Consider the following 1,121,167-nt stretch of genomic DNA (forward strand, 5'->3'; position numbering starts at 1 on the left):
TGTTTTTTCGACGCCATTTTGTTTCGAGGTCAAATATCAAAGTTCAATGAAAACGGATCTTAAATCGGCAAAACCTGACTCCAAAACGGTGCTTTGGTATTTGGTATTAGGTTTTTTTTACTTTGTGAAATTAAGCAAGATAATATTAAATATGTAGAGCATCAATGGAACCACTATTATCTTCACATGGGAGTCAAATTATGTGTAATATTTGCGAGAAAAGTCGCAAAAATCGATTGGTAGGCGTCTGATCCACGTAAAATGTCAGCAACATGTCAATTTTACCACAAATCTTCTGAACTGAAATGGTGTTATTCTGACGCAAGATTAAAAAATTCAAAATCTTTATGAAGTAATATCAAGAGTGTAAGCGATATCAAAAGATACAATAACAATTTGTCTTCACACGATTTTCCCCATTTTGAGTGGGTCGCGTTCTTAGCCAGGACCGGTCAAAATATAAATCACGTAAAATGTTTTATGCCTTTCACATTCTATTCGTCATAAATTGCAAAACCCTCACGTAAGCCATTTTTGCACGAAGTCGATTATCAATGTGGTTAATCATCAAAGTTATTAGCTGTAAGCTGCTGATATTTCCAAACTGGAAATTGAGATGGTTGCATTAAAACAACATTGCGAATAACGTTTCAAAAAAATAATTGTGTTGTATCATGATCCGAACATTTCGAAGATGTACCATGGTCGGAACAAATTTTCAAATGCGAGATTACTACAGTATTCAACGAAAGTTATTACATTTCGCCCTTACGATAGCTGTCATGCCGAGTCTTCAAGCAGTGATGATGGAATCAAATATTCGAAAAATACAGTATATTTTTCAGTAAATTGTTTCTAAGATGTTCTTAATTAAATGTAGGAATACTTCTTGTGCAAAATGTTTGCTTTAAGATGGAATTATTGGCCTGGTTTGTGTCATGATCGGAACAGCTTGCTTCTGAGACTTCACCGGTTCACTTTGCCTGTGCTTGATAAGATGATGGATTTTACGTAGGTACAATTCGTGGAAAAGTTTTTGTTAGAAAAAGTTTTTTTTCTTGAGAGTGCCCATTTTAAAATGTTGAGAATTGGTTTAGATGATTAAATTGTCTCCCTAAACATGTGAATTCGAATGAATTTGAAATAAAATGAATGGATTCAGATTTTTGCTCCGATCATGAAACACCCTATTCCGACCATGGTACAAATTGTATGATTTAAACGATGTTTTAAAGTAAATTTACGTCGGATTTGCTATACACTAGCGTTTCTGTAAACTAGACAGGTATATTGTTTCTATAGACATATTGTTTTATGATTACCTGCAATATTAATGGTGAAAATGTAACATGCAAATCTATTGACAAATACGAGTATTGCTAAAAATTCTTCATTTTCACCATTAAGTACATAAAAATAAAATCTGAAAAACCTAGTGCAATCAGTGGCCTCGTTTCAACGAAAATTATTCTTATAACAAATTTCGAGAAAAAAGAAATCCCTAAAATCTACGGATTTACACGGCATCACCGGCTGTCAAATTCTCAGTGTAAGAAGAGTTTTCCACTGTGTTGCCGGAATACCTTAATTCCCGCTGTTGGGGTAGCACAGAGAGGCGATTAGCATCATATCTGATTTTAAATTGAACAACAAACCACAGACAAACAGACAAAAAACCTGAAAAATTTTCGTCCTTATTCGAAACGTTACACTCATGCGCCACCATGTGAGCTTATTGCCTACTAACTTATTTTCGTAAAACGGTTTTTGTCTTTGCTAATGGGTGCGCACGCTTGCTTAAATCAACACAAGCGGAAAGAGCGGGGGCCTAGTGTGGTTGGTAACGTCTCCGGCAACCACGCTCGACGCCTGGGTTCGAATCCCACCGCCGACATAGGTGTCGATGGTTGTGAGGTGGCGTGATCCACTCACAACCAACTCAACTGGTCTAGATTCAATCCTAGCCGACACCGGGAGATTTTCTGAGGCGAAAAATCTCTGGGATCACGCCTTTCATCGCATGAGGAAGTAAAGCCGTTGGCGCCGGTCCGTTGATAAACGGGTCGTGAGTTAGGGTCCTGGGTGTGGAGTCGCCTCCCTGGGCGTCGATGATTGGCCACAACAGTGGCGGAACTAGACCGACGGAAAATAAGCGAGAATAAAAAAAAACACAAGCGGCAGTAGTGATGTTTTTTATCTTTGATAATGAATGTTCATGCTTGCTTATTGCGACACTAGCGGCATTATTGTCCACTAAGCAAAATTTCAAAATTATCGTTATTGAAATCGTCATCGAGTGGCAGGTCTGTTTGTCTGTGAACAAACTGTCCAAACACAAAACAGGCTGCAAATGGGACCTTTTATACGTCATTTTCTATGATGTAAGTTAAGTATCAATGAGTTTCAATGTTAACAGTGCATGGCAAACGAATGTCTAACTGTTTCTTGTTAACTCATTCCCCGCGGGTGATGCCATATGGCATCACCTGACATATAAACTTTAATAACAGTTTAACAACTATACTTGAAATTTCTAACGATGAAAATATTCTAAGCAGTTAGAGAAAGGTTGATCTTCAACATGCCATAAAGTTTGTGTCAATTATGCATGCGGTTGCTGATTAATAAGAGTTTTTCGACGTAAAAACTTTTTTTTTCCGCGGGAATAGGGTTAAGCTAGTGGTATTAGACTATCCGGACTAATCCGAATTCATAAATTATAACATTTTGAAAATCATCGGAAAACTTCAACTTTTCAGCTCCGGCAGTTTGCGTTGGTCTCTAGAACGCATCTCTCTCATAAACTATTTGAAGATTCTAAACTAAATATGCTTAATATGCTTAAGATTCTAAACTAAATATAACTTAATATGCTAAGATTCTAAACTAAATATGCTTACGTGCTCTTATGGAATCGTTTAGCATTGTATATTCAGTAAAATTAGCTAGATTTATTTTGATATTTGTAAAACAAACCATTTTGCACAACGCTTCCATATCCATCTCAAAACTTGAATCAATTATTCATCGCACGACGCCCCCATATTAATCACACTGTTAATCACGTATGAATCACATTATCATGAATGAACGTAGCCGCAGCCCGTCGTAGTAGGTTACCTAGATATCCGCTGTAGTTGTTTACGTGCAAAATTGGTAACCTAGATAACCACTACAGTGCTGTAGATTTATGTCAATTACGTCGGAATAATTCAACAGTTTCAGTATGATTTTTTCGTATTAACAGAAACTGATTTGGCAATTTTTGATTTTCTTCAACGCAGTGAAAGCAGATGAAAATACATACAGTTGAAATTGAGGAATTGTAGAAATTCATCTCATATATTTCTGCTAATTCAAGTTTGTTTTAGGAAATTTGAGGTGAACATTTCAAAGATTAAAGTATTCTTAGTGTAGTGAGTGATTTTGTTTAGTGATTAAAATAAAAAGTGGTTCGCTAGTGATGAAAAAAACTTTGGTTGGCTGCTGTACGAGTCCCGTTGTAGCCGTATAGAACGATACGCGGATTTTGTTTTCTGAGGTAGGTGATTGAATTATATGAGTTTTCAAGTGCAGATGCCCGACTATAATGTCAAATTTAGTGCTTTTAAGTGAGTTTTTGAGGATTATACCTCATGAGGAATCTAAAGTGAATTAAAAAGAATTCATTCCATGGATTAGCAGATTGGTTTAACAAGAAAATATGCGTTTTTTTCTGTTTTCAATTGTGTTTTCTTGTTGTATGAGATGAATATATGAGCTGAGATGAATAATGGAGCAGTTCCCCTGTATATTTTCTGTATGAAGTTCGAGTGAAGAAACAATGATAGACACATACATTTACGCAGGCTCGTAGCTGCCTAATGTTCTAGGGGGAGGCTTAGCCCCCACCCGTTTGTATTGCCACTAGCGAAATTTTTCTAATCCTTATAAATAAAGCGAATACTTTTAATATTCACATATTCTGGATAAGCTTTTGTAGATTTAAGCTAAATCTATTTTTTTAAATTACTTCTTTAACAAAAAAACGTCAGTGAAATTTCTGTGCCCCAGCACGCAAAACGGAGAATCCACGGCTTTGCATTTACGTGACAGTAATATTATTCAGCGTAGTTTAATATAACTTGGCATTAATTTTTTTTTTCATATTACAATAAAAAAGAAACCGTGCTTCCAATAATTCATTCGTTCACGAAGAGGCTGAAACAGGTTATTAATGCTAAGATATTGCTAACGTGTTATTTTATCCCCAAACAGTAACGAAATAGAAATTTCAACGGTGTCAATGGAAGCGGTGTTGTAATCTAAACGCCGGCACGATGTCACGAACCACAAAACTTCTCCTGCACTCACACTCACAATAAGATTGCCTATGGTCAAGTTTTGTGTGGAAAATAAAACCGAACACTCGGAAACCTTTTCCAGGTCATCCTAGTTGTTAACAAACGAACGTGAAACAAAAGTCATGCACTGCACTGTCTTCTTCAGATATGTACGACCAACTTTTGTATGCATAAAGGTACTTCCATGTTCCAGCACTTGATTGAGTTCATCGTCACAGTTTACGGCGGTAGGCTTTTAGCCAACATTTGCATCGACATATGTACGCAAGAGCAAACATTATGTTGTCAATGGAGTTGTACGCTGTGCAGCCCACTCATGATTCAATTATCTCTGTTTGGCCACGTTTCTTCACCCAGCTTGTGTGCGCCTGCCTCGGTACTGCTGCTGCTACTGCTGCTCAATTAGAGTACATTTGTGTCTGTTGCTGTGGTAAAAGTTTCAAGTTCATCCACTTCTTTCTTGTATATAGGAAATGCAGTATCTCGGCGAATGAAAATTCATTTTCCTGCATACGTAACCACAGCATCGGTCAAGAAGCCATGGCATTAAATTGCGTAGATCGTCATACCCGACCGATCATCCCAAAAGCAACAGCAGCAGTGATGGAGGAAGCAAACTTGTGCATCGTTGCATCGCTCAACTTTCCAGACCCCAACGCGCAAATAGGCCAATGTACGGCGCAAAACCACTTCACTCACCAATCACAACACTCAGTAGCACTAGGAAACTAAAACTGAGCTGGGCAGCTGTTTTCATCTTGACGACCGTTTCTCGACTGAACATTTAAATAATTTGTTCAAAATATCAACAACTAAAGACTGTGCCGACTCGTTGTTCGTAGATCGCGCGGGTTCGTCGCTTGCGTTGTTCGTCGCGTGTCGGGAACCAGAAATCGCTGTCGCGCCCGGTCGTAACTAGCAGTTGTGTGGCTGTATTGAAACCATACGGTGGCACACGAACAACTCGCGGTAAAAGTTTTTGCCTGCCTGCCATGCCACGGAACCAGACCCAGACCCAGACCGCACAATGCGAATCAGCAGTCGGCGAATCTCTCTGATGATGAGACACGACTGCAGACGGGGATAGGAAGGTACACGGGGAAGGTGTTTTTGTGGCTTTTGTTGTTCGCAGCTGCCCAATCGCGTGGAACATGCCAAATTTGTGAAGCAGTGGGTGAGAAGCAGGAGCGAACATTGGCAACATATCTTGTGCATAGATAAAATTTAAGACTACGTTAAAGTGATTTTTCTAAGTTCCACGTAACTTTATTATGATGCTGATTGATCTATTTTAGGTATTTTACCATCTAATGAACATGATCAACTTAACTGCATACAGATGTGCAAACGGTGTGAAACCCTTCGTTTTTAAATACAGGGATGAATCTCACAAAATAAAGCAGAGGTTTCTGTAATTCTATATCCACATTAGTAGTAAGAGCATGAAAATGTGATTAGTTATAGCTTTATTACTGATATTAATTTTATCACTAATTTTAAACATGTAAAGAGCTAGTGAATGTACGCTTTGGTAACAATTTTAAACTGAAAATACACAGATTTTGTGGCGGCATTGTTCTGCGTTACTCTACCCTTTCAGCCACATTAACGTGAATTGTTTGTAAAACTTACGAAATGTTGACCCCAAAGAAAAGAGGGGTAAAATGATTATCTAGAACCAAATTTCTGATAAGATTGATTTTGAGAGATATGGTGAATAGAAATTTTATTTACACGACGAAATACCCAAGAAACATTTTTTGGCTAAATAAGCGCTTTTATAACTAATTTTATTCAGCTGACGGCTGAACATAGGTCGAATAATGTATTTCTAAGTGTTTTATCACCTGTTGATCAGTCGGTTTGGGAGAACTAAATCAGCTACTTGTTACATTCAGCTTCCTAAATAGCCGAACAAGGGCTTAATAAAAAATAACTCAGCGATTTTAATAACTTTTATACATGCTGATCGATTCTGTAGAAGCGATTATTCATTCTTCATTCATTCATTGTTTTATGTTCAGCTACAGTTCAGTACATATACAGCTAATGTAATACTGTTTATGAAATAAACTGAAAATAGATGTACGGGTTGAATCGATGCGTATGCATGCATGTCAAGATGGATGAATTGCCAACGCGTTCTACCAGCAACTTCATTAGCATGAGTTCGAAATTCGAGACTGACAGTAAAGTAATTGAATACTAGAAAGGTAATTATCACTAACAATTATATAAAAATAAACGATGAAAAATACACATAAAAGTGCAAAAAATCGAAAGATTTAGACGTGTTCGAATCGCCTATACAATAAAAAAATGTCTTATTAGGACGAATATATATTTTGAAATATATTTATCGTAGCTGTGATAAAACTGAAAAAGCACTTTTTCAGAAAGACAGAATATACAGGGTGTCCCAAAAAAAATCGATGTTGAAAAAGTCAAGGTGCTCAACTTTTTAAAAAATCGTTTTCAGGTTGCCCAAACGTGATTGATGAAAAATTGACTTTTTTAAGCTACAAACTCACTCTTTTGCATTTTTTTCAGTTCTGTTCGATTCCTAAATTTTTCCATATATTTTTTTATTTTTGTGGGGTTGTTTTTGAATATTTTGCATGGTTCAGTTCAGCATTGCATTCAGTGCATTCAGCCCATTAAACATCACAAAAAATATATTTTTTCTAATAATTTTCAGATAAAACCTTTCAAAACACAAATAAAACAAATTTTTGATCAAGAACTGAAATTTTCATTGCAAAGCGGGATTTACGACGAAAATTTACATTTAAAAAGATACTTGATATTTTATCGGGGAACTGAGATATTGGCATTTTTCTATGTGAAGGAAAACTATGCATTTTAACAAATATGTTAAATAACTGTTTTATTTTGTGAGATAAAAATAACAATGTTCAGTAAACAAATGTAATTTTAGATGGCTGATAACTTAGTAGAAGGTTTAAAAATTCGGAAAAAATCTACGAAAAAAGTTAGAACGAAAATTGTGATTTTTAGTGCCTTCTAATAGAAAACTCAATGTTGCTCGTAATATGTAAGAGATAGTAACATGAAGTCTTCGGTAAAGTTTCTTGTTTTAAGATAACCTAAAGACACCTTGTGTCTATCTTATTTTAATTAAAATGTATTTTTTTTATCTCACTCATTGGTAGATTGATCACCCATCTTTCTACATTAAAAGATGCATTTTTGAATATGCCGAAACTTTTCCGAACATACCTTATGGCTATAGTTAACATTTGAATCACTATTTAGGAAATTATACGCACAAACGGCAAAAAAACACTGTGCAATGGAGATATTGAGCGTTAGTGGCATTTTTGAGAAAATGCATAGTTTTCCAACACATGTAAAAACGCCAATATCTCAGCCCCTCGATAAGATATCAAGGATCTTTTTTCATGGAAATTTTCGTCTTGAATTCCGCTTTGCAATAAAAGTTTCAGTTCTTGATCGAAAGTTTTTTTTATATGTGTTTTGAAGGGTTTTATCTGAAAATTTTAAAAAAAATCACTTTTTTGTGATGTTCAATGGTCTCTGTAAGTCAAATAATTGTATGTGATGCTAACCAAACCATGCAAAATATTCTGAAACAATCCCACAAAAATAAAAAAATATATGGAAAAACTTAGGAATCGAACAAATTCGAAAAAAGTGCATAAGAGTGGTTTTGTAGCTTGAAAAAGTCATTTTTTCATAAATCACGTTTGGGCAACCTGAAAACGATTTTTTAGAAAGTCGAAATGTTCTACAAAAATGCTATAAATAACATTATCTTTCAATTTAGGGCTGAGCACCTTGACTTTTTCAACATCGTTTTTTTTTGGGACAGCCTAATGTACAATTGTCTGCCTTGGAATTGTCATATAGACACTTATTTAGACTATAAGCCAGCTACTGTTGGCTGTGAAAAAATTTTTCTACAAGCTGTACAAAGAATGAATAATCGCTTGTACAGAACCGATGAGCACGTATAAAAGTTGTTAAAAAGGAAGCTGAATGTAACAAGTAGCTGATTTAGTTCTCCCAAACCGACTGATTAACAGCTGATTTAACAACTAGAAATTCATTATTCGACTTTTGTCCAGCCGTTAGCTAAAAAGATTAGTTATAAAAACGCTTATTTAGCCAATAAAATGTTTTTTGGGTTAATAGTATGTTTGTAAAAACGGTTGCTACATAGAAAAGTGATCTGGAAAAAATTGGCGTTTATGAAGCAGGTGACAACGACAGGAGCTTTTGTTCCTGATGAGGATGACGAGAAAAATAGATTGTAAATTCAATTATTTAAATTTTACTCTGCTATCAGAAATAATACCCATCGGCTCCATTGAAAGCATTAAAATAATTTTGAAATAGTTTATCGTACTCAAATTAATTAACAGTAATTAAATTATAATAACATACTGACTTCGTTCTGTTCGGTATACTTTTTATCATTCGGTACAATTCTCTATTTTTATTTACATATACGTTTCGCTTTTTAAAGTATGTCACAAACTTTTAAACACCGGATAAAAAAACGATAGAATTTTAGACAGAAAACAGTAAGTATCAAGAAGCGTTTATTCAAAGAAGATCAGAACAAGGTACCTGACTCTTGCAGAATTCATCGGACATGATTGTCGCTGCGCGTGAGCAAAAGCCGAACTAATTTATACACTGTTAATATGATGTATACTTAACGTCAAATCCAACTGACGACAAGGCCAAGATATGACTGCTGAAAGGTGAAACATTTTTTTTAGTATCCAGGTGGACGACATTACGGTGCTGACACCCGAAAAATGATAATAACGTGTACGAATGCTTGGTTCTCTAACATGAAACATTCCGGAAGAATCAAGAATTATAGGCATGTCATTTAAAATTAAGCGTACCATCAGAACTTCCTGATAACCGTTATGAGCACGCTCTACAGCCAAGTTTTCCACTCTTGCCGAGGTTATTAAAGCAAAAATGAATCTGGCCATATGCACAATGGTTCTGAAACCAGGTTTGCGACATATCAGACTGTAAGTTTTGGTAGAATGAGACCTGAAATAAACATAACCCCTCAATATAAACGTACTTTGAAGTGCTAAAAATATGGCAATAGCATTTAGTGCAAAAAATGACAATATCATTAATCAGCATGTTATCTTAAGCGTCGAGCTGACCAAACTGCTACACCTATTTCATATACAATCTTGAAAAGCTCAACGATCGATGACGAAATATGCACGATAAATCGGTTTCGTTCATAGTTACAACTTTATGAGAATTTAAGTCATTAGATGGCAGCACTAACCGTCGAGAATCGCTCGTGTTCAAAATGTATGAAAAATATGAGAGTTAGGTATCTTGTTCTAGTTATCTTTGGTTTATTCAGCCAGTTTAACTGACGTCGTCTAATAGCTATTCTTAAAATTGAAATAGCTCTGAACCAGCCAACAATTAAATAATGACGTAGAGTATTTCACAAGTTTTTTTTAAACGTGAATTTAATGGTTGTTCAACTGATAAATCAACCTGAGCGTTGTGGCAATCCGTTTCACCTGTATGCAGACTTTAATCAGCTATTTTAAAATTATTAGCTATTTTACTCAGCCCAATTCTCGACTACTTAGTGATAAGGTCGTATGTCTAAACGTAAACAAAACCATTGAGAGTTATATCACATGCATGAGACATACGTAACACTGGTGTTTTTCTCTGGTACACGTTGCCCCATAGTACTCCGTACCTCGTCCTGTCCAACTGCTCGACAAATAATGAACAAAATTGATTTTCTTTTTCTCGGCTTTATCGAGCCCCAAAGAAAATTCCATAAGGAACAGTCAAAAAGATGTTTACAAAATCAATGCAGAATTTTTCGAGTAGGAGCGAGACAAATGCAGGGCTGCGCAGGTACACTCCCTTCAAAAAACAACCTAAACTTTGATTTTATTCAGAGCGTGGTACCATTCGAGTAGTTCATTTTGTACCAACTTTTTTGGAAGATTTCTTCCTGAGTGTTACGTATGTCTTATGTATGTGGTTATATCCCTTGTACTTCACAAGCACAAATCTCACTCACTCGTTTTGTTTACGTTTAGACATACGATCTTACCACAAAGTTCTCCAGAATTGTTTGTTGGGTAGTTTTACCTGTAAAACTTTTTGCATATTTTCTTTTTTCAAATCAATATTGAGTGACAAAGCAAATTTTGCAACATTAAATATTCAGGGGCACGAACGTTCTAATTGTTTTAGAACCATGATGTTGAAAATAAATTGCATTAAATTTAAATACCGCAGTTTTTACAACATACCTCTGGTTAGCTCTTTAATAGGGCACTAAAATGAAGGATAAGCACAGACTAACAGATATAACACTTCGAACAAATTTCCAATAAAATCATCGTTCGGACGATTCCAGTACTTTACGTTAGTACTAACTAACTTGACTAAATTTTCTACCAAGACATTACCGTCCTTCTTTGAAGTTTGAAAAACTTTCGCAAAGCTTCGAACTTTTACATCCATTTTGACCTAGATTTTGACAGTTATTTTTACAGTGAAGCTCGATGTGTTTTGTTTTGCTTTTGTAAAAAAAATCTAGCATCGCCAATCTTGGGAACCGGAAAAAAACGTATGATATATATAAAGCTACTTTTGTATTCATAAGCCACGCTTGTTCTGCACAGACAGCTCAACACATTAAGTGGGATTTAAATACGCCTGTGCTATTGCACCGGGATTGTATGTGGAAAATATTTCGGTTCCATTTTCAATTCGAACCCATCGTGGTCCAATAATGTCAACAGCATGTTTTAGGTCAAGAAAGAACATCCGTAAATAGCTTTTTTAAAGTTTTTCTTGACACCCCCCCACCATGCCCCATCGTAGCATTTCGTCACAAACTCAGGATTCCCCTCGAGATAATTACGTAGCTTTATAACAACCACCCCCCCCCCCATCCTGAAATATTTTTTTTGCAAATTATATTATCAAAAACACATAAATGAACAAGAAAAGACAAAATGGTAATGAAAAAGACCCTAAACAGATAAAACAGTAGTAAAAACGAACAATTAGAAAAAAATACAATTATTTTAGTTTCAATTTGCTACGTAGCTTGGCTTGGCCTCCACCGACCCCCCCCCCCCTTAGACCTCTAATGCTACGTCATTTATGATTGTTCCCTTAATTGGAATTGGCATTACAATCGATAAATATCGCAAACAAAGATTACTCTCACAGCCTGGCGCTAGCTTGCAATTGTTTTGTACATTACTGCGTAAGCACGTATGCTAAATTTGCAAGATTTGCCAAAACAGATTGAAGCAACCGTTGATTAAAAAAATGAATAACTTTGTAAAAAATCCCTACAGCTGGTTTTATCTCCAAAAGTCTTTTAATTCGCCCGAATGCAGGCAAAAGGCGTACAATCACGTTTGTTTTGTATATCCGTAATCCGACTGGCAAATGACAGCTGATTGAGCGCCAGTTCAACTCCGACAAACCGCGCAACAGTTCAGCGCACTAACACGTTTAAAGTGGTTTTATATCAAAATTTTTGAATAAACGATCTTCTTTCAAATCAAACCGTTAGTGAGCTTCGTTCGATCAAGTTGTGTGTAATTCTGCTAGTGCTGCAGACCGTGTATTTGCTGTTGTTTCAATAGCTGACTGATTTTAGTGATCGTTCGTTGTATTTTTGTATGTGTTTAGCTAAGTTTCAATTTGTTTTACGTTGTAATTAATTGTGTTCAAGGTAAGCTTTAATCATAATTTTGGTAGAGGTTAGACAAGTTCAACAAAGGCACGTTTATTGTTCTCTTGTTAGATGAGTACTGAAAACGCTGGCGTTCCTAACAATCGGCTTGCGGCCTACAAACATGGTGTCAAAAGTAACACGGTAATTGGTCTCATTTGCCCGAAATATATTAAAAACATGTTAACCATTTTCAACACTGTTAATAGGAGCTTCGCCAAAAGCGCCACGAGGTCACGGTAGAATTGCGTAAAAATAAGAAAGAAGATCAACTGTTCAAACGTCGCAACATCCATAATGAAGAGCCTACCGCCACTTCACCACTTCAGGAGAATAATGCCCAAAGTCCGATTGCACTAAAGTTTGAGGAAATCCTTACATACATTAATAGCAACAACCCTCAAAAGGAGTTTGCTGCCGTGCAAGCGGCTCGAAAAATGTTGAGTCGGGAGAAGAATCCACCGATTGACAAAATGATTGGTCTGGGACTCGTGCCAATCTGTGTCAAGTTTCTGGAGAAGTTTGACCGGGTTGACCTGCAGTTCGAAGCAGCTTGGGCGTTAACAAACATTGCGTCAGGAACCTCAGAGCAAACTAAAGCCGTCATTGATGCCGGTGCCGTCCCACGTTTCATTGCTCTGCTAAGCTCCCCTTCTGGTAATGTTGCTGAACAGGCTGTCTGGGCTCTGGGCAATATTGCCGGCGATGGTGCCAAGGCTCGTGATATCGTGCTGGAATACAACAGTGTCGAATCTATTATTTATTTGGTTCAAAGTTCAGACACACAAATTTCGTTCCTTCGTAACATTGTTTGGCTAATGTCTAATCTGTGTCGTAACAAAAACCCACAGCCGCCGTTTAATCGCATTGAACCTATGATTCCTGTTATCTCTCAATTGTTGGATCATGCAGATCCTCAAGTACTGGCGGATGCATGCTGGGCTCTTTCTTACGTGACGGATGATGAAGCAGCTCGGATTGAGTGCGTGGTTGCCTCCGGTGCTGTTCCTAGGCTCGTTCGATTGCTGGGATGTGAAAATCCTGCTATCATCACACCTGCCCTTCGAAGTGTCGGAAATATTGTAACCGGAAACGACACGCAAACTGATTCCGTGCTCGCAGCTGGTGCCCTGCAATATCTCGGTAAACTATTGCGGAACAGTAAGAACAGCATTGTCAAAGAAGCTGCCTGGACAATTTCTAACATTAGCGCAGGGAATCAGCAGCAGATAACCCAAGTTTTTGAATCGGGTGTTATAAATATTTTAATTGAGGTGCTAATCAAAGGCGATTTCAAATCGCAGAAAGAAGCGGCTTGGGCTATCACCAACATTACAACTGGGGGCTCGACAGAACAGATAATACATCTAGTGGAAAAGTATCCGATGATGAAACCATACTGTGATCTATTAGTGGCGAAGGATAGCCGAACGGTGCGGGTAGTTTTGAGTGGGATTGCGAACATCTTCCAAATGGCCGACAAGATTGGAGGAACGGAGAATTTGTGCACGATGTTTGAAGAAATAGGCGCCCTGGATAAGCTGGAAGCTTTGCAAAACCACGAAAACGAGGAGGTTTACAAGAAGGCACTGCAGTTAATCGAGACGTACTTTGTTGATTCGGTAATTAAATTGGTAGCTTCATATGTGGAAAAAGTATTCTGATTTTTGTTGTATTTTTTCGCAGGATGAAACTAATCCGGAGCACGCTCCGAAAGAGGTAAACGGTGCTCTCGAGTTCAATCCAAGTTCACAGCAAGAGGGTGAGAAATTTTCCTTCTAAAATTATCACTCGAACAACTAAAGTGAGATCAAGACTGGAAAATGAATCATTTACCTACCGTTCTTTGTTTTCGCATTGCCAATTTCCGGTATCTATCGTTCATCATCGTCAAAGTTTCAAGCTCGTATTCGGGATCACTCAAATGTATCCAGTTTATTCTAGCGATGTACCTAATAGTCTAAATATTTTGAAAGTTAAACATTAAAAACTCTAAGAGCTTACACTTTTTAATATTTATCGATGACAATAAGCTTTTTTGTCCTCTATCTAAGATTGTAATAAATTTGAATAAAAATGTCGATCAACTTTTAAGAAAATCATTGTCAATAATCATTAATCTTGTTTTCGTACCTATGAATCACATTCGAGTATCGAAAACGGATGTAAACAAGTATAAGTATACGCTTCCAAAATTTGCTTGTTTATGAATAAGAATTCAATTAAAATTTGAAAATTTTATTCGAGATAATGCGGCTACCCTAGGCTCCACAAAAGAACATTGTATTTCTTCATTTCGTTAATCGTATAGTTTCTTAATCGAATATCAATATCTTGCCAGTACTTAGACCCGACTTGTCATGTTCCTTTATGTGACTCAAATATACTTTTTCAATGTTAACCCCAGTAAGTATACTTACCCAGGGAAAAAATGCTGACCCATCGCAACTAGGAGTGAACGTGGCTGATGGCTACAAAAATCATCAACTTGCGGCACATTTTCCCTTTCAGTTCAACTTGATTGACGTTTTCGATACTTAGCTGCTACGGTTCCAGTTGAGGATATTCGATGAAAGCAATAGTACTTACCAGCTGTTTCTTTGCTTTTTCTCCAGCTAATATAGTAGGAATTTCGGAAGCAAAAAGAAGTAAGGGTATTTTCCCATCGATTTTATTTCTCTGGGCAGGTTGTCTCTGCCTACTAGCTTTGTGTACAGAATCGAATTTGAGTTTAATTAATACAGCGATTTCGGAGCTCAATGACCATTACATCGTTTAATGCTCTGGTGTGCCTTGTGGGTTTTTTTACTCGCTCTAACGGTTCTTTGAGCTGGTACCAGTAGTTTGCGTTCGGCGTGCGGTACGTTTTACGAAATTCATTCGTTTCGAGGTAAATTTTAATAGTTCACGGGATGAAACGCGAAGTTTGGTGTGATACAGACTGTTAACGATTGGTTGCCGATGATACCTAGAAACTTCGATTCTCCTATATGCCGATACAGCGATCGTGATGCGGTTCTATTTATATCGTCTTCTGATGGCCGGTTGCGCAGAGACCGAGAAATATCCATATCGGGCGCGAATTTGTGTAGAAAAGATCGCACCATCAACCTCGATGGATCCAGATCAATTCCTTTCCACTAACACTAATTCCTTCCTTTGATACTTGTGGATGATGCAGAGGATTCCTCGGTCTCTAGTAGCAACAAGTATTAAACTAACACTCCCGATATCCCTTCCTCTATTGATCTGCATTGGGCGTGGCCAGCTACGTTATTGACCAGTGAAAAGAAAAATCACCAGGAATTGTACACTGAAAATGGCTTGCTACTCCTAGGCACCATTTTGACGGTTCTTTGTGCAATTTCAGCTGATTCTGGTCAATCGCGGGCAACACACGGGCGATCAAATATGCTATGCTATGCTAGAATCGAATTTGAGTTTAATTTGTTCCTGAAACAGATTTTTTTTTGTCGCTCAATAGAGTTGTAGAAATTATTAATTCGGTTATTTCGTTCATTTTTGTACCGAATGTGTTTTCTCTGTAGAAAATGATTTCACTCGTGTATAGAACTGTTTCGGTTGTATATAATCTAGAACAAAAATAAGTTATTAGTGGGAACACCGTTTCATTGCGTAAACTTGTTAGTATTACAGTGAACTGCTGTTCGTTAGTTGAGTTTTGCTAGATTTTTTTTTACAAAAGAGAGTCTATAGCATAGTAATTCGTCTATTAAAAATGTCACTATTTACAAAATACATTCAATATTTACATTGATTTGTTACCTACAAGATGTTTGTGATCTTTTCGTTGCCCAGTGTTCTCCGGCTGACTGTACATAGTTATTACTATCTATATTTTTGATTGATTTGCTGCGAAACTATTCGCTTGAGGTTCCTGGATGCCAAATGAATGTGCTTTTCACTTCAAAAAATTATAAAGCATGAAGTTTTTTTTCTGGTTTTGTTTTTGGTTGTACGTAAGATCTAACTGAGAAAAATTAACTTGAGTTTTTTTTTCAGCTAAACTAGACAGAGGGGTAATTCACACTTAATCGGTCTCATTATATTCATAGAAGTCACGACTCTTTGACACGTTGATTAACGCATACGCCATTTTGACTGATAATTAAATTATCATAGTATTCACTGCCTATAAACTCTTGGAAAGCACGTACCGTAAACCGCTTGATGTGTCTAGTTTGGTTTTTAATACAGTATAGCAACGCTTGCGGGTTCATTGTCACGTGCTAGTGGTTGCTCCGCAATTATGCACCTCAAATATTTTCTTCGGTTTCTGGTTTGTGTCCACCATCCAATATTTCGTTGTTAAAAGGCAAGAGTCTTTTTTTGCTGGATCTGTCACGTGTTCCCTGAGAAGCCTTACTTTATTAAGATGAACATAATGTCGAGAGGAGTCCTCCGACTTCAACCCTTGCTACACCCCGGAGTCACGTTATAACAAACCTACACCCGTAATATTATTATTTATAGCCTCTGTGGTTATACCTCCAGAACGCGTTCGGGTTGATGAGAACTGAACAACACCGTTCAACGATGTCGGTTTCGTTCCATCATTACATATTGCCAGAACTCATCGTCAGCCTTATAGTGCCTAATTCTGGAATATGGCATCCGCAGACAAAATTGCTACTTTCATCACCCGATATAATTAACCGCAAACAGAATCACGCCAAATGGCTGCTCTGCTACTGTTGTAACTTTTGCACATTAACCTGTTACATGGCATACATGCTCTACTTTGCTGTGTCTCCCGCCGCCTCCATCCGGCCTGCTAGATGTGCTTTTTCGCCGAAATGCCCAAAGCCACACCCGGAATTAATTAAATTAAATCAATTTATTCCTGTCTGCGTACAATGACATCCCTTTCACGACCTACGGTTCCTTCACCTATATGTAAACAGGAAATTAAAATTATTGCTCTGGAAAATCCGGAACCGATCGTTCTGGCGTGGTTGTTTAATATATTTGTGGTTACTTTGCACAGTATTTACATACTCTCTTTATACTCCGAAGAAGCAATAAGGTCTTTAAATTTTTTTGAAGTAATTTGTGTTCAAAGATGTACAAGTAATGCAGAAACTAAAGTTATGCATTTTTAAAATTGTTGACCGTATCGAATTACGCCAATGTTCCACAAAGAATGTTCCAGAAAGTAATAACACACTGAAAACTTATAGCGAATTTCTTTATTCCACCAGCTCACCTCGTTTTGACCTGGAAGCGCACTAACTGCTGTCAAAACCCTTCTTTATTCGCTCGATTTTGACTCAGTTTTGACCTGCCGTGCTGCCCGAAGCGCACTGTAAAATTTGTCAGCTTCAACCCACCACCGCACGTGCTAAGTTCGTGAACAATTATCTGGCCTCTCTTTCTTACTTGCGTCTTTAAATGGCGATGACGTTTTACTATTCCTCGGCGGTTTTGCCCGCACACAGTGGAATAAAGAAATTTTCTTATTCACATAATTTGTGTTTGCTGTGTATTCCCTTTGTCTCTGGCAGCCTGTTTTCGACATCCAGTTGTCAAAGCGAGTGCGAAATAATAAAACGTCCCACGTTTTTTTTTTTCAAAAATGGAAATATTTTTCACCAAATACCCGATCAGAAGAACATTACAGAACAGTTCCGAAGCCCTATCTACAGAAACGCAATAAAATAACATAATTTGATTCAGTTTTGTATTTTCCTGTGTACTTTTACCAACAAAAATGAATCTGAATGAGATATTATAGCTAATCCGGAAATACTGCCTTTTTTCATTCTGATCGGATAATGACGTGCAATCCAATGATGGCCTCGGTCTTCTGTTACGGTACTGGTATTGGGAAAGTTGATAGAATGAATAAAATAAGGTGGTGCGTGATGTAATTAAAAAGTATTGAGAGGTGGTTCCGTTGAAGACAAACCTCGACGGAGATGCAACTAAAAGAATGGTTTTGTGAAACAAAAATGACCTTCGAAGTCCGCGTCTAGCGTGCCAAAGGAAGATTGACACTAAATACGAAGAAGAAGTAGAATTAACCGAAAAGGTCCTCGTTACAATTTCGTCCAAGAATAAGTTTTGCGTCATAATGGACGGCGATAGAAACGTGTAACTGGATAGTAAAATTCTACCTCAGTATTGAATGAAAACAATGTCGACATGGCAGACATCATTTTTTGTTGAAAAGCTTTTGTAAGAAGGTAAGTATTTGGCACGTAATTTGCTTTTACTTCCACAGTCTTTTACATCGTATATCGCATCGATAAAAACGGAAAAATACATTTACCGCTGTCATCATAGTGTAAAATGTTGGCCAGATTTTGCAGTTTGCCATGACGCAAAAGTGACGATGCAGTTGAAAGAGATATTTATTCAATAAAATATTGAATAACAATTCAACATTCGAGTTGATAATTAGAAAAAAGTAAACCTTCCACAAGAAAACTTCGAAAAAGTAACAAACTAATTTATAGTATTGATATATTCTGAGACGAATTTCTATCAATATGTAAACCAAATAGTGCACTTGGAAAAACAACTGCAGGAAAGCCAATAATTGTTAATAAAAACTGATTGATTTAAAACTAAGCAAGTTTTAGAATTAGAATTCAATATTGTAAAGAAAAATATGTCAAAACAAGAAAAAAAAAAACAAATACAAAACGACGAGAAAAAAAGAAAATAAAATAAAAAAAATTTAAAAAAATTTGATTTTGTGACAATTGTGGCAGGACCATTTGGGGCCGTTCCTAAACCACGTGGTAATATTTTGGTCACTTTTTATACCCCCCGTGGTCTTTCGTGGTTTTTTGGCTAACCCCCCCCCCTTGCGACTTTAACCACGTGGTCTTTTCGTTTGTCAAGTGCCCAAAGTTCGCTTTAAATTTTACATTTTTATTATTGAACTTACAGTACATTCTATATTACTAAAATGCAAAAGCTTCAATCTTGACTTGACTTGGTGGAAACAATAAATTATAAGTCAGGAAAAAAGACCACGTGGTCATTTCGTGAACCCCCCCACCCCCGTGCGTGGCCTTTCGTGGTCTTTTGATAAACCCCCCGTCCCCCTCTTTATGACCACGTGGTTTTGGAACGGCCCCTTTACAATAATTCCATCCTGTTACATTATTCTCTTTGAGGGGGATAGTGTAGCATGAGAAAGTAGTATAGTAAAATAATGTAGCATGAGATCCATAGTAAGATGTACAGGCGGCACATTATAATTACGCCTGAAGAAGCACAACTTCTGTCTTTCTATTTTTGGTTTCTCTAGCCGAGACCACTTTTACCAAAAACAGCGAAACCCATACCGGTCGCTGTATTTGATGTTAACAAATTGTGCTTGTTGATGCCACCCCAGTTGTCTCATAGAATGAATTGTACTCGATATGCACTAACCTAAATAAGAGGTGCCCAAAATAAATGAGTATCATTACTTGTTGAGCTCGATCCAGCTGGAGGTTCTCGAGTTGGACTATCGATCACTCATTCAAAGAAACAGTCTTTCTCTTTAAAGCACGTTATCACAGATCACAACCTGAAATCATGTTTTACTACCGATAAATGTCGATTGTCACTAATTTTATTTCCTGGGATACTATTAAGATTCAATCAATAAAAAAGTTAGAATAAACTGTGCAAGAGAGCATAGATGCTGACCTGACGTAAGCAGGTAGTATGATGAACTGTGACTCGCTCTGTGGAGGTGCTTTCTCACTATTTGCCTGTACGTAACTTGCTACAAAGGCAGATTTCAAACCTACGGGTCAGCAAGGAAAAGTTAACTACGTAGCTGCATTGCTATCCAATGTCACATTGATTGTTAGTAGGGCAACTATTTTGAGCTTTAGGGCAGCAGTTTTTCGCTTTTGTCGACCAGTGTTACATCCCCGTTTTGTTTGAAATCTACCCCTCCCAACGTGATATGATCCTTTTAGTTTCCACAGAGTGTACCCTAGTACAGTGAAGATTCTCTGTAGTAATTGTACCCAGCGATTCTTAACCTGGAGTACGCGTACCCCTGGGGGTACTCGAAAGGCTTTAGGGGCTACACGAAAGAAAAATTAGTGATGGCGGACAAAGCATTTTTTTTATAATACTTCATTTGTTGTTCAATCTTGCTCTTAGAACATTACAGTAGTAATCAAACAAACCATAGTTCAATTTGAAACCTAAACTAGACTACCACAACATGATTTACCATTACTTTCTCTCACTCTGCGAGAACATTTAAGGCCAGGGGGCAGGGTCGGATTTAGATGGTGGAGGGCCCTCTTTTCTCAAAAAATTTGGAGGTAAGAAAGTTTTCAATTTTGAAAAGATATAATGCTTCACAGGAAGGTGACCAGCAAAAAAGGTATCCGCTCTGTCATCACGTCTGGCCCAGGACTAGGGGGCCCCCCCATTGGTTCTCATTACGGGAGTCACTTCACGGTGAAATACATTTCACTCTCACGCTCACTTTCCTTTTTTAGACCTATTCCCGATTCCACTTCAAGTGAAGTGACAAAAATTATCTCCGTGAAGTGAGATTGACAGTGAATTGAAATTGAGAAGAGGAAAAGTGAAATGAGAATGTTTCCCAGCTCAAAAATATCTAAGTCCCGGAAAGTCGATTTCTCCGTTTCTTTGGATAACAGCAGATCCTGACGTTTTCTGCAGTTCTAATACATCCGCGAAACGTCGCTTTTTCCGTCTTCACTTCACTGATATGACACTCATAATAATCCAGATTTCACGGCAGATGTCACGTTGCGACGTTTTTCTCACTTACGTGAGTCCCGTAATAGGATTTTGTTCACTTGTTCACCGTGAAGTGACCCCCGTTAAAAGCACCATTAAATTCGGGCCTGCCAGGGGGTACAATCGATATGAAAAATATCGCCAATGGGTATGCGAACAAAAAAAGGTTGAGAACCGCTGCCATGACCTATTGAGTTTAGTTTGAACGATTTTTCGTTCAATACTCGCTAAGAAGCTAAGAACCGGAGAATATATCATGAACCTACACACTACAAGAAACAAAAAAGATAATCGTGGGGTGAAGTAGTAAGAAAACGTTGTTAGCAAATCAAGCAAAAACTCGGGAATACAAAAAGAGGTTTACCGTTTGATCATATTTGCCTCTATCTTATTTCCAAACATCATACAAGATTGCATGATTCTCTTTGCTTTTCGAACTTACTATTTTTTTTTGAAGAAGTCCGAAATTGCATGAAAAATTTTGTACAATTAGCATGGGCGTAGCCAGAATTTCAAATAGAGGGGGGCAAGCTCTTCAAAATTTTAGAAGTAAAAAAATGGTACACTAAGGTCGCTTTTCACGTGGCTTTTTTTACGTGGATCCCGGAATTTACGCGGTTTTTTTTACGCGGATTCCGAAATTTACGCCATTTTTACGCGGATTCCGGAATTTACGCGTTTTTTTACGCGGCACGTATCCCCCGCGTAAAAAGCGACTTTAGTGTGTTTTGAAAAATAGAAATAAATACTAGTCTTTAGTGATCGTTACATCAAGGCAACCAGTGAAAAGTTGTCCTTGACATCAGAGTGGAAAATTTGATTATTCTTTGTCCAACCTCGAATATAAATAGATGTTCTTTACTAAAAACTTTTGAGTTCATTTTAACCTTTGGACATATTATTTTGGCGACGAGGATCTCAAGAATCCACGAACATGGCAGAAGATAGAGTTGATCAGCAGCCGCAACCGGGAATTCGAGATATGATTCACATGATGGCCCTAATTTTACAGCGGATAGCGGTCCAGCAGCAGCGTCAGTATCAAACCTCGGAGCAGATTTTGGAGTCCCTCTCTTCGAACATCATCGAGTTTGTCTTCGACGAAGAAAACGGAGTTACGTTTGGATGTTGTTGTTTAACCGCTACCAGGACTTCTTCGAGAACGATGCAGGCCAGCTGAATGATGCGGCGAAGGTACAGTCTTCGGGTATCAAACGTCAAACGTTCCGGAAGCGGTTCATGTGACATTTCACGATTGTTGTTGACCATCTGCCGATGAACACTCAGCAAGCAGAGAGCACTCAACCGCTGTTCAAATATTGTTGTGCTGAACGAGCGTTCAATCGTGCATGTTTCCATGGTAGAGCAAGTGCAATTTTAACTGCTTTCTCAGTCGCAGGGAAGAAAGAACGGGCTTTCGCTAGCAGGTCTATGAGATCCAACTCTTACAAGTTCTTACGGTCTGCTCTCATGCTGCTGCAATGTTAATGTCAAACTTCCACTTCTTCAACAATATTGTCAACTTCATAAAAAATTACGAAATTTTCGGTTTTGCGCTTGAACTCTTCCAACGAAATGCGTATTACGTTAGCAGGATGCAGCAAGGACAACGCGTAGGCAGGTGCACTATCTTCATCGAACCGTGTTTCCAGTGAGGTTACAAGAGAATCAAGGTAAGGAATTATCACAGCTCGGTTCCAATACTCCAAGCTAGTTTATGCATGCGAATTTGCCCGGCACTTTTGTCGCTGCAATATCCTTGGTGGATCAACTGAAAAACCTGTGCAATTCCACGCAACATAGCGCAAGCATTTCAATCAATTATTTTTGATCTGGCTGATACTTTACACAGATGTTTCTATGGGCTAAAGATGTCGTTTTGTGCTATTAGAGTTATTGAAAACAAAATTCTGCACCAATGTCAACATTTAGGGGGGGGGGCAACAGCCACCCCCCCCTGCCCCCTCTGGCTACGCCTATGACAATTAGCACTAAATTTCTGCCAACATTGCTAAACATTTGTTTCTTGCCAGCTGTCGCTAGTATGAAATGTATCACATGAGAAAAATTGCACATTGTTTCGATTGGTGGTTGGTACGTACGCAATGCTTTCAAGTGCGACGTATAGTTATACGAAGAGTAAATTCTAACTAGGGGTAAGCGGGGTAAGACCGCCCCCTTAAGCAATTCTGTTTATAGAAAAAAAAGTTGCGGCTGCAATTTCACCAGCGGGGTAAGATCGCCCACCATTTTTTGAGGATAAACAATATTTTTAGGGCCGAAACGGTTGATTCTATCGGTATAGTGTCTCTGACAAAGTTGTAGATGGTATTTTTTTTCTTTTTAAATAAAATATACACTGTGAAAAATCTAAAAAAAAAATTTTTTTTCTAAGTTTTAACTTATTTTGTTTTCTGATTATTCAAGTTCGAATCAATGTTTAGGTAACTTTTTTGGTTTTCAATATAAATATATTTTTCAGAATTGGGGGTTTTCAAGATATTGAATTCATAATATACCTATCTTTAAGCTAAAAATTAAAACTCATTAAACCTATCTGTATAATTCTTTTGAAAACTTATTATGTATAGAAAAATACTAATAATTATTATTTCTTTTATTTATATTTTCAATTTTCTGTTTTTTTTTTTTGAAGAACAAAATTACCAACGACTCTATACACCAAATAAACCTCCCAAAAAATTCTTCACAAAAATTAAGCTATTCATATTTCTATTACTCCATGATCCAACAACAATAAAATTTTAGCTTACCTTTTGTAGATTTTACAGGCAAAAACATGTTTTTTTCAAAAAAATTTGAAAAAAAAAATATTGTTGATTCTATTTCTATATTTTTTCTTTAAATTTTTTTAGAATTTGTACTTCTTTCGAAAGTAAAAAACTACTATTTTCAATTCTGCCGGAGACGTCATACCTATCAAACACACCGTCCTGGCTCTGAAATTATTTTGGTTCATTAACACCATTTTCAAACAGGTTTACTTTTTTCAAAAATAAGTCTTGTTAAAATATATTACTAGAAAAGCTTCAACCAAATCGAAAATGGTCGATTAACATCGATGTCTTATGTGGCTTGAAGTTGCTTTACTGATCCTGTAAATATTCCCTTTGTAGTGTCGAGGCATTTGGGTCTTGAAGTAAAACAACAAGCAGTTGGATTCGTGGCGGTTTTACCCCTTGTATAGTGGGCCAGCCCCTTGTATAGTTACCCCCAGTGGAACATTTTCATATTTGACCGAAAAAGTAGTCAAAATTACAAGATTACTCACGGCCTTTGATATTTCCGACAGAAGATAGATTCAGGCGAGCGATTAAACGTATATTCACGAACAAAACAACAGATTTTTAGACTGAAAAACCTTAAGTCCCGTTGCCGCAAAACAATAGCGCATTGACTGGTTGCCAGCTGAAAGGTTGTTTTTGATTATTTCTGCGACCGTTCGTGCACTATCAAAACAAAAAAACGTGCAAAATGTTATGTAATTATACTGTAATAGAAAAATTAAAGAAATTTTTCAATTATTTTATAACTTGGTAGTAAAACTACGGTGGGCGGTCTTACCCCGCAGGGCGGTCTTACCCTGTTTACCCCTATGGTGTTCTGTTGTCAACGTACGTCTGATTCTGCGTTGTCTATTTGTATCAATGTTAGGATCTCATGCATATGTGCTTGAGGCCGAAATTAGATTCGTGATTGAGTTTCCGGCAATCTATATCCGTTTATTTGTTGTTCAGTGATATGAAGTTCGGGGCACTAAATTTCTTCATGAATACCCAGCAATTGTGGTAAAGTTTTCATCTACAAATAGGTTTTGGATTTTGGTTAGCAGCTTTGGTTAGCAGCAGATTTTGGTTTATCAGCAAAGTTACCAAACGATGTTCTTTAGTGACTCTCCGAATGCCATAGCTTCCAATTTTTCATTCTGAAAATCAATCTTTTTTGATTGCTTTGACATTCAAGACAAAAAATAGTTGTTGATAACTAATGTGAACCGACATTTCTCGAGTCAGGATTTGAACATACTGGCTTGTTAGACCAGTACCTCGAGACCAGTTAGGAAGTCTGACAGCTTTCGTATTAATATCTAACTTTTCTGAGGACAGCGATAAACCCGGACACTTTAACTAGTACGACTACATCTCTCGCAGGCTAAGTAACCAGGTTGATGTTAGAATTTAACAAGTTGTGCAAAATTTGATCAATAAAATGATATTACAATTATCTGTTTTATGTTGTATTATCATGTAGTTTGGAGGAAAATCAAACTTGTTATGCATTGGCACTTGGCAGCTATAAGATTCAAGGAGTCAGAGCATCTTTAGGGTCTTTAGACATTTTTTTGTTAAATAAAATTGTTTCAATTTTTCTTATAGATGTTAACATCTATAGATTATCAGCAAAAAATAAACAACTAAGGAAAAGTGTTATATGTACACCCAGCAAACTAGAAGTTGTATAAAAATGTTATTTCTAAGTTGCTTAGATGTGCGACTAAAAAATTGAATAAATAATATCAAGTTCACAAAAGGGGAGGAAATGTATGTAATTTAACGAGGATGCGAAAAATGAACAAGGACAGAAAGTGTGACTTAACATTAGGAAAAAAATCTCTTCCAGATGGGACTTGAACCCGCAATCTCCGGTGACTTCGGCACGGTATTTCGGAGATTTTCCGGGTCTGCAGACCGCTCTTGTGGTATCTTCCGGAGGTCAATGCTAGCCTGGTATTTTTTGATAAAAATGTTAATGATGACTCGAAGAGGAAGGTGGCACAAAACTTGCTCAGTAGGTCGATTATGACGACCATAAAATGGTCGTAATGCGCGTAAAACATTTTTCACAGAGGACGAATTTTGGTAATAAAATTCGATTATTTGTAAGCGTTGTTCAGGCGTAATGGTGAAATGGCAAACCAAACTGAGTACATTATACTTTGACAGCTGTCAGAATTCCCGCGTGAACTGTCAAATCTTAATACACGAAAAACCAAATAGCAAAAAAATCACCCTTTAGAAAGAAATGATTATCTTGATGCCAAAGCGAAATGTTGTAGCTTAACAGTTATCAATGACCCTGCAGAACAGGTCCTTTGAGTAGTAGGAGATTTAGTTGAAATTATAATACTATCTGATACGGCAAATGAACATTTTAGTATTGGAAAACATCAAAATGCAACTTTTTATTCCACAGTAAATCACGAGTAACTCAAGATCAAGTTATTTTAGAGTTAGGCAGTCTTTGGCAAAGTTTTTCCCCATAAAATTTTCTATCTTTTTATGATATTCAGTTGGGATAGAAATAGGCTTGATACCCACTTTTATTGATTGAATGTCAAAATGTACTTGAAAAATCTCTTTTCCAAAGGATTAAAATTTTTTTTCGGATAAACAACCCGAAATAAATATTTCTCTTATAGTTTGGGCCCTAATGAACCTGCAAAAAATATAAAAAGTTTAGGTTTCATGGAAAATTGAATAACTGAACATGTTTTTTGGATTTAACATAAGAAAAACCGATATTTTACAAAAAAGTCATCAGGGTCAGTTGAAAACATCGTTTTCTAGAGCTGCCGCCGAACAAAAGTTTGTTCGTAACACCATTTTCTATCATCTAGAGGGTGAGCCCCCGGGATTCCAGACTTGATGCAATTTTGGGACGCCCTAGTGTGCATATCGAGCTGAATTATTTAAGATGCAACATTAAATTTGTTCGTATGGTTTAGAATTCGAATCTTATAAGCCGCAATCTTAAGTTATAAAGTAATTAAACGTGTTGAATAAAATAGCAAAATACGTTATTCTTCTAAGTCGTATAAAATACAATTTGAAGGTTCATATGAGAACATTCAAGATAGCCTACGAAGTTGGCATAAATCGTAATCAATTTTGTTCCCAGTGTACGTATATGGCTTCCAGATTTGTACATATAGACAGACACATGTCATGCATCTCTTATGGTCATTTTTCATTGAATAAGGGTTCACTTAACAGAATTGAGCGCGAGTAATGTGAACTAAATAGTTTGCTTGGCAAACTATTTATGAATAATTTTGTCCACATGAATAATAAAAACGGTTTTTTCAGGACCATCACAAATATCAATGAGCAGTTTGATGAATACAGCTTTACGCAGTGCAGTCTCTTAGTTTCTTATTCTTCTATTTTCGGTTTTTTTTCTTAGTGCTGAAAATTTTCGTTTTATATTCACAAAACTTACACTTACCTTGTGCAGATTTTGGTGCTTACGCTGAAATTTATATTTTCCACGTTGAAAATGAAAAAGATTCCAAGCAGTGACCAAGATTACAAGCAGCACTGGTTAAATACCATCTCACCATCTCATTGAAGAACTCTTTAAAGCGAACGAAATAACCATAGCACCAATCTTTGAGGCAGTTGGTTCGCCTCACATCCCCAAATAAGAATGATAAAATCGATAATGATGAAATAATTGAAGTGGTTAGTGCGAAATTGAAAGAGCCCGTTTATTGCTGCTTAAATTTGCTTTAGTATTACAGGGTATCACTTTTGAAGTGATACACACATTTGAGTGCCAAAATATATCGGGAGGTCGGCCCGACTAATCAGCTGTGTTTGTTTTGATTGCGACACATGTTTATAGTTTACTTGTAAGTAGGGTGGTCGGTATTACCGACTTTTCGAAAAACCGGTATTTCGGTTTTCATAAAAATAAAAACCGATAAAACCGGTATTTTTATTTCTTTCGGATTAATACAAACCAGGGGTGACTCGTTGTCCTTAAACCTACTTTTTCAACTACAAAGTTCTTAAAATCATAGTTCGGGGAAGTAATGATGATTGTCCGCGAAAAAAAACGCAAGTCATTTTCCCTGTACTATTTAAAAATAAAACTGAAAAATAATTAAAGATATGGGGTGCCGAACGTCTTCGGTAGTGGTTTTCTGCCGCAGTCTTATGCAAAAACCTGCCGAAGTAAGCCACTGCCGAAAACGTTACCTACATAAATTTGGATTTGAAATTTATTTTTTGCTTAGCGTCTCAGGTTGCATCTATGTATGGACGTGTCGCTGCATGATTATGTTTTTGCATTTATGAGTACCTCTGCTTCATTACGATCCAGATTTTTTTCTAAGATTAGGACCTCTGCGACCATTATTTTGATCTCTTGTGGTATACGATCCAGATACTACACTGGATAACAGTGTTTGAAAAACTGCAATGAATGAATCTAGTGATATGATTACGAAGAACATAATTTCGAAACCAATGTAATAACGAAAAAAACATGCAGATTTTTATTTAAATTTTCTTTCACATCGCAAAACTTAGTTTCGAATTAGTGAACAACATTAAATTTCGTAGAAAAACAATATTTGAAACTGTTGAGAAGAGTATATGAATGAAATAAAAAAAAAAAAGAAATCACGATCAGACCAGAATTTACTTTTTACGAATCCGAATGAATCGAAGGTAAATACTTCTTTATTCTGTTCGATGCTTTTTAAGCAATTCGTCCAAATTATTTATTATTATTATTATTATTTCATTAACTTTAGCTTCTAATGGAGAAACGAAAAATGTGGCATATGGACAAGTTTGTAACTGAAATAGAAATAAATATTTGAAATGAGAGGTTGATGAAAAATATTTAAAAATATAGAAAATTATAGAAAAAGCAGAAACTTGTACACGAGTGAGGCCGGGTACATTCAGCTAGTTGCTAATAAAAGCCCGCTGCGGTACGGGCGACAAAGCTTTGACCATGCTACAGCTATTTAAAGTTCCCATTTTTCAAGGAGCAGTAATTTTTAGGATATAATATTTATTGGTTGATTATTTCATCCTGTAAACACTTGTCTCAACAAAAAATAAATTCCTAATCCAAATTTATATTCATTTATAATTTTTTTAGTTTTACTTTTAAATAGCACAAAATGAATAATGTCTTGCGTTTTTACGCTGACATAATTGTAATTACTGCCTCATAATTTGTGGTTAAACTGGTAGGTTTTGAACCTACCCACGCGTTGCCTCTGTGAGTATGTGTAAGTGAAGAGATAAGCTGTTCTACTTAAAAAATAAATGCTTTATTGATATGAAGTTTTTTGACATATTATCGATACACACAAACACATTGTCTGAATCCGAGCAGAACAAACAAAAAGATAACAAAAATTGGTAAATAGGTGAGGGAAAATTAATATATATAATGTTGCTTCTGTCTAAATGTATATATTATACAGGGTGTTAGGGAGCTCACTTAAAATCCTTCAAGGGGCGATAGAGGACCATGTTTGATGAAAAAAATCCTTCTACACATATGATCAAAAGTCAACTACTGCAGAGTTATTCACTAATTTCAGTTTTTGGTTATGTTTGCCTTAAACGAGCAGAAAATTGTGAATTCTACCACACTAAACGAAGGCGCGGCTGATTGCTTTTAAAGTGAAATAGTATCTAAACTAAAAGAATTAGGTGCTTGGTGTCAGAGAACAACTAGTAGAGTAGACTCCAATGTTTAATTTGGTTAACAACAAACTCCATGTTTATTCCACATTTCAGAGAGAAAATTGCTGTTAAGTTCTCAAAAACATTTGATTTCATATTTATTCCTTTTTAAAGGCTTCTTGTTCTTCCTAATTCGACATTTTTGAGACACCATTGATTACGAAATTTTCTCAGCTTTTCAAGAAAACCAACAGAATTGAGCTAGCTATCACACTTCTTGTGATAGACCTCGTTAAAGGTAAACATAACCGAAAACTAGAAGAAGAGAATCACTCTGCAGTAGTTAAATTTTGACCATATGCGCAGAATTTTTTTCATCAAATAGGGTCCTCTATCCCTTAAAGGATTTGATTAAAAGTGAGCTACCTTACACCCTGTATAAATCGTCATGTGATTTGTAACGACTACCTAAGTGAGAAGCATTCATTAGCTTAACAAAGATTTATGAATATTGTGGGAAGTTTTTTTTTCCATTTTAAGAAAAATACCAAAAATACCGGTTTTTTCGTCTCTCCAATACCGGTATTTCGGTATTGAAAAAAAAAATCGGTTTTACCGGTTTTACCGGTTTTTGTTTTACCGGGAAACCACCCTACTTGTAAGTGATAAATACCATGTTTCACCTTTTCAGAAGAAAATTGCCATGGATTTAAGTAGAGAACAAATCTAGATTTTGCATTTTGCTGGAATGTGCTATATATAAATCAGAAGGAAGTAGTCACATCTGAGTTTGAACAGTTTAATCGTGTATAGGACCATCAAACGTTTCGAAAAACTGGCCCGGTTGTCCCCAAGCGAAAACCGGCTAGAAAACGGTTTGTGTGGACTGCAGCAGCGGTTAAAGCGGTTAAAGGTCGGTCGGCAAGTTAAATGGTTCGTGAAATGAACATGAGTCGTAACCCAGTCAACCACAAATCGTATATCAATGTATGAAAACTATCGCAAATGTAGCTCGACGGAGTCGAAATCGTACAACACGCTTTCTATCATGCGCAGAAATTCATCTTCAATTGTATATCATGGTGGAGTCTTACCGATTTACGATTGTAAGCTTAGAGTTGTAAAACAGTGTGAAACAAATCACTTTCTATCGGATATTATCATATATAAATACGTATATCAATGAATTGCATACCATTATTCCTCATTACGTATATCGCCTCCAAAATAGTACGTATATCCTGTTTTTGCGCATCAATTGCGAGTTTGTATGATACATATGAGTGCGGATATTGGAATCAAAACATTATTATACGTATGAAAATGTTGACTGGGAATACTGTGCATAAAGTATTCAAAAATGATCGTGGATACGGAGCTTTCAAGAAACAAAATATTCACGGATTATCTTGCAGAAATATTGTCGACAGGGTTGCCAGATTTCTACTGAAGATGCACGTTACTCACAGCATATTTGAGATGAAAAACTGTTTACGTTAGAGGCTGTTTTGAATGAGTAGAATGATCGTGGAGCATGTCTTCGTAATATTCTAGCTGATAAAAGAGGGGAAGCAATGTCCAATCCAACAGAGGAAAGTTGTCACGGCTATTCATCGACAGGAGTGTGAAAATTAATAAAGAGTACTATCTACAACATGTCGTTTAAGACAAATTGCTGCCTTGTGCCAAGAAATTATTTAAAGAAGAAAGCTTCTGCTTTCAACAAGCTTTAGCATAAGGCATTGTTCGTTCGGAAAAGGTGCAACGAAAATCTACTGTTGACTGTTTTAATTTAATGGCATAAATAAAGTGTGGCACTTTCACAGTGACACTCATTATAAAGAAAGAGTCTATGAGAGAAGAGCTGCTGTCAAATTAGACATATTTCAAAAGCTGTAGATATTTCTTTCAAGAAATAAATTGGAAGGAAAGACTGGGGATTCCTTCGTATAATCCAGTTTTGTTGCGAAATAACGCATTTTTTATGGAAACTACTTCTTTTTCTTGCAATTTATAGATTACAGACGACTGAAAATAAATTACTAGATGATTTATAAAGAATATCAGTAAAATGAATCAGAAAAAAATAGTTGTGGTCAGAAATGTTGCCAGATAGGTTATTTTTCTTAAAATTTGATAGTTTCATCGTGTTCCTCGGAAAATTTCACGTAAAACACTCATCACTCTTAAATAATATAAGTCAATCTCGGGATACAGCATTTTTACGAGATCGTTTTTTCAATTTTCACCAAACAATGTCATTTATTTGAAAATGTCTGATAACTGTTCAAGCCATAGAACAATCCAATGGATGTCTACGGTTTTGCGAGTTTGGTCACTATAGTTCAGCGGTTCTCAACCTTTGGTTGTCCGCGTTTGTACCCCCTGGCTTGAAATGTTCTCGCAGAATGGGACAGACTACCTAGTAGTAGATCATGTTGTGGTGGTCTAGTTCAGGTTCCAGATTGAACTATAGTTTTTTTGATTGCTACAGTAATGTTTTAAGAGGAAATTTGAACAACAAGTGAAGTATTATAAAGGAAAATGGCTTTGTCCGCCATTACTGATTTTTCTTTCGCGTACCCCCTGAAGTTTATTGCGTACCCCTAGGGGTACGCGTACCCCAGGTTGAGAACCGCTGCTATAGTTGATTCATAATAATGGTTTTTCGATTGGAATATTCTTAAAAATATTTCTTTCCTTTTCATACTTGTTCATTCCATTACCACGAAAATCTTGAAATAATATTTTTTTTCAAACTAGTATTATCTTAAAATAGAACAATAGGAATATTGTAATAACAAACATAAAGAGAAAAACCCATAACGTTTACCAGAAAAAAAAAGTTCTTGAGAAATAATTGAAAAAGAAAAAAAAAGACAATACCACTATGATTTTGTTGTTTGGATTCCCTAAGACCCAGAAAATCCTGAGAATCAATTCTTGGTTGTTCTTTGGCTTACAGACATTTTCAAATCAGCATAATTATTTCATGAAAATGGAGAAATTTCAAACTGTTTTTTGTGGAAATGTTGTATCTTGAGGTTGACGCAAAATTTGGCGAGAGTTTTTATGAGCATAGCTTTCCTTCCCTCTACACCGTGTTCGAATACAAATTTTAGAGTGTTTGTCTTTCTGGTTCCTTTCGTAGGGGAACTGCTCCATTATTCATCTCAGCCTATATATTCATCTCATACAGCATGAAAACACAATTGAAAACAGGAAAAATCGCTTATTTTACAACTAAACCAATCTGCTAATCCATGGAATGTATTTTTCTTAGTTCACTTTAGATTTCTCATTAAGTAGAATCCTCAAAAACTCACTTGAAAGCTCTAAATTTGATATTATAGTCGGGCATCTGCACTCGAAAACTCATTTAATTCAATCACCTACCTAAGAAAACAAAATCCGCGCATTGTTCTATACGGGTAAAACGGGACTCGTTCAGCAGCCAACCAAAGTTTTTTTCATCACAAGCGGACCATTTTTTATTTTAATCACCAAACAAAATCACTCACTACACTAAGAATACTATAATCTTTGAAATGTTCACCTCAAATTTCCAACAATAAGCTTGAATCAGCAGAAATATATGAGATGAATTTCTGCAATTCCTAAATTTCAACTGTATGTATTTTCATCTGTTTTCACTGCGTTGAAGAAAATTAAAAGTTGCCAAATCAGTTTCTGGTTATATGAAAAAATCATACTGAAAATGTTGAATTATTCCGACATAATTGACATAAATCGAGAGCACTGCAGTGGTTACCAAGGCTACCAGTTTTGCACGTAAACAACTACAGCGGATATCTAGGTAACCTACTATGACAGGCTGCGGCTACGTTCATTAATGATAATGTGATTCATTCAACAGTGTGATGAATATAGGGGCGTCGTGTAATGAATAATTGAGCAGTGATTCAAGTTTTGAGATGGATATGGAAGCGTTGTGAAAAATGGTTTGTTTTACAAAATTCAGGATAAATCTAGCTAAGTTTACTAAATATAAAATGCTGAACGATTCCATAAGAGCACGTAAGCGTATTTTGTTTATTTGTTCAATGATTTCGTGGAAATTAGGTGTTTAATCCGTGCATTCTTCGGGAATATCGGCTTGATGAGATAAATAATGGAGCAGTTCTTCTATTTGATATGATTGTCCTTACTCTATGCATGCACTCTCAAATCCGCATGGCATTGATCGCCTGTCAGTTGTGTTTTGTTTTTGATGAGCGATGAAGCAATTTCGGGAAGTCGTAGTAAAGTAATTTTTGGCCGGTGACTGCCTTAGCATAATTTTCAAACGTCTGAAATCGTGTGAGGTTGAGCGAGACTTCGTTCATAAAACCATCGAAATTCTCTTTTCAAGACCCTAGAAGATCTGACCGATCACGCTCTGCATGGACGCCGCAAGTTGGCAAAATTGTGAGGTATTCGGTTCCTAACTATCTGAATATATCTATTGGATCTGTCCAAAATAATCTGGCCCCGTTAGATGATAGGCTTATAAGAAGCGAGAATATCATGGCGTTTCTGAGTCCTCAAAAAAAGGCTCGATGGAGTGAAAATATACTTTCACGGTGCGCTAGTTACATATTAATTTGTTCTGATAAGAAACTATTTATCCTGAAGCAGTCACACAATGCACAAAATAATTGATTGTAGGAAGCAGAAAGAGACAATATTTCGGAGTTCAAAAGGAGTGTTCCTCGATTCCAGAGTGCAGATTTAGTGATGGCTTGAACGTTGTTTGTAACCGAAATAAGTTTCCGCTGGTGTTTGTCGACAAAGGCCTCATGCTCTTCATTATAAAACGGAGGTTTAGGAGAAAATTTTAGGCCCGAATCATCGAAAAACTCTGGAGTTAATCACTTGGTTCAGAGCTGGTATAAGCACAAATGGACAGATTTGCCGGACCAAAATGTGAATCTAGTAGACTTTTTTGTCTAGTCCTACATGATGTCGAAGCCTGCTGACTATAAAATTTTCTACTTGAAATAGTTCAAAGCGGTTATCCAGAAGATTCGAGATAAAACGCCGCCTGCGACAGCGAAATAAGCTTAAAGTTGGTAAAGTTAACTAAGAGAGAGGTTTTTCCAAAACATCTTCTGTAGATGTTCGCTATAAAAAGTACTTTGAATAGAAAATGCTTAGAAATTTCATGTGTGGTAAATTTTCGAAAAACTGACAGCGATAAAAATACTTTGTACACAATACACACTAAACTACTTCTACTCCAAATTTGCAAGAGAAAATACCCAATGGGTATTTTTCTACGGAGTTTTTTTCTGTAATGCAATTTGATGTGGAACACCTTTTTCTTTTCTTCTAGCAATGCTTCGATCACTCGTTTGGCCATTTGCCTCGAACCCTTCATTTGCATATCATTAGGAATTTTGTAACTGTATCAGAATTCATTGAACAAGGTGTAAATCTGGAACTTATTCTTATAGGCACTGAAAGAGAGTGGAGAGAATGACACTGTTGTATTGTTAAACATTTTTGCTAAACATATTCATATTCAGCATAGTCAATAATTGTGAAAAAATTAGAAAAAAGTATCTTGCCGTGTGCGTTGATTGCTAGGTCGTTTATTCAGGCAGTAGGTTTTGGGTATGTATGGTGAACACAATAGTGTTGAAAAAGAAATCGACGAAAATTGAAATTAAAGTTTTTTAGAGAAGCGATTCTTGACAAAAAAATCGTTGAAAAGGAATCCGTTATCAAATGTTTATTTGTCAGAGTATTTTTAAAACTTTCCTATTAATTCTTTGCTTTAAAATATATAAAACCTAAATAACACTTATATTTTGCGGTTATCTGACTTCATGGCTTCAAAACGAAATAAAATTTAGTTGTGGACGAAAGTCAACCCGTATGTTTAACAGAAACCATTCAGATGAGCACGTTTGAAACACGATAATGCTCCAAATTATACAATTGGTCGGCGTGCGACCAGACCGAACCAAGCGCCAAAAACATTATTTCGAGTAATCGGTGATCAAAGTTTTACTACTCCGTATGTTTCCTACAAGCTGCTGCAGGGAAATTTTGTTGTAATACCATTATAAACTGTTCTAACGATTTCTTTTTTTCATGAAAGATTGATTATCAATTTTAACATCCACTGGTGTTAAAATCCCAATTTTTTCAAAAATGGCGGTTGGTTCGGTCTGGTCGCAGGCCGACCAATTGAAATCGTTGTTACTGAAATCGTATCGCAGTAGCCTTCTCAAGAAAAATGCGACGACCAGAATTTTTTTCTCGCGCTGTTGCCAGTTATCAACTGTAAGAATCTACACAGGAAGCAAAACGAGTCATATGTTCATTTGCAATTCATTCCAAACCAAAGCCATATCGAACGATAATATTGAGCATGTAAAAACGGACTTTTTTTTGAACGAGGGCATCCGTTCCCCGGTGCGATGAGGCCGGGTGGCACATTTAGCTATCTACCTCCTCCGATTCTTCAATAATTACTTCGTGAACACTGTGGCAAGAAGCAATCAGTGGCGGTTTTTGATAGGGTGCCACTACTTTTGCGCTGTTGCTGCTACTATCACTCGCTGGTCCTGTAAAGCTACCGATTGAACCGCTGTTACCGGTTCCACCAGTGCTGCCGCTACCGCTATTATTTACAATATTACTGGTACTATTACTGCTACTGCTACTACTACTACTACTGCTACTGCTATTGGTGCTGCATTGCCGCAGCTGAATAGGTACTATGGTAGGCACCTCAGAGGTACGATTGAGTAAATAGTCCAGATCGTGCGAGATACGATCCAACATACCGTCGATGCGATCCGGGTTTTCGGTTCCAGTCACCGTTATGATTGGTGCAGTGACTGGTTCCACCGTCGCTGGTTGCGGTTTTGGATGAAGCTGATGGTGCTCTACCACGACGGAGGCCTGCGATGCCGATGGGGCCACCGTTGTCACCGGAAAAGCGGCACCAGCGGGAATAAGTGTAGGGCCAGCAGCACCCAGCACTACCAGTGGGTTCTGCTGATGATGTTGCTGTTGCCGCAGGAAGAGCGACATCGGAGGGGATGATATTTTGCTCGCAGACTGGCCATGTGTGTCCAACGCTTTGCCCCGGATGATGCTGTCTGCAATTGGTTCATTTGTTAGTGCATACAGTGCCAAGGGTATACGTATTAAAAATTAAGTTCATCACCTAGCAAAAAATAAATAATAATGAAATGGTAAAATCAGAATCGAACCCAACATCAGAGCACATAGTATAATTTTAATAGTAGGTATATTTTTAGGTTTCCGAGCAAACTTTATTCGCTGCACAATTTTCATTCGACTGTAGAGATTATTGAAATAGATGGAAACAACTTCACGTTCACAGTGCCATTTTGGAACGGAACCAGGAGTTTTTTTTGTATTTCTACGTTTGAGTTGAACATTTTCTACATAGTTCAAGCAAATAGCTTGTGTGTTCTGCGGTATGCTGGCTTCGCGAAGACTTTTGAGGACGATAGAGAGAAAAAGTACCGAGAGAATCGAGGTTTTTGGTTACGCGAAAAGTGAAGGCTTAACTGCAGCGACAGTGAGCTCGGGGGGTTGGAATGTACCGACAAGTTTTACCGCAAACGGTGCGGCGAAACATGAAATGGGCGCTCTTGCTAGGTTGTACCGCAAAGGTGTTAGAAGTGGTTCGGTGGGGTGCAGGGGAAGTAGCAAAGGTTGACTAATTGTGTACGTTTCGCCAGTGTGCTTCCGCCAGATTCTGTGCTAATGAGATCAAGTTCACCCAAAGGAAACTGTTTTTTTTAGTCCGACGGTAGAATAAGACTGTGAAACTTGTCACAAAAGTATGTCGTTTTTTCAACTTTATAAAAGTAAACAAAATTGTGAACAAAAAAAAAAAACAAATCCAAAAGTAAGTATTATACATGCCACCAAAAACTGCTTCTCGAAATTTTTAGTCTCTCATATGCTTGTAACCCATTACCAATCATCGTGCGCTCCCTTCATCGTTCATGAAGTTCGATGGAGGTGCATGATGATCTACAACCTGTCAATATGCTGCACGGTTAGGTTTGGCAGGTCGATTTTCACCAATTGGTGAATTCTGCTTCTGCTCTAATTACTTACTTCGAAAAAAAAAAAAAACAAAACAAAACAAATCAAACTAATGCTCTTGAGCTGCATTTGCAATTACTCACCTTGCCCGACTCCTTTTAGGATGTCTAACCCGCCGACACCGACAAAGTCACTAGTTTCCAGCAGCGGATGCTGTTGTTGCTGTGGATGCTGCTGCTGCTGAGTGATGTAGCACTTCGTGACACCGCCAGCAGCAGTATTCTGAAGCTCACAGCCCACGAGACCCGCCATGGACTGGGGCTGGGGTTGTTCGATCGGTTGCTGCTGGCTATGCTGATGCCAGTCGAACTGACCTATCACGCTGCCAGACGGGGGAGGCACTGCTGTCGGTAATGTAATACTAGAGTTCTCCAGCGGGTTTCCACCGCCCGGAGGTGTTGCACCTGTCGGCTGGCGAAACCTCTGTCCCATTACTGTATCGCAGCAACGAGTTTTAGCGGCTTCATACTCGTGTGGTATGATGTTGCAAACGCTGGTTGTCCCGACCGAAATATTACCACCCAAATAAGTCTCTATGCTATGGCCATCGCCTTGCAGGCATGGTTCAATAGTAGTGATATGGGATGGCAGAAGAGTTTGGAGCGGCTGCTGCTGCTGTTGTTGCTGCTGCTGCTGCTGGGAGGGGGAGGACAGTATTGTCAGCGCGATTTTCGTTGATTTTCCACTAGAGGGTATACATTCATTTTCCTTATCTAAATCTTGGGTAGTATAAACTAGAAACAATGACACGGGAGGGAAAATTGATGCTATTTATTTCTGAACTATTTGAATACATTGCGCTATATTCATAAGTATTAGTGGGCACACTTACAACTTAACGGACTATTTATTGATCCCGAACAACAATTATCGTCTAAGCTATTTTTGGAACTAGATTTACTACTGGTGGACGCCGAATCGTGCTTCACTTCAGCCTTGATTACGAAACTAAACAGGATGCAGAATCCCTGCGGAAAGAGGATGACAAAGGTTAGTGGTATGTTTGTGACATGTGCATGGGTTTGAAAGGGTAGCTATGATAATGACAACTGGTTTTGGTTGTTTTATTTTCAACATATAAGGGAAGGAAATTTTGCACCGTAAACTGGGTAGATTTTGAACAATTTTTATTTTAATTTTAATTTTAAATCGCTTATTTCAAAAATATACTGAATACAAAATTGTTTGATATTTTTAAAATGAGGACTGGTATGCATTGTGGAAGCTTAGCTAAAATTTTGCTGTTTTTAAGATGCTCTAAAATTTTTACGTAAGTAATCACTCCGGGATGACTTTGTTCACTTCATTGTTTTGAAGAATTTGCAGTGGAACTTTGCTGCTTTAACACATTTAAACAATCTAAAACGACTAAAATGAGTTATTAAATTTGAGAAATAATTCACATTCCACGTGAACAGTTTATGTTAGCGAATAATGTTTAAGATTCATACAAAATTTTCAGAATATGTTTGAACGATTGTCCATGAAGAGAGAAGGGGGTAAAAAATCACCAAAAACTATTTTACGTGGAATATTTCCTTATCTTGAGAACTAATCTAAGAACCACATAAACAACCTATCGCAGCTTGTTGTTTTGTATCTACTGCAACCAATTGTTTGTATGCAATAAAACCGCTGCCCATTTTATTTTCAATTCATATTTTCAAATGAAACATTCTTTTAATAGTAGGAAATGCCTGAATAGTAGCAATGTAAACATATCTAAACACAAGCAGTGAAGATTACGACAAATCTGAAGCTCAACGAGCGTTTTATATCAAAGCAAAGCCTTGGTGCTACATTCCGATTCGGAACTCGACCTTCTGTTTATATATCACATATTCAAAAAAGAGGTAGAGTGATCAAAGTTACTCCGTTCTTATATGTTGTTTTGTTTCCTAATTAAATTTGATTACAGATATCATTAGTTTTTTAGCTCTTTTGAACAGCGTAAATTCCCGAAAATATGGTAACAGTTATTTCTGGTTTCCGTGAATGAAGGTGAAAATAAAAGTGATAGCATTAACTATTACAAATCTCTCGGCTGTATCAAAATTATTCGAAAAAATTGTCAATCGAAGTCTTCTAGCTGGAATGAAGCGTTCTATTTCTATAGCCCAGCATGGTTTCATGCCGGGACGTTCGGTTACCACGAATTTGTTGGAATTTACGCATACTTGTTCTATACAACTGGAAGCAAAGCGCCAAGTGGACGTGATTTAAACGGATTGGAAAGCCGCATATGACAGAACTGATCATCGAATACTATTGCGCAAAATTAAGCTGCTTGGTGCCTCTGACAGTTAAGTTGAAAAGGCTTCTTCATAGCTGTGTGATCAACCACTTTGGGTGAGATTGAGAGCATGCATCTCAACTCCGTTTGGTAATTTGAGTTGTGTACTTCAAGGAAGTAACTTGAGACCGTTGCTTTTTGTAACATTTTCCAATGATGTTAGTATTTTGTCTGGTGATGGATGTAAACTTATATATGCGGATGACCCAAAAGTACATTTCGTCGTGAAGAGCACAGGTTTGAGCTTTTGGAGTGCACCTGTGTTCACCAGAGTTATGTGGGTAGAATGGTGTTACCGTGTTACTAGTTTGGCTGCCACATCAGTTGACCTGGAGTCTATGAATTGAAGGAGTCCATAAACAACGTGCAAACCAAATGAAATGCTTCTGTATCCGTTTAATTTTAATTACGAGCGGAATATGTAATGGAGTACAAATTGAAGCAGCGTATTCGAGAAGGCTATGAATAAGAGTGTAGTAAAGTGTCTTCCGAGCTTAGATATCCGTAAAATATCAAGCGTGTCGTGGGATAAATCCATGAACAGCAGTCGTTGAACCGGAGTAGCGTAACCCCTAGATCAGTGATGGAGGAGATACGTTCCAACCAAGATGATTCCAGGTGTACTGGTGATTGACGGTGCTACAGCGATGGGAGAATGAGATCATTTACATTTCTTGGCATTAATTCTCATTCTTTTTTTTCGCACCACTGAAGTATGTCTATGTCACGTTGAAGAGTCAGAGTGAGGTCTTCTAATCGGCTGTAACAACTGCTTGAAACATGATATACGGGCACAAATCGTTCACGAACAACACGAAGCTCAGCGGACCTAGGACACTGCCTTGTGGAACGCCCGAGGTAATCGAGAAGGATTCCGAACAAGTTAAATGTAACTTCACGAAAGTGTATCGATTGATTAAGTAAGAACGGATCCATTCAACCAGTCAATCAGGAGACCTAACACTCCTAACACTAGATTGTCGCAGGCACGCACGTGAGGTATCGTGTCGAATGCTTTTGCAAAATAAATTTAGATTGAGTAAACTTGATTGCGTATCGGTGAAGAGGGACGTGGCTTAGAATCTGATAGTGATGACATCCAATGAATCACCGTTCTAGCCTACCGTGCTGAGAAAGTTGATCAAGAAGATAAGATCGCAGTTTTTGACGACTAACACAACAGGGGCGTACCACCTCCCCTGGTTAGATGACTTGAAGCCTCATTGCGTTCACATCGGAAGATTTGATAATCTGTGGATAGTTCAAAATCCTGACTATCCGGTAGGAGCCAGGTTTCTGTCAAAACCACAGCCTCGTAATCGCAACTGGAGAGATGTAATCGCAGATAGTGCGTTTTTGTGCGTAAGCCTCTAATATTCTGGTAATACACAGTGAAAACTGCGTCCGGGGGGAATCTCGTCTTGCTGCTATCCTCTTGTACGACTTGATATTGTCGTAGAGGGGGAACCCCTACTGCGATTTGGTGTTGGTCGTCAGATGTAGAGCTGAAAACGGAGAGCAGTTCAGAACTCGAATTAGCACAGAGCGAATGGTGCTTACCTGACGAGACACACTTTAACTTATTAACCGATATAGCATAATAATACTTTTTAATTGATGGGATTGTGGTTGACGAATTCGTTTATCTTGGTACGCTTGTGACATGTGACAAAGATATGAGCCGTGAAGTGAAACGACGAGTTGCAGCTGCGAACAGGGCCTTCTAGGGACTACGTAACCAGCTAAGGTCCCGTAGTTAGTCATACCTTCTTGGGGTGAAATGCAAAGTCTGGGAGCGACTATCACTGATACCCATAGTGGTCATAGGCCCCTACAGGGAAAAAAAGGTCCCGTAGTTTGCAAACTCGCACAAAACTAGCGCTGTACAGGATGCTGATACTCCCGGTGGCCCTTTACGGACATGAAGCTAAAGGAAGCTGATCGACGAGTGCTCGGAGTTTTTGAGCGTAGAGTTCTGCGAACGATACTTGGCGGTAAACTGGAAGATGCAGTGTGGCGCAGACGCATGAATCAAGAGTTGTACCAGGTATACAAACATGCTGATCTAACTATCTTCAGTAGAGAACCAGGAAGAGGCCGTCGACTTCGTGGTAAGCCTCGCACGCGGTGGATGTGCGTGGTGGAAGAAGATGTACGATCTGCTGGTGTACGAGGAGACTGGAGAACGGCTGCTCAAAACAGAAGAAGCTGGGCATCTATAATTCGTTCGGCCCTAGACCGGTGACGACAATGAAAGTTATAAAAAAATAAATACCAGGTGCACAACTAAGTTTTTGCTACTTGTCAATAGATGGCGCTAGCAGTAAGTGTTGGTCGATTTTGACATACATAAGGTTGTGAGAAAATTGTGCCAAATAATCGTCATTTGCGGGAAGTGTGAAAATTATTCTCATTTCATTCAAAGAAAACAGCAGCTCAAGCGCATCGAGAGTTGAAAAAAGTTTACGGAAATACTGCCCTGAGTAAAACACGTACCGTGACTATTTCCTAGACGGTAATTTCGATGTTAACGACTGCCCGCGTGAAATAAGGCTAAAAATCTTCGAAGAGACTGAATTGGAGTAATTGCTCCATGATAAACGCAAGGACAGCTTGCTTAACAACTTACTAACTTCTCCCTCAAACTGTTTTAAAATGATTGTATGCTCTGGAAATGATTCAATTGAGTTCCTTTTGAGTTGAAGCCAAGGGAAGTTTAGCGTCGCTTTTTTGCATGTGAGTAATTGCGTCAGTGACAAAAAGGAAGGGCTTTCATCATGACATCGCGATAACTGATAAAAAATGGATTCATTGCAACAATTCAAAGGAAAAAAAGTGCATGGGCTCTGCCAAGCCAAGCCTCTACGTCGTCGGCTCGGCTAAATATACACACTGCCAGTCAGTGTTATTAATGATGATCTATTGAAACCGAACGAAATCATCACTTAGGAAGTTTATCAACTTCAATTGGGTCCCAGAGTGTTACACAGTTTGCTGATTTTATATATCAGCTGAGGGCATCTTCAGCGGTGGTCCAAATCGTTGTTTTGTTCTATTTTTTTATGGAACAAACTCAAACTCACTGCTGCACTGGTGTTGTGAATTTTGTTTCATACCAGATCTAAACTGAAAAATTTTGAAACTGGTATACGTTTTGATCTATTTTTGACACTTTTTGGAACAAGAAATAGATCGTTCTAAAACACGTTGCACGCTACCAATTGGTGGGTAAAATGTCATATTTTAATTGAATACCGCATTTATAGGTATTTCCATATAAGTTTTGCAGGCGTTGTGGGATAAACAAAACAAAGATTTTTCACATCGATTTCACAAATCATTTTTGTGGCTTTTCCGAAGAGGAAAATGAACAGTTTTGACATTCTTGGCTGAGAATAACTAAAGATTCCATCAAGGAAACCGACTAGCAAAAGGGAGATTTCTGAAAAGCCGTAAAGGATCACGCCCAGGTTTAACTGTTTTTTTTTGCAACCATCAACCATCAGGAAGGCAAATACGTTGGCTATCTAGCCTTCGTTTACTGCCTTAATTATAGTGGGACTACCAACATCGATCAGTCTCAAGAAGCAGAAAAATGTTCCCCGAAGACACTGAACTGAAAACTTTCAAATGCAGGCTTGTTACAATATCCTCAGAAACGAGCCCAAGTTTAAAGAACGGCAAGATTTTAAGATTTAAGAAATTGGAGGAACGAAAACGGAAGACTAATATCTCCGCGATCAAATATTTTTCGCTATCCTCCGAAGCCCTACTTGCCGCAGTTATTTTTTGATCATAGGTACCAATCCTTCCTGAAAAATGTCACTGACGTTAAACTCAAACCGTAAAATCCATAGTCTTGTGGATATAAAGTGTCTTGCCAAAGTAATCGTTTAATGTGCGTAAAAATTATCGAATTTCCGTTTGTTGAATATTGAGCGCTCCGCGGATAGCGAGTCTCATAGAAAACTGATAGCATTTGGTATTGAACTGTTAACGGGTGACAGATGTCAGCGGTTTAAAACAACAAGATATACATCACCGGTGCGAGAAACGCGAAGTTGGTCTATATTAGATACACAGTAATAAAAAATGAAATTTACAACTAATACAAATGAAAGCACATAACGGTTTATAACACATAAAGTGAAAAACATATGCAATTTCACACCGTTATAATGCACAATACAGAATCGTTTTAAACTATGTAAATTTGTACGTTAATTGATATAAACTTAAATCTTCGAATATAAATATGTATGCAAATTCACAATATATTCATTTATTTCGCATGTGAATATAATACCACATGGAATATTACATGGTTTCCAATGCTCCATTTATGTGCAGTTAAAGTAATGTGAATTTTTTTTACTGTGTAGTTCTATTCAAGTTTTACTGGTGTAAATCCAGTATAAAATTGTTCCAAAAACAGACCACCGCTGAAGATGCCCTGAAAGAGTGCAATTTCCTGAGCAAAATGTGATTAAAAAAAAATGTTTATTGTTGTCCTTCGATTTCTTACATATACCGTACATGGAGGAGTTGTCATTGAAGGTATTTCGAGCAGTTCTTTATACTTTATATTGTACTGCGAATACATTGCCGTATAATGAAATCAGAATATGTATCATATACCGACACTTGACACATACATGACATACATGACAACGCTCTGCCTCATATTGCTAAAGTTGTTACAACTTGCATAAACACATTCAAATATGAAGCTAAAACATGCAAGATCCGCGTTCTGATATTGCATAAAAATTGGTTATACTTGTTCCGTACGGAGGCATATAACCAGCAGTTCTGCTTATATGAAGACATCGCAAAATGGATTGATTCGTAGAAAGTCGCAAAAGACGAACATTTTTATCGCAACAGTATTTGAGCTCTGTCAGAAAGATGGTACAAAGTTGTAGGTAGCGATTGGCAATACTTACGCAATACTTTGAATGATTTTTATAGAAGAAAACAGTGAGAATTTAGTTGCGCACCTAATATCTAACAAATCTTCCGAGTATCCGGGTAGTACTGTACGATTAGTTACTTTTTCTATACCAGTACCGAAGAGAACAGAGAATTCTCCCGGAGAAAGCAGCTACCACCACTAAAGCTGGTATAAATGGTATAAGTGTGATTAAATTAGGTGAATATGTGCGTCCCTTTCCTCACAAGGTTTCGTCTCTGGTTCCTTAGAACCTTAAATCTGTTCAGTGCTGTGGGGCTACCAGAATGTTTGTAGCACGCTTAAGCTGTAAAATCTGGTTCAGCCGTCTTTACGAAAAATGAGTCAAATTGTCGAGCGTAACATACTCATATGAAGAAACACACACATACAGAAAATCATCAGTTTGATCAGTTTGGCAAACTTCAGAGAGTGGTATAATATATTATGCTATGGCTATGGCTCATATTAGTTGCGTATTAGTTATACTTCAATGTAATAATGTAGCTAGACTACTAAATAACTTTATACTAAAACATCTTCGTAACTAAGCAGTGTATTTTTTCCGTTATTTATTTTACAAAGGTAATGTACGGATTAAATAGGTACCGAATTTCCACAATATCATAGAAGAAATAAACAATACGCAGTCACCTAGTCTTCGACTAACAACGGATACATAGAAAACTTAGCAAAATTTATCCGATATTTTGTAAAACAAACCGTTTTTACCAGCACTTTTAAATTTACTGTCACTCTCAGGGATTTAGGTGCATCATCGTATGTTCAAGTTACAAAAACAAATTTCAACAATTGTAATTGCGTATGAAAGGCATATTCAGTACCTTTCAGGAGATAGTATAACGACTTCTGTTATCTCTTTAATAGTTTACATATTCCCAAAAACAGTATTTGGATGAGGTCCCTCTTTGTAACAATTGTCAAGAGTTTTAAAAACTGTCCGTTCCTTTAACATCAATTTCGATCGAGCCGGTCCATAAATTATTGAGATAATAGCAATTCGTAAGTAATTTCGCTTTAAATTCAATTTTCAAACTTGAACTTCAATCATAATAATATTCAACAGCATGGTAGCAACAAAAGACTTCCATGATCCAGAGATCATGAGAAAATTCTACACATACATGCAGAAAATGCAGCACTTTGAATCTCATTTTAAACGTTTGAATTTTAAAATCGTTGCTATACACTTGTAGGAGAAAGACATAAACTCGATACCCGCTGCCATTTTGAATTTACGATTGCAGACAGCAGAAAAAATTGGTGATATATGGGAAAAAAGCAATGGTGTCATTTTTTCGCTCCCATGCACTTTTCGTGTTCCTTATGGGTCCTATAACAACTGTGTAACTTTTCAGATCGATCGGTGGAACACCCGATTTGCGCCCGATTTTTAAAGCTTTCATACGATTTTATATGGGAAAAACCACTTTTCAAAACTTTTTCTATACAGATGTCCAGTTGGCTCCTAAAAATATATCAATACATGATATTTATAGGAAATTTTCCAGGGAAAAACTCTTCTGAAGACTGCATAGCGCTACCTTGCTTGTGAAAAAAGATATTCACCCCAGACTGATTGAATATCTGACGAACGGCTCACCATTGAATTTAACTGCTGCAGCATGCTGCGGTTGCAAATTCAACCATGTGATAAGCAATGATATCGCTTAAATTTATTTTGAAGGCTTCCCCGAAGATACTATGAGCAAAAATCACACTTTGAAAATTAATTCCACGCGAAATTATTTCTCATCCTTAAGCAAGTTTGCAATAACAGCATGCTGTAGCAGTGTTGCTGGAAAATTTCAATGGTGAGCCGTTCGCCAGACATTCAATCAGTTTGGGGAGAATAGCTGTTTCTACAAGCATCGTAGCGTCTTACGGTCTTCAGAAGAGTTTTTCCCAGGAAAATTTCCTACAAATATCATGTATTCATATATTTTTAGGAGGCAACTGGACATTTATAGAAAATAAGTTTTGAAAAAGTGGATTTGCGTATATAAAATCGTATGGGAAGTTTAAAAATCGGGCGCAAATCGGGCGTTTCACCGATCGATCTGAAAAGTTACACAGATGTTATGGGACCTATACTGCCGGTAACCGCAAGTCAGTCCCATCTGTAAAAATGTTAAAACGAGAAAACAGCTTTGAAAGATATTTCATTCACGCTCAGTTATCACTTATTTATGATGAATTATTTTGACAACATTCATGCTAAAATATAGTTTGCATACTAGCCCGCACTAATTACGTTGTAAAAACCATTGATATAATTGATTTTATGATTAAAAACCTTGAGTATGACTGACTTGCCGTTACATTCTACACCGAAGAGAAAAGTAACCGCAAGTCAGTCACATTGCCATCTTGAAGCTATAGTGCGTGTTGACGTGTTGTTATTCGTTGCCGTGGAAAACTGTCATTCCTTCGCTGTTAGGAAGTGTATGTCCATGAGAACCTTTTAAGAAATGTCGACTTTGGAAAATCTCATGATGTACGGAACCGATGAAAGCTAATCCGATGAGGACTCTGATAAAGAAACTGAAGCCGGGACTGCAGTTGGTTCATCCGACAACAAATGTCAAGATGATCCAAATCCATTTGAGGTTCGAGGATCACCTTTGGAGATTTCTTGGAACGATTCCATGGATTCTGATGGAAGTTTTTTCGATACTCAAGATTTTGCGGATAGATCCACGAAGAAACGAACCAAGAAAAAAAAATTGACTTGAATTCGTAATAGCAGAAAATTGCTCCACATAAATTCATCACCAATTTAACCCTCTAGTGCCCAATGCCGCAATTTGGCGGGCTTCAGTCAAACCTCTAAAAAGCTTCATTAAATACTTGAAAAGTGTTTATAATGATTCCTAGTGATTTTACCGAAGTCTAAAAACTAACTTGGGCACTAGAGGGTTAAACTAAAAAATAATCCCAATAAGTGATAATTATTACTAGATAACTTATTTTCATCTTAACGGTCGCATCAAACTCCCTTTTACTCCCCATTCATTTTACTGTTGTATTATGCATGTTTTTTTTGTAAATCGGGACTGACTTTCGGTTATTTTTCTTCTGGGACTGACTTGCGGTTACTTTGCCTAATGTGACAATTCGACTTGGTATTGATTTCCACTTTTGTTGAACAAACCACTATTTTTTATCGGTACATCTGAAAATATACTCAAAGCTAGGCCAAAAAAAGATGCTAACTCAAAATTGACAAAATTACAGATGGGACTGACTTGCGGTTACCGGCAGTATAAGGAACACGAAAAGTGCATGGGAGCTAACATTTGTTTTTTGTCCCACCCTAATGTCACATGTAAAATGTCACGTGTAACATTACATGTAACACAACATGTTACATATTACATAATATTTTACATGTTACATTTTTCGTGTTACATTACGTGTAATATGTTATATTACGTGTGACATATACAGAACAAGTGACATGTTACTTATCACATGGTCGGCGTGCGACCAGACCGAACCAAGCGCCAAAAACATTATTTCGAGTAATCGGTGTTTAAAGTTTGATCTCCCCGTATGTTTTCTGCAAGCTGCTGCAAAAAAATTTTGTTATAATATAATTATAAACTGTTCTAATGATAGCGCTTTTTCATGAAAGATCGATTATTGGTTTTCACGTCCACTAGTGTTAATAACTCCATTTTCAAAAATGTGGCGCTTGGTTCGGTCTGGTCGCACGCCCACCACATGTAATATGCTACATGTTACGTGTTACATGATAGTATTACACCGATTTATGTACATAGACCACTCTGTCCCGAAACAGAATGGCCATTCTGTTTCGGGCGAAATTTTAACACGGTTTAAATCAGCTTTAAAGTTCGATTTATCGAAATTTTCTTAATCTCCCATCTTCAGCTTCTTGAGTAGATGCGGTTCATGCAGAAAACTCATTTTTGAAAAAAATGGTCTTTAGACCACTCTGTTCCGCAACGACTCATATAGGTCAGTGAAGCTCAACATGCGCTAGAAGCAAAAAAGCTCAGTGAATACACTCTGCTATGGTTTCCTTGCATTAGTTCGCTTTTGTTATATTCGAGCATTCGTTCAGTAAACAATCTATTCAACCGTACATCAAAATTCAATGAAATCAATCTTAATTTCTTGCATATGTGAATTCAATTAAAATAGACGATTCAGAAAAGAAGTTTTTTAAGGATGAAATTCACACAGTTCAATGTTTAACTACAATTCGTTCATGTGATAATCGAAAGGATTAAAAAAACAGAATCATGAATTCAAGATTAAGAACCGTTTCGGGATTAAAAGAGTATTATTTAACTGGCAGAAGGAATAGGCACTCAACTTGCCTCCTGGGGATCATTATTCTCTGAAATCGCTCGGTACGTGGATATTATCGTATTAAAATTTCCATTTTAACCGACAGGTACCGTACCGAGAGTTGCTGAATATGTGCAGACAAGTCTTGTGCCGACCGACGTGGAGCGCAGATTTTCTCGTTGGTTTCTATAAATAGAACACCACCAATTGAGTCGGGAACGAGGATGATTATGATGATGGCGCTGCTGATGCAACATCTTTAAGCTTGTAATAAACCGGTCTAAGAAACAGATGAGACTTCGGAAGTAATGTGAGAGACTGGATTTTTGCTCGAGTCGTTCGATTCCTACTAGTTTATTTACAAGAGGTTAGGGTAGTTGTTCCGCTACAACCCTATCAGCTATCCAAATCACAACTTCGGTTCGCCAAACGGGAAAGGCGAAGCCGGAAATTGCATAACGGGGGAATCAAGCAAGCAATGCGCTGAGCTTGGTTCTGCTTTGAATGCTAACAACGTTTCTATGTCTCAATCACAAGTGAGGATTTGGTAGGGTTTTTTTTAGTTTCCCCTTCAAGCCATACTGTGCGCAGTATTTTCTTGTCGATGCGAGAGGAAGAGTTTCGACTGCTTCTAGGAACGTGGAAGGCCAGCAAATGATGCTTTCAGCTATTCAATTTGGAAAATGGTACTTTTTCTAAAGAGGAAAATCATATCCAAAAAAATTACACTGGGTAACGATGAACACCAGTGATACATTGGTGCAAGTTTCGAGAGTGGAATGCTTGAACTTTCTCGAAGAATTTCAAAGATGGCAGTTCAAAGGATCAAAATGTTACTGATGAGTTAGCTTCTTTCAACTCTGATTATAGAGCATAGGTTCAAAATCGGCGTATTCACGATTACAACCTGACTTTCACGGTTGGTTTTATACGGAAAAGACTTTATTAAGAAATGTATTTCTTCTCAGAATTTCTATCCTCGCAGTTAAAAATAACAAAAAAAAACGAGCTAACAAGTTGCAGAGAAAACAAATTGCTACTGAGGACCTTTCACATTTCTACCCGACCAGTACTCTACCTAAATTATCATATTTTTTGCCATTGATAACTCTGTCAAACCGGCGGTCCGGTAAATATAGGTGTGAAACATCCTGCGTACTTACCATAATAATACTGCTAGCACTGAAGGCGTACCCACTGAGCAGGCTCTCGGTGTTCAGGTAAACCAGGTAGAACGAGTGGCACAGCACATTGGACACGAACAGCATAGCGGTCCGGTACAGCAATCCTATCCTGGAAAGTTCAAAGGAAGGAAAACAGAGAAAAACAGTGTTTTAAAACTAGCAATAACTTTTGTCAAGCGCGATTTAATTTGCATGACGCATCAGATTCGCTTCAGGTGCTGTCAGCTCATAAACCGTGAACGATTAAAGAGAGAATTTATTTAGTGAAATATTGCCATAGTGCAACTCATTCATGTTGGTGAGTTCACCAGTTGGACGGGATTACTATTTCGATCATAGTCGGGCGCGAAGGAGAGTAAATGGAACTAAATGGGGTATTGAAACTAACTTTAGGTGATAATGTTATAAAACAACCGGGATGGGCTCAATTTGAGGAAAAAAAAAATTAATACACTTGAAGTTAACAAAGGCTGACGAACCGTTGGGCTTGAATATTTTCCAAAATGGGGCAAAATGTTCGAAGCAGCCAGAAATTTGTGAAAGTAGCTGAGTACATTTTGTGCCTTCCTGGGAGTACCGCGTCACTGGAAAAGACGTTCTCTATTGTAAATAGTACACGCAAAAGTTCAAGCTTACATCAACCGATGTGCCCTCTCAAAACGCGCATTAAATGCTCTGGCTTTGCACAACAAATGTGTCAAGAGGATAACGCAACAGTTGCGTAATGAATACATTGACAGAGATCGAAATCAGAATATGTATAATACACACAAAATCGTAGTGTTTCGGTAGACTTCGGTTTTTAGCAAACGATCAGTTTTGGGACGCTCAAAACACCGCTGGTTACTTTCGCGAGTCGGTGCGTATCAAATGCTCGTGCATCCCTAATCACCGTCAGCAACCGAAACAGCCAATAGCGAGCCTCGTTGCAACAGAATCTACCGACGCTGGTGCCAGTAATGTGGAACCGATTGCATATGAATAAAACCAGAGTCGTCGTTAAAAGCAAAATGTTTTAAACAGATCCAATGTCTTTTTAATTGTTATTGATTCGATGATGTTTTTGAATGACCGGATTCATGATAGTGAATCGATCAGTTCATATTTGCGTTAACCTAGTCAGTACCATCAGTATTGATTACTGCTTGCACTGCTTTTACGGTAGCAGAATTCTGGAAAATATTACCAATACTAGTACGAATCATCATGGCAATACTAGCACCGGTTAATACTTCAAAAATGTTTTGATTTTGAGCTGTCCAATACATTGAACATTCGCTAGAGCACCAAATGCGTTATAAACAACACACATTGGTTGTACTGGTTCCGAAACAGTACAAAAGATGCTCTGAAAAGACCCAATATTGATGTGGTTACGCACAGTCCAACTTTTGCGTGTATGTGTACTGACGGAAAGTCATATTTGCAAGTTGAGACAATGACAGCCATGATTATTTTTTGAGTAACTTTTCGATCTTATACATGACAAACTTCATGACTTTATTTCCAAAAATCACGGTAAGACGAAAAAACCCATTAACCCTCTAGTGCCCAAACTAGTTTTTATACGGACTTCGAAAAAATCACTTTGAAACTTCATAAACATTTTTTAAGTTCTTATTGCAGCTTTTCAGAGGTTCAACTGAGCGACACTGAGCACTAGAGGGTTAATTCGTAAATTTTCAACCACTTCGCCAAAAAGGGGGTCCCATTTATTGGGTACACTTGATTTACTGATGAATGAGTACTTCCACCCCTATGGCGACGTGCCATGTTTCAAGGACTCTCAACATCTCAACGTATGTGTAAACGAGATAGTATATCACCGCTACTTTTCATACACCTTTATCTGACAGCTGACAGCGGGCACAAATGAGTTTGAGCCCAGGACATGAGTTCACTCTTACTTGGTGTAGGAATGTCAATGGCTCAGGTATATCGATCAAATGTCAAAGAATAGATATAATTTTACCCATTATTAGTAATGCTTTTCGTCAGAAAATGAATAAAACTTTACTCATTTTGAATAAAACCTGCATCCATGCAATTTTTCTGATGATCATATTTTGAAAATAAATGGAATACATTTTCCGGTCCGTTTTCAATAAAGAATGTCATGTTACGATCAGAACATTGAGGGGGAAGTGCTGGTGTTCAACCAATGAACAAAAATGTTGATTTCAAAGTGCGATGCAGCTAACAGTTGAAGTGTTGTTAATGTTTATGTACTTAATGGTGATTTGGCTTTCTGTAGCGATATTCAAGTTTAACGAGAAGTAAATTCGATACCAGAACCACCACTTAATCGGCAGCGCCTAAGTATTCAAGGCTCGTTTTCATCTAAAATGTCTGTGACAAACGGGTCGTAAAAGCAACGAGTGCGAACTAAAAAGGTGATTGAAGTTTTATTTTTCACCCATTGAGCATAGTTTACAGTTCTAGGCGAAGTGAAAAATTGAGGCAAGTGAAAACACAAAAATTTGTAGGTATGTGTAACTTTGGTTAGTAAAAAAGATCAAAAATCAATCTTCCGTTTCCCCCACAAAAAAATCTGGTCAGCCTATAGCGATAAGTGACTTTTCACCTACGCACACTAGGAAACGTGTAAACCCGTGTAAAGTTGCTTTTGTTTCTTCCAAACTGTAAATCATCGCATCTCGTTGCTTCGACTTTTATCACTTTTTAACATTTTTGGTCGATTATATTCAGCAGCTTCCGATTTCTGATCAAGAGTGAAAAAAATCATTCAGAAACAAGTTTAAAGCATATAATGAGTGTTCAACTGATTATTCGTCCAGCTGCCAAAAACATAGCATTGTAAACAAAAAAAGATATTTGTAAATATTTTCCTCAACTAGTAGCACTAACACATTCGTACGTAAAAAGGTCTATAACAGTTACTACAGCATTACTAAAGTTTGTTCCGGTGACCACATTGAAATATTTCAGCCGCGTGTGAGATGTTTCACTCAAACGTTTCTGAATGATTGAATTTCGAAGGAAACAAAAAAAAGATAAACATATTGGACGTGCGGATCGTGTTATAAACACGAAGGCTACGAAGAACAACTTCCGGATCGTTTTTTTTGTAATGCAATGGACATGGAAATCAGGCAGGATCCGCCCGTCAAATGTCGTGTAACCGTGTAACCAACATGATTGGCAACATGGCGTCGGTTTGTTTTAGTTTTTGTCGTTTTAGTCATGAATTTGGTTGTCGTAAAATTCAATGGAATTGGAATGTTTTTGTTATAATAACCCGACAAATCGCGGAAAACTTTTATGAATAATGCGATGTGTAGTGAAATTTTGTGGCAGCAACCTGTACCTGGCGATAAGTGATGAAGTTTCATCGACACACAGGTGGTTATTGTTATAGTTACAAACCTCATGGACCAACAAGGTTCATGGACCAGAGTTGATCTGCGATAACACACACATATATGAAATTTAACAGCAGTAAATCCCCTTCGACTGAAATACAACACCTGGAAATTATAGGACGAGAAATTGATAAATTTCCCAAAAAGCATTTTTTGTGGCAAGCAATTAGGTGAACTTAAAAGATTTCTTTTCATTTTTTTCTGCACGCTAGATATGATGGTTTCCTTATTTTCGTATACGTTCTAGGGTGGGGTAAAATGATCGATTTTCCAGAACCAAACTTTTTTTGCTTCCATTTGAGACCTTGAACAATTCTATGCTTAGCGGAAGTCGATTGGTTCTGTGTTTTGGCATATTGCATTTCATATTCGTATAGGAAAGGTATAGAAAAGTAGTTTCTACATTTTCCTTTCTAGAGAGCTCAGTAATGCTTTATTAATGCACTACATTACGTCAAAGTATAATGTTTTAGATGCTTAACAACTTTGCCGAAGACACTGAAGAGCTAGGGTGCCCCAAAATATCTATTGCTGTTCAAAGCTGAGTACCGTACTGCATCTAATTTCGAACACTGGGCTATGATGTACCTTCTTGCACTTGCTGGAAGTGGCCCTATAGTAAGCAGTTATACCTCAATGGGTTGAGGACATTCCAAGGAACGAAACGGTATATAATAATCATACTTTTTATTACACTAGCTATAATTATTCGAATATTATTCTGAAGTGTTCGAAGTTTGAGACTGTTCGAAGTTTGAGTCAAAACGGTATGTCGAATTAATTGCTGAAAATCATTCTTTTTGCCAACACTACCAGTGTACAGTAGAATTTCTATCAGAAGTAACCTGTCGTATCGAGTTTATACACGCAGCTGGATCAAGCAAACAAATGTAGGTCAAGATTTTAGACGTAGGAAGGACCAACAATACGTTGCAGAGGTTACTTCTGATGGAAATTCTATTGACGCCGGCATACTGGTAGTGTTGTTAGAAGAAATTATTTTTAGCCTTTAATTCGACATACTCAACTTCAAACAGTAATAGCATTTTAAGGGACATTCTAGCTCATTCGTATCTGTTAAGCATAAAAAAAACTGACTAAACTCTTGAAGTTATGAAACATATGGTTCTAGCCATTTTTAACTTTTTAGAATGTAAACTGCAAAAAAGAGGGTTTTCCATACAAATCATACAAATTTGAAATGCAATGCGCCAAGCGGAGTCAAAACCAATCAACTTCCGATGAATTTACGCAAACAGAACAAAAAAAAAGATTGGTTTGGCAATGCGATATCATGTTTTATTGTTTCCATATAACGACGCCCCACTCTAATACGTTCATTTATTAGATAAAGGCAACAAAATGCCATCTCATAATAAATATGAATGAATACTGCCGCTCATGACAAGTCCGTCCCATTTTAGCAGGTCCTCGTTTTATGAACTATAATTTCATGAAACTATCAATAATTAGTTACACATAACAGAAAACATGTAGCTTTTGTAAAAAAAATAAATTGCAGTTGATGCTATAACCTCAATTTTTTTGTTAAAAAATTTTCCAGAGTTTTTGCTTAACGAATCAACTATTTTATCGCATATTTTATGATGACAAGAATAAAACAAAATCATAGAACGATTTATTGTTAGGGCACTTAAATTGGGGTCACGGAGTGTTAACGTGTGGTAACTTTTCAAATTTATAACAGCACTAATAAAACTTATGAATAAATCAAAGGAATCAAAGGAATAATGAATAATGTTGTTTTAATCCGGGAAGAAAGTCTGTGTCAATTTGACTCGTAGCTATCAGCAATTTGTCTGTTGTTTTATTCGTTTTACTAGTTGGCCCGTAGTGGCTAGCCACTTTCAAATGCATTTTGGGCTATTTTTTTTTCTTCATATATCGTTTATTTGACACGGCACAAATACAATTTAATGTTTAACGGCGCCAATTATATCTGATGACTTAAAATCTAAAAGCAAATTTTTTATCCTCGCTGCCGACTACGAGCTGAAATTAAGTCTATCTTAAAACTAGCATGTATTTTCAATCAGTGTTTTGTAGTTAAATGGTCGTCTGATGATGGTCGAATGGTCATGGAAATGCAGTAATCCTCGGGTCCTGGTGGTATTGTGCGGGGTTGAGTTGCGGGTTACGGTTCGTTGTTGTTGTTCGCTGGTGTTCAAGTGGCTATGTGGTGTGTTCTGCTGAGCACGGAAGGCCTCGGGCTCTCAGGTCCTGGCGAATTCGTGTGGGGTTAAGTTGTTGATTCCAAAATCGAGGTCTGAGATGTGTTCTTGCCGTATTGTTGAATGTGGAGGGAAAGGAATGGGACTAGACTGGGGCATGGATGGATTTCAGGAAAATATATACGTTACACCACGACCGACCGGCCTAGGCGCAACCGGAGCCGAGACGTCAGCAAAAACCCAGCTGAGGCCCGTAGCAACAAGCGGAGGAACCAAACCAGCAACGAAACCATAAATTGACAATCGATGACGACTGCAGGATTCGATCGAACCACGCGGACAAAGGCTGCATCAGAATCGAACCACCGGAGGAACGACGAGTCAGCGGATTTAGTTTATTTAAGCTTTCTAGATTTAATTTTCAATTCAGTCTTGTGTGTAATTCAGTAGTGATCGGTCATTAAAGTGTTAATCGTAGTAATAAAGTTTTTTTTTGTTCCCGCGATAAATCACGGCATAATTGGCGCAGTCTCAAGGCCAAGTGGTTAGACAAAGTGAACAGTGTTAACAGAGTGAATATCTAGTATCACAGTCACCGAGTTCTACAAAAAGGAACAGCCCACGTCTATGGCAGACAACTGATACACCCAGCAAGAACAACCCCTGAGTGAACATCAAGGACTTGCGGATATCAGAGGACCGATCCTGCCATTTGGAAACCTACCCCATCCATCCGTCACTTCACACCAAGACTCCAGGAGATGAAAGCAGTAATCTTCCTGTAAGTAACCACAATCATTTTTCTAAGATTAACACAAACAAAACCATACTAATTCAGAGGTGCGAGCCCCCACCAGCGGTAAGCGGACACCTGAAATATCACAAAGTGAAAAAACAAACCTAACAACTAACCGTGAAAGTGCAGTGTAAGTGAATACTGACAACAAATCTATACGCAATACAAAGCAAACGAAGTTAATTTATTATAATGGCCGAGCGCGACTTAATGATCTCACCAGATCTCGCAGCCCCAGAACTTTATGAAGAAGAGCCACAACCAGCTCCTCAACCAGCCCCACAACCGGCAATCACAATTGAGGGTTTACTTCAGCACATAAGAAGTTTAACCCAGAACCAAAATGAGTTGATTGGACAACTCAGAAATTTAAAAGAGAAGGCGGATGATCCTTTTATGCAATTCAGGACTCCAGACCCAATCAAGAATCTAACAACATTTAGTGGAAATAAAAAAGAGACCCATGCATGGCTGGAAGACGCGGAAAATACTCTCGAACTTTTTAGAAGATACCGAGATGAACCAGTGTATAGCCAATTAGTCAGGGCAGTGAAAAATAAAATTACGGGCGAAGCCAAAGAGATTTTGATCGCTGCTGGCAACCCGAACAGCTGGCTAGAAATTAAAGAGGTGATTTTGAATTCCTACGGGGATAGACGTGACCTTACGTCACACATCCAATCATTATTTTACATAACACAAGGGAAAAAGACAATTCCTGAGTATTATAATAAAATCAAAACCATCGACACCGCTATCAAATCGACAGCGGCGACGATGGAAGATTATCAGAATGCAACTAAGGCAATAAACAATTTAGTAAGCTTGATGACGCTTACTAGATTCATAGATGGCCTCACAGACGAATTGTCTATGCATGTGAGGAGCTATCGACCAAAAACATTGGAAGAAGCCTACGCTATAACAACACAATACGCGAATGCCGCGTACAGGCAAAAATTTAACAAACATTCCAGTTCAACCTCTAACAATTCATTCAATTCAAAACCGTTTTCAAATTCCAACAACGGTAATCAGACGAATACAAAACCCAACTACACGAACAACAACAACAACAGCAACAACAAGCACGGTAACACGTTCAACGCGAAACCGAACGGATCAGGGAAATTTAAAACCCCTAGAGGTCCACCGGTGGACGACGACGTTTCAATGAAAACCGCAAAGTCCCGTACGGAGGTGAACAACCACGAAACCAAACCAAAACAAGAAAGCGAATTCAGCAAAAACTACGAGGATGAGTACGACACCTCTAATCAGCTGGAGGAATCAGCTATGAACTCGGAAGACGATGATTACTTCGTCGACGAGGAGTTAAATTTTCACGTGGTAAAAGAGCCACGTCGAAAAATATAAAAAGCGATAACAATTTTGTACCTTATATAATAATTCAAACCTCGAAAGGTGAGATGAAATTTTTGATCGACACGGGAGCGAACAAAAATTATATTTCACCCGAGCACGTAAACATTGAAAATTGCAGAACCGAGAATGGAATCAGGGTAACGAATATAAGTGGAACACATAAAATAAACAAATCAGCTTCTTTTGATCCATTTCAGATCAAGAAGAAATTGAAATTTTATATTTTTAAATTCCACAAGTTTTTCGATGGATTAATAGGTTACGAGTCATTAAGAGACTTAAATGCTCAAATCGACATTCGTAATAATTCCTTGAAAATCGGACGAAAAACAATAAAAATGCAAAAAAAAAATCCCTGAAGAGCAAGCAATTAACATAAATGAACAAGAATTTCAGTACATCGCACTGAAAACCAAAAAGAACGGTGATTTCATAATAGCGAATGAAAAGAAATACAATTCATTCACTATTTTACCTGGTATCTACAGAAGCAGCAATAATAAAGCTTTTGTAGCGATTCAAAATTTCTCAAAATCTTCACAAGAAATAAATTCGAGTGAAATCGAAATGGATGAGGATCCGTTCGATTTAACCGAATTGCCAAAGCAAATAAACATGACAAACTATACCTTTCGTGACGACCACATGAATAGGGAAGAAAAACAAGCCCTTGAAACGGTGATCGACCAATACAAAGATGTTTTATACGTGGAGTCCGACAAACTGTCATTCACACACAAAATAAGACATAAAATTCGAACGGTAGATAGTATCCCAGTCCATACGAAATCATATAAATATCCCTACGTTTATGAAAGCGAAGTACAAAAGCAACTTAAAAAGATGCTAAACGATGGAATTATAAGAGAATCAATCTCACCATACACCTCACCCGTATGGATAGTCCCGAAAAAGGCAGATGCATCTGGTCACAAGAAATTTCGTTTAGTGATCGACTACAGAAAGCTAAATGAAAAAACTATCAACGACAAGTACCCCATACCCGAGATTACCGACATCTTGGATAAACTGGGAAGGGCTACGTATTTCTCAACTATTGATTTAGTTTCTGGCTTCCACCAGATCCAGCTGGCAGAAGAAGACACAGAGAAAACAGCATTTTCTGTGAACGGAGGAAAGTACGAGTTTACTCGCATGCCATTTGGGTTGAAAAACGCCCCGGCAACTTTTCAAAGGGTAATGGACTGTATACTAAGGGATTTAATTGGAGTATGTTGTTTCGTCTATATGGACGATATAATCATATTTTCCAGTTCACTTCAGGAACACAAGAAAAATTTAGCACAAGTTCTAAAAAGACTCAAAGAAGCTAGACTAAAAATTCAGCTAGACAAGTGCGAATTTTTTAAAAAAGAAACGCAGTTTCTAGGTCATACTGTCTCTGAAGATGGAGTAAGACCAAACAGTGACAAAATAGAAATCATAAAAAAATGGCCAATCCCTAAAACAGAAAAAGAAGTTCGTCAATTCTTAGGAACACTAGGCTACTATAGGAGATTTATAAAAGACTTCGCTAAAATAGTGAAACCGTTGACAGCACTTCTTAGAAAAGACGCGGAGTTTGAGATAACACCCGAAATAAACGCATGCTTCGAAAAGTGTAAACAAATTCTAACGCTAGATCCTGTGTTAATTTACCCCGATTTCAGCAAGGAATTTATTCTTACTACCGATGCAAGCGATTATGCAATAGGGGCAGTACTGTCGCAAGGGCCCGCAGGCAATGACAGACCCATAGCATACGCATCGCGAACTTTAAGTAAAACAGAGGAACGATACTCAACAACGGAAAAGGAATTTTTGGCAATCGTTTGGGCGGTCAAACATTTCAGACCGTATCTATACGGACGGAAATTCAAAATGTTTACAGATCACCAACCACTTACCTTCTCTATGACTAATGCAAATCACCGAATCATAAGAGGTAAACTGGCTTTAGAAGAATTTGACTACGAATTAATCTATAAACCAGGGAAACAAAACGTCGTCGCAGACGCGTTGTCTCGGATAAACCTAAAAAAACATAATCAATTAAACGCACATTCACAATCATCGATGTCTTTAAACGTGGAACCCTCCGAACGAGAAGAGGAACTTTCAGATGATGAAAGTGACGACATGACAGTACACTCAGCGGATACAAGCGATGATTACTTTATTCCGTGCACTGAGAGACCAATCAACACATTCAGGACCCAAATTATTTTTAAAATCGGAAAAATAGAGATTACGGCATATGAACAGATCTTTCCCAAATTTCACAGGCACATAATAGTCAAACAAAGTTATACGGAAGAAGAAATAGTAGAAATATTAAAGCGGACTCTTAACCCCAGAGGTTCAAGTTGCCTCAAAATTCCAATCTCTTTAGTTCAATTAGTTCAAGAAACTTACCGGAAACATTTTTCAACTAATAGCCCCTACAAAGTTCTTATTTCAGAAACCCTTCTAGAGGACATACGCCTAGATGAACAACAGGATGAAATTGTGAGGGAAACTCATAATCGTGGCCACAGAGGAATCAAAGAAAATAAGAACCAGATAATGCAAAAATATTTCTTCCCACAACTTGATCGAAAGATTAAAATTTTGATAGATTCCTGTGATATCTGCAAAAAAGCCAAATATGACAGGAAGCCACCGAATTTGATAAGAAAAAGCATTTTCGGCAATAACCCTTTCGATCGAGTCCACATTGACATATTCTTTTTAAAAGGTCAAAAGTGGCTCACCATAGTCGATTCGTTTTCCAAATTTGCAAATGCCATACCTTTGGAAACTAGAACAATAGTGGACGTAAAAAATGCTATTACAGAACACATTAGACAATTTGGCAGACCGAAGACTATTGTGAGTGACCAGGAACCTTCTTTCAGGTCTATTGATTTCATCGGATTCCTTAACGACCTAGGAGTCGAGTTACATTTCGCGAGTAGTTCAAATTCAAACGGTATTGTAGAACGGTTTCATTCTACCCTAATCGAAATTTATCGAACAAACAAAATTAAATTCAACGATTTGTCTACAAGAGATCAAATTAATATCGCCGTCGATATTTATAACAACAGTTTTCACACCGCTATAAAAAATTTACCGCGTAATTTGGTATTCAATCATTCGGGCTCGACAAACATGGAAGAAATTTCGGAAAAATTTAAAAGCTTGCAATCAGCGGCTAAAATCGAACTGGATAAAAGGAAAGCTAAATATGAACAACAAAATAAAGATAACGAACAACCTGAACAATACAACCCAGGCGATGCTAAATACATTAAAATTTCCCAACGAATAACTAAAGACGTAAACCCTTACAAAATAACTACCATAAAAGAGAATAACGATCTTACATTTAAAGACATCAATGACGTAAAAATACACAAAAACAGAATAAAAAAATAATCGTTTAAATCAATAACTTAACTCTCGTTACAGATTAACTTACATCATCCTAATACACGGCACAAAATTTAAAGAAATATCATATAATAATGGCATAATTGCCATAAAACTAAAACAAGTTAGGATAAGAATAGGGTTTGAGAGAGTTATACACAAAATCAATATTAAATCCATTGCAAACAACATTGACTACATAGAAAAAACGACAGAAAACCTGAAAATAATAGATCATCTCAGAAGGACCCTTGATTACAAAATCCAATACGCAAGAGGAAAATTGTTGAGTTTATATCCCCGCAGAAATAGAAGAGCATTAGTTAACGCTTTAGGATCAGTAATTAAACTTATTGCAGGCAATCCAGATAACGATGATATGGAAATTATAAATCATAATTTAGAAACGTTAGAAAAGCAGGGAAACTTACTCTCTCAATCTTTATCAAGGCAAATAATTATAAACGAAAGAATTCAGAATAAACTGAATAATATTACAGATATTCTCAAGAAAATAAACAAACAAATTGTAGACCAAAATAATAACTCACTTACGACCAATACGGACTTGGAATACATTAATCTTATTATGAACCTTGACATGTTAATTCAAATTCTCACTAGCGTAGAAGAACAAATCGAATTTGCAAAGCTAAACATTTTGAATAGAAACTTATTTTCATTAGATGATAAATTGTACATTTATAACAGACTTAAAGCACAAAAATTGAATCTGGATTACTTAGATCAAATATTCCAATACAGCTCAGGAAGCGTAATTGTAAAAGGCGACGAAATCCTAATTTTGGCGAAAATACCCATCCTAGAAGACAACGAGTTCGACCTGATCAACATCCAGACGCTCAACTTAAACAACACACGAATCAGTACAGACATCAAGCTGGTGGCAAAGCACAGAGACATTATCTATAAACAAGAGCACATTTGTGACATCTGCGAAGCAACAACTCTTATCGAAGACGACTGTATCAACAACCTTTTGAATCATTTGACACCAAAATGTGTCCTAAAACCCGTCAGGCAACATATCAGAATACAAGAAATCAAAAAAGGAATCATACTATTGGATACGAATCAACAAGTATTGATTTCCGACTCATGTAATAACTCGAGATTAGTCAACACCCCGACTATTGTCGAAACAGACAATTGTACGATTAAGGTGATGAATCTCACATTTAATGGTCAAAAGCATCTAACAGACCACGAAGAATACCTCATACCAATCTATGGAAGGAAATTCATTCAACTCAACTACTCGGAAGAGCGGAATGAGATCACCCACATCAAACTGGAACACTTAAACAGTCTTCAAGAGATAAAGTTGGACCTGCATCGCTCGAAGAGGACAACAACCATCGGAGGAGGAATTCTCCTCACACTAACCTTTTTCTGCTCTTTTGCAATTTATATCATCAACAGAAGAACCAAATCTAAGGAAGATACCATCCTGAAAATCCATAAGCATGCTGAAACCACCACGGAACCTAAAGGAACCATTGGAAAAGGAGAACCCGCAACCTTACCGAGGCTCGTCCTTTTCGAAAAATCGTCCGAGGACGGACGACAATCTAAGGGGGGAGACGTTACACCACGACCGACCGGCCTAGGCGCAACCGGAGCCGAGACGTCAGCAAAAACCCAGCTGAGGCCCGTAGCAACAAGCGGAGGAACCAAACCAGCAACGAAACCATAAATTGACAATCGATGACGACTGCAGGATTCGATCGAACCACGTGGACAAAGGCTGCATCAGAATCGAACCACCGGAGGAACGACGAGTCAGCGGATTTAGTTTATTTAAGCTTTCTAGATTTAATTTTCAATTCAGTCTTGTGTGTAATTCAGTAGTGATCGGTCATTAAAGTGTTAATCGTAGTAATAAAGTTTTTTTTTGTTCCCGCGATAAATCACGGCATAATTTATATAAGAGACATGTAGGATAGGTCACGACTCGCCAAGACATCACGACAGGAACAGCTGGCTCTCTACCCTCGGCCCGGAGGGAAGCTATTAATTTAGACCTGGCGTCACGGTGTGCAGGGCATGACCCAACAACGTGCTCTATGTCGTGAAAACCTTCACCACAGGCACAGATACCACTCTCCTCGAGCCCAATACGACGGAGATGCGCATCAAATCTATAGTGATTAAACATAAGCCGAGACATCACGCAAATGAAATCTCGACCTACATCCAACCCCTTGAACCACGGATTCGTTGATACCTTGGGTATAATGTAATGTAACCACCTTCCTAGTTCCCCTCTGGTCCAAGAATTTTGCCAACTGATGATCGCATTCTGACGTACAAGTGCAAAAAAATTATTATAGGGAATTGGTCTTTCATAAATGTCACCGTTTGTTGCGCCCACCTTAGCCAAAGAGTCCGCTTTCTCATTGCCCGGTATCGAGCAGTGAGAAGGGACCCACACTCAGATGTTCCCGTATATTCCCCAGGAAATACGGAGAGTGCTTAACATCTTTCATCGATCGGAGAGCCTCAATGGAACTGAGACTGTCCGTAAAGATGCAATAATGGTCCGTGGGCATTTTTTCGATAATCCCCAGGGTGTACTGAATTGCAGCTAATTCTGCGACGTAAACAGAAACAGGATTATCGAGCTTATGGGAGACGGTTAAATTGTTATTGAAAATACCGAAGCCAGTGGACCCATTAAGAAGTGATTCGTCAGTGTAGAACATATTGTCGCAGTTGATGTTTCGATATTTATTGGAAATGGGGATCTGCTGCACGCGTAAATGATCCGGAATTCCACGAGTTTCTTCTATCATGGATGTATCGAAAAACACAGTAGAATCAGAAGTATTTGATAAGTTGACACGATTTGGAATATTCAAAGAAGGGTTAATATCTTGGGACATGTGATGGAAATACAATGTCATAAAACGGGTTTGAGAATTGAGTTCGATTAACCTTTCAAAATTTTCAATCACAGGACGGTTCAAGACCTCACATTTGATAAGATTACGAGAAGACAGGCTCCAGAAGCGGTTTTTCAATGGTGGAACTCCAGCTAAGACCTCCAAACTCATCGTATGGGTCGATTGCATGCAACCTAAGGCGATACGCAAACAACGATATTGTATTCGCTCCAGTTTAATCAAATGTGTGTTTGCTGCGGAGCGGAAGCAGAAACACCCGTACTCAATGACAGACAATATCGTTGTTTGGTAAAGCCTTATAAGGTCTCCTGGGTGGGCTCCCCACCATGATCCGGTAATTGTACGAAGAAAATTTACTCTTTGCTGACTTTTCTTCATCATATACCTAACATGGCAACCCCAGGTGCCCTTAGAGTCGAACCAGACACCAAGATACTTATGCACTAAAACCTGAGAGATCGTTTTACCCATTAATTAAGTGTTTGAAGCTGAGCAGGTTCATGCTTCCTAGAAAAAACTACTATCTCAGTCTTCTCCGGAGAGAATTCGATATCTAGCTGTAGAGCCCAAGCAGACAAATTGTCCAAGGTATCTTGCAATGGTCCTTGCAAATCGGCAGCTTTGACTCCTCTAACAGAGACCATGCTGTCGTCTGCAAGTTGTCTTATCGTGCATGAATTTGCCAGACATTTATCGATGTCATTTACATGAAAATTGTAAAGAAGGGGGCTTAAACATGAGCCCTGGGGAAGGCCCATGTAGCTAATTCGAAAAGTTGCCAAATCGCCATGCGTAAAATGCATGTGCTTTTCGGACAACAAATTGTGCTAAAAATTGTTAAAAATTGGAGAAAATCGGTGAAGTTTACCCGAAAGAATGTCAATAGAAACGGAATCAAAAGCCCCCTTAATGTCCAAGAACGCAGACGCCATTTGTTCTTTGCGAGCATACGCCAGCTGAATATCTGTTGAAAGCAACGCAAGACAATCATTCGTCCCTTTGGCACGGCGGAAGCCAAACTGAGTATCTGATAGTAGACCATTTGATTCGACCCAGTGGTCTAAGCGACGGAGTATCATTTTTTCCATCAATTTCCGGATACAGGATAGCATTGCAATCGGCCTATAAGAGTTGTGATTAGAAGCTGGTTTCCCTGGTTTTTGGATGGCGATCACCTTAACTTGCCTCCAATCCTGCGGTACAATGTTCTGCTCCAGGAACTTATTGAACAAGTTCAACAAGCGCCACTTGGCATTGCCGGGTAGATTCTTCAACAAGTTGAATTTGATTCTATCTAACCCAGGCGCGTTATTGTTACAGGAAAGGAGGGCAACTGAAAATTCTGCCATCGTAAAAGGTGATTCTATCGCGTCGTGGCCCGGAGACGCATCGCGAACAATGTTTTGCTCAGGAACAGAGTCCGGACATACTTTCCTGGCAAAATCAAATATCCACCGACTTGAAGACTCCTCGCTTTCGTTGACCGTTACGCGATTCCGCATTCTTCGGGCTGTGTTCCAAAGAGTGCTCATCGATGTCTCCCTCGACGTCTCGTTCACGAACCGACGCCAATATCCGCGTTTCTTTGCTTTAGCCAAACTTTTAAGCTTGGTATTAAGCTCCGAATACCGTAAATAGTCGCCAGGTATACCTCCCTTCTGGTAGGCCTTAAACACGTCGGATCTTTGCGTGTAGACATCGGAGCACTCTTGGTCCCACCACGGAATGGGAGGCCGTTCTTTGATCGTTACGCCGGGATATTTCTTCGTTTGGGCTTGCAACGCGGCGTCGAGAATCAAGCCCGCGAGGAGGTTGTATTCTTCAAGTGGTGGATGATGTTGAATCGACTCGACCGCTTTTGAAATCATTTCCTCGTATAACTTCCAATCGACATTCCGTGTGAGGTCATACGGAATGTCAATTGGTCGCATGCGAGTCGACCCGTTATTAATTGAAATAAGAATAGGCAAATGGTCGCTACCGTGAGGATCAAGGACTACCTTCCATGTGCAATCCAACCGTAGCGACGTCGAACATAAGGATAGATCCAAAGCGCTTGGGCGCGCTGGAGGTTTCGGGATACGTGTCATTTCACCGTTGTTTAAAATAGTCATATCGAAGTCATCGCAAAGGTTATACATTAAAGAGGAGCGGTTATCATTGTATGGGGAACCCCAAGCCACACCATGAGAGTTGAAGTCTCCCAAAATCAAACGTGGCGAGGGAAGAAGTTTTATTAAATCAAAGAGCAACCGTTGCCCAACCTGTGCTCTGGGAGGAATATATATTGAGGCAATACAAAGCTCTTTACCTTGTATTGTCATTTGACATGCGACAACTTCGATGCCTGGAATCGAGGGGAGGTTAATACGATAGAAAGAATGGCACTTTTTAATCCCTAAAAGTACTCCTCCATATGGGGTGTCTCGATCAAGGCGAATAATATTAAAATCATGGAAGTTGAGATCAATATTTGAAGTAAGCCAAGTTTCACAAAGGGAAAATGCATCGCATTTGTTTTTATTTATCAAAACTTTAAACGAATCAATTTTTGGTAAAATACTTCTACAATTCCACTGTAAGACAGAGATAGAATCCTTCATATACGCAGTTGAATTAGGCATCGAAGGATACAATCGCTGCAAGGAGGGGCCATTGGGCAGTCAACTGCTTCAAAAATGATCTAACTGTTGGGAGGAATGCTGTAAGAAAAATTTTAATTAGATCGGGTACATTGAAATTTTCAAAAATCCAGTCCACAATGTCAGAAAATTTCACTAATTCAGAGTTTGTTTCATCAACTGGATGTGCAAAAGGAACAACTGGGGTTTTAGATGTTCCTGGCAGTGCTGGGAACTCCTTCTGGGACTTTAAATTTGCAAGCCCAGGAGGAGTGTGCTTCGGTTTTTCCGCAGCACTGTTTGGTTTGTTCGTACTTTTCATTACACTTTGGGAAATCTTAGGACCTTTACGGGGAAGTTTAGGAGAAGAAACATTTTTCCTCTTCCTAGACTCCCCAGGATTGGCATAAGATGTTCCCGCTGATGAATCGTCAGAATCGGTTTCATCGGAGGGCAACAGATCAAAGGGGTTCGATGTTATGGTAGAAGTGGTCACGGTCTTCTTCAGCATCTCAGCGTAAGAACGCTTTGAACGCTCCTTAAGTGACCGCTTGATTTTATCTCTGCGCTGCATGTACACCGGGCATGTGGAGAGCTCATGCTGGTTTTCCCCACAGTGAATACATTTTTCAGCATTAACACTGCAAGAATCTTCCGCATGAGTCTCCCCACACTTGCTACATCGTGCCTTATTGCAGCAGTAGGCGGCTGTGTGGCCTAACTGCTTGCAATTGGTGCAATTCATAACACGGGGTACATACAATCGCACAGGCAGACGAACCCGGTCGATCGAGACGTGGCTAGGGAGTGCAGATCCGGCAAACGTAACGCGAAACGAGTCTGACGGAGTGTAAACTTTTTTACCGCCGACGAGAGACATGGACCGCAATTGCTTACAATCCAAAATCTTCGCCTGTGTTTCGGTATTTTTGAAGCAACCGGTTGCGCTTTTTAGGATACACTCGACAGACAGACTCGAATCGGTTATGACACCGTCGATCTCCACGTCTCGTGCGGGTATGTAAACGCGATACTCGCGTGTGAAGAGCTCAGAGCAAGCGATAGCATTGGCCTGTGCCAGATCACTGACCACGACACGGAGCTTGTTAGGTCGGACCTTGGAAATTTCGGTCACGGCCTTGTACTCCTTCGTCAGGTCTTTTGAAATTTGCAGTATGTTTAACCGCTTTGAATTCACTCCTGCCTTTGGACGAAAATAAACAGTATAGCTGCCCTGTTGAGATCCGTCCGGGTAAAGCCTGGGGCGAGGGGGGACTGGAGAATGAACAGGGGAGGGGGTAACAGAAGGGTCAGGGTCAGGGGGGTTCGGGGATGGTGGCACGGGAGGCGAGGGATCTATATCCATCGCGCTAAATGTAGCGCACTAGCGAACTAGCGCCGACAAGAACACGTACCTCTTTACTTCTTCCTTCCAGCAGTGGTTGTCCGATCGTTCGAAGCTGCACCCAAAGCAGCCAGCAGCACCAGTACAGCAGCACCAATACAGCCACCAGCAGTGAGCCGGGTGTGAGATCACTCAGCACAGCGACACGGACTCGACTGTCAACTGATGGCCTTGAATAATACACTCTTTTGTTTGGCTATTCGTACACACGGACCGGATTGTAATAGAACGACCACTTTGCACGTCCGTTTCTGTCGAGTGTTCGACGCGGAATGAGCTTATGTCTTTCTTACATCTCAAAATTGCCTTCCGCCCATTCTTACATTTTTGGCGGTTTTTCCCGATGCACCTGCATTAGAAGCTTTAGCCATGTGCTAATTTAACACGTGTGCCGAATATAAATTAAGACGCAGTTAGCTTTGATTTCCTCACGACTGATTTCACACCAGTCGAGAGGAGGTGAGTGGAGGACTAAAGGCATAGGAAACTTGTAGTCAGAACAGGAGTGTTTGCGTTGCTACACACATAAAAAAAACAAACTTCAGTGTACCTCAGGTTCAGAGTTTGCTTGGGAAAAAGACAATTTGAGTAACTTTCGTTTGTCGTGTGCGTGACTGAAAAATAAGCAAACTATATATGTTCCGATTCTTATTAAACAAAGAAATATTTAAACAAAAAATCTAGACTTTGTTATTTATTGATTTTCATTGATCGACAAAATAAAAAAAGTACATTCCAAAAGCTGAAACCGGAAAAAAAAGAGACTATAGCTAGTTCAATATTTGGTATTTTCGTGCAACGTAAGAACTAACGTCACTTTTTTTTCAGCTGAACTATGATATTCTATTTTTTCAAGCAATTTCATATGGAGTGGGTATAACTGCTCTTCCACTTCTGACAGCTTTTTATGTTTACCCTTATTTCCTCAAGAAGCCAAATTTTCTTCGCACTTCTTATGGCTCTTTCACTGACTTCACTTTTGGTAGATGGTAGCATATTGATGAACTTGGGTATAAGCTTTCTTCTTTTACAGCGGGTTAGAAATTGGATATGGAGTTGTAGCATTCTCTTTTTTGTAACCAATCGGCCATAAAGGTGAAAGCACTCTGCGGTTGTGACCGACATTTAACTTCAATATTTGGTATTTTCGTGCAACGTAAGAACTAACATCGCTAGTTGTCCAAACATGATTTACGAAGAAAAAAGAATTTTTTAAGCTACAAAACACTCCTTAGCACTTTTTGCAACTCTGTTCCATTCTCACATTTTTTCATATAATTTTTAATTTTTGTAGGATTACTTTTGAATATTTTGCAGGTTTAGTCTAGAATAGCATTCAATCATTTGACTCACAGACCTATTAAACATCGCAGAAAAGTGATTCTTCCCATAATTTTTAGATAAAACCCTTCGAAAAAATATGTTCAGTCTATAGAGCTGAAATTTTTACTGCAAAGCGGGAGTCTTGAGTAAAATTTACATAAAAAATCTAAATATTTATACGTTATGGAAAACCAAGCATCAATATATTCATTTATGTGGTCAATGAAAGAATATGTTCGCACTTTCATTGAAAAGGCATTTTAATGAGGATTATTATTTGGTTGGTTTTGGAGCATTATATTATAACAATTATGATATCTATGTTGTTCTTCGTCTAGAGCTCATTTTTGATTCATGCCCTGGTTCATAAAATTATTATCCTGCGGGTTGGTTTCAAGCTCCATAGTCGTTGTCAGCTACGCAAAACGATCATGAATTTGTAGACGCGTTGAGCAACTAGGATGACCCACAAATTGCCGAGGCATAACTGCGGAAGTTTGAGAAGCCTCTCTGGTACCTGTCAGAGTTGAACATTTGTTTGACATTTTTTGACAGTAATTAATAAAGAACAACCGAAAGATGGTGAAACGATTGAAAAATAAAAGCACTGGATGGAATATCGCAGGAACAAAAAAGCTGAAATCAGGACGCGTAACAAAATCTCTAGATTTTTTTGGTACTTTGCCGAGCAATTCCGAGTTTCACTGAGGTCATGACAAACCAGTACTAGAGATTCAAAGCGGTGCCTTCGTTTCGAATGCGATTCAATGAGACGTATTATTTTTGTTAGTGTTAGCGTTAGCGTGTAAGTTTATAAAATTCATTATCTTAAAAGTTAAATATCTCAGCAACGTCGCAAAATGCATATTGTGGATATGTACACTGGGGTCTTTTTTTACGCGGTTGGTTGTACTGCGTTGAAAAAATCCGGGTATAAAAAAACCGCGTATTTTAAAAAATCGCGTAAAAATACTCCATTCAATAATAAGATCCGATTAAAAATAATGGCACGTAAGTAAATATAAACTTGAAAAATGATAAAAAAATGGTAATGAAACACACAAAATAAGTTTTTAGTGCTTCCAAAATGAAAATTCATTGAAGAACATGACAATAACTTTTTTATAATAATTTTGCTACATGTTTAAGCTTTCGTTTCTTAAACGGAAGTAAATCGCAACGACCCTGACTCGTATCATTGTACAATTATTTATGTATTTTTGTTTCTTCTTCCCGAATCAACGGAAATTGCCTATTTTTTGATAATAACAGCAAGTATATTAAAATATGCATTTATTAATAAAACAGAATATCAATAATGTCATGAACCATACGATTGATTTTTACTTTATTGGATTTACTAATACTAAACTTATTTAATACCGCGTAAAAATAATCTTTCAAATCGCGTAAAAATAATTCGCGTTATTTAAAAAAACCGCGTAAAAATAAGCCGCGATATTGTAAAAAATCGCGTAAAAACAGTCGCATATTAAAAACCGCATAAAAAAACCCGCGTAAAAAAGACCACAGTGTATATCCTATCTAGAATTTCCTGCAAGTATTTTGCAGGAAATTAGAAAAAAAAATGAGAGGTGTTTTCAGGTAAACACAATTTTAATTTCCAAACGCGAAAATATTAATACTGGCAACACTGCACGCTAAATCGGATGTTGCGATTCGATTGGAAATTCAAAAACCATAGAAAATGGTTTTTACCATTGGGTATAGTTCTTACTATCTCTGTGATAGGATGCTTATTTAAAAATATGAAAAATGATATTTTGTCAAAAATTTTTTGAATTGAAAGCAATTGCCGGGAGGTTGTACGATTGATCCAAAAACGTTGGATTTTTTAGTTTCGACCTAGAATAAGTCGTTTTATCAATTTTGAAGCCAATCGGAGATCCATTGACCTTTGGTGGGGGTTTTCCTAAACCCTGCAAAATATTCAAAAATCACCATACAAAAATAAAAAAAAAATCGAATAATTAGGGAATCAAACAGAACTGCAAGAAGTGTAAAAGAGTGACTTCGTAGCTTAAAAAAGTCAGTTTTTCATAATTACGTTTGGACAATTTGTAAAGAAATTTTTAGAAAGTCGAAATATATATTCTACAAAAATATTATAAATAACATTACCTTTCAACTTAGGGTTGAGCACCTTGATCAACATCGATTTATTTTGAGACCCCCTCTCCATACATATTCCATATGATTGACTAGCGTCTCTAAAGCATCCTTGCAAATAGACTAGATTTTCATCCTTGTAACCTAAGGCATGACAACTGGCTTCTTACTCTTCTTCATCTCACACGTCGGTGATTCCTGTTGTATTTTTCGCAGTGATGCCATTCATACAAAAAACATTTGACATTTCATGTTTATTTTCAAATTAATGCGCAATTCTTCCTGCAGGCGGTGAATTTTTGGTCTCAGGATAATTAATGAATATAGCTCATTTATCGACCCATCAATTTTATTGTTCAATATGTTCACTTGTATGTTCAAAAGAATAACAGATAAAATCGTAAATGAATCAATAAATCAAAACAACGAAAACATGCCATTCAGCGACACTGCCAAAATTAAAACAGTAAGACATCGTCCGGTTTGGTTTGAAAAATTGGCTTTGACTGTCATACGTGTTTTTTAAACAAGATTGTTTTTTCCTGATTTTTTCTAAAACCTTTGAAACATTAAGGTGTTGCATTGCGGAGCCATTTCAGCATGCCAGAATGCCAGTGCCAATTGTCTAACATCTTCTAAGAGATAAGTTTTGTTGTCAATAACGACACATGGAAATTTCGTCAAATAACCGCAATGTAGTTTTCAAGCACGTGATTTCGCGGTCGAATTTTGCTGCGGTGTAGTGTTTTATAGAGCTTGTGCAACTGCAATCTCGAACGTTGCTTTGACTTTTGGATGAATGCTTGTGACATTTCTATTTTAGGAGACACAATTCGTGTACGTACAATATTATTATCACTTCTAGGTTTGCTTTCGGTTATCAAATGTGCAGAAATATTTATCGCAAGCTTGTTTATCAAAAAGGTAATCTCCGTGGGATCGAAATATTTTACATAGTGCTGAAGCATTTCAAATGATACATTGTCCTGCGTTCTTACCTTTTATCGATAAAAAAGGTACTTGCATTTCTACGGAGATTAGCTATTAATCAACAAATATTTGGCATCTTTAATCAGAAAGTGAGCTATACAAATTATAGAATACAGACCCTGCGAAGTAAATTGTCCCTTAGAGTGTAATGCATTAGTAAACTCTTCAGAAGTAACCTAGAACGACTGGGGTATGTTTTAATTAGCATAAAATCAGAACTTGTATGTCATATCGTGCCAGCAAAAACCATTGTGAAAAGATGTGGGAGGCAAACTTGAGCTTGTTATCATTTATAAGTTTTCTCGTATTGTTATGCTAAATGCAAGCTATACTCGTATTGTTTTTACTCCACTGTAAATGTTCCCATTTGATGTTCACCCAGAGCGTTTCAGCTTCGATATAATTGAATATAATATAGAATGCTTGTATGATTATCCTTTTGATTGTTTAAATTCCCCACACAGTTAATAAAATAATAATAGAATCTCTATCTATTTCAACGTCATTCTCTTCTTGTGTTCATCGTTTTTATTCGAAATATGTGTAATATATTTATGCTCCCAAGAGTAAACTCAAGCCCCACATGTCACCGCAGCAATAAAAATGCAATAAATAGTTTTTTTTGTGCTGCAGCTTCGGTTAGTTGCATCACAATGAGGTGTTTATTGTAGTCTAGTATCACTTACCGTCTGAGTATCGAAGTGTTGTGCTTGTCGTGCTTTCGGGCTAGATACAAAAGTTTTTTCATCAGCGTCAGGAACAGCAGTAAAAATAATATTACGAAAAGCGATTCGATGACGATGAAGAGGATGAAACCGAAAGAATCCGTCGTGTGCCACCAGTGGGCGGGGGTCTCAAACATCACTCTGTACACGAGGGGTGTAGAAGTGGCACACAGAATTGGCAGAAACCAGCTGATACCTATACTGCTGGAGATTCCGTTCGCCAGCGAACTGGTTGCCACTGTAAGCTTTCGTGGTCCAAGTTCTGTTGTTACCAGAACGGTGATGGCGATCAGCGTCGAGGAACTGAGCAGCAAGAATGCAGTCAGTAGGGCGGTAACTACGGTGTACCAATCCTGAAATTGAACGAAAAAGAGCGGTTACTGTAATGATGGTTGCATCATCAATCAATCATCGTAGTGAAAAAGGAAATTTAGTTGATAGCCAAACCCGTGAAATTTAGGACATCGGGTACTAGACAGGAGTTTTGTGCTTTTATTCTTCATTCTGTACTAGTGACATAGCGACATATTTTTAAATTGTAACCGCTGTTACTAATCCTAACTAATTTCTTTCTAGCGTTACGTCTGCAAACTTTCGCAGGCCGCACTACAAAGAAAAACAACCTTTTAAAGCACAAAACATGATCAGTTTCTAAATGCTTGCGTCTATTGATGGTGCTGCGGGTTGCGGTGATGGCATTATCGACAGGACGACGCTCGTTCTCGAGAGTGGAGAGGAAAACGGCCATAAATTTCATTTCCAGTTGATTGATGGTAATATCATCAGGCATTAGGAGGCTGTCTGCTCTCCTGGGTTTCGCAACAAGAGCACGCTGTAATGAATAGCGTCGGTGGTCAAGCATAACACAATCAAGCGAAAGCCTCCGCCAGTACGGGGGTCCATTTTGCACCCGGGTCGGACGGGACAACCTGGCACTGGCAGTATAATATGAAACCTCAATACGGTACAGAGTTGGTGGAAAAGGGACCGTAGTGCCTATTAATCATTCCGTCATTTCAATAATAAATTGTAACCTCGTTAATAATAAGCTAAAGTTGAATACTTTTGATTTGGTATTTGCCTCATAAAATTTGTTTCGTCAGATTTTTTCTTATTTTGTTTACATTCACTTTTACTTGTGTACAGTAAAGTTTACCGGCTTAAGTAGTGAGTAGAAACCAAAGTGTGGCTTGGCACCCTAAAGAGTTACGTAGGTGATGATTTCTATTTGAACTAGCTCCACAAGGATGGTAGATGTAAAGTCGCACCTCAGAGCTGTCTAGAATATGATGATGTTTAAAAAGCGTGATAAATTGAGTGACACTCGCTCACACTGGATTTTTTGTTTATTGATATCGATCCTTCAATTTAAGGTTTTTAGAATGGTTTAGCTAGATCTCCCAGACGGTCTCGAGGTACGACGCTGGCCTAACAAGCCAGTCGCCGTGAGTTCGAGTCTCGGCTCGGGAGAAACTGTTAGTGTCAGTAGGATCGTAGCGCTAGCCCCGCAATTGTCCTGTACACTGAACGGTTGGCTGCGAAGTCTGTGTATGAATAAATAGAAGGTCGAGTTCCGAATCGGAATGTAGCACCCAAGGCTAGAATGGTTTAGCAACTTTTCGAACTCGGAAATAGCTGAATAAATGTGGATGTCGAGCTCAAGCGTCTCAAACATGTAGATTTGGTTATATTCTTAGATATTATTGACATTACTCTAAAAATGTTCGGGATTAGATTGGACATTGGGTCTCGTGTCGTCGATGAGCATGATAATGCTCAAAACTGGTCGACGATAGCAGGTATATTTCTACAATTCAACCTAATATAATAGTAGGAGCCAAAAAGTGTTTTTGTCTTGTGCAATCTAGTTTGTGTTGTATAAATTAATAGATTTGCGATGGTTTTTAATCAAATACTAAATTAAGCATTCCGCATTCCCATCCCTGGATTGAATAATTTATCAATATAGGTTTTTTATCCTGTCAAACTGTCAGACTTTGATTTTACAGCTGTGTGACATTTTCGTTAGTTTTCCCCTCCAAGCAAATTAAATTTGTCACATGGACCATGTGGTGCAGCTCGATTTCATTAAGATTTTCTTGGTCCAAAGTTCGTCTGCCCCAAAGAATTTCCGCATTTGCCGCATTTCTAGTGCGAATATTTTTTTGTTCCTGCTTCTTTTAGCTAATCTTGCGATGAGTAGAATTCTCAACATGGTCGAACTCGAATCGTTTACACCAAGCAAAGCATCATTAGTATTCACGGCGGGGCACTTTTCAACTAGCGTTCGAATTGGTAACAACAAGCGGAAGTCCTTTCCCTGGGTACGAGCTGGCGACGGTGGTCGTCGTGCCCAAATGAGCATGCTTTTGGCGTACAAATACCACCTATTAAAAAAGAGGGAAACAAACCGCTACCGTTAAGGCCACCTTCCTTATGCTGTGGGTCCAGAATGGGAGGAAATATCAATTTTCGATGCACGTTTTTCTCTGCTGCTGGTAATATGGTGAGAAATCTAAACACTTTAGGTTTTAATCTAGTTTCTTTTCGTGAATTTGCTTTCGTGTGAGTTTTTTTCTCAGTCTTTAGGGTTAGAATAATACACAGTGTGGCAGGTGTTTGCAAATTGCAATAGTATGAACGAACAGCGATTCTAACAACAATTGCACTCTTCGTCTGCTGCTCGTTTCCAATTATCTCGAACAATTACGCTCCTCCGTGGTTTGAAGCCTAGTCACGGCTGCGGTTACAATTCATGCGACTATCGGCAGAACCAAATTGAAGCTGGTGCCTGCGGGTTTATTGTTTCATTTTTCAACAACTTTTATTCGTGTTCTTTGTTTTTTTTTTTTTTTTGGGATATACGCACATAGCAAACTCGCCTGTACACCAGTCACGAAAATCCCCAGTCTAATCAGGCTTACTAATGTCTCCGCCGTGGCCACCAAACGAGAACATTTTCCAGCAACACATTTGTGTTCGGTTACCGAAGGGAGTTCTCTTCAGCACGACCAACGGTATATAGTCTGCTCACGACAATTGTTTCTGAGCTAAGTTTTTGCTTGATATTTTTTCACATTTTTTTTTGTCGTAAGACGATTTCAAGGAAACTAAAAGAAAAGAAAAAAGCTGGACTGATGGTTTCATGCCACACATTAATGGAAATAAGTTGGCTTGGGAGCGGCACATGTTAGGGAAAAATGTGGAAGCCTTCCAAATATCTAATTTATGATTTATGAATGCGCAAATGCTCGCAGCTGTTTTTACTTTCCTAAGCGATTTATCTACCATATAACTGGAAAACTTTGCTGGTTTGTTTGTTTGGGGAAGATACATTTAACCCACAACGGTTAGTCGAATAATATGTGTTTGAAATTTGAGCTTCATTGGATGTTCTTCCCCGAGAGTCACTCTGTCACATTTTGTTGTCAAGCTGATTATATCTCGTTGTATCGCATAGTAGCGGTTTGAATGTCACAAAAATGGGGGCAGGTGGATTTGTTATATCACAACACTTTTTTATCATTTATGATGGAAAGAATAATTTTAGAACCGCTTGATTGAATGGCATTTCGCAGGAAGTGCGCCCACGCAACATCAATAATTCTAAAGTATCAAATAATTTTTTTAACCGTCTGAATGGCAAAGACATAATGTTAGCCTGGGAATGTGTCGCAAAATGAGAATTTTTTCACTTTTGAAAAGAGTTTTATCAATGAATACAGTGGTTTTTCAAATTTTACACTGGTCTTTTAATTCGCTCGATTTCAGTTTAAGTAAGATTGGACAAGAGACAAAAAGTGTTGATAAACTAATCAATAGACCTGGAGCAACAGCGAAAAGACAAACTTTGAACACAAAAAACAACCTTAGCTATGATAACTTCCACATATGATTAAAAGTTAGGGGATCATTTCAATAACACATGGCCTCAAAAGCGAAAAACAATTTTCCTGCAGCTCAACCAAAAAACAAATGAAACGTTTTAGTTATTCAACCATTTCTGTAAATTTGGGCAAATTTAGAATTGCGTCAAAAAGCCGCAGAGTAGTTGCTCGCCGGGTTTGTCGCTTCTACGTTGGTTTGCAGAAAAACTCCAGTATCTGAAGAAGTTATCTTTGCTAGGAGCACCAAAAGTCATAGAAATGCTATAAAAGCTATGATTTTTCTTTTTTAGTGTGTGCTTTAGGGCAAAATTTGTGTTTGCCAGTGTTATACATAAATTCTAATATTATTCCTACAAGTCATTGAAGATACAACATGAATTAAAAGTAACTAAAATAACTGGAAATCGTTTGCAAATTTTATGAATTTAATTTTTATGAAAGAAGATAATGTGTGAAAGGTAGAATATTGACAAAAGGAAAGAAAAGTTCAAATTGAAGTGTAAAAAAAAAACGAAAAACTACACATGAATTTAAAAGAACAAAACTGTATTCGAAGATACAGAATATTTTTCGAAAATGCGGAGTCGTGAACAAACTAAATTACGATTTCATTGTGATTTAGTTTATGACTTGTGAGTTTTTACTCATTCATTTTTATCAGTTTAAGCCCGAGGGATTTTTTTTTGTTTCGCTTCTGTGGAAGATTACAGCCGTTCCTGTGAATTTCGGTGCATTTTAAATCATTTATCATTCCCGAATCACATCGAAGTAGAACAAAAGCGTTAGTACTCCTGTATAAATGCAATACCTTTACAGAAACGAATGAATGTTGGAGAAATCCTCATGTTTGCATTCAATCTTCATGTTATAATTCAATCAGCGACTGATTTGAGACTTGAGTCTCCGAAGCGTTAGGATACCAAGCGTCACTTCGAAGCAATTGGATATTGGAATCGTTGGAATCGTTCAGCACTGTATGTTTAGTAAAATAAGCTAGATTTATCCTGAATTTTGTGAAACAAACCAGTTTTCACAACGCTTCCATATCCATCTCAAAACTTGAATCACTGCCCAATTATTCATCTCACGACGCCCCCATGTTCATCACACTGTTAATCAAGAATGAATCACATTATCATGAATGAACGTATCCGCAGCCCGCCGTAGTAGGTTCCCTAGATATCCGTATTAACAGAAACTGATTTGGCAACTTTTGATTTTCTTCGACGCAGTGAAAACAGATGAAAATACATACAGTTGAAATTTAGGAATTGTAGAAATTCATCTCATATATTTCTGCCAATTCAAGCTTGTTTTAGTAAATTTGAGGTGAACATTTCAAAGATTAAAGTATTCTTAGTGTAGTGAGTGATTTTGTTTAGTAATCAAAATAAAAAGTAAGTGATGAAAAAAACTTTGGTTGGCTGCTGAACGAGTCCTGTTGTAGCCGTATAGAACAATGCGCGGATTTTGTTTTCTGTGGTAGGGTATGAGATAAATATCTGGGCTGAGATGAATGATGGAGCAGTTCCTACCTACGAAAAAAATTATCAAAATAAATTGAATAATAAAATTAAAGAATATTTTTTATTTTTTTTACCAAAACAAGTGAATAAACACTAAATTTTATTTTGCCAAAAAAAAAAACGCTGATTTTTTTCACTTAATTGTCCAATGAAACTGAAGTTATAATAAAACTTTTGGGAAAATTCCAGGATGGAAAAATGAGAGATACATTTTTTCGAAACCTAACCTAACTTTCAGGTTTTCAAACAAAAAATCAATTGCAATATTTTTAAAAATATTTGTACAGGCTATGTTCGATTTTGGCAACACGTCCAAATTTAATTTTTTTATGATGCCTACCGGACTAAAGAGAAAATTCAAAAGCCAATATTATAACCAATCCGGACAGTGTGTGTGCCTACCGGACTGAAGCGAAAATTCAATTTATCGCTTGGATGGTTGCTGGTGGCAACACGTGCAAAGTTTTTATGTTGCCAAAATTGAGTCGTGTCAAAAGCGAAATGAGCCAAAACCGAACGAGGTCTGTTTTCTTATGGGTTTGAAAGATTTTGATAGCCATTTCCAATGAATAAGTCATCATATTTAACTACCTACATACATATGCCTTTAAGTTATTTTGAATTTAAACTTTAGTTGAATCTTTCTTGAAATCTATTTTTCATTGGAACATGAAATTATTCAAAAATTTTCGGCAAAAAGTTCAGAATGTAGAAATGTAAGATAAATTTTTACTTAAAAGTTAAGTTTTGAATAAAATTTTAATACCTATAAACTTTCAAAAGAATAATTAAATTTCAATAGTGAAATATGATTTTAATAATAATTTCAAATTAATAATGTCTAATGACTAACTTTCCAAATGCATCCATTTTTGAAATATTTTAAAACTGAATTTGGAAAATTCGAGCTTTTTTTATAGAAATAAATCACTCTCGTAGGTGATTCGGGGTTTTCCAGTAGCAAGCATACGAAAAGGGAATTAGATGAATAACACTGGTCGACAAGGGCGAAAAAAGTATTTGTCGCAATGCACCTTAGAAAGATTATGGCGTTATAACCATTCTTGTGAATTTTGGTGTCTTAGTTTAGTTAGAAGTGCATCAGTTTGACGCAGAGTCATTTTTCGTCAGGTTTGTCGCTTTGACATTGGCTTACGGGAAAACTCATTCAAGTCTTTGAAAAAGTTTTCTTTTATAGGAGCACAAAAATTCCCAGGAATGATGGTTTAAAATAGTTATGTCGCGAACTTAATTCTGTAGTGTCCAAGTGCTCAGTTATATTATTATGGTGTTATGGTTGTGGGGTGGCGTGATCCACTCACAACCACCCCAACTGGTCTAGATTCAATCCTAGCCGACACCGGGAGATTTACTGAGGCGAACTCTGGGATCACGCCTTCCATCGCATGAGGAAGAAAAGCCGTTGGCGCCGGTCCGTTAATCAACGGGTCGTAAGTTAAAGTCCCGGGTGGCGTCGCCTCTCGGGCGTCGGTGATTGGCACAACAACAGTGGCGGAATTAGACCGACGGAAAATAAGCGAGAATAAAAAAAGAAAATAGCCATAGCCTATTATGACAAAAATAAAATTTGTAACTTTTTTGTTTCTGCGTGAAACTCGAAGTTGCCTTGAGCAAAGCTGTAGATAATTTTATTACAAACAACTTTGCTAAAAAGACTTTTTCTCTATGTATTGTAGATTTTGAAAAAACTTAGGTTTCGTATAACAATGTCCGTAAATTCAGTTTTTTGCATCTAACTTTTTTGTTTAATTTTTTTTCTTTCTTTATTTATTAATTTATTTATTTATTTATCTCGTCAATCATATATGTAGACTAGTTACATTAATTTCTAAATTATACACGAACATAAAACAAATTAATTTTGTGTCCTCAGCCTCAAGGACTTGAAATACTGTTTCAGTTTCTACCGGGACATCGTAAAGTCAATGGCTTCGCAGTGTTGATTATTAGAATTCACCATACTATTTATATGTCCATTTTTTGCGTATTCCCTACGATGATGGTTAAGAGCAAATAAACTACGGTGTCGAAGTTGTCGAATGGGTGCATAAAAGTTCAATTTAGAAAGAAGTACTGCTGAGTCAACGTTCTGCGAAACGAAAGCGTTTACAAATGAAGCCATCGCGTACTCTCGCCGTTCTTTTTATGTTTGAATGTCAATCAACATGCAGCGTGCTTCATATGACGGAAGACGATGTGCGGTCCAACCTAGCTTACGAAGAGCATATAGTAGAAATTGCTTTTGTACTGATTCTATTCTTTCTTCATGTACGCCAGGACGAGGAGACCACACAATGCTACAGTATTCCAGTATTGACCTCACATAGGCAAAATACAAAGTTTTGATAGTGTACGGGTCTTGAAAATTATAACAGAAGCGTTTGATAAACCCTAACATGTTGTTTGCCTTGTGTATGATAGTGTTATAGTGGTCGATGAAATTAAGTTTAGAATCTAAGATTATTCCTAAATCCCTAACTTTATCACATTTCTTCACATTCTGATCCCCTAATGCAATTACAATTTTGGGTGTTGTTAATTTTCTGCTAAAGGATATTACATTGCATTTTTTTACATTTACTTCAAGTAGGCTTTTCTTACACCAGATGTAAAATGTGTGGATTTCATTCTAAAATACATTGATGTCTTCTTGATTTTTTATTTCCAAAAACAGCTTCATGTCGTCGGCATATATTAGAACTTTAACATTTTTGAGGATGAAGGAAATGTCGTTTACGTACAAAATGAAAAGAAGTGGTCCTAAGTGGGAGCCTTGGGGAACACCTGAAGTAACTTGAATGGGATTTGACTTTTTTCCATTGAATTTTATTATTTGTTGCCTGTTTGTTAAATATGATTCAAGCCACTTCAGGAGACCAGACTCAATTCCAATTTTTTGCAGTTTAAAAAGTAGCATTGGTACGTCAATACGATCAAATGCTTTGCTAAAGTCTGTATAGAGAGCTTCAACATGGTTCCCATTATCCATTGCATTCAATGAGTAATCTACGAATTTAAGTAAATTTGTGGATGTAGAGCGGCCTTTGAAGAAACCGTGTAGTTTGTCAGTTATTCGATTTTTTACTTGAGCAAATATCTTTTCATTGACAATTGCCTCAAAGAGTTTTGGAATGCAAGAGATAATAGCGATTCCACGATAATTACGTATGTCAGATTTACGCCCAGATTTGAAAATAGGCACTTTAAATGAGCTTTTCCATATATTTGGGAAGTCTTCAGTTTCCAACGACATATTGAACAGCCAGAACAAAGGAGATGTAAGTTCCTTCGAAAGATTTTTCATGAGTGCTGGAGGTATTCCGTCAGGTCCAGGTCCTTTGGAAGGGTCTAAATTTCTCAGACCCTGCAAAACATCCTGTACCTGAAGTTGGTTGACACCAACGTTTCTTGGATATTCTGGATAAAATGCAAAATAATCGCGGTCGCGATTTTCTTCGGAAAATGTGGTATAGATTTCCTGGAAAAATTTTGCAAAGAGGTTGCAATTTTTCTCCGAGTTATCACCAACATGTTCATCGAGTTGCATTATTGATGGAAAATTGTCTGATTTTAGTTTTGTTTTGACATAATTGAAGAAGTTCTTTGGACAAGACTTAATTTCTAGTTCAGTTTTTGTATTGAATTCTTCAAGTGCATCACTGATTGAAATGTTCAGTTGATCACATATTTCCAAGTAAATTGCTAGATTTTCACTGCTATTGTGCTTTTTGAAAATTTTGTGAGCTTTTTGTTTGCGGTTTTTTAAATTTTTTATTTGTTTGTTAAACCAGACTGGATGTTTAGTGTTAGCGTGGCGTCGTTTTTTCTTCAATGGAATCTCTTGAGAGATGATGTTGTACAGAATTTTGTAAAAGACGCTAACAGATGATTCGACATTTCCTTCATCTCTAAAAATTTGTTGCCAATTGACACAGTTTAATTTGTTTTTAATATTTGCATAGTTCGCGAGTTTGAAATCAAGGACTTCCTCTTACTCACAGTCGTTGGGTCTTTGATATTCATGTAAAAATAAAGAATATTCAATTGCTGTGTGAAACTTTTCGTTTTTCCACAGTGGGTTAAATGATTCGGTCACACAGAAATCTTCATGGATATTCGTTAAGAGTAGGTCCAAATAGCAATTTTCACGGTTCTAAATAGAATGATCTAGAGAATTTTGAGTATTATCATGTTTCACAAATTTTATTGAGACGCTATGTTAAGATCACTTTACGTTTAAAAGATGCAAGCAATTTTAACAATAATTTACCATATTTCCAACTGCGGATTGGAGAAAAAGAGGGACGTTCGGAAGTTCACACTCACCACCATTTCGAAGCTTCGGGTTAGTACTACAAAATGGTGGAAGAGTTACTCGTCCGACTCGTCACAATTTAGAGAAACATTTTTGTTGTTTTGCACATTCTTATTTAGAAAAATAATCAAACATGCACAAAACTGAATTTACGGACATTGTTATACGAGACCTAGGCTTTTTCAAAATCTACAATACATAGAGAAAAAATATTGTCAGCAAAGTTGTTTGTGATTAAATTATCTACAACTTTGCTGGAGACAACTTTGAGTTTTATGTAGAAACATAAAAGTTATGAATGTAATTTGGGTCATAATAGTCTATGACTATTGTTACATAACATCAGAATGTGAGTAATTTTAATACAAGCAATTGCTTCGTAAACACTACAGTTCTAAAGCGAAGCACTTGGACACTACAGAATAAAGTTCGTGACATTGCTTTTTTAAACCACTGTGGAATGGCTAAAAAGCTTTAATCTTTAATTTTTTTCTAGTTTGTGATCTGCGGAAACTTGTCAAATTAATTCAGTTTTTACGAATACTAGAGGAATTTTCAGGAAACTTCCATGAGAAATCTTCTTAGGGTGAAAATGTTTTGGATAGACCATTTAATTAAGTGCACCACCCGTAATAGACTAAATTAACCTATGGTGGACCACTTTATTTTATTAACCTATAGTGGACCACCCGTCAGATTAACTCCATTTCTCTTAACATAAATCGGAACTTAAAAATGTTTATGATGCAGATTGGCTGGGTAAGTTGTTCCTCGATGAAAATTGTCTGGAAATCCTTCGAGTTTGCGCATAAATTCAGTTAATGTGGCGGCTGTTTATGATGCAGATTGGCTGGGTAAGTTGTTCCATGATGAAAATTGTCTGGAAATCCTTCGAGTTTTCGCATAAATTCAGTCAATGTGGCGGCTGGTCCACTATAGGAAAGGTGTCGACTACAGGTTAATTTACCCTATTTACTCTTATTATAAATCTATCAATATTTTTCTTTTTTTATTATAAATTTATTAAAATTTTTCGTTGTTCTTATGCAAATTAGCTGGATAAAATGTTTCCCAATAAAAGTTTTCTGAAGATTCTTCGACTTTTTGCACAAATTGAGTTAATCTGACCTTTGGTCTTCTAAATGATTCAGTCCATTCATCTAGTTCTGCATCGGAAGCACGAGAAACACTTTAAGGGGTAATTAACCCATAGTGGACCACTTTCTTTTATTAACCTATAGTGGACCACTCGTCAGATCAACACATTTTCTTTTAACATAAATCGGAATTCATGAATGTTTGTGTTGCAGATTGACTAGATAGGATGTTCTCCGATGGAAGTTTTCTGAAAATCCCTCGAGCTTTTGCATAAATTGAATTAATCTGACGGGTGGTCCACTTTAGGAAAGTAGGTAAGGTCAACTGTACATAAATTTACCCTAAATCGGAAAACTATGAATGCTTCTCGTGATTCTGATGCAGATTAGCTGTACACTAAGGTCGTTTTTACGCGGTTTTTTGACGCGGCTTTATTTACACGGATTCTGGAATCCACGCGGTTTTTTTTTGCGCGGTTTCTGGAATTTACGCGGTTTTTTACGTGGATTCCGGAATTTACGCGTTTTTTTAACGCGGATTCCGGAGTTTACGCGGTTTTTATTACGCGGCACGTATCCCCCGCGTTGAATTTTCAGTTATTCTATTATTATTGTGGAAGACACAAAAAAGCGTATTTTCATGATAAAACTGAAATTTTTCAAAATTTATTTTGAAATATCTCAAAAACAAATGCATTTAAAAAACTAGTTAGTTTGAAATTAGTCAAAAAAATTATTAAAAAAAAATGAAATTAGAAAAAACATTAACTTTGAAGTGAAAATTCGACTTACATTTGTTAATTTACCCTACGTGTTCCCGAAGTCCGATTGAGCTGAAGTTCTGCATGGGGATTTTTTTAGAAGACGAAACATTTGAGCCATATTTCTGAACAAAACTCCAAAAGTCGATTTCCCTTGCCAAATAAAAGGTTAAAATTATTCTGTCTCCAGAATGAAATAAATATAGAGTAAATTGACTTATAGTGGCTCCCTTTCCTATAGTGGACCGCTCGTTAGTTCAACACAATTTCTCTTCACATTTTATCGGAATTCATAAATGTTTCTCGTGGTTCTAATGCAGGTTGACTGGATAAGATGTTACCCGATAGAAGTTTTCTGAAAATCCCTCGAATTTTCGCATAATGAATTTATTCAGACGGGTGGTCCACTTTCGGAAAGGGGCCCATTATAGGCCTATTTACCCTGGTTCTTTAAAAATTTGATGTTTCATTTAAAGTTTCCTGAGAAATTTGAATGGAACTGATTTGGCGCCAAAAAATTAAATTTGTTAAAGGTATCAAAAAAAAATTTTTTTCGAAATTTTAATTTTCAAGTAATGTTATTATTTTGGACCACTTTATTTCAGAACCCTAAGGGCCAAATCGTTATGTAAAAAAAGGAATTGATGCAGAAGCAACATATAAATTAAAATAACTCGAGAGTATTTAATCTAATTTATATATTATTATAAATAGTTATAAAGAATTTATCAATGAAAACCAATTTAATAGTACAAATCGATGGATAAAATGATGAAAATGTATGGTTCATGAATTAGTAGAAAAATTTGTTGCGTTCACAAGATTTAAAAACTTTTCACCAAATTTCAGGGATTAAATTAAGCAATAATTTTAAAAATTTATTCAAATCAAAAAGGAAAATTTTGAAGAAAAATCATATGTTTTGCAAACATTTACTGAGTTTTTTCGGTACAGTTTTCCGTTTGTGTATTTCTTACTAGTTATACATATTATAAATATTATTTACGGCATTATAATTTCTCTTGTCTTTTTCTAAGTATCGCGAGAACATAAACCTTAAGGAAACCAATGTTATTTGCTACATTAGAAAGTATAGTAATCAGATTTTGATTTTTGCATAAAAAAATAAAAACTATGCTTTTTAACTATGTTGAAGCTAGAACTTTTTTTTTTAAATTTATTTCATTTATCACGAAAACCGATATTTATGAGAAGTTCCAGCACAAAAAAATCAAATTCCTATGATCGTGGTTCCACACAACCTTTTAAGAACTTAAAGATTTAAAAACACTCCAATCAATATTTCAGAGAAATCTAAAAATTGTTCTGCAGATTTTAATATCCAAAATCAAAATTCCCGAGATACAATGAAAAAGAAAAAATATACAAAATTGGTTTAAAATCCCCCGCAAGATAGTGAAACCTGCAGTAGTAAATTTTCTTATTGTGAACGCATTAAAAAACTGGAAAGCATCCCGTTCCAATTTGACAATGACAATAAAAACGGAATATTAGGTTTCTTGAGACTTGCGTAACTCCAAGTCAAATGACTGACTAATTGCAAGTGGTTCCGATTGGTGGTTCCGCAGTTGGCCCAAAACACTCAGTAAGGGTTGTAAGGGTGCAGGAATTTTTACACTCAACATTACTTTTAAAAACAGGCGAATGTTTTTTGGCTGAAGCATTTGTGCTCAGAAACCTTAAATAGGATTCTGGACGGCATTTCTATACAACCAACAATTTTTGAGCTACACTGATTCTAATGAGACGCATGATAAGACGCATACGCCCTTTCAGAGAATTACTTTATTCGATTAATTCAAATCGGAGACATTCGAAATTGGTCAAATGGAAACCATTTATCAGAAGATGAAATGGAACACAACTTTGGAATGCATCGAAAGAAATGAAACAAATCTCTATAAAAATTAGTGGTTTTATCGTGATCGGGAAGAATAGCAGTATACATTGTAATTGAAATGAAATACAGTCTCAGCAAAGAATTAAGTTTAGGTGGTGATTTGTAGGTTCGATAACTTTTTGCTTCGAAATTAAATTAAAAATCGAATTCAATGTAAATTAAAAACCGAATTGTTGAGTAAAAATATTGACCGCCTACACGTTTCCAATCGCACCGTTTGATGGGCTTTTTCGACCCCTAATGCTAATTACCGCCAAGGTGGAGGTGGATAAATTTAACGACGGGTAGTTACAATTAGAAAGTGCGTCCGCATGTTTAGCGGTTGTCGCTGTCTGAGTTGAAAGGTCAAATTGATTTCCCCGCGTGGCCAGCAGACAAGCGCACAGCCACAAACGAAAACCACTTCGAGGAACGAATGCCCGCCTGAAAAATCTAACAAATGGTTCCCCCGTGCAGTGCGTGATCGGAATATCCAACTCGGGAGCCCGGCAGGAATTGGATTTCCTGAAGGATTTATGGTGTGATCCAATAAATTGCAGGTTTCGAGGGTCCCTAATGTAAGATAATGCTAATAAATCTACACGATGCCATTGGCCGGGTTGCTGCCCACTTGCGTACGGGTGCGCTGCCAAATTGAAAAGCACTGACTGCTGCCTGCTGCTCATTCAGTCGAGGAATGATTCGGCAATTTAGTTCTATCCTAATTTGAAACGGTTGATAGAGTTGTTAAAATGTTGAAACGATTTGGTGATACTGCGCTGCGAGTGAGTGGCATATTTTATCGAAATTGGCTGATTGTTGTTAACTGTTTTTAGGAAGGGTGGTCAAATTTATTTCGTAACGTCAACGTTTTTTTATTCCTCATCAATAGCTGTTTCGTTTGGGCAGTAATGCGAATAGAAATGTCGTGCCTGCTTTCCTATGTGAATGGAAGCTTTGCATCTGTGTGACTTTTCTCTGCTCTCAGCAAATCGCGATAAATTCTAACTGCTCAGTCAGGTGGAAAGCAGCGATAATTAATTGATGATAAACGGCGCCGGCCACGAAACTGCTTTCCCATTCAGCATGGTTTCGGTGTGATGCTCTGTACTAGCTAATAGCCATAGGCGGTACGGTTGGCGTTGAGAAAATGGCTATATTTGCCCTTCCGGTGCCTCCGACCGTGGGCCAACTGATCAATCGGATTACAATTTGTGACCTACTCATCCGTTCCGTGTTTATCCTGGGCCCAACCTAAAGCCAGCAAGCATCCTGGCAGGCCGCTGGCCGCTAGTTGTGTTGAATTATGTTAATAATATATAATTGCCGCCGTCAAGTCAAACAGCGTGAAATGGATAGATAGAGCACGGCCAGTAATCCTCCACTCTAGGCAATTAATCTGATATGTCTGTTGTCAAAATACTGACGACATTATATTGACATTGTAGTTATAACTAGGCAAGGTTTCGCATATTTTATGCAGCTGTCGCCGGAATACGGATCGAACAGTAAGATAGGAAGTTCGCTTTGAAGTGTAACCGAGCTGGATAATACAAACCGCCAAACAAGGGTTTGTTACACAACCCAACCGGCGGCAACTCAGTGTGTGTGTTGGTATGTCTATCGTAGAATGCTACCAGATAGTATAATCTGAATTGATTTGCATGTTGTGCATTTTAGGAACGCTTTGGTGATATTCATTCAAGACTGCAGCGGATTGTGCTGTGTTTACACTGTTGTTTTAACAATGCAAAGCTCTAACACCGTAGCAGTTTCGACACTTTCTGTTTTGTTTGAAGAGACTTCGGGGTTGTATACATAGCAATCGGAGTTGTTTCTTAACTAGTCACAAACAGTATGTTTTTGCGGACCACAATTTATATTTTATCAGAAGTGTAAGATTCTTATTGATCTGACTCGTTTCATTTAATGTTTTGCTGGTATAACACGATCTAGTTGAAATTGTACAAAGACCAGTCAGAGTTTTAGATAGAAGCAGCAATTTATTTGCAGTGTGCACCAGTGCTGATAAAAGTCATTTTCCCCAGCAAAATTCTTCGAAAATTACAGCCAATCATTTTCAATTTTCACTTCCAATGATCGCAGCACTCTTTCAGATACACTAGATTTTCGTCCTAGTAACGTGCTGTTATACTCAGATGAAATAGATCGCGCGCATCGTTCACGGTTACGGAATAAAATTTGACGACAAATCCAATCAAATGATCTTCACTTCAAAGCGAAAAAGAAAAACAAACATTCCACTCAACCAAAATGAACCTCACCGAAACACTTTTTCACTGACACTGACCGATGCCTTGACAATCTTCGTTAACTGATAAACTTGTTTTGTTGTCTTGCTTCCATCGCATGAAATATAATGAGGTGTTTTGACAGTTCACTCCCATGCAAAAAGCGAGAAGGGAGAACTCTGAAAGGATTGTAAAAAAATAACGTTTATGGATGCTTTTTTTCACTTTCACTCAAGAGTGTCAACAAATATCAACCCTGGTGTGCACCTTTCTATGATTTCACTTTTTCAATGATGAAAAACGCTGCTGGACTCGCCTGATGCAAATATTTTGGTGCTTCCTGCCACTAGAGAGTGATGGATCCTCTCATAGAAAAAGTTATTTGATTTCACAGATGTTGACGGCGCGATCTTTTTAATGCGAATGCTTTCACAAAATGGGTATTTTACAGTCTCTGGGTATCTGATCACCGGAAAATGATAGAAGCGTAATCCATATTACAGAGCCCATCCTGTAACAATGACTTGTAAGATTTCGACATAGTTATTCAAAAGTTATCCTATCAAACAATAATATTTGTCAAAAACTTCAAACAAACAATAAAAAAAAATCCAAGCTAGCAGAATTTCCGCTTGAGAGAGGTTTCAAGCCCAATTACGGTTTTTGAACACAAAAATGAGCTGAAGTTTGTCAAATATAGTCAACATTCTAACGGATGACTATAAAAACACGAATTAATCCAAGTGGTGTGATCGAAGGTTAGAATTTTTAGAATTTTCAGAAGAAAAACAACATGAGAGGTTGAAGACTTATTTGCTCAAAATAATATTTTTTTTTGGCAACCAAGAGCGCAATTACACCAAATTCCAAAATTCCAACAAAGAAAACTGCGCCAAATATCCAATACATAATTCGTAATGCTTATGCGTTAAAGCTAATGGACTCTGTTTCGTTCGTTTCTGAGGTATATTTGACAGTACAATGGAAAAATATCACTTTCAAGGGTATTTTTGAAACCGGCATGATGCCCGGAGAATCTTACTCTAGACACCAAAATCCAGAATGGCGATTTGTGGTTTCTAGAATAGAGCATACTCAGAATAGAGCAACACTCAGATGTTATCTATCATTTGTATATTGCGGGAGCAAGGATTATACCCAAAGAAAAGGAATCAACTTTTCGAAGTCATGTTGAACTCCAAAATGTCCACTTTCGATTCCGGTTAACTGAAAATGGACAAATACTATCCAATATGGGTATTCTCGACACCCCTGTAAATCAATATATAATATATAATCAATATATGAAAAACAAGAAGGCGACTTTCAGTTTCTGAAAAACAGCCCAACATGACATGGTCCTATTCTTCTTTTAAGCTACTAGGTACGCACTGGCGTAGCGTGGGGGGAGGGGGGAGGGGACGGTCTCCGGGTGTTACTCTTTAGGGGGTGATACCCATGAGGAAAATTTTTATATGTGCCAACATAAAGAGAAATAGCTGAGATTGAAAATAATTTATTATTTGGCATAATTCATTAACAAACCCCGTAAACAATTAGTTGATCAGTGGGTGGGCGAGTTGTGGGGTCAGGGCGAATTTTGGGGTCCTTACCCTATTAGGTGGAAGTCGAGGTGAAACCCTCGAAAATTATATGGATTTGCACCTAAGACCTACCATTTTTTCAAAAATGAGTAGATTTTTTTTTGTTCATCTATAATTTATTTGACACGGCACAAATACAATTTAATGTTTAACGGCGCCAATTATATCTGGTAGCTTACTTTCTAAAGTATCTTAATAACTAAAAGCAAATTTTTTATCCTCGCTGCCGACTACGAGCTGAAACTAAATGTAACTTAAAGCTATAATATTTTGCATTAAAAGCACTGGTTTACTGTATGATGGTTTTCATTGCCATAGGTAAGCACATGTTCCGCTGCTGGGCCAAGATATTACGGACTGGCATATTGGGTTGTCTCCCTCGGGACCTGAGAGTATCGTGCGGGTCTAGTTGCTGTTTCCGGATCCGGGGTCTTAACGTGTTCTTGTCGTTTGGTTGGATGTAGGCGGAAGGGAATAGGATTAAACTGGGGCGTGGATGGATTTCAGGAAAACGTATATAAGGGACATGTAGGATAGGTCACGGCTCGCCAAGACATCACGAACAGGAACAGCCGGCTGCCTACTTTCGGCCTGCAGGGAAGCTATTAATTTAGACCTGGCGTCACGGTGTACAGGGCATGACCAAACAACGTGCTCAATGTCGTGATAACCTTCACCACAGGCACAGATACTACTTTCCCCGAGCCCAATACGACGGAGATGCGTATCAAATCTATAGTGATTGGACGTAAGCCGAGACATCACGCAAATGAAATCCCGACCTACATCCAACCCCTTGAACCACGGGTTCGTCGACCACTTGGGGATTATGGAATGTAACCACCTTCCCAGTTCCCCTCTGGTCCAAGCATTTTGCCAACTGATGATCGTATTCTGACGTACAAATGAGAAAAATTCATTAAAGGCAATTGGTCTTTCATAAATTCCACCGTTTGTTGCGCCCACCTTAGCCAAAGAGTCCGTTTTCTCATTGCCCGGTATCGAGCAGTGAGAAGGGACCCACGCTAAGGTAATCTGATACGATTTTTCGGATAAAGCACTCAGATGTTCCCGTATTTCCCCAGGAAATACGGAGAGTGCTTAACATCTTTCATCGATCGGAGAGCCTCAATGGAACTGAGACTGTCCGTAAAGATGAAATAATGGTCCGTGGGGATTTTTTCGATAATCCCTAGGGTGTACTGAATTGCAGCCAATTCTGCGACGTAAACAGAAGCAGGATTATCAAGCTTATGGGAGACGGTTAAATTGTTATTGAAAATACCGAAGCCAGTGGACCCATTAAGAAGTGATCCGTCAGTGTAGAACATATTGTTGCAGTTGATGTTTCGATATTTATTGGAAAAAATTTTGGGGATCTGCTGCACGCGTAAATGATCCGGGATTCCACGAGTTTCTTCTATCATGGGTGTATTGAAAAACACAGTAGAATCAGAAGTATTTGATAAGTCGACACGATTTGGAATATTCGAAGAAGGGTTAATATTTTGGGACATGTGATTGAAATACAATGTCATAAAACGGGTTTGAGAATTGAGTTCGATTAACCTTTCAAAATTTTCAATCACGGGACGGTTCGAGACCTCACATTTGATAAGAATACGAGAAGACAGGCTCCAGAAGCGGTTTTTCAACGGTAGAACTCCGGCTAAGACCTCCAAACTCATCGTATGGGTCGACTGCATGCAACCCAAGGCGATACGCAAACAACGATATTGTATTCGCTCCAGTTTGATCAAATGTGTGTTTGCTGCGGAGCGGAAGCAGAAACACCCGTACTCAATGACAGACAATATCGTTGTTTGGTAAAGCCTTATAAGGTCTCCTGGGTGGGCTCCCCACTATTGTCCGGTTATTGTACGAAGAAAATTCACTCTTTGTTGACATTTTTTCATCAGATACCTAACGTGACAACCCCAGGTGCCCTTAGAGTCGAACCAGACACCAAGATATTTGTGTACCAAAACCTGAGAAATCGTTTTACCCATTAATTGTGTTTGAAGCTGAGCAGGTTCATGCTTCCTAGAAAAAACTACTATCTCAGTCTTCTCCGGAGAGAATTCGATACCTAGCTGTAAAGCCCAAGCAGACAAATTGTCCAAGGTATCTTGCAATGGTCCTTGCAAATCGGCAGCTTTGGCTCCTGTAACAGAGATTACACTGTCGTCTGCAAGTTGTCTTATCGTGCATGAATTTGCCAGACATTCGTCGATGTCATTTACATAAAAGTTGTAAAGAAGGGGGCTTAAACATGAGCCCTGGGGAAGACCCATGTAGCTAATGCGAAAAGTTGCCAAATCGCCGTGCGTAAAATGCATGTGCTTTTCGGACAGCAAATTGTGCAAAAAATTGTTCAAAATTGGAGAAAATCCTTGTCGGTGAAGTTTACCCGAAAGAATGTCAATAGAAACGGAATCAAAAGCACCCTTAATGTCCAAGAACGCAGACGCCATTTGTTCTTTGCGAGCATACGCCAGCTGAATATCTGTTGAAAGCAACGCAAGACAATCATTCGTCCTTTTGGCACGGTGGAAGCCAAATTGAGTATCTGATAGTAGACCATTTGATTCGACCCAATGGTCTAAACGACGGAGTATCATTTTTTCCATCAATTTCCGGATACAGGATAGCATTGCAATCGGCCTATAAGAGTTGTGGTCAGAAGCTGGTTTCCCTGGTTTTTGGATGGTGATCACCTTCACTTGCCTCCAATCCTTCGGTACAATGTTTTGCTCCAGGAACTTATTGAACAAGTTCAACAAGCGCCTCTTGGCATTGCCGGGTAGATTCTTCAACAAGTTGAATTTGATTCTATTTAACCCAGGCGCGTTATTGTTACAGGACAGGAGGGCAACTGAAAATTCTGCCATCGTAAAAGGTGATTCTATCGCGTCGTGGCCCGGAGACGCAACGCGAACAATGTTTTGCTCAGGAACAGAGTCCGGACATACTTTCCTGGCAAAATCAAATATCCACCGACTTGAAGACTCCTCGCTTTCGTTGACCGTTACGCGATTCCGCATTCTTCGGGCTGTGTTCCAAAGAGTGCTCATCGATGTCTCCTTCGACGTCTCGTTCACGAACCGACGCCAATATCCGCGTTTCTTTGCTTTAGCCAAACTTTTAAGCTTGGTATTAAGCTCCGAATACCGTATATAGTCGTCGGGTATACCTCCCTTCTGGAAGGCCTTAAACGCGTCGGATCTTTGCGTGTAGACATCGGAGCACTCTTTGTCCCACCACGGAGTTGGAGGCCGCTCTTTGATCGTTACGCCGGGATATTTCTTCGTTTGGGCTTGCAACGCGGCGTTGAGGATTAAGCCCGCGAGGAGGTTGTATTCTTCAAGTGGTGGGTGATGTTGAATCGACTCGACCGCTTTTGAAATCATTTCCTCGTATAACTTCCAATCGACATTCCGTGTGAGGTCATACGGAATGTCAATTGGTCGCATGCGAGTTGAACCGTTAGTAATTGAAATAAGAATAGGCAGATGGTCGCTACCGTGAGGATCGAGGATAACCTTCCATGTGCAATCCAACCGTAGCGACGTCGAACATAAGGATAGAACCAAAGCGCTTGAGCGCGCTGGAGGTTTCGGAATACGTGTCATTTCACCGTCGTTCAAAATAGTCATGTCGAAGTCATCGCAAAGGTTATAGATTAAAGAGGAGCGGTTATCATTGTAAGGGGAACCCCAAGCCACACCATGAGAGTTGAAGTCTCCCAAAATCAAACGTGGCGAGGGAAGAAGTTCTATTAAATCAAAGAGCAACCGTTGCCCAACCTGTGCTCTGGGAGGAATATATATTGAGGCAATACAAAGCTCTTTACCTTGTATTGTCATTTGACATGCGACAACTTCGATGCCTGGTATCGAGGGGAGGTTAATACGATAGAAAGAATAGCACTTTTTAATCTCTAAAAGTACTCCTCCATATGGGGTGTCTCGATCAAGGCGAATAATATTAAAATCATGGAAGTTGAGATCAATATTTGAAGTAAGCCAAGTTTCACAAAGGGAAAATGCATCGCATTTGTTTCTATTTATTAAAACTTTAAATGAATCCATTTTTGGTAAAATACTTCTACAATTCCACTGTAAGACAGAGATAGAATCCTTCGTATACGCAGATGAATTAGGCATCGAAGGATACAATCGCTGCAAGGAGGGGCCATTGGGCAGTCAACTGCTTCAAAAATGATCTAACTGTTGGGAGGAATGCTGTAAGAAAAATTTTAATTAGATCGGGTACATTGAAAGTTTCAAAAATCCAGTCCACAATGTCAGAAAATTTCTCTAATCCAGAGTTTGTTTCACAACTGGGAGTGCAAAAGGAACAACTGGGGTTTTAGATGTTCCTGGCAGTGCTGGGAACTCCTTCTGGGACTTTAAATTTGCAAGCCCAGGAGGAGTTTGCTTCGGTTTTTCCGCAGCACTGTTTGGTTTGTTTGTAACTTTCATTTCACTTTGGGAAATCTTAGGACCTTTTCGGGAAAGTTTAGGAGCGGAAATATTTTTCCTCTTTCTAGACGCCCCAAGATTGGCATAAGTTGTTCCCGCTGGTTAATCGTCAGAATCGGTTTCATCAGAGGACAACAGATCAAAGGGGTTCGATGTTATGGTAGAAGTGGTCACGGTCTTCTTCAGCATCTCAGCGTAAGATCGCTTTGAACGCTCCTTAAGTGACCGCTTGATTTTATCTCTGCGCTGCATGTACACCGGGCATGTGGAGAGCTCATGCTGATTTTCCCCGCAGTGAATACATTTCTCAGCATTTACACTGCAAGAATCGTCCGCATGAGTTTCTCCACACTTGCTACATCGTGCCTTATTGCAGCAGTAGGCGGCTGTGTGGCCTAGCTGCTTGAAATTGGTGCAATTCATAACACGGGGTACATACAATCGCACAGGCAGACGAACCCGATCGATCGAGACGTGGCTAGGGAGAGCAGATCCGGCAAACGTAACACGAAACGAGTCTGACGGAGTGTACACTTTTGTGCCGTTGACAAGAGACACAGACCGCAATTGCTTGCAATCTATGATCTTTACTTTTACGTCGTGGCACAAAGCATTTTTGAAGCAGCCGAAACCGCTTGCCAAGATACACTCGACCGACAGACTCGAATCGGTTATGACACCGTCGATCTCCACGTCTCGTGCGGTATATAAACGCGATACTCGCGTGTGAGAAGCTCGGAGCGAGCAATAGCGTTGGCCTGTTCCAGGTCGCTGACCACGACACGGAGCTTGTTGGGTCTGACCTTGGAGATTTCGGTCACGGCCTTGTACCCCTCCGTCAGGTCTTTCGAAATCTGCAGGATGTTTAACGGTTTCGATTTCGGTCCTGCTTTTGGCCGAAAGAAAACAGTAAAGCTGCCCTGAGATCCGTCCGGGTAAAGCCTGGGGCGAGGGGGGACTGGAGAATTAACAGAGGAAGGGTTGGCAGGAGGGACAGGGTCGGAGGGGTTCGGGGATGGTGGCACGGGAGGCGAGGGATCTACATCCATCGCGCTAAGTCTAGCGCACTAGCGCCGACAGAACACGTACCTCTTTACTTCTCCTTTCAGCAGGGTTCGTTGTCCGAACGGTCGAAGCTGCAGCCGCTACAGCCAGCAGCACCAATACAGCAGCTCCAAACAGCCACCAGCAGCGAGCCGGGTGTGTGATCACTCAGCACAGCGACACAACTCGCTGTCAACTGTTGGCTTCTTCTTTTTCCTCCTTTGTGTTGAGATTCTCGTCCACTGCTGTAGCACAAATCACTTAGCAGCCAAATCGGCTTACGCACCAGCAAACAGGCACGATGCGAAACAGTTGCACAAAGGCGGGCGACCTTGAACCTTCACTCGACCAGGCAAACAATGCCAACACTTGCTCGCGCGTCTTTTGTTTTATATTCTATCGGAGCGATCACCAAACACGTCCTATACTGATGCGTGTTCGGCACAGAATGAAAATGAGTAGATTTGGTGCGATTGAAAACGAATGGACTAACTCTAACAATTTTTGATAACAAGATTATTTCACTACAACCTGGTGGGAGTGATACCCACGGGGAAAGGGGTAACACCCGATTTTTCCGCCTCGGGTGTCACCCGGTCACGCAACGCCGCTGTAGGTATGGTATAACATGCACCACGTGTCGCTGGTTTTTAGGTTAAGCTTTCAATAAATTATTTCTAACTGAATTTACCGATGATAATTTTATACTATTTCATATTTGAGAAGTATAACAAGAGAAAAAAAATTCATTTTAAAACCGCTAAAGTAGACACGTCTTATCGATTTGGAACTTGAACATCTGATAATTTATACACTTCCGCTGCACTTTCTTGGCGTGCCCCTTTGACGGTTCGGGACCGGCATCCGTCAGAATTCGGTGATATCTCCACCAACAGTGGGTATTATATTTAGGTTTTTTGCCAACCCTTCTTCCCATTAAACTTTACAAAACCCGGATGACTTCCTTATGACAAACAAGGGTTCCTCCTAACATAAAACTGCTCAGATGGACATTTTGTTTGAATCTCTCCAAGGAACTATGATTGACGATATATATTGGCAGAAAGAACGAGGCTCGGCAAAATAGACGTAAAAAGGAAGGGTAAAAATCAATCATACAAGGTAATGATGCAGCGGCAGCGACTGAATGAGATGGTCAAGTTTGTTTTTCCGGCGAATCGCGACGTGGCGGTGGTAATGGACGGTAACCACTGGCAGGGCACTTTGTATTTCACTTCCCCATTGAAGGAAGTAAGCTTCGAGTTTCCCAAGAAGGTGCGGCTGTGGCTGATAATCAGCGAGAAAGAAATGTCAAAGGCGCTCTCCTTTCGTTCCTATTGTCCTATCGAGGTTTTCTGGGCAAACCTGTAGCGTAAGATCTACTCCAACAATTTTGGCGCGGAAATTGAAAAACTCAAAAACATCCCACATGCATATTTTCGTCCGCCATGCCGAATGTTCCGGTTATCTGCCGCTCGCAAAGTTGTAGAATTTTTTCTCAAGTAAGCTAATACAGTGATAGACATTCGTTTAGCCGCATTTGAGAAAAACTTGAAACACTTACAAAACAATTAGAAATATTCTTTTTATCGGGATACTTGTTTGTTGTAGTGGTAGTATATTTCAGTCACTTTTATTGGAAGGATACCTGCCACGCTCACATACGCACAAGACGGCATCAGTGGATGTAAACATTCAAGCGTCGTTTTTTCCCGAGACATATGTTTAGCCGCAGGGCATAAAAATCAGGTTTTCGTATAATCACCGAGGCTTTATCTGTGTTGTTTTTTAGAATTACTTCGGAGTGTTCAATTTACAAGGTAAATAGTAAATGTACAATGTAAGTAATAATTCAGATTAGTAATTCACGTTTAATCTAAAAGAATGGCGAAAGGTACTCGATTGACGGAGGAGGAGCGGAAAATAATAATGATTTTGAAAGAAAAACAGCTTTCTAATCGCTCAATCGCAACGAAAATTGGTCGATCTGAGAAAGTTGCACGGAATTTCTTGAAAAAGGGTCCGAAATATGGGATAAAACGACCTACAGAAGGGAACACTAAAGTTACTTTGCATCTTAAAGGTCAAATAAGACACTAAGCAACCAACAAACGATTGTCTTGCGCTCAAATTAAGGCAGAATTGGGTGTTTCAGTAACGAAGAGGCATATTGCGCGCATCTTGAACGAGTCACCAAACATTAAATGGAAGAAACTGCAAGGGAAGCCGAAACTGACCGCCACCCATAAGCAGAGCCGTCTCAATTTTGCCCGGCAATACATGGAATGGAAACTAGAATGGCGAAATGTTCTGTTTTCCGACGATAAAAAGTTTGATTTGGATGGCCCGGACTGTTACAGTTGCTATTGGCACGATTTAAGTCAACAGAATATCGTGAGATCGAAGCGAAACTTTGGTGGCGGGAGTTTGATGGTTTGGGGAGCCTTTTCCTATTACAGCAAGCTTCCCATTTGTTTCGTTTCCACCCGAATGAACTCCGAGAAGTACCTTGAGCTACTGGAGGACGTTTTGATTGGCCATATTGAGAATAACGCTTCCGAGGATATCGTTTTTTCAGCGGGATAATGCGTCGATCCACGTCTTCAAGCAATCAAAGGCATGGTTTGCTGAGAGGGACATTCCGCTTTTTGAATGGCCAGCTTGCAGTCCCGATTGCAATCCCATAAAGAACCTCTGGGGAATCTTGGCCGGCATGGTCTATGCAAACGGACGACAGTTTGACAACATTTCCAGCCTCAAGGCAGTAATTCAGGAGTGTTGGGCTAAAATTGAGGTGGCAACACTTCAGAAGCTGTCTGACTCGATGCCGAATAGAATTTTTCAAGTGATCCGAAATGGAGGGGGACATACTAAATATTAGACACCGATTGAACTGTAAATTTGCCACACAATGTTTGTTTTTATCGTTATTTTAAGATGCGGCTAAACGAATGTCTACCCAAATTTCACACTTTTGAATCGTCTTGAGTACAAAAAGTAAACTGTTACTATTTTTCAATAATAAATTCGATGAAAATAAACAAATCTTCGTTATTTATCAGCAAAACTGAACAAAAAACTGATCTGTTTTTTAAAATATTGAGAAAAGATAGGGTGCGGCTAAACGTATGTCTACCACTGTATAATTGCTTTCCATGAGAAATTTATTAAACTCAATTATCTGTCTTAGTTTTTCTATCACCATCCGAAAAAAGTTCATTTTTTCAATGCAAACGTGGATAACAATTCTCTTAACTTTGAACTAAATCTGTGAAGGTCGATGTCATTTTGTCACTATTTGTAATAATATTTATATCAAAAGTCCAAAAACATATTAGAAAAGGAAAGGGGCAACCCATTGTAATGGAGGAAGTTCAAATTGATGAGTCAGCCAAAAATTTTCAAGTATTAATGAATCTTTCGGAATAGTAGATGAGTATGGGAGTTCTCGGTCATACCTGGAAGCTCCCAAGTAACACACAAAACATGTTAGAAAAGAATTTACAATAACAGTAGTCATATGAGAGTACTATAAGCGCAATTGCAAACTTGTGTTGTTATATTATTGTTCTCGAGATGTTCTTCCATAGCATAATTGTGTCTCATAGATTATTGAATATAAACTGCCGCTGTTTGTCCGTAACTTGTGTTTATGATGTTATCAAAACTGCACAGCAAACAACTCAAAATACATCATTCACCATTCACCAGTGATTCAACCACATTTCGGAAAACAAGCTCGTTTTTTTCCAGGTTTTGGAGATGTTTTTCAATAGCATGGGTTAAACGAACAATAACTATTACAAGAATGGCACTTGTTTTCAAGTTGTCTTCCAGATGTTTGCACTATTAGAGAAACTGTGAATAGAATGCCGGGGCAGCCGCGCCTGTTCAATATTACACGCCTAATAACAATACTACGTACCTACAAAGTGCTTTTCTTATGATTGATCTTAGCATTCAGCAGCCAACGCAAAATTACTTGATTAATTTGTTATTAAAAAATTTGAACGATTTCAATAAAACTATTCGAGGTGGGTAAAAATGTGCTATGAAAAGATAAACAAAACGCTTGCAGTGCAACTAATATCACTTTATTTTTTATAACCGTATATCTAACCATGTTTTCTAGTTTTGTTATATTTTAAGTCTAGATAACGTTGAACTATGCGAAAACAATTTTAATATTCAAGCTACAAAAACAGTTCGATTTGAAAGGTTGTACACAGCCTTTTTCAATCAATTCAAAATTAACTGGAAGTGCCATCGACGACACGATTGTCGATCTAGTCGCACTGCGCATAACACCACATTTGCGCATGCGCTGGGTAAATGTTGTCATAGCAACGCATTTGCGCATGCGCTTTGTTGTGGCGGATTCTGATTCACGAATGTGCGAATTTCTTTATTCCACTGGGTCAGTCCAGATCTACCCAAAAAAAAAGTAACGACATTGCGATTTACTACGCATCTAAGACAGAGATGCAAGATAGTTGTTTACGAACTAAGCCCATGCGGTGGTGGGCTAAATTGACTCTTCGCAATTAAATAAATCAGCGAACATTCTGTAATGCATTATTTTTTTTTCACTGATTGACAAATAGAAAACGGTATCCAATGAATGGCGCATGATTTTTCAGAAGTAAAACACAATGTTTCACCATGAAATTTGACGCGCACGTAGAATTTTGTATTACGAGCTTCGAAACGTTGATCTAATATTGTTTCTTATTTTTCGGTGATTATTTGAAACACCATAATCACTATTTTTTTATTGTTCCTAATATAAATCAGCGCCGTTCTACATTATTTTTATTTTGAAGTTTTATGCTTACGGCAACGATGTTTTGATTAATTAGCAATTAAAACTTGAAAATAACCTGTTTTGAACGTTGTCTTACCGTATTGGTACTCGAGATGTAGTTTGTAGCTTCAGTCTAACAAGTTGGCTTGCTTTCATGAAGTTATATAATACTTCATAAAGCACCTGTACTTAGGGTTGCCACCTGACCCACATCTCTTACCCGGAGATATTTTTTTGAGTGGGTTGGGGGGTGGGTGGGAGTTGTTTTGGTAAGAGGTGTTTTGGTAAGAGGCATTATTGTGTAATTTTGAAACATAAAATTAAATTTATTGTAAATTTTGTTAATTTATTTTACATTGCACTCGGGCAACTCTTATCTCTCTGAAAAAAAAAAAACAACCCAATTAAAACTCTCAAGCAACATTTCATTATAAAAACTCACCTGCTTTTTCCATGTATATTTTTCATTCGACAAGGCTTTACTTAGTAACTGTGCTTGATGTGGATGCGATAAAAAGCTTTCAAATTCTGCACACGTCATATCGAAATTAAGTTTAGTCAACAACTCTGCTTTTATCAAATCAACCGTTATGCGATTTCTGGGATCCGTCCAGACATTATTCATAACGGAAAAAATTCTCTCGGTATAAGCATTACTTATTGGAATAGATAATATTTTTGCTACAAGCTTAACCATCTCTTTGAAATTAGAAGCTGCAAAGATTTTAACCCATTTCAGATCTGTTCGTAGATCAAGTTGCTTTATAGGTTCAATAACAGTCGATAACAATACAATTTCATCGTACAGAGCATCTCCGTCAAGTTTGAGTTTGACTGCTTCAGCCGCTTTAAGGAACTTTTGATACTATAGTCTAACACGTCGTTTTTTAAATCAATAACAGTAAAGTGTTGGAATGGACTCTTTTCAAAGCTGTAATATTTTTCAAGATATGAAATGGCTCGCTCATATACATTAGTTGCTTCCAATTCGAATTTTCTACGATGGTATTGATCTAAGTGTGGTAAATTTTGATTAACGCTGATACCAAAAAATTTATCTCTTAATCGTGTTTGCAGGCCATCTTTTGACGATGACATGATTTCATGAACATCTGATATCATGATTGAATCCTTTTCCAACAATTTGATACTTTTATTCAACTGGAACATAAAATGATGAACGAAGTAGATATAACATTCCAGTAACGTTAAAGTGTTACTCAAATCATTATTCATTTCATCTTCTTGATTTTTGATAAATTTCCAAACAGTTTTATCTGTATCTTCTTCCCCTTGATGCAGAAAATATTGTTTAACTGCTGGCCAAATTTTTATGATTCGTTCTATAGCCGGAAAAAGTGAATGCTATCTCGTAACAACGTGCCGTAGAACGTTTTGATGCTCGAGACAAAAATCATCGAAACAAAGTCTCAACGCTACAGACTTCGAATTTTGAGAAAATTCAGCCAAAATTTTAAATAATTTTCGACATCAAATGATAATGCTTTGCACGCATTCCTTCCGCAATTGTGAATTACGTGGGCAATACAGTTGCTTTTGATAATATTTTCATTCTTTGTTACAAGCTTTTGAAAAACGGATTTCTGTTCCCCAAAATTTAAACTGGCGTTATCTGCAGAATACGAGCTAACATTTTTAATATCAAGACCGTGATCATCCAGAAAATTCACAATATGAGTAAATATGTCTATTGACGCTTCTTTGCTGTCCTCGTGAAAGTGCAAAATCTTATTTTTTACCCCAGAGTTTACATCGGAATATCGAACCGCAATTGGGAAAAGCTTGCGATTACCTTTATTAGAAGCGTCGGTTGCAATAGAAAAACTCACAGGTGATTTTCCAACAGGACTCTTTTCCTGCAAAACCATTTCAAGCGCTTTTTCTGCCAATATATTTTTGACAAGTGTTTCAGCTTTTGTCTTGCCTGTATTTTAGTGGCTATTGTACTATCAGCATAAATTTTGTTGATGATTTTCATGCCACAATCCATACTCAAATAACTATGATGATGATTCACACCATGATGAACCTGAACTTATTCAGCTTTGGCAACTTTTAATTTCTCTGGAGTACCTAGTAATAAAAGAAAAACATCATTTGTTATTTTTGTGATGTTTTTGTATGTTTTCAAACGTTCCAGTTTAAAGTTTTATCCGCGTATTTACAGTTCCAGTTTAAAGTTTTATCCGTGTATTTACATGAATTCTAAATATTAGATAGTAGAATCAATACCTTTGAGACTGAAAAATGTGGTTAAAAGCTTGTTTGCCTCAAATGTTTCATTACTTTGCGATGATTCTCACTGTTCATATGGGTCTTCACAGCTTTTTCTCCGTCATGTTTAACAATAAATGTTATTTTACATCTGGTACACGATCCACTGAGAGGATCATTTTTTCTCAACCAAAGATTATGCTCGGGTTTACTAAGCCATTTGTCCTGAAAATTACTGTAATACGTTTTCTTTTTTTTCTCGGGTGAATTCAATTTTTCGGACATTTTAACCGAGAATTCAAATTCGTTGAAATTGCTAAAATTGTATCACAAAAAATCTCTGACAACAAACGCGTATATGTTGTACACACTGCAACTGAATTAGGCGATACTGTAATAATACACGCTGCCAAATATTGGTCAATGCAGCTCAAATCGACAATATCGATTTCGAGAGAACGAGCCCCTTGACTGTTATGTTTCGTTTATGTTTTGGATTTTTACTCTTTCCCAACCAGCTTCAAAATAATTCCGCTGACCCTGAGAAAATTTGTGTTAACCCGGAGACCCGGAGATTACTCTCAAAACCCGGAGACTTCGGGTCAAACCCGGAGAGGTGGCAACCCTACCTGTACTTGTTATAGTAGCCTTCAATTTTTGCGCTTTTCTGGTGATAGAGATGTCATGGAAAAGGTAATGTCAACTGAAATCTATAACTGAAGGTTGCATAAGAGGAGTTATCACAACTGTTCTATAACAACGTGTATTACTTGGGCTGAAAGTTGATTTCCAGAAACCACAATATGATTTTTAAATGTAAAATGGCGACTTTTGGTTGTTGAGAAACTATGAATCATTTACCCTGCAATATGGGTAATCGCGGAATCGAGATGACGTTCAAAGAAACAATTATCGATGTCCGACACTATTTCTGAATCCAAGATGGCGTCATTGGTTATCTAGTAAGCTTGGTGAATTTTAAGCAAACACTCTCCAATGTTGGTATTTCCTGTACAACGATACCAAAAATGATGTCTGACGCAATTTTGAAATCAAATTGGTGACTTTTGATTTCTTGAAGGCTGTGTAAGACTAAAAAAACATTTGAATATTCCTCAATATTATTTTTCTAGAACCGTGACTCACACTGGAATGTCTGGACCAATTCTGCATAAGAGAATTGTTGAATGTGGAGAGGTGATGATGATGAGAGAGAGAAAACAAGACAGTAAAAAAGTTTTAAGAGTGGAGATGTAAATAATAGAAAACACGTTTTGAAAGAAAAGAGAAATGTAACAGAAAAATGAGAAAGAATTTTATGTGCAATTATTTTTGGAAATTCTTTATATAGTGGAGCTTGTAGCCTTAAGGTAACAGAATCCGTTTTAACGAGCGAATGGTCATGAATTCGATTCCTAGTATAATCAGATCGTTCGTTGCAACAGGGGAATTCCATGCATGGCTCTCTCCCATATCCCTACTTGACCCATCCTTCACGCTGAATGCCAGCAAAAAGTCACACACAGTTTAGTAGAAGATCTCTCGACGCATTTCGCAATATCACAATAACCAAATGATGTGTTAATGTGAGTGGAACATTTCACTTCAGAAAACAAATCAGCAAATGCGTTATATTTCAAAAAATTAATAAACCAAAATATTTTGTTTAAAAATACTATTTACAGGAACATTTCTACTTCAACATGAGCAGTTTCACACAATAAAATTCTACATTTTGAACAGCCTAAAAAATATAGAAATATAGACTTAACAAGACAATTTTGTGCTTTTGATTCTGTTACACACTTCTCATATGGCAACCAAATGGCTGAGAATTGCGAGTAGATACACTTTTGAAGTTTGTAAGTTTAATTAAGCGTTGAGTTTCGTGCGGTGCCTACCACCGTCATCATCAGCGATTCACTGCGCACAGAGCCATTGCAAATTTGCCTGTAAACGCTTGCAAACACATTGCCGGTAAATAACGCAACACCAGGATCATCCGAATTTACATAAACGTTTTCCACCTCAGTACAATTGAGTAGAGCAACAGAAAAAAAAACACAGACAGACAGGCAGTTGGATGCTTTCAATTTCACGGTAACATGGATTCGGTTTGCGTACGCAACACAGTGAATGGATGAATGCTTTATTGCAGCATAAAACATCAGAGCGGTATGCTGCAGCAGGCACCGAATGTTCGTTGTGGTTTTAGAAGGCTTTAGTCGGGGTTCTCAAGCCGTGGACGGTAACGTGGGTCGGCAGATGCTGTCCGCGGCACGGTTGATGTGCGGGTTTGCGGATTCTGTGAGTGCAACTAACTTTGCCGGTGACCTTACCCTCATTTGGTTCTGTTAGTTGTGAGCTGAAGGATAATGTGAACTGGGTATAGAAGTCAGAACGTGTATTTAGAAAGTATGTGTTGAAACTACCTGTGGACTTCTCGAAATGTGCTTTAAAGCAACTTGGCAATTCAATTTAATCTGAATGAGCCTTTGTGTGAATTTATCCTGTCCTGACAACTCATCGCAATGGCTTCTGCTGGCTCGTGAATCGGTGCTGGATCATATAGCAAAAACTATCCATACACGGACGTTGGCAGATAAACCGCAACAAACGATGGGAGGAATTTATGTTTATTATAGATATTTGAATAAGGAAAAACAATGGCAACAGATTTTTCTGTACAAGATCGATGACATTCAAACTTTTTATAAGCCAGTTTGTTGTAGCGAAGCGGAAATTGCTGCACCGAGTCTATTGCTAGCATTTGCAGATTGGATGGAATTCAATCAAAATTATTGTGTTTATTTATTTAGTCCACGATACAAAAAAATGAACCAGATTCTAATGTAGTATTATGGCCAATGATCGAATAAAAAGCAGCCGAATCTATTTGAAAGTCTGCGGAATATGAAACGGTTTTCATATTTGGACACTGAGCGATGCATTTAATTTTTGTTTCGGATTTTTTTGTGATACAACTATGAAAGTTGAAAGATATTTCAATAAAAGGTACGAATTTATGAAAGCTGAATTCCAGGAAATGAGAAAAAGGCCTTAAACTGTTTCAATCGTTATGCCTTGTTAGGAGAAAATAACAAAAATGTATGACATCAGTGTAGAGAGGCGGAAATTTTCATGACAAGCTGCTCCCTATTCTTCACCATTAATCGTGTATTCTGAGCGACTTCGTCTGCTTGCGATCCTCTATTAGAAAGACGAAGTTTTTCGATATTCTGTTGTTGGGAAATCGCTTTTATGCCATGGTATAAAATTGGTAGCATTGGGTGTTGATATAAAAAGTTTATTTATATCATTTTTATGATGATTATATCAACGATATGAAAACTGGCCCATAAATTCTTCATTATTAAGAAGTACAATGTGGTGCAATACAATTACTGGAAGTGGTGTGATAAATAGTAAGGCAACATTTCAGTTTTATTATTTCATTCAAATACCACAAGAAATATAGAAGTAGAGTATTTATTGAATGCGGTAAATTTTAACCGTTATGGGTAATATACTTTTAAAGAACAAATTAATTTCCTAACTTTCCCAACTGAAAATAGTGAAGTAAATATGAACTTAAATTTGCCTCTGAGTATGAATAAGTTTAAACGGTTCGTAATGAAAAGTTAAATACACTCGCGGTGCAAAGAGCCACTAATGAGCGTCGGTGCTTTGATGGTGATGACCTTGTTTGTTTTTTGGGAAGGGTAATCAAATAAACTGCACATCATTTACGGCATTGGGCAATCAATTTGGGTTTGGCTTTGATGCATTTGCTATCGTTTTTATCGGATGCACTTTCCTGGCAATGAATTGTTCATTATTTTACGTTGTAGTGAAACTCAACAGTCAACACTGAATATGGAGTCAGCTTCAAAGGAATAATGAAAAACAATTTGTTTACAGAATGGTCAATGCCTCTGAAAGAAATTTGTATTTGTGAAGAATAAATTCGTATAAATTATTGTTTGTGATAAAAATTGTTCTATCAACATAACTTTTTTTCCACTGCTGTAACTTCTGCTACTGGCTCGCGCTGTCGATTTTAGTAAGCGAAACAAATAGGTAGGTACTTCTGCTCGGAAACTCGGAAGCTCATCAAAAACTTTCAGCATGCCTGTGCCTGCTGTCTGCAACAGTCCGGCACTTTCAACTATTCAAATACTTGTTGGAAAATTTTGCGCTTTCTTTTTGCTGCCAAGCAACAAGCTGCGCTCATCCCAAGCGTATCTCTGGCAACTGGCTGGCGAAAATCTTTCGCGTGGAGCAAAGAATGAAAATATTGCCATGTTGTTTGGACTAATCTTTTTATTTTTTGTTATTGTGATTGTTTTGTCGTGGTTGGGGCTAAATAAAGTGTCAAAGATTTGTCGGTTTCGGCGCTCAAGCTGGCACTTTTATACTTTATTTATTTTCAAGGTCATTCGCAGTACAACAAGCGCGTGCGATTGTCGTTAAGAACATCTCAAATTCTTCATGAGCAGCAATCTGTTGCTGGGAGCCTTCAGGCCTAATTGAAATGCAGAGTAAATATATTTTCAATGCGGTCTGGTCTGTTTAATTGTTTCAATATTTTTCTCTTTTTAGAACTTCAATATGCTTCGGTGAACCGATTCTTGGTTGGTCACGTGCGCACTTAACGGCCTAACTAGTTTAAAGCGTATAATTTATCTCTTATTGCAGACCGTGCGTAAGATTTCCCGACTTCTTTTATGTGCCATTTTTTCCAGCACGTCTGTGCTCACTTTTCACTATTTCCTTTGTCGGAGTCGGTCCTATTGGCTGCCGGCTCTACTGGAAGAAAGAAAGAACTTCTGAAATAAAAGTCAAACAAAAGCTGGAAATTGCGCTCGGTGAATGCAGTCGTAGTTTTTTTGTCGACGCTAGTCGCATGCCATGCTAATGATTTGGATCCACTTTGAAGGTATGTCTGGTATATGAGCAGCGATAGTGGTTTTCGAAAATGGGAATAATACTTGACTTTTTTCCATTGCCTTTAAAATTTCAACCTCACTTTTAATTTTTGATAATCGAATTTAGATTTTCGGTTTTCGAGATTGACTATTGACTATTGACTATTGACTATTGATCTTTGATTTTTGTCTTTTGTTGACCTACGACTCTTGATTGACTTTTGGTTTCATTTTTTTGATTTTTGATTTGTGGTTTATGATTTCTGCGTTTTGGCTTTAGACTCTTGATTTTAAATTTTTAACTTTCAACCATTAACTTTTGAATTTCAATTTTTCACTCTTGACTCCAGATATCTGGCTTTCGTCTTTTGATTATTATACTGAGTGTTTTCCGAGGGTAAAAAATTTCATGCTCAGGAGTAATATTCTAAGGGATCACAACAAAAACTTTGGATTTTTTTGAGGTTCTCTTATTCCCAACCAACACGCTTGAAGAGAGAAATGAGAGTATGTATATGTAAGTTCTCTCTTCTCTGTATGACAGTAGTTTTGGTTTTGTTCATACCTCAATGGTTCTGTTTCAAATGGAATCGAAACAAGACATTGTGCAAGCGTATTCTATAAGTTCACCATTTGAGATGCGAAAATTTTTCGGAAAAGCGAAAATCTCTTCGTGTATGATTCCCTGCAATATTTTTGTTCTTCTTGTGTAAATCATGGTTCAAGCACAGTGCTTCAGCTATCAATCAAGATGTGTAATAGAACGAATGTTTAAACACAATTTTGACTCTGTTTCTTCAAAAACACCATGCCACTGTTTCAGCCAGATAAAGTATCATCACATTGGGGGAACCTGGGGTAAAAGCACTGTTGAGGCAAGATGCACCCCCTCCGATTTACCATGGAGAAAAATTTTAATAACGAAATAATAATTCTATTATTTGAACCTATGTTTTCTACAGTCACCTTGTCAATTTGGCAGCACTACAATGTCAGAAAATGAAAATTGATACAAAAACGTTTTCGTTGCATACGGTCTATTTTTTTCTCAGCTGAATTAGGTGGCTGCTCTCCAAATGTTGTTTTCCACCAGCGATAAGTGTTATTGCATCGAATATATGTAGAGCAACATATTTCTGATGAAATATCGGTATGTTTCAATGAGAATTACCGTTATATGACCAGAAACCTTCTCTTGTTACGTTAGGGGCATAACGCTTCTCGTAGTTCGGGGCAAAGGACTCTTTGTAAACGAACTTTTTGCTTACATTTCAACTCGTGTCCAGCATTGTCCGGAAGTCCAATCGGCGGCCATGTATCGTTCGACAGCTGCGATCGGTGCTAGGGGCAATCAAAAGCGGTGTTTCCAAAAATCGTGCCGCTCGAGTGTATGGAATTCCAAAGGAAACCATTTTGCCATTATATATTAGATGACACAGTATGACATACTGTCCCAATATTGTGGTGCATTCTGCCTCGTGGACGGGGTGCATTTTGCCTTATTTGCATGGTGCTTCATGTCCCTTTGTTACAGTGCATTTTACCCCAGTAAGGGTGCATTTTGCCTTGATTGACGACTTTTATGAATTCTTACACTAACTTAATAACATGTGTATTATGCATATTCTATAATGTATTTGCATCGGATGCGAGTTTGAACGAATAAATAAGGTTTTTTTTATATTTTGATCAGTATACAACATTGGTTTTATCTCTCAGCTTACACAAGAATATACCGTCTGCCGGGGTGAGATTAAGCCACGGGGGTGAGATTGAGCCAAAACGGGAAATGTTTGTATGTTAAATTACTTGCGATTTCCAAAACCTAATACCTCAAATTCAATACTTTATGAAACATGACATATTTATTCACAACTTAAAAAGGAATATAGATAATATCAGTGAACTGTTTCGCTTCAAGAATGTTTCAAAGTACAGGGTGAAAAACATGCGCAAATAACGTTATCCAAAAATGTCCCAGGAAAACCAACCCGATCAAGAAATCACATCAACTTACTGCTCAGTTGGTACGTTAGGATGTCGTCTCCAATGTGTTGAGGAAATATTATGCATTGAATCTGTGCCGGCTCAGAAAATAATGTTTCTCCAAACTGTACACTTTTCGAGCCCTTTTGGGGTGAGATTGTGCCAAGCTATATTGAACGGCACAGTGTGCGGAATTCACATTTACGACAAAATTATATCAGTATACACCAAAACACTTGCATTGTTTACAAAGGGTATGTTTTTCCCCACAGCATAAGGTATGTTGTCTAACTATGGTATTCTTTGAAATAATGACTAAAAGCTTGAGAAGCTTACTGTTCTCAATTGTTAGTTGGAAATTTTCAATGATTGATATTACTTATGGAATGTAACAAAACTTTGTACTTCAATTCTATATAAACAGATGACTTCGTTAACTGGTGCATTTTATCCCATGAACCCCTACGCTAAATAGCAGAAGGATAGAGACACGACCGCATGGTTAACATAGGAACATGTAAATTATTATTCATTGAACTCATGTGTTATACAATTATGTCAGTGCTTATCGGAAGCGGTCTGACCATGACGCAATTATGCGATAATTAAATCAAATTTGCAATTGCATTGATCGGCCTTTTCAAGGCTATTACATGTATTTGATCTTAATAGGGTTTGGTGCGAGCACTCGGCCTGTGTGGTTCGTTTTTTCAATTGCTCCGGGCCGATTTATTAAGCGATATTATCATCGGTTGTTGTTAAGTCGTATATGGTTGAGGAAAGTGCAATATGTCGATCCCATTTTACTTATTTAGTCTTTCCGTCGCGTATTTGTAATTTCATTGAGTGCACAGGGTGGAGGAAAAGGTGGTACAAAATTAGGTGGTTTCATACTACCGGTGAAAGTGACGCCAATGTTAAAAACCGTGGAAGCTACGAGAAATTTTGGTTACCACTATTAATCATATCCGGCAGCGGAGATGTGGGTTATAAAGCGATAATTCATGGGCGCAGCCATTTCTTTTCGATGGCGGAGTGCGTTTCCGCGAGATCCATACAAAGCGGTAGCTTCTGAATTGTTGTTCACTGAAAATGACAAAGTAATCCCAAGTTGCCATAAACGTGGTTCCTTGTGCAACTTCACTAGCTCAGAACGATCACGGAGGAGCAACTACGAAATGTGCAACTCAAGCTCCAGCTATTACATGTATTTGAGCCTAGAAAATGTTTTTTTTTTTTTATCAAACTGCAATTGTAATAAAACGCCGCTGCAAATGTGCAGTAGTTCGATATTCACCACAATTCGATGATTCTTTGCATAACCAGTGGTAGATATGAAAATAACTCGAACTGAAAAAGTAGTCGGTATGTTCTACTAACAATGCTTAATCCGTTTTAGAAAATCCACAACACTTCATTAAAAGAATGCAAGGTCTTAAAAGAGATGGTTGAAGCTTAACATCACAGCAGAGTTTTATACTCAATTATGCCACAAGTCAACATCAGTGCGAACAGATTTTTCCTCCAGACGCACTTCGGGAATATGCAACACACAACTACCGTAGTGTTGTTTAATCGAAGGTTTCTTTGGGATTTCGAAATAAATCGAAATCAAAGATAATCAAACCCGTACACGAAGGAACCTCTTTTCAATCCTTTGCGTCGAATCAAAGGTATTTTGTTCAGTTTTAAGAGAAAATACTACAAAAATAAATCTGTGTGCTTCTACATTGTCAATATATAAAATTATTGAATTTTTTGTAACGTTTTCAAACTAAATTTACTCATATATAAAATAAAATATATATTTTTAAAACTTTCGCCATATGTAGAGTCAAATGTGCCCTTCAAATTGAGGTCAAGAGATATTTTTCATATCTGCCCTAAAAAGTTGTTCGGAGATAATTTTAATGTGGAAATTTAAATAAAAAGTTAGAGCGAAAAATGTGTTTTTTCAATCTGAATCGGTTATTTTCAAAGATAGAGAAAAGCTTTTTTTCTGTAAAGTTGCTTAAAACTAACGAATCTATAACATTGTAGATTTTTTTTCTCTTCTATCTACAAAGTTTGAAAAAGTTAGATATTTGATTTCATTGAGAATTTGGGTAACCCTAATTTTTGATAATTTTAAATGATTGGAAGTTGCCCTTTTTTCTGTAAGTTTTGAATTTTTGTGAACTTTATGCTTTATCAACGAAATTGTTTGTATATCGTACCTATTTGGTCTAAAACACATTGGGAAAAAGTAAAACTGGTATGGTTATTCGTTTGTATACTCTGACGAGCTTTATTGTTGTTTAAAAAAAGAGTTTTTTCCATGTTCACATGGTTTATGGACAGCCTCTCGTCCCTACAACATTTGACACCAAAAAATTAATTTAGGCTGCAAATCTTAATTTTCCGACCAATGTGGAATTGTTAAAAAGCTATAATCAATATTTTTTCAGTTTGAGCTTAGGGTAAAACTTGTGTTTACCAGTGTGCTGGTACAGGCAACAGCACTGTACTGTGGGCGGAGCCAATGACATAAAACTATAAAAATCTTCTGTTTGCCAGTTTTGAAATCAACTGAGGATATATTTCATTTTATTTTTAAAATTGATCATCAAGAATTCATCTGTACAAATATGCGCTGTTTGAGAGCGGTGTAGCTACACTAGTATAATACTTTTGCACTAGAGCTGTTTGTTGTTGATTTTCAAGCTAGTGAAATTCTGATGCTCTTTTAACACCTGCGACAGACACAATATCGAAAAGTTCAAATAAAATTCATTCGGGTGTTGTAGAATGATACTCCATTCTAGGAGAAAGAACTTACGGCAAGCCTGACAATAAATATGCGCAAGTCACTGGACAAATGGCTTGGTTTCATTAAGATATTAACCTACGAAAACGCGCTAGTCGAGGTCAACACTGAAACTTTGTAACTAAAAAGCACTCAATGACATTGTTCAATCTTCCGTTACCTTTTCATATGACCTCTAGGGCCGAATACTTTGTAGTATTTTATCAATAAATCTTGGCTTTTATATCGTTTCGAATACAGTTTTCTATACAACCGGAGGTCACGAACTTCAGCCTACTGAACTGATTTGATCGGGTTTGTTCGTTAGATGTATATTAAAGTGCCAATGAGATGTATGAAATAAATTGACCTTCGAATATCGTTTAGCGGTAGGGCTCAAAAGTTTCGTCTTCTCGAATAGAGTCCCATGCCAAATTTCAGCTCGATCGGACATCGGGAACACGTGCCTCAAAGCGGTCAAAGTTTCACGAAAAATATCAATGAAAAAAGCACAAGAAGTTGTCGAAATCGAAGTTTTTTTCAGATGCCATTTGTTTTAGAAATGCATGAAAAATCAAAATTTGGTGTTAACTTGAAAAAAAATTTCCTAAAAAATCAACTTTCTGGGTCTTAGAAAATTTTCGTGCTTGGGGCCAATGGCGTATACCTACATATATAGCGTAACATATGTTCAGGAAAAAATCTTTGGTACTAAAATCTTTTCCACCCGCAGGAAATATTCACTTCGCTGAACCTAAGTGTGCAAAGCTTCATTCTCTTCGAAAATGTTCATCATTTTTGTAAATTTGCAGATCATTCTGTGAAGGAACACGCTGCGAAACGAATAATTTGTGGTTTACGTTCGAAGTAACAGGTGTTGCTCGGCACTATCAGTGTTTTCCATGTCGCATGAAAAAAGGTACATAGTTGCGTGACATGCTATATGATTTTGATGGAGGGCTACAATTAAAAACATCCGCACTAGATAGCGAACTCTCCTGTTGTAAATATTTGATTGGATGGTTTCACTGCACTGCGGGATTCGTATAAATTTACTGGTAAACCACTTGTATGCACTGCATGAGTGCTCTCATACTTTTGTTGTGTGTCAATAGTTGCTAGAACTTTTGTTTTGTTGCAGAAACTCTTTTTTTTAAATCCTGTCGAAACTGTAGAACAACTGTTCAGCATTTTTAAATTTCCATCTCACACAATTTTTTTTGTTCGTTGGTTTGATAATAAGCCTAATTATTTAATTAGGTTAAGTATTTAATTTGAATGAAAACGAATAATTTTCTAGTTCGGTAATACACAGAACATTTGTTTTTCTAGTGTTTGACACGATAATAGCATGCAATCATACGCAATACTCTTCGTTGGCTTTAAGCCATTAAGCATGCTTTTCCGAAACCACAGAACACAACTAGACAAAAATATTGCCAGTGGAATAGTCGTTGCAGCTAATGTTTGCCATCATTGGTGTAAACCAACAACAGTATGATGTGATGTTGTCGGGCTGCGGTTTCTATCGTTTGCGCCAGCTGTTTAATATGAAGCTTATAAATAAATAGAAAGTTTGTTATCATCGTTATTGTTATTGCCAGCTCCCAGGAATGACAACTACACTTGCGACCCCAAAGTAGACGAGAACAAGCTCGTCCTTACGTAGGATGTGAACACTTTTCTCGCTACATGGACGCTGAACAACAACGTTAAACTGGGGAAGCCGTTGACTTTGACGACGTAGACTATAGAGCCATTAATCCCAAGCCTTGGTCTGGGGTCTCTCGTGCTACAGCCAATGCGGAAAGTATTGTCACCAGAGCTGTATGAAGTGCACAGTTGTAAAAGCTATCTTGGTGTTGGTATTTTTGAATAGAGCGACAGCCTAATGACAAACTGGGTTTAGTCACGTCAATAGGGTCCAATGTCAAACAGGGTGAAAAAACCTGGTAGTGTTGATCAGTTCCAAATAGATTTTAGTGTATAATGCTATAAAAAATATTCATAGCTAACCTAGAAATAGATCAAATTTGAAAAAAAGGGCGTAGAAAAATTGTGTTAAGGCAGGTATCTGGATTTTTACACTAATATTTTCACCGTGCTATATTGTTCATACATATGTAAGATAGTGTTAGGAAAGCGAAGGGAGATCAAAACTTACTTGCGGGAAAAGTTGAAGCAGTCCCAGGATGAAAATTGCCATCGCCAACGATGTAGCGGAGCAGAACTGCATTTTTAAAAAAGTTACACAGCATCTCCGCTGGTACAGGATCGGCAGCATGATGGCGAACGCAATACACGACTGTAGGAAGCAGCATCCGCAGCTTACCACCACCAGGATCGGCCGGGCTGACGTTTTAACAACGGAGGCCTGCGGTTGGAAAGGTTCCGTCGATATGTTTTTGTCCGGGTGGAAGTAGTTTGCGATTTGCCGCAGGAGGTTTTTTTTCATCATCCCAGCCACAGTCGCAATCGTTCGATGTATGATGATCAGGAAAGCCCATTTGAGATAGGGTGCCGAAGAGAAAAAGATTAAAAGAACATAAAACCTCTGTTAGATGGAAAGAGTATATGTGAAGCAAAAATCTATTTCTACTGCTATGATTGTTTATTTTTTTTACTTATATATTACATTCAATGTAACGATTTCACTGAAATGTAGCCTAATTTTAAAATTGTAGTAAAGAAAATGATGGGAAGTGAGTGTTAACTTTGTTAACATAAAAAGGAATTATATTTCATTAAGTCAGGCTTAAAATTTATAACGGAATTTTAACTATTTGATTGAGAAATTAATAATTTGAGAAAAAATAAATATTATGACATGGTTAATAAATAAAAGTTCTATGTGAAATCATCCACAAAATGCAAAAAGGGCCATCATCATACCACGTGGACAGCTTTGGGGGAGGGGAGGGGGGATTGGCTAATGTCCACGGTCCATACAATTTCTTTAGAATTTATATGGGCAGTTGTCCACGGAGGGGAAGGGGGGGGGGTCAAAATCGTAAAAAATCTGTCCACGTGGTATGTGGATGGCCCCAAATATATTTGACATGAAAACTTTGTACGTAAAGTAGCAGAAAAATCAGTTTTCAATGGATATCATTGTATGAGTTAGCTATTTCAAATTTAAGAATTGCCCTCAACAGGCTGGATATCCGGATTTGCGGATAGTTGGGTGTCCGTATATCCGTATTTTGTATCCGAACATAGTTTAATGAGAATAATGTAAATAATTAGCTACGAGGAGTGGGGGTTTGCGAAAAAAACCATTTATCGAGAGCTCAAAAGTCAGATAAAAATACAAATATTCGAATAATAAATATCCGGATATCCGACTGTTCGATTATCTGTATCCGGATATCCGTACATTCGGATAATATTCGTTTACCCATCCGTGATCCGAGCTTCGGATACCCGGATCACGAATATATCCGATTAAAAGTCCCAGCACTAATATTTTATACCGCTCTGCCCTTTGATTTAGTGTTGGGATGAATATTGATTTATCACAACTTAAAACCGGTTTTGTTTGTCGAGAACATTTGTCATGAGCTATTTCAACAGTTTTTCCTCATCCAGTGCAAACTCTGACAAGATTTCTAATGTTGAACTGTGAGCATTCTAGTAACATTTGAAAAAAATCTGCTGTAACCTCCAGTTTAAGTAGCTGTTTATGTAAGCACCATTTAATACACCCAAGCAACATATTTTATTACATCTAAGTATCAGTAAGCATTATGCGACAAATTAGAAAAATCATGTGCGGCCTCTGCAACAAACATCATTACTACTATGTAACCTGAAAAGCGCGAATTTGAAGTCTATATGCAACCAGTCTATTTGTTACTAATGATGTTTCTGTTCTACCATTAGGTAACATGATTTGTAGCATATCTATCGCAGTGAAATAGATGCATATCATGAAACTTTTCTTGGTCAAATTAAAGTTTCGATTCAACAAATTTCCCAAGCATATTTGTCTGGCTTTTACTAGCTACATGTCTCAAAATTTAACCAGCATGTCCATGTCATATAAATGTGAGTGGTTCTTTGTGCTTATACATCATTTTGACATGGAAATTCAAAGCCATGGTGAAACTGATGATTTTGCTCACGTAAAAAGCACGCGCCCTGAAAATGTTAGGGCATTTAATAAGTCAATTACTCCCGTTATGCTTCGCGGTTAGGCCCAAATAAACATTAGTTCATAAAAAAAAACTCAATTACTTTTATTCACCATTCTACTTACTCGTTTAAAATATTTTCAATGCTGGAATAAATCATCTAACTGAAAGTAGTGTAATTAACAGCAAAAATTAATAGATAATCTCTCTTTTATTGTTGGAAAAGATTGTTGCAGGATATTTCTATATGAAGCCGATTTTTTTTTCATTTGCTCAAAATAATCGCCATTTCTATCATCTCACTCGAATTTACACTGCCAGTCAATAGAGTGGCTAAACCACACACATATTTATTAAAGGAAAACCAAAAGATCTGAGAGTAGCGTTAGTAACGAGTCAGTTTGATTGAAGCGTAATGAGAGAAAACTCTCAGGTTTATCAGGCGGATTTTTATACTAGTTTTTATTTACGCGATTTCATACACGCAAAACTTTGCCTTATTACTTTAAAAGCAATAGCGCAACATTGCCTTTTAGGTAACAAATCCATAACTTAAAAGGCAATAAAATTGTTCCCCAGTCAAGTAACAACACATACTGTCATATATTTAGCACGTGCTACGGGAGTACGACTATCCAATAATGGTCGTTATAACCACATGCAAATTTTTTTCTGTCGAAATATGCTCCCTTTCCGTCTCAAGTCAAAAAAAATCACACACAGTCGCATATGTTGCACATTTTAGGCCTCTGCTAGGCTGAATGCCAACGCGAGCGATCGGGCGAGATTCTTGCCGTAGGTAAATAAACAGCCGTAAGTAAGGCTGTTCGTTAACCTACGGCAAAAATCTCGCCCCATCACTTGTGTTGGCGTTCAGCCTGGCAGACAAGTTGCCTGGCTTTACAAGTTTCTTCAATCTCCAATTCATCCGGTGTGCGTGTATTAGTTCGCTCGTTGTATGCATACGGAGTAGCGAAAAAAAATGACAAGAGCTGCCAAGCAGCATTTTCCCCGTCATAGAGTATGCAAACGTTGATGATTTCAAAGACTTGAAATGCGCCTTAAAATGACATCACGATCTGTAAACTGATAAACTTCTACAGCACATAATCATTGGTTCATGGAAACTCATTTGGACTTGTTTGAAAATACAAAACTTGTGTCCATCCAGAACAATATTCGCTACTTCGGCAACTCTGGTCAGACAGTATTACATATTTCCATTTCAAGTAAACACTGTGGGACGAAACGAAAGTGTTTCTAATTAGATATTTGAGGTTGACGGTTGAGATTCTCATTATGTGTGGATGAAGGGGACAAAAATGAACCAGATCGTTGCATCAATACAAATGCAGCTAGTGAAGTCTTACTAACACATGCATTGCGGTGCTTGACTGTATGTTCTCCTGCAGAAACACATTCAAGCGTTTGGCCGTCATAATTTTTATTACTTTTTGTGTATAATGCGCAGTCATAAGACACAAAAAGTAATAAAAAATTGCCCTAAAGTAATAAAATGTTCCACGTTTGCGTTGGGTGTACTCAAACAAGCCGTGAACGATGTGAACAGCAAAAGGTTGATGTTCTGGGAAGCAGTTGAAAAATACTGTAGAGGAGCTAATGTTGGTTGATAGACTTAAAGTTTTATCCAATTGGCGATGTCCTATCGATTCAAGGACGTTTCGTTTCCCAGTTAAATATTACCTGGGCAGTCTAACGTAGTCTAACAAAAATCTACCCGCAGGGATTTCGTGTCTTCTTGTATCATGAAGCATAAGAAGAATCTATCAATCCGAATGTGCTACAATTTCAAAAGAAGGAATCGCTCTCCTTCCCTGTGAAGACATTGGCAAATACTTTAACCAATTATCAATCGAGCTTTAAGGCGTACCATTGTCCAACATTATAAACTTCGATTTCGATAGAACGAGTTGAGTGAGAAGCCAAGTAAAAAGCAAGTCATCACTTAACGAGAATGCAAGCACTCTGAACTTTGTTCACATGAACAATACCGATATCCTTCGTTGTGTAGTTTATGGATTCAGAGAGGGCCGAAGAACACCAGATATAACAGATCTAAACCTGGATAGTTTGAAAGTTCTTCGTTTCTAGACTGACTGGCTACAATTGCAGTCCCATATCTGAAAAAAAAAAACGAAAAGCGAATTCTGATTGGCGATAATCTTGCATCGCATCTGACGCTGCAGGTCATAGATACCTGCACTGCACTAATTCAAGTGCGCGGGCGGTCCTCGCAAATTCGTTGCAGCTTTGCCGAAGGGTGAATTCCCGAGGTTGTTTATTCAACTGATGCAAGACATCAGCAAAAATAGACCAGCAAATATCCGTTAAAAAACTGCGGAATTGAACTGCTTGACAGGAAGCCTGTTACTCCAGATCTTAAAGAGACGATATTCAAAAATTTGACGTAAGTGCCGTCTCAGTTCTGGAAGAAACGCGATGTGGTGAAGCTCTTCCCGATCAGAAGAACATATCTAAAAAATTACAAAATTCTATCAACGCGAGATACAAATAACATATTTTGATACAATTTTGCATTTTTCCATATAATTTTGATAACAAAATTGAATCTGAATGAGTTATAATAACAACACCTGAAATGAAGTAGTTCTGAAACAAGTCTAACTAATTTTTCGTTTTTATCAAAACCTGTTGTTTCTAACAATGTTTGTTATTATATTGTTCAATATACTATCTTATTTTGTTAGAAAGCTGATACATTAGTAACAAATTTTGATATGTGTTTGATACTAGTAGAATAATTTCCGTTATAATTTCAGTTAATTTCAACACCTAAACAAATTGAAAACACAGCCTGTAAGGTTTTTCCCGTAACAAACTAACAGCTTCCGTTATATTTTTGTTTTTTCTTATTGATCGGGTTACAAGAGCAAAAGGTAAGAAGATTGCAGTGCAGTTAGGTTCTTGTTTACATGTCCAATGATTCTTGAAAAATAGTTGCAAGTCAAGCAGTATACCTGAACTATTTATTACTGAGGCTCTCTCGAGGATTTCGCTAGATATACTATAGTTGTTAGAAAACGTACTTTTTTTAGAAACGGAATGACGTTGCAAACATTCTTTAAAATAAATTGTCAATAACAGTGGTTCAAGGTTACTCCCTTGAGGTACATCCGATAAGTTAATAAAACTATCTGACTCGGAGTTACCCAGTTTTATGTAAAGTCTGCGGTCTACGAGTTATGATTTTCGCTACTTGGTGAAATGATGTGATGCACCAAGAACTTCAATCTCAGTCAAAAGAACAGTGTAATCAACAGTGCCTAATGCTCCTTTCAGATCGATATAATTAGTATCGACTTGTATTCTGATTTTTATGTTTTTAATGTAATTCGATATTAACTGAAGAACGTTTGTTGTTGTCGATTTACCATGTTGATATTTTGAAATATGTGGCTTAAACTCTAGAAGCAGGACGTTGCTGACTAGAATCTCGAATAGCCAGCTGATAGAGAACTTATTCCACGAAAGTTCATTTTATCGTGCCTGTTGCCTTTTTCTATAACATAAAGTGCGACGGCACATGTCTTCAGAATTATGACTGGGATACCGTCAGGCACAGTCAAAGTGAAATGTTTTAATTTTTCTGTACCCTTAAGAGCCCTTCTTGTTAAAACTTAAGCTACTCAGGTTTACTACGATATGAAAGAATTCTCAATTTGAGATGTATTTGCAGTAATGGAATTGATGCGTGAGAAACGTTTCTTGAATAAATAAAAAATACTATACACTGTTTCCGCTTTTCATTTCCAGGAAACTCCTTCATTCTTTTTTTTTTTCTCGAAACAGTTACTCCTCAAGAAAAACTATACTATTATGGAAAATGTAATATTGTGTGGCAATCAAAATATCAGTAATATTTCATTCGATTCAGAGACTGTGACTTTGCACCATGAAATGCTCTACGCATGATTTTTTTAGAACTTTGAAAATGAAAATGCGACATTCTACCAGATTGCTATTTTTTATGATCTATAACCATAATATCCGTTTAATTAACTTACTCACAAAATGAGCAACCATCAAACGCAGAGCAGTAACAATTATGTTTCCTCCAATCTATTAGCCAGATCGATCTGAAGTGCGAGGGCGAGTCTACTGTCAAAACGTTGTCCACTCGAAATGCAAACAACACCGATCAACATAAGTCACCACCGGCCATTGCTATGGTCTGGAAGCCACCGAATGAGCATAAAAAACGAACTTTAGACGCGGCAATTAAATTGTAACTCATACGAAAGTCCAAGGACCAGTGTCAGGCGGAACGACCGACCACGCGCGTTTGCTGTGCCAGAACGCTAGCAGCTTCGAGACAGCAGAAAGGATTTATGACAGCAAGAGTCGTAAAATTTGTTGGCCGTTCTGGGGTCTGCCGTTTAACATACCACTACCGACAGCCGACTGCAGCGAGCGTAACTAGCGACCACCGAAGACTGTTGGTAGGCATTTGTACAACATGGGTGTCTCAAATTTAGTGGCGCTTATTTGATTTTTATTTTCACCATCGCTTAGGCTTGTGTCGCCATTTGGTCGGCCCCGTTTATCTTGTGGGATGAAGCATCACGGAGCAATAGATTTATTTGTCTGAAGCTATAACGTATGCCGCAGACTTTCGAGATGACAAGACTCGCGATTTCTGTCAGAACCAAACAAAAATGGTTAAGTAGCGTGGAGATAAATTTGCTCATTGTAGCCTCACTGTGATTTATGCTAAGTGTGAGTCACCAAAGATATATGTTTTTGAAAGGAAGTCGTAGGTAGAAGTACAACATTCCCGGAGAAAATGCAAAGAACAACAAAAATTTTCATTACCATTTTTCACAAAAAAGCAACACTCAACCAAATTTTCCAGATACTGATTTAGATACCCCACTATTGATGTTTAAAAATTGTGCTACTCTCGGCTTCTTGTGATTTATGGACTTTTTATTGATGTCATTCATCAACCTTGACATCTACGATGTTTTTTTCTGCTGCCAGTATTGGTGGAATAACAATGATTTTCGGAAAAGCATGATTGTTAAACTCCACTTTCCACCTAATTTATCACTTCGGAGGAAGCTCTCGCTCGGTTTACCACAAGTACAATCATTCTACCAGACCAGAAGCCAATTCAATTTGGTTCCTTTAATGGGCTGTGGTAACATTGTAAACACTTTGTAATTGCGGTTTGATCGAGTTTGTCCGAACGGAACGGGACATTTTCAATCGAGATCGTAAAGTATAATTAACGACGTTGTTAAATGTCACAATCAATTTCCCTTTCGAACTTTAATAATATTAATAGTTTTTCTAAACCCTTGCCTTTCACTCTGATAGTATGCTGTCATCAATCTACGCAAACAGCAACAAAATTAACTTCGCTGGCAAACCATTTTGCGTGTGTGGCATGTATATGAGTAAATCAAATAGCACTTCAAATCAGAAGAGTTGCCTGCCTCACAGCCATCATGTCCCGTTAGAGCCCCAAGCGTTTCCATTTTATCTCGGGTGCAGAAATGTACTGCAAATGGGTTCTTTAGTACCATTAAAGAGAATTAAACAGTAATTTATTACTTTGTGTGGTGAGATATTTTCGTTTGGTTTTCTTGGCTGCCACATTTGTTGAATGCTGTTGGTGTGTTGCGAACCAAGCTCGCGTGGGAAAGTATAACGAAACAGCTCGGACAGGATTTCATTTTCCGATGGTGTTGTGCATTTGCCGGTGCCCTGTCCGAGGGAATTGAATTGATAGAAGGGAAAGTTTCGCTCCCATCAGGGATATAACTTTGACCGGCATTGAGTGATGGAGCTGAAAAGAAATCGTTGTAAACAACACGATACTGGACGCTGTTAAAATTGTCCACAAAGCATCTACCTATCATAGGTATGTTTTATCCCCACTCGTAAACTGTAGCAGTTGATGGTGTCGCATTGTACTTAACATCTTGTTTTGTGGACATGATAAAGTTATTAGAATAATGTACTATGATTTCAAACCCAACTAAGTACCCATCCCACCCTTCCCTTCTGTACATCGGTTCAGATCTTTATCTAGCAGCAAACGAGACAGCACGAAAAATGTTTCACAGTAAGAGCAGAAATAGAAGCAGCAGGCTCGGTCTCGTCATCGGAAGAAACTCAAAGCCATCAAGAGCTTTCCAACCACGTTTCAAGTGCCGGATGAGAGCACTTTGTAACTCAACTTTGACCACCATGAGTCAGTAAAACCATCGTCAGCCAGGTCGACTTGCGAATCTTTTGGCTGATAGCAGTAGAAGCAGTGAACATACGTTGGAAGATATGCACTAGTAAAAAATCAGACACATTCCAAATCGGTTTACACCCGTGAGAGTGGCAAGCTTTCAACGATTTTTTTTACTATGGGATGACGAAGGATGCGGTAGGTTGCTCAAAAATAGGAGACATTATGGGTGTTTTACGAAAAAAATTGCCGCACTCATTCGATTTGTTAAGCTTTTGGTAAAACAATTTTCTGTTGTTCTAATGACACAATTAATTTAAGTTGCAAATTTAAATTAAGCAATTCTATTAGCGACTCAAAGCTCTACGAATGGTACTTACGTTGTAGTTTTTCTTTGCTAGCAGAACCACAAATGTGCCTGACAGCGGACAAATGCAGCGTGTGATGTTTTCCATCAGATTTTCCGTGATGCAGAGATCCGTACGCCATGTCGGTTCAAACGTCGCCTTAGCGTCGTACCTGGAAGCATAATAGTTGGGAAAATAATTAGAAAGGAATGCAGCGTTAGTTATGATGATGATGTTTTTCGTTTGGTCTACAAAACAGCAGATCGAATTTGATCGCGCACTGGGATGATGAAGGTCCCAAGATCCTACACCCACAAAATTTAACTTATTTGTTTTGTTAGGGGAATACAATTACGTTGTCCAATGGTTTGAACTTTTGTAATAAAACTTGTTATATTGGAATGAAAAATATAACGATAAATTCCTCCTATTGTAGTAAATTTGTTACATAAAAAGCAATAACATTTCTTAACTGAAGATAAGGAAATTATGTTTCTTCCATCTCCAATACATCCGGTGTACGTGTATTAGATTGGTCATCGTGCGCATGAAGAGTAAAGAAAAAATAAGGATTAAAGGAAAAATGATACGTCAAATATGTGGTAGCTGACAGACTCACCAACCCCAAGTGCAAACGTTAACCCATCATCACCTAGATGTCAATTGATTGTAGCTTTACGATTATACTTGCAGTTTTGAGCAACGAAACTATTTAATACGGTTAGAGAACAGCTCGGTCTACAATATGCAATACAGTTTGTGTCAATTGTGCATGTAGTTGCTGAGTAATAGAGTTTAAAGGTCATTTTTCGAGGTAAAATTTGATTTTTCTTCGCCAGGAATGGGTTAATGATTTCAAAGGCTTCATGTGCTTCTAAAAATCACATCATGATCTGCAAACTGTGCTAGAGAAACCACAAACATTTGCTTTTTTGCATGCGAATGCAAGCCGAGGCGAAAAAAACCCAAACTCATCGCTTCACGGAAGCCAAACGGATTTACAGAACTGCATGTAATAATTTTTTTCCATTTTTAAAATTGTTTCTCCCCAAACTCCGTCGTTTAAACCATGAAAAAACTCATTTTGTTCTGTGCGATATCAGAAAACTCGCAACAATCTAAAAACCCGATGTTAGCCTTTTCAATGCTCGTGCAATCATTTTCCGCTACGCTGCTCTCAACGTAACAGGGAAATCGCTCCTGTTCATTTCATCCCATTTGCCCTTAAAACCAGTCAAATTTTCAATATTGTTTCGGAAGTAAAACTACCGATCACTCGAATCAATCAAGAGGTAAAATTAAAATTATTTTTATTTTAAAAAAAAATAGTAAAATTTGATGGTAAATTAGACGAATAAGAGCGTTGAAATGAGTATAAGTTTTGTGATGAATGTAGGAGCGGTTCTGTTGTTTTTGTCGTTTTCTGGCTGTAAACATTGTGGTTGTGATAAGATGAGTAGTGAGCAGCCTCAGTCGGTCTAATAAGTCAAAGCAAACACAGTGGTGTTTTCAAACATATGGGTCTGGAGTGCCACGGGAGGAAATCTGCACCTGTGTGAGCAGGTTAGTTATTCTCTTCAATATGAGGAAAGAGCAGAGTGAATATTCACTTCTTGCACAGCAAAGGCGATACGTATAGCAGTTTTTCGCACCACACTTTCGTCCTGCGCTTTATGCTGTGTTTCTGCTGCTTGCAGAAAACTTAATACACTTGCTGCTTACACCATAGCTGAGCAGAACAAGAGTGGTGAATCAATCTAGTGAGTATACACAGAAGTTCAACGCGGTACGCACTGCTGAGATAATATTCGAAGAGCAAACATGCGTAACGGGCGGCTGGATTTTTTTTCAGTCTCGAGATGCAAAGCAAACAACGCAATTTACCTTTCTACCCAAATGCTCCCCTCATTTAATATATGCTTAACCTTCATTTAATATGTTCACACAGTGAAAAGATGGCAGTGAGTTTTGTTGTTTGGTTATTGTGAGTAATATTCTTTCGTGGGAGAAAACCCACAATAGTTTATTATCTTGCTGAAGAGATATTCCAGATTCTACCGCGGTTTTTCACTGATCTCTTCAAGGAAGTGCGTCGATTTGCTCACCAGTGTGAGAGCAGTTGTTTTCGCAGTGAATGATATTCTCCTACAGGCTATTGATTCTCCGAGGAGAAATGACAAGTCTTTGTATGAGAAGAGCAGAATGAAATGAACCTGACCGTTGTATTAGGGCCGTTCAATAACTACGTAAGCATATTTTTTCATTTTTTCCAAGCCCCCTTTCCTCCCTTGTAAGACATTGTAAGATTTTTTGATACTCCCCTCTTCCCTAGTAAGATCTTGCTACCAGCATATATAGATATTTATCGCATCTTACGGCATCCTGCATCACAATCTCCCACCAGATGACTTCAACTACCAACACCCAGTGTTTTGACATAAGCCATCAAAACAAAACAGTTACATTTTGAAATCAATAAAGATGAGTAAGAACATTATTCATCATTGACGGTAAGCTCATTTTTCACCCACATATGTGCAGGATGGATCTCATTGTCGCCCAAACCATCAGGAAACTCATTTACCTCAGTTGTCTCTCGTGCATCAATATCCTTTGCATTAATCCACTCTACGTCTTGAACTTCAGTTTCCTCATCCTGAAGCAAGCACAATACTCCGTTTCCTCTTCTGCCCTTAACCCTATCCCCGCGGAGAGAAATCAGTTATTTATCGAAAAATGACATTCAAACTCTTATTACTCAGCAACCGCATACATAATTGGCACAAACTATATTGCATGTTGAAGATCATTCTGCTCTCTAAATGCTTAGAATATTTTCATCGTTAGAAATTTCAAGTATAGGGTAGATCTGCTTCAATAATGTTCTTCATTAGAAATGTTGCAACAGACGTTTACTATAATATACTTCATTAAAGCTGCAAAAATGTCTTTTAATAACAGCTGCATCACTCTTCCCGAGCGAAAATAATCAGATTTTCGATGAACGGGTAGGATAATAGTGTCTTTGAATGATAAGCTATAAATGTCACTAGAAAAACACCTAAAATATTGAAAAACATATTGGCCCAATTAAGGGTGGAAATAATACTGTTATCCTTATTCCGGCATGCTTCATTTCGAACAAGAGCTATCATCCAAATAACGCCGCGAATCATAGTTACCATAGTTACCATAAATTTGTTATGATTGTATTATTGTCTTAAACTGCTGCTAAATTGAGAAAAACGCCGGCAAATGGTAAAAAATATATTGAAGCAGCTGTTACTGAGTGTCTTCAAGCAATAAAAAGTGGTGTTTCGACTAGAGAAGCTTGCAGGCGCTTCAATGTTCCACGATCCACCGTAATGTTCCGTGCAAGCAGCAAGTGGTCAGGAAAACCACGAAAAGGTAAACAAACTGCATTGACTGCCGCGGAAGAGGACTTAATTGTTCGCTGGATAACTCGGATGGCACGTAAAGGATTCCCTATTACGAAAGAACGGGCGCAGTCTACAGTTGATCCAGATCCAGAACTCTCAGTGCGTAAGCCAGAGTTAGTTTCATGAGCAACAGCTACGGTTGAAGAGATGTATTACTTAGACCTGGCCCAAATTAGGAAATTGTTGTGGTCCAAATAAGGAAACGGTGGCCCATTAAAGGAAACTGAAACGATGATTTATTCCTTTTATTATGAGAAAATAGAGGTATTATCTAGTTGTTTTTCATGCATAAAAGATGATAAACATGTTACTTCATGTTTATACATAATGAAATACTTAATTCAGTTTCGATATTTACACTTTTTTTTTGCAAAATTTGCAGCTGCGCTACTAAGTGGTCCATTAAAGGCAGTTATACCCTAGTTGTTAAACTGTTATCAAAGTTTGGATGTCAGGTGATGCAATATGGCATCACCCGCAGGGAATGGGTTAATTCGAGTTAATCGTCCTTCCGTAATTCTCCTTTCATAAAATTTACCGCCCTCACTTTCATGACCATGGTCATTTGAATAGCTGCATTAACAACGTTTTTCTTACGTAAGATACTCTATTGCCCCCCCCCCTCCCTTGTAAGAAAACGTAAGAAAATTGAACGGTCCCTTTGGTGGCGTAGCGTGACTGGGTGACACCCGGGGCGGAAAAGTTTGGTGTCACCCCTTTCTCTCTCTCTAGGTGTCCCCCCTCCAGGTTGCAGTGAAACCATTTTGTTATCTAAAATTGTGAGAGTTAGCACGTTCGTTTTCAATTGAACTAAATCTGCCCATTTTTGAAAAAATGGTTGATATTATACTCTTAAAAGCAAATTTATATAATTTTCAAACGTTTCACTGCGACTTCCACCTAATTGATAGTTAATCTCACGAATATCACCATTTTGAAGGTGACAAATATGAAAAATTTTCCTCATGGGTGTCACCCCCTAGAGGGTCACACCCGGGGTGGACCGCCTCCGCTGCGCCCACCACGCTACGCCAGTGGGTCCCTTAATACAAATTCAGCGAGTAAAGTGTCACCAGGCATGGGGAAACCACAGCACTCGAAGCGCATATGGCCCATCTGCTAACAAACACACCACGCAGAGCATTTCGTATTACCCTTCGTCGTGAGCTCAAGACAAAACACTGGAGAGCCATTCGTAAACACGCCAACCGAGGGTTTTTAACTTCGGCACATGAGGCAACCGAGAGCTTGCAGTTTCGGGGAACACACCACAAGCATTAGTCGCCACGAAGAGATTGACAATTGAATAATAATGGAAAAGTTGGATGTTAGCCCTCGCATACAACCACCTACAATATTTTTTTTATATGTACTTTTGAAAAAATGAAGCGTTTGGGAAAACACGTGTAGGCATGCCGGCTCCCGAGGACTCACGAAGTTAAGAACACTCGGGCCTGTGTTTGCCGAATATTTCGAAGGGCTATTCTATCTAGAACATTGCGGGTTTTTCGTTTTGTATACGCACTGAAGGGCAATCTAAATACCCTCCGTGGCATCGCTTGAAACACACACGCGGTGGTGTGGTGGGTTTAGACATGTCTAAGTGTCACTAACACACGCATTGCGGCTTTCAGTAGTATGTATGTTCCTCTGCAGGAATACATACAAGAGCGTAGCCGTCTTTTGTTTTGTTACTTCTAGTTTGTTACTTTTTCTGTCCAATGTGCGGTTATAAGATAAAAAGAGCAATGGAATCATGCTCAAGAATAGCGAAAGCTTCACCGTTTGTCGTGCACAAAGTGTTTTTCACACGATTTTTTATTACTTTTGCCAAATGAGAAAACGATACAAACTTCCACTTTTTACTGCGGTTTCAAGAGCAGACGTCAGTATGAGAAACCGAATGATTTTTAGTAAACATGTGTTAAAATCTACTTTCATAGAAGGTTGTTGTGTCAAAAAATACAATAATAATGCCATTCTTAAATTAGTTTTATTTTTCACTACTTGAACGTCCTCGGCATTGCACAAAGGAACGAGAGCTCGAAATCGTGAACTTTTTTCATTTAGGCGACATCCATAAATTACGTAACGCGAAAAACCCAATTTTTGGACCCCACCCCTCCCCATGTGTAACGAAACGTAACGCCAACACCTTCCCCCCCATAAAAATTACGTAACGCTGCAGAAGGATTTCCTTGATAAAAATGCTCGTTTTTGAGAGTCTCTCCAGAGATTTTTCGTTACGTAACACTGAGGTCTTCGGTAAAAATGTTCAGTAAGTTCAGAGTTCAGAGGTCAGACTTTGAGTTTATGGACAATTTGTTTGAGAGTTTCGTTGCAAGTGTTGTGAACTGAATTTATCTCGAGAATCAAACTACTTAGAAAAATGAAGAATTTGGCAACTTAACAATTAAAATTTCTCAGAAAATTGAGGGGTTTTTATAGCTGAATTGGTTGGATGAGTCTCTCTCAACCACAGGTTTGTTTCTGTAGAGAGAGACACTAACAAGTTCCTACAAAACATCGGAAAATTAAATTTCTCGGAAAGAAAACGGCTGCGGTAGATATTTAATATGCAACCTGTCTACCGCAACTGTTTTAGTTGCAAAACGAGCGAGAAGCTGAGAATGAGATGTGTGCTACGCTACACTCATCGTTTGCACACACAGAGCAACAACCAACATAGAATCGCTCGCAAATTCTCTTTTGTCTTATTATTCGCGACGAGTACAAGAATAGGGACACGCGAGTAGGACTGCTCGACTAAAAGTACTAGAGTAGGAGTGTTTGAAAAATGTGCCCCTTCACCGACTCGCGTATGCGATTTGTCAATTGCTGAGCTGCTGCCAAGCAATTTTTGTTTCGTGCCCGACAGCCGAAAGTGGAGTAGAAAATCTGTATTGTGCTTAAACGTGTAGGGTATCGGAATACCTACTCATCAAATTTTGTCGCCACTTCGCTTCATCGTGCCACGCCACTTCGCGATGTGTCTTGAAATAATCATCTCCGGATGGTCGTACTCGCGAGTAAGGGAGTGCACGCGAGTTGGAAAGTACAGTGCTTTTTCGATTTTATCAACTGTCGTTTTTATCACTACTCGCCAAATTCACGCTCGATTTTCTCACGGTTTTTTCTCGTTTTTATCACGCTTTTAACTGTAAAACTTAAAATCAAGAATAATGTACTTCCAGTTGCAGAAAATGTATTCGAAACATCATTTTCACTTGTGCCTTGTGTCCTTGCAGGTGTATAGTTTTATGAACTCAATTTATTTGATCAATTTTCTGAGGCAACCAAGTGTCATATCTGTTACGAATAATTTTTGTCATAATTTTGAGAGAAATGAACCATAAAATACGTATTTTATTGACTTTGAAGCAATAATTACGTATTATTCGAGCAGTTGAGAAGAAGATCTGCTAACAACTCAAATAGCCCTACAGTTTTGCCCTCATACAGCGTGAATTTAAAAATTATAAAATCTAGCGGTTCCAAAATTTCACATTAACAAACATTAGACTCTGCTAGCTGTGCTAAGAAATGAGCAGTACAAATCATATTGATATTGCATGGATAATAGCCGTGAGAAAGTTCGCTAAATATCTATGGAGGAGAACATCTCAAACTAACCTTTTCTTGTTTTTTCATTTGTTACTTGTGCTTATACTCCATTCAACTATGAAAGTGTATTTTACTCTAAATATCATAAATTTCAATTGAATGCAACACAAAAAATTCAATTTTTATCATTTCGCTAAATTCACGGTTTCGCCAAATTCACGGCAAAATTTTTTTTGACCGTGATAAAATCGAAAAAGCACTGTATACGGGAGTGTGTGTTCACGATTTCGGGAGAGAATGTCAGTTTACTTTCTTTCGAGCAAACTCACAAGCATCAACACTACACGCAAAAGTTGGATGGTGCGAAACCAGTACAAAGTTGTGCGTTTTTAGCGCATTCGTTGATGTAGTTTGGAACCTGTACAATGATTGCATGTTGGGCATAACACAAATCATACTCTAAACTCTGCTCCGCCGCTCCAAACTACTACACTTAATAAGTTTAAACTGGTGTTACGATCGTCATGTTGATTTGTACTGGTACTGATAATGTTTTTCAGAAGGTTGCTCTCGTTGAAACAGTGCAACCAGCAATTATTCATCGAGCGCCCCGAAATCATCGTTCGCCCGAAACTGAAGTTTACGGTTCACGATTCTCGTGTATATGTAGTAGGGTGGGGAAAAATAATCGATTTTCTAGAACCAAGTTTTTTTGGTTCCTTTTGGGGTCCCAAACATCCCTAAACTTACCTGAAGTCGATTGGTTTTGTCTTCGCTTGGCGCATTGCATTTCAAATTTGTATGAAAATTTATATGGGAAAACCTACTTTTTTGCATTTACCTTTCTAGAGAGCCCAATAATGCTCTAATAATGCACTACATTATGTTAAAGTATAGTATTTTAGATGCCTAACAACTTTGCAGAAGACACTGAAGAGCTAGAATGTACCTAAGAAGAGCCATAGCTGTTCAAAGTTGAGTATGTCGATTTAAATGCAGAAAATCTTGTTTTCTGCCAACATTACCAATGTACCGGTGTCAGTAGGATTCCCATCAGAAGTAACCTGTTGTAACGAGTCTATACACTCAGCTGGACCAAGCAAACAAAATCAGGTCAATATTCTAGGCGTAAATAGAATCTACAACGTGTTTCAGAGGTTACTTCTGATGGAAATCTGACTAACGCCGGTACACTGGCAGTGTTGGCAGAAAAAATGATTTGCAACATAAATTTCGACATACTCAACTTTGAACTGCTCTAGTATTTTTTTGGCACACCCTAGCTCTTTAGTGTCTTCAGCCAAGTTGTTGGGCATCAAAAAACCTACCATTTGAAGTCATGAAACCTATGGTTTGAGCCATTTTGAGCTCTTTAGAATAGATAATGCAAAAAAGTTGGTTTTTCCATACAAATTTCCATATAAATTTAAAATGCAATGCGCCAAGCGGAGACAAAACCAATCGACTTCCAATAAATTCAGGATTGTTTGGGGCCCCAAATAGAACAAAAAAAACTTGGTTCTGGCTTTCTGCTATCAAGTTTCGTTTTTTCCATATAACGATTCCCCACCCTAATATGTAGGGATACCATCCGTCCTGATTTAGCAGGACATGTCCTGATTTTGAAGTCCTATGTGGGCGTCCTGATTTATTTTTGATATTTTAGCATTTGTCCTGATTTTCTTGGCAATGAGCAGAATTTTCCAAAACTGTCCCTAATGGAATATAATCATTTTGGGTTGTTTGCTAGAGAGCGGTTTGTCATCATCTTGGAACTCAAAATTTCCTCTGGAATCAAAGTTTGGCCTCTGGGCGCGACTCCGATTTCGGAATTAAACTAAAGTCGCTTTTCACGTGGGTGATACGTGCCGCGTAAAAAGAAACCGCGTAAATTCCAGAATCCGCGTAAAAACCGCGTAAAAAGCCGCGTAAAAAGCCGCGTAAAAAGCCGCGTAAAAAACCTGCGTAAAAAACCTGCGTAAAAACGCGTACTAAGTGACCTTAGTGTACACACATTGGATGGTATATGATCACGTGAGGTTGTTTTCCAGAAACCGTAAGACTCCATCTGGATTTGAATACGGCGACTACAGTTGATTCTGGTTTCTAAGCAATATAGTATATGTATATCCATTTTAAGGTGTTTTCCAAAAACCAGCTGTCACCATCTTGAAATCCAAAATGGCATCTGGGACGAATACAGCTCAGAAATTGAAGGAACAATAGCAATAAGACCAATTTTTGTGACAAATACCCATGTACTATTATTTGGCTAGGTAGGGCTGTCGTCATTTACGCGATTTACAATACATTATACAAAAAAAAATCAACATTTCGTTTTCCTGACCATTTCAACGAACAAGTGATGATTTTCTCAGAACTAATAAATGTTTATAGTGAGTGACTGAATGCTACGAAGCTTTCCAGGAATCGAAGCGGTAGCCAACCCACCAACGAAAACGGCGGCTTTTTGCTAGCAAATCACTTCTGCACTAGACCAAGCTCACACGATATTAGTTGATGCCGGCTGTATATTTTAAATTTAAATTCAAATTATTATCATGTTTTCTAGACTGGGTTAGCCACTAATTCAGCAATGAAAAATAACGGCATAAATAAATGAAATTATAAAGACACATCAACTAATTAATATCATCATAACTTTTTTCTTTTTAATATCCCAAAAACAATGATTTTCTAGTGACAAAAAAGTAAAGGGAGATTTACTAGATTAATAACCGAAATTTGCTATAAAACGCTTTAAAATTCGAATAGTTTGCTCGAATGTTTACAAATTTGAGTACTCCGTCTTCTCTAAAAATCTAGAAATTCTTGTTAATAGCCTAAATGCACTTGATGTTAAGGTAAACTTCATTATTAACTGTATGTTTAAAATTTTCGATCGCATTTGTGAATTTTCTCATTAGTGATTTTGAATTTTGCTATTAGAAAAAAAATCAATTGCACTGACTGGAAAATAAACAGCAAACTTGAATTAAAATAGAAATGAATATAAAAAATTTTCAAGCTAAACTGCTCGTTTGAATAAGCATCAAACGTAAATCCGACATCGATAATGTTCAGCTAGCCTAATGCAGCAAAATATGTAAATTTTGTATAAACAATAATGCTAACGATAATCCAAACATATCAGTTTAGAGTTTAGGCATGAGCTTAAGTTGGAAAATTGATTTACATGATAATCAAATTGAATGACAAAACTTTCCAGGTGAAATCCTCGTAATTCGATACACCATAATGGGCTCATAGTGGACTTAAAAAGTACCTGTTGAGGTATTATCCAGAAGAGCATTGTTATAAACTGTTCTAGCTATTTCAGTATCTGATTCTCGTCAGTCTTTGTCGTGTAAGTAGGTACACATCCTGATTGTTATCACAGAGAGACTGAATAGACAATTGAATTACCATCGGTTATTGCATAGACAAGCAGTAGAAAAAGTAATGTTTTGAATACACTTGGACTAGATAGATGAGCCGTAGAAATTATGTATCACTAAGTATTTTTTTACATCTCACACCTTTATTCAGGAAAAAAACCCGATTATATCCAAGCATTCGGTTGCTTTAACGATAATAAATAGCCTCGCTTGAACAGACAATATTTTGTCCCTATCACGGCTCCATACACTTGCATTCAGTTTTCGCCCTGGGGTGCCTGATAAAGCAAGAACGATCCATTACTATTCCTGGGGATGTCTTAGGGTAAGAGGATTATAATCTTTGCCTATCGCCGAGGGAATTCTGGTACTATCATCCCTAAATAATGAAACTTGTCTGGGTTGAATAGCTGATGCCCGGCAGGCATGACAGTCAGCCCATCACACTTTCCTATCCTCAAGCATGTGGTAAGTATGAAGATGCTAGCTAGAATTACATCTTCGTTGTAAGACATTTAACCCGTGATGACATGTGAATTCTTGGGAATGTTTGCAATAATAATAGTCGTCGGTAGTACTTGTGTGAAACAACCGGAAACCACGGTAGGCATACACCTGAGATGTTACAGGTGGAGATTTTTGTACTGAAGCGAAAGGAATCATACGGTTTATAACGGGGATGAGAAATATCTTTCTATCGGTTTGCATAATACAAATTGGATTAAACTGCCTCACAATTGAAGGTGTTTCGGTCAATCGTATTGAAGGGATTTTCTGTATATTGTCTGCATGCCTATTGTTAACTGAAACTGGACAGTGCTCGCTATTGTTGCGAATTAGAATCGCTTAACCTGATGGTAAATTGAGTTTAACCTGCTGTGATGCCCATAACTCCCACCCTTTGCAAAACGATGCATATTGTTACAGTTTGTCAGGTTTAATCTACATTCACCACCACTAAACCGCATCGTGACCACTCCGGATAGCCGGAAGCCTCTTCCGCCTAAATCAACGACGTCGAGTTGACAGCGGAAGTATATTTATACCCTGCTGGGTTTCCCAATATTCAACAGTTTCGATGCTGGGCAGCGAGCATCACTAACCGCAAATTCGTTGCAACTTTCGGTAATCGGGAAAGCCGATGCTTTTCCACGGTGGTTGCATATGGTACGAGGGTCAACAAAAAAAGTAAAACACTCAACTGAACTCACCCGCATAAGGGAATCCATTCACTGGTCGGTGAGCTTTCGTGCTGGAAAATGATTTCCACGTGAGCTGACTCAAGGGGCACGTGCAACGGCCGGTTCTGCTCATATCCGGTACGGTTGGCGGAGTACAGCCAGGTGGAGATGACTTTCGATGCCGGGATGTAATCGATATCTGTGCCGAAGCTGGACATGAAAATGAAAAGAGAGGGAAAAAAATCAAGCATCACACAATGTAGCAAGCGATGGGAAAAGTGGATTTGGATAGCCCAGTGTACACGTGTTGGAGAAAAATGCTTAGTGAGAGTTTTTTTTCCCGGTTGAGGGTTAGGGTAGTTTTTTTCGTACCTGCGTACTACGGAGATAGATTCAGTTTATCAGTGCGAACGCAAAAAAAAACAGAAACATTTTTCGCTTCCCAGTACGGTTGAGTGATGGATAAAAATGCACATGCGGTTTTGTTCTAAAAATTTCACGCATTTGATCCTGGAATGTCAAACAACATGTGATGGGAAGGTACGAAGTTTATAAACTGAGTGAGCGGAAGTGAATTTGTATGTTATTCTCGCTGGCAAGATGAACTGACGAGTGAGCCGCCCCGGGAGGTACCCTTTCAGGTTAATGCATTTTAAGATTTAAATGGTGTTTCTGATAGCTGCAGTGGTCCCCGTGGCTCTGTGGTTAGCGATGTCGATCGGTTAGCCCTTCAACACGGTTGTGATATCAGGTTCGATTCCCGATCCGGTCGAGAATCTTTTCAAGCTAGACATTTTATGTATCGTTGTACTTATCCTACACATGTAAATCCCTATGTTTTTTTTTAGTTTTAAAGTTGTTTATTTTCTGGCTCATTTGCGTTAGCTTGACGGAGCAGTGTCTACAATACATTTTATTTTTACATGGTAAAAACAAACTTGTTAGAGGGAGTCATCGCTACACCCGATTTACTGGGGTTAGTATGGTTTTACAATTTTCTGGTTGGGGGTTGTTGGGTTGGGGGCTTGAGTTTGTTTGTATTACTAAATAATTATCATTTATAACTATTCTAAGATAAACTAAACTAATTTCTAATTACTAGTGACTAAATTTTCGCTCATGTATTACACTGCATTTCACATTGCACCGAATTATCATGATCTCGAAACAGGTACAGCACTGTATCCAATCTGGTTTCGAGTTTTTGTGTCTCCAGCACAAGGTACATCAGTCTCTCAGTGAAAGGAGGATGGTAATCTGATAAGATACAAATGAAAAAATTTTAGAGTTTAATATCAGCATTTTTTAGGAAACAGTATAGTTCTGACATATACTGGAGATCACCACTTCCCAGAATGTCTCTAACGGGTACATTTGCTTGTCTTCCTCGGGCCCGAAGGGAATCTATAAGCTTGGACCTAACATCAGAGTATTCGGCGCATGACCAAACAACGTGCTCGATGTAGTGGTAGCCATCGCCACAAACGCAATGATTACTTTCCACAAGCCCTATGCGAAAGAGGTGCGAGTTTAACGTGTAGTGATTGGACATAAGTCTTGACATCATGCGAATGAAGTCTCGACCTACATCCAACCCCTTGAACCATGCTTTCGTCGATACCTTAGGAAAAATGGAATGTAGCCACCGTCCCAGTTCATCTGAGTTCCATGATGATTGCCAACTGTTGAGTGTTCTCTGACGCAAAATGCTATAAAATTCATCATAAGCAATTGGTCTTACATAAATATCGCCATCAATAGCGCCCACCTTAGCTAAAGCGTCAGCCTTTTCATTGCCCGGAATGGAACAATGAGAAGGGACCCACGCTAAGGTAACCCGGTAATTTTTAACTGTTAAAGCACTTAAAAACCGCCGTATTTTCCCCAAGAAATATGGGGTGTGCTTCACAGGCTTCATCGATCACAGAGCCTCAATGGCACTGAGACTGTCTGTGAAGATGAAGTAGTGGTCTATGGGCAGGGTTTCGATGATCCCAGGGGAGTACTGAATAGCAGCAAGTTCTGCGACGTACACGGAAGCACTAGCATCGAGTTTGTAGGAGGCGGTAAAATTTTCGTGGAAAACACCGAAGCCAGTGGACTCATCTAGATTAGATCCGTCAGTGAAAAACCTTTTATCATAACTAACATGTTTAAACTTATTGGAAAAAATCTTAGGGATCTCTTGGGGTCGCAATTGAACCGGGATACCAGTAATGTCTTCTTTCATGGTGGTGTCGAAGAATATAGCATTTTCAGAAGTATCTAAAAGTGCGACATTGAAAGGAACGTATGAAGAAGGGTTAATATCTTGAGCCATATAGTCCAAATATAAAGTCATAAATCTGGATTGAGATTGAAGCTCGACCAACTTCTCGAAATTTTCAATTACTAATGGGTTCATAACTGTGCATCGAATTAGCAACCGGTAAGAGAGATTCCAAAATCAATGTTTCAACGGAAGAATACCCGCTAGCACTTCAAGACTCATCGTATGGGTCGACTGCATGCAGCCCAAGGCAATACGCAAACAACGATATTGTATTCTTTCTAGTTTTATAATGTGTGTTTTCGCAGCGGAGCGGAAGCAGAAACAACCGTATTCAAGAACTGACAGTATCGTTGTTTGGTATAACCTTAGAAGGTCTCCTGGGTGGGCACCCCACCAAGTTCCGGTAATCGTGCTAAGAAAATTAATCCTCTGTTGGCATTTTTGTGTCAGATACCTAATATGACAGGCCCAGGTGCATTTAGAGTCGAACCAGACCCCGAGATATTTAGCGACTAAAACCTGAGTGATCGTTTTACCCGTTAATAGGAGCTGCAGCTGGGCTGGGTTATGCTTCCTAGAAAAAAACGACCAGCTCAGTTTTCTCCGTGGAGAATTCGATACCCAGCCTAAGAGCCCATTCAGACAAATTGTCTAAGGTATCTTGCAATGGTCCTTGCAGATCGTTAGCCTCGCTTCCAGTAATGGAAACAACGCTATCGTCTGCAAATTGCCTTAGCGTGCATGAATTTGCAAGACATTCATCTATGTCATTGAGGTAAAATTTATATAAGAGAGGGCTTGAACATGAGCCCTGGGGAAGACCCATGTAACTAATTCGGGAAGTTGTCGAATCACCATGTGAGAAATACATATGCTTTTCTGACAACAAATTGAGCAAAAAGTTATTCAAATTTGGTGAAAGTCCCTGCGAGTGAAGTTTCTCGGTTAAAACTTCTACAGAGACAGAGTCAAATGCCCCCTTAATGTCCAAGAATGCAGAAGCCATTTGCTCTTTTCGAGCAAAGGCGAGTTGAATTTCAGTAGAAAGCAACGCTAGGCAATCTTTCGTCCCTTTGCCCCGGCGAAAGCCAAATTGAGTATCTGAAAGTAAACCGTTTGTTTCGACCCATTTGTCTAACCGTAAGAGGATCATTTTCTCCATTAATTTCCGGAGGCAAGAGAGCATAGCAATCGGCCTATAAGAATTGTGATCAGAGGCAGGTTTTCCGGGTTTTTGAATAGCAATAACTTTTACCTCCCTCCAGTCGTGCGAACCAATGTTTAGCTCAAGAAACTTGTTGAACAAGTTCAACAAGCGTCTTTTTGCAGAATCGGGTAGATTCTTCAACAAGTTGAATTTTATTCTATCCGACCCTGGAGCTTTATTGTTGCACGAAAGGAGAGCCATTGAAAATTCCAACATCGAAAATGGAGGCTCTTCCGTAGTTACTAAAAACGCGTCGCGAAAGGTCTTCTGCTCCGGTACAGAGTCCGGACAGACTTTTTTGGCAAAATCGAGTATCCAGCGATCTGAATACTCCTCGCTCTCATTCGAAACGTCACGATTCCGCATGCGCCTGGCGGTATCCCAAAGAGTGCTTATCGCTGTTTCCCTCGACAACGCGTTTACGTATCCGCGTTTTTTCACTTTCATTAAGCTTTTCATCTGCCTGTCCAGTACCTCGTACCTTCGAAGCAGCTTAACAGAGCCGTACTTTCGGTAGTCCTTATATGCCGAGGACCTTCGCGCGTACAGTTCAGAGCACTCTTTGTCCCACCACTTGGTAGGAGGACGCCGTCTAATCGTTACCCCGGGTATCGGTTTTGTCTGAGCTTGTGTCGCGGCGTCGATGATCAAGCCAGAAACGAACGCGTATTCTTCCTCCGGAGGAAGTTCCTCGTGAGACTCGATGGATTCCGCTATGATAGTTTCGTAACGCTTTCAATCAATGTTACGTGTGAGGTCGTATGACATATTGATTGGATTCGTGGGAGTTGAACCATTAGCAATTGATATAACGATTGGAAGATGATCACTACCGTGAGGATCATTGATTACTTTCCACTGGCAATCTAACGCTAGTGATGTCGAACAAAGGGATAGGTCAAGCACGCTTTCACGTGCTGGAGGATTAGGTACACGTGTCGCTTCCCCAGTATTCAAAAGTGTCATATTGAAGTCGTCGATCAAGTTACAGATTAAAGAAGATCGGGCGTCGTCGTATTGCGATCCCCATTGCAAACAGTGGGAGTTAAAATCTCCCAAAATCAAATGTCAGAAAGTTGCCTCTGTTCAATCCGCACGGATGGAGGTTAATTCTAAAAAAGGAGTAGCAATTTCTGATCCCTAAAAGTACCCCTCCACCATGTGAGTCTCGGTCTCGACGGATTATGTTAAAATCGTGGAAATTGGGTTGATTATTTGAATTTAGGAAAGTTTCACAAAGCGCAAAAGCGTCACAATTATAAGTGTTTATTAAATGAGAAAATAAATCGAATTGGGGGATGATACTTCTGCAATTCCACTGTAATACAGTGATAAAATTCCTAACCTCTTTCGCCGTATTAGTCATCGAAAGATATGATAGCTGAAATGAGGGGCCAAGTTGCTGCTAGTTGTTTTAAAAATGTTTTCACTGTAGGGAGAAGGGCAAGAAGAATGTTGTTAAGGGGATCTGTTATGTTGAATGTTTTGAATATCCAGTCCACAATATCAGAGAAATTTATAAACCCTGTTTCTTTTTTATCCTCTGATCGAGAAATGGGTGCACGAGGGGTTTTTGGTGCCCCAGGAAGCGGTGGGTACTCCTGGTTAGATTTGAAATTAAAACCGGGAGGTACTTGCTTCGGTTTTTCTTCACCGCTTCCTTTTTGCGTAGGCTTATTGGTCATTCCGCTAGGGCTTATCTTACAACCTTTGCGGGAAAGATAAGGAGAGTTCACTATTCTTCTCTTCCTAGATCCTTCTGGCATGGCATAAGAACACCCTTCGACGGGATCGTCAGATGTACCCTCATCGGTTGGCAAAAAGGAAAAGATGTTTCCTGTCGAGGGTGGCTCAGCTCTCTTTAGCATTTCTGCAAAAGTGCGCTTTGATCGTTCCTTGAGGGAGCGCTTTATTTTTTCCTCGCGCTGTTTGTACGCGGGACATGCCGAAAGGTCATGCCGAGTTCCTTCGCAGTAAAGACACTTTTCAGTGTCTTCGTTGCAAGCGGTCTCAGCATGATTGCCTCCGCATTTGCTGCAGCGTGCCTTGTTGCAACAGTAGGTGGCTGTATGACCTAACTGCTTGCAGTTCTGGCAATGCATGACACGCGGTACAAACAGGCGTAAAGGCAGACGAACCCTGTCCAAAAGGACGTAGTTCGGCAGGGCAGATCCGGCAAAGGTTATCCGAAAGGAATCCGAAGGGGAGAATTTCTTCTTCCCTTCTATGATGGATACTGAATGCAATTGCTTGACATCCAGTATTTTTACATTTTTCATTAAGGGGTTCTTGAAACAGCCAACCCCATAACGAAAAATGTCATCGACCGTGAGATTCCCTTCTGTAATCACACCGTCGATCTCCACGTCCTTGGCAGGGATGTACACGCGATACTCTCGCGTAAAGAGCTCGCAGCTAGCGATCTCGTTTGCTTGCTTCAAGCATCCTACGACAACTCGCAGTTTATTCGGTCTTACCTTAGTTATTTAGGTTACGGCCGAAAACCATTTTGCCAGGTCCTTGCCAATTTGTATGATGTTCAAGGGCTTCTTTATGGGCCGGAAAAAGACAAAAAATGGGCCCTTCGCGGCATCTGGGTAAGCTTTTACCCGTATCTCCGGAGCCTTCGGTACGGGGCTTGGTACAGGGGAGAGTACAGGGGAAGGTAGAGGAGAACTGATGGGGGAGATTTCAATCTCTTCCCCATGTGTTTCAATATCCAGAAATAATTCCATCTGCATATTATCCATATTCATCTTTGCGGGAGCAATTTGCTCTACCGCAAACTAACGGTGAAAGACCGTGATAAGATGGGGTTTCAAATGATGGGTAGTTAAATAAAAAAACAATTTTTCAAAGTAATATGAAATAAAATACGAAAAAAGACCCGACAACCCTATTAGAGAAAAAAAATAAAGTAAAAGTGAATACTTCACCGAAACTCTGAGGCTGCTGCCTCAACGACCTTCTAGTTGATTTAATTCTGCGATGATCGCCGTGGCAGAATTAAAAAAAAATACACCAGCGACAGGGTGAAGAAATCGTCTTTGCAAACCAACAACAATCCAACGGTGGCTGCAAAATTCGTCACCGCTGGTGGGTAGCCGGCGCCCGGCGGCGCGGGGGATCTACTCCGTCTGCTGATACGTGTTCTATTGTCACTGCACCGGGACCGAAAACTCATACAGTACGTATGCCGTATGTGCACAATGCAAGAAATCCTTGCTCTGGCTGCTGGACGACTATTGTCCGCACCGGCACCGAAAAACACAAGCGATACGCGCACCGTCTGAACACAAAGCGGGTATTGTATTATCGAACGAGCAAAATGCTAACGGAACGTTGAAAGAATGCTTCCTTTCTCGACGATAGCAGAGAAGCGAATGACATGCATGCAAAATGTGCCAAAAAACAATATCGATAACGAGTTCTCTGAACTAATCTAGTTGTTAGAGACCGCAATTAGCTCCAGGTTAGAGTGCGATATTGTGGTTGTTTGATAGCTGCTATTGTTTCGTTCGAGAGTTTGGTATAAAATACTATTTATACCTATGATATATCATATAGTAATGCAAGAATAAATAATCAAAATAACCAGTGGTTATTTTGATGTTACTTGCAGTTAAACAAATTAAATTCCCCCACAAAATTACTTTGCATCGTTTGTGTTTGAGAAACTAGCTTTTCTTCACAAGACCGATGCACAGTAGGGTGGGACAAAAAATAAATGTTAGCTCCCATGCACTTTTCGTGGTCTTGATGGGTCCTATAACAGCTGTATAAATTTTTAGATCGATCGGTTGAACTATATTTTTGCGCCCGATTTTTAAAGTTTTCATACAATTTTATATGGGAAAATTCACATTTTCAAAATTTATTCTCTAGAGATTTCCAGTTGGCTTCTAAAAATATATCGATACATGATATTTGTAGGAAATTTTTCAGGGGAGAACTCTTTTGAAGACCGTAAGGCGCTACGATGTTTGTAGAAAATGTTATTAACCCCAAAGTGATTCAATGATTGGCTCACCATTGAATTTATCCAGCAACACTGCTATCCATAGAGTTACCATAGAGTTACCGAGTATTTTACTTTAAAGTTACTTAAAATTTGTACTTTTTTGTACTTGACTTTTGATAGTTGCATTTTACAAGAAAACGTTGTTTAGGAAAGTATTGGGGCATATAAACAAACGTTTTTGTCGAAGCCTTCACATCGCCAGAACTTTTCTTAACAAAGTTATAGCATATTTTAGCTTATTTTTTCGGTCACTTTAAGAAGTTTTAGCATATTTTAGCTTATTTTTTCGGTCACTTTAAGAAGCAGGGTGAAATGTTAGTAGGTTGGCACAAATGGAACTTATCACAGTTTACAGTACTTGAGCTAAACTTTGAGGAAAAGTATTGGAATCATGCTTCGACTTGAAATCGGGGTTTCCCCAAAGTGCGATGAGCGCCTAGTTCTATACTGCCGTGATACGACAATGTGACGTAGATCCAAGTGATCAGTTTTTCAGTATGGCCAAAAAACGAATAAATTTCTCGCCACTTTTGTATTGAAATGGGTGCCTACGTCACTTTGTTTTTTTGATTGTATACAACGTACGAATAAGAAACAACGAAAAGGAAGATACCAAAAGATAGGTCTTCGAATAATGAACAAATTGGCATGCAAACCCCATATTCGAAAAAATGGCCTTTACGTCACTTTGTCATCTCACAGCAGAATAGTCTACAGTTTTTCTAAATGAAATCTATTTGCATTTTGCGAAACTAGGCGAATGACATAACTTGAAAAAAGATGGAACCACTCGCAACATAGATATAAAATTAAAGTCGCAAACAAAAAGCGAGCTCGTCATTGGTTAGTCACTACTTTTCCATTTGATTCTTAGGTTATTATTCCCCCGGTTTGCTATCGAAAAGAGGTGCTAATCATTATATCAAAAAAAAAAAAAAAAAAAAAAAAAAAAAAAACAGAAAAGGCACATTCCACGTACGATTCCACACTGTGCCATCTTGTTCTTAGCAACCATCTTGTTCTTAGCAGTACACAGTGTTTCATTTTGCTGATTTCGTGCTCTAAATTAATAGCGTTCTTAGCCCTCTAGTGTCCAAGTTAGTTTTCAGACGGGCTTCGAAAAAATCATTATGAAACCTTATAAGCATTTTTTAGTATTGATTGAAGCTTTTTAGAGGTTTCACTGAAGACCGTCTAAAGGCGGCACTGGGCACTAGAGGGTTAGTTTTCATTTTAGTGGTACACTTTATTTGGAAAAGTTTCTATGTATTTAATTGCGCTTCTTTCAGAAAGGATGATTTAGTGGTTAATTCACCTAGAAGTGATATGAAGAATTTATTTTTCATAACAGTGAGATAGACAGCCAGTGTCTTCGAAACAGTTGTGGCAAATATTTCTGCTAGCAACTTTGTCAGAGATGTCGAATTTCTATCTCTTATGTTAAAAAAGTTATTTACAAAGTTCACTCAAATCATAATTTTCAATATCACTTTCTCCTAGATTTTCCACATATTTCATATCTTCCACAAAATTATTAACCAAACAAAAATACAATATGTATGATGTTGCTGAACATTTGATCTAGCTATAGTTCGAAATAAAAAAGTTATTCAATCATTAACGGTTTTTCAAGGGTTAGTTTAACGTGTGAAACTGTGACTTAAAATTTATATTTTTCTCAATTACTCTTTTCCCATGGTTTTCTATATTTTTATGACCTTCTACAAAATTGTGCAATTTCGATGGGTTTATATCTTCGCTGAAGATTGTAAATCTATATATTTAGAAATAACAAAGTTATTTGAAAAAGTACGACATTTCATGCCAAAAAAAAAATTGGAAAGACTCTATTAGAAGAAAAAAAATATTTTCTTTTGGAAATAGAAAAGACGTGCTTTCAGAATATCGAATGCTTATCTGCGTATTTTTGCGTAAGATTTAGTAATTTAAAGTACTAACTCTTGAAAAACCATTAATGATTGAATAACTTTTTTATTGCGAATTATAGCTAGATCAAATGTTTAGCAAAAATATGTATTTCTGTTTGGTTGATAATTTTGTGGAAGATATAAAATATGTTGAAAATCCAGGAGAAAAGTTATATTGAAAATTATGATTTGAGTGAACTTTGTATACAAAACTTCTTTATATCTTTTTTAACATAAGCGATAGAAATTCCACACCTTTGACAAAGTTGCTAGCAGAAACATTTGCCACATTTTCTTTGAATACACTGGCTGTCTATCTCACTGTTCTGAAAAAATAAATTCTTCATATCATTTCTAGGTGAATTAATCACTAAATCATCCATTCTGAAAGAAGCGCAATAAAATATATAGAAACTTTTCCACATAAAGTGTACCACTAAAATCAAAATTGAGGACGCTATTAATTCAGAGCACGAAATCGGCAAAATAAAACACTGTGCAATAGGAGTTTGTGATTGTTTTAATGCTGCAAAACTACACCAGAAAAGATTGGTTTTCGACTCATCTTATCGTCATTATTGATTGACTTTTCAGTTTGTTAAAGGTTTTGTTAAATTTCCTGTACGAGGTTTTCATTTGGAATGCTTGAATGGACTCTCCGCCCCCGAATTGTGAAAAAACCCATGTCATGAAAAGTGTTCAATGAGTCCTGACGGATAATAGAAAACGATTGATAAAAAAATCAATCAAAGCTGATTGGACTTTTTGAAATGTTGCTCTAGAATTTAATATTAAAAAAAAATTATCAATTACACTGGTCGACAAAAGCGAAAAAATGCTGCCCTAAAGCCCTAAATGCGTCAACTTACGTCAAAGTGTCGCACAGTAATTGCTGCCCGGGTTCGTCGTTTTAAAGTTATGTTCACGAGAAAACTCATTTGAGTCTTTGAAAAAATATTGATGGTCAGGGGCACCAAAATTCAAAAGAATAGTTGAAAAGCTATAATCCTTAATGGATTTCCAGTTTGAGCTTCAAGGCCACACCTGTCTCGATCAGTGTTATTTTACCACAAGGTTAGGTTAACCTTAATCACTTGATTAAGATGGTGGTTTTATTCATCCATCGTGATATACTGTTGTGTGGAAGAGAGTGCGTTGCACCTTCTACTATCTGCTTCCATCCAGCACAAACCGAATAATTGTCCCCAAGTCGCATAGATGCAACATGCAACACGTAACAGAGTAATAAACTGTTGCGTGGCTAAAAGTGCTGCACCTTTCGCTATCTGCTGTCATCCGACGCTAAAGGAACAATTCGCTTGTTCTTCCAAGTCGCAACCCGATACGAGGTAATATTGTTTTGTGTTCGAGAGCTCCATCGGTTCGGTTAAATGAGATTCAATTTTCCTACATTCGTATTACCTTCATACGGGGTAAAAACCTGGGGCTGATCAAATTGAGAATTTAGCACAATAAACAAAACCTTTAGCGAGTTCTTGCTGTTCATCTTAAATAACATCAGAGTAATATCATTGAAACCTCTTCTGGCCGTTGTTGAAATTTAAAACATTTTTTTCATTGATTTTTTGCTTGATTTTAAATTATTTTCAGTTCAGAATTTCTCATTCCCTTTCATATATTATTCTCTTACCTTTTCCAGTTAGTTTTTAGTGATATTTTGCCAAATTTTCAATCATTTTAACTTTTAAATCTTTTAACTTAAGTTTCTGTCTCTTCACCAGTAAACGTAACTAATTATGTTAGCTTGCTTGCAAAATATTCTATGCTTTTTCGGGCGTCTTTAAGGCACCGGAACATTCGTCATGGCGAACGAAAACATGCTTCTAGGCATGTTATTGAGTTCTTCCTTCCTTGAGGACGCCGCATCTTCACCCGAGCAGGAGAAAATATCATTATAATATCACAACCAGATACTGGAAATACACCTCATTTTGATCTTGATATGGTTTACAAAGTTGGTAAAATAACAAAAAATAACACCAAAATATTGTATGAATAACAAAGCTTGATATTTCAGTAAGAAACCAATAATTAGCATTAAAAATCACGAAAATGACCGATTCAGATATTTTCAATTTATTGGACACTGAATGCATAACTGAATATATTATCAATAACACTGTGCTACAGCGATTTGAAACTTCTGAAGTGACCTAGTGTAGGTTGTAGATCTTGTTGAGTATAACATTCGCTCATACTAGACATTTTCCAAACACCCCCAAAATCTGAACGGTCAAAATACGGTTTTTTGAACCTCAGCGCATATAATATTTTTTAACTCAGACATTTATTAACCGATTTTCAATATTCTAGCAGTTTTAGAAAGAAGACAAATAGAGCTTTCAAAATATATACAGGTTTTTACTAATACCAATAAAACATGTTGAGTTATTTGAGTTTAAATCTAATTTTTTAGACTTTTTCACGAAATTTTTCAATTTAATTTTAAATTTTCCGTCTATTTTTGTGAGAAACATACCACAAATATAAAATAATTTTGAAAGTATATTCAATTCCAAATCCAACAAAAATAGTTTTGTGAAAATCGGTTGATATTTGGCTAAGTTATAAATTTTTTGAGAAAACCAGAATTTTTGGCATCTATCGCACAATTATTTCACAGAACTACAAATGATGCAAAAATGGAAGAACTTTTGATGTGACTTAGTGTGGGTTGTAGGTTTAGTCAAATGTTACTTGCGCGTTTACTTGAAGTTTTTCAAATACCCCAAAAAATTATTAGTTATGGTCAAAACCCTGTTTTTTACCTTAGCTCACATTTTTATGTTAAGTTCGGTTATTTTTCAACTATTTTTTGGAAAGGCGAAAAATAGAACTCTTGAAACATGTATACACTAAAGTCGCTTTTTACGCGGGGGATACGAGCCGCGTAAAAAAACCTGCGTAAATTCCGGAATCCGCTTAAAAAAATCCGCGTAAATTCCGGAATCCGCGTAAAAAAACCCGCGTAAAAAGCGACCTTAGTGTATATGTCTAAAATGTTTACCTATATGTGATGAATAGTTTTAAATAAAATAAGATGTTTTATATTAAATAATATAAGACGATTTTTTTTCCAAATTTTACTATCGAATAGTTTTACAATAAATAAGATACCTAGTTTATGTTATTTTCAAATTTTTCCAAATTTATTCGTAATTTCTTACACATACTTGTAATGAATGAGCTTTAATTGCGGTAGAATTTGAAAAATACAATTAGTGCCAAACGAAAACAGTAAGTGTTTTGGCTGAGATATGACTTAATGTTTTCCACCATATATGTACTTAGATTTCGTCAAGGCATTTCTCAGCAAAATTATAACACATTTTCATCAACAACACCTATTGTTTTCGTTTGGCACCAGAAAGAAGTTTCCAAATTGTACAGCAATTGAAGCTCCATCATTGCAAAAATGTGTGAAAAATTGTGAATAAATTTGGAAAAAATTGAAAATAACATAAACCATCTTATTTATTTTAAAACTATTCATCACATATAGGTGAAATTTTCAAATTTATATGTTTTAAATGCTCAATTTTTTGCCTTTCCAAAATAGCCAAAATATAAAAAATCGGTTGAAAAATAACCGTATTAAACATAAAAATGTGAGCTAAGGTAAAAAACAGGGTTTTGAACATAACTAATAATTTTCGGGGTATTTGAAAAACTTCAAGTAAACGCGCAAGTAACACTTGACAAAAGTTACAACCCACACTAAGTATCATCAAAAGCTCCTGCATTTTTCATCATTTGTAGCCCCGTGAAGTAATTGTGCGATAGGAGATAAAAATTCTGGTTTTCTTAAAAAATATATAACTTAGCCAAATATCAACCGATTTGCACAAAACTACTTTCATTTGATTCGGAATTGAATATACTTTTAAAATTATAGTGTATTTGTGGTATGTTTCTCACAAAAATAGACGGAAAATTTAAAATTAAATTGAAAAATTTCGTGAAAAAGTCTAAAAAATTAGATTTAAGCTCAAACAACTCAACATGTTTTATTGGTATTAGTAAAATTCTGTATATATTATAAAAGCTCTATTTGTCCTCTTTCTAAAACTGCTAAAATATTGAAAATCGGTTAATAAATGACTGAGTTGAAAAATATTATATGCGCTGAGGTTCAAAAAACCGTATTTTGACCATAACTTCAGATTTTGGGGGTGTTTGGAAAATTTCTAGTATGAGCGAATGTTACACTCAACAAGCCCTACAACCTACACTAGGTCACTTCAGAAGTTCTTGATTTTTTTTTTCATTTGTAGCACAGTGTAATCAATAATGAACAATTGGTCGGCGTGCGACCAGACCGAACCAAGCGCCAAAAACATTATTTCGAGTAATCGGCGATCAAAGTTTACTCACCCCGTATGCTTCCTGCAAGCTGCTGCAGAGAAATTTTGCTATAATACCATTATAAACGGTTCAAATGATTTCGTTTCTTCATGAAATATAAATTATCAATTTTAACATCCACTAGTGTTAATAACTCAATTTTCAAAAAAATGGCGCTTGGTTCGGTCTGGTCGCACGCCGACCAATTTTCAGTCAAAAACTTACTTTTAATGAGATTCTTCAAAATCAACTCAAATATCTTATTAAATTTATAGCGAGATATGATATCAAAATTTTATGATATTTTCATATGCATGCTTGAAACGTGAATATCTTTCGAATAACATATTAAGTCCTCATATCTAAATATGTTATTGATGAGTTAAGATTTTGTTATGCTCTCCTGCCCGGGCAGCCTTATGGTTTATCTTGATGAACGCCGCAACTTTAGGCAGGCACTTCGTGCTATGAATTTTCCAGTTCACGGTCAGTCCGGAGTGAAAGAAGAACGGCTTTTACATCCCCTTCTCGCTGATTATCAGCCATAGCAGCACCTTCTTGTGAAACTGGGTGTGTGAAATGTACTTCACTTCTGTGCTTACTTTCTTCGTAGGGGAAGTAAAATACGAAGAGCCCTGCCAGTCGTTGCCATCCAGCGTGAAACAGGTCTTGTCGTCCTTCATCACCGTCAGATCTTGATCTGTCGGGAAAATCGACTTGACCATCTTATTGAGGCGCTACCGCTGCGACATTGCCTGCAGCTTCTAGAGCAGTGGACGGGACTGTCGCTTTCTGATATGTTCGCCAGGTACTTTTTCATTGTTTGACCGGTTGCACCGACCTCCCGGCCAAGACACTTTGTAGACACTTTTCCGTCGGTCTTCCTCTTTAGCATCCTTTGGAGCTTCTTATCGCTTAGGGTCGTCGGCCGTCCGGAACCGGGCTTTCATTCGATGCTCTGATTGTAGTCCAATAGTGTCAAGATGTGGTAGATGCCGGAACTGCGACACGATGTCCGTCTGCGACGCGACGGGGTACCGTACTATGAACGCGCACACTTCTCAACGGAGTAGCTTCACTGTTCTCGCCATCACGGTTAGCGTTCGACTGAAAGAGCTGTCAATTTTTCTCTGCTGACTCATGGGTTACTATGATTGATGCTGCATGGCTAGTTTCGTCAGTGCGTGTGAAGATAAATCTATGGAAAATCGACAATTTTTGTTCATTTTTTTACAGCAAACGTCAAAATCTTTTCAATCGTTATTTCGAACCGTTTTCGATGATATTGATAACGAAAATATAGTTCGTTCAATACAAAATCAAGCAAAAAATAAAGCAATAAAAAACGATTTTACCGATGAATACTATTGAAGTACGGACTACAAGTTTCAATACAAGACTACAATACTTGTTTTCGCAACTTTTTTACCTATCACTAACTCCCGGGGAAGCGGTTCCACTAAGGGTCTTGAGCATCCTCATGAGACTGAATGCGTGTGTTGTGAAAAAATCACGCTACACTTTACGAAATAACGGTTTTTAATTTTTTTTATGCCAAAATGCTCATAAATGAATTTGAATTGGTGTGATAATTTTCAATAGATGCGTTATTCAGTTTTGAGTTAGCCCAGCCCAATTCGCTTTTGATTGACTAGGTATAAAATCTGCTAATTTTCTACTTCTATGAAGCATCATTATCCGGCAGATAGGGTACTACCAGGATAATCAAGAGGATTACACGGGCAAACGGGTCGGGGAAAAAGGATGCTACTATAATGTAAAGTAAACATTTCCAACTGGAGTACACTATTGTATTAGAGTGATTGCGGAAAGAAAGATTTACCTGTTTTTGGCGAAGTAGAAGCGGGGTAAAAAGGCGGTCAGGTTTTTGTACGAGATGACCGTGACCAAAACGGTCCCATTGGATACGATATCTAGCAGCGAACTGGTTACATCCATTTCCATATGAAGCTGATCCGCGTACAGTTGATCCCTGTGGTGGAAAGGAGAGATTGGAGACAGAGGAAGGGATTAATTCAATTTACTAATAAATCATCACCGCTCGTCGTATGTCGCTTGATGAGCTCTTTGTGCAACTCTATCCGTGGGGAGTTTTCATTGCATCAATCACGAGCAGTATGTGTATAATCAATATTTTGTTTTCCTAATTACCACATATGTACTAATTTTCTAACGCGGTTTGAATTCCAGTTTCTGACAAAGTTTGGCTAATATAAATAGGATCGAAATTGAGAGGTAATTTTCAATTCACTGTATAGATTGGAATACAATATTTACTATAAAGACTTGACAAAATAATATGTACTTTACTTAATCTAGTGTTGCAGTATTATGAACTTAAACTCATTAGAAATATCAACGCGCAATGAAACAGGTTAATACCACAAACATAGGTGAGACAGGCGCCAGTACAAATGAGCACATTTTAATTAAAGATCACCATGCACGGGAATGCTCATTACTGGCATAGCAGTATCGGAATATTGCATTCACTTACCCGTATATCTGCAAATTGAATGGTAATCCTTTGACCGATTCCGTGTATAAATAGAACGAGTTGAGCTGGTGCGTCACGGTTGTGGTCGCCGCCAGTGAAGCCTTCAAAGCGGACGAGGACGATGACAGTGACGACGAGGACGATATCGGAGCGGCCATTGTGGTTTCACGGTTCAAAGCAGCCGCCTGGACCAGATCCTGCAGCTGCTTGATTTGCTAGAAAAAAGATAGGCAAATGAAAATGATTGATGAAGCGTTACGCCCTGCTGTTGAACTCGTATATATGATTGTTCGAGTATGAATTCCTCGTAAGTCTGGATTGATGGAACCGAATAATTTTTTGCGAGACAAAAAAATCTGTTGATATATGGAAATGCTAATGTTTGCCTTCTGCTGAGCATTTCCATTTATCGTAAATTCTTTTAGAAGAATAAATAGAAACCTTTTATACAACTTTAATGATCGAGGTAAAAAGGCTACCTTAAAATGGAATTGCTGTTGAACCAGGAATGCAATTATATATAGTATCACCTCCCATCTATTTCATTTCCCCACCGAGAAGAGTGGTGGCACTATTGCATACCAAGACTATAGCTCTTCGTTCATAGAGTACCATATTGATACGCAAAGTAACGGTATGTCAGTGCTGGAAACAAGTTTTTATTTCTACTCAATTACTTCGTGCTAGTTAATTCATCAGAATTAATCTGTTTGGTATCCACGCTACAAAACAAATGTAATCGATAGGATTATTGGGTTTCGCACACTAAACGTGATAGAGTTGCACCGCAGAGGAATTTGCAAACCGATCCGACCGACAACTTGTCAGTAAACATTGCTGATTTCAAGTTTAGCGCTATCGCTTTCCACTGTTTGCGATGGGATGTCATCACATAGCCTCACAATAATGGTTCGCGGTGGTCATTCAACCACAAATCGTTGCTTGCTTGCCACTGTTGGTCCTAATGCCAGTGCTCTGTGTCTGACCCTGCATGGTTGTAAAACGTTTCTAAGCAAGCCCTGATTCGACCGCTAAGCCTGATCCGAAGCCGGTTTCGGTGGCGGGCTCCTGCAATGGTGGGCACCCATAAAATCAATCATTCAAATTTATTGAACGACCAACTTGATCGCTTGGAAAAGCTATGTGAATCCAGCGTTTGAATTGAACGTTTCACAAGCGCAGGGAGGGGATGGTTAATTGATTAAGGAAACTTTTGACACCAGATGTTTTCGCTTGGTTTGGTCGTTACGACGTTATTGCGAGTTCGGTGGTCTTGTTTTAATTGATATTTTTGAATACATTTTTGTTCCTTTTAATTCGTTCCAAAATCGTATACAATTATTTGTATTCACGCTTTAAGGAAACGCACATTGTTGTTTGGAATTTGAAAATATGCTATGCCTTCACTTTGTTAGCTACATCAATTACAAAATAAACTGATTTATTACATCTAGCACAGGAACGTGCAATCTTTGTTATACCGTCAAATTACAATAGTTTTGAGCTACTATTAGAACATTCAGCATTGGTCTGTTAAACCATTTGAAATGATTTGTAAGTTTTGTTACACGCAAACTATTGCAGAATTTATAACTCTATCATTAGCAAATATAAATCTGGCCACAACTTTCAAGACCCGCAGAATTTTTGTAAGCTAACATTGAATCTTAATGCCTTGCATTTCTATCACAACCTCATTTCTTACAATATCTTAGAAAATGAATTTTTTTCCAGAAAATACAAATACATTTCTTACAATATCTTAGAAAATGAAATTTTTATCCAGAAAATACAAAACAATACAGAACATATTACGCAGGAAATGACCCCATCAATCTACTGATGCGCCAGTATAATCTACATGGCGAAACCATAGGCATAACAATGTCTGAAAAACAAATAAAAAACTGTCTAACAGCAAAGATAACTAGGACAAGATACCCAACTTCCAGATTTTTCATACATTTTGAACACGACCACTTTCCGATGGTTAGTGCTGCCATCTGATGACTTAAATTCTCATAAAATTGACACTATGAGCAAAACCGATATACCGTACATAGTCCGTCATCGATCGTTGAGCTGTTCAAGATTGTATATGAAAAAGGTGTAGCAGTTTGGTCAGCTCGTCAGAGTGGGGTTTATATTGAGGGGTTATATTTTTTTTCAGGTCTCGTTCTACCAAAACTTTTAGTTTGATATGTCGCAAGCTAGGTAACATGGGAGTCGCGTTTATAATTCTCGAGTGTCTTCATATATCACAGAAAATGCCCCTGGTAAATTGTAATTTAAAGCAGTGTAGGTGATACTTCCGAAAGTAGCGAGGACATAAATTATGTACAACACTCTCGTCACCACTATTTTGTCATATATAAACATATCTTTTTCTCACATTTTCGGTTGTTGTTAAAAAGAACAGAATATTCAAACCCGGTACATATCCATATAAATATGAAGCAAATGTTATGGTTTGAGTAAAGTAGCACAATAAACTTTAGCTAATCTGGTTGCTGTCAAGCAATGATAAGTTAAATTGAATTTATTGTTTCTAGTAGCAGAGCGCAATGACTTGATGTCGCTCTTAAAAAAGTAATGCCATCTGCCAATAGAATATGAGACGATTTCCAAGTGCTTCTAGAGCGGTTTTATTGTTATTATTATGGTTGTCATATCAACCTAGGAATTTTGCGTTTGGTTTTTGGTGGGAATATTTGTAGAAGCTTTATCGTTAATTATTAACTTTATTTATTAACGGTTATCAGGAAGTTCTGATAGTACGCTTAATTTTAAATGATGCGTCGATACTTGATTCTTCTGGAAAGTTTCATGTTTGAGAACTAAACATTCGTGCACATTATTATCATTTTTAAGATGGCAGCACCGTATAGTCGTCTACATGGATACTAAAAAAAATATTTCACCATTCAGCAGTCATGCCTTGGCCTTGTCGTCAGTTGATTTTGACGTCAAGTCTACATCAAATTACCAGTGTATAAATTAGTTCGACTTTTGCTCACGCGCAGCGACAATCATGTCCGATGAATTCTGCAAGAGTCAGGTATCTTGTTCTAGTCATCTTTGCTAACAGGCAATAGAAATAATTTAAGCATGAGAGAAGAATATTGTAAGTAAGAACTGCATTGACATCCTGTATGTAGTCTGTTTTTGCTTGGCGAACTAAATACATATTTTCCAGTGAATGACACAGTTCTATTAATTTATCAATTGCTGATAAACAAGCTTCTCCATTCGTTCATTGAACCTGCGATCTCAATATGAGAAACTCGTTGCAAATTGCATCTTCCGCATTCGCCTCACGGTAGGAGAAGAAAGTGTGGAATGAATTGATGCGTGTGAATTTTTATATGTTTGAAAAAGCACAACTACTTTGCATAAAACGCTGAAACCTAAAGATTCATTGGCAATTTATCAGTAAAATGTTTGATGAGCTGCTCTGAATCACTTGCTCTTTTTCATCGTCTTTTAAAAGCTTTAGTGTGTCAGTGCACTTGTTCAAACAGAAAAATAGAAATAGTAACTTCTCCTTTTGCATAGATCGGATTCGACTATTCAGCTGTTTGAAGGTAAATTTCTACCAGCTGATCTGTAGGTGCGATTCAGGTGTAACAAAATAGCCCTCTAGTGCCCAAGTTAATTTTTCAGACGGAATCCAAATTCCTACTCATTAGAAGCCGCTGGGCTGCCAACCTGAAATATAGCATTTCTTATGTAAAATTGGTCAATAAATCGATTGATGATAGTTTCATCCTGTGCAGGGCACGGGAAAAGGTCTATATTTCCAAAAACACAAAAATGAAATAGGGTGAAAAAAATAAAATAGACCATTTTCCGTGCCCTACACAAAACGAAACCATCACCAATCGATTTATTGACCATTTTCACATAAGAAGTGCTATATTTCAGGTAGTCTAGCGGCGATTATTCGGTGGATTAAACGGAACCCACATTCCCACTAAATAATCTCCACTGAACTAACAACTTGAAATATAGCTTTTTTATGTAAAATTGGTCAATAAATCGATTGGTAATGGTTTCATTTTGTGCAGGGCACAGAAAATGGTCTGTTTTGCCCCTTTTCCCCCTATTTTTGCATATTTTCGGAAATATAGACCCTTACCCGTGCCCTGCACAGAATGAAAGTATCATCAATCGATTTATTGACCAATTTTATATAAGAAATGCTATATTTCAGGTGGCCAGCCCAGCGGCTTCTAATTAGTGGGAATTTGGGTTGATTTTTTTCCCAGTGTGCAGCGCTAGACCCGCAAGGCGTCGTACACAAATTACGTAACGCTAAAAACCTAGATTTCAGACCCCCTCCCCCCCTATGTAACGATAAGTAACGGTCGGTATGACTCTCTCCCCCCCTAAAATTACGAAACGCTGGACAACCTGTCCCCCCTCCAAATTTGCAGTTTTGAGCAAACATCACAGTTACGTAACGATCTCAATTACCCCCCCCCCCCTCCCCCTATGTAACAATAAGTAACGCAGACTTAAACCCCCTCCCCCCCCTTCATGCGTTACGTAATTTGTGTACGACGCCCAACTATCCTGTACATTAACAGTTGGCAGTGAAGTTTGTACATGGGCTGAAAAAAAAACAGCCGTTTAATGAAAAAAAAAACGATAATTTTTGCAAGTCAAGTATTTTAAAATAAACGTTTGTTTCCAAGCCAACCTCTTCATGTGTGCGAAATCGTTTGCCAGAGAGCCACATTTTCAACTAGGAAAACAGAAAATAGTCGCTTGGAGCTAAATCTTGCGAATACGAAAAAATCGTTTAAAATCTGTCCACGTGGTATGTAAATGGTCCCTTAGGTGACCAGACGTTGGAAACAACATATTAGTGTTGAATGCTGGAGAAGACATAGGCGTCGAAAGAAGCAGAAAGAACATTGAGAATTGCTGAGATATTGGCGTTTTACATGTGATAGAAAACTATGCATTTTCACAAAAATGCCACAAAAGCTCAATATCTTCATTGGCCAGTGTTTTATTTCGCCGTTTTTGTGCGATTAATTGAATAGTGATTCAAATGTTGATTATAGCCTCAAGGTATGTTCAGAGAAGTTGCAGTATATTCAAAAATGCATCTTTTAATATAAAACAATGGGTGATCAATCCACCAATGAGTGAAATAAAAAAAATTACTTTTTAATCAGAATAAGCTCATTTTTCGATTTAGTGCAAACGTAAGAACTGTATTAATCACATAAACTTATTGTTCTCACAAACGTAAAAGGACAGCAAAAAATTACCTTTCAAGTCGACCGGTTTCGGTCCCCGTGTGGACCATCTACTAGACAATGTCCAACCATTGGGCATTGTCCAGTAGATGGTCCACACGGAGACCGAAACCGGTCGACTTAAAAGGTAATTTTTTGTTGTCCTTTTAGGTTTGTAAGAACAATAAGTGTTGTGTCCGTTAGCGCGTCGCGTTTTTATGTGAATCAGAATAAGATAGACGCAAAGTGTCTTCGACAAAGTTTTTTTCTTAAAGCAAGAAACTTTACCGAAGACATCATGTTTCTATCTCTTACATATTACAAGCAACATTGAGTTTTCTATTAGAAGGCACTAAAAATCATAATTTTCGTTTTAAATTATTTCGCAAATTTTTCCGAATTTTTAAACCTTCTACTAAGTTAAGTTATTACCCATCCAAAAATTCATTTGTTTTCTAAACATTGTTATTTTTTATCTCATATTTTTTAAAATGCAAAGTTTTCCATCACATGGAAAAATGTCAATATCTCAGCTCCTCGATAAGATATCAAGTATCTTTTTTCATGTAAATTTTCGTCGTGAATCCCGCTTTGCAATGTAAATTTTAGTTCCTTATCAAAAATTTGCTTTATTGGTGTTTTGAAGGGTTTTATCTAGAAATCATTAGAAAAATTATTTTTTTTGTGATGTTCAATGGGCTCTGGGAGTCAAAAAACTGAATGCAATGCTGAACTGAACCATGCAAAATATTCAAAAACAATTCCACAGAAATAAAAAAAAATATAGGGAAAAATTTAGGAATCGAAAAGAATTAAAAAACCTAAATTAATCCACCTAGCGAAGAGACCCAGTCTTTCTCCTTCGAACTTATAATTTGTTAAAATAGATTTACTCCCACACTTAAAAAATTCACCTTGATTATTTCTACTGGATTTGTTATTCATTCTAAACAACAAATTTTTGGTAGCCAACAGCACAACTATACCGAACATATAAAATTTAACATATTTAACATATATTTAAATTTAAATAATGTCCGTTCTTTCGATAATGTTCTTTTTTTGTTGTAAGAAAAAAAAACCAAACATATGTTAATTGTCAAGCTAGTCAGTCTCTATGAGCCCAAGGCTCACAGACATCATTATTTGTAAATAAAATAAATATCATCGGCTTCGTGCATCACTGGCACAACTCAAAAATTTCCATTTTTGAGTTTTTGACGGCAAACGATGCCAAGTACTGTTAAGTTTCATCACACGAAATCCCATTTCGAAACTCACAAAAATTCCAGAGTTATGAGTAAAAGTGCTTGCTGCACAAATCGAAATTTCTTCATAAAATCAGTAAAAATAAGGTTTTAACCTGGACAACGTGAGCACGTAATATGTGCATAGACCCAAAGGTGTTAAATAAGGATTGGTAATCTTGCACTTCAAAGTTTTCTTGAAAACCCAAAAATAAATTTTTGACGCAAATTTTCAAACGCGTTTTTCTCGAAATTATGTTTTTTGAGTTGTGCCAGTGTTGCTCGAAACCGACGATATGAATATAAATTAACACATATACATGCAAATAACATTAAATTCTTTCAACTATATGATGCGAATTTGTTTTTGATTGTGGTATAATCGATTTGTACTCATATACTGCCTTTAAATATTCAGATTCTTTAGGTCAACGTTAGTCAGTAGATTTCCAATAATGTATAATTAAATGTTGTTCCTTATACATTAATTAGAATGATCTTATCAGTGAAATTGGAATTCTTTAACGCAGTTGATATTACTGATCGTTTCTGAGAGGCACCCAATGAATGGCCAAATACCAATCAATATGGGTTCTTGAAACCTGGATTATACCCAGTGGCCAGAATCCGACCTAAAACCCAATTTTCGATCCAGATGACCACTTCTGGTTGCCTGATAATCATAAAATCATAAAATCCATCATCAAATTGCCGAACTGCCTAATCAGGGTATTTCTATGGCGAAGATGGCGACAGTTTCCGATCAACAGCCCAAAGTGACAAATATCATCCAATACGATTTGAAGAAGCAGTTATGAGCTTAAGAGCAGCATTTTTTTCGATTTTGTCAACCAGTGTTATAATCAAATTAAATGGGTACCAATAAAGCAACTAAACCTTCAATTTTAAATTAAGATTGTTGAAATCAGTGATGCCATCTTTGGCAAAACGAGTGCATTTGATAAAGTTTTCTGAACACGTTTCTTTTCATAACCTTCGAACTACATGTTCAATCATCTTAAAATTCGTTATTTAGGAGTTTTAAAGACAGCCGGTTCATTTGATACCTATTTTGTTCAAATCGGTTGTGTAGTTTCTGAGATAATGAAGTTTCATAACTTTTACATTTTGATACATAACAGACAAAGTTACAGTCCGATTATAATAGTATTCAATAGGGTTTTGTCAGGCAACTAGACCTTTCTATTGCAACTTATTTTGTGAAAATCGGTCCATCCATCTCTGAGAAAAGTGGGTGAGTTCAAACAGTCTTAGAAACATGTTTCTTGTCATAGTCTGATTTCACATTATTATACATAACGGACAAAGTTAAAGTCCAATAACAATAAAATTCTATAGGGTCTTATGGGGCAACAAGAACTTTAATATGACACTAATTTTGTGAAAATCGGTCCAGCCATCTCTGAGAAAAGTGAGTGAGTTTAAACAGTGTTTGAAACACGTTTCTATGCATAACTTTTGAACTACATGTCCAATCATTATAAAATTATTTCACAAATGGTTCGAAAAACAAGCCCGTTCTTTTGATACCAATTTTGTTCAAATCGGTTGTGTAGTTTCTGAGATAATGAAGTTTTGTGAGTTTTACATTTTTATACATAACCTCGAAACTAAAAATCCTATCACAATAAAATTCAATAGGGTCTTATGGGGCAACTAGACCTTTCATTTGCAATTAGTTTCTTGAAAATCGGTCTAGCCATCTCTGAGAAAATCGAGCGAGATTGGAGGGCCGTTACATACATACACACACACACACACACACACACACACACACACACACACACACACACACACACAAACACACACACGTACAGAAAATACTCAGCTCGTCGAACTAAGTCGATTGATATACGAGATTCGACCCTTTGGAGCACTTTCATACCTTTGGGTTTTTCAGTGATTGCTATACCTTTCTAGGAGAAAGGCAAAAAGTGCAAAAGAATGGGTTTGTAGCTTAAGAAAGTCATTTAGTCATAAATCACGTTTGGGCAACCTGAAAACAATTTTTTAGAAAGAAGAAATGTTCTACCAAAATGCTATAAATAACATTATCTTTCAATTTATGGCTGAGCACCTTGACTTTTTCAACATCGATTTTTTTTTGGGACACCCTAACGAGTATGTTGTTCCAATAAAACTAATTAGACTAATTCGTGCCGCACTTGATAGTTCTACATCAAGTGTCAGGGTAGCCAGTGAGATTCGGACGCTTTCGAAACGTTAGGGTGACGGGCTGGCGTGCAGAGAAGCGGCATCTTCATGACATGCTGCGAGGTTTTGCAGACGATAGCGTCATCATTGTTATTAACCGTAGAGCGGTGGAAGAGGCCTTTGGACCTCTCAAGAGTGAACCTGCGAGAATTGGGCTTGTCATAAACTCTGCCAAAGCGAAGTACATGGTAACCCACCGGATGTTGGTGATGCGTTGGTGATAGATGGGGAATAATTAGAAATAGTCGGCTAAAATTTTTTTAAATATATGGTGTTTCGGCTTGCAGTATTTTTCGCTCGCGTGTTATATAGGAAGAAAACTGCTTTAATGTTGTGCGTGTTCGTTATAAATGTTATCGCGAAGTGCGTTTATTTTTTTAAATTTACAAGTGTTTTTTGGAAGTGTTTGCGGCTTGTTGTGTTATGTTTGTTGCGAAACATCCACCAATTGAGTGTAGTAATGCCGTAAACATCGATTGACAAAATGGCTGCAATAGCATATAGAGTGGTACTACGCCACCGTCGCTTGCAGCTGGTTTTAGTTTGCTTCTCATCACTGTGTGTTGTGTGTGTAGAAAGAGTTGAACAAGTTGGAAAATTGAACGTCGAGAGATGATGAAAAATTCATATACCTAGTTTTCGGGAGAAAAATTGGACGAAACGGGAATCGAGTGTAGTGAAATCGATTTAGTGCGTTTTATCGGTGAAATTATGATTGTTCTAGCGGAATTGGTTAAATTGTTCAGAAAACTTTAGATTGTGTTATTGTCTCGCGGCTCTTTGTTTCGCAGTTTCGTGGTGGTAGTGTGCATATCTGGATAGTGTGTTTCAAATTACCGGGACTGCTGCTCGCACTGGCCCAACGATTCACAAATGGGAAGGGAATTGGAAGATAAGTATCGGTGTTTGTGTTCTTTTACATGCAATCTGAAGTAGAAGTGGGCAAAACAGTTCTTTACCGAAAGCGGCTCTGAACCGGTCACTCACCGTCTCAATAAACGCCTCATAGTTAACAATTATTCGCGAGATTGATGGATCGTGCTGTTTCGGTAAACTTCGGTCTCGGGCGAACCATCCGTTTTAGCGCGCAAAGAGCCGTGGTTCATTTTCTTGAGCCGTTCGATCAATCGCTCGGCTTACCGAAATGTACTATTTTCCGTAATGAGCGCGTGCTAAAAATCTTTGAACGTGATAAGCAGAACGTTAGTAAATATGAATGAGCCAGAACCGGTCAGTTAAATATTCCGCTCCACTTATATATCGATTGTCTAACTATATAGTCAAATATTTATTTACCGCGCGCGAGATTAGGAAATATATGATCGTTACCGTTTTGCAATTTATGATTTTTCTAGCTTTTGCGCAAATATTGTTACAAATAAACTTTTCTCTCAGTTCACCATATTGTAATCTTATAGGTGGAAATGAAACTAGCTCATGTATACTCGGATTGTTATTGATTTGGCCCTTTGTAAATAAACACTGTTTGTATTATGTATGGTTGTATATTTGCATTTTTCAAATTATAAGGCTTTGAATGCATGCAACTTTGCCAGTTTTCATACTTAATAGGTGTCACAGGTTACTCATCGTATCAACGGACTCGTTCAAGCGCTATATAGAAATTGTATATTTTATGATACAAACCACGCACACGTGTACGTGGCCCCAACAACATACTTATTGCTTGTTGGTTTAATTCGATTCCATGAACGAAATTATAAATTTTGTATTTCTTCCAAGTAAACACATTTTTCCATGGTCTTTCGTGTTTTAATCGGTCTCAAATCATGAAATAGTTTTTTTTTAAATAGACGAACAGTATACGAGAAATTTATTAGGCATAAAGCCAGATGTGCTGGTGACCAAATATCTGGATACTCCGCGTCGATACCATCCATGAGATCGTATTTTCTACAGATTGATCATCAACGCGTAATAGTTGTTGGTAGCCAAAAGGGTCACTTCAACACAATAAGGAGTGGAGGGGCACTAACGTGGATACAACTTTCGTGATTCGTAGCTTTAGTAACATTATATAGTTGACTAATATAAATCAATGAAAGATACGTTTCGGTTTCACGGTTACATACGGTTACAGTTACATTATGACCTCGTAAGGAGATGTCCGAACATTTGAGTTGTCTCAATTCAATTGTAGGTCCGGGATCAACTCAATTATAGGTCCAGTGTGCGTTCAATCATAGGTCGCGTGCGTTTCGTTTTTTCAGTGTTACATCATCAAACAGAATGAGTTCGGAACCCGTTTTTATTTTCGCGGTGAATATAATTATTTCATAGGCGCGATATTAGTTGTTATGAACCCGGTGCTCGAAATCAGTGCATCGTTTACCAAAACGAACCCAGCTGCAAACCCTTCCCTCACCTTCAACATCCCAGTGATTTCTCGTGGAAGTGCAGAGGTGTTCTCGGCTTCCAACAAAGCGAGTATCACGTCAACATGTTCCTATACATACTCCTTCTTTGACCTGCATTCGGATGCGGCCGGCGCTGGTATTGCCTAATATAAAGATTAAGGTCACCAGTTTTAACACATTGAGGATGAATGTTAATCCCAAACATCATCCGCTGGTTCTCTGTGTTATTACAGCTGATCTGGCAATAACGGAGTAGCAACCGCGGGCGGTCAATCATGCTCATGCTCATGCTCATATATGGTGTTTCTGCTTGCAGTCTTTTCGTAAAAATTAAAACAGAAGTTTGTCTACTGTCCCACGTTGCGGCTGAGTGTGATAATCCTTTTTCCGGGAATTATAGGTTTCTGTCTGTCGTCATTAATTGTAATATTTCTACGTGTACCCGATCAGAAAGACAAAACAAAAATGTAACAGAAGCTGTTAGTTTGTTATGCGAAAAACCTCTCTGGTTGTGTTATAAATTTGATCCCGTTAGTTGTTAAAATAACAAAAATTATAACAAAAAATATTCTACTTATATCAAACCCATATCAAACTTTGTTAATAACGTATAAGGTTTCTATCAAAATTAGATAGCTTATAGGACAGTATAATAACAACCATTGTTAGAAACAACAGGTTTTGGTAGAGACGAAAAAAATGTTAGATTTGTTTCAGAACAACTTCATTTCAGGATTTGTTTTTATAACTCATTCAGATTCAATTTTGTTTTCAAAAGCATATGAAAAAAAAAACAAAATCGTATCAAATTATGTTATTTGTATCTCGTGTTGAAAGAATTTTGTAATATTTTAGTTATGCTCTTCTGATCGGGTACTCATGAGAACCGAAGTAGTACAGTATAGTGAAATTTAAAAGTTATCCCAATAAGTTTATTTTAATAGCACATAAAACAATCAAATATCTTTGATGTACATAACAGGACACTTACACGTAGAAATATTACAGTTAATGATGACAGACAGAATCTATAATTCCCTGAAGAAGGCTAAATACACACAACCGAAACGTAGAACTCCTGTTTCGATTTTTACGAAAAGACTGCAAGCCGAAACACCATAAATTTGAAATCGCAACAGTCGAAATAGACCTCGAGGTAATCGGCTAATTTATTTTCCTGGGGACATTGGGGAGGCGCAGAAAATGAAGTTAGTCGTGATACAAAAAGTTGGATAGCGGACGCAAAATGGAGCTTCTACGGATTAAGTAACCAGCTGAGGTTCCGCAGCCTGCAAACCCGTACAAAACTAGCACTCGGCGGGGGCCTAGTGTGGTTGGTAACGTCTCCGTCAACCACGCTCGACGCCTGGGTTCAAATCCCACCGCCGACTTAGGTGTCGATGGTTGTGAGGTGGCGTGATCCACTCACAACCAACCCAAACTGGTCTAGATTCAATCCTAGCCGACACCGGGAGATTTTCTGAGGCGAAAAATCTCTGGGATCACGCCTTCCATCGCATGAGGAAGTAAAGCCGTTGGCGCCGGTCCGTTAATAAACGGGTCGTGAGTTAGGGTCCTGGGTGTGGAGTCGCCTCCCTGGGCGTCGGTGATTGGCCACAACAGTGGCGGAACTAGACCGACGGAAAATAAACGAGAATAAAAAAAAAAAAAAACTAGCACTCTATGTAACACTGATTGTTCCGATGGCCCTCTATGGCCATGAAGCATAATGTTGGCGCAGATGCATGAACTATGGAGTGTACCAGGCATACGAATCGGCGGAGCGGATAAATCACGGCAGGATACAGTGGGCTGAGCATGTAACCAGGAATTCCGAAAGAGCCGTTGTCTTCGGGGTAGACCCTGCACTCGGTGGATGTGTGCTGTCGACGAGGATGCCTGCGTAATATAGGCGATCATTACGGTTAAATCACTGGAGGAAACAGTAAAACAAAATAACAAAAAAAAAAATTAAGCCCAAAATCACCCAGACCAAAAAAGTCATAAACGAAAAAATAAAAATTTTACTAAAATTTAACCTAAACGAATACAATTTTATCTGAAAGTGGTTCCATAGATGGATGAGACTGATTTCAAACTTAGCTAACAGCTCGGTTAAAAGTGCCTCAAATAGTTAAAACGAAGCTAATGAAAGAAAAATTTTAAATGAGCTCAAAAAACCTAAAAGTATATCTTTTCTATTTAAAATTCTTAAATCATGCCTGATGGACTTTTCCAAAAACAATTATGTGTGGATGAAAATGATTCGGCTCTAAAATCAGATATTTACGATCTTATTATCTTATTATCTTATATTAAATAGTTTGAATTTTCCAGAAAATGAAAAAAAAAAAACTAGAAAATGGGTGTTTTTAGAACATTAAACACGAACCTCATATTCGAAATAAAAATTGATTGAAAATAACTATTTAAATCGTTTAACATCATTAAAATACAATTATTCTTCAAAACTTTTGAATTTTATCAAAGTTTTGTGGTAACTTTAAGTTTATACAAAATTTTTTATTAATTTAAAATTTATTGTTTTTATTTTGCATTTTTTTTCACTTTATTCACATTGCGTCTTAGCTGTTAGTGGCGAAGGGGTTCCCGGGGTGAAATGCATCAGTTAACAAAATCAGAGCTTATTCTTGTTAAAACTGTTGGAAAATAATAATTGAAGAGCTGAAAAATACTTAATTAAAAAAAGAAAGCAGACCGTATTCAACGAAACCTTTTTTTTGTTTTCAAATTATTCACATTTTTTGACATTGCAGTGCTGCTAATTTGACAGCGTAACTATTGAAAATATAGATTCAAATAATAGAATTATTATTGTGTTATAAAAACGGTTCGCCGTTGTAAGTCGGAGGGGGTGCATCTTGCCTCAATGGTGCTTATTAACCCTTTTAACCTTTTAAATTTCCGGCTCACAAAGCGAGGAAATCCCAACTCTGAATTGCGGAATATTTGCCTGGGTTCATTCCGAGCTCGGAATGACCGGTGAGTTCACCGGATCTGAGCCCTATGGATTCGTGGTCTGAGGCGTGTTGGAGGCCAAAGTCTGCACTAAAAACATAAAGGTGTGGAAGTTCTGGAGTGACATCTGGCGGCAGTCTAGAATAAAATAGAGTACCTGCGGGCCTCGTGCGGTTATTCGATCCTCTCCGGCTTGTGATCAAATTCAAAGGCAAACAAGTTAAATTTGACCAGTGTACTTCCAAAAAGTGATATGTTTTCGAATGGAATTGAATGAATTCGAAATAGTAATTTTGTTTTGATAAATTTATCTATTAGTTTTAAAGAACCTAGCACTTCAAATGCCGGACCCTGTTCATATGCAAATTACTATTAGTTTCTTACAGCTCGCTCTTAGAGATTTTTTTTATAGAACCAAAGGTTCCAGAGCTGCAATACTTCAATTTTTAGCGTATTTCAAGTCATTTTGGCGAGAAACACCCATACAGTTCATCTGTTGTGCTTCCACGAAGGATTTAGCAAATAAAAAAAGACTGTTTTGTAATGAAACATAAACAGCGACATTGCATAATACCAAATATAATCAATACCAATATAGTTCACTCACGTGAAATTATGAAGACAAATTGAAAATGACAGAAACGTTAGTCACCTTTTCGACCGCTAGGTGCGCCACCTCTGATTTTGTTCTACACGACATGCGAAAAGAGTAACTTTTGACAATAATATTACGATAATGGGTACACTGAAAAAAATGCACATTTTATTGTGAAGTGGACTCGGCCGAATATTTTATAATAATAAAGTTCGCCTATGTATGAGGCAATCCACGGTTTGAACGTTTGTCGACCTTCGACAATATTTTGAGTTGTAAAATGGCGACTTCCGGTGACTGGAAAACTGCCGAAAATGAGCCAAATACCACCTAATATGGATGTTTCTTTAACTAGAATGACGCTCAGAGGCCAGAAATTGTCTCTGAATACCATTTTGAAATCCAAGATGGCGACATCCAGTTTCTGAGAAACAGTGGCAAAAGACCATATCATATCTCATATCTCATATCTCACCAAATACCACCCAATATGAGTATTTCCGAAATCGTGATGATGCACTGAAACCACAAATCGACCTCAGACAACATTTTGAGTAGTAAAATGGCGACTTTTGGTGACTGGAAAACTACCGAAAATGACCCAAAAACAACCAAATATGGGTGTTTTCTTTAACCAGAATGTTGCTCAGAGGCCAGAAATTGTCTCCAAATGCCATTTTGAAATCCAATATGGCAACTCACGGTTCCTAAACAACAGTGGCAAAAGACCAAATAACACTCATTATGGGTATTTACGGGATTGTTATGATGCTCTGAAGCTACAAATCGACCTCAGATAACATTATGAATTGTAAAATGACGGCTTCCGGTGAATGAGAAACTGCCGAAAATGACCAAATACCACCCAATATGGGTATTTCTTCAACCGGCCGATTTCCACCCAATATGAGATGCTTCGATACCAGAATGATACACAGGAGCTAGAATCGACCACAGACACCATTTTGAATTCTAAGATGGTGACTTCCGATTTTTGTAAAACAGCCGAAAATGACTAAATGACACCTATTTATGGTGTTTCTTAAACCAGATTGACGCTCAGGGGCCAGAAATTGTCTCCAAATGCCATTTTTAAATCCAGGGTGGTGACTTCCGGTTTCTGGAAAATAGCCTAAAGGAACCAAATACCACCCAATATGAGTGTTTCTTTAACCAGAATTATGCATGGAGCTAAAAATTGACCTCAGACACCATTTCGAATTGTAAGATGGCAACTTCTGGGAAACAGCCGAATACTACTGCATATGAATATTTCCGTAATCGAAATAATGTATAGAAGCCAAGCATTGACACCATCTTGAATTCGAAGATGACCACTTTCAGTTTCTGGATAACAACGAAAATAACTGAATTCCACCCAATATGAGTGTTTTCGGAATAGAGGTGATGTACTGAAGTCAAAAGTCGAGGATGTTGTCATTCCGATAAAACTAATAATTTTGAACGATATAAACAAATCGCAAGAAATCAATGAATTTGGAATGTTGAAAATTATTAAATTAAATACAAAAATAGGCGGGACGAAGTTTGCCGGGTCAGATAGTAAATACATAAATATGCTTGTTAAAGCAAAGCTGCAAGTGATGAATACGAAGCTTAGAACTCGAGAGCAAAAAATTCGGAGGAATAAAAAAACAAAAAAATACTTTCAAAACGAAGAAAATTAAACATTAAATCCATACTTAAATTGTTAAATTGATAGAACATTCAAGTGTTATCTAAGCCAAAAGTTGCACAACAACCTTATACGACTATTGACAACCATTGTGCGGTTTCTTCTTTTATCTTTTTCACGAGGTAATTGAAATATTCATTTAATTGTACACTTCGTGGCCTGATTATTGAGCTTGATCTTGACGGCCACACATTTCGTAGTTGCTTCCCGTGATGGATCTGAGCTAGTGAAGTTACACAGGGAACCACGCATATAGCAACTTGGGATTACTTTACCATTTACACGTCGTGGCCTGATTATTTGAATGTTTCTTCTTCGTGCCTCGATAAGCTACATCTATTATATTATCAATATTTAACTCCCGGAATGGTGTTAGCTTTACATACTAACAATATACGCACGAAATCTGCAACATATTTTTTTCTGTGAAAGTATGAAATTGAGTCAACTAAATCTAAAATTGAGTAAATTCAGTTTCGTGTGTGAGAATGTCACACGCTCACAGAATTTCAACAACAATGCACAGCGGTACAGTACAAATTGGATAAAATTTATTTTAATATTTATTTAATATTTTTATAAAATTAAAATTTTTTTAATATCATATTGATTTGCCCTAAACGGAAACATCAATATATCAAAAAAACCTATTTTTAAAATAGAAATAATGAAAACTCTTCATCTGTACAATATATCGACAATGTTTTTTCGTCAAAATTGGCGTATTTTTGATCAAAGTTACCGAAGAAAGCTTTGTTTTTAAATTTGAATTGAAAAAATAGAGCGAAAAGACTGTTTTTGGAAACCAAATTTCATGTCTTCAAAAAAGTTTTTCTACAAAGTTACTTAGAATTAGTTGGTCTACAAGTTTGCCAAAGAATGTTTACAATTATTGAGGCAAATAAAAACAAGTAAGTTTGTTCTTATTTCGTTGATTTTAGGACCACCCTAATTTTCATTCGCACATAAATAGAGGACAATGTATAAGAAACAACTTTTTACAAAAACTATGGCTTTAAACCGCAAACCAAAATCGCAACGAAAAGCTTATGTCCGCCTAAATTGCCTTATTGTACCACTGTGCAATGAGTTTAGTTACCTTTTTCACCACAAGAGGGGGTGTTCCCTGTCTGTCTTCACGTGAATATATGGGAAACTCGAGAGTGAACTATATTGTTATTTTAAGATATTTGATAATATATAATGTTTGGAAAGCGAACGCCATGCGAAAATGACAATATCCATTTCATTGAACCGTATCCGCTTGTTTTTGTACCTTCGAGGCTAGAAATAGAAGCAGCACCAACCTGTTGATTGTTGAGTGACAATTTGTTCTGCATAATGACATCCATCACCCGGAGGATGATATCCGAAGCCACTTCCTGTTCGTGTTGCGTTCCGGTGTTTTCGATGTAGCGGAAAATCTGTAACGAAGAGAGGGGGCAGGTAAATGACAATGTATTTTATTTATGAAGCAAGAGGATTTCTATGGGATGTTGTAAAACTTCCTTTCAATTTATTTCTATGAATGGGTCTGTTACATGGCAGTTACCAACCTAGAGTGTATTATATTGGGAAGATTGTGTAATGTTTAAACTTATTCAATTTACTTTCATAGCAGACGGGGGCAGAACGACGATCGGAGTTTTGACAAAAGTTATATTAAAGAAAGTCATTGTCGTTTTGTATATGATATGATAAGCTATCAATATCCAACGGTTTGAATTTATTTATAAGCACTTAATAAAAATAAATTTCGAAAAAATAATTAGAAGTTTTTTTTTGTCTCGACACGGCGCGCTGCTGAAGAAATTATAAAATTGATGAATGATTTGCAAAACATGCTTTTCGACTTGTATAGTTTCTCGTTATTTGACATTTTAAGTTGTTCATTTCACATCGGTCCATTCACTGCTACTGCTGTACTAACCACCAGCGCCCAAGGACGACTTTCTATTCAAGTCGGGTTTATTAAACATAAGTGGACCGATTGTGACAGTTGTTATTTTGGTTAGTAAAGTCACATTTGACGGAATAGGTAATAAAAGTCAATAACTTTCTTCGCGTTCTAAAAATTTGATAGTCCTAGACAATTCTGACTGGAAAGATATAAAGCTGATACGACCACTTACTATCCGAAAGCAGTAGACGGGTTGGCCATCACAACGAAATGCTCTTGAAATTTTATTTAACCGTATTTTTCAAATTCTCCATCCCAGGGGCGAAGTGTTGAATGAAATGAATATTTTCGTCGGCAATTATGAGATTTAATTAAGGCTATACTGCCTCTCGTTGAATTACTGTTACGGCTATAAGTAGTAATACGCTGGCAGCTGTTGTGAACTGTACAGTTATAGCGTTAAAATAGATTCAGAACCGAAATAAATAATTCACCCGCGATTAAGCGAATGAATATTTAATATACTAGCGCCCTGCTGGACACATTCATCTTCGTTCGCATCTCGGTTTTGCGATGCAAGCGAAGAGAACGCGAAACGAGTTGGTCTTTCATAATTCTATATCTTTATGTTGCGCTGCTATTCCGGTTGAATGCCTTCATCAAGCGGTTTTTGGTTGTTGGTCTTTTTTGCTGTGCCGTACAGTGACTCACGGGGTGTGTGTAGTGTACCGGTGCGGTACTAACGAACGAAATGTAGAGGGTTTTCTAGAAACAGCGCTGAAAATTATATCGCCTGGTAATAAAAAGCAGGCGGCTCCATGTTGTGAAAAGGATGTTGAGTTTTTGGCTGACTTTTATTTGGCTGGCATACAGCAGCAGTTGAATTCGTGGCCGAGTGGTTTTGTTTGTAACGTATTGTACGCCAAGCGAACAATTGTATATCATTATAATTTACCCAAATTCTATTCGCTAGGTGGTTTTCATGCTAACAAATATAAAATTTGATTGCTTCAAACTTCAGATTCATCATTTTTGAATTAATGTTAGAATTTTTTGATTCTTTTTTTTATTAGCCTCCAGTAGACACGAAAGCCACTGTTACCAAAATGCACGGTACCTAAGTTCTGATATGTGGGTGTACGAACATGCCACTTCTACATGGTGGAATAATTTAAAATTTTCGCCCCGTAATCGGCTTTCTCGTTGTCAGTTAGTTAGGTTATCACTATACCTACCTCATGTAGTAATCTCAGTAATACTCCGCCCTCGCCCGGCAGGAAATCGGCGTAATGTTTCATTGCATATTCCAAACATGTCTGCACTACGTTGGTGCCGTTTGTTTTCTGGTAGCCAAAGGTAAGCCCACGAAACTATTTTTTTGCAGGTGGAAATATTTGTTTACATTCCATTGGTGAAATTTCGCATTGATGTTGGGGTTGTTTTTTGTCGGTTATGCCGTTCCAGGCGAGTTACCAGGAGATGGTTCATTTCCGTTGCGAAGGATTGCCGGTAGGTGGGCAGTGCCGCGAATCGAATCATAACCGGTTGTGGTGGGGCATTCCAGAGTGGTTTTTCCGGAGTTTTTTTTCGCATCCGTTGGTGTTCGTTGTTGATGTTGTTCACAGCAAGCACAGGCGTTGTACGCGTCGATGGTTGTTGTATGAAAAGTGAAGCATCCAGTGGTACCATTTGTAGACAGCCAGTAATCCAGCGGACATGAAAATTTGAGCAGAAAAAAATAAAGTAAAACATATAGTTAGCGCGTTATTCAAAATAATGGAAATCTACGAGTGAATGAGAAGTTTTCTTTGTTTGACATCTGTAATACCCTGAATTTGATTGGTGAAAAACTTTGTCTTGTTAGTGGTATAGACCCATACAAAGAAGAATAAAAATCATGCCTTATAAGGAATGTTTGGTAGCAAAACGAGCTCGTTGCAGTCTGATTGGCTCCATTCCGGTTCCGATCCGGAGTCCGATATTTTCCACAAGATATTTTAGTGAATGAATCAATCATAAAGTTTGTTGAAAAACTGTTTAATCATATCAGAACAATGCAAATCAGGTTTACTGTACTATTTTACCAGTACCTACTACTAATTCTTATGTTTCTTTTGATTAAATAAACTGACGATTAAAAAGCGACACAATACTGATTTATTCTTCGTGTTTCTTATCAGCTTGCTTAGCTTGAGAGCTTGAACGACCGCACATTTCGTAGTTGCTCTTCCGTAATGGCTCTAAGCCAGTGAAGTTGCACAAAAAACCACTGTAAGATGACTAATTTGGGATTAATTGACCATCTTCAATGCACATGTTGTTGCCAGACCGAGTTTACACCTCTGTATCTCTACTTACTTTCATAACCGTGGTTTTTCATACTTTTACCCCTTCTCCTACACTCCTGTATACAGCTCCTCTTTAACGACCCTCGTTAGCTATCCTGCCATGTGTCGACAATTATAACTAGAGATACTTCGAAAGAGAGTGAGGTAAGCGATGAAAAAAACCGCCAATTTGATAACTTTCGTTTCGAATGTCAGAGGTGCCAGATCTCTTCCCAAAGCCCAATGTGGACTAATTTTTCCATTCGATTCGTCTAACTGATGGTGACGGTGGAAGTCCAGGGGAATAATAAAATGCATCACAAAAACCGTGAAGGTGTTAAATTTTATGTTTATGTTTGATTTTATATATTTTCACCATCATTGATCATTGTTTTGTTGACCATGGGTACGAAAGGTTTGTGAACCACCAGTTAAAATTCGCCGTGATGAAGCAATTTTGGAGCATTTTCAATTCATGCAATAGAACATGAAAAACGTGTGAAGATAAATATATCCTTTATCGTACTTGATTGCAATACCTCTTAATGTGTTACCTTTCTTGTTCGTTTGGCCTGGATTTTGACATGTTCGTTTGGCTCACAACATTCCCTTCGCATATCTCTCCCTCTGAGGATTGTTGATCATAACTGCCGTGTTCATTCAACTTTGTGTGACTTTTTCTGGAATTTTAGCATTGACCCTTCGAGCAGAGGGATGAGAGGGAGCCCGAGAATAAACCCAGGCGTAGAAATCTCTCTGACATCGAACGGTATGATTCTACTAAGTTTCCAACTCATGACCGTTCGCTTGTCAATTCGGACTCCCAACCTTGAGTCTACAAGCTCTCTTGTGTTCCTGTTTTTTTTTTTATCATTAGAAATGGCCAAGTTATGAAAAACAAAAGTTGTTTCAGCGATGATTTATTCAAGATGCTTTTCTGCCCAAACCAAAAGTTTGCTACGTCCCAGAAAGTCAGTTTTTTTTTAACAAAATTCTTTTGATGCAATTTCACAGCTACTGTCACAAATTATGATTTTCGTAACAATAACAACCAATTGTTGAGATACGCTATTGAAAAATTGGTAAATAACATGGTTTGTCTAAATCTAAATCATCACTACTAGAGTATACAACCGATCTAACTGTGTAAACGATTTGTTTGTGTTGTTTTACATACTCTAACGCACACATTACGCCTAGCGGAAATTTACCTCTCTGTAGTCACGTGAGAAAGTTCCAGCTTGCTAAAATTTAGTGTTCATCATGTAACCGATTACAGTAACGAGAGGACGGTTGACTTTTACTGGAAACTGGCTTGACCCGCTGAGTAAGAGCTGGTTTAAGCACAGTATAGCTGAGCAGGCGACTCATACGATCGCAGCGTGCCACAAAGCAGACGGACCAACCGGCGGACTGCACAGCATTTTTAAACATGAACATGTAATTTTGTCCGAATGTCCGGATCTGTCGCGTCGCATTTGTTTTCAGTCATTTGGCCACTGCTAATAGCTCTGAGTATGCCGGTAGCATGAAGTAATATGCTGGGCTAGAGCTAACCTAGCATGGTCTTTATCCGTTAAATCTCACACAATTTCCCATTTGAGAATTCCCGCTTGAGTTGTCCTGGTCTCCGATTTCCAATACAGGTCGGACTCGATTATTATCTAAATTCTCTAGAGTCCAACTTTATTTACTATATATAATCCAATCATAAAATTTTCTTTTTTTTGTTTGTTTTGCTTGAATATTTCGTTATTTTCGATATATAAGAGAAAATTTATTTTTGACTAATATTCCCTTAAAGTTAGAAAAGATATTTATTCTCATAAATAAAATTATGTCTTGTAGTTTTTTTTATGTAATTACAATCAAACGTTAAGAAAAATTTGAGTAGTGAGCATCATTTCAAATCGCCTGGAAATACGCGAAAATTTAATCGACCATTTTTGATTTGAATGAAACTTTACACACGTATTTGGCTTAGCAAACTGGGCATTTTTCACAGGTGGAGAGATTTTTTACACCCATGAGCCACTCTGCATCGACGTTATATTTTGTTTTGAACTTGCAAAGACTTGCAAAGATTTTTCTATTTTTATATTGTGAGGCAGCTCCATCAGACATTAATATTGCTTTTTTCAACTCTATTGTTGTTTTCAAAAACTCATTAATTTGGCAATGAACTCCTGAACCGCAACCGTATCATGATGGAGTACTTCCGATATTATGATGAAGCTGATATTCTTAAGTGTTTCAGATTCTGAATAGTAAACAACGAAGGGATGAATAGTGGCTTGACTATCATTCCAATAACTACACGAATCACAAATTGATGAAAACGTATTAAAATGAGCTTGACTGTTCCATTTTTTTTAATTTTGAAATAACGTTTTCGTTTAATTTGCGTAAGCTTGATGAGCACCGATGATCAGAAAAGGGTTTACAGCATTTGGGCTTGGTGTATTCCATTTTCACTTCATTCATCTTCACAAAATGCAAACTGTTACTAACTCATCTGGAGTAGTGCAATCGTATTTATATACGAAAACAGTTATTATTAGTAAACAAGTAGGTAGTGTTGCACGACAAACATATTTTTTTATAAAACATTCGGCAAGGGGGAACGTGTAGGTAGGCTAAGGTTTAGCGCTTGAGTTATTTATCCAATCGTTTTGTTGTCAAAGAATGAATTGTATAATTTTGATCAAGCATTCCAATGAATGTATGGTTTTTGCTGGAGAACCATGGACAAATAAAAAAAACGTGTATTTTCCGAAATATTAATAATTTTTCGAGCTTAAATTTAAAATAACTCGAAAACCGATGCCTTTAGAATGTTAACTACCAAGAGCTTTTTGATTCAAAATGACTCTGTGCATCTTTTAAAATCATCAGAATACAAATATTTTGAAAAATGTTTAAATTAGAGTTTTTATAAAAAAAAATAATCTACTATAAAATTTTTTGTTTTCATTTCTCCATCCTGGCCTTTTTTCAAAAGTTGCGTATTAACATCAAGTTTCTTAAAAAAAAAATAATAAAAAATTCAACTCTTTTTTTTTAAATTGAAATTTAATGTATATTTTTAATTTTTTTTGGTCAAAAAAATTTTTTTTCTTGTACAGTGTATATTTTTTTATGGTGCATTTTTAATTCCCTACAACTCATTCTCAGACAGTTTTTCGATACAACCAACGGTTTCTGGGCTACAATGCTCCGAATAAAACCTATGCCAAAAGGCATACGCCCTTTTAGAATGTAACTCATGGGTGTAAAAAATCTCTCTATCTGTGAAAAATGCTCAGTTTGCTAAGCCAAATACGTGTGCAAAGTTTCATTCAAATCAAAAATGGTCGATATTCGACCATAGGTCATTTGGCGTGATCTTGCTCTAGTGTGTATTGGTTTGTTTACGTTCAACCCCAAACTGCCGTTCCAAGCATAGTTGTCCCAATTCAATATCGCACGCTTAGCCTTGGGGCTAACAGCGGTCTCGATCAACTAGATTAGTTGAGAGATTTCGTTATCGATATTGTTTTTGGCACATTTTGCATGTGTAGGATAAGTACAACGATACACCGTGCCCCAGTGCTGAGTCGAGAAAATTTCCAGCTCGAAAAGATCCTCGACTCGATCGGGAATCGAACCCGATATCACAACCGTGTGGGAGAGCTAGCCGACCGACATCGCTAACCACAGAACCACGGGGACCATAGTTGTCCCATGCTCCATATAAACCTTATGCACGCTGGGAAAACTATGCTTGGAACGACGGTAAACGTCAGGTTGTGTTTCTAAAAATTTTTTAGTTCGTTTTTACTATTTAATTTTTTTTCTCTTTTTCATGATTTATTCAGAAAACAGTCATACTCGGAGCGCAAAAATAACTCTTTACGAACCCCTTTTTTTGTATAGATTTTCAAAATTTTCCGCATGGGTTGCAATGCTTTGTCAGAGATCGCCTTCCCGCTCTTGGCTCTTTCTATCAAGCGTTACATATTTTATCGAAGTTTCCTAACGTGATAAAAACATTGGGTAAGTCATAATTTAAATTGAACAAAAAATCCTACCATAAATAATCAAGTCTAATTTTATATACAGGGTGTTAGAGAACCTGTTTGAAATCCTTTAAGGGGTGATAAAGGACCCTATTTGATGAAAAAAAAAAACGCTTCTACGCATATCGCCAGAATTTAACCACTGCAGAGTTATTCACTTTTTCAGTTTACCGATATGTTTGATTTAAACTAAGTCTAGCACAAGAAGTATGATAGCTAGCTCAATTCTGTTGATTCTGTTGGAAAGCTGAGAACATTTCGTACTCAATAGTGTCTTAAAAACGCCGAATTAGAGAGAAACAAGAAGCACTTAGGAAGGAACAAATGCAAAATCAAATGTTTTTTGTGAACTAAACTGCAATTTTCTCACTGAAATGTGTGATGAACATGGGTTTTGTTATTAGCTAAATTAAACATTGAAATCTACTCTACAAGTTGTACAAGTTTAGGTGCTATTTCACTTTAAAAGCAATAAGCTTTTAAAGCAATAAGTGAGCACCCTAACACCCTGTATATAGTCGTGATTTTTTTCCACGGTTTTTCACGCGGATTTTTTCGACGCATATTTTTTACGCGGGTTTTTGAATTACCGCGGTTTTTACGCGGTGATTCGAAACCTGACTGTAATCAAGTCTATATAAAATCGAGTCTGACCCGTAGTTTCGTTTAGTTTGCTGTTTGCTGAGAAAGGAGAATTATACTGAATTCCCCAAACTAAATGTTAGTCCTGGCAGTAAAGCTACGAACATTGGTTATTCTGATTCGAATGTATATGAAGTGGAGGCGCGAATATAAATAAGTTTCATCCATTCATCTAATGTAAATTATTATATCGCTTCAACGTCTCGGAATTTAGAAATGGAAAAATTCCGTCTATTACGGGGGAGGGTTTTTTAAACTTCGAAACTTTCAACTTTTTTAGCGCAAGCAAACGTATGACAAAAAATCAAATGACTGGCAACCTATATGGGGTAAGTTAGTCTTAGTTAAATCAGTCCCGACGGGACCAGGTCAAAAGCAAAAGCCAGAACATGTGAAGAGCACCTTATGAAGTGGTGGAGTTTCCAAGTGAAATGACCAGTGTAATCAATAGTGGGAATCGTTTGGAAAAAGTTCAGAATAACCGGCTTAAACGTTGTTACGATATGAATTTGAGCTTTTCTATTTTTCTTCTATTATTTCTTCTTCTATGTTGACGACAAAACACATTTCATGACATACGATGCTAGACGTAATGATTAAGGTAGCACAAACACATAAGAATCACAGTGTTACAGGCTATAGTCTCTTGAATATTCCCGAGGAAGCCGGACGGACAAGTGGAATATTCCGGCTGAAGATGAGCTCAGCAAGCATCAGTATAGAATCGCGTTGACTGAGCAAGCTCAAAGCAATTCAACTATTGGATCAAATTGAAAAAAAGAAACTAAATTAAGGCGTGAAGAATTACAAAAAGTGAGGATGGTGAGATGGTAAAAAAATATTAGGGGAAAAATATTCGAATAAAAAGATGATTGAGGGTGTATCACAATGAAAAAAAAGAAGAAGATGAAGATGATTAATTGGTAGAGAAAAGACGCGTGGAATAGGAAAAACCACCTTCATTGAATGTGACTGATAATGAGACCTCAATTTCACCTGCGAATCGAAATGAAAACCTGGTAAAACCAAACCTTTTTTCCAAAGCGGTGAAATTTGTTTTGGCTATTGAAAAATGCGTCAAAAATATGGTTTGTACATAATTTTGGGGTGCTAAAAAAAAATTCCATTTTTATAATTGGGACCATTCATAAAGCTCATGCCCTAATTTATAATGATTTTTTGACACTTTTGCCCTTATTTTTTATTAAACAGAATTTTATGATCTTCAACCACAAGCAATGCCACTGGGCATTGCGTAGTCCCTAAAACCAACCAAACTATGCGAAAAAAATATTTTTTTTAATTATAAATTATTAACAATTGTTTCACTCAATAGAAACATTACTTCATCTGGAAGCTTTTTACAATTACTTTTCACTTTTCAAAATAAAGGTTAACTATTGGATCTGTGGAAATAAAAAGATGATCGAATTTATCATGATTAGTATTTTCTGGACTATTTTTGCGATTTTTGGTATATTTAATAATTAAATTTAATCTTCTCTTGAGCTTCTTAGGTCATCCTTTCTACATAGTATTGCGGTTTAAATGATGTTACTGACCTGAAACATCGATTAGATCAAATTTTGGATTTAACCACTTGAATGTTATAGCAAGAAAGAAAAAATATTATGAAACAGTTGGCACAAACAAAAATTTTTTGGCTCATGGCCAGCGTTGGGGCAATTCCACTGTGGTAATGCATCACGTGCAGAGAAAAAGAAAGATTATAGCTATATAACCATTCCTGTAAATTTTGGTGTCCCTATTCATTTCAATTACGCAACAAAAGCTCTCACCCACTTCAACGAGAACGGTAACCGTGCGCCTCCTTTCACTGTTGAATCGGTGGAGACGCTAAGTTAATTATTCGACAGCCTTCAAGAGAACGAGTTTAGGGGAAAATTTCGATATAGAGCTCGTTAGTTTTTTTTATTTTCTACAATGTTCTTACAAATGATGGGGTGCACATTTTCCTGTAATCATAAATTAGGGTAACATTATTCTTCGATGAAATCCAGCATCTAACTTTCTTATCTTTGCATATAGAGTTGAACGATGTTTTACAATGTTGCAGCTCCGTCAGTTTTAAGTAACTTTGAAGATAAAAGTTTTTTTTTCTATCTTTCAAAATAACCGATATAAAACTAATCTACTAAGCCACAACAAGAGAACTACGGAAGCGGCCCTAAAGATCAAACTAGGTAAAAATGAGAGATTATAGCTATTTAAATCCTATATGATTCCATTCCTGTAAATTTTGGTGCCTCTTGCAATTTCAGTTACGCGCAAAAGCTCCCACCCACTCTCCAACGCGAACGTTAATCGTGCGCCTCTTTTCAATGTTGAATCGATGGAGACGCCAAGTACATCGTTCTAGGGAAGCTTCCTGTCTGATTGTAATATGACCCGGACTTTGGATCTGAAATTCCAAACCCTATCCGATCCGATGTCGAACACAACCTATAAAATGGGTTTAAACTTAACGTGTTATTATTCCACACGCGGACCAAACGTTTTCCCTCATCTTACAATACAAATGAACCTGGCTGACCAAACAATCTTTCGAAATGCCATTCGGTGGTATAATAATAATTTCGAGAAGATATGTAGCCCAAGGTACGATGCATTGTAGTTTTCTTGTATTGTATCTTTCAGGTAGTTAAGATATAACTACTAGCTGCTACTACTACTTATTCGAGATTTATTTTGATTTAATTTTGTTATTTTTTTCTGTTCAGGTTATCGTCCCCTAGCAAGCTTCTTCATCAATATGGCCCAAATTAACTTTTTTGCATCATTATCGAAAGAAAGATTTTGCTTTTTTATCCAACGGGACCAAATCTCTTCGCTTAGGTCGCTTAGTTTTCTGTGTCTTCCTTTTTCTGTCGTCCATTATTTCCTCATCTCGACTAAAAGCCTTTGCAGCTCAGTCAACACTGCGCTTGTCCTGTGCTTCATCATTCACACTCTAGTGTGGAAGAGCAAGAAAAGAGAATCTATGGCCGAAACGCAGAACAAAGCTGAAAAGGATGAAAAAGCCTCAAAGATTGTACCGGGTAAAGTAGCTTTTTTGCATAAACGAGAAGAATTTCTCTCTATCCGACGACGATGACGACGAAATGCCTTCCAAGGGCAGGAAACTGAACCGAACCGGGCTCGGCAGCAAATTGTCGTCGATGAATGTAAATGGGTGGGCTTTCCAGGGTAGGTGCCAGATTCCTGGTGTGCTGATGCTGATGAATAGTACGCGGTTGACTTGCGAACGGAATTTCAATATCGATATTGATTGCTATCGTCTAATAAAGGCTTTGCAGAGGCGCCAATTTCAACAGACAAATTTTAACTCGTAAAGATTAACATGTTTCGTTCGAGTGATTTTCGCTGTTGATGTTGACGTTTCATTTGACGCAATAATGGACGATAAATTTCCGTGGAAAACTTTTTGGCGGTTGCGGTAATGGGACTCTTCGCGGCCATCAACCTTAATTAATCATTGTGATATGACGGTATTTTACAGATGGACTGAAGAATTTTGACCGCGAAAAGGGACAATGCGTCACTAGTTATTTTGATGGACAGCATCAAAATGTCGTTGTGATGTCGGTTTCAAGTTCAAGTTATCGGAATACGTCTGAGTTTCGTAATTTGCCTGAGTAATGCAGACAAATAGAATAAATGTTTCTGGGATGTGACAGAATTGATTTGAACAATTTTAATTTCAATTTCAAAGATTAACAATCGCGCTTCACAAGCTAAGGGTTCTACGTAAAGAATCTGGACTTAAGCATGTGTTTCTTTACAGTTTCTCTTTAATAATGTAGTTCGGCAATTGTATTATCAGATTTGCCGTTGAAATGTGTGGGGTTTAACTGTGCACGTTTATTTCACTACAAGTGCACCGGGCTCACCAAGGCGACGGCAAAGATGAATACAGACAACGATAATCTTTGCTTCAAGTGTGATGAGTGTTTATCAAACCAGTGTTGTGGTGGGCAACATTTGACTCCGGACATGAAGCGTATCGAAGAAGAGATGCAGAAATTATCTTCTTTCTCTGACTCGGTCATTCAAATGCGGGATTAAATTGCGACCCAGATAAACAGCGCGATAAATATCGGTATGGAACAGTTGAGATCAAATGTAAAGGAGTCTCTTGAAAAAGTATTATGTGAGAAATTTTAAAAATTGAATCATTCGGTTTTGCAATTAAATACGAATCAGAATATAGCTGCTATTAATGATGCTCGCGCACGGATTGGGACGATTCCTTCTGAATCGGACCAAATCGGCAAAAAGCGTAGAATCGAATACGAAAATAATGACGATGTTTTTGACGACGGTGCAACTTTTGCGCAAGTTGTTAAAAGTCGCGGTAAAAACAATAAATCTAACTCAAGTAACAAAAGTAATACTAATATCGGATTTAAACCGGTTAAACCTAAGACTCGTCCGGTTATTGTGATTAAACCGAAAGAGTCCAAACAACCTTGCGAGGAAACTCGAAAGTTTTTAAAAACTAACTTAGATCCTAAAACACACAAAGTTAGTAATTTCAGGAACAGTAAAGATGGTTCCATTATTGTCGAATGCGCCGTTGGCGAAAATATTGATTTAGTGAAAAATGGCATTCAAAGCAATCTGGGTGAAAAATACAGTGCTGTTGTTCCCACGTCGGTGCCTAGATTGAAAGTAGTGGGCATGAGTGAGAATCTTTCTCATGATGTTTTCATTGACTATTTAAAGAGTCAAAATGATTGCATCACAATCAATGAGGTAAAAGTAGTTAATATGTACGAAAATCCACGCTTTACCTACAACAAGTATAGCACGGTAATTGAAATTGATTTTGGAACGTATAATAGTTTGTTATCTGCTAAGCCAGTAAATGTAGAGTTTGATCGGTGCTTAGTATTGCCCGCGATAAATGTGCTAAGATGCTTCAAATGTGGAGAATTTGGGCACAAGAGCATGAATTGCAAAAATTGTGATGCATGCTCTAGGTGTAGCCAAAACCATAAGACATCTGAGTGTACATCTACTGTATTGAAATGCGTCAATTGTGTAAAAACGAATAAAGAGCGTAAAACTAATTTGGACGTCAACCATGCCGCTTTTAGTTCAGAGTGTTTAATTTATAAAAGACTATTCGAGCAAAAGAAAAGCAGCCTGCGTTTCAATAAATAGCAGACAAGTTCCAACGAAAATGTGAATAAGTATGATTTTTTGTATTTTAATTTTGCGGGGTTGACAACAAACTACGTTGCATTACGTCAGATTGTTGAAGATAAACGTCCACTTTTGGTGTTTTTATCAGAGACTCACATTGTCGATGATGAAGCATTTGAACAATATAGTATTCTGGGATACAATGTTGCTGCTTGTTTATCACATTCTAGGCAAACTGGCGGTGTTGCTATTTATGTCAGAGAATCAGTTCGATTCCAGCTTTGTCACAACGAAGCTAAGGATGGTAACTGGTTCTTGGGCATTACAGTAGTTGGTGGCATGAAGGTGGGCAATTATGGTGTTCTGTATCATTCTCCTAATGCTAGTGACCGCCGTTTTCTTGAAATATTGGAAAACTGGCTTGATGAGTTTCTTGATTTGAGTAAAATAAATATAGTGACGGGCGATTTTAATATTAACTGGCGAGATGATGCAAATTCGAATCATTTGAAGCGTTTAGTTGAGTCTTTCAATTTGAAGCAAAGTGTAGATGAATATACGCGTGTTTCCCAGCGGAGTAGAACTTTGATTGACCATGTTTATTGCAATTTTGATTCAATTCGTTCAGTTACGAATTCTGATATGAAAATAACCGATCATGAGACATTAGTAATTAATGTTCTAGGAAACTTGAATAATAATAATGATTCAATAAAATTGAAATGCTGGAGAAAATATTCGAAACAGGCTGTTTCGAACCTTGTTGAGAGAAGCTTGGGTTTTCCAATCGCGACCGGTAGTTTAGATGAATCTGCAGCTGTTCTTACTAACATTTTGAAGACGTGTACGAATCAATTAGTTGAACATAAATTTGTTTCGCTGAAAAACTCGAACAGCTGGTATAGTTTGGATCTGTTGCGATTGTTCAACATTAAAATAATAGCAAAGAGTTATGGAAAATTTTGAAATCTTTGTTGAAACCTAGTAATTGTAAACCGCGGTCCATAACTTTTGAAGGCACATTAGAGCATTCAGAACAAATTATTGCATCTAGATTTAATGATTATTTTGTCAATAGTGTTTCATTGATCAATCAATCCATTGAATTGGTCGAGGAACCCGACGAAATAAAACAGCCGATTAACAGTAGTTGTACATTTGATGGTTTTCACCCAATCACGTTAGATGAACTGAGAAAAATTTGTTTTTCATTAGGTAAAACGGCTGGAGTAGATAATGTAAATGCTAGAGTTATTCAAGCTTGCTTCAATGTCATTGGTCACACTTTGCTGGACCTCATTAATGAATCGTTGCAAACAGGGCACGTGCCTTTGGTGTGGAAAGAATCGTTGGTTGGAACGATTAAAGCCGAAGAGTTTCGTCCCATCAACATGTTACACACATTAGAAAAGATATTAGAACTAGTTGTTAAAAGCCAGCTTCTAGAATATTTAAATAGTAACTCGTTGCTAATTCCGGAACAATCAGGCTACCGGTAAGGCCACTCATGTGAAACCGCGTTAAACTTATACTAGCAAAATGGAAAGATAACTTAGAAAATAGAGACACAATATTTGCCGTTTTTTTTGGATCTAAAACGCGCTTTTGAGACAATTTCTAGGCCCTTATTGTTGAACACAATCAAGTGCTTTGGAATTTCGAGTACTGCATTCAGATGGTTTGAAAGCTACTTGTCTGACAGAACTCAACGGACTGTTTTTAATGATTCTGTTTCTAGTCCCGTGGAGAATGATCTTGGAGTTCCACAGGGAAGTGTATTAGGGCCCCTTATGTTCATTATGTATATAAATGACATGCGACGAGTTTTACGTTTTTGTGATATTAATCTTTTTGCCGATGACACCGTATTATTCATTGCAGCTAAGAATGTAGAAGAAGCCGTTTCACACTTGAACGAAGATTTACGTTCTCTAAGCAGATGGTTGAAGTATAAGCAATTGAAATTAAATATTGATAAAACTAAATTTATGATTTTCTCGCGCACCGTTGTAAATGATGATGTCTCTGTTTTGATTGATGATGAGGCAATTGGTCGCGTTCGGGAGATTAAATATCTTGGCGTGATTATTGATGACAATCTAAAGTTCAACGCTCACATTGACAATGTCATCAAGAAAATTGCCAAAAAGTATGGAATTCTATGCCGGCTGAAAAACGAATTAACGATTAGTAGTAAAATACAGCTATACAAGTCAATTATCTCTCCACATTAGGATTTTTGCCCTACTTTTTTATACTTAGCCAATAACACACAACTATTGAGGTTACAGCGTTTGCAGAATAGAATAATGCGTTTGATTTTAAATTGTGATAGATTAACTTCCTCTGTTTCCATGTTGGACGCTTTGCAATGGCTATCTGTGAAGCAGCGAATTGTTTATTTGTCTATGGTGTTCATTTTTAAAATAATTAATGGTTTGCTACCTCAATATTTGAGTGATCGAATTGAAAGAGGAAGAGATTTTCATAGATATAACACTAGAAACGCGGATGAAATAAGAACACCTTTCTTTCTAACGAGAGCTTCACAAAATTCATTGTTTTATAAAGGTATAAGTTTTTTCAATTCAATGCCAATACATGTTAAACGTGCACCAACACTTGCGGAGTTCAAGAGACAATGTATTTCACACGTGAAAGTTTCTATTGTATAGAACGATACTAAGTTTTTCAAAATGATGTAGAGTTTACCTGACGAAGTTTGAACAAACGGAGCTTAAATGACGAAGTTTTAACAAACGGATTTATTTTAGATGAACTATTTGTTTTGGTTTCTATTCATATATTGATTGTTTTATTGAAGCTTTTAAATGACGAAGTTTTATACGAACGAATCAGATTGTGTTGTAAAATTTTATTTATATGTTTATATTAAATTGGACTTTTCTAAATTTATAACAACAAAACTACTGTGTTCGTCACGGTGATGATGATGGATTTTTTTTTCTTTTCATTATTGTTGTTGTAGCTTTAAAAATAATAGAAAGAGACTACAAAAGCTTGAGCCTCGCGCGCGGTTTTCAGATATAAATGATTTCTTTTAGCAAATTAAAATTGTTATTTGAATGCTTAGAGAAAATCATGAAATAGTTGTGGTTGGTCTGGCTGAAGGTCATGAAAACCCTGTACTACTTTTGTGTGCTCTATGAATCAAGTATACAGTTTTTGAAGAAGTTTATATCTGGAGGTAAAATCAGTTCTTTTTTTTTGTTTTGTATAACTGATTAAAATGTGATCACATTAATTATCTATAGATAAATCGTCCAGCTCAAACCTTTGTAGGGGTATGTGGCGGGACCATCATCATTATCATTATTATACCTTTACTCCACGTTAATTCTACAATATCTCGGTGATTTCTGCTAAAATAAGATAAGTCGCTTTTAAAATTTCTAGTCAAAGAAACGTAAAATATTGTACTTCTTGAACCTAACAGGGGGAACGAGGTAAAGTATGGACTTCTTATCAAATGTTTAAATATAACATCATGTATTTGGAATCGATATTACAAAATTATATAAAACTCTTCAAAACAGAGCTAATATATATCTAAAGATTCCAAATTGAAAACATCGTAACATCTATTTCTACAGACACCAGAATAGAGCACTTACCTCGTTTTCAATGTCAATAACTGCATCCGGAATGCACTCGGAAAAGTCCGGCATCAGCCACTCCGGGCGACCAATATCACGCTGCTCACAGATCCGTCTTGCTTGGCCGTCGCTGCGCTTCGGGCAGTCCGCCAGTACTGGAGGGCCGGATGCACTTGCTGGCCAGTTTACGCCATAATCCGTACTTTTCGGGCAGAGTGTAACTGATCCTGGCTCAACGACAGTTACGTGCACGCTTTTGGAAATCGGAGCCACTGAGTTTGATACGATGCAGGTGTAGACAACAGATTTCTGTGGAATGGGAACAAAACAAGCAATGAAACGAAATTGGATCCATTAAATGCACACTAGCAGGAGCACAGTGCGGCACCGTTTGTCGGTATTAATCTTAATTTTACCTGAAGATTTTTCACTTTAAGGATGCTGCCATCCGGGTAAAGATCTTCCCACATCTCAGTTTTCGGAACCGCTTGGAAGAGGGCTCCGTTCTTGGTCCAGCTGTAGCCAAGCGTACCATACTGCTGGTCAGAGTCCTGCGACAGACATCGTACCAGCAGCGAATCACCTCGGAAAAGTGTGACACTAGGGGGATCGATGCGCAGCTGGGGAGCCCCGAGTATTTGCACTTTCGTCGACCGACACTGCTGCATTCCCATGTCGTTAACCTGAGGAGATTGTTTGGGTCGTTAGTTCGGAATGCTGGTGACGACTTTCGGAATGGAATGTGCTTCGGAAACGGTAGAAAAGAATCAACATTAATGAATATAAATGAAATGGGAACGGAACTAGCTCCCTAGCATTGGATGATTCAATTACGCATTCGTGTTTTGCTTTTAATCTTTTGCAGCTGGCGTGATACTTCAACAGGCAGCGCTCTCTCTCTCTCTCTTTCTTTCTGAGATTAGCTTTTTGCTGTGACGTATAATCCCTCTTTCATTGTAAAGTCGTATTTAATATAAATCGTTAAGGAAAGCATAGTCTTGCTTATTCATATGATTTAAAATAAATAGAACTTTTCTTTCGGGGGAAGTTTAAACTGAATACAACCTGACAATAAGCTAGAAAAATGTAAACTGATTATTTTATTTCAGGTTATATACTACATTTGGATGGGTAGTTAGATTAATTTCCGTAGTTTACTGATTACTGATTTCTCAGATGAACGGGTCGAAGAAAGTTTTATCGAACTTGAACTTTATGGCTTTGAAATCCTGGCGATGCAAAACATGGCAGAATCTATATTTTTCTACTTCTACTTTATGCACTTAGTTTACGGGTTGTGCATCAACTACGGAACAAATTCACTTTGGCGTTTTTCTCGTATGAAGTTAGTATAAGTTCTTAAAAATTTATATAAAAGCGAAGACATTGGCCAGATTTTCTTCCCTCCAAAAAGTCATTGTGGTTTAAGGATGACACCTTATTGTGACGCTTAGTGTGTTGAATTTATGGGAATGCAGAACATAACTCAACTCTGAGGATTTTCAGTGAAAGGATGTCAGTAATGATTAGAGTAATGAGTAATGATTAGTAATCACAGAATGCGTAAAAACATCAAATGCTGGCTGAGCACATCGGTAAATTCCCACTAAAATCGACCGAAAGTTTGCGGTAAAAAATGGTCAAAATTGCTGGTTTTTCATGGGTTTACCTTCACACGCACTGACGAAACCCAGCATCAATCATAGTAACCCATGAGTCAGCAGAAAAACAAAAATTGAAAGCTTTCTAAGTCGAACTCTAATCGTGATGGCGAAAACAGTGAAGCTACTCCGTTCAGATGTGTGCGCGTTCAAAGAATGATACCCCGTCGAGTTGAAAATGGTCATCGTGCGGCAGGTCGTGGACACCAGATACGCCCATTCCGGCATCTACAACATCTTGGTATAATTGGACAACAATCAAAGCATCGAAAGAAAGTCTGATTCCGGCCGGGTGATGTTCAAGGGATGCTGAAGAGTAATACAGAAGGAAAAGTGGCAACATCGCTGCATGCGCTTGGCCGGGATGACGGCGCAATCGGACAAACAGTAAAAAAGTATCTGGCGAACATGGACCTACATGTCAGGAGCAGCAGTCCCGTTCACTAGTCTCAGAACTGCAGGCAGCGACAGTGCCTGAATGGGCTGAACAAGTCGATATTTGCGGTAAATCGCGATGTGGCGGTGGTGATGGACAACGAGACCTGGCTCACCCTGCATGGCAATGACTGGCAAGGCGATTCCTCACGAAGGTAAGTGAGCACCGATGTGAAGTTCATTCCACCCACCAAACTCCTCAAGGAGGTACTGCTGTGACTGACAATCAGCGAGAAGGGGATGTAACGCTACTCTCCTTTCGCTCCGGACTGGTCATGAACTGGGAAATTTATAGTATGAAGTGTCTGCCGGAAGTTGCGTCGTTCATCAAGAAATACCATAAGACCAAAAGACGCGATGTTTTGGCCGGATCTGGCGTCGGCCCATTACTCAAGGCGATCGTTGGAGGAGATGGAGCGGCTGAATATCGATGTGGTACCCAAGTTGGCAAGCCCGCCCACAACGTCTCAAAGTTGCGTCCTATCGAGGATTTCTGGGCAAACCTGAGGCGTAAGATCTATTCCAACAAATTTGCAAAATCTGAGGAAGAATTGATGAATAACAAAGAAAGAATTCAAAAACATGCCTACCAGCATGTTTTTGAATTCTTGTGCCATGGCGAATGTTCCAGTTAACTGCCGGAGGGCCCCTTGCAAGGGCATAGATTTTTTTTGCAAGTAAGGTAAGATAACTACCTTCCATTGGAAATTTATCAAACTCAATTGTCTGTCTTAGTTATTGACGTGGGACTACGTCTTTGTTTTCTATACTGGTATGCATTCTGTAAAATTGGAAATGAAACTGGCAAATGTTGCGTCGGATTTCAAACGATAATAACAGCATAACCACATGATGTATAACAATAACCAATATGATGTTGGATAGATAAAATGTTGAACAATTTTATAATATGCTAGTCATCAATATTTTTTCATTGCAAAGAGTTGAAAATCGATAAAAAGTGTCAAGGACAAATTTACGCGAACAATGAATTAATGACATGCGAGCATTCCTAGCACAGACGACATGAATAGACACCTAGCATTCACTGTGATATTCTCTGTATCAATATCCAAAAAAAAATTGACAGAGTCTTCCCGTCCCAATAGGACAATCTATGTTTGCTTCCATGAACCTAGACTAATTTGATGTCTCGAAGGTAAAGGTTTCTCGGAAAGTTTGAAACAACCCCTTTTCTCGAACAATTTCGAAACCTGCTGTTAGAGCGTAACAGAAACTGATGTCTTGAGAGAAAATATGCTGGTAAAAGCAACAGTATCATAGAGTATATGTGGAGAAGAGCGCCGCTAGTTTCTCGTCGTCTATCATTGCAGCGGGCACGACTTCTATTCGCATGCAATCAAAACTGCAATGCTGCTTTGACGGTGATTGAAAGTTTATCTCATGATTATGATTACCCTGAAAACCATTAATTATTCAACAAGAATTGAACATTTTTGTAACGGTTATGAGTTATTTTTACTTATTTTTTATCCTCTATATTCACTAAATAATCATGACCGACATAATATCGAACGGGTAAGTTCCTAAAAATGCTAATTTATAAGAAAGCCGGTGAGTGTTTTTGATTTTTTTTGTCCATTTACTAAGATTTATAAAAAATATTTTTTTTAACATTTCAACATTGTTAGATTTTTTTCATTTTTTTCTTTTACAGGCACAACATCACCAAGTGCAAATGAAGTTCGTTCGAGTGTAATTAAATATATTTCTGAAAAAAATGAAGGGGAGGCTGAGAATTAAAATATGTAAATCACTGAACAAACGTATTTTTTGTGTCTGTAATTACAGTAACTACAGTGTTTAGTCCCACGTCACCATTTCATAGAATCCTAGCGCTGTATACCTTGTAGTATTTGAATTTTTTGACCACTAAAAATTTCGATGAATTTTAATAGATTAGAGCAATTTTAGATAACATAGAGTGAGATATGGCTTAAGCAGTGGCGCCTGTTTTGAGCAATCGTAGAAAACAGGTGTAAAACTCTTGAATGCTCATCCATATCGACACTTTCAATGGCGGAAACAAAAAGTCTGATTATGTAGCTATCTTAGGAAAATGTAAAATATCGCTCATCACAGAAAAATCTTGTCATGTCTACTTATTTTTCATGTTTTGTACACTTGCTATCTAACCTTGCTTTTGATATTTAAACAATTCGTCACAAATCTGTCTCGTAGTAGAGGTTAAAGGTTTATTCTTTGCTACGCTTTCTAGTTTCGCATTTATCCCCTAAATTGCATAGAAACAAATCGCTGGTCAGTTCCAGTCCGACTCGTTTTACCTATGTAAAATTGTTTCATTTTCTCGTCGTTTCTTCACGGCTTTATTTTATTATATTTTTTCGTGAAGCTTTTGACCTGGTCATATTGGACTGATTTCACAAAAACTAGCTCACCCCACATGGGTTGCCAGTCACTTTTCTTTTTCCCCAAAATTTGTTTGCGACTTTCTTTGGTTTTGATCTAGTTAGCCCTTGTATTCGCTTGCAGATAATAGAATATCGTTTTCCTTTCCTGCGTATATGTAAGGTTCGTTAAAGTAACTCGTAGATGAGTTCACGGCTGTTTTATATTCAAGCGAAAAGAGCAGGTGTAACTTATTCCACGCGTGGTAATTTACAGTTCTAAATCTTTTTCTTAAAAGTAGGTATATTTACTTGGTCTCAGCATATGGCTACTACGTTGATTGCACGGAATGCATTGGATATTTTGAAACTTCGTTCGAAAACTCGTTCAATTGGTAGGGTAACACTGATGCTCATCTAAGTTTTTTCTTGTATCTTATAGCATTTTTTCTTAACTTTCCAATGCTAGTCTCAGATCGAAAATCGGTAGTTGCTAACACGTCTAAAATTACATTTTTCTGATATAATCCAGTATGGCGGCCAAAATTCTGACTACTCCAAATGAAAGCCCTATCATTCCCCTTTACAGGAAAGTGCTACTCGTAGTAGGTTCCCCAACGAATTTCAGAGATATAGCTCAAATAAAACATCAAGAATGGTTAAAACTTCCACTTTTTTAGAAACTATTTCACCCCTAGGTGACCGAGGGGTCAACAAATTCAATCAAACAAAAATGGCATAATCATTTTTTTCTATTCCTAGCTAATATGTGCATTTATATACAATTCGAAAGACCTTGTGCATCAAGTGGCCTGGTTTCAGCGAGTATTGCTCATGCCTAATATGTATTAATCATTCAACGGAAAAGCAAAAAATTGGTTATAAGGTATTAACATCTATTTTTCTGCGATATTTTAAACGCGACTTTTTTACAATAACGCGGATTATTTCTACACGATTTGTAAGATTATTTGTACCCGGTATGAGTAAATCTAATCTAATTTTTCAAACGCGGTACAATCAACCGCATAAAAAAGACTTCAGTGTATAGAGACACCAAAATATAGATTCTCCTGAAAACTATTAATGCACTAAAGTTTAACTGTCATTTGAAAAACGTGCAGTAATCAGCCTAACTTTGGCTGCGTCCTGTTGTTTACATCCAAATAAAACAAGTGTTGTATTTTTTTTAAAGTTGTGCACGGAAGTTTGAAAATGCGTGGCTTTTTTCCCGACCGAAGAAAACGCATTGTTCACAAATGGGCCACCGTGAGTGGTATTTCGAACAGAAAATCAATCAAAAAAATGTGTGAGTATCGGAGCAGTTTAAACTGCATTTCGAAAGTATGGTGAAGAGTAAACGTTTGCAAATGCTTCTATATCAGTATTACCGTACTTGATGACATTGTTTTTTTTGTGAGTTACCCTTGTTTTTTATTGAAACTGCTTGGATATATCTCCAGTTCTCTTTGAAAGCAAAATGTAGTGCAAATTAAAAAAAAAACACTGACTTTATCAAGTTGATGCTGACGATGATTTTCAAATTATTCAAAACAAAAAACTAAGCCTTGGTGCTACATTCCGATTCGGAACTCGACCGTTTGTTTATTTATACACAGACTTCGCAGCCAACTGTTTAGTGTACAGGACAATTGCGGGGCTAGCGCTACGATCCTACTGACTAACACTAACTGTCTCTCCCGAGCCGAGACTGGATCCTACGACAACTGGCTTGTTAGGCCAGCATCGTACCACGAAACCATCTGGGAGATTAAAATAAAGCATAATTTAAAACTTTTAAAATAAATCCACTTATACTTGACTGACAGATCACAAAAAAGTGTTCAGAGTTTACTCGTCATCAGTAGTAATGTGGCATTTGGTGTGCCGCGAAGCTCTCATCCAGGTCCACTACTCTTTATTGTATTTGTAAACGATATATATACAGATTGTATAAGTGATGAAAGATGACGACATAAAACTTTTCTCTGAAGTACGTAAAGATTCTTACTCCCGAGTATAATTAAATTGATGAATGGCATCAAGAGAGTTGAAAACATTGACGAATGACATTGGATAGATATTTCATCAAACACATTTTTCCTCTCTAATAAACCAGAGTCGCTCGAAGCTCCCAACAGATGATTTGATGCAGTAATTCCACGAGAACAACTTTATCCATGGTTGTAAAACCCATTGTGACAATATGATTCCTAGTGAAGAGAACACTTTTCACATATTGCATCCTATTTCAAAACAGGTTCCCGGCCAAAAGCAGCCCTTCCAATGGATCAAACTTCAATGGGATGAAACCCGCTCCTGGTGCAGGGAGCCGCCATTGCCTAACCACTAACTGCCCGTTCTGGAAAATGAACCGTAGATAGTAAGATCATGTGAAAAAGCACGTCACAGCCCACTTTCATCTTGGAAAAGAACGAAAGTCAATGAAGGGAGACCAACTTCTCTTAAACGTCTGTGATGTGGATGAAAACCACAGAAACCACTCACGTTGCTCGTTCCCTCACCGTTAGTTTGGCCCAAAGAATCGAAACGAGGGTTTTGTGTTGCCTCGTCCAAAGCTTCGTTCCTTGCCGTGTCGCTAGGAGATAGATGACCACGCAATGGTTTGCTTCATCAAACGGTTTACATCCACAAGCTGTCCGCTTTTAAAAAATATTGGAAGTAACTCGAGAAGATAGACTCTTTTTTGAACCTGAATGGTGGTAGTGTACCAGACTCGATGCGCTTTGACCTGTCGGGTTCGACTTTCGCAAAACAAACGGCACGCTGCTTAAGAGTCAGAAGCGATTGTACGTCAGATGATTTTTCCATCCAATGAGTTTCGTAGGGGAGAAGGCAGTACTTACGTACTGTTTGGTTTGTTTCTAGGGGAAGTTGATGGAATTTAAATATTTTTTTTGAATGATTTAATTGAATAACTTTATTTCTGCATAAAAAAGCTCTAACAAGATTGATCTTTTTGAAACTTGTACGATACTACTCGCTAGTGCGGTTCAACAGTTCAATAAAAACGGATTCTAATAAAAATCACTTCCCTATGCTGGTGATTTACCCTATCGATTGTGCATTTACCAAGAGAAATGCCAGATATGAGGATAAGCTGCAACGAAACTCGGATAATCAACCACAGATGAACCAGAGACGCACCACTCTGCTGACTGTCCTGCAGTTGATTAAGTTTGGGCTTGCAAAGGAGAAAAAATACAAGGATGAATTCAATAGTCCACATACACGTAACTAAGGACACATAGGAATGGGATGTGGTTCTCGGATGATTGTTTACTTCTATTGACTCTCGAGATAAATTAAGTGGAACTGATTCTGTTTTGCTGCCATTGTAGGTACCTACAGCTCTAAACATCGATAGGAATCGGATCGGATGATTTGGTTGAAATGGAAACCAGTCGTGTGACTGCCGGCAATCAATGGAGCACTCAAAGAGCAAAGAAAAGATGGTCGTGATTTATGTTGCCATGACTTCGCTTCGCTCGGAGTCCCGGTTGAGGCACGTTTCCCAAGCCATGTGAATAGTGGCGTTTGCGATAAACAAGATTGTTCGAACATTATTTTTGTGCTTCCAGTGGGGAGCCTTTCGGCTCGTCGATTGTGGAGATATTTTCCTATTTTTGTTATCGCTGTTCATTTCTGTTCATCAACTTGATTTTTATTTTTTCAGAACAAATGATAAGTTTTTGAAATACAATTTATCGCTATTAACTATCTCCAATTTTTCATGTCAAGATAAACTTCAAATGTTCCCCGAGGCTCTGCAACAGTTTTCACACGTAAAAAGTTCCTCCAATTTGTGCACAAATTTTGATCTAATTTCACACTATATTTGACAGTTTTCGAACGCAATTTTTCACACGCTTTCATGGCTTTCATTAAAAGATTTTGCAAAATTCTTTATTCTTTATAGTGAAATTGTTTTAAATTTGGCAAAAGACATTTTTCAAAGCATTTTTATCTAACCTAGAAAATTACCGATGTCTACACGTGATTTTTCGAAGCTTCCGAGTTTTGTTTAGGTACCATTAACTTAGTTAACAACCCTCCCTCGGGGGCAACTGCAGTACTTTCCAAAGTAAGGGCTTCTAATCGATACCATACGCCAAACGTTGGTTTAGAAAACTTTCCCGGTTGTAGCGATAATGCGAGGAACAATCGGAACTTCTTAACACAATATCCATTTCGCTCTCAAAACTTGGAAACCACTTCCCAAGGAACTGATCCCGTTCTGAAAAGGCCGCCGTGGATCATTTCAACCAAACAGGGAATGAGAGCAACCCGGTTTGGAAGTTGCACAGCCCGCCGTAAAACATTATCCAATTAGAGTAATATGCTTAATTAAACTTGAACCGAACCGCGGCAGTTTTCGCACCGGCATGCGAAGAAACTGCCCCGAGCGATGCCGGGGTGCTTTCAGTGTTTGCGGTTGGTGTACCCTTCCGCTAGTTAGCGGCAGCCTGGCCGCGTGTTCATGGTGTGATCCGGCGCCGATTGACGTTGCTCAGTTCGCGAAAAACATAGAAACTGAGACGGGGATGAAAATTTAAACTATTCCCGTAATTTTCTTCATTATCACAATATTGTGCGGCCCGACGCGGCAGGTGCTTCACCGTCAGATGGTGCAATTTTTTGCCTGTAGCCGTCGATCTGTTTTCTGCTGGGGCTCTGGCAGGCAGAACCAGAGATAGTGAGTTTCGAAGTAATTTGTCACGTAATCAAGCGGCTAACCGTGGTTGAATGCATTATAAAATCGACTGTAGACCAAGTCAAACAATAAAAGTTACTCTATTACTCTTTCGTTTGATTATTATCAAGTTTATTATTAATTTTGAGCTCATTTAGTCAGGCGGTTCTCGGGTACAACACTGCAGAAAACTGCTCTTTTTCCCGGAAGGCTTGAGCAGGAATTCATTTCAAAACAGTAATCCACGTAGCAGCCCTGAAACTCGAATTTGAAACAAGTATTGTCAAAATTGAAACCAGAATCAAGCGCATACGAATTTCGTCAGATGGATGCATAACCTTTCCGCGACAAAGTTGTAAAAACAATTTTTTTCTCGTTCTTCATAAAATGGCTAGTGCCCGGGCAATGGAGAGTAATTATAGAATGCACATTACTCTTCATCTTTGGCTTCATATTGCCCAGTAGAAGAGCGATTGTTGACACTCGAGCTTGCACAGCAGGAAGCCGGAAAAAACTACTGTCTGCGACAACGGTTTGCCACGCGGATTCCCAATGAGCTCGATTACGCTCGCCGTTCGGGCAACAGATTGGCTTTATTACGTCTATTAAGTTAATTTTCATATTGGCGACTTGGGAGTAATACTAATTGCTTTCGTTTTGCTTCCGGAAAACTTGTTTTGTGGGTAATTATGGCTAACCCGTTTTGAATTTTGGTGCAACTTTTCACGGAGAGTACCACAATTAAAGAGAGGAAATTATTTCGCGTCCAGGAAATGTGAGAGGCTTAATTCTACCAATACCACTCGTGTAAAGTTAATTTTTCACATTTAAAAAACAAAATTTCGATGATTTTGTAGAACTAATCTTCCGTAATGTAATGTTCCGAGCAGATGAATACAGTAGTAGCTCTCCGAGTGGGTTTATAGCCGTTACTGAACTAAACAACTGTGCAAACTTCTTTTTTTTAAATTTAACCTTACTTATATTTGAAAAGGTTCGAGTTTTCAACCTTTTTTTTCAAATCGATATATACAAATAATAACGAGAGATAGAGAAAAGTTGTCCAGGGATGACTTCAAGGGGAGGAAGGTCTTGCAGGTGACCCATTCGTGAGTAGTGTGATTTTACTATTAACCAATCTTCCACCCGTGTCTGGAACGGAACGATTCTTCCATAGGAGACTTCACAGACAGTTATTAGACTTTGAGATTGTTTTAAGATCAGTTTATGACTCGTCAATGTGAATGGAAATCTAAATATCACGAGTGCATTTTATATCACTAGAGTCAAAATGTGAAAAGATTCAACCAATCTTTTATCTGATTGTTATAAACTTCATATAAATAGATTTATCGTTTCAGACAACATAAAATAGATATTAGGTTAATTCTCAATTTCTGAAAACCTAGAGGTGATCGTACACCACTCAAATATAATTTCGAAATTTTAGAGCGATCGCAACTACGCGAAAAGTAGGTAATATCAGAGCCTGACAAAGTCACATTCAATTGACAATTATCAGGTTATAGTGGCGCTTTGACCCGTCGCTTTCAATAAAAAAGCTTTTGTATCATTTACGAGCACTTCGTGAGTCACATGACACCCAGTCGAAAGCTCTTGCTGTGATTCTGACAACTGAAGGGCCTCAAATTGTTACAAACGCTTTTCAATTGAAAGCGGAGATTATCACCATCACTCTCACATGACGATTCTCAATTGAAAATGAAAATGAGCGCTGGCGGAGACAGAAGGCTTCTATACAATACTTCACGCATATATATAGGAAAGAGGGAGGAAATATTGATCGGAACTTGCGTAACGTATTTATTGGATGCCATTGACGTTCTAACTATGACTTGCGGTATTAAAAAACTACCATCAAACGACGCGATGCGCTGTTAATTTCAATTGAACCGTAATATACCTTTGTTTGTGGGTCTGTAGGCCTTACTAAACTAGGCAACTTTGCATACTTTTTTTCAAAAGAATGTCTAGAATCTTTTTTGAAATGGGCCAAAGTTTTATAACTGAATTAATTATAACTGAATACAAGGGGTAGAGAAAAGTTGTCAAGAGATAAACTTTAGTAAATTGTTTAATATATTAAAAAAAATTAGTTTGGAATCCTACACTGAACAAAATTTGGTGTTAGAAAAAAAAAGATTCATAAGTTAAGTTCATTCAGTTTTTTCGCGCTATATTTGTGGTAGTTTAATTATTGAAAAATGAAAACAAAAATGACAGCAATTTTGTCCTTCAAAAAAAAAAAAAAAAAAAAAACCAAAAACAAAAAAAAAAACAAACACTATCAGAAAAAAAATCTTTATGTGGGGTACATACTTAAATGACGTTGCCTTCCAGGTGGAAGGGTGGTATCATCGTTTTGCGACAATGGGAGAGGAGGGATTGGATGAAAAACGACGTAACATTTTGGCACACTATAAACACACAAAAACATCACACTGTAGCGAGAGCTGTCGATCTTCTGTGATCTTCTTAGTAATGAATACAACAAGATACTCGTTTGTTTTCAAAACTAGTAAGTGCAGCGATATATTTTTTGTGAATTCGCGAATACTTTCTTTGTGTTGTACAGACTTGGATCGTACGGAGCTGTATAAACAACTTTTCGCCCAGGCAAAGCTTTCAAAGCAGAAGACATCAATCCAAAGCGCAGTTAACATCATATGAAATGCTGTCACAATTTTTTACACATCTTACAGTTTGTATTTTCGTATGTTCAGGGGGGTTGAGATTTTGCGACCAAATGTTATGAAAATGAAATTATGAAAAAGTTTCCACGTCATTTAAGTATGCTACCCATTTTTTTAAAATCTGATTTTTTTCTACTGAACTACAGAATATAAGTTGAACAATGATAGTTGATTAAACTTGGAGAAACAAAAATTTAAAAATGAAATATGCAATTTTTTTATTTTCCTTTGCAGTATATATTTTTTTGGAAGGATAAAATGATCATCCTCAACATTGCCGAAGACACTTAACCATCCAAATAAACCGTTCTGGCTCTAAAAATATTTTTATCATTAAAAGGCACTGAGCTAAGTCAACTCGATTCATTTTCCACTACAAAGTTCTTTGAGCTAATGGGAAATCCTATCAACGATCAAAAAAATTTTGGCGTCAAACGGTTTGTTTGGTATAGTGTCTTCGGCAAAGTTGTGAATAATAATTTTTTTTCTTCCAACAAACATATATTGTGAAAAAAATTTAAAAAATTTTTTTTTCTCTTTTTAAGAGTTTTGATGAAATTTAATAACCTTATCAATAAAAAGAATAACAAGAACGTAATTACACGCTTTTTGTGTAAACGCGAAGTTGAGCAGTAACAAAAAATGCTCCCTTTGGTAACAAATCTGTTACTTAGAAAACAATAAAATTCTTTTCCAGTCAAATGACAGCACATACTGTCGTATATTTTGCACATGTTACGGAAGAACGACTATCTAATAACGGTAGTTACAATTACACGCAAAATTTTGACTTGTTTCTTCAAAAGCAATAACGAAAATTTCTCCTTTTACATCTTCAGTGAAAAAATAACACATACTGTCGCCTATTTTGCACATGTTACTGATTTCTTCAATCTGCAATTCATTCGGTGAGCGTGTATTGTTCGTAGCATGCGGAGTAGAGAAAAAATATGACAAGAGCTGCCAGGTAGCATTTTTTCTCTCCGTCAAACCATATGCAAACGTTTATGATTTCAAGGACACCAAGGATGCCTATAGAAATTACATTACGATCTGTAAACTGCGTTTGAGGAAAACATAAACATTTGTATTTTGCAAACCGATGCAAATCATGTTGAAAACACACACTTATAGCTTCATGGAAGCTCGTGTGAACCTGTTTGATGATACAAAACTAGTTCCCATCTTGAAAACCCTCATTCACATCTCCGCCAACTCTGGTCACAAGATATCACATGTATTCTCATTCCCAAACAGTAAGGAACGACACATTTTTATAAAAATGATAATAATGTTGCTCAAAAATAAAAAATCAAAATAAAATGTTGCTCAAAAGTCAAAATCTCCTCCGTTTATTTTGGGAGCAGTTGGTAATACTGTCATAAATTTCTTAAAGAACGACAGATAAATATATTACCTTCTTCTCACTTCTAACTTTCTCTCACAATAGTGACAATTTTGTTTGGTTTGGCACAAACAAGACATAACTGTTATTAACACACGCTACCAACTAAAAATAGACACGACGTGATAGAACAAACTTATTACGAAAACTGAATTACGACAAAAATTACTAACATGTCTGAACATGTTTTGCAATACTGTGCAGTCCGCCGGTTGGTCCGTCGCCTGCTAGACTGGCTGCAAGACTGGCTGTAGAGCAAAGCGTCCCCTCACTACAATAACCGGTTATACAAAGTAGACGAAATTGCAGCTACCGAGAGTTATATTTTCGGCAGGCTTGGCGTGAGTAATAGAGCGAGTGAAACAGCAACAACTGAAACTGGTTTTCTGGAATCTGGGTTCAAGTTTTTTATTTTTTTTGGTAAATTTTTATTTATCCTCACCAAATGCGTATCACGGAATAGCTCCGTTGTGCTAATTTTATTTACGAACTAGTTTCATTTTTGTCATATGACTTACATTTTGAATTTAGTAAAGCGGGCAATGTATGTAGTGTTACCTTACCTTAACAAACAGTCCCAAGCCGTGGTGTGGCCTTCGCTGTACGTAAGAGTCGTCTCCATTCCACTCGGTCCATGGCTGCAGTTCGCCAGCTCTGCAGTCTGCGCAGGGTCCGCAGGTCGTCTTCCACCTGATCGATCCACCTTGTCCGCTGTGCACCTCTCCGTCTCGTCCCTGACGGATTGGTTTCAAGAACCATCTTTACCGGGCTGTCGTCTGACATCCTTACAACATGCCCAGCCCACCGCAACCTGCCTATCTTAGCGGTGTGAACGATAGATGGCTCCCCAAGCAGCTCCTGCAGTTCGTGGTTCATTCGCCTTCTCCACACTCCGTTTTCCATCTGCAGTCCACCGAAGATGGTACGCAACACCTTCCGCTCGAAGACCGCAAGGGCGCGTTGGTCCTCCACAAGCATAGTACATGTCTCATGCCCGTAGAGGACTATCGGTCTGATCAGCGTCTTGTAGATGGTTAACTTGGTGCGGCGATGAATTCTACTCGATCGGAGCGTCCTCAGGAGACCAAAGTATGCACGATTTCCTGCCATAATGCGCCGTTGAATTTCTCTGCTGGTATCGTTGTCGGCAGTTACCAGTGAGCCCAGATACACGAACTCATCAACCACCTCGATTTCATCACCACCAATTTGAACTCGAGGTGGGAGGTTAGCACTGTCCTCTCGTGAACCCCTTCCTTTCATGTACTTCGTCTTCGATGCATTGATGACCAGTCCAATCCGTTTGGCTTCAACCTTTAGTCCGATGTACGTATCCGCCATCTTCACAAAGGTCCGAGCCACAATGTCAATATCGTCGGCGAAACCAAACAGTTGAACCGACTTTTGGAATATCGTGCCACTCGTGTTAATCCCCGCTCTTCTAATGACACCTTCCAGGGCAATGTTAAACAGTAGGCACGAGAGACCATCACCTTGCCTTAGACCTCTTCGGGTTTCGAAGGGGCTCGAGAGTGCCCCCGAAACTCGAACTACACACATCACTCGATCCATCGTCGCTTTGACCAACCGCGTCAGTTTGTCCGAAAATCCGTAGTCGTGCATAATTTGCCATAGCTTGTCCCGATCGATTGTGTCGTACGCCGATTTGAAATCGATGAACAAATGATGTGTGGGCACGTTATATTCGCGGCATTTCTGCATAACCTGCCATGTATGTAGTGTGCGAGAATGCGAAAGTGAACGGGAATAGAAGGTGTGATTTAGGACTTAGGAAAAATTTCCCTCGTCCAAATCCACAATCTCCGTTGTCTCCGGCAAGGTGTTTTAGCCAATTAAACCACTGGGAAAGGTATAACTACCCCTAAGACCATCTCAGCACGCCACGATAAACTGCACATACTGCCCTGTGGGAGTTATAAAATACTGTTGTCTATCCTAAAGACTTATTTAAAAACCTAAATTAATCCACCTAGCGGTCAGACTCAGCCTTTCTCATTCAAACTTATTATTTGTAAAAATAGATTTACATGAATGCTTAAATCCAATAAAGGTATATTCACTTTTTGGATTCTAAAATATTGATGTTGTAATTAAAACATAGAATATGAAATTCGACGTAATGTTAGTGCTTAAGAAATAGCGAAATAAAAGAAATGACTCTTAATTTCGAACAATTTAATCACGAGGGATACCGGGAACGTTCAAATAGTACGATACCACACTTAAATCATGTTGAGGCCATATATATCAAAGCAGGTATAGTGTTGAATAGTCTTTGATTTTTTTTTCTTTACAAAACTTTTGAACAGCATATCAAATTGTTATGAAGTTTGTTATTTGGAGGTTTGTTAGATGACTCGTTTGTATGACACTAGTTATGTTCAAAAAAGTCGTGTAATACTTGAGATAATAGACTTTCGTTGATTTACAAATTAAAACATAACGGTGGCTTAAGTTTGATTACAATCAAAAGAAAAGGAAACGTATAGGGCATCCAAACTTTGAAACCACGTGTTCAATAATTATTCATCAGTTAACCCTTAACTAGCCCGTTCATCTGATATCAATATTGTCCAAATCGGTTGTGTAGTTTCTAAGATAATGAAGTTTCGTGATTTTCACATTTCGATATATTACAGACAAAGTTACAGTTCGATTACAACGAAATTTAATAGGGTGTTATGAGGCATCTAGACCTTTCATTTGATACTAATTTGGTGGAAATCGGTTCAACCATCTCTGAGAAAAGTGAGTGAGTCCAAGTAGTCTATGGAATATGTTTCTTTTCATAGCTGGATTTCACATTTTTAAACATAACAGGCAAAGTAATAATCCGTTTGCAAAAAAAATCAATAGGGTCTTATGGGGCAATAAGACCATCCATATGACACTAATTCTATGAAAATCGAACCAGCCATCTCAGAGAAACATGAGTTATAGTTTCCAGAATACGTTTCTTTCCATAACTTCTGAACCACATGTTCAATCTTCATAAAATTCAAAAGTCAAGGGTTTTTAGGTAGTCCGTTCATTTGAAACCAATTTTGTTCAAATCGGTTGAGTAGTTTCTGAGATATTGATGTTTCGTGATTTTTACATTTTGATACATAACCTCTAAAATAGAAATCAGAATACAATAAAATTCAATTGAGTCTTATAGGGCAAGTAGACCTTTCATCTGCAATTAATTTCATTGAAATCGGTTCAGCCATCTCTGAGCAAATCTAGTGAGATTGGGAGAGCGTTACACACACACACATACACACACACGTACAGAAAATGCTCAGCTCGTCGAACTGAGTCGAGTGATATACGATATTCGGCCCTTTTGATCATTTTATACCTTTAGTTTTTGCAGTGATTGTTATACCTTTCTAGGAGAAAGGCAAAAAGTGAAATGATAGAAATGACTTTTAATTTCAACTTCAATCCCGAGCAAGGCCGCGAACATTGAGATAGTACAATATCAAATTTAAATGATGTTGAGGCCACATATTTTGATCGTAGCTATAGTTTTAAACAGTCGGCGGGTTACATTTCGTTCTATAACTTTCAAACCACATGATTGAACATTATGAAATTCATTGTTTAAGGGTTTAAAAGCCTATTAATTTGAATTAAACTAGGTATGCTTCTGAGATAGAGGAGCGATTTTCACATTCTGACGCAGCGCCAAAACTAAAAGTTTGATTACAATGAAATTCAATAGCAACCTAAGCGGGAAATAGGCCCATCATTTGACACCAAGATAGAAAGAATCGGTCAGACCATCTCTGAGCAAAGTGAGTGCCAAAAAAAGGTGCACATACATGTAGAAAATGCTCAAATCGTCGAACTGAGTCGAGTAGTATATGACATTCGGCCATTTGGATCACTTTTCTACCTTTTAATTAGCCAGTGATCCTTAGGAGAAAGTCAATATGTTTATTTCCATTATGTGATTTCACATTTTCATGAACAACGGACAAAGTTACTATCCGATTACAATGAAATTCAATAGCAACCTATGGGGCAGCTAGCCCTTTTATTTGACACCAATTTTGTGAAAATCGGTTCAGCCATCTCTGAGAAAAATGAGTGAGTTTAAACAACCTCAGGATAACTTTTCTTTACATAACTTTTGAACCATACGTTCAATCATAACGAAATTTAAAAGTTAAGGGTTTTGGAGACAGCCCGATCATTAGAAACCAGTTTTATTGAAATCGGTTATGTAGTTTCTGAGATATTGATGTTTCGTGATTTTTACATTTTGATACATAACCTCTAAACTAAAAATCTGATTACAATGAAATTCAATAGCAACCTATGGCGCAACTAGACCTTTCATTTGCAATTAATTTTATGAAAATCGGTGCAGCCATCTCTGAGAAAAGTGAGTGAGAAAAAAAGGTGCACATACACACACACATACACACACATACACACACACATACACACATACATACATACATACAGAAAATGCTCAGTTCGTCGAAAGGGGTCGAGTGGTATATTACATTCGGCCATTGGGACCACTTTTATACCTTTGGTTTTTCCAGTGATTGCTATACCTTTCTAGGAGAAAGGCAAAAAGATCTGGAACGACCGATATTTTCAAAAACATCATTTGTTTTTAAGCTGATTTTAATAATTTAAATATTTTGGAATGAAATTTTAAAAATTTTCAAAAAAACGGATTGTTTTCTACGGTAGTAAGGCCTACACATTCACAAAGTATCATTAAATTTTGAATGGGTGCTGCCAACGTTTGGTCGAGTTAGCGCGAAATTCTGCATATATTTAATTATAACTTTAAAAAGTTAACATAGTTAACCGTTTTGCCGTACTACTGTAATTCAATCCGAAAGGATGTTTGCGGACTCTTACAGACAAAATTTTTACCTCCAATTGACAGTCTAAAGATAATTATTGCATTGAATGGAATTGCCACTTGTGAAGAAACGTGAGATTTGGAAATGATTAAGGTGCGATTGCCCCCAAAAATTTCTAAATATTTCAAATTACTTTTAATAAACAAATAAACAAATAATTTCAAGAGAAAAAAAATAACAATGTGTAGCAAAAGCATGCATGGTTAATAACTTTGTAGAAGGTTTTAAATTCGAAAAAATCTGGGGAAAAGTTAGAACGAAAATTGTGAATTTTAGTGCCTCTTCATAGAAAACTTTGTATGGTTAGTAATATGTAAGAGATAGAAACATGATGTCTTCGGCAATGTTCCTTGTTTTGAGATTACCTTGAACTTTGATGAAGATACTGAATGAAAAAATGAAATGAAATGAATGAAAAAATAAATTTGTCATCTAACTTTTGAATGGATTGATCACTCATCTTTTGATCATAGCAGATGCATTCTTGAATATCTTGAAACTTCTCCAAACATACTTTATGGCTATAATAAACATTTAGATTACTATTTAATATTTCGCACGAAAACGGTAAAATAGAACACTGTGCAATGGTTGAGTTTGATAATGTAAACTATATCCAGAATGAAGTTATTTCATACAGAATTGTGTAGAAGTACTTAAATATTGAGTCTAGATAGAATGTCAGTTCGCCCTAAATTTTTTTCCATGAAATGTTTCATGATGATAAATTCGCGTGAAAAGGTAAAAAACGAGACGTGATATAATCGGGTGATTAATTTAATTTCTTATGAAGTTTTAAAAAATGAACTATTTTTGGTGTTCAATAAGGAAAAGAACTCAAGTGACAAAAATACACAAATTAAATGGAACAGCCATTTTACTAGGCATTCTTAAAATATAAATCTCGTTCTAATCTTTTAGTGCTGCATTTATTCCTTTTTGTATAACTCGAACTTTTTTCCTTTATTATAGAGACTTACAGTCTTTGGGTTGATTCGTCTCTTCCTAACTCAAAGTAAATTTACATCAAATAAAATGTATATTAAATTTAATAAGCCAAACATGAGTTAACACTGTTTCCACTTACTAAATCGCTATCGCTACTGACTCAATATTTGGATAGAATCTAAGATTAATAATCATTAGCTAAAAAATAAGGAAGTTAGCTGTTTGATTATAGGAGGCTATTACTTTCTACGGAGGGTCGGCAGTCGCTTCAAATAGCAAACATCTTAGTTACCTTGGGTCGCTTCAGTTTCTAAATCCTGATTATTCTTTTAAATAATTTATCAAATTTAATCAAACTTCTTATTTTGGATTTTTTTATTTTTTATTATTTTATTGAGAATTTTCGGATCAGATTTTTTTCAATTAAATTGTGTCATGAAGTTATTGGATTTAAATTTCCTATTATTTACATGCTTAAAAAGTAGACAATTTAAACACATATGAATACATCAAGTGTTGTAAAAAATCATTTTCCATTCTAATGGCAACTAATGAACGGTTCCAATGTAACAATTTCAGTCACAGTATGAATATTTGAATAATTTGTTTTGGTAGAAATGTGTTAAAATAATGCAGTTATTTTCATAGTCTGCATTCGCTGTTTTGATTCGATTCAGGTAATCTAGAAACATTGAGTGATTTACGAACTTAAAATCGAAGAAACAAGTTTATAGTATTTTTTGCAATATTTCAATCTGCAGGTACTGTGGATTGACGAAAATACTGCAGAACATGTCACAGTATATGTTTACAAAAGTTGCGTTACAGGTAAAAGACATTCATTATTAAGGTTAGAACCAAACATTTTTATAATTTTGCATGATGAAATACATAGTATGCCTAGAGTCCATCATGTCTAAAAACCATGCCTTACCCCTCTCCTTTCTCCATCTAATTAGAATACAACACAAATAACAAAATCTTCCTAATTGGAAGTATACAACTGCGTACAGTATATTTAATTCAGCTGCGAAAAAACTCAAAACATAAAATTTTGCAGAGCTTGTCAAAAAATCCAGCATTTCACAACTACGAAGTTCACCATTCACCCGGCAACAATGTCCGCTAGCCTTTTCGTCGCCTTCATACGCAGTACTCAGCATGATAATTACCAAGTTCAGTTCATGGCTGTCTACAAAAGGCACCCACCGAAGAGACAAATGGAATTTCTTGGTAACACGAAGCACCTTCACCACCTCTGCTGATCTTACCTGGCAGGTGTAAAAGCCTTCGTCAAGACGGCTCGCTTTTGTGATGCCCAAAAGTGCCGTGTAGTGATCCTTGGAGTCGAGAGGCAGCAGCCGGGTCCACATATTTCTGAATTAATGATGTGCCATCGTTGTCGTATTTGTTGATGTTGATGTTACGGGTGACATCCAAACGCATGTTACGAGCCCACACAGGGCAGAGCCGCCCCATCAAAAGGTCAGCACGGGCAAGATGAAAGCAGCCACCCATCGGCAATGGGTCGTTGAAACGACATGTAAATAAGAACAGGTTCAAATAACTTTTATTAAGGCTTTTATTAAGGACTCGCTGGTGGAGGCACTGAGGAAGCTGGGTGGAAGTTTTCGCATTTCAAAGAAATCACAGCAACATACACGTGAAATTGCGAGAGTGGGATTACGCGATCCAAATGGGATAGAAATTTTATAACAAAGTATGTGATGTGGAAAGATAACAAATTCAGGTTCTTGAAAGCGTTCAAGTCGGAGGGCTGAAGTAATGAAAAAGTAAATATTTTAGGAACCGGTTTTGCGCAGAAAACTACAGCAACTCAGCCAGCGGAAAATGACGACACGGGACGGGGGAAGAACAAAGGTTGTCACAGGTGAGCGCCTAGCAAATGGCTCGGGATAATACGCTGGGTGGAAGGTGGAGAGCAGGGTTCTTCTCGAAAGATTTATGGGGTGCGTTCATTGTTATCAGTGACTTACCGTGTTGCCTTCGTCACGTTCACGAAGAAACCGTTCTTGTACCAGCGGAAAGTCATCGTCGATGAGCCCTGCGCCACACAGGACAGGATAAATTCGGTGTTCTCACGCACGGGGCTCCGCTGATTGACGACCACGGACTAGAAGTAGAGCGAGAAAGAAAAGTGGCACCACGCGGAGCCGCAAATTGCAAATTAATGTTCTGTTAACTGGTTTCAGGTGGCCAACGCACAGCGATCTAAATGGCACAGGGGCGGAATAAAAATTGCGTCACGTTGAAGTTCAATTTTATTTGATCCTGATTTAATTTTATTAAAATTCATATTTTATTCTAATGAAAAGCTAATTTTTTTTCAAAATATTTAATACAGATTTAGCACTTATTGTGCTTAGCTTTTTTCATACGAGACACCAAAATTCAGGTAAAAAAATCGAATATTGAAACACTGTGCAACGGAGTACACTTTCTCAAGTGATGAATAGTGATGAAATTCCATCACTTCTAATAAGAGACTATTGGATCAAGCGATGATATTTTGAAGCACCTTGAAATCTAATTTCGTGCTTGAGAGCTTCATAGCATCTTATTGTCAATAATGCACACAGGTGTGTTTCACAGAACACCTTTCATGTTAAAAGGAATGTGTCACAGGACGTCCGCAATCCTCTGACTCATTATGCGTCTGGAAACTTTCACTGCTGTGCTTTAACGTTTGCTGTTGCCGTTAGCATAGGTGAGATCAAACATAAGCTTTAAAAATTTCTTGCTATGAAAAAAAAAACCGGGTAATTTATGAATGAATCAGAGCTTTTTGCCATCAACGTACTCGCAGGTATAAAAAGTTAACACCTCACACGCGTTCTAAAGTAACGCACTTCCGTCATATTTGCTTGCAGCAAACTGTTTTAATTTAGCTTTAAACTGTGTACTATGTATGTGTCATATCACCCTCGGGCTTAAGCGGTAAACATGCTTCCTGCCAAACTCTGAAATTTGAAAAAAAAATTGAGCACGTCTAATGAATATGCACAGGTACACTCAGTTGCGATCCCGAAAGCCTCTTACAAGGGCTAAGCCCGTCTGGCTGTATACCCAAGGGGGAAGCGATTTTATCTTTATGTTTACATTAAAAATTACACTTTACCTTCCGTGGGCGACGAATTCTTGAGCCTCCCGGAGTATCATTCTTCGTTCTTTTGAATTGAGCTCATTCAAAGACGTTGATTTTTTTTTTGAATGGCTGTTAAATTTGTCTTCCGGGTATTATTAGCGAGAGATCGTTTCATGATGATTGTGGATTGTCACAAAAGATGATTGGTTTATTTTCGTAAGGCTATATTTGCAAACCCAGGTTACTGCTTTACAGCTGTTAATAGCTTGGTTTAACAAATATTTTATTAACGCTGACGAAAGAAGAAGATTATTATGTTATGTCGTATTAAGTATGATACATTTAGTTCACAACAGATTGAGGGGCACTGTGATTCGATCTGCCAAAGCGGACACCCCCTTTTTTGATCCCATGAAGAAGTTATATTTTAGATTTTGCATGATCGATTTGTGCAGTTTCGTAAAAGTTTCCGAAACGGCATATTCAAAGTTGACAATTCCAAAAGAGGAAAACCCAAAATTCAAACACGGTCAGTCGCCTAAAAATATGATAAATGTTGAATAAGGTTTATTTAGTGATGGAAGTGATGAAAAGCTTTGAAAGTTTGATATAAGAATTTTATTTTTCGTTAGAAACATTATTGACTGATTTTTGATACAGGAATATGTACAAAACAAACAATTTAAGGGAAGTTTGGGTAATGGCTAGGGGCACCAACATTCTTATGAATGGTTGTATAGCAATAATTTTTCATTTTTTCCGGTTGGAGCTTTTCAAATGCACTTTCATTATGTGAAATTGAAACACGACTTAAGAACCAGTTCGCGAAGACCCCAACCATAACTTGTTTCGAGGTTCCCCGATCGGGCTAAATCTATCAGGGTAACGTTATTTATTTGCAGATACAAATGCAACAGGAAAAATGGATTCTTGGGAAATACATTGAGTGTAATTAATCATAAGCTTGTGGATGAGTGGTTAGATGATGATGATTCTGATTATTATTATTATCATCATTATTATTATTATTTATTTTTCACTAATCTTACAAGTTATTGTTAAATGAATAAACAAATTAAATTACTTAAACTTAACAATGATAATTCAGAATAAAAATCTGGATTATGCAATATAAAATATATTTGGTTTTAAATTACAGAAGGTTTCTTGGTAATCTACTTCTTTTGAACATTTTGAAAAAAAAGCTCAGCAAAAAGTATCCCGTGGCTTTACTGGCACTCATTCATTCTCTTGTTGACACCAAAAATAACCTCTCACTTCATCGTGTAACTTTGAGAGATAGCCGAGAGTAAATATTATGTTATGATTTGAGCAGTGTTTTAACACAAGGTTTTGAAGGGCCTGCCCCACTTACACCTGTTCAAAAAATCTCTGATTATGCAAAACATTACTTTATTATATAGATAAACAAATCTTGGAAGTTTCAGCCCGATCGGAGAACTTCGATACAACCTCCTTGGTAAAGATGTAGCGGTCCCGCTAACTGCCTTTCAAAGGAGCGCGTTTCAATTTCCGTTAATCAATCTGTAAAATTCTAAAGCTTGATCCATTTAATGTTTGGTCGCATAAAATGGTACATATCTTCCTCAAAACACACGTAGAAAAAATTTTGAGATGTCATTTTGCAGCAAATTTCTTTGACCTTTAAAGTAATTTAAAGCGGTTCCACAAAATATGTCCCAGTTTTATTGTTTTTTTTTCCAAATTGTTTCGTAGACACAGATACATAGACTTCGCAGCCAACTGTTTAGTGTACAGGTCAATTGCGGGGCTAGCGGCTTGTTAGGCCAGCATCGTAGCTCGGTACCAACAGGAAGCTTTTTTTTATCCTTAAACATATACATCCTAAAAATTATTTATTTTTTAGAAAAAATTAAAAGAAAAATTAAAAATTTATTATCAAAAAATCTCATATTTTAAAAAACTGATTTTTTTTTATAAAAACTACAAAAGATATCAATGAAACCGGTCCGATCATGGAGAAATCAAGATAAAAGTTTATGATTCCTTTATGCTCGGATCGGTTCCATTCTTAAGGTAATCGTCTGTAGTTTTTATAAAAATAAATCAAATTTTTATAAAACGAACTTTTTCAGATGATTATTTTCCATTTTTCTTTCAACTCAAAAAATGAATACTTTTTTTTAAGTGTATATTTTTTTCGGAAAAAAAACCATTATCTACAACTTTGCCAAAGACGTCACACCGATCAAACAAACCGTTTTGGGCTCTAAAAATAGTTGTAATCATCAATACCTTCCCAAAATAGCATTTTTAAATAGCTTATCAAAAATGAATCGTGTTCAACAAAATTAAACAAATAGCACAAAATGGCATCTTTTGCCTATAGAAACGTCTATGCAAAGTTTCAGCCAAATCAAAAATGGACGATTGAATTGGTTGCCCGTTTTTTTGTGGAATTGCTTAGCAGAACAAAAATATTTGTCTGAGTTTCGGATAATTTCACACATTTCTCGTTTTATACCGCCCATCATCTTCTGCACAGTGGAACTGTCAATCTGATTCGCCATTTTCTTTCACCATTTATGTAAATCAGCTAGTTTTATTTTATCGTACTGCTACTTTTCTTCAACTTGCTCTTGATTAACGACCAATAATTTTCAATTGGACGAAAATCTGGGAAATTTGGTGGGTTAGTGGCTTTTTCAATGATATCATTGAAAAAGCCACTAACCCACCATATTTATGATATTGATGGGCAAGGTCCGTTTCTGGAGGCACCGTTCCTTGTACACCTTGTAACCGTTGCCGGTCACAGCATAATGCAGTACGGTTGAGTTGGAAGCGATAAAATATTCTTACTATAAAATTTAGAATATAACACTTAAGTCCTGTAAATATTCACCTTGATTAGTGCTCAGTTGGGTTGTGTCTAAGGTAGAATCGCCAAAATGTAGGCCACGCGTCGCATGTCCATGCGTCGATCCCTTAGATAGCCGAAATAAATTATATAAGGAAACCCGAGATTACTTTACATGCAGGTTCAAAACGAACCTTTCTAGGAAAGTTGAAGGAAAGAGAAGGCAAAACTACTTGCGTAGGTCAAAACGAACCGAAAGAATTATTCAGCGAATTCCGAGTGATCCCGAAGGATTTTCGATTATGTACTGACGTACTTTCGGCAAGTAGTCAGGTCTCCTAGTTTATATGAGGGCTAAAACTGTACGATCACTTCGTTCCAAACCGCCAAACATAGTTGAAGTGAATAGTTTCGCGTTAGGTCACTGCTTCAAGGTAAAAGCAGAGAGTGCTAGGGGAGTAGTTCATGAGCTAAAGTTTTTGTATTTCTAGGAGTTAGATAGAACGTGCGAATAGTTAAGTGTGTGAAACCCGATTCGTGTGCATGCTAGGAGACAGAAAGGTAAGCACGTGCAAAGGCTAACGACCCGCAGCAAAGGCTAACGACCTCTCGGTGGCATATGCCATCAGACTTTCTCACCCTAGGAATCGGAGAAACCGCACGAGAGCACGTTCTCATCAAGCTTGCCGCGCCGTTTGCGCGCCACCCGTCATCACCGCTACCTCGCCGAGTCAGCACAGCCAGAATTCTCCGGATTGGCCCGAGAAACGATTCTGCTGGCCCGAATCAACCCTTTTCGGCCGGCACCAGGAGTTCGTTCGCTCCGTTTTAGTTTGCAGCATGCGAAAGTCTCAGGCATGCATATGTTCGGTTCTTCTCAAGTTGGCGCTGTCTGGTGGCAGGTTTTGTAAGTTTCCAGCTATGATTAAAGCTTAACTGTTTCCTATATCAAGAATTATGTACGGTGAGCTTTGGGTTCGTTAAATTTCTTTTCGAGTTTTGCACCTGTTTTGGTGGAAACTAGCTAGCGAGCTGAACCGATCTGAATTCTTTCTTAGAAGGGATTCAACTTGGACTTGCATAGAAAAGCAGTCTCATCCGGGCAACATTTATCGTGGCGGTAGTCTCCGTAAAGCTTTAACTACTGGCTTAAGCAAGATCGGTTCGCTACGGCTACAACCTGGCCATTTAAGGTTGATCCGGTGATAAGAACTTTGATTTTTTTGCCACAGCTGCAGATCCCCTGCCACACCATCAGCTTTCGAGCGAACTTGTCAGCAATCACAAATTTAAACCACTTGGAGCCATCACCCTTGTGCTTGGACATATAGAATTTTTGTCCTGAGAGCCGCGCGGAATTCATTTTTACACATGTCTCATCGTAGATTAAAATGCAGCCGTCGAATTTGTTCAATACTTTCTCATACAGCATCCTAGCGCGGTGTTTTGCAACGAGATTTTGCTTGAGAGTCCCGTTTTGGGGAACATGCTGGCGTAGAACGACCGCAGCCCTTCACGCCGACAGACTCGTCGAACAGTGCTGCAAAGTGCCGTGAACTTCTTAACCAAAACGCTCAGGGTGATCTCAGGGTTCGCTCGAACTGCTCTGCAGACTTTCAATCGTAGCTACTTGTCAATCGTTCTACTTCTGCGGTTACTTTGATCAGTGTAATCCAGCGTTAGAGTTTCATTGAATTGTTTGCTGCACGCTGTTTACGGTTGATTTGGGGAATTTGGTGGCACTTCGCAATGTTTCAACGTGAGTACACAAAATTTTCTCTCTTCTTTCACGTTTCATCGTCGAAAACTTTGATTTACTAAATTTGATGAAACTTGCACGACTATCTAAACAAACCTTCCTCATCAGTGCGCTGTCATTGGTTTCTCGTAACTGCCACTAGAGGCACCACCGTAAATAGTTAACTGCGACCAAATATAAAGTGGATGTTACATAGTTTATATTTAATTCTGCCGAAGATTATGTATATTTTTTTTCAGTCAATAATAGTTTATTTGACACGGCAAGAATAGTAGTTTACATTACGTTTTTGACAAAATATTAGGAGATTCAAACATGTTTTATTAAATTATAAGAATATCTTATTCTTATTTTTTTTTATATAATCATATTTATGAGTTGCTCTTCTAAATAAAATCAGAAAATACTTCTTTCATTTGGCCCATTCGTAGATATCAACACTTGAAAAGTTCGTATTTTAAAAGTTCAAATAGCTTTTCACCTGTTAAAGATAAATATAAAGTTTAACCACCAAAAGTTGAGTCTTTGAAGATTTATAAGTTATCTGAACGTTACTGGGAAATTAGAATTAAAAAAAAAAGCGCTGAAACGGTTTTTTTTTCGAGCCAACCTGTAAAAAATTTCTCTCATTCAGGCAATTCAAGAGCTACAGAAAGTAGTCTTCTGCAAAGTTGCTTAAAATAACATGATCCACAACATCACCGAAGATAACACTGGTCAGCACAGGTGCACTTCAAAAGCTCAAACCGGAAAAAAATGAAAGACTATAGTCATTCAACCATTCCTGTGAATGTTGGTGTCCCAAGCCATTTGTGATAATGGTTAGGATGATAACATAAAAATAACCGCATCATAATATGTAACAACTTTGTAGAGGAAAGTTTTTCTCTAGAGTATTGCTATCGAGCTCTAGATCCAGATTTCTTCTTTTTAAAATCCGTTCCCTAAAACGCTGTGCAATCATTACGTGGCGTCTCCATCGCTTCAACAGTCAAAGGAGGTGCATGGTTAACGTTCGCGTTAGAGGAAATTGGAGCTTTTGATGCGTTTTTGAAATGGCTAGGGGCACTAAATTTCACAGGAACAGTTAAATAACTGTAATCTTTATTTTTTTTTTTCAATTTTAGCTTTCAAGCCTCTTCTTTTTGTAAAAGAGTAATAGGGTAACCGCTCCTATATTCATCTCAGTGTATATACTCATCTCATCATGCTTTTTGGATCAATTTATCGTCAAAATTTACCATATTTTCAACGTACAACTTTCAACCACTTGAGAAAATCGAGAAGCAAATAGATTTACTTTCAAACATTTGTAGAAATTTGACGATAAATTGGACAAATGAGAGAAATAAGATGAATAAAGGTGCAGCTAGCTGTTGAGATGAATAATGGAGCAGTTCCCCTATAACTCTAAATTTTGAAAAATAGAGAAAATCTTCCTTATAGGAAATTGCGCAATGCGCAATATTGATACGGTTAAAGCATTGTAGAACAACGTTTAACTCTATCTGCAATGGGAATGGGAGATGCTGGATTTCATCGAAACTTTTGACCACCCTAATTTGTGATTACAGGAAAATGTGCGCTCTATCATATTGCACGATTCTATAGAAGATAGTTTTTCTCTAGAATCTTACTATCGAGCCCCAGATCTAATTTTCTTCCTAAATTCGTTCCCTAAAACGCTGTGCTACACAGTAAAAATATCCTGAATTTTCCACGTCACGTAAAATATTTTTTCATTTAAATTTAAGTTGCTTCTGATGTAATCCACGATTCTGTTTGAAAATTATGTGCAATATCATTAAAAATTGCGTGGAATATTATGGAGTTTTCCATCATCAGGGAAATTCATTATATGCGATTCGAGATTAAGTTTTCTTACTGTGTATGATTAATTGGCGTCTCCATCGCTTTAACAGTGAAAGGAGACGCACGGTTAACGTTCGCGTTAGAGTGAGTGGGAGCTTTTGACGCGTTTTGAAATGGTTTGGGGCACCATAATTCACAGGAATGGTAGAATAGCTTAAATTTTTTTATCAGTTTGAGCTCAAAGGGCCGTATTTTTTTGTCTTTTGTTGACCAGTGTTATGAACACCAATGACATGAACAATGTGTGGAACAATGTTTTCACACATCCAATATCTGGTTTGACTTGCAATTGCTGTTCCTGTAACAGCGATTTGCTTGTTCAGATTATACTGGTCAACATAGGTGCTCCCAAAAAGCTCAAACCGGAAAAAATGAAACATTATAGCTATTCAACTATTCCTGTGAATTTTGGTGTCCCTAGCCATTACCGTTTTTTCAGAGACTTAAATGAGTTTCTTCGTAAACATAACGTTGAAGCGACGAACCTGGTGAGCAATTTCTATACGACACTCTCAGGTAAGTTGACGAGTTTTGGTAATGGCTAGGGGTAGCCAAATTCATAGAAATGATTGAAAAGCTATAGTCTTTCATTTATTTCCAGCTTGAGCTTTTGGAATGCACTTTTAGCAATTGAGCCGTTTGATCGATTTAGGTTGATTTGACGTCAAATTAAAGACCTTTCAAAAAAATCCACAACTGTACTCTAGATAGTGCTCAGAATGTTTCGCCGCTTTAGAGGTTGCCAGGCCCTGTCGTTTGACTTTTTGTATCCCTCAGAAAGTTTTACATAAAATAATAAATTTTGATGAAGATGTTTTTTTTTATTTTGCAGACAATGTTTTTTTTGATTTTTTACATTGCATATCAGGAATCATCCATGCACCATACAGCGCCTCCATTGAAAAAAAGTTACTGCAATACTTGATGGAGACGCACGGTGGTTCGAAATAGTTTCACTAAATAACATCTGAGAGGCCGCTAAAAAAAACAAATGGGAACGTGTATGTTAAAAATTTGATTATTAAAGAAGTGCGGCAAAGACTGTCGGGTCAGCTTGTCGTAAATAAATTGTACCTTCATTTATTTTATGATGATAAAATGCACAAAACCAAATGAACTACACACTTGTTGGCTTCAATGAGTTTTCCAGCTAGTTTTAAATTGCTTCGAATAAGGTGAAGCAGGTTCCAATACTACTTTTGAACTAAACAAGAAATCCAAGAAACAGTTCAGGTTTTAAAGCGTATTACAAGTACAAAATAAGTTTCAAGAGAGTTTCCAAGAGTGTCATGAAACATGAATTAACTTGGGAGATAATCAGAACGTTAATATAGCGGGTGCACTAAAACTACAACGTTATAAACAGATAGCGTGTAATGAAGAGAAATCAGTGTCTCGAGTCGAGTCTTTAAATTTTTTTCATTGGATATAGAGTTTGTTCTGACATATCAGTCACGCACCCTACACTGAAGGTTTTTTGTCTAATAATTGACACTTGCTTTTAATTTTGGCAAGTGGTAAATAAGCCAAAATAGAACCTTCTATGAGTTGCTACGTAATATTAAATAATAATTCCGGAAACCAAGCAAAGTTTCAAGTGGTGTTGTTCAACTCAACCTGATATTGAATCCTGATGTTTGATCACATCGTTAACCTAGTACCTGCTTGATGTTTGATTTAGCAGCAACGTCACATTGTTGAAATATTTTTCCCAGCCAAATAACTTTCTTTTCAAGCGAAGTTAAAAACTTTCAAAATCACTCGACTGTGCAGTATAATAACATCGACTTTCAACCGCGCCCGGTGGCCATTATAGAAACCATTAAAGCAATGACGCGGAAATCGACCGACATAAAAATCAATGGGCGACTTTTACCTGCAGCATTAGGCCGGCATCCTGGCGAAAGGTGGGTTTGTACGAGGCGAAAGCAATGCCGGGACCGCTGTTGCTGCTGCTGCTGCCAGCTCGGATGCGCTGCTCTACCATACGTTCCATGGTGTCTCGTATCCGTGCGGCATCAATTTTGGCACCGAAAAATTGAAACGTTACCTCATTGTTGGTCCTGTGATGGGAAAAGAAGCAAAGTATACTGTACATTAGCATGGAACGGTTTTCACACTCCGATCGGTATGTACTAGCGTTGGTTTATGGAGTGAGAAATGCCGTGGTAACGCATGATCGGGATTTTGGCTTTTTTTCTCAGAAGAATTTGGCGTAATGGTGTGTTCTTTTTACATTGGAACTACGTCATTGGCTTTGAAGTGGAGAATATGTTTGGGTAACATATCATAACATAAAGGGTGTAACATATGAGAATATGTTTATAAGTTGCTCAGTAACACTCAATTATCAGTGCGGAGATTTTATCTTAGTTATTAGTTTATACGTGCGTATTTTACAATTCACATTTTTGAAGTCGTTTGTATGAAGTTGAATTCAGTTGAATTGTGCTTTTTTTAAATCTCGGTAAACGAGATACACAAAATTGTGTAGTAATATTTTTGATTGCAAAATATCTTTTAGCTCAAGATTTGATACTAACATTTGAAACATTGTTTTATTTTAGAAGAGCACAAGGTCCAAAGTCATATTACCGACAGTGTTGAAACTGGCCACAGTGTTTTTTCGTTCACATATCGTTGTTCTTCTCAAAGGAAATATTATTTCTTATTCTCCACGAAAATCCCACCTGATTATTCTACAAAATTTGTACTGGAAATATGTAACTTTAGTGCAAAAGAAGAATTATTTTCCCGGGAAACATATGATTAACAATTTTACTGTTGGTAACTGAGATTTATACTTACTTGCCTGCCAGCACTTCTAGATCGTTTATCTTAGATAGATTTGAGGTTCGAAAGAAGCGATTAATCTGCAATAACAAAAAAAAAAAACAATAATATAATATTCTTTGTGCATTCTTTCATTATTCTTGTATTCTTTTATTATTTTTGTATTCTGTTTCAGTTATCCATTCAAGCTAGTTTGTGGTTAATTCAATTATTTTAATATTGTTCATTCTCAAATTATTCATACTCCTGCTTAAAACCTTTTGCTTGAAAATAATATTATAATTATAAGATTTTTTTTTAGGAAGAATACATTTTAAGTATTTGTATTTGACATTGTACGTTTCTGTAAACAAAACAAATCAAACCTTAAAATGCCGAAATTTGAATGAAATTGTCCGAAAGCGTTGAAAACTCAATTGTTACTGTAATAACCTTAATACTTTTATTTATAATTCTTCGAATTTTTGGTTTGATTTTTGTTTTCATGAAGAATAATAATAAAAAGAATTTCCTTTTGAAAAAGGTGGTGTTGTGTTTATTGATTTAAAAGAGAAAATTAATTTTAATTTATCGTGCTACTTATTCCCAGCAAACCGCTGAATATGCTAACTTTTTCCATTTCTACATTCACCACCACCATATACTATATAATCCGGTAACGGTAGAAGAAGGAAAATTAGTGCAATCTCCACACTGAAAGAGCCAATTACGATATCTAATCCCGGCTGCGGTACATTGCTCCCAAGGACCTATTTTCATACAAGCTATTCTTTAGCAAATCTAGCTGTGTCTGCCTTCGTATATATTCCGCCGTCGTCCTTATATGCGAGAGCAAATCAAGCAGATCTTGAGTCCCCGTAAGCCAGTAAGCTTATTCCCGGTTCAGAAACCCAGACGACTTTTTTCTTTCAGGTTTTTTTTCTAACTTCAGCTTCTTTTGTACTTATTTTTCTTTTTGCCATCCTTAGAGTCGGAACCAAAAAGCGCCAATTATTCCCGTCTAGTTGTACTGTACAGAAAGCCTGCTATTGCCGTGGGCTTAGGTTGACTTTCGTTTTGCTCGGGGCTGAGTTCGAAAAACCGCTTCTCGCCGATGAAGCTTGAAACCGTTATTGAAAATGCCTAGCGGTGCGATATTGGCTGCTGCCGGTCACCCTAGGGGAAGCGCTAAAACGCTGACGATATTTTTAACACGTTAACAAGATTTGCTCCACAGATATTCTACTCGCGCGGTTTTCACCGTGGGGATAATAAAAGTTGACTCTTTTTTAATAACTCGCTAATTGAAGTATTTGCTCTGTGCGGCACTCCAATTTTCCCGCTGCTAACTTTGTTCTGGCACCGCTACGCTGACAGGCGAAACAATGCAAAACGCGGGCAATGTGCTGTGGGCTATACGGGTTTCCGCATATTGAAGGGTCGTGTTGCTGTGCTGTACCTACCCAGCTCCCCACGCAGAGACACTTCAGAGGTGTCGCTTGCCGGGGCGTGAATTTCATCCGCAAAACTGTGGCGACGTGGTGTGAATATTTTGATGAAATTCAACACGTAAGTAGCGCAGCGTATGTCGACAGATTCGTGAAGAGTTTTTGACAGTCATGATCTCTTATAGGATTGAGTACTTTGAGGGAAGTTGAAACGTACATGTAGGTAAGCATTCTTAGGTTTTGTTGTTGTTTTTTTAGGGCGGGAGAATGTAAGCATGAGGGTGATTTGTTTCGAAATTGATATACTGTTTACGAGCACTCTAACGAATTACAATGAGGTGTTGACAGTTGAAAAACGTTTCGTTTAATTGCACACGGCTCAGAATTCTGCGGGGTGCACATGTGAATTTTTGCGGATTCGGGCGTGCTGTCTGTATCGGAGGTAGAAGAAATAGAAGGGGACAGTAATGAAAGATAGGGGATATTTACACAAATGATTTTTAGAATAAGCTGCTGAATACATATAAATTGTTTCATCACAACACTTTCCAGCTGAATAGAAAAAATATTATTTCTGCGTTGTTTACCATGATATCTCAGCTGCCAGAGGAAGTGTTTGTCAACCTATCATCAGTGTTTCAAATTTTCAGTGATAGATTATCAGTTAAAACATGTTAGTTGTTAAAACGGTTGAGGATTCACATGCTTATCTACTTCATTGATTTCACGCAATGGATTGGCTCGGATCGAATAATTTCGTTACTAGTTAAAACATATCATTTATTTAACTGACATGATTTTCACTGAGAATTGACACAGGTGACACTCAATATCAATTTCATGAGGGCGGGAATCAAATTGCCGATGTATCATTTTCAATTTGCAGTTTCAAAATTTTGCAACACTATCTATTATCCATCCAACAAAAAAAGAGGATGCTAGCAATTTAGTGGAAAGCGCAGAAAGTAACAGTCTAAACAATCTTCTGAGCTTCGAATTATTTAGAAAAAAAAAAAGATAGACTTTTTTTTTTGTTCATCTATAATTTATTTGACACGGCACAAATACAATTTAATGTTTAACGGCGCCAATTATATCTGGTAGCTTACTTTCTAAAGTATCTTAATAACTAAAAGCAAATTTTTTATCCTCGCTGCCGACTACGAGCTGAAACTAAATGTAACTTAAAGCTATAATATTTTGCATTAAAAGCACTGGTTTACTGTATGATGGTTTTCATTGCCATAGGTAAGCACATGTTCCGCTGCTGGGCCAAGATATTACGGACTGGCATATTGGGTTGTCTCCCTCGGGACCTGAGAGTATCGTGCGGGTCTAGTTGCTGTTTCCGGATCCGGGGTCTTAACGTGTTCTTGTCGTTTGGTTGGATGTAGGCGGAAGGGAATAGGATTAAACTGGGGCGTGGATGGATTTCAGGAAAACGTATATAAGGGACATGTAGGATAGGTCACGGCTCGCCAAGACATCACAAACAGGAACAGCCGACTGCCTACCTTCGGCCTGCAGGGAAGCTATTAATTTAGACCTGGCGTCACGGTGTACAGGGCATGACCAAACAACGTGCTCAATGTCGTGATAACCTTCACTAAGGCACAGATATCACTTTCCCCGAGCCCAACACGACGGAGATGCGCGTCAAATCTATAGTGATTGGACATAAGCCGGGACATCACGCAAATGAAATCCCGACCTACATCCAACCCCTTGAACCACGGGTTCGTCGACACCTTGGGGATTATGGAATGTAACCACCTTCCCAGTTCCCCTCTGGTCCAAGCATTTTGCCAACTGATGATCGTATTCTGACGTACAAATGAGAAAAATTCATTAAAGGCAATTGGTCTTTCATAAATTCCACCGTTTGTTGCGCCCACCTTAGCCAAAGAGTCCGCTTTCTCATTGCCCGGTATCGAGCAGTGAGAAGGGACCCACGCTAAGGTAATCTGAGTAGATTTTTCGGATAAAGCACTCAGATGTTCCCGTATTTTCCCCAGGAAATACGGAGAGTGCTTAACATCTTTCATCGATCGGAGAGCCTCAATGGAACTGAGACTGTCCGTAAAGATGAAATAATGGTCCGTGGGCATTTTTTCGATAATCCCTAGGGTGTACTGAATTGCAGCCAATTCTGCGACGTAAACAGAAGCAGGATTATCAAGCTTATGGGAGACGGTTAAATTGTTATTGAAAATACCGAAGCCAGTGGACCCATCAAGAAGTGATCCGTCAGTGTAGAACATATTGTTGCAGTTGATGTTTCGATATTTATTGGAAAAAAATTTGGGGATCTGCTGCACGCGGGAATGATCCGGGATTCCACGAGTTTCTTCTATCATGGATGTATCGAAAAACACAGTAGAATCAGAAGTATTTGATAAGTCGACACGATTTGGAATATTCGAAGAAGGGTTAATATTATGGGACATGTGATTGAAATACAATGTCATAAAACGGGTTTGAGAATTAAGTTCGATTAACCTTTCAAAATTTTCAATCACAGGACGGTTCAAGACCTCACATTTGATAAGAATGCGAGAAGACAGGCTCCAGAAGCGGTTTTTCAATGGTAGTACTCCAGCTAAGACCTCCAAACTCATCGTATGGGTCGACTGCATGCAACCCAAGGCGATACGCAAACAACGATATTGTATTCGCTCCAGTTTGATCAAATGTGTGTTTGCTGCGGAGCGGAAGCAGAAACACCCGTACTCAATGACAGACAATATCGTTGTTTGGTAAAGCCTTATAAGGTCTCCTGGGTGGGCTCTCCACCATTGTCCGGTTATTGTACGAAGAAAATTCACTCTTTGTTGACATTTTTTCATCAGATACCTAACGTGACAACCCCAGGTCCCTTTAGAGTCGAACCAGACACCAAGATATTTGTGTACCAAAACCTGAGAAATCGTTTTACCCATTAATTGTGTTTGAAGCTGAGCAGGTTCTTGCTTCCCAGAAAAAACTACTATCTCAGTCTTCTCCGGAGAGAATTCGATACCTAGCTGTAAAGCCCAATAAGACAAATTGTCCAAGGTATCTTGCAATGGTCCTTGCAAATCGGCAGCTTTGGCTCCTGTAACAGAGATTACACTGTCGTCTGCAAGTTGTCTTATCGTGCATGAGTTTGCCAGACATTCGTCGATGTCATTTACATAAAAGTTGTAAAGAAGGGGGCTTAAACATGAGCCCTGGGGAAGACCCATGTAGCTAATGCGAAAAGTTGCCAAATCGCCGTGCGTAAAATGCATGTGCTTTTCGGACAACAAATTGTGCAAAAAATTGTTCAAAATTGGAGGAAATCCTTGTCGGTGAAGTTTACCCGAAAGAATGTCAATAGAAACGGAATCAAAAGCCCCCTTAATGTCCAAGAACGCAGACGCCATTTGTTCTTTGCGAGCATACGCCAGCTGAATATTTGTTGAAAGCAACGCAAGACAATCAGTCGTCCCTTTGGCACGGCGGAAGCCAAATTGAGTATCTGATAGTAGACCATTTGATTCGACCCAGTGGTCTAAACGACGGAGTATCATTTTTTCCATCAATTTCCGGATACAGGATAGCATTGCAATCGGCCTATAAGAGTTGTGATCAGAAGCTGGTTTCCCTGGTTTTTGGATGGCGATCACCTTCACTTGCCTCCAATGATGCGGTACAATGTTTTGCTCCAGGAATTTATTGAACAAGTTCAACAAGCGCCTCTTGGCATTGCCGGGTAGATTCTTCAACAAGTTGAATTTGATTCTATCTAACCCAGGCGCGTTATTGTTACAGGACAGGAGGGCAACTGAAAATTCTGCCATCGTAAAAGGTGATTCTATCGCGTCGTGGCCCGGAGACGCATCGCGAACAATGTTTTGCTCAGGAACAGAGTCCGGACATACTTTCCTGGCAAAATCAAATATCCACCGACTTGAAGACTCCTCGCTTTCGTTGACCGTTACGCGATTCCGCATTCTTCGGGCTGTGTTCCAAAGAGTGCTCATCGATGTCTCCCTCGACGTCTCGTTCACGAACCGACGCCAATATCCGCGTTTCTTTGCTTTAGCCAGGCTTTTAAGCTTGGTATTAAGCTCCGAATACCGTATATAGTTGTCGGGTATACCTCCCTTCTGGAAGGCCAAAAACGCGACGGATCTTTGCGTGTAGACATCGGAGCACTCTTTGTCCCACCACGGAGTTGGAGGCCGCTCTTTGATCGTTACGCCGGGATATTTCTTTGTTTGGGCTTGCAACGCGGCGTCGAGGATTAAGCCCGCGAGGAGGTTGTATTCTTCAAGTGGTGGGTGATGTTGAATCGACTCGACCGCTTTTGAAATAATTTCCTCGTATAACTTCCAATCGACATTCCGTGTGAGGTCATACGGAATGTCAATTGGTCGCATGCGAGTTGAACCGTTAGTAATTGAAATAAGAATAGGCAGATGGTCGCTACCGTGAGAATCGAGGATTACCTTCCATGTGCAATCCAACCGTAGCGACGTCGAACATAAAGATAGAACCAAAGCGCTTGAGCGCGCTGGAGGTTTCGGGATACGTGTCATTTCACCGTTGTTCAAAATAGTCATGTCGAAGTCATCGCAAAGGTTATAGATTAAAGAGGAGCGGTTATCATTGTAGGGGGAACCCCAAGCCACACCATGAGAGTTGAAGTCTCCCAAAATCAAACGTGGCGAGGGAAGAAGTTCTATAAAATAAAAGAGCAACCGTTGCCCAACCTGTGCTCTGGGAGGAATATATATATTGAGGCAATACAAAGCTCTTTACCTTGTATTGTCATTTGACATGCGACAACTTCGATGCCTGGAATCGAGGGGAGGTTAATACGATAGATAGAATAGCACTTTTTAATCCCTAAAAGTACTCCTCCATATGGGGTGTCTCGATCAAGGCGAATAATATTAAAATCATGGAAGTTGAGATCAATATTTGAAGTAAGCCAAGTTTCACAAAGGGAAAATGCATCGCATTTGTTTCTATTTATTAAAACTTTAAATGAATCCATTTTTGGTAAAATACTTCTACAATTCCACTGTAAGACAGAGATAGAATCCTTCGTATACGCAGATGAATTAGGCATCGAAGGATACAATCGCTGCAAGGCGGGGCCATTGGGCAGTCAACTGCTTCAAAAATGATCGAACTGTTGGGAGGAATGCTATAAGAAAAATTTTATTTGGATCGGGTACATTGAAAGTTTCAAAAATCCAGTCCACAATGTCAGAAAATTTCACTAATCCTGAGTTTTTTTTTTTTTAAGGGGGGATTTGTTAGTAGCTTAAGTATTTATGATAAATATTAGTAAATAATGAGTATGTGTGTCCAATCACAAATGGTGACTTCTCAACACTGTTAGAAATTTGTAATTTTAATTGTTAGGATTTGTTTGCTTTCGCAATTAGGACTTATCATTCGTAGGGATTTAAACCTACTTGTCAGAAAAGGGGAAGTAAACTTACAACTAACTTAATTGCTAACTTATTGGCTATAAAGAGAGCTTATCGTAGCAATTGACGATTGCAACGATTTTTGTCGAAAATTGTTAATAATTTTATTTGACATAGCTTCTAATGGTTCAACACCAGTAAGTCTATGTAATTCGAGTGTACCAAACCAAGGAGGACGCTTCAAAATCATTTTCAGAATTTTATTCTGAATCCTTTGGAGCGTTTTCTTCCTTGTTGAACAGCAACTTGACCAGATCGGTACAGCATAAAGCATTGCTGGTCTAAAAATTTGTTTGTAAATCAAAAGTTTGTTCTTTCAACAAAGTTTAGAATTCCTGTTAATGAGAGGATATAAACATCTCGTATATTTGATGCACTTGGCTTGTATACTCTCAATGTGCTCTTTGAAAATAAGTTTTTTATCATAAATTAGTCCCAAGGACTTAACCTTGTCGGACCAACTTAAAATAACCCCATTCATCTTGACAACGTGATTATTGTTTGGCTTGAGGAAAGAAGCCCTAGGCTTATGCGGAAAAATTATCATTTGAGTTTTAGAAGCATTGGGAGAGATTTTCCACTTTTGCAAGTAGAAAGAAAAAATATCTAAACTTTTCTGCAATCGACTGCATATGACACAAAGACTTTTTCCTTTTACGGAAATGCTTGTGTCATCGCAGAACAATGACTTTGTGCATCCTGGAGGCAAATCAGGAAATCTGAAGTGAATATGTTGTACAGGACTGGACCCAAGACTGAACCTTGAGGCACACCTGCTCTGACAGGAAATCTATCAGATTTTGAATTCTGATAGACAACCTGCAGAGCTCGATCAGTAGGATAATTTTTTAAAATTTTGATTAGGAAAATTGGAAAATTAAAAGTTTGCAATTTCGCAATCAAACCTTTATGCCAAACACTGTCGAATGCTTTTTCTATGTCTAAAAGAGCAGCTCCAGTGGAATAACCTTCAGATTTGCTAGCTCGTATCATATTAGTAACTCTGAGCAATTGATGAGTTGTGGAATGCCCATGGCGAAATCCAAACTGTTCATTTGCAAAAATTGAATTTTCGTTGATGTGTGACATCATTCTGTTAAGAATAACTCTCTCAAACAGTTTACTTATTGAAGAAAGCAAACTGATTGGTCGATAACTTGAAACTTCAGCTGGGTTCTTATCCGGTTTTAAAATGGGAGTAATTTTTGCATTTTTCCAAATTTGGGAAAATATGCAATTTTGAAGCAGCAATTGAAAATTTTCACTAAAAAATCCATTGTGCTCTCAGGGAGATGTTTGATTAATATATTAAAGATTCCATCGTCACCAGGTGCTTTCATATTTTTGAAATTTTTAATAATTGATTTAATCTCATTCAAGTTAGTTTCAATTATTTCTGCAGGTAAAAAATTCTGGGAAGAAATTAAATCAAATTGACTTTTGACTTCATTTTCAATTGGACTTACAAAATTCAAATTTGAGTTATGAACACTCTCAAACTGCTGAGCAAGTCTTTGAGCCTTTTGTTCATTGGATACAAGAAAACGTTCACCATCTTTTAAAACTGGAATAGGCTTTGAAGGTTTCTTAAGAATCTTCGACAGCTTCCAAAATGGTTTTGAATATGGTTTCAATTTTTCAACTTTAGTCTCAAAATTTTGATTTCTCAGAAGAGTAAATCTATGTTTAATCTCTTTCTGTAAATCTTTATAAATAGTTTTAAAAACAGGGTCACGAGAACGTTGATATTGACGTCTGCGGACATTTTTCAAACGAATTAGAAGTTGAAGATTTTCGTCAATTATTGGTGAATCAAATTTCACTTGAGCCTTTGGAACAGAATAATTCCTGGCATCAACAATTGCACATTTTAATGCTTCCAAAGCGGAATCAATATTCACTTCGTTTTGCAAATCAAGGTCATTATTGAAATTTCTCTCAATATAATTTTTGTATCTTTCCCAATTAGCTTTGTTATAATTAAAAACAGAGCTCATAGGGTTTAAAACTGATTCATGTGATAAAGAAAAAGTTATTGGAAGATGGTCAGAATCAAAGTCAGCATGTGTGATCAAATCACTACATACATGACTTTGATCTGTCAGCACCAAATCAATTGTTGAAGGGTTTCTTACAGAAGAAAAGCATGTAGGACTATTCGGAGACAAAATAGAATAGTATCCTGAAGAACAATCATTGAATAAAATTTTGCCATTGGAATTACTTTGAGAATTATTCCATGAACCATGTTTAGCGTTAAAATCGCCGATTATGAAAAATTTCGAACGATTTCTGGTGAGTTTTTGTAAATCACCTTTAAAATAATTTTTGAGCTCGCGTGTGCATTGAAATGGTAAATATGCTGCGGCAATAAATAAAATCCCAAGTTCAGTTTGAACTTCAATTCCCAAAGTTTCAATAACTTTCGTCTCAAGATGGGGAAGAGCACGATGTTTGATTCGGCGATGAATAACAATTGCAACTCCACCGCCGGAACCCTGAATCCTATCATATCTATGAGCCACGTAATTGGGATCATATTTTAATTTTATGTTAGGTTTCAAAAATGTTTCAGTAATAATTGCAATATGCACATTATTTACTGTTAAAAAATTAAAAAGCTCATTCTCATTGGCCTTCAATGAGCGAGCATTCCAATTTAATATTTTAATTGTTTTATTTGAAATCATTGCTAAATTTTAAATTAGAAACAATTTTAATAGTAAAATTTGTGCCTATTTGAATGGCTTCAAACATTGATTTTGCCTGCAACATGGCGTTCATAAGATCGAACATTGCCTGTTGCAAAAAAGAAAGTTTACCTGCCGTAATAGGCCCCAGGCAGTTGACATTAGAAAAAATATTTTCGGCAGCAATATTAGCTGGAGTAATAGGTGTACAATTATTTTCTAGCGTGTTTTGCTTACCCATATTAACGGTCATTTTCGAACTACCAACACTAGGCGGTATAATGTTCGAACTACCTGTAACCTGTGCATAAGTTAAACGGGTATGCAAAGGAGTAGGTAAACTATGCGTCACTGGTACGCTTGGAGAATTTTGTTTTGAAGTTGGTTTTAATTGAGAAATTGAATTTTGTTTACCTTGCCTTGCCTTAACAATTGCTAAACGGACTGGGCATTGATAAAAATTTGACATATGGTTGCCGTTACAATTCGCACAGCGAAAATTTTTACTCTCTTTCACAGGACATGTGTCCTTTTTGTAAGAAGAGTCTCCACAATTAAGACATTTTTGGTCCATGTTACAGAATTTGGAACCATGGCCATAACGTTGGCAAGTACGGCATTGGGTTATATGCTCTTTACCTCCGCCATACTTCCTATAAATTTCCCACTTTACACGCACATTATACAAAGCATGTGCTTTTTCAAAAAATTTTAAGTTGTTAACCTCATTGCTGTTAAAATGAATTAAATAATTAACAAGAGAAATTCCAGTTCTCTGACTGTTTTCGCCTCGTGATTTTTGTTTCATTAGAATTACTTGGGTAGGGGCTATGCCAAGTAATTCTGTTAAAGTAAGTTTGATCTCATCAACGGTTTGATCGTTGGTGAGACCTTTCAAGACAACCTTGAACGGCTTGGCGTTCTTGGTGTCATATGTAAAAAATTTGTACATCTTGTCAGTTAAATACTGAACAAGACGATCACGACCCTTTACTGAGTCGGCTAATAAGCGGCATTCACCTCTACGGCCAATTTGATAGGTAACTTTAACGTCAGAAACAAACGTTGAAAGTTCCTTTTTGAATATATTAAATTCAGAAGAAACAGTTACCACAATAGGTGGAACTTTCTCCTTTTTTAAAGATTTTATATTTTGTATAGTTTCATTATTGGTAACTTCCATTTCACCAGCTTCTTGCTCAGGCAAAATATCAAAAGGATTGTCACTACAGACACTCGATGTGTCAGAAAGAGATGCCTCTCTTTTCCTCCCCGCAGCGATGCGAGGTTTCTTTTTCCGTCCAGCCATTTCAGATGATACGAAAAAAGTTAAAACAAATGTTAAATTCAAAAGCAGGTAGTCTTGAGAAAGACTGATGGGAAATAACTTTCAGGTAGTCTTTAAAAGACACACTGACAAAACACAAACTTTGAAGCTATAGGCTGTCAAAGACCAGTCCACAAGCAACCGAAAAAACGTCTGATCTGTAGGACAGTTCAAGACGCACTGACTAATCCAGAGTTTGTTTCATCAACTGGGAGTGCAAAAGGAACAACTGGGGTTTTAGATGTTCCTGGCAGTGCTGGAAACTCCCTCCGGGACTTTAAATTTGCAAGCCCAGGAGGAGTTTGCTTCGGTTTTTCCGCAGCACTGTTTGGTTTGTTCGTACTTTTCATTACACTTTGGAAAATCTTAGGACCTTCACGGGGAAGTTTAGGATAAGAAACATTTTTCCTCTTCCTAGACTCCCCAGGATTGGCATAGGATGTTCCCGCTGATGAATCGTCAGAATCGGTTTCATCAGAGGACAACAGATCAAAGGGGTTCGATGTTATGGTAGAAGTGGTCACGGTCTTCTTCAGCATCTCAGCGTAAGATCGCTTTGAACGCTCCTTAAGTGACCGCTTGATTTTATCTCTGCGCTGCATGTACACCGGGCATGTGGAGAGCTCATGCTGATTTTCCCCGCAGTGAATACATTTTTCAGCATTTACACTGCAAGAATCGTCCGCATGAAAAGTTCACTCACTAGCAATTTTTGTTCTTTGATTTATTAGTTATCGTTCAACTATCTCCACTCGTGTACAAGTTTTCCATAGAAACGCTGCTGATTGTTTTTCGCTTCTAAGAGTTCCGAATACCATAGAAGGAGACTGAATGATTCAAACACGATAGTTTTTATTGTATCCTAGTTCGCTTGCATTCAACATTATCCCGAGAAGCTTTGAGATATTATCGCCAGTGATACAAAACTATGATTCCAAATGAACGTTAGATTGTGTTCAATTGTTTGCTTGCCGGAGCAAGTAGGTATCATCAATGCTTACGGAAATTGTAGCATGGTGCATTAGCATCTGATACTTGAAATCACCAAGAATCATCGTGGTATATCACGGTGAAAGCACGACGTGGAGTAGCCGAATTACGCCTACAAGCAACCAACATTTGAAAGAATCATTGCGATCGCTTGAGTGCAATCGTTTACGATTCTTTCGTGAAACACTCGCTATATGTTGCTCGCTCCGCCTAAAGCAGGCAATACTGAAACAAAATCATCAAAGAAAGCTTCCATATATTTCTTTGCTCTAAGTTGTCTCTTGCAAGCTTGAGAATGTGTAACTTTTAATAGCGATGGTTTGCTAGGATTGAAAGCTTATAAATAGCACGTTCAGAAATGATACCCGAATGATTGTTATGCGATACGAGTTTTTCCATCCTTGGGCCTAGCTGCTTGCAATTGGTGCAATTCATAACACGAGGTACATACAATCGCACAGGCAGACGAACCCGATCGATCGAGACGTGGCTAGGGAGAGCAGATCCGGCAAACGTAACACGAAACGAGTCTGACGGAGTGTACACTTTTGTGCCGTTGACAAGAGACACAGACCGCAATTGCTTGCAATCTATGATCTTTACTTTTACGTCGTGACACAAAGCATTTTTGAAGCAGCCAAAACCGCTTGCCAAGATACACTCGACCGACAGACTCGAATCGGTTATGACACCGTCGATACTCGCGTGTGAAAAGCTCGGAGCGAGCAATAGCGTTCCAGGTCGCTGACCACGACACGGAGCTTGTTGGGTCTGACCTTGGAGATTTCGGTTACGGCCTTGTACCCCTCCGTCAGGTCTTTCGAAATCTGCAGGATGTTTAACGGTTTCGATTTCGGTCCTGCTTTTGGCCGAAAGAAAACAGTAAAGCTGCCCCGAGATCCGTCCGGGTAAAGCCTGGGGCGAGGGGGGACTGGAGAATTAACAGAGGAAAGGTTGGCAGGAGGGACAGGGTCGGAGGGGTTCGGGGATGGTGGCACGGGAGGCGAGGGATCTACATCCATCGCGCTAAATCTAGCGCACTAGCGCCGACAGAACACGTACCTCTTTACTTCTCCTTTCAGCAGGGTTGGTTGTCCGAACGGTCGAAGCTGCAGCCGTTACAGCCAGAAGCACCAATACAGCAACTCCAAACAGCCACCAGCAGCGAGCCGGGTGTGAGATCACTCAGCACAGCGACACAACCTTCTGTTACCCCCTCCCCTGTTCATTCTTCAGTCCCCCCTCGCCCCAGGCTTTACCCAGACGGAGCCCAGGGCAGCTATACTGTTTATTTTCGGCCAAAGGCAGGACCGAAATCGAAAAAGTTGAACCTCTTGCAGATTTCTAAAGACCTGACGAAGGAGTACAAGGGCGTGACCGAAATTTCCAAGGTCCGGCCTAACAAGCTCCGTGTCGTGGTCGGTAACCTGAAAGAGGCCAACGATATAGCTTGCTCTGAGCTCTTCACACGCGAGTATCGCGTTTACATACCCGCACGAGACGTGGAGATCGACGGTGTCATAACCGATTCGAGTCTGTCCGTCGAGTGTATACTGCAAAGTGCCAAAGGGTGCTTTAAGAACAAAACGTGTCCCGAAGTAAAGGTGCTCGACTGCAAGCAATTGCGGTCAGCATCGATCATCGGTGGCAAAACAGTATACACTCCGTCAGACTCGTTTCGAGTTACGTTCGCCGGGTCTGCACTACCAAGCCACGTCTCGATCCACCGGGTTCGTCTCCCTGTGAGGCTCTACGTGCCCCGCGTCATGAACTGCCTGAATTGCAAGCAGTTAGGCCATACAGCCGCCTACTGCTGCAATAAGGCACGTTGTGGCAAGTGTGGGGAGTCTCATGCGGAAGATTCTTGCAGTGTCAACGCTGAAAAGTGTATTCACTGCGGAGAAAATCTGCATGAGCTCTCGACATGTGCGGTGTACATGCAGCGCAGGGATAAAATAAAACGGTCTCTCAAAGAGCGTTCAAAGCGTTCCTACGCTGACATGCTGAAGAAGACCGTTACCACTTCTCCCGTTACTTCGAACCCCTTCGATCTGTTGTCCTCTGATGAAACCGATTCTGACGATTCACCAGCGGGAGCGTCTTACGCCAATCCTGGGGAGTCTAGAAAGAGGAAAAATATTTCCTCTCCTAAACTTCCCAGAAAAGGTCCTAAGATTTCTCAAAGTGAAATGAAAGTTACAAACAAACCAAACAGTGCTGCGGAAAAACCGAAGCAAACTCCTCCTGGGCTGGCAAATTTAAAGTCCCAGAAGGAGTTCCCAGCACTGCCAGGAACATCTAAAACCCCAGTTGCTCCTTTTACACTCCCAGTTGATGAAACAAACTCTGGATTAGTGAAATTTTCTGACATTGTGGACTGGATTTTTGAAACTTTCAATGTACCCGATCCAATTAAAATTTTTCTTACAGCATTCCTCCCAACAGTTAGATCATTTTTGAAGCAGTTGACTGCCCAATGGCCTCTCCTTGCAGCGATTGTATCCTTCGATGTCTAATTCAACTGCGTATATGAAGGATTCTATCTCTGTCTTACAGTGGAATTGTAGAAGTATTTTACCAAAAATTGATTCGTTTAAAGTTTTGATAAATAAAAACAAATGCGATGCATTTTCCCTTTGTGAAACTTGGCTTACTTCAAATATTGATCTCAACTTCCATGATTTTAATATTATTCGCCTTGATCGAGACACCCCATATGGAGGAGTACTTTTAGGGATTAAAAAGTGCTATTCTTTCTATCGTATTAACCTCCCCTCGATTCCAGGCATCGAAGTTGTCGCATGTCAAATGACAATACAAGGTAAAGAGCTTTGTATTGCCTCAATATATATTCCCCCCAGAGCACAGGTTGGGCAACGGTTGCTCTTTGATTTAATAGAACTTCTTCCCTCGCCACGTTTGATTTTGGGAGACTTCAACTCTCATGGCGTGGCTTGGGGTTCCCCATACAATGATAACCGCTCCTCTTTAATCTATAACATTTGCGATGACTTCGACATGACTATTTTAAACAACGGTGAAATGACACGTATCCCGAAACCTCCAGCGCGCCCAAGCGCTTTGGATCTATCCTTATGTTCGACGTCGCTACGGTTGGATTGCACATGGAAGGTAATCCTCGATCCTCACGGTAGCGACCATCTGCCTATTCTTATTTCATTTACTAACGGGTCAACTCGCATGCGACCAATTGACATTCCGTATGACCTCACACGAAATGTCGATTGGAAGTTATACGAGGAACTGATTTCAAAAGCGGTCGAGTCGATTCAACATCATTCACCACTTGAAGAATACAACCTCCTCGCGGGCTTGATTCTCGACGCCGCGTTGCAAGCCCAAACGAAGAAATATCCCGGCGTAACGATCAAAGAACGGCCTCCCACTCCGTGGTGGGACCAAGAGTGCTCCGATGTCTACACGCAAAGATCCGACGCGTTTAAGGCCTACCAGACGGGAGGTATACCTGGCGACTATTTACGGTATTCGGAGCTTGATACCAAGCTTAAAAGCTTGGCTAAAGCAAAGAAACGTGGATATTGGCGTCGGTTCGTGAACGAGACGTCGAGGGAGACATCGATGAGCACTCTTTGGAACACAGCCCGAAGAATGCGGAATCGCGTAACGGTCAACGAAAGCGAGGAGTCTTCAAGTAGGTGGATATTTGATTTTGCCAGGAAAGTATGTCCGGACTCTGTTCCTGAGCAAAATATTGTTCGCGATGCGTCTCCGGGCCACGACGCGATAGAATCACCTTTTACGATGGCAGAATTTTCAGTTGCCCTCCTGTCCTGTAACAATAACGCGCCTGGATTAGATAGAATCAAATTCAACTTGTTGAAGAATCTACCCGGCAATGCCAAGAGGCGCTTGTTGAACTTGTTCAATAAGTTCCTGGAGCAAAACATTGTACCGCAGGATTGGAGGCAAGTGAAGGTGATCGCCATCCAAAAACCAGGGAAACCAGCTTCTAATCACAACTCTTATAGGCCGATTGCAATGCTATCCTGTATCCGGAAATTGATGGAAAAAATGATACTCCGTCGTTTAGACCACTGGGTCGAATCAAATGGTCTACTATCAGAAACTCAATTTGGCTTCCGCCGTGCCAAAGGGACGAATGATTGTCTTGCGTTGCTTTCAACAGATATTCAGCTGGCGTATGCTCGTAAAGAACAAATGGCGTCTGCGTTCTTGGACATTAAGGGGGCTTTTGATTCCGTTTCTATTGACATTCTTTCGGGTAAACTTCACCGACAAGGATTTTCTCCAATTTTGAACAATTTTTTGCACAATTTGTTGTCCGAAAAGCACATGCATTTTACGCATGGCGATTTGGCAACTTTTCGCATTAGCTACATGGGTCTTCCCCAGGGCTCATGTTTAAGCCCCCTTCTTTACAACTTTTATGTAAATGACATCGACGAATGTCTGGCAAACTCATGCACGATAAGACAACTTGCAGACGACAGTGTAATCTCTGTTACAGTAGCCAAAGCTGCCGATTTGCAAGGACCATTGCAAGATACCTTGGACAATTTGTCTGCTTGGGCTTTACAGCTAGGTATCGAATTCTCTCCGGAGAAGACTGAGATAGTAGTTTTTTCTAGGAAGCATGAACCTGCTCAGCTTCAAACACAATTAATGGGTAAAACGATTTCTCAGGTTTTGGTACACAAATATCTTGGTGTCTGGTTCGACTCTAAAGGCACCTGGGGTTGTCACGTGAGGTATCTGATGAAAAAATGTCAACAAAGAGTGAATTTTCTTCGTACAATAACCGGACAATGGTGGGGAGCCCATCCAGGAGACCTCATAAGGCTTTACCAAACAACGATATTGTCTGTTATTGAATACGGGTGTTTCTGCTTCCGCTCCGCAGCAAACACACATTTGATCAAACTGGAGCGAATACAATATCGTTGTTTGCGTATCGCCTTAGGTTGCATGCAGTCGACCCATACGATGAGTTTGGAGGTTTTAGCTGGAGTACTACCATTGAAAAACCGCTTCTGGAGCCTGTCTTCTCGAATTCTAATCAAATGTGAGGTCTTGAACCGTCCCGTGATTGAAAATTTTGAAAGGTTAATCGAACTTAATTCTCAAACCCGTTTTATGACATTGTATTTCAATCACATGTCCCAAAATATTAACCCTTCTTCGAATATTCCAAATCGTGTCGACTTATCAAATACTTCTGATTCTACTGTGTTTTTCGATACATCCATGATAGAAGAAACTCGTGGAATCCCGGATCATTTACGCGTGCAGCAGATCCCTAAAATTTTTTCCAATAAATATCGAAACATCAACTGCGACAATATGTACTACACTGACGGATCACTTCTTGATGGGTCCACTGGCTTCGGTATCTTCAATAACAATTTAACCGTCTCCCATAAGCTCGATAATCCTGCTTCTGTTTACGTCGCAGAATTAGCTGCAATTCAGTACACCCTAGGGATTATCGAAAAAATGCCCACGGACCATTATTTCATCTTTACGGACAGTCTCAGTTCCATTGAGGCTCTCCGATCGATGAAAGATGTTAAGCACTCTCCGTATTTCCTGGGGAAAATACGGGAACATCTGAGTGCTTTATCCGGAAAATCTACTCAGATTACCTTAGCGTGGGTCCCTTCTCACTGCTCGATACCGGGTAATGAGAAAGCGGACTCTTTGGCTAAGGTGGGCGCAACAAACGGTGATATTTATGAAAGACCAATTGCCTTTAATGAATTTTTCGCACTTGTACGTCAGAATACGATCATCAGTTGGCAAAATGCTTGGACCAGAGGGGAATTGGGAAGGTGGTTACATTCCATAATCCCCAAAGTATCGACGAACCCGTGGTTCAAGGGGTTGGATGTAGGTCGGGATTTCATTTGCGTGATGTCCCGGCTTATGTCCAATCACTATAGATTTGACGCGCTCCTCCGTCGTGTTGGGCTCGGGGAAAGTGGTATCTGTGCCTGTGGTGAAGGTTATCACGACATAGAGCATGTGGTTTGGTCATGCCCTGTACACCGTGACGCCAGGTCTAAATTGATAGCTTCCCTGCAGGCCGAGGGTAGACAGCCGGCTGTTCCTGTTCGTGATGTCTTGGCGAGCCGTGACCTATCCTACATGTCCCTTATATACGTTTTCCTGAAATCCATCCATGCCCCAGTCTAGTCCCGTTCCCCTCCGTCTACACCCAACAAAACGACAAGAACACGTTTGAAACTTAAGCACAAAACCAGCATCCAGACCCCGCACAATAGAACCAGGACCCAAGGACTACGAGCCTCTGTCCCAACTCACGGCATCGTGGCTCAGCAGAACGAATCCATACATGCCATTCGACGATTATCAGACGACCATTGAACAACAAAACACTGATTGGAAATCCCATGCTAGTTTTAAGTTAGACTTAATTTCAGCTCGTAGTCGGCAGCGAGGATAAAAAATTTGCTTTAGTTTTTAAGTCATCAGATATAATTGGCGCCGTTAAACATTAAATTGCATTTGTGCCGTGTCAAATAAATGTTATGTGAAGAAAAAAAAAAAAAAAAAAACTATTTTAAGTTGAAGGTCTAAAACAATGTAAAGGTAAAAAAACTCTGAACCGTTTGATGCTTTTGAAATGTTTGACTATTATTATTATCTATCGTGTAAACTAAAATTTTATTAGCTTCCAACTGTGCTGCCCCTGTTTACATAGCTGACGTAAGACCCAAAACGACCAAATTGCACTTTTTCGTTGATTCAGCTTCCTTTCCATAAGATACATACACTACAAACAAAAGGAAAACCATTTTGTTCTGAAACTTTTGAGAAATATTGGAAAAACGTTTTGGCGTATCTGCCAATTGGTTGCAAAAACTGGCGTCACTCCATACAAGGTGCAATTGTTTATGTTAAGTCGTTTTATTCGACTGTCTAACTACTGTCTGTTTGTCTAAGTTAAGTCGTTTAATTCGACAAATATTCCATGGAAAGGGGTAAAGGGGAAAGTGGGATTGAATAATTTTATTGTATATTAATATTTTCACAAAACACTCAGCCTCAGGAAGGTGTGAAGACACCGTGTCCTTTCCCTCTACTAGTGGATATTTGCATCAGATGAAATGATTGAAACGTGTGTGTATATTACGGTGGGTAAACTTAATCGATTTGCCAAAACGTTTTTAAGGTTCTATTTGGGGCCCCAAAAAATCCTGACACTACCGGAAGTGGATTGATCGATAGCTCTCTAGAAAGAAACATGCGCAAAAGTTTTCCTATACTAATTTTCATACAAATTTATGTACATGTATATGTAATGCACCAATCAGAGGCACAAGTAATCCATATCCGGCAGGTTTAGCATTGTCTGGGGGCCTAAATTGAACCAAAGAAAAACTTTTCCATGTAACTATTACCCACCTTAGCGTAAATGTAAGTCTTTATGCATGTGTTTGTGTGTGTGTTTGTATGTGTGTTTGTGCGTGTTTGTCTAATTGAAACTGCCGATGGACAATAGCAGACGTTTTACCGAAACACGATTGATAAAACTGAATAAACTGCGAGGCAGAGTAGAAAGTAGTCAAGTTTTTACGCCAAGCTATGCGAACAATCTGCGAGAAAAATACATGTTTATTCGCATAAACTGGCGTAGCGGTTTTTCTGGATCAATTACCACGGGCTGACTCGTATAATCCATGGGGCCTCTTTTCAAACATCAATCTTCATAAAATTGACAGACTTTTTTGTTGAAATTGGATCTCAATATAATGATTTGGGTTAAAATAACAAAAACGCGTTTTTCTCGCAATGATGGTGTTGGTTGTTACGTCAACTATGTAAACAGGGGCAGCACAGTCTATAATTATTTTGTTTCATTTCTTTCATATTTATGCGTAGATTGCGTTTCCGCTTTCAAGCACATTTTTCTCTACAGATTCTCCACGTGGATAAGAGCCGATGATCCGGAGGAAACTTTGCCCTAGAATGGGGAAGAGAGGGAAGAGAGAGCTTTTGTCTTCAGAGGGCAGATTATCTGAGCAGCTGTTCTTCTTGTCAGGGACGGCTCAAACAGTGACTGATCCAGAGCGGACGGCGGAACTATGAAAAGCGGTATCTCGCCAACAGAGATGCCAAAACTGTCTAGTGTAAATCCGTAGATTGTACGGATTTCTACAGATTTTATCTCTTAGTAAAATTTCGTATAAAAAGTGAAAGTTTGTGTAAATAATCAAATGACGGAGGTACATAGTTTAATTGTCGCTGGTAGCCATATATTTTAAATGAGATCGAATTGCGGAAGAATTTCCTTTGAATTTATTCAATACATTTACTCCGGAACAGCAAACTGATAAAGTCCGTAGATTTCAGTAGACATTTGGAATTTCGTAGGTTTCTGTATCTATTTTCCAATATTCATGGATTTTATTTACGGATCCGTATATCCATAGAATTGAAAAAAATCTGTCTGTTCGTTGAGAGCCTCTGGAAGCTGTTAGCTGTTTTAGGAACAGCAGCCTGCTTGAGGTTAAAATACTGGACTGCAAGCAAATGCTTCTGAGGACGCGGCTGTGTGTACCCTATGTAATGAACTGCCATAATTGTAAGCAGTTAGGCCACACAGACGCCTCCTGATGCAATAAGGCATAAGTCTTATCGGGAAAATCAGTTAAATTCTCTCGACAACACGCTTGGACAATATTTGCCGTGTGGGTCGATTTACCGCCCTGTTGAAGACGTTATGATCCTTCCCATAGAGGTCTCGAAGTGCCGGGGCCACAACCTTTTTTTAGAACCTCAGTCTTATAATACGCAACGTTTTTCTCGATAAACACAGGTGGGAGCTTCCCACCGGATCATTTTAAACAAAGCGTTACTCATCAGGGAACACGAATTCCTGGCTTGCGTGTCAAAATTTACTACAAATCATTTCGTTTCCGAAGCTGTAAAAACGTGATCGAAATTATGTTGACCTGGAAACATTGATTTTAGAACCGCAGAGTCTTCAGTAAAGTTGTTCCATTAAGTATACTTCATGTTATAGAAGTGAATTATTCTTCATGTTATTGTAGAAAATTACTTACAACATTTGATCTCATTTTGAAATATGAATTTTTACACTTTGTTCGTCAAAGTTGTAGCACATTTTAAAATAAACAACTTTGTCAACAGTACCACACTTTTATCTAATATATAAATGGACTTTTGTGGAGTTTTATATAGATTACACTTAAAATTCAATTGTTTTCCATTTAACTTTGTATAGTGACTTTCAACAATTTCACAATGTTCTACAATATTATTGGCTGTAGCAAAACAAGCAATTTTTTAGGAGAAAGTTTATATTTAGTTTACACATTTCTTTGTTTATTAACAATTTTTACTAGAATAACACACTTATTTACACTAATTATTTGCTAGTAAAAAATTGATTTTGGAACCGTAGAGCCTTTAGCAAAGTTGTTTTACAAATTTTTCTTCGTTTTATAGAAGTTGGAATTTTGAGATTATTATACCTAAAAGTGAGACATGAATTTTACATATGAAAGTCCACTTCTCTGGGCCAAGTTGTAGTACATTATAAGAAACAACTTTGTTGAAGACACCATACATCTATCTGCCAAATTATATCAACTATTGTGAAGTTTTATTTAGAATTTCCCTTAATCATTATTGTTTAGTATGGCGTCATTCACAAATAACGTAAGGCCTTTTTTTGAACTTTGCGAAAGATTTTGCATTACTCCGCTCCTCCTTCAAATCTCATGTAATTTTTTTTGAGGAACAATTTGTTTTAAAAAAGAAACATATTTTCAACCCATAGCGTATTCGTATAGAATAAAAACAACACAAGTTATGTTATTCAGGTAATATTATGTTGAAGTGATTTAAACTGAAAATAAGTTAAGGAAGTAAAGTACATATTCATTCTGTTAGATCAATTCACTGCTTCCTAATTGTTCAGCTGTCAAGATCTCAGCGACAAATGATTCAACAAATTTTATTTTTCTTTAGTTTTGTAAGTTTAAAAAAATACAACTATTTCAAATTTTTCAATCTTACGTAAGATTTTCTCGAATCCCCCTCTCCCCATTCCTAAGCACTCGTGATAAATTTAGATACCCCTCCCCCTGTCCCCCTAAACCCTTACGTAGTTTGTGGATGACCCCATATGATAAAACACACAAGTTCACCGAAGAAATTTTATTTTTATCGTTTATATTTATTCAATTATTGAAGATTTCTATTAAAGTACACTAATATACTGACAGTCATCTACTTAAGAGCATGCAAGAAAAAGCGTGAGACAAATACGTATGCCTGGATTGAATTGTGTTTTACTAATACTTTAATATAGAACTGGTTCATCCTGCATATATTTGCAGATTTTCAAGATATCTGTTAACAAATTAGTGCATTATTATATTAAAGTCTTTAATAATCAAAGAAATATGAGCGATAAAAATATACTTTCTTTGAAGAAATTGTTTATTTCGTTATGGCGAACAACTTTATAGAACTTTGAAAAATTGCAGAAAATCACTATCAAATGTTGTATTGAAAAAATAGAGTTTTAATGGCAATCTATAAAAAACTCAACAAAAGTCTATTTAAATAGGTGCCCTTGAAAAAGTTGTTTTCTTTAGAATGTGCTTCAATTTTGCCAAACGAAGTAGATTTTTATATGCAAAAATAAAATAAAGTAAAATTCGTTTCTAAATTTTAGGTATATAATCATAAAATTGCAACTTCTATAAAATGGATAGTAAATAATGCATCACTTTTGCCAAAAATCCATATTTTCAAAAATTTTATCTACGTCTGTTCGTCGAGTGCCTCTTGAAGCTGTTGGCTGTTTTAGGAACAGCAACCTTCCTGAGGTTAGAATACTGAACTGCAAGCAACTGCTTGTGAGAATGCGGCTGTATGTACCCCGCCTAATGAATTGCCTTAACTGTAAGTAGTTGGGCCAAACAGTCGCCTTCTGCCGCAATAAGGCACGCCGCCGATAAGTTCGAATACACCGTAAAAATGTGTCCAGAAATTAGGTAATATTATTTTCAAAGTCAATTTCTATAAGGCAAGAAGTTTGTTGAGAACCTTCACGATATATTAACTGGGTAACTGGGAGCACCCCCTCTCCACTTTGTGCTATGTCACTAGCTTGAGACGTTTCTTCGTTTCTTCGTTATTATCACTATCAAATGTTATATTGAAAAAATAAAAAAAATCTCTACAAATGTCCATTCAAATGGGTAAATAGAAGTATGATGTCTTCATCAAAGTTGTTTCCTTTAGAATGTGCTCGAGCTTAGCCGAACGCAGTAGTTTTTTATTTGCAAAAATTAAAAAAAAAGTTTAATTAGTTTCTCAATTTTAGGTACATTAATCACAAAACTGCACTTCTTTAATGTGGATAGTAATTAATCAAACAAATTTGCTGAAGAAACTACGACTCTGAAATCAATTTTTTCGAGTCAAAATTATATCGATCACGTTTCTGCAGCTTTGGAAACAGTTTATAACGTCACGATACTCTTTCATCGTGCGCGGTAAACAAACAGCAAATAACAAAATGTTGACACAATGCGCGTCTGTTAGCCTATATATAAGGCTAAAGCTGACACCAATACTAATGCACAGAACGCACATAGTGCGCATCTACACAACAATGAAAAGCTTTATTCGAACTCGTTGAACATCCAGTATACTGGCGGTAGTATGATGAAACAAGGCACCGGTTTCGTGTTACTAGGGAACCAAATGAAGCGTGTCAATAGGTGGAGGCCTATTAGTGACCGTCTATGCCTATTGAGGATCAAGGGCAGATCCTTCAAATACCGCCTTATCATCGTGTACGCGCCGACAAACGATAAAACCGGTGACTTAAGAAAAGGAGTTATATGAGCTTCTAGAGAAAACGTGTGGGGAGTATTTACTGTTTACTCACAACACGATATGAAGATTATCACCGGAGCCTCCTCTCTACTACTAGTGACAAAGGCTTGAGGCTAGTGAACTTCACCGCGGCCAGAGGAATAGCCATCTCTAGTACCCATTTTGCACGTCAGAACATTCGGGAGCCACATGTTAATTGATGGTCGGTACTTTTCAGACGACATGTTTGTGCGGTTTTTACGGGGACCAAACATCGATTCAAATCAAGGTTGCGTCCAGTTGGCCAACATATTTAAATCGAGATCGGCGAGAGAGATACGTCTTAACATCCTGAAGCTATCAGCGGAAATACACTCCAAAAGTCAACGGACGGATTGATGAACCAGTTGGAGTGGATGTGAATGTGCAATGGAAACAATTTCACGATGTGGTCAGTGAAATAGTGCAACAGCGTTTGATGTTGAGTGTCTAAAGGTAACGAAAGAAAGGAACAGGGGTTAAGCAGCAAGTCGTGTGACGTGTCAGATGCTAGAGGAATACTGAGAAGTTGGAGTTACTGAAAAGACTTCACTGCCGGAAAAACTTGAATACTACGATCGCGTTCTCGCGGAGGCGGAGAATTACCTCATAGGGCACAGCACGTGGAGCTTTTATAGAACAATTGTGAAGTTAGGAACCAGATCTGATTACCGACAAGCCGCAGATGGCCAGGCACTGCAAAGGACACCTTGAAGTGGTGTTGAACGGTGAGGAGGGTAGAAGAGTCGTCGAGAAAAATAGGGGAGAAATTGGGGCTGAAGAATCAGATAAGTCGCTGGGATGAACGCATTACCTGGACAAACTTTTCAAAATGGTTAGCATCAGTAAAATACTGAACGAGAGTTTTGTTCAGTCAACTTATAAATATTGAATAGCAGCTTTTTGATATCTACGTTTCATTGAGTATCTTCAAAAAGAGAATGTTTCAGTTAAAGCCAAGAATTGTTGATTTCGTTGCAGAACCAATATTTGTTATACTCTCCACAGAGCTAGCTATTTTAGATGTTCAATCAATCATAAAACCGTAAAAGCTGTTTACTCGATCACCCTTCTAGCATCGAATAACCTTTTATTACGTCGAAGATTCCATGATTGGATTTTTTGTCCTTGGTCTTTGTCTGAATTCCTCCACTCAATTAAATCTGTTTTGCTTCCCGTTTGCCTTTGTTTACTGACGCAACCAATGAAGAAGCTTTACTTCATTCTCATTAAAACAAACTCGTTCACTTGCATAGCCGTAAGTCACCGAGTGGGAAAACGTCGTTTTCGCACTTTTACCACGTACGTCGTCGTGTGCTGCTCTAATTAGTTCCGCAGCACCTTCATCATCATCATCACCATCATCAACAGCAGCAAGCTTCATCCATCGCCATATAGTGGTCATGATAAATTGCCATTCAGGCTAAGCTGCTCTGATGGTGCTAATCAAAAGAACCTATGCAGTCTCGGCTGGCTTCCTTTTGATATTTTGAAAGCTATTGCTTCAGTTAGTAGTGCACTTTCGGCCAGCGCAAGGCAAACAACCGCAGGAGCTAATCACATTTCGTCTGTGGAGCATTTAGTAGTGCACATCTAACACGTTTCGCTCCCAGCTCGCCCGCAAAAACCCTTGCTTACAAGTTTCAACTCACTTTTGCCTTTTTGATGGTCCTCTAACATCTGCCTCATGCTGCCGGGACGAGTCCTCTTTCTAGGGACAAGTTAACGTGATAGCGACACCAATGTTTACGCTGGCATGAGTGTGTGTTTTTGTTAAGACCTGGAACTAAAACCGCCAGTAAAGGAAGTCAACTAGCCACTTGCTTGTTGTATGCGCAGAAAATATCAAAAGGTTTGTGTTACCGTGCCGTGCCAACAGCGACATTGAAGCCGACGAGGGTTTTTACTTGGATGCTAGTGAAAACGTAAAGTGGCTGACGCGCTCGACCAAAATTACTGGATTGGTGGTCAAGTGGTTAAAAGAGGGCTAGAAAATCTATAACGAGCGTCTTAGCAGAGTGATTGAGATCAATCAAGGAAATAGTTATCGGTTTCCGTTATACTCTACTAAATTTTTTTGGAAATAAATATTGAAATTCAGTCCGCAAATATATATTTCGACTGTGACGTACAGTCTTCCTCAGTGCTTATGTGGACTGGTCCACATAAGCACTGAGGAAGACTGTACGTCACAGTCGAAATATATATTTGCGGACTGAATTTCAATATTTATTTCCAAAAAAATTTAGTAGAGTATAACGGAAACCGATAACTATTTCTTTGATTGATCTAAAAGAGGGCTGTTGTGTGCTGTTGACTTTTTTTTGGTTAATGATCGTAAGTGTGAGTACTACAATTAGTTCGGCCGGGTAAATTTCATTAATGGAATAAACACGCAGATGACTTCACAAGAGTACTACAGTACAGTCGTAACTAAGTGAATCGTATCGCAACCGAACTCATCGTCTAGGTTTATCATTAACAGCCAAACACTTAATAAATTCAACTGAAAGCAGTGCATCGCCTTCATTCTTGTTGGCCCATATCCGAGGGGCATCTTGACCTGTACATCTTGCCGAAAGGAAAATAAACACAACACAAACTATTCATTTGCTTTATACCGACCGACAATAGAAAGTGCATCATCGTAACCGCAAACAGGCAGCTGTGCTGCAACCAAGTGCATCGTGTATCCTTTCGATTCCCGTACGCTTGGCGGGTGTGAGTGTTATAAAACGTGGTCTCAAGTGCTGGGAAGCAACCGTGTGAGGCGAGCATCTTTACCGCCGGTGCAATCCTGGCCAGTATCCGACGAGGACTGTTGAGGACGACGATTGCGTGCGAAGTGGCCGGAAAGCGGGATGCCTGGAGGAGGCGTTGTGTTTCTGGTGTGTGTGCCAACGGCAAATTATGAACGGGCTCTAATTAACGGTAAGGAATCGTGTTTTGTTTAATTTACTCTTCAACGGAGCAGAGTGGCTTGGCATAGGGGCATAGCTTAATACATGATTTGAAGGGCACAAGATGATGAGGAACGTTTTCTAAACCTGTTACCGTAACCTCTTCCATTGAGCTTACATTTCATTTTACTCGACAGAACCTTGAACTAATTGAAGTTTTAAGGAAAACAAGCTCGAATATTCATACATTATTTCGAAATTTACGCTAAATTTATTGAGAAAGTTAACCAGAAGGTCTCATTAGGTCGATGTGCCTATAAAAACTCGAATCAAAATTGAAAGTTACAACACTATTCTTCACGTGAACTTTCTCGTAAACAGATATATCTGTTTTATAAATGGTTGTGAAAATTTAACAATATATTGTATTTTTCTGATTAAACATCACGATATCAACAACTGAGATTGTCTTTTCCTGCTGTTTTCAATTTTGTTTGCTGATAATAATCATTTTCTCATGAAATGCTACTGAAATTCTATGAATTAGATATGATTTTTTTTGGTTTGTTTGGAATGAATATCTCAAACAATTTGATTTTATGTGGAGCGCTTTCAAAAATATTATCAAAGTTTGAATTTTCTAGCTGGTGACTTCATTTTAAACTCTTTCTTAATTATTTTATGTATTTGGTGGTTTTAATCCTCTGATTTTAAGCTTTTTAGGTATTTTGACTTTTTCATTGTTAGCTTTTTAACATTTTCAATTTTTGTCCCTTTAACTTTAACTTTTCGTGGGCAGCACATGGGAAACTTCGTGTAAACCAGAAAATAAAACATCTCGGTATGTCATGCTATGCTTTTGCTTCAAAAAATTTTCAGCTTTTTTATTTTTATACTTTTTGAATCTTTATCTCCTTGACATTAAGTATTATTGAGCATTTGACTATGTGACTTGCTGATCATATGTTTTTTATTTATTTTTACTTTCTAGAGTTTTTTTTTAACTTTTGAATTGTTGTTATATTCGACTTTTTGAATTCTTGACTTTTGGACTGTTTGCTTGCTGATATATGTTCTTCCAGCTGGTCTTGAGGTAGTCTTCATAGGTTCGAGTCCCGGGCAGGGAGAGACTGTTAGTGTCAGTCCAGCGCAATTGTCCTGTACACTAAAATAGTTGGCTGCGACTATTTTCAATTTTTTGATTTTGAGTGATGGCTTGGCTTCTTGGTACATCATCTGTTTTTAAAAAACCGGAAGTTACAGACAGACAGACAGACAGACAGACAGACAGACAGACAGACAGACAGACAGACAGACAGACAGACAGACAGACAGACAGACAGACAGACAGACAGACAGACAGACAGACAGACAGACAGACAGACAGACAGACAGACAGACAGACAGACAGACAGACAGACAGACAGACAGACAGACAGACAGACAGACAGACAGACAGACAGACAGACAGACAGACAGACAGACAGACAGACAGACAGACAGACAGACAGACAGACAGACAGACAGACAGACAGACAGACAGACAGACAGACAGACAGACAGACAGACAGACAGACAGACAGACAGACAGACAGACAGACAGACAGACAGACAGACAGACAGACAGACAGACAGACAGACAGACAGACAGACAGACAGACAGACAGACAGACAGACAGACAGACAGACAGACAGACAGACAGACAGACAGACAGACAGACAGACAGACAGACAGACAGACAGACAGACAGACAGACAGACAGACAGACAGACAGACAGACAGACAGACAGACAGACAGACAGACAGACAGACAGACAGACAGACAGACAGACAGACAGACAGACAGACAGACAGACAGACAGACAGACAGACAGACAGACAGACAGACAGACAGACAGACAGACAGACAGACAGACAGACAGACAGACAGACAGACAGACAGACAGACAGACAGACAGACAGACAGACAGACAGACAGACAGACAGACAGACAGACAGACAGACAGACAGACAGACAGACAGACAGACAGACAGACAGACAGACAGACAGACAGACAGACAGACAGACAGACAGACAGACAGACAGACAGACAGACAGACAGACAGACAGACAGACAGACAGACAGACAGACAGACAGACAGACAGACAGATCGTTTATTGTTTTTTTATTGGTTTGATTGATTCTATGATTTTTCAAGGTTATTTTACTTTATTCAAGGTTATTTGTTTCTAGGATTATTTTTATTTGATGCCATTTTCGATCTTATTATCACTTGTTGCCTTGTTGACTTTTGACTTTTAAACTTAATAATTTACTCTCCCAAATTTCATTAATAATATTTTCATTATTAATATGATTTTAATTAAAAATAATCCTAATATGTTCTTTCGTTTGCAGACTTTTATAATTTGTGACTGGCTTTATTATATAATGACTTCATAACTTTATGACCATTCATCTTTATTATTAGATGACTTGAAAGATTTCAGTATGACTGAATTTATGATTTGTACACTAATTGATTCAAGGGTTTTAATACGTTTTGACTGTTTGGGCTCTATGATTTTGTGTGTTTTTTGGGATATTTACCTTCCTCACTCTTTGACTTTTAGCTTTTTAATACTCTCTGGCTTTTTGGGCTTTGGTCTTTTTGATTTTTTGACTTTTAAATTGATAATCTTTAGAGTTTGATGTTTTAATTTTAAACTTTCTGATTTTTTCTTGCATAGCTTTTTTATTTCTCACGCTTCTGTTTTTTATTGTTCGACTTTATGATTTTTTGACTTTAGTATTATTTTAGTGCTAATTTGTTTCTCTTCTACTCTATGAGTATTTGTTGTTCAACTTTTACTATTCTATGATTGTGATACTTTTTTGTTTTTGATATTTTGACTTTATATATTTTTGATTAATTTAAGGACTTGTTGGCTTTTCTATATTCAAATATTTCTCAACTTCTTTTTTTTTTCGTCTCTCTGATTTTGTGTGTTTTAGAATATTTTGTATGTTTTTTTAATGTTCACTTACAGGTTTTTCAGGCTCTTTAACTTTTTGATTCTAAGTTGTTTTATTTTCTGACTTTTTGTTTTGTCAACTTTCTGATCATTTCATCATTTGTAGTTTGTTTATTATTGACTCCAACTGACGTCAAATTGACCTTTACGATCTAAAATATTTTTGTTGGTTCAACTTTTTTACTCTTTGCTTTTTCTTAACTTTTTTGCTTTTTGACGTTTGACGATGCTTTCACTTGTTGAGATGTTTGATTTATTTTTTCTTGTATTTTTTCTACGTTAATAATAATTTTCTTTTTATTTTGCACTTCAATAATATTTGTTTATTTATGTATTGTTTTTACTATTTTTCGATTCCATAGGCATCATCACTTCGTGTTTGTTAGAATTATTTACTTTTTGTATATATTGACTTTTCTATTTCTTTATTAATTAATTTTTTTCACATCGTGACTATCTTACCATTTACCTATTTTACTATTTTATTTTCTGATTTCATGATTTTTTGCATTATATCTATACGATTTTGCGACTTGATAACTTTATTTGTGACTTTTTGACCTTGTGAATTCATACCTTCAGGACCACCTTTAAAAAGCAATAAAAAAAAAAGTTTGATTGTTTAATGTTTGATTCTTCATTGACTTATGGTTTTCAGTTGGTTTACATATTTTTGGACTCTTGGTTCCGGTGTTTATATATTTTTGGACTCTCGGTGTCTGTTTTGGGTTTTCACGGCTTTTCAAATTATTGAAGTTTTGATATTTAGACTTGTTTGATATTTTTGCACTTTTGTGAATTTTTGACGTAGGACTACGTCATCAGTAAAACCTCTGTAACGGAATGAAAAATGTAAATTGAAACATGTAATAACTTTTGTCTAATTTCAATGGCTTATAACTCGGTTAATTTTCATCGGGTTTACTTCGTTTTTGTAGTAATCGAATGGAAAATTTGCTTTCTTTCCACCAGTATGCAGAAAATTACAATATTATGACGTAAACTTTTGAACTTTTGGACAATATCGAGTCTTGCTTCGGACGCGGAAATAATCAGAGCTGCAAACAAGGTCAAATATTTATTATCCAATGTGGTTATTTTTAGAATCTGGGTGATATCTTGATGCCAAAACTCCATACCACCTAATATGAGTATTTCAAGACTGGAAACCAACAACAGACGCCATTTTTAAACTCAGAATTGAGATGGTGGCTAGAGAACAGAAGTCGACCGCAAATATCACTTTAAAATCCACAATGGCGACTTCCACTTGCTGAAAACGGTCAAGAAAATGGCCAAAATACAACCCAATGTGGTTATCTCTGGAACCAGAATGATACCCAGTGTTCGAAAATCGACTCCACGCACCACGGTTTTTTTTTGGAAACAAACCCAATATAACTAAATAGCATCCAAGATGAGTATTTTCTCAATCAATATGGAACACAGAGACGAAAAATGAAATCTAGCAGCCATTTACATTTTCAAATATGGTGACTCTGGTTTCCGGGAATGACCGAATACTACCAAAAATCGGGATATTTTTCAGTGGCTAAAATCAATCCCAGGTGCCATTTTGAAATCCACGATAGCAACTTCCGGTTGTTGGTAAACTGCCAAAAATGGCCAAATACTACATGAACATATTGTCTATAGTAAACTTAATGTTTATCATTCAAATAAAAAAAGAGAAGTTTTTCGACATAAACGATACACAACTTCTTTCAAATTGCTTTTTTAACTGGTTTGTTTATATAGAAGAGGATTTCTTGTAGTTAACCCTATTTATATTTCTACTGCACAACAAAACTAGCATCATTTTAATCATAATGATTTAATAATTATTTTTAAACATTATGAAAAATAACGGCACCAGTAATGTTTTGCTGCATTCTATGCTTTCAGATTCTGTTGCTCCACAAGATCAAATATTACTCGATAGACCATGCTTATTCCCATCCCATGATCTTCTTCGTACTGCTATTGTGAAATTCCATTAGAGCACAAGCTTAATGGCTCACCGAGTGTAATCAATATCTCCACAAATTGAATGTTTTAGAATAAAAATTTGTGCTAGAAAATGGCAAAAAAAACCTTTTAGTACGCCCACGATTTCGGTTTTTGAGTGTAAATCGATTTCAACGCATTGGATTATTTATTCTGCATTATTCACTGTAATGCATGGTTGCACCAGATAATTGCAGAAAAAAAGTGAATTCACTTGACAGTTAGTCAATAACTTTGTGCTCAATGCGTTTATTGCAAACTGGTTAGATACTGAAACCTAATTGAACTTCTTTTTATCATAATCGAATAAAATCGTTAATTTGCAGTCGATTTTATACTTATGCCACCGTGAAACAGAAGTTAAAATACATTTCCCTTTCACTGAATTTACTGTCCATTCTGCTAGCTTCACCTAGTGTGAAAATCCTGATTTGGTTTCCTAGTGCATCCGATAATTACACACAAATCTCTTTTATTCCATCGTCGGCAGGATTGGAGTACGGAAACAGCCAAGTTCCCGCTCCCTCAATCACATCACATCAGCAGCAGCAAAATTCACTTGGTCCGACGTTGCCCACGAACAACTCCAACATCGGACGCAACTTAAATATAAACGTTCCGGAAAATGCCGTTCAATCGGGTGACGCGAGTGATTCTGCGAATGCCGTTTTGCGACTCGAAGTCGAGCTACGAGATAAGCATGTACCACCACCAAGCAATCAACGGGCAGCCAAAGCAAGACCCGGACAGCCGCCCCCACCGGCTCCGGTTAACGCAAATCCATTTAAGAGCGGGGGATTCAAACAGCGCAACGATAATTGCTTCGTGCCGATGGAACAGGTGAGAATTGGTGATTACCGAACCCACCGGTGGCTTTCCAGTTGTGATGGGATTGACACTGTAATAGCAACTGCGGTAAATAGATTGACTTTATTGATGCTGGGCTTAATGCTTGTAAATGGCCGACGCAGAAGCGTAGTGTAACCTAAATAGTAATTGAAACGAATTCGCCGCTTTCGTCCGATACACCGCTCAATTTGGTTATCATTCGTTTATTCGACTTTTGAAACCATCACACCTCGAATCCCAGGATAAGTAAATTATCAACCACTTGTGGCTGTGGCGTGCGTGATTGCAGCCGCTGGGCTTGCGCCATTCATTCATTCATTCGTTCACTCACCATGCAACGCGTTTTCTCCTTTCTCTGGCAGGTGCTCGAAGAGCTGTTGAAAAAGCTCGAGATTGAGCACGTACTGTGGCATCCGGACCGGACCGGTCACTACTATCAGGTGCTGTTCCCACTGGCCGCCGGTGATCCATGCGAAACGACCCTGCACTGTTTGACCGAGCTGGGCATCGGCGTTCGAGCGAAATCGAGTGTGAGGTAAGCGTTATTGGATTGCACTCTGGTGCGGGGAGGGAGTGGGCGGAAATTATTGCTAGCATCCAAAGGGTCATTAACACTTGGAGCGTTATTTTGGAATATTTTTCAGTATGTGTTGAAGTGTTTTTTTCGAAAACCTTAAACAATAAGACTTTCGGATCAATCTATGAACACGTAAAGGCACAAATTTAATTTCAAATATATCTTTTCATCCTCGAACGCTTAATTTGACTTAATGAATACTATATTTCGCAATTTTTATCATTCCAGCGTTTTGCCATGTAGTGTTTGTTACGATGGTTCCGCTCAAGACGACGACGATTACGGGTAAGGTTTATTTTTATTAACAGCTATTAGATTCTTAGCAATATAATAACTTTTTAACCATTCTCGTGAAATTTGGTACCCAAAGCCACCAACATGTTTTCAGACACATAAATGAATCTTCTCGTAAACATAACGTTGAAGCGACGAACCCGGCGTGCATTTATGACGTGAATCAACGTGTTTTGATAAAAGCTAGAGGTACCGACTTTTACAGGAATGGTTAAAAAGTTATATTGGGCTTTAGGCCAGCATTTTTTCGCTTTTGTCGACCAGAGTAATAAAATGAATAGAATATTCATATGTTAATCACAAGCATTGACCTTTTTGGGATTCATTTATCAAATCAACTAAGTCAATCCTCTCAATTTTGACGTTTTCCCAATGCAGAATTTCCAACCAAAAGACGAAAAAATACCGTTTAAATATCGACTATTTTCTTTGGAATTGGTCTAGAAGTTAGCTGATGTATTGGGAACCACTCAAAATTTCTTTTTCTGCAAAAAAAATTGAATTTCTATAACCGTAATTCGCGCATAAAGTCGGTTACTTGTAGAGTGAAAACAGTACTTACAAGTAACCGGCGAGAATATAAATAGAGTGCCCCATTTTATATTCTATAGAATTTCAAATGTCACATACCTAAGCAGAAATTTATTTTCTATACTGCAATGGTAGTATTTCCCCTAACATCAGTATCAGAATGAACATTTTAAAATTACTTGCTTCTTCGGGTTGTGACAGAACAACAAGCCTAGTTGTAAAGAATTAGATACAAGGATTATTACAAAGTTTTATCCCGCTGGCATAATTCTTATGCTGCCTTCCTTTTCACATTGTATTGTATTCCTAGTACATTTACTCATAGAACGCCAGGACATTCTGAACAACATATACATTGCATGTTTACCACCGCCGGAAGGCGGATTTTACGAGGTTACAAAATATTTCGTAGCTATCAGCAAATCTGGTTTCAAGCACTACGTGAAATGGCGTCGATCCCTTGTTTTCCCACTGCCTAGGACAAACTGCGGAAAAAATAATTCTACAAGCACGTAACCTTCATCCAGCCTGGATACGTGGGCGACTGCAAACCGTACCATGTGATGTAACGTTTCTTTCCGGTTGCGCTGCAATGTGACTTTTCCTTCTCAATGTCACATATTTTCCGAGATGTGTACGTTCTACTGGAGTTAATGAGATTCATGCTCATTATTCCGTTTGCATACAAAAGCTAACGAGACTGTGTTTGTGTATGTATGTTTTGTTGTTGTTTGCTGGTTCGCCCACTGAGCAAAAAGAAGTATCTCTGTAGACGGGACATAGTCCCCTTCGCCGTTTCAGTGCTGTTTCGAACCATATTTGAAATTAAAAAATAATTGTTATTGTGTTGCTCTGACAGACAGATCAGTGCCGGACAGATGCGTCGTCCCCTGGTGGTGGCGGTAGGGACCTCATTACTGTTGGCAGAATAATGTTTCCAAGAGTCTTTATAACATTCACCGCGAAACAAAGGTCACTGCATTTTAACTATGTTTGTTAACCACTACAGCCTGCGCGGAGGAAGCGGCGAAGAAAGGCTGCAGTAAGAGGAAAAAAGTGGAATAAAAGCTCTATTATAATAATAATACGCTCAACTCACATTAAGACGCAAGTGCAGCTCGACTGGCAACGCAAGGTCATTCTAGAAATAGACGACTGTGGACTTCTCGCTCGTTCGTCCACTGCCAACTGAATAGAAACTCGGAGTCCAAGGTTCATCTATCTATTCGGAGTCCAAGGTTGCTGACGAATATTATTTGTCTTATCCTAACGAGGTACCGGAGCACTGTGACAGGTTGATGGGTTTATTACGGATACGTTGGAGTTATTATATGACTTATATCATGGAGTGACCGGCTAGCGCAATAGGTCTGACACGAACGGAACGAGTGGAGGGAGGTGGAGTTCAATTGGTAACAGCTTTGCTGTTGATAATATGAACAATTATATGAGTTGGGATTTTCAGCATTGCACTGTGATAGCACTGACAGAAATTTCAGATTAATTAATTTTGGTATGTGTTATTTAACCAGTGTTAATAATATTAAAAATCTGTCGAACAATTTGCCAAAATGTGCGTCAAAACCAATGAGTCGGAAAAAGTGGCAAAGCATGTTGGAAATGAGTCCAAAGTCAGTTTGAAATGTGCCCAAAGGGTGTTGAAAATGGATTATATGAAAATTCTCTAAATGGACCGAAATGAGTGTAACATTTCGATTGAAATTATGTCGACATATGCCTAAAAATTTATAAAACAATGTGTAAAAATGTGTTCAAAATGTGCCAAAAATATTGGAAATATCTATATGGGCCAAAAAATGCTAAAAAACTGTCAAAAATGTATCAAACAATTCGTCAAAAAATGTTTCGATTATGCCTCAAATATGTATAAAACAATGTGTTAGTAAAGGTAACAATACGGACAATATGCCAAAAGTATGTCGAAAATGAGTTTAAAATTTGCCTAATAAGTGTTGGAAATGTTCCAACAATATATAAAAAAAATCCCCAATTGCGCCGAAAATTTTGACAATCTATCAAAAATTGTGCCGAAAGTTTGTCAAAAATGTGTGCTAAATATGTTTTAAAAAAGGAGTCAAAATATACCGAAAAATGTTCTGAATATCTTAATATACAATTTTGTGTAAAAAATGTTTCTGAAATGTGCCCAAAATTCGTTAACAATTTAAAAAGCTTTTTGACAAAAAAATGTGTTGAAAAATGCGTCAGAAATGTGTTAAACTTTGTGTTACGAAACGCGTTAAAAATGTGTCGGAAAAGATTGACGATGGGCGCAAGCTTCACGAGCCGTTGAAAGCGAATGGCTCACGTAAATGAACCAAGGTTCTTTGAACCAAATCTGATGCCAACCGAAACCGATGTTTACCAAGACAGCACTATCGGGTAATTTCGAAAGTTTATCGTTGTGAAGCAGAAGCCATTCATATGAGTCGTCGGTTCGCATTGGTTAGTGAGTGGATAGAAGCCACTCTTCGAAAAGAATTAACTTACCCAGCCATAAAAATGATGTTAAAAATAATTCAAAAATGTTAAATGTAGAAGATGCGCCAAACAGGTAAACAAGTGCCAAAAATGTATCAAGAATGTGAAAAAAGGAATTTGTTGAAACATTTGCTTTAAACGTATCAACGAATGTATCAAGAATTGTGTAAAAACACGTAAACAACGTGTCGAAATGAATACTAAAAAAATGTATAAAATATTGTGTCAAAACATCTGTCAAACCATGTGCTAGAATAAATGTAGAAAATTCGAAATCGGGCTAAAATATAAATGAAAAATCTATGCAAAAAGCGTGTCAAACAATCAATTACACTGGTCAACACAGGTGCGGCCACAAAGCTCAAACTGGAAAAAATTAAAGATGATAGCTATTTAACCATTCCTGTGGATTTTGGTGCCACTAGCTATTACAAAAACGCAGCAAAAGCTCCCACTCACTTCAACGCGAACGGTAACTATGCGCCTCCTTTTACCGTTAAATCGGTGGAGACTTTAGGTTAGCCATTCGACAGTGATCTAGGGAACGAGTGGAGGGGAATTTGAATCTTGAGCTCGATAGTAATATTTCAGATAAAAACTTTTTTCTACAAAATTGTGCAATCGCACATTTTACTATAATCACAAATTAGGGTAAATGAGGCGAACCATCCAAAAGCTGAAAGCCTCTCTAATAAAGAAAAAAAATTAGGATGAAATCCAGCATCTAATTTTCTTGTCTTTGGAGATATAGTTAAACGATGTTCTACAATGCTGTAGTCCCATCGGTTTTGCGCATATTTGTAGAAGAGAACTTCTTTCTATCTTTTAAAATAATCGATTTAGACTTATTTTACTATATCACAAGAAAAAGGCTATAGGTGTAGCATAAATGCCCACACTAAAAAAAATGGAAGATTATAGCTATTTAACCGTTCCTGTGGATTTTGGTGCCTCTAGCCATTTCGAAAACATATCAAAAGCTCCTTTTCCCTTCAATGCGAACGTTAACCATGCGGCTCCTTTGACTGTTGAAAAGATGGAGACGCCAAGCAACCATTGCACAACGTTCTAGGGACCGAGTTCAGGGGGGAATTTGGATCTAGAGCTCGATAGCAGTATTCTAGAGTAAAACTGTCATTTACATAATTGTTACATATAAGGTTATTTTTATCTTATCGAAAAATGAAATTTTTTCATGACATCAGATCTGAGTTCTGTATCTTTGTAAATAGAATAAAAGATTGTTCTACAATGTTGCTTTGTAAAAAAATGTATCCTTCGAAACAACCGTGTTATTAATTCATAAATCATAATAAGGTAACAGTGAAACAATTTTTGACGTTATAAATTTGAGATGCGAAAATTTATTTGATTCAAAAAGGAACAATCTTCTTCTTCAAACTATTTTGTTTCACGTTTTTGAAAATATTTTTTAGAATTAGATCGAGTCAAAACCTACAGTTTAACTTGAGAGGGTGTGAAGGAATGTTTCGAACTTCAGAATTGTACAGTTCGCGAATTTGGATGAAAGTTATGCTCATCATGCGCAGTACATATTCTGGATTCTCATCTTGATATGTGTTTTCTTCATATAAGGACTGTTAAATTTATTTGAATTTCTAATTAACAGTTAGATTTTTACTGTAAAAAAAGCAAAACCTTGGTGCTACATTCCGATTCGGAACTTGACCTTCTTATTATTATACATAGACTTCGCTGCCAACTGTTTAAAGTGTCACACAACAGTCTCTCCCGAACCTTGACTCGAACCTACGACAATTGGCTTGTTAGGCCAGCATCGTACTTCGAGACCAGCTGGGAGAATTTGACTGTATTGGCTACATTTAAACAGAACTCAGACTGATATAGTAGCACTATTGTATCAACAAAGGCCTGACTGAACGATGTTGGTAGTATATGAAAGGTGTTTACATTATATATTACCTTTTCAGTTGACTGCACAGTTGGTAAATATTTGAATAAATAATACCTAATACGACTATAAAGGCGTAAAACAATCTAAGGGTTATCGTAACTTTAGTTTCTTCGCTGAATCTTTCCCTTTTTGGAACGATCCGCCATCTTTCCAAACATTATTCGCGAGTGCCGGCACGATCCAAAACTACGTCCGTCTGTTTAAAATTTCGTCGAGTAAGTTTCTCCAATTTCGGCCTTTCCTCTCTGGAACTCTCAGTCGACACTAATACATCAATATTTTCTTCTCAACTGCATGAGTGTTCTAATCAACTTTTTGAGGACACAAATACACATTTTAATCTACCGTATGCTTCACTAATACATTTATTTTTTGAATCACTCTCTCTTACCGTAAACTATTTTAAGTTTTAGTCAGGACTCTCACCTTCGGGCATTCACAAAGCGTTTAAAACCGTTTCGAAATTTTTACACAGTAGATCGCAATAGCCATTTCAAGGTTGCGATACGATGCCCGTTGCTGTCAGTTGGACTTTGATAAAAGAGCAGTCAGAAATGCAATTGCATTTCAATTTGTTTGGGTTTCCTTTTAACTTAATGCAGGTTATTTTTTTGGAATTATATTTTATTTAATGTTTTCTTGTTCCAGCATTAATCTATTACAAGTATATGATTCAATTTAGCATACAATTTCAAATTCAACGATACAACAATAGTAATGCGAATTATCTTGTTTTCGATTTATTTAATACTGGCTGACACGGCAAACTTCCTCCCGCCCATTTTTGTGTTTAATTGAATAATTTCCAATATTCTAAATTCATTGATTCCTTGCGATGTGTCAAATCGTTTAAAATCGTTTAAAATGGATCGAAATGACAGCAACCTCGCCTTTTGGTTTCTATACATCACCTCGATTCTTAAAATATCCATTTTTTTGCTATTTTCCAGAAACCGAAAGTGGTCATCTTTAAATTCAAAATGGTGTCCAGGGTCAATGTTTGGTTTCTATGTATCATCTCGATTACGGAAATATCCATATTGAGTACCTATTATTCAGTCATTTTCGCCTGTTTCTCAGAAGTGACCATTTTACAATTCAAAATGGTGCCTGAGGTCAATTGTTAGCTCATTGCATCATTCTGGTTCCGGAGATACTCACATTGGATGGTATTTGGTTATTTTAGGCTGTTTTTCATAAACCGGAAGTCGCCATCTTGGAGTTCAAAATGGTATTTAGAGACAATTTCTGGCATTTTGGTTGAAGAAACACACGTATTGGGTGTTATTCGATCATTTTCGGCTGTTTCCTAGGAACCGGAAGTCGCCATCTTAGAATTCAAAATGGTGTCTGTGGTCGATTTTAGCTCCTATGTTCATTCTGGATCCAAAGATACTCATATTAGATGGCATTCGGACATTTTTGGTTATTTTCCAGAAACTTGCCGTCCCACAATTCATAAAGGTGTCTGGTCAATTTTCAGCTCCTTGCAACATTCTGGCTCCAGAGATACTCATATTGGGTGGTATTTGGTCACTTTAGGCTGTTTTCCATGAACCGAAAGTCGTCATTTTGGACTTTAAAATGGCCTGTGAAACCATTTTCCGTACTCTGGGCGTAACTTTGGTTTCGGAAACATTCATATTAAATGGTATTTGGTCATTTTCAGCTGTTTGCCAGACACCGGAAGTCGCCATCTTTGAATTCAAAATGGTGTCTGTGATCGATTGTTAGCTTCTGTGCATCATTCTGGTTCCGGAGATATTCATATTTAATGGTAATCGGCCATTTTAGGCTGTTTTCCAGGAACCGGAAGTTGCCCTCTTACCTGAGGTCGATTTTTGGCTCCAGTGCATTGTTACGATTCCGGAAATACCCATGTTGGGTGGTATTTGGTCATTTTCGGCTGTTTTCCAGAAACCTGAAGTCGCCATCTTAGAATTCAAAATGGTGTCTGTGGTCGATTACAGCCTCTGTGTATAATTAAGTTACCGGAAATAGCCACATTGGGTGGTATTTGGTCTCTTTCCGTTGTTTTTCAGAAACCGGAAGTCACCATTTTGGATTTCATAATGGTATTTCGAGACGGTTCTGGTTGAAGAAACACTCATATTGGGTGGTATTTGGTCATTTTCAGCTGTTTTTTAGAAACCGGAATTGCCATCTTAGAGTTCAAATCGGTATTTGTGGTCGATTTTAGTTCCTGTGTAGCATTCTAGATCCGAATGTTGTTATATTGGATGGAAATCGACCATATTTGACTGTTTTCCAGAACCCGGAATTTGGCATCTTACAATTCAAAATGTTGCCTGACGTCGATTATGGAGCATATTTGTTATTACTAAAAACATTCTTTTGCCAAATATGGTTTCATTTAGTTGATTAGTTCATGAGATGTGCAGAAATTTGTGATCCATTTGTATGGAACCCCTCCCTGCAAGAAGAGGGATGGGTTTCAAAGTATTATGGACACATTTGTAACCCCTATAAACATCCACATGCCAAATTTGGTTCCATTTACTTGGTTAGTTTTCGAGATGTGTAGAAATTTGTGCTTCATTCGTATGGGACCCCTCCTATCCAGAAGAGGGAGGCGTCTCGAACTATCTTAGTCACCTTTGTCGGCCCCTAAAACTCCTATATGCAAAATTTCACGTTGATCAGTTCAGTAGTTTCCAAGTCTATATGGATCAGACAGACAGAGTTGCATTTTTATATGTTTAGATAGATAATAGGCACAGAGGCGCACGGTTAACGTTCGTGTTAAAGTGGGATGGAGCTATTGACATGCTTTCTTAATTGAAAGGGGTACCAAAATTCACAGAAATCGCTAAAGAGCTATAATTTTTCGTCATTTCCAGTTTGAGTTCTAGGGTCGCACCTGTAGTTTTTTTCTCGTGATTTCGTGAAAAAGAAAAAAAAATCCTGCAAAGTTGCGCAAAATTGACGGGACTACAGCATTGTAGAACATCGTTTAACTCTATCTGCAAAGATAGAAAGTTAAATGCTGAATTCCAGCAAAAATTTGAGTAACCCTTATTTGTGATGACAGGATTCATCAGATTGCACAATATTGTAAATTAAGGATTTTTTTCTAGAATATTACTATCGAGCTAAAGATCCAAATTTCCCTCTTGTTCCCTAGAACACTGTCGAATGGTTAACCTAGCGTCTCCACCGATTCAAAAATGAAAGGAAGCGTACGGTTAACGTTCGCGTTGAAGTGGATTTGAGTTTTTGACACGTTTTTTAAAGGGCTAAGGACACCAAATTTCACAGGAACGGTTGAGTAGCTATAATCCTTCATTTTTTTAGTTTGAGAATAAATCGTAAAAATTTGTAAAACAATAAGTTGAAAAATATGCTAAAATGTATCAAAAATGTCGAAAAATATACTAAAATTGTGTCAAAAGTGTGTTGAAAAAGTATTAAAAATTTGCGTTGTAAATGGATGAAAAATAGTCCAAATATGTCAAATATGCATTAAAAGTTAAGAAAACCAATTTTTTCAATGTGTAAGACTGCATGCTGCAAAATAATTGCAAAATGTGTCAAAAAGTGTGTCCATTTTGTTTTGAAAATTAGCCATAAATAAACCAGTCTGTGTTAAAATTGTATCGATGTGATGAGTCGAAAATTTTATAAGAATTAAGAGTTAAGAAATATTGATTAAAAATGTGTTCAAATAAATGATAAAAATCATGTGAAAAAAATGGTTCGTAGTTGGATTAGAATATATGAAAAAACCGGTTCAAAATATGTGAAAATGCCGGAAATTTTTGTCAAAAGGTCCGTTTAAAATGTATTCAAAAAAATTTTAGCCTAAAATTTTCGAAAAAAAGATACATAACATGATTCAACGATGTGTTAAATGGTTGTAGCGAAACGTACAGATGAGTTAGAAATGTTTAAACAAAAATTTCGAATCGAAATTCGAGCCGAACTTCGTTCGTTTAGTTTATTTGAGCTATATTTTATTCAGGCTCTCGTAACCCAACAAAATAAAATTCAAATGTCATTTCTAATTTTCGCTATTTCCGATCGTGTATTTCCGATTCATTGGAGGGTGTTTTTGAATACAGAAAGTAAAGTCTATTGGAATGAATTGAACATTGAATGGAAATTGTATTAAACCGAATTTGGAACAATAACATCAATGTTTGAATAGTTACAGAAATAAGATTAGTTTACCTGGTGCAAAAAGTCATCTATCCCGAAATTGGAAGTCGGTTTATCCCCGCGAAGTTCTGCGCTCATGCAGTTTCACAAGCAAGCTATCCGATTTTACAAAACTTATACGCTTCCAAAAGCGACCTCAACAACGAACAGTGTTTCTCGATTGATTTACAATTTTCATAGCTCAGCCCCAGTCTTACACCAACTGGGCTACGGGTTTAATGAAACGAGCGAAATTTGATTACAGATTCCCTAACAAGTTATTTAATAGCAGGGTTAAAGCAATTGGGCATCATAAACAACAAACACTTAAATCCATGTGCAGTACTGGATTGAATTTTAACAGTTATACCATGAAACTTTGGTCAGTGTTTTAGGAGCTGCAACCAGTATTTTTAAATTTTAAGAAAGTTTTTTGACTCCCTTTTTTCGCTTTCAGCTGAAAATGACTTCGCGCCTCCATCGAATTCCTAAAAAATTGAAACAGATGATGACTTTTAACCTGTAATACCGAGATTAAAAAAAAGGATACATGTGTTGTTGCAAACATACACGATTTTATTTGAAACAATCCGATTGATAATAAAACTGAAGTTGAAACAAAAATGGGAATGAATTGAAATGGAGTTACTTCGTTTAATGGATAACGGAATCCAATATAAAAGCAGCCTATTTTATCCTCTTTACGTATTTTGGAATGAAAACCTTTCGAATAGTAACAAACGTGAAACTCAGCTTCAGTAACTAATTCAACGATGAAACCAATCTACATACAATTTTGCATGTTTTTTTGGTTTTTGTTTGTTTGATATATTTTCCGGCAGGCTTATTTCAGATTATCTTCACTCCACACACACGCATTTGTTGCAGATTCTATAGTACCTACTGTTTTTACTGCTGCTATCAGATGCGATTTTTCGACGTTAACACCCATTCCGTTCTATTGCAGGTATGACAGCAGCGAGGAAAATCCCAAATGGAACAGTTTCGTCGAGTCAATTCGATCGAAACTGACGGTAAAACAGGTGGTCGACGGTGTCCGGGCTGGTGGTTCGTTATCGTTCGACTATCTGCTGCTCATCGTTACGGCCGAGTAAGTAGCAATGGCGTCGTCCATTATGTGCACCGTGTGTATGCACATTGCTCAGCAAGCGATTTATTTCTGTCCCATTTGATGCCGCCTTCCGATGAACTCAGGATCGTGAAATTGTGCTAATTGATTTTCCCCTTTTCCTCCTGGCACAATCCGGTACCCGGCATGTTCATGCAGTTCATTGGCCGCCCTTGGACTGGTGGAGAACAATGCTCCAAATATTGTGGCAGCTATGCTGGTTTCGCCCCTGATGGGACCGGTCATGTCGATTACGTTCGGTGCGATTATAGCTGATCGGGAATTGGTGGTAAGTAAGAAAACACTGTTGCTACAGAGGGAAAATCACCACTTTGTAGAGTTAAACCTTTCAACAAGTAGGTATGTACTCGTACATTTGTTTTAGGGTAGTGTGTAGTAATCAGCGTTAAATGCAAAACTTGGACCAACTGCTCCTGCTGGTTGGAGTGGAACAAATTATGATCTGTCTGCCATGGAATGCCACCGGGGAAAAGTTTGTTGAAGCGCGGAATCTAGCAGGGGATTTTATTCGCTGGAATGGCTCTCAGCGCACGGTAGACTGAGGCGCAACTTTTTGAACTCTGTTCGCGTTTGGCGCATTCAAAAGCGTACGCCAATGACGGCTCATGTGGACGTGAATAAAAGTTGTTTCGCCGCAGCTGGCAAATTTAAATGAAAACACTTTTCTTGTTTTCGTACAAATAGTTTTCGAATAGAATAGTTTCGATGCAGACAGACGGATGATGGAAAGGTGTGGAATGCGATTATCGCGTCACAATCGGGCGAAGCCTTGACGCTTCATTTGCTTTCGAAACCTGTACTAAAAATCCCAGCTCGCCTGAGTAATCAACTTGTCAACTGATCAAATTCTACTAATATCTACTATATAAAAATGGAATTCCGTAGCGCTTGAGCTTATTGATATTATTCCCTTTGTCTCTGAGGCGTACAGCAACTACGTAAAACATGCACAATTATGACTTTTTGTGCTGAATTTGCTTCTAAATCAAAATTCAAAGCGATGACATATGATTCTTTTTCAATTAAAATGTTTGTCAATGTTCAAAAAAGACATTTGAGGAAAAATTATTAGTATCTGATCACTAAAACTTGAGATATTATTCACAAAACTACGTGAAACATGCAAAGTTATGACTTTTTGCGCTAAATTTGCCTCTAAATCAAAATTTAAAGCGATGACATATGATTATTTTTTTATTAAAATGTTTATCATTGTTCAGAAAAGACATTTGAAGAAAAATGATCAGTATCTGATCACTAAAGCTAGAGATATTATTCACAAAACTACGTAAAACATGCAAAATTATGACTTTTTGAGCCGAATTTGCCTCTAAACCAAAGTTCAAAGCGATGACATATGATTTTTTTTTATGAAAATGTTTGTCAATGTTCATTAAAGACATTTGAAGAAAAATTATTAGTATTTGATCACTAAAACTTGAGATTTTATTTACAAGCGATGACATATGATTTTTTTTTATGAAAATGTTTGTCAATGTTCATTAAAGACATTTGAAGAAAAATTATTAGTATCTGATCACTAAAACTTGAGATTTTATTTACAAACATACTACGAAAACATGCAAAATTATGACTTTTGGTACCGAATTTGCCTCTAAATCAAAATTAAAAGCGATGACATGTGTTTTTTTTTATTGAAATGTTTGTCATTGTGCAGAAAAGACATTTGAGGAAAAATTATTAGTATCTGATCACTTAAACTTGAGATATTATTCACAAAATTACGTAAAACATGCAAAATTATGACTTTTTGTGCCGAATTTGCCTCTAATTCAAAATTTAAAGCGATGACATATGATTCTTTTTTCATTAAAATGTTTGTCATTGTTCAGAAAAGACATTTGAAGAAAAATGATTAGTATCTGATCACTAAAACTTGAGATATTATTCTTAAAACTACGTAAAACATGCAAAATTATGACTTTTTGTACCGAATTTGCCTCTAAATCAAAATTTTAAGCGATGACATGTGTTTTTTTTAATTGAAATGTTTATCATTGTGCAGAAAAGACATTTGAGGAAAAATTATTAGTATCTGATCACTTAAACTTGAGATATTATTCACAAAACTACGTAAAACATGCAAAATTATGACTTTTTGTGCCGAATTTGCCTCTAAATCAAAATTTAAAGCGATGACATATGATTCTTTTTTGTTAAAATGTTTGTCAATGTTCATAAAAGACATTCGAAGAAAAATTATTAGTATCTGATCACTAAAACTTGAGATATTATTCACAAAACTACGTAAAATATGCAAAATTATGACTTTTTATGCTCAATTCGTCTCTAAATCAATTCGCGGTGATATGTGATTCTTTTTTCATTGGAATGTTAGTTGATGTCCAGGAAAGACATTTAAGGAAAAATATTAGGTATCTGATTACTCCAATTTGAGATATTATTCACAAAACTACGTAAAACATGCATAATTATGACTTTTTATACTCAAATCGTCTCTAAATCAAAATTCAAAGCGATGACATATGATTCTTTACTCATCAAAGTTTTCGTTGATGTTCAGGAAAGACATTTGAGGAAAAATAATAGGTATCTGATTACTAAAACTTGAGTTATTATTCACAAAACTACATGAAACATGCAAACTCATGTCTTGCCTCTAAATCAAAATTTAAAGCTATGATCTGTGATTTTTTCACAATGAAATGTTTGTTAAGGTTAGGGAAGTTATTTGAGGAAATCACGTGAAAAATGGAAAACCATGATTTTTTAAATTTGTTTATGTCAGAATTCAAAGCGATATCATGTGATTTTTTTCAAATAAAATGTTCGTTGTTCCTACAACTTTTGCAAATATTTTCCTGCAAAAAAACTCATTTTTTGATTCAGTGCGAGTCGAGCATAATAATTTAATATGTCTGATATTTTCGTAGTTTTGTGGATAGTAACACAATACCGGATTCGATTAACTTTTTCACTTTCATTTTACTTTTATTCAAACTATATCTTGGGAGATTGATTGAAAGAAAGACTACATTTCATTAGTTTAAACATCGATTAAGGGGCGACTTTAGCATTAAAACTCATGCTTTTTTAATTTCTACTTCTAATTCTTGTGAATTAAAGCACAATTGTGAGTTATCAGAAAACCTTCACTTCTTCTCAGACGTGTTCCTTGGACACTAATAAACTTTTTTCATTTTGAAAAAAAAAACACATGTCATCTCTTTAGATTTCATTGTAGAGGAAACCTAAGCATGGCTGGTCATGCTCATGTGCAATTCTTCTCACGTTAATTTCTTTCTTTCAAAAGAGACACGAAAAGAGGTTTTACTGTAAACGATTGTGGAGTTGCCCGAATTTCACCCAATATAGGTATAATCGGAACTGGGATGGACCCACTCATTTTCCAAAATGGCGACTTTCGGTTCCAGGAAAATAGTCTAAAGTGGTATTTGACCAACAATTTCAATACTTCCGAAAGTGGAACTCCATACGCCATTTCGAGATTCTGAATGATGACCTAAAGTTTACGTTTTGTGCGTTCTTAGAATATTGGCAGTCCCTCCACAATTATGGGTCAATACACATGTTGCCTAAATGTTGAAAAATGAATTTAAAATCGGAAAAATTATCAACAATGAATGTTTTATTTTCCCTTTCTGTATTCTGATGTATACTTTCGATCGACAATTAGTTTCACTGCAGCTGATGCGTGTAAATCGGTTAATAAGAAAAATAGTACTTGCATAGCAAAAGACACAATTATGGGTCACTTTTGCACTTCAAGATCATTGAGTTTATAAAACCACCAAATCCATCATAAAAGTTATTTTATTGTTGTAAAAGCTAGATAATAAGTTATTTTATTAGATCGTGATGTATTTTCATGCAAAAGTGATAAAAATAGCCAAAATATGGACTGACCCACAATTGTGCACCGCAAAACGTAACATTACTACAATTACGGGTGATTCACTAATTGCAACCGAGCAGAATTATTGTTTTTAGTAACATTTTCAACATTAAATCATTTTAATCGTATGAATAGGGTTACAATTGAGCTATAAAAAATACCACTGCCAATGAAAATTGTTCAGTTTTATGAAAATAGACGTATTTGTGTAAAAGTGACCCATAATTGTAGCTGACCCATAATTGTGGAGGCACTGTATACGATGCGAAATATTTTTGAAGTATGTTGTGCTAATGCATCAATGAAATATAAAAAAATGATTCTCAATTTTTAAACTTTTGATCCCGAGCATCGCCGGGAACGTTCAACTAGTTCGTTATAAAAGCATAACAACCGTGTAATATGAGCTCAGGTTTTTATCACTTGTTGAAGTAAAACCAGAAATCAAAATGCCATACAACCCTTTCACAAACTTAATAGCTGCTACCGTCTGAATCGCATGAAGGGCGGAAAAGTTGAAAAATTAACTACCAAAGTACGAGCTGGCAGCCACACAACCATTTATACGCGCCTCGGAGGTATCTACGCCTTAAATTTCGCAAAAGTTTGAGCAATTCGTTGGATAATGAAGCACAAAGTTCGCTTTAGTTGCGATTTTAATTTCCGCCGGGTTGAATCGAGGCACTGCACCGCGCCTTTCAGAGCGAGCGGACGTAGGTAGCTTAATCGTGAACTTCCGCATCGTGGCTTGGAACGAAAAAGTTCCGCTTCGGCTTGTTAGCCGTTGGTTTTAAGTTATGATAGTTCACTTTCAACTGACATTGAACTCTAATATGGTCGGACGGTTTTTGAATTGCAATTGGCCGAACTACAGACTGGACAGAATAAGCAGTAAATATGAGACGGAATCTAAAATGTTCATCTGTGAAAATTACTTTTTTTATAAACTGGTGTCGCACTTCTGGGACGAAAATTAGTCTTTTGAATAGTTTAGTTATAGATAAAGTGAACCAATCGCAAAAGGCCATGCGTAGTCTACTTTTATCTTCTTGTAGTGAATGTTTATACATAATTTTTGGAACAAGATCTCAAGCAAAGATTATTTTTGGTTTGATTTCTCTGCAAACATCTAGTGCAGATGTTAAAGTGCTAGTAGCAAAAATTTATTATAGAATAATTGAATAATAACCTGTTTATTATTGGCGCATCCACTAAATACATAGTGGAATTAGAAAACCTTCCATTCGCAGCCGATAAGACGTTTTCAGGCTCATTTATCGGTTTTCTTGGTCAACCAGGTGTAAAAAATCGTACACGTTTGTAAAGGTCAACAACGAGAAAGCGCTTTTATCTCCTTTAAGAATTTAAATTCTGATATGTCTTTTTTCACTAAATTTATTTTATAAATTCAATCAATAATGTCTAAAATTAAGTGTATAATAAAATGCATACAGTTGGTGCTGAATAAGTATTTAACACGAATTGGAGACAGTTGATATTAATTGATCGATGACGTGGATTTACATTCATATGTTGCTGTATAATTTCATCCTAAAGTTTAGATGTTATGTTTTTGAATGAAGAATATTGAACCTGCTACATCAAATTTATTTCAACCGGAAAAAAATGTTTCTAACAAAAGTTCTGGCCTGATTATATTTATGAAAATCGAGTATGTGGTTCACTGTATTCAACTTTTTTTTCAACAAAGGTCCTTCTACTTTTTTCAGAGAGTCGGCTTCGTATCTTTGGCATTGGGAATGTTCATCTCCATACTCTTTGGTTTCATTTTCGGTTTGATTCTTGGTACCACCGAAATGCCCTGGGGATTCGGAGATTTTCCTACGGAGGAAATGAAGGGACGGTAAGTATGCGTACATTATTTTCTATCTGCCATTGAAGAGAAGAATAATACACACTAAGGTCTTTTTTTCAGAAAAATCGTTTTTTGCGCGACATGTTTTTTAAGGTTTATCATTTTCAAATCGCTCATTTAGAGTGTCCGATGAATTTACTTTATCCAATTGCTTATTAGTTACTGATTTCGTCTGACCTTTCTACCTTGATATTCAGTACAATTCGCAGGTGTAAATAACTCTTACTTACCTTACCAATTAGACGAGAGCCGTGGTAGCTCGTGCTGTATCAAAAATTTGTCGCCATGTTGCTCGATTTTGGGCTGTGTGTCGCCCCAGGCGTCTCATCACCCGCAAGTCTCCTTTGATCTGGTCGAGCCATCGTGGACGCTGCGCCCCTCTATTTCTGGTGCCGGTAGGGATGCTGAAGAGAATTGATTTCTCAGGGTTGTCGTCCGACATCCTTACGACGTGACCGGCCCACCGCAACCTATTGACTTTCGCCATGTGTGCAATGGGATTCTCTCCAAGCAGCGCGTGGAGTTCATGGTTCATGCGCCGTCGTCCGTCTGTACTCCACCGTAGATAGTCCGCAGCACTTTCCGTTCGAAAACTTCAAGAGCGTTAAGGTCCTCCGCGAGAAGCGTTGTTGTGTCGATCCCGTAGGGCACTACCGGTCTTATCAGGGTTTTGTACAGCGTCAACTTCGTGCATCGTCGCCCTCCATTCGATCGAATTGTCTTCCGAAGTGAAAAGTAGGCACGATTTCCTGCCTGAATGCGTCTCTGAATCTCTTTGCTGGTGTGATTGTCGGCGGTCACCAGTGACCCTAAATACACGAACTCGTCGACCACCTCAAGCTCATCACAGTCTACAGATACTTGAGTTGGGAGGCTGATGTTGTTCTACTTGGAGCCTCTCGCTCGCATGTATTTTGTTTTCGACGCATTTATCCGCAGTCCGATCCATCCAGCTTCGGGTTTCATGGCTTTCGCTCGCATATATTTTGTTTTCGACGCATTTATCCGCAGTCCGATCCATCCAGCTTCGACTTTCACTCGGGCGTAAGTTTCCTCCGCCGTCGCAAAGTTACGTGATGTGATGTCGAAGTTATTCGCGAAGCCCAGAAACTGAACAGACCTTGTGAAAATCGTGCCTCTCGTGTCGATGATCACACCCTTATGGGCGATGGTAAACAGCTAACAGGAAAGTCCATCACCTTGTCTCAACCCTCTGCGCGATTCAAAGGGACTCGAGAGTATTCACATCACTTGCGCCATGGTGGCTCTGATCAATTGAGTCAGTTTATCCGGAAATTCGTTGTCGTGCATTATCTGCCATAGCTGTTCTCGATCGACTGTATCCAAGGCCACCGTGAAGTTAATGAAGATGTGATGTGTGGGCACGTTGTATTCGCGACATTTCTGTAAGATCTCCCATGAGGGTCCCATGAAACCCGCTTGGTACTGACCCACGAACCTCCTGGTTAAAGGTGATAGCCGACGGAACAGAATCTGTGAGAGTCCCAAGTAACAAAATAGGTTATGTCTATGGTTTTTGGTGCTAGACACAACCAAAACATAAAACCTTCATTGCCGACCACGCGACTATAACAACCTATTAACAACAGCTATATACATGTGTCATGGCAAGTTGGCCCAGGTTTATTGCAGTCATCAAAACTTCATATCCGCTGCATCTTAGAACCTAAGTTTTCAACAGGCCGATTTGCTTGCCATAGAATGGCCTCGAAACTTTAACTGGGATAAATCCTTTAAATTAAGCGTGAGGCAATAGATTTTATCTTGGCTCCATTCCTCAATGACAATGTTATATTCCGGCAGTGCCGTGAAAACAGAATTATCTGAGTTTTCTACCTATATTGTTGATTATTATTGTCATTTAAATCGTTTTCGTGCCTGTCAACCCATATGCCGTGAAATATTCATGGTGAAACCGGCCGCGAATTTTATCATTATTACTGCGCGTCACCGTAATACTACAGAAAATAAATACTTAATCCAAATTGAATTCCTCTGAACTGGATCGCAATTCATAATTTTGCTATTTTTTTATTTAGAGCGACATGTTATTTTCGGATAAACCCTCAAACGCTTCCCAAATCCTCCATCATGACTGATTGTCCCAATTTGATCAGAACATAGCAAATATTAAACCAAACAAGTCTATCACGGTATTTATCTGCCTATGTTACGATCATCAAGTTTTATTTTAGTCACAAGTATAGTCTGCAGGTTTTCAGTTTTATTTGGTCGTCAGGGGGACTATCATGCAACTTTATGCATATGACGGTTGGCTTAGAATGGCTGTAAAGAATACCTGCGGATCATATTTTATGGTTCTCAAATAAAACCAAAATATAATCAAAGACTTCAAAGTAAGTTAACATAAAACGAAAACAAAACAATCCTCAGTCCTTGAAGCATTTTGATTGTTACTTGGGGTATTTTGTAGGCGGCATTGATAAGCGAGATATCGCAGTAGTTGCGGCACTCCAACTTGTCGCCCTTCTTGTAGATGGGACAGACGGCTCCCTCCATCCACTCGTCTGGCAGTTTTTCTCCTCCCAAATCCTGGAAATGACCCAGTGCAGCGCTCTAGCCAGTGCCTCTCATCATGTTTTAAGAGCTCGCTCGGCAGTCCGTCTTTGTCTGCGGCTTTGTTTTTTTTTTCAGCTTCCCTATCTCACAAAGAACTTCTTGAATATCAGGGGCTGATTCTCGGTCATCCGCTGCTGGTGCTTGCGACACATAGCCTCTGCGGGACTGGTTTACCTTCTCATAGAACTTCCGCGTTTCACTGGCACAGTACAGCTGCTCCAGCTCCTCATGTTCACGATCCTCTTGCTGGCGCTTCTTTCGTCTGCAAATCGTGGTCTTGTCGTTCCGTGCCCGTTTGTAATTGGCTTTGTTCTCTCTCGACGACCTGCCCAGGTATACCGCCCAGGTCCGGTTCTTCTCATTCACCGCTGCCTCGTTTCTGTCACTCGGTTCTTCCACTCCTAGTGTAGCCGTTGCGGTTTCCCCGATAGCTGTGCGAATGCTGCACCAGCTGTCTTCGAGAGGCAATGCCCACGCTGGGGGCAGTGCAGATTGAGAATAGTGTAGTTGTAGAACCGGCCTTTTATTCTCAACAAACACAACCTGTCGCTGATCACCTGCTACTTGATCACACGACTCTGCATCCTGCCTAGCACTATAAAGCCGGTACCCAGCTCATTGGTTGTGCCGCCGCTCTGGTAGTACTGTGCCCTGCGGCCACAAATTCTCCGTGCCTTCTCTCCTTTCCAGCAAACCTCCTGGAGCGCAACGATGTCGAAATGGCGGGGTTCTAGCTGATCCAACAGAATCCGGTCGCCACTCGGGGCGTTCATCGATCTACATTTCCATGTACCGAGCTGCCAATCGTCGTCCATATTTCGTCGCCTAGGTCGTTGCCAATTGTTCCGGTCCGTATTCAATTCTTGATTGTTCGTAGTATTTTAATGTTTCGGCATGCTGCCTTATTAGGGCTGTGGATGCTTAGTCTCGCGACGGGGCTGCCGTCTTGGGTGTAGCTGGCGAGACGCCGCATTTCATAACTCAGCTGTCCGCTCCGGATCAGATGCTGTTTGAGCCACCCCTAACATGGGAGACAGACGCTCGGGCAAGCTGTTCTCCTAGATATAACACTACTGTTGATGATTTTCGAAAGTATTTAGCAGAAATGATTCAAAACCATTGGCAAATAAAGTTTTTTTACGCGGATTTCGGAATTTGCCCGTTTTTTTACGTGATTTCTTTACGCGGTCTTTTTTATGCGCGTCGTATCCCCTGCGTAAAGAAGTTTTTAGTGTACAATACCCGTAATAAGATTGGAATCGCTTCACTGAGCAACTGCCAGTTTAAATATTGCATCATTTTCCAAAAAGTTTATCATCACTTGGAATAGGCCACCTAGAAATTTGACACACTCTCCAAGAGGTTCCGAAGGTGTTAGGGGACCAGCTTGTCACAAGCTCTCTTCAACGCTGCAAAATACTAATATCAACCTGTTTCAACCAAGCAAAAACCGTCACGATTGTATCGATTCTCGTACCTCTCACATACTGAGCGAGCTTTCCACCGTCTGAGCTACACCCACGACGATGCACACTGGTAAAAAATGATCCTAAATTCCCACTAAGTAGAAGTCGCTGGGCTGGCAACCTGAAATATAGCATTGCTTGTGTAAAATTGGTCAATAAATCGATTGGTGATATTTTCGTTCGGTGCAGGGCACGGAAAAGGGTTTATATTGCCAAAAATTCAGGTTGCCAATCTAGCGGCGATTTTTAGTGGAAAAACCGGAACCCACATTTCCACTAAATAATCGCCGCTGGACTAACAAGCTGAAATATAGCATTTTTATGTAAAATTGGTCAACAAATCGAATGATGATGGTTTCATTTTGGGAAGGACACGGGAAATGTTCTATTTTGTCGATTTTTACCCTATTTTGGCGTATTATTGGCAATATAGACCCTTTTCCGTGCCCTGCACAGAATGAAAATATCATCCAATCGAATTATTGACCAATTTTACATAAGAAATGCTATATTTCAGGTTGCCAGCCCAGCGGCTTCTAAATGGTGGCAATTTGGGTTCATTTTTCCCAGCGTGCGATGGGTTAAAGCTACTAGCTAAACATGAAGTTTTGTAGTGCTACCGAGGTTTATTTTGTACTTAAAAATACGACATCACTGAACAGAAATGGTACAAACACTCTGCAGAGTGTGCGAACAAGTTTTTAGTTCGAGTGCCAATGTTTTAAGTCCGAATCCGATTGAAATATCTTTTCACTTTTAATTATAGCACTTGTTTTGTCCTGAAGAAAACAATAAGCGTTGAATCTAAATTTGAATACGTTATGTTGATCGCATCTCTGTGCTAATCCCCGACAGTGGGAATAAGGCGCCCCGACAACAAAATGGAGAACTAATTTCAAACCTTCAATTAGACGGCAGGCAGAGTTTACCCGGAGGGATCGTCCATCCTATCATTAGATAATAAAATGATTTAAGCCGAGAATCGAATCGGAAAGTCTGTTGCTGCCATTATCGCCACCGTTTTCGAAATCGCTACAGCTGCTGCTGCCGATGCACAGTGGTCTGGAACTGCACATAGTGTCAAAATAATTATATAGCTTTACTTTACTATTTTAACAACTTCAGATATCCTTTTTAGAGTTGTTTCATGAAAAAAAAAAAGCCATCCACAGAATACGTATAATAAAACACTTGGTACTCCAACTTTATGTAAAGTTTTGAATGGTATCCCCGCCGATACCCGCGCTCATTCAAAGGCTAAAATGTTCCCTTGTGTTCATGGAGACGGGAACAAAAAAGTTTTCTGTGCAATTTTTGCCTAAACTTTCACAATATCAAAAACAGAAACGAGCGTGCGACGCCTTTAGCAAGCAATTTTAGCTTAGAACGCCACTCATTAAATTGCAATTCAAACTACCTAAATATTAATAGCCGTTACACATACCTTAACTTTGTTTGATATACCTGGATCGTGAAATTCGAGATTTTTCGGGGTTTTCTTCTTCAAAAAATTAATTTCTAAATTTCTCAAAAAATACATCAGGTACTAACTTTATATCCAAGGAAGAGTTTCTCAAACACTATTTTCTACAAACTTCCCTTAGACATTAGTTAGCGACAGCGCCGCCCTAGTGGTGAAATTTCGAACTACATAGCCATTACCAAAAGTTGGCCAATAGTTTCGGGATCTACATTCGAGAAGACATCGTTCATCTAGGAGGCAATTCTTAGGATTTATTAACCCTCTGCCGCTCACAAGGTTTATCATTAAAATTTATAGCTTCACGAGAAAATTTAAGCTGAGCACTTTGTAGACTAACTAAAATTACTGTCAACTGTAGTATTTTGAAGAAAATGCCCACTGATGCTATGAGGCAGCATATAAAAGTTTAAGGAGCAATCGTAAGCACAACAAACTATTTTATGTCAAGATATGATGATTATAATTCTTGGTACTCTAGAGTCACCATGAGCGGGAAAGGGTTAATTTCGCCCTGATTTCTGTCCTTTCCGCTATCACTACCACAGCTGGTACCCGCTGTCGCTACTATTATCTGCCGCCACTGCAACTATCTGCTGCTGCTTAGCTTCGACCGTCCTTGTAGTCATCCACTAGTAAACTGATTGGTTTGAGCAGAGAAAAACGCATTTCCAGTTCACAAGGTATATGATTCTGTCAACCGTGCTAGCGAAATCTAGCATTAAGTGACCAATCAGAGGTCAAAATCTGTGTTTTAACAAGGCAATTTTTAAAATTCAATAGTTAGAATAAAAAAAATACGATTTTTAGCATTTGGGTGGATGTTTGGATAACACTGCACAGTGGTCCAGGAATTGAATCTAGCGGAACAAAATTAATAACTCCCGATCGTTTTAGTTTTTTGAGATAGTGTTTTCGGCAATGTTCATGAGAATAATCAAGGAACATTTTTGCATGAAGATATTTGTACAGAACGTGTACTAAACTAGTACTAAATTTTGTTTTCTCAATTTTTTGAGTTTAAAAGGATGGTTCCTTTCGCAAAGTAGTTTATTAGCCAATAATATGAAAGTCTTCCAAAGTCGCAACTATTCAAGAAGCCACAGTGCATGAAATATTGATTTTTTTGGACAAAAAACTTTTATTTTTATTTTTTTTTCTAAGTGTACTAACAAACTCTATGAGTTTCTGATTATAAATTTTTTTAACCTTAAACTTTGCCGCAGAAATGGAATAGCTATGGCCTGTAGTTTTTGAGATCATTGTTCAAACATGATTTGTTCCTATTCCTCTTCATTTCTCCATCCATTTAATAAAATGTCTTCAAAATCAAACTTTATTTTTAAACCTTTATGTTCTATCTGTTGTGAGTTTTTGAGCTTCACTTGGAAGTTCATCAAATAAATGGTCTTTTGTTCTATTAAGAGAAAATTATTTTTAGAGCAAAAGAATTTTTATTCAATTCTCTTTAACATCTCCGAAGACATTTGGCATAATATTGGATTCAAAATAGTACGTTTTTTTACTAATTTTGTAGAGTTTCACAAAATCACTCACAGAGTAAAAGCTCCAAGGAGTCCGGGCTGAAATTTTGTCTACATACACTTAGTTTAATATTCTTTCAGCCCTCATAGTTTCAGGTTGCGCTACTGTGCGCCAATTGGATATGACATCTCAATAACATCATAAAAATTTTCCTTTTTTTAATACCTCAAAATCTACAGGCCATAGCCATCCTATTTCTGCGGTAATGTTTAAAGTTTCATAAAATTATAATTAGAAACTCACAGAGCTTGTTAGAACACTTAGAAAAAAATGTGAATAAAAGTTTTTTGTTCATTTTGTCATTTTGTGGCTTCTTGAACAGTTGTGACTTTGAAAGAGTTTCATATTTTTGACTAATAAACAACTTTGTAAAAGAAACCATCCTTCTAAATTGGAAAAATGAAGAAAAAAAATAGTACTAGTCCAACGCTTCGATTGCACAAAAATTGTTGAACCTTTCAAAGAAGGATCTTAGTACTTATACTGGACTGATCACTGGTCAGTGTCCGAGTAAATATCATCTACAGCTAGGGCTGGAAAACAACAACTGTCGTTTCTGTTGCACAGAGAATGAAAGTGCTCATCATTTGCTGTGTGAATGCCCAGCAATATTCACCAAACGGCGCAAATTTTTCGATAAGGGGCTTCTAGAACCATGGGAAATATGGGCTAGTTTGCTGATAAGTGATTTTTTTTAATTGAATTTTTGAATTTTATTTTTGTTCTTTGGAGCAGGAAAAAGCCCGGTGGAGTAAGCTCCTTTCAAGCATATCCTCCGACAGGCACAAAACCTTCTCATCTTTTTTTTTACATTTCACTGTAGCATTCACCAGTGAGCCTCAAGACTCTTTTAAGGGAATGCCAAATAATATGTATACATATGCATTTATATTATTATATGAGCTTTTCCTAATGTGAACGAAATATTGATTGCTAATTTGTATCTGAAGGAGCGTATGGTAGATGGTGGCAAGTTGTTGGTGGTTGGCGACGGGTGTTGTCGTGAAATAGCAGTGCGGAGGCGGTGGTTTGCAGGTGGCGTTTATAGGTGGCGTTTATAGGTGGCGGGTACCGTGGGCCAGGGTTCTAGAACCAATGAGGTGATAGTTGACCTGAGGAAATGCTCAGCAGTATAGTCGATCTCGCTACCATCTATCAGTATTTTTCGGACATCTTACGTCTATGAATTGTAAGAAAAAGAAAAAGGAGATTTTGAACAAGAAATGCGTGACTTTGCAATAAACATGGGGGTCCCACAGAGCGGGGGGTATTCCAATCGACACAAAATTCGGGATTTTTCCAAAGTGACAGTAGATGAATAACTCTCCCAACTTTGAGCAAAATCTGTGATGGTCGTGTCCAAGTTTGTGCTTTTTCGTGGTCACTTCGTATGGAATGACCCCTACGCATTAGGAGCAGAATGATGGACTTTTTGTACTAGAATCCATTACATCTATCTACGTAATTGGATTTGCTTCGAGCTACCTTGCACCCCTTCTTGGTCAGGCCACCTGCATTTGCAAACTGCACTTCTCAACTGCTACACGCAACGCAACTGCCGAAGCCAGAGATACTACGCCCCTAATCAAGTAAATTAATGGTTCTAGAATCTCTCGACACTTCCGGGAACACCATTGTTATCGACGTACATAACGTTTCAACCTGAACCCTGTTTCTGAGTGATCTCTCCGCTCTCAAACTTCGGAGATCCATAACGATCTTCGCCCAGTTACCTTTCATCCCACATGGGCATCTGTATGCACTACTGGATCTGCCTTCAACACTGCGCCAGCTTCGACTTGACTCCGCATGGTCTGCACCCGGCAATCAACATTCTGCGTCCGCTGCGCTCTGGTAGCGAGGTCAACTATACTGCTGAGCATTTCCTCAGGTCAACTATCACCTCATTGGTTCTGGAACCCTGGCCCACGGTATCCGCCACCTATAAACAATTTTTTAATTTTGCGTAATATGATCTCAAGATTGGCTCATATTACCACAGAGTGGTAAGCGCTTCTCACGTAAAAATTTCCGAGAAACACGATGAAACCATCAAATTTGAAATAAAATTAGCTGCATTTGCCAAAAAATGAAAATTTAATTTTAAAACACAAAAATAATTTATCTGGCAAGACTTCTGGTCAAAAACAACATGTTTTTTGGATTCCTTGGATTATTTTCTTCAAAATTCACCTATCACTTTTTTTCGTGTGTCTTACGTCTATAAATTGTAAAATAAAATAATAACGAAGTTTACAACTTTTTTCGTAAAAATGGTATAGCTCGAGATTGGCTCATATTACCTCGGTATGATAGTTGTTTCCTTTGTGAAATTTTCCAAGGAACACGATGAAATTCTCAGATTTAAAATAAAATTTGCTGCATTTGCCGAAAAATGTAAATTTAGTTTCCAAATACAAACATAATTTATCTGGCAACACTTCCGGCCAAAACTCTTATTTTTTCTGGGTTCCTTGGTTTATTTTCTTCAAAAATCATCTATCAGTATCTTTCGGGTATCTCACGTCTATGAATTGTAAGAAAAAGAAAAAGGAGATTTTTGACAAAAATTGCGCGACTTTGCAATAAAGAGGGGGGTCCTAGAGAGCGGGAGATATTCCAATCGACACCAAAATTGGGATTTTTCCAAAGAGACAGTAGATGAATAATTTCCCCAATTTTGAACAAAATCTGTGATGGTCGTGTCCAAGTGGCATGTACACTTCGTATGGAATGACCCGTAGTTTTATTTTGTCTCTGAACTTTTTACCGACATTTTCAGATTTCAAATCAGCCGGCAGGGAATTGAACCGTGTTTTACTGTGACAAGCTACAGATTTTTTGCCCAGCTCCGTGTTTGAACGATTGACAACGAATGTTAGGGGGATTAGGGGCATAATGAGCACACGGGGCGAACTGGGCACCCCTCTTCTATGCGAAACTAAGCATTTTTTAATACAATATAGTATGTGGAACTCTTCCATAGTTACTACAGTATATCTTTATGCAGAACAAAAGTGATTTGTCTGTTTAAAATATGGAAACATGTTGAAAAAACCAAATTGGTTCCTGGATGCTGGAAAAATTATAATTATTTCGCACTACAAAATAAGCTTCTACGGTCGTTTAAATGGCTCAATCAAGTATGTAGACACATCAATACGACGTATGGGTCGTACCCCAAATTTCACCATAATTGAAGTTTTGATTTTAAGCTATAATTAGTATTAAAATTTCATGTTAACTTTAACTAATTCGATAGGGGCGAAATGGTCACCCCTTAGGTGGGGTGAAATGAGCACCTCTTGTCACATAAACTTACTTGAAATTCATCTCAGTAGACTTGTGAGTTTGTCAGCTTCCATAGTCAGTGTTTGTTTACAGTGATGGTGCGAACATATCCGGACTACTTCGTGATAAGGGCGAATCCTTGCTTGTTTTCCTATCTAGTTTCGCCCTAATCACGAAGTAGTCCGGATATATTAGAAAATCTTTGAGACCGAATCGTTCAGAAAAAGAGACTGCAGGCAGAATCGGCCACCATAAGGCGCGACGGGACATTCACGAAACAAGCCGCCAAGTATCACGGCAGCCCGCGACAAACGTTGGCCCATTAGTTGTACTTCTACACAGTTTATACCCCATGGGTGCTCATTATGCCCCAGTGGGGTGCTAGTTGTGCCCCACACATCGACTGATTGCTAGTTTTTGATGCATGAATCTAATTTGTGTTTTTAACCAACATACGATAAACTTTTCAATTTGTGGATAGTGCACCTCCAAGTTGATTCAAGTTTTGCACTGAAGACAGCTTAAAATTTTTGTCCTTTTCCATGCTTAAACCAGCAACCAAATTAGGGTGCTCATTATGCCCCTATTCCCCCTATTGGATTTCTTAGCTGATATCTATATGACGTTTGAGATGAAGTTTGATTGTGATGTGCATGTGGATTATACAACAGGTTGTGAATGTGACATAAACACTGGATTTCACGTAGTGCTGGTATTGGTAGTATAGAGGCTTTTGCCTCGTTGTACAAGCCCAATGTTGAATACAGGTTGTTATTTTTGTACACCACTTTGAGGCACCTGTTTTGTGTAACTTATATGGGCTTTAATCGTGTCTTTGTAGCAGCACCCCATATTGCTACCAGATAATTAAGCTTGGATTGGATGAAGGCATGATACATGGTCACCAAAGCCTTCTGCGGCATATACTTGGAGACTCTCCATAAAGCTCCGCATGTTGAACTTACACATTTACGCTGTTCAGTGATGTGTCGATTCCAGGATAATGTGGCATCCAAATTTAGCCCTGAGTATTTGAAGTGTTCTACTTCATCTATTTTAGTTGAGGAAACTATAACTTCTGAGTGAGGTGAAACTCTCAGGCGTGGCAAATGGAACAAAATATACTTCGTTTTTGCCAAGTTCAATGACAGAAGATTTCAACCAAACACGCCTCACTGTGCGTCGAAAGCAGCAATGTAGTCTTTTGGCATCGAGTTCTTCTGCACTGACAGATGACGAATGACCAGCGCTTCATTCATACATTGCTCGGTTGCTTGTGCCATGTTTTCCTCCAAGACATCAGTTTTAATAACTTTCTAACAGCTGAACGCAAAACTGTCTGATAATGGAGGTGGTTACGAACTTCCCGAAAAAGCTTCACCTTCAAGACAACAAAATAGTCTAGGCTCATAGAAACAAACATTAGTTGACCTATTGGGACGAAGAGATTCTGTCATTTTTTTTGTCGCTGCTATACAGGATACCACAGCAGGCAGTTGGTGTCTAGTCATGAAGTCCGTGCCAGGCGTGCTTACATGTGATTGGTACATTGTTCGTGAAAATTCGACCTTGACCTTGAGGGGGAGGGGGCTTATTCCGAGAAAATTGCAAATTGAGTTTTAAATTGAGAAAAATGCAATGTTGGCAACACTGCAGAAAAAAATTAACGACGCATTTCGATTCTACATCTAAAACTCTTCAAAATAATATATTAATATCATCTGTAGCTCTTCAGGGTCCCGAGATATCCGCAAATTAAAAAAGGGTCCATCAATCTCCACAACACTGTTTTTATGAGTTCCGGCCTAAAATACATTGACTCATAAATTTGGGTCGAAATCGGAGATGATCGATGCATTTCCTCGAACACATTACATGGAATGACCCATATATCGTTTTCTCTGATCATAGAATTTGAATCCTGATCGGACCAGGGTGAATGATTGGACCATAAAATGTATCATAATTGGACCAGTGTACTTTTGAGACTTCATGCGATTTTCCGCTTCGTGTGCTGGGCTTCACTTGCATGGTGTATGATTTTGGTTTGACAACTTAGATGTTTCTGAATATTTTTTCGTGATTCTTAAAATATTTTCGAACATTTTTCATATTATTTCGAAAACGTTATGAATTATGTATGAGATTCAAATACGTCAAGTTTGCTTATTCAATTTCTGGATGTCTTTTTCGATTGCCGTTTCGTTTTACCGACAGCTCACTCCACAAGTATAATTTTGAACAACGATATATGACAATACAATAACAATATAATGACAATGTCATAAATCTTTTCGTAGAAACCTTAGTCGTATTCGTCATTGTATTGGATGTCTACGAAAAAGTCTTTCTTAAATAAGGACGACAATGAGTCATATTTTCCCTATTTTAAGCATAATGGGTTGTTTATAATAAGGTGTCAAACGATTTTGCTTTAATTTGTGAACCTTGCGTCGTATTTGAGAGGTATCATTCTATAGAAAATATGCTTCATCATTTATATTCTGTTCCAATGAATTAAACGTGAAATTTTTCATTGAACATATCATCCATAAGCAAAGTGAAGCGGTGATGTCTCAGAAGCAAGCTGGTCCCATCATGATTCAATGCTGGTCCGATCATGATACAAAACCGACCTTCGCGTTTCACCAATAGTTCCAACTTTAAAGCCATTTATTTCGTATAAACAGTGTTCCAACATTGAATTCAAATGTTACAGGAGTATATTACTGGAAAATATACTACAATATTTGAATATTTGATGCTAAACTCATTGTTTGGAAACAAGACTTGATTACAATCGCAAATTGTACTCGAAAACAGTTTATTTTTTTTTGAACTTTTTTATTTTTTTTATTCTCGTCTATTTTCCGTCGGTCTATTTCCGCCACTGCACAGTGGTCCAATAAGGCAAAAAGTGGAACTTAATTCCATAGCGCCTTTCACCTACATCTTAGCTTGAAAGTGTCTTCAGAACAATTGTTTGCATGAATGACCCGCATAATCGCAAATTGTCAAAATATGTGAAAAGTTTACTATACTAAAAATAAAAAAATAACTTTTTTGTGTTAATAGATAGAAGAATAGTTTATTCAGCAAAATTGTAGGAAACTCAAAAATATGAAACTTCGTTGAACAAATGAAAATCCTATCTTTTTTCGGTACAAAGTTAGAAAGTAAATTACATGGAACAAGTGAAACTATGATGTCAAAACTTTTCCTTAAAGTTAAGCTGAAGTACTATAGCATATGTTACAGTAGGTTTTCATATATCAAAAATATTAACTTTTTTGTGTCAAGAGATAGAGGAAAAATTTATTTGCCAAAGTTTTGGGACGTGAAAATATATGAAACTTTGCTGAACAAATGAAAATCCTATCTTTTCGGTACAGAGTTACAGAGTATTTTCTGTAAAAGTTACTTAAAAGTGAATTTTTTGCACCTAACTTTTGTTAGTTACATTTCACAAGAAAACGTTATTCTAGAGAAGCATTAGGACAAACAAAACACACGTTTTTGTTGAAGGCCACACATCTTTAGGACTTTTCCTTACAAATTTATAGCAAGTTTTAGCTCATTTTTTTGATAACTTTAAGAACGTATAAAATAAAAAGGGGCCAGCAGAATCATGATGTCAAAACTTTTTCTCGAAGTTTAGCTCGAGTGCTCAAAACTGTTATAAGTTCCATCCGTCCCAATCCACCTAATCTTAATTCCATAAGTTGTTAAAGTTATCGAAAAAATATACTGAAATGTGCTACAACTTTGTAAGGATAAGTTCTGGAGATGAGTGGCCTTCAACAAAAACGTGTATTTTGTATGCTCAAAGGCTTCTTTAAAACAACGTTTTCTTGTAAAATGTAACTAACAAAAGTTAAGTACAAAAAACTTACTTTTATAGATTATATTCTGTAACTCTGTACCCAATAAAGATGGGAATTTTGTTTGTTCAGCAAAGTTTCATATTTTTTCACGATCTAAAACTGTGCTGAATAAACCTTTCCTCTATCTCTTAACACAAAAAAGTTTGTATTTTAGATATAATTCATTCCATGTCAAGTGTCCGAGTAAATGCATCGACCATCTCCGATTTCGACCAAAATTTGTGAGTTGATGTATTTCGAGCCGGAACTTATAAGTACAAAGGGTTGTACCGATTGGTGGACCCCTCGGCCAATGGGACTGCCTCCACTTTTTGCGAATTTAGCAAAACACCTTTTTTATTTTGTGAATATTCGGGACCCTGAAGAGCTATAGGTGATATTGACATATCATTTTGAAGGGTTTTAGATGTAGAATCGAACTACGTGATCAATTTTTTTCTGCAGTGTTGCCAACAGTGCATTTTTTCCGATTCAAAACTTATTTTGCAATTTCCTCAAAGTACCCCCCCCCCCCCTCTCTGGAACGCTACATTTTTTTTTTTGCTGATAAGTGATTCCTATGTAAAATCGTCTGCTAAACACATTGGCGTGGTCAAAATCAAAATCGAAGGGGGTTTATTTTTGGAAATTGCATATTAAGTTTTTAATCGGAAAAAATGCAATATTGGCAACACTGCAGAAAAAAATTGATCACGTAGTTCGATTCTACATCTAAAACCCTTCAAAATGATATGGCAATATCACCTGTAGCTCTTCAGGGTCCCGAATATTCACAAAATAAAAAAGGTGTTTTGCTAAATTCGCAAAAAGTGGAGGCAGTCCCATTGGCCGAAGGGTCCACCAATCGGTACAACACTTTGTACTTATAAGTTCCGGCCCAAAATACCTCGACTCACAAATTTTGGTCGAAATCGGAGATGGTCGATGCATTTCCTCGGACACTTGACATGGAATGACCCATATATGAAAACCAACTATAACATATGGTCGTCGTACTCTTATTTGGGTGAATTGGGACAAATGGAAGCTAAAGGAACTTATAATACTTCAGCTTAACTTTAAGGAAAAGTTTTGACATCATGATTCTACTTGCCCCTTTTTAACATATACGTTCTTGAAATTATTGAAAAAATAAGCTAAGATATGATATAACTTTATAAGGAAAAGTCTTGGAGATGTATGGTATTTGGCAAAAATGTGTGTTTTGTGTGTTGTAACAATTCCTTCCAGTAACATGTTCTTGTAAAATGCAATTAACAAAAGTTAAGTACAAAAAACTAAATTTTAAGTAAGTCCCATGTAATACACTTTATAACTTTGTACCGAAAAAAGATAGGATTTTCTTTTGTTCAACAAAGTTTCATATGTTTGACTTTTCTACAACTTTGCTGAATTAACTATTCTTCTATCTCTTAACACAAAAAAGTTATTTTTTTTATTTTTAGTATAGTACATTTTTCATATTTTTTGACAATTTGCGATTATGCACTTTTAAGCTAGGATGAAGATGAAAGGCGCTATGGAATTAAGTTCCACTTTTAGCCTTATTGGACCACTGTGCACTGTTGTCGTGCCAATCACCGACGCCCGGGAGGCGACTCCACCCGGGACCCTAACTTACGACCCGTTGATTAACGGACCGGCGCCAACGGCTTTACTTCCTCATGCGATGGAAGGCGTGATCCCAGAGATTTTTCGCCTCAGAAAATCTCCCGGTGTCGGCTAGGATTGAATCTAGACCAGTTGGGTTGGTTGTGAGTGGATCACGCCACCCCACAACCATCGACACCTATGTCGGCGTTGGGATTCGAACCCAGGCGTCGAGCGTGGTTGGCCAGGCCCCCGCCTAAACTTTTTCAATGATAGTAATACTTCATCAATCCGAATAAAACCTTCTGAACATCATCAAAATAAGTTGTTTGATGATGCTGCTACACAACTTTGCTGAAGACCATCACTCTCAAGGGTAGGTGATGATAAACTTTCTGAGGTGCTATAATATTCAGATTGAGTGTTGCACTCAGTGAAGTCTGAAATCGCTTCATGGCGGGTGTACGGGTGAGTATGTATACAAATTGGAGAAAATAAGTCAATTGCTACTGGCAGAATTTGATCTCTGTTAGTTTCGATCTCCCGAAGATATTTTTACCAACTGTACTGATCAAACGAATGCTCCCGATGACCATGAGTATCCTGGTGGCCACCATTCATGAATTTGTCGTTGCAACGCCACTGCAAAACAAACTCGCTGTGTGTTCCTTTCGAACCCAAACGACAACCAGTGCAAATTAGCTGCACGCTGCACGTCCCTAGCAGCCGTTTTTTTGGTGCAAACATAGAAGAGAAAATTACGTAATGTTTAATTTCCTAAGCAAATATAAAGTCGACTCACGGGAATGGGAATCGAGAGAAACCGGTAGCATAAATCGTGTGGGAATGGATAGAAATTAATTAAAAGAAAATAAATGAGATTATGCATATTCAATGGGAGCGGAATCTAGCAGCAGTGGCAGTAGGTACAGCGATGGACGAACGAATGAGCAAAGCGGATTTGGTGCCAGCTTAGACCACGGCCGATGTTTTGCCTGGCTCGGATAATGGTGGTTGTGGGAAGATTTTTGTAAAATTCATTATGCTTTCGAAGCATCTACGATGGAGTTATTCCGAGCAAGCCGGAACTGATTAGTGTACGAACAAGTTCGCCTTTACTCTTAAAATAGGATTGAACCACAGCGAAAGAGAAATTTTATAAAATTTCAATCCAGAACTGGATAACTGATAACTGGTGCGACTGGTTGGTTAGACGATTAAATTGAGTTTTTCGATTGGTTTTTTGTCCGGCCTGTGTTTCTCAAATTAAAAGATGTCTTATAAATCGACGCTGGGATGCAGAGTATCGTCACCAAAAACACCTCCAGGTAACGAGTTCGCAGAACTCAAAATGTCGATTGATTTTTTTACCAAATTTCCACAAGCTATTTACTCAGACTTTTTCATCGCGAATGAAACAGGTACAGTAACAAAAAAACTCACCACGGATTGGAACGGATTTCGATTTTCTCATTGTGAGAGATAAAACGACCGTTAATCGAAAGTTGCAATTAGTACCACAATTTTCATGACGAATTCAGCACATGGAAGTCCAAAAAAAAAGTACGAAGCGACTGGAAATATCCCATCCAATGCGTTCCTAACCTATTTTCCAAGTCATGGAGACTGAATTGCACTTGCAGTTTGAACAAGCGCTCGGTGAGCGCACTCAATAATAGCAATTCCAATTTCTCTTCAATAAACAGTCGATTCCATTATTCAGCACTAAATACTTTTTTCTCTCTCTTTCATGTTTGCTGCTATCGCTATCTTTGCAGTGGAAATGCACGATCCCTCTGGATGGGCATTCTGTGGGCTCTTACGTCGGGTAGTGGTGTTGCGGTGGCGCTGCTGCAAGGGTCCGCCGGTCCGCTAATCGGTGTGGCAATTTCGGCATCTTTGCTGCCACCCGTTGTCAACTGCGTAAGTAGATGATTTACGATTAGCGCTGTTGCTTTTAAGGGAAAATGTTTATTCCACCATGAGTCTCAGCACCTTTGTTTAAACAGTTTAAGCAGTCAATTTTGGGAAGCTCGTTTTTACATGTTATTAGAAATTTTCAATATCATAATTCCATATATACAGCTTCTCATGCAAATTGGCATATTGCATTTTTTTCTGGATGATTAAAGCAGGTCTGCTTCCTGGATAATCCGCAGAGAGTCACAGATGTTACCATCTTCTTTCCACAAACAGCGTCAGTGCTTGTAAAAATATGTAAATCTGCAGAGATAAAGCAATTGTGCCGTGATTCTCGAGTTACAATTGAATTAAATATTCAAGTATCATACCATGTTGCAGAGTGGAAAGCAAATACGAAATGTAGCACTTATCCTTCATAAATCTATACAGAATTTCGAAGGAAATAAAATTAATTTTAAGCTTCGCGGGGGCAGGATTTTTGTGCTTGTGTTGAAGTCAGTTGCTGTACAATGCTATAATATTCATCATATAATGAAGCATTCTTCGAGCTGTGATATGAGAATCAGAGTAATAAGCAAATCAAATTTCATTCATGTATAATGTATATAATGGAGGTGCAACCTAACCTTTAATAATAAATTCACGATGATTAAAGCTTTAAAGGATTGAAGCTAAAATTCATCCCTCTGACTTAAAGTATTGAGGAAATCAATTTCTCAATTGACAAAAGACTATGAATGTAAAGGTAAAACTAGTAACTGATGTGGATGATAAAACAGTACATTTCGATTACTGGCTCGTTCTACGAATTCTTCTGTGTCGAATAGAACAGCTGGAAGCCATTGCAAAATTGACTGTTGAATAGCAATTATTCAATTTAACCGGCCTGCGGAACCCGACCGAAACAGTTACTCATCTATGGCCTAAAATGAAATTGGAGAGTGCTTTTGATCAATCAAATCAACCATGACAGACCATACTGTGTATAGGTATATAGATTTATTTCACTAGAACTACAACCGGGTAAAATTAAATGCCTTCTGTAGGATGATGGTTTTCAACTCGGAAAGTAGGTTGATTCGCACTTCTTTGACTAATTAAATCAGTCTTTCAGTTTCCGCTCCAATCATGTTCCATTGAAGCCGGAAACGGTTGATCAAATTTGGTTCAAACAAATGGTGATTGATTTTAATCTGCTCAAACTTGAGCCAAGGGGCGAGGCTAAAGAAATGAATCGCTTCAAACAAATGCCGTTTGTCATCTATTCCAGACAGGCTTATTTTTCAATGTTGTCATGGTTTTTGACCTTCATTGCTTGTAGCTGTATTGTTAAGGATATTATGTTGTGAAATTAAAATATGAAATATTTTCTGCTTATTAGTGGTACATCATGCTCCATAATTTTTTTAATACCCAACACAGGGTCTTTTCTGGGCACTGGCTTGCATCTGGCTGATCTACGAGGACATCAAAATACCGCACCTGAAGGGTGAGCCATTCCGGGGAAACTCCAGCTACGAATTCATCTACACGAATTACATTCCGACGGAATTTTTAATTAGCGGAATCGTTTCCGGGCTGCTCACGGTGATCAACGTAATTTGCATCTTCATCACCGCCATCATCGTGCTCAAGATAAAGGAAGTGGCTGCTCCTTACACCTCTAGTCCGGATTTGCGCAGGTAAATGTCAATTTAATTGTACTGACCGTTAATTGCTTGTTACACAGGGCGGAACTGGTTGCATCCTGTCAATTTTTGACTGTTGGATGAAGGTTGGTAGCTAATTAGTGAACGCCAGTTGCCTGAACAAAAACTGCAAAACACCTTTATTACATAACCGCACAGACGCGCTGTCCCCGCAGTAAAATAATATTAATAATAATTTTTAAATTAGGCTCACTGAGCTGAGAACAACATCTAATGTTATTCATTAATTTATCTCGTTCGTTCGAAGACAACTTTCATTTGAATTGAAATGAAGCAATCTCGTTCTGTTGAATCGTCAAGCTGTCAAGCTGTAAACATTCTATCAACGAAAATCCTTAAAGCGGCACAATGGTAGAGGTGTTTGTTCGAGATTTCCAATTCACCACTACCTAATTGGTTGCGCAAGGTTTTGTTTCTATATATTTTCGAACTAGGGACATTAACGCATCCGACACATTCCAGCAAGGCTTTCGATTTAATCAACCGACACGAACCAACGACGGTTCGATAAACGGCAGGAAACGTCGAAATAATCGACCGGAAATGAATTCGAATCTAAAAATCAATTTCAACATATCACGTTTACCAATTCAACTGGACTCGTGTGGCAATCGAAGGCAGTGATAAAATGGGTCCAATTAATACACATTCAAAATGATTTTCGTTTCGTTGGCGGGGAAAATTTAACGGCTCAATTGAGGGTAAAGGGAGAAAAAATAAAATAAATTCAGTTCATGAAAATTGGGAATTGATAGACCAAAAAATTCACTCAGCTCGGAAACCATTATTACTACTGAAATTGAATTCTGGGTATTGTCTTCTTCGGTGTTGATATTTTTGCCTTCTTAGTTGAATTTTTTTGTTCACATAAAATTTATTCGACACGGCATGATACAAATTAATGTTTAACGACGTCAGTCGTAGTCTAGTATCTTACTTTTTAAGGTATCTGAAAAACTGAGAGCAAATATTTTATTCTCGCTGTCGACTACAAGCTAGAATTAAAACTGAAGTTGAATCATTATCAAGCAATATAGGGTTAAAAAACTTATAGTGTACCCGCTGCTTTATTGACCTCTAGTGGACCACCCATCAGATTAACTCAGTTTCCTTTAACATAGATCGGAATTTTCGAATGTTTGTGATACAGCTTGGCTGGGTTAGATTTATCCCGATAGAATTCCCTCTAATTTTCGCATAAATTAAGTTAATCTGGAGGGTGGTGCACTATTGAAAAGAGGTCCGATATAAGTTAATTTACCCTACTTGATATCTTCCACCGAGACAAGATATCACGGACTGGAACATACGAATCCGGGGTCTGAACGGGGTCTTGCCATTTCGTAGGATGCAGGTGAAGAAGAACGGAATTAGACCTGGGCATGGTTGGATTTTAGGAAAACGTATATAAGGGACATGTAGAGAGGGTCAAGGATCACCAAGACATCACGAACAGGAAAAGTTGGCTGCTAACCTCCGGATGAAGGAGAGCTATTAATTTAGGCTTGGTATCACAATGAGAAACTCGAGGGACTTTCAGAAAACTACCTTTGCGAAACATCTTTTCCAGCTAACGTGCACCAGAATCACGATAAACATTTGTGAATTCCAATTTATATCAGCAGAATGAACGGTTTTTCGTCCAAGGTAGTTCAGAATCACGGAAAACATTCAAAAAATTTGATTTAAGTAAGGTAAAACTACTTTGGATGGACTACTTCCTTAAAAAAAGTTAAAGGGTATGTGCTTGAGTGTACAAACGTAGGCTTGCCGTGGGACTATGGTGGGTGTAAAGATTCAATTCTGCCATATCCATAGTATATAACACACACCAAACGTACAAATATCATACACAATAATCCATGAACATGTCACAAAAAATAAAACACATACACCTGTCGTAAACCACAGCATACAAATACCAATACCCACATGATCTGCCCATAAATGCATAACAGTTCCATGTAATTTCTCATCACTTTTTGCTTAAACCTCAAAAACTCCTTGACATACCCGGTGCTCTCTAAAAATCGCAAGAAAAAGCTTTTTGTTGCTAAATTGATTAGAGAAATATGAATTTTGGTCTTTCCCATGCTACAAATAAATGCAAAACAAGCTCAGTGCTGAAAATAACTAGCATAAAATTATGGTCACTATCATAGAAATACCAATTGAAGTACTAATAGGAAAAATAATTAACCTGTTGCCTATACAAGTATTCTGTCATAAATATATTTACCTCGAATAAATGCATTTTTGCACACACATGTTATACACACATGCACACATACACGTAATACACAAACGTAATACATACACACGCTATAAACACACACACACAAAACACACACAACACACACACACACATTACTCACACAACACACACTACTTACACACACACTACTCACACACACACAAACTACTCACACACACAAACACAGGCACACACACAAACACAAACACAGACACAAACACAGACACACACACACAAACACAAACACAGACACACACACAAACACAGACACACACACAAACACAAACACACACATACACACAGACACACACACGCACAGACACACGCACACACATAGACACACACACACACACACACACACACACACACAGACACACACACAGACACACACACAGACACACACACACAGACACACACACACAGACACACACACACACAGACACACACACAGACACACACACACAGACACACACACACAGACACACACACACAGACACACACACAGACACATACACACACACACACAGACACACACACACACACACAGACACATACACAAATAGACACACACATACACACACACACACACAGGCACACACACAGGCACACACACAGGCACACACACAGGCACACACACACACCGGCACACACCCCGGCACACACACAGGCACACACACATACGTCAAATTTCGGGCTGTATTCCATCAACGATATCTGAATTAGATTACCACTGGTGGGGTCCAACTCAGATCAAAGGGAAGCCGACCTGTTCGCCTTGACGGTCGACCTTGAATGTCCTTTTATAGCCTCACTTAGTGTGGAGAACTTGGGTGGGGGAAGAACCAATCACGTGGAAGCATCTCTGCTTTCTTTCTTCGTCGCTTACATTGGGTGATGAATGCGATGCCAATTGGCTGGCATTGCTAGCCAATTACTGAATGCGTGAAAGCATTCCGTCTATATCTTTGAAGTCTGCGTTAGGGAAATATACCAATCTTATGAAAAATGTATGTGGATATTCGACCTTCAAACTTTTCCGTAATTTTCATTGAGTAATAAGAAAATGGTAACTAAAATTATCATGTTATACAAATCTTGTATATTTTAGATTTCCAACGGTATATTAACTATTGAAATCGGAACAGTTGTTTGAGCGCTATTAGCATCTAAAATCTTCCATTCCGCCAACCAAAAACGTTACATGTTCAATCCAGTTTTCACAGAATGTACCTTAGTATAGCGAAGAAAGACGTAGTCCCACGTCAAAATTAAAAATAAAAAAAAATGATGGCCGTGGTCCATCCAACGTGGTTTTATTCTATCGTGTGAAATTGGGTTAATTTGACGGGTACTCTACTAGAGGGAATGGCCCCTCCAAGGAAGTTCTACCCTACATCAAGAGAGTGAACAAATTTTTCATCAGGGTGATTCACTGAAGCGAGTGGTCCATCCAAGGAAGCAAAAATTAACCTCTAGTGGACCACTTTTCTGTAGAGGAACACTGGTCAGATAAGCTCAATTTCTCTTAACAGAAATCGGAATGTAAACGTTTCCTGTGATTCTGGTGGGATGATATATTTCCCGATGGAAGAATTCTGAAAATCCCTCGAGTTTTCGCATAAATTGATTTAATTTGGTGAGTAGTTCTCCATAGAAAGGGGTCCACTATACATTAATTTACCCTACCTTGGATGGACCACTTTCTTCATTTGAATGGACCACATATAGGGTAGAACTGCCTTGGATGGCCCACTACCTATAGTGAACCATCCGTCATATGAACTCAATTTATACAAAAACTCGAGGGATTTCCAAAAAACTTCCATCGGAAACATCTTATCCAACCAATCTGCATCACAAACATTTATAAATTCCAATTTATGTTAGGAGAAATGGAGTTTATCCGAAGGGTGGTCCACTATAGGTAAATAAAATAAAGGTGTCCTCTGTAGGCTAATACACCCTACGAAAAACTGTTAATTCTTTCGATATAGGGTAGAACTGCCATGGATGGGCCATTTCCTTTAGTGGGTCACCCGTCCCCAAGTTAACTCAACTGATAGGGTAAAACCACGTTAGGTAGGCCACATCCTTTAATAGACCACCGGTCAAATTAACTCACTTTTTGCGAATACTCGAGGAACTTCCAGAAAACTTTCATTGGGAAACATCTTGTCCAGCCAATCTGCACCAGAATCACGATAAACATTTGAATTTACAAATTCATGTCAGAAGAATAGGGTAAACTAGTCTGTAGTGGACCAGTTTGCTTAACCCTCTAGTGCCCAAGTTAATTTCTAAACGTGCTTCGGTAAAATCACTATGAATCAATATAAACCTTTTTAAGTACATATTGAAGCTTTTCAAAACTTCGACTAAAGCCCGCCAAATGGCGGTATTGGGCACTAGAGGGTTAAATAACCTATAGTGGACCACTCGTCAGATTAACTCAATGTCTCTTAGCAAAAATCGGAATTTTCAAATGTTTGTGATGCAGATTGCTTGGTTAAGATGTTTCCCCAAGAAAGTTTTCTGAAAATCCCTCGAGTTTTTGCAAAAACTGAGTTAATCTGGCGAGTGGTCCACTATGAGAAAGGGGTCCACTATAGGATAATTTACCCTAATTTGTTTTTCATCAGGATGATCCTGGAACGGAACCTCTTTCTGCAGTAGATTACTCGTTAGATTAACTCAATTTATGCGTAAACTTGATTTCGAGAAACATGTTTCTCGTCATTCTGATGCAGATTGGCTGGATAAGATGGTTCCCGCTGGGAATTTTCTGAAAAGCCCTTGAATTGTCGCATAAATTGAATTAAACTGGCGGATACCCGATCAGTCAAAAATATTAGGATTATAAGGAACCAAGAGATTTTATTACGAACTTTTTGTATCAACTTGTGTTCTAAACTTGGTCGCGTTGATAGTTAAAATACCAAAATTTCTATCAAAACTACTTACTGACAAGTACAAGTTATATCAAGTTTTGTAAGTTTTTTGGTAGGAAAAGATCATAATTAGTTAGAATGTACAATATAAATTATTAATTGAAGAACGAATTTTGTTATAAATATGCTTTAAAAAACACACTTTTGAACTTTTAAGTGTATGATAACATATTTTGATATAATTCTGTATGTGTATCTGTATATTCTGTATGTGTGTATGTGTATTATTCTGTGTATCATTCTGGCATATCAAGAATATTACAGGCTTTGTTTTTTCTATCAATTTCAGATATAGGGTAAATTAACCTATAGTGGACCACTTTCCTATGGTAGACCACCCGCCAGATTAATTCAATTTATGCGAAAACTTGAGAGAATTTCAGAAAATATTTATGTCATCTTGTCTAGCCAGTCTGCGTCACAAACATATATGAATTTCGAATCATGTTCAGAGAAGTAGAGTTAATCTGATGGGTGGTCCACTACAGGCTAATAATGTAAAGGGGTTCACTATAGGTTAGTTTACCCTATTTGTGTTACCCGTTTGTTATAGTCGTTTGATTGGGAGAGGAAAAAGGTCCACTATAGGTTAATTTACCCTAGTTCTACCTCATCATTCTGGCTGTGTTCCAAAAAGTGTTCATCGATGTCTTAGCTTTAGGCAAGCTTTCCTTCTTGGTATCAAGCTCCGAATACCGTTTATAGTATAAATCTACCTTGGACGGACCAGATGAACTCAGTTTATACAAAAATTTGAGAAACTTTTAAGTAAATTTTCATCGGGATACATCTTATCCAGCTAATCTGCATTAGAATCACAAGCAACATTTGTGAATTCCAATTCATATCAAGAGAATAAACAGTTTTTCTTCACGGTGGTGGCCCACTGAAGGAAATGGTACATTCAAGGGAGTTCTATCCTAGTTGTCGGTTTTGCCTGTATCTCGAAAGGCCTTTTCGTGTAGACATTAGAGCCCCCCTTGTCCCACCACAGAGTGAACGGCCGTTTCTTAATCGTCACGCCGGGAAATTTCTTTGTTTGGGCTTGCAACGCGGCGTCGAGAATCAATCCCGCGAAGAGGTTGTAGGTTATATTAACCTGCAGTTGGCCTTTTTCTTATAGTAGAACAATCGTCAGCTTAAGCCAATCTGTATCAGAAACATTCATGAGTTCCAATTTATGTTTAGAGAAATTGAGTCAATCTGACTGGAGGTTCACCATAAGTTGATAAAGCAAAAGGGTCCACTGAAGCTTAATTTACCCCAAATTCTCGCTATTGTCAGGATCAAGGATAACCTCCTTCGTGTAACCCAACCGTAACGACGTCGACCTTAGAGATAGATCCACAGTGCATGAACGCGCTGAAGAATTCGGGACATGTGCCATTTTACTGTTGTTGAAAATTGTCATGTGGAAGTCGTCGCAAAGTTTATGTGCTCTGCTGGGAGAATGCATTGAGGTAATACGAAGTTTTTTACCGTTTACTACTATGACTGGGATCGAGGGAAGAATACAATAGAAAGATAGAAAGTAAAGCACTTCTCAATCCCCAGAAGCAGGGTAAATTAGTCTGTTGTGGACCCCTTTAATTTTTTAACCGTGCTTAGCATGCTACATTTACATTTTCAGCAAGCTGAGAAAAATTCGTTTTTATAAAATTCTCACGAGATGGGATAACATATTGGGATGTTTTTCCGAAGTTTGTTCAAAACAAAGTAGTGCAGTTCATCTCTTGTTAGGAAACTATGCATGGTTTGCTACCACTTCCGCTTATTAACTCAATGGCGAAAATGCAAATGGGATGAACTAGCTATGCACCAGTCAGATAACCTCAATTTATTTTACATTTATCGGAACATATATGTTAGAACAGCCTTGAATGGTCCACTTTCTTTTGTGGACCACCCGCCAGAAACCTCAATTTATGCGGAAACTCAAGATATTGTCAGGAAACTTCTATCGGAAACATCTTATTCAGTCAATCTGCATCACAAGAATTTATAAATTTCTATTTCCGTTTAGAGAAATTGAGGCAATTTGATGGGTGGTACACTATAGGTTAATAAAGCAAAGGGGTCCACTATAGGTTAATTTACCCTAAATATTAGCGATGCAGATTGGCTGGATAACATGTTTCCCTATGGAAGTTTCCTGAAGATCCATCCTGGTTTCGTTTCGATGTTGCACTATAGGTTAGTTTTCCCTTTTAATTTATTAAAATTTTGAGTGAATCAATTTTTGTAACAATACTTTTACAATTTCACTGAAGGACAGAGATAAAGTCCTTCACTACAGTAAATGATATAGATAAATACAATCGCTGCAAGGAGGGATCACTGGACCCTCAGCTGCTTTAATGATTCTGCTTCAGCTGTTGGAAGGAATGCTGTGAGAGTTTTTTTTTTTTCATTGTATCATATAACTATAATGAAGATTTCAAAAATACAGTCCACAATGTCAGAAAAATTCACCAATCCAAAATTTATTTGGCTATCCTGATGTGCAACAAGAATGGGGTTTCAGAAGTTCCCGGAAGTGCTGAGAACTCCTTCAAGGATTTTAAATTTTCAAGCACGGGGAACGAGGTATAGATGAGACTCCTTCCTCTTGACATCTTCTGGGCAATATCGCAAAACATCAAATGTCTTTGGTCGCAGTGTCTTTTGTAAAGATGTTATACGATAATCGATAATACGTATCGCACTATACTCACAATCAAAACGGTTAACAGCAGGCAGCAAGGAAGCTATACAGTTGCACAAAGGCGCGTGACCCTGAACGCGGATTAATTCGACACAGCACTTTAGGCGTCGTACACAAATTACGTAACGCATGAAGGGGGGGAGGGGGGTTGAGTTTGCGTTACTTATTGTGGCATATGGGGGAGGGGGGGTAGTTGAAACAGTTACGTAACTTTGATTTTTTTTCGAAACCGCAATTTTTTGTGGGTCAAGCGTTACGTAATTTTAGGGGAAGAGTCATGTTGAAAGTTACTTATCGTTGTATAGGGGGGGAGGTGGCCTAAAATCCAGGTTTTTAGCGTTACGTAATTTGTGTAAGACGCCTTATTAGGTCAGAGCGACGCCTTATTAGGTATTAGGTCGAACAATGCCTGCACTTGCACACACGTATTGAATTTCATCGGAGCGATCACCAAACACAACCGATGCTGATGTGTGTTCGGTACAGAATGATTTTTTGTTGGTGCTTATTGCGAATTTTGTTAATATTCTTCATTCGATTTTTATTCAACGGTCATTTCAAATTACTCTGATTTCAAGTTTCTTAGATAGAGAATTTGGTTGTTTAAGCATTTCAAAATCAGCACAATAAAGGAAAAATATTAAACGAAAACATCCGTCCAGGTCTCATTGACGTACGGTAACGACAAGAAATTTTGAATTTCTGTGTAGAAGTTACCTTTTTTTCCAAAAACAAATATGCAAAGTACGTTGAGTTTAGTATGGGCTACACAACCGAAAAGTTCCATTGAATTCTGAGAGGTTGCTACCAACATCTGGTCGCGTTCGCGCAAAATTCGTCATACACAAAATATCACCATGTGCAAAGCATACTTTTCACTCAACTTCACCACAAAATATCAAACAACACTGAGATAAAACATGAATTGAGTAGTGGATAGCAATCCCATACACAGTATCATTTAGTGGCGCTTAATTTATAATACTTTAGTAAATTAAAACATCTCAATGTGATTTTGATAACTGAAAGTTGAAATGATATTGTCCATAATGTTTCGGAAATATTCTTATAATTTAAACGAAAAGCTGCAAATAATGCCAGAATATCCTTTCAATAGCTTACTTTCTTCGTGAGGAGTAATCAATTCCAGTGTTGCTGTAAAGAATAAAAATTTCTAGGGCATAGTGTCCAAACAAATCTCCGATGGAATTCCAGTAAATGCAATTCAACAGCAGAACTATTCAAACAGACGAATAACAAGCTCCCACAAAAGCCAACGCAATTGTTCGAAAATTTGATAATCCTATAAAACATAATATTTTTCTGCACTATGGTAATTTAATCGGTCATAATTGCTTCCAAATTTTTATGGAACACGCAAAAACAAGCACTCACCGTAGCGAAGGGCTCGGGGTCAACAAGTTGGATAAGGCACAATTTGCGAAGGTGGGCTGATAATATTTGCAAATCATATTAGCTTAGTAACTTAAGTTTACGACTGGAATTGATGTATTATTTAAGGGATTTATATTTCGGCTTGCAGTCTAATGAATTGCGTTGATTTCTATCTGCTCATCACCAACGTTTCGGTCTTTCTATGGGACCATCATCAGTCTATGAGCTTTGGTTAGTGTTGGAATCAATTGATCAATTGAGGGGAGGAAAAATATTCTGCGAGGAAAAATATTCTGTGCGGACAAGTCTATGAGCTTTGGTTAGTGTTGGAATCAATTGATCAATTGATTCCAACACTAACCAAAGCTCATAGACTTGTCCGCACAGATTATTTTTCCTCCCCTGTAGTATTGGTGTTTGGGCTAGAGTCCGACAGTTCGAGTGGGAAAATTTTTGTGTGATGGAGGCGAAGTGTATCGCTCGATAGGTTTTTTCACCAAATGTACCAAACTTGAATCTGCGCTTCGGATGTACGGCATTAAACCCTTTACGACCCGACCTTTTTATGTTTTGCAAAAACTTTTTAACTTGTTGGTTACTGTTCTCGAGTGAGTAGTTTTTCAATGTCATATAGTGTAATATTGTCCTAATGTAAATCAATTTGTACGTAAAATGTGAAATATATTTTAGGCCCTGATGATGGTCCCATAGAAGGACCGAAACGTTGGTGATGAGCAGATAGAAATCAACGCAATTCATTAGACTGCAAGCCGAAATATAAATCCCTTAAATCTTCTACTATATAAAAATGGAATTCCGTAACGCTTGATCTTATTGATATTATTCCCTCAGTCTCTGTGGTGTACAGTAATCATCATCATTTTGAATCGTTCTAAATCAAAAATAATAAGCGGTGACATGTAGGTTTTTTAACATGAAAATGTTCGCTGATGTTCAGGAAAGACATTAGTTATAAAAAAATAGTTATTTAATTACTAAAACTTGAGATATTATTCACAAAACTACGTAAAACATGCAAAATTATGACTTTCTGTGCTAAATTTGCCTCTAAATCAAAATTCAAAGCGATGACATATGATTCTATTTTCACTAAAATGTTTGTTAATGTTCAGGGAAGACATTCGAGGAAAAATAATTAGTATCTGATTACTAAAACTTGAGATATTATTCACAAAACTACGTAAAACATGCAAAATTATGACTTTTTATACTTAGTTCGTCTCCAAATCAAAATTCAAAGTGATGACATGTGATTCTTTTTTCATTAAAATGTTCATTAATGTTTAAGAAAAATATTTGAGAAAAAAAAATAGGTATCTAATTACTAAAACTTGAGATATTATTCACGAAACTACGTAAAACACGCAAAATTATGACTTTCTGTGCTAAATTTGCCTCTAAATCAAAATTCAAAGCGTTGACATATGATTTTTCACACTAAAATGTTTGTTAATGTTCAGGGAAGACATGTGAGAAAAAATAATTAGTATCTGATTACTAAAACTTGAGATTTTATTCACAAAACTACGTAAAACAAGCAAAAATATGCTGAATTTGCCTCTAAATCAAAATTTCAAGCGATGACATGTGATTTTTTTTACATTAAAATGTTTGTAAACGTTGAGAAAAGACATTTGAAGTAAAGTAACAAGTATCTGTTTACTACAACTTGAGATTTTATTCACAAAACTACGTAAAACTTGCAAAATTATGACTTTTTATGCTGAATTTGCCTCTAAAACAAAATTTAAAGCCATGACATGTGATTCTTTTTTCATTAAAACGTTTGTTAATGTTTAGGAAAGACATTTGAGGAAAAATAAATAGTATATGATTACTAAAACTTGAGATATTATTCACAAAACTACGTGAAACATGCAACTTTATGAATTTTTATGCTGAATTTGCCTCTAAATCAAAATTTAAAGCGATGACATGTGATTCTTTTTTAATAAAAACGTTTGTTAATGTTTAGGAAAGACATTTGAGGAAAAATAAATAGTATATGATTACTAAAACTTGAGATATTACTCACAAAACTACTTGAAACATGCAACTTTATGAATTTTTATGCTGAATTTGCCTCTAAATCGAAATTTAATGCGATGACATGTGATTTTTTTGCATTAAAATGTTTGTAAACGTTCAGGAAAGACATTTGAAGGAAAGTAACAAGTATCTGTTTACCAAAACTTGAGATTTTATTCACAAAACTACGTAAAACAAGCAAAATTATAACTTTTTATGCTGAATTCGCCTCTAAATCTAATTTCAAAGCGATGACATGTGATTCTTTTTTCATTAAAATGTTTGTCAACGTTCAGGAAAGATATGTAAGGAAAAATAATTAGTATCTGATTACTAAAACTTGAGATATTATTCACGAAACTACCGAAAACACGCAAAATTATGGCTTTCTGTGCTAAATTCGCCTCTAAATCAAAATTCAAAGCGTTGACATATGATATTTTTTTTCACTATAATGTTTGTTAACGTTCAGGAAAGACATTTGAGGAAAAATAAAATGTATATGATTACTAAAACTTGAGATATTATTCACAAAACTGCGTGAAACATGCAAAATTATGACTTTTTATGCTGGATTTGCCTCTAAATCAAAATTTAAAGCGATGACATGTGATTCTTTTTTCATTAAAATGTTTGTTTATGTTAAAATATAAAATGTATGTTTGAAGATGATCTGTATACAGCACAACAATATTGCAGCCTTCTAATAGCGCTCTCGATCAACCAGATTAGTTGAGAAAATTCGTTATCGATATTGTTTTAGCACATTTTGCATGTTGTAGGATAAGAACAACGATACCCCGTGCCCCAGAGCTGAGTCGAGAAAAATTGCAGTTCGAAAAGATTCTCGACCTGATCGGGGATCGAACCCGATATCACAACCGTGTGGGAGCCAATCGACATCGCTAACCACAGAGCCACGAGGACCACATATAGCATACAGAATACAGAAAATCACCGAAAAATATTTTTTTTTAATTCATACGTTTTTATACGATTAAATGCGAAACTTTGACTTTTTATGCGCAATTCGCCTCTGAATCAAAATTCAATGATTTGTTTTTTTTTGCAATAAAATGTTCGTTGTTCTTTCATCTACAATTTTTTTTTGCAGAATAACCCATATCTCGAGCATGAACATTTTACATTTCTGATGTTTTCGTAGTTTTGTGAATAGTTACATTTTACGGCATTCGATTTACTTTTGTACTTTTGAATTTGATCTTTACTAGAGAGCTTTTAACCAGAAGGTCATTCAGCTCTTAATCTTACTGTTTTACTTTTTTTGCGTTAATCCAAACTAGAACTCACATCCAGCTGCAGGAAAGGTTACGATTCATTTGTTTGAATATCGATTAAGAGGCAGCTTATGCATTAAAAATCTTTTATTTTCTTATTTTCTACAAAGTTTTGTGGATTAAAAAATGGCGACTTCCGGTTTCAGGAAAATAACCTAAAGTGATATATGGCCAACAATTTCAATACTTCCGAAAGTGGACCTCCATACGTCATTTTATAGCGATGACACATTTTTTTTTTTTCATTAAAATGTTTGTTAACGTTCAGAAAAGACATTTGAAGAAAAATAACAAGTATCTGATTACTAAATTTGAAATATTATTCACAAAACTACATGAAACATGCAAATTTATGACTTCTAAAGTGATATTTGGCCAACAATTTCAATACTTTCGAAAGTGGAACTCTATACGTCATTTTGAAATCCAAAATGGTGACTTCCAGTTTCTGTAAATCAGCCCAAAATCACAAAAAAAAACAATCCAATATAGGTATTTCCGTTCTGCGCGTTCTCAGAATATTGAAGTAGGGTATCGAACGTCTTCGTCAGTGGTTTTCTTCGGTAGTTTTATTGGCGCAATCTTATGCAAAAAAGGTCAGAAGAAAACCACTGACGAAGACGTTCGACACCCTACTTAAAGTGATGATGGAAGTATAAGATGTAAATTATATTTATGAAGTGAGTTGAGCTAATGCAGCAATGAAATATAAAAAAAATCTATCTTTGAAACCTTTGATCCCGAGCATAGCCGGGAATGTTCAACTAGTAATACATATTAGCTTAGCGCGATGGAAAGGTAAATTGTGCCCGAGGTTGGCACGCTCCATGAAATTGCGCAGTCAAAAATATCTACAACGAGGGGAAACAGAAGTAAAACAGGGAAGCGCTTGTTCTACCATAGGTTCCTAAAAATGACGGCAAGTGTATGTTGAAATATATTGGAAAGAAAGCGTATGCATTCTAAATTTTAGAATAGACTGTAGCCTAAAGTTTAAATCCAATTTAAAATAATTTACATTCACTTAATACTTCACTTGAAATCAACAGTACAAGTTGTAATAGAACTTTACCATCCACCGAATACTCTAACCCCGGCTCACTTTAATCAGTGGTGCACCCCGACGGAATTGGGTTACCACCCTCACTCGTGCCACAAATTATTTCAACTTTGGGGAAAGTAACGACCGCAGCTGCTCCGTTTTCATCTTATCCCATCCAACCGAACAGAGCATCCGCTATGGTAACAGAAAACCGGAAGGGGTAGCCAAGTCAAGCCAATCCAGTCGGGCGCTTGAAGCCACAGTTTCGCATCAAAGCATCGCACTTCCTGGGGGCGTTAATCTAGTCCCAAAATCGTCTCCACGTGAAGAAATTAAAAATCTCAACTAAAATCCTAATCTGACTTCGGATTTGAAACAGAGTTCCTGTCCTTGACTGTGAACAAGAGAAGAGTTTCAAGTAAACTTTTCCACCTGGGAAAACATTTCTTACTCGGACTACGAATCGAGTTCGATTCGATAGCTGTGACGTTCGAAAGAAGCACGAAACTTATATTACTAAGAATGAGGTTGCTATTTGATCAGAGTAACTTTTCAACATCATTTGTTTCGAGTTTCTGGAATGGTATTTATCACTTTCTGCATCGTTGCCATTCGATGATAGATTTTCAACATTCTAAAATTGTTATCTGTAAAGGAATTTTAAGAGAATCGACATTGTTAATTGCCATTACTTTTTATTTAACGTCGATTATAAGAATAATAACAGATTTCTTGTTGAAATAACAAGTGTCATTGTTCACAAATCGCTACCTGCTGTTAAAGCTACAATACCATTGTCGAAGAAAAAAAATCCTCCCATAGACACTGAAACACCGCTCGTGCTCGAATTAACTTATTTCTCGGAAATTATCTGTTAAAAAGGAACATTTCACCGCGAACCGTTTTTTTTCTAACAAAGCTTTTTTTTCTTTTTTTATCTCGCGACTTGTTCCATACGGGTCGCACCCGTCATTTCCCGTTCCCAACGAAGAATGCTTGCTTGTACGCGGGAAGAATCATTTTTCTCCATATGTCATATTTCGACTAACAACAGTTGCCAGCGCGAATCCATTTAGACCCAGGTGCTGGCATCATAAAATCCTATACTGCCGTCAGTTCAGATAAAACAAGATTTGTATTTTCACATGTAGGTATATGTATATAAACTCGAATCATACCAGCAAAACTTTCAGCACAGACCGAAGGTCACACGGAAGTTTTCCCACCCGGGGTGAATATAACTGTCTGGGTCCGTTTGTTCCCGATCGTTTGCATGCTGGTTATCGATTTATTGAAATAATATTTCAATATATAGCATTCTTATTGAACCATACACCGTCAGCTTTTCTTCCTTGCAATCCAATCATTTTGCATTTCCGCTGCCAACACGATTTGCCTGGACACAAAGGCAGTTGGTGGGCTTCGAAGCTGGGCGCTTTTCTTGCAGTAAATAGGAAACGAGAATGAAAAATACCTGTTGATCGGTTTTCACTACTGCAGCACTCTTTTCTCTGCATCCCGGCAAATTGAAGCGGCAGCCGAACAGACAAACAATCATCCGAGAATATTGCCTGTGTGTGGGTTGGGGGTGGCAGTGTTTGATAGCCTAGAAAGTGTCTTACCTTTTTTCTAGTGCGGTTCTTTTCACATTGATTGAAGCTTTTTTCTATTCTTTCCATTGTAGATTCTGGGAGACGGATATAAGAACTGCACGTACGGCCAATCGGACTACTATTCGACGGAGGCAAACCGGAGCTAGCGAATCGGATGTTATGTCGACGTGAGTATGCACAGATTTTCATTATTTATTCATTCGGGGGAATATGAGACGATTCGATTAGATGTGGTCCTGAGAATTCGCGTGGGCTTTGGCAACAGATTGATGGTAAGGTTTTTCCCTATCAGATATGAGTGCAATGTAGAGACATATCTCTGTCCTTTGGCGTCGTACACAAATTACGTAACGCTAAAAATCTAGAATTCAGACCCCTCCCCCCTATGTAACGATAGGTAACGTTCGATATGACTCCCCCCCCCTAAAATTACGTAAAACTGAACAGCCTGACACCCCTCCAAAATTTTTAATTTCAAGCATACATCACAGTTACGTAACTATCTCTACTACCCCCCTCCCCCCACGTAACGATAAGTAACGCAGACTCAACCCTCATTCTACCACCCTTCATGCGTTACGTAATTTGTGTACGACGCCTTTCAAAACCTAGGTAACCAAAATTATCATATCATGCCATTTATAAATCAGGACCAAACCGACAGAAACTGACCTTTTGTTTATTAGACACAGCCACAGGAATCAACCGGGGATTTAAACGTGAAAACATACACATACCAGAATTATGGGAACCCAGCTACAAGAGGGCACTCTTCAACATATTGGCATTTCTTTACAGTCACGAAATTCAAATAACGAGAAATAAAATACTTCCAGCGAATTTACGTGCAAGAAATTTGGCCTCTCGGATAATCGTGAAAAACAACTGTCTTGCGATGGTTTTTATTCTTTCTGTTGATACGTTTCTGCGAAAATGACGTGTACGATGCAATGGGTAGAAAACGGTCGAAATCTCTGTGTAACTAATAATCACAAGACATACGGGGATTTTATTGGTATCAATCTGTAAAAGATTTGAGGTAAAACGGAACGGAATTTCTTGAAACATTTGTTGTAGTTAGAGTTAGATGTTGGTTGTAAATTTTTGGCCTCTACATGGTACAACTTTTGCAAAAGATTTTTACTTAAACAGTATCGAAATTTTCATAATTACTGTTTCAAATACAAAAAAAAAAAAATCGAAGCATGTTCAGTCAAGTAGTAAAGTAAGTTTAAGGCATGATCTAATACTTATTTTGCTCTTTAACCGCCAAAACAGGCTCTGTTCGTTTCTTTGGTGTATCCACTGAAATAACGAAGGGATGATTGCGTATTTATCAAAAAGCAAACTTCTCCTTTGTCGTAGGACTATGTCTCACTTTAGTAAGGCGGCTTGTTGTGTTACACTGAAACTGTGCCATTCTAGAATGCATATTATATTACTATCCCTGCACACTGTTTTCATTCATTGAAATTGCTATAGTGTAATCGGAACTGTTTTCACTAAAAAATAATAAAAAATATTCATCGAAGTTGTTCCAATTATTATTCTCCATTTTATAGAAGTTGCAGTTTAATTGCAATCGATGTAATAAGCATCTTAAATAATTCAAGATATATAAGAAATAAAAATAAGCACAATATTGTAGAACATTGCAAAACTGTAGAAAACCGCTATGAAAAGTTGTATTGAAAAAAAAAAAAATTTTATGGAGAATTGTATAGAAAATTCCATTAAAGCCTTCGCGAAAGAATGGTGTTTCAATAAATTTGTTTTTTTTTATGAAATGTACCTCAACTTTGTTAAACAAAGCAGATTTTTATATGCATGAGAAAAGCAAAATTCGTTTTTCATTTTTAGGTGGAATAATAACAAAATTGCAACTTGTACAAAATAGAGAAAAATAATGAAACAACTAGTTATACTGAAAACACTACGGCTCCATAATCAACCTTATTAGGTCAAAATAATTTCGATCACGTTTTTGAAGCTTTGAAAAAAGTGTGTTCTAAACGGATTTTGAACGTCAATGTTTTCATCGAAGGGTGAAGGGTGCCCAAACTTGTGGTATGGTAGTTGAAACATTTTTTCAAGAGTAACTTATTTAAATATTGAGTTAAAAATGATCATTTTTGGTTCAGTTTCGCTACAATCAACCGAAACATCAAAATTCTGTAGCTGAGAATAGAATGGTAAAGTGAAAAATCGTACGTGCTTAGTACCATTGAAAATGCATGCATTGTTACTTTACATAAATGTCCTGATCGATAAGTGAAGTTTTCTGCAAACTTTTGGTATTATAACTAGCACATCTAATTACATGGGACGGTAGCGGCTAACCAATTACAAGCTCGTTTTTGTTCATGATATGTGTTCTGCATGTCGTCTCGGCTCTATCTGTTTTACAAGTTCCGTCATTTTTCCAATTTCACAAGACGCAAAGAGCGGCTTAGAAAGATAGCAATAAAATTCCTCTCAAGTCTAATGGAAGCACATAGCAGAAGATGTAGCGCACTCTCAGCTACACAACAGTTTATTATGCTGTTGCGTGTTGCATATTGCAGTTATGCGGCTGGAGGGTAGCAAAATACTACATGCGCTGACTGGTGCCAGACATGAGAATGTAGTGAGAAATGCTACTGTAAAGTCGAATCCGTCTTTGTTAAAACGTTTGAACATTTCGAATGAAGTGCAAAAATTTTCTGGAACGAATCAGTATTTTCAGTAGAATACGTCGAACTTTTGATTGGAATCGAATTAGTTTTGTATACACTGCTGTTTATGTACAGTAGGGTGGCAATGAAAATCGGCTTTTCGAACTTCGCTTAGAACTAGTGCACAAAAGTTTTTGCGCTGACTGGTGCAAGTCATGAGAATGTAGTTAGAAACAGAGTTCGGAAAATGTGACAGAACTGTGTGAAGGCGAATAATAAGAGAATTTAGAGTACACTATCCCTCATACAGCATGCTCTGACAAAAACTTTTTACCGTGCCAATAGCGGTGTGAAGCTCTCGTTCGTTCAAATATCAACTACTTTGCGCTTGCTTGACTGAAGTCTCTGTTCAAAATTCTATCAATTCACTGGATTGATAGTGATTTTCCAATTCCTGATGCTCAAATAACTATTAGCCATAGGTTTCTTGAAAAATGGTTTTATAGTAACACTAGTTTAAAGAATCATGCTTCATCCTGTCGGGTACCCAATGCTTGCTGTAGCCTGACGAAACAAAATAGGCGCTATAAGTTTGATATCATTCATTACTTTCTTGAATGAATGAATGGCAAAGCATGACAAAAAGTAACACCAGCCGAATCAGTAGAACGGTAAATTTGGGGTAAGGGTAACTAGATTCAATTCAGTATCACTGCAAAGGGTGAGAGTGAGTGTACAGTTAGCTTAATTTCAGGTGTATTCCAAGCATTGTACCACTGCAATACAAATAGTACCGTTGCAGTAGGAATAATACCGCTGCAGTACGAATAGTACAATCGAATAAAATCGTTTTCTTGTGCTCAGTAGTTTTTAAAATAAGGAAGAGTCTCAGCTCAAATTTGAATCGGACATTTGAAACGCTGTTCTATTACCAAGCTCGCATTCTATTTCTGAAGTTTGCTTTGGACATGTTTTGTAATAGATCACACATTTTTTGTAAGTTTCGTCAAACGCAAAGAGATTCTTTTCAGTGCGAATGTACGATAAAAGAATTCAATTTATTGTTGGCAGGCATCGGAACGTCAAGCGATTTCTTCTTTTCGTGTCGGATGGAAGCAGGTAGCAAAAGACATTTTCAGCCACGCAACAGTTTATTAGGCTGTTGCGTGTTGCGAATTGCACTTGTGTAACTGGAGGACAAAATTCTTTTCGTGACGAATGAAAGAAGATAGCAGGAGGTGCCGCATGTTGCATATAAATATTTGGCAAGATATTTGTTCGAGTCGAAAGCAGACTATTATATAGCCTAAAGAGTGAGGCTTAGACATTTTTGAGATGAGGGAGTTACCAGCTTTCAAAGTCCCATAAAGTCAATTTCTTCCTTTTTTCGAAATAACACCAGACGTTAGTTTTATGCATTTCACGTTTCGCTACTGATAAGCGCAGATTTGTCGTTTCTCCTCAAATTATCACTAGCGTGTAGAAAAATATCTTCCATTGCGAAAAAAATTGCTCTCACACTGGTGAGTAAAGCGACACACTTGCTTGAAGAGAGCAGTGAATCATTTGTATGTGAAGAGCTTGCAAAGGAAACACTACGGTGAAATCTGAAATCATCTCTCCAGAGAGATAATAAACTGGTGTGATCTTTCTCACACGAAAGGACAATACGCTCAATAACTACACAACAGAGCTCGGTAATTTTTTACTGTGTGCCTTTTAAGCATATATCAAATGACGGGAGCATCTAGGTAGGAAAATGGTCTGCGTTGTTGGATTTGCATCACGAAACTAAAAAAAATCCAGCCGTTCGTCACAGTGACTCATCACTAGAGTGACTCATCACTTTTGTTTCGCATAATTGTTGGTAAGCAGTATGTGTATTAATTTTTCTGCAAGTGGCAGAAACACATCACAAAGCAGAAGAAAAAAGTAGGGTGTGAAAATATTGCTACACGCAGCGGTGAATGTTCACTCTGCTCACTCTGCTACATATTGAGGAAAATAACAAGCCTGGCCTTCAACTACCGTAACTTAAGTTGCCAGGTAAACATGAATGAGACAAACAGCGAATGGACGTTTCAAAAAGAAAAAATCAATTGAAAATCACGTGGTTAATCAATTACGACCCTACTTTTTGTTCCTGAAGTATATCTCAGATACATGTTGTAAGAGGTCCCATCTTATTTTTGTAAGTGGCCCTACCTTTTCTAATGTTATGTTTCTCCCGTTTTCGTCTAACGCAAAAGATTGAATTCCGTATGTAGAACGAAAGTATGGAAGAAGAATTTCATTTAATGTTGGTAGCCGACGGAATCGAACCGATGGGCCTCTCACACATGCAACAATATAGCCCATACCGTGTTGGGATAGAGAGCGTCAAGCCATTTTTTCATGTCGGATGGAAGCAGATAGCAGGAGGTGACGCGTGTTCCATATCTCTTATAAAACCTACAGGGTGTGACTTAGAAACTTTTGAGAAGAGGTAGTTTTCCAGCTCAAAAATTCCAGATACCCAGAAAGTCAATTTTCTCCGATTTTTTTTGTGATCTGATGTTCGTAACATTATTACTAGTCGTGCTAGTGTTTCGTGCTGAGGATTGCAAGTCGGTAGATTTTAGGTAAGATCGTAGGGTGCTTGGTTTGGTAATTTTCAGAGGAATGTACAAGTCTCCCATAGATTAAGATTATGCCTTTTTCATCGAGGAAAAAAATTACTTTTTTTTAACTTGTTGAAATTCGGTCGGCATTTGTCATTCCTTTCAACTCTTCAGTGAACATTTCTGTTGCGCAATTTTCGTTAGTGTCTTCCTGGCGTGTTCTGATTCTACTACAACGAATAGGTGACGATGAAGATTAAATTTGCGACGACAACGCTGGCTAAGCGAAGAAGCAAAGTGGTAATCCAAATCAATTATACGTGTAAGTTTTATTCTATATTTCAAACTTTTTTGACATTTTTCGATGTTTTTGAATTAATTTAATAATGACAGAATAGACAAAATGACAGAATAGACAATTGCTGGAGAACAATGACAAAAAATATGATCAATTCAGTTGGCCATATTTGAGTATAATAATCTATTTGCATATTTGAGTATGCAGCCTACAGGAATATAAAAATAATGGATTATCATTTATCAAAATATACTTGTTTCAGTGAATTAACTTCATATTACTTGCGTTCCAAAAGCCCGGATTCACAACAATTTTTCAGCAACTTGTTAATGTATTACTTCTTGTAATATTCAGCAGAATTAATTCGGTACAGGACGTTGAACACTTGCCGTGTCATCTTCTTCGAGTGCAAGAATGACTCGGTTAAAAGCTACTGTCAGATTACCGTTCTGCGGAAGTGAAGCTCAAAGCTAAGCTGCAAAGTTACTGCCTGTTATTCACCTAATCGCCTAGCTTACACCACTACGAAACTGTCGTGCGGACAGGCCACTTAGAGCATGGAAAATACTGTTGTTGTATTATAGTGATTTTACCATATTTTCCACCTCTAATGTTCTGCCGCTGTTGGTGTCTGGTAGAATCAGAAATCCCTCGAAGAAAACTATGCTCTAACTTACAGTTCATTGATCAGCCAACTGATACGATAGTAAATAATGCGAACAGGATAATTACTCACCACAATTAATCCCTAATGAAAGGAAATGCATTCTACCGGCACTGAACGCATCCTGCATGCATACAGTACGACATTTACAATCACTCAACAATAATCAAGCTTCCGCTTCTTCCTCATTCAGATGCAGAGCATGCATCGTCGCATGAAGCTGGAAGTTTTCCACCGATGTGGATGCTCTTTCTCACGTTGCAGCATAGTAGCCGCCTGTATCAGTGCCAGAAATACTGTTGACTATCAACGCTGGAGTTCCTCGGCGCTTGGCATACATTATTACAGGCTATTACCAAGAACCTAAGACCAGCAGCGGGGCGGGCAGAATGTGAAAAATTGCTTCTCATCACGTGATGATGCCAAGGCTGCGCCTGTTATGTTCGTTGACAGGCAAGCATACCACAAGCCAGGGGTATTACTACTGGTGTGGCAGACTCGGTGCCAAAGATGACGACGATGGCGGCGGTAACAGCAATGGTGTGAAAGATGCGGTGAAAGATTTCCAACGCCGGTGATCTGCAACTAGATACTAATAGGTATCAGTCCTCGAGACATGCCTTCAGTCAACAGTCTTTCCTGCAAGTAAAGAAGAGCTTTTCACACTTTTCCCTTGCTGCTGCTGTTGCTGCTAGCACCGCAACCAGCAGGTGGCAGGTGAGACTTGCAAACACCTTTCCGACCGGTAGACAGATGACTGTACTAAAAGTATCATGGCCACACATTCATGGGAATGAAGCCAGGTTGACTTTAGTTAATTATGCCAATTTCGAGGGTTCTGAACTTGAACGTGACGGTAGAGTGAAATGACAAAAGATTAATTTGAGTAAATGATTTACCGCAAGGAAACGATGGGAAATCGAGAAAGCGATGTGTACTCTGCCAGCTGGCAAATCTAATTCCAGGAAACAGACGAGAAGCTCAATTCTAGAGAGTCCATTATGAACGTAGAGTAGAGGGTGAATGCAACGAATTTCCCAGAAAAAAATTCTATCGAGTTTTTATAGCCCACATTTTAGATCGTACTTTCGAGCCACCAAATTGAAAACTAAACAAATTTAGATAGGAACAGAAACATTTTACAGTTCATATAGACCGAACAATGGCGTTGTCTGAGAGTTCGGCGAATTCGCTGTCAGCTGTCGTTTTTGCCGGCTGACGTGTTACTTCATCATCCATCGAGAGGTGGTTGAATAGGGTGCCCAGCTTGTCATTTTGTGCGTCAACATGACATATTGATATGTTTAAAAAACTTCTCCCGTCTTACAGTAACAATCACGCTGAACTATGATATTCCTTATTTTCAAAATACTCCCGTGTTTGTCATTTCAATTGAGACCTCCATCGAACAAAATGTAATAGCTATTTGCACATCTGGTTCGGGCACACTTCTCATCCAACACCGCCGCAGGTTGAAACCCAATCTGCTCAACTTTTTTCGAGGCTTTTTCCTAATGTCGAGTGCCGATTGAATTTCATGTCTGAATCACTGAACCGAATCAATAAATTCGGCACCGATTCACTGGCACCGAAACTGGCCTTGTGAACCGGCGAATGTTTGCCGTGTTCACTTTTGAGTTATATTCGAGCAATCGCAATGCATATTTCTAGCTAACCTGTTTAACAGTGAGCTGTGGAGTACAGGAATAGATAAAAGTATAATCGAAGTCTGATAGTAGAAGTACGTATGATAAATATTTTTTTATGGCAAAAAGTTGAGTGAAAACAATATTTCTTCGATATCATCTTTGTTTTCGAAGACTAGTGCTTTTCCTGTGGGATGGACATTTATAACCGTCGGGCGCCTTGGAGAATCCATGCTGCGAGCGGTGGGATGGTGAAAGCTTCATATTTAAGGTTGAATAAATATATTTGCGCTGCTGTTTACCGAGGGTATTCATGTTGAAGTAAACCTTCGTTTTTGTTTGTTAGTTATTTCCATCCAAAAATTCCACAAGTGAATTATGTATCCAGGTTTTTGTAAATGTTAGTGGAAACATTCTCGCGCCGCTTTAAATTTGCGGAAGTCATGTGATGAAGAGAAAAATTATTTGATGAAGGGAAAAGCCATTTTACCGGAATGACTTTTGCATTGATGATCGGACATTACTGCATCAATGCTTTCCTCACATTTTTTTTAGTTATTTCAATGTTCAAATTTTAAGCTTTTTTATTTGAACAACTTATAAATTTCCCTTATATCGGTGTACGATATTTAACTGTCGAAATTTTCAATTAGTTTAATCGCTTGGAATACTTTTTTTATGACGATAACCTTACTGCAAAAAATACGCAATTCCGGCCAAAAGATATAAATTTATGCAAAAACTCTAAGTTAAGGAAGACTAATTCTTTTATTTTCTTCGTATTTGTATTATGAACTTAATGTTTTTTTTGTTTTCTTCAAATCGTATCAGATCTGGGAGTTTTAGTTCCAGAGATGTTTTTCATATTGTTTTACCAATTCCAAGGGTATTAAACTACACCTATATCGATGTCTCATCGCATATAGTCAAATGAAATATTGTAGTTCATTTTCCTTTCCTTCTTCGAACTTCGTACCAAGACCATTACTGCCTGAAATAAGGGAGAAATTTAGCTCTCAGTGGCAGTATTCGTGAGCAATATTTTAGAGAAAAACTTTCTTTTTTCTACATATGATGAAATTCTTATTTTCATGTTATAAAAATTTATGAATTTTCGATAAAAATTCGAATCTAACTATTTTGTTTTTTTATGAATAACATTAGAGATAGTACAATATTGTAATTTTGCAACTTTATTGAAAAAGTTTTATTTTTATTTTTGAAAATAATCGATTCAGAGCTTTTTCAATAACGCATTTCAAAAATCGTCAATTTTGCTCTAAATTTTCTATTTAAATATTCACAACAAAACTGTTCTTGGACGACTTTCAGAGCTTTTAAGGATAATTTAGCTGAAATTGAAAATTTATGAATCCTATTAAAAGTTATTATCACATTAAAATACGCCCTTTTCATTTGTTTGTCGTTTTTTTCTGCAGCAAAAAATATCTCTAAACATTCCGCGTCGAACACTCGACAGAAACGGACGTGCAAAGTGGTCGTTCTATTACAATCCGGTCCGTGTGTACGAATAGCCAAACAAAAGAGTGTATTATTCGCGCTAAAGGCCAACTAGATTGTGAATTGTGTCGCTACGTGCTGTACCCGGCTCGCAACTTTGGCTGTATTGGTGCAAAATACCAGCTGCAGTTTTGATCTGTGCACAGTGAATAGATCTTTCTAATTCAAGGCCATCATTTGACAGTCGAGTCGTGTCGCTGTGCTGAGTGATCTCACACCCGGCTCACCGCTGGTGGCTGTATTGGTGCTGCTGTACTGGTGCTGCTGGCTGCTTTGGGTGCAGCTTCGAACGATCGGACAACCACTGCTGGAAGGAAGAAGCAAATAGGTACGTGTTCTTGTCGGCGCTAGGGCGCTACATTTAGCGCGATGGATATAGATCCCTCGCCTCCCGTGCCACCATCCCCGAACCCCCCTGACCCTGACCCTTCTGTTACCCCCTCCCCTGTTCATTCCCCAGTCCCCCCTCGCCCCAGGCTTTACCCGGACGGATCTCAACAGGGCAGCTATACTGTTTATTTTCGTCCAAAGGCAGGAGTGAACTCAAAGCGGTTAAACATACTGCAAATTTCTAAAGACCTGACGAAGGGGTACAAGGCCGTGACCGAAATTTCCAAGGTCCGACCTAACAAGCTCCGTGTCGTGGTCAGTGATCTGGCACAGGCCAATGCTATCGCTTGCTCTGAGCTCTTCACACGCGAGTATCGCGTTTACATACCCGCACGAGACGTGGAGATCGACGGTGTCATAGCCGATTCGAGTCTGTCTGTCGAGTGTATCCTAAAAAGCGCAACCGGTTGCTTCAAAAATACCGAAACACAGGCGAAGATTTTGGATTGTAAGCAATAGCGGTCCATGTCTCTCGTCGGCGGTAAAAAAGTTTACACTCCGTCAGACTCGTTTCGCGTTACGTTTGCCGGATCTGCACTCCCTAGCCACGTCTCGATCGACCGGGTTCGTCTGCCTGTGCGATTGTATGTACCCCGTGTTATGAATTGCACCAATTGCAAGCAGTAAGGCCACACAGCCGCCTACTGCTGCAATAAGGCACGATGTAGCAAGTGTGGGGAGACTCATGCGGGAGATTCTTGCAGTGTTAATGCTGAAAAATGTATTCACTGTGGGGAAAACCAGCATGAGCTCTCCACATGCCCGGTGTACATGCAGCGCAGAGATAAAATCAAGCGGTCACTTAAGGAGTGTTCGAAGCGTTCTTATGCTGAGATGCTGAAGAATACCGTGACCACTTCTACCATAACATCGAACCCCTTTGATCTGTTGTCCTCTGATGAAACCGATTCTGACGATTCATCAGCGGGAACATCTTATGCCAATCCTGGGGAGTCTAGGAAGAGGAAAAATGTTTCTTCTCCTAAACTTTCCCGTAAAGGTCCTAAGATTTCCCAAAGTGTAATGAAAAGTACGAACAAACCAAACAGTGCTGCGGAAAAACCGAAGCAAACTCCTCCTGGGCTTGCAAATTTAAAGTCCCAGAGGGAGTTTCCAGCACTGCCAGGAACATCTAAAACCCCAGTTGTTCCTTTTGCACATCCAGTTGATGAAACAAACTCTGGATTAGTGAAATTTTCTGACATTGTGGACTGGATTTTTGAAAATTTCAATGTACCCGATCCAATTAAAATTTTTCTTACAGCATTCCTCCCAACAGTTAGATCATTTTTGAAGCAGTTGACTGCCCAATGGCCCCTCCTTGCAGCGATTGTATCCTTCGATGCCTAATTCAACTGCGTATATGAAGGATTCTATCTCTGTCTCACAGTGGAATTGTAGAAGTATTTTACCAAAAATTGATTCACTTAAAGTTTTGATAAATAAAAACAAATGCGATGCATTTTCCCTTTGTGAAACTTGGCTTACTTCAAATATTGATCTTAACTTCCATGATTTTAATATTATTCGCCTTGATCGAGACACCCCATATGGAGGAGTACTTTTAGGGATTAAAAAGTGCTATTCTATCTATCGTATTAACCTCCCCTCGATTCCAGGCATCGAAGTTGTCGCATGTCAAATGACAATACAAGGTAAAGAGCTTTGTATTGCCTCAATATATATTCCTCCCAGAGCACAGGTTGGGCAACGGTTGCTCTTTGATTTAATAGAACTTCTTCCCTCGCCACGTTTGATTTTGGGAGACTTCAACTCTCATGGTGTGGCTTGGGGTTCCCCTTACAATGATAACCGCTCCTCTTTAATCTATAACCTTTGCGATGACTTCGACATGACTATTTTAAACAACGGTGAAATGACACGTATCCCGAAACCTCCAGCGCGCCCAAGCGCTTTGGATCTATCCTTATGTTCGACGTCGCTACGGTTGGATTGCACATGGAAGGTAATCCTCGATCCTCACGGTAGCGACCATCTGCCTATTCTTATTTCAATTACAAACGGGTCAACTCGCATGCGACCAATTGACATTCCGTATGACCTCACACGGAATGTCGATTGGAAGTTATACGAGGAAATGATTTCAAAAGCGGTCGAGTCGATTCAACATCATCCACCACTTGAAGAATACAACCTCCACGCGGGCTTGATTCTCGACGCCGCGTTGCAAGCCCAAACGAAGAAATATCGCGGCGTGACGATCAAAGAACGGCCTCCCACTCCGTGGTGGGACCAAGAGTGCTCCGATGTCTACACGCAAAGATCCGACGCGTTTTTGGCCTTCCAGAAGGGAGGTATACCTGGCGACTATTTACGGTATTCGGAGCTTGATACCAAGCTTAAAAGTTTGGCTAAAGCAAAGAAACGCGGATATTGGCGTCGGTTCGTGAACGAGACGTCGAGGGAGACATCGATGAGCACTCTTTGGAACACAGCCCGAAGAATGCGGAATCGCGTAACGGTCAACGAAAGCGAGGAGTCTTCAAGTCGGTGGATATTCGATTTTGCCAGGAAAGTATGTCCGGACTCTGTTCCTGAGCAAAACATTGTTCGCGATGCGTCTCCGGGCCACGACGCGATAGAATCACCTTTTACGATGGCAGAATTTTCAGTTGCCCTCCTGTCCTGTAACAAAAACGCGCCTGGGTTAGATAGAATCAAATTCAACTTGTTGAAGAATCTACCCGGCAATGCCAGGAGGTGCTTGTTGAACTTGTTCAATAAGTTCCTGGAGCAAAACATTGTACCGCAGGATTGGAGGCAAGTGAAGGTGATCGCCATCCAAAAACCAGGGAAACCAGCTTCTGATCACAACTCTTATAGGCCGATTGCAATGCTATCCTGTATCCGGAAATTGATGGAAAAAATGATACTCCGTCGTTTAGACCATTGGGTCGAATCAAATGGTCTACTATCAGATACTCAATTTGGCTTCCGCCGTGCCAAAGGGACGAATGATTGTCTTGCGTTGCTTTCAACAGATATTCAGCTGGCGTATGCTCGCAAAAACAAATGGCGTCTGCGTTCTTGGACATTAAGGGGGCTTTTGATTCCGTTTCTATTGACATTCTTTCGGGTAAACTTCACCGACAAGGATTTTCTCCACATGCATTTTACGCACGGCGATTTGGCAACTTTTCGCATTAGCTACATGGGTCTTCCCCAGGGCTCATGTTTAAGCCCCCTTCTTTACAACTTTTATGTAAATGACATCGACGAATGTCTGGCAAATTCATGCACGATAAGACAACTTGCAGACGACAGTGTAATCTCTGTTACTGGAGCCAAAGCTGCCGATTTGCAAGGACCATTGCAAGATACCTTGGACAATTTGTCTGCTTGGGCTTTACAGCTAGGTATCGAATTCTCTCCGGAGAAGACTGAGATAGTAGTTTTTTCTAGGAAGCATGAACCTGCTCAGCTTCAAACACAATTAATGGGTAAAACGATTTCTCAGGTTTTGGTACACAAATATCTTGGTATCTGGTTCGACTCTGAAGGCACCTGGGGTTGTCACGTGAGGTATCTGATGAAAAAATGTCAACAAAGAGTGAATTTTCTTCGTACAATAACCGGACAATGGTGGGGAGCCCACCCAGGAGACCTTATAAGGCTTTACCAAACAACGATACTGTCTGTTATTGAGTACGGGTGTTTCTGCTTCCGCTCCGCAGCAAACACACATTTGATCAAACTGGAGCGAATACAATATCGTTGTCTGCGTATCGCCTTGGGTTGCATGCAATCGACCCATACGATGAGTTTGGAGATCTTAGCTGGAGTTCCACCATTGAAAAACCGCTTCTGGAGCCTGTCTTCTCGTATTCTAATCAAATGTGAGGTCTTGAACCGTCCCGTGATTGAAAATTTTGAAAGGTTAATCGAACTTAATTCTCAAACCCGTTTTATGACATTGTATTTCAATCACATGTCCCAAAATATTAACCCTTCTTCGAATATTCCAAATCGTGTCGACTTATCAAATACTTCTGATTCTACTGTGTTTTTCGATACATCCATGATAGAAGAAACTCGTGGAATCCCGGATCATTTACGCGTGCAGCAGATCCCTAAATTTTTTTCCAATAAATATCGAAACATCAACTGCGACAATATGTACTACACTGACGGATCACTTCTTGATGGGTCCACTGGCTTCGGTATCTTCAATAACAATTTAACCGTCTCCCATAAGCTCGATAATCCTGCTTCTGTTTACGTCGCAGAATTAGCTGCAATTCAGTACACCCTAGGGGTTATCGAAAAAATGCCCACGGACCATTATTTCATCTTTACGGACAGTCTCAGTTCCATTGAGGCTCTCCGATCGATGAAAGATGTTAGGCACTCTCCGTATTTCCTGGGGAAAATACGGGAACATCTGAGTGCTTTATCCGAAAAATCTACTCAGATTACCTTAGCGTGGGTCCCTTCTCACTGCTCGATACCGGGTAATGAGAAAGCGGACTCTTTGGCTAAGGTGGGCGCAAGAAACGGTGATATTTATGAAAGACCAATTGCCTTTAATGAATTTTTCGCATTTGTACGTCAGAATACGATCATCAGTTGGCAAAATTCTTGGCCCAAGGGGGAACTGGGAAGGTGGTTACATTCCATAATCCCCAAGGTATCGACGAACCCGTGGTTCAAGGGGTTGGATGTAGGTCGGGATTTCATTTGCGTGATGTCCCGGCTTATGTCCAATCACTATAGATTTGATGCGTATCTCCGTCGTGTTGGGCTCGGGGAGAGTGGTATCTGTGCCTGTGGTGAAGGTTATCACGACATAGAGCACGTTGTTCGGTCATGCTCTGTACACCGTGACGCCAGGTCTAGATTAATAGCTTCCCTGCTGGCCGAAGGTAGGCAGCCGGCTGTTCCTGTTCGTGATGTCTTGGCGAGCCGTGACCTATCCCACATGTCCCTTATATACGTTCTCCTGAAATCCATCCACGCCCCAGTTTAGTCCTATCCCTCTCCGCCTACATCCAACCAAACGACAAGAACACGTTAAGACCCCGGATACGGAAACAGCAATCAGACCCGCGCGATACTCTCAAGGCCCGATGGAAACAACCCAATATGCCAGTCCGTAATATCTTGGCCCAGCAGCGGAACAAATTTAATATGCTGCTTACCTATGGCAATGAAAACCATCAAACAGCAAACCTGTGCTTTTAATGCAAAATATCCTAGCATTAAGTTAGATTTAGTTTAGTCGGCAGCGAGGATAAAAAATTTGCTTTTAGTTATTAAGATACTTTAGAAAGTAAGCTACCAGATATAATTGGCGCCGTTAAACATTGAATTGTATTTGTGCCGTGTCAATAAACTATAGATGAGGAAAAAAAAAATATCTCTTAACATCATTTTGTAGCGCACGTTTGACTCTACATATGTGTATCTCCTAACTGTTCACGAGTACTGGCTAACAAGCCAGTCGTCGTATGTTCGAATCCAGGTTCACATTCCATTTGAAGTGTCGGATGCATCGACCATGTCAGATTTCAACCAAAATTTGAGAGTCGATGAATTTTGGGCTAGAACTTATAAATTCAAGATTTTGTACCGATTGGTGGACCTCCGACTGCCCTCACATTTTGCGAATTAAGAAAAAAATTTCTTTTAATTTATAGATATCAGATCTCGGAACTCCGAGGAGCTACAACTTTGACCTTGATCTTGTTTTTGAAGGGTTTTAGATGTAGAATCGAACTAAGTAATCAATAAGGCTCTGCCTTGTTGCCAACATTGCGTTTTTTTTTTCAAACTGTCCCCCATGTAACATTGATGTTGTCCACGCCAATGTGTATGGCAGACGATTTTACAGTAGAAAAAAAAAAACAAAATCTAAAGTTTAAAAGATACAGCAATTTAAAATTTTCAAGATTTCGAAAATTTAAATTTTCAAGATTTCTGCACAACTCAAAAAATTAGAAGATTCATAGGGGAACTGCTCCATTATTCATCTCAGCCCTTATATTCATCTCCTACAACATGAAAACACAATTGAAAACAGGAAAAAACACATATTTTCTAACTAAACCAATCTGCTAATCCATGGAATGGATTCTTCTTAGTTCACTTGAGATAAAATAGGATCCTCAAAAACTCACTTAAAAGCTCTAAATTTGATCTAAATTTGATTCAATCACCTACCACAGAAAACAAGTTTTGCACGTAAACAACTACAGCGGATCTAGGTAACCTACTACGACGGGCTGTGGTTACGTTCATTCATGACAATGTGATTCATTCATGATTAACAGTGCGATAAATATAGGGACGTCGTCAGATGAATAATTGAGCAGTGATTCAAGTTTTGAGATGGATATGGAAGCGTTGTGAAAAATTGTTTGTTTTACAAAATTCAGGATAAATCTAGTTAAGTTTACTTAATATATAATGCTGAACGATTTCATAAGAGCACGTAGGCGTATTTTGTTTATTTGTTAAATGATTTCGTGAAAATTTGGTGTTTAATCCGTACATTCTTCGTGAATATCGGCTCAATGAGATGAATAATGGAGCAGTTCCCCTACGAAAAGTGTAATCAACACCCGTCCCGTAACTAGAGTAATGATTTTTTTACACAATTTTGATTGGTTCAGATTGCTAAGCATGATCCGTTGAATAGTTGGTTACTTCTTCGGGATTATTCTTCCAATCTACTAATTATTCATACAATCTGTTGATTTCCACGAATTCTTATTATTAAAAAAAAAGTAGGAGGTTGTATCCAAGACACGACCGCATAAATGACGTAGAACTACGTACACTATTAACAAATGCATTAAGTATTTCATTACCCTAGTAACACAACTGGTTTTATCAAAGTTTCATAGCGCTTTTTTGGCTGTATTGAGTGCTATAAAACTTTGATAAAACCAATATTTTTACTTGGGTAATGAGTTATAATGTCTACTAATGAATGATTGTGAATTTCGTGAACCGGATTCAACAGTTAGCAGAACGTGCCGAGTTAAAAACCATACACAGCACACACACAAATCATACCATATCATAGACACCCACATCATACCATATCATACAGACACATACACATCTCCCAGCTGGTCTCGAGGTACGATGCTGGCCTAACAAGCCAGTCGTCGTAGGTTCGTGTCTCGGCTCGGGAGAGACTGTTAGTGTCAGTAGGATCGTAGCGCTAGCCCCGCAATTGTCCTGTACACTCAACAGTTGGCTGCGAGGTCTGTGTATAATAAACAGAAGGTCGAGTTCCGATACGGAATGTAGCACCAAGGCTTTGTTTTTTTTTACAGACACATACACATCATACCATATCATACAGACACACACAAACAAATCATATCATTCATACACACACATCATACCATATTATCATACCATACACACATCATACCATATCATACACACACAGCAAGCAAGCGACCCATCAGAGGACGTTATTTTTATTCCAACAAGGCTTGACAATTTTCAATAGTGAAATAGTTCGTAGATTCAAACAACCTTTTTCTGCATTTGGGCAGATGCGTGTATGATTTTCCAATCGATTGCTGCAAGAATGAAGAAAATCGGTTGAAAACCAACTGACCTCTAAGCATTTGAAAAGTGACAAATTTCGTCCCAGTTTTTCAGTTTGCATCCCTGTGTGGTATGCTAAAGTAAAACGTAGTTCTACGTCAAAAAAACAAAAAATACTGATGTAACCACATGATGGATTACAATAATCAATATGTTGTTGGATTGATAAAATGATGGACAATTTTGTGATTCCTCAGTTATCATTATCATATCATTGTTGAACAGTGAAAATTTCACAAAATTTTCAAGGTCGTATTTTCACGAACAATGTACCAATCACATGCGAGCACGCCTGGCACTGACTTCATGAGTAGACACCAACCGCCTGCTGTGATATTTTGTACAGCGATGGCAAAAAAAATGACAGAATCTCCCCGTCCCAATAGGTCAACTGATGTTCGCTTCCATGAGCCTAGACTATTTTAATGTCTTGAAGGTGAAGCTTTTTCGGAAAGCTCGTAACCACCTCCAATATCAGACAGTTTTACGTTCTGCGGTTAGAATGTTATTAAAACTGATGTCTTGAAGGAAAACATGCTGGCAACAGTACTGCACCGAGTAATGTATGAATAGAGCGCTGGTCACTCGTCGTCTATCAGTGCAGTAGAAATCGATATTTATTTGTGTCTGCAGCCAAGCCAAGTGAAGGCCACATTGCCGCTGTCGACGCACAGTGGGGCGTGTTGGGCTAACGCGTAGATATCTTTTTGCGATTTGTAACACAATCGAATTGCCGTTTGAATTGTCTTCTTCTTCTTCCTGTTTCGTATAGTAGCAAATATCAGAATTCAATATAATTATTCGGGTGCCGTAAAATACACTGCGCCACCGGGGACAACAAAATTCTGTACGTGCCGGTCGAGGCAGATAGCAGAATATATAAATTAGGTTCATTGTACAGATAAAATGCGTTGTTTATTTTTGAACTCTACACTCTGTTTTTCTAATGTCCATTCTAAATTTTCTGTGAATATACATTTTTGTTTAAAAACTATAATTCTTTGTAGTTATTTTTTCCACGAACTTGTAATTGCAGGAAAATTTTATTATGTGATATCTTTGCCGCTTGGTGATCGGAGAGTGAGCCATCGTTCACAAGACAAATAAATGTTGTTTAATTTCTACTCATTCGTACTCAATTAAGGTCTGTATAGAAGCTTGCATTTTCGCGTATTGAAGAAAATTGACTGTATTAGAATAAAAGGTTTTTATCAATTATAAAGAGAATATTTTTTATTTCTAAAATAGAGGCTGCAAATAAATAATCAAAATATAGACCCCGTTCGATTTTGCCAAACACGACACGGCAGAATTTTCTTGTTGTCAAGATTGAACCATGCAAAAAATGAACGGTTCTCTTCTCATGACTTTTTTTCATAGATATTTCCACCAATGAAGTAGTTTTAGTTCGAAGTCGTTTGATGTGTCGCTTGATGAATTGAGGCTGACGACCTAGATAATTGATATTACTACCCGAGTAATTAGTGGCTTAGTACTGCTTTCATCATGCATGATCATTATATTACCGGCACATGTGCATATTCCAGGAACCGTTTTACCGATTCCGGTCATCCACTTCGGCAACATAAAGAACCAAAATACTCTTTTTGGGGATATTAAGGTTAAATTGATTCAAATAATCAAGAAAATTAAGAAATGTGATTAGACATAATCGCTCGTTTTTGGCACATGTGTGCCAAAATCTAACCGTGCCAGAAGTAAAACGAGCTCAAATCAAACAAAGCCTCAAAGGGAAATATAAAACTATTATAGTCCTACGTCAACTATGCGGTCGTGTCTTGGATACCACCCTCCTTCTATTTTTTACCACGGCATTTTTATTTTCTACCGTCAAGATTCTAAGTGCACTCAATCATGGTTTACATGATTCTGAAAGATTTTCGGAAACACATTCGAAATGAATTTCTGTTTCGTCGATATTAAGCTCAGAATTACTGCGGGAACGAAATTAATCAAATAACTCCATTGCCAATCGCTAACAATTATTGGGGTCAATTTTTGGCTCCTGTGCATTATACTAATTACGAAAATACCCGTTTTGGATAGTATTCTTTCATTTAAGCTGTTTTCCAGATGGCAGAAGTAGTCATATTGAATTTTGAAAGTGATATGTGGAGTCAGTTGTTGTCCACTGGGTATCATTCCGGTTACCCATATTTGATGGTATTCGGTCATTTAGGTCTATTTGCCAGAAAGCGGAAGTCGCCATTTTTAATTACAAAATGGCCACTGGGGTCGATTTTTGGCTTCTGTGCATCATATCGATCATTTCAAGCAATTCTTTGAAGATTAGTTGAAATATGTGTTTCATTAGTGTGGGAAGGACCCATCCCTTCTCCTAGAGTAGATGTTAGATTGAAATGTTAGATTTGATTCCATTTCCTTGTTAACTTTCGAGTATGGAGTTATGCAGAAACTTGTGTTTGGGACCACTCCCTTTCAAACTCTCTCCTTTAAAAGTTCCTCCTGCTGAATGTCGATGTCGAACCACAATAGAAATATTTCTTGCTCCAAAAAACTTCCACTTGCTAAATTTGGTTCCATTTACTTGATTGGTTCTTGAGCTATGCAGAATTTTGTGTTTCATTTATTATCATTTATCCAAAGAAGGGGTATTGTGCCAGGGATGATATTTGTTGACACTAATGACTGAAAGTGAAAAAAAGCGTCCATAAACGTTATTTTTTTACAATCCTTTCAGAGTTCTCCCTTCCCGCTTTTGCATGGAAGTGAACTGTCAAAACACCTCATTATATTTCATGCGATGGAAACAAGAGAGCAAAATCAGTTTATTTCTTTTTACTATATACCTATGGAATATTTCACTTTCATGTAATGTTCATATACTCTTCCTTGTTTCTTTTGTTAACGAAGATTGTCAAGTCATCGGTCAGTGTCAGTGAAAAAGTGTTTCGGAAAGGTTCATTTTGGCTGAGTGGAACGAAATAGTCATCGGCGACAACAATGGACAAAAATATTACGTCACAAGAAAGTGGCTTCGGAAGATCCATATTGATGTTTTTATAGGCAAAAGATGCCATTTTGTGTTATTGGTTGAATTTTTTAAAACACGACATAACGTAATTTCAATCTACACATATAAAAATGCGGTCCTGTCTGTCTGTTTGATCCATATAGACTTGAAAACTACTGAACAAATCGACGTGAAAATTTGTATGTAAGGGTTTTTGGGGCTGGGAAAGGTTCGTATGATAGTTACAAATGAAACACAAATTCCTTCTAACTTGAGAACTAATTAAGCAACCTGAAACCTTCTCGTCTGCAAATATTGGTAACAAAAATCGATCGCAAATTTCTGATGTAAACTTGAATATATATATTCTGTTTTGCATGCGAATTGATAATGAAATTATAAACGATTTTTGTTACCTTTTGATAATAAACTTTGTTTTAAATCTCATTTTTGCTAAGATTTTTTTCATCCCAGGGTCCCGGGAAATGATATTTTTCATTGCCGTCGATATTAAGCTCAGAATTACTGCGGGAACGAAATTAATCAAATAACTCCATTGCCAATCGCTAACAATTATTGGGGTCAATTTTTGGCTCCTGTGCATTATACTAATTACGAAAATACCCGTTTTGGATAGTATTCTTTCATTTAAGCTGTTTTCCAGATGGCAGAAGTAGTCATATTGAATTTTGAAAGTGATATGTGGAGTCAGTTGTTGTCCACTGGGTATCATTCCGGTTACCCATATTTGATGGTATTCGGTCATTTAGGTCTATTTGCCAGAAAGCGGAAGTCGCCATTTTTAATTACAAAATGGCCACTGGGGTCGATTTTTGGCTTCTGTGCATCATATCGATCATTTCAAGCAATTCTTTGAAGATTAGTTGAAATATGTGTTTCATTAGTGTGGGAAGGACCCATCCCTTCTCCTAGAGTAGATGTTAGATTGAAATGTTAGATTTGATTCCATTTCCTTGTTAACTTTCGAGTATGGAGTTATGCAGAAACTTGTGTTTGGGACCACTCCCTTTCAAACTCTCTCCTTTAAAAGTTCCTCCTGCTGAATGTCGATGTCGAACCACAATAGAAATATTTCTTGCTCCAAAAAACTTCCACTTGCTAAATTTGGTTCCATTTACTTGATTGGTTCTTGAGCTATGCAGAATTTTGTGTTTCATTTATTATCATTTATCCAAAGAAGGGGTATTGTGCCAGGGATGATATTTGTTGACACTAATGACTGAAAGTGAAAAAAAGCGTCCATAAACGTTATTTTTTTACAATCCTTTCAGAGTTCTCCCTTCCCGCTTTTTGCATGGAAGTGAACTGTCAAAACACCTCATTATATTTCATGCGATGGTAACAAGAGAGCAAAATCAGTTTATTTCTTTTTACTATATACCTATGGAATATTTCACTTCCATGCAATGTTCATATACTCTTCCTTGTTTCTTTCGTTAACGAAGATTGTCAAGTCATCGGTCAGTGTCAGTGAAAAAGTGTTTCGGTAAGGTTCATTTTGGCTGAGTGGAACGAAATAGTCATCGGCGACAACAATGAACAAAAATATTACGTCACAAGAAACTGGCTTCGGAAGATCCATATAGATGTTTTTATAGGCAAAAGATGCCATTTTGTGTTATTGGTTGAATTTTTTAAAACACGACATAACGTAATTCTAATCTACACATATAAAAATGCGGTCCTGTCTGTCTGTTTGATCCATATAGACTTGAAAACTACTGAACAAATCGACGTGAAAATTTGTATGTAAGGGTTTTTGGGGCTGGGAAAGGTTCGTATGATAGTTACAAATGAAACACAAATTCCTTCTAACTTGAGAACTAATTTAGCAACCTGAAACCTCCTCGTCTGCAAATATTGGTAACAAAAATCGATCGTGAATTTCTGATGTAAACTTGAATATATATTCTGTTTTGCATGCGAATTGATAATGAAATTATAAACGATTTTTGTTACCTTTTGATAATAAACTTTATTTTAAATCTCATATTTGCTAAGATTTTTTTCATCCCAGGGTCCCGGGAAAAGATATTTTTCATTGCCGCTTCTCGGGAAATCAATTTCCGGAAATATTGAAAACTCTACTAGTAAGCATGGTAACAAAATCCTTAAAACTTTGCTACTATATCACAAATTTATATTTTATATGTGAGCAAATTATTTTGGATTCGAACCAGCGTCGCCAGGTCATTTTTTAAAAAATCTGGAAAAGGCAAAATAAAAATCTGGAAAAAATCTGGCAGTCATTTCGTGGGGTGAAAGTTAAATTTTTTGAATAAAAGTCTTGGGGTACGCAAAATTTGAGGTGACAAAATTGCAAAATTTCGCGCCAAATTTGAAGTGATGACCTTTTTACGGAACAGAGAAAATAAAATCTGGATAAAATCTGGATCATCCATGATAAATCTGGATAATTGAACATCAAAGCTGTCTACCTGGATTAATGTTCAAAAATCTGGATAATCCAGATAAATCTGGATACCTGGCAACGCTGATTCGAACTATAAAAATGTTAGGTATAGGTTCCGATACTCAACTCTGGACCCATATTTATTTCTATACTTTAAATTTCACCGTATTTTGAGTTTAAATTGGACTGGACCTAAATGAAAGATTTACTTCGAAAAATCGAGAATATTGAAACAATTTTCAATCAGACTCGAGACTGTTTAAATTCGAAATCACTGCAAATTTTACAGCAGCGCTTCTAGTGGTCGGTTCTAAAACCATTGGACAGCTGGAGTTGAAGGTATTGAAAACTTTTAGACCGAACTTACGAATCTCTCCTAACCTATTGAAATATTTTTTGGATTTCGCATTCTAACTGATTGCTTTAGTACTTGTGCGGTGAAAGCTGCCTATGATTCATTTTAGTTTAGATATTGGATATTGGCAACAAAGTTTCAAATTCCCTTTTAGTAATGTCGGTTCTTTGCAAAAATTGTTACGAAGAGGCAAATAATCGTTTCTATATTGACCTTTTATGAAAAACCCCTTGTCGCAAAAAAGACTGTGATTTTCCTCCATTGTTCAACATTATTGACTTTGCTGTTTTCTTTTTATTCCTTTCTACTCGATGACAGGTACGCCGAGCTAGAGAAGGACCCGAAGGCTCGCAGCTTGGAGACGGCCTTGGAGCAAGCGTTGAAGGAGGCTGTTGATGACGATACCTATCGCAAGGTGAAGCGAATGAGCTACTCGGGCAACGCTGCCAACGAGGTAAGTCGGTTATTATTTGCTCGGGACTTCAGTGGTCTAATGGCGACTTCCATAGGATCAGAAGCCTGTTTGTTTCGGATGTTGGTTTAGGATAAGTATAGGTATTATAGTCGGCTGGAATATGTCGAGTAGTGAACCAACTTCGGTTTCACTACCATCGCTTTTATGAGTCCGAGACAGTAGTGAAGGTCCTTCCCAAGCACTCGATAGTAAAAGTTAAAGAGAAAATTGTAGAATGCCACTCGAGCTCTGCTGGTGCTGCTGCTTATGCACTGAGTAAAGATTTATGGCATGGAGGGGGAGACTCGGACAACCTACTGAACAGCCTGATGTTGGCATTTTATTTGCACTTGCCAACTGTTCGCAGCCTGGATTGGAAAGTCACATGGTGCGAGTAAATAAAAGTTTTGATTGTTGTAGGGACTTTTCTCAACTTGCTTTTGCTTTCCCACTGCTCCGGCATCAAGCTGACACTCAATAATTGTTTTTTCCGTCGAACAAAAAATGACGCATTAAATTTGCGCTTGGAAGCTGGGGATTGCAATCTCAAACAACAGTATTATCACTGTCTCGCACTGTCATTGTTTGAGGAAAGGATGCAAAATGTTGACATATTTTTGTGTGAGCGTTTGTTCGTTTCCAATTTATTGGAAAATGTGATAAAAGAACTCCGAACAAAGCGTTTTGCCGGGGACGCCATAATTTCTTACTCGAGAGGATGTTTGGTTGCCTCTTTTACTGTCGTTGATTTAAAAACAGAACATTGGCCCTGGAGCGGGGAAAAATGTGTGCCAAGAGTGCAATGTATGATGCTGCAAAAAAGTCGGAAAATGCATAATGTGTAGCATTTAGGGGAGAACCGTACAAGACGCACCAGTTGGGTAAGATGGCCTATGCTATTAATTCCTTAAAATATTTACACATGTGGCTTTTTAAGACGAAATTCTTCGCTTTTCTCATAAAAACCCAGCTTCTCCACAGTTCTCATATAAAAAAGTGTGCCATAATGACTAAAATACTCAAAAAACTGTGCAATTGGCTGTGGCTCTGTTCAACATGTAATTATTCATGTATTTTATTTAAGCTTTTATGATTAACTGACTAGTAAATAATACAAAAAACTATGGTTCCCCAAACCTTTACACTTTGGGAGTTTATAATACTATGAGTATTTCAAATTATTTCACTAACTTTCGTCAACTTTTACTTAAAAACAATCAAAACAAAAATTGGGGCGGAATGCACTATGAAGAGCTTGCAGGGGATTGCTTGACAACTTAGAGCATGTTCCATTATTTTTTATTTTACTTTCGAGACTTCAAGCGCTTCTCACTTCGTGTGCTGATTTCTGCTAGTGGCATATTAGCCACCTGCTTTGTAGCATACTGGCCTTTGTTGTGGTGCGTTTTGGGCACGGGCTTGTTTGGCGGCAATTGTAATTTTTACCAAAAAAGACATTGAAATCGAGTATTTTATGATTAACTTCGTCATAAACATACAATAAATAGATCCTACAATCATCCTACACGTTCAATGTCGCTTTGAAATGATTTGAAGCGCTGTAAATCGCGAAAATGCTTAACTGGTGCGTTTTGTACAATCCTCCCCTATCTGCTTTGCTTCGGTGCCAAGCCAGCTTCAATCGCATGTACGCATAATAATACGAGCCTCACAAGTCGGAGGCAGTGCCGTACTTCGGTCAGAGTAGTAGAAAGTATTTCGCCCCGGAGAATGATGCAACACAAAGCGCTAATATCAAACGATGTCACTCATATCGTTTTCTGCATTATGATTTTTGGCGGGCAACAAAGCAGTGAGGATTGCTACAATGAAAGAATTGTTTTTTTCCCTTGCGGGAATAAAACTATAATAAAAATGAGTGCTATTTTGTGGTTTGCTCGTACAGTGGCGACATAACATTATTCCAATTAGTGCTAATTCAATTACTTTAGAAAACTTTCATAGTGACAATAACATAACAGTGTTTATCTGAGAGCAAAAACTGTGGTTGTCCGCGATTGATTAAAATTAGTTAAAGTTGCACAAAGGCAATTCTTTAAAGCTATTGTTAACCTTGTTGTGTTTTGTTTCTTTTTTTGTGTCTAGGAAATAAATAATCGTAGGTCATGGGGGCCCTGAGTCAAGTCATATTGCCAGTGATTGGTACGAACAAGTGGCAGAATAAGGTTGACGGAAAATAAACAGGATAAAATATAACTACCCTGTGCAAGCTTTTCTCAACCTTATTTTCAAGCAGTTGATTGGATAAGTAAACTTGGTTATCCAGCATAAATTTCTTCACTTTTCCATATCAGGAAAATTTTGTTTGAAGTAAATAGCACCACAGACAGTATTTCATGCTCTCGTTGGCTTACCGTAGCAATATATTATGTGAAAAATTGTTCACCACACAGCAAACCCTAGCATCAAAACAAGAACAACATAACTAGTTTACCAAACTATTCCCAGCATTCGAACGCCTGAACTTTCGCCGTACCGGTAGCATAAATCAGAAAATTCAACCGACACCAAGAAAAAGTACAAAAGAAGTTATACAACAGTCTTCCAAGTGTACGCACATACACAAACGTAACTATTCATGCCGGTAGAAAACAGTCGAAAACTAACTTCCGCTAGATGCTGGTCATGCAAACTGACTTTTAATAAAGTTCTGAACTGCAGATAAAGCAGATTCGATTTACCAGCATCGAATTAACGGTGCATGTCAGTCATTATCGATTGCCAATCCGATAGCAGTTTGATAGGCCAATTTTCGATAATAAATTACGAGTTGACCATACTTTATCAGATAGTATCATCTCGAAGGGAAGGATGTCTTATTTATTGCACATAAATATATGCATGAAACTTCAACATTTAATTTAATTAACTACGCGTTGAAGCATTTGGCTATACAAAAAGAATATTTCTATGGTTAATTTCAATAGTAAATGAAAAAAGTATGAGATAAAATAATTTTTTTTCATGATATCAGAAAGAACAGACTTGCATTCTATTGGTATGGCAGAATATGTAAATGAATCGATCATATTGGATTACACTGATTGACAAAAAAAAAAGTGTTGATCTAAAGCTCGAAGATTACAACTTTTTTAACCATCCCTGCCAGTCTTGGTGTAGCAGTCTTGGTCTCAGCATTAGTCCGACAAAAGCTGTAATCGTACCTTTCACTAGAAAGAGGAAATTCAATCTGAAAACTCTCAAGCTTGGAGGAGTAGAAATTCCATTCAGTGAACAGGTTAAATACTTAGGAGTTATCCTAGATGCCAAGCTAAACTGGAATGCACATCTTGACTATGCAATCAACAAGGCAGTCAGTGCTCCCGTCCAGTGGTTGTGCTCCAAAACCGTTGGGAGAAAGTGGGGCTTGAGACCGAAAATGGTGATGTGGATATTCACATCGATTATACGTCCAAAACTGACCTACGCTGCGTTAGTGTGGTGGCCTAAAACCAAAGAGTCCACCGCTAGAACAAAGCTAGATAAAGTTCAACGACTTGCGTGCATTGCTATAACAGGAAAAGCACCCCTTCAAAAGCTCTTGATGCAATTCTTCATCTGCTGCCGTTGTACGAATACGTGCAACTAGAAGCAGAAAAGAGTGCCTTAAGGCTGAAAAGAACAAAAACTATCTTGTCAAGTGATCTTGTGGGTCACCTGACTATACTGGACTATTTCAAAAGAGGGCCAGTGATGAGTATGAATGGAGACTGCATGGCACCTCAGGATAACCATGATATTCCCTACAAGGTATGCGAAACGTCGCGTACAGACTGGGAAGTCGGAGTTCCTGATGTCCGTCCCGGTTCAACAAAATTTTTCACAGATGGCTCAAAAATAGGTACCAAAACTGGTGCAGGAATCTTCGGCCCTGGAATTAATATTTCAGTGGCAATGGGACACTGGCCAACAGTGTTTCAAGCAGAGATTTTTGCAATCCTTGAATGTGCGAATGTGTGTCTGACTAGGAAATACAAACATGCAAATATTTGTATTTTCTCTGACAGTCAAGCAGCACTGAAAGCACTTGATGCTTATAAATGTACATCCAAGGTTGTCTGGGAATGTATTCTCACATTGCGACAGCTATGTCGAACAAACTCAGTAAATTTGTATTGGGTTCCAGGACATTGTGGCATTGGTGGGAATGAAAAGGCAGACGAACTTGCAAAACAAGGATCTAACTCACAGTTTATCGGCCCAGAACCTTTCTGCGGTATTAAACTGTGCAGTGAAAATGGAGCTTAAACGCTGGGAGGAACAAAAGGTGATAACCAATTGGTTGGATGTCAAAAAGTGTTCCCAATCTAAAAGATTTATCACACCAAACGAGAATCATTCGAAAAAGCACCTAGAGCTCAACAAAAGAGCTCTTTGTACATACGTCGGCCTAGTAACGGGGCACTGTCCGAGTAGATATCATTTAAAAAACATTGGCCGGGTTCAGGATGATATCTGTCGCTTTTGTAATATGGAAAGCGAGACATCGGAACATCTGCTGTGCAGTTGTGGTGCATTATTTAAACGCAGATCAAGGTTTCTTGGCAGTGGCTGTTTACATCCCAAAGAGATTTGATCTTTGAATCCTGGGAAGGATATTGGCTTCATAAACCATATTTCACCTGACTGGGAGCGTGTCGGTGCTGGTACCTGATCACTCAACAATAGTGGTCATTGTATTTTGCAAGGGGACACGTATAGCAATTGACTCGAATATGTTACAAAAGTTCACATCAATGGACAACGTAATTCTAATTCCCTAACAAAAAAAAAAACATCCCTGAGAATTTTGGTGCCTCTAGCCATTACCAAACCGCGATAACTCGGGCACATTTTATAGTTTTGATATTAACAAAATCTTTGAAATTATTTATAACAAACAATATTTTAAACTAACTTATAAATCTATTTGCTGTGGACCTATTGCTATGACGGGTGGTAACGTTATGGAGAGTAGTGTGCATTTGAGAGGAATAAGACACTGGTGTTACTGGTGGTGAGATTGGAAGACAGAGAAGGAACAAGCTGGCTGGTGTGTTGGTGTTGGGAATAAAACTTGACAGAACAGCTGCGTAAGCTGCGTTAAATCCATCGAAATCAACACATTTGTTGACAGTGTTGGGTGTGACACATTTCTAGAAATGGAAGTATATAGGGTAAATGTACCCTTAGTGGAGGTAGTACCAATAGTGGAGGTAGTGCGATATAGAGAGTTTTTCTTTTATTTTGAGTAAGACTGGCAAAAAAAGTATAATGCAACATGTTTGTATGGGTTTTATGTAATGTTTAAGGGAAAAATCCCCTTTTTACAGTGAAACGCTGGAGAGAAAAAACATTTTTCCAAATCACTAGCTGAATACCGCTTGATTTTTAGTGTTTTCTTAAGCACCATTCGATTTTATTTAAGGGATATTTATCAAGTTAAAACAAATTCTCATATAATTTTTAGTACTTATTGTGTAGAAAACTTATCAATTAAAAGATTCATTAGCACTTAAATTGTTTTTGTTAAATTTAACCCCGTTTTTTTCAACTGCGCCATTATTGGTACACACAAACACCGTTGCTCCCATAGTGGAGGCATTCGAATGTTTACAAGTGTCAAACGAATACAAATCGTTTACAGTTCAGATTTTTGAATATTTAGCGCATATACAGTGTTTGCGCAGCGAACAGGTTTTGAGCTATATCGTTACATCATCGCTGCAGGACAATGCCCTTCCTATTCACTACTTCTAAGCTACGAATAAAAACAACATTTCAAAGGACATTTCATTGGCACTTGCACTGGAACAAAGGCCATTCAGCAGTCTATTCCACCAAGTTCATTAAACCGATAAAAATACGGCACATTTGCGCAAGTTAGTTTTCATTCTGTTTTCAACCGTTTTCGAGTGTACATCCTCAGTTACAAAAGATTAAAGAAGTGTTTCAAAGTGAAAAATAAGTCAATGAACTCACTGATGTTTCATTATTTTAAAACAATTTGCTGGGTCCGCCAGAAGTGCGCATTGGACCTCAGCTCACCAATGTGTCCATTCGTACCTCGCCGTGTGTGCGATTGTCGCATCTTTTGCTTACTTCGTCCTCCGCTTTGTGCCGTGTTACACTCCGAACGCAAAACGATCAGCGACGATCCTATTGGCCGTTTTTTTAGAGATACCACTCGCTTACCCGCCTCTACGCGTTGACGAAGGCGTCCACATATAGGTAAAAACTCTAGAATTCTTGTACCAAAAAAACGTTTTAGCTTCATAACTCATTACAGAATGGATTCTGTAGCGAAAAAAAAAAACACATAAACACGATGAAGGAGCTATCACCCGCTGCATGGAGTTGGTCCTCTCTAAGAAAAAGTCACTGTACGCAGCATGCAAAGCTTATGGCATCCCTCAGTCTACCGTTCGTTACCGACTTAGTGGCAAGTGGACCAGAAAAGCCCGGAAAGGGCCACCTACTGTTCTAACAGGAGACGAATAACAGAAACTCGTGCAATATTTGAAAACGATGGAGAAGAAAGGATTCCCGGTAGTTAAGGAATAACTTCTGCATAAAGTGAAGACATTCTTCGGAACGAATTCTCGACCCAATCCGTTCACGAACAATGTCCCAGGTTTGTATTAATTATAATAAAAATCAGTCATAAAATTGTTAACATCTTATCGATTATAGGTCGAAAATGGCTGGAAGGATTCCTTCGCCGGCATCGTGAAATCACTTCCCGCATGCCAGAAACTGTGTCTTCCGCAAGTTCTGAAGTAAAAGAGGCAGACATTCGCGGATGGTTCACGAACGTAACATCATAACTCGAGGAAAACAACCTTATGTCAGCCGCATCGGATGCAACCCGCATATACAACGGCGATGAAACGTCATTCTACCTACACATACAAACGAAAGCCGTGCTAGCTAGCCGTGGCAATAAGAATGTGTATGAATGCGAGCATGCAGACGGGCACAAAAACATAACAGTAATGTTTACCTTCGGAGCAGACGGATCAGTTGTACCTCCAGGAGTTGTTCTTCCTATGCAGCGCCTATCTGTGGAAGTATTGCAGAAGTTCCCCGGAGAGTGGGGTATTGGCAAAAGTGCAAAGGGGTGGATGGATACCGCCAACTTTATGCTATACATCAGAAACGTTTTCTACCCTCATCTTCAAAGGAAAAAAGTGCAGTTCCCAGTGCTGTATTTCGGGGATGGTCACTCTTCACACACGACTGCGGAGGTGGCCGATCTGTGCTTGGATTTGGGTATTGTGTTGATTGCTTTATATCCAAACACTACGAGAATAACTCAGCCAGCAGACGTCGCCATTTTGAAACCATTGAAATGTGCCTGGAAGACTGCCGTATCGGAGTGGCGGCTGGAAAATGGAGGTGAAAATCTATTGCTGAAACACTTTCCTGACGTACTGCAATAGGCTATGACCAAAGGAATCAAAACGGCCAGTGTTAAGAACGGGTTCAGAGTTTGCGGATTATTCCATTTTGGTCCTGAAAATGTGGATTACGACAAATGTATTGCCAAGTCAACTAGCGAAAACCCTAATAAATCAGTAGCTCAAGAAACAGACAAGGAACTTTCCACCTTCAATTCAGTAGAGGTCAATCCTGAATTGAATGAGGAAAAAGAAGGACAAGATGTAATTATTCAAAGCTGCTATATATTGCATTGGTAGGGAGCGCATTAACAGCTTTAGTAGCGGTTCTGTCTTATCTGCAGAAGGAGAAATCATCCGGCAGCTATATGAGATGTTGATGCCTATTGATTCGCAGTTATTGAGCAGTACGACTCCAGAGATGACTGTGTCAAGTGACTACATATCTGAGGATAATCCAACATTTATTGAGGAGGTAGGTGACGATAGTTTCATATCAGATGACAGTATTCCACTCAGTGTCATGAAAGAGAAGACTGGACACAACATTCCGAGCCGTAAAATAAGCATAACCGAATTGCTTCAAACTCCGCCAACTCCTCGTCGGAGCAACATTCACAGGAATTATAAAAGAAAATTCCACCCGGTACTGACGGCCTCAGAGCGGCTTAAAGAAATCCGACGACTTGAACAAGAAAAAGAAAATGATGCAGCCAGGAAAAAAGCCGGAGTAGAGGAAAGAGCTAAAATAAAAAAAGCTAAAATAAAAAAAGAACAACTGAAGAAAGAAAAAACAAAAATTCGTGAGCGAAAACAAGAGGAAGCTGAGCAACGTAAGAATAAAAAAGAAGAACTTCGAAAAAAGAAACAGAAAAAAGCTGAGCTACGAAAAAAGGAGAGAGAGGAGAAAGAACGTAAGAAGCTAATGGAAAATAATCGAGAAAAAAAGCAAAAGATCGAGTTACTCGAGGCACTGAAGCTAAAACGTCAGAGATAATTCTCGTCTGATGAATTTTTTCAGGTTATTTTTTGTGTTATATCATTTTAACTGACTTTTAATATAAGCTATCTTTTGAATACATTAACTTTGTATTAAATGCATTTGAAATGCTCCATGGTTACTGGTTAATAAATCCCTTATTTTCATAAAATGTTGTTAATTTTCAATTGCATAGAAAATGAGCGAAATGAAAATGAATCCAGTCAACTCGATTTTCTAGTTTGAATTATATCTAAACTCAACCTATTATAATATTACCAAAATTTCACATATTCTTCTTAGTTTCATTCACAATTCTAAATAAAATGTTCAGCAGAGCTATAGACAGTGGACTGTAGATTATATAGAAAATGACGGACTTATGTCCCATTTTTTGTGTAATAAAATATGCACATTGATTTCCATATTTATTTTAAACTCATCGTTTTTTGTTTTCTATACTTGTGACTGTTCAACAAACTTCAAAATGTACAATTTTCACCCATTTCATTTATAGAAATTTCAAGTTTTTAAAACTACCTCCACTATAGGTACATGGTACCACCATTATAGGAACAGTACCTCCACTAAAGGTACAAAAGCTATGATAGCAATTGTTGATTTTTTTCAAATTCATTAGTTTTAAAAATGCACAACGAGTTATTTATCAGCAAAACAACTAAATTGTCTATCAAATCATATGTTCATACATCCAAAGTTAACTAAGTCTCAATTGGATTCGTTAAAATTTCTCAGAAGTAGCTACTATTTGCGCCACTATTGGTACATTTACCCTAAGTGCGGTTACTGTGATCTACTATCATCGTTCTACTGAAGTCAAAGCTGTGTTTGTGTTGTATAGGTACAATGGTTAATGAGTGCCGTTTTACGTTGATGTTTATGAGAAAAATCATTCAAGGCTCTGGAAACATGTTAGCTGGTTGCACAAAAATTTACAGCTATCGCTAAGAACCTATAGGCTTTCATTTTTTTTAGTTTAAGCTTTAGGGCCACACTTGTGTTAACCAATATTATCATTGAGTATAAGGAAGTATCAGCAAAGCATTCAGTGCAGTTTGAAGGCTTAACCAAAAATATTCTGGAGACACGTTAGCGTTTAACGAAAGGGATCGAATTCATCTTCAGCTATGACTTTCAAAGATAAGGTTAGCTTATGTTTGAAAAATTCTGTATGTAAAAATGCATACATCTTTGCCGTCTACAAAAAAGGAGGCCGGATGGATGTGAACAATTACCGATTAATATCGTTGTTTTGTGCCATTTTCAAATTGTTTAAGCTTGTTATTATGGCTTTTTTTGCTGTAACTTTGCAAAGACCTAAGTGAGGATCGATACGAATTCGTCTCGGGTCGATCAACCACTCCGAATCGCTTATGTCTGGCATCGTATGTTGCTCTTACGGTTGCCAAACTCCAAAGACTCAGCATCAGCGGCAGTTTATTTCGTCGATGCCATTCCTATTTTGCTGGTCAGAAACTGATTATGATTTTCAAGCAAATGCTTTTTTGGCCTCATCCGGAATCCCACATGGTAGCCACTTGGGACCGTTTATCTTACTGTTGTTCTTCAATGATGTAAATTACATACCTTAAGGTCTTTGTTTATCTCTCGCTGGTAGTTCGAAGATTTGCATGAAATTCGGTTTTGTGGTGGATGCAATTTGCCTCCAGCGAGAGTTTGACGCCTTCATGAATTGGTGCAACCTGAAGAACATGCTTATTAAACCTAAGAATATGTTCTGCAATTTATCTCGCTCGTATTCGTCATCCTGTCAATTTTAACTACAAGTTTATGGTGTTTCGGCTAATAGACCTCGAATTTTAACTACAAGTTTTGTGGTACCGGCATCCAAGGAGTCGAACATATGAAGGATCTCGGCGTTATCCTGGATAACCAACTATTTGGAGACATTCCAAAAAATATCGTAAGCGAAAAAATATCGTAAGCGCTTTGTTTGCTGCCGATATTTGGCAAGAAAAAATTGGTTGCCCTTCTAATTTGAGGACAATCAATCTGAAGTACGTTCAGTCCAAGGGCGCTGCGGAATAATGCTATGATGAGAATATCTTTTCAACCACAAAACATCGCCATACTGCCCATAAACGCATAAGAGTCACACTGTCAAAAACGTACTTAGAGCTGAGTGAATGTGGTAACCGCAGTTGAGACGGCTACAAATTTCTCTTGCGATCGATTCAATCAAAACACAAAAATTGAAAACTTACTTCAATTGGTCATTTACCGATAGTTAGGGCATCCTCAGCGGTGGTCCAAATCGTTGTTTTGTTCTACTTTTTCGGAACAAACTCAAATTCACTGTGGTGTAAATTTTGTTATATACCAGATTTAAATTGAAAAAAAAAATGAAACTGGTATACGTTTTAGTCTATTTTTGTCACTTTTTGGAACAAGAAATAGATCGTTCTAAAACCCTTTCTACTCTACCAATAGGTGGGTAAAATGTCATATTTCAATTGAATACCTCATTTTTAGCTATTTACATATAAGCATTTTGCGAGTGTTAGGGAATAAACCAAACAAGGATTTTTTTACGACAATTCACAATTCATTTTTGTGGCTTTTCTGAAGAAGAAAATTAACAGGGGAATTCCGGAAGATCATAACCGTAGGTTCAACTACTTGGTTTGCAACCATCAGCCATTAGGATTTCGTATGTTGACTATTTTTTAATCGCCTTAATTGTAGTGGGACTAGAGGAGACGGTAAGAGGCCAGAAAAATGTTCTTCGAGACACTGAACTGAAAACGTTCAAAATGCAGGCTTGTTTCAATATCTTCAAAACCGAACCCAAGTTTAAAGAACTGCAAGATTCTGAAAGATTGATGAGACGAAAATGGAAGATGAACATCTAACTACGCGATCAAATATTTTTCGCTATCCTCCGAAGCCCTACTTGTAGCAGAAATTTTTCGATCATACCAATCCATCCTGAGAAATGTCACTGACGCTCGTGTCAAGCCGTCAAATCCATAAAATCTTGTGGATATAAAGTGTCTTGCCAAAGTAATCGTTTAATGTGCGTAAAAATTATCGAATTTCCGTTTGTTAAATATTGAGTGGTTTTTATTATAACAAGTCTCATAAACTGATAGCATGGGGTATTGAATTGTGGACAGTGTGACAGAAGTCAGCGGTTTAAAACATCAAGATATACTACACCGGTGCGGAGAAGGAAAATGTTTTCTATATTAGCTGGTTCCATTCAGGTTTCGCTGGTGTAAATCTAGTATAAAGTTGTTTCAAAAATAGACCACCGCTGAAGATGCCCTTAGTATAATTTTAAATCACTTATTTGCACCTCTGAGCCTGTTTTTGTTCCGGTACAGAGTCCGAGCAGACCTTTTTGGAAATATCGAGTATCCAGTGGAATGAATACTCTTCATTCTCATTCTCATATTTCGCAAGCGCTTGGCGGTACACCGAGGAACTTTGCGTATACAGGTGGGGGGATGCCGTCTAATCGTTTTTCCAGAGGTCCCTTCCGTCTCAGCTTGAGTCGCGGCGTCGCACAGTGGGGCAGATTGGTCTGTTGGTGCGACAAAACCTCATAACTTTTAAATGGTTGTTTTCACAGTGTTCATGGCTTGGGCAATGTTATTCAGCATAAAAATTGAAAGTTGTGGGTTCGAGTCCCACCTGCTGAACTATATTTTTCGTAGTTTCTACAATCACATTTTCAGTTAGTTTAATTTTCTATCTTCATTACTATATTTACTCCTTAAATTAAAATTAAAAATAGCATGACTTTGCTTAGAGTCGAAAAAAGAAAAGTAAAAATGTTCGTGACGCAAGTCGATGTCGCTGCTGGTAGAGATGGCAAATCACTGGCACGTTTCCATCTCTCACACTGAGAAGTCATTCCAACTTCCACTGAGGGTATTGAAACAATAGCCAGCTATAAATAATAGTCTCTACTGAGTAAATGTACGAAGTGCGAGAATTGGATAAGCGATACAAAACTCGATTCTAGAACTACGTCTCTAACGTTCTGCGGTGGTGTAACGGAAACACATCTGACCGGATATTGGAAGTTGTGGGTTCGAGTCCCACCTGCTGAACTATATTTTTCGTAGTTTCTACAATCATATTTTCCGTTAGCTTAATTTTCTATCTTCATTACTATATTTACTCCTTAAATTGAAATTATATAAAAAAACAAAAATATCTTCATAAAAAATGTATTCAGGTAACTTCAATTTTCTTTCTACAGATGACAGCTGTCTTCTGACATCTATCTTCTGAATAAATTGTGCTAGCCATTTTATTTCTTCGGAAAAGTTGTTCATATCATCAATTGACATAAAGTTTTTAAAAACATTAAAATTGTAGGATTGACCGTTAACGTGATACAACTATTTACATTATTTACAAAACAAAACCCCATAAATCCTCAAATTCAAGTTTGAACTTGAGGACTTTTATATCTAGAAATCTTTATTTTAATCGAATATATTTTCTATATTCTTGGGGTGTTGAACCATTATCCATTGAAATAACGATTGGAAGATGATTACTACCGCAAGCAGTGAGAGTTGATATCTTCCAAAATCAAAACTGGTGCGGGGATGGTAACGACTTCAGTATTCGAGAACTAGGGTGGTAACGACTTCAATATTCGAGAATGAGGGGAGGTCGATGTAAAAGGCATAGCACTTTTCGATCCCTAGAAGTACCACTCCACCGTGTGAGTTTCAGTTTCTCGATGAATTATGTTAAAATCGTGGAGTTTGAGTTGGTCGTTTGAATTGAGAAAAGTCTCACAGAGTGCACACGCATCACAATTGAATGTGGTTGTTTTACGAAGATACTACTGCAATTCCACTGTGATACAGTGACAAAATTTCTAACCTCTTTCGACGTATTAGTCATCGCAAGATATGAGAGAAGGGCAAGAAGAATATTTTGAAGGGTATCTGGTGTGTTGAATGTTTCGAATATCCAGTTTACTATATCAGAGTACAGGGGGTACAGGGGAATTCATGAGGGAGATTTCAATCTCTTCCCAATTTGTTTTAGTATCCAGGAAATTCCATCTGGATCATGGATAATATGCCATGTTATTCAAGTTTGTCGCTCTACCACGAACCGTGACAAGATGGGATATCGAGTAATGGCTAGGGGGGTAAGGCGAGGTATGGCCTTGGTGCTACATTCCGATTCGGAACTAGACCTTCTATTTATTGATACACAGACTTTGCAACCAACTGTTTAGTGTACAGGACAATTTCGGGGCTGGCGCTTCGATCCTACTGACACTAACAGTCTCTCCCGAGCCGAGACTCGAACCTACGACGACTGGTTTGTTAGGCCAGCATCGTACCTCGAGACCATCTGGGAGATCGAGTAATGGGTAATCAAATAAAAAAAACATTTTTCAAAATAAGACAAATTAAATACAAAAAAGACTACCGTATAGAAAATAAATAATAATGGAAGTGAATACTTCACTGAAATTCCGCTACTGCTGCCTCCACGACCTGTTAGCTGGGTTAATCCTGCGAAGAGCGACGTGGTAGAATAAAAATACTCTAATGGAAGGTTGAAGAAAGCGTCTCGGCTAAACAAACAATCCTCCAGAGGCGGCTGCAAAAATCGACACCGTCGTTAATAGGAAGCCGTCGCTTGGCGGCGTGGCAGGATCTGTTGGATGTCTTTTATTGTTACTGCATCGGTACCGAAAACACAAGCAGTATGTGTATTGTCTGCGCACAACGCACGAAATTTTTGCTCCGGTTGCTGGACGGCTATTGTCTAGTCCGCACAGGCACCGAAAAACACAAGCGTTACGCACACCGTCTGTGTATTGTTTTATCGAATGAGGGGAAAGCTGGGTTGAGTTAAACACATAGCTTTGGATACTTTTAAGAACCGTTTAGTGAAAATACCGTGGTCCCCGTGGTTCTGTGGTTAGCGATGTCGGTCGGCTGGAGCTCCCACACGGTTGTGATATCGAGTTCGATTCCCTATCAGGTCGAGGATCTTTTCGAGCTGGAAATTTTCTCGACGCTGCACTGGGGCACCGTGTATCGTTGTACTTATCCTACAACATGCAAAATGTGCCGAAAACAATATCGATAACAAATTCTCTCAACTAATCTAGTTGATCGAGACCGCATTAGCCCCCCAGGCTATCGTGCGATATTGTTATTGTTAGTGAAAATCTGGGATGAAAAATCTGGGCTTGTGATTATATTGAGAACCGTTTGCAGGTCGTTATCAAAAGCGAAAGATTGAACTGATTTAACTGTAACTTTACTACTCTACTATGATTATAAAAGAGTTTTTTTTTGCACCGAAGGAACTCAAACTCCCAAAGAAATTTTCGACACTGAGGTAGTTACGTTGGGTTGCGTATTTGGGGTAAAAATGGAGTCGTATGGTTGTTCAGAAACGTTTGTGTTTTTTGCTTAACCCGTAAAGACCCGGGACGGAACTTGTTTTGGAAAATGCTCGTTCTCAGCACTGGAACGGCCGATTTGGGAAAACTTGGAATTTTACTCAAGGGGAATAGTAGCTCTAAGTTTTGGTAAAGGTGCCACCCCTCTGGACCCCACCCCGTTTTCGTGAGACGCAAATATGTCTGTGTTTATTTCTAACTAGTTGAACATTCCCGGCGATGCTCGGGATCAAAGGTTTCAAAGATAGATTTTTTTTTATATTTCATTGCTGCATTAGCTCAACTCACTTCATAAATATAATTTACATCTTATACTTCCATCATCCCTTTAAGTAGGGTGTCGAACGTCTTCGTCAGTGGTTTTCTTCGGACCTTTTTTGCATAAGATTGCGCCAATAAAACTACCGAAGAAAACCACTGACGAAGACGTTCGATACCCTACTTCAATATTCTGAGAACGCGCAGAACGGAAATACCCATATTGGATTGTTTTTTTTGTGATTTTGGGCTGATTTACAGAAACTGGAAGTCACCATTTTGGACTTCAAAATGATGTATGGAGTTCCACTTTCGAAAGTATTAAAATTGTTGGCCAAATATCACTTCAGAAGTCATAAATTTGCATGTTTCTTGTAGTTTTGTGAATAATATTTCAAATTTAGTAATCAGATACTTGTTATTTTTCTTCAAATGTCTTTTCTGAACGTTAACAAACATTTTAATGAAAAGAAAATGTGTCATCGCTATAAAATGACGTATGGAGGTCCACTTTCGGAAGTATTGAAATTGTTGGCCATATATCACTTTAGGTTATTTTCCTGAAACCGGAAGTCGCCTTTTTTTAATCCACAAAACTTCGTAGAAAATAAGAAAGTAAAAGATTTTTAATGCATAAGCTGCCTCTTAATCGATATTCAAACAAATGAATCGTAACCTTTCCTGCAGCTAGATGTGGATTAACGCAAAAAAAGTAAAACAGTAAGATTAAGAGCTGAATGACCTTCTGGTTAAAAGCTCTCTAATAAAAATCAAATTCAAATTCAAAAGTACAAAAGTAAATCGAATGCCGTAAAATGTAACTATTCACAAAACTACGAAAACATCAGAAATGTAAAATGTTCATGCTCGAGATATGGGTTATTCTGCAAAAAAAATGTAGATGAAAGAACAACGAACATTTTATTGCAAAAAAAAACAAATCATTGAATTTTGATTCAGAGGCGAATTGCGCATAAAAAGTCAAAGTTTCGCATGTAATCGTATAAAAACGTATAAATTAAAAAAAAATTTTTCGGTGATTTTCTGTATTCTGTATGCTGTATATGGTCCTCGTGGCTCTGTGGTTAGCGATGTCGATTCGCTCCCACAGGGTTGTGATATCGGGTTCGATCCCCGATCAGGTCGAGAATCTTTTCGAACTGCAATTTTTCTCGACTCAGCTCTGGGGCACGGTGTATCGTTGTTCTTATCCTACAACATGCAAATTGTGCTAAAACAATATCGATAACGAATTTTCTCAACTAATCTGGTTGATCGAGAGCGCTATTAGAAGGCTGCAATATTGTTGTGCTGTATACAGAAAATCATCTTCAAACATACATTTTATATTTTAACATAAACAAACATTTTAATGAAAAAAGAATCACATGTCATCGCTTTAAATTTTGATTTAGAGGCAAATCCAGCATAAAAAGTCATAATTTTGCATGTTTCACGCAGTTTTGTGAATAATATCTCAAGTTTTAGTAATCATGAACATTTTATTTTTCCTCAAATGTCTTTCCTGAACGTTAACAAACATTATAGTGAAAAAAAATCATATGTCAACGCTTTGAATTTTGATTTAGAGGCGAATTTAGCACAGAAAGCCATAATTTTGCGTGTTTTCGGTAGTTTCGTGAATAATATCTCAAGTTTTAATAGCAGATACTAATTATTTTTCCTTACATATCTTTCCTGAACGTTGACAAACATTCTAATGAAAAAAGAATCACATGTCATCGCTTTGAAATTAGATTTAGAGGCGAATTCAGCATAAAAAGTTATAATTTTGCTTGTTTTACGTAGTTTTGTGAATAAAATCTCAAGTATTAGTAAACAGATACTTGTTACTTTCCTTCAAATGTCTTTCTCAAACGTTTACGAACATTTTAATGTAAAAAAAATCACATGTCATAGCTTGAAATTTTGATTTAGAGGCGAATTCAGCATAAAAATTCATAAAGTTGCATGTTTCACGTAGTTTTGTGAGTAATATCTCAAGTTTTAGTAATCATATACTATTTATTTTTCCTCAAATGTCTCTCCTAAGCATTAACAAACATTTTAATGAAAAAAGAATCACATGTCATGGCTTTAAATTTTGCTTTAGAGGCAAATTCAGCATAAAAAGTCATAATTTTGTAAGTTTTACGTAGTTTTGTGAATAATATCTCGAGTTTTAGTTAACAGATACTTGTTACTTTCCTTCAAATGTCTTTCCTGAACGTTGACAAACATTTTAATGTAAGAAAATCACATGTCATCGCTTTAAATTTTGATTTAGAGGCAAATTCAGCATAAAAATTCATAAAGTTGCATGTTTCACGTAGTTTTGTGAATAATATCTCAAGTTTTAGTAATCATATACTATTTATTTTTCCTCAAATGTCTTTCCTAAACATTAACAAACGTTTTAATGAAAAAAGAATCACATGTCATGGCTTTAAATTTTGTTTTAGAGGCAAATTCAGCATAAAAAGTCATAATTTTGCAAGTTTTACGTAGTTTTGTGAATAAAATCTCAAGTTTTAGTAAACAGATACCTGTTACTTTCCTTCAAATGTCTTTTCTTAACGTTTACAAACATTTTAATGTAAAATAATCACATGTCATCGCTTGAAATTTTGATTTAGAGGCAAATTCAGCATATTTTTGCTTGTTTTACGTAGTTTTGTGAATAAAATCTCAAGTTTTAGTAATCAGATACTAATTATTTTTTCTCACATGTCTTCCCTGAACATTAACAAACATTTTAGTGTAAAAAATCATATGTCAACGCTTTGAATTTTGATTTAGAGTCAAATTTAGCACAGAAAGTCATAATTTTGCGTGTTTTACGTAGTTTCGTTAATAATATCTCAAGTTTTAGTAATTAGATACCTATTATTTTTTCTCAAATATCTTTCTTAAACATTAATGAACATTTTAATGAAAAAAGAATCACATGTCATCGCTTTGAATTTTGATTTGGAGACGAACTAAGTATAAAAAGTCATAATTTTGCATGTTTCACGTAGTTTTGTGAATAATATCTCAAGTTTAAGTAATCAGATACTAATTATTTTTCCTCGAATGTCTTTCCTGAACATTAACAAACATTTTAGTGAAAAAAGAATCTTATGTCATCGCTTTGAATTATGATTTAGAGGCAAATTTAGCACAGAAAGTCATAATAATTTGTGAATAATATCTCAAGTTTTAGTAATTAGATAATTATTTTTTTATAACTAATGTCTTTCCTGAACATCAGCGAACATTTTCATGTTAAAAAACCTACATGTCACCGCTTATTATTTTTCATTTAGAACGATTCAAAATGATGATGATTACTGTACACCACAGAGATTTAGGGAATAATATCAATAAGATCAAGCGTTACGGAATTCCATTTTTATCAGTAGATTTAGAACGATTCAAAATGATGATGATTACTGTACACCACAGAGACTGAGGGAATAATATCAATAAGATCAAGCGTTACGGAATTCCATTTTTATATAGTAGATTTTTCAAGCAGATTGAGCAAACACTGGGAATTTTCATACGTATCAATTGCTCCATGTATAAAATTATGTCAGGTAGATGAAATATGGTAAGTAAGAGTGAATTTTGGTGTTTCCAAATTATTTCAGTACTAGATCACAAAACTACGTATTTTCATAAAAATTCAAACAACAGAACCGTTCTTCAAATTTTAAGCTCTACATTTTTGCGGTAAAGTCTCCTGAATTCATACGCGATGAAATATTTATTTTAGCATGCAAATATTTCGAGAAAACCCAGTTTACATTCACCAAAGTACGTATTTTCATGGAAACATGATTTTCTCAGTCTCCCACGGTAGGTTTCAACTTAGCTTTTCAATTTTCAAGCTCTATATTTTTAGAGTAACATCTTCTTAATCCAAAGATGGTGAAAGATTTTTTCTAACATGCATAGATTTGGAGAAAATCAACTTTTAATAAGAACTCGTACTTCAGTGAATTCAAACTCATTTTTCTCTAAATCTATGCATGCTAGAATAAATCTTTCAGTATCTTTGGATTCAGAAGACGTTACTCTAGAAATAAAGAGCTTGAAAATTGGAGGGCTAAGTTGAAACCTACTGTGGGAGACTGAGAAAATCAGGTTTCCATGAAAATACGTACTTTGGTGTATTTAAACTCGTTTTGCTGAAAATATTTGCATGCTAAAATTAATATTTCATCGCGTATCGATTCAGGAGACCTTACTTCATAAATGTAGAGCTTAAAGTTTAAAGAACGATTTTCTTATTTGAATTGTTATGAAAATACGTAGTTTTGTGATTTTGTACTGAAATAATTTAGAAACTCCAAAATTCACTCTTGCATACCTTATTTCATCTACCTGACATGATTTGATACATGGAGCAATTGATACGTATGAAAATTCCCAGTGTTTGCTCAATCTGCTTGAAAAATTAGAATAAACACAGACATATTTGCGTCTCACGAAAACGGGGAGGGGTCCAGAGGGGTGGCATCTTCACCAAAACTTAGAGCTACTATTCCCCTTGAATGAAATTCCAAGTTTCCCCAAATCGGCCGTTCCAGTGCTGAGAACGAGCATTTTCAAAAAACAAGTTCCGTCCCGGGTCTTTACGGGTTATTGTAACGATATTAAATCCAGTCAAAACACATATTTTTTCATTGATATAGTGTTTTGGAAGAAATGGAATCAAAATTTTGTTCAAACGTTCGTTTTGGTATACATTTTGATTGATAGCCAAGCTACTAGGCTTGAGCCATGACTTAGACAAAAAGGAAAAAAGTCCTTTCCAGGCCACTACTCTGGTTGGTCTTTCATTACCTTTCCGGCGGACCATTGTTGAGTTTTGCAGAAAATTATACACAGTCGAAACTGGAAGATTTTCGCTTCCGAAATGGTTTACCGTGAATTTTTTGCCAAAATTGTTGCGCAGTTCATAGCGAATTGTACAATGCACTTGCGGAATGCTTCGTGTTTCGACGCCATTTAAAACAGAACTGGGCATGCATATACATACTCTCATTTTTCTCTGAACGTGTTCGTTGTGGAGTAAGAGAGCCTCAAAATAATTACAAATTTTTATTTGTCACCCGTCATATTACCCGGTATAAATCCAATTAAATATTGAAAGTTTGTCCCCATTTCATTCCAAACTTTTTCTCACTCGCCCGGAAAGCGTTCGAATCTCTGTACATAATCTAGGTGTGAATTTCAATTTAGTTTTGCATCTAGGATAACTCCTAGATATTATACTTCAGACGAATATTTTACGTTGGATCCATTCAGAGTTAGGACTTTTTACTACGAGTGAATGGAGCGAGCACTGTTCTGTGAGGGTTTGTATTAAACCATTCATTTTGACACCACTATGAAGTACAATTCAGTGCAGCATTCCGTCTGTGAAAAATATTATAACTAAATCATTAGCAAAACCGATTATTTAAGAACCTTTAGCTGCTTATTGATTAAGAAGACCATCCACAATAAGCGGCCACAGTAAAGGAGGTAGCATTCCACCGTGGGATCACCACTTAGTGGTTTTCACTGTTTTTTTAATGAACCAATTCTACAGAAACTTTTCTTTTGTTTAGCATTTCCATTGAAACATTCCATTTTCTTATCAACTTTTTATTGAGCGGTGGTTTTTGTCACAAGGCTATGAGAGACAGGTTTTCTTTATCATTTTTATCAAATTCTTCTGTTGGGATAAAAGAAATTTAAAATCACGCTCGGAGAAATACATAAATTCAGGACTGCTTAAGATTTTTTTACGTATTATTTTGTATATGTTTCATGTTTAAAAGCTTGACTCATAATAATAAACGATCAATCAATCATATTCACTTTATTCAATCATCTTTTATTCTATAGTTGTATGTATAAAATTGATCGTGAAATTAAAAATGAATGTGTTCAAAATGCCTCACCCGCGTCAAAAAACTGCAAACTTTCATCCAATTTAAAATGTCACAGTTATTACCGCTCTCCATGAATCATAATCATTTCCGGGAAGTTATCCATCACTCATGATGGAAGCAAAAATCGGCAGGTCAGTTTATTCCGTTGAATATTTAATGTCAAATGGCACTGCAATTTAATTTCGAAGTAAACTAGGTCCTCCGGTACTGAGTCGCCTTAAATTCATCAAATTAAAATTAATTATTTTCTTGGCACGCCTCGAACTGTCGAAGCGTTCGTTGGCTTGTATAATTAATTGGTCTTTGGTTCGGCCAACGCTTGCAGTTGATGGTGGTGGCAATCAAATTAAGCTCTCTTTGGTCTATTAATTTCTTTTTTTACCAAAAAAAGGAGCAGCGAATTCTCTGTATTCGACAGTAACCGAAATTCAACAAGACTGTTTTTATTATCGTTTTTTTCTTCTTTCACAGATCGCAGAAAGATTGTTTGCACCAAATGGAGTCGGTTCGACGGCTTCCGGAACGGCAGGGTTACAACCTAATCGAGCAAGTATTCGAAACTCCAAAAACACAGCCGATTTGAAACTATTGGAAAAATTAGTAACATCACTGCTGGAGGCACAGGATTCCGCAAATAGACAGCGATCGACCGGCAGTGGCACAACAACACACCGTTTGCGACCGCTATCGCGGTCATTCCGCTTACCAAGTTCCATCAGCCGTAAGGATACTAGCAACTCGGGCACTGCGGGCACTGGTGGCGGTGGAACAATGCCTACGATTCGAGAATCGGCTGGCAGTGGACTGAGGATCAATTCTTGGGGCGACCAGAACAGTAACGTACGGAGGGTTTTGAGCTCTATTGCCAATGCACCGCACCGTTTTAGCCAATCGCTCGGTGCTGGGGATGCAAACAACGACGAAGAGAGAAGCAATCTGACACAGAACATACTTTGATTATACTTTCAGATGGATTGGTAACATTCATTCGCCCTGTGCAGTGTTTTTATAATGAATAGATTTAAAATGTATTGCTTCAACTGTCCAGAGGGTGCAGTAAATATTATAAACGCAATGTGTTGAATGAACTAGGGGAATTCAGCCATAGGAGACAGTTGCTTTAATGTATAAATCAAACTGAGCACAAATGAATACATTTATCTGCAAGGTGACAAAATAAATTATACGTTGAATGATTGATGAATGATTCTTTACTCATTCAGAAATCTTAAACATTTGCTTTCGGGTGTCTTTCAAAAAATGTTGAATTAGTTCCTAACTTAATTTTTTTTTCGTTTTCGTTTCCTAAATTTTCAATTTTCTATGTCCTCAGTGTCTATTACTGAGGGTGAGCGGTGGATCACACAGAGAAAAATAATCGGTTTTATTCCATGTTTACATTATACTTACATGCTTTTCTAGCAAGGTGACCGTGTTCTCACTCAGCTGCCGTTCGCCATTTTCGTTTGTCTCAAAATAGGACGAATTGGCTAATCGTACCGTGACTCCATATTTCGCCCGACCACGAGCTGCGGGAAAAAAGAGTAGAAAAGCAATAACATGAATTTTATTCTGATAATGAGTTGCATTTGTTCATGGTTCCTGATCAGTTGCAGGTCTCAAGAGGTTACCGATTTCTCTTGAATCTACGTTAATGTGCTTCAGGATGATTCAAACTTCTATTTGGTAGACTGCCTTCTCAATGGTTATTACACAAATAGGTACTTAAAGCATCACCACCGTTGAGTTTTAAATTAAATCTTCGTCACTCGAATACAGAAATTCTATATTCTCTCAAGCACGGCTCGGTTCAGCAGGCAATTTCGTATATCCTCATGCTTCCCCTCTTCCGATGGCGACGAAAACCCGATCAGGTGAGTAAACCGTAGACGTAATTGTCTGAATATTAGTTTCCCTTTGGAAGCTAACTGCAAAACCGCATACCGAAACAGACTTGCTTCCTTTCGCTTGAATGTAAAAAAATTTAACACAGAGGGTGCTGATGAAGCTTTTCACCAGGATACTGTTCGGCTTTGAAGCTGCAGAGCCGTACGTCCGGGAGGCAACTCACAGCAGTCTCTCTAAATGGGATGCTGTCTTATCAGATCATTAACTATGCGGCATTTTGGCTTAGCACACTACTCTTAGTCAAAAGAGGGGAAGGAAGAGAATTTAACAAGTGACTAGTTTTCACAGTGGTTGCCGCTTTTTCGTAAGCCCCATCCGATCCGTTGCGTAATGCTGGTGGGAAAGAATAGATTTGGCCTGTTTGGTTTCTATTAGATAAGAAGTTGATTTGGGGAGGAAGCTCTGTCTACATAGTTGCGCTATGCTTGGTTACTCGCGACGGCAATGAGTTTATGCTCGATTAACAGCACTAGATTGTGCTGACTTCATGATAAACGGATTTGCAATTCAGTGATCGGCGGAAGGGCTTAAAACTAATTCTAACTAAAATCAGTATTTAAGTATAATCAGCACAAAATTTCCACATGCTGAAGCGGGCGTGCTTTGAAGTTGCATGATAACATCAGTTCGAATTTACTTTGTCAATTGCGCTGCAAAGTATCCCTTGTTACACAAAGCTGTACGAGAATTGAAATAGTTTTCACAGTTACTTTAGCATTATATTAAAATCCCTCTGTACATCTTCGCCAACAGTTTGCGTAACATACGGCAAACTCCACTCTCACTCAATTAGAATACGGAAAGAATTAACTTTCCCTGCGCTGCTCGACTGCTGAACATCATGAACAAATTGCTTTCTGCGAGAAGAGCTACTGTGTAGCTGCTGCTGCTGCTGCTGCTCAGTTAGATCCAGATTATGCACTACTCACCGGAAGACGAGATGCTTTGATCACATTTGCAAGCGTCCTTGCTGCCATCCTCAGTGTAAATACATTGGCGGAAGCAGTCTTCGCCGCTATCCGGGTTGCAACCTGGAGCGAAAGATGAGAAACGAAGGAAGAGCCTAAAGAAAACTCAAACAACAAAGAGCTGGTACGGATAATTGCAAAATCTGAATAATATATATCATGAAATACAGCGTTGGATTGTAGGGAAGGAAACTCAATGCACGACGGCTTAGAACATTACATTGCTGACTGTTGGACAATAACGTTGAACCAGCATGATTGGGTGGATTTTAGGATTAACACATGTTTCATCGGGTTGGTTACTTCAAATACGTGAAGCGATAATAAAAAGTCACTAAAAAGAACCACGACATGTTCCAGATGAGTGTATGGGATAATATTGATATAAACATTCCAGCGACACATATTCACATTAGAATTTCAGAACTATCTGTAATAGCTTTTACAGTTCGAAACATGGTACGAAATTATTTCACCAAGAATTTCAAAAATTTAATGAAAGATAGCTTATATGGATACCTGGTCCAAATACAAAGAATGCAAACAATAATAAAGAATTACTAAATTGATAATTTCCTAAAAAAAAAAGAGAACCAGAATCATAGTTAAATGCAAAATGTTTTGAACAAACCCAATGTCGTTTTTATTGTTATTGAATCGATGGTGTTTTTGAATGTCCGGATTCATGGAAATAAATCGATCAATTAGTATTTTCAATAAACTACCTAGTCAGTACCAAAATCATCAGTTTTTATTGCTACCTGCATTCCTCCAACGACAGCAGTCTTCTGAAAAACATCACCAATACTAGTTCTAATCATCATAACGATTCCAACACCGGTAATAATTGTAATGATTCTGAGCCATTCGTGGTCCCCGTGGTTCTGTGGCTAGCGTGGTTCTGTGGTCCGAGAACTTGCTCCACTTGGTCCAATCACCTAGTACGTTGCGCGCCTACACGTCTTGTACCGGCCGTATTCGAGACGAACCCCACCACGCCACCCTCACATAGGGTAGATCTGCTTAATATAGACCACTTCCTTTAGTGGACCACCTGAACCTCTCACACCAAATTACATATTATAAATATACTTATTTTGATTTATGCTTTGACAACTTCAATAATGTTTTTCATTAGAAATGTTGCAAGAGACGTTTACTATAATATTCTTCATTAAAGCTGCAAAAAATCTCTTTTAATAACAGCTACCTGGTTTGCCATGGTTTGTCAACGTTTTCATAGGAAATGGCTTTACCAAAAACTGTACTGACATCACACTTCCCGAGCGAAAATAATAAGATTTTCGATGAACGGGTAGGAAAAGAGTGTCTTTAAAAGATAAGCAATAAATTTTACTAGAAAAACACTTAAAATATTGAAAAAAATAGTGGCCCAATTAAGGGTGGAAATAATACTGTTTTCCTTATTCCGGCATGCTTCATTTCGAACAAGAGCTATCATCGAAATAACGCCGCAAATCATAGTCACCATAGTTACCATAAATTTGTTATGATTCAGTTATTGTATAAAATTGCTAATAAAATGAAAAAAAAAAAACGCCGGAAATTGGTAAAAAATATACTGAAGCAGCTGTTACTGAGTGTTTTCAAGCAATAAAAAGTGGTGTTTCGACTAGAGAAGCTCGCAGGCGCTCCAATGTTTCACGATCCACCGTAATGTTCCGTGCAGGAAGCAAGTGGTCAGGAAAACAAGGTAAACAAACTGCATTGACTGCCGCGGAAGAGGACTCATTTGTTTGCTGGATAACTCGGATGGCACGTAAAGGATTCCCTATTACGAAAGAACGGGTGCAGTCTACAGTTGATCCAGATCCAGAACTCTCAGTGCGTAAGCCAGAGTTAGATTCATCAGCGGCAGCAACGGTTGAAGAGATGTATTATTTAGACCTGGCCCAAATTAGGAAATTGTTGTGGTCCAAATAAGGAAACGGTGGCCCATTAAAGGAAACTGAAGCGATGATTTATTTCTTTTAGTGTGAGAAAATAGAGGTATTATCTAGTTGTTTTTCAAGCAGAAAATATAATAAACATGTTACTTCATATTTATACATAATGAAATATTTAATTCAGTTTAGATATTTACACTTTTTCTTGCAAAATTTGCAGCTACGCTACTAAGTGGTCCATTATAGGGAGTTATACCCTGCTCTGCCGAAGATGGTACTAAGCACACGTCGTTAAAAAACGTGCTTGCAAGTCCTCCTCGAGCATTGTCTCGTACAGTACGTCTGCGGATTTCTCTGCTGCAGTTGTTGTCTGATGTTACCAATGATCCGAAGTACATAAATTCGTCAACCACCTCCAACTCACCTTCGCCGACCACTAAGTTACGTTCCCCCTGCTAGCAGATACTTGATCTTCGACGTATTCACCTGCAACCCAACTTTTTCTGCTTTACGTTTCAGCTTGGTGTACTGTCCAGCAACCGCTTGTTAAAAGCGCATCCGATATTTCCACACAGCACTGTGCACCAGCCATCGTAGCCTTATCAGTTCTGTAAGTTTCCTAGGGAAGCCATTTTCGTCCATATTTTTTTTGCTCTATAGTCCATTAATTAGTACTTTCGTACGTACGGTACCATGTAGGATAACCAGTCACCCACCATGGATCGAGTGAATGGCCGGCTACCTCGGCACGCTCCCAGTCTGGTATAATGTGCAACAACCGTTCCAGGATTAGCAGACCAAATCTTACTCGGTTGCAAGCAGCCCTTGCTGAGAAATTTGATTCTGCTTATGTACAATAGCAGACGCTCTCCATGTTACAAACGCGACAAATGTCATCCTGAACTCGACCAATGTTCTTACTCGGACAGGGCCCAGTTCTTAGTCCTGTGTAGGTACAAAGAACCCACTTGTTAAGCTCTAAGAGCTTTTTAGTAATTTTTGCGTTTGGTTGTTGTTCTTTCCAGTATTTAAGATTCATTTTTATTGTGCAATTAGAGATACCGCAAAAGGGTTCAGGACCAACAAATTGCGAGTTGGAACCTTGTTTGGCCAGTTCGTTTGCTTTTTCACTGCCATCAATGTCGCAGTGCCCTGAAACCCAGTACACATTGACAGAGTTCATACGACACAGCCTTCGCAGTAAAAGAACACACTCCCAGAAAATTTTTGACGTGCATTCATGAGCACAAATAGCCCTTATAGCCGCTTGACTATTAGAGAGAATGCAAATATTCGCTTGTTCATAATTTCTCTAGAGGCAAACGTTGACACATTCGATTAAAGCGTAAATCTCTGCTTGGAATACTGTGGGCCTGTTGCCCATTGTCACTGATATCTGTACACCATTATAATTGGCTCCGAAAAACATTAGTTTGTATTGCGCCGTGCCAAATAAATGGTGTGTGAACAAAAAAAAAATCTGTACACCATGACCGAAGATTCCCGCACCAGTTTTCGAACCGATTTTTGAGCCGTCCGTGAAGAAAACTGTTGACCCCTGATGAACCATATAAATTCCGCACTCCCAGTCGGTTTCTCGCACTTTGTACATACTCATCACTAGCCCTCTTTTAAAGCATTGCAGAACACTCAGATGACCAACAAGATCACTAGGTAAGACCTCTTTAACCTATTATGGCCCAGGTGTTCGATTGATCGAACAGTACTTTAGCTATTTTACGCATAATTGAGATACGATAAACATATTTCGAACAAAAAAAACCTACTGGGCACCCCTCCCATTCCGTAGGGAGGGGAGCGTTTTGCGCAAATGTGGGCAAAAATACAGTATTTTAATATTTTTTTTTTAATAAAATACTACTAGGGGTTGTATGAAATGGTGATGTAGGAATAAATGTATATGTTATATGCTGCGATAAAGTGTTCATAGGCAACACTACCGTTTATATTTGATGGTCGTTATTGTAAAACTTACGATGCATGAATACATGAAAATTTTACCCTAGTAGTAGTTGTGAAAATTCTCATAACTTCTATCTTCAAGCATCTAAAGTTCTGAAAAAAATCGATTCCATAATCTTCAGTATGAAAATCGTGCTACAGAACGCTGATGATCGCACCACCACCGGTAGTATTGAATATTTTGTTGGCCGCGCTTAAAATTTGCTCTCGGCTGTGCCCTCCAGTAGCTGTGCCAGCAAAATATCCTGCAGCGTACGATGGTAACTGTTGCTGCCGTATGCAAAATTAACTGCACTGCCTGGAAGCTGACTCGTATGCAGCTCTCGTTTCTCAATGTCGCGTACCTCTAACAGCTATACTCCACTCGCTGTTGTGTGACAAACTAGACTGAAGCTGAATTTTCGGGTCTCCTACGAAAGGCGGAAAATCGAAAGGCAGAATCACGAATGGCCGAATCACCAAGAGCACGAAAGGCAGAATCACAAATGGCAGAGTCAAGAAAGGCACAAAAAGCAGAATCAATGGAGGCAATGTCACGAGTTGCGCGGAAGGTGGAATACAACTACAGGTTGGTAGAATCTTCAGAATTACGAAAGGCAGATTATTTCATATGGCAGAATCACGAATGGCCGAATCACCAAGAGCACGAAAGGCAGAATCACAAATGGCAGAGTCAAGAAAGGCACGAAAAGCAGAATCAATGGAGGCAATGTCACGAGTTGCGCGGAAGGTGGAATACAACTACAGGTTGGTAGAATCTTCACTGGTAACCAAGGCGAAAGAAAATGTTTGATGCCAGAATCATAGCAAACCAAATCAACAAAATCTGAAAAAAATTATGGAGTCGCACGAAAAACAAAACTCTAGTGATAATTGCAGGTAAGATTACAATCAAAATTGAGAATAGTTTAATTGTTCATGCTGACAATTTTAGTTGCTTTGAGGAAACCCAACCGGTATTTTCCAAGGACAGCAATCAGCAGCTCGACTATTACCAGCAAGGTAAGAAATTTTACTGGTCTTCCCATGATTTCCCATGTTACTTTTATTCACATCAATTTTGATAATTTTTACTCAATTTTTATTTGATAAATTTATTTATGATTTTTTTACATTTTTAGACACCTGCCCCAAAGCTTTACCCGAAGCGAGTATTGTGTATTCTCAGAAAAAATAAGGAAATGCTCAACATTGAAGGCTATCTTTACAATCTAGATAAAAAGGTTAGTTTAATTATTCAAAAATTTTAAAATTACTTTATTGAAAATGGCTAACTTGAACGTTGGTTGTTTTATGCTATTCTATTCTATTTATGTTTGATAGTTAACTGTTTTCGAAAACAAGTTGACTTAAAAAAGCAAATATTTCCGGACATTTTGACCTACTATATTTCATTTCTTTGGTTATCCTCAGGGGATTCTAGAATTACAATAACGCCCAGTTGATTTTTTGTTTTCGAAATCACGAAATTAGTGTATGTTATACTAGTCTCGTGTTACGCACACTTCTAGCTTAAATGCCATTTTTATGTTGATCTACTCGTCCTTAATACATTGGTTTGTTTGTCCAACACATGATTTACCACTGCCAACGACGCATGGTTTTCCATTGATTTTTATTTTCATTTTGAGCAGAATATATCTTAAAATTTGTGAGACTGTTTAAAATTCAATACAATGTTAAACTGTCTCAATTATTTGCTTAGTTGCTCTTTTAAGCTTAGTGTATATAGTATTTTTCAAAATATTTTTTCCTAATATCTAAATTCCTTTTATTAGGGGATATCACAACAAAATCCAAGAAAAAATAAAATACATGTCGCAGTGTGTACAACAATTAATATAAGTCTGTTTTTAATTTTATTTAAAACTGACAGCTTTAATTTTGTACAGTCAGTCTTTTTACGCCATTTTCTCCGCGATGTTTTGCAAGACTTTTTTTACTGAATTTTCCGCATTTTTGTAGGCTGATTTTCGAATTAACACTGGTTAGGAACCAGAAACGTGTTCCATTAGACATAGTCAAAAACACCTCCCCCACCCGAAGGACCCGGAATACCGCAAGAGGGCAATTTCAAATAGTTGACAATCTTCGCCTTCCAGCGCTTTCTTGCTTTCTTCTGCTTTTTTTTTCTGTCAACTTACTCTTGAGCTTGCAATGCTTCTGTATCCTGGGGACAATGAAAGGTATGAGATAACTTTAAGAGTTGGGGCGTAAAAGTTTTGTCTTCTCGGAAAAAGTTCTCATGCAAAATTTGATCTCAAGCGGACTTTGGGAAGAAGAGCCTCAGAGTAACCGCATGAAATAGTACACATGAAATTGTCAAATTGATTTTATTATGCAAAATGAAAATAAATAAAATTTATGCAAAATGCTCGAAACGTTAGAAACGTTTTATGCAAAATACGAAAACTTAGATCCTGCGACTTACAAAATTTTCGAGCTATGCCAATGGAATATATGAGAAATTTCTGGTCTGAAATTCTTTGTCTGTAAAATAAAAATCACCTGCATTTTTATTACATTACTTCATCGATACCTAACACTGTGTCACCTTTTAACGCAACGATAAAAAAAACACTCGCGGCCTTCGGCCGACTCTATTGTCCATGTGTGTGCTGTCCTTACTCGCTACCGCTCGTTCGGACTTAACTGAGGGAAAGAAACTCTGTTTGAATATTCCTAGGAAATCAGTAGATCAGTCGTTTGTATGCGAGAGGCCGCCGCTTCCGACGGCGGGTCGGCGGCCGGCTCGGACTGCGGAAACCACGGCGGCTTAGTGCCGCCTCGGTTCCTTGCCCTCGATTATGCGTCTTCGCCGCATGAATTGTGTTATGTTGATTGTACCTAACAAGACAGTGAGATGTTATATAATATTTCTAGAAATATGTTTCAAAAAAAAAAAACATTCAGTTTTGCGATTTGTGAGTTGTTCAAAGCTCAGCGTTTTCAATGCGACATAAAGAGAGGGGGTGTTTTCGGCGGTGATTGAAAAAGAATCTGTCCTTGGAACAACCTACGAAGCTAGTTTTTTGCATGATACTATTTTTCATCTCAATGTACCATACTGCATAAAATTAGTTCCTTGGGTTGTTTCCTTGGCCCAGAAATACGTTTTAAATCATTGCCAATCATGTTCCAATTCCGGGATGTCCAGTCGTTTACTTTTTGTTTCATTAGGATTTATATACAGTTGTCATGATTAATTTTGAGTATTTCATTTTTCAACCATTTTTACACTTTTTACATTTGAATATTCTTATAGTTCAACAATCACACAAATATATTTAACTTTTCTATTTCAGAAAAACCAGCGATACTATTGGGATTGTGCAAGAAGGAGTCACAGGAAACAAAGTAACTGCAGTTGTCGTGCGAGAACCATCACGTTTTTGCGTGAAAACCCACATGAGGTTGTATCACACGGAAACCATGACCACCCTGCAAATCCGATCGATTGCCTGGAAAATAAATATCGTTACGCTCTTAAGCGTAGAGCAATAGATTGCAGTGATGTTCCGTCGAAAATTATAAGAGAAGTCAGCTGCTCTATGAACCCAATCGTACAAACAAGGGCCAGCAAACAAGCTCAAAAAATGGTGATTCTTAGAAAGCGTGCACCAACTGCTGGTAGCCTGCGTGTATTGGTTGATGGAGAAGATATACACATCCCTGTAGAACTTCAAACTACTTTAACAGGAAACATTTTCTGATGAAAAATGTAAACAACGATGATATCAAACTTTTAATGTTTTCCACCATGCAAAACCTGGAATTACTATCTAATGCTGCCAGATGTATACATTCCACGGGCTTGTGGGATCCGGTCAAAGCCAACGAGTAATTCCACTGGTTTACTTTTTACTAGGACGCAAATGTCAAAAAACATATGCTACCGCTTTTGAAGCGTTGTCGGATGTGCTCGCGGATAACAGAATGAAAGTAAAGTGCGAATACATTTTTTCGGATTTTGAAAAAGCTGCGCTCAATGCGTTGCGAGAAGTTTTCCCCATGCTGCAAAGCTTTGGATGCTATTTCCATTTCACGCAGAACATCATGAAGCACGTGACGTTATTAGGATTAAAATCAGCATATTCCATGAACATTAATCTTTACATGAGTATTAAAAAGATCTGCGCGCTATCATTCTTACCGCACAGTAGAATAGGCAAAGCATACAAAGAGCTTAAACCTACTCTGCATTACATTCCTGAAACTTTTTTCGAGTATTTCGAAGAAACGTATATTTTGGGAAAAAACGAAAATGGCCGCCCACTCTTCCCTCCAGCTTTAAGGAGTAACTACAAGGCCGTGAGAGCAAAAATTCCACGCTCGACGAACCTTCTGGAGGCGTGGCATAGAAGGTGGACGGTTCTCGTCGGTACAAATCATGTTAGCTTGTCGAAAATAATTATAGAAATTCGTAAAGAACAACACGAGACGGAGGGAATAATACTACAGGTAAAAAATGACATTTTACCTGCTCAAAGTAGTGTAAATTCGAGGAAAAAGGACCAACTTATCTTCGAGAAATGTAGCAATTTAAACAAATCATCAAATTTAGAATTTTTATGCTCATTAAGCCTATGCCTGGCTGCAAAAACTAAGAGAATGTAAATAATTTGTAGAGTGTAACATAATTTAACTATATAAAAATACATAAATCATAAAAGGAATCTTTTCTGTTATTTTTATTACTTGTTTTTTTTTTATTATATTATTACGATAATACTTTTATATTTATTTTATTACGCACTGTTCGTAAATTTGTTTAGTGTCATCTCTGGGTTTGGTTTCAGTGATTCTGCCTTTCGTGCCCTTCGAAATTCTGCCTTTCATGTTTCCGCCATATGTAATATTCTGCCTTTCGTGTAAGATCATAGCGTTCTGCTTTTCGTGATTCTGCCTTTGGTGCTTCTGCCATTTGTGATTCTGCTTTTTGTGGTGAACCCGAATTTTCTACACGCAGTCTTTTGTATCGAGTTCAGCGTAGATTCTTGCCATTAGGGCGTGGTCACACAGCTTAGAGAAAGAGGAACAAACCAAAACACCTTCGATACTACTGAGTGATTTTCATAAGCATCAAAAGAAAGTTATTGCTTTCCTGATGCGAAAATCACTCTGGTTCATAGGTTAACTAATTTTCGTTTCTAATATTTGACTGATAACGGTGTTCGAGTGGGTAGAAAAAAAAACAATTTAACCGGAAAATCACTCAATTTAGCAGTGAAAATTCTTGAAATGAGGGTTATATCTTGCTGTGATAAACTATTTATTGGCAACACTACCGTTTATCTTTGGTGCGCCCTGGTCGTTATTGTAAAAATGATTATTGAGAAATAGATGAACATTTCACACTAGGAGTAGTTGTGAAAATTCTCATAACTATTAACTTCAAGCATTTATAGTTCTAAAAAGAACCGATTCCATAATCTTCAGCTCAAAATGTGTGCTATAGAACGCTGATGATCGCACCACCACCGGTAGTATTGAATATTTTGTTGGCCGCGCATAACATTTGCTCTCCGCTGTGCCCTCCAGTAGCTGTGCCAGCAAAATATCCTGCAGCGTACGATGGTAACTGTTGCTGCCGTATGCAAAATAAAGGTAAAATGCTCCGCACTGCCTGGAAGTTGACTCGTATGTAACTCTCGTTTCTCAATGTCGCGTACCTCTAACAGCTATACTCCTCCGCTGTTGTGTGACAAACTAGACTGAAGCTGAATTTTCTACACGCAGTCTTTTGTATTGAGTTCAGCGTAGATTCTTCCCATTAGGGCATGGCCACACAGCTTGGAGAAAGAGGAACAAACCAAAACACTTTGTTGAGTCAAAATATGTAGGCTGTGGAATTTATCTCGTCCATGTAATTGTTATCTGTGCGCGGGAAGCAAGCCAATAACGAGGGAAATGTATGGGAAAGCTTGACCTTGAAACTTTTCACCTTTTTCCACCATTAAGCAGTAAAGCAACAATGTTGAACATTATATCAAAAAATTGTTACACATTTTATCTATCCACCGACATATAAATGACTAAGATGCATTAAGTCGTTCGCTTGCTATAATCGTTTGAAATCTGATGCAACATTTGCCAGTTTCATTTTAAATTTCACAAAGTGTAATCTAGTATAGAAAACAAAGACGTAGTCCTACGTCAAAAAAAAGTTAAAACTCTAAATAATAAAATATTCTAGTGGCTTATGAATAAAATTATTTTTGTACTATATATCAATATTTTACAAGCACTGCAACGCGCGCGTCACTTGGTTGAAAATGACTGTTCGTTTTACTGAACTGTGGTCCAATACGTGTTCACCAGAGTGCCTTGTAAATCAATTTATTCGCTATGAAACACGACTTCTCGAAGTCCGATTGAGCTGAATTTAGCAAAGCGACTCCTTTAGAGAAGAACGAAACTTTTGAGTCCTATCCCTAAACAAAATTTGAAGATCAAATTTTTCTCATACATTCCATTGGAATCCTAATTCAGATATTGTCACAATCCCGCATCTTAAAAATGTAATGTTTATGTATATTATGAATGTTTTTAAGCTTTTGCACCTAATAGAGAACAAATTTCAATAAAATCATATTTTCCAGGATTTTTCACAATATTTTTTTATCACACATTGGCCCACTGTTCGGTAAAACGAACAGTGAAAAACGCGGTTGTGGAAAGTCGGTAAAAGTTTTCTACTCATTTTTTTCTTTGATTAGAACAATACAAACCTGTGTTGTGAAAATCGCGTTAGAGAAAAAACTGGTTCTAGGTCCGGGCCATAATGCGTTAAGACGTTTGAGCCGCAGGGCACTCCTTTCCGCATCTAATTGCACAAATTCATGGAATACTGCGCATTGCTCCAGTTAAGGCAATACACGCATGTTTTTGAAGCTTTGATAACTTTGTTCTTGCAATATCCTTTTTTGTTTTGGGCCACCACACTAAGGAAGCGTATGTTATTTTCGGGAGTATGATAGATGTGTAGAACCATCTGAACATTTCTGGCATTGGGCCCCATTTTCTACCTAGTGGTGATCTCCAAAAAATACCGATCTTGGAGGCTATATTGGAAGTAGATGCAGTGTACGCTGAACTTCCCAATAACCGGTTTGAATTTAATCTGATAAGCGCGACTCTTGACGGTTTCATAACAACTGGTACAAGAGGCTCCGTCCCGTAAAACTTTGCAGGCCTTCCAGTACGTTCCGAGTCCATAGTCTGGTGGAAATCATGCAGCAGTAGGGTCAGATGTCTGTTTGTAACTTCCGCAGACCGGGGGCGTCATAGTTGCTCATAAGGTGCTATAACGACCCACCCTATGACATCGCTGCTTCGGCCTAGACCACCATGGGGTCACATAGGCGATTACTCCACTACATATGAGATGGTCCCCATACAAAGGAACGGCCAAAATACGAGTTTCATATTCAGGATGTTCTGAACGCATAATTTTGTAGTTCTCGATCTATATATCCATATTTCACAATTAAATCTTGATACATAGCACATTTCATGTTGAAAAAAGCCTCCGAAGTTACCTTTCTCAAAAATAAAGCAAAGAGATTTTCTGAATATGTTGGAATATATAAAACCCTATTAAATCGGTTATGGTATGTTTGCATACAATTAAAAGTTCATTATATTAGCTTAATAAAACTGAAAGTGTAATTCATTTTAACCCCTTCGGAAACTATCGCAGGCCACGTAGAAAATATGCGAAATTTTCCTAATTTTGACCTTCAAAAACATCAAATGTAAGCACGTGTAAGCAGGGGTTCCTGGGGTAAAACGCACCAGTTAACGAAAGTAGAGTATATTCTTGTTTAAGCTGAGAGATAAAACCAATGTTATATACTGATAAATATATAAAAACCCTTATTTATTCGTTCAAACTCGCATCTGATGCTTAGACATTATAGAAAATGCATAATACACATTTTTAAAGAGAGTGTAATAATTTTATAAAAGTCGTCAATCGAGGCAAAATGCACTATTCCTGGGGTAAAATGCACCGCAACAAAGGGGCAAGAAGCACCTTGCAAATGAGGTAAAAAGCACCCCGTCTACGGGGCAGAACGCACTACAATATTGGGGCAGTACGACTCATTATGTCATCTAATAAATAAAGGCAAAAAGGTTTTCTATGGAATTTCAGACACTCGAGTGGCATGGTTTTGGGAAACACCGTTTTCGATTGCCTCTAGCACCGATCGTAGCTGTTCAACGATAAATGACTGCCGATTGGACTTCCGGACAATGCTGGAAACGTGATGAAATGTAAGCAAAAAATTTGTTTACAAAGAGTCCTTTTGCCCCGAGCTAAGGGAAGCGTTATGCCCCGAACGTAACAAAATAATGTTTCTGGTTACATAACGGTAATTCTCATTGAAACTTATCGATATTTCATTAGAAATATGTTGCTCGACATATATTCGATGCAATAACACTTTTCGCTGGTGGAAAACATCAATTTAAGAGCTAAAAACACTTAATTCAGCTGAGGAAAAAATTAGACCTATGCAACGAAAACTTTTTTTGTATTTATTCACATTTTCTGACATTTCAGTGCTGCCAAATTGACAGGGTGACTATAGAAAACATAGATTCAAATAATAGAATTATTATTTTGTTATTAAAATGTTTCTCCATTGTAAATCAGAGGAGGTGCATCTTGCCTCAACGGTGCTTATTACCCCACGTTTCCCTACAGTTCCTGATAGAGTGCCTGAAAGCCCTGCTTGGGCTTTTCAAGAATCAATGTTAATAGTTTGCGGAAAATTAGCGTTTTTGTAGAAGAAGATGATTGAAAGTTTTTCATTTTTTATGTAAGTTTTGAATTTTGGGGTGATTCATCAACGAATTCATCGTATGTCGTACTAATTTGGTACAAAACACATCGAAAAAACGTTAAATTAGAATAATTATTAGTTTATATACACTGACGATTCTTTTTATTATTTCGAAAAATAATAAGATTTGCTTTAATTCACGTGGTTTAGAAGGATGGTTTCTTCTACAAAGTTGTTTGTTAGCCAATAATATGAAAATCTTCCAAAGTCAAAACTATTCAAGAAGCCATAGTGTATGAGATATTGATATTTTTGGACAAACTGGACAAAAAACTTTTATTTTAATTTTTTTTTTTCTAAGTGTACTAACAAACTTTATGAGTTTCTAATTATAAATCTTTCAAATTTTGAACTTTGCTGCAGAATTAGGATGGCTATGGCATGTACTTTTTGAGATATTTAAAAGAAACGAAAATTTCGATGATTTTTTTTTAATGTCATATCTCCATTAGCGCACAAAAGCGCAACCTGTAACTCTCAGGGCTGAAAGAATATTAAACTAGGTTTCTTTACCCAAAATTTCAGCCCGGAGCTTTTTGGAGCTTTTACTCTGTGAGTTATTCTGTACAATTCTTCAAAATTAGAAAAAAAGTGCGCCAAATGTCTTCGGAGATGTTATCCCGTAAAGGCCCGGGACGGAGCTTGTTTTTTGAAAATGCTCGTTCTCAGCACTTGAACGGCCGATTTGGGAAAATTTGGACTTTTATTCGAGGGGAACAGTTGCTCTAAGTTTTGGTAAAGGTTCCAACCCTCTGGACCCCTCCCCGTTTTTGTGAGACGCAAATATGTCTGTGCTCTACATTTTTGAAGTAAAGTCTCCTAAATCAATATGCGATGAAATATTTATTTTAGCATGCAAATATTTTGAGAAAAACGAGTTTAACTTCACAAAAGTACGTATTTTCACGGAAACCTGGTTTTCTTAGTCTCCCACAATAGGTTTCAACTTGGCTCTTCAATTTTCAAGTTCTATATATCTAGAGTAACGTCTTCTGAATCCAAATATGCTGAAAGATTTATTCTAGCATGCACAGATTTAGAGAAAAACAAGTTTGAATTCACTGAAGTACGAGTTCTTATGAAAACTTGATTTTGTCTAAATCTGTGTATGCTAGAATAAATCTTTCAGCATCTTTGGATTCGGAAGATGTTACTCTAAAAATATAGAGCTTGAAAATTGAAGAGCTAAATTGAAACCTACCGTGGGATACTGAGAAAATTAGTTTTCCATAAAAATACGTACTTTGGTGAATTTAAACTGGTTTTTCTCAAAATGTTTGCATGCTAAAATAAATATTTCATTACGTATGGATTCAGAAGACCTTACCGCAAAAATGTAGAGCTTAAAATTTGAAGAACGGTTTTGTTGTTTAAATTTAAAAAAAATACGTAGTTTTGTGATTTTGTACTGAAATAATTTAGAAACTCCAAAATTCACTCTTACATACCATATTTCATCTACCTGACATAATTTGATAAATGGAGCAATTGATACGTATGAAAATTCCCAGTGTTTGCTCAATCCGTTTGAAAAATTAGAAAAAAACACAGACATATTTGCGTCTCACAAATTGATCAGCGTCTCAGGGAGATGACTCGTTCGTATGACACTAGTTATGTTCAAATAAGTCATGTAGTCTTTGAGATAATAGACTTTAGTTGTTTTATTAACAATTTAATACATAACGGTTGCTTAAGTTTGATTATAATCAAAGGAAATGGGAACGTATAGGGCAGCCAAACTTTTAAATCACGTGTTCAATCATAATTCATCAGTTAACCTTTAGCCTGCTCATCTGATAATAATATTGATAATATTGATCAAATCGGTTGTGTAGTTTCTGAGATAATGAAATTTCGTGATTTTCACATTTCGACACATTACAGACAAAGTTACAGTCCGATTATAGTTAAACTCAGCCATCTCTGAGAAAAGTGAGTGAGTCCAAGTAGTCTTCGGAATATGTTCCTTTTCATAGCTGGATTTCACATTTTTAAATATAACAGGTAAAGTAATGGTCCGATTGCAAAACAACACATTACAGACAAAGTTACAGTTCGATTATAGTTAAACTCAATATGGTGTTATGAAGCAGCTAGACCTCTCATTTGACACTAATTTAGTGGGGCAACTAGACCTTCCATTTGACACTGATTTTATAAAAATCGGTCCAGCCATCTCTGAGAAACATGAGTGAGATTAAACAGTCTTCAAAACACGTTTTTTTTATAACTTTTTAACCACAAGTTCAATCTTCATAAAATTCATAAGTTAAGGGTAGCCCGTTCATTTGAAATTTATTTTGTTCAAATCGGTTGTGTAGTTTTTGAGATAATGATGTTTCATAATTTTTACATTTAGATACATAACCTCTAAGCTAAAAATCCGATTACAATGAAATTTAATAGGGTCTTATGGGACAACAAGACCTTTCATTTGCAATTAATTTCATAAAAATCGGTCCAGCCATCTCTGAGCAAAGTGAGTGAGAGTAAAAATCTGCACATACCCACACACACACATACACACACACACACACACACACACACACACACACATACAGAAAATGCTCAGTTCGTCGAGCTGAGTCGAGTGATATATGCCATTCGGCCCTTTGGAGCACTTTTATACTTTCGGTTTTGAAAGTGATTGCTATACCTTTCTAGGAGAAAGGCAAAAACTAACTTTTTTGTGTTAAAAGAAAGAGGAATGATTCGTTCTGGATAGTTGTAGGAGATTCAAAAATGTGAAACTTTGTTGAACAAATGAAAGTCCCATCTTCCTTCAGTACATAGTTATAAGGTATACATGTTATATGGAACATACTTAAAATTTAGCATTTTGTACGTAACTTGTGTTAGTGTGTTAGTTTTACATGAAAATGTTGTCCGAAGGAATTATGAGGGCATACAAAACACCCTTTTTTGCCAAAGACCAGATATCTCCAGGACTTTTCCTTACAAAGTTATATTATATTTTGGCTTATTTTTTCGATATATTCAAAAACGTATAGGTTAATAAGGGGCAAGTGGAATCATGATGTCAATACTTTTTCTTGAAGTTAAGCTTAAGTTCTATAAACACTTGTAGATTCCATTTGTTTAAATCCACCCATATTAGAGTACAGCGAGCATATGTTACAGTAGGATTTCATGTATTGAAACTACTAACTTTTTTATGTTAAAAGATAGAGGAATGGTTTATTTGGTAAAATTCAGAATGTGCAAAAATATGAAACTTAGCACAACAAACAATATTTCTATCTTGATTGGGTACAGAGTTACAGAGTATTTTATATAAAATTTACTTAAAAGTTAGTGTTTCGTGCTTAACTTTTGTTAATTACATTTTATAAGAAAACGTTGTTCTAAAGAAGAATTTGGACATACAAAAAAAAACACGTTTTTGTTGAAGACCACATATCTCCAGAACTTTTCTTTACAAAATTATAGCATATTTTAGCTTATTTTTACGATAACTTCAACAACGTATACAATAAAGATTGAGTGGATTAGGACAAATGGAGCTTATGAAAGTTTTTAGTACTCGAGCTGAACTTAAACAAAAAACTATTGACGTCACGATTCCACTTGCCTATTTTTCAAAATTATCGGATCGGATCGGTAGGTAGGACGCGTCAAGAAGCTGCGACGCGTCAAGATGACGAATGACGATGACGAAAATTGGCAGATTAGCATCTAGGTAGCCAAGAAAGCGGGGACACTCATATACTCGAGAAGGACGGGTCGAGGTACTCAGAAGTATTGAAGAAAATGAGGGACGAAACCCATCTCAAGGATCTATGGGCGAGTGTGCGGAGTTTCCGTTGATCTAGCACTGGTGAGCTAATATTTGAGATCCAGAAGGATGCCAAGAACAAAGGAGCACCCTACAAGATCTGGTTGAATAAAAAAAAAATTGAGTCTCCTTTCGGATTTCAAAAAGCCTTCAATCGCCTTACGCCATCCCCTTTAAGGTCCGATTGGTTGAAATTTCTCACAGGGCCTTTTTTCGGGTAGGTGAACATTTTGAATAGTGTTTTCAAAATGACCATTTTGGTTGGCACACTACTAAGCAGGTTCAGGTGAAAGAGATGCCAGAAGGTGCAAGCAGCTTAACCTGGAGGAGATCACCGACGGGTGAGAAGTCGCACAATTCCACAAGGGGAAGTGCGCGGTGGACGTGACCACTGAGTCACTCTGCCTCCGAAAGAGTCCAGCGGGGACCCAGGAGGTGACCTTCCGACTAGCATCTGCAGATGCGAACCTGACCCTGAAGACAGCCATACCTAAGAATGGCTTACCAGTGTGTCCTCTGGGCATATTCCAGCAGCCGAACATTTACTTCAGGTACTTTGATGGAGCATAAAGTCGCAGCCTCTCATTGTCAGTCATCACCATCGTATTAGACCCTACCGTATCCCTCCCAGAAACGGTAACTCGGTCGCGGGCAAGTTCAATATGACTGCCATATGAACGACAAGAAGGTTTCCGCTTTAGGAGGTTGTGTCAACCTCAAAAGAAGGTTTCGCGGTTGCCAAGGTTAACGAAGTATTCTACTGGAGTTGCTACGCTCCGCTACGCTGGTCAATCGAAAGGGACGTTCAGATGGCCGACCTCGTAACTATGAAGCTGATGGAACTAATGCCGTTGGTGATAGGGGGGGGGGGGGGGGGGGGGACTTTAACGCTTGGGCTGTGGAGAAGTTGCTGTATGAACCGAGACTGGCCAACGTTGGGACATACAGCAAAATGATTGCATTTCAATGCCGAGGTATTTGGGGAGGCATGAAAAGAGCACTCGAGAGGGGCAGATGACTCTGCTACATTATTGGGGCGTGCGACGCCACCATGTCTAGAACTCGCCAACCTAGGAATGGAAAGCCACCGGTTTACTGGGGGGCTTGCGCGATAGCGGATTTCCCCCGCGCAGGACGGAGGATGCAATGGGCGCGAACCGAGAAACTTTGAGTAGAGCGCCAAGCAGCATTCGGACTTGCAAAATTTGCGCTTAAGAGTGCGATTAAGGTGAGCAAGATAGTTTGTTGACCAAGACCAGACGTAATGGCAGCTGCAGAGCTATCACCGGCGATACTGGAGCATATTATCGAGGGACTTTTTCCACGCCACGAGCTAAGTCCTTGGCCTCCGGTGGTCTAGCCTTACGTCCGATGTTCCAGTACAGATAACCCGTTTGCGATGACAGCCGCCCGTGTCGAGGTTAAGGAAGAGGCAAGGGTAACGAATGAGTAACTCATTGTGATCGCCATCTCCCTCAAGGTGAGCAAAGCACCGGGACAGAACGGAATCGCAAACCTGGCCATCAATATGGCCATGAAGGTGGCCCTGGGCTGTTCCGGGTAGTCATGCGAAAGTGTCTGGATGACTGCGTCTCCCTGGAGAGGTAGAAGTGACACAAACCAGTCTTACTGCATAAAAATCATAATGATCAAGCAAAATATTTTATGGATCTCAACAACAATATCTGAATAGTAGATATACAAAATTGGAGGAAAATCTTCATCATTTACCTAATCTTTGTTTGGTTTTAAACTGTTTGTTTTCAAATTAGATGTCTTATGAACTGGACCTAAAAGTTCGTTTGAAAGTGAGAGAAATGAAAGGCGTATTCTCAGTTACTACTTTTCGATTCCTCGTCGAATGTCAATATATGTCTTCATAGGAGGAAAACTCATCTCAAGTAACTTAAATTTTTTGCATGAGTGTTAGTAGTCTTGAGAAGGGGCCTTTTATTAGGCTCAACATTTCCCGGAACGTCTTGCAAAAACTCAACACATCCTGAAATAGGGTTTATAATTCTGAAAAGTCTTAAATGCAACAATGCAGGTCATATTGAAAGCAGCCTTGAGTAGCCCTTTTGATTTTTATTTTTAAGATATGTTTAAAATTTACCAGATCTGTGAATAAAAAGTGCGTAGCTATTTTTTTTTAATATCATTTGATTATAATTAACAAATTACCAAAATTCTAAAAAATTGTAACACTTCGTGCATCAGAAAAATGTGCTTATGAGTAAATGTCTTCAAAATATTGCGAAAAAAATCAAAAAAAAAAGATGGTGGTAAAAGAATCACAAGAGTACACACAAGTGTCACTTGTTTTCGGAGAGTGATTTCGCAAAAAATATGGAGTGTGGAATTCAGCAACCATCAGATCAAAGTGCTAGTCGGAGTTGCAGATACAGAAGTTACAAAAAATCGGTCAAAAATGAAACGATATAGAAACAGTATCACATTTAATCCTAAGATATCGACTACATCCATAAAATCAGGAAAACATAATCGTTTCTGATGACCAGTTAGGACTCTGACGAGAGATTTAGCGTCTTATGATGAACTTTAACCATTATGTTAATGACAGAATAATAATGTTGGTAAAGAAACAACCACTCATCAACAACACCGATCAGCATTTAATAGGCGAACGTGCTGTGATTAGAGATGACAGCGAATGGTCATATCTCTTGCTGCAGCTCAAGCAATAACCGACAAAACACAGAAAGCATTTATCTATTAATCAAAAGAAATATTGCCAAATTATTAACGCAATGAAATATTTCCCGCTCTAATTCATCCTTCGCTAAGTTATTTCAGGAAGCGTACAACCGCGTTCGTCCGTACGCCTGCTGGCGCAAACCCAAATAAGCATAACTGGTAGTAGTAGTAGTAGAAGTAGGTGTGCCACAAAAGAACATCATCACGGAAGCTGCCGAAAGATCGATGGCCATCACCAGACAGAGCGAAGGTTCCGCCCCGAGTAGCGATTGCCGAAAAGGCCCGTCAGTGCAGGCAGAACGAAATAATGCATGATTTCCTGTCACGATAAATTATGAAAGTTTCTTAAATAAAATAACAATAAATCTTGTTAATTTGCCTGATGGAAGCGAGCTTGCAAAAGTGAGAACATAAAAGGTTCATTGTGCCGGGAGGGAAGCATACCGTTCAGATCTGTTGGTTGGCGGATTTTTCTCACTGTTGGCTCCCAACCAGGCTCGACTAAACAGAAGTGGAATTTCACAGCAAATGAACGGAAGGACATTATTTCGAGCACCGAAAGATATGAACAAACTTTGTTGCAACGTTTTGGGTTTTTATTGAATTGTGACTCTAGATGGGAATCTATTTTAGTTTATCGAAATTGTTTTATGGGATGAAAGGAATGTGTCGCCTGTTCATGGCGAGGCAGCCTGATTGGATGATAAAGTAACTTTTTTATGGCCGAGCAGAAGTTGTTAATTTTATTTAAGCCGGCAAGATGCTTTGAATTTATTATCTATGTGTTTAGCAGCATATGAGGGTACTTTCTTTTCAACCCATTTTATTTGCCAAAAATTTCTTTGGATTTATCCGAATGTATCGAATGCAAATCGATATAATTTATGGAGGATGTATTTTGTGATTTATGGCTCGAGCAGTCCCCTGCTGTGCACCAGGAAGAACACCAATTATTACAAGCTTCGTTCTACTTGATTGAAATAAATGACTGCAGAAACATTATAGCATTCCAGGCGCACCCCAGACAATCGATGACGACGATGATGATGCTGCTGAACATAATAATTCGAATTTATCACAGCCATTTCCCCATCTTGAACTACATTAAGGGCCGAGCTTTTTGTTCATCCATTGTGTCCGTTCGTTTTGGAACTCTGGACCACACGCAGGTTATCAGGAAACCATACTCGGACAGCCGTAAAGATAGAACATAACGATAGTGTTATAACAAGCTACTCATGAAAATTCACCAGGAACCGCGTGCGGAGATGCGGCAATCATACATACACAACTAGAGCGCGATGGCGGTGAAGGTTCGTGGCTGCCATACAAGTGCTGCTTGAACTTGCAAACATTGCGAACGAGTTTTAATTCAGTTTGTTTTTCGGGAAGCATGCTCCGGGAGGAAATAATCTGCTTATCTTGACTTGTTTAGCACTATGTCGTGGTTATGCATTACGTGTAATAAATTTAAAGATATTAAAGTTATTTATTGTAAGAAAAATTACGGCGAAAATGCGTATTTGAAAATTAAATAAAGCAGTTTCTAGATAGCTTTTCATCATCACGCCTGAATTTTGCATTTGCCACCATACTTCCGATAAAATAATCAAAACAATAGACTAACCGATAACCGCCTTCGAGAAGAGTTTCATCCATTGGCGAGGAAATAGCATCAGTTTTCTGGGATAATTTTCTGCATAATTCACATATGCAGGAATTTCAAACCATATCATGTTAACAATGATTTTGTTTAGATAATTGTCATTTAGTCTTACTAAGAAAAAAAATTAGAAAGTATTTCAAAATTAAAGCAAATTTTTAGAGTAAAAGAAATTCTGTTGCCAATGCCTCAACATTTACAGAAACACAGTTTGAAAGCACACCATTAGTGCTGTGATTTTATTCTGACATGTATGTACTTGTAACTGAATGGTACAAAAGACCGAGACAGAATAAGAAAATAAATCTCCGACACCATCCAAAAAGTCTGGCGTTAGTGAAATGCACTTCAGAAATGAACTCTTCCAACAAAGGAACACCAAATTTTCATCTGCCTAATGCATACCGCACCCGATTCAAGGCCTCTGATCATGCATAAATTTCAATTGATGATCTACGCCTCTCACTCTGCAGCTGAGGCACTTGGATATTTCACTATCCAAGCAATACATCAAACCATGGATAAAAGTAGAGAGAGTAAGAGATAGAGCAAATACTCTCGTCTGCGCCGAATATTTCGTGACTCTGCATCCAATCAGTTACTGCTGAGAATGGGTATTCACGTTTTCCGGACCGTGAAAAAATCCATCCCCACAACTTCTCATCCAACAAACAACAACGTTCAGTTTTACCACTTCAGTAACAATGGTAAAACTCGTAAAAGCTGCAGCAAATTCTGTTGTGATGAAATTCAAAAAAAAATTATCGAATTTCAAACCGATAGTTTCTGTATTCAATGCTAAGGCAAGTAACTTTTTTTTATCATCTATTGGCTAACTCGAAGCAGCCTTGATTGGGAAGGAGCAGTAAAGTCATTTTGTCGGTTCGTTGCTACTTGTGGTCCTTTATGAAACGGAACAGGACTGTAGTAAGAGAGGAAACGCGCTGGAAACTTGTAATGGAAGAGCACAAACACGGTTTGGCAAACTTTCGTTCAGTGGCCACCCATCCAGCAGTGGTGACACTTTTTAGCCAGGAGCGGAAGAATAAGCGAATGTCGGGATGCCTTGTTGGAAAAGTTGACGAGAATCGGTTTCTCAAGTACCGAATTGAAAGGTTTATGATGGAAAATTTATGACTATTTATGGCTGGCGGCGTCGTTTGGTTTGATTCTGACACTGACTGCTGGATGCTGCTGCTGGCACCAAGCTTCCGCTTCCCATCGGAATAGTATGATCAAATTTCGAAAGTAGTGATGTTTACTTGCAGTTTTACAACACAGTTTGTCGTGAACATTTCGATCTTCTGGCTGGTGACTGCGGGTGTACAGGAAAGTTATTTATCGGCTTCGGTGTAATTTGCTACGGTTTCAATAACAATCGAGCAAAGCTTGATGGATGTAACTTATGTACTATTTTAATGGGGGTTCGATAATCGCAACTGTTTCTCAAAGTCTAAAGTTGAAATGATTTCCTCTCATGAGTTAAAAAAAACTCTTCGTGTTGGTCGATAATTTGATTATGTAGCAGAAACGTGCCAGAATGTCTCATGAGAATGATATCATGAGTATGCATTGCGTCGTTCAACTGGATGCCGGCATCAATGGAGGAGAGCAACAAGAACTTTCTTTAGTAAGCTGGTGTTGTCTATGCAAATTATTATACATCACCCTTCGTCATTGATTGCACTACGTTGGAGGAGCTATGATTAGTATGCACTTTCGATATACTTCTATCTTTTTTTTCTTCATCTATAATTTATTTGACACGGCACAAATACAATTTAATGTTTAACGGCGCCAATTATATCTGGTAGCTTACTTTCTAAAGTATCTTAATAACTATGTGGTTGGATGTAGGCGGAAGGGAATAGGATTAAACTGGGGCGTGGATGGATTTCAGGAAAACGTATATAAGGGACATGTAGGATAGGTCACGGCTCGCCAAGACATCACGAACAGGAACAGCCGGCTGCCTACTTTCGGCCTGCAGGGAAGCTATTAATTTAGACCTGGCGTCACGGTGTACAGGGCATGACCAAACCACATGCTCTATGTCGTGATAACACTCACCACAGGCACAGATACCACTTTCCCCGAGCCCAACACGACGGAGATGCGCGTCTATAGTGATTGGACATAAGCCGGGACATCACGCAAATGAAATCCCGACCTACATCCAACCCCTTGAGCCACGGGTTCGTCGATACTTTGGGGATTATGGAATGTAACCACCTTCCCAATTCCCCTCTGGTCCAAGCATTTTGCCAACTGATGATCGTATTCTGACGTACAAGTGCGAAAAATTCATTAAAAGCAATTGGTCTTTCATAAATATCACCGTTTGTTGCGCCCACCTTAGCCAAAGAGTCCGCTTTTTCATTGCCCGGTATCGAGCAGTGAGAAGGGACCCACGCTAAGGTAATCTGAAACGATTTTTCGGATAAAGCACTCAGATGTTCCCGTATTTTCCCCAGGAAATACGGAGAGTGCTTAACATCTTTCATCGATCGGAGAGCCTCAATGGAACTGAGACTGTCCGTAAAGATGAAATAATGGTCCGAGGGCATTTTTTCGATAATCCCTAGGGTGTACTTAATTGCAGCCAATTCTGCGACGTAAACAGAAGCAGGATTATTGAGCTTATGGGAGACGGTTAAATTGTTATTGAAAATACCGAAGCCAGTGGACCCATCAAGAAGTGATCCGTATACTTCTATCTTGCATAGTTCGAAATTGGCTGCACTTATTTATATTCTGCAAGCCAAGACGAGTGAAATCGATTACGTCTTATCAAATAAGGGTACATAAATCATTCTCTTCTGTTCCCCTGATCGACTAGACGGTTACACTCATAGCAGTATTAAATCTTAAAGCAATCCTTGTTAAACATCTATGTACGCCATGACAGGTTTGTAAGGATGCTCATCGATATCAAACTCAATTTTCGTAGTTTTCACTTGTTACGTCTAGCCGTATACGATAGTTCAATAATTGTAGTTTGTTTTTTTGGGAAAGGGAAACAAAATTTAGGCTTGTTGAATCATATTTTCAAATTTGCTAATTATTTAATTAAAATTTTGAGAAATACAAAATTTATACACGAAAAACACATATTTAATAATAATTGTTATTTTATTCTAGAATAATATTTTGAAATTAGATCTTAGAAGATTTAAATAAAACACACAAAAGAGAATGCTAAACAAATTAGTAAATCCCGTTTTATCTTCTGAAAATGTAACTTTTCGCAGTGCAATAGGCACATCATGGACAACTTTACTGTTTTCTGTTCTGAACTTTGTGTTTTGCTGATAATCCCTAGACTACTAATTTCTTTTCACGGTAGAACCAATTTTATTACCATAAGTAAAATTTAGTATAGCGCAACGAACGAACAGACGAGAAAATTTGATTTTATTAAAGATCAGCATCAATCTTGTTTCCATTGCAAATTTTTTCTACACAAACATCAACTTATGGTACGACGCTATCCTGTGTAGGAAAATTGTATATGAAAATGACTCCACTGTTACCGTATCTTTTCAGGGTTCAGTGAAACATAAACAGAAGGGGGAAACAATGTAAAGGGTATATTTGTATGGAGTTGTTATACCACAAAGTGTACTTTGAAAGTCGAACCCTTCTTCTTGTTCCATGAGTTGACGTTTGTTTGGGGGCAAACTTTTAGTCCTTTACACTCTCAGTGTGTGTAGTGAAGCGTTTGATTAATGCCTTCCTAATCTTCTTTGCCTGTTTTATCACGATACAAATTACGCTGCCAATGATATACATTCTACGTAAGATTGACAGCCAATTAGCATGACATTCAAGTGGAACAGTAAGTGGAAATATTTGTGTGAGCAATGAAGCATTAACTAAATATGTTATCAGTTTATTTCTCCTAATGGAAATCATACGAAGCAAATTTTCTTCTCCACTCTGTGTGCTGAAGAACTAATTTGGATCAACCTCGTGGAGCGAAATCCAAAATCACATTGGCAGCCCCGTCGTGTACGGTCATATAACGTTTGCGGTAAAAAAATGGACTTTTTTCAGATGGTGATGAACAAAAAAGACAGATAATTGAGTTGGATAAATTTCCCATTAATGGTAATTATATTATCATATTTGCAAAAACCGGAACATTCGCCATGGCAGACGAAATCATGCGTGTAGGCATGTTTTTAAGCTCTTTCTTCGTTTTTTATTAATTCCTCCTCCGTTTTCGCGACAAAATTGGGGGACGTTGGGCGGATTCGCCGACTTTGGTACCACATCGATATTCAGCCGCTCCATTTCCTCCAACGATCGCTTCGAGTAGTGGGCCGACGCAAAATCTGGCCAGAACACCGTGTCTTCGCCCTTATGATATTTCTTGATAGACGACGCAACTTCTGGCAGGCACTTTGTACTATAAATTTCCCCGTTCACGGCCAGCCACCGCAGCACCTTCTTGGGGAACTTGGTGTGTGAAATAAAATTCACCTTGAAGCTCACTTCCTTCGTGGGAGAAGTGAAATACGAAGTATCCTGCCAGTCGTTGCCATCCAGGGTGAAATAGGTCTCATCGTCCATCACCACTGCCACGTTGTGATTCGCCGGGATAATTGACTTGACCATCTTATTCAATCGCAGTGGCTGCCTGCTGCTGCAGTCATTGCCTGCAGCTTCGAGACTAGTGGACAGAACTGCCGCTTCCTGACATGTGCGTCCATGTTCTCCAGATACTTTACCACATGCACCTCCCGGCGATGTAGCCACATTTTCCTCGGTATTCCTCTTCAGCATCCTTCGAAGCTTTTTGCCGCTCAGGGTCGTTGGCCGTCCGGAACCGAGTTTTCTTTCGATGCGCTGATCGTTGCTCAATAGTGTTAAGATATTTAAGAAGCCGGAACAGGCATACCCGGCGTCCACAAAGTGCCGCACGATGTCCGTCTTTGACGCGACGGGGTACCGTTCTTTAAACGCGCACACTTCTGAACGGAGTAGCTTAACTTTTTTCGCCATCACAGTTAGAGTTTGACTGATAGAGCTGTCAAATTTTTTTGCTAACTCATGGGTTACTATGATTGATGATGCATGAGTATTTTCGTCAGTGCGATTAAGGGGTTATATACCTTTTTAGTTTCCAAAAAATCGAAGAAAAATTTATTGCATTGACTTGAAGTACAACATCTTGAAAACATTTTCACAAATTATTATGAAGATCTGGGCAATAAGGAAAAAGTTAGAGCGATTTGCAGCGCGCCCCGCCACGGCCTCATAAGATAAAATTGAAACTCCATATGCCTTTATCGCGGAATGGTGTTTCTCAAAAAATGACTTTGCCGTGATCCTGATTGCGGAAAAACCACTGAACCGATTTCCTCATCTTTTTTTTTAAATTTTCGTTATCGAATTCGCCGGTCATTGAACGATCGCTTTTTAAAACATACAGTCACATTTTGCCGCAAAAAAAAAATGCAATTTTTAGCGCTCAAAACGTGCATTTTTTGGGAAAAATGTATCGTTTGCACTGGAAACAAAATACTCATAAAAGCGATCGTTCAAGGACACGACACGCTTCCGAACTAATGAAGTAATGGGAGTTTTTGATTTCAGTTGACCCGCTGAGTTTCTATCAGGATCACCGCAAGCCTCAGCAAAAAGGAGCGTTTCGGGGAAACGGCCATTACTCCAATAATAGTTGGTATATCTCAAAATCAAACGTATTTTCTGGTTGCTGATTAACTGTTAGGAGGAGAGTCAACAAAGGTACTGTAGAATTCAGTTTGAAGGAAGGGTACTTGGTGGGAAGCCTGATAATAAACCCATGCTAAAGTCCTTTGGCAATCAAATGGCCTGATTCTACTAAGATTCGAACCCATGACCACCCGCTTACCAAGGCGGACTCTGTAACCTTGCGGCTACGGAGCTCCTCTGACCGCTGGCGTTCAAGCATCTTTGTTTTGTCAAATGTTGGCAATTAGCATCTTACTTCTAACCGGTACACTTGCGTACTGTGCAATTCCAAGCTGAATTCTATTTTTGATTTGGCTGAAATACTGCGTAAAAATACTCTTCAAATCGTGTGAAAATTATCCGCGTTTTTGTTAAAAATTACATACAACAGCCGCGTACATAAAAGTCGCATAAAAACCGCGTTAAATAAAATCCCAGTGTAATTTTTTTCGTCTTTTAAAGAAATATATGCACAGAAATAAAGAATAGAAGCATGTTTTCGGCAAATAAACTCGTCATTAACATAAAACTTAAACAAAATAGGTCCTAATACAATTCCTTGCGGTACACCCAGTGAATTAGAGGTGGAATCATACTCAAAAGTATGAAAGCCGAGTCTTCTGAGTTCCAGCAAACAAATAGCTTTCAAACCATTTGTATGATGACCCTGTGTTACCAAAGCGCTTCAATGTTTGCGACCATAAGGGTCTAGAAATCGTTTTAGGAACTTGTTTTAGGTCCATAAATACTACAAAAATAGTCTCATCAACCTCAACCAACCAACCATCAACACCGGATTAAATTCAGGTTCAAAAATTTGTTCATCTCAAAAATTTGACTGCTCTGGAATTAGCTAATCATTACTTAAGCTTGAGCACATTTCGTGGTAGCAAAGTAACACAGAGAACCACCGTAAGATCCCGATCGAACGATTATAACTAATGGGTAACACAAATATATCCGAACATGATGGAAATAACAAAGCCTGCAATATTCTTGATATGCCTGAATGATAAAAAATACAGAATTATATCAATTTCTGTTATCATACACTTGAATGTTCTAAAGTGTGTGTTTTTTAAAGCATATTTATAACAAAACTTGCTATACAATTTATTAAATATTGTACATTCTAACTAATTCTGTTCTTTTTCTGCCAAAATCTCTCAAAACTTGCTGTAATTTGTTATTTTCAGTAGTTAATTTTGATAGTTTAACTATTAACGAGACCAAGTTTAGAACACAAGTTGATACAAAAAGTTCGTAACAAAATATCAAGATTTGTTATAATCCTGATCTTTTTGACTGATCGGGATGGCTATCTTAGGATTAATTAACTATTTTGAATGAAAAATAGTTGAGCAGCTTCCGCTTTGAATATACAACGGTTTTCACTCAAACTTAGTATTGACGATTTTTCTGAAAAATGGTCGGTGTCGTTGCGTGATTTGGTCAAAAAAGTTCAAAACCATCGGAATCAGAGCCTGACGGTCATAATAAGTCACTTGAAAACTACTTGAATGCTCTTGCATTGAGTTTGACAGCTGAGAAGGGCTCGAAAAAGGGAGAAATGATATTCAATTGAAAGCGAAGGTTAAGGTTCAAGACATCGTTAGTAACTAGCGCCGACGACGATAGTTGCCTGTCAATGTGTAGGTGAGTACGTGTTTTAGCTAATAACGGCCAATACTCCACAAATAATTGGTATTTCTTTGAGGAACAAACGTGTTTTTTGTTGTTGATTAACTGGACTTTGAGAAATTTACCACTTTTATGCAATTAAAAAAGCGCTACATGCTTCAAAAAAATCCAGAATTTTCTCTTTTTTGTCGAGCAAAAAGGTATATAACCCCTTGAAGATCTTCAAAATGCCGATCAATGTTATTGTTCATCCGAAGTTACTTATTTTTCTATTCATCTAAACATTTCGCATAGCAAAAACTACAATATTTTCCGTGTAAACCGGTCCGGAACAAAAAAAAATAAATACAAAATATACGGAGAAAAAAGTTTTTTTCCACACGCCAACTTTTTAAAATTATAATGTTATAATGTTATCGCCCAACCGTCATCGATACAAAGTTGCCAGATTTATTGATAGTAAATTCAAACAACGTTTTATCAATAGCCGGAAATGAACGAATATTCCTTAAAAACCAATTGGCTTATTTTTTATTCTCGCTTATTTTCCGTCGGTTCAGTTCCGCCACTGTTGTTTGTGCCAATCACTGACGCCCGGGGAGGCGAATCCACCCAGGACCCTAACTTACGACCCGGTCATTAACGGATCGGCGCCAACAGCTTTACTTCCTCATGTGACGGACGGGGCGATACCAAAGATTTTTCGCCTAAGAAAATCTCCCGGTGTCGGCTGAGATTAAATCTAGACCAGTTGGGTTGGTTGTGAGTGGATCACGCCACCCCACAACCATCGACACCTATGTCGGCGTTGGGAAACGAACCCAGGCATCGAGCGTGGTTGGTGGAGACGTTACCAACAACGCTAGGCCCCCGCCTCGCATGCCAAATTTGGTTCTTTTTATTGATAACTTTACGAGCAACATAAATTTGTGGTTCATTTGTATGGGAGCCCTTTCTTCGAGAAGAGGGAGGTAAAGTTTAGTTAGATAAGACCGATAGGTTGTCTTTTACGACTTTTAGGGCTTTTCAAGAGAAACAATTTGCAATGCTGATATCGTAAATATCTCAATTCTACTCAAAGTTAGTAATGTTTTCCATCCGTATGCGTTTTTCATTTGTTTGTCATTCTTTTTGGGGCAAACATAATGAATATCTCATATGGTCTCAATTTGAAGGGCACATTTGACTCTATGTATGGAGTTATTTAAAACTAGAATTAATAATCTCCAATTTAGTCCATAAACATCGGTATTCGATCAACAGGTTCAAAAATTATGAATTTTCGAAAATAAAATACATCAGATAAAGCCGTTTTTTATGATCACCCTATTTCGGCTTATATTATACAATTATATATTGTCTGACAGACAGACAGACAGACAGACAGACAGACAGACAGACAGACAGACAGACAGACAGACAGACAGACAGACAGACAGACAGACAGACAGACAGACAGACAGACAGACAGACAGACAGACAGACAGACAGACAGACAGACAGACAGACAGACAGACAGACAGACAGACAGACAGACAGACAGACAGACAGACAGACAGACAGACAGACAGACAGACAGACAGACAGACAGACAGACAGACAGACAGACAGACAGACAGACAGACAGACAGACAGACAGACAGACAGACAGACAGACAGACAGACAGACAGACAGACAGACAGACAGACAGACAGACAGACAGACAGACAGACAGACAGACAGACAGACAGACAGACAGACAGACAGACAGACAGACAGACAGACAGACAGACAGACAGACAGACAGACAGACAGACAGACAGACAGACAGACAGACAGACAGACAGACAGACAGACAGACAGACAGACAGACAGACAGACAGACAGACAGACAGACAGACAGACAGACAGACAGACAGACAGACAGACAGACAGACAGACAGACAGACAGACAGACAGACAGACAGACAGACAGACAGACAGACAGACAGACAGACAGACAGACAGACAGACAGACAGACAGACAGACAGACAGACAGACAGACAGACAGACAGACAGACAGACAGACAGACAGACAGACAGACAGACAGACAGACAGACAGACAGACAGACAGACAGACAGACAGACAGACAGACAGACAGACAGACAGACAGACAGACAGACAGACAGACAGACAGACAGACAGACAGACAGACAGACAGACAGACAGACAGACAGACAGACAGACAGACAGACAGACAGACAGACAGACAGACAGACAGACAGACAGACAGACAGACAGACAGACAGACAGACAGACAGACAGACAGACAGACAGACAGACAGACAGACAGACAGACAGACAGACAGACAGACAGACAGACAGACAGACAGACAGACAGACAGACAGACAGACAGACAGACAGACAGACAGACAGACAGACAGACAGACAGACAGACAGACAGACAGACAGACAGACAGACAGACAGACAGACAGACAGACAGACAGACAGACAGACAGACAGACAGACAGACAGACAGACAGACAGACAGACAGACAGACAGACAGACAGACAGACAGACAGACAGACAGACAGACAGACAGACAGACAGACAGACAGACAGACAGACAGACAGACAGACAGACAGACAGACAGACAGACAGACAGACAGACAGACAGACAGACAGACAGACAGACAGACAGACAGACAGACAGACAGACAGACAGACAGACAGACAGACAGACAGACAGACAAATGGACCGGCTGCATTTTTATATGTATAGATATATGAGATTTTATTTACTTATTTTTTGCTATTTTTTTTAAACTAGAATTATTTACCTTTAATTAAATTCCAAAGAGCGAGAATCGATCAACTGGTTAGAAAGTTATGCAATTTCGAAAATAAAATCATCCTAAAAAGCCGGTTTATAATAGTTATATAAAATATTTATATTATTAATATTAAATAATATTTTATACAATCAAACCAGTATTTTTTCGATTAGTCGTTAGGGCGTCTGGCTCCGAAATAGGGTGATCATAAAAAACGGCTTTATCCGATGTATTTTATTTTCGAAAATTCATAATTTTTGAACCTGTTGATCGAATACCGATGTTTATGGACTAAATTGGAGATTATTAATTCTAGTGTTAAATAACATGTTTTTAAAAATTACTCCATACATAGAGTCAAATGTGCCCTTCAAATTGAGACCAAGAGATATTCATTATGTTTGCCCCAAAAAGAATGACAAACAAATGAAAAACGCATACGGATGGAAAACATTACTAACTTTGAGTAGAATTGAGATATTTACGATATCAGCATTGCAAATTGTTTCTCTTGAAAAGCCTTAAAAGTCGTAAAAGACAGTTTTAAGTTTAAAATTGAAATAAAAAGGTTAGATCGAAAAATGTGTTTTTTAATCTAGATCGGTTATTTCCAAAGATAGAAAAAAAAACTTCGTTTTACAAAGTTACTTAAAATTAACAGAGCTATAACATTGTAGACCATATTTTTCTTTTATCTCCAAAGATAAGAAAGTTAGATACTTGATTGCATAAAAATCCCTAATTTTTGATAATTTTTCAATAAGCTCTTTATCATATGTAATAACTTTGTAGAAGAAAGTTTTTCTCTAAAATATTGCTATAGAGTTCTAGACCCAAAGCTCTATAGCAATTTCATTAAGCAGACAGTATGTGAATTAGAGAGAGCGAAAAATAATCGAACTGGAAATTTGATACAGATTTGGAAAAATATACCGCATCCCGACAGGACGTACTCGCAACCTGACGGGACCTACGCTTTCCCTACTTCACATACTGTCTGCTTAATGAACTTGTGTGTTAACGGGTAAAAGCCGTTGTTAAAAATAGAAATTTAGTTCGAAAAATTTAGCCCTACGGAGCACCTTTCGTTGTTGTGTCGCACTTGCAAGCACGACGCAGACTGACTTTGGTCTCGATCACACAGGTTTATAAGAGTTATCAGCATCAGCTGACTCTTCTGTGTGTGATGAGACATTCCTTTCAGTCTATAAATAACGCTTGCACAGCAGTGTGTAGTTAGGGATGAACAATAGAACAAGCCGGCAGTAGAATGTGATACGATATAGATTGTGGAACAGTACCACCGTCCCCCGTAGTTTAATTGGTCAAAACACCATGCCGGAGACAAGGAGATTGCGGGTTCAAGTCCCGTCGGGATGCGGTATATTTTTCCAAATCTGTATCATATTTCCAGTTCGCTTATTTTTCGCTTTCCCTACTTCACATACTGTCTGCTTAATGAACTTGTGTGTTAACCGGTAAAAGCCGTTGTTAAAAAGAGAAATTTAGTTCGAAAAACTCTATAGCAATACCTTAGAGAAAAACTCTTCTACAAAGTTGTTACATGTGATAAAGCGCTTATTGAATAGTTATCAAAAACTAGCGTGACCCAAATTTTCGATGAAATCAAGTATCTAACTTTTTTTTCATTTGTTTGTTATTCTTTTTGGGGCATATACAAAAAATTCTCTTGGTCACAATTAAAAGAGCACATTTGTCTCTAGAAATGATTTTTTTAGAAATATATTATTTTTTTAAATTTGAGCTCCAGTTATACCTAATGACTCGCAGAAAATTATATGCTTCTAAAATAAACTATCTAAGTTCATCTAGTTGTCTCTGGGGAGTCCAAAGGTTTGTGACAAAGATTTACTCAAACGACGAGAGTTTATCATGGAAATCAGTAATTCTGGCAATACAAAAGGATTCCATAAAAAAATCAATTTATTTTACAGTTGGTTTAATATAATCCTTCTCTCCAATGTGGAAAATGTACTGCAACAGCATTTAGCCGAAAAATTGACACATCATCATCTAAGACCTATCGTGGAGTATTGTGATCTTATGTGAAATCCTTTTCGTACACGAAGAACCCATAGAATTTGTCCAAAAACAATCTCTTTTAGGGTACCGGAAGTGTTTGAACCGCTTTAGGAAGTGATTGCAATAAATATTTGCATTAAGAACGATTTTTTTTCGACATAAATATCACTCTTTCAGAAGTTCGGTTTTCTAATTCTTTCTGATATTATGGTTTTGCCCACTTGAATACTCTTAGTGGCATTTACACAGTTGATTCCTGTTGATTTTAAAGACCGTTAAATGTTCCGCATTATGTAGACAGTTAAACAGTTTCTGCAACAATAAAGATTTAATGTTTCTTCATAACGGTTAATATCACGGCTTTCTATTTAATGTCATTGAATGAATAATTTATACACCTGGTAAATGTTCAAAACTTAAATTAAACTGTAAATTCAGCTCTCTCATCGTTTCTAAGAATGGAGTTATGTATGGTAATGAATTTTGCTTCGACTTTGAAAGATTTAATTTGTTACAACAGATGCCAGAGTGAAAGAGTAACGGCACCAGAACGGCAACATCAAGCTATCAATATTAAAATCGGCTGTCCTACCCAAGTTCAGTTTAGTTCTCCTCACCTAAGCCCATAAGCTGAACATCGTCGTCAACGGCTGCCGCTACAGGTTAATTAGTTCGGATGAAGCACAGACAGGCAGGCAGGCCGCCCAGCTCCAACATTTTCAATTAGCAGTTATCAAAAATTCAATAGACTGCTGCTTCGATGACGAGTAATCGGTAATTAATTGAAAGTGATATCCGTGCAAAGATTGCCCTTCAACGTGGGCGGGGTTTTTGGTAGCAAGCCCAAGAAAGGAAGACACACTCGACAGCATGAAATCAAACCCGACCCCGGTGACACGTTCAGGATAACGGGAAAAAGGTGGATAAACTTGATAACGCGCTCATGATGAGTATTAGCGAATAATGCAATTACCTGTTATTTCGTCGTACTCGCTGATCTCGCACTTGTTACCCTTGAAGCCTGGAGGGCAGATACAGGTGACTGCGGTGTCACCGATGTGTCTGGGTAGAGCGAAAATAACGAGAGAGAAAAAAAATTAATATGGGTTGAGATCCTAGATTCGTGACGTATTACGGTCTGATTTTTAATGGAATTGTTGTTTTTAACAGGCACTTATGGGTTAAATTTGGGTGTTGTACCTGTCACCGCTAATAATGAAAGCAAAAGGAACATGGTAGGGGCTAATTTAAAGAAAACATTATCATTTTGATAATATATGGTTGGGATGCAACCAAACAGCACCATTTTTGTTGAATTGCATTTTTAACACCAGTGGATGCCATTTGTGGAATCATCGGTGGAATGATTTTATAATGGTCTTATAACAAGACATTGTCTGAAATAAATTGCAGAAAATACACGGAGCAGTTGAACTTTGAATGCCATTTACTCGAAATAATGGTTTTGACGGTTAGTTCGGTTTGCTTGCACCGCAGTCCAGCCTGAGTTTATAAATATATATTGAGGTAGAAGCCTTTTTTTCTTACAATGTGATTAAGTCACTGTTATTCGAACATTCTTAGACAGTAGAGGTTTGAAAAAAATTGGCAATTGAAACAACAACTAATTAAAAGCAAACCAAACTGAAAATGGTAAACAATTCCTCTCAATCCAGTGCAAATTTATTGTTTAAATTGTATACAAATGGGCTATCCGGAACTGCACCAGAAACGATTCCATTCGCTTCGGTTGCAATAGTGTTTTCTCTCTGAGCGTGGAAAAACTAAAATATAACAGCTGCAAAAAAAATATCTCCAGGAAAACTTACTTGCACGTGCCTCCATTTTCACAGATGTGCGAGTCCTTGCAGAGTGGTCCGTAGCCGCAGTCGATTCCACTGAAGCCTGGATAGCAGTCGCAGTAATAGGAGCTGGAAAAACGAAACCGAGAAACGAGCGGGGATAAATCCCAATTAATTGGTTTCCTATTTTCTCTCGTAACTAGATTTATGTATAGGTGAGTCAATTAAATTCAGGGTGGTCAAAATGTTGTTTGTTGATGCAAAAATATAAAAATTGATTCTGAAATAGAATATGTTCCTAATTATAGTTAACTTAAGTTACAATACTGCATGGCTCAAAATTTCTCAGTTATATTCGCCCTAATTGACATATCGAAAAAATGGTGTTGTTCGAGTGGCATTGGATAAACAAAATCAATCAATGCTCATTGCCAGGCGAACGAGCGTCATTTAAATAAATTCAAACGAATTTTTCTTCCCGATGGAGGCAATATCTTCTTCTACAGTCGACCCCGGGAGCTCTGCAAGGTGATACAAATATGGTATTCTACGGAGGGAATTTTATATTGCTCTCCGTGTCCGGGTGCATTCCATGCGCCGGTATTCGTGCAACTTAACTGATGGGTCGTAATTTGTTCTCTAATTTCACATTTTTGAACGTGATTTACTGCTTTTTCCCTTTACGTGTGCTGGAAGCAGTTAGTGTCATACTGGATTTGCAAACGCACCGGTGTAAGCTAAGTTTGCTGCTTTTACTTTATTTTATTTTTAAAGAAGGGGAGGCAGGTGGTTTTAGATAGTGTGTTTTTCCAAAAAATGACTTTTGAACACTAATATAACCAGAAGACACGAAAAATCTAGTTGGAACTTATTTTTGGTTCAAAGAACACAATACAGATGAATTTTGTTCATAAAACTGGATATTTTTAACCAAGAAAATATGTTCAGGATCGAGCGTAATTTTTTAATGGGTGTATTTGTTTTCCAATACACTTTATGCTCATCGTTGCCGCTCCGAAATCTTTAGTTGTGTATTAAAAACAATATTTTTGTTTTTCCACAAAGTTTATCGAAGAAGATAATACCGCTTTCTTGTATTCAAGTGTGTTTCGAATATCTTTTTCTAAATTCTCGAATGATGATCATCCTTTGTGAAAGTGCCCCGAAAAAGTTTTTCAGCTTTTTGTTCATCCGTCAGAAAAAATGCGATGTTCACTTTATTCTATGTTTTTTTAATAGTTCACATGTTTTACAAGTAGACACTTGATGTACATTTATGTTTTTCATTTGCCACAATTTCATCTATAACTTATTTAGAATGTATGTATTTCAAACACATTTGCGAAACCCATACTTTAAAACTTGCATAAAATAATAACGTTACACCCATAAAATGAAACCCCACATTCATCTTTATCCTTTGGAAAAAAATTAAATAACTTCTTATCAAAAGTTCATCGGTTTCCAACCATACAATTGGCCGTGTTGCTCTGAAGCTTCAACTCAACCAAACTCGACAATCATCGAGCTTAAGAGGAATAACAGCTTGAGCCAAAAGGCAAAATATTATTAGTTTTAAAATAATATTAAAATAAGGTACTCTTTGTGCCCGCGAGAGCTTCATCGGTTCGAGTACGCCTTTGTTTCCCGATGGTAAGAGGGCACAAGCTGGAAAATAACTGCCCCGTGCTCCGTGTTACGCAATATGGAGCGACGTTCCTTACTCTTACCAGCTTGTTGTAGTTGCTTATCTACCGTAATGAAAATTTCATACCCATTGGTAAGTTATACCCAACCATGCTCGAAAGCGCACAGCAAAGGAAATTACATTTCGCCGGCCGTTTGCATACATTTCGGCAACCATGGGAGCACGAAGTTACGAGATCTATTTTTATTGTTAACTTTAGGGTATAAATTTATTACACCGTTCTGGCACACACCTTAGCAAGTGCGACTCGGAGACGCACCATCATGAATATTCATCCCTGTACGCTTGGTGCAAAATGAGTCAATAGGAGAGGAACGTAACCACTAGAGCGGTAGGGGCAACCGGCAGCGCGTTGCTCTTGCGAGTAACTTTTGGAAAGTTTTTCTGCAAGTTTTTCCCCTTTATGTGTAACGGAAAAAAAGAAAGGAGAAAAAACACACAGAAAGCTGGCCCTTGAATTGAGAATGGGAGCGAATCGCAAATTTGCACATTCTTCAAAGATTTTGAAGTTTTAATCGAGCGGAAATGGTTTGCCAAGCTTATCGCTTTGAAGAAAACTGTCGCTGTGAATATCGCAGTCGCTGGTTTTGCATAACCTTAACCTTCGCCAAAGGAAGGTGGAATCGATCCGTAAGCCGGAACGGTAGAAGGCTATATGAAACTTTCAACCTGAAAAAGACATTTTCGCTTCATGCTTTAATATGCCAAAAGTATTCTTTGGAGGATACTATTCAATTTTTATCGGTTGAGATGCATATAGCTTTTTAAAGAAATTTTTTTTTGTTTTAGAAAGTCCAGTGAAATTTTTCAAACTCTTTTCTGTGTTGCCTTTCCAATAATCTAGAAAATCTATAACGAGCGTCTTAGCAGAGTGATTGAGATCAATCAAAGAAATAGTTATCGGTTTCCGTTATACTCTACTAAATTTTTTGGAAATAAATATTGAAATTCAGTCCGCAAATATATATTTCGACTGTGACGTACAGTCTTCCTCAGTGCTTATGTGGACTGGTAAAGAGCAAAGCGTAAATCCTGTTTTTTTAATTTGTAGTAGGTAAAAATGAAAATTTAGCACCGTTAATTGGAGTTAGGTAGGGAATTATGCAGTCGATTGTTTACCGTACCATGTCTGGGGTTTTTGGGAAGCAGATTGAATAGCCATGAGGGGTGATTACCTGCGTCTTTATTGAGAAGCGTGCATGAGTGTTGTTTATAAATTTCTAAACTAAACGTAACCTAGGGATACGTTTCAAAGAACATTTCGCAGAAGTGACCAAAGCAAGTAAAGTTTCAACAAATGCCCCACCACACCATTTCAAATCAAAAGTGGCTGAACATATTTTTAACGAGGAACATCCACTAACTTCGGATAACATTCACCTCCTCCGCCCCGTTAATAATTTATGGAAATTAGACGTAGCTGAAAGTTTAGAAATTTATAAACAACACTCATGCACGCTTCTCAATAAAGACGCAGGTAATCACCCCTCATGGCTATTCAATCTGCTTCCCAAAAACCCCAGACATGGTACGGTAAACAATCGACCGCATAATTCCCTACCTAACTCCAATTAACGGTGCTAAATTTTCATTTTTACCTACTACAAATTAAAAAAACAGGATTTACGCTTTGCTCTTTACCAGTCCACATAAGCACTAGGGAAGACTGTACGTCACAGTCGAAATATACATTTGCGGACTGAATTTCAATATTTATTTCCAAAAAATTTAGTAGAGTATAACGGAAACCGATAACTATTTCTTTGATTGATTTCCAATTATGTAGCATTTCTCTTTCACTTATTCTATATTCTTTAGAACCAATTTCGACGTTTTTGAACTTATTCGGACCCCTTTTTCTAACTATTCCAGGCTCAAAACAGTAAAAAAAAATCCAAAGAGATTTTCGTAGATCTTGAACCTAAATTGCAGCTTCATTTTAATTTTAAGCGATTGCGTTTGTGTTGAAGTTTGCTGTCTTCACTTAAGTTTTCTTACATTTTCACATTTTAACAAGTTTTAATGACTCTAATGAGTTCGGCTAGGGTTACGTCATACTGCCCGGGTGGCCTGCTAAAAAATCAAGAATAAAGTGAAATGACAAAATGGTAGATTTTAAATATTAAAAAATTTTGTAACCACTCCATGGGTTTTGATCATTGATATCTCGTTGGATAAAGAACAAACTACTAACAGTTTTTGAAACATTTTTTCATAGTCGAACGGTTAAAACTCATAACCATTTTGATTATACTTCTAACAATCGCGTGCCATCCACAATTGGAAACTTTCACTGTCAGTGATAGACTTTCAGTTGAAACTGAAATCTACAAATATTAGTTCAACACGAAATCGCTTTCAGCTCCAATCGGTTGACAGTAATAATACTGACTGGCAGCATTACTGTGATTTCGCACACGCTATGTTGGTCTAGCGATATGTATGCGGTGGAGGACGAAGATGCTTACCTACTTCATCGACTTCATGCAATAGATTGGCTCAGATCAAATAATTTCGATATTATATAAGTCATATGATTTATTTCACTGACATGATTATTGACTGATAATTGACTTGAATGACACTCAATGTCAGTTTGAAGAGAGTGAGAGTGAAACTACTGTTGTATCATTTTCATTTCTCTGTGTCGAAATTTCGCAACACTGGACTGCCAGCAATGATGCAATCCAAGCACAGACGACGCAAGACGATAAAATATTACCGTAATGCATTAAATCTCGAACAATTAAGCTATGATGTAACTTCTTGCACTAAAAAATCAACAAAAAATGAATTTTCTTATCGATATCAAAGGTTTAGCATGTTGGTTTTTGACGTGGGACTACGTCTTTGTTTACTCTACTGGGATGCATTCTGTAAAATTGGAAATGAAACTGGCAAATGTTTTTCTATTGTTGTTGCAACTAACTGCTATTGATACAGATTTGAACACATTTTGAACTCCGAACACTTCAACGTAATCGCTAAGAGATAGATAGGCAAACCGTCTGAATACTGACTGTCACTTTTTTAAATGCCTGCTGATTCCCCGGAAGTGGCTCTTACAGTAAAGAGCCATACATCACTAGGTGATGGAACCAAGGAACGAAATGGTGTATAATAATCATGCTTGTTATTAAACTAGCTCTAATAATTCTATTTTTATTGTGAAGTGTTTGAAGTTTGAGACTGTTCGAAGTTCGAATCGAAACGGTATATAGGCGAAATCTCAGTGGGAAAGGAGCCTCGTAGACAAATCGATATATGTCAGTATGAAAAATAGAGTTTTTTTTACACGTATATACACATATAATTTACCCATATATATTATTATGAAAAAATAAATTTTTCTTTTTTTTTACAATAAACTATTAAGGGGTTATATACTTTTTTGGTCGAGAAAAATGATGCAAGTTTGAATTTATTTTTAAGTGCATAGCACCATTTTCATTGCATCAAAGTGGTATTTTTCTGAAAGTACAGTTTATCAAAAACAAAAAAAAATATGTTTGATTTTGAGATATACCAATTATTACTGGAGTAATGGCCGTTTCCCCGAAACGCTATGTTTTCCAGAGGTTTGCGTTGATCCTGATAGAGATTCAGCGGGTCAACCGAAATCAAAAAAACTCATATTATTTCAGTGCGTCTTGAACTGTCCTACAGATCAGACGTTTTTTCGGTTGCTTGTGGACTGGTCTTTGACTGCCTATAGCTTCAAAGTTTGTGTTTTGTCAGTGTGTCGTTTAAAGACTACCTGAAAGTTATTTCCCATCAGTCTTTCTCAAGACTACCTACTTTTAAATTTAACATTTGTTTTAACTTTTTTCGTATCACCTGAAATGGCTGGACGGAAAAAGAAACCTCGCATCGCTGCGGGGAGGAAAAGAGAGGCATCTCTTTCTGACACATCGAGTGTCTGTAGTGACAATCCTTTTGATATTTTGCCTGAGCAAGAAGCTGGTGAAATGGAAGTTACCAATAATGAAACTATACAAAATATAAAATCTTTAAAAAAGGAGAAAGTTCCACCTATTGTGGTAACTATTTCTTCTGAATTTAATATATTCAAAAAGGAACTTTCAACGTTTGTTTCTGACGTTAAAGTTACCTATCAAATAGGCCGTAGAGGTGAATGCCGCTTATTAGCCGACTCAGTAAAGGGTCGTGATCGTCTTGTTCAGTATTTAACTGACAAGATGTACAAATTTTTTACATATGACACCAAGAACGCCAAGCCGTTCAAGGTTGTCTTGAAAGGTCTCACCAACGATCAAACCGTTGATGAGATCAAACTTACTTTAACAGAATTACTTGGCATAGCCCCTACCCAAGTAATTCTAATGAAACAAAAATCACGAGGCGAAAACAGTCAGAGAACTGGAATTTCCCTTGTTAATTATTTAATTCATTTCAACCGCAATGAAGTTAACAACTTAAATTTTTTTGAAAAAGCACATGCATTGTATAATGTGCGTGTAAAGTGGGAAATTTATAGGAAGTATGGCGGAGGTGAAAAGCATATCACCCAATGCCGTACTTGCCAACGTTATGGCCATGGTTCCAAATTCTGTAACATGGACCAAAAATGTCTTAATTGTGGAGACTCTTCTCACAAAAAGGACACATGTCCTGTGAAAGAGAGTAAAAATTTTCGCTGTGCGAATTGTAACGGCAACCATATGTCAAATTTTTATCAATGCCCAGTCCGTTTAGCAATTGTTAAGGCAAGGCAAGGTAAACAAAATTCAATTTCTCAATTAAAACCAACTTCAAAACAAAACTCTCCAAGCGTACCAGTGACGCATAGTTTACCTACTCCTTTGCATACCCGTTTAACTTATGCACAGGTTACAGGTAGTTCGAACATTATACCGCCTAGTGTTGGTAGTTCGAAAATGACCGTTAATATGGGTAAGCAAAACACGCTAGAAAATAATTGTACACCTATTACTCCAGCTAATATTGCTGCCGAAAATATTTTTTCTAATGTCAACTGCCTGGGGCCTATTACGGCAGGTAAACTTTCTTTTTTGCAACAGGCAATGTTCGATCTTATGAACGCCATGTTGCAGGCAAAATCAATGTTTGAAGACATTCAAATAGGCACAAATTTTACTATTAGAATTGTTTCTAATTTAAAATTTAGCAATGATTTTAAATAAAACAATTAAAATATTAAATTGGAATGCTCGCTCATTGAAGGCCAATGAGAATGAGCTTTTTAATTTTTTAACAGTAAATAATGTGCATATTGCAATTATTACTGAAACATTTTTGAAACCTAACATAAAATTAAAATATGATCCCAATTACGTGGTTCATAGATATGATAGGATGCAGGGTTCCGGCGGTGGAGTTGCAATTGTTATTCATCGCCGAATCAAACATCGTGCTCTTCCCCATCTTGAGACGAAAGTTATTGAAACTTTGGGAATTGAAGTTCAAACTGAACTTGGGATTTTATTTATTGCCGCAGCATATTTACCATTTCAATGCACACGCGAGCACAAAAATTATTTTAAAGGTGATTTACAAAAACTCACCAGAAATCGTTCGAAATTTTCCATAATCGGCGATTTTAACGCTAAACATCGTTCATGGAATAATTCTCAAAGTAATTCCAATGGCAAAATTTTATTCAATGATTGTTCTTCAGGATACTATTCTATTTTGTCTCCGAATACATGCTACATGCTTTTCTTCTATAAGAAACCCTTCAACAATTGATTTGGTGCTAACAGATCAAAGTCATATATGTAGTGATTTGATCACACATGCTGACTTTGATTCTGACCATCTTCCAATAACTTTTTCTTTATCACATGAATCAGTTTTAAACCCTATGAGCTCTGTTTTTAATTATAACAAGGCTAATTGGGGAAGATACAAAACTCATATTGAGAGAAATTTCAATAATGAGCTTGATTTGCAAAACGAAGTGAATATTGATTCCGCTTTGGAAGCGTTAAAATGTGCAATTGTTGATGCCAGGAATTATTCTGTTCCAAAGGCTCAAGTGAAATTTGATTCATCAATAATTGACGAAAATCTTCAACTTCTAATTCGTTTGAAAAATGTCCGCAGACGTCAATATCAACGTTCTCGTGACCCTGTTTTTAAAACTATTTATAAAGATTTACAGAAAGAGATTAAACATAGATTTACTCTTCTGAGAAATCAAAATTTTGAGACTAAAGTTGAAAAATTGAAACCATATTCAAAACCTTTTTGGAAGCTGTCGAAGATTCTTAAGAAACCTTCAAAGCCTATTCCAGTTTTAAAAGATGGTGAACGTTTTCTTGTATCCAATGAACAAAAGGCTCAAAGACTTGCTCAGCAGTTTGAGAGTGTTCATAACTCAAATTTGAATTTTGTGAGTCCAATTGAAAATGAAGTCACTCGTCAATTTGATTTAATTTCTTCCCAGAATTTTTTACCTGCAGAAATAATTGAAACTAACTTGAATGAGATTAAATCAATTATTAAAAATTTCAAAAATATGAAAGCACCTGGTGACGATGGAATCTTTAATATACTAATCAAACATCTCCCTGAGAGCACAATGGAATTTTTAGTGAAAATTTTCAATTGCTGCTTCAAAATTGCATATTTTCCCGAATTATGGAAAAATGCAAAAATTACTCCCATTTTAAAACCGGATAAGAACCCAGCTGAAGTTTCAAGTTATCGACCAATCAGTTTGCTTTCTTTAATAAGTAAACTGTTTGAGAGAATTATTCTTAACAGAATGATGTCACACATCAACGAAAATTCAATTTTTGCAAATGAACAGTTTGGATTTCGCCATGGGCATTCCACAACTCATCAATTGCTCAGAGTTACTAATATGATACGAGCTAACAAATCTGAAGGTTATTCCACTGGAGCTGCTCATTTAGCCATAGAAAAAGCATTCGACAGTGTTTGGCATAAAGGTTTGATTGCGAAATTGCAAACTTTTAATTTTCCAATTTTCCTAATCAAAATTTTAAAAAATTATCTTACTGATCGAACTCTGCAGGTTGTCTATCAGAATTCAAAATCTGATAGATTTCCTGTCAGAGCAGGTGTACCTCAAGGTTCAGTCTTGGGTCCAGTCCTGTACAACATATTCACTTCAGATCTTCCTGATTTGCCTCCAGGATGCACAAAGTCATTGTTCTGCGATGACACAAGCATTTCCGTAAAAGGAAAAAGCCTTCGTGTCATATGCAGTCGATTGCAGAAAAGTTTAGATATTTTTTCTTCCTACTTGCAAAAGTGGAAAATCTCTCCCAATGCTTCTAAAACTCAAATGATAATTTTTCCTCATAAGCCTAGGGCTTCTTTCCTCAAGCCAAACAATAATCACGTTGTCAAGATGAATGGGGTTATTTTAAGTTGGTCCGACAAGGTTAAGTACTTGGGACTAATTTATGATAAAAAACTTATTTTCAAAGAGCACATTGAGAGTATACAAGCCAAGTGCATCAAATATACGAGATGTTTATATCCTCTTATTAACAGGAATTCTAAACTTTGTTTAAAGAACAAACTTTTGATTTACAAACAAATTTTTAGACCAGCAATGCTTTATGCTGTACCGATCTGGTCAAGTTGCTGTTCAACAAGGAAGAAAACGCTCCAAAGGATTCAGAATAAAATTCTGAAAATGATTTTGAAGCGTCCTCCTTGGTTTGGTACACTCGAATTACATAGACTTACTGGTGTTGAACCATTAGAAGCTATGTCAAATAAAATTACTAACAATTTTCGACAAAAATCGTTGCAATCCTCAATTGATACGATAAGCTCTCTTTATAGCCAATAAGTGAGCAATTAAGTTAGTTGTAAGTTTACTTCCCCTTTTCTGATAAGTAGGTTTAAATCCCTACGAATGATAAGTCCTAATTGCGAAAGCAAACAAATCCTAACAATTAAAATTACAAATTTCTAACAGTGTTGAGAAGTCACCATTTGTGATTGGACACACATACTCATTATTTACTAATATTTATCATAAATACTTAAGCTACTAACAAATCCCCCCTTAAAAAAAAAAAAATCATATTATTTCATTAGTTTCCTTGAACGTCGGTAAACGATCGCTTTTATGAGTATTTTGTTTTCAGTACAACGGGAACGTTTTTCCCAAAAAATGCACGTTTTGAGGGCTGAAAATTGCATTGAAAAAATTTTTGCGGCAAAATTTAACTGTATGTTTCAAAAAGCGATCGTTCGAGGACCGGCGAATTTAATAACGAAAATTTAAAAAAAAAAAGATGAAGGAAATCGGTTCAGTAGTTTTCCCGCAATCAGGATCACGGCAAAGTCATTTTTCGGAAAACACTATTCCGAGATAATCGCGTGTAAAGTTTCAAGTTTAGCTTATGCGGCCGTGGCGAGGCGCGCTGAAAATCACTCGAACTTTCTTTCTGTTGCTCGGATCTTTATGAAAATTTGCGAAAATGTTTTCAAGAAAATGCAATAAATTTTTTTCGGTTTTTTGAAAACTAAAAAGGTATAACCCCTTAAGTCGTTCTGGACATATGTCAGATTACTCTGCGAATTTATGACACTGAAATTCTTAGCTGCTCAAAGACATTTTCGGTTTGGAAATTTCCCTAGGTGGGGACATCCTTATAAGCCTTGTCTAACTGTATTTGTATGGGTGCGATTTGACGCGTGGCATGGCGCTCCATCCTGTTGTAGAGCAACGTGTTGATTCTAAGGGAAGTTGGCTTTCATCCCTAGAATCATTTGGTTCTTCAAAATACCGATAGTCCTATATACACTTCAGTACTGATTTTTTTAAATGGTTGCACTGTGCACAGTGGGGAATCGCTGGCCATCAGCCAAAAAATTTTTTTTTCGTTAGCTGTTTCATAATATTTTTGCTTAATTGCTATAACATTCAAGTGTCTTGATCTAAAATTTGGGCGCAATATCATGAAATCTGAATTTTTTATGACTTTTCAAAGCTTGGCGAACTGACGTTTTTTGACAATTTTTTGAAAAAAAGTGCATTACTTTGAAACGCTCTGTAGCTTCAATGATAGCTTGGATTTTTTTTGACGTCAGAGGAAAAGTTGTTGCAAATATTGTGCAAAACGAACCCTTTTCGTTAGATATTGTAAAATTTGGTCATAGTAGGCCTAACACTAGCAAAAATTTAAAAAACGTGATTTTTTTGTAGAAAAGTAGCTTAAAAGTTTAGTTGCCGCAGTTTGCCACGGTTGTGACTACATTCAAAATTTAGGTAAAAACGTAAGCTTTCAAATGCATACTGTCCGCTGCTGCGCAAAACTGCGCAAATCGCCACTTAAGTAAAGAAAGTGATAGCAGATTTTTTTAGTTTTTATTTTTGAAGTTAAAATTTCATCCAGGATTAATTTAAGTCATAACCATGATGCCCCGTTAATGAAGATTTAAGCTTTCGTACTCAATCCGTAAGGATAAAATATAAATTTGGGTAAAAATCACAAAATTTATCAATGAAAAGTTATAAAATAAGTGTAAAACAAGAAAACAGTAAACAAATTTTTATGAAATTTTAATTATGTCAAACTTTATCACTTTCTGCAAATTTGAAACAATATTCAAAACATTCAGCCCTTTTCAATTTATGATCATGAAATTCGCTAAATTGATTGAAGTGTCAAATACTAGCAGCAAATTCATACCATCAAGTTCTGGCTAACAATAGCCCGTTTGAAGATTGCTTGTGCTTCGCACTCGTTTGCATACAAAAGTAAAGCACACATTTAGCTTCATGAGAAAAAAACAAAGAACAGTCGTCGCCCTCCGCATCTTTTCGTATTCATTTAGAACGTTGTGTCATTCAAGTGTCCTGGTTTTCAAATTCATAAATTCGTTGAATTTTATTATGGAGCCTTTAACTTCAACGGCATCACCTAATTTAATGTCTAGTAGGTTGTCAATTCATGGTGTTATACATGTATTTAAATGTCCTCTTTCAACCATAGAAACCGGATTAGGAAGATAACATATATATGAAACAATGAAACATCGAAAAATACTAGAAGAAATGAAAATTGCAGCGAAACACATTTTCCCTGCTGATAAGTATAATGAACTTCAAATTATCTGTAAACAATTCAACACGAGATTTAAGCGATCACAGCAGAAGATGATGATGCTGATGATGATTTTTACAATTTGTAATTAGTTTGTATTACTAACGTTGTTTTAGTTTATTAAAAAAATATATATATTTAGGCAAAATTTGTTTAGTTCGAGGGGTCGTCCATTAATTACGTTTTTTTAATAGGGAGGACGCTCGGTGGCACTACTTGTGATCAAAGATCATATAATGCTATAAAAAAGAAAAAAAAGTGCCAAAAAATATTAAAAATTGAATTTCGTGCTTTATGAACGAACCCAAATAAAAAATTGATGCCAAATTCGTGTTCAGCGCCCCAAAATTATGTAAATACCAAGTTTTTGTCGCATTTATCGACACTTTTTTAGCTTGGCCAGCCTTTGTATGGAGTCGCCCCGCAGTGCAGTGGTCTAAACTCTAAAAATCGTGATCGTTACAGATTCGACGGCGAAGTATTGATTTTATGTACCCATCGTCTTCAGTGAGTTTTCTTTCATTAAACAAGGCCTTTTTTTAACGTTTTCGGTTTTATGATCAATCTCCCAAACAGTTATATATAAAAATTATTATTTCTAATTTTCAAAATACACCCTTTAAAATAATTCTCAATATAGGTATTGCATATTACCGAGCTATCACGGTTTTATCTCGATTAACTGAGCCTTCAGCAGAAACAAATTAAAACCATGCCTCAGAAATGCTACTCAAGGAAACAGATATCGATACCACTAAGCCAAACAACTTGGAATTCGCCGGATGTTCGATTCGGAATTTTAATGGCATTTTTTCCCAAATATCCGCAAATATCTTTTATAAAATTAACCGGTCTGTGCGACTGTAATACCGAGTAGCGATTTCACTCTTTGTCAGAGAATAGGATTATTATTTCACCCTTCTTCCACAAAAAAGTAATCTCTTCAAGAGAGTCACTCATAGCTCCTTTACCCACTCCGTAATACAGTCGTGTTTCGTTCGAGTCTTCTGGGATTCTTTCTAAGTCTTCTAAGTAACGAGTTAGAAAGGAAATTTGAATCTAGAGCTCGGTATTAATATTCTAGAGAAAAACTTTCTTCTACAAAGTTGTTACATATGATGAGGCGCTTATTATTATGTTATCACATATCAGAGTGACCAAAATTTCCTATCAAATCATATATCTAACTTTCGTTCATTTGTAGATAGAATTGAAGATTGTCAGTTAATTTAGGGCAACTTTTTAAAAAAAGTGTGTACTATGTTTCAAAACAACCGACCTAGAGATATTTTATAATTCATAAATCGTAATAAGGTGATAATGAAACAATATTCGCCGTGATGAAATTTGAGTATGGAAACGACATTGTTAAATTTATATATGTAGGAACAGTTTTTTCTTCTATCTATTTTGTTTTACGTTTTTTAAAAACTCATGTAAAAAAGACTTATAGTTCTAGTTTAAACCTACAATTTAACTTAAGAATGTGTGAAGGTATGTTTCGAACTTCACAAGTGTACAGCTTGCGAGTTTGGATAAAGGATATGTTCCTCACGCGCAGCTCATCAAGGTCATATTTTGCGCAACATGTGATGGGACTTGGTCATTTTTTCAATGAAAGATAGACTGACTATTTCGTATTTTCGCTCCCTTATATAATGGTTATGTATTGGTTTGTTTCCAACAGATTTTCAGTGATATTAACATGTTTCTTTGATGTAAAGACAAAAATTAGATTTTAATCTTATTTTTGTCCTTTCATTGAATAAACATGTTAGTGCCACTGTTAATCTGTTGAAAACAAACTAATATCGAAGAATTAACTACAGTCGGTTTTTTACGAGGATTTCTTCCGTGGTTACTTATATGGTAAAACCTGCCTTTTCCATAACCTTTCAACCGCTGATCTACACAGTACCAAAAATGAAATCAACAACTAACACAAATAAAAACACTTAGCGGTTTCTAGCTCATAAAATGACAAACATACATCATTTCACAATGTTCATAATGCACATTACAGGATTGTTTTAAACCATGTAAATTTGCACGTTAACTGATAGAAATTTAAAGCTGTAAACATGGATTGGATATGCATTCAAATTTACAATATATTCATTTACATTGCATGTAAATGAATATATTGTAAATAAAAGGCCACATGGAACATTCCATGGTTTCCAATGTCCCATTTATGTGCATGTGAAGAAATGTAAATTCATGTAATTCTATTTTACTGTGTATGCTAGTTTTCAAATAAAAAAACGTGAAACAAAATTGATAGAAGAAAAAGCTTGCTGCTTTTTAAATTAAACAATGTCGTTTTCGTACTCAAAATTCATTACGGAAAAAATTGCTTCATTGTCATCTTATTATGATTTATGAATTTTAAAATATCTCTAAGTCGGTTGTTGAAAGAAAGAAAAAACTGTTTTTACAAAGATGCCTTGAATTAACGGAATAGCAACTTTGTAGAACAATCTAAAAATTCTATCTTCAAAAATATGATAGTTAAATATCTGATTTGAAAGAAAATTTTGGTCACTCTAATCTAATAACATAAAAATAACCGCCTCATCATATATAACAACTTTGTAAAAGAAAGTTTTTCTCTAGAGCTCAAGATCCAAATTGCGATTGCTCGTTCCCTAGAACGATGTACTTGGCGTCTCCATCGATTCAACAGTGAGAGAAGGCGCACGATTAACGTTCGCATTGGAGTGAGTGGGAGCTTTTGACGCGTTTTGAGCCGACCATTTATTGATACGTGGCCAATTTGCGAGGCTCGCTGCCATTCTTACTGTCTCGCAGGAGCAACATGGTACCGCTGTTTTAGATCCCGAATAGCACCAGGACTTTTGGATTTGGTGTTTTGAGATCAGGGTATACTAACAAGACGGTAGTTCAGCCGCTCCTAACATGGAAAACAGACACTGTTTTAAACCGCTCCAAAGTTGGGGGTCAGACGCACGAATTTGCTGCCGAAAGGAGCCCCCTCCTTTTTCTGCATACGACCACCAGTGATACCTCATACGGATCTTTTTATATCTGCAAGTACGGGATGTACTCAGACTTAGTAAAAGAACCACTCCGAGCCGCTGACAATCGTAGCAAGCACCAGCTCGGTATAAGAGCTAAAGAAGCTACGTATGCAGTGCGGTATCCTCCGGTTTGTCACCGGGAGGCACTTTGCACATTTTCTTTGTTTTGAGCTGCCAGCGCACAGCCCATCCCGCCGTGTGGATCTATGAATAGGGATCAAGGAGAATCAGGATACTACAAGGAGAGGGAGACACCACAAAGCAAAAACGACTCGGAGTCATTGGCTGAGGTAAACGCAACGCACTGCTTGGCAGCTTCCTGTCGAATTCTTGAGCAAAAAGTTTTTGTTCAGATTGTCCGGTAGAGTACCACGAAATAATGTAAAATCAAGAGCAAACCTAAATTCCTCAAAAAGTTCCTTTTCTGGCAAGCAATCTGCTGTTGTGGTAAGTGAAACTTTCGTTACTTTTTTGCCGACGGAGAAGACTATGGCAGAACCTTTTCCCAAGTAGCCCGAGGTGGATTGCCTATTCAGATCGGATCACTCGAATTCCACCAAACAATGGTCCAGCGAAAAAAGCGTTCCAGAAAACTAATTAATTGAGAAGTATAAGCCGGGGGAAAAAACATTCAATTGCATTTTGAAACCTTAACAAGATTTTCGTGTTCGGATGTTTCTTTCGTGCTCAACCTTTACACCACTTTCCGTGCGTTAAGAAGTGGAAAATCCATTTAATTATTATTTTTCGCTAGCTGAAGCCTCTCAAAAAGATGATCTATGGATCGGTCGACATATTTTTAAATATTGATTAATAAGTTTGTACATTAGTGGATGCTTGAATAGGTCACCTTCGATTTGTCATAACATATTTTTTGACCTCTATTCAATCTAACATGAGACTGACTATTCTGTTTCAAAAATGTAGAAATTCGAATTTTGTTGCTATGCGTTTCCTCAATCTAACAAGTTGAATACATCGAAACATACGAAAGTGCTTTAATTTGGTTCTATCTAAAATAGCACAATCAAAATAAAAAGATGCATGCATACCATCACTGCAGGAATCGTTTGTTTTTTTTCGGTTAGTTGTTTGAGTCGCATTTTATCTTCCTATGCATAAAATCAGATAAAAAATGATATCATCTAACTAAGAGACAGATTTCCGAGAAATAAAAATATGAGTGGCTGGCAATGCGAGCCAAAAGGCTTGAGTCGCTATGTTAAGGTGGTCTTCTATATTCGCAGACAAATCGATTTTTTACTGTTGTCAAAACTTAAGATATTAGTTCGGTTTTCACTTGTGTTAGATTTTGACCAACATAATAAGAATTGAATAAATGTTCGAAATTGAAGGACTCCCTTAGACAAAAAATATTCATTGTGTGCCCTCTGTTTGTTCCGTCAAGCCCCCGCTCGATTGTTCAAGGAATTACCAGCACTGTTCTGTTAGAGTATGCCGTTGTCAGATATATGCGGTAATCCGAACCAATGTCAACCATAGATGGGCGGGTACGAAGTATGTGTGCAGTGTGCACGGCATTCACTGTCGCAAAGTTTGGCCCATTCTACATCGGAACCGGCTCGGGTCTCGGGGCGTATGAAGATAAACAGGATGAAGCAGATTTTTTTCTCTCTTCCTGCTGGCTTCCAGTTTAACACGATTCAAGTTTATGCAGTCTGCACAGCATAGTGAACATCACCCACATCATGCAATGGGAGCCAAGCCTTTGTGCATTATTCATGGTGATAAGTTCTACGGTTAGAATCGTCGGAGATAGTCGAAAAATGGAACAGACTTCATAATCGATAAGATCATAAAAATGTGGTTTTCAAGTTATCGCTTAAATCTAGAGAATAAAAAATAATAAATGCGATTGAAAGCCATTAGACAAGTGATTGAAAGAAATGACCAAATGGATATCTAAATCGATAACCATAGCTTAGGAGAGGAAAAAACCAAAATGTTTAATATGGAATACTTTATGCAAGACGCATGCAGTTCAGTTTCTAGAACTAGTCAATCAACAATTAACCCTGATTATCCTAGAAGCTAATAACGAGCAAAAAATAGACTCAATAGCTTTAGAAGAAATACACGATGCACACAATCACAATTCAGCCAATTTATAAATTTGAGAGCATAGTTACAGTTCAACGCATTTGTTTACAACTACGTTTCATTTTTCATTACCATATGACAACAGACCAATTTGCTAGCTATTTGCGTCTTTATTCGATGTAGTTTTCCCGGAATACTAACGCGTCAAATGGAAACTTTTTTACCAACGCAAATCCAATTAGTTGCCAATTTATCTCAATGTCACAATTAATGCCCCATAGCGGAACACACAGCGCCAAAACGTCACGGCGGACAAACCCTGTGTTGAATGTCGATACCATTTGCTCGGGCCGATTTCAGTTACGGTTTACCGGCGGCGCTTTAGCTCCGTTTCTAGCGCTCAATTTTTTTCTCAGTTCACTCGAAATATGAAAGCTGAACTTCCGGATGAGAGAGGGAACCGAACACAATTTTGCACCCGCAGGCTTTGGGGGAAGGTAGTAGCAATCCAGCATTGAACAAAGTATGATTCTCATTGCGACGAAAAAAATATGAACGGTGGAGGGTAGGGCAAAATAGCTGCCAGGTGTACTAATAGGCTAAAATACGGAAAAGTAAAAATTGAAGAGCTTCCGGTTGGAGCAAAACAACGGCCAGGTATAGCTGCTACCGTCAAACCGAGAGTTAAAATGAAACATAAAAACGGGGTCAATGAGGACCGGCGGTGCACGTTTGATGGGAAGGTTAAAAGGGACGGCAGAATCAAGGGATATTGTGGGAGGATCTGGAATGCTGCTGAAAAAAAAAACGTAGTTCGTTTTTTGTTTTATTCTGCCTGAATTCAGATTAGGGATGTCAAAAATTTTATAATAATAAGCATACTAACTGGATGGAAAATTGCATGGGAAATCACAATTTGGAATAGATTCGGATGGGCTTGGAACGACAAATACATATAATTACAAAAGAAGATATACAGTCATGGAGAAAATAATAAATACACTTGCAGTTTTGGTTAATTTTCCATATTTTGGGCACTGCTTTTATTTGTTATATGCAGTGGTGGGCACCGCTAACCGAAAATTTAGCGACGCTAATCGCTAAGTCGCTCACCGGAAAATTTAGCTCGATAATCGCTAAACGCTAAACCCACATTAGCGGAACTTTCGCTAATCGCTAATCGCTAACTTTTTAATATGTAAATAGTCATATCGCTATATTTTTTGCTCGTGTTTTGTAAGATTTGGACCATTTTGATCTGTTTTGGTTAAACAAACGAAAACAATTACTTTTTAAAGCTATTTACAGTAAGAGGTTCACGAAACGATATTAATATTTGTTTTTGTAAAAACAAGAACAGCAAAAGTTATTTAACTTGCATTGAAAATAGATACTCTTAGGAATGTTTTCATAAAAATTCAATTATTATCTGAATCGAAAAAGTAGAACCAAAGTTGTCATAATTTCGAGGGCATTGCAATTTACCAAAGTTCTTGGTGTGCCGAAAATTCAATCTAGACCTTGTGCTTGTTCTTCAAAATGCTCCTGTGGCTTGTACGATAACTGAAACTCCATTCTTAGGTAAAAAAACTGACAAAAGTAACTTTCGCAGTAAAGTATGTTCAGCTTTCGAAGCAATTTACGTACGCCATCTGCAATTCACAGTTTTTCTAAATATTTCTATTGTCGCTTCTCGACAAAATTTAGCGAATTAGCGATTAGCGTTTCGAAGGCCAAAATTTTAGCGACGCTAACCAGCTCAAAAATTAGCGAAATCGCTGAATCGCTAACTGAATTTTAGCGTCGCTAATTAGCGAATTAGCGAATTAGCGGAATGGTGCCCACCACTGGTTATATGATGTTATGTTACGTCATTACGATCTGCAGACACTCTCTATTGACGAGGAACGGAGCAATAACTGGAATTTTTCTGTGTCGGTGATATCGAAAATTTTTTGCGTGAGTTGGCGTTTTTAAGGTGGCGAAAAAAATAAATACACTATTGAAATATATATACAAAACATTCCGAATAAGCTTTATTCCTCTACATATCGTTAGCAAAGTGACCTTTTACGTTACAAAACTCACTTTCAATATTTTGAGGCTTGCCCTTTGTTTTGTAAAACCATATTTATTCTTCGTGGAATGATTACCACCAAGTTTCACGTGTAGAAGCTGGGCTAGCATTTTGCGCTGCATTTACGACGTTCCATAAGTCTGTTTAACTATTTGGATGATGCTTTGCAACGTAGGACTTAACAATCTTCCATAGATTTTTTATACGGTTTAAGTTAGAAGACTATGCTAGCCAATCCAACAATTTTATATTTTCCTCTGAAAACCATCTTCAAGTTTTCAATGCTGTACGTTTAGGATCGTTACCCTCCAACGAAGAGGCATGTTTTCTTTGGCACACGAAAGCATCACGCTACGTAAAATATCTATATAGTCGTTAGTATTCATAGTCTATGTAATAAAATGAATGGGTTCCACACCGGCATCAGAAAACAGCATCACACCATTTTGTGGTCACTTCCAAATTTCACTACTTTCTTGGTTAATTGTGCTTTGAAGGCAGTATTTACCGGTCTTCTCACCAGCTGCTGACCGTTTGAACCAAAAAGGTTAAATTTCGACTCATCCCACCAAGACACTATGTGCCATTCAGTTGCACCCTAGTCTAAAAGTACTTTTTAGAAAATGCAGTTCTTGCCAACATGTGTCGCTTTTGAAGTAGAGTAAAGTTTCCTGTGTACCTAGGTGGTCGATTTGGCTTCCGTATGCCGAAGAAAACATGCCACTTTGCTGGATCTTCAAGCAGTATAACGATCCTGAACATACAGTATTAAAAACTCGAAGATGATTTTCAAACGAAAATATAAAAGTATTAGTTTAGCCAGCGCAGTCTCCTAATTTGAATCCTTTAGAAATTCTATAGATGATTGTGAAAGTCTAGGTTGCAAAGCATCATCCAAAGAATTAAACAGACTAATGGAACGTCGTACAGGCAGCGTGAAATGCTAGTCCAGCTTCTACTCGTGAAAAACCTGGTGTTTAACATACCACGAAGATTGAATATGGTTTTACAAAACAAAGGGCAAGCCTCAAAATATTGAAAGTGAGTTTTGTAACGTGAAAGGTCACTTTGCTAACGATATGTAGAGAAATAAAGCTTATTTGGAATGTTTTGTATATATATTTTATATGTGTATTTATTTTTTTCGCCACCTTAAAAACACCAACTCACGCAAAAAACTTTCGGAATCACCGACACAGAAAAATTCCAGTTATTTCTCCGTTCCTCTTTGAAAAAGAGGCTCTGCAGTTCGTAATGACGTAACATAACATCATATAACAACTTAAGTCAGTGCGCAACTATGGAAAATTGACCGAAATTGCAAGTGTATTTATTATTTTCTCCATGACTGTATGTACTGCGAATTACACGTATAAATTGTTCAATCGATGTGTTTGTTTCATATAATTATTAAAAAGAATATATTAGTACAAGATGACTATACCATAATGTGAAATGATGTTTTCTTTATATTGCCCCATTGTTCATATTTTTTTTTATTTTTTTTATTTTTAAGAAACCTTTTTAGTGAAGGTAAGCCAAACGTGCATTCATTCCTTATATAACCTTCGAATTCAGTGAAATCTCGTGGTATTTCTGGGATTCAGAATTTTATCAGTAACTTCAATGTTCAATTAAATAATGGACATATGAGACATATACACAGGAAATTACAAAATTATTTTACGATCTCCACCGCAGTGATGGAAAAGTTATCGATATTTATCGTAAATATCAATAATCGCTTCACATCGATAATATCGTTAAATTTTAACACATGCGATAATTATCGATATATCGCAGGCAGCACAAAGCATGCGAATTATTTCTTGGACTTACAAAACATCGCATAGTATGGGAACTGCTCCATCATTCATCTCATTAAGCCGATATTCACGAAGAATGTACGGATTAAACACCAAATTTTCACGAAATCATTGAACAAATAAACTAAATATGCTTACGTATTCTCATGGAATCGTTCAGCATTGTATATTTGGTAAAATAAGCTAGATTTATCCTGAATTTTGTAAAACAAGCAATATTACACAACGCTTCTATATCCATCTCAAAACTTGAATCACTGCTCAATTATTCATCTCACGACGCCCCCATATTCATCATACTGTTAATCATGAATGATACCTAGATATCCGATGTAGTTGTTTACGTGCAAAATGGGTAACCTAGGTTACCGTTGCAGTGCTGTCGGTTTATATCAGTTATGTCGGAATGATTCAACATTTTCTGTACGATTTTTTCTTATTAACAGAAACTAATTCGGCAACTTTAGGTTTTTTTCAACGCAGTGAAAACAGATGAAAATACATACAGTTGAAATTTAGGAATTGTAGAAATTCATCACATATATTTCTGCTAATTCAAGCTTGTTTTAGGAAATTGGAGGTGATCATTTCTAAGATTAAAGTATTCTCAGTATAGTGAGTGATTTTGTCTAGTGATTAAAATAAAAAATGGTCCGCTAGTGATGATAAAAACTTTGGTTGCCTGCTGAACGAGTCCCGTTGTAGCCGTATAGAACAATGCCCGGATTTTGTTTTCTGAGGTAGGTGATTGAATTAAATGAGTTTTCGAGTGCAGATGCCCGACTACAATATCCAATTCAGAGCTTTTAAGTGAGTTTTTGAGGATTACATTTTATGAGGAATCTGAAGTGAACTAAAAAGAATCCATTCCATGGATTAGCAGATTGGTTTAAGAAGAAAATATGTGTTTTTTTCTGGTTTCAATTGTGTTTTCATGTTGTATGAGATGAATATATGGGCTGAGAATAATGGAGCAGTTCCCCTAGTTATCCTAAATGACCAATTATTGTTCCTAATTCTCTACTGGCCGAATAGACTTCAGTAAAATTCACAAGTAAACAAAAATTACCCCTGCTTTTGCGACCTCACATTCCCTTAAAAAGTTATTGATAATATATCGATAAAAACTGAAAAGCACTTGATGTTATCGTTAAAGATTTTGCTCGATCTTCCCCATTACTACTCCACCGTGGAAGCTTCAAAAGAAAATCGGAACCAGGCATATGATAGGATAGCAGCCCATGTCGGGTAATCTAGTTTTAGTAAAAGCCGCCCCGATTGGGTCAGGCCAAAAACACCAAAAGATGTGAACAGGACCACATAAAAGTCGTTGAATTCTCGAGCGAAATGATCATTGTAATTAAGAATGGTAATTAAAAGAAACTTTTTAAAATGGATTATCCTCGCAGCAACGATGTCACTATTGTTACATCGAAAAAAATAAGTTAAATGAGAGGTAACTCACACACAAGAGCGTTAAAAGGTGCTTTTGCTTTTTTAGGACAGCTCTCTAACAACACAAAATTCACGTTGTCAGTTATCTTCAGTCAGTTATCTCACACTGTTTATTCTTGACAGGACAAAATTTCTGTCTACAACTTCGTTGAAGACGGTATACCAATCAGACAATTACGGTTTTAATTATTTTTTTTCTAACTGGAAAACATTGACTTTCTGTTCCTCCTGTTGTTTTGGCTCTACAAAATTTGTAATTTTTAATATCTATTATTACATAGCAGTTTTACATAGCTTCTCAAAATATATAAATAGCTTGAAATAAAACCAATAGAACAAAATGGCTTCATTGCTCACAAAAACATCTAGGGTAAGGGCACCGGTTTGGCGATAGTATGTTATATATGAGAGATATTTGTCCTTCTTCCTTCTAAAAATATGTAATTGAATAATTTCAACGGAGAAATCGGAAGAAATCGCCTATATTCTACACTAACAATGAGTTCAAATGATCAAATTATGTTGTATTGTTTACATATTTTCCAATCAAAAAACTTCTCTAGGCTCCTGTTTTGACCATAGCATTTCTAAATTGGCCACTTGGGTCTCCAAATGTGGCCAATTCGCGAAAAAGTTAAAGTCACACGAATTTATTTTATATTTTGACTTTATCATATAGATATAGAGCCAGTATATATAATAATCAAACTAAATAATGATATTATATTCACACATAGCTAGCAGGGCAAAGTACTTCAAGTTAGAATTTGTTTAAACTTAATAGGATGTTTAATAACACTGACATCACATCATTGACCTATATTAATTTTTCGTCTGTCATTGATCTACATTAAAAAACTTCCGCTCTTTCCTTTTTAACATAGAAACTTTTTCGTATTATTTGCTAACATCAACTTCGGTAACTCAAGTGCCATTTATTATTGTCAAGTTAAGGTTGAGAATCCGAAGCGTTAGTTTTGGTAAATACAAATGAAGTTACAGATTTGTAAATAATCTGAACAAACGGAGACTTAATCCCAAACCAATTTTGTAGTTTCACATATCTCATGCGATTAAAATATCAGCCCGAAAAACTCCATACATTTTATGTTTTGCATAAACATCAATACGTTACTATGGTTTTGTTTACATATGGCCAATATCAGAATTATGAATCATGGAATTGCATTAATATGTGGCCAAGAATGGATCAATGAAAGTTTTTGGAAGCTGTAAGTAATTTTGATATTGCAGAGAGAAATCACACCGAAATGTCTACTTTTTTTATCCATGCGCTGTAGTAAGTTGTGCCTGATGCTGGTAACAAGATTTGTTATAGAAATGGGCAAATTTGAACAAAGTTATGCTCTATGAAAAATAGCTTGCAAACTACCTAAACGTTAGGCTGTATAGTGAACTGGAGAAAGCATAGTGAAACAGAACGTTTGACAATTATTTTTACAATTATGAAACATGAAACATTAATGAGAACATGTCTCTTCTGAAGTCATGATAAGAGTGTTCTTTATTACTCGTCTTGACTTAAGCCTAGGCCCTGCTTAAGTCTATAATACAATTCAGGGAGGAGCCTGAACACGCATACATTAAAAGCAAGCATACGCAGCCCGTAAGACAACGCATACCGTAACCAATCAAAACATCGATCAATGCATTGCCCGCAATAGCGCGTCTGCATGATCGAGATAGCTAGCGTCATCGGTTCGACAAGTGCATCCACGATGATTGAAAGAAAGTCATCAAAGTGGACCACGAAAAATGATCGCAATGATAGCTGAAAAATATTGGTGCATAATCGAACATTGCTTAGTGCGCGCGTCAGCATTAAAACGCAGTGCCGCAAGAATCGTGTGAAATTATAATTTTGTTTGGTGCACTGGCGTGCACTTGAGGTTATTGCCGAACTGTGAATTGATGAGGATTGCGTCTATGAAAATTGATACTAAGAACAATCGATTTCGATTGTGGGAATCGGTTTGTTGGAATGTTGGCTTGGTATTAAGAAATCTGACTGTGGGAAAGTGTTTACGTAATGAAACTGGATATTTGGATTAAATGTTTGGGACGGTTATAAAGTTTTGAGTTATAGACTCATAAACTTGGGAAATATAAAATTGTTTATTTTCAGGATTATTTATGGGATCGTAAACTAGGAAAGGAAAGTTAATATAGTTTTTAATTATGCCACAATAGTTAGTTTCTTTATTAAAACTAAAATACGCATATTTATTTGCTTAAGTTTGTAATAGTTTCGTTGAATAGTATCAGCAGATTCAATAGGAGACTTCGAATTAGTAGTAATCTAAGATACTTTTCACAATTATCAATTTTATTCTATCATGGCCAAAACTGGTGCTATGGCCAAAACCGGTGCTTCTACCCTATGCGAAGTTTGAGCCAAATCAAAAATGACAATTGACAAAAAATACAATAATGCTGGGACGTTTTCTGTGGATTTGCTCAAATAGAGAAGTTTGAAGGAAAAAAATAGACGTTGCTCATAGCAAACATTTGAAATGGAAAAAAAAAACGTTCGATCGCTCTCATGACAACCTCCAAACAACAGGAGCCGCAATGTTATCCTGGAACCAACGCCCAACGTGCATCACCCATACCGCATCTTGGATTTACATCCCAAAACCTCCGCTTCGGTTTTTAACGGGTAATCTTGCCCAACCGCTACCATCTGGCGATCCACCCGATTGGGTGCAGTAAATCTGGCTGGGAAGAAGTCGCGAAGAGCAATTCTCGCTGAAACCAGGCCACTAGATGCACAAGGTCTTTTAAATTTGATACAAATGCACATAGTTATTAGAAATAGAGAAAAAATGATAATGCCATTTTTGTTTGATCGAATTTGCAGACCCCTCGGTCTCCAAGGAGTGAAATAGTTTCTAGAAAAGTGGAAATTTTAGCAATTCTTGATGTTTTATTTGAGCTATATCTCTGAAATTCGTTGTGGAACCTACTACAGGTAGCACTTTTCCGTAAAGAGGAATCCGTTTATGCATAGAATATTTTGAAACTTCATTCGAAAAATTGGTAGCCCAAAAAAAAGTAACATCAAAAAAACCTCAAAAGCTGCTGTAATTGTACATAGTTTTACCATAATTTAACTATGTTTTTCATTATTAATACATCATTTTTACATTAAATATCATTGTCCAGAACAATAAAAAACATTGTTTTTGCCATTTTTACCATGAAAAAGGGGGGTTGTTATGTATCTTAACAGTAATTTTCCAGGCACTTTTCCCATACATTTAGAAGTCACTGACTATGTTTTTCATGGTAAAATTATTGTCAGTGGTAGATTCAACAACAAGAAACGTTGTTAAAACATGGTATGTAATAACAAAATCGTGTAAAAATACTATGTTTTTATGGTTACGATAAAAAACATTGTGCATTTACTGTTCTCACCGTAAAATACATCGTAAATTTTTTTTCGGGTGGTTAACACTGATGCTCACATAATTTTATGTATATTTTATGTACCTTATAGCAATATAGCTTCCCAATTCTGGTCTCAGATCGAAAATCGGTAGTTGCGAACTTGTAGTAGGTTCCACAAAATTCAGAGATATAGCTCAAATAAAACATCAAGGATTGCTAAAATTTCCACTTTTCTAGAAATTATTTCACTCTTGGAGATCGAGGGGTCAACAAATTCCATCAAACAAAAATGGCATTATAATTTTTTCTCTATTTCTAATGACTTTGTGCATTTATATAAAATTTGAAAGACCTTGTGCACCTAGTGGCCTTGTCCCAGCGAGACATGCTCCGAATAGATTCCGAGTTTAGAGGTAAGAGTAAGGTAAGTTCTTAACAATAAGTCGCGAACTGGTGCCGAAGCTTGTTTAGGGGTTCTCATAATTGAAAAGTAGAAACTCATTCCATTAGCTACATGTGTGTGGGTGTGCAGGAATCGAGAAAGTTAGCGAGTTCATCCGACGGCTGACAGAATATTTTTTTTTATGTTCTATTCTGAAAGTACAGTAAAATACTTTTATTTTGACTACCTCAAATGTTATTTTTTCGTTCCGGGTTCTAAATGAAGAAAGCTTTAGCAAACAGTGCAGTACGAGCAAGAATGCTGCTACACTGATCGCTGGCGAACATAGAGCCCTACCAACGCGCACGGAATAGGCTAAAGTCGGTCTTTCGGAAGACGAATCGCCAGCAGGAAGACCGCGTTCGTGAGGCGATGGAGGAATTGTACCGTACAAATAACACACGAAAGTTTTACGAGCGGCTGAACAGTTCCCACGGAGGCTACGTGCCACAAGCCGACATGTTCAGGATCCTGGACGGCAACTTTCTCACGAAAAATGTGAGATGTTCGAAATGTGAAAGCAGTACTACGACGTGCACCGACAATGTAGCAGAGGACGACGACGACGTGGCAGTAGATCTTGGCCTACGCGCGGATAGAATTCCAGCCCCTGTCCTCCAGGAGGTTAAAGAGGAGATCGGCTGGCTGAGAAACAACAAAGTAGCTGGAGCCGACCAACTTTAGTAACTTTAGTTCTTGATCAAGGAAACACGGAGCTATTACATCCCCCTCGCTGGACACTACGCCTAGAACCATACATGGGTCGGAAACTTCGTTGGCATGACGTTAGGAACCTGTCTATGATCTCGTGCAAGCCACCTGTCATTTTTTCGATCCACATTTTGATCTTTATTAAAGTTTTTTATCAAAGAAAAATATTGCAGGATTAATATGACGAGCATGCTCCAACCAAGTTTTTGAGTTTCTCCAATCGCCTTGATTTGGCCGCTTCGTTGATGAATTAACTTTTGCGTAGCACATACGACTTGAAGCCAAGCTTTTCGGCCATTCCTCGCCGGGAGAAGTCTGAACACTCGATTTCCTTAGCCAAAAACCTTATTGATCTCACTTTTTACGGCACACGTATTGACGAAACTACCAATAAAGCATGAATCATAGTAACCCATGAGTCAGAAGAATAAAATTGACAGCTTTACCGGTCAGTTCTATCTCCCAGCTGGTCTCGAGGTACGGTGCTGGCCTAACAAGCCAGTCGTAGGTTCGAGTCTCGGCTCGGGAGAGACTGTTAGTGCCAGTAGGATCGTAGCGCTAGCCCCACAATTTTCCTTCTCACTGTGATGGCGAAAGCTGTGTAGCTACTCCGTGGGCGTTCAAAGAACGGTACCCCGCCGCGTCGAAAACGGACATCGTGTGGTACTTTGTGAACGCCGGATACACCCGTTCCGGCATCTGTAACATCTCAGCACTATTCGACAACAATCAGAGAAACGAGGGAAAGCCCGGTTCCGGACGGCCTACAAACATGAGCGACAAGAAGCTCCAAAGGATGCTGAAGAGAAAGACTGAGGAAAAAGTGGCTACATCGCCGGAAGGTGGATGCAACCGGCCTGAAGGTGAAAAAGTACCAGGTGAAAAAAAACATTCATGTCAGGAAAATGCAGTCCTGTCCTCTAGTCTCGGAGCTGCAGGCAATGACGCAGCGGCAACAGCCGAAGGTCAAATCAGTTTTAGCGGCGAATCGCAGTATGGCGGTACTGATGGTCAACGAGACCTCATCCTGGATGGCAACGACTGGCAGGGCACTTCGTATTTCACTTCACCCGGGGGAAGTGAACTATCATAAGGCAGAAGACGCGGTGTTTCGGCCGGATCTGAATCTTGTTTCGCAGCATTTGGACTTTAGGGGAAACTAGACTAAGAATTCTTCTAGTTGATGCAATGCATAATTATAAGAAAGCTGCGTACGATACTATTTTTTTATGAGAGCATGAGCATGATTGACCCTGCGTACGATACTAATTTTTTTATATGACATTTATTCATTTTCTTAAATTGAATTTAAGTGAAACACGAAATCCGTCATAATTTCATTAGTTAACGTTTGTTGCTCTTCGGACCCACTTCAGTGGGTTTTGTTTCCCTCTTAATGATCACGTGGTTGAGGAACGACCCCAACTGTACTTCAAACCAGTAACTCTAATTAATAATTGTTAGACGTCCATCAAAAATTTCATTTAACTACCACTTTAGTCAGATCCCGCAAAATAGAAAGAGGTAGGGTAAACAGGTATAATACGCCCCCTCTAAGGAACATCGTCATTATTGTAGCTATGTTTATCACAAACAACAAATCTTTCATGCCGTTGGATACACTATTTAGTTGGTAATGCACTGCTATTATTTTGTTTTGAAATTACTGTTACACAAAAACGCCATAATTTTATTAATAAATATTACAAAATTGCAAGCTTCCCAATCTGACGGGGCAAAACGCCCCAGATGCAGTATAATATGCCCCATGCAGTAGCTTCATATGCCAGCTCAGCATGCGAAGTGAAACAGCGCTTGAAGTCTCAGAAGCAAACGCTAAAGCGATGAACAAATCAGTCGGGCTAGCGGTGGGGCATTTTGCCCGGGAGCTGTAATGCAGCAGAAAGCATTAAATACTTAAGCAAATTTTACAGTTTTTATTGTTTCTTCACTAGATACAGCTGCTTAGAGGTTCATTTGAGATATATAAGTACAAAAACCAGGTAATAAACATTATGACCATTCACTTTATGACCATCAGATAAAACACCATCGGTGATGTAATGCGTTTGAATTGTTTGATTACTGCATGTCGCACCTGTATTTATGGTCGCACCGGTTTTTGCTGCGATTTATGTTCCACCTTGTCGAAAACGGAACTTACTGGCGACTAATTCACCCGTTTTTAAATTACCCTATGGCCATATCAGTGCCCCAACCTTGGCATAGCGACAGGCCGATAACGGTACATTATGGGTGTTCCGGAGGGAGCATTGAAAACGTCACTGCAATTTATTGCCCTGACTAACTCAAAACGAAACTGCGGAAGCTGGTGCGGAGCAGGGAAGAAAGTAGGTCGCATATATGCATTCGCCAGTCACTGTTGCAGCTGATGAAAGATAGTTTTTATGTTCGTTTTCCGCTTCATAAAAGCATCCAATCATGATGGGTGCCTGTTTGGCACAGGGCACTGATAACGGAACTACTGCAGTGACCCTCTTGAGGTCGACTGAGATAATCTCCGGTAGCAACTGAGATTCAATTCGACAGACATTTCACACCATACAATGGGTAGATGACGCAAAAAGCAAAAATTGTAGGACGGAGGACGGAAAACGTACATTCCCCGGCGCACGCTATCCTGTCCTTAACGGGGACGCTTACGGGAAACTATCTGTTTCGGAGACATGCGGTTGAGCACGCTGAGTCAAGCGGGCAAGCTTGAAGAAGAATCAGGTGAAATCGAGCACGAACGCAGAATTGCTTTGAGCCATTAATCTTTTCAGGTGCAAAACTATGCCATCGCCGTCAGGTAGCCATTATGTTGGTCATCGTTTTTTTTTTCGACTAGAATTTTTTTTCAGCTCCATTATACGAAACGCCAGATATTTTTGCGATTCTGCTGCCAACTACTTAGTTTGGTGGAATGAATTGAGTGATAAAAAAATGAGTTGAGGCAGAAAGGATCAAATGCAAGTAGTAACCGACTGTATAACTCGGGGCGGTGGCAATTTATTGCGCGAAGCGTTTCGTATAATAATGCTGATTTTCTGCTTGCAGCAAAATTTGCAATTCAAATCCGATACCTACTTGAAAATTATAACGAAAAAGCAAAATTTGAGCGCAAAAGTTACTTTCGAAAGTCAGGTCAGATACTATTGAGTATAGTTTGAATTTTCAATTTGAACAGACTTTACTTATTAAGACATTTCAAGTATCCTTAGTGAGCAAACAGCGAACAATTTCTCTGGTATCAACTCTGTATCGATACACGCCGAAGGCTAGATAGTCACTGCAAAAATGAGGCAACCGCACTGGCGCGAACCATTACTCTTGAATTCACTGGCAAATTGACCGTTAAATGATGTCCCCTTAGGGACAAGATAGCCGTCATTCTGCTGTGCAGACTCAAGCTACAATCTCCTCTAGTCAAGTATTCGCCAGCTGTGTATAGTTGATTTCAACTTTTCCACTGCCATGCAGCCAGGAGGACAGGACTGACGCTTCACGGCACTGCTCCTGCCATGTCTGCCTGCCAAGTCATTACGCTACTGCTGTGGTGATTTTTCATACGCGTTGGTGCTCTGTGCGAGAGATAGACAGAGAATGAGCGAGAGAGAGCGCTTCATTTGGTCGCTCGACATCCTCTTCCACTTCCGGGATGGCTTCCTGGCCTTTGCAGCTAACGATCACCTTGGGTGTATCCGGCATCATCAATGTAGCGCGCCTTATTCAGTGGACAGTGCATGCTGGGGCAGTGCATGGCAGTGAAGAGAGCGATGACAACGATGATTGTCCCGCTGTCTGTGAAATGGTGTTGGTTAAAAGCGACAATTGACGTGGTGACTAATTAATAACCTCCTGTGGTTCATTATTACGGCTGAGTTTAGAGTACATGTTCGTCAAGCTCAAGTATATATTGCAAAAAAATTTCGCTTTGATTCTGATGATGATAGAAAAAACCTTTGTTGTGGTGTTAAATTTCTATTATAGTACAGAGATTTATGTTTTGATATTTCGAGTTGCATCAACTTTAACTTTCAATTTTCAATAACCAAAAATGTCTACTACCAGTTGAGTTTTTGGTACTTTAGAGTTTTCTAGAGACAAAATTTACAAAATGCCAAAGAAAGAGTTTGGGCATAGCGAGAAATAAGACAAGTTAAAGCATTTCATCAAAACAAAACATGCTTTTCTATTATGAGGTACTGAGTGTCTTGAGGAATGTGGTTTAGGAACGGCCCCCAATAAACGTCAGTGTTACCAGGACGAGGCAATATTCTCTCTTTCTTAGGTTTTTCATTATTCGTAAGAAAGCAAGGAAAAAAGGATTATTTATTACTATGAGTTTTACTGCGTAACTGTATTTTTGTAACTCGGTATTTGTACTGTACAGTAGTTTTGTTCGTTCTTGCAGTAAGCGGAAAATTACCCACGCCTTCGACTTGATGCAGAAATTTGTAATTTGATCATGGGCACTATTGTACTATTTTTTTTTTCTTCACATAACATTTATTTGACACGGCACAAATACAATTTAATGTTTAACGGCGCCAATTATATCTGATGACTTAAAAACTAAAGCAAATTTTTTATCCTCGCTGCCGACTACGAGCTGAAATTAAGTCTAACTTAAAACTAGCATGGGATTTCCAATCAGTGTTTTGTTGTTCAATGGTCGTCTGATAATCGTCGAATGGCATGTATGGATTCGTTCTGCTGAGCCACGATGTCGTGAGTTGGGACAGAGGCTCGTAGTCCTTGGGTCCTGGTTCTATTGTGCGGGGTCTGGTTGCTGGTTTTGTGCTTAAGGTTCAAACGTGTTCTTGTCGTTTTGTTGGGTGTAGACGGAGGGGAACGGGACTAGACTGGGGCGTGGATGGATTTCAGGAAAACGTATATAAGGGACATGTAGGATAGGTCACGGCTCGCCAAGACATCACGAACAGGAACAGCCGGCTGTCTACCCTCGGCCTGCAGGGAAGCTATTAATTTAGACCTGGCGTCACGGTGTACAGGGCATGACCAAACCACATGCTCTATGTCGTGATAACCTTCACCACAGGCACAGATACCACTTTCCCCGAGCCCAACACGACGGAGGAGCGCGTCAAATCTATAGTGATTGGACATAAGCCGGGACATCACGCAAATGAAATCCCGACCTACATCCAACCCCTTGAACCACGGGTTCGTCGATACTTTGGGGATTATGGAATGTAACCACCTTCCCAATTCCCCTCTGGTCCAAGCATTTTGCCAACTGATGATCGTATTCTGACGTACAAGTGCGAAAAATTCATTAAAGGCAATTGGTCTTTCATAAATATCACCGTTTGTTGCGCCCACCTTAACCAAAGAGTCCGCTTTCTCATTACCCGGTATCGAGCAGTGAGAAGGGACCCACGCTAAGGTAATCTGAGTAGATTTTTCGGATAAAGCACTCAGATGTTCCCGTATTTTCCCCAGGAAATACGGAGAGTGCTTAACATCTTTCATCGATCGGAGAGCCTCAATGGAACTGAGACTGTCCGTAAAGATGAAATAATGGTCCGTGGGCATTTTTTCGATAATCCCTAGGGTGTACTGAATTGCAGCTAATTCTGCGACGTAAACAGAAGCAGGATTATCGAGCTTATGGGAGACGGTTGAATTGTTATTGAAGATACCGAAGCCAGTGGACCCATCAAGAAGTGATCCGTCAGTGTAGTACATATTGTCGCAGTTGATGTTTCGATATTTATTGGAAAAAATTTTGGGGATCTGCTGCACGCGTAAATGATCCGGGATTCCACGAGTTTCTTCTATCATGGATGTATCGAAAAACACAGTAGAATCAGAAGTATTTGATAAGTCGACACGATTTGGAATATTCGAAGAAGGGTTAATATTTTGGGACATGTGATTGAAATACAATGTCATAAAACGGGTTTGAGAATTAAGTTCGATTAACCTTTCAAAATTTTCAATCACGGGACGGTTCAAGACCTCACATTTGATTAGAATACGAGAAGACAGGCTCCAGAAGCGGTTTTTCAATGGTAGTACTCCAGCTAAAACCTCCAAACTCATCGTATGGGTCGACTGCATGCAACCTAAGGCGATACGCAAACAACGATATTGTATTCGCTCCAGTTTGATCAAATGTGTGTTTGCTGCGGAGCGGAAGCAGAAACACCCGTATTCAATAACAGACAATATCGTTGTTTGGTAAAGCCTTATAAGGTCTCCTGGATGGGCTCCCCACCATTGTCCGGTTATTGTACGAAGAAAATTCACTCTTTGTTGACATTTTTTCATCAGATACCTCACGTGACAACCCCAGGTGCCTTTAGAGTCGAACCAGACACCAAGATATTTGTGTACCAAAACCTGAGAAATCGTTTTACCCATTAATTGTGTTTGGAGCTGAGCAGGTTCATGCTTCCTAGAAAAAACTACTATCTCAGTCTTCTCCGGAGAGAATTCGATACCTAGCTGTAAAGCCCAAGCAGACAAATTGTCCAAGGTATCTTGCAATGGTCCTTGCAAATCGGCAGCTTTGGCTCCTGTAACAGAGATTACACTGTCGTCTGCAAGTTGTCTTATCGTGCATGAATTTGCCAGACATTCGTCGATGTCATTTACATAAAAGTTGTAAAGAAGGGGGCTTAAACATGAGCCCTGGGGAAGACCCATGTAGCTAATGCAAAAAGTTGCCAAATCGCCATGCGTAAAATGCATGTGCTTTTCGGACACCAAATTGTGCAAAAAATTGTTCAAAATTGGAGAAAATCCTTGTCGGTGAAGTTTACCCGAAAGAATGTCAATAGAAACGGAATCAAAAGCACCCTTAATGTCCAAGAACGCAGACGCCATTTGTTCTTTACGAGCATACGCCAGCTGAATATCTGTTGAAAGCAACGCAAGACAATCATTCGTCCCTTTGGCACGGCGGAAGCCAAATTGAGTTTCTGATAGTAGACCATTTGATTCGACCCAGTGGTCTAAACGACGGAGTATCATTTTTTCCATCAATTTCCTGATACAGGATAGCATTGCAATCGGCCTATAAGAGTTGTGATTAGAAGCTGGTTTCCCTGGTTTTTGGATGGCGATCACCTTCACTTGCCTCCAATCCTGCGGTACAATGTTTTGCTCCAGGAACTTATTGAACAAGTTCAACAAGCGCCTCTTGGCATTGCCGGGTAGATTCTTCAACAAGTTGAATTTGATTCTATCTAATCCAGGCGCGTTATTGTTACAGGACAGGAGGGCAACTGAAAATTCTGCCATCGTAAAAGGTGATTCTATCGCGTCGTGGCCCGGAGACGCATCGCGAACAATATTTTGCTCAGGAACAGAGTCCGGACATACTTTCCTGGCAAAATCAAATATCCACCTACTTGAAGACTCCTCGCTTTCGTTGACCGTTACGCGATTCCGCATTCTTCGGGCTGTGTTCCAAAGAGTGCTCATCGATGTCTCCCTCGACGTCTCGTTCACGAACCGACGCCAATATCCACGTTTCTTTGCTTTAGACAAGCTTTTAAGCTTGGTATCAAGCTCCGAATACCGTAAATAGTCGCCAGGTATACCTCCCGTCTGGTAGGCCTTAAACGCGTCGGATCTTTGCGTGTAGACATCGGAGCACTCTTGGTCCCACCACGGAGTGGGAGGCCGTTCTTTGATCGTTACGCCGGGATATTTCTTCGTTTGGGCTTGCAACGCGGCGTCGAGAATCACGCCCGCGAGGAGGTTGTATTCTTCAAGTGGTGAATGATGTTGAATCGACTCGACCGCTTTTGAAATCAGTTCCTCGTATAACTTCCAATCGACATTTCGTGTGAGGTCATACGGAATGTCAATTGGTCGCATGCGAGTTGACCCGTTAGTAATTGAAATAAGAATAGGCAGATGGTCGCTACCGTGAGGATCGAGGATTACCTTCCATGTGCAATCCAACCGTAGCGACGTCGAACATAAGGATAGATCCAAAGCGCTTGGGCGCGCTGGAGGTTTCGGGATACGTGTCATTTCACCGTTGTTTAAAATAGTCATGTCGAAGTCATCGCAAAGGTTATAGATTAAAGAGGAGCGGTTATCATTGTATGGGGAACCCCAAGCCACGCCATGAGAGTTGAAGTCTCCCAAAATCAAACGTGGCGAGGGAAGAAGTTCTATTAAATCAAAGAGCAGCCGTTGCCCAACCTGTGCTCTGGGGGGAATATATATTGAGGCAATACAAAGCTCTTTACCTTGTATTGTCATTTGACATGCGACAACTTCGATGCCTGGAATCGAGAGGAGGTTAATACGATAGAAAGAATAGCACTTTTTAATCCCTAAAAGTACTCCTCCATATGGGGTGTCTCGATCAAGGCGAATAATATTAAAATCATGGAAGTTGAGATCAATATTTGAAGTAAGCCAAGTTTCACAAAGGGAAAATGCATCGCATTTGTTTTTATTTATCAAAACTTTAAACGAATCAATTTTTGGTAAAATACTTCTACAATTCCACTGTAAGACAGAGATAGAATCCTTCATATACGCAGTTGAATTAGGCATCGAAGGATACAATCGCTGCAAGGAGGGGCCATTGGGCAGTCAACTGCTTCAAAAATGATCTAACTGTTGGGAGGAATGCTGTAAGAAAAATTTTAATTGGATCGGGTACATTGAAAGTTTCAAAAATCCAGTCCACAATGTCAGAAAATTTCACTAATCCAGAGTTTGTTTCATCAACTGGGAGTGTAAAAGGAGCAACTGGGGTTTTAGATGTTCCTGGCAGTGCTGGGAACTCCTTCTGGGACTTTAAATTTGCCAGCCCAGGAGGAGTTTGCTTCGGTTTTTCCGCAGCACTGTTTGGTTTGTTTGTAACTTTCATTTCACTTTGAGAAATCTTAGGACCTTTTCTGGGAAGTTTAGGAGAGGAAATATTTTTCCTCTTTCTAGACTCCCCAGGATTGGCGTAAGACGCTCCCGCTGGTGAATCGTCAGAATCGGTTTCATCAGAGGACAACAGATCGAAGGGGTTCGAAGTAACGGGAGAAGTGGTAACGGTCTTCTTCAGCATGTCAGCGTAGGAACGCTTTGAACGCTCTTTGAGAGACCGTTTTATTTTATCCCTGCGCTGCATGTACACCGCACATGTCGAGAGCTCATGCAGATTTTCTCCGCAGTGAATACACTTTTCAGCGTTAACACTGCAAGAATCTTCCGCATGAGACTCCCCACACTTGCCACAACGTGCCTTATTGCAGCAGTAGGCGGCTGTATGGCCTAACTGCTTGCAATTCAGGCAGTTCATGACGCGGGGCACGTAGAGCCTCACAGGGAGACGAACCCGGTGGATCGAGACGTGGCTTGGTAGTGCAGACCCGGCGAACGTAACTCGAAACGAGTCTGACGGAGTGTATACTGTTTTGCCACCGATGATCGATGCTGACCGCAATTGCTTGCAGTCGAGCACCTTTACTTCGGGACACGTTTTGTTCTTAAAGCACCCTTTGGCACTTTGCAGTATACACTCGACGGACAGACTCGAATCGGTTATGACACCGTCGATCTCCACGTCTCGTGCGGGTATGTAAACGCGATACTCGCGTGTGAAGAGCTCAGAGCAAGCTATATCGTTGGCCTCTTTCAGGTTACCGACCACGACACGGAGCTTGTTAGGCCGGACCTTGGAAATTTCGGTCACGCCCTTGTACTCCTTCGTCAGGTCTTTAGAAATCTGCAAGAGGTTCAACTTTTTCGATTTCGGTCCTGCCTTTGGCCGAAAATAAACAGTATAGCTGCCCTGGGCTCCGTCTGGGTAAAGCCTGGGGCGAGGGGGGACTGAAGAATGAACAGGGGAGGGGGTAACAGAAGGGTCAGGGTCAGAGGGGTTCGGGGATGGTGGCGCGGGAGGCGAGGGATCTACATCCATCGCGCTAAGTCTAGCGCACTAGCGCTGACAAGAACACGTACCTTTTTATTTCTCCCTTCCAGTAAGGTTGGTTGTCCGATCGTTGGAAGTAGCAGCCGTTACAGCCAGCAGCACCAATACAGCAGCACCAAACAGCCACCAGCAGCGAGCCAGGTGTGAGATCACTCCACACAGCGATACAACTCGCTGACACTGATGGCTTCTTCTTTTTCCTCGTTTGTGTCTCGTCCACTGCTGTAGCGCAATCCAGCCAGCAGCCAAATCGGCTTACGCACCAGCTGGCAGTCACGATGCGAAACAGTTGCACAAAGGCACGACCTTGAACCCGGAATTATATCACTCGACCAGGCAAACAATGCCAACACTTGTTCACACGTCTTTTGTTTTATACTCTATCGGACCGATCACCAAACACGTCCAGTACTGATGCGTGTTCGGCACAGAATGTATTGTACTATTGAAAATTGTCAAGTCGCAGCTTCCGACCAACCGAAACTAGACTCAATGCTTGCTTTTCCTAACACGGTCGATAATTGACCCAGAATGCATTCTTTGGGATATATAAAAGCCTGGTTTTGGATCGAACAAATCATTTAACTAGCAGATGGTGCGACGGGTGGTCACATCATAGCAGCAGTCTTCCTGTTCGTGTTAGTATCGGTGAGCACTTAAAGGGTTATACATATAATAGTACTTTCGGCTCAAACTTTATTTACTAACGGCAGTGACACCTCACAGAGCCTTTGATCTTCAGTTAGAGTTCCGCATAACTGTTTATTAGAGTGCCAATCGAATGTACGAGGAGATTGAACTTCAAATGTTGATTAGTAGCAGAGTTCAACAGCTTCGTCATCTAGAAAAAAGTCTCCATTTAAAATTTTAGCTCAATCGGACCCGCGCGATATGGAGCCTCTAAGTCACAGTTACATTTTTATGACTAATGAAAAATGTACGGAAATTATCGATATGTAATTGTCGAATTTAGATGTTTGTTTCCAGGAAAAATAAATTTGAAGAGAGAGTTCAACCCTTTTTTGTTTTAATGTATGATTTAATGTATAATTAATGTTAATTTTTAATTTAAAAATAAAGCCTTAATAACATGAAAACGAATGGATTTACGAAGTAAATCATCAGGAGTTTTTTGATTTAGAATCAATTTTTCAAGCATTTAACATCATTAGAATATAGTTATTTTGAAAGATGACAAAATTGATAATTTTTCCTAAAACCCAAAAAAAATTGTTTTTTTTCCTCATTTTTTTCATTTCATTCATCATTTACCAAAAGTTTTGTTATAACTTCAGGTTTCTCAAGAAACATTCAACTCTTTTTTTGTAAATCAAAGTATAGTGTTCATTTACAAATTTTTGCACTAAAAAATGTGTTACATTTGTTCTCCACAGTTCAGTTTTTTTATAGAATCAATAGTCTTGAAACGTTGCCTTGAACCGCTTGCAATACCGCTAACAACTGTATTCAATCTGTCTTTACCGTATGGTGTTTTTTTTTACTTCTTGGTAAGATTCTTTTGTTTTTTTCCGTTTACAAAAAAGGAAACGTTCGCTTTTCGCTTTAAGTACTACTTCTAAGCTTTTTGAAGTTATTGTTCTCGAAACATTATTCCAAAAGTACTCGCGTTGCATTTTGCCGGAACAGCATGGCATTATGCCTAAGAGATCAACTACGACATATTTAGCCACCTCCACGTCGTTTATCATACGAGAGATAGAAAATGGACATCAGGTAGACGCAATCTATACTGATCTCTCCGCAGCTTTTGATAAGATGAACCATGAAATTGCACTGGCGAAGTTTGACCGTGTGGACATCGACAATAACTTGCTGGCCTGGCTACGTTCTTACCTCATCGTCCGGAATATGTCGGAAAAGATCGGTGATTTTGTCTCATCTTTAATTGCTGTCTCGTCTGGAGTCCCTCAAGGAAGCCGTTTCCTTTTCCTGCTATATATGAACGATATTCACAGCACCATCATATGCTTCAAGCTATCGTACGCTGATGACCTTAAGCTATACTTCGTCATAAAGGACCACGCTGACGCTTCCTTCCCAAAACAGCAACTGGAGCTATTTGGAACTTGGTGCTGCATCAACCGGATGCTCCTGAACGTGTCTAAATGCTCGGCAATCTCGTTTGGCCTTAAGCGTACTCTATACCATCACAACTACTCGGTTTTCGGTACTGAGTTGATTGCTACTTGATTCGAAGTTAAACTTTAAAGAACACGTTTCATTCATCGTTTACAAAGCTTTTTCCCAGTTAGGTTTCATCTTTAGATTTTCCATGAAATTCTGCGACATTCATTGCCTGAAGGCTCTATTCTGTACTCTGGTACGCCCAATACTGGAATATGCTGCAATAATTTGCTCTCCTTTTTATCAAAATGACACACTGAGGAATGTCTCTCGTGTTAAGAATAGGAATAGCTTTAAGAGTATTTTCTGTTAATTATTCATTATGAATTTTAATTTTAATCTGTTATTGAGGTAGCTATTTTATCTGTTCATATATAATATATACAACATATAAATAATAAATAATAAATAATAGATAATAATAATAATAAATAGTTACTAAACTACAAAGCTTTGGATGTTTCGAATTGATAACATTGGTCGATAAAAGCGAAAAAATGCTGCCCTAACGCTCAAAACAGCTGCCTTAGAAAGATTTTAGCTTTTTAACCATTCCTATGAAATTTGGTGCCTCTAGCCTTTGTGAAAATGCGTCAGCTTACGTCAAAGTGTCGCATAGTAATTGTCCGCCGGGTTCGTTGTTTCAACGTTATGTTTTCGAGGAAACTCATTTAGGTCTCTGAAAAAATCGTAGTGGCTAGGGGCACCAAAATTCACAATAGAAAGCTATAATCTTTCATTTTTTCCGTTTTAAGTTTTAGGACCACACCTGTGTCATCTAAACCAAAATGCATACGCCCTCTTAGTAAATTAGCCTTAAGTCTAAAAATTCCTCGACCCGTGAAAAATATACAGTTCGATAAGCCAAATTTGTGTGATAAGTTAATGAAACACATCTAAAATGGTCGTTATTCGACTAAATGTCGTTTGGCATTGGAAACGTTCTTTTCCTATTTTCTTATTTGTCTTTTCTAGTTCTTTATTTGTTAGCTTAGAATACTTCCTTTTTCTGTTGGATTTTGCTGCCATGCATAGTTGTTTCTCCCACGGAAAACATGATGTCTATGTTATGGAAAAAACAAGGTGACTAGTATCAGTACTTTTCTCTTGCGAGAACATGTACGGGAATTCTACTATTTCATGCAACAGAGGGTTACATCAAATGTCTGGAAATGAAATTTCGTGATAATACCTGAACTCTCCCAGCTGGTCTCGAGGTACGATGCTGGCCTAACAAGCCAGTCGTCGTAGGTTCGAGTCTCGGCTCGGGAGAGACTGTTAGTGTCAATAGGATCGTAGCGCCAGCCCCGCAATTGTCCTGTACACTTAACAGTTGGCTGCGAAGTCTGTGCATAATGAACAGAAGGTCGAGTTCCGCTACGGAATGTAGCACCAAGGCTTTGCTTTGCTTTTGATTATTCCTGAATATCGAAAATACAGAGCTGCTAGATTGAGCTGGAATTTCGCTCGGGGACATTTTTGAGCAGATAGAACTTTTGTGACCAACCGCTAAACGAAATTTCAAAGGTTGATCGACAGATATAACAGTTCAAATTTTGACGATTGAATCAACTGCGCACGTGCGTTGCACGGTAAGGGGTGTCGTTGATGATAGCAAAAAACGTCTCATCCTTTACGTTATTCTTTCCTATTATCTCTGTTCAATATTTTCCCGCAATCATATCTCTACTACAACGCATCGAGAGGAAGTGACGTGAGCACACCAATGCATTGTTTTTCCAACCTCGTGACGTGATAGTCATTGAATTATGTTACTCTCTATCTGTCTTTCTCCGAACCCTCAACTTCTTGAAAAATTAACATATTTTATCGAAAACTCATCCTCATTCATACACGCAAAAGTTGAAGTCTTGTACAATCATTGTGTCTTCCCGATTCGCACAAATGTTGCAAAGAAATCGCACAATAAATGTGTGAAATGCATAACGCAACAGTTGTACTGCGAATACATTGACATAGAATGAAATCAGAATATGTATCATACACCGACACTTTATTTCTCACGTCGTGGGTAATAGTGACTGCACACGCTTTTTTCTCAAGCGACGAGAGAAATTTCTCTCTCGCTCGTAGAATTTCCGTGTATGTGCGACAAGACTATAGACACGTCACATACAATTTGCAGGTTGCTCTTTCGCTTCTGTTTCGGTTTGGATTGCGACGCGCAAGGCAATATCTCGTTGCTTCACGAAATGAGCGAGACACCCGTGCTGTACATACTTGATACCAGTGTTGTTAGTCTCTCACTCATACTGTCGGTGCGTGCTTGCTGCTATTCAGAGGAATGCATGAAGAAGAAAAAGTATCTCGAAAGCGTGTGTGCAAAAGACTTGAAAAGCGTAGCATATGTCTCGTCCTCAAGCAAAAAGGAGGAGAATGGTTTTGCTTCTCGCTCGCTTTGCAATGCTGCTTAATACCAGTTGAAACTGTTTAGGTGTAGTAGTTTGGAGCTGCTAAATACATTTAAGAAACGCTAGAGCATTAGTTGCGTTATGCCAAACACGCAATCATTGTACTGGTTCCGAATTACATCAACAATTGCGCTAAAAACGCACAATTTTGTACTGGTTTCGCACCATCCAACTTTTGCGTGTAGTCTCTTCCAAAAAAATTTAAAAGAAACAATAAAGAAGACAACGAAGGATAAAAATAATAAACCGGTTGTTTTCTTGTTGCCTCATGAGTTAAAATTTGACTTAAAATTCACATTTTTATCATAACTTTTGTTATGATTTTTCAAATTTTTCATTCGGTCTACAAACTTGTGCAATTTTCAGGTGCTCATATTTTTGCTGAAGATTGTGAAACGTTATCTTTAGAAATAACAAGGTTATTTAAAGCAGTTAAAAAGTCGAAGCAAGATGCTCAAACGTTGACTCAGACCACCTTTTTTGGTAGGCACGATTAGCAAGACGAGCACTTCGAGGAGAATACTGTTGGACATCCAGAGGTAATCAGCTGACGGAGTTACTGCTGAGCACAATGATGAGTGGATTGGTGAACCGGTTGAAGAACTGAACGGACAGTGGAGGCATATCCGCCATTCAATCAGCAATACAGCGCGAAAGGTGTTGGGCATGACTGAAGGAACCTTACGCAACACGTGGTTCTATGGTGAGTGTCAAGAGGTAATGGACGAGAAAAACTGGGCATATGCTCGCAACGATAGTGAAAAGAACATGATAACCGATGAGACACTGGTGCCCAAGCGAAGGAAGCAACATTTCGAGGTGTTGCTGAACGGCGAAAAAGAGAGAGTCGTCGACAAAAGCAGGAGAGAAATTACGGAGGATGGACTGGACAGTCGCTAAATCCGACAAGCTTGGCCGAGATTAAGCTTGTAAAGAGTTTAAAAATCACAAAGCAGCTGGAAAGGACGGCCTACCAGCCAAACTTTCCAAAGCCGAGGGTAATCAGCTGTTTCGCGCAATCCATTGGCTCATCTTGAAAGTTTGAGCCGAAGACTACCAACTACTGGACCAGACTGGAGCAACGGACTGCCCTGTCTATAAAAAGAGCCAACGACTCGATTGCAGTAATCATCGAGGCTCAATTTTGCATACAAGATTTTCTCCCGCATCCCGTTAAATAGACTGAGGCCGTTGCAGGAAGCCTTTATCGTAGAGTATCGTAAAAGTTAGATGGTGTAAAACCAGTACAAAATTGTGCGTTTTCAGCACAAAAGTTGATGTAATTTAGAACCAGTACAATGATTGCGTGTTGGGCATAACGCAATTACTGCTCTAGCGTTTTTTCAATGTATTTGGCAGCTCCTAACTACTACACTTAAACAGTTTCAACTGGTATCAAGCAGCATTGCAAAGCGAGCGAGAAGCAATACCTTTCTCCTCATTTCTGCTTGAGAACGAGACATATGCTACGCTTCTCAAGTCTTTTGCACAAACGCTTTCGAGATACTCTTTTTTCTTCATGCATTCCCCACAGCAAGCACGCACCGCCAGTATGAGTGACACTAACAACACTGGTATCATGTATGTACAGCACGGGTATCTTGCTTATTTCGTAAAGCGACGAGACCTTGCGCGTCGCAATACGAACCGAAAGTGAAGCGAAAGAGCAACCAGCAAATTTTATGTGACGTTTTTAGTCTTGTCGCACGTGAATGGAAATTCTACGAGCGAGAGAGAAATTTCTCTCGTCGCTTGAGAAAAAAACGCGTGCAAAGGATGACAAATAATAATTATTCACAATTTACAAGTGTTGCCATAAAAAATCGGCAACGCTTTAGTGGCTTTGTGGAATGGAGGATTTTGCTAGTTTTGCGGTGAAACTAGCGTTAATTACAAAACATTGTTAACATAATTTTGGTTCGTTTTTTTTTGCAAAGCATTCAATGGTACTTTTTAATGACCAAATCCATCGAGATAAATCGTTCGAGTATTATAGCCATTTAAGTCTAGTGAGTTCACAAGTAGTTGTTTGCTGCTTGCACTGCTCCATGAGTAGCAGTCACTAATACACTCGACGTGAGAAATAAAGTGTCGGTATATGATACATATTCTGATTTCATTCTTTGTCAATGTATTCGCAGTACAACCACAGACAAACAGACGTACCACTGCATACAAAATTCTAAGAAAATTGTGGTTCCGATAAACTTGTGCGACACCTACTGGACATATTCCGCAAAAGATAAACTTTCAGCTTTTCTGCTGATTTTGGCAACACGGTGCTCGAATACTGTCAACTGAGTTCAAAGGAAAAGGCACATCAGCGCCATCGCCGCTACGGCGGGAATATTCCGCATAACTGAAACTCATTCGAAATGACCGTTTTTTTTATCCACGGAAATAAATCTCGTGGTACGTCTGTTTGTCTGTGGTACAACTGTTGCGTTATGCGTTTCACACATTTAATGTGCGATTTCTGTGCAACATTTGTGCGAATCGGGAAGACACAATGATTGTATAAGACTTCAACTTTTGCGTGACCAGTGCGGTTTTCGGGAATGCATCAAATCCTCGAATAGTTCAGAGAGGTTCAAGGCGGCATACGATTCAGTTAAGGTGAAATGGGACGGAGTCCAAGCATCATTGCATCATTGTTGACACCACTAAATCTGTACACTCATATGCAGTTGTATTGGTGCAACACGGTAAAACAGTACATGGTTGCCAGATTATTAGATAATTTGTTCCCTCACCTACTGACTACTGCTGCTACCATCGAAAGTCAACTGCCGGCTTCGATCAGCTGTGCCGCAACGTTCTGTGGTGCTGCACAGCTTTTCAAAACTCTCATGCAAAACAATTGCAAGGATAAAAAGGTAAACAAATGAAAAGGAATATATCTCACCTTTACATTCGGCAGACTGATCAGAATATACCACATCGTTTGCATATGTACAGGAACGTTAATAGATGATGAGGTTTCACAATCGTCGGAACTTGTAAATTTTTGTTTTTTCGATTTATCTAACTGGTTGCTCCACGGATTTTCATATGTCCATGCCAAGGGATCAACAAGATTTCTCTTCATTTTTTGTGCGTTCTCGCGAGCAACCGCTGCTCTTCTTAGTTTAGTTAAACGCGGCTTGATGATCCAAAAACCACTAAAATCACACTTCACAAATGAAAACACTACTACTTCACACAACTCATTTCAAACTTTATGCTCTAAATGCTCGCGCAGTGTGCTGACATTGCTGCCAACACGAGCGCACAGTTTGACAGGTGCAAACGAGTTGAAAATAGAAAAAAGCAAAAACGGTAATTTCGCGACGTGCTACACTTTAAAGGCAAGTTTTAGCCCATTTCGGTCGAGTTCTTGTGAAAATTAGATACGATCTCGATGATTATAAGTGTAAAGAAAACGGTATACGTAGTTTGAGTGATTACGCGACTCGTACGTGCCGGTATTCGTGGAAAACATTCTAGTGGCTACCGGCGTGGGAATATAAACAAAACCGGGAGAGAAAAAACAGCGGCGTGAAAAAAAGCAAGATTAGAACGTTTTAAGGGTTTCACGCCAAAACCAAATGTGCAAATTTATTGAACTAGGTGCTCCGGTGCTGGGTTAGCATTTCGACAATAAACAATTGCAGGTTAGTCGTATAATTTATGATATTTATTGAGGCACTCTCGAAATGCATTAGTATGCAGGAGAAGGTCATCGCTCCTCCCATGCTTGGATTCGGTCCCGATTCACCTTAAGCGCAACTTATTATGGCAGATAATACTTGAGCATGAGCATGAGCATGAGCATGATTGACCGCCCGCGGTTGCTACTCCGTTATTGCCAGATCAGCAGTAATTACACAGAGAACCAATAGATGATGCTTGGGACCAACATGCATCCTCAATGTGTAAAAACTGGTGACCTTAATATATTTATCAGGCAATACCAGCGCCGGCCGCATCCGAATGCAGGTCAAAGAAGGAGTTTGTATAGGAAAATGTTGACGTGATACTCGCTTTATGGAAGCCGAGAACACCTCTGCACTTCCACGAGAAATCACTCGGATGTTGGAGAAAGGGCAAGGTATACAGCAGGGTTCGTTTTGGTGAACGATGCGCTGATTTCGAGCGTCGGGTTCTTTACAACAAGTGTCGCGCCATTGATTTCATTACATCCGCCACGATATTCATAATGCGATTCGAACTTATTCAGTTTGAAAATGTAACACCGCAACAATAAATCGTTCGCAAGGATACTGGATCTTTGACCGAATCGAGACAACTTCAAATGATCGGATATCTCCTCGTAAGGTGATCCTCTTTATACCGAAAGCTATTGCGCGTTGTTGATCTATCTAAAAATAGGCCACTTGAAATGTATAAACACGGAGTCTCTCTAGGTTCGGTCAACCGGATATTTTCTATATAACATATCGACTAACGACGTCTCTCGTATTCACTTCGTCTGCTCTAAAAAAACGATCCCGCGAAAAACACACCTGAAAAACGGAATATAAAAATGATGCGCGCTTATTACGGAAACGAACCATGAGTATCTTTCTTGCCAAACACCGCGATCCTCTGCGTACGACGCGCGTGAAGTAGCCTTTACCACTTGTAGCAACCAGCTATTTGTTAATCTCGAGTACACGTTGGCCGCGATTCTTTGGAAGGTATACATCGCGTTTTCGTTAGTCACGATATTTATCGACCGAACGAAATCTTCGGTGAGACATGAACAAGCATCTGGGTAAACTCCGCGAAATCACTTAATTTCGAAAACGTTCATATGAGCAACTCTCCCGAACCGGAAACGCGGTTTACACCGAAGCATTACGCACGACCGCTATTTTTCCTTCTACCGACGCAGACGCTCGGGGATACGACATTTCGATGTGAATGTTACCTATTTAATAGAAAAATTGGCAAAGTTTCATGCATACAAAGCCTTAATAATTTAAAAACGAAGTTATCCATATTGACCAATATATAGTCTCAAGTTTATTAACAAAATGCCGAACCAGTCATAATTGGAACGTATTATATAAAACATCTGCCCAAAAGCTATAAAAATCGAAAAAGTGAAGCATAAGATTTTGGCTATCATTACTGCACCATAGTCCTCAAAATCGAACGTATTTTTTTGTTGTTGATAAACTGTACTTTCAGAAAAATACCCCTTTGATGCAATGAAAATGATGCTATGCGCTTAAAAATAGATTCAAACTTCCCTCATTTTTCTCGACCAAAAAGGTATATAACCCCTTAAGTCATGAGAATCTGGGTCGCGGCTTTAAGTTATATGCAACATAGGAAAATCGAAAAAAGCAAAGCCTTGGTGCCACATTTCGACTCGGAACCCGACCCTCCTGAACGGGCACATCGCAAGTGAAACGGTGTGAAACTGAATTGTAAAACAGTTCACGTTTGTATATGACTTCCTCAATAGGACTGCCATGGACGACTTTCTCTCACATATGCGCCTGAATTTAAGTTGTCAATTATCGACAAATATCACTCAAAATGTTAACGATTACATTCCCCCTCCGTGCATAACGAATATCATTTGACGCTAACTACGAAATTATCTTTGCTTCGAGTACTTCTTATGACTTTCGGAACCTCATTCACCTGACATTTCTGAATAACAATGCTCTATTATGGCAGATAATACTTGAACTGATAAACTGATTCTCTGCAGGGCGCTGATTTTTCCGGTGCCCATGAGTGTTGGTAAATGAAGGAGGCCGAGCGGCGAGCACTTGGAGTCTTCGAGAGTAGGATCCTGCGTTCAATACATGGCGGAAAACTTAAGCATGGAGTGCAGTGCCGGCACATGAACCACGAGGTATATCAAGCATATCAACATGTGGATAACATCAAGCGGATAAAACACGGCAAGAATGTCGGAGGAGTGACCAGCGAAGATAATATTCAGCAGAGAGCCAGACAGAGGTCGACGATTCCGTGGAAGACCCCGTACTCGTTGGATATGTGGTGTGAATGAGAACGTCCGATCGACGGTTGTTAGGGGTGATTGGAGAAGATTAGCCCGAGATCCAGTGATGTAGAGACGTACTCTGGATTCGACAGTGGGTCCTTAACGACCTGTCACCATAAAAGTAAATTAGGTAATAATTTTCAACGAAAAGACTCGATTAAATGAATGATGTATTTTTTTTATAGCAGAATTCGAAAGCAGAATAGATGTACTTCAAAATATTAATTACTTATATGCGTGTGTCTGCATACTAATGAGTGAATTAAAGTTTAATGAACCCTTGAATATCCTATAATAGTTGTTTTTTTTTTTTTTTATTTTGAGCATTTACATTTGCTACAGCAAGTTAAAATGTTCAGCAAAAATATGTTTTTTTTTGTATGGCTGAAAGTTTATTAGAAGGTGTAAAATGTTTGAAAGCTTAAAAAATAGTTATATTGAATATTACTATTTTTAAAAACTTTTCAAATGAAACTATCTGTATATTTTTAATTATAAAAGTTAGAAATTTGACGTATTCGATATAAATGCTAGCAAAATCATCTACCATAACTTTCTCGAAGACACTGGCTGTCAATCTCAGCGTTCAAAGAAAAAAAATTCTCCATATCACTTCTAGGTCAATTAATTACTGAATTGAGCATAGATTTCCTTATTATTAACCATCTTTTCATGTCATGCCGTCTGTCGATACCAGTATTCAATATTTTTTCAACGAAATTGAATAATTTGCATTAATTTTTTGGGAGGTGATTTTTTAGTAATGATTTCAATGTAAACTGGTCGGCGTGCGACCAGACCAAGCCAAGCGCCAAACACATAGTTTTGAGTAATTAGCATTTGAAGTTTGACCACTAATAAATTAATCGTGTTTGAACTTATCATTAATTCAATGCTAACACTTAATGAATAGGGCTCAATGAATGTCCTGTTATCATAAATACACGAAAATTAGCAATAATTGGTAAAATATTTGGGCTTCATTCTTGACATCTATGCCCTCAGTTCACTCTGGTCGAACAAAAATTAAAAAAAAGGTCTTCAGTTGGGTCTGGTCAAACGTATTTGCTACAACATATCAACTTGACTATTAAACAAGCTAGTTTTTCTCACTAGTCAAACGTAATACGTAGATATCAACGCTGCTTTATATCTCAGTCCAATTTGTATCAAACATAATACAGCTGATAGACAAGCAAAGCTTTATATCTGTTGCTCTATTTCCTGGTGCCGAAGCGCACCAAGTGCTTAGTGTTAAGATAGTATCAATATGAAATGCAGTGGTATTTTGAAGCGGGTATTGTCTAATTTTATTGATTTAATGTATATTAACCCAGTCCTAACGTTTGTTACAAGAATAAATTTAATTTTATTTGAAAAATAGCAAATGAAAACAAAATGCACTTGGTTCGGTCTGGCTCAAAAAAAAGTGAAGTGCCCATTGAAAAGAAATTCGGCTCTACGAAAACCACCTGGCTGTTTATTAATCTAATTCTGATGACAGTCGCATTAACGAGCTGTCCGAAGCGGAGAAATCAGTTACTGATTAAAATAAATCGCAAAATTTGCTTTTAAATCAAAAACAATCACTTTCTTTAGATGCCATGTCTGTGTTTACGGTTCACTCTGGTCGAACGCAATTTCGTTCTTTTCACAAAGTGCTACAGAGATTTTTTTATTACAACACGCCTATGAACTGTTCAAATGTTTTCATTCTTTAATGGAACATCCACTGGTGCTCATAACTCAATTTTGAAGAAAATGGCGCTTGGCTCGGACTGGTCGCACGCCGACTAACTGAAAAGAGAACTTTAACAGTTGGAAAAACTCATTTTCTATCTAGCCTACTAGCAGTTATTTTGCTATAAAGTGATTATTCTTGACATTTGATATTACCTAAGATGTGAAACAGCATTACTTGAAATTGATTGTACTCATTTGCCCCATTAAAGTCTACCTAAGTCTTAGTGCGTTATAGCACAGTAGAAACCGGCCAGCATGCCTGAGTGTGTGCTTTAAATAAAGTGGAGAAAACCTGCAGAGGAGCCATAAGATTACAGGACAAAGGATAACGATTGGCAGGTTAGCCAATACGCCAAAAGTCCGGAAGTAAACTGCTACTGTATGAAACAATACACCACGTACCTACTATTCAAGGTATGGCGAAAGCTTACTGCAGACAGGTTGGATGAGCTGATATTTTTCTCGTCTAGAGAAATGGTGGGCAAGTAGCCTTTTGTCTTTTGAAAGTTTTTGATAATACGATTATGATACGGTTGCTTTTATAGTGCACTATAAGGCTAATATTCGTTACTTGAAATATTCAAGGTTAAAAATAATAATAAAGTAGGGGTTTTAAAATAGTGTAGTAAAAGTATTAGTACACTATTTTTGACATAAGTTTGATATCAAAAGTTGCAATGGTTCCATATAAAAAGTAGCCCACTGTTCCCCTATAGGTAAACCTAGGAATAACCGTCACGTTGGAATAATATAGTGTAATTTAGCCCTTCTTCCTTTCGTGGAGGACAGCGTGTGTCTTTTAGACAATATTATTGGCTCTTGTTGAAAGTTTCTGCGCGATTGTGGCTGACGATAGTGTACCGTAGAGTAGCAAAAGTTTAATACCACATTACTTGAAGTGTTGGAAATGGGACAATACCGGTTTCAGCAATCTGTGTAAAATGAATGGATTGAACATGTTTTGGAACGTTTCCTACTAGAGAATATTGCGAATTGCTTTTGCGCATGAGGTAAGAAAACATTATTTGCAATAGTAAACTACTGACATAATGATGGAAAAAGATAAATTGACATTCAATTTGTAAGAAGCACTTGTAGTCTTGAGACGGTTATTCTTCGATTTGAATCTGAATAACACAAAGACGACGGTCAGATAACAATAATATAATAATCATAACGTAAAAAGTAGTCCCCCAACTTTTCTAGGGTGGGATTGTTTCATAGCTTTGTTTTAATTTTACGTGTCTCGATGCATTGTGGTGTGTGTTACAGTTGCAATAAAATTAAGCGAAAAGCAAGTTTTGTGTACAAAATTATAGCGGTAAAAATAATTCAATTTTTAACGTAAAGAAGTAATTGAAAATCGAAGATCTTTGTTCTAAAATGCACTTTTATATATCAAATCAAGCATTTAGAGGCCAAATTGTTAGTGATGTTGAGACTGTTTATATAACGTTTTGTTAAAAATAAAATTGATTTTATTTATTTTCTTTTGTTTCCAAATTTCCTTAGATATTTGTGCGCATCACGCTGCGGCCGCATAAATTCAATTTGAAACTTCAAACGCGATGTCTTTCAATTGGTGAGATGTGTTCTTATTCGCCAAGTAACAATAATGGCGTTATGATCTGGTTTAGCACTGATATGATGAGTAGGTTGTAGGCTGTATATGAGCCTGAAAACTTCCAAGAGCAAGTGTAATAACGAATCCTAGGAAATGGAGTCGCTATCTCTGATTGGCCTGTGAAAGCGGCTTTTCGAGACGTAGGAAACAGTCTTCAAATCATGGACCGGGATATAATAATAAGGGAAATTTTGCTACCGTGCTTGAACAAAGCAAACGTCACTGCTTTTGATAGCAAAGGGTCTATCCTTTCTCTGCAAAAGGTCAGAATTCTTCAAAAGCTCAAAAACGGTGTGATATTGAAAAAAAAACTCTAATACCAACTTTCTTGTGTGCTTTTCAACCAAACCAGTTGTCCACATATGAATTCTTCCGCGTTGCAAATCCGTGCCAAATAGCCAGAGCTCCGGATTATTTTCGTTTGTTCCGTGCCCTGGAATCGCCACGTGTGTCAATATTGATCTTTTCCATATCGCAACAACAAACTGCCCGTCACACTGACCAGAGCAGAGCGCACGTTTAAGAAGTAAGCTGCATCGGAGCGTAAAAATGCCATTTACCATTTCCATTTAACGCCCCCGTTCCGGCAATCAATTTGTAGAGCAACAACGAACGGTGTGAACGAGGTCAATCTGATATTTCCACCCTTCGCAGTATTCTTTCGCACTTTCTGCCAATGAATAATGCAGAGCAATTTTCTCACCACAATGATTACAACAACGGCATCGTACATCGTTCGCCGTTCACCTCGGCAGAGTAATGCAACCAGTATTTTCAGTACAATCGATCGAACTTCCCGGTACATTGATTCGAGGGGGTTGGGATTCGCGTGTCACCCAACGACAACTTCGGCTCAGGTACTGGTGCTTAATCAAGAAAATGCTTGAGCAATAGCGAGTATAAGAAAGAAACCACCAGCCCGGAAAGATGAGATCCAATCATGCCTAACACCTTATGCTGTTTTGCTACATTGAAAATTTAGATGTCCCGTGTGAGTTTTCGACTCAGTGGATAAAGATTGATTGATGTGTGACAGATCCGTTTCGGATTGGCCTTACTTGGGTTCCCAGCTCAAAATGGAACTGAAAACAATATGAGGATCTTTTATTGTTATTGTTGCTATCCACTGATATGGAAACTGGATTGTTATGCTGGAGATTTGCATCGTCAACGATATCTCGGCTGGATTTTTCATTGCCTTTTTTCCAACTTTACGTACAAATAAACTTTAAGCTTTTGTTGACAGCTGGCGTATGTGATAGTGAGACCCTGAAACTATTTTATGTACCATTATTTTAAGGCTATTTTCACAGCCAGGTCAGTAAATCATCATAATTTTATTCCATGCTCCATTCTTGACTCTTTCGGTTGACAAATTACCACAATTGCCACTTTTCTGTTTTCATCGGACACATCCTGTGACGTTAACGAATACAATTGGCGTGCGCATTCGTGGTTTGAAGGTCGCACCCACGTTGCAGCGTTGCATCCTTGCGGCAACAAACAGCTGAACGACAAAGCTGGGTCAGTTTTTTCCACCGTGTATTTTAAATGTATCTGCTGCCGCTCTGTACTCTTACCAGCTGCCAGCTTCGAGCGAAGCCCAAAACCGCCCTCTGCTGGTGCAATCCCTTTAGCGGTGATGGCGGTGGCGGTGCAGTGGTCGGTGTAGTCACTTTGCCTCGAGCTGTTCTGCAGCCCAACTTGTCAACCCTTCGGGTGACAAGGATTTATTCCACTCGGTTTCCGGTGTAAACGCTGCATTGCATTATTTGGCTGGAATGACACGGAGCGTGACGATGGAGCGATTGTTTGTGTCGTTGCATAATAATCAGCACAGAAGATTAATGGAAATTGTGCACTACTGTTGGGTGGTTGGAGGGGTGTGGGGGAAGGAAGAGGATTCGTTAGAATGGGAACAGTATGCTTGTGACCTTGATTGGCTATTGTGATTCGATTTGATGCACTTCAAATAAAGCCGTGCGTAAGGGAGGGGTTTATGAGTTTCGAACGCTTTCAGGTAAAAAAGTTACTAAACAATCAAAAAATGCTGATCATGCTCTAATTTTAAATTTGTTGTGTGTTGATGATAATATTATGATATGCAAAAATTAGGATGAAAATTCAAACAAAAAAGTGTAAACGAATAACACTTTGCAGATAAACTAAAAAAAAAACAAAACCGTACTTTATGACAACAACAAAAACATATTATTTCCAAAACATGCCGAATATTAACAATAATGATCATATCACATGACAGAGACATGACACATGACGAAATATACAACATAACAGGGAAATGACACAATTGACGGTGACAAAAGTGTCAAAGAGGAATCAGGGAGCTGGGGAAATATGCGAAATATTCAATATTCTAGTGCCAGGATCGTTTTGCGTCTACAAAGTCACTGTTTTATTTTATTGATTTTTTTCTATGACTGACTGATTCCTTTTTGTTTAACGAGCACCTCTCATGCTGATTTTTCTACTTAAATGAAACTTACTAACATTTGTGGTCTTACCTTTCCACACGAATCAGATCAATTTTTGAAAGACTGTGAAACATTCTCCGATTATTTGAGACATAACAAGTCGAGCCATCAGTTGTGGAAGCGGATGTATTTCAAAATGTTTATAACTTGGCGTTGACAACGTTAAATTTCCATTACACAGAAATTGTAATAACGTGATACAGACACCATAAAATAAGGGTGTGAAAAATAATAAAAGAAAGTTTGAAGATATGTAAATGCGACTCAGTAGAATAGTCAAGAAGAAAAATCTTGCATTCCTATATTTTCTGAAGCAAATTTCAAAAAAAAAAAAACAAACAAAAACTAATTCCTTTAAACTCAAAACCTAAATAAGAGACTAGCAGCGAGATTTTTTCAATTGACTCTTCGACATTGAGAAATTTATATGAATCTATAAACTGGTCGACGAAAAAAAAAAAAATTGCCCTAGAGTTCAAACTAAAAAAAAGGAAGATTTTAGCTTTTTATTCATTACCGTGAACTTTGGTGCCACTAGCAAAGATTGAAGTACACTTAAGTCGCTTTTTACGCGGAGGATACGTAGTCTCGAACCAGCAACGGGACCTTTTCTAGGGTGTGGTGGGGTTAACCCAAATGCACGAATCCGCACATTGGGACCGACACCAGTAAGACTTTAATGAAGGTAATTGATCGTTGATCTATCATAGAAAAAACAATGCCCAGTGGTTTGCTGTATCCCTTACTTTTATTATTAGCAATACTACTATCTAGAAGTGGCATGCTTTTTATTTAACCGTGCTAGCGTGTAATGAAATTTCACCCTTCCTTTTAAGATTACTAACCTACTATATCGAGCCTTGTTCCTCCACCAAATATCGTCAATCATAACTTCCTGGAGAAGTTTCAGTGTGTGTCCTTCCGGCTAGTTTTATTTGGGGTGGGCCGTATTTTTTAAGAGGAACACTTCGTGAGATGTTTTGTAGAATTCAGCGTGAAGGGAGGGTAATTGGAAAGCCTGAGAATCAGTGGTGGGCACCGCTAACCGAGAATTTAGCGACGCTAATCGCTAAGACGCTAACCGAAAAATTTAGCTCGATAATCGCTAAACGCTAAGCGCTAAACCCACATTAGCGGAGCTTTCGCTAATCGCTAATCGCTAACTTTTTAATATGCAAATAGTCATATCGCTATATTTATTGCTCATGTTTTGTAAGATTTGGACCACTTTGATCTTTTGTGGTAAAACAAACGAAAACAATTACTTTTTGGAGCTATTTACAATAAAAGGTTCACGAATCGGTGTTCATACTTGATTTTGTAAAAACAAGGAATGACAAAAGTTTTTCAGTTTGCATTAAAAACGAACACTTTTAGGAATGTTTTCATAAAGTCAATTAGGATCTGAATCGAAAAAGTAGAACCAAAGCTGTCATAATTTGAAGCGCATTGCAATTTACAAAAGTTCTCGGTGTGCCGAAAATTCAATCTACACCTTGCCCGATCAAACGATTATAACAAACGGGTAACACAAATATATCTGAACTTGATAGAAATAACAAAGCCTGTAATATTATTGACATTCCAGAATGATAAAAAGTACAGAATTATTTCAACTTCTGTTATCATACACTTGAATGTTCGAAAGTATGTTTTTTAAAGCATATTTATAACAAAATTTGTAATTCATTCAACAAAATATATTGTACATTCTAACTAATTCTGATCCTTTTCTGCCTAAAACCTTACAAAACTTATAATAATTTGTAATAATCTGTAAGTAATATTGATAGGAATTTTGATATTTTAACTATTAACGAGACCAAGTTTAGAACACAAGTTGATACAGAAAATTCGTAACAAAATATCAAGATTTGTTACAATCCCGATATTTTTGACTGATCGGGTGTGTTCTTCAAAATGCTCCTGTGGCTTGTACGATAACTGGAACTCCATTCTAGGGTAAAAAGTCTGACTTGCAATTGTGTCGTAAAGAGAGGAACTCTAGACAATCAAGACAATTGAACGTTGTTTGAATGAAACATACGTTCCAAAAGTAACTTTCGCTGTAGAGTATGTTCATCTTTCGAAGCAATTTACATACGCCATCAGCAATTTACAGTTTTTCTAAATAGTTTTATTGCCGCTTCTCTACAAAATTTAGCGAATTAGCGATTAGCGTTTCGAAGGCCAAAATTTTAGCGACGCTAACAGTTTCGCTAACCAGCTCAGAAATTAGCGAAATCGCTAAACCGCTAACTGAATATTAGCGTCGCTAATTAGCGATTAGCGAATTAGCGGAATGGTGCCCACCACTGCTGAGAATAAACCCATGCTTAAGTACTTTTCGCCATCGATTACCCGACTGTACTAAGATTTGAAGCCATGATCATCCACTTATCGAAGCAAACTTTGTAACCTTGCGGCTACGCAGCTCTCGAAGTGTTGATGATATGAGTCGAAATACGTTCATTTATAGCGATGTTGGGTCACCTGCACCGGGGTCTCTTTGTAAAGTTATGTGACAAAGACTTGAAACTTCGAGAAGGTATCAGATGTAGAGGTCTCCGTCCTGCAAAACCTGGCAGGCCTTCTAGTACGCTCCGCGTTCATTACTTCAAGCAGGAGTAGGATCAGATGCCCTTTTTTGACTTACGCCAGTCGGGGGCGATTCATAGTTGTCCAAAAGGCACTGTTACGACCTACCCTAGCTATAATCTCCACAATGCTAAGTCTGGTTCGCCAAGAGAGCATTTACGGTTCATGGAGGAACGTATAAGAGTAAAGCTACAGGTGACGGACTATCGTAGTCAGTGCTTTGGATTTTCGATATTTATTCACGAATAGATGAATAGAATTTTTTCCAGTGGTTGTACTTTTTGTTTCTAATGAAATTTGGCAACCAATGCTGTATGAATGAATAGATCTTCATTATTCATTCACCTCATTGTGACGATGCATGAACCTTGTTTACCTTATCAATGAAAAAAGGGTTCAATGAACATCAAAAGTGCTTAGCCATTTCATTTTGTGCTATCATTCTCTTAGAAGTGATATTCAGTGTCGGTGATTATCAACGTTGTGAAAATCGTTTTAGAAAATCCTTGTAGGAAATCTTTGTTTTGAGAATGGCGGAAGCTGGACCATCCCGAAAAAATCGGAAAAGACGCAATGACGGAAGAATTTTACAGGATATTGCGTTGTCATTCATCGAACGCGATGGAAATAAAGGAATTTGCCGGATGGATATCAACAGCCGATGTACCTACATCCAGGACACCTTGGATGTGGGTAACATGATCAGACACTTTTGAGCGCTGCATGCAGAGGCGGCCAAAAGTTGCGGTTTGTTGCAAGAAACCAATGTCGCAAAAAAAGCAAAGGTAATTCCGAAAAAGCCTATCGGGATCGATACGGCCTTATTTATGGATTCAATCGTTAAGCTCGTCACATACCATCAATTGCCTTTATGTTTCATTGAGTGGTCCGATCCAAGCCATTTCTGGTGTCCCTCAAAGATCTCATCCGGGATCTCTTTTATTTATGTTATACGCAAGTGATCTTATTTAGGATCTCTTCTATTATTAATCTACATCGGTTGCTCTGATTTTAAATTGATTTGATATAGCATTCGAATAAGTATGTTTATATGCAGAACAGTTAATTTATGTTAAATTTCAAGTCACTAAAATGAATAAAATTCACCGAAACATAAAAAATTCTTTATATCTAGAGTTCATGAGGAGCAAATTAAGTACAGCTACCTCAATCTAATGACTACATGATGCGTACTTTTCAATAAACCGCGTCTGCCGAAGTGCGTTTACATTCTCGAGGGAAATCATGATTTGTAATAGACAGAAATTTGAACACTACGGTGCTTTTGGTGGTAGATGGTCTTCGCCACTTGCATAGGTTCGTGCTTCTTGACACGAAAGATACTCATTGTTTGTTCACTTAATGAGTTAACTTCGCGAATCTGCCGTTTACCGCGGTGACACAAACATTTCCTTTCCGTCGCAGTCCTGGAGATGCAGAGGTGAACTCGACCTCCGACAACAACGAGTTGTACACCATCTTCCTCACAACCTCCTTCCCTATCCCAACGACCATAGGGACGTAGCCGGCGTCGTTATCGATCTATCCAAAGTGGAAGCTACTGAGTTGTTTTACATTAAATATGATGAACTAATCCCAAATTGCCATATACGTAGTTCTTTGTGCAATTTCACTTGCTCAGATTTATCAGAGAGCAAAAATTACGAGAGTGTGCTTAAGAGCTAGTTCGCAAGAGCCTCAACCGCCTTTCTGAGGGACGTTGTTTTTATTTTCTCCGATTGGGCTGAAATTTTCAGCATTTGTTTGTCTATGCAAGGTAGGAAGTTTTGCAAAATTTCATTTTTTTCTCATTGGGGTTAAGTGAGGTAAAACGGCCTTTGAAAATGATATGTCCAAAAACGTCCAAAGACTAAAAAGTGCAATTACTCCTGCTAGACTTGATGGATATTCCTAAAAAATTGTGGTATTATTCTACACTAAGAGTACTTAAAAACGCATGGTCACAATATATAGCAAAGAGGTAAATTGACGAAAATAACGCATTTTTCTTTTAAAAATTGTCAATTTTCAGAGTCATCCTACTCTTTTCAACATCGCTAGAAAAAATATCTGAATATGGCGTTTTGTAGAACTCAAAAGCTGTTTTGTTTACTATACAAATCGGTATGTGGGTAGTCATCGTTTACCCTCCGGTATGGATAATAGTATATTGAGTTGGGTGATAAAAATGTTCAAAACAATAAGCCTACATTTTCAAAAACGTTTTTCGACTGTGTCAATAATTATTAAGCAGCACGAAACAACAGCACGAAAGCCATACTTTAGTATTCGAATTTCGGCAAAAGCCCCCATTTCATCCTTCCCACGGCTATGAACTTAAATAACCGAAGTCCGAAACTGATTTTGTTTATCAGCTGATGTCAACAGCACATGCCAGAGGACAAACAATCCAATTCATATCGTGTGACAATGGTAATGAGTGACACTTGTTCGCACTAAATAAGTAAATTGGCTTGTTATATTATCCCGGAACATTGTATTGAATTTAAATTTCAATAATCGGTGTGTGTGTGTGTTGTACATTCCATAAGAAAGCAAGTGATTTTTTAATAAATTGAATGAAACTGTGATAGTTTTAGTATACTGAAGGTATTGATTCTATCAATCAATCGAAATAGTTATTAAGGTGCGATTCGCTTTGAATTTTATGCAAAGCAAATATTGAACCAGTAATCGAATGTTGGGAGAACGTAATAATTTGGATGCCAAACTCAGTCCTCCATTAGCGATTGCTCATTCAATATAACTTCAACAACAAGCATCAATTAAAAAAAAAAAGACCGTGAAATGTGAACCACTATCACAAACTCATTGTTTCCAAAATTCGCCTACGCAAATTTTTGCAGTTATATAAATATAAACAGACTCACATTAATAACGCGAATATCAAAAATGTTCGGTGATGATGGTGGTTTATCCACGATCGCAGCTTCGGCAGAATATCAAAAGTTAAACATTCAGAAATCTCCGCCGGTTCACAACCTCCCAGCGAACATCATATTAGTGGAAAACCAATTGTTCCACGGTCCCAGAAGGAACATCCGATATTACAACGCTACGATTCGCGAACCTGGTCGGAGTGCCACGACGATATCAGCAGCGTACTGCCAATCTTCTTTCATCCTGGCTTACATGTTGCACCGGGGAGCAATGCAATGAAATCGTGGATATTTGTTTGCTTTGTTGCCTCGCCCCAAGCTGCTGGGACTGGGACGGGCAGCCCGCGCACTCGCGTTACGGCAAAACCGGATTGTTTCTATTTTGAAACAGCATTAGTGGTGCTTTGCCGTTACAAAAGCTCTTATTTAAATATTTAAAGTTGATAGGTCGTTTGTATGTTTGTATAAAATGTTTTTTTTGTTCACATGCTACTGTGCATACGGGGGATGTTCTGTATTTGCATCCATGTCCAGATCTTCCAAGCGGCTGCAGTTGGGTTTGTTTTATTCCTGGCAGAAGCTTTTGCAACTGCCACTGGAGTGTGTAACTGAAAGATAGCTGTTGCAGAAGGGATATAAAAAGTAACTGCAGTACATAGTATGCACCAGTGCTGTACACTACTAGATAGCACACAACACTGGGTTGGTTAATCAATTGGTTCGATTGGTTCACAAGAAGCGATGTGTTGCTCTCAACAGTGTGAAAAAGTATAATACAGCTAGCAATAGTGTTGATAATGTGGAACGATGGAAGAATGTTGCAACTGATTTATTGTTTTTTATGCCAAATTTTAATCAAGAGAATATAATTATTTTAACAAGAAGCAATAGCTGTTCTAACATTGGTTAACAACTTTTTAGGGTCAAAATGTCGGAGTTGGTTATTTCAGCTCACTTCAACAATGAACCATTAACTTAAGCATAGTGTTATTTATTGTACACTTTAGAACTCTTAACCCATTCTCAATGTAAACAGCAGTTTTCGGGTAGGGGTCATGTTACGTGAAAACAATTTCTCCTATCTCAGTGACGTGTTCAAAAGATGAGGGCGTAAGTTGAACTTCAATAATTTTAACTTCTTGATCGGATTTCTCCGATATCAAATTCATTTAATGTTGGATGGAGTAAAATATTTTTTGTAATTGTTTAACCCTATCAACATGAAAATTTGTATATACGTTGGAGATTTATTATTCGCATTGTGGTCCTATGATAATGGTCATGTATTATAGCCAACAGAAAGATTTTAGCGCTTTTCATTTGCGATAAGTATTCTAAAACACATTGATGGCGTAGAGCATTGAACATTTTTAACTGTGAGCATAATATGGAGTTATTAATGTCATTCAAAACTTTAACTCGGGACAAAAAAAAAATAAACATGGACAATAATTCGAAAGTTAGATAACAAGGTTAAGAATTGGACCTTGTAACAAACACCTTAGTATCTTGGACTCAGTACAGGCAATCTTGACTTTGACTTTGAGCTCGGGAAATGTGATTATGACGTTGGACTTGGTACCTAACACTTGAAACATGGAATTCGAAAGTTGATTCTTGAAATTTGGTATACGGGACTTGAGACTTTGAATTTTAGGGCTTGTGTCATGAAATTCGAGAATTGAATGTTCAAACTAGGAAACTGAGACTTGAAACTTGGGTTTCTAGCCTTTTTAATGTGGTGATTGATACTTGATATATATGTCTTCGCTAATAATATTACCGACCTGATATTCAAACCCTAGGAACTTGAGATTGGGTCTTGAAATATTAAACTTTTGACATGAAAATTGGGCTCAGGACTTGAAACGTAATACTTGAGACTTAAAAATTGGGACATGGAATCTCATATATAACATGTAGATCGTGGAACTGCAACTTGCGATTTGAGACTAAAGACAAAAGACTTGGAAAATGGAAGCAGATACTTGAATTTCAAGATTTTGAATTAAGGCTTAGAGCTTGATACTTCCAATTTAAAACATGTGATTACTGACTTGGGAATTAAAAGATGTCACCTTCATATTTGGACCAGACTTTTGACACTCAAGAAATGAGGCTTATGTCTAGACATTTGAAACTTGAAACATGAAACTTTAGATTTGAGGCTTCAGTCTTGTGAGTTGGATCTTGATACATGGAACTCAGGTTTGGGGACTTGACATTTAATGCCTGAGCTTGAAGACTTGGGAATAAGGACCTGAAACTTGGAACCTAGAACTTGGCACTTAAGATCTGGACCTACACAATTGAGACTTGAACTTTGAAACTTGTTTGCTTACTTCAGGAGCCTGGAGTCGTGGTGATTCGTCGGAGCTACTAGTCGTTAATTCCTTAGGTGTCGCGACACTCTCAGGTCCGCTTCAACCTAGTCCTTTGCTTGGCCATACAGCACATTGGGCCCCTCTATTTTTGGTGCCTGTGGGGTCCTCAAAGAAAACCGATTTTCCGCACTATCGTCTGGAATCCTCGCGACATGCCAAGTGAACAATGGGTATCTCTTCAAATAGTACCTGTAGCTCGTTGGTCAAACATCTGCCTCACTCCCCGCTTCTGATTGGTTCTATGCCAAATATTGTCCGCAACACTTTTTGGTCAAATACGGCCACTGTGCGTGTGTCCTCCTTAAGCAGTGTAACGGTTTTTTAGTTCATAGAAAACTACTGGTCCCATAGAATTTTGTGCATCGTTAGTTTCGTGTGACGACGGGCGGTCTTTTTTCCGTGTTGGGTATTTTCGTCACTCCGACCAGATTTTTGATATTTTGTGACATTGTGACGTGTGGTCTTGGATCGAAGCGTCTTGCAGAGGGCCAAGTAGGGCCGATTTCCAGCTTGAATGCATCGTTGGAACTCCATGCTTGTGTTATTGTCGGCGGTTTACCAGGAATCACAAATATGCGTGCTTATCTATCACTTCAAGTTGATCGCCGTCCATAATCACCGTCTGTGGGAGATGGGTGTGAATTGCTCTTGAACCTTACTTTTTCATATACTTGGTTTTCGACGCAACGAAATTAGCTATTTGATAAGTTGTGTCTGTTTATCCGGAAAATCGTAGTCGCGCGATAATTACCATTGCTGGTCCTTAAGTCCACAAAGACGTGCTGCGTGGACACGATGTACTGCCAACATTGCTGAAGGCCTTTTTTCAGATGGGGCACACAATCTCTTCCATCCATTTCTCCGGTAGTCTCTTTTTCTCCCAAATCCTAGAAATCACCCGGTAAAGTGCCGTTGTTAGTTCCTCTTTCTGTTTCTGCTGGTAGTCTGTCTTTGTTTGCGGTTCTTTTATTCTGAAGTGATCAAATCTCCCGCTTGGTCTGTAGTCTTCCCTTTCACCTTGTTCCGTTACTCCACCATCGAGGTGGTCATCGAAGAACTGCTTCCACACGTCGACCGCCTCGCCATCTCTTGTGATCAGATATCCTTCGATGTTCCTACACATACCTGAACATGGTGTGCAGCCTTTACGGGATTGTTTCTTCTTCTCATAAACCTTGCACCCGAACAAATGCTCCAGTTATCTCGTTGTTTTTTTGCAACAGGATTGTGGTCAATTCGTCGATATTTAGCTACGATCTCTTTTGGGGCAATACTCCAAGTCATATTTGCCCCATTTATCAACGAGAGTCAAAAAACTTAAATCCTCTGTTGAAGAAAGATGGTTTCGTCGTTTGTGAACATCGTGGATAGCTTTAAGCGCACATGAACTTCGACTAGGTGGTGATCTGAGCCGATATCCGCACTCTTAATGAAGCGAATGATTTGATTGTTCGAAAAAAAAGGGTCATCGATACGAACATGGTCTCAGCTGCCTTTGTGGATATTATTGCAAGAAAAAACAATGCTTTTATAGGCCTTGGGAAGCATCATAGTTGATGTCGTTATCGTTCATGATGGTGCGTAAGCTGTGAAGTCCATTTCCGGTTCGTTGGTTGCTTCATCGTTCTGGTAAAACCCCAAGACTTGAGGCCTCGGATTAGACGTGGGTCTTGGGAGTTAAGATTTGAGGCTTGATACCAGTAATCTGAGACTTGAAACTAAAGAACTAAAGACTGAAGACTCGATACAGGAAACTGAAGACTGGAGATTGAAGACTGGAAACTGGAGACTGGAGACTGGACACTGGAAAATGGAGGCTGGAGACTAGAGACTGGATGGAGACTGAAGAATGAAGAGTGGAACCTAGAGGCTTGAGACTGGAGACGTGAGACTGAAGACTGGACACTTCAGACGTGAGAGGTGAGACTGAAAACGTGAGACTGGAGAGTATTGACTAAAGACGTGAAATGTGATACTGGAGATGTGAAACTAAAGACTAGAAACTTTAGACGTGAGAGGTGCGACTAAAAACGTGAGACTGGAGACTTTTGACTAAAGACGTGAGATGTGAGACCAGAGACGTGAGACTGGAGACGTTTGACTGGAGACGTGACACTGTAGACTGGAGATTGGAGGCTGGACACCGGAGACTGTAGACTGGATACTGAGAACAGGAAACTGGGGAAGTGTGACTGGAGACATGAATCTGGAGACTGGAGACATTAGACTGAAGACTGGAGGCTTAGGACGTGAGACGTGAGACGTGAGACGTGAGACTAAAGACTGTTGACTAAAGACGTGAGACTGGAGCTGTGAGATGTGAGATGTGATACTGAAGATGTGCGACAGAAGCTTCAGGCGTGAGAGGTGAGACTGAAAATTTGAGACTGGAGAGTATTGATTAAAGACGTGAGATGTGAGACTGAAGACTAAAAACTTTAGACGTGAGAGGTGAGACTGAAAACGTGAGACTAAAGACTGTTGACTAAAGACGTGAGACTGATGACGTGAGATGTGAGACTAGAGACGTGAGACTGGAGGCGTTTGACTGGAGACGTGAGAGTGTAGACTGAAGATTGGAGACTGGACACCGGAGACTGTAGACTTGATACTGACTGGAGACATGAATCTGGAGACTTGAGACTGGAGACATGAAACTGAAGACTGAAGGCTTTAGACGTGAGACGTCCCTTACTAACACGCAGAGAATCCATCCCCAGGATACCTATTACTCGGTGACGGAATCGTGAAAGGAATCGCAAACACGATCCGGAGGATTCTCACTCACGATTCTTATTTCGAGAATCCTAGAGCCATATACAGGGCATTCCTGAGGATTGTTTTTCAGGAATCCTTTTCAAGGACGCTCAGGAATCCAATGTGAGGAATTCTAGTAGATTCTCGTATGTGTTCGTCCGGGCTAACACTAAAGACTGTTGACTAAAGACGTGAGACTGGAGACGTGAGATGTGAGACTGGAGATGTGAGACAGAAGACTGGAAGGTTCAGGCGTGAGAGGTGAGACTGAAAACGTGAGTCTGGAGACTTTTGACTAAAGACGTGAGACTGATGACGTGAGACTGGAGACGTGAGACTGGAGACGTGAGACTGTAGACAGGAGATTGGAGACTGGACACCGGAGACTGTAAACTGGATACTGGAAACAAGAAACTGGAGACTGGAGACATGAGTCTGGAGACTGGAGACTTGAGACTAGAGACATGAAACTGGAGACTAAAGACTGGACACTGGACACTGGAGACTAGAGACTGAAAACAGGAAACTGTAGACTGAAGAATTTAGGCGTAAGGCGTTAGACTAGAGACTTGAGACTGCAGACGTGAGACTGAAGACTGGAGGTTTTAGACGTGAGACGTGAGACTAAAGAATGTTGACTAAAGACGTGAGATGTGAGACTGGAGAAGTGAGACTGGCGACTGGAAAATGTAGACGTGAGACGTGAGACGGGAGACTGTTGACTAAAGACGTGAGACTACTGACGTGAGATGTGAGACTTGAGACGTGAGACTGGAGACATGAGACTGTAGACTGGAGATTGGAGACTGGACACCGGAGACTATAGACTGTATACTGGAAACAGGAAACTGGGTACGTGAGACTGAAGACATGAGTCTGAGACTAAGGACTGCAGACTGAAGACTGGACACTGGACACTAAATACTGTAGACTGGAGACTGGAAACAGGAAACTGGAGATTGAAGACTGTATACAGGAGACTGGTGACTTAAGACGGGAGACTGTGGAGTTGAAACTATATACTTGAGACTTAAGATTGGAAACAATAGATTTGAAACTTAAGATTCAGGAATTGGACATAAGATTTCAGGTGAGAATGGAAATTTTTACTTTCATGTCGTTTTACACAGCACAAAAAATGTCAATGTTCTATAGCCTAAAATTTTACCTTGTTACTAGCACCCAAAAACCTGCTGGAGATCCTGTCGTACCATTAAAAATTGGTGGATTGGTTAATAGGCAATTGACAGTTCACAACAAAAAGCGTTGCTTTGATTTGAGGAGGCTGTCAGTGAAATTAAATTATAGCACTGCAAAGTTAAATATCGCACCATAAAATAATAAAATATGTCTCAACGTAGGGTACACAGCGGCTATAAATAAAGATACGATCTCTTTCCCATCGAGACGCGAAGCATACATATAAACATCAATAAACGTTGTTCTCAGTAATAGTTAGGGCGACATCCATAAATTACGTAAGACAAAAAACAATTTTTCGACGTAAGGCGGCATCCATATATTACGTAACGCTCATAGGAGGGAGAGTGGGTATCCTTGGGCGTTGCGATTTGTTACATATGGGAGTGGGAGGTAAGATCAGCGTTACGTAACGCAAAACACTGGACAAATTCTCCAAAAACGACCATTTTTTTTTATTCTCGCTTATTTTCCGTCGGTCTAGTTCGGCTACTGTTGTGGCCAATCACCGACGCCCAGGGAGGCGACTCCACACCCAGGACCCTAACTCACGACCCGTTTATTAACGGACCGGCGCCAACGGCTTTACTTCCTCATGCGATGGAAAGCGTGATCCCAGAGATATTTCACCTCAGAAAATCTCCCGGTGTCAGCTAGGATTGAATCTAGACCAGTTGGGTTGGTTGTGAGTGGATCACGCCACCTCACAACCATCGACACCAATGTCCGGTCAGCGAAGTTAAGCAACATCGGGCGCGATTAGTACTTAGATGGGTAACGACCATTTTTACCTGGCAAATTCTTCTGCAGCGCTACGTAATTTTTCTCCCATATGTAACAAACCGTAACTTTCAAGGATACCCCCTATGAGCGTTACATAATTGATGAATGCCGCCTAGTTTAATTTCATTCCTGTCTGGTGCTTAACGATAACAAAGCCGAAAAGCCCGATTCTGCTCTGAACAGCAATCCACCTTTTTATCGTTATGATGGTCATATAGATAATGGAGGTCACATGAATGCTTGCGTCATTAAGGTGAAATGGGACGGAATCTAAGCATCATTGCATCATTGTTGACACCACTACATCTTTACACTCATATGTGGTTGTATTGGTGCAACACGGTAAAACAGTACATGGTTGCCAGATTATTAGCTAATTTGTTCCCTCACCTACTGACAACTGTTGCTACCACCGAAAGTCAACGGCCGGCTTCGATCAGCTGTGCCGCAACGTTCTGTGGTGCTGCACAGCTTTTGAAAACTCACATTCAAAACAATTGCAAGGATAAAAAGGTAAACAAATGAAAAGGAATTTATCTCACCTTCAGGGGCAACTCGTGGCTTTTGAACCTACCTGTTCAACTACAAATTTTTAAAATCGTAGTTTGAGGAAGTAATCACAATCATGTCCACGTAATCACGCAAGTCATTGTATTTGTTACTGTTTGAAAGTGAAACTAAAAACCAATAAAATATTAGTAAAAATTTGCGATTGAAATATATTTTTTGCATGGCGTTCCCGTGTGCAATGCACAGGTTGCACCTGTGGACGAGTCGCCCCTGCTCACCTTTACATTCGGCAGACTGATCAGAATATACCACATCGTTTGGGATAAGTACAGGAACGTTAATAGATGATGAGGTTTCACAATCGTCGGAACTTGTAAGTTTTTGTTTTTTCATTTTATCTAACTGGTTGCTCCACGGATTTACATATGTCCATGCCAAGGGATCAACAAGATTTCTCTTCTTTTTTGCGTTCTCGCGAACAACCGCTGCTCTTCTTAGTTTAGTTAAACGCGGCTTGATGATCCAAAAACCACTAAAATCACACTTCACAAATGAAAACACTACTACTTCACACAACTCATTTCAAACTATATGCTCTAAATGCTCGCGCAGTGTGCTGACTTTGCTGCCAACACGGGCGCACAGTTTGACAGGTGCAAACGAGTTGAAAATAGAAAAAAACAAAAACGGTGATTTCGCGACGTGCTACACTTTAAAGGCAAGTTTTAGCCCATTTCGGTCGAGTTTTTGTGAAAATTAGATACGATCTCGATGATCATAAGTGTAAAGAGAAAAGTATACGTAGTTTGAGTGATTACGCGACTCGTACGTGCCGGTATTCGTGGAAAACATTCTAGTGGCTACCGGCGTGGGAATATAAACAAAACCGGGAGAGAAAAAACAGCGGCGTGAAAAAAACCAAGATTAGAACGTTTCAAGGGTTTCACGCTAAAACCAAATGTGCAAATGTATTGAACTAGGTGCTCCGGTGCTGGGTTAGCATTTCGACAATAATCAATCGCAGGTTAGTCGTATAATTTATGATATTTATTGAGGCACTCTCGAAATGCATTAGTATGCAGGAGGAAGCCATCGCTCCTCCAATGCTTGGATTCGGTCCCGATTCACCTTAAATATTAGCATTTGTGTTACATAGATAATCTTTCACTGAGGTTTATGGATTGAAGCAACAAACTACGATATCCTACTAGTCCTATTTGGAAGAGTCTGTAGATTATCGAGATCATGGTAGGCCACAAACATTTCTTTCATTTCCACTATATAGACCATCGCACGGTGATGTCACGCATTCGAATTTGACAGATACTGGCAACTTTGTACACTAAGAACAATTATAAATTGAGCAGCATTTCTACTATCTGTCAAAATAGTGAGGTAAAGAAGATATAATGCGGTGGTCTATTGTCTGGAACTTATAAATGTTTATATTGTTGAATCTTTTTTTACACTGATGATTTTCATGAACATGTTCATGGTTTGTGTGTATGCTCTTGTGTAGATTTAAGAAGAAAAAAAAAATTCACGAATAACATAAATAAAAGATCAATCCTCGTTTTGTTACGTATTGATACATGATTTACGGGTAACACTGGTTCGGAGTCTAGATTCAAAAAGTCGTGTGGATTGTAGATCAAAATTTGTTGGACCGAAGCAAATCAGTAAATAATAGTTAATATCACAAAAAACTAAATTATTATCAAAACTTTTAGCAGGAGTATGTATGTATGTATGTACATGATCATAAGTCCTCGCCTTGAAATTATTCCTGAATCATAATCGTATTGATGTTAGATGATTTAAGGTCAAAAATTTTATTTAGTTCACAATACTTACGAGTAATCATGTTTGGCATAGCAATTGCCCACGAACCGACACTGGAGGGCATTGCATTGATACGGCTTCACAGTATCCACCTCATAGGTGATATTAAAACCATACACATCCAGCAACCGATCCAGAGCCCTCAGATGCGTCCCGTACAGATTATCCATAGTAAACCTAATCTCCAAATAGGGACTGTTGAACTTGATCCACGGTACATTCGTCACGTCATCTTCACTTAGTACGAACACATTCCTGCTTGGAACTTTGTAGTCCTCACTGTAGTACATGTACTCGGTAAACCGCAACCCACTGAGAACGTACTGCTGCGTAAGATATACAACAATCGAGACATTCGGTCCCACCACTGCCGAAGCGTCTATGATCCAAGCACAGCTGATCGGAACCGGGAATCGTTCCGGAAAGTTAGGCGTCTGGATCGTACCATGACTGGCGGTCAGAGTTCCTCCGCACGGACGCGACGAAGCGGCCAGCAGTGGCTGATCGTCCATCGTACTTACATCACTAAACCCTCGGACCACCCTGCCGAGAGCAACGAGAATTACCACCAGCGAAAGCAGGGCCGGCTGTTGATACCAGAACAAACCGCTTGTCATCGACAGCTTTCCGGATGCGGCCGGCGGTCGATCCAGGCTCAACATAATCCAACCTACCGACAAGTGCTACCTGCATGCGGACTATCAATTTCGCTCCGCACGTTTCATCGCTGACCGACAACGGCGGAAGTGGTGACAGCTCTGGTTGTCTCTGCAATCGAAATGACCCCTCGATGGTGTTGCTCCATTGAACTTGATTTCACTCGACGGCGTTGTCGATATTTTTAATCAGTACCTTTGGGAGATTTTCGATAAACATTCCACACTGGTAACTTATTTGTTATGGCTGTTGGACGATGCACTGGACACGGCGGGAATGCTTGTGTTGTTCGCCCGATCCGTGGGGTGGGTTCTGGGCGGTTGGCGGGTTAATTTGTTTCACTGTTTATGAATGATTTAATGACAGCATCGTTAATCACTGTGAGGCATCCGATCTGCAATAGAGAAAGCAGAAAAGAGGGGAAATGTAGAGTTGTAATGTAATATGAACCGGTAGAACTAATATCCCGCAATATGCGTCGAGTAAAATAATAGTTGGTCATCTGGGGTTTTGCTGCAGACAGGTTACAAATTGAGTTTGATTTAAGTTTCAAGGATAGTAACACTAGAGCGCGCACCGAAAACGGATAGTCATTTGATGTAATTTTAATTCATCATGAATGCTCTGTTAAGTGCCAATAAGTTTGCGGTTGAAATCAATTATACGAGAATCGTTTGTTGTTTCAAGAGCTTGCTTCAATGGGAGGCTCGAATGACTGTAAATAATTACGTAGCCGGGTGCGCGTTTGTGATATTTGTACTTCGTTGGGATGATGATGGCATTCATTAATTCAATTGGGGCTGGAAATGAAGGATTCAGATAATTTGGCGGTTTCAATTTTACACAAGAAAGATATTTGTTTCTTGTCGATTACGAGTTTCTGAGGTTTTTGTGCTTTTCAAGATGAATTTCATTTTGCGCTAGGGAACCGCACTACATATTATGGCATAGAGTTTTGCGTAACTGAAAAATTAGTTGGTTTAATCATAGAGTTGTAACCTAATTTGTCGTTGTCACGTGAAAACACTAAAACCGTCTATTAAAACCTCTCTTGGAGTCGAAAGGATTATGTCGTTCCTGGAAAAAGTACGTTAAATCACTTATCATTTTTCGACCGTAATGTATACTCCACGCGTCGGTTCAAATAACTGCAAACATCCATAAGCGTATTAAAAATTCAGCAAGGATATAGCGATTCTGGATGAAAAAAGAAAGTCCTCTATGGTACCTGGTTGAATGGATGAGATGAGAGCTCGCTCAGTTGGAAGAGAAAAAAAACCCTAAGCTCCTGAAGGTCTAATGCCCAAGTGAAAGTATTAAAACAATAACAACTGACACCACTTTATGAATAATTAATTCATGAGTATATTGTTCCGCCCGGCGCCCACTGGGAAAATTTTCGTCCTATTCCCAGTTGTGCTACCGAATGTGGTGCACAAATAAAGAAAATAATTCCTCTTTCCTTCCTTTCCGGTTTGCTGGTCGGTTAGCTCGGAAAAAGCTTTCGGTTTTTCCGCTAGAGAGGATTTCTGCGGTCAAAAGCACTGCCAGTGTTTCCTCAGCCAACGTATGTCGGATCTCCTTTCAACTCCTGACGGACTTTCGGTGCAGGTTTGAGCAAACCTCAATTGGGGATTTATAATGTTGACGTTAAGCGAGAGCTACAGCATATGTGGCGCCTAGTTAGCATGTATTAAATATTCGCCAAACACGCAATGGCCAGTGCATGTGTAATTCTGTAATCATGATCGAATATTTTTGTTTGATGGATTTTTGCTCATGATGACATTGAGTTATTTAATACTTGCACATACATGTATAATCTTATTCGCATTAATATAATTAACCTAATAGACATGATAATGCGTGATTATATATACTCAAGAAGATTGACTCATTTCGTCATACTTATTTGATTAATGGATTGAATTACAGTAGCGAGAAGTTCGACACTGAACTGCTGTTAATTCGAGAGATCCTGTGGACGCACGTCTCCGGGACAAGCACGAGCAGCAACGATGGAGACTCCGGCTAACAACTCGGCCCAGTGCACGGACGACTGTCGGTCTGTTGATGGAGAGCAATCAACATCGTCTTATGAATCAGACGACAACGTGAAGCCTGAAAGAAACTCGAAAGACATCGTTAACGTACAAGGTATCGAGATGGAGAAGAGTTCAGACAGGCTTTTCGTAGTTGGATTGAATCTGGATGAGAAGCTGCAGGTCGCAGTGGTCTGGAGCAGTATTTCCAATTCGTTTAACAATCTGACGACCGCGTTGGGCGGACGATGAACAAACCTCGTGAAAACCAAGCTAATCAGCTGACGAGATGACACAACAGTAAATTTATGAGTCCGCGCTGTAAGCCAGAATCAGCGAAAAAGTAATCGTCTGCCACTACTATAATAAACCGGGGCATAAGCAGAAGGAATCCCGGATACGGTGGCCATGAAGCGGACTAACCAGTAGTACCGGAAAAATTTACTCAGAGCGGAGGCTGCGCGTCAAGCACCGAATAACAACTGTGTTAAAGACTGGGACAAACAAATCGAAGGCTGGATCTACAATTCCGGAGCGATATCCGGAATGTAAATGTGCGGATGTGATTTTATCCTGGAGCTGGGTGAAACCAAATAAAAATGAAAGTGGGATGATTTCCGTTAAAGCAACGTTCCAACAGTGCCCATGCAGAAAAAAACTATTTTCTAATGCCTTAACGACCAGACAAAAAGATGATCTCGAATCTATCAAAATCCAGAACCGCATTCAGGAAGGTCTCTTTAAAAAATATTAAGCGGAAATTCACAAGCAACATCAATAGAGCAAACTAAACAAAAAATCTTTCAAACATTCACTGTTTTAACAGTTTTTTTTGCATCCTATAGGTACCCTGAGACTGAAACCATTTTGACCATTTAGTTTAACATTCTAATTAGGTATTTTCGATTGAACTAGAAACCAAATTTCTCGACCACCGACAACAAAATTTCTCTCGTGGCGTTTAATATTTTATTACACAATATTCGGTTCACAGTTAGAGCACCAATGAAAGTCAAATTATTTATGTTGAAAATTTTTGCAAGTATTCGGGAACTGTACGATTATCATGGATCGTGGCTCTCCTTAACTATACCAGTACCAGAGAGAACAGAGAATTCTCTCGGCAGAGCTCACACAGTCTTTCTGCTTTTTGTTTCATGACAAGAGAAACTTCAACACCAAATCTGGTATAAAAGAAATAAGTGGAATCAAATTTCACTGCAAGCGCGTCTCTTCCACTGCTACGTGTCGCTAATAAAAATAAAAATAAAAGGTCACGTTTCTGATCTCTTATTTGCATATCTGTGCTGTTCTAGTGGACTTATACGATCTGTTAGTTGACAAACGTACAATAATACTTTATGATACCCTGTTATTACCGAATCTGGAGACCAACCAGGTCTTTCGACAACCAGAAATGCAGAAACCTGAAAGGTGAGTAAGCTGTAGCCATGCCGTTCGTGTCGGGTGGATTGGTATTAAGTGCCAGCAACAACGATGCACCCTGGAGCTGTTCAAGCAGATAACGAGGGCGAGAACAAGTCACTCGAGATATTTTATAAGCAAGAAGGAATCAAACAGTAGTTCACTACACCCCAAACCCCGCATCAGTTTCAAAAGATAGAACGTAAAAACGAACTGTTTAACAAAATGGTGCGGTGCATGTTGCTGAACAATGTGCTACCGATGACTACGTACTAGATCGCTAGACTGCCGTGGGCTCGGGTTTTGACGTAAGCGCCAAATTTTCAAATTTCATTTTTTTACGAATTATTAAAGTATGGGTAATCACCTTCAAGATGCTTGTTGCCGTTTTCAAAAATTTTGTTCAATAAGGCCGTTACCCTCCCCCCCCCCTTCAAAAATCTTGAATATTGGAAGGGGAAGAAAAAAAAGCTCATACCGTTTTATTCATTTTATTTGTTTTCCGACAGCATTAATGCCTAATTTAGCAATGAACAAGTCCAGTGACAGAGAGAGTATCGTCAAAAGGCAAGCGAAATAGATAATAATAATAATAAAGTGTTGTTTTTCAACATTTATTTGAGTGCAAGTTACAAACGTCATAACTTGCACACAAACTTTTATCAAAAATATATTTCTTTTTTTTTCGTCTCGGTGTAATTTATTTTTTGCCACCCCCTTTGCTAACTTTGATAACCTTGGACATAAAAAGTATTCGAAATTTGTATCAGCCTAACTGAGAAATATAAAAAAAGGAGGAAAGTTAGCGCCGTTTTGCATAGAAGTGACGTTGAGGTACGGATACGATAGTGTATAATGTTTGTGGAGGGCATATTTTCAATTATATTCTTGCTGCTGACTACCGACAATACGCATGGCAAACTAGACTGCTCAAACGGACCGACGCACAGTGGGACGAATTCAAAAAAAGGCGGACATTAGGTTTTACGAAGAAACTATTAGTTTTATGATAATGGTGTATTCACAAAAGTTTCATAATTCTTTGAGTATTTTTATGCTGAAATGTAATAATTGAGATCAAGGGGGTATGCGTATAGATCTCGAATAAATCATTTTTGTTTCGGAATACAAACCAAAAATTTTTATAAAATGTGGAACATCTAGTTGTTTAATGATTTTTTGTCGAAGAAATAAAAATTCTACCTCTTTAGAAAAAAAAGTTATTGAGCTCCAAATTAATGACCCCCTTAAAATCAGTTTTTTTACTCTATCTTTTTTATTTTTATTTTTTCAGAAAAAATAATGTTCCGAAGAAATGAGAGAATTATAAAAATGCATCTTTTGCAACCAGAAGGGTACTTCTAGTTATTTTGGTTTCTGATTTATTGCAGATTTTCTCTTATTTTCAGGCAATGTTTAAGGGGGTTTATTTTGAAAGTGCGCAAGTATGCGCAACAGATCTCAGTGTCTTTCAGTAGTATGGTTAAGAACCTTCTATTCCATAAACGTATCATGATGGAACATTGTGGAACTTTTAAGAAAACTGCAAATAAAATCCGTCGATTTGTATAGCAGCTTATGTTGACTCACACGAGAATACTGTACTACTGCGTTATGAATGTCAGTTGTGAGCATGATATCATATGGATCTAAGTAAACGTTGCATTTCAACTAGTTACATGCATAATCTTGAGTTAAGAATATTTAAGTACGATATCATGCTCACAACTGGCATTCATAACGCAACTTCATTATAGTACAGTATTCTCGTGTGAGTCAATATAAACTGCTATACAAATCGACGGTTTTATTTGCATATTTTTTAAAAGTTCCACAATGTTCCATCGTGATACGTTTATGGAATGAAAGCTTTTTACCCATACTACTGAAAGACACTGAGATCGGCTGCGCATACTTGCGTACCTTCAAAATAAACCCCCTAAAACATTGCCTGAAAATAAGAGAAAATCCGCAATAAATCAGAAACTAAAATAGCTAGAACGACACTTCTGGTTGCAAAAGATGCATTTTTATAATACTCTCATTTCTTCAGAACATTATTTTTCGGTAAAAATAAAAATAAAAAAGATAGAGTAAAAAACTGATTTTAAGGGTGTCATTAATTTGGGGCTCAATACCTTTTTTTTCCTTAAGCGATAGAATTTTTATTTCTTCGACAAAAGGTCATCGAACAACTACAAGATTCATATTTTATAGAAATTTTCGATTCGTATTTCGAAACGAAAATAATTCATTCGAGATCTTCACACACACCCCCTTAATCTCAAATATTACATTGTAGCATGAAAAAAATCAAAGAATTATGAAACCTTCGTGAACACACCATTATCAGAAAACTAATAGTTTCTTCGTAAAACCTAATGTCCGCCTTTTTTTGAATCCGTCCCACTGTGCGACGTCACTTTTCGTGCAAAACGTTGAAATGGCCTTACTGTTTTGCAGAAGAAGTGACGTTGGCGTTAGAACTCAATGCATTTACATAAATGAACGTGTAAAAGCAATTTCAATTTTTCGTTTTTCATCATATTTACTCAGACTCTATCATATCAGATTGCCTAATAAAGCGCTTCTGTTTATTTGCGAACGATTTAGAATGAATCGCTTCTTGAGCGATTTTATGCTTTTGGCGCATACGTCAAAATCCCAGCCCACTGCAGTAAAGAGCACAAGTTAGCCACCTACACGCCTTTGGTACTGATGCGTACGTCTGGATACCAAATAATCAACAGCAGAGATGCTTGATTCCTGCCAGCAAGTAGTATCCAGGAAGCAGGTGAATATAATGGAAGTATCATTAAATTACTTCCCTCTGATTCAGCAGACGCCAAGCAGGATTCTAGAGAAAACGAAGCGCTTTTTGATGAATTGAACCAGAGGGTAACTTCACTCTCACAAACGATCACTAAGGGTGCCGATACAATTTCCCTAATACACCGAGTGGACCGTCGTCCACTGCAACCATTGCGTGTGTCAAGTCGAGTTAACGAGGGTGGTGCAAAGGCGACTGAATTTTTTTTTGTTTGGACAAGAGAACTGGCTACCGGTGTGTCGAACAGTTTACATTTTTTCATGATACCGCATCGAAAAATACTGTTGCCTCTCTCGCAGACTTCAACAGCAGCGTTCAACTGTACGCTTCTACGTCAACACAGGTGGTTACCGTTTCTCTTTTGCGCCAATCTCCGGCCGCTTCGATATCTCGACTGTCTTATTTTGCGAATGACAATAATTCTAGAGAAACATTTCAAAATTTCGATCACTTTCATTCAATCACCACAACTCATTAAACACCATTTATGACGCGTTAATTGTACAAGCTGATAGCGGAGGGATCACTCGTGCCTTCTGAACGAAAACCATGCTCAGAAGAGTCACTAGAGCTGAACCATTACCATTATCATTAAAGAGTTTGCTGTAGCGAAAGTTTCATTCAAATTTAGCATATTCAAGCAAAAGCAGAACAATAAAAGCATGAATCTTACAAAACCAATTACCGTCCTCAGACAAAAATAAAAAATCGATGCTAAGTAAATTGAATCCACTTCAATTCGTAATAAATGCAATAGATAGCACAGACAGCTAGAGGTAATAACACATGAGCCAGAGATTGTTTTTAAAATGACTACAATATAAAGACAAGTGAGCGAGAGAATTGTTAATCATGCTGAATTCGAGACAAAAAGCAAGAGATAACAGCAGAGCGTATTATAATTCGGGAGCGGCTACTGTCGCGTAGTGTTCCATTCCACAGTGGTAATCACAAAATCTTGCTACTGTCCTGTGAATGCTGTAGCGTACCAGTACATTTTTCTACCCTGCCAGCTACTGCGACCGAGAAATTACAGAGTCTGCTGGAAGATTTAAGCTACGTTACCGTATGCACACTACACTGGGACACGGTTATATGGGAAAAAAGCGATGGTGTTATTTTTTCGCTCCCATGCACTTTTCGTGTTTCTTATGAATCCTTCAACAACCATGTAACTTTTCAGATCGATCGGTGGAACTATACTTTTGCGCCCGATTTTTAAAGTTTCTATACGATTTTATATAGGAAAATTCACTTTTTCGTTTTCGTTTGTTAATCTTGGTCGTTTGCTGACTGGGAAGGGGGAACGTACGCGGCTGTGTCCCATGTTAGGAGCGGCATACAACAGCGTCTGACCCTGAGCGGGCGGCTGAATTAAGAAATGAAGTATCCTGCCAGCTACACCTAAGATGGCACACCAAGCAGTCACTGAGTCGTTGTCGGACATCGCCATCATATCGGACCCCTACCGCATCCCACCCGTAAATGGTAACTGGGTTGCGGATAAGTTCAGTATGGCGGCCATATGTACGACGAGCAAGTTCCCGGTTCAGGAGGTTATCTCAACCTCAGAAAAAGGGTAAGAGGTTGCCAAGGTGAACGGAGTGTTCTACTGCAGTTGCTATGCTCCGCCGCGTTGGTCTACCGAAAGGTTCACCCAGATGGTCGACCTGGAAGGGTGGAAGACATCGCACTTCGATGCCGAGGTATTCGAAGAGGCTATGAGAAGGGAGCGCGAGGAAGGCAGTTGGCTGCTAACGAACTAGTTGCCGTTGCCGAACTAGGTGGCATGCGACGCCACCATGCCTAGGACTCGCCAACCTAGGAATGGGAAGCCACCGGTTTACTGGTGGACGGACGCGATAGCCGACCTTCGCAGTGCGTTCCTCCGTGCAAGACGGAGGATGCAGCGTGCGCGAAATGAAGGAGAGATGACAGAGTGCCGCGCAGCATTCAGTTTTGCAAGATCAATGCTAAAGAGTGCGATAAAGACCAGCAAGAGAGCTTGCTTCGATAGGCTATGTGCGAGTGCCAATACAAATCCGTGGGGTGACGCCTACAGGATCGTAATGGCCAAGACTAAAGGCGCGCTGGCGCCTGCAGAGCGATCACCAGCGTACTGGAGCGTATCATCGAGGGACTCTTTCCGCACCACGAGCCAAGCCCTTGGCCTCCGGCGGTCGAGTCTCACGTCCGACGTTCCAGTAGCGACGATAGCCGTGTCGAGGTTGAGGAGGAGGCACGGGTTACGAATGAGGAACTCATCGTGATCGCCAAATCCCTAAAGGTGAGTAAGACACCGGGACCGGATGGTATCCCAAACCTGGCGATCAGGCTGGCGATAAAAACGCAGAGGTGTCTGGATGACTGCCTCTTTCCGGACAGGTGGAAGCGGCAGAGACTGGTCTTATTGCCGAAAGCTGGGAAACCGCCAGGGGACCCATCGGCATATAGGCCTATCTGTCTGCTGGACACCGCGGGCAAGGTGCTTGAGAGGATCATCCTCAACACGGTCACGGTCTGGCAAGTAACCAGTTTGGCTTCCGGAACGGCAGGTCCACACTAGATGCAATCTCTTCCGTCACCAAGAGGGCGGAGGTAGCAATACAGTGCAAGAGAAGAGGATACGCTATTACGCAATCGTCATGCTCGACGTGAAGAATGCGTTCAATAGTGCCAGTTGGGACTCCATAGCGCTCGCGTTCAGGAGCATCCATGTACCGGTGACGCTGTACAAGATTCTGGAAAATTACTTCCAGAATCGAGTTCTTGCCTACAACACGGAGAAGGGTCAGAAAAGCATTCCAATCACCGCAGGAGTTCCGCAAGGTTCTATTCTGGGTCCGGTGTTGTGGAATGTCATGTACGACGGGGTGTTGAGACTCAAGTTCCCTGTAGGGGTTGTGGTCGTCGGCTTTGCAGACGACATAACGCTGGAGGTTTACGGCGAGTCTATCGAGGAGGTCGAGTTGACGGCCGCGTACTGTATACGCAAGGTCGACCTGGAGCTGCAACGTGTGTGGCGGGTCAACCACCAACACGCCAGTGGTAGCTAACTACCAGTCTCCAGGTAGTTAGCTAGGAGGTTATCACGCACAAAAGCCACTCCCCGACGTAATACTTAATCGTCGTTCTGGGAAGACCAGGGCTGGAGACTGAAGGGGTTTTATTGGTTTGGGACAGGGACCCGTAGGTGTGGGTTGGGACAGGGACCAGTAGGTCTCCCTAGTCTCATCCCCACACCCTGAGTTCTCTTCTCAGGTGTCTGTTCGCAGATTTCCCCGCCACCTTAAAGACCCCCTACGATGGCAGCCCCATCAACATGATGTAGGTATCGCGAGCCTGATAAGAGAGCATGCCGAAACCTATCCTAACCACGAAGAACGACATTAGAAATACGGAACGGAATGATCGGGTAATACCAAAACTACGAACACGGACACAGAACGGTTAGTAGACCCTATTTCTCTCACTTCTTGCCAGTACCATATCTACTACATTAGAAGCAGTAGGTTTCGTAGTGTTGGAAATCAGAAAACAACAGTCATCCGGTGGAGGCCCTTAGATGACCGTAGTGTTGAGGATCAACCAACATCTATGCACCGACAAACGACGAATCCGATGACGTCAAAGATGAGTTCTATGAAAAACTTGAACGAACCTATGACGAGTGCCCAAAACACGACATAAAGGTCGTTGGAAGGCATATATTTTACTCGTCAACCAATGAAACCGGCCTGAGCAAGAGAAACGAAACAGGAACAGGATGGGGATCATAAGCGACGAACAAGCTGTGGAGTCACTAACACAGGAGAAGGCCAAAGGCGATTAACAAGCTGAAAAACGGGGAGGCTGCTGGAAAGAATGGTATTTCGGCTGAACTTTTAAAAACGGGAAGCGAGCGGCTGTACTATGCAATCCATCAGATCAGACTGAGGATCTGGAAGAATGACCAAAGGCCGAGCGACTGGTTGGAAGGCCTCATATGCCCAATCTACAAAAAGGGCCATCGGCTAGATTGTCATAACTATCGAGGCATTACGTTGCTCAACTCCACATACAAAGTGCTCTCCATTATCGGTTCTTTAGATTGAATCCGTTAACGGAATCCTTTGTCGGTAAATACCAGGCTGGTTTTCCACAGGGGCGTTCTACAACGGCCCAAATTTTCATCTTGCGACAGATTCTCTATAAGTTCCGAGAGTAGAACTTGAAGACTCACAATCTGTTTGTACATTTTAGGGCGGCATACGACTCAATCAGATAAACGAGCTGTGAATAGCTAATGAGATATCGGTCGCGTTTGTACCGTTAGATGAACTGAGCAGGAAGACACGCTCTCTAATCTAAGGTGCAAAACAAAGAGTAAACGTGCAAAGAAACGATCATCGCGAAATTTCACAGGATCGTAGGGCCTAGCGGGAGGCGTTCAGGCTTTTGAAGAGGGAAGTGACGGGGTTGGGGGTCAGCATTAACTCTGTGTTGGTGCTAAAGTGGAGATTGACGGGGAACGATTTTAAGAGTTTTATGAGTTCGTTTTTCTTGGTACGCTATGACATGTGACAACGATATGAGCTGTGATGTAAAACGACGAGCTGCAGCTGCGAACAGGGCCTTTCATGGACTACGTAACCAGCTTAGGGTTCGTAGTTTACAAATTTGCTCAAAACTAGTGCTGTATAGAACGCTGATCCGACCGGTAGCCCTTTATGGACATGAAGCATGAATGTTGAAGGGAGCTGATCGACAAGTGCTCGGAGTAAAGTTCTACGATCGATACTTCGCGGCAGAGCCTGACAAAGTCATTTTCAATTGACAATTATCAGGTTATAGTGACGCTTTGACCCGTCGCTTTCAATTGAAAAGCTTTTGTATCATTTTCGAGCACTTCGTGAGTCACATGACACACAGTCGGAAGCTCTTTTTGTGATTCTGACAACTTAAGGGCTTGGAATTGATACAAACGCTTTTCAATTGAAAGCGGAGATTATCACTATCACTTTCACATGCCGAATCTCAATTGAAAATGGCAATGAACGCTGACGGAGACAGAAGGCTTCCATACAGTATACATATATATAGGAAAGAGGAAGAAAATATTGATCGGAACTTGCGTAACGTATTTATTGGATGCCATTGCCGTTCTAACTACGGCCTGCGGTATTAGAAAACCACCATCAAACAATGCGATGCGATGCCAATTTCAATTGAGACGCTGAAGGAACGGAAAGAGTCTCTCCCTCCGTCACTCTCTCCATCGATTGAAATAGTCATTAGTTTCATTTGAAATGATCCGAAAGAAGAAAGAGGGAAAGAGAGAAAGAAGTGATCCGTTGATAGTAGCCGAAAGGAATCAAGGGAAAATGAAACTGTTCGAATCGAAATGACAGCGCGAGTATATCAGTTTTATTGTTTTGTTTCGAAAATGTAGAGCCCTGCTTCGCGGTGAATTGAAAGATATAGTGTGACGCAGACGCATGAATCATGAATTGTACCATGTACACTAGGGTGGCAATGCTTGTATGAAAAAAATTTCATCATAGAACTTCAAAAACCGACCATGTTCATTGACCCAAACAAATGATCTGTGCAAAATTTCAGCTCAATTGAACTAGGGGTACCTCAAACCGCTCAGAGTTGTGATTTTTCGATTTTTGAAAAACTAGTTACCAAAGGGGGAGTAAAAGAAATTGGGAAAACCGAACATTTTTTTCGATGCCAAATGTCTTGAAAATGCATAAAACATCGAGATCTGGTATTATCTAAAAAAAAAAACAAATTTAACCGAAAATCGATTTTCTGGGACTTCGCCGTTTCCTGAGCAACCAAAGGCTTAATATGGAATAATTTAAATCGGGCTTCTAAAATGATCCACAGCTCGTTCCAAACCGAATGTAAATTATTTGAATGTTAATTTGGTTTCTCAAACTTCATTTTCATTGGGGTGGTTCATTTATTCTTACTAGGGTGGTTCCAAAAACAACAAAAATGAAATTTATTGTTTTTGAATAGGAAAAAGCAATCATAGTAGGAAACTTATGTGATTAGCATTGCGTTACTCGTTACTTAATCTAGCAATATTTGTTAACTGGGAAATTACAAAGAGTTTTGTACAAAACATAACAATGGTTGTAACGGAGGTTAAGAGGTTAGAGTTTTCTTTTTCTTTAAATATCATAAAGCTTCATAGTTTAGGTAATTGCCACCACGCTTACGGAAAACTAGTTGATCCATCTTTGTGGTATATCAAGTATATGGTGCCAAATAGGCAAATAAATCTGAGCATTTTGGCTACTAAATCACTTCAAACTAAATTTTAATTATGTTTGGAACCAGTCGAGTTTGAGATATTTGTTTCGCTAGAAAATATCAGAGACCCTTCTTGAAAAGATTGCCTTCCGAGAAAACAGTCGTTGGAGGCGACATTTTTCCCTGCTCAGTGAGCAAAATAAAAGTCAGTAGAAGCCAATTCGACGGAAAGGTAAATCAATAATTCATTCAGTTCGTTGAACTTGTGTATTGAAATGATTGTGACTAATCATTTTTCTTTTCATGTTTCTTTAACGAAACTGCCTGTTGTTAGTTTCTATACGATAATGAGTGTGGAAAAAAACACATCGGAGAGTGCCGAAAATACAGTTTCCATGCGATATGTTTTAGTTAATCGTTTAGTTATATTCCACAAAATTAAAGGACTACAACAATAATCTTCTTAATTCAATTCAACGAAATTAAAAGTTGACAAAAGTGGCGCCTCTTCTTTTGGCAAACATATATTGATATGTTTGCTGTCAAAATCGAACATAGATGTCATTCGAAACATTCCTGAATTGACATCCTCATAAAACTTCTAGTTTGCTAAACGGCAATAAAACTATAGCTACGGTGAATGTATATTTCAAGTTTTCCATTTACATCACTTTCGGTCATAAAAAGACGAAATCTAATTTTATTGAACTTTTCGCTATCAAGAAAGCTCCATTTCCTAAGAAGGTATGCATATAGTGAGATTTCGTGCCGTTTATTGCATTCGTGGAACGTGAGTGAGCGCATGGTTGTTCATATCACCCTACAGTACGACGCGTATCCATCTTACACCGTAAAAGACCATTGAAAGTAATACTGGATTTACATAACATAGTGTAAACAATATTAAATACATTCTACCATATTTTAACTTTACACAAAAAATGTACTCACCCACGAAGCACACAGTCGGCTGGCCAATATTAAAACAAAAACAAAAAAAAAGCTACTGAATTATTATTTTCAACTCTTGAACCATTTCATGCGCAACAACAGCCTTCATTCCATTCGCTTCAGTGGCTGCAGCTCCCGAATGCAGGGCATGCACTGCAGGGAAACATTCTTTCGCACCCGAATCAGCATGGTTTTCTGAGGGCAACCATCCGGGCCGTCTCGTAAGGATGCTGTTGAAAGTTATCGTCTCGAGCAGACGACAAGCAACCGAGCAAGCAAGTAAGCAGCAAACCAGCAGAACGTGCCAATCATCATAAATCCAAACAAGTGCCGTCGGCGGCAGAGGCGTTTTTCTCTGGGAGCAAAAAAAAAAACATTACTCCGAGGTTGGCATCTTCGAAGCTGGTGCCATATTTGGCGTGCTTATAAGCGCTTTTAATATTTATTTTTGCTCCGCAGTTTTCTGGAAATTTCATTTGTACGTTTGCTGCTGCTGCTGCTGCTGGTGTTGCCTTTTGAACATTTTACTGACACGCAACTGCATTACAGCGTCCGGTGGGAAATCCACAGTGTGGAAGGCAAGCGGGCCCAGTGTGAAAAGGTGCGTTGTACTTTAAGTTTCAGCTAAAAAGCTTAAATAACATAAATTTGATTATTTTTACTGCAAAACTAAGTGTTTATTTCCTACACTTTCAATATTAAGATTGAGAAAATCACAATTTTCTCCATACAAACTAACCCCCAGTACTATTTTTGGTAGGCGCCGGCTGACTGCCAGCCGGAAAGAGAGTGTGCTGGATTTGTATGCAATTTCGTGCACATAATCTGTTTTATTTTCATCTTTTGCTTTATTTTTCTTGCTCAGACACTGATTCTACAGAGAGAAGATTCTTGTCCCTAGGGCTCCGTTGTGCATAAGCATGTTGTGGAAAAATTGTGGCTTCAACCCAGCATACGTAGATGACTCGTACCCGTACGACACGAGAGTTGAGAACGAGTGAAAGAAAAAACGGTCGTTTTTATGAATATGCTGTAAAAGTGTTTGAAGCGACTACTCCTGCTGTCCCTGCTGATAGTAACGTCTTCCAGGACACTACTGTATTGTCCCCGTAGGAAGCTGCTGCTGCGTACTCATCGTTTATGGGCAAAGACACTGCTTAGCTGCGTATCTGATGAAGCTTGTATAATTTATCGCATATTGTTGGCTGCAGTTTTATATTTTTGCCCTGGTAATGTGAAATAGACTTTACTTTAGCACAGGGAAGATGTATTCACTTCCTACCATGCTTTGATTACATAAAGTGAATGAAAGAAACGAGTTGCATTTTTCTTGGGATGTTTGTTTTCTTAACCTTGCTGCTGGATTTGGTACGTATATGTTCTTAGCTTGTTCAGGGTAAACATATTCGTATCGTAAAATAAATAGTTGAAGAAGCTGTTTATGTTTTCAAAACACGAAAGGTTAACGTGAAATTACGACAGCCTGATTTGTGACAATGTATTTTGTTGATGAAGACAGGGTGTGCTTAAGGCGTTAGAACCCCGCAAGGTGAGGCAAGGTGAGTGATTGTGAATAGTTCGTGGCGGTAAGGCCCAGGTAAACCAGAAAGGTAGAGCAACCAAGGAGCTAAGAACAGGTTTTTATGTGCTAGGCAGAATGAGGATCGTGTGATCAACTGGTAGGCGATCAACAAGAGGATGTGTTTGTTGAGGTCGTTTCTTCAACTACAGCATCATTAACTTTAACTGCCCGCACTAAGGTCGATCTGACGACGAGATGGACGAAGTGAAGAGCTGGAGTAACTGTTTCGGGCCAATAGCAGATAAGATAAACCAATCTCGTAAGGGCTACACACCGAGACCAGATATGTGTAGGGACGAGGAGAAAAACCAAATCACACAAGAGCGCTATGTGGTCGATAGGTGGAAACAGTTTTTCAATGAGCACCCCAATCGCGAAGCATCTGAAGGAGGCGGAAGGGAAGTTTACCTTTGAGTGCCTACAGACGATAACATTTTCGGAATTTCCGATTTCCAGATAAAACGGGAAACTGGGTCACTAAAAAACAATCGAGCCGCAGATAAGAACGGAATACCGGCAGAGCTCTATGAACACGGCAACGAAGCAATACCAACAGCACTCCACTGTGTTACTTCCAGGGTTTGGCAGGAAGAGCGACTACGGGAGAAATGGATGGCAGGTGTCATATGCCCCATCTTTAAAAAGGGCACTGGGCTACAGTGCAGCAACTACCGTGGCATAAAGATGATCAACGCCGCCAACAAAGTCCTCTCCCAGGATCTGCTCTTCTGTCTTTCAGAAGGTTTCGTAGGGCAGTACTAAGTAGGCTTCACACCAGCATATGCTACTACGGATCATCGCTTTCCCGCAAATCCTTCAAAATTACCGGGAGGACACCGTGCACACACCTCGTTTTCGTGGACTTCAAGACAGCGTCTACGTGACTACGGCTTTCCGGATACTCTGACACGATTTATCAAAGCTCGAGTGATGTGCTATGTGTGCGTTTCGAGGACACTCTGGAATCTTTTCGAAGCACGCAGAGGGTTGAGACAAGGAGATGGACCATCCTGCACGTTGCTAAACATTTTTCTTGAGTAGAAATCAGCAATGGTAATAAACCCATAGGTTTCGCAGACGACAACTACGTTATTACGAGAAACTTTGCGACGACGGAGGCAATCTACGCCAGACTTAAAATGGAGGCTAGGATAGTTGGACAAGAAATTAATGCTTCGAAACCCAAGTATATGAAAGGGAGAGGCTCAGTGAAACCAACACTCGCCTCCCACGGACGGTGATCGTCGACGGCGACGAACTTGAAGTGGTAGATGAGTTCGTATTCTTGGAATCTCTGGTAACTGCCGACAATAACACTAGAGATCCAACGACGTATTTAAGCTGAAAATCGGCCTTCGTTGGTCTTCGCAGGACGCTTCTATCCAGGAGCATAAGGCGCCGTACGAAACTAATGATGTACAAAACTCTAATTAGACCAGTAGTTCTCTATGGACTCGAAACAGTGACTCTGCTAACGGGAGCCATACGCGCACTAGTCTAATTGAAACGGAAAATGTTGCGGACAACATTTGGTGGAGTACAAATTGAAAGCGGGCATATTAATCACGAACTGCAACCACTACTTGGAGAGATTCTCATTGTGTACCTAACGAAGGTCGAAAGGCTGCGATGGGCCAGGCATGTCGCGAAGATGCCGGACGACAGTGCTGTCACATTAATTACAGGCGGAATTACCTCTAAAAGAAGATTAATTTTATTGAGTATAATTACCTTACCGCTAGCCCAACGTTTATCTTTTATCCCGTTTATTCTTAAGCCACGCTATGGCTATTTCATTCTATATAAACGAAAGCTCTCATGACCAGGGGAGCTAAGAGCGGCAAATAATTAATGCTCTCGATCGCAGAACTCACCTGGGTCACTCATGCGTCGCTGAGTGCGCCGCGTGATCCTAGTAACTGTTCTATTTTTTAATGTTTGTTATTTTACCTAGACAAGAATGTGCAGGTTCTCGCCTTAATCAAACACAGCAGAAGGCTGTGTACCAGTTGCATTTTATCACCCGGTAGAGGCCGGTCATTTTCCGGGGACGTAGGTCAAAGCGACACGGAATCCTGTAAGCTAATTTGGGGGGAATGATGGGTGCCGTAACAGTGCGACAAAATTGGTTCTCTTCAAGGACCCCACCGGCACCACGTCTGACCATGTTGAAGTGGGTCTATGAGTATCGAGACGTTTAGTAAATTGGTGACTTTCAGACCATGACCAAGGAGAGTGGAGGAAAATTCTTGTAACGACACAAGCCACCACGGCTCTAGGCTACATAAGTAAGTAAGTAAGTAAGTAGATACCCAGTACCAACGCGCATCATGCGGCATACGATAAATTCGATCTACCGAGAGTTAAAATCCAGCACCGGATGAACGGGACTTTGCCTGCTTTGCCCCGACCAGAAAATGTAATTTGCAAATTCGATTGAACGGAATGGCGATGGACGAAGAAAAAATGCTACCTGTATGATGAGTAGCCCATATAACTATTTTAAATATCTACGGAGAGAACTAACGCTACAAGTAGGTGGTGCGACGTAAGTGAAAGAATGAGGAAATCGAAAAAAAAGGACAGACTGCCCTGCACATTGTTTTTAGGTACACAAACGAACGATGTGCGCGAAGTACATTAGTTTTTTGTCAAGTGTATAATCTTCAACAATTATATTGTTAGGACGGCACCGAAGGCAAGCAACAAAGTAGCCAAATAGCAAAGTTCAGACTTCTGTACGTTTGCTTTTGCCTGAAGAGCTAGACAGGCACGCAAATCCGGAGCTAAAGCTGAACAGAAGCTTTTACGAAATACACTTGCTCGAAGTAAAGCATTTCATTCCTCCTGCCAAGTATGAATTACAATTGGCTCTTCGTTCGTTCGTTCGACACGTTCTACAAACAATGTTGAATTTTCTGTATTTTTGAATTCATTCCAAGCGATGAAAAAGTGGAGCTAAAAGTTTTTAAAATAGATTTGTTTCTCGCTAAATACGATCATATTGTAATTACAAAACTAGTTTGAATGATTACCATCATTTTCATGCAACGAAACAACTCGGAAAAATCGCCTGATAATTAAGTTAGACAAAATGCTGCCAGAAATAATAACAAAATAAGAATCATCTCGCATCATATGCAAATAATCGCCACTATTGTGGCAACACTAATGGCCCTTCTTAGCGCCCTAAAATCATTTATCTAAAATTGTAAAACAGGAAGGGTGGAAAGGAATTCTTCGGAAATAATTCTGTTCATCACTATTACCAAAGCTTAAAAGGCAACTTAATTATTCCCCCTTTAAAAAACCCCTTTTTTATTTGCAAAAAACTCAGACAGCCAGTTTTCGCAAGCCTCTGTTGAGGCCAACTTAGTATCACCAAGAGCGTTTTGCATGGACCGGAATAGATGGTAATCACTCGGTGCTAGTTCCGGACTATACGGTGGGTGCGATAGGACATTCCATCCGAGCTTCCGTAGCTTCTGGCGGGTCATCAAAGATGTGTGAGGCCGAGCATTGTCTTGGTGGAAAACAACACCATTCCTATTGACCAATTCTGGCCGCTTTTGGTCAATCGCCTGCTTCAAACGGTCGAGCTGCTCACAATATTTATTTATTTATTTATTTATTTATTTATTTCGTCAAACAAAAGTAGACTAAATATGTTTAAAACTAACTTACATGCTATATGCTATTTATACTAGTGGGAGCAAAAAAAAAGAGTTTATACATAATTGAATAATAATTTCTTCACTTGACGGATTATTACAATGAAAGTTTTCTATCGATTTAAATTGCGCGTTGAGTTGAAATATTGTTTTAATTTAGTTCTCGACATAGAAAAGTCAATTGCTTCACAGTGTTGGTTATACACTAACATCATTTGATTAATTGGCCCGTATTTAGCATAATTGTTTCGTTGATGATTTAAAGAAAACAAAGTCCGAGTTCGTAAATTTCTAGAAGGTACATAGAGATTGAGTTTTGATAATATTTCGGGTGAATCGACACGTTGAGATACGATATCGTTAACAAATGACATCATTGCGAATTCACGACGGGCTTTTAATGATTGGATGTCAATAAGTCTGCAGCGTTCGTCATATGATGGTAGGGGAAATGACGTCCATCGTAGATTACGAAGTGCATATAACAGGAATTGTTTTTGCACTGATTCTATTCTGTTTACATGTGTTGCAGAAAACGGAGACCATACAATGCTACAGTATTCTAAAAGTGACCTGACATAGGAATTATAAAGTGTTTTTATGGTGTATGGATCTTGGAAATTATAGCAGAAACGTTTTATAAAACTGAGCATGTCACTAGCCTTATTAATAATTGTATTGTAGTGATCAGTGAATGTTAATTTTGAGTCGAGTATGACTCCTTGGTCCCTAACTCGTTCACTTTTCTCTACTACCTGATCTCCTAAGGAAATTATATTGCTTGGCATGTTTCTTTTTCTGCCAAAAGCCATCGAACTACATTTTTTAACGTTTAGCTGAAGAAGGCTTTTTTTACACCAAATGTAAAAATATTTTATCTCGTTACGAAAAATATTTACATCATCAGCGTTTTTAATTTCAATGAAAAGTTTAATATCGTCGGCATAAATAAGAATTTTTACATGTTTTAGAATAAAGGAAATGTCGTTTACAAATAATATAAATAGTAGAGGGCCCAAGTGAGAGCCTTGAGGAACTCCTGAGGTTACCTGAATAGGTTTCGATATTCTACCTTTAAATTTGACTGTTTGTTGACGATCTGTCAAATACGATTCAATCCATTTGAGTAATTGTGGATGAATTCCAATTTTTCGTAACTTGAAGAGAAGCAGGGGTATATCAATGCGATCGAAAGCTTTACTGAAGTCAGTATATAAGGTTTCAACATAATGACCTTTATCCATTGCGTTCAAAGAGAAGTTAATAAACTCGAGTAAGTTAGTTGTTGTTGAGCGCCCTTTGAAAAAACCGTGTTGCGTTGGGGTAATTCTATTTTTTATTTGGTGGAATAACTTTTGGTTTATCATTGCTTCAAAAAGCTTAGGTATACAGGAAAGAATGGCTATGCCTCGATAGTTGCTAATGTTGGTTTTTTTTTACCAGATTTGAACACAGGCACTAGATATGAGTTTTTCCAGAATTTCGGGAAGCAACCGGATTCCAGCGACATATTGAAAATCAAGAACAGTGGGGAAGTTAGCTCTTTAGCTAAATGTTTCATGAATGCTGGCGGAATTCCGTCTGGTCCCGGACCTTTAGACGCATCCAGAGCTTTTAAAGTATCTTCAATTTCGCGTGCGCTGACATGTTCAAAATTGAAATAGTTGGGAAACTCAGGAAAGTTGGTGAAGAATGTATAGTCACGATCAGATTCGGAGAAAGTTGTATAAATTTGTTGAGAAAAATCAGCAAATAGATCAGAGATGTATGCCGGGTTCTCTTCAACTTTGTCATGCAGTTGCATTTTTGAAGGAAAACTCTCAGATTTTAACTTTGATTTAACATATTTGAAAAAAAATTTTGGACAGGATTTGATTTCAAGCTCAGTCTTTAATGTGAACTCTTCAAACGCGTTACTAATGGCATCGTTTAATTCAACGCAAGTGTTAAGATAAGTTGTTAAAGCATCACGATTTTTATGAGTTTTGTATTTTTTATGTGCTTTTTGTTTTTTGTTTTTTAAGTTTTTAATTTGTCTATTGTACCAGACTGGGTATTTGGAATTGCCATGACGTCTTATTCTTTTCATCGGTATTTCGCAAATAAATAAATCAGATAATATGTTATAAAAATTTTCTATAGCCGAATCGACGTTTCCGTCTTCAAACAATACATCTTGCCAGTTGATACTATTTAGTTTATGTTTTAATTCATCATAGTTTGCTGACTGAAAGTCAAAAGCATTGATTAAGACCAAGACTAGAGGTTTTATCAAAAAGAATTTGCAGCGTTTCATTTTCGCCAATAATAGGAAGTAAAATGCTATGGTTATCGATGTCCGGAATAAAATCAATGTTGCGTTGGTTGAAATCACCGTATATGTGGAGTTTTACTTCAGGTAACAGCTTAGATGCAATATTTTCAACAACATGAAGAAACTTTTCAAAGATTTCATTCCGCGCATTATTTGGAGGGAAATAGACAGAGACAAATACGTGTGTCTCTCCTGCTAGTTCTGCTTTCACCCAAACATGTTCGAACTCTTTAAACTGAATGGTGTCGATAAGCGCTGAATTAAAGTCTACTGACACCGCAATCAACACACCACCACCGGATTTCATTTCAGATAATTGATAGTTACGGTCATTTCTATAGACATTATATCGGCAACCGAAGACTTCTTCGCTGCGAACACCCTCATCCCAGCTGGTTTCGGTTGCTAGAATAACAGAAAATGAACAGGTTAGTACATTTTTTTGAATTTCGTTAATTTTGTGAGCGCCTCGCATGCGGTTAAAATTTTGGCAATATACAGAGATCTCGGTAGTGGTGGGGTGTTCGAGTGTAGAAGCTAAAGAATGAGAGTCATTATTAACAGAAGTGTTTACCAGAGCAGAGTAGGTCGCGTCATTTCCTACATCTCTAGGTTGAACAAAATTATCACCAGCAACGGTCCTCTGATGAGTGAGTCAATTGCGTTGAAGACACGAGTGCCTAGATGAGCACGCAATGCATTGTGAAGTAGGAAGGTGTGCAGGATCGCTGATCATCTGGGGTTGAGAAAGTGGAAACTCGTCGTTCGCCGGGTATGGGTTAAGAGTTTCGCCTCTTTGAAATTGAATCGTAGGAATGAAGTTAGATTGAGGTCTGGAGAATCGGTCTTTCGCTGCTGCAAGAAGCACTCTGTCAGGTGGTAACAGTTGATTTGCATGGAAACAATTAGAGTTGGTGTGTTGTTGATTATTGTAGGAGTTGGTGACGTTATTCTGTTGCCTGTTGGCCATGTTATAGTAGGGGCTATTGTTATTATTCCAAAAACTGTTGTTGACGTGACGGTTGTGGTTGGTATATCTACGGTTACTATTGGTGTTGAAGTTGTAGTTGTTTCGATTGGTACTTTGATGGTTACTATCGAGATTTCTGTTAAAGTTGAGGTTGCGATTCTGGTTCTGATTGTTGTTGTTATTGTTGAAGTAGTTCTTATTGTTGCGGTTGTTGTTGGAATTGTTATTATTATTGTAGTAATTGCTGTTGTAGTTATTTCTATTGTTATTGACAAAGTTGTTGTTATTATCGTTGTTGTTGTGAGAACCGAATTGGGGGTCTGGCCATAGTTGAGCAGCTCATAGTGGATGATTCCCTTCCAATCCTACCAAACACACGGCAAAACCTTCCTGGCCGTCAATCGTCAAGCGGCTTGGCGAGTGGAGGTTGTCGTACGTGCGGTCCGCTAGTTTCTCTATGCTTTGCTGTGGGAAGCTGCAATCGAATAAGCGGATGTTGCAACAAAAACCATACGAACTTATTATATTTGAAATCATCGCCTGCTGCGCTGCGAATTGCCGCAGTTCTGCTTGCTGCTGGTCAATCCACTTTCCAGTAAATCATCCTCTTTCACAGAGATGCTAGATGTTTTTGAAAAATGTCTGAAACTACTCGATAAACCGGAAAAATTTGCTTGAAATCTGAAAAAAAAACTGCTCGCGCGGGCAAAAGTCTGTAAAAATTTGCACACATTAGCGCAAATACCAGGAGAAAAATGTCAGTGGTAATTATCATTCGTATGAAAGTTCCATACATTTGTATGAAAGCATGTGATAGAGGATAATATTTTACGATCTTTCTTTTAAAGTTGGCAGCACTGGTATGTGATGACGTTCGAGCGTCATCTGTTTAAGTCAAAATTTGTTTGTTTTCTATGTTATTTCATTCAGAAAAAAACGAATTCAGAAGTTTATTATCGAAATTCATACTCTGTGAACAGTGTGTTATGCCCGTTGAACCATTTAATGACCGTCATAATCGAGCTAGTGAAACCATAATAAGAGGTGTTTTTTCGCTAGGTGAACATTGAACAATTGAATAAATAACAGTTTTGTGTGGTTTATGGGCTGGTCATTGGTGGAATCAAGACCATGTGATTTGATGCCTCTGCTGGACTATTTTTTATAAGACTACGTTGAATCGTTGGTGTATGTTGAAAATCGTAACACTATTGAGGCCTTATAAAGAAAATACTGTGAACCTCAGGTCGAAATACTGAAAAAATGGTGCAAAATGGCGAGACGTGGTCGTTGTGAACATTTACTCGAAAGAATGTTCGAAGAATAAATGATCAAAATCAATTTATTGATTTCTATAAAGATTGATTTTGATGAAGATTTTGTATAAAAAATATGAGTTATTTTACAAATGGTCCAATAGATAAATTTTCCATTCGGATTTGCTGGTATAGTCTTTAAAACTAAACCGAAACGAGGCCGGATTGTAAAAAGCTCGTTCGTTCAACGTTCAAGACAAATTGCTGTTTCATTGCGATATCGATTACTGGTCTACAGATTTGAATCTCAGCGCAGGGCGACAGTTGGAGTCAATAGGATTGCAGCACCAGCTCCGTTTTTGCCCTGCCCACTAATGGGCTGGCCGTGTCGAATAAACAGAAGGTGTAGTTCTGAGTCGAAATGTAGCACTCAGGCTTTGCTTTTGATAGTCAAGATTAGGCCAAAATATACTATTAGTCCGTGCTCGAGTTACGGTCTTCCGAAAGAAGTCTCCCTTCGTCGAAAAATATTGTAACTAAGTCAATGTTAACGATGCCAGCTGACGACCGTCGAGTCCAGCGGATGTTACACAGCAAATTGGGCAACTGTCGGTTCCCCCAGTTGTAAGTCAGGGGGTTGCTTACGGTCACCAACTCTCGAAGACTGTGTGTGTGTGTATGTGTGGGTTCGATGAATTTTATCTTCCCTCTCGGAAGCGACAGTGAACGGAAGAACTTTGGAAGGGATTTGTCTTTGCAAATTGCCTACGCCGTGGTAAGCTTGTGATGTCATACGCCTCACAGAGCCACGTCGTGTGTTTTCTTGGCACTTCCGCTAGATGGTGCCACATTTTCGTTGGAAATTCGAGTAGATAGACATTGGCATAATAATCACCAGGGTGCTATGAAAATAATATCTTCGGCAGCAGATGGGGCAGTGCTGGTGCCGTGAATTTGTCACCTGCCGTTAACGAGAGAGATGCTTAATAGTTTGGATCAGATTTTCGAGACGATCTGTAGTGTCGAGGTGGCGTAAAATATGACGCAAGGTTAAACCTTTGAACAACACTAAAGAGGTAACTGGTCAAAGATTCAAATCCTTCCTTAGTCAGTGATTTTTGGTTATACCACAGAATATTCACAGATGTAGAATTCTTTACTTACTTGCTAGATGCCAGAGAAAATCGCTCAACGAACCTACAATGCACGCGGGAAAATCCAAAAATGTGATACCTTATTATCAGCAGTTTTTCGCGGAAGGACCAATCTCTTACTCTTTATTTAATTTGTATATTTTAAAAGCAGCTACTAGGGATAGAGTAAAATATTGTTAAAAGGTTTTTTCGGAAGAGCTTGATAGGAAAAAGCTCAACCAATTCAGAACCAACCAGGATAGGGGCTGCGACTACGCATTGACTGTGGGTCGGTGATGATGACGCTGATTAGACAGTAAATGGATGGGAAACAGCGACGCTGACAGGATCTGCGCGCCAGGGCTTCAGCGCGCGGAAATCATTACTTTTTATGGTCTCGTAACTGTAAATAGAAGGATTTCCTTTCCCTCACGGCGGGTACCACACCATCGAGGCAGGATTTATCTGCTTCCGTTCGTTGGTGTTTCATAAACCTAATCATGCGTCCTATTCGAGCCACCACTGCTGGTAGCAGCTGCAATGCTTCTCTCTCTCTCTCTCGCAATATCATAAAGCGGAAGTGATTGATTGAAGGAAAATTTTAATGGAAAATTCATAAATAACAGTTTCACCTCGAAATGATTATTCAACCCATCCATGCGAGTTAGCATGGAAGAAATACTGCGCCAGGGTGTGAGTCGAAATCAATACAGCATGTTCGGCTGATTGTTATCGGAAGCAGAAATCTGACTCCATTCACTTTCATCGATTTGATGAATTGAAGCTTGTTATGAGATACGGTACCACTTTTGATCATGAAGATTAAATCGCTGACGCGTGAGCAGGGGAAATGAATCGTGCCTAAACTCGCTCAATGTGTTGAATTCTGAAGCTTTTGCACTGGAAGCAGCTGCAACCTATTTTTTACCCATTCAGCATCCAGGTTGGAAGGCCACAACGTGATTTTCACTCGGGTATGGAAAATATCGGATTAAAGGTGTTAACTAGACTGTAGAAGATTTTTTTCGCTTGGTTTTCTGTGAATAATAATCCTCGCTCAGTTTGTTTGCTTTGGAATTTAAAAAGGAACTATTCAAAAATAAGGCCGTCGTTCGGTGCGTCACAAAAACTATTCTAACGTTGCAGGTTTAGCTGCGCAGAAAATGATTTTAAAAATAGATGATTTTACAAATATAGACACTTATTTTATTATATGAGCCAAAATAATGCCAACCACTGAATCGACTAATTTCAAAGTTCTACGATCAACTAGAAATGATGGTGACAGTTTCAAATTCTATTCGCTTAAAAAAACTTGCAAGCATATTCAATCACAAGATAGCAGCCAAATTTTAGTAATTTTTTAAGTTTTTCCTCATAATAATAAAAATATAAAGGTAAAGCGACAGACTGGCACTGTGTGCAATTCATTAAATAATATTTAACCAATTTTTAAATATAATGTTGGGCCTATAAAATTTTTAAAACTCTGCTGGTACGATGTGTAGAACATTAAAATTCAATAAAAAATCAAAAAAATGCTATTTTTATATTCAGTTAAATACTTAATTCATCGTTGAACTGTAGAACTCGCTTGTAAACAACATTTTTGAAAAAAAAAATAAAACTTATTGAGATACAATTTGAGAAATGTTTCATCTACTAAAAAGTTGCATTTTGCATGTTGTGAATGCAAATATTTTGAGTATTACGCTGTTGGCAGCGGTTTACTCGAAAACATGTTTTTTCAAATGGTGGTAAGTTTTCCTCAGCATCTACTGAACCGATTTGGTTGAAACTTTTTTCTAGCATGTAAAAATGGCAGATAATGGGAGATTGTTACATAACTGTTTTTCAATATCTGAATTTTTCAATGTTTTATGATAAATAGTAATTTTTCATGAAAAAAATAAATTTTTAATGAAATGATTGGCATTTTGTAAATTTTTGGAATTTTTGGAGATGATAATGCACAGAAGTTCGGAAAATTTGAAGAAACTTTTACTTGTCAAACGGTCTTATGTGCAATTAAATAAAAAAATTCTCTCGTTTTTTATTGTTGTTTGTATAAAACTCATATATTTCGAAATAAGTTTTGAATGCTTAATGAGCAAGATCGCGCCAAATCACCGATGGAAACTTTGCACACGTATTTGGCTAAGCAAACTGAGCATTTTACACAGATGGAGCGATTTTTCACACCCATGAGTTACATTCTAAAAGGGCGTATGCCTTTTGGCATAGGTTTTATTCGAAGCATTGTAGCCCAGAAACCGTTGGTTGTATAGAAAAACTGTCTGAGAATGAGTTGTAGGGAATTGAAAATGCACCATAAAAAAAATATACACTGTACAAAAAAAATTTTTTTTGACCAAAAAAAACTAAAAATAAACATAAAATTTCAATTAAAAAAAAGAGTTGAATTTTATTTTTATTTTTTTTTTTAAAGAAACTTGACGTTAATACGCAATTTTTAAAAAAAAGTCCAGGATGTAGAAATGAAAAATAATTTTTTTTGGTAGATTAATTTTTTCATAGAAATTCTAATTCAAACATTTTTAAAAATATTTGTTTTCTGATGATCTAAAAAAATGCAAAGAGTCATTTTGAATCAAAAGGCTCTTGGTAGTAAACATTCTAAAGGCATCGGTTTTCGAGTTATTTTAAATTTAAGCTCAATAAATTATTAATATTTCGGAAAATACACGTATTTTTTAATTTGTCCATGGTTCTCCAGCAAAAACTATACGTTCATTGGAATGCTTCATCAAAAATATACAATTTATTCTTTAACAACAAAACGATTGGGCGAACGGTTCTCAAGAAAAGAGTTAAATGTTCTAAGTGATATAAATATATATAAGAATCAAATATTTGTTTTCGAGTTTTATTATCTTAGGAACATATTTTTTTATGACATAGATACTTTACAGAACTAGATTCACCTTATATTTTATATACATCATAAGTTTGCTAAAATGTTTTATAAAAATGTTTTATAAAATAATATGTTTGTCGTCAATACTACCTACTTGTTAACTAATAATAACTGTTTGTAAAGTACGCAACCAATAACTACTGGGTCACCTATAATATCTGTTTTCGTATATAAATACGATTGCACTACTCCAGATATGTTAGTAACAGTTTGCATTTTGTGAAGATGAATAAAGTGAAAATGGAATCAAGCTTACGCAAATTAAACGAAAACGTTATTGCAAAATTAAAAATATTGAATAGTCAAGCTCATTTTGATATGTCTTTATCAATTTGTGATTAGTGTAGTTATTGGAATGATAGTCAAGTCACCATTCATCCCTTCGTTGTTTACTATTCAGAATCTGGAACACTTAAGAATATCAGCTTCATCATAATATCGGAAGTACTCCATCATGATACTGTTGCGGTTCAGGTGTTCATTGCCAAATTAATGAGTTTTTTGAAAACAACAATAAAGTTGAAAAAAGCGATATTAATGTCTGATGGAGCTGCCTCACAATATAAAAATAGAAAAAACTTTGCAACAAAATATAACGTCGATGCAGAGTTGCATTTTTTGCGACTTCTCATGGTAAAGGCCCATGCGGTGCAATTGGTGGCATATTAAAACGAATGGCAGGTAATGCAAGTTTAGCTAAAGAACATGAACATCCCATTACAAGCGCAAAATAATTGTATGATTGTAATAAAAATTCATCAAAAATGTCATTTAGTTGGGTGTCATATGAAGAATATGAACAAGGAGTAACAGAATGGAGCAATGTTTTCAAAACATCTATAATGATAGCTGCCACACAAAAGTATTACTCTTTTGTTCCGACTTCAAAAAATAAGATACAAACGAAGCTGTTTTCAAAAGATGACGAATCATTTACTTATGATATATATAAAATAAAAGGTGAAACTAGTTCTGTAAAGTATCTATGTCATAAAAAAATATGTTCCTAAGATAATAAAACTCGAAAACAAATATTTGATTCTTATATATATTTACATCACTTAGAACATTTAACTCTTTTCTTGAGAACCGTTCGCCCAATCGTTTTGTTGTCAAAGAATAAATTGTATATTTTTGATGAAGCATTCCAATGAACGTATGGTTTTTGCTGGAGAACCATGGACAAATTAAGAGAAACGTGTATTTTCCTAAATAATTATGATTTTTCGAGCTTAAATTAGAAATAACTCGAAAACCGATGCCTTTTGAATGTTTACTACTAAGAGCTTTTTGATTCAAAATGACTCTCTGCATCTTTTAAGATTATCAGAATACAAATATTTTGAAAAATGTTTAAATTAGAATTTCTATAAAAAAAATAATCTACCATAAAAAAATTATTCTTCATTTCTCCATCCTGGACTTTTTTTGAAAGTTGCGTATTAACGTCAAGTTTCTTTAAAAAAAAAAATCAACTCTTTTTTTCTTTAAATTGAAATTTTATGTTTATTTTTAATTTTTTTTGGTCAAAAAAAATTTTTTTGTACAGTGTATATTTTTTTTATGGTGCATTTTTAATTCCCTACAACTCATTCTCAGACAGTTTTTCTATACAACCAACGGTTTCTGGGCTACAATGCTTCGAATAAAACCTATGCCAAAAGGCATACGCCCTTTTAGAATGTAACTCATGGGTGTAAAAAAATTCTCCACCTGTGAAAAATGCTCAGTTTGCTAAGCCAAATACGTGTGAAAAGTTTCATTCAAATCAAAAATGGTCGATTAAATTTTCGCGTATTTCCAGACGATTTGAAATGATTTTGCTCTAATGTGTCTTCACTTCACTTTACTTTATTTGGCGTAGCATCAGTAAGATATAGACTGATGAACAAAGTTTCTTTAATAAACTCGGATCCTGGCCGCATTTTTTCTTGCCAAGTCTTGCTTAACTTGGTCTAACAACCTTGCTCGCTGCGCTCTTCTTATTCATGTACCAACCGAACTTCAAGCAAATACCAGCATATTTAACATCACTGTCTTCGACAAAAACATCACACAGACTGTAACCTTATTTTATAGTTTTCCAACAACTAAACTAATCTACTTGTGCGGTTTTTAAAAACACATCTAGCCAAGTTGAAATAGAACTTGTCATACACGTTGTTGAACATTTGTCCATGGGATTGTTGTATGCATAGCTGGTTCTGTGGTAGCTTGTAGCCAGTAGAGTAGAGTTCCGGAAACGATTAGGAACGATATTTATTGGCATTTGCTCGAGTGACGCAGAGCAGTCAATTACTCCTTGAAGCACATCATTATCACGTCTGACTGACAGCGACTCCAAAAACTATAAGTTGACATCTTTGCATTAGGGTAAGGGAGAAGCTCGACTGGATCGTTCCAAGGGAGGCAGTGTGGGGACTAAACAGGCGAAGCGTACTCCAGAATGCTGCGCACTAGTGTGCAAAAGAGTAACTTTATACCGAAAATGACCGTGATATCAGAAGCGTGTCGGCGAATAAACCCTAGTACAGAGAAAGTTTTGGCAGCCATAGGCCTGATATGGTCGTCGAAGGTGAGCTTTTCGTAATGTTCACACCAAGATCGCAGGTTCTCATACTGTACTGGTGATGAGCAGGATTGGAAGAGCGTGTAAAAGATATAATTTTGCATTTCGTACTGTTGACACGCATACCATTATCATCGCACCAAATCAGCAAAATGTTGATGTCTTCCTGAAGGGCAGTGCGGTCATCCGTAGACACAACTACACGAAATACTTTCACGTCATCGGCGAACGAGAGTTTGGAAGAGGATATGAGCAGGTGTAAATCATTTTCGTAGATGTTAAATGAAAGCTGTCCAAGAACACTACTTTGGGGAACGCCAGATGTAATACTCATCTGAGGTGCGGCCGAGAAGTATGACAGAATCCCGTCCAAAATATATTTTGTACAGCTTTGTGCTTCATTTTTCGATGACATGGAACGGTATCGAATGCTTTCGCAAAATCAACGTACACCGCGTCGATTTGCCTCCTCATCTCAATTCCCTGTGGTAGTGTGATAACATAGCAAGTTCACCGGAGTGAAACAAATACCATCAGTTTCGGGTCCTTTTTTTGAGACGAAGTTCTCGGTGGCAATCCTCACTTCATCTGATGTTAACTGAATAAAGGGAAGGTTGATGTCTTGTGAGGGAAAGTGAGCGAAACGGTTGTAACGTAGTACAGGCGATGAATTACTCACAATTCTTTCGAAGTAAAGGGCAGAAAGGTCTGCTGCTTCCAAATTAGAGCTGAACATCGGTTAAATTTGGACGTTGGATGAAATGGACGGGGTTGAATGGACGTTGGACGGGAAGATGATTTTAGTTTTTCACGAAATCTTTAGGATTTAGCTTGAGAGATCCTGTTTTACATTGGCCTAGATCCAGGATATATAATTTTTTGAGTGGCCTGTAGAACCGTTTTATACAAAGATTCAACATCGTGTATTGTTAGTCTGTCGCTGTCAGATTTCGTTAGGCAGAAACAGGGCTGAACTTCTCTTAGCAAACAGTCATCAAGTATGATACAAATGTCGAAGCTTACGTCAAACAGAAAAACAAATTGCGTGCAGGTGTACTGGTGAATTTTGTGAATGCGAGGTCCGGCGTTCCTACAACATATCCTGCTTAACGTATCCGTCCGGCTTTGATCACCTGCGAGATACTGGGTTTGCGAGCGAGTTACTCGAGCTCAAGATTCATCCTGCGCCGCCACGCACCGTCGTTCTGCACGCCGCACAGTGCGTTGAAAGTAGGGTAAGACGGGACAAAAATCAAAACTACACGATTTTGTCGATATAATATGTTGATGTAACAAGAAAATTTGTTCATTACCTTCACAGCTACTAAATTCATAAAGGTCTTATGTGGTTCACAAAATCACAAAACTGTCTCAAACGCCAACGTACTCATCCTATACCCGAAACCGTTAATCTCTTTATAAAAGTTATACATTGTAACGAAAACTGCGGTTTCTCTGTTTTACTTATTTTTACATAATTGCAAAAGTGACTTAAGCGCAATTTTACCGAATAAAAAAACTTTGTTTATGTATTATTTTCATTATTTTTTGCCTTTCTCCTAGAAAGGTATAGCAATCACTGGGAAAACCAAAGGTATAAGAGTGCTCCAAAGGGTCGAATCTCGTATATCAATCGACTTAGTTTGACGAGCTGAGCATTTTCTGTATGTGTGTGTGTGTATGTGTGTGTGTATGTGTGTGTGTGTGTGTATGTGTGTGTGTATGTAACGCTCTCCCAATCTCACTCGATTTTATCAGAGATGGCTGGACCGATCTTCATGAAATTAATTGCAAATGAGAGATCTAGCTAGTCTAGCCCCAAAAGACCCTATTGAATTTCATTGCAATCGGATTTTTAGTTTAGAGGTTATGTTTAAAAATGTGAAAATCACGAAACATCATTATCTCAGAAACTACTCAACCGATTTTAACAAAATTGGTTTTAAATGAACGAGCTACTTAAAAAACCCTTAACTTTTGAGTTTCATGAAGATTGAACGTGTGGTTCAGAAGTAATTTAAAGAAACGTGTTCTGGAGAGTGTTTAATCTCACTCATGTTTCTCAGAGATGGCTGAACCGATTTCCACAAAATCAGTGTCATTTGGAAGGTCTAATTACCCCATAAGACCCTATTGAATTTTTTTTTTGCAATCGGACTATTACTTTGCCTGTTATGTTTAAAAATGTGAAATCCAGCTATGAAAAGAAACATATTCCGAAGACTACTTAAACTCACTCACTTTTCTCAGAAATGGCTGAACCGATTTCCACGAAATAAGTGTCGAATAAAAGGTCTAGCTGCCTCATAACACCCTATTGAATTTCAATGTAATCGGTCTGTTACTTTGTCTGTAATGTATCAAAATATGAAAATCACGAAACTTCATTATCTCAGAAAGTACACAACCGATTTGAACAATATTGGTATCAAATGAACGGGCTAGTTGAAGGTTAATTGATGAATTTTATAGTGATCAAACACGTGATTCAAAAATTGTGAGAAGTAACATGTTCCGGTGACTTTTCAAATTCACTCGTTTTCCCAAAAATGGCTGAACTAAATCCAACAATCTTAGTGTCAAATGAAAAGTTTGGCATTCCTATAGATTCCCATTTTATTTGACTATAATCGTATTTTTATTCCAACCGTTATGTATTAAATTATAAAAACAACGAAAATCTATGATCTCAAAGATCACACGACTTATTTGAACATATCTAGTGTCATTAGAACGGGTTGTCTCTCAAACTCACAAGTAAGAAATTTCATAGCAATTTGATATGTGGTTTAAAAATTAAGAAAAGAAACGAGATTCAAAGACTATTAAAAAACTGTAACTGCTTTGATCAAAACATATGGCCTCAACAAAATTTAAATTTGGTATTGTGCTATTCATACGTTCCCGGTATTGCTCGTGATGGAAGTACACGAAATTCGAAGTCATTTCTTTTATTTAGCTATTTCTTCAGCACGAATATTTTACTCCTAATTAATAATTTTATTAACTTTTTGCCTTTCTCCTAGAAGGGTATAGCAATCACTTGCAAAACCGAAGATATAAAAGTGCTCCAAAGGGCCGAATGGCATATATCACTCGACTCAGCTCGACGAGCTGAGCATTTTCTGTATGTATGTGTGAGTGTGTGTATGCGTATGTGTGTGTATGTGCAGATTTTTATTTTCACTCACTTTTCTAAGAGATGGCTGGACCGATTACAATGAAATTATATGCAAATGAAAGTTCTAGTTGCCCCATAAGACCCTATTAAATTTCATTGTAATTGAATTTTTATTTTAGAGGTTATGTTTAAAAATGAAAAAATCACGAAACATCAATATCTCAAAAACCACACAACCGATTTCAATAAAATTGGTATCAAATGAACGGGCCATTTTAAAAACCCTTAACTTTTGAATTTTATATAGATTGAACATATGGTTCAAAAGTTATGAAAAGAAACGTTTTCTGAAGACTGTTTAAATTCACTTATGTTTCTCAGAGATGGCTGGACCGATTTCCACAAAATCAGTGTCATATGAAAGGTCTAGTTACCCTATAAGACCCTATTGATTTTTTTGCAATCGGAATTTACTTTGCCTGTTATGTTTAAAAATGTGAAATCCAGCTATGAAAAGAAACATATTCCGAAGAATACATAAACTCACTCACTTTTCTCAGAGATGGCTGAACCGATACTCACGAAATTAGTGTCAAATGAAAGGTCTAGCTGACTCATAACAACCTATTGAATTTTACTGAAATCGAACTGTAACTTCGTCTTAATGTACCGAATTGTGAAAATCACGAAACTTCATTATCTCAGAAAGTACACAACCGATTTGATCAATTGTACTATCAGGTGAACAGGCTTGTTAAGGGTTAACTGATGAATTATGATTTAACACGTGGTTTCAAAGTTTGGCTGCCCTATACGTTCCCATTTCATATGATTATAATCGAACTAAGCAACCGTTATGTATTAAATTGTTAATAAAACAACGAAATTCTATTATCTCAAAGATTACACGACTTATTTGAACATCACTAGTGTCATACAAACGAGTCATCTCTCAAACTCACAAATAACAAACTTCATAACAATTTGATATGTGGTTCAAAAGTTATGGGAAGAAAAGAAATTCAAAGGCTATTTGAAACTATACCTGCTTTGATCAATATATGTGGCCACAATATAATTTAAATGTGGTATCGTACCATTTGAATGTTCCCGGTATCGCTCATGATTGAATTGTTCGAAATTAGGAGTCATTTCTTTTATTTCGCTATTTATTGAGCATTTACATTACGTTAAATTTCATATTTTATACTTCTATTACAACATCATTATTTTAGAACCCAAAAAGTGAATACTCATTTATTGGATTGAAACGTTCATGTGAATCTATTTTTACAAATAATAAGTTTGAATGAGAAAGGCTGGGTCTGACCGCTAGGTGGATTAATTTAGGTTTTTATATATTCAATTACCAGAGTAGCAAACAACAAACTCTTCATGATGCATATTATAATATCTTAACAATTAAAATACAAAAGTAAGGTTATACTTTTTGTTTCCTTCCTTCGATTATTGTTTTATTCACGATTCGGCTTTTGTGGGTGCATTTTCGTCGTTCTCCAAGAAATACCTGAATAAACACAAATCGTCCGGGTTATCCATGCAATTTTTTATCATTGCTGTTTTCCAATTGAGAGACACAAAGGGATCTGAATTTAAGAGCAAAGATCTCATTAAGTCCTTATTGGTGTTAATCATGGTAGTTTTTCTTATGTGGTTTAATCGAGCTTTTCGAATAACTTTATGCGTAGCTTCTAGGGCTTCTTTGGACCGCTCTTCGATGGGCAACTCAAACATAGAAATAATATTGGCGCTATGGATCAACATCTTATGTACAGTGACGGCATGTAGTACCAGCTGTAAAGAGCTAAGTATTGCTGCCTTGTTTCCAGCAAAAGTTGTTTATGTTCAGGTATATTAATGTGTTTGCCGCTTGATATCACTCTCAAAATTGTTGAAAATTAAAGAACGAGATTTTGATCAATTCCCGCGGTAGAAGCACTTGTGGCATAACACAGTGCAACAATTTTTTTGCCTATAACGAGATTTTGATCAATTCCCGCGGTAGAAGCACTTGTGGCATAACACAGTGCAACAATTATTTTGCCTTTACATAGGAGCCAATGTATGATTTTTTGATGAAGTTTGATGCGAAAATAAATTTCCCTGAGTTTGAACATGTTACAACTTAAGGGGGGACCCTACTCTGGAAAGTCGAAAAATAATAAATTTTCGTATTTTTTTTTTCGGATGCTTAGAGTAGAGTGATGTGTTCGGATATTGTGGCTATTGATTAAGGTATATTTGAAGATATATTTTGCACGTTCTGGATACAAATATAGTGAGGATTACGCTGTAGGCAGCGTTTCTCTCGAAACCATGTTTTTTCAACTGGTGGTCAATTTTTCTCAGCATCTACTGAACCGATTTTGCTGAATTTTTTTTTTAACATGTAAAAATGGATTATCTAACTTGTTACGTAGCCGTTTTTTGATATCTGAGTTTTTCAATGTTTTATGATTTTTTAAATAGTGATTTTTCATGAAAAAAAAACCATTTTTTTATCTAAATGGCCGCCATTTTGACAATTTTTGGAATTTTCAAAAACGGCTACGCAACAAGATAGATAATATGTTTCTATATACTGAAAAACTTGAAAAACTTACCACCAGTTAGGTACTGATTTAGAGAGAGCATCCACGTTCCCAGCTGCCAACAGTGTAATACTCACTATATTTACATTCACGACATGGAAATCACATCTTCAAATATACCTTAATCAATAGCCAAAATAGCCAAACACTTCACTTTACTCTAGACAGCCAAAAAAAAATATAAAAATTCATGATTTTTCGACCTTCTAGAGTAGGGTCCCCCCTTAAGGGGCAACAATGGCGCCATTTTGAATTTTTGAAAAACCGGAAATTTTTGAGGTTTTTACGACGCCATTTTGTTTAAAGACCAAATATCAAAATTCTAAGAAAAATGTCAGCAAAATGTCGATTTAGCCCCAACTCCCCTACAATACTAAAATAGGTTTATCTGTTGACATTTTATGTAGATCAGACACCTACCATTCGATTTCTGAGACTTTTTTACTTAAACTAAGATATAATTTGACTACCATTTCAAGATATTGGCGAATTACCATTGATGCTCAGAAATAACCGATATTATTTTGCTTTGTGAAATATACTAAAACTATGCCAAACCCGGATTCGTAGAATCATCGTTTTGAGCTCAGTTTTTGTTCGATTTAAGATCTGTTTTTTTCAAAAGATCGGTAAAAGGATTCTAATATGTGGACAAACTCTTAGAATTTCGATATTTGGTCTTAAAACAAAATGGCGTCGTAAAAACCTCAAAAATTTCCGGCTTCTCAAAAATTCAAAATGGCGCCATTGTTGCCCCTTAAGTTGAAACATGTTCAAACTCAGGGAAATTTAGTTTTGCATAAAAGTACACAAAAAAATTATATTTAGAAGCCAAGGCAGAAAAAAAAGTCAATTTTTATTGCACTGTGTAATCGAAGAAAAACCTACGTGCGGTGTTTCCATCGTTAGAGGTACCATATCCAGGTTTGGGCTTATCGACTATTAAGCCTACTTGAGCTTTAAACTGTCTCTGGATTGTTTTCTTATTTTCATCAAAGATTTTTTTGTTAGCTTCTCCGCGAACCTCTAACTTTTGAACGATAATCTTTATTATACATTATTATACATAATTTAAATTAGAAAAAGAAACGTTTACGTGTAGGCAAAATGTAGTAGGCACTCAAATGTTTTAATCCAACAATGAAGCATTGACAACCCAAATCTGAATTTGTCTGAATTTTCAGTTTTTTAATGGACGTCCAAATTGTTCGTTTCTTTTGGAGTAGTTCCACAGATGTAACATTTCGCTGCAGCTTTTTCGTATGACAACGTACTACATGCTTTTTCATCGAGCATTGTAAAAAAACTCAAATTTCACGTTAAGCTCTGTACCGTTTACAAAGGTTTCATATGGGGTCAATGCACTGACTTGAGACTCCACTGCGGCTTGCTCATTCAAAATAACATTTGCACCCTCTTTAACGAACCTAAACTTCATGGGTCTGCAGAAATGTGTAGATCCGGGCTTTTTCCACAAAGATTTTTTCGATTCTATATCAATTAACCCTTTTTCGCTCATGGTGACTCTAGAGCACCAAGAATTATAATCATCATATCATGACATAAAATAGTTTGTTTTGCTTACGATTGTTCCATAAACTTTTATATGCTGCCTCATAGCATCACTGGGCATTTTCTTCAAAATACTACAGTTGACAGTAATTTTAGTTAGTCTACAAAGTGTCCAGCTTGAATTTTCTCGTGAAGCTATAAATTTTAATGATAAACCTTGTGAGCGGGAGAGGGTTAATTTGATGGGAACCATGGCGATCAGAAACAAAAATTCGTCAGTGAATCCGCAGTCGAAAACTTCTGTTTGTATGTGCTGTGGCCAGAGCCACCATCCATGCCCCATTTATAGATTAATTTCGCGTTTGAGTAAACAGGTATCTGCAAATTACTCACGATACCATTAACTGTAAAGTTAAGCAACTCTTGGAGGTCTACTGTGGCTGATGTTTTGTTAACTGAAAGTTTTTTTGGGATGATTTGGTTTTTGGCTTGTTTCAATGCGTAAATACTTGCAAAGCAATCTTTATGAATGGCATTAGCAGTTTCTCGAAGTACAATGTATTTTCATTCTGAGAGATCCAGATCTACGAAAAGCGCCAATGCTTGTGCGGGAGTCACGTGTTTTGGGTTATCCTCAGACGACTTGGAATAATTGTTCGAAACGGAAGCATCAAATACTAATTCTTCTGGGGAGTTATTTTCAACGAGCTCTGCAACTCGCCGTTTTTCAGTTCTGTTTGAGCAGCTTTCAAAACGTTTCTGAGGACGTCCACGAGAAGAAATATTGTTGTATTCAGAATTATTCTTCTCATCGAACCGTGGAAGATCAAGCGGCGGCTCCAACCAAATTTCATGCTTTTTCATGAAATGCTTTTTTTATTCTATGACATTTCTCCCACTTCGAGTTCAATTTTGAACAATATACAGCAGAAAACTTGTGCAAATTTTGATAAGCTTGCTCAACTGTGTCTTCTGGTAGAGACAATGTCAAGTAACGAAAAACACAGACGTTCTTTTGCTTACATAGCAGTTAACCCACTTCTCCGAGTTCAATTTTGAACAATATACAGCAGAAAACTTGTGCAAATTTTGATAAAATTGCTCAACTGTGTCTTCTGGTAGAGACAATGTCAAGTAACGAAAAACACAGACGTTCTTTTGCTTACATAGCAGTTAACCCACTTCTCAAAAATCTGCCGGTTCACGAGCGGTCGGCATTGACCTACGAAAAATGAAAATTCTCGCAAAGTTGCAGGAAGTTGAAGCTAATTCTTATATATTTTGTAGAGGACACTTCAAGAAAACTTTTGATGTATGTTCTAGAGAGGATCTCGTTGGAACTTTTTTTAAAACGCTAACGAAAGTTCGAGTTCGCGTTTTTTTTTTCAAGAATTAATACCTTCACCAATTCATCATACCAATTACTCATACACGCAATCGAAACTAAGTCACTCTATCAATGAAATATGTTGCACTAACTAATGCACTAATGTTGTTGTTATTTTCCATTTTATTTAATTAAAATACACGAAGAAATAAAGTTTTACCAACGTTTAGAAAACGAGCGACAATTTAGCACGAATTGCAAAACTAATGGCTGCTGTCGACGCTGACGCTTGCTATGCTTGTAATAGTATTTGTGATGCTTCCCAAAGCTCACCAATACCTGTTCACAACCCAGGAGGTATCTGTAAACACTTCGGGATCCTTGGTGCATCCAATTAAAAAAAAAAGAAAAACGATTTTTGTCTATGGCTCAACGCACTGTGCGTCGTTGATGATGATTCTAAGTACCTACCCTTCGAAAACTCCAAGTGCTCGCGTCTAGGTCTCCCTAGAGCAGTCTCGTGCCCGACGAATTCGTCGACTACCTCGAACTGTCGTGCTCAGTCCAACCTTCTCTGCCTTGCGTTTTAGTCTGGTGTACTGCTTTGTCACCACCGAAAAAGTCTACGTCATCGACAAAATAAATGGAAATAATTAAATGGATTAGCTGAAAATCGTGCCCGCATGTTGAACGCCGCTCGTCGCATAATGCTCTCATGTGCAATGTTGAAAAGTAGGCAAGAGAGACCATCGCGTTGCCGAAACCCATGCGGGATTCGGATAAGCCTGGCAATCCACACGAAATCTTCACCTGGCATGGGTTTCCATCCAGCGTAACCTTAATCAATCGGATCAGCTTCCCGAAAAAGCCGTTATCATCCAAGATCTTCCATAGCTCTTTCTGATCAATTGTATCATATGCGGCTTTGAAATCGATGAAACTTCTGGAGGATCTACCTTTTAGACTATCGTAGGATCTAACTTCCTACGAATACTTTTATTAGTGGCGACAGACGTTGGAAGATGACTTGGGTAAACACTTTGTAGGCGGCATTCAGGACTGTGATCGCTCGATAGTTCTCGCAGTCCAGTGTGTCGTCTTTTTTATAGATAGGGCATATATCCACATCTATCCACTCCTCTGGCAGCTGTTCGGTATCCCAAATTTTAACAATTAGTCGATGCAGGTACTCGGTCAACTTATCCGGCCCCACTTCGATAAGCTCCGCTCCGTTACTATCTTTTCCGGCCGATCAGTTGTTCTTCACCCGCTTGATGGCATCCGTAACTTCGCCTATCGTTGGGTGTGGCCCCTCTCCGTCCTCTGCAGCGTCGACGATGTCATTTGCATCGCCGTCTTGGTCCTCATGCCTCAGACATTCCAGTGTTCATTAAAGTGCTGCTTCCACCTTTCGGTCACCACCAGAATACTCCCATCTCTATCTCGGCATATTACGGTCTCCGGCACAAAACTTGTGCGGGATACGTTGAATTTCTAGTAAAAGTTTCGCGTTTCATGAGAGCGATCGTTCTTCTGGTCCAACACCTTACAACACTCAGTGTCGAACCACTCTTTCCGGTGGTTTCAATCCACATACCTCAGAACGTTCTCCGCTACGCTGTTGATGGCTGTTTTCACGGTGCTCCAACAGTTCTCGAGAGGGGTTGGTTGAAACCCTCACGCTCTCTACCGAGCCCTCTTCTCTCAACGTCGTCGACTTGCCTCAGACGTGCGGGATTTAAACGTGGTGGACACCTGTATCGAGTGTTGTTCAAAAAACAGAGTTTTGGGTGCATCTTCATCATCACTGGGTAGTGGTCTGAATAGGTGTTGGCGCCTCGGTTGGTTTTGATGTCGGTGATAATCGAGAAGTGCCGACCATCTATCGTTACGTGGTCGATTTGCGATTCTGTCTGTTTTGGTGACCTCCAGTTGTACCGATGTGGGAGATTGTGCCATACTCTTGGAGGTAGTGAAGTCGATGACTCTTAGGCCGTTCTTTTTGGTAAGCTGGTACACGCTGGACTTTCTAATAACCGATTTAAACTCCTCTTCCTGGCCGACCTGAGCGTTGTAATCCCTGATGATGGTCTTGATACTATGCGTTGGGTTAGTCCTTATTCGTCGCCTGAGTCAATGCCGATTATACCGGTTCGAATTATTCTGTTCTTCGTTCGTTGCTAGGTTGTTTTCCCTACTGTAGGCTCACAAGGCTCGTAAGACTCGCAGCCAACCCCTCTCGTAGGAGGACCAACGTGGCACTGCTGTTTTAAGTCCCAAATACCACAAGGACTTTTGGTTTTGGTATTTAGAATTCTGGGTGCACTAACAAGACCGCTCAGCCGCTTCTAACATGGTGGTCAGACGCTCGAATTAGCTCCTGAAAGGAACCCCCTTTATTATCAGTATACGACCAGAGGTACCATTGGGGTTGGTTACCCGAGCTTTTCTAAAGTTATTAATACACCAGCTCATTGTTTTGCTTCATACAACACAATTGTTTCAAACCAACTGATTATGAGGTTATGGAAAGGCACAATTTTACTGCTCAGTCATTTTAATTAAAACTTTGATGTGATGTTTTATACTATTTCGTTTAAGCTCCAATCCTATCACCTGTGCCTTATTAAGAAAAATGTTAATTTTATTCATCCAGTCAGCGCTTCATGGGTTAGGTTATTACGTCGATAGAGTAAAGTAATCTAAATTTTGCCGCCCTTTCATGAATTCAATCAGTTTCGCAACATGCGCTCAATCTATCGGCTCACCTCTAGCCACTCCAGATCTGTCGGTCAACCCAAGCTCAAGATTTGAATCCATAATAGAATGACCAGTAAAATTGCCTTGCAGAAAAGTAGAAACCAACAATCTTGCGAGTCGAGTTTTTTATAACTTAGTTACGTTAAGTCAACCGCAGCAAAGTAGCACCTACCCAGTCTAATCATATTCAGCAGAAGTTTCTACACACGTTGCGGGCTTCCTAAGAGAGATAACTAATCAAGCTGTCATCGTCAATGTATTGCAGCACCAGCAAACGCCCATGCCATTGCAGCCAGAGCGCCCGAGACATGAGTGAGTGAACACCAATGTATGGAGTTGGGAAAATCTGCTGACTTTTCTTCGCTTTTGGTTGCATCGCATACGAGGCGATCGGAGTGCCGTACAGAGTGGCGCTGCCGGTACTGCCGTAAAACGGATTACGATAGTGATGCAGAAGATGCCGATATTGATGACGAAGATATAAAGTGGAATGAATTGATTAGACATACATACCGTATGAAGCAGTCTTCGTCCCAGGGAGAGGATATTTCGTACATATGGTATCAAAGAAAAATGCATACCAAACGGGTTTTCTCTATGGGTGATCAATGACCACCATCAATACTTTAGATTAAATAAAATATAGTACAAAGTATTGTGATAAGTTTTTCCAAACTAATCGGAATGGTTCAATAGAAAGTTTTTACTTTGTAGCTCGAGGGGGAAAGAGGTTTATGTTTGCAAAACTTTTCCGACGTTCGTTGATTGGAACTTGCAACTCTCTATCGACTGATGGAATTGGTTGATGTCATTGGTTTTAGTTTAAAACAAATCTAAGATTTTCGCTCCGGGTAGTTTTAGAACTTCGATCGCTAGTGCACTTGCCATTTCCTCGGGTGGATTGCTTTCCATTTTCTTTCCGCTTAGCGGGTGTGATTGAAAGCTACCAATTGGATTAATTGGAAAAGTTTGAGCGAGGATAATATACAGTGGGATGTGTGTTTTACTGAGAGGAGTGAAATGTGGTTCAATTTAGAAGCTGAGTTTATCGAAGATAAATTTTTGGCTTTCTCATATATGTGTGTAGAGAAGTTTGTCATCGCTTGATACGTCAAACTGTTACATTATTCAATGAATGTCTTCAAAGTCAACATTTTGTTTAAGCTTTGAAAATCAAGACACAACTACGCTTCACGTACATACTGATTGTGACAGGAACTATTTAAAATTTATAATGGCGTTGTCGTCATGAAAAGCTGCTTTTTGTTAAGTTCACTAACAAGAATGTTTCACTGTTATACATATTTGTAGAATCTTTGTACGGTTACCTCCACTGCGATGATCATTATTTTTAACATGGGGCCTATTGCAGTTTTCCTGTGTTGCTAATGTCTGACCAAACCATCACAGCCCCTCCTCCGGAATTGCGAGATTATTTCGTAAGTTTTTTCTTCTTTTTTTCGTGTTAACAGACTTCAAAACGAACGGAACGTCAAGATTAAGCTTTTTCTCATCACTAAAAGTCACTCTAGACAAACCATAGTTGGTATTTCTACGCGAAATCCAATCATGCCTTTTCATACCGTAGAAGAAGCCAGGATACTGGTACGGGTTTCCTGTATGAAAGGTTTGTGTCAGAGCTTAAAACTTGTCGAATACGGCCACTGGTTGCTAGAGAGTTCATTCTTGCTTGATTTGTCGTTTGTTTCTATCTGTTAGACACGGACGTCGACAAGGATACTTTTTGTAGCGTACTGAGCACCAAATCAAAAATACTTTTTCAGGGGATCTCTACTTTTTCCAATTCCAGGAGATATCTCGCGAAGAGAAACTGCTTCTTCTTTCAAACTACTGTAGCTTTATCGCTCCATTAAACTGTCTCCTCCGGCATAATCCTTAAAAATAGGAGAAATTTTCACTTAAAATTTTCGTTTATCTATCTATCAATGGGTTCCATTAAGCTTCCGTATATTTTTAGCAAAACAACAATCCGTAAAATTATAGCATGACCCGCACCCGTAGTCGTAACAGTAAATTTTTGCTCTCTCCGCTATCTCAACCCATTAAATTTTACTAAGGAACAGCAAAAATCGAACACACTCAGCAGGACAGTGTTTTCTACTCCGGTCGACCCCAGTCTAGATCAAGACATTTCGGGGAGAGAAAGAACATTCATCTGGGCACGTAGTAAACTGTTATGCCTCATTCACCGACCACATTCGATCTCAAATCGTGCCCGAAACTGATGTGATGTGTTTTTTCGCATTCACTCTAGCGAAATGTGCTTAGGAACGAAATGGGTGGCTTCCTCATATGTAACTCACTACTCGATTAGAAGTATATACCTTGAAAGAATACAAAGTATATAAGACCGTGGCATCAATTTGTTTCCTTGTTTAATGATAACTGATTCTACATGATTACCTAAATGTAAGCTTAAAGTTGCACGAGCTTCGTCGAAAACAGAAATATACATTTCACAAGTTACGTTAAAGATTCATATTATGTTGTTTTTTTTTTTTTTTTTCGTTTGGATGGATGAAGAGAAGACAACAGGAAACAGACGTTTGTTGATTTTGCGGCTGTGGTTAGGAGAGTGCTTTTGGAAAATGAAAAGTTGGTTAGAATGAAGCAGTAAGAATGATGCGAAATTTAATGGGATATCATAAATGACTCAATAGTAGAATTGATGTGACACCTGTAACTGACTGTAATTTGGAAAATCCTTAATTGCATGAAAAAAATCGTGTAAATGGAGTGTTATCATGTGTGTACTATTCACTGTGTAACCGGCGGTTCCCAAATAGACTCTTGGGACTTCATCCCAAGTTCCTTTTACGAATGAGTACGACTCGATGAGAAATGCTGTCAACATTGCGAGAGGAGAATGTTGACCACAATATTCTTCGCCTTCATTCTGGCAACCTTCTCTCAGAGAGGTGTGAACGGACTCCAGAATGTATGCGAAAAGATTGCGTAAAGGGTATTTAATAACTACGTCTCTTGTAAATGCGTTGCTGAACGGATGTGGCCGCACAACTCTAACAACTTTAGCCTATAGAACTCTCGGCACCTTTTCCAGATGCGTTCTTTCTGTTCTTAACCGCGAAGGCGAATGGAAGTGCGCGACGGGAAATTAAATATGAACCTAAAATTGGAAAAAAGTGAAGAAGAGTAATATAGTGAAAAAGTAGGATAGCTTTAAGAAGTAAACAAGTGAAAAAGTACAGAAGAGAGTTAAATTGTGTTACCAAGATAAAAAGTGTAGTAAGTCAAGCGATCACTTAGTTACAATTTGTATCATTGTTCTTAAATTTGTTATCTAGCTCTAAGACATTGTAACAACGACACACGGTAACGCTACTTTAATAGGAAGATTAAAAGCACTACGAAAAAAAGGTAAATTGTTAATTATTGAAAGTACAAATGTCATTATTGTTAAAACCCAAGGCTAGTACATGTTAAAAACTAAGTAAATATACAACACAAACTTTAATAAAAATGAATAGGTCCAGAAAGGGCTTTTCTGTTTTTGGAACAAATTTCCAAGTTTTTCACTTCAGCAAATTTGGGGAAAGCTCCCCCCCCCCTCTGACGGGTTGGCGGACAAACGGTTTGGAAAGAGGTTGGTGGTGAAATTAGCCAGTTTAGCGGCTCAGTACGCGGCTTGGCTTCAGCGACGGTTCGCCTACCACGCTTGGCTGCAATTTGGCGACGATTTAGAGCCGTTATACTAGGTTCTTGGCGAGTGGGCCACTATATCCGATCATTGACATCGGCATCCGGCATCCGGCAGAACTCCTTTGGTGGGCTGAGGCGCCTCCAAACCGGAGACCCACATACCCTAACTCGTTCGCTATATTACCCGGCGGAGAGGCGGAATTCGGTGCACCGGACAGTCCCCGGAATATGAAATAAGCGACCTGTGGTCGGGACAAGCAGAGTAGGTATTTCGCTGTAATTCGCATTTACATTATTGGTAGAGCCATGCGGTTTGGTCGCGTCTTTGCTAATCTTTCTGATTCGAATTTTGAAAGTTCAAGGTGCGCTGATGGCATGTCGCTACTTAACTCCGTTAAGTACAGTGAAAAATCGAAATCGAACCCTTGATCTTGTAGTCATGAACGATGAATACGCTTTGAACTGAATTGTCACCGAAGTATGCGACTCATTAGTTACGCCCGATCTTAGAGCAGTATTTGAACGTGTTAATCATACCATTCTGGCTAAGATTGAACATCTTGGGGCATCATATAATATCACCATATTAGCCAGATATTTCCGTAAACATATTGGTTGTACCTCAAAAAACATATCCAAGGCCTTATATGTGGGAAAATTGCAAATAGAAATAGACACTGCGAGTATTCTCTGTGAACTTGTGACCCCAAAAAAATTAGAGATATAACAACATACTGAATATAGATTTATGGCAATTCGGCCTTCAGTCTTTTCGTAAAATTTAAATAGAAGTTTGTCTACTCTCCTATGTTTTGGCTTAGTGTATTTAATCTTTTTCCGGGTTGTTGCTTGGAAGAAAGCTAGGTATTCTTCTCTTTGTTAAACATTACGGGGTTAGAAAAACTGCGGTTTGGTGCGCTCACGTCATTCACTATTAATATAGTTGACCTATTGGGACGGGGAGATTCTGTCAATTTTTTTGTCACTGCTATACAGAATATCACAGCAAGCAGTTGGTGTCTACTTATGATGTCTGTTCCAACCGTGCTCGCATGGAATTGGTATTTCACTGTTTAACAATGAAATGATAATTATAACTGAAGAATCACAAAATTGTCCAACATTGTATCAATCCAACGACATATTGATTATTGTGATCCTTTAATTCTCAACAGACACATCCTCTCGTTGATCGCCTTTCAATTGATCACGCGATCCTGCATTCTGCCCATAACACAAAAACCCGTTCCCAGCCCGTTGGTTGCTCCACTGCTCTGGAAGAACTGGGCCTTACCTCAAAGGACCTCTAACACCTTCTCACCTTTGCAACAGATCTCCTGCAGAGCCACGATGCCGAACTTGCGGGGTTCTAGCGGCTCAAGCAGCACCCTGTCTCCGTGGTCCGTTTTCCGTTGCCTAGGTCCATGGCGAATGTTCCGAGTTATAGTTTCTTGAATGTTCGTAGTGTAATTGTTTAGCTAGGTTGCCTTACTAGGGACACGCTATCGAGTCTCGTGATGGGGCTTCCATCATGGGGATAGCGTTCGAGACAACACGTTTCTTTATTCAACCGCCCGGTCCGGGTCAGACGCTGTTATGAGACGCTCAGAAACGCTGGGCTTTCCTCCAAGGAGGCCTGGAACATGATGGGAATGAATCAGGCACTTGAGGCACTCGCGTTAAGCGTAATGTTTATCTATATTTGCAACCTCGTTGTCGCTGTTTTTACGAATTTTATATTTTTTTTAGAAGACTTGAAATTCAGAATCATAGGAAGCTTAATTTTAAAAATTCTAGAAGAAAAAGAAGAACACTAGAGAGATTAAATAAACAAAGTTGCAAAACGCTCAATAACAATAAAATACTGCTTATAAACCTCTCATGTTACTTTTTGTAAGTTATAGCTTCACAATGAACATTTTTACAAAGAAAAAGAATGTCTATAAAAATCTTGATTTTGTAACTTTTTTGTCGCCCACCTGTCCAACCTCGCATTCTGGCGGGTTTCACATTTTACACAAATAAATAACTATTTATAAATTACTTGAATTTAATCATATTTTTTATGACTCTGGCCATAATGTGAGCGTTTTGGAGTTTTTTTCAACAGAATCAAAAATGTAGGCACTAGATGGTAAATCATGAAGTAGCTGTGGTTGTCGGCCTATCTTAACTTCGTGGCTATCATACGTCACTAGAATAGCAAGGTACACAAAATCATCCACTACTTCATGGATACACGGTGTCTCTGGTAGAAGAAACTTATCCGAAAAAAATTAGTATCGCTCTTATACTCATCATTCGAAAGCTCAAGGTGTCCCCTTTAATATGCTACTAAAATTGAAATGTTCTATCGGCGGGCCCAGAACAATTTTGTTTCAGACATTTTTTTTTTGTAATTGAAAGCTGGTGGAATGGGATTTTGGTGCTGGGGGCCCGATCAGATAATGTTGAAACCTTCAAGTTATGTTTTTTCATATAATGAAACAATATTTGGCATAATCTTAGATTTTTTGAAAAAGGGTAAAGTGGGGTGAAAAAAACTCGAAAATTTCGACTCCAAAAACTGTTAAAAAGACAAAAAAAGCTATAACTTTTTGTACGCTTAATCTATTTCTCTGAAAATTGATATGGTAATTCTATCCTATAAATATAAACAATGTCGGTTATTGAAAGTTGCTGTCGAGGTTACATACTTAGATATTTACATTTTTCTTCAAAAACATGGTGATTTTTGGAGTTTATTTTTGTCATCAGAACTAGGTCTTACAATTGAACAATACGTTTTATGAATCAACTCAAGATTGGACGTATTCAAAAAGTTCACCGTTAAAAAATAAATCGATTTTTTCATAACAGGGTTTGGCCATCATTTGACCTGATATACAAGGAGCGCAACTCCGTTTTGTACCCACATTTAAAATGCTGGCTATAGCTCTATAACATCCCAGTTTCAAATTGGTTTGAAACATCGACCTCCAAAAAAAAATCTCGGGTTCGGGTCGGGCTCGGGTTTCACAGCTTTGTGTTCGGGTTTCCTAAAAATAAAATTTTCGGGTTCGGATTTGGTCGAAAAAAAAGTAGGAGGGTGGTATTCAAGACACGACCGCATGACGTTGACTACCGTATTCTTATATTCCATTGAAACAAATAGTGGAGGGAATTGCAACGCTTCTATTACAAAATTTCGAGGCACCAAAAGGTACCAGTTGTCGATTATTCTCGTTTACTGGTTAGTCCGTCCAGAATTCCAGCCATTTTAGTATTTTGCAGTGCCATTTATTACTAACAGCCACCAGCATAACGGGTGAAACCGGCACGAGATGATCGGTACTATTTTGTCTTTCCTCCTTTCAGCTGCTAACACCTAGCGCTGTCGTGAAATTAACATCAACATAAACATGCATTTTTGGAAGGTTTTTTTCCGCTAACAGCAGCAATTGTAAAACATAAAATTCAACTAACCGCTTCTATTATAAAACTGCGAGGCACCAAAAGGTGCCAGTTGCCGATTTCTTGTTTACTGGTTTCCGTCCAGAATTCCAGCCATTTTAGTATTTTGCCACCAGCATCACGGGTCAAACCGGCACGAGATGACCGTTACTATTTTGTTTTTCCTCCTTTTAGCTGCTAACACCGAGCGTCCGTATGTATCCGGTACGGTTTAGTAGTGAAACTGATGGGGTGAAATGTTCGAACGATACGTTTTATACTAAGGCTTCGTCAGATAATTAGAAAGAAGGCGGGGCTACATAGATGATGGAATGGTAGAGACAAATGTTTCTTGAAAGCTGCGCCGGCCGCTGTCGTAATATTAACACCAACACAAACATGCATTTTTGCAAGGTTTTTTCCGCTAGCAGCAGCATTTGGTAAAACAGAAAATTCAATTAGCCGCTTCTGTACCAAAATTTCGAGGCAACAAAAGGTGCCAGTTGCCGATTATAGTTTCCTGGTTAGTCCGTCCAGAATTCCAGCCATTTAAGTGTTTTGCAGTAGCCATTTACTACTAAAGCCACTAGCATAACGGGTGAAACCGGCACGAGATGACCGGTACTATTTTGTATTTCCTCCTTTCAGCTGCTATCACCTAGCGTCCGCATGTCACTGGTGCGGTTTTGGAATCAGAATTATGGGGCGCCGGCCGCTGTCGTAATATTAACACCAACAAAAAAATGCATATTTGCAAGGTTTTTTCCGCTAGCAGCAGCATAAACATCGTAAACATAAAGTGACAACAACAATAACAACAAAGTCAGATCGATTGTATCCGTTAGTGTCGACTGTGCTTGGGAAGAGAGGTAGTGATTGGCTGCGCGGTATGATTTAGACAATCGATATTAATTACCAATTTTTCAATAGTGTATCTCAAACAATAGTTTGTTTTTGTTACATAAATTTAACCGTAAAAGAATTTCTGATCGATTGATGCCAAAACCTCGAAAACCTGATTATAGATGACTGCAAAATAAGCGCTCAAAACCTGACCACTCTTCTCTGGTTTTCCCTGGTTGAATTACTAGATTTTCAAATTCAGGGGCCTAACTTCGATATAGACGTTAGTCAACGTCAAAAAAAGTTTCGGGTTCGGGTCGGTTCGGGTTTCAACCGGAAAACAAAATTAGGGTACTGGTTTGAAAAAAGCCAAACCCGGCCATCTCTAGTAGCCAGTACTTCAAACATTCTTAATGGTACAATAAGTATACCGAATTGCAGAAAAATCGATGCATTCTACTCAAAGTTACAGTAACATTATAATTTTAGCAGCACCTGGACATTAGAGTTTGAAATGCCATTTCACCAGACCCGGATTTAAGTGGGGGGGATCAGGCCCGGATTTGAGGGAGGGGGGGGAGCAAAGAGGGCAAATGCTCTGGGCCTCTCGATTGAAGGGGCCCCCCTAGTCCAAGGGCGACCTTTTTTTTGCTCGTCACCTTCCAGAACGTTACCTCTAAATGTTTTAAGAAAAGGGGGCCTCACAAACAAATTTGCCCCGGGCCCCCCACCGTCTAAATCCGGCTCTGGGGGGGGGAGACAAATGCCCCAGGCCATTCGACACGAGGGGCCCCCCTGGTTCTAGACCAGACATTGTAGACCCCACGGAAATGTCTGTCCCGGGCCTCCAACACCTGAATGCCGCTCTGCATTTTACTCCACTAACTCCTTTTCCAAAAAACTTATATGCACAAATTATTTCATGGATGAACAAACCCTGGAAATTTAAGCTCGATTGGGGGACATCGATACAAAACGGAGTTGCGCTCCTGACACAATGGGTTTAAATAATGATTTGAAACATGTATGAATAAGGAAATTTTCTCGGTCGTTACTGAAATGGCGCATTTTTAATAACATCAAATGAAAGCTCTCGAGTTGCTCTATAAAACGTATAGCTTAGATCCAGGGTCCAGTTTTGTTGAAAAGCAAAAAAGAGCTGTAATAATCACCATTTTTGAAAAAAATGCAAATACCCGATAACGAAACCCCGACAGCAACTCTTAACAACCGGCATTTTATATTTTTTTTATAGGATAGAAGGATTTGAAGAAATCAATCAAATCAATCATCAATCAAAATCAATGTAATCAAAGTCACAACATTTTATTTGTTTTCAAGCAGATTTTCAACTCCAAATTTTCAAAGGTCTTTTTTACCAAACTTAACCCTTTTCAATAAATCTGATATTATGTAAAACTTTGTTTTGTTATGTAAATAAAAACAACCCTGAGTATTTCAGTACGATCAGAGAACTCTGATAACTTTTTGTATTTCTGAAACATATTATTTATTTCCATTTCACTAGTTTTTCAATTACAAACACACGGTGACAAAAAAGTCGTTTCTGTGCAGTTTGTTTACATTGAGTTGTGAGCCATGGCAGAGTTAAGAGCAGCTGTTATCGCTGAATATGTGAAAGGGTACAAACCCGGACACATATTCAAACACCTAAAACCGCTCGGAATCAACTGGAAATTCATGTACCGGACCATAAATCGGTACCTAGAGACCGGAGGCACCGAGGACAAGGCACGATCTGGACGACCAAGGTCTGTGAGAACTCCAAGGCTGAAAAAGATTATACGAGACCGGATTCGCCCAATCTGCACGGAAGCTGGCCAGGAACCTTAAAATGAACCGAGAATCAATCCGCCTGCTTCTGCGCAAGGATTTAAAACTTACACCGTACAAAAAACAGGTGGTTCATGGGGTTACCAAAGCTACAAAGGACAAGAGGTACCAACGGTCGCGGAAGTTGCTCGGTTGGCGCGCAGATGACGAGATTATTTTTTCGGACGAGAAGCTGTTCGTTTTGGAGCAAACAGTCAATCTCCAAAATGATCGAGTTTGGAGTGTGAACCTCCAGCAAGCTCCTGCGGACAAGCTGAACGTTTCCCGGTTCCCAAATAAGACGTCAGTGATGGTTTGGGGAGCCATTTACAAGAGGGGTAAACTGCCTCTTATTTTTATCGATAAATGGATCAAAATCAATGCAGCGTACTACCTGGACACGGTTTTGAATAAAAATGTTGTGCCTCAAGCTGAACTCTTGTTTAAAGACGATTACTACTGCTTCCAGCAAGATGGCGCAACATCACACACCGCAAAGGTTGTTCAGGCGTGGTGTGAGGAAAACTTGACCGATTTCATTTCGAAGAATGAATGGCCTCCGTCGTCTCCGGATCTGAATCCACTGGATTATTTCGTGTGGGGATACATCATGTCGAAGCTGAACGACTATAAAATAACAAATTTGGAGCAATTCAAGCGAGTTATCACGAAAATCTGGAACGAGATGTATTGGCACGTGCGCGCCGCTTGTGACGACTTTCCGAGACGTCTGAAGCTGGTTCGATCAGAGAAAGGTGGTGTAATTCCGAGATATCGTCTGTGAAGTATCTTTATGAGTTACTGAATAAAGCTATGAAAGCCAGATTCAGATTTTCTTCTTGTTCTTTGAAATATTGAGATTTTCCTGTGTGACCGGACTTTTTTGTCGCCCTGTATATGTTCGAAAACAAATTGTTCTAGACCCCCCGAAGGGAACATTTCAATTTTGGTAGGATATTAAAGGGGACAGCTCAAGCTTTCGAATGACGGATATTAGAGCGATACTAATTTTTTTTGGATAAGTTCTTCAACCAGAGACACCGTGGGATACCCTATCCATCCCAATCTCAGGACCAAGGCTCGACGAACTTCCATGTTCTTTTTCGGCCACCATGTGTTTGGTTTTGGTATACCAGCGAAATCAATATCATGCGCAGAGCCAAGAAACATATGAGACTTCGAGATAATGGTAGCGCTTCTTTGCACGTCAGTTCTCCGTAATGCACCCTCCAAGGCAATGTTAAACAACAGATTCGAGCACCCGTCACTTTACTTCAGATCGTCTAACGTCACGAATGGATTCAAAATTTTACCAGCTATAATGAGACTATGAACTCCAGTCTATGAAACAGAATGCGGGAGAAATTTTTTTAGCTGAATTGAGGAGCGTTTATGGGTCGTTGGCCCTTTTACGAAATACTAACGGTTAGAAAATATATCCATTCCATTGTGATGAAAGTTTGTTCTATCAGTTATAATTAGTACAATGTGTTCTCTGCTTTTTCAAATGGATGCTGAATGGATTGGCTATTAAATTTATAGAGCTTCCATGATACTTAATAAAATGAATTACACAATTATTATGCATTTTCAACTTTTCTAATCACAAATAGGAAATATCATTTTGGAATAAAAAGACACAATCAGAACAGAAATAAAAAGTCAAAATCGAGCTAATGGTTCTGCCTAAACGAGTCCCTTTACGTGGGAATCAGCATGAGTTTATTTTATACGGAGCTCCAGTTTTCAATACCACATGAATTTCCACATGAAACTTTATGAAACGCAAAAACGAACCGGTTTCATATTGGCAGGCTAAAGAGGTGAAATTCGAAACAAACGTACAAAACCAATACAAAGTGCTTCTTCTATACATTCTTGAAAACAAAATGCAGAAAGAGCGACCCACCAACCGTTGTTAAAAGATGAGGAAGGTAGCTCCTGCAAACGTTAGTAAACGAGCTTTCTTCGTAGAGTATTTCATAAGTGTATTTAGTAGCAAGTGCACTTTGCATAAGGATACTGACGCCATACTCTATGCTACCAACAATGAATTTGTAGCTTGGTTGCTTAGTTGCACTTGTTGTTCACAAATGGTAGCGAACCTGTTGCCCTGAATGTGTAGGTTATTGAAAAAGTGTTTCAAGTTTTAAACGACTGCTTTATTCAACTTCTTTCTGAGAATTCATCAGCAGCATTTTATTTTTGTTCTACAATGTAGACGCAAAATTATATGTTGGTTATGTTACATAACATTGCAACAAGTTAAAAATATACTTACATATGACAGGTAAATCAGAAACCTACGGTAAAATGACAAATGATATTTATTTCAACAGATTCTAATTTAAATCTTTTAAAATTAGATTACACTCCAATAACAAGAGCTAAATTATTAAACTTTGTTAGAAAAACTCTTCTCCTTTTCGTAAGCGTTCACCAGCTGGTAATATCAAATGGTTTAAGTTTCTCCTGATGCGCGTTCACGACATTTCTGCTTGATTGCTCCATTTATGGAATTGACGATCGACATTAGTCGAAGATAATTTCCCCATCAATCAACAGTTAATTACATTGTTGGGGTCTTTCGAAAGAAGGAAACTTATCACCCACCCTTCTGCATTTACCTTCCAATGTACAATAAATTACATTAACCACGCTACGTGCGGCTCAACGATAAAAAGGGAAATTATCACAAAAGTACGATCATCGCGCCCCAATCCTCTCTGGCCCACAATAGAAGCTCCTTGGCACAGTCGCTTACGCTCGTATCTACTGACATACGTGAAGCGGAAAAATCTTATCCAGCGATGCGTGCGCGCCTCGGAAGCGTTTCCTTCTTCCAGTCGAAAGCTGCTTTCAATTTTCGGGTCATGTCAAAACAGGAGAAATGTATTAAAAAAGAATTGACTATGACACAGCCGGCACTGTGCGACGCTGCCGCCGCTACGCCGTCACTGCTGTCTGCCTGCCATCCTGCGGGAAATGTGACGATGTGAAAACACATCACTAACCTCATGGGACAGCTTTACAGTGGGGAAAAGCTTTTCATTTGCGTCAAATGCTCTGGCTTGACGTACGTTGTTTGCGACAAGGAAGTGATGCTGATGACGGGTCACACGCTAATCTTTGTATGGTTGAAAATAACAATGTGTCACTCACAATATGTCGTTTCAATCGGAACGTTATTGTTCGTTATCCTATAAATGGCTGCCAAGTGCTTGCCGTTTATAATTTCATACATGCGCTTAGTAATTGCCTCGTATGATATTATTCTGCATATCCGCAACAACTCACCTCAGCAACGAACGGAAGACAAACATACACGCTCGTAAATAATAACTCTAAAATGAGTAACATTTGACGCAGTTTCGTAAAAAGTGGAACAACTCTTAAATTGAGTAACTCCACAAATACTCAAAACTGAGTAACACTAGGCGTCTTTAAAATGAGTCATTGTTACTCAAAATTTGAGTACGACATTACTCATTTTTTTGGGTACAGCTCAGTTTCATTACTGGCTAGAAATCCGCCACGGCCAATAAACGACACCACATGTTCAGCAATAATTACCTTGTAATAAAAGTAAACAGTTATAATGCCTTCTGAGGCGCACACAATTAAAAAACATATGTTACAAACTGAAGCACATCATAATCACCGTTCAAAATGGACGTCGTCATATGCGACGTTACTCAGAAAGAAGTTATACGAAGGGAACCCAAAAAGTGAGTCAAAGTTACTCAAAATCAAAAAGGACTTCTACTCATTTTTTGACGTCTACGAACATCGTTCTAAACTGAGTCAGAGTTGCGCAGTTCATGAGTTATTATTTACGAGCGTGTACCACAAATAGCTGGCATACATTCAACAGGCGCAACCTAACGTGATTGAAGGATTATTGTCATGGCCCATCGAATAGCGGCTGATTGGTCCGGAAATTCTTCGTCCAATCACACACGAATGAGGGAGAAATGCCGCCAGCCCACACAGGATCGAAATTCACAACATGAAGTGGACACAAGACCACAGCACCTATCCCGACAGGGATCAAAGCGAAGGATCGATTCGGTCAAACAGCACAGAGCAGACAAACGGACGTATTTTTGTCTCCTTTATTCAAAATTAAAGACCTCCGGTTTGAGTTAGATTGACCAAATCTGACATACATGTGATGGCTGATGCCGGTAAAACTGACAACCATTGACTGGTTTTGTTTTTATTTTCTTGATTTCGGGGATACGCCGCCGGACCTGACCAATGTAGATAGAATGAAGGTTTTCGTGCTGTAACGATTAGTTCCAGTTTGTCCCGGAACGGGAATTCCTTTTCCGTTCTCTGGTTTTACCTAAGGACTGAACATCCCACTTTATGTAGTAATATTTCACCACACTAATGACAAATTATGAGTATTTTTGGATTTGATTGAAACTTTGTTTTGGATTTCGAGTAGAGGTCAATCAACTTTTTCCATTTTGATTCAAGCGTTATTTTTCAGAAAAACGTATCCGTTTCAGCAGGCAAAATTTTTGAAATGTGTTCTTGAGATACTTTAATTTCTACTTAAATGTTGTTTATGGATGAGTTGTAGAAAATTAATTTTTGACGTAGAATATGTCCTACGGCAGCATATACAGAGGTCCAACTTCAATACAGGGATCCAATTTCGAAAACCGAAAACATCGAAAGCGTCACGAAAATTGTCCAATTTCAAACGGTTTAAACTCAGTCAGTTTCCAACCGATTTCCGTCATTTTTGCAGCAATCGATTGAAAAATCATCTACGCACCCGTCCAAATGCAGAAAATTGAAATCTGATTGTTCGAACCTTGTAAATTGTTGAACCTTGTCGAAGCGTAAATGTCGACCTTCGGTTGATCGCTTGCTAAATATTTGTTTAATTTAGAGATGCAATATTTCAAAGACTTTCCCTAAAAAGGAACAGTTATGTATCGTCTAGTTGAAAACATAAATTTCTACAGAATAAAAGATCTATGTTTCAGATTTCAAAATTTCAGTATAAAGGCCTAGTTACACATACGGTGTAAGGACGCCTTCTCCATATAAAAAAGAAGGCGTGATGGCGATAACGCCTTCTATTTTATATGGAGAAGGCGTCATTACGCCGTGTGTGTAGCTGGGCCTTTGGTTTTACTTACTTTGTTAAGTCATCCTTTCAAGCGCACCAACTAGATAATGTTATTCCCTGATAAATATATATCATTCCTCAGATAAACTATTGTCAGATTTTCACGTTTGATAAAGCACTAAATTCGAGTTATTTATTGGAAAATCATTATTTTACCTCCATCATACCTATTTATTTAGTCCTGCTAATCTCCGCAATAACAGTATATTGGAATTCCGACCGCATGTCGAAACATGCGCAACTGCACAACCAAAAACAATACTTTATTTCAGCTGACATGGCTTCGGAAATTGAAGTTCAAGAACAGAAGTCGATACATGGAATGAATTTCCGCCGATCGGCGAAACTGCCACGTACTTCTTTCTGCTGGGTACTTTCACTCCATCACGGAGTCCTCAGCCAAATCCGAAGCGCTCGTCGTGCACAACAAATCGCCGGATGAAGGAAAAAATTACGTTTCCAATTGAATGCCTTCGCCAAGAGTTCCGCTGCATTCACTTGGCTTTTGAGAACGAATGCGGTACTCTTTTTCCGGCCATCGCAGAAAAAAAAACGAACCGTACGACGCGATTCGAAAGGACAAATTTTATAACCTCCATAAAAAGGAGATTATCTTGGGCCGTGAATGGAAATATGCTCAACGCAATTGATGATGAAACGAGCTGATTCGCGAAAGGCCAACCTTATTATCGTAGTTACTAGAAACAACGTCGAGGCAAAATAGCCGACGATAAGCAGGCAGTGGGAATGAGCCTCCGAAATGAGGTTCCTTTGACCGCTTTTCACTTTCCACCGCTGGAATGAAAAGAATGCTGGTAATCATAATATCGCATCCGGCATCACGGGCGTAGGGAAATTAGGTTTGGGCCATAGAGTCGACCCAACAGTGCAGGGCAACGGCAACGATGGGTACAGAACGCTTAACAGACAGTCGAGGAATTGGGAATAAGAAGCGAAATCCGTTTGATGTTTGGTGTGTGACAGGAATGTGTTTATATTTTAGTTAATTTTCACCATGTATTTTCAACGATGCCAGGTTCTGAATTCGAGAATTCTATCTGAGCCGAACAAAGCTAGCAACGTTCGGCAAACCGCCAATCAAATCTACAAAGCATTCGCTGCGTCAAACGGCATTCCGATTCGTTCCGATTATTAGAATCGTTACCGACGACGATCAAAGGCAACTCAGCACTTACTCGCTACGCAAATCTGAGGGTGGATCAAGTATGAGCCCTGTGAGCTGTCACCGGGTGAAAAGGCTAAATCCAGCGGCAGCCAAAGGCAGATAACAACCGGCACGTACGACGTATTGCTTTAAAAATTCATTGCATTCAAATCGGTTTCTCAACACCACCACGGGGAAGCCTTTTTGTATGGTAGGCACTTGGTAAAAGTGTGCAACTGAACACTACTGTGGCTGTGGATGACCTGACAAGTTTCTTCGCTGAATTGTAAGAGCCGCTATAACCTTCGAAGTGCTACCAACCATTCTTATTTGCATATGCAAATCACTGTCACTAGCAGTGCCAGCAGCGACGATAGTAACGATAAAGGGTATTTTTTCTTCTACATATCGCATCGCGTTGTAACTGGATCTTTGCGTTGAACAGATGAAAAGCCTGACGCGGTTTAATCGTGATAACCGCAAACGGGAGATGTCAAGGGGTTTTCTTTTCTCTCTGTTTAGTGAAAGGAGGTGAAAAAATCTGATAACGATGAAGTTTAATGCAAAGAAATGATAAGAAACGTGTCGCTCGCGATGCATACCAGATTGGGTAGGTTATTTTGTTAAGGCTATGTTGTACATGATTATTTTATTTTGGATGCTCTTTGATACAAATGGGGGCTATCGTGTGATGTGTGAATAGTTTTGATATAGTAATTTCTATGTGGGTTCGCATTGTATGATTATCAAAAGAATATTAATGAATACACTAGGAGAATGAATAGAAGAATTCCGAAACAAACTAGTGGATTAAATAAAGCAATTCTTCACTAAAATCCAATCAAAAATTGAAATGATGATTTTTATGTATATTCAAACATATAAAAATGTAGTTTAATCTGTCTATCTGTCTGATCCATTTAGACCAGGAAACTACTGAACCAATCAGCGTGAAAATTTGAATTTTTTTTTTTGAGGCCGAGAAAAGTGATTAGCTCTAATACCCATGCCTCTTCTGGAAGAGAGGACTCTCATATATATAAAACAAAAACTTCTGCATAGCTCGGGAACTAATCGAGCAAATGGAACCAAATTTTGTATTTGAAAGTTTTTGGGAGCAAGGAATATTTCTATAGTGGTTTAATACCACTCCATCTTCCGGAAGAGAGAGCTCCCATACAAATCAAACATGAATTTCTGCATAACCCCCCAAATATACCTCCTAACCCCCCCCCCCCTTTATCCCAGCCCCGGAAACTGAACAGAGGCCCATATAAATGAAACACATATTTCAACCAAGTTTTTCGGGAAAACAGCTTCAAAATATCGGGATGATGCACAGAACCCAAAAATCGACTTAGAAGGAAGCTTCTGCTTTCTGAAAAACAGTCAAAAATGGTTGATTACCATCCAATATGGATACTTCAGGCACAAGGAATATTTGAAAATTGACAAAACAACTTAATGTGACCAAAGCCGGAATCATGAGCGGGGAGCAGATTTTGAGGGCCCCCACAAACAAAGAAAAAATAAACTTCTTTTTTTGTATGATTTGGACCACTGCACTGTGACCATTATTTTGATCATTTGTGGTAAAAACAAAATTTTCTCTAAAAAAACCTGAATCAATCCACCTAGCAGTGCAGAAACCTTTGTTATACTAACTATTACTACACATAAACTTATTATGCCAGTAAACCATAAATCGTTTAAAATTTAATTTTTAAGATAGTTTTCCAGAGGATGAACCTAATACGATCATTGAATCAAACCTCGACGTAGTTTTTACAAATATTGTGAATGTCATCACTGGAGTCTGCATTATGTTTTTTCGACCCCAAACCATTTTTTTAAGCTGTCTGGGATAGAAACAATTTATAAATTTTTGACATAACCGAACGCCCAGAAACAATAAAGATAACAATGATGCAGATTTCATTCTAGAGCAGCAAATATGTTTGTCAGTTCAATGCAATACTATTGATATAATTCCTCATAATCCAAGCTAAAATACCACAATGGCTTCGTTTTTAAAAATCACAAAGTCTAGGAAAGAACATAGTGATTGTAGATCGTGAATTAGCATCGAATATTTCCTACGATTTGCAGCAAAGGTCAAAAAACTTCCTCTCAAGAAATTATAGTTCAGAATTATACACGAACGCGTTAATTGCTTTGTTACCGTATAAAAGATGCTTGAATCATACGTGTGATTATTTCAAGAAATCAACAAAAATCTTGATAAAATCTGTGAGGATCAAATACTATTAGATTTCATTGAAATTCATATAACAACTTTTGAAAGTTGTCAGTTTAATTCTATTTCACATGTATGATTTGAAAATGAAGGTTTTTCGCAAGACTTAAGGATTCTGGCTTTTTAAAGTGTATTCGAGAACGTTACTTTTTTTCAAGGCCTAGGCTGTATGGTAAAATCCAAAACAATTTCAGAACTTTATAAAACTTGCTGCGACAACGAGAAGTGGGATAACATGGATACTCTGTTTGCACTGACTTTTATATTAGAAAGCAATATTTATAATACACAAAAGCGTAGTGTATCAGGTGAGTAAGAAGCGGACTCAAATAAACATTCCGGTTCCCTCTAAAATATATTGAAAACTGTTACATAAAGATCATTAATTTACACCAGTTAGGACGCACTACACAGAGTATGAAACACAGCAAAGATATCTTTTACTCTTAGTTTCTTTTGAGAAATAAATAGCGGTTGAAAAAAGAGAGAGCGAGAGAAAAACAAAGAGTTTAAACATTCCGATTTCAATATTCTAACATTCAAGCAACTAATAAAAAAAACTCGCTCAGTATGAGTTTTAAAGAGCTTGGGAGCTTGCATTTGCACTTGTATACACCAAAATCGGATAATGCGTTCTGTAAGAAATGTGGGATTTGTTCTTGTTTTTCTTTGTTCCATTTTGATAAACCACACAGATAAACAACATATTTACACCTATACACGTACATACACACATACACATATATACAGCCAGTGTTCATTTAGTTGAACTGAGTCGATTGGTATACAAGACTTGGCCCTCAACAGATTCATTTGGTTTTTAAAGTTAAATATCCTATGTAGAAAAATACTCTTCGATCAATATCTCGAAATCTAAGCCACTAATCAAAAATCCACTCGGTAGCATTCTGGGGGAGCACAGTAGCTTTCATTTGCATATAAGATCATCAAAATGGGATATTGCGTTCTATAAGAAAGGTGCGTTAGTATTTTGCGACACATACATACAGACAACATACATACACACACACACATACACACGAACAGACATTGCTCAGTTCGTCGAGCTGAGTCAAATGGTATATACGGCTCGGCCCTCCGGATCTTGGATCTATTTTGCGTTTTTCGACCGATTTTATAACCTTTGTTTAGTATAACAAAGGTAAAACGAAGGTAAAAAATGAGTAAACAAAAAAGTTTTATTGCGTAAGCAATGGTCCTACATCTGGCATATGTCAACAATAATTGTCTGCAGTTTTGGGAATCAAATCAAAAATAGCATTTAGTTCAACTATCGTGAAGTGCACACGAAACCAATATACAGAGCGAAAAAAATAAAATTCCTTCACTATATTTAGCAATAAAAACTCTTTCAGGACCTGTGTCTTAGGCAATCATCAACCCATTAATTCTCTGGTAGCTTTGTGTTATTATCCCTTAAGGCACATATTGCAGATAAGCACACCCTGCTATTTCATACCCAATGTCAGTAGTGTACATCTTTCAAGCTGAACAACCGTTTTTCACATGCTTGACAATATCACCGGCTTGTGATGTAACTCTGAATGCATGCAAGAAGAAGCCTGTGTGCGCTTCCTTCTCAAAATCGAGACTTTTGGAGAAAAAAGACTGTGATGAACCTGGTTGCAAATTTCAATAACGGTTGCTAATTCTGTTGTTTGCGAGTGTGAGATAATTTTTTTAAAGTAGCCGAGCTATTTTACTAAATTGCAAGAAGAAGACTAAAAATGCAGCCCGAATGGTCAAACTGAAAAAAAAAACAAAAACAAAAGATTATAGTTATTTAACTGTCCCTGTGAATTATGGTGCCCCTAGTGTATGCACAAGTGCGTCAAAAGCTCCCACCAATTCCAAACCTCCTTACCACAAAAGTGAACCATGCGCTCCCTTCGATTGTCAAATCAATGGAGAAGCCAAGCTAACCTTTTTACAGCGTTCAGGGGACGAAAAAAAATTTGGATCTAGAGCTCGATATCAATATTCTAAAGAAACATCTTATTCTATTAGGTTCTTAAAAATGATGGGGCGCTTTTTTTATAAAGACGGTTGTAGTTCGATTCAAAATCAGAATTTAATACTCAGAATAGTGTTTTAAAACCTGCTTCCAAAAAAATTGTTTTTTTCATTTCAAGCTACAACACGTGGATGCCAAAAACTAGACAAAACAAAATTTGATTTTATGTTAATGCTTGCATCGTACGCCTGACATAGTATCATGGAATATGCTTTAACTGAATAAAATTTGAAGTTGCATTAATCGTCCTTTTAAGAGATTATTACACATAATTGAATTAGGTTAGTCTATGGTTCTTATCCATTTATTAGTTGCATCTGTGATCAAAACCGGCCTGAGATACGCAGTAGTTCAATGTTCGGTATAAAACAAAATCAATACGATTTAAATCGAATATTGGATGTGTTGCACTACCCGATCAGAATAACTAAAAGATTACAAACTTCTATCAACGTGAGATACAAATAACATATTTTGATACCATTTTGTATTTTTCCATATAAAATTGATAACAAAATTGAATCTGAATGAGTTATATCAACAAAACGTGAAATGAAGTAGCTTTGACACAAGTCTAACTCATTTTTCGTTTTTATCAAAACCTGTTGTTTCTAACAATGTTTGTTGTTATATTGTTCTATATACTATCTTATTTTGTTAGAAAGCTGATATATTAGTAACAAATTTTGATATGTGTTGGATACTAGTAGAATCATTTCTGTTATAATTTCTGTTATTTTAAAACCTAACGGGACCAAATTTAAAACACAGCCTGTAAGGTTTTTCCCGTAACAAACTAACAACTTCTGTTACATTTTTGTCTTTTCTTTCTGATCGAGTAACTCTCGCTTAGAAAATTCACCACACTTCATTCAAAATGTTGTAATGTCTCAAGGACGACGGTTAATTCGACTTTACAGCAGAATTTCGAGCTCCATTCTCATATCTGCCACCAGTCAGTAGGAACAGAAGTTTGCTGTCTCCTAGCCGCACAGCTTCAATATGCAACACGCGTTAGCGTATTAAACTGTTGCGTGACTGAGAGTGCGACACCTTCTGCTATTTGCTCTCATCCAACATGAGAAAAGTGTGATTATCGTTTTTCCAATCCGCAACACGATGCAAAATGTTATTTGGATGCATAACTAAGAACTCAACCGCACGGTGGTTCAACTTGTATGGCGAGGATGGTCATGAATTATTTCTGTACAGTATTGTTTTTGAAAAATATTTCAATTGACAGTAATATGAATTTTCTCAGACTACCATTATCCAATTTATTGAAATTTTCTTATAAAAGGGTGCCAATAAATAAAATTTTACCAGCATATTCCAATCAAGTCCATCAAGTAGTAGCTCTCAAAAGTTGTCTTCTTAAAAAAGTCCCCATCCAAAATCAGTGCTTGACCGGGCTTCGTTAAGTGGATTAAGGATTTTTTGCAGTTGAAAAAACTTAAATGGAATTTAAAGATGCCTTCTTTGACTAATCATGATCACGGTTTAGCTTATACCTATCCCAAATGCTTAAGGATTGTAACAGATTCTTGCTTTCTGAAGGTTTATGATGAAAATAACCTGGTAAATCAACTGAAATTGCTTCATAATCAAAATATTCACGAAGAAAAAAAACACGTAGTAGTAAAACCGGCATTCCGCCATTCTCGGGTTCATTATCGATCCATGAAATAGATGGAAACCACTAAAAAATTTTTTTTTTTAATTTCCTATGGGCAAAACACTGTGCATCGGTCTAGTTCATTGGTTGCCAACACGAAATGAGTTTTATTTTTAAAAATTCTCATTACATTCGAAAAAAAATCTGTTATTGAGAATAGTCAATGTTTTCAATTCTTTTCTTTATATCCAATTCCACTAAGACGCTCAATAAGAAATTCATTTTCTATAATATCTTTTGGCATCTTGAGAAACTTGAAAGATGACATAACTCAAATCCTTTCACAACATGTGTCTAAAATAAACCTTGCGAACAGATTAGCCGCTGTTTTTCTAATTGAATACAAGTTTATTGTTTCATTGCTTTGCTATTAAAAATATATGCTAGTTCTTATACCAAAAGTTTGAAGAAGAATTCACCCGTCGAACAAGAGATTAGTTTTCAAGATCTGTTTAGTGAAAGGAACAAGCCAATACATTAAAAATGGCACATGGCACATATGATTCTATACTATTCCATGCTAGTTCTCAGCTATAGAAGCGAGTTGGTGATTTGTTGCATGCTGCGTGATTACATGATTGGTTTTGAAACTAACATTTCATTAATTCACTATTGAAAAATGTTGGGGCAACTGACCACCCTATGGGTATTCACCACTTGGGCTCGCCGTTGACAGTGAGTCTGTTAAGCGGATGTACGCACTCGTGCCAACTGAGAGTGATAAGTTGTCATTCGGGTATCCGACGAGAGACTGAACGCACATATTTTATTATACGCTATTAAATACGTTTGTACTGTTCTTATTTGTTTTAACTCATCTTTTATCACCTCGCCTTAACAGTACGACAGTGGCGACAAGTATTACGAGTTTTGTTCGCGTTCGCAAGTGTTCACATCCACATAACCTCCAACAGCAGCGTCATCACATTCCTGCACAACCCGGTCAACCGCAAGCGATGCCGATTGATCCTGTCCTCCTGCAGATTTTACAGCAGCTTCAGCAGCAACACGCTGTTACTAAACAGTTGCTACAGCGCCAGCACGAATCAGCGCAACAGCAACAAGGTTTTCTCCAACAACAGGAGGCAATGTTTCTCGATGCAATGGGGTCCATTCAAGTGAGCGTCCCTCCAAATCCGGAGGCAATTCTGGACTCATTGGCAGGGAACATAAAAGAGTTCCTATACGATCCTGATACTCGCAGCACGTTTGCTGCCTGGTTCGCTAGGTATGAGGACCTATTCGCTAAAGATGCCGAACGTATCGATGTGGTGCAAAAGTGAGGTTACTTCTCCGGCGATTGGGAACAAATGAGCATTACCGATACGTGAGCTATATTCTGCCGAACACACCGAAAGATTTTTCATTCAGTGATACAGTGGGGAAGTTGAAATCTCTGTTTGGGACAAAAGAGTCGACCGTGAAAAAACGCTATTGTGCACTCACTTCAGCAAAAGTTCCAGCTGAAGATTTCGTGTCATATGCATGCCGAGTTAACAAGATGTGTGTTGAATTAAAAAGCTTTCAGAAGAACAATTCAAATGCCTAATATTTGTGTGTGGAATAAAGTCCGAGTGTGACGCCGAAGTGAAAACAAGACTGCTAACAAAAATTGGAGACTGTGCCGACGTCACCCCTGAAGCTTTGATGGAAGAGTGTCAGCGTTTGATTAACTTAAAAAACGATACTGCAATGATAGAATCCAGTGCTAGTGGACCAAAAGTGCAAGCAGTGAAAAGCAGTCTTAGTTATCGGGAGCAATATAAAAAGCCGAATGAACAAAGGTGTCCCCAGCCGTCTCAAGGGAACCACAAGAACAGGCCAGCTACTCCATGCTGGAAGTGTGGTGCCATGCAAAATTCAAAGTTCTGCGGATTTCGGAACCACAAATGTGCAGATTGTCATCAGGTGAGTCATAAGGAAGGGTATTGCTCAAGCGCCCGACGTCCCCTCAAATCGGTCAAACAACGGAATGGAAATTTGTCTATTCAAACCGTTACGCTAGCTGTTAGTAGTATACAGTGCAAGCGACGATATGTGTGGGTCAAAATAAATGACGTGCCTGTTCGTCTGCAGCTAGACACAGCATCAGATATTACTATAATTTCTGAACAAGTGTGGAAGCAGATTGGCCACCCGGCAGCAAATCCCACCACACAAACAGCCAAATCTGCATCTGGTGAGAAGCTAGGCCTGTTATACGAATTTATTGGTAAAGTTTCATTAAATGGATGCACCCAAAATGGCCGTTTATTCGTGTCGGGAAATTCACTTAATCTTCTGGGTATCGATTTAATCGATAAATTCAATCTGTGGTCACTGCCTATGGACAAATTTTGTAATAAAATAGAAAGTGCTGCTCAGGATATAAGTGCTTTGAAACGGGTGTACCCTGAGCTTTTCAGCAATAAGCTCGGGCTTTGCACAAAAACAAAAATTGTGCTGTCTTTGAAGGATGCAAGCAAACCTGTTTTCCGACCCAGGAGACCTGTAGCATACGCAATGCAAGCTATAATTGACGAAGAGCTCGACCGTTTGGAACGGTTAAATATTATTTCATCTGTGCAGTACTCAGAGTGGGCTGCACCGATAGTTGTTGTACGAAAGGCAAACGGCACTATCCGTATATGCGGTGATTACTCAACTGGGCTCAATGATCAGCTTCAGTCACATCAGTACCCACTACCGTTGCCGCAGGACATTTTCTCAAAATTATCAGGTTGTACTGTCTTCAGCCAAATTGATTTATCCGATGCATTCTTGCAGATGGAGGTAGATGAGGAATGTCGGAAGTTGTTAACCATCAACACGCACCGGGGACTGTATCAATACAATAGGCTCCCTCCTGGCGTAAAGGCGGCTTCAGGCGCGTTCCAGCAGATGATCGACACTATGCTGGCCGGTCTATCGAATACGTCAGGATATTTAGATGACGTGATTGTTGGTGGTAGAGATGAAAACGAACATTCACGTAACTTGCACGCAGTACTGCACCGAATTCAAGAGTACGGATTCACTATTCGCCTAGAAAAGTGTGCATTCGGACAGCATAAAATCCGATACCTAGGGCATATGCTAGATCGCCAAGGCCTTCGGCCAGACCCAGATAAGATCCAAGCTATTAAAGATATGCCTGCTCCCAAGGACCTCACAGGTGTTCGCTCTTTTCTCGGAGCATTGAACTATTACGGTAAGTTCGTGCCGAATATGAGAACACTGCGCTACCCTTTGGATGAACTTTTAAAATCCAGCACATCTACATTCAAGTGGACACCAGCATGCCAGAGTGCATTTGAAAAATTTAAAGCAATTCTGTCCTCAGAGCTCTTACTGACACACTACGATCCGATGCAGGAGATAGTTGTTTCGGCTGATGCTTCGTCGATCGGTGTTGGAGCAACAATAAGCCATAAGTTCGCAGATGGCCAAATGAAGGTGGTTCAACACGCGTCCCGCGCCCTCACTGCAGCTGAGCAGCGATATTCACAGCCAGACAGAGAAGGACTGGCTATTGTCTTCGCTGTTACAAAATTTCACAAATATATATTTGGTAGAAGATTCCGATTGCAGACAGATCATGCACCGTTATTACGGATATTTGGCTCTAAAAAGGGCATACCGGTTTACACTGCAAACCGGCTCCAGCGGTGGGCTTTAACGTTGCTGTCATATGATTTTTCGATAAAATATATTTCAACTGAGAAATTTGTGAACGCTGACGTGCTATCCAGGCTTATCAACCAGCATATTAAGCCAGACGAAGATTTCGTTGTTGCATGTACCTCGTTGGAAGAAGATTTAAGGTCAGTAATAGTCAGTAGCACTAAAAACTTACCTCTCAGTTTTAGAATGGTAGAAGAAGCCACGAAATGCGATCCGACTCTTAGCAAACTATATCGATTCGTGAGCGATGGTTGGCCTAAGAAGCGAACGGATGTCAAAGATTGGGAGATGCAACGCTATTTTGACCGCCAAGAAGCCCTCTCAATTGTGCAAGGCTGTGTTATGTCTGGAGACCGTTTAGTTATCCCAGCACAGTATAGAAAGCGATGCATTATCCAATTGCATAAAGGTCTTCCAGGTGCACAACGGATGAAAGCCAATGCACGTAGCTTCGTCTTTTGGCCAGGCTTAGACGAACAAATAGTCGACTTTGTAAAGGCTTGTCACCAATGTGCATTAGCAGCGCGTTCGCCACCAAAGGCAGAGCCACAATCATGGCCCAAATCGACAGCTCCATGGCAAAGGATTCACATCGACTATGCCGGTCCTCTGGAAGGAGAATATTACTTAATCGTTGTTGATTCAAACACTAAATGGCCGGAAATTTTCCCAACGAAACTGATAACAACGAAGGTAACACTCAGCTTGCTTCAAGATTTATTCGCCAACAAAGGAATGCCAGAGATTCTTGTGTCGGACAACGGCACGCAGTTCAAAAGTTGGGAATTTGAGGAATTTTGTTGCCAGAGCGGCATCAGGCACATAACGACAGCACCTTTCCACCCACAATCGAATGGCCAGGCCGAACGGTTCGTGGAAACATTCAAACGAGCCATCCGAAAAATCCAGGAAGGGAAAGGTACGATCAAGCAGGCTTTAAATACGTTTCTTCTCACTTACCGAACAACTCCGAATCCAAATGTGCCAGATGGCAAGTCACCAGCAGAAGCTATGTACGGCAGACCGATAAGAACTTCACTCGAATTGCTGCGACCGCCCCGTAGATTAGTACCACAACCAGTGTCAGATTCGCCTGCCTTGCGACCCATTAACAAGGAAGATAAGGTTTTCGGAAGATAAGGTTTCGGTGCCCGGAGTCATAATGGAAAAACTTAGCAGAGTAATGTATAACATCTGGGTCAACAATAGTAAAATGATTCGCTCGCACATTAATCAGCTTAAAAGTAGGTCTTCGTTTGCAGCTCAACAGCCGTCAACTAAGTCGCAAAAAATTCCGCTCGAGATTTTGCTTAATGAGTGGAACCTTGCTACTACTGCGTCGATGTCAGAACCTGCCTCCTCTGCGCCGGTGAACGATGAGCCAGTGCTCGTCCCAGAGCCAGCCGATAATGGTGCTTCACCCTCATCATTGTCCACATCATCGGATTTCCAGTCAGCAGCTGAGACTTCACCTGTAGTTCCTCTTCCCAGGCGTTCTCCTCGACTTCGAAGACCGCCGCAGTGGTACCAGGGACACCACAGGTATTGAGGAGGGAAATGTTGGGGCAACTGACCACCCTATGGCGATTCACCACTTGGGCTCGCCGTTGACAGTGAGTCTGTTAAGCGGATGTACGCACTCGTGCCAACTGAGAGTGATAAGTTGTCTTTCGGGTATCCGACGAGAGACTGAACGCACATATTTCATTATACGCTATTAAATTCGTTTGTACTGTTCTTATTTGTTTTAACTCATCTTTTATCACCTCGCCTTAACAGTACGACAAAAAACATGTGTCAACTATTATAATACAAATTTGAAGAAACCTTCATCTTTCGATCCAAATGTTGACGTTTGGAATTCGTTCAGTGGTAGCAACAGAATAAGCATTTTAAGAGAGTTCGTTACACTTTCCATAGTATACCACCCTACTGACATATAATCTAGTACTACGTAAAAAATCAAAACATGTATTCTTTGCAAATACAGTTTGAAGCTTTTATTTACTGGCGAAAAGAAAACCATTTTTTTAGTTGGGAAATATTTTTTCACAGTCCATAGAAAACATATTAGTAGAGATTTTTTCAAATATTTCACCTACTGAATTATATGGGTCATTCCATACGAAGTAACCACGAAAAAGTACAAACTTGGACACGACCATCACAGATTTTGCTCAAAGTTGGGAGAATTATTCATCTACTGTCACTTTGGAAAAATCCCAAATTAGGTGTCGATTTGAATACCCCCCTGTTTATTGCAATGTCACGCATTTTTTGTTCAAAATCTCTTTTTTCTTATTCTCACAATTCATAGATGTAAGATGTCCGAGAAACACTGATAGATGTTTTTTTAAGGAAATTTACCAAGGAATCCAGGAAAAATACAAGATTTGATCAGAAGTGTTGCCAGATAAATTATTTTTGTATGTGAACACTTAATTTACATTTTTCGGAAAATGCAGCTATTTTTTACCTGAATTTGATAATTTCATCGTGTTCCTTGAAAAATTTCACATAAGAAACAACTATCATCCCGAGGTAATATGAGCCAATCTCGAGATACAACATTTTTACGAAAAAACTTCGTAATAATTTTATTTTATAATTTATAGACGTAAGACACTCGAAAAACAGTGATAGGTGAATTTCGAAGAAAATAAACCAAGGAATCCAGAAAAAATATTATTTTTGACCGGAAGTGTTGCCAGAAAGATATTTTTTGTATTTTAAAACTTAATTTGCATTTTTCGGCAAATGCAGACAATTTTATTTCAGCCAATCTCGAGATATAGCATTTTTACGAAAATAGTTTTGAATTTCGTAATTAATTTTTGTAAAAATGTTATATCTTAAGATAGGCTCATTTAACCACAAGGTGGTAAGTGCTTCTTACGTAAAATTTTCTGAGAAACACGATGAAATCATCAAAATTGAGATAAAATTAGCTGCATAGGCCGAAAAATGCAAATTTGATTTTAAAATACGAAAATAATCCATCTGGCAACACTTCTGGGCAAAAACATCCTTTTTTCTGGATTCCTTAGTTTATTTTCCTTAAAATTCACCTATCACTATTTTTCGGGTGTCTTACGTCTATAAATTATAAAATAAAATAATTACGAAATTTACAACTTTTTTCGTAGAATTGTTATATCTCGAGATATATTACCTCGGGATGATAGTTGTTACTTATGTGAAATTTTTCAAGGAGCACGATGAAACTATCAAATTTAAAATGAAAGGGCTGCATTTGCCGAAAAATGTAACTTTAATTTTCAAATACAAAAATAATTTATCTGGCAACACTTCCGGTCAAAACTTATATTTTTTTTCGGGATTCCTTGGTATATTTTCTTCAAAAATCATCTATCATTTTTTTCGGACATCTCACGTCTATGAATTGTAAGAAAAAGAAAAAAGAGATTTTTGACAAAAATTGCGCGACTTTGCAAAAAAGAAAGGGGGTCCTGGAGAGCGGGGGTTATTCCAATCGACACCAAAATTGGGATTTTTACAAAGAGACAGCAAATGAATAATTCCCCCAAAATTTGTGATGGTCGTGTCCAAGTGGCATGTACACTTCGTATGGAATGACCCATATACGGAATATACGCTATTTTGAAGTATAACGTTCTAATCAGAATAGACCATTTTAGGAGGCGATTTAGAACTGGAAAAAATTCGTCAAAAGCATCAGATGCAACATCAAAAGCAGCAAATAGGTACAATGTCAGTTTCTGAAATAGTCTATCAAGTGTTTTTTTCGAATTCAATGATTTGAGACGAGTTCGTTTCAATCTACTCCAAATCTCGCATCAAATTATTGTTCTGAAAATCTTGCTATAAGTATTTTTACCTTCTTCTTTATAATTATTCTTCCGGGTATTTTCTTATTGCTTCTGCATGCATTTGGTTCGTGAATCCACTTTGTTTAGTTAGTCTGCGTAGTTTCCTGAAAACTTCCACTGAATCGCTGTTCTGCTAATTGGCGATGCTAGTTTTCAATTAGCATCATTAGTTATATTCGTAGCTGTCCGAGATAAGCATTCATCTCGTTAGGAAATGCAAAAGCTCGGTTTACTTGGTTGTGGACTGTAGACAATATGATAGAACAACATTTAAAAAAAAAATTCAAATAAGTTAGTGATGAATACATTTGTAGGTTATTTTCCAGAAAAACAATACGAGCGATATTCTGAACAGTGCAATACTGTTTACTTCTCACTGAGCTAAAATTTTGCAATTTGCAAGGCCTTAAAAAACAATAAAATAATAAAACTAATGCATTGACTTAATCCCTTCCTGGATGATTACATGAATCCATTTCGTTTGTTCTGTCCCTGGCTTGTTGGCTCAAAAGCACTCGCAATTCTGCTACGGTTCGTTGAACGCTCCATTTAAAACACGAGCCAAACAAAATGGAATCGTGCAGCCAATGCAAAGCGCACTGGCAGCGCGCCGCTATTAGAGCCTAAAACGATCTTCTCGCATCAGCTATACACGGAATGCCATTCCATTTTCCCATCTTGTAAAAACTTTTGCATGCATTTAAAGTGTAACGTGCTTAAAACTTTTTCACTTGCTCCCGACTGTAAGCTATGTAATTTGGATAATAGAGCAACAACGCGGAGCATCCTATTGAAGTTGTTACTGTGAGGGGGATCCCCATTTAACGTTCGGTTACAGTCCAGGCTTCAACAGAATGAAGGGTGTCTGTTAAAATATTATTAGCGAATAATTTTTTTGTTCGGATCAGCACTAGTTTATTTTTAGCAATTACTCCTGCACTGTTAGGCCTAAGAATTTCTTTTAGAAGTATTTTAGTGAGACCTTCTAATGGTTAACAATTAATCGAACAACCCTTGGTAACACAAGGGTAATAACAGTTGTGCTACGATTTATGCTCTACCCAGCGAACATTGAATACTCCGGATGGTAGCAAGCCTGCATCCAATTAAACACCATTACAGAACCCATCAAGGGTCGCAATTAACAGCCATTCGGCGATGTAGAAAGCCTCGCTGTAGGAGTGAACAGCAGATTTACCTACCACTATCAGAAACACGCAACAGTTGTTGGGGAAATAGTAATACGATTCGGGTGTTTATAGCGTTTCTCTTATGCAGGGAATCGTACCAGGGATAACTTACTAATAACTAAAAACATTTGTGAAATCTGTTATCGGTATTAAAGTGCCGAGATTATTTCATTACAATGAAACAACATCTGTGCACACCGAATCAAAAATCCTGCCAAAACTACCTGCGTATTCGACTGGCCACCACAGAGGAGAAATAAATACTTATTACGACAGATCAAATGCGCAGCAATAAGTGCAGACCCACACTGTTCACAAGGCTACGCACATCACAATCCGACATTAAGCCTTGGTTCATGCCTATCTTTCGGGAGCCTACAAAATATCCATTTCACTCTGCCCACTGAAATGTTATTAATAGCGTGGATGGGAATTTATTTCATTACTTCCAATAAAAATATCTTTTCGTTCCCCAAAACCACCCCCAGCGCCAGCAGCAGCAGCAGTAGGAGAGCGTTTCTCACTGCCGGCGCAAAGTAACTTCCGCTTAGCTGCTTTCGACCCATTGGCAGGACATTCGTCTCCTGATTCGGGATACGACCGTCAGCTGCTGCCTGCTAGTACTGTGAAGACGAAGAATGGTTGAAAATGAAATAAAAATCATAATAAATACCATTCCGATTTGTAAGGCTGATGGAGGCTGATGTCGGCGAAAAGAGATCACATGGAAGGCAATTTAAATGGCAGAGTATAAAGCCTTTATGGGGATGTAAATTCGCTGTTAGCTGGGGAGCTTTCGGATTCGGTTTGCCCGTTTCGTGTAAAAAAGGCGCACTAAGAGATTTCACACAAAGCCGTGTATGGAGTTGGGGTTACACCCCTCTCAGCTGTCTCAGTGATATTCTGTGAGTTTGGTGATATCTGTAATTTAAACAATATTGTATATTTGAAATAAAAAAAAAAAAACGACCGCGAAAACAAAAATTTTTCTTCAACTTTTCTTCGATTTTTTCTACTTTATAATCATAATATTTCGTTTTGATTTCCATAGAAATATTACTATTGTAGTAATTATTTATACAGAGAATTAGAATTTAAACTGAGATATTAACGTGTTAAAAAAATCAAATTCCTATAAAATGTATGTAAATACAAAGTATTACTGCAACCTGAGACTGAGTGTCACCAAAGGCTGGATGAATTGTTATGAAATTTCTCGCTTATATCCTGTCTTTGAGTCGCATTCTCGAACTGAAGACTGCAGTACCAGGTGCGGGTATGAAAACTGAAAATGCAACACATTCCACATAAATATATTCATGATTACGCTTTATTTTTGCTCAATGCAAGATTTTGTTATGTGGGTAGTGTAGTTTACTAGAATGGTTTTTAATAAGGAATAAAAAGCCAAATCGATGTCATGTTCTTTATTATATATGGTTCCATCGACGAGTTTTCACGCATTCAATATTATTCTGAAACAAAGAAACTTTTTTCTGCATTCAATATTGATTGCATGCAATATGAATAATAGCTTTCAAGATTGGCATTACTCAAGAATTTCAAGTTGATATGCCAGCTCAATAACAACAACAGTCATCAGTCTGCTTACTCCCAACAGTGTACAAAGTACATACTTCTGTTGGATGCTGCTCAAAATCATTCTGCTGACTACGACGTACCGGGAATAGCATTCCCAGAGAGACACAACACACCTAACCCTAACCCGGTGAACGATAAACTTGCACATTTTCCAACTACGCGGTTTGAGGCGTACTCATCTTAGCATTCGCGTCTTCAACACAGCTCCGACATTTTCCATCTAGAACGTTCCATGAAGATGACACACACAATACCTGACCTATTTGCTGGATGGATTGGTAAGCGTAAGCTACGATCGATAGTCGTATATTCTTACACCCCTAAACTGGTTACGAGTTTAAATCGCTGCTGAAATTTCAGCAATTTGTCAATACTTCAACCACACATTTTAATCTAAATTAAAGATTTTCAGATTGCTTCTTTCGATACTTGGCAACCTAAATTATCCGCACGAAAGGTATTCATGACCAACAAGTGCTCAGGGATAATTGCTATTATTGATTGTCTTCAAACAATCGGAAGGTGAAAAAATTTTACGGTATAAATTAGTAATTATGAATTTTGCAAAAGACTACTTTATTCAATATAGTTTGCGAAAAATGATGCAATTTCAAAAAAAAAACAACTCTGGACCAATTTGAATAAAATATGTATTGTTGTATGTGCCGCAGCAGCCTAATTCAAGTTCTGGTAATTCACTTTCAAGGGTTTTAACAGTTTTACCAATGTTCAGCACAGTGCAATAATGTTTCTATCGATAGGAACAATTATAATAACATTGAAACGCTTTATGATCGATAGAATCTTTATTTAAAATCGATTGTCAAAATACAAATTCGTACCGTTGTTATTTTAGGATTTTATTTAAAAAACTATATCAAATCTAAATCTAAACATATAAAAATGCAGCTCTGTCTGTCTGTCTGTACCACATAGGCTTGGAAACTACTGCACCGATCGGCGTGATATTTTGTATATAAGGGTTTTAGGGGCCTAGAAAGGTGACTAAGATAGTTCGAGACTCCTCCCTCTTCTATAAGAGAGGGGTCTCATAGAAATGAAAGACAAATTTCGCACAGCTCGATAACCAACTAAGCAAATACAACCAAATTTGGCATGTGGATATTTTTAGAAGTACAAATATGTCCAAAATGGTTCGACATCCCTCCCTCCGCTGAAAGGTTGGGGTTCCATAAAAATGAAACACAAATTTCTGCACATCTCGAGAACTAACCTAGTATATGAAACCAAATTTGGCAGGTGACTGTTTTCAGGGGTAATAAATATGTTTATAATAGTATGACACTCCTCCTGCTTCTGGGAGGGGAGGATTTGATTTGTTGAGGTTTTTGAGGGTAAGAAAAAAGAAAAGAAATTTTTATGGTGATTCGACACCCCGCTCTTTCCTTGAAGAGAGGGCTCATACAAATGAAACTTACATTTATTCACAGCTGAAGAACTAATCAAGTAAATGGAAACAACTAATTTCTAGGTGGTTTGACATTCCACCGTACTCTGGAAGGGGAGGGAGATTTCCCATATAAATTGAACAGATACTTCAACCAGGAAACCAACCTAAAATGGTCTGGTCGACGGGCAGGGACCAAAACTCGACTTCAGATCTTAAATTTAAGACGGAAAATTCCGGTTTCTAATATGGGTGTTTTCCGGATGGTGCTACATTCCGTACCGGAATTCGACCTTCTGTTTTACTATACACAGACTTCGCAGCCGACTGTTAAGTGTACAGGACAATTGCGGGGCTAGCGCTACGGTCCTACTGACACTAACAGTCTCTCCCGAGCCGAGACTCGAACATACGACGACTGGCATGTTAGGCCAGCATCGTTCCTCGAGACCAGCTGGGAGATTTTACCAGAATGATACACCGGAGCCACAAATCGACCACAGACACCATTTTGAATTTTATGATAGCGACTTCCGGTTTCTGGAAAACAGCCGAAAATTACCAAATACCACCCAATATGGGTGTTTCTTTAACCAGAACGACGCTCAGAGGCCAGAGATTGTCTCCAAATGCCATTTTTAAATCCAAGATGGCGACTTCCGGTTTCTGAAAAACAGCGGGAAGTGACCAAGCACTACCCAATACGGACACAAATCGACCTCAGACAACATTTTGAATTGTGGGTTTCCAACTTCCGGTTTCTGGAAAACAGCAAAAATAGCCGGTTTCCTTCCAAAATGAGTATCTCATAGACAGCCGTTTTGAATTCAAGGATGGCGACTTCCGGTTTCTGAAAAACAGCCGAACGCGATCGAGAATAGAAGCTAATCATTGACCCTGGACACCATTTTGAATTCAAAGATGACCACTTTCAGTTTCTGGTAAACAACCAAATTAACTGATGTACAGAAGCCAAAAGTAGAAAAGACCAAATATCAAAATTATAAGAGTTTGTTCACATATAAGCATCTTCTTACCTATCTTTTAAAAAAATAGATGTTAAATCGGACAAAAACAGAGCTCAAAACGGTGATTCTACGAAACCGGTTGTGGCATGGTTTTAGTACATTTCACAAAGCAAAATAATATCGGGTATGTCTGAGTATTAATGGTAATGCGCTAATATCCATAAGTGGTAGTCATATTATATCTTATATTGAGTAAAAAAGTCTTAGAAATCGATTAGTAGGAGTATGATCAACGTGAAATGTCAGCAACATGTCGATTTTGCCCCAATTCACCTACAATACTAAAATAGGTTTATCTTGACGTTAAATTAACTAATTAAAAATCTGTCTAATGTAATATCAAGAGTGTAAGCGACACTCAAAGATACAATAGCAATTTGGCATCACATGATCCTCGCCTTTTTGCGGGGAGGAGGTCGCATTTGACTTTATCGAAGACGCGATGATTCCGTCTCATAGCTGAAGCGAGAATTTTATGTTTTGACCGGTCCTGGCCAAAAATGCAACCCGCTTCCCGCAAGAGGGGGAGCATCATGTGATGCTAAATTGCTATTGTATCTTTGAGTATCGCTTACACTCTTGATATTACACTAAACAGATTTCAAATAAGTTAATCTAACGTCGAGAGAACCTATGTTAGTATTGTAGGGGAATTGGACAAAGTTGATATGTTGCTGACATTTTACGTCGATCAGACACCTACCAATCGACTCCTGAGACTTTTTACTCTATATAAGACATAATTTGAGTACCAGTTTTAAATATTAGTGCATTACCATTGATGCTCATACATACTCGATATTATTTCGCTTTGTGAAATATACTAAAACCATGCCAAAACCGGTTTCGTAGAATCACCGTTTCGAGCCAGTTTTTGTTTGATTTAGGATCGTTTTTTTTTTTGGTTAAAAAGATGCTTATATGTGGACAAAATCTTAGAATTTTGATATTTGGTCTTGTTAATGGTGTCGAAAAAAAAATCAAAAATTTCCGATTTCTCAAAAATTCAAAATGGCGCCATTTGTGGCCTCTTAAGTTGAAATATGTTCAATCTTGGAGAAATTTGGTTTTGCATCAAAATACACAAAAAATATATATAGAAACCACGGCAGAAAAAAGTCATTTTTTGTTGCACTGTGTTATATAACTAAACACAAAAATGAGCGGGACGAAGTTTGCCGGGTCAGCTAGTAAACAATAAAGGATGTCTAACTTGTAATAATTTTGATCGAACTAAGTCAAGTGGTTTGTTCCCTAAGCTAGTGGCCATCCAATAGTTTAATCACTATCAGCAACGTTTTAGCAAGTGGTAGAAAAATAGCAACTGCTTCAATTCTATAAATATCGGGGCACTAAAAAGTGCCAAGGATGTTTCACAAAAGTGACTCCGGCGAGTTGGTGTTTACTTCGCCATTTGCCGATGACACGGGATGGTTCCAATTATTTTGTTATTACTGGCAGAATCATATACCATTTCCAGACGGGGTGAAGGTTATAACATATTTAGTATGCACATTATTCATCAGGAATAAATTTGAAAAAAATGTATCAAAATGATCAAATTGATTGTACTCAAACTTGGTAATAATAGAGAAGTTCGTAGCCTCAGGGTTATAGATTACGCTTTGACAAGCGAATGGTCATGAGTTCGAATCTTAGTAGAATTAGTCCGTTTGATGACAGAGGAACCAATGCGTGAAAGCGTGAGTTGAGCTCCTTGATTTCCTTGGCTGTAATTGGAATGGCTTGAAGGCTATTAGGTCATCATCGGACATCTGTTTGATCCGATGGTTCATACAAAAGTTACGAAACAAAACGTGTTTACATGATATGAGAGCAATTTAACATGCTATGATAGCAATTGAACAAAAAAAAATCCTAACATCCGTTTGACCAAATGAAGCAATTTGGTGCTAGGAATGTTCGTAAGAATATTCTGAAATCCATGCTAAGCAAAGTAAGCAATGCCTTGGTGCTACATTTCGATTCGGAATTCGACCTTTTGTTTATTATACACAGTTGCAGTCAACTGTTTGGTGTAAAGGACAATTGCGGGGCTAGCGCTACGATCCTACTAACACTAACAGTTTCTCCCGAGCCGAGAGCCGAGCCGAACCCACGACGACTGGCTTGTTAGACCATCTCGGGAGATCTATTCTAAATTTATTTCAATATACCTAAAAGTGCGAGTACACTTGTCTTGCAGTAGACATAAAACCGTGGGGTGACGCCTACACCGTGGGGTGACGCCTACAGGATCGTAATGGCCAAGACTAAGGCGCGCTGGCGCCTGCAGAGCGATCACCAGCGATGCTGGAGCGTATCATCGAGGGACTCTTTCCACGCCACGAGCCAAGTCCTTGGCCTCCGGCGTTCGAGTCTCACGTCCGACGTTCCAGTATCTCAGACATAGACCAGAAATGGTCGGCTAACCTGCCGAGCATCCAATCCGTGAGCGACGACAGCCGTGTCGAGGCAGGGGAGGAGGCAAGGGTTACGAATGAGGAACTCATCGTGATCGCCAAATCCCTAAAGGTGAGCAAGGCACCGGGACCGGATGGTATCCCTAACCTGGCGATCAGGCTGGCGATAAAAACGGCCCCCGGGCTGTTCAGGGCAGTCATGCAGAGGTGCCTGGATGACTGTCTCTTTCCGGACAGGTGGAAGCGGCAGAGACTGGTCTTATTGCCGAAGGCTGGGAAACCGCCAGGGGACCCATCGGCATATAGGCCTATCTGCCTGCTGAACACCGCGGGCAAGGTGCTTGAGAGGATCATCCTCAACAGACTGGTGAGGTACACGGAGGGTGTACACGGTCTGGCAAGTAACCAGTTCGGCTTCCGGAAGGGCAGGTCCACGCTGGACGCAATCTCTTCCGTCATCAAGACGGCGGAGGTAGCAATCCAGCGCAAGAGAAGGGGAATACGCTACTGCGCAATCGTCACGCTCGACGTGAAGAATGCGTTCAATAGTGCCAGTTGGGACTCCATAGCGCTCGCGCTCAGGAGCATCTATGTACCGGTGTCGCTGTACAAGATTCTGGAAAATTATTTCCAGAATCGAGTACTTGTTAACAACACGGAGGAGGGTCAGAAGTGCGTCCCAATTACCGCAGGAGTTCCGCAAGGTTCTATCCTGGGCCCGGTGTTGTGGAATGTCATGTATGACGGAGTGTTGAAACTCAAGTTCCCTGTAGGGGTTGTGATCGTCGGCTTTGCAGACGACATAACGCTGGAGGTTTACGGCGAGTCTATCGAGGAGGTCGAGTTGACGGCCGCGCACTGTATACGCAAGGTCGAGGACTGGATGCGCTCCAGGAAACTGGAGCTCGCGCATCATAAGACGGAGGTCACGGTTGTGAACAACCGTAAATCGGAGCAACAGGCGGTGGTCAAAGTCGGAGACTGCACCATCACCTCGAAGCGATCCCTGAAGCTCTTGGGGGTTATGGTGGACGACAAGCTCACGTTCGGGAGTCACGTCGACTATGCCTGAAAGAGGGCCTCATCGGCTATCACAGCACTATCTCGTATGATGTCCAATAGCTCAGCGGTTTATGGCAGCAAGCGAAGACTTCTTGCCAGCGTGGTTTCGTCCATACTTAGGTATGGTGGGCCAGTGTGATCCAGAGCGCTAGGTACTAACAGTTACCGTGGTAAACTGGAAAGTACCTACAGGCTCATGTGCCTGAGAGTTGCGAGTGCGTATCGTACGGTGTCATACGATGCAATCTGTGTCTTGTCCGGCATGATGCCTATCAGCATCGCCATCAAGGAGGACAGAGAGTGTTTCGACCAACGTGACACAAGGGGCATACGAGGTACCAGAAGGTCATTCTCGATGCTCCGCTGGCAGCGGGAATGGTCCAACTTCACAAAGGGCAGATGGACGCACCGACTCATACCGGAGATATGCTGCAGCAGTATTACTAGTAAAATTCAATGGTGAGCCGTCCGTCAGACATTCAACCAGTTTGGGGTGAATAGCTGTTTCTACAAGCATCGTAGCGCCTTACGGTCTTCAGAAGAGTTTTTTCCAGGAAAATTTCCTACAAATATCATGTATCGATATATTTTTAGGACCCAAATGGGAATTTATAGAGAATAAGTTTTGAAAAAGTGAATTTTCCCATATAAAATCGTATGGAAACTTTAAAAATCGGGCGCAAATCGGGCGTTCCACCGATCGATCTGAAAAGTTACACAGTTGTTATAGGATCCATAAGGAACACGAAAAGTGCATGGGAGCGAAAAAATAACACTATCGCTTTTTTCCCATATAACCGTGTCCCAGTCTAATGCCCACATTAGAGCCTAGTGTGGAAAGATTTATGGCGCGTTGAAACGTCTGAACTTGGTTGCGAAACATTTACATATTACAACAAAGCTGCGGTTATTCAAATCATTAATACTCCCTCATTTCATTTACGGTGATTCCCTTTTTGCTTATTCTGCTGTGGGTGTTTTTAGTAAGCTTCGTATGGCGCTAAATGCATGTGTTAGATATGTTTATAATCTTCCGAGGTATTCGCATGTTTCACATCACCATGCAGCTCTACTAGGTAGTAGTTTCTCAAACTTTCAAAACAAATACAGATCTTGTCTTTCAATTTTTAAAATCAATATGACTAAGAAACCTGCGTATCTTTTTTCGAACTTGGCGCCTGTAAAGTACTTTTTGTTAGAGGCATTGTTCAATCGAACTCGTTACCGTCTTCAATCAAATCTCTTACAATCTTAGCAGTCTTCAAGCGCAATTTGCTGGCATGGCTTAACATTACAAATTAAATTAAAAAATTAAAGAATAAGAGGTAACACAAAATAAACTAACACAAATAAATAGTTTTTTAAGTTAAAAGCTACATGAAAGATAGACAGCCAATCAACGAGAAATCTTTTTGTAACATATTAAAATGCATTGCCTTACGTTACATATGTTAATAAATAAATAAATAAATAACTATTATCAAATCAAACATGAATTATACAACAATGGTCATTATTAATGGACGCAGTTGTGTTTCGGCCCAACAGAAAAAAAACAACTGGAGAGCAACGAAACAGTTGACTGGGACAAACAAAATATGGGTTCGTGAGGCGATGTGGAAGTCATACAACGTTCTTGTTCCGATGTAAAGAAAATGCTTCACCGTTTATGGACTTCACTGATTCCTTTCTCCTTTCACTGACTTTTCTCGAATGTTTATTTTTTTGTTAATAACGGAAATAGAAAAAAAACTAAATTTAAGTTGTCACTCGTTGATTACTTCAAAGTTACACCTGGTCGCTATGTGAACACACCGTTTACCAAAACAAACCATGTTGCCAACCTTATTCTTTTATCCAACATCTCGGTGATTTTTCGTGGAAGTGAAGAAGTGCTGTTGGCAAATGAAATGATAAAGTTCATCAGTTTTTACATTTTAAGGTTACGTGTTAATCCCAAAAATCATCTTTCTCTGTGTAAATACAGTTGACCTGGCAATTAGAGAGTACCGACCACCGGCAGTCATCTGCATACTAATAATGCTTATTGATCGAAATTTCTAACCAAATGGGTCAAACTGCTACGATAATTTCTGTCCTGTTTCACTAATGATCGTTGGACTTCATCGAATGTAATCCAATTTTGAGGGAAGTTATAAAGCAATATTGTTTTACATCAGTGGCTCCCAACCTTTTCGCTTTGAACGCCCATGAACGAATTTCAAGATTTTCAACACTGGTATAAAACATTTCTTCGAATTTGTTACTTGTTTTTGTTATGAAAAACATTGCGGCTCAGTAGCAAATTGTTAAATGTGGTAATGAGGCCTTCCTAGATGGGCTTCACCACCCTTTCGCGGTGGCACTCCGGTTGGGAATCACTGCTCTACATAGATAGTACCACAGTGTCACCGGCGAAAATATATGAACTCGGTGTGGAATGGATAATCACCGATAAATTGACGTTGGAAAAACAAAAGCTTCGATTGTTCACTTCCAAGAGTTTTCCAGTTAATTTGTTATGCAAGCGGTCGACCGGTGATGAGGATGAACCTTTTCGGAAATGGCAATAAACCTTCCCAGAAAGGTCTTCATTTGTTATTCCGGAAAACAAAGAAGAACATCGACTGATTATGCATTTAGAATAATCTTACTAACTGCTCGCCAGATTGAAGCTAGTTAACACAGAGTTTTAACTTACCCTGGGAAGTGATGTTCTTGAAATCATTAATCATCAATTATTATTTTGAATGATGACTTCATAAACATTTTATTTTGATCGATACCGTGTTGGAGGGATAGGTTTTTATGTGATATCTCATTGCTAATTAAGTTGAAAAACGAATCAGAAGAATACATTACTGGCACCATAATTAGAATCCTGTGGAGATGAACAGTAATTATAGAATATAACTACGGGTATTCAACTAAGTTGCAAACTTTTCTTAGTGACCCTAAGAGCGCTTCAAACAATTTCTTTCGTTGCTTTTGTTATGGTTTGCTTTCTGAATTTTACATTTTTTCAAAGTGGTAAAAATAAGAATCAGAACTAAGAAACGATCCTTTGTATATACTAAAAGATTCATATTCTTTTCAAGCTGCAATGTAAATGTTCCTCGACGATTTCATGCAAATGCATGTCCCTCGGAGGTAATAAAAAAGTTTCAATATAACTGAAATGACATTGCATTCAATTTATGCTGGATCTCTTGGAGTACATTTCGACTTTGCGAGAAAATTTTTCGGTTCATATTCTGCTTGTGAAAAGTATAAAACTGTCTAAGCAAATCGATTGTGACTTACTGGCTCTTCTAATTTTCTCATCAGTAGTCTTCTAATGAAACTCGTGTAAATCGCTTACTACACATAGTATATTGCAGTGTTCTCCTATTTTCTTAGGTTAGACTTCAGAAAAGTAATTTTTGCTCCTAAATGTGCTGCGCTATTGTCATACCCATAAGTGGAGCGAAGAAATCAATTATTACTACCGTCTTCCTAAGAACAGTTCCTTCCGAAACGGACTACTTCAGTCTACAATAGTCCAGTTGTTCTACCCGTTTCAGTTCTCCGAAGGTTTACAAATTGACCTGTGCTTGTTTGTCCTCCGATAGCAGCACCTAACTGGCAACGGGTCTCAGAAGGACACACAACTCTGCTAATGGTGAGCAAACTGTTTAATTCCCGAACCTGGGATCTTAATTGAATCATTAAAGTGCGGCCGGCTCTCCACAGTCCAATGAAACTGTAAGTAAAAGACCGGACACGTTCACCAGTGGTTTCTTGCAGCTGGCCGTACGCTTCTAAACCACCACTCAAGGAAAACTAGCAGGTCTAACAGTGTTTGTTGTCATGTTTCGATTCAAATGCTTGGCTTGAAACAACATGATAGAAACTTCGTTGTCCTCATTGTATTAATGATACTTAACCCTCAAATGCCCAAGTTAATTTCTAGACGGGCTTCGGTAAAATCACTATGAATCATTACAAACACTTTCTAAGTATTTATTGAAGCTTTTTAGAGGTTCGACTGAAGCCCGCCAAATGGCGGCATTGGGCACTAGAGGGTTAAATGTCAGAATTTCATGGAATAAAATAGATCTCCAGCATTCGTTCATCATTCTTTTCACATTGAGCCTTGAATTAATCTAGATACTCTCAATAATGTGTTAATTTATGAGAACCCATTTTATACTTCATGATGCTGCCAATTGGACAACAGTGTTAGCATTTGCGGGCCTAGCCCGGATATTTAAATCCCACCCCCTGAGAGAGTCGAACTGTCGTCAATGTCGCTTCGGTCGTTCTCATCAAGTGTAAACTGAAAACACACTAATGAAGAGTAATTTGTCAAAGCTGGGACGAAAGATATCTAATCGGAAAACGAAACGAACATTGGAAGTTGGTGCGACATTGGAATAAAACGCAAAGTCCAAATGGGGTTCGCAAAGCTTTGCTGGATGGCCTTTGGATTTTCGTTGAAATGATTTGATTCGAATATTCGATTGCTCTTTTGTGTATGCTTACGTGCAAATTGAACAGCATGTGAAATGCTTCTCAATAATTATTTAATTTATTTGTTTCTTTTTTTATTCGTGACAAAACACACATTTGTGCGGACAATGATCATTAAATGCTTATGGTGATGTGATTGTGTCTGATGGAATATTCCAGAAATTTCTTTTAATAAGTCACTCGTAGCTTCTTTACCGCTCCGCAATTAAGTGGCGTTTTTGTTTTGCTCTGAAAGATATTTTCCAAGTCTTCCATGATGATTTTTCACATCGGTTTCAAAGAAATGTCGGCTTTCTTGGAATGCTTTCTGATACGATGTGATGGGCTGCGAGCAATCATTGCGCCGATCGATTTGAATACGTTTAGCGTACGTGCAAACCGCGGACCTCTACTTTCCGGGTTCCGCTGCTTAGGACAACAAATTTAACCTAATACACCGATAACAAAATTCAGTCATAAGTTACAGAAATTAGCCCTTTGTTGAAGTTCAAACATTTTCTCCTTTTTTCCTGCCGCACACACACAATAATAGTAACCCTTCTTTTCGCATATAATTATATCAACAAGTCGCTAAAGTGCAGAAAGTGTGTCATCTGGTTGGAGTCAAAGCTTGAGCTCCTCAGTAAGAAACGGTGATTGAGAGTTTGATGAATAAGTAATGAGAGAATCTAGGTTTATAAATTCTCATCGAAAAGTTTCAGCAAATGCGCTAACACAGTTTGTGCCCTGCAATACTATGAAACTTTTATTTTTTTTTACGTTCTGCCTCGTAATTCCTGCAACAGTAAAAATAAATTGTATTGGTTATCCCAAGCGGTGGAGTAAAATAATTAAGCACAGAAGCTTCCGCAGTTCTTCGCAAGATAAACATTCTTCCGAAATGCCAAGCGCCACTGTCGCATCGGATTTATTTACAGTTTCCATTTAATTTCGTGATAGAATTCGAGCAAAACTTTGCCATTTTCTCGCGACTAACTTCAATCAACATCTTGGGAACAATCAAACAGTCCGACAGTGAGCGTAACGAGAAAGTTTTACCGCTTATCACACGGGCGCCACTGCTTCTTCCTCTCCCTAGTACTGGATAGCACAAAATGCTCAACATGCACCGGGGAGGTTTCATCAGCAAACATACACATACACATCTCCCACGAAGCTTGCTGCCACGTCTGCATCTGTTGGTTACAATTCCGGTTTGAGTGACGTTTCGCTGTAACTTACCCCCGCAAGAAGGAACCCCATGTGACGTCTCTTGCGATCCAGTCAGCCAGCATGTGGAAATTTGGCTGCACTTTCCGGTTCTTCGTGGCACCGGGTGCGGGTTTCCGTGAATTACATCCGGGTTTCCCTCCACGGCAAACCACTGCTTTAGAGGAGTTTTTTCGTTGTTGCACAACCGCCCCGGTCGAAAAGTCTGCTGGAACGGCGTCTGCTATTCAATGAGTTCCAAAGTTTTTCCTTTTGCCGGCGTGGTGCGAATTTCAATTTAACTTCACCATAAATTTACACTGGCGACAGGCGGAATGATGCGCTGCGCTCTGGCTGCTCGTACGCTGTTGGGATGCCACGGAAGAATGGTCAAGTGGGAATGGCATTTAACTATGTGAATCGCAAGATTTAAATACTCCTGGTGGCCGCGGGAATACTAAGCTCCACATTCCGGCGATGGATAACAAGCGAAATTTGGTCTCTATTCGGTCTTTGCTAAAATATGGCTAGCGCAGTACACGGACAAACATTTTCGAGCGATGTTTGGGTTGTGTTGAAATAACGATGAATATTTACAACGGTTGAAGAGTATTTTATTACAGCTTTGCATTCATCTGTAGAATTGGCTGTAGATAGGCGTGATTACGGAGTGTGAGAGCCAATCTGTCTTGGTAACTCTATGAACTTGAACAGCTATTTTTTTTTTTTTTTGAATCCGCAACATTCAGATATATTAAGAAATATATATTAAGAAATTCATTGGTATTCCGCAATATCAAGAAGGTCATCACAAAAGAAAAAAATCTATGATAGTTTCTGTTGATGATTCAGGTGCTACGTTTCCAATTTCAAAATTCCAATGAATTTACTTTCATGTTAAATTTTCGTTATAATATTAAATAAATATTAAATATATTGGACAAGTAAACAAAAAGTTGGGTCGGTTCTGTAAATTGCAAGAGGATAATTTAAAAAAAAAATGAAATTGTCGTCAACCAGGGGTTGGTATTGAGTCAGTTCTTCTTGCGAGGTTTTTCAACTCAGTTATTTCACCTGGCGATCCTCGCTACATTATGTGTGGGCCAATTTAGTAACCTTTACAATCCATTCATTTTCAGCTTTCTTCAGATTTTTGATGTAGAATACGTTATACGACAACATATATCGATAGCATCACGAAAATTGTCCAATTTCAAATGTTTTAAACCCAGTTTCCAACCGATTTCTGTCATTTTTGCAGCAATCGATTGAAAAATCATTTAAGCACTCGTCCAAATGCAGAAAATTGTAATCTGATTGTTTGAACTATTGTAATATTAAAAATTGTTGAACATTGTCGAAACACAAATGTCGACTTTTGATTGGTCGCTTGCTGCCTTTCCCTAAAAAGGACGACAGAATGGAGTACCTAGTTAGCAGGAAATGCACTCTTTGGGCTATATAAGAGACTGTTTCTCCTCAAGCAAATCAGTTTTCTAGCAGCAGACAGCAGCATCGGACATCAACACCGATGGCAATAGGCGAAGGCAGCGTGGATCAGCAGCGGAGAACAGTGGCGGTAGTAGTGGTTAGCTGTAGTTCTTACCTCTTTCAGTTTGGCTTCCCTTCGATCTGAGTTGGACGGTCCAACTTCAGCGGTAATCTAATTCAGATATCGTTGGGAGAATACAACCCGAAATTGAAACAGACTCGCACCGCCAGATGGTTTGAGAAGCCTCCATCACTCAGCGTATGTATATATAGGGAGTGTGCACATGACGTGTGTGAATATCTGTAGCGTGTGTCGCTAGCTATATAAGGTGTGTAGCTAGCGTACGTGGCTTGCTATGTAGCGTGTGTGGCTTGCTATATAGCGTGTGTTGCTTGCTATATATCGTGTGGCTAGCGTGCGTGGTTTGCTATTAAGTGTGCGTGGCTTGCTATATAGCGTGAGTGGCTTGCTCTATAGCGTGTGTGGCTTGCCATATAGCGTGTGCATGTCTATAGCGTGTCTGTGCATGTTTATAGCCTGTGTGGCTTGCTATATAGCGTGTGAGGCTAGTAGTATAGCGATAAAAAAATTTATGTATAATTGCAAATAAATCACCTCATGTTGAATTTAATTATCACTGTAAATCATTCAGAACCGAACAAAAATTTGCCATGTTGAAAAAAATTATTCAGTTGTCAAGAAATGGCATTTTTTTTTTCCTCACAAATCATTTATTTGACACGGCACAAATACAATTCAATGTTTAACGGCGCCAATTATATCGGATGACTTAAAATCTATAAGCAAATTTTTTATCCTCGCTGCCGACTACGAGCTGAAATTGAGTATATCTTAAAACTAGCATGTATTATTCAATCAGTGTTTTGTAGTCTGATGATCATCGAATGAATATGCAACATGTATGGATTTGTTCTGCTAAGCCACGATGTCATGAGCTGGGACAGGGGCTTGTAATCCTCGGGTTCTGAGGGTATTGTGCGGGGTCTAGTTGCTGGTTTTGGTTCGTTGTTGTTGTTCGCTGGTGTTCAAGTGGCCATATGGTGTGTGCCGCGGACCCAAGATATCAAGAAAGGCCTCGGGTTTTCCTGGCGAGTTCGTGTGGGGTTCAATTTGCTGGTTCCAAGGGAAGCTATTAATTTAGACCTGGCGTCACGGTGTACAGGGCATGACCAAACAACGTGCTCTATGTCGTGATAACCTTCACCACAGGCACAGATACCACTTTCTCCGAGCCCAATACGACGGAGGTGCGCATCAAATCTATAGTGATTGGACATAAGCCGAGACATCACGCAAATGAAATCTCGACCTACATCCAACCCCTTGAACCACGGATTCGTCGATACCTTGGGTATAATGGAATGTAACCACCTTCCCAGTTCCCCTCTGGTCCAAGAATTTTGCCAACTGATGATCGTGTTCTGACGTACAAATGCGAAAAATTCATTAAAAGCAATTGGTCTTTCATAAATATCACCGTTTGATGCGCCCACCTTAGCCAAAGACTCCGCTTTCTCATTGCCCGGTATCGAGCAGTGAGAAGGGACCCACGCTAAGGTAATCTGAAACGATTTTTCGGATAAAGCACTTAAATGTTCCCGTATTTTCCCCAGGAAATACGGAGAGTGCTTAACATCTTTCATCGATCGGAGAGCCTCAATGGAACTGAGACTGTCCGTAAAGATGAAATAATGGTCCGTGGGCATTTTTTCGATAATCCCTACGGTATACTGAATAGCAGCTAATTCTGCGACGTAAACAGAAGCAGGATTATCGAGCCTATGGGAGACGGTTAAATTGTTATTGAAGATACCGAAGCCAGTGGACCCATCGAGAAGTGATCCGTCAGTGTAGAACATATTGTCGCAGTTGATGTTTCGATATTTATTGGAAAAAATTTTGGGGATCTGCTGCACGCGTAAATGATCCGGGATTCCACGAGTTTCTTCTATTATGGATGTATCGAAAAACACAGTAAAATCAGAAGTATTTGATAAGTCAACACGATTTGGAATATTCAAAGAAGGGTTAATATTTTGGGACATGTGATTGAAATACAATGTCATAAAACGGGTTTGAGAATTGAGTTCGATTAACCTTTCAAAATTTTCAATCACAGGACGGTTCAAGACCTCACATTTGATTAGAATACGATTAGACAGGCTCCAGAAGCGGTTTTTCAACGGTAGAACTCCGGCTAAGACCTCCAAACTCATCGTATGGGTCGATTGCATGCAACCCAAGGCGATACGCAAACAACGATATTGTATTCGCTCCAGTTTGATCAAATGTGCGTGTTTGCTGCGGAGCGGAAGCAGAAACACCCGTACTCAATTACAGACAATATCGTTGTTTGGTAAAGCCTTATAAGGTCTCCTGGGTGGGCTCCCCACCATGATCCGGTTATTGTACGAAGAAAATTTACTCTTTGCTGACTTTTCTTCATCAGATACCTAACATGGCAACCCCAGGTGCCCTTAGAGTCGAACCAGATACCAAGATACTTATGCACCAAAACCTGAGAGACCGTTTAACCCATTAATTGTGGTTGGAGAGCTGAGCAGGCTCATGCTTCCAAGAAAAAACTACTATCTCAGTCTTCTCCGGAGAGAATTCGATACCTAGCTGTAAAGCCCAAGCAGACAAATTGTCCAAGGTATCTTGCAATGGTCCTTGCAAATTGGCAGCTTTGGCTCCTGTAACAGAGACCACGCTGTCGTCGGAAAGTTGTCTTATCGTGCATGAATTTGCCAGACATTCGTCGATGTCATTTACATAAAAATTGTAAAGAAGGGGGCTTAAACATGAGCCCTGGGGAAGACCCATGTAGCTAATTCGAAAAGATGCCAATTCGCCATGCGTAAAATGCATGTGCTTTTCGAACAACAAATTGTGCAAAAAATTGTTTAAAATTGGAGAAAATCCTTGTCGGTGAAGTTTACCCGAAAGAATGTCAATAGAATCGGAATCAAAAGCCCCCTTAATGTCCAAGAACGCAGACGCCATTTGTTCTTTGCGAGCATACGCCAGCTGAATATCTGTTGAAAGCAACGCAAGACAATCATTCGTCCCTTTAGCACGGCGGAAGCCAAACTGAGTATCTGATAGTAGACCATTTGATTCGACCCAATGGTCTAAACGACGGAGTATCATTTTTTTCATCAATTTCCGGATACTGGATAGCATTGCAATCGGCCTATAAGAGTTGTGATCAGAAGCTGGTTTCCCTGGTTTTTGGATGGCGATCACCTTCACTTGCCTCCAATCCTGCGGTACAATGTTTTGCTCCAGGAACTTATTGAACAAGTTCAACAAGCGCCTCTTGGCATTGCCGGGTAGATTCTTCAACAAGTTGAATTTGATTCTATCTAACCCAGGCGCGTTATTGTTACAGGACAAGAGGGCAACTGAAAATTCTGCCATCGTAAAAGGTGATTCTATCGCGTCGTGGCCCGGAGACGTATCACGAACAAAGTTTTGCGCAGGAACAGAGTCCGGACATACTTTCCTGGCAAAATCAAATATCCACCTACTTGAAGACTCCTCGCTTTCGTTGACCGTTACGCGATTCCGCATTCTTCGGGCTGTGTTCCAAAGAGTGCTCATTGATGTCTCCCTCGATGTATCGTTTACGAACCGACTCCAATATCCGCGTTTCTTTGCTTTAGACAAGCCTTTAAGCTTGGTATCAAGCTCCGAATACCGTAAATAGTCGCCAGGTATACCTCCCTTTTGGAAGGCCAAAAACGCGTCGGATCTTTGCGTGTAGACATCGGAGCACTCTTGGTCCCACCACGGAGTTGGAGGCCGCTCTTTGATCGTCACGCCGGGATATTTCTCCGTTTGGGCTTGCAACGCGGCGTCGAGAATCAAGCCCGCGAGGAGGTTGTATTCTTCAAGTGGTGGATGATGTTGAATCGACTCGACCGCTTTTGAAATCATTTCCTCGTATAACTTCCAATCGACATTCCGTGTGAGGTCATACGGAATGTCAATTGGTCGCATGCGAGTTGAACCGTTAGTAATTGAAATAAGAATAGGCAAATGGTCGCTACCGTGAGGATCGATGATTACCTTCCATGTGCAATCCAACCGTAGCGACGTCGAACATAAGGATAGATCCAAAGCGCTTGGGCGCGCTGGAGGTTTCGGGATACGTGTTATTTCACCGTTGTTTAAAATAGTCATGTCGAAGTCATCGCAAAGGTTATAGATTAAAGAGGAGCGGTTATCATTGTAAGAGGATCCCCAAGCCACACCATGAGAGTTGAAGTCTCCCAAAATCAAACGTGGCGAGGGAAGAAGTTCTATTAAATCAAAGAGCAGCTGTTGCCCAACCTGTGCTCTGGGAGGAATATATATTGAGGCAATACAAAGCTCTTTACCTTGTATTGTCATTTGACATGCGACAACTTCGATGCCTGGAATCGAGGGGAGGTTAATACGATAGAAAGAATAGCACTTTTTAATCCCTAGAAGTACTCCTCCATATGGGGTGTCTCGATCAAGGCGAATAATATTAAAATCATGGAAGTTAAGATCAATATTTGAAGTAAGCCAAGTTTCACAAAGGGAAAATGCATCGCATTTGTTTTAAATTATCAAAACTTTAAATGAATCAATTTTTGGTAAAATACTTCTACAATTCCACTGTAAGACAGAGATAGGATCCTTCATATACGCAGATGAATTAGGCATCGAAGGATACAATCACAGCAAGGAGGGGCCATTGGGCAGTCAACTGCTTCAAAAATGATCTAACTGTTGGGAGAAGTACTGTGAGGAAATTTTTAATTGGATCAGGTATATTGAAGTTTTCAAAAATCCAGTCCACGATGTTAGAAAAATTCACCAATCCAGAATTTATTTGATTATCTGGGTGTGCAAAAGGAGCAACTGGGGTTTTAGATGTTCCAGGAAGTGCTGGGAACTCCTTCTGGGACTTTAAATTTGCAAGCCCAGGAGGAGTTTGCTTCGGCTTTTCCGCAGCACTTTTAGATTTGTTCGTATTATTCATTCCATCTTGGGAAACCTTAGGTCCTTTCCTGGGAAGCTTAGGAGAGAAAAGATTTTTCCTCTTTCTAGACTCCCCAAGACAGGCAAAAGAAGTTCCCTCTAGTGGTTCGTCAGAGTCGGTTTCATCTGAAGCCAACAGATCAAAGGGGTTCGATGTTATGGTAGAAGTGGTCACGGTCTTCTTAAGAATCTTTGCGCTTAAGAGCGCTCCTTAAGAGACCGTTTAATTTTATCTCTGCGTTGCATGTACACCGGGCATGCGGAAAGCTCATGCAGATTTTCCCCGCAGTGAATACACTTTTCAGCGCTTACACTGCAAGAATCTTCCGCATGAGTCTCCCCACACTTGCCACACCGTGCCTTATTGCAGCAGTAGGCAGCTGTATGGCCTAACTGCTTGCAATTGGTGCAATTCATAACACGGGGCACATACAAACGCACAGGCAGACGAACCTGGTTGATAGAAACGTGGCTAGGGAGTGCAGATCCGGCAAACGTAACGCGAAACGAGTCTGACGGAGTGTATACTTTTTTACCGGAGACGAGCGACATGGACCGTAATTGCTTAACATCCAATACTTTCGCCTCGGTAGTGGATTTTTTGAAGCAGCCGATGCTGCTTCCCAGAATACACTCAACAGTCAGACTCGAATCGGTTATTACACCGTCGATCTCCACGTCTCGTGCAGGTACATACACGCGATACTCGCGTGTAAAGAGCTCAGAGCGAGCTATGTCGTTGGCCTGATCCAGATCATTGAACACGACACGGAGCTTGTTTGGTCTGACTTTTGCGATTTCGGTCACGGCCTTGTATCGTGACGTCAGATCTTTCGCGATTTGTAACGTGTTCAGTGATTTTCCTCCTGGTTTGGGCCTCATGTAGAGTACCAGTGGACCCGTTGATCCGTCTGAGTAAAGCCTGGGACGAGGATTGACTAAAGCAGGGACAGAGGGGGGGTGAACAGGAGGGTCAGGGTCGGGTGGGTTTGGAGACGGGGGATCGGGGGCTAAGGGATCCACATCCATTGCGCTCAAACTAGCGCAACAGTACAGTGGCAAAGAATCACGTACCTCTTTTTTGTTGTCTTCAATAGCACAATGGCCGAGTCTTTCGGTGCTGGAACGGGCAGCTTCGCAGCGACACAGCTATAACACAATAGCAGGATGACCTTCGGATTATCAGTTTGTCTTTACATCGCACTTCGCACTCTTTGAAACACGACCGAGTAAGCCATGCTTTTTTTCTTCTTCACACAGTAGCGATTTTATAGCGAGACAATCACTTAATGCGGCCGTTTTCGTCGAGCGTTCGGGACGGAAAGAAGAAATGGCATTGACAAACATAATTAACCTTTTTCGACTTCAGCTAGGCCTCAAAGTATATCTGAAGAATTTTTGAGCTAGAAAGCCTGAATCACAATATTTTTCGCTCAAGTCTTACTATTTGCAGCAAACAATTGTGAAATTATCTACACTATCGTAAAATGCAGAAAATTATTATTTGAACTGTTATACTATAGATGGGGAATGCACTATTTGCCCTCGTCTATAGCCTCTTCGTAGCCACTGCCTAAATTAAGATATCTTTGTGCAACTTAATACAAAAGACAGCCATAAAACAATTCAATTCGACTTTTAAAACTTTTCTACCAGTAAACTTTGCTAAGCTAACGCAAACAAAAACAATTTCGCCAACGGAAATCAGTCAACAATGATTATGATTTTTTCCATTGTCAGGGTTGTCTTGGTTTGCCTTTGAAAAATATAACACTTCTTGTGTGCAATGTTGCTTTGAAACTGTGTTAATTTTTTTGCAGTATTGAAAAATTTAAGAATATTTTTTACAACACAACACTTTAAAACATAAAAGGACGAACGGCGCATATGTACAACTTTATCGATTTAGATCAGAAGCAGAACATGGCTTAAATACCTAATCGCAAAATACTACTTATTTTTAATCCTTTAATATAATTTCGGGCTTTAATCACCGTGTGATTTATTTTGTCGAATTTAAATTGATTTTTAGTACCAATCACAAGCTAAATCTAAAAGTGAAGTTATAAACCCGCCGAAGGGATTTGTTTTTTTGAACATGGTCGAAACAAAAAAGTTAACCGAACATTATTAATTGTAATAAATAGTGAATAAAAGTTTACCGAAAGTCAATTTGAATCCTACACAAAAATCTCCCCATTCGTATTGGAGTTGATCTCATTGATATTGTTTCTATGATGCTAGAAGGCCTGAAATCGACCTCAGATGCAATTTTCAATTTCAAGATGGCGATTTCCGGTTTCTGGAATACTGCCAATAATCAAATATGGGTGTTTTTGAAACCGAGATGAAATCCAGAATGACAGAATCAGTCCCTCAGTGATATCGTTTTAAAATCCAAAATGGCGACTTCCAGTTTCTCGAATATAGCTTCACATGGCCGAACAGCAACTATTGTCGGTATATCTGGAATCAGAATGATGCCCATGGATACACGCAAAAGTTCAAGTCTTATACTATATTTTTGTCGCTAACTAGCTGAATGTACTCGGCCTTGCTCGTGTAAAAATTTCTGCTTTTTCTATAATTTTCGATATGTATTTCCATATATTTTTTTCCAACCCATCATTTCAAATAATATTTCAATTTTTTATTCGTTGCAAAGTTCCGGGGGTCGATATTCCTTTGCAATATGATGAAGAACCTTTGTTGATTAACAATCGATGCGGATGCATTCCAGCTGGGTCGAGTGAGTTAAAAAATTCCGTTGGAAAATAGATTGCCTCTTCAGCATCTTCGACGGTATCGATTAACTTACAATAAACTCAAATTACACTGAAATTACATAATCAATAGCCCAAGTTCATCTCTGATAGTTAAAATTATTGCTTGCTATGTCTTCTCGGTTTACTTTTTTGTGTAAACAATATCAATATCATCCTTATAGTTGAACATCAGTCTTCATGAATTAATTAACCATTTGGAGATAAGGGGACTAGCTCCACATTTTCCTTAAGTTTTGAATAACGTCGAATGCAGAAAAACAATCCTCACTATACCAAATATTCGGACACCAATTTTCGGTTTTGGGGAGTCAGCTCTGACCTATGAACCTAATATCCGGGAGTATTTGAATATTTTTCTTCTCGAATTTGAAAATAGCATTGGAAGCCCGTTGTCATTTTCTGAACATAGTTCTCTTTCTAGAAATATCAACATTGTTTAACGATTTAGCTCAGTTTTATACAGCTTGACAGAAAGCAGAAATCGCGGAATTGATTTCAAAACAACGATTTGATATTACGTCCAAGGTTTCTCCTCTATTTTAGTAACCTTTCCAGAAAATGTAAGTAGCCATGTACGATTTAAAAATTTGCGCCGGACATGAATATTTGGATTGTGGACGTCATCTTGATATAGGAAATATACATATTGCAGAGCATATATTCGTTTTTCACAAAATTCTGAAACGGGAAGTCGTCATATTGAATTTAAAATATGTCGTTGGACTTTTAATTCTGACTAGTTGAACGTTCCCGGCGATGCTCGGGATCATTTTTTATAATTCATTGCATTATTAGCACAACTCACTTCAAAAATATTTTACATCTTATACGTCCAACATCACCTTAAGTACTTTAACATTCTGAGAACGCACAGAACGGAAATACCCATATTGGATTGCATTTTGTGATTTGGGGATGTTTTACAGAAACTGGAAGTCGCCATTTCGGATTTCAAAATGACGTATGGAGTTCGAAAGTTTCGGAAGTATTGAAATGGTTGGCCAAATACCACTTTAGATTATTTTCCTGAAACCAGAAGTCATTATTTTGGAAAATGTTATGTGAGGTCATCCCAGTTCCGAATATACCACACTCGGGTGATAACCGGATATTCGGCAATCGTTCACAGTAAAACCTCTTTTTATGTAACTTTTAGAAGAAAGAAATCAAAGAAAGAAGAATTTAGCGTGACCATTCATGCTTAGTACTCCTCTATAATCATATCTAAAGAGATAACATGTGAATTTTTATAACGAATATGTTTGTTGGTGTCCAAGGAACACGTCTGAGAAGAAGTTAACGTTTTAATCCACATAACGTAGAAATTAAAAAAAAAGATTAAACCAATGAAATGCGGCCTTTCCTCCAGCCAAATGTCCCAAGATCTAGTTTTGGTAAAAGTAAAAAAGTATTTCGAATCCCGTAATGTGTTACTATTCACAAAACTACAAAAACATCAGAAATGTAATTTTTTTCTGCTCGACTCGCACCAAATTAAAACACAAATTCTTCTGCAGGAAAATATTTGCAGATGTTAAAGGAACAACGAACATTTTATTGAAAAAAAAAAAATTACAGGCGAATTGGCTCATGCTCAAAAAGTCATGTATTATATGTATAATATATATAAATTTTAAAAAGAGTATTTTAATGTGTTTTTCTGTATGCTGAAAATCATCTTCAAACATACATAGTTTTTAAAGTAATATCTCAACTTTTAGCAATAAAATACCTATTATTGTTCCTCAAATTTCTTTCCTGAACATTAACAAACATTTCAATGAAGAACAATCATAGCTTTGAATTTCGATTTAGAGAAAAATTGAGTTCAAATATTCATGATTTTGCTTGTTTAAAGTAGTGTTGTGAATAATATCTCAATTTTCAGTAATCAAAAATCTGTTATTTTTCCTCAAAAGTCAAAAGTTTCCTGAACATAAACAAACATTTTAATGGATAAAGTCATATATCATAGCTTTGAATTAAGATTTAGAGACAAATTGAGCCAAAATATTCATGATATTGCATGGTTTACTTAGTTTTGTGAATAATATCTCTATTTTCAGTTATCAGATAACTATTTTTAATCTCGAATGTCATTCCTGAATATCAACGAACATTTTATTGAAAAAAATCACGTGTCATCGCTTTGAATTCTGATTTAAAGACAAATTGAACCTAGAAAATTATGGTTTTGTATTTTTCATGTGGTTTTGTGGAAAATATTTAAATTCCAAACAATCAGAAAGGGTATCGAACGTCTTCGTCAGTGGTTTTCTTCGGCCCCCTTTTGCATAAGATTGCTGCAGAAAAACTGCCGAAGAAAACCACTGACGAGGACGTTCAATACCCTATTTTTCCTAAACACAACGAACATTTTATTATAGTAAAAATCACAGATCACTGCTTCGAGTTTTGATTTAGAGGCAAATTCAGCATAAAAGTTATGATTTTGCATGTTTCACGTAGTTTTGTGAATAATATCTCGAGTTTTAGTAATCAGATACCTGTTATTTTTTCTCATTTTTTCTGTCTTTCTTAAACATCAACAAACATTTTAATGAAAAAAGAATCACATGTCATCGCTTTGAATTTTGATTTGGAGACGAATTAAGTACAAAAAGTCACAATTTTGTATGTTTTACGTAGTTTTGTGAATAATATCTCAAGTTTTAGTGATCAGATACTAATTATTTTTTCTCAAATGTCCTTCCTGAACATTAACAAACATTTTAGTGAAAAAAGAACCATATGTCATCGCTTTGAATTTTTATTTAGAGGCAAATTTAGCACAGAAAGTCATAGTTTTGCATGTTTTTCGTAGTTTTGTGAATAACATCTCAAGTTTTAGTAAATAGATACCTATTTTTCTCAAATGTCTTTCCTGAACATCAGCGAACATTTTCATGTTAAAAAACCTACATGTCACCGCTTATCATTTTTGTGTTAGAACGATTCAAAATGATGATGGTTACTGTACACCTCAGAGACTGAGGGAATAATATCAATAAGATCAAGCGTTACGGAATTCTATTTTTATATAGTAGATTTCTAAAGGTCATCTTGGTTTCGGAAATACCAATGTTTGGAGGCTTGTAAACGTTTTCTACAGTTGTATAAAGCTTTCCAGAAACGCCATCTGCCAAAAGTCGCCATCTTTGTTTTAGAAAAACATCGGACATCATATTCCGGTCCCTAGACATCAACTTCTGCCCATGACCGACCGAGGGCATGAAAGTTATCGTACTTTTTCAAAAAGTTCCCATAGGGTACTAGCAGACCTGACTTTCTTATAAGTTAAGACTGCCTTGGTTGCTACCCGTTTCTCGTTTCGACATCATGTTCCGGTCTCCAGACATGACCAAAGGCATAGAAACTATCGTATTCATTCAGAAAGTTCCCATAATGCATGACAACACTTGATTTCCTGATCAATTTAGACCCCCTCCTCGTTTGGGGGTTGCTCCTTCCTTTTCCCAATATTTCTATGACCACTTCCTCTGTACAAAGAACACGTATGCCAAGTCTGGTTGAAATCGGTACAGTCATTCGAGAGTTATGCTGGAACATACATACATACATACAAAACTTTGGATTTTAGGAGCTCTTATCTTATTTGATCGATGCTCTCAACCAAATTTTAATTCGGTAATATTTGAACTTCAGCAACTTTTCCAAACATATTTTTAGCCAAAACGCTAGATTGGACTCTCCGTTATCAAATTTTGCAAGAAATATGTCACGAAATCGTTCCAAAAACGGATCAAAGCAGGTTGGATGTTTTGAAACACTTCTCTAGAAACATTTGCACGAAAGCCGATTTTCGGCTGCAAAAAGACGTCACTACGATTCAAAAATGGCCAATATTTGAAAATATAGGTATAATCGATTTTCGTATGACGACGTCATTCCGATTCCGAAAATATCCATATCGCCAAGTAGCGTAGCTGCAAATTTTGCAAGAAAAAGTGTAAATATCTAAACTGAAATAAGTATTTTATTATGTATAAACATGAAGTTACATGTTTATCATCTTTTCTGCATGAAAAACAACTTGATAATACCTCTATTTTCTCATAATAAAAGAAATAAATCATCGTTTCAGTTTCCTTTAATGGGCCACCGTTTCCTTATTTGGACCACAACAAGTTCCTAATTTGGGCCAGGTCTAAATAATACATCTCTTCAACCGTAGCTGCCGCTGATGAATCTAACTCTGGCTTATGCAATGATAGTTTTGGATCCGGATCAACTGTAGACTGCACCCGTTCTTTCGGAACAGGGAATCCTTTACGTGCCATCCGAGTTATCCAGCGAACAAATGAGTCCTCTTCCGCGGCAGTCAATGCAGTTTGTTTACCTTTTCGTGGTTTTCCTGACCACTTACTGCTCGCCGGGAACATTGGAGCGCCTGCGAGCTTCTCTAGACGAAACACCATTTTTATTGCTTGAAGACACTCAGTAACAGCTGCTTCAGTATATTTTTTTACCAATTTCCCATTTTAGCAGCAGTTTTATACAATAACTCAATCATAACAAATTTATGGTAACTATGGTAACTATGATTCGCGGCGTTATTTCGAAGATAGCTCTCATTCGAAATGAAGCATGCCGGAATAAGGAAAACAGTATTATTTCCACCCTTAATCGGGCCACTATTTTTTTTTCAATATTTTAGGTGTTTTTCTAGTAAAATTTATTGCCTATCTTTTAAAGACACTATTATCCTACCCGTTCATCGAAAGTCTGATTATTTTCTCTCGGAAAGTGTGATGTCAGTACAGTTTTTGGTAAAGCCATTTCCTATGAAAACGTTAACGAACCATGGCAAACCAGGTAGCTGTTATTAAAAGACATTTTTTGCAGCTTTAATGAAGAATATTATAGTAAACGTCTGTTGCAACATTTCTAATGAAGAACATTATTGAAGTTGTCAAAGCATAAATCAAAATAAGTATATTTATAATGTGTAATTTGGTGTAAGAAGTTCAGGTGGTCCACTAAAGGAAGTGGTCAATATTAGGCAGATCTACCCTATAATTCAATTATTAATTTTTGCAGATTTACAGAAACCGAAAGTCGGCAACCCAAGTTTCAAAGTATCGTCAGACACCAATAACCGGTTCTTAAGAGTCATTTTTGCTCCGAAAATACCGTTTCCACAGTTTTAAATGGCTTCCCAGAAATCGGAAGTCACCATCTGGGATTGAAAATGGCATCGAGCATCATGTTTTGGTCTCTGGACATCAACTTTCGGACTCCAAATATGACCAAGAGCCCGAAAACCATCAAATTTCAATGAAAGGTTTCCATTATGTATGAAAATTTATTACTTTTAACCCCCTCCTTCTTTAAGGGTGACCCCTCCCCCTATCCAATATTTCTATGACCACTTCCTTTGTACAGAGAACACATCTGCCAAGTTTGGTTGAAATCGGTTAAGGACTTCGAGAGTTATGCTGGAAAATACATTCATACATACATACAAAACCCACATATATACATATATAAAAAGATTATTACCGTAAACTGGGGTGACTTTGATCACCGGGGTGACTTTGATCACTGTACCTCTTTTTTGAAAATGTGGTAAAAAAGCGCTCGTAGTGCTTGGGACTTGTCGTAATCTTCACTGATTGCGTGGATATATGTTCGCATTGCTACTATTCATGCATTTCCTGCTATTTAAAGAGCGTTTTTCATGCTAAAATATTAATTGAAAATAAGGTGTATTTTTGGCGATTTTTGTTGCATACAAACAATCGGTTCAAGCAGATTCAAAACAACAAGTTGCAATACGTAAAGTTTTTTTATTTTGTTCCCAGATTAGTTCTTAAGATGAACAAATATTATAACAATACATTTTATTGTTATTTTTGCAAGTTTTTCCTCAAAGGCAATGTTGAGTCCCAATATTCTCTACAGCGTATCACATATTTCTTCTAAACCCAAGACGTGAAGTAACATGCAAATTTGGCCAATTTCATAAGTCATATTCCTCGTGGACTAGTTTTTGATGATTTTAGACCACCTTCTCTCTCAGTGGATAATCATTAATATATATTCTAAAAATTTTGTATTTCAGTATATTCTGAAAATATTTGAGATACTATCAAAAAAGTGATCAAAGTCACCCCAGTTTACGGTACTCCTTTAGTTAGTATATTTCTTATAAATTTAATTTTATCAAATCGTTACAAAGGGATGGCAATTGTGTGTACCTGTAATCAGTTTTTATTAGCTATGCAACGGGCCTGTTTCAAAATGAGTTCGCAAAAATCATCTCATGGAAATCTTTCACCTTATTTTCTAATAAATCCAGGTCTATGCCAGGTAAAAGCCGGAACTGCTATTTTTTACACCGTCAGTAATGTTCAAATACGTTTTCCTAGAATATTTTTTCTGAGTTCCTGATTCTGGTAGGACCGATAACAGAATTTCCGAGTAGTGCGTATCAATTTATATACGGGCAACAGATATTTTAGATACATCATTAAGCACGGGTAGCGTACACCGACCCTCATTCGTTATTTCATATGAGTTTCTGAAGGCCTTTGTTTCTACCCACGAAATAATCAGACGATAAATAAGTGCAGCGTTTGAATTATTAATTCAATTTTCTTGTGGCCAACGAGTAAATTGTGGAATATTGATCGTACATTCCGGGTAATACAAGAATGATGCTGGGGAACACGAAAAGGTTAAGGAAATGGTGTATTCCCGTAATAATTCGTATTTTTTGTACCTAAATTAAAAATACTCCGGAAATGGGAAATGGGAAATTGGTCAATTGGTCATTATGATACCTTTAGAAAATTAACTGAAATTCAAAAAATATATAATTTAGCTCTTGAGTTTTTGCCAAAATTTACAATTTGTGAAATGCATAGAACGTTGTGAAAGAATACTCGTGAGGTCTTAAGTCTACAAATATTTCACCTTCATGGAAAATGTTCAGTTTGTCGATCAATCATTGACATGGGTTTATTTTGCTTGCCAATAAAGTCTATCTGGACTGACACGGAGTCTCACAATAAAAGAGAAACGGAAATTAATCGTCTCCATCTCTTTTCCCCATACAAAACACACCCAAAACACCAGCATACGTGAAAGATAAAAATGCTGGTATCCTATATCACAAACAAATAAAGAATCCTGAACTTTCACAATAAACCACATTTGCGCACTTCAGGATTTTATTTCGAACGTCAATCCGAAATCGTTATTCTTTGCCAATCACGAAACTAACACGTTCCAGTCAAAGCAGTCAATAGCTTCTTTGATATAAATTCATATATGGCACTATCGAGGGTTACAAAAGTTTTTTTGTACACTATAGATTTTAGTTTATCTTCCAGTGAAAGTATCAGGAATGGTAAAAATAAAAATTCTTCATTCGCTTTGTACGCTTGCTTCGGTTCTCATGGATTAATAAAGCTATCACCACTCCACAGTAAAAGTCGCAAATTTTTTGAATTCCATCGAACAATCGACGATTTATTATTTAATTTCAGTTATAAAAAATATTTGAATCATTTGGAGAGGTGAATCGGTTATTAATTTCCCCACTGAGATGCGAGACCTCATTGACCTTGTAAATCGCTTCCGACCAAGTTCTATGTTATTTCATTGAAGGTTAGAGGTGCTTCGTTCTCATTTCGACATAAATAAACATAATCTTACTCAGCAACATGTAACAGCGGTTGGCGATGAATCCGTTTCACCATGCATTTCTAAAATTTCTTAAACTACGATAAAAATACATAATCTAGAGTAAATGTTGAAATATCAATTAGTTTCAATCAACTTTATCCGATTGAACCGCTCATTTGAACAATGATTATCAGCCCTATTACAACCCAAATGCCATCAGCCAACCCAAAAAGCCAACCCATACCGACAAGACATAAAACAATAAAATCATTACCATTACACCGTAGCGATAAATAATTCCTGGGCCTCTGGCCGGTGGAATCGGCTTACCCTACTTTATGACTTTTGATAGCATATATTGTACCAGCAAGCTAAAACGGTAGCACACTTCTACTGAACTGATTTCTGTGGTTCCATTCCCCAATAGAGAACCAAGCCAATACTGCTGCAGCAGCACGGTTAACCACTCAATAAAAGATTGGGTATTGCGAATGTGTGTGGATGAACCCCGACGCCTTATAAATATGGGAAGGATATGAGTACGTAGGATTTCTTCTCAAATAATATTATGCCAGAATCAGTGCCGAAACATGCTACGGCCACAGCAGGAATTATAGGATTCGGTACCTACGGGCTTCGAGTTACCACCCACTAGTGAGGGAAGCATACGATGGCAAATATTATGCTGGAAGTTTTCACGAGTGTAGCACACATTTGACTGCGATGATTGGATCAAATCCCCTTGGTTCTTTGGCTTAACAACATTTTATGACTACATCGGGGAAAGTATCATACGATGTATCGGAACTAGTTTGCTCATAGTTGAGTGTGTGTACTTCAACAATCTTTTCTTAGTAATAACATTTGAAAATTTCGATACGATGCATACTCTGGGTGTAGAATTTAGATTAAATTTACCCATATAGCTAAAATGAACAGACGAAATAATTGTTTCATTGTAATTAATAAGAGCTGGTAAAATTACACAGCAGAGAATCCCTTGGAAAACTGTTCACATTTCAATTCGCAGAGTGTTTGTGACGTAGGAAAAGTTAACACTTACGAAATACGATTTGAGGGATCACAAGTCGGCTCATTTTCAGAGTATTACCCAGGCTCATAGCAATCATCAATTTAATTTAGGATGTATTTCATCTTTATTTCTTTAGATGCCACATCCAGTTCAACACAGTAAAGCATCGCCTAGGACCAGTAATTTCTAGCTAATGTGTGGAATCTCAATACCGCCAGTCGGTCCCGCATTCTCCCGAGTGAATTAGTACTTATTATGTCTTTTAAGTACGACAACAAACTTTTTTTAACAAATAATAGCTACGAAATCTGAGTTAAACGAAACCGAACGATACGGATCATTTTGACTCTAGAACTGGATAAGCCAGCCAGAATGGTTCTTCATATAATCACGCAAGGTTCTGAACATCTGTGTCAGATACCGACAGGAGGTCGAGAAATCTTACGCCAGTTTTCGTTTACGTTTTCCATTTTACTCCAAATGAGCTGCGATTTGTTATTCCATTTTTTGTTCTAGACCTGCCAAAATGCGTCTAACCAATGCACGGTTATAGAAAATTGCGCTCTGAACTACCTGAACCAGCTGTGAAGATTCGTTTACTTCCATCGAGGCCGCATATTATTTCCAATATTGAATCCAAGCCGAAGAAGATCGTGATTTTTGGCTACGGTACGGCATTCACCGCACCACGCTGCTGCTGTCGCTACGGATGGGCTACGACGATCTTCTTAACCATCCTTGACACTCTGCATTAAAGCACATCGTCAAGACAGGCTAAAATCAATGCGCTAGCAGGAAAAAAGGAGCGTCAAGTGCTCGTAAATTGTGACACACACCAAGTTTTCCCCGGCTGCCGCCTCTTTTACAGTCTAACAATATTTCGCAGGGTTGCTACATTATGAATGCCAAAATAGTTTCGAGGCAGAAGCGTCTTTCCGGCGGTTCCGCAGCAGCAGCAATAGCATGCGGAACAAGCCAGCCTTTATGCGGGGTTAAGAAAATGGCACATATTTCGCGTGTATAACCTTTTTCCGGTCGGAGACGGTAGCGTGTAGCGAATCATCGAAGCCATGCGGCTGCAGGAGATTGGTACGATGGATTGTAACTTAACCATGCCCATTCTATGCAGGCATGTAGGCATGAGTGGAATTACTATTCGAACTTGTCGTCTTCCGACAGACAGTCGCTCGTCGCTCCGGTGGTCTCGACCATATGCTTCTGGAATCCATTAAGATTTAACCGCAGAAGGCAGTTTTACATATGTATGTATGCAACACATGCCCAATGCGTGCTATACGTAAATAAAACGTCAGTCATCCAATGTTTCCCTTGGTACCATCCCCACGAACGATCGACCGTACGTTATATTATACTGACACTCACTTTGGAGCTCTATGGGCTTAAATAGAAGCGTAACGTTGAATGGGCCCAGCACACACACACAGGGTTACCAACTTTAATTGCCACCAAATGTTTATCTTTCTTATAGCTGGCAATAAATCCCCCCTAATAGGAGCTGACAGGATCAGCATTCAATTTCAAACATTGCTCTGGAGATCTATAGGATTTGGCAAAATCTGTGTCACATTTTTACGTCAATTCAGAACTACTTCAACCCTGATCCTGCTGCCATGAAACGCCGCGCACAGTTGCGCGACTTGACACATACAGACAACCCAGCGGAAGCCACCCTTTGTCTTACAAGCGAAAACTTTCGGCTGGTGCGGTAGGACCACCGCATGTCGCAAAATGGAACAATCGAATGTAAAATACTTCGAATATGCCGGAGGGAAAGCCCCACGAGAATGTACACTTTCATGTTTATGAATTTGGAATGAGATTGGTGAGCTTGTGCTGGCAGATAGTTGACCTTGCGGGTTCGACTCCTCGTTCCTGGCGCTAGTAGAGGTAGTCCCTCTGCTGCTAATATTTCAAGCCGTTCGATAAGCCAGTCGGATTCTGGTCTAATATTCTCAATCCCGTAGTACTGTGGTAAACATAGCTTCGCAGCACGTATCAATCTTATCCGTACGCTCAATGTCGGAAGGAAACGATGAGGCACTCTGTGGCGCGTAAGTCCGAGATATCGCACGTAAAACGAATAACGTTCGAGAGCAAGTGCTCTATACGAGCATGTGTGTTCGCCAATCGTCTAAATCGCACGTTGCCAAGACTTGTTGTCGGATCGAGATTGCCAATGAACAGAATGTGGCCCAGTCGAGCGGAATTATTTGTGATGGAAGTGGAAACGATATTCTTTTTCCCCGACTCGAGGCAATTTGATTAGCAATGATCACGTTCAATTTTCTGGATTCTTTTGTAGGTGCTCACAGCAAGTGACTCCATTGGACAGGCTGTCTTTTCGATATTCTCTTTCTAAGCTCTTTTTTCCCACAGATAGACAGTTGCTGTCTTCGAGAAAGTTGTAGTGAATGTATTTGCTAGCATCTTTGTCGAAGGTGTCGAACTTCTATCTCTTATGTTAAAAAAGATATAAAAAGTTTAATATTCAAAGTTCACTCAAATCATAATTTTCAATATAACTTTTCCCTTGAATGTTGTACATATTATATGTCTTCCACAAAATTATTAGCCAAATATAAATACACATTTTTTCTGAACATGTTATCCAGCTATAGTTCGAAATAAAACAGTTATCCAACTATTAACATTAATTTACTCATTCGTACGCAAAAATACGAAGATAACTGTTTAATATTCTGAAAGTACGTTTGTTCTACTTCCAAAAAATATAAAATCATTTGTCTAGTAGAGTCTTTTCGATTGTTTTAATGAATGAATTTTTAAGCATAAAAATTCGTACTTTTTCGAATAACTTTGATATATATAAACATAGACGAGCGGGGGCCTAGTGTGGTTGGTAACGTCTCCGCCAACCACGCTCGACGCCTGGGTTCAAATCCCACCGCCGACATAGGTGTCGATGGTTGTGGGGTGGCGTGATTCACTCACAACCAACCCAACTGGTCTAGATTCAATCCTAGCCGACACCGGGAGATTTTCTGAGGCGAAAAATCTCTGGGATCACGCCTTCCATCGCATGAGGAAGTAAAGCCGTTGGCGCCGGTCCGTTAATAAACGGGTCGTGAGTTAGGGACCTGGGTGTGGAGTCGCCTCCCTGGGCGTCGGTAATTGGCCACAACAGTGGCGGAAATAGACCGACGGAAAATAAGCGAGAAAAAAAATCTAAACATAGAGTTTTACGATCTTCTGCAAAAATATAAGCCCGTAAAAACCGCACAATTTTGTAAAAGATTGTAAAAATATAGAAAATCATGGGAAAGCGTTATAAAGAAAAATATGATTTTTTGAGTCACAGTTTCAAACATGACGCCACACAAAGTGAATCAATCATAAATTTTTCGAGTTTATTCTTCGCTGTCTAGTTCAAATTGAATTTTTGTTTTAAGTTTTGACATCTTCTGTTAATTCTTTCGTGTTAAATTTTGGCCAGCCTCCGTTACCATTGGATCCGAAGAAACTGTGTTCGTTTTATTTCTCCTTCAACTCAACTGAAAAAATGTTTCAAATTTATCAACAGTTTATTCGTGTTTCCATTGTAACAGCCGCTTATATAAACTCTAGAAGCTTTTTGAGGAAATTGGGGACAACCAATGAAGAAGACAACAAAGTTGGCACTTTAGGTGACGTGCAGTTTTCATGGGGTTTTATTCCTGCTGAAGATTGTTAAACTTTATATTAGGAAATAACAAAGTTATATGTAAAAGTACAAATTTTCATGCAAAAAAAAAAATTCTTTAAAACAATCGAAAAGGCTCTATTAGAAAAATGATTTTATATTCCTTTAAAAGTAGAATTGACGTGCTTTCAGAGAATTATCTGCGTATTTTTGCGTACGAGTGAGTAATTTAAAGTAAACTAACACTTGAAAAACCGTTGATGGTCGAATAACTTTTGACGTGGGACTACGTCTTTGTTTTCAATACTGGGATGCATTCTGTAAAATAGGAAACGAAACTGGCAAATGTTACGTCAGATTTCAAACGATAATAACAGCATAACCACATGATGGATTATAATAACCAATATATTGTTGGATGGATAAAACGTGTAACAATTTTATAATATGCTAGTCATCATTATTATTCCACTGCTCAACGGTGAAAATTGATAAAAAGTTACAAGAAAATTATTTTTTAAGTATCAATTGAAACTTTTTAGAGGTTCAACTGTAGACCGTCAAAAGGCGGCACTGGGCAGAAGAGGGGTAATTTAGGCAGTGGCTACGAAGAGGCTATGGTCAAGGGCAAATAGTGCATTCCCCATCTATAGTATAACAGTTCAAATAACAATTTTCTGCATTTTACGATAGTGTAGATAATTTTACAATTGATTGCTGCAAATAGTAAGATTTGTGCGAAAAATTATGTGATTCAGGCTCACCAGCTCAAAAATTCTTCAGATAAACTTTGAGGCTTAGCTGAAGTCAAATTAAAATTAATAGCGCTTGTCAAAGCCATTTATTGACAACTTAATAATTGTTTTGAACATGGCAAATTTTGTTTTAGTTCTGAATGATACAGTGATAATTGAAGCTGATGAGGTGATTTATTTGCAATTATATATGAAAATTTTAGTCGCTACACTACTAGCCACACACGCTATATGGCAAGCCACACATGCTATAGATATGCATAAACACGCTATATAGCTATATAGCAAACCACGCACGCTATAAACATACACACACGCTATATAACTAGCCACGCACGCTATATAGCATGCCACGCACGTTATATAGTAAGCCACGCACGCTAGCCACACACCTTATATAGCTAGCGACACACGCTATAGATATTCACACACATTATGTGCACACACCCTATATATACATTCGCTGGATGATGGTGGCTTCTCGAACCACCTGGCGGTGCGAGTCACTTTCAGTTTCGGGTTGTATTTACCCAACAACATCTGAATTGGATTACCGCTGGTGGGGTCCAACTCAGATCGAAGGAAAGCCGAACTGAAAGAGGTAGAAACTGCAGATAACTACTACCACCGCCGCTGTTGCCCGCTGCTGATCCACTTCGCCCTCTGCCATCGGTGTTGATGTCCGCTGCTGCTGCCTGCTGCCATTAAACTGATTGGCTTAAGGAGGAACAGTCTCTTATATAGCCCAAAGAGTGCATTTCCGGCTAACTAGGCACTCCATTTTGTCGTCCTTTTTAGGGAAAGGCATTTCGATTTTGCGTTATTTGCGTTTCGACAATGTTCAACAATTTTTAATAGTACAATAGTTCAAACAATCAGATTACAATTTTCTGCATTTGGACGAGTGCTTGAATGATTTTCCAATCGATTGCTGCAAAAATGTCAGAAATCGGTTGGAAACTGACTGAGTTTAAAACGCTTGAAATTGGACAATTTTCGTGACGCTCTCGATGTTTTCGGTTCTCGAAATTGGATCCCTGTATTGAAGTTGGGTCCCTGTATATGTTGCCGTAAGACGTATTCTACGTCAAAAAAATACACTGGGGTCTTTTTTACGCGGGTTACTTCTATGCGGTTTTTCTACACGCGACTTTTTTACGCGATTTTCTACAATAACGCGGATTATTTTTACGCGGTTTTTTTAAACAACGCGGATTATTTTTACACGATTTAAAAGATTATTTTTACGCGCTAATAAATAAGTTTAGTATAAGTAAATCCAATAAAGTAAAAATCAATCGTATGGTTCATGACAATAAGATATTCTGTTTTATTAATCTAAATAGCGCATATTTTTAATATATTTGCTGTTATTATCAAAAAATAGGCTATTTCCGTTGATTCGAGAAGAAGAAACAAATATACATCAATATTTGTACAACGATACGAGTCAGGGTCGTTGCGATTTACTTCCGTTTAAGAAACGAAAGCCTAAACATGTAGCAAAATTATTATAAAAAAGTTTTTGTCATGTTCCTTAATGAATTTTCATTTTAGAAGCATTACAAACTTATTTTATGTGTTTTGTTACCATTGTTAACTAAAATCCTTTTAATAACAGTGTTTAGTCCCACGTCACCATTTCATACAACCCTAGGGCTGTATACCTTGTAGTATTATTTTTTTTTTAACCATAGGTAGATCAAATGTTCAGCAAAAATATGTATTTCTATTGACTTATTTTGTAAAAGACATAAAATATGTGGAAAATTCAGGAAAAAGTTATATTAAAATTTATGATTTAAGAAATTCAATTCCTTTGACAAAGTTGCTAGCAGAAATATTTGCCACAACTTTCTCGAAGACACTGGGTGTCTATCTCACTGTCCTGAAAAATAAATTCAAATGAAATGAAAAATAAAATAAATTTTAATATCCCATCTAGGTGGATTAATCACTGAATCGTCCATTCTGAAAGAAGCGCAATTACATACAAAGTAACTTCTCCAAATAAAGTATACCACTAAAATCAAATTTGAGGACGCTATTAATTTTGAGCAGGAAATCAGCTAAATAAAACACTATGAAATTGGACAAAATGGTATCTTTTGCCTATAGAAACGTCTATGCAAAGTTCCAGCCATATCAAAAATGGCCGATTGAATTGCTCAAAGGACTTAAGCCTTGGTTTATTCTCAGGGTCCTCATCGCCACCATCACCACCCCCTCACCTAGTCCGAATCTGATTGCTTTATCACGGTGAGGTAGAGAACATTTATATGCTTCTGAAAAAAGTGAACATTTGTACGTCTATGTGGTTGCATTAGGTAGACAGACGCGTGCGTCGTCGCTCTCTCGCAATCGATAGAATTAGAAGAATCGCGATATAGATATACTACGGATGTAGATATACTACATACGGAGAAATTTAGACAAGCAACGCGACAAGCAACTAACACATAAACTTCCCCATACCCGCGATGCTTATGGAGTGTGAAGGAGTATATCCGGCTTCTAGTAGCAACAAGGTATCGAACTAACTTTCCTTTCCTTCCTTCTTTTGATCTACGTTCTAGACCGGTAGGCGACGGTGCTGATTAGCATGCAGGGATCATTGAAGATGCACCTTGAATAGCTAACTCCCAAGCAATAATCAATAATTTCTATGTGCAATTGCGGTCGATCCTGGTCAGTAACGAAGTGGCAACCGGGGTGATCAATCAAGCTCAAGCTCGGTTTCAGTTCACATGTATTCTTAAGCATTACAGGCAATGTTTTTTTTTAAATTTTTACGTAATTTTGTGAATTGGAGCACAATTGTTAGTAATTAGAAAACCTTCACTTCCTCTCAGACGTGTTCCTTGCATACCAACAAAAATTTTCGTGTAAAAAAATCACGTCATCTTTTCAGATTTCATTGTTGAGGAGAATTGAGCATAAACGGTCATGCTCAGTTCTTATTATGTTGATTTCTGTTTTTCAAAAGTTCAAAAGGTTTTACGCGTAAACGACTGTCAAATGGCTCGAATAACTACCCAATATAGGAACTGGGATAACCCCACATGACACCCCTAGATGGCCATTTGATTATCTACGGAGTCGTGATGATTCTCAGAGACTTGCCCTTTCTGTGCGAACTTCTGAAAAGTACTATCTTTCCGAAACAGCGAATTTGAAACTAATTCGGTTCTCATTGTATTACAAAGTTCTCCTTGCTCCTCATACGTTCGGTACACAGGCCGACCACCACTGACGACAGCGGACACATGCAATGCAAAACGGGCTGTTATATTTCATCTACTTATGACTGTTGGTTCTTCCAAGCTGTCGCTAGTGACAGCCTCTTCAGCGCGACAGCGGGTTGTCAGGAGATTGATTTACGAGAGTAAGGCCGATGCTATAATAAAAGCGAGACGATTCGAAGCACGTTTTTTCTCACGTGGGGATTTTTTTTCTGTATGGACTTCCTCACTGCGACCACAACCGTTGATCTAGTGAAATAATACCAACAATGGGAAAATATATGAAACAGTTTTCTCCGTATTTATTCTGGCACCGGCTTAAGAAAAAGGTGGATCGAAGGGGTACAAGTTCAATGCATATTTAACAAAATAATTCTTAATTATGATACCTTAGATTCCAAACTTCGTCGGGAACATTCAACTAGTTCAAATTATGCAAAATTTGATTACGGAGAGGCCTATCTAGCGCTCTGGATGAAAAATACTTTTGAAAAATTTGTTGAAGCTGAACTAATACCGAATAAAAGTTTGATCAAAAACATCGATCGAAGAAGATAATACGGCATCCATAAATTACGTAACGTTCATTGTGGGGAGGGAAAGTACCCTTGAGCGTTACGAATTGTTACGTAGGGGTGGTAGGTTGTGAAGTAGATGGTAGAAGAGATGGAATTATTGGGTTAAGGCTAGGCGTAAAAAAGAGAGATTAAAAAGAAAGACATACAGAGAGAGAGAGAGAGGGAGAAATAAAGAGAAATAAAAAAAAGAAAAAAGGAAAAAAACGAAAGGAAAACAAAAGAGAAAGGGATCAGGAATCAAAAGCGAAACCCAGAGCAAGAGATAAAGAGAATGTGTTGGTGTAGATATGGAAATGATTAGAACTCAATTTTTAGAAAAAGAGAGAAATTAACAGAGAGATGAAGAAGAACTTTTTTTGTTTTATTATCTGCTGAAGGTAATATTCTTTCTCATTTATGATTCTCAACATACCGTGCAACGCGATTCAATGGACAAGGAAAATCTATTTTCGAGTTCAACAAGTCCTCAGTAATTTATAAGTCACCATACTACAAGAGCTAATATTGAATTTCGAGCAAGATCGCTAGAGCTTGTTTCCAAATAAAAGAGCAATGTCGTGTAGATTCAGGTATGATAGAATGAAACCAATAGAGTCAGAGTGTTTTTGAATAGCTTCAAGATCATTTCGCCGATCAGGTGGTATCTACAGCACTACAATTCTAAAGGACATGCTTCATCTATTCTCTTGATTTTTGCTCAAATTTCCTCCTCTACCCGTTAAACGCCTTGGAGAACTAGAATTCCTTTCACACATAATGAGGAACTAACCACATTTAGTCGTAGCGTTTTTTAGTCACTGAGCTCATTTTTGAACTCACTATCATCACGTGCGAAGGGTAAACAATTGTTTTCTATCTCAATTTGAGATGGGAACAGTTTTCGTTAACTCCTCAGTTACTAAAAGAAGAGTTGGCCAAATAATAAAACATGTAGGTTTACATTGAAGTCCGTACAGATTTTAAACTTATTTATTTTCTAACAAATTTTGAATTCAACATTATAAAAAGATTCAGGACTCACCATTGTTGCGTATTCTGCAGAACGGTCGATTTTATAGTGTTTTTGTCGCACCTCAGATCGATGAAACAACTAACATATTTTTCAGATGCTGAGCAATTTATTTTACTTATCTTGCGTATGCCGATGAGCTATTTACAAGAGTTTCACTGGGATTCTGCTCTGTCAGATTAAGAGCTTTATTCGTCAGAGAAACTATTACTCTGCGCTCTCTTAATAGCAGATGGTGTGACGCACGTTGAATGTAAGCTCACAGTTGTTAAGAAGGGAGAAAATTGTTTTCTCTTCAAGATCAAGATATGCAAAACGAAACCTGCTTACAGATGGAATGGGCACGGTTCGATCGCATTTGATCGTCAGATGTACATTATTCGATCAACCTCATCTACCCAGTAGTGCACATTGAGATCCACATCTTGTGGTGTGTAATTTCGAATTAATTTTGAATCGACTTTGTTATTATTTCCACAAGTTTGGGGAACTTTAACAATCGATAAAAACATTTGTGTATAAAATCCGGGCTTTTAAAAACTGTGCTCTTTCGCTACACTTTTCCCAGTGTGCCACTCCATTAAAGTAAACGTTGTCATACGTTTAAAAAACATACAAAAAGGCAGGTAAATAAACATAACATTGTTATTGCCGCAGGTTCTACAAACAGAGTAAATAATACTTTTCTTGCTGACTATAGGATAAATAGATACACCGAGTTTAGATCTTGACTCAAATGGTCCCTCACGTAAACGTTACCGGTGTGCATTCTCTAGAATCGAAAAGCCAGAAAGTTTTTTTATCTGCACAGACAATGAAATAACAATCAACATTGACACTCCCAAGCATTGTGAGATTTTAAATTTCGTGCGCTTTCCTTTTACTTTGTTCTACATTAGATCGAATTCGGTGTCAGTGATGCGTGTCCAAGTAAAACCGGTAAATAATCGAAATTGATCATTGTTCTCTACTAAATTATAAAAAATATGCATTCAAGCTATACTTCAATGAAATTGATAAACATAAGCTGGAATGCCTCAGTTTTTCAGGAAAGCGTATTGTTTTAGTAAGATTATGTGTAGTTATCCATTCCTGTAATCGAATAACCTGTGCGTGTTTATAAATTGTATGTGCGTTAGATAACTTGAAGTAAATGAACACGCCTTTTTTGAAACAATAAATCATTCTTGAATCCACTTACCTTTGTAATAATCTGCTCCAGTCGAGCCACCGTTAAGGTATTAATATTAGTCACGGAAGTATAGTCACTACATTCGTTAAAAAAATAAACCACTAAGCCTTTGAGCTTACTTTTTCATTATTTCGACAAAAAAGCACTTCTTACTTGATTCTGGTTTTATCTGACCCTCGTGGATACTACCCCTTGCTCACTTTTTCCGCTTCAACAATAAAAAACCGCCCGCAGCGAAGAGAGACTTCTTGACTGACAATGCCGCCAACAGAAACACTAATGCCCACTCTCTTTTTACTCTACCACTCACCCGGCTCACGGATTTCCACAAAATGAAAGGCTAGCCAAAAGCGCCCCGCACTGTACACTTCTTTCATCCAGTTTGCCGGTAAAACAAAAAAAAAACAACGTTCAAACTTTTCACCTCAACCGTCCTGGCTGCCACGGAACCCAGCGATGACGGACATTCTGCGTGAATTTTCACCACAGCAGTGGTACATTGATTAACGATCTGCCGGATCAGTTTCTTCCCGGTTCGGCTAGCGCAGTTCGATTTTGGCTGGATTTGAATGGCTTTGTTGTTTTGAACGTCTTTTTTTTTGTGATGATGATGACACGAACCAAAGCTGGGGCGGACCCAGAACGGAATGATTAGTATTCGACTCTGTGCTGTTTCGTTTGCTTTTAGCTTTGGTGTCCCGCTGACTTATGCTCAATTAGAGGTCAAACCCGTTGCCGGAAAATTTCACCTAGCAATTTCGACGGTTCGTGATGATTGGATTTCGGTTGGATAGCCTGATCCTGCCAACTTTCAAAGCACACAAAGAGCTTCGGGATAGCATGCAGTATAAATTGTTTCCCTGCGGGTTGTTTTTGCCTCAGTGCTGAAGATTTTTTTCTACGCAAAATCTCTTTATCCTTACCAGCAGCGTGATTTAGCTTTATTTTAAAAATGTAATCTGCGAAAAGAGATGAAAATGGATCATCAATTACTAAACGATGAAATGGCAATTTGCATATGCTAAAAAGGATTATTATAATCAATGCATGAAGAGTCGAAACTGGCTTGCTTTAAACGAGGTATACCAAAACTTCATTTTTTTACAAAGTTTGTAATAATTCAACCATTTTACTAAATGCTACCTTTACAAATGGTTTTCAACCCCCTCGATTCTAACAGTTCTCGCTGCCACGCGCAGTTTTCCGGATGCCCTGCAGCGATAACATCGCCACGCTCTTTAGCATTAGCATGCACACCATCTGGTGCCTTGCCCCATGGCAAGTCTTATTAAAAAGTTTATTGAATATGTCCCAGATTAGATTTGCTACACCGCCCAAGTTGTTATTCTCTCGGTGCTTCCTTTCCATCTGACTAGGAAGTCCCGAAGCGTGCAGTATCCGGACCACTCGCGCTGGAATAACTCTCCGTAAAGTTGATAATAACACAAATGCTGCGCGTATTTTCCTTTTGCGGATCAGCGATAGCGCCCTCAGCTTCCTCCCCCGGGAGAGTTCGAGAAAGTACGTTTACCGAACTGGTCGCTGTCACTCAATAGAGGATCCCAATCCCAACAGCTCGCAACCAATTTGCCCCGGGATATCGCCGTCGACGACGACAACGACGACACAACAGCCGACCAAGTTCAATCCGGATGAGCAGCGGTGGGAACTGCAAAGTGTCTAGAGAATGAAATGATTTGGAACGAACTGACGGTGAAAGGCACTTATCGCTTTTGGAAGTACATTTATCACGAAGGTTCCAGGTGAACTGCTTTTTTTGGAAATAAATGCCCGAATTAATCTACCCGAAAAGGGAAAAGAAGCTTTGTTGTAAAATCCCTTGAGTTGTTGAATTGATATATCAAAAAGATCAACCATTTTAGCTGTTATCAGCTGGGAAGCGTCTGACATATTTGCTTCGATTGGCTCTATTGCATTGTCCTACAATTTTTGACTTGAAGTACCGCGTTGCATATTCTTAATAAACTTATTTTTAGATTTTTAGATTCTAAACTACAAACATGTTTTTTTATCCTTGTTGCTTTTAAAACTTGCATAAGCAAAAACTGCCTCCATATCTATCTTCACTTAACATATTAATCACATTACAAAAACACGTGCATAAGAACGATTGCTAGTGAAACAGTTTTATCTAGACATATAGAAAGTACGCAGCAGGTTTGACTTAGTTTCTTGCCCAGCAAGAAATTTGTTGCGGTGGGTAAAAGTCCTACAGTTCTTTTACACACACATAACCATGCTCTAGATTGCGGTGGCTATTCCAAGGGTTCAAACAATCTGTGAAGTTTGACCGGTAAGATTCGGGATTAAGTTGACACCTTGCGATTCGAACTAGGGAGAAAAAATCTGCAGAGGAAAATTCTTTTTCTTTTATTTTGAACAATGTTTGTGTAATTTATCATGAGTATTTTATTCAGTAGGTATAAAGGTTCGGTGAACTGTCGCAGTTAACCTAAAGAACCATACATGTTTTACCGAAACACTCTATCAAAGAAACTGAACATAGAAGTATATTTTTCAGCCAAAACTTTCACTGCAAACTATTAGTGAGAGCGGCAACAATAGCAAAAAAAATCGCCAGCAAATAAAGATAAATAATCGGAGCCATTTTTCCTGGAGCAAAAAGTTTCCGAAATCAATCATCGTAAGGCACCCCCAGCCCGACGCAAACACCACAAACCAGAGCAACACACTTCGGGTCGGACTCGTAAATATTTTAGCAGCCGAAATTTTTGAAAGCCCTAAAATATCAAATGAAAAACGATTTCCCGAGTCACCCAAGTGCAACAACGTTTGGGGAAAGTTTCACTCAGGGTATCTTCGGTTGGAAAAGCTGGTGGAATTTGTCGGAGGAGAAGGTAGCAAAGTTCAAAATTCAAACCAGCGGAGATTTTTTTACTGGTATTTGTCCTGAACCAATGGAGCAAGTTTCGTTAGCGTTGGACATAGTTATGCGATCGTTTCGTTTGGAATGTATGACCTCTGAGTCCTTAACTGGAACGAGCCGCTGATAATAAACAAATGGAGATTTCTGTTTAGGAATTCTTGAGTTTGAAATTTTCTCTGTAAGCGGCCTATCACGATCCACTGAAGATTTGTGCGATGTAGGGTTTATTCTCCCCGTAGACTGTGCTGAAATGATAAACCTTGTATCGCCCAACCCCTTGTTCTGCATGAATAAAATCTCGATGTGTACTCCATAGAGAGCAAACAACAGAAAGAAACAAATTGTTCAATGAAAACTAAACAATCTCAATACCGAAGGAAAACACAAGAGACGTTAAGAGACAGTGATGTTTTTATGATTTAGCACGTCTGGAGACATATCGAAAACGGAAAAGTCCTCCGAGTGATGGAACCAGGAGAAGTTGTTTGCTACCGTGAATTGTAAATCAACAGCGAAGGCAAATGAAGCAGGGCGAAACATTACTCGTCTGCTGTCAAGCATGGCACTTTTTGCTTCATCCCTCCGTCATTGGATGCCACACCGGAAGATTTGAGTAGGGCGGAAGCTGAAACTTGATATTTATACCGTTCTCTGCCAATGCCCTGGTGGCAGCACAGATGGGCTGAGGCAGCTTAGTTTGGTGAAAAGTGAATGGGAAACCGACGGACTTTTCCCTGCTCAACATTTGTCAGCGCTGCGGATGGTTGGTTTGACTTAGAGGGAAGATGCTAGTGTTAAAAGGCTAGCCTTCATGTGAACAGCTAGGAAAAACTTTACTAGCGTTTTGATGTTTGGAACTGATAAAAGGAGGCCAAGAGGTGAATGTGGTTTCATGTCAAAATTTCAAGTGTGAGAGAACTATCTAGTGGAAAATTTATCACATTGTAGAAGATTTTATGAATAGGCATCAAGATATTTTATAAGAATATAAGGCAATTTGAAGACATGCCACTTTACAATACAATACGATCAACTTGATTCAGGATAGTCCAGATTATACCGATCACATATGATTTTCATGTTACCGATATTAGATAAAACTGATAATATTGAGTTTTGTTTTGAGTGCTTTGTGATTCGTGGTGCGGTGAAACAGGAGTTTACGCTAAACGCAAACATGAGACTCAGGAATGATTTTAAATTGTAGCGAGCAAAATAGAACACAAAGAAAAGGAATAACTCACTCTTTGAACTTTAATCTAAAAGTGATAACTTACTCCTTGATTATAACTAATTCACTGAGTTATGATTTTATCACGAGATTAGTTATAATGTTATTTTTCAAATACTCTCAAGCAAGCTTCGGAAAATGACTGGGGCGCGACACTATACTGAGGACTGTTCTCTCTTTTTACTCTAACAGCCTCATAAATAAGCTACTCATGAGATGTTACATAGTACTTAAGAGCAGGCTCCTGAAAAAGACTGTCTTTCCGTGACAGCAAATTTTAAACTAATCGGCTCTTATTGTATTGCACAGCTCTCCCTGCGTATGAGGACGTTCGGTACATAGCCCGAAAACCACTGACGACAGCAGAAACTAAAGTCCTAATTCTTGTAAGATAAAAATGACTTATTGTCAATAAAGCGTTAGCGAAAATGCTATTTACAGTTTACTTTGACGTTGCAACACTCACACATTGACAGTTTATATTCATTGCAACCTGTTTCTGTTTGATGATTAGTCAATATTGCATTATGTTAACCATTTCTAGAATTATTAATTATATAAAGGATCAGGCATTTTTTCTTTCTCAATGGTTTTGAGGCACGATGTGAATAATTCGTATGAGCAAAAGTTTTTGTTTTGTTCATCTATAATTTATTTGACACGGCACAAATACAATTTAATGTTTAACGGCGCCAATTATATCTGGTAGCTTACTTTCTAAAGTATCTTAATATCTAAAAGCAAATTTTTTGTCCTCGCTGCCGACCACGAGCTGAAACTAAATGTAACTTAAAGCTATAATATTTTGCATTAAAAGCACTGGTTTACTGTATGATGGTTTTCATTGCCATAGGTAAGCACATGTTCCGCTGCTGGGCCAAGATATTACGGACTGGCATATTGGGTTGTCTCCCTCGGGCCTTGAGAGTATCGTGCGGGTCTGATTGCTGTTTCCGGATCCGGGGTCTTAACGTGTTCTTGACGTTAGACTGGATGCAGGCGGAAGGGGGTAGGACTAAACTGGGGCGTGGATGGATTTCAGGAAAACGTATATAAGGGACATGTAGGATAGGTCACGGCTCGCCAAGACATCACGAACAGGAACAGCCGACTGCCTACCTTCGGCCTGCAGGGAAGCTATTAATTTAGACCTGGCGTCACGGTGTACAGGGCATGACCAAACAACGTGCTCTATGTCGTGATAACCTTCACCATAGGCACAGATACCACTTTCCCCGAGCCCAACACGACGGAGATGCGCGTCAAATCTATAGTGATTGGACATAAGCCGGGACATCACGCAAATGAAATCCCGACCTACATCCAACCCCTTGAACCACGGGTTCGTCGACACCTTGGGGATTATGAAATGTAACCACCTTCCCAGTTCCCCTCTGGTCCAAGCATTTTGCCAACTGATGATCGTATTCTGACGTACAAATGAGAAAAATTCATTAAAGGCAATTGGTCTTTCATAAATTCCACCGTTTGTTGCGCCCACCTTAGCCAAAGAGTCCGCTTTCTCATTGCCCGGTATCGAGCAGTGAGAAGGGACCCACGCTAAGGTAATCTGATACGATTTTTCGGATAAAGCACTCAGATGTTCCCGTATTTTCCCCAGGAAATACGGAGAGTGCTTAACATCTTTCATCGATCGGAGAGCCTCAATGGAACTGAGACTGTCCGTAAAGATGAAATAATGGTCCGTGGGGAGCAAAAGTTTAGTAAGCAGTGGTTTGTTTGATTTTTGTAACTCTGGAGAGATCAATCACCGGTCGACAAAAGTGAAAAAATGCTTCACTAAAACTCAAAATGGTTGCCCTATTATAGCTTTTTACCCGATTCCTATGAATCTTGATGCCTCTAACCAGTGCAGAAATGCGTCAACTGACGTCAAAGTGTTACATTGCTCGCCGGGTATAACGTTCACGGTGCTCCCACAGACCGTTATTATAAAATAAAATGCACCAAAGAATCTGAGTACACCATTCGATTCGTTATGACGTCCAGAATCTCTGGTGAAAATTTCAAAATCATCGTACGGTATATTTTTGAGTAATGCCCTTTTGAAGGTCGTAAAGTACAAAAAAGTTATATAAAAACGACGAAATACTTATTGTAAAGCACGTATTTATCCACCATTCTATGAAATAACTTCCAAAATAGTTTCTACACATTCCAAGGGCTATATTTCAAGACATTAACAATTGTTGAGAAGATTTATTTGAAAATCCCACAGTGCACAGTGGTCTAAACTCGAAAAATCGTGATCATCTAGATTTGACTGTGAAAAATTGATTTTAGGAACTCAATGTCTTCAGCAAAATTGTTTCATAGAACAAGGCCTTACTTTTGGCGTTTTTAGTTTTTCGATCAATCCACCTAACAGTTAGATAAAAAAAAATTTTTTCTAATTTTCAATATACCAGATAGCTTCCTTCAGAAAAGTTGTGGAAAATTTCGGAAGATAAACAATTGCTGAATACTGCGATGTTCTATCTGTACGTTGGGCACGACAAAATAGAGTTTTTTGTGGAACACCTCTCCTCAAAATTAGTTTTTTGAGATTCTGGACGTCATAGCGAATCGAATGGTGTACTCAGATTCTTTGGTGCATTTTATTTTATAATAACGGTTTGTGGGAGCACCGTGCGTTATGTTCACGTGAAAACTCATTTGAGTCTTTGAAAAAATGTTGGTGAATAAAGGCACAAAAATTCACAGGAATAGGTAAAAACCTATAATCTTAAATTTTTTTCCAGTTAGAGCTCTGGGGCCACATCAGTGTTGACCTCTGTAATCATGCATAGAATCAAAGAATGACTTTTCAACAATCGGAAATGAAAGATTTTGTTTATAAATTAGAGATGAGTGGTCATTACGATGTTAACAGATCAATATATAGCAAATACCAGAAGTTCAGTGTTGATATTGATTTATTTATTAAGGACTAACCAGCACTGATTTGCACTATAAAATGAACTTGAAGCGAGGAGTCAAATTTACGCAGAAATCGCCCCTTTAAAAGCCAATTGACCTAGCTTCTTAATTTCTTCTTGTAAGTTAGCAGCAGCTTTACAGTGTTAACGGTGGATCAAAACGCTTTTACCTTTCGTGTCCGTCGTTCCAGACTTTGGACTTGGCCTTCCTCAGGGATCATAAAGTTGTACCGTTTTTCGTTCTGTCTCCTCCAAGATACCACATCAAAAAGCGCGATGGGTTGCTGGATACTTGATTCGTTTTATCGCGAACATAAAGAACAAACGGTCAATTTTTTCCCGTACATTCCATTAGCACTCTAAGGAGCATAATCATAGACAAACAGTGGAAGAGATGATTCATACTAGGTGTACATTGCCCATACGTATACACAATTTCGAAAGGATCGAGAATTTTAACTCGATTAACCGTTAATTTTCATTGTTCAGAAATTTCATTGAGGTAATATTGTTCGGAAACCTGAATTACTATTTGAATTAAAAAAATCAGGGAAATCACCAATCCCGAGAAATTCCATCCCGGGACATCCCGAAAAGGAAGCTCTAATATATAGAAGTACATCTAAAACAACCGAAAAGATCGAGAGCGTCACTTAAATTCAGTCAGTTTCCAATAGATTTTCTTCATTCTTACATCATTTATTTGGAAAATTAGCTACGCCGAAAACTGTTATTTTATGATTGCAGAGGTGCTGCAATACGAAGCACGAAAACTATGTCATAGTTCGCTATGACACCTATGACTCAAAAGTTTGCAGAAAGTACAAACAAGTGTAAATCCTAAACAAAAATCATCAACGACCCCACATTAAAAAATACAAGGAATACTGTTCCCAGAGACGTTGAGTTTGGGAAAAAATGATAGATAATTTTTCGATATGTTTGTTTTTAATAACCGTATACCTACTTTGGGGAAATTCGATAAATCTTACGTTAGAGGATTGTTTTCAACCTTTATATATTTTGTTAGATTACCCATGGAAAAACAGAAAAAAATCGGAAACTTTTTTAATTCGAATAGAGTTCTTCGTTAAACTTCACAGATTCTTCATTTTCTATTGCGGAACATTTTCATAATTATTATCAACTGGAAAATTGTTGTATGTTTGAAATAGCGTTCAACGCAACAAAATCACTGATTGGCTTGAGAAATTTCTTGATTTTAGTAAATTGAACATATTGGCTGGTGATTTCAATATTAACTGGCGAGATGATGCAAATTCAAAGCATTTGAAGCGCTTAGTTGGATCTTTCAATTTAAAACAAAGTGTTGACGAATATACGCGCATTTCCCAGCAAGGTAGAACTTTGATTGATCATGTTTATTCCAATTTTGATTCAATTCGTTCAGTTACGAATTCCAATATGAAAATAACCGATCATGAGACATCAATGATTAATGTATTAGATATAATGAATGATAACAATGATTTAATAAAATTGAAATGCTGCGCCTTAAACGCAAGAGGGATAAATTGTACAAAAAGTTTTGTAGGTCTAACAGGCAGGATCATTGGAAGGAGTACACGATCGCGCGTAATAAGTATTCACAAACGTTAAAAAAGACGCGTTGTGAATATATACAGAGGAAGATTATTCAGCATCAATACAACAGCAAAGAGTTATGGAAAATTTTGAAATCTTTATTAAAACCTAGTAATAATAAACCGCGGTCCATAACTTTTGATGGCACATTAGAACAAACAGAACAAGTAATTGCTAGTGAGTTCAATGATTATTCCATCAATAGTGTTTCAATGTTATTGGTCACACTCTGCTGAACCTTATTAATGAATCATTGCTAACTGGGCACGTGCATAAAGTGTGAAAAGAATCGTTGGTTGTTCCGATTCAAAAGGTTGCTGGAACGATTAAAGCCGAAGAGTTTCATCTCATCAACATGTTACACACGTTAGAAAAAATATTAGAACTTGTTGATAAAGGTCAGCTGTTAGAATATTTAAATAGTAACTCGTTATAAATTCCGGAACAATCTGGCTACCGGGAAGACCATTCGTGTGAAACCGCGTTGAACTCAGCACTAGCAAAATGGAAAGACAACTTAGAGAATAGAGACACAATATTTGCTGTTTTTTTTTTTGGATCTAAAACGCGCTTTTGAGACAATTTCTAGGCCCTTATTGTTGAACACAATCAAGCGCTTTGGAATTTCGAGTACTGCATTCAGATGGTTTGACAGCTATTTGTCTGACAGAACTCAACGGACTGTTTTTAATGATTCGGTATCTAGTCTCGTGGAGAATGGTCTTGGAGTTCCACAGGGAAGTTTATTAGGGCCCCTTTTGTTCATTATGTATATAAATGACATGCGACGAGTTTTACGTTTTTGTGATATCAATCTTTTTGCCGACGACACCATATTATTCATTGCAGCTAAGAATGTAGAAGAAGCCGTTTTACACTTGAACGAAGATTTACGTTCTCTAAACAGATGGTTGAAGTATAAGCAATTGAAATTAAATATAGATAAAACTAATTAATGATTTTCTCGCGCACCGTTGTAAATGACGATGTCTCTGTTTTGATTGATGATGAGGCAATTGGTCGCGTTCGGAAGATTAAATATCTTGGCGTGATAATGATGACAACCTAAAGTTCAACGCTCACATTGACAATGTCATCAAGAAAATTGCCATGAGTGCGTCTTGAACTGTCCTACAGATCAGACGTTTTTTCGGTTGCTTGTGGACTGGTCTTTGACTGCCTATAGCTTCAAAGTTTGTGTTTTGTCAGTGTGTCTTTTAAAGACTACCTGAAAGTTATTTCCCATCAGTCTTTCTCAAGACTACCTACTTTTGAATTTAACATTTGTTTTAACTTTTTTCGTATCACCTGAAATGGCTGGACGGAAAAAGAAACCTCGCATCGCTGCGGGGAGGAAAAGAGAGGCATCTCTTTCTGACACATCGAGTGTCTGTAGTGACAATCCTTTTGATATTTTGCCTGAGCAAGAAGCTGGTGAAATGGAAGTTACCAATAATGAAACTATACAAAATATAAAATCTTTAAAAAAGGAGAAAGTTCCACCTATTGTGGTAACTATTTCTTCTGAATTTAATATATTCAAAAAGGAACTTTCAACGTTTGTTTCTGACGTTAAAGTTACCTATCAAATTGGCCGTAGAGGTGAATGCCGCTTATTAGCCGACTCAGTAAAGGGTCGTGATCGTCTTGTTCAGTATTTAACTGACAAGATGTACAAATTTTTTACATATGACACCAAGAACGCCAAGCCGTTCAAGGTTGTCTTGAAAGGTCTCACCAACGATCAAACCGTTGATGAGATCAAACTTACTTTAACAGAATTACTTGGCATAGCCCCTACCCAAGTAATTCTAATGAAACAAAAATCACGAGGCGAAAACAGTCAGAGAACTGGAATTTCCCTTGTTAATTATTTAATTAATTTTAACCGCAATGAGGTTAACAACTTAAAATTTTTTGAAAAAGCACATGCTTTGTATAATGTGCGTGTAAAGTGGGAAATTTATAGGAAGTATGGCGGAGGTGAAAAGCATATTACCCAATGCCGTACTTGCCAACGTTATGGCCATGGTTCCAAATTCTGTAACATGGACCAAAAATGTCTTAATTGTGGAGACTCTTCTCACAAAAAGGACACATGTCCTGTGAAAGAGAGTAAAAATTTTCGCTGTGCGAATTGTAACGGCAACCATATGTCAAATTTTTATCAATGCCCAGTCCGTTTAGCAATTGTTAAGGCAAGGCAAGGTAAACAAAATTCATTTTCTCAATTAAAACCAATTCAAAACAAAATTCTCCAAGCGTACCAGTGACGCATAGTTTACCTACTCATTTGCATACCCGTTTAACTTATGCACAGGTTACAGGTAGTTCGAGCATTATACCGCCTAGTGTTGGTAGTTCGAAAATGACCGTTAATATGGGTAAGCAAAACACGCTAGAAAATAATTGTACACCTATTACTCCAGCTAATATTGCTGCCGAAAATATTTTTTCTAATGTCAACTGCCTGGGGCCTATTACGGCAGGTAAACTTTCTTTTTTGCAACAGGCGATGTTCGATCTTATGAACGCCATGTTGCAGGCAAAATCAATGTTTGAAGCCATTCAAATAGGCACAAATTTTACTATTAAAATTGTTTCTAATTTAAAATTTAGCAATGATTTTAAATAAAACAATTAAAATATTAAATTGGAATGCTCGCTCATTGAAGGCCAATGAGAATGAGCTTTTTAATTTTTTAACAGTAAATAATGTGCATATTGCAATTATTACTGAAACATTTTTGAAACCTAACATAAAATTAAAATATGATCCCAATTACGTGGTTCATAGATATGATAGGATTCAGGGTTCCGGCGGTTGAGTTGCAATTGTTATTCATCGCCGAATCAAACATCGTGCTCTTCCTTATCTTGAGACTAAAGTCATTGAAACTTTGGGAATTGAAGTTCAAACTGAACTTGGGATTTTATTTATTGCCGCAGCATATTTACCATTTCAATGCACACGCGAGCTCAAAAATTATTCTAAAGGTGATTTACAAAAACTCACCAGAAATCGTTCGAAATTTTTCATAATCGGCGATTTTAACGCTAAACATCGTTCATGGAATAATTTTCAAAGTAATTCCAATGGCAAAATTTTATTCAATGATTGTTCTTCAGGATACTATTCTATTTTGTCTCCGAATAGTCCTACATGCTTTTCTTCTGTAAGAAACCCTTCAACAATTGATTTGGTGCTGACAGATCAAAGTCATGTATGTAGTGATTTGATCACACATGCTGCCTTTGATTCTGACCATCTTCCAATAACTTTTTCTTTATCACATGAATCAGTTTTAAACCCTATGAGCTCTGTTTTTAATTATAACAAAGCTAATTGGGAAAGATACAAAAATTATATTGAGAGAAATTTCAATAATGAGCTTGATTTGCAAAACGAAGTGAATATTGATTCCGCTTTGGAAGCATTAAAATGTGCAATTGTTGATGCCAGGAATTATTCTGTTCCAAAGGCTCAAGTGAAATTTGATTCACCAATAATTGACGAAAATCTTCAACTTCTAATTCGTTTGAAAAATGTCCGCAGACGTCAATATCAACGTTCTCGTGACCCTGTTTTTAAAACTATTTATAAAGATTTACAGAAAGAGATTAAACATAGATTCACTCTTCTGAGAAATCAAAATTTTGAGACTAAAGTTGAAAAATTGAAACCATATTCAAAACCATTTTGCCTATTCCAGTTTTAAAAGATGGTGAACGTTTTCTTGTATGCAATGAACAAAAGGCTCAAAGACTTGCTCAGCAGTTTGAGAGTGTTCATAACTCAAATTTGAATTTTGTGAGTCCAATTGAAAATAAAGTCACACGTCAATTTGATTTAATTTCTTCCCAGAATTTTTTACCTGCAGAAATAATTGAAACTAACTTGAATGAGATTAAATCAATTATTAAAAATTTCAAAAATATGAAAGCACCTGGTGACGATGGAATCTTTAATATACTAATCAAACATCTCCCTGAGAGCACAATGGATTTTTTAGTGAAAATTTTCAATTGCTGCTTCAAAATTGCATATTTTCCCAAATTATGGAAAAATGCAAAAATTACTCCCATTTTAAAACCGGATAAGAACCCAGCTGAAGTTTCAAGTTATCGACCAATCAGTTTGCTTTCTTCAATAAGTAAACTGTTTGAGAGAGTTATTCTTAACAGAATGATGTCACACATCAACGAAAATTCAATTTTTGCAAATGAACAGTTTGGATTTCGCCATGGGCATTCCACAACTCATCAATTGCTCAGAGTTACTAATATGATACGAGCTAACAAATCTGAAGGTTATTCCACTGGAGCTGCTCTTTTAGACATAGAAAAAGCATTCGACAGTGTTTGGCATAAAGGTTTGATTGCGAAATTGCAAACTTTTAATTTTCCAATTTTCCTAATCAAAATTTTAAAAAATTATCTTACTGATCGAACTCTGCAGGTTGTCTATCAGAATTCAAAATCTGATAGATTTCCTGTCAGAGCAGGTGTGCCTCAAGGTTCAGTCTTGGGTCCAGTCCTGTACAACATATTCACTTCAGATCTTCCTGATTTGCCTCCAGGATGCACAAAGTCATTGTTCTGCGATGACACAAGCATTTCCGTAAAAGGAAAAAGTCTTCGTGTCATATGCAGTCGATTGCAGAAAAGTTTAGATATTTTTTCTTCCTACTTGCAAAAGTGGAAAATCTCTCCCAATGCTTCTAAAACTCAAATGATAATTTTTCCGCATAAGCCTAGGGCTTCTTTCCTCAAGCCAAACAATAATCACGTTGTCAAGATGAATGGGGTTATTTTAAGTTGGTCCGACAAGGTTAAGTACTTGGGACTAATTTATGATAAAAAACTTATTTTCAAAGAGCACATTGAGAGTATACAAGCCAAGTGCATCAAATATACGAGATGTTTATATCCTCTCATTAACAGGAATTCTAAACTTTGTTTAAAGAACAAACTTTTGATTTACAAACAAATTTTTAGACCAGCAATGCTTTATGCTGTACCGATCTGGTCAAGTTGCTGTTCAACAAGGAAGAAAACGCTCCAAAGGATTCAGAATCAAATTCTGAAAATGATTTTGAAGCGTCCTCCTTGGTTTGGTACACTCGAATTACATAGACTTACTGGTGTTGAACCATTAGAAGCTATGTCAAATAAAATTATTAACAATTTTCGACAAAAATCGTTGCAATCCTCAATTGCTACGATAAGCTCTCTTTATAGCCAATAAGTGTGCAATTAAGTTAGTTGTAAGTTAACTTTCCCTTTTCTGACAAGTAGGTTTAAATCCCTACGAATGATAAGTCCTAATTGCGAAAGCAAACAAATCCTAACAATTAAAATTACAAATTTCTAACAGTGTTGAGAAGTCACCATTTGTGATTGGACACACATACTCATTATTTACTAATATTTATCATAAATACTTAAGCTACTAACAAATCCCCCCTTAAAAAAAAAAAAAAAAGAAAATTGCCAAAAAGTATGTAATTCCATGCCGTTTGAAAAACGAATTAACGATTAGTAGTAAAATACAGCTATACAAGTCAATCATCTCTCCACATTTGGATTTTTGCCCTACCTTTTTGTTTTTGGCCAATAACACACAATTATTGAGGTTACAGCGTTTGCAGAATAGAATAATGCATTTGATTTTAAATTGTGATAGATAAACTTCCTGTGCTTTTATGTTGGACGTTGGGTTATCCGTGAAGCAACGAATTGTTTATTTGTCTATGGTGTTCATTTTTAAAATAATTATGGTTTGCTACCTCAATATTTGTGTGATCGAATTGAAAAAAGGAAGAGATTTTCATAGATATAACACTAGAAACGCGGATGAAATAAGAACAGCTTTCTTCTAACAAGAGCTTCACAAAATTCATTGTTTTATAAAGGTATAATTTTTTTTAATTCGATGCCAAGACATGTTAAACGTGCACCAACGCTTGCGGAGTTCAAGAGACAATGTATTTCACACGTGAAAGTTTCTGTTGTACAGAACGAAAATTAAAACTTGTATAAAATGACGAGAGTTTATCTGACGAAGTTTAAACAACGGATTTATTTTGGATGAACTATTTATTTTTGGAACCTATCCATTTATTTATTGTTTTATTGAAGCATGTAACTGACGAAGTTTTTACAAACGGATCTGATTGTGTTGTAAAATTTTATTCATATTTTATATTAGATCTTTTTCAATATGTAATGTAATAACAAAAACGTGTTCGTCACGGTGGTGATCATGGATTTTTTCCTTTATGTTGTTGTAGCTTTAAAAAATAATAGAAAGTGACTACATAAGTTTGAGCCCCGCGCGCGGAATTCGGATTTAAATGGATTCTTTAACAATGCTTAGAGAAAAATCATGAAGTAGTTGTGGTTAGTCTGGCTGAAGGTCATGAAAACCCTGTGCTAGTTTTGTGTGCTCTATAGCTCTTCACATTTTTACCAATGTGAATCAAGTAAACAGTTTTTGAAGAAGTTTATATCTGGCGGTAAAATCAGTTCGTTTTTTTTTGTATAACTGATTTAAATGTGACTACATTAATTATCTATAGATAAATCGTCCAGCTCAAACCTTTGTAGGGGTATGTGGCGAGACCATCATCATCATCATCATCATCCTGTACTATGTAAAGTCATTTCCGTGAAAGTCGCGCTTGAATATGACAGGTCGAAAGCGACCATTCTGGAAGTTCGCAAATATTCGCAAAGTGTTATTTTCGATGCCTTAACGTTCAAGCAAATAAGTAACGAGAATTCATCGAGAATTTTTGCAAATAGCTTATAATCGATGTTGAAAAACAAAACTATCTACAAAATACCTCTGTTTCAGCGCAATATGTAATTTGCGCAAAATTTTCAGTGAATTCCCGCATATTGATCTCTAGAAAAATCTCAGTATTCTAAAAAAAACTAAAATCTCTACCTAAAAATTAATGAAAACCCCCTTTTTTATAAATTTCTTCAACCTTTTCAGACTGCTCATACGTTTGCATAAAAATAAAAAATAAAGATATATTTATAAACTTATGTTATGATAACTGAAACGATACTCTCGAAGCAAACTGGCTCCGTGCAAATCATTGATGGTGACTTTGATATTTTTGATTTTATTCGATAAAAAAAACTAAGGTCTAAATATTAAATGTCGAATATTGTATCAAATTTCCACAAATCGAAATTACTTACACTTATTTACACATTGCGATTCAAATACAAATACACGCTCAGGAGATGGGAGGTACACGTAAAAGTTCAAGCTTACATCATCCGATGTGTCCTCTCAAAACGCACATTTAATGCTTTGGCTTTGCACAACAAATGTGTCAAAAGGATAACGCAACAGTTGCGTAATGAATACATTAACAGAGATCGAAATCAGAATATGTAGAATATACACAAAATCGTGGTGTTTCGGTAGACTTCGATTTTGGGCTAATGGTCAGTTTTGGGGCGCTCAAAAAACCGCTGGGAACTTTCACGAGTCGGGGCGTATCAAAGGCTCGTGCATCCCTAATCACCGTCAGCAACCGAAAACGGCCGAAAGCGAGCCTTGTTGCAATAGAATTTACTCACGCTGGTGCCAGTAACGTGGAACCGAATGTATATGAATAAAACCAGAGTCGCTGTTAAATGCAAAATGTTTTTATTGTTATTGATTCGATGGTGTTTTTTAATTACCGGATTCATGATAGTGAATCGATCAGTTCATTTTTGCATTAACTTAGTAGATGTGGTTACACACAGTTCAACTTTTGCGTGTACTTAACGAAGTTTTACACTGTGTGAGGCCACCATGCAAAATTGCGTGACGCAGGGGTTAGGGGGTATTGAGAATTGCCAAATACCGCATTACTTAATATACAAGCGTTTCCTTATCGGCTATGATTTGCGGTATTTTTATAATCAGGAAAAAATCCAGCATACACAATCGACGCGGTAAAATTTCCCTCAGCGGCGCCCTAAAAATTTCCTCAGCGGCGGCGTGCGTAAAAGTGTCGGCGGCGGCGGCGCGGCGTGGCGGCGCACAGGACTAGTCGTAAGCTGTTATTCAACCGCATGAATTGAAAACTTCCTAAGTTGTCGATCAACAAAATATTTCAGAATTATAACATATCTTGATATTTTGGTACGAACTGCAAAAATATTTATGCTTTTATGCCTGTTTAGACATAAAAATATATTTTGATGCATAAGCTGAAAGTAATTTTAAAACCTAAATTAATCCACCTAGCGGTCAGACTCAGCCTTTCTCACTCAAACTTATTATTTGTAAAAATAAATTTACATGAATGCTTAAATTCAATTAAGGTATATTCACTCTTTGGATTCTAAAATATTTATGTTGCAATTGAGGTATAAAATTTAAAATTTGACGTAATGTTAGTGCTTAAGAAATAGCGAAATAAAATAAATGACTCTTAATTTCGAACAATTTAATCACGATCGATACCAGGAACGTTCAAATAGTACGATACCACATTTAAATCATGTTGAGGCCATATAAAGCAAATATAGTTTTAAATAGTCTTTGAATTTCTTTTCTTTCCAAAACTTTTGAACCACATATCAAATTGTTATGAAGTTTGTTATTTGTAAGTTTGAGAGATGACTCGTTTGTATGACACTAGTTATGTTCAAATAAATCGTGTAATCTTTGTGATATTAGACTTTCGTTGTTTTAACAATTTAATACATAACGGTTGCTTGAGTTTGATTATAATCAAATGAAAAGGGAAGGTAGCCTAACATTGAAACCACGAGTTCAATCATAATTCATCAGTTAACCATTAACTAGCCCATTCATCTGATATCAATATTGTTCAAATCGGTTGTGTAGTTTCTAAGATAATGAAGTTTCGTAATTTTCACATTTCGTTACATTACAGACGAAGTTACAGTACGATTACAGCAAAATTCAATAGGGTGTTATGAGGCAGTTAGACCTTTCAGTTGACACTAATTTTGTGGAAATCGGTTCAACCATCTCAGAGAAAAGTGAGTGAGTTTATGTAGTCTTCGGAATATGTTTCTTTTCATAGCTGGATTTCACATTTTTAAAAATAACAGGCAAAGTAATAGTCCGTTTGCAAAAAAAAATCAATAGGGTCTTGTGGGGTATCAGAACTTTCCATATGACACTGATTTTATGAAAATCGGTTCAGCCATCTCTGAGAAACATTAGTGAGATTAAATTGTCTCCAGAACACGTTTCTTTCCATAACTTCTGAATCACAAGTTCAATCTTTATGAAATTCAAAAGTTAAAGGTTTTTTAGGTAGCCCGATCATTTGAAAGTAATTCTGTTCAAATCGGTTGTGTGGTTTCTGAGATATTGATGTTTCGTGATTTTTACATTTTGATACATAACCTTCAAACTGAAAATCCGATTACAATGAAATTCAATAGCAACCTATGACACAACTAGACCTTTCATTTGCAATTATTTTAATGAAAATCGGTCCAGCCATCTCTGAGAAAAGTGAGTGAGAAAAAAAAGTAGCACATACACACACACACACACACACACACACACACACACACACACACACACACACAGACACACACACACACACACACACACACACACACACACACACACACACACACACACACACACACACACACACACTTACATACATGTAGAAAATGCTCAGTTCGTCGAACTGAGTCGAGTGGTATATGACATTCGGCCATTGGGACCACTTTTGTACCTTAGGTTTTTCCAGTGATTGCTATACCTTTCTAGGAGAAAGGCAAAAACATGACTGAAAATAAATCTTGGTTCAGAACACGAGTTGATACAAAAACAGTTTGTAACAAAATATCAAGATATGTCAGTATTAGGGTTTGCAATCCCGGGAACGATTTCCCGGGAATTGCCTTTTCCCGGGATTCCCGGATCCCGAGAATAGGAAGATTGATTCCCGGGATTCCCGAGCTCCTCGGAAAATTTTCCATACAATATTGCCATAAAACTAACATCGTATCAAAACACGAAGCTTACGACGTAGAAGTGTAGAGCAGCTTCATGGTGTATATTATACGAAGCAAATATTTGCTTGAAACGACGATCAATATTTGCTTGCCGTGTAATATCAAATTATTTGCTTAATTTATTTTAAAAAAATATATGCTGTCTTATTCAGTAAACGATAAATTAAGAAATATTTTCTTCGTCTCATGCCTTTTTATGCTTGTGAGCTAGTGAGTAGTTGCTTGATTTGTTTTTGTTTATTGACAAAAAATTTTGAAACCTGTAAATTGATAAAAAAAAAATTGAAACCCGTAAATCAATGCGACCAGAAATAAATAAATTAATAAAACTCAGTCAGTGTAACTTGGGTCGTGGCCGCGATTTCACATTAATTACGAAGGCATTCAAATGCTCTAAAATCTGGCTGCCAAACACTCAGCTTTATCTTCAAAAAAAACTAAAAGTGTTGGACTTTTCAGTTTCTAATGAAATGTAGCAAGAGCTGGAATCGGTGATTTAGAAGTATTTTAGAAATCAGACACCAGCGGTGATTCAGCGATCTTAAGCAAAGTTTTTCAGAAGGGAACTACATTATTTGGGCCTAACGAAAAATTGTAAGCGGAACTAAGGCGATTGATAGACGATTGTTCAAGAATTTCTGGAGTGAACTTGATTAAATTTTGTTCTTCAATTGATAATTCAATTGTAAACGATTGTTTGAAACTTTTTATTAATAAACTTTGTTTGAAATCTCATTTTTGCTAAGGATTTTTTCCTTTCCCGGCTCCCGGGAATTCCCGGGAAATGAGATTTTTCATTCCCGTTTCCCGGGGAATCTATTCTCGGGAATATTGCAAACCCTAGTCAGTATCCTGATATATTTGGATGATCGAGTTTGCAATTAGATTTTATGAATTCAAACTTGAGGTTTATACTGAAATATTGTAGCATTGTGGAGTCTCCTAGTACAGTAATACCTGAATGTGTGATTGGTCATTCTTTTAAAGTGGTTCAAGTCACACGTCCCATTAATTTTATTTAAATTGATCCAATCAAAAAGATCTGACGGCCCATTTTAAAACGATTCAAGCAATTGTTACATCATTTACAACCTAATTATCAGACCAATATTTCTACCCGCATCACAAAGAGCATCAAACCAACATGTAAACTCGACCATATATCCGTTTTGGTTATACGACAGATATGAAAGAATAAGTATGATCAGAAAAAATCATGCACATATTATAATAAGTCTGTCTCTCACAGAAAAAAACGTACATAGAGTAAGTCACAGTCTGGAGACAAAATTAATGTGCTCGTTAAAGCGAACATACATTATCCCTGGCAAAGTCAGAGACCTATAAACAAGAAAACGCAAGCCCGTCATCCGAAGCTAATGTATTATTTCCAAAACTGTTATTTGTCAACATATGTTTTTGCACAATATATTTAGAATCGTTTCTGGCGCACAGTTGAATTTTTATGATCGCAGATATTAGCTTCAAGGACGCATTATCTCAAACAAACACTTTTTGCAAAGTTGATATGAAATGGTTGTACATTAAAAAAAAACTAAAAACACTACGATGGCCACCGGAAAATGGCTTCGAAATCCATAGTTGAAGATTATTTTCTAACTTGAAAGATTAGGGTTCGGGGAGAAAAAAACTCTCTCTCTCTCTCCACTTGACAGCCCGCCGAGAGAATATCGTGCTGATTCCGTCGAAAGTGACAATTTGCTTCGTCAAGCAGATACTTTTTCGAAGCATTGTTGTCAAGAGGGGATGTCCTTTCAGCTGTATGTTATTTGATGCTATTCAGATAAAAAAAAAAACTCCATAAGACGCAAACCGGAATGGTGCAGTTTGACACCGAACAACGTAATTTATTTTCCGTTTTCCAGCCATCCGGTTGGTTATATCTGGGACAAATTCATTCGTCAAACAATTCTGTTCTACACATTATTACATTTTCCAGAAACGCCTGAACAGTGTAGCGGACTGAAGGGAAAAAGTTCATTCAAGAAGCGAAAGGGCGGATAAACTTTTCCCTCCGGAATAACTCTCTTTTTGTTCGCGTTTGTTCGATGATTTATTTTCCCATATGTCTTTTCCAGTGTCGTCGCAGTCTTCGCTGGGGCTCCTGGAGTTTTCTGCTGGCTAGATAATCATAAAACCACACACTACATATATGCACAGCGGGCCTCCTCTTTTTTATCGACGCTGTGGAAGGGAGAAAGGGAGATAAAAAGCGAAGCGTGTGTCGTTTATGAACACATTAAAATCAGCTTTTCTCACACCGACCGAGGCAAGGGCCGGTCAGTATGTGTACAAAGCAACCAGCTAAGCCGGTGCGAATGTTAAACCGAAGTTAGCTAGGCAGGAAAGCAACCAAAAAAAAAGAATCCCTGTCTGGAGAAGACCTCGGAACTAGAAGATGGATCGCTTTTGAAAATGAAAATTGAATGGAAAGCTCGGTCGGTTGGTTCCACCGACCGGGCGAGGGTACTGATGTGACGAAGGCAGGTATTTGATGAATTGGTGTGTTTAGGTGGCTTCACAGAGGGGAATATTTTTGTGTAGATTCGGCTTACACGATGAGCTTCAGTATTAGCGGAAATGCGGTAGACATTCAGACTCAATGCTATTTACATTTTTTTTGCTAATGCCAACAGTTGATTGGTGACGAGTCGAAGTATTCTGTCCAAGATATAGCAAAATTGTCAATTATTTAGAAATCAGTAGGAGCTCACCTGAACCTAGTGCTGTCATCGATTTTTGCCTCTCCTGTGAGCCTTCATTTTTCCTTACGCAGTCATTCATGTAGTTCGAGACAGTATTATTGTATTGAAACCAATTTTATTTTGCTTGGGCAGGAAAACTCCATCAAAAGGGATCACTAGATTTGTAGGATGAAACGCAGAGCCATAGAATTCGATTCCTACCGACCGTCGTTACTTTGTCATTGCGATGACAGAGAATTGTCTTTTTTCTGTGCTCGCATTCTTGTAACAAAGCAGTGCTAAAATAATGTTTGAGGAAGCTTCGATGTTCAGCATACTTTTGACAGCCGTCAATATTAAAAGCTGACAGTACATGTATAAACATGAGACTAATGTTCATCGCCATGTAATTCAATCCTTTTATTGAACAGTTTAAAGTTTGAGAGAGACTAGGCTTTTACTCGAAACGGTGAAATATTGTCCTGTAAATTTAAATTCACCCGAAATTTAGACGTGAAGAAAATGTTCCTGAAGTGGATGCCACGTTTGATCACTTTGAAATAAAGAGCAGCGAAGTGCTTTTCGATATTTCGTGACAACAGAGCCGGACTTTTGCGTCGATTCATCGAATCTTAAGTTTACCACGTTACGTCCGAGATGAAAGAACTATTAAAACATTGAAACTGCTACCTACATAATGTTTGAAAATCATTCATCATTTCCGAACCGTATCGAAGCATAGTAAAAGAGTTAACACTCGTGTATGAATGCAAGCCTTCACAATAGCACGTTTGAGCAGATTGCATGCAAGATCGCGAACACAAGTGTAGTGTACAGGCTTGTATGCAATCAGCTACGATGTGTTTTCATCAAACGTCAAGTCTTCATACGTTAACCAACAGTGTGACGTATAAATCAGGGATCCACATTTTTCAGCAGTCGAAGAAAACTGGCTACTTTAATAACGGGAACAAAAACTCTGATAAACCGGCTGTCTTACTAATATATGGAATATGAACCGAACAATAATTTATTATTGTAAAAGTTTACCAAATCAATTTTCCCATCTGGAGACAGGTGCTGACAGAGAAAAGGATAGTGAACAAAATACAAACATAAGAATATCATCCTACACATTTCTTCCCAATGTAGAGCAGGAGGCTGCATAAGCTGCTTAAAATTGGTTCCCTATGTTAATAGAATACTAACAAACACAGCGCTGATGCATAGAATAACAGAGGAAATCTCTCCAAGGTGATTCGTTATCACCACCAGTTATTCTCTGAGAAATAACTGTTGATGAGTTTCAAGCGAAAAAAGAACATGAAGCGAAGTCTTCGATACGATAATTTCTTACCTAACAGACGGTGTAATTTGTGACGAGATTCTCCTAAACTTAACGACACACTTTCTGTGTTCCTCAAACATTGCTTTCAGTTTCAGTACAGTTCAGAAAGCAAACTCTGTGTCTTAAGACTGCTCCGTTATTTCTTTCAATTCGAAGGATATAATTGTTAAAACAACAAACTTTTCTCAAAAAGTTGAGAATTAACCGGTGAAGAATTGATGACTGAGTTGTGGGCCGGAAGCTCATCAACAATATTTCAGTCTGAATCATCAATACCAGAGATTAGTAATAAAATGTATTCATTGTTGATTTCCTAATAACTCAAAACCACAATGCTCTAAAACAAAAATAACCTTAAATGAAACAAACGCGAGATTTCGTTTCTATTTTAACAAAAAAATCCTACCACTTTGCAAAATGATTAGGGATTCTTAACTAATGCCATTTTTGCCCAAGAAGAGTGCCAAATCAAAAAGCGATTTACTAATCAATTTCTAACCATCAACCGCAACCCCTTTCTTCGAACAACAAAGTGCGCACTCATTCCGAAAGATTGCCAATCATTCCCCACATCCGACCTAAAGTTCGTAATCGCCACAAACGGCCGGCTTCCCCAGCATCATCAATTAATGCCTGACCCGATGTCATCGAGTTCTCATCCGAAATGAATAGACAATGTAATCATACTAATCACAGAGCATTAGCCCATATCATATACCCTCGCATTCCGAACCGCACGCCACACTGGCTGCGAGTGCGAACACGACAAATGGGACACAAATTTGCTCGAATCGCTCAAATCTTCAATTCGAATGAATGCAAAACATGATTAACGAAGGAAAAACTTTCCTTCCCTGTCGAGCGTCGAAAAGCGAAACCAGCATTCGCAGCTCGCGTCAAGTACTACATAATGTAGTACGTGACCATAAATTTTACCGCTTTCTGCCAGAAACACACCCGGTCGGATCGAGCGGGGCGGGTTCAATTCGGATTTCCGGTCGATGGTGACCTTTCCCCTTTCACAGGAAATATAACACCCATCTCCGTTTTGAAGGAAATCCTTCAAGTCACAAAATGAACGGAGCGCTCGCATCTAATCCCGTATGCAGGGAAAACAGCCAAACAGGAGATAAGTCCCGGATCTACAGTCGCCAAAGTATAAGCTGGAATGTGCGGGAATTTTTTTCTCCACCTACAACCACAAACTTACCTTTCCGGGCGAAGCAAAAGCTAACAACTTTGTTCGGCTTATAGGATTGAGTCAATAGGAGACGGAGGATCAAACAGTATTTAAACGCCATATTCAGGTACGTTCATTGGTTTTCCCAAACAACAACTTTGTCTTCAAAGTGAGGAGAAAGTTTGGTCGGGCTACCGAATGTCATTCGTCCATGCTCACACGCACACACACACATCGTTAGATAAAACACCGATCGTTGGTGGCATATCGTTTCTATATGCTATCAAAGAAAAATTTGCCTCAGCACAATAATCCGACAACGTAAAAGGGATTCATTTGCGTCGAAACATGGCGTCCTACTGTGTGGAAAGGATTTTGTTGTTTGTCTTATGTCTCGTTTCGATAATATATTATCAACATGGCGAGAAAAAAGTCTGCGAACTTCGAAACGAAGTGTTTCCCGGTCACAGAGTTAGAGGAGTGTCGTATCTCGAAACCAGGTGCAAAACCGAGGACGCCATAGAAGAATTTATACTGGTCATAAAGTAGCTGAATTTGTCAAAATTTAAATATGTAGGTAGATTCGATTTACACATTCAACTGCAGAAAGTGAACTATTACTATTTGTTAGATATGTACATAGAGCTATCCAGTGGCGTCAAGTGAAGTCTCTGCACCCGGTGCGGAACTGTCTGGTGGCACCCCCTACCTTTCCGGAAACGGATTCAAAATTCAATGTTATTCAAAAAATACAAATATTTTCCAAAGACTCTGGCATACTGCAGAACTAGAAAAATACATTTTCTCCGAGCCATGATGAAGGTAAAATTTTCTATAACTTTTTCAAAACCGATCACCTTGGTTAGTTCGTTTTCAACAGACAAGATCGATAGTTAGCCAGAAACGAAAAACGCCTTTTTTCCATGAAATTCAACTACACGATAAATGCGAGTATTTCGCGTGAACTTCATTCAATTGAGAACATCCTGTACTGCTATTCCATTAAAAGACGATGTTTCGAAACCTCGTCGTAGAATAACGACAGCCTTCGAACAATTTCTTCCATATTCCTCGTTGGATCTTAGAGAAGTGGAACCTTGGATTGCCTTGACTGCAGTTCGGTGGCTACTCCAGTCGACAACCGTTCTAGGGATACGCTTGCATTACTCTTTAGTACATCCCACCGTTATGTCGAACCAACAAAAACGCATACACTGCTTCGAGGGTTCCAAAATAATGCGTGAGTAACTTAGCCCCAAATGCCGGGCGTCATACCGTTGGAAAACACTGTTTTCCAGCTAAAAAAACTTGACGTTAATGCCTGATCCCGCTTTTCGACGGGTTCCGATATTTGATAAATATTTATTAGTTTCTTCTTCATTGAATTAGTTTCTTCTACATTGAATTAATTTTGATTTGGTTGTTTTTTTTTTTTATCAAGAAATAGGAGAATACCAGTGGTTTTTATTTCACTGTACACAGCAAAATATTTTTTTCTGGTTTTCACGACTTTTTCATTTTTAGCAAGCAGTTTACTGCCTATAATCGCATATCAGTCCCATCTGTAAAATCATCGAGTTGAGAAAACAGCGCTTGAAGATATTTTTCTTGTTTAGGGTATTTCACCTATTTGGTGTGGGTTATTTTGATTTTTTCATGAAAATTACAATGAAAAATAAGGAAGAGACTGATATGCGATTATTTAGGCCATTGAGTAGCAAAATAATCGCATACCAGTCTCACTTTCAACCGCTCGGTGCAGGAGTAGTCTTATTTTTTTTCAAGTATTTTGAATATGGGCAGACGTTTATGACCGCAGACAGCTTCTAATTTTTCTACATGGAGAGAGGCGAAGACGTCCACCCATTACTTACCCCGACTTTGAGGTCGTCGTTGAAAAAGCAAAATATAAGGTTGAAGTCTTGGATATGCTACTGATTAATTTCCTTTTATACTTCTTCAATGTTTCGCAATACATGCTGAATAAATTCTTCCGCATTAGCCCGTGCATTTAGCGTATTGGAAACGTGGTATTTAGAAAGGGAAGACTCCAATTTCATTACAACAGTGACTTGACGGAAGACGACGGCGACGAAAAGAGGTACAAGCTGTTTTTTGGCTAAGCAACTAAAAATGATTTCCTCTGAGTTCTGACAATTTCTTGTGAATGATCATATAAGTGAGCAGATCATCCACAAGAAATTAACCCCTTGCAGAAAGCAGCTTTGCTTAAGGTTATTATCCCTCTGATTGACGAAACCAATAACCTTTCGAGAACAAATTTCCAGAAAAAGTTACAGTTTAAGTGTCTACTCAAAATTATCTTTTGGGTGGAATTTATTTTAAAAAAACCTCTCATTTATTAATTATTTGATGATTTTTTAACAGTAAAAAACTTATAAAACAACACCAAATATTTATTATATGGATTGAAGATAAAAATATGGCCATACTCAGGAAAAACATTTGGTGGGACTGATATGCGATTATTTTTAAAATGGGACAATTAGTCCTCACATTTTTTTCTGACTTTTTCAAATAAAACATACTTTTTTGTTTCCTTAATCGATAGAAGAGCAAGGAATAGATGAAATCTGATATTTAACTCAAAAACGATGAAAATCCATATGGACTGGTATGCGATTATAGGCAGTTTATTGATCAGAACAGGCTTATTCAACAAATAAAGTGATTGGCTTCAGTGCGTCTTGAACAGTCCTACAGATCAGACGTTTTTTCGGTTGCTTGTGGACTGGTCTTTGACTGCCTATAGCTTCAAAGTTTGTGTTTTGTCAGTGTGTCTTTTAAAGACCACCTGAAAGTTATTTCCCATCAGTCTTTCTCAAGACTACCTACTTTTGAATTTAACATTTGTTTTAACTTTTTTCGTATCACCTGAAATGGCTGGACGGAAAAAGAAACCTCGCATCGCTGCGGGGAGGAAAAGAGAGGCATCTCTTTCTGACACTTCGAGTGTCTGTAGTGACAATCCTTTTGATATTTTGCCTGAGCAAGAAGCTGGTGAAATGGAAGTTACCAATAATGAAACTATACAAAATATAAAATCTTTAAAAAAGGAGAAAGTTCCACCTATTGTGGTAACTATTTCTTCTGAATTTAATATATTCAAAAAGGAACTTTCAACGTTTGTTTCTGACGTTAAAGTTACCTATCAAATTGGCCGTAGAGGTGAATGCCGCTTATTAGCCGACTCAGTAAAGGGTCGTGATCGTCTTGTTCAGTATTTAACTGACAAGATGTACAATTTTCTTACATATGACACCAAGAACGCCAAGCCGTTCAAGGTTGTCTTGAAAGGTCTCACCAACGATCAAACCGTTGATGAGATCAAACTTACTTTAACAGAATTACTTGGCATAGCCCCTACCCAAGTAATTCTAATGAAACAAAAATCACGAGGCGAAAACAGTCAGAGAACTGGAATTTCCCTTGTTAATTATTTAATTAATTTTAACCGCAATGAGGTTAACAACTTAAAATTTTTTGAAAAAGCACATGCTTTGTATAATGTGCGTGTAAAGTGGGAAATTTATAGGAAGTATGGCGGAGGTGAAAAGCATATCACCCAATGCCGTACTTGCCAACGTTATGGCCATGGTTCCAAATTCTGTAACATGGACCAAAAATGTCTTAATTGTGGAGACTCTTCTCACAAAAAGGACACATGTCCTGTGAAAGAGAGTAAAAATTTTCGCTGTGCGAATTGTAACGGCAACCATATGTCAAATTTTTATCAATGCCCAGTCCGTTTAGCAATTGTTAAGGCAAGGCAAGGTAAACAAAATTCAATTTCTCAATTAAAACCAACTTCAAAACAAAATTCTCCAAGCGTACCAGTGACGCATAGTTTACCTACTCCTTTGCATACCCGTTTAACTTATGCACAGGTTACAGGTAGTTCGAGCATTATACCGCCTAGTGTTGGTAGTTCGAAAATGACCGTTAATATGGGTAAGCAAAACACGCTAGAAAATAATTGTACACCTATTACTCCAGCTAATATTGCTGCCGAAAATATTTTTTCTAATGTCAACTGCCTGGGGCCTATTACGGCAGGTAAACTTTCTTTTTTGCAACAGGCAATGTTCGATCTTATGAACGCCATGTTGCAGGCAAAATCAATGTTTGAAGCCATTCAAATAGGCACAAATTTTACTATTAAAATTGTTTCTAATTTAAAATTTAGCAATGATTTCAAATAAAACAATTAAAATATTAAATTGGAATGCTCGCTCATTGAAGGCCAATGAGAATGAGCTTTTTGATTTTTTAACAGTAAAAAATGTGCATATTGCAATTATTACTGAAACATTTTTGAAACCTAACATAAAATTAAAATATGATCCCAATTACGTGGTTCATAGAAATGATAGGATTCAGGGTTCCGGCGGTGGAGTTGCAATTGTTATTCATCGCCGAATCAAACATCGTGCTCTTCCCCATCTTGAGACGAAAGTTATTGAAACTTTGGGAATTGAAGTTCAAACTGAACTTGGGATTTTATTTATTGCCGCAGCATATTTACCATTTCAATGCACACGCGAGCTCAAAAATTATTTTAAAGGTGATTTACAAAAACTCACCAGAAATCGTTCGAAATTTTTCATAATCGGCGATTTTAACGCTAAACATCGTTCATGGAATAATTTTCAAAGTAATTCCAATGGCAAAATTTTATTCAATGATTGTTCTTCAGGATACTATTCTATTTTGTCTCCGAATAGTCCTACATGCTTTTCTTCTGTAAGAAACCCTTCAACAATTGATTTGGTGCTGACAGATCAAAGTCATGTATGTAGTGATTTGATCACACATGCTGCCTTTGATTCTGACCATCTTCCAATAACTTTTTCTTTATCACATGAATCAGTTTTAAACCCTATGAGCTCTGTTTTTAATTATAACAAAGCTAATTGGGAAAGATACAAAAATTATATTGAGAGAAATTTCAATAATGAGCTTGATTTGCAAAACGGAGTGAATATTGATTCCGCTTTGGAAGCATTAAAATGTGCAAATGTTGATGCCAGGAATTATTCTGTTCCAAAGGCTCAAGTGAAATTTGATTCATCAATAATTGACGAAAATCTTCAACTTCTAATTCGTTTGAAAAATGTCCGCAGACGTCAATATCAACGTTCTCGTGACCCTGTTTTTAAAACTATTTATAAAGATTTACAGAAAGAGATTAAACATAGATTTACTCTTCTGAGAAATCAAAATTTTGAGACTAAAGTTGAAAAATTGAAACCATATTCAAAACCATTTTGGAAGCTGTCGAAGATTCTTAAGAAACCTTCAAAGCCTATTCCAGTTTTAAAAGATGGTGAACGTTTTCTTGTATCCAATGAACAAAAGGCTCAAAGACTTGCTCAGCAGTTTGAGAGTGTTCATAACTCAAATTTGAATTTTGTGAGTCCAATTGAAAATGAAGTCACACATCAATTTGATTTAATTTCTTCCCAGAAATTTTTACCTGCAGAAATAATTGAAACTAACTTGAATGAGATTAAATCAATTATTAAAAATTTCAAAAATATGAAAGCCCCTGGTGACGATGGAATCTTTAATATACTAATCAAACATCTCCCTGAGAGCACAATGGAATTTTTAGTGAAAATTTTCAATTGCTGCTTCAAAATTGCATATTTTCCCAAATTATGGAAAAATGCAAAAATTACTCCCATTTTAAAACCGGATAAGAACCCAGCTGAAGTTTCAAGTTATCGACCAATCAGTTTGCTTTCTTCAATAAGTAAACTGTTTGAGAGAATTATTCTTAACAGAATGATGTCACACATCAACGAAAATTCAATTTTTGCAAATGAACAGTTTGGATTTCGCCATGGGCATTCCACAACTCATCAATTGCTCAGAGTTACTAATATGATACGAGCTAACAAATCTGAAGGTTATTCCACTGGAGCTGCTCTTTTAGACATAGAAAAAGCATTCGACAGTGTTTGGCATAAAGGTTTGATTGCGAAATTGCAAACTTTTAATTTTCCAATTTTCCTAATCAAAATTTTAAAAAATTATCTTACTGATCGAACTCTGCAGGTTGTCTATCAGAATTCAAAATCTGATATATTTCCTGTCAGAGCAGGTGTACCTCAAGGTTCAGTCTTGGGTCCAGTCCTGTACAACATATTCACTTCAGATCTTCCTGATTTGCCTCCAGCATGCACAAAGTCATTGTTCTGCGATGACACAAGCATTTCCGTAAAAGGAAAAAAGCCCTCGTGTCATATGCAGTCGATTGCAGAAAAGTTTAGATATTTTTTCTTCCTACTTGCAAAAGTGGAAAATCTCTCCCAATGCTTCTAAAACTCAAATGATAATTTTTCCTCATAAGCCTAGGGCTTCTTTCCTCAAGCCAAACAATAATCACGTTGTCAAGATGAATGGGGTTATTTTAAGTTGGTCCGACAAGGTTAAGTACTTGGGACTAATTTATGATAAAAAACTTATTTTCAAAGAGCACATTGAGAGTATACAAGCCAAGTGCATCAAATATACGAGATGTTTATATCCTCTCATTAACAGGAATTCTAAACTGGAATAATTCGTCTAAAGAACATTAGAGAATGATAAAACTGAACTAAAAGGCGTGGCCTATTTCGTAGCAACCTTCGGCTATAAGTGAGTGTAAAAGCGAGTGAAAACCATCTACATTAATTAGTCGGAAGGTGAGCTGGCTAGACCGTCTACAACGTTGACAGCAGTAGCAGCAGATATCAGCACTCAGCAGTAACAGCGGATTGCCGCGGGTTGCGCTTGTGGCTACCTTTAAATAAAACAAATCACTCGCCCTGTAGTTGGTCACCATGTCGCAGGAGCAGCGCGGTTCTTCTCACTTCTCAGCGTGTGTCGTCAAACTGCCGTAATTTCCCCACAACTGATGCAGCATAAAAGTTGCCAAATCCAATTTCGAGCAGCAAAGTGCCTTTCTCAAGGTGAATGAACAAGTAGTTGAAGGTTAATCATTTTTTGACAACTCAAGCAAGCAATCTGTGCTGGATACTAGCAATTTAAATCTGTAGCGACCGTCTAATTTACTGAATGTGAAACAGCTTTTACAGCTCGTGTTTTCAGTGTCTTTATTCCCCCACTGTTGAGGCAGCACAAAGCAAGCGTTTGAAGACTTTATGACTCATTAATGAAACTCTTACAACAATGCATTTGTTAATAGTGTGCGTAGCTCTACGTCAGTTATGCGGCCATGTCTTGGATACAACCTCCTACTTTTTTTGATAAAAATTACTATTGCTACCGAACAAGCTCACCACAACAAAGGCCAATATGCTCCAATGCAGAAGGCTAATATGCCACTAGTAGAAATTTTATTTTATTTTATTATAGTTCTTTTTTATTTTTTTATTTTATTTTATTTTATTTTTATTTTATTGTATTTTATTATTGGCACATGCCGTCTTACCCCACTGGTGCGTTTTGAACAGTTCTCCCCTAAACTAATCGGACCAGCCGTTTTATTTCAGATTCTTTTGAATTCAACTATTTTTTATGTGAACAATTTAATTGCCTAAAACTGTTCTTAACATTTCAAAATTGGCACTTTCAAAACAAAAAAAGTTTTTCTAATGAAATCTTCGCCATGTATTGTGCTGTGTCAAATAAATGTTGTGTGAACAAAAACAAACAAAATCACAGACAAAGTGGTCGCCGTGGTTCTGTGGTTAGCGATGTCGGTCGGCTAGCTTCCGCAAAATGTGATATCGGGTTCGATTCCTGATCAGGTCGAGGATCTTTTCGAGCTGGAAATTTTCTCGACTCAGCACTGGGGCACGGTGTATCGTTGTACTTATCCTACAACATGCAAAATGTACCGAAAACAATATCAATAACCAATTCTCTCGACTAATCTAGTTGATCGAGACCGCATTAGCCCCCTAGACTCAATGAGGCATACGGAGGTGAGGAAGAAGAAGACATTTTCTGTATTACTAACGAAAAAAAGGTAAACAGAAGCACGAGTTGGTGTTGTGACGTAGATCTCGGTCAACGAGCAAATGCCATTTTAAACGGTATTTTGCATTGCTTAACGATCCAGGTAGGCATTTTCAGCCGTAAACTGTCATAACTTGTGGAAATTTCTTGAAAAAAATGTACCGAACATTGATTTTTGGACAATGTTTTTTGTCTTCTACGATATCACTGTTAACAAAAGAGAAGCCCTTTGAACCCGAGACTCAAACCATCTCCGTACCTTTCTATATTCCATTGCCCCAGACTAGCGTGCGATATTGCTTATTGTTTACAGGTAAAGTGAAGCGTTGAAGTCTCAGAAGTAAACTTTTACGATCATGATTAATTGCTTATCCGATTATGATATTAAACTAATTTGATATCTCGAAGGAGAAAGGTTTTCGAAAAGTTAGAAACAGCTCTCTTTTTTTAAACATTTTGTTGCTGCTGTTAGAACCCAACTGATGTCTTGAAAATAAACATTCTGGTGAAGGGACAGTACCGCACAGTACAGGTGGAGCAGAACCATTAATTACTCAGTAAGAATTTTGGCAACGGCCATAAGTTTTAGAATATTTTTATTATATTATACCTCAATATTCTGAAAAAAAAAATCGTAACTGGCGTAATATCAAAAGAGTAAATTCTAAAAAATATATAGAAGAGTAAGACCCGGCGAATGTTTGTGAGTTTTTTGTCTATTAAGATTTTTCCAGAATTTTTTTTTTCATTTCAACATTGTCAGATGACTTTTTTTTATTTTGAACTTTACAAAAAATATACGTATATTAGCTGTCTTCGTCATACAGTGCACACTGAGCCAGGAATTGAATCTAGCAGAACGAAATTATTATCGCTCTCCGATCTTTTACTAAGTTTATTGGTATAGTTGGGGCTTCAATATTGATGTTTGAATTAGTTCGGAATTTAGACGTGAAGGTGGCGTTGCGATGCCAATTTCTTTCCCTTACACGCTAGAATTTGGCAAGTTTCGGCAAAGTTGTAGATCTCGTAGCTTTATGAAACTTTACAGAATATACAAAGTTTCTGACTTTTCACGTTTCAGAGATCTACGAGTTTTTATAAAATTTGTCTGAATTTCACGTTTTTTTGTGAATGTTTTAGGAGTTTGCTCGAATTAATTTCTTACAAATTTTTTCTCGATAGATTTAGAACAAATACGTCATTTTTTTTTTTTTTTACAGAAATTTTTTAGGTACTTAAGTGAAAATATGACGCAAAATTTGAAAAAAATACACAATTTTGTGAAGTAGATTATTTTCTGAAATTTTGAAAGATGTGTTTTTTTTCCTTTTTTGTGCTACAGTGATCACCCGATTTTATCAGTACCCGATTTTATCTGCCCCCGATTTTATTACTTTTTCACCCGATTTCATCATAATATAACAAAGTCAGTATGAACTGATTTTCTATTTAAGTTATTTTAGTACTTTTTCACAGCTCTGGGTAGAATAACATCGTTCCAGATATAGTTTTCACTGAAAACTCAACCGTTGCACAGTGTTTCATTTTGGTGTTATCGTTCGATTGATTGAATAGTGATTCAAGCCATAACATATATTCATAAATTTTTTAAGCTATTTAACAACGCATATTTGATATAGAAAAATGGGTGATCAATTCACCTAAAAGTTGAATAGAAAATTTCCTTCTTCATTTGATTGAGATAGACGCATAGTTTCTTCAGCAAGTCTCTAACATATTACGAACCATATGAAGTTTTCTTTCAAAAGGCACAAAAAATCTCAATTCTCGTTCTAACTTTTTCCCACATCTTCCGAATTTTTAAACCTTTTACAAGATGTGAGATATGCATGATACTAACAGTACTCCTGAACACCTCACCATGTCAAATTTAGTTCCATTTGCTTTATTAGTTTTCAAGTTACGAAGAAGTTTGTGTTATATTTGTATGGGAGCCCTTCCTTCAAGAAGAGGAAGGGGTCTCGAGCTACTCTAATAACCTTTTCCGGCCTCAAAAACCCCTACATAAAAATTTTCACGCCGATTGGAACAGTAGTTTCCACGTCTATGAAGATCAGAGAGACAGACAGACAGATAGAATTGCTTTTCGCCTTTCTCCTAGAAAGGTATAGCAATCACTGAAAAAACCAAAGGTTCTAAAGTGCTCCATAGGGTCGAATCTCGTATATCAATCAACTTAGTTCGATGAGCTGAGCATTTTCTGTATGTGTGTGTGTGTGTGTATGTGTGTGTGTATGTATGTAACGGTCTCCCAATCTCACTCGATTTTCTCAGAGATGGCTGGACCGATTTTCATGAAACTAATTGCAAATGAAAGGTCTAGTTGCCCCATAAGACCCTATTGAATTTCATTGTAATCGGGTTTTTAGTTTCGAGGTTATGTATCAAAATGTGAAAATAATAAAACTTCATTATCTCAGAAACTACACAACCGATTTGAACAAAATTGGTATCAAAAGAACAGGCTTGGTTTTTGAACCGTTTGTAAAATTAATTTAAAATGATTGGATTTTTTTTATTAGGGAATTAGAATAACGTTGTCCATTGATGTGAACTTTTGTAATATATATCCCAGTCAATTGCTATACGTGTCCCCTTGCAAAATACAATGACCACTATTGTTGAGTGATCAGGTACCTGCACCGACACGCTCCCAGTCAGGTGAAATATGGTTTATGAAGCCAATCACCTTCCCAGGATTTAAAGACCAAATCTCTTTGGGCTGTAAACAGCCACTGCCAAGAAGCGACAAAATATCATCCTGAACCCGGCCAATGTTCTTTAAATGATATCTACTCGGACAGTGCCCCGTTACTAGGCCGACGTATGTACAAAGAGCTCTTTTGTTGAGCTCTAGGAGCTTTTTCGAATGATTCTCGTTTGGTGTGATAAATCTTTTAGATTGGGAACACTTTTTGACATCAAACCAATTGGATATCACCTTTTGTTCCTCCCAGCGTTTAAGCTCCATTTTCACTGCACAGTTTGATATACCGCAGAAAGGTTCTGGGCCGATAAACTGTGAGTTAGATCCTTGTTTTGCAAGTTCGTCTGCCTTTTCATTCCCACCAATGCCACAATGTCCTGGAACCCAATACAAATTTACTGAGTTTGTTTGACATAGCTGTCGCAATGTGAGAATACATTCCCAGACAATCTTGGATGTACATTTATAAGCATCAAGTGCTTTCAGTGCTGCTTGACTGTCAGAGAAAATACAAATATTTGCATGTATGTATTTCCTAGTCAGACAAACATTCGCACATTCAAGGATTGCAAAAATCTCTGCTTGAAACACTGTTGGCCAGTGTCTCATTGCCACTGAAATATTAATTCCAGGGCCGAAGATTCCTGCACCAGTTTTGGTACCTATTTTTGAGCCATCTGTGAAAAATATCGTTGAACCGGGATGGACATCAGGAACTCCGACTTCCCAGTCTGCACGCGACGTTTCGCATACCTTGTAGGGAATATCATGGTTATCCTGAGGTGCCATCCAGTCTCCATTCATACTCACCCTCTTTTGAAAAAGTCCAGTATTGTCAGGTGACCCACAAGATCACCTGACAAGATAGTTTTTGTTCTTTTTAGCTTCAAGGCACTCTTTTCTGCTTCGAGTTGCACGTATTCGTACAACGGCAGCAGATGAAGAATTGCATCAAGAGCTTTTGACGGGGTGCTTTTCATTGCTCCTGTTATAGCAATGCACGCAAGTCGTTGAACTTTATCTAGCTTTGTTCTAGCGGTGGACTCTTTGGTTTTAGGCCACCACACTAACGCAGCGTAGGTCAGTTTTGGACGTATAATAGATGTGAATATCCACATCACCATTTTCGGTCTCAAGCCCCACTTTCTCCCAACGGTTTTGGAGCACAACCATAATGCACTGACCGCCCTGTTGATTGCATAGTCAAGATGTGCATTCCAGTTTAGCTTGGCATCAAGGATAACTCCTAAGTATTTAACCTGTTCACTGAATGGAATTTCTACTCCTCCAAGCTTGAGAGTATTTAGATTGAATTTCCTCTTTCTAGTGAAAGGTACGATTACAGCTTTTGTCGGATTAATGCTGAGACCCTCCTTTATACACCAAGACTGGGTATACTCCAGAGCCTCCTGCATTCTTTCCGAATGTTGTCGAACTTTCCTCTTACCAAGATGACTATGTCATCTGCAAAGCCCACAACTTCGAAACCTTTTGCTTCTAAGCTTTTGAGAAGATCGTCCACCACCAAAGACCACATAAGTGGCGAAAGAACACCTCCTTGCGGACATCCTTTCGTTGCCCTTACCGTAATAGACGAACCTCCCAACTCAGAAGTGATTTCTCTTTTTGCAAGCATGGTATGAATCCAGTTAACAATGCTCGTGTGAAATCCTTTGTTCTTCATTGCACTAGACATTGAAGAATAGGACGCATTATCAAAAGCACCTTCAATATCCAAGAAAGAGCACAGAGCAATTTCTTTAGCTGAGAGTGACTTTTCAATTTTCATGACCAGCGTATGAAGCGCTGTTATAGTGGATTTTCCAGTTTGATAGGCAAACTGGAACTTTGAAAGCGGTTTTGTTTGCATGTAAGATGTATGAATGGAATCATTCAGCACTTTTTCCATTGTCTTCAACAAAACCGATGAAAGACTAATGGGTCTGAATGATTTAGGATGCGTCTTATCACGCTTCCCAGTTTTAGGTATAAAGATTACTCTTACTACCCTCCATTTTGATGGAATATGATTCAACCTTAAACTGGCCTTGAAAATCTCAATGAGAGAAGGAATTAGTATTGCTTCACCTTTTTGAAGCAATGCTGGAAATATTCCATCTACACTTGCAGACTTAAAAGGCTCAAAGGATCGCATAGCACTTTCCACCCTGGTTCTCGTAAAAAATTCATCCGCCACATCTGATACAGTATTTTCCGTTCTAGCAGACCAAGAGCTAGTCTGCGTAGAACAAATTTCAACTAAATCAGAGATGGCTGAATCCGTCTTTTCAATAGAACCGGGAAAATGCGTTTCAATCATTAGATTTAAGGTATCACGAGGACCACTAGTATAGATTCCGTCGTGACGCTTTAGATTGCCAAGCTCAACGGTATGATCTTTGGCAAGAGTCTTTTGTAATCTAGAAACAACTGGAGTTTTTTCTATAGATTCACACATTTGAACCCAAGACCTCCTTTTAGATTTCCGGATTTCATTGCTATATTCAGTTAAGGCTCTTCTATATTGAGCCCAGTCTGAAGTACGTTTTGCTTTATTAAAAAGTTTCCGACTATTTTTTCGAAGACTTTCAAGCTTCTTGTTCCACCATGGCACGTCCCTACTTGAGGACGATTGTTTGGCGGGGCAACTTTTATTGTATGCATTTATCACCATTTCATTTAGCTGAATTGTCATAGATTCCAATTCTGAAACTGTTTCAATTCTGCTACAATTTAAAGGTGAATCTTTTCGCAAATATTGTGCATATTGATCCCAGTCTGTTTTTTTTAGGATCTCTGTAAGTAACAGATGATGGTTTCCCACCAATCCATTCAAACAAAATGTGCTTGTGATCAGATAGTGAGGTTTCATCCGATACATGCCAGTTAGCAATTTTTTCAGAAATTGCTGGACTGCATAGCGTCAGATCCAAAACTTCACCTCTGATAGCGTTTGTAAATGTTGGTTCGTTACCTTTATTGCATATATCTATATTATTTGACGAGAGAAACTCCAATAGGCACTCACCACGACCATTAACGCACTTGCTCCCCCAAACTGTATGGTGAGCGTTGGCATCACAGCCTATGATGAATGCCCTATTAATGTCTCTGCAAAATTTGACAAACGAAGCAATCTCAGGAGGAGGCGCCTCATTTATTTCACCTGGAAAATAAGCCGAAGCAACAATTACCTTTGTATTCCCCCTGGTGGTTGGCACCTGAACCATGACCGCTACAATATCTCGTTTTACAAATTCTGTCACAGGATAGCATTTTACTGCTTTGTTCACTAGCACTGCAGCTCTTGGCGAACTCTGTGAATCGTCGTAATATAGTTTGCCAGAATTCATTTGAATCCCTAATATTTTACCTTTATTGCACCATGGTTCTTGAATAAAAACCATGTCTAGCTCCTCCTTTTTGAATCTCCTACTAAGGACTGCCGATGCGCCTTTAGCGTGGTGGAGATTCACTCGTAGGAACTTAGCAGATTGCATTTTTGGAAAATATATCTCGTTCGTTTTGATTATCGAGAGATTTTTCCAGCGACATTTTATCAACCTTATTTAAGATTGATTTTAATAATTTCCGTTTTATTGTGAGACCAATTTATTTCCTAAATTCAATTTTAAATTTAAATTATGTTTTAATTAATTTATTTATATATTCAAAAATATTTTTTTTTTCATCGTTTTTAGTAAATTGGCCCACTGTGTGTTAGTGCGCACACAAATCACAATTGCGCAAGTTTCACCAGCCAAGTTCTTGTATCTTTGCGTAAGCGCTTGTAAGCTGCGCACAAGAAGCTTTTTTCAGTTGCATACAAGTTTTTTGCAAGCTGAAAGTTTATAGCTTGATATTACAAGCTGAAGGTTTATAGCTTTATAATCTCATGCAAGATTAGTATAGTAGCATGCAGTTTCTGCCACTCACCAGTTATAAGCTGTTCGTTTGTTTACCTCAATGGAACACTTGTCACAAGAGAAAACCACTTAAATTATTAGCTTTTAAAGCACTTCTTGATTATCGCGCACTATTTCGGAACACTGTGCTCTTGTAATTTTCCACAGAGACCAAAAGCACTGATAAACTTTGTCAATTTAACTTAGAAATTGCAAAGAACTACGGACCACAAAGGAAGTTGATCCGCAGCTCAAGAAGTGCAACCAGAACTCCGAACTCCGAATGATTGGATATGTAGTTTGAAAGTTATGTGAAGAAACGTGTTTCAAATACTGTTTAAACTCACTCACTTTTCTCAGAGATGGCTGGACCGACTTTCACAAAATAAGTGTCATATGGAAGGTCTTGTTGCCCCATAAGACCCTATTGAATTTTATTGTTATTGGACTTTAGCTTTGTCCGTTATGTATAATAATGTGAAATCAGGCTATGACAAGAAACATGTTTCTAAGACTGCTTGAACTCATCCACTTTTCTCAGAGATGGATGGACCGATTTTCACGAAATAACTTGCAGTAGAAAGGTCTAGTCAAATGATAAGACCTCATTGAATTTTTTATAATCGGACTGTAACTCTGTCTGTTATGTATCAAAATGTGAAAATCATGAAACTTCATTATCTCAGAAATTAAACAACCGATTTGAGCAATATTGATATCAAATGAACGGGCTAGTTGAAGGTTAATTAATGAATTTTCAAATGATTAGAAACGTGGTTCAAAAGTTGTGAAAAGAAACATGTTCCGATGACTTTTCAAAGTCACTCGTTTTCCCAAAGATGGCTGGACTAACTTCAATAATCTTAGTTTCAAATGAAAAGTTTGGCTTCCCTATAATCGGATGTTTATTCCAATCGTTATTTATTAAACTATGAAAACAATGAAAGTCTACTATCTCAAAGATTACACGACTTTTTGACCATAACTAGTGTCATACGAACGGGTTGTCTCTCAAACTCACAGGTAACAAATTTCATAGCAATTTGATATGTGGTTCAGAAGTTATGAAAAGAAACAAAATTCAAAGACTATTGCTGCTTTGATCAAAACATGTGGCTTCAACAAAATTCAAATTTGGTATTGTGCTATTTGTACGTTTCCGGTATTGCTCGTTATCGAAGTGTACGACATTCAGAGTCATTTCTTTATTTCGTTATTACTTCAGCATAAATTCTTTACACCTAATTAATTATTTATTTTAACTTTTTGCCTTTCTCCTAGAAAGGTATAGCAATCACTTGCAAAACCGAAGATATAAAAGTGCTCCGAAGGGCCGAATGGCATATATCACTCGACTCAGTTCGACGAGCTGAGCATTTGCTGTATGTGTGTGTATGATGATGTGTGTATGTGCAGATTTTTATTTTCACTCACTTTTCTCAGAGATGGCTGGACCGATTTTCATGAAATTAATTGCAAATGAAAGGTCTAATTTCCCCAAAAGACCCTATCAAATTTGATTGTAATCGGATTATTAGTTCAAAGGTTATGCATCAAACTGTAAAAATCACGAAACATCATTATCTCAGAAACTACGCAAATAAAATTGGTTTTAAATGAACGGGCTACTTTAAAAACCCTTAACTTTTGAATCTTATAAAGATTGACATGTGGTTCAGAAGTTATAGAAAGAAACGTGTTCTGGAGAGTGTGTAATATCACTCATGTTTCTCAGAGATGGCTGGACCGATTTTCATAAAATCAGTGTCGAATCGAAGGTCTAGTTGCCTCATAAGACCCTATTGATTTGTTTTGCAATTGGAGGCTTACTTTGCCTGTTATGTTCTCACAAAACTAGTGTCAAATGAAAGGTCTAACTGCCTCATAACACCCTATTGAATTTCATTGTAATCGGGCTGTAATGTATCAAAATGTGAAAATCACATAAATTATCTCAGAAACTACACAACCGATTTTAACAATATTGATATCAAATGAACGGGCACGTTAAGAGTTAACTGATGAATTATGATTGGACACATTGTTTCATAGTTTGCCTTCCCTATACGTTCCCATTTCATTTGATTATATTCGAGCTTAAGCCACCGTTATGTATTGAATTTTTAAAATAACGAAAGTCTATTATCTCAAAGATTACACGACTCATTTGAACATAACTAGTGTCAAACGAACGAGTCATCTCTCAAACTTACAAATGACAAACTGTATAACAATTTAATTGGGTAACCGCTCCTATGTTCATCTCAGTACCTATATTCATCTCATCACGCTTTTTGGATCAATTTATCGTCAAATTTCACCATATTTTCAACGTACAACTTTCAACCACTCGACAAAATCGAGAAGTAAATAGATTTACTTTCGAACATTTGTAGAAATTTGAAGATAAATTGGACAAATGAGAGAAATAAGATGAATATAGGTGCAGCTGGCTGTTGAGATGAATAATGGAGCAGTTCCCCTATGTGGTTCAAAAGTTATGGAAAGAAAAGAAATTCAAAGACTACTTAAAACTATGCCTACTTTGATCAATATATGTGGCCTCAACATAATTTAAATGTGGTATCGTACTATTTGAACGTTCCTGGTACGTTCGTGATTAAATTGTTCAAAATTAAGAGTCATTTCTTTTATTTCGCTATTTCTTAAGCACTAACATTACGTCAAATTTCATATTTCATACTTCAATTACAACATCAATATTTTAGAACCCAAAGAGTGCATATACCTTAATTGGATTCAAGTGTTCATGTAAATCTATTTTTATATTATTTGTAAAAGTTTGAATGAGAAAGGCTTTGTCTTACCGCTAGGTGGATTAATTTAGGTTTTATATGTTTGGATTTCTTGTAGTAATCTAAATCGCTGATTTTACGTATTAAATTATTGCTTTACCATTTTATATAACAAAATATTATTAAAAAAAAAATTCCCGATTTTATAACTTTCCCTAATTTATCACCCCAAACATCATCAAGGGGGTGATATAATCGGGTGATCACAAAAACACAAAAAACACATCTTTCAACATATCAGAAAATACAGATTTTCTGATGGACAATTTTTAGAAAAAATCATGGTTTGCTAATACTTCGGGTTTGCCACCCGATGAGATTTCTACTTCACAAAATTGTGTATTTTTTTAAGTTTTGCGTCATATTTTCACTTAAGTACTTGAAAAACTTCTGTACTCGGAAGAAAATAACGTATTTAATCTAGTTCTATCGAGAAAAAATTTGTAAGAAATTATTTCGACCGAACTCATAATATTATCACAATAACACTTGAAATTCAGACAAATTTTATAAAAACTCGCAGATCTATGAAACGTGAAGAGCTAGAAATTTTGTATATTCCATAAAACTTCATAAAACTACGAAATCTACAACTTTGTCGTAACCTGCAAAAACAAACGTGCGGAAAAAACCGCGTCATTTGTAAAAACAGCGTAAAAAACGCGTTATTTACAAAATCGTCTTAAAAAATCCGTCTGAAACCGTGTAAAAAAAAAGACCCTACTGTACCTTATAGTATTTTATCTTCTCATTCTTAGAATAGAAACTTGGTGAACAGCTCACTTTACAAAGCAAAATGCTTTGCACAGTTACTCATGAGTAGCATGAAGCTCATCATTTACATCATCAATCAACATCAATCATAAGCAATCAAATGTTATGTTGCAGTTTGCACCAATCCAGGCTGCATTATTACTGCAAACTCTTTTATTGTTGAGCAAATTGTGGGTAGTGTTTCAGTGAGACATTTATGCTGTACGCTTACAAGCCGAATGCGATTTATTTCTATGGCGAATGAGTTCAAAAATTAGCACTCCGTTTGAAAATTTTTCAATCCTGATTTTTTATCCAATCAGTTGAAGTTTCACTAGTTTGCGACAAGTGTAAATAGTGAGTCAACATATTCAACTTAATATTTTCTACATTTAGATGGAAATATACAGCACAAACCAGAAGTCAACATCCGCACGGTCACTGCACTGTGATCAAACTAAAAGTGTCTCTTGATGAACAGGTGTTCACAGTGACATGTGCATTTGTTTGTTAGTTAAGCATGAAATTTTGATGGCTCGTGCGTGTTTGACCACAGAGCGCACGCAACTCATAAAACAATAATTTCATCTATTGAAACCACTTTTTTCAGGACCTTACGTAATTTGCAGGCTGTAACCTGGGTAGTGGTTTTAGGAAATATTCACTTACAGATTAGTTTACATTTTACACAAAAATCAGTGCTTTTATTTAAAGGTAAGTTTGGATATGAAAAAAAAATTACTGTTACAAAATAAAAACAAAATGTCGGACTTACACGGCCTTTCATGCTAGACTGGTTGTATAAATACAAGAAAACTACGTACCATTTTTATACAAAGGTACATTAGTTCTAAAGATAATTTAGCCAGATATTCAATTTTTAGTTATTTTCTAGTGTTTGTGTTTTATTTTTTCATTGTCGTGCGGCGTGAAAACGACATGAAATTCAAAAAAATATCGAGTATTTCACTGAACAATTCGCGTTAATTATGTTTTACAACTTTACCTATAAGTTCACTAAAAATAAAATCAAACCCCACTTCGAGCCTCTTTGGCATAGTATAATAAATTAACTATTCACAGATTAATCTGTTATAACGCCACGGGCATTGATGTTATTCAACATGTGTTAATTAAAAAGGTTAGCTTTGAATAAGGACTCGTTGTATTTTACCTTACTCGATTTTGCAATACATTTTCTTTTTTGTATTTGAAATATTTTGTTTTGAGCTCTACAATGCAATATAATTACTTGGACCTGAAAATTTCTTCTCCTGTGGAAAATTCTCAGTCTTTTAAGCCAAATTTTGGTTGAAAACGCTCTTATACTGAAAATCATATAACTTAAAAAACAAATCAAATTACATTAAAACTTATTTTTAACACTGATGAGTCACATATTTTTAAATAACATTGGATGAACTGAAAACAACAGCCGAAACAAGTTTACGTTGCTTCCTCCAAATTTCTGCAATAATAAATTCTCTGTTCGTTGTGAGAAAGTTAATTTTATACCAAATTCAAACGACCCGTAACATTTAATTGGGTTGCAAAGTTCGTGTTGTTATTATCGTTTGACCATTTTCTATTTTTGTCCCTCATAAACTTATTTCAAACAAACATGCGGCGCCATCACCATCATAACTCACTGACTACAGGCAACCTCGAACACAACGCACCTTGATCCAATTTAAAATTCACACCGAAGCACACTAGTTACGGTTAAGCTTCTAGAAAAATATCAGATGATAAACACAATCTAACTCTCAGATTCACAACAAATGACGTCACCGCGTCAATGACCTGTAAATGATATCAGTAAGAAAAAAAAATTTTCTACTACACACAACCGATACACTGCCAAACAATAACGCACACCAGTTCCCCCTAGTAGTAAACTAGCGATTGTATGTCACTTAGCGAAAATGAGAACCGCTTAACGGTGTGGCAAGAAATTGTTTGATATCTGCATTCATCGCAGGGCAGGCGGCAGACCAACGGCAGAGGATTCTACTCTATTATTAGTCTCCTCTCTAGCGTTTGTTGTTGTCGTCGATTCCCACGCTCATTCGCATTCTAATCGCGCCACATATACATCGTGCGGTTTGGTATCATATCGGAGGTTATCCATTGTAGTAAATACGCAGTTGATACCTCCCAGCAAGTGGTTTCGCGACTTTGACAAACCGCTGTGACCAGAATTGTAACACTAACTTTATTTACAAACAGACCTGCATTCCACTGCCACCTCCTGTCGCACTTGGAGAAAGAATTCAGTCACTCTGTAGGTAACTCCACAATATATTTCACACTGCCCGCCAAACAGGGTGTCATTGAAACTTCGCTTTTACCTTGGGCACCCGTGCGATTCCGATTCGTTCACTATTAATTTAATTAATGCTAATTCACAGACTCGACACCACTCACTTGCTATTTTACGTTGCGTCGTTCGTGTTCGAAGTCACGCACGGACAACGCTTTCTAGGCTGCTTCTCTAGCCTAGTTAAGAAATCGACGTTTATTTCTCAGACCTTTGTCGCCTTAGTTTGCTAAACACTCATTAGCACTAATTCAATTACTATCGTACGTAAAATCTAATTTTTGAACCAACCGGAACCAAAAGCAGTGCCGCCTTGGGAAATTAATTCCATTCACTGGCACCTGTTAGCAAGACGGCTGTAGAATTGGCAAACACGCCAACAGTTTCCGCAAGTAAAACTTGTTATTATTTATCACCCAGCCAAGCAAGCTTGGAGCAATCCGTTTAACAAAGTTTGTCCACTTTATGCCCTCCTCGGATGCTCGAATCCTCGATGCGCGTATCGCGTGTGCAATCGATGCAAAACCGTCCGAACGGAACCACCGACGAGATGAGACTGAACGTCAACTTCCTGCCGCGGCTGGCATGGATAGCCTGCGTCACATCGTGTTATCACAGACGTTCGCACTGAGCATCCCTAGCGGCTGCTGCTGGGTTGCCGGCGGTGGGCTCGCGTGGTTCCCAGCTTCCCACCGGAAATCTACTATCGTTACTCCCGTGTTGAGATCACCACGGGTACTCTTTCTCGCGCTCTCTTGGTCACTCTCTGCAAACGAGAGAACGTAATCGTGTGCGGTCAGTCGAACTCGCAACACTCGGCGTTTTCGCACGTCCTATCGGCTGTCGGCAGTAAATGTGTGGCGCTACTAGGAGCTACTACGGAACGATGTGGTTGTTAGTATCGTGTCGTTCGCAGTTGTTCTTTTGTTTGACGAAGCGATTTTTCAGCTGCTGTAGGGTAGTTGAACACGTTTATGCACGGCTATAGGTAAAAGTATAGTAGTTGGTCCACTATTTCATTTGCGTTCCAGCTACGTTTAAATGTCATAGCGGGCAACTTTTAAAGTTTATTAAGCTGTATCTGGTACTGTTACCCTACTTGCGATGGACTGCTATGAACAACACGCGACTAAATTCGACACGGTTGAGGGGCAGAACGAAAGTAATGCGCCGAACAACGCTAAGTTGTCAATTGTTACCAGATATACTACAATACTGTGAAATACAGTATATCACGTTTCTGAGTGCCTGTCGACCTGAACGCAACAAAAATTAAATACCAATTACTTCACGATGGGCACCATTTCGCTAATCTGCCCAATGGTTAGTAGCCGACGCTAATTTTCGTCAAATTAACGATTTCATATTTGAGCTGGTTAGCGAAACTGTCAGCGCTGCTAAAACATTGGCTTCAGAGCGCTTTAGGAATGTGGTATAAATTTGTTGATACCGTACCCATATTACTCTCTTCACTTGACAAAAAAGTGTCTGTTTTTTCTACTCTCATGCTGACTTCCGAAAATTCTTATTTCCATTTGTTAATAAAAAAGCAAAAATCAACAATAATTCAAACGAGCGTGATTGTGAATAATGATTGTTTTCATTCCATGATAATAACATAATTATAATAAATTTACAGTTAATTGTTTTGTGTAGCTAATCACAATGATTATTGCTTAGCTTGAGAGAAGTTTTTTAAGGCTTTTAAGGAAAAATGATCGATTGAGTTTAAAATGTATTGCACAGTGGGAAAAACAAAACCAGAAATCCCACTAGTAATAGCCCCTGAGCTGGCAACCTGGAATTTAGAATTTCGCGTATTTTTAGGTCCTAAAGGTGGCAACTACTACAAATAAATTTCGGACACTACTATGGGTAACCCTATACCTCCCTCTGTTGCCAATCTGGTCATGGAATTTCATCGGAAAAAATTTTTATCGATGATAAATTTTTCGTACCGGTAATAAACAAGTATTCAGATAGTCTAATTATAGCACTACCGGAAGACAATGTGCATAATATATTGGGGATTTAGAATAGGTACGAAAATCCAATTCATACTCTAGAGAGAGGAGGACAATCACATACCATATTTGGACATGCTTCTGGTACGACAGCCAGACTAATCTATTTAAACGGAATGGAACTGCAAACCCGTTATGTCTAGACGACTCTAGGATTCATCCATCCAATTCACCTAGAAATGAATATGGCCGCTAATTTCATAAACCTTGTTCGAAAATTTATCACAAATCAACATCGTCCAAGAACAGAATCATTGATAAAAGTTTACGAACCAACCACTATCCAGCCTCACTTCAGCTTCGTATGATCATCCAATCGAGAGAAAGAAACGTAGGACGAAATTTGGATCAATAAGCAATCACTCTGCAGCTTTTTGACGCATTTCTACCTTTGCTAGGGACATCAAAACTCACAGAAATGAGTTTTTTGAGCTCTAGTGCAATCTTTTTTTTTGCTCTTGTCGACCAGTGGAATCCTCTGTTGAATTTTCATCCAGCCGCAAAATTTGACTAAACTCCACCTTTTTTCTATTAATTTGGGCTCTCCCAAATGTTGATTCAAATATAGAATAAACTTGACTCTTTAGTCATTTTTTGAAGGATTCAGCAGACATTTTTTTTGTATGCGTGAAGAGCATATGGTTGAAGTACCACTGCCTCAGGAATGTTTGTCTTTTGGGCTGGCCCCGATTTCTTTACACAGATTACAAGATACTTGAACTCATTGATGGAGTTGAGCTAGTGGAGTGTACTCCAATTCGGAACAACATAGTTGATAAAACCAGTATACGTTTTGGGATTGGTGCTCCATACCTGGTATTAAGTTGAGAGGTAATTTCCGAAGAAGCCTCGAGTTAAGCATAAGCCCAGCAAAATCGAAGCAAACGCTAAGCTCTCAGGCTCTCATCAATTGAAACACTCAATTGTCGGTTTGGAATTTGCCGATTTTCATTCAATGAAGAATAGGACAGTGTCCAGTAAGGAGTTCCATGATGATGCGTATTTCACTACGAGTTAAACTAATTAGCCTTCTGGTAACCGCCAGGTTGGGGTAGATAAACTCTTCAGCTGGTTGCATGTTTCCAATGAGATGCTATTTCTAACTTGTCCCATATACTTACATACTTTACTTTTATAGCGACAAATAGTTGAGAACCTATGCCGAATCCAAAATACGTCTCCATAAAACTCGGTCTTGGGCTGCTACTCTCCAGTCTTCTCTTGCACCCGCTGCTCTGACATCCTCGTCGACAGCACACATCCAGCGCGCTCGAGGTCTGCCTCGAAGTCATCGGCCTCTATCCGGTTCTCTGCTGAATATTATCTCTGCCGGTCGCTCATCCGCCATCCGTGCTACGTATCCAGCCCACTGCAATTTGCCATGTTTCATCAGCTTGACAATCTCAGCATGTTTGTAAACTGCGTACAGCTCGTGATACATGCGCCTGCGCCACACCCCAATCTCTAGTATTGATCGCAGGATTCGCTCGAAGACTCCAAGCGCTCGTCGATCGGCTTCCTTCCACGTCCACGATTCATGTCCGTAGAGCGCCACCAAGAGGATTAGAGTCCTATAGAGCGCAAATTTCGTACGGATCTGTAGGCTACGGGACCTGTCCTGGTTACGCAATCCATAATAAGCCCTATTCGTGGCCGCAATACGTCTCTTCACCTCGCGGCGAGACGAGAGTACCAAGATAAACAAATTCGTCGACTATTTCGAAAGTATCTCCATCCATTTCCACCGCAGCACCAACACCCGCAGAACTACCACGCTCTCTGCCAGCCATTGGCAGTGTTTATGGTGAGTCCAATTCTCGCAGCTTCCCTTTTGATAGCCGTAAAAACCTCCTCAACTGCTCTACGGCTAACACCAATTATATCAATGTCATCCACGAAGCCCAGAATCATGTGAGACTTAGTGATGATGAAGCCGCTCCTATGCAAACCTGCTCCTCATATTGCACTTTCTAAAGCTATGTTGAACAGCAAATTTGAAAGCCCGCCACCTTGCTTCAGACCATCTAACGTCACAAACGCGTCCGAAAATTCACCCGCTGTCCTGAAGCATGATGTGAAACCGTCAAGCGTCGCACGTAACAGCGTTTCTTAGTGTCGTACGCCGCCTTAAAATCAATGAACAGATGATGCGTCTGCAAGTTGTGTTCTCGAAACTTGTCGAGAATCTGTCTCAGAGTAGATCACCCAACTCAAAAACCGCATTTGTATTCTCCAACAAAGGCTTCCTGCAACGGCCTCAGTCGCTAGAACAGGATACGGGAGAGAATTTTGTAAGGATGGATTAAGGAGGATTATGCCTCGATAGTTACTACAGTCGAGTCTATGTCCCTTCTTGTAGATAGGGCATATGAGTCCTCCCAACCAGTCCGCAAGTAGTTGTTCCTAAGACCATACCCTTTGGATAATCTGTTGAATTGCACTACACAGCCGCTTGCTCCCAAATTTGAAAAGTTCGGCCGGTAAGCCGTCCTTCCCAGCGGCTTTGTGGTTCTTAAGCTCTTTGCAAGCACTCTTCACCTCGTCCAATGTTGGTGGGTCCTCAGCTTGTCCGTCCTCCCCAATTTATATCCTGTTCCCCTCAACGACTCTTCTTCCTTCCTCACCGTTCAACACCACTTCAAAATGCTGCTTCCAACGCCCGGCCACCTGCGATTTATTGGTAATCAGATTCCCCTCCCTGTCATTACATATGACAAGTACTCGCGCGGTCCAGTTCCTGATTCCATTGATCGTTCTAAAGAAACTCCTCGTGTCGTGCCTGGTAAAGCAGCTCTCCGCCCCCGTGAGTACGCGATTGTAGTGCTCACGTTTCTTACGGCGTTGAAGCCTATTTTAAGCAGCTCTTGCCTCCCGGTATTTCTCCCGCATGTGACGCGTCACACGATTAGCTGCTACTAACGTGTTGGCGCAGGCTCGGTTCTGCTCTTCCGTCAATTCTAGACACTCAGCACCGAACCACCCACTACGCTCTGTTTCGCTGACCGCATTATGGATGTGCTTCCACTGCTCGTTCTGGTCCACTCCAGTAACTAGCAACTTTCCGAGTATACTCTACAACAACTCCTTCCTCTGATAACCTTTGTTTGTTCAGACGTATCTTCCTCGCCGATCTCGATTCAAATACGTTGGACAACCGGTCGCGAATCTTACCTACCACGAGTGATCCGAGTCGATGTTTGACCCTCGAAAGAACGGCACATCTATGACGTCTGAAAAGTGCCGGCCTTCGATCAGCATGTGGTCGATCTGGGAACAGGCCTCTCCATTGGGGTGTCTTCAGATGTGCTTCGTGCAAAATGGGAACTACAGATGGCCATTCCCCTGGCCGCGGCGATGTTCACTAGCCTCAAGCCGTTGTCGTTGGTGGTAGAGTGAAGGCTATCCCTATCAATAACAGAAGAATAAGTCCTCTCGTCCGACTTGTGCGTTGGTATCTCCGATGACTTTTCCCATGTACTTCGCATCTAATGACGGATGTGAAGGTACTCAGAAACGAATCAGGTCCAATGAATTCCTGAGCAGATCTTGCAAGCCCAGATAGCTGAAATTGCTTTCTTGATAGCGTAGTACAGTTGAGCAGTCCATTTCAGCTTCATATCACATTTCAGAATGGTTTCACATTTGGTCTCATTGCTTAAATTCAGTCTTACCCAATTTAATAGCGGAGGAGTGATTGAATGCATCTTTCGCTTGGTAAAGGCCCGAATACACACACGGCGTGACAACGCCTTCCTGACGAAAATTGTCAGTACCTTCTTAAAACCTTCTAATGTGCTCTCTGGCATCTACAACCTTCCACTCGTCTACACGGAAGGCGCAATCACGCCGTCTCGCACTCCGCTGTGTGCTTACCTTCTTGTCGTCATGCCACCCAATTAATGTTTATTGGATAGAGGCGATTAGGGCTCAAGGAGTACACCCTTCCTACAAAGATGTCGCTACTGGTGTTAAGCTTGGTATCCTCCCAGTCGGATATCAAAATAAAGTACTTACCACCCAACAGCTAAACGACACCCAGAATGCGGTAATTTCGAAAGGGACAGAGCAAAGGAAAGAGGCTCTAAAACCTAAGTTTGGACACTGTGCGTTCAAATCGGGTTACTTGGTTATCCTTTGCAAAAACCAGGAAACAGCAGGGTGGCTAAAGTCCGTCGTGTCATCCATAAAACCCTGGCCGGGGGCAGAACTTTTTGCAGTCGATAAAAGGACATCCCTCGCCCAGAAATCTTGATCGGGTTCTTTCCACTAAGTGTAGCAGAAACTACGGACAGGATTCTTGCGCTACTTGAGAGCCAAAACGATGGGCTGGTAGTAGATGCGTGGAGAATACTCCAACGTAATGCTATAAACCAGCACGTAGAACTTGTGTTCACGGTCGATGGGGTTTCTATGAACTCCATCAAAAAATCCAAATTTGTGCTAGATTATAAATTTGGAACTGCCCAACTGAGGCAAAAGCTCAAGAAAAAAGTTCAGGTGGACACAACTGAACTGAATGTGCAAAACAACTTATCTAGTGGGGGATCAGAGCTCACGGGCGGTCCCATTATCGTAAAAACCCACAAGGATACTGGAGATGCTGGGACGAATATCAACGTTCAAAGCCAAATCCCAGGACCAAGTGGAGTTAACGAAATGAGACGTAGCTTGGAGCAAACTGATCGTACCACACAAAATGCAAACTACAGGAGGATAAAACTGCAATCGAGCGATAATCCAAACACTGGCAACCGCATGTCAAACAGTGGGAAGCAAAGACCACCACAACGATGCGGAGATCCAAGCAGAAGAAATGAATGATAGAAATATCAAATGCGTTCAAGTGAATCTGCACCTCGCAAAGGGAGCAACCGCTGTACTTTGGAAGCGATTCACGAAGAGCAAACTGGATTTTGCGTTAATCCAGGAGCCATGGACATATAACAGTAGGATACAAGGATTTCCTTCAAACGTATGTAAGCTAATTTATGACGATTGTCAGCCCTCGCCGAGGGCAGCAATCCTAGTAAACAGGAGAGCTAATTTCTTTCCAATTACAGAATTCATTTCAAGAGACTTGACAGCGATCACATTGGAGGCACCAACGACCCACGGCAAAACTGAAATTTGTATCGCGTCAGCATACTTTCCAGGTGACGTGGGAGAAGCTCCTCCACCAGAGGTCGCTAGATTGGTTTCTTACAGTAAGGAACAAAACAAGACTTTTATAATTGGATGTGATGCAAACGCCCATCACACGATTTGGGCCAGCACAGACATCAACAACAGAGGTGAGTACCTTTTAGACTTTATATCATCACAAGGGATCGATATATGTAATAAGGGGGATAAACCAACTTTTGTAATGTATTAATGCAAGAAGTTCTTGACCTTACACTATGTAGTCCGGTGATATCCGGCAGAATAAAAAATTGGCACGTATCAGATGAAGAATCTTGATCTGACCACAAGCAAATCTTATTTAATTATGAAGCAAATCAAGAACGCACTAAGTTCATAAGGGACCCCAGAAAAACAAACTGGGAGCTTTATAATTCAAAGCTAATGGTAGCTTTGAACAGCTTCGAAGGATGTTCCAAATCATACAGAGAGTTGGAAGGATATTCCGAATATCTCTCAAATTTGATCCAACAGTCTTACCTTGATTGCTGCCCTGCAAAGATACGCTCTACAAATAGAAAAGTACCTTGGTGGAATCAATCTCTACAAAAACTTCGGAAAAAATCTCGGAAACTCTTCAACCGGTCTAAACGAACCCAACAGTGGGACGAATACAAGCAATCCCGCACCGCCTATAATAAAGAAATAAGAAGATCAAAAAGGATTCACTGGAGGCATACATGTGAAAACATTGAAAATACTCCAACAGGCGCCAGGCTGCAAAAAATCCTTGCGAAAGATCACTCAAATGAGTTGGGTACTCTAAGAAAAGAAGATGGTCCTTGTACTAGCTTTGCTAGAGAAATATTAGAGTTAATGATGAAAACACACTTTCCTGGGTCGATCATTAACTCAAGTGAAGACCAAAGTACATCTGTATCAAGTACTGGGAATCTTATAACCAGGACAGAAATTCACGAAACAGTGAATACGATGACTGGGCTAGAAAGAACTAGGGTTGATGCAATTACTTTGGCCAACCAATTTTTCACCGAAAGTAGAGTTGAATGGGCAATAGACTCCTTTGAACCCTTCAAGTCACCTGGTAGAGACGGAATCTATCCGGTACTACTACAGAAGGGTAAAACAGTTCTGATGCCCATTCTAACACAACTCTTTCAATCCAGCTTAATTCTAGGCTGTATTCCGGAAGCGTGGCGACAAGTACGGGTTATTTTTATCCCAAAGGCCAACAAAAGGAACAAATCTCTGCCGAAATCCTTTAGGCCAATTAGCTTATCGTCAGTTTAGTTATCGGCAGTGGTCATTAATAGTTGATGATCTTCTAAAAAAATTGATGGAAGAAGGCTTTGAAGTAGTTGGATTTGCTGATGATATTGTCATTATTGTTCGTGGCAAGTATGATGATATCTTAGCAAACCGAATGCAAATTGCCTTAAACATTATTTCCTCGTGGTGCGATAGGGAAGGCTTAAATGTAAATTCTTCAAAAACCACTATCGTCCCATTTACACGTAGAAAAAAAAACTATGCTTAATGATATTAGGCTAAAAGGTGAGCTTCTTAAACTCTCAGATAACGTCAAATACCTTGGAGTAACTCTTGACAAAAAAACTTATCGGAATACACATCTAGAGCAGGCAATAAAAAAAGCTACAAATACTCTATGGATATGTAATAAAACTTTTGGTAAACAATGGGGACTCAAACCGAAAATGATCCATTGGATTTATTCGGCTATTGTGAGACCCAGAATTACCTCTGCTTGGACAAAAACAAGGGAGAAAGGTGCTCAAGATAAGTTGGAAACACTCCAACGGCTAGCCACTCTCTCAATAACGGGTGCAGTGAGAAGCACACCCACCAAGGCATTGAAAGCTCTACTGTTTATGCTTCCACTGCATCAATTCATACAATTAGAAGCCGAAAAGAGTGCCTTACGGATCAAAAGATCATTAAGGCTCTTTGAGGGTGATTTAACGGGTCATCTAGGTATTCTAAAAACTATTCGTATCAATCCCCTAGTGATCAACAATGAAGACCGGATGGAGAAAAGATACAATTTTGAAAGACGATTTCGAATGTTTGAACCAGAGCGTGATGTTTGGGAACGTGGTGGTCCTGATCTCCGCCCAGGATCAATCATTTTCTACACAGATGGTTCAAAAATGAACAATCGAGTGGGAGCAGGAGTAACTGGCCCAGGAATAGACCTGTCAGTTCCAATGGGCCAATGGCCAACTGTCTTCCAAGCTGAAGTCCAAGCAATACTAGAATGTTCTGAAATATGCCTACGCAGGAAATACAGACACTCAAACATTTGCATGATGTCCGACAGTCAAGCAGCGTTGAAGGCTTTGAAGTCTGCGACATGCACATCAAAACTAGTTTGGGAGTGTGTTCAATCACTCCAAACACTGGGTTGTAATAATCAAGTAGACTTATACTGGGTTCCTGGTCACTGTGGAATAGATGGGAACGAAAAAGCCGATGAACTGGCAAGACTTGGATCGTCTCATCAGTTCATAGGACCAGAACCCTTCTGTGGTCTTTCTTATCACTTTCCACATGATCAAAAACATTGAAAAAATTGTGGATTATGCCCCTTTTGCCTTACCAAAAAGCTAAAGTTGCACTAATATGATAGAAAAATAACCGCTACGCAAAAACCATTTTTTTTTTCTGGGAAAACTGCTGAAGCTCAACTTTATCTGGCTTTGAAACAGACTGCGCAGGTATTGCGTTCTAGTCTTCAGCAAGTACAGTAGCACAGGAGCTGGAGTCAGGCGTAATGTATCTGTTGTTCAACTCAAAGTTTAGATGCAAGACATTGAAACATTAGTTTGATATAAAATGTTACACACATTTTCAATCATATTAAAGTACTTGCATCAAACATCACAACCATCCAGTATCCGATTAACGAAAATCGCTAAAAACCTCATTCTGTATTTCTTTGATTTGCAGTTTGGTTGTTGGATCATTTACTAACACATAGGAAATATACTACGCCAAAATGACTCTCGTGCTATCAGCTGCCGCCCAAATATGACAAAAATATTTTATCGATAAGCAATATTGCGATGCGAGAATTTCAAAACGGACTGATAACAGCTTAGAAAGTTTGTTGACCAGTAGATACGGAGAAGAAATCTAAAAATCAGCCAACGCCTCAGAATCGCCTAAGTGTGCATTGTATGCTAATATTTTAACGCCAAGCGATCAAAATGCTTGACCCACTGCGGTTCGCACTCGATGAAAATTAATTCCATCCAACTCAGTTGGTCGCAGCTGTTCCTGGTCCCCTCTCGTAACCTTACTCAAAAAGTGACCTATTCTCCCATGCGATGTAAAATGCGGTTGCTTCTTCCTGGGAGACGTTCTCAGTCGGCACACAACAACTACAGTCGCTATCCACGCGCTCACGACCGACAGCACCGGCTATCGCGCGAGTGTCGAACAAAACATCGGGAGTTTATGGCAACGATATAAGAAGAGCAGAAACCCCGAACCTACCCTACGCTCTCAGTCAACGCATGCGTTTGGATTCGTCGACTACACTTCGGCCTAGACCAGCTGGTCTCTATCAAGTTCCAATCATAGTCAGTGTCACAGCAGCATCCGAAATCTACAAGTTTAACTGTAAAATTTGTCTACTATTAACACCTATGGCGGGGACCATCATTGACCTGTCGTAAAACTCTCACATTTTTTTTTTCGTTTTATGTTGTACCTGACCATAGACAAAGCCGTTACTTCACCTTTGGCTATACAACCACCAGTTGGGATCTAAAATAATGAAACATGTATCCCGCCGCTTCGGTGTTACGAACATACCGCGTCACTTTACGCGGTGCCATTTATTTTACTAGGTAAACCCACCGAATCTAGGGCCCCACAGGATGCGCCATTCACACACCATGCGGTCTTGGTCTCTCGTAAAACTGGAAATCCGCTGCGTTCTATGTGCGTGGTTTCTACCATCCCTCTACCTTGCAGTTTCAACAAGAGTTCGAGACAAAAGCTGTTTCGGTCCCTTGACAAATAGTGTCACTATTGAGACCAACGTACTCAAAGAGCAGATAGTTAGTAACTAGATGGCGATTGTCGACTGCAATGTCAAAAATCTGTTATATTTAAGTTGGACAAAAACTGTCCACCCTATTATATACAGGCGAAACTTTACCGTTCGCAGCGACAATCTTCATCTAGACGTTGAACCATCTTTTGTTGAGTCATTATCTTGGAACTGTATATGGACAACAAACTGGTGCGGATCCAATTTTCTCCACACTCACTAGAGTTGGTTCCATTTTGCTGCTTCGTGACCGCATATGTCATTCAGCGCCTCTTGAACCATAACCTATGTCATGCTCCGCTGCATCACCGGATTGTATGCGCACGGACGGGAGCAGCTCAGCTCAGAACCAGCAGCGAGCGTCTTGAATGGTGAAACTATATTTATGGATATGTTGGACTAAGAATTTACTCGTTGCTTGGAAAAATTGACCCTCCTTCTAGAGTAGTTTAAAGTGGATCCGAGACTGCTCTGCTTTGTGTTCCGGAACTTGATTTTGAGCAGTCTGTTAATACGTTTTCGAATTGTTAATAACTAAATCCCGCGGTTGGTAGGTTTTAAGAGTACCTGTGTGTGCCCAATACGGTATACAGTAAATACAGCTGTCGCGAGCTTATAGTTAGCTGTCTAAAAGGAAGTCGACAACCTTCAAATTGAATGCATTTTGTATTTAGGAGTGCGTTTTATAATAACATGCAATACCGATGCGCTCGCTCAGTACATATAGAGATAAATAAAATAAAAAATCTTACATATGGAGATAAATGTTTTTACAAAGGACGAACATCAAACCGAAACTGAACCACGGAACAGTCTGGGACTTTGCACGTACATGCACTTTCTTTCGGAAAGTGTTGTAACCTCTACCGAACGAGCGTGAGAAATGGGATGTAAATTTGTTCTCTGATAACTTGGCAACTTCTACCCCGTGACCGCGGAGCAGATTTTTTCGATTACGAGGTTTGTTTATGTGATATAGACTTCTCTAAAACTCTATAATGTACATAGTTGATAAAAAGAAGGACGATTTGAAACTTTACTAGGTATTCAAATTGCGAACATGATCTAATGTTGCTCACGAGGGTTCTAGCGAGTGTGTTCCAATGTCCTCTATCTCAATACCGCGAGCAAGACGAAAATGTCAGTTTATATTTGTTAGTGCAGCAATTATAGTAGCAATTTAGCGACAATTTGTTATATTAGCGTATTCAAATAATAGGTAATAGTTTGCTCTGTAACCTCAACACCTTTCTTAATCTGATAATCACTGAAGTTTATATAAAAGGGTTTTAGAGCACGAGGAATGTTTTCATAGTTTATCTTAGTAGCATGAATAAACCGTTCCCCGCGGGTCTACCATTTCCGCAAGACTTGAATGAGAAAAGTGATAATATTTACAGAGTTGTGATTGTTCTGATGTGAGGTTTTTTTTTGTTTTGGAATAATTTAGATTATTCAGTTTATTCGATCATTGATCCGAACCCAACAGCACTTAAAATAATTCACTCTCACTCTCAATTATAAATTGCGCAATCGTGCGCAGATGCTAGATCGTGATCGTCATCCCCAGATCAGTTGAAATCTAATTGTTGATAAAGCCACGGTCGCAAGGTTGACGTAGAACTACATAAGGTAATGGTATTTGTATCGAATAATTTCAAAATTCAGTGCAAAAGTGGAGTTGAAGTGCCCCCAATTTGCAATATGCACAAATAAATACAAAATCCTTGAACAGAAATAAAACAAACGCTATGAAGCACGAGCAAGTTTCAACAGTCAGAGTTCACGCAAGTTAAAATATCATTTCACTTTTATTTCTAGCACAAATCAATGTTGATCTGATTGCACCTCTGTGCTAGCCCGACAATGGGAATTCTGGTGAATTTGCGTATGACGAAGGTTTCTAAACTGTTAACCTGTGTAATGTTTAATAGGATGTGAGGAAGCGACCTATTCTAAAATATTGTAAACATTTAATTAAAAAAATAATGCCAAATCTCAATGAGGCCCTTCGATAACAAAGTGGAAGGCAATTTTCGCACTGAAAACTAGACACGATCGGCAGACTATGATTGTCTGTAGGGTAGTTTGGGGTAATTTGGACCCCCTAAGGAAAACTCCTGTTATTTCGTAACCTGTTTTTTCTATCCCATAAACGTAATGTACTATAGTAATATTGATCTGTTTTCTATGTTTCTGCACGAAAAAACCTTGATATTGAGGTCAAAACAACAACAAAAAATAACGAAACTAAAAATTATGATTTTCGGACATAAAAAAAATCGTTTGGGGTGAAAATGGACAGCTATTGGGGTAATATGGACAGTGTTTGGGGTGATGTGGACAGGGTAAAAAATGTGAGTTTTATAGTATCAATAGTTGCTTAATACACAGTAGAAGGTGGTATCAGGCATACGGAATGATAACTGCAATTCTTAGGCATTGCACAGTGGTTCCACAGTAGGCCAAAAAAATTTCCCTTCTCCAATTATTCATACTAGAAACTGAGTATGTGATCGTGTGTCGCACACGCACGTTTGTGTGTGTGCATATGTGTGTGTGTGAGTGTCTGTGTGCGTGTGTGCGCGTGTGCGCGTGAGTGTATGTGACTGTGTGCGTTTGTATGTGTGTGTGATTGTGTGTGTCTGTCTATGTGTGTGATGTGTGTGTGTGATTTCATGAGAATCGGATGGTATACCAATTTTTGGCAGCACTTTGAATGTTGCTGTGTCAGGAAATTTCAATGATTTTTATGTTCGAAAATCACAATTTTGAGCTTAACTTCGATTACCTAATTCCCTCAATTTTGATCTGATTTTGGATCAACGAGTTTCGTTTTGAGGGGAAATTTGTGTTATTTTTCAGAACTCTTGTGTACCGTACAGTGTCGTGAAACAATTCGGAATGATCGGATAATCAACAGTCTATATGAAATTAACCGTATTTTTCGAATTTTTGGGTCCCGGTTTGCATATCGTCGCGACGCGTCGTTCCAAATCCGTTTATCCCAAATTCGCGAAACGGGAAAATATTTAACGAATGTACGTTGACGTACGATTTCTTATTTTTCCTTGAAAGGCCTATCAAATTCCTTAAATTTTCCATTTAATCTTTTAATCGGTCAAACGGCTCAAAAGTTACAATTTTTTGAAAAATGGTTGCGGATTTTTGGCAACTTTAATTCAAAATGGATCACACTAAGGACCAAACAAAAAAATACGGGTATAAAGTTTTTCGATAAAGAACAAGTATACCAATGTTGAACATGATCTGAACAAAATAAATAAATCTGATAATAAGAAAGGTTTAACGGCATTTTAGGGGAACAGCATTTTCGGACATCAGAAATGAGTTATAAATTGGCATTATACGTCATTTTCAAGCATTTTAGAAAAAAATTAGGTTTTTCCAACTTTCGTTCAGAAACCCGCCGATCTGCGAGGCATTGAAAACACTTTTTGTACAGATAAATCATCCCAGATTGTCTGTAACACTTTTTACAGTTCATTGTTTGTACACCGCCGTCTATCCGTTCGTTTTTATATGCCCGCTGCATCAGTTCGATAAAAGAATTCACTTCGAACTCGCCTGACCATATCACCCCAAAAAAACTGTCCATTTTACCCCAAACAGGACGCCTTTCTAAAAGCTTAATTCCTTCCACTATTTTCGATCAAACTTATCGCAATCTTTCATTGAAATGTACTCTTTTACTAGACAAACACGGCTGCAAAGCTTATTAGACTGAAAACATCGAAGAAGTTCTCAAAAACCTTAAATACACGAGCGTAAAACTTACAGCAAAATCAATTTTTGATGTTTCCTTTGTTTACATTGGCATTGCGGTGCACCTGTCACAGCAAACCATGAAATTTTTATATTAGTTAGGGTTTAGAGTTCAAGGAAAGGATGGAGTAGTACATGGAACCCAAAAATGTAATACTTTCCAAGATAAAGCACCTGTCCATTTCACCCCAGGGGTCCAAATTACCCCAAACTACCCTATCTCAAAAACATTTGTGTGTTGCCAAAATATGGCAGAGCCTTTTACTGGAGGAAATGTCGGCCAATGCACCTTCCGCTGGTGCTGCCACTATCTTACAAATGCAGGTACCCGCTGCTACTTAGTTAGGATCGTACTACAGGCCATTCACTAGTAAAATGTCTGGTTTGAGCAGAAGCAGGCTCTCCTAATTCTATCAACCCTGTTAGTAAAGCGAGCATTAAACGACTAATCAGATCCATCGAAATTTGCGTTTCAACAAGGCTTGATTATGCGTTTATGTGTCGTATGGAAGCAAATAACAAAAGATACCGCAGTCAGTTACGCAGCATTCTATTACGCCGCTGCTTGGTGGTGTTGGGTATTCCACCATTTTCAATGAATATTTTGAACGAACGAGAGAATGTTACTTCAATTTAGTTTCTATTTGAGGCAGTAAATGTGGAATTGAAGATTGAAAAATGTACTAACTAGGGAAATGGTTATTTAGAAATTTTCAAAAATATAGTCCATCAGGTGGGACTTGAACCCACAATTTCTAATCTCCGGTCAGATGCGTTACACCACCGCAGGACGTGAAACTCGGTCTTGTTAAGTAGCTATTTTGTATCGCTTGCACTCTTTTTACTTTCTTCAATATAGTATATAATTTGTTCTCAAAGACAACTTCTTGTTTCCTTTGATATCGAATATGAAGCTGATTGCATCTCATTGCTATCCCCGACAGTGGAAACAAGGCATTCTTCCGATAACACCGTGGAAAGCTGTTTTCATACTGAAAATTTGACGGTCCACAGATTTTAATCGCAAGCATCACAAAACGTTGTCAAAATACGGCAGCCTTTCATTAAAGGAAGTGCCGGCCAATGTGCCGCTACCGCAAAAAAAGCAATTTTTTAATAGAGGAAGTTACGCTTTTACCTGCGCTAACACTGCTGCCACTGCCGTTTCTGATCTCCGCTACTGGTACCCACTGACTACCGCTACTGCGGTTACCCGCTGCTACTCAATTAGGGCCGCCCGGTCCTAGTGGTCATCTACTAGTAAAATGATCGATTATAGCATGTTCTGGCCGGATATGGCGTGGACCAACTAATCGAAGCGATTGTTGGAGGAGATAGATCGGCTGAATATCGATATGGTATCCAAGACGGCAAACACGCTTTACGTCCCCCAGCTGCGTCTCATTAGGAATTTCTGGAAAAACCTGAAGTGTAAGATGTACTCAAACAATTTTGTCGCGAAAACTGAGGAGGAATTGATAAATAAATCGAAAAAAGAACTCAAAAACATGGCTACACGCATGTTTTTATTTGCCATGGCGAACGTTCCGGTTATCTGCGGGACCGCCGCTCACAAGGGCGTAGCCTTTTTTTGCAAGTAAGTTAATATGCTTACCTTTCATGAGAAATTTATCAAACTCAATTATCTGTCTTAGTTATATTTTTATCACCATCCACAATAAGACCATTTTTTTAATGCAAAAATTACCAAAGAAAACATTCACGTAATACATCCTTAACGTTAGCAATATTTGATTAGCATTTTCTAGACTATAGTGATGGAAAACTTATCGATAATATCGATAACTGCTTGTCATCGATGTTATTGCTAATTTTTCGCCGTTAACGATAATTAGCGATGTTATGAGGGTAAGCACAAGTCAGTGCGGCTGGTTACTGGAGGAGACCCAAAAGAAGGAGACTTCACCTACTCTACCCCAGGAGTTGCTTTTGCCGCTAAGTGTTTGTTGAGTGCTGCTATTCGACAAGATTTAGCATTGTTGGGGGTGGTGTAAAGGTTCGCCCGGGTGTCACTGAGTTTCTGAGAAAAAATGGTAGCTAAAAAGGTATTTATAGTTTTTAGTTTCCTAAAAATATGTATGTATTCAACAACTTAGTACTGGAGAACTTTAAAAAATATCCAAACTTTTCTTTGGCTTGCCAACTCTTATAATATGATATTGGTAATTCTCTGGTAATTGTTTAGTTTAAATTTAAAGTGTCCTGATTTATACAGGGGGTAAGCAAAATAACTGAGATAAATAAAATTCTCTCAAATTTTAAATGGCCAGAACTTTACGAAAAATAAATCAATTTTGATGACCGGTTTCATTTAACTGGAAAACTAACCTAGTTTCCTAGTATAAGAACTTGGCGTGACCAACCTACACCGAAAATGTTTCGGATTTCAAGAGTGTGTGCCAAAGTGTACATTTTTGAAATGCATAGAACGTTTTAGGCAACTAAATTGTCTATCTAAAATACTTCATTTAAAAAAATCTGAGATCACCGATATTTTCTAAATTATTTTTTGTTTTAAAAATTATATTTTTTCAGAGTAGGATCTTAAACTCATTTTTTTATATTTTTGAAGGAAAGTTTAGATAATTTTTACTAAGATATAATGATTTATAAGAAAAATCTTCAAATACAGTTAGTTAGTTTTCTAACGCGGGGGATGAAAAAACCATGTTAATTCAGAAACCTGCTTAATAAACCGCTTTAATTCAAAAACTCGCGTAAAAAACCACGTTAATTTGAAAATCTGCATAAATAACCTTTTAAAGAAAATCCGCGTGAAAATAATTTGACTTTTTGAAATGTTAATCCAAATAAATTTTCAAACGCAAGTTTGCAAAGTTGCATGGTTTAATAAGACCTGCTACAACCTAGTATACAAGTAATACTAGGAAACTAGGACAGTTTTCCAGCAAAATGAAACCTGTTTTGTCAAAATTGATTCATTTTAAGTGAAGCTTTGGCCATTCAAAAATTGACAGGATTTTGCCTGCTGCAATTATTTCCCTTATTATACAACCTTCAAAATGAACTTAGGCTTGAAAATACTCCGTAGAAAGCACCAAAACAAACAGTTTTACGCGTCCGGTTGTTCGAATTTTCATTCGCAGTATCGTAAGATTTATCATTCAAGGCCTTAGGGGCCATCTTCATACCACGTGGACAGATTTTTAACGATTTTGAACTCCCCCCTCCCCCTCCATGGACAACTGCCAATATAAATTCTAAAAAATTTGTATGGACCGTGAACATTAGCCAACCCCCCCCCCCCCAAAGCTGTCCACGTGGTATGTGGATGGCCCCTTAACACAATGGATACGTTGCGGCTGCGTTTGCTGCAATTTGACAGTTAGCCCATACATTCACTGTCAAATTAACGTCAACGCAACGCAAACGTATCCTGTTTGGGCCATCACTGTCTCTGTTTTTGACAGATTTACATAGCAAAATTTCATTTGGCAAACAGCTGTCAAATTATCGATACTTGTCGATAATACCGATATAAGCCCCGGAATTATCTATTGTTATCGATGTCCGTTTTGGGCGATATTCCCCATCACTATTCTAGAGAAATATACATTTGTTCACCTCCGAATAACTACATTTCCGTCGCACTAGAGGCAGCAAATGAGACATAAACTTTGAACACTTACGATAATTGAGAGCTATACTCTCGTTCCAATCATAGTAGTGCACGCTGGGACCAACGATAATAGATTGACAGGTTAGGAGAAAAGAGGAGTTTGATTGTCTTGGTAACGAAATCATAGTAAACAAACCTGATACTAAAAGCTTCTACGTCACAACGTCGAAGGTTTCATCACAACGCACTGGTAGATAATAATGAAACAGAATTTTAAGCAATAAATACAACTTTTGAGAAGAGATTTTTCTTCTAATATTGGAAATCAATTTATAAATGTGTGGTAAATATGAACTGTTATAAGCAAAAGAGATTATTCGGGTTATTCACAACATCAAGAGATACAATTTGAATCTAGCCGAAATTTAACAAAGATTTTAACCGGATAAGGCTTCCGTGGTCTCTTATCTTAACTATTTTATACTTGTTAGTCTTTCCCTCTAGAAAATATTTTTTTCATGTTTATTTTTAATCTAATGTTGGTACGTGTAGCAATATATTTTTCGATATCTTCTTGAGACACTTCGGGAAATTGCATTTTGAATTTTGAAACAGACAGTTTTAATATTTTCAACATGTCTAAACACAAGTATCCCTCCATTTATCGCACCATTATAAATCCAGTCAAAAGATGCGTTCATGCAATTCGATAAATCGAACCATTCTTACGATGGTTTCACCAGCTCACTTCTTAAGAGATCTTCCGTATAATTGTCTCTGGATTACTCAACCAAGTATTTATTATTAGCTATTAATGCAGCCTGTGCCTTACGTTCAGATCGCTGACTTGTATCAGACGGATCTCTTTCAGGTAGCGAAGAATATTTGGAACGACTGTAATTTTTTCGATAGTAAGACCAGAGAAAGTATTCAAAATGATTATTGCCTATCCATGACCAAGATACCGGCATTTGAAGCCCTCCGGTTTGAAGTGCTGGGAACATGATTTTATTGAGCGAAACGGCATTTCAAGAACTATGCACCTGAACGCACTGCAATTTTGAAAACAAATTTTGTGACGTAATATCCCCGAGCGCTTTGATCGAATTTCATGTTGGGTGTGTACATTAAGGAAGCATGCAACATTTTCACCAATACTGCGGTAGGTATCTGCCTAATCTCTGCTCTATTAATATTGCGCTTGGACAACTATGCTTGGAACGGCAGTATAGGATGAATACTAACATAAAATTAAGCTGCGAAGATATTATGTTCACTTTCATTCTTACACCATAAACGACATCATGTAAATCCTCGACGTATTCTAAAACGCATTTTTCACACCTACAGAAATGCCATTAGTATCAATTTGACCTGAGGCATACGAAACTGATGGCAGCTAAATCCCTCTTATGCGGCGGTGTAATGCAATACGTCTACTTGCAACTCATAGCAATACAACTAGATGGAACGAGTAAAATTCATAACTTTTCTTTTGTTCTCTACTGACTATCCTAACAACTGGAATCCTGACAACTGGAAAGGGCCCCTCGCATGTTACTTGGCATCCTGGCTCCCAGAAGCCTTAATCCACCTCTGCCTCAAATATATGGACTCATCGACCACCTCAAGCTCATCGCCGTCTACAGAGACTTGAGTTGGAAGACTGATTTTGTTTTCCTTAAAGCCTCTCGCTCGCATGTATTTCGTTTTCGACGCATTTATCCACAATCCGATTCGTCTGGCTTCGACTTTTAGTCGGACGTGGATCACCTCTGCCATCGCATAGTTGCGTGTTATGATTAGAGGTGAGCATTTCCCTCGCGAACTGATCTAAAGAGCTAGTTCTTCAAACTGAGTGAGTGATCTACTGCTCTTTTTTAAGAGCGGTGATTCACCCCCTACTTAAGGCAAAAAGCTGATAGCTGGTTTTCTTGATTAGACACCGCAAGCTAGAGCCATGTGAAAGCTTTACACCTCTCTTATCAAATGCAAAGCCGCGCATAAGCAAAAAGAACTTCCAGCAACCAGCTGCCACCGACTGTCTGCTTCTGCTATGCATAACCATTCATGAGCCTCGCGAGCTAGCAAAACTCTCTCTCTCTCTCTTGCCACTGTTCACCCACAGGACCAGCGGCCCACGAATGGATTGCAGAAGTGAAACGAAAAGAGCAAAAAAACTTGTTAACTGATCTTCTGGCGTAGAGTTCCATAGAACCTATTTAATACTAGCCCACGAACCTTCTTATTGAAAACTATAGACGACAGAACAGGATCTGCGAGAGTATTTTGGAGGCGGTACCGATAAGCAAGATGCCGAGGTAGTTACGGCATTTCCGTTTGTCGCCCTTCTCGTAGATCGAGCATTTACTCGTTTGGCAGCTTTTCCTCTAAATCCTGAAAATGAGTGCAACAGTGTTAGTACACAGGCTAATAAGTGCCTCTCTAAGTCTCTACCATGCTAAAAGAGTTCGCTCGGTAGTCTGTCTTGAATGTTCAAGGAGGCTGCGGAAGTACTCATTTCGCTTGTTGACCTCGCTGGCATCCGCATCATCCGTGTCGTTGCACATGTCGGCTTGCGGCACATAGCCTCGGTGAGACTGGTTAACTTTCTTATATAATTTCCGCGTATCGCCGGCACGGAGTTGCAGCTCGAGCTCCTCATGTTCACGGTCCCCTTGCTGGCGTTCATCTGAGAACCGTCGTCATGTCGTTCCGTACCCGTTTGTACTAGGCCCTACTTCAGTAATTCTCAAGTTTTAAAAACAATTACTTACTTACTAGAGATGCACCGAATAGCACTATTCGGCCTTCGGCCGAATACCGAATAACCTTTTTTCCATTATTCGGTGAGACGAATATTCGGCCGTATATTCGGCTGAACACAACGTTGATCGTATGATAACAAAATAACCAAATGGTCATTGTTTGAAGTTTAAATTGTTGTTTTCGCTTTCCAATTATTCATGTACGAAAACGATTGAAAATTGTCCGAACTATTCCACAAGAAATAATAAATTTTGCACCTATGGAATAAAGCACGCTAATCCGTGGCGCACCTACTTTTGTTCTTATTTGAGTTGTCGTTCAAAAATAATGTTTTTGAGGATTATGGTTGACACAATTTAAAAGTTTGTGTTACAACTACATTTTGAGTGTTTTTGAAACAAAAAAAAAGGCGAGAAATGAACGAGAACTGAGGATGTGACTTTGGCTCAGAAAAAATATACCTCATCCAGACAAGACATGAAATATTGTATGGAGATTGCGGTTCGTGTTCCGTTTTAATGAGATATATTCCTTTCTAAGCCCAAGTTACATCTTCAGTTTTCGTTTACCGCCGTTCATAAAACTTTGCACTATACTTTTATATTGTTTTCTGATAATCATTGGCCACTATTCGGCTTATTTGGCATATTCGGCCGAATAATAAACTTACTATTCGGCGAGCCGAATATTCGGCAAAATCCAATTTTTGCTGATATTCGGCCCGAATATTCGGTGCATCTCTATTACTTACTTAGATGGCCGTACGTCCTAAGACATGGCCTACATAACGTGGTTCGGCCAATTTACTCGGTCCATGGCTGCCTGCCTCCAGTTCCGCGGGCACCTGTTACTCTGCAGATCGTGCTCCATCTGGTTCACCCATCTCGCTCGTTGCGCCCCTCGCCTTCTCGTTCCCGCCGGATTTGAAGCGAACACCAATTTTGCAGGGTAGCTATCCGGCATTCTAGCTACATGCAAGGATGGTTGAAATCGTATCAGAGAATTACCATGAGAGAATCCTATTGGATTCTGATCACACATAATACGCGATGTTTTGTATCGTTTTTCGAGAAGAGAACTTGTGTGACAAATAAACTACCGGAAGAATACTCCGTGAACTTTATAGCCTGTTAACTGTATGCGAGTTTATCGTCGCTTGTTCATACGCTTTCTCGATTCTCTTATCGGTTTCAATAGGTAATTCAATATCGTTTCCCGATCCGATCGAGCCGTGGAACTAAAAATTTTTGGTTTGAATCGCCTTGTGAGTGAGAGTGTCCCGATAATCCTAAAATTATATCGCAAACCAAAAACTCAGAGAGGGAAAAAACTGCCAGCGTTAGACCAACTAAAAGGCAGCACAAAACAGGGATATCATATTTACAGAATTGTCTGTGAAATGAAGATTTTTAGAGTCCGTTGCCGATTTTGTTTTTTCAAATGGCAAATATTTTTTTCTAATCTATTTATATTTGCTTATTTTTTTCCAAAGTTTGTGCAGGTTTTTTGCTTGTTCAAGAAAAACTTTGATATCGGCCAACATACATCAGCGAACAAACCTTCGATGCAAAAAAAACCGACGAACAAAAGAACATTGAGTTGACAATGACAACAGCTTGCAACATTTTGTTAAACGATGAAAAACCTATTTTACTGTCAACACTTGCGACCCAGAAAGATAGGGGGATAATTGTTCAAGCGATCGCAGTCGCTTCTCTTTTCCGATAATTATCGTCTCGCGATTCTCCTCTTTTGTTTTGACACTTGGATTCTATCAGCGAAGAGTGAATCATCGGTTTGTAGAGCTATTGGAAATTCCATCTCTGAGAGAGAATGAATTATCTCAGCGAATCTCCGAATTGGTTCACTCGGACTGGCGCATCGTACGATAAATGTTAGAACCGACTGAGAGACGAAGTTGACTCACACGCTGAAAAAGTTCGAATGTTTATCGCCGATTTTATCGCCGATCACCATCATTGGCTACATGTCCTGCCTAGCGTATCCTTCCAGCTTTAGCCACTTTCTGAATACTGGGTCCACCGTAGAGGCGCGCAAGCTCGTGGTTCATCCTACGCCTCCACACTCCGTTCTCCTGCACACCGCCAAAGATGGTTCTTAGCACCCGGCGTTCAAAAACTCCGAGTGCTCGCAAGTCCTCCTCGAGCGTTGTCCACGTCTCATGCCCGTAGAGAACGACCGGTCTTATGAGCGTTTTGTACAGAATACACTTGGTGCGAAGACTCAGATTTTGCGACCGTAGTTTTTTATGGAGCCCATAGTAGGCACGACTTCCACTGATACGTCTCCTTATCTCCCTGCTGGTATCGTTGTTCTCAGTTACCAGAGAGTCGAGGTACACAAACTCGTCGACCACCTCGAACTCATCCCCGTCGATTGTTACCGTATTGCCTAGGCACAAAACAATAAATTTTATAAAGTCTTGAGAGAATCTTAGGTTGAATGAATGAAATCTTAGAACATTTTGCATTGTTTTGACCATTACAGACAAAATTATAGACAAAAAACTAATTTTAAGGAGAGGTGTTTCACAAAAAACTCTATTCTATCATATCCAACGTACAGATAGGACATCACAGTATTCAGCAATTGTTTATCTTTTGAAATTTTCCACAACTTTGCTGAAGGAAGCTATCTGGTATATTGAAAATTAGAAAAATTATTTATTTTATCTAACTGTTGAGTGGATTGATCGAAAAACTAAAAACGCCAAAAGTAAGGCCTTGTTCTATGAAACAATTTTGCTGAAGACATTGAGTACATAAAATCAATTTTTCACAGTGAAATCTACATGATCACGATTTTTCGAGTTTAGACCACTGTGCGCTGTGGGATTTTCAAATAAATCTTTTCACCAATTGTTAATGTCTTGAAATATAACCTTTGGAATGTGAAGAAACTATTTTGGAAGTTATTTCATAAAATGGTGGGTAAATACGTGCTGTACAATAAGTATTTCGTCGTTTTTATATAACTTTTTTGTACTCTACGACCTTCCAAAGGGCATTACTCAAAAATGCACCGTACGATGATTTTGAAATTTTGACCAGAGATTCTGGACGTCATAACGAATCAAATGGTGTACTCAGATTCTTTGGTGCATTTTTTTATAATAACGGTCTGTGGGGGCACCGTGTTTTAGTGTCGTATAGAAGCAGATAACAGAAAATACCGCAGTCAGTTACGCAACATTCTATTACGCTGCAGTTGGGTGGTGTTGCGTATTCCAACATTTTCAATGAAGGGTAACATTTTTAAAGAACGAGCGAATGTTAACTCTTCAATTTAGTCTCTTTTTTTCAGCCGTAAATGTGGAGTTGAAGATTGAAAAATGTACTAACTGGGAAAATAGTTGATTAGAAATTTTCGAAAAATATAGTCCATCAAGTGGGACTCGTACCCACAACATCTAATCTCCGGTCAGATGCGTTTCCGATTACACCACCGCAGGACGTAAAACTCGGTAGCTATTTTGTATCGCTTGCACACTTTTCACTTTCTTCAATATAGTATATATTTTGTCCTCAAAAAAAGCTGTTGTTTTATTTAATATCGAATATGATGCAGATCGCATCTCTATGCTATCCCCGACAGTGGGAACAAGGCATTCTTCTGATAACATAGTGAAAAACTGTTTTCACACTAAACATTTGACGGTCCACAGATTTTGATTGCAAGCATCACAAAACGTTGTCAAAATACGGCAGCCGGCCAATGTGCCGCTGCCGCAAAAAAGCAGCTTTTTAATAGAGGAAGTTACGCTGTTACCTGCGCTGACACTGCTGCCACTGCCGTTTCTGATCTCCGCTACTGGTACCCACTGTTATCCGCTACCGCTACTGCTGTTACCTGCTGCTACTTAATTAGGGCTGTCCGGCCCTAGTGGTCATCTACTAGTAAAATGATCGATTTCAGCAGGAACAGGCCCTTGTATAGGTTAAAGAGTGCATTCTCGATTTACAAGATATATAATTCTGTAGACGAAGCGACCAATCAGAGGTCGAATTTTACGTTTTAATTAAGTTTTTCAATAGTACAATAGTTCGAATATTCAAATTGCATTTTCTTTGCATTTGAGCAGACGCATAGATTATTTTGCAATCGACTGCTGCAAGAACGAAGGTAATCTAACGTTTGAATTAAAAAAATGTACAAAAGTCGCCGATTTTTCATTGTTTATTGTTGTTAATTCATCCGACAATTACCGTCTTAATGAATGTAATTTAAAAACTACCTAAACCTAACAGATGTAAATTAATTATAATAGTCTAGCTGCGAGCAATTTCCGCTTGTAGAGAATAGATGTAATTCCAAAATCAAAAAATTGACACGGTTTGTTGAAGGTGCGTATAATCCTGGTGACTGGTTCGAAATACCCGAACACAGAACGATGGAACGGTGTTACAAATATTTCGTCGAGTGACCTGCGTTTAATTCTTCCAGGTGCGTTAAAAGAAAACTTACCCAAAAGAGCCGGGTAGTCAATTTCTCCAAGAATCACTTTAGCTGCAACCATTGCTTGCTGAATTCTTTTTCTTTTTTCAAGGGTAGCAATTCCCAACAGATTGCAACGGTGTTCATCCGGTGAAAGATTTAGCCTGTCCGTTCAAGGAAATCTACGGAGTGCGAATCCAATAAAACGCTTCTGTAGCCGTTCAATCCTGTTAATCCAGGTGGTTTGATATGGCGCCCACACTGCAGCAGACGATTCCACAATGGATCTTACTAATGCAATGATTTTAAACAATGCACATCGGTGAAATCTTTTGAAACTTTCATCAGAAATCCCAGTTGACGACTTGCACGATCAATAAAATTAGCACGAGCTAGAGGTATACGTCCAATTGTATAGGTAGCTTTTATGGGATTGCTACCACGATGAAACGAAACAATAGGACATTTGTTGACATTGATGATCATAAGATTTTCTTGGCACCAATCCTCAAAAATCCCGCTGCGCCGAAAACGGACATCTTGCGGCATTTTGTGGACCCCGGATACGCCTGTTTCGGCACCTAAAACATCTTGGCACTATTAGACAATAATAAGAACATCCGAAGAAAGCTCGGTTCTGGACGGCTAACGAACCTGAGCGACAAGAAGCTCCAAAAGATGCTGAAGAGGAAGATCGAGGAAAAAGTGGCTACATCGCTGCGTATGCTTGGCCGAGAGGTCATATGGTCAAGTCGATTTTCCCGGTGAATCGCGACGTGGCGGTGGTGAACAACGAGACCTATCTCACCCTGGATGGCAACAATTGGCAGAGCGCTTCGTATTTTGCTTCCCTCACGAAAGAATTGAGCTCCGAGGTGAAAGTTCATTCCCCACACCAAGTTTCCCAAGAAAGTGCTGCTGTAGCTGACAATCAACGAGAAGGGGTTGTCAAAGTCGCTTTTTTTTTCACACAAGACTGGCCGTGAAAGAGGAAATTTTTAGTACGCGTAACTGTCGTAAGTGCGTAAGTGCGTCGTTCGTCAAGATAACCTTAAAGGCGAAGACGCGGTGTTGTGGCCGGATATGGCGTTTTTTCCTGTGTATGCTCATCACTGCGACCAGAGATTAGATCTATTGTGATATTGCCCAAGTGTTTTCTGTACTCCGAACTTCATATTAGTGGCAGTATCACTATTGAAGTGATTGATACGCTTAACGTATGAGGAAAAACCTAAATTAATCCACCTAGCGGTCAGACTCAGCCTTTCTCATTCAAACTTATTATGAGCATGAGCATGAGCATGATTGACCGCCCGCGGTTGCTACTCCGTTATTGCCAGATCAGCTGTGATTACACAGAGAACCAACGGATGATGCTTGAGATTAACATTCAGCCTCAATGTGTAAAAACTGGTGACCTTAATCTTTATATTAGGCAATACCAGCGCCGGCCGCATCCAAATGCAGGTCAAAGAAGGAGTGTGTATAAGTATATGTTGACGTGATACTCGCTTTATTGGAAGCCGAGAACACCTCTGCACTTCCACGAGAAATCACTGGGGTGTTGGAGAAAAGGGTAAGGTTTGCAGCAGGTTTCGTTTTGGTAAACGATGCGCTGAGTTCTAGTACCGGGTTCATAATAACAAATATCGCACGTACGAGTTTATTATATCTTCTACGGAAATCATAACGCGATCCGAACTCATTCCGGTTGATGATGTAACACCGCAAAAACAAAGCGCACGCGAGGATACCGGACTCATGACTCAATCAAGACAAACTCAAAGATTCAAAAATCTGTTTATGAAGTCATTATGCAACTACCGAAACGTATCTCTCATTAATTTATCTCAGCTGACTACACAATGTTATGAAAGCTACGAGAGTTGAGTCTACGTTAACGCCTCGCCACTCCTATCACTTCTTCCCGAAGTGACCTTCTTTATACTGAAAATTATAACACGGTTATAACCAATCTGTAGAAAATACGACCTCATGAAAGGTATCGACGTGAAGTCTCTAGATATTCGGTGACCCGGACATCTGGCTTTTAGCTTAACAGGTCGACTAACGACGTTTCTTGTAAATTGTTCGTTTGTTCTTGAAAAGTGATTTCCTGATTTGAGACCGATTTAAAGCAGAAATAAACAATAGAGTGTTATTAGGCCCACGCACAGGTGTGTGTGGTATATTCTAGTTAAACGCAAAATGTTATACTACACTATGTGGACGATTTGAACTAACATATTATAGAGTTGGGTCACTACATTTCGAAAACATTTATATGAGCAGAACTCTCCCGGGCCGGAGACGCGTTTACACCGAAGCATTATGCACGACCGCTCGATCCACGCCTACCGACGAAGACGCTCGGGAGCACGATATTTCACGCCGATTCTCTATTAGCTGTTAATGCGAGTGTTGCCTATCAAATAGAAAAATTGGCAAAGTTTCATGCATTCAAAGCCCCAATAGTTTAAAAAATGCAGATATGCAAATTGACCAGAATATATAACTTAAGTTTGTTGACAAAATGCCAAACTAGTCATAATAGGGACATAGTATACAAAAACCTCTGCTCAAAAGCTAGAAAAATCGAAAAAATTTAATCATAAGATTTCGACTTGGACTAGCATCAATGCACCATACTCCAAATTCCATAAACCACACCAGTACTCTCTGGATGAAAACATCACTTTTATTTTATCGTTTCGGATCTGCGTCTATGAAAATTTAGCATATTTAACAAAAGTTTGCTATGGAGTAAAATTGATCATTCAAAAGCTAGTGAAGTCATAAATAGAAAAGGAATGACAATGGATATCAAAACAGAGTCATCAGATATATTTTAGTTTGGAATTTCAAGACATTTTTAACATTGGGAAATATCGCAAAATAGATAAACAGCAATCGTGTGGTACAACTTTTCAAGCGGTGCAAAAATGAAGTTCCATAACAGTGCGAAAGTGCTACGTCATAGTAGCTACACATGGAAGATGAATTCTCCATTCAATGGCGCACAAATTCATCACTAATGAAATCATACTATACTACACACACTACAATACTACATATCAAATTAAACAATTTGATTCTTGTCGGCGAAAATTACTACCTTCGAGTTATTTATAAATAAACATGTCTGTAAATGTATACACTTATCTTAGCCATCGAAGCAGCTTTTAGTGAATCAAACATGCCTCCGTTCGCACCGCTCGCTCAAGTAACAAAACTGGTCCTATCAAAGCTTTATGGCGCTGTTCTGGCTGTATTAAGCGCTATAAAACTGTGACAAAACCAATACTGTTACCAGGGCGTACACGTTACAATTGTCGCTCGCTCGGTTTCTGCCTCTCCAGTGGCGTCTCGTCCTATTGTGCACTACGTGCACTACACCAGGTGTTATTGGTGGGGGCTTCATACCAATTTCAAGAATAACTAACAAAAATCAAAAGCTAAAAGCATTCATCAAACAGTACCAATGATCAACTAATATTGCTCGCTGTGTACCATTTCTAGTGCACAAAATGAAAAAATACATGTGACCCACTCTACCATAGGTTAACTCTGGAAATCCTGTGCCATGACGATCCTTGAATATATATCAAAAACTCTGCCTAGGAGCAGAATAACTATCCAAAAGCTAGAAAAGTCATAAATAGGTATGAAGCATCCGATGAGTTTGGAATATATGTTATACGTTGTAAGCTATATTAAGTGTGAGGCGAAACTAAATAGTTATCTGCATAGTTTGTTGACTGCTACCCTTTTGCTAGTTCACCACAAAAGCAGCTGTCACCTTTTGCATCAATACATGCGTACACCTCTTCAACTGCAGGTCAGTTAATTGTGTCTCTAGTCTCTAGCACAACCACTATCACACTCTGATGGTGTAAAATTGTTAACAGGCTCCTAATTAGCCGGAATCACAAATTCTTCACAGCAAAACTAAACAATATTTACACATAATCCACACTATACCCGCGACTCAATGAACTAAAAACACCATACTTCAGAACTGCACAGTTTTCAAACTATGATTTTTTGCCATTTAATAAGATCGGTTTTATTTCACGAGCAAAGAACACTTGTGTTAGCAATAGGCCGTGCTGCTAAACTCCACACATACCACACATTTATGGGAAGCAAAACAACAAAGTTGCAGACGTTGGTGGCGTAGTACCATTCTATAATCTATTCCAGCCATTTTGTCGATTAATGTTCACGGCGTTACCATACGTATATAGTACATATTACACAACTATACTGCAACGGTGAACACTCTATTTACGATATCATTTAATCTACATGCACTACTATATTAAACAAATGTTCACCCGAAATATCACGCGAGCGAAAATTTTTTTGACCCCTTTCTCATTCAAACTTATTATTTGTAAAAATAGATTTTACATGAATACCTAAATCCAAAAAGGTATATTCACTCTTTGGGTTCTAAAATATTGATGTTGTAATTAAAGTATGAAATACGAAATTTGACGTAATGTTAGTGCTTCAAAAATAGCGAAATATAAGGAATGACTCTTAATTTCGAGCAATTTAATCACGAGCGATACCGGGAACGTTCAAATAGTACGATACCACATTTAAATCATGTTGAGGTCATATATATTGTTCAAAGCAGCTATAGTGTTGAATAGTTTTTGAATTTCTTTTCTTCACAAAACTTTTGAACAGTATATCAAATTTTTATGAAGTTTGTTATTTGTAAGTTTGAGAGATGACTCGTTTGTATGACACTAGTTATGTTCAAATAAGTCGTCTAAAACTTCAGCTAATAGACTTTCGTTGTTTAACAAATTAAAACATAACGGTTGCTTAAGTTTGATTACAATCAAATGAAAAGGGAACGTATGGGGGAGTCAAACTTTGAAACCACGTGTTCAATCATAATTCAGCAGTTAACCCTTAACTATCCCGTTCATTCGATATCAATATTGTTCAAATCTGTTGTGTAGTTTCTAAGATAATGAAGTTTCGTGATTTTCACATTTCGATACATTACAGACGAAGTTACAGTCCGATTACAGCAAAATTCAATAGGGTGTTATGAGGCAGCTAGACCTTTCATTTGATACTAATTCTGTGGAAACCGGGTCAACCATCTCTGAGAAAAGTGAGTGAGCCCAAGTAGTCATCAGAATACGTTTCTTTTCATAGCTGGATTTCACATTTTTAAACATAACAGGAAAAGTAATAATCCGTTCGCAAAAAAAAATCATTAGGATCTTATGGGGCAACAAGACTTTCCATATGACACTGATTTTATGAAAATAGGTCCAGCCATCTCTGAGAAACATGAGTTAGATTGAACAGTCTCCAGAACACGTTTCTTCCTGTAACTTCTGAACCATATGTTCAATCTTCATAAAATTCAAAAGTTGAGGGTTTTTAGGTAGCCCGTTCATTTTTGGTTGTGAGATATTGATGTTTCGTGATTTTTACATTTTGATACATAACCTCTAATCTAGAAATCAGATTACAATAAAATTCAATAGGGTCTTATAGGGCATTTGCAATTGATTTAATTGAAATCGATTCAGCCTTCTATGAGAAAATCGAGTGAGATTGGGAGAGCGTTACACACACACATGCAGAAAATGCTCAGCTCGTCGAGCTGAGTCGAGTGGTATACGACATTCGGCCCTTTTGAGCACTTTTTTACCTTTAGTTTTTGCAGTGATTGCTATACCTTTCTAGGAGAAAGGCAAAAAGTGAAATGATAGAAATGACTTTTAATTTCAACTTCAATCCCGAGCAAGGCCGCAAACATTGAAATAGTACAATATTAAATTTAAATGATGTTGAGGCCACATATTTTGATTGTAGCTATAGTTTTAAACAGCCCGCGGGTTTCGTTTCTTTCTATAACTTCCTAACCACATGTTTAAACATTATTTAAGGGTTTGAAAAACCATTTATTTGAAAAACCATATTCATTGTTTAAGGGTTTGAAAACCCATTTATTTGAATTCAACTATGTTCATAGCTTCTGAGATATAAGAGCGTTTTTCACATTCTGACGCAGCGCCAAAACAATGAAATTCAATAGCAACCTTAGCGGCAAATAGACCCTTCATTTGACACCAAGATAGAAAGAATCGGTCAGACTACTTTGAGAAAAGTTAGTGCGAAAGAAAGGTGCACATACAAACGTACACACCCACACACAAACATGTACACCTATACATGCATATATGCAGAAAATGCTCGATTCGTCGAACTGAGTCGAGTAGTATATGGCATTCGACCATTTGGATCACTTTTCTACCTTTTAATTAGCCAGTGATCGTTAGGAGAAAGTCAATATGTTTACTTTCATTATGTGATTTCCTATTTTTATGAACAACGGACAAAGTTATAATCCGAATACAATGAAATTCAATAGCAACCTATGGGGCAACTAGACCTTTCATTTGACACTGATTTTGTGAAAATCGGTTCAGCCATCACTGAGAAAAATGAGTGAGTTTAAACAACCTCAGGATAACTTTTCTTTACATAACTTTTGGACCATATGTTCAATCACAACGAAATTCAAAAGTTAAGGGTTTTGGGGACAGCCCGATCATTTGAAACGAGTTTTATTGAAATCGGTTATGTGGTTTCTGAGATATTGATGTTTCGTGATTTTTACATTTTGATACATAACCTCCAAACTGAAAATCCGATTACAATGAAATTCAATAGCAACCTATGGCGCAACTAGACCTTTCATTTGCAATTAATTTTATGAAAATCGGTCCAGCCATCTCTGAGAAAAGTGAGTGAGAAAAAAAAGTTGCACATACACACACACACACATACACACATACACACATACATGCATACATACAGAAAATGCTCAGTTCGTCGAAAGAAGTCGAGTGGTATATGACATTCGGCCATTGGGACCACTTTTATACCTTCGGTTTTTCCAGTGATTGCTATACCTTTCTAGGAGAAAGGCAAAAATCCGAACAAACTTTCAATTCTAAATTAAAATCTAGCGCAACTTATTTTTCTATTCTTCCTTTTTTATTCAAGTAATGTAACTCATTTACAAACCTCATAGGAAAAACTCAGCTCCACATCGCGCTGATTTCCTGATACTCTGGGGTACTTGCTCTATAGCTTCCTGAATTCCGGATGTTTCAATTGTTTTGTGCTCCTTCTTGATTTTTCCTTTAAACAATCGACGTTTTTTGCTCTGTAACTTTTATGGTAGACCATTCGCTTCAAATTTGCTCGAAAAATTTCAATAAACTGCAGCAGTGGCACATTTTGAGGATTGTTTTCTTTCGGAATAAATCCGATATTGCCTTGCCGCAAATCCGCTAAAGTTGTATTAGCATAGTTTGACAATGCAAGATCTGGCCAAAACACTACTTTGTCATTTTGATAGTGCTTATATTTATAGTTTTAAACCCATTTTATGCAGATACTAGTTCATCGTTCTTTAATCAATCGGATGTTTATTGCCCAGCTCACGATATGATTACGCTGACCCAAGAGGCGTTTCCACCCTTAATTTCGCTCTTTTGCAAAGTGCACTTTCGTCCGGTACCAGATTTTTTTTGAAGGTATTTCCATTATCGAAGAGTTTGTCAATAATGTATATAAATGTTTTTTTTTTCTATATCCAAGATCTTGTGAATAGTGGAACACTTCACTTATAGATTTTTCTTCATTTCGCTCACAAAAATTGCAAATCAATCTACGACGATCTTCTTTCGACCACGCCTTTTTTCCAACTAAGCGTCACTTGACAGAATCGACTAGTCGTGTTACCAGTTATATAAAAGTGGATCTTCATTTTGTGGAAAAGGATTTTTCGATTTGTGCAGCACCTTGAAATCGTAGACCAATTTAAAAGTTGTTCGGATTTTTTTCCTCACATGTTATCATTCATATCTGTGCTTGTGTGTAAGTTTTACCTTTCCGTTTTAAACTTACTACTCTGCTATACCGAGCCTCTGTCCCTCCTAACAATATCGCCTAGTTACGATTCCCTGGAGAGAACTTTCATACGTTACTCACATCAGTTTTATTATAACAGGGACTTATTTTTGTTAGAAGGAGAGTTAACAGAGGTACTGTAGAATTCAGATTGAAGGAAAGTTACTTTATTAGAAGCCTGAGAATAAACCCATGCTAAAGTTCTTTGGCAACCAAATGGCCTCATTCTACTAAGATTCGAACCCACGACCATCCACTTACCAAGACGGACTCTGTAACCTTGCTGCTACGGAGCTCTCTCGGATATGGCGTTACTTGGCACCCTGACCTCCACAAGCCTTAATCCGGCTCTGCCCCAAATACATGAACTCATCGACCACCTCAAGCTCATCGACATCTACAGAGACTTGAGTTGGGAGGCTGATTTTGTTCTCCTTAGAGCCTCTTGCTCTTATGTATTTTGTTTTCGACGCATTTATCCACAATCTGATTCGTCTGACTTCGAGTTTTAGTCGGACATGTGTCACCTCTGCCATCGCAAAGTTGCGTGTTATGATAAGAGGTGGGCAATTCCCTCGCGAACTAATCTTAAGAGCTGGTTCTTCAATCTACCGCTCTTTTCTAAGAGTGGCAATTTACCCCTTACCTAAGGCAAAAAGCTAATAGCTGGTTTTGTTAATTAGACACCGCAAGCAAGAACCATGTGGCAACTTTACACATCTTTTATCAAGTGCAAAGCCGCGCAAAAGCAAAAAGAACTCCCAGCAATCAGCTGCCATCGGCTGTCTGCTTTTGCTATGCGTAACCATTCATCAGCCTCGCGAGCTAGCAAAAATTTACTTGCCACCGTTCACCCACAGGACCAGGGGTACACAAAAGGAAAGCAGAAGTGGAACGAAAAGAGCGAAAGAACTTGTTAACTGATCTTCTGGTGTTAGTAGAGTCCCATTAAACCTAATTGGTACCACCTCACGAATCTCCTGATTAAAAATTATAGACGACAGAACGAGAGTATTTTGGAGGCGGCATCGATAAGCAAGATGCCGAGGTAGTTACGGCATTTCTGTTGGTCGCCCTTATCGTGAACTCGTCCTCCAAATCCTGAAAATGAGTGCAACAGTGTCAGTGCAACAGGCTAATAAGTGCCTCTCTACCATGCTTAAAGAGCTCGCTCGGTATTCTGTCGTGAACATCGAGGGCTGGTAATCGGTCATCTTACTGCGGAAGTCCTCATTACGACTGTGGACCTCGCTGGCTTCCGCGTCATCCGTGTCGTTGCACATGTCGGCTTGCGGAAAATAGCCTCGGTGAGATTGGTTAACTTTCTAATATAACTTTCGCGTATCGCCGGCACGGGGTTGCAGCTCGAGCTCCTCATGTTCACGGTCCCCTTGCTGGCGTTCATCTGAGAACCGTCGTCATGTCGTTCCGTACCCGTTTGTACTAGGCCCAACTTCAGTACGTCTCAAATTTTAAAAACAATTACTTACTTACTTAGATGGCCGTACGTTCTAAGACATGGCCTGCATAACGTGGTTCCGCCAATTTACTCGGTCCATGGCTGCCTGCCTCCAGTTCCGCGGGCACCCGGTACTCTGCAGATCGTGCTCCATCTGGTCCACCCATCTCGCTCGTTGCGCCCCTCGCCTTCTCGTTCCCGCCGGATTTGAAGCGAACACCAATTTTGCAGGGTAGCTATCCGGCATTCTAGCTACATGCAAGGATGATTTAAATCGTATCAGAGAATTATCATGAGAGAATCCTATTGGATTCTGATCACGCATAATACGCGATGTTTTGTATCGTCTTTCGAGCAGAGAACTTGTGTGACAAATAAACTGCCGAAAGAATACTCCGTGAACTTTATAGCCTGTTAACTGTATGCGAGTATATCGTCGCTTGTTCATACGCTTTCTCGATTCTCTTATCGGTTATAATAGGTAATTCATTATCGTCTCCCGATCTGATCGAGCCGTGGAACGAAAATGTTTGGTTTGAATCACCTTGTGAGTGAGAGTATCCCGATAATCGTAAAATTGTATCGCAAACCAAAAACTCAGAGAGTGAAAAAACTGCAAGCGTTAGACCAACTAAAAGGCAGCACAAAACAGGGATATCAGATTCACAGAGTTGTCTGTGAAATGCAGATTTTTAGAGTCCGTTGCCGATTTTGTTTTTTCAAATGGCAAATATTTGTTGTTACTTTGTGCATAGCTTGCAAACTTTTTTCTAATCTATTTATATTTGCGTATTTTTTTTCCAAAGTTTGTGCAGGTTTTTTGCTTGTTCAAGAAAAACTTTGATATCGGCCAACATACATCAGCGAACAAACCTTCGATGCAAAAAAACCGACGAACAAAAGAACATTGAGTTGACAATGACAACAGCTTGCAACATTTTGTTAAACGATGAAAAACCTATTTTACTGTCAACACTTGCGACTCAGAAAGGAAGGGGGATAATTGTTCAAGCGATCGCAATCGCTTCTCTTTTCCGATAATTATCGTCTTGCGATTCTCCTCTTTTGTTTTGACACTTGGATTCTATCAGCGAAGAGTGAATCATCGGTTTGTAGAGCTATAGGAAATTCCATCTCTGAGAGAGAATGAATTATCTCAGCGAATCTCCGAATTGGTTCACTCGGACTGGCGCATCGTACGATAAATGTTAGAACCGACTGAGAGACGAAGTTGACTCACACGCTGAAAAAGTTCGAATGTTTATCGCCGATTTTATCGCCGATCACCATAATTGGCTACATGCCCTGCCTAGCGTATCCTTCCAGCTTTAGCCACTTTCTGAATACTGGGCTCACCGTAGAGGCGCGCAAGCTCGTGGTTCATCCTACGCCAAAGATGGTTCTTAGCACCCGGCGTTCAAAAACTCCGAGTGCTCGCAAGTCCTCCTCGAGCATTGTCCACGTCTCATGCCCGTAGAGAACGACCGGTCTTATTAGCGTTTTGTACAGAATACACTTGGTGCGAAGACTCAGATTTTGCGACCGTAGTTTTTTATGGAGCCCATAGTAGGCACGACTTCCACTGATAATACGTCTCCTTATCTCCCGGCTGGTATCGTTGTTCTCAGTTACCAGAGAGTCGAGGTACACAAACTCGTCGACCACCTCGAACTCATCCCCGTCGATTGTTACCGTATTGCCTAGGCGTGCCCTGTCGTGCTCGGACCCACCTGCAAGCATATACTTAGTTTTTGACGTATTAATCTTCGGTCCGATCCTAACTGCTTCACGTTTCAGTCGGGTATACTGGTCTGCCACCGTCTCAAATTTTCTGTCAACAATATCCACGTCATCCGCAAAGCAAATAAATTGATCCTGATCTGTCGAAAATCGTGCCCCGCATGTCAAACCTCGCTCGTCTCATAACACCCTCTAGCGCGACGTTAAACAATAAGCAGGAGAGACCATCACCTTGTCGGAGCCCCCTGTGAGACTCGAATGAGTCCGACGTTCCACCCGAAATTCTCACCCAACACTTCACATCCTCCATCGTAGCCTTTATCAGTCTTGTCAGCTTCCCTGGGAAGCTGTTTTCGTCGAGATTTAAAAAAATTGAAAACAATAAAAATGTTAAAAATTTGAAAATGTTAAATAGGGTAAGGAACGGCTTAAGCAGTAGCGCCTATTTTAATCAGTCGAAGAAAACAGGCCTCAAACTCCTGCATTTTAATCAATACCGACAATTTTAATGATGGAAACGAAAACTTTGATTGTCTAGCTGTCCTACGAATATAAGTAATACCGTTAATCACAAAGAAATCTGTGAACAATTGCAATTGAAACAAATCGACATATATTGCAGCCATTCAGGAGCCACTTCCGGTGCTGAAAAAAAAAACGCCTGCAAAACAGATGGAAACTGCTTAAAATAGGTTCGGGGTGATTGGAATAGTGTCCCTCGGTTCGTAACTTTAATTGATTATTGTTAAAGTTTGCTAGCTTAGTTTAACAATCTGAAAACAAGTTCTGATAGAGAAAACGATAGCGAAAGATTGATATACTACTGTTTGAGTTTCACTCAACACATTTCCAGTATTTCGTCTGAATACACAGGCGGTTCCTAAAGCTGCTTAAAATATGTTCCCTACCCTATATTAGAAATATTTAAAATTTGAAAATGTAAAAATTATATAGGGTATCGAACGTCTTCGTCAGTGGTTTTCTCCGGAAGGTTTTTGCATAAGATTGCTGCAGAAAACCTGCCGAAGAAAACCACTGACAAAGACGTTCGATACCCTATTTAAATTCGATGAAATTAGATAAAATTTCACATTTACAAAATCAGAAAAGAAAAAGTCTTGGGAATTTATACCCTTTCAACACTACGCAAAGCTTAAAGTTGAAAATTAGTATACCTAGTACTTATACAATTCAAAATTATGTTTTATGTAGAGCGCTCAAATTGATACGAGTTGCTATAAAAAAAAAAAACCGAAGCTCAAAATGTATAAGTCATATAATGAATACATATTACACAAATTTTCAGGGCATCCGAAGTGAACCTAAATTCGAAAGCTATCAACATTTGCAAATCTAATGGTAGTAGGAAGATGATTATTTTTTGGGTAAAATCTGTCTCGAACAAAGTGCAAAACCTCACACAAACTTTAACAGTTTATCGAGACTTTTACAATTCACCATGATGCAAAATACATCTAAATTAAAAAGAATTACCTACACATTCAGTATATCACAAATCGTCAATAGAGCAATCGAAGCGTTTTTATTTTAGATTCCATTTCGATTCATTTTTTATAAAGTTCGGCTGGATATCCATTGACCAAATATGACTAGTTGATAACTGATATATGACTACCAAATGAACGAGGAAGGCAAAATTTGCCGACCTTCGCATCGTGTGTGTTTACTGTTATAGATAAAGAACGCACAAAAAACTGTGCATTACTGTTGCTGCTACCGCCAATTTTTTGCGAGTTTGCACACGCCAATAGCGGACATAGCCAATCTACGCACATTGGTTCAATATTGTCGAAGAAGTCACGTCCCCAACCTGGAATCAATTTGGTCGATGATACTTCCAACGCATGTATAAAACATCATTCCGAATGGTCAAACATCATTATTCAGCAAGCAGTGCCCTGAAGAAATCCAATCGATCCACCAGAACAATGAAACTTTTCATCGCCGCTCTCGTTGCCGTCGCCATCGCGATCGTTGCCGCTCGTCCCGAACCGAACTACGGAAAGCATCACAGCCATGAAGTTCAACCGGGTCCGGCGAAGGTTTACACCTACCCAGCCAAGGCACCAGCGGTAAAGTGTGGCCATAATTTGCTGATCAGTTGCAAGGCACATCATTCCGTTGCCCCTTGCCAGGGTCATCATGACCATCAACCTGCGCCGGCCAAGCATTACAAGTGCCCCTGTGAGAAGTACTGAGTGGACGGGTAGCAATCTGAAGGTTAAACCAAAGGTATATGACAAATGGATTATATTTTTTTGAAATGAAATAAAAAAAACTCTTTTTTAATTATGGTGCAAAAAACAAGCACGAAATAATATCACCTAACAATTCAAGTTCGCTGTTCAATGAAGCTGTCTAAAACGGTTTTGTTTTTTTTTTTCTTCACAAAAAACGGTTTTGTTCTTCTTAACATTAATATTCAGAAGAAATAAGGGGATTTTCAATTCAAGAATAAAACGGTGAAGTTACATTTCAAAAAAGTTCGCAAAAGTTTGTTGAGCGTTTCAGGATAAATCAAAAGTCAGCCACCAATATTTCTTCGAAATAAACACTAATAAATATTTTCTCTGATTGTTTCTTTTTTTTGTTTCTTTCAAAAGTTGATTTTGTTTTCCAACATATTTTCCAACACGACGCTTGATTATTTTCCAAAAAGAATTCCTCGTGAAACCTTAGACAAATAATCCCCCCTTTTCAGCACAAAAGTAAACAACCATGAACTCTGAAAGCCTGCAATGCAACTCAATAAATTATCATCGCTACCCGGTACGCAATGGTTTTTAACAACTCTTTTGTTCCTACCGTACTGATACAATTAAAACCCGAAATTGTTTAAACGAAGATGACCATCAGGAGGAGCCATTTAGTGCACTCGCAATAAGCAAACAAGCACATAAATACGTGATTAAATACACTCGTACAGCAGTGGTATTTATTAATTTTAATTAGTTCCATATAGATTCAATTGGAATTAAAAATTAATATCCCACCCGGACGTCTCATCCGGGGGCTCGTCCAGGTCCTTCGGGTATTCGTCGAAGTTGGACAGATCCGTATCTGACTGGATTGGTCGGACCAGCGGTGCCAGCAGGGTGCGATCCTTCAACCGTTGCCATTCGAAGCCTGCGAACCAGCTGCAAATACGGATTCAGAAAATTAATTTTTATGGTAATCTGCGAGTTTAACGCAGCAGCAAACAAAAGCTCCCAGTCCGGATTACTTACGGGTGGTTTTTAATGTCAGCAATGCCATTTTTCCCGTAGCCCAGTCGCTCCGCTGGTGTTTGCCGACAGAGCCTTTTGATCAGCACCTGCGCTTTTTTCGGGATACGTGAAGGTAGCTCTATAATATCAATTCCTCGCAGGATGGCGTTGTACGTTTTCATGTGATTTTTCCCCCGGAAGGGCGGCTTCCCAACCAGCAGCTCGTGAATGAAAACCCCCAGGGCCCAATAGTCAACCGCTCGGTCATGTCCTTTGTTGAGGATAATTTCCGGGGACACATACTCGGGCGTTCCGGCGAAGGTCCAGGTTTTCTGGTTTGCCCCAATTCGCTTGGCGAAACCGAAGTCAACCTGATAAAGATTTTTGAAACTATGAATGAAGATAAATCCAAAACAATTCCCTTCTTTCATATTTACCAGCTTTATATAGCCTTTCTCGTCTAGCATTAGATTTTCTGGTTTCAGATCCCGATATATCATGTTTCGACTGTGTAGATACTCGAATGCTTCTACTACACAACCAGTCATAAACCGGGCCGTCCGTTCGTCGAAATATTTATTTTTCTGCAAAATGGTCCATACATCACCACCGAGGCAAGCTTCCATTAGAAAATACAGATACTTCTTATCGCGGTACGTTTTGTACAGTCTGGAAGGAGGATATATGACCAAGTTAATGACTATCCTTGCTCAAAACATTCAACAGAATGATTGTTGGTTACAGCACAAGCAGGTAAATTGAACGAAATGGGATTCTTTATTCAAAAAATGTAAGCCCCACAGTTCAAACCATTCCATTCAGGAACCATTGAGAAATATTTTTCTGCATTCCAAAACCTTCCGAAAGCATTTCAGAACTGCCACCCACACCCTGCGTACCTGTGTCTGTATCTATATCCCTAAGCAACTTACCGCACGATAAACGGACTGTTACAGCTCAGCATGATGTCCTTCTCGCTATAAGCGTGTTCTTGCTGCTGTTGCCGAACCATTTCGATCTTCTTGAGATATTTGAGGGCGAATGTTTGCCGGCTCTGGTACTGCACAAGCTCGACCCGTCCGAAACCCCCGATACCAAGCGTCCCAATGTAGGTTAGGTCATGCAACTGGATATGTTCATATTCTAAACGATGGGGAGGAAATGATTTGGATGCAACGTTAGTCTCAAATTGTCACAGGCTAAGAACCAGCTGGGTTTCAATTGCAAAGTGCTAACCGGAATAATCTGGCTCTCCAGCAGCAATGGTTGCAGGTTGGTTACGTTTTTGCAAGCCAAGCTTGAAAGTGTAAAGTATTTTATTTCAAATTATTTGTTCCTCTCATCGGGTAAACAATATTTTACATTTGGATTAATTTACGTACTTCAATGAGATTCATAGCATCATAAATCAGAACATAAATTCTGGGAAAACTGGATTGAACATGTAACGTTTTTGGTTGGCGGAATGGAAGATTTTAGATGCTAATCGCGCTCAAACAACTATTCCGATTTCAATAGTTAATATACCGTTGGAAAGGTAAAACATACAAGATTTGTAAAACATGATAATTTTAGTTACCATTTTCTTATTACTCCGTGAAAATTGCGGGAAAGTTTGAAGGTTGAATATCCACATACATTTTTCATACGATTGGTATATTTCCCTAGCACAGACTTCAAAAACATAGACGAAATGATTTCACGCATTCAGTTATTGGCTAGCAATACCAGCCAATTGGCATCGCATTCATCACCCAACGTAAACGACGAAGAAAGAAAGCAGAGATGCTTCCACGTGATTGGTTCTTCCTCCAATCACCCAAGTTCCCCATACTGAGTGACACTATAAAAGGACATTTCGTGTTGAGAGAAGCTCTCATTCATCATTGATTCATTCTCTGCTAGCGTGTTGAGCAGTATAGTTGTTTATTTTCGCTCCGTTCGCTTTGTACGTTCGTTCGTAAGTTTTTATTTTCGCGTTGGAAACCGACGCTACGGTGAACCCTGACATGGGTAAATCGAAAACCGGTTCTAGTACGGGTAAACGGCCTCGACCTGGAAATGCCCCCGACTCGGCGGCTAAGAAGCTGTTGGCCAACAACAGATTTGCTGTCTTGGAAAACTCCACGGACCCCGAAATAGTGAAAAAAGAGAAAATTCCACCCTTCTATGTGAAAGGATTTCCAGAAGGTCTTCGTGAAGCAATTGTCTTCTACATCGAAAAAGAACTGAAATGCACTATCCGTATGTGCACTGGCTACAAACTGATGGTTCCGGCATTGAATCACTACAAGGCGGTACAAGTAATACTGCAGCAGCGTATGGTGGAATATTTCTCCCATGACATTGAAGCAGAAAAACCGCTCAAGGTTGTTCTCCGTGGTCTTCCAGACATGGAAATTGACACTCTGCTAGAGGAACTGAAGGCAAATGGACTCAAGCCAATACAGACCCATAAGATGTCACGCCACAACAAGAGTCGGAAGTACCGTGACCAATTGTACCTCATCAATCTGGAGAAAAATTCAACATGTTTGGCGGATTTGCAGTCCATTCGTGCCCTTTTCCACATCATTGTAGCCTGGGAGCGCTACAAACCAGTTCATCGAGATGTGACCCAATGTTCCAATTGCCTGTTGTTTGGACATGGGACTAAAAACTGCCATATGGCCTCCCGCTGCATCAAATGCGGACAAACGCACGCACCCGACGCCTGCCAATTGATGGAAACTGCCGATCCTGTCTGCGCAAATTGTGGAGCTGATCATAAGGCCACCAGTCGTACCTGCCCGAAGCGGGCGGAATTCATTGAGATCCGCAAAAGAGCCTCAACCAACAACCAACCCGGTCGGAGAAAAGTTCCAGTGCCAGTGAATAACGAACAAAATTTTCCAGTCATCGCATCGCGACGTGCAATCCCAGTGCTTCCACCTCTCCCACTGAATGATCGGCTTATAACCTCGTTTGCCGATGTCGCAGCATCGAGCCGTTCCTCGCCTCTCCCGGGGCTCCCAGGGCTTTCAACTCCTGCCACTGGAATGAAGTTTACCCGCACAGACGCCGAAGAAAACAACGCAGATTCCCTTCTCACTACAGAAGGGTTCGTGCATCTCCTGACCGAAGCATTCGTAGCCCTTCGCACCTGTCAAACCAGAGCTGAACAGCTGCAAGCAGCAGTTTCCATCCTCACCAAATATGGCCCGTGAATGCATCAACATCGCTAACTGGAACGCTTGCTCGTTGAAGAGCAAAGCCATCGAATTCGCTGATTTCCTCAACGAGCGGAATATCGACGTAGCTATCATCACCGAGACACATCTAAAACCTGGCGTCAACATCTACCTCCCCGACTTTCGAGTTGTTCGGCTCGATCGTACCCACTCAGCGGGTGGAGGCGTAGCCATCGCGTTGAGGAAGAACATCTGCTGTAAGCTGCTGCCCAGTTTAAACTTAAAAGTCATCGAAGCGGTTGGGGTCGAGGTTTCTACCCCTGTCGGCCCTATTATTATCATAGCCGCCTACTGTCCATCGCAAGTCAGCTCAAGGAACGATTCATCCTCTAATCTGAAACAAGATCTCGTCAAGCTTACCAGACATCGGCAAAACTTCATCTTGGCTGGTGACCTCAATGCCAAACATCAAGCCTGGGGCAACACTTGAAGCAATCCAAATGGTAAAGTCGTCCACAATGACCTACAAGCATCTACGTACATCATCCTGAGCCCAGACTCCCCCACCCGGTTGAGTCGCTCTGGTGTCCACTCGACCATCGATTTTTTCATCACCAACATGGCAAACCTTTCGAATCCGATCGTCTACCAGGAACTGAGCTCCGACCACTTTCCAGTGGTGGCCGAAGTGGGCTACTCCGCCAATCGATTTCGTGCTCGTCGTCGCAACTACCATCGTGCTGACTGGCCACGGTTCCAGCAGTTCATCGACGCCAACATCCGCTACAACATCGAGTTTGAATCCACGGACGACATCGATCAGTGCTTGCAGATCATCGACGAGGCTCTATCCTTAGCCCGTGACCAACACATCCCTGCTTTTGACCTGGTGAGTAACACCCTGAATCTAGACAGCCCAACTAAATCTTATATAAGACTTCGTAACACAACTAGGCGCCATTATCAACGTACTGGCCTGCCTCATTTAAAGTTTTACTGCTATCGTCTTAAAAAAATCATTAAGGCCCGGTTGGTGGATCTCAGAAACAAAAGCTTTGAAAGTCATATTCGCTCTCTCCCAGATTGTGCAAACCCCTTCTGTAAATTAACTAAACTTCTGAAAAACAAGCCGAGACCTGTCCCTCCTCTCTCCCATTCTGATCAACAAGCTGGCCAAGTTCAGCTAATAACAACAGCTGAAAAAGCTAATGCACTTGGCCAGCATTTCGTAAATTCTCACAATCTTGGTCGTACCCTGGTGAGCCCCTCTGAGCCCGATGTGGCAGCTACAATGTCCAGAATCGATGTGACCCCTCTAGTTGTCCCAGAGAAATCTATAATTTCTGCAGACGAGGTAATGGCAGCCATCAAATCATGTAAAAATATGAAGGCCACGGTTGTCGATGGGGTGGTCAATCTCGAATTGAAAAATTTGAGCGTTGACTTCTTTCATCACCTCGCAAAGATCTTCAATAAGTGCTTGGAACTTGGCTAATTCCCGTCCCGTTGGAAGCTCGTCAAAGTTATCCCCATCCATAAACCTGGGAACGATCCCACTGACGCTAAAAGCTACCGGCCCATTAGACTCCTTTCAACTATTTCGAAATTATTCGAAAAACTGATTCTGAGACGTATACTAGAGTTTGCTGATCAGAACAACATCTTCCTTAGAGAGCAATTTGGGTTCAGGAAGGGGCACTCCACTGTGCACCAGCTCACCCGGGTAACGAACATTATCAGGCGGAACAAGTCTGTTTCCAAAACAACTGCCATGGCGTTGTTGGACGTTGAGAAAGCGTTTGACAACGTCTGGCACGATGGTCTTGTTTATAAGCTGCATCGGTGCAACTTCCCGATCTTCCTTGTGAAAATCATCAAAAGTTATCTGTCGGGTAGATCATTTAGGGTCTGCTTGAACAACTCCCAGTCTGATACATTTAATGTTGATGCTGGGGTCCCCCAGGGTAGCCTCTTGGGTGCTATCCTCTTTAACATCTTTACGTCAGACGTTCCTCCCCTTCCGGGTGGTGGTGTACTGTCCATGTTCGCGGACGACACTGCCATCATGTACAAAGGGCGAGTGATCCGTTCGCTGACTAGAAAACTTCAAGCAGGCCTGAATGTTCTATCCGGCTACTTCAACAACTGGAAGATTTGCATCGATGAGGCTAAAACACAGGCCATCTTATTCCCCCACTCAAACTCACGTCGACTTGTTTCGCCTGACGACGTCAGGCTTAAAATTAATAATTCACCCATCGAATGGTCGAGAGAGGTGGGATACCTCGGTCTTGTTCTGGACAGCAAGCTTATATTCAGATCACACGTGGAAAAAACATCAATCAAAGGCAACATCCTAATTAAATCTCTATACCCACTGATAAACAGAAAATCCAAACTGTCCCTGAAGAACAAGCTTGCTGTCCATAAAATGATTATCCTGCCAGTATTAGAATACGGTTTGCCAATCTGGGAGAGTTGTGCCAAGTATCACCATGATAAATTACAAGTTATCCAAAATAAGATCCTAAGGATGATCCTTAACAGTCCTCCAAGAACGCGTAATTTTGAGATCCACCAACTAGCCGGCCTAGATACACTTTTGGTGCGCAAACAGGCAATTCTGTCTAGATTCAGGGATGCTTGCCAGAGGTCAATTCACGAGGCAATTCGATCTTTGTCAATTTAGTTTTTAAGATAGTATTAGTTAGGTAGGTTATTCAATTTTATTTAAATTCATAAACTTACCGTGCCATTAAGGCAAAGATGTAAAATTAATCTTCAAGATAATTTAAAAAAAAAAACAATCTAAATGCACTACTACGAACAAAGATGACGAGCCTTTAGGGCTGACCAATTATCCTGTCATAAATTATACCTCTGTAAACAATTTTTAAAAATAAAAGACAATTCAGCAGCAGTCAGTAGAGAGAAGCTCTTTCCCTTGTCGACCTTCAAAGCGAACAGTTCGGCTTCCCTTCGATCTGAGTTCTTCGATCTGAGTATGTGTGTGTGTGTATGTGTGTGTATGTGTGTTTATGTTTGTGTATGTGTGTATGTGTGTGTATGTGTGTATGTGTATGTGTGTGCATGTGTGTATGTGTGTGTATGTGAGTGTGTGTATGTGTGTGTGTGAATGTGTGTATGTGTGTGTAAATGTGTGTGTGTGAATGTGTGTGTGTTAATGTTTGTGTGTGTTAATGTTTGTATGTGTGAGTGTGCGTGTGTGTGTGTGTGTGTGAGAGTGTGTGTGTGTGTGTGTGTGTGTGTGTGAGTGTGTGTGTGAGTGTCTGTGTGTGTGTGAGTGTGTGTGTGTGTGTGAATGTGTGTTGTGAGTGACGTGTGTGTGAATATGTGTGTAAGTGGCGTGTGTATGTAAGTGGCGTGTGTATGTAAGTGGTGTGTGTATGTAAGTGGTGTGTGTGTATGTAAGTGGTGTGTGTGTATGTAAGTGGTGTGTGTGTATGTAAGTGGTGTGTGTGTATGTGTGTGTGTGTATGTGTGTGTATGTATGTTTGTGTGTGCGTGAGTGTGTCTGAGGAGCGTGTGCTTGTGAGTAGTGTGTGTATATAGCGTGTGTGTATAACGTGTATATGTGTGCAAAAATGCATTTATCCGTACTTTTATAGACAACAAGTTAATTATTTTTCCTATTAGTTTGTATGCTATGGTTTATGATAGGTGTATGTGTTTTTTTGTGAAGTGTTCATGGGTCGTTGTGTTTGGTGTTTGTACGTTTGGTGTGTGTTATATACTATGGCTATGGCAGAATTAAATCTTTACACCCACAATAGTCCCACGTCAAGCCTACGTTTGTGCACTCAAGCACATACCCTTTAATTTTTTATAAAATGGCAAGCGGTAATGTTCATATGCTAAGCGAAAGAAATGAAACGAATCCAACGAAATGTGGCATCGTTTTAATGAGGTTTGTTTGTTTGTAAAACCTTATGAGCACATCTGGAAAAATAGGCTAAATAAAGATAAGTCACAAACTTGAGCTGCTTATCCCAGAAAGAGTGTGATATTTTCGGCAAGGTAAATCTAAAAAAACTCATTGATGACGCATGATGATATATAGCTTGCAGAAACAGAAATACATGAAATGCTAAAAAATATCACAAATTTGACGAATAAAGAGATATTTATTCGAAAAAAATATATGCCATCTTAAAAAAGGCCAAAACCTGTCAGTTTACAAGCTTGCGTGAGATAACCATGAGACACCAAAATTTAATTAGAGGTTCATATAGAGAGCAGAATGGATTTTGAAAACATTAAACAACCATGAAGTTTGGAATTGAGAATATTGAAAAGTTCAAAATTGAGAAAAATAATTTTCTAATCATCACAGTTTCTATTTGCTATTTTCTATTTTCTATTTTCTATTTTCTATTTTCTATTTTCTATTTTCTATTTTCTATTTTCTATTTTCTATTTTCTATTTTCTATTTTCTATTTTCTATTTCCTATTTTCTATTTTCTATCTTCTATTTTCTATTTTCTATTCTCTATTTTCTATTTTCTACTTTCTATTTTTTTTCTTTTCTTTTTGCTTATTTCTTATTTCTTTTTTCTCATTTCATTTTTTTTTGTTTTCTATTTCTTATTTCTTATTTCTCTTTTTTGATTTCCCAATTCATATATCTTATTTCTTAAATCTTAATTCTTATTTCTTATTTCTTATTTCTTATTTCTTATTTCTTATTTCTTATTTCTTATTTCTTATTTCTTTTTTCTTATTTCTTATTTCTTATTTCTTATTTCTTATTTCTTATTTCTTATTTCTTATTTCTTATTTCTTATTTCTTATTTCTTATTTCTTATTTCTTATTTCTTATTTCTTATTTCTTATTTCTTATTTCTTATTTCTTATTTCTTATTTCTTATTTCTAATTTTTTATTTCTTATTTCTTATTTCTTATTTCTTATTTCTTATTTATTATTCCTTATTCCTTATTTCTTATTTCTTATTTCTTATTTCTTATTTCTTATTTCTTATTTCTTATTTCTTATTTCTTATTTCTTATTTCTTATTTCTTATTTCTTATTTCTTATTTCTTATTTCTTATTTCTTATTTCTTATTTCTTATTTCTTATTTCTTATTTCTTATTTCTTATTTCTTATTTCTTATTTCTTATTTCTTATTTCTTATTTCTTATTTCTTATTTCTTATTTCTTATTTCTTATTTCTTATTTCTTATTTCTTATTTCTTATTTCTTATTTCTTATTTCTTATTTCTTATTTCTTATTTCTTATTTCTTATTTCTTATTTCTTATTTCTTATTTCTTATTTATTATTCCTTATTTCTTATTTCTTATTTCTTATTTCTTATTTCTTATTTCTTATTTCTTATTTCTTATTTCTTATTTCTTATTTCTTATTTCTTATTTCTTATTTCTTATTTCTTATTTCTTATTTCTTATTTCTTATTTCTTATTTTTTATTTTTTATTTCTTATTTCTTATTTCTTATTTCTTATTTCTTATTTCTTATTTCTTATTTCTTATTTCTTATTTCTTATTTCTTATTTCTTATTTCTTATTTCTTATTTCTCATTTCTCATTTCTTATTTCTTATTTCTTATTTCTTATTTCTTATTTCTTATTTCTTATTTCTTATTTCTTATTTCTTATTTCTTATTTCTTATTTCTTATTTCTTATTTCTTATTTCTTATTTCTTATTTCTTATTTCTTATTTCTTATTTCTTATTTCTTATTTCTTATTTCTTATTTCTAATTTCTTATTTCTTATTTCTTATTTCTTATTTCTTATTTCTTATTTCTTATTTCTTATTTCTTATTTCTTATTTCTTATTTCTTATTTCTTATTTTTTATTTCTTATTTCTTATTTCTTATTTCTTATTTCTTATCTCTTATTTCTTATTTCTTATTTCTTATTTCTTATTTCTTATTTCTTATTTCTTATTTCTTATTTCTTATTTCTTATTTCTTATTTCTTATTTCTTATTTCTTATTTCTTATTTCTCATTTCTTATTTCTTATTTTATATTTCTTATTTCTTATTTCTTATTTCTCATCTCTTTTTTCTTATCTTTTATTTCCTATTTCTTATTTTTTATTTTTTATCTCTTTTTTCTTATTTTTTATTTCTTATTGTTATTTCTTATTTTGTGTTTTTTCAGTTGCTCTATTTACCCTTGCTTTGTAACAGTATAAGGTATGTCTAGCATAACAAATGAATGAAAAAGCAAGTAATAGTATATAAAAATAAATGTTTTCATCGGGGAAACTTGCAAAACCTTGTATTGAAAGTTACATATTGATATTGATTGCTCCTAGATTATTTTGATTTTGGATTCCCGGTATGGGAATCGTCGATTAAATAGTTTAATAGAAATTCGTGCATCCCAATAATCCAAAAGTTTATTATAGTTAAATTCTTTGGATATATTTTTGTTGTTTTCAGACTGAGAGAAAACAGGTTTATAACAGAAATTAGACCTATGCCGTTTTAGTGTTACTTACCAGAAACTATTTTTCGATTGTCCGAAGTTCGCGGCATATCATCTGAAAGTTTTATTTCACGCAGTTTCTCCAAGCCTCCCAGAAATTCGTTGAAGGCTCTGAAAAAATATTTCCAAATAAATTGTATGATCACACTTTGAATGTAGACTTCAAATCCTACAAATATTTAGCCAAAACATTTCTTCTGGTATTTCCTCAACTTACATTCTGTTCAGCGTTAGACATTCGGTACCAGGAGGGTTGGCAATTATGCTGGCCAACCGTCGATCTTCGTGCAACAGGGCCTGCTCGCCAAAGTATGCTCCCCTTTGCAGGGTACCCACCAGCTTATCGACCCCATTTCGGTCAGTTTTAATGACGTTTACGCTGCCACCTCGAATTATGTAAAATTTATCTCCCGGATCTCCTTGTTGAATGATCGTTGAACCTGTGGCGTAAAATTCCTGCCGAAAAATACACTCTCAAAACCATTTAACAAAAATGTGGATAATCAACGCATACCCTTTTTAGCAAATCGGAAATTTTGTGCAGCTTCTCGATTTCCAGATCCTTCAGAATCGACACCGTACTCAAAAACTTCACATTCTCCTCTCGTTCCTTTCGACCGCTCTTCATCATAATCTTCTGAAACACTCTTCGCTCAAGCATCCAAACTTTAGCTTCGGTCGTCACCCGAATGGACGCAAACCGTTTCGCTTTGTACAGAATGGCAAGCTCCCCGAATACGACACCTCGCCCGAAGGACTTTATGACTTTGTTCTCCACCACCACCTCATAGGTTCCGTTGGCCGACACGAAGAAGTGCGCACCAATGTCACCCTCCTTTATGATGTAGCTATTGGGAGGGAACGTCATGGCACTCATCGCATCAGTGACGGCTTTCAGCCGTTCCTCGTCCATTAAATTGTTCAGGAATTCATTGGCAGTGATCGCTTTCTTGATCAGTACCTCGGCATCACGTGGCTTCGGATGGCTGGGAATAACGATCTCTCGGGAGCTCTTTAGCTCAGTTTTCTCGGAGACGATGCCCTCTTTGCGAACTTTACTCAGAATACCGTTTCGACTAACGTTCAGTTCTTCGATTCGCGGGGGTGGTTCCGAATTGCGTGACTCCCTGGCTTCGACTGCTGTTTCCTTCTCTACTGGGACTGATGGCGGGACGCGCGTCGGTGGTGCACTGGACGGTTCGGAAGTAGGCTATAGTAAAAGTAAACAAATGAAATTCATCGAAAAATAATGAAGTGCTTGAAATTGAGAATGCTTACCGTTTTCACAGCACTTTCCACGGTCCGTAGCGGAGTGTGTTGAGTTCGGTTGATTAAATCATCCACCTCCGGTAGCATTCTCGGTGGAGGCAATTTCGGAGGCGTAGGTTCCTCATCTTGAGAAGTATCATCGTCGTAGTTTTGTCGAGGAGGTAACTGCGGAGGCAACGGATCATCCTCCTCCGAACTGAAAACCTCCGAGACGGGTTCCTCAACGGGTTTGACTGAAGAAATGGTATAATAATCATCTGAGGTTTCTGATATCTCCGAAAATTGAGCCGGTTTGGGTGTCACAGGAGTTTGCTTCCGTGACTTAGACGACGATGAGAGATTCGATTGAGTAACCGTAAAATTCGTAGTTGGCACTGGGGCATCCACGGCAGCAGGTGCCGTTTCTTTCACAATTAACTTTTCCTGAACTGGTCGCAGTTTTTCGAAGCGATTTATTTTCACTTGAAGTTCTTTGATTTCTTTCTCCAATTTAACTAAATGTAACCGTTCAGCATCGCTGGGATGTTCTCGTTGTTTCGACTCCAGAGCCAGCTGGAGGAGTATTTTGGTTTGCTGAATTTCCTTGAGCAATTCTAAGCCATTGTTGTGTCGATCGTTTTCCTGTGAGCTGGCGCTAATTCGATCGCTTATGTCCAGTATTGGCGTTTTCCGCACCAGTTGTGGTTGAACTGTCGGAGTTGCTTGTGGCCGTGCATCCCAAGCAGTTCCATTGTGACCATTCAATCGCTCATCCAGGCTGCCCAGTCCAGACTCTCGTTCTGTTCCTTGAGGTGAAAATTTCCCATTTGATTTTGCTTCATACTTAGGCGGGTTAAATTCCTCATCGTAGATCCTGGTGCTTAATCGAACGGGCTGGAAAGAGACAAAGTAAGAAAATTGAATCAGCAGTCTAAATTCAGTAAAATTTTATCAATTGTTGTGATTCACCAGTATCAAAAAAAATCTTATCGCACACAAGGTAGGCCGAAGCCTTTAAGAGCTTACTGGTGTAATTAAGGCGAAACTATGAGTGTTGCGTGTATATCGGACACATCAAACATATCGTACGGAGATTGGTATCTGGTCTTCTGATTGACATGTTATCTCATTTCATTACTCAAAAGCGGTTGGAATTTTTTTAATTCAAAACGTCACCGCAGTGGGTGTTGCAATACGACACCACAGAAGCGAGGTGAGAATGGGTTCATGAGTCTCCTCCCCTAAAGAATAGACAAAAAAAACAGCAAGGTTCAGTGCTACCTAGAAGCTTTTCAAAGGTAATGAACCTTTGAAAAGTTTTAACGAAATTCAATGGTCAATGGTTGGTGTGCCTGTTTCTTCCAGTTTTTAGCTCAAAAGTGGTTGTTTTACGAAAAGAAAACGGTTTTGAGTGTGTGAAAAGAGTGACAACGTCAACTACTGGACGTAAAGAGTGAAGTAAAGGCCTTTCGGAGGTGTATCAGACGGTTTGGAAAGTGTTTGGATTCCCGGCTGTATATACTCGAAGCTAAGTTCAATATTTCTCAAGGGGGGCGTTCATGTTTTTTTTTTTTCATTGCAGTAACAACCATGCTATAGGTATTACAATTGCATAACCGTTAATCCCAACAACAGTGGTCAATATACCCACAAATTCAATTATGAATAATTTCAAGTCATAAAATAAGCATACCAAACTTATGTTTATGACATAAAGATAGCTAAAAACTACATTTTGAAATCATCATATTTGGCACACAATCTCTAATTACCGAAAGAAAATAATTGTTGAGCCCCCCAACGAATAACGAAATTTGCACTTCTCATTAGGGTTGCATTTGAATAGATAATACCGTGAGACTTATCGTTTCGATTACTAAAATCGATTCTGATTATCGAATACATTGATGATGCCGTGTGTTCGCTTTGCGTTGCGTTTAGTGCATGTTGACTGTATTCAAATACAAAATAAGAGCTGATATCGTTTCGTGACGGTGCAGAGTACACGAATCGCTAAATGTGCTGTGTACAATCGCAAAGATGCTTTCAATAAAGTACATCGATACCAGATATAATGTCGGGATAGGAAGAATCGATTTTTTATATCGATTGATGAAGGTCACAGTCATCGACGTTTATCTGTTTACTTTTTTCAATTGAACTAGATAGTTTAAGTGAATTTGGATAGGAGTCTAATATATAATTTATCTTAAACTGCTCATTAATATGTTGCTGTGAGTATAACGTGTTTTAGCGGCTCAAGTATCTAGCTTGTTAATAGCTGGGATATACATACAATTTCTTGAAAGGTGTCTAGCTCACAATAAAACTTCTTTGTGTCTCTAGTAAGAATTCCAATGAATAAGTTAATTGTTGGTATAAAATTTGTGTTTGAAATACTTCACATCTAGCGGAACGCTTTGCCTTATAGAAAGTGAAGTGATTGATCTCAGGTATTTTCATAAAATAGCTTCTATGAGAGCCAGTTATCAATGATACCAAACAGAATTTACTACTTTGAATGAAATCTTTTTCTTTTTTGCTGTGCTTATTCTAACCAGTCCTGATACATCAGCGCTTCGTATAGCCCCATATTATGCCTTATAGTGTCCCTCCAAGTAAATGAAGGTCTACATCGACGTAAATGTTTAGCTTGCAGACGAGTGGCAGCCTTAAATGGGTGTGATCTCCCGCGTCGTCGTACTTCATTTCACGGGTATTCACGGATCTTGCCATTTGTCCAGCATCTGGAGCACGGCATAAGCTAGCCACCCCACAAATAACTGCTTTTGATAGTCGCGATTCGAAAGGCGGCTATATTTAGTCAATACCGTCACCTGAGTTCCGTATATTATGGCAGGTGCAATCATTGTCTCATATATATCACGGGTAACTTCTCAGGTTGGTTTATATTTTTTTTTAGAAATTGCATCACCGCTTTAGCAACTCGGACAGAATTCCTGCACCGCGTGCGTACTTTCATTGGTCGATCCAATTTCAAACTGAGATTAACACCTAGATAACGCAACGGGTCGGTAGTAGTATGCTAATATTCCACTAATATTTTTTTCCTGCATTGTCACCTCTCGCTCTCGAACCAGTGCCTTGCACTCTTTGTCATTTAATTTTAATCATACATAGTTTAATCATTCTGTTAGCTTGGTCAGAATTAATTCAAAATCTTCAATGTTTTCTGCAATCAAAATTAGATCATCGGCAAAAGCCAAAACCATGGGGAGAGTAATGCGGTCCTACTAATTAAGACGTAACGTAGGTACTTCATCTTGAACGGATTACAGAATAGATTCCATGATAAAATTAAAATAAAAGGTAACAGAGGGCACACTTGTCCGCGAATTCGTTCAAACTGCTCTTCTAATTGACACAATTTGTTGTTGCTGTTGAAGTAGCAACGTTTATTTTAGCTGCGGTAAGTCAAAATTGTTATCTCCCAGCTGGTTTCGAGGTACGATGCTGGCCTAACAAGCCAGTCGTCGTATGTTCGAGTCCCGGCTCGGGAGAGACTGTTAGTGTCAGTAGGATCGTAGCGCTAGCCCCGCAATTGTCCTGTACACTTAACAGTCGGCTGCGAAGTCTGTGTATAGTAAAACAGAAGGTCGAATTCCGATACGGAATGTAGCACCAAGGCTTTGCTTTGCTTTTTAAGTCAAAATTGTTTGACCTGAAATATTCTAGTAAGCTTCGCCAGAACAACGGTCGCTGCTCCACTAACTTTTTCACTCAATTTGCGCCAGTTTTGATTCCACGAGTGAAACTTGATTTCATTTTATGATTTTCCTAGCTTTTGGATAGATATTTCTGTATATGTTTTCCAAACAATAATTTACAAACTTACTTTGATTGTGATTGGTTTGGCAATTTTCAAATAAACTTAAAATTCTGTTCGGGTTTTAATAACTACATTTAAGCATATTGTTTTGGCGAACATGTGTATCTGCATTTTTTTAATTCTTATGGCTTTGAATGCATGGAACTTTGCCAGTTTTTTTTTCTACTCAATAGGAAACTCGCAACGAGAGATAGATTTCATCAGAAAGATCGCTTCACTCGGACGGCTGCGACCATTTTGCTCGGTTTTATATTTTCAGCTTTGATGTTTTGAGCTTTGGATTCATGGAATTTCGCCGATTCCCTTTTAAATTTATTTTTATTTTTATTATTATCTTTTTTTTTAAACAAAGCGTGTGTTTTGGCTTTTTCGTCATACCAGTGGTCGGCACGCTCTTGTTTGCTTTCGGAGAGGGCAGTTCAGTTTCGCACGCGGTATACGACGGTTTCGAAGTTCAATGACTACGCATCAATGACCATTACATCGTACTATGCTCGGGTGTGCCTCGTGGTGGCTTTCTGGTCAGAGACTTCGCTCGCGAAGGTTTTTTTCCTTACTTGTTCTATCGGTTATTTGAGCGCATTATCCATTTTTCCATCATGCCACAAATCAACGCGGTATGATATTTGTCACTGGTACCAGTAGTTTGCGTTGTTAGCGCTCGGCGTGCGGTTGTTGCGTTTTACAAAATCCATGCGTTTCTAGGTAAATTTAAAAAGTTCACGGGATAAAACGCGAAGTTTGCTATGATACAGACTGTTAACGATTGGTAGGTTGCCGAAGACAACTATAAACTTCGATTCTCCTGTATACCGATACAGCGTTCATGGCGCGGTTCTATTTATATCGTCTCCTGGTGGCCGGTTGCCCAGAGGCCGAGAAGTAACCATATCGTGCGCGAATTTGTGTAGAAAAGATCGCACCATTCACCTCGATGGATCCAGATCAATTCCTTTCCACTTACACTTATTCCTTCCTTTGATACTTGTGGACGATGCAGAGGATTCCTCGGTCTCTAGTAGCAACAAGTATTAATCTAACACTCCCGATATCCCTTCCTCTATTGATCTGCATTGAGCGTGGCCAGCTACGTTATTGACCAGTGAAAAGAAAGATCACCAGGAGTTGTACACTGAAAATGGCTTGCTACTCCTAGGCACCATTTTGACGGTTCTTTGTGCAATTTCAGCTGATTCTGGTCAATCGCGGGCAACACACGGGCGATCAAATATGCTATGCTATGCTATATTAGGTAAACATAATAAAGATTCTGGGAAAAATTATGAATTCTACAAAACAAAATGAATCATTTTTTTATATTTTTACGATTAATGATAAAAAATATCTACCTGCCCACGACCATGGACACAAAACAAAAATATCGCTGTGCGCTTGTCTTAAGGTTACTGCAAAGACACACGTTGAGAGATAATTTCCGATATGACGAATAGCGCTCTTCCTAGTATTAGCGAAACAAAACATGTGAATCCCCAGTGACGTGACGCACATTTCACACCACTTGAAGTTTATTCGAAAATGTGATAAGGATTAAAACTGGATCGATTAACAGGATTTACTTAGGAGGCATGTTTTGAAAGCGACGCAACAAATGATTTTATTCTTGTTCACTGTATTGTGACTGCAGTGGAAGCACATATCGTTCAACGTTTTGATACTATAAAAGTGTGAAAAACTTGGCAAAATTAGAATGATGCGAAACCGCAGTAATATTTTTTTTATCAATTATAGTATATTTGACACGGCACGATACATTATATGTTTAACTGAGCCAGATACAATTTCAATTAAAATTAAATTAGAAAGGGAAAGGAAGGAGGCACTTTTTTAATTCTCGCGGCCGACTACGAGCTAGTGGGGATTTAAGGTGGGAGGAGGGGAGATACAGTTATTACTTAAAGCTGTTCCAAGACTATTAAATTATATATAAAAACTATTAAAAAGGTATAGATAGTTGATGCTGGTGTTAATGACTCTCGTTTGTTGCAGTAGATGTGGTGGTAAATACGTGTTGTGGCTCAACAGCGATACTGCAGCATGGGTCGTTTATAGTTTATGGCGATTTCATTAGCAGTGTGTTATTTCCATAGTATAAGGAGAAAAAGATCATCAAATAAACCGCAATAATATTGTTCGATATTGGCGCGATTTTTTAAAAGTTTGTTTCTCTATTTCCCGTATATTTCGTTTTTACTAATATTGAATACATAATTTTTTTCTCGTTCGAGGGTTTAGATTTTTACGTTAAATTACATAATTAAATAATAATTAGCCAACTCAATAACAAAAGGAAAAAAAGATCTATTGTCAGGCTCCATCCATTCTTTGGATTTTTGCTCACATTACCTCCTCTGCCTGTCAATCGCCTTGGAGAACTACACTTTCTCGCACACGTGAGTTACTAATCACATTCAGTCGTCGAGTATTAAAAGTAGTAGAACTCACCATGGGTGCGTATTCTGCAGAACGTTCGATTTCATACTGTTTTTGTCGCACACCAGAGCGATAAGAACAGTAGCTCAGCTCTCAGATGTTCGCTGAGCAATTCATTTCAACTAACTTGCGTGTGCGGATGAGCTAATTACAAAAATTCCACTGAGCTTTTGCTGAGCGAAACTGAGCGCGTTTAATCATCAGAGAAACTCTGCGCTCTCTAAACAGCAGATGGTGTGATGCACATTGAAAAGCTCACAGTTGTTAAAAGGGGAGAAAAGTGTTTAATCTTCAAGATCAAGATGAAAAAACGAAGCTTGTCTATTTTTTTAACTCAGATGCCACTTCAAGTTTCGAATATAATGGAAATGTATACTTTGAGGTTCCCGTGGAAGTGGTGTAAAGTACGATTGAAATATAAACCCATTTTTCATCATAATTACCTTAAAAAAATACAACATTAAGAAAAATACTAGTTAAATTTTATTTATTGCCTTGTCAAATAAACGTCTTGTTAAAAAAACTTTATTTTTTAAAAATGTGAATTCTCAGAATATCGAAAAGAGAGTAATCTATATCAATAACTATTCCGCTGCAGAACGGAATTGGAAAACAGTGTTTTGGCGCGCTCAAATCACTCACTCTGAATGCGGGTAGCGTTATAGTAGAGATGATGAATGCGGCCGGGTATTGAAGAGAGGGAATAAGAGAGAATAACGTAGCAGATGAAAATGTTCGAAAGTAAAACTATTCAAAGTGAAATTTCTGTAAAAAAGGAGAAAGTTCCACCTATTGTGGTAACTATTGCTTCTGAATTTAATATTTTTAAAAGAGAACTTTCTACGTTTCTCTCCGACGTCAAAGTTACTTATCAAATTGGCCGAAGAGGCGAATGCCGTTTACTGGCCCATTGAAAGATTGGTCGTATTGAAAGGTCTCACCAACGATCAAACCGTTGATGAGATCAAAACTACTTTGACAGAATTACTTGGTATAGCCCCTACCCAAGTAATTCTGATGAAACAAAAGTCACGAGGCGAAAACAGTCTGCGAACTGGACTTTCCCTTGTAAATTATTTAATTCATTTTAACCGCAGTAAGGTTAATAACTTAATTTTTTTTGAAAAAGCACATGCTTTATAAAACGTGCGTGTAAAATGGGAATTATATCGAAAGTTTGGCGGAGGTTATGGCCATGGTTCAAAGTTTTGTAACATGGACCAAGAATGCCTGATTTGTGGAGACTCTTCTCACAAAAAGGACACATGTCCTGTGAAAGAAAGTAAAAATTTTCGCTGTGCGAATTGTAACGACAACCATATGTCGAATTTATATCAATGCCCAGTCCGTTTAGCAATTGTTAAGGCAAGGCAAGGTAAACAAAATTCACACATGTCCTGTGAAAGAGAGTAAAAATTTTCGCTGTGCGAATTGTAACGACAACCATATGTCGAATTTATATCAATGCCCAGTCCGTTTAGCAATTGTTAAGGCAAGGCAAGGTAAACAAAATTCAATTTCCCAATTAAAACAAGCTACAAAACAAAATTCTCCAAGCGTACCAGTGACGCATAGTTTACCTACTCCTTTGCATACCCGTTTAACTTATGCACAGGTTACAGGTAGTTCGAACATTATACCGCCTAGTGTTGGTAGTTCGAAAATGACCGTTAATATGGGTAAGCAAAACACGCTAGAAAATAATTGTACACCTATTACTCCAGCTATTATTGCTGCCGAAAATATTTTTTCCAATGTCAACTGTCTAGGGCCTATTACGGCAGGTAAACTTTCTTTTCTGCAACAGGCTATGTTCGATCTTATGAACGCCATGTTGCAGGCAAAATCAATGTTTGAAGCCATTCAAATAGGCACAAATGTTACTATTAAAATTGTTTCTAATTTAAAATTTAGCAATGTTTTCAAGTAAAACAATTAAAATATTAAATTGGAATGCTCGCTCATTGAAGGCCAATGAGGATGAGCTTTTTAATTTTTGAACAGTAAATAATGTGCATATTGCAATTATTACTGAAACATTTTTGAAACCTAACATAAAATTAAAATATGATTCCAATTACGTGGTTCATAGATATGATAGGATTCAGGGTTCCGGCGGTTGAGTTGCAATTGTTATTCATCGCCGAATCAAACATCGTGCTCTTCCCCATCTTGAGACGAAAGTTATTGAAACTTTGGGAATTGAAGTTCAAACTGAACTTGGTATTTTATTTATTGCCGCAGCATATTTACCATTTCAATGCACACGCGAGCACAAAAATTATTTTAAAGGTGATTTACAAAAACTCACCAGAAATCGTTCGAAATTTTTTATAATCGGCGATTTTACCGCTAAACATCGTTCATGGAATAATTCTCAAAGTAATTCCAATGGCAAAATTTTATTCAATGATTGTTCTTCAGGATACTATTCTATTTTGTCTCCGAATAGTCCTACATGCTTTTCTTCTGTAAGAAACCCTTCAACAATTGATTTGGTGCTTACAGATCAAAGTCATGTATGTAGTGATTTGATCACACATGCTGACTTTGATTCTGACCATCTTCCAATAACTTTTTCTTTATCACATGAATCAGTTTTAAACCCTATGAGCTCTGTTTTTAATTATAACAAGGCTAATTGGGAAAGATACAAAACTCATATTGAGAGAAATTTCAATAATGAGCTTGATTTGCAAAACGAAGTGAATATTGATTCCGCTTTGGAAGCATTAAAATGTGCAATTGTTGATGCCAGGAATTGTTCTGTTCCAAAGGCTCAAATGAAATTTGATTCACCAATAATTGACGAAAATCTTCAACTTCTAATTCGTTTGAAAAATGTCCGCAGACGTCAATATCAACGTTCTCGTGACCCTGTTTTTAAAACTATTTATGAAGATTTACAGAAAGAGATTAAACATAGATTTACTCTTCTGAGAAATCAAAATTTTGAGACTAAAGTTGAAAAATTGAAACCATATTCAAAACCTTTTTGGAAGCTATCGAAGATTCTTAAGAAACCTTCAAAGCCTATTCCAGTTTTAAAAGATGGTGAACGTTTTCTTGTATCCAATGAACAAAAGGCTCAAAGACTTGCTCAGCAGTTTGAGAGTGTTCATAACTCAAATTTGAATTTTGTGAGTCCAATTGAAAATGAAGTCACACGTCAACTTGATTCAATTTCTTCCCAGTATTTTTTACCTGCAGAAATAATTGAAACTAACTTGAATGAGATTAAATCAATTATTAAAAATTTCAAAAATATGAAAGCACCTGGTGACGATGGAATCTTTAATATACTAATCAAACATCTCCCTGAGAGCACAATGGAATTTTTAGTGAAAATTTTCAATTGCTGCTTCAAAATTGCATATTTTCCCAAATTATGGAAAAATGCAAAAATTACTCCAATTTTAAAACCGGATAAGAACCCAGCTGAAGTTTCAAGTTATCGACCAATCAGTTTGCTTTCTTCAATAAGTAAACTGTTTGAGAGAATTATTCTTAACAAAATGATGTCACACATCAACGAAAATTCAATTTTTGCAAATGAACAGTTTGGATTTCGCCATGGGCATTCCACAACTCATCAATTGCTCAGAGTTACTAATATGATACGAGCCAACAAATCTGAAGGTTATTCCACTGGAGCTGCTCTTTTAGACATAGAAAAAGCATTCGACAGTGTTTGGCATAAAGGTTTGATTGCGAAATTGCAAACTTTTAATTTTCCAATTTTCCTAATCAAAATTTTAAAAACTTATCTTACTGATCGAACTCTGCAGGTTGTCTATCAGAATTCAAAATCTGATAGATTTCCTGCCAGAGCAGGTGTACCTCAAGGTTCAGTCTTGGGTCCAGTCCTGTACGACATATTCACTTCAGATCTTCCTGATTTGCCTCCAGGATGCACAAAGTCATTGTTCTGCGATGACACAAGCATTTCCGTAAAAGGAAAAAGTCTTCGTGTCATATGCAGTCGATTGCAGAAAAGTTTAGATATTTTTTCTTCCTACTTGCAAAAGTGGAAAATCTCTCCCAATGCTTCTAAAACTCAAATGATAATTTTTCATCATAAGCCTAGGGCTTCTTTCCTCAAGCCAAACAATAATCACGTTGTCAAGATGAATGGGGTTATTTCAAGTAGGTCCGACAAGGTTAAGTACTTGGGACTAATTTATGATAAAAAACTTATTTTCAAAGAGCACATTGAGAGTATACAAGCCAAGTGCATCAAATATACGAGATGTTTATATCCTCTCATTAACAGGAATTCTAAACTTTGTTTAAAGAATAAACTTTTGATTTACAAACAAATTTTTAGACCAGCAATGCTTTATGCTGTACCGATCTGGTCAAGTTGCTGTTCAACAAGGAAGAAAACGCTCCAAAGGAGTCAGAATAAAATTCTGAAAATGATTTTGAAGCGTCCTTCTTGGTTTGGTACACTCGAATTACATAGACTTACTGGTGTTGAACCATTAGAAGCTATGTCAAATAAAATTATTAACAATTTTCGACAAAAATCGTTGCAATCCTCAATTGCTACGATAAGCTCTCTTTATAGCCAATAAGTTAGCAATTAAGTGAGTTGTAAGTTTACTTCCCCTTTTCTGACAAGTAGGTTTAAATCCCTACGAATGATAAGTCCTAATTGCGAAAGCAAACAAATCCTAAAATTAAAATTACAAATTTCTAACAGTGTTGAGAAGTCACCATTTGTGATTGGACACACATACTCATTATTTACTAATATTTATCATAAATACTTAAGCTACTAACAAATCCCCCTTTAAAAAAAAAAAACGTAACAGATGAAGTGTATTCTTTTCATCTTCAGCGATACTGCTTACCGTGCAACACGCGAGCTGTTTAAATAAATCGTTGCGTAGTTCAGTTAATGGCCAATTCGAGAACAACATTTGAAATGTTGTTTATCACATGGCATAAAAAGTACTACATGGCGTTAACTGATACTAGTACAATATTTTTAGGGTCGAAACGGTTGATTCTATCGGTGTAGTGTCTCTGACAAAGTTGTAGATGGTATTTTTTTCTTTTTAAATAAAATATACACTGTGAAATATCTGAAAAAAATTTTTTTTTCAAGTTTTAACTTATTTTGTTTTCTGATTATTCAAGTTCAAATCAATGTTTGGGTAACTTTTTTGGTTTTCAAAATAAATAGATTTTTCAGAATTGGGGTTTTCAAGATATTGAATTCATAATATACCTATCTTCAAGCTAAAAATTAAAACTCATTAAACCTATTTGTATGATTCTTTTGAAGACTTATTATGTATAGAAAAATACTAATAATTATTATTTCTTTTATTCATATTTTCAATTTTCTATGTTTTTTTTTTTTTTTTTTTTGAAGAACAAAATTACCAACGACTCTATACACCAAATAAACCGTCAAAAAAAATTCTTCACAAAAATTGAGCTATTAATATTTCTATTACTCCATGATCCAACAACCATAAAATTTTAGCTTACCTTTTGTAGATTTTACAGGCAAAACATGTTTTTTCAAAAAAATTTGAAAAATAAATATATTTTTAATTCTATTTCTATATTTTTTCTTTAAATTTTTTTAGAGTGTGTACTTTTTTCAAAAGTAAAAAACTACTATTTTCAATTCTGCCGGAGACGTCATACCTATCAAACACACCGTCCTGGCTCTAAAATTATTTTGGTTCATTAACACCATTTTCACACAGGTTTACTTTTTTCAAAAATAAGTCTTGTTAAAATATATTACTAGAAAAGCTTAAACCAAATCGAAAATGGTCGATTAACATCGATGTCTTATGTGGCTTGAAGTTGCTTTACTGATCCTGTAAATATTCCCCTTTGTAGTGTCGAGGCATTTGGGTCTTGAAGTAAAACAACAAGCAGTTGGATTCGTGGCGATTTTACCCCTTGTATAGTGGGCGACTTTACCCCCAGTGGAACATTTTCATATTTGACCGAAAAAGTAGTCAAAATTACAAGATTACTCACGGCCTTCGATATTTCCGAAAGAAGATAGATTCAGGCAAGTGATTAAACGTATATTCACGAACAAAACAATAGATTTTTAGACTGAAAAACCTTAAGTCCCGTTGCCGCAAAACAATAGCGCATTGACTGGTTGCCAGCTGAAAGGTTGTTTTTGATTATTTCTGCGACCGTTCGTGCACTATCAAAACAGAAAAACGTGGAAAATGTTATGTAATTATACTGTAATAGACACGTTAAAGAAATTTTTCAATTATTTTATAACTTGGTAGTAAAACTACGGTCTTACCCCGCAGGGCGGTCTTACCCTGTTTACCCCTAGGTGACAAAAAACGAATAGCAATAAAGTTTCCTGAAAGAGTGAAAGGAACAAAGCCAAGTTTTAAAAAGCTATACAATAACAGTGCGAAAAATCAGAAAAGAGAGTTATTTCAGTCAAGGGTGATTCCGGGCGGTCATTATTTCTCTCTCACGTATGCGGACTTATGTATTATTATCTCTGGTAACGGTCTTGCAGATTAACGTAGCCATTGTAATCAGATGGATGTCGCCCCTCAAAGTCTTCAATGTTCAACTTTTTGACCGATGTAAAAAGAACATGAAATTTCCGATTTCCAATTTTAATACCAAATGTCTTATAAATGCATGAATCGCTAAAAGAAAACTGTCTGGCTGGAAGACTTTCACAGAAAGCTTTTTTATCTCGAAAAAACACACTTGGTTTCGAAATTTTGATTTCTACAATTGTATATGGGTCATTCCATACGAAATGTACATGCCACTTGGACACGACCATTACAGATTTTGCTCAAAGTTGGGAGAATTATTCATCTACTGTCTCTTTGGAAAAATCCCAATTTTGGTGTCGATCAGAATACCCTCCGCTCTCTAGGACCCCTCTCTTTATTGCACAGTCGCGCAATTTTTGTCTAAAATCTCTTTCTTCTTTTCCTTACAATTCATAGACGTAAGATGTTCGAAAAATACTGATAGATGATTTGTGAAGAAAATAAACCAAGGAATCCAGAAAAAATTATTTTTGTATTTGAAAACTAAATTTACATTTTTCGGCAAATGCAGCAATTTTTATTTTAAATTTGATAATTTCTCCTTGTTCCTTGGAAAATTTCACATAAGTAACAACTATCATCCCGAGGTAATATGAGCCAATCTCGAGATATAACATTTTTACGAAAAAAGTTGTAAATTCCGTAGTTATTTTATTTTATAATTTATAGAAGTAAAACACCCCAACAGTGATAGATGTATTTGAAGGAAAATAAACCAAGGAATCCAGAAAAAAAATTGTTTTTGCCCGGAAGTGTTGCCAGATAGATTGTTTTTATATTTTAAAATCAAATTTGCATTTTTCGGCCAATGCAGCTAATTTTATTTAAAATTTGATGGTTTCATCGTGTTTCTCAGAAAATTTTACGTAAAATTTTCCAAGAAATACGATGAAACCGTCAAATTTCAAATAAAATTAGCTGCATTTGCCGTAAAATGCAAATTTAGTTTTAAAATACAAAAATAATCTATCTGGCAACACTCCCGGTCATGTTTCTGGATTCCTTGGTTTATTTTCTTCAAAAATCACCTATCACTATTTTCCGGGTGTCTAACGTCTATAAATTGTAAAAAAAAATTAATTATGAAGTTTACAACTTTTTCCGTAAAAATGTCATATCTCGAGATTGGCTCATATTACCTCGGGATGATAGATGTTTCTTATGTTAAATTTTCCAAAGATCAAGGAGAAATTATCAAATTTAAAATAAAAATGGCTGCATTTGCCGAAAAATGTAAATTTAGTTTTCAAATCCAAAAATAGTTTATCTGGCAACACTTCCGGTCAAAACTTATAGGAAAAGTTACGAAAAGTTGAACCGAACCTTCAAATTTGAATTAAAATGTTACCACTTTAGTTCTACTATCGGTGGGCCATTTACGTTTTCGTCAAAACTTGGTTTCCTTCGTCCAGGAGAAAGAGAGAAAGAGAGCTTGTGAAACTACAGGGTGTCACCGTGAAAGTGATACACACATTTGAGTGCCTCTTTCGGTATCAGGAGGCCTACCTTTTTATTCAGCTGTGTTTGTTTCGATTGCGACACATGTTTATAGTCCACTTGAAAGTGATAACGGCAGTGTTTCACTTTTTCCAGAGGAAAATTGCAATGCATTTATGTAGGGAACAAGAAGAGCTCCGTTGCCGCAAGGGTTCAGAGTCCGCTTTGGTAAGTGGGTGGTCATGGGTTCGAATTGTAGTAGTATCAGGCTAAGGTCTTTAGCATGGGTTAATTCTCAGGCTCCCCACCACGCACCCTCCCTTCATTCTAGATTTCACAGTACCCCTGTTGATTCTCCTTCTAACAAAAATAAGTCTCTATTATAATAAAACTGGCGATATTGTTAGGATGGACGGAGGCTCGGTATAGTAGAGATGTGAGCTTGAAACGGACAGGTGAAACTTACACACAAGCACCGATATGAACAATAAGCGTATCACTTACTTTAGTAGTGATACTGCCAATAATATGAAATGCGAAGTACAGAAAACACCTGGGCAATATCACAATAGATCTAATCTCTGGTCGCAGTGATGAGTCCACACAAAAAAAAAGCAAAGAACGAATCAGGATATTGTATCTTACTGGAATAAGGAATATGGAAGCTGACACTTCTGAATTTGAACAGAATTTTCGTGTACAGGACCATCAAACGATTCGAGGAAACTGGCGGGGTTTTCCCCAAGCAGAAACCGGGTAACAAAAAGAGTGTATGGACTGCAGCGGTTAAAGAACGTATCCGGCAAAATCCAGTCCGGTCTGCAAGCAAAATGGCTCTTGAAATAATGAAAAATGACTTTGGATAGGTAGCACTGGACTGTGTATTCCATGCAAAATATTCATAGCAATTGTATTTTTACATGAAACCTATGGTTACTCTAATTGAAATATCATACGAATACAAAAAAACACATCTCTAAAAATTTCAGTAAATAAAGATTTTTTGACGGAAAATTTTTAAAAAAATCATGGTTTGCTAACCTTGCTAACCGATAAGATATCTTACTCTCAAATTTGTGTATTTTTCTCAAATTTTGTGTCATATTTTCACTTAACCCTCTAGTGCCCAAGTTAATTTTTATACGGACTTTGAAAAAAACACTATGTATCTTTATAAACATTTTTTAAGTATTGATTGAAGCTCCTTAGAGCTGTAACTGAAGACCATCTAGAGGCGACACTGGGCACAAAAGGGTTGAGTACTTAAAAAAGCTTCTGTACTTGAAAGAAAATGACGTAAAAGAAATGGAATACTATAGAGAAAGAATTTGTAAGAAATTTATTCGAGCAAACCCACAAAATTATCACAATCAAACGTGAAATTCAGCCAAATTTAAAAAAACTCGTATATCTCTGAAACTTAAAGAGATAGCAATTTTGTATACAGGTATGTTCCGTTTTTGGTAACACGCTCCTCTATTTTCAGTTGCCAAAAATGGAACAGTGCCAAAAACGGAAAATTTTTTTTCTGAGAATTTTTTGCTTTTTTATTATTTTGAATATTGGTAAAAAACCTAAATTAATCCACCTAGCGGTCAGACCCAGCCTTTCTCATTCAAACTTTTATTTGTAAAAATAGATTTATATGAACGCTTCAATCCAATGAATGTATATTCACTCTTTAGGTTCTAAAATATTGATGTTGTAATCTATACATATGAAAATGCAGTCCGGTCTGTCTGTCTGATCCATATAGGCTCGAAAACTACCGAACCGATCGACGTGAAAATTTTTATGTGGGGGTTTTTGGTGCCGATAAAGGTTCCTATGATATTTTGAGACCCCTGCCTCTTCTGTAAGGGAGGGGTCCCATACAAATTAAACATAAATTTCTGCACAACTCAAGAACAAACCAAGCAAATGAAACCGAATTTGGCATGTGGATGTTTTAAAGGGTAACAAATATGTCCATAATGGTTCGACGCCCCTCCCTCTTCTGGCAGCGCATGGTTCTGCACATCTCGCGAAAATAAATGGAACCATATTTGGCAGATGAATGTTTTTAGTGGTAACAAATATGTTCCATAATCGACCTCAGGCAACATTTTGTTTTGGATTGTAAGATGGCAACTTCCGTTTTCTGGAAAACAGCCAAAAATGGCGGATTTCCACACAATAATAATAATATCTGGATCTAGAATGATACACAGGAGCTAAAATCGATCGAAATTGTCTTCTAATGCCATTATGAAATGCAAAGTGGCGACTTCCGGTTTCGGAAAAACAACGACAAACGACCAAATACCACTCAATATGGGTATTTCCGAAACCGTAATGATGCACTGTTACCAAAAATCGACTCCAGACAACATTTTGAATTGTAAGATGGCAACTTCCGGTTTCTGGAAAACGGACTGAAATGGACGATTCCCATTAAATATGAGTATCTCCGGAACCAGAAAGATGGACAGAAGCTTAAAATTAATCACAGACACAATCTTGAATTTTAAGATGGTGACTTCCGGTGTCTGGCAATCAGCCGGAAATGACCAAATACCATTGAATATGAATGTTTTCGGAACCAGAATTACGCCCAGATGACAGAAATTGATTTCACAGGCAATTTTGAAGGCCAAAATGACGACCTTCGGTTTCTGAAAAACAGCCCAAAGTGACCAAATACCACCCAATATGAGTATCTCCGGAGCCAGAATGTTACAAGAAGCTAAAAATTGACCTCAGACGCCATTATGAATTGTAGGATGGCAACTTCTGGTTTCTGGACAACAGCCAAAGATGGCCGATTCCCGTCTTACATGAGTATCTACGGATCTAGAATGATACACAGCAGCTGTAATCGACCACAGACCCCATTTTGGATTTGGATTAGGTTGGCGACTTCCGGTTCCTGGGAAACAGCCGAAAATGATCAAATAACACCCTATATGGGTGTTTCTTCAACCAGAATGACGCTCAGAGGCCAGAAATTATCTTAAATACCATTTTGAAATCCAAGATGGCGACTTCCGGTTTGTGAAAAACAGTCTAAAATAACAAAATATCATCCAATATGAGTATCTCTGGAACCAGAATGATGCAATGAGCTAACAATTGACCTCAGGCACCATTTTAAATTGCTAAATGGCAACTTCTAGGAAACAGTCGAAAATGACCGAATAATACTCAATATGAATATTTCCGTAATCGAGATGATGCATAGAAACCAAACATTGACCCTGGATACCGTTTTGAATTTAGAGACGACCACTTTTAGTTTCTGGAAAACAAACAAAATAACTAAATACCTCCCAATATGGATATTTCCGGTTTCAGATTGATGCCAGAAAATCTGCTGAAAATGACCGAATACCACCAAATATGAATATATTCAGAATTAAGGCGATAGACAGAAGCCAAAAATCGAGGATGTTGTCATTTCGATAAAACCAATCATTTCAAACGATTTGTTATTTGACTTTGATTATATCCTATGGCCGATTCGTCGTGCATTTGCAGACTTTGAACACATCGCAAGGAATCAATGAATTTGGAACGTTCAAATAGTACGATACCACATTTAAATTATGTTGAGGCCACATATGTCGATCAAAGCAGGTATAGTTTTCAATAGTCTTTGAATTTCTTTTCTTTCCATAACTGTTGAGCCACATATCAAATTGTTATAAAGTTTGTTATTTGTAAGTTTGAAAGATGACTTGTTCGTATGAACGTAATGTTCAAATAAGTCATGTAATCTTTGAGATAATAGACTTTCGTTGTTTTATAAACAATTTAATACATAACGGTTGCTTAAATTCGATTATAATCAAATGAAATGGAAACGTACAGGGTAGCCAAATTTTGAAACCACGTGTTCAATCACAATTCATCAGTTAACCCTTAACTAGCCCGCTCATCTGATAATAATATTGATCAAATCGGTTGTGTAGTTTCTGAGATAATGAATTTACGTGATTTTCACATTTCGGTACATTATAGACGAAGTTACAGTTCGATTACAGTAAAATTCAATAGGGTGTTACGAGGCAGCTAGACCTAATTTGACACTAATTTTGTGGAAATCGGGTCAGCCATCTCTGAGAAAAGTGAGTGGGTCCAAGTAGTCTTCGGTATATGTTCCTTTTCATAGCTGGATTTCACATTTTTTACCATAACAGGCAAAGTAAAAGTCTGATTGCAAAACAAATTGATAGGGTTTTATGCGTAAGCTAGACCTTCCATTTGACACTGATTTTATGAAAATCGGTCCAGCCATCTTCGAGAAACATGAGTGAGATTAAACAGTCTTCAAAACACGTTTCTTTTCATAACTTTTTAACCACAAGTTCAATCTTCATAAAATCCAAAAGTTAAGGATATTTTAGGTAGCCCGTTCATTTGAAGCCAATTTTGTTCAAACCAGTTGTGTAGTTTTCGAGATAATGATGTTTCATGATTTTTACCTTTTGATACATAACCTTTAAACTAATAATCCGATTACAATGAAATTTAATAGGGTCTTATGGGGCAATAAGACCTTCCATTTGCAATTAATTTCATGAGAATCGGTCCAGCCATCTCTGAAAAAAGTGAGTAAGAATAAAAATCTGCACATACACACACACATATACACACACATACAGAAAATGCTATTCGGCCCTTTGGAGCACTTTTATACTTTCAGTTTTGCAAGTGATTGCTATACCTTTCTAGGAGAAAGGCAAAAATTGTGTTGCCAAAAACGGAACCATAAGTTGCCAAAATCGGAACGTGCCAAAAACGGAACGTGCCGAAAACGGAACATGCCAAAAACGGAACTTACCTGTGTTCTGTGAAATTTCATAAAATTAAGAGATCTACAACTTTGTCGACACTCGCAAAGCTCTAGCGTGCAAGCGAAAAAAGTTGGCATCGCAACGCAACCTTCGCAGCTAAATTACGAACTAATTCAAACATCCAAATCAAATCCCTAACTATACCAAGAAACTTTGTAGAAAATCGTAAACAGATTGGTCAAACCCTGAGAGCGCTAATGATTTCGTAGGCTAGATTCATTTCCTGGCCCTGTGTGCAATGGTTGAGGAAAGTTGAACCATCTTGCTGCTGTGACATGCCTTTTTTCTATGTCAATAAAAAGTCGACAGAATATCCGAATAAAATTCTTGTATTTTTGCAATTTTCTCGGATGTCGACGGTTTTAGCACTAAAACGTTCAGCAACTTATTTGCGTTCATAGAAGCGTCAACAGCATCCAGAACGACTCCCCTTATTCTCGGAAATCCGATTTTTCGGGGATGTGTTCCGAAACTGAGGATTCCTATGGATATTTCCAAAGAATCTTACAATTATTTGTTCAAAGTTCATAAAATTAATCCATCAACAGGGCATTTTTATGGTTTTATGAGTTGCATAATCTCGACCTTCTCCAATTGAATTTATTTGTTCTTATTCTGTGTTGCAGCGCGACGTCACCGACACCATTGAAAGCGGAATCCAAATCGCGTACCAGAACGTGCGCGGACTGCGTACAAAAATTGATGAGATTTTCTTAGCCACCCGTGACTGCAATTTGGACATCATCATTTTAACTGAAACTGGCCTGGACGATCGAATCAATTCGTTGCAGCTTTTTGGTACATCATTCAACGTATTTCGCTGTGACCGGAGCTGCCGAAATAGTAACAAATCTAGCTTTGGTGGAGTATTGATTGCCGTAGCACGCTGTCATGCTAGTTCACTGGTCGAGACGGTTAATGGTGCTTGTTTAGAGTAAGTGTGTGTCAGTACTACAATAAGAGGCACGAGGCTATTACTTTGCGGTGTATATATTCCACCTGACAGGAGTCACAATGTCGACGTCATTGAGAAGCACATCGCCTCTGTCGGCGAGCTGCATGAAAAAAGTGGTGATAACGGTATTGTGTTGATATGTGGTGATTTTAATCAACCACGTTTAGAATGGACTGTCGACTCAGCCGTCGCTACAGCCCATTTACCTGCAGCTAGTGCAGTATTGGTGGATGGTATGGATTTTTTCAACCTATGTCAATCGAACCTTCAGCGGAACCATCTCGGCCACTTACTGGATTTAGTTTTTTGCTCCCCTGAATGCCAACTGTTGGTTGATCGCAGCATTGCACCGTTACTTCCTGTCGATCCACATCACCCGCCTCTCGCTCTCACATTGCCCGTCACCTGTACTTGCGTCGCTGCTCGTGTACGTGAAGAAGTAAATCCCAGATCGTTAAATTATCGCAGGATAGATTTTGCCACACTGATTAATTATTTACTGGACTTCGACTGGGAAAGCTTGTAGGCGTGCCCTGACGTTGACGATTTGACTGACCGATTCTGCAATATAATTGTTGAGTGGTTGCATTCCAACTTGCCTCTTGTGAAGCGTCCTAATCCACCTGCTTGGGATACTCTTCGGTTGCGTGAACTGAAACGACTACGGAATCGCTCTCAGCGCAGGCATCGTCGACTGAGAACAGCGCTTACAAAGAGTAATTTCAAGCGTTACTCTGATGAGTACCGCCACCTGAATAGCACACTTTATAAATCATATGTATTACGGGTGCAGACTGACCTTCGAAGGAACCCGAGAAGCTTCTGGAACTTCGTCAACTCCAAAAGAAAATGCTCTTCCGTACCCACGAATGTACATTTCGATAGTGATGAGGCAACATCGGAACCCGAGTCATGTGAGCTGTTCTCGAAGTTTTTTGCCTCCGTTTTTGCCGAAAGAGTTGCTTCTGACCACGATGCTCAACTAGCGGCATCTAATGTTCCCTCCTGTTTAGTTGACATAAGCACCTTTACAATCACGACCAATATGGTATTGGCTGCTGCTAAAAAATTGAAACGGTCTTATTCGGCTGGTCCTGATGGAATTCCTGCTGTTGTTTTTAGTCGTTGCGCCACCGCTCTTGCAGTTCCGTTATGCTACATTTTCAACAAGTCTTTTGCTCAAGGAAAGTTTCCTGCTGTTTGGAAGCAGACGCTGATGTTTCCCGTGCTTAAATCCGGTGACCGGCAAAACGTTCGAAACTATCGTGGCATTACTAGCCTCTCTGCTGGGTCTAAAATGTTCGAGATCATAGTAAGCGGTTACATGCTTTCTCGCACTAAGCACTATATCTCCACCACTCAGCATGGATTTATTCCGGGCCGCTCTGTTTGCACCAACTTATTAGAGTTCACTTCATCGTGTATTTCGCAGATGGAGCAGAAAGCTCAGGTAGATGCGATTTACACCGATATCAAAGCTGCTTTCGTTCGTTTGGACCATACGATACTCCTGTGTAAAATCTCGCGCTCAGGTGCTTCCCATCAGTTCGTTGAATGGCCAAGCTCATATCTTCGTGGAAGAGTGGTACGCGTAAAACTCGGTTCAAGTGTATCATCGCAATTCACCAACAAGTCAGGAGTTCCCCAAGGAAGCAACAAGGGGCCCTTGTTATTTGCACTGTTTTTCAATGACGTGACACTGCTGTTAGGTAACGGCTGCAAGCTGGTGTATGCAGGTGATTTGAAATTGTTTCTGGAAGTTCGGAATATTGAAGACTGCCGCCGTTTACAAGAATTTTTGAATGTTTTCTCCTACTGGTGTCGAAAGAACTGGCTCGTGGTTAGTATTCCTAAATGCGAAGTTATAACTTTCCATCGTATCCTAAAACCGATTATCTTCGACTATCGCATCGATGGTTTGGAACTGAAGAGGGTCGATCATGTGAAGGACCTTGGTGTTCTACTTGACAGTAGACTTACATTCTACATTCCACCTGCATCACAGTACGATGATTTCAAAAGCTACACGCCAGCTCGGCTTCATTTGTAAAGTCGCCCGTGATTTTAAAGATCCTCACTGCTTAAAGGCCCTGTACTGTTCATTAGTACGTCCACTGATTGAGAATTGTAACCTGGTTTGGTTTCCCTACCAGCTAACTTGGAACTTGCGGATTTAGCGTATCCAGAAACGATTCGTCCGCATTGCATTGCGTGAACTTCCTTGGCGTGATCCCGCTAATTTACCACCGTATCCAGACCGCTGCCGTTTAATTGGTATTGATACTCTCGAGCACCGACGGAGATTGCATCAAGCAGTGTTCATAGCCAAACTGCTCTGTGGAGAAATCGACTCACCGAAGCTTTTGTCTCTTGTGAACTTTAGAACTTCACAACGCGCTTTGCGTTCAATTGGATTTCTGCAGACCCCATACCATCGTACATCGTTTGGCTATAATGAGCCCACCACCGCCTGTATTAGAACTTTTACTCGTGTTGAACATCTATTCGACTTCAATGAATCCTTGGATAAATTCGTGCAGAAAGTCAAAAGAACGAACATTTTATCAACTTGACACTCAAACATTGTTATATTTATTAAGACTCGGGTCAGATAAATTATAGAAAATAAATAAAATAAAATAAAATAAATAAGAAAAACTATTTTTGGACAGATTCCCTGGAGATCTTTGCGGTCAAAATTGAAAACGAAGAATAAAAAAGTAACTTAATGAATTTTGATACCCACTGTGACTTTGTTGATTGTTCTTTTAACCACTGATAGTCCCAGAGAAGTCTATCTCGAAATGGCCGTTTTTAAGACAGATCATTAAGTTACCTTAAAACCGTAAAAAAAGGCTTGCTAGAATTCATATTGCTATGGTTCTGAGCCTCATTGGTGTCTGTTCCGGAAGGAGGATTTTGGGGGCATATCACCAATATACCCAAAACCATAAAAAAACCTAATGAAATAATTTTATGGACATTGACCCCTGTTTACGAATAGAAAAATTGCAAGCGTTACTCACTGATTTGGTAGGGTTTGAAATTTATTTCAATCTCCAACAACCCATCAGTTCTACGTTTATTAAAACAATGCGTGATGTTTATCAAACGAAATAATTACTGTTATCATCGAAAATTTCAATTAAAAATCTATATATATTTAAAATGCGTACCGTATCGCTTACAAGCTATCTACCCTCATTGTTATCATAACCAGAATGTTGCGGTTCAGAAAGATATAATTTTATTCCTTCATTTCGATAAGTGCATCATAATTATAGCGTACCTACAACCGCATTTTCCACTCGACGCCACCCAGAAAGCTGCCGTCAGTTATTATTCTGTTACAAAAATGCATATTCAATTTCGGTTTTTAATTGGGTTTATGCCAGACCGTTTTTGGTCTGTGTATGAGATCAAGTTTTAGATAATATTTGATGGATTAGGTTTTTTTTTTGTTGGACATATCCGTTTTGATAATGAATGACTTCCAAACTGCAGGGTGTGCTGTTTATGAATGATCCATTCAAAACCGATTGTGATTTAAGCTGTTTTTTGCCGTGAAATCATATCAGATTAAAGTGAACAACAAAACTACTGATATCGTATTTTCATGGCACTTACGATTACCAAAGGAAGGCAAAGGAACCATTATGCAAATAGAGTATCACAAATTTATTATTTGCCTTTTTTGAAGCGATAAATGAAAATGCCCGTTTCTATTCGATTTTCTTGTGACAACAACTAAAAACGTGGTAAAAATATTAATCCATTTGAATAACAAATTAAGCAGCCTTTTCTTATATATTCATAAACCAAATTTATCCATTAGGCTATCAAATTTTAATATTATGAGACGTCAAAATATTGAATTCACTTTGATAAATCGTGTCTGATAATTAAAGTTCATTCAAAGCAATGCTAGTTTTTTGTTGGCGAATTATGATAATAATGATTAACTCTGTGTCGATCTGAGCGGGGGAACAATTCTACGTCTACCTCTTCTGTATGTAATCAGCAACGCTACTCTAACGAACAACACACGAACGGTTGCACTCAATCCCATGCTAATTTAAACTCATTAACCGCCGTAATCCGTATCAAGGCGCGCGAAATTACCATCTCTAATCAACCAACTATCTTTTCCACTTACCACAATGCCACCGTTACTGATTCCTACATCTGGTAGATTAAATGATCCGTGCTTTCTGGAGAAAAATTTTGCGAAGCACGCCATCACTTTGCTCCTTTCGGTCTTCCTTTCTTTTTTTTTCCTTAAAAAGTTAATCCACACGGTTTGTACACTACAGCCTACAAATACGCGAGGGCACTTCGCGACAGAGGGAAGATAAAATTCTCCTACGAACGCTCTTGTCGAGGTTGACACATGAATTTGAATTTATTTGTTTTCACGTTATGACAGCACCTTTTTATATACCTTCGTTTCGCTTTTATTCAACACAGCGCTACAGTAATATCACTCCGGTCGTCGTTCTCTGGAAAATTCTTCACTGAAATTACTCATTTATTACACTTTTCCTTTGATTGTACACGTAATCTATTATTCACGTGAGTTAATTCAAAAGCGGATACATCAAAGGCTACACAGAGGATATATATCCGTTTCCTTCACATTTTCAGAAGCGCGAAGTTAGGAAACCTAAAAAAACTTTATTTAAGACGTTAGGTTGACTTGATATCTCGAAGGTAACTGTCTACCGTTGCACAAGTAACACTGGTACACCTTCCCAGCGACAGTATCAGTAAAGTGCGGGATTCCTTGCTCTCTGCTGGACAACACCTCGCTAGCCACCGTTAACGAAGGCGGTCATCACCAGGCGGCAGTTTGTTATCAGTTGTTACAACAGAACGGGAACGACATTTTCAAGCTCTGATAAGCGCCGACCAGAGAGGGATGCATCAAGACGATGGCTTACGGTTGCAGGGTCGTACTTGTAATTTGACAGACTAAGCGTCGAATCGATCTTAAATATTTTTGAAAAGCTGCATCTCATATATCATGCGATTTAACACAAATAGAAGAAAATAATTGCAAGAATATGCTATAGAAGAATTTTTACAAATTGAATGAACCAGTATCGAAGGTTCTTTTTTTCAAATTAAACTGTATGCTACAACAACAAAATTTGTTGAATTGGTTGTCTTTGCTTATCACATTAACTATATAAAATCTTATTTCATATGTTATCAAGTTATTAATTCTAAAAAGGTTATAAGAGTAATCTTAAGTTATTCGAAACATATTCTAAAACAATATTGAATTTTTTTAAAGTGGTTCAAATATGATTCCAAAATAACTCTAAAATGATTCTAAAAAGGTTCTTACCTTATTCTTAAATGTTTCTTAAGTGATTTTATAATAATTCTAAAATGATCCTAAAATAGCTCGGAAATTATTCTACAACATATCTAAATTATTCTGAAATAGATCTAAAATGGTTTTGTAATAATTCTAAGGTCATAATGAAATAAATAAGTATTAAATTATTCTCAAATTATTTTAAAATGATTCTAAAAGAAATCTGGAATAGCTGTGAGAATATTATGCCGAAACGATTTTAAAATGATTAACGGAAATTTGCAAAACAATTTTAAAATTATACTAAAATGATTCTAAAATGGCTCTAAAAAGATGTATGAAAGGTTTCCGCAATGGTTCTTAAAGATATTAAAATAGTCCTAAAATGAATCAGAAATAATTCTACAATAATTCTGAAAAAAATTTAAAACAATTTTAAAATAACTCTAGAATGATTTTAAAATTATTAGATATTTTGAAATTTCGAGCGGCGTGCGATACAGTGAAACGCAACGAGCTGTGGCAAATAATGCTAGAACATGGTTTCCCAACTAAACTGATTAATCTGATACGTGCGACGCTCGACGGTTTCACATCATGCGTCAGGACAGCGGGCGAATTTTCGGACGCGATTGTGACGTTAGATGGTCTGAAGCAAGGTGACGGGCTCTCGAACTTGCTGTTCAACATAGCTTTGGAAGGTGCGATACGAAGGGCAGGTGTGCAAAGGAGCGGCACCATCATCACTAAGTCTCACATGCTTCTGGGCTTTGCGGGCGACATTGATATAACTGATGTTAACCGTAGAGCAGTTGAGGAGGTCTGTTTGTCCCTTAGAAGGAAAGCTGAGCAAAATCATTTCAAATCGCCTGGAAATACGCGAAAATTTAATCGACCATTTTTGATTTGAATGAAACTTTGCACACGTATTTGGCTTAGCAAACTGAGCATTTTTCACAGGTGGAGAGATTTTTTACACCCATGAGTTACATTCTAAAAGGGCGTATGCCTTTTGGCACAGGTGTTATTCGAAGCATTGTAGCCCAGAAACCGTTGGTTGTATAGAAAAACTGTCTGAGAATGAGTTGTAGGGAATTAAAAATGCACCATAAAAAATATAAACTGTACAAAAAAAATTTTTTTTGGCCAAAAAAAATTAAAAATAAACATTAAATTTCAATTAAAAAATAAGAGTTGAATTTTTTTTTTTAAAGAAACTTGACGTTAATACGCAACTTTTAAAAAAAGTCCAGGATGGAGAAATGAAAAATAATTTTTTTTATGGTAGATTAATTTTTTTATGAAAATTCTAATTCAAACATTTTTCAAAATATTTGTATTCTGATGGTTTTAAAAGATGCAGAGAGTTATTTTGAATCAAAAAGCTCTTGGTAGTAAACATTCTAAAGGCATTGGTTTTCGAGTCATTTCTAATTTAAGCTCGAAAAATTATTAATATTTCGGAAAAAATACGTTTTTCTTAATTTGTCAATGGTTCTCCAGCAAAAACCATACGTTCATTGGAATGCTTGATCAAAAATCTACAATTCATTCTTTGACAACAAAACGATTAGGCGAACGGCTCTCAAGAAAAGAGTTAAATGTTCTAAGTGATATAAATGTATATAAGAATCAAATATTTATTTTCGAGTTTTATTATCCTAGGAACATATTTTTGTATTACATAGATACTTTACAGAACTAGTTTCACCTTTTATTTCATATACATCATAAGTAAATGATTCGTCAACTTTTGAAAACAGCTTCGTTTGTATCTTATTTTCTGAAATCGGAACAAAAGAGTAATACTTTTGTGTGGCAGCTATTATTATAGATTTTTTAAAAATATTGCTCCATTCTGTTACTCCTTGCTCAGTTGTACCCAACTGTGTTTAGTTGTACCCAACTAAATGACATTTTCGATGAATTTTTATTATTTTGCTGATTAGACCAATCATACAATTCTTTTGCGCTTGTAATGGGATGTTCATGTTCTTTAGCTAAACTTGCATTTCCTGCCATTCGTTTTAATATGCAACCAATTGCATCGCATGGGCCTTTACCATGAGAAGTCGCAAAAAATGCCACTCTGCATCGACGTTATATTTTGTTTTGAACTTGCAAAGTTTTTTCTATTTTTATATTGTGAGGCAGCTCCATCAGACATTAATATCGCTTTTTTCAACTCTATTGTTGTTTTCAAAAAACTCATTAATTTGACAATGAACACCTGAACCGCAACAGTATCATGATGGAGTACTTCCGATATTATGATGAAGCTGATATTCTTAAGTGTTCCAGTTTCTGAATAGTAAACAACGAAGGGATGAATGGTGGCTTGACTATCATTCCAATAACTACACGAATCACAAATTGATAAAGACGTACTAAAAAGAGCTTGACTGTTCAATTTTTTTAATTTTGCAATAACTTTTTTTTATTAATTTGCGTAAGCTTGATGAGCACCGATGATCAGGAAAGGGTTTACAGCATTTGGGATTGGTGTATTCCATTTTCACTTTATTCATCTTCACAAAATGCAAACTGTTACTAACACATCTGGAGTAGTGCAATCGTATTTTTTAATCGTACGAAAACAGGTATTATAGGTAACCCAGTAGTTATTGGTTGCATACTTTACAAACAGTTATTATTAGTAAACAAGTAGGTAGTGTTGCACGACAAACATATTTTTTATAAAACATTCGGCAAGGGGGAACGTGTAGGAAGGCTAAGGTTTAGCGCTTGAGTTATTTATCCAATCGTTTTTTTTTTTTCTTCATCTATTAATCGTTTTGTTGTCAAAGAATGAATTGTATATTTTTGATCAAGCATTCCAATGAACGTATGGTTTTTGCTGGAGAACCATGGACAAATTAAGAAAAACGTATTTTTTCCGAAATATTAATAATTTTTCGAGCTTAAATTCAAAATAACTCGAAAACCGATGCCTTTAGAATGTTTACTACCGAGAGCTTTTTGATTCAAAATGACTTTCTGCATCTTTTAAAATCATCAAAATACAAATATTTTGAGAAATGTTTAAATTAGAATTTTTATAAAAAATTAATCTACCATAAATTTTTTTTTTTCATTTCTCCATCCTGGACTTTTTTTAAAAGTTGCATATTAACGTCAAGTTTCTTAAAAAAAAAAAAATTCAACTCTTTTTTTTTAAATTGAAATTTAATGTTTATTTTTAATTTTTTTTGGTCAAATAAAAATTTTTTTTGTACAGTGTATATTTTTTTATGGTGCATTTTTAATTCCCTACAACTCATTCTCAGACAGTTTTTCTATACAACCAACGGCTTCTGGGCTACAATGCTTCGAATAAAACCTATGCCAAAAGGCATACGCCCTTTTAGAATGTAACTCATGGGTGTAAAAAATCTCTCCACCTGTGAAAAATGCTCAGTTTGCTACGTGTGCAAAGTTTCATTCAAATCAAAAATGGTCGATATTCGACCATCGGTCATTTCGCGCGATTTGTCTCAGCTGCGAGAATTGGACTCACCATAAACACTGCCAAAACGAAGTACATGGTGGCTGGCAGAGAGCGTGGTAGTTCTGCGGGTGTTCGTGCTGCGGTGGAGATGGATGGGATACGTTCCAAGTGGTCGACGAATTTGTTTATCTTGGTACTCTCGTGACATGTGACAACGAGGTGAGCCGCGAGGTGAAGAGGCGGAAAATAGGGCTTATTACGGATTGCGTTGCCAGCTTAGGTCCCGTAGCCTACAGATCCGTAAGAAATTTGCGCTCTATAGGACTCTGATCCTCCCTGTGGCGCTCTACGGGTCTTCGAGAGTAGAATCCTGCGATCAATACTCGGAGGCAAACTAGAGAACGAGGTGTGGCGCAGGCGCATGAATCACGAGCTGTACGAAGTAACAAACACGCTGATATTGTCAAGCTGATGATACACGGCAGGTTACAGTGGGCTGGCTATGTAGCACGGATGGCGGATGAGCGACTGGCAAAGATAATATTTAGTAGAGAACCGGATAGAGGCCGACGACTTCGAGGCAGACCGTGCTCGCGCTGGATGTGTGCTGTCGACGAGGATGCTAGAGTAGCGGGTGTAAGGGGAGACTGGAGAGTAGCAGCCCAAGGCCGAGTTTTGTGGTGACGTATTCTGGATTCGGCATAGGATCTTAATGATCTGTACAAAAATACAAGTGGTAACTAAAAACAAAACAAATTACTTGAAAATAAATCACCATGTCTAATTCAATTTATTTGTCACATACACTTGTGACAGCATTTAATATGATGTTAACTTCGCTCTGGATTAATGTCTTCTGCTTCGAAGGGTTAGTGTTTTGTCACGAGAAGGAAAGATTTTTATACAACTTCGCGTGATCTATATATCTGTAGAAAATACAACAAAAACTAATCCCTAAACACTTATCAGCTATGAAAAGAAACGAATATCTTGTAATTTTTACTACAGTGAAACCTTCAGGAGTCGATATCGGAGGGGCCATTGACTCAAGGAAATATCGAATCATAAAATAAATTTTTGAAGACGTCAATTATTCATAAAATAGATTGCATAGAACTGTGACCACTATTTTTTGTCATTTTAAACTCAAGATATTATTCAATTTTAGTAGCAACAGGTGTCTAGAGTTAATACATGTTGCTTCGCGAATCGATCCGGACCGATTGTTTTCGATATAGCTGTGAATTTGTTTGATATTGATAGAGATTTTACTTTATGATATTTATTGATTTTTTAAAATCACAATTCTGAAAAAATAATTCAAAAATGTTAAAGTGTAAAAATACTTCATTAACAAATGACATGTTTTATTGAAATACTGTAATCGACAATGTTATAGATAGTTAAATTGCAGAAAAATTATACCATGTAAAAGTAACTTTTCCTTTGATAGCAAAAGTTAAAAATCATTATAAGAAGTGAGGGCATTTTTATATGTCCGTTGCTATAAATCTAACATTTTTTGATAGCAAGAATCAGAATTTGCAAATTTTATGATGATCAAAATGAGAGTTGTGAGCATTCGATAATATTTTTATATTAAAGAGGCTTCTAGGTGGTTCGCCTCTGCTATTAAATGATTTCTTGCAGGATCATGAATTTAGTTGGATAATGGTGAAACAAGATTTTTTGCTAACTGTAGAGCTTCCAGTATTATTGGCCTAGAGATTGTTGTTTCATCTAGTTTTGCTAACAAAAATAATCAAATCCGATCTAGCCTATCATATTTACATCAGTCAGCACATTATTCCTCCATTTCTCAGTTTCCTTCATTTTCTACGGGAATTGAGATCCCATTAGCTCTTTCACGTCAAAAGAATTTGGAATTTGAAAACAACATCGGCTCATAGAAACCAAACAACTAGCATAGCTACCATACGGGACCATCGAGCGAAGGAGCCATCGAGTAATAGAAATATCGACTACTGGGAGTGAGTTTGTATGGGAAATCGAAGGGACTGAAAATATCATCGAGTATAGGAAAATATCGACTCCTAGAACATCGACTCATGGAGGTTTGGCTGTAGTTCTAAAATTTGACTCTAAACTTTACTTTACTTTTGCGACGACAGACCGCTTATCGATCCAGTTCCAAATTCAGAATACGCTACCATATCACTCGCTCTTGAATAGCTAACCTATAGTCGCCTATGACGCGAGCATCTTCGTCGACATCACAAATCGAACGAGTGCGGAGTCTATCCCAAAGTCGGCGGTGTCTATCGGGATTTCTACTAGATACCGTTTTTGCTTGCCATTTCTCCGGCATTCAAGCTACATGACCAGCCCAAGAGAGTCTGCTGAGTTTTATCCGTTTGACTATATCCATCGATTTCTATGCCTGGTACACATCATGGTTCATGCGTCTACGGTAAACACCATTTTCTAGTTTGCCACCATAGAATGAAACCTCTTCATCTCACGGCTGACCTCATTGTCGCACGTCACCAATGTACCCAGGTAAATAAATTCGTCAGTTACTTCCAATGGTTTCCCATCCAAGCTTCTGAAAAGTACTATCTTTCCGTGACAGCTAATTTTAAACTAATTCGGCTCAGCTCTCCCTGCTCCCCGTACGTTCGGCACACAATCCTGCAGCCACTCTCTGATTATGATTCACGAGAGTAAGGCCGATGCTATAATGAAAGCGAGGCGGAACAAAACATATTTGAATTCATTATGGCAACAGTCCCAGAAAGGAGTGCAAGCTCAATATCATCGATGACAGCCGCATGATCAGCAGGTTGTCAATAGCGAACGGTAAACCAAAAGGACATCCTCAAAATGAACAAAGTAGAAAAAAAAACATGCTCAATTATGAACTGTCGTGTGCAACACAAAACAGCTCCGTTGCCTTTGTAAGCTTTAGCTGTATGTAAGCTCTCATGAATAGCATACATGGCTGTTATAGTAAAACGAGAGACTAGTCGTCAGTGTAGTATCACACCGCAGTACTTTTCTGAAGCCTGTCCTGATCTATCACAACCGCAGTACCAACATCCGACGGGCTACCACTCTCTCTACTAGCCACTATGTACTTCATTTTGGCAGAGTTTATGACAAGCCTTGAGCAATTCTCGCTGAAACCGTCCCATTGCTGACATGAGGTCTTTAAATAAGGATATTCTTGTGTTGGATATTGGCCGCAGGTAACGCGTTGAACTGTTCGAAGCTCGCTTTCGAAAAGTGATCTTAATGGCTAGATCCACTTAATACTCACCTATTTTTTTTTTTTTTTGAATGTATCTAAAAGCATTTTTCTCTGCTTTCCAATGGGGGTGTCAAATTTAAAATCGATGGTTGTGAACTAGCTCAAAAACACATTTTTCTGATAAAATATAAAATGGGGGTCAACTTTTTTCTACTTCAAATGAAAGCTCTATTATTCCTCTTTCAAATGATGTCCTGGCTGTAGGGGATTCAAAGACAAATTCAAGAGAAATAAATAAATAAATAAATCGCCAACAAAGACTTCCTACAACGGCCTCCGTCTGTGAAATAGAATGCAGGGAAGAATTTTTAACACGGTACTGAGAAGAGTTATGCCCGGATAAATACTGCAGCCCTGGAGGTGGCATGAAATATAATGCTTGGAATCAGTGTTGCAAAGCGAGCGAGAAACAAAACCTTTCTCCTCCTTTCTGATACTCTCCTTCTAGATACTTTTTATCCTTCATGCATTTCCCTATGTAGCATCAAGAGCGCACCGACACGCAAAAACTCTTTTGTATTGCTACTCAGCGACTGTAAAAGTGTTATGCAAAACCAGCCGAAGCAAACCGCTGCCGAAGTAGTCCGATACCCTATTATTTTTTGTCCCTCTGCAACTTGAAACAATTGTTTTCGGCTGGTCGTTCTCGTGAGTAGGGGAGTAGAATGCGATGATCTCGAGAGCGAATGCGAGCAATAAAGAAAGCAAAAAGGAACGAGGAATAGCTTGAATGGAGAACTCTGCGCCCCAGACGTGACAGACTTGAAGGGATATCACTCAAATCTATTGAAGTAGTAGTGGAAATAGTGCTAACTAGCTTTCTTACATATGTGACCCCTCCGCCTCAGACGTAAAACGATAGACTTGGAGAGATATCACACATGTCGATGTGCTCCGAATCCTGGCTCTGGGAGAAGAAAGGGTTTTAGTCTAGTAAGTCTGGATGAACAACACCCGCAATATAACCGACACACACTGTTTCCAAACTTGCAAAAATGTGATCGAAATTATTTTGACCTAAAAACATTGATTCTAGAGCCGTAACGTCTTCAGCAAAGTTGTTCCATTAATTATTCTCCATGTTATAGAAAATACAATTCCATAATTAATCCACTCAACAGTGAGAAATGAGTTTTACTTTTCTCATTTTGAAATATAAAATCCACTTTGTTTAGCAAAGTTGTAGCAAATTTTAAAAGAAACAACTTTGTTGAAGACATCATACTTCTATCTATATATATATATATATAATTGGACTTTTGTGGAGTTTTCTATGGATTACTATTAAAAAATAATTTTTTGCAATTAAACTTTTTAAAGTGATTTTTTACAATTTTCGAATGTTCTACAAAATTGTTTGCTACAACAAAACAAACAATATCTTCGACGGAATTTTATATTTATCTCACATATATTTTTGGTTGTTGGCGATTTATACTAGAGTAATGCGCTAATTACCACTAATTACTCTTAACTCAAAAAATAATGATTTTGGAATAATAGTGTCTTCAGTAAAGTTGTTCTATCAATTATTCTCCATTTTGTAGATGTTAGAATTTTGTGATTAATCTACCTAAAAGTGCGAAATGAGTTTTATTTTTCTCATTTTTGCATATAAAAATCGACTTTGCTAGGTAAAGTTTTAGTAAATTCCGTAAGAAAAAACTTTGTCGAAGACACTATAATCTGGTCATTTAAATCAACTATTGTAAAGTTTTCTTCAGAATGCCCCTTAAAATCATTTTTTAATATAACTTTTCTAAAATTTTTCAATGTTCTACAATGTTATTAACTACAATAAAACACACGAGTTCACCGAGGAAAGTTTATTTTTATCTCTCAAGATTTTTTAGCTATTAAAGATTTTCATTAAAATAATGCACTTATTTATTTACAAATATCTGCACAAGAGACAGCGAGAGACAAAAGCCTATATCTGGACTAAATGACGGTTTGCCTATACTCAAATATAGAAAAGGTTTAGTCTGCAGATATTTGCAGATTTTAAAGATATCTGTTTGTGAATTAGTGCATTGTTTCAATTAAAATCGTCAATAACCGATGAAATATGAAAGATAAAAATAACTTTTCTTGGATTAAATTGTGTGTTTTGTGACAGTAAACAACAATGTAAAACATTGTAAAACATTTTTAGTGGCCAACTGTTGAAACCTCCACAAAAGCCCATTCAAAAAGGCAGATAGAAGTATGGTACCCTGAAAAAGTTGTTTCTTATAAAATGTGCAACAATTTTGCCAAACAAAGTGAATTTTTATATGCAAAAATGAAAAAAGTAAAATTCGCTTCTCACTGTTAAGTAGATTATTCACAAAATTTCAACCTCTATAAAATGAAGAATAATTAATGGATCAACTTTCCTGAAGGCACTATGGCTCAAAAATCTATTTTTTTGGGTCGCAATAATTTCGATCACGTTTTTGCAGCTTCGGAAACAGTGTGCGATCCAACATGTGACCTCAGGCGCAGTTATGGTTGCCGCATCTATACCCACATTTTTCACGCTGTAGTGCTGATCGAATATGTCTCCACTAAACGATCCGCTCTTAAACTTTCTGTCAGTACTCTGCAGCCACTCATCCAGTTGATAACCGCTGGATGTGCATCCGTATCTTCCTCGTTATTCTCGATTTCAATACGATGGACAACCGAACGCAGATCTTTATATCACGCGATAGTGATCCGAATCAATGTTTGGTCCCCTGAACAACCTTATGTCTGTAAAATCTGAAAAGTTTTTACCATCGATCATAACATGGTCGATCTTGATTCCTGGTCGTTTCTTTGTTCCTGCGTAGATTTGCACTGACCCAGTATAATGAAGGAGTTCGCTATCAGATCGCGTTAAGAGTGAAACTACTTTCTTCTGAAATGGACGCGTTCAAAAAACGGTCTCGAAAACAGACATCGTGCGGCACTTTGCGGACGCCGCATACGCCCATTCCAGCATCTACAACATTTTGACACTATTGTACAATAATCAGAGCATCGAAAGAAGGTCCAATTCCGGACGGCAGACGAACCGGAACAACACGAAGCTCCAAACGATGCTAAAGAAGAAGACCGAGTGAAAATTGGCTTCATCGGCGGGTGCGCTTGGCAAAAAGCCAAAAAAGCAAAGCCTTGGTGCTACATTCCATATCGGAATTCGTTCTTCTGTTTTACATTCCACAGACTTCGCAGCCGACTATTGAGTGTACAGGACAATTGCGGGGCCAGCGCTACGATCCTACTGACACTAACAGTTCCTCTCGAGCCGGAACTCGAACATACGACGACTGGCTTGTTAGGCCAGTATCGTACTTCGAGACCAGCTGGGAGATGATGTAGATGCAAACGGCCAAACAGTGCAAATGTACCTGTCTAACATGGATACACACGTCCGGGACCAGCTGTCCCGTTCACTGGTCTCCGAGCCGCAGCGGGAGCGGCTGAATAAGATGGTCAAGCCGATTTTAGCCGTGGTGATGGACGATTTTACCGGTGATAATGGTGATATGGCAGTGGAGATGGACAACCCATCTCACACTGGATGGCAACGACTGGCAGAGCACTTCGTATTTTTTTCCCCACGAAGAAAGTGAACGCACAGTGAATCATGAGGTATTTTTCGAGCAATTCGGGGTCCTGGAAATCAATATTTCTGTTCGCGGGGAAATGTTTTTTTTTTTTGGAAAATCGTTCCTTGGACTACAAGCCCAATTTCGAAATAATTCCAAAATGTTGTTGATTCTAAGATAATTATGAAATGATTCGAAAATGATTAGAAATAAATCTGAAATAAGACCAAATTGATTCCAAAAAGTTAGAGAAATTCTAAATTTTTAAAGGATTCTTAAATTCTAAAATGATTCTTGAATGATTTAAAAAAAAATCCCCAATGAACCTGAAATAATTCCCAAATTACACTGATCGACAAAAACGAAAAAGTACTTTTCTAAAGCTCTAAATGGCTGCCCTAGAAGAATTATAGCCTTTCAACCATTCCTGTGAATTTGGTGCCCCTAGCCATTACCAAAACACGTCAACTTACTTGAGAAATCGCATAGTATTTGCCAGCCGGGCTCGTTGCTTCAACGTTATGTTTACGAGAAAACTCATTTAAGTCTCTGAAAAAATGAAATAAGACACCAAAATTCACAGGAATGGCTAAAAACCTATATCTTTCGTTTTTTTCTAGTTTGAGCTTTAGGGCCGCATCTGTGTTGACCAGTGTTCTAGAACTATTGAAATTTAAAAACGATTTCAAATGTGACATAATGATCCTATAACTCTTGAACAATTCTCACAAGTTTCTGAAATAACTTTAACAACAGTTTATAATGATTTCGAAGAAAATTTCGTATGGTTCCAACATTGCGATGAATTGTTTCAAGACTTAATTTCCAACAAGTAATCGATCAATATAAAAAAATCAAAAATTGTGTCGAAATATAATTGTAACAAAGTTTTCAAAAGAGTGTAATATTCCTCAGTGATGTTCGAATAATTGTTCAATAAGTCTGAAATTATTATTTTTGAAACAATTTCTAAGCTATTCTGAAGTGATTGTAAATTAACTCCTAAAAAATTCTCAAATCAGCTTAGAATTAATTTTCATATGAATCAAGAAAAGTGTCTAAATGAAATAAGCTTAAAATAACAGAGCATTTTTGGACAGAAATGGAATTGATTTTAATAAATCTGTCTGTAATATTGCGGTCGATCACAGATTTTTACATTGATGAAATATTTTTATACCGCAAAATGAGTAAAAATGAACTAGTATCGGGGTAATTTTAGAATTGTCATACTAAACTGCAAAACTTTGTACCTATCGAGCAGAGTCCGGCCCATAGAAAATGAAACCACTTGACTAATTAAATTCCTCAGTGGTTCATTAATTTTGTTCCAATATTTCCGCCAGGTAGAAGCAGCCTACGGAGGAATGACACGACCATTAGGTCTACATCATACTTCCCCGATTAGTTCGGTCCATTTCAAACGAAGTTTAAAAATCGTTGTTTGGATGGTACAGACAAAAATGCACATCTTGTTTGATTGCTGCTGCACTGCAACGATACGATAAACAGATTGAAATCACTGAAACACTTTTGCGATAAAAAAACAGGACATTGTGTATTGTCATGTTAATTGACTGTTCGAAGTTATTACAGCCCAGGACCACATGCATGCTATCAAGTATTTACTCACTAACTTAGTTAGTAAATCGCATTACCAGACACTAGATAGTGTCCGCAAAAATCCCCACTCATTAATCAGTCACTGCCTGGAGGAGTGTGAAATCAATAAATCAGTATATCAAGTTCTATAAAAAGTCGCGTTTCTCTAGTGCAAACATTTGTCCAAGTGATGATGCTTCAACATATCCGCCAGCGACAACACATTGACTCGCGCTGCGACCCGCACGGCTCCACGTGAGTTCCTTCCTCATTGCACCTGTCCCGGAGGGTTGGTGGTTGGCATCGAATCATCAAACACTATCGGGCTAGTATTGAAAAAAAAACATTGCATTCACTATCCGTCTAGCAACTAGGCGTAGGGGGATTACAAATGCGATGGTACATTTATCGTAAGTTATTATATGGATGAACTGAGTTTGATACGAGGGGGCACTTCAGACTGTAACAATATGACATGGTGCGATATCGCTTGTAACACTGAACTAAATTCAATAATCAAGGATTACTGTTGTGAGGGTCGGGGTAACAAAAATTTAAACTTTCTAATGATTTAATTCTCGTCTCTATATTTAATGTGTAAAACAACTGTTTTTCATTTAAAAATACGAAAAACACTTTCTAAGCTTTGCATGGATTTGCGGATCCGCGATTTCGATACATTCAATACTATGTTATTTGAAATGTTTCATTAGTGTCTGAAATATTCCAACACACAGCGCTCGACCTGAATGAGGTTATATTAAATTTTGACATTTCGTTGGCAGCACCTGAATATTTTCGGACAAGAAAGTAGTCAAAGTTCCCCGAAAATTGCCTTGTTTAACAAGTATTCTACATTTATGACGGAAAAAGTCAATCTTTTATCATCACAGGTACATACAATCAACTAGTAAATCTAGCACAAAATGTGTCTGCAAAATACGAAAATCCTTTGTTCGACTCGATTTAGACTTATGTCCATCCACTGAAACAGTACGCTATAAAACCGATGCCGTCATTATTGTTCTGAGTTAAGCCCTAACAAGAAATATGGGGATCTAACTGATGAAGCGGACTCTTCTTGAAAAAAATAGGAGGTTAGAAATGTTAAACATTTTCAACGAATCTGCACTAGAGCTGCCAGCAGCGTCACTGAGAAGCCTTTTGCAATTTTTCAGTCTTATGAATATATTAGTTGCATTGGGAATTAGAAACTTCAAAATTTAATGTTTTTGGTTTTTTTTCCTACATCTTCATTATTTGTTACCGACTGCCATAAAATCTGACTCTGTTTTCGACAGTCAAATTTGATTTTCGTTAGGGGCCATTGTAATTGTTTTAAATTATTATAATGAGCTTCTATTATAACTTTTAAAACAATATGTAGAATTACACAACCAAACCTAGACAAATTTAATTAAATCTAAATTTACTGTATAAATTTCTAACAGTCTAAAATACGTAGTACGAAACCAAACTGTGACATTCATCTTTTTTACTGGCGCCATACACCATTTTATCACCTGTAACAGTGTTTCGCAGTTCATTTATCTTATCTGTCACTTTTCGCCAATAAACCCAATCATAGGAATATAGAAACGAATGACTTGGACGTTTCGGTCTAGTTTTCTCCAATTCCCGTACGCGTCACCGCAGCTACGACCAACCACAAAACAAGGTGCGTCTATCATTGTCTACCAATAATGTCTCGTAGTTCTACGAAAAAATGCTAAATAACGTGCGAAGATGAACTGTGCAGCAGAAGTAGGTACGCATCAAATGGAGCTGAGCGTTCCGGAAACCATGCCTAGGTGCCGCATTTATTCCGTTTGGCACGACTTGCTTCTCCATTTGTCATTTTAATCGCGTTCGACAAAAATCACACGTCGTTTTTAATGCCACCGTGGGTCATAAATATGTTCACTCTAATGGGCGCCAGATTCAATTTACCGTAGCGATTCCTGTCTGCGGCGCGGAGTTTCCGCAACGGTGACGGGCGCCACAAGTTGTGCCGTGAAACTCGTGCGAAGCTTCGTTCGATTTCTTCGAGTAGAGCAATCGTTGTAAGGTGAGGAAAATAACTCACTGAAATAACGAGCAAGTTAATCCGGAGTTGTAAGGCTTTGCCTTCTACAAACTAAAACGCATGTTGCATCGAGCCGAAATGAGCCATTGATTGATGAAGGTAACACGAAAAAATATGAAAAGGGTGAAAGAATCATTATAATTTTTGACGATTTTTCTCTCCAATGAAAAAACTTAAAAATACACTGCATTTTATGTAAACAAATATTCAGTAACACAATGGATTTCAATCTCTATTCTCAAGTAGCAATAATTAAATTCGAAAAATCTATAAACGCCACACGGTGCCTAAAGCCTGTATCAGATTAACCGTTGTAGCGGTTGACCGTTACCGTTCCGTTCCTTTTCGACCAATCAGAGCACAGCGGTCGACCGTCGCTTGTTGTTGTTGCAAAAAATAGAATCTTTTCTATTATTGCCGCCCACCGTTCCCAACGGTTGCCGGCTGCTGTCATTGACATGGCGAAGGCAAACGAATCTCTTCACACCTACACAAGATCACATACAGAGACTTGACAAATGAAAATGTGTGCTTCTCTTTTTGGCACACACGACAGCCAGTCAAAACATTGATAGCACCGGCAACGCTGGTTGGCGATGTCAATTTTCGACCAACGCACACTGGCAAAAATGAATCCAAATTTCCACTAATTAAAAGCCGCTGGTCTGGATACCTTCAATATAGCATTTCTTATGTAAAATTGGTCAACAAATTGATTGGCGATGGTTTCATTTTGGACAGGGCACGGGAAATGGTCTTTTTCGCCTCTTTTCACCCTATTTTTGCGTATTTTTGAAAATATAGACCCTTTCCCGTGCCCTGCACAGAATGAAAATATCATCTATCGATTTATTGGGCAATTTTACATAAGAAATGCTATATTTAAGGTACCCAGCCCAGCGGCTTTTAATTAGTGGAAATTTGGATTCATTTTTGCCAGTGTGCGTTGGTCGAAAATTGACATCGCCAACCAGCGTTGCCGGTGCTATCAATGTTTTGACTGGCTGTCGTGTGTGCCAAAAAGAGAAGCACACATTTTCATTTGTCAAGTCTCTGTATGTGATCTTGTGTAGGTGTGAAGAGATTCGTTTGCCTTCGCCATGTCAATGACAGCAGCCGGCAACCGTTGGGAACGGTGGGCGGCAATAATAGAAAAGATTCTATTTTTTGCAACAACAACAAGCGACGGTCGACCGCTGTGCTCTGATTGGTCGAAAAGGAACGGAACGGTAACGGTCAACCGCTACAACGGTTAGTCTGATACAGGCTTAACCTTCGCCCTGCGGTCAGAGTTTCTCTTGCTTTGATGCTGAGCAAATACAAACCGTATGTTGGTAAGCAACGTTGGCACCGATGTTTTACTAAATCCGCTGTTTCAGGTGTAAAATGGCGCTGTTTAGCCACAAGCCATCCCTGTTGCAAAAATTACCATATTGTAAGCTTGGGAAATATATTTCAAAATACTGATAGCAAAGAGTTAAAAATTAAATCAACATCTTTTTTGAAGCATTGAACCTGTTATGCTTCGCTCTAAAAAACGCAAAACGGCATTGCTTTCAGGATAAAGCTAGTAAAATTCCAAATAATATACGCATCTTTTCCTCTCGAATTATATAAAATAACCAAGTTGCAGCACATACAATTGCTCTAAAAAAGTATTCATCGGTTACACATAATCCGCAGCCTGAAAACAACCGACCGAAAAATGACGATTCTCGGGAGGTGAAGGTGACTGAAATAACAGCATAATATTCAATCGTAAGGTTAAACGTTTCATATTACCGCGTGTAATTCATGTAAAATCACATCCAGAAATGGTAATGAAACCCATCACCAATTGACTGGCATGAATATCTCGGTACAAGGAAAGCTATAAAAGTTCCCATCAGCCAATGCTTTCAACTTTGTGGGGGCAGCAAATATGTGCTATATGTGCCGCAGAAGTATCCTCATAACGCGCGGTAAAAACTCCAAACACGGTTGGTTGGCGGCGAAGAATGGCCACGGGAGGAGCAAAATGTTGACTCGGAAAAAAGTATGTCAGGGTGTCAGCAAACAATGTAAACAGAACCAGATAAAGCGACCACTAAGCTGCGGTTGGTTAGGAGAAACGGACCCGGGTATGTTCCGGCGATTCCAGTGATAGCAACTTGTTTTTGCTGTGTCGCTTTGGAACATGATGGCCACCGCAGAAAAGAATGAGAACTATACAAACTCATTTCTCGGTTGGTTATCTGCAGTAAAATTTTCGATACTAGGAAGTTACGATTAGAAACAAAACTATTTGAAAACAATTAACTCATGGCCACAGTTATCCGATGTGATAAAAACCAAATTTTATCCATCCAGCGATGGAACGTGTTGTTGTATGACATCCCATCTCTGCGGATTCCAGTTAGCACCAAGAACTTATTATTGAGTGATTACTTCTCAGAATGAAAATACACCGATTTTAGTTTTTTAAGTTTTTTGTTACAGTGTATAGTTCATAGCTTTTTTTATGTTTTTTAATAAGTGTTTAATATTAACTAAAATTGCAGGAATTGATTCAACAAGTACTTGGTTAACAAGTACTTTTATTTGCGGGGGCCTAGTGTGGTTGGTAACGTCTCCGTCAACCACGCTCGACGCCTGGGTTCGAATCCCACCGCCGACATAGGTGTCGATGGTTGTGAGGTGGCGTGATCCACTCACAACCAACCCAACTGGTCTAGATTCAATCCTAGCCGACACCGGGAGATTTTCTGAGGCGAAAAATCTCTGGGATCACGCCTTCCATCGCATGAGGAAGTAAAGCCGTTGGCGCCGGTCCGTTAATAAACGGGTCGTGAGTTAGGGTCCTGGGTGTGGAGTCGCCTCCCTGGGCGTCGGTGATTGGCCACAACAGTGGCGGAACTAGACCGACGGAAAATAAACGAGAATAAAAAAAAAAAAAGTACTTTTATTTAGTTCATGAGAAGAATCATGCAATTTCTCTAGATAAATCTTTTTTGTTTGTTTTTAGTATGATATCTTTGACAATTGTTTTAATCAATAACTAAAAAAGTCAGTTTTATAACATTTTCGCAAAAAACAGTCTTCTTATAGCAATGCATCATTAAAAAATATCGCGAAATGTAATGATCTCTTGTTGCTACTCTGCGGAACTTTAGATTTATTTGTGAATTGTGGTGAAATGCAAAGTTTCATAGATACTTCAACAGCAATATGAACTCAACCATTTAACAAGCTGACGTGATGTTGCAATGCACAAAACCACTTTTATTTTCATCTGTGAGACGATAACAGCTGTAACGTCGATCATTTCAATTAACAGTAACAGTTTTAGTCTTTAGAAAATAAAAGTACGTTTTAAAACTTATGGCAACCGTCGATTGAGGGAAGCTCGCATAGATTTTCATTTACATACCCATGCATCATTCAACACCCCGGTTCACCAAAGAACAAGCAATCTATATCTCACTCACCCGAGCGTCGCAGGATGAGCTCGAATAATCTGCCAACGTACCGAGACGAAAGTAATCAAGCATTGGAATCGTTTGACGAGATGATACAATTATGCATTCCCATAGCAACCGGTCGCTAAGCGACAAAAGGTAGATTGACCGCTTCGCGCGTCTGCTTCCCTGCAAAAACGCATATCTCAAGTCAACGGAAGAAAATATACAGAGGTTGTGATTGAGTTACGACCGCATGTTTCACCTAGAACAACGAGGAGCCAGTTTTTGCCAGGGGGGGGGGGGGGGGGGTAGGGTTTTGAGGGTTCAAAAAAAGTGATTTTTTTTATTGCATTATATGAAAGTATAGTAACTCAATGGTCCCGGCATTGATGATTCTATGTGAGTAAAATAAAAAATAAATAGCTTACTAAGTTTTATCGGGGTCTTTTCGCTACGAAAAACTTTAAACGCGTTTTTCTCAAATCGATGTTTTTTGAGTCGGTGCACTCTGTATCTCAAAATCTATTCAACCGATCGTTCTCAAATTTTTTGCAGTATTTCCTTACATAATTTATGAGGTAACCCTGTTGAGATTTTTCCGTTTTTGATTTTATTTTTTTTATTATTAACAACAATAGTCATGAATTTAGGCCAAAAATCGGTATTTTCACTTTCAAGTCTTGTAAAAAGTTCAAAAATTAAAAAAAAAATGGAAAAACTCGACAGAGATACCTAGAGGAACATAAAAATTAGAGGAAAAACTTTGGTTATTTCATTTCAGGTGATCCAGTGCCGAGGAATGACGTGCACCGCAAAAAGTATTTTTTCTGAGGTGCCTGCGAAGAATTGCTACCATTCGGTCAATTTTCAATATTTTTCAACCAATATGTAAAATATATATATAAAATATATTATAAGAATAAAGTTCAATTACTACTCTTTAATGTACAATAATCAGAAATAAATTTACTTTCACCGTACGCCAAAAAAAAAATCTGTAAAAACCTGTTTTTTCTGCCTTCAAAACCCTAACTCCCCCCCCCCACCCCTTAAAACCTTGAATGCTTAAGGCTAGCTCTGAAATTAACTTATTCGTAACAGTTTGAACCATCTGATTTACAGTCATGGAGAAAATAATAAATACACTTGCAGTGCTGGATAATTTTTCGTATTTGCGCACTGATTTTAATTATTGTATGATGTTATGTTACGTCATTATGATCCGCAGACACATTTTAAAAGAGGCACGGAGAAATGACTGGAGAAATTTCTTTGTCGGTGATTCCGAAAATTTTTTGCGTGAGTTAGTGATTTTAAAGTGGCGACAAAAATAAATACACTATTGAGATATCTATACAAAACAATCCAAATTAGCTTTATTTCACTACATATCTATAGCAAAGTGACCTTTAACATTACAAAACCCACTTTCAAAATTTTGTGGCTTGTCCTTTGTTTTGTAAAGCCATATTCAATCTTCCGGGTATGTTTACCACCAGGTTTTCAAGAGTAGAAGCTGAACTAGCATTTCACGCTGCCTGCCCGACGTTCCATAAGTCTGTTTTATTCTTTGGATGCTTTGCAACCTAGACTTTTCCAATCATCCATAGAATTTCTAAAGGATTTAAATTAAAAGTCTGCGCTGGTCAAACTAATAATTTTATATATTCGTTGAAAAATCATCTTCGTGTTTCCAATGCTGTATGTTTAGGATCGTTACTCTCCAACGAAGAAGCATGTTTTCTTTGGCATACGGAAGCATTGCACTACGTAAAACATCTACACAGTCGTTAGTCTTTATAGTCTATGTTATAAAATCAATGGGTTCCATACCAGCATCAGAAAACAGTATCACACCGTTTTGTGGTCACTTACAAATTTTACTACTTTCGTGGTTAATTGTGCGTTGAAGGCAGTATTCACCGGTCTTCTCACCGGCTGCTTAAATTTCGACTCATCCGACCGAAACACGATGTGCCATTTAGTTGCACCCTAGTATAAAAACTTTTTAGAAAATTCAGTTCTTGCCAAAATGTGTCGCTTTTGAAGTAGAATAAAGTTTCCTGTGTACCTAGGTGGTCGATTTTGCTTTCATATGCCGAAGAAAACATGCCACTTTGCTGGATCTTCATGCAGTATAACGATCCTAAACATACAGTATTGAAAACACGAAGATGATTTTCAAACGAAAATATAAAATTATTAGTTTGACCAGCGCAGACTCCCAATTTAAATCCTTTAGAAATTCTATGGATGATTGGGAAAGTCTAGGTTGCAAAGCACCATCCAAAGAATAAAACAGACTTATGGAACGTCGGGCAGGCAGCGTGAAATGCTAGTTCAGCTTCTACTCGTGAAAACCTGGGGGTAAACATTCCACGAAGATTGAATATGGTTTTACAAAACAAAGGACAAGCCACAAAATTTTGAAAGTGAGTTTTGTAACGTTAAAGGTCACTTTGCCAACGATATGTAGAGAAATAAAGCTGATTTGGATTGTTTTGTATATATATTTCAATAGTGTATTTATTTTTGTCGCCACTTTAAAATCACTAACTCACGCAAAAAATTTTCGGAATCACCGACAAAGAAATTTCTCCAGTTTTTTCTCCGTTCTTCCTTCAAAAGTATCTGCAGATCTTAATGACGTAACATAACATCATACAACAATTAAAACCACTGCGCAAATACGAAAAATCATCCAACACTGCAAGTGTATTTATTTTTTTCTCCATGACTGTACTTCAATGGTAATCAAAGGATTCTGTAACTCTGAATTAGTTTTACCTTTGTTATACTGAACAAAGGTTATAAAATCGGTCAGAAAACACAAAACAGATCCAAGGCCCGGAGGGCCAAACCGTATATACCATTCGACTCAGCTCGACGAACTGAGCAATGTCTGTTCGTATGCATGTTGTCTGTATGTATGTGCCGCAAAATACTAACGCACCTTTCTTATAGAAAGCAATATCCGATTTTGATGATCTTATACGCAAACGAAAGCTGCTGTGGTTCCCCAGAATGCTACCGAGTGGAGTTTGGATAAGTGGCTTAAATTTTAAAATATTGATCAGAGAGTATTTTTTATATGAGACATTTAACTTTTGAGGCAACATTAATGGCACGGAGAGCCATGTGTTTTATACCAATTCACTCAGATCGACGAATTGAACAATTTATGTATGTTTGTGTATGTGTGCCTGTACGTATGTATGTGTAAATATGTTGTTCATATGTGTAGTATATCAGAATCGACCCAAAAAAGAAAAATAACAAAAAAAACACTATTTTTCAGAACGCTTATTCCGATTTTGATGTTCGCATGCTCAAATGAAAGCCCAAGAGCTCTTTGAAAATCATACTGAGTGCGATCTTTTATTGTTGCTTGAACTGGAGAGTTATGACCAAAGTATATTTTAGACATGGGATATTTTACTTTCTGGATAATTTTTCTCTCTCACTGCTCTTTTTTTTTCCTCTCTATCCCTCTTTTTTTCGTATCGCTATTTATTTCTCAAAGGAAATCAACAATCATCGACAACTTTTCAAAATCTTTACACTCTTCGTAGTGTGTCTTAACTAGTGTAAATAAATTACACTTTAGCTTTTTCTTGAAAATTTGAACCAGATTTTAGAAGAAACTGTAATGTTTAAAGGGTGTCCACGATGAAATTGCCACACACAAAATTGATTCGCAAAATTCGAGTTTTATCCGATTGCCATCAAATTTTCAGGGATTGAAAAATAACTATTAAACTTCATTTTACCATTTTACTCGTATTTTATTTACAGTCCATACGCAAATGCCCGCACCTTGGCCATAACCCCGGCCATAAGATTGTGCACAACCTGTGAATCAACCGTTTTTTGCATATAAACCCATACTTTCTCCAGTTTCTCGACTGTCTTCACTACCTTAGGTTGTTTAAGAAGGTGCTGCTTCATAATCGCTCAGTACTTTTCGATGAGGCGGAGCTCCGGAGTGTTGGGAGGGTTGAACATTTTCGGTAGAAATTGACCTTATTGTCCGCATACCACTTCAGCACGTCCTTGGAGTAGTGGCATGAGGCCAAATCCGGCCAAAAGATTGTTGGGACGTTGTGGGCCTTCAGGAGAGAAAGCAGCCGCTTCTGGAGGCACTCTTTCATGTACACTTGTCCGTTCATTGTGTCCTGGGTCACGAAACGTGCAATCCGCTTCCCGCACGTGCAGATGGCTTGCCAAACCAGGAATTTCTTCGTAAATTTGGACATCTTCTGAGTGCGGACATGCTTCGGAACGCTGAACTTATCCTTGGCCTTGAAAACGGGTTGCCGGGGATCTGTTTGAGGTCGGCCTTCAAATATGTTTCGTCGTCCATGATGCAGCATTCAACTTTCGTCAGCATGTTGAGGTACAACTTTCTGGCACGGGTTTTGGCGGACTTGTTCTGCTTCTCGTCGCGATTAGGGGCCTTTTGTACCTTGAACGTTCGAAGCCATGCCTTAGTTTTGGCCTTCTGGACAAAACTTCGGCTTAGGTACAGCTTCTTAGCCACATCCCGAACGGAGGCGTTCGGGTTTCGGTTGAAGGCCCCAACTACGCGGTTGTGATTTTTGGTGTTGTGCGGAATACTTTTTCTTTGACTTATGGGCTTCCGATCGGTTGTCAATCGTTCCTCGAACCGCTTAATCACTCGCGACATCGTGGAATTCGCGATTCCCAACGTTTTAGCGATGGAACGATGCGAGAGATCCTTGTTATCGTGATGAATGAACAAGATTTTATCACGCACGAGCTGTTCTTTCGACTCCATTTCTGCGAGTTTTGATCACAGGACTTTAAAACTTGCAGGATGTTTACAATAATAATGCACTATGAACTAAATCCACCCAAATTTTCATTAAATTCCACCCATCGGTTAAAAAGTTAGAGCAATTTCATGGTGTGGCAATTTTATCGTGACACCCTTTATGCGTACTAGTCGGTAGTCAGCAGTGTAAGGATGTAATTAAAATTATGCACTCCACAAGCATGATACACTATCGTATCTGTAGCACAACGTCACTTCTATGCAAACTGGCGCTAACGTCACTTCTTATTTTTGATATTTCTCAGTTATTTATCAACAAAACGACAACAAGCGACAACGACAACAAGCATCTTAAAGGTGGCTACCTATACTACAGTAATACGTAAAAATATGAAATTTGAAAATTTGGCGCTTACGTCAGAAAAAAAAATGTTTTAAAATGGTTTGATCTAGAGGACTTTTGAAGTAGAATACTTCTCTCAGGAAGTTCGGCTACATAGGGATGTAAAATAAAAATCTAAAACCGAAAAAAGTGAAAAATTCGGCCTCTGATTGGTCGTTATATGATTGCTTCCCAAGCACGGTCGACAGAATCATAGACCTTGCCATTTGAAATGTGAAATTCGGCCTATATAAGAGCCTGTTTCACTCGAAGCCGCTCGTTATAATTCTAGACTGCAACGGGAGCAGTCCTCCCTTGCCAGCAGCAGTGGATACAGCAGCAGTAGCAGTGCAGCGAATAACGGTCACAGCTGTGGTATGGCAACGGATAGCGGAGCGCGTCTCAGCATCGATAGCAGGACCAGGTGATGCAGGGCAGCGGATACCAATGGCAACGGAAGCGTCCACTACTGTGGCAACGGGGATAGCGCAGCGGTTGACGCTGGTCTCAGCATCTATATAAGCAGGGCCAGCTGATGCAGTGTGGCATTTTAGTGAAATGCTGTCTCTGAGCGATAGCAGGCACACTAGCAAATGCATCCAATGAAAAGAATGTTCTGGAAAGCTTTTCAGTGTTTATTTTCCACCAAGGAATACGTTATTCACACTGCCAGTCATAACGCAAAGATGTGATCGGCATCTTATCAAACATTGAATTAAACAACAAATTGTCCTTTTCAGGATGAAATAAAAACCTATATTTTCTCTTAAATCAATTTGCACTTTCAAGAGCTTTGGAACAGATATATATTTGGTTCATCTCTGTGGTGCTTTTTACGGGAGTCACTTCACGGTGAAATCAGCGTGAAGTGAATAAAGTCCTATTACGGGACTCACGTAAGTGAGAAAAACGTCGCAAAGTGACATCTTTCGTGGAATCTGGATTATTATGAGTGTCATATCAGTGAAGTGAGAACGGAAAAAGCGACGTTTCGCGTGGAATTGTTTCACGACCATTTTGAACGGTGAAATGATTCCACGAAGGCGCGATAAGTCTTAAAGTTGGTTGATTTGTGATCTAATGGTAAATATTGGATTTTTTCTTCAGTAACGAAATGAATCCGAATTTGATCCGTGCCTTAAAGCGGTAAAATTTTCATTTTTTGCCCGATGAAAAAAATGCAACTAGTTCAGGAAATTTTCGATACCGAAAAAAAACATTTTTTTTGATGCCGAATGTCTTAAAAATGCAGAACACATCAAGATCTGATGTTATCTAAAAAAACGAAAAAAAACGACTTTCTGGGACTTAGAGATTTTTGAACTGGGAAACAATATCATTTCACTTGTCCTATTCTCAATTTCACTTCACTGTCAATCTCACCCCACGGAGGTGATTTTCGTCACCTCACTTGAGGTGGAATCGGGAATAGGTCTAAAAAGTGAAGTGAGCGTGAGAGTGAAATATATTTCACCGTGAAGTGACTCCCGTAATAAGCACCTGTGTCTCAGAACGTACTGAATTATCTTTTCCTTCAGTCATGAGCATCCGAAACGCTTTCATTATCAGCATAAAGAATAATTTTTCGCATAATTAAAATTCAAAAATTATCAAGTCAATATTAATGAGAATGGTCAATCCTTGTTAAAGCGCGAAATTTGACTGAATTGATTAGTCGTTAATATGATTGCTTCCCAAGCACGGTCGACAGAATCATAGACCTTGCCATTTTAAATTTGCTATTTGTCTGTGTAAGAGTAAGGATGGGAATTATCGACTGAAATGGCTATCGATAGTTATCGATGATTTCCTACTACTATCGATAGGTTTTTCATCCCTATATAAGAGCCTGTTTCAGTCGAAGCCGCTCATAATAGTTCTAGACAGCGACAACAGCAGTCTTCCCTTAGCAGCAGCAGTAGTAGTGCAGTGGATATTAGGCAGATAGCGGCTACAGCTGTGGCATAGCAATGGATAGTGCACTAGTGGCAGCGGATCTCAGCATCGATAGCAGCTGGGCCAGCTGATGCAGGGACAGCGGATACCAATAGCAGCGTATAGCGGCCAAAACATTGGCATGGCTACAGATAGTGTAGCAGCTGCAGCGGGTTTAGCATCGATAGCAGCTGATACAGTGAGGCACTTTAGTGAAATGCAGTCTCTGTGCAATAGCGGGCACTAGTAAATGCAAACAATGAAAAGTTGACGCATTTGGCAACGCATGAGCCGTCTAGTTTTGAGTGCTAAATCAGCTGTTCACTGTTTATTTTATCACAAGGAATACTTTATTCGCACTGTCAGTGATAACGCCAAGATGTGATCGTTATCTTATCCGATATTGAATTGAATAACAAATTAAAAAATGACTGACACGCATGCAGCCGGGTTTTCTTTTTTGTAAAAGTATTCTACTTCATCCTTGCGGTCGTTGCTTTGCACACAACCCTCCTGTGATTTTTTTATCTAGGAATCTTTATTTCAATGGAATATCATTTCTATCTTCTTAAATTCAAGCCAAGAAGGTTTGGCATTTTCAGGAAACTTTTTCGGCAGGATTCTCTGTACATTCAGGTAAAACATATATTACTCTAGATTACTATTTGATCTAGAATGTTCAATTTTAAAGGTAAAATTCTGTTTGTCTCTCAAGTTCAAGTGTGAGCGATTTAGTGTCTTAATATTAGTTGTTAGGATCATATCATTGTTTGGAACGTGGTTTATCGTCATGCATAAAATGGTTTGAGTCACTCTTTCTACACGCATACACATACACATACATATTTTAAACGTATTGATCATAATTTATGATATGTAACAAAAATAATTGAGCTTAAATAGATTACAGATATGTTTATTAGGAGTTTCACGACAGTTTTTTTTTTGTATTGCGGGTATCAGTTGAATCTTAGTTTGTTCCTAAACTGGGCAAAAAAAGGGTCATGTGTAACCAACATTCAATACATCTTGCATGGTTCCAATTCTGCTGGACTTTTGACTGTGCGCTTCACGAGCTTGTGAAAATGTGATGTCGTTATAGAAAGCTGCCGCGGAACGCATGATTTATACGTAAAAACATGCTGTACCCAATAACACATAATTTTTGAAGCGGCAGAAAGCGGCTGCTAAAGTTGGGTTTTTCGAAAAGCTGAGACTGAAATCTTTAAATTTTTTTTAAATATAGAGTGGTTACTCGCTGGTAAATCATTTTTCAAATGTTTGAAATTAGTGAAAAATTGGGTTTTTTATCTGTGTGAAACGTTGTGCTCAATCTTGGCAGGGTAGGATATACTTGTCTATCTAAGTTTTTTCATGCGTAACATCATTATTTTTTAAGAGAACCTGCATTTTGAAGGGTGGTAAAGATGATCCAATTTTTTTTTGATTTTATCAGATGTTAAACCCCAACTTCTCCTACCTCACGACGTACTAAAACATGCGAATTCTTTACAACCCATGCTTGATTCTTGATCTGTTGGCATTCTAGTTTCTGCAAAATATCGATTTCAAATCTAATTCCAGAAAAAAAATTCTTAGGTTTTGTCCAAGGTTTTGTATGGGGCTGCCTCAGTGTGCGGTGCTTCTGTACAAGATTCTGGGAACCTACTTTCAGAATCGATTACTAGTTTACAACACACATGAGGGTCAGAAATGCGTCCCGATTATCGCAGGAGTACCGCAAGGTTCCATCCTGGGTCCGATACTGTGGAATGCCATGTATGATGGTGTGCTGAAGCTGAAGCTCCCACCAGGAGCGGTGATTATGGGCTTCGCAGACGATATGACTCTAGAGGTCTACGGCGAGTCGGTCAGCGAGGTCGAGTTGAAAGCCGCGCTATCCATACGCGTAGTTGAGGACTGGATGCACCCCTGAAAACTGGAGTTAGCGCATCACAAGACTGAGGTCATCGTGGTAAACAAACGCAAATCAGAACAGAAGGCGGCGATTAGTGCCGGTGGATGCACTATAGCATTGAAGCGATCCTTGAAGCTCTTGGGAATAATGGTCGATGACAAGCTCACGTTCGGGAGCCACATTGACTACGCCTGCAAGAAAGCTTCCACGACTATAGCGGCATTATCGCACATGATGTCGAATAGCTCGGCGGTATTTAGCAGCAGACGTAAGATGCTAGCTAGCGTGGCAACGTCCACACTCAGGTTTGGCGGACCCGTGTAGTCGAAAGCGTTGGGTACTTCCAGTTACAGCGGTAAACTGGAAAACACCTACAGGCTCATGTGCCTGAGGGTCGCATGCGCGTATCGAACCGTGTCATACGAGGCAATATGCGTCCTGGCTGGCATGATGCCTATCAGCATCAATGTCGAAGAGGATGTAGAGTGCTTCGACCAACGTGACACGAGAGGTGTACGAACCGCCAGAAGGTTAACTTCGATGACCAGGTGGCAGCGGGAATGGTCCAATTCTACCAAGGATAAATGGACTCAGCTTCTGCTCAAACCAATCGTTTCACTAATAGACGGCCACTGGAACAATCCTTACTAAGGAGCAGCGGATGAAAACAGTAGCGACATCGGATAGCAGTACGAACAGTGGGTGCCGATACCCGCAGGTTCAGCAGCGGTAGTGGTAGCAGCAATTACGGTAGACTTAAAAACTGTTATCCGAAATTTTTAAAATAAAGGGTTATTCAAGAAGAGTGCTACAAAAGTAGACCAATAGAGACAAAAACGATGCCATATTATTTACCACTCTCTTGACATTTCTCTCCAGTAAGGTTTTCCATTTCAGAGTGAGAAGATACACGATCCAACAACGAGTCGAGATTATCAGAGTTTATACCCAGTATAACTATTTCAATACAACAGCTTTAACATTCAATAAACACATGATATAATAACGAGATGTTCAATCGTATCCCTTGATTGCCTTATGCTAAGAGGCTTCGTCCGCGTTATTTTCACTTCACTAGTTCCTCGAGCGCATTCTCCTTATATCATGAGAAAAGAAACGCGTTACTTATTTTGTTTCGTGTACATGTACAAATTATAGCGTTTAGCGTACGATCGTTGCATAAGATTTTGTTTTTGTTATAAATTCGTGAATAAGAAGAAAAAAGTGTGCACGAACGGTTTCAAATATGCTATCTTCCGGTTACTGAATGGCCAGGGATCATAAACACCCATATCGTGCGCGAATTTGTAGAATATAGTACGCACCATCAACGTCGAAGAATCCTGATCAATCAATCCATTCGTCTAACAATCTGCATTGGTTGTGGTCAGTTACGTTATTGATCCTTAAAAGTAAAATTACCAAGCACACTGAGAATTTGCCACCTCCAAGCATCATTTTGGCAGTTTTTTGTGCAATTTTCGCTGATTTTAATTAGCCGCGGGCAACACATGGGCGATCGAATCAGCTATGATATACTAACCTTTCGGACCTCAAATTCATTTAAAACTTTTCGGCCAATTATTAGCCTTGGTGTGAGTAAAACTAGAGGAAAAGAACCTAAATGAAAAATCCGCTAAACTTTCCCTTGCATCATTTTACCTATGAAATAATCTATTTTGTACGAAATGCATTTTGATTAAATCAAAATCAACTGTGCACCAGTCATGCACTAAAAAGGTAAGCATCTCCGTCAATGTTGAATGTAACCATTTTAAACAGCACGAAGCGAACCGTGACTAACCGATAAAAGTGCATTGTACTTTGGCACCCTCTCAGACTTTGGTTTTTATATCCTCTTATACGGCTTGCGTTTACCGAATCGATAAAAATCTTTATGACTATTCCGATAAATCTTTTATCCTCTTCACCCTTCCCGGTCACGGTTGTACAGGCCGTACACCGTTTCTGATGTAACCATAGAGCTCACTCTAACCAGCGTTAGTCTATCGAAATATATGTCACCAATACCTTTAGAATATTTGAATTCAGTTGATGTTTAGGTCGCTACTATTGCTAGTAAGCTCCAAAAAAAACTCCAAATCCAGCGCACAACAAAAGATCAGTCGAATGTCTGACGTTTTTCAACCCTCCCTAGCACAAAGCAAAATCACGTCGAAGCTACCATTTTTCCAATCACACGAAAGACGCCGACAGCAGCCAGCTTTAGAAGAAAAATTGGTCTGCTTCATCGACAGTACTGCTGAGTGTTTCGTGTTTCGGGTTAGACACCAGTTGGGGAACACGACGGAAATTTTAAATATTTCATCATCGAGATGATTTACCATCAAAATCTTAACAGCTCGACAGGGCTGACAACGAAACAAGAGTTCAGAGTTCAGTGTCGAATTTGTGCCCTATCTAATCAGCAAACATGAAAGCTCGGAAGCTATACATTTAATATGAACAATGCCCCGGATAATACCTACACTTTATTGCCAGCTTCAGCTCATATCAAGTGTAGTAATTTATGGCAGAAATTCGATTCGCTTCCCGCCAACATCCATTGCTGTTGTATCCACCCTGTTCCGCATTCTTTGGAATCAGGAAATCGAAATAATCCGCTCACATGCGGTTTTCCGCTTGAATGAACTTTCACGCCGTTCAATCGGATTCGGATGCAAAAGAACTCGCATTGGATTCGGAAGATGTGGCAATCGTGTTCGGAATTGGAAAGTGCAATTCCACCCTTGATTTCAATTCACAAAGAGCGAAACCGCTCGGATGCAATGGAAAAATCCGCAGTGATCCAGTGAGTGACAATGCTGGGAAAGCTTCAATGTTTGATGGTTGGTTGTTTCGTAAACAGCAGCCAGTCGAACTGGCGAGAACGGAAAAGCAGGAAATGGAAAGTGAGGACAGCAAACATATCGGTCGTTTATTGAAGCTATTAGCAAATAGTGTCGTGTGCTAGATTTACAACGTTGAAAAAATACTGCCCTGCAGGCAACGGAGAAATGCGTTGCACGAAAGCGATAACAATCAGTACATAGTTGTTCAATTGATCAATCACACTTCTTTCCGTGGAAGCGTACGAAAAAAGCTGGGGTTTTATTTTTTATATTTCTGCGAAATAGAGTTTGTTTTACGTTTATGGGGGGGTATAAATTGATGGATACAGGAAGAAACATCCCTCATCTTGAGAAATATAGGTTAAAATTTTTAAATTTGTCTTCAAACCATTGATTCATAAATGTATAAAAAAATCAGTACAGTTTTTGTACTGGGATAATTCATGAATCGCATAAAAAATAATTCATTTAAAGAAACACATTGAAAAGAATGTTGTTGATTGAAATTAACGAGTGTCATAAAAATAGTAAGCAATCCCAGTTTTATAACATAGTGAATTCTTAATGCGAAACGTTTCACACAGCAATGATATTGTAATAATGAAATAACGTTCTAATTGGAAACAGAAAGCAAAGGTACTCGCGTTTTAAACATCAAAGATTTGTTCAATTTCATTTTTAGTAAGCAAAATTCAAGTTTCATTCACTGCGATTGCAATATCTACGAGATTTTTTGATAGCCCTTATCTGAGCAAATCGAATAATACTTTTCTTTCCAGTTCTAATCAGTAAGCCACAATCCGTGGAATCGTGTATAGTAATTCACCGCCCTTAATTTATTTTCAACAATACTTGACACATACCGGCTAATTGAGAGGTTTGCCAGAACAATGAAAACACTATAAGCACATAAACCGTAAGCCAATAATTGCAGCCACTCGTAGAAGCTCGTAGTTCCGTTCAACTAGCCATCATCCATGATGTTTTCTTTCCCGTTTAATGTTCTGTTCCAACTGCACACATATTTACCCGCACAATAAATGCTTATCGCCTAAAGTTACACAGGCTATCAAGTTACGAACAACAGTACAAACACTTAAGATCTGTAAGGTTGGTTGTACCGAATATTTTCCGCCGCGCCAACTGCAACGAGAAGCAATCAATCTTTTCTCCATAATAGGTGAAATCCGTAGCCCGTAGGGTTCAATCAGGGCTCTGTGAAGCGTACTGGCAACTACTTGGTATGATCCGGCTGCTGGTGCTGGTAGTCCAACGAAGCTTTCAGCATGGCAGCAAACTTGGAATCGGAGCGCTTTTTCAACACCCGGGGGCATCCGTCTTCGACGATGGTACCTCGCTCGAGGACTACCACTCGGTCGTAATCGAACAACGAGTGCAATCGATGCTAATTGGACGGGTTGCGATGACATGAAAGGAAAGCAAAGGAGAAGAAATTAGAAAAACTTGTTTTCTAGTCCCAGAAGCTGTGCACAACCATTGATTGTAACAGCAGATCAGAGCAAATCCCGACAACAAGAAGGGCATGGTAATAATTAATAATCTGTTTCAAGGAGTCGAGCTTGCTCTGCTGAGTTTTACTGTATAGTACAGCAGGTGCATGGACGATGACTCTATTGAGTGATTGATTTGCGAGCTGGAATGATTTATTAGTTTAATTTATGGATTTCAATTGATTATACGCGGAATGCCCTTCGGAGTGAGAGCGAATCAAAGAAGTGAAGTTTCCGTAACGTCTGCTGACGTTCTAAACATTGCATGTGGCATACAGATGTAGCATTGTTATTGCGTATACGAAAGATGAATTTCACTTTATCAAGTTTTTTGTTGATTTTCAGTAGTTGTAAAATAACAAAAAAATATAAAAAGAAGCAAATGAACGATAAAATCCAATAAATGTTACTCAAGCAATGTTTCTCATTATATATAATTCAAAAATCTATCTTTTTATGCTGTTATTCATAATTTTGAAACTTGGACTAAAGAGAACATTTTGTAATTTTCATGTTCTTTTTTGGTAAAAAAATCCTAGAACGAATAACATAAAACAACATTTTCTAAAGATCGAATTTAAGTTTATTTGAAAAATTACCACTGACTGTAGATAAATTCATCTAAACATAAATAATTTCTGATTCATTTATAGAATGCACTAGAAGCTTTCTTGTTTTAAGCTGTACTAACAAGTGGTTTTGACGTTAGGGTATGTCTAACTCTTGCAGGGTGGTGTGCTGTTAAAAATGGTAATGAAAAAGTGTCATTTTCAAATGCATTTAATGTCCTGCTGATCCATACAGGAGTGTGAGGCTATTGGAGCAAATTCTATTTACTACCGTGTGTGCTAAAGAGTTGATTCGCGACGCCCTCCAATGCGATTTTAAGTCGTATCGGCAGCATTTTTTTACTCTGTGTGGACTCATCACTGCGACCAGAGTAATTTGATCTATTATAATATTGCCCAGGCTTTTCTGTACTCCGCTATTCACATAATTGGCAGTATCATTTTTGAAGTAAATAATACCCTTTTCATCTATATCCGTGTTTGTGTGTGAGAGTTTACCCTTCCGTTTCAAGCTTTCTGCTCTTCTATACCGAGCCTCTTTCAATCCTACCAATATCACCAAAATACAATTATCTGGAAAAAGACTTCACCTAACGTTCCTCTTGTTATAAGAGGGACTTATTATGCCAAAAGAAAGGAGTCATATCGAAACCTCGTTCCCCGTGCCAATATCGCCAATTAAAATTTAATTACAATTCCTTGAAGAGAACTATTATACGTTACTCAAACCAGTTTTTTTATAACAGGGTCTTGTTTTTGTTAGGATGAAAGTCAACAGAACAGAAGAGTATGTACTGGAGAGCCTGAGAATAAACCCATGTTAAAGTCTATGGCAACCAGATGACCTGAGTCTTCTAAGATTCGAACCCACGACCACTCACTTATCAAAGCGGACTCTGTAACCTTGCGGCTACGAAGCTCCCTAACGGTAGCATCATTTTTCGTATAGTTGTGTATGACCGAAACAGCCTAGTATTGTGCAAATCTTAGCAGCTGAAGTTTTCCTGCTGACCCGAACGGTTATTTACGGCATTCGCAGCACTTCGGATTAAATAAGCATTTAACGGTTTCTATGTTGTTAAGGTGTAAGCTTTTGTTACCAAAACTTTTGGATATGTTTTCTAAATAGCCATAAGTGCGATTTCGTGTAACATATAGAAACAGTTTTGATCAGTCACTTTGATTTAGCTGAAATTTTGCTCAAATGTTCCTATAGGCTCAATATATCATTGTGTGCTATCAGTATTTTTTTTAATCACGACTAAATTTTGAAAAGGATCTGTGGTATTGAGCATTTTTTTCGATCGCTATAGTGTCTTTAGCAGAGTTGAATATAATATTTATTTTTTTATTTACTTATCAAATCAAAACGAAGTCTTCAGCAAAGTTGTAGACAATCTTATGTAGAAAAACTTTGCTGAACACACTTTGGTTCTATGTCTTGAAAATCGACCATATACAGGTAGTTTTATACACAAACATCCTTAAAGTTTCTAAAAATCGAAAAATACCAAATAACTTTTTCTGAAGTGATTTTAGAGGCCTACTATGTTCTGATCATTTTTCCATATTTAAAAAATACTTCATTCTTCCGAACATACCTTGGACAAATTTTCTACTTTTCCATAGGGCTTAGGACATTTTAGATAAAAAATGCACTTTTTCAAAATAAAATTTCTCGAAAAGCTGCAAAACAACAGTCTTCACTTGGAAGATAGGGATTAGTTCTAGCTTCCCCAGGTGGTTTCACTAGTTTCTCGCAGTCTCTTAAAGACTTGGGCGTGGGCGAAAAAATATTTTTTTTTTTTTGGTTTTCCGGAATTTTTTATGTTTTCTTCTTGAAAGATGTACAGAATCAAAACGATTTTTGATGTTTCATTAAATTCTCCCATCCTCACTCTCTTTTTATGCGATTGATACTGGCGCGCAAAAAAAGAATCGCGTAAAAAATCGCGTAATTTGGAGCAAATCGCGTAAAAAAAGATCGCGTCGTTACAAAACCGTTCGCTATGTGGTAAGTGTGTGTGTGTATGTGTGTGTGTATGTGTGTGTGTATGTGTGTATGTATGTCTATGTATGAGTATGTGTGTGTATGTTTGTGTGTGTGTGTTACATATTGGCTCATAAACAATATTTCCCATGTCACACATCGCGTAATTTCAAGAAAATCGCGTAAAAAAATCGCGTAATTTCGAGAAAATTGCGTAAAAAAATCGCGCAGAATAAAATCACGTAAAAAAAGTCGCGTAAAAACAGAATTCGGTGTATTTACGGCACCGTGCAATATTTGGAAAATATAAAAATAGAAAAAGTTGATTTTTTCCGAAAATGCAAATGCCAAGGTTTTTTTCAACAAAATTAGCAACATTCTTTGACGTTTTTTCAATGCTTGAGAAGAAAATATAAGCTCAGAAGCAGAAACCCTTATTTATTTTTTTATTTTGTACATACGGAGATATTTCGGTATAGATTAGGTACTTCCGTATGGACAAAATTTAGAAGAAATAAGGGTATCTATCTATGAGCTGACATTTTCTTTTCAGAATTCAAGCATTGGAAAAACGTTAAAGAATGTTGCTAATTTTGTAGAAAAAAAAACCTTGCCATTTGCATACATAGTGACATAACAATTATTTTCGGAAAAAATCAATTTTTTCCTATTTTTATGTTTTCCGGATAATGCACATGGCCGTAAATATAAATGTCTTCGTACTTTTTAATGAAAAATCAAAAATCGTTTTGATTCTGTACATCTTTTAAGAAAAAACATAAAAAAAACACCGAAAAACCAAATAAAAAACTATTTTTTTCACCCACGCCCAAGTCTTTAAGAAACTGCAAGAAACTAGTGGAACTACCTGAAGAAGCTAGTACTAATCCCTATCTTCCGAGTGAAGACTGTTGTTTTTGCAGCTTTTTGCAGCTATTCGAGAAATTTTATTTTAAAAAAGTGCATTTTTTATCTAAAATGTCCTAAGTCCTATGAAAAAGTTGAAAATTTGTCCAAGGTATGTTCGGCAGAATGATGTATTTTTCAAATATGAATAAATGTTCGGAACATAGTAAGCCTCTAAAATCACTTTAGAAAAAGTTATTTGGTATTTTCCGATTTTTCGAAACTTTAAGGAAGTCTGTGTATAAAACTACCTGTATGTGGTCGATTTTCAAGAGATAGAACCAAAGTGTGTTCAGCAAAGTTTTTCTACATAAGATTGTCTACAACTTTGCTGAAGACTTTGACTTTGATAAGTAAATAAAAATAAATTTTATCTCACTTTCAGGTGAATTAATCAAAAATTTATTTGCATCAAAAGATGCCCCTCAAGATTTTTAAAAACTTTTTCGAATACATTGTAGCATTTAAATGGCATTTTTATACTCAAAAGAGGGACGATCATGTTTTTCGCGTTTTAAACCACTGCACTGTGGTCCAATAAGGCAAAAAGTAGAACTTAATTCCAAAGCGCCTTTCAACGTCATCCTAGCTTAATAGTATCTTCGGAGCTATTGTTTATATGAATGACCCGCATAATCGCAAATTGTGAAAAAATATGAAAAGTTTACTATACTAAAAATAAAAAAAAAATACTTTTTGGTGTTAAGAGGTAGAAGAATAGTTTATTCAGCAAAGTTGTAGAAGATTCAAAAATATGAAACTTTGTTGAACAAATGAAAATCCTATATTTTTTCGGTACAAAGTTATAAAGTATATAACATAGAACTTATTTAAAAGTTAGTTTTTGTACTTAACTCTTGTTAGTTGCAAACGTGTAGTGTAGTTCGGAGGGATTCTTAGGGCTCACAAAACACACATTTTTGCCGAAGATCACATATCTCCAGGAATTTTTCTTACAAAGTTATACCATATTTTAGCTTATTTTTTCAATAACTTCAAGAACGTATAGGTTAAAAAGGGGCAAGTGGAATCATGGTGTCAATGCTTTTCCTTGAAGTTAAGCTGAAGTACGATAAACTTCTTTAGGTTCCATTTGTCCCAATCTACCCATATTAGAGTACGGCGAGCATATATTGCAGTAGGTTTTCACAGGACACACATACTTATTACTTACTAATATTTATCATAAATACTTAAGCTACTTAGAAATCCCCCTCTTAAAAAAAAAAAAACAGTAGGTTCTCATATATCAAATAAACTAACTTTTTTGTGTTGAGACATAGAGGAACGGTTTATTCGAAAAAGTTTTATAGTGTGTAAAAATATGAAACTTTGCTGAACAAACAAAATTCCTATCCTCATTTAAAACAGAGTTACAGAGTATTTCATGTGAAAGTAACCGAAAAGTTAGTTTTTGTACTTAACTTTTGTTAGTTGCAAACGTGTAGTGTAGTTCGGAGGGATTCTTAGGGCTCACAAAACACACATTTTTGCCAAAGATCACATATCTCCAGGAATTTTTCTTACAAAGTTATACCATATTTTAGCTTATTTTTTCAATAACTTCAAGAACGTATAGGTTAAAAAGGGGCAAGTGGAATCATGGTGTCAATGCTTTTCCTTGAAGTTAAGCTGAAGTACGATAAACTTCTTTAGGTTCCATTTATCCCAATCTACCCATATTAGAGTACGGCGAGCATATATTCCAGTAGGTTTTCACAGGACACACATACTTATTACTTACTAATATTTATCATAAATACTTAAGCTACTTAGAAATCCCCCTCTTAAAAAAAAAAAACAGTAGGTTCTCATATATCAAATAAACGAACTTTTTTGTGTTGAGACATAGAGGAACGGTTTATTCGAAAAAGTTTTATAGTGTGTAAAAATATGAAACTTTGCTGAACAAACAAAATTCCTATCCTCATTTAAAACAGAGTTACAGAGTATTTCATGTGAAAGTAACCGAAAAGTTAGTTTTTGTACTTAACTTTTGTTAGTTGCAAACGTGTAGTGTAGTTCGGAGGGATTCTTAGGGCTCACAAAACACACATTTTTGCCAAAGATCACATATCTCCAGGAATTTTCCTTGCAAAGTTATACCATATTTCAGCTTATTTTTTCGATAACTTCAAGAACGTATAGGTTAAAAAGGGGCAAGTGGAATCATGGTGTCAATACTTTTCCTTGAAGTTAAGCTGAAGTACGATAAACTTCTTTAGGTTCCATTTGTCCCAATCTACCCATATTAGAGTACGGCGAGCATATATTCCAGTAGGTTTTCACAGGACACACATACTTATTACTTACTAATATTTATCATAAATACTTAAGCTACTTAGAAATCCCCCTCTTCAAAAAAAAACAGTAGGTTCTCATATATCAAATAAACGAACTTTTTTGTGTTGAGACATAGAGGAACGGTTTATTCGAAAAAGTTTTATGGTGTGTAAAAATATGAAACTTTGCTGAACAAACAGAATTCCTATCCTCATTTAAAACAGAGTTACAGAGTATTTCATGTGAAAGTAACCGAAAAGTTAGTTTTTTGTACTTAACTTTTGTTCGTTACATTTTACAAGAAAACGTTGTTCGAATGAAGCATTTGGGCATACAAAACACACGTTTTTATTGAAGACCACACATATCCAGGTTTTTTCCATACAAAGTTATAGCACATTTCAGCATATTAACCTATTCGTTCTTGAAGTTATCGAAAAAATAAGCTAAAGTATGATATAACTTTGTAAGGAAATTGTCCTGAAGATATATGGTCTCTGGCAAAAATGTGTGTTTTGTGTGCCGTAACAATTCCTCCGAACTACACTTTCGTGTAAAATGCAACTAACAAAAGTTAGGTACAAAACACTAGCTTTTAAATAAGTTCCATGTAATATACTTTATAACTTTGTACCGAAAAAAGATAGGATTTTCATTCATTCAACAAAGTTTCATATTTTTGAATCTTCTACAACTTTGCTGAATAAACTATTCTTCTACCTCTTAACACCAAAAAGTAATTTTTTTATTTTTAGTATAGTAAACGGCTGCAACGTACTTTTTACTCGTTTCATTGTTTAGCGATTTTCGAATGATTTTTGTGTTAATTGTTTGTGAAAATTGTGTAGGCTTTTACAGCTCTGGGCGTCGCGTGTGAAATGTATGAAATTCATTCAAAACAAGCTGGCCTACAAGTGAAAATTTGATTTAAAGATGTGTATTTTTTTCGGCTTCGGTTGTTTTTGCTCGTTTCTCTCGCTGCTTAGTGACGGTTCGTACGAGAACGAGAGTGAGCATGCGGTAGTGAGGTGCTCTGGTAGAGAAGAAATCGTTTTATACCAGAGAAAAGGCGTTCAATTCAACATCCGAAGACCAGAAGCCAAGTGTTACTTATTTCATTAAAATTTTGTCCGTCTCACTTGTTTATCTCAGGTCCATCGATCAATGGAGTTTTGAGTGATTGTGTTCTAATTGCTCAATCAGGCTGACAGTTGTTATATAGTTCCACTATGAAAGTGTTCCAATTGGACAAAATCTTGTTTGAACACGTTTCGCTATAAACTGTGATGCCGACTTTTGATTTTTTTTTGTGAGAACGAATTTATTAACCGTTTCGAAAGTAACGGAATGCTTTATGCGCTGAATGCTGACTCGATGTATAAGATAAGTGCATTGAGTTTATATTTACAAAAACATTTATTTAATAATTTCGTTCAGTGATTGAGTGATTCTTTTTCGAAACTTTCGTCATTTCGTCAAAATAAAATGAAGACTTTTCTGTTCATAATGGAATGCTTATACATGAATAATACATGAAAAGAATCCGGTTACTGCTATATTTCAGTTAACATTATGTTTACATTCTCAGGTTTTGGAACAAAGATGACGGAAACAGTGCGATAGATATTCCGATGCTATAAAAACTGGATTAATTTTTAATGTACTGCCATACAAACATCATTTTTTTATATTATTATATACGGGTCGATTTCTTTGATACGGAAGTAACATCAAATAAATCGAAAGTCTGAAAACAATATCAGAATCCCAATGGCTCTGATATTGCTGTCGGGCGGGGCTTACCGACGGGAAAAAGATTTCGGAATGCGCTGCAAGTACTCAGTCATTCTGTCATGGATCTTTGGAAAATCGGTAGAGCTAGCACCTTCTTGATCCCGAAACAAAGAATGTTGCAGAAATGAAATTCTACTGCAGCTGTCTTCGTTTCACATTATCACTGCCAGACAGTGCGAGAGAGATAGGTTCCACACACACACACACACACAGTAAACTTTTCATATTTTTTTACAATTTGCGATTATGCGGGTCATTCATACAAACAATTGCTCCAAAGACACTATTAAGGTAAGATGAAGTTAAAAGGCGCTATGGAATTAAGTTCCACTTTTTGCCTTATTGGACCACTGTGCACTGCGCTACTGGTTAGGAGATTTGTGCTAATGAATTGTTCAGTAAAAGTAACAATATACGCACACAAAACAGCACATAGCACAATCATCCTGTTCTACTATAGAGTCGAGCTGGTGACTGGTTGGAGGCTGCTAAACTAAGCTTCAAATGGTTGATTTTCGATTTTTCAATAATTTACTATTGAAAAGATAATCGAATTATTATATTACAAGCTTGAAGCAAATTTCGCTTTTCGAACAAGATGAAGTGGCATTTTAAATTTATTTAGTGGTAGAACCATGATATACCAAGGTAAGACGTAGCTCTACGTCTAAAAACGACCTCTTTTGAGATATTCTATATTTTTTTTCTGATGTGATTGCTTGAATAAAATTTGTCAGCTGTGTACTTTTCTTTCTCTAAAGGACAAAACTTCCTACAACTTTGGCGAAGACATCACATCAAATCCTTCTGGCCCTGAAAATAATTGTAATCTTCAATTCCATTTTTGAACAAGCCCTTTTCAAAAATTAGTCATCATTAAAAGAAAAACTGAGAGCCAGGCTTGATTTTCTCTACAATATCTGAAAAGAGCGGAAAAAAGATCACCGCGCATTTCATCTCTGGCATGAGTGCTGCGTGTAGCTATTTTTTGCACTGCACTTATTCCTACTGCTTTGTGCTGTGCTTCTGCGCTAGCAGAAAAAAGTCACATGCACAATCGAGTAAAACAAGAGTTGTTATTAATATAATTACTTTATTGAGGCCGTTTCAGCTGGTCTCGAGGTACGATGTTGGCCTAACAAGCCAGTTGTCGTAGGTTTAAGTCTCGGCCCGGGAGAGACTGTTAGTGTCAGTAGGATCGTAGCGCTAGCCCCGCAATTGTCCTGTACACTTAACAGTTGGCTGCGAAGTCTGTGTATCATAAACAGAAGGTCGAGTTTCGAATCGGAATGTAGCACCAAGGCTTTGCAACTGGAGTTTTCTTGTAGAAGAAGGCGATTCGAAGTGGCGCATGAATTTTTTTTCAGTTTCAAGATGCAAAACAATCTCGGCAAAAAACGCAATCTACTTTCCCACCCAGATGCTCTACTCATTTAATATATGCTCGACAGGCTCACTGTGGAAAAAACTGCTTCTATTGCACATTTTTTTCACGGTGCTACAAATGATGAAAAAATTCAAGAACTTCTGATGTGACTTTGTGTGTGTTGTAGCTTTAATCAAGTGTTACTTGCGCGTTTACTTGAAGTTTTCAAATACCCCAAAAATTATAAGTTATGGTGTTTTTCGCCAAAAATGCCTAATGAACAATCGGTGACTTCAATAAAGCCACAAAATCTTTAAAAATGTACCCTTATGTTTGCCTCAAGACTTTTCAATTTTTATGAAGACTTGAACTATTAATTTGATCTACGTTGGGTGATAAACAATTTTTTTTCATCTTGCGGTTGTTACTGACAACGTTGCTTGACAACAGTTTAACACGAAATCATTAAGTCATCTGCCAACGAATATATTTCAAATCCGTTTAACGTTATCTCCGCGGAGAGAAATCAGTTTTTACTCAAACTCTTATTACTCAGCAACCGCATGCATAATTGGCACAAACTATATTGCATGTTGAAGATCTATCTGTTCTCCAACTGCTTAGAATATTTTCATCTTGAGAAATTTCAAGTATAGTTGTTAAACTATTATCAAAGTTTATATGTCAGGTGATGCCATATGGCATCACCCGCGGGGAACGTGTTAATTACCCTGCACAGAAAGAATTTTCAGTTCATGCGTTTGTCATGCGATTAATTCAGATTATTAACGAATTTTGCATCATATTGGGAATATGTGTCATTCGTATTCTCATGAAGATAAGAATGTAGGAACAAAATATATTCAACTGAGCCGTTATTGTAGAAATTATATTTTGTACTTTTCCGAAAAAAAAACATAGGAAAAAACAATAGTTAACTAGCCAGTTCTACTAGCAGACGTTACAAATTTCGTTTTCATCGAAAACAAACCATCCACATATAGACACTTTTTGCAGCCGAAAATAATCAAAGTTTAAAACAGCAAAACACATAAATATTCATCGCTGTTTCGACATCTTATCACTACGCAAATCGCCCCCAGCAACACAACCAACATCAGAGTGGCTAACTCAAAAATAATTACCGCTATCGTGATCACCGTTCGACCGTTGAAAGCTTTTCCAGCCGCCTTCAGTACCAGTTTTTCCGTCTCCAGGTCCAACGAAGAGGTCGCCTCGTCCAATACTAAGCAAACCGAGCCCCGCAAAACAGCACGGGCTAAACACAGCAGCTGACGCTGTCCAGCACTTAGCAGAGGTCTGCCTTCGTCGATCTGAGTACCTGAAAGTGTTTGGTAATGTACACAACTTTGATAACAATTAAATTCCAATTTGAGAATAAATTTTCAAACGTCACTAAACAATTTCTCTTTCTCTTACCCAGTCCATCCGGTAGCCTCATCACCACCTCCTTCAGTTGTGCCATCTCTAGACAGTTCCATAGTTCCAGATCACCAAAATGTCCCCGCGGGTCCAGATTTTCCCGGAGACTCCCCCCGAACAAAGCCACCTCCTGAGGAATTATCGATAGCCGGCTGCGTAGCTCCTCGCTATGAATGCTAGCAATGTCGACATCATCGATCAATATTCGCCCATCGACCAGCTCCAGTACACCGAATAACGACAACGCTAGCGAAGATTTACCGCTTCCGGTCCGTCCGCATATGCCAATCTGTTGGTTGTAGTGGTTGTGCGATCCACGATATGAAAAAAATGGAACCGCGCAAGAAGAGATATGAAAAAAAACGAATAACTAAAACGCCCCGGAAATGAAAAACTGTCACTACAGTGGAAACGCTCTCGAAAGCAGCGAAAGTCTGCACTCGGTCGCCCAGTAGCGGGTAGCCGTGTCCCTTCTTCGGCCAAACACGGTTGGCTGTTGCACTCAAGTGCATTTTAATTTCCACCCATTCTGAAAGCTAATTTCAGATCGTCAATTTAGCGAACTCACTTTCTCGGTACTTTGTAGTCGAGTGGCAGGCAGGGTTGCTAGTTTGTATATTGACAAATGATAAATAGTTATCCAGGGCACGGTGGCAATCAATTATGAAGTATACTTAAATGCAAGCAATACAGCAAGCAACAAAGATAGAATGACAGCCTATTCGTCAACACTGTTTGTCGACAAGTAGAAAGCATCGAATTCAACTTCTAACCGAGAGCAAGTATATGCCTGTAAACAGCCACCAACTTACAAACCAACCAAACCAGCATCCGCTGCTGTATGCAACTCAGTGTCAACAAACAACAACCTTGCTGCAGGCTCTTAGCTGCCCTCCAGTTTCCGGTCGCTGAAGAAGTAAAGCAAAGAAGCAGAAGGAAAATAAAGAAACGGCCACTCGCTAGATGTACTAAACTTGTTTTCCCACTCCGCTTGTACTGCGTTAGTTTTACATATAGTTCCGCTCCGGTAGCAGCTCTCTTATTCCGGTGCCAACATAAATAATTAATTGTAGCCATTCTCCTGGAAGCTACCAACAATTCAGACCAGTGCAGACCACCACCAGACCCTAGTACGGTCGGTTATCCGCTCGTCTGTCGGTTGTGTTCCATTATTTTTACATCTGCGTTTGAGCAACAACTACTGTGAAGTAAACGCGGGCGGAAATGGCAGGGCCGGGATTCCGTACTGCAGCAAGCCAACTTACCCTCTGTCCGGTGGGAATGGTTAAATTCAAATTTGCGATTACATTCTCCTTGTGGCTTTCGTACCGCAGGGAAACGTTCTCGAACACGATGTCACCTTTCTGAGGCCATGAGATCGGGACGGGTTTATCTACCAACAAGAGAAAGAGAGTGAGTTAAAGAAATAGGGAACAACTTTTGATTGAAAAGATGCACTTTTATCGATTTTGTGAATGGTTCGCGGTAAATATTTTAAATGACCAGGATTTAATTAAGTTAGCTCGCAGTAAATTAGGGCAAATCATGTTTGCAGAAGTGAGCAGCGTGGAATTAATAGAGTATTCAACAAGGAATGCAGTAACGGTGAGGTGATCTAGATGAATGATTAAATGAATGTCTACAGAACAGTTGATTACCCCCTCTAGTGCCCAATGCCGTCTTTAGATGGACTTCAGTCAAACCTCTAAAAAGCTTCAATTAATATTTAGGAAATGTTTATAAAAATTCATTTTGTTTTTACGAAGTTCGTCTAAAAACTAACTTGGGCACTAGAGGGTTTACTTGAGAAAGCAGATAATAATTATTGAATAGTGAAATACTTTAAACTGGCATGGTCACTACTATATCTATTGAATCAACAGTATGTTAGAGAGAAAAAATTGTTACATGCTCAATAAGTGAAAGTAGTTTGAGGACCTCAATTTGCAATTTGTGTAATGAGTGTTATTTATATTTCAATATTTTTACCATTGCGAATAATAACTATTATTGCATTGCACTAAAGCCAAAGCCCGAACGAATTCAACGGTATTCAATGCACGTATTGACAGTTTTTGTTTTATGGTCAGATGCTACCAGAAAAACAGCAATATGACAGCGACCATTCGTTTGTAGGAACATAATACTCACATTTGATTTTATTGCGTTCCCTCGCCCACTTTCGACTATCCTCGATGTAGCCCTGTATCCGCTCTACCGCTCCAATGTACATTTCCATTTCGGCGGCCAGCTTGACCACCCAGTTGAGGTAGATCGGGACCAGCAGCGCGTAATTTATAGCTAGACCAACCAGCGAAGAGTTCGTTGTTTGTGGCTTCAAAGTGGCCGTTATTAGTGCACTACAAATTGCCACATAAACAATGATTGCTCCCAAATAATCTAGCGCGATTCCCAGCCACCGGTTGCTGCAATTTAGGATAACCTGAGCCACATTGTTGGCTTCCATTCGCCGAAACAAAGTATCCGTGAAGCGGGTTTCCTGCCGGTAGGCACGGATTGTCGTTACTCCATCGATGGTTTCCGAAAAATGTGCAATTATCGGTGAATAGGTGAAGCTTTCCATTCTCTGCAGCTCTCTGGCAATTCGAAAAAAATGTGTGTTATTTTTGTTATGGATGACAATGTGATCTTGTAATTAAACTAAGAGGAACTTCATTCGATTGAAAACATTGAAGTAATTGAAGTGTGATAATAACCATACTTGTCGTAACGAACGAATAACGAACATTGAAAGTTTGAAATACTAGCTCATCAGCAGTGATTCTTTTTATTCACTAGACCAGCAAGCATCAATATGTTCCAAATACAACCCAGGGTGCAATTTGAAAGACGTCTGTTAACCTGCGTATCTGAATAGAAGAAATAGCAAAGGTCTTCTATGCGAGAACATGCACTCCGCAGTGTCACTTACCGAAAGAAACAAAGAGTTGCAGCGCAAAAAGTGATGAGAAATCAGAGATCCTCATGCATAAGTAATATTTGAAAGAGTATACTTTCCGAGAAGGAGACTATTTTTTGCAAGCAAACATTTCAAAATAATAGCTCCATTTAGGTCATGATCTGTCACCTGTGAAGCAGTGTAGGAACTCACAGAGTAGTTCATTTTCTGTTATTCATCAACACATTCGAAAACTGTTGCAACTAGCAATCAAAACTGGTACAGAGACTCGAAGTAAAAGTTTCACTTCGTACACAGAAGTGTGTTATTGTTTAAAGAATCAAACTAAAACTGTCCCAGAAGAACTAGCTAGTTTCGAACAGCGAACTAATGAAATCGTTCTCTTTCATGGGAACACATATCTAAAGCAGTAGTTCACACCACAATACCGATAGCTAGAATCACAATATAATAGGTACCTAACATTGATTTGCTAAACTTCATTCGATTCAATTAGAAGCACCAGATATTAAGTAAAGTTCACGAAACGTGTAACTATTCTCTGCCATACGCCAAACATTGGTAAGGATACGTAATGCATGGTGCATTTGACGGAAGCTCTTCCTTTATTTATTGATTTCAGAGAATGTTAGTGTTTCTGTGTTGGAATTTCAATTGGCTTTAGCGAATTGAGTACCGGGAAAGTTCACTGAAGTAGGCCAATTTTCATAATGGAAACTAGTGCTGAAAGTTGAGCTTGTTAAGGTAACTATAAGTTGAGCTATTAGGTGTTAAGGTAACTTGAAACCGTTTAAACATACAATTAACAAAGCTTCTGAATTTTTATAATTACAAATCGACTAAAAAGAATAGTAATGTCTTCTACCGTACACAGCATTTACTACAGATTACATCGATCAACAAAATTATACTTTTTTTATGAAAAAAAAAATTGGTCTTGTTAGTTAAAATGAAAACGCAAACGATAAATTTTGCTGACTCTAACTCACTTCCTCGAATGCCCTATCAGCACAAAAATATAGTATCATGTCATTATTTCAAAGAAATATTGCCTATTTTCAAAGCAATATTGCTTACTCATTGATGATGAGACTGATTTTGTTCCCACTTTTTCATGTTATTATTTAATGTGTTCAGATAATTTTGTTCAGAGCGACAACTCGAATAAAATTTGTCCGATAAAAGCATGTCGTTTGAAATACTCAAAGCTAAATGTAACACCTCAACAAAGTTTGATATAAATTATGACAACGCAAAACCATAATTACCTTTGAGTTATTTTTTAATTGCAAAAACATAAAAAGATTAATCTTACCAAGGAAGTTTTATTTCTCAAATAAACTCTGTACTCTCTATCTTCAGTTCAATTTGTTTCAAACAAATCTAGTTTTGTTCAAAAAATATTCACTAATATCTGATTGCTGCTTTTTTAGTGTGATCGAAAATTTTTGGTGAACTGAAGATTCCACTCGGTGCTGTGCTGTAGGAAAGCTGTCTTCCTGAGTCGTTCCAGGTCAAATCGTGCGATTGGATATTTCTCGTTATTGCTGCAGAATCTTTCCAGTTCGTTTTGAAGCCTTGAAAAAGTTAGGTTGATACAATCATCAACATTAGTTTAATTAATGCTTAAATGAGTTGTGGTCATTTCATACTGAAAGCCAAGAGAAGCGAGCTGGTGGGCGCGTGCTTTTCCGCCTTGCGTCCTACGAGTGCGGTATTGAAAAAAAGAACTCATTTCGTGTTGGCAGTCTTGAAATGCTGACAGTCAAAGCACAGAACTCGTAGAAAAGTCGACAAATAGACTTCCATCTTTCTAAATATGTACATGATTTAATGTTTTCAAATAATTTTTCTTCAAATAAAGATTCTCATTTCGAGCAATGTACGGAGGATGTGAGTGATTAGGCTTGTCGTGGTTTGCGAAGTTTTTTATCGTTATTTAATGCTGCATACAAAACCTGATCGTGATTAACTAAGGTATCGGTTCCTGCTACACCTGTGTAACGTGAAGTACAGTTTCAAGTGGTGCTAATTTTGCCGTGAATTTACAAATCATCTCGCGGCACTTTACCCATTCGCATCTGCAAATTACGGTTTGCGTCATCAATTGTGTTCATCTGCTCGAATTCTGATCTGTCATTTAAATGACCACCAACAACCTTGTCACTCGCTCTATGGCCGCCAAAACGAACAAAGATGCTACAATGTCAACATCGCAGTCTCTCACCCCCGCAATTTTCGGCAACAACTTTAAACGTTCCAGGGATGATTTGGACCGCACCGATGATTTCGAAGAGTTGTTAGGACGGATGCAGATGATGATCGACGAGGGTAATAAGCGTATCGAAAGGAAGATCGATGATGGAAATCGTTCTCTAATGCAAGAAATTGGCACTCTTCGGTGCGAAATGGAAAAGCTAAGAGATGACACTTCTCGTGATATCATTCAGTTAACAGAAAAGTTTACGAAGACGGAGCTAGACGTAGGAACAAATAGAGATGCTATCGCCAGACTAGAAAATTCAGCTGACCTCCTGCTTACTGGTGTACCGTACAACCCGTCAGAAAATACGAGTGTCTTTTTGTTTAAAGTTGCTTCTGCTCTGGGCTACTCTGACTCGGATGTTCCAGTTGTCTTTTCGAAGCGACTGGCCCGAGTTCCCATTGCCGTTGGCTCTTCACCACCTATACTTTTCCAATTTGCTATAAAAGCGGCTAGAGATGACTTCTTTCATCGCTACCTGTTTCAAAGGAATCTCAATCTGTCGCAGCTTGGATTCGACGTTACCAAACGGGTTTACCTTAACGAAAATCTGTGTGAATCTGCCCGTCAGCTGAAAGGACATGCCCTGAAACTAAAAAAGGAAGGCCGGATTCAGAAGGTTTTTACCAAGCATGGGGTCGTCTTCGTTAAAACCAATGCCGATTCTCCAGCCGAGGCTATACGTAACCAGGATCAGTTAAAACTGCTAAGTTCGAAAAATATATAACCTTTCCTAGCCAAATCATTTTCCTTTTATGATATTCCATGTTTCCACTCCTTTATTGTCCGTTGATTATTCCCCTCCTAAAAGTAAATTGAAAATTCTGTGATGGTGTTGCTGTTGGACCTACTGCTGCTGCCGCTGCTGCTGAGGATTCGATGCTGCTGTTGCTACCATGGTGTAGTGTCTACGCTTCTCAATGCCCTAGTTTCGATGATAATCAACAACTTCTACAAACCTCCAAGTACATTACCACAGTTAGTATAAATAATCACTATGATGAATGAAATTTATACGTTAGTTTTTTTAGTCTTAGCATTATATTCCTTTCGTTTAGTTAGTTTAGTTCATTTGCGTTTGCTCCTCTCTTTCTTTTTCGATGATGTCAGTTAATCAAGTGAGCATTGCTCGCACAAACAATGATATAGCCAGTATCCCGCGTGCCGTGATGAATGTGGCACTCAAAAGCGATAACATTAATGTATGTCATATGAACATTCAGAGTTTATGCGCTCGTGGAATGAGCAAATTTGAAGAATTTAAAGACTTATTTGTAAATAGTAAAGTCGACGTGATTTGTGTGACTGAAACATGGCTTCATGATTCAATTTCCGACGATTCTATTGCACTTCCTGGCTATAACCTACATAGACATGATCGTTCTTACAGCCGTGGCGGAGGCATTTGCGTTTATTTCAAGCCTGAATTGCGATGCAGAATCCTATCGAGCTCTACTTTATATGTGGGTGCAGATGACAGCAATTGTACTGAATACTTGTTTATTGAGGTTCAATATGTTACCGAAAAGTTTTTGCTTGGCGTTTTTTACTGTCCGCCTAGAGAAGACTGTGCTGCCGTTTTAAACAGTAAGCTATTTGATTTTTCGCTTCTTTACACCAATATCATTTTGATTGGTGATTTTAACACGAACTTAAACAAAAGAAATAGTAAAAATTTGCAGTTTAGCAATGTAACTGACAATTTTGGATTTAGCTGTGTGAATAATCAGCCCACTCATTTTTATTCAGGGGGTTGCTCTCTAATTGATCTGTTATTAACAAATAATGACGAGTTCATTGTTAATTTCAATCAAGTATCTGCACCTGGTTTTTCTAAGCATGACATAATTTTTTCATCCCTCAATATATCTCGCGTTTCCGCTGATCAGCCAAAATACTTCAGAGACTATGGATGTATTAACTACGGAGAATTATATCATAGTTTGGATCAAATCGACTGGTCTTTGCTTTACAGTATGCACGACTCTAATCTCGCAATTGATTTCTTGAATACTCAACTTTTAGAACACTTTGATACGTTTGTCCCAGTTCGTGCTTACCGTCCTTCAGCGATCAACTTCCATTTTACAGAAGAAATTCGTAATGCCATGATTTCGAGGAATGCTGCGTATAGTCAATGGACCAGCAGTAAAAGCGATATCGATCATGCTCAGTACAGACGATTGCGCAACCGCGTGAATAATTTAATAAACAAAGCTAAAGCTGATTTCATTTCCTCAGCATTGCATTCTAATAACTCTAGCAAGCAACTGTGGGCTAAACTTAAGCAACTAAATATTACTAAATCCGTAAATAATCAAGCGCAGTTATCTCATTCTAGTGATGAAATCAATAACTTTTTCAGCGAAAACTTTACTCGTGATCATGAAATACCCCCAACCCCTCCCGAAAATCCAAATGGTTTCAAATTTGTTCCATGTAATGAGTTTGAAGTCGGAAAAGTTATCGATTCTTTCACTTCGAACGCGGTAGGCTTAGATGGAATTCCTCTTAGTTTTATAAAATTGATTTTACCTTTCATTATCACACCTATTACTTTCGTTTTCAACCTTATCTTTTCAACTTCTAAGTTTCCTCGTTCCTGGAAAGCGTCAAAAGTCATTCCAATACCAAAAAAACCTAGAATTAACTCCCTAAATAATTTACGCCCCATTAGCATACTCTGTGTTTTATCCAAGGCTTTTGAAAAGATTGCTAAAAAGCAAATACAAGAGTTCATCAACGCTTTTCACCTGCTTACACCATATCAATCAGGATTTAGAACTTGTCATAGCACCACCACAGCTTTGTTAAAGGTGCAAGACGACATTCACAAGATAGTGGACAAGAAAGGAGTAGCTTTTTTGCTTTTAATAGACTTTTCAAAAGCCTTTGATAGGGTTTCCCACGCCAAATTACTGCAAAAACTATCAAACCAGTTCAGCTTTTCACGAGAGGCAGTTTACCTTATTCGGTCTTACCTCTGTGATCGATCTCAATTAGTAGAAACGCAAGGAACTCTATCGAATTCGGTCAACATAATATCAGGGGTTCCTCAAGGGTCAGTACTCGGGCCTTTACTTTTTTCATTATTTATTAATGATTTGCCAACAGTTCTCAGGCATTGCATGATACATATATTCGCTGACGATGTTCAGCTTTATTTCTGCTCTGACAATCTTTCAGTTGATGAAATGGGTTTACTCGTTAATTCGGATCTTGAAAATGTTAGCCGATGGTCAGAACGAAATCTTCTATCTGTAAATGCTTCCAAAACAAAAGTTATGTTTATTAGTCGTCGAGAAATTCCGTCTACATTACCGAGTATAATTTTCAACTGTGAAACTTTGGATTATGTTGATAAGATCTCTAATTTGGGGATCACCTTTCAGCACAATCTTGAATGGGATGCTCATATTAATACCCAGTGCTCAAAAATCTACGCAGGTTTACGTCACTTAAGGCTAACTGCAAGCATGCTGTCTATTCCGGTTAAAATTAGATTGTTCAAAACACTTCTACTTCCCCACTTTACCTATGGGTTAGAATTAATTTCAAACGCCTCTGCTGCTGCTTTCGACAGATTAAGAATTGCGCTAAATGGATGTGTCCGTTGGATTTTTAATATTAATAACTTTTCTCGAGTTTCACACCTCCATAGTCAACTACTGGGATGCTCATTTCAAGTTTTCCTAAAATCGCGGTATATATCTACTTTATTTAGAATAACCTATCATGGTCCCCGTTATCTTTCAGAAAAACTCAGGTTTTTCAGAGGCACACGTACCAGAAGCTTTGTTTTGCCACAATTCATTACTTCTCACTATCGTGATTCGTTTTTCGTGCGAGCAATTACTTTATGGAACCAGCTCCCAGCCGACATTAAAAATATTAATTTACGAGGGAGGTTCATGCGCAGGTGTAGAGATTGGCTAGAAGAAAGGAATTAAAAATGTTAAAGTAAAAATCATTGGATCTTAAGTTAATGAGTTCAAAATAATTAATTTATATTTAAGATGTGGTTACATTCAATCCAATTGTAGAATAAAAGTAGGAGAATGCCTTACTCTACAAGTATACTTTGCAATAAATAATAATAATAATAATAATAAGGTTAATATATATTCTCATCAGAATATGCAAAGTTATAATATTTAGATTCACTGTAATTCAGTTTTAATTATTATTCAAAAAGTATTTACTAACATCTTTTACATATGGGTCGTTCCATAAATAGTAGTACTGCGACTACCTATCCATATTAAAATATCCAAATATCTGGCCTCGGATATTTGAAAAATATTAAAAATCAACCGGATCCACCGGGCATCGGGATATTCTCCAACTCCTGATTTTCTGATAGTATATGTTCAGATACTGTAATAACACTTATTTACTCAATTAGTTACGAGGGCGATATCCGGATCTGACTATTCGATTAACCTTATCCGGATATCCAAACATACGGACGGTATCCATTCATTTATCCGGCTTTGGATATCCGGATCACGTTAAAAGTCTCAACACTAGTAAATAAAGAGGACCAACGCGTTAACGATCTCATCAGGTTTGTCTCAAAAATTGCGGAAGAGTTTATATAAGATTACCATGCAAAAATTTCATCATTGGATTTCACCACCCCTCGCTCCGTGGGACTTACCTCATTTTTGAAAAACAAATTCATTTTTCCTTAAAGAACCTCATTTTCTTGTAATTAGAGTTGCACCGAATTATAGGGCTGGGAAAATTACTGAATATTCGGATTATCGAATAATGATTTGAACTCGAGCTTGTCTAAGGTAATTTACTTTAATTCAACAGTAATCGTATAATCATCATGTTCTGTTGAATATTTGGCTAAACAGACGGCCGTAAATTCAACGAAACATGATGATAAGTTGAGAAAAATTAAAAACCAAATTATTCTTGACTTAAAGTGAATTACCCTAGTCAAGCTCCAGTTGAAAGCATGATTCTGTAAACTGAAAATTCTTGACTTTTCACAAAAAGACTTTTTCCCAGCCCTATTATTCAGTGTAACGCTTTTTCAATTATGGCATGAGGTCTAGAAATAAACAGATAAATTGTTTTCGCTGCAGTGATATCAGATATGTTTGTTTAGCATTTGAAAAATTGCATTGCATTGCATTTTTAATTTTCATTTTAAATTTTCTTATTCTACATTTCCATCTGAGAAAATTTTGCATGAGAAATACTTATCAGACCTTTATTCACTGAATTTAATGATAATTGGTTACAGGAAATCAAGTTAGCTGTGAAGAAATTTACAAATAATTAATTCAACCCTCAGCAGTTTCTAAAATCATTAAAAGTTGATATCGATGACCCCAATCTCTACTACACCAATGAGATACAGAAAAGTCTCGAATGACACAGATACGTCACTAAAATACGCGTAATACTAAAAATCATCAGTATATTAATTTGCACGGTTATCGGGAAGGTAGTTTTGACGTTTATAAACTACAAATCGTTATTTCAGTTAAAGGGAAAATTTGCCGCCAAAGACCTGAGAGACCAACCTCAGCACAGTGGTTCGAATTGTATGGCAAGGGCGGTTGTAAATCATTTTCTGCCATTGCCTTTATTATGCATGCATAATAGGGTGTTGATCGAATAAAGGGAAAAGTTTTACCATTGAATTTCAAAATACAGCAGCTTTCAAAATTTTTGCCTTCTCGAAAAAAATCCCTATGCAAAATTTAAGCACAATCTGGTTTCGTTAAGTGAACCCTCAAAGCGATCAAAGTTTGAATTTTCTTCTTTTACGTTGTTCTTCTGGAATAACTTCAAAAAAATTGATATTTCCTCAGGAAACTCCCGTATTCCAACACAAAATATCAAAATTCGGATATAGACAAATGTTCAAGAACAAATTTGTAACTTTGAGCTTAATGTACCACAACTCTTCCAAGAAACTTTGTGAAAACTATGAAGTTCAAACGAAAAAGTAACCATCTTTAGCCGCTTGTCATCGACTAAGATGCAAATATCTGCAGCTGGAACCTTTAACAAATCTTTTTGATGTCCTTAATCTTCCGTTTGGTGGTAATTTGGTGATAGTATCTCGCGCGGAACACATTTCAAAGTTTACATGAATTTAAGTATGTGTGGTGCTCTTTGACTTTAATACCACGTTCCCTCTTACGACTAATTAGGATCACAGTTTATTACATACCTATCCAAACAACATCGCAAAAACAAAACAAACCTGTTTTCCGGAGCCTCAAGATGAAAATAAACATATAAAGCAATTGAATTTGTTCGACAGCGGATATGCACACAACGTAAGAAAACACGTCTGTTTAAGGTGATTTTGCAAGTGTCAAACGAATTCCCTTATCTCGTGCTCAAAAGTAAACTGTTCATAAAATAGGCCAACAAAAACAGCTATTCTGCATTCTCAGGTCTATAATCGACCCATTTAATCAATAATAGCCAGGAAACAAAAAATCTTTTTTCTATTTTCGGCCTATGGGCGAACCACTGTGCTCAGGTAGTGTGGAGTCGACTCACTTAAAACTCTCTAGTCCATAATATTCCCCGGGACGACCGCTAGGTATTGATTCGAGGAACGGTTTTTATGCTTTGTACAACCTAATGGCTCTATCAAGTCTCTCAGCTAATTAGCTAACAAGCCTGGAGACTGCCAGTTAGCTAACACTGGCGTGTCGGTGGTCAACCTGTTGCCTGCTTTGTAACTATAGGACTATTTGAGAAGCGGCTGCACAAACCGCCCTCCAGATGTTCGGGTCTTCAAACATTCTCTGAACAAGGTTGTCCGGAGTAATGTCTGGATCGCTCACCACCATCATGTCGCTTCGCCACCGTGCAAAACGAGGACATACGAAGAAGACATGTTCAGAAGTCTCTTTGCATCCACGCACAAGGGGCACATGGGGGACCCCGCATGCCCGAACCTGTGGACAACCATGGTCTGAGAAAATCTGTGTCAGGTGGAGTTAACTTCTCCATGGCCCTTACCGACCCATCCGGATACCACCAGAATGAGTCGGTGCGTCCATCTACCTTCCGTGGAATTGGATCATTCCTGCTGCCATCTGATCAGCGATAATGCTCTTCTGGTATCTCGTATGCCCCTTGTGTCACGTTAGTCGAAGCATTCTACGTTCTCCCTAATAGCTATGCTGATAGGCATCATGCATCCGCTTGCTGCCATTCACCGCTGAGCTATTCGACATCTTTCGAGATAGTACTGCAATAGTCGTTGAAGTCCTCTTGCAAGCATAGTTGACGTGATTCCTAAATAAGAGCTTATTGCTGGAGATCGCTTCGAGATGATCGCTGAAGATCGCTTTAAGGTAATGGTGCAGTCTCGACTCTGACCACCACTTGTTGCTCTGATTTGCGATTATTCACAACCGTGACCTTCGTCTTATGGTGCGCTAACTCCAGTTTCCTAGAGTGCAGTGCCGTGCGCGGCTGTCAACTCGACCTCCTCGATCGACTCGCCGTAGACCTCTAGCGTTATGTCGTCTGCGAAACCGGCGATCACAAACCCCTACAGGGAACTTGAGTTTCAATACCCCGTCAAACATGACATTCCACAACACCGGTCCCAGGATAGAACCTTGCGGAACTCCTGCGGTAATTGGGACGCCTTTCTGACCCTCCTCAGTGTTGTAAACAAGTCTCGGTACAGTAAGTAATTTTCCAGAATCTTGTACAGCGTCACCGGTACATGGATGTTTCTGAGCGCAAGCGCTATGGAGTCTCAACAAGCGCTATTGAACGCCATATTCACGTCAAGCGTGACGATTGCGCAATAGCGTATCCCGATCAGAAGAGCATAACTAAAAAATTTCAAAAATCTATCTACACGAGATACAAATAACATATTTTGATACGAATTTGAATTTTTTCATATGCACTTGACATCATTAATTAATCTGAACGAGATACCATAACAAACCCTGAAATGAAGTTGTTCTGAACCAAATCTACAAGTATTTCGTCTCTATCAAAGCATGTTATTAGTAACAATGGTGATGACGCGTAGCCCCAGCCCCAGCAAATGAAGGGAGTAACATGCAGCAGCTAAAGTAGTAGTTGTGATATGTGCTTGAAACTAAATACCGCTGCTTGCTTCGGGATGATGGTCTGTTCGTCAAAATGTTTGCTTTTGGTGTTATGCTTTTGGTGTCAAGTCTATCGTATCGGAACAATTTTTCAATTCCCCCTCTTTGAGTTATCCAATTTTGAGTGAAGAGGCATTAGTGTTTGTGCAAAAAAGGCAAAAATATATGGAATTTTGGTTTAAGTTTGGTGTTAATGTTGTCTTGTGTTGGTGCCATAAAATGGTGATGAAACTGTTTACGGGACAATGAACTGTCGTTGCCAGGGTGCATAGTGCAAATAGCTCGAACAGCAACGGTGGAAGTCGGTTGTAAGTCGGCAAATTGTCGTGTTAGTGAAATGTTGGTGTGTAGTAACGATCCTACCGGTGTTTAATCCTCCTTATGTTAGTCCGTGCGACGCAGTGCGAATCGATACCACGGTTCAAAGCAAAAGCGGTAATTTGAAGATAAGTATCGGTGGTGATGTTGGTGATATTTTGTGTAAACATTATTGGAGAGCTGGTTTTTTACGTACAACTTGATGTTACAAATATAAATACCAGGCGATTATTATGGGTCTTTGTGTTGATCGCCTGCGGTAGTTGAGTTGTTGGTAGGATGCCTAATATGTTGCTCAAAGTTTGTTAAGTTTACGAAACAGGCGAAGTCGAAATGTTGTGTTGTGGGGTTGTGCTTTTTTGATTTTTCGAGCTTTTGAGCAGATGTTTTATATATTTATATACTATGTCCTGATTATGACTAGTTTGGTATTAAAGCACCAAATTTGCGTTTATATTCTGGCGTCGTGCACATAGAATCGCGGTGATGAACAAGGAGAAAGTACTTTGTGACCAAATTTAATGGTTTATGTTAAAACACAAAAAATGTGCTATTTTGGCGGAGTTTTACCTGAGCGGCCTCATTTTTGTTTAACTAGGAGAGGTTTGTTTTCGGATCTTGAATAGATTTTTTATATCTTTGGCTGAAATAATTAAATAAATTGAAAAATTATTCAATGAAAAAAAAAACTAGTTTCCTAGAATCCTATGTTGTTATTATATTTTTACGATTCAAATAACTAAAACTTTTTAAGTGACTGTTTAGTTTGACTTTCGATGATTGTTTAGTCAGCCTGAAATAATCATGATTGGTTTGTCTTGCAAATAATTTTAAGACTTTTGATTATTATGTACATCTACACCTGATGTTTACACTTAATGTTTTAGATGCACCAAGCTTTGCCATTTTTCTATCTTTCCAAGTGCATCACATCCATTATAAGGTAATGAATAACTCAACTTAGTAATGAGCCAACACAACGCATAGTATACCTCGAATCCGTAATCTACCGCGGTTTTGCACGGTCAGGCTTCAAGTAGGGTTCTATCAGCCAAACATGTTCTCACCTTGAGAGCAATGATGTGGTTTGTGGAAGCTGAGAGTATGGTGCAGTGATAATACATGTAATCTTATGTTTCACTTTTTCGATTTTTCTAGCTTTTGGGCTGTTTATGTTTTGTATACTATGTTCCAACAAGGACTAGGTCGGCATTTTGTTAACAAACTTAAGACTGTATATTGGTCAATATGGAAATTTGCATTTTTAAATTATTTGTATGGCTTTGTATGCATGAAACTTTGCCAATTTTTCTATTTAATAGGCAACATTGGCATCAACAACTAAGAGAGAATCGGCGTGAAATGTCGTGTCCCCGAGTGTCTGCGTCGGTAGGAGGAAATAGAGAGGTCCTGCATAGTGCTTCGATGTAAACCGCGTTTTCGGCTCGGAAAAATTTTACTTATATGAACGTTTTCGGAATATAATGATTTCGACTGGTATACCCAGATACTTGTTCATGTCTCACTGTGACTGTTTAACCGAAGATTTGGTCCGGCCAATAAATATCGCGATTAACGAAAACGCGATGTATACCTTCCAAAGAATCGCGTCGGCCGACGTGCATTCGTTTCTTCGAAAGTATTCGGGATTGACAAATAGCTGATTGGCTACATCGCGTGCGTAGTACGAAGAGGATCGCGACGTTTGGCAAGAAAAATAGTCATGATTAGTTTTCGTAATAAGCGCGCAACATTGTTATATTCTGTTTTTCAGGTGTGTTTTTCGCGGGATCCTATCGTTTTTTTAGAGCAGACAAAGTGTGAACGAGAAACGTTGTTGATTGATCTGTTAGGAAAATAATGTCCGGTTGACCGAACGCCTAGAGACTCCGCGTCGATATCTTCATGAGGTCGATAGGTCAACAACGCGCAATTGATTTCGGTGTAAAAAGGATCACCTTACGAGGAGATATCATATCATTTGAAATTGTTCCAATTTGATCAAAGGTCCAGTACTCTTGCGTACGATTTATTGTTACGGTGTTACATTGTCAAACTTGATAGGTTCGAATCGCATTATGAATACCGGGGCGGATATAATAAACCTGTTCGCGCGATACTTGTTCTAAAGAACCCGACACTCGAAACCAGCGCATCGTTTACCAAAACGAACCCTGCTGTGTACCTTGCCCTTTTTCCAACATCCCAGTGATTTCTCGTGGAAGTGCAGAGGTGTTCTCGGCTTCCAATAAGCGAGTATCACGTCAACATTTTCCTATACCAATTCCTTCTTTGACCTGCATTCGGACGCGGCCGGCGCTGGTATTGCCTATTATAAAGATTAAGGTCACCAGTTTTTACACATTGAGGATGCATGTTGGTCCCAAGCATCATCTTTTGGTTCTCTGTGTAATGACAGCTGATCTGGCAATAACGGAGTAGCAACCGCGGGCGGTCAATCATGCTCATGCTCATGCTCATGCTCATGCTCTATCAAAGCATGTTATTAGTAACAATGGTTGTTATCAACCTGTTCTATATCATATCATATCATATTTTGTTAGAAAGCTGATAAGTTACTAACAAAGTTTGATATGGGTTTGATACTAGTAGAATAATTTTTGTTATAATTTCTGTTATCTTAACACCTAACGGGATCAAATTGAAAACACAGCCTGATAGGTTTTTCGCATAACAAACTAACAGCATCTGTTTCATTTTTGTTTTTTTCTTCTGATCGGGATGCCCCTACTCTTGCGCTGGGGTGCTACCTCCGCCGTCTTTGTGACGGAGAGGATAGAATCCAGCGTGGACCTGCCTTTCCGGAAACCGAACTGGTTACTTGCCAGACCGTTTACACCCACTGTGTACCTTTACCAGTCTGTTGAGGGTATTCCTCTCAAGCACCTTTCCCGTAGGCAGATAGGCCTTTATTCCGAAGGGTCCCCTGCCGTTTTCCCAGGATTCGGCAGTGAGACTAGTCTCTGCCGATTCCACCTCTCCGGAAAGAGGCAGTCATTCAGGCATCTCTGCATGACTGCCCGAAACAGCGCAGGGACCGTTTTATCGCCAGCCTGATTGCCAGGTTAGGTATTCCATCTAATCCTGGTGCCTTGCTCACCTTTAGGGAGTTGTCAATCACGATAAGTTCCTCATTCGTAACCCTAACCTCTCCCTTAATTATTCGGCAGATTTGCCGACCATCCCTGGTCTGTGTTTGAGATACTGGAACGTCGGGCGTGAAACTCGACTGCCGGAGGCCAAGGGCCAGGCTCGTGGCGTGGAAGGAGTCCCATGATGATACGCTTCAGCATCGCTGGTGATCACTCTACAGGCGCCAGCGCGCCTTTGGTCTTGGCCATTATGATCCTATAGGCTCCAGCAAACCAGAAGTCGTATAAGGATGTTAATTCTAAGTTGCTCAAATGTGCATGTCAAGTTTAAAATTCCATAAGATGCAACATTACATTTGATTATACCGTATAAAATTAAAATCCCTCAAAACGCAATATTAGGTTATATATGAAGCAATTTAACGTGCCATATAAAATTGTAAAATGCGTCATTCCCCTAAGTCGTATAAAATGCAATTTGAAGTTACAATTGAGGCCATTTAAAATAGCCGGCGAAGTTATACAAAATCGTAACAATTTTTTTTACAATGTACGTATGAGGCTCCCAGATGGTCTCGAGGTACTATGCTGGCCTAACAAGCCAGTCGTCGTATGTTCGAGTTTCGGCTCGGGAGAGACTGTAAGTGTCAATAGTATCGTAGCGCTAGCACCGCAATTGTCTTGTACACTAAACAGTCGGCTGCAAAGTCTGTTTATAAATAAACAGAAGGTCAAGTTCCGAATCGGAATGTAGCACCAAAGCTTTGCTTGCTTACGTATAAGGCCTCCAAGTTTGTACACATAGGCGCATTTCATGCATCTTATATGGTCATTTTTTACCAAAAAAGAGTTCACTTAACAAGGTTGAGCGCGAGTTATATGAAACAATTTGTTTGCTGGGGCGTTACCCCACTGGTTCGTATAAGGCACTCGCGCATAGCCTATAGAAGCAGACCCTTTTTCTTGCCCTAATTGCACTCTTTAGCACCAACCTTGCAGAACCGAATGCTGCGCGGCGCTCAATCCTCTGTCTTGCGCGGAGGCACGCACTGTGGAGGTTCGCTATCGCATCAGTCCACCAGTAAACCGGAGGCTTTCCATTCCTAGGTTGGCGAGTCCTAGGCATGGTGGCTTCGCGCGCCCACGATAGTATGGAAACTAGTTGGTTAGCAGTCGGGCAGAACCAATTGCGTCCATTGCACTCTCTTCTCATTGCCTCTTCGAACATCGGCATCGAAATGCGATGTCTCCCAGCCGCGGACGGTGTGAGTATTTACTCTACCGGTCACTGTTTCGCTGTTGGTGTAGCCATCGTCTACCCTCCAGTTTATGATCAGTCCTGGGCTGGAGAATGTCACATCGATGATCGACTCCGCACCATTTCTGCTATATGTACATTTGGTCCCAACGTTGGCCAGATCTAAGTTGAGCTTTGCCAAAGCCTACAACAGGATCAAACCCCTCTGGCTCGTAGAGCGACTTCCTCACTCAACAGCCTTAGCGTTGAAATTTCCCGCCACCACCAACGGCGTTAGTCCCGTTAGCTCCATGGATAACTGGTCGACCATCTAGGTGAACCTTACGGTAGACCAATGTGGCAGAGAAAAGCAACTGCAGTAGAGCACCCCGTTCATCTTGGCAACCGCGTACCCTTCATTGAAGGTTGAAACAACTTCCTGAACCAGAAACCTGCTCGTCGTCCATACGGTCGCCATACTGGACTTACTGCAAGTCAGTTACCGTTTCCGGGAGGGATACGGTAGAGGTCCGATACGATGGCGATGTCCGACAGTGACTCAGTGACTGCTTGGTATAGCAGCTGCTGAGCCGCGTAACAGTGGTTCAGGTTTAGTTGTGTTACCCTTATGCCCGTCTTTTTACAGCCGGCTTACCGGCTGGTCATCTGGGTACCTGGGGCCTCCCATAAAGTGTTTGGGGTCCCGTTTTCCGGAACATACCATGAACTTGGGGGGGGGGGGAGACTCCCCGCAATCCTTCGATTTATAGACTGCACCACCGTAACAACTGCATAACTGGCTCCTGTTGGGCCCCCTGCAGGTCCAGGACTTATGTCCTCCCTCGAAGTACCGGAAGCAAACGTCAGGTTGTTGAAGTATACCCAGACTTCAGGACTTTAGAGTACTTAGACCCGTCAGTCTTGAGTATGAGGGCGTACCCTGCCCTGTTCGCTTACCGACCTGTCCCGTAGAGCAGATCGCGTGGAGGCAAATGAGGGTATGAGGGCATCAGTCTGAACCTTGCTTATATTCAGTTGCCCTCTTAGTCCTCACCCCCTTTTCGAAGGCTCAGATGGCTCAGGTTGACCACAAGTTTAGCGTACTCCTTTTGAGCTTCGTCGTAGCCCGAAGCAGGAGGAGGCCCTGCTTAAGATCCCTGGAAATATTGTGCCTAATCGCCGCGAACTCGTTGATAGCTTCAAGCTGTTCGGAAAGCGCAGCCACCCTAGGTCGCTTGTCCCTGCTCCTTTCGATGGCCTTGACTTGCAAGGGACCAAAAAAAAGCAAAGCCTTGGTGCTACATTACGATTTGGAACTTGACCTCTGTTTGTTATACACAGACTTCGCAGCCAACTGTTTAGTGTACAGGACAATTGCGGGGCTAGCGCTACGATCCTACTGGCACTAACAGTCTCTCCCGAGCCGAGACTCGAACCTACGACGACTGGCTTGTTAGGCCAGCATCGTACTTCGAGACCATCTGGGAGGTTGCGCAAGGGACCATCGACCGTAATACCCGGTGTGGATACTGACGTGTTAGCCTTTCCGCCATCGGGTTTGATGCATCCGTCTCTGCCTTTTTCTGCGGATACCGCTGCATACCACCTCGCGCGAAGGGATTTGGTAGTCCCTCTATGCCCGTCACTTGTTTCACTCAATTTTAGTTAATTGGGTTCCCTTCCAGCCGCTATCCTTGTTCAAAATAGAGTAGTCGCCTATGTGGTCCCATGGTGGTCTATGCCGAAGCCCATAGCGCCTTATGAATAACTATGTCGCCCTCGACCAGCGAAAGTCAGGAAAAGGAATTTGGTTCTAATACAAATTCTCACCATCTGATCCTTCTCCTGCCTGATTCCCACCAAGCAGTGGACGCGGAACGTACTGGAAGGCCAGTCAGGTTTTACGGTTACGCACCGGTTGTTATCTCGCCGTTTCAAGCCGTTGTCGCACGACCATATTAAGGTAGCTCGGCGCAGGTGCCAGCCCAGAATCGTGGTACGAAAACGAAATCATAAAACTCAAATCATAAAAAGTTGCAACCACGTGCCGTAATTGGGAACTTACTGGAATCGACCCAAATGGGCGGGTAAGTGCATTTTGGATGGTGGGAGCGACACTACTCGCTCCGTCGGAGATGCGTCCGGGTACTGGTGGCGTTTGCGAGTAGTCTACTGCTTAGTGTCCAACCCTCACCACCTCTAGGCGATCTCCCGCTGCTGGTCCGAGACTGCCAGGTACTGTCAATGGTCACGCACATATGGCCTGACCTCGGCGATTGTCACGCGCCGACCCGTGGTGGCATAAAGCTCTGCCAGAAATAACCCCCCTTGCCTACAATTATGAGTCAGAGCAAAACTAATCTCTCTTGTTACGTTTGTATCAAAATGATGTCTACGTCACTTTATTTTTTTGATTTCATGCAGCGTACGAATAAGTAGAAGTGAAAAGGAGGATACCAAACGATAGGTCTTCGAATAATGAACAAATTGGCATGAGAAACCCATATTTGAAAAATTGGCTCTTACGTCACTTTGTTATATCACAGCAGTAATATATTTGTGACCCTCCCCGTACTCGAATACTTCTATGTACGAATGTTTACGATTCAGTAGTTTTTGAGTCTATAGGTAACAGACAGACAGACATTCGCATTTACAGATAAAGATATACTCATTTGCAAAAAAACGCAGTTTTATTTTAAAAGGAAATTTAATGTAACACTACTGTCTAAAACTATTCTTATTTGGATTCCTTGAATATTCTCCAAAATACAATCGCTGTCTATTAATATAAAATCTCCGGATATCTGAATAAACATTAAAAAGAAGATTACCAACTACCTGAGAAAATTTGAACTTGTATCTTAAAAATGCTGAAACTCGAATTTAATTCATTATACCTCGGGGTGATGAGAGTTTTCAAGGTAAAATTTTAATTGGATATGCATGGTGAATGGTGAACATGGTAGCTTGTGTACCACTAGTGTCAACATTAAAACGCTTTTTTGTGTGTGAAATCAAGTGCTTTAGGTGATCTAGTGCTAGTGATCCGACGGCCAAATTGGAAACCTAAACGGATAAGTAGAAGTGTATTTGCATGCTTTCGATTTATTCGTTTTTTATTGATTTAATTTGTGTCAGCGCCGATCAGCGCATCTATATCACATAGACGCTACGGCTGCTGGTTGAAACATTCATTGTTATATTTTTGCATTGTTCGTTGCCTTTAGCCTTTGCCGTTGCTGCTGGACGAGTCCGGCCGGCGGTTGTTTGTTTGTTTATTATGGACTGTGCAAAGTGTGGTAATGTAGTTCGTGTTAGCGACGATCCCGTAGTTTGTGTGGGCAAGTGCAATTCTCGATTTCATCGAGTTTGTACACCGCTCACTAAAATAGCGGCGAAAGTCGTTAACGATAATGAAAATATTGTTTTCAAATGTGCTTCATGTTTATCGGCCCAAGAAGACGGCGGGAAAGATGATACTATGAGTAGTGAGCTGACGGAGATCAAGAGTGTATTGTCATCTTTGTCTCAGTCGCTTACAGATACTCAAAGCGGAATCGAAACAAAGATAAACAGCGCGATTGCTAACGGTATCGATAGTATTTTAAAATCGATCAGCAACTCTCTTCGTGAGAGTATGGCAAGCATTGAAGCCAATGTTGCCAGAAAGCTGGATGATTTTAAAATAAATGTTATTGGTAAAAATGATCGGGATAAACATGCTGCAATGAGTAGAAAGAGGTCTAGAACTGAGAGAACGATTCACTCTGAGTCGGACTCTATTCCCAAGAAGAAAAAAATAATTTCGAATAAGCGGGACGAACCAATTAAAGACGTAGCTAAGCAAAATCACGAGGTTTTTATTTCTGAAAATGCTTTGACATACGCGAACGTTTTAGCGGGGTCAAGTGGGAATGCAAATAAATTGAAGCGAGTGGAAAACCGTAAGACTCGGCCGGTCATTGTGATTAAACCAGTCGAGTCTTCTCAATCTAGTGAAGATACTAGAATTTTTTTGAAAAATAGTTTAGATCCTAAAATACACAAAATTAGAAACTTTAGAAACGGGAAAGCAGGTTCGATAATTGCTGAGTGTGCATAACATTGAAGTCGTGAAAAAGGACATTGAAAGCAATTTAGGTGAAAAATACAACCGCTAAGCCTAAGTTGAAAATTGTGGGAATGAGTGATCAATATTCCCCCGAAGTCTTTATTGACTTGTTAAAAAGTCAAAATGAAGACTTCGGTATCAATGAAGTCAAAGTTATTGCTCAATTTGTAAATTCAAGCTTCAAATATAATAAGTATAACACTATTATTGAAGTTGATAAGGACACTTTTAACCACTTGATGACTGCTGGTAAAGTAAACATTGGGTGGGATAGGTGTTCGATTCAAGAGGCCGTCAATGTTTTACGTTGCTTTAAATGTGGAGAATTTGGTCATAAAAGCACAGAGTGTGTTAATCCTGAAACATGCTCCAAGTGTAGCGGACTACATAAGACATCGGAATGCTCATCGACTGATTGTAACTGCGTAAATTGTTTAAAATCTAAGAAAGAATTTCATTTGAACTTGAACGTAAAACATCCAGCATTTAGCACGCAGTGTCCGGTATATCGGAGACTGTTTGAAAAAAGAAAAAGCAACATGTTGTTAAGTAAAAAGCAGCTGAAGCAAATGCAATGTGAGAGGAAGCGAGAGATAGTTTATCTAAATATTGCTGGTTTATCTACAAATTATGCCGCATTGCGGCATTTTGTGGAAACAACACGTCCGATGTTAGTATTGCTGGCTGAAACTCATATAGTAGAAGCTGATGCATTTGATCAATATAACATACCGGGTTACAAAGTTGCTTTTTGCCTTTCACACTCCAGACATACTGGAGGGGTTGCTATTTACGCCAAGGAATCTGTTAAATTCAACACTCGGTTAAACGAATGTGTTGAAAACAATTGGTTCCTGGGTATATCAGTTGAAAGAGGCATGACGATGGGAAATTTCGGAATTGTATACCATTCCTCCAGTTCAAGTGACCAGCGTTTTTTGGAAATTTTAGACAACTGGTGGGAGAGTTTTGTAGAATTAAATGAATTAAACGTTATCGCTGGTGACTTTAATATTAATTGGCTTAATGAACCAAATTCGAATCAATTAAAGCAATTAGCAGATTTTTTCAATTTGCGACAAACTGTTTGTCAATATACAAGAATTTCCAGACAATCTCGTACATTAATAGATCACGTGTTTTCAAATTTTGATAATGTTCATTCCTTTACAGAGGCCGATTACAAAATTACAGATCATGAGACAATTTTTGTTTTTATTGAGAATGACCAAAACCGTGATGATATAGTAAAGATAAAGTGCTGGAACAGATATTCGAAACAAGCAGTGTCTCAACTTGTTTCGAGAAGCTTGGATTTTGAACCAGTAACTGGTGATTTGGACAATAAAGCAGCTGTTCTTACCAACACGCTGAAAGAATGTACCAATAGTTTAGTTTTAGAAAAACATGTAAACTTGCATAATGCAAACAACTGGTACACTTTAGATCTTCTGCGTTTAAAACGAAAAAGAGATAAAAGGTACAAGCAGTTTTACAGAAGTAACAGTAACGATGATTGGTATAGGTACACCGCGGCGCGTAACATGTATTCACGTGCCTTGAAAAAGGCTCGGTGTGAATATATACAGCGGAAGATTGATCAACATCAAAATAACAGCAAACAGTTTTCGAAAATTTTAAAGAAACTAATGAAAAGTAAAGATTGTAGCCCGCAATCCATAACTTTTAATGGCTTAGAAGAACAATCGGCGCGAGTAATAGTAAATAAATTTAACAATTATTTCGTTAACAGTGTTCAATCGATAAATCAAAGCATTGATTTGGTCAATGAGCCGGACGAGATAATACAGCCGATCAATAATAACTGTAGCTTCGATGGTTTTCATCCTATTACTTTTGCAGAGTTGAAAGACATTTGTTTTTCTTTGGAGAGATCGGCTGGTATCGACAATGTCAACGCAAAAGTAATACAAGATTGCTTTCATGTCATTGGACACGATCTGCTGGACCTTATTAATGAATCACTGCAAACAGGGCACGTGCCTGAAGTTTGGAAGGAAGCACTTGTGGTTCATATCCCCAAGATTACGGGGACGGATAAAGCCGAAGAGTTCCGTCCCATTAACATGTTGCACACATTAGAGAAAATATTAGAACTTGTTGTAAAAGGCCAGCTGATGGATTATTTAAATCGTAATGATTTGCTAATTCCAGAGCAATCAGGTTATCGAGAGCGGCACTCTTGTGAGTCTGCATTGAATCTGGTGTTAGCAAAATGGAAAGAAAAAATCGAGGCTAAAGAAACTATTCTTGCTGTATTTTTGGATCTAAAACGCGCTTTTGAAACAATTTCTAGGCCCTTATTGATGCAAACATTGGAGCGCTTTGGTATCGTAGGGACAGCATATAAATGGTTTGAAAGCTATTTGTGTGCTAGAACTCAGAAGTTTCGTTTTAATGATTTTGAATCGGATTCCATTGCTAATACACTTGGTGTACAGCAAGGAAGTGTTTTGGGGCTCATTTTGTTCATAATTTATATTAATGACATGAAGCGAGTTTTACGGTTTTACGATATAAATTTATTTGCCGATGACACTGTTCTGTTCATTGCAGAGAAAAATCCAAACGATATTGTTGCACTTTTGAATCAAGATTTACATTATCTGGCGAATTGGTTATAGTTTAATCAGCTTAAATTGAATATTAGTAAAACACAGTACTTGATTATTTCTTCTGCCAACTCCAGACCAGACGTAAACATTGTAATTGATGGTGAGACGATTGATCGCGTAAATGAATTAAAGTATCTTGGAGTTATTATTGATGACAAATTAACTTTCAAGTCTCACATAGATAATGTCATCAAGAAAATGGCGAAAAAATACGGTATTTTGTGCCGTTTGAAAAATGAATTGACTGTTAGTAGTAAAATTAGTCTTTATAAGTCAATCATTTCACCACATATAGATTTTTGTTCATCCATAATATTTCTTGCAAACAATACACAAATGTTGAGACTGCAGCGCTTACAAAATAAAGTAATGCGATTAATATTAAGATGTAATAGATACACTTCCTCGAGTTTTATGCTGGACGCATTGCAATGGCTTCCTGTGAAGCAAAGAGTACATTTTTTGACAATGGTGTTTCTATATAAGATTTTGAATAATATGCTGCCTCGCTATTTGTGTGATCGAATTGATAGAGGAAGTGATTTTCATAGGTACAACACTAGAAACGCGGATGATGCTAGAACACCACATTTTTTATTCGGAAGATCACAGAACTCTCTGTTGTACAAAGGAATAAACTTTTTCAATTCGATTCCAAGACATGTAAAACGTTCAGCAACAATGACGGAGTTTAAAAGGCTTTGTATTTCACACATAAAGTCTGTCTTGTAGACAGATTATATAGAATTTTTTGTAAATTAATGACGAAGATTGTAAAATTTAAACTTTTTTTCTAATTTATTGGGTACATTAAGTTATTATGTTCATTGATGATGATGGATTTTTGTTTGAATATAGTTATATAATAATTAATATTAGAGTTAAAAAAATGAGTCGGCTACACATGTTTGAGCCACGCGCGCGTAGACTGACATAGACAATCTGGATATTGAGTACATCAGGTTTAAACCCCTGAAATTGAAACAAAAAGCATCACGGGTTGATAAGTTGCTTTTTGGGTTGCTGTCACCTTTATTTTCTTAATTTATTTGCTTTTACGATTTACAAAAAGGGTTCGGAGAAAAAAACTGAAAAGGCTTGGGTTTGCCTGTGGACTGTAGAGCTCGTTATCGGGAATTATAGTGTCATAGGATCTCTTTCATAGTTCTGGATCGTTATCCAGAACCAATTCTGATTAGTTAACGCTCCTAAATGTTAGGTTCAATTCCTAACCAAGTCCAGATAATTTTCGGGTTGGAAACGTTCTGGATGAGCCTTGGATCAATGTTATTGAAAAATCGTTTATTTTTTATTTATTTTCAAATTATTGGTATTCTTTTGAAGGGTTACTATGTCTGTATTAATAACCAGTCCGTTATTTGTTTGTCAACTGGTTACATTGTATGACTCTATATAATATCTTACTTAGATAAATCGACCAGCTCAAACCGATGTAGGGGTATGAGGTGGGACCATCATCATCATCATCATCATCATCATCCAGAAACACTTCGAATTGATTATTCAAAAAATCGAATTATACTCACTTGTCGGAAAATGCAATTTAATAGTTCAAATGCAAAAATAATGTATCTGGCCATGATTCCGCTTTGATTTTTTTTTATTTCTTGGCTAATTTTATTCAAAAATAATTATAATGTATCAGTTTTTCTAGATATTGTGTTTTCGTACCCATAATTATAAGAAAATAAAAGTTTTTGGTGAAAAATGTCGGTTTTGACGAAAAAAAGGATCCCACGGAGCGAGGGGTGGTCTAATCGACACCAAAATTGATATTTGTGCAGAGTAATCTTTTATGAACAATTTCCTAAATTTTGAGCCTAATCTGAGAAAGTCGTTGAAATGAGGTGTGAATACTTGAGATGAATTGACCTATATGTGTAATGGCTCGGGGAAAGACTGATTAATACAATCGTCAACCTTATTTCAATGACCGCGTAAATTGTTCTTTATGAAAGGATCGGGTTTCCAAATAAGCAACAGAATAATTTTGTATTTCTCGCAACTGATGGGTTTTTAAATTCCTAAAATTTGTATAGCTCATTGAAGCAGTGTACGAGCCCTAATGGTGTACTCAAGTTTAGTACTTCTACCAACCCTAATTTGTATAGATTCGAATCAGTCCTGGCCTCAGTGTATGGCTCTGTTAAAAGGTTTAATAAATAAAAAAACTATTGTATCACTACTCGGAAAATTAAGATTTATGGCCAAAATTATTTTGATGTTGTCAAATTGTTTGTTTACTACTGTAGATGATTTTGTCGTATGAGAAATTATTGTGACAAGGGGCTGTCCATAAACCACGTGAAATGAGGCATATCTGATTTTTTTTTCGAAACAATAAAAAAACTCGTCAGTGTATACAAACGAATAGTTATACTAATTTTACATATTCTCAATGTATTGAGGACCAAATTACAGTGATATACGAAGAGTTTCGTTGATGAATCATCCAAAAATTCAAAATATGTAGAAAAAATGAAAAAAAAAATTAATCATCTTTTTTCACAAAAACGCAAATTTTCCGCAATATCTTAACCTTGATTCTTGAAGGGCACAAACAGGGCTCTCTGGCACACTATCAGAAGCTGTGCTTACATTTGATGTTTTTAAAGGTCAAAATTATGAAAATTACGGATGTTTTCGACATGACTTGCGGCAAATTCTGCAGGGTTAGAATTAAATATTCTTCCTGTTTTAGGATGCTATATAATAAGCTCTTAATTGTATGCAAACATACCACAACAGATTTAGTATGATTTTATATATTTCAAAATGTTCTGAAAAACTATTTTCCTTCATTTTTGAAAGAGGTAAGTTTGAAGGCGTTTTTCAACATAAACCGTTTCATATATCAAGATTTCATTGAGAAATTATGAAAATATATTAAGGAATTATGATCAAATCTGTCTATCAAAACTATAGAATCATGTGCTCAAAACTTATTAAATATGAAATTCGCATTTTGGTAATTTTGGCCACTTCTCTATATGGAGACCGTCTTATGTGACTAGTTCGAAATAATGGAATAATGTTATAAATTATAACTAATATCCCATTCCGCACGAAGCTCCAAGCTCTAAGTAAATATAATTAAGTAAAATAAATTTGTAAAATCTGCTGGAAGTGTGATTTTTCTTCCGAGTAAAAGAAATTACATTTTGTCATTCTAATTTTAGAATACCAGTTGCAGAAAATGCCAACGTACCTCTGCGGCTCACGGCAGTTTGCAATAGATCTTATTGTCAAATATAGTTTAATATGATTGGCATTGATCAGCCTGCATGTTAACGGCAGAACAAAACAGTTTTGTTGAAAAATAACATGAAAAGCAATAAACCAAGGTTGCTTCCTTGGAGCACACCAGATAAATTTATAAGACTACAAGACTCAGCATGTACCAATTTCATCGGTCAAATTCGATCTGTGAGATATGGTTTCATAAAGTCAGCAAGGAGAAGCAACTCCAAGCCCTTCAATTTCCGCTTTTTTTGTTTTTTCTTGAATAGAACCCTAGCGTAAAATTTTTCATACACATGAGCCACAAAGAGTTGATGGGTTAGGTCACGGTAAATCCGTCAGTTCCACTTCATCTATGTGGCTGGCAGCCAGCCGACATGGAGACATGGCTAAGCTCAGGCACACTCCAGTATGCAATCTTCGACGTCACAAACCATAAATCTCACCCCACTCACCTGGAAGAGCACCGGTAGAACTTTTGCACGATGTAATAAATGCCGCAAATTGGTATTGTTAACAGGATGAAATACGGCGTCACGACACTATTTATGAGCACCGCACAAAGGCACAGCAGAATAAATTGCAGCAGCTTCTGACTTGTTGCAGCGATTTTCTGTGGGAGAGATCCAATCGTTCCGGTAGACCGGAGACGGAAACACGAGATTAAATCCGGGATTTCCGTCCGTTGGTTTCGAGATTTATAACGAGACTAATAGCCTACCTTATCGACCACGGCGATATCGATGCTGAGTCGATTCATGATACGACCCAAGGGTACCGTTTGAAAGAAATGGATCGAGTTTTTCAATACAGACGCCAGTAGTTTGCGGTGCAATCGCCTACGTGCCTTGCTGCCGGCCAGCTGACCAGTTGGGAACGAAACCATCGCCAACAGAATGCATGTTCCAGAGAGTAGTGCGTAAACCCGGAAATTGTATGTTATCTGGGGAAGATAGAACATAAAATACGGAATACATGTTTACAATGTTGATTCGAATGTTTTTTGGTGTAATTTTCGGTTCAGCTGGCAAAGGGGTTTGAAAATGTAATATTACTGTCATGGGACGCCCAATCAAGTGACTGACGTTAGTTTGGGCCCATTGACTCCAAACCGTAATGAAACTTGCTGATATAGAGTCCAAATTAGGTCACAATTTGAATTTAAATGTCCCCACACAGCTGATACGAGATTTACAATGCAAATCCGGGCTTATAAATTCCACACAAGAGTAACCGTACTGCGGTAAAGTACGTTCGCAAGTAAAAACTTTTCGTAGGTCAGTTGTCTCACATCAAGCGGATCAGGGTCGTCTTCCGGCGGCCGGTGCGAATGCGTTCCTTCGGTCCAGTTCTGCAGCCAAAAGTCAGTGTACGCTCGGAGGCACTGCTGGGCAAGAGCGCTCAGCAGAAAGGTGGCTGCGATGTGCGGTCCAGAAGCCTTCATGTACAGCCAGTAAATGCGGGCTGGAATTGTGCCATACTTTCGCTCCTCGTCCATGAGCAGCCGGTTTGAGACATCGTTCGCTTCCGGATCTGAAAGCAAGCAGGAATAGTTGGAAGAGAATATTCATTTATATAATGATGTGAAACACTTTATCGAGAGCACCTAGCAAAAGCAGCACTTAATTTTGATAACATAAAAGTACGCAAAACTCTCTGCAATTTTATGCAATCTACTATACTGACATTTAGGACATTTGAAAAAGTAAATTTAACAATTGAAAGAAAATACCCCGAGCTTCGCATGATGAAAAGTTTAGTTACATTTCAAACAGTGTACCACAATGTGCAAGTTTAAGACACTCAACGGAACGTTATTATAACTTTCTAATTAATGTGAGATTTACGCTTTCTAATTGATTACGAAAATCACGCCACCATGGCATTCGAAAGTGTCAATCATGAAGGAAGTTATATCAAATGATTTCCCTCTAGGTATTAGAATACTTCTCGTAATGTAAAATAATTATTATTATCACTTGATAGCTTGCCACTCTACGAGCATTATAGCAAGTGGGTCTAATCGCATCTTGTGTAGGATTCAACTTCTACTAACTAGTCGTAAACATTTCCTGGTAAATCTGCTTTACAAGTAAAGCTACGGCTGCGAAAGAGAAAAGCACATGCTTTTCTTTCGCCCGGGAGGCATATAAGTTTTGGGTCATATTTGATGAAAAGTTTTCTTTTCTTCTCAGAAATGCGCGAAACAAAATACGAGTTGGACAAATTTTCCGTTATTGTGACGAAAACTTGATCGTCGACGGGAACTTTCAGAATAACAGTCTTTCATTTGCATTGAGATCGAAAATGTTTCAGATTGAATTGATTTTAAACTCGGTTAGAAAAAAATGGCAATTCATTCAAGTAGCGGTGAAAACAATTGAAAGAAGTCCTTTTTAAAGATGCATTTTATTTATAGTGAATGCTATTCTTTAATAATTTTATTTCACTTTCAAGCGGACACTGATATATTACGACACGACCAAGACACAGCCACGTAACTGGACTTGAACACGAGAATTGATATGGATACGGACATCGAAATGAACACGGACACAGACACTGCCTCCTGTTTCGCTTGACGGACTACGAAATTTCCCAGGAAACTAATAAATTCTTTTTTATGAATTAATTTATACTTGCGAAAACATTTGCGATTTTTCTTCCTCTGTTCTTATTTATCTTTTTAAATTGTCGGCTTTAAATTCAAATTTGATTTGTATACCGAAAAGTCAGCAGGCTAAAATTAGCTGGTGATATTTATAATTAAATCCCCGTGAATTCTAGCCGCTCCAAGAAAGGAAATCTGAAAAACAACATAATCGCTCCCATAAAGCTTCTATTAATATGCCAACAGTTGTGATATTTCTCAAATATACACCGCATTCAATGCTAATACCTATGCCAATTAGCTATAAATCACTCATCCGTTTCGTGAGTGCTTCTGTCATCTTTGTACAATGATTCATTTAAATTTAAATTCCGAAGAAGTCCACAATAACTTCTTTCTGGTACTGTCACAGAGCAAGAGACCGTTCAAATTTAATTCCACACAACTATCCATAGATGATTCATATCAATTCTGCTCTTCAATGTTAGTGGGAAATATGTATTAAAACAAGCTATCCGGAGTTGGTTTGACCCATTGCTATAGCTACCTTCTGCGTATGCCTCTTCTTCAATCTCCTCGCTATATTCAGAAGTATTGGAGATGAGCTTCCGCAATGGATATCGCCAGCCAGAGGGTGGCTCCCCATGTAGCTGCCGATGTTGTGACGCTTGATCCTGCTCACTGGGGGACAAACTTCTGCGAAATATAATAGATAATTAGTCAATATAATCTCTAGTCACATTCACCCGGACAACCGCATACAGAAACAAATCACGGCACAAAATAAATGCAAATCCTAAAACTCTTTTCTGGTAATTTAGTAGCAAAGCCAAAAACGTTTGAGTGATTTTCATTCTGGTATGCATGTCCGAGCCGAATGGCGTCATCGTCGTTAGTGAATAATACAAACTTCACGGAGCCGGTTTTGTTGGGGGCGGATGGTATTCTAGCCTGGCCGGCTACTCGCGTCAGCTCCATCGGATTGGAGTGCCGACCCCATGTGCTGCGGCTTAGACCGGGAAAAATGTTTCGCAATCCTATTATATCCGAAAAACGCAACCTACGGAGCAAAGTATTAAAAGAAAAAACCGAAAGATCAATTTCTATTCTGCAGTGCAAATTGATTTCAAGAAATAATCACACCCTCGCACCTTTCATGCGGTCTGCGGTACGCTGCGCCATCGCTCGAATTTCGGCTAACTGGTGAGCGTGATTTGTGTGGGTTGACTGTCGAAAGCACTCGTTCACCTGCTCGGGTCTGGCTATCAATGTCACCCCGTCCTGTCTGGAGAGATTGCGGACGGGGGGCGCTGTTGCTGAGAATAACAGAGTGAGATCCAAATAAAAATACATGAGAGAACTTCAATACGAACATTCGCAATTTGTCAAGAGTAACGACATTGCCATGAACGATATCGCCCCAAATTGGACTAATTCACAGCTGGACGAATAAAGTGGAGTCAATAGGTAGAGGTAGAGTTAGAAATTGGTTTTTGGAAAACATGTTTGATACTTTCCTTCAGGAAGTTTTATTTGAAAATACAAATTACATTTTGACAGTTTTTGTAAAAGAAGAAAAACCGATTTTTAATTAATGGAAGAGGTTAACTTAACTTTGTAAATAGAACAGTTTCAGTAACATCAACAATTAAATTGCGAAACTATTAATGCTGCTATACAGTGTTATTTGTATCAATAAATAAAATAGTTTAAATTTATTGAGTTAATACTTTCGAGAATATTTCCCGCTGATTTGGAAAGATTTACATTGGAGGTTTCTTATCTATTAAATGCATAATCAATTTATTTCAAAATATTTAGTTTCTAGTATGTATTTTTGGACGAATCTAAAAACGAGTAGGATTGCGAACAAAATTCAGCGAAAAAAAATGCATTGAACAAAAGTAAACTTAAATAAACAATCAATTATGAACATCAATTTATTTCAAAATATTTAAACCTTTAAGTTTCTAGTATGTATTTTTTGGACGAATCTAAAAACGAGTAGGATTGCGAACAAAATTCAGCGAAAAAAAAATGCATTGAACAAAACTAAACTTAAAAAAACAATCAATTATGAACAAGAAATGAATGAATCAAGGCATTTTTCGATATCGTCATATGAGCTGGACTGCTGATCAACCAAATCATTGGTCATGTTCGCGTTTCTATGTAAGTTTTATTGACTTTGACAGTTTGAGGTCGAGCGTTGTCATGTAGTGGAATCACTTTTTCGTTCTCTGCTCATATTGTGACCGTTCTCGTGCAGTGCTTGGCTCAATCGCATCAACTGACGTCCATACCGTTCCCCAGTGCTGGTTTAAATATTTCGGTAATAAATAACGCCGACCGCATAACCTTCACAGCATGTGTATTTGACAGAGCAGACGAGGTAGAAGCATGACCAGGCAGTACCTATGACTTTCTTTTCTTTGGGTACTACTTTACTTTACTTTACTTTGTTGCCCGACGGTCCGTTCATCGGTGTAGTTCACTGAGGCTTGCCACGCTGTATTGCCTTCACTGTATAAGTAAGTGTGTATATCTTGTACAACTCGTGATTCATGAGCCTGCGCCACAATCTATCTTCTAATTTACCTCCAAGTATCGAACGCAGGACTTTATGCTCAAAAACTTCGTGCACTCATCGATCACATTCCTTCAGCGTCCATCCTTCATGTTCGTGAAGGGTCACCGGTGGGATCAGCGTCCTATACAGCACTAGTTTTTTGCGAGTTTGCCAACTACGAGACCTTAAAGGGTTACGTAGTCCGTAGAAGGCCCTATTCACAGCTGCAACTCGTCTTTACACTTCACGGCTCATATCGTTGTCACATGCGTACCTCCTAAAAAGCTTGACAATGTCGATGCTATCAATGTCGTCCGCAAAACCAAGAAGCATATCAGATTTCGTGATGATCGTACCGTTTCCTTGAGCGTTTGCCGTTCGTACTGCACCGAATTTTCTGCATTGAATTCATATTATATCACCCGTCATGATGCGATAAAGAAAGCTCTTCCTTTTTTGTGGCTGGAGCAATTGTTCACAGGCGAAAAACCGATGCTCAACGTCCCTTGGCTTCAAATCATAAAGAACCGAAGTCTCTTGTTTTTGTATCATTTTCAAAGCATGCAACCGCTTTGAAATGATTTGGCGGGTAACTCCTAATACCGAAGCAAGCTGTTCCTGTGTTTGGCATGGATCCCCATCGAGCAATTCCTCCTATTCAGCGTCTTGGGGTTTTTTGGCCTTTCTTCACGCGGACAGTAAACAATATCAAAATTACCGTCTCCAAAGAGACGGAACCAATTACGACTCGCAGTATTTTCCTAGCATTTTCAACTCTTGATGCGCTTCAGCCGCCGTTTTATTTTGATGATATGAGAAAAGTACACTTCCCGCAAATGACGACTTTTTTTAATTTACACAATTGAAAAAGCAAAGTCTTGATGCTACATTCCGATTCGGAACTCGTTTTTGTTTGTTATACACAGACTTCGCAGCCGACTGTTTGGTGTACATGATAATTGCGGGGCTAGCGCTACGATCCTACTGGCACTAACAGTCTCTCCCGAGCCGAGACTCGAACTTACGACGACTGGCTTGCTAGGCTAGCATCGTACCTCAAGACCATTTACACAATTATATTATTATTATTGCGTCAGTTTAAGGATGCAGAGCAAACAACTTAATCTACTTTCTTTCCTAGATGGTCCCCTCATCTGAAATATGCTTAAAATACACACAGTAAAAGCACTGCAGTGAACTCTGTTGTATAGTTATTCGATTATTTCGTTTGAGAAACCTCACACCAGTTTGTCATCTCTCTGGTGAGATATTTCAGATTCCACCGTTAACTTGAGTCGTGTACCTCAAGGAGGTAACTTGGGACCGCTGCTTTTTGCAATACTTTTAAACGATGTTAGTATTTTGCTTGGTGATGGATGTAAGCTTATATATGCGGATGACCTAAAACTATATTTCTGACGCTTCGCTAGTATGGTGGCCGAGAACCAAAGAATCCACCACCAGAGCAAAGCTAGATAAAGTTCAACGACTTGCGTGCATTGCTATAACAGGAGCAATGGGCAGCACCCCATCAAAAGCTATTGATGCAATTCTTCATCTGTTACCATTGTACGAATACGTGCAACTTGAAGCAGAAAAGAGTGCATTGAGGCTCAAACGAACAAAAACTATCTTGTCAGGTGATCTTGTGGGTCACCTGACTATACTGGACTTTTTCAAAAGAGGGCCAGTGATGAGTATGAATGGAGACTGGATGGCACCTCAGGATAACCATGATATTCCCTACAAGGTATGCGAAACGTCGCGTACAGACTGGAAAGTCGGAGTTCCTGATGTCCGTCCTGGTTCAACGATATTTTTCACAGATGGCTCAAAAATAGGTACAAAAACTGGTGCAGGAATCTTTGGCCCTGAAATTAATATTTCAGTGGCAATGGGACACTGACCAACAGTGTTTCAAGCAGAGATTTCTGTAACCTATGAATGTGCGTATGTTTGTCTGACTAGAAAATACAAACATGCAAATATTTGTATTTTTTCTGACAGTCAAGCAGCGCTGAAAGCACTTGATGCTTATAAATGCACATCGAAGATTGTCTGGGAATGTATTCTCACATAGCGACAGCTGTGTCAAGCAAACTCAGTAAATTTGTATTGGTTTTCAGGACATTGTGGTATTGGTGGGAATGAAAGGGCAGCCGAACTTGCAAAACAAGGATCTAACTCACAGTTTATCGGCCCAGAACCTTTCTGTGGTATATCAAACTGTGCAGTGAAAATGGAGCTTAAACGCTGGGAGGGACAAAAAGTGACAACCAATTGGTTGGATGTCAAAAAGTGTTCCCAATCTAAAAGATTTATAACACCAAACGAAAACCATTCAAAAAAGCTCCTAGAGCTCAACAAAAGAGCTCTTTGTGCATATGTCGGCCTAGTAACGGGGCACTGTCCGAGTAGATATCATTTAAAGAACATTGGCCGAGTTCAGGATGATATCTGTCGCTTTTGTAATACGGAACGCGAGACTCCGGAACATCTGCTTTGCAGTTGTGGTGCATTATTCAAACGCAGATCAAGGCTTCTTGGCAGTGGCTTCTTACAGCCCAAAGAGATCTGGTCTTTGAATCCTGGAAAGGTGATTGGCTTCATAAACCATATATTACCTGACTGGGAGCTTGTCGGTGCAGGTACCTGATCACTCACAACAATAGTGGTCATTGTATTTTGCAAAGGGACACGTATAGCAATTGACTGGGATATATTACAAAAGTTCACATCAATGGACAACGTAATCCTAATTCCCTAACAAAAAAAAAACTACATTGTAAATATGATTTGTAAACGAAAGTTGTCGGTCAAATGTAACGCCTAAGTTGCGAACTTCTTCTTTACGTGGTAATTCAGTTCCATTGAAATGATATTTAAACTCGATAGGAGATGTTTTACGAGAAAATCTCATAACTGAACATTTTTCTGCGTTAACGTTTAGACCATAGAATTGTTCAAAACTTTACATGTCCAGTCGTAATTTAAGACAATCGTCATTTGTTTTGACGGGCAAGAAATTTTTCACATCATTTCACGCATAAATCAGAATTATGGCATTAGTCAATTTGTCTGGAAGCTTGTTCATCTCGAGTACGAATAACAGTGGTCCTATGTGGCTTTCATGAGGTACTCCCGCATTCAGAGTGAACGAAGCAGAAGAAATGCGTTCAGCGACTACCTCGTAAAGAAAATCGTTCATTAGCCGTTCGAAAAGCTTTGGAGTAGCAGATTGGATTGTTATATCACGATAATTCTCTACATCTGAGCGAGATCCTTTTTTATGAACAGGTGTGATGTGAGAAATTTTCCAAATTGAAGGAAAGTAACCGGAAGCCAGTGGCGCGTTGAAGAAACTGGTAAGGGACCAAAAGCTCACCTTGGAACTGTTTTAGGAGGCTGTTAGAGAGAGTGTCAGGGCCAGGCGACGAGACGCGAGCAAGACTGGCACAGACTTCATGAGTAGACACCAACTACCTGATATGATATTCTCTATGTCAGTGGCAATAAATGACAGAATCTTCCCGTCCCAATAAATCAACCAATGTTTGCTTCCATGAGCCCAGATTATTCTGATGTCTTGAAGGTAAAGCTTTTACGGATAGTTGGTGGCACTCCTTCTTCTTAATCGGACAATTGAACATTCTGCTGTTAGAATGTTATTACAGGGTGACAAAAAAGTCCGGTCACACAGGAAAATCTCAATATTTCAAAGAATAAGAAGAAAATCTGAATCTGGCTTTCATAGCTTTATTCAGTAACTCATAAAGATACTCCACAGACGACATCTCGGAATTACACCACCTTTCTCTGATCGAACCAGCTTCAGACGTCTCGGAAAGTCGTCGCACGTGCTCCATCGGCATCTCGTCCCAGATTTTCGTGATAACTCGCTTGAATTGCTCCAAATTTGTTATTTTATAGTCGTTCAGCTTCGACATTATGTATCCTCACACGAAATAATCCAGTGGATTTAGATCCGGGGACGACGGAGGCCATTCATTCTTCGAATTGCAATCCGTCAAGTTTTCCTCACACCACGCCTAATCAACCTTTGCGGTGTGGGATGGGGCGCCATCTTGCTGGAAGCAGTAGTAATCGTCTTCAAACAATAGTTCAGCTTGAGGCAGAACATTTTTATTCTAAACCGTGTCCAGGTAGTACGCTGCGTTGATTTTGACTCCTTTATCGATAAAAATAAGAGGAAGTTTACCTCTCTTGCAAATGGCTTCCCAAACCATCACTGACGTCTTATTTTGGAACCGGGAGACGTTCAGCTTGTCCGCAGGAGCTTGCTGGAGGCTCACACTCCAAACTCGATCTTTTTGGCGATTGACTGTTTGCTCCAGAACGAACAGGTTCTCGTCCGAAAAAATAATCTCGTCATCTGCGCGCCAACCGAGCTACTCCCGCGACTCATTCAAGCCAAGTGAAAACTTATTTTCAAGCCAAGTGAAAAATACATTGCCGCTGTTGATGCACAGTTAGCGCGTATTAGGCTAACGCGTGAGTATCGTGTTGTGATCTGGAAGACAATCGAATTGCCGTTTGAATTGCCTTCTTTTTTTGTGACCTGTAGAAGCAAATATCAAAAGCAGCCGCATGCTACGCTGTGCGGCAGGAGACATCAAAATTATTTAGGTGTTGGTAGAGGCAGATAGCAGGAGGTGCAGCGCACTCTCAGGCACGCAACAATATATCACGATGTTGGTTGTTTTTTCCAGATCACATTATGTGATTACAATTGATCGTATTTTGATCACCAATGTTTTGATCGAATGACGCAGGTTGTTCTTGTGTTACAAAAATTGGCATGTCAATGAGTAGTAAATCAGTAAAAAATTTAGTTGAAAACCACTATTTTCGGTTCAGTTTCGCAGCTTTCAACCAACCATGAGCTCGCTTTCTGTAGCTACAACAGATGTTTTAACATCGTTTCAAAGTACTTATTTTATTGCTATCACTGAACAGATCTCAACCACCGATGTCTTGACCGACGGGTGGAATAATGGGAATAATTGTGATATAAAAATTGAAATATCTTTTCAGCACTTAGCTTTTAAAATTTGAAGATGCATTGTTAAAATAAAATTTCTTGTTTATTTTTGATTCTACACTTGTTTTTCTCAGATTTATTCTAATAACCAAGTATAGGGTATCTGAAAGTCAATAGCAAACCAAAATACTCCGTATAGATGTTTGAACGGATAGCTTTTTAGGTGGGCTTGTAAGTAGCTTAAGTAGTTATAATAAATATTAGTAAATAATTAGTTTGTGTGGCCAATCACACAATGGTCTCCCAAATGGTTTCGAAGTACGATGCTGGCCTAGCAAGCCAGTCGTCGTTGATTCGAGTCTCGGCTCGGGAGAGTCTGTTAGTGTCAGTGAGATCGTAGCGCTAGCCCCGCAATTGTCCTGTACACTAAACAGTTGGCTGCGAAGTCTGTGTATAACAAACAGAAGGTCAAGTTCCGAGTCGGAATGTAGCACCAAGGCTTTGCTTTTTTTGGTGACTTCTCAACGATGCTAGAAATTTTTAATTTTGATTGTCAGGATTAGTTTGCTGTCGAAATCAGGACTTATAATTTGTAGGAATTTAAATTTACTTGTCAAAAAAAGGAAATAAAGTAAACAGATAGTTTAACGAGCTGTTCTGATGGTTATATTTTTCCAGCAACAATTGTGTTGCTTTTGAATCGGTGAGTGAACCATCTTTTTTATACTTTTTAAGTGGCCTATGACGACCTCAACAGTGAATACGGCCATCAATGAACAAGTTTTAGGATCCCAAGTCTGTAGGCTCAATACTCTGGGAGTATCCAACACACACCGGGAACAGATCTGCATTTGGCATATGACGACCAAGCCACTTGATATGATCACCCCAGTAATAAGATGCATGGTACGGCATGGTTGATCATAGCCATTATATTTTCGGAACATGTTCCGCTGATATCTCCGGAACCATTGGTAATGCTTACTTGGACAATTTCCTGTAAACAGTCCTGTGTCATTAGTTCCTTTTTTTAAACCAAACAGTTATAAAGCGGTTCGACTGGCGTAGCCCTGCTGAGCAAATCCAGTTTTCTTGTATTGTCCGATGTTCCTTGGTTTTAAATTCTACTTTCCAGGCACCTGATGTCAACCCTCAGAACGATTATGGGCCAATTAAATCGATACATGACCCCTGTTTGGCTAACGTATCGGCTTTTTCATTACCACTCGGCAGTGACCAGAAACTCCGTATAACCAGACCTGGTTCCTTTCTGCCAGTTGTTTTACTGCAAGAATGCACCCCCATACCTACTAGCTTAGAGGTTCATTTAAAGGCTTTCAGTGCGTTAGTGCTGCTTGGTTATTAGAAATCATGCATACGTTAGCATGCCTATATTGCCTAGTCAAAAAAATTTGTGCACATTCATATATTGCAAATATTTTGGCCTGGAACACTGTAAATCAACGGCCCATCGGTATTGAAATACTTATTCCTAGGTAATTCAACGAACATCACGGAACATTTTGTCACACTAATGATCAGAATATTTCTGTAACACCATTCACAGAAAATGTCAATGTGCCTTTGTAACCCACGGCAATTGCCAAATATAATTTAGCAGCAAAATAGGATAGAAAAGGGTGACTAAGATTGGTTCATTGAGGCACACCAGGTGAATTTAAAAAATTGTAGAACTTATCTTTTCCCAATTTCACCGAGAAGAAGGTTTCCGAAAAAAATCAAGCAGCTCGAGTAGTAGCACATAACGGGGTTATTACATGAAGTTTTAGAATGTTTTGCTTGTTGCCGTGCCCGAAGACAGGGAACAAAATGATTTTTTCCGCAATAGTGGAAACTCCGACTGTGCTAACGATTTGTTGAAAATGATTCTAAGAGGCACAGCAGTGTTGCACATTTTGACGTAGGACTACGTCTTTTTTTTTTTTTTTTTTCTTCACATAACATTTATTTGACACGGCACAAATACAATTTAATGTTTAACGGCGCCAATTATATCTGATGACTTAAAAACTAAAGCAAATTTTTTATCCTCGCTGCCGACTACGAGCTGAAATTGAGTCTAACTTAAAACTAGCATGGGATTTCCAATCAGTGTTTTGTTGTTCAATGGTCGACTGATAATCGTCGAATGGCATGTATGGATTCGTTCTGCTGAGCCACGATGTCGTGAGTTGGGACAGAGGCTCGTAGTCCTTGGGTCCTGGTTCTATTGTGCGGGGTCTGGTTGCTGGTTTTGTGCTTAAGGTTCAAACGTGTTCTTGTCGTTTTGTTGGGTGTAGACGGAGGGGAACGGGACTAGACTGGGGCGTGGATGGATTTCAGGAAAACGTATATAAGGGACATGTAGGATAGGTCACGGCTCGCCAAGACATCACGAACAGGAACAGCCGGCTGTCTACCCTCGGCCTGCAGGGAAGCTATTAATTTAGACCTGGCGTCACGGTGTACAGGGCATGACCAAACCACATGCTCTATGTCGTGATAACCTTCACCACAGGCACAGATACCACTTTCCCCGAGCCCAACACGACGGAGGAGCGCGTCAAATCTATAGTGATTGGACATAAGCCGGGACATCACGCAAATGAAATCCCGACCTACATCCAACCCCTTGAACCACGGGTTCGTCGATACTTTGGGGATTATGGAATGTAACCACCTTCCCAATTCCCCTCTGGTCCAAGCATTTTGCCAACTGATGATCGTATTCTGACGTACAAGTGCGAAAAATTCATTAAAGGCAATTGGTCTTTCATAAATATCACCGTTTGTTGCGCCCACCTTAGCCAAAGAGTCCGCTTTCTCATTACCCGGTATCGAGCAGTGAGAAGGGACCCACGCTAAGGTAATCTGAGTAGATTTTTCGGATAAAGCACTCAGATGTTCCCGTATTTTCCCCAGGAAATACGGAGAGTGCTTAACATCTTTCATCGATCGGAGAGCCTCAATGGAACTGAGACTGTCCGTAAAGATGAAATAATGGTCCGTGGGCATTTTTTCGATAATCCCTAGGGTGTACTGAATTGCAGCTAATTCTGCGACGTAAACAGAAGCAGGATTATCGAGCTTATGGGAGACGGTTAAATTGTTATTGAAGATACCGAAGCCAGTGGACCCATCAAAAAGTGATCCGTCAGTGTAGTACATATTGTCGCAGTTGATGTTTCGATATTTATTGGAAAAAATTTTAGGGATCTGCTGCACGCGTAAATGATCCGGGATTCCACGAGTTTCTTCTATCATGGATGTATCGAAAAACACAGTAGAATCAGAAGTATTTGATAAGTCGACACGATTTGGAATATTCGAAGAAGGGTTAATATTTTGGGACATGTGATTGAAATACAATGTCATAAAACGGGTTTGAGAATGAAGTTCGATTAACCTTTCAAAATTTTCAATCACGGGACGGTTCAAGACCTCACATTTGATTAGAATACGAGAAGACAGGCTCCAGAAGCGGTTTTTCAATGGTAGTACTCCAGCTAAAACCTCCAAACTCATCGTATGGGTCGACTGCATGCAACCTAAGGCGATACGCAAACAACGATATTGTATTCGCTCCAGTTTGATCAAATGTGTGTTTGCTGCGGAGCGGAAGCAGAAACACCCGTATTCAATAACAGACAATATCGTTGTTTGGTAAAGCCTTATAAGGTCTCCTGGATGGGCTCCCCACCATTGTCCGGTTATTGTACGAAGAAAATTCACTCTTTGTTGACATTTTTTCATCAGATACCTCACGTGACAACCCCAGGTGCCTTTAGAGTCGAACCAGACACCAAGATATTTGTGTACCAAAACCTGAGAAATCGTTTTACCCATTAATTGTGTTTGAAGCTGAGCAGGTTCATGCTTCCTAGAAAAAACTACTATCTCAGTCTTCTCCGGAGAGAATTCGATACCTAGCTGTAAAGCCCAAGCAGACAAATTGTCCAAGGTATCTTGCAATGGTCCTTGCAAATCGGCAGCTTTGGCTCCTGTAACAGAGATTACACTGTCGTCTGCAAGTTGTCTTATCGTGCATGAATTTGCCAGACATTCGTCGATGTCATTTACATAAAAGTTGTAAAGAAGGGGGCTTAAACATGAGCCCTGGGGAAGACCCATGTAGCTAATGCGAAAAGTTGCCAAATCGCCATGCGTAAAATGCATGTGCTTTTCGGACAACAAATTGTGCAAAAAATTGTTCAAAATTGGAGAAAATCCTTGTCGGTGAAGTTTACCCGAAAGAATGTCAATAGAAACGGAATCAAAAGCCCCCTTAATGTCCAAGAACGCAGACGCCATTTGTTCTTTACGAGCATACGCCAGCTGAATATCTGTTGAAAGCAACGCAAGACAATCATTCGTCCCTTTGGCACGGCGGAAGCCAAATTGAGTTTCTGATAGTAGACCATTTGATTCGACCCAGTGGTCTAAACGACGGAGTATCATTTTTTCCATCAATTTCCGGATACAGGATAGCATTGCAATCGGCCTATAAGAGTTGTGATTAGAAGCTGGTTTCCCTGGTTTTTGGATGGCGATCACCTTCACTTGCCTCCAATCCTGCGGTACAATGTTTTGCTCCAGGAACTTATTGAACAAGTTCAACAAGCGCCTCTTGGCATTGCCGGGTAGATTCTTCAACAAGTTGAATTTGATTCTATCTAATCCAGGCGCGTTATTGTTACAGGACAGGAGGGCAACTGAAAGTTCTGCCATCGTAAAAGGTGATTCTATCGCGTCGTGGCCCGGAGACGCATCGCGAACAATATTTTGCTCAGGAACAGAGTCCGGACATACTTTCCTGGCAAAATCAAATATCCACCTACTTGAAGACTCCTCGCTTTCGTTGACCGTTACGCGATTCCGCATTCTTCGGGCTGTGTTCCAAAGAGTGCTCATCGATGTCTCCCTCGACGTCTCGTTCACGAACCGACGCCAATATCCACGTTTCTTTGCTTTAGCCAAGCTTTTAAGCTTGGTATCAAGCTCCGAATACCGTAAATAGTCGCCAGGTATACCTCCCGTCTGGTAGGCCTTAAACGCGTCGGATCTTTGCGTGTAGACATCGGAGCACTCTTGGTCCCACCACGGAGTGGGAGGCCGTTCTTTGATCGTTACGCCGGGATATTTCTTCGTTTGGGCTTGCAACGCGGCGTCGAGAATCAAGCCCGCGAGGAGGTTGTATTCTTCAAGTGGTGAATGATGTTGAATCGACTCGACCGCTTTTGAAATCATTTCCTCGTATAACTTCCAATCGACATTTCGTGTGAGGTCATACGGAATGTCAATTGGTCGCATGCGAGTTGACCCGTTAGTAATTGAAATAAGAATAGGCAGATGGTCGCTACCGTGAGGATCGAGGATTACCTTCCATGTGCAATCCAACCGTAGCGACGTCGAACATAAGGATAGATCCAAAGCGCTTGGGCGCGCTGGAGGTTTCGGGATACGTGTCATTTCACCGTTGTTTAAAATAGTCATGTCGAAGTCATCGCAAAGGTTATAGATTAAAGAGGAGCGGTTATCATTGTATGGGAAACCCCAAGCCACGCCATGAGAGTTGAAGTCTCCCAAAATCAAACGTGGCGAGGGAAGAAGTTCTATTAAATCAAAGAGCAGCCGTTGCCCAACCTGTGCTCTGGGGGGAATATATATTGAGGCAATACAAAGCTCTTTACCTTGTATTGTCATTTGACATGCGACAACTTCAATGCCTGGAATCGAGGGGAGGTTAATACGATAGAAAGAATAGCACTTTTTAATCCCTAAAAGTACTCCTCCATATGGGGTGTCTCGATCAAGGCGAATAATATTAAAATCATGGAAGTTGAGATCAATATTTGAAGTAAGCCAAGTTTCACAAAGGGAAAATGCATCGCATTTGTTTTTATTTATCAAAACTTTAAACGAATCAATTTTTGGTAAAATACTTCTACAATTCCACTGTAAGACAGAGATAGAATCCTTCATATACGCAGTTGAATTAGGCATCGAAGGATACAATCGCTGCAAGGAGAGGCCATTGGGCAGTCAACTGCTTCAAAAATGATCTAACTGTTGGGAGGAATGCTGTAAGAAAAATTTTAATTGGATCGGGTACATTGAAAGTTTCAAAAATCCAGTCCACAATGTCAGAAAATTTCACTAATCCAGAGTTTGTTTCATCAACTGGGAGTGTAAAAGGAGCAACTGGGGTTTTAGATGTTCCTGGCAGTGCTGGGAACTCCTTCTGGGACTTTAAATTTGCCAGCCCAGGAGGAGTTTGCTTCGGTTTTTCCGCAGCACTGTTTGGTTTGTTTGTAACCTTCATTTCACTTTGAGAAATCTTAGGACCTTTTCTGGGAAGTTTAGGAGAGGAAACACTTTTCCTCTTTCTAGACTCCCCAGGATTGGCGTAAGATGCTCCCGCTGGTGAATCGTCAGAATCGGTTTCCTCAGAGGGCAACAGATCGAAGGGGTTCGAAGTAACGGGAGAAGTGGTAACGGTCTTCTTCAGCATGTCAGCGTAGGAACGCTTTGAACGCTCTTTGAGAGACCGTTTTATTTTATCCCTGCGCTGCATGTACACCGCACATGTCGAGAGCTCATGCAGATTTTCTCCGCAGTGAATACACTTTTCAGCGTTAACACTGCAAGAATCTTCCGCATGAGACTCCCCACACTTGCCACAACGTGCCTTATTGCAGCAGTAGGCGGCTGTATGGCCTAACTGCTTGCAATTCAGGCAGTTCATGACGCGGGGCACGTAGAGCCTCACAGGGAGACGAACCCGGTGGATCGAGACGTGGCTTGGTAGTGCAGACCCGGCGAACGTAACTCGAAACGAGTCTGACGGAGTGTATACTGTTTTGCCACCGATGATCGATGCTGACCGCAATTGCTTGCAGTCGAGCACCTTTACTTCGGGACACGTTTTGTTCTTAAAGCACCCTTTGGCACTTTGCAGTATACACTCGACGGACAGACTCGAATCGGTTATGACACCGTCGATCTCCACGTCTCGTGCGGGTATGTAAACGCGATACTCGCGTGTGAAGAGCTCAGAGCAAGCTATATCGTTGGCCTCTTTCAGGTTACCGACCACGACACGGAGCTTGTTAGGCCGGACCTTGGAAATTTCGGTCACGCCCTTGTACTCCTTCGTCAGGTCTTTAGAAATCTGCAAGAGGTTCAACTTTTTCGATTTCGGTCCTGCCTTTGGCCGAAAATAAACAGTATAGCTGCCCTGGGCTCCGTCTGGGTAAAGCCTGGGGCGAGGGGGGACTGAAGAATGAACAGGGGAGGGGGTAACAGAAGGGTCAGGGTCAGAGGGGTTCGGGGATGGTGGCGCGGGAGGCGAGGGATCTACATCCATCGCGCTATGTTTAGCGCACTAGCGCTGACAAGAACACGTACCTTTTTATTTCTCCCTTCCAGTAAGGTTGGTTGTCCGATCGTTCGAAGTAGCAGCCGTTACAGCCAGCAGCACCAATACAGCAGCACCAAACAGCCACCAGCAGCGAGCCAGGTGTGAGATCACTCCACACAGCGATACGACTCGCTGACACTGATGGCTTCTTCTTTTTCCTCGTTTGTGTCTCGTCCACTGCTGTAGCACAATCCAGCCAGCAGCCAAATCGGCTTACGCACCAGCTGGCAGTCACGATGCGAAACAGTTGCACAAAGGAACGACCTTGAACCCGGATTTATTTCACTCGACCAGGCAAACAATGCCAACACTTGTTCACACGTCTTTTGTTTTATACTCTATCGGACCGATCACCAAACACGTCCAGTACTGATGCGTGTTCGGCACAGAATGGACTACGTCTTTGTTTTCTATACTAGATAACACTTTGTGAAAATGAAAATGAAACTGGCAAATGTTGCGTCAGATTTCAAACGGTTATAGCAAGCGAACGACTTAATGCATCTTAGTCATTTATATTTCGGTGGATAGATAAAATGTGTAACAATTTTTTGATATTATGTTCAACATTGTTGCTTCACTGCTTAATGGTGGAAAAAGGTGAAAAGTTCCAAGGTCAAGCTTTCCCATACATTTCCCTTGTTCTTGGCTTGCTTCCCAAGCACAGATAACAATAACATGGACAAAATAAATTCCACTGCCTACATATTTTGACTCAACAAAGTGTTTTGGTTTGTTTGTCTTTGTCTAAGCTGCGTGGCCACGCCTTAATGGTAAAAATCTACGCTGACTCGATACTCGAGACTGCGTGTGGAAAATTCAGCTTTAGTTTAGTTTGTTTCACAATAGCGAGTGCGGTGCAGCCGTTAAAGCTTTGCGACATTGAGAAACGAGAGCTGCATACGAGTCAACTTCCAGGCACCGCGGAGCATGTTACCTGTATTCTGCACACGGCAGCAATGATAACCATTGTACGCTGCAGGATATTTTGCTGGCACAGCTGCTGGAGGGCACAGCGGAGAGCAAATTTTATATTTTATCGTTGCTACCGGTACATTTCGAGCTGAAGGTTATCGAATCGGTTCTTTTTAGAACTATAAATGCTTGAAGATAAGAGTTACGAGAATTTTCACAACTACTCCTAGTGTGAAATGTCCATCTATTTCTCAATAATTATTTTTACAATAACGACCAGAGCTCACCAAAAATAAACGGTAGTGTTGCCTATGAATAGTTTATCACAACAAGACATAACCCTCATTTCAAGAATTTTCACTGCTAAATTGAGTGATTTTCCGGTTTAGTTGTATGTTTGTGCCCACTCGAACACCGTTATCAGTCAAACATAAGAAACGAAAATTAGTTAATCTAAGAACCAGAGTGATTTTCGCAGCGGGAAAGCAAAAACTTTCTTTTGATGCTTATGAAAATCACTCAGTAGTATTGAAGATGTATTGGTTTGTTTCTCTTTCTTTCTATAAGCTACGTGGCCACGCCTTAATGGTAAAAATCGACGCTGAACTCGATACAAAAGATTGTGTGTGGAAAATTCAGCTTCAGTTTAGTTTGTTCCACAATAGCGAGTGCGGTGCAGCTGTTAAAGCTTTGCGACATTAAGAAACGAGAGCTGCATACGAGTCAACTTCCAGGCACCGCGGAGCATGTTACCTGTATTCTGCACACGGCAGCAACAATAACCATCGTACGCTGCAGGATATTTTGCTGGCACAGCTGCTGGAGGGCACAGCGGAGAGCAAATTTTATACGCGGCCAACAAAATAATCGATGCTACCGGTGGTGGTGTGATCATCAGCATTCTGTAGCTACATTTCGAGCTGAAGATTATGAAATCGGTTCTTTTCAGAACTATAAGATGATGAAGATAAGAGTTATGAGAATTTTCACAACTACTACTAGTGTGAAATTTTTATCTATTTCTAAATAATTATTTTTACAATCACGACCAGGACGCACCAAATATAAACGGTAGTGTTACCTATGAATAGTTTATCACAACAAGATATGACCCTCATTTCAAGAATTTGCACTGCTAAATTGAGTGATCCGGTTTAATTGTTTGTTTGTGTTCACTCGAACACCGTTATCAGTCAAATGTTAGAAACGAAAATTAGTTAATCTAAGAACCAATGTGATTTGCGCATCGGGAAAGCAAAACCTTTCTTTTGATGCTTATGAAAATCACTCAGTAGTATCGAAGGTGTTTTGGTTTGTTCCTCTTTCTCGAAGCTACGTAGCCACGCCTTAATTGCAAAAATCTGCTCTGAACTCGATACAAAAGACTGCGTGTAGAAAATTCAGCTTCAGTTTAGTTTGTTACACATAAGCGAGAGCAGTGCAGCTGTTAAAGGTACGCGACATTGAGAAACGAGAGCTGCATACGAGTCAACTCAAAATATTCATGGTGCGATTATCAGCGTTCCGTAGCACGAATTTTCAACTGAATATTATGGAATCGGTTCTTTTCAGAACTATAGATGCTTGAAGATAAGAGTTATGAGAATTTTCGCAACTACTACTAGTGTAAAAGTTTCATGTATTCATGCATCGTTAGTTTCAAAATAACGACTATCAAAAATAAACGGTAGTGTTACCTATGAACAGTTAAGCGCAGCATATAATAATATTAAGTTTAGCATATATTAAATATTTAGTCCTACGTCACCATTCCATACAACCCCTAGGGCTGTATACCTTGTAGTATTTTCAGTACAATTGCTGGAATCCCATCTGATTCAGGGGATGAGGAGAACTTCCATTTCCCTATAGCTGTCAGAACGTCTTTGTCAGAAAACTGTATATCATTCAGACCAATCAATTTATTTGGTACGTTACAAGTTGCTCTCTGGACTTGCTCTGTGGTAGCCGAATACATTGTTTACAAATTTCCAAAACCGCTTTGGATTTCGTACAAGATCTGATTGCGTTACATCACATATTGTTTGTAGAGAAAGCGGTTGCAATTGCTTTACTTGTTACTGGCGCAATTAAATTCACGTTTGGTCACTGCGATGTGCAATGTTTACTTCAGTGCTGCTCTTAGACGTGTAAGTATTCACATTCGCCGGTTTGACCAACAAGGAATCAACCGCGGACGAGAAGCAGGAACGTGAATATTCTAAATTTATTATTCTAAATATAACATAAAGAAATTAATGTTTCAAATAAATTGCTTGTTCAGTCAATAAATTTTGAATTTTCTTAACTCAAAAACGTGCGGAAAGTTTCATTCAAATCAAAAACTTCTATCAAAAGTTTGCATATTTTCAGATAATTTCTGCTGGAAACGGTCTAATAGCTATCATGTATTGCCAGCAATCAACTATAACCTCCTACCTTGAAATAAACCTGTACAAATTGAATTTCGAAATGTTACATGAAATTTATACAACCGGTAAAAATGATTCCTGAAAATATTGCACGACAAAAAAAACTGTGAATTTCGCTTACCATAACGCACCATTTACTCCCGGCGACTTTCCTCCTTTGGTTATTGGTACGGCACCATCGCTGAAACCCCGCAAAGCTCTGCCGTCCGCTCGGTAACCCTTCGAGTAATGGCGACGAAGTTGGACATCCCCTCCGTGGTACTCGTCGATGGGAAGTGGCAAATCGTGTGTATGAAAACGTGATCCAAATAAACTGGAATTACGCTGTAACGCCGCAGGAGTATAGAGCAGCGTGCCGGCTGGCTGCTGTGATGTTGGTGGTGGAGCGTAGAAAAAAAAGGATGTTACATAGCCGGAAAATATCAAAACGATTCAACCGAATCCTTGTTGAGCCAAGGTTGCAATAACTCCGAAAAAGGAAATGGGAAACCAGCACAGTGCAATAAAAAGCTCAGGCCGACTGCACGGATTTCAATTGTCGCTGTGTGCCGGAGACGCCCGACTGAACGAGGGAAGCCCTCCGAGCCAAAAGTTGCTCGTCCACAAGGGAACCCAAGATCATTTGTTCCAATAAATTTAATACGGAGTGGTGCGATTTATATTTTTCAAGTACCTACGACGAAGTAAAGAATATGAGTTTTGGAAAAGCAATCTGCACCTTTGGAGCAAAGCGAATTCTGAGGAAAACTATGATTTCAGCCTCTGTCGTAAACAGCACTTATGGATGTGCTGTGGTTAACTTATGAGCTTTTATGGGATTTCAATAGGTAGAGCACCTGGAATACAATGTACTGCGGTAAGGATAAAAAAATACAAAAACTTATGTTCATGAAATAATAATACTCGTATATTATTGCTTTACTAATTTTAAAACCAACATTAAATAGTTTTCACCACTTCAAAACACTATTCCAAAAGTAAGGCAAATTGAAACTTAAAATGTATACCCAGGCACACAGATAGAGACCTTCATTCAACTTTATCTGTGAGTACTTATTCTTCATTGTAGCTTTCCTGTAGCACACAGGAGCTTCAAAGTCCAAAACCTCCCCCTCCCCATCCACCGAACCAAAATCGTCTTAGAACGCAAAGGAACTTTGGTGGAATCCAACGTTACAAAGTTTTAAAGTCCTCCTGAAGGATCCAGCCCAAAATAGCAGGCCGATGCTGGTGAAAAACTTTCCGGGAAAATCGGTTAGCATCAGCGGGTGCGAAAGAAAGCCAGAAACTGAAACGATGTAAGTTTGTTCAAAGTTTTGCTCCAAACTGTATGAAAACAGCTATTCAAAGTTGGCAGGATTGAAAAAGAAACAGGATTCTTTCTAGGGTAAGCTACCTCTGACAATGGGTTTCCTTTTAAACCACTTTAAAAGCTTCTCCGAGGAATTAAAAAAAAAATGTAGTCCGAACAATAGTTAATTTACTGTAGTACGAACAAAGATGTTCACCACAGGTTTTCAGTGGCAGAAAATTCCTTTATTTCGCACTGTTAGCACCGTTAAGTAGGAGCTGTGGCGAAAAAAAAAACAACAACTGAATAATAGTAAGGGATACAGTTCATCGAACTTCGAAAGAAATCTCTAAAAATAAGGTTTCAACGCTGTCAACGAACTTGCTGAACGTAAAAGTTGTGAAAAAAATGTAGATCACAAATTAGTTCAAAGATCGGTCAAGTAAGTTGTATTTAACACTTGCTGGAGAAGTATTAAAAAAAAACTGCCGTGATAAGAATTTTAATTGATCGATTATGAAAAGGGACTACATCAGATAGCTGAACAAACTAGGATGCAAATAGGGTTAGAGTATTCAATCATGTTAGGAACCATATCATTCAACATGGCAATTTGAAACAAAACCGAAACAAGCCAAACCACAATTATAGTCTTGGACTTCACATCTCTCGGAAGGAGGATCAAGATAAACAAACACTATACAAAAATAATCGTAAGAACTATGCACAGTTTTTTGAGTATTTTGTCAAATATTCTAAATTAACATGATATTGAATTTACTTTTTGCGTTTATAACGGTACATCTTACCTCGTAGTACTCATCGTGGGCGTGTCTCTTCTGCAAACTTATCCGAGAAACGATTTTGAACAGTTTCCATCGTTCTCGGGCTGTCTTGCCAGGACTGCACCGACCGGCCAGGTCCCGGATGCAACCGCAGTCGGCAGGCATGTAATTGAACAAAAAGAACAGAAAATTATCTCATCAAAATACAATTGCACTTCAAACGTAACCAGTGCGAGCAGACTATAACGAATGCAAAACTTTTCGTAGCTTCCTAACTGGTACTATCTTGGGCAATTTGCTCAAAATTGGAACTGCACCCACTTGGAAACTCACTTCGATTTCGTTGATGTGAAATAATTGCATTGTAAGGCATAAAGTGTTGCATCTTTTCGTCTGTGCCGACGGTACAGCTGCTAATTACCTTAGTCCCGTTCCATTGGATTGCTGCTCCTTGGCGATAATTGCCTTCCACTGCTCTAGCGTTTGCGGGAAATTGTTTTCAATTTCCGATAACGTGCCTGTTGCGCTTACGGCGAACGCCTCCATTGCTATAATCTGTGAGAAACAAAAAGAGAGAAAATGGTTTCAAAGATCGTGCTGTTAATTTATCATAGGATAAAGTGGACGAAGACACTGCAGTAAAAGTAAAACCATCTACTGCTGGATCAAATCGTTCGTTGATTTGCGTTACTTCGAATCACAGGTTTGTAACCCTTGGCTTTCTTTGAACTGACTCGAATGACTATTTCTTTCAAGCTTTCATGTGAAAAATGCGTTAGTTTACAAAAGAAATCAGTTTCAAGGTTTTTTTTCTCCTTGTTACATTTTGCAATTCAATAAATTATTATGTTATATTATATTGTATTGCAACCCTCCCAGATGGTCTCGAGGTACGATGCTGACTTAACAAGCCAGTAGTCGTAGGTTCGAGTCTCGGTTCGGAAGAGACTGTTAGTGTCAGTAGGATCGTAGCGCTAGCCCCGCAATTGTCCTGTACACTGAAGCAATTGGCTGCGAAGTCTGTGTATAAATCAACAACAGGTCGAGTTCCGAATCGAAATGTGGCACCAAGGCTTTGTTTCATGGTAGCAAATTTATTTCAAAATTTGTAAGAAACATTCTAGTTAATTCTAATCTTTTGCTACGAAAACCTAACAAATGATAACAAATAATAATCAGTATATAATCTTGATAGGATTTTCGATACAAATAGTGTTCGACATCGGAACGAAAACGTTGGGTCCGCGTTTTGGTCCGGTCCGGTCCGGTAAAAAATCGGAACTAGCTCGTTCCGGTCCGATTTGGGTCCGGTCCGATTGGCTTCGTTCCGGTTCCGGTCCGGAGTCCGGTCCGAAGTCCGGGAACAAAAGTTGCCAGTTTTTTCGAGAGCGTTATTTTAGTGAAAAAAATATTATTTATACATGTTGAAAAATGTTTGACTAAATCAATACAATACAAACCAAGTTTTGCAATTTGTTTTTCTATTTTTTATTATATTTTTTTCTAATTGAAAAATTTGGAGTGTAGTAACAAAAAAGGCTGGTTCTACAATTTTCCTAATTTTGGAACATTTATTTAAGCCAACATTTTAGTAAAAGTAGCTGCTGGATTCTTTTCCTACTTAGTCTATTTATGCGTGATGTGACGAGGACCTGTCCCGAAGAAAATTTGTTTTCGAGTGGAACACTCGATGCAGAAACACACAGGACGTCTCTTGCCATTTACGATAGGTTCGGAAATCTTTCAGAATTGTCCTGAATGATGAAAAGAAAATAAACAACACCATAAATGAAACAAAAATTATGTATATCGTAACTCACTTTCCACCAATTTAGCCGATGGCATTCAATTAACAGGGTGACCAGGAGATTTCCAATTTAAATTCCCGGTTTTTTCTTCCCGGTTAGAAATTGATGGTTTTAAAACGCATAACCACGTTTATTTATTTACAAAATAATATTGTGAGAGAATCTTGTTAGTTTTGTCATTATTTCATTTCAAAACTTAAAAAAGGGTTAACTTCTTCGGCCAAACCTGTATTTGCTGTTGATTTTTCGACTTTTCATGACTTAGATTTTCATTATTTCACTCAGCTAAAATCAGGATATAATTTAGAATCAATTTGTGCTTAATGTTTCAGAATATTTTCACATACATTTGTTATTTATTTTGAACCGTTTTTTGGCACAATTTTCTGTCATTTTAGACTTACGTAAATAATTACTGGTTCAATAAAACTGTTTAAATAGAGCAATATTTGTAACTTTCTGCACTCTCTGGTTGGATTTTCTGCGTTTTGTAGGACTGGTTCTGCTTTTTCAAGCCTTTAAAATATATTTTTACAAATTTGGAATTTAATTCAAAGTTGTTTTGGCTGTGAAATTTCATTAATTGTTTTTAAGCTTTGCTACGGATTTTGGCCTTATTCGAAGTGCTTATTTAAAAATAAAATATATATATTCATTTTCCACTAATTCTGAATTGAATTTCAAATATGATTGTGGATTTTTTTTTTAAATTCAATTTGGAATCTTTTCTAGAGTTTCTTTCTTCTTCTGATTTCTCGTCAGACTAAAATATAGCAATTTTTTTAGTTAAATTCCAAATTCTGAGTTCATTTTCTCTTTTAGTACCTAATTTTAAATTGAATTGACTTTAAATTTTTTATTGAATTGACTTTAAATTTTTTTTATTATTTTTCTATTGTTTCCTGATAACTTGTTCATAGTCCTTTTTGAGTTGATGAGAGGAAACATTCTAGTTATTTTTCAGAGTTTTTAAAATAATTAGAACATATTTTTTGACCCCGAATCGAGATAGTTTTTCGCCTTGCCTGAATCTGCAATGAAAGCCGTTTTTGGCAATTTTAAATTTGTTTAAGAATAAATATAAATATAAAGAATAAATTTTTGCATTTTCAACCTAATTATTACCCATTTCCTTTTGTTCACACACTTCAATTTTGAAATTGATTTTAAATTGATATTATTAGTTTCTTTCAGGCTTCAATACAATTTGATTGCTACTTAGAAACAATTTTTACCTTTTTGAGCTGAATAAGAAGATTGTTTTGTTTTTTTTTTTCTGAATCCGCGTTCTAAATTTCAGAATTTTCAACAAAAATCTATTTGAAATTCTAGATTTAAATCAATTTAATTTTATTGCTACTTAGAAACAATTTTTGCCTTTTTGAGCTAAATAAGAAGATTGGTTTGTGTTTTCTGATTCCGCGTTCTAGATTTCAGAATTTTCAACAAAAATCTATTTTAAAAAATTGAATATATTACTTTATAATATCGTTGAATTCTTTTCATATTTATGGTGCATTTCTGGCTTTAAATTAAAATCTGATTGCTGACTTTTATCGAGAACTTTAGAAACATTTGAACATATCTTTTATCTTGTTATAGTCCCTGTAAACGTTTCATGGCAATTGTGAGCTGAATTATGAACAACTGTGTGTATTTCTGTCGTTCAAAGTATTTTTTCCGTTTTCTTAAGGATCTTTTGAGGCTCAGTTATGTTTTTTGTTCATCTATTAAGGCTCAGTTTTTGTCTTGACAATATAGAAAGGACTAATTTGATACCATTGTTATCCTTACGTGGTATTGTTCCAGTTTTTTTTTGGGCGAATAATTTCCGCAATGGCCCTTATAGTTTTGTCTTTTTTATTTGAAAATTATGTCTTTCTGATTTTAGAGGAGTATGCAAGCAATTTGAGAAAAAACAAAGACAGGCTCTGCGTTTTAAGCCTCTAGAATACTATTCAATAAACTTTGAATTGAATTTTAAATTATTTTCGTTGCATCTGGTTTTTGAAACGCAAATTCTTTAAAATCAATTTCTGAAATTTCTGGCCTCAAGACATTTTCTCAAGCGGATTTAAGCTTAACCGATTACCGGTGGAGAAAAATCAGTTTTTACCTCAAACAATGAACTTCAAACTCTTATTACTAATCAACTATATGCATAATTAACATAAACTGTATTGCATATTAAGCATCAATCTATTCTCTAACGATGCTGAGTAGTTTCCTCATGTAAATTTACAAGTATAATTGTTGAACTCAAATCAAAGTTTGAATGTCAGGTAATGCCATATGGCATCATACGCCGGGAATGGGTTAGGTTACGATTTTTTTATTTTTTGCTTATTTTCTGATGGCCACTATTATGTCAATCACCGACACCCGGGGAGGCTACATCAACTAGAATCTTAACTAACGATCCGTTGATTAACGGACCGGTGCCAACGGCTTCACTTTTCCATGCGATAGAAGAACCCAGAGATTTTTCGCCTCAGAAAATCTCCGGAAGATTGAATCTAGATCAGTTTTGGTTGATTGTGAGTGAATAACGTCACCACACAACCATCGACACCTATGGCGTTGGGATTCGAACCCAGACCCAGCGTTGTTGGTGGAGGCATTACTTGTTTCAGGTTTAAAATATTTTTTTATCATAGTTTAGTTTTTGCCTATTTCAAGTTAACATATAAAATTTTATTGGAATTATCCTTGACTTCTCTGGCCTTCAAAATATTTTTTAGTAATTTGAAGTTTTTACCTTCCCTGGGCTTTGTAGGTTTTTGTTGGCGATTTGTAACCCAAAATTCAAATCTTGTTTCTTTTTGAAGAGTATTTTTACATCAATTGTGAAGAGTTCGGTACATAACTTTGAAACAAACTCAGCCATAAATGACATTAGACGTTGATCCTGTAAAGTGGTGTTTGTTTTGGTGTTTGATCGCCACTTACTGTCGAAGCCCTAATCAGTGCGAATGAGAAGGGAGACAAATTAGAGAAAAACAATCGCAGCCAACTGTTAGTGTACAGAACAATTGCGGGACTAGCGCTAAGATCCTATTGACTCTAACGGTCGTCTCTCTTAGCCGAGATTCTAACGAATGACGACTGGCTTCCAGCACCTAACCTCGAGAACCAATTAAATGGTACACTACTATTAACTATTAACGAGACCGAATTTAGATTAGAAAAACAGTTCGTGACAAAATATCACAATATGTTATAATTTTTACATATTCGTTTCATCGGGAAGCTCATACGACAATTCGTATGGCAAACATTCATTGACATAAAAAGTGTTGAAAGGTTCTCGGTAAGAGAAAAGTCTAACTCCATACATTTTGATTTCGACAAAGCATTACCCACTTGCATTATATTTCAATGTAATATTCAGACTCAACTTCGAAATTACGTAACTTAAAAAATCGCTGATTTGATTAGGATTAGCTTTGCAGAGTAAAATGAAGAGATTGTCATAACTAGATTTTCACTAGCACTCGTACAAACCATTTCCCTATTTTACACTACTCTATTTACTGGCCAGACCAGTAGTGAAAGCCCCTAATGCTCGTCTCACTTTTGCGTCGAACTCCATACTACCGGAACCAGCCGGGCATTACGGACTCCTCCCGAACACACAATTTTAACTCCCACCGGTAACTTACATAATCAGCACTGAACAGCAACTGTAGACTTTGCGTAACCATGATAACCGTTCGCTTCTGCCTGCGTAGCGCCCGTCGGATTCCGTGGTCAAACACGAACTTTCCGACCTCGTTATCAAGCGATGAGAGTGGATCATCCTGTGGAAAAGGCAGAAAGGAAAACCCGCGCGAAGAATTATAACACTCATCTAATCGTTCAATCTGTTCCGCGTGCATTATTTTGTGCGAAACCTTTCAGCGGCGTGAGCTAGGGTTGTTGAAACTTGCCCTTCGTCTGAGGAGATTATTTTTTCACTTTGTTACTAGGAGCTATCTGATCCAGCAATAATCATTCCCACATTTTTACTTCCTCACACACCGGGTCAAAGTTTAAACGGAACCCTTTCGTAAAGCCACAGATTTAACTTAACGATGGTAGCTTTCAGTCGTTACCGCAAACAAGAAAGGAGTCGCGAAATCGTTTTCGTTTCAATTGTTGCCAGTACCATCGGCCAATACCCACCATGATGACAACGTTCGCTGTTGAGTAGAAGGCTCGAGCCATCACGATCCGCTGGCGTTGACCTCCGGACAGTTTGATTCCCCGCTCACCAATTTCGCTCATATCTCCGTACGGCATCAGTTCGATATCGGGCTTCAGTGCACAAACCTTCAGAACCCGGTCGAAACGTTTCGGTCGGAACGGTTCACCGAACAGAATATTGTCCCGAACGGTGGCATTCAGCAGCCACGGGTGCTGGGGGACGTAAGCGATGGTGGCATATCTGCAAGTAACGATACGCTATAGACACACTGGATCTCAAGCAGCATCGCAGAAAATGGCAACATGGGCGCACTCTCTGCAACTGGGAAGGAAGAGACAAAAATCAGACCATACCAGGGGGCAATATATTATGCGGTGATTTTGAGCATCCAATATAATCGAGTATGAGGACCTATGCGACACGTAGAGTTACTCTTTTGGATGTTGAAATAAGCATGTTTATTGTACAGATTCTGTCCTTCGTAATTCTTTTTGTCATGACGATTTCCTCAAAAGTGATGTCCTCTCAAAAAGCTGATTTGTGCATATTTTCGATCAGTTCAGTTCAGTTAACAGTCAACTGCAAAACATCCATTTTTATCTCAAAGTTGTTAAATGCTCAGTATTTACATTATTGACTTTTTTTAGTTTTTGACGTGGAACTACGTCTTTCTTCGCTATACTAAGGTACATTCTGTGAAAACTGGATTGAACATGTAACGTTTTTGGTTGGCGGAAAGGAAGATTTTAGATGCTAATAGCGCTCAAACAACTGTTCCGATTACAATAGTTAATATACCGTTGGAAAGCTAAAATATACAAGATTTGTATAACATGATAATTTAGTTACCATTTTATTATTACTCCATGAAAATTGCGGAAAAGTTTGAATACATTTACATACGATTGGTATATTTCCCTAACGCAGACTTCAAAGATATAGACGAAATGAATTCACGCATTCAGTCATTGGCTAGCAATGCCAGCCAATTGGCATCGCATTCATCACCCAATGTAAGCGACGAAGAAAGAAAGCAGAGATGCTTCCACGTGATTGGTTCTTCCCCCACCCAAGTTCTCCACACTGAGTGAGGCTATAAAAGGACATTCCGTGTTGAGAGAAGATCATTTCCTGGTCGACCGTCAAGGCGAACAGTTCGGCTTCCCTTCGATCTGAGTTGGAACCCACCAGTGGTGATCTAATTCAGATATCGTTGTTGGAATACAGCCCGAAATTTGAAGTGAACGGCACTGGGGACCATTGGAAGCCGTTGGAAGGGACCATTGGAAACCTTGTAAGCCGTTTGGGCGCTGCCGATAGTATGAGTATGGTGTGTCGTATATTGGGCGTGTGGGTGTGTGAATAGCGTGTTTGTGTATGTGTGAGTGGCATGTGTGCGTATGTGTGTATATGTGTACGTGTGTGCGTGTGTGTGTAGGAGTGTTTGTGCGTGTGTGTGTATGAGTGTTTGCGCGTGTGTGTATGAGTGTTTGTGCGTGTGTGTGTATGAGTGTATGAGTGTTTGTGCGTGTGAGTGTATGAGTGTTTGTGCGTGTGAGTTCATGAGAGTTTGTGCGTGTGTGTGTATGTGTGTGTGCGTGTGTGTGTATGTGTGCGTGTGTGTATGTGTGCGTGTGTGTGTATGTGTGCGTGTGTGTATGTGTGTGTGCCTGTGTATGTGTGCGTGTGTGTGTATGTGTGTGTGCCTGTGTATGTGTGTGTGCCTGTGTAAGTGTGTGTGCCTGTGTATGTGTGTGTGCCTGTGTATGTGTGTGTGCCTGTGTATGTGTGTGTGCTTGTGTATGTGTGTGTGCTTGTGTATGTGTGTGTGCTTGTGTATGTGTGTGTGCCTGTGTGTGTGTGCCTGTGTGTGTGTGCCTGTGTGTGTGCCTGTGTGTGTGCCTGTGTGTGTGTGCCTGTGTGTGTGCCTGTGTGTGTGCCTGTGTGTGTGCCTGTGTGTGCCTACGTGTGTGCCTGTGTGTGTGCCTGTGTGTGTGCCTGTGTGTGTATGTGTGTGTATGTGTGTGTATGTGTGTGTGTATGTGTGTGTAAGTAGTGTGTGTGTATGTGTGAGTAATGTGTGTGTATGTGTGAGTAATGTGTGTGTATGTGTGTGTGTGTGTCTGTGTGTGTGTCTGTGTGTGTGTCTATGTGTGTGCGTGTGTGTGCGTGTGTGTGCGTCTGTGTGTATGTGTGTTTGTCTGTGTGTGTGTCTGTGTGTATGTATGTGTGTCTGTGTGTTTGTGTTTGTGTGTGTGTCTGTGTTTGTGTGTGTGTCTGTGTTTGTGTTTGTGTGTGTGTGCCTGTGTTTGTGTGTGTGAGTAGTGTGTGTGTGAAGTGTGTGTGTAAGTAGTGTGAGTGTAAGTAGTGTGTGTGTATGTGTGAGTAATGTGTGTGTGTTGTGTGTGTGTGTCTTGTGTGTGTTGTGTGTGTATAGCGTGTGTACGTATTACGTTTGTGTATTACGTGTATGTGTGCATGTGTGTATAACATGTGTGTGCAAAAATGCATTTATTCGAGGTAAATATATTCATGACAGAATACTTGTATAGGCAACAGGTTAATTATTTTTCCTATTAGTACTTCAATTGGTATTTCTATGATTTTGACCATAATTTTATGCTAGTTATTTTCAGCACTGAGCTTGTTTTGCGTTTATTTGTAGCATGGAACTGACCAAAATTCATATTTCTCTAATCAATTTAGCAACAAAAAGCTTTTTCTTGCGATTTTTAGAGAGCTCCGGGAATGTGAAGGAGTTTTTGAGGTTTAAGCAAAAAGTGATGAGAAATTACATGGGACTGCTATGCATTTATGGGCAGTTCATGTGGGTATTGGTATTTGTATGCTGTGGTTTATGACAGGTGTATGTGTTTTATTTTTTGTGAAATGTTCATGGATTATTGTGTATGGTATTTGTACGTTTGGTGTGTGTTATATACTATGGATATGGCAGAATTAAATCTTTACACCCACCATAGTCCCACGGCAAGCCTACATTTGTGCACTCAAGCACATACCCTTTAACTTTTTTTTACTTTCAAAGTCGCGCAGCAGTATAATCTTACAGTCATAATTCAGTTGTTTTCAAAACTTTCTATCACGTTTAAGTCAAACCAAAAGAAAATGATTTTAAATGAAACGGAGTAAATAATTCAAGTACAAAAACTGTCTCATCCTGAATAAATCCGATGCTTACCCAAGTAAGGAAACTCGTTTTCGTGCTGTCAAATTCCAATACCAGCCAGTCGATACCAACGAATGTGCTCGGACCCGAATACGAAGGATTAATGTGTATCAAAACCGTGTTACCTTATTACTACTCTCCTGCGTTGTTGAAACTTGATATATGTGGCAGGGGTGACGCCCAAATCAATAAGCCAAAGTAATATGGCCTTGTTAACCAATATCGGCGAAAAAGGTTTACCGATTCTTTCCCTTGTTAAAACCACGAATAAACATATGAAGGAAAAATTTAATAAAACAGCCATGCTGAGCAGTACCGCATTCTAACAATTCCAAGCAACCCCAAAGTTAATCCGGGAAAAAAATCAACCCCAAACAAACAGCATTACTGCCTGGGATTACACGTTAATTCTTATCGGCGTCCAGCTTAACTGCAGTCTATAAACGACGTCCAGTGACAAGTTATTTTCTCCACGGTGCGCACGAAAACAAAAAAAATCCCGCTAGCAACAGCCTTGTTGCCAATCGCCAATCTACCCAGTCCTCTCAGTTCCTAACACGTAGCAGTTGTAATACTCACTTGTTCCATTTCACTTCACCGGACAGATGATTTATTTCGTTCAATAGCGCCGCCAGTAATGATGATTTACCGCTTCCACTACGGCCGACAATAACCGTTAGTTTTCCTGACAGTGCGAGATGTGGTGATAAACAGTTTCCAAGTGTCACCCACCGAAGGCCACGTTATTCGGTAGTAGTTTTTCGCAAGTGACATCCAGCGGCAACGTTTTAGGCGTATTCCACAGGGAGATGGAAAAAAAATTCAAAAGCAAAATCCATTATTAGAAAGAAATTCAATGTTTAGCAGTAGAAGATGTGTCAAAAGCGTTAGAACGTTCGAAACGAGACAAATTTACGTAACAAGACAATTCCATTTTGTTTCCGGAAATTGTTGGCATGACAATCAAGTTTAACAAAAAAAGCACACATATACTTATATTTTGCACTTCTGACATCGTTCTGTGCCGCAGGGCTTTGGTTTTGGTAGTAGAAGGAGAGATTGATTCCCAAAAGAATTTTTCAGATATTCAGAAGAAGCTAATGAAAGTATACCAATTTTCCCATTATAAAACTGCTAATAAAGCTTAATATTAAAAAATCGAAAAGTTGAAATAAATTTAATGGTTTACTAAAGAATAAATAATTTCTTACTTCGAAAGCTCTATTCTGGTAAAAGCCAAACCTTGGTGCTATATTCCGATTCGGAATTTGAGTTTCTGTTTGTTTATACAGTCTTCTATTCTGGTATCTGCTACAAACAGTGACAGTTTTTGCTGCATTTAATAAAAACAGGCTGTTATCATCATCTCAGCTTTGGTAATAAAGTTTTAGACCGTATGGTTTCTACATTTGGCATGATAATGAATATATATATATATATATATATATATATATATATATATATATATATATATATATATATATATATATATATATATATATATATATATATATATATATAAATCTATATATATATATATATATATATATATATATATATATATATATATATATATATATATATATATATATTTATATATATATATATATATATATATATATATATATATATATATATATATTCCAATGAATGAATTTCCAATTCCAATGAACGTATGGTTTTTGCTGGAGAACCATGGACAACATGGACAAATTGAGAAAAACGTGTATTTGCCGAAATATTAATATTTTTTCGAGCTTAAATTTAAAATAACTCGAAAACCGATGCCTTTAGAATGTTTACTACCAAGAGCTTTTCGATTCAAAATGACTCTCTGCATCTTTTAAAATCATGGGAATACAAATATTTTGAAAAATGTTTAAATTTGAATTTTTATAAAAAAATTAATCTACCATAAAAAAAAATATTTTTCATTACTCCATCCTGGACTTTTTTTTTTAAAAGTTGCGTATTAACGTCAAGTTTCTTTAAAAAAAAAATAAAAAAAAATTCAACTTTTTTTTTTAAATTGAAATTTAATATTTATTTTTAGTTTTAATTGGTAAAAAAAATTTTTTTTGTACAGTGTATATTTTTTTATGGTGCATTTTTGATTCCCTACAACTCATTATCAGACAGTTTTTCGATACAACCAACGATTTCTGGGCTACAATGCTTCGAATAAAACCTATGCCAAAAGGCATACGCCCTTTTAGAATGTAACTCATGGGTGTAAAAAATCTCTCTATCTGTGAAAAATGCTCATGCTATAGATCTTGCTCTATAGAAGAATATAATAGCTAAGTATCCATTCCGTTTGTAATGTTTACTGTGTGTTTGATAAGTGTTATCGATACTGCTGGCGCTGATCTGTTATATATATATATATATATATATATATATATATATATATATATATATATATATATATATATATATATATATATATATATATATATATATATATATATATATATATATATATATATATATATATATGTATATATGTATATATGAACTTCAATTCAGTCAACTTTTCATCAATACTTTTTACGTTAATGTGCGTTTTTTGTAACACTTTGCTTACTTGAAACTTGATTGAAATGACAAAAGTTGGTCAAAAGTCATTTTCTCATAAACGTTACATTTTAGAGCAAAACTGTCTTCGGGAAAGTTTTAGAGTAAAAAAATATCCTTCTTTGGACATTAACAGATCCGTGAATACAAATGGAATTTTATTCTACAAATGGAATTAAAAAAAAATTTTCTCTAAAATTCAATATATTTTATCGTCGTTTATACTTCAAAAGATTGTTAAAGTTGTTTTGTTCCATGATTTTATAAGTTTCTGCACATTTCTACAAGAAATTTTAATTGCCGTGTGTGCAGAACACATGGACAATTCAATTGGTGGTAATCTTGCCGTGGGATGTGTTGGGAAACGGCAGAAATACGAAAGTTACTTGTCAAAAGTCAAAAGTCAAAAGTTACTTGTCTAATTATCATAAAATAAAGTTTGCTGTAACATATAAAAAATGAAGGTCTGATGTTGTTCTAAAAGTTCAGTGAGAATATTAGAGGTTTAATAGTATAAAATATGAATTTTAACAGCAAAAACTTTTTTTCTACACATCATAATCATATAGCTCAGTAAGATTGAGAAACAGCTACCTAGTGTCTTCAGCAAAGTTTTTTGGTATGTTACTTTGGAAAACTTCGCCAAAGACGGCGATAAAAAATATTGATTTTTAGAGAAAATATTCTTTTTATCTCACTTGTAGGTGGATTAATCACGGATCTGTTATTGTCCAAAGAAGGATCCTTTTTTACTCTAAAACGTTCCCGGAAACAGTATTGCTCTAAAATGTAACATTTACGAGAAAATTACTTTTGACCACCTTTTTTCATTTCTGGACCACAGTGTGACATAGAAGCATCGCAGCAATTAGGAAATATGCATGGACTAAATTCCACAAAAACAAAGACGGAAATTATTATTTTTTTTTTTTATTCTCGCTTATTTTCCGTCGGTCTAGTTCCGCCACTGTTGTGGCCAATCACCGACGCCCAGGGAGGCGACTCCACACCCAGGACCCTAACTCACGACCCGTTTATTAACGGACTGGCGCCAACGGCTTTACTTCCTCATGCGATGGAAGGCGTGATCCCAGAGATTTTTCGCCTCAGAAAATCTCCCGGTGTCGGCTAGGGTTGAATCTAGACCAGTTGGGTTGGTTGTGAGTGGATCACGCCACCTCACAACCATCGACACCTATGTCGGCGGTGGGATTCGAACCCAGGCGTCGAGCGTGGTTGGCGGAGACGTTACCAACCACACTAGGCCCCCGCTCCACGGAAATTATTAAGAAATGTAACTATACATTAAATAAAATAACTGGCATCATGTTTGTCGTTTCCTACTAAAAAATCTACACTGTCTCATTAAAAATCCACCTGGAACGAACTCGTCAAAATTTGCGTACAAAAAAACCGTCTACCAAAAACAAAGATCAGCGCCAGCAGTATCGATAACACTTATCAAACAAACAGTAAACATTACAAACGGAATGGATACTTAGCTATTATATTCTTCTATAGAGCAAGATCGCGCCAAATGACCTATGGTCGAAAATCGACCATTTTTGATTTGAATGAAACTTTGCACACGTATTTGGCTTAGCAAACTGAGCATTTTTCACAGATAGAGAGATTTTTTACACCCAAGAGTTACATTCTAAAAGGGCGTATGCCTTTTGGCATAGGTTTTATTCGAAACATTGTAACCCAGAAATCGTTGGTTGTATCGAAAAACTGTCTGATAATGAGTTGTAGGGAATCAAAAATGCACCATAAAAAATATACATTGTACAAAAAAAAATTTTTTTACCAATAAAAACTAAAAATAAATATTAAATTTCAATTTACAAAAAAAGTTGAATTTTTTTTTATTTATTTTTAAAGAAACTTGACGTTAATATGCAACTTTTAAAAAAAAGTCCAGGATGGAGTAATGAAAAATATTTTTTTTATGGTAGATTAATTATTTTATAAAAATTCTAATTTAAACATTTTTCAAAATATTTGTATTCCCATGATTTTAAAAGATGCAGAGAGTCATGAATCGAAAAGCTCTTGGTAGTAAACATTCTAAAGGCATCGGTTTTCGAGTTATTTTAAATTTAAACTCGAAAAATTATTAATATTTCGGAAAATACACGTTTTTCTTAATTTGTCCATGGTTCTCCAGCAAAAACCATACGTTCATTGGAATGCTTGATCAAAAATATAAAATTCATTCTTTGACAACAAAACGATTGGATAAATAACTAGAGCGCTAAACCTTAGCCTACACGTTCCCCCTTTCCGAATGTTTGTCGTGCAACACCACCTGCTTGTTTACTAATGAAGTTTGTGAAGTACGCAACCAATAACTACTGGGTTAGCTATAATATCTGTTTTCGTATGTAAATACGATTGCACTACTCCAGATGTGTTAGTAACAGTTTGCATTTTGTGAAGATTAATAAAGTGAAAATGGAATACACCAAGCCCAAATGCTGTCAACCCTTTCCTGATCATCGGTGCTCATCAAGCTTACGCAAATTAAACGAAAACGTTATTGCAAAATTGAAAATTTTGAACAGTCAAGCTCATTTTAATACGTCTTTATCAATTTGTGATTCGTGTAGTTATTGGAATGATAGTCAAGCCACCATTCATCCTTCCGTTGTGAAAAAAAGCGATATTAATGTCTGATGGAGCTGCCTCACAATATAAAAATAGAAAAAAACTTTGCAAGTCTTTGCAAGTTCAAAACAAAATATAACGTCGATGCAGAGTGTCATTTTTTTGCGACTTCTCATGGTAAAGGGCCATGCGATGCAATTGGTGGCATATTAAAACGAATGGCAGGAAATGCAAGTTTAGCTAAAGAACATGAACATCCCATTACAAGCGCAAAAGAATTGCATGATTGGTCTAATCAGAAAAGTAATAAAAATTCATCAAAAATGTCATTTAGTTGGGTATCATATGAAGAATATGAACAAGGAGTAACAGAATGGAGCAATATTTTCAAAAAATCTATAATAATAGCTGCCACACAAAAGTATTACTCTTTTGTTCCGATTTCAGTAAGTAAGATACAAACGAGGCTGTTTTCAAAAGATGACGAATCATTTACTTATGATGTATATAAAATAAAAGGTGAAACTAGTTCTGTAAAGTATCTATGTCATAAAAAAATATGTTCCTAAGATAATAAAACTCGAAAATAAATATTTGATTGTTATATATATTTATATCACTTAGAACATTCAACTCTTTTCTTGAGAACCGTTCGCCCAATCGTTTTGTTGTCAAAGAATGAATTATATATTTTTAATCAAGCATTTCAATGAACGTATGGTTTTTGCTGGAGAACCATGGACAAATTAAGAAAAACGTGTATTTTCCTAAATAATTATAATTTTTCGAGCTTAAATTAGAAATAACTCGGAAACCAATGCCTTTAGAATGTTTACTACCAAGAGCTTTTTGATTTAAAATGACTCTCTGCATCTTTTAAAATCATCAGAATACAAATATTTTGAAAAATGTTTGAATTAGAATTTTCATAAAATAATTAATCTACAATAAAAAAATCAGTTTTCATTTCTTCACCCTGGACTTTTTTTTAAAAGTTGCGTATTAACGTCAAGTTTCTTTAAAAAAAAATTAAAAAAAAATTCAACTCTTTTTTTTAAATTGAAATTTAGCGTTTATTTTTAATTTTTTCTGGTCAAAAAAAATTTTTTTTGTACAGTGTATATTTTTTTATGGTACATTTTTAATTCCCTACAACTCATTCTCAGACAGTTTTTCGATACAACCAACGGTTTCTGGGCTACAATGCTTCGAATAAAACCTATGCCAAAAGGCATATGCCCTTTTAGAATGTAACTCATGGGTGTAAAAAATCTCTCCACCTGTGAAAAATGCTCAGTTTGCTAAGCCAAATACGTGTGTAAAGTTTCATTCAAATCAAAAATGGTCGATTGAATTTTCGCGTATTTCCAGGCGATTTGAAATGATTTTGCTCTATACCAGCAATTTCCATGTTGGTGTTTCAAACGGCATGTTTCATATTTTTGGCGCTTTTAGATTCTCAGTCTTTACGAGAGCCAGGTTTTCACATACAATTTTTACAATTTTTTTCCATACATCCCATTGACGCCTCAATCTTCTATACATATAAAAATTAAGCTCTGTCTGTCTGATCCATACAGACTTGGAAACTACTGAACCGATCGTCAAGAAAATTTGTAAGTAAGGGTTTTTGGGGCTGAATAAGGTTCTTAAGATAGTTTGAGATCCCTCCCTTCTCTAGAAGGGAGGGCCCCCATAAAATTAAGATACAAATTTTTGCGTTACTCGAGAACTATTCAAGTAAACGAAGCCAAACTATGCACGTTGAGGTACTAAGAAGCAAGCAATATTTCTGTGGTAGTTTGACACCCCTCCCTACTCTGGAAAGGAAACGAAGCACAAATATCTGTATAACTTGAGATTTATTCTAGCAAATAGAAACAAATTTGGCGTGCGGAGGTTCACGAGAGCAAGAAATATTTATACATTCCCATAAAGAGGGGCTCTCTTACAAATGAATCACAAATTTCTGCATAACTCATAAGCTAATCAAGTAAATTGAACCTAATTTTGGATGTGGAAGTTTTTCGAGGTTAGAAATGTTTATATGGTGGTTTAAGACCCCCTCTTCTCTGAAAAATGAGGCTTCCATGCAAATGAAACACAAAATTTTGCATGACTTCAGAATTAATCAAGCAAGTGAAACCAAATTTGGCATTTGCAAATTTTTGGGAACAAAAAATATTTTCATGGTGGTTCGAGACCCCTCCCTCTTCTTGTAGGGAGGGGTCCCATACAGAAAGATTACAAATTTCTATACAACTCCAGAACTAATCAAGCAAATGGAATCAAATTCAGCATGAGAAGATTTTTGGGGGCAAGAAATACTTTCACGATGGTTCGACACCCCTTCCTTTTCAGAAAAGGAGGGGTATCATACATATAAAAACACCAATTTCTGTACAACTCGAGAACTAATAATACCTCGATATAAGGCAACCTCGATATAAGCAACCTCGATGTAACGTAACTTTTTTCAATATCTTAAAATTAAAGTACAACAAATAAATTTCTTTTTGAGCGTCTTAGTAGAATGGAATTGAATATTATTATATTACGTTATTTTTGGGGTGTATAATATTCCGAATAAATGTTTTTAGTAAGTTTTGAAGCCAATAAGTATCAGTAAATGGGGTGAAATTGACAATTATTTTTCAATGTTTTATGAAACTTATCAAACAAATGGAGCCAAATTTGACAAGTGGAGGTTTTTGGGAGCAAAAATTATTTCTGTGGTACTTTGACACCCTTCTCTCTTTTGGAAGGGAGGGGCCCATAAAAACGAAACACAAATTCCTGCATAACTCAAGAACTAATCAAGTAAATACAATCAAGTTGGGAATGCGGATGTTTTTAAGAGTAATCAGTTTTCAAATGGTGGTTTAACACCCCTCCCTTCTCTAAAATCGAGGGGTCCCATACAAATGAAACACAAATTCCTGCAATATTCAAGAACTGCGTAAAAAACAAATCTGGCATGCGGATGTTTTAGAGGTAATAAGCTTTTAAATAAATGAAATTAAATGCCTTCTCTGGAAGAGAGATGCCTACACAAATGAAACACAAATTTCTGTATAACTCGAGAACTAATCAAACAAATGGAACCAAATTTGGCGTATTTTTGGGAGCAAACATTATTTCTGTGGTCTATCCTCTGAAACGAACCACAAATTCCTGCGTAACTCAAGAAACAATCAAGTGAATAAAACGAAATTTGGCATGCGGACGTTTTTAAGGATAATAAATTTTTATATGGTGGTTAAACACCCCTCCCTTCTCTGTAAGGGAGGCGTTTCATACAAATGAAACAAAAATTGTTGCACAACTCAAGAACTGAGCAAGCTAATGTAGCCAAATTTTGCATTAAAAGATTTTGGAAGCAAGGAATATGTTTATTGGTTCGACATCCTTCTTCTGGAAAAGAGGGTTCCTATACAAATCAATCACTAATTCCTGCATAACTCGGGAACTAATGAAGCAAATGGAACCAAGTTTGACATGTGGAGGTTATGGAGAGCAAAAAATGTTTCTATGATGGTTTGACACTCTTCCATAGTCTGAAGGAGGGTGGGTATGGGGTATGTTAACCAATTTTGCGGAAAACAGTCTAGAATGATTGGAATGATGCACAGTAACCATATATCGACTACAGACGCTATTTCTGAATCCAAGATGGGAACTTCTGGTTATTGAAAAACAGTTGAAAATGGCCACCATTCCAATTCCGGAATCAAAACAACGTCAAGATGCCAGAAATGGACTCCACATGCGACTTCCAGGGTCTGGAAAAAAACTGAAAGTGTCCAAATACCACCCCATATGAATATTTTCGGAATCATTTTGATTCACAGAGGCCGCAAGCCGACCACAGACTTTAGTTCCCACCTCATTTGGGTTTTTTGGAACCAGAACGTAAATAAAAAATCGACCACAGACACCATTTTTAATTCTAAGATGGCGACTTCCGGTGTCAAATGCCATACTTACTTACTTACTTCAGCAGTCTAGAGCCGTAGTGGCTCGTGCCGTATCAAGAATTTTCCTCCATTTTACTCGGTCCTGAGCTACTCGTCGCGTGCTAGACGTCTCGATACTCGCAGATCCGCTTCAACCTGGTCAAGCCATCTGGCACGTTGAGCCCCTCTATTCCTGGTGCCGGTGGGGTCCTTGAAGAGAACCGATTATACCGCACTTTCAGCCAACATCCAACATATTAGTTTCTTTCGTGCCTCTTCCTTTCAAATACTTGGTTTTCGACGCATTTATTTCTAGTCCAGCTCTTCTAGCTTCCACTTTCAGTACGGCGTAGATTGCCTCCGCCGTCGCTGAGTTTCTCGTAATAATACCCAGATCGTCTGCGAAGCCCATGAGTTGACTACCTTTGCTGTAAATCGTGCCTCTCGTTTCAATGCCCGCTCGTCGGATTACACCCTCAAGGGCAATATTGAACAACGTGCAGGATAATTCATCTCCTTGTCTCAACCCTCTGCGCGCTTCGAATGGATTCGAGGGTGTCCCCGACACGCACACGTAACACATAACTCGGTCTAAGATAAGCCGTGTCAGTTTATCCGGAAAGCCGTGGTCGTGCATTATTTGCCATAGCTGATCTCGATCGACTGTATCATATGCTGCCTTGAAGCCCACGAAAACATGATGTGTGGGCACGTTGTACTCCCGGCATCTGAAAGATCTGCCGGAGAGTGAAAATTTGATCTGTAGTAGCGCTTGGTGCTGCCCTACGAATTCTTTCGCTAAAGGAGATAGACGGTGGAGTAGAATCTGGTAGAGAACTTTTAAGGCAGCGTTGATCAGCATTATGCCGCGGCAGTAGCTGCATTGTAGCCGATCGCCTCTTGCCTTTCTCCTAGAAAGGTATAGCAATCACTGGAAAAACCAAAGGTATAAAAGTGGTCCCAATGGCCGGGTGTCATATACCACTCGACCCCTTTAGACGAACTGAGCATTTTCTGTATGTATGTATGTATGTGTGTATGTGTGTGTGTATGTGCAACTTTTTTTCTCACTCTTCTTTCTCAGAGATGGCTGGACCGATTTTCATAAAATTAATTGCGAATGAAAGGTCTAGTTGCGCCATAGGCTGCTATTGAATTTCATTGTAATCAGATTTTTAGTTTAGAGGTTATGTATCAAAATATAAAAATCACGAAACATCAATATCTCGGAAACCACACAACCGATTTCAATAAAACTGGTTTCAAATGATCGAGCTGTCTCCAGAACCCCTAACTTTAAAATTTCGTTATGGTTGAACATATGGTTCAAAAGTTATATAAAGAAAAGTTATCCTGAGGTTGTTTAAACTTACTCATTTTTCTCAGAGATGGCTGAACCGATTTTCACAAAATTAGTGTCGAATGAAAGGTCTAGTTGCCCCATTGATTTTCATTGCAATCGGATTGTAACTTTGTCCGTTGTTCATAAAAATGTGAAATCACATAATGAAAGTAAACATATTGACTTTCTCCTAACGATCACTGGCTAATTAAAAGGTAGAAAAGTGATCCAAATGGCCGAATGTCATATACTACTCGACTCAGTTCGACGAATCCCGGGCAGGAGAGGATAACAAAATCATAACTCATTAATAACATATTTAGTTATGAGGACTTATCGTGTTATTCGAAAGATATTCACGTTTCAAACGTGCATATGAAAATATCATGAAATTTTGATATCATATCTCGCAATGCCTTCAATGAGATGTTTGAGATGGTTTTAAAATATCTAATTAAAAGTAAGTTTTTAAGTGAAAATTGTTCGATATTGATTATTTATAATGTATCAGTTATGCATTCAGTGTTCAATAAGTTGAAAATATCTGAATCGGTTATTTTCGTGATTTTTAATGCAAATTCTTGGTTTGTTATTGAAATATCAAGCTTTGTTATTCATATGGTCGGTGTTAAGTCAGACCGGACCAAGTGACATTTTGGTAATTTCGAGAAAAACGAGTTTGAAGTTTACTACTCTGTGAATTTTGAAGATTTCCATATTTCCGCGTAATTTTTGTTTTATGAGCTAGAGTTACTCTTTGACTGTATCGTGTAAAGTGACAATTAAGAAAAACAGCGTTACGAATTCGACAATGACCGGTAACGTAACTAGGTGAAGTTCACTGGTTCATTGTGACTGATCAATTGAAAAAATATTTATAGCCAACCAATCGAACAGTTAAAAAGTTTTAAAATTTTGTTTTTTGCTTCTTCAGCACCAGCATTTTTTGCATTTTTCAGCATATAAAATATAATTGAACAAACACTAGGAATGTTTTCGCAACCATTCTCTCTCACTTTATTATCGTTTTTATCAACCATTTTAGGATATGTTTCCTTGATAGAATCGTTATTCTTGAGGTCAGAATCAATATTGTAATCGGAACTTGTTTTTGAAAATTAAAATTTTTGTGTTACTAACACTAAAGACTAACATTTTCTAGTTATATGTTCAATCATAGTGGACCATTTACACTTTTTTCTTTTACTGGTAAAGTATACTCGTTTGGCTAACGGGTTCAGGAACTTTTTTATAAGGTTCCTGGCAGCATTGAAATCAACTTATGCTGACTTCAAACCAATGCAAATAACTCCGGTAATTACAACTTTTTTCTGCTTGGCACATGTTCCACTCTGTCGAAAAATACATTCAAGTACATTTCTGTGTGTAAAACATATATTACTCCGAAGAATGATGGAAGAGAGTATCCTCTAATAGAGAGAAATCCAGAAAATCGCTTGAATATTCGTCTATTTGCTGATTTTTACCAACATGTGACTGGGTTGTAGTTGCCAATAACCTAACACTTGGTTCGTTCTGACTGCACACTATGATTGCTTTTCTTTGATCATTCAGAAAAAAAAACTATGCCATAAGTTTTGCTATTTGAGAGATAAATCAACTCTGGTTGTTGTGTGATGTAGCTTAAGTAAATCTTGATTCAATGCTATCCAATGCAGATAAAAGTCATTTTCCTCAGCAAAATTCTTCGAAAATTACAGCCAATCATTTTCAATTTTCACTTTCAATGATCGCAGCACTCTTTCAGATACACTAGATTTTCGTCCTAGTAACGTGTTGTTATACTCAGATGAAATAGATAGCGCGCATCGTTCACGGTTACGGAATAAAATTTGACGACAAATCCAACCAAATGATCTTCACTTCAAAGCGAAAAAGAAAAACAAACAGTCCACTCAACCAAAATGAACCTCACCGAAACACTTTTTCACTGACACTGACCGATGACTTGACAATCTTCGTTAACTGATAAACTGATTTTGTAGTCTTGCTTCCATCGCATGAAATATAATGAGGTGTTTTGACAGTTCACTTCCATGCAAAAAGCGGGAAGGGAGAACTCTGAAAGGATTGTAAAAAAAACCTAAATTAATCCACCTAGCGGTTAGACCCAGCCTTTCTCATTCAAACTTTTATTTGTAAAAATAGATTTACATAAACGCTTCAATCCAATAAATGTATATTCACTCTTTAGGTTCTAAAATATTGATGTTGTAATCTATACATATAAAAATGCAAGCCGGTCTGTCTGTCTGTCTGATCCATATAGGCTCGAAAACTACCGAACCGATCGACGTGAAAATTTGTATGTAGGGGTTTTTGGTGCCGATAAAGGTTCCTATGATAGTTTGAGACCCCTCCCCTTTTCTGGAAAGGAGGGGTCCAATACAAATGAAACATACATTTTTGCACAACTCAAGAACAAACCAAGCAAATGAAACCGAATTTGGCATGTGGATGTTTTAAAGGGTAATAAATATGTCCATAATGGTTCGACGCCCCTCCCTCTTCTGGAGCACATGTTTCTGCGCAAATTTCTGCACATCTCGCGAATTAATCAACTAAATGGAACCTTATTTGGCAGGTGAATGTTTTTAGTGGTAACAAGTATGTTCCATAATCGACCTCAGGCAACATTTTGGATTGTGAGATGGCAACTTCCGGTTTCTGGAAAACAGCCGAAAATGGACGATTCCCACTCAATATAATAATATCCGGATAGAGAAAGATACACAGGAGCTAAATTCGACCACAGATACCATTTTGAATTCTAAGATGGCGACTACCGGTTTCGGAAAAACAGCAGCAAACGACCAAATACCACCCAATATGGGTATTTTCGGAATCTTAATGATGTACTGGAGCCACAAATCGACTACAGAAATCATTATGAGTTGTAGGCTTGTGGTTTCTGGAAAACAGCCAAAAATGGCCGATTTCCGTCTAACATGAGTATCTCCGGATCTATAATGATACACAGCAGCTGAAATCGACCACAGACCTCATTTTGGATTCTAGGTTGGCGACTTCCGGTTCCAGGGAAACAGCGGAAAATGATCGAATTACACCCAATATGGGTGTTTTTTCAACCAGAATGACGCTCGGAGGCCAGAAATTATTTTAAATACCATTTTGAAATCCAAGATGGCAACTTCCGGTTTGTGAAAAACAGCCTAAAATAACCAAATACCATCCAATATGATTATCTCTGGAACCAGAATGATGCAATGAGCTAACAATTGACCTCAGGCACCAACATGGATATTTCCGTAATCGAGATGATGCATAGAAACCAAACATTGACCCTTGACACCATTTTGAATTTAAAGACGACCACTGTTAGTTTCTGGAAAACAACCAAAATAACTAAATACCTCCCAATATGAGTATTTCCGGTGTCAGATTGATGCCAGAAAACTTGCTGAAAATGACCGTATATCACCCAATATGAATATATTCAGAATTAGGGCGCCAAAAGCCAAATGTCGAAGATTTTGTCATTTCGATAAAACCAATCATTTCAAACGATTTGTCTTTTGACTTCGATCATATCCTATGGCCGATTCGTCGTGCATTTGCAGACTTTAAACACATCGCAAGGAATCAATGAATTTGGAACGTTCAAATAGTACAAAACCACATTTAAACTATGTTGAGACTACATATATCAATCAAAGCAGGTATAGTTTTAAATAGCCTTTGAATTTCTTTTCGTTCCATAACTTTTGAGCCACATATCAAATTATTATGAAGTTTGTTATTTGTAAATTTGAGAGATGACTTGTTCGTATGACACTAGTTATGTTCAAATAAGTCATGTAATCTTTGAAATAATAGACTTTCGTTGTTTTATTAACAATTTAATACGTAACGGTGGCTTGAGTTCAATTATAATCAAATGAAATGGGAACGTATAGGGCAGCCACACTTTACAACCACGTGTTCAATCGTAATTCATCAGTTAACCCTTAACTAGCTCGCTCATCTGATAATAATAATGATCAAATCGGTTGTGTAGTTTCTGAGATAATGAAGTTTCGTGATTTTCACATTTCGGTACATTACAGACGAAGTTACAGTTCGATTACAGTAAAATGCAATAGGGTGTTACGAGGCAGCGGGACTTACTAGTTGACACTAATTTTGTAGAAATCGGGTCAGCCATCACTAAGAAAAGTGAGTGAGTTTATGTAGTCTTCGGAATACGTTCCTTTTCATAGCTGGATTTCACATTTTTAAACATAACAGGCAAAGTAATAGTCCGATTGCAAAACAAATCAATAGGGTCTTATGGGGCAGCTAGACCTTCCATTTGACACTGATTTTATGAGAATCGGTCCAGCCATCTCTGAGAAACATGAGTGAGATTAAGTAGTCTTCAAAACACGTTTCTTGTTATAACTTTTGGACCACAAGTTCAATCTTTATGAAATTCAAAAGTTAAGGGTATTTCAGGTAGCCCGTTCATTTGAAATCAATTTTGTTCAAATCGGTTGTGTGGTTTTCGAGATCATTATCTGTTTCATGATTTTTAAATTTTGATACATAACCTCTAAACTAAAAATCCGATTACAATTAAATTTAATCTTATGGGACAACGAGACCTTTCATTTGCAATTAATTTCATGAAAATCGGTCAAGCTATCTCTGAGAAAAGTAAGTGAGAATAAAAATCTGCACATACACACACACATACACACACACACATACATACAGAAAATGCTCAGCTCGTCGAGCTGAGTCGAGTGATATATGCCATTCGGCCCTTTGGAGCACTTTTATACTTTCGGTTTTGCAAGTGATTGCTATACCTTTCTAGGAGAAAGGCAAAAATAACGTTTATGGATGCTTTTTTTCACTTTCACTCAAGAGTGTCAACAAATATCAACCCTGATGCTATCATTAACTCGTTTTTTTCAATTTTGCGACTTGGTCCGGTCACGGTGCCCCGCTGGACCATTATTATAAAAAGAAATTGTCCATCAAATCCAAGTATGAGGGTCAATTCTTGAGGTCATTTTACACCTCTGGTTAAAATTTAAAAAAAAATCTACCGACCGGATCTCGAGAAATCTCGATTTTAGTGTGATAGTTAATAAATTTCAAAATAATCCGTATTCGGTTCATGCAATATGATCGAAATTCATCCAAAAACTTGCCCAAATCATTTTATGCCAAAATATACTTGTTGGTGTTGCTACAATTATGATAACTCACCACTGACTTGACTCTCCAAATTGACTTAAGTGTGTTATTTGTATGGCTTAGTGGCTCTAGTTTAATTTAAAGGTTACGTTCTGTGAATTGAATGGGAAAAAAATTATTTAAACTTGTTGTGTTTCATACAAACCCACACACAAACACGCAATCACATACACACACAAATATTCCCACACGTACACATATATATTACACACAAATTTAGAAAATTATGTATTATATTTTCCTAATTAGAAAGAGTGATTTTAAAAAAATATATATAAAAAGAGAATTTAGCCTCCTTTTCCTAGCTTGTATATCGAATAATACGATTTTTTTAAACAATTGCATTTCGCACGGAGTAAAACCAATTGGTAGTTACGCATTTTTAATATTTCTCGAATGTTTCAGAACAAAAAAGTTTCTTTTAGTGTGTATTATTGTATTTATTTTAGAACAAAAAAGTCAAATCAACAGAAGAGTACATTATGGACATATTGGCTTTTACGTCAACCATGCAAGAAAGGCAGTATAGGCTAACACATGTGATTACTGTTATACTCAATCTAACACTTAATAAGCGATCGTTGTAAATCTGGAGTTTTGTTCAGTTGCCAAATCACGTTGAAATGAACAGGCTCGGAAGTTTGCTCATTGTGATGGCCAAGACCTCTTCCATTGTCTCTGCAGAACTCTGGTACAGACTACTTACTTAGCCCTGGAAATATAATCTTATTTTGACGCGAAATCGATGCATAAATTTCAAATCATTTAAAATGCGAGTTTTTGTTTAAAATTTAATATTGAGTGATCATTATGGTGGTAACTTATCGATACATAACAAATACCAGAATAATTTTTTTTAGAAAAAGGTGAACATATTCGCACTATTCGAAAACGAAGAGGGTAATGTCACCAAAGCGAGGAGTCAAATTGACGCAGACTATCTTTCTAGGGTTACTGATGTGGTATTTTAAAAAGAACGGAAGCTGGGGAAATCAGAAATTGTTTCTTTGAACCCATGCTCGAGACAAAAAGAAAACCATTTATTACACACTGTTCTTTCACTATCCAGAACCTGGAAATCGCACTATTAATTAAAAATTTGATAAGGGGCCGTTCCTAAGCCACGTGGTCATAAAGAGAGGGACGGGGGGGTTTGTCAAAGGACCACGAAAGACCACGCACGGGGGTGGGGGGTTAACGAAATAACCACGTGGTCTTTTTTTCTGACATATAATTTATTGTTTCAAAATTTGTGTGTTTATATGTACACGTGTGTTTTTGTGTGTGTGCTTATGTGTATTTGTGAGCGTTTGTGTGTGGATGTGTAATATAAAAAAATGATTCATTTTGCCACATTCACTTTACAGAGAGAAACATTTAAATTAAACAAGAGCTACTAAGCCATACAAATAACATACTTAAGTCAATTTGGAGAGTTAAAGTTGTTGGATAAATTTCGATGATATTGCATTAATCGAATAAGAATTATTTTGAAATTTATTAACTAACACACTGAAATTGAGATTTCTCGAGATCCAGTCGGTGGATTTTATTAAAAATTTAACCAGAGGTGTAAAATGACCTCAAGAATTGACCCCTATACTTGGATTTGATGGACAATTTTTTTTATAATAATGGTCCAGCGGGGCACCGTGCCGGTCTGACTTAACACCGACCATATAGTCTTGAAGGAACAATATTTTGGTATTTTTTTTTGTCTTACCAACCAGGTAAACCATATTAAAATCAAAATGAGGAGTATTTCCAATATCTGGTTGTGATATTTTAATGATATTTTCTCCCGCTCGGGATCGAGCATTTTCTGCAGGTATGTGCATCTTTTTTTCGCACTTACTTTTCTCAGAGATGGTCTGACCGATTCTATCTATCTTGGTGTCAAATGAAGGGTCTATTTGCCGCTTAGGTTGCTATTGAATTACATTGTTATCAAACTTTTTGTTTTGGCGCTGCGTCAGAATGTGAAAGTCGCTCTTATATCTCAGAAGCTATGAACATAATTGAATTCGAACTCGAATTTCATAATGTTTAAACATCGAATTTCATAATGTTTAAACATGTGGTTTGAAAGTTATAGAAAGAAACGTAACCCGCAGACTGTTTAAAACTATAGCTACGATCAAAATATGTGGCCTCAACATCATTTAAATTTGATATTGTACTATTTCAATGTTTGCGGCCTTGCTCGGGATTGAAGTTTAAATTGAAAGTCATTTCTATCATTTCACTGTTTGCCTTTCTCCTAGAAAGGTATAGCAATCACTGCAAAAACTAAAGGTATAAAAGTGCTCAAAAACGCCGAAAGTCGTATACCATTCGACTCAGTTCGACGAGCTGAGCATTTTCTGCATGTGTGTGTATGTGTGTGTATGTGTGTGTGTAACGCTCTCCCAATCTCTGTGTATGTGTGTGTGTATGTGCAGATTTTTATTCTCACTCACTTTTCTCAGAGATGGCTGGACCGATTTCAATGAAATTAATTACAGATTAAAGGTCTAGTTGCCCTATAAGACCCTATTTAATTTTATTGTAATCTGATTTCTAGTTTAGAGGTTATGTATCCAAATGTAAAAATCACGAAACATCAATATCTCAGAAACTACACAACCGATTTAAACAAAATTGATTTCAAATAAACGGGCTACCTGAAATACCCTTAACGTTCAAATTTCATAAAGATTGAACTTGTGATTCAGAAGTTATGAGAAGAAACGTGTTCTGCAGACTATTTAATCTCACTCATGTTTCTCAGAGATGGCTGGACCGATTTTCATAAAATCAGTGTCGAATGGAAGGTCTAGTTGCCCCATAATACTCTATTGATTTTCATTTTTGCAAACGGATTATTACTTTCCCTGTTATGTTTAAAATGTGCAATCCAGCTATGAAAAGAAACATATTCCGAAGGCTACTTGGATTCACTCACTTTTCTCAGAGATAGTTGACCCGATTTCCACAAAATTAGTATCAAATAAAAGGTCTAGCTGCCTGATAACACCCTATTGAATTTTGCTGTAATCGGACTGTAACTTCGTCTGTAATATATCGAAATGTGAAAATCACGAAACTTCATTATCTTAAAAACTACACAACCGATTTGAACAATATTGAAAGGCTGAGTCTGACCGCAAGGTGGATTAATTTAGGTTTTATTTTATCGTGTATATTTAAATCAAGTTGAGGACGCGTCGAAACGGTCGAATTGCTTTATGTCGCTTAGCGAACGGTTGCTCGGAGACTACAGCGCTCGCGGGTTTCGTGTTTTTCATTGATCGCATTGTAGTTACAATCTTTGCTTGTAATTTGATATCTGGAAAAATTTCATTTCCGATACAATGCTCGCGCGCGTATTATGCGAATTATTGTGTATCACCAAGAAAATAACAACGCAATGAATGGAGGAAAAATAGCTTCGAGAAAAAAGATAATGGTAAAGTCTTATTACAAGGGCCTGACGAGTAGGAAAAAATCGCTCGCGTTGCGGGTTCGTATCGTCTTTCGAAAATAAACGCCAGATCGACATCAGTTTCCTGCGTAAAATACTTCCAAAAAAACATCCATTCCCATAAGGTATAATGTACAAAGTTATATGCGGCATTCAGTGACAACAAGTATCGGAGTAACTTTTCCAATCGATCCTGTTCGGTAACAAAGTCGTGATCAATTAAGCTTATTATATTTATTTTTTTTTCTCAGCCCCCTGAATGTTTAATCCTGACAATTAACGTTTTAATGAACCTCCAAAACCTCCCTCATGCGCACGGTTCTGTCTGTGAAACCAGTTTGATTCGGGTATTCTTTTCAAAGTCCACCTAAACTTGTCTGTATAAAAGTCCCCTAAAATGAAGACTTTAAGCAGCAATACTCAATTCGTTTATAAACGGGCTGTCGAAAGTATCCCGCGCGCGCAAAGCACAGTTCGGCATTCGTTTAAATCAAGCGGTTGATTTTTCGCTCATGAAATTATAATTACACTCACCTTTCGGAATGATCAACTGGTCTACCTTCAGTGTCTGACTTTCTTCTTCCAGCTTAACGGTGCGGACAGGAGTTTCCGTTTTCTCGTCGTCCGCCAGCCAACCCCACTGAAAGCGAGCATCCTTCATGCAAACCACCGGGACATCATTATCATCGTCGCCTCTGCCAGGGTTCGGTTGCTTTGCAAATCTCGACTCATTAGCAGTCACCGGTCCGTGTGATTTCTGTTCCGTTCGCCCGGACCCGGTGAAGTGAAGATTCGCAACGAGCGGACACTTGGCCTGGGAATTAGTTTTCCGATGCTCTTTCGGGCAGCCTGTGCTCCGGCTGCAGGCCGTGGAAGTTTTGGGCAGTAAAGGTGTGCCACTACTACTACTACCAGGTAAGACCGTTTTCAGCCTTTCGTCGCCTAAATTCACTTGTCGACGCTGAGAATCCAGCTCATTCTCACTTTCTCGCTCCGATGATTCGTAGCATAAATTATCACCTGATCTAGTACCTGCCCCAGAACGCGTACGTTTTTTTGTTGAACCTGTTTACGGGAGGAAAAGTTTAAATTAAAAGTCTTTTTTTGTGTATGTCGCCTTGAAAAGGTCCCTACTTGAGTTATAATGATATGTTTTTTGAAATAGCTCAGGTATAATTAAAAGTAAAACTACACATTTCTGTCAGCGCATGGAATTTACCTGCCATAAGTTTCTCCACTACACCTTGCAGCAAATCGCCATCGTTATGCTGTACCGCCTGACGGGTGTCACCTTCCGGTTCGTTATCTTCGCAGGAATTATCAAACGATACGTCACTGGTGTGACAGTCTTGCCCTGCAGAAGTGAACTTCGCTGGTGCTCGCCTCTCACCGGACACTTCCGGCCGGCAAAGAAATGCGTCCAATCTTCTGGTACTTACCACTGCCGACAGGATAATCGGAATCGTGATTGGAAAGATAAACAATGGCACCGTCAGTTGATTAAACAGTGCCAACGAGGCAAACAGCCGTGCTGCCGTGAATTGGACATTAGACCCCGGCTCGTTCTGCTCCTCCAGATGGGTGAAAACGGCCACCGTGACGAAGGTTATCATCACCGACGAGATGTGCGTGAGAAGCACTGGAATTCAGTGCAGCGAAGGGAAGAAAAGAAAACAATACTCTGTAGGTTGGTCTGTTTACACGGAGCAAACAAAAATTTACATTGCACTTCAAAACGGCCACAAATTTAACCGACTGTGGTTCGCGGTAAGTACATATTTGTACACAAGATATTAGTTTGAGTTAAAGATAAATAAGCTAAAGGGGTGAGTCGCTATGATTATCATAATTACTCTCATCACTTCGAAGAACTTTGTGAAGAACAGTTTAATTGGTGACTAAAAATTTAAATTTCATACAGTGCTACTATGAGTCAGCGATTATTCAAATTTGATCAAGACAATCTATTACAAAAATATTATGAGATACTAAAAATAAATAGAGGAAAAATTTACGTAGAACTGTGTAATATTTTTTTAGTGGTTAAACTACGATATATGTTTCCGGCCACAATAGTTACCAACATGTAAAGGAATTGTGGATAATGTTACTTAAACACCATTATCACCTTGTTTGTACATATTAACCAGTCGAATTTAATATGAAACTTTATTCTATTTTTCAAGATTTTACAAACTTAGCGGTATAGGCATGATTCCCAGAAGAGATAAAATCTACTCGGGAACAAAGGTTAGTAAGTATTTCAATTCTTTTCTCTTTCATATCCCGGGCAGGTGCCGAATTTTCAACCGTCTGTTATTGAAAAGGGTTTGAGTGGCTAATCAGTTTTTATGTCTATACCGACCTGTTGAGTTACTCTTGTGCACAATTTTGAAACAGTCCGTTGAAAATTTCTATTCGATTGGTGGGTTCAAAAATGTATCAAGTGGCGTGCCAAAAATTTGCAGCGAACTATTTTGTTTGTTTTTCGAACTAATTTCAATGTTTTGTCGGTTAGGTCTGGTCAGGCCTCGTAGAACTTGTATTTTGTTTAAAATCAACTTCAAATCTATGGCTCTCAAAAAATGAAAATTAGAAAAAAAACTGAAGTGACATCCGACGTTCCAAACCACTACGACAACTGCTGAAAAAGATTAAGCGTAGTCGTATTCAGATTACGATTCATGATATCATCTGCCACCATAGTTTGTCAATTCAACCAACCATGACCTCCAAAGAAGTTGTAAAAAAAGATGAAAAATGCCTATTCAACTGGATGAAAAAGTCGTGACATATCGAAGAATACAAAATATGAATAAAGCGTTGAAGGCTACACAAGGACAAAGTAAAAATGCTTTGGGTTTTCTCACCCTTCCTAGTAAAGCTCATTGAACAAAGAATATTTCCACCCAGTTCGATGTGGCGTTGAATCTGACCTATTTGAGAGCGACGATTATTTTGTCCTTTATTGATTTATCTTCTCTGGCATCGAGTCGTCGCTCGTGTCTGGTGTTGAATAGAGATTCAATCAGAAACGCGTCACTTCAAGAAAAAAATTGCCCAGCTTGTGGACGCCAGCGTGCAACTTTTTGCAGATGGTTACAGACGTTGTTTTAGAAACAGTTCAAATACAAACTGTGTTTTAAACAACATCTTTTCCATTCTGCAGACGAGCCCGTCATCGTCCGGCACCGAATGGAATAGAAAATTTCACTTACTCATCAACGTCCAGTAGCACGAGTCCAGATCCAGATGCCGCAGTTCCTTCTGACGGGCTCGAGAAATCTTCTCTTGGAACACATTTTCCCAGGCATTCAGTTTAATTAATTTTATCCCCAGCAGCACCTCATTGATCCGCCGGAGCCGTTCATCGGTGCATTCCTGGATCACCAGTAACAGCAATATCGGCATGCATCACAGCACAGATGAAGGCGTAAAATAGAAAATGAGCGTAAATTAAGTATGTCAACATGGTTCAATATAAAGCAGCAAAACCGGGTGACAGTATAATAAGAGCTTTGGCTGGTAGCATACACATCATCTAGCACTATTTACAAGAGAAGAAACGCCTACCACTCAAAGCATGAATGTTTTATTGAACGGGTTTCCTTTATAAATTGAACGATGCTGTTAAGTTGTATTGAAAGCATGCGTTTGGTCTTTGAAGAACCTTCTCTGCCTCTGAAGTCTTTACACTAAGTCATACGGGCTTTCCGGGTTTGTTTAACGTGAACAAAGGCAACATTTAACACATTGAGAACGATTTACTCACCGAAGCCTTCTTGGAGTTAGCCGACATCATCTTTCCGATGAGAAACTGGAGGGGAATCACCGTGACGATACAGACCACCGATCCAATTATGGTACTAATTCCCAGCAGTTGATACAGAAGATACATTACAACTCCTATCTGTGCAAAAGGAAGAGTAAGTAAACAAATGGAAGGGCTGTTAAAGTTAACAGTGACGAACATGCATTATCTATAGAGAAACAGTTGTCGAAAACGTCCAGCTAGAGGTTCAAATTTATCTTGCTTGGTACGATGCTTACAAGATGCTAAACCAGTGCTTATTTGCATTGGTAAGTTCAACTTTAACAACACTAGTCTGCCTATTAATAATTCAATTTTCTTCTTTGCTTGAAAGGCATATATTTGGACCTACAGACGCCATACAAAATTTAGCTTTGTTTTACTTGTCCATTTATAGAGCGTTTACCCGTGGTGTCCATTTACTCCTCTCTCCTCCCTATCGCGAAAACCAAGTATTGATTTTTTTACTTTCAGAACTGAAAGTTGAAAAGTATGGAAAAAATAGGATTGTTTGAGAAAAAGAAAAGCTTTTAGATTTGGTTAGTTCGATTCCAAAAACAAAAGTCATATTTCAAATTAAAGTTATATTTTGGTTATAATAGTAACATTTTGAAAAACAAAACTAATTATTTAAGCTCATGATAAAAAAAACATAAAAATTAGGAAAGCCCAAAAAAAATTTATATTACGTTAGGTACATTTGGAAAAAAAAATTAAATAACGAGGCATCTCCGGAGATTCGGGTGTTTACGGCAACGATGATGGAGCTCGTCTGAAAAAGCGAGAAACAAATTACACTGGTCAACCCGAATGTGGCCCTAAAGCTCAGATTGTAAAAAAATAGAAGATTTCATCTTTTTAGCCATTCCAATGAATTTTGGTGCCCCTAGCCATCTCATGAACGCGTCAAAAGCTCCCAGCAACTCCATCGCGAACGTTAACCGTGCGCCTCCCTTCACTATTGAATCAATGGAGACGTCAAAGAACCATTGCACAGCGTTGTAGGGATCAAGTTTACTTGCATTGTTTATTGTTACACGCTTCAAAATATTTAATGTCCTGGTGAGAAAGCTCGCCGTAATCTTCAGAATATGCTCCCATTTTCTTGATAAGTTCAAAATAAGAATTCAGAATATGGGCTGCGCATGATGAGCATATCCTAGCTATACATTTGTGAAGTTCGAAACATACCTTCACACATAAAAATTTCTGCACAGCTCGAAAACTAACCGCGTAAAGGGAACCAAATTTGGCATGTGGATGTTTTGAGGAGTGACAAATATGTCCACCCCTCCCTCTTCTGGAAGTGAGGGCTCATAAAAATTAAACTGAAATTTCTTCACAACTCACGAACTAATCAAGTGAATGGAACCAAATTTGTCATGTGGAGATTTTTGAGAGCAAAAAATATTTTCATGGTGGTTCGACACCCCTTTCACTTCTGGTTGGAAGGGGGTCTCCCATACAAACTAAACAGATGCACCGGAGCCAAAACTCAACTCCAGACGCCATTGTTAAATTTAAGATGGACACTTCCGGTTTCTATTCGGAAAATGTCTTCAAGTACCATTTTGAAATCCAAGATGGCGGCTTCCGGTTTCTGAAAAACAACCTAAAATGATTGAATACCACCCAATATGGGTGTTTCTTTAACCAAAATGACGCTCAGAGGCCAGAGATTGCCTCCAAGTGCTATTTTAAAATTTTAGATGGCGACTTCCGGTTTCTGAAAAACAGCCGAATATGACGGAATACCACCCAACAATGAGTGTTCCTTTAACGAGAATGACGCTCAGAGGCCGGAAATTGTCTCCAAATGCTATTTTGAAATCCAAGATGGCGCCTTCCGGTTTCTAAAGAACAGCGGAAAATGACCAAATACCACCAAATATGAGTATAACCGGAACCATAATGAGGCAAGGAGTTAAAAATTAACCTCAGACACCGTTTTGAATAGTAAAATGGCAAAATCTGGGAAACAGCCGAAAATAACCGAATACTACTGCATATGGATATTTCCGTAATCGAAATGATGTATAGATGCTATGCATTGACCCTGGGCATTATTTTTAATTCGAAGATGACCACCTTCAGTTGCTGGAAAATAACGAAAATAACTGAATACCACCCAATATGCGTATTTCCGAAATAGAGGTGATGTCCAATGCCAAAAATCGAGAATGTTGTCATTCCGATAGAACCAATCAATTCAAACGATATAAACATGTTGTCAAGTAAATAGCAGCTGAAGAAAATGCAATGTGAGAGGAAATTAGGAATAGATTATCTTAATACTGCTGGTTTATCAACAAATTATGTTGCTTTGCGGCATCTTGTGAAAAAAAAACGACCAATGTTAGGAATGCTGGCTGAAACTCACATAGTGGAAGCTGATGCATTTGATCAATATAGTATTCCGGGGTATAAAGTTGCTTTTTGGCTTTCAAATTCCAGACATACTGGTGGGGCTGCTATTTACGCCAAGGAATCAGTCAAGTTCAACATTCTATCAAACGAATCTGTTGAAAACAATTGGTTCCTGGGAATATCAGTTCATAGAGGCATGACGATGGGGAATTTTGGAATAGTCTACCATTCCCCCAGTTCAAGTGACCAGCGTTTTTTGGAAATTTTAGATAATTGGTGGGAAAATTTTGTTGATTTGAATAAATTAAACGTAATTGCTGGTGATTTCAATATTGATTGGCTTGGTGGATCGAACTCGAATCGATTAAAGCAATAAGTCGGTTTTTTCAATCTAAGACAAACAGTTTTTCAATTTACAAGAATTTCCAGACACTCTCGTACCTTGATTGATCATGTGTTCTCCAATTTTGATAATGTTAATTCCTTCACAGAGGCCGATTATAAAATAACAGACCATGAGACAATTTGTATTTCAATTGAAACCGATCAAAACCGGGAGGATAAAGTTAAAAATCAAGTGCTGGAATAGTTATTCGAAACAAGCAATGTCTCAGCTTGTTTCAAGAAGTTTGAATTTCCATCCAATAACTGGAGATTTGGACAATAAAGCAGCTGTTCTAACCAATACGGAAGACTGTACCAAGAATCTAGTTTCTGAAAAATTTGTTGAGTTACAAAATTCGAACATCTGGTACTCTTTAGATCTTGTGCGTTTAAAACGTAAAAGAGATAAATGTTATAAAAAAATTTTGTAGAAGTAATGATAACGATGATTGGAACAGGTACACCGCGGCGCGAAACATATATTCACGCACTTTGAAAAAGGTTAGATGTGCATATATACAACGGAAGATCGATCAACATCAAAATAACAGCAAAGAGTTATGGAAAACCTCAAAAAAATTAATGAAAAGTAATAATACATTATCACAGTCCATAACTTTTAATGGTATTGAGGAAAACTCCGCGCGAGTTATTGCAAATAAATTTAACAGTTATTACGTTGAAAGTGTTCAATCGATCAATCAAAGTATTGATGTAGTCAATGAACCTGACGAGATAATACAGCCGATCCATAATAACTGTAGATTTGATGGTTTTCATCCTATTACTTTTGCAGAGTTGAAAGATATTTGTTTCTCTTTGAAGAGATCGGCTGGCATCGACAATGTCAACGCAAAAGTAATACAAGATTGCTTTCATGTAATTGGACACGACCTGCTGGACCTTGTTAACGAATCTTTACAAACAGGGCACGTGCCTGAAGTTTGGAAGGAATCTCTTGTGGTTCCTATCCCCAAAATTACTGGGACGGATAAAGCCGAAGAGTTCCGCCCCATTAATATTTTGCACACATTAGAGAAAATTTTGGAGCTAATTGTTAAAGGCCAGCTAATGCATTATTTAAACAATAATGATTTGCTGATCCCAGAACAATCAGGTTATCGAGAGGGACACTCTTGTGAGTCTGCATTGAATTTGGTGTTAGCAAAATGGAAAGAGAAAATCGAGGCTAAAGAAACTATTTTTGCGGTATTCCTGGATCTAAAACGCGCTTTTGAAACAATTTCTAGGCCCTTATTGTTGCAAACATTAAAGCGCTTTGGTATCGTAGGGACAGCATATAAATGGTTTGAAAGCTATGTGTGTGCTAGAATTCAGAAGACTCGTTTTTATGATTCTGAATCAGTTTCCATTGCTAATACACTGGGTGTACAGCAAAGAAGTGTTTTAGGGCCCATTTTGTTTATAATTTATATTAATGACATGAAGCGAGTTTTACGGTTTTGTGATGTAAATTTTTTTGCCGACGACACTGTTCTGTTCATTGCGGCTAAAAATCCAAATGATGTTGAAACACTTTTATACCAAGATTTACATTATTTGGCGAATTGGTTAAATTTTAAACAACTTATTTCTTCGGCCAACTCCAGACCAGACGTAAATATTGCCATTAATGGTGAGACGATTGATCGCGTGAATGAGTTAAAATATCTTGGAGTAATTATTGTTGACAAGTTAACTTTCAAGTCTCACATTGACAACGTCATCAGAAAAATGGCTAAAAAGAACCGTATTCTGTGCCGATTAAAAAATGAATTGACTGTTTTTTTTTCTTCACAAATCATTTATTTGACACGGCACAAATACAATTCAATGTTTAACGGCGCCAATTATATCGGATGACTTAAAATCTATAAGCAAATTTTTTATCCTCGCTGCCGACTACGAGCTGAAATTAAGTCTATCTTAAAACTAGCATGTATTATTCAATCAGTGTTTTGTAGTTGAATGGTCGTCTGATGATCATCGAATGAATATGCAGCATGTATGGATTTGTTCTGCTAAGCCATGCTGTCATAAGCTGGGACAGGGGCTTGTAATCCTCGGGTTCTGAGGGTATTGTGCGGGGTCTAGTTGCTGGTTTTGGGTCGTTGTTGTTGTTCGCTGGTGTTCAAGTTGCCATATGGTGTGTGCCGCTGAGCCAAGATATAAAGAAAGGCCTCGGGTTTTCCTGGCGAGTTCGTGTGGGGTTCAATTGCTGGTTCCAAAATCGAGGTCTACGACGTGTTCTTGCCGTTTTGTTGAATGTGGGTGGAAAGGAATGGGACTAGACTTGGGCATGGATGGATTTCAGGAAAATGTATATAAGGGACATGTAGGGTAGGTCGCGACTCGCCAAGACATCACGAACAGGGACAGCTGGTCCTCTACCCTCGGCCCGGAGGGAAGTTATTAATTTAGACCTGGCGTCACGGTGTACAGGGCATGACCAAACAACGTGCTCTATGTCGTGATAACCTTCACCACAGGCACAGATACCACTTTTCCCAAGCCCAATACAACGGAGATGCGCATGAAATCTATAGTGATTGGACATAAGCCGAGACATCACGCAAATGAAATCTCGACCTACATCCAACCGCTTGAACCACGGATTCGTCGATACCTTGGGTATAATGGAATGTAACCACCTTCCCAGTTCCCCTCTGGTCCAAAAATTTTGCCAACTGATGATCGTATTCTGACGTACAAATGCGAAAAATTCATTAAAAGCAATTGGTCTTTCATAAATTTCACCGTTTGATGCGCCCACCTTAGCCAAAGAGTCCGCTTTCTCATTGCCCGGTATCGAGCAGTGAGAAGGGACCCACGCTAAGGTAATCTGAGAAGATTTTTCAGATAAAGCACTCAGATGCTCCCGTATTTTCCCCAGGAAATACGGAGAGTGCTTAACATCTTTCATCGATCGAAGAGCCTCAATAGAACTGAGACTGTCCGTAAAGATGAAATAATGGTCCGTGCGCATTTTTTCGATAATCCCTAGGGTGTACTGAATAGCAGCTAATTCTGCGACGAAAACAGAAGCAGGATTATCGAGCTTATGGGAGACGGTTAAATTGTTATTGAAGATACCGAAGCCAGTGGACCCATCAAGAAGTGATCCGTCAGTGTAGAACATATTGTTGCAGTTGATGTTTCGATATTTATTGGAAAAAAAATTAGGGATCTGCTGCACGCGTAAATGATCCGGGATTCCACGAGTTTCTTCTATCATGGATGTATCGAAAAACACAGTAGAATCAGAAGTATTTGATAAGTTGACACGATTTGGAATTTTCAAAGAAGGGTTAATATTTTGGGACATTGGATTGAAATACAATGTCATGAAACGGGTTTGAGAATTGAGTTCGATTAACCTTTCAAAATTTTCAATCACAGGACGGTTCAAGACCTCACATTTGATAAGAATACGAGAAGACAGGCTCCAGAAGCGGTTTTCCAACGGTAGAAGACCTCCAAACTCATCGTATGGGTCGATTGCATGCAACCTAAGGCGATACGCAACCAACGATATTGTATTCGCTCCAGTTTGATCAAATGTGTGTTTGCTGCGGAGCGGAAGCAGAAACACCCGTACTCAATTACAGACAATATCGTTGTTTGGTAAAGCCTTATAAGGTCTCCTGGGTGGGCTCCCCACCATGATCCGGTTATCGTACGAAGAAAATTTACTCTTTGCTGACTTTTCTTCATCAGATACCTAACATGGCAACCCCAGGTGCCCTTAGAGTCGAACCAGACACCAAGATACTTATGCACCAAAACCTGAGAGATCGTTTTACCCATTAATTGTGCTTGGAGCTGAGCAGGTTCATGCTTCCTAGAAAAAACTACTATCTCAGTCTTCACCGGAGAGAATTCGATACCTAGCTGTAGAGCCCAAGCAGACAAATTGTCCAAGGTATCTTGCAATGATCCTTGCGAATCGGCAGCTTTGGCTCCTGTAACAGAGACCACGCTGTCGTCGGCAAGTTGTCTTATCGTGCATGAATTTGCCAGACATTCGTCGATGTCATTTACATAAAAATTGTAAAGAAGGGGGCTTAAACATGAGCCCTGGGAAAGACCCATGTAGCTAATTCGAAAAGTTGCCAAATCACCATGCGTAAAATGCATGTGCTTTTCGGACAACAAATTGTGCAAAAAATTGTTTAAAATTGGAGAAAATCCTTGTCGGTGAAGTTTACCCGAAAGAATGTCAATAGAAACGGAATCAAAAGCCCCCTTAATGTCCAAGAACGCAGACGCCATTTGTTCTTTGCGAGCATACGCCAGCTGAATATCTGTTGAAAGCAACGCAAGACAATCATTCGTCCCTTTGGCACGGCGGAAGCCAAATTGAGTATCTGATAGTAGACCATTTGATTCGACCCAATGGTCTAAACGACGGAGTATCATTTTTTCCATCAATTTTCGGATACAGGATAGCATTGCAATCGGCCTATAAGAGTTGTGATCAGAAGCTGGTTTCCCTGGTTTTTGGATGGCGATCACCTTCACTTGCCTCCAATCCTGCGGTACAATGTTTTGCACCAGGAACTTATTGAACAAGTTCAACAAGCGCCTCTTGGCATTGCCGGGTAGATTCTTCAACAAGTTGATTTTGATTCTATCTAACCCAGGCGCGTTATTGTTACAGGACAGGAGGGCAACTGAAAATTCTGCCATCGTAAAAGGTGATTCTATCGCGTCGTGGCCCGGAGACGTATCGCGAACAAGGTTTTGCGCAGGAACAGAGTCCGGACATACTTTCCTGGCAAAATCAAATATCCACCGACTTGAAGACTCCTCGCTTTCGTTGACCGTTACGCGATTCCGCATTCTTCGGGCTGTGTTCCAAAGAGTGCTCATTGATGTCTCCCTCGACGTCTCGTTTACGAACCGACGCCAATATCCGCGTTTCTTTGCCTTAGTCAAGCTTTTAAACTTGGTATCAAGCTCCGAATAACGTTTAAAGTCGTCGGCATTGTCTGTATCCCGGAAGGTCAGATACGCGTCGGATCTTTGCGTGTAGGCATCGGAGCACTCTTTGTCCCACCACGGAGTGGGAGGCCGTTCTTTGATCGTTACGCCAGGGTATTTCTTCGTTTGGGCTTGCAACGCGGCGTCGAGAATCAAGCCCGCGAGGAGGTTGTATTCTTCAAGCGGTGGATGATGTTGAATCGAATCGACCGTTTTTGAAATCATTTCCTCGTATAACTTCCAATCGACATTCCGTGTGAGGTCATGCGGAATATCAATTGGTCGCATGCGAGTTGAACCGTTAGTAATTGAAATAAGAATAGGCAAATGGTCGCTACCGTGAGGATCGAGGATTACCTTCCATGTGCAATCCAAACGTAGCGACGTCGAACATAAGGATAGATCCAAAGCGCTTGTATATGAGGAGGTTTCGGGATACGTGTCATTTCACCGTTGTTCAAAATAGTCATGTCGAAGTCATCGCAAAGGTTATAGATCAAAGAGGAGCGGTTATCATTGTAAGGGGAACCCCAAGCCACACCATGAGAGTTGAAGTCTCCCAAAATCAAACGTGGCGAGGGAAGAAGTTCTATTAAATCAAAGAGCAGCCGTTGCCCAACCTGTGCTCTGGGAGGAATATATATTGAGGCAATACAAAGCCCTTTACCTTGTATTGTCATTTGACATGCGACAACTTCGATGCCTGGAATCGAGGGGAGGTTAATACGATAGAAAGAATAGCACTTTTTAATCTCTAGAAGTACTCCTCCATATGGGGTGTCTCGATCAAGGCGAATAATATTAAAATCATGGAAGTTGAGATCAATATTTGAAGTAAGCCAAGTTTCACAAAGGGAAAATGCATCGCATTTGTTTTTATTTATCAAAACTTTAAGTGAATCAATTTTTGGTAAAATACTCCTACAATTCCACTGTAAGACAGAGATAGGATCCTTCATATACGCAGATGAATTAGGCATCGAAGGATACAATCGCTGCAAGGAGGGGCCATTGGGCAGTCAACTGCTTCAAAAATGATCTAACTGTTGGGAGGAGTACTGTGAGGAATTTTTAATTGGATCAGGTATATTGAAGTTTTCAAAAATCCAGTCCACGATGTTAGAAAAATTCACCAATCCAGAGTTTATTTGATTATCTGGGTGTGCAAATGGAACAACTGGGGTTTTAGATGTTCCAGGAAGTGCTGGGAACTCCTTCTGGGATTTTAAATTTGCAAGCCCAGGAGGAGTTTGTTTATTCCTTGCAAATAATACACATATATTGAGATTACAGCGGTAACAAAATAAAGTAATGCGATTAATATTAAGATGTAATAGATACACTTCCTCGAGTTTCATGCTGGACGCGTTGCAATGGCTTTCTGTGAAGCAACGAGTATATTTTTGACAATGGTGTTCCTTTATAAATTTTTTAATAATATGCTGCCTCGATATTTGTGTGTTCGAATTGAGAGGGGAAGTGATTTTCATAGGTACAACACTAGAAACGCGGAAGACGCAAGAACACCCCACTTTTTATTTAGTAGATCACAGAACTCTCTGTTGTACAAAGGAATTAACTTTTTCAATCCGATGCCCAGACAAGTGAAACGTGCAGCAACAATGGCGGAGTTTAAAAGGCTTTGTATTTCACACATAAAATCTATTTTGTAGACAGATTTCAACGATTTTTTTGTGAATTAATAAAGAAGATTGTAATATTTAAGTTTTTTTTTCAAAATTTATCTGGTACACTAAGTTATTATGTTCATTGATGATGATGGATTTTTGTTTGAATATAGCTAATAATATTAAATAGTAGAGTAAAAAAAAATGAGTTGACTACACATGTTTGAGCCACGCGCGCGTAGACTGACATAAACAATCTGGATACTGAGTACATCAGGGTTAAACCCCTGAAATTGAAACAAAAGGTATATCGGGTTGATAAGTTGCTTTTTTGGTTTGTAATATTACATATATATTCATCAAGATTTTCAATATTTATCTGTTTTCACGATTTAGAACAAAGGGTTAGGAGAAAAATCTGAAAAGGCTTGGGTTTACCTGTGGACTGTAAAGCTCGTTATCGAGAACTATAGTATCTTAGGATCTCTATCGTAGTTTTGAATCGTTATCCAGAACCAATTCTGATTAGTTAAAGCTCCTGAATGTTAGGTTCGATTCCTTACCAAATCCAGATAATTTTCGGGTTGGCAACGTTTTGGATAAGCCTTGGATCAATGATGTTATTGGAAAATCGTTTTTTTTTTAAATTTCAAATTATTGGTATTCTGTCGAAGGATTACTATGTCTGTATTAATTATGTATTAAACCAGTCCGTTATTTGTTTGCCTACTGGTTACATTTGTTTGCCTACTGGTTACATTCTTTAAATAATATCTTTCTTAGATAAATCGACCAGCTCAAACCGATGTAGGGGTATGAGGTGGGACCATCATCATCATCATTGACAAATCGCAAGGAATCAATGAATTTGGAATGTTTGAAATTATGAAGTTAAACACAAAAATAGGCGAGACGAAGTTTGCCGGGTCGGCTTGTATTTTATAAAAATCGTGTAAATATATACTGTCCAACGACACATTGGTTAGTACAGTCGGTAAAATTGTACCTAACCCATACTAGAATTTGAAAACCTTAACCCGTAAATAAAAACATATCAATTTTAGGTTTCACCGACCGACAGAAACACTCCCAGAACACGATGTTCGTGTTCTGGTAGTGTTCTTACGTTAGCACAAGAAAAATAAAATAGCGCACCAATATAGTAAAGCAAGACGTCGTCCTATGTCAAAATAACAATCATTTGCTGTCAAAATGAAGCAACAAAAATGAAGCAACAAAAAATTATATAAGAGAGTAGAGCAAATAAATGCTGGAAATATAATTTACAGATACAACATCTGTTGATTTAAATTTCAAGGCAGAGTACGACTCAGTTATACGAAATGAGCTGCGGCAGATATTGCTTGAACACGGGTTTTCCGTCGAAACTATTTCGATTCGTTTGACGCTAGTGGAATCAAGAGAATGTTTCTTAGATTGCTCATATTTACTGATGACATCGATATTAACTGTGAAGTAAGTCATAATAATAATGTAAGTATCATTCCTTTTATGCGTTTATCGAAAGCCAAAATGATAACTTGAACACCATGCATGAAGAATCCTGAATCGCTCGGTGATTAACAATGTGCACATTGAGTGGGCACTAACGGTCGACGGTGCGTCGATGTAGACGCTAGTTGATCGCGATATGTACATTAACTATAAATTTGGACAGATATTGTTTAAAAAATCTACCAAATCATCAGGTAAATCCAAAACTGTAGTCTCCAACGAAGGAGGGAATGGCAACTTTGGACAGTTTGGCAAAACCGATCGCACAATCCCAGAGGGCAATGCCAAGGGCATCAATGATGCCTATGGTAAACAGACCTCAGGGTCAAACAACATTGGTCCCATTTCTGTCAAGAGTGGTAACTCGTGCCCTTCGTCTAACTCTGGAAAACCTGTAATCGCTGAAATTCGATCAAAAAGCCCTGAAGCCCCGGCCAGGGATACGATCCAATCGAGCACACGCACATTTGTAAACCACTCCAATCAGAGGGAGAATCACACGCCCCTGAAAAATGGTAACCCAAACAAAAATGTCCAATAAAATAAAAATTATTCAAGTGAACCTACATCACGGCAAAGGTGCTAGCAGCGTCCTATGTAGCAGGTTCACTCGAGACAACTTGGACGTGGCTCTAATTCAAGAACCCTGGTCCAACAACAATAGAGTTCAAGAAATTTCTACACCAAAATGTAAGCTTCTTTATGATAGTACACAAACTGCTCCCAGAGCAGCAATTCTTATGCGGGAAAACTTAACATTTATACCCGTTACAGAATTCATCAGTAGAGACGCCGTGGCAATACAAGTGAAAGTTCCAACGACTCGTGGGATAACGGAGATCATCGTTGCCTCTGCGTATTTCCCAGGAGATAACGCTGAGATTCCTCCAAAAGAAGTTGCTGCGCTTGTTCAACACTGAAAACAAAAAAAAACAAACAGCTCATAATAGGATGTGATGCGAATGCCCACCACACGGTTTGGGGTAGCAGCAACATCAACGTTAGAGGTGAGTGTTTATTTAAATATTTAATTTCTCACAACATAAACATTTGTAATCCAACATTTGTTACTAGAATTAGACAAGAGGTTCTTGATCTAACACTTTGTAGCGCTAAACTATCTGGAATGATTGTGAACTGGCACGTGTCAGAAGAACAATCATTGTCGGACCACAAGCAAATTATGTTCAACTATGTTTCTGGGGAGCTCGTGTCCGAAAAATTCAGAGATCCTAGAAAAACTAATTGGGATAGCTACTATTCCACATTCCCAAACAAGATTTTGCTCTCAGTGGACATCTCTTCCACTGAGCAACTCGAAACTGTTTCCTCATCTTTTCTAACTAATATAATAATTTCCTTCGAAGAAAGTTGCCCGGTGAAACGGAAAACTCCTAGTAAGAACGTATCTTGGTGGAACAATAAACTTGAAAAGCTAAGAAAATCGTCAAGAAGACTTTTCAACAAAGCTAAAACTACCGGAAATTGGACAGTATATAAAAGCTGTCTAACAGAATACAATCGAGAGATTCGTAAATCAAAGAGAAGGGACTGGAAGCGTACATGGGAGCAAGTTGAAAACTTTTCAGTTGTAGCTAGACTCCATAAAGCCCTCTCTACAGATCTCACAAATGGGCTTGGCCGCTTAAAGAACGAAATCGGCCAGTTCACAACAGACTCTCAGGAAACGCTTAGTGTCATGATGGATACACACTTTCCAGGCTCGACTCAATTGACTTCCGAAAATGCACAGGACTTCTATATGGCTCAACCTAGCTCAATTCATGACAAGGTTAAACTCAAGAATTAGCCAGTGTAATATTCACGACGTCAAGAGTTGAATGGGCAGTGGATTCCTTAAAGCCCTTTGAATCGCCGGGGCCAGATGGGATTTATCCAGTGCTTTTATAAAAAAGCAAGGATATTATAGTCCCCTGTCTGGTGGAGATGTTCAGGGCTAGCATGGCACTAAGCTACATTCCGAGTAAATGGCGAGAAGTCCGCGTCATATTTCTTCCTAAGGCTGGAAAACGTGATAGGACGAGTCCCAAAGCATTTAGACCAATCAGTCTAACTTCTGTCATTTTGTAAATGATGGAAAAAATCATTGATCTACATATCAAATTATCTTACTTAAAAAGTAGACCATTAAAAAAATTTCAGTTTGCCTATCAAACTGGTAAATCAACTGAAACAGCACTCCCCACGCTGGTTTCAAAACTAGAGAAGTCTTTTGAGGCTAAAGAAATCTCATTGACAGCCTTTCTTGTTATTGAGGGAGCATTTGACAATGCTTCTCACGAATCTATAAAAAATGCTATGAAATGACATGTGCATCTTGAATTGGACTATCGCTATGTTATCAAACCGGTTGATAACAGCCAATTTATGAAGATCAACTTTAACGACAAAACCAACAAGGGGTTGCCCACAAGGAGGGGTTTAATCTCCCGTATTGTGGTCTCTTGTTGTCGATGATCTTCTTAACAACTTAACAAACCTAGGATACGAAATCATCGGATTCGCTGATGACATTACTATTTTAGTTAGGGGTAAATGCGGATCTACTATTTCCAATAGAATGCAATACGCCTTAAACTACACACTTAAATGGTGCAACCTGGAAGGACTAAGCGTTAAAACAGTCATAATCTCATTTACAAGAAATAGAAAGTATAATATTGCAACTCTTAAGTTGGAAGACACACAGTTGGTGCTATCCAGCGAACCAAGTACCTAGGTGTTATGCTTGACCATAAGCTCAACTGGAACGACCATCTAGAGTATGCAATCTTAAAAGCAAACAACGCTCTTTGGGCTTGCAGCAATACATTTGGCAAAAAATGGGGACTCAAGCCGAGGATGATTCACTGGATATACTCGGCAATAGTGAGACCCAGAGTAACTTATGCCTCGCTAGTTTGGTGGCCTAAAACTTCACAATTATCAGCTCAGAAAAAGTTAGATAAACTACAACGTCTGGCATGCCTATCAACAACAGGAGCAATGGCCAGTGTACCATCCAAAGCCTTAGAAGCTCTTTTATATCTTCTACACTTACATCAGTATGTACAACTTGAAGCCGGAGAAGGTGCTCTTAGGCTAAAACGTGTTAAAACTTTTCAGGAAGAGGATCTAAAGGGACATCTACGAATCCTCAAGGATTTCCAACTGAACATGTTAATAACCAAGAATGTGGACTGGATGGACGCTGGAACTAACTTCAATGTTCCTTTCAAGTGTTTGAAACCAATCGCAGTGAATGGGAAGAAGGAGGTCCCAAAGTTCGTCCTGGATCAGTCATATTTCATACAGATGGCTCTAAAATGGGCGAGTCTACAGGTGCTGGGGTCACTGGACCAGGAATCAATATATTCAATCCCTACGGCAACTAACTGTAACAAACGTTGTCAATCTATACTGGGTGCCGGGTCACTGTGGTATAGAAGGAAATGAAAAAACCGATCTCTTAGCAAGAATTGGTTTTTCAACTGCTTTCGTCGAGCCGGAGCCATTCTGTGGGGTATCCTCATCCTGTTGAAATCTGAGCTAAGAGGCTGGGAATCCATGATGATTGATGCCAACTGGAAGGCTTACTCCAAAGCATAGCAATCTAAACTATTCATTACACCATGTAAAAGAATCACTCGGAACCTACTCAGTATGAATAAAGCTGATCTGAGTACGTTAACTGGCCTACTTACTGGGCACTGTCCGAGTAAGTATCACCTTCAAAATTAGGTAAACTGACAGGTGACTTATGTCGTTTCTGTAATTCTGAAGTAGAAAGCTCGGAACACTTACTGTGCCAATGCAGCGCATTAATTCAGCAAAGACTGCGTATTATTGGAAAAGGTATTCTCACGCCTAACGAGATATGTCTGTCTGAACTAATGAAGGTAAGGAACTTCATCAAAGAAGTCATTGGGGTTAAATGCAAAGTCTGGGTGCGTCTATCACTGATACAATATAAATCAATATAAACGCCGTAATAAAATGAATAACATATAATATAATAATAATATAATAAATGTCTATGATAAATGTAGCCCAGACACAGTAAACTTACTCAACAGCACGCAGCTTTGGCTCGCCTACTCATGTGTGTAGTTATATTCCACACTCCCTACGCGTAAAGGCATCGCTCAATAAGGTTGTGCTTTTTTCTTGCTCATCACAATGCCTACTAAAAAACTGATGTGATGCAATTTATCATTATGAGCGACTATAAGGCAAGCTAGGTTTATAAGGTAATTAACCCCATTAAAACCAAATAATACACGGCTGCTGAAAACTGATTCAATAGTATGTTTACATTGTTACCGTTCGTAACATTTACCTGGTGTGATAGTTATAAATATATATAAAATAAAAAACCTCCGTAATATTAAAATTCCCATGGGTTAAAAAGAATATTAGCCAATATAAATACACTAAGCACACAAAGGGTTAATAGTAAGTTCACAGTACACTATACACGAAAAACTGCTAGAAAATAGACGGGTGACTTCAGTTCAGGGGACGGATTGAGCCAGGAAGCAGAGATGGCAAACCAAGTGGAGAGAGAGAGAGAGAGATGGATGGGAGTACACGAAAGCTAAAAGCTTATTGAAAGCTGAGTATCGAGAGTCGGCCTCATTTCCATTGTACACATTCGAAGAGCAAGTGATAAGTTGTACCCTTTTGTCAAAATCGATAAGTGTCGATCATCCGGATCGAAATTCTTTGGTGCAAATCCCAACTAAACCTGGAAAAAAAGGCGAATCAGGACCAGCAAATTTATAGCCCATCGAATTGGACCCGTAACGAGCCCCAAGGTGGAATTGTTGAGTTTAGATTAGGGAAAACTCACCAACTTTCGGGTTCCCGGAGCCGTGCCCGGACCTGCGGAAAAGATCCGATAGTGTATGGTAGACGTGGAGAAGTAATCTTCAGAGGAATAAAGATAGAAACTCAGCTGTGATCCACTTTTCTACTACACACACACCCGCGAGAGCCTTATCTTCACCCCCACGGAGCGCGTTGCATGGTATCAACGTAGAAAGGAGAGCCAGCCACGTTCCCGTCCCATCTGTGTTGAACAGCCAGGAAACCAACCCCCTCACCGTCGCCGCAAGGTAACCTAGAATAGGCATACAGTGACACTGATACACACCCACACAATTCGTATAAATTTAAGGTTATTAAACGTAAATATTATAATCACTAGCTTTTCTCTAGTTCACACATATCACCGTCCTGTTTAACCGACTAGACTTAGAGCCGACCTTGAACGAGAGGACCTCACGCTTGAGCTCGGGCATAAAAGAGGTCATGAGTACCCGCCCCAATCGGTCTCCAGAGGAACGACCAGGGACCGGGGGTCTAGAATAGTAGGCCCGTCTGGCCTACTAGTAACAACATTAAGCCCTTGCTAAATTTATTGAGCAGTTATATTTTGCAGTTATCTTTTCCTGCTCAAACTACATTGTACATTTTCGGGGATTACTTCAAAATAACTGGCGAACAGGCAGTTTACGAGTTAAACAATCTTTCGAGGTAAGTTTAATCAAGTTTTAAAAAGTGTATGTTTATTATAAAACTGCAAGATAAGAGAGGTTAAATCAGGTCAATACACCGCAACTGAAAGGATGCATCTGAGTTGAAGAATCACCAGAGGGGATGAGCTTATTCCACATCATTAAACGAAGTGAAGTTAATTCTAACGCTTGTTAGCACTAAGCTTCTCTTCATCCCAGAATTTGAAAAGCGTTTCCCAATAATTATGTACTACATTGTAGTAGAAGAAAGTAGCAATACACCCATTCGACCCAGTAGCACCAGACAGCTTGTCTGAACTGAATGCCACACATAGTCAAGACGGGATAATAGCTGTCCGGTTCGGAGAAAATGAAACATCCACCTGGATGCTTTACCTTTCAGTAACCGTCACCCATACCGGGCACTAGCATTAGTCTGTAGCAGTATCTTCCGAAAGCATTGTTTAAAAAGATCAACATTTCATGTCGTGTAAAGAAACCATTGCCTTCATTCGCAAGAATAAACCATCAACAACTCGATCCAATTTCAAGCACGAAACCTGCGAAAGTTCTGACAAAACCGCAAAAAGCTAGCCGCAATCAGAGAGCTGGTGCTGGTGTCCCTCGTCAAAACTTTCACCACCGCCCATCGCCGGTCGGAAGCCCTCCCGACCTATAGGTAAGCCTTCTAATCCACTCGGTCGTGTCTGCTCAAATGCTTCAATGAATTATAGCCCACACAACAACAACAACAATTCGCTACGAGAGTGTATCCAAATCATCCATCTGAATGAGATGTTATCGAAGGAGGTTAGAAGGATGACTGTTTCCCTTTAGCTTTCGACGTTTATAACAAGGTAGAAATCAACTCTAAATTTATTTCTGCTCGAGTCGTGCAGGATGTTATTTGCCATTATGGATTAACACCAGAATCACGTAAATCTGATGAGTAAGGGAAACCCTTCAATGTGGGATGGAAATTTCATAGAAGTACACAACAAGGTCAGACGGTTCGCTTTTATAACACATGATGTGTAACTTAAAAAAAGTTGTTCTTCGGTACAACAGAATCAGGCGCTTTAAAATGGGACAAGGCCGGAGGTCATCAATATTGAATATAAACTGTTCCGATAGTTATAACTACACTAACGATTACCTATCATTTCAAATAACGTGCAGTCAAACTTTGGCTGCGTCCTGTTATTCACATCCAAATGAAACCAAACGAAGTTATCATTTTTTAAACGTTTTGCACGGAAGTTTGAAAAGGCGTGGCCTTTCTCCAAAAATTAAGATCATAAAATGAACGTTATAAGGTGCAGGAAGGAGTAAAAACGCATAAAGCTTTACAACACAGTAATGCACAAGTAAGTTGTACCAAAAAAGTTTTTTACCCCGAAAAATAGTTGAAGTTGTTCAAAAAAATCTATAAATTTAATAAGACACGTTTATTGAATGCGCGACGAATTACAATTAGATTGATCTGATGATAAATTCCCGCCTTCTATTTGTTAAAGCACTAAAGTTTAATAATATGACAGGAAATGAGGGGATGATATAGGGCAAAGGTAAACTGAATCTGGCTAATCCTTTCTCCTTGTTATAATAACTGAATATGACGGCACATATACAAACTCATGCTGCAGCAAAAAAATGAACCCTCGTCAAAGTAAGTTATTCAGAAACGGAAACTCCCAAACGCTGTTGGATGCGAAAATTATCTGCACTTGACGGCTAGCTGACTTGTCATTTGAAAACGCTTTATTCAGCTGATCTATAATCAAAACTTCAAAATTGTTTTTACCAAGGTTGCAAAAAAGAAGAAATTTCTTAATCAACTCAATGTTTCCTGCAGTCAAATACACGAACGGTAAGAGTCGAATAATCCTTTAGTCCGTGGTTGGTATTTGCTACTTTGTGCCATCGAACAAAGTAGCAAATACCAAACACGATAATTACATTATCAATGATTCGAATCAGTTCGAAGACGAAAACAATCTTCGAATATCAGATTAACGCTAAGCTGCAGAGAAAAATCATTTCCCAGGAATGATATCCAATCAAGCTTAGTGTACCAATCTTGAAAGCTGTAACTATTGAACAGTTAATGATATCACAGTTTTTTTTGTTTGAATATTAAATCCCATTGCAGGTTAGGTTAGGGTTAGGGTAAGGGTTTTGAATTATACCAGCAGTTAAAGGTTCCGTTCATTCATTCATTTATTTTAATTCGGAATTGTTCATCAAAATCCTTTCAAAATACAAATGTGTATGCTCAATAAGCAATACAATTAAACAAAACTTTAACTCATTGTGGTTAACATTCAAATCGATTCATAGAACGTAACTATTCTCAACCAATTGTATTAAAATCAAATTTATGTTTTACCAAAAAGCTATAAACCCTACCTTTAACGGAATCGCCCACACGTAATGCGCAATCTTCACAAACGACATCACGTTAAAAGCATCATCGGACATTAAATTTGTTATGGTACCTGCATCGGTAGCAGCATTACCGGCCTGCGGTTCCCTTCCGTCCGCTCGCTCCGCACAGCGGTTTCCGTTTTCGATCGCTTCCGATGCACTCCCAGCGACGGTAACTTTTGCTTGCTTTTCCACCTCCTTCTCCCCGACGGCTGCCGCGTGGCTGCCAGCCCGACCGCTAGCGAACTGTTGCTGATCATCGCTATCGATAGCAGCTATTTTATGTTTTATCTTTTCCTCTGAATTTTGCAACGGATGCTGACTAGTTGTTTTTGGTTTGGCTTCGGATGTAACATCTGCCGTGCGTTCCCCGTTACGGTTGACCTTGTCCGGGAGAGGGGGGCGGCGTCGGTGGTCAGATACTCCAATTTCTACCGGCCGACGGTTGGTCTCGCTCCCATCGCAGCACCTATCTGCCCCATGGAAGCGAAGGGAAACAAACGGAAAATTATTGATTATGCGTTGTTGGTTTAAGTTTTACACATTATTTATCGCTTCAGCAAACAATTGTTAGAGCATGCGAAAACAGTGAATATTTTCTACCGATTGTTTACGTATTCTGGATCAAATAATACTGTATTCGCACCAGATACCGCGATATGTTCGAGTAGGCAATCATGCGTAAAATCAAAATGTATTATTCTCGGAACGGAAAAAAAAGATACTGTGACGGTGCAATCCGTAAATATGTTTAATTTTATGCTATTGAAAAAGTACCTATTATCAAAGGAATCGAATAACTCACCGCTTGTTTTTTCCTCACGTGTGGCAGCTTCCACATCACACTTTTGTTTAGATTTGCGCGCTCTTGGTCCACTGGAACTGAGCAGTAATGTTTTCCTGTACACCAATCCTTGCAGGGCATTTTTCAGTCGGATTCCTTCCATGTCCATGATGTGAGTACTGGTCTGCGAAAAAGTGCCCTGAGCTAACGAAGACACCAACACCAGCAGCGCCACAAACCAACCGTTGGCCAACAATTCTGCCCAAGTCAGCGAGCTCAACAGAAGTGTCTCATCGTTTGGGGTTGGGATTGATTGATTCCGAAGATTATACACAAATGGTGCGTTGTCAGATGGTGGTATTACAGCCTCGCCACCGGCATTAGTGGCCCTCACCGATGAGGATGTCAGAGGTTTTGCAATGTAATCGACAATATTGGATATGCAAAGTGGACCCACGAGGGCGCAGAGGTCGCCCATAAGCTTAAACACTCCTCCAGCGAGAAACATTTGCCAGCAATTGAGCACGTAGCATCGCCACAGAGAGGCAGGTTTCTGGAGAAAAGGAAACACATCAAAGGATTAGGCCGAGTGGGGCAAAATATCCACCGAACTTCGGTGGGTTGAACTGAATGCGTGGGTGCATGAACAAGTTTGAGCCGGGTGCATCATCTAACAGTTATTAGTGTATTCTGAAACATGTTCGTTCAATTAATTGGCAGATGATTTATTTGCTTTGAGAGTTAAAACTTGTCTACGAATTGTGAGCTTACCTTGAACAATTATTCAAATTACGTTTCCAACCATGTCATGCCATTTTCGTGACGGAGAGTTTCACAAAATTTATGCTCTATCAATACTAAGGGGCCATCCACATACCATGCGCTTTTGGTATGTGCAATGTCTACGGTCCATACAAATTTTTTAGAATTTATATGAGCAGTTGTCCACGGAGGGGGAGGGGGAGTTAAAAACGTATAAAATCTGTCCACGTGGTATGTGGATGGACCCTAAGATGTCGTTCCATAACAGGTGACATGAAATTATGGATTTGAATACCTTTACTTTGGACAAAGAAACGGTTTTATTTTGGATCGTCGATTATTTGACTGATTTATAAGGAACCACCAACGCTAACAAAAATCAACACGCATTATTGATTGACCTCTGTAGTGAATATTTCGAGCTTGAATAGACAATTGACGTTTTAGTAAAAACGTCAAAAGTATTAGGCGAGTATTTATGAAAAGGTTTTACCAAAAAAGTATACCATGAAGTCTACCCAATCGAGCAAACACTGGAAAACGAAACAATGGTGTTTTCAATTAGACAGTTGAGGCTGACCAGTGAGATTCTGCTTATACCTTATGCTTTAAAAGGTACATATTTTTGAAATGCAGGCATTTTTATTAAAAAAAAACAAGCTGAATGTACCCGACCTTGGTCGTATAAAAATTTCTCCTTTTTCTTTTATTTTCAAAATTTTTTACCAACCTATCATTTCAAATATTTACTTCTGTTTTAGTTACAAACTTGTTTATACTCTACATTTTTCGTTTGCAGGTGAGCCAATCCCCGAGCAAACGACATATATTTGACCGTGCAAAATCACGGTGATCTTATATCTACTCCACATTGTTTAATGGAGTGTCCCTGTGACCTATTTATAGTAATTAAAAATGCAATTCTTTCAGGGAATTGGAGCTTCTTAAAATTGAATGATCGATTTGCAGGCATAAGTAGTACCCTTGGTATGAAACAGTTTCACGTTTGCCCGATTTCTGTTAAGATTGCTGCTTCAGTTAGGTTTTTGAGCATCATTCTAACATATAGCGTTCGACCAATGAACTTACGTTTATTTGGATCCATAGTATTGGTTAAAAAGTTGAATATTTTATTGTCACCTTATAACACACACATACTAATTATCAATACAACTATAATAAATACCTTAATATTTAGTTAACAGGTACCACAAAAATCATTAAGTTACAATGAACTCAAATAACTCTGAAATTACATAATCGAAAGCCTAAGCTCACCTCTGATAGTGAAAATAAAGGCTCTCGTCTTCTCGTTCCATTTTTTTTCTCCTAGAAAGGTATAGCAATCACTGCAAAAACTAAAGGCATAAGGGCCGAATGTCGTATATCACTCGACTCAGTTCGACGAGCTGAGCATTTTCTGTATGTGTGTGTTGTGTGTGTGTGTGTGTGTGTGTGTGTAACGCTAATCTCACTCGATTTTCTCAGAGATGGCTGGACCGATTTCAATGAAATTAATTGCAAATGAAAGGTCTAGTTGCCCCATAAGACCCTATTGGATTTTCTTGTAATCGGATTTTTAGTTTCGAGGTTATGTGTCAAAATGTGAAAATCACGAAACATCAATATCTCAGAAACTACACAACCGATTTGAACAAAATTAATTTCAAAAGAACTGGCTACCTAAAACAACCCTTAACTTTTGAATTTTATGAAGATTGAACCTGTGGTGCAGAATTTATGGAAATAAACGTATTCTGGAGACTATTTAATCTCACTCAGGTTTCTCAGAGATGGCTGGACCGATTTTCATAAAATCAGTATTGATTTTTTTTTGTGAACGGACTGTTACTTTGCCTGTTATGTTTAAAAATGTGAAATCCAGGTATGAAAAGAAACATATTCCAAAGACTACATAAACTCACTTACTTTTCTCAGACATGGTTGAACCGATTTCCACAAAATTAATGTCAAATGAAAGGTCTAACTGCCTCATAACACCCTATTGAATTTTGCTGTAATCGGACTGTAACTTCGTCTGTAATGTACCGAATTGTGAAAATCACGAAACTTTATTATCTCAGAAAGTGCACAACCGATTTGATCAATAGTATTATCAGATGAACGGGCTAGTTAAGGGTTAACTGATGAATCATGATTGAACACGTGGTTCCAAATGTTGGCTGCCCTATACGTTCCCTTTTCATTTGATTATAATTGAACTTAAGCAACCGTTATGTATTAAATTGTTAAAACAACGAAAGTCTATTTTCTCAAAGATTACACGACTTATTTGTACATAACTAGTGTCATACAAACGAGTCATCTCTCAAACTTACAAATAACAAACTTCATAACAATTTGATATGTGGTTCAAAAGTTTTGGAACGAAAAGAAATTCAAAGACTATTCAAAACTAAACCTGCTTTGATCAATATATATGGCCTCAACATGATTTAAATGTGGTATCGTACTATTTGAACGTTCCCGGTATCGCTCGTGATTGAATTGTTCGAAATTAAGAGTCATTTCTTTTATTTCGCTATTTCTTAAGCACTAACATTACGTCAAATTTCATATTTTATTGTGGAACAGTACCACCGTCCCCCGTAGTTTAATTGGTCAAAACACCATGCCGGATACATGGATATTGCGGGTTCAAGTCCCGTCGGGATGCGGTATATTTTTCCAAACCTGTATTATATTTCCAGTTCGCTTATTTTTCGCTCTCTTTACTTCACATACTATCTGCTTAATGAACCTGGATATAAGCATTCATGTAAATCTATTTTTACAAATAATAAGTTTGAATGAGAAAGGCTCAGCCTGACCGCTATTTTCGATTTGGGGAGTCAACTTTTATCTATAAACCTCATCAGAGAGTATTAGGAATATTTTCTTCTGCTTGGAATCTGAAACACTGTTTCCAGAGGTCGCCATCTTGAATTCGAAAATAGCGTTGGACACCCGTCATTCTCTGAACATAATTCTTTTTCTAGAAATATCTTCGTTATTCAATCATTTTACTCAGTTTTACACAACTTGGCAGGCAGCAGAAATAGCGAAATTGATTTCAAAATAACATTTCAAAATAGTCCAAGCTTTCTCCTCTATTGTAGCAAGCTTTCCAGAAAATGTAGGTCGTCATGTGGGATTTAAAAATTGGCGCCGGACATGAATAATTTTTATTTCTCGATATCGAAATATACATATTGCAGAGAATTTATACCGGAAGGGGCCATCTTGAATTTACAAAATGTCGTTGGACTTTTATTCCTGGCTTTCTGAGAGTCATCTCGTTTGCGGAAATACCAATGTTGGAAGGTTTGTAAACGGGAAACAGTTTTATACAGCTTTCCAGAAACTGAAAGTCGCCTTATTTGTTTTACAAAAACATCAGACATCATATTCCGGTCTCTAGACATCCATCTCTGGCCATGACCGACTGAGAACATGAAAGTTACCCGGGCAGGAAAAAATATCATTATAATATCACAACCAGATATTGAAAATACACCTCATTTTGATCTTAATATGGATTACATGGTTGGTAAAACAACAAAAAAATGATACCAAATTATTATTCCTCCAAGACTTTATGAATAGCAAAGCTTGATATTTTAATAACAAACCAATAATTTGCATTAAAAATCACAAAAATGACCGATTCAGATATTTTCAAGTTTTTGAACACTAAATGCATAACTGAATATTTTATCAATAATCAATTACGAACAATTTCCACTTGAAAACTTACTTTTAATGAGATATTTTAAAAGCAACTCAAATATCTTATTAAAGGCATAGCGGGATATGTTATCAAAATTTTATAATATTTTCATATGCATGTATGAAACAGGAATATCTTCCGAATAACACGAAAAGTTCTCATAGCTTTATATGTTATTGGCAAGCTATGATTTTGTTAAGGTCACCTGCCCGGACATCGTACTCATTTAAAAAATTCCCATAATAAACGAAAAAACCAAACTTTCTTATCAATTAAGAAGACCTCCTCTCTCCTCGATAGTTGCCCCTATCCGTTATCGACAACATTTTCTAGTTTCTTGAAATCAGTTTCCGGCCTCCAGACATGACCAAAGGCCTAAGAAGATACAACGAGGACTTTATTGTGTACTTCTCTCTCTTTTTCTTTCTCTCTCTCTCTCTATCTCTTTCTCCCCTCTCTCTCCCTCTCCCTCCCTCTCTCTCTACCTCTCCCCACCCCCTCTCTCCATCTCTCCCTTCTCTGACTCTCTCCCTCTCTCCCTCCTCCCCTCACGCTCTCTCTCTCTCTCTCTCTCTCTCTCTCTCTCTCTCTCTCTCTCTCTCTCTCTCTCTCTCTCTCTCTCTCTCTCTCTCTCTCTCTCTCTTTCTCTCGCGCTCTCTCTCTTTCCCTCGCGCTCTCTCTCTTTCTCTCGCTCTCTCTCTCTCTCTCTCTCTCTCTCTCTCTCTCTCTCTCTTTCTCTCTCTTTCTCTCGCTCTCTCTCTCTTTCTCTCGCTCTCTCTCTCTCTCTCTCTCTCTCTCTCTCTCTCTCTCTCTCTCTCTCTTTCTCTCTCTTTCTCTCGCTCTCTCTCTCTTTCTCTCTTTCTATCTCTCTCTTCCCCTCGCTCTCTCTCTTTTTCTCTCGCTCTCTCTTTCTCTTCCCCTCGCTCTCTCGCTCTCTCTTTCTCTCGCTCTTTATCTATCTATTTATCATTTTTTCTCTTTATCTCATTTTATTACTCTTTTATTTCATCTTCTTTTTATCTTCCCACATATCACTCTATATATCATATCAGGGGAGCTTCGTAGCCGCATGGTTACAGAGTCCGCTTTGTCAAGCGGGTGGTCGTGGGTTCGAATCTTAGTAGAACCAGGCCATCCGATGTCAAAAAGAACTCTCAGGCTCCCCACCAGTTACCCTTCCTTTACGCTGAAATCTACAATACCTTTGCGTGACTTCCTCTTAACAAATAATAAGTCCCTCTTATCAATAAAACTAGCCAGAAGGACGCACGACGAAACTTCTCCAGGGAATTATAATTGGTGATATTTGGCAAGAGGAACGAGTATCGGTATAGTAGAACAGTAGGCGTGTAAGAGTAGCACATTACACACAAGCACTGATGAACAATGATAATAAGCATGCCACTTCTCAATAGCGGTATTGCTATTAACAGAAGTGCGGGATACAGCAGACACCCGGGCATATCTCACAATAGATCTACGATTCTGGTCGCAGTGAGGAAGTCCATCAAGAAAAAAAAATCACTCTATATTTCTCTTTCTCTTATTCTCCTTCTTTATTTCTCTGTTTTTATTTCTCTCTCTCTCTTTCTCTCTCTCTCTCTCTCTCTCTCTTTCTCTCTCTCTCTCTCTCTCTCTTTCTCTCTCTCTCTCTCTCTCTCTCTCTCTCTTGATTTCTCGCTCTTGCAGTATCTGTGTTTTAGTTTTTCTTTGTCTTATTAGTTATTTTCTGAATTTCTTTCTCTTATATTCTTCCTTTTGCATAGTGGTATACCCTATATACTCTTTATTTTCCTGTTTTATGTTTCTCCTTCTCTCTTTATATTTTTATTTCACATACTAATTCTTTCTTATGAACCGCCTTAACTGCGTCATGAAAGAAAGCTTAAAACCTATCCTGAAACAGTTGATGAAATCACTCAGACATTTTTTTTTTCAATTAGCGAAGTAAACTGTAATGATATTCTGTGATCGCTAAAGGTTCGAAGAAAATTTTCCTTCTTTTTAACAGTTAGCCCTTGAAGGCTATAAAAAGTTGATTTTGATAATTTTAAATAGGGTAGGGAACATTTTCTAAGCAGCTTAATCAGTCGCCTGTGTATTGAGCCGAAATGCTCGAAATGTGTAAGGTGAAATACAAACATAGGTATAACTATTTGTTTTTTATCTTTCCTCTATCAGCACTTTTTTCAGATTGTAAAAGTAATTTAGTAATCTTTAACGATAATCAATTAAACTTTCCGATCAAGGGACCAATCACCGCGAACCTATTTTTAGCAGTTTGCATCCGTATTGCTGCATTTTGGTTGTTTTTTTTCGATTGAAGTTTTTTCAAAGATTTTTCTGTATTGAACAGTATTTTATGTACTCGTGAGACAGCTAGTTAGTCAGAGTGTTCATTTTAGTCATTAAAATTGTCGATATTGATCAAAATTTAGGAGTTTCAAGGCCGTTTTCTTCTACTGATAAAAAAATAGGCGCCACTGCTTAAGCCGTTCCTTACCCTATCTTACTCTTTCATTTAATTAAGAATAGCAGCCTCACTCCTCAAAACGCATCACCTATTCATGTCGAACCTACTAATAGAAATGTTTGATAACAGCATCGATTCTATCCTATTTTTGGATCTAAAGATGCTGCTCGATGGCATGGATCACGAAATTTTGCTTCAGAAGCTTGAAAATTATAAGGTGAGTGGAATTGCCAGTCAACTGCTTAAAATTTACTTTTGCACCAGACCCAGCATGTCGCAGTAAACATAGCAAAAAGTACTTATCGCCAGTTAAGAGTAGGTGTCCCACAAGGAAGCTACCTCGGCCCGCTACTGCTTCTGATATACGTAAATGACAAAGCCATCTCAGACTGAATGGAAAGCTTCGCCTATTTGCTGATGACACCACTCTCTCGTATCCTGCAACAACCCAGTCAACATTTTCATACGTATAATAATGTTTTGATTCCAATATCCGCACTCATAGGCAGCGAAGGAAAAAAATCACCTCTAGCGATTAATGAATAGACATGAAACAAGCCTAAGATGCGTTGATATCGTCGTCAGTATGCGAAAAACAAAGTATCGGTGCTGGTGCACTCTCTTTGCTTTTCTCTTTACGATATATTTCTATACATTAGTGTACACCACAACACGTGGTTCTCAATGTGCACAACTCGGTATATGAAGTTATTCGTCTCTGTTACACAGAGGGATCAGAACTTGTTATATCCTTATTCATTTGAATCATGAATATGATTTTTTGTTAGAAAAAGAAAGAAAATGACAGTGTATGCCCTCCTACTCTCGCTTAAACTCAACCGCTGCTGAAGTAGTCCCTTCCCCCACACATTCCCTCTCACCGCACCCAACCTCTGCTGCTGTTCAGGCGATATGATATTCTCCTGTTGCTATCCTTCCTTCCACTAACTACCGGCCTATGGAGAGACAAACGCAACGATCGAATCGCTTCTCAGAGCTGATGTAGTCTAGCCATAAGTTTTTTTTCTTCCAGAAACCTATGCCCCATATCATCATTTCATTATGGGTTGAGAGGATTCAAGTTTAGTCGCGGCCTGTACACTTCGTGAAGTGCACAAGTGATGAATAAACGACGATTGCATCATATTCGTTTCGTTTCCATCACTGCTCATATGTATCATACAAACTCGCAATTGATGCACAAAAACAGCATATACGTATTATTTTGGAGGCGATATACGTACTTAGGAATAATGATATGCAATTCATTGATATACGTATTTTTATACGATAATATCCGGTAGAAACTGATTTGTTTCACACTATTTTACAACTCTAAGCTTACAATCGTAAATCGGTAAGACTCCACCATGATATACAATAAAAGATGAATTTCTGCACATGATAAAAAGCGTGTTATACGATTTCGACTTCGTTAAGCTACATTTGCGATAGTTTTCATCCATTGATATACGATTTGTGGTTGACTGGGAAACGTAAGCGACCTAGCTTGGCTAATTCTGAAGACATGGCAATACTCCAGGAATATTTCTGTGAAAACCTTCTGTCTCGGTCTTGGACGAGACCAAGACTTGGACAAGACCAAATACTTGATCTTCCGCTTCGTTCAGTTTGGTTCTACTTGGATCGAAAGAGTATCCATTGACATTGAGTGACCACTTTAGCGCCCCATCGTCCGTTAAGTCCACGCAAACGGATAATTTTTTATACCACGCTTTTGTGCACACTATTCTGCATCATCTCATTTTTGTATGGGGAGCTGCTAGCAATACGAAGCTTAAGTCACTCCAACCACTCAAAATCGTTGCTTCAAATTAATCTACAAGAAACCCCGGCTATTTTCTACTGTAAGATTAAATTGTGATGCAGACCGTTCCATTCTTCCAGTTGCCGCACTGACGGCTTCAGTGTTTAGTACAGATTCTATAACGACTGTTTTTCGCACACCATAACTTACGAATAGGTTTTACTGTATTTTTTTCTTTCATTTCGATCGTATGTGAAAAATTTAAGTTAGATTTAAAATTTAATTTATTTCTTTTTATAAATTTAGCTTTCGTCTTCTTCTCTCTCTCGCTCTCTCTCTCTGTTTGTTTCTCTCCCTTACTATTTTTTTCTCCATTTTCTCTCTCTCTTTTTCTTTTTTTGTTCTTTCCCTTTTTTTATCTCTCTACTTTTCCTTCTTTTATCTATTTTCTCAGTTTCTCTTCTCCTATTTCTTACACTTTACATTCTACTTTTTTCGCAGAAAAAATTAACATGGAGTATAATTTTATACAATGGAAACTGAATGGAAATAATTCTTTTCTTTGGATTCACAAAACTTCAAAAGCACTGGAAACAGACTCCCAGTCGAAAGCTTGAGGGTTTTTTAAACAAAATCTGCCGTCTAAAAGTTAACGCTCATTTTAAAATTAAGGTCGAACAAATTAATTAACTTACAAAATTAGCGCGCCCACTGTTATTCAATGACTTCTAGCAAACCCTCCGGTTTCTCTTTTGAAAAGACGCAGAATAAATTCCGTTGGCAACTTACAATTAAAACTCGTTATCGCCTTAAAAAAAGGCTTCCTGGTGGTAGGCATGAAAAAGTCACTTTATTTAGCCATTGTTCGGGATGTGCCTCGCTTCCACGACGTTGACTACAGGATGGAGCACCCGAAAAGGCATCCGGTTGGAATCATTCTTCTACAACTTGCGTCACCTCGCGCCGCGCACTCGGTTTCGAGTCATAACGAGGCCGAAAGACAATAGTGGATCAGACCGAGAAATCCCAAAAAGACACTGAAATTATTACACGACAGCGTAATTAAAATTGTACGACATGAACGTGAGTCGCTTTCTCATTTTTGCGAGAAGCCTGATCCAGCCCGTTCTTTTCTACGACCGGAAATCAGATTAAATCACAAGAAGTGACGAAAGCGACGGAAAAAAGAATTTTTTTCTCGGGCTTAAAGGCACGGCTCTGTTGAAGCAAAACTGCTTCACGCTAATTAATCATGTCACACGTCCAGCAGATGCTAGGAGCGAAGGGACAGCAACAGTAGTGTTTTCTACTAGCTTATACTAACTACGTCTAGAAACTCGTTTCCACTCGAGGGATTTCCCGTCCTTCCGGTGAGCGTGTCAAAATTCCCCAAATGCACACATATCACACATGCTAGCTTCCGCGTACAGCTTTGATTTATAACAGATGTCATTCAGCGGCCCAGGATCATTCATAACATCAAACCTACCCACCGAAGGGGGAAACGAAGAGCTGATCGGCTTGGAGTGCAATTACTTTAAAACATATCTAGTTATTTAGTGAATGAAACATAAGACAACGCGTTGTGAATTTATTTCATAAGTGCATGATTTGTTGACCCGATTAAAATGATATATAACTAAGAGTTTCATCACACTATTACACTCTTTTCTTATTCTAAGCATCAACCTGTGATTGTGTGTTTTGACTGCAACCCAGCTCAAAATAAAAAATACTAAAGAGAAAATGTGTTTGAACATAACCCTAACAAAACTCACCCTCAAGCTTTGATAAATGAACAGAAATTGATCGTAGTGATACCGGCTGGTGTCCTTTTCTGGCAGCATTCCGAGATTTTCCAGTTCCAACGGTTTGATAAAGCCACACCACAGTAGTGGTGTAATCCACCAGAAGGTGAGCCGCGACAGGAAGGGCGTCGAGGATGACTTTAAGTCCGTCGTTTTCTTCGTCTTTAGGGTCGTTAGGTATTGTCTGGTGGGAGAATTCTGTGGGAAAAAGTGAATCGTGAAAGCAGCAAAAAGAGGGAAGCACAAAATAACTAGAGCAAATATAAACCCGATCGCTCTTGCACGAAGGATGAAAGGAAAAATATTGACGGCAAGATTAATTGAATAAAGTAAATATAGTTGCAATCGTACGATTTACTGATTGTGAACTCGTTAAACTCATTAATAATTCAGCAGAAGCCATGGAAGGTATTATACCAGAGGAATGGCGATGAGGCTGTGTGTTGGCATTTCGAATAACTCTGGAGGGTAGAAAAATTGCACAACTTCGTTTCACTATTTACAGTGATCCTTGGGACTTTGCGATCCATATAATCATCAATCAAATAGTAATTCAAATAATGCAATAATCGTAAATGTTGGAACTACAATTGAGTTCTCAAGCTTCAACTGGAGAGAAAGTGTAACTTGTAAACTGAGGTTTAATTGTTTGAAAAAATATAGTGTTCTTTTTTGTGTAAACACCCCTGAAATGGTGTTTCGACTTAGAGTGTAATGAAATACGTTGATTCGCTCAAATCGGAATCCCACGTTCAAGCATACCAATGATATTAACAGCAACCATGATATTAACTGTATTTCGATAACGTACATTATCAAGCGTCGCGGTGATTATTTGTTTGCGCAATCACTAACAAAAAAGCCAGTATTTATTGCCAAAACCCGTGCATGACTTGTATGCAAATTGTATTTTACTTAACTTACATCATCATAACAACTCGCCACTTGATGTTTTTGAATAGTTTCGCTGTCAATTTGCATATTTTAAAGCCACCGACACTGGCCCTAATTTTGCAAAAAATATTTTCATCATTCTAGACTGCTAGCGTACAAGTTGAGCTACAACATTACCCAGCGTAGACCACTTGAATGTTAGACCTGCATTAGTTGTTTTTACCAGCCCTAATGTCGAAATGGTTTTATAAACTCGTGCATTTTCTTAACAACTACTTGGCACTTAATAGTGACACGTATTCGAAACTAAAACTATTTTTTCATGTCGCGTTTTGGAACAGTCAACCTTGATTTGTTACATGACTGCATTTAAAATTTACTCTTCAATTCAAAAGGTGCACCACCCAACCGACGCGAATCCTGCTGCAAGCTATCTTGACGGTCGTTTGTTTCGTAACTGACGACCACACTAAAGTAGGTATTCCTCGTGGCTTTGCAAGACCGCAAGCCCGGCGAAAAAGGACAGCTGAGCGCACCGACCCACCACCGCAAACGAAATGGTGGGGGGATATGGTAATGACAACGATCATCAGAATTGCTAGCACACAGAAATATTTTGCTCAAGTAGCCAGCAGCCTGGCAGGTCCAAAGCAGAGGGTGGTGCGGTGGAAAATAATTTATAATTAGATTGTCGTACATTAAAAGTTTTATCATTACGTCGATGAAGTGGGTGATGGGGATAGGGGTCGAAGACATGGCGACAACACTAAAGTTGAGCACACCGAGGAATAGTTCACATTTTATAAGCAATTAAGTGTGCGGAATTATTTCGGAGGATTAAGTGAATTATTTCAGAAGAATCGTGCGGTTGAAAACAGACACGGAAGCCACTTAAAATATTTTGTAACTAGTTGGGTCAGCAGAGCATTAACTGCATTAACGGCACAGTACATTGATATATTGAGCTTCAAAGTGATAGAAAGCTGTTTTATTTCGACATTTATTTGAATATCGCGATACAAGTTTTAATCTAGTAACTACATCATCAACACCAATTTTTTATATTATCATTTTTGTTCTAATTCCAGAACTAGATAATTCTAGTTACATCCATATCTATGGGGCTATCCACGGAATCTATAAAACCGAAAAAATAGTAATATCCATATCATAGGTATTCCGACAAAAGAAAGTGTAGTCGAATGATTGAACTTCACTAGTTGAGGTAGCCTGCTGGTTCACTAGGATAAATAAACCTATTTTAAACCCCAATCAGATCATATCAATTTATGCGAAAACTCGTGGGATTTTCAGAAAACTTTCATCGGAAAACGGCTTGTCCAGCAAATCTGCATTAGAGATTATTAGATAGTTGAGAAAAATTGAATTATTTGGACTACTCGGGTTCACTATAAGAAAGGTGTCACAATAGATTAATTTACCCTATATATTCTGATTCGATCTATGTCTTCTTATTCATTATACAAATCTTACGTTATGAAGTTCACATAATTGTTGTGCAAAATCCGCTGAAAAGATGTGCGAAATGAGATAACCCATTTTTTGATTAACTTCTCGTTGTTTAGTATTGCTATATATTAAAAGTCACTCGAGTCACTCGTCAGATTGAACAAAAACTCGAAGGATTCCCAGAAAACTTCCATCGGGAAGCATCGTATCCAGCTAATCGACTTCAGAATCAAGTGAGACATTTGTAAATTCAAATTTAGGGTACATTAACCTATAGTGGACCCCATTCTAAGGTATGTTTCATTGAGAATTTGGCCGCATACAATTTCCGATTTCTCATGAGGAAATAACGTACAAAATTGGTGAAAATATGTTTTTGCAGGGTTTTTATTAAACTTCAAGGAAAAATACAAGAAAACATATTTGTCTGCTCTGCCGCTCATAGCAAGTCCGTCCCATTTGCGTTTTGGTGCTGCTGAGAAAACAGCAATCACAAATCGTAACACTTTAGGTGAAGTTTTGCACTCAAATGCTTTTTCAATCAATACCACCAACAGAATTTAGTACTGCAATGACAATTTAACATTTTTGCATCATAAAACTTGCATACACACCGAAATTTGATTAAAATTTGTTGAAAATCATAAGCTGGGACTCACATGCGATTACTTTTAGGGTACGTAGCCAGAATGATAGCAAGTCAGTCCCATAGCCAGCTACGACCGGTGATGAAAAACCAACTACTGCAAATCGATGGCGGTGCTATAGCTTGCGTTTGGAATGAATCCATCGCTGGTCAATTCATAAATGACCTCCTCTCGTGCTTCATTAAACAAGTTTTTTGTGAGAAGCATAACACAATATACCAACTACGCCGCTCAAAATGAAATTAGATTTTGTTTTTACATTTGATACTACTGATAGATGCAAAATCAGGGGGTAATTTGTTCTAAATTTCCCTGAGAGCGGTCACACGTTCGTGACGGCGGACAGCTTCCACGTAGCAGTGGAAGTAAATATGAAAAAAACACCTATAGCTTAGGAAAATGTTTGCTCCGTTAAAAAACAGCTAAGTAGCGTACCGAAGTACTTGGTATAACTGACAAATTCTTCAAAACGAAATTCACGACAATAATTGAACAATTCATAACCACATCTTTACATAAAATACGGATAAAATACGAAAAGTAGTATTTACTAAAGAATGCTTTAACTAACAAAACAATGACACACCTAAAGCGTTCACTGTCAACAAACAACAGCTGAAGGAAGCTACTGGTGGAAACTTTGTTTTGAAGAAAACATTGTACTATCAGCTAGAGCCACACGAAGTAGAACGCGTAAAGTTCAATCAAACCTCCTATCGAATATCACTTGGTACATCCAATTCTAAACCTGGAGACCATAAGGTGTGGTAAACGTCACAATTTTCATAATCATTATTGGCTGTTGGATTAAATTGCGAAGGTTTTTTCAATGGGACTGACTTGCGATCACTTTTACTATGGGACAAACCGACTTGCTATTTTTTTCATAGTTCCTCAGAACGAACTATTCGAAAATATTTGTTTTATCGAAAGTAGATATGAAAAGGAATAGATTCCATAAATAAACTCAAAATTGATAAAAATGCAATTGGGACGGACTTGCCATGAGCGGCAGTGCTGTTCTGATGAATTCTCTAACTTTTCGACGAATACCTCCCATCAATTTCTGCACAGTGGTAACATCCACCGTATCGGCCATTTTTTTCCACCACTTCACCATATCAGATGATGTTTTGATTGATTTGCCACACTTCTTCAAGTTAGGCTTCACTATTGCCCAATATCTTTCGATGGGACGAAACTGTGGACAGTTTGGTGGATTAATTCGTTTTTTCGAAAACATCAATATTATTTTGGTTGTGTGGATGAACTCCGTCACAATACAGCCGTTGTATTCTGTCAGAATTTGCTCTTGTAGCTACTACGACGTGTATGGCATACTACGAGAGTATTCCTTCACACATACAGATTCAACAAACTGTACTATGTGCTGCATTGAACCTTTTCGCTAAATCACGGAGGCACACCTCTGGATTAGTCCAGACTGCCGTGATGACCTTCGCTCGTAGTTTCCGGTCCAATGTTCCACTTCTACGTTTGGTTTGTTCAGCACGATTCCCCGTCAAAGCGTCCCAGTAACGTTTGAGCACGGTATTCGGTCGATTTTGGTAGTTTAAGAGCCTTGGCGTTCATTCCTCCTGACCATGTTAGGTTTTCAACGTAGGTGTGCACAATTTTTTGTCGTCTCTCGCGTTCCATCTTGGATAACTTTTCAACGCGTGTACCAAACCTGACGAAATTTTCACCACTAGGTAAACAAACGCTGTCATTAGTTTCTCGGTACGCCAACTATACTGCCCCTGTTTACATAGTAGACGTAAGAGCCAAAATGACCATATGCACTTTTTCGTTGATTCAGCTTCCTTTCCCTAAGATACATACACTACAAACAGAAAGAAAACCATTTGGTTCTGAAACTTTTGAGAAATATAAGAAAAACGTTTTGGCGTAACTGCCAGTTGGTTGCAAAAACTGGCGTCACTCCATACAAGGTGCAATTGTTTATGTTAAGTCGTTTTATTCGACTGTCTAACTACTGTTTGTTTGTCTATGTTAAGTCGTGTAATTCGACAAATATTCCTTGAAAAGGGGTAAAGGGGAAAGTGGGATTGAATAATTGTATTGTATATTAATATTTTCACAAAACACTCAGCCTCAGGAAGGTGTGAAATCACCGTGTCCTTTCCCCCTACTAGTGGATATTTGCATCGTGTGTGTGTATAATACGGTGGGTAAACTCAATCGATTTGCCAGAACGTTTTTCAGGTTCTATTTGGGGCCCCAAACAATCCTGACACTACCGGAAGTGGATTGGTCGATAGCTCTCTAGAAAGAAACATGCGCAAAAGTTTTCCTATACTAATTTTCATACAAATTTATGTACTGCACCAATCAGAGGCACGAGTAATCCATATCCGGCAGGCTTAGCATTGTCTGAGGGCCTAAATTGAACCAAAGAAAAACTTTGTCCTGGCTCTGTGCTGTCAAGTTTTCATTTTTCCATGTAACGATAACCCACCTTAGCGTAAATGTAAGTCTTTATGCATGCGTTTGTGTGTGTGTGTGTTTGTATGTGTGTTTGTGCGTGTTTGTCTAATTGAAACTGCCGATGGACAATAACTGACGTTTGACCGGAACACGATTGATGAAACTGAATCAACTGCGAGGCAGAGTAGGAAGTAGTCAAGTTTTTACGCCAAGCTATGCGAACAATCTGCGTGAAAAATACATGTTTATTCGCATAAACTGGCGTAGCGGTTTTTCTGGATCAATTACCACGGGCCGACTCGTATAATCCATGGGGCCTCTTTTCAAACATCAATCTTCATAAAATTGACAGACTATTTTGTTGAAATTGTATCTCAATATAATGATTTGGGTTAAAATAACAAAAACGCGTTTTTCTCGCAATGATGGTGTTGGTTGTTACGTCAACTATGTAAACAGGGGCAGTATAGGAGCCGCAGTGAATATAAGGAAACGTCCAAATACTAAGTGGAACATACCTTATAGTGGACCATTCATCGGATTAACTTGATTTTTGCGAAAGCTTAAGAGATTTATATAAAACTTCCATCGGGACACATCTAATCCAGTTAATTTACATCAGAATAACGAGAGACTTTTATAGGGTAAATTAACTTATAGTGGACCTCGTTACTATAGTAGACTGCTCGTCAGAATAACTGAATTAAATCAGAATTGATAATGTTTTCATGTGTTTTTGATGCAGATTGGTTGGACAAGATGTTTCCCGATGAAAGTTTTCTGAAAATCTCTCCAATTTTCGCAAAAAACTGAGTTAATCTGACGAGTGCTCCACTATAGGAGATACACTAGGGGCTTCAAAATTCATAGGAAGGGTTTGAAAGCTATTATCTTTCTAGAACAACTATTTTGAGTTTTTGTTCGCTTTGTCGACCAGGGTTATCAACAAAGCAAATCGATAGCTGGGAACTTTGTTCAGAATTCACAAGAACTCAATGATCCCGGTACTCTGCGTACTCTTTACTGCTTTTTAGTACTTTCTATCCTAGAAACTCAACATAGACTCGACTGCAGGAATTATCGAGGCATAACCCTTCTCAATTCCGCTTATAAAATTCTCTCCCGTATCCTGTTTCAGTGACTGAGGCCGTTGCAGGAAGCTTTTGTTGGAGAATACCAATGCGGTTTTCGAGCGGGACGAGCTACAACGGACCAGTTGTTCACCTTGAGACAGATCCTCGACAGTTGCGAGAACATAACTTGCAGGCACACCATCGTTCAGACTTTAAGGCAGTGTAAGATACAACGAGCTGTGGCAAATAATGCTTGAGCATGGTTTTCCAACAAAACTAATTAACCTGTTACGTGCGACGCTTGACGATTCCACATCAAGCGTTAGGACAGCAGGCGAATTTTCGGACGCGTTTGTGACGATAGATGATCTGAAGCAAGGCGACGAGCTGTCGGAATTGCTGTTCAGCATAGCTTTAGAAGATGCAATACGAAGAGCAGGGGTGCAGAGGAGAGACATCATCATCACGAAGTCCCACATGCTTCTGGGTTTCACAGTTGACATTGATATAATTGGAGTTAACCGTAGAGCAGTTGAAGAGGCCTTTATGTCTCTCAGAAGGAAAGCTGCGAGAATTAGACTCACCATAAACACTGCAAAAACGTAGTACATGATTGCTGGCAGAGAGCTTGGTAGTTTTGCAGGTGCTGGTGCTGCGGTGGAGCTGGATGGGGATACTTTCGAAGTGGTCTACGAGTTTGTTTATCTTGGTACTTTCGTGACATGTAACAACGAGATAAGCCGCGAGGTGAAGAGACGGATTGCGGCAGCCAATAGAGCCTTTACCGTAGCCTACAGATCCATATGAAATTTACGCTCTATAGGAGTCTGATCCTTTCGGTGGCGCTCTACGGACATGAATCGTGGACGTGGAAAGAGTCTGATCGACGAGCGCTTGGAGTCTTCGAGCGTAGAATCATGCAATCAATTCTCGAGGCAAACTAGAAAATGGGGTGTGGCGCGATATTGTCAAGCTTGTGAAACAGTGGGCTGGTCACGTAGCACGGATGGCAGATGAGCGACCGGCAAAGATAATATTCAGTAGATAATCGGATAGAGGCCGTCGACTTCTAGGCAAACTTCGCACGCGCTGGAAGTGTGCTATCGACGAGGATGCCAGAGCAGCGGGTGTAAGGGGAGGCTGGAGAGGAGCAGCCCAAGATCGAGTTTTGCGGAGGCGTATTCTGGATTCGGCATAAGATCTCAACGATCTGTCACCGTAAAATAAATTCATAATAATCCTCGAAAGTTTCAAAAGTCGAATAGAAAATAGCTGTGCAGTTTGGAATCCACACTAGAGGTGGGAAAAATGGTTCACTATAGTGAGCGGATCAGAGCGGTTCCGATCACTAAGATGAACTAGTTCTTTTCAACAGCTCACTCGCTCTTTTCGTTCCTCCATAATTTTTGGTTTCTATCAGTGTAGCTAATTATCAGACACCGCAAGCGAGAGCCAGGTGAAAGCTTTACACCCGATTTGCCAAGCGCAAGGTCGCGCGCAAAATTACAATAGAACTCCCAGAAACAAGCTGCCACCAAACGTCTGCCTATGCATGACCTGCATTTCTCATCACTCAGTCACCAGCCAGCCGCAAGAGCATGCAAAAAAAAACAACTTGCAACAGTCCATACACAGGTAGGGTAGTTGGGGGTAATTTGGACCCCCTAAGGAAAACTCCTGTTATTTCGTAACCTGTTTTTTCTATCCCATAAACGTAATGTACTATAGTAATATTGATCTGTTTTCTATGTTTCTGCACGAAAAAACCTTGATATTGAGGTCAAAAGAACCAATTATTCATACTAGAAACTGAGCATGCGATCGTGTGTCGCACACGCGCGTTTGTGTGTGTGCATGTGTGTGCGTGTGTGTGTGTGTGTGTGTGTGTGTGTGTGTGTGTGTGTGAGTGTCTGTGTGCGTGTGTGTTTGTGTGCGTATGTGTGCGTGTGTGCGCGTGAGTGTGTGCGACTGTGTGCGTGTGTATGTGTGTGTGATTGTGTGTGTGTGTGTCTGTCTATGTGTGTGTATGTGTGTGTGTCAGTGTATGTGTGATGTAAGTTTCATGAGAATCGGATGATATACCAATTTTTGGCAGCACTTTGAATGTTGCTGTGTCAGGTAATTTCAATGAATTTTATGTTCGAAAATCACAATTTTGAGCTTAACTTAGATTACCTAATTCCCTCAATTTTGATCTGATTTTGGATCAACGAGTTTCGTTTTGACGGGAAATTTTTGTTATTTTTCAGAACTCTTGTGTACCGAACAGTCTCGTGAAACAGTTCGGAATGATCGGATGATCAACAGCCTATATGAAATTAACCGTATTTTTCGAATTTTTGGGTCCCGGTTTGCATATCGTCGTTCCAAATCCGTTAATCCCAAATTCGCGAAACGGGAAAATATATAACGAATGTACGTTGACGTACGATTTCTTGTTTTTCCTTGAAAGGCCTATCAAATTCTTTAAATTTTCCATTAAATCTTTTAATCGGTCAAACGGCTCAAAAGTTACAATTTTTTGAAAAATGATTGCCGATTTTTAGCAACTTTAATTCAAAATGGATCACACTAAGAACCAAACAAAAAAAAATACGGGTATAAAGTTTTTCGATAAAGAACAAGTATACCAATGTTGAACATGATCTGAACAAAAAAATTAATCTGATAATAAGAAAGGTTTAACGGCATTTTAGGGGAACAGCATTTTCGGACATCAGAAATGAGTTCAGCACCAAAAAATTGGCATTATACGTCATTTTCAAGCATTTTAGAAAAAAAAATAAGTTTTTCCAACTTTCGTTCAGAAACCCGCCACTCTGCGGGGCATTGAAAACACTTTTTGTACAGATAAATCACCCCATATTGTCTGAAACACTTTTTACAGTTCGTTGTTTGTACACCGCCGTCTATCCGATCGTTTTTATATGCCCACGGCATCAGTCCGACAAAAGAATTTACTTCAAACTCGCCTGACCATATCACCCCAAAAAAAACTGTCCATTTTACCCCAAACAGGACGCCTTCCTAAAAACTCTATTCCTTCCACTTTTTTCGATCAAACTTATCGCAATCTTTGATTGAAATGTACTCTTTTACTAGACAAACACGGCTGCAAAGCTCATTAGACTGAAAACATCGAAGAAGTTCTCAAAAAACCTTAAATACACGAGCGTAAAACTTACAGCAAAATCGACTTTTGATGTTTCCTTTGTTTACATTAGCACTGCGGTGCACCTGTCACAGCAAACCATGAAATTTTTATATTAGTTAGGGTTTAGTAGTTCAAGGAAAGGATGAAGTAGTACATGGAACCCAAAAATGTAATACTTTCCAAGATAAAGCACCTGTCCATTTCACCCCAGGGGTCCAAATTACCCCAAACTACCCTACACGGGTTTGGCTAACGCCGAGTACGCACACGAATGGATGTGGAACGAAAAGAACGAAAGAACTGATTCACTGATCTGGCAATCCGCTCGCAGGCTGATCAAAAGATTCAGTTCTTTGAAAGAGCGAAATATTTCGCTCTCAGAAGAACTGGTTCGTTCGATGGCTTTTTTGTTCAGCTCTTTTGAAGAACTGATTTTCTGATCAGCTCGCGAGCGGATTGTCTGCATAGATTCAAAAGATCAGTGAACCAGTTCTTTCGCTCTTTTCGTTCCACTTTTCGTGTGCGTCCCGGCGTTAGCCAGCCCGTGTGCTGTGTGTGAACTGTGGCAAGTAGATTTTATTTTTTATTCCCGCGGCTGGTGGATGGTTATGTGTAGGAGAGCAGGCAGCCGGCGGCAGCTATTTTCTGGGAGTTCTATTGCAGTGTCGCACGCCGCTTTGCGCTTCGGGTGTAAAGCATTCATATGGCTCTCGCTTGCAAAATCAGCTTCAGCTTTTTGCTTGAAGTAAGGGGTGAGTTACCTCTCTTTAAAAAAGAGCTATAGATCACTCACTCACTTTGAAGAACCAGCTCTTTAGATCAGTTCGTGAGCGGATTGCCCACCTCTAATCCACACTAATACCAAATATCCTTTAGACGTGCAGTCGGATGACGAAAATTAAATAATAATAAAATAATAGAATGATCTTTTGGTAACTCTGCTCATGTTAAACTCGAGAATTCATTAGAAAGAGCTCAATCTTTCATTGGCGCTTGATACAACAAAAATCGTCAAATAAGCAACTATCGAATCTAATCTTCTTTCTCAGTATCTCTCTTTTAGGCAGTTTTGAGCTTAATTCGAAATAATTGTTTTTATTTATGTTGGGTAAGCGACGTTCCTTAGTGTGAAAAACGTAGATTACATTGGTCGACAAAAGCGATAAAAGAATGCTACCCTAAAGCTCGAAATAGTTGCCCAGGAAAGTTTTTTAACCATTCCTGTGAATTTTGGCGCCCCTAGCCATTGTCAAAACTCGTCAACTTACGTGAAAGTGTCGCATAATGATTGCTCGCCGGTTGCGTTGTGTTTACGAGAGAACTCATTAGGTCTCTGAAAAAATGTTTGTGGCTAGGGGCACCAAAATTCACGGAAATGGTTAAAAAGCTAACACACTTAATTTGTCTCGGTAAACTTTCCAACAGCTGATCGAGCTCGACGAAATTTTTAACAAATGTAAGCAATATATTTCGACGATCGTTCAGCAAATATATCGATCTACCGTAAATGTATTGACATTTTGTTTGCCGAAGCTCTTGAATATTCTGCCGAAAACTTGTAGAACATTTTGCTGAATTTATCAGCTGTTGAGTTCTCGGCAATAAAATCTAAAGCAGGTATTAGACGAAGCAAATATTTGCTATTTTTCAATACAGATTTGATTTTGTGCAAATAAAAATCGTACCAAAAATAGCAAATATTTGCTTCGTCTAATACCCTGCTTAAGTGTGAAGATCTTGAATTTTTTTCTAGTTCGAGCTCTAGGGCAAAACTTGTATTTACCAGCATATCATAGTGGTTCTGAGCCCAATTAGAGAAATATTTAAGTCACAACTGCATATCATAAACAAACCGGGCTAAAATTTAGTTTCTCTTTGCAAATCTGGTACGCAACTCTGACTAGATTTGTTTTTGACGTAGAACTACGTATTTGTGAAGTGTGTAAATTGAAAATCAAAAATCGGAATAGTGAACGATTTCGGACGAGTTCGGATTTCCTTCGTTGCTGCAGCAATCGATTGGAAAATTAGTTCCGCTTTCGCCAAAATGACCAAATTTACCATTGAAAAATGTTGAGCAATATCTGTAACACAGATTTCCAGAAATAGGAGTTGAAGAGAGGGCAAATAACATCCAAAATAGTATTTTTGGTATCGGGTTTATATCTAGAAACCGTACATCGTCTCCAGACACCAATGTGAGTTCCGAGATGGTGACTGGTGGGAAGAGAGCGTACTTAAATGACGTAGCATTCATGTTGGAGGATAGGCATCATCATTTTATGACAAGCTGCGACAAGGGAGGGAAGGATAAAAGAGCAATTTTTTTTGCAGAAAAAAGTGTACACCAAAAATACACTAAAACATCGCACTGCCCTTTGCGGGGAAAGCTGTCGAAACCTTTCATGATTTTATTTTTATTTATTTATTTACATTTGGTCGGCCACCAGCACAACTAGGGCTATTTGGGCCGTGAGGTTATACAATACATTACAGGAAAGAAAGAAATTACACTAAAAATACATTACTCTAAAGCTTACTTATGGTACTAAAATTTATAAGTGTTTTTTTAACAGTCAATTAGTTGTTCTTTAAATGTTTTTCGTTTATAGCATAGTATGTTTAGTTACAATAAAAAAAACTTTTATGTGTGGCATTCTACAATCTCTGGAAGCTCTACTAGCATAGAGCACACAATCCGTTGTTGAAAACAATAATCCTTGTTTCCGCGTGTCTTCTAGCTTTGAAAATTACAAGATACTCGTTTGGTTTCATAGCTGGTAAGTGCAGCGTGTGGTTTTCTGAAGTCATGGATCTTACCGAAATGTAAAAGCAACTTTTCTTGTTGCACCAGAAGACAAAAGTTACACATGTGTATTGGTAATAAATAAATTGAATTTGTCATGGTGTTTTTTTTTTTCAAATATTTCTTTTATAAATGTTACAGCTTAGATTTTTTAACGTTTTTCTTAGAACGGAGGCGTGGTCGGGTCTAATGTTACTTTTTTCTCAATTAGGGGGGATGTGATTTTGTGACCAAATACTACGAGGAGGAGAGTGGGGATGGAAATCAGGGAACAATGCTTCGTCATTTAAGTATACTCCATACAAAGTCCGAGCTGAATGCCACCACGGGTCGGTAATTGGCGATTACCGAAGGCCACGGAAGTGCTCACTGCTAGCAAGCAGTCCCGGACCATCAGCGGGAGCTAGCCTAGGTCGTGGCGAGATTCAGGCACTGGGCCGCTGAGTTCTCGCAAAAGCCACACTGGCCGGAAGCAGCTCCGACGGAGCGAGTAGTGCCGCTCCCACCACCCAAATGCACTATACCGCCCATTGGGACTGATGCCAGTAATGTTCCCAATTACGGCAACTGGTCGCATCACTATAGGATAAGAGTCGGATTTCGTTTTCGTACCATGATTTTGGGCTGGCACCTGCGCCGAGCTCTCTTAGTAATGTCGTGTGATAACGGCTTGAAACGGCGAGATTACAACCGGTGCAGGGGTCTCCGTCCCGTAAAACCTGGCAGGCCTTCCAGTACGTTCCGAGTCCATTGCCTGGTGGGAAACCGGCAGGAGTAGGATCAGATGTCTTTTCCTGACTTGCGCCGGTCGGGGGTGTCATAGTTGCCCATAAGGCGCTATGGCAGCCGCCCCTAGCCTTGGCCTCACTGCTCCGGCATAGACTACCTTGGGACCATTTAGGCGACTACTCCATTATGGATAAGGATAGCGGCTAGTAGGGGGACCCAATAAATAAAAATGTTGAACTCAAAAACAAAAGAGACGGGTGCGGAGGGGTTACCAAATCCCTTCGCACGAGGTGGCATCCAGCGGTCTCCGCAGAAGAAGGCGGAGACGGATGCGGCGAAGTCTGGAGGTGGAAAAACGGTGAATCCGTCGGTGTCCACACCAGACATCTCGGTAGACGGTCCCTTGCTAGTCAAGGCCGTCGAAAGGTGTATGGACACGCGGCCAAGAGTGGCGGCGCTGTCTGAACAACTCGATGCCATAATCGAGTTCTTGGCGAACAGGCGAAACATCGCTGGCGACCTGAAGCAGAGCCTCCTCCTGCTTCGGAGCACCATTGATGAAGCCAGAAGGGAGCACGAAGAACTCGTAGCTCGGGTGAAGGCGGCCGAGAAAGCGGCCAGGACCGGGAGGGCGACTGCATCTAAAGAAGTGCAGACAGACGCCCCCTCGTTCGCGTCGGTCTGCTCCACGGGGCAGGTCGCTAAGCGAACGAGGCAGTCCCCGGGGGAAACGGCCCCCGGGAACACCAAGAAACGATTGGTCGTGCTACTCCCACGGGAACACACGCCAACCGGTTCAAGGTCCACCGCGGAAAAGGCACAGGTGGAGGCTACGGGCAACCCTTGGACTACCGTAGAGGGTAGGAAGCGTCGGGAAGGTGCGACGCGACATGATGGCGGAGCGGCCAGAGGACCAAAAAAGCTCAAAAAGGCGCGGAGTAGGGGTGATGCCCTCATACTCAAGACGGATGGGTCGAAGTACTCAGAAGTCTTGAAGAAGATGAGGGGGGAAACCCAGCTCAAGGATCTGGGGGCGGATGTGCGGAGTATCCGCCGATCTCGCACTGGCGAGATGATACTTGAGCTCCGGAAGGACGCCAAGAACAAGGAGGCTACCTACAAAACGGTAGTTGAAAAGGTCCTAGGGAAGGAGGTGCAAGTGCGGGCACTCACCTCAGAAGTGACTCTCCAGCTTAAGAACCTGGACGAAATCACTGAGGGGTGCGACATTGCACAAGCCCTAAAAGCGAAGTGCGGGGTGGAGGTGGCTAAGGAGTCAATCCGCCTCCGCAAAGGTCCGCCAGGGACCCAGATAGCTACCTTCCGACTACCGTCGGCGGACGCTAGGCTGGCCCTGAAAGAGGGCAAGTTGAAGGTCGGCTGGTCTGTATGTCCTCTGGGCATACTACAGCAACCAGACATTTGCTTCCGGTGCTTCGAGGGCGGACATAAGTCCTGGATCTGCAAGGGGCCCGATAGGAGCCAGCTGTGCAGGCGATGTGGAGGTGCAGGCCATAAAGCAAAGGACTGTGTGGAGTCTCCCAAGTGCATGGTATGTTCCGGGAAACGGGACGCCAAACACTTTATGGGAGGCCCCAGGTGCCCAGCCGGTAAGCCGGCTGCGAAACCACGGGCGTAAGGGTGACGCAACTGAACCTGAACCATTGCTTCGCGGCTCAGCAGCTGCTACACCAAGCAGCCACTGAGTCGTTGTCGGACATCGCCGTCATATCGGATCCCTACCGCATCCCTCCCGGAAACGGTAACTGGGTTGCGGATAAGTCCAGTTTGGCGGCCATATGTACGACGAGCAAGTTCCCGGTTCAGGAGGTTGTCTCAACCTCAGAAGAAGGGTACGTAGTTGCTAAGGTAAACGGAGTGTTCTACTGCAGTTGCTATGCTCCGCCACGTTGGTCTACCGAAAGGTTTACCCAGATGGTCGACCTCCTATCCATGGAGCTAACGGGCCTAACGCCGTTGGTGGTGGCGGGCGACTTCAACGCTTGGGCTGTTGAGTGGGGAAGTCGCTTCACGAACCAGAGGGGCCAGATCCTGTTGGGGGCTTTTGCAAAGCTCAACCTAGATCTGGCCAACGTTGGGAACAAAAGTACATTTAGCAGAAATGGTGCGGAGTCGATCATCGACGTGACGTTCTCCAGCCCAGGACTGATCAAGAACTGGAGGGTAGACGATGGCTACACTAATAGCGACCACCAGGCGGTCTGTTATAGTGCAGACAACAACGAGAGGCGGCAAGCGACGGGTAGAGCCAACACTCCGACCGTTCGCGGGTGGAAGACATCGCACTTTGATGCCGAGGTATTCGAAGAGGCAATGAGAAGGGAGCGCGAGGGGGGCAGTTGGCTCCGCCCAACTGCTGACCAACTAGTTGCTATGCTATCGCGGGCGTGCGACGCCACCATGCCTAGGACTCGCCAACCTAGGAATGGAAAGCCACCGGTTTACTGGTGGACGCACGCGATAGCCGACCTTCGCAGTGCGTGCCTCCGTGCAAGACGGAGGATGCAGCGTGCGCGAAACGAAGAAGAGAGGACAGAGCGCCGCGCAGCATTCAGTTCGGCAAGATCGATGCTAAAGAGTGCGATAAAGGCCAGCAAGAGGGCCTGCTTCGATAGGCTATGTGCGAGTGCCAATACAAATCCGTGGGGTGACGCCTACAGGATCGTAATGGCCAAGACTAAAGGCGCGCTGGCGCCTGCAGAGCGATCACCAGCGATGCTGGAGCGTATCATCGAGGGACTCTTTCCACGCCACGAGCCAAGTCCTTGGCCTCCGGCAGTCGAGTCTCACGTCCGACGTTCCAATATCTCAGACATAGACCAGAGATGGTCGGCCAACCTGCCGAGCATCCAATCCGTGAGCGACGACAGCCGTGTCGAGGCAGGGGAGGAGGCAAGGGTTACGAATGAGGAACTCATCGTGATCGCCAAATCCCTAAAGGTGAGCAAGGCACCGGGACCGGATGGTATCCCTAACCTGGCGATCAGGCTGGCGATAAAAACGGCCCCCGGGCTGTTCAGGGCAGTCATGCAGAGGTGCCTGGATGACTGTCTCTTTCCGGACAGGTGGAAGCGGCAGAGACTGGTCTTATTTCCGAAGGCTGGGAAACCGCCAGGGGACCCATCGGCATATAGGCCTATCTGCCTGCTGGACACCGCGGGCAAGGTGCTTGAGAGAATCATCCTCAACAGACTGGTGAGGTACACGGAGGGTGTACACGGTCTGGCAAGTAACCAGTTCGGCTTCCGGAAGGGCAGGTCCACGCTGGACGCAATCTCTTCCGTCATCAAGACGGCGGAGGTAGCAATCCAGCGCAAGAGAAGGGGAATACGCTACTGCGCAATCGTCACGCTCGACGTGAAGAATGCGTTCAATAGTGCCAGTTGGGACTCCATAGCGCTCGCGCTCAGGAGCATCCATGTACCGGTGTCGCTGTACAAGATTCTGGAAAATTATTTCCAGAATCGAGTACTTGTTTTCGACACGGAGGAGGGTCAGAAGTGCGTCCCAATTACCGCAGGAGTTCCGCAAGGTTCTATCCTGGGCCCGGTGTTGTGGAATGTCATGTATGACGGAGTGTTGAAACTCAAGTTCCCTGTAGGGGTTGTGATCGTCGGCTTTGCAGACGACATAACGCTGGAGGTTTGCGGCGAGTCTATCGAGGAGGTCGAGTTGACGGCCGCGCACTGTATACGCAAGGTCGAGGACTGGATGCGCTCCAGGAAACTGAAGCTCGCGCATCATAACTGAACTGCCACCTGACACAAATCCTGTCAGGCCATGGTTGTTTCAGGCAATATCTGCACAGGTTAGGACACGCGGTGTCCCCCATGTGTCCCGAGTGCGTGGAGGAGGAGGAGACTGCTGAGCATGTCTTCTTCGTATGCCCCCGTTTCGTGAGAGCGAGGAGCAACTTGATGGCTGTGAGCGGGCCTGGCACTACTCCGGACAATCTAGTCCGGAGGATGTGCGACGACCCGGACATCTGGAACGCGGTCTGTGCGGCCGCCTCTCAGATTGTTCTGGAGCTGCAACGTGTGTGGCGGGTCAACCACCAACACGCCAGTGGTAGCTAATTACCAGTCTCCAGGTAAGAGTAAAGAGGGTGCATCACGCACAAAAGCCACTCCCCGACGTAATACTTAACCGTCGTTCCGGGAAGACCAGGGCTGGAGACTGGAGGGGTTTTAGTGGGTCGGGACAGGGATCAGTAGGTGTCTGGGCGAGTGTAACTACCCCAGCATCTCTCCCCTAGTCTCATCCCCACACCCTGAGTTCTCTTCTCAGGTGTCTGTTTGCAGATTTCCCCACCACCTTGAAAAAAAAAAAAATACAAAGTCCAAATGCCACCCGATATGGGTTTTTCTGTAATCTATAAGATGCCCTTAACCGGAAATCAACCCCGGACGCCACTTATAAATCCAAGATGGCGAATTTTGGCTCCAGGAAATTAGCGAACAGCACTCAATATGGGAAAATCCGTAAGCAGGGTGAAATACACATTCAAGATGGCAACTTCCGATTTCTGTGAAAAAGCCATTCATTCAGCCATTCGGCAATTTTTGCATTCTAATTTTTTTTTCAATTTCTTTTTAAGGTGAAATAAAGGGGGCAAGTTGAAATAATTCCGGTGAATTTTCGTGCTCCTAGCCATTGTCAAAACGCGTTGACTTACACGGGCTCTAGGGCAAAATCTGTGTTTACCAGAGTATCGCTTACATTAAATCATTCTGCGGATGAACAAGGACCTCCAAATAGAATATAGGAAGATTTCTAACACCAAAGTGAGTGAAATTCGAGATCATCATCATTTGAAAGTTTCACTGCTTGTGTTAGTTTTTTTAGATCAACGATTGGGTAACTTCATGGCAAATTATTTGTAAAAGTCAAAATCTTCTAGACTTGTCAATCTTCTGTCTAAATACACAGTTTTTTATAATTAACCTTCTAAGCTGAAGATTCAGCAATACTATAAGTAATTGTCAAGAATTTCAACACTTAGTAAAACTTTAAAGCTAAAACCGCACCTACAATAATTTCTCCTCAATGAGAAATAAATGGTTAGTTTTCTCAGGAATATGACATTTAAGGTTCTATCAACTTAATCATTAATCAATTTGCAATTATTTTTTCTCCTTTCATACCCACCAGCTAGCTAACTTACTTCCAAGCAAATAGTCATCCCATCCACCAAAGCCAGCGCAGTAAGCATCAGGGCCGACAGCATAGCGAGAGACGATGGCAGGCTAGCTTTGGTCGTGTCCATGACATCATTGATGTATTTAAATTTACACCACTTCGCTACAGCCTGAGCGCCTTGGGACGCCAAAGCGATGTATAATAGTCCTGCAGGGATAATAAATAAGAAAAATAAAACGATTACGATTGTACCTACTTGGGATCCAATAGAGATGCTTTCTTGGTAGGAAGTTTACCACCTTCTAGTCGAGCAGAGATTTCTGTGCGAGATTCGCGTGTGTGATATATTTATTAAACACTAGCAACCTTAAATGCCGAAAGTGTTCCCAGGCATAAACAGATACACGGGCACTGCAACAACCCTAGCCCCATATTTCTCACTGATAGCGCTCTCGAAGGACACCCTGCACAATTCAGACAGTCGATTTCTTGCTACGCCCAGCGTCCGATCCGTACGGCAGGACAGGAATTGACTGCCTGTTGTGCGTCTACATAATTTACGGCAGTACTCCGCGTCCGGAGAGCGAAATTTATGCCGAGATGTAAATAAGTTATTACTTGCCGAATGCCGTTTCGGCCATGCCAATTGCCTGCATACGGTGTGCGCTTTCCCGTACATTTTGTTTTCACAGAAAAAAACACGGTTTGAATCTTGTGAAGTCTGGCCATTCCGTTATGTTTTATTCTGGCCAAACAAAAAAAAATCGCTTTTTCAGGAAATTTGTTATATTTAGAGTGCACTTGGAATGAGAAGAAATATCATTATTCAAGATTATAGCCCGGCTTTGCACATTTGGTGTCCGAAACAGACCAAGAAAAAATCAATATTCCTCAACAGTTGATATAGTTGTGCTTCGGATTAAATTCTTTCTTCGACGTGACCAGAATATTATAACGCAAAGCAGTTAAACAATACAATGAATGAATTGTTTGATCATTCGCACTCCTCGAGATAATACTCTTATGCAGTTATTTCAACTGAAGTAATCTTTTTTTTATTGTTCTGCTCCTTTAGATGGATGAATACAAACAAGTCGGGGGGTATTTATTTGGAACGATGAATGCAATCAAAATTGTGTAAAGCTGTAATCAATATTCAGCTACCGTTTACACTTTTTCGTTTTTAATCATATGCAACGAACGCACGAATGTCGACACGCAATTTTTGACTGAATCGGTAGTGGTAAACCTCCTCAACAACAATCCTACGCACGACTATGGTCCACATGTGAATAAAATGATTACATTTAAAATAAACTATAATTAGTCACTTACCAGATTTATCTTTCAACTCTATAATTCTCGTCAGAATCGCTCCAAGCAGTAATGAAGCTAGTGTAGTGCAAGCAAGACACAATCCAAGCACAGCCGTCACTAATGGTGCAGCAGCAGCTTCTCCGCCTCCATCGTTATCTTGGGCGTCGCTTCCTGAGATCCCACCCACCACCGTGGATAAAGTGCTAGCTACAGGCGCACCGATTCGGTGCACTACCAAACAGTACTGAGCCACTTCGCAGATACCAACCAGAATTGATACCAACACTAGCGTTGACCGCAAATTATGCAAAGCCAGCAGATTATGACGCCTGGAAGAGAGACAAACCGAGGAAGCGGGCCACATGTTAGTCCTCAACTAAATACATTCGCTCGACGGTGGCCAAGATGATAGCTGATAGTTTTGTTTCAGTTTCCACTTGACCAGAAGCTAAGTGCGGTTAGACAAAGCACTCCGTTGCAGTCTATAATCTGTACTTATGAAGTAACCCTAACATCCACAGTAAATCATTGCATACTTTGAAGGGAAACAAACGTTCAGGGTAATAATTTCTTGTCACTAGTAAAAAACACTCAAACATGAACTACTCATAACTGTGAAGCCTAACAGCAGTGCCGGTGATGTCAAACAGCTAATTATCGCATACAAAGCTTTTTCAAAAATGAAAACAGTTGCTTTTTGACCCAAGAAGGATCAAAACAAGGAACCCAAAATGCCTCGTTTTCCTCAAAGGCTTAGAAACAAATTTAAAATGGAATATACATAAAGCCTTGCTGAATTCATTTTATTCGTCCTGGCAGCTGGCACCGGCCCGGAATCGAACCGAGCCCAATTGCTCATTGATATTCATAATCTAGGCACGGACGCAATGTCGACATGCTGCTGCCTCGACTTTCGCTTTCTTTTAAACGCACAAATTCACACACACAAGCACACTCTTCTTTGGCAAGTTATCTCCGCAGTGCGACCGTAAACATGATAACCGTATCACTTTTTCTAAATGGGTGACGATTTTGGTTACGCAAAGGAAAGGTCCCTTAATGGTGGGATTGAGACAGTTGATGCTTGAATGTGACGCATTTCACCGAATAGACTTTGAAACCATTTATGCATATGTGAGATTCTTTACGAGTTCACAATAATCATGAGAAATAGAGTACGTGAAGAAATTTAAGATAGCGCTTTAACACGACAGGCTGTAACAATTCAAATGGTGCATTTGCAATTGTTCATAAATGATTACTGCAGTACAATAAATTATTTAGTTTTGAAATTTAAGGATGTAAGGTAGCACTGCGATCAACTGCTTCGATTTTTCACGTTTTGTTATTAGGTTTTCTGCAGTTTCTGTTTAAGTTTAAATTCAATTTTAATTTTTCACTCCTTACTCTTTACTTTTTACTCTTCACTCTTTAATCTTTACTCTTTACTCTTTACTCTTTACTCTTTACTCTTTACTCTTTACTCTTTACTCTTTACTCTTTACTCTTTACTCTTTACTCTTTACTCTTTACTCTTTACTCTTTACTCTTTACTCTTTACTCTTTACTCTTTACTCTTTACTCTTTACTCTTTACTCTTTACTCTTTACTCTTTACTCTTTACTCTTTACTCTTTACTCTTTACTCTTTACTCTTTACTCTTTACTCTTTACTCTTTACTCTTTACTCTTTACTCTTTACTCTTTACTCTTTACTCTTTACTCTTTACTCTTTACTCTTTACTCTTTACTCTTTACTCTTTACTCTTTACTCTTTACTCTTTACTCTTTACTCTTTACTCTTTACTCTTTACTCTTTACTCTTTACTCTTTACTCTTTACTCTTTACTCTTTACTCTTTACTCTTTACTCTTTACTCTTCACTCTTTACTCTTTACTCTTTACTCTTTACTCTTTACTCTTTACTCTTTACTCTTTACTCTTTACTCTTTACTCTTTACTCTTTACTCTTTACTCTTTACTCTTTACTCTTTACTCTTTACTCTTTACTCTTTACTCTTTACTCTTTACTCTTTACTCTTTACTCTTTACTCTTTACTCTTTACTCTTTACTCTTTACTCTTTACTCTTTACTCTTTACTCTTTACTCTTCACTCTTCACTCTTTACTCTTTACTCTTTACTCTTTACTCTTTACTCTTTACTCTTTACTCTTTACTCTTTACTCTTTACTCTTTACTCTTTACTCTTTACTCTTTACTCTTTACTCTTTACTCTTTACTCTTTACTCTTTACTCTTTACTCTTTACTCTTTACTCTTTACTCTTTACTCTTTACTCTTTACTCTTTACTCTTTATCTCTTTACTCTTTACTCTTTACTCTTTACTCTTTACTCTTTACTCTTTACTCTTTACTCTTTACTCTTTACTCTTTACTCTTTACTCTTTACTCTTTACTGTTTACTCTTTACTCTTTACTCTTTACTCTTTACTCTTTACTCTTTACTCTTTACTCTTTACTCTTTACTCTTTACTTTTTACTCTTTACTCTTTACTCTTTACTCTTTACTCTTTACTCTTTACTCTTTACTCTTTACTCTTTACTCTTTACTCTTTACTCTTTACTCTTTACTCTTTACTCTTTACTCTTTACTCTTTACTCTTTACTCTTTACTCTTTACTCTTTACTCTTTACTCTTTACTCTTTACTCTTTACTCTGTGCCTTTTACTCTTTGCCTTTTTCTCTTTGTCTTTAACTTTCTACCTTTTACACTTTGCTTTTCATCTTTTTTTTTTACTTTTTGGCTTTTGCTTTTTACTTTTTACTCTTGCCGTTTATCCTTTACTTTTTACCTTTTACTCTTTGCCTGTTACTTTTTGCCTATAACTTTTTGCCTTTTACCTTTTGCCTTTTACTCTTTGCCTTTTGCATTTTGCCTTTTACTCTTTACTTTATAATCTTTGCCTTTTACTCTTTGCCTTTTGCGCTTTGCCTTTCACTGTCTTGTCTTTTTCTCTTTGCGTTTTACTCTTTACCTTTTACTCTTTGCCTTTTTCTCTTTATCTGTTACTTTTTGCCTTTTAACTCTCTGCTTTTCACTCTTTGCCTTTTACTCTTGCCGTTTCCTCTTTGCATTTTACTTTTTGCCTTTTGCTCTTTGCCTTTTATTCTTTGGTTTTTTACTTTTCGCCTTTTACTCTTAGCTTTTTACTCTTTGCCTTTTACTCTTTGCTTATTACTCTTTGCCTATTATTTTTTGCCTTTTATTTCTGCTTTTTACTATTTGCGTTGTACTTTTTGCCTTTTACTCTTTACTTTTCACTCTTTGCCTTTTACTTTTTGCCCTTTACTCTTTGCTTTTTACTTTTTGCCTTTTACTCTCTGTCTTTTCTTCTTTGCCATTCATTCTTTACCTGTTACTTTCTGCCTTTTAGTCTTTGCCTTATACTGTTTGCCTTTTACTCTCTGCATTTTATTCTAGACCTCCTACTCCTTGCCTTTTACTTTTTGCCTTCTATTCTTTGCTCTTAATTTTTCGCTTATTACTCTTTGCCTTTTACTCTTTGCTTTTGATTCTTTGCCTTTTACTCTTCACTTTTTGCCTTTTACTCCTTGCCTTTAACTCTCTGCCATTTACTGTCTGCCTTTTACTCTTTGCCTTATTTTATTTTCTTTTACGTTTTACTCGTTACTTTTTCCTTTTCACCATCTAGAATTTAAATTTCCGTTTTTTAGTTTTACCTTTTTGATTATGACTTTTAACCGTTAACTTTTGATTCGCTACCTGTAGCTTTTTATTCCTAAATTTTTACTTTTCACTTTTACTCTTTATCTTTTACTCTTTACTCTTTACCTCTTGCTTTTCACACTTTACCGTGTACTTCCCTTCAATTTTAACTCTTTACTTTTTACTTCTTATTTTCTATTTGTTACTTTAAAACTTCACTTGTATTTTTACTTACTGACTTTTTACTTTTTACCTTTTACTTTTTACTTTTTACTTTTTACCTTTTACTTTTTACTTTTTACTTTTACTTTTTACTTTTTACTTTTTACTTTTTACTTTTTACTTTATACTTTTTGCTTTTTACTTATTACTTTTTACTTTTTACTTTTTTCTTTTTACTTTTTACTTTTACTTTTTACTTTTTACTTTTTACTTTTCACTTTTTACTTTTTACTTTTTACTTTTTACTTTTCACTTTTTACTTTTTACTTTTTACTTTTTACTTTTTACTTTTTACTTTTTACTTTTTACTTTTTACTTTTTACTTTTTACTTTTTACCTTTTACTTATTACTTTTTACTTTTTACTTTTTACTTTTTACTTTTTACTTTTTACTTTTTACTTTTTACTTTTTACTTTTTACTTTTTACTTTTTACTTTTTACTTTTTACTTTTTACTTTTTACTTTTTACTTTTTACTTTTTACTTTTTACTTTTTACTTGTTACTTTTTACTTTTTACTTTTTACTTTTTACTTTTTACTTTTTACTTTTTACTTTTTACTTTTTACTTTTTACTTTTCACTTTTTACTTTTTACTTTTTACTTTTTACTTTTTACTTTTTACTTTTTACTTTTTACTTTTTACTTTTTACTTTTTACTTTTTACTTTTTACTTTTTACTTTTTACTTTTTACTTTTTACTTTTTACTTTTTACTTTTTACTTTTTACTTTTTACTTTTTACTTTTTACTTTTTACTTTTTACTTTTTACTTTTTACTTTTTACTTTTTACTTTTTACTTTTTACTTTTTACTTTTTACTTTTTACTTTTTACTTTTACTTTTTACTTTTTACTTTTTACTTTTTTCTTTTTACTTTTTACTTTTTACTTTTTACTTTTTACTTTTTACTTTTTACTTTTTACTTTTTACTTTTTACTTTTTACTTTTTACTTTTTACTTTTTACTTTTTACTTTTCACTTTTTACTGTTTAAAGTTTACTTTCTACTTTTCATATTTTACTTTTGTTTTCCTATTTCTTGGCTCTTTCGTTATTATTGGATTTACGTTCTACAGTATGTATGAAAAAATGTTTTATATTTGTTGCTGGTTTTTACTAGGTTACCGAGAATAAGTAATTTTGTTATGTTTTTTGCTCTTTTTTTTAAAGGTGGGATTTGTTAGTAGCTTAAATATTTATGATAAATATATGTAAATAATGAGTATGTGTGTCCAATCACAAATGGTGACTTCTCAACACCGTTAGAAATTTGTAATTTTAATTGTTAGGATTTGTTTGCTTTCGCAATTAGGACTTATCATTCGTAGGGATTTAAACCTACTTGTCAAAAAAGGGGAAGTAAACTTACAACTAACTTAATTGCTAAGGGGAGCTGCGTAGCCGCAAGGTTACAGAGTCCGCTTTGTCAAGCGGATGGTCGTGGGTTCGAATCTTAGTAGAATCAGGCCATTCGATGTCAAAAAGGGCTTTAAATATGAGTTTATTCTCAGGCTCCCCACCACTTAACCTTCCTTTACGCTTAAGTCTATAATACCTATGCGTGACTTTCTCTTAACAATACATAAGTCCCTTTCATCAATAAAACTGGTCAGAAGGACGCACGACGAAACTTCTCCAGGGAATTATAATTGGCGATATTTGGCAGGAGGAAGGAGGCTCGGTATAGAAGAACAGTAAGCGTGTAAAACGAGGGGAAGTACATTACACACAAGCACTGATCAAAAATAATAATAAGCATGCCACTTCTCAATAGCGGTATTGCTAAAAATAGGAGTGCGGGATACAGCATACACCCGGGCATATCTCACAATAGATCAACGATTCTGGTCGCAGTGAGGAAGTCCATACAGAAAAAAAAAAAAAACTTAATTGCTAACGTATTGGCTATAAAGAGAGCTTATCGTAGCAATTGAGGATTGCAACGATTTTTGTCGGAAATTGTTAATAATTTTATTTGACATAGTTTCTAATGGTTCAACACCAGTACGTCTATGTTATTCGAGTGTACCAAACCAAGGAGGACGCTTCAAAATCATTTTTAGAATTTTATTCTGAATCCTTTGGAGCGTTTTCTTCCTTGTTGAACAGTAACTTGACCAGATCGGTACAGCATAAAGCATTGCTGGTCTAAAAATTTGTTTGTAAATCAAAAGTTTGTTCTTTAAACAAAGTTTAGAATTCCTGTTAATAAGAGGATATAAACATCTCGTATATTTGATGCACTTGGCTTGTATACTCTCAATGTGCTCTTTGAAAATAAGTTTTTTATCATAAATTAGTCCCAAGTACTTAACCTTGTCGGACCAACTTAAAATAACCCCATTCATCTTGACAACGTGATTATTGTTTGGCTTGAGGAAAGAAGCCCTAGGCTTATGCGGAAAAATTATCATTTGAGTTTTAGAAGCATTGGGAGAGATTTTCCACTTTTGCAAGTAGGAAGAAAAAATATCTAAACTTCTCTGCAATCGACTGCATATGACACGAAGACTTTTTCCTTTCACGGAAATGCTTGTGTCATCGCAGAACAATGACTTTGTGCATCCTGGAGGCAAATCAGGAAGATCTGAAGTGAATATGTTGTACAGGACTGGACCCAAGACTGAAACTTGAGGTACACCTGGTCTGACAGGAAGTCTATCAGATTTTGAATTCTGATAGACAACCTGCAGAGTTCGATCAGTAAGATAATTTTTTTAAATTTTGATTAGGAAAATTGGAAAATTAAAAGTTTGCAATTTCGCAATCAAACCTTTATGCCAAACACTGTCGAATGCTTTTTCTATGTCTAAAAGAGCAGCTCCAGTGGAATAACCTTCAGATTTGTTAGCTCGTATCATATAAGTAACTCTGAGCAATTGATGAGTTGTGGAATGCCCATGGCGAAATCCAAACTGTTCATTTGCAAAAATTGAATTTTCGTTGATGTGTGACATCATTCTGTTAAGAATAATTCTCTCAAACAGTTTACTTATTGAAGAAAGCAAACTGATTGGTCGATAACTTGAAACTTCAGCTGGATTCTTATCCGGCTTTAAAATTGGAGTAATTTTTGCATTTTTCCATAATTTGGGAAAATATGCAATTTTGAAGCAGCAATTGAAAATTTTCACTAAAAATTCCATTGTGCTCTCAGGGAGATGTTTGATTAGTATATTAAAGATTCCATCGTCACCAGGTGCTTTCATATTTTTGAAATTTTTAATAATTGATTTAATCTCATTCAAGTTAGTTTCAATTATTTCTGCAGGTAAAAAATTCTGGGAAGAAATTAAATCAAGTTGACGTGTGACTTCATTTTCAATTGGACTCACAAAATTCAAATTTGAGTTATGAACACTCTCAAACTGCTGAGCAAGTCTTTGAGCCTTTTGTTCATTGGATACAAGAAAACGTCCACCATCTTTTAAAACTGGAATAGGCTTTGAAGGTTTCTTAAGAATCTTCGACAGCTTCCAAAAAGGTTTTGAATATGGTTTCAATTTTTCAACTTTAGTCTCAAAATCTTGATTTCTCAGAAGAGTAAATCTATGTTCAATCTCTTTCTGTAAATCTTTATGAATAGTTTTAAAAACAGGGTCACGAGAACGTTGATATTGACGTCTGCGGACATTTTTCAAACGAATTATAAGTTGAAGATTTTCGTCAATTATTGGTGAATCAAATTTCACTTGAGCCTTTGGAACAGAATAATTCCTGGCATCAACAATTGCACATTTTAATGCTTCCAAAGCGGAATCAATATTCACTTCGTTTTGCAAATCAAGCTCATTATTGAAATTTCTCTCAATATAAGTTTTGTATCTTTCCCAATTAGCCTTGTTATAATTGAAAACAGAGCTCATAGGGTTTAAAACTGATTCAGGTGATAAAGAAAAAGTTATTGGAAGATGGTCAGAATCAAAGTCAGCATGTGTGATCAAATCACTACATACATGACTTTGATCTGTAAGCACCAAATCAATTGTTGAAGGGTTTCTTACAGAAGAAAAGCATGTAGGACTATTCGGAGACAAAATAGGATAGTATCCTGAAGAACAATCATTGAATAAAATTTTGCCATTGGAATTACTTTGAGAATTATTCCATGAACGATGTTTAGCGGTAAAATCGCCGATTATAAAAAATTTCGAACGATTTCTGGTGAGTTTTTGTAAATCACCTTTAAAATTTGTGCTCGCGTGTGCATTGAAATGGTAAATATGCTGCGGCAATAAATAAAATCCCAAGTTCAGTTTGAACTTCAATTCCCAAAGTTTCAATAACTTTCGTCTCAAGATGGGGAAGAGCACGATGTTTGATTCGGCGATGAATAACAATTGCAACTTCACCGCCGGAACCCTGAATCCTATCATATCTATGAACCACGTAATTGGGATCATATTTTAATTTTATGTTAGGTTTCAAAAATGTTTCAGTAATAATTGCAATATGCACATTATTCACTGTTAAAAAATTAAAAAGCTCATTCTCATTGGCCTTCAATGAGCGAGCATTCCAATTTAATATTTTAATTGTTTTATTTAAAATCATTGCTAAATTTTAAATTAGAAACAATTTTAATAGTAAAATTTGTGCCTATTTGAATGGCTTCAAACATTGATTTTGCCTGCAACATGGCGTTATAAGATCGAACATTGCCTGTTGCAAGAAAGAAAGTTTACCTGCCGTAATAGGCCCCAGGTAGTTTACATTAGAAAAAATATTTTCGGTAGCAATATTAGCTGGAGTAATAGGTGTACAATTATTTTCTAGCGTGTTTTGCTTACCCATATTAACTACCAACACTAGGCGGTATAATGTTCGAACTACCTGTAACCTGTGCATATGTTAAACGGGTATGCAAATGAGTAGGTAAACTATGCGTCACTGGTACGCCTGGAGAATTTTGTTTTGAATTTTGTTTACCTCGCCTTGCCTTAACAATTGCTAAACGGGCTGGGCATTGATAAAAATTCGACATATGGTTGCCGTTACAATTCGCACAGCGAAATTTTTTTCTCTCTTTCACAGGACATGTGTCCTTTTTGTGAGAAGAGTCTCCACAAATGAGGCATTTTTGGTCCATGTTACAGAACTTTGAACCATGGCCATAACGTTGGCAAATACGGCATTGGGTGATATGCTTTTCACCTCCGCCAAACTTTCGATATAATTCCCATTTTACACGCCCGTTATATAAAGCATGTGCTTTTTCAAAAAAATTTAAGTTATTAACCTCACTGCGGTTAAAATGAATTAAATAATTTACAAGGGAAATTCCAGTTCGCTGACTGTTTTCGCCTCGTGATTTTTGTTTCATCAGAATTACTTGGGTAGGGGCTATACCAAGTAATTCTGTCAAAGTTATTTTGATCTCATCAACGGTTTGATCGTTGGTGAGACCTTTCAATACGACCTTGAACGGCTTGGCGCTCTTCGTATCATATGTAAAAAATTTATACATCTTTTCAGTTAAATACTGAATAAGACGATTCCAATCTTTCAATGTTTGGGCCAGTAAACGGCATTCGCCTCTTCGGCCAATTTGATAAGTAACTTTGACGTCGGAGAGAAACGTAGAAAGTTCTCTTTTAAAAATATTGAATTCAGAAGCAATAGTTACCACAATAGGTGGAACTTTCTCCTTTTTTACAGAAATTTCACTTTGAATAGTTTTACTTTCGAACATTTCAATTTCGCCGGCTTCTTGCTCAGGCAGAATATCATATAAATTTTCACTGCATAAGCTAGTTTCAGAAAGAGATGCCTCTCTTTTAGCGATGCGTGATTTCTTTTTCGTCCTGCCATTTCAGGTGATACGAAAAAGTTCAAAAATAATATTGCAAGTATTGAGAAAGAAAGAAATAGGTAGTCTTGAGAAAGACTGATGCAAGTTAACTTTCAGGTAATCTTTAAAAGACCCACTGACAAAACACAAACTTTGAAGCTATAGGCAGTCAAAGACCAGTCCACAAGCAACCGAAAATACGTCTGATCTGTCGGGCAGCTCAAGACGCACTGATGTTTTTTGCTCTTATTTTTATGTGCTAAAGCCCGTAAGTCACCGTTCGAAATTTTTATCGTCAGAATTTTAAATACTGTCTCTAATATTATATATTTATATCTTACTGCAGCAGTTTTTATTGCCTTTTTTAATACTATTATGATTTACTATTGTTACTATTATTATATATTATTACTAATCTCCCAGTTGGTCCCGAGGTACGATGCTGGCCTAACAAGCCAGTCGTCCTAGGTTCGAGTCTCGGCTCGGGAGAGACTGTTAGTGTCAGTAGGATCGTAGCGCTAGCCCCGCAATTGTCCTGCACACTCAACAGTTGGCTGCGAAATCTGTGTATAATAAACAGAAGGTCGAGTTCCGATACGGAATGTAGCACCAAGGCTTTGCTTTTATATATTATTACTATTTTGACAGTCTTCCGACCTCACCGCGGTTTTCGGTATTTTCACTCTTTAATTGATAACTCTTCTCTTCCTACTAACTTCACTTTCTGTGGAATTCTAATATTTCTATTCTACAACCATTTCACTCGTTGAATTAGTGTTTTCGAGCCTCCCAGCTTCCCAGTTTTTAATTTTTAGGCCTTTAAGTTTTTTTAGTTTTTATCTTAATGTGTCTATTTTTCACTCTTTAATATTACTTACTTCTTTTCCTTAAATTTCTCAATATGCAAATGCGCTTTTCTATACTTTTTTTCATAGTTTAGTTTGTCAAATTTACTTTATGAATTTTGATATTGCCCTTATATTCGTTGAAATAATCTAATTGTCTTTTTATATTTTTCTATCCACTTTTCAAATTCTTTTGTTTAGTTAGTATTTACAGTTGTGTGTAAAAGTTGAAGCTGAAGCATGTCAGCTACATGCATGTAATTGACACAAGCTGTATTGCATGCTATAGATCGATATATTCTCTAACCGTATTACAATTTCATCGTTCAAGTACAGTTTTTCAAATGTTATAAAAATTTGGATGTCAGATGAATGGGAAATAGGTTAATGGCAAACCGTTGAAAAGCATTACAAATTCTTCAATAAAATCTTGTGCAAAGTTTTTTTTAAATAAAAATGTTCCAGTTGTGTTTTAAAACAAATTTCCGAAAAAAATCAGTCAACAATGACATTGTCTTGGTATGCACTGCAATTATTTTTAATAGTCTTCTTTGACAAGTTTAGAATTTATATTCAAGGCAATGAGATGTCATTTTCAACATATTCTAAACTGTTATGTAACTTCATTGTTGAATTGCTAGCGCGAAATCCCGCGAAGAATTCCTTCCCAATTAGAGTTGTTCTGAAAATCATTCCAGAATGCGATCCCCAAATCTGACAACAAGCAAAGCAGTCTTCTACCTAATATACTTACTTCCACTCAAACTTCCAACCGACGTAAATAAGCGCTCCGACCAGTGCGGCCAGTGCTAGCAAGCTAACGACGAGGCCGTACAAATTTAAATAACAAACCTCCGCTACTTGTTCCGGCGTCAGTCCGCCGCCCATCAATTTGCTGTAGGTCTGCAGCTGCCGGAACAAAAGCGGATTATGATGCTGCTGGTGCTCGGTGCTCCCTTCTTCCACAGCGGCAGCTCTGTCACAAATCATTTTCCCAACAACAAACAAAAACAAAAAAAAATTCAAACTTTTCCTTCACTTTTTCATTCACTTTTATTGTTTATTCTCTCATCCACTCAGCAATCTGTACAGCTGCCCCCGTTTCGGTTTTCTCATTTTTCTTCGAATCCATTATTTCGTTTCACCACATGACGGTCGGTTTTTCGTGGATAATTGTATTTACCACAGGTTTGATTTTTATGATTTCACTTCATCGCAACTTTTTCGGCCATTTCCTGTACAAACCACTTGTAATTAAGTTTTCGCAGAGCCTCACCACCAATCACAAACGTTGCTAAATTAATGACCAACAAAAGAAAAATATGAATCAAATCCCCACATTAACGTTACATTGGGAATTTGCTCGCGAAAATCAATTTCGACCGGAGAACACCACCCGAATGGAACCGTCTAGCAGGACTGGCTTGACCGCGAAACCGTCGAATTGCACGCACCCACGACGTTCCATCGAAATTGGAATGATCATACACATGCTGGTTTTCTCGAGCTAGAAAATTGTTTAACATCAACAAATCAAGCGGGCAAGTGTGCGAACATCGATGAGCTGTCTGGTCAAAGATAAACTTAATTCCGGCTACATCCGCCTGTTGGAATTCATTGTCCACGAAATAATCCAAAGTAGGGTAACGTTGTACTATTTTATGACCATTCTTTTACCGGATGGATCAGGAGTGCTGCTTGATCACCAATCCGTCAACTGTTGCAATGCTAAATCATGCTATTTTAAAATCAAGCTTCGAACCAAAGTACGGAAATTAGGCACAGGAATGGCGAAGGCATATTATTGCAAAAGACATGGTCTATTTGCTCTCAACAAACAAGACCTCTTGTTGCTGGTGTTGAGATAAATATCGATAGTTTTGAGTCACTTTCATACAAATTTATGATCCCGCAAAACCAATCCGTGCTCACACTATATGAGCGAGAATTAAGCTGTGTACTAACATTCCACACCTAGACAAACGTCGCGGAAGCGGTGCTCTAACGTTGTGCGCTGATTGAGCAAGCGGGGTCAATATTGAAGGAAGCTGTTGCGCGCCATGCCCCATGCAGCAGGCCCATCTCCGAGATACGTCAGCCCGCTAATGGTGCGATAGGAAAATAAGCAAATATTTGTTCGCTCGTGTGTATTCTCTCTCCTGCTCGGGTGGAAATCTTCATCACAACAAGCGCTTAATACATGTGGTATTAGATATTGAACCGGTCTAGTATCAATATTTTCTGTGAAAACGATGCTTTCGAAACTGTCAGTTCGGGTTCTCGGTTATTGAGTCAGTCTCAAGTCAGCCCCAATTACTTAATCTTGCCAGATCAAATTAAATTAACCACATTCATCTTGATATTTCAAAGACTATTTGGTTGGAGAGAAAAAACTCTTGGCTTATAAGGAAAAATGATCAATTGATTTTTCAAACCATTACCATTGGGAGAAAGAAAATATCTAACCTTTTGTGCAATCAGTTAAGGAGGAGCCCTACTCTGGAAGTTCGATAAATAACGAATTTTCTTAATTTTTTTATTCGGATCTTTAAGGTATAGTGAAGCGCTTGGGTATTTTGGCTATTCATTGAGGTATATATGAAAATGTATTTTACATATCGTGAATGCAAATATAGTGAGTATTACGCTGTTGGCAGCCGTAACACGGATGCTCTCTCTAATTCAGTACCAAACTGGTGATAAGATTTTCTCGGCATCTACTTAACCGATTTGGCTGAAATTTTGATTGAGCATGTGAAAATGGATTATCTTACTTGTTACATTGAAAATTTCAAAAATTGTTCAAATGGCGGCCATTTTAGCAAAAAAAAATATTTTTTTTATGGAAAATAATATTGAAAAAACATAAAATATTTTAAAATTCAGATTTCGAAAAACGGCTATGTAACGAGTTAGAAAATCCATTTTTACATGCTAAAACAAAATTTCAGCCAAATCAGTTCAGTAGATGCTGTGAAAAACTTACCACCAGTTGAAAAAACATGGTTTCGAGAGAAAAGCTGCCAACATCTTAATACTTTCTATATTTGCATCCACGACATTTAAAATACTTCTCAAATATACCTTAATCAATAGCCAAAATACCCGAATACTTCACCTTACTCTGAACATCCGAAAAACAAATTTAAAAAATCATTTTTTTTTTAACTTTCCAAAGTAGGGTCCCCCCTCCAATATTGTTAAATATTAAATGTTGTTAAGCCAATCTTTATGCCAATCACAACCTTTTTTCATGTCTAGAAAAGCAGCTGTAGCGGAATAAACCTTTTTCTCGTTGACCATTACTTTTAAATACTGAAAATAGATTTGAAGGTTTTTCAAGTGTTTTCGATAACTTCCAAAAGGGTTTTAAACATGGTTTTAATTTTTCGACTTTATTCTCGAAATTTTGGGTTTTCTAGTGGCATATATTCACCCATATCTTTCTGTAAATTTTTATAAATAGTTTTAGGAACAGGGTCATGAGAGCATGGTTATTGACGCCTCTGTACATTTTTTAAACAAATAAAAATCTTAAGATTTCCGTCAATTATTGGTAAAAGAAATTTCACCTGATCTGGAACAAAATCATTGCTAGCAGCCGGTATACCCAAAGATTCAATAACTTTTCATTCCAGATATGGACGAGCACAATGTTCATCTCGACAATGGATTAGAATTGCAATTTCAACCCCAGAACCCTGAGTTCTATTGAATATATGAACCACATAATTGGAAATACTTCAATATGATATTAAAAAAAATAAATTCAGTAAGCATTGTAATGTGCACTTTATAGGCAGTTAAAAAATTAAAACGCAAATAAGCATTTAATGAGCGAGTGGTTCAATTCAAGATTTTGAATAATTTATTCAAAACTATGGTTGAACTTTAATATTGGAACAACATTACACTTACATCGAACATTATCTGTTTGCAGGAAAGAGCTTAATAAGTTTGTTGATCCACCCTATTAAATGTATTCATATATCTTTTTGCACTACTTCAATTTATCGGCTTTACGTTCGAACTACCTACTAGTACTGGGGCGTAAGCATAACTTAAGCGTGCTTGAACAGAAGTATAAAATGTTTATGATACAATTAGACTAATAAAAACTATATTTTTAGATTCCGAATTACTAACTCTTAATTCTTATTTTCCTTAAGAATAGCGAAACGAAAATTTCTGAGTAAAACGTTGAAAGTTCTCTCTTTAAAATATTAAATTAGATACTAAAACCAAAAACCATAATAGTAGGACTTTCTTTTTTTTTAAAAAACAATTGCACAATTGCGAATATATTTTCACTGCAAACGCTAGAATTGTCAAAGGATAAAATCTCCTCTTTTCTTCTCGTTGATAAGTTTGGTTTCTTTTTTCGCCTTGTCACTTCTGGTAACACAAAAGAAAAAAAAAACAAAAGTGAAAAAAATGATGTAAGAATACCACTAACCTGCAGATAGTCTTTAAAAGAAGCAAAAGACAGCCAAAGACCAGCCCACAGACAACCGGAAGCATGACATATCTTTTGAATAGTTTAAGCCACACTCGACCGACACTGTATAGCAATGGCAAATGACCCCTTAAGCGACAAAACACGATACTTGTAAGACTGTAATCTGTCTGCTAGATTTCATTCGAAACCTATTGGCAACCCTATCCGCATAGCCAGATCTAGGAGGGGCTGGGTGGCCATAGCCACGAAAATTCACTTCCAACATAAAATTTTGTGACACTTCAAAATAAACTGCAATTTAGACAAAACTAACTGAAAAATGAGCCTCGACATATTACTTGGCCTCAGGCCCTCACAACTCTTGATTCGGCCCTGCACATGCTATTTATCTGTTTGACAAGATTGACAATTCTTGTCGAATGGCTATTGAGAAGATCTAAAAACGGGCAATCATCAATTTTAATCGTCCATTTTTAATCTGGCTAGTACTTTGCACATATGTTGCTATGAGCTATAAATGTTATTTTTTATTTTTTTTTTGTGATTACGATTAAGTTTTTAAAGAGGTTTATTTCAATAACGTATAGATGATCACAAATATTTTTAGAGCCCAAACGGTTTGTTCAGCCGGTTTGAGGTCTTCGGTAAAGTGGTAAGTAATAAATTTGTTACCCGAAAAAGTATAAACCGCAAAAAAAATTTAAAGGAAAAAAAAGACTTATTTTGATCTGGGTTTTATTTTACTGGTATGCATTCTGTAAAATTGGAAATGAAACTGGCAAATGTTGCGTCAGATTTCAAACGATAATAACAGTATAACCACATAATGGATAACAATAACCAATATGTTGTTGGATAGATAAAATGTTGAACAATTTTGTAACATGCTAGTTATCATTATTTTTTCATTGCAAACCGGTAAAAATCGATAAAAAGCGTCAAGAACAAATTTACGCGAACAATGACCCAATCACATGCGAGCATTCCTAGCACAGACGACATGAATAGATACCAACCATTCCCTGTGATTTTCTCTGTATCAGGCATCAGGGATGTCATGTAGCAAACCTCATGTAGTTTTCGATGAGTTTCTACGTAGAATACCTCTGGTAGAATACCTAACCAAAAACGAGTATTCTTCGAAAACCTGCAACGAGATTTTTGTGGTAAATTACATGATGAATAAACGAGTTTTAAGTTTAAAAATAATATTTACAATTTAAAGCGACGATTATTTTGTGTGAATTGAGAACGAATTTGACATTTGAAATTATTGCTTTTAATCTCCATCGATTGAATTTGTTTTTGATGTGTTTCTCAAGTTTCTGGATTAGAAATACCCCCCGTTTAGAAATATTCTACAAAATATTCTAAGGTTTCTTGCCAGTACAAAAAACAAACCGAGGTATGTTCGAGTTTATCTTCGAAACTATAAATTTGTAAATTAAATTAAGTTGCAATTCAGAACCCAAAAAAAATGAGTAATTACTTAACTCAAAATTGAGTAATACTGTACCCAAAAACTGAGTAACAATCACTCAGTTTTTAAAGCGCCTTGTTTCTCAATTATGCGTATTTACGGAGTGACTCAGTTTATGAGTTGTTCCACTTTTTACGAAAACGCGTCAAATCTTACTCATTTTAGAGTTATTTTTCCCGAGGGTTTAAAGAATTCTACCTGCAACCGTTTAAAGTTGCATGGGTTTTTTGGTGGGCTTTTTTATATATGCCGGGGGCAGGGCCGGATCTAGGCGCTGGGGGGGCCAGGGCAAATTTGTTTGTGAGGCCATCTTTTCTTAAAACATTTTGAGGTAACGTTCTGAAAGGTGACGAGCAAAAAAAGGTCGCCCAGGACTAGGGGGGGCCCTTGAACCGGGAGGCCTTGGGCATTTGCCCCCGTTGGCCTCTCTCAAATCCGGGCCTGGCCAGGGGAACCATGAACCATTGAGATGTTGGGTACGCTCTAAATACATGAGACTAGCTGACCCGGCAAACTTCGTCCCGCCTATTTTAGTGTTTAAATTAATAATTTTAAACATTTCAAATTTATTGATTCCTTCCGATTTGATTATATCGTTTAAAAATGAGTGGTTTTATCGGAATGGCAAAATCTTCAACTTTTGGCATTTGTACATGACCTCTATTCCGGATATATATATATATATATATATATATATATATATATATATATATATATATATATATATATATATATATATATATATATATATATATATATATATATATATATATATATAGGGTGCATTTCAGTTAGTTACGTTGTTTTCCAGAAACTGCAAGTGGTCATCTTCTAATTCAAAATGGTTCCCAGGGTCAATGCTTGGCTTCTATACACCATTTCGATTACCGACATATCCATAAGTAGAAGTCGGTTATTTTCGACTGTTTCTCAGAAGTTGCCAATTTTCAATTCAAACTGTTATCTAAGGTCAATTTATAGCTCCTTGCATCATTCTGGATCCGGTGATACTTATATTGGATGGTATTTGGTCACATTGGGCTATTTTTCAGGAACCGTCGCCATCTTGGATTTAAAAATGGCATTTGGAGACAATTTCTGGCCCCTGAGCGTCATTCTGGTTCAAGAAACACCCATATTGGGCGTTATTTGGTCATTTTCGGCTGTTTTCCAGAAACCGGATGTCAAAATGGTGTCTGTGGTCGATTTTAGCTCCTGTGTATCATTCTGGTTCCGAAGATACTCATATTGTATGGAAATCGGCTATTTTTGGCTGTTTTATAGAAAACGGTAGTTGCCATCTTACAATTTATAATGGTGTCTGAGGTCAATTTTCAGCTTCATTCTCGTTCCAGAGATACTCATATTGGGTGGTATTTGGTCACTTTAGGCTGTTTTCCGGACACCGGAACTCGCCATCTTGGATTTCAAAATGGCATTTGGGAACAATTTCGGGCCTCCGTGCTTCAATCTGGTTAAAGATACGCTCATATTGAGTGGTATTTGATCATTTTTGGTTGCTTTCCAGAGACCGGAAGTCGCCATCTTACAATTCCAAATGTTGTCTGAGGTCGATTTGTGGCTTCAGTGCGTCATAACAATCCTGGAAATACCCATATTGGGTGGTATTTGGTCATTTGCAGCCGTTTTTCACAAACCGGAAGTCGCCATCTTGGATTTCAAAATGGCATTAGGAGACAGTTTTTGGCCTCTGAGCGTCAATCTGGTTGAAGAAAAATTCATATTGGGTGGTATTTGATCATTTTCGGCTGTTTATCAGACACCGAAAGTCGCCTACCTACAATTCAAAATGTTGTCTGAGGTTGATAGGTCGATTTGTGGCTTCAGTGCATCCTAACAATTCCGGAAATACGCATATTGAGGGGTATTTGGTCATTTGCCACTGTTTTTCGGAAACCGGAAGTCGTCATCTTGGATTTCAAAATGGCATTTGGGAACAATTTCTGGCCTCCGTGCGTCAATCTGATTGAAGAAACGCTCATATTGGGTGTTATTTGGTCATTTTCGGCTGTTTTCCAGACACCGGAAGTCGCCATCTTACAATTCGAAATGTTGTCTGAGGTCGATTTGTGGCTTCAGTGCATCATAACAATTCCGGAAATACCCATGTTTGGTGGTATTAGGTCATTTGCCGCTATTTTTCAGAAACGGGAAGTCGCCATCTTGGATTTCGAAATGGTATTTGGAGACATGCCATAAGAAGAGAGGGTGTCGAAACATTATGGACATGTTTGTTACACCTAAAAACATTCACCTGCCAAATTTTGTTATATTTGCTTAATTGGTTCTCGAGCTGTGCGTAATTTGAGTTTTATTTGTATGGGACCTCTCCCTTCTGGAAGAGAGAGGGGTATCAAACCATTATATTTGTTACCCCTAAAAACAATCACCTGCCAAATTTGGTTCCATTTAGTTGGTTAGTTCTCGAGATAAGCAGAAATTTGTGTTTCATTTGTTATGAACCCCTCCCTCACAGAAGAGGGAAGGAAGTCGAACCACTATGGACATACTTGTTACCTCTAAAAACATTCACATACCAAATTTGGTTGTATTTGGTTGACTGGTTCTCGAGCTGTGCGAAATTCGTATTTCATTTGTATGGGACCCCTCCCTTCCAGAAGAGGGAAGGGTGTCGAATCAACATAGATATATTTGCTACTCCTAAAAACATCCACATGTCAAATTTGGTTCCATTTACTTGGTTAGTTTTCGAGATGTGCAGAAATTTGTGTTTCATTTGTATGGGACCCCTCCTTTCCAGAAAAGGGAAGGGTATCTAATCAACATGGACATATTTGTTACTCCTTAAAACATCCACATGCCAAATTTGGTTCCATTTTTGGTTAGTTTTCGAGATGTGCAGAAATTTGTGTTTCATTTGTATGGGACCCATCCCTTCCAGAGGAGGGAAGGGTGTCAAACCAACATGGACATATTTGTTGCTCCTAAAAACATCCACTTGCCAAATTTGGTTCCGTTTGCTTGGTTAGTTTTCGAGATGTGCAGAAGTTTGTGTTTCATTTGTATGGGACCCCTCCTTTGCAGAAGAGGGAGGGGTCTCGAACTATCATCGTCACCTTTCCCGGCCCCTAAAACCCCTATATACAAAATTTCACGTCGATCGGTACGGTAGTTTCCAAGCCTATATAACTCAGACAGACAGACAGACAGACAGACAGACAGACAGACAGACAGACAGACAGACAGACAGACAGACAGACAGACAGACAGACAGACAGACAGACAGACAGACAGACAGACAGACAGACAGACAGACAGACAGACAGACAGACAGACAGACAGACAGACAGACAGACAGACAGACAGACAGACAGACAGACAGACAGACAGACAGACAGACAGACAGACAGACAGACAGACAGACAGACAGACAGACAGACAGACAGACAGACAGACAGACAGACAGACAGACAGACAGACAGACAGACAGACAGACAGACAGACAGACAGACAGACAGACAGACAGACAGACAGACAGACAGACAGACAGACAGACAGACAGACAGACAGACAGACAGACAGACAGACAGACAGACAGACAGACAGACAGACAGACAGACAGACAGACAGACAGACAGACAGACAGACAGACAGACAGACAGACAGACAGACAGACAGACAGACAGACAGACAGACAGACAGACAGACAGACAGACAGACAGACAGACAGACAGACAGACAGACAGACAGACAGACAGACAGACAGACAGACAGACAGACAGACAGACAGACAGACAGACAGACAGACAGACAGACAGACAGACAGACAGACAGACAGACAGACAGACAGACAGACAGACAGACAGACAGACAGACAGACAGACAGACAGACAGACAGACAGACAGACAGACAGACAGACAGACAGACAGACAGACAGACAGACAGACAGACAGACAGACAGACAGACAGACAGACAGACAGACAGACAGACAGACAGACAGACAGACAGACAGACAGACAGACAGACAGACAGACAGACAGACAGACAGACAGACAGACAGACAGACAGACAGACAGACAGACAGACAGACAGACAGACAGACAGACAGACAGACAGACAGACAGACAGACAGACAGACAGACAGACAGACAGACAGACAGACAGACAGACAGACAGACAGACAGACAGACAGACAGACAGACAGACAGACAGACAGACAGACAGACAGACAGACAGACAGACAGACAGACAGACAGACAGACAGACAGACAGACAGACAGACAGACAGACAGACAGACAGACAGACAGACAGACAGACAGACAGACAGACAGACAGACAGACAGACAGACAGACAGACAGACAGACAGACAGACAGACAGACAGACAGACAGACAGACAGACAGACAGACAGACAGACAGACAGACAGACAGACAGACAGACAGACAGACAGACAGACAGACAGACAGACAGACAGACAGACAGACAGACAGACAGACAGACAGACAGACAGACAGACAGACAGACAGACAGACAGACAGACAGACAGACAGACAGACAGACAGACAGACAGACAGACAGACAGACAGACAGACAGACAGACAGACAGACAGACAGACAGACAGACAGACAGACAGACAGACAGACAGACAGACAGACAGACAGACAGACAGACAGACAGACAGACAGACAGACAGACAGACAGACAGACAGACAGACAGACAGACAGACAGACAGACAGACAGACAGACAGACAGACAGACAGACAGACAGACAGACAGACAGACAGACAGACAGACAGACAGACAGACAGACAGACAGACAGACAGACAGACAGACAGACAGACAGACAGACAGACAGACAGACAGACAGACAGACAGACAGACAGACAGACAGACAGACAGACAGACAGACAGACAGACAGACAGACAGACAGACAGACAGACAGACAGACAGACAGACAGACAGACAGACAGACAGACAGACAGACAGACAGACAGACAGACAGACAGACAGACAGACAGACAGACAGACAGACAGACAGACAGACAGACAGACAGACAGACAGACAGACAGACAGACAGACAGACAGACAGACAGACAGACAGACAGACAGACAGACAGACAGACAGACAGACAGACAGACAGACAGACAGACAGACAGACAGACAGACAGACAGACAGACAGACAGACAGACAGACAGACAGACAGACAGACAGACAGACAGACAGACAGACAGACAGACAGACAGACAGACAGACAGACAGACAGACAGACAGACAGACAGACAGACAGACAGACAGACAGACAGACAGACAGACAGACAGACAGACAGACAGACAGACAGACAGACAGACAGACAGACAGACAGACAGACAGACAGACAGACAGACAGACAGACAGACAGACAGACAGACAGACAGACAGACAGACAGACAGACAGACAGACAGACAGACAGACAGACAGACAGACAGACAGACAGACAGACAGACAGACAGACAGACAGACAGACAGACAGACAGACAGACAGACAGACAGACAGACAGACAGACAGACAGACAGACAGACAGACAGACAGACAGACAGACAGACAGACAGACAGACAGACAGACAGACAGACAGACAGACAGACAGACAGACAGACAGACAGACAGAGCTACATTTTTATATGTTTAGATTTAACGACGATAGCATAGTTCTGTAGAAATCATGCCTTAGATGCGCCTTTGCCGTTGCTCCCCTTCCCAATAGGTCAATTTATGTTTGCTTCTCTGAACCATGACTAATTTGATGTCTCGAAGGTAAAGGTTTTTCGAAAAGTGTGAAACAAACCCTCTTCTTGAACAATTTCTGAACCTGCTGTTGGAGCGTAATAGAAACTGATGTCTTGAAAGAAAACATGCTGGTGACAACAACAGTACCGTAGATTATATGTGGAGCAGAGCACCCTTAGTTTCTTCACGTCTATCATTGCAGTGGGCACGACTCCTGTTCGCGTTCAATTAAAACTGCAATGGTGCTACTGATGGTGATTGAAAGTTTATCCCAAGAATATGATTACCATAAAAACAATAATTTTTTAAACAAGAATTGAACATTTTTGCAACGGTTATAGGGTAGGGAACATATTCTAAGCAGCTTTAGGAACCGCCTGTGTATTCAGACGATATACTCGAAATGTGTTAGGTGAAATTCAAACAGTAGTATATCAATCTGTTCATTATCGTTTTCTCTGTCAGAACTTGTTTACAGATTGTAAAACAAAGTTAGCAAACTTTAACAATAATCAATTGAAGTTACCAATCGTGGGATACTATTTCAATCACCCCGAACGAATTTTAAGCAGTTTCCATCTGTTTTTTTGCAGCACCCGAAGTGGCTCCTGACTGTCTGCAATTTAGATCATTTTGTTTCAAATAATGTTTGTTCACAGATTTCTTTGTGATTAACGGTATTTCTTATATTCGTAAGACAGATAGACAATCAAAGTTTTCGTTTCCATCATTAAAATTGTCGATATTGATCAAAAAGCAGGAGTTTGAGGCCTGTTTTCTGTGACTGATTAAAATAGGCGCTACTGCTTAAGTCGTTTCTTACCCTAAGTTATTTTATTTTCTTCTTTATCTTCGATATTCACTAAATAATCGTGACCGACATAATATCGAACAAGTAAGTCTCTAAAAATACTAATTTATAGAAGAGCAAGAGCTGGCGAGCGCTTGTGAATTTCTTGTCCATTTACTAGGATATATTCAGAATCTTTTTTCTTCATTTCAGCGTTGTTAGATATTTTTTTTATTTTCAACTTTACAAATAAAATAATATACTTATATTAGCTGCCTTCGTAGTACAGTGAATGTAATTGTTGGCAAATGAAACAAAAGCAAATGATGAATTAAAATACGTAAATCACTGAACAAACGAATTTATTGTGTCTGTAATTACAGTTATTACATTGTTTAGTCCCACGTCACCATTTCATATAACCCTAGGGCTGTATACCTTGTAGTATTTTAACATAGAATTACGTCTTACTTTAGTAGGGTGGCAATCCAAAAATCCGAGAATGGAGTGAAATTGCAGAATACAAAATTCAAACGCTTACAATTGTGTTACTACTGAACGGATTTGGGTCATTATTATCTCGTTGAATAGATAACAAATTACTCTAGTTTTTTAATATTTTTTTTGGGTATTTTTGCATAGTTAAGCGTTTAAAATTCATAGCCAATTTCACTAAAATTCAACTAATCGTGTGCCCGCAATGATGCAACCCAAGCACTGCTCCAGCACAGCCGACAATAAAATATACAAACGATTCAACTTGTTGTTGAAATAATACTTTACCACAAGCAGATATGAATGGTACAAGTGTAATGAAATTTTGAGTGTAAAATGCGTTTCTTCCGCCACTAGATGTCGATACCTAAAATAAAGAGATTTGGTCTCGTTTCTGGTTCTTTAGTTGCATATCTGTTCTGTGGCATCAGCCAGACCATGTGCCACCGTTCGATACCATTAGAACTGGCAATAACCGGGCGGCAAAATATCTGGGAATTGACATTCTATTTTAGCGTTTCTTTCTAAGTTTTAACGACTTAACCAGAATGAGGTCGAGCGTTGTCATGCAGAAAAATCACTTTTTCATGCTCTTGCTCGTATGTTGGTCGTTTTCGCTCAGTGATCAGCCTAATCGCATTAATTGAAGTCGATATTTTTCACCAGTGATGGTTTCGTTCGGTTTGAACAGCTCGTAACGGATAACACCAACCAGGTCCCACCAAATACATAGCATAACCAGGGATGTTACGGATGTGATTTTTTAGACATCTGCAGATGCGGATGCGGATGCGGATGCGGATATGTGATTACGGGTGCAGATGTAGAGACGGATGTCAATTTTCATGCGGATGTTCCGCATTCGCGAATGCAGATGCGGATATCCATAGCATCCCTTGTGTTTTATTTTGCTTATTTCGCATGACCATGTCCCTCTCCAGTGCAAAAGTTATTCAAGCGAGCAGCAAATACATCGAGAAAAATTTTTCTACAAAATTTTAATAAGTGAAATTTTTTCTTAACATCCGCATGGTATGATGCGGATGCGGATGCGCTATGATGTTGTGTATCGTCAACCAGTACGGACGTGTTTTAATTAGCTCTCGGCCACGCGCGAATTTAAATTTTTGTTTTTTGTTTACATTCTTTTTCGCTTGTAGGTGCTTTTGTGCCAGTAAGTCAACTCAAGCTCCGCGCGAGTAAGTTTGTGCGTTATTTACACTTTTTTTGTAAACATGACATCGTTAGTTAGTGGAAACTGTGTGGTGTGCGGTTTTGGGTCTTCGGACAACCGGAACTAGGAAGACCAGATTAGGTCCTACATGATGCCAGCCTGCAATGATTGCCAGGAGCGGATCGCGATGGAATTAAATTTTCGTCACTTGGTACACCAGCAGGCTCTTCTTGCTGACTTAGTGAAAAAGCATAGCGAAGCAATACACAAATCGACGTCAACATTGCAGAAAATTGGAATCGTTCAAGAGGCACTCGAACGACAAGAAACTCTATTCGATGAACTAAAACAGGAGCTTTCGTCTGTTAAAAAAGTGAACTCTCCTACAAAAGTAGTGAGACAAATCAATAACCACGTGACGACACTTTTCGACGATGCTATAACTTCCGCTAAAGTTAACATGACTGAGTCGCTTGGGATACTTAGCAACTCGATTACAAATAAGCTGACCAGTAATATTGATGGAATAACTAATAAAGTCGACGAACAGCTTGAAGCTGTTAATGAAAATTTGATCGATGTGGCCACTTCTAAGACTCAATGTAGTGTTCCTGAAATCTTGGAAGAATTTCGAATAATTGGCAGCAGAATTTTTGAGTACACGCCAAGAATGATGCCCATCGAAAACAGCATTGGCTATCCAAGTGTGGCAGAGGAAACAACTATGGCCGGCCAGCCTTCAAATGATCTTCCAAACAGTGGATGGCGTTTCCTTGGCTCGAGAAAAGTTTGGAAACAGGACTGGACAGCGTACGATACAAAATTACACCGTATTATGCAGCAGCAAAAACAAGCTGACAAAGCAAGAAAACGGAGGGCCAGAAGACGAAATCATTATAGGCGAAATAATTACAACAGAAACAACAACCCTAGGCATAACCATATCATTCACAACAACAACAACGATAATAACAACAACTCTGTCAATAACAATAGAAATAACTACAACAGCAATTACTACAATAATAATAACAATTCCAACAACAACCGCAACAACAAGAACTACTTCAACAATAACAACAACAATCAGAACCAGAATCGCAACCTCAGCTTTAACAGAAATCTCGATAATAACCATCAAAGTACCAATCGAAACAACTACAACTTCAACACCAATAGTAACCGTAGATATACCAACCACAACCGTCACGTCAACAACAGTTTTTGGAATAATAACAATAGCCCCAACTATAACATGGCCAACAGGCAACAGAATAACGTCACCAACTCCTACAATGATCAACAACACACCAACTCTAATCGTTTCCATGCAAATCAACTATTACCACCTGACAGAGTGCTTCTTGCAGCAGCGAAAGACCGATTCTCCAGACCTCAATCTAACTTCATTCCTACGATTCGATTTCAAAGAGGCGAAACTCTTAACCCATACCCGGCGAACGACGAGTTTCCACTTTCTCAACCCCAGATGATCAGCGATCCTGCACACCTTCCTACTTCACAATGCATTGCGTGCTCATCTAGGCACTCGTGTCTTCAACGCAATTGACTCACTCATCAGAGGATCGTTGCTGGTGATAATTGTGTTCAACCTAGAGATGTAGGAAATGACGCGACCTGCTCTGCTCTGGTAAACACTTCTGTTAATAATGACTCTCATTCTTTAGCTTCTACACTCGAACACCCCACCACTACCGAGATCTCTGTATATTGCCAAAATTTTAACCGCATGCGAGGCGCTCACAAAATTAACGAAATTCAAAAAAATGTACTATCCTGTTCATTTTCTGTTATTTTAGCAACCGAAACCAGCTGGGATGAGGGTGTTCGCAGCGAAGAAGTCTTCGGTTGCCGATATAATGTCTATAGAAATGACCGTAACTATCAATTATCTGAAATGAAATCCGGTGGTGGTGTGTTGATTGCGGTGTCAGTAGACTTTAATTCAGCGCTTATCGACACCATTCAGTTTAAAGAGTTCGAACATGTTTGGGTGCAAGCAGAACTAGCAGGAGAGACACACGTATTTGTCTCTGTCTATTTCCCTCCAAATAATGCGCGGAAAGCAATCTTTGAAAAGTTTCTTCATGTTGTTGAAAAAATTGCATCTAAGCTGTTACCTGAAGTAAAACTCCACATATACGGTGATTTCAACCAACGCAACATTGATTTTATTCCGGACATCGATAACCATAGCATTTTGCTTCCTATTATTGGCGAAAATGGAACGCTGCAACTTCTTTTTGATAAAACCTCTAGTCTTGGTCTTAATCAAATAAATCATGTGAAAAATGGACAAAACTGTTATCTAGATCTGTTAATGTCCAACATTAGTGAAGACTTTTGTGTGACGAATTCATTACAACCATTATGGAAGAACGAAGTTTATCATACAGCAATAGACTTTTCTTTATTTGTGCATGTGAATAAAAGACCTGACGAATATGAATTCGAAGATGTTTTTGACTTTCAGTCAGCAAACTATGATGAATTAAAACATAAACTAAATAGTATCAACTGGCAAGATGTATTGTTTGAAGACGGAAACGTCGATTCGGCTATAGAAAATTTTTATAAGATATTATCTAATTTATTTATTAGCGAAATACCATTGAAAAGAATAAGACGTCATGGCAATTCCAAATACCCAGTCTGGTACAATAGACAAATTAAAAACTTAAAAAACAAAAACAAAAAGCACATAAAAAATACAAAACTCATAAAAATCGTGATGATTTAACAACTTATCTTAACATTTGCGGCGAATTAAACGATGCCATTAGTAACGCGTTTGAAGAGTTCACATTAAAGACTGAGCTTGAAATCAAATCCTGCCCAAAAATTTTTTTCAAATATGTTAAATCAAAGTTAAAATCTGAAAATTTTCCTTCGAAAATGCAACTGCATGACAAAGTTGAAGAGAACCCGGCATACATCTCTGATCTATTTGCTGATTTTTTCAACAAAATTATACAACTTTCTCAGAATCTGATCGTGACTATACATTCTTCACCAACTTTCCTGAGTTTCCCAACTATTTCATTATTGAACATGTCAGCGCACGCGAAATTGAAGATACTTTAAAAGCTCTGGATGCGACTAAAGGTCCGGGACCAGACGGAATTCCGCCAGCATTCATGAAACACTTAGCTAAAGAGCTAACTTCCCCACTGTTCTTGATTTTCAATATGTCGCTGGAATCCGGTTGCTTCCCGAAATTCTGGAAAAACTCATATCTAGTGTTCAAATCTGGTAAAAAATTCGACATTAGCAACTATCGAGGCATAACCATTCTTTCCTGTGTACCTAAGCTTTTTGAAGCAATAATAAACAAAAAGTTATTCCACCAAATAAAAAATAGAATTACCCCAACGCAACACGGTTTTGTCAAAGGGCGCTCAACAACAACTAACTTACTCGAGTTTATTAACTTCTCTTTGAACGCAATGGATAAAGGTAATTATGTTGAAACCTTATATACTGACTTCAGTAAAGCTTTCGATCGCATTGATATACCCCTGCTTCTCTTCAAGTTACGAAAAATTGGAATTCATCCACAATTACTCAAATGGATTGAATCGTATTTGACAGATCGCCAACAAACAGTCAAATTTAAAGGTAGAATATCGAAACCTATTCAGGTAACCTCAGGAGTTCCTCGAGACTCTCACTTGGGCCCTCTACTATTTATATTATTTGAAAACGACATTTCCTTTGTTCTAAAACATGTAAAAATTCTTATTTATGCCGACGATATAAAACTTTTCATTGAAATTAAAAACGCTGATGATGTCAATATTTTTCGTAACGAGATAAAATATTTTTACATTTGGTGTAAAACAAGCTAAACGTAAAAAAAATGTAGTTCGATGGCTTTTGGCAGAAAAAGAAACATGCCAAGCAATATTATTTCCTTAGGAGATCAGGTAGTAGAGAAAAGTGAACGAGTTAGGGACCTAGGAGTCATACTCGACTCAAAATTAACATTCACTGATCACTACAATACAACTATTAATAAGGCTAGTAACATGCTCAGTTTTATAAAACGTTTCTGCCATAATTTCCAAGATCCATACACAATAAAAACACTTTATAATTCCTATGTCAGGTCACTTTTAGAATACTGTAGCATTGTATGGTTTCCGTTTTCTGCAACACATGTAAACAGAATAGAATCAGTGCAAAAACAATTCCTGTTATATGCACTTCGTAATCTATGATGGACGTCATTTCCCCTACCATCATTCGACGAACGCTGTAGACTTATTGACATCCAATCATTAAAAGCCCGTCGTGAATTCGCAATGATGTCATTTGTTAACGATATCGTATCTCAACGTGTCGATTCACCCGAAATATTATCAAAACTCAATCTTTATGTACCTTCTAGAGATTTACGAACTCGGACTTTGTTTTCTTTAAATCATCAACGAAACAATTATGCTAAATACGGGCCAATTAATCAAATGATGTTAGTGTATAACCAACACTGTGAAGCAATTGACTTTTCTATGTCGAGAACTAATTTAAAACAATATTTCAATTCAACGCGCAATTTAAATCGATAGAAAACATTCATTGTAATAATCCGTCAAGTGAAGTAATTATTATTCAATTATGTATAAACTCTTTTTTTTTTTTTTGCTCCCACTAGTATAAATAGCATATAGCATGTAAGTTAGTTTCAAACATATGTAGTCTACTTTTGTTTGACGAAATAAATAAATAAATAAATAAAAGAATGCGAATGTCAATTTTCATGCAGATGTTCCGCAGTTACGGATGCGGATGCGGATATCCGTAACATTCCTAAGCAATACCTTTGCGTGTATAGTAGGGTGTCCCAAAATTGCATAAGGGAAAAATTCGTTTTGGATTGATTATCGTCAATTTATTTTCCTAAAAAAAATTCTATTGTTTGGAAAAGAGATTTTTCAAGTATACTTTGACATTCAATCAAAAAAGTGGGTATTACACCTAATGCTCTCACCAACTGAATACCATTGAAAGTTGGGAAATTTTATGTGGAAGAACAATACCAAAGATCACATGGCTCTAAAATAACTTGATTTTGAGTTATTCGTGATTTACTGTGGAATTAAAAGTTACACTTAATGTTTTTCAATACTAAAATGTTCATTTGCCGTATCATATAGTACACTAAGGTCGCTTTTTACGCGGATTCCGGAATATACGCGGTTTTTTTTACACGGATTCCGGAATTCACGCGGATTCCGGAATTTACGCGGTATTTCTTTAGCCTGAATTTCGGTTTCCCTTCACACGGAATGCAAAATTAACGATGTTTTTTTTACGCGGATTCCGGAATTTACGCGGTCTTTTTATGCGGCTCCCGGAATTTACGCGGTTTTTTTACGCGGATTCCGGAATTTACGCGTTTTTTTACGCGGATTCCGGAATTTAGGCGGTTTTTTTACGCGGCACGTATCGCGTAGAAAGCGACTTCAGTGTATTATAATTTCAACTAAATCTCCTTCTACTCAAAGGGCCCGTTCTACAGGGTCATTGATAACTGTTAAGCTTCAATACACTGGGGTCTTTTTTTACGCGGTTGGTTGTACCGCGTTGAAAAAATCCGCGTATAAAAACACCGCGTAATTTTAAAAAATCGCGTAAAAAAACTTAATTCAATAATAAGATCCGATTAAAAATAATGGCACGTAAGTAAATATATACTTGAAAATTAATATAAAAATGGTAACGAAACACACAAAATAAGTTTTTAGTGCTTCTAAAATGAAAATTCATTGAAGAACATGACAATAACTTTTTTGTAATAATTTTGCTACATGTTTGAGCTTTCGTTTCTTAAACGGAAGTTAATCGCAATGACCCTGACTCGTATCGTTGTACAATTATTAATGTATTTTTGTTTCTTTATCCCGAATCAACGGAAATTGCCTATTTTATTAAAAATATGCATTATTTAGATAAAAAAAAAAACAGAATATCTTATTGTCATGAACCATACGATTGATTGTTACTTTATTGGATTTACTTATTTAATACCGCGTAAAAATAATCTTCAAATTGCATAAAAATAATCCGCGTTATTTCAAAAAACCGCGTAAAAATAATCCGCGTTATTGTAAAAAATCGCGTAAAAAAAGTCGCGTATAGAAAAACCGCATAGAAATAACCCGCGTAAAAAAAGACCCCAGTGTATTTCGATTTGGTCTCAAGATAATATTTTCTTTCTATCCAGGCCTTGGCATCTTCCTAAATAAAAAACCTTGATATCAAGCCGCAGTCTATCGAAAAAACTTCAGTGACTTCTCTGTGAGTCCACTAAGTTTTTTACAGACAAAAATCTTTTGACTCTTGAATTGTCGTTTTCACTGCTCATCTTTTTCAAGTTTTGTACCACCTTCCTCTTCGAGTCATCATTAACATTTTTATCGAAAAATATCAGGCCAACATTGACCTCCGGAAGATACCACAAATGCAGTCTGCAGACCCGGCACCGTACCGAAGTCACCGGAGACTGCGGGTTCTAGTTCCATCTGAATAAGATTTTTTTTCTAATTTTAAGTCGCACTTTCTGTCCTTATTCATTTTTCGCATCCTCCTTAAATTACATACATTTCCTCCCCATTCAGTAAACTTGATAATATTTATTCATTTTTTTCTCGACCTTGATTATTGTAGGAAAACATTAAAATTCAACTTTTTATTTCACAGCACGCTGTTTCACTTAGAGCAGCATTTCTGCATTATTTTATTTAACGTAGAACCACGTTTGGCTACACAGTGATGTAAAATAAAAATCCAAAATCGGAAAAAGGAAAAAATACATCCAACTAGGTGATCATGATCTTTTTCTTCTTCTTTTTATTCTTGGTGGAGCTACATTCTGTTAGTGTCCCGGTAATTGCGAGGTTAACGCTACGATCTGTACTAATTTACGATAAGCTGGTTCGTGGTCCGGTTATGATACAACACCCTAATTTTTCTCTAAAAGGTGATGTCAGAAATCGCCTTGTTTTTTTCTACATTGATTACTGAGCGTCCTCTGAATCTTACTCAAAAGATAGTATAGGCATATTTGAAGGGACAAAATTGTACGGCCCGTTTCACAACGATTGAACCGAATTCAAATTTTAATTTTCAAACAGTAAAGCAAACGGAAATATATTGCTTTTTTCTTTCATATTCAAATTATACTAAGACGCTTCTCTTGGTGGCTTACTTTATCGTTAACTGATTCGATCTAGTTATTGCAAAATATTTTTTTGTTATGTAAGTAGGTAAAGACTTTTCTTTAATTGGTGAAAATCGTAAGCCATAAAGTCCCAAATAGCTACAACGATTGGTCCAGCGCTCTGACAGAACCACAGAACGCACGGGGTACGATAAAAAAATGTCAAAAACTCCACTACTGATGCTGGTGTTTTTAATCACAGTTATCGAGGTTTCAAATATGTGGTATGCATTCCCAAACCCAATACTAACTGAAACACATTAACATTCCAGCTACAATGATTTGCGTTTGCAATCACAGAAAAGTTTCGGCACTGTAATGAAAAAAAAAAACAACCAAACATTGTATTTTTCACCTGGCTTAAAACAAGTTTCCGCGCGTTGCTGCGTACGGTTTGTAAATATTCATTTTCGTTTATGCAATTTCGAATGCAGATCCAAATTTCGCAGTGAAACAAGAAAAAAAGAATCGCAAATCACTAAATCCCCACACAAGCGGGAATGGAGTGCAAGTTTACCACCCTCGCAGGACGCCAATCAAGTTAATCTATTCGCTCGAGGAGCTGTGGAACGTGTTCAGTACTATAGTGTAAAATGAAACATTGAATTAGCATAAATGCTTTTTTTTGCTATCAGAACCTGATAACATCCAAAGTTTTCACGTAATGGATCGCCAGTGAATCCGCTTTTTTGGACGTCGGCCACTATAAAAGCGAATCGATCAGAGCACGGGACGTAGTAACAGACGGAAGCAAACTGCGTGTTGTACTTGAGCAGAAATTAAAGCCGCTCACTCATGCAAACGTCGATCGTGAAAGTGAGTAAGCAAACGAAAGCAAATAAACATAACACTTTCCGAATGCCGCTGTCTTCTGGCCGGAAAACTGTGTGCCCTTCGAAAATAATAAATCAGCCGGAAAATAAACCGTTTATTTTCACTAGGTTTTTCTAGAACCGTAATTGCTGTGTTCCAGTACAAGGACGGGAAATAAATTATGTGCTTAATCAGCTACTGAAATTCCACAACGATATTGTTAAATGCGTAATTAGCTAGGGCCACAGCAAATCGAATTGAAGTGCAACAAAACTATTACTAGAGGCTAATCCGCAAATTAATTGAATATAAGTTTCGCTTAGCTAAGCATGGTGGAATTTGCATTCTGAACAAGCTCTGCTGGGTGCACATATGGACCCCGAAAAACGTTGTTATGGTTTATAAACCTCAATCGTTGCATGCATAATGAGTCGGAAGAAGTTGTATATTTAATCTTGATTAAATTTTTGGCATGAAATGAGGTTCGAATACAAACAAACAAATTATTATGCTCGTATTGCAAACCACCATCCGTCACCATTGTAATTATTTACAATGGAGATGCATGGTATTATACAGTGTGAACTAAAAATAAAGAGATTTATTTCAAAAGTAACGCTTTAATACGAAGCTATTGGAAAATGTAGTTGGGTAGAACCAAATGTAAACAGGTTCTTTTCAACCACATGCAACAAAGCGCTTGAAAAGATTCCTTAAACAAACGATTTTGGTATGAAGCGTAGATCGTTAGACACAGACGTACACACTGACGAACGCATAAACACAATGATGAAATTATGTGCAGTGCTTTTTGGACGCTCTGCTCTGTTGATCTAAGTGGTTGGGTTGTCGAAAATAACAACAGCCGTATCAACTAGGATTGACCGTGTGAGTGATTGCCCTATAATATGCAAAACTGTTTGTGATAACTACACAACCCCTACTATAACTAAGTGCATGGTTCTTGTTTGCTCACTCTCCAAGATGAATGTAGAAAAGTTTTTATTTACAGCGTAACGAGGAAACAGGATAACTTTGGCACAAAAGGAATAAAAGTTAAACTAATACCAAATTGACCTAATGGAAGTATAATAATATTTAGCAACAATATATTTAGTTCAGCTCCGAGTTGACCTTGAGATACGATGCTAATCTGAGTCAAATAAATAAGACAGCACATGTCGCCTTTGAAGCCTTGAATGCAAAGCCTCAGAATACCCACTCTGTGAGTGCCGAGTACTGACAACGCAGCATGCATTTTTGGTTACAAAACCGTAAAATCTGTATAAACTTTGTTTTCAACATGTTCAGGCCTACCAGCGACAACCCAATGAGACACCAAATATCCTCTTGCGTAATAAGCATTACTGCAACATTCTTTGTTTCGTACGTTTCCTGAAGACTCTAAGTAGAGGAACGACAATGTAAATTGCGGATAGTGGATCGTTTTTTTCATAATTTGTGCAGACATTATATCAACCCGAAGTGACGTAAAAAAATTAATGTAAGTTAAGTGGAATCCCAGTGAAGAATTGTAACAAAGATCGTACATGACTACCAGGGAGCTGTGAGTCAATCGACCTCCTTCTACATTTAATCCGTATTGGATTAGCCAACGTCAAACTATACATGACTCTCTTCGTACCATGATATCATGAAAATTGGAACTTTTTCACGATAAAAGAAAATTGCTTTCCTTTTTGTCCTTGTCCTTGCGTACCTGGAATGTAGGACACGCGAAACCCTGCAACGCAATGTTGGCCTCTTCTCCCACGTAAAACCATATTTTATTTCAGAGTTATTTATTCACGATATTTTGATGTTACCGAGTTTCCCCGAACGACGGTAAAATATCTGTGGTTACATATCCAATGGTAAACATCAGTTATTCGTCAAGTTGTTTTTCAAATACGGTTAACAAGGCCTGACGATTCTCATATGTCATGCGTCCAATTGTCTTTCCGAAACCACATCGTTAGAGCATAATAAATCTATTTCCTTTTGATCGCGTAAAATTTCACACCTCTAGGCGGTTCACAGACGGGATTGAAAAAGCGACGTTTATTGTGTAACCTCGTCTGTAGAAGGCTCTCAAACCATTTTTCGTTTTTATTTATTTGTCGGTTTCATCTATCAGGACCTTTTTCCACACGAAAAATATAGAATTGATTGTGTAATTTAGCATACTAATAACGAATTAGCTAATGACGGATGCCCTATCAAAAATTCAAAAGCATTCCATTAATCATAGGCACTTCTGTTCTCACCACACTCACTACTTTAATTCCACATCATGTATTCCCCGCAATACATGCAGTACACAATTTTCAATCGGCCGATCCGACAGTCGAAACGATTATAACACGCGATTATTTCTAATCCGGTAGTAATCGCCAACGGTTTACAGTTTCGCACGTGGAAGTAGTTTAGAAAACTCGTGAACGGCACACCCGACGGATGGCTGTCAGATAACTGTGCTATTGGAGCAGCCTTCAATCACAGACACGTTACCGGGAACTAAATACCTGCAATTCATATTTCCGCCTGCCAGCAGTGAATATGATCCCCGGTTGGTTATAATTAGATTAGAACGATTGGTCGACGGTCGTTTTCGTTTTCATTTGTGTAGCACCACTGTGATTGCAATAAACGGAACAATTTGCACGTAGGTGAAACAGAACTGAAATATGGACTGCGTCTTGGTTTACTATCCTTGGCTGCATTTTGTGAAGTTCAGTTTGCAACCGACATCTTCAAACTTCGAGATTGTTTTCTAGTTGTGATGTGGTGATAGCAATCATTATTAATTAATAAATATAAAAATTTCTCTTCATTTATTTTCACTGGAAAATTTGTAATTGTTCCTTTTCTTTCCTTTAAAAATTAAGAATTTTGAGAATGGCAGGTTGAGACAGACTAACCTGAATCAAAGGCTATTATGTTGAAAAACGGGTTTAGAAAAATAGTGTGCTTTGTTATCTCCTATCATTTGCGATATCGCTTACCGTGCAACGCACATGCTATTTAAATAAACTGTTTCGTGGAATTTTGTTTAGCGGTAGGACTCAAAAGGTTCGTCTTCTAGAAAAAAGTCATACTCTTGTTAATTTTTGCTCAGAGTCTATTATAACAAAATCTCGTTATTGGCATCAAACGAATTCTATCAAATAAAGTATAGTTTACAGTCTAAATTAAAAATAGAAAAGCGTAAATTTTGAAGTAGAATACTTCTCTCAGGGAGTTCGGCCACATAGGGATGTGAAATGAAAATCTAAAACCGAAAAAAGTGAAAAATATGTCCAATTTCAAATGCTAATAAATCGGTTAGTATTCAAAGGATTAACCAAGTAACCATAACCATTAGGAGATAGCATTTTATTAGCACTAATTCAGCCTGTTAATGCCAAATAGCTTTATATCATGTTTTCAATGTTTAGGGCATTATGCTAAACTAGCATTACTGAGAGCAAAATATGCGCTTAAAGGGCTACCTTAATTGCTACGATGTAGTGTTTTAAATGCATATAGAAGACGCATTACATTATTTCGTAAGTGCCAATAACGAGCGATATCGAGTGGTCAATTAAAAATAGACAGAACATGGATACTCCTCGTAAATGGAAAAGAACTTTAAGGAGTGGGAATTTTCGACGCAAAGTTCGGGTATATGAAAGCATGAAACTTTCCGAAATACCCAATACAAAACCATTGCAAACTAGTGAGTTGGATCCGGGACCTACATCTCTTGGGCTCGTGGTTCCTGAACCGTCAATATCAGAAGATGAAGAAAAGTCTGATTCTAGTAGTTCCCGGGTTGCCACCCAAGATACCTTTTTTGCGGAATATAGTCCTGACGAAGATTCTGACGGGGAGTGGAACCACATATTTGACCCATTGCAGTTTAGGTGCGTTTCGTAAAAACTGGAGTATCAATTACAATATATCGCAACAAGCACTGAAACCACTTCTGCATAAATTAATATCTTATGATCGAACACTTCCGGAAGACCCAAAACGGTTTCTCCGAACACCTAGGACAGTTGCTAATGTGATTGATATTCAAGGCGGTCAATATTGGCATCAGGGCTTAGGTAAATTATAAACTGAAAAGTGTTAAACTATTCAACTATCTCTTATTTGGTTTTATAGAAAATTGTCTTCGCTTGGCTTTTCCAGAATTAGCTGAATCACTAAAAATATCCATTAATATCAACATCGATGGCTTACCGTTGTATAAGAACGGAACCAGCCAGGTATGGTCAATTTTGTTTAACATACACGAGAATACTTCAATGAGGCCAATGATAATTGGCATTTTCTATGGAAAAGGTAAACCAAAGAAGGTCGAAGAATTTCTTGCTCCATTCGTTACGGAATTGACACATGTAATGACAACGGGACTTCAAATAAATGGATTCAAGATGACGGTTCACCTTCGGGCTTTTATATGTGATTCTCCCGCCCGAGCTTTTGTTAAAGGTAATGGACAAACAGCCATTACTTGTGTTAATTCATGAGCGGTTATTTTTTCCAGGTGTGGTTAATTTTAATTCTCTGCACGGTCGTTTAAAATGTTGCACTATTGGACAACATTCCACTCTTCTGAGGACTAATATTTTCCCTCAAACGTTAGCAACCAGAAGAACTGATGCTGCATTCCGTACTGGGCAGTATGATGGGCACTACAACTTTTACAAAACACGTGAAAATGGTAAATTGAGCAAAACACGTATTGTTTCGCCGCTACTTGAATTACCAATTGACATAATTGAGGATGTTATCGTGGCCGATTCATTGTACCTTCTTCATTTAGGAATTACGAAGAGATTGATTCTAGCATACAAAGACGGTCATAATGTATGCGATGAAAGTAGGTGGCCAAATAGTGTCATTGAAAAAATTTGTACAAGTTTAAAATCAATTGAACTTCCTTCGGAAATCCATCATCAAGTACGTGGGGTTGATTGCATAAACCATTGGAAAGCTTCAGAGTGTGCTTCTTTCTTGCATTACATTGGGATTGTATTACTAAAACATTTCATCAGTAAGGAACATTTTCAAAATTTTGCCATATTTGTTTGTGCCGTAACAATTTGCTCTAGCAGTTATTACGCACGATATTTACCTGTTGCTCAAAAACTGTTCGAAGAATTTATTGGTAACTTTTATGGTTTATTTAAATCTATTACTAGTAACGTTCATAACCTTGTTCATGTAGTGGACGAAGTAACTCGATTTGGCCCACTGTCAACTATTTCCTCATATCCCTTTGAAAACCATTTATTCCAAATCAAGAAACTAGTAAGATCGGGTAGACTACCATTGCAGCAAATCATCAATCGTATTACAGAAAAATATCAGTCTACACCTGTTGTCAGCAAGATCGATGACATTTTTCCATCTTTGAAACACCCACTTAAAACTGATGCGACTAAGTTTTCCTGCATTGTTATATCACGGGAATTTACCTTAACCCAACAATTTTCTGATAAATGGTTTCTCACGAAAGATACTAAAATTGCGGCTATGAAATACGCAGATTCAGACGGCATTTACGGATCCGAAATTGCTGAGTTCACAAATTTATTTGATTACCCTTTAGTTTCCTCGTGTATTAATGTCTTCGTAGGGACAAATGAATATAAATTTGGCGAATTAAAACATTATACATTAGATAAGATTTTTTGCAAGTTGGTAGCAATTACAGTGTATGAAGAGACAGCATTTATACCGTTGTTGCATACCTTACCATCAAATGAAATGTTTTGAGATAGATTATGCATTGTTAATAAATTTATTTTTTTGGATTAATGATAAAATAATGATTAATAAAAAAAAACCTAAATTAATCCACCTAGTGGTGCAGGAACCTTTGCTAAACTAACTATTACTTTATACGTATTTGGCCAGTAACTTACAAATCGTATACCATCGTAAGTCAAATTTCAATTATGAATGAAATGAATATAAAAGATAGTTTTCAGAGAGTTAACCAAAGAGGATCATTGAATTAAAGCTTGACGTGTTTTTTGCAAATAATATGAATGTTATCACTGGAGTACATGAGTCTTATTTTTTCGATCACAAACCAATTTTTAAATGCTGGCTAGAGGTAATTGAATTTTTTTTTAGATAATCGAACGTGGGGAAACAGTAATAGATAACAATGATGCTGATTTCATACTAGAACAGCAAACATGTATGTTAGTTTAATGCGGTTCCACTCATTCGCATTGTTTTCAGAAATCGCAGGACCTAGATTTCTGAATCAGCATCAAGTTTTTTACGAATTGAAACTTTTACAAACGTACTCTCGAAATATAGTTTATAATTATACAGGAAAATAATATAGCAAAAGATGTCAATTTAATTCTATCACAAATGCATCATCTTAAATATATAATATAATAGAACATAATTGTTTTCGAAGACCTAGGTTGTATAAAAAAATCCGAAATAAAGCCTTTTTTAAATCTTGCTGCGATAACGAGAAGTGGAATAACATGGATACTCTGTTTGCACTTAGTCTTAAATTAGAAAGCAATATTTATATCTTACATGAGCATATTGTATCATAGAGATAAGTGACTTTTCACCTGCGCACATTAGTAAACGTGTATAGCCATGCAGAGTTGCTTCAACACTTTTTCCTAATTTTGCCGATTACGTTCACCAACTACTTTAGATTCCTGGTCACAAATTTCAAACATAAAATAAGTATTCAACTGAAAAATTTTCCAGCTGTTCAAAACGTAGCATTGCAAACAAAACAGCGATTTATTTGTGTTTTTCTCAACGAGTGGCACTAACACAATCGTACGTAAATAGGTCTACATATCTTTGGTAAAGCTTTTCAAAATGTTACATGTGCACAATGTGGGATCAGATTTTGCTACAATGCTTGGCTCCCGAAAGCTGTAAATGTTTCTTACTCTTCGCAAATCTTGGTTCAACGTACAATTTAATATATATTTTATAAGAAGTGAGGACGGGAGCTTCGGAAGAAAAGGAGCTAAGTAAGCATTGCAGTTTCTTCTAAAATCTGGTTCAAATTTCCAAGAAAAAGCTTAAGGGTAATTTATTTATACCAGTTAAGACGCACTACGAAGAGTGTAAAGATTATGAAAAGTTGTCCATGATTGTTGATTTCCTCTGAGAAATAAATAGCGATACGAAAAAAGAGGGATAGAGAAGAGGAAAGAGCAGTGAGAGAGAAAAATTATCCAGAAAGTAAAATATCCCATGTCTTAAATATACTTCGGTCAAAACTCTACAGTTCAAGCAACCAATAAAAGATCGCACTCAGTATGATTTTCAAAGATCTCTGGGGCTTTCATTTGAGCATGCGAACATCAATATCGGAATAAGCGTTCTGTAAAGAGAGTTTTTTTTTTGTTATTTTTCTTTTTTGGGTCGATTTTGATATACTACACATATAAACAACATATTTACACATTCCGCGTCGAACACTCGACAGAAACGGACGTGCAAAGTGGTCGTTCTATTACAATCCGGTCCGTGTGTACGAATAGCCAAACAAAAGAGTGTATTATTCAAGGCCATCAGTTGACAGTCGAGTCCGTGTCGCTGTGCTGAGTGATCTCACACTCGGCTCACTGCTGGTGGCTGTATTGGTGCTGCTGTACTGGTGCTGCTGGCTGCTTTGGGTGCAGCTTCGAACGATCGGACAACCACTGCTGGAAGGAAGAAGTAAAGAGGTACGTGTTCTTGTCGGCGCTAGTTCGCTAGTGCGCTACATTTAGCGCGATGGATATAGATCCCTCGCCTCCCGTGCCACCATCCCCGAACCCCCCTGACCCTGACCCTTCTGTTACCCCCTCTCCTGTTCATTCTCCAGTCCCCCCTCGCCCCAGGCTTTACCCGGACGGATCTCAACAGGGCAGCTATACTGTTTATTTTCGTCCAAAGGCAGGAGTGAATTCAAAGCGATTAAACATACTGCAAATTTCAAAAGACCTGACGAAGGGGTACAAGGCCGTGACCGAAATTTCCAAGGTCCGACCTAACAAGCTCCGTGTCGTGGTCAGTGATCTGGCACAGGCCAATGCTATCGCTTGCTCTGAGCTCTTCACACGCGAGTATCGCGTTTACATACCCGCACGAGACGTGGAGATCGACGGTGTCATAACCGATTCGAGTCTGTCTGTCGAGTGTATCCTAAAAAGCGCAACCGCTTGCTTCAAAAATACCGAAACACAGGCGAAGATTTTGGAGTGTAAGCAATTGCGGTCCATGTCTCTCGTCGGCGGTAAAAAAGTTTACACTCCGTCAGACTCGTTTCGCGTTACGTTTGCCGGATCTGCACTCCCTAGCCACGTCTCGATCGACCGGGTTCGTCTGCCTGTGCGATTGTATGTACCCCGTGTTATGAATTGCACCAATTGCAAGCAGTTAGGCCACACAGCCGCCTACTGCTGCAATAAGGCACGATGTAGCAAGTGTGGGGAGACTCATGCGGAAGATTCTTGCAGTGTTAATGCTGAAAAATGTATTCACTGTGGGGAAAACCAGCATGAGCTCTCCACATGCCCGGTGTACATGCAGCGCAGAGATAAAATCAAGCGGTCACTTAAGGAGCGTTCAAAGCGTTCTTACGCTGAGATGCTTAAGAAGACCGTGACCACTTCTACCATAACATCGAACCCCTTTGATCTGTTGCCCTCTGATGAAACCGATTCTGACGATTCATCAGCGGGAACATCTTATGCCAATCCTGGGGAGTCTAGGAAGAGGAAAAATGTTTCTTCTCCTAAACTTCCCCGTAAAGGTCCTAAGATTTCCCAAAGTGTAATGAAAAGTACGAACAAACCAAACAGTGCTGCGGAAAAACCGAAGCAAACTCCTCCTGGGCTTGCAAATTTAAAGTCCCAGAAGGAGTTCCCAGCACTGCCAGGAACATCTAAAACCCCAGTTGTTCCTTTTGCACATCCAGTTGATGAAACAAACTCTGGATTAGTGAAATTTTCTGACATTGTGGACTGGATTTTTGAAAATTTCAATGTACCCGATCCAATTAAAATTTTTCTTACAGCATTCCTCCCAACAGTTAGATCATTTTTGAAGCAGTTGACTGCCCAATGGCCCCTCCTTGCAGCGATTGTATCCTTCGATGCCTAATTCAACTGCGTATATGAAGGACTCTATCTCTGTCTTACAGTGGAATTGTAGAAGTATTTTACCAAAAATTGATTCGTTTAAAGTTTTGATAAATAAAAACAAATGCGATGCATTTTCCCTTTGTGAAACTTGGCTTACTTCAAATATTGATCTCAACTTCCATGATTTTAATATTATTCGCCTTGATCGAGACACCCCATATGGAGGAGTACTTTTAGGGATTAAAAAGTGCTATTCTTTCTATCGTATTAACCTCCCCTCGATTCCAGGCATCGAAGTTGTCGCATGTCAAATGACAATACAAGGTAAAGAGCTTTGTATTGCCTCAATATATATTCCCCCCAGAGCACAGGTTGGGCAACGGCTGCTCTTTGATTTAATAGAACTTCTTCCCTCGCCACGTTTGATTTTGGGAGACTTCAACTCTCATGGCGTGGCTTGGGGTTCCCCATACAATGATAACCGCTCCTCTTTAATCTATAACCTTTGCGATGACTTCGACATGACTATTTTAAACAACGGTGAAATGACACGTATCCCGAAACCTCCAGCGCGCCCAAGCGCTTTGGATCTATCCTTATGTTCGACGTCGCTACGGTTGGATTGCACATGGAAGGTAATCCTTGATCCTCACGGTAGCGACCATTTGCCTATTCTTATTTCAATTAATAACGGGTCGACTCGCATGCGACCAATTGACATTCCGTATGACCTCACACGGAATGTCGATTGGAAGTTATACGAGGAAATGATTTCAAAAGCGGTCGAGTCGATTCAACATCATCCACCACTTGAAGAATACAACCTCCTCGCGGGCTTGATTCTCGACGCCGCGTTGCAAGCCCAAACGAAGAAATATCCCGGCGTAACGATCAAAGAACGGCCTCCCACTCCGTGGTGGGACCAAGAGTGCTCCGATGTCTACACGCAAAGATCCGACGCGTTTAAGGCCTACCAGAAGGGAGGTATACCTGGCGACTATTTACGGTATTCGGAGCTTAATACCAAGCTTAAAAGTTTGGCTAAAGCAAAGAAACGCGGATATTGGCGTCGGTTCGTGAACGAGACGTCGAGGGAGACATCGATGAGCACTCTTCGGAACACAGCCCGAAGAATGCGGAATCGCGTAACGGTCAACGAAAGCGAGGAGTCTTCAAGTCGGTGGATATTTGATTTTGCCAGGAAAGTATGTCCGGACTCTGTTCCTGAGCAAAACATTGTTCGCGATGCGTCTCCGGGCCACGACGCGATAGAATCACCTTTTACGATGGCAGAATTTTCAGTTGCCCTCCTGTCCTGTAACAATAACGCGCCTGGGTTAGATAGAATCAAATTCAACTTGTTGAAGAATCTACCCGGCAATGCCAAGAGGCGCTTGTTGAACTTGTTCAATAAGTTCCTGGAGCAAAACATTGTACCCCAGGATTGGAGGCAAGTGAAGGTGATCGCCAACCAAAAACCAGGGAAACCAGCTTCTGATCACAACTCTTATAGGCCGATTGCAATGCTATCCTGTATCCGGAAATTGATGGAAAAAATGATACTCCGTCGTTTAGACCATTGGGTCGAATCAAATGGTCTACTATCAGATACTCAATTTGGCTTCCGCCGTGCCAAAGGGACGAATGATTGTCTTGCGTTGCTTTCAACAGATATTCAGCTGGCGTATGCTCGCAAAGAACAAATGGCGTCTGCGTTCTTGGACATTAAGGGGGCTTTTGATTCCGTTTTTATTGACATTCTTTCGGGTAAACTTCAACGACAAGGATTTTCTGCAATTTTGAACAATTTTTTGCACAATTTGTTGTCCGAAAAGCACATGCATTTTACGCACGGCGATTTGGCAACTTTTCGCATTAGCTACATGGGTCTTCCCCAGGGCTCATGTTTAAGCCCCCTTCTTTACAACTTTTATGTAAATGACATCGACGAATGTCTGGCAAATTCATGCACGATAAGACAACTTGCAGACGACAGTGTAATCTCTGTTACAGGAGCCAAAGCTGCCGATTTGCAAGGACCATTGCAAGATACCTTGGACAATTTGTCTGCTTGGGCTTTACAGCTAGGTATCGAATTCTCTCCGGAGAAGACTGAGATAGTAGTTTTTTCTAGGAAGCATGAACCTGCTCAGCTTCAAACACAATTAATGGGTAAAACGATTTCTCAGGTTTTGGTACACAAATATCTTGGTGTCTGGTTCGACTCTAAAAGCACCTGGGGTTGTCACGTGAGGTATCTGATGAAAAAATGTCAACAAAGAGTGAATTTTCTTCGTACAATAACCGGACAATGGTGGGGAGCCCACCCAGGAGACCTTATAAGGCTTTACCAAACAACGATATTGTCTGTCATTGAGTACGGGTGTTTCTGCTTCCGCTCCGCAGCAAACACACATTTGATCAAACTGGAGCGAATACAATATCGTTGTTTGCGTATCGCCTTGGGTTGCATGCAATCGACCCATACGATGAGTTTGGAGATCTTAGCTGGAGTACTACCATTGAAAACCCGCTTCTGGAGCCTGTCTTCTCGTATTCTAATCAAATGTGAGGTCTCGAACCGTCCCGTGATTGAAAATTTTGAAAGGTTAATCGAACTTAATTCTCAAACCCGTTTTATGACATTGTATTTCAATCACATGTCCCAAAATACTAACCCTTCTTCGAATATTCCAAATCGTGTCGACTTATCAAATACTTCTGATTCTACTGTGTTTTTCGATACATCCATGATAGAAGAAACTCGTGGAATCCCGGATCATTTACGCGTGCAGCAGATCCCTAAAATTTTTTCCAATAAATATCGAAACATCAACTGCGACAATATGTACTACACTGACGGATCACTTCTTGATGGGTCCACTGGCTTCGGTATCTTCAATAACAATTTAACCGTCTCCCATAAGCTCGATAATCCTGCTTCTGTTTACGTCGCAGAATTAGCTGCAATTCAGTACACCCTAGGGATTATCGAAAAAATGCCCAAGGACCATTATTTCATCTTTACGGACAGTTTCAGTTCCATTGAGGCTCTCCGATCGATGAAAGATGTTGAGCACTCTCCGTATTTCCTGGGGAAAATACGGAAACATCTGAGTGCTTTATCCGAAAAATCTACTCAGATTACCTTAGCGTGGGTCCCTTCTCACTGCTCGATACCGGGTAATGAGAAAGCGGACTCTTTGGCTAAGGTGGGCGCAACAAACGGTGATATTTATGTAAGACCAATTGCCTTTAAGGAATTTTTCGCATTTGTACGTCAGAATACGATCATCAGTTGGCAAAATTCTTGGACCAAGGGGGAACTGGGAAGGTGGTTACATTCCATAATCCCCAAGGTATCGACGAACCCGTGGTTCAAGGGGTTGGATGTAGGTCGGAATTTCATTTGCGTGATGTCCCGGCTTATGTCCAATCACTATAGATTTGACGCGCATCTCCGTCGTGTTGGGCTCGGGGAGAGTGGTATCTGTGCCTGTGGTGAAGGTTATCACGACATAGAGCACGTTGTTTGGTCATGCCCTGTACACCGTGACGCCAGGTCTAGATTAATAGCTTCCCTGCAGGCTGAAGGTAGGCAGCCGGCTGTTCCTGTTCGTGATGTCTTGGCGAGCCGTGACCTATCCTACATGTCCCTTATATACGTTTTCCTGAAATCCATCCACACCCCAGTTTAATCCTATTCCCTTCCGCCTACATCCAACCAAACGACAAGAACACGTTAAGACCCCGGATCCGGAAACAGCAATCAGACCCGCACGATACTCTCAAGGCCCGATGGAAACAACCCAATATGCCAGTCCGTAATATCTTGGCCCAGCAGCGGAACAAATTTAATATGCTGCTTACCTATGGCAATGAAAACCATCAAACAGCAAACCTGTGCTTTTAATGCAAAATATTCTAGCTTTAAGTTAGATTTAGTTTCAGCTCGTAGTCGGCAGCGAGGATAAAAAATTTGCTTTTAGTTATTAAGATACTTTAGAAAGTAAGCTACCAGATATAATTGGCGCCGTTAAACATTGAATTGTATTTGTGCCGTGTCAAATAAACTATAGATGAGTAAAAAAAAAACATATTTACACATACATTCGTACAGGCACACATACACAAACATACAAAAAATGTTCAATTCGTCGATCTGAGCAAATTGGTATACAGCACATGGCTCTCCGTGCCATTAATTTTGCCTTAAAAGTTAAATTTCTTATATAAAAAATACACTTTGATCAATACTTTAAAATCTAAGCCACTAATCAAAAATCCACTCGGTAGCATTCTGGGGGAGCACAGTAGCTTTCGTTTGCGTATAGGACCATTAAAATCGGATATTGCGTTCTGTAAGAAAGGTGCGTTAGTATTTTGCGGCACATACATACAGACAACATACATACACACACATACACACGAACAGACATTGCTCAGTTCGTCGAGCTGAGTCGAATGGTATATACGATTTGGCCCTCCGGATCATGGATCTATTTTGCGTTTTTCGACCGATTTTATAACCTTTGTTTAGTATAACAAAGGTAAAACAATAACAGTTTTGTAGTCTTCTACTCCTGCATCAAAATTCTTCTACCAAGTATTCTTTAACCGAAATATTATTTTGAATAATATCCATTCTTCCCTGTAGATTGTTTTCAGCTAGCAGTTCTTCTACTTCATCCTGATTCAACTCTTCTTAATCTTTCACAAGTTCTTCGTATTCCACAAATGGTTCTTCTTCATACTGCCTTTCCTCTTCATCACTTAGAACAGATTGTTTCGTAACTCTCCTACGCCTCTTTCTTGCAACGGAAGCTCTTATTCCTTTTATTTCTGAGAAACGTTGTTTGGCATTTCTCAAACAACGTTTAAGAAAATTCTGGGTCTGAACAAGCGAATATGATGGATCGGAGAACATGGCCACCTCGTGGAATAAATTAATGACGCCGTCAAACTTATGAAACGGTATTTTCGATTGAATGTTTTCTTCGCTATTTTTATTTCTGCTCGTTCCAGTCCATGAGCAATTCATTAAAAACTCTCGGTCGAAAAAATAGTCCACGATTTGCAGGCAAACAGTCCCGCCTTCCCCAACATACCGGCTCTTGCCATGCATGAAACCAAGATATTTGATAACAGCTTCAACAAACTGCTTATTATCAGTTTTCTTTTCCAAAGATTTAAATTCTTCTTCACTTTTAACCGGGCTCAAGGGAGCACTGATTGATTCAGTTCCATTCTGTTCGGTTCGCAGTAACTTCTGTGAAACACAGGTGTCAAGTTTGATATTGACTTGGTTTGCAAGCAAATCTAGTTTCGCATTGACTTGAGAAAAAAGTGCAATAGATCTGTTACCAACAAGTTTACATTCTTCAATCTTATTACTGTTCCTCTCAACCTCCACATGCAATGCCTGCAGTACTTTGCACAGATCCGGCGTCATAGATCATCGTTAACTGGAGGCTGATTCAATAATAATGTATGTGGCAGACCACAGAAATCATTTTCACTCATATTCGACTCCAACAGCGAAGAACTATTGTATCGCATATCAATCTTATGGTCAGGTCGCGCAAAATCTGGAGGCTCTGCGAATTCTGCGTATTTGTTCGAATATTTGAGTTCCGGAGATGGTACAGGCTTTGTTTGCTGGATCTGGTTGAAAAGTTCAGTAGCTGTTGAAACTTTTCTCAGACTCTTCATGTTTGCATATTCGTCGGTATCCGAATTCGCCTCCATTATCTTTAATTCCCGGAACGCCTAAAGCAATTACAAATTGTATGTAGTAAGTGTGACACTTTTGAACTGCTGTTTGCTTACCTCAAAATAGCTTTCAAATTTTGTCCTTTTTATTTTGCACCTAAAAGCACGCAGCACCTTTGTATCCGGTTTTATACTGGGATTTTTCTTGGTTTTCTCGAGTAGGCGACATCCCGCAACGCCTTGCGGCCAGTAACACAAATCATCACCATCAGTATTATGTGAATCCTTTTTTCATTGGATTTCCATCCGTTTTTAACAATCCATAGAGAAGGTAGCACAGATAAAAGAGTGTGTTCATTTTATGTCGTCTGAATAATGCAGTAGTTGTTCATTTTTCCGTAACATATAAACGTAGAGACTGTTGTAAGCGATATGATTACCTGTATCTGTACCTTTTTTCGATCGAATAAATTACCTGCCAAGAAACAAAACAAGCAGCATCAACCGATCAACAACGCAAACTAGAGAGGGGATTCAAAGAAAAAATGTTGTCAACACTGTGTGCGGTGCGGAATATAAAATCGATAACATTCAATGTTCTTCAATGAAGGTCCGGAAAATGTATTGTGATGAAATCGTCGTAAAGAATATGAATACGTTAAAACTGATTTATATTTTTCAAAGCTGCTTTTACATAGTGTTACTAAGAAGTTGAAACATATGATACATGATTCTTTAAATACGGGTATTCTCATCTCATTTTCGTACTTCAGCAGCGGTTGAAATAGCAAAGGCGCAAGAAAAACAAATGTGATTGGTGCTGCAGGCCCGGGTTCGAATCTCATTGAAGGTAACTTTCATCTTATAACAATAAGTTTTCACTGAGAGCAACATTTCGCTAATATGAAAAACAAACAAACCTGTTGAATGCCAAACGATGTAGAGAAAGAACGCATGCATAAAATAAACCATATGTATTACTTCTAAATATTTTTTGCATTCGTTCCAGACACCAAATAATTAAGGTTCTAATTTTTTTTTTCGTTTGTTTTCTCAACTCACATGTCAGAAAAGAGAAATCGCATGGGCGCTCCAAATCAGCATTAGTGATGCATATCAATGGTTGCCAACCTGCAGCACTTTATCAGCCCGCTATTTCGCCTTTTTAACATTATATCAGTAATATACAAGCATTTAGGTCAGAATAAGTTCTTACCCAGAATTCTGTAATCGAATATAGTATTGTTGTAGGACAATGATTTAGTGCTTACTGGTTACTTGGGTTACCTTCGTTCTTGCAGCAATAGATTGGAATTTTTTTTAAGATTTTTCCCAAATGAAGATAATTGTAATTTTATTCTTCAAACTATTGTACTATTGAAAATAGTCAAGCCTTGTCAAAACGCAACATTCGACCTCTGATTGGTCGTTATATGATTACTTCCCAAGCACGGTCGACAGAATCATATAACTTGCAATTTAAAATATGCTATTTGGTCTATATAAGAGCCTGTATCAGTCGAAGCCGCTCATAATAGTTCTAGACAGCGACAACACAGTCCTCCCTAGCAGCAGCAGTAGCAGTGCAGTGGATACCAGCGATAGCGGCTAGCGGCCACTGCTGTGGCATAGCAATGGATAGCGCACTAATTGCAGCGGCTCTCAGCATCGATGGCAGCTGAGCCAGCTGATGCATGGACAGCGGATACCAATGGCAGCGTATAGCGGCCACAACTGTGGCATGGCTACGGATAGCGTAGCAGTTGCGGCGGGTATCAGCATCGATAGCGGTTGATGCAGTGAGGCACTTTAGTGAAATGCAGTCTCTGTGCGATAGCGGGCATTAGTAAATGCATTCAATAAAAAGTTGACTCATTTTGACAACACATGAGCCGTCTAGTTTTGAGTGTTAAATCAGCTTTTCACTGTTTATTTTATCACAAGAAATTCTTTATTCGCACTGTCAGTGATAACGCCAAGATGTGATCGGTATCTTATCCGATAATGAATTGAACAACAAATTGTCTATTTCAGGATGAAATGAAAACCTGATGATCAATCATCAAGAGTTAATATATTATCTTGAGTTAATTTACATTTTTAAATTTGTAAAGGTCATAAATTTTACTTTATTTCCGTGTCTCAGAACATACTGAATTATCTTTTTCTTCATTCATTAGCACGACATCCGAAAAACTTTCATTATATGCATAAAAATTATTTTTTCGCATAACCAAAATTTGAAAATTGTCAAGCCCCAATCATGACAAGCAACTTAATATATTATTGAAAATGATCAATCCTTGTTCAAGCGCAAAATTCAATTGATCCGATTAGTCAACGCTTATTTACTAAAAAAATGACTGACACACAAGCAACCGTGTTATCTTTCTTGTAAAAGTGTTCTACTTCAACCTTGCGGTCGTGGCTTTGCACACAACCCTCCTGTGATTTTTACTAGTGAAATCAGTCGTGAGTTGCATTTACCAGCCTGTAGTTCATATAGTTATTGTGGAGAGAAATCCACGAGTTTACACTTCTCGCGAATTAACGCGCAGAAAAGTTAACTTTTCGCTGGTGGCTACTTTTCTCACTAATGTGTGCATGCGTTAAAAATATAAGCCCAAGTGGAGAAGATGCCACCCACAACTTTCGATTTCGTTAGATCGAATTTGTTTACAGTTCCAAGATAAAATTATTCAGTCCCTATACAGTGGCCGTTCGATAACTGCAAGGCTTTTAACTGCAACGCTTTTTAACCCTTAAATGCTCAAGACATTAAAAAATCATCTAAAAACATAAAATCTTTGTTTAACAGGTTCACTGCTCTAAAACTAACCAATGTGCATAAAAAATTGAAAGATTTATCTTTTAATGTGCAAATATTACCATGTTGTTTTTAAAAAAACACTGTGACTTTATCGCAGAATACAGTCTAAACAATTACTTTTGTTAACAGTAACTGTAAAATTGACCTTTTGTTAGTATAATCTGCGGTATAATTTCGGATAATTCAGACATTTTTACTAACCACTAACCTTATTTAAAATTTTATTTTCAAAGACAATCAGCACCAGTCGAGAATCTCGCCATATTTTTTTTCTTTTCAGAGATTTTGAAAGCAAAAATAAAAACAAAACATTAAAATACAGCACACCCAGCTGTTGAGTTTTCTTCGTTAGAGTCTAGAGAGCTGTTCTAATGAATTATATTTCTAAAAAATACTAAAATACATATATTTTAAAGCGTTTTTAGTAGTGTTGTTTTAAAACAACATTGCGCATTTAAGGGTTAACAATCCGTCGAATCTGATGTCAAAATCATATTTGACATTGAAGTGACAGATCTCGCGGGGGGATTCTAAATGCATTCGAAAATGAAAATTGTTGAATCTCTAGAAATTTCATTACAATTACAATTGGGTTGGGTATGTGATTCACATGGGACATTATTCAAAATAAATTCATAATTTGTTAGTTCTAGTTAGGCATGATTTCTGTCATAAAATATACCATAACTATTTCATACTATTATGTAGTTCGGCTTAATATGTTTTATTTTGTTCAACTGATTTTGCTGTTGTTTTTGTACACCAAAAACATATATACATACGATAAAGTGCACAAACAAATTAATACAAAGAAATCCAAGTTTATTTTGATAGTTTATTGATTTTATTTGTATTTGCCGTTTAATTACCTAGCTGTTTAAAAATTTTAAAGAATAAAACAAAATATTATATTATAGAACTCTACCAGATATGTATTGTCTGTTTCTTTCAAAACAAAACGTGCCGAATTCATCGCCGAAATTGTCGCCATACATTTTGTGACACGATGATTTTTACGGCGAATCTGGTGCGTTTTGTTTTAAAAGAATCAGACAATATTTATAACTTACTCAATTAGCTGCATTCCTTATTATGCCCTTTTCTTGGTTGATGCTAGATTTGACATAACGATGTTGTTTGTTGACCTTGTTGACGCATCAAGCTGGGCAATCTTGCAACCAAGGGGTTTCCAACAAGCGTTTTACTGACAAGTAACTACTGATTACTCTCAATTCATCAGATAATCAAGTAAGCATACACACTAAAATCTGAAAAGAATTTTCAGCAAAAAAAAAATACTGGAAAAAATCAGTAAAAATATTCTTGCTGATTATCAGCATATAGAATTCTGTTTACCGGAAATCAGCAAATTGCTGGTAATTGCTGAATTTCTGGCAACTCCATCCGTCAAACTGTCAGAACAGTCGCCATTTTGTGCGTGTAAAGTTAACAAAACTATAGAGAAATAAAAATTAGCTTATAAGCGTATGTATCATGGATGAGGAATTTGAAAAAGCATTGCATGCGCTTAAATAGAATAATTGTGATATAAATAAAGTGTTTGATAAGTTAATTTTCAATCTCTTCTAGGAATTTGGGAATATGGTTAATATACTGTAATGCTATTTCTGCTACCAATTAGTGGAAGGTTATGTCGATGGGCTACAAAGACATTTGAAAGTTCATACTGATAATTCAGATTCAAAATCAGATAACTTTAAAATAAATATTAGCAATGTAAAACATTTCTTTTAATAAAATAACAAAAAACAAAAGAACATTCTTTGTGTTTTTTAACTTTTGCTGTGATACATCAGCAAATTCATGTCAAATGCTCAAATGCTGCACAGGCAGTAGTTTATTTAAACAACTGATTTTCAGCAAAATGGTGTCAAAAATTTGACGTTTCGATTTGCTGATCGTTTCAGCGAGAAAGTTTGCTGATATCATAGCTGATTTTCCAGCATGTAGAATATCAGCAAAATTTTGCTGGTTTCCAGCAATAAAAATTTAGTGTGTAGGTAATCCAAAGTAATCTGGAGTAATCATGAATAATCAATAATAATTAACAGTAATTCGTCTCTAATTATACTCAAATTATAATCAATGATTAAAGTTCAACGTTTTTTTCATTGAGAAATAATTATTTTTATTCTTCTCATTCACGTTTCCATATCTGATACTATATTCTCCTCAATGTCACGCATCATGCAAATCGTTTCTTTATCCAGTTTCAGTTGTTTTAGTTTCGATTTTGAAGGACGATTGATGTGGCCCTCGTAACATTCAATACGTAACGGTTGCATTTGATTCAGGCTTATCAAAATTGCATTCGAGTCAACTTTAAACCAACTGGAGATCACTACTAGTTCTTCTTGATTTTCTAGTGCTTCGATAGGAGCTGTTTCAAATCGGAATGGTTTGTAACGCTGTCTCGAAACGTTGTACTGAAAGCACAAAACTTGACCAACGAACTTGTGCACTCAATCTGAAAAAGCACCAATCTCCGATAGTGATTGTGTTGTAAATTCCCAATCCTCTGTGAACATCTGTTAGTTCGTTATTGGTTCTTATGTATCGTCTCAATCGATCCGGGCTTATCCAGGCTGGCTGCTTCCTAAACATCCATAACAAAGTCGATATTTTTACCACTGCAATTTGTCCATTTAACTTTTTTATTTTGACAAACTTTTCTTTGTTCTTTAAAATCTCTGGAAACCGACAAATCAGTTCAATCAAAACACACAAAAATAGTAATCTTACCATATTGATCAGAATAATCTTTTAAATCTATATCGTAATCAAGATTTTTGAAAAGGTCGTTGATATCAATTATTTCCTCAAAGCGTTCTGCACCATCCCTATTAGAGTCAGCAGTGTCCTCTTCATTACATCTTTCGAGTTCCTTTTCCTGATCACCTATCTGATCAGAATTTATTTCTTCTGTTAGTATTACGGGTTGAATATTACACGTGGCGGAAAGATCACATTGAATTCCGATTGAATTCAAATCTGTCATTGCATCAAATTTTGCTGATTCAATTACATCTATTATATCTATTTCTGCAGGCATTTCCGATGACACGTAACACATTTTGATTTTCTGACATTTTTCAAAAGGTAACATTGATTCAGATTGAAGTAGAAAATCTACCCTTTTGACGCGCTGCAACGCCTGCATAACTGAAAAATTGACAATAGTCGAAAACGTAGAACTCATTGATCTTAGTTTTCTGAAGAATGACTCATTCCACTGGCTATTGAAAAAAGTAGGTAGAAACACATGTGGGCACTCGTTTTGACGACAGTAATTAATAATTTTTATCAACTCATGCGCGTTCAATTCAATGCAGAATAACGAATTCAGTGTCACAAAATTATCCTCAACAGATAATTTGTTTTGAATCAACCAGCTGTGCCAAAACCTTAAAAAGAATACTGCATACCATATTCGAAAAACTCTCTCCAAAACTTTTAGATTGTTATCTATGAAGGAAGAAACAACATATCTCAAAATTTTCAAAAATAATACGGTACTGTCACTTTGCGCAACATGCATTTTCAAAGCATCGGTGACTCGTTCATCGATCATTTTTTCAACAATTTTGAAGTTCATTCGATCTGCCGTGGTAATTTTTACCTATTGACAATCCATGTTCTGATATAGGACGATTTTGCACAAGAATGCACAAATGGCCAACTATGGCGATATAATTTCCTGTAAAATAAATTATGTTAAGGAACGATAAACATCCAAGTTTTTCACAAATACCAATTCGATGGGATTTTCCAATATGCAGAAATCGGTTTTTCAACTTTCCCCCAATATGAACAGTATCCTGCACACAAAACGGAGGTCCTGTTTGTTTACTTTAAAAAAATGATGTGTAATCATTAGGAATTCCACCATCCGTCGCAGATCCCAAACCGGAAAGTATTTTCATACCGCGATAATACATTGATGCACCATCAGATGAACAACCAAGGTTAATAATACCATGCTTAGCTATTTCGGCAGTAATATACCGTACGCGAGTTACATATGCTTCTGCTTTCATTGATTTTCCGACGCCGTAGGCTGTTAGACAAAATGAAGCTGAGTTTAATGACAGACTCGTACACATTATGACATTAAGATCAGTAGCTGGCTGCTGTTCCAATGCCTGTTCTTCGACATCTTTTGCAGAAATAACTTGAGATTTGGTCAATATTGGCATTCCCGTTGCTATATGTTCTTTATATATATTTCTAATGATTCTTCTCGCTTTGGAATCGTATTCTACTTTACTTGTAATAGCCGTTGCATCTTCAGAAATCCATACAAATCTGGATTGAATTTTTCAATATAAGTCACTAGCTCTTTGATTCTTATATGACCCTCTGATATGTCTGACTGGAATAAAACGAATACAACGTAGATGTTTTTGGTAATTGAAGAAGTTTCATGAATTGAATGTAGTTTGCGCGACCTCCAGTAATACATGTGCACATCGCGTATCTCTTTATATGATCTGAATATTTGTTTTTCTTGCCATCCTTAATTTTTTATGAATTTTAACTAGCTTATCGAAAAACGCGTTACCAGGACTGTCACCATGTTGCGTTATACCTTTCTGTAAAATATTGTTTGAAATTTTCATGGATGGTCTTCTTGAATGAAGATTCGAATTTTTACAATATTTTGTTATTTCGGTTTGCTTCATATCAACTAAAGAATTTAATTTGCGTAAGCGCTCTTTATATCTATTTTTTGGTTTTTTTGATTCTAATATTGATACAGTACTTGCTTTATTGCTCTCAGCAGCGTTCATCGCCGATACTTGAAGGTTTATTTGACCTACGAAACACAAGACTAAGTGAACAAAACTTTTTTTGCAAAAATAAAACAGAAAATAGTTTGACAATTTGATCATATTTTATGTTTATTAGAGCTTCTATCAAATAACACAACACTGTTATTTATTATATATGTAATATTCATCGACTAATTTTACAAAATTTATGTATCTTCGGAGTCTGCATTACTTTTTTCTGGGGATATTAATGAATGCAAAACAGACTCTTCATCTGAGCTATTGTCGTATTGCTCATCTAGACACTCCAAGGTACCGTCAAAATTTCCATTAAAGAACCTGTGAATATAATATATACAAAATAATTATTGATTCAACCTTTATAATGTTAAAAAACCACCGTTGGAATGCTCCGGAAAAGATGTTTTATATCCAAACTCTGACACTATTTCAAACTCTTCAGTAGTCAAACTGGTTGGTTCTAATCCAAGCTCTGGAGATGGGCCAACTGTTGAAACATATAGTTAAAATAAATTAGCTTTCACTTCAGCAATAAGGATGCTTGAATACAAAGTATCGGTGTTTCTATCAAATTAATGTAGTGTTCTAGGATACAACAGCAAAATTAAATTTGTACTGACTCGATCGAATTAGATTTGATCGAAAATACGATACTCCGTATTCAAGAAAAAAAAACTATAGTTGCCTAAGTAAATATAGCAACTGAAACTGCAAACACACGCTGCTAAAAATGTACCTTTTATCAAGGACTTTGACTTTTTTGATATTTTACAGGCAGACTTTCCAAGCTGCCCGGAGGAGAAATGCAACAACTGTTCCAGTCGTGATTGTTTAGTATTTTTGCTGATTGAAACCTTGGGTAGTCGTTTGTGGACAGTATTGTTCTCTGTGGCTTTATATTCAACTTCTTAGATCTGGTTATCTCAGAACCATTACCAAAATAAAAAGGGGCTTCGGAAACACGATGAAAGCAGATAGGACCTTCTGAAATGTTCATCTAGATATACAAACTTTTAGATCCAAGTCATATCTAGACAAACATTTCAAAAGGTCCTATCTGCTTTGATCAATCACTTTCATTCAATCACCACAACTTATTAAACTTTTGTGACACGTTATTTGCACAAGTTGATAGCGGACCACACTTGGGAGAGTTACTAAAGCTGAACAATAACCAAAATGGAAAGACGCTCCGGAAAAACGACGATAGCAGATAGAACCTTTTGAAATGTTTATCTAGATATGATACAAAAATAACACTTTTGCTGGCAAGGTTTCTCATTAAAATAAAGTACCTACATAATAGGAAAATAAACCGATTTTATTGAATATTATCTTTAGTCAAAAATAATACTAAACACTTTAACTTTAAAACAAAAAATCGTGGTTTAAAACAGCATAAATTCGCATCAAAATTCAGGGTTTAAATAGTATAACAAATTGCTCATTGCGTTAAATTTTTATAGTAATCACAGCCTGGACAAAATACATTCAGCTGTCCGCAGACAGAATGTGGTTCAACAAAAAAATGAAGAATTTCTTCACAGCGTGCTCCATGCTCGTGTACCGTACACCAGAGGAAACCACCAAAACTTCCCAGGCTACCTGCATACTTGATCGATATACCACAGGAACACTGAATTCGTTGGTCGTCTAATTTTTGGAGCTGGTTCTTTTGACATACTGGACAGAACACTACCTCCTGGTCGTATTCGTCAATCATATAGTTCTCCGAACGTTCGTACTCTTGGAAAAGCCATTCGTTTGTTTCCGCCATCAGTTCCTGGTAAATTAGCTCTTGCAACTCGATATCCTTTTCGATTTCCGAAAGTTCCTCACGGACAATCAATCCCAGCAATGCCTTGTCATCCAATACGATATTACGCTTCTTCAACAAATGTTCATTTCGTGCTTCTTTTATTCTTAAGCGACATTTCTGAAATTAAGAAAAAACAACGCTATCAACACAACTGTTACTAGAAACAACAGACTTGTTACCTCTCGCATCAGATCCACCAGCTTAGGGGAACCGTACTTGAATCGATGGGCAGCAATTTTTGACCGCGATTTTTGAGCAGCGCTTGTATGATACACTGGAGGGGAATTCATCAACTCCATTATGGAAATTGGCAACGAATAATGAACTAAACTAAATAAAGGAACAATATACAAAATAAATAGGTACCTACGTAGGCTTTCACAAAGAATATAAAAGAATGTTTCGCGCTTTTTCACGAGATTGAAGTGTTTGCGAATAAACTGCTGCTCATTTTGACGCAGTGATGCCAGATATTTTAGATATTTATGAATGCTCTAAAATTCGGAAAAATATGCTTGAAATCTGCAAGTCATTTCTTCAAAGTCTGCAAAAATCTAGTGGAATTAAAAAACATAAGTTTGCATAAATCTACAGAAACTATGAAAAACCGGAAATATCGGGGAACCAACAAAAACTGCCCACGAATTCTTTAAATCGACATTATGCAGATAAATCTGCTTATCTGGAATCCCTGATTTGACGTTTCACCCGATGCGCGTTGCAAGCAAGGGGTTTCCAATAGCATCAATTACTGATCACTGAAAAACTTGTTACTGTAAAATTACAATGATTATTTCACAGTTATCTTGATTAGTTTTGTTGGAGACTTGTTACTAAGATTACTCTGATTACCAAAATGTTAGCTCTGATTACCGCCAGTTACACAGGGTTATCATTGATTATATGGTTGTTTTGGCGTTCTAAAGAATTTTCCAGTTTTTGTACCTCGATAATTTTGTGGGGACATTTGATCTCCGCACCTGATTACATACATAATATTGACCTCACAAAGATGCACTTCACGCAGACGAAGGTGAAAGAGATTTTCACGACTGTTCGCACCTACGCAAATTCTCATTAGAATTGTCAAAAGCAAGAGTAGCCCGAACTTGAATGCTCATTCACGTTGTGTGTAATACTTATAATGACGCAACTCTTTACTCAGCATGAAGTCAAATAGGGAAAAAAGTGTTCGTCGCTCTTCAGTAACTTGTAGTGTTAGCTTGTTTGAGAACGTTAAAATGCATACAACGTGGATTGTGGACCGTTTTTTTTTTTCATAGATAGGTTTTTTCATAAACATTATTCGTTGTTATTGTTTTTAAAACGTTGATGGTTATACTAGAAATTTAATTAGTTTCTTCCTAGTTGGATATATACGGTGATTAATAATTTATTTGTGACTTTGAATGTATGGTGACCAATTTTTATTTTCGCACAGTAAAATGAACCAGGATAAACAACACGGTTCGATGACAACCAATAGCGCTACTTCTATATGGGATGTTTTAGAAATTCAAGGACCTGTACCGGAGGCTGTGCGGATGTTTCTTACTAACACTGGCTATGATAGTTACATAGCACTTCGATCGATTACGGACACCGATCTTGCTGATCTCGAGAAAAATTTCAATCTACTTCCGGGGCACCGAGCTGCCATAAATGGATATCGAGTATTTGTGCAAAATAACGACTGGCGCACTTTAATTAAAAAATTGCAAAAGCCAACATTTCCCCATACAAATTACGGAACTTATACAAAAAAATCAGGAAATATTCATCCAATGTGTGATACTCTTGTGGAAAAAATTGTTTTGCGTTTTAAGCAGCGGCTGACTCAATTTCTACGAACGAGTGGATTGAAGGAGCATTCTTCAATAGTCGAAACAGATTTGATTGTAAAAGATATACCTGGAGTGGGACTGCGAAAATTTGGTGCAATATGTCCATTTTGTCAACCAGAAAAGGTTGTAAAGTTATTTTACAGTTACACTACTGGGGAAACTTTCCAAGTTACAACTGCGAATTTCATAAAACATTACAATACTGTCCACAAACCACAACCCAAGGTTTCAATCAGCAAAAATAATAAAAAACCACGACTGGAACAGTTGTTGCATTCCTCCTCCGGGCAGCTTGGAAAGTCTGCCTGTAAAACATCAAAAAAGTCAAAGTCCTTGATAAAAGGTACATTTTTAGCAGCGTGTGCTTTGCAGTTTCAGTTGCTATATTTACTTAGGCAACTATAGTTTTTTTTTTCTTGAATACGGAGTATCGTATTTTCGATCAAATCTAATTCGATCGAGTCAGTACAAATTTAATTTTGCTGTTGTATCCTAGAACACTACATTAATTTGATAGAAACACCGATACTTTGTATTCAAGCATCCTTATTGCTGAAGTGAAAGCTAATTTATTTTAACTATATGTTTCAACAGTTGGCCCATCTCCAGAGCTTGGATTAGAACCAACCAGTTTGACTACTGAAGAGTTTGAAATAGTGTCAGAGTTTGGATATAAAACATCTTTTCCGGAGCATGCCAACGGTGGTTTTTTAACATTATAAGGGTTGAATAATTATTTTGTATATATTATATTCGGGTCTCCTACGAGAGGCAGAAAATCGAAAGGCAGAATCACGAAAGGCAGAATCACGAAAAGCAGAATTACGAAAGGCAGAATATTTCATAAGGCAGAATAACGAATGGCAGAATCAAAAAATGGACTTTTTTCTTTTTAACAATACACACTCGCGGCCTTTGGCCGACTCTATTGTCCAAGTGTGTGCTGTCCTTACTCGCTATCGCTCGTTCGGACTTAACTAAGGGAAAGAAAACCTGTTTGAATAACCCAAGAAAACCAGAAGATCAGTTGTTTATATGCGAGAGGCCGCCGCTTCCGACGGCGGGTCGGCGGCCGGCTCGGACCGCGGAAACCACGGCGGCTTTGTGCCGCCTCGGTTCCTTGCCCTCGTTTATGCGTCTTCGCCGCATGAATTGTTTTATGTTAATTATAATCAACTAGCCGTTGAGACTAGTGTAAGTTAGACCTACCATCGAAAAATTACTCTCCGCGATGCAGTGAGATTCTTTGGGACCTGAGCCAAACCAGTTTGCGCGTTTCTGATCTAATAATTAGGCTTGATTTGCACCTCCCATTAAAACTGGTCATTGCTTGTGACCAGTTATTATGTCTGGTTTCCAAATAATATTAAATAATAAAGGTAGAGTAGCGGCTTTGATACCGTGACCAGGATTCGCACCAATTTGTCATCACGCACTTGCCTATCGTGAGTTAGGTTTTGCTACCAGTGATTCTGCCTTTCGTGCCCTTCGAAATTCTGCCTTTTGAAATATTCTGCCTTGTGTGTACGGCCATAGAGTTCTGCCTTTCATGATTCTGCCTTTCGTGCTTCTGCCTTTCGTGATTCTGCCTTCTGTGGCGAACCCATTATATTCACAGGTTCTTTGGATGCAAATTTTGACGGTACCTTGGAGTGTCTAGATGAGCAATACGACAATAGTTCAGATGAAGAGTCTGTTTTGCATTCATCAATATCCCCAGAAAAAAGTAATGCAGACTCCGAAAATACATAAATTTTGTAAAATTAGTCGATGAATATTACATATATAATAAATAACAGTGTTGTGTTATTTGATAGAAGCTCTATTAAACATAAAATATGATCAAATTGTCAAACTATTTTCTGTTTTATTTTTGCAAAAAAAGTTTTGCTCACTTAGTCCTGTGTTTCGTAGGTCAAATAAACCTTCAAGTATCGGCGATGAACGCTGCTGAGAGCAATAAAGCAGGTACTGTATCAATATTAGATTAGATGTAAAGAGCGCTTACGCAAATTAAATTCTTTAGTTGGTATGAAGCAAACCGAAATAACAAAATGTTGTAAAAATTCGAATCTACATTCAAGAAGACCATCCATGAAAATTTCAAACAATATTTTACAGAAAGGTAACGCGTTTTTCGATAAGCTAGTTGAAATTCATAAAAAAATTAAGGATGGCAAGAAAAACAAATATTCAGATCATATAAAGAGATACGCGATGTGCACATGTATTACTGGAGGTCGCGCAAACTACATTCAATTCATGAAACTTCTTCCATTACCAAAAACATCTACGTTGTATTCGTTTTATTCCAGTCAGTTGGATAACATATCAGAGGGTCATATAAGAATCAAAGAGCTAGTGACTTATATTGAAAAATTCAATCTATCCAGATTTGTATGGATTTCTGAAGATGCAACGGCTATTACAAGTGGAGTAGAATACGATTCCAAAGCGAGAAGAATCATTGGAAATATATATAAAGAACATATAGCAACGGGAATGCCAATATTGGCCAAATCTCAAGTTTTTTCTGCAAAAGATGTCGAAGAACAGGCATTGGAACAGCAGCTAGCTGCTGATCTTAATGTCATAATGTGTACGAGTCTGTCATTAAACTCAGCTTCATTTTGTCTAACAGCCTACGGCGTCGGAAAATCAATGAAAGCAGAAGCATATGTAACTCGCGTACGGTATATTACTGCCGAATTAGCTAAGCATGGTATTATTAAGCTTGGTTGTTCATCTGATGGTGCATCAATGTATTATCGTGGTATGAAAATACTTTCCGGTTTGGGATCTGCGACGGATGGTGGAATTCCTAATGATTACACATCATTTTTTAAAAGTAAACAAACAGGACATCCGTTTTGTAGCAGGATACTGTTCATATTGGGGGAAAGTTGAAAAACCGATTTCTGCATATTGGAAAAGCCCATCGAATTGGTATTTGTGATAAACTTGGATGTTTATCGTTCCTTAACATAATTTATTTTACAGGAAATCATATTGCCATAGTTGGCCATTTGTGCATTCTTGTGCAAAATCGTCCTATATCAGAACATGGATTGTCAATAGGTAAAAATTACCACGGCAGATCGAATGAACTTCAAAATTGTTGAAAAAATGATCGATGAACGAGTCACCGATGCTTTGAAAATGCATGTTGCGCAAAGTGACAGTACCGTATTATTTTTGAAACTTTTGAGATATGTTGTTTCTTCCTTCATAGATAACAATCTAAAAGTTTTGGAGAGAGTTTTTCGAATATGGTATGCAGTATTCTTTTTAAGGTTTTGGCACAGCTGGTTGATTCAAAACAAATTATCTGTTGAGGATAATTTTGTGACACTGAATTCATTATTCTGCATTGAATTGAACGCGCATGAGTTGATAAAAACTATTAATTACTGTCGTCAAAACGAGTGCCCAAATGTGTTTCTACCTACTTTTTTCAATAGCCAGTGGAATGAGTCATTCTTCAGAAAACTAAGATCAATGAGTTCTACGTTTTCGACTATTGTCAATTTTTCAGTTATGCAGGCGTTGCAGCGCGTCAAAAGGGTAGATTTTCTACTTCAATCTGAATCAATGTTACCTTTTGAAAAATGTCAGAAAATCAAAATGTGTTACGTGCCATCGGAAATGCCTGCAGATATAGATATAATAGATGTAATTGAATCAGCAAAATTTGATGCAATGACAGATTTGAATTCAATCGGAATTCAATGTGATCTTTCCGCCACGTGTAGTATTCAACCCGTAATACTAACAGAAGAAGTAAATTCTGATCAGATAGGTGATCAGGAAAAGGAACTCGAAAGATGTAATGAAGAGGACACTGCTAACTCTAATAGGGATGGTGCAGAACGCTTTGAGGAAATAGTTGATATCAACGACCTTTTCAAAAATCTTGATTACGATATAGATTTAAAAGATTATTCTGATCAATATGGTAAGATTACTATTTTTGTGTGTTTTGATTGAATTGATTTTTCGGTTTCCAGAGATTTTAAAGAACAAAGAAAAGTTTGTCAAAATAAAAAAGTTAAATGGACAAATTGCAGTGGTAAAAATATCGACTTTGTTATGGATGTTTAGGAAGCAGCCAGCCTGGATAAGCCCGGATCGATTGAGACGATACATAAGAACCAATAACGAACTAACAGATGTTCACAGAGGATTGAGAATTTACAACACAATCACTATCGGAGATTGGTGCTTATTATTGATTATTCATGATTACTCCAGATTACTTTGGATTACCTATGATTACTTGATTATCTGATAAATTGAGAGTAATCACTAGTTACTTGTCAGTGAAACGCTTGTTGGAAACCCCTTGCGTAAAATGGTCTATCGCAGCTAGCTGGCATCCCGCCATGTTTCGAGGACTAACATTTCAGCGTGTGTGAAAACGAGATAGCATATCACCGCCACTTTTCATACGCATAACATAGCATCTGTCAATGGGGCCCGCAAATTGCGGATCCGCAGTGATGTTAGCTCCTAGCGGAGCAAAGCAGAGGGGATTCATTGCTGTCAAATTTCATATATGTGTGCGTTATCGCAGATCAACTCTGGTCCATGACGTTTGTTGGTCCATGACGTTTGTAACTATGAACAATAATGGGGGAAAAATCACTACATAACACATTCATGAAAGTTTTCCGCGGTTTTACGAGTTTTGATTTAAAAACGTTCCGGTTTTATGATTTTTCACATCGATCAATTTCATTAACAAAAAGAACGAAAACCAAAACAAACGCCATGTTGCCGAATATGTTGGTTACACGATGTTTGACAGATAGATCCCCCCTGCACGCTCCCTAAAATGAATTCAAAAATGATTAGAAAACAATTCATTTCCATAAAAAGTGGAACAAAACGAAAATTGAGTAACTCTGTTGTTATTCAAAATTGTGTAACCATAGTATGGGCAAATACTGTGTATTTATTATTCAGAATGATGTATCCAATTGAACTCATTTTTTGTGTTTAATAAAACTCATTTAGTTCTTAAAAAATATCAGTTTATGTGTACACGGAAAACGAAATTTATCCAACCGGAGTGTACAAACTACCTGAAATGATGTAAACCTTATACAACCTACGTGTTGGGTAGTTTTGCAATGCTATTGCTGAGTCATTTAAAATTAATTTACTTTAAACATGCTTTTACTCAATGATGGTGTTTTGACAAAAAGTCAATAATGAGTAGTTTAAACCCAATATTGGATGAAAAATCAAACTGGTTGAAAATTCATAACCCGCGTGAAAAAATTGATTTCGCGAAAGTGGCAGAGATATCTTTGATATTGGTAGTTTTGGTTATAAATTAGTGATATTAGGTGAAGAACGTGCTTTTGTGCTTCTGTTTTTGAATAATAGTCGCCAATCAAGAAGAAGATTAAAATTGCATTGTGAGAATGGAGCTAGGAACGGAGGCACTTAAAGGGGAAATTAATAAAGCCAGTTACACTAAATTAGAAGGTACGTGAGTAGGTTTTGAGATAGATTTAATGGATTATTATATAATATTAATTCAATCGAATGAAATTAACTGAAACCTACCCAAGGCGTAGTTTAAAAGATTGAACTAAACGTTGGGTATTTTTTACGTATTTTTTACGTATTATTACTCTTAATGCTATATACCTTCTATTGAATTAATCTACAACTACTCAAAATTGGCTTCCTGCACGGAACGACGCCGTTGAGTGAAATCGACATGGAAATGGGTACTTTTCGTTTTCCGTGTACAAAATTATCCATTTATTGAATTTAAAACTACTCAGTTTTGAAATTAAAACCTACACCGATTTAGATTTTGGAACTATCAAGTTTTTGAATAGAAAAATATTCATTTTTGAATTTAGGACCAACCATTTTCAGAATTTAAAAGTACTCAGTTTAAGAATGGAAAACCACTCAGTTTTAAATGTGATGTTGGCATAGAAAGGGAGGTTTGTGCCAGTAATAGTCAGAACATAACAAAACTTAGGTTACATTCTATTTGAACGGTGTCTAATTAAATTTATTTTTTAAGTATATTTTGCTCTTTTTTTGTGATGCATAATCACTTGATATTTTACTCTCCCATAAATTTCCTGATGACACGAACAACCTGAAAACTTTTGGTTCCTTAGAATGACTAATGAAAAAAGTTTATATGTGTACCTTAAAGCTTTTTAAAATGTCCGTGACCACCTTCTCAGCGATTTTCTCATATTTTGGAATCACTCAAACAGCCACAAGAACAGATAACACGGCCGCAAAGGCTAAATAATGGCGCACAAATGTTGAATCATGGTGCCGCCTTTTCACTCGTGTCAAATAATGGCGTCGTTTTTTCATGCTTAGTACTCAAAATTGAGTTATAGTGGTAAATTCAAAAATGAGTTATTCTAGATTAATCTAAAATCAGTGTAAAAATTACACAGAATCACCAAATGCGGTATTCATTTTTTGACGTTTCCGTGCAACTTATGAAATTGAATTAAAACTAATTCATTCGCCGTGTTACTTTTCACGAGCGTGTGGAGCAAAGCAAATAAGATAGAGATGCCAGTTAGCTGGTCTATTGTCAATGGGTTAGTCCCCGAGAAACCTGTACAGTCCACTTTCCTACCCCCTGTTTGACATTTCTGTTTGACAGCTCTTCATGATGATTTTGTTTTGCTGACGAGTGTGTTGTGCGTGTACGAAGGCATCTTCTCATTTTTCGCGAATGTATTAATTTTTAAGATTCGTCCAATCTTAATTCTACGATCCGCGCCCAGTTGTGGAAGACTGACTGCATAGCTGCATAGGACGTGATCGGTTAACGTTGATTTCGTATGAGGGATTATTACGCGTCGTTGGATTCTTATCAGTGAGCTCGTTTCCCCAGTGTGTGTGTTCGATTATTGACTATTTTGATAGCTGGAGTATTAATAATATTTTCCAGCAACAAAGGAAACGGATTTGCTCATATTGCTCTGCTCTTTGGGTAGTTTACACGTTCTATTAGAACGCGAGTGTCGTTTTATTTCGAAGATAAAAATATCGCCCAAATAAAAGGTGTGTGGAAAGTTTTTCCCCGCGCTGCGGTTGTGTTGACGCTTTAGCGAGAGGAGCTGTGATATAACGTCATCACTACGACTGGCAAAGATCACATCGTTCCGCAGACAGATTGTTGAAAATATTCGAGGATATTACTGGACTGGACTAAGTGAAATTTTGCTTTTGCTTTTTAGAAAAATATAATATCAGCGTGTTTGCTAAGCAAACTGGAAGGCAAGAGTTGCCAAGAATTGAAAACCTGTCCGATAAAAAGGCAAGCGAATTCCCTACCTTATTGGTCTGGCAGTGAAAATTAGTGCATAAAGAACACAAAATAATTGCTGCGCGCAACGAATGTTAGTGTAGTTATACAGTACATGCTGAATGCGATTGGAAAGTGAAGATTGTTTTGGAAGTGTACTCCTCTGGTAGTTCGAGTGCTTCCAAGCTGTCAGTTGAAGATTAGCTGTGCTCTCGGGAAGAACGATTCGTAGAGTAGCTTTTTTTGCGGAGCGTCAGATTGCGGTAGAAGCTATGGCCAGAAGGTCTTCGTTTCGATACATTACGTTTATTTTGACCTGCATGTGTAGTCGTTAATTACTTGCGTTCGGGTTTGTTGGAAGCACACTTTTGTCATTTCTCCCCCGTAAACGAAGGCCGTGACCGATTGCTAACAAAGCTCCTGTCGGTGTCTTTTCACCTGCCAAGGAGCCGTGCGAAGTACATCGACTCATGAAGGTAGCCCGGCAAGCGCCAGTGCAGCACAGTTCTTATTGAGCTGTTTGGAGGTTAGAAGGTTGGTACCTATGCTTGGTTTTATTGTTGGGGAACTAAATAACATATCTTTTATTTACCTACCTGTATCGCTGCTGAATCAACTTGTAGTAAAATTGAAAGCATGTTTACGTTTTCATACCTTGTCGAACTAGGGAGGCTAAATCCTCTACGACGAACACTTTCGTGACCTCACTTATTCTCTCAGACATAAGAGTGATTCCTTGTGAATGCCCCATAAAGGAGCTCTAGAAAATTTACTTTACAGAACAGTTGCAAAGTCTAAAATGTATTTTAAAAATTGTTAGTTTATATCAAACTAAAGCAGAGCCTATTCTAGTACGATTTTTTTTTCTTAGATTAATATTTTACGTAAATGTAATAAAATTATTATTCTCAAATTTTAGAATAGAAGATGCTGTTGATTCTACATTTTGATTTAAAGTCAAATATTTAGATTTTTGAATATTTTTCTAATGACACTTAAGTGTTCTTCTAATTGTTCTCTCATCTTGCATTCTCAGCTGTTTTGAATATTATTTTAGTCTAATGAGCTCGTCGTCGTATGTTCGAGTCCCAACACGAAAAAGACTGTTAATGTAAGTTGGATTCTAGTACTAGTCCCGCATTAGCCCTGTACCCTAACAGTTGGCCGCGAAGTCTGTGTCGAATAAACAGAAGGTCTAGCTCCGGCTCTGCAATGTTTTTATTGAAAGTCATCTATCGCTGTACTTTTATACTGCATTCTACTTTCTCGAGATAATTCCATGGCATCATGCTATAAATTAAGCCATACTTTTTGCTCTTGACTACATTCAACGATTTCTCATTCCGCACTGTATTGACAGAACAACAAACTAATTTAATGTTTATCCTCTCTCCACAGGCACCTTCTCGTGATATACAAATGTGTGATATAGTATAGATGTTCAAAAACCCGAACCCGTCATCAGCAAGACCGATCTGCAGGCGTCTAATATTTCATCTTTCACTAAATTTGCTGCTCACTTTCCTCGACGGTCGACTACGAGAGAGCGCGCGCGCGTGTGCCAGTGTGAATCTGAAAGTATTTAACATCGTAACGTGTGCATGTGTATCTGTTAGGTGAATTCCGTAGGTTTTCAGTAATAAAGGCAACTGGTGTAACTGGTTTGTTTACTAGTGTTATTGTTTCTGTTGATATTATTTCTCATGTCGTTAACGGATCGTAGTCCGTTGTACAATATGACTCCGGGACGTACGACCAGGATCGCTCCTGGAAAACTCGGCAGTAGTAATTACGGTTCATCTAGTGGTGAAGAGCGCAAGCGTACTGGCGAAATAATCCATTCCGGTCAATTTATGGTTTCCCATTTCGAAACCGAAGGCCAGGAGGATGAGGATGACGACGATCTGGGGATGCAAGTGGTCGTTGAGGATGTCAAACCGGCCATCGTTGATACCGTGATTTCGAACATTATTTCCAAACGAAGCCCACATTTGTCGTTGGAATCGGGTACCAGCGCCTCTAGTAGCGCAATTGTTCCATTACGAGGCAACTCCGGCGGCGGCACGGAGTTGATCCGTTACGCACAAAAACGCCAACCGCTGCAGTTGATGGGGCGGTACTCGTGCTCTCAGGTGGAAATTGATACCGACCTGTCGACGGTGTTCAACACGCTCAACGTTACTTACACGTAAGTGGAAGAATACTTTCATTATCCAATATAGATTTAATCAGATAAGATTTCTAGCCGAATTATATTAAATACCTAAGTGAGCCTGTAAAGTCCGTTGGTGCAATTCAGGCGACCTTTGGACATATCTGCCGTTCATAGTCATGTCGAAATTTTGTGTTATCTTCACACGACACAAGTCAGTCGTTGTTGTTTTACTTCTGCACTCACAGAAGACTCAACTTGAAATAGGAGAGCAAGGAGCATCGCCGACAGGCCACGGGGTTACAATTGTATCTGTTCTCTCTAGTTTCTATTTAATCTAATATCCGCAAGTCATCTGATTCGGTAACAGAAATGTTCTGAAAATAGGAAACCATATGATGTTTTTCTATTAACCAACAAAACAGATATTAATCGCACTCTTGTCTTTGCTCAGCCTTCTGTACTCAACCAACGTAAACAAATAGGGAATTTCGCTATAAATATCAGTTTGGTTGCGTACAGCGTCACAACTTGCTTACGTACATTCATAACGAAGCACCCGCAACTGTGCATACCAACTTTTGCACCCGCTTATCGATGTACGAGTATTGAAATTTTGCCAGATAATCGAAACCGGTTCGAGGCGGATAGACGTTTCGTTTCGGTTTTGAATGTTGCTGGAGATAACAGAATTGTTGACTCGGTGATTCGGCGACGATTAATTTTGATTTAAGGCTATGAACTCGTTCTAGTTCGCAATGATGAGCTCGGTAGAGCTTAGGCTTATTGATGCTCATTACTATTGGAACTAGACGTGATCGTATGGCACGCCTAAAACATGCCGAGACTATGATGATGAATTGATAAAATAGGATGTTTAGAACAAAAGTACAAGATTTACTTAAACTGTTGCATTTGTATTATGTAAAGTATTTCCTCTATATTATTTTAGTCATCCCAAAACCTTGGACTACACTTTATTATTAATTTCGCTAACCTGAAATGTAAGTCATTTAAATTTCATCTGTCGCTGCCATGGACTGATAGGAAGCAGTTCTGTTCCCAACATTTTGGCAGCATGATTATTAGTACTGAATTGCTTACAGAAAGCTTAGTAATAAGTAATAATTAGTAATAATTTAGCTAAAAGGTTGCTAACTTCGTACAAAAACTGCTAATTGAATAAGATAAAATTACATTTTCTCCATTCCAGTGAAGGAAAATCTGGTGAAAAAAAACAAACTGTGAAAACTAAATTTATCTTTTAATACTAAAACTAAAAAATACATATTATTTTGATAAACTAATTCTCATCTGATCTTTAATAAAATAATCATGAATTCTTTGCGACTTAAAGGCTCGGTCTTTCGGATGGTTTTACAAAACTAATTCCTATGTGCAAATGTAAATGAACCGAGAAGTGTAAACACTCTTTCATTCATTTTTTCATTCGCACCAACCGATATAACGCTACAAAATGCTTAGGCGCCATGCATACGACGTACCTTCGGTAATTAAAACACAACATGTGAAATTTTGCAAGTTTGTTTGCCTGGTAACGTAACTTTACGTTTATTCCAGTCCATCTTCTAGAATTGAGTTGTGAAACAAATCAAAATGAATAAGTATTTGTGTTGCTCAATTCTGTAGCTATGGTATTCAAGCTGAAAACAGTGAATGTTTTTTGCATTTCGCATTTTTTGCAACAGTTCGTAAATTTTACAGCATATAAATGTAAACAAACCTAGCAATTTAAAATCTACACACTTATTTGAGTGTTTCGTTACTTACCTTACCATTCAGACGAGAGCCATGGTGGCCATGCTGTATCAAGAAGTTGTCGCCATGTTGCTCAGTTTTGGGCTGTGTTTCGCCAGTTCCCTAAGCGTACATCACCCGCAAGTCTCCTTCGATCTGGTCGAGCCATAGTGCATGTTGCGCCCCCCTATTTCTGGTGCCGGCAGGGCTGCTGAAGAGAAGTGAATTCGCAGGGTTGCCGTCCGGCATCCTTACGACGTGACCGGCCCACCGCAACTTATTGACTTTTGTCAGGTGTGCAATGGGGTTCTTTCTAAGTAGCGCGTGCAGCTCGTGGTTCATGCGCCGTCGCCATTCTCCGTCGTCCGTCTGTACTCTACCGTAGACAGTCCGCAACACCTTCCGTTCGAAAACTCCAAGAACGTGAACGTCCTCCGCGAGAAGCGTTGTTGTCTCGATTCCGTAGAGGACTACCGGTCTTATCAGGGTTTTGTACAGCGTCAACTTCGTGCGTCGTCGCACTCGACTCGATCGAAGTGTCTTCCGAAGTGAAAAGTAGGCACGATTTCCAGCCTGGATGCGTCTCTGAATCTCTTTGCTGGTGTTATTGTTGGCGGTCACCAGTGACCCCAAATACACGAAATCGTCGACCACCTCAAGCTCATCGCCGTCTACAGAGACTTGAGTCGGGAGGCTGATGTTTTCCTTGGAGCCTCTCTGCTCGCATGTATTTCCGCCGTCGCAAAGTTACGTGTTATAAAGTCAAAGTTATCCACGAAGCCCAGAAGCTGAACAGATCTTGTGAAAATCGTGCCTCTCGTGTCGATGATCACACTCTTATGGGCGATGGTAAACAACAAACAGGAAAGTCCATCACCTTGTCTTAACCCTCTGCGCGATTCAAAGGGGCTCGGGAGTATCCCCGAAACACGCACGTCGCACATTACTTGCGCCATGGTGGCCTTGATCAGTCGAGTCGGTTTATTTGGAAAACCGTTGTCGTGCATGATCTCCCATAACTGTTCTCGATTGACTGTATCATAGGCCACCGTGAAGTCGATGAAGATGTGATGTGTGCGCACGTTGTACTCGCGACGTTTTTGTAAGATCTGTCGGATCGAGAAGATCTGGTCCGTGGTGGCACGGGCTCTAATGGAACGCGCTTGGTACTGGCCTACGAACCTCCCGGTTAAAGGTGATGAACGACGGAACAGGATCTGTGAGAGTATTTTGTAGGCGGCATTGATTAACGAGATACCGCGGTAGTTGCAGCATTCCAGCTTGTCGCCCTTCTTGTAGATGAGGCAGACGACTCCCTCCGTCTACTCGTCTGGCAGTTTTTCTTCCTCCCAAATCCTGGAAATGACCCATTGCAGCGCTCTAGGCAGCGTCTCTCTCCCGTGTTTAAGAGCTCGCTCGGCAGTCCGTCTTTGCCTGCGGCTTTGTTGTATTTCAGCTTCCCGATCTCACAAAGAACTTCATAAACATCGGGGGCTGGTACTCGGTCATCTGCTGCTGGTGCTCCTAGGTCAGTTCCTGCTCCGCTTCTGTTTACTGTATCGCCATTCAGGTGTCCTTCGAAGTACTCCTTCTACCTGTCGACCACCTCGCTGGCATTCGTGAGGAAGTTCCCGTGAGTTTTTTGTTGATTACGAGTTTTATGTCGAATTGACACCTGCTGACGAAGGTTAACTATTTGTTACGCATTAGTTCGACATGAAATAATGAAAATGTTTATGCGGTGAAGGATGAAGATGCCTACCTACTTTATCGACTTCAGGCAATGGATTGGCTCAGATCAAATAATTTCGACAATAATTAGGACATATCATTTTTTTCACCGACATGATTTTCACTGATAGTTGACTCGGGTGACACTCAATGTCAGCTTGAAGAGAGTGAGAGTGAAACTGCTGTTGTATCATTTTCATTTTGCAGTGTCGAAATTTCGCAACACTGCTAGCCCCACACAACTTTCTGACAGTCAATATTGCCAATGGATTGAATTCGCATGAAAGCGATTTCAATATCTAACTGGATGAAGATGAATCGATGGAAACAGATACAGGCAGTGGTTTTGTTAAATACGTTAACCTACTAAAATTAACCGAACAAAACCCCCAAAAAACTACATTTGAAAATATAAGCAGTACCCTTGTATAGGTTGAGCAAAACAATTTAGATCCGCCCTCCGAAAGATCCGGAATCCCCGTCAAAGAGGGCAATTTTTAATACTGGTCCTAGAGCGCCGGGTTTTCTAAAGCCTTTCTTGGTGGTTTACATTACGCGGATTTTTTAATTAACGCGTTTTTTTAAAGGGTGTCCACGATGAAATTGCCACACCATGAAATTGCTCTAACTTTTTAACCGTTGAGTAGAATTTAATGCAAATTTGGGTGGATTTAGTTCATAGTGCATTTTTTACATCCTGCAAGTTTTAAAGTCCTGTTATCAAAACTCGCGGAAATGGAGTCGAAAGAACAGCTCGTGCGTGATAAAATCTTGCGCATTCATCACGAGAACAAGGATCTCTCGCATCGTTCCATCGCTAAAACGTTGGGAATCGCGAATTCCACGATGTCGCGAGTGATTAAGCGGTTCGAGGAACGATTGACCACCGATCGGAAGCCCAGAAGTGAAGGAAAAAGTATTCTGTACAACACCAAAAATCACAACCGCGTAGTTGGGGCCTTCAACCGAAACCCGAACGCCTCCGTTCAGGATGTGGCTAAGAAGCTGCACCTAATTCGAAGTTTTGTCCAGAAGGCCAAAACTAAGGCTGGGCTTGGAACGTTCAAGGTACAAAAGGCCCCTAATCGCGACGAGAAGCAGAACAAGTCCGCCAAAACCCGTGCCAGGAAGTTGTTTCTCAACATGCTGACGAAAGTTGAATGCTGCATCATGAACGACGAAACATATGTGAAGGCCGAATTCAAACAGATCCCCGGCAACCTGTTTTTCACGGCCAAGGATAAGTTCAGCGTTCCGGAGCATGTCCGCACTCAGAAGATGTCCAAATTTGCGAAGAAATTCCTGGTTTGGCAAGCCATCTGCACGTGCGGGAAGCGGAGTGCACCTTTCGTAACACAGGACACGATGAACGGACAGGTGTACATGAAAGAGTGCCTCCAGAAGCGGCTGCTTCCTCTCCTGAAGGCCCACAACGTCCCAACAATCTTCTGGCCGGATTTGGCCTCATGTCACTACTCCAAGGACGTGCTGAAGTGGTATGCGGACAATAAGGTCAATTTCGTGCCGAAAATGTTCAACCCTCCCAACACTCCGGAGCTCCGCCCCATCGAAAAGTACTGGGCAATATGAAGCAGCACCCTCTTAAACAACCTAAGGTAGTGAAGACAGTCGAGGAACTGAAAAAAGTATGGGTTTACATGCAAAAAACGGTTGATTCACAGGTTGTGCACAATCTAATGGCCGGGGTTAAGGCCAAGGTGCGGGCATTTGCGTATGGAGTGTAAATAAAATACGAGTAAAATGGTAAAATGAAGTTTAATAGTTATTTTTCAATCCCTGAAAATTTGATGGAAATCGGATGGAAGCTCGAATTTTGCGAATCAATTATGTGTGTGGCAATTTAATCGTGGACACCCTCTACGTGGATTTTCGAATGATCGTGTTTTTTTTACGCGGTTATTTTTACGAGGTATGTATTCCCCGTGTAATAAAACCTAACTGTTTTATTGTTTTTGTTAAGTGCCGCATTATGCTTCGATTTGTCCAAAAGTTATAATTTATTCAATAAACTATTGCTATTCTGTTGAATACCGTTAAATAGGGCGAATAGAAGCAGTCTCTGATATACTCTGCAGTATACAAAACATACCGTAATGGCTAGAACGAATGTGAAAGCATAAGCATAAAACATGGGTCTAGGCGACCTTTATCAAGGGTGTAACTACCTTTTTGATAAATGTTTTATCGTGGTTATCGCCGCATCTATTTGATTGCTTCTTGTGATCGACAGTTTTCGGCGGAGTAAATAAATTAAACTACATTTGCCAGTTTGTCCGTACGTTTCGAGTTACTACTGGCTTTCACTCATCATCAGCGGACTCTAAAATTAACTTTATTTAATATACATTCAGAACAAAAACACAAAATTTGAACATACAAACTTTACGACTTACTGTACACACCACAACTACTGTTTTGTTTTCGGTTATCTAATTTTCTTCCTTTTCCTGTTTTTAGTTTGCAAATTATAGGGTTGTATGCAGCTTTGAAAATTATAGAGTCTTTTTGTTTGTTAACAACGTTATCATCTCCTCTAACTTTAATATGAAATGTTTCAGCTATTAGTCTTGTATTGTGCTTAGATACCTTTTCTTTAATTTTAGTTTTGTCGAAATCAAACTTATGCCCTGTTTCTAAAGTATGTTGGGCTAAGCCTGTGCCTCCGATGTTTTTCGTCTTAATATTATATTTGTGTTGTTCCAATCTCTTATACAAAAACTGGCTCGTTTCTCCGATATATGATTTGTTACATTGACCACAGTTAATCTCATATACCACGTTTGTGTTTTTGTCTTTTGGAATTTTGTCTTTAGTTTTTGTGAACAATATGTTTTTAATTTTGCCTATAAGCAACATCAATCCCAAATTGTTTTAGGTACCTAGCTAGTTTTTCTCCTAAGCCTGTTATGTATGGTATAGTGACAAAGCGTTCATTCTTAATTACATTTGGGTTTTCCAGACTGTTGTACATTTTATGCAATCTTTGCTTAATAACATTTTTTACAAAGAAAACAGGATAATTATTTTTATTCATTATGTTTTTGACAACTTCTAAAGCTCTCTGTCTTAGGTCAGCATCGGTTAGTTTTAGAGTTAGTTAGTTAGTTTTTGATAAATAAATAATCTATTGTTTAATTGAAATAATTGTTGCATGTTTCTTTTCGCCCCACAATGGGGCTTGTTCTGATGAGAGATTTGAATTTTACTCTGAAGAAAAAAGAACAATTACATCGTCTTTATTGATATGAGACGCAAAAAAAGGTGAAAATGGAAATAAATATAGACTGTTCCGAAAATTATAAATACATCTTCTTTCTTGAATAAAACAAAAAATACAGGACTTTTCGGGTCATTTTATTCTGAAATATAGATAATAAGTGTTTTCTTTCCAGTTTCAATTCAAGTTAGGATTATTTTTCGTAGGTTATGCGAGTTCTCTAACTTTTCTCTCAACACTACTCATAAGCTTTTGCACAGTGTGTTCTCCGACCATTTTTACCACTTTAAGCCAATCTTTTTTAAATTTTTCAACATTGTCCGCTGGTTTGACATATTTCCTCAGCTTTGCCTTGGTCAAAGCCCAAAAAGTTTCAATAGGGCGAATTTCAGGGCAGTTTGGAGGATTCATCGCCTTTGGGACACATGTGACATTATTTGTTTTATACCACCCTAGTGCATTAGAGTAATGGCAGGAAGCAAGATCGGGCCAAAAGATTGGAGGATTGTTATGCTGCTTAACCATGGGTAACAACCTTTTTCTGCAAACACTCTTTCACGTAAATTTTACCATTCATTGTGTCATTCGTAATGAATGGCCGAGATATTTTCCCACATTCACAAATGGCCTGCCAAACCATTACCTTCTTGCCGAATTTTTCGGTGTGAATGGCTTTCACTGGTCCAGGGACATCCTTTCCCTTCGGTGATGTATAAAATTGCGGTCCTGGCAGAGTCTTATAGTCCAGTTTTATGTAGGTTTCGTCATCCATGATAACACACCCCATTTTTTTGGTCAGAAGTTTGTCATAAAGCTTCCGAGCTCTCGGTTTCACAGATTCAGCTTGTTTTGGATTTCGTTTTGGCTGCTTCTGCTTCCGACGGGTCTGCAGACCCATTCTTCCCTTGGCACGCATAACGTTACTCGCCGAGGTTCCATGCTTTCTCGCCACATCTCGTACTGACACCGAAGGATGCCGCAATGCGGTTTGAACTGCTCCGACGCTTATACCTGCTTCTCTGGCTAATTTTCTTATAGAAAGACCACTTACGGTGCCCCATTTGTGCACAATTCGCTTTCTTTGCTCGGGAGAGAGGCCACGCATTTTCAAAATTTCGCACTAAATGTTAGAAAAAATGACAGCATCTGTTTCTTTTGGATGTTAACAACAGGACACAGCCAACGTTTGGTTGAATACTGCACGTTATTTGAAATGACGGTTGATCGTAAGTGTATTTATAATTATCGGAACGGTCTATAGGGGAAATGTTCGGTTTATTACTTCATATATATCATATTTTTGTACGTATATGTCCTTACAGAATCCTTATTAGGAACGGAAAAATGCGGGGTTGGGCGTCCAGTAACACTTTGTGCTGCTAGAACTGGAACCATGCTACGTTTACTTATGTAGATGTTACCCGAGTTGTTGTTGCCTTTGTCAATTCATGTCAGGCATCACTCAGCAAATGAGTCAAACTTTTGTGTTTTTTGGCTAATAGCTTGGTTGTCTGCTGGATTGGCTGGATTGGGACCTTTTTTCTCGCAAGTCGTGACCAAAATGGGCAAAGAATGTAGAAAACATTTTTCAGGCATCAATTTACATGCAAAATGTGACTACCTTTCTTAAATCTCCTTGTTTTTGTGTAAAAATATTCGCTATGACGTTGTTAAAATATCCTTCCAGGAATAATGTCACAAATCTCGACAAATTGCAAAGTACAATTATCAATCTTTAGAGGCAAATGCCACATTAGACAAAGCCTCTTAAAACCCGAAAAAAATTTCTTCGTTCTAATAAATTTAAAATATGTAGTATGGCTTCAAAAGTTTGATTACATTAGGTAATTGCTGACAAATCTCAAACTTTCACTTATAAATTATCAAACAGTCAACAGTCAACAGTCTCGGCTCGGGAGAAGACTGTTAGAGTCAGTAGGATCGTAGCGCTAGCCCCGCAGTTCTCCTGTACACTCAACAGTAGGCTGCGAAGTCTGTGTACCGTTTTGACTCAAACTTCGAACTCTTCAGAATAAAGATAACATTAATATAGGTAGAATAATCAAAAGTATGATTACTATATACCATTTTGTTCCTCGGAATGCCCTTTACCCAGTGATGTATAGCTCTTCACTGTAGGACTACTTCCAGGGAACCAGCAGGCGTTGAAAAAAGAGACAGTCAGTGTTGAGACGTTTTACCTATTTATCTCTTAGTGATTACATTGAAATGTTCGGAATTTGAATCAAAGCCGAATCCTAAATTTTCGTTAATTTCGTAAACGAAACATGTTTGAATCTATATGAATAGCACCTAATCGCTACAAGAATAAAATAACCTACATATTAAACCTTTAAGATCGACGAGAAAATTTATTTTTCGTTGATTTTTAAGTACAAGAAGTTACATCATAGCTTGAGTGTTCGAAATTTGATGCAGTACGGTATAATAAACAGAAGGTCGAGTTCCGAATCGGAATGTAGCATCAAGACTTTGAGAAACGCCAGAAGCGACTAGAATCGGATTTGAGTTTTGTCCGTTAAATTTAACTATTTGTTGGTGATAAGTTAAATATAATTCAAGCCACTTCAGAAGTTTTGGCTCAAGCCTATTTTTTTGCAATTTGAAACATAACATTGATGTATCTCTGCGAATGCTACTTTTTTAGCTTTTGTGCATCATCAAGATCATTCCGAAAAAAAATGATTGAAATATCTGTTTGCCCTCCCACCCTTCCAGAGTTTGGTGGAGTGTCAAACCACTATAGAAAAATACCTTGTCCGCAAAAACACCCACACGCCAAATGTTGTAATTTTGTAGTTTTCGAAAATTTAGATTCTTAGAAAGTGTACTTTTAATTCATAATTCGTTTTTTGAGTTTTTTCAACATTTTTTTTACATTGCTATCTAAAGCTTTGCCAAAGACATCACGCCAATCGAACAAACCGTTTTGATTGGCTCCGTAAAACATTAATTTGTATTGTGCCGTGTCAAATAAATGTTGTGAAAAAAAAACCGTTTTGATTCTAAAAATATGTTTATTCATTGAAACCATTTTTACAAACGTCCAATCAAAAGTCAGTCATGATTAAAAAAATACTAATATCACAAAATGACATTCTTAGCCCATATCAAAAATGGTAGATCAAAATCGTCTGTTGCTTGGAATTGCGCAAGTCGGTTTTCCTATTTTCATCTTCGTGAAAACCGTAGTTAAAAACTTTTTTCAGAATATTTGGAATTTCTGGAAATATTTCACACCAATTGTATGCACCACCTTTACTTCTACGATTTATGATTTATGAGTTTGTTAAGTTGGAAATACCCGAAAATTTTTTTCAATGTAAAATACCTTTTTATTTCATTATTAAGGGGTTATATACCTTCTTGGTCGAGAAAAATGAGAAAAGTTTGAATTTATTTTTAAGTGCATAGCACCATTTTCATTGTATCAAAGTGGTATTTTTCTGAAAGTACAGTTTATCAACAACAAAAAAATACGTTTGATTTTGAGATATACCAATTATCACTGGAGTAATGGCCGTTTCCCCGAAACACTATTTTTTTGCAGAGGCTTGCGGTGATCCTGATAGAGACTCAGCGGGTCAACCGAAATAAAAAAACTCATATTATTTCATTAGTTTAGAAGTGTGCCGGGTCCTTGAACGATCGCTTTTATGAGTATTTTGTTTTCAGTGCAAACTGGAACGTTTTTCCCAAAAAATACACCTTTTGCGCGTTAAAATTTGCATTAAAATTTTTTTTGCGCCAAAATGTAACTGTATGTTTCAAAAAGCGATCGTTCAAGGACCGGCGAATTTAATAACGAAAATTTTTAAAAAAAAGGAAGGAAATCGGTTCAGTAGTTTTCCCGCAATCAGGATCACGGCAAAGTCATTTTTCTTAAAACACTATTCCGAGATAATCGCGTGTAAAGTTTCAAGTTTAGCTTATGCGGCCGTAGCGAGGCGCGCCGCAAATCGCTCTAACTTTCTTCCTATTGCTCAGATCTTTATGAAAATTTGTGAAAATGTTCTCAATATGTTGTATTTAAAGATGATGCAATAAATTTTTTTTCGGTTTTTCGAAAACTAAAAATAACCCCTTAAGGTGGTTTTCGCTACCGTCTGATGTAAAAAATATTGTAGGTACTGTTGCATAATTTTGAAATCGCTATAAAAAGCCAAAAAGTAGTGTTCATTGAAACCCACGTGAAAACTTCAACAGCATTAAGTGTTTTCGCATCACAGTCCGGGTAGCCAGGATTAAAAGCCGTCTAACAGTCTATAGTTACGCTTTTCAATTGATAAAGAAAATAATCAGTATCAGTATTCTAATGGGCCGCTAGGTTTGGACTGACTGATAAAACAATAATAGCGAACGAATTCCATTGTCGGAAGAAAGAAACGAATTCCGGTTTTCGCACAAAACAATGCTACTGATAGGTGAAGTTTATTCATTCCTATTATATTTAAGGTCTATTGTATCATCAAATCAGAATCATTCTTAATTGAATAATATCATCAGCTGGAAAATGTTTTATATTTGCCGGAGCTTCCGTCTTTAGTCAATTACTTCCAAGTACATAATTAGCAACGCTGCACAGCTTGTTGCTAAGCGAGCACATCGTTTTTGGGTTTGATTGATCCGATTAGCCCTTCAGTACACACATGGATCGTATGTAATTAATTTTCGATTACTGCGCGACACCAACACACTTCGCATACTCGAATGTGACTCCTTCTGTAATTATTTTTTTCGTTGACGCGATAAACAGGGCTGACCGTCCACATGGCCTTTAGCATAACGCCATCAATTCGAACAGGCACTGATAGTAACAGCTGTTATTTACCATACTCTTTTTTTTTCGTCGAGTACACGCGCGAGGCTTCGATTCCGGCCCCTTCTCAGATGACGATGATGTAATTGCACGCATTGACCGAGTGGCCATGCTGGGTAAGTTAGCCGCTTGCGTGCACTTGAAAAAGATCATTTCCTGTCTGCACACCGCGATTTCCAGTAGAGAAAGGTTATGAGGCGATTGTCGACATTTTTGTGAAGGCCAGATTTATATCTTAATCCTTCTTTTGGTTTTTTGAAATAAACTACTATGAAGAGTTGGTCGAATTCTGTCCATGTCCTGATTTGCTTTCTATCAACGATTCGAGCTATGAACGTGAGTTTTCTTACTCTCCCTGATTTCTTACCCGATTAAGTTCAATGCCCATAGGAGAACACATTTATCACTACATGCTTTTTGTTAAATTACGCTACGTTTCAAAGTGCAGTGCAGGATTCGTGCACTTCTTGCATTCAATGGTCTCATTTTTCGCTGATCCTCGCATAACATGTGCTTTAGTCCCCGCTCTCGTTCCGTCGTCATAACGTAAATACACTATCCCGGAATGCGACGCGCCGTTTCCAACACACTCACACACTGTTCCGAGGGGATCAATAGGTTATCGGCTTATTCCATACTCACACAACAGCCCGTCTGCGCAGCGATAGTGGCAAAGTTTAAACAAATCGTTATCACTATACAGCACACGAGTGGTAATCAGTGTGTCTGCGGCGATGATTCGCTGCCGGTTATACGAAGGTGAACAGAAAGATCACTTATATTCGGCCCCAGCAACTTGCACCTGCTTTGTTCTGTTGAACTGCTTTGTTCTGTTGTGGAGCTGAATTCCTACTTTCGGTTCCAGTTTTTCTGAGAGGATCAGGAGAACCGTGACCCCGAGGGCAACATTGTTTGATATGTTGTGGGGTATTTTGGTTGATAATTTTCATCTTTGGGGAAATTAGACTGATTTAAATATGTTACATTATTTTATATAATTCCGCGTACAGTAGTCTGTCATCGGTTACATGATTGTTTCGAAATTGGATCCGAAACAAAAGTCATATCTCCTCAGATGTCATGTTCATACATGACATTTCTTTGCTTTCATTTTCTTTGCTGCACATTACAACGTCTGTACATTAAAATGTGAACGTCAACGAGTTTTCAGAAAAGTTACACCTTAGAAAAGTTGTAAAAGAATAATCAATGCTAATCAGTACTAATATGCAGCTGCTGGGTTACTATTATCACCACACTAATAAGCGAATGGCGATTTTTTTTTTTCATTTGAATAAAAATAAATATTCCTAGTGCGAAATGAAAGCTGTTATATATCGATAAAAGCCACAACAAACGGTCAAAAAATGGTCAAAGTGGTCCAGATCCTACAAAAAAAAAAACGGAAACACTCAAATGAGGAAGCAGACTGGGATTTCAAATGGGAATATCTCATACTATCAGGAACGCTGTGCAGTTTTGCTGAACTACTGTTTTCGTGCGGAACCTGCTTTTTAAACCCCTGCCAAATGTTGCATGCTTTTAGGAAAGTTTCTTATTACGTACGAACTTACAATAGAAAACGCGTTTGCGTTTAAACGCCATGACGAACGATTAGATAAGGATATTCTAACTCAAGCTGGTGAAAAACATCACACAACAATTGATTGTAAATTCACCTAATTTGGCCTCGCCAGATTTTGAGCAACAAATTATCAGAACGGTTTTCAGATTGTAAGTATTAGCTAGCTCCACGTCACGTTTTTCTTCGGGTCTTTCTGGGAAACGAAATTAAGAAAATAAAAAACACTGATAAGATTGTACTGGTTATCATAAAAAGTAAAGCTTATCGTTTTCAAAAAGTTACATCAGGTAGGTACCCGAAACTGGTTTTCAGGCGATATGACGTTGCACGAGTTACCTGCTTGAATTCGATTCCATATACCTATTATTAATTAGCATGAGAGTTAGAGACCCGAACACGTCACTAAACAGGAAAGTTCAACAAGTTTTTGCAGCCTACAATCCATTGCAGAACTATTATTGAAGGCATTCAGATCAGCGACATATGCATTACTATTTGGTTAAACAGAGTATTCATTTATCTATTCATTTGTTGCATGCAATTTTTTTGTTGCATTTCGTTAAATGCAGGATTTTCATTTGTCACTTCTGTAGTTCAGTATCTTAAGGTGGCAAATGTATATTCTTTTTCGATGAATTGATCGACCTTCGATCGAATATAAATTGAATTTATCAATCTTTAAACTGCCACCGGAAATATCAGTGTCACATTAGCTAAAGAGTCCTATAACATTTGTGATGTTTATGCTTCAGGTGACAGTATAGTAGTGTAGTGCAATTCCAAGGAACATAGTGAAACGATTTTGATCGACCATTTTTGACTTAGCTGAAACTTTGCACAAATGATCCTACAGGTTAGAGATGCCATTTTGTGCTGTTAGTCAATTTTGTTTCAATTATGACTAAATTTTTTTAAAGGTTTGTATAAAAATGGCAGAGATGATTGAAAATATTGTAGAAACCAAAACGATTTATTGATTAGTCCAATGAAATTGTTGAGAGTGATTTCATAAAGAAGAAGATGAAACATTCAAGGCATAAAAATAGAAAATAAAAGTTTTTTTTTCCATTTCAAAATATTACCCAAATAATCTGATTTTACACATTAAGATTGAAGTTTTGTACAGGTCACTTTATTCGCCCAGTAAACAAAATGTACATGACCGTATCTGCAATTTTAATGGTGCCATTTTTCCCATACATACCATTGTTTGACCACTGATCGATGCGACATTGAAAGTCTGGCGAAACTAGTTAATGAATTTATGTCATAAAAAAAATAACCAAATTCGAACACGGCATCCAAACCTTTTTAGCCGAATAAGTTCTTGGAGCTGAGAAAAGAAAATAGTTAGAATTCACAAAAACATAGCGTCACTCAAGCAATGCACAACAAAAAAGTTTGACGCTTGTTCTCTAATGTCGAATTCGTTTTCGCGGTGTAGCTACACTTTTTCGGACTACACTTTGCAGCTTCGAATAAAACATTTTCAGTGTAGTTGCATTGGTATGCGTGATAATAGGGATAGCTGTCAATTTGTTTTGTTTTGGTCATTATCGCCATCGTCATTTTGTCTCGTTTTCATTTCATATGGCCATCTCGCAATTGTGCTGAAAAAAAAAATCACCTGACACTTTACCACGTGGAACGAGAACCAAAACAAACCAGTTTTGATACATACGTGTGAATGTGTTGGTAACTCCCTACAGTACACTCTGCTTTTTTCGGGTGTAGTCCGGGACAGAAAAAGTGTAGTCCGGAAAGTGAAATAAAACATTTACGGTGTTAAAAGTGTAGTCCGAGTGTAGCTACACTGCGAAAACGAAAACGACATAAGTTTTGATGAGTCGGACGAGTAACTCTTCCACCGTTTTGTATTACTAACCCGAAGCTTAAAAATGGCGGTGAGTGTGAACTTCCGGGCGTCCCCTATTTCTCCAATCCGCAGTTGAAAATAGGGTAAAATGTTGTTAAAATTGCTTGTATCTTTTGAACCACAAGTAATCTTAGCATAGACCTTTTTACGTACGATTGTGTTAGTGCAACCAGTTGAGGAAAATATTTACAAAGAGCTGTTCTGTTTGCAATGCTATGTTTTTAGCAGCTGGACAAATATTCAGTTAAACACTCATTATATATTTTAAACTTTTTTTTTTTCTTCATCTATAATTTATTTGACACGGCACAAATACAATTTAATGTTTAACGGCGCCAATTATATCTGGTAGCTTACTTTCTAAAGTATCTTAATAACTAAAAGCAAATTTTTTATCCTCGCTGCCGACTACGAGCTGAAACTAAATCTAACTTAAAGCTAGAATGTTTTGCATTAAAAGCACTGATTTGTTGTTTGATGGTTTTCCATCGCCATAGGTAAGCAGCATATTGAATATGTTCCGCTGCTGGGCCAAGATATTACGGACTGGCATATTGGGTTTTCTCCCTCGGGACCTGAGAGTATCGTGCGGGTCTAGTTGCTGTTTCCGGATCCGGGGTCTTAACGTGTTCTTGTCGTTTGGTTGGATGTAGGCGGAAGGGAATAGGATTAAACTGGGGCGTGGATGGATTTCAGGAAAACGTATATAAGGGACATGTAGGATAGGTCACGGCTCGCCAAGACATCACGAACAGGAACAGCCGGCTGCCTACTTTCGGCCTGCAGGGAAGCTATTAATTTAGACCTGGCGTCACGGTGTACAGGGCATGACCAAACCACATACTCTATGTCGTGATAACCCTCACCACAGGCACAGATACCACTTTCCCCGAGCCCAACACGACGGAGATGCGCGTCAAATCTATAGTGATTGGACATAAGCCGGGACATCACGCAAATGAAATCCCGACCTACATCCAACCCCTTGAACCACGGGTTCGTCGATACTTTGGGAATTATGGAATGTAACCACCTTCCCAATTCCCCTCTGGTCCAAGCATTTTGCCAACTGATGATCGTATCCTGACGTACAAGTGCGAAAAATTCATAAAAAGCAATTGGTCTTTCATAAATATCACCGTTTGTTGCGCCCACCTTAGCCAAAGAGTCCGCTTTCTCATTGTCCGGTATCGAGCAGTGAGAAGGGACCCACGCTAAGGTAATCTGAAACGATTTTTCGGATAAAGCACTCAGATGTTCCCGTATTTTCCCCAGGAAATAACATCTTTCATCGATCGGAGAGCCTCAATGGAACTGAGACTGTCCGTAAAGATGAAATAATGGTCCGTGGGCATTTTTTCGATAATCCCTAGGGTGTACTTAATTGCAGCCAATTCTGCGACGTAAACAGAAGCAGGATTATCGAGCTTATGGGAGACGGTTAAATTGTTATTGAAAATACCGAAGCCAGTGGACCCATCAAGAAGTGATCCGTCAGTGTAGAACATATTGTTGCAGTTGATGTTTCGATATTTATTGGAAAAATCACAGGAGGGTTGTGTGCAAAGCCACGACCGCAACCGGTTCGCGCCGCTTATCGCGTTTAGCCTGGCAGAGGCCTAATGAGCACGGCCAACACAATAGAAAGGTGTTTTCACATTGAAAATTAGACACGGCTTTACTGGAGTAAGTGTTGGCAAATGCATCTACCGCTAATACCGCCGCTATCGTACGAAAAATGACGCGCGTCTAAGAACACCCGAACTTTTTCGCCGTGCCGCTTCCATTTACTTCCTTATTACATCGGCCTTAGGGAAGTAACGGCTGCACCTACCGCTGAGGCTGTTACCATACTGCTACTGGTACCCAAAGCTATTAACTCTTCAAATTAAGTGTTTTATTTGTCCTCAAAATAACAATTGTTTAACTCCATATCGGATATGATGCAATCGCGTCTCTGTAATATTACCGACAGTAATATTCTTCTAAACAAAATGATCCTACTTTTCCATTAAAGGAAGTGCCGGCTGATGTACCGCAAAAATCTCGCCCGATCGCTCGCGTTGGCGTTCAGCCTGGCAGAGGCCTGAGACGTGGTGACCAACCACAGGGCAAGTGATTTGTTTAATTTGAAGGCAGCCACAGGCGCGACCCGCTGCTATGGTCTGTTACTGCTGAGTGCCAATATCTGCTGTTACTGCTGTCAACGTTGTGGACGGTCCATCCAGTTCACCTTCCGACTAATGAATGTAGCTAGTTTTCCCAGAAACACTCTTTTATAGCCGAAGGGTGCTACGTAATAGGCCACGCCTTTCAGTTCAGGTTTACCATTTCCTTATGTTCTTTAGACGAATTATTCCACAATTCGCATTTGATTTTCGTATCCAGCGAATAAACACCGATGGTGCTCTCACATACGCAACGGTTTTAACCCGTATCTTATTGCGGTTTTATAACATCAAGCGATTTCGTTTGCTCGCTGTTGCGTGTTGCATCATGTTGCAACTTTGCAACTGGCCGACGACGAAATTCTGTTACTGCTGATTGATTGAATCGACTTCATATTAGCTCTGCATAGTCGAACTAACTGTCTTTGTGAATGCGGTCTAACAGGGCAGTTTGTTATTCAAAGTTGGTCATGCTGATCGCAGCCTTTGCGCTGCCCCTACAGTAAAAATAAAGTAAAAGTAAAAATTAGACAACTACAACAGAATTTGATTGCATCCCGCACAGAATGTCTGCTTGTTTTGATGCCAGAAAATTATTAACCTTCAATTATTTTTTTATTTGCCTTGAAAAAAGCATGTTGCGGTTCAAAATCGATTGCTAATTACAACCTTTGAGCTGCCCTAACATTGGGGTAATTAAGATACACTGCACTGCACTGTGGAAGCTATTTCACATTCAGTAAATTAGACGGGTGCGACAAATTTAACCCTCTCCCGCTCACAAGGTTTATCATTAAAATTTATAGCTTCTCGAGAAAATTCAAGCTGAACACTTTGTAGACTAACTAAAATTACTGTCAACTGCAGTATTTTGAAGAAAATGCCCAGTGATGCTCTGAGGCAGCATATAAAAGTTTATGGAACAATCGTAAGCACAACAAGCTATTTTATATCAAGATAAGATGATTATAATTCTTGGTGCTCTAGAGTCACCATGAGCGGGAAAGGGTTAAATTGCTAGGATGCAACACAGTGTGCTTGCTTGCGTTGACAAAAATTATTAACTTTCAATGACTTGTTTATTTGCCTTGAAAAAGGTATTTTGATTTCCGAAATTGGATTTCTTGATGGCAATCTTCATGCTGCCCCAACACGGGGGGAATAATGGCTGTCTGGCGACACAGGCTGAGAAAAACCGCGCGGCTCCTGAGACGTGGTGACCAACCACAGGGCTAGTGCTGCTGCTAAGGAAAGACGTCTGCTGCTGTCGCTGTCTAGAACTATTATGAGCGGCTCCGGCTGAAACAGGCTCTTATATAGGCCAAATAGCATGTTTTCAATTGCAAGGTATATGATCCTGTCGACCGTGCTTGGGAAGCAAGCATATAACGACCAATCAGAGGTCGAATTTTTCGTTTTGACAAGGCTTGACTATTTTCAATAGTACAATAGTGTGAATAATAAAATTACAATTATCTTATTTTGGGAAGAATCTTAGAAGATTTTCCAATCTATTGCTGCAAGAACGAAGTAAATTCATCGAATACTAACCGATTTATTAGCATTTGAAATTGGACATAGTTTTCACTTTTTTCGGTTTTAGATTTTCATTTCACATCCCTATGTAGCCGAACTTCCTGAGAGAAGTATTCTTCTTCAAAAAACACAACTCTGACCGCTTTGAGGCACCCATAAATCATGCCCGATTGAGCTGTAATGTTGTAGAGGTCGCTTTTGGGTCAATAAACAAAATGTACATGGCAATTGAAGATAAAATTTTTCCGTACAGATTGATTGAGAACTCTTCTAAATTCTGTTTGATCGCCATTTTATATTTTTTACAATTTTCGCTTTATTTTTGTTTTGAATTTTTTTGCACAAAATTCTTTTCAAAACTGAACACCAATGTGAAGAGCTGTGCACAAATGTGATGGATGATCACATTTCCTCGACGGATCGTGATCACATCTTCCGTCGGGTTGTCGCAAAAAAGCACCTGAGAAAAATCTTCAATAATCCGTTTTTTATAGGTTATGTTTTCAGTCTTATTTATGTTCGTTCAATGTGTTTTATCCGAACGACGCTGCTCGGTATTGTACCCAGGAGTCATTGGTTAGAGCGAAAACTAAAAATAATAAATCTTTTCACACATCCATAACTAATGGCGTCGCGAAGCGCTGTGTACAATTTATTCCAAAACAAATTTGTTATTATTATATACACATCAACTTTATTGAACTACTTGCTGCTAAGTCGCAAAGTAAACAATTTACTTTGCCGCATAGCACAATGTCGCCTCGTTTGAAAGCAGCTTGGACGCACACTAGGATCCACTTAGGGTACGAGCGACTGTTTTTCCCTTGTTATCATTCACCTTAAAAAATTGATATAGAATCTGTACAAGGTATAAACTAGTGAGCTGGTAAATTCTGTTTCACAAGTAGTGACAAATGGCGTTCATTAATTTATCTTGATTATTAATGATAGGTGTGAACGAACGTAACTTGGCTTCTTCTTATTATTATTGTATTGAATCTGGTCACTTTGAATTTATTATCAATTTCCTCCAAGATGTTTGGTGAAATAGAACCTACATTCCATACGTACACAATTTTTGTTGCCTATGGGCTTCTACTGTGCAACGACCAGTTTTCATGCGTGCCGTCAACAACAATTCTGGACATTTTATATGTTTAGCGTCAATTATCCAACAGCAACAATAACAGTTATGGGCATTATCAAATTGACGTCTCTCAAAAAAGATCAGTGTAGAATGACAGGCAAGGTTCAGACAGGCATCGGTTGTCAGATGCGTATTTTTTAAAAATATCTCGTCGTGCGTAATCCAGTTGTTTAGGTACTAATAAAAGAGATAAATAAATTCTCGAATCTTAAACAAATAAAAATTACAAACTACTCAATGAGTTGAGAACACACACATATTCAAACCATTTGATTTTGCTAATGTAAAAAGAATAAAAAGGAGCAAAGCTCATTTAAAGTTTACGGAGCAATAAAATATTGTTTTTATTAGAGTTCACTTCATTTTTTAACTTAGAGAAAATATTCTGAAACGAACTTCCTACATATCGATACATATTTATGATTGTGAAAGTCTTTTTAACGTAAGAAACACCGTTCAAAATGGCACATCGAGTCTCCGAATTTCATTAACAGGCTATAAAAAGAAATTATTGAGGCAATTTTTCCGCAAAACATTTCCATGGTTTGCCACTTTTTAGCGAAACACCAAAGCTTCAAAATTAAGCAAAACCGCTAATCCACTGATTGAAAATTAGCGTCCATAATTGGCGATAAGCGATTTAGATAAAATTTCAATACCTCTGTAAACAATAGTCTCCAAGACCAACACAATAAAATCTCAACTTCCAGAGCAATCTGTGTGTGACTTTTTGTTTTGCGACTTAATTCTATCACTAGCAAATGATTCTGTTTGCCTTCGTAACGGCAGGTATTAACTCATCAAGTTTTCGCGATTGAAGGTCAGACACTCTATAGTTGGTATGCCAGCGCTCTGCATTTACCTCGCCGCAAGCGTGCCATTCTATAAGTTTGTCAGGAAGCACGCGCACGTTAAAAGGGGCACGGCGCTGGGTGTTCCCTGCCTTATTGCCGGATCGCGATTTGCCTCCGTCCAATACCAAAGCCGTGCGCAGCTCTTACTTGCTGTTTGTTTGTTCTAATGTGTAAGTGCTTGCGGAATTGTTGTTTACTCACTAACTCGACTACAACCTAGTGTATTAGTTTGAGTGGAGAAAAAATACGTCGCGCACGGCAAACCATCAACCGCGGCCAAGCTTTGTATGGGCGAACATTACTATCTCCATCTAAACTATCACGTCATCAAATTCAGATTGGTTGTCATGACACCGTTCATTCTACATTAGTTGACGATGTCATCGTCATACTGCTGTTTTCAGTGTCGATACTCCGGGGTGCTGCTTTGTGGCCTACCACCAGGCGTTATTAAATCAGAATTCCTACATATTCATGATATCGTTAGTACGTAAAATTCGATAAATAATTGGACTTCGATTGCAATCGACTCTTGTATGCATTTTTATTTGTTTTTATTTTTAAATTTATGAGTATCTATGTAACTATTATACTATTTATACTATGTAACTATGTAACGATAGTCAACATTTAGTATACTCCTAAAATTTAGTATACTCCTAAAATGAGTTCCCAGTGGTTTCTATGTTGTTTTTAGTTGCTTTTTACAGTTTGCTAAATGTCCCCGAAGAACCACAAGTGACAACTATATACAACTCCACTTTTTGTAGCTACTTGCAAAAAACTCATATGTTGCCAAGAAACTTTCGATACACACATCAGCAGATGCTGAAAGTTTCATTCGAATTCGCAGTTTCAACGCGAAATAGATATGCTTCCTTCAAGAATAGGATCTTAATTTAAGAAAAAAGCAGGGAGCAAATGCAAAGGATTTTAACTTCTGTTGGTTTTTGATTAAAAAAAATTAAGGCCAAAATAGCCAAAAGAATGATTAACCTCATTCACGGGTTGTCATAAATGCACTTATTCATAACAAATGCATTTCATTCAATGCAAACTATTCAGTATAATGCGATGTAAAAGTTTTGAGCATTATTTTTTAAACAAAACTTTTAGATTAAAAAACAAATTTTCAATTTTTTTAATAATGCGGCACTTGGTAACCAAGTCGAACTTTTGCCCCGAATTACCACCTAGTAGCCTAATCATATTGGTCCACAATAAAACAGTTAACCATTTTCCTATTTCTCTTGCAGGCAAAAGCTAACGTCGCCGAAATGGAACCCGTTCAAGGGTATTCGATTGCGGTGGAAGGAGAAGATCCGCCTAAACAACGTTATCTGGCGATGCTGGTATATGCAGTGTAAGTATGGCTTTTCTATTTTTATTGTCAAGTCCCTAGCGGAAACCTTTACAAACACTGTGCTCCGGCAGACGAGTCAAGTGCTCAATTACGGTCTGCCTTCATTGTTGCCTAAAGAGAGGCAGTCGATCAACAAAAGCAACCGCCTAAACTATAAACACACCCTCGCTCGGTCGGTCGGTCGGCTAGGATGTGGCTGTAGCTACTGATAACGGTCCCGCGAAGATTCTCTGCCCGTGTGGCAGCAAAAGTTGCTGTAATTTATACCTCGTTTTCGCACATGCAGCAACAGTGCAAGCTGGTGCAGCGCGATGATAGCGGAGATTGCCATCGAATGTATAAATCTAATCTTGGGTGTGCATGTGCGTCAAATCATACAAAAAGCGAATTCGTTCACATGTTTCATGTAGATATAATTTTTTTCAACTTGCTATGCTCTAATTGCATGAGTAAAAATTAGCAGAAAAATATGTAAAAGTAGTCTATTCAACTAATGAAATGTAAATTTATCTTTTCACCTAGGCGGTAAATGGTATTATTCAGCAGAGCTAGAAAATAATAGACTATCATCAAATTAGAGGATTACACGGAGTAATACTAACTTTAATGCTAATGCTAATTTAATAAGCGTTGTTTGAAGTTTTATTTGATCGTTTCACCAATGGGACAAAACTGTTTTCTAGAAAGAACTCTCTTTTACCATTCGAGATGAACTTGATTCAATAACCATTTTGACAGCACTTCAAGCAATTCTCGTGCGAATTGCGTTCAATCATGTTAATAAACGAATAAGCTATCATGAAGCGATTACGGCTTTTCCCGATTTTTGCTTATCTCCATCGTGCGGATTTTGATAATGAATTTGTTTATATTTCCGGTTCAACTTGGATTTGGCGAAGCGCTGTCGGAACGCTCATTGCATAATCCAACCGATTTGTTCGAAAGTACTTATTTTATTTTTTTTTAACCTCGTTAAGCGAACTGTAGATACCGTTCACTGGAATAAGGTCCAAATTACCGTTCACATAGGTAAAACGAACAGATTCACTATTAGTTTACACACTACATAACCCTTTTCTCTCTCTGATATATCTATTCTCATGTCGGGTACGGGGGTAGTATCAGTAGTTCTTCACCTAAGCCAAAGATGGCGTTGGTTGCTTGAAAAACAGTTTCCATTTAAATCCATAGATTGAACAAAGGAAATCGCATCCGAAGCAGGCGAGAATTGTTATATCAACTGGCTTCCGAATGACATCGGTTTTCTGAGATGCGCGTGGAATTTCTTCTAATTATCGTCATAATGAAAAAAACAATCAATGGCGAGTGTTTTGCAAACTTACCGAAGCGTTTCCATGATAAAATAAAAAAAAAAGAGAAATTTCGTCAAAACTATGGACAAGGCAGAGGGTGGCCACTCAATATCAATTTTCGATTTCCCGGTTTTTTCCCGGTTTTCCCGATGATATTTTATAAAATTTCCCGGTGTTTTATTTTTAAAACAAATCAGGAAAAAATTAATTTTCACATGCTTATTTATGCCTTGCAAAAATAGTGTTACAAAACTATGAAAAACATTTCTCCTTCATCGTTTTTAGCTGTTTGTCGACGTTCGTTCATAGTGATCTGCTGCACAATTTTCGCAGTCTTTATCGCCAAATCGTTGACAATCTTCGTCTTTTCGCGCTTTCTTGCTTCCTTCTGATCTTTCTCAGTCAACCTACTCTCGAGCTTGCAATGCTTCTGTATCAGGATGCCAATGAAATGCATGGGATAAATTAAAGCGTAGGGACATAGAGGTTTTGTCTTTTTGAAAAATGTCCTCAGGCGAAATTTCAAGCGGACTTTGGGAAGAAGAGCCTCAGAGTGCGAGAAAAAATACACATGAAACTGTCAAGGTGCATTTTGCAAAATGCATGAAACGTTGAGATTTGTTCTTTCAAAACATTTTTTTTTCGAAAAACTTCGGTCATGGGACTTACAAAATTTTCGGACTGGGGCCAATGGAATGTATATGAAATTTTCTCATGGTCCGTAAAATAAATACAACTGACACTCTGAATAAACAATTTGAAAAAAAAAAATATTATTAGCTACTGTTTGTTTTTGATACAGAAAAAATCTGAGATCTGAGAAAAAGCGTGGCGACTTTCCCCAACAAAATTCAGTAGTGAAAAGGTCGAACACAGAATAAAAAAACTACTTTTTTCTGCGAAACACTTAATGTGGAGAATGTTGTAAATAACAGAGTCTTGATTATTTATATTATTAACGAAATTTCAGCAGATATTGACCTAGTTTCTGCAACATGACAGACGAACACAGTTTGTTAAAAATATTTGATACATTCTCTTTAAAGTATGTCACTTGCAAATGCAATTAAATATGCTGCTTGTGATTAAAATCATATCAAAATTCGAGAAGTACAAACCGGGTAGCTCCGTTTCGATCCGGTGCGAAATAAAATCGAGACTCGAAGTTTCCGGTCCTATCTAACTTTTGACCGGATTCTACCCGATGCGATGTCGAACACTATTCACAAGAAGTTTCAATACGCCTCCCGCGACGCTGATTACTTTTTGACTTTTTTAAAAATCTGACAATATATGTTACGGAACAATAAATTCATCCATCGATCCAAGATTTTATTTGACGCAGATCTTGCTGCGAAGCCGCTGTCGACTTTGGCTGAAACCAACAACCAGCTTTCCCTTAATCGGCAGAATCATCACAGTTAGGTAATCGTGCAAAAAAACAGCTTTGCATGTTGACATTTCCTCAGAAACTGTGGAAAAAATGAAACGGCAGACATAAAGGAGGATGATTTTCCCGGCGTGAAGCTTAATTTCCCGATTTTCCCGTATTTTTTCCCCGGTGATTTGAAATTCCCGGCTTTTTCCCGTTTTCCCGGTAGAGTGGCCACACTGGACATGGGTTATTGCGTCGGTCAAAATCAATGATTCAAAGTTCGAACTACTTCCACATACATCTTATTCATCAGATATAGCTCATTTTATTGTGCCATTTATTTTTTAAAAATTGTTAACAATGAAGAGGTGGAGGCTGCAACTGATGGTTATCTTGAAGAGTTTTGCGCCAATCACTGGGGAAAGTGTATCGAACTAAATTATAAGTTTTCTCAAAAGTAGGTTCTATCTGCCATTCTACGCATGTTTGGCTTATATGTAGTATTTTTAATCGATTTTTATTTCTTATCATTATCATTGATTTTAAACTTTTGAAAATCCCATGATTTTTTATTCAAAATTAATCTCACTGAACGCTATATTTCATATTTGCAAGTTCTACGTGGTAAATAACTGAAATGTTTCTCAAGAAATGTTCCAAATCACCTATTTATTTAAATATTTAAAAAAAATATTTTCATTGACCTATGATGAAATTTAAATTTTTCTTTGAAATCAGATTTTGATTTACGTTTGTTCAGAACTTCATTCGACATTCATTAATTTAATTTATGAACTCCGGGTAATTATATTCAGATTTCCTGATTTCTTGGGTTGTTTTTTTTTTTAATAGGAGGAGATGTTTTGTGATTAATTAATTATTTACTAATTTTTATTCAGAATTTATATTGTGTGTTCTGCCACAAACGGTGACATATCAACACTGTTACATATATTTTATTTTTTATTTCATTAAAAGATTGTAATTACTTCCGCAGTTAAGTGAATATATTTGTAGGAAGATTAAAAACCGACTTGTCAAGAAAAAAAAAAGAATTTTAAATTAAACCTTAATCTAATCTTACACCTATCTTACTGACTATAAAGTGAGCTAATCGTGTACTTGAGGATTGCAACGATTTTTGTCGGTGGTTTGACATATTTTCTAATGTTTCCTCATTAGTAAGCCTGTTTAGTTCATTCGTGATAAACCAGCGAGGACGCTTCAATATCATTTTCAGAAGTTTATTCTGAATCCTTTGAAGCATCTTCTTTCTGGTTGTACAACAACTTGTCCAGATGGGGACTGCATATAACATTGCTGGTCTAAATATTTGTTTGTAAATTAATTCCTGGGTTCTGAATTATTGTTTGATAGGGTGCCAATCGAAGGTATAAGAAAAATTTTGGTAAGCAGTAGAATTTAGAAGCTTCTTCTCGAAAAAAAAATTCCTCCTGTAAAATTTCAGCTAATTCGCACTGCGGGCTGTGCAGACTCAAAGCGGTCAAAGTTTCACTTTTTCGACCGTTAAAAATGCACAAAAATTGTCCTTATGAAAATGTCGAAATCGTTTTATATTTGAAACCAAGTGTCTTGGACTTCGAGATTCGGTGTTGTCTCCTATAATTTCGATTCTTCACGGGAAACAAGGTGTCTAGTATCAGTAGTTTATTTCGACGAAGGAATAACGAGAAAGTAATTTTTCTCAGACTACGCAGTAGAAGGCTACTTCGAAATTCTGTCTGTCTGTGGGAATGGAATTTTTTGACTGTACCTGGTTCTGAGAAGTAGGCTACTGCACGAGCTTGAATTTTCATGGGGACCTTTTTCGAGAAGAGACAAATTTCTACGAATGCTTACGAAGGGGAGAGGGGGATTCGTGAAAATCTTACATAAGGTTGGAAAATTTAAAATATAACCACAACCTTACGAAACTACAAAAACAAAACAAGCTGAATTATTTCTCGCTGAGATCTTGTAACAGAATGATTCCGGCTACTAGCCCGAGAAGAACGCGAAACTTACAAAACGATACTGAAACCGCGTTTCCTTCTATGATGTTTGGGCCGGAAGTATCCTGTACACCGTGAATCGGTAACAGAGGGGAAACAGTCCCGAATTCTAAATCAAAACGGAACCCCCTTTTGATATAAACAACTTCGACCAATACGCTAGGTAAAAGGTTACAAATCCGCTTAAGGGGTTATATACCTTTTTAGTTTCCAAAATATTGAAAAAAAAATTATTTCATTATCTTGAAGTACAACATCTTGAGAACATTTTCACAAATTTTCATGAAAATCTGAGCAATAAGGAGAAAGTTTGAATGATTTGCAGCGCGCCCCGCCACGGCCGCATAAAATAAACTTGGAGCTTTATACGCGTTTATCTCGGAATGTTGTTTCTCAAAAAATGACATTGCCGTGATCCTGATTGCGGGAAAACTACTGAACCGATTTTCTTCGTCTTTTTTTTTAAATTTTCGTTATTAAATTCGCCGGTCCTTGAACAATCGCTTTTTGTACAGTTACATCTTGCCGCAAAAATTTTTTTAATGCAAATTTTAACGCTCAAAACGTGCATTTTTTGGGAAAAAAGGTTCCAGTTTGCACTGAAAACAAAATACTCATAAAAGCGATCGTTCAAGGACGCGGTACACTTCTAAACTAATGAAATAATATGAGTTTTTTGAATTCAGTTGACCCGCTGAGTCTCTACCAGGATCACCGCAAGCCTGTGTGAAAAAAAAAGCGTTTCGGGTCAACGGCCATTACTCCAGTAATATATGGTATATCTCAATATCAAACGTATTTTTTTAATGTTGATAAACTGTACTTTCAGGAAAATACCACTTTGATGCAATGAAAATGGTGCTATGCACTTAAAAATAAATTCAAACTTTCCTTATTTTCCTCGACCAAAAAGGTAATGGACCTTAATGGACCGGCTCCAACGGCTTTACCTTCTTTCGCAATGGAAAGCGTGATCCCAGAGATTTTTCGCCTCAGAAAATGCGGCAAATATTTTTTTGATCAGATTCGATTCAATATTTTTAAAGCTATGTCTATTTAAAAACAATTTTGACCTAAATTTCAAATGACAATAACAATTGAAAACTTACTCAAATTCAATAAAAAGCAAAGCCTTGGTGCTACATTCCGATTCGGAACTTGACCTTCTGTTCATAATACACAGACTTCGCAGCCAACTGTTGAGTGTACAGGACAATTGCGGGGCTAGCGCTACGATCCTACTGACACTGACAGTTTCTCCCGAGCCGAGACTCGAACCTACGATAACTGGCTTGTTGGGCCAGCATCATACCTCGAGACCAGCTATGGAGGCGTTAAATTCAATAAAAATTGGAAAATCAACTTCCCGAGTGAAACTCTTGAATTTTTTAATTCTTATTTGAAAAAATTAGACATCGCGATTTTTGGTGATCCGTTTCACGAATTTTGACCCTATTTTCAATTTTTTCTAACACCATGAGATCGATCGATTCAGTCCAGTAAGCTAAGAGCAATGGTAAGAGCGATGAGAAGAATATAGGTGCTAGGATGAATATCGGAGTGGTTCCCCTTTTTGCTCTTTATCGAAAAAAAAAATAGTCTCGTATTTTTTGTTTGGTTCTAAGGGTAATCCTTTATGAATTGGGGTGGTCCAAAAATCGAAATATTTGAACTTATTTTTTTTTTTGAAAAATTTGTAGCTTTTAAGCCGTTTGACTGATTCAAGTTCTTTCTACGATAAATTTAAGGTCTTTTAAGGAAAAATATTAGATCGCATGGTAGTTTATTTTGAAGTCATTCTAAATATACAAGACGATATATTTTTTTCTCATCAATTCAATTTTTGCCTCTCTTCATACATCTTGTAGTACTGAAAGCGGTCAACAAGTCTATATAAAATTGCTTGAGACTTCTGAAAAAAAACTTCATGTATACCTCCCAGGCAATCATTTCGTTTAAATATACGAAACTGGGTATTTTACAAATGACCACCATACGTCTCCATAGTTTTTATTTTTAATAATATCTCCCTATGAGCAACGATGTGCAAATCGGGACCCAAAAATCTGAAAAGTACAGTAAATTTTCCATTGGCTGTTGGTTATCCGATCATTCCGAATCGTTTCACAAGATTCTACGGTAGAAATGAAATAAGAAATACATGTTTTTTGGCTCTCTGCAATATGTTTTACCTGGGTTGAGAAATTGTTTGTTTTTTGGCAAGTCTTAAAAATCCACCAAAAATGACATAAATATCCCTTCAAAATAAAATTGGTTGTATCAAAATCGGATCAAGACTAAGGGAGTTACAGGTATTTTCAGTTAAAAATTTTGATTTTCGAACATGAAAATCATCGAAATTGCCTAATATAGCAACATTCAAAGTGCGAACAAAAATCGATAACTCGACCGATGGTCATTAAACTCTGGGAAAAGGTCATTCATAGTGTGAGAATCTTCGGAAAAATGCAAAACATCAAAAATATTGACATGAAAAATCGACATTTTTTCCGGCCTCCGTGGATCGCTCTGAAACAGATGCTGTCGTGAGGCGCTTCTAACCAAGGAAACAGACGACGCTCAGAAAGCCTAGGCTTTTCTCCGAGGAGGTCAGCTCCTTTTTTCCCCTTCGCTGTCAGCATGCGTGCAAATTTCCACCACGGGTTGGTGATCGAGAATCGAGATGAGTCGAATCGATCTGGAAATTCTTGTCCCTGGCTTCGGATTAAAACCGTCTAGATTGAATCTAGAATGTCACGGGAATTGACTGAAGCCAACAAAATAATCAAAGCTTATATTTGCTCATTTCAAGATGGCTTGACAAAGTATTTTTTCTTAATTCTTTTAGCACAAATATTTAGTGGTTAATTTGTGGTTTCGAAATCCAATTTGTGGTAATTTTTGGTTGAGTAATTTCTGAGAAATTTTCAGAAAACTGAGTCAAGCCATCTCTGAAAATGATTTCGCTTCAAATGAATCGGACAACAATGATATATACATCAATCGAAAGCTCTTAATTTGTCGTTCACGAAAATGTAGTTTTTGTAGGCATAGTTCATATTAAAATAGGTAAAAAACTATTATTTAAGTTTTTGAACATTGTTTACCTCTTATTGTCTACACCGACCGTACGCGGCGTTGGATGAGCATAGTACTGGCACCTGCCGATGTTAGTGCTAGTGGGTTATCTAGAACATATCGACAGTCGTTCATATACACTAAGGTCGTTTTTTACGCGGGGGATGCGTTCCAAATTTGTATGGGTCCGCGTAAAAAACGACTTTTTTGAGTTGCAAATATAACAAAGAAAACCGTCCTAAAACGTTAAAACCTCGTTTGAATATGATAGTGGACAATCTAGAGACCAAAATTCAATATTTTAAATTTTGAGTATTTACACCAAAAATTGTGATTTGTTTTTAAAAACTGATATATGATCACTCGTGGCCTAATACGGAGAACGTGATTGAAATGAGGTCGATATCTTGTACCGTTTTTGAGTAATGGAGGAAAGCAACCCGCGTAAAAAAAACCGTAAAAAGCGACCTTACTGTATACGACATACAGTTGTCGCTGCCGTTGAAAGCTTTTTTGTTTTATTATTCAGGGGGTAGTTGTAGTAGCATATTCCTGAGACGAGAAAATATCGAATTTTAATTCTAGTCAGGACTCACACCTTTGGGCATTTACCATGCGTTTCAACCGTTTCCTACAGTTCTAAGGCCCATTCCCGATCTTCAGGCATCATTCCGGTTTCTAAAATACCCAACAGTCGAATACAGTTGCGTAGTTGGTTACCAAAATATTATTATGTTTATCGAAAAAAAAAATTGTTCTTTATTATTATCAGGCTGTAATTTATTCCAAGAGTTAAAACGTATGTGCTAATAGATTTTAACATATAATAGATTTTGTATGAGAAAGACCAGATCACACCCCTAGGTGTATTAATTTAGGTTTTTTTCTTTTTCAAACAATCGGTAAACGGCAAAACTACATTTCCGGAAATGATTCGACCGAAGATCGAGAAAATTTCGCTCGCATGTCTACGTAAAACTTCACTTATTTTGAGGAAATTTACGTAAAACACACGGAGGCTTGTCAACTACAAATATCTGCTAATTGATAAACATTTGCATTTCGCAGCAAATCTGCACATATAGTATTCCTGCTGTTTACATACTGTTTCACCTAGAAATACTCAGAGGAAGAGATTCGCGGTGAAAAAAATCGCCAATTCGGCAACTGGGTTTCATATGTCAGAGGTGCCAGATCTCTTCTCAAAGCGCAATGTTGACTAACATTCGACTTGTATAATCGGTGGTGACGGTGAAAGTCCTTAAGAATAGTGAAGTGCTTCGCAAAAACTGTTAAGGTGATATATTTTATGCTTATGTTTATTTTATACACCTTCACTTATTTTGTTACCTATACACAAGGTTTGTTGAACTCCGGGTAAAAATCACTCATTCATTGGCAATAGAACAAAAAATCGTATAGAAATGAACACGTTCTTTTTTGTACCTGATTGCAATACCTCTCAATGTGGTGTTAACTTTCTTGTTCGTTTGGCTCCAATTTTGACGGTTCGTTTGGCTCACCGCATATCTCTCCCTCTGAGTATCTCTAGTTTCACCATACTCATCGCTACATGAAAGCTTTCTGAGAAAAAATCATCTACGTATTTTGACGTCTTATCAATCTGATAGCGCTGTTGTTGCAATTAAAGGCGGGAAAAGTCAAAAAAAATACACTTGATTTTTGTTACTTTTATGGCATATTCATCAGACGCAGAACAAAACAAAACAAACTTTTTGTTTTTATTTACTAGGATATGACTTTTCGTACATGCCCAATTTAGCCACGTTCTCCGTGTAATGACTAAACTTCTTTTTCTAGTTTAATTTTAAGTAATGCCTAAGTTCAGAAGAAAATCTCGTGTCCAAAGAAACGTTTTTCATTTGCTAAGATACCTTAACCATAAAGATTACCTACCCATGGACTTGGTACCATAACTCAAACTGAAAATGAGTCGATTTTTGCACACATTCATCGAGCTGATAATGTGTATGGGATGATTACCGTCTGCCACCACCATCTGATGATGGTGATGAAACAACTGGTACTACCTCGGGGCGCTGTACTGTAAGGACGTTATCAGGTACTGCTTTACTTGGGCTAGCTAGCCCTGATACGGCAGAGCAGCACTAATCGTTCAATGAGGTACAGTCATGCAGGGAACAGGAAATAAACCCATCTCTATCACAGTAGAATAGCTCAGTTATTCGCGTCTACCGAAGCTGATTGGAGGCTCATTGGGCAGAAGCTGAGAAGGTCCAAGATTTTGGTGCACGTTCACTGATAATTTTCTGACAATATTGCCACGGGATTTCTGCCAAGTTTTAGATTGTGGAGGTGTTGTCTTTCGACTTACATTTCACCGAGAAAAGTTGATAACATAAATTTAATCGGAGCAGTTCTGAAAAGGCGGCTAGTGTCTAGGTTTAAGCATTAGTTTTAGGTTTTCCTAATCGTTTTATATCGGGAAAACATTCACCGTTTGTAACCTGCAGAAAAAAAAGCAAACTACCTGTCTGTTTAATTTTAAGAGGATTGTGGGTGGTTTCGTTCGTTTGTGTTTTTTTTTTCTAAAAAGCTCAAAAATCAACTATTCGATAGATAGTTCAGTGTGCCACGAGTAGTGTTTAGTATTAGTTTTAGGTTTCTCTGCCTTAAGTGACTTTTGTTGAGTGGAGATCTTAGTGCATACTGTAAGAAACTTTTCCTCATCACATATGATACTTAAAATGGGCAAAAAAGTTCCTGAATTTAGCGTTATGAGACGCTCCAGATATAAGAAAAGCCAAAAGAGGCGTTTCCGTTTGGTAATTATATTGTTTTTGTTTAAACTATAATTTTTATGTTTTTCTACAAAAAAAATGTCGTTTAGCTCAACGAGAAAGTGTGTTGTTTGAATAAAAAGTATTTTTCTTTTTGTTACAGTTGTCATGAAAAGGAAAACTCTAGTCTGTCAATTTGCTTCTCCACTAGACGTAGATATTCATAACACACCTCAGGTATGTTACTATATTTATTGGTTAAATAGTATGGTTAACTTTACACCTCTTATAGGCCATTTTACTCGAAGGAAAATACTGGAAACGAAAGTGCAATGTTATAAAGGCAGAGTACAAAAAGTGGCGCCGATTTTACGTGAACAAAGCCCTTGGAGCGACTAACATTACAGACACGGTGAGTACGGGTAATATCTATTGGCGCAGTGATCTGCTGTGCAGGCCCGGATTTGAGGGGGGGGGGGCAAATGCCCCGGGCCTCCCGATTGAAGGGGCCCCCCTAGTCCTAGGGCGACCATTTTTCCAGAACGTTACCTCTAAATGTTTTAAGAAAAGAGAGCCTCACAAACAAATTTGCCCCGTGCCCCCCAGCTTCTAAATCCGGCCCTGCTGCTGTGGATTGAGTTAGACTGTAATATAGATAAGACCGCGAGCGGCAAGATGAGTTAAGGAATATTTCATTTATTAGCGATTCTGTGACAAGTAGAAATTAGATAATGCACGTGTTTGGGCGAATGACTTGAAATTTTTGCGAAAAAAAAGCACAAACCAGATAGGTCTGGTTTCTCTCGTGTTTTACGTGTTATATGGTATTTACTTTATACACAAATTCATCACCATTACCGTTCGAGGTGAGCCGGATTTAATCTGTTCATTTGAAAACAGCGTGATTCTTCGCTAAATTGCGAAATCAAAATTCTTTGCTACATTGTTATAAAGTTTTGTTTGCAGAATTTTATTAACATGCAACCAAATATGAATACACACTAAAAAGTAGAGTGTATCAATAATATCTTTAAGATTCAGCATAAAAGGAGGATAGGATAGGATTCAACATAATCTTTTTTTTTTGCTCCTACTGCAAATAACGTAAATTTGCTTGTGGCTTGACTGATTTTTATTAATTTTTTTGCCGATTAAATCTTATTGCAAGAAAATTACTGAACAATAACAATACGAATGCGCCCTAATGTATAAGTCTGAGGGAACATACAGTTAATTAACCTATTGGATTCAAAACTACGATAGAGATATTTACTTTTTACATAATAATCTTGCAGATTTTCTGCAGTTATTTTACGAAGCCTTTTTTAAGAAACCTTTCTTGATAATCATAACAATTTATGGGCCTGAAATAGTTTTAATCAAATCAGGTTATGTTCACTCTTTAGTGTCTTAAGACCGAGTATTCTACAAGATTTTTAGGACTATTATGTAATACACATAAAACACGCAAAAATATTTGAAAACTCCTAAATGGAAAAAAAGTTACATTTTGAACATTGTAACGATGACAGTCAATCTTTTCCTGTTCATAGCAGCAAGAAATTGAATTCAGACGAAAATCAGCAAGTTACAAGCCAGCTTTTTGATAAGCTTCATGGAGCTGCGGTTGAACCGTTACGTGAATTCACAGAAGAAGAAGGCAATTTCGCGACATTGAGTGCTTAAAGTCACTTTATCAAAAAATTTTGGCATTTCAAAATCCATATTATAGTTTAAAAATATTTACTCTTAATTTGCTATGTGCAATACCACTTGCGAATAAATTACCATTTTTGAATAATCAATAGTTTTCAATTTATCAATATTATGCTAACTGATATAGAAAACTGCCACAAAGTGTAAAAATAGTAAATGACATGAATGATTATCTTACCGCCATACTTTTGTCACTTACTTTACAAAGATACTCAACAATACATGGGTACCAAAACACGGTCTCACGCGAGATAACATCGTTGCCGCTCGGCTTCATGTGATCTTGCAACAATTTCTATAATTGCTTTATAATTGTACATAAAGATATAAAATTCAGAGTGTGCAATTCTCCATTGCATACTGAAAGAGTACTTTTATGTTGTCGTACAAAGTGGGTTTTTTTGCGGAAGATAATTGAAAAAAAAATTGAATTCCTCTCTTCTTGCCTGCGAAAATTAGGTGCTTTGTGCCCGTTTGAGATATTTGACGACGGCATTAAGATGTTTGACTATTTTTATTATATTGCTTGTTTGAAGTTTGATCCAAATCCTCTTAGAAGTCTACAAAGTACTAGTCTTAACCTATGAAACTCAACATTCAGGATGAATTCCACTTAGATAAACCTATTTTTCTAGACTAGAGGAAAAGGTACATAATCTTAGTAACACACGGTGGTCACACTACCGGGAAAAATGGAAAAACCGAAAAACAGACAGAAATTCAAAATCACTGCTTGTCCTGCTTGTCATCTGTTTTATTTGTTCAACCATTTCTGAGGATATATCAATGTGAAAACCGATGTTTTAAATATAAATGGTTTGGTTTGTGCTCAAGCCGACAGCGGCTTCACAGTAAAATCTGCATTAAACAAAATCAAGTTTGATCAGGCGTATAAACATATATTATTCAATTTTGAACCAGATGGAAGGAACATGGATTGCCCAATACATCGTGTTCGACGCTGTCAGCGTCGTGAAAAGCGTATTGAAAGTTCTTGTGAATAATACTCTACATCGGATCGGTTGGGGTCTGAAGAGGCCGCTCAAAACTCACATAGAACCGGAATCATCAAAGTACTTCCGAATTTTAATCACCAGCAAATATTTTTATTGCGGGTTTTTTATTTGCATTTTTATTGAAGTGTATTATTTTCACACATTACCTACGTCTGCGCGAAAGCTCGAGTAATATTCTCTAAAATTCCGTTCAAAATATAAAAAATAAAATCTCTGTAAGTTTCAACAATTTCCAAATTAAGTTCCTCTGCGGAAATCGTCAAAAATCATGCAGTAATTTTTTTATTCTGTGTTCGTCCGTTTGACTACTGGAATTTGTTAAAGAAAGATGTCACCTTGAAGAGCTATTTTCTAAATCAAAAAACAAAAAGTAGCGTAGCTACTCAACAAGCTTAGCTTAGCTTAGTTCTGAGTGTACATATCAATGGTTGCTACTCCGGGATGAGTCCGAGTCACACAAGAGGCACAATGAATCAACTAAAAGAACGACTGTAAATGGTAATTCCTTCTCACTGTGCATTATTCAATGACCCGATTTATTATAGACCAATAACTGCGCCGGCCACATCCTTGCAGTCAGGTGGGAATATCGTCGGTTTCATGAAACACCGGCATATACTCAATTTTTTTCCATTTTGAAATTTTATGTCGAACGATGCCAAATATGGTTAAGTTTTATTTCACAAAGGCTTGTTTAAAAAAATACTTAGTGGAAGACGCAAAAAATTAAAATTAAAATAGATTCGAAAAACATATCAAAAGTGTCCTTAATATTGTAAAAAAGTAATGAACATATATGAGACTAATTCACGACATATCAATAGATATTGTTGTGGTCCTTTTTGTGCCTGAAAACATGGATTGAAATAAGTTATTACTACATTATTGCAGCGCTTGCACAGACGTGTCGCTCTTATCTACAACCATTCACCGCGCAAAGTCATCCAAACAGATCATCCACACGTTCACGCATCTATCACAACAACAAACATTATCGACAAAAGTGGAAAAATCGGAGCACCTAGATACGACTATTCACAGATCGATCGAAACAGAAGCAACCCTACACGGTTATAGACTATTTTACGAGACGTATTAGAACTCAATATATTAATAAAATTTTAACAGAAAACATAACGCACGTAAAAGCAACATCAACATCAGCAAATACCGTGTATCCTACCCTACCAGTTTGTAAAATGGTCCATGCACGTTTGCCAGTGTATGTACGGGAAATGTGTTATCTTTATAAGCATACGCATAATGAATTTATGGTGAAAATCGAAAAAGCTGACGATAGCCGTGCTGCCAGAATTCCCCACAAACAGTAGCTACACAAAAAAGAGGAAAACTTTTTTAGTGTTTTGAAATCAAAGTGTCGTTAAAGATATCAAAAATTAGATTTTTCAAAACCGCAAATGTGGCATTCTGCCTTGACAACTTTAAAACGTAACTATTTTCCATTCATATTCATGAATAAAAAAGATTAGGTAATTTGCGTTTCAATGCGAAATGAATGACAAAACAGGAATATTTTTAGAATAAAACTTTGTATTTTTTGTCTTTCGACTAGAAGATTCATGACTTTTTCGCAGATATTTGAACCATACGACTCTAGTGATATATCTTAAAAAGGCGTTTCGATTCTAGTAGATGAAACCTTTAAAAATGTATCACAAAAATGTCTATTATTGTTGGCCACGAACGAGTTGCAACAAACTAATTTCTATGAGCTTGCAAAAATTTACCTTGCCTTTACCTTGGAACAAAAAATTCATTTTTGTTAATAAAAAATTAACTTTTCCACCTTCTGCAAACAGCATTTCTGTTCCTTCTTTCTTCAAATTATGACAATGTAAAATTTATGTGATTTGCAGGTCGGACTCGATTATCCTAAATTTTATTTTTTTTTCTGGTGTTCGTTTTTAATTTGTTTTCCGAAATTTTACGTTTACCATTCTTTCTGGCATATTCATTACCTTTTATGTCACTTCCGGCATGCTTGGTTTTAAATAAGGCCGATACAAATATCATTTTCATTTTCTGTCACCCCCCCCCCCCCTTCAAAAATGTTGCCAAATTTGAAGAGGAAGAAAAAAAAGTTCATACCGTTTTGTTAATATTATTGACTTTTCGACAGCGTATATGCTTAATTCAGCAACAAACAAGTCCAGTTACAGTGAAAATGTCACCAATAGACAAGCCAAATGATTAATAACGATAATAATGTGGTATTTTTAAACACACTTTTGCATACTAGTTACAAACGTCGTAACCTGCACACAATTTTGTATGTAAGCTATTCCTTTTTTTTCTTCTCAGTTTTATTTATTTTTTGCCCTCCCCTTAGCTAACTTTGATAACAGTGGACATAAAAACTTTTTAAAATTTGTATCAGACTAAGTGAAAATAATCAATGTCCAATTTTTTTTTGCTTCTTGAAATTTTACCCCTTTTTGCCTCAGAAATTATTTCTGGTTACGCCACTGCATCATTCAAGTAAAACAACAAACGAAAATATGTATTTCATGCTCGTTAATCGCAAATTTGAATAATTTTTCTGTGATTCGATTATTCGGAAAATCTGATCATCCGGTATAAATTTTTTTGTGATATTCCGGATAATCGAGTCCGACCTGTATGAACTTGTAAGATGGAGCGAGAATTATTTTTTTTATTTTTTGGCTGAACTTTTTTTTTCATCTTTTCTGATTTTTAAGACGATTGCGTTAAGATGTATTATATACTGTTTTAAAAACAAACTCATATTTATGGAGCTCCTAAAAACTTTCATGGTTTCATTTAGGAATATAGTGAAATTATTTCGAATGTAGTTTTTGGTGTTGTTCTCACGCGTCTGTGGAATGCGGATTTCCTAAAAAAAAAGTCTCGTTTTACTATGTTTGTTTTGATTAACATTTTTTCCAAATTGTTTATTCAGAGTGTCGATTGAATTTATATTACGGATGTTGAGAAAACTTATAAATTCCATTGGTCCCAGCTCGCATTGTTAGTTCCAGAGTTTCAATGTTAAAAAAAAATCTCGACGTTTCATGCATTTCTCAGACATTTGCCGTGAAAAGAAAATTCGACCATGTGCATTTTTTGATTGTTCACTTTGAGGCTTTTATTCTCAAGGTCCGCTTTAGATCAAACTTTACATGAGGACTTTTTTCGAGAAGTAAAATCTTCTAAGCAAAACGAAGCTCGATGGTTGAGTTTTGACGTAGGACTACGTCTTTATTTTCTATACTTTTTATTTTTTTTATTTTTTTTTATTTCTGGCAAGTCGGTTTGTTTATTGATTGTTCAGTTTTTGGCTCTGTTAAATTTCAACTTATTAGTAGTTTATTTTAGTTCGAACGCTATTTGATTATTGTACAATATTGTTTTAAGCTAGCAGTGATCTAGGGAATAGTGAAGTGCAAGCTCTAGCATTGTGATATTTCGTGATATTTGCTTCTTTATTGAAGTGGACTGTGCATTGGATGCTGACTTTGTTATTGTTGGACCTACATATTGCCGCGCAATTTGATTACCGTCTGTTAAGCCTACCCACAGGCGCTTCATTCTTGTGCACTCATATTTCATCAAACCGTGCTGGTAATGGAGAAAAAACTGTGCGGCGAATGCAAACTCGAAATCAACGACCTCGAGCCGGTACGTTGCGGTTTTTGTGAAGCTTGCTATCACATAAACCACCAATGCTGTTGCCTCAACAGCAGGATTTGCAAAGAACTCTTCGCACTAGGCAAAATATTGTTTATTTGTCCTCAGTGCCGCGATAAACTAAACGGCCGTTCGATAAATACCTATGTGGCTGACGCACTAAACAGCAAAAACGCTCAGTCGCTACATCTGGTTGATTTGCCGTCTCAAGTGCAAAAACTGTGCGAAATGGTAGACGGATTGAACAATAAGGTTGCAAGTATGTCGCAGAAACCGCCGCATTGTGATGGGTTCGTTGGAACTCCCGCTAACTTGTCCGCCGCTGCGAATTTATCCACACCGATATGGCCCGCAAGAAATCCTAAACGGCGCCGTGCGGACCGCATGCCGGTAGAAATCACTTCTGATCGAGGCACTAATACTGTTGATTTAAGTGATCTCTCGGTGTCATCGGTTGCTTCTGTGGTAGCAAAAAAGTGCTTTTGGCTCTACCTATCCGGTTTGAATCCCAAAGTAACGGATAACGATGTGCAGAAAATTGTTTCACGCTGCCTGAATTCAATTGAACCAGTTGCTGTTGTTCGGCTCGTTCAAAAAGGAATCGATACGACGAATTATTCCTACATATCATACAAAATTGGTTTGGATCCCGATGTAAAATCGATTGCTCTGGACCCCGCTTCTTGGCCGTCTGGTTTATTATTCAGGGAATTCGTCGATCGTCCAAAAAACTAGAACCCGCGACTTTTTTCTCGACTAACGTTTCGACTGCTGTCCACGAGCTATCTACCGTATTACTGCATGCAGATTCGACTACAATTGACTCATCAAAATTCAGTGACGACCACCATGTATTCTTTGGAGCCAGCCCGGGACACACCGAATCAAGCAACTTGGAAGCCCCCGACCCACTCATCACAGTCGCGCTACTGCAGCCTGCGTTCATCAGCCGTCCCGGTCCTGTGTTTGAGGATGGAGAAGGGGTCTTCCAGCTTGCTCGTATTGGCAAGTATTTTACTAATAACAACATTTCACCACTTGACATTCCCGCACGTGTTAGTCATCTACCAACGAATCAACCAATCATTGATGTCAATTCTGGACTACGCCCTGTGACAACCTCACTGGACAGTGCGAAATCACTCGCCACTTAATGCCTGCTTCTGCGTCCCCTCCACGACGAGCTCTTCCACTGGGCGACGTTAGCGAACAGCAGACAGCTAGTACTGTTTTATTTTCAAGCAACAGTGCCACGCGAGTCGACCGGCAATAATGCGATTCCCCGTGCAATACTGACCTGCCATCTCTACTCTGCTACTATCAAAACGTGCATGGCCTACGCAGTAAAGTAACCGAGTTTGCTTTAGAAGTTTCCAATTCGTTTTACGACTGCATCATTCTCACCGAGTCCTGGTTGGATGCGCAAATTTCTTCTACTCAATTGTTTGGCATTGATTATACCGTGTATCGGACCGATCGTAGCTTGTTGAATAGCACCAAAGCAAGGGGTGGTGGAGTAATTATCGCTGTGCGACGATCGTTGGCATCGGCATTATTATTTTATTTGAAGCCATGGATGAGTCGCTTGAACAGCTGTGGGTTACGGTCAAAAATGGTGCATTTTAACATTGTAATCGGCGCTATTTACATTCCCCCGAACATGCGGAATGAAGTTGAAATTGTTGATCGGCATATTTTATCAGTTGAAAAGGTTATCAATTCAACTAGTATTAACGACGATCTGCTTATCTTTGGCGATTATAATCGTGCTGGCCTATCCTGGTCGATGCAGTCGGAGGCTAGTTATCTCTTTGTTGATGCTTCGCGCTCATGTGTGAATGCTGGTAGCACCCGTTTATTAGATGGTATGGCTTTTCACAGTATGTATCAGATTAATTCTGTTTGCAACCTGAATGGCAGGTTCCTTGACCTAATTTTCGCAAACTCACATGCTTTGCCAGCATGCTCGGTCACTACCGCACCCGATCCCCTCTGCAACATCGACGTTCATCATCCACCTTTGATGGTTACTTTAAATAGGCCCGTTAAGGCTCAGTTCGTAGACGAGTTCGATCCGTCCAGTTTTGATTTTCGGCGTGGAAACTTTGATGCAATCAACGCAGCTTTAAATGATATCGATTGGACCTTCATTTACCGGTGTGCTAACTTGGATGAGGCCGTGAATGGATTCACTGAAACAGTTCAGGAACTTATACATCGGCATGTTCCAAAAGTTCGTCCTTGTTGCAAACCTGTTTGGGGAAACAGGCAGCTTACAAAACTTAATCGAGTTCGAAAGTCTGCTTTGCGCGCCTATCAAAAGAATAGAAACCCTATCAATCGGATCCGATTTACTTCCGCAGCCGTTCATACAAAGCACTGAATAGAACTCTGTATACACAATGTACGTGCGAAAGACGGAGCACAACTTACGTTTAAATCCGAAAAGCTTCTGGAAGTTCGTTAATTCGAAGCGTAAGGAGGAAGGGTTACCTTCCAGTATGTTTTTGCTGAACAATGAAGCTTCAACGAATGACAGTAAATGTGACTTGTTTGCCAAGCACTTCGCTAGCGTGTTTAATACGCGGTGTGCTTCACCCGATGAGATTGCCACAGCTTTGGCTCCTGTTCCGGCCGACGTATTTAATACCGGAATCCTCACGATTACTAACGAAGAAGTTGCCAACGCCATTAGAAACCTAAAACAGTCATTCTCCCCTGGACCTGATGGTATTCCTGCTGTACTCCTGAAGAAATGTGCTGGAAGTTTAGAATTACCGCTAACCGCCATTTTTAATCTCTCCTTGTTGAGACGTCAATTCCCTCGCAGCTGGAAAGAATCATTGATGTTCCCGGTGTTTAAGAAAGGTGACAAACGAAATGTGGAGACCTATCGTGGGATCTCGTGCTTTTGATCGCGTTGATCACGCGCTTCTTTGTGCCAAGTGCGACAAACTTGGAGCTGCAACTGGAATGGTAGAGTGGCTAGACTCTTACCTACGTAATCGTATGATTACTGTTAAGCTGGGCTCGTCGCAATACACTTGGTTTAGCAACAACTCCGGTGTTCCGCAGGGTAGCATACTTGGACCGCTACTTTTTTCATTATTCATCAATGACGTTACAAAAGTTCTTCCACCTGGCACTCGATTGCTGTACGCGGACGACACTAAAACTTTCCAACTTATCGAGACTGTTGAGGATTGTCGCAGGCTTCAATCGCTGATTGACTTGTTCAATGACTGGTGCCTCCGCAACTACATGCTGATAAGCGTTCCAAAGTGTGCCGTAATCGGTTTCCAGCGCAAAAAGCAGCCGCTGTTGTTCGAATATCGCATTGCTGGCACATCTTTGCAACGTAGTGGTTTTGTCACTGATTTGGGTGTTTTGTTGGACTCTTATTTAACATTCAGGCAGCATTTTACGATGATCATCACCAAAGCTAATCGTCAACTAGGTCTTATCTTCAGAATTGGAAAGGAGTTCATCGATCACGGCACCTTGCTAACTCTCTACTGTTCTTTGGTGCGCTCAATTTTGGAAACGGCGTGCGTGGTGTGGGACCCGCACTTTGATGTTTGGATTCAACGAATCGAGCGCGTTCAGAAACTTTTCATCAAAAGGATCTGTCGTATATTGCCTTGGAGAGACCCTGATAATCTGCCACCTTATGAAAGCCTCTGCTCATTGGTTGGAATCTCACCGCTCGAACAGCGCCGCCAAGAAATTATTGCCAAAACGACACACAAAATCTTGACGAATCGGTATGATTGTCCTGCTATTCTAACTTCGCTGCAGCTGTATTGCCCACTTCGCCCACGACGTAGCAAGCATTTACTGCAAACTAATGCGCACCGCACAAACTACGGCTTGAATGAACCTGTTCGCCAAATGACTCTGGTATACAACCGGTACTAGGGGTGTGCGAAACTGGCTTTTCTGGTGTCGAAACGAAACGAAACGAAATTAACCCTTAATTTCGATTTCGCCAAATTAGTCGAAACGAAATCAAGGTGGATTTCGAGTTCTCGAGACGAAACGAAATTGGTCTCTAAATTTCGCGAAATTTCGCGAAATTTCGAAAAATAAAATAAATGTTTCTGAAACATAGCATTACAATGATTTGTAACGTTGGAGCGTACGCTAACGAAGTACCCTTCAACAGCTGATCGCAAGGTGCTTACCTGGTCGACGAAGAGTAACGTAGGTATTCAGTTATCGATAAACCGACAATGACGAGGAAATCAAAAATGTTAAAAACTAAAATCTTGATGCATTTATTTATACAGATTATATTGCAGGTAATAGTAGCGCGATAGATACAAATGATATAAAGGTCAAACTCGAAATGTCTTTGTAAATAATAATTTAATGAACTTCTGAACTGATTCTTTTGGTTTGAATGCAACTATGTTTAAAATAGTAATCCTTCTTTCATAGCACTTTCATCATTCAAAATCCAAGTTTTGTCCTAGAGCTCGAACTGGAAAAAATGAGAGATGGTAGGTAGGTTTTCAACCATTCCTGTGAGTTTTGGTGTCCCTAGCAAAGATAACTTTTCCAAAGAGTTGTTCCCTATGCAAACGTAAAAGCGACGAATCCGATAAGCAATTCCTCGGCGGCCTTCTGATGCATTTCTGCATTCTCTAAAAGCAGCAAAATTCACAGGAATGGTTAAAAAGCTGTAAAACCTTTGGAGGGCAACTTTTTTTTCGCTTTTGTCGACCAGTGTTATTGAATTTTTTTTAACACCGTTTAGTCAGACTAGACTAAGTGACATTTTTATCAAATCGAGGAAAATAAAATTTAAGTTAACTATTCTGTAAACTTTGAAGTTTTCAATATTTTTGCACATTTTTTAATATAACTTAAAATTACTTTTTAACTGAGCAGTTCCACAAAAAATGTCTCAGTTTCAATATTTTTTGTCGTTTTAGATTTGGCCTAAACTTTGCATAAACGTTTCTATAGGCTGAGAAGCTAGTTAAAATGCTATTTTGGGAGGGTTATTGTGATCTACTATATAAAAATGGAATTCCGTAACGTTTGATCTTATTGATATTATTCCCTCCGTCTCTGAGGTGTACAGTAATTATTATCATTTTGAATCGTTCTAAATCAAAAATATAAGCGGTGACATGTAGGTTTTTTTCATAAAAATGTTTGCCAATGTTCAGGAAAGACATTTGAGAAAAATTCATAGGTGTCTGATAACTAAAATTTGAGATATTATTCACAAAACTACGTAAAACATGCAAAATTATGACTTTTTGTGCTGAATTTGCCTCTAAATCAAAATTCAAAGCGATGACATATGATTCTTTTTTAATTAAAATGTTTGTCATATTAATTAAAGACATTTGAGGAAAAGCTATTAGTATCTGATTACTAAAACTTGAGATATTCTTTCACAAAACTACGTAAAACATGCAAAACTATAACTTTTTGTGCTAAATTTGCCTCTAAATCCAAATTCAAAGCGATGACATATGATTCTTTTTACATTAAAATGTTTGTTAATGTTCAGGAAAGACATTTGAGGAAAAATATTTAGTATCCGATCACTCAACCTTGAGATATTATTCACAAAACTGCGTGAAACATGCAAAATTATGACTTTTTATACTTAATTCGTCTCCAAATCAAAATTCAAAGCGATGACTTGTGATTCTTTTTTCACTTAAATGTTCGTTGATGTATAAGAAAGACATTTGAGGAATAATAATAGGTATCTGATCACTAAAACTCGAGATATTATTCACAAAACTACGTGAAACATGCAAAATTATGACTTTTTAAGCTGAATTTGCCTCTAAATCAAAACCCAAAGCTGTGATCTGTGATTTTTTCTATAATAAATCATTCGTTGATGTTGACGAAAGATATTTGAGGAAAAATTAATAGGTATCTGATTATTTAAAATTTAAATATTTTTCACAGAACCACATGAAAATGCGAAACCATGATATTTTAGGCTCAATTTGTCCTGCAGCTATGATATATGATTTTTTCATTAAAATATTTGTGTATGTTCAGGAATGACTTTTGAGTAAAATAACACTATGTAAAACATGCAAAATCATGAATATTTGGGCTCAATTTGCCTCTAAATCAAAATTCAAACCTATGATATATAATTGTTTTTCATTGAAATGTTTGTTAATGTTCAGGAACAACATTTGGGAAATAATAATATCTTATTGCTAAAAGTTGTTACTGTTAGATGTTACTTTAAAAACTACGTATGTTTGAAGTATGTTTGAAGATAATTTTGTGCATACAGAAAAACACATTAAAATACTCTTTTTGAATATTTGAATGCAAATAATGCATGCAAAATTTTGACTTTTTGAGCATAAGCTTAATTCGCCTCTAAATAAAAAATCTAAGCGATGACATGTGATTTTTTTTTCAATAAAAAGTTCGTTGTTCCTTCAACGTCTGCAAATATTTTCCTGCAGCAAAATCCATGTTTTGATCATGTGCGAGTTGAGCAGAAAAAAAAAAATACATTTTTGATGTTTTCGTAGTTTTGTGAATGGTAAACACATTACGGGATTCGATTTCCTTTTTACGTTTACCTAAACTTGGCTGTAAAAAAGGCCACATTTCATTGGTTTAAACATCGATTAGGAGGTGACTTATGCATTAATTTTTATTTAATTTCTACGTAGTTTTGTGGATTAAAGCATTAACTTCCTCTCAGACGTGTTTCTTTGGACACCGAAAACATTTTCGTTATGAAAATTCACATGTCATCTTTTTAGATGTCATTATAGAGGAGAACTAAGCATGAATGGTCATTCTCAATTCTTATTACTTCGATTTCTTTCTTTCAAAAGTTACATAAAAAGAGGTTTTACTGTAAACGATTATCGAATATCCGAAAAATCACCCGAATTTGGTATATTCGGAACTGGGATGACCCTACACAACATTTTCCAGAATGGCGACTTCTGGTTTCAGGAAAATAGCCAGAAGTGGTATTTGGCCAACCATTTCAATACTTCCGAAAGTGGAACACCGTACGACATTTTGATATCCGAAATGGCGACTTCCAGTTTCTGTGAAACAGCCCAAAATCACAAAATGCAATCCAATATGAGTATTTCCGTTCTGTGCGTTCTCAGAATATTGAAGTACTTAAAGTGATGATGGACGTATAAGATGTGAAATATTTTTGAAGTGAGTTGTGCTAATATTGCAATGAATTATAAAAAATGATTCCTAATTTTGAAGCCTTTGATCCCGAGCATCGCCGGGAACGTTCAACTAGTTATAAATATTTTCAGAGCCAAAAGTTTTTTGATCAGTGTGACGTCTCTGGAAAAGTTTTAGACAGTAATTTTATCTTTCCGATAAAAAAAACTCTGAAAAATTGATTTTTTTAATGTAAAAGAAACATTAAAATTAACATAAAAAAGCTTATTTTTCAAAAATCTTTTTTTGTGTAAAAATTACAAAAAAAAATACCGAAACGATGAAGAAATCAAAGAAAAATTAAATTTAAAAAAAATTTACAACATGTTTATTTTTGGAAGGACAATATTATTATCTATAACTTTGCCAAAGGCACTATGCCAATCAAACCAACTGTTTCGATTATAAAAATATTTTAATTACCCACAGAGTGTCCAATTGGAGATTAAAATTATTTTTTCAGCTAAATCGGTTTGTTTGACTGGCATCACTAGTGTCTCTGGTAAGGTTGTAGAAAATAATTTTGTCCTAAAAAAATATGCCCTGTGAGTTTCTGCGACGCCCAAAATAATAAAATGCATTCGGGACCATTCCTAAACTACGTGGTCATATTTTGATCCCTTTCATACCCCCCTTCTCCTCCGTGGTCTTTCGTGGTCTTTTGTTTTGTGATCTTATTCTGCAAATATATGTACAATAAAGTATGAAAAATTTATGAAAAAAATGAAGGTTCAAGAAAACTGATTATTAGATATTGCGCAAATTGTTAATAGAATTTTCAGTAATATCATTTTCTCAAAACCAAAATAACAAACAGATAATGGTTGTTTAATTATTGATAATATTTCATTGTCTTTAACAAATATAATAATTTCCTTACCTGAAAGTAATTTAAAATACGCTGTTCTGTTGAGTATATTCAAAATGATTTTTAATTTGTTGTTGAGTATCAAAATAAATAAAAATTGTTTAAGCAGATTGATCATCTACGATAAATTTTTCGCTTATAGTTATGGTAAATTGTATACTCATCTAGAAATCATCTAGAAAAATATTTAGTTGATAATAAGTGAAACCTTTTAATTTAATTTTAATTTAATTTATTTCCGATATATTTTTTACACTTGAATCGCTAGAACAAGTTTGCACTTCCAGTGAGCATCTGCTCTTTTAAGGAAGTGTGATACGATGTTGTTAACTATAAGTTGAAGCTGGTGATGATACTTGTCGACAATTGTGGGGTGGTGCTGGTGGTTCGCGCGTTGATGGCGTTGCTCTGGTTACGGCGTACGGCAGAGGCATTGGTGAGTAGTGTTTTGTGGTATTCGGGTGTAATCCAGAATTAGGCTAGATACTGTGGTATTTTCGTTTTCATGATAGCTCGCAAACGACGCTTGAAGATATATGTTGTGGGGGCATTTTTACATGATGGGGGGAGGTCGTTAAACAGTTTGCTACCAATGTACGACATTTTTTGCGATCGTATTCCGTGTTGAATCGTGGCAAATACAGGTGACCAGTTTGTCTGCTTGAGCGGTTTTCGTGCATTCTTCTTGTGACAAGAACGGTTGAAGTGATGTTATTTCGCAAGTGGATCAACATTTGATACTCCTGGGGTACACGGATTGGTAGGGTTGAGTCCCTGGGATCTTCGTATAGTAGATGAGTGGGATACAGATGAGGTTTCCGGAACACGGCTTTCAAGCTTCTGTTTTGTATCACCTGTAGCTCTCTCAAAGAAGATTTGCAAGCCAGTCCCCACGTTGCAACTAGGTACTGGAGCCGAGAATGGATTAGTGAGAAGTATAGTGTTTTCATTGTCGCCAAAGGCAAAAATGATGAAACCTTCCTTAATATACCACAGAGTGATGTTAGCTTTCGCTTGAGAGACTCAAGATGGGCCTTCCAGTTCATTCTATTGTCTAGCGTTAGGCCGAGAAATGGGTATTCAAATACTTCTTCGATGACACGATTGGCGATTTCAATTGGCTCGCGAGCCGGGAGTTCTCTGCGGAACGAGTGAATGAGCATATACTTGGTTTTCGATAGATTCATTGACATCAAATTAATTTGAAGCTGGATAGCGGTGCATTCTGTTTCTTGATAGAAGACTGACGTATCGTCAGCAAAGAGACGTAACTTTCCATGCAGCTCTAACTTGGCCAGGTCATTAATAAACAGCAGAAAAAGAATTGGCCCCAAGTTACTACCTTGGGGCACACCAGTCGACACGGCCCCATAGTGATCAACGGGTAATCATCTTTTAGGCACCTGACGATAGCATTACTTAAACCTGGGACGTAGGGGAGTGATGCGATAAAAAGCCCGAGAAAAAGAAATTGAATCCACCAACGCATCGTGCTTTGTGATGTGGTAAAAGTTTGTAGGTAATCTCTAAACTGCCGCTCATAGCAAGTCCGTCCCATTTGCGTTTTGGTGCTGACGAGAAAACAGCAATTGAAAATCGTTACGCTTCAGGTGAAATTTTGCACTCAAATGCTTTTTCAATCAATACCATCAACAGAATTTAGTACTGCAATGACAATCTAACACTTTTGCATCATAAAACTTGCATGAACACCGAAATTTGATTAAAATTTGTTGAAAATCATAAGCTGGGACTCACATGCGATTACTTTTACGGTACGTAGCCAGAATGATAGCAAGTCAGTCCCATAGCCAGCTACGACCGGTGATGAAAAACAAACTACTGCAAATCGATGGCGGTGCTATACCGTGCGTTTGGAATGAATCTATCGCTGGTCAATTCATAAATGACCTTCTTTCGTGCTTTATTAAACAAGTTTTTTGTGAGTAGCATAACACAATATACCTACCAACTGCGCCGCTCAAAATAAAATTAGATTTTGTTTTTCCATACTGATAAATTCAAAGTCAGTTTAGGTGTAGGAACTTGTTCTAAATTTTCCTGAGAGCGGACACACGTTCGTGACGGCGGACAGCTTTCACGTAGCAGTGGAAACAAATATGAAAGAATACCTATAGCTTAGGAAAATGTTTGCTCCGTTAAAAAACAGCTAAGTAGCGTACCGAAGTATTTAATATGACTGACAAATTCTTCAAAACGAAATTCACGACAATAATTGAACAATTCTTAAGCACGTCGTTACATAAAATACGGATAAAATACGAAAAGTAGTATTTACTCAAGAATGCTTCAACTAACAATACAGTGACACACCTAAAGCGTTCACTGTCAACAAACAACAGCTGAAAGAAGCTACTGGTGGAAACTTTGTCTTGAAGAAAACATTGTACTATCAGCTAGAGCCACACGATGTAGAACGCGTAAAATTTAATCAAACCTCCTATCGAATATCACTTGGTACATCCAATTCTAAACCTGAAGACCATTAGTTTTGGTAAATATCACATTTTTCATAATCATTATTGGCTGTGGGGTTAAATTGCGAAGATTTTTTCAATGGGACCGACTAGCGATCACTTTTGCTATGGGACAAACCAACTTGCTATTTTTTTCATAGTTCCTCAGAACAAAGTATTCAAAAATATTTGTTTTATCGAAAGTAGATATAAAAAGGAATTGATTCCATAAATAAACTCAAAATTGATAAAAATGCAATTGGGACGGACTTGCCATGAGCGGCAGTAAAGCTCAAACTAACTCTAACGTTTCAATATAGGTACTTTGAAAGAGATCCTATAGACAGCTATGACAACCTATCGTAAAGCTTTGTACGAAAAAAACGGTACAACTATATGTAAGTTTTTTGAAAAAAACAATGTCAGAGTTTTTGAAGAAAAAAAATGTACTATTTTTATAAAATGTTTTTAATAAACTTGTAGATCCCCTTAGGAAGGCCAAGTTCAAAGGCCGAAACGTCGGACATAAAACCTAGTAGCGTTTTGATACACCCCTAAGACTGAAAAAGCCGTATTTCCCTTGAAATAAATTACAAAGTTTTTGAATGTCGAACAAAATATAAACATCTTTCTTTCTTCCTTCAGTTCACGAACATCCAGGTCTTATATATTGTTTTTAAGACCAAAACGTTGATTTTTCTACCGGTCGTTGAGTATTGAAATATACTTTCAGGAAAAATAACATAAATCCCGACGCATTGCAAAATAGAACTATTATTCTAAAGAAGTAAATGCCATATAAGGCGAAGCCTGTTTAAAACAAAAAAAATTTTTCTTCGTTCGGATAAATTTGAAATATGTTTCAAAAATTTGATTACAGTTAATTGCTGACAACTCTCAAACTTTCCGTGACACTTATTAATTAGTCGTGTCAAATAAATATATTAATTAAAAAATTGCGAAAGCTTCGACTTGACTTAGTGGCAATAATAAATTATAAGTCAGAAAAAAGACTACGTGGTCTATTCGTTAACCCGCACGCGGGGGGATTTTTCGTGGTCTTTTGATAAGCCACCCCCCGTCTTCCTATATATGACTACGTGTTTGGGAACGGCCCCTTTGAAACAAACCAAAAATTATTTTTCTTTCAACCAATCAACAGTTAGAATGGAATGTTGTAATGCAACAAACAAATAGTTTTCTCTTTACTCAATCAAGTTATTCGAAATCATCCTCGTTCTCTTATTTCTCGTTCTTTCTAACCTTTCTTTTCTTCTACCTTGTATATTCGTCAAGTGCAAAGTCAGAATCACTTCTATGCCATAATCTGAACTTGTTTTTGACATTGTAAAATTGTGTGTCCCCTAAACAAGAGTAACATTTCTCAATTATGTGTTCAACGATAGCGAACCATTTACTTTTTATTCATTCATTGATCAAGTATACTCTTTTGATAACACGTTTAAAATATTTTTGATAAGGTACCTGGCAATTTTGAAACTTATGCTGACTTTGAAATCAGAGTGTTTTGAAACAATACTAAAAATTCAGGCAATTACAACTTTTTCTGCTTAACACATCGATCACTCTGTCTGCACACTATAAGGCATGATATCTGGTCAGCCTAGTGATAGCAATGAACTATCTGATAAAACACGTTTAAATACACTACGGTGTGCGAAGAGGAGTCCTCTAACACAGAGAAATCCGAAAAAACGCTTGAAAATTTTTACAAGTCGAGTAGCATAGAACATTTGGCCTGTAAGATAGAGCTTCAGAGCTTTAGTTTTGACAGAAATTGCTATGCCCTCCTAAACGAAAGACAAAAAGTGACCTCTTTAACCTTGTGGGCTGCAAATATAACCACATTTTGATGTACGTAAAAGATGCGTAAAATTTATTCCTACAAACAAATTACTAGATACCTTGTAGCGCATTTGGACGGCTTCATATTCCTCGAATTTGACTTCAGTGATGACATGAATTTTATGCTCTGCGTGAATAAAAAATACCTCCCGCATGATGTTACGGTTTTGTCTTTAAAAACAAAAATTACCGGCTGAGAGTTTATTCTTCTATAACTGACTTAGTATACCAGATATCTGTTGAGATATATTCAATTTAATTTATAGTCGCAATGAGCACAAACCAAAATAATGTAATAATGTGCATCGGGAATTTGGTCCGAAATTTCGCGAAATTTCGTAATCGTCGAAATTGGAACTTTAATTTCGCGAAATTTTAGGCGGAATTTAGCGAAATCCAACGAAATTTTTCGGCAATTTCGCGAAACCGAAATTTCGCGAAATTTCGGGACATTTCGAGTTTTGCGAAATTATACGAAATCATTCGAAATCTCGCACAGCCTTAACCGGTACTACGATAATTTTAATTTTTAGGTTTAGTAATTTATTGTGCTCGATGAAATGTTTGTTAATTTATATTATTTTCGTTATTGTATGTTAGCCATGTAATACTCGTAAAAGATGCTGGGTTTTTATGCCAGCTTGACAGTTGCCTTCATGGCTTCTCAAGGCGGCTTTTCCCAGCCATATATATTTTTATTCATTAAGACCTAAGTCGGATGAAATAACCAATAAATAATAATAATAATAATAATAATAATATACTAGATTACACTTTGTAAAATTGAAAATGAAACTAGCAAATGTTACGTCAGATTTCAAACGATTATAGCAAGCGAATGACTTAATGCATTTTAGTTTTTTATATGTCGGTGGATAGATAAAATGTGTGACAATTGTTTGATATAATGTTGATAATTGTTGCTTTACTGCTTAGTGGTGAAAATAGGTGAAAAGTTCTAAGGTTAAGCTTCCCCATTAGACTGGGACACGGTTATATGAAAAAAAAAGCGATGGTGTTATTTTTTCGCTACCATGCACTTTTCGTGTTCCTTATGGGTCCTATAGCAACTGTGTAACTTTTCAGATCGATCGGTGAAACGCCCGATTTGCGCCCGATTTTTAAAGCTTCCATACGATCCATACGGAAAAACCACTTTTTCAAAACTTTTTCTATAGAGATGTCCAGTTGGCTCCTAAAAATATATCAATACAAGGTATTTATAGAAAATTTTTCCTGGGAAAATCTCTTCTGAAGACCGCAAGACGCTACCTTGCTTGTGAAAAAAGATATTCACCCCAGACTGATGAACAGCTCACCATTGAAATTTACTAGCAATACTGCTGCAGATTCTCTGCGGGTGACACACATACTCATTATTTACTAATATTTATCATAAATACTTAGGCTACTAACAAATCCCCCCCTTTAAAAAATATGTGCGGCCAAGAGAATAATCCATGATACCGGTGGTGCGATCATCAGCGTTCGGTAGCACGCATTTTTTGTTGAAGATTATGAAACCGGTTCTTTTCAGAACAATGAATGGTAGAAGATAAGAGTTATGAGAATTTTCGCAATTACTACTAGTGTAAAATTTTCATGCATATCGCAATAATCATTTTTACAATAACGACCGGGTCATTAAAGGAAAACGACAGTTTGTCGCCGCAAGATATGAACTTCATTTCAAGAGTATTCACTGCGAAATTGAGCGATTTTCCGGTTCAATTGTTCTTCTGTACCCAGTCCAATATCGATAAAGCAAATTAGTTAATCTAAGGAACCAGGATAGTTTTCGCATCAGGAAAGCACAAATTTTCTTTTGATGCTCATGACAATCACTTAGTGGTATCGATATCGAAGGTGTTTTTTTTTCGTTTCTCTATCTAGAGTCTGCGACGCCCCGCCTACATTGCAAAAATCTGCGCTTAACTCGAAACAAAAGACTGCGTGTAAAAAATTCAACTTCATTCTTGTTCTTAACACGATAGCAAGTAAACCCCTTATAACTGTTGTGAAATATGTTAAATAAAAGTAACAATCAAAACATACACAATACAATACATACATCCTGTAGGGCTGTTACCTTTTAGTATTTCTCATACATTCCATTGGCACCCTAATACAGAAACATTGCAAGCTTTATAAAAGGCTGACAGCTAGAACAAGCAGGAAAAAGCAAGAAAGCGCGAGAAGACGAAGATTGTCAACAATTTGGAGACAAAAAGGGCGAAAATAACGCAGGGCTCCTTGTAAGGACCTACTAAAGTCGACGAACCGTTTAAAGCAAGAAAGGTGAAATAGTTTTCTTTATTTTATAAAATTGTTTTTACAAGGACATAAATTCTATTTTTTTAAAATAAAATATGGCGAAAAATTGGAAATATTAACGGGCAAACCGGGAAAAACTGGGAAATCGAAAATTGATTTTCAGTGGCCACCCTGCTGTCGGCAGTATTTCTGCGAGATAATCCGTGAATCTTTTGTTTCTTCAAAGCTTCGTATCCAAGGTAATTTTTGATTATTTTATGCATAGTGTTATGGCTCATATTCATTTCACGAGCCACCGCTGCACTACTCCGTTTATTTCCGTATACTCGTTTTTATCCGTGTCAGATTCTTCTAATCGTTTGATGGTTCTGTACACAAATTATCTACTCAATTCAGATGTGACCACTTTCTTTTAATCTGTGTGTTGCTCATTCCAGCATGAAACAAAATCTTAATGTGTTCTCTACTCGAATCCATTGCAATTTCCCTCTGAAAAAGGTAAAACACTGCCTTTATCAACACAAACACAGTTGATTAACGGGATAGACCTCCCGATGCGAAAACCACTGAAATGTTTGTCACCTTCACGGTGACACCCTGTAAATACCTTTTAGCTGTTTATCGGTTTTAAATATTATTTAGGACCACTCGAATATACGGTTGAATATTTTTAATACGAATATATCAGAATTAATAGCATTTACGAGCACAAAATAATATCTTTAGCCCATAAGAACATCTATGCAAAGTATTAGCCATTTTAAAAATGGTTAGAATGGCACATTTTCCAGGGTATTGAAAAATCTAGAAAATCATAAAATTGGTTTTTCGATCAGGATAACCACGGAATATCATTATTCAATGTTATATTCCATTATCGAGGAATTTAATTTTGAAAACTGTTCGCCACCTTGCTTGTGAATAAATCACATTTTTTTAGTTATCAATATTTCGTAGTTACTTTTACTAACTATCAGTTAGAACTAACTTTCTATAATTTTCAAAACGTACAAAAATTGCAAATGTCACGAGAAGGTTATTCTTTGCGGTGCTTTTGTCACGTACTATACGAAGATACTTAACAATAGGTACTAAATACGGTCTCACGCGAGATAACGTCGGTGCCGCTCAGCTTTATACATATAATCTTGCAACAATGTATATAATTTATTTATAACTATACGTTGCGATATTAAATTCGAATGGTGCAATTCTCCGTTGTGTATTGCAAGAATACTTTTATAATGTTAAACAGAGCGGGATTTTTTGCGGAACATAATAAAAAAATCGAATTCCTCTCTCTCTCTCTGCCTGCATTTTTTTATGACGACACGAATTTGAGAAAATGTTTGACTATTTTTTAGGATTGTTTCTCTCCAATTTAATCCAAATCCTCTTAGAAGTCTATAGAGTGCTTGTCTTAGTCTATAAAACTCGCTTAATATTCAGGATGAATTCACTTAGATAAACATATTTTTCCCTATTAGAGCAGAAGGTAAATAATCGCAGTGGCGGTTATGGAACTAGAAAATGAGGTACTGTGCGTAGACTCTCTCTCTCTCTCTCACTCTTTATTCCAGTTTTTTTGCTTATGAATTTGTTCTTCGGATTTTGTTCAAAATGGCGTCGAAACTAGAAGCATTACGTAAGCACATTGTACAGTTCATTGAGCTGCACACCAAATTTCGGCAAACATCACGGCAAACCATTTTAAAAGCGAAAAACTTCCGATTTCGACTGTGCATAATATTCAGCAAACCTCAACAACAATTCGCAAGGAAGGTAGTGACTTCGTTCTTCATGTTCAAAACATGATTCAAGCGTAGTGGTTTAGCTGGCAATCAAGATGTTTACCAGACTAAATTTTTTGAAAAAAATTACCTCATTGTTTAAAAGACATGGAAGGCCAAAAAACACATTTCTACGTAATATACGAAACCTCACGAATTGGCTTGGATATTGAGTTCGTTGGTATGTAAAAACAACTGGAAAACAATGCACTGCAAACAGTCAACTGTTTGGTAGAATCAGGAGACACATTCGAGAGTCGACGTGGAGGCCGTACACCGAAAACGGAGATGAAATACAAGAACGTAAACATCTAACCACAACTCTAGCTCAACGAGAATTATAAAATTTTAACCCTCTCTCTAACATGGATGCAAAAAGTCTTTTGAAATATTTACCAATCCTACTCAAAATTCATAAATATATGCTTGAACAATACACTGATTGTTCAAGAACATATTTATGCATTTTGAGTAGGATTGGTAAATATTTCTAAAGGCTTTTTGCATCCAAGCCTATGATGCTCTAGAGTAACCATGGTAAAGAGAGGGTTAACTGCTTGCAATGACTTTTGTAATATATATTCATCCTCATATTTCTTTCTAATTTCAGACCAGCGAATTAGATTTCTTAGAATGGTCACCGAGCAGTGAACCAATGTTTATGATTACCGATAATATGCCCACAGACACACTGTTTTCCACACTGTCGCAGTATCCCTTTCCGGACTCTAGAGAAATAGGTTAGTAGCGATAGTTCTACAAAGGTATTTTAGATTATTCAAACAATTCCAATCATTACAGCCCGCGGAGCGGGTCGAGCCGATTTCATTCAACCTAGTCTTGGGCCGTTGCAACCTAACTTTGATGATTTGATGGACCTGGATTTAGATTTTCTTAATTTTTCGCGTTTGCCACCAGTTCCCGAGGAAGGATCAGAAGACATTCTGAAAGCGATTGATTATAATTATCCGTTAGGTATATCTTACTATAAAGAAAACATAAGGAGTACGTTTAATATAATTTATTATTTTATTCAGCTTCGACTCAAACAAATAGCGGCTGCAGTATCGAAGAGATTACCGATAGTTCAACTGCTCCAGCCTCAGCTCAAACTCAATCTGCACGAACTAGCGTAAACGCCAGTTCAGTAATTACAGGGCCTGCTACATCGTTGATCATAGGCCAACCGCAACCACCCACTGCTCCAACTACGATACACTTCTCTGCAAAAATCTTCACTCAAAACGTTGCTACTGATACCACATCGACATCACAACAGCAACAGTTGAATAACGCACTTGGTTCCTACATATCATCTCAGCTGCAGCAGCCGATCGTGACGGCTAATGTTCCTACTGCATCTAACACCAGTGAACAAACAGGAACTGTCATTCCAGTAGTAGCATCTAGTGAGGATCCTAATAAAGACAATAAGACCAAATATACCCGAAACATACTGAAACACTTGGGGTAAGTAGTTTTGCGACAATTATTCGGATTGTTTCACGATAATTTATTTGCAGACGTGAACCCCACAACTACGACAAGTGTCCACCGACGACACATCAAACTATGGCTTACAATCTTGTCCAACAACCGCACCTGAACCAAAGCATTCTTAACTCTTCTTACCCTTCGCCTGCCTATCAAATTCAAACCGGTGGAATCATACAGGTATCAGGCACGCCTTCAAATCAGCCTGTGCTCAATTTCAACAATCTACAGATGCAATCAGGTAGCACTCCTGTGAATCCGATGAATTTATCCAACAACTCCGTTCCTGTTGGTAACAATGCCAACTTTTTAATGCAAAACATGAGCCCCAAATTGATAACGCACAGTCAGTCTCTTCCGATGCAAATGAACCAACAAAAGGCACAACCGCGCTCAAACTCGATGCCAACGACACAAAATTATCCCCACATTCTGGCATCACAAAACTCCCCACCGGGAACCATTCACCAGCAACATCAACAAGACACCTTCAAAGGTTCACTGCATCCAACGCAGAGCTCAAACTACAAGTTCTACCACGGCCATCAGCCGCAACCGTACAAAATTCCTTCTCAAAGCGTCGGCAACTACGGTGGAAGTGGTCGCAGTATGCGCCATGCCTCCCCTCCCCATGGGCATCAGTCGCATGCAAATATTCTGGTGCAGCAACAGCAGTCGACGATCGAGCAAACCCAACAACAATTGCATGATCTCCAACAACAACAGCAACAACAGCAGCAGCAACAACAGCAGCAGCAACAACAGCAATTGTCCCCACAGTCGCAGCAAAAGCGGCTTCCACCACATCCAACCAAAGAAATGTTCCGCTCGAACAGTCTACCCATCAACGCGACCTTCGCGTTGCCACCGAAGGAGGAGAACTTTGCCGTTCCGCGATATCAAGCCAAATCGACACCAAAGCTGAAAGCTCGTAGCAATTCGATGATCATGAAAGTGCCTGGCAGCAACGGTGGCGGTGGTAGCAATATGGTCACATCCATCGGTGGCACAAATTTACACGCCACAAGCAGTGAACCAATGCTGAATGTTGGCAGCAGCGCATTGTTAGCCCAGTTACTGACCACCAACAGTAAGTATTTTAAATCACGAACAAATCACTTGCGTCTCCATCAATTTTTTGTTTTGAAGGAGACACATTTTGCATCATCAGAAGATTTGAAAATGTAATTATTTCTTGTTTTCTTCTAGACACAAGTACCTTACTAAATATTAAGCAGTCAAATCAGCCATCAAGTGCCATAGGGAATCTGTCGCCACAGCAGCAACAACTATCTCACTCACACATTGCCCAGCACCAACAGCAGCAGCAGCAACAGTCAATTTATCAGCAATTATCTGTTGGAAGTCCTATTTCTCCAACATCGTCCCAATTGCAGCTGAACCAGTCCCAGCATAGCCCTCAACTGCAATCCCAGCAGCACTTAAATACAATGGGTAACTCTTCCGGGGGACAGTCAGTGCTTAGCTTTGCTTCGTCGTCTTCCTGCCTGTCTGGTATCTCACTGACCGCACCGCAGAACTTTTCACCGGACAGCATGCTGGATCATGATACACCGATGTCACCGGCTAGCATTGGCACCGCTGCCTGCGAAACCATCACAGGAGGAGGCAGTAGCAGTAATAGCGGCGGAGTAGGAAACAAGTTTCACCAGCAATGTGCCCGAGCTGACAATCAGCGTCGATCCGGGCACATCCATGCTGAGCAAAAGCGCCGCTATAACATTAAGAATGGTTTCGATATGCTTCACTCACTCATTCCCCAGTTGCAGCAGAATCCGAACGCAAAGGTAGTTTCATCGACGCGATGGTGTGGACAAATGTAACCAATTTCTTTCTTCGTTACAGCTCAGCAAGGCTGCTATGCTTCAGAAAGGAGCGGAGTATATCAAACAACTGCGTTCCGAGCGCACTGCCACCAGTGACCAAATGGACGCTCTACGCCGGGAGATTGACACGCTCAATAATTCACTGAGGTAATCGTTTTAACCTATCGCACATTATTATTTTAATGAATCAACCACCCAGAGGATTCATGGTAATGTAGTTTTAAACACAACAAATTCCCAATTATTTTCCAGCAATCTTCAAACGGCATTGCCAGCCAGTGGTGCCCCTGTTTCCCGGCAGCGAACCGGCCGTGTTAAGGAACTTTACCACCAGTACGTGCGGCAGCGCACTATGGACAATTGGAAGTTCTGGATCGTTAGTCATTTTAATGCCCTAAACGCCGTTGTTGGTATATAACGATTAGCTTATTTTACAGTTTGGTCTAATTTTTGAACCACTGATGAACACTTTCAACCAAACTGTGTCGGTCGCTAGCTTGGACGAAATGTGCCGTACCTCGCAGCTGTGGGTCGATCAGCACTGCTCCCTCGTGGAACTCAGGCCAGGTATTATCTTTCAATTGGGTAAGCAGTAGCGAGATGTCTAATATTTGTAACATTTCAGCGGTGTCTAACAAACTTCGCCAACTGTCGACAACAACTGACATCCTGTCAGACCCGCCCACATCCTTGCAAGAGGAAGTACTGAAAGCTATTTCCACCTCGTTGCCACTGCCGAACTCGAGCGGAGGCAGCAGTAGCAGTCGCTGTGGCAGCACTGGAAGTAGTCCCAACCGAAACTCTGGTGGTTTCCAGTAAGTCTTATTTTCAATTAAGAATATAGAGCAGAGCAGCATGGCGGGTGTAAGACTTTAAGCCACTGTTAGAAAAGTGCACCTTAACGTTACAGGTGATCTCACGTTTTACAGCAGGACAGCATTGTGTTGCGTTTAATGTTTTTAGTAGCAGGATTTTTTTTTATGTTGCAACAAATAGTAGCGATTTTGTGAAAATCCAAAAATACTGCAAATGCTCGTCGCTTGGTAAAATCGGCCGCCAACTTGGCACTGCATTTTGTTCTTGGTTGTAGGAAATTTTATCGAATTGCTCTGCCAGTTATGAGAGAGCCAACAATGCTGTGCATTGTGCTATTCTACTGACTAAATGTTTTAGTGCTTTGTCATTAATTCCGAAAAATTTACAAATGGTCAGGTCTGGCGAAATCGCTCGATTTAGTATCCTACAATCATAAGCCTGTCCTGTTCTCGTACCTTGTTGTCTATTTTACTCCCTATGTGCAGAAAAATAAGAATCAATTATACACAAATACACTTTGGAGTATCGACATTTATCTTAAGCTTAAAGGTTTGGTTATGTCATACTAGGATATACCTTTGCATGAACACCTGGCTAGCGAATGAATAACACGAGAAATCATCGAGTGTAATATCATTTGTACAACATTTTAAGCGGCAACAACGATGTTCAGGGTACTCGAGGCCTTGAGCGTTTTTCTTGCCTTCTGGTCTGATGGATTTGTACGTTATAGAATGTGAGTTACGAAAGTGAGAGCGAATTTAGTACCTATTAGCTAGGATCGTAAGTTTACCGTGCCACTCCCGGTTGGTGGTTGTTTTGAGTTTATTAGTTGTTAATTTTTTTGCCTAGTTCTAACCAACGGTACCTAACGCAGAGTATCAAATTAGACGTACGACATACAAACACAATACAATATAGATAGATATATTTGTGTATTTTGTTGCGGTGAGTTTCGCTCGGAAAAAGATATCCGAATATCCTGTGCTGTTCTTTCGAGTTACAGAAGCATCGTGTTGTGCGGAGATTTTGATTTATTTTTTTAAAAACTCAATAATTTTTACATAAGTAGGTATAAAAATGAAATTCAACAGTTATTAAGTAACAATATTTTACATGATTGATTTTACTTACAAAATCAGACATTTAGATAATAAAAAATATTCTACAATATATATTTTAAAGATTCTCAAAACCACTTATATTTTTTAGTTATAGGTTACAATATAATAGGTTACAATAGTTTACTGCGAATATTTCATGAATTTTCAAATACCTAAAATTCATCATGGTGTAAAACTAGTGTGAGATTCTATTTTATTTTGTTCGCAATCTACGTAGAATATATTCTATAAAATATCAATAATTATAAGTTTCAAGTTACATTACAGAAACAGGATTTTTAAAGAGTAAAGAACTTTGAATACTGTGCTTGAAAAAAATTATTCCCGTTGTTCAGTACTCAAAAGTCTATTTATTTATCAGTGGTCGAGTATTCTTTGTGATCTAGTTTGCAGTTTTGTTTTGTGGGTTGCCACGCGTCAAATCATTCTCTAGTTGTTTGAATTGAATTAAAATCACGAGATAGGTAACGATGGAACTAAACACCTGTAAATAGACAGAAAGTTGGAGACCTTTGAAATTGAAATTTTGATTTTTTCAGTTCGTTCAAAATAATTGCTGTCTAGCAGGGATCGGGTGCTACTCATTTTTTTGCGTGCAAAGCACACGCCGTTGGAAGACTGCACATAAATTTCTAAAGAGACGAGTAAGAGCAGTTTGGATTGCACTGTACATTCGTTTCCAAAGAGACAAGTAAGTGCAGGTAGCATGTCACAACACACTTTATCCGTCTCTTTCCGGAGATGTCTCTTACTCAGGGATCGGGTGCTACTCATTTTTTTTACGAGTAGAATTCACGATGTTGGGAGACTGCACATCAATTTCCAAAGAGACGAGTAAAAGCAGTTCGGATCCCTTTCGTGTCGTTCAGGAGACCTCACGGAATTTACCCCAGTATAGTGCAAAAAGACGTACCGTGACTGCGGGTAATTCTGCGCAGCACATTTTCCCGCGCACTGAGCTTATAAAACTGTTTGCTACAGTAAATTTTACTAATACATACCTAATCTCTGTACTATTATAGCAGACTATGCTATGCACATGGTAAAGCACACAAATCAACTGTGTTTTAGTAAAATTTACTGTTGAAAAATAGTTTTTTAAGATGAGTGCGCGGAAAACGTGCTGCGCAGAATTACCCGCAGTCACGGTAGTTTCTACCTCGGAAAATTTCTTGGGTTTTGTGTGCCTCTTTGTTGAGAGAGTTTTTGATCACAGCCAGTGATGCCACATATTCAGAATAATCTGTAGTTATACAGATTTTATTTTTCGACATTTTCACGCATAACGATTATCTGTGTTGTATGAGGATGCGGATCACACCTTTTCAAAAAAATGAAACATGAACCGTACAACGCATATTATTGTTTTGAAAGGTATGCTCCTATGTTGACAACACTAAATGAAGGCACAGCTTAATGCTTTTAAAGTTAAATAGCACCTAAACATAAAGAGGCGTCAAAGAACATCTTGTACAGTAGACTTTAAAACTTAATTTAGTTAACAACAAAACCCATGTTTATCACATATTTAAGAGAGGAAATTGTTCCTTTTCTAGGTGCTTCTTATTCTCTATAATTCGACGTTTAAAAGATATCATTGATTACGAACTTTCTCGACTTTCCAACGAAACCAACAAAATTAAGCTAGCTTTACATTTCTTGTGCAGTAGTTAAATGTATTTAAAAATGAGAGTGGCAACCCTGATTATGCCTGTGCTGTGTGAAAATTTTGCCCGTTTGCGGCTTCCTGCTGACTCGTAGGGGGAATAGGGGCATTGAAAAGTTTATCGTATAATGGTGAAAAACACAAATTAGATTCATGCTTATAAAACTAGCAATCAGTGGATGTGTGGGGCACAATGAGCTTCCCACTGGGGCATAATGAGCACTCTTATAGAACATATCTGTGTAGAAGTACAACTGATGGGCCAACGTTTGTCGCGAGATGCCATGATACTTGGCGGCTTGTTTCGTAAATGTCCCGTCGCGCCTTATGGTGGCCAATTCTGCCTGCAGTCCCTTTTTCTGATCGATTCGGCTTCAAAGATTTTCTAATATATGTTCGCACCATCACTGTAAACAAACACTGACTATGGAAACAGAACAAGTCTCACAAGTCTACTGAGATGAATTTCAGGTAAATTTATGTGACAACACACCTTGTCTTATTTCACCCCAACTATAGGTGACCATTTCGCTCCTATCGAATTAGTTAAAGTTAATATGAGATTTTAACACTAATTATAGCTTAAAATCAAAACGTCAATGATAGTGAAATTTGGGGTACGACCCATACGTCATATTGATGTGTCTACATACTTGATTGAGGCACGACCGTATAAGCTTATTTTGTAGTGCGCAATAATAATAATTTTTCCAACATCCGGGAACCAAGTTGATTTTTTCAGTATATTTCCATGTTTTAAACAGACAAATCACTTTTGTTCTACATCAAGATATACTGTAGTAACTACGGAACAGTTCCACATACCACATTGTATTAAAAAATGCGTAGTTTCGCATATAAGAGGGGTGCCCATTTCACCCCGTGTGCTTATTATGCCCCTCATCCCCCTACACAGATTTCAATGCAACATTCGTAGCAAGTTTCGAACGCTTTTATTGCACATAATTGCACAGAGACATCTCCGGAAAGAGACGGATAGAGAGTGCTGTGACATGCGAACTGCACTTACCTGTCTCTTTGGAAACGAAATGTACAGTGCAATCCGAACTGCTCTTACTCGTCTCTTTAGAAATTATTGTGCAGTCTCCCAACGGCGTGTGCTTTGCACGCAAAAAAATGAGTAGCACCCGATCTCTGACTCTCAAGTATAAAATCTCTCTCTCCTTCGTCTCTTACTCCTTCCAAATATTGGAGACGTGCACAATAATCTGCGAGACGCACGAAGATTTTTTGCACAGCTCTGATTAGTTAGACGATCCCTGCTGTCTAGTAATGTAAACTAAGTGCTCAATATAAAGGCATTAACGGTTAAACTTCAAAGTAATTCGAGTGACACAATGTTGTCTTAAAACCTTAGTGAGGTAGGAATCTTACTGTATAAATGACACTGTTGTCGATATCGAAAAATCCATAAGCCGAAAACTTTTTCTTCTGATGTAGATTCTTCAGTAGAAATTTGTTAATCTGCTTCGCAACCTTGGTGTTCTTCATGGTGTAGTCGTCAAAATACCGTGTACAAAGGGCCGTCTCGTTTGCCTGTGAAATTTCGAAAAGAAACAGAAAGTGATTGTAGAAAATTAATCATTCTTTTATTTATTTACTGGTTCCTCTAAACCTACTTAATTTCTCTTGATAAAATTTGTATTGACATTTATTTCATAACTGTAGTTTACTTCTCATTGGAATAATATATCTAGGGTGCTTCACACTACTAACCTTCCGAATTGTTTTATCACACACTAGTATTAAATGCAACGTTATCAAACCTGAAGCCCCCCAAACAAGAAAATTGAGCCCTTTCAGGACAGGTTCCTCAAAGGCCAGCATATCTTCCTGATAGAGCAAGTGTTTGTAGAAAAATCTAGTCATCCCGAACAGCTGCTGTATAAATACTAGAAAGAAAACTATCCCATAGAAATCGTTCATTTCATCAACAGCATCCAGCAGACATATAGCGTAAGAGTTAAAATTTTCTTCTGGGAGTTCAGCTTTTCCTACGAAACTAAAAAGTTCACCAAGGATACCAACAAACGTTGCACATTCCTGTTGCATCAGATTGATAGCAACAGAATCCATCAGCAGAAAAATGAACAACATAAGTGCCCACCAGTCGTGATTTAAAAGCTGCTGATAGTAGCGAAATAATATGACTACTTTCGGAAATATTATCAACACTATGCATAAGCAATTATGACAGCCGAATTTCTCCATGCTTATCTGCAATTTACTGCACAGTTCTTCCAGGATGTAACGAAGGCTAGCGTGTTTGGCTGAATTGAAAAAATAATAGTTTCTCAGGATGCGTGAATAGTGTTTGATGGCATAACAACATTTCAACGCCGAAAACGGTAATTTTGTTAGCGCGATTCACTACAACGTTGAAATTCTCTCCACGCGCAATGTTAAATGTTAACAAGAGGCAGCAAACGAACGATAGTACGTTTGAGTACAAACAGTAGTAGCAATGTTTAGTACGCTTAACTTCACTCTTAATTGAAACCATATGAAAACCGAGTGAATTCATTACGGTATGTAGGGAGCGTAGTTGTCTTTCCATTGGAATTAAAATGTTAGCGAACAATATGGTTCAAGTTGATTTTTTGTCGGTTTTGTTCGCAATTACAGAATTATTTTTCCTCGAAAACATATTGAAATATTAATTTTTAATATTAACGTAAATTGCATTTTCAGTCACATAAAAATTCATCATACTGACAATCGCCGTCAGATGTTTTGCGTCAGATAATTTTCCAAGTATTTAAAGTTCTTATCGTGAAAAGCACTCACCTTTAAACTAACGTTGGTCGCCAGTCCCATTATAAAACATACTTTAATCGCGAGCGGCCACAACCAGACGGAATAAATAACGATGTCTTGAATAACACGCTCAAGAGAAAACTTTCCTACCGAATCCAGGAACAGAAAAAACAACTGGAACAGTTGCAGCGTTGCATCGAAGAACAGCAACAATATAGCAAATACTATAGGAGTCGCCAAAGCTTTCGTGGAACGATGCATTAGCGATATCAAGTCAAAGTATATTTCAATAACCTTACGTAAATCCCTATTGTGTCCGACGTTTTTGTTCATGCGTTTGCTTACAAAAACTACGCCAGTTTTGAGTATCGCTAAAATCTCTATAAATTGCATCATATACACATCAACGGTGATTGCTAGAGTTGAAAAAAGCATCATTCTGAAAAGTAATAACCATCCGTACAGCAAAAATGAATAGGAACAGTACATCAAATAGTAGAAAATGCTCACGACAAGACTAGTGAACATAAATCTCCTTAGTTTTGATTGATTTGGGTATTTGAGTATCATATCAAACTTCCGCTGAACTGAATTTCGAAAGTAACAAAAGACCGAAGCAACCGCGAGCGGACGTAAAATAGTTTCCGCGTGCAAATTTTTGCTCAAATTTAGAAATTGTAACGTGAATCATCCAAATAAACGGGATCATGTTTGCCTCTATAGTGCCGGGATATCAGAGTAATGTAAACAATGAAATGCTGTTAAATCCTGTGTAAATTACCGTGAATTTTATTGGAATTCTTTGTAAGCTTGCGGAGGTTTACATAAAGGATGTTAGTGTGCGAATAATTGAAGTGTTATTTCACACGGTTCAGGAGTATGCCAATAGTGAAAACTGGCATGGCGCTACGCCACCGGTAGCTTTTTATTTAGCTTTTTTGCCTTTCTCCTAGAAAGGTATAGCAATCACTGGAAAAACCGAAGGTATAAAAGTGGTCCCAATGGCCGAATGTCATATACCACTCGACTTCTTTCGACGAACTGAGCATTTTCTGTATGTATGTATGTATGTGTGTGTGTGTGTGTGTATGTGCAACTTTTTTTTCTCACTCACTTTTCTCAGAGATGGCTGGACCGATTGTCATAAAATTAATTGCAAATGAAAGGTCTAGTTGCGCCATAGGTTGCTATTGAATTTCATTGTAATCGGATTTTTAGTTTAGAGGTTATGTATCAAAATGTAAAAATCACGAAACATCAATATCTCAGGAACCACACAACCGATTTCAATAAAACTGGTTTCTAATGATTGGGCTGTCCCCAGAACTCTTAACTTTCGTATTTCGTTATGATTGAACATATGGTTCAAAAGTTATGTAAAGAAAAGTTATACTGAGGTTGTTTAAACTCACTCATTTTTCTCAGTGATGGCTGAACCGATTTTCACAAAATTAGTGTCAAATGAAAGGTGTAGTTGCCCCATGGGTTGCTATTGAATTTCATTGCAATCGGATTGTAACTGTGCCCGTTGTTCATAAAAATGTTTAATCACATAATGAAAGTAAACATATTGACTTTCTCCTGACGATCACTGGCTAATTAAAAGGTAGAAAAATGATTGAAATGGCCGAATGTCATATACTACTCAAATCAGTTCGACGAATCGAGCATTTTCTGCATATATGCATGTATAGGTGTATATGTTTGTGTGTGGGTGTGTACGTGTGTATGTGCACCTTTCTTTCGCACTCACTTTTCTCAGAGATGGTCTGACCGATTCTTTCTATCTTGGTGTCAAATGAAGGATCTATTTGCCGCTTAGGTTGCTATTGAATTTTATTGTAATCAAACTTTTAGTTTTGGCGCTGCGTCAAAATGTGAAAAACGCTCTTATATCTCAGAAGCTATGAACATAGTTGATTTCAAATAAATGGGCTTTCAAATCCTTAAACAATGCATTTCATAATGTTTAAACATGTGGTTTGAAAGTTATAGAAAGAAACGTAACCCGCAGACTGTTTAAAACTATAGCTACGATCAAACTATGTGGCCTCAACATCATTTAAATTTAATATTGTACTATTTCAATGTTTACGGCCTTGCTCGGGATTGAAGTTGAAATTAAAAGTCATTTCTATCATTTCACGTTTTGCCTTTCTCCTAAAAAGGTATAGCAATCACTGCAAAAACTAAAGGTATAAAAGTGCTCAAAAGGGCCGAATGTCGTATACCACTCGACTCAGTTCGACGAGCTGAGCATTTTCTGCATGTGTGTCTGTGTGTAACGCTCTCCCAATCTCACTCGATTTTCTCAGAGATGGCTGAATCGATTTCAATGAAATCAATTGCAAATGAAAGGTCTAGTTGCCCTATAAGACCCTATTGAATTTTATTGTAATCTGATTTCTAGTTTAGAGGTTATGTATCAAACATAAAAATCACGAAACATCAATATCTCAGAAACTACAGAACCGATTTGAACAAAATTGGTTTCAAATGAATGGGCTACCTTAAAACCCTCAACTTTTGAATTTTATAAAGATTGAACATATGGTTTAGAAGTTACAGAAAGAAACGTGTTCTGGAGACTGTTTAATCTCACTCATGTTTCTCAGAGATGGCAGGACCGATTTGCATAAAATCAGTGTCATATGGAAAGTCTTGTTGCCCCATAAGACCCTAATGATTTTTTTTTTTGCGAACGGATTATTAGTTTTCCTGTTATGTTTAGAAATGTGAAATCCAGCTATGAAAAGAAACATATTCTGATGACTACTTGGGCTCACTCACTTTTCTCAGAGATGGTTGACCCGATTTCCACAGAATTAGTATCAAATGAAAGGACTAGCTGCCTCATAACACCCTATTGAATTTTGCTGTAATCGGAATGTAACTTCGTCTGTAATGTATCGAAATGTGAAAATCACTAAACTTCATTATCTTAGAAACTACACAACAGATTTGAACAATATTGATATCGAATGAACGGTATAGTTAAGGGTTAACTGATAAATTATGATTGAACACGTGGTTTTAAAGCTCGGCTCCCCCATACTTAAGGGGTTATATACCTTTTTGGTCGAGAAAAATGAGGGAAGTTTGAATTTATTTTTAAGTGCATAGCACCATTTACATTGCATCAAAGTGGTATTTTTCTGAAAGTACAGTTTTTCAACAACAAGAAAATACGTTTGATTTTGAGATATACAAATTATTACTGGAGTAATGGCCGTTTCCCCGAAACGCTATTTTTTTGCAGAGGCTTGCGGTGATCCTGATAGAGACTCAGCGGATCAACCGAAATCAAAAAACTCATATTATTTCATTAGTTTAGAAGTGTTCCGGGTCCTTGAACGATCGCCTTTATGAGTATTTTGTTTTAAGTGCAAACGGGAACGTTTTTCCCAAAAAAATCACGTTTTGAGCGCAAAAAATTGCATTAGATTTTTTTTTGCGGCAAAATGTAACTGTATGTTTCAAAAAGCGATCGTTCAAGGATCGGCGAATTTTGTAACGAAAATTAAAAAAAAAAAAAAAGGAAATCGGTTCAGTAGTTTTCCCACAATCAGGATCACGGCAAAGTCATTTTCCGGAAAAAACTATTCCGAGATAATCGCGTGTAAAGTTTCAAGTTTGGCTTATGCGGCCGTGGCGAGGCTCTTTGCAAATCGCTCTAAATTTCTTTCTCAATAAATAATTTATTTATTTCGTCAATCAATCAATGTAGACTACAATTCTAATGTATACGTTAATCTTAAGCTATCGAGTTCTAGCACGTAATGCGCTTTTTAATGCGTTCCGGGACATGGTAACGTCTATAATCTCGCAGTGTTTGTTGTATGCGTTCATGATGCTGTTAATTGGTCCATGTTTGGCGTACAATGACCGGTAATTATTGTTAGTAAAAATATTGCGCGTTCTTAAAGGACGAGAAGGAGCATAAAAGTTAAGAGTTTCCAGCAGATTTGGTGAATTAACACGTTGTGAGATCATATCGTTTACAAAGGTAATCATGGTTGTTTCTCGTCGTTTCTTCAGAGTTTCGATATTAATAAGCATGCAGCGAGATTCGTAAGAAGGGAGAGGATATGATGCCCAATTGAGTTTTCTTAATGCAAAAACCAGAAATTGTTTTTGAACTGATTCAATACGATTGGTATGAACTTCTTGATATGGGGACTAAACTATACTGCAGTACTCTAATATTGATCGAACATAGCTCACAAAAAGAGTTTTTATTGTGTATGGGTCCTTGAAATGATAACTGAAACGTTTAATAAAACCAAGCATACTGTTGGCTTTGTTGATTATTGTGTTATAATGATTCACGAAAGTGAGTTTCGAATCGAGGATCACTCCTAAGTCTCTCATTTTGGTACATCTCTCTACAAGTTGTTGGCCTATGTAATAGTTCATAGTTTGCATTGAAAGTTTTCTTGTATATGATATGACATTACATTTCTTAATATTTATATCAAGTAAGCTTTTCAGACACCAAGTATAGAAGGTATTGATCTGCAACTGAAACAATTCGAGGTCAGACTGGTTTTTAATCTCCATATACAATTTCATATCGTCGGCATAGATTAAAATTTTGATCTGGTTAAGTAAAAGGGTTACATCATTAACGAACAAAATGAATAGTAAGGGTCCTAAATGTGATCCTTGCGGAACTCCAGATGTTACCTTCACTGGATCAGAGAGATGGCCTTTGAAACGGACAAATTGTGTTCTGTTCGTCAAATAAGATTCAATCCATTTCACGAGTTGGTTATCTAGTCCAATGCGTTTTAGTTTGAAGATCAGTAATGTTATATCGACTCTATCGAAAGCTTTACTATAATCGGTATATAATGTTTCAACGTAGTTACCTCTATCCATTGCAGCGAGTGTGAAATTAACGAATTCTAATAGATTAGTAGCTGTGGACCTTCCTTTGAAAAAACCATGTTGGTTGATTGTAATACTATTTTTCACCTGTTCGAAAATTCGTTTATTAACGATTGATTCAAATAGTTTCGGAATACAAGAGATGATTGCTATGCCGCGATAATTTTTTATATCAGAGCGTTTACCTGACTTGAAGATCGGGATGAGAAATGATTTTTTCCACATGGAAGGAAATTCACCTGTTTTGATTGAAAGATTGAAAAGCCAAAACAGTGGTTTTACAAAAGAAGAAGCAAATGTTTTAAGCATAGATGGTGGAATTCCATCTGGCCCAGCACCCTTAGTTGCATCTAGGGATTCTAATGATGTTAATATTTCTTGAACAGTTATATTTTGAACTGATACACTATTGGTACAATCAGGTAAATGCGTGAAGTAGTTAAAATCTCTATTTTCATCCGGGTTTTTGTAAACGGTCTGGAAAAATTTCGCAAATTGGTTGCAAATAAGCTGAGACTCGGTACTTTCGTTACCTTCAAAATGCATGCGTGATGGAAAATTATTAGTTTTCATTTTTTCCTTTGCAAAACGGTAAAACTGCTTTGGATCAGATTTGATATTACTTTCAACCCTAGAGTTATAATTCTCATAAGCTAATGAGATTTCTGCATCTAGTTCGCTGCATATGTTCTTGTATCGTTCCAGATTGGTCTCACATTTATGGTGTTTGTACATTTTATGGGCTTTCTGTTTTTTGTTTTTCAAATTTTTGATCTGTTGCGTGTACCATACGGGATCTTTGAAACAAAAGTTAGTGCGTTTTTTCGTCCTAGGAACTGTATCATTTATAATTTCGTATAATAGAGAGAGAAACGTATTCGCGGCTTTTTCAATATCCTCTTTGCCTCGCAAAAGTGATTGCCAGTCGACTGCACTGAGTTTACGGTCGATTTCTGTTATATTAGCTTTTTTAAAGTCATACACATACTCAAATTCACTATCATTGGGACGTGATCTAGTGCTATCTATGTTCAATGAACACTCAATGGCTGTATGAAATTTCTCATTTTTCCATAGAGGATCAACGGCTTTATCTACGCTAAAATCTTCAGTGCAGTTTGTGAACAAGAGATCTAAAAAACAGTTTAGTTCATTTCGTATTGCGTTTACTTGATATAATCCTAACTGACTGGTCGTGTCGAAAATTTGCTGTAGTGCCTCGTTATCTCTTACTATAGGAAGCAACAGTGATTCGTTATCGCAGTCCTTGATGAAGTCTGCATCTTTTTGATTGAAATCGCCGTATATATGAATTTTAATTTCCGGGTCAGAGTTACAAATTACTGAGTTGGCGGTTTCTAAAAATAATTCATAATATTGTTTTTTTGCAAATTGTGGAGGGAAGTATACTGATGCAAAAATGTGGCATTGACCGTTTAATACAGTTTTGACCCAAACATCGTCAAATTCTTTATACTTCATCGTTGGGACCAACTCTGCATCGAACTTTGTCTTGACGGCTACTAGTACACCGCCACCAGATTTTTTATCAGTTAACAAAAGATCACGATCGCTTCTGAATACTTGATAACTGTTTCCAAAAACCTCCTCACTCTTTATACTTTCAGACCAACTTGTTTCCGTTCCTATAATGATTGAATACATACAACCACTAATCTTTTTACTAAGAATATCAATTTTTTTTTGAACTACTCATTCTGTTAAAATTCTGGCAATAGATTACAAACTCTTCAGAGCCACGTCTTGAATTACTCTCTTTCTCATCGAAAGGGGTCATTATTTCCGAAAAATCGGTCTATAAAATTTGTCGGCACTTTCCCTTGCGCGTTGCAGGGATTGAATCCTCTGGTTGTTCAAGTGTCTACTATAAGAATTAAGGTCTTCGGAAGCCGCTTGTTTCGGTACGCCGAATTCTTCATGTACCTCGAAGAAAAATTTCCTGAGCTCCTCCGCAGCTACTGGTAGTCCCTCTGATGCCAAAGTAATTTGTATGCTGGTTTTCGTCATACCGTCGTAGCAAACCGTTGGGTCTTTGTCATGCATGTACGCAAGGTAAAGACGTACAAGGTGCATAATTTTTGGATCTCGTAAACGCGCCTTCAGAAAACGCCCGTCTCCAACAGCTGATTGTTGTGTTAGGTTGACAACAGGAGGCCGCATGGGATCGAGCGACCACGATGTTGGGTGCGATTCTAATGTTGCTTTCGAAGTAGTGTTCTCATTTGGTGGCGATTCAATATTATGTAGGTTCTGGTTGTCTGAACGGTAAGGGTTTATGGTTTCACCCTTCCGGAAGTTGATGAAATTTGGAACTGCGAGGCCTGCTATAGGGTGGTCAATAGTTGATGGTGGTCTGGCAAATTTAACTTTGGCGGTTGCCAGTAATTGTTTATCCGATCCATTGACACGGATCTGGTCGTTTTGGTAAGTGTGTGTGAACTTGTGGTTGTTGTTGATATAGTTACTATTCGTTGTCTTGTTACTGTTGCTGTTGGTGGTATGGTTTCGATTGTTGTTGAAGTTTTTCGATTCAATATTTTGTCGCCTCCTGCGTTTCCTGTTTCGTCTAGATTTTTCGGCAGCCTTTTCTTGGAGCCTACGAGTCCGTTGTCTAGCATCATAATCCGACCAGTCTGGCATCCAGCGCCATTTATTGCCCAAAAATCGCCATCCTGGCGAAGAATGGTCCGTTATGGGCTTCGTAGCTTTATTGTTAGCTGCCAAAGTTTGATTTAATTCTTCATGCAGTGACTTGTGTTGTTGTGATGCGCTAGTTTGATTAATTTGGAGACTAGACTTTCTATTGCTCAGATCTTTATGAAAATTTGTGGAAATGTTCTCATGATGTTGTGTTTGAAGATAATGTAATAAAATTTTTCCCGGTTTTTTGAAAACTAAAAAGGTATATAACCCCTTAAGCAACCGTTATGTTTTAATTTGTAAAACAACGAAAGTCTATTATCTTAAGTATTACGACTTATTTGAACATTACTAGTGTCATACAAACGAGTCATCTCTCAAACTTACAAATAACAAACTTCATAAAAATTTGATATACTGTTCAAAAGTTTTGTAAAGAAAAGAAATTCAAAGACTATTCAACACTAAGGCTGCTTTGATCAATATATATGGCCTCAACATGATTTAAATGTGGTATCGTACTATTTGAATGTGCCCGGTATCGCTCGTGAATAAATTGTTCGAATTTAAGAGTCATTTCTTATATTTCGCTATTTCTGAAGCACTAACATTACGTCAAATTTAATATTTTATACTTTAATTACAACATCAATATTTTAGAACCCAAAGAGTGAATATACTTTTTTGGATTTAAGCATTCATGTAAATCTATTTTTACAAATAATAAGTTTGAATGAGAAAGGCTGAGTCTGACCGCTAGGTGGATTAATTTAGGTTTTTTAATATGTGTGTGCATGGTGTTGATAAATAGTGAAAGTGAAAAGAATACTAGCTAAACATTTCAAAAGGTCCTATCTGCTTTCATCGTTTTCCTGAAACATCTTCTTATTTTGGTAATGGTTCAGCTTTAGTAACTCTCCCAAGCGTGGTTTTCGTTCAGAAGGCTAGAGTGATCGCTTCGCTATCAACTTGTGCAAATAACGTGTCATGAAAGATGTTAAATAAGTTGTAGTGATTAAATGAAAGTGATCGATCAGAAAATCGTTCAAAGCAGATAGGACCTTTTGAAATGTTTCTCTAGAATAACCTACAATCCTAGAGATAAGTTTAATTAGGAAGGAAGAGCTGAAGGCAAACTGCGCGTACTGCTTCTATGTAAAAATTTTTGGCCCTAGAAGCTCTTTCTCACGAAATTAAATGGTGTAATTAGTGAAATGAAACAGTTCGAGCTCTCCTGTTAAACCTGAATAGTGAAGAAGCGAATCACCGAATCGCTCTAGGCAGGATAAGTATCGTTATATTTTCGATTTGTTTTGAGATCAGCTGGACTAGCCACAAAAAAAATACCAACAGTGTAGTAAAACTAGACATGCTCGCAGCGCTACCGCCGTTCGCCGGCGGGTAGACAAATTAACCAATAAAACTGCTAATGAAAGAGATGAGGAAATGCCTACGAACACATTTAATTTTGTTAGTTGGATAATCCGCTTTACTTATATAGCGATAGTTTATGTATATAGTGAAACAATAATTTGTCGCGCGCGGGTATAGAGAACATATAATTGTTTTCTTGTTTATTGCAATTCATGATTTCTCTAGCTTTTGAACTATTGTCGAATATTCATATTTTTTCATTCGATCATGTTAAAACTTGTAAGTGGACTTGACATGAGTTCTTGTCTACTATATTTGGATTTTGACGGGTTTGGCTTTTTATAAATAAACTTTGTTCGTACAGTAAGATTTTTTTATACGATTTTATTTTACACGTTTTTTATGACGGTCTTCCTAGTAACGCAGTTTTTATACGTCTTTTTTTATAAATAACGCGGTTTTTTTACACGGTTTTCGCGTAAAACATTAAGTAACAAGAGCGACAACAGACTACAAAGAGGTGTTTTTTACACAGTTACATTTTTACACGACTCATTACGACGTTTTTATAAATAACGCGTCCTTATCCCTTGTACGTATCCCTTGTGTGAAAAATACTTGACCGAACTTTGCTTAATATGCATATTTGCATTTTATTTTCAGTTTTTAGGCTTTGAACGCATGTAACTCTGCCAATTTTTATACTCAGTAGGTGTTTTACGGTAGTCATAATATTTACGAACTCGTTCGCATGATATTTAAAAGTTATATGTGTTGCGTTTGCGTAGCTCGGTTTCAGAAATGAAAATATAATAACTCTCGAATTTCTTTCGACTAAATCATACACATTTGGAGTGGCCGCAACCCGATACGTCGGTTTAAATCGTCCACATCGTGTAGTATAATATTTTTCATTACAATCATATACACCACACACACCTGTGCGTGGCCCGGCATTCTATTGGCTTTCTGCTCTAAAAACGTCTCAAATCAGGAATTCGTTTTATAAGAACAGACGAACATCATACGAGAAACGTCACTATTCGATTTGATCTAGAAACTTCGCATCGATACCTTCGAATTTTTCACAGATAGATTTTCAACTCGTTATAATTTCAATGATGTACGAATATTCGGATCAGTTTATATAAGTCATAATAAGGATACCGGACTTTGTGTGCGCTTCAATTTTGCGGTGCTACATCATCAAAAAGAAATGATCGCGTTATGATTTCCGTGGAAGATATAATAAACTCGTACGCGCGATTTTGTTATAATGAACCCGGTACTTGAACTCAGCGCATCGTTTACCAGAACGAACCCTACTGAAAACCCTGCCCTTTTCTCCAACACCCCAGTGATTTCTCGTGGAAGTGCAGAGGTGTTCTCGGCTTCCGATCAAGCGAGTATCACGTCAACATATTCCTATACAAACTCCTTCATTGACCTGCATTCGGATGCGGCCGGCGCCGGTATTGCCTAATAAAAAGATTAAGGTCACCAGTTTTTACACATTGAGGATGAATGTTAGTCCCAAACATCATCTGTTGGTTCTCTGTGTAACTACAGCTGATCTGGCGATAACGAAGTAGCAACCGCGGGCGGTCAATCATGCTCATCATGCTCATGCTCATGCTCATATCAAACTTCCGCTGAACTTTGATTAGAGAATTCAACAGGTTTATAATTGCTTTCGAATTCCACATCCCATTCAGAATCATTACGTAGTTGTAGCTAAAATAAAGCTCATCGTCAATCGCTAGTAACGATGCAAAAATATGTCCATAAGTTTCTATCAGTTGAAGTCATACGGTACTGTAGTACCACACCCAAAACATGTTGCATATCACTAAATACGTCAGATTTCCAAGTAGTATTAAAGTTCGATGCTTGTTGCAACAGTAACAACCCTTCACCGGATCAAACTGTGCGCTACTGTGCGCTAGATATGTGTTTATTGGCACTATGAAACGCAACGGGTCCCTGCCGGTCATGGTAACAACACTGAATACAATTTCATATCAAGCAACTGAGGCGTGACACCTACGGCAGTACCATTGGCGTTCAAATTAATCTAGTTAATTTGAATTCGGTTTGCTATTCGCTTACCGAAAGCAATCGAAATCATTCCAAATATCAATACTGTAAGTGCGATTCCGAAGGGCTGATTTCTACTCAATTCGCTTAGGCTTTGTGGATGTTGAAAGCTGGTTTAAGGGGGATAAAGGTCAAGAATAGTATGTACAACTAGAAACTGAAACGGCCGTGGTCGCACTGATGAGTGGATGCCCTTGGAACAACATTCATCAAAAAATGACACATCTTCTATAGTACAATGAAATTCGATAGCCTTGTACAATGTTTTGACGCTGATGATAAATTCGTTCGACTATGGCAATAATGTACGATGTTTGATGTCGGGGTCAAATTTTCATTGCCTTTTTTTAAATCATATAGTTTCTCTTGTGATCTACAATTTTTCTAGCGGACATAGGCGCCGACTTCACAGAATTTTGGGGGGGGGGGGTCAAGAGAGTTACAAAAAACCTTATTTATCTGATTTCATTAATATTTATATTGCATATTTTTTGCGTGAAGTTTAAAAATCTATTGTGTTGTGAAGTTTAAAAATCTATTTATATAAAAGAGATGTTTTGTATGTATGTATGTATGTATGTATGTTCCAGCATAACTCTCGAAGGCCTGAACCGAACAACCAAACTGGGCATACGCGTTTTTAGCACAAAGGAAGTGGTCATAGAAGTATTAGATAGGGGGAGGGGTCACCCTTCCAGAAGAAGGGGGTCAAAAGTAATAAATTTTTATACATAACGGAAACCTTTCATTGAAATTTGATGATTTTCGGGTTCTTGGTCATATTTGGAGGCCGGAAGTTGATGTCCAGAGACCGAAACATGATGTTCGATGCCATTTTCAATCCAAGATGGCGACTTCCGGTTTCTGGGAAGCCATTTAAAGCTGTGGAAAACGCTCATAAACCCCCCAATGTTGGTAGGGTAATGTATTATGATCCGACCAATTTAGACTATTTTCAAGGTACATCGCTTTTCAAGTCACATTTTCACCATCAATATTACATGGAAATCTAAATAAAATACATTTATCGGAAAAGTCTATCTGTCTAGTTTACAAAAATAATAATTTATAGCAAATCCGACGTAAATACATTTAATTATATCGTTTTTCCTGATCATAGATTTTGTATCATGACCGGACTAGGGTGAATCATGATCGGGCCAAAAAATGTATGATTATCGGACCAGTGTGCTTCTGAGACTTCAAGCGATTTTCCGCTTCGCGTGCTGGGCTTTACTTGCATGGTGTTTGGTTTGGGTTTGATAAATTAGATTTTATCAATTTTGTTCGTGATTCCTAAAATATTTTCGAAAATTTTTCATATTATTTCGAAAACGTTATGAATTATATTTGAGTTTCAAATAAGGCAAGTTTGCCTATTTAATTTCTGGGTGTTTTTTCGGTTGCCGTTTCGTTTTACCGATAGCTTACTCCACCACTACAATTTTAGGAAACGATGTATGACAAATTTGTAGTCCCCAAATAGTACTACAAATTTGCCGGATATTGCAATGCTCTAAGTTTCATGCTGAAGTGTGACAGCTCATATTCAGCCAATGTTACTTATTACGGGAATTACTTCTCGGTGAAATGTATATTTCACTCCAACGCTCACTTCACTTTTTGAGACCTATTCCCGATTCCATCTAAAGTGAGGTGACAAAAACTACACGCAAAAGTTGAAGTTTTGTACAATCATTGTGTCTTCCCAAATCGCACAAATGTTGCACAGAAATCGCACAATAAATGTGTGAAACGCATAACGCAACAGTTGTACTGCGAATACATTGACATAGAATGAAAACAGAATATGTATCATATACCGACACTTTATTTCTCACGTCGAGTGTATTAGTGACTGCTACTCATGGAGCAGTGCAAGCAGCAAGTGCAGTGCAAGCGACGAGAGAAATTTCTCTCTCGCTCGTAGAATTTCCATGTATGTGCGACAAGACTAGACACGTCACATACAATTTGCAGGTTGCTCTTTCGCTTCTCTTTCGGTTCGGATTGCGACGCGCAAGGCGATATCTCGTTGCTTTACGAAATGAGCGAGACACCCGTGCTGTGCATACTTGATACCGGTGTTGTTAGTGTCACTCATACTGTTGGTGCGTGCTTGCTGCTATTCAAAGGAATGCATGAAGAAGAAAAAGTATCTCGAAAGCGTGTGTGCGTAAGACTTGAACAGCGTAGCATATGTCTCGTCCTCAAGCAGAAAGGAGGAGAATGGTTTTGCTTCTCGCTCGCTTTGCAATGCTGCTTGAACTGTTTAGGTGTAGTAGTTTGGAGCTGCCAAATACATTGGAGAAACGCTAGAGCATTAATTGCGTTATGCCCAACACGCAATCATTGTACTGGTTCCGAATTACATCAACAATTGCTCTAAAAACGCACAATTTTGTACTGGTTTCGCACCATCCAACTTTTGCGTGTAGCTCCGTGAAGTTAGATGGACAGTGAAGTGAAAATGAGAAAAAGGCAAGTAAAATGAGTTTCCCAGCACAAAAATTTCTTTGTCTCAGAAAGTGGAGTTGTTCCGATTTTTTTTTTCGAGATAACACCAGATCTCGAAGTTTTATACATTTCTAAGACATTTGGCATACAAAAAAATCCGATATCGAACAGTTCATGAACTTCATCAGTCAAAAAAGTGACACTTTGGCCGTTTTAAAGGCACCACTTCCCGAAGTTCGATTGAGCTGAAATTTTGTATGAGGACATTTTTCGAGAAGACGAAGCTTTTAAGCCCTACCGCTAAACTTAATTCAAAGATCAATAACTTTGCTTTATATTATCATTAGATCACAAACCAATCGGTTTTTAAACCTTCCTCATCTTCTTGAAATTACTTCGTTCAAAATGGACTTTGCGACGTTTTGTTAACCCACGTGAGTCCCGTAATAGGATTGTGTTCACTTCACTCTGATTTCACCGTGAACTCTCCCATAATAAGCACCAATGATCGCGGTGAATAGCATAATGTATATTTTATGAATTTCACTCAAAATTCAAAACGTTTATTAACATTTTACTAACTCGAGCCAAACTTTCTCACTAAATTTTTAGAATAGTGCATGTTGCTGACATGTATGTATTTATTGAAAAATAATTGGTGTCCATTCTGTTAAAGCACTCAGAAGCTTTACTTTGTTTCATTTTTCCTTTAATTTTAAACCAACCGTTCTTTTAAAAACGTTATATTTTCCCAACATTTCAACTGCTTGTTAAAATATCTCGCGAAAGCGCTACTAACTATGTGATTTCAATTAGGTGAGATTGGCTATCTCTTCACGAAAGCACTATCTGTTATTTTTTCAAACTGATTTGTAAGTCGCTATCGTATCTATTTGATAAAGTTGTTTAAAAGAATAAAAGCTATTATTTCATACTGCTTAAAAGTTCAATCACAGTTTAAGGTTAAGTGAAGGAAGTTATCGGTGCTATGTCATATATTTTTTCGTAGAAACCTTAGTCATATTCGTCATTGTATTTGGTATCTCCGAGCGTTTTTATAAAGCTGAGACAGATGCCTCGATGAAAGCTATGACAACCAATCATTCACAAATATAAACTTTCATATATTTTAATATATGATTCTCTCGTAAACTGGTCGAAACTTTGCGGAAAAAAGGTGCTTCTTAAATTAGGTTGACACTGAGTTATATTTTCCCCCATTATACTTCAAGGGCTGTTTGCAGTGAAGTGTAGTGCAGTGTAGTGTAGTGTAGTGTAGTGAACCTTACGTCGTTTTTGTGAGGTTTCATTCTATAGAAAATAAGCTTAATCATTTACATACATTTACATCATTTACAAAAGGTTTACAAACCTCCAAACATTGGTATTTCCGGAACCAGGATGACCTTTAGAAACCAGAAATAAAAATGCAACGCAATTTTTTAAATTCAATATGGCGACTTCCGGTGGCAGAATTTTGTGAAAAACGAATATATGCTCTGTAATATGTATATTTTCGATATCGAGATGACGTCCAGAATCCAGAGTTCTAGAAGTAGAACTATGTTCAGAAAATGACAACGGGCGTCTAACGCTATTTTCAAATTCAAGAAGAAAAATATTCAAATACTCCCTGATATTAGGTTCATAGGTCAGAGCTAACTCCTCAAAACCGAAAATTGGTGTCCGAACGCTTGGTATAGTGAGGGTTGTTTTTCTGCATTGGAAGATATTCAAAACTCCAGGAAAATGTGGAGATAGTCCCCGTATTTTCAAATTGGTAATTAATTCATGAAGACTGAAGTTCAACTATCGGAATATACATAGTTTCGTAAGCTGTCAGTGGTCACGCACACGCCAAACGCAAGTTACTAAAACTGTCCTCTTTCCTAGCAAACTATGAACCTGAGGTACACCAAAGTTTGTTATTTTTTTATGTGTAGCAACCACAAGTTACCATTGATTGCGTTTGAAGCGTGAGGAAATCAGATTGAAGCGTGAGGAAATCAGAGTGAACTGAGTTTTAACTTTCTTAGACACACGTGTTATTATTCGCACATGGCTAAATGTTCTGATCCAGTTGCATCGACAAAAACCGCCAAAAATATAATGTTTCGCTGAAGACAGAGAAAGATGATTTCGATATGTAAAAGGAACGTAGTATCATCAGTGGTGGGCACCGCTAACCGAAAATTTAGCGACGCTAATCGCTAAGTCGCTAACCGGAAAATTTAGCTCGATAATCGCTGAACGCTAAACGCTAAACCCACATTAGCGGAACTTTCGCTAATCGCTAATCGCTAACTTTTTAATATGTAAATAGACTTATCACTATATTTATCGCTCATGTTTTGTAAGATTTGGACCACTTTGATCTGTTTTGGTTAAACAAACGAAAACAATTACTTTTTAAAGCTATTTACAGTAAGAGGTTCACGAAACGGTATTCATATTTGATTTTGTAAAAACAAGAATAACAAAAGTTATTTAGCTTGTATTGAAAATAGATACTCTTAGGAATGTTTTCATGAAAATTCAATTATTATCTGAATCGAAAAAGTAGAACCAAAGTTCTCATAATTTCAAGTGCATTGCAATTTACCAAAGTTCTTGGTGAGCCAAAAATTCAATCTAGACCCGATCAGAAGAGCATAACAAGAAAATTACAAAATTCTATCAACACGAGATACAAATAACATAATTTGATACGATTTTGTATTTTCCCATATGCTTTTGATATCAAAATATAATCTGAATGAGTTTTAAAAACAAATCCTGAAACAAAGTTGTTTTGAGACAAATCTCACATTTTTTTCGTCTCTATCAAAACCTGTAGTTTATAACAATGGTTGTTATTATACTGTTCCATATGCTATCTCATTTTGTTAGAAAGCTGATACGTTAGTAACAAAACTTGATATAGGTTTGATATTAGTAGAATATTTATTGTTATAATTTCTGTTATTTTAACACCTAACGGGATCTAATTTGAAACACAACCTGAAAGGTTTTTTGTATAACAAACTAACAGCTTCTGTTACATTTTTGTTTAGTCTTTCTGATCGGGGACCTTGTGCTTGTTCTTCAAAATGCTCCTGTGGCTTGTACGATAACTGGAACTCCATTCTAGGGTAAAAAAACTGACAAAAGTAACTTTCGCAGTAAAGTATGTTCATCTTTTGAAGTAATTTACGTACGCCATCAGCAATCCACAGTTTTTCTATATATTTCTATTGTCGCTTCTCCACAAAATTTAGCGAATTAGCGATTAGCGTTTGGAAGGCCAAAATTTAAGCGACGCTAACAGTTTCGCTAACCAGCTCAAAAATAAGCGAAATCGCTAAATCGCTAACTGAAATTTAGCGTCGCTAATTAGCGAATTAGCGGAATGGTGCCCACCACTGAGTATCATAAATATTCAGCATGACCCAGAGATTTGAAATTAACCAAACCACTATCTGTTGATTATGAATTAGTCCTGTAACATCATACAGCTTCATCAAAATTAGGTTGTTAAGAGATGGCATAAGACGGTACCCGACTATGAAAAAGTCAAGTACATCATAGGTTATTTAAAACAAGAGCTCCAACGTAATCCGTTAACTATAATCTGACGTTCAAACTGTACGGTTAAAGCGATAATTCCTTTGCCGATATGTACAAATATCACCAGTCAATACGTTATTAAATAATAAGATATTATGTTATTGCTTTATAAATACAGATACAGTATAAGCTTACACTATTGGTCATTACTTTGAATTTGATTAACAGTTTTTATTTTAGATGTTTGAAATATCGCCATGTAGTTTTCGATTTTTCTAAAATCCAACATATGTACTGTCCTACAAAAACCAAGCATTTGATTTGTTTGAAAAAAAAGAACAAGACAAATTCCGAAATCGACGTAAAAAACCACGTGAATTCCGAAATTCGCGTAGAAAACTTCATTTGCTGAAGGTTTTTAACCATTTTTGCTAAATACTTTCAAAAAAGGATAAACAGCAGTGTTATTTCCACCTACGAACTGAGCTGAACATCAAGGAAAAATTTAAAACGAACGATCCTCAGACATTCTAAATAAGCGATTTTGAAATTGAAAAATGCCGCGTCGAAAACGACTTTTCTGAAAAATCTGCGTAGAATCCGAAATCCGCATAAAAAACGCGTTAATTTCGAAATCTGCGTAAAAAGACCTTAGTGTATTTCCCTTTGAAACCCTTATACACATTCAAGGATTACACCACACATTTCAGGTTAAAATCAGGAACAAGAGAACGCGGGGGACAGGCTTTTCATGCGCGAAATGGATAAAGTGTTAGGTTAAACCGGAGTATCACAGAGTGATTTGAACTACCCAATAATGATTAGGAGACGTTAGTACCCAGTTATTCTAGGCTTTACCATGACTATTACAAAGTACAGAGGCAAACTTTTGCACGAGTGAATGATTTCTGGAGTAGTTCAGTATTTTATCGTAGACAACTATTTTGCAAATTGTTATGTTTTTCTCGATCACATTTGTTTTTGTTTGTTTTGTAAGTTTTACTTGAAATGTAACATCATACTTGAAATGTAACATCAAATTGAACTCTTATTTTGAATTATACAGCTCAAACTAAAATTTTTCAATCATTAAAATTTTTTTCGAAAATGGTTAAATAATGGATAAAATGTTCTATGCAGTGGTTCCGTATGGGAGGCAAGATGTTCATTCGTCTTCAAATAAACGATCAATCCAAGCATTTTCATGATACACTGAAAGAAGGATGTTTCTCACAGTTAACATTTGAGTTCAAAATTAGTGTTGATCATCTGCATCGAATTGTCGAATTGTCATAGTTGAATCTTGATTCCAAACTAGATTTTTCGAAGAAGCTTCATCATTTTAGAAAAAGATTGTGAGTTCCTTATGGGAGAGAGCTGGCAACAAGGCCAACTAAGTATAGTGCGCGTTCTGCCTTAACGCGAAATTTTAGTAATAGGGCTGTTCCCGCGGAATAATAATGGTTCAATTAGTGAAACCGCAGAGTTCCAGTTACCCTAATGTCCGGGAGAGTGAAGAGGAGAATTAACGGACCGCTCTCGACATGATAACATTGATAAGTATCGTTATGTTTTCGAGGTTTTTGTTTGTTTTGAAGTCACTTGAACCAGCCACAAAACTCATCGACCGAAAAGTTGAATTGGATACGCTCGCAGCGCCACCGCAGTTCACTGGCGGGTAAACGAATTAGCTGCCATGAAAAAGTCGAGCAGATTTGAATATAATACTAATATCGAGGATTTTTTTTATTCCATACTCAACGAGATGGTTAGAGTTAGATGCATAGCAGAAGGAGCGAAGGAAGAAAAGTTGGTAAGATCGTTCTAAATTATATTAGAGACATTGAAGCTTTTATGACCAAATAATATTAAATACGAGCCACTAATGCAAATTAGTTCGGAAGTGTGAATACAATGTCATGTCTAATAGTTATAACAACGTGTTCATGCGGGGCTTGGTGTTTATGAAGGCGATCTCGGAAAGTACGTGTGTCACCAGACATTCTTGAAATGGATCGTTGGATGAACACTAGAGCTGTCACCTTTCATCTCCAGGACTAAAAATTATGTAATATATTGAAAAATAGAATATATACCAGCTCCAAATAGAAATAGATGCAGATATGTTTTTTCCATAAAAGCACTGCCGGTCAGTGGGAGATGAATTGTAAACACACACACACACAAGCTTCATCATTTTAGAATAAATACCAGTATTTGTAGTGAGTCGAAGTAATAGTCCACCATGCATTTAAAAGTGGCTAGCCACTACGGGTCAACTAGTAAGGATGATATTGATTTTTTTTTTACTCTCGCTTATTTTCCGTCGGTCTAGTTCCGCCACTGTTGTTGTGCCAATCACCGACGCCCGGGAAGGCGACTCCACCCAGGACCCTAACTCACGACCCGTTGATTAACGGACCGGCGCCAACGGCTTTACTTCCTCATGCGATGGAAGGCGTGATCCCAGAGATTTTTTGCCTCAGAAAATCTCCCGGTGTCGGCTAGGATCGAATCTAGACCAGTTGGGTTGGTTGTGAGTGGATCACGCCACCTCACAACCAACCACGCTAGGCCCCCGCTCTCGGATGATATTGATATTGATATTGTGAAACGAGAAAACATAGCAAGCAATAATGTTAACTACCAGAGGTGAGCTTAGGCTATTGATTATGTAATTTCAGTCTAATTTGAGTTTATTGTAAGTTAATCGATACCGTCGAAGATGCTGATGAGGCAATCCATTTTCCAACGGATTTTTGAACTCACTCGACCTAGCTGGAATGCCTCCGCATCGATTGTTAATCAACAAAGGATCTTCAATCATATTGCAAAGGAATATCGACCCCCCGAAACTTTGTAACGAAACAAGGCAATATGTTAGAAAGATGTTTAAAAATATAAGTGGAGCAACAGGAAAGGGCGAAGGTGGAACAGTTTTTATACCAAGGATACCACATATGTCTTGTGATCTACCATTCTGTTATAAATTCCCTGTAAGAGTTGAATTCTCTATTACTATTAATAAGTCACAGGGACGATCCATTCAACATTGTGAAGTAGAATTGAGATCACCGTGTTTTTCCCGCAGTCCATTACATGTCGCTTGCTCGAGGGTTGGCTCACCTGCAAATTCATTCACTTTAGCTCCAGACGGAGAAATGAAAAAGGCAAGCAAGGTTATAACCAAAATAGAAATATTATTTGAAATGATGGGTTGGAAAAAATAAATGGAAAAATAGAAAATGAGAGAAAAAGCAGAAATTTATACACGAGCAAGGCCGGGTACATTCAGCTAGTAACAAATAAAACTATCTGAAAAAAGGAAAAAGAGACGCCAACTTTCTTGAAATATTGAGGGAGCAAAATAATACGTTCCCCCTCGGAAAACATTTTGGGGGGACAAAAAGTGCCTTGCCCTCCCCTCAAAGTTGGCGCCTATGCTAGTGAGCAAGAGTAATGTAAAGAAAAGCAGTATAGTGAGGCGTAGAGGGTAAACGTATAAAAATCCGTCACTTACCATGGTGTCGAAATACCTCCCTTTCCCGTCACAGTCGTTAGAGATGCAGAGGTTAACTTGGCCATAAGAGCAATTCCACAAAAATACTGGCAACAAATTTAATCGACTATTTTCGATTTGGCGGAAACTTTGCATAGATGTTTCTATTGGCAAAAGATGCCATTTTGTGCTATTTGTTGAATTTTTTAGAACACGACTTATTTTTGAGAAGTTATTGAAAAATGCTATTTTGGGAAGGTATTGATGATTACAAATATTCTTAGGTTCAAAACGGTTTGTTTGATCGGTATGTTGTCTTGTGCAAAGTTGTAGATCACAATTTTGTCTTTCCGGAAAAAAATATATATACATCAAAAAAAAGTATTTTTTTGTGAAAAAAAGTATAAAGAAAAATTAAAAATTAATTATCTTAAAGAGCTCATTTTGTAAAAATCTATTTTTTTTTTTCATGAAAACTACAAAAGATTGTGAGAACTAAACCACCGTTCCCAGCGTGCATGAGGTTTTTGTAGAACATGGGACAACTTTGCTTGGAACGGCAGTAAAACTGTTTGACCAGCATCTGCGGTGAACCCCTAGCAGGCATCATGTATTATCCAAAGTTTTCAGTGAGCCACGGTCGACAAATTCGTTGACTTCCTCAAGTTATTCGCCGTCGATCGTTAGTTTACTGTCCTGTCGTGCTATTAAGCTTCAATCAACCATCCCTACCTCGCGTTTCAGTCTGTTGTGCTATACTGTTTCCATTCTTCCCAACTTTGATCAGTGGGGTTAACTCCCCGGAAAAAACGCTCTTGTTTATGATCTTCCATAGCTCTTCCTGTACTCACGGTGCTTTTAGAGGATCTACCGCAAAGTGAAGGTCTAGTCCGTTGTTGATGGCCTTCTACGAAACTTGCTTGATAACTCCCTACGAATCTATTTACTAGTTTCGACATACACTGAAAGATGACTTGGGAAAGCCTTTTCAAGGTGGCGTTCAGGATAGTGCTCGCACGGCAGCTCGATCCGGTTTGTCGCCTTTTTGTAGATAGAGCAGACGACTTTATCCTTCCACTCCTCTGGCAGCTGTTCGGTATCCCAAATCTTGACAATTGGCGAACGGCAAACTTTTTCGGATTTTTCTTGATAAGTTCTGCTCCATCAACATCTCTGCCGACCTATTTGTAGTAGCGTTGCACCGAATAATAGGGCTGGGAAAAAGATTTGTTGTGAAAAATACCGAATTTTCAGTTTACAGAATAATGGTTTTAGCTTGAGCTTGTCTAGAGTAAGTCACATTAAGTCAAGAATAATTTGGTATTTAATTTTTCTCACCTTATCATCATGTTTCGTTGAATATTCGGGCGCCTGTTCAGCCGAATATTCGGCCGGACGGACGGATGGCCGAATATTCAACAGAACATGATTGAATGAGAAAAGTTAAAAACCAAATTACTGATCAATTAGAGTGGATTACCCTAGACAAAGTCTATTTTAAATCATTTTTCGATAATCCGAAAATTCGGTAATTTTCAAAAATAACTTTTTCCCAGCCCTATTATTCGGTGCATCTCTAATTTATAGTTCTTCAGCCGCTTGATGGCGACCCTAACTTTACCTATCAATGGAGGTGGTACGTCTCCGTTCTTTTAAAATTTTAGAATAAAGGTAATAAAAATACCTAAATAAAAATAATTTTAAAAATATAAAAAAAATCAAAAATTTCAAGTTTCAAATTCCAAAAATTTGAGAAATTAAATACAAAAGAGTTGACAAATACACTGATCAAAACTTTTCTTTACATTTGACAGCAATTACATCAGGAATAACTACAAGATTAATTTTTTGCAAGAAATGTGTTTTCTGACTTTTAGGGGGATGAGTCAACAAAAAATCTTTTTTATTCGAAAACAGCAGATCATTTATGTAAAATAAATAAAAAAAAACATTTATTTTCTCTGATTCGATTATAAATAAAGTTCGATTATATACAGTGAATAAAATCGAAGGCTATATATAATCGTGTCCGATTTGTATTTTAGGTCCCGAGAACCACCAAGAGTTTGGGTTGTTGTGCAGTGTTGGTATAAACTAATACAAAGTTGAACTAAGTAACCTTTTTCCAGGTTTGAGTTTAACTTTAATCTCTTCGCTTGAGTTAAACTATACAACTATTTCTAGTGCAAATCCATTGATCACATTGATATTCAGCTATTCACATTGATATTCAGCCGCTCTATCTTCTTCATCGATCATTTCGAGTAGTGGGCCGACGCCAGACCTGGCCAAGAAACCTCAACTTCCAGTAGGCGCTTCGCGGCCAGTCCGGAGCAAAAAAAAAACTGCTTTTACATGCCCTTCTTGCTGATTGCCGACCACAGCAGCAACTTCTTGGTGAACTTAGTGTTTGAAATGAACTTCACATCGGAGCTCACTTCCTTGGTGGGAGAAGTAAAATACGAAGCGCCCTACCAGTCGTTGACATGCAGGATAAGATAGGTCTTGTCGTCCCTCAGCACCGCCACGTCGCGATTCAGCCGCTGCCGCTGCGTAATTGCCTGCAGCTCCGAGATCAGTGGACGGGACTGCTGCTTCCTGACGCGTATGTCCATGTTCGCCTGGTACTTTTTCACTGTTTGGACTGTTGCATTGATCCTCTTTAGCATCCTTTGGAGCTTCTTGTCGCTCAGGGTCGTCATCCGTTCGAAACCGGGCTTTCTTTCGATGCTCTGATTGTTGTTGTGATTGTTGTAGGTGTATCTGGCATCCAGAACGTACCACACGATGTTCGTTTATGACGCGGAACGCTACCGCTCACTTCTGAATGGAGTAGCAACACTATTTTCGCAATCACGATTGAAGTTCTACTGATAGAGTTGTCAATTTTTTTTGCTGACACATGGGTTACTATAACTGATGTTGCATGGGTAGTTTCGTCGGTTCATGTGAAGCCAAACTTATGAAAAATCTTCAATTTTTGCACTTTTTTAATCAAAACGGTGAGTGAGCAAAGTAAGGAAACTGGATTGTCTTCGTTCTTTCGTGCGTGTTCCTTACTGCCGCAAGTAATTTACCTAGAGTCTCTGCCCACAGTCTACAAATGTCCATCACTCGAAGCGGTGACTAAGGTTTAAATCCTCGACAGGTTGTGACCCAGATGCAATTTCGTCGCAAATCCTGAAACGTTACCTTGGCCCGCTCGCAACACCGCTTACAATTGAATTCAATCTGTAATTATCATCTGGTGTTTTCCTGCTCGTTCGAACTATCGATTGTTCTTGAAACAATAACTTACACACCGAAGCAGCGTGTAATAATGCCGAAGCGGTCAACAGCGACTAATTTAGCCACCTTTACCCCATTTCTCACACAAGAGATGGAAAATGGACATCGAATAGACGCTATCTCTCTGCAGTTTTTGACAAGATGAATCACGGAACAGCGCTGGCGAAGTTTGATTATATGGGCATTGATAATAGCGCGAGTGCTCCGAGTTTTCGAACGACGCGTACTATGGACGATCGTCGTGCAGGAGAACGGAATATGGAGGCGAAGAATGAACCATGAGCTCGCGCAACTCTACACGCAAAACCGACACTTTATTTCTCACGTCGAGTGTATTAGTGACCGCTACTCATGGAGCAGTGCAAGCAGCAAACAACAACTTGTGAACTATGTGAAAAAACCTAAATTAATCCACCTAGCGGTCAGACTCAGCCTTTCTCATTCAAACTTATTATTTGTAGAATAGATTTACTTGAATGCTTAAATCCAATAAAGGTATATTTACTCTTTGGGTTCTAAAATATTGACGTTATAATTGAAGTATAAAATATGAAATTTGACGTGATGTTAGTGCTTAAGAAATAGCGAAAAAAAGAAATTACTCTTAAATTCGAACAAATTCATCACGAGCGATACCGGGAACGTTCAAATAGTACGATACCACATTTAAATCATGTTGAGGCCATATATATTGATCAAAGCGGGTATAGTGTTGAATAGTCTTTGAATTTCTTTTCTTTCCAAAACTTTTGAACAGCATATCAAATTGTTATGCAGTTTGTTATTTGTAAGTTTGAGAGATGACTCGTTTGTATGACACTAGTTATGCTCAAATAAGTCGTGTAATACTTGAAATAATAGACTTTCGTTGTTCTAACAATTTAATACATAACGGTTGCTTAAGTTTGATTACAATCAGATGAAAAGGGAACGTATAGGAAAGCCAAACTTTGGAACCACGTGTTCAATCATAATTCATCAGTTAACCCTTAGCTAGCCCGTCCATCTGGTATCAACATTGTTCAAATCGGTTGTGTAGTTTCTAAGATAATGAAATAAAATTCAATAGGGTGTTATGAGGCAACTAGACCTTTCATTTTACATTAATTTTGTGGAAATCGGTTCAACCATCTCTGAGGAAAGTGAGTGAGTCCAAGTAGTCTTCGGAATATGTTTCTTTTCATAGCTGGATTTCACATTTTTAAACATAACAGGCAAAATAATAATCCGTTTGCAAAAAATTCAATAGGGTCTTATGGGGCAATAAGACGTTCCATATGACATTGATTTTATGAAAATCCGTCCAGCCATCTCTGAGAAACATGAGTGAGATTAAATAGTCTACAGAACATGTTTCTTTCCATAACTTCTGAAGCACCTGTTCAATCTTCATAAAATTCAAAAGTTAAGGGTTTTTTAGGTAGCCCGTTAATTTGAAACCATCTTGAAATCGGTTTTGTAGTTTCTGAGATATTGATGTTTCGTGATTTTTACATTTTGATAACCTCTAAACTAGAAATCAGATTACAATAAAATTCAATAGGGTCTTATAGGATAACTAGACCTTTCATTAATTTCATTGAAATCAGTTCAGCCATCTCTGAGAAACTGAGTCGAGTGATATACGACATTCGGCCCTTTTTAGCACTTTTATACCTTTCTAGGAGAAAGGCAAAAAGTGAAATGATAGAAATGACTTTTTATTTTAACTTCAATCCTGAGCAAGGCCGCAAACATTGAAATAGTACAATATCAAATTTAAATGATGTTGAGGCCAATATTTTGATCGTAGTTATAGTTTTAAACAGTCTGCGGGCTACATTACTTTCTATAACTTTCAAACCACATGTTTAAACATTATGAAATTCATTGTTTAAGGGTTTAAAAGCCCATTGATTTGAATTCAACTATGTTCATAGCTTCTGAGATATAATAGCGATTTTCACATTCTGACGCAGCGTCAAAACTAAAAGTTCTATTACAATCAAATTCAATAGCAACCTAAGCGGCAAATAGAATCGGTCAGACCATCTCTGATAAAAGTGAGTGCGAAAAAAAAGGTGCACATACACACGTACACACCCACACACAAACATATACACCTATACATGCATACATGCAGAAAATGCTCGATTCGCCGAACTGAGTCGAGTAGTATATGACATTCAGCCATTTGGATCACTTTTCTACCTCTTAATTAGCCAGTGATCGTTAGGAGAAAGTCAATATGTTTACTTTCATTATGTGATTTCACATTTTTATGAACAACGGACAAAGTTACAATCCGATTGCAATGAAATTCAATAGCGATCTATGGGGCAACTAGACCTTTCATTTGACACCAATTTTGTGAAAATCTGTTCATCCATCTCTGAGAAAAATGAGTGAGTTTAAACAACCTCAGAATAACTTTTCATTACATAACTTTTGAACCATATGTTCAATCATAACGAAATTTGATAGTTAAGGGTTCTGGAGACAGCCCGATCATTTGAAACCAGTTTCATTGAATTCGGTTGTGTGGTTCCTGAGATATTGATGTTTCGTGATTTTTACATTTTGATACATAACCTCTAAACTAAAAATCCGATTACAATGACATTCAATAGCAACCTATGGCGCAACTAGACCTTTCATTTGCAATTAATTTTATGAAAATCGGTCCAGCCATCTCTGAGAAAAGTGAGTGAGAAAAAAAGTTGCACATACACACACACATACACACATACACACATACATACATACAGAAAATGCTCAGTTCGTCGAAAGGGGTCGAGTGGTATATGACATTCGGCCATTGGGACCACTTTTATACCCTTGGTTTTTCCAGTGATTGCTATACCTTTCTAGGAGAAAGGCAAAAACTTGTGAACTCACTAGATTTGAATAGCTATAATACTCGATCGATTTATATCAATGGATTTGGTCATTAAAAAGTACCATTGAATGATTTGCAAAAATAAAAAACGAAACAAAATTCTGTTCACAACATTTTGTAATCAACGCTAGCTTCACCGCAAAACTAGCAAAACCCTCCATCCCACAAATTGTGAATAATTATTATTTGTCATCCTGTGCACGCGCTTTTTTTCAAGCGACGAAGAAATTTCTCTCTCGCTCGTATGATTTCCATGTACGTGCGACGAGACTAGACACATCACATACAATTTGCAAGTTGCTCTTTCGCTTGTCTTTCGGTTCGAATTGCGACGCGCAAGGCGATGTCACGTCGCTTTACGAAATGAGTGAGACACCAGTGCAGTGCATACTTGATACCAGTATTGTTAGTCTCACTCATGCTGTTGGTGCGTGCTTGCTGCTACTCAGGGCAATGCATGAAGAAGAAAGAGTATCTTGAAAGCGTTTGTGCAGAAGACTGAAGAAATGTAGCATATGTCTCGTTCTCAAGAAGAAAGAAGGAGGAAGGTTTTGGTTTTCGCTCGCTTTGCAATGCTGTTGATACCAGTTTAAATAGTTTAAGTGTAGTAGTTGGGGGCTGCCAAATACATTGAAAAAACGCTAGAGCATTAATTGCGTTATGCCCAACACGCAATCATTGTACTGGTTTCAAATCACATCAACAATTGTGCTAGAAACGAACAATTTTGTACTGGTTTTACACCATCCAACTTTTGCGTGTACGGTGAACCCAGTATTCAGAAGGTGGCTGAAGCTGGACGGATACGCTGGGCAGGGCACGCTGTAAGAATGCCGGACAACTACCCTGCGAGGATGGTGTTTGCCTCGAATCCGGCAGGAAGAAGACGACCAGGGGCGCAGCGGGCAAGATGTTTAGACCAGGTGGAGCTAGATCTGGCAGAGAGTACACGGTGTCCCAGGGATTGGAGAGCGGCAGCTAATAACCGAGTGAATTGGAGAAACTTTGTAAATCAGGCCATGTCATTATGACGGAATGCCAAATAAATAAAAATAAAATAATGATAATAGCTTGATGACCTGACTGCTTTCTTACCACGTCGGACGAATATGTCAGTGAATATTGATGAGTTTACTTAATCGCCAGTTTCTGTCCCATCTCGAGTTGCTAAGGAGTGGTCTTTTGCTTTTACTTTTCCTACTATACATAACTAACGTAAACAGCACTCTCAAATGCTTCAAGATCTCGTACGTGGACGACCTTAAGCAATACTTTGTCATGAAGGATCAAGCGGATGCGTCCTTCCTACAACAGCAACGGGAGATGTTTGGAGCTTGGGACAGCATCAACCGGACGTCTCACAATGTGACTAAATGTTCAGCAATCTCGTTTTAATGTAAGCTTGCTCTGTACCATCACAACTATTCGCTTTTCGGTACTGAGTTAAAGCGTGAGATGTCAGTGAAAGATCTGGGTGTGCTACTGGATTCATATCTGAGCTTGAGAGAACGCATTTCTTACATTATCGTTTCCAAGGCCTTTCCCCAGTTAGGCTTCATTCACTTGGCGCTACGATCCTACTGCCACTGACAGTCTCTGCCGAGCCGAAACTTGAACCTGCGACGACTGGCATGCTAGGTAAGCATTGTGCCTTGAAACCAACTAGACTGTTGACGTGAAAATAAAAAAACTAAACAGAGTGGTGGCAAGTTATCGTTTAGTAACGCGTTTTGGCGATTATGAGCAAACCTGTTCATTAAAATTGAATAAAATAAAATGTGATGGAGGATAATAAAGTAGGTATAACGAGAAACCCCACAGCCGTGAAATGAACAAATCGATAAGGGAATAGAGTTTAACAGAGATTACCAAAACATGATAGAGAATGCTGACGCATAATCACTCACCTTAACACTAATGTTGGTTGCTAGTCCCATTATGAAACCTACTTTAATCACTAGCGGCCACAACCAGTAGGATATACCAACAATTTCGGTAATGACCTCTTCAATAGAAAACTTGTCAGCGGGATCCAGGATCAGGAAGAAAATTTGAAACATTTGAAGTGTACCCTCGAAAAACAGCACCAGTACTCCAAAAACTATAGGAGAGGCAAATGCCTGCGTGGAGCGATGCATAAGCCGTATCAAGTCAAAATATATTTCGATTAAAAATCGTAACTCCGTATCATGACGGACATTTTTACTCATGTGACCGCAGACAAATATTAATTTGTTTCGAAGTGTCACTAAAATCACAACATATTGCATCATGTACGTGTCAATGTGAAAAACAATTAATGTGAATATTAGGATAATTAGAAACTGCACCATTTCATTGTATAAAAATGAATATAAACAGTAAGCACAATAGTAAAAAGTGCTTACAGCAAGACTTGTGACTATTAACCACCAAAATTTCGATTGGTTTGGGGCCTGTAGTTTGGAATCAAGCTTTTTTTGAACCTTTATCAGTGTGTTCAACAATTTCAGTATGGCTTTGTAATTCCAGATACCATTCAGAATAATTATGAAGCTGTAGCTGAAATAAAGTTCACTGTCAATTTTTAGTAGCCAGGCCAGAACGATTCCATAGCTTTTCAACTCTAGCCATGACTCAGTAGAGTACCACACGTAATACTTGTTGCAAGCCACTAAACACATCACATTTCCTAGTACTATCAAAACACTGTACTTTGTAGAACAATAGCGACCCGTCACCACATTGAACCGTACGTTGTTATGCGCTAGATAAATGTTTAACGGCACAATGAAACGCAGCGGATCCTTCCCGGCCATAGTGTCGACATTGAATTCAAAGCTAAATGATTAGCACCGGGTGTCCTTATTTCGGCAATGTCAGACTAAATATATCCTCTGGCGTTACTCTCTTCAATTGGATCCTGGTACCAATTCTCTAAGTAATTGAATTCATGTCAAATGTCGAGAGCGATAAGCGAGATCTAGACAGTTAATAGCCGTATACCAATCAGTTTAGTTCTTCGAAATTGTAAGTGGTTTGTCCACAATTTCCTGTTTTGCAGCTTTTAATACTAATAATTGATCACCTTAAATTACACTGGTCGACTAAATAAAAAAAGTGCATTGCAATACCTCAAACAGGAAAAAATTAAAGATTATAGATAATAACCATTTCTATGAATTTTGGTGCCCCTAGCCATTACCAAAACATGTCAAATGTGTGAGTGTCGTATAGAAATTGCTCACCGGATTCGTAGCTTTAACGTTAAGTTTACGAGGAAACTCATTGAAGCCTCTGAAAAAACGGCAATGGATAGAGACATCAAATTTCACAGGCATGGTTGAATAGCTATAATCTTTCATTCTTTTCCGGTTTGAGCTTTTTGAGTGAACCTGTGGAAGATGAATTGTTGAAACAATTTTGAGCAGCTTGCTCATAACATAAAAAATAATAAGCAATTGGCATTAAAAACAATGCTCCCTCACTCACCTTTTGATTGAGATCGTTAGCCTGTCCAACTGTGAGAAATATTTTTATTAATAAAGGCCATAACCAGAAGGCATAGCTCATGATTGCCACCACATCAATATCCGAATGTAACTTATTACTCGAATCAAAAGTTGAAAAATATAACTGATACATTTGAGCCGTTCCTTCGTAAGTTACCAGCAGCAAGCAAAACAACAGAGGAATCGCGAAGGCATCCGCTGCCAACTGCATTAGAAACCGTAACTCAAAGTATATATATGTTAGTTCTTGAAGTTCCATAAAATTACTCGATAATCTAGCTCCACATTTTTTAATGAACAGAAAATCTGTTCTCATGACAAACACAAAGACACTAAACTGTAACAAATAGCAATCGGCTATAATATTGAGCACACCAAACATTAAATCAACACCAGAGTCAACCCGAGCGTAGCTTAAATCGGGTACCAACAACTGAAAGCTGCATATAAATACAACATTATACAATACACTGCCAGTCAGTCCTGCAAAAAGGAGCCAACGAAGATTTAACCTATCCTGAACACCTCTAATTGATTGTATTTTTCGTCGAACATTCACCAATCCGTTCAGAAATTTCACAATTGTTTTACTTTTCAAGCATCCGTTGATGATCATTACATAACTCCAACAATAACACAACTGACCATCCATAATCAACAACCATGCCAAAACATCTCCGTACATCGTCATTCTTTTTACGCTTGTAGAAATTGCAAACCACAGATACAAAGCATTGGAAAAAGCCAAATATATAGTATTTCCTACAACGATTGCATGACGGCTATTGACGGGATTGAATTGACCCGTTTCGGGATCGAATTGAACCAAATTAAGAGCAAAGAATTTGTTAGCAGATATAATAACTTGCACAGAACCTAACTCCGTCATGGTTTCATAGAATAAAAACTAAGCAATAACTGCCAGTTTCTGGAAGTTTTAGGGGTAAACTTTTCATTACCACGCAACCCATCAAAATGACTGGACTATAATCAACACGTAACATGAAAATGAAAGCATTTCATTATCGATGATTCTCGTTCATACATTTTCCACCTGGACATATCAGTCATGATAAAACAATGGGAATACAAATCGCATAATCAACGTTCAGCTCATGTTGAGTTATACTTAACGCTAACTTTTTCTAACTGAGAGTCGATTAGAAAACACGCTATTTAGGAGAATGGTTGTTTGTTTTGAGATAAAATAAGTTGATAGTTGAACAAATGTTGATAATTTGCTCGAATATTTTGTAGGTTCACAGTTTTAGCCTCGGTAGTATATTTCGCAAAAAATAGGATGATAAATCAAATTAAACAACCTGCACCTTTTTTGAAATTTTAATGAGAAAATAGGAAAATAAAAGTTAACAATTTCGCAATCAAATCTATACGCGAAACACTGTCGAATTTTTCTATGTATAAAAGAGTAGGTCCAGTGAAATCACCTTCAGATAATAACTCTGAGCAATTGATGAGTAATGGAATGCCTATGGCAAAATCAAAACAATTCATCTTCTTTCCCTTGTAGAAGCTTATGACCACTACTGCCATTAGTTAGATATATTGAAATTTCATTAATGTGTGATATCATCCTTATAAAACAATTTTCTAATTGACGAAAGCAAACTGATTGGTTGATAAATTGAATCCTCAGTATGATTCTTATCCGGCTTCAAAATTGGAGTACGTTTATCCTTTTTCCATAACACAGTGCAACAATTTTTTTGCCTTGGCTTCTATGTATGATTTTATGATGAAGTTTGATGCGAAAATAAATTTCCCAGAGTTTGAACATATTTTAACTTGAGAGGCAACAATGGCGCCATTTTGAATTTTTGAGAAACCGGTAATTTTTCGTGTTTTTTCGACGCCATTTTGTTTTAAGACCAAATATCAATATTCCAAGAGTCTGTTCACATATTAGTATCTCTTTACCCATCTTTTAAATAAAACAGACCTTAAATCGGACTAAAACTGAGATCACAACGGTGATTCTACGAAACCGGTTTTGGCATAGTTTTAGTATATTTCACAAAGCAAAATGATAACGATTATTTCTGAGCATTAATGGTAATTCGCTAATATCTTGAAGTGGTAGTCAAATTATATCTTATTTTGAGTAAAAAAGTCTCAGAAATCGAATGGTAGGTGTCTGATCAACGTAAAATGTCAGCAAAATGTCGATTTTGCCCCAATTCCCCTACAATACGAAAATAGGTTTATCTGCTGACATTTTACGTTGATCAGTTACCTACCATTCGATTTCTGAGACTTTTTCTACTCAAAATAAGATATAATTTGACTTCCATTTCAAGATATTAGCGATTTACCATTAATGCTCAGAAATAATCGTTATTATTTTGCTTTGTGAAACATACTAAAACTATGTCAAAACCGGTTTCGTAGAATCGCCGTTTTGAGCTCAGTTTTTGCCCGATTTAAGATCTGTTTTCTTTAAAAGATGGGTAAAAAGACGCTAATATGTGGACAAACTTTCGGAATTTTGATATTTGGTCTTGAAACAAAATGGCATCGAAAAAACATCAAAAATTATCGGTTTCTCAAAAATTCAAAATGGCGCCATTGTTGCCCCTTAAATTAAAATATGTTCAAACTCGGGGAAATGTAGTTTTGCATAAAAACACACAAAAAAATCATATATAGAAGCCAAGGCAGAAAAAAAGTCAATTTTTGTTGCACTGTGTAATTTGAGAAGATATGCAATTTTGAAGCCATTATTGAAATTTTTTACTAAAAACTAAAAAATAATTCGTATCTCGATGGTTCCTTGACGGATTCTCAACCTTTGGGTACCAATGAATTCGGAATGAATTCTAGTTTATTGGCAATATATAAACCTACAAGAAACTAGCTGTAAAACAAAGTTCTAAGCGTTGCAAAAATGAACATTTTGCAAAAATGAACATTTTGAACTTTACGTTCATCGATTACTGAAAAATGACCGCCATTTTTATTAACGGGAAAAGACTCTTAAGGTTTCAAAAGAATCTGTTTTAGCTTCGAAAAAGATATTGAATATGGTTTCAATGTTTTAACTCGAAATAGATAATATATGTTTAATCTTTTTCTGTGAATCTTTATAAACAGTTTTTAAACAGGGTCCCGAAAACTTTGATATTGGCCCTTGTGTATATTTCTTTAATAATGAGAAACTGAATAATGTCGTTAAATATTGGTGAATCGAAATTCACTTGGGCCTTTGGAATAGTATAATTTCTGGCATCAATATTCAGGTCATTTTGCAAATTTAACTCATCATTAAAATTATTCCCAATATGCGTTTGATATCTTTCCCAATTAGCTTTGCGATGATTCAAACAGAGCTCATAGGGCTTAAAACTAATTCATGTGATGTGGAAAAAATGAGTGAAAGTGTCCCGTCGGGATGCGGTATATTTTTCCGAATCTGTATCACATTTCCAGTTCGCTTATTTTTCGCTCTCTTTACTTCACATACTGTCTGCCTTATGAACTATTCGAAAATAAATAGAATAATATCCTGAGGATCATTTAAATGTTGCGGGTGAGGTCATACGAAATACTAACAGCTGAGGTCATACGGAATATCAAGCGATATCGAACATAAGGATAAATCCAGAGCGCTAAGTTGCGCTGGAGGTTTTGGTACACGTGCCATATCCCCATTGTTTGGATTTGTCATATCGAAGTCATCACAAAGGTTATAGTTCAAAGAGAACCGGTTATCATGATAAGGAGAACCCCAAGCCACGCCATGAGAGTTGAAATCTCCCAAAGCCAAAATCAAACGTGGCGAGGGAAGAAGTTCTATTAAATCGAAGAGCAGCCGTTTCCCAACCTGTGCTCTGCACAGTGGTCCAATAAGGCAAAAATTGGAACTTAATTTCATAGCGCCTTTCAACTTCATCCTAGCTTAACAGTGTCTTCGGAGCAATTATTTGTATGAATGACCCGCATAATCGCAAATTGTCAATAAATATGAAAAGTTTACTATACAGAAAATAAAAAAAAATTACTTTTTTGTGTTAAGAGATAGAAGAATAGTTTATTCAGCAAAGTTGTAGAAGATTCAAAAATATGAAATATGAAACACATATTTTTGCTAAAGGTCATATATCTCCAGGACTTTTCCTTACAAAGGTATATCATATTTTAGCTTATTTTTTCGATAACTTCAAGAACGTATAGTTTGAAAAGGGCCAAGTGGAATCATGATGTCAATACTTTTCCTTGAAGTTAAGCAGAAGTACTATAAACTCCTTCAGGTTCCATTTGTCCCAATCCACCCATATAAGAGTACGGCGAACTATGTTACAGTAGGTTTTCATATATCCAAAATACTAACTTTTTTGTGTTAAGAGATAGAGGAATGGTTATTTCGGCAAAGTTTTAGAACTTGCAAAAATATGAAACTTTGCGGAACAAACGAAATTCCTATCTTCAGAACAGAGTTACAGAGTATTTCATGCAAAAGTTAGTTAAAGTTCGTTTTTTGTACTTAACTTTTGTTAGTTACATTTTACAAGAAAACGTTGTTCTAAAGAAGCATTTGGGCATACAAAACACACGTTTTTGTTGAAGACCACACATCTCCAGGACTTGCAGAGATAGAATCCTTCTCTCCAGCGAATGAATTATCCATTGAAGGATATGATCGCTGCAAGGAGGGGCCTTTTAGCAGCCAACTGCTTTAAAAATGTTTTAACTGTAGGTAGAAATGCCATCAGGAGACTTTTGAGAGGATCAGTTGTGTTGAAATACTCAAAAATCCAGTCCACAATATCTGCAAACTTCAGCAGCCCAGATTCTGGCTGAATCTTAGATAAAAAAGAAAGAACAGTTGAGCATTTTGATGTTCCTGAAGTGCCGGAAGCTCCTTGCGAGAATTGAGATTTGCCAATCCCGTAGAAGTTTGTTTCGGCTTGTCAATAGCACTTTTAGTTTTTCTGCGAAAGTGCGCTTTGAGCGCTGTTTCAGAGACCGCTAAATCTTGTCTTGGCGCTGTTTGTACGCGGGGCATGCGGACAGCTCATGCGGAGTCTGTCCACAATAAAGGCACTTTTTAGCACCTTTATCGCAGGCATCATCCGTGTGTTGCTCTCCGCATTTGCCACAACGTTCTTTATTGCCGTAGTGGATGACTATATGACCCAACTTCTGGAACCTGTGGCAGTTCATTACCCGCGGTACAAGCAGACGCGCGGGTAGCCACACCTTATCCACGAGCACAAAGCTCGGCGAGCAGTCCCGGCGAAAGTTACGCGAAGAGTCTGATTGGGTGAAAGTTTTTAAACCCTTGTCAAGCGATACGACTGCAATCGAGTATTTTTATCGATTGAAGGCTGGGGTCCTTGAAGAGGCCTTTTCCAGTCTTCAACAGATCCTCGACGGACAGACTCGATTCGGTGACCACGTCGTCGATCTCCATTGCACGAGCTGGAATATTCACGTGGTATTCCAGCGTGAAAAGCTCACAAACAGCAATCTCATTTGCTTGCTTGAGGCTTGACACGCAGTTTAGTTATTTCGGTCACGGCTGAAAACCGTGCCAGCTCCCTACAAATTTGCATTGTATTCAATGCCTTAGCTTTCGGCCGAAGGAAGACAACCCACGGGCCCGGATATCCATCCGGCTACAGTTTTGCCTCAGGTGGTCTCGAGCTATGATGTAGAGATGGTCGGGTATGGGAAATTTGTTACCCGTACCCGACCCGTACCCGACTTATCGAGAATTTTCAAACCCGTACCCGACCCGAACAGGAAGAAATTTTTTTTTCAACTACCCGTACCCGACCCGTACCCGCAAGAAAAATACCCCGAAATTATCGGTACCCGACCCGTCCTGGATTTTTTTTTTTTAAATACCTGGTTACCTCGCACATTTTATGCATTTATTTTCATATGTGGTTTCTTGAGATGATGGCCGGAGTTAGGCTAGAACCGATTGTTCATGTGAACGAATGTTAATGAACCCAGAGTTCCAGGTGACATATTGGTTCTCCTTGAATCCAGCGTAGCAACTGTCACTGAGAACAGAACGCTCGTCTGATGTTGAAAAATTTGACCATATTTATCACGCAGCAAAATATCTATTCATAACTGTGTAAGGAGAATTTGGGTTCCGTGTTAGTTACCTCAGTTTTTCGTGTTAGTTACCTCATATTAAAATTGATCAAGAATTTCAATTATTTATTTTTGTATGTATACGTATGACTCATATAAAATGCTGGAAATTTTCGTTTTGTTTTCGAGAGATCAATGAAAATTCAATAGATTTTTTTTGAAAGATTCATAATAACTTCATAATGAACCAGATCAAAACGACTAGAAGATCACGATAAATTATCCTATGGTGGACCCCTTTATTTTATTAATTTGTGTTTGTGATGCAGACTGGCTGGACAAGATGTTTCCAGATGGATGTTTTCGGAAAATCACTCGAGTTTTCACATACAATGAACTAATCTGGCGGGTGGTCCACTATAGAAAAGGAATCCACTATATGTTAATTTACCCTACTAGAACAACACGGAGAATGATGAGAAATGCATGTCTGGTAGAGTTTAAAACAAACTACGAGTTTTATGTGCACATCGTAGCAACCTGGAATCTGAAATTCGGTTTAACACAGATATTTCTGTACATGTGGCATCCCTGATCATAGTGCAAACCAAGACCTAGGAGGAAGAAACGAATACTTAACTAGAAATCGGTCGAAACAGATGAAACGGACTTTTTTCGGTTTTTGATAGCGTGTAACTATCTTCTTGCTGTAACCCGAGCATGACTCGAGCTAAGTTTTTAGTAACATCAGGAATGCTAAATGTGCAAATTTGTCTGTAAGACACAAATATTTCTAGTCAGTTTCTTCAGATTTTCAAGTTTATATATATTTACGCAGACTTTTTTTTGTTCACACATTTATTTGACACGATTTCGCAGACTTGCGCAGAGTTGCTATAGTTTTACAATTTTATACCTCACTACTTTGTGAAACGAAAGTTAACATTCAAACGTGATGATGTGTATAGTTCGAAATTGTTACCAAACGACAGTTTTTTTGATACCCGAGTAATAATTACGGAGGAGGTATTCCACATATTACACGTTTTAACCACAAAAATGCCTTGAAAAAATCGGCAAACTTTCAAAACTCGTAGCTTACCAAATGACAGAAATATTATGTTTCAGAAAATATTATTAATTTTATTGCGTGTATGGATGTTATCATGATAAGTATTTTTCGAATAAATCCACGGTCAAGTAAAATGCAATCATCCTTCCACAGTGACGGTGCAACTACAAAATTGTCACTACATAAAACAGAAGTTGGTTAAGCAATTCCTCAAATTTCAAAAGAAAGCCGGCTTGCAACGTAAATCCAGAAAGCGCAAGTTTAATAATCGAAATACACTAGTAGGATTATTACTGAAAGTTTATGAAATTTATCATTTTACGTAAAAATAAACCAAAATATTTTGGGTAACCACACTGAATACAAAAAAATGCTAGCGTTGAATATTTTATCAAGTAAAGCGATACCTTCAAGTTATAACAATTCCTGCTACTAAAAGATGCTTTTTTCTCCTGGTTCATATCGACAACTCATTCTGATTCATTTGACTTTCCCACAACTTCGTATGTATCCATTTCTCCCTCCCAGACCAAGACTATGTTAAAACACCTAGGCTTGAAAAGTTAATAATTAAATTCTCATAATGCACGAAAATCGAATTACCCGTACCCGACCCGAACCCGACCAGTTGAGAATTTCTCAAACCCGTACCCGACCCGAACCCGAAGCCTTGGTTTTGAAATTACCCGTACCCGACCCGAACCCGAAAAATATTTTTTGGCGTTACCCGAAACCCGACCCGAACCCGTCGGGTACGGGTATCGGGTAAAAATACAAGCCAGTCGTCGTAGGTTCGAGTCTCGAATCGGGAGAGACTGTTAGTGTCAGTAGGATCGTAGCGCTGACCCCGCAATTGTCCTGTACACTAAACAGTGCGCTGCGAAATCTGCGTATGAATAAACAGAAGGTCAAGTTCCGAAGTGGAATGTAGCACCAAGGCTTTGCTTTGCTTTATAGTTTTGCCCAATGGATCGGGTATTGTAAGGCAGCTTTTCCAATACGCGGCGCCTTGTACCCGTCTGTATCGAACGGAGAATGGATTGCTTTCAAAAATATGAATTATGTATCAAAATATGAGTTCAATTTACATAGATTAACTTAAATTTATTTATCGCATTACCTTTTCACTAACAACACTTGCCGAACTTAATACAACACATAATTTGATCGCTAAGGGTCCAAGCCAGATGAGGTATGAAATCATTTCGGTGAAAACAACGCCTAGCTGATTTTCGATGAGATCAAACGCTTGATAGAATTGATAGAGTTGTGCGGTTCCCTCAATGAATGTGATTAGAGCACAAAACATTACAGGTATTACGTACGATTTCACTAATAACTTCATAACAGCAAATGTATCGAAATACACTTCAAACAGATTTTCAATTTTCATCGTTTGTACAGTCCCATGCCTTAATGAAGTTGTAACCGAACTAAGTTCGTCATGCAAAACACGCAAAAAGACATTGAACTGAATCATATATATGTCACTACAGAACTGCAGATATCCAAATGTCGCACTTATGCCCATACAAACCCAACCATTTGAGAAACTTGGAAATAGGTAGCAGAGTGGCATCATAATCACAAAATTATACAAAGCACTAAGAACCATCAGACATTTAACCGACCGAATTAAACTACGATAGTTGGTAGAACCATAGATTGGACTGATTCGATTGCGAACGTCCGATAACAGGCTCAAAAATTTAATCATATTTTTGGTGTTGGAATGTCCATTCCAAATCGTTACATAACCCCAGCAGAAGCACATTTGACTGTCCACTATTGTAAGCAATCCATAGGCGTTTCCGTACTTTTGAAACCTCTCCTCAAGTGTTAGCACACAATACCATAGGTACAATACGTTGAGAATCAGGATGATTAATATATTCGCGAAAATAATCAATAACCGTTTGCTTATGGTACGATAACGACCCGTTACTTCATCGTAACACACCATTGTCTCTGCTAAAATGTGAGCCACCGGTAGTATAACTTTAAGTGGATTGTTTTGCACCATTCCTGTAGAAGCTTATGTTTGTAAATATCCGATCTGAGCTAGTGGAATTATAGTTTATATCTAACACTTAGATAGAAAAACTATCAAAAGAAGGGTCATGAGTTCCGCATCTGAATTATGAGCAATTTTGAATATTGATGCTATTAAACTTTTGCTGTGAAAGTTGTTTTGCCTTTCACTGCGAACGCTGTATTATTAAATTCTTTCAGCAAAAACCTACCTTCCTTTGTTCTACTCTGATGATTAAAAAGCGTTCAATTTACGAAATGAATATATTTGATTGGTCGTTAGGAAAGCTGCATTACTGTGAAGTAATGATTCAGACGCAGAATAATCAGCCTTTTTAGTATATTTTATATAATTGTTACACCATAAAAGGAGCTCGTAGTCTAAAGGTTACAGAGTCTGCTTTGCCAAACGAGTGGTCTGGAGTTTGAATTTTAGTAGTAGAAAAAGTTGAATGAATACCTCTCCAAATATATGACGCGAAATTTTACTTTGATCGTTGTAAAATCGAAACGTAACTGTTGGACTCGATTATATATCATTCGATTGGATATCATTTTAGATTCGATTATTTATAGTAGGGTTTATTAGTTCCCCATTAACTAGCCCGTTCATCTGATATCAATATTGTTCAAATCGGTTGTGTAGTTTCTAAGATAATGAACTTTCGTTATTTTCACATTTTGATACATTACAGACGAAGTTACAGTTCAGCCATCTTTGAGAAAAGTGGGTGAGTTGAAGTAGTCTTCGGAATATGTTTCTTTCCATAGCTGGATCTCACATTTTTCAACATAACAGGCAAAGTAAAAGTCCGATTGCAAAAAAAAACCTAAATTAATCAACCTAGCGGTCAGACCCAGCCTTTCTCGTTCAAACTTATTATTTGTAAAAATTAAATTAACATGAACGCTTCAATCCAATAAATGTATATTCAATCTTAAGGTTCTAAAAAATTGATGTTGTAATCTATACATATAAAAATGCAGTCCGGTCTGTCTGTCTGTCTGTCTGATCCATATAGGCCCGAAAACTACCGAACCGATCGACGTGAAAATGTGTATGTAGGAGTTTTTGATGCCGATAAAGGTTCCTATGATAGTTTGAGACCCCTTCCTCTTCTGGAAGGGAGGGGTCCCATACAAATGAAACATAAATTTCTGCACAGCTCAAGAATAAACCAAGCAAATGAAACCGAATTTGGCATGTGGATGTTTTAAGGGGTAACTAGTATGACCATAATGGTTTGACGCCCCTCCCTCTTCTGGAAGTACATGTTTCTTCACAAATTTCTGCACATCTCGCGAACTAATCAACTAAATGGAACCATATTGGCAAGTGAATGTTCTTAGTGGTAACAAATATGTTCCATAATCGACCTCAGACAACATTTTGGATTGTAAGATGGCAACTTCCGGTTTCTGGAAAACAGCCGAAAATGGCCGATTTCCACCCAATATAATAATATCCGGATCTAGAATAATACACAGAAGCTAAAATCGACCACAGGTAGCATTTTAAATTCCGGTTTCTGAAAACAGTAGAAAATGACCAAATAGCACCCAATATGAGTTTTTCTTTAACCAGTATGCCGTTCAAAATCCAGAAATTGTCTCCAAATGCCATTATGAAATCCAAAATGGCGACTTCCGGTGTCGGAAAAACAGCGGCAAATGACCAAATACCACCCAATATGGGTATTTCCGGAACCGTAATGATGCACTGGAGCCACAAATTGACTTCAGACAACATTTTGAATTGTAAGATGGCAACTTCCGGTTTCTGGAAAACAGCCTGAAATGGACGATTCCTAATAAATATTAGTATTTCTGGAACCAGAAAGATGCACAGAAGCTAAAAATTGATCACAGACACAATCTTTAATTTTAAGATGGTGACTTCCGGTATCTGGCAAACAGCCGGAAATGACCAAATACCATTCAATATGAATCTTTTCGGAACCAGAATTACACCCAGATGACAGAATTTGATTTCACAGGCAATTTTAAAGTCCAACATGACGACTTTCGGCTTCTGAATAACAGTCCAAAGTGACCAAATATCACCCAATATGAGTTTTTCTTTAACCAGTATCCTAAATACCATTTTGAAATCCAAGATGGCGACTACCGGTTTGTGAAAAACAGCCTAAAATAAACAAATACTATCCAGTATCTCTGGAACCAGAATGATGCAAGGAGCTAACAATTGACCTCAGGCACCATTTTGAATTGCTAAATGGCAACTTATAGGCAACAGTCGGAAATGACCGAATAATACTCAATATGGATATTTCCGTAAACGTGATGATGCATAAAAACCAAACATTGACCCTGGACACTATTTTGAATTTGAAGACGACCACTTTTAGTTTCTGGAAAACAACCAAAACTACCTCCCAATATGGGTATTTCCGGTGTCAGATTGATGCCAGAAAGTCTGCTGATAATGACAGAATACCACCCAATATGAATATATTCAGAATTAAGGCGATGTACAGAAGCCAAAAGACGAGGATGTCATTTCGATAAAACCAATCATTTCAAACGATTTGTTATTTGACTTTGATCATATCCTATGGCCGATTCGTCGTGCATTTGCAGACTTCAAACAAACCGCAAGGAATCAATGAACTTGGAACGTTCAAATAGTACGACACCACATTTTAATTATGTTGAGGCCACATCCCAAGCAGCAAAATTTGTTTCGATTATGAACTTTGTGCATCACAGCAACAAATTCTTATGCGAAATAAGGTTGCAGTTACATCTCAGTTTCTTATACAATGACAAAAAAGCGCAGGAGGTGGAGCCAATTGCAACATTTTCGTTGTTTCAACACAAGTTTCAAGAATGAAACCGCAATGTGTATGAACTGATACATGGAATTTGATAACAACATGGTAAATGCTGCGTGGTAAAATTTCAGCTACGAAGATGCATCGTAGCAGCAACTAGGGCGCAACAGAAACTTTATGGCGTTGTGGTAAGATTGTAAAATGGCAAATGGTCAGAATGGAAAGAGATCGCCTGTATAGCGATTTATTTTTGATTATTTTCAGAAATTTGAGGATTCAACTCCAGTTATCAATTTCTATTCACTTTTCTCGTTTGTACTATTTACGTCATTTGCTGTAGAAACACTTGCAAGTTCATGGCTCAGTTTTAAATATTGCTTCCCTTATCATGCTGATGGTCATTACCAGTTTTAATTTTGCTTCTTCAATTCATCAGTACCTCACCGTGATAATGAAATTTAAAGCAATTTATCACATTTCGTTTTAGAGACCCACACTTTTTGGACGACTTCTAGTCCAAGTACCCAAAAGTTACAACGCAGTAAATAACCTCATCTCAAAAACAAATATAAAGCGAACGATCGAGCAAAAGTTGCTGTTACATGGTTTCAGAACATGACAGCAACTTTTGGAAGTATTTTTGTGTGTTTGTTTTTTGTATCTCGCAAGCATTACGTTAGCAACCTGTATGCTCCACGGTGGAGCCTCAACCCACTAGATCTATTCAGTGAAGGTTAGGTTTTCAAATGCCGTTTACACGTTTCAACAACAAATCCAACCTCGCGAATTACGTTGTTGGTGTGAAGATTTTTGAAGCAGCGATGCAACTTTAGTTGTTGCTTATTTCTTCACAATTTCATCGTTGTAACAAAAAATGTTTCTTAAAACCTCGGAATTTCACTAGTGCAACAAATGATCACAGTTTATTTTTTTATTATGATTCAATTGTTGCTTGGGATATATCGATCAAAGCAGGTATAATTTTGAATAGTCGTTGAATTTCTCTTCTTTCCATAACTTTTGAGCCACATATCAAATTGTTATGAAGTTTGTTATTTGTAAGTTTGAGAGATGACTCGTTCGTATGATACTAGTTATGTTCAAATAAGTCATGTAATCTTTGAGATACAGTTCGATTACAGTAAAATTCAATAGGGTCTTCTGTGGCAGCTAGACCATTCATTTGACACTAATTTTGTGGAAATCGGGTCGGCCATCTCTGAGAAAAGTGAGTGAGTCCAAGTAGTCTTCGGAATATGTTCCTTTGCATAGCTGGATTTCACATTTTTAAACATAACAGGCAAAGTAAAAGTCCGATTGCAAAACAAATCAATAGGGTCTTATGGGGCAATTAGACCTTTCATTTGACACTGATTTTATGAAAATCTGTACAGCCATCTCTGTGAAACATGAGTGAGATTAAACAGCCTTCAGAACACGTTTCTTTCAATAACTTTTGAACCACAAGATCAATCTTCATGAAATTCAAAACTTAAGGGTTTTTTAGGTAGCCCGTTCTTTTGAGACCAACTTTGTTTAAATCGGTTATGTAGTTTCTGAGATATTGATGTTTCATGATTTTCACATTTTTAAACATAACCTCTAAACTAAAAATCCGATAACAATAAAATTCAAAAGGGTCTTATGGGGCAACAAGACCTTTCATTTTCAATTAATTTCATGAAAATCGGTCCAGCCATCTCTGAGAAAAGTGAGTGAGATTGAAAATCTGCACATACACACACACTCACATACACACACACATACAGAAAATGCGCAGCTCGTCGAGCTGAGTCGAGTGATATATGCCATTCGGCCCTTTGGAGCACTTTTATATCTTCGGTTTTGCAAGTGATTGCTATACCTTTCTAGGAGAAAGGCAAAAACAATAAATCGGGTGTTATGGGGCAACTAGACCTTCCATATGACGCTGATTTTATGAACATCGGTCCAGCCATCTCTGAGAAACATGAGTGAGAGAAATAGTCTCCAGAACACGTTTCTTACCATAATTTTTGAACCACATGTTTAATCTCTAGAAAATTCTAAAGTTAATAGTTTTTAGGCAGCCCGTTCATTTAAAATCAATTTTGTTAAAATCGGCTGTGTAGTTACTGAGATAATAAACTTTTGTGATTTTCACATTTTGATAAATAACTTGAAAACAAAAAATCCGATTACAATAAAATTCGATAGGGTTTTATGGGGCAACTAGACCTTTAATTTGAGAATAATTTTATGAAAATCGGTCCAGCCATCTCTGAGGAAATCGAGTGAGATTGAAAAGTTGCACATACTCACAGACACATACACACACGTACAGAAAGTGCTCAGCTCGTCGAACCGAGTCGAATGATATATGCCATTCAGCCATTTGTAGCACTTTTATTTCTTCGGTTTTACCAGTTATTGCTATACCTTTCTAGGAGGAAGGCAATAAAGATTTGTTATGCAGGGAACATATTCGTTCGAAGAATCAAGATTTTGAATACCATAGCAGAAATATACAATAAATTAACAATGTTAATATACTAAACTACACCAAACACACAGTCATATGCCTTGAAAAACAACAGGACGAGGATCTAAATTGAATGTTTTTCCCTGAGGAAGTCACCAACCGGTGTCGAAACGTTGGATAACGTCAAATTTATTTGTTCTAAGACCACTTAGCCCAAATATCCCGACATCAACGATTCCCATTTAACATAACCAGTTTGTTGTGCCAAATATGTGTGCAAAATTTCGTTCAAATCAAAAATGGTCGAATCGATTTTTGTGTTTTGGTTGGAAACGCCTACTTATGAAAATAGACGAACAAGCCTCATATTTCAGATCAAATGCATTGTGTGATCCGACCTCTTTGTATACGGTTGAAGTTAACATAAAAAACAAGTTTCATAAACAACAACTTTTCCTCACTCACCTTTTGGTTGAGATCATTAGCCAGTCCAATTGTAAGGAATATTTTCACTATTAAGGGCCATAACCAGAAGGCAAAGCTTACGATTTCCAGCACAGCATTATTCAAATGCAACTTATTACTCGAATCGAAGATCATAAAATATAACTGAAACAATTGAATCGTTCCTTCGTAAAACAACAGTAACAAGCAATACATTAGAGGAATCGCAAAGGCATCTGTTACCAACTGCATTAGGGATCGTAACTCGAAGTAAATACATCTTAACTTTTGGAGTTCCGTAAAGTTACTCGATAATCACGTTTTCCGATGAACAGAAAATCTGTTCGTATGACGAACACAAAAACACTGAATTGTAACAAAAAGCAATCGGCTCTAATATTGAGCACAGCGAACATCAGCAACCATCCCAGAACTTCTCCGTACGTCGTCATTCTTCTGAGGCTTGTATAAATTGCAAACCATAGATACAACGCATTAGAAAAAGCCGAATATGTGACATTTCCTACAACAATTGCATACCGGCAGCTGGCGGTACTGAATTCACCCGATTCGGGATCAAATTGAACCAAATTATGGGCAAAGAACTTGTTCACAGATAAAATAACCCGCAAGGAACCTAACTCCGTCATCGTTGCATAGGATACAAACTAAACCATTAGTGCCGGTTTCTGTGAGTTTTGGGGTAAACTTTTTTTACGACGCAGCACATCAACTTGACTGAACTACATAATCAATACGTAACATGAAACTTCTTTCCTGCATTATGCAGCGCTGAAAGTATTGCATTATTGATGATTCATTAATACATTTCACCTGGAAATATCTGTCTTGATATAAAAATGAGATTACGAATGACATAATCAAGGTTCAGTTTCTGTTTAGTTATATTTACCGCTAATTTCCGGTATTAAGAGTCGACTAGAACACACGTGTTTCTAAATAAAATACGTTGGTGGTTGAACAGAAGTTGATTATTTAATTTAGATCAAATTTTAACCTCGGCCAGATAACCGACTTGTTTGAATAATATAATGAAAACCAAATGCTCCATATGGTTTCCCTGTGAAACATCATTTTATGACTAGAAAAACGATATGCCATTTTTTGGAAGCTTTCGGGATCGAAAATATGTTATTTTGATTCGAACGCAAATATTTTTTACTGTATCCACAAGCTGATAAAGGAACATCACAAGTCTGGCAATAGTTACCGTTAAAATGCAGATATCATTCGACCACGTAAAAATACGATTGCTCCTATAGTTTTTCCTAGCACATAGACAAGCTCAATCAAAAATAGTAACCGGTACGCAAGGGTATCACTTTTTTGTTTCGTTTTCAGAAAATAAGATACAAACGAAGCTGTTTCCAAATGATGAAGTAATAATCACTCATAATGTATGTAAATATAAAACAAAGTTAGATCTGTAAAGTATTCATGACATAAAAAAAAAGTTTTAAAGATAATAAAACCCGAGAATGAGTATTTAATTAATATGAGAATATATCATTTGTAACATTTTAACCCTTTTTTGAAGACCGTTCGCCCAATCGTCTTGTTGTCAAAGAACGAATTGCATAATATTGATAATACATTTCAATGAACTTATGATTTTTGCTGAAGAACCACGGACAAATTAAGGAAAACGTGTTTTTTTCCTAAATATCTGAAATTCTGAACTGAAATTCAAAATAACTTGAAAGCCGATACATTTAGAATGTTAACTATAAAGAGTTTATTTATTCAAAATGAATAAATATCAAAGCAAAGCTTTGGTGCTACATTCCGATTCGGAACTTGACATTCTGTTTATTTAAACACAGACTTCGCAGCCGACTGTTTAGTGTGCAAGACAATTGCTGGGCTAGCGCTACAATCTTACTGACACTAAGCCCAAGCCGAGACTCGAACCTACGACGACTGGCTTGTTAGGCCAGCATCGTACCTCGAGACCATATGGGAAATCGTGAATAAATATCTGAATCTTTAAAAAATTTTAAAATACAAATATTTCAAAAAATGCTTAAATTAGAATTTGAAAAAATTGCATGGAAGATTTGATTTTCATTTCTCCATCTTATCCTAGACTTATTTTTAAAAGTTGCCTAGTTAGTAACTTTAAGTTTCTTGAAAAAAATTTATTGAAATTTGGTGTTTATTTAAAAAATTTTGTATTCAACTCATTCTCAGACAGGTTTCTAAATGAACAACGGTGCATGAGCTACAATGCTTTGGATAAAACCTATGCAAGAATGCATATATCTTTTTAAAAAAGTGGAAGAGGTTGTTTATAAGAAACGACCGCCAGGTTAACGTAGAATGTCAATAATTTTTTGCAATAGCTTTGGAAATACACTCGATTAGGGTTAATCATTTTAATGGTGTGAAGCGATATATTTTTCCGTATATGTTTCGTATATTATTTTTGCTTTAATGGAATGAAATGGGATAACTGGAAAAATAGAAGTGACTAAATTATTTCCAGTTATACCATTCTACAACGTTCGAAAAAAAATATATCTCATTCATTCTGGCTCAGAGTTATTTTTAGTTTAAAAGTTTTTCCTCAGTTCCGCAGCACGGATGTACAAAAATGATTTCTTGTGGACATTCTGTCGAGCCGGACCGATAGCACTCTCATGAAGGCAACAAAATAACATGTATTGTGTCGTGTTGCGCGGCTTGGAAGGAAAAAATGTTTCCTTCGCTGTGTCGCATAGAAGCAGATTGTTGCGTGTTTGATACTGCCGACGGTAGACATTAGTATGAAGGTGGAAATTCTGCTGTGATGTCAAGCAATAATCGTCTTCTTCAAGACGTTACATTCTTGTTAATGAAGTGTTATGAATTTTCTAAAACGGACTCAGCACCGTGAGCAGAACTTGCTGAACTTTTTTGTTTGGAATCGGATTTGTTTCGCATATACCGCTTGTGATGCACAGTATCAATTAATCGTAATATACATCACACTGCTGCGCAATTGCAGCAGCATCAAACTGCAATCAAAGTTGCAGTTTAGTAACAACCATTCATTATGCTCTTCTAAATACATTTAGTAGCCTTGAAAAAGGCTGGTTGCTGCAGTTGCAAATTTCATTCAATTACTGCAGAAATGCTTCATGGTCCAGATAGCGCGCGATATCCGCTCTGACATAAATTTTTCGCACGTTGTGGAATGGGATAACTGGAAAAATTATTTCCAGTTATACCATTCTACTACGTTCGAAAAAAAGAGGATAGGCTACGCTGCTCACAGTTTGTCGGTATATAAGCGAAATTTGAGCGTGAAAGCGCATTATTCTATCGTCAACTGTGTACCTGCTAACAAATGTATCATCATTGAGATGGCACCAGAGGCAAGCGACAAAGGAGCCAGGAAATTTGACACAACCTACTATAGTCAAACCTCGTTGTAAGGAGAAACATTTTCGGTTGCTTCCCGTTTGGCGGATTACAACAAAGGTTCTACTATTACACTTGCAGCAAAGTTCAGACCGCCGTACATTTGGTGCTCCAAGTAAATTGTTACATTCCTCTTGTCAAGCTATTGTTGCCTAATAAAGGCAACAATATAACATGTATCGTGTGTTGCACGGCTTGAAGGAAGAAGATGTTCCCGTTCTCGTGTTGGATATAAGGGTCACAATTATGCTGTGATGTCAAGCAATAACCGTCTTCTTCAAGACGTTACATCCTTGTTAATGAAGTGTTATGAATTTTCTAGAACGGACTCAGCACCATGAACAAAACTTTCTGAACTTTTCTGTTTGGAATCGGATTTGTTTCGCATATAACGCTTGTGAAGGACAGTATCAATGAATCGTAATATACATCACACTGCTGCGCAATTGCAGCAAACTGCAATCAAAGTTGCAGTTTAGTAATAACCATTCATTATGCTCTTCCACATACATTTAGTAGCCTTGAAAAAGGCTGGTTGCTGCAATTGTAAATTTCATTCAATTATCGCATAAATGCTCCATGGTCCAGATAGCGCGCGATATCCGCTCTGATATATTTTTTCGCACGTTGTGAAATGGGATAACTGAAAAAATAGGTGTGACTAAAGTCGCATGGAAGCAGATTGTTGCGTGTTTGATACTGCCGACGGTTGACATTAGTATGGAGGTGGAAATTCTGCTGTGATGTCGAACTATAACAGTTTTGTTTTAAGATGCAATAGCGTAAATGCTGCATTTCTGTTATCTGCTGCCATCCAGCACTAGAACAAGTATAAGGGCCGTTCCTAAACCACGTGGTCATAAAGAGGGGGGCGGGGGGGTTTGACAAAAGACCACGAAAGACCACGCACGGGGGTGGGGGGGTTAACGAAGTGACCACGTGGTCTTTTTTTCTGACTTAAAATTTATTGTTGCCGCCAATTCAAGAATGAAGCTTTTGCATTTTAGAAGTATAGAATGTACTGAAAGCTTAATAATAAAAATGTAAAAAATTTAAGCGATTTTTTGGCACTTGACAAATGAAAAGATCACGTGGGTAAAGTTGCAAGGGGAGGGGGTTGGCCAAAAGACCACGAAAGACCACGGGGGGGGGGGTATAAAAGTGATCAAATTATGACCACGTGGTTTAGGACCGGCCCCATATATTACAACCGGCCACCAACAGATTCTTGAGGTAATGTTGATTTTTTCTTGTCTTGCGAATGCTGAATGTAGCGGTTTTCTGTCTGTTACACATGATGAAAAAGCTTAACTACTTCAATCACATAATTGTGGAGCACCAACAGGTGCTATTATATTTGACAACAGTAACAAACTGTCAAGTTTTTTCAATTATCATCATTTCGATTAACCATTCGCCGATGATTCTAGTTCTCCCGTTTTCTTTAGAAGAATTGCCTGCCATTTACAAAAATCCTGCAGCTACCGAAAACTCCATAACAGCCGCCAGATATTCAGGTGCTTAAGCATCAACGCGCCCAGCGTGATCAGCCTGAAATTGAAACCCGGCTTTTCTTTTTTCTTCACGATCAGCAACCAACGTCCGTGTAGTATCGGCGCACGGTGGCCGGAAGCCGGACAAAACTCAAGTTCTAATTATTGATATTTTATATTTTTTATTAAATTCTAATGTATTGAAAAACTTGTTTTCCAAATATCAAGGCAATTGGATTAAATTTGAATTTTTGAGAGCACTTTAAACGTTGTTAAGTCATGTTATTTTAATGATTTTTTTCGCTCAGAAAGCACATATTGGGGTTTACTTTGACTAGTAAATACTCACCTAATTCTTATTCGAATTCAATGCGATAGGTTGCATTTTGAAGATTAATAATCAGAATTGTATTTCGTGTTGAATGTTTTTATATAATTCATCATAACTTTTGTAAAATGTTTGAAAAACCTATTGAGTGGTCTGAAAAAAACTTTTTTTTTGCGCAAACGTGTGCTGTACGATCTGACCCATCGGTTCCCACAGGTCGCATAGTATGCATTTCATAGGAAATTTTCTCTACTTTTCGAATATTAAGGTCCCATTTTGCCCCTTTCTGCCCCGCTGAACAAAAATTTTAATTGAAAATAAAATAGTTTGAATGAAGGCTCATGGTGATTTGTGAAAGTTACGTTGTTTCACAGAAGTAGTTAGTAGTTTCATTCAATTGTCCTAGAAGAACTTCATTGGCTTACGTTCAGGTGTGCAAACAAGGTAAAATAACACATATAATTATATTAAATTGACATGAATATTAATTTTTCAAACCATTGCATTAGGTTTTAACATTTTACTCATCATCGTCAGTATCATCATGACTGAAAATTAATAAATCTTCCACCTCTTATGTGAAAGTGCTTTTCGATTTGTTATTGTGTCTAAAACTCGGAACTACCGGATCTGACGCAGTTAGCAGCTCACGAAACATGTCACCGATAGTTCTCTCACGTGATCCTTTCTAGGCATTAATTTTCTCATGTTTTCCGGATTGCTTTATTCATGCATTCCTGGGATCCTTCCGAAAGTTTGTCAATGAGACTCGAAGATTAAACGATTATTTCACATCCTTGAATTAGTAATTTGTGTACTGTTGTTGAACATCCATACAATTTTACGTAGGTAATAATGAACGGTAGCGTTGGACTTAAATTTTGATGCATCAATTCTTTCACCACTCGAAATCGTTGCTAGCAGCGTCTGAAATCGCTAGATTAAATTTAAATCGACTCCTGTTATCTCCAAAGAAAATTCTGCATTGGAAAAAACGTCTTGCTGTAACACCGTTATTGCTACTGCCGAAGCCAGCGTGCGGTTTGTCGACATGTAGACCAAGTTTGACAAAAAAATCTTTTTGAATTCGCTGATGCTATTGAGCTGATCGATGTTACCTGTTTTCAAATATTGAGAATAGAATAGAAGAATCTTCATTTTCAGATAAATTTGCATATCTGGTATCCCTGATTACAATAATACGATGGTGACACGTCACAAATTATTCACTAACGTATATAGACACTGTATTTTTACTAGTATGAAAACACATAAACAACCCCCTTTTGACCATGTTAAACGACAAATTTTAACTTAGACTCAGGTTTTTTAAATCTATTAATATGGGACCGTTTTGCATATTTCAACATATAATATACTTTACAGTTCGTTTCGAATGCACATTTCTCTTAAAAAAAGTATAGCGTGAAAAAAGGCAGAACAGGTAATTAATGGCAGTGGATTTTTTTAAAGACTGCTAACTACACACAAAATTGATCTTATATGAATGAATAATTCTTTGTTTTCTACTCACGTATTCTAGTTTAACGTATTTAACATTTATTTCCCAAATTAATGCGATGTATTAATTTAGCCAAAATCGATATCTATTTAAGTACTACATGATCGCCCCGCATAATCAATAACCACAAACGTGCTTAACCCTCTAGTGCCCAAGTTAATTTCTAGACGGGCTTCGGTAAAATCACTATGAATCATTATAAACACTTTTTAAGTATTCATTGAAGCTTTTTAGAGGTTCGACTGAAGCCCGCCAAATGGCGGCATTGGGCACTAGAGGGTTAACAACTAGTTCGGGATATAGTCACGACTGTATGGGTTATCGTTAAACCATATGGATTATCATTCGTTTATGGTTATTGATTATGCCGAGCAGTTTTCCAACTGCGAAATTTGGCACACAATCGGCTGGTTCACATTTTGACAGTTTATACTGGTTTCCCATATTCGCTTCGCCAGAAACTGACTATACTGACACCGTACACCGTAATCATTATTATTATATATTTGATATTATATATACTATCCTCAGTTTCGCTGATGACAACTGGATCCTCAAACATAATAAAAAATGGGAATATGAATAAATAATGATATACATAAAAACACTGCGACGTAATTTTAGCCGTAATTTTAGCCGACGTAATTTAGCCGTAATTTTAGTAATTTTTTTTTTAATTTTTTTTTAGGGAGATTTTTTTCCAACTTTTTGAATTTTTGACACCAAAATTGAATTCTCCAGAAAAAAATCAACCTGATATGGATTTTCTGCTTTTTAAATGAACATTTTGGGTTTTGTCCGACTTTTGTTCGGAGACCCGCACTGTGCGGCGCAATCATGGAATGCATTATACATAAAACACAAAGCGCGCATTCTTAGTCAACTAGATATATTCTGTCGACCTTGTTAGGGAAAGAAGCATTGTGCGACCAATCAGAGGTCGACATTTGCGTTTCGACAAGGCTTGACAATTTTCAATAGTACAATCGTTCGAACAATCAGATTACAACTTTCTGCATTTGGACGGGTGCTTGGTTGATTTTCCAATCGATTACTGCAAAAATGACGAAAATCGGTTGGAAACTGACTGAGCTTAAAACGGTTGAAAATGGACAATTTTTGTGACGCTCTCGATGTTTTTGGTTTTTGAAATTGGATCCCTGTAATGAAATTGGTCCCCTGTATATGTTGCCGTAAGACGTAATTCTACGTCAAAATAAATCGTGGGTCTAAAAAATCTCTCCATTTGTGAAAAATGTTTTTCCATCGATTACTGTCAGAATGAAAGATATCCGTTGAAAACTGGCTGAGTTACAAGCATTTGAAATTGGACAATTTTGTGTTTTCTATGTTAAGATTCTCGTTTACAGGGTGACAACGTGAAAGTGATACACTTTATTTATGTCATAAAACTCAAACCAGTTTTTAATTCTCTTCGGAATCGATTTCAATAACATCTATAAGTAGTAAATTTCAGTGTACTTAGTTGAGTTCAAACCTTTCACTTTTGTGTTCGATAACGACCCGTAGACGAAGTCATTGCAAACTGCACGCACAATTTCGTCCGGCGTATCGTCTCAAATCTTCACCAAACGTTTCTTAAATGTGTCCAACCTCAAAAGCTCAACATCGTCCAACTTTCCTAGCATGTACTAATACTGAAGTCTAGCGAGTTCAATTCCGGTGACGATGCAGGCCATTGATATGAACGATCAATGCCTTTTGCGTTGGTACCGAATTCTGTTGACAGCAAAAACTATCTTTCCCAAAAAGCATTTTAGCGCAACGATGCAAATGACCTTCGATAACGTGTTGCAAGTTGTACTCCTTGTTTGCTTTCACGCACCTGTCAATGAATACCTTTGTCGGCTGGTATATCACGAAGACATCCTCCATAAACACCACGCAAAAGTTGGACTGTGCGTAACCACATCAATATTGCGTCTTTTCAGAGAATCTTTTGTACTGTTTCGGAACCAGTACAACTAATGCGTGTTGTTTATAACGCATTTGGTGCTCTAGCGAATGTTCAATGTATTGGACGGCTCGAAATCAAAACACTTTTGAAGTATTAACTGGTGCTAGTATTGCCATGATGATTTGTACTGGTATTGGTAATATTTTTCAAAATGTTGCTTTGAGCGCCCCAAAACTGATCGTTTGCCCAAAACCGAAGTCTACCGAAACACTGCGATTTTGTGTGTATTATACGTATTCTGATTTCGATCTCTGTCAATGTATTCATTACGCAACTGTTGCGTTATCCTTTTGACACATTTGTTGTGCAAAGTCAGAGCATTTAATGTGCATTTTAAGAGGACACATGGTTGATTTTGAGCTTTTGCATGACGGCCATTTTGCTAGTTCAAAGTTGCCACCAGAGTAAACAACTTTTCGTCCGAAAAAAATAATGTTGTTAACTATGTGCTAGAAACTCTGTCGGCAATATTTTTACGAGTTAATCCGTGAATTTTCTGCTTCTTCAAAGCTAAACATCGAAGGTCTTTTTTTGATAAGATTTTGCATGTAAGTGTGGCTCATGTTCATTTCACAAGCCGAAAACGTCCCTTCACTGCTTTGATGACCACTGGAGTCCGAACACTTAATATTTTACCAGGTTTCTTCTTAAGAACAACTGTGCCTAAAACAAAAGAAAGGTCAACGCAGAACAAGCTTGGCAAGTTGCAAAGGCTAATTTGGCTTAGATGCAGTTCTGCATCTATTACCACTCCACCAGGTAGTACAACTAGAGGCGGAAAAAAGTGCATTGAGACTAACACGTACCTAGTACCTGATGGAGATCAGACAGGCCAGCTGGCAATCCTCAAACATTTCCAGCTGAGCAAACATATACCAGGTATCGAAGACTGGATGAATACAGAAGCAAACTTCGAAATACCTTTCAAAATTATAGAGACCGAACGGGAAGTTTGGGAACAAGGTGGCCCGAATATCCGACAAGGCGCTGTCGTCTTTTACACAGATGGCTCAAAAATGAATGATTCAACCGGAGCAGGTATAAATGGTCCTGGGATAAGTATCTCGATACCAATGGGCCAATGGCCTACAGTGTTCCAGGCCGAAATATTTGCAATTTATGAATGTGCACAAGTCTGTTTGGCTAGGAAATACAGGCATGCTAACATATGCATTTTTTCTGATAGTCAAACAGCACTTAAAGCGCACTAAAAGCCTTCACATGTACCTCTAAGCTAGTATGGGAGTGCATCCTTTCACTGAAACAACTGGCAGAAAGGAACCAAGTATGGTTATATTGGGTTCCTGGTCACTGCGGAGTGGAAGGCAATGAAAAAGCCGATACGTTAGCTAGACAGGGGTCATGTACCGATTTCATTGGCCCAGAACCGTTCTGTGGAGTGTCATCAAGCGTCTTGAAAGCAGAATTGAAAACCTGGGAACATAGGACAATACAAGAGAACTGGATATGCTCAGTAGGGCTACGCCAGTCTAAACGCTTTATAAAACCAAGCGTTAAGAAAAGCCAGCAATTGCTTAGTTTAAGTAAAAAGGGACTAAGGACAATTACTGGTGTTGCGTGCACACCCTGTGTGACGACGCACCTACTCGTCTATTGCATTGCCGACGCGGTGCTTCATCGCCGCAAGCTACGGCGAGCAAACTGCTATAGCGAACGGACTGACATCTCTGTCACTTGGCCAGCAATAACGGAGGGGAGCAGACTGCAGCTGATAACCGACAGAAGAGATTTTCGCAACGTGTTAGACTTATAAAATTACAGGGCAGTAAAAATTTATTCTTGTTAGTGCCTCAGTTGAAAGTAAATTTCTAGCTGCTCAAAAGCGGTAAGATGTTAAAAAGTTAAATTTACAGTAAAACTAAAATCAAATGAACAAATTTATAGGTTAGTCAAAGATTTCTATACGAAGGATTCAATTCATGCATTTGTTTGCTCATATGTAAGCTGATATAAAATTTAATTCTAAATTGTACCTAATTGCTAATTACATTTGTATAAGATTTGTTATACTTAAAACATCCTGATTGAATTTGCGTTACGAAGTAGGAAACGTACAAATGTGAGTACATGTGATGTAACAAAAAAAAAGAGTAACACACGCAATTCGTTCTTTCAGGAAAATTTTAATCGCAGTGTGCGAAATACACGATTTAAAATTTCGGAAAAGTTGTTTCCTTGTTACATTGATAACAACTGGACTGTTTACAGGACACTGTCCAAGTAAGCATCACCTGAAACAAATTGGTCAGTCAGATGACGAAATTTGTCGTCTCTGCGGGTTCGAATGTGAAACCGCAGAACATTTGCTCTGCCACTGCAGTGCACTAATACAGCGCAGAATAAGAGCCTTTGGAAAAGGAACTTTGGAGCCTTTTGAGGTCTGGTCTGCGAATCCTAATGAGGTAATACATTTCATACGAAATTCAGTGCCTAATTGGGAGAAAGGGTGCGATATGACAACGACGATCACTTCCATCAATAGTGATATGTCTGCCACGAGTACCTAGACTAAAGAAGAGGTATACCACAAAAATCAGAATAATGGTCGCAGTGGTCCAAATCTTAAAAAAAAGAACAACTGTGCCTATAACGTAGAAACGCTTGTTGGTCTTGTAGACGAATAACCTGCTTAAATTCAGATGTGATAGCTTCCTCCTAATTTCGATATTAGTCAATCACCTGCAAGAAGGATTCTTATTTGTTTTCCATTTAAATCCATTCCAATTTTTTTGAGAGCAGAACTGAAAACTGACTGTATTTATTCCGAATAAACAGTAAACACATCACTCTTTCAAAACATGCTTATATGTTTGTCATGCTGTGGCAGAAAATACAACGAGGGGCACTCGAATACGTAAATCACTTTTATGTTGCCACCCTGTATACCTCCTCTCAGATTTTTTCTACGTCGAAAAATCAACATGAGATGCGGTATATATTTTGTTTAGCTTGTAGGGGTAAACAGGGTAAGACCGCCCTGCAGGGTAAGACCGCTCACCGTAGTTTTACTACCAATTTATAAAATAATTGAAAAATTTCTTTAACGTGTCTATTACAGTATAATTACATAACATTTTGCACGTTTTTCTGTTTTGATAGTGCACGAACGGTCGCAGAAATAATCAAAAACAACCTTTCAGCTGGCAACCAGTCAATGCGCTATTGTTTTGCGGCAATGGAACTTAAGGTTTTTCAGTCTAAAAATCTATTGTTTTGTTCGTGAATATACGTTTAATCGCTTGCCTGAATCTATCTTCTTTCGGAAATATCGAAGGCCGTGAGTAATCTTGTAATTTTGACTACTTTTTCGGTCAAATATGAAAATGTTCCACTGGGGGTAAAGTCGCCCACTATACAAGGGGTAAAACCGCCACGAATCCAACTGCTTGTTGTTTTACTTCAAGACCCAAATGCCTCGACACTACAAAGGGAATATTTACAGGATCAGTAAAGCAACTTCAAGCCACATAAGACATCGATGTTAATAGACCATTTTCGATTTGGTTTAAGCTTTTCTAGTAATATATTTTAACAAGACTTATTTTTGAAAAAAGTAAACCTGTGTGAAAATGGTGTTAATGAACCAAAATAATTTTAGAGCCAGGACGGTGTGTTTGATAGGTATGACGTCTCCGGCAGAATTGAAAATAGTAGTTTTTTACTTTCGAAAAAAGTACACACTCTAAAAAAATTTAAAGAAAAAATATAGAAATAGAATTAAAAATATATTTTTTTTCAAATTTTTTTGAAAAAAACATGTTTTTGCCTGTAAAATCTACAAAAGGTAAGCTAAATTTTTATGGTTGTTGGATCATGGAGTAATAGAAATATTAATAGCTCAATTTTTGTGAAGAATGTTTTTTTTTTGACAGTTTATTTGGTGTATAGAGTCGTTGGTAATTTTGTTCTTCAAAAAAAGTATAGTATATTTCTATACATAATAAGTCTTCAAAAGAATCATACAGATAGGTTTAATGAGTTTTAATTTTTAGCTTAAAGATAGGTATATTATGAATTCAATATCTTGAAAAACCCCAATTCTGAAAAATCTATTTATTTTGAAAACCAAAAAAGTTACCTAAACATTGATTTGAACTTGAAAAATCAGAAAACAAAATAAGTTAAAACTTAGAAAAAAATTTTTTTTTCAGATTTTTCACAGTGTATTTTATTAAAAAAGAAAAAAAATACCATCTACAACTTTGTCAGAGACACTATACCGATAGAATAAAAAAGATAAAAAATACCATCTACAACTTTGTCAGAGACACTATACCGATAGAATCAACCGTTTCGGCCCTAAAAATATTGTTTATCCTCAAAAAATGATGGGCGATCTTACCCCGCTGGTGGGCGGGCTTACCCCGCATGAAAAAGATCTGCACATTTTCAATGAATTTTTAAAATTTAAAAAAAAGCTGGAAAATAAAGAAAAATATTTCAGTTCTTATTTTTTAAAAGCGGGTATTGAATAGAAGAACCTCTTAGCGAAGAAAAAATGAAATTGTAGCCGCAACTTTTTTTTATATAAACAGAACTGCTTAAGGGGCGGTCTTACCCTGCTTACCCCTATGATAGTGATAGCGGATGGAGTAGATGATTTCCTATTTGTGATTTTCATTACAATCAGTTTAGATGTACTGTGGAAAATGTTCTTAATCTGGTACTAGTTCCGTTATAAATTGAAAATTTCGTTCCGATTCGATCTCGAACGAGACTTTCCGACTTTTGCCTAATTCGATGTCGATTACTACTGATGTGTATTCAAAATATGAGTTTAACTTACATAGGTTATTAATTATTTATCGCATTACCTTTTCACTAACAACACTTGCCCAACTTATAACAACACATAATTTTATGGCTAAGGGTCCAAGCCAGATGAGGTATGAAATCATTTCCGTGAAAACAACGCCTAGATGATTTTCGATAAGATCAAACGCTTGATAGAATTGATAGAGTTGTGCGGTTCCCTCAATGAATATGATTAGAGCACAAAACATCACTGGTATTACGTACGATTTCACTAATAATTTCATAACAGCAAATGTATCGAAACACACTTCAAACAGATTTTCAATTTTCGTCGTTTGTACAGTCCCATGCCTTAATGAAGTTGTAACCAAACTAAGTTCTTCATGCAAAACACGCAAAAAAACACTAAACTGAATCACATATATGTCACTACAGAACTGTAGATATCCAAATGTCGTACATATGCCCATACAAACCCAAACATTTGAGTATAATGAAAATAGATAGCAGAGTGCCATCATAAACACAAAATTATACAAAGCACTCAGAATTATCAAACATTTAACCGTCCGAATTAAACTACTATAGTTGGTAGAACCATAGATTGAGCTGATTCGATTACGAACGTCCGATAACAGGTTAAATAATTTAGTTATGTTTTTAGTATTGGAGTGTCCATTCTAAATCATAAGATAACCCCAGCAGATGTACATTTGACTGTCCATTATTGTAACCAATCCAAAAATGTGTCCGTGCGTTTGAAACCTCTCCTCAAGTGTTAGCACACAATACCATAAGTACACCGCGTTGAGAATCAGGATGACTAAAATATTCGCGAAAATAATCAACAACCGATTGCTTATGGTACGATAACGACCTGTTGCTTCATCGTTACACACCATTGTCTGTGCTAAAATGTTAGCCACCGGTAGTATAACTTTCAGTGGATCGTTTTGCATCATTCCTGCAAAAGCTTATGTTTGTAAATATCCGATCTGAGCCAATGAAATTAGAGATTATAGGTATTTAACAGTTAAATAGAAAAACTGTTCATGAATTCCAATTGAGCAATTTTGGATATTCATGAATTCCAATTGAGCAATTTTGGAACATTGTATTATTAAGTTCTTCCAGCAAAAACCTACCTTCCTTCGTTCTACTCTGATGATTGAAAAGCGTTCCTTTTACGATATAAATATATTTGATTGGTCGTTAGGAGAGCTGCATTACTGTGAAGTAATGATTCAAATGCAGAATAATCAACTTTTTTTGTATATTGTATATAATTATAACACCAAAGTTAATTTAAATCATAGCTAGCATGTGAAAAATTGTTTAATAACATTCTTTTTCCTCTGTGTGGACTCTGTGTGGATCTATTGAGCAATTTTTGCTGAAACTAGGCCACTAGGTGCACAAGGTCTTTCAAATTTGATATAAATGCACATAGTTATTAGAAATAGAGAAAAAATGATAATGCCATTTTTATTTGATCGAGTTTGTTGGCCCCTTGGTCACCAAGGGGCGAAACAGTTTTCAGTAAAAGTTGAAATTTTATCAATTCTTGATCTTTTATTTGAGCTATATCTCTAAAATTCGTAACGTAAAGTACTACAAGTAGCACTTCTTTGTAGAGAGGAATGATAGGGCTTTCGTTTGAATTTCAGAATTCAGGCCGCCATCTTGAATTTGGCCACCATCTTGGATTATATCAGAAAAATGCAATTTCGACCGTGTTCGCAACTACCGATTTTCGATATGAGATCAGCATTGAAAAGCTGAGAAAAAATGCCATAAGATGCAAAAAAAAAATCAGGTGAGCATCAGTGTTAACCCATCAACAACAACAACAACAACAATATCGCACGCTAGCCTGGGGGGGGCTAATGCGGTCTCGATCAACTAGATTAGTTGAGAGAATACGCTATCGATATTGTTTTCGGCACATTTTGCATGTTGTAGGATAAGTACAACGATACACCGTGCCCCAGTGCTGGGTCGAGAAAATTTCCAGCTCAAAAAGACCCTCGACCTGATCGGGAATCGAACCCGACATCACAACCGTGTGGGAGAGCTAGCCGACCGACATCGCTAACCGCAGAACCACGGGGACCACGTGTTAACCCATCAATTGAACCTATTTCTCAAGCTGGGTATTGAAATATTCAACGTTCACCGCGCGATCAACGTAGTAACCTGTCTACTGAGACCAAGGGAATGCACATGTTATAACTCTACTAGCTCCATATGTTATAATCGATTGATGCTACAATAATGGGAAATTTATCCAACTCAATTATCTGTCTTAGTTTTTTTTTTCAGCACCATCTGAGAAAGTTTGTTATGCCAAATATGTGTGCAAAACTTCATTCAAATTAAAAAAAAATAGTCGAACCGATTTTTGCATTTTGGTTGGAAACGCCTATTCATAAAAATAGACGTCCAAGTCTCATATATCAGATAAAATGCTCCATGTGATCCGTTGATGGGATGCCCAAATGGTTCCTTGCTCGACATTATTCATTAAAAAAATATTTATAACTTGTTTGTAATGAAATCTATGTTATAAATGTACTAGTACCTTAGAGTTTACGAAGAGATCAAAGGCACGATAGAATTGATAGAATTGTGCTGTTCCTTCAATTAGTGTAATCAGAGCACAAAACATTATCGGAATTACGTACGATTTTACTAACAGCCTCATAACGGCAAATGTATCGAAAACCACCTCAAAAACATATTCAATTCTCGTCACTTGTAGAGTTCCGCGAGTTAATGACATAATAACCGAGCTAAGCTCTTCATGCAGAATCCGTAAAAATGTGTTGAATTGAATCGCATGCATGTCATTGCAGAACTGAAGATATCCGAACATCAAATTAATACCCGTGCGTAACCAGTTATTCGTTGTTGCAGAAAAAACAACACTTATTGCCGTTATAAATACAAAATTATAGAAAGCGCTAATAACTATCCAAAACTTCAACCAACGTGTTAAGGAGTCGTGGTAGTTCCTAGAACCATGGATAGACCTAATTCGGTTTCGAACGTCCGATAGGGAGTTAAAAAATTTAATTATGTGCTTGGTCTTGGAATATCCGTTCCAAATCATCACGTAACACCAACAAAAGCACACTTGACAGTCCACTATTACGATCAATTCGTAAACCCTTCCATACACTTGAAACCTTTGCTCTGGTGATTGCACGCAATACCATATTATAATACATTTAAAACTAAAAGAAGTGTAAAATTCGCAAGCACAATCAATAATCGATTGCTCATGGTAACATAACAACCCGTTACTTCATCGTAACGCACCGTCGTGTGCGCGCTAAAACGTTAGTCACTGGTAATATAACTTTTAGCGGGTCGTTTTGCGCCATTCCTGACGCAGCCTATGTTTGTAAATATCCGATCTGAACTAGTGAAATTATAAGTTATATTTAAAACAGAGGTTTGAGTAGTTGGGTACCGCGCACGCTGTATTATTATATTCATAGCAGCAAAAACCTGCTCTCCTTTGTTTTACTCTGATGATTAAAAAGCGTTCCATTCATGATATGAAAAAACTTTGTTAGATCATTAGATGCGCCACACCTTTTCTGAGTGTGCAGTAGTTGTTTTCTTTTTTGGCGTTTTCTGGCCTTCAGAAGCCGTTTTTGGCGATTCTGAGCTCAATTTGGATCATATTCTTTTTCGGCGTTTTCTGGCCTTTAGAAGGCGTTTTTGGCTATTCTGAGTTCAATTTGGAATCATTTTCTTTTTTGGCGTTGGTTTCATTTGCTTTAACAGTTCTTGAGTTATGCAAAGAAGAGAGGTGTGTCGAACCACCATAAAAAGCTTCTTGCCCCCAAGACCTCCACATGTCAAATATTCTTGATTTGTTCTCGAGTTATGCAAAAAAACCCAAAATTAATCCACCTAGCGGTGAAACCCAGCCTTTCTTATTCGAACTTATTATTTGTTAGAAAAAGATTTACAGCAACACTTAAAAATACACCTCGATAATTTCTGCTGGATTTATAACATTCGAAACAACAAATTTTTGTTAGCCAACAGCACAACTTCACCGAACATTTAAAATATAACATTCACACACATATGAACATACATTAACACATATACATGCAAATAACAATAAATTCTTTCAAATATATAATGCGATTTGTGGTATAATCAATTTGTACTCATATACTGCGTATAAATATTTAGATTGTTTATGTCAACTTTAGTCAATAGATTTCAAATAATGTATAATTAAATGTTGTTCCTTATACATAAATTTGAATGATCTTATCAGAAAAATGAAATTCTTTAACGCAGTTGATATTACTGATCGTTCATGAGGGGCATCCAATGAATGGCCAAATACCGATCAATGTGGGTTCTTTAAACCTGGATTATACCCAGTGGCCAGAATCCAACCCCAAACCCCATTTTTAATCCTGATAATCATAAAATCATAAAATCCATCATAAAATTGCCGAACTGCCTAATCTGGGTATTTCTATGGCGAAGATGGCGACAGTTTCCGATCAACTGCTTGAAGTGACAAATATCCTCCAATACGATTTGGAGTAGTGCACAGTGGGGAATCGCTGGTCATCAGCCAAACAATTTTTTTTTCGTTTGCTGTTTCATAATATTTTTCCTTTATTGCTATAACATTCAAGTGTCTAAATCCAAAATTTGGGCGCAATATCATGAAATCTGAATTTTTTATGACTTTTCAAAACTTGGCGAACTGACGTTTTTTGTCTTTTTTTTTGATAAAAAGTACATTACTTTGAAACGCCCTGTAGCTTCAATGATAGCTTGGATTTTTTTGACGTCAAAGGAAAAGTTGTTGTAAATATTGTGTAAAACAAACCCTTTTCATTAGATATTGTAAAATTTGGTTATAGCAGGCCTGACACTAAAAAAAATTAAAAAAAAAATTAGTTGCCGCAGTTTGCCACGGTTGTGACTACATTCAAAATTTAGGTAAAAACGTAAGCTTTCAAATGCATACTGTGCGCTGTAGCGCAAAACTGCGAAAAATTGTCACTTTAGTGACAAAAGCGATAGCAGATTTTTTTAGTTTTTATTTTCGAAGTTGAAATTTCATCCAGGATTGATTTTAATCATAACCATGATACCCCATTATTTAAAATTCATGATATCGTACTAAATCCGTAAGGATAAAAAATAAATTTGGGCAAAAATCACAAAATTTGTAAATTAAAAGTTATAAAATAAGTGTTAAACAAGAAAACAGCAAACAAATCTTCATAAAATTTTAATCATGTCAAACTCTATCACTTTCTGCAAATTTAAAACAATATTTAAAACGTTCAACCCTTTTCAATTTATGATCATGAAATTCGCTAAACTGATTGAAGTGTCAAATACTAGCAGAAAATTCATACCATCAAACTCCGGCTAACAATAGCCCGTTTGAAAATTGCTTTTGCTTCGCACTCGTTTGCATACAAAAGTAAAGCACACATTTTGCTTTATGAGAAAAAAAAAGAACAGTCGTCGCCCTCCGCATCTTTTCGTATTCATTTAGAACGTTGTGTCAATCCAGGGTCTTGGTTTTCAAATTCATAAATTCGTTGAATTTCTAATGGAGCTTTCAACTTCAGCGGAACCACCTAATTCAATGTCTAGTAAGTTGTCAATTCATGATGTTATACATGTATTTTAATGTCCTCTTTCAACCATAGAAACCGGATTAGGAAGATAACATATATATGAAACAATGAAACATCGAAAATCACTAGAAGAAATGAAAACTGCAGCGAAAGAAGTTTTTCCTGCTGATAAGTATAATGAACTTCAGATTTTCTGGAAACAATTCAACACAAGATTTAAGCGATCACAGCGGAAGATGATGATGATGATGATGACTTTTTCAATTTGTAATTAGTTTGTATTACTTATGTTGTTTTAGTTTATTGAAAAAATATATATATTTAGACAAAATTTATTGAGTTCGAGGGGTCGTCCATAAATTACGTTTTTTTTTCAACGGGAAGTACACCCGGTGGCACTACTTGTGGTCAAAGATCATTTAAATCTATAAAAAAGAAAAAAAGGGCCAAAAAAATATTGAAATTGGATTTCGTGCTTTATGGACGGCCCCAAACAAAAAATGGATGCCAAATTCGTGTTCAGCACCCCCAAATTATGTAAATACCAAGTTTTTGTCGCATTTATCGACACTTTTTTTGCTTGGCCAGCCTTTGTATGGAGTCGCCCCACTGTGTAGTGGTATGATACCCGGAGGCCAGAAATTATCTTCAGACGCCATTTTAAATTTCTAGACAGTAGCTTTCGGTTTAAGTAAACCAGTCTGAAAGGAACAAACATTACCTAATGTAAGTTTTTCAGTAGCCGGGATGATGCTCAGAGGCCAGGAATCAACTCCACACTTCATTTTGAGATCCGAATACGCGACTTCCGGTTTCTGGAAAACATCCTTCAATTGCCAAATACAATCCAATAAAGGTATATCAACTCTTTGGATTTTAGAATATTGATGTTGTATTTGAAGGAATAATTGGAGCATAATATTTCAAACTTGACGTGATATTTGTGCTAAATAAATAGTCTTTCTATCATAATGGCTCTTGCTTTCGAACTTTGATCAAAGCAGCTAGTTTTAAACAGCCTTTGGCTTTTGTTTCTTTGTAAATTTGAGGAACAACCTGTTCGTTTGACACTTGTTTCTTCAAATAAATCGTGTAATTTTTGAGAGAATAAACCTTCAATATTTTTACAATTTAACACATAACGGTGAAAAAAAAGTCCGATTACACTGGTCAACACAAGTGTGGCCCCGAAGGTCAAACTGAGAAAAAATGAAATATTATTACTTAACCATTCCTGTGATTTTTTTTCTTTCTATGGCAACTATTGTGAGCCTCAGAGAAGCATTTTTTTGACTTTGTTAATCAGTATTATAATCAAATGAAATGGGTATTAATAAAGCAACTAATCCTTCAATTGGAAACTAAGATTGTTGAAATCAGTCCAGCAATCTTTGGCGAAATGAGTGAATTCAAAAAGTTTTCTGAACACGTTTCTTTTTATAACCTTTGAACTAAATGTTCAACCATCATAAAATTCAGTGAGTGGTGGTTTTGAAGACAGCCCGTTCATTTGATACCTATTTTGTTCAAATCGGTTGTGTAGTTACTGGGATAATGACGTTTCATAACTTTTACATTTCGGAACATAACAGACGAAGTTACAGTCCGAATATAATAAAATTCAATAGGGTCTTATCAGGCAACTAGACCTTTCTATTGCAACTTATTTCGAGAAAATAGGTCCATCCATCTCTGAGTAAAGTGGGTGAGTTCAAGCAGTCTTACAATCATGTTTCTTTCCATAGCCTGATTTCACATTATTATACATAACGGACAAAGTTAGAGTCCAATAAAAATAAAATTCAATAGGGTCTTATGGGGCAACAAGACCTTCCATATGAGTGTTCCAAGTGAATGAGTTAAAACAGTCTTTGAAACACGTTTCTTTGCATAACTTTTGAACTACATGCCCAATCATTATAAATTTATTTCACAAATTATTCAAATAACAAGCTCGTTCTTTTGATACCAATTTTGTTCAAATCGGTTGTGTAGTTTCTGAGATAATGAAGTTTTGTGATTTTAACATTTTGATACATAACCTCGAAACTAAAAATCCGATTACAACAAAATTCAATAGGGTCTAATGGGGCAACTAGACCTTTGATTTGCAATTAGTTTCATGAAAATCGGTTCAGCGCACACACACGCACGCACTCACACACACACACACATATATATAGAGAAAATGCTCAGCTCGTCGAACTATGTCGATTGATATACGAGATTCGACCCTTTGGAGCACTTTTATACCTTTGGTTTTTTCAGTTATTGTTATACCTTTCTAGGAGAAAGGCAAAAATTGTTTCATTTGTATAGGAACCCTTCTTTCTAGAGGAGGGAACTATATTAAACCACTGTATGGACTTCTCTCCGCCTTCCAGAAGAGAAAGGGATCTCGAATTATCATAAAAACCTTTCTCGGCACCAAAAACCCGACATACAAATTTTCAAACTGATCGGTTCGATTATTCTAAGTCTATATGGATCAGACAGACAGAACTTCTTTTTTATATGTATAGATTCGACAGTTCTAGCACGTACGGTGTAGTTTTGGTGTGATCTTGCCGACATGACTTTTCGCCTAATATTTGGTCGGTACACGGCATGACCGAACCAAGCGCCATTATTTCAAAAATTGGATTGATAACACTATGTGAAAATCGATATAATTTATCTCTCAATAAACAACGACATCATTTGCTTTTATACCGTTTTTATAACAAAAATTCTGTGTAGCAGCTTGCAGAAAACATACAGAGTGGCTAAACTTTCATCGCCGACTATTCCAGATAATGTTTTTGGCGCTTGGTTCGGTTTGGTTGCACGCCGACCATTTGGCCTTATTTTCAGCTCAGATTGGTTGGAATATACGTTTAACAAGGCTCTACATTTTTAATAGCACAATAGTATTATAATATTGACCTAACCACAATTTCCCGCATATCTAATTTTCGTATCGATTGCCTTAGGAATTAAGGAAAACCGTAAGAATCCGACTCCATTTTGGGCATTTGAAAGTGGCCAAAAAGTGGTTCCAGCTAGTTTTGAGGTACGTCGCTCAAAGGTCCGCTAAGTAGCCATGTGGAAAGGTCTTAACCCTCTCCCGCTCACAACGTTTATCTTTAAAATTTATAGCTTCACGAGAAAATTCAAACTGAACACTTTGTAGACTAACTAAAATTACTGTCAACTGTAGTATTTTGAAGAAAATGCCCAGTGATGCTCTGAGGCAGCATATAAAAGTTTATGAAACAATCGTAAGCACAACAAACTATTTTATGTCAAGATATGATGATTATAATTCTTGGTGCTTTAGAGTCACCATTAGCGGGAAAGGGGTTACATGATCCAAGATGTTAACTAGATTAAACTTGCTCTAAAATTCCACTGCAGACCAGCACTAATGAGTTACTCCTTATGCTCAAACTCACACCAACGATAATTTCAACATATTACCATTTCATTATTATTATCATTATCACTCCAATCCACTCAACTGCAACGTCAATGAATAATTAACTAAACGTTACCTGTCCATGCGTCCTCGCTACCACTATAACAGCCACAAAGAATTGGTTCAATATGGAAAATAACCACAATGTAGTCATTACGAAATGAATCCGCTCGGGAAGAGTAATTTCCTTCGTCCTTCCAATTAACTGATACAACTCGAAGCATTGCAAGCTACTAACAATCATGCAGAATACTGCCAACATTAGAGACGGAACGGAAAAGTATGTGAGAAATAATGGTCTGGTTTCGTAAATTCGAGACAGAAAGCTCAAACATGTATACACTTTTCGGTAGGAAACCACATCTTGTATACTACTTCTGATTATTTCTTTATTTATCATACCAAAGTACACTCGAATGGCGAAAGATATGACTGCAGACAACAAAATGTTTCCTATTGCAGGAATAGAAAACAACGCCATCATGAGTGATGGTATGACTAACCGGTAATTATCCGTTAAAACTCCAATGACAATACTCAAACCTCCGATTACGCTAAAATAATAAACCACTGTGAGTGCAATGGCGATTCGAATAACATGGTTGATTTTAGTAAAGTTAAAGTCACTGCCAAAATCGCGTCGCAAACCGTTCTCAATTTCCAACAGTCTGTTAATCAATTCTACAACCACAACATTATGCGTCAACCCGTTCCATATTGCAACAAAACTAGCACAAACAAAAAAGGCACCATACAGCAATCGAATAGCCAACTCCAGTGTACTTAAATTTCGCTGAAATTGTTCTTCAGCGGTTTTCTGGTAAAACTGCACCCAACACCAAACTACAACTAACATAACTGCACTTTGTGCGACAATATTAAGAAACGAAAATTTTCCCGAGCGGAACAAACGAACTTCGCGGTCGTAACTGATCACTGTCTGGCCTGTAAGATTCGTGAAATTGGACACAATTTCGATAGTTCCGGTCAGCGCCATCTCGCTCGTTCGACTGCGACGGATCACATTACAAGCTGCAGCTAAGGTGTGGATAACAGGGTCGTCCTTTAACCTGTCAGAATACAAAGCAATATTTCTAGCCGATGGATAAAATAATGATTTGATATTCGTCTATGATCAACTTATATAAGAAAAAATAGAATAGACATGAAACAAACCTGATTGGTCACTTTTTGCACGACTGCTATCAAGTATACCAAAGACGTTATTTGGGCTGAGGTCCACAATATATTTCCAATAATATACACGACAAAATATTTATGAAAACTGTGATCCAAGCTATCGTGTAGCATAAACAACAGCATGACAGTTTCAACAGTCATCGATCCAGTTATAAAAAGCAAAGGAATTCCAAAATATTCACTGCATTTGGATGTAATCTTGCAAATCATGCCATGACAGTTAAAGACATTGGTCACAATTTGATAGTTTTTGTTCACTTCAGATAGCGAGTAAGCTTTTCTAATACAACTTCGAAGTAGAACAGATAAATAATCATTCATGTTTCGTAACACGAATATCACTGTTAGAAACAAAATCATGTAAAAACTGCTTGTAACAGCAATCATCGAAAACATAAGAGAACAGGGATAACGAAACCACATGTCAGTTTTATAACACACCCAAGCACAGTAAGTTCCTTGCACTCCACCATACAGGAAAATTGCCAGGAATAACATTCTGTTATGCAAAAGCCTTATTCGTGCATATCTACATCTGTAGCGCATTTTCGATTGCATTTCGCTGTTAGTTTGAAGCAAACCGTTAAATATTGAAACTAGATGTTTGTATTACAGCAAATTGGAAACTATCAACATCATTTGCTGCACCGGATAACCGTACGAATCCACCACAAAGAATATCGCTTCCGTTTGGCTGCGTCTACTCGTATACTGCAGTGTATTATCAACGGCGAAACGATGCATCCAGCGGCACACAGTACACAAACAAACAAGATTTCCAAACGCGATACACAGTTTACTGCTTGCCCTGGGAGCACGAAATGTTTGTCTCTTGTTGTCACACTGAATTGACGTAAATGCAAAAATATTAGTTTTGAAAATTGTTTTGGCTAATAGTTGAAGCAAATCCATTTTTACAAAGCGCTGGCGAACATTTGAAATTATGTTATTGCGCTTCTACTAGACGATCGGCCCATCATTCTATTGATGTTAATAAATTACGCGAGATTGGAATCGGCTGAGAAAGTCGTAAGCCAATTTCGCTAATGGGTAGTTTTTTAACATTCTTACAGGGGTTACATCTTACAAAAAATAAAAAATAAAAAAAAATAATAAAATTGAAATAGGGTAAGGAACCAATTTGCTTTGGACCAATCCTTGTAATATTAGGCAAGACGTGTTTAAAAATCACCAACCTGATTTGATGCCTTGTCTATAACCCCAACTTAAGCTATCAGAGTGAAAATTTCGCCTGCAATCCAGAAGAGTCTGCCCACCACTGCCAAATTGAAATCAATACCAATAGTTTGTTCCACTATGCTCTCGTACAACAGGAATAGTTGAATAACTGCTTCTACTGTTACCATAACAGCAAGAGACACGAAACTAATTCCAAAACAATTGCTGCATTTCGATGCAATCTTGCACATACGATCATGACACTTGATAACATTCGTAATAAAACTATATTCACTTCTTCTAGACAGCAGCAACTTATGTTCAGTACAGTTTTTGAGTATCATAGTTAAATATGTATCATAATTCTTGATCACTAAGGGAAACAAAATTAATAACGTCATATATAAACTATTGATAATTCCGATCATCGAATAGATTGAACTGAAAAACCAACGAATTCCTCTATCAACTTCAAAACTAAGGAAAAAAATATTGGCATTGCACTATAGTATAGCACTGAGAACATCACTATTATTTCACACAAGAATTTGAACCAACGGACATCAGATCTATGACCCAAAAACAGTTGCATTTCTTTGTCCATCTGAAGCATGGAATTCAAAATGTTCAAAAATTGTTCCTTATTGAACCAATTCCTCACTATTACAGTCACACTGAGCAAAGGATAGATAATCGCATCTATTGGCCGAAACATTAGCTCTGCTGACTGCGTACATCGCAATACAAAGTTGCTTTACTCAACGACACATAGCAAACCCAGGCACAGAAAGCAAGTAAACCAGTGAGATTAAGCAGTGCGAAGCCTAGACTGCTGCTCGTCCGAGAAGTACAGAATTGTTTACGGCTCGGATCATACCGCACCGCTGTTAATGCGAAAACGTTAGTTTTGGTAGTTAAAAATTCTAACAACTGCAATAAGTCCATTTCTGACTCGATAGCGCTACCGTAATGGTATCCGTCATACAGTTGAAGTACTTTTGCTCACCGTTCTAATGTAGTCTGTACTTTCACAAATTAGAAGTGCTAGATTATTCATCGTCATTTCCGTCATTTTAAAGTTTTGCAAAGCTGCAAAGTTGTGCGGTGCTGCGCTCTATTTACTCTCAGATGAAACAATCTATTGAGTTTAAAGAACGTGTCAGTCGCAATTTGTGTTAAACTACATAAATTGGTGTCATGATGCTCAGAAACAGCAGTAACTGCTGCAGAATTTGCACTTTTGCTTTTCATGCTTTATTGCTTCAACTTCGATTTTCTTTTTTTAAATTGAAACGCTAGCTTTTGAGTCTGAACCTTTAGATTTTGAGTACAGTTATCATTCAATTTGTGGCCTTTGAGTTTGTATTTTTGAATATGTGACATGTGTATTTCAATTTTTAACTTTTGATTTTGAATTTCAACTTTCGATATATGACTTTTTGCTTTTAGAGATTTTCTACTTTTGACTCCTAAAATTTGATTTTCTAAGTTCAACTTGGGACTGCTTAAAAATCAAAATTGGATTTGCGAGTCTTGATTTTCGACTTTTGTTTTCCAATTTCAAGTTTAAGCTTAAGCAACTTTAAGCATTTCAATTTTTTACTTCTGATTGTTGACTTAAACTTTCGACTTTTGATGTTTTGCTTTTCATGTTTTCAACTTAGACTTCCGGCCTCAAAAACTTTTCAACTTTGTCCTTCGTGTTGAAATTCGTGAAACGGATCACTGATATATTGAATGTTGTTCTAAATATCAAAAACTTGATGATTTTAACTCAAAAAATTTGATTTTCAAAAATTTCATTGAATTTAAGTAAGTTTTTGTTTGAAATTTTGTTGTTTTTTTTTTTTCAAATATGCATATCTTAAAAATTATTCGTAATAATTCGTAATTATTTTGTCTTTTCACTTAAAAAAACGAAATTTTTTTTATAGCATCATCTTATAGTACAATGTCTTGGGAATATTTTTTCAAATTTCCATAAAAATCTGAACAAGAGGAAGAAAGTTAGATTGATTTGCAGCGCGCCTCGCCACGGTCGCATAAGCTAAACTTCAAACTTTACATGCGTTTATCTAGGAATGGTGTTTCTGAAAAAAGGACTTGCCGTGTTTACGATTGCGGCGATTAACCGATTTTCTTTATATTTTTTAAATGTTCGTTATTAAACGGTTATTACTACATCAATATTTGGTATTTCTTATGAGCAAAAAATTCACAAAAAGCGTATTTTCATAGAAAACTCAAAATTGTCAGTATTTGAAATTACAACTTAGATCAAACTGCATCATTGAAATTTTATATTTACATGATTGAAATTTGTAAAATTGTGAAAAATTCAACTTTTAAGTCAAATTGGTTTTTATTTCTAAATCCGACCTTTCTTATCAATTTTTTGAATCATTTACCAGCAACAGCAACATTGTACAACAATCTCCAATTCTATCTACAAAATACGAAAGTTGGAAATCTGATTTAATAGAAAATTTTGATCACCCTAATTTGTAACAACATAAAAATAAAAATAAAAATAACCACCTCATCGTATGTAACAACTTTGTAGAAAAAAGTTTTTCTCTAGAATATAGCGCGATAGTAAGAGCTCTAGATCCGAGTTTCCCCGAAGCTCGTTCCCTAGAAGGCTGTCGAATAATTAACTTAGCGTCTCCACCGATTTAACAGTAAAAGGAGGCGCACGGTTAACTTTTAGTTGGAGTGGATGGGAGCTTTTGTCGCGTAACGGATAAGGAAATTCACAGGAATGGTTAAATAGCTATTATCTTTTAGTTTTGTCCAGTTTGAGCCCTAGAGCAAAACCTATGTTGACCACTGTAATCTATGACAAAATACATACACCCTCTTTAGGAAATTACTAATGAATCTAAAAAACTTCTCTACTTTTAAACTATGCAGTTTGCTAAGCCAAATACGTTTGCAACGTTTCACTCAAATCAAAAATTATCGATTGAGTTTTTGCGAATTTTCAAATCATTTGGCATGGAAACGCTCATATTTGACATTTAATTTATGACTTAAGAATTTTCATTTTTGACTTTTGAAGTTTGACTTTTAATTTTTGACGTTTGACTTTTAACTTTTGACTTTTAAATGTTTACTTTTTTTCTAATTTTTGAATTTTTGATTTTCACTTTTGACTCTAGACTTTTGAATTCTGACTTTTCAATTTTCACTTTTCATTTTTGACTTTTGACTTTCAACATTTGAATTTGAATCATGACCCTAAACTCTTTACAATTTTTACTTTTGATTGATGATGATATTAGAATTTTGATTTTCCATTTTTGATGTTTCAATTTTGATCTTTGAGTTTTGATTTTCAATTGGCTATTCAATTTCTAACTTCACCTTCTGTTGTTTAACCCTTTTTTTCGATTGTTGTCTTTTGTTTTACGCTTTTTATCTTATCATTTATGATTTTCTACTTAGCTAACAAGCCAGTCGTAGTAGTTTCGAGTTTCGGATGGTAGCGCTGGCCCCTCAATTGTCCTGTACACTGAAACAGATGGCTGCGAAGTCTGTGTATAATGAAAAAGAAGATCGAGTTCCGATTCGGAATGTAGCACCAAGGCTTTACTTTTTTCTTCTTGAAACTCCTAATTTTTGTTACTCAACTAGTGACTTTCGATTTTCTACATTTGATTATTTTTGCTTTTCTATTAATCCCTTAATTTTTGACTATTTTATTTTTTTTATTTTCACTCTTGGCTTAAGCGTCACACATAAGCTGAACTACCTGACCTCCCTTAAAATTTTCATTTCAATCAAATATCACAGTTACCTAACTATCTCAACTACCTACCAACTAACCTATGTAACAAAAAGTAACGCAGACGCAACACGCCTTCCCTTTTTTCATGCGGTACATAATTTGTATACGACGCCTTTTGATTTTTAACATTCGACACTTGACTTTCGATTTTTGATTTTTTTTTCGCCGACACATGACTTTAAATTATTGAATTTTGAATTTAAACCTTTACTTTGTAACTCCTGCTTTTTGATTTTTGGTTTTCGACATTTACCTTTTGACTTTAAACTAATAATTTTTGCTTCTTGATTTTTTACCTTTTAATTTACAACTTTTGATTCGTGATTCACTGGTCGACAAAATGAAAGAAAAAAGTGCACTCCGAAAGCTCAACCGGAAAATATAAAAGATTATAACTATTCAACCATTCCTATGAACTTTGGTGCCCCTAGCCATGACCATAACGCCTAAACTTCCGTGGGAGTTCGCATAGTGATTGTTCAACGATATGTTTACGAGCAAACTCATTTAAGTCTCTGAAAAAAGTTAGTGGCTACAAACACCAAAATTCACAGGAAGGGTTGAGAAGCTATAATTTGTCATTTTTTTCAGTTTGACTTTTGAAGTGCACCTGTGTTGACCAGTGTTATTGAAATTATGACTTTAACGTTTGATTATTGGCTTCCATGTTTTTCTTTATTTCAAGGTTTTTTATTCGATATCGCAAATTTTACTCTCAACGTTTGTCCTTTGACTTTCTACTTTTGACTCTGATATAATTGCTGGCTTTTCACAATGTGTTTTTGAATTCTAGATTTCAATTATGGCCTATTTTCCTACCCATGACTGTCGAATGTAGACTGTTGAATTTTGATTACACTGATCAACACAAGTTTTACCTTCGAGCTCGAACTGAAAAAATCAAGAATTATAGCTGTTCAACCATTCTTGTAAATTTCTGGTGCCTCTAGCATCGGTATAAGTACGTCAAAAGACCGCATAGTAATTGCTCGGTGGGTTCGTCGCTTCTTGAGCAAACACAGAAAAACTTTATTTTAAACTCTGAAGTCTCTTAAAAAATTTAGATTTCATTTAGATTTTGGTTTTTAGATTTTAGATTTCAGATTTTACATTTTAGATTTTAGATTTTAGATTTTAGATTTTAGATTTTAGATTTTAGATTTTAGATTTTAGATTTTAGATTTTAGATTTTAGATTTTAGATTTTAGATTTTAGATTTTAGATTTTAGATTTTAGATTTTAGATTTTAGATTTTAGATTTTAGATTTTAGATTTTAGATTTTAGATTTTAGATTTTAGATTTTAGAGTTTAGAGTTTAGAATTTAGAGTTTAGATCAAAGATTTAAGATTTTAGATTTTAGATACAAGACGTTCGACTGTAGATTTTTGTCTCTTGACTGCTATCGGTTGAATGTTGTTTTTGAACTTTTACTTCGACTATTGAAAACCAGTTCATCTTTGCAATGAGTTAACTACGCGCACAACTCGGTCTCGGTCATTTACCAGGTTGACACAACCCTTCCTTTTCGTCGCAGTTGTGGAGATTTAGAGGTAAACTCGGCCTCCGACAATAACGACTGTTACACCTCCATCCTTGCAACATTCATCCCTACCCCAACGATCGTAAGAACGTGGCCAGCTCCGTCATCGATCCATACAAAGCAGTAGCTACTGATTTGTTGTACACCAAAGATGGCATTATAATCCCAAGTAGTCATATACGTGTTTCGTTGTGCAACTTCACTAGCTCAGATCAAGCTCAAACTTTTGACCTTTTTATTTTGAATTTTTTCTGTTGATTTTAAACTTCTGATTATTGATTTTAATTTTTTAATTTTGCACTTCAAATTAAATTTTCAGATCTTTAGCTTCATTAACCTAATTGACACTTTTGTTTGAATTTTCATTACCTATTTATATACCATTACCATTTATATACATTACCTATTTATTTCATTACCTATATAAGTCTCGAATTTTGACATTTCATATTTGAGCTCCGAAACTTTTTCTTTTATTTCCAGTTTCGATTTCGAAATCATGTTTTTTTTGGTTGACTTCCAATGTATGACAGTCGAGCTTTATTTTCTTATTTGCAAAGAAAGAGTCTTATCGTCGGAGCACGTTACTTAAGCAGGTATTAGACGAAGCGAATATTTGCTATTTTTGGTACGAATTTTATTTGCACAAAACAAAATCTAAATAGCAAATATTTGCTTGGTACAAAATAGCAAATATTTGCTTCGTGTAATACCTGCTTTAGACTTGCTCTTAAAAACGATGATTGTTGTTAAATTCTTTAGAAATGATTTTCTCTGCTCTGTTCATAATTTCTTGAAAATTAAATAAATCCCGGTTTTCTGGCTATTAGAAAAACAATAAACCATTATTAAACAAATACAATCACTAACCTGATCGGAAACTTGACCGGTAATAGCTATTGCGGAAACTAGTATAGCAAACTCAGCCACTGTCCAGATGATGTTGCCAGTCATGTACAAAATGAAATCTCTGTTTCGTTTGGGTTCCAATAGATTTTCGTGCAACAGAAACAACTGCATTGTCCCCTCCAGTATTCCTGTTATCAGTATTAATATAAACGGTATCCCGAAGTAGCTACTGTGTTGAGAAATAATTTGATGGATTTGATCGTGACATTTAAACACTTTGCTTGTAGCTAGTTTGAATTTGTTTTGATCGGTCACTAAGTTTTTCGCACCAGTCGTAAGCATCAAAATTAAATGTTTATTTTGATTTCGAAGCACAATTAGCAGTGTACTAAAAATAAGCTGATTGCTAGGGCGATTAAAGAAAAGCCACTAGCATATAAACAAACAAGCCAGTCGTTTGAGCAATATGCAAGCCACAACCGAAGAAGAACGTGAATTACACCATAATAGAAGGTAATCAGATACAGCATTTTTCTGCACAATTCATAGGTTCGTTGAATGTTTGGTGCATGAAACAAAATTAGTCTTATTTCTTTGTCTAGGATCAACAAATCGTTCAAAACCTTCAACAGTTTCTTGGGATTACAAACAGTAGCAAGAATAACTGCGATACACTGGATAGGATAAGCAAAGGCACCGATAATGTAAAACATAAGCTCCGTTCTACTACGACTATCAATGTACTTGGATGCGCCATTCACGGTGTAGCTGACCATCCATAAGGAAAATGCACACAGAACTACTAAATTTAGCAATACAAAACATAATTAGCTGCTTGAAGCACGGAACCTTCCAAGTTTTACATCGTAATACACTGCAGTCAATGCAAAGGCATTTGTCTTAGCAGTGATGAAAGAAAAAAGCTGGTGTAGTTCCATTTCCTAAACTCTTGCACTTTGGTTCAACCTCTGAAAATGTTCAAAGACAATGAATCTTTATTACTATGCAAAAGTGATCTGTAAAATACAACAGTAAAGTAATTACTGTTTGAATGTTTTATTGGAAAACAATTTCAATGGAAGAAACGTGAGTGGTGAACTCTAAACCCAGTATTACTGTGACAAAATGCATTCAATAATTAGGAAATTTTATGGAAATATATTCTGTTCAGTTGCAACGAAAGTACTTTACTAAATTGGTTCGAAATTTTATCAGCCTCATCAAGTTGAAAACCAATACTGTAAAAAGCTAATCTGCATTACAGCTGTCATAATCTTTCTTTGCTATATTGCTTTTATAAGTAACGAATTAAACAACTCATTAACATGTTCTAAAAATTTAAAACGATTTAGCCAACATCAATGAAACATGAAAAGCATGAGTCCATTTGTTATAAACGGCCGAAAATACTGCTGAAAAAAATACTAACCTCATGTGAAGCTTGCGAAATTATAGTAATGGATAACACCAGTGTGGCAAACTGCATTATGGTCCACATGATATTTCCCACCGTAAACAGAATGAAATCTTCAAAGTTTTCTTTTTCCACTAGGGTTTCATACATTAGATATAACTGTATAGTACCTTCGACTGTCGCTATGATGGGTGCAATGAGAAACGTTCTTCCAAAAAAGTTGCTTAATTTGGACGTAATTTTACAAATATCATCAAAACACACCAAAGCTTCAATGAATACCCCTTCACTTTCTTCATACATCTTACTTGATTTTATAGCAGTGTTTTTTAATAATGCAACTAAAAACGCGTTCATATTCTGAACAACAAAAACCAAAGACGATGAAAATATGATATAGAATGCATTTCCAGTAGCAATTGCCACAAAACATGCAACGTAAACACCTAAGATCCACTTGCCACTGCGAGAGCAGAGCCAAATACGGGCGGAAAAGTGGACTCCACAGTAGTAGATTAAAACAAACCAAACCATTCGCCGGCATGGGCGTCAAATTTTTTCCAAGTTTGGCCTATACAATACAATAGTAACCGCATTTCTTTTTCTAACTCTAGTAAGCGATTTGAAAGTTTTAGTGACATTTCTGATCTGAACAGATTCATCGTCACTATGATCAAACTCTGCAACGGATGCACACATGATTCGATAATGTAAATTGTAAACGCTGTATTACTAGGGGCATCAAAGTACATAGTTTTTCCAAAAACAGTATATCTTAGCATACAAAAACTGAATCCTAATAGATAGGCCATTTGCATTGATACGAATACACTGCTACATTGATTTGTGAACAGAGAAATAATTTACTATCAGCATCGTATTTCACGGTTGTTAAAGCAAACGCATTGGTTTTACTAACGAAACTATACAAAAGTTGATACAATTCCATTTCGGAACGATTTGTACGATTTAGGTTCGAGTACGGTCTGCTCGTTGCTCCTGCATATTAGTGTTATACTAGTAGCACTTTTGCTGATTGCCATAACATCAAACATATTAGGGCAATACATCAAAGTATAGACAAATGTTCTGTTTCCTAATTTATTTATCATGTGAATCTACTCGCTATACATTTTAATTTAAACTTCATCCATTTTCTGGAAGCTGATATTCATTAATTGATCATTGTGAAGCAAACCAGAAAACTCTAAAAAAATAATATGGATAATTGGAAGATTAAATGATTATATGTATTTTGTTTCAGGCATTATTTAATTTCTATTCATTTCGTGACTTAGAACTTCGATGCGTACACAAGCAAAAATGGAGTCCACTAACTGTAGCTGTACGTAAAAGATACGGTCGTAATGCATAATAATGAAATTCACTAACCTGATTCGAAGCTCCTGAAACAATAGTAACTGCAAATATCAATATGACGAACTGCACTGTAACCCATATGATATTTCCCACCGCATACACGGTGAAATCCTTGTAGTACTCTCCCTCCATCGTTGTTTCATACAGCAAAAACAATTGTGTAGTACTTTCTGCAGTCGCTATGACGGGTGCAATGAGATACACCACTCCAAAGAAGCTGCTGATTTTAGACATAATCTTGACCATTTCATCAAAAGTCACTAAACAACTTATGAAAACCTCATCATAGTCTCTGCCTTCATGCATCTCACTTGAGTTTGAACCAGTAGTTTTTAGTAATGCAACTAAAAACTCGTTCATATTCTGCACAATTAAAACTAATGACGTTGAAAATATTATATAGAAACCGCTTGCATTGGCAGTTGACAAATAGAACGCAACAAAACCAAACATGACCCAGTTGCTACTACGAAAACTGAGCCAAAAGCGGATAGAAACATGAACTACGCAGTAGTGAATTAAAATAAGCCAGATCATTCTCCGGCATGGACATCCAATTTTTTCTATGTTTGGCCTGTAAAGCAGGAGTACATTCGTTGTTTTGCTTTCGTCTCGATTAGACGCAAATTGTTTATCTCCGTTTGATTCGCAAAATAACAATACACGAGTTATCGTACGGTGTTTTTGTTTCGATTAGTTCTTGTGCTGTGCGATAACAATAGCCTGCAATATATCGGCATAAACATCTTCTGCACACTGGTAGGGGCAGGCTACCCCGCCAGTGATCTGATACGCAGCTGATATATCAGCAAGAATAATTCTCCCGCACCGCTGTTACCCCGCTAGCAGCACGGACCACCATACGATCGAGCGAGTGGAAGTCAACTACAAGTGGTATCTACAAGGTCGCGTATAGGATACGGCCACTGTGTCACAACACGAAGCTGGATCGTCTTTGTTTGTTTTGCGGAGACACTCGATTGATCCTCCTATCAGCCGCGAGGTCGTGACTTAGACGTTCGGTGAAGTATTCACTTTAGAATTTTTATCATTATTATTAATATTATTACTATCAATATTATTATTATTATTAATATTATTATTATTATTGTTATTATTATTATTATTATTATTATTATTATTATTATTATTATTATTATTATTATTATTGTTATTATTATTATAATTATTATTATTATTATTATTATTACTATTATTACTATTGTTATTAGTATAAGTATTACGGTCTTTTTTTTTAATTTTGATCCATTGTAGTTTGAAAAATTGTTTTTAAAATTTAATATCAACTACTTGATCCCCCCCCCACATTCGAATATTTATCGTTTGTGTGCGGTAGAGCGTAACGCTCCCGCAAAATGGACGACATGCAGGTGCAACTATTCCTGGATGCGGAAACAAATGGGGAAGAGATTGAGATCTCCCCCATCAATTCCCCTCTACCTTCCCCGCTACCTAGCCCCGTACCAAGGGTACCGGCAACACGGGTGAAAGCTTACCTAGATGCTTCGAAAGGTCCGTTCGTAGTTTTTTTTAGGCCCATAAAGAAGCCTCTTAACATTATACAAATAGGCAAGGACCTGGCAAAACAGTTTTCGGACGTAACCGAAATTACAAAGGTTAGACCGAACAAACTGCGAGTTGTCGTGAGTAACTTGAAGCAAGCAAACGCAATTGCTAGCTACGAGCTCTTCACGAGAGAGTACCGCGTGTACATCCCTGCCAAGGACGTGGAGATCGACGGTGTGGTTACCGAAGGAAGCCTCACGGTCGATGACATTTTGCGTCACGGGGTTGGCTGCTTCAAGAACCCCCTGATTCAAGATGTAAAGATACTGGATGTCAAGCAATTGCATTCAGTATCCATCGAAGAAGGGAAGAAGAAATTCCTCCCTTCTGATTCCTTCCGTGTAACATTCGCCGGATCCGCACTGCCGAACTACATCTCTTTGGACAGGGTTCGTCTGCCTGTACGCCTGTTCGTACCGCGGGTCATGCATTGCCAAAACTGCAAGCAGTTAGGTCATACAGCCACCTACTGCTGCAACAAGGCACGCTGCAGCAAGTGCGGAGGCAATCATGCTGAGACCGCTTGCAGTGAGGATACTGAAAAGTGTCTTTACTACGAGGGAACTCGGCATGACCTTTCGGCGTGTCCCGCGTACAAACAGCGCGAGGAAAAAATTAAGCGTTCCCTCAAGGAACGATCAAAGCGCTCTTTTGCAGAAATGCTGAAGAGTGCTGAGCCACCCTCGACAGGAACATCTTTTTCTTTTTGCCAACCGATGAGGGTACATCTGACGATCCCGTCGAAGGGTGTTCTTATGCCATGCCAAGAGGATCTAGGAAGAGGAGAATGATCAACTCTCCTAGTCTTTCTCGCAAAGGTCGCAAGATAACCCCTAGCGGAATGACCAATAAGCCAACACAAAAAGGAAGCGGTGAAGAAAAACCGAGCAAGTACCTCCCGGTTTTAATTTTAAATCAAACCACCGCTTCCTGGGGCACCAAAAACCCCTCGTGCACCCATTTCTCGATCAGAAGATAAAAAAGAAACAGGGTTCATAAAATTTTCGGATATTGTGGACTGGATATTTATAACATCCAACATACCAGATCCCCTTCAAAATATTCTTCTTGCCCTTCTTCCTACAGTGAAAACTTTCTTGAAGCAACTCACAGCAACTTGGCCCCTCATTTCAGCTATCATATCTTCCGATGACTAATACGGCGAAAGAGGTTAGGAATTTTATCACTGTATTACAGTGGAATTGCAGAAGTATCATCCCCAAATTCGATCTATTTTCTCATTTGATAAATACATACAATTGTGACGCATTTGCGCTCTGTGAGACTTTTGCTCAATTCAAACGATCAACTCAATTTCCACGATTTCAACATTATTCGTCGAGATCGAGACTCACACGGTGGAGGGGTACTTTCAGGGAATAAAAAGTGCTATTCCTTTTTCAGAATCGATCTCCCCTCGATCTCGAATATTGAAGTCGTTGCCATTCAAACGAATATGAATGGAAAAGACCTATGCCTTGTTTCGATATATATCCCTCCATCCGCGCGGATTGAACAGAGGCATCTTACTGATATAGCAGAGTTGCTTCCCGCGCCTTTTTTGATATTGGGAGATTTTAATTCTCACTGTTCGCTATGGGGGTCGCTGTACGACGACAACCCATCTTCTTTAATCTGTAACTTAATCGACGACTTCAATATGACACTTTTGAATACCTAATCCTCCAGCACGCGAAAGCGTGCTTGATCTATCCCTTTGCTCGACATCACTAGCGTTAGATTGCCGGTGGAAAGTAATCAATGATCCCCACGGTAGTGATCACCTACCAATCGTTATCTCAATTGCTAATGGGTCAACTCCAACGGATCCAATCAATAATGCGTATGACCTCACACGTAACATTGATTGGAAGTCCTATGAGACCATAATATCGCAAAGAATCGAGTCCCACGTGGAACTTCCTCCGGAGGAAGAATACGCGTTCCTTTCTGGCTTGATCATCGACGCCGCGACTCAAGCTCAGACGAAACCGATACCCGGGGTAACGATTAGACGGCGCCCTCCCTCCAAGTGGTGGGACAAAGAGTGCTCAGACCTGTACGCGCGGAGGTCCTCGGTGTATTTGGCCTTCCGAGAACAAGGCACTATCGATTTGCTCCGAAAGTACGATGTACTAGATAGACAAATGAAGAGCCTGATAAAAACAAAAAAACGCGGATACTGGCGGCGGTTTGTGAACGCGTTGTCGAGGGAAACAGCGATGAGCATTTTTTAGGATATCGCCAGGCGCATGCGGAATCGTGACGTTTCGAATGAGTCCGAGGAGTATTCAGATCGCTGGATACTCGATTTCGCCAAAGAGGTCTGTCCGGACTCTGTACCGGAACAGAAAACCTTTCGCGACGCGTTTTTAGTAGCTACGGAAGAGCCTCCATTTTCGATGTTGGAATTTTCAATGGCTCTCCTCTCGTGCAACAATAAAGCTCCAGGGTTGGATAGAATTAAATTCAACTTGTTGAAGAATCTACCCGACTCTGCAAAAAGACGCTTGTTGGACTTGCTCAACAAGTTTCTTGAGCTAAACATTGTTCCGCACGACTGAAGGGAGGTAAAAGTCATTGCTATTCGAAAACCCGGAAAACCTGCCTCTGATCACAATTGTTATAGGCCGATCGCTATGCACTCCTGCCTCCGGAAATTAATGGAGAAAATGATCCTCTTACGGTTAGACAAATGGGTCGAAACAAATGGTTTACTTTCAAATACTCAATTTGGCTTCCGCCGGGGCAAAGAAACGAACGATTGCCTAGCGTTGCTTTCTACTGAAATTCAACTCGCCTTTGCTCGAGAAGAGCAAATGGCTTCTGCATTCTTGGACATTAAAGGGGCTTTTGACTGTATCTCTGTTGAAGTTTTAACCGAGAAACTTCATTTGCAGGGACTTTCACCAAATTTAAATAATTTTTTGCTCAATTTGTTGTCAGAAAAGCATATGTATTTCTCACATGGTGATTCGACAACTTCCCGAATTAGTTACATGGGTCTTCCCCAGGGCTAATGTTTAAGCCCTCTCTTATATAATTTTTACGTCAAAGACATCGATGAATGTCTTGCAAATTCATGCACGCTACGGCAACTTGCAAAAGATAGCGTTGTATCCATTACTGGAAGCGAGGCTAATGATCTGCAAGGACCATTGCAAGATACCAATTTGTCTGAATGGGCTCTTAAGCTGGGTATCGAATTCTCTCCGAAGAAAACTGAGCTGGTCGTTTTATCGAGGAAGCATAACCCAGCTCAGCTGCAGCTCCTACTAACGGGTAAAACGATCACTCAGGTTTTAGTCGCTAAATATCTCGGGGTCTGGTTTGACTCTAAATGCACCTGGGCTTGCCATATTAGGTATCTGACACAAAAATGCCAACAGAGGATTGATTTTCTTCGTACGATTACCGGAACCTGGTGGGGAGCCCACCCAGGAGACCTTCTAAGGCTTTACCAAACAACGATATTGTCTGTAATTGAGTACGGGTGTTTCTGCTTCCGCTCCGCCGCGAACACGCACATTATAGAATTAGAGAGAATACACTATCGTTGTTTGCGTATTGCCTTGGGTTGCATGCAGTCGACCCATACGATGAGTCTTGAAGTGTTAGCGGGTATTCTTCCGTTGAAACATCGTTTTTGGAATCTCTCTTACCGGTTGCTAATTCGATGCACAGTTATGAACCCATAAGTAATTGAAAATTTCGAGATGTTGGTCGACCTTCAATCTCAATCCAGATTTATGACTTTATATTTTGACTATATGGCTCAAGATATTAATCCTTCTTCATACGATTCCTCCAATGTCGCACTTTTAGATACTTCTAATAATGCTATATTCTTCGACACCACCATGAAACAAGACATTTCTGGTATCCCGGATCAATTGCGACCCCAAGAGATCCCTAAGATTTTTTCCAATAAGTTTAAACATGTTAGTTGTGATAAAAGGTTTTACACTGACGGATCTAATCTAGATGAGTCCACTGGCTTCGGTGTTTTCCATGAAAATTTTACCGCCTCCTACAAACTCGATGCTCCTGCTTCCGTGTACGTCGCAGAACTTGCTGCTATTCAGTACTCTCTTGGGATCATCGAAACCCTACCCATAGACCACTACTTCTTCTTCACAGACAGTCTCAGTGCCATTGAGGCTCTGCGAACGATGAAGACTGTGAAGCACACTCCGTATTTCCTGGGGAAAATACGGCGGTTTTTAAGTGCTTTAACAGATAAAAGTTACCGGGTTAGCTTAGCGTGGGTTCCTTCTCATTGTTCCATTCCGGGCAATGAAAAGGCTGACGCTTTAGCTAAGGTGGGTGCTATTTATGGCGATATTTATGTAAGACCAATTGCTTATGATGAATTTTATAGCATTTTGCGTCAGAGAACACTCAACAGTTGGCAATCATCATGGAACTCAGATGAACTGGGACGGTGGCTACATTCCATTTTTCCTAAGGTATCGACGAAAGCATGGTTCAAGGGGTTGGATGTAGGTCGGGACTTCATTCGCGTGATGTCCAGACTTATGTCCAATCACTACACGTTAAATACGCATCTCTTTCGTATAGGGCTTGTAGACAGTAATCACTGTGTTTGTGGCGATGGCTACCATGACATCGAGCATGTTGTTTGGTCGTGTACCGAATACTGTGGTGTTAGGTCTGAGCTTATAGATTCCCTTCGGGCCCGAGGAAAACAACCGAACGTACCCATTAGAGACATTCTGGGATGCGGTGATCTCCAGTACATGACACAGCTATACCGGTTTATAAAAAATGCTGACATTAAAATTTGAATTTTTTATCTATTTGTTAGATTACAATTCCCGTCACAAACTGAAAGAAAATGACACACCATGCTGGAGACACTAAGACGAAGACTCGGCATCTTTATGTTCACGCAGACACCTCAGACAAAACTTCTCAGATAGAACATCACTGGTTAGCCACGTACAAATGAGTACATTCTGTAATATAAAACAGTTAAAAACAAAATTGTAACACCCCTCCTCTCACCTTAAATCCCCACTAGCTCGTAGTCGGCCGCGAGATATAAAAAATGAGCCTCCCTCTTTTCCCTGCTAATTTAGATTTAAAAAAAAATGTTCTTGGCTCAATTAAACTAAATTGTATTGTGCCGTGTCAAATAAACTATTTTTAAAACTAAAAAAAAAAGCAGGAGTAATCTCATTTCTTTTTCTAACTCTAGTTAACGATTTAATATTTTCAATAACTTTTCTGATCGAAATAAGTTCATCATCACTAAAACCAAATTCTGCATCGGGTACAAACAGGCTAAAAAGACGTAAATTACGAGCGTTGTATTACTAGCAGCACCGAAATTAATTTGTTTTTGGTTAATTTTGGTGCCCCTAACCATTTCAGTTACACGACAAAAACTCCCACCCACTCCAACGCCAACGGTAACCATGCGTCCCCTGTCCCCGATACTAACAGTCTCTCTCGAACCGAAACTCGAACCTACGACGACTGGCTTGTTGGGCCAGCATCGTACCTCGAGACCATCTGGGAGATTCGCTAGAATACAATGAATATGAATGGGAAAGAATATAAAGATTTTAAGCTGGTTGCCTTTTTAAAAGGACTGCAAGGCGGTTATACAAAATTCCCACTTTTCCTCTGTTGCTGGAATAGCAGAGACGAAAAGAATTAAAAGAATTGGTTTTTACGTGACGAGTTTATCAAAGGGCAGCACAACGTCAAATACACGGCATTAGTTGATTCACAGAAAATATTACACATGAATCTAGGTTTAATGACGCAATTTTTGAAAGCTTTTGGAGCTGAATCTCCAGCGTTTTAATACTTACAGCCAAAGTTTAACATCAGGAAAGGTAACAGCGTGCATATTTACCGAACCTAAAACTCGTAACTTCCAAAAGATGGTTTGTAGGGTGTCTTTGAAGCTTTATATTCTGGATTCCCATCTTGATAAGTTCAAAGATAATATGAGAGGATACTCTGACGAACACTGCGAGCGTTTTCACCAGGATATTTAAAGTTTTTAGGCGCGTTACAAAAAACAGTGCAACGATGCAATGATGAGAGATCTGTCGATTCTCTAATAGCAGCATACCCGAACATAGAATATAATCGTGCATCCAAGAGAAAAATATTTAAACTTAGTTGAAATGAATGTATTCTGCTTTTTGTGAAATAATGTTAAAAATAAAGACTTTTATCTATCTAAACTATTTTTTTCCCTTTAATTCAAGAAACATGTTAATACCACTGTGTATCTGTTGAAAACAAACCAATATCGGATAGTTAACTACAGTCGATTTTTTTATGGTAAAACTTGCCATTTCCACAAACGGAGAGATCTCTACCTTAGATTTCATGTAGTTAAAAACGCTGATCTATGTAAACCACTGTCGTTATGTTATAGCTCCTGGAGATTTTTCGTGCCAAAACAGCAACGCGATTGAATACTAAGAGAAACACTCACGAAAATAAATTATTATGAACCAGGTTCACCGAACAGTACTGTAGAATTTTTGAAAGTAACTGAGAAGAGACAAAAAAAGTATTTTCCCCGTTTAAAATAACTGGTAATGATGGGTCTGAAATAATTTGATTTGTCAACCTCCCATTATAATCTCATGTGAAGGGGAGCGAATCACTTTATCTTAGTAATTGATGTAATAACACTACATTCAGGTGCTTAGCATTCCTCTTACACCACACACAACTTATTATTGATTTGAACCTGTGGTTCACTAGAAAGTTACGTAAAAAATAAAGACCGATAAAATAACACAATTATATTAACAACGGCTGAACTTAACGACCTTGGTTGTATTTAAAAGGTGTTTACACTATATATTTCCTTTTCAGTTGGCTGTACAGTTGTAAAATTTTATGAACATATTATACCTAATACGACTATGGAGGCGCAAGAAAAATCAGATTGATTTTCTATGATAAGAGGCTGTGTCATGCATTTACTGATAAGTGATTCTACGTGTTTTTTGACGTTTTTCTACGAACTACGTTTTTCTTTAGCCTACCACATAGTGATGTAAATAGGAAAACTATTAACGAAAAGGGGACGAAATATGCCCCTTTTTAAATGCTTATAAATCGGTTTGTTTTCAACCGATTTCCTTCATTTTTGCAGTAATTGTTTGGAAAAAAATACACGCATCCACCCAAATGTAGAAAATTGTTGATTGGTTATGCAAACTATTGTACTATTGATAATTGTCAAGCCTTGTTCAAACGAAAATTACGTCCTCTGATTGGTCGTTATATGATTGCTTCACAAGCACGGTCGACAGAATCATATACCTTGCAATTGAAAACATGCTATTTGGCCTATATAAGAGCCTGTTTCAGTCGAAGCCGCTCATAATAGTTCTGGACAGCGACAAGTTGTCAACAGCAGTCGTCCTTCCTTAGCAGCAGCACTAGCCCTGTGGTTGGTCACCACGTCTCAGGAGCAGCGAAGGAAAAAAATCACCTCTAGCGATTAATGAATAGACATAAAACAAGCCTAAGATGCGTTGAAATCGTCGTCAGTATGCGAAAAACAAAGTATCGGTGCTGGTGCACTCTCTTTGCTTTCCTCCTTACGATGTATTTCTATTCATTAGTGTACACCACAACACGTGGTTTTCAATGTGCACAACTCGGTATATGAAGTTATTCGTCTCTGTTACACAGAGGGATCAGAACTTGTTATATCCTTATTCATTTGACTCATGAATATGATTTTTTGTCAGAAAAAGAAAGAAAATGACAGTGTATGCCCTCCTACTCTCGCTTAAACTCAACCGCTGCCGAAGTAGTCCCTTCCCCCACACATTCCCTCTCACCGCACCCAACCACTGCTGCTGTTCAGGCGACATGATATTCTCCTGTTGCTATCCTTTCTTCCCCTAACTACCGGCCTATGGAGAGACAAACGCAACGATTGAATCGCTTCTCAGAGCTGATGTAGTCTAGTCATGTGTTTGTTTTCTCCCAGAAACCTATGCACCATATCATCATTTCATTATGGGTTGAGAGGATTCAAGTTTAGTCCCGGCCTGTACACTTCGTGAAGTGCACAAGTGATGAATAAACGACGATTGCATCATATTCGTTTCGTTTCCATCACTGCTCAGGAGCAGCGCGGTTCTTCTCAGCGTGTGTCGCCAGACTGCCATTATTCCCCCGTGTTAGGGCAGCATGAAGATCGTCATCACCAAATCCAATTTTGAACAGCAAAATGCCTTTTTTCATGGCAAATAAACAAGTCATTGAAAGTTAATAATTTTTGACAACGTAAGCAAGCATTCTGTGCGGATTCTAGCAGTTACATCTGTCGCGGCCGTCTAATTTACAGAAGGTGAAATAGCTTCCACAGTGCATGTTGTCCGTGTATCTTAACTCCCCCACTGTTGGGGCAGCACAAAGGTTGCGATCAGCAACCGATTTTGAACAGCAAAATGCCTTTTTTCAAGGCAAATAAACAAGTAATTGAAGGGTGAAAATTTACTAGCATCAACACAAGCAAACATTCTTCGCGGGATCCTAGCAATCAAATTCTGTTGTAGTTTATTTAGTTAATACCCCCACTGTTGGGACAGCACAAAGGCTGCGATCAACTTAACCGATTTTGAATAACAAACTGCCCTGTTAGAACGCATTCACAAAGGCAGTTAATTCGAATATGCAGAGCTAATATGAAGTCGATTCAATCAACCAGCATTAGCAGAATTTCGTCGTCTCCCAGCTGCCAAGTTGCAACATGATGCAACACGAAACAACGAGCAAACGAAATCGCTTGATGTTACAAACCGCAATAAAATACGGGTTAAAACCGTTGCGTATGTGAGAGCACCATCGGTGTTTATTCGCTGGAAACAAATATCGAATGCGAATTGTGGAATAATTCGTCTAAAGAATATTAGAGAATTAGACAACTGAACAGAAAGGCGTGGCCTATTACGTAGCACCCTTCGGCTATAAAAGAGTGTTTCTGGGAAAACTAGCTATATTCATTAGTCGGAAGGCGAGCTGGATGGACCGTCCACAACGTTGACAGCAGTAGAAGCAGATACAGCACTCAGAAGTAACAGCGGGTTGCGCCTGTGGCTGCCTTCAAATTAAATAAATCACTTGCGTTGTGGTTGGTCACCATGTCTCAGTAGCAGCGCGGTTCTTCTCAGCGTGCCTCTCCAGACTGCCATTATTCCCCCACTGTTGGGGCAGCATAAAGATCGTCATCACCAAATCCAATTTTGACGTAGAACTACGTTTTACTTTAGCATACCACACAGGGATGCAAACTGAAAAACTGGGACGAAATTTGTCCCTTTTCAAATGCTTATAGGTCAGTTGGTTTTCAACCGATTTTCTTCATTCTTGCAGCAATCGATTGGAAAATTATACACGCATCTGCCCAAATGCAGAAAAATGTTGTTTAAATCTACGAACTATTGCACTATTGAAAATTGTCAGGCCTTGTTGAAATAAAAATAACGTCCTCTGATTGGTCGCTTACTTGCTGTGAGTGTATGATATGGTATGATGTGTGTATGATATGGTGTGATGTATGTATGATATGGTATGATGTGTGTATGATATGGTGTGATGTGTGTATGATATGGTATGATGTGTGTATGTGTGTATGATATGGTATGATGTGTGTATGGTGTGATGATATGGTATGATGTGTATGTGTATATGATATGATGTGTGTGTGTGTGTGTGTGTATATATGATATGATATGATGTGTGTGTGTGTGTGTGTGTGTGTGTGTGTGTGTGTGTGTGTGTGTCTGTATGATATGGTATGATGTGTACTGCTTTTCCAAGCATAGTTGTCCCAGCGTGCATAAGGTTTGTGTAGAACATGAGACTACTATGATTGGAACGACAGTGTATGTGTCTGTATGATATGGTATGATGTGCGTATGTCTATGATATGGTATGGTTTGTGTGTGTGTGCTGTGTATGGTTTTTAACTCGGCACGTTCTGCTAACTGCTGAATCCGGTTCACGAAATTCACAACCCTTCATTACTAGACATTATAACTCATTACCCAAGTAAAAATATTGGTTTTATCAAAGTTTTATAGCGCTCAATACAGCCAAAAAAGCGCTATGAAACTTTGATAAAACCAGTTGTGTTACAAGGGTAATGAAACACTCAATGCATTTGTTAATAGTGTACGTAGTTCTACGTCATTTATGTGGTCGTGTCTTGGATACAACCTCCTACTTTTTTTATCTTTGATTTTGGGAGGCATGATTGGTGCTACGATCCTGCAAATATTGTGAATTCTTCCGGTGTCAACTACACCATTAAAATTCCTTGAGTCGACTGCACGAATATTCTTGAAAACGTTGGCTTCTGAAGAAAAATATAAAATACTCCATTCGAATTCGGTTCAAATTTTGTTCACTCTAATTTGTTATTACATAAAAATAACGAAAAAAAGATTACATAAAAATTACATAAAAATAACGAAAAAAAGAACGATGTACTTGGCGTCTCCATCGTTTCAACAGTGAAAGGAGGCGCATGATCAATGTTCGTGTTAGAGTGAGTGGAGCTGGCTAGGACACCAAAACTCTAAGGAATGATAGAAAAAACTTTCTTCTACAAAGCTATGCCAAATTGACGAAGTTACTACATTGTAGAACATTGTTCAACTCTATTTGCAAAGAAACAAACAAATATTTTTTCCAGCTTTAGTTCTAGGGCAAAACCTGTGTTTACCAGTGTTATCCTTGAGCAACTGAAGAAAATGTACCTCTGATTTTTTTTCGCAGAAATGTTGCCAACTAGATAAGAATCAAGGATCGGGAAGTTCAAAAATATTTCATCGGCGATTTTTTGAAAATTGAATTTATTTAAAAGACGTTCAGCGCAATAAGAAAAAAATTAAGATAATAATTTTTGTGGGAATGCAGAAAAAACGTACGGGAATCCAGAAAACCAGTTTGTTTTTATGTTTTTGTAGATAAAATTTACTAAATGTTCAATCTTAGTCGGATTAGGTAGATAAATTCATTAAAACACATTCTTCCTTTTAAAAATTCAGAGTTATTTATGTTTCTAAATTACAGCAGACTACTATTACTTGATAAGCAGACTATTGTATGCCACAATACAATTCAAAATCTTATCATTATACCATGGATTGGTAGCGAGAGAAGCTTCTTACGCCTTTTTGCTGATTTGCACAAAATTCCACCACATGTTGTTGAATTATGTGGAACTTTGGGGTGCACAGAAGTAGAGTGCCTATATATAACTAGAGTGGCGCCGTGTCATCCAAAGTAACGCTGGTAACACTGGTAACACTGAACATCCTTTCTCTTTTCCCCACACGTGTTTAATAGGCCACTCTATATATTTACAGGCACTCTACACGGAAGTTGTACAGCTTTCCATGCGTTACAGAACTCACTGTCCACTCCAAAACAGGCATCAATAACGTTCTGCAGCGTCTCCAGAATATTGAAATATTTGGTCATGGTTCGAACATTGATGTTCAGCATTCTTCGCTTCGCAAGAAGATTGCGACAGTGCCTTCCCGTAAACCCGAACTGAGCATGTCGAGTTGCACTTGAAGCGGCGGTCCAGGATTCAGCAACAACTATATATAGAATTCACAATGCCCAACAGGAGATGTAGCGACGGAGGGGGACAAATGTTCAAAATCAAAGTTTGCTTACTTCCATGGAAGAGAGGTTCATGGATGCAGTTGAAGTAACTCCAGGGTGGCCTCCCAACCGGGAAAACCGGAAGAACCGGGAAAAAACCTGGAATCGGTTGGAACCGGGAAAAACCAGGAAAAAACCGGAAATTTCACTAAACATTACAAGCCGGGGTGAGATTATGCCAGTGGGGGTGGGATTGTGCCATACAAACCCATTTTTCGTCAGCCATCTCATGGCGATCACAAGACCAAAAATTTTTAAGTAAGTTTCCTCGAATTCTTAACCAAAAAAAGATGGCTGACATATCTTACAGTGCATAAAACAGTTTTTGTTTTTATTCATCTTCCTCTTGGAAGCTAACTTGACGAAGGTAAGCTACCCGGAAGTAGCATTCAAATGGCTCGAATTTTGCCTAGAGCAAATGTCGCCTATAGATGTCGCCAAGAATACTCACAACTATTGAGTATGCATTCGACGAAGACATTGCTGACCTCCTACCTTGAAACTTTTTGTAGAGATCTGATAGCTGCTTCAGGCAAGAAACTTTCTAACTTTACTGTGTTTATTAAGGAGATTCTGATTCTATCGCATGGCAATGCCACGTTGGAGCGAAGTTTCTCCGTGAACAAGGAGTGCGTAGTCATGAATTTGGAAAAAGACAGACTTGTAGCGCAGTGCTTGGTGTACGATACAGTACAGGTTGCCGGAGGACACGAAATTGATATTGATGGGGAGATGCGTGAGCTGCTGAAGTAACGTGTTTTAAGTGTTATGAAAATACTCTTTCATATATTACTGTTTTTTATATTGAATCTTATCTGGTTGAGGTAAAAACGATTCCTTCAAACTTAATTTGGCCTAGAATTCCTCGGTAATGAGTATCAGGCATGTCTAAACCCACCACACAACCCGCGTGTGTGTTTCAAGCGATGCCACGGAGGGTACTTAGATTGCCCTTCAGTGCGTATACAAAACGAAAAACCCGCAGTGTTCTAGATAAAACAGCCCTTCGAAAGATTCGGCAAACACAAACCCGAGTGTTTTCAACTTCGTGAGCCCTCGGGAGCCCGCATGCCTACACGTGTTTTCTCAAACGCTTCATTTTTTTCAAAAGTACATATGAAAAAAATATTGCAGGTGGTTGTATGCGATGGCTAACATCCAACTATCCATTGTTATTCCATTGTCAATCTCTTCGTGGCGACTAATGCTTGTGTGTTCCCCGAAACTGCAAGCCCTCGGTTGCCTCATGTGCCGAAGTTGAAAATCCTCGGTTGCCGTGTTTACGAATGGCTCTCCAGTGTTTTGTCTTGGGCTCGCGACGATGGGGAATACGAAGTGCCCTGCGTGGTGTGTTTGTTAGCAGATGGGCCACATGCGCTTTGGAGTGCTGTGGTTTCCCCATGCCTGATGAGTATTATATGCGTTGTTTATAAGATTCTTGTAGACATCTCCTCTTGGAAAGGTGACATCCGTCGCATTTTTCGATTTTTTGCGACTATATCTCTTGATTTCAATAAGGCTGAACACGTCAAGAAGTTAGAGCATATTGAGATGTAAATCGAAAGTCACGCTTTTTTTATTCCTCAACTGCATGGAAAACTATAGAATTCAAAAGTACAATGGAAAAATATTTGAACGAACCGAAAAAACCGGGAGAAAACCGGGAATGTAATTTCGGGTTTTGAGTGGCCACCTGCAGTTACTCTACTCGCTACAGCTGCTTGCCACAAAGAGCTCTGTTTTTTCACCGCTCCGATTATCCGCAAAACCCCAAACTTTTTTCCCAGATCACAATTTTTCACGGTACAAAAAGCACGAGGTTACGTTGAACTATTGCTCATTACACCCGTTACGATATTAATGATCTTAAGGTCTCCTGGAAGAATATGTTAGGATAAACATTAATTTCGTAAGTTTAAAAAAACTCATACCAGTGATCAATGCGTTAAACTTGCCGAGTTCTAGCTTCGACCAAGTTTTGCTAACATTCTCGTAGTTCTCCTGAACATTTTCTACTATCGCGAGGATAAAGCAGGGATTAACTCCGGAGTCCTTGAAATTCAATTGATCAGAACCTTCGTGTATATCCTCAACCATAAGGATATATTTAAGTGATCCTTGGCCGCCATCGATCCCCACTAGCAATCGTTCATTCAGTATGATTCGTCGGGCTTTCACGTAATCTATCAAACCAGGAACACTGCGGCAATACACCAAGTGGTGATCTGCGTAACAAGTGACATTGTGCTGAGGATGTGAGGACTTCTTCCAATCCTGGTTGTATGGAGACAGATTTGGTCTCACGGATGGCACGAGCAAGTTTAGCAGTCTATAATAAAAATTATGTAAATAATTTTGTGGACATGAACTCAAAACCTTACCTTTCTGGTGTTAAGATCTAGCTGGTTTTTAATGTTCAGAATTTGGTGATGTGAGAATTCTCCTTTTGAATCTGATCCCGTCATAAACTTCATGTCGGAAGCTTTTCCCCTTAGATTCTTCAGAACAATGTCGTCTTCCTTGGAAACTTTAGAACGTAAAGATTTGGTAACGAGTTTGTCAAAATCCCCCCCAGCCATTTTAGCCAGATTTTCGACCTTAGTTCGTTTTGAACAACTATAAGGTTTTCCCGGATGAACAACGCTGAAGCACCGAGAGCAAACTTTCATTACTCTTTGCATTGCGCGAGGAGATATCTTTTTATCCGATGATCGTACGGTTTTCGGTTTGCTTAAATGATTAGTTCGAGCAACTGAACATATAGCACATGAGTGTTCAGCAGATCCGGATTTTTTCCTCGTGGTGATCGAAGTATCTTTATTGCAGTCGTGGACGTTCACATCTCGATGCTTTAGACCTTGATCGGAAGGTGCATCAGCAATAAGTAGTTTAACAATAATTAGATCACATTCCACTTACCTTTGGACTTCCGGTACACCTTCAGAACACAAAACACACACAACTCTAAGATACTTTTTATCATTTTCGTTATACATAGGCAGAAAGTGAGAAACGAGCATTTTCTTCCACTGCTCGCCTATTCTCTTCGTAGATTTGGTTTTTTGAAACACAAGGCGCAAATCAAGTTTCTACACTTCTCGTGGTCTAGCTTCATGGTTTATTCGTAAAGTTTTCGAAATGAAGTGACACTGTACTATCTTCAAATGCACTGGTTGCTGTGATTTTCTATGGTAAAATCACAGACTAACAGAGGTACCAGGATCAATATAACGGTCAATTCAAATGAGTTTCAGTTACGCGGAATATTCCCGCCACAGCGGTTGTGTACATCAGCCCTTTTTCCTTTGAACTCAGTAGACAGTCGCGTGCCGTGTTGCCAGAAACAGCAGAGAGCCTCAAAATTTATTATTTGCGGAGTATGTCCGGTACGTGTCGCACAAATTAATTGGAACCACATTTTGTATTTAGAATTCTGTATGGAGTGGTACGTCTGTTTGTCTGTGGTAAAATGGCTAACCTGAATAAATAAATTTTTGAAATTAAATGACACTGCACTACCCTCAAAATGCACTGGTTGTGGCCTATGTAAATATGACTGATATTAATAAAGTTATTGGGATTTTTTGCCTGATATTAATAAAGTTATTGGGATTTGCGCTGAAAAAATTTAAAATCCAAGTTTTTCAAAAAATCGCTGATTAAATATTTTTAAACTTTCCGATCCTTGATTTTTATCCAGTTGGCAACATTTCTGCGAAAAAAAAATCAGAGGTACATGAAAGTTCGATAATAATCGAAATTTTGACACCGTGAAATAATCGCCGCTAGACTGGCAACCTGAAATATAGCATTTATTATGTAAAATTCGTCAACAAATCGATTGGTGATGGTTTCATTCAGTGGAGGGCACGCGAAATGGTATATTTCGCCCCTTTTCACCATATTTTTGTGTGTTTTGGAAATATAGACCCTTTCCCGTGTCCTGTGCAGAATGAAATTATCAGTCGATTCCCTGACCAATTTTTCATCAGACATATATCTAAGGTTGCCAGCCCAGCGGCATCTAATTAGAGGGAATTTGGGTTCAATTTTTCTCAGTGTGCATTGTGCGGGGAAAGAAATCAATTTTAGAGCACCTCTATTTCTCTTAAAATACATTAATAATTTCACATACCTCATATGCAGCTCGTGAAATGCTAGTAACTGCAAATATCAATACGACAAACTGCATTGTGGTCCACATGATATTTCCCACCGTAAACAGAACAAAATCCTTGTAAATTTCTCCTTCCACTATTGTTTCATACAGGAGAAACAATTGTATGGTACTTTCTACCGTCGCCATGATAGTTGGAACGAGGAAGGCCACTCCAAAGAAATTACTTAACTTAGACAAAACCATGCAAATTTCGTCAAAACACATTAAGGAATTTAGGAAAACCTCATTATATTCATTTTGTTCGCACATTTTACTTGAACTTCGAGCTGTATTTTCCAGTAATGCAACTAAAAATCCGTTCATATTTTGCACAACTGACACCACTGACACTAATAGTATCATGTAGAAACCACTTGCAACAGCAGGTGCCAAAAAACACGCAACATAAAAACATAAGATCCACTTGCCCTTGCGAGAGCTGAGCCAAACGCGAGCAGAAAAGTGAACCACACAGTAGTAAATTAAAACAAACCAAATCATCCGCCGGCATGGACGTCCAATATTTTCTAAGTTCTGTCTGTAGAGTAGTAGTAACCGCATTTCCTTTTCTAACCCTAGGATGCGATTGAGTATTTTCAGCAGCTTTTCTGAACGGAACAAATTCATTGTCACAATAATTAAGCAATGCATCGGGTACGCACACGATTTAATCATGAAAATTGTGAAAGCTGTATTACTAGAGGCAGCGAAGTACGACGTGTCTCCAGAAATGGTGTATTTTAGCATACACATGCTGAATCCTAGTAGAAAAACTATGTTCATTGATACAAATAAACTGCTGCATTGATTCGTTCTTAGAGAGCAGATAAACAATTTACTATCAGCATCGTATTTCACGGTGGTTAAAGCAAAAGCATTGGTTTTGGTAACGGAACTATGCAACAGTTGATGCAATTCCATTTCGGAACGATTTGTACAATTTATGCTCGAATGCGGTCTGTTAGCCAATTCTGCACATTAGTATTGTACTTGCAGCACTTCAGTTGATTACCATAACGTCAAATGGATTGGTACAATACATCAAAGGATAGACACGTGCTCTATTTGCTCATTTATTCATTATATGATTCTGTTTGTTTTAAAGTTTAATTTATATTTTATAACAATTGACAAGTCCAAAATCCTCTATTGCTGAAAAGTTCTCATGCTTTACTACTATGAAGTACTAGGAAAATATAATTGATGAAGAGTTTTTGATTTCGATCTTGATTGGATGGCCAGAGACACCGCATGGCTACGTTATAAAAGTAGAAACAAAACATAATAATACTTTATGCAATGTTGTTATTCAAAGAAGTGAAATAATACAATACATCCAGTTGAAAAACCACAGCTATTCTGACTAATTCAAATGTAATTCTGAATTAATTCTATGTCTTTGTAATACGTATACGTACACAAGTAAAAATGGAAAAATTTTCCCTTTAAAAACATGCAGATTTTCACAGAGCTTATACACAATCTACAGATTACCTATGTCTGGTAACTGTTGTTGTACGTAAAACAGATATCGTAATGCGGGATTGTTCATTTTACTAACCTCATTTGAAGCTCTTGAAATTGTAGTAACTGCAAATATCAATATGATGAACTCCACTGTGGTCCATATGATATTCCCTACCGCATACAGAACAAAGTCCTTGTAGTATTCTCCTTCCACTTTTGTTTCAAACAGCAAAAATAATTGTGTTGTGCTCTCTACTATCGTTATGATGGGTGCAATGAGATATGCCACTCCAAAAAAGCTGCTGAATTTAGACATAATCTTGCCAATTTCATCCAAAAACACTACACAACTTTTAAAAACCTCATCATAGTCACTTTCTCCATGAATCTCACTCGATTTTCGAGCAGTATTTTTCAGTAATGCAATCAAAAATTTGTTCATATTCTGCACAACAAAAATTATTGACGTTGAAAATATGTTATAGAAGCCAATAGCAATAGCAGTTATTGAGTAAAACGGCACAAAACCAAACGTGATCCACTTGCCACTTCGAGAGCTGAGCCAAATGCGAATGGAAATGTGAACCCCACAGTAGTAAATTAAAACCAAACAAATCATTCGCCGGCATGGGCGTACAATTCTTTCCATATTTGGCCTGTAGAACAGAACTAATCGCATTTCTTTTTCTAACTCTAGTAAGCGATTTAATATTTTCAGCAACTTTTCTGATCTGAATACGTTCATTATCACTAATACCAAACTCTGCGTCGGGTACACACATGATGCCATAACGTAAATCATGAATGCTGTATTACTAGAAGCATCAAAGTACGATGTGTCTGCACAAATGTTGTATTTTAGCATACATATGACGAATCCTAGTTGAAAAACTATGTGCATTGATACAAATAAACTGATGCATTGATTTGTTCTTGGAGAACATATGAATTCTTTTCTATCAGCATCGTATTTCACGGTGGTTAAAGCGAATGCATTTGTTTTAGTAACGAAACTATATAAAAGTTGATACATTTCCATTTCGGAATAATCTGTATGATTTAGACTCGGATTCAATATGCTTGGTAATTCTGTTCGTTAGTATTGTACTAGTAGCACTTTAGCTGATTACCGTGATGTCAAATGGATTAGAACAATTTATCAGTGGTTCTATCTCCACATTCATTTATCTAATGACTCTGTTTGTAATACTGTTTGAACTTACTAGTACGATTGGTAGAATAGGATAGAAAATTATATTCTAAGGGGTACTTAAACTAGTAAAATTCGATTCACTTTTTAGAACTGGCATGATTTGTCGAAACTAAATCTTTCGAATGATAGATAACAGATTGTGGATTATTTAGAGCTTACCTGACCGTAAAAACTGCTGCATTTGAACACAATCAGTACCCACAGAACCGCCTTCGGCACGAAGTAGATAATAATTGTTACAGCCATCAGATATTTTCCATTTCTTAGCCAGTCCTCGACAATACTGAAGTATATACAATTTGTTGCCACTAACAATATCTCAGTAGTCATTATCAGCATGGCAATACCCATGCTTCGATTGATCAAGTAGACAGCTCGCATTATTTGCAGGCTTTGTTTTGCTCATCTTCATCTTAAAGAGAAAGAGTTTTCTTCCCTCTTAACAACTGCGAGCTTACATTCAATGTGCATCACACCATGCATCTGCTGTAGAGAGAGCGCAGAGTAATAGTTTCTCTGACGAAAAAACGCTCCTAATTTGACAGAGCATCCGCGCACGCAAGAAAAATGAAATAAATTGCTCGGCGACCAACTGAGCATTGCGTTACCGTTCTCATCGCTCTGGGGTGCGGCAAAAACAGTATAAAATCGAACTTTCTGCAGAATACGCACCCATGGTGAGTTGTGAATCTTCCTATAATATTAAATTCGAAAACGGTTAGGATGTGGCTTCAATATGAACCTAAATGTTTTGATATTTAGCCAACTTCTCTTCTAGTAAAGGAGAAGCTAACGAAAACTACTCCCTCTTAAACTGAGAGAGCAAATGAAGGTTTATCCCTAACACGTGATGATAAAGAGTGAAAAAGAACTCTGCGACTGAAATACTCTACGCCTAAATGTGGATTTTTTTTTTTTTTTATTATTAAATAATGAGTATGTGTGTCCAATCACAAAAGGTGACTTCTCAACACTGTTAGAAATTTGTCATTTTGATTGTAAGGATTTGTTTGCTTTCGCAATTAGGACTTATCATTCGTAAGGATTTAAACCTACTTGTCAGAAAAGGGGAAGTAATCTTACAACTAACTTAATTGCTAACTTATTGGCTATAAAGAGAGCTTATCGTAGCAATTGAGGATTTTTGTCGAAAATTGTTAATAATTTTATTTGACATAGCTTCTAATGGTTCAACACCAGTAAGTCTATGTAATTCGAGTGTACCAAACCAAGGAGGACGCTTCAAAATCATTTTCAGAATTTTATTCTGAATCCTTTGGAGCGTTTTCTTCCTTGTTGAACAACAACTTGACCAGATCGGTACAGCATAAAGCATTGCTGGTCTAAAAATTTGTTTGTAAATCAAAAGTTTGTTCTTTAAACAAAGTTTAGAATTCCTGTTAATGAGAGGATATAAACATCTCGTTTATTTGATGCACTTGGCTTGTATACTCTCAATGTGCTCTTTGAAAATAAGTTTTTTATCATAAATTAGTCCCAAGTACTTAACCTTGTCAAACCAACGTAAAGTAACCCCATTCATCTTGACAACGTGATTATTGTTTGGCTTGAGGAAAGAAACCCTAGGCTTATGTCGAAAAATTATCATTTGAGTTTTAGAAGCATTGGGAGAGATTTTCCACTTTTGCAAGTAGGAAGAAAAAATATCTAAACTTTTCTGCAATCGACTGCATATGACACGAAGACTTTTTCCTTTTACGGAAATGCTTGTGTCATCGCAGAACAATGACTTTGTGCATCCTGGAGGCAAATCAGGAAGATCTGAAGTGAATATGTTGTACAGGACAGGACCCAGGACTGAACCTTGAGGTACACCTGCTCTGACAGGAAATCTATCAGATTTTGAATTCTGATAGACAACCTGCAGAGTTCGATCAGTAAGATAATTTTTTAAAATTTTGATTAGGAAAATTGGAAAATTAAAAGTTTGCAATTTCGCAATCAAACCTTTATACCAAACACTGTCGAATGCTTTTTCTATGTCTAAAAGAGCAGCTCCAGTGGAATAACCTTCAGATTTGTTAGCTCGTATCATATTAGTAACTCTGAGCAATTGATGAGTTGTGGAATGCCCATGGCGAAATCCAAACTGTTCATTTGCAAAAATTGAATTTTCGTTGATGTGTGACATCATTCTGTTAAGAATAATTCTCTCAAACAGTTTACTTATTGAAGAAAGCAAACTGATTGGTCGATAACTTGAAACTTCAGCTGGGTTCTTATCCGGTTTTAAAATGGGAGTAATTTTTGCATTTTTCCATAATTTGGGAGAATATGCAATTTTGAAGCAGCAATTGAAAATTTTCACTAAAAATTCCATTGTGCTCTCAGGGAGATGTTTGATTAGTATATTAAAGATTCCATCGTCACCAGGTGCTTTCATATTTTTGAAATTTTTAATAATTGATTTAATCTCATTCAAGTTAGTTTCAATTATTTCTGCAGGTAAAAAATTCTGGGAAGAAATTAAATCAAATTGACGTGTGACTTCATTTTCAATTGGACTCACAAAATTCAAATTTAAGTTATGAACACTCTCAAACTGCTGAGCAAGTCTTTGAGCCTTTTGTTCATTGGATACAAGAAAACGTTCACCATCTTTTAAAACTGGAATAGGCTTTGAAGGTTTCTTAAGAATCTTCGACAGCTTCCAAAATGGTTTTGAATATGGTTTCAATTTTTCAACTTTAGTCTCAAAATTTAGATTTCTCAGAAGAGTAAATCTATGTTTGATCTCTTTCTGTAAATCTTTATAAATAGTTTTAAAAACAGGGTCACGAGAACGTTGATATTGACGTCTGCGGACATTTTTCAAACGAATTAGAAGTTGAAGATTTTCGTCAATTATTGATGAATCAAATTTTACTTGAGCCTTTGGAACAGAATAATTCCTGTCATCAACAATTGCACATTTTAATGCTTCCAAAGCGGAATCAATATTCACTTCGTTTTGCAAATCAAGCTCATTATTGAAATTTCTCTCAATATGAGTTTTGTATCTTTCCCAATTAGCCTTGTTATAATTAAAAACAGAGCTCATAGGGTTTAAAACTGATTCATGTGATAAAGAAAAAGTTATTGGAAGATGGTCAGAATCAAAGTCAGCATGTGTGATCAAATCACTACATACATGACTTTGATTTGTTAGCACCAAATCAATTGTTGAAGGGCTTCTTACAGAAGAAAAGCATGTAGGACTATTCGGAGACAAAATAGAATAGTATCCTGAAGAACAATCATTGAATAAAATTTTGCCATTGGAATTACTTTGAGAATTATTCCATGAACGATGTTTAGCGTTAAAATCGCCGATTATGAAAAATTTCGAACGATTTCTGGTGAGTTTTTGGAAATTACCTTTAAAATAATTTTTGAGCTCGCGTGTGCATTGAAATGGTAACTATGCTGCGGCAATAAATAAAATCCCAAGTTCAGTTTGAACTTCAATTCCCAAAGTTTCAATAACTTTCGTCTCAAGATGGGGAAGAGCACGATGTTCGATTCGGCGATGAATAACAATTGCAACTCCACCGCCGGAACCCTGAATCCTATCATATCTATGAACCACGTAATTGGGATCATATTTTAATTTTATGTTAGGTTTCAAAAATGTTTCAGTAATAATTGCAATATGCACATTATTTACTGCTAAAAAATCAAAAAGCTCATTCTCATTGGCCTTCAATGAGCGAGCATTCCAATTTAATATTTTAATTGTTTTATTTAAAATCATTGCTGAATTTTAAATTAGAAACAATTTAAATAGTAAAATTTGTGCCTATTTGAATGGCTTCAAACATTGATTTTGCCTGCAACATGGCGTTCATAAGATCGAACATTGCTTGTTGCAAGAAAGAAAGTTTTCCTGCCGTAATAGGCCCCAGGCAGTTGACATTAGAAAAAATATTTTCGGCAGCAATATTAGCTGGAGTAATAGGTGTACAATTATTTTCTAGCGTGTTTTGCTTACCCATATTAACGGTAATTTTCGAACTACCAACACTAGGCGGTATAATGTTCGAACTACCTGTAACCTGTGCATAAGTTAAACGGGTATGCAAAGGAGTAGGTAAACTATGCGTCACTGGTACGCTTGGAGAATTTTGTTTTGAAGTTGGTTTCAATTGAGAAATTGAATTTTGTTTACCTTGCCTTGCCTTAACAATTGCTAAACGGACTGGGCATTGATAAAAATTTGACATATGGTTGCCGTTACAATTCGCACAGCGAAAATTTTTACTCTCTTTCACAGGACATGTGTCCTTTTTGTGAGAAGAGTCTCCACAATTAAGACATTTTTGGTCCATGTTACAGAATTTGGAACCATGGCCATAACGTTGGCAAGTACGGCATTGGGTGATATGCTTTTCACCTCCGCCATACTTCCTATAAATTTCCCACTTTACACGCACATTATACAAAGCATGTGCTTTTTCAAAAAAATTTAAGTTGTTAACCTCATTGCGGTTAAAATGAATTAAATAATTAACAAGGGAAATTCCAGTTCTCTGACTGTTTTCGCCTCGTGATTTTTGTTTCATTAGAATTACTTGGGTAGGGGCTATGCCAAGTATTTCTGTTAGAGTAAGTTTGATCTCATCAACGGTTTGATCGTTGGTGAGAGCTTTCAAGACAACCTTGAACGGCTTGGCGTTCTTGGTGTCATATGTAAAAAATTTGTACATCTTGTCAGTTAAATACTGAACAAGACGATCACGACCCTTTACGAGTCGGCTAATAAGCGGCATTCACCTCTACGGCCAGTTTGATAGGTAACTTTAACGTCAGAAACAAACGTTGAAAGTTCCTTTTTGAATATATTAAATTCAGAAGAAATAGTTACCACAATAGGTAGAACTTTCTCCTTTTTCAAAGATTTAATATTTTTTATAGTTTCATTACTAATAACTTCCATTTCACCAGCTTCTTGCTCAGGCAAAATATCAAAAGGATTGTCACTACAGACACTCGAAGTGTCAGAAAGAGATGCCTCTCTTTTCCTCCCCGCAGCGATGCGAGGTTTCTTTTTCCGTCCAGCCATTTCAGGTGATACGAAAAAAGTTAAAACAAATGTTAAATTCAAAAGTAGGTAGTCTTGAGAAAGACTGATGGGAAATAACTTTCAGGTAGTCTTTAAAAGACACACTGACAAAACACAAACTTTGAAGCTATAGGCAGTCAAAGACCAGTCCACAAGCAACCGAAAAAACGTCTGATCTGTAGGACAGTTCAAGACGCACTCTCCTAAATGTGGATAAATACTCACTCTGTGTGAGAGGAAGTCTAGTTCTCCAACGGGTATGGCAGGTAGAAAAGGAAATTTGGGTAAAAATCAAGAGAACGGAAGAAGCCTGATTATTTGACTGTAAACATTAAATGTGGGCCCCAGTGTAGTAACTGTTTGCAGCCAGTCGTCACATCGGAAGCGCGAGTTTAGATTAAGTAATATTTTTTCGAGTGAAAATACATGTAACATGATATATTCTAAATGTAGCGCAAAGCCGAGAGAATCGATCAAGAAACGAATGACGTTAAGTACTGTGTAGAGATGAACTGAACTCCAGTACAACAATGACAACGGTATGCATCCAAAAATGTAAGCAATCGTGATCACCGCAGATCCTTGTAACGTAAATAGTTGCAAGGCGTAAAAATCAACGGAAACACTTGAATGAATGGAGTCCAACAGCACCGATAGCTTTTGTCTAGTGTACTGTTGCATTATGTTGTTCAAAACCAGTGCTATCAAACTCATTTGAATGTGAAAAATATCGATAGCCGAAATGACAATCGTTGCCGTCGAATGGTCTTGAAACGTTGCCAAAAAATTTTCAATAGCTATGAACAGCGATATACTTCGTACCAACACGCCATACAGCCATGAAAACCTGTAGAGCAGAGAGTTATGTTGCACTGGTAGAATTGGATAGCCCGTAATTAACAAAGCTCGTCCAAATTTTTGTTGAAATTTAACGAAGCTCATGGCGCACCAATTTTCTTATCTACTTTAGGTAATGAATTTTAACTTCACACTAACACTAAGTGCATAGCTTAAGATTTGTATAAGCACTTCCATTAGCAATAATTAATACACAGTGCTGTAAATGTCACCTTGTATTTGCGTTACAGTAATTGCTCTACTTTTTCTTTGTAAATAAAATACCTAGTGCAATTCACGACTGTAACTCAGCTCAAAATAGGGTTTGCAATCCCGGGAACGATTTCCCGGGAAATAGCTTTTCCCGGGATTCCCGGATCCCGGGAACAGAAATCTTGATTCCCGGGATCCCGGGATCCCCGAGTTCCTCGAAAAATTCTGTATGATTCCTATAGTTTCTTATGCAATATTGCAAAAAAAAAACAAATACGTCAAACTGGTGCGACCTGAAATAAATCATTTAATAAAACTCAAAGTCAGTTTAGTATTTCAAAAATCATCTTTGCATGTTAATTAATAAGCCTTAAAATGCTCTAAAACTGACTTATTTTGAGTCGTATTCAGGGCTGAAAGTGGTCAAACTGGTCAGAAAAAGTGACTTTAGTGACCAAAATTCCGAAAAAAGTGACCAAAAAGTGACTTCAAAGCTCGAAAAAAGTGACCAAAAAGTGACTTAAAAACTTGAAAAAAGTGACCAAGCTTTTTCTGATTGTCTTGCATGAATCGTTCAAAAGGGAACAGTTTTTTCCAAAACATAATGTGAGATTTTTCAAGAAATTAAAATAAATATTTGCATAACAGAACATTACGCTAAAATATGAAAAATGTTGATAAACCGATAAAGCTGGATAAACGATAAGAGCGGTGATGACATATCAACAATTCAGAAGGCCTCTCAGTATAAAAAAGCAGAGATAAAAGACACTATAGAGCATTTCCAATTTAAAACAAATTTGAAGCAAAGCAAAGCCTTGGTGCTACATTCCGTATTGGAACTCGACCTTCTGTTTATTTTATATAGACATCGCAGCCAACTATTTTAGTGTACAGGACAATTTCAGGGCTAGCGCAACGATCCTGCTGAAACTAACATTCTCACCCGAACCGGGACTCGAATCTACTACGACTGGCTTGTTAGGCCAGCATCGTATCTCAAGACCAGCTGGAAGGGAATAACAGCATTTATTCAGTTTAATACCAATTCATGGTTTTAGCAGATTTTAACACGTTTTGGCATAGCAACAGCAAATTGTTATCAGTAGAGTAAGCACGGTCGTTTTCAATTAACAATTGGTAACTGATAACACTAGTCGACAGAAGCGAAAAAAATTCTCTAAACTTTAACCGGAAAAATGAAAAATTATAACTTTTAACCGTTCCACAGAGGAGTAACTCGAGTGAAAACCTGGCCAAACTTATTTTCGCTCCTATTTAGCAATATGTTGGGTAATATTTGATTGTGAAGCGAAAATAAATTTGATTTCATTCAATCATTGTTTTTCAGCTGTATTTGGAGCATGAGGCAGAGACCCAGGTATTTTATTTTTTTCTATTTCCCATGTACGCGTAAGCTCTTAACGTCAAAATTTGTTAAAAATAGCATTTTTTAAACGGGTCGCAAATGTCAATCCGGACGTTGCCGGATGAGATATTAACACGAGTATGTTCGTGATGATATGAACTTTCATTCCCTCGAAGTTTATATGATAGGATTCCACGGAATTTGATATCTTTGTCAATATTGAAAACGCTTGAAAGTACATAAAATCACTAATTTCGAAAATTTCCTAAGAGAAGTTATAATTTTTAGTTCCGGAATTTCTATCAACCGGTTTACTGGAATTGAACATAGAGAATCCATTTACTGCAAAATATTGATCAAATGTCATTTTTTGACGCCTGGCACAAGTTGTTAAATTCGATTTCCAAAAAAGAAGCTTGAAAATTTGTCAATGTTTACAGCACTCTCAGCATATGTAAATATAGTTAAAACTGAATCGAATGATTGCATTTCGTAAAGCATCTATTCAAGCTGCAAAAAAAATATAGCGGCACCAAAAAGATTAAATTTTTTTTTTCTTATTTTGGCCAGTTTTTTGTTCTAGGCACTTCTCTGGTCGTTCCTAAGAGTTTTGAGGCCCCTAGTAAATGTACAATTGCATCAAAACGCCGCAGAGTAATTTCTCGCCAGGTTCGTCGCTTCTACGTTCGTTGCTTACGGGAAAACTTATTTAAATCTCTGAAAAAGTTATCTTTGCTAGGAGCATCAAAATTCAAAGGAATGGTTGAAAAGCTAGTATCTCATCTCCATTTTAAGCAAAACCTGTGTTTACCAGTTTAAGTATCCTCCCTGATGGCAGCTATGGAGATGACACTCATGAAAAACATTCTCATTGATTTCACGCAATTGACCATCTTTTTCCAAAAATTGAGAACGTATTGGGGGCAAGGCAAATTTTAGTCGAAAAAGGGGAAAAAAATGTAGAAATTTAAAATTTTATCGTGATGGCTAACTTAATGTACATAATGAACCATCATTTAATTCAATTGAGATATTAAAGTCAATAGCATAAAATCATTTCTTATATCGTCGTACGACGTTATTAATGTGTGATATTTGTTTGAAACGATTCCCTCATTTCCCTCCGAGGTGGTCCTTTAGGTTGAAAATTACAAAAATATGTTTTAAGCAAGTGTAAACAGTCAACATTTTCCGTACAGCTTGAAAATTACATTTGGAATGCGACACGACTTTAATTGAGGCGTATTTGCAGTCATTTTTTTTCATTTTTTGAAGAAATAGGTATTATCTACAACTTAGCCAAAACCGTTCTGGCTTTCAAAATATTTTTAATCATCCATTACCATTTACTAATTTTACAAAATCCCTTTTCAAAAGTTAGTCGTGACTAAAAAAAAAATAATACCACAGAATGATATGTTTAGCCTATAGGAACATCTGAGCAAAGTTCCAGCCAAATCAAAAATGACAATTGAAAAAACATTTAAATTTTCCTATGTTGCTAGTAGTTGCTCAACAGCAATATCAATATCACAGAAATACACCTCTTGTATGAGAATCCTTGTATACGAATCGGCACGGTGATCCTAACTGGATGTTTCAAAAGAACAGAGTCAATGATCCTCTAATGAGATGGATGAAAATTGAAATCATTCAGCACAAGCTACTATAGAGCTCTAATGTACAAGATTCAGTGGTGATCGATTCAGCAGTTCGAAAATAAATAAAGTTTGCGATCGCTTTCCTTAACCACGCCTCTGAAATGCAGCAAAGTCAATGTCACAGAATCACGCTCCATAGCCGAACAGAGAACAAATTTACTTAACACGACATGATCTGTACTAAAAATTCCTGGATTGTATAGTTGAACGCAAGATCAGTTCCCGTCGCTTATTAAGTCCAAATTTCGTCAAGCTTTTGTTGTTTTTTTTAATAAGGGGGGTTGTTAGTAGTTAAGGTATTTATGATAAATATTAGTAAATAATGAGTATGTGTGTCCAATCACAAATGGTTACTTCTCAACACTGTTAGAAAATTTGCAATTTTGATTGTTAGGATTTGTTTGCTTTCGCAATTAGGACTCATCATTCGTGGGGATTTAAACCTACTTGTCAAAAAAGGAAAGTAAATTTACAGCTAACTTAATTGCTAACTTATTGGCTATAAAGAGAGCTTATCGTAGCAAAAATGTTGTATAGGACTGGACCTAAGACTGAACCTTGAGGCACACCTGCTCTGACAGGAAATCTACCAGATTTTGAATTCTGATAGACAAGTTGCAGAGTTCGATCAGCAAGATATTGTTTTTTTAACGTTAAGCTTTTATGATCAGGATAATAAACAATGATCATAACTACATTTTTGTCGGCAAAAAATCTACAAAATGAAGACGGAAGAGTACCTACAGTTGAAGGTGGAAGTACAAGTTGCAAATAGCTGATTCGATTAACTATTTAGATTGACTCGTTCTTTATTCTAAAATGGATCATGTTTGTTAAAACTGAATCGATGTTTTACACGTTTTTATTCCATTAAAATGCACTGATTATGGTAATCGCACCATTTTTTAATTTGTTTCAAAGCGAATTATTGTTTGTTTTTTTTTTCATTTCAGGCTTATTATAAATCGCTTAATAAATAAATCACGAAACTATTGAATAAAAATACACGACATTGCGATTCATCTGCAAAGCAAAATTAATGAAAAGACAAAATTCAGTAGTTTAGAAACAACGTGTGATTTTTATTTTGATAAAAAAAACACTTAAATTAGTATTATATGAAAAACTTATGTTTTTGATAACGACTTGGATATTTTAAAAATTAGTATTATACGTGACGCATGGAGAAGCCTCAACGGTTTTGATTTCAGAGATATCATAGCATATAGTACGTTTCCACGCGAAACAGGTAGCTGACAAAACATTAGCATGAAAAACAAATTTTTGTACATTTCTGAAATTCATATTTGTTTACGCGAAATACTCTTAGTGAACACATTCTTGAACAGACTTGTTATTCTTCTCAATATGTGAAAAGAGCGAAGTTAAAATACAGCGCGCGCTTCTTTTCGAACATGAGTGTTGCATGTAGCAATTGTTTGTACTACACTTCTTTCTTTTACTTTGTGTTGTGCTTCTGCCACTCGTAGAAAGACACTAAAAATACTGCAGTGAGCTCTGTAGTGTAGCTATAGTGTGTAATGTCCTTTCGTGTGAGAAATCTAATCATAGTTTATTATCTCTCAGGAGAGATAATTCAGATTACATCACGATGTTTTTGTAAGCTCCTCAGTTACACACGATTCGCTTCTCTTTTCAGGCAAGTGCGTGCGATTTGCTCACTAGTATGAGAGCAGTTGTTTTCACAGTGAAAGATATTCTCTTACACGCCAGTGATTCTCTCAGGAGAAACGACAAGCATGTCCTTGAGTGTAGCCGTTCAAAGATTTTCATGAAAACATTTCCTCTACTATATTTTTTTGTTGTCAGAGATCAAATTCTGTTATTCAAACTTTTGAAATCTTTCAGGTACAACAAGAAAACCTTGTAGAATGTAGTATGTAAAATGAAAAACAGTGAATCAATTGTTTGCTCAAAACGACTACACTTAGGAATGAGAATTTCTGAATTAAATAAAAAATCGTTATTTTCAATCAAAACGTTCAAACATTGAACTTTAAACAATTAATAAGAAAATGTAAAAATTTGTTTTTCACAATATTCCAAAATAGTTTTTCAAACCCGAAACCCGAACCCGACTTGTACCCGTCGGGTTCGGGTTTGAAAATTTTCGAAAGTGTCGGGTTCGGGTCGGGCTCGGATTTGAAAATTTTTAAAGGTGTCGGGTACGGGTCGGGTTCGGGTTTGGTGGAAAAAAAATTTTCGGGTTCGGGTTTGAAAATGTCGGGTTCAGGTCTGAAAACCCGAAACCCGGCTATATTAAGTGAGCATTTTTATAAGATAATGATGTCTAATTTCATGCAACTGTAAAAATCACTAACATTTCAATACCATTCGAGGCTCAAAGCTTCAGAGCAACCTCAGATTGGTACAAAAAATGGACCCCAAAAAAAATAATCTCGGTTTCGGGTCGGGTTCGGGTTTCACAAAAATAAAATTTTCTGGTTCTGGTGTGATCGAAAAAAATTGTCGGTTTCGGGTTTGATCGAAAAAAAATTCTCGGGTTCGGGTCGGGTACGGGTTTGAAAAAAGCCAAACCCGACCATCTCTACTATTTAGTCCTTAATTTGTTTAATCGAAAAATACATCATATTAAAAATAGTTATAAATAGTAAAATAAATAGTAAAAATTCTTGATTCAAAAATCAAGCAGTTTCTAACATGCATATATGAATTCATGATTGATTCTTTCACTAAAATAACGTTTAGTGAAATCATTGGCAATATTCGTTCCCAAATTACAGACCGTACCGGACTTAGAGCCGAACTGTAACGAAACCAAACGAACTGCACCCTAAACGGACCGGAACAGAACAATAAACAATATCGTACGCTAGCCTGGAGGGCTAATGCGGTCTCGATCAACTAGATTATTAGTTGAGAGAATTCGTCATCTATATTGTTTTTGGCACAGTTTGCGTGTTGTAGGATAAGTACAACGATACACCGTGCTCCAGTACTGAGTCGAGAAAATTTCCAGCTCGAAAAGATCCTCGACCTTATCGGGAATCGAACCCGACATCACAACCGTGTGGGAGAGCTAGCCGACCGACATCGCTAACCACAGAACCACGAGGACCAGGCTCGTTCCGATTTTCAATCAGACCGGACAAGACCAAGTTCAAGACCCAACTTTTCGTTCCAATATCGAGCACTTTAATACTATTATCATGAATTTCTCAGGAATTGCATTCAAATCCTTTATGTTAAAAAAGAGAGTGCATCTCTCCCGTTTCGAAAATTTTCTCTTAGTGCCAGAAAGTCGGTTATTCCCAAAAAAAAATTTTTTTGAGAGAGAACAAATCTCGACGTATCATGCATATCTAAGATATTTGGCATCAAAAATTTCATTCAGAAAGCAGGGCTGATGAGGGCTGGTCAAAATGGTAAAAAAGTGACTTTAGTGACTATTTTTCGGAAAAAAGTAACTTTAGTGACTTTTTGATGAAAAAAGTGACTTTTGAGTGACCGGCTTAAAAAAAGTGACCAACTTGCAGCCCTGCGTATTGAACTGATTTTTTAGTATTTTATGATTTTTTAGTATTTTTTTTACTGATTTTTTAGTAATTCCTTCCGGTTTGTCTCGGTCACAGAAAACCACCGAACGGCGAAATAACGAAATAACGTAGTTAATTAACCAAAATTCTTAAATTCATTTGAAATGTTGTTCTGTCGATGAAAACTAGATTTGAGACGCAGTGTATTTAAAAAAACACAATGGTATAGCAAATATACTCAAATAAAAAAATAATAGCGAATAGGTTTGCTACCGCTCAAGTAAACAGTAAATATTTGTTGTAGTGTAAAACACGTTTTGCCAAAAAAGTCCGTACCAAATATAGCAAATATTTTCCGCGTCCAATGCCTGCCTAATACTCAGTTTTCTCTTTAACAAACTGAAAGAGTTGGACACCAGTTTTCAATTAAGTGTAGCAAAAGCTGTAATCGGTGATTTGAAGGTATTCTAGAAATCGAACATCAGCGGTGATTCAGCAGACTTGAGCGAAGTTTTACAGAAGGAAATAAAATTTCTGACCTTAACGGAAAATTGTCAGCGGATCTGAAGCTATTGTTTGACAACGTGAAGACCCTTAATTCTCCTTTTCTGCAAATATATGCAACAAAATCGATCACGAATTTTTTATGTTAACATGAATGTGTTTTATATTTTTTTTTATTCTCGCTTATTTTCCGCCGGTCTAGTTCCGCCGCTGTTGTGGCCAATCATATAATCAGTTTTATATTTCATTAGTTTTTTTTTTATTTTTCATACGAATTGAGAATGAAGTTTTAAACAATTTTTGCCTTTCTCCTAGAAAGGTATAGCAATCACTGGAAAAACCGAAGGTATAAAAGTGGTCCCAATGGCCGAATGTCATATACCACTCGACTTCTTTCGACGAACTGAGCATTTTCTGTATATATGTATGTATGTGTGTATGTGTGTATGTGTGTATGTGTGTGTGTGTATGTGCAACTTTTTTTTCTCACTCACTTTTCTCAGAGATGGCTGGACCGATTTTCATAAAATTAATTGCGAATGAAAGGTCTAGTTGCGCCATAGGTTGCTATTGAATTTCATTGTAATCGGATTTTTAGTTTAGAGGTTATGTATCAAAATGTAAAAATCACGAAACATCAATATCTCAGAAACCACACAACCGATTTCAATGAAACTGGTTTCAAATGATTGGGCTGTCCCCAGAACCCTTAACTTTTGAATTTCTTTATGATTGAACATATGGTTCAAAAGTTATGTAAAGAAAAGTTATCCTGAGGTTGTTTAAACTCACTCATTTTTCTCAGTGATGGCAGAACCGATTTTCACAAAATTAGTGTCAAATGAAAGGTCTAGCTGCCCCATAGGTTGCTATTCAATTTCATTGCAATCGGATTGTAACTGTGTCCGTTGTTAATAAAAAAGTGAAATCACATAATGAAAGTAAACATATTGACTTTCTCTTAACGATCACTGGCAAATTAAAAGATAGAAAAATGATTGAAATGGCTACTCAACTCAGTTCGACGAATCGAGCATTTTCTGCATTTATGCATGTATAGGTGTATATGTTTGTGTGTGTACGTGTGTATGTGCACCTTTCTTTCGCACTCACTTTTTAGTTTTGGCGCTGCGTCAGAATGTGAAAAGCGCTCTTATATCTCAGAAGCTATGAACATAGTTGAATTCAAACAAATGGGCTTTCAAACCCTTAAACAATGAATTTCATAATGTTTAAACATGTGGTTTGAAAGTTATAGAAAGAAACGAATCCCGCAGACTGTTTAAAACTATAGCTACGATCAAAATATTCTGCCTCAGCATCATTTAAATTTAATATTGTACTATTTCAATATTTGCGGCCTTGCTCGGGATTGAAGTTGAAATTAAAAGTCATTTCTATCATTTCACTTTTTGCCTTTCTCCTAGAAAGATATAGCAATCACTGCAAAAACTAAAAGTATAAAAGTGCTCAAAAGGGCCAAATGTCGTATATCACTCGACTCAGTTCGACGAGCTGAGCCTTTTCTGCATGTGTTTGTGTGTAACGCTCTCCCAATCTCACTCGATTTTCTCAGAGATGGCTGAATCGATTTCAATGAAATCAATTGCAAATGAAAGGTCTAGTTGCCCTATAACCCTATTGAATTTTATTGTAATCTGATTTCTAGTTTAGAGGTTATGTATCAAAATGTAAAAACCACGAAACATCAATATCTCAGAAACTACACAACCGATGTGAACAAAATTGGTTTCAAATGAACGGGCTACCTAAAAACCCTCAACTTTTGAATTTTATGGAGATTGAATATATGGTTTAGAAGTTACAGAAAGAAACGTGTTCTGGAGACTGGTTTATCTAAAGTCTTGTTGCCCCATAAGACCCTAATGATTTTTTTGCCAATGGATTATTACTTTTCCTGTTATGTTTAAAAATGTGAAATCCAGCTATGAAAAGAAAGATATTCTGATGACTACTTGGTCAACCTCACTTTTCTCAGAGATGGTTGACCCGACTTCCACAGAATTAGTATCAAATGAAAGGTCTACCTACCTCATAACTCCCTATTGAATTTTGCAGTAATCGGACTGTAACTTCGTCTGTAATGTATCGAAATGTGAAAATCACGAAACTTCATTATCTTAGAAACTACACAACCGATTTGAACAATATTGATATCAGATGAACGGGCTAGTTAAGGGTTAACTGATGAATTATGATTGAACACGTGGTTTCAAAGTTTGGCTGCCCCATACGTTACCTTTTCATTTGATTGTAATCAAGCTTAAGCAAGCGTTATGTTTTAATTTGTAAAACAACGAAAGTCTATTATCTCAAGTACTACACGACTTATTTGAACATAACTAGTGTCATACAAATGAGTCATCTCTCAAACTTACAAATAACAAACTTCATAACAATTTGATATGCTGTTTAAAAGTTTCAGAAAGAACAGAAATTCAAAGACTATTCAACACTATACCTGCTTCGATCAATATATATGGCCTCAACATAATTTAAATGTGGTATCGTACTATCTGAACGTTCCCGGCATCGCTCGTGATTAAATTGTTCGAAATTAAGAGTCATTGCTTTTATTTCGCTATTTCTTAAGTACTAACATTACGTCAAATTTCTTATTTTATACTTTAATTACAACATCAATATTTTAGAACCCAAAGAGTGGATAAACATTTATGGGATTTAAGCATTCGTGTAAATCTATTTTTACAAATAATAAGTTTGAATGAGAAAGGCTGAGTCTGACCGCTAGGTGGATTAATTTAGGTTTTTTCTTTTGCTGCTGCATCCTGAAAAAAGTATGACTGGTAACAACCACTGGTGCAAAGTAAAATAGAAGCTCACCTATGATATTAAAATGTAAGAATAACGGTAAGTGGATTGTATTGAGTGAACCAGAATCAAATTTACACACTAGAGTAGCTCGCGCACCTCAGTTTGTTTACATCTGCTCAGTTACAAACCTAACCTCAAATGTTGGCTGAAGCAATACCACTATTACTGGAACAGGGGTACTAAAATTGTTCCTATAGTGGAGTTTCAATATATTCAGTATTTTGATGATTATTAATGATTTTTTCGATTGATTATGGTAAGAAAAATAGTTAAGAACAGTTCTACAAAGACTGTTGCCACAGAAATCGTGTTTACACTGATATTTCGAGCTACGAAATTTCACTGTTGCATTACAAATTTCGTAAGAATCTTGCTGTTTTTTTTTTAACTCTCGAATTAATTAATAAATACGATGTGTTTGAAGGAGATTTCAAGCCAATATAGTTAACCAAATCGTAGACATATTTCCACAGAATCAATACAAATTATCTGATAATATAAAATTATCTCGGACTACTGGTACACCCACTATTACTGGCACATCTACCCTATAGGTACTAGGGACCTCAGTTAATAGAGAAAACTTACCTGCTGTGCGAAATTTGTGCTCACTCTCGCTAAATTAATCCATAGCATTAAATTCGGTACAAGAAATATAATAACCACTGCAGTTAGCACTAAGCTCAGATACGTTCCGTGATAAAGCCATGATTCAACCAGATAATAGACGCAGAATGTGACGTTAAATGCCATCTGAAGGCTCATGATTAGAATACAAACACCAAAGCTTTGGTTGACTTGCAACGCACAACGCATTATTTCACCGTGTAACTCAAAGATGGACCTGAGTTTATTTTTCCTTTCCAAACACAACTCTAAGCGTAATTGAAGGTTTAGAGAAACAGTAATTTTTTCCAAAGTCCATAACAGGAACATTATGTGGGATACATTGAAAGAAAATGCTGCAGAATCTATTAGACCCAATGCAATGTTTATAATTGTGCTGGTATTTAATTGATACCAATATAGCGTCATGATAGGTATGATACCCATTATATGGGCTGCTATTATTAGTCAAATTAAACGAATCGATACTTTTTGTAGTATCAACAAATCTGTTGTAATCAAGCGACTAATTTCTTTTAACTTTAGTGTAAGCTTTTGAATCGAAGAATTTTGCATGAGAATCGCAACAACCATCAGCAACAGACTAGTTTGATTGCACATACTGTTGAACATATCGATGAAAAATATCATTGTATATGGAATTGGATATACAACACTTCTACTGTGAAAAACCCCAATGAATGAAACCAAACGAGCCAAAATCACGTACGAATAGTAAAAACTATTTTTCGAAGAACTTTCCGTTACAACAGGAAAACCCAGAAGGTAAAGAATTCTGACCAGCAATCGTTGCGATTGAAGGTAATTCATTGCACGCAACTTTCAACGTGAACGACTGACTAATTATCCGCGAGTAGGTTAGAAATATTCGTTGATTGGTTTGAATTTATTATTCAAATTCCATCGCCGTCGTTCGTTTCAACTGTCATTTTTGGAATTTTTAATTTTTCTACCATCTTTATTGAGTGGAATTGAAAGGGAAACATATTCCATTACGCTGTGGTTCTAAGTATGTGTAAAATTTGTACGCCATCAGTTTCACATTCTTCTACTCTACTCTACTCTTGTACTAAGGAAAATAACAATTCAATTCACAGTAGGAATGCACGATAAACACTAATCACTTGTATTTGTATTTGGATTTACTTTATTACCTGACCTTTGCGGTCTAAATCAAGTGGGTGAGGGAAAGTTCATTTAAGGAGTTTCTTGTCAAATGCTCATATTTCTGTAACTGAGAGATCTCTAAGTGATCAGAGTGATCAGAAATAAACTCCCACCGGGCAGTGTGTGCAGTTCATCGTTGGCGTGCTGAGATACGGGAACACAATAGTAGAGGGTGATTCGACTTTGGTTTTGAACTAGTTATACCTTTCCAAGTAGTTTAATTGGCTAAAACACCTTGCCGGAGACAACGGAGATTGCGGGTTCGAGTCCCGTCTGGACGAGGGAAAATTTGTTCTAAGCCTAAAAGTCACACCTTCTATTCCCGTTCATTTTCGCATCCTCGCAAACTGCATACATTGCCCGCTTTAGTTCGTAATTGCTTTCTTTGTAACAATTAAGAAAAACTGGAAGACTAACTAGAATGGAAACACGATTATTATGATACAATACGCAAGACATTACGAAAAATAAACTTGACAATTTCTTTTATTAGAAATTTTCAACTTATGTTTTAATTTTTAGTGCAATTTTTAAAAGACTAATGTAAAGCAAATTATGACACAAAAAATCGATGTATTCTTACCCTTTCAATTTCTCGTTTGACTCACTAGTCATCGAGATTTTTGAATTGGATTAGGATAATCAAAAAGGTTATTACAGATCCAAAAATCTGTGGAAGGAAAAAAAGATTTTTTAACTTGTAACAGTTATTATTATTGCATGCATTTACCAGATGTATAGTTTTCCCATTTACATCGATACATCCGCTGACACGAAATGCCGCCTGTTTATGAAGAGTTTTCAGCATAAAACGATTCATTTGATAAGTAATTTTGCTATCCACAATATTACACTCTTGGAAAAAGCGCAAGCTCAATACGGTTTCATTAATCTGAAATAAACACTATATTAGGTCTAACTAAGAATTTACACGAAAAACACACTTCCGCACATACCACCGTTGTTGTACTTCTGCAAATGCTAAACATGCCGCATACAACAGCGCAGTGCCACCAGGTGTACATGAACAAGGTTACCGAAACTGCGATCACGAAGGCCCAGTCTCTGGATGCCAGAAACATGAAATAGAAAGCCAAGCAGCTTCTGACGAAAACGGTCATACACATCTTCAACATAAACGTTCCATAGTAGCTATTGAACGCCTGCAGCAGCGCATAAATAGAGTCAGTTGCTCTCAGTGCATCGATAATCTGCTGATAACTGCCAAATTTCAGAACATCACCTAATCGGCTATTTAGATGATTGCAGTGTTTTCTTATACTCCAAACAAGACAAATTACGTGAAAATTGTACAGATCAAACACCGCGAACTGGATGGCGTCATTGGTCCAGTTTATTAAACTTAAAACAGGAAACGAATCAACCCAAAAAAGTGCACCAAATCTCAAAACTATCGATACTGTCATCGCTAAATTGATACCAAATAAAGTACGGGGCAGGTATGGTTCACTTTGGTCTTCAATATTTTGCAAAATATCGTAAAAACTTTTTAACTTCTTCATGTTCAGCACGCTATGCATTGCCATTGACGCCAGAATGATGTGCCAATGGCAATAGCCGACAATCAACACGAATGTAGATGTTTTGTCAAGGTCAACAGGGAACTGCATTATGAATGGGATAAAGAGCATCGTCAAGCCGATCGAAATGAAAACGGATTGCACTACAATTACGTAGCCGAAATAGTACCATCTGTGTCTGAGCACTTGTTCCGTGGTTAGTAGGTTTGGAAACAGCATGACGCCAGTTAGACTCAAAAACCACAGTAAATACTTTTGCAACCTGAACATCCCCATTGTAACTGTTCAACTTAGCATTTTAACGTTTTGCATACTGGACGTAATTGCGTTTAAGTAGTTTATTATTGATTCAATCAATCACATTGAATTGTTAATGTAATTCGAAATCATTCTATATATTCCTATCTTTTATATCAGCGGTTCTCAACCTTTTTTTGTCCGCGTACCCCTTGGCGATATTTTCCTAATCAATTGTACTCCCTAGCTTGAAATTTTATCGCAGAGTGGGAGAGAATAGTGATAAATCATGTTGTGGTAGTCTAGTGTAGTTTTCAAATTAAACTATGGTTTATTTGATTGCTACGGTCATGTTTGTTGAGCAAATTTAAACAACAAATGAAGTAAAAAAAACTGCTTGTCCGCCGCTCATTTCAAGATGGCTTGACAAAGTATTTTTTTAAATTCTTTTTGCACCAATATTTAGTGGTTAATTTGTGGTTTCGAAATCCAATTTGTGGTAATTTGTGGTTGAGTAATTTCTGAGAAATTTTCAGAAAACTGAGTCAAGCCATCTCTGAAAATGATTTCGCTTCAAATGAATCGGACAACGATGATATATACATCAATCGAAAGCTCTTAATTTGTGGTTCACGAAAATGTAGTTTTTGTAGGCATACTTCATAATAAAATAATTAAAAAACTATTGTTTGAACTTTTGAACATTGTTTACCTCTTGTTGTCAACACCGACCGTACGCGGCGCTGGTAGACCATCAAGATGATTTTTTTTTCAGAAAACTCGTGTAGCGATGAGTATGGTGAAACTAGAGATACTCAGAGGGAGAGATATGCGGTGAGCCAAACGAACCGTCAAAATCGGAGCCAAACGAACAAGTGAGGTAACTCCACATTGAGAGGTATTGCAATCAGGTACAAAAAAGAACGTGTTTATTTCTATACGATTTTTTGTTCTATTGCCAATGAATGAATTAAGAATGCTGTGAGTGATTTGTACCCGGAGTTCAACAAACCTTGTGTATAGGTAACAAAATAAGTGAAGGTGTATAAAATTAAACATAAACAGAAAATATATCACCCTAACAGTTTTTGCGAAGCACTTCACTATTCTTAGGGACTTCCACCGTCACCACCGATTATACAAGTCGAATTTTAGTCAACATTGCGCTTTGAGAAGAGATCTGGCACCTCTGACATATGAAACCCAGTTGCCGAATTGGCGATTTTTTTCACCGCGAATCTCTTCCTGTGAGTATTTCTAGGTGAAACAGTATGTAAACAGCAGGGATACTATATGTGCAGATTTGCTGCGAAATGCAAATGTTGATCAATTAGCAGATATTTGTAGTTGACAAGCCTCCGTGTGTTTTAAGTAAATTTCCTCAAAATAAGTGAAGTTTCACGTAGACATGCGAGCGTAATTTTCTCGATCTTCATTCGAATCATTTCCGGAAAAGTAGTTTTGCCGTTTACCGATTGTTTGAAAAAAAAAACCTAATTTAATACACCTAGGGGTGTGATCTGGTCTTTCTCATACAAAATCTATTTTATGTTAAAATCTATTAGCACATACGTTTTAACTCGTGGAATAAATTACAGCCTGATAACAATAAAGAACAATTTTTTGTTTCGATAAATATAATAATGTTTTGGTAACCAACTACGCAACTGTATTCGACTGTTGGGTATTTTAGAAACCGGAATGATGCCTGAAGGTTGGGAATGGGCTTTAGAACTGTAGGGAATGGTTGAAACGCATGGTAAATGCCCAAAGGTGTGAGTCCTGACTAGAATTAAAATTCTATATTTTCTCGTCTCAGGAATATGCTACTACAACTACTCCCTGAATAATTAAACAAAAAAGCTTTCAACGGCAGCGAGAACTGTATGTCGTATAAAGTAAGGTCGCTTTTTACGCGGGTTGCTTTCCTCCATTACTCAAAAACGGTACAAGATATCGATCTCATTTCAATCACGGCATTCCTAAAACATGTCCGGCTCTTAGTATCCTTCCAGCTTAAGCGACTTCCTGAATACTGGGTTTGCCAGGCCTCAAGGTCTTGTGAAGTACGTAGTAGACACGACTTCCAACCTGCGAGCAGATACATGGTCTTCGACGTATTTCCTTTCAACTGAACTTTTTTTGCATTGCCTTTCAACTTGGCATACTGTTCTGCCGCACGTTTCATAACACCAGCGTAAAACTAAACAGACGGCAGACGCCTTTTCAAAGTTGCTTGCGTGTTTTAAACGAGCCGAACAAGGCACCCGAAATCTTCACACATATGAAAATTATACTCGAAAAAATGAGTTACAGAAAAATGATCGGAAAAATTTAGTTTAAATCGGATACTTTTCAAAATTCTAGGGAATTAATAACTATATATTAGCTATGTTTTGGCATAATTTACTTATTGAATCTCCAACCACAAGCTGAATGCTCTTGACACTGCTCACGAGATCTTGGGACAGTTTTTCTTCAAAGCTTCATCGGTTTTGAATGTTTTTCCGCTTTTTTCAGCTTCTTCTTGGTTCTGGTAAATTTGGCGGGTCCGCCTTCTTCGGGACCACATTAACGCCCTTCGTTTCGTACCAATCCATTACAGGATTAGCGTAATGGCACGAAGCGAGATTCGGCCAGAACAGCGTGGACCACAGTGAAAGCGGAGGAAGGGCAGCAAGCACTTCTGCAAGCAATCCTCTCGATGAATCATGTACGCTATGTGTACCGTCCGCACTGGCAGATCGCCTGTCACAGCAGGTGCTTCTTCGCGAATTTGTCCGTCTTTCTCTTCCGGATATTTTCCGGAACCTCCGACAAAAAACTCGAGGCCGGGGGTTTGTTTGGTGGCCGCCTTGATGTATGTCTCGTCGTCCATGACGAGACAGCCTGGCTCGGACCAACCACTCACGGTACAGCTTCCGCGCACGCCATTTGGCCACTGTTTTTTGCTTCCCAACAAACAATTGGGCTGAATAAAACATCTAATAATTTTAAAATAGCTGAATAAAGTCTGCATACAGGTGAAATGGATTGCCACAACACTCAGGTTGATTTATCACCTAAACAAGCAATAAATTCAGGTTTAAAAAAACTTGTGAAATATTCCACACCATTACTTATTTGTTGGCTGGTTAAGTGCTATTTCAATTTAAAAAATAGCTATTAGACAACATCAATTAAACACTGAACAAACTGGTTGAATAAACGCTTCTTGATACTTCCCAAACACATGTTTTTGCTAAATAAGCGCGCTGACGCCTGAACATTAGACTGGGACACGGTTATATGGGAAAAAAGCGATGGTGTTATTTTTTCGCTCCCATGCACTTTTCGTGTTCCTTATGGGTCCTATAACAACTGTGTAACTTTTCAGATCAATCGGTGAAACGCTCGATTTGCGCCCGATTTTTAAAGTTTCCATACGATTTTATATGGGAAAATCCACTTTTTCAAAACTTGTTCTCTAGAAATTCCCAGTTGGCTCCTAAAAATATATCGACACATGATATTTGTAGGAAATTTTCCTGGGAAAAGCTCTTCTGAAGACCGTAAGGCGCTACGACGCTTGTAGAAACAGCTATTCACCCCAAACTGATTGAATGTCTGACGGACGTCCATTGGGAAAACGGCACAGGTGGAGGCTACGGGCAACCCTTGGACTACCGTAGAGGGTAGGAAGCGTCAAAAAAGCGCGGAGTAGGGGGGATACTCTCATACTCAAGACGGACGGGTCCAAGTACTCAGAAATCTTGAATAAAATGAGGGGGGAAAACCCAGCTCAAGGACCTGGGGGCGGATGTGCGGAGTATCTGCCGATCTCGCACTGGCGACATGATTCTTGAGCTCCGGAAGGACGCCAAGAAAAAGGGAGCTACCTACAAAACGGTAGCAGAAAAGATCCTAAGCAAGTGCGGGCACTCACCTCAGAGGTGACTCTCCAGCTTAAAAACCGACGAGCAATGTTCGGTTCAGGAGGTTGTCTCAACCTCAGAAGAAGGGCACGTAGTTGCCAAGGTGAACGGAGTGTTCTGCTGCAGTTGCTATGCTGCGCCGCGTTGGTCTACAGAAAGGTTCACCCAGATGGTCGACCTGTTATCCATGGAGCTAACGGGCCTAACGCCGTTGGTGGTGGCGGGCGACTTCAACGCTTGGGCCACCATGTCTAGGACTCGCCAACCTGAGAATGGGAAGCCACCGGTTTACTGGTGGACGGACGCGATGGCCGACCTTCGCACTGCGTGCCTCCGTGCGAGACGGAGGATGCAGCGTGCGCGAAACGAAGTAGAGAGGACAGAGCGCCGCGCAGCATTCGGTTCTGCAAGATCGATGCTTAAGAGTGCGATAAAGGCTAGCAAGAGGGTTTTGCGGACGATATAGTAGTTATAGTTCGTGGAAAATATGTGCACGTAATCAGAGATAGACTTCAACATGCTCTTAATCTAACCACAATGTGGTGTGAAAAAGAGGGACTATCGAATAATCCGAAGAAAACTAATATTATTCCATTCACACGCAGGAAAAATTTAAAATCCCTGATTTGTATCCCAATGGAACGAGATTAGATCTTTCTCTAGAGGTCAAGTACTTAGGAGTAACCCTAGATAGCAAACTAAATTGGAACTTGCACATATACAAAGTAATAAGTAAGGCTATAAGTGCCTTATGGATTAGTAAAAAAAAACACTTGGTAATAAATGGGGATTAAAGCCGAAAATGATTAACTGGATCTATACGGCTATTGTCAGGCCCAGAATAACATATTCATCCCTAGTATGGTGGCCTAAGACAAATCTTAAATATGCTCAGAAAAAGTTGGAAAAGTTGCAAAGACTTGCTACGATTTCCGTCACGGGAGCAACTTGCTATGTTAAGTATATTTCCATTGCATTTATTTGTACAATTGGAAGCTGAGAAAAACGCACTAAGGCTACAAAGGACAGAAAAGTTCTTTGAAGCAGACCTTAGCGGACACCTTAGTATTCTTAAAAACTTCAAGATCAATGCACTGTTAACTCAGGAAGACTGGATGGATAGACAGTATAACTTTGAACGACTATTCCAAGTGACTGAGCCAAGTCGTACTGAATGGGAATCAGGAGGGCCTAGTATTCAACCTGGCTCAATAGTTTTCTACACGGATGGTTCCAGGCTGACCAATAGAGTTGGGCTGGGGTAACAGCTCCCGGAGTCAACATATCTATACCGATGGGTGAATGGTCAATTGTGTTTCAAGCAGAAATACAAGCAATAACTGAATGCGCTATAATGTGTTTACGACGCAACTATAGACATGCAAATATATGTTTTTTCGGATATTCAAGCTGCTCTGAAGGCACTGAAATCCGCTTCCTGTACTTCAAAATTGGTTTGGAATTGTATTCAATTACTACAACAGGCAGCTAGAAATAGTAAAGTGAGCCTATTGTGGGTACCTGGACATTGTGGTAATAAAAGGAATGAAAGAGCTGATCTGTTGGCGAGAAATGGATCAACGCAACCATTCATAGGACCAGAACCATTTTGCGGGATTTCAGAATGTGCCCTCAAAATGGAACTCAAGAAGTGGGAAAAATCAACAATAGATAAAATCTGGAAAAATAATGAAACAGCTCGACAATCGAAGAGATTTATATCAATCAACAAAACAGTAACTCAAAAACTACTCACTATCTCAAAAAAAGATCTTTGTACCTTCAGTGGCCTTGTGACGGGTCACTGCTTAAGCAAATATTACTTAAAGCAGAAAGGTAAGTTGCAAGATGATACCTGTCACTTCTGTAACCTAGATAAAGAAACCTCAGAACATTTACTATGTGACTACGAAGCACTCTTACAAAAGAGGAAGCAATTGTTTGATAAAAACATATTACAACCATTAGATGTTTGGATGACTTCTCCAAATAAGGCAGTGAACTTTATTCGTTCAATAATACCTTATTGGGACGATGCCTATAATCAGCAAGTGGAAACCACTCAATCAAATAGTGGTAGGACACCCTGATGAGGCTTACATCAAACGGGGCCCGCCACAATAGATCAAATAACTGGTCGCAGTGGAAAATGTACCCAACAGGAAATAAGAGGGCCTGCTTCGATAGGCTATGCGCGAATGCCAATACGAATCCAGTGTGCTCCAGAGCGCTAGGTACTAACAGTTACTGCGGTAAACTGGAAAGTACCTACAGGCTCATGTGCCTGAGAGTTGCGAGTGCGTATCGTACGGTGTCATACGATGCAATCTGTGTCTTGTCCGGCATGATGCCTATCAGCATCGCCATCAAGGAGGACAGAGAGTGTTTCGACCAACGTGTTACAAGGGGCATACGAGGTACCAGAAGGTCATTCTCGATGCTCCGCTGGCAGCGGGAATGGTCTAACTCCACAAAGGGCAGATGGACGCACCGACTTATACCGGAGATATCCTGCTGAGTCGGGAGACGACATGGTGAAGAGGTTCGAACACGCGAGGTCTCCCATGTGTGCTGAGTGCGTGGAGGAGGAGGAGGAGACTGCTGAGCATGTCTATTTGTTTATTTGAGCGACATGATGGCTGTGAGCGGGCCTGGCACTACTCCGGACAATCTAGTCCGGAGGATGTGCGACGACCCGGACATCTGGAACGCGGTCTGTGCGGCCGCCTCTCAGATTGTCCTGGAGCTGCAACGTGTGTGGCGGGTCAACCACCAACACGCCAGTGGTAGCTAATTAGCAGTCTCCAGGTAGTTAGCTAGGGGGAGGGTGCATCACGCACAAAAGCCACTCCCCGACATAATACTTAACCGTCGTTCCGGGAAGACCAGGGCTGGAGACTGGAGGGGATTTGTGGGTCGGGACAGGGATCAGTAGGTGTCTGGGGGAGTGTAACTACCCCAGCATCTCTCCCCTAGTCTCATCCCCACACCCTGAGCTCTCTTCTCAGGTGTCTATTCGCAGATTTCCCCGCCACCTTAAAAAATAGCCAAACCAGGGCTTAATAAGAAATAACTCAGCCATTTGAACAACTTTTGTACTTGCTGATCGATTCTGTAGAGGCGATTATTTATTATTTGTACAGCTTGTAGAAAAACTCTTTTACAGCCAACAGTAGCTGGCTTATAGTCTAAATG

At 38.1% G+C, this 1,121,167-nt stretch overlaps 12 protein-coding genes and 3 long non-coding RNA genes across 44 annotated transcripts in view; 6 read left to right on the forward strand and 9 right to left on the reverse strand.

Moving 5' to 3' along the window:
- The window catches only part of LOC129728108 (protein obstructor-E), a 16,463-nt gene extending 11,203 nt beyond the window's left edge, over positions 1-5,260 (reverse strand). Inside the window, exon 1 of the mRNA XM_055686500.1 lies at positions 5,043-5,260. Coding sequence (XP_055542475.1) covers positions 5,043-5,127 — 85 coding nt within the window. The 5' untranslated portion in view covers positions 5,128-5,260. The remainder of the gene's footprint in view (positions 1-5,042) is intronic.
- A 6,645-nt stretch (positions 5,261-11,905) lies between these two features.
- Positions 11,906-14,105, forward strand: LOC129729348 (importin subunit alpha). Its single transcript, XM_055687865.1, has 4 exons — positions 11,906-12,102; positions 12,175-12,246; positions 12,312-13,724; positions 13,789-14,105. The coding sequence occupies exons 2-4, from the start codon at positions 12,175-12,177 to the stop codon at positions 13,882-13,884; spliced, it is 1,581 nt and encodes a 526-aa protein (XP_055543840.1). The 5' UTR covers positions 11,906-12,102; the 3' UTR covers positions 13,885-14,105.
- A 685-nt stretch (positions 14,106-14,790) lies between these two features.
- Positions 14,791-611,575, reverse strand: LOC129732403 (uncharacterized). Of its 2 annotated transcripts, none has more exons than XM_055693256.1 (25): positions 610,893-611,575; positions 566,538-567,487; positions 452,187-453,225; positions 384,043-384,144; positions 383,187-383,275; positions 349,051-349,152; positions 347,624-347,742; positions 217,317-217,381; positions 216,385-216,571; positions 206,927-207,063; positions 206,201-206,306; positions 186,205-186,471; positions 185,807-186,097; positions 171,211-171,345; positions 169,383-169,499; positions 151,697-151,911; positions 151,022-151,171; positions 135,416-135,595; positions 123,836-123,974; positions 115,261-115,470; positions 73,429-73,820; positions 50,155-50,284; positions 38,239-38,374; positions 37,490-38,140; positions 14,791-36,421 (listed from the first exon to the last, which is right to left on the reverse strand). In XM_055693256.1, exons 3-25 carry the CDS (start codon positions 452,834-452,836, stop codon positions 35,754-35,756), a joined length of 5,238 nt encoding a protein of 1,745 aa, XP_055549231.1. In that variant the 5' UTR covers positions 452,837-453,225; positions 566,538-567,487; positions 610,893-611,575; the 3' UTR covers positions 14,791-35,753. The 2 variants fall into 2 exon arrangements, with proteins under 2 accessions (XP_055549231.1, XP_055549232.1); XM_055693257.1 differs by having other exon boundaries at positions 610,876-611,575.
- Positions 242,647-347,380, forward strand: LOC129732404 (uncharacterized). 6 transcript variants are annotated; one of them, XM_055693259.1, is made up of 13 exons: positions 242,647-242,974; positions 243,483-244,053; positions 249,537-249,886; positions 250,258-250,430; positions 250,701-250,757; positions 260,861-261,004; positions 261,182-261,311; positions 266,672-266,805; positions 284,453-284,597; positions 286,020-286,279; positions 301,681-301,776; positions 325,072-325,207; positions 346,685-347,380. In XM_055693259.1, the coding sequence occupies exons 2-13, from the start codon at positions 243,984-243,986 to the stop codon at positions 347,168-347,170; spliced, it is 2,181 nt and encodes a 726-aa protein (XP_055549234.1). In that variant the 5' UTR covers positions 242,647-242,974; positions 243,483-243,983; the 3' UTR covers positions 347,171-347,380. The 6 variants fall into 6 exon arrangements, with proteins under 6 accessions (XP_055549234.1, XP_055549233.1, XP_055549236.1 ...); XM_055693258.1 differs by having other exon boundaries at positions 243,522-244,053; XM_055693261.1 differs by having other exon boundaries at positions 243,593-244,053.
- LOC129728382 (uncharacterized protein K02A2.6-like) lies at positions 517,856-520,966 on the forward strand. Its single transcript, XM_055686820.1, has one exon. The coding sequence runs from the start codon at positions 517,856-517,858 to the stop codon at positions 520,964-520,966; it is 3,111 nt and encodes a 1,036-aa protein (XP_055542795.1).
- A 39,150-nt stretch (positions 611,576-650,725) lies between the features above and the next one.
- Positions 650,726-687,004, reverse strand: LOC129731819 (cGMP-dependent protein kinase 1). Its single transcript, XM_055692142.1, has 9 exons — positions 686,379-687,004; positions 662,150-663,013; positions 661,386-662,081; positions 661,089-661,327; positions 660,885-660,982; positions 652,154-652,364; positions 651,659-651,890; positions 651,243-651,592; positions 650,726-651,152 (listed from the first exon to the last, which is right to left on the reverse strand). The coding sequence occupies exons 1-9, from the start codon at positions 686,460-686,462 to the stop codon at positions 650,990-650,992; spliced, it is 2,937 nt and encodes a 978-aa protein (XP_055548117.1). The 5' UTR covers positions 686,463-687,004; the 3' UTR covers positions 650,726-650,989.
- Positions 687,005-717,660: 30,656 nt separating this feature from the next.
- On the reverse strand, positions 717,661-897,023 carry LOC129726709 (ATP-binding cassette sub-family C member Sur). 15 transcript variants are annotated; one of them, XM_055683713.1, is made up of 29 exons: positions 896,770-897,022; positions 896,567-896,633; positions 873,034-873,573; positions 861,752-862,062; positions 860,442-860,623; positions 842,006-842,233; positions 831,516-832,047; positions 830,693-831,183; positions 811,849-811,986; positions 811,295-811,457; positions 809,296-809,715; positions 808,611-809,141; positions 789,482-789,587; positions 785,694-785,955; positions 785,192-785,329; positions 780,143-780,276; positions 779,746-779,839; positions 777,767-778,011; positions 760,459-760,623; positions 760,218-760,367; positions 759,855-760,003; positions 757,988-758,229; positions 757,418-757,639; positions 757,152-757,309; positions 730,866-731,311; positions 729,980-730,107; positions 728,712-729,003; positions 728,417-728,613; positions 717,661-718,257 (listed from the first exon to the last, which is right to left on the reverse strand). In XM_055683713.1, exons 3-29 carry the CDS (start codon positions 873,267-873,269, stop codon positions 718,087-718,089), a joined length of 6,531 nt encoding a protein of 2,176 aa, XP_055539688.1. In that variant the 5' UTR covers positions 873,270-873,573; positions 896,567-896,633; positions 896,770-897,022; the 3' UTR covers positions 717,661-718,086. The 15 variants fall into 15 exon arrangements, with proteins under 15 accessions (XP_055539688.1, XP_055539687.1, XP_055539693.1 ...); XM_055683712.1 differs by having other exon boundaries at positions 896,761-897,022; XM_055683718.1 differs by having other exon boundaries at positions 717,661-717,995; positions 718,081-718,257; positions 896,567-897,022.
- LOC129726711 (uncharacterized) lies at positions 896,914-900,705 on the forward strand. 4 transcript variants are annotated; one of them, XM_055683724.1, is made up of 4 exons: positions 896,914-897,816; positions 897,931-898,584; positions 898,643-898,972; positions 899,028-900,705. In XM_055683724.1, exons 2-4 carry the CDS (start codon positions 898,275-898,277, stop codon positions 900,260-900,262), a joined length of 1,875 nt encoding a protein of 624 aa, XP_055539699.1. In that variant the 5' UTR covers positions 896,914-897,816; positions 897,931-898,274; the 3' UTR covers positions 900,263-900,705. The 4 variants fall into 4 exon arrangements, with proteins under 4 accessions (XP_055539699.1, XP_055539701.1, XP_055539700.1 ...); XM_055683726.1 differs by having other exon boundaries at positions 896,914-897,347; positions 898,087-898,584; XM_055683725.1 differs by having other exon boundaries at positions 896,914-897,280.
- Positions 900,706-906,066: 5,361 nt separating this feature from the next.
- Positions 906,067-909,855, reverse strand: LOC129726713 (uncharacterized). Of its 2 annotated transcripts, none has more exons than XR_008728385.1 (4): positions 909,800-909,855; positions 909,442-909,742; positions 908,028-909,381; positions 906,067-907,971 (listed from the first exon to the last, which is right to left on the reverse strand). It is a non-coding gene; the product is annotated as an uncharacterized LOC129726713 (long non-coding RNA). The 2 variants fall into 2 exon arrangements; XR_008728386.1 differs by having other exon boundaries at positions 908,024-909,381.
- A 7,305-nt stretch (positions 909,856-917,160) lies between these two features.
- LOC129732991 (uncharacterized) lies at positions 917,161-917,927 on the reverse strand. Its single transcript, XR_008729407.1, has 3 exons — positions 917,705-917,927; positions 917,348-917,455; positions 917,161-917,286 (listed from the first exon to the last, which is right to left on the reverse strand). It is a non-coding gene; the product is annotated as an uncharacterized LOC129732991 (long non-coding RNA).
- Positions 917,928-918,268: 341 nt separating this feature from the next.
- LOC129729699 (RIP-like protein) lies at positions 918,269-919,257 on the reverse strand. 4 transcript variants are annotated; one of them, XM_055688462.1, is made up of 3 exons: positions 919,154-919,254; positions 918,967-919,061; positions 918,269-918,904 (listed from the first exon to the last, which is right to left on the reverse strand). In XM_055688462.1, the coding sequence occupies exons 2-3, from the start codon at positions 918,973-918,975 to the stop codon at positions 918,413-918,415; spliced, it is 501 nt and encodes a 166-aa protein (XP_055544437.1). In that variant the 5' UTR covers positions 918,976-919,061; positions 919,154-919,254; the 3' UTR covers positions 918,269-918,412. The 4 variants fall into 4 exon arrangements, with proteins under 4 accessions (XP_055544437.1, XP_055544435.1, XP_055544436.1 ...); XM_055688460.1 differs by having other exon boundaries at positions 918,967-919,080; positions 919,158-919,251; XM_055688461.1 differs by having other exon boundaries at positions 918,967-919,080; positions 919,154-919,251.
- An 8,049-nt stretch (positions 919,258-927,306) lies between these two features.
- LOC129727781 (MLX-interacting protein) lies at positions 927,307-990,702 on the forward strand. Of its 2 annotated transcripts, XM_055685956.1 has the most exons (14): positions 927,307-928,471; positions 929,336-930,125; positions 952,079-952,185; positions 962,889-962,962; positions 963,018-963,137; positions 986,212-986,341; positions 986,403-986,576; positions 986,639-987,071; positions 987,125-988,185; positions 988,305-988,903; positions 988,962-989,089; positions 989,195-989,318; positions 989,380-989,509; positions 989,568-990,702. In XM_055685956.1, exons 2-14 carry the CDS (start codon positions 929,641-929,643, stop codon positions 989,759-989,761), a joined length of 3,759 nt encoding a protein of 1,252 aa, XP_055541931.1. In that variant the 5' UTR covers positions 927,307-928,471; positions 929,336-929,640; the 3' UTR covers positions 989,762-990,702. The 2 variants fall into 2 exon arrangements, with proteins under 2 accessions (XP_055541931.1, XP_055541932.1); XM_055685957.1 differs by lacking the exons at positions 927,307-928,471; positions 929,336-930,125; positions 952,079-952,185 and adding an exon at positions 962,168-962,770.
- A 282-nt stretch (positions 990,703-990,984) lies between these two features.
- Positions 990,985-1,073,936, reverse strand: LOC129729899 (gustatory and pheromone receptor 39a-like). 2 transcript variants are annotated; one of them, XM_055688777.1, is made up of 4 exons: positions 1,073,834-1,073,936; positions 1,071,574-1,071,781; positions 993,944-994,105; positions 990,985-991,366 (listed from the first exon to the last, which is right to left on the reverse strand). In XM_055688777.1, exons 2-4 carry the CDS (start codon positions 1,071,721-1,071,723, stop codon positions 991,265-991,267), a joined length of 414 nt encoding a protein of 137 aa, XP_055544752.1. In that variant the 5' UTR covers positions 1,071,724-1,071,781; positions 1,073,834-1,073,936; the 3' UTR covers positions 990,985-991,264. The 2 variants fall into 2 exon arrangements, with proteins under 2 accessions (XP_055544752.1, XP_055544753.1); XM_055688778.1 differs by lacking the exons at positions 1,071,574-1,071,781; positions 1,073,834-1,073,936 and adding an exon at positions 1,033,766-1,033,899.
- LOC129729900 (uncharacterized) lies at positions 993,819-1,016,151 on the forward strand. Its single transcript, XR_008728755.1, has 3 exons — positions 993,819-993,930; positions 1,014,687-1,015,003; positions 1,015,058-1,016,151. It is a non-coding gene; the product is annotated as an uncharacterized LOC129729900 (long non-coding RNA).
- A 38,951-nt stretch (positions 1,073,937-1,112,887) lies between the features above and the next one.
- On the reverse strand, positions 1,112,888-1,114,097 carry LOC129728383 (uncharacterized). The gene is made up of 3 exons (XM_055686821.1): positions 1,113,237-1,114,097; positions 1,113,011-1,113,172; positions 1,112,888-1,112,950 (listed from the first exon to the last, which is right to left on the reverse strand). The coding sequence occupies exons 1-3, from the start codon at positions 1,114,095-1,114,097 to the stop codon at positions 1,112,888-1,112,890; spliced, it is 1,086 nt and encodes a 361-aa protein (XP_055542796.1).
- Between the last annotated feature and the right edge of the window lie 7,070 nt (positions 1,114,098-1,121,167).

This window comes from Wyeomyia smithii, chromosome 3, assembly GCF_029784165.1.
Source record: "Wyeomyia smithii strain HCP4-BCI-WySm-NY-G18 chromosome 3, ASM2978416v1, whole genome shotgun sequence".
Taxonomy (NCBI): Eukaryota; Metazoa; Arthropoda; class Insecta; order Diptera; family Culicidae; genus Wyeomyia; species Wyeomyia smithii.

What these genes read in the sequence shown, in the direction of transcription:
- LOC129729348 (XM_055687865.1), top strand. Translation starts at nt 12,175, where the DNA reads ATGAGTACTGAAAACGCTGGCGTTCCTAACAATCGGCTTGCGGCCTAC. An exon ending in ATGGTGTCAAAAGTAACACG is followed by an intron (nt 12,247 to 12,311) that starts GTAATTGGTCTC and finishes CACTGTTAATAG; the next exon opens with GAGCTTCGCCAAAAGCGCCA. An exon ending in AGACGTACTTTGTTGATTCG is followed by an intron (nt 13,725 to 13,788) that starts GTAATTAAATTG and finishes ATTTTTTCGCAG; the next exon opens with GATGAAACTAATCCGGAGCA.
- LOC129732404 (XM_055693259.1), top strand. Translation starts at nt 243,984, where the DNA reads ATGCCTGGAGGAGGCGTTGTGTTTCTGGTGTGTGTGCCAACGGCAAAT. An exon ending in TGAACGGGCTCTAATTAACG is followed by an intron (nt 244,054 to 249,536) that starts GTAAGGAATCGT and finishes CATCGTCGGCAG; the next exon opens with GATTGGAGTACGGAAACAGC. An exon ending in CGGGCAACGCTGCCAACGAG is followed by an intron (nt 325,208 to 346,684) that starts GTAAGTCGGTTA and finishes CTTCTTTCACAG; the next exon opens with ATCGCAGAAAGATTGTTTGC.
- LOC129732403 (XM_055693256.1), bottom strand. Translation starts at nt 452,836, where the DNA reads ATGTTGAGCCTGGATCGACCGCCGGCCGCATCCGGAAAGCTGTCGATG. An exon ending in TTCTACTTCGCCAAAAACAG is followed by an intron (nt 135,596 to 151,021) that starts GTAAATCTTTCT and finishes TTTCATGTCCAG; the next exon opens with CTTCGGCACAGATATCGATT. An exon ending in GTGCTAGCAGTATTATTATG is followed by an intron (nt 38,375 to 50,154) that starts GTAAGTACGCAG and finishes CTCTTTCCGCAG; the next exon opens with GGATTCTGCATCCTGTTTAG.
- LOC129728382 (XM_055686820.1), top strand. Translation starts at nt 517,856, where the DNA reads ATGATAGAATCCAGTGCTAGTGGACCAAAAGTGCAAGCAGTGAAAAGC.
- LOC129731819 (XM_055692142.1), bottom strand. Translation starts at nt 686,462, where the DNA reads ATGGCGTGCTTCGCAAAATTTTTCTCCAGAAAGCACGGATCATTTAAT. An exon ending in TGGAAAGTGCTGTGAAAACG is followed by an intron (nt 662,082 to 662,149) that starts GTAAGCATTCTC and finishes CTTTTACTATAG; the next exon opens with CCTACTTCCGAACCGTCCAG. An exon ending in TGTCTAACGCTGAACAGAAT is followed by an intron (nt 660,983 to 661,088) that starts GTAAGTTGAGGA and finishes ATATTTTTTCAG; the next exon opens with AGCCTTCAACGAATTTCTGG.
- LOC129726709 (XM_055683717.1), bottom strand. Translation starts at nt 873,269, where the DNA reads ATGATTTGTGACAGAGCTGCCGCTGTGGAAGAAGGGAGCACCGAGCAC. An exon ending in GGTTGGAAGTTTGAGTGGAA is followed by an intron (nt 862,063 to 873,033) that starts GTAAGTATATTA and finishes TCTCTCTTCCAG; the next exon opens with GCGTCATAATCTGCTGGCTT. An exon ending in ACGTGAGGAAAAAACAAGCG is followed by an intron (nt 831,184 to 831,515) that starts GTGAGTTATTCG and finishes TCCATGGGGCAG; the next exon opens with ATAGGTGCTGCGATGGGAGC.
- LOC129726711 (XM_055683724.1), top strand. Translation starts at nt 898,275, where the DNA reads ATGAAGAAAAGTCTGATTCTAGTAGTTCCCGGGTTGCCACCCAAGATA. An exon ending in ATATTGGCATCAGGGCTTAG is followed by an intron (nt 898,585 to 898,642) that starts GTAAATTATAAA and finishes TTGGTTTTATAG; the next exon opens with AAAATTGTCTTCGCTTGGCT. An exon ending in CGCCCGAGCTTTTGTTAAAG is followed by an intron (nt 898,973 to 899,027) that starts GTAATGGACAAA and finishes TATTTTTTCCAG; the next exon opens with GTGTGGTTAATTTTAATTCT.
- LOC129729699 (XM_055688459.1), bottom strand. Translation starts at nt 919,086, where the DNA reads ATGGAGTTGATGAATTCCCCTCCAGTGTATCATACAAGCGCTGCTCAA. An exon ending in TGGTGGATCTGATGCGAGAG is followed by an intron (nt 918,905 to 918,966) that starts GTAACAAGTCTG and finishes TCTTAATTTCAG; the next exon opens with AAATGTCGCTTAAGAATAAA.
- LOC129727781 (XM_055685956.1), top strand. Translation starts at nt 929,641, where the DNA reads ATGTCGTTAACGGATCGTAGTCCGTTGTACAATATGACTCCGGGACGT. An exon ending in GCGATGCTGGTATATGCAGT is followed by an intron (nt 952,186 to 962,888) that starts GTAAGTATGGCT and finishes TTTTTGTTACAG; the next exon opens with TTGTCATGAAAAGGAAAACT. An exon ending in TCCGGACTCTAGAGAAATAG is followed by an intron (nt 986,342 to 986,402) that starts GTTAGTAGCGAT and finishes CAATCATTACAG; the next exon opens with CCCGCGGAGCGGGTCGAGCC.
- LOC129729899 (XM_055688777.1), bottom strand. Translation starts at nt 1,071,723, where the DNA reads ATGCAGTTGTTTCTGTTGCACGAAAATCTATTGGAACCCAAACGAAAC. An exon ending in CCGGTCAAGTTTCCGATCAG is followed by an intron (nt 994,106 to 1,071,573) that starts GTTAGTGATTGT and finishes GAAATTTCACAG; the next exon opens with GCAAACGAGACGGCCCTTTG. An exon ending in ACAACAGTGTCATTTATACA is followed by an intron (nt 991,367 to 993,943) that starts GTAAGATTCCTA and finishes GTCTATTTACAG; the next exon opens with GTGTTTAGTTCCATCGTTAC.
- LOC129728383 (XM_055686821.1), bottom strand. Translation starts at nt 1,114,097, where the DNA reads ATGGGGATGTTCAGGTTGCAAAAGTATTTACTGTGGTTTTTGAGTCTA. An exon ending in GCAGAAGTACAACAACGGTG is followed by an intron (nt 1,113,173 to 1,113,236) that starts GTATGTGCGGAA and finishes TGTTTATTTCAG; the next exon opens with ATTAATGAAACCGTATTGAG. An exon ending in ATGGGAAAACTATACATCTG is followed by an intron (nt 1,112,951 to 1,113,010) that starts GTAAATGCATGC and finishes TTCCTTCCACAG; the next exon opens with ATTTTTGGATCTGTAATAAC.